The 1,153,433-nt window shown below is 41.5% G+C and overlaps 5 protein-coding genes across 8 annotated transcripts; 4 read left to right on the top strand and 1 right to left on the bottom strand.

The window, feature by feature from the left end:
- The first annotated feature begins 30,666 nt into the window (after positions 1 to 30,666).
- Positions 30,667 to 55,279, top strand: LOC126198435 (exonuclease 3'-5' domain-containing protein 2). 2 transcript variants are annotated; one of them, XM_049934760.1, is made up of 8 exons: positions 30,667 to 30,775; positions 30,863 to 31,085; positions 31,152 to 31,308; positions 33,900 to 34,492; positions 44,031 to 44,233; positions 46,383 to 46,525; positions 46,712 to 46,902; positions 54,890 to 55,279. In XM_049934760.1, exons 2-8 carry the CDS (start codon positions 30,892 to 30,894, stop codon positions 55,173 to 55,175), a joined length of 1,767 nt encoding a protein of 588 aa, XP_049790717.1. In that variant the 5' UTR covers positions 30,667 to 30,775; positions 30,863 to 30,891; the 3' UTR covers positions 55,176 to 55,279. The 2 variants fall into 2 exon arrangements, with proteins under 2 accessions (XP_049790717.1, XP_049790707.1); XM_049934750.1 differs by having other exon boundaries at positions 30,684 to 31,085.
- Positions 55,280 to 101,713: 46,434 nt separating this feature from the next.
- LOC126198427 (E3 ubiquitin-protein ligase RNF25) lies at positions 101,714 to 139,103 on the top strand. Its single transcript, XM_049934737.1, has 6 exons — positions 101,714 to 101,852; positions 101,967 to 102,035; positions 111,242 to 111,482; positions 114,924 to 115,142; positions 132,919 to 133,146; positions 138,631 to 139,103. Exons 1-6 carry the CDS (start codon positions 101,830 to 101,832, stop codon positions 138,808 to 138,810), a joined length of 960 nt encoding a protein of 319 aa, XP_049790694.1. The 5' UTR covers positions 101,714 to 101,829; the 3' UTR covers positions 138,811 to 139,103.
- A 200,085-nt stretch (positions 139,104 to 339,188) lies between these two features.
- On the top strand, positions 339,189 to 871,339 carry LOC126238277 (putative carbonic anhydrase 3). The gene is made up of 7 exons (XM_049947780.1): positions 339,189 to 339,354; positions 684,844 to 684,873; positions 719,692 to 719,847; positions 797,692 to 797,812; positions 826,490 to 826,595; positions 842,842 to 843,072; positions 870,306 to 871,339. The coding sequence occupies exons 1-7, from the start codon at positions 339,240 to 339,242 to the stop codon at positions 870,483 to 870,485; spliced, it is 939 nt and encodes a 312-aa protein (XP_049803737.1). The 5' UTR covers positions 339,189 to 339,239; the 3' UTR covers positions 870,486 to 871,339.
- A 23,710-nt stretch (positions 871,340 to 895,049) lies between these two features.
- LOC126198404 (PR domain zinc finger protein 5-like) lies at positions 895,050 to 945,572 on the bottom strand. Its single transcript, XM_049934718.1, has 6 exons — positions 945,183 to 945,572; positions 944,719 to 945,108; positions 918,600 to 918,785; positions 918,399 to 918,512; positions 915,129 to 915,243; positions 895,050 to 896,029 (listed from the first exon to the last, which is right to left on the bottom strand). Exons 1-6 carry the CDS (start codon positions 945,269 to 945,271, stop codon positions 895,871 to 895,873), a joined length of 1,053 nt encoding a protein of 350 aa, XP_049790675.1. The 5' UTR covers positions 945,272 to 945,572; the 3' UTR covers positions 895,050 to 895,870.
- A 61,646-nt stretch (positions 945,573 to 1,007,218) lies between these two features.
- On the top strand, positions 1,007,219 to 1,136,073 carry LOC126198368 (zinc finger protein 16). Of its 3 annotated transcripts, XM_049934717.1 has the most exons (8): positions 1,007,219 to 1,007,358; positions 1,040,446 to 1,040,560; positions 1,050,633 to 1,050,952; positions 1,051,051 to 1,052,100; positions 1,065,213 to 1,065,563; positions 1,086,279 to 1,086,606; positions 1,128,927 to 1,129,134; positions 1,135,937 to 1,136,073. In XM_049934717.1, exons 2-8 carry the CDS (start codon positions 1,040,537 to 1,040,539, stop codon positions 1,136,050 to 1,136,052), a joined length of 2,397 nt encoding a protein of 798 aa, XP_049790674.1. In that variant the 5' UTR covers positions 1,007,219 to 1,007,358; positions 1,040,446 to 1,040,536; the 3' UTR covers positions 1,136,053 to 1,136,073. The 3 variants fall into 3 exon arrangements, with proteins under 3 accessions (XP_049790674.1, XP_049790672.1, XP_049790673.1); XM_049934715.1 differs by lacking the exon at positions 1,135,937 to 1,136,073 and having other exon boundaries at positions 1,128,927 to 1,130,523; XM_049934716.1 differs by lacking the exons at positions 1,007,219 to 1,007,358; positions 1,135,937 to 1,136,073 and adding an exon at positions 1,033,947 to 1,034,020 and having other exon boundaries at positions 1,128,927 to 1,130,523.
- Positions 1,136,074 to 1,153,433: the final 17,360 nt, after the last annotated feature.

Here is a 1,153,433-nt window from a genome sequence, read left to right as displayed (position 1 = left end):
AGAAAACTGCAAATTGTCATTCATAAGAAGAAGAACAACACCAAAAATGGAACAGGAGCGTAATATGTAAGTAATTGCCCACGCAACCTGCCACTGATGATGCCTTGCAAAAAGTAGTCTTTTTCCTCTTTCCGCAAACTTGACTGGGGTGAGCTTACTGTAGATACACAGACAATATACTTGTGTCAATATTCTACCTAGTCTCGAGGTCATGAAAAGAAAGAAGCAACAGTGTTTAGTTACAGAAAAAAATTACTCCTACTCGGGTTATCTCCCCCCCACCATCCTTAGCTACGACTTATTTGACATTGCAATGCAATTTCGTAGACATGTAAATGAAATAAACAATTTACTAACAATGATTTGGTAACCACCCAAATCACATGACATAAATTGTGTCTTCCAAAAAGTAACTTTATCCTTTATTTAAACATGTGTTCAAACTGTATAACATGGACTGAAAGGCACATTTGCAATCGCCATTCGAAAGAACGATGAACTGATGTAATTACAGTGGATGACACGGTAGAGCATGCATTGGCGATTCGACGACACATATCATCTGGTGTAGCTGGGGCTTTGTCATAGACTGCATCTTTGAGTGCTCCACAAAAAAATAAATCGAGAGGAGTCAAATCGGGCGACCTTGCAGGCCATTTGACAATAGAATTTCGTCCTGACCACCATCGAGGAATGTTCTCATTCAGTATCTGTGTTGTATCACAGGGCGAGTGACCTGGGAAACTGTAGTGTTGCAGCCACATACACTGTCGATGATGATGATGATAATGTTTGGTTTGGGGGAGCTCAACTGCGCTGTCATCAGCGCCCGTAAAAATTCACAATTTTTTCACAGTCCAATTTTTTATCACGAATGATGAGGATGATGATGAAGTGATGAGGACAACACAAACACCCAGTCCCCGGGCAGTGAAACTCTCCAACCCGGCCGGGAATCGAACCTAGGACCCCATGATCCAGAGGTAGCAACACTAGCCACTAGACCACGAGCTGCGGACTACGCTGACGAATTATAGAAGAACCGGCAGAATGTTTGTCAGAAAGTGTGCATACGAATGTCCACTTAGAACGCCTGAGACGAACTAAGGTCTCACAATGTAATTTCCTGTGACGCCACACCATACATTTACGCTCCACGACCTTTGATGTACTATACGGAGCCAGTGTGGATTTTCGGCTGTCCAGTAGCGCACGTTACGCAAATTTGCATTAGTGTGGTTAGTAAACGTTGCTTCATCGGTAAAGAGCATACGCTCGAAAAATGTAGGGCAGACTTTCAGCTGCTGAAGGGCAAACCGACAAAATTCTGTATGACGTTCGAAATTACGGTCGACGAGTGTCTAATGTAGTGACAGATGAGAGGGATGGAAATTTTGTTGATACAGGATGCGAATGACACTCATCCGGCTGATTCCACGTTCCTTGACAGTATGTCTCACACTAATGCGTGGATTCATTGGAGTCGTAGCCAGAACAGCTTCTTCATATTCTCTGTAAGTGGCAGTCTTCTTTCTTGTCCTCTTTTTGACGTTCAGGGAGCCTGACCGTACTAGCGTCCACATAATTCGTGCTATTGTCTAGTGCGTCGGACACTGGCGATCCGGATATATAGTCTTATACCGCTGTATTGTTTTTGTGGCATTATTCTCCATACAAAAGTAGAATATCCAGCTTCTCCTCGTTGGTGTACATGTCTGCATGCAACGAATACTGAATCAGAAATGAGCAGCCTGTATTGCAGACAAGTACACAGGCAAATGTGTTGACATCCTGAGAGAGCATTGCACGAGAGCTCTGCTTGGTGGTGTCTGCATTGCAAATGCCGACTCAACCACCATGCTCTCAAATTCTAGACCATTTCACGAATTTTTTACGACAGGTTTCAATGTCAACTTTAACAACCGCTGTAACACTGTAATTGTCTTCTGAAGAGACATTGAATGCAGTTACACAGTTCCATTCTTGCTTCAATATCTAACATTTGCCGAAACCCGCGTTTTAATATGTGCAACCCTTCACAAAATGAAAGGAATGTTTACGTCTTACGTGACTCACCCAAATATACATGGTGTTTCAAAAAGGACTTTACAACTTTGAAAATTCATATAAGTTAATTGTTCAAAAATGGCTCTGAGCACTATGGGACTTAACATCTGTGGTCATCAGTCCCCTAGAACTTAGAACTACTTAAACCTAACTAACCTAAAGACATCACACACATCCATGCCCGAGGCAGGATTCGAACCTGCGACCGTAGCAGTCGCTCGGTTCCGGACTGAGCGCCTAGAACCGCTAGACCACCGCGGCCGGCTATAAGTTAATTCATAGTCCCTGCAGAGACGTTTGTAGTGTCAATTTGTAGAGAAAATACATCAATTTCTGTGTCGCGTAGTTCGCCAGTGCCGAATCGCACCGTAATGAACGCTAGCAACAGTTGCGTTAAAGATGGCTGCCTTCACTGGACCCGAGTGTGCTAGCTATGTGTTTTGGCTTGAAGAATCGAAGTCGGCGACAACAGTTCAGTGTAATTTCCGTACAAAGTACGCTAAAGATCCTCATAGTAGGCCTACAATTTATGAGTGGCCTAAATGTTTTGTAGAAACACGGTGCTCGGTAAGACATGGGAAATCATCAGGTCATCCAAGCACATCTGATGACCTCATTGAACGAGTGAGCAACGTTTTGTCAACAGCTCTATGAAATCGACCCAGCGTGTGATGAGGATGACCAAGAACGAAATATTTATTTCATGGAAGATGGTGCACCACCCCACTACCTGACTGACATCCAGGATTTTCTCAGCGACTGCTTTCCAGGTCAATGAATTGGCCGTCATGCTCCACTCGATTTTTTTTATGGGGTTGCATAATGGATATCGTGTTTTTTCCTCCTGTGCTGGCTTCTCTACTTGAACTTAGAGCAAGAATTTATGCAGTCACTGAGACAGCTACACCTGCAAAGCTACAGCAAGTTTGGGAAGAAATTGACTTCCAATGTGATGTGTGCAGAATAATCAACAGAAGCCACATGCAACATTTTAGATTAAGGTAAAAACACTTGTTGTGTTTCCCTATAAAATAACACTAAACCCAGATCTATATCTTCTTTCAATAAATTTATATAAATTTTTAAAGTTGTAAAGTCTTTTTGACACACCCTGTAGATAGTGCCACTGTCAGCTGGGCATCCCCGTCAGCACTGCCACTGCGCTGTAGCAAAGAAGCGTGATGGTAGATTCAATCCTTCAAGTATACAATCGATAAAAAATTAAATGAGTGTATCGCATTGTTGGCCAGGAGGCCCCATCTGGGGAAGTTCAGCCACCTAGTGCAAGTCTTATTGCAGTCGACACCACGTTGGGCAACTTGCGTACCAGTGGTGAGGACGAAATGATGATGGTGACAACAAAACACCCAGTCCACCACCGGAGAAAACTCCAACCCAGCTGGAAATCGAAAGTGGGGACCCTTAACACATGTAAGAACATCTCCTAATTTATATATGATGTGACAGACTCTTATACGTCTGTTAACAGCTAGTGGTGGCCAGTGATCGTGTGGTCATGTGCTAAATCACTCTGTAAATTTCGCTCTGAATGTTATGTGACTGATTACAAATTTTAGATATATTTAAACAGTGCAGTTTATATAAGCAAAATTCATATATTCAATATAGTTTGGATTACTACTGTGATAAGTCAAATGCGTACAAGTCATCACATTGGTAAAATTTTGCACAAGTCATCACTGGACAGTACATGTGGTGTTAGTTAATTCTTTCCTCTACTTTTCATCTTGTTCTTTTGGTTTTCCCTAGAAGCAGTGTTTTCGTTTATCTGATGTTCTCATTGGACCCTGTACGATTGTGAACAGTACCAGTATCTTCCAAAAAGCTGTGCGTGAAAATGTGATTTATCAGGGGAACATATCTCAGTCTCTAGTGATCACAGAGATACGAGGTCAAGTGGTTTGGATGGCCTTTGGCGTGATGATCATTTTTATAACTGTCAGAAGAATGGGTGTACTGTAGCTATCCTACAGTGCAGGCTGAAAACTGAATCAATTCACACTTTCTTTAGCCAGGCATGGATGGTTTATGAGGAAACCCTAAAAAACATTATTTTTGGGTACCTAAAGTACCAATTTGGGAAACAGCTATATCTATAATTTCCACTCATGGCAAGTCATTGACATTTTTATCAAATGTTCTTAAGATGACGTTCTCCTGGAACTTCGAAACTTTTTTTTATATCATTATCTGTTATCAAGATCCAGAGTTCCAGAATTACTGTACTTATGCATAAAACCGCGAAAACCGATTTCTATTCTTTTTTGACTCAGTATTTTCAAATATCTGTCTGGCAAAATAATTTTTAACTCGTTATTGAGCTCCATTCAGATTTTCTCCCCATATCTAGTATTCAGAGATACACAGGCTGTACAGTTATATAAAATATTTACCTGTAGCTCACTAATCTTTTTAAACAAATTAAAATTGTTAACATACTGACATTTTTCAGTCAGGTTTCCATACACGTAGAAAAAATTTTAATAAGATATTTAAAAATCTAATAATTTTTTTTGCTTATAAATGGAGAATAAAAAATCATTAATCATAACAATAATAATATTTTATTAGTTTTTAATAATCATCCTTTATATGAAAAATATACTCAAATTTAGAATTTAAAGACTTATACAATTATATTTAGCAAATGAGGCATATAGAATTTGTGTTGTTGATTACATTAAAAGGAAAAAACCATCTGAAGATGTATACAATTCGTTTTTCTATAAAATATCAGAGGGCTCTATTTGAGATTTTTAAGATAAAGTAAATTTGTCTTTGATTTCTATGAGCCAGAAATTATTAGAAAATTTTATTAGAAAATGTAAATATAAAGTGAATTGGTCTTGTATTTCTAAAAAAACAAAAATTATCAAAAAATTTTGTTAGGGAATTTAAAGATAAAGAAGAATTTCTGAAGACCATAAATTGTCAGTAAATTTTATTAGAGAATTTAAAGTAAAGTAAGATGGTCTTACATCTCCATAAGGCAAAAATTATCAGAAAATTTTGTAAGATAATTTAAAATGGTTTGAAATATCTAAAAATAAATATTTATCTGAAAATTTTTAAAAAAGAATTTAGATACAATATTGATACAGAGTACAAATTTTTATCATTTTTTGAAACTGGAGAGATCCCAGATCGTGATAATGATTATGATTATGACTGACAGATATAAAAGTTAAAAAATCTTTTTTAAAATTTTCAGTTAATATTCTGTCGCCATACATTATTTATTATTTATTGTCATACATTATTATATAAAAAGTAGTGTCATTAGGGATTTTATCATTGAATGTGCCACATAATTCCATATTAGTTTTTTGTGTGTCTAACATATTCTTTCTCCTAGACATATTTATGACAAAAATAGGATAATTTTCAAAAAACTGAATCAATTTTCATTGACATCACTGTTTAATTGTGTGAGACGCTTAAAATCTCAGAAAGCAACACAAACTTTCAAAACGCTATCTGGTGGCTCTAGAGTCCACATTTCTTGAGAAAAAACTCCATTTCAACCATTCTTTATATAGATATTTTGTAATTTAATATGATCAAATGAGGAAGAATCAATCAACCGATTATTTTCCGATTAGTCTGAAAAGCAGCAAAAATAAAATAATGCATATCAAATTCTGTAGAATTATTGTAATTGGTGATATCTAACTCAAAATGTCTTTTTCCACTTACTCTGGCAATCTCAATGGTTTATGATTCAAAGAAAGATATGGGAATTTTTGGATGTTTTAGTCTTTCTTGCTCCAGCTCTAGTGAATACTCTGGCTCATATATAACCACAGGAACACCAATTTCCCTTGATTCCACAACAAGTTTACCTTCAAAATAAAGCATATCTTTTATTTCAGCTCTAGCTTAATTACAGTCAGACCACGGATGAATGGCATTTTTTGCACTAGAAGTAGATAAAAATTAATGTTAAAACTCCCTCCCACATAACTTCCTTATGGTCATTAATGGACCCACCAAGCAAATCTAACGAAAAGAGTTATTCATTTTTCTTACTTTTTGTCTTCCTATTGCTGAGGGTATGACCTTCCATGGTTACTCATTGGCTAGAGATCAAGTCAATCACATAAGGACAGACGAAGAAATGAAAGGTTACTCAATCCAAGACAAAATATTGTTCCCTTTCGTTTTATGGTGATGACATCGAACAGCTTTGCCACATAGTTGTTAATCAATTTTTTATTGTATTTTCCATCATATGTCGGATAATCTGTACCATCAGCTCCAATAATACTGAAGCTCATATACAATTGTGCATGATTAGGATGAGCCCAACCATCACCAATACGAATATTAATCTCTGTCTCATTATTAGGGATATTTACATTATTTCTAGTCTCCTCATTCACAGGGAATGAGTTAAACTGATAGCTTTCAGTCTTATTCATTTAATAAGGATAAATTTTATTAAGACATTTCTAAAACAACTGTTTCACTAGCGCAATTGATATCAACGAAATTATCATTTTCATCCATTATAGTTATTTCTACATCCTGTATAGTATCCAAAATTGGAATATATACTGGATAATGTGGCTCATGAATTATTGGGCCACCAAATTCTACATTGGGTTTGAATGAAGCAGTAATATTAGTATCTCTATGAAAGTTATCAAAAATGGTTCATATGGCTCTGAGCACTATGGGACTTAACATCTATGGTCATCAGTCCGCTAGAACTCAGAACTACTTAAACCTAACCAACCTAAGGACATCACACAACACCCAGTCATCACGAGGCGAAAGTTATCACCATACTTTACATACATTCCATCAGCCAAATTAAAATTAATGTTGATTAACTGGAATGGAATAATTTTGGCATATCATTAACAACAGTTTTTTCATTGGATTCAATAATTCTGTTATTAAATCCTCATACTCTTCCAGCGTTATCCATTATGTCCACATATAATTTAATATCACTTTGAGTAAAAACTCTATTTAAAATACTACAGTAGTACAAGTTTATATGCCAACTAGCTCTGCAGATGATAAAGAAATTGATGAAATGTATGATGAGATAAAAGAAATTATTCAAGTAGCGAAGGGAGACGAAAATTTAATAGTCATGGGTGACTGGAATTCGAGAGTAGGAAAAGGGAGAGAAGGAAACGTAGTAGGTGAATATGGATTGGGGCTAAGAAAAGAAAGAGGAAGCCGCCTCGTAGAGTTTTGCACAGAGCATAACTTAATCATAGCTAACACTTGGTTCAAGAATCATGAAAGAAAGTTGTATACATGGAAGAATCCTGGAGAGACTAGAAGGTATCAGATAGATTATATAATGGTAAGACAGAGATTTAGGAACCAGGTTTTAAATTGTAAGACATTTCCAGGGGCAGATGTGGACTCTGACCACAATCTATTGGTTATGAACTGTAGATTAAAACTGAAAAAACTGCAAAAAGGTGGGAATTTAAGGAGATGGGACCTGGATAAACTAACTAAACCAGAGTTTCAGGGAGAGCATAAGGGAACAATTGACAGGAATGGGGGAAAGAAGTACAGTAGAAGAAGAATGGGTAGCTCATATAATTGCATGTGTAACCCACAGAGAGCTTGTACCCGAGGGTACAGAGCAGCAGGCCACATGTTTAGTGGAGACGAGACTGTAATCCCCCCTAGACCAGGAAGTTGCCAGGTTCTTTTCTGGAGCAGCAAAAACATATATTTCATGGGCACGACTGCCTGGGAAGCTCAACACCCTTCTTACAGAAATTGTAAGTGGTCAGCCTGTAAACATAAGATCTCTCAGAACATGAGGGACTGCAGTCTCATCTAGGTAGATGTTTTTTGCCAAAACATGACCATGCTTACCGTGAGAATAACGCTTCCCTATTCTAAAATCTTCTTTTTTCGGACAAGGTAGTTAGGCGTCTCTGATTGGCTCTTTTCAGAATATGCAAAGTGGAGGCTTGCTACCCCAGCGCTGGAACCATGTTGCTGTGTCTGGATTGTCTACCATGCCAACAGAACAGTCAAGAGGGGAGATTCAATGAGTTTAGCTTAGTTCAGTTGGTTTGTGCAATTTGGGGGCAGCTTTGTTTTTCTCAATTCGTCTCCAGTACCGACTCTTTGCGAAAAGTGGTTGTGATTCTTTGCCATCTTCGTCTTCTAGCCTTCCCCTGATGGAGAAATTCAGGTCTTTACCTAGTGGGCGAGATTTGTGGTCTGTATCTTGTGGTGGACTAAGAGCCAGTGGCAGTTTCCAACTGTACCGACTGTGGAACTGCATATCATCTCAGGCATATCGTGTGTCACAAGGGTGATGTTATACATCCTGAGTCAGTTCGAAAATTCGAGCACTCACCATCACGCCTGTGAGTCAAATTGGTTTGGCCAGACCAGTGAACAGGTGCCCCTCACACTGAACTCTGCCAGCATTTCAAAGTTTTGATAGGGAAATTTCCTGCATTCTGATAATCAAAACGTCAGATTACATCGTTTGCAAATATTTGTGTACATGTCAGAACTGGTACAGTGTACAGCTCCTCTCCCACAGGGCGCCGTTATTTGCTACCACTGGAATCAAGCTCAGAGGGTAAAGTACTGCTGCACCAGAGAGTTGTTAAATCGTATTCACAGACCCTGTTCTCAAGAGAAACATAGTTTGTGGACTACTTGGTTGTATTTGATTCCATTTCAATGGAGTTGAGCTTGACAGTGGACACATGTAAAAAAAGTCAGAGTCTTGTAAAAGGGATTAATTCAGGCAGAATGTGAGAGCTTCCCCCTCAATGTATGCTTTACCAGTCAAACACATTTCTTTTTCTGATTTGTGTTTATCATTTTTATGTAAGATTTATCAGCTATTTGTAATTACAAAGGGATTAACAAAACTTGTCAATATTTTATAAATTTAAATACACCTCTGTTCTCATACATATTGCCTCAACTATTCACTGTTTTTATGTTATTGTGGTGGTACATAGGTACATCAGCAGTTTGAGGTATAATCTTACTAAATTAATCACTTTCATTATTAATTTGATTCTGAATGTGACCTCAAGCTTAGGCAAAAAAAGGGACATTCACTAATTCATACCTAAAAATTAAGGGTGTAGCTCACGATTTGAAGGGTATTGAGAAGATCATAGGTTTCTTTGTGTAAAAATAATAATATTTGGCATCACTCAGAGATATATTTAATATTAAAGCAAGGGACAGCTTGCACATTTATATGTTTATTCTGAAAGCTTGGATCAATCAAAATACTAAATTTTTTTAAAAATTTGTAAGAAATTAAAGAAAATATTACTACATTTATAAAAACAATGATGAAATTATACAACTGGATGAATGTAAAGGTAGTTCAGTTGTAATATTTAATGACTGTAGCCTTGAAAGTCAGGATTTAGTTAGGGAATATTTTACTAGAGGAATACACAAAGGAATAGATTGTTATTATTTTGCCAAGACATACTAGACGAACCAAAACAATTGGTAAGAGACAATTTAAATCTCTTATTCCTAGACAAGACGATATAAATTTAGATCACGAGCTTTTCAGTGGCGATTTAAAATTTGATTATTTTCAAATGGTGTAGTAAATGGTGGAATGAAGGTAAATTTAGTTTTAATGCAATAGATACTACAAGAAAAATTAATACTGATAAGTATAGTGATAAGGTTAAATTTTTTTAAAAGACATATTAAAAATAAACATGAAACACAACAACAAATGTTAAACATAAAACTTAGACAAAACAATAAATGTTAAAAATAAATTCTTAATGCTTTTCATACTTATTAAGGATACAGGGCACTTATAAATGGTGGAAAAATCGAAGTTTTTTTTATGACTTTATTAAATTCTATAGTCTCTTCTGATTATATTGATATATAGGTTATAGCGTTTCAAATGAAACCTATATATACCGAGTTTTAAAGTTACGGTCATGTATGCTGTCATGCCCCCTTTATTTCTGTTACAGAAACCAGTATTATTACGAAAAACACTGAACTTTCTGTTTGCAGTGATTATATGTGTCTGTAAATGATTATCTTTGCTAGTATTTACTTTTGTTTCATTGAAGCAGTTTGTTCACGTGTTACTGAATGTTCGTTGCCCAAGTGCTACACATATTTGCAGAAATACATATTCTTTAGCGTGCAATAAATACGAACTATGCCACACATCAAGAAATTCAATAGAAGAAAATTCCGTGGTAACCAGTTCACAAACAAAGCAAGCCACACTGTTCAAAGTAACCTATGTATCAGTTCTTCAGGGTAGAAACTCTCGCATGGCACACCTCCTGGCGATTCAAATTTTTGTGTTAACAATGATGCTGTTTTTAGTGGATGTGTTGTTGTTGATGTGGGCGTCTTATCTTCTTTGATAAAGGAAGTGGCGAAATGTAAACAATGTGGTGGTGTACACTGTCTGGAAATACCTGAACAACAAAGTAGCAGGAAGTGTTTAGCGTCAAAAGTAGTTGTTCTGTGTAGATTCTGCAATAAATCTACCTCAAAAATTACTTTGAACATTGCGCATAATTCATATGATGTGAATTTGAAGTTAGTGTATGCAGTGCATGCAAAAAAGGCTGCTCCAATTTGGTGTGGTTTGATGGACCTTCCTCCTCCTCCCAGTAGGTTCAGCAAGTACATAAAAGTACTTTTAGGTGCATTGACGGTTGTGTCTAAAGCATCTATGTAACGTGCAATAGAAGAAACTGGAAATATTAGTGGAACCAGGATCATTGCTGTTGCACCTGATGGGGCATGACAATGTTGAGGACGTCGTTTTTGAATGGTGTTGTAAGTGCTATTTCTCAGGAGAATGGAAAAGTTGTTGATGTTGAGTGCTTATCTAAGTACTGCCACACCTGCCATGGTAACGGCAAAGGGCAAATTGAACATCAGTGTTCTAAGAATTATAGTGGTTACAGTGGATGTCTGGAGTGTGATGGAGCTCTAAAAATATTTCTGAGGTCGGTGCCCATTTATAACATTAGATATACTAAGTACCTAGGCGATGGGGACTATAAAGCTTTCAATGAAATTAATGAGTTCAATGTGTGTGTGGATAACTTGCTAACAAAACTGGACTGTTGTGGACATGTGCCAAAGAAGTTGGGTGCTACGAGGAGAAATGGAAGGAAAGTTGCTATCTGATGGAAAATCTCTGTCCGACTGAGGCAGATTGACAGAAACTGAAATGGACCTTCTTCAGTGCTATTATGGACGAACTGCACCTCTGAATGATGTTACAGCAATGAGAAAAGCTGTATGGGCCATGTACTTTCATACGTTGTCCACAGATGACCACAATGTTCACAGACTTTACCCTAAAGGAGCAGATTCTTGATGTGATTACCAAAAGCAAAAGGAAGTGGCCAAATATACAATCATAAGCATTCTCTTCCTGAGCCTGTTATGAATGAAATAAAACCAATTTTTAGAGACCTGAGTGACCTTGTTTTGCTTAGAAAATGTCTTTGTGGTGGCACTCAGAATACAAATGAAAGTTTCAACCATTGCATATGGGAAGGTTACCCAAGAATGTTTTTGTAGGACTAAATGCATTAAACGTTGGTGTACTAGATGCAGTGATATGTTTCAATGATGGAGTGATAAAAAGGTTGGAAGCCCTGAGAAATTTAGGCAAAAAATGTGGCTCTAATATGGAAGATCAATTGCTTGCATGTCACTGACAACGTGTGTATGAAGCTGAAAGATTCACTCTTCAAATTACCAAAGAAGCAAGAAGTGCTAAAAGGAATGCCAAGAGGAAGCTTGAAGAAGAAGAAGTGCCGCAGGGTGAAGACTATGCTTCAGGAATGTTCTGAGGCACGGTTTAATTGGACTCATATCTTTATTCACAATTTCCTGCAAGTTGTATTTTTCATAAGTCAGGTACAAATAGTTCCCAAAGTTTATAAATCATTGCTCTAATTTTTTCTGTAACTTACAATAGTCCATACTAATGTAGTAGACCTAAACTTTATCGCAAAATCAACTAAATTACAGAAAAAATAACATTTTTATTAGGAAGAACGTTATAAAAATTAAAATATAAGATGTGATATTTTTATCCTTATAATAAACATAATAGTTGGAATTAAATAGCTCTAGTACCTCAGCCATCATGTCATCTGTATCTGGTAAAAATTTGGTTTCCTTCACATGATTAACATTAGATAAATGGTACCTCAATTTGAGGAAGCATTTTGGGAAAAAAATTGCCTGCATTTCTTTGTAACTTTTCTTAACAATCTTAAACAGGCTCAAAAATATTCAAAATACTTCTAATTTGTTTAGAAAGTGTGCTGCATTACCTGATATCAACAGCAAATCTTTAAAACAAATGTATTATAAATAGTGCCTGAAAGAAATAGGTCTTGATTTTTACATAATATTGGGCCAGAATAGTATCCTGTATCCTTAAATATTTGCAAAATATGATCATTGGAAACCACTGAGAGTGCATTCAGTGTATGACCTACAAGTTGTTAAAAACGCTAAAAGAAATAGAAAGGAAAAGGAGCAATACAATGAGAAATTTTAAAAATGGAAGAAACAAGACATAACAGAATACAAAAAATACAAAAAGGAGAGCAGTGTGACACTGATGCAATCGAAAAAATAAAACAAGGAATAAGAGATGTAGGCAATGGTGTCCTGGAAGCTGTAGTAGAAAACAGGGAAATTGAAAAGCAGAGGGTTCCTTATAAATATTTTGAAGGGTAAAAGAGATTACATATTACGTCAACCAAAAATACAAAATATATTGAAGAACTGTGAAGAAGAGATGAAATATAGAAAAATAGGAGAGAAGCAACCACTATAAAATAAACACTAGTGTAAGAATACTAGAATATATTAATCACATGTAGATAAAGTTTTTGGTTGAAGACCTGTTGGTAAATTGAAATTCATTCACAAATTACCAGATAAATTAACCACTTGTGAAAAAGAATTTGAAGGTATAGATGGGTTAATGAATCTTTAACTAAAAACATATTAGTGTGAGTGATATGGGTAAAAAAATTGATGTTGTCGATCTGTAAAATTATGAAGATATATTATTGAAGCAAGGAGCATTATATTCTGATTATAAACCAAATAAAATGAGTCAAGTAAGGATACTAAATACAATAGCTTGATAAAAAACTGCTGAAGGTTATTTTACAAAATTAAAACAACCACTTTCCAGTTCAGATTTTTTAGGTGAAGGATTAATGCAAATCATACAGAAAAATCAATTAAATATGTTTGGATGAATGATGCTAGAGATTTAATGATAGATTAGCACAAATTCATAGAGAACCGCTAGCTGGAAATAAAAATTATCATAATGAAAAAGTTGGAATAACACAAATGTTAATGAATAAATTTTGTGATTTCCTTATCAATAACCCAAAAAGAATACCATATCTAATTGGAGTTTTGAAAAACTTACCATATGCTTTTTGGAAAAATGAAAAAAAAGGAAAACGATTAGTTAATACTTTAATTAAAATAATAATTTTAGTAGCGAATATTCTTTGCTACCTAGTTCCAAGACTAAACCAACAGACATTAAAATTAAACTAAATAATGATCATCAACACAGTAGTGCTAATTTTTTATCTGATGCACAAAAAAGAAAATGAGAAAAGAAAAGAGGAGGAAATTTGCTTTTAACACTAGGTATTCCTGTTGTCAAAAATATTGTTGAATATCTAACAAAAAAGAAAGAAGGCAAAGGATTAACAGCACATGAAGGAGGATTTCTTCCATTATTATTGGCTGCATTACCATGTTACCATGCTTAGATAACATTCGTAAGCAGGTGTAGCAGCTCGTATTGCAAAAACAGTAATAGACAAGAAAAAAGGTGACAAAATATTAAAAGAACAAAAAAGGCATCAGTTGGCAATCGAGAAGAAAGATGCTGCAACAAAAAGAATTTCCAAAAAAAAAATCAAAAATATTATAAACCTTCATCAAATTTTGTCGTAGAAAATCTTGCTAAACAACTAAAAATCAAATACTTTTATTGTGAGTATGTTATTGATGTATCACCTAACAAACCAAAGAAATTCATTCTGGAATATTAAATTTAGATATTTCTGATAGTATGAGCACTTATTGGATATGTTATTATAAGAATAATGATAAAAATTTGCTTTTGATTTATTTGGAGGAAATATTCCCAAATAATTAGTTAAATATCATGGCTCAAATGAGTTAACGGTTTAATTTCTTCGAGTTCTGAATAAATTTCACCAATTTCTTCAACTTTTTTTTATATGTTCTAAAAAAATTTATATACGAGGGGGGACCCAAAATTAACCGGAATCGTAATGCTGCACATCCTGTACTTGTAGTAGCAGGTTGCGCCACCAGACGGTTGTAGTAGGAGCTCTGCTGAGTCATTCTGTCATGCGGTGTCACCGAACAGTGAGAAGTGTGTTTTCTTTGGCAGTTCTTTCAGTGTGTGTACAGTGCAGCCATGACATGAGGAAATAGCTAGTTCTCACGAACAATGTGCGGCAGTGAAGTTTTGTTTCTTGCTTGGCAAGAACGCAGCAGAAACTGTTGCCATGATTCAGACAGCCTACAAAGACCAGTGTACGAATGGTTTTCTCGGTTTAAAGAGGGAGAAATGTTGGTTGAAGATCAGACCCTTTCTGGTCCACCTTCAACTGCTCGAAGCAAAGACAACATCGACAAAATCCATGGTCTCATCAGTGAAGATCGATGCTGGACAATCGACCAACTCGGGAACTTGTCTGGGTTGTCCTGGACCTCAATTCAGCGCATCTTGACCATCGATTTGGGGATGCGATGAGTGGCAGCAAAATTCGTGCAGAAGCTTCTTACCAGAGATCAAAGGGATCGTCGCGTTCAAAACTGTCTCGAAATGAAGGACGCGTTCAAAGATCATCCATTTTTTCAACAAAATCAGTACAGGTGATTAGTCATGGTGCTATGGGCATGATCCAGAAAGTAAACAACAGTCACCACAATGGAAGTCACCTGGCTCACCTCGACCAAAAAAAGCTCGACAAGTGAAATCGAATGTGAAAACGATATTGACCTGTTTTTTTTTGACATCAAGGGGATGTCCCTGAAAACCAGACAGTAAACCAACAATTCTATTTGGAGGTTATGAAATGGCTTCGCAGTGGTTTGTCGCGAAAATGTCCGGCTTTGTGGAACTCTGGCATGTGGTTCCTGCATCACGACAACGTTCCAGTGCACACGGCTCTCAGCGTTCGACAGTTTTTGGCCTCAACGAAGATGACTACCTTGACCAACGCGCCCTATTCGCCGGATTTGGCACCCTCGGACTTCTTCCTACTCCTAAGGGTGAAAAGAGACTTGAGAGGGAAGCGTTTTGTGGAGATGTAAAACGCAATATCATGAAAGTGCTAGCAGGTATCAAAGAGGACGAATTTAAAAGGTGCTTCGAACACAGGAATGGACGTTTGGACAAGTGTATTGATGCTAATGGAAAGTACTTCGAAGGAGATTAAGGTAGTATTTGAAAACAATAAAGTATATGCTTTCTAGAAAGAAATTCCGGTTATTTTTGGGTCCCCCCTCATAGTTTGGTCCTCTATGAACAACTGCATTTTTATATTATCCATTTGCATATTTAATATAATAACAAAATCGGCTTGGTTCATGTTGTTGATCTTTAGTAGTGAAAGAATATCCTGGATCGCCCTGACAGTTATCCATTTTCAGTAAAAACTCTCAGACTCTACATAAACAACAAAAGAAACCATTTGTGTACACTTATAATTTTTGGATTGTATGCCTTTAACTTTTTTGGTAGTTCTAATTTTACTGGTTTATTAATTACAGAAATTTTGTGTGATTGCCTAATTTTGATTTCTTATTAAAATGTAATAAATACAAATCACAAATAAAATGTTGTTGCTCATTTTTATTCGTACAAGTCGGGATAAATCTTTTCTCTAAGAATAATGTGAGTTATTTTATTTTTTTAAATATAATAATTATTCTTTCAAGTCGAGATAAATGTTTTATCCAACAATAGCGTATTTCCTTTTTTAAAATATTATAAGTTAATATGGTATCTTTCAAATCTTATTACCTTAATAGTTATCCATTATAATATTTTTCATCACAGGGAATTTTTGCACTGAAGAAATAAACATTGATAGATTGATTAATTTTAGCCTTTTTAGGGATATTATTAATTTCCAAATGGAAAGATATATCCATTACTCTTCAAGTTCTTTAATGAATCTTTATAATTACGCTTTCTGTTGGTATTTTTACATTTCTGTCCATCTACTGGTGTTAATGCGGAAGCTACTGCCTAGAGAAACCATTTTTTATCACAATTTCTTACATTAACACAAGCTTTTTTCTTTTATTCTTTCAGGTAATTCAATGTAAAACGAACCTCTTAATGGAACATATATATTAATTGCAAATTGTAAACCAATAATTCTATTTAATGTCCATCATGATCCCCATATTTGAAAATAAAGATTGTTGTTGAAATATACTTTTTCCCATTCATAAATTTTTTAATTACATCGTTTTCTGTTAGGAACCTACACTTGTGAGTTTGTTGGTCATATTCTATAATTTTATTATTCTGTCTCCTTTCTGAAAATTACAATCTTTCTTCAAACTGTTAAATAATTTAAGATATTCTTTAACTATTTTTATAATTTTTGGTTTCTTTGGGTTTAAGGTATCTATTCAATCAAACAACCTGTATTGTTTTCAAAATTTATAGTTTGTGTTATTTTTATAGTGTATCACTAAATATTGACTAACTGTTTTTTTATATCTATCTTTCCCAAACAGTTTGGTAGAAAATGGAAACATTTTTAAAATATGGATTTAAATGGATTATCTTCATTATCTTTAAGTTTCTCAAATGCATTCATAGAAAATGGGAATATTTCTTTTAATGGTTTATCCTTATTATTTTTTAAAACATCATTACTATTATCCATTTTAGAATAAGGAAATCGTTTCCAATTCTTTCTCACCTTTATTTCGTTTTTTATTAATATTTAATTATTGATTTAATTATTTATATTTAATTACTGATATAATCAACTTACCTTTAGTTATTTTTAATATCCTTTTAAATAATTCAATTTACAATATTCTCGAAAGTCAACCATGGAGGAGTTTCTTTTAAAATATTCTCAGAGATTATTCAAGCATTTTAGTGCATTCTCATTTAGAAGGTTAAAAACTTTAGATTTTTTAATAAGAAAGATTTGTATGGTAAAACGAGACTTGGGAGAATACAGTTTTTATCCCTTTATTCTCGAATCCAAATTGTTCGTGAATGATATACACTCCTGGAAATTGAAATAGGAACACCGTGAATTCATTGTCCCAGGAAGGGGAAACTTTATTGACACATTCCTGGGGTCAGATACATCACATGATCACACTGACAGAACCACAGGCACGTAGACACAGGCAACAGAGCATGCACAATGTCGGCACTAGTACAGTGTATATCCACCTTTCGCAGCAATGCAGGCTGCTATTCTCCCATGGAGACGATCGTAGAGATGCTGGATGTAGTCCTGTGGAACGGCTTGCCGTGCCATTTCCACCTGGCGCCTCAGTTGGACCAGCGTTCGTGCCGGACGTGCAGACCGCGTGAGACGACGCTTCATCCAGTCCCAAACATGCTCAATGGGGGACAGATCAGGAGATCTTGCTGGCCAGGGTAGTTGACTTACACCTTCTAGAGCACGTTGGGTGGCACGGGATACAAGCGGACGTGCATTGTCCTGTTGGAACAGCAAGTTCCCTTGCCGGTCTAGGAATGGTAGAACGATGGGTTCGATGACGGTTTGGATGTACCGTGCACTATTCAGTGTCCCCTCGACGATCACCAGTGGTGTACGGCCAGTGTAGGAGATCGCTCCCCACACCATGATGCCGGGTGTTGGCCCTGTGTGCCTCGGTCGTATGCAGTCCTGATTGTGGCGCTCACCTGCACGGCGCCAAACACGCATACGACCATCATTGGCACCAAGGCAGAAGCGACTCTCATCGCTGAAGACGACACGTCTCCATTCGTCCCTCCATTCACGCCTGTCGCGACACCACTGGAGGCGGGCTGCACGATGTTGGGGCGTGAGCGGAAGACGGCCTAACGGTGTGCGGGACCGTAGCCCAGCTTCATGGAGACGGTTGCGAATGGTCCTCGCCGATACCCCAGGAGCAACAGTGTCCCTAATTTGCTGGGAAGTGGCGGTGCGGTCCCCTACGGCACTGCGTAGGATCCTAAGGTCTTGGCGTGCATCCGTGCATCTCTGCGGTCCGGTCCCAGGTCGACGGGCACGTGCACCTTCCGCCGACCACTGGCGACAACATCGATGTACTGTGGAGACCTCACGCCCCACGTGTTGAGCAATTCGGCGGTACGTCCACCCGGCCTCCCGCATGCCCACTATACGCCCTCGCTCAAAGTCCGTCAACTGCACATACGGTTCACGTCCACGCTGTCGCGGCATGCTACCAGTGTTAAAGACTGCGATGGAGCTCCGTATGCCACGGCAAACTGGCTGACACTGACGGCGGCGGTGCACAAATGCTGCGCAGCTAGCGCCATTCGACGGCCAACACCGCGGTTCCTGGTGTGTCCGCTGTGCCGTGCGTGTGATCATTGCTTGTACAGCCCCCTCGCAGTGTCCGGAGCAAGTATGGTGGGTCTGACACACCGGTGTCAATGTGTTCTTTTTTCCATTTCCAGGAGTGTATTTTATTTTTATAATCACCTAAAATATATTATTCTTCGAATTTTTTTTCTTTTCAGTCTTTAGGTTTAGCTAATACTACTGAAAAAATTAAATTGAGGTATGAGGATGGTCGGGAATTGCCAGGAGTAGACGGATATTGCTGGTAGCCCAACCTGGGCAGAGCTGGCAGTAGTCATCTACTCCCTATATTCATATGTTAAAGTTTCTCAGTCTATGGGTCAAAACACCAAGCAAACTATCCCCTGGGATATATGCTGAGTGAAGAATAAGACAGCAGACTGTAAGCGAAACAAAAGAGAGAGATGCAGTGGGACAGAAAAAGAATCGGACAAAGACAATGAGAGTGGATCAGACAGACACCGAAACTGGCAGAGAAGGAGACAGTAGTAAGGAAGAGCGAGAGAAAGGGATGAAGACTGTGACAGTGGGAGAGACAGGTAGGAGGAAGTGCCAATGTTAGTAAATGGGAGCCAGTGGGAGAAAACTGTTTACAGAAAATGGCAAAGAGAGGGTGATGATGAGTATGAGGGTTCAACACAAAGACAAACTGGGTAAAAGGATTTAGAATTTTTTGTTTTAAAAGAGCGCAACTATGTTACCATGCCAAAACTTTGCTGAGGAAGGCGGAATGATGACTGATTCTGCTGGTTCTCTATTTTCTGTCGCCTTTTTTGTGCTCCAGCAGGAGGGTTTTTCAGCTGGTTTTCAATACAATTGTGATTTTGAGAGGAGACAGTCATAGGTTTGGTTTTGAAAGTGGGTGTATGAAGCCTTCTGCACTAGAATTTCATTATTTGTTATTAAAAAAAAGCCAAAAAATTCAACAACCAAAATAAAATGTATTTTTCTTCATTTAAAATAATTTGTTTCGACAGACTTTGCTGTCATCTTCAGGTCTTAATAAATCTTTGGATATGAAACATATTCATTTTACGTTATGCAGCCTAAAATGATCATATTTCGTAACAAAAGATTTTTAAGATCCGCAGATGACAGCAATGTCGGTGTAACCAGTTGTTTTAATAAGGAAATATGTAATAATCTTGGATATTGAATGCTTTTAACAACTAAAACAGATTGCTCCTTTGGTCTTCTCAAAATGAGAGAATTCTATTGAAAGTAAAAATTCCCTTTGAAAAAATTACCAGACTACATCTGCCACAACTTGCATCTGTAGCCTTCGTTGGCCGGCCGAAGTGGCCGTGCGGTTAAAGGCGCTGCAGTCTGGATCCGCAAGACCGCTATGGTCGCAGGTTCGAATCCTGCCTCGGGCATGGATGTTTGTGATGTCCTTAGGTTAGTTAGGTTTAACTAGTTCTAAGTTCTAGGGGACTAATAACCTCAGCAGTTGAGTCCCATAGTGCTCAGAGCCATTTTTGTAGCCTTCGTTAAACTCGATGACTGTATTGTATGCAGCTGTGTAATTGAAGAACCTGGAGGAAGCATCACGTTAATGCACTCTGATGGGAGTAGAAGCGAAGTTCAAGTATATTTTGCGTTACTGGGTCTGTGTAGGCCCTACTGTGTGAATATTCGAACTTGCTTTTCAAATCCTTTGTGACCTTGTAAACCAAATTTTAAGTGCTTAGAGCTGAGCCATTTCCGTTCATAAAGAAAAGTGGAAAATGTTTTCCAGTTGCCTATACACATCTGTGTGAGGCAAGATGAAAATGACTTGATGAATCACATTCTATCCTTCATAAACGTATCAGTGTATCATGCTTTAAAAATATATGCTGGGCAACATACGAGGACAAAACGGCAAGTTCCATCACCCGATTTTCCAGTAATTTCGCTCAGCGCTCAGTGAGAAGTCAAAAGCAGTACATTACATTACATTAATACTGACATTTCGTAATGATGTGGAACATGTCAGTTTAACATGAGTTTACATTACACAACATTATTTCTTTTTTTTTTATACTTCGTGCTTCACATTAATAATTCTTCTATTGAGTAAAGGGATTTGTGATTCAGAAATTCTTTTAATTTTTTGAAATGTTAGTTGGCGATCTGTCAAACCTTTAACACTGTTTGATAAATGATCAAAGATTTTTGAGAAGCATAATTCACCCCTTTCTGTGCCAAAGTCAGATTTAACCCAGGCTAGTAAATGTATCTTGGCTACTCTGTAGGTAGTTGACTGTTTCTGAAAAAACCAGCGATCAAAATTTTGGAGGAATTTTCGAGGTACTTTATGTGCTTTTTACCACCCAATATCATTCTACTAAATGATGGTACAGTGAATAGTAATACAGCTTCTGAATTTTTCCTCCTGTGTTCTAAATCCAATTATTACTTTAGCTTTTGTTTGTAATGTATGTGCAATTAATTTGCAGTGTTGCTGCTGCCAAATATTGTAACGTATATGCAACCAATATGTAATGTAGCTACAGCCAATATTGCCTATGTTTGTCTGTGAAAATGGACTCGATAAGTAACCTTAACTATCAGTAAACGAAATCTAACCTGCATAACATTGCTTGTGTATTGTGTGAGTGTCAGTTTCACTGTCATTTAAGCCCTCAACAGATCGTTACATGAAAAAGTTAAAACTAGCATTTGGATAAGCTATCTGACTGCGTATTTGCACATGAAAAATTACGGGAACAAATGAACTTGTAACAATGAATACCTAAGCTACCTGACTGCATTCTTGAACAAGAATTTACAAGTGATACAGAATCTGACTTGTGCAACGGAATTTACTGGATTAGAGTACATGACATGTTGTGGTGTGTCAGTGTCTTTGTTTTCGCCTCTAAGTTTTGCACTCACCTCTTTAGATGGCTGCCTTTTTCCATGTGGCTTACAGCAATTCGCAACAGCAGCAGAAGCGGCTAAAGCTTATTGTTACTAAGAATGAATTTAATAAAAAGTAGTTTGTTTGGATCCTGTAACCAACAAAATAAGTAGTGAGAAGGGCTTTCGTAAATTAAGTATATTTAAAACTTCAGAATCATCATAAACCATAACGAATAATAGACAATGAGAATTACAGTGACATAGGTATCAATAGTGGCTGAGTGCCAGATTAATAAATTATTTCAAAGTTACATTAACACTTAATAACCACAGCATATTATTAAATGTGGAGAATAATTATTATTATTTGAAGAATAAGGAGACTTCCTTAAATGACAAACAAAATATGAGTTTATTGCAAACACGGACTAACTATCATGAGCCTAACCCTGCTACACTTACGAATTTTACCTGGAATTCCATCTTACAGCGTAGTTAAGCCATTTAAATCTGTACTGGCTGAATAAATGAAATCAAGTCTTGAGTGTGGTAAGATCTACTAACACTGGCATGATGACACATCTTCTGTCTCCGAGCTCTCAACCGACACTACTACTTCCACTGTTGCAGACAGACCTTGTCTCACAGCAATGCTTAGAATCGGGCTATCATGTTTCACCCTCAGATTGTTGCTAACGATATCTGAGTGCATACAGAATGCAAAGAATAGTGTTAATTAGGATATATTGTTTCATGTAATGGAGTGTTCTGACATCTTCCTTATGTGGCCTTTCTGTCGATTCTTTAAGAATTTGAGTGGGCCTTATGTACAAATAGGACAAAAGGATCAAAAATTCTTAACTATGTACCATATGTGTAGATAAATATATAGCTTAGGCAGTAAATATTGTTTTTACAAAGAATGCATTGAAGCAGTTCTTGCTTACTAAAAATGTTCAAATATTTAAACAAAATACATAAAGACATGGAGGTTCTATTAATGTCAGAAGGATTGTTCATTACTGGCTCAATTATTTTGTGACCATTTTGTGAGCCTTTTAAAATAAGTAATTAGGCACATTTTAATACATGAAGTTTTCAACCTGTAAAGTGTAGAAAAGTAAAACATGTTGAGTGTTATTGTTTACTGCACAGGGAGTTTTGTATTGTTTTGCACTTTGCGCACTTGCAGAAATACGAGAGGAGAAGCCATGTCGTGAACTGTGTGTAGAGGTATATTTAGTGTCTATATCTCTGATACCTGGATGTAGAAACGTAGAGTGTAGTAGAATCATGTAGCAGTGTGTATTGTGTGTATCTCATTGACACCTTACTTGGAGATACTGCATTTTGGTGACACTGCGGCTTGTATTGTCAGTGTCCTTTCACTGAGGCAGCACTGTGTAATTGTGGCTCTCGAAGGCAAAGCTCAGCATTTTTGACACAGTGGCTTGTAATGCCAGTGTCCTTTTACTAAGAAAACTCTGTGTAACTGTGGCTGTCGAAGGCAAAGCTCAAGATTGGTTAGTGGTTGCCACTCAAGAACAGGTATTTATTGCAGACATCGTTCATTATGACAGACCACTTTGGTTGCTACCATAATTGGAAGTGACATCATTCTTGCTGACATCATGTGTGAATGTGTATTTTGTAATTTGTTTGTGTGTCCTGTTTAGACTTGTTAAACATGGTTTCTAACAGTGCTTGCAAGAGTCATTCGTACCAAATTGAACATTGCTGTTATGTGAAGCTGCCTGGTGTGTTGCTTGTACCTCAGAATGACTTACAAAACTCTGTAAAGATGTCATGATGTGTCACTCTGCTGCGATACTTCACTATTTGTTAATTTGGCAGTGCCTTCCACACTGCCACTGCGGTCATCCGTTACATTGTTTGACCTTTGTAATGAGGCAGTAGACACTTGTGTCTCATTATCTGTGCAAACATTTTCCGCTTCAGTTTCTGAAGGCTGGGAATGTTCTGAAGAGATAATCTTGTCATTGGTGGTGTCTGCATTTGGAAGTTCCCAGAGATTCCTAACACGACTAGTGGATCTCATGTCGTGAGCTGTCGTTAGTAATAATCAGAAAAGTCCGACAGAAACTAATTTCTCACCAACGAATCTAACTCGTTACAAAATCACTTACGAAACAGAGATAACGACTTCTGCTGATGGAAAATTAATTGCCTGACATTTAGGATCAGTCATGTCACACAGAAAAAAATGATGTTCGTAACTCTTATTCCTCGACAGTGAGCCTTGCAATATGTCACACACAGTTCTTATAATTAAAATAGATGGACAATACACAATTATTGCTGAAAAAGGAAGTACATATATAATTAGTAACAAGACAGTGCAGCTGCAACCACTGTGTGTGTAATGTTGATCTGACTGTGTTTTTATAATTTCTTGCAACAGAGTTTGCCATATGTAACGTATATGAAGGTTAGACTCTGTTTACTGGTAGGTCAGGTTGCTTATCATGTCCATTTTCACTGACAAACATAGGCAATATTGGCTGTAGCTATGTTACGAATTTGATGCATATACATTACACTGTGTCTGTAGAAGATTACTGCATGAATGCTTTCCAGTGTATTTTCACATAAAGTTGTCCTTATTCTTGTGGTAATTGTATGTCAGATGAACGAATTTTTAAAAAATGAGAAAATTATTTGAAATTTTTTCAGTGAAATTCCTGTAGTGTATCTTCATTCATAATCAATTGTAAGCACCAGTTTTTGGAATAGTGATCTGTTATACGTGATTTGCTGCTGAAATATTGCCAATGCACAAAATCTTGACCAGTGTTAAGAACATTTCTTTCCTGAGTGAGTTTCACATGAAGATGACAAATCTGCCTTCGCATGATGATCATGGTTTCATAACATCTGTGTTTTGAATCTTTCTATGATCAGTATCATCCAAGGAGACATCCCAAATCTTCCTGCAGAATAAACATGTGAATAAAATATAAGAATTAATATAAGAACTGTTCTTAGGAAGAAATATCAGAATTGAAAAAGATTATAACTCTTGAACATACCATTCACAAATAATATATGAAATAATTTATTGTGAAATCCAGTTCTAATTTTACAATTAATATAAGGCCTTTGTACCCGCTTAATGTGATAAGAATCTTTTATTGACACAAATAAAAACAATAATTGGGGTTCGAACAAAGGGCACAAAATAAAGAATCTGCAACACTAGCCACTGAGTCACAATTTCATCTGATGATTTCGCACAGTCCCATCTCCTTAAATTCCCATCTTTTTGCAGTTTCTTCAGTTGTAACCTACAGTCTTAATCTCTGTACATGTACAGAGAAATAAATGATTACAATTTCAGAAAAACTGGATGATTTATTCAAGAGAAAGAGCATCACAAACTGAGCAAGTCAGTAATGCGCTGGTCCACATTTTACCCTTATGCAAGCAGTTATTCGGCTTTGGATATCCTCCTGAGAGCTATCGTGACAAATTTTGTCCACTTGGCGCGTTAGATCGTCAAAAATCCGAGCCAGTTGGCGGGCCCTGCCCATAAAGATCCAAAAGTTCTCAACTGGAGAGAGATCTGTCAAAATTGCAGGCCAAGATAGTCTTTGGCATGCATGAAGACTAGCAGTAGAAACTGTTGGTGGGGGGGGGGGGGGAGGGGCGCATTATTTTCCTGAAATGTAAACCTAGGATGGTTTGCAATGGAGGGCAACAAAATGGGGCATAGAAGTTCGTCGACATACGGCTGTACTGTAAAGATGGCGTGGACGACAACCTAAGGGGTCGTACTGTGAAAAGGAATGGCACCCGAGATGATTACTCCTCGTTGTCGAGCAGTATGGTGGGCCACAGTGAGGTTGCTATCCCACTGCTGCCCAGGGCGTCTCAAGACACCCATTCGGCCTGGAATCTCATTGACTGGATTATTATTGTCTTCAGTGATGAGTTCTGCTTCAAAATGAGCGCCAATGACCAGCGAATACGTATCTGGAGACGCCTCAGACAGTGGTGGTATACCAAGCTAATTGTTGCCTGCTATACGTCCTGACAACCAGGAGTGATGGTCGAGGGTGACATTTCATTTCATAGCAGGGTCTCCTCAGCTTATCATCTGCAGCACTCTTGCAGCACAATGGTATGTCCACGAGTTGATGATATTCTATGCCCCACTTTGTTACCCTTCATGGAAAGCCATTCTGGGCTTACATTTCAGGAAGATAATGCTCGCCCGCTCACAACGAGAGTTTCTACTGCTTGTCTTCATTCTTGCCAGATCTTACCTTGGCCCCCAATTGAGAACGTTTGGTGCTTTATGGTCAGGGCCCTCCAGTCAGCTCGGGAATTTGACGATCTAACCCACCTGGACAGAATTTGGCACAGTATCTCTCAGGAGGACATCTAACTACTATATCAATCAACGCCAACCCGAGTAACTGCTTGCACAATGGCCAGAGGTGGACCAACATATTATTGATGTACTAGATTTGTCAAGTTCTTCTCTTGAATAAATCATCCAGTTTTTTTCTGAAAGTGTAATGATTTGTTTGTTCATGTTGATCACATGTACCGATTTCCATGCCATTCCTTTATGGTATGTCACTTTTGCTTTAGAGTGTATTTAACCTTTTAGAATAAAATAGATACCTTTTATATAACGGACCTGTCCAGAATAGTTTCTTACTTATAGGTATATACAGTATGACCTCACATAGTAAACAAAACATTAACGTTTTACGTGGTGCAGGTTATAGCTCTAAGTTCAAAAAACTGTTCTAGCAGATTACAAATATCTATCACCCATGAGAATCCACATTAATATTAAGCACAGACAAACAGTCTGAGATTAATCACAGGATTAGAACAGAGGAAAAACGCAGGTGCACAAAATGTATAGACTATGTGTAGGGGCCTCTAGCCCAAATGAGGGCACCATATATTATTTGTCAGAAAAGATAGGCATTGGACCCATCATCACTGTGTCTGTGAACCTAGCACTGTATAACAACAGACCTATGGAGATGCGCCGTTGTGATCTCAGAAAGACACATACTCCACGTGCAGAAGGACAGCGACTAACTGTGGTGGCATTCTGTGGCCAGCATCCTGCTGTACAGACATAAGTAGTTCATCAGCATTCTGAGATAGCATCTTGTGTGGGTTTATGCATGAGACTGCTGTATACAAGCCTGAAGCTCTTCCCTCCTTGAGGCTTGCTAAGACTGCACACAAGCAGCTGAAGGCAACGAAACACAGAAATAACTCATCATCGAGATTTAATTACTTGAAATGGATTTGAGATTCGTTTCAACAAGTGCTTTCCCCAAACCATCCTAATGCAGTGCGGTGAAATGAACATTATCAATAACCAAGAAGGGTGTAGCTTCCCTGTGTTAATGTAGTATTGTTTTATCATGAGTGGCAACAATTTTATTTGTCTCAGTGTATGTGTTTCGTGTTAAGCAATATCAGCTTTTATTTCTCAATAAATCACTTTTGTAGAAAATTTAAGAAACATATGTCTTCTATCTTACGGACCTACAGCCTGCACTCATTCAAATTTATATATTCTTTTCTGTCATTATTCATTGCCAAAAGTTACAAATGTCGTTTGCACTACCAACTGAGTATGTGAAATATTTAACATTTCAAATTGCTAACAAATTTAAATGTTAAATATTGATTCATTAGTTCTGCTCAGGGTATCTTTCCCCCTTTTATTTTATATTTATCTTACCACAGCATAATAAATAACATGTATATACCTCACCCTAGGAGGATCAGTCTGTTTGAACTCAGAGGCAGAGGGCTTAAATCATGTATTTTCTGCCGCATTCAGCTGCAGGTATCTCGCAATCGGACCGTTAATCTGGCATCATGTTGGTTATTGAACGAAAGAATTAGTGCTCTCCGGATCCTACAAGTAACATTTTGCAATGACGGATATTTATTGAGTTATTGATCTCCGAAGTTAGCACCAAGGGTGCAAAGCACATATTTTCTGCCATGTTCTTCTGCCCATATCACCTAAGTGGACAGTTAATCTGCCTTCATGTTTTATTATTTAACTAAAGATGGAGTGTAGTATGGATGCTGCAAGTGGCATATTGCGATGGCCAATATTTAGAGTGACCTCGGAGTTCATCCAACGAAAGCACCGTTCACGTATTTCTACGATATTCAGTTGGCGTTATCTCGTAATCCGCTGGTTAATCTGGCTGCATGTTTTGTTATTAAACAGAAGAAGAAGTGTACTGTATATACTGCAAGTGGCATATTGCGACGGCGGATATGTATGCAATTATGGTCTTCTGAATTTGGAGGCCGATGTCGCGCAGGTCGGGACGCGGTCCAAAATAATCTGCGTGTAGCCTCTATCCGTGTACGTTGACGCCTATGCCCTCAGGCAGTGAAAACATATCCGAAGTTCTATACTATGATTCAAGTCTGTCCGGCATCACCCCTTTCCCCGAGAACTGACTGACAAATCATATGCAAATTCCCCCATATGCCGAGGGCACCTGGCTTAAAAAGTGGAATGGAACGGTGATGGGGAGGGGGAGGAGGGCTGATATGGTGAAGTCGCTGATCCACTTAGCGTCAATGAATGGCGAACCTATCGCTGGCTATATAGAAAGTATGTATTTTTGCCGCAGTCAACTTGTTTACGGTTGTTTACTCTCGTTCTGCTTTTATTTTTATGCAATACAAAATTAATGTTATCTGTTAAATAACTGATATGTCATTTTATGAGGATAAAAGCAGGGGTTCACACAGGCAACAAAAGTATCGCCACTGCTAATGGCGAACTGCAGTTGCTTTGTAGTTGCATGTGTGAACTCCTAGTTTTCGGTGGCGCCATTTAAGAAGCGCAACTTTTGTCACGCCACAAAAAGTTGAACTTGGTTCTACTTCGTTGCACCTTTTGCCTTCTCCACAATGGAATAACGTCATTCGATTGCTACCTCGCGGCTGGATTCAAACCTTTCTAGTGCGTATTCGTTGGCAGATAGTGCTTTTGCTATTAATATGTCGAAAAAGTGGTCAACAGCGACAATTATGAGATTCTTGGAGGTGTATCAAGAACGAGAATGCCTTTGGAACCACAAAAGCGAATCATACAAAGACAGAAATTTGAGAGATGCTGCATTAATTGAAATAGTAAACAGTATGCGTGAATATGTACCTGGAATTGATGTAGCTACAACAAAATTAAAAATTCGAAGCATTGGAAATGCTTACGTGAATGACCATAAAAAAGTACTGAAATCACTTAAGAGTGGTGCGTCTACAGACGGTATTTATAAACCCAGCCTTACTTGGTTTGAAGCTGCAGACCGGTTCTTAAAACATGTAGTCGAGACAAGAGAGACGAGAAACACTTTGGTAAGTAATATTTTACATTTATTATGTTTCCAAAACATCTTATTTAGTAATATGTACAGCCGTTTAATCAGCTGAGACAGGTGACGCCATTTTGCAAACTGTGCAATGACGAAGAATTTGTGGCGTCCTGTGTGAACGGTAGCTCACAGCGCCACTGTAGAATGACTTGACTTGTGGCGATACTTTCGTTGCGTGTGTGAACCCGGCTTAAGGCCCGTCCACACGCAACGATCTGTCTGCGCACATCACATGTGCGCAGACAGATCGTTGCGTGTGGACAGAAGATTTGCACCAACCTGAGGTGTGTGCAAACCTGGAAGTTGGAGTTGGAGGTTTGAGCGAAACCTCTCAAATCTGTGGGTTCAAACCACATCTGCGCAGACAAGTTGGACCGTGTGGACAGAAGATCGCCGCAAATCTGGCGCGAAACAGCTGTTTGCTCAGTCTAGTGTTTGTATTTGTACGCACAGAGCATTAAAATGGCTGATACTCGTCAGTGTTCTCGAGAGTTTGTAAGTGAATTCATTGAAATATACAGAAACCACCCATGTTTGTGGAAGATTAAAAGTAAAGAATATAGTGACCGAGACGAAAAGACAGCAGCATACAATGCTCTAATTGAAAAATTGCGGGTAGTTGACGCCTCGGCAAGCAGAGAAACGGTAATAAAAAAATAATTTCGTTGCGAATTGGCGAAATTATTTGCGGATGGATGTCGAAACTTATAATTATCTCTTAAAGCTTGTAACCCCTCATATTATGAGAAAAAATACTTGTATGAGAAGGGCAATTTCTCCTCATGAACGGCTGGCGGTAACATTAAGATTCCTAGCAACAGGAAGGAGCTACAAGGATTTGGAATTTTCATCTGCAATATCGAAACAAGCATTGAGTGAAATAATACCCAACAGATGTGAAGCTATTTACGCTTTCCTGAAGGATGAGTTCATGAAGGCAAGTCAAGTAAATTAAGTCTGTCAGCGAATTGTTTACCGAAAAGAGTTATCCAAAGTTCAGAAATCTAGAAGATCTGGTGTAGGAGTAGATCAAGTATACCAGCCAACGTTATGGTATTTTGATCTGCTTGTCTTTCTTAGTGATCAAGAAACGCCAAGACCAAGCAGGAATACAATTGAAGATGAAATTGGAGTGCCAATGTGCGAAGAAATGGAACACGAGGTAATGTAAAACAAAACTGGTTCGCCCTGCAACTCTCGCAGTAAATTTACGTGAGAAAACTGCTTTCGCTTTAGCAGCCACTGTCTACACCATTTTGACCGCTTTCTCTGTTTCCTGCGGTTGGTCTAAATGTTTTTTGCAACACAAGTTGCGAACACAGACCACAACAGAACTTCCTCCATTTCTATATTTCAAAATAACTGAATTAAATTTTGACGTTTACGGGGATCGTAGTCGCTTGCCACTGATATTTCATTTCTACACCGACAGATGGCAGGCGAGTAGTAGATTGGGGTTTGTGTCGTGTGAACACACCACATTTGCAGCGATCTTTTGCATGTACAGATATCTGCGCCGATGTCTGCGCAGACAGATCGTTGCGTGTGGACCGGGCTTTAGTATATAATTTTCGAACTCCTGGAACTATTGTACATATTTGTAGTTTTTTCTATCTTTTAAAATTCATTGATAAAAGCACAAAGACACGTGGATAAAGCTTCGACCATAAATATCTATGGTCGAAGGGATAACGTAAAAGAAAATCTGTGATAGGCCAGCGTTATTGTTTGGTGTTTGGGTTCTGTTGTTCAATAATAGTAGGGTGACGGGGTGTATTTATACTTATGGTAGCAATGCTATTATCAATGGGTTAAGTGCCCTAATGGGCATGTATTGTTAAAGAAATCCCAAACACTAAATTAATTTGTTTGCAGGAGACACGAAGAGATCTCTCTTTCTCAGAATGACTGATCGTAATAAATATTTGATTTCTGGCATTGTTTGTGCCACTGTAGGAGTAAGCGTAATTTTTGCGTTTCGGAGATTAAGATACCGGAGATTAAAAACAAATATACTCCACAGTCAACAATGGAAAAAGAATATCATTGTAGTGGACTCTTTAGAAAGATGTGCGCCTGTTATTGACAGCATAAAAGAGTAAGTACAAGACGTTGGGGATAGTGCATTGTAAAGTGTTCCTCATTGTAACTGATGACCTTCCAGGAAATGCCAGACCCTTAAAGTTCTTGGGTTTGATTGTGAGTGGGTAACAAGCGAGAAAAAGTCACATCCAGTAGCGCTGCTTCAGTTAGCATCGTCGGACGGGTTTTGTGCCCTGTTCAGGCTTTGCAAAGTTAAATGTGTTCCAGACGACTTGAAGGTAGGCAACTGGTTACATGCAATGTGTACTTCATAAGAAAAAAAATGTCTTTCCTTGAAATGCGTGTCGTGAAGCTTAGCTTTATTGCTGTTTGTGCTTTCTTGATGTTCATTGATTTGCTCAGCACGATAAACTGAATAAATTTTTATACACAGTAACTGTTTCCAAACGTTGCACTATTGGAGCAATGTTTTTATGCTAATTATATATTTAGGTTTATTTCCGGTGTTAAACAGTTATGCGACATTTTTCAAGTACTGTCTTATCAGTGTCAATTCTTTGTGTAGGCCCTACGTATTAAATAATTCGTAATGTCATTTTGCTGCAGAGCAAGTCGGAGGTTGCGCCTTCAAAGTAGTACACTGAACGAATTCCTGCGTGTATTATACATTAAAAGCCATGGTTCATAGTACCATAGTTAAAATAGTATTTCTGAAACATAACTTGCATAGGAACAAGGAAACATAACTTGTATAGGAATTGGGCATTACGTCGTACCTAGTTTGTATCCATAATTAACTCGTGTTAAGAAAAAATTCTTAATGAAGAGCTGTTGACAGATGGGGTGGCGCTCACAGTCGTTCGCATTCTTCGCAAATAACTTGGCAAGTAACGTATCCCACTATGAGAGACAGCGACAGTGTCAAAAGAAACTGGTAGATTAACAAAACTACAGAACTGTCTCGTTATTCACTCAGTATAAATATGTGTTCTCTATGTTACGCAGTTAAGTTGAATGACGATGTGCACGAATTTCTTCGATTTTACTCCTGTGATCATATGATTTTTTGTGGTTTTTAGTAATTCACTGCAGGAGCGCCGATTTTCTGTGATGTTTTTGAAAAACCATTTTTGTGATGCAGGTACTGACGACAGAGCTCCTCATGTAAGGGTATTAGCAATATGTTTCTAACACAGAACTCTAGGTGACAAATTTTATTCACAAGGTACAGCATGAAAACCATGATTATTTGAGCCAATAAGGTTTCCTCAGTACAAGCATATTTAAAATGTTCCTTTAAATGGCTACATCACATAACAGGTTTCCATTCATACACTCCTCCCCAAAATATCTGGAGTTAAAGCACTAGGAGCTACTAACTGCATGGAAATTGTTGCTGCGTGAGAAATGAAAGAACATCACTATCATTCATGTTCTTGAGTATTCATCAAACTTGTTTAACATCTGATATAAACACTTATTGATACTTTGTAGATAAGAATTCTGACCACTCCTATAAGGTCAAGTGAGTTGTGTGTGGGGATTTTTTCATTTGAGCTATATAGGTCAAGCAAAATATAAAGTTCCTAGGGTTTTCATTTTTGTAGCATTGTGTTGAATGTTGAGCACCTTTCGTGCTTGATTTTTGTTTTGGGATGGTGCTGTCATTGGTATTATAGCACATTTGGCTTTTCCGTACCCCAAACTCCCTGTTCCCCATGGTTGCCCCTCACCATATTGCACATGCTGGAAATAGGGGTACCCACTATCTTGATGATATCACACATCAAATCAGACGGGTGGAATCAGGATTTTCAGTATAGCACATTCCTTGCTGCAGATACATTTTGTGTTAGTAACTTAGGTGTTTCACCTTGCATAATAATAATAGCTCCAACCAAATAAGAAAAATTCCAATAAAGTAGAGAAATAAGATTATCTACGAATACGATATTTTTTCACACAAGCAAATCTTAAAAATGATGTTTTTTTTGGTTTTTATGTTATTATTTTTTTAACAATAGAGAAATGTGAATTTTTTTATGGCAGCTGTATCGTTCATCAGTAACTTCCTTTTCTTCCCAAAAATAAAATCATTCTTTGCAGCAGAGTTTTGGTAGATGCTAATAACTGTAATTTACGACTGTGATCTCCAGAAATGACTATTGTTATAATGAAATATTGCTTTAAAATATTTTGCGAGTTCATGCTTTTGTTTGATTAATAAAAATATTTGAGTGGTGAATTTTTGAAAAAGCTGTGGAATTTGTTCGGTGATTTTTTTCCAACACTTTTTGTATCATAGTTTTCTTCCTTGCATTTGGATCCCTGTCAGAACAAAGAAGTTATCTACTTTCAGCAGTGATTTTCTGACATAATGCAGATCATGCACTTCTCTCCAGCAACATTGGCAAATAAAGTTTGTTTTTATTCTCATTTCCAGATAGACATACAAGTAATACTATGTTCAAGATATACGGAAATCTTTTTGTATATTTATAAAGGATTATTGAAGTCCTGGTTCTCTCTCAAACCGTGTGTAAAGCCTCTGATACAGTGACCTTATTCTTCTTTTCGTCTGTGAATGGGTCACTTAGGACCTAGCAAAATCAACGCTTGTCATTCCTTTCAACCAAGTATTGTTTCATGTGCTATGGGTGAATGTATTTCATACTAGTTTAAGACCAGTACTGTTCAAAAAACTTATCTGTGAGAGAATAAAATGAAGTTCTTAACTTGTGAAATCATTTTTTGGCCATGGTTTTCTGTGTGAAAACATAATGTAATGTATAGTGTAGAAATATGTCTTGTATGGGGTGCAGAGAGCCATTAGGTGTCTGCAACTTACAAAGCACGTTTCTTTTTCCAGGTCATACTCGAAGACAGCCGCATTTTGAAAGTAGGTGTAGCTCCTACTGATGATGCAAAATACCTCTTTCGAGACTATGGAGTATCAGTGCGGGGCTGTTTGGACTTGAGGCATTTGCTTGCAGCAAAGGGCCTTACAATATCAGGTGGCCTTGCAGGCCTGGCAGAGAACATACTGGGTGTTCACTTGAATAAAGACTGGAAAATTCGTTGCAGTGATTGGGAGCGTGATCACCTTACTCAAGAACAATGTGAATATGCAGCACTTGATGCTTTAGCTGCATATGAAATTTTCATCGATATTGCCAGACCATCAGGATGGTTTCAGAGTGGACCTGATGCTGATAATGTATCAAAGATAACTGAATCATGTCAGCGTTACTTAGATATCAAATACAAGAGCAGAAAGCACGGTACAGCAGTGGAGAAAGATGCTGGTGTTAATGGAGCTTTTTGTGCTGTTAAAGAGGTCAAGAAATTTAAGCAGTCATCTAGAGCACATTATACTCGAAGTCGACCTCTGTATGATAACTGTTACTTACAAGCACCAGATGGAGAAATTCTTTGCACCTGTGATAATAGCAAGGCCAGATGGTAATTAATTTTTACATTGATATAATGAAGTCTGAAATGTATGATAATATTTAGAAGGAAAATAGTTTTCTTTTAATTTATCTTGTTTTCTTTGTATATTTAATGTATGTAAAATTTACAGGTATTTCTGTATATGCCATGTCATTAGACATGGAAAAGAAAACAAAACCAAAAAAAATGTTGTTGAAGCATACAAGACAACTAAGTTTTTACATTTGAGATGGGGTTGCCCTCAGTCAGTCCCTGCATCTATATGCATACTCCACAAACCACCATATGGTACGTGGCTGCGGATACCTTGTACCATTTACTAGTCACTTCTTGCCCTGTTTCACTTGCATGTAGAGTGAGGGAAAAATGACTGTCTGTATGAGCCCAAATTCCTCTTTTCTTCACAGTTCTTACTTGAAATGTATGTTGGTGGCAGTAGAATTGTTCTGCAATGTCTTTCAAAGACTACTGCTCCAATTTTTCTTGCCAGTGTATTGTGAAACGATTGTCATACCCCCCCCCACACACACACACACACACACACACAGGCGCGCGCGCACACACACCAGGGGGAATCCGCTCTGAATTCACAAAGCATCTCAGTAATTCTCATGTATTGATAATGAAACTTTATAAAGAAGGAACTTGTTTTGAAAGCCAAATAACATTGTGGAGTTTTAAATTCTTGATTTTGTGTGGTTTACTGCCAATTATCTCTGTACATTGAAGGCTGTAAATGCTCCTTCATGTTTGACTTAAATGTGCCTATTCTTCTTTAAATGATCCATGTAAATCAAAACCCAAAAGTTCATCCAAGGATGGAAACATCGATTAAATGTACAATATGATATAATCTACAATTAATGGTGTGACATAAAACAATATAGGCATATTCATTTAAAGAATATGCTACATATCTACATGAGGAACTATGAGAAATCTTTGCCCAACATTGGCACCACATTTGTTTAAAGCAGTCGGGCCAGATAAGAAAATTAATTACTCAGCAATATATGAATTATTTTACATAGAATTGTAGTAGTATCTTTCTTGCACATGTTTGGTACCGTGAATTGGTTTCGATCCATCATTTAATCCCAGAAATGAAACAGTAATTGAAGCAGTGGGTGTACCAGATAGACAAAGTAGGTTCTATCTGCAGTTAAGAACAGTACTTACTGACCCTTCCAGTATATACTTTCTGTAAAAAGGGGGGGGGGGGCAGTGCATTGACCAAAATGTAGACTACTTGCCTAGGAAAGTGCTTTGATGGTGGGGTTTGAAAACTGATTAAATGGCTTGTCAACATTATTCACTTCCTTTGGCACATTCTGATTTCCATATATTCCTGTGATTAAGAAGTTTGTGGCTCAATAATTTTCTGAGTCCAGTGACAAAGTTATGGCAACTGTGAGTGAGTGCATACCTACCCTTCCAGCATATACTTGCTGTAAAAAAAAAAAAAAGGGGGGGGGGGGGGACAGTGCATTGACAAAAATGTAGACTACATTGAAAAATAAGTACAGGTTTACATCTTAAAAATGCTTTCATTGTTGCATTGATACCTTATCACATCATACATCCCAGTTTTTACCTGTGGATCTGAAACATGGACTGCAAGGAGAAAACATGGGGATCCCAGTTTTTACCTGCGGATCTGAAACATGGACTGCGAGGAGAAAACATGGGGATCCAAGTAGCTGACTTAAAGTTTGTTGGAAGCACAGCTTGTGGTTTCTTAACAAAGTCAATAAAAGTGCAAGATACAAAATCTGTATACATACTCTCAATATTATAACCAGAATGACCATGACCAACTGGAAGTGCAGAGAAGATAAAACAAGGCTGTGAAACCCTCAACATATTGTTATTGAAAGAGATATCGTAATATGTCATTTTAAACATTTTATTCGTGTATTTAGTCCCTTAAATGATTCTAATAATTTTATAATAACAATGTCCTCGGGAGTGAGCTTCTTTATGTTTATATTACGTTAATTGTAAACGTGACATAAACAAAGAACTATGAGTTAGGCCACCGTTGTAGTATGCAGCTTACCTGGTGAGGCAGGCCTGCTTTCCGACGAAAGCAGACATTTGAGTACAAACTCAAATTGTAACTGCTTCTGAATATGTATTTACTAACAGCTTCAATTCCCATCACCAGTTTTAATAATTTCAAACAACTTATTTGTTGTAATAATGTAAGTACAATGTATTCAATATTTGAATGTTTTGTTTCTCAGCAATACAATAATTTGTTGGTATAATATATAAGCAAATTTTTGCATACGTGGTACCTTAGTTTAAGTAGAAATTCTTTTCCCTTTTGGAAACAGAGATCTAGTTTTTCCCAGTTATGCAGATAAGAGCAATAGGGTGGGGGATGATCCATGCTCATGCTAAATAGTGAACACCTCAAGGAACTTGGCAATACTTCTGGCTGGGAACTGGTTTTGTTGAACCCAGCATTTCCAAACTGGTGGCTGGTGTGCACAGCTAGTCACCTATATCCACAGCAGCAAAGTGGTGAAAATTTGTGTATTGTGGGGAGTAGGTAAATTGGCTGGAAAAAATGCAATGAACTCTCAATGTCAAATGTGCTGATGGACTCGACAGTTTAGCTGGTAACTTCTGGGGAACCTACCATACCTCATTTGTATCTGTCTTTACCAAACATCATGAGTACCTGTCTATGTGATATATATATTTGTGTAACTGCTTGTGTAAGCTCTGTGAAGGAGGAGGATTTCCTGTGCCACAAAGTGATTGTTCCATCCTTTTTTTTTTTTTATCTTGATTAGCCTGTCTCATATAACAGATCTGCCATTGTACTTTGGGTGTACTTTTTTCACTTAACGGATTTCAGAGGATTATAATATGGTTTGAGATCAGCTGAAATTATTTTAAACATCAAATAATTTGTGCTGTATTGCAAATCTTTCATGTTATCCTAAAGTAGTTGTAAAATGTTATAGAGAATTCGGTATATATCAAGTTTATGGGCAGTGTACAAAAATGTGGCAATTTTGTTTTTCCATGGAAGAATTTAAGTTTTCTGCTTTGTACTGAATAGTGGCCATTTTCCTTACTTGTGAAAAGTTTACTCGCACAGGATACTGTCACACTGGACACAGTTCACGAGGGTAACTAGCTGTTATGAGTAGAAGAAATGAAAATAGTATATAATATAGTGATACGGATCCCCAGTAAGAAACAGTGGAATGGTTCATATGCTAGATATCAGTAGCCAGTGTTTGGCATATAATGAACACGTGAAATATTTTCGTCAGAAATAATTGAATTTAATGTGGAATTCCCTTTGGCTGATCTACTGCAACCAAAGAAAGATGGCCCTTTTCATGTTACTCCACGCATTGGTCACAAGCACATCATCAACAGGTTGAACATACACAAATGTCTTTAAATGCCCCTGCAGCCATAAACCCAAAGGATTCAGGTCTGATGAAGGGGGAGGCTATGCTGTAGGACCTCCTTGACCACTCCATCACCCACGACACATTGTAGTGAGGTGCTGTCACACAATATGTAGGAAACATGGTGGTGCTCTGTTGTGCATAAACGACAGCCATCTTTCTGCAAGGGCAACATTCTGCAGTACTGTTTGTTGGTATGTTTGGTAAAGTGTATGGTCCTATGAGCCTATCATCGACAATTCCTGTCCATGCATAGATACTGAAGTGAAGTGTTCGTGTTCCCCGTGATTGCTTGAGGATTTGCATCTGCCAACATGTGTGTATTGTGGTTATTTACTCTGCCATCTCCTTAGAACTCTGCACCATCTGTAATATTACATATTACTTGTCACGTGAAAATAACCCACATGTCAACAGATATCAGTATTCGGACATATAATTATGGGAACTTTTATTCTAGTTTTGACCAATACTACCTCCTGCAGGAATATTTGCCGCTGCCCCCCCCCCTCTCTCTCTCTCTCTCTCTCTCTCTCTCTCTCTCTCTCTCTCTCTCTCTACATAATCGCTGATTTGCATTTATCCTATTCAACACATATTTAGAAGAAGTAGTAAATGACTGCCTTTGGGAAAAAGATGTGACACTGATGGACATGAGAATAGAGGAAGAGATGGTGGTACAGGGAAGAAATTTTAAGTATGAAGGACAGTTCACAAATAATGCACATTATTTTTTTTTACTTACACGTTTATTTTATTTCAATATCTCTACAGTCCTTCAATATAGTGTTCCTACTCCTCTATGACTGAATCCCAATGTCTCGGAAGCTCTATTATTCCATCCAGGACACCATTTCTGTTCCGACTTCTTTTCATCTGTCAAATGGCTCAGGTAACAGTGGTACACAGCTCTTCAACAGAAAGATAACGACATCCACACATGGGCTTATCCAGCTTCGGGAACAAGTCAAAGTCTAGTGGACTCGTGCAGGCTGTAGGAGGAGGAACAGCACTGCCCATTCATTTTTGTGCAGTTTTTGAGCTAAAACATTGCACATACATGGACGATAATTGTCATGGGAAATGAGTGGCCCAGCCTTGAACAACTGAGGTCGGGTTTTGTACATTTTTCTGCACATGTTTTGCATGAAGTTATGATAATACACTGCAATGATACTTGTTCCACGTGGGATTCTGTCTGTCATGATGATTCCTTGGTGATTGCAAGCAGAAATCATCATTTACTTGAGCTTTGATTGATTGTGTCGAAATTTTTTGGGATGTGGAGAATCTGAAACTCTCCTCTCATTGGACTGTGAATGAAACTCTACTTCAGAGTCTCTGAACAAATTTCATCAGTAGCAACAGTTCAACACAAGAATACTTGATCTTCGTGGTTGAATCATTGTCTGAGGAAGGTTGCAATGTCCAGTCATTTCTGCTTCTCTTGAGCAGTCAAAACAATGCGGTACTCATCCCTTAGAAATTTTTCTCTTCTGCAAATCATTTGTCAGAATACAGAATACTGATATTGTGAGAATTCTCCTGGCTTCAGAGAGTTCTTTGCAAGTCACACTTTGATCTTCTCCAAGAGCATGGATCACAAGTTTCACACTTTATCTGTTCATGTTTTTGACCTTCCGGGTCTTGGATTATCGTCTATGCTTATATGACTTAAATGACCACCACAAAAATGATTAACCCAATGTGAAACTGTACTACGGTTCACTATAAACTCGCCACAAATTTCACTGAACGCTCTGTAGATTTCTGCTGGGTTTTTGCCATGTAAAGTTTTGCTCTTGATGTACCGCCTCTGGCCTTCAATAGTCACAGTACCAGAGACTACTGCAAGGTGCATTTGTAACTCTTGTCAGTTCTATCTTAGATACACAGCGAAAAAACAGAGACAAGTGCTTCTTCCTCGATTTCCCAACTATATCTGATGTAATTTTCTTTGATGATGCAGCAAACAGGCCACAGTAATACCACCATGTGCATTATTTATGAAATGCCCCTTACATTTGGGATACAGAATAAAAAGTGCATTGAGGTGCAACTAAGAAGTAAAAACGAAAATGGCAATGACAAAGGCATTTTTTAATGGACAAAAGAAAATATTTACTGAATCCACAAATAAGCAGGTGAAACATCATCTCCCAAAAGATGTGAAGATTAGTTAATAGCTTTTTGAAATGTGGCTTTATAGGAAAGTAGATGATGTGAATTGGAAAATGAAATAGTACGGTTAAAAACAGATATTAGTTAAAGACAAATAATAAAAAAAAATACAAGAATAAAAGTAAATTGATTTCTGACAGTTGATGAAAGCAGAATGTGTTAGATGAATTGATGAATTAATTGCAGTAACACAATAGAATACGAAGTTCAGCTTCAAGAGTGGTGTAGTGAAGGCAACAGAGGAGCAACTAGCCAAAGACATAGGGCCCATAGAAATCCTTGGATAACATGTAAGATATTGAACATAGTTGACAAAAGAAGAAATTCAAAAACTTAGCAACTGACACAGGCAAAAGGGAATGCAGACATCTAAAACGCGAGACTGATAAAAGTAGCAAAATGAGAAGCAGTAATGACTAGGGGGAAAATCCAAAGCTGTAAAGAATGCATGATTATGGGAAAGATAGATACCATCTACATGAAAATTAAATGGACTTTACAAGAGAGGGAAACAGCTGTTTGAATATTCGTAGCTCAGATAAAAACTCAGTACTAAGCAAAGAAGAGAATGCTGAAAGATGGAAGCAATATATCAGAGGGCTGTACAAAGGGAACAAACCTAAACATCAAGTTCTGTAAAGGAAGGACGATTTAGACGATGAGGGATTGACTGTGTGATAGTGAGCAAATATTTTACAAAGCACTAAAAATGCAAGGTATCTGGAGTAGATGACATTCTCCTCAGAATCCTTAGGAGAATGTACCATGACAAAACTATTCATGTTTATGTTCAAGATATATGAAAAAGGCAGAACACCCTCAGACTTCAAGAAGAATGTAATAATTCTAGTGCCAAAGAAGACAGGTGCTGACAAGTGTGAATGTTACTGAGCCATTGGTTTAATTAGACACAAATGCAAAATACTGCCACAAACTATTTGCAAGAGAATAGAAGGACTAATAGCAGTCGTCTTGAGAAAGGTCTGTTTGAGTTTTAGAGAAATTTAGGAATGCGCAAGGCAGTACCAACCTTCTGATTTTTCTTTGAAGAAAGATTGAAGGTAGTGAAACTTGTCTTTTTAGCATTTGTAGATTTAAAGAAAGCATCTGACAATTTTGACTGGAGTGTACTCTTGGAGAACTGCACAAAAAAGTTCTGTGTGCTATCTATCATGCAGTGGATGCTCCGGCAGTAGACAGTGGCACATCTTTAGTGGTGTTCCAGTGTTGCACCAACACCTGAGCCTTTCTGTGCAGATGTCAGATGTAAGTAACTAATTCAGTTCTCTTTGGACACAGTGTATCACATGCTCTCAATTATAGTGTCATTTTATGCCATATATATTGCAGTTTCTTGAAGCAAATAACCGCATCTATACAGGTTTGTCCATGTTTGTTAATACTCTTAACTTGATAATATAGTAGATGTACTGTTTTCTTCCAGAAGAAAAATGATTAGCACTTGTCTTTAATACTTTATGCTGTATGCACATCCAGTATGGTGATTCAGCAGATACTCTGAATGTATTCTGTTCACTCACTCAAAAATTAGAATTACTTTTTGCAAATAACAATGTACCTGCAACACATTGGAGAGTAGAGATTCTATAGTCCGTGAGACGAGTGATTGGTACTGACAGTTCCGGCGGGCAGACGGCGCTGTTGCCGAACGTTGCTCACAGCACGCAGCGCCCTGTCTGCTACACGCATTCTCTAGCAGCAGAAATAAAAGCGAGACAAAATACAAGTCGTATTGGTACGCGTGAATTTATTTAAAGTTGATGCTTGAAATATATTAACTCGAAAACTGATAAGAGCTATTTAGTACAAGTATCTAAGATGCTGAAACATAATAAAGTTATTTGTTAAACTTCACAACTGAAATGAAAACTATTTTCGCAAGTTGTTGAACATTAGCAGTTTTGGTTTCCATTGTTAAGTGTTAGCATTATTAATTTGTTCTACTACAAGCTACAGAATAATTGGTCAGTGTATTAAGAGTTATAATCTGAAGAAAGTACTCACAATATGATGATCTGGTTGTAGATCGATAGCAAACTCCCTCCTTACATTCCTGAATACGTTGTAGTTACTGTAATGGAAAAACACCACTCACATCACTGTCAGAATCTGATTTGACATTGTCTTCCTCAGCACTACTCGAACTATCACTGCTCTCTCCCAGATGTATAATTAAATTTTTGATGCATTCTTCCACAACCCCTTCGGTTTTGGCCACCTCTCTGATGGCACTTGCAGTGCTGTTTACAATTTTAGCCAACGTCTCGCTTGTCACTTTATTGATAGCTGCTGGAAGGAGAGTTTCCACTTCAGAGATTGTGAATTTTTTATTGTTTGCAGCAATGTAATTTTTTATCTGCACCCACACTCCTTCAATTGCATTGTAGTGACAGTGGTATGGAGGAAGCCGAACGATTTCATGCCCGTGCCTTTTAGCAATCTCGTCAATTACATATGTTGGAAATTGGGGTTTCTTTTGTGCCACAATTCCGAGCAGTTCCGCCTTCCTTAAATCTTCTCTGAAATCTACTTTTCGCCGTTTCAACCACTGAATGATATCGTCTTTTTTTGTTGCCAAGGTTGGTGCCTTATCGTGAACAACCGAATGATAAGGCGCATTGTCCATAACAATCACTGATGGACTTGTCAGATTTGTCATAAGCGATGTCTCGAACCATTCTTGAAATACTACACTGTTCATTTCTTCATGGTAATCTCCCGTCTTTTTTGACCGAAACATTTTCAAGCAGTTTGGCACAAAACCTTTCGATGTTCCTGCATGTAAGACAATAATACGCCCTCCTTTGCCAACAGGCACTGCCATTGTCCCCTCGGGCGTTCCATCATTCCAGCCTCTACGTAAAGAATGGCTGGTATTGACCCAAGTTTCATCTAACCACACTATACTTTCGAATTCCACACCCATGATCCTGCGCAGAAATCTGCACCGCCATGCAACTACATCTGTCCTTTCCATTAATATTTTGTGTCCGTTAAACAGTGAATAGCTGAAGCCTATGTCTTTCAACACTGTACGCAATGAAAATTTGCTCCCTTTAAAAAGATCGTCTTTCTGAAGCGACACCAGTAATTTAGATAGAGTGGGATGTTCCCTTCTCTTATAATAGCTGTATATATGACGACGAATAGCGTCTTTCTGAAAATCGTCCAAAGCTGTCACCTGCTTATTTCTCGGTCGCTTCTTTCCTGGTGTGTGCAGCTTTGTTGTGCCACACTCGTCACAATCTACACTATACTGTTCTTTCCCTATCTTTACAACGGTGTTCTTACTTATTTTCAATGCTGCTGCAGTTCTCTTCACAACCTGAACAACAGGAATTAAGGGCCCACCTTTGTCCTTTTCTTTCTCAAAGTAATCCCTCACAGAGCACACGAATTCACGGGCCTGGGTGTGTAGCACACTTTTCTTCCACCGTTTCACTTCTTGTGTTGGGCTGGTTCTACCCGCCGCACTAGACATTGTTTACAACGAAACATAAACCAAGAAACACTAAAAACAACAAAAACGAAATAAACTGCGAATTCAACTTCAGACAAACGACCGCACCGCCTGCACGCGAGACACTGGTAAGTTTCATAAGCGCGCGCGACCGGGTTTCAGAGCGGCAACGTGGCCCTTGCTACCCGTTCAAAGTCAGGCCGTCATTGGCTGCCTGCCTGTGGTCGCTAGGCAACGGAAAGACGCTACCGAGCTGTCAATACCAAAGACTCGTCTCCCAGACTATAGATGGCACTGTTTGTGTGAAATATTGTGCAATACTTGAGAAATCAAACCTCGGATGGTTCAAAATTTTTGATAGAACATGTAATATTATGAAAATTGTAGAAGATAATTGTGGGTTAATCTCCTGATAATCTAACATTCTAAACAATTTTTTCCCTTTAAGGTACATACAGAACAATCTTGGTGATCTGATTGCCGAGGACCCATTCACTGTAAAGTTGCGATTTGAACCTTCAGGCAGAGCCGTGGGAGAAGTGGGAAGTTACTACACCCAAGTAAAAGACAACTGTTGTGTTGTTTGTGGTCGTACAGAGTCATATTTGCGAAAAAATATTATTCCTCGTGAATACAGGAAATACTTCCCAGGTAAGTGCACTTAATTCATTTGTATACTTTTAAAATTATACGTTGTCTCCAGTGTACCACTGAACTGGAACGTCATCCACAAGGTACTCTGTTTTCATTGTGTTTTTCCTGTGTAATAGCTGCTTTAGTGTTTGATTGTCGCAGGCCTTAAATTCACCCTGGATATTTCCTAAACTGCATTCAACTGCAGTGTTATGAAAGATCAGATGTCTTGCGTGCTAATTCCTACCGAATGACAAGATCTGAGACAAAAAATTGCAGATAGTAACAAAAAGAGGGTTGCAGATGTTGCCAATCATTTTCTAACTATGATGGTTGAAGTGAAAAGGATATATCATGTAAAGTGCACAATTTATTTTCCCATTACAATTACTGAAGAGCATTTTAAATGTGTCATATTGTGCTGCTGACTACCAGCTTTGACAATTGGCATTGTTTTAGTTAAGGAGAGGACATGAAGAGGAAATTCTCAGTGTGTGTGATACCTGTTGACAAGATTATTGGGAACAGAAATAGAAAAAAAAAAAAAAAAAAAACCTTGTAAAACATATAAAACAAAAATTTCCAGTAAAAATCAGGAAATGAAAATCGTTGATAAAATGACATTGGAAATCAGAAACTGGTGGAGGGCAGGTACAGTGAATAGTATAATCTCCTTTATCTGTGACCACATTTCCTGTATGTGTATTAATGGTAAATTTACTGTTAGTGTGTTCATCCATTCTGTCACAGGAAACATTAACTCAAAAAACTGTAAAAATTTGAGACAGTATCATTGGTCAGTACTTATGTTTAGGAGGCAAAGTTTTTAGCACTGCTGATGGATGCACACATCTAAAGGGCCAGGGAAAGTTAAAAAATAAAAGTTGATTACCCTGATCTGATTATGATAGGACCCCACCTGTTGTGGGATGAGGGGAAGCAAAGGTAAAGGGGAGCTATCAGAGAGTCAAACGTAGTATGTTTGTTACCACAGTTTCAGCTTCAGTCCACAGATAGTGACAAGTGTGACTAGTAAGAATATGTTAAGAGAAATTGAATGAAGAGTGCAATTAAGAACTACAAGGACAGGGAGGTGGGAGAAAATATCAGTTTGGGGGGGGGGGGAGGGGCAGAATGAAGGTGAAGAAGTTAAAAGCAATCAACAAAGTAATTAAATAAGATGCAACAAGTAAGAAATTAAAAATCTAATAATAAAAATTAATGTTATAAGAAAGTGATAATGGAGAAGAGAGGGTGTTGTATGTTAATGGAGGTTAAGTCCAGGAGGGAGTTGTGATGCCAGGATATGTTGAAAGGGGATGCGAGGATATGTTGAAGGGCCAGTCCCCATCTCCAGAATTCAGGCAAACTGGTATTTGGTGGGAAGGTCCAGATAGCCCTTGTAATGTAGCAGGCATTCAAATCTTTTTAGTCATGGTATAGAGAATGTTCAGCAACTGGGTGGCCCCAGGGCAGACAGTTGCTTTATGCCATCCATGTGCTCATCCAGTTAAAAACACTTTGCAGTGAACACATGTTAGTGTGGTGTTGCAAACTGCCCATCCCATGAAAGTGAACATGTTTTAGTTGCAAATCATGTGGTGTCACAAATTGCGCATCCCTTGAAATTACAGTGGTCACTGGTGGTGGGGCTGGAGTGGATGATAGTGAGTGGGTGTGTGGGGCAGGTTTTGCTTTGGGAAGAAGTTGTAAGTTGATGGTTATACTGTTCTTCCTTCATGCTCAATGGCTGATAAGTTTTTTAACACCTCAGCTTATTTGTGTACTTTTAGTGATTATGAAACATTGTCTTCACAACATGAACATGTCCATTTTTCTCTCTTCAGTACATCTAATGCTCTGCTGTGGAGACAATGTAAGAAATTATAATTTTATTTACTTTTTACAGTAGGAAAGGCAGTTGATCTGTATGATCTATATTTATTCGTAGACAGTTGGAATGTGGACACAAAGGAAAATATATCTACCATATCATGGTCACAGCTGAAACAAGCAGTTGACATCGAATCAACACAAAGTATTTTTTAGATATATAATCCAGGCCACTTCCATATGTTTAATACCATGTACCCAAGTCTTTTGTTTGTTTTTGCAACTACAGTGTATGACCATATTTCATCTGATGTTTTTTTTTTTTTTTTTGCAGCTGTAATGAAAGATCACACATCACATGATGTTTTATTGCTCTGTTGGGAGTGCCATCAACTCAGCAATTGGCATGACTTGTCCCTTAGAACAACACTTGCAAAAAAATGTGATGCCCCAATAGGGACAAAAGAGAACTTGAAGGTAAACACCTATAAGATGTATAAAATTAGAACTATTTTTGAGAGAATAACTATGTACAAGTATCCATATCAAAAGTCTTTGTGTGGTAAAAACTATATTTTTGACTTCATTTGTTTATGAATGGGACAGTGCTGAAAGAGAATTCTGAAATGAGTCCAAAAAGTAAAAGATGTCATTTTTTTATAGACCTATAATATTCCTGGATTGAAAGAAGTTCGTTCTGCAGCAGTAGCTCTGCTGAGAAATGGAGATAAAATTCCGCCAGCACGCAAAGAAGAGATCAAGAAGAAAATTTTAAATTATTTTCAAGAGAGAGGTGAAAATAATGTGGAACTGACTCCAGAAATGTTGGAGGAGGCATCTGTTGTTGAAACTTGGTAACTATATACTTCAGTTATTAATAAGTACTGTGTTCATTGTATATGAGGTGTATTCAAAAAGTAACTAGAATTTCGTAACTTAACGTATTGTATTAGTCTGATTTGCATGATTTTTTCATTGTTGTATTGATGAAGATGTCTGAAAACTATGTGTACTGTGTCAGCCATATCAGATGTTTAATCTGTTTCCAGCTGTCAAAAAGGTTAGATAGATTTGGTAGACACGGTGATTACTTATTTTACGTAAATGGATCAGAGAATTTGTGTTAAATTTTGCTACAAGAATGGAATAATGTGCAGCACAATTTTGATAATGTTAAATATTACTTTTGGTGACTCTGCTTGGTGTAAAAACAAGGTTTATGAGTTATACTAGCGTTTCAAAGAAGGTTGTGAATATGCTGAAAAGTCATGAGTACCTGGATGCTCCATCACATCATCAGCCAATGAAATCATGAAAATATGAAAGAAATGATTATGAATGATCGCCAAATTTCAATTGGATAAGTCTCTGATGATGATGAAGTATCAGTTGCCTCATGCCACAAAATGGTTTTTGTATGCTAATTCTAAAATGTAATTTCAAACAAAAACAACAGTGAATGTGAGGTGCTCAGGAGTTGCTAGCTGACTGAAACATGTCAGGATAGGTGATGAAACATGAGTTTATAAGTATGACATCAAACCTAAGGCTCAGGTAACCCAGTGGAAGCATGCTTAGTTTAAAGTTATTTTTTCACTGTCCTGTAATACATTGCACCAGCCACAATGCAGCTCCACTGCGATTACTCTTATTGAACACTGGATGAATTGGTTGACATGTGAGAAGCAGCTGGAACTCTACCTGACTAATGTCATATGGTTGGCAGCTGCTGCGAATCGGTGAGTTGGGAGAGCTCCTGAGAGTCAGTACTATCTTCTCCTGTGGATCCTGCCACCTCTTCTGCAGGAAGGATGAGATGTGTTGTTACTCATTCGTTTTAGTTTGAGTGGCATGTCAATGGTAGATGTAGGCGTCCTGTACAGGGTAGGTGGGGACCGGGGAGGACTCATGGTGTTAAACCGATCCCACTAACTGACAAGTTAGAGGAGCTATCTTTCACTGAAACTGAGCCAGTGGGACACACTTCATCAGTTTTGGGGAAATCTGTTTTGTCCTGTGTCTATTGGAGGCAATTGCAGAGGGATAGCAGTCTATTAATCCTCACCAATTTGAATGTATGGGGAACAATGGTATCCCTGAGGGAAATGGCAGCAAAGGACAGGAAAAAACACAGGGTGCCCTCAGTGTATGTGCCAGGAGGCCTCATTCAACAGGTAGAAGAGGCTGTTCTAGCGGCCAATGAGGGAACAGGCTGCAACCACCTGCAGATTGTGATGCATGTCGGAACAAACAGTGCCTGTCATCTGGGCTCCGAGGCCATGCTTGGGTCACTCCAGTGACTAGCAGAGAAAGTTGAGAAGACTGGCCTTGTGTGCAGATTTTGAAAAAACTCGCAGTTTGCAGCAGTGTGTGCAGAACTGATTGTGACTGAGTGGAAGGACTGAACCAGAAACTTGAAAGGTTCTGCGACACGCTAGGCTGTGACTTCCTGGACTTGCACTGTAGGGTTGAGAACTGTAGGGTTCTAAATTGGTCAGATGTGCACTACACATCAGAGACTGCTACCCAGGTACCTGACAGTGTGTGGAGTGCACACAAGGTTTTTTTCTTTAGGTAAGGCAACTCTCCATCCATTCCAGTGCAATGGCAATGTCCCTGGTTCCACTAATATTTACAGTTTTTCCTTCCACATATTTCATAGATCTTTTAGACACAACTATCAAGGCACCTAAAAGTATTTTTATGTACTTGCTGAACCTACTGGGAGGAGGAGGAGGAAGGAGGAAGGTCCATCAAACCAAAAAACATTTGAGCAGCCTCTTTTCCTTTTCCTATTGCACGCATTGCATACAGCAACTTCAAATTCACATCATATGAATTATGCACAATGTTCGAAGTCATTTTCGAGGTAGATTTATTGCAGGATCTACACAGAACAACTAATTTTGATGCTAAACCCTTCCTGCTACTTTGTTGTTCACTTATTTTCAGATAGCCTACATCACTTTGTTTACATTTTGCCACTTCTTTTATGAAAGAAGATGCCCACATCAACAACAACAACAAATCCACTACAAACAGCGTCAACATTAGCACAAAAATTTGAATCACCAGGAGGCGTGCCATGTGGGAGTTTCTTCCCTGAAGAACTGATACGTGGGTTACTTTCAACAGAGTGGCTTGCTTTGTTCGTGAACTGGTTGGAATATCCTTTTATTAAATTTCTTGATGCATGGCATAGTTCGTATTTATTGCAGACTAAAGGATATGTACTTCCACAAATATATGTAGCACTTGGGCAACAAAGATTCAGTAACATGTGAACAAACTGCTTCAGCAAAACAAAACTAAATACTAGGAAAGATAATCATTTATAGACACTAGAAGGCTGCACTGTTACCAACATATACTATGTATCATAAGCGTTATCACTGGAAACAGAAAGTTAACAGTCCTTTTCGAAATAATACTGGTCTCTGTAACAGAAATAAAGGGGGCGTGGCGGCATACAAGACCGTAACTAAAATTGTGTGTGTGTGTGTGTGTGTGTGTGTGTGTGTGTGTGTGTGTGTGTGTGTGTCTTGAAACCCTATAATGTATATATCAGTGTAATCAGGAAAGACTATAGAATTTAATAAAGTCATAAAAAAATTTCGATTTCTCCACCATTTATAAGTACCCTGTATCCTTAAAACTATCGAAATAGAAATTGAAGTTGCATCATGGGAGATTATTTGGGCAGGTCTCAGTATCAGGGGTGGGCATAAAATCTTAATAGGGTCCTTTCCACCAGCAGGGTGTATAAGCACTGGGAAATATGGGAAAACCCAGGAATTTTTTCATCTGGAAGAAAACTGGGAAAAACCCAGGAATTTTTTAGAATTCTGGGAATTTTTCATTGCTTTAGTTTTGAGTTAAAATTTTGCAATTTTATATGTTAAGAACTGACATGCTAACAAATAATTTTACTTTAGTTTGATACTGCTGAATAATAGTGAAGCAATAAAACATAAATGTGAGAAAAACACCAACATAAAACTTAGGTTGCAAAGAAAATGTGCCATTTACAGCAACAAAAAACACCAACATAAAACTTAAGTCGCAAAGAAAATGTGCCATTTACAGCAACAAAACACAGTGCACACACAAGAGTCTGCCAACAGCAAAATGTGTCTAAGGCTTTAGGATGAAGACTATGCAATACATAGTAAAAACAGACTGCTTTCGAAAAACATGGCGTCACAACTGTTAAAATTATGTTCATTCGAGCAGTTGCCAGCGTGTTCAAGCACGTAGCTGAAGTCGCGCATGAGCAGTGCCTTCTCCTGATTCTCACCTACTTGATGTATGGCTGTTAGATGTATAAGCAATAGCTGCAAGCAGCCATATGCTATCTGAAAAAAAATTTCTGGTGCGCCCATGCTGCCAGATTCATGCATGTGCAGGGCAGTCAGAGTTGTAATGGGGAGTAGTCTCCACGTGACATTGTCATCACGTCAGTGGTTTTCCCTCAGAATCAGGTGGTTTTTATACATGTCTTGTGTGCAGTTTTTGCACCTAATGGCTAGTGGAAATTGTGGAGGATTTGAAAAATATTTGAGTGGTATTACATTAAAATTATTTTTAAGCGTCACTTGACCTATTCAGTATACAGGAAATAGTTTTATTCGCTAACATTTAGCAGCTCTTAAATTTTTATCATATAAACATTTTTAATACATGGATTGTGTTCTCTTTCCCGTATTGTCATGTGCTCTAGTATTAATGAATCTGCGACCGCATGCATAGTGCATACCTGTAGTGGCAGTGATAATGTGGTGTTTTTTATGTCAGTGGATATTGTTTTAGTGCTGAATATCAGTAAAGTAAAGGCGCAGTACAACAGGAAATTTCATGCTGAATGGCTACGCAGCAGTAAATTTGCTGACTGGCTAGAAAGAATTCAAGGCAATGGCACAAGAGCATATTGTAAATTTTGTTGTAGTACTTGGTTAGCGTGTTAAGCCACAAAAAACTAACAAACACCGCCCGAACAGGCCTTGAAAGCCCAACTGTACTAACCGACCACTGTATCATCCTCATCCCTTAGGCATCACTGATGCGGATACGGAGGGGCATGTGATCAGCACACTGCTCTCCCGACACTTGTCTGTTTTCATGATCAGCACTACCACTTCTTAATCAAGTAGCTCCTCAGTTGGTCTCACAGGAGCTGAGTGGCAACATGCTTGCCAACAGCACTTGACAGTCATGGTAGGTGACCCATCCAAGGTCGACAGCACTTGGCTTTGGTGATTTGATGGGGACATGTGTTACATCTGTGGCAAGGCTGTTAGTATATTAAGCTACAGTGACACACACACACACACACACACACACACACACACACACACACACAGAGAGAGAGAGAGAGAGAGCTGCAGTACCATTTTCTAGTGGGAGACAGAACTACCTTTCAAAAATGTTAAAGAATCTTTAGAAGAGAATTAAGCCGAAGGTTCCCTTGCATTATTTGTTTCCAGCCCTTGTGGGATCACGTCAGATTATCACTAAAGTGATTTGTGCAAAAGTAAATTCACAGACAGTGATATTGACAGAAAACTTCAACTACATAGAGCAATGTGTAGAGGAGCTATGAAACATGTACTAATGTCATGAGACTTCCTGGCAGATGAAAACTGTGTGCCGGTCCGGGACTCGAATTCGGGACCTTTGCCTTTCGCGGGAAAGTGATCTACCAACTGAGCTACCCAAGCACGACTCACGCCCCGTCCTCACAGCTTTACTTCTGCCAGTACCTCATCTCCTACCTTCCAAACTTTACAGAAGCTCTCCTGCCAGGAAGTTTCATATCAGTGCACACTCCGCTGCAGAGTGAAAATCTCATTCTGGAAACGTCCCCAAGGCTGTGGCTAAGCCAAGTCTCCGCAATATCCTTTCTTTCAGGAGTGCTAGTTCTGCAAGGTTCGCAGGAGAGCTTCTGTAAAGTTTGGAAGGTAGGAGACGAGGTACTGGCAGAAGTAAAGCTGTGAGGATGGGGTGCGAGTCGTGCTTGGGTAGCTCAGTTGGTAGAGCACTTGCCCGCGAAAGGCAAATTTCAAGTCTCGGTCCGGCACACAGTTTGAATCTGCCACGAAGTTTCATATCAGCACACACTCTGCCGCAGAGTGAAAGTCTCATTATGTACTAATGTCTTGTTTTGTGGAAATTTGTGGCAAGATATTGGTGACAGCATGTACAGCATTGGAACTGATGAATTAAAAGACATTAGTGTGACAAAATGTTTAGGAATAATAGTTATACATTACAATGCTGCAACCAATACAATCATTTCAACATTTTTTCTTAAATTAGGTAACCTTGAGCATTGTAATGCACAGTCTATTCTAACAGCAATTAGAGAGATGCTTGAAGAATTAAAATTACATCTAAAACAACCTGCAGGGTATAGGCCTACACAATGTGAATGTAATGGTTGGTGTTATCAATGGTGTCCATTAAATCTTGAAAAAAGACATTCTGCTTTTGATTCTTATGAAGTATGTACGGCTAGTGTTACTGTGGTTGAAGTGGAAGGAGTTTTTAGTCAGATGAACATTATTAAAATTAAAGTTAGAAATGGAGTGAGATCCGAGTTAATGAATTCGAGCAGGAATGAGAAGGAAGAAACAATGTTGCCAGAATTATGAACTGCCAAAAGAAGTGCTGAGGCAAATTGGAACTGTTACGCTTGTAAAGCATTTGAATGTACTTCATCCGCTACTATCTCTGCCTTTGGTGGTGAACCTTTTGTCGAGGAAGACGTTGATGATCCGAGCTGTTATTTTCTCTTATATAACTTCACCATGACGTATTTCATAATACAATTCTAGTTTTAAATGCAAAGGAAAAATTGGATTGTTTCATATTCTTGTTTACTCAACATACTCAGTGCTCAAAAAGATTATCATCTAATGACTCTGTTAAATGCACCAAAAACATCTAGTGGTCCCTATTGGTTCGGAATAAGCTTTTTAGTGGTAAATCACATTTCACTGTTGGCAACACTGCCACATGACCGATGTTTACGTTTCATAATTTTGCTGTTCTCTCTTCGCTTATAGCGCTCATGTCAGATGAAAACAAAACAAATTTCTGTGGCTGGGAGCTCTCAAATGAATTAAGATACATTCACATAATTATGGAAGACAAAAATGTGTTGTACCGTAGTTTGAGGTTTTGTGTGGGTTCTGACAGGGACCTCATCATGCCCTGGAATCTTGTTTAGTTTCTCGGTGCCACACACTGTCAGTAATACTTTCTGTTGGTGGCCAAGAAAATTGTGTTTCACCTCCATAAGAGAAAAAAATTTAAGTATGGAAATGTATGAGATAAGTATACAATTTGATACTGATGCGTAAATAAAACAATGGAAACTCCACATAGGAATATCAACAATGTAGGAAGAGATAAGAGTGCTACTTACTGTAGAGAAGACACATTAAGTTGCAGACAGGCACAATTAAAAGACGCTTACACAAAGCCTGCAGCCACAGCCTTCAGCAAAAGAGAATTAGGGAAACACACACCATTCTTGCACACAAGCAAGTACACCTCATGCACACATGACCACCAACTCCTGCAGCTCAGGCCAGGGCCTACTTGTGTGCATGAATGGTGTGCTTCTCTTTTGCTGATGAAGGCTGAAGCTTTGTGTAAGTGTCTTTTAATCGTGCCTGTCTGCAATTTAATGTGTCTTTTCCTACAGTGTTAATGAGTAAATAAGTTTAACAAAAGGAGGTACAACAATTAGGTAGGATAAATTTTCCAATAATTCATAATTTGAATCCCTTATTTTTCCCCATAGCTAAAGCATGCTTTGTCCCAATGAAAGGCTCTTGTCCTGCAGTCCTCGTCTCTTCTCTAGTAATTTATGCATCATGTTGGCTTGCAAACTTGCATAGTATTTATCATTTAGAAGAAAGCAATGAAACCATAGTAAACAAACACACACTCATAGGTGTATAATTTTGGGATATCCCAGACAGCAACAAGCTGTTGTGCATTTCAAACATCAACCTGTAATTGTATTACATAGTTGTGTAGTAAGTTTATGATTATACATATAATTTGTTGGTGTCTTGGAACATCTCTCAATTACTTCACAATATGTGTATGTTTGTTCTCATTGCTTTGTTCTAAGGTTAAAAAATCTGACCACATTCCAAGCGGAACAGGTCGTATTTAATGTTTTCAGTATTATGATTATGGCATTTTTTCGTTCTTCACGTCCATTGCATTAATTGGTCACAGATTTCTCTATTAACTGAGATATATCTGGAAAAACAATTACTTAATTATTCTGTTGTAACATATTAATTGTTATTCTGGTTAAGAATAACAATGTTCCAAAAAGGATATATTGTAACACACCATGTGTGGAGATATTAAGTCACAGATAGGCACAACAAAAAGAATGTCGAACACACAAGCTTTCAGCCAGAAAGGCCTTCATTGGAATTATCCACCCGCTCACACACACACAAACACACACACACACACATGTATGTGGGTTGCATTTGTGCAAGTATGTGTGTATGTTGTGTAATTCCAATGAAGGCCTTTTTGGCCAAAAACTTATGTGTTTGGCAGTCTTTTGGTTGTGCCTATCTGCGACTCAATATGTCTGCTGTATGGTGTGTAGCAAACTTTCCTTTTCATGATATTGTCGTTATTCCATCCTGTATTTTCCACTTAACAATGGTTTATTATGCCAAATTATGTAGTAACTTCCTTTTTTAGATTGATGTCATTAATTAAAAAAACTCATTATATTAACACATTTCCATTTGTAGATATACTCTTGCGAATGTTATGGTAATTACATTATATTAATTTCAGTGTACTTAACCAAGACTACCAGCCACATGGACAGAAAGTGGTTGAATTTTTTAAGCAAGATGGTATGGGTGGCTTGGTGCAGTTAGAAAGAATGTGGCGAGAACACTTTCTTGAAACAATGCAACCCAAGTACCTACCACCATTGTGGTCTGTGTCACACAATCATCACCGACTAGCCCAGCGAGCTGAACAGAACAGGGTTTTACCTCATGAGTTAGATATTGCTGGTCTTGGACACATTACAATCAAAGATTCACAGAAGAGATGTGAAGATCCAAGTGGTTGACTTTATTTGATGTTTTCACTGAATGCACTAAAGCATTTATTCTGTTAATTATTTGTTTTGTTATTTTGTAAGGAGACAAATATATATATTTATTTTTCCTTCCAGATATTTCCTTAATTTTTGCAGTTATGGTAATGTGATGTTTATTTGACTGTTTACCTCAGGCTACATTGTTAAAATTTGGTTTCTGTCTAATGTACAGTTTCTTATGGGTTTGTAAGGGAATGTCATGAGTTTATTATGCCTTTATGAAGAAAAAATGTACAGCGCAGAAGAAATGCTGAGTGGTGAAGGAATGTTCGTAAGTGGGAAATACAGATTGATAGTGAAGTCCATTACCTTCAATTGTTAGTTCTATATGTTGGAGATCAAAATTACAATGTCATACTAAGAAACAGGACATCCAAGTACTGAAATTGTGATTGTGCAAACAGTTCAGAAGAATGTGAGTGGAGAACAGGAAATTACCATATTTTTTGTTTTCAATTTTTGCATAAATTCCAATGTGGTTATCCATCTACACCTGTTCCTTTTGAAAAGGAAACTGGTCTTTATACAAATGAAAATATTTCAAAGGAAGACAGGCTTTTGTATAAAACATTGCTATTTAATTGCCACTTAAATTAACAATCCAGTGTTAAGGGGGTTAGATTGACACACTACAATAAAGTAAATATGAATCTGAAATAAAGCTACATCTCTTCAGTGTCTCATATTTACAATAGTTATTATTTTCTTCCACTTGAGGACAAAGTTTTAAACATATTAAAAATGTCGACACTTATCTCACAAGAAAATAATGTGAGCAATTTAAAGATTGTAAAGAAAATTAATTTGTATTTTGACAAGTAGCTTGTTTTGAGAAATTACGTAGGAGACTTTCTATAAAATCTCATAAATAAGATATTTGAGGTACAGGCAATGTAATTTTTTTAAAATTCAGGTAAGTCATTGTTTCATTATACATATACCGTAACAATATATTTCTAAAATAGTATATTCTACCCAAAATGTTATTCTTAAAAATCCTTAAATGGATACTTAACATTGTTTACTTGCCAACTGAATGCATTTCTTAACATGGGTCAGCAGTGAATCACCGTTGTTTATGTACTGAACATATTAATGAAACATTACTGCAAATCTCCCAAAAATACAAATTTAGGAGGTCCAAATTCTTTCACTGTTACTAAGATTTCCATTAAAAGTTTTTGCAGTAATAAAGTAGGAAAACCTCAAAAGATAACCCTACGATTCAGCACGATATAAAATTAATTGTAGCAAAAGATGGCATTTAATGTCTCTACCATCTGCCTGTCACGTAAATACACATAAAATATGGTAAGGAACACTATATTGTATACTTGCTTAAATAAATACCTGATTAGCAACAACTTTTGAAACACGTTTACCCTCAGGAACATATTCAGGATTTTTATCTGAGTCATAGTTATCTACTCTCAGTTTCAATATATCATCTCCGAAAAACACATTACTGGCATCAACACCACATGTGTTACTACTCTTGGCAGCCATGTTTTTGGCCTTCACCACTGTTTACATGTCCACATAATGACAACTAAGTTGCCATTAGCAAGAATCTGGAATTTGAGATAAAGCTTTCGTGGAACTGTCAACTAATATGACTAAAGCACATCATTTTCCATGTTTTACGTACAATAACTCTGTTTCTCATTGACTGCCCCTTACCATCATTTACATCCAAGGCCTTCATATTGAAGTCTCTGTTTTCCATTATTCTTGGAATTATGTCACCATGAAAATAGACTTAAATAGGGTGTTTTACTACCATCATTAAATTTCCCTCTTTCAGTTACACCTCATGGTACCTGCCTGGATAGCTGCACACATTAGCACTCCACTTCTGAGATTTGGAGAGGCGTGCTGGCCCCAGGTTGAATGCACTCAGTGGATTAATGATGGAGGCCAATATGCTGACGAGCCTATATGTGGTTTTTAGGTAGTTTCCCACATCTGGTACTCAGGTCCCACCTCAGTTATACTATTCTCAAATATTTCGAAAACTTTCTCACAGTTTTACATGGACAATACTAGATGTAGAGAGACTGGATACACATATTTTGTTCCAGGGGAAAAGGGATGGTGACAGAAAGGGAATGTGGATATCCTCTGCCACTAATATTGCCTACTGGAGAATAACATGCCAAATCCATGAAGATATGGGTAAGGCCAGGCAAAAGACGAAGTAGTAGTTTCACTTCACGGTAGTGCCTTGATAAAAGGCAAGAGAGATTGAGTGAGTTAGTGAATGTTACAGACCACTCCCAGTAAGCCACAGCTGTAAAACTGAGTTAGCTACAAAATGCTGTACATAAAAATTGGATACAGTGCTGCTTTACCACACAGAGGAGGCATTCAGCGGCAGACAGGCACAATTAGAAGCAGACCTGGAAAAATCAGCTTTTGGACAAATTGCTTCCTCAGAGCTCAAATGCACATGCAAGTGTGTGTGTGTGTGTGTGTGTGTGTGTGTGTGTGTGTGTGTGTGTGTGTGTGTGTCCGCTTGTGCGTGCACATGTATGCATCACAAAAAAGGTGAAAAACTGCAGATCATTGAACAGAAAATCATGAGAAAGATCTTTGGACCAATCCACGAAGAGAACACGTGGAGACATAGAAAGAACCAGGAACTGTATCATCTAATCAACAACTGCACATAGTACAGAAAATTAAAGCACAGAGAATAAGGGCGCATACTACCAGGAGGACAGAAACAGGGCTAAAGCTGTGCTTACAGGAAAACCTTATTTAACTTGTCCAGTTGGAAGACCAGTGAAGCACTGGAAGGATGAACTCTACAAGGACTTTTAGCAGTTGGATGTCCATGAGAACTGGATCTAAAGTGCGCAAGAACACCATCTACCACATACACACACGGAAAGTGCAGCATGTGGAGATATGTGCTGTGGGAGGAAAAGAGAATCAGTGAAAAGGAAACAACTCTGCAGCTGAGCTGCAGAAAGATAAGGAGGATGGGGAGGCAGAAGGCGTCTGTGACAGAATTGTCTTCAGACACTGCAGTGAGTGCCAATTTGAGCTGGAGTGGGGGCTACTAGGTTCAGCATCAGGGTATCTGTGCTGGTTGGGGAAGACCTATGCACAGGAGCTGAGGGGGGGGGGGGGGGGGGGCATAGTGTGAGAAGGGGATAGAGGCAATTAGGGTACAGTGATTAGTGGGAGTTGATATTGGGGGCATTTCAGGGATGAGGGATATGTTGCAAGGAGGGTTCCCACTTGTCCAGTTGAGAAAAGCTCGTGGTGACGGGAAGAATCCAGATAGCTTAGTCTGTGAAGCTGTCATTGAAGTCAAGCATGTGTAGCATGGCATCCTCAGCATCAAGATGGTCCAGCAATCTCTTGGCCATGGTTTGGAAGGGGGCATTCAGTTCATCATTTTGGTGCGATGTTACGTGTGCTGGACTGCTGTTGAAATTGCTCGTCAATATTTTATAAAGTTTTAGTCTTCATTTACTTATTTTTAAAGTTTATTTGTGTTAATAGTTGTAAAAGTAACTAATTAGTGGATTTTCATTAACCTCAACATTTCTTCCTGTGTTATTGACTCGAGTGGTCTGTTATTCGTGAGTGTGCTTACGTCGTTCATCCAAGCCACGCACCTCAGTAGTGTGTTTACATTTTGCAGCATGCAGTTGCAGCTGTAGCAGTTAGAAAGCTAAGTACTGACAAAGTTGCTTGTGCACTATTAGATAGTTATTAAGTTTAATAGTTTTCAGTGGTGTTTCGTGCTGTTTGTGGCAAAATAACAATTCAATAATAGTTTGGAAACATTCGCTCGCTGTGTTGTTTAGAGTTTTCTGTGCATTGAAGTTGTTTTGTAAATTTCGTGCTTTAGTTTTCAGCTGATGTTTCTCATTGTTTCTAGTGAAATCTTTCATTCAGCGTTTTAACTTTGTTGAGTGTTCCAGTGGCTGCTTGAATTTTTGGTTTTAGCTAATAATTTTGTGAAGTTATGTAGGTAATGATATTAATTGTGGCGTAGTAGTATTAACACAAGTAGTTGCTTTCTTAGTAGGCAGAGAATTTTGAGACTGCTGTTATTAGTTCTATAGATAGTCCAACAGGTGTAACTGAACTTAGGTAATGTAGACGTATAGTTTTTTTCAGTAACTGTAAAATTTTACCATGAGCGAGAAGTGTGGGCTCGGTCATAGATTTGTGGGTAGTGGGTTATGGTGTGGGATTTGTCCAAAGTATTTTCATTTGGGGGGGGGGGGGAGATGCAGTGGGAAAACCAGTGGACATTTCAGTGAGATCATCTCCTGGGAATGCAGAATCTGTAGTAGAAATATGTTGATAGAGGAGCAGGAGCGCAAGATCTGTGCCCTTCAGGTGCAGTTACAATGTGCAAATGAGGAACTAGATAAGTTGAGGAGGGTGAAGGATGGTGGGTGTTGGAAACTGGCAGTTGGCAAAAAGGCAACTAGGAGGAGGAGGTATTCAGAAAGTTACACTTTGCAGATATGCAATAGATTTGACCAACTGTCAGAGTTGAATAGAGAGGAGCTTCTTGTAGCTGTAGATGTAGGGAACATTCAACAGTGTTCACCATTTAGGAGGCCTAGGTCAGTTGCAAAGTCTAATAGAAACAAGAAGATTCTGCTGCTAGGTAGCTCGCACGGTAGAGGTGTGGGCCAGCAATTGCAGGAAGTGGTGGGGAGTGAGTACCAGGTCACCAGCATTGTGAAGTCTAGTGCAGAGTTGGCTGAGGTGACTGACAGCATTGGGGAGTTAAGGAGGTATTTTACGAAGGAGGATCAGGTAGTGATAGTGGGTGGTGCAGGGAACAGACTTGATAGGGATGGGGAATATGATGTAGGTGGTGACCTGGTAAAGATAGCTACTCAAACTGTTGGCACTAATGTTCATTTCATGCAACTGTTTCAGCGTCACGATCGGCCTCATCTTAATGCAGCTGTTAGGCGCATTAATGTGGGTCTGGAGAGGGCACTGATAACAGGGGGCATGGGTCACATTTCAGTGGTGCCAGCTGGATCTATCAGTAGATCAGGTTTCATAGGCATCATACAGATTAGCTGGCTGTTTTTCAAGGAGATTGGTAGATCTCCTAAATTCATGTGATCTGATGCAGGCAGTGTTTTTTCGTACTAGGGTGCAGGGGAACAGTAGCACAGCCGTAGACAAAGCTTTCCATTAGCACGCTGTAAATGGGGTACTAGCAGTAATAGGCAGCCTGGGTGGCTGACTAGTGGGATAAGGATATCATGCAGAAAAAAGTGGGAATTATATCGAAATGTTAGAAGTAGTCGCAATCAAGCTACAGTTGTCCATTACAAACAGTATTGTAAGGTGCTAAAAATGTTATTAGGAAGGCAAAGAGTATGTGGTATGCAAATAAAATAGCTAATTCACAGGATAAAATTAAAACCATACGGTCAGTTGTGAAGGAAGTGTCTGGTCAGAACCACAAAGTCTACGATATAAAGTCAGTTCATTGTAAAAATATTTCTGATACTGATAAATCAGATTTATGTACAGTATTTAACAATCATTTTCTGGGTGTTGGTGGTGAATTAAATAAAAATTTAGTTTCTACTGGGAATCATGTAACTTCCTTGACAAATGCCTTTCCGAGATTGATGTCTGAAATAATCCTCTGTGATGTCAGACAAGGGGGAGATTGAGTCAGCAATTACATCACTGAAGACTAAGGACTCTCATGGATATGATGGAGTGCCTAGCAGAATATTAATGTACTGTGAGCACATGTTAGCCCTGTATTTAGCCGTATTTGTAATTTTTCCTTTAGGAGAGGTCAGTTTCCTAAACGATTAAAGTACTCAGTAATAAAGTTGCTTTATAAAAAGGGAGAAAGGGATAGTGTGGACAATTTTAGATCTATTTCTATGCCATCAGTGTTTGCTAAAGTTATTGAAAAGGCTGTATATGTAAGGATAATTGAGCATTTTATATCGCACGATTTGCTTTCAACTGTACTGTTCGGCTTCAGAAGTTATTTAACGACTGAAAATGCTATATTCTTGTTTCTCTGTGAGGCACTGGATGGGTTAAACAAAAGGTTTCGAATGCTAGGCATATTTTTTTGATTTAACTAGCTTTTTTGATTTAAGTAGCTCACAATTGGTTCACCTCTAACTTTAACAACAGTCAGCAAAAGGTCATATTTATATACATGATACGCCCTCTAGTATTACGGGTAACTCTAAAATATTTCTGTTTGCTGAGGACACTAACTTGGTAGTAAAGGGTGTTGTATGCAACATTGGCTCGGTTTCAGACAGTGCAGTTCATGAAATAAGTTCATGGCATGGCTTGTAAAAACTAAACTAACGCGAAATCACAGTAAGACTCTGTTTTTAGTTTGTAACACACAACTCAGCAAAACCTGACATTTTAATTTCACAGAATGGGCATATGATGAGTGAAACTGAACAGTTCAAATTTCTTGGTGTTGAGATAGATAGTAAACTGTCATAGAAATCCCACCTTCAGGATCTTGTTCAAAGACTTTATGTTGCCATTTTTACTATTCGAAAAGTTTCTGAAGTGAGTGATTGTTTGACACAAAAATTAGTCTAGTTTGCTTATTTTCATTCACTTATGTCGTATGGTATTACATTTTGGGATAACTCTTCCCATTCTAAAAGGATATTTTTGGCTCAGAAATGGGCCGTTCGGGCAATAAGTGGTGAAAGTTCACAAACCTCTTATTGACCCCTGTTCACGAGTCTGGGTATTTTGATATTGGCCTCTCATTACTGTCATTTCTTGTTAACAATATTAGCTTATTCCTAAGAATAAGCCACTTTCACTCAGTTAATACTCGGCAGAAATCAAACCTGCATTTGGATTGGACTTCCTTAACTCTTTTGCAGAAAGGTGTGTAGTGTACTGCTGCATCCATTTTCAATAATCTGCCACTTGAATTCAAAAATCTTAGCAGTAGTCCATGCGCTTTCAAATCGAAACTGAAGAGTTTCCTCATGGGTCACTCCTTCTATACTGTCGAGGAGTTCCTTGAAAAATTAAGCTGATTCTTGTTGTATTGTTGATTGCGTTTACTTAAACTTATGGATTGACTTTTTTTTGGGTTCATGAACATTTTATTTTTACCTATTATCACTTTTATGTTGTAATTTCACATACTGACATGTTCCGTGACCATGGCAATTTGCTCCTCAATTTGTTTGCATGGATCTTGACGTGTAAATAAATAAATAAATAAATAAAATAGACAAAAGGTTGTTAGTGGCTATGCCCACATGATGCTATACAGTATTTGCATATGAGTTGGAGGCCGACTCAAGGATCTTGTTGAGCTGATGAGGATCAGGAGAAGTGAATAGAGGAGAAAGTTTAGACATCCGGAGGAACGTGAAAAGGTTGTTGCCCCTTGAATGGGTTGGCTTGGTCTGGCACCATACTGTGAATTTGTTTGTAGGTGATGCCATCAAAAGGAAAAGTGAGCAAGGATATGGTTTGTCATGCTGATCAAGAAGGAGGTTGAAAGTTTTGGAATCAGTATTGTATTGAGAAACGTAGTGTTCAATGGTGGCAAGGCCATAGGCATTGGGAATGTTGTGTAGAGGGAGGTGGAGGGATAGTGGTCATGACTACTAACTAGCTGGCTGTCCACATGTATGACTCCTGCCAAATGGTGGCCAAGAGGCAGCTGAATGACCTTGTTTCTGAGCATGCCATGCAGCGTGATGTGATGTGCTTGACTTCAGTGACTGCTTCACAGTCCAGCATATGCATATGCATAAAATACGAAGAAGAGCAGATAGAAGAGGTTGACAGTCTTAAATTCCTGGGATTACAACTTGATAATAAATTCAGTTGGGAAGAGCACACCACAGAACTGCAGAAACGCCTTAACAAATCTGTATTTGCAATTCGAGTGTTAGCAGACATAGGCGGCATAAAAATGAAAAAGCTTGCATACTTTGCCTACTTTCATTCCATAATGTCATATGGTATAATATTTTGGGGTAACTCTTCAAGTCAAACAAAAGTTTTCAGAGTCCAAAAGCGTGTAATACGTATTATTTGTGGAGTAAATTCACGGACGTCCTGTAGAAACCTCTTCAAAGAACTGGGTATACTAACTACTGCCTCTCAGTATATTTACTCATTAATGAAATTTGTCCTAAATAATATATCTCTTTTTCCAACAAACAGCTCAGTTCATACATACAATACCAGGAACAAAAATGATCTGCACAAGGACTTAAAAGCACTTACTTTAGTTCAAAAACGGGTCCACTACTCAGGAACACTCATCTTCAATAATTTGCCAGTAAACATAAAAAATTTAGTTACAAATAAAGATCAGTTTTAAAGGAGCCTGAAAGACTTACTAGTGGCCAACTCCTTCTATTCCATTGACGAATTTTTTAATAGAAACAAATGATGTATTGTATATATTCATACTATTAGTATTGTTATTTCAGCTTTAAAAACAAAAAAATTAAAAAAAAAATTGACATGACCCACATCCACGAGGATCTCCTCAGCACGGATCTATGGAACGAAAACTAATCTAATCTAATCTAGAACTGCACACGTAGATTGAAATGTTGTTGTTGTTGTTGTTGTTATCTTCAATCCTGAGACTGGTTTGATGGAGCTCTCCATGCTACTCTATCCTGTGCAAGCCTCATCATCTCCTAGTACCTACTGCAGCCTACATCCTTCTGAATCTGCTTAATGTATTCATCTCTTGGTCTCCCTCTACGATTTTTACCCTCCACGCTGCCCTCCAGTACTAAATTGGTGATCCCTTGATGTCTCAGAACATGTCCTACCAACCGATCCCTTCTTCTGGTCAAGTTGTGCCACAAACTCCTCTTCTCTCCAATTCTATTCAATACCTCCTCATTAGTTATGTGATCTACCCATCTAATCTTCAGCATTCTTCTGTAGCACCACATTTCGAAAGCTTCTAGTCTCTTCTTGTCTAAACTATTTATCGTCCATGTTTCACTTCCATACATGGCTACACTCCATACAAATACTTTCAGAAATGCTTTCCTTGCCATTGCCAGTCTACATTTTATATCCTCTCTACTTCAACCATCATCAATTATTTTGCTCCCCAAATAGCAAAACTCCTTTACTACTTTAAGTGTCTCATTTCCTAATCTAATTCCCACAGCATCACCTGACTTAATTCGACTACATTCCATTATCCTCGTTTTGCTTTTGTTGATCTTCATCTTGTACCCTCCTTTCAAGACACTGTCTATTCCGTTCAACTGCTCTTCCAAATCCTTTGCTGTCTCTGACAGAATTACAATGTCGTCAGCGAACCTCAAAGTTTTTATTTCTTCTCCATGGATTTTAATACCTACTCTGGACTTTTCTTTTGTTTGCTTTACTGCTTGCTCAATATACAGTATCGGGGAGAGGCTACAACCCTGTCTCACTCCCTTCCCAACCACTGCTTCTCTTTCATGTCCCTTGACTCTTATAGCTGCCATCTGGTTTCTGTACAAATTGTAAATAGCCTTTCGCTCCCTCTATTTTATCCCTGCCACCTTCAGAATTTGAAAGAGAGTTTTCCAGTCAACATTGTCAAAAGCAAAAGTCTACAAATGCTAGAAATGTAGGTTTGCCTTTCCTTAATCTTTCTTCTAAGATAGTCATAGGGTCAGTATTGCCTCACGTGTTCCAACATTTCTACGGAATCCAAACTGATCTTCCCCGAGGTCGGCTTCTACTAGTTTTTCCATTCGTCTGTAAAGAATTCGTGTTAGTATTTTGCAGCTGTGGCTTATTAAACTGATTGTTCGGTAATTTTCACATCTGTCAACACCTGCTTTCTTTGGGATTGGAATTATTATATTCTTCTTGAAGTCTGAGGGAATTTCGCCTGTCTCATACATCTTGCGCACCAGATGGTAGAGTTTTGTCAGGACTGGCTCTCCCAAGGCTGTCAGTAGTTCTAATGGAATGTTGTCTGCTCCCGGGACCTTGTTTCGACTCGGGTCTTTCAGTGCTCTGTCAAACTCTTCACGCAGTATCATATCTCCCATTTCATCTTCATCTACCTCCTCTTCCATTTCCATAATGTTGTCCTCAAGAACATCGCCCCTGTATAGACCCTCTATATACTCGCTCCACCTTTCTGCTTTCCCTTCTTTGCTTAGAACTGGGTTTCCATCTGAGCTCTTGATATTCATACAAGTGGTTCTCTTTTCTCCAAAGGTCTCTTTAATTTTCCTGTAGGCAGTATCTATCTTACCCCTAGTGAGATAAGCCTCTACATCCTTACATTTGTCCGCTAGCCATCCCTGCTTAGCCATTTTGCACTTCCTGTCGATCTCATTTTTGAGACGTTTGTATTCCTTTTTGCCTGCTTCACTTGCTGCATTTTTGTATTTTCTCCTTTCATCAGTTAAATTCAGTATCTCTTCTGTTACCCAAGGATTTCTACTAGCCCTCGTCTTTTTACCTACTTGATCCTCTGCTGCCTTCACTATTTCATTCCCCAAAGCTACCCATTCTTCTTCTACTGTATTTCTTTCCCCCATTCCTGTCAATTGTTTCCTTATGCTCTTCCTGAAACTCTGTACAACCTCTGGTTCTTTCAGTTCATCCAGGTCCAATCTCCTTAAATTCCCACCTTTTTGCAGTTTCTTCAGTCTTAATCTACAGTTCATAACCAACAGATTGTGGTCAGAGTCCACATCTGCCCCTGGAAATGTCTTACAATTTAAAACCTGGTTCCTAAATCTCTGTCTTACCATTATATAATCTATCTGAAACCTTTTAGTATCTCCAGGGTTCTTCCATGTATACAACCTTCTTTCATGATTCTTGAACCAAGTGTTAGCTATGATTAAGTTATGCTCTGTGCAGAATTCTACTAGGCGGCTTCCTCTTTCATTTCTCTGCCCCAATCCATATTCACCTACTACGTTTCCTTCTCTTCCTTTTCCTACTGTCGAATTCCAGTCATCCATGACTATTACATTTTCATCTCCCTTCACTACCTGAATAATTTCTTTTATCTCTTCATACACTTCATCAAATTCTTCATCATCTGCAGAGCTAGTTGGCATATAAACTTGTACTACTGTAGTAGGTGTGGGCTTCATGTCTATCTTGGCCACAATAATGCGTTCACTATGCTGTTTGTAGTAGTTTACCCGCACTCCTATATTTTTATTTATTATTAAACCTTCTCCTGCATTACCCCTATTTGATTTTGTATTTATAACCCTGTAATCACCTGACCAAAAGTCTTGTTCCTCCTGCCACCGAACTTCACTAATTCCCACTATATTTAACTTTAACCTATCCATTTCCCTTTTTAAATTTTCCAACCTACCTGCCCAATTAAAGGATCTGACATTCCACACTCCGATCTGTAGAATGCCAGTTTTCTTTCTCCTGATAACGACGTCCTCTTGAGTAGTCCCCGCCCGGAGATCCGAATGGGGGACTATTTTACCTCCGGAATATTTTACCCAAGAGGACGCAATCATCATTTAATCAAACAGTAAAGCTGCATGCCCTCGGGAAAAATTACGGCTGTAGTTTCCCCTTGCTTTCAGCTGTTCACAGTACCAAAACAGCAAGACCGTTTTGGTTAGTTTTACGGTGCCAGATCAGTCAATCATCCAGACTGTTGCCCCTGCAACTACTGAAAAGGCTGCTGCCCCTCTTCAGGAACCACACGTTTGTCTGGCTTCTCAACAGATACCCCTGTTGTGGTTGCACCTACGATACGGTTATCTGTATCGTTGGGGCATGCAAGCCTCCCCACCAATGGGAAAGTCCATGGTTCATGGGGGCAAGATTGAAATGCTGCTTTCAATATATCCTTCACTCCCGACCCCTGATCTCAATCTTCACTGGTCCCTGCCCCCACCTACCTGTGTCCACTTTGCTGCTCCCACTACTGTCACTGCACTGACACCTTCTGTCACCCCCCCCCTCCCCATCCCGCCTCCCCCAACTGTGCATTTCAGCTGCACAGTTGTTTTCTTTTCTTTGGTTTTCTTTTTCTCCCACAGCACAGCTCTCCAGATACTGCACTTTGCAACCCACCATCCTGACCCTGCTACTTCTCTACACATCTTAAAGGCAGCACTGTCTCATCTTCTGTACCCCCTATTCACTACAGTGGTGCCATAGTGCCCTGAGATGACCGTGTGTGTGTGTGTGTGTGTGTGTGTGTGAGAGAGAGAGAGAGGGAGAGAGATTTGATGAAGGGCTAGTGGGAAAGCTGATGTTTTGGTTCCAAAAGCCTACTTTTAGTTGTACCTGTCTGCCACTCAACTCAGTGTGGTGACAACAATCTGTCCAACTCATATTATCTCACTCTGGATTTTCCATTGTTTAAATGCTGTGAGGATGATGATGAGGGCTGTAGTTGGAGTCCATGCTATCCATGACTTAGGTTATCTTGGAACATAAAAAATGTTACATATAGAACTGTGAATATTTCCTCCCATTACACACACGTACATATTGGCAATCATGGACCCTGAAGATCATGTGATTACTTTGCAGTATCCCCCTGCAGATGGTGTTCTTGTGCACTTTAGATCCAGTTCTCACGGATATCCAACTGCAGAAATTCCTTCTGCAATTCATCCTCGTATTGCTTCATTGGTCTTCCAGTTGGACAAGTTCCATCAGGTTTTCCAATAAGCACAGCTTTAACGTGGCAAGTTTCTGTCCTCCTGCCAGTGTGCCCTGCCAGTCTTATTCTCTGCGCTTTTATTTTTTGTACTGTGTTCGGTTGTTTGATTAGACGATACAATTCCTGGTTCTTTCTGTGTCTCCATGTGTTCCCTTCATGGATTGGTCCAAAGAACTTTCTCGTGATATTCTGTTCGATGATCTGCAGTTTCTCTGTATCTTTTTTTGTGGTGCTTAACGTTTCTGCCCCGTATAACAACACCACTACTGTCACTGCCTTGTAGGCTTCAAATTTGGTCTTAACTGACAGATTTTTTGATGTCATTATCTGCTTCAGACTGAAATAAGTTTTAGACCCATTGACAGTACATCAAGGTATTTAAAATTTTCCCCTCTGGTTATATTCCAGTTGTAATGTGGGATTGTTAGGGACATATCTGGATACTTCCACCATATCAGTCTTCTGTGCATTAATCCTCAATCCAGTCTCACTGGCATTTTTTTTTTTTTTTTTTTTTTGCAAAGTCCTCTACAGTTTCTGCATCTTTTCCTCTGACTCTGCTACGGGTGCAACGTCATATGCATATCCACGTAGCTGTGTTCTTCCATTTAGCTTCACCAGTTAGCCTTCTCCTTTCATTTCTTGAGTTTCTTTCTCCAGGACCAAATTAAAAAGCAATGTTGAAATTTCATCACCTTGTCTCACACCTGTTCTGATGTGGAATTTTTTTAATAGCTACCCCTGGTATTTCGCTTTTGCTTTTGTCTCTGCTGAACACATCTCCAACAAGTTCATGAATTTCCTTGATATGCCAAACTCCCTGAAAATGTTGTACATACACAATCTGTGTGTACTATCATACGCCTTTGAGAAATCTGCCAATGTCCAGGAACCGATGGTTGAATTTCAAGTATTTCTCCCAGATTTGTCACATGGTGTAAATTCGATACATGGTTGATCTTCCTACCCAAACACCTGCCTGGTACTTTCCGACAATATCTTCAGCAAAAGGTTTCAGCTTTTCAAGAATTATTAATGAAAACACTTTATATGGTACACTTAGAGAAACAATGGTAGCTGACTTCCACTTTGTTGGGATCTCTTTTGTCCATACTTCACTTATGAGACTGTATATCTCTTTCAGAAGTGCTCCACCTCCTGCCTTCAACATCTTTGCTATTATCCCATCATCTCCTGGTGCCTTATTATTCTTCAGTTTCTCAATTGCTCTATCTGCAGTCTGTTGAGTTACTTCAAATCTTCTTGCTCTACACCGTCTAAAATTCTTCCTTCTCGGAAGACATTTTCAGGATATTGAACAACTGCTCAAAATATTCCCTCCACCCATCCAGAATTATTTGCTTGTCCATTAGCTTATTTCCATTCTTACCATTGTCCGCCTCAATAGCTGAGTGGTCAGCGTGACAGGTTGCCTTCCTACGGGCCCGGGTTCGATTCCCGGCTGGATCGGGGATTTTCTCTGCTCCAGGACTGGGTGTTGTGTTGTCTTCATCGTCATTTCATCCCCATCCAGCATGCAGGTCACCCAATGTCGCATTGAAAGTAATAAGACCTACACCAAGGCGGCCAGACCTGCTCCTAAGGGCCAATGGCACCAAACGCTCATTTCCATTTTCATTCTTACCATTAATAAATCATGCCTCATTTCTTTGACTGTTTCTCTGAAACATTTTTCTGCTGTCTGATATTGTATTTTCCCTCTCTATTTCGTGAATCACTTAGATCATTAATTTTATTTTTTCTGTCCTCAGGACCCTGTTTGTTTCTGTTATATTTTTGGCTGCTTCCTACTTTTCTGCACAATTTCTCCCCAGCATGAGTGTTTTCTTAGCTTACCTCCTGGTCTTCACAGCTTGTTCACATTTGTCATTGAACCGTTTCTTCTTGGTTCAGCTTTTTTCTCCTGGAATCCCCTTTGTTGCCTCAGTTGTAGCAGTCTTTATGTCTTCCCATTGATCATTAACACGTCTTTCATCACTGTGACTTGATGACAGGACTTCAGATTTTTTAGCACACTGATATTACACTAGTGACACAACTCTATATCTTTAAGCATCTCAGTATCAAACTGTAGTTGCAATTTGCCAATTACTAGGTAATAGTCTGTGACCACATCAACCCCTCTGTAAGATCTCATGTCTGCCATATACTTCTTGTACCTCGCATCTAAAAATATCTGATCAATTGTATTACTATCTGGGAAAGTCCACATACAGTTGTGTATCTGTTTCTTGGGGGAGGTGGTCAAGCTCGCCACAAGGTTCTGGCTGAGCACAAAACTGATGACATGCAGTCCATTTTCATTTGTTTTCGCATCTACACTTTATTTCCCAATTGTTGGCCTTAATATCTATGGTTCTTTCTAGTTCTTCATAAAACTCACTTTTCTCCTCCTCGTCAGTTACATCTGTTTATGCATATGCATTAACAAGTGTTCCATTTCCATACTTACACCTTATAGTGAGACATGATATCCTCTAGTTGTTGGTACTGAAGCCCTTCACGTGCCTTATCAAATCCTGCTCCATGTTCATGCTCTTCACAGCCTCCATAAAAGATTACTGATTTATTCTCATGTAAAATCCTTTCTCCACACACCACCTTGTTTCTTGCAATGCAGTGGCATCCACTTTGTACTTCTCTGACACTATGCTATTGGCAACTCCTGGTCTGTATTCCATGTGTCAGTTCATAAACAAATCCATCTGCTCTTTTTCATCTTAACAGCGTTACATACTTCAGCACACTTATAAGATTTCTGATAATGATAAATGCCATCTGGCCACATTACAGGCATTTCACAGGGTAAGCCCAGTAGTGGGGCTGCCGCTTTCCTGCTTCTAAGCTAGCAGGATTTGTTCTCAGGGTTTTCTTTCCCAGGGGGATAGTTTTCCCTACATCTCAAAAACTCCACCTGCGCTATGGAATACACACATACAGAATATGCAAGAAATGGAATAATAGGCAAGCTGGGTTTTTGTGAGGCATGCTTTCTCTGGCTACTCTGCTGAGACCTTTTTCTGGTAACTCTGCTGTGACCTTTCTGGCTAAGTAGTACCAACCAGTACCTATGCTACCACCAATATAGCTTTCAGCTTCATTGGAGTATGCAAACTATCATGCTAGCACGGACAGTAGTACTAAAGGGCAGTGCCCTCTGGGAGAGTAATTTCTCTCTTAACCTAAGACTTTTATAAATTTCTTCAGCTGATTTCTTTCATAGCTTAAGAAATTTATAAAAGTCTACAAAAGGTTGTCCCATCAATGCACTTTGTTTTATAGATCAATGAGCCGTGTCCACTTAGGATACAGATTCTTTTCATCTCCTTCCTGCCAAAATGCACAACTTGTTGCACTTTCCCCATTCAACCAGAACTGTCTTGAAAATATACATTTTTGGTTAATGGATTCTATTATCAATATACGTAAACCATTTTGTCAGATAGAAATTGGCTGAAGTTGTGCTAAGTAACAAAGTGTGTCATATCCTATTGTCGGTCTTTATCTTTGCCATTAGATCCTTTGTGCTCACTTCCAACACTGCAACACACAATCTAAATCTGCAGTTCACTGTCTACTTATGTTCATTGTCTCCTTTGGCATCCATGGTCATCCTTTTCATCTCTTGCTCCCTGTGCATTCCCAAAGGACGGCTCACACACTTTATACATAAAGGATGATTCAGTAACATAATTCCCAGCACCTGAGTTTAAAGTAGGGCTCACACGTATTCCTTTTGTAAAGGCGAAGTCCAGAAAAAGAGTTGGTACCTTGCCAGTCAATAAGTGATCACTAAGTCTGGACTTCGAAACTAGGGGGATTCCCCAGGGGAAGACAGCATGCCATCAGAGATGCTGGTAATCTTGGGTGATCAAACTCCAATTAATACACCAAACTGATTGATTCAATCTCCAGCCAACGAACAGAAATGGAACAAAGTTATGGAATTAATAAACCTTCCAACTGCACCTTACTACCTAGTAGTATCATGCACGGAAGGGGGTTGTAGGTGAAGTATTCTGGGCTCAGAAAATTATTTTCATCAGCGTGACACAAATGGTCTCGTTGGATTGATACTGAAGCTCAACACACACCCAATGTGCAAAAGTGTCTGTAACCGGAAGTAAATAATAGATTAAATGGAAATTTCACTGAATGGTTGATGACACAGTTTTTCTATTACTGGAACACCCCAAAAATATTCTTGATGTTATGACACAGTCCTCTCCCCTAGACTGAACACATTACATTTACATTCATGCCCCCACTGGGAGGTGTAAGTCTGAATGGTAGAACGAAACTTAAGGTACAAACAAGACCAGAATAATTTCAAAGTACCTTCAATCTTGTTTTGAAGACTGTGACAGTAACAAATGATACCCTTTCCCGCAAGCAAGTCGCTGAACTTAGTGCTGTCGACTGGAGGCAAAGGCAGCTTGTGGTCAGAAACTGTGTTGGGTACATACCTGATGGCATCTGTTGACTGGCTGTGGTGGTGCTGCCTGGATTGGGGCCAGTGTGGTCCTAATACTCGTATGGTGTAGATATACTTGCATTTTGTTGCCTGTTTATGACACAGTAGATACAGCAATATGGTTCACAATAGGAGCGACTCCTGTCAACGTTGTGCGTGCCACTTGTTTTTGTGTGTGTTGTAGTCAAAAGCCCTCTGCACATCAAGCTGCAAATTTATTGTTTTGCTGGACTGTGCAGTTGTTGAGTTTCTGGGTCTGTGCCTCCTACAGCCCCACCTATTCCTCTTGCCACTCTCGCCAACCCCCTCCCCCAAAGTAACTGAGGAATGGTGGAGACAAGCGTCTGAATCTTTGACTATGTCACTGTTGTCTACCTTGCCTGCACAGGAAGTGGAAGGTAGAGTAGGATCGACGCCCATTGAGGTGTTGTGCTGTGATGGCCAACATCCCATGTCAGTCTGTGGAGGAGTGGCCAGATCGGCATCACCAGGGCACCCCCACGTGTCTGGAACAGAAAACTGAGTGAGATTTTCAGGCAGTAACACACAACATTGGATTATTAGATGACAGTTCTTCGAGCCGTGATGTTATTTACCACCTCTTCTTGTTTGAAGACAATGTTATGGCGTCCAACTTGCTCTGCTTAAATTTCTTGCTTCTCCGAATTAGTACAGATAACGGAAACGCAAATAGATAGATCAGATGAAATAACAAACTGCTAAATGAAGTTGACTTCGTGCTTTAAGAAGTAACGTATTTCACGTTATTAGTGAACTAAGAAATCCACGTCCTCTATCATGGAAACGAAAAAACAGACAGTAAAATATCGATGAATCATCCAGTAGGAGTTTTTTTACAGACCTAAGAAAATTATGTTCTTCACCTTTTCTCACTAACCTCATAGGCTTGATTTCTGCGTACATACCGCGTTTTCATCTTTGCCGTTAACGACGTAGGCAAATGAATGGATAAAAATAGACGAAAAACATTTACGCTTATACACTGAAGAGCCGAAGAAACTGGTACACCTGCCTAATACCGTGTAGGGCCCCGCAAGCATGCAGAAGTACTGCAGTACGACGTGGCATGGACTCGACTATTGTCTGAAGCAGTGCTGGAGGGAATTGACACCATGAATCCTGTAGGGCTGTCCATAAATCCATAAGAGTACAACGGGTTGGAGATATTTTCTGAACACCATGTTGCGAGGCATCCCAGATATGCTCAATAACGTTCATATCTGGGGAGTTTGGTGGTCAGCGGAAGTGTTTAAACTTGGAAGAGTGTTTTTGGAGCCACTCTGCAGCAATTCTGGTTGTGTGGGGTGTTGCATTGTCCTGCTGGAATTGCCCTTGTGTGTTGGAATGCACAATGGACATGAATGGTTGCAGGTGATCAGACAAGATGCTTACGTACGTTTCATCTGTCAGAGTCGTATCTAGACGTATCAGGAATCGATATCACTCGAACTGCACAAGCCCCACACCATTACAGAGCCTCCACCTTGTTGAACAGTTCCCTGCTGACATGCAGGGTCCATGTATTCATGAGATTGTCTCCATACCTGAACAAATCCATCTGCTCAAAACACTATTTGGTATGACTGACTTACCATGCTAACTGCTTAGTCAGGACCACTCTCCAGTGACCCTCATGGAGAAGCTCGAGGACCCAGTCATGGAGGGCACGTGCGATAACAACGTGTGTCTAGCCATCTTTGCCCTGGATGAGGGTGATGCCTTGCAATGTTGAAAGATTCTGCCCATGTGCCCAAAATCCTGGAGTTTGTGATGTGGCAGATCCCTTAATTCTTCATGGCATGTAACGTACGCTCTGGCATGCCCAGTTACTTTCAACTTAGCCACATGCAAAAGTGTTTCTGCACCCCAATTTAGCGGCCATGCTAAGGTTCTCAAAAAAATCATAACATCCTCCCCAGCATTTCCCGAGAAAGGGGTGACCAAAGACACAGCGTTAGTGTCAAGAATTACTGCATTAACAGGAAACCGTTCCTTGTTCGCTTCTTTAGACCGAGCAAGCTCTATCTCTAATTCCGACACTCGCTCAAGTAGTTGCTGAATAGCCACCTCGGCTGATACAGACTGCTCCATCACTACCAGCGTTCGAATCAAGATGACAGTACACCCAGAAAGAAGAAACGGAAGGGAAGACGGACTATGCTACAGGTTCAGACAAACCACCAAACCAAAATTGGCACTTACGAGGTGCGTTCAAGTTCTAAGGCTTCCGATTTTTTTTCTAATTAACTACTCACCCGAAATCGATGAAACTGGCGTTACTTCTCGTCGTAATCGCCCTGCAGACGTACACATCTTTCACAACGCTGACGCCATGATTCCATGGCAGCGGCGAAGGCTTCTTTAGGAGTCTGTTTTGACCACTGGAAAATCGCTGAGGCAATAGCAGCACGGCTGGTGAATGTGCGGCCATGGAAAGTGTTTTTCATTGTTGGAAAAAGCCAAAACTCACTAGAAGCCAGGTCAGGTGAGTAGGGAGCATGAGGAATCACTTCAAAGTTGTTATCATGAAGAAACTGTTGCGTAACGTTACCTCGATGTGCGGGTGCGTTGTCTTGGAGAAACAGCACACGCGCAGCCCTTCCCGGCCTTTTTTGTTGCAGTGCAGAAAGGAATTTGTTCTTCAAAACATTTTCGTAGGATGCACCTGTTACCGTAGTGCCCTTTGGAACGCAATGGGTAAGGATTACGCCCTCGCTGTCCCAGAACATGGACACCATCATTTTTTCAGCACTGGCGGTTACCCGAAATTTTTTTGGTGGCGGTGAATCTGTGTGCTTCCATTGCGCTGACTGGCGCTTTGTTTCTGGATTGAAAAATGGCATCCACGTCTCATCCATTGTCACAACCGACGAAAAGGAAGTCCCATTCATGCTGTCGTTGCGCGTCACCATTGCTTGGCAACATGCCACACGGGCAGCCATGTGGTCATCCGTCAGCATTCGTGGCACCCACCTGGATGACACTTTTCGCATTTTCAGGTCGTCATGCAGGATTGTGTGCACAGAACCCACAGAAATGCCAACTCTGGAGGCGATCTGTTCAACAGTCATTCGGCGATCCCCCAAAACAATTCTCTCCACTTTCTCGATCATGTCGTCAGACCGGCTTGTGCGAGCCCGAGGTTGTTTCGGTTTGTTGTCACACGATGTTCTGCCTTCATTAAACTGCCGCACCCACGAACGCACTTTCGACACATCCATAACTCCATCACCACATGTCTCCTTCAACTGTCGATGAATTTCAGTTGGTTTCACACCACGCAAATTCAGAAAACGAATGATTGCATGCTGTTCAAGTAAAGTAAACGTCGCCATTTTAAGTATTTAAAACAGTTCTCATTCTCGCCACTGGCAGTAAAATTCCATCTGCCGTATGGTGCTGCCATCTCTGGGACATATTGACAATGAACGCGGCCTCATTTTAAAACAATGCGCATGTTTCTATCTCTTTCCAGTCCGGAGAAAAAAAATCGGAGGCCTTAGAACTTGAATGCACCTCGTACTTGTCATGTTGCAGGAGTTGCTGATCCATTGTTGCCCTTCTCACGTGCCACATATCCTCGTCGATTACCAGCCACAATTTCCTCCAAATCCATGGAGAAGACCACTACTGTCATCAACTGTAACAGGAGTGTGTGATGCACAGGTGGCCTGACTGACACCACTTGTAATAGGATGACCGGAGCGACGACGTGGTCGGGTTTGTAGGGCGTGGCTGGGTAGAAGAAGGTGGCTGTTTTTAGCAATCTTCCTCTTTATTATTGGTTCTTCCAATACATTTTCCGGTAGCTCAGCCCCAACGTTTGTGTCATGGTGGAGACGTGCTGATGCACACAGCCCGGGGAACGCAACGCTGTGCTCAGTCTGTGGCTGCGTAGGCGGTAGGAGGTTAGCAGCACGAGGCCCGGCCCAGCTCGCCTCCTGCAGACGCGGCGTCTCGTGACAACGCTGGGAGTCGCCGATGCAGCAGCGGGCAATGCCCTCCGCCGGACGGTCTTCAGGGACAGCGTCACTGATGACGACGACGACGACGAACGCCCAATCGGTCGAACCGAATGCCGACGCCCACCTCTGATGCCCTTAAATAGTGCAGACCGCTGCTGAATCCGCCGGTTACGCGGCATCATGTTTATTAGAACGTTCTCGACGAGTTGGCTAACGCAACCGCGCCACATGTGGCCCGCGCCTGCGTAATTCTGCTAATGCTACGTTCTGGCTGTTGATGGCTGCCGCGCACGTACACACATATTGACACTCATTGCAAAACTGTGTCACCTGCATAACGCGCCAGCCAGCCTTTGTCCGCCGTCTGCCGTGAGAAGGCGCATCGCGCACTGAAACACACTAAATCACAATTTTCCACCATATTTCCTAAAAATAACCCCTTGTCCTATACACTGTGATTGGCTGAGAGTATCATGATGTCGACATTCCACAATTTGTCGTTGAAGCGGTGCAACAATACGACATCATGTCACTATGCCATGATACAACATAATATGATGTTGACAGGAAGTTGACCATAACTCACATAATTGGGTAAAATGCATAAAATTGTGGAAAATATGGAAAAACGAGTTACTTACGTATCTGTCTGGGTGTGCTGTGTGCTTGTGTTTCAAATAACGAAATATTAAATTGTTATTAAAGAATAGGTCTCAAGTGATGTGGCTTAACATAATACACTCCTGGAAATGGAAAAAAGAACACATTGACACCGGTGTGTCAGACCCACCATACTTGCTCCGGAGACTGCGAGAGGGCTGTACAAGCAATGATCACACGCACGGCACAGCGGACACACCAGGAACCGCGGTGTTGGCCGTCGAATGGCGCTAGCTGCGCAGCATTTGTGCACCGCCGCCGTCAGTGTCAGCCAGTTTGCCGTGGCATACGGAGCTCCATCGCAGTCTTTAACACTGGTAGCATGCCGCGACAGCGTGGACGTGAACCGTATGTGCAGTTGACGGACTTTGAGCGAGGGCGTGTAGTGGGCATGCGGGAGGCCGGGTGGACGTACCGCCGAATTGCTCAACACGTGGGGCGTGAGGTCTCCACAGTACATCGATGTTGTCGCCAGTGGTCGGCGGAAGGTGCACGTGCCCGTCGACCTGGGACCGGACCGCAGCGACGCACGGATGCACGCCAAGACCGTAGGATCCTACGCAGTGCCGTAGGGGACCGCACCGCCACTTCCCAGCAAATTAGGGACACTGTTGCTCCTGGGGTATCGGCGAGGACCATTCGCAACCGTCTCCATGAAGCTGGGCTACGGTCCCGCACACCGTTAGGCCGTCTTCCGCTCACGCCCCAACATCGTGCAGCCCGCCTCCAGTGGTGTCGCGACAGGCGTGAATGGAGGGACGAATGGAGACGTGTCGTCTTCAGCGATGAGAGTCGCTTCTGCCTTGGTGCCAATGATGGTCGTATGCGTGTTTGGTGCCGTGCAGGTGAGCGCCACAATCAGGACTGCATACGACCGAGGCACACAGGGCCAACACCCGGCATCATGGTGTGGGGAGCGATCTCCTACACTGGCCGTACACCACTGGTGATCGTCGAGGGGACAACGTGCTCTAGAAGGTGTAAGTCAACTACCCTGGCCAGCAAGATCTCCGGATCTGTCGCCCATTGAGCATGTTTGGGACTGGATGAAGCGTCGTCTCACGCGGTCTGCACGTCCAGCACGAACACTGGTCCAACTGAGGCGCCAGGTGGAAATGGCATGGCAAGCCGTTCCACAGGACTACATCCAGCATCTCTACGATCGTCTCCATGGGAGAATAGCAGCCTGCATTGCTGCGAAAGGTGGATATACACTGTACTAGTGCCGACATTGTGCATGCTCTGTTGCCTGTGTGTATGTGCCTGTGGTTCTGTCAGTGTGATCATGTGATGTATCTGACCCCAGGAATGTGTCAATAAAGTTTCCCCTTCCTGGGACAATGAATTCACGGTGTTCTTATTTCAATTTCCAGGAGTGTATGTTATTAACAACTAAACAAACCAGCAACTTCTACTTATGCTTCCCAACTCCAGTGTGTCCCAGTTATACAAAGAAGGGGTTCAAGAGACGTGCTTCAACATCAGTGATAACTAATTTGAGCACATACTACACTGCGATTGCCTGATAGCAACATGATATAGACACGACTTTGGGAATGGTGGGGTAGATTTTAGATAAAATGGACAAAACACTTAATATTTTTGAAAAGCCTGGTAAAAACTCGAAAATGAGTGAAAAATACGTAAAATTTGGGAAAAAACGAAAAATATGGAAAAATACATAAAATTGTGAAAGAGTGGGAGTACTTACATACCTGCCTGGGCATGGTCTCTGCTGATGCCATGTAACACTAAATTGTTGTTAACAAATAGACCTCGAATGATGTGACTTCACATACTTTTTTTATTAACAAAAGCAGTAGGACAATGGCAGTGCGCATTTTGTTTGTATGGGTTACATACACTCAGTGGCAAGCATGCATTCAGGGGCAAACCTGTTGTTCTCTTAACTGATTTATGACCCCTGGGGGTTGATTTATAACCCCTTGAGGATAATCCATTCTTCTGAGAAACCCCCTCCTTCTCCATCTCCTCAACACCTCTGAGAAATCCCCAACCCCTCCCCCTCGCCAATAAAAGCACATTTTTATTTCAGATTAATTAACTAACTCATTAAACTGATCAGTTAATTAATCTCTCTCCCTCTGGGAAATCCCTCAGCGCTCCTCCCCCTCCCACATTTCCCCTTCCAATTCCTATCTGGAAAATGGCTGGAAAAACACTCAGACTGGGCTGGAGAGGAAGGATCCCATGATACAAAATTTAAATCAAAGTCAATTACAGAGCAGAGGATATATTGTTTATTTATAAAATTCAATATTCAAAGGTTGGATGTCTTATTTGGTGGGAAAAGCTAGTGGTTTTCTATTGTTTATTTAATTTTGGAAAATGTAAGTCTTGTAAAATACTTCGAAAAGAAGTAATTAAACACATAAGTAGATCGTTTTTGGGATGTAAATAGTTTTTTTTTCTATTAGCATGAGGAATACCGACATGAAACCGACGTCAACATAACTCACTGCACGTAATAACACAGTTAAAATTTATCCGATCATGTCTTTACACCAACCGCAGGGCACATGTGCCAGCCCCCTCGTGTATGCCCACGTGTGGAGGTCTAGAGAGAGGCATGCACATAATGCTGGCTCACACGGCACACAGACTGGAAGTCATGATAATTCCCAAACAAAGTATCAGGTGACAGCAACCATTTGTGCAGTTATGCCAACAGGTAAGATGAGGTAGAAAGCACTAGCTTTCAGCTGCCACAAACATCAGACATGATGTCCTGCTCTGATTACAGTGCTACAGATTATTGGTGGGAATACATATCGTAAGAAACGTCGCTAATGTAAACGGAAACATTCCACAAAGATTGTGAAAAAAAAACTTCACCTAAGATGTGTACTGCAAATAGACTATAAAACACACACCCACTAACAGCTTCGAGCAAATGCACGGTGCTAGAAGAATGATTCCCTTACTCAGTTCACTGGGACTTTCATGACAACACCTCTGCTTCCCATGGTGTCCACTGCCTTGTGCTCAGGCCCGTGGACAAATAGAGAAGGATCCAGCGGCCCCCAAATGACATCGCTAGGAACTGCTGACCGGTGATCACATCACAAAGAGTGACATGGTCCATCCTAATGTATACAGACAGTCGAAAGCAAATCAAGTTTTAAATTTCAAGAATACTCGCCCTATCTCAGCAGTCTTATATGCAGAGACATTTGAGAACAAAAGCACCTTCCTCCACGCATTGCCCACAACCCACACAGTCACAAAGGCAGCCAAATGCATACTGAGCAGTAGTTCACTATTCACACATCCAGGGGGCGCCTTGAGCATCGACAGTCGCCTCCTGTACAATCCAGCTACCCCAGAGCAGAAGTCGGCGTCCTTTTGGTATTTGATAGCTGCGAAACCACCTCCATTCTCTCTCAAGTGGCTACTTCCTGTTTGTACATGAACGAATGTGCCCAAACACGCAGACAGATGTTTTCATCCTTCCTCAAAATACTGCATTCCTATTGCCTAATGCTGAATCAGTGAAGATATATAAATCCTAACCCTTCCACTCCTGTCCTCATTCTGCTATCATCCAGGGCAGAGTCAGCTCGATTGTATTGCTCTCGCTCGTGTGTGCATTAATTGCTAATTTACGTTGTCTCTGATTTAACATGAATCGTTCAGTGGCATCAGGCAGCAACAGTGGCAGTACCACAGGAATGGGAGTTATCAGGTAAGGACATATTTAATTTCATAGCACGAGATCGGTTTTCGTGGTGTATATTTTCGTAAAAAGTTTTGCAGTATCAAATCACAGTGTGTTCAGATTTCGAAGTATATTTTGATAGAAAAAAAAAATTCATAGTATCGTATCACTGTATGTCCATAATTCGAAGTACATTTTCGTAAAAAAGTTTTGTAGTATCAAATCCTTCTGTGTTCAGATTTCAAAGCTGAATTGTCATAGCATTTGTTCAGATTGTTGCTTCAGTGTACATCCACCAAATCGTGTATGAGTTGGAGTTGTAGAGGTTGTAGTGGCAGCAGCAGCAGCATAAGTGGTACATATGTTCTTCATATATGTAATGTGATGCTGTTATTCAGTGGTCAGTGAGTTCTTGCAGTTGTACATGATTTTGAGGATCAAAATCAATAATTGTAACTTTTTCACTTAGAGTTTCCTACTGTTGAATACATGTCATCTCGTTGTTTCATTATATGGCCAGCAAATAATTGTTAACCTGGCTGCTGAAAGACAGCAACAGCATAGCAGCAGATGCATTGTAAATAATATATAAATAATGTATTTTTTCTTCATAGTTCTGTGTGTATACATAATATGGTGCTGTTACACAAAAGTTTCATCATATACATAAAATATTTTGCATATTCTTTGTTGTTGTTGATGATGATTTTGAGGAGCAGGAACAAGGAGGAACACAGGTTTTGATACCATATGCACTGTAGCTGTCGTGTAAATACATATCCATTCATCAAATTTTTTTCTTCGTTTTGTGGGTGTACATTCTTTTATATCAATAAGTTGCTGTTTTAGGTGATTTTGGAGACCTTGATCGATTGATCCATGGTGGTTTGGGCGAGGAGATGCCTGAATGGGTTGGGGAGATGGAGAAGGAGCTGCGTCGCCATGAGGACATTTTGGATGTCCTGAGCGATATGTGACAGAGCCAGAGCAATACAGGTAATACCTACTCACTCTGCTTACAAATAACCAGTATTTTTTTTCCTTGCAGCTGCATGTGATGTCTGGAATGCTGTACTTATTTCTCATTATTTTTTCTCTACAGAATCACCATACATGCAGTATGCAGTGGCGTGAATAGCAGGGGCAATGAAAAAATCACCAATAACACACTCCACTGTGTAAGATGGACCTCCTTACTGCACGGGAAGACATTGCAGCACAACCCACCACAGCCGCAGCCACCGCCACCCCTTCCCCCACACCAGCACTGCTCTAGTATCCATGGTCAACCCTTCCTCTGGCAACTTGTGGGAAAAGGAACCATCTCTGCAGCTGCAGCCAGACTGCTCACACTGGAGCAATGCACACTCTCCTCCTCCCCCATATTCTTGCCCAGGCTGCAAGGTACGTGCACCTCTCTGCTGCTCCATGCAGCCATCAGCAGCAGCATCGTTGTCAACTAGTCATAGTTATAGTAATGGTAGTAGTAATCCTGTGTGGCATCTAAGACACATAGGAAACACATCTAAAATTACATCACCAGTACTTGGAGAAAACCACAGAGATAGTATCTGGGCAAAGTTGCATACTATATAACTATCAAAGTGTGTGAGCGGGGTAAAATCAGAAAAAAGTACACAGAAGGTTAAAAAAAAGATTTATTTTTCATCCAACTTAAAAGCAATTTTACGTTTTCATAAGCACATGCAGCGACACTATTTTCGTACATCTTTTTCTTCTAGAGCCGACAGAGAGCAGAACACTCATAGAACTCCAGGTCTTGAATAGCAGCGAATTTGAAGAGTCGATACATCCATGTTATCTTCTCCTTCCCCTTGATGTAGATGATGGTATCTGTGTGCTCAAATAATTGAAGTGACATCACCATATCTTTATCATCCCAGTGAATTCCACAGTAGAAACGTATTAATATCTTTGCACTCCTCCTTGTTTTAGCACACTTCACGTCCTTGAAAGACCTTGGTCATGCAACGCTTGCTGAGAATGTCTGTATTATACCTGTATCTTCTGTGTATGCTATGAATGGAACACCTTTAAGTATGAACTGTCTACATTCATCATCATAGAAACCCTGAGCATACGCAATGATGTCTCTTGAGAGACCATTGTGAAATCCTCTGGGTATGATGCAGCACCTGTTCATTTATACAGCTTGTTGCACAACGCTATTGAGGGGCAATAGTTAATCACACAGTCATGTAGAACTAGAGCATACACTGCAGTGTGTTCTGAGAAAATTACTGAAGATTCAAATTCAATTCGTACATCTAAAGGTCCATATTTAATTATCTCGTTCTATTTTGAGCAGTCTGTTATGATGACTAGCACCAGTTCCTTGGATTTCTGTGGGCTGAGTAGACATCCTTCATCTTCATACTATGAAGCATGCAACTATGCATACATGTCATATGCTAGACTGAATCCATGTTCATTCTACTGGAGTGGTAAACTATCAAATGGGTGGAATTCAGAGTTCAGGTAGACTCTGGCATTAGTTAATCTGCAACTGTCAAATTTGGTTGAATCATTTGCTATATTCCCTCTTCTGTAGGCCTGAAACGCAAGGTTCTGTTTCACTATAGCAGTACCATCTATTTTTGCAAATGATCCATCAAGATATATGAATTGCAGGGAAGGGTTGAAGCGTATTGTTGTTGGTTATCATTTCATCATAACTGTTAAATGCGGTTTATGCATAAGGTTTATGAGAGGAGTATTCCTGGCATATGATACACTCATCATATTCCACTGGGCTAGTTATATCAAACGACGTCATTGCGCGACTTCAGATTTACTGATTTAAGGAACTTGTAGCTGTTAACACCTTGCTGTTCTGTTGTGAAGTAGCACGCTGTGCGTTGGGTACTTTGGTTTTAGACCTTAACGCCCATCCTGTGGGATGCTGTGATCCCGACTAGTTAGAACTCGCCGCCCATGCTTTCGGTTTGGCAAATTAAAGGTCATTGCTTCTGCCTCCAACAGGTCCCATCTGGCTGAAGGCCGCTGGCGCCGTTTCTGGGTCTCTGTACGTTCAAGGTCTCTGTTGGTTCCACTTTAGATGTAACCGTACAAGGATTTCCTCGCCGCGAAAATCGACAAGTTGATTATCCTGGTCCACAATACGTAGCTCCCGATATTCCAATGCCTGAACTATTACTGGGAGGTAAATAATATTGGTAGCGGTCTCAAAGATGTTATACCCTGTTCCCACTAATGGGAATAATCTGTAAGTTGTATGAAACAATCTGTTGTTTAGATAAGAGTTTGTTGCAGCGTTACACTCGACACAGATATATCTACTGTCTAGTCGGACCTGTAGCATTTATTACGATCCTTTTTCAAAATCTGTCCTTTTGTGAAATCCAGTAGCGGTCCTATTGAGATCCTTTCTGGTTACAGTCAGTCGTTGCACTTATTCTCTTTATTTCAAATTTAAGTGTTTTGATATTTGCACGTAGCACAATCCCTTTTCCAGTCCATTTTAAAACTTCGTTTAAATCGTCAGTATTGCGTGCACCAGGTTCTATTTCCACAATTGCTTTTTCACCATTAATTTCCAGATGACGTTTATTGTTAGCCCCTGTGATATTCAGATGCTGTTGTATGTCTCCAGTCCAGTCAGCGTAATAAACCACTCCCCGTTGCTTAAATCAATCGGTGGGAAGTAATTCGCATGTAATATTGACAATCACTCTTTGAAACTCAGAATATACGAACTGCATCTGAATCTTAACAGATGGGTGGATGTTAATGCTTTTCCTTAATATATGCTTCTTTGTAAACGTTAGGAGGGACATGATGCACAGATGTCCACATAAGTACTTATTAATGTCTTGATAGCGATGAAAATTGTAGAACACATGTCTTCTGTCGGTGAAGTATCGTTGTAACTCTTTCGGTGGCTGCAAGTCTCCAATGAGTCGAAACAGTAGGCGTTATTTGTATATTTCTTAACATACGCCACCCCGTGAGTTCATGGTCCCCCAGCAACATCTAAATTCACAATTCCGCACTCTCCAGGTTTCCACATAGTCTTCAGTAATATATCCCACATAAACACAGCACTGAATCTTGGAATGCTGAATTTTTTCCTAACAAACTCGAGCAGATCTGTATTTGTAAGCGGTCTATCCATAAGTTCAGCTAACGAACTTTTTCTGTATTTATGAAGAGACCTAGTCCTTTCTTGTATGGTTTCAGACATAGTTCTTTTCCGATGGTGCTGCTTCCACCATGCGCTTATGTCTTCTTGCTTCCTCTAGCTGCTCCTGGGAGTTCGGTACGTTCTTGACTGTTCTGGCAATAGACACAGCACCACCAGTCAGTGAACCCATCGCTGAGAGATCGGCGAGGGCGAGAATAAGGAAGGGGATAATTCTGCCTGATGTCTTGGGTATCGGAAGAATCCTGAATGCTTTAACAGATCCTTTATGCATGATGGTACTGTTAGCTGCATACATCGATGTCAGGAAACAGTTTTTTTAAACATCAATGGCCTGGCTTCTTGTTCTTCATTGTTATCTTCTTCTTCTTCGGTGCACGACGTGTAGCGTTAATAACTTGCTTGAAATTCACGCCCAAGCCCAACATAATTTTACAACTCATAGTTTTATCAACTACAAATTCTGCATGCACTGTCCTATACCAATATCCTTTCTCGCACATATTGCCTTGCCTTTATCAGCTAAAATTTGATCTGCAGTGTGACATCATGGGAGAGCTTTATGTTTTGCATATACAGTGTCGTATTCCAAACAGTCTCGTCAAGCAGGTTAATCCCCTTATCACCATGAGCCAAACATTTATGAAGCTTTGTACCAAGTCCACAGTAATTGTATCCTGGAATGTGCAATTCGTTGGGAAGTCTGTCGAGAATACCATCACCTTCTATAATGCACCTCCTGCCGCCAATGCTATGCTACTGTGTTGGTTGTGCTCTGATCACCACATTATATAGCAAATCGACAGCGTCAATCCAGCTGTTTTGTGTTGCAGGAAAGTGGAGCCATTTAACTAATGTTCTATTCCCTCGACATATTACGACTTACTCTATGAGAAACATTTGTGGTTCTGAGCTCTTCTGCATTTCCTCAGTGTAAAAGCGTTCTGAAATTTCAGTGCCACATCTATCCTTTAAGATGTAAGTTCTGGAATTTGTTTTCTGTGCTTTGGAAACTGTAAATATCTCACTCGGTCAATTTGGTTGGTATGACATGTCAGATGCTGTCTTGTGTTTTGAGATGCACACTAAATCAACCACATTAAATTTCTGTTTATGTGGATCCAGCTTCAGTCCGTTATCATGAACACCAATTGGTCTCATTTTTATTGCGCTATGTTTGATACGATTGTAATGTGAAATTATTTGTAGGAGGATATTGGTCCATTTGGATGAGCTGTGAAAATTAAAACACATCCACATTTGACTTTTTATTAATCTATTCAGATGTTCCATAATACTTGCCTTAAGGTGGGTGAATGTTGAGTAGTGATGTATTCCATACCACTGCATCGTGGTCTTGAAATATCTATTGTAAAACTCTCAATTGTGATTGATTTGGAGATTATCAGAGAGTCGATTCATCCCTGTCTGCAGCAGACATTCACACACTCTGAAACAGCTCTCACCGTTTTTGTTGTAATGGGTAATGACAGATAATTTGTCCGCCCCTGGTAGCTGAGTGGTCAGCGCGACTAAATGTCAGTCCTAAGGGCCTGGGTTCGATTCCCGGCTGGGTCGGAGATTTTCTCCGCTCGGGGACTGGGTGTTATATTGTCCTAATCATCATCATTTCATCCCCAACGACGCACAAGTTGCCGAAGTGGCGTCAAATCGAAAGACTTGCACCTGGCGAAAGATTTACCCAGTTTTTGGTGCGCAAGGGCTTTTATAGAAAAGTGAATGCTTGTAATAATAATAATAATAATAATAATAATATATGAAGTCATTACAGCGCCGTCATCTTATTGACTGTGCTAGAATGTTTACAGCTTACATTATATAATGATGGGATAGTTAAATAAGAAAAACAACAAAGATTTGCGATAGCATGTTTTTTATTTCCACATCAGCAGTGATAGACATCAGTAAGAATTCACTGGTTCAGTCTTCACAACAGTTCAGTATTTTGCAAATAAAGGTTTCTTGTATGCACAGAATTCAGCATGTATTTATCTCAAACTGATGGGTATTCCTTCAGCATCTTCTTTTGGCACCATTTTGCTGCAGCGCTCTAAATTGTCTGCATGCGTGCAACACATGTGGAGATTGTTCACAATGTCTTTATACACAGTTTGGACACATAGCAGCACTTGGTTCTGTCTTTCCAACACAAGGGATAGCACCATCTACAGGCTGAAGAATTTTGTAATGGTGGAGAGTCGCAAATAAATAGATCGACCTCAAGATCTCACTATGAGTGTCACGCCATCGAACAGTGATTTTACGGATAGTTTCAGGCCAGCACAGTAAATGTCTGGAGATGGAGAATACTCAGAGGTCATCTGTTGGTTGATGTAAGGCTCTGAATGACATAGTTCATCCCATTTGAGCTCTGTAAACCACACATCAACATTTCTCAATGCATTTTCAGTCTCTAACACAACACGCCAGTCACTGTCCACTGATGCTTCTACGCCAATATTTAAACGCTTTGAACTGATAGCTGTTAAATTATAAGTTGAAGTGGAAATCAGCAGAGCGTGGGAGGAATTGCCAGTTTCTCAACTACCACATCAACACTCTGTCCTTCCAGTAACACCAGAATGTTCTATGATGGTACATACGTTGGGGACCAGAACTAACATGCACCTTAGGTGTGGGCCCCCCGGGACTGTTCTTCTGAGAGTCAGGAACTTGCTGGTGTCTGAATTCAACAAATCAATAAGCAGGACGGACAACAGCAGCTCATTGTCCTGCTCCAACATGCTGGTCAGGTGCAGTACGTGATCCCACAGTGCTGCTGCTGGTCCTGATAGGCCAGAGTTCGCTGCAGGTCCTGATAAACTGACTTCTGCTCGTCGAGACTTGCTGACGGTCGCTGAACAAAGAAGAAGAAACAATAAACACTCACAGACAAAGACATAGAGTTGAACAAAGAAATGGGGCTTGACAAAGAACAGGAGGAATCGCTACATGCGGTAATAGTAGGAAAACCTGTAATGAGTATTTACTGTTAAGCTTCTTTTGCAATCAGAGGCAGATGAGGATCTTGGCTGCTGTTTACAGTTCATGATTCTTCCACTGACTGACTGTGACTAAGAGTGCATCTGTTTATATCCTCCAACATCACCATTACTTGAGTGGATGTAGTGCTTCCACATTCCTATTAGCTCCTACCAATTTTCAGATGAATGATGTGTTCCTACTGGTTCATGAGGGAAGTGATTGGGGAGAAAAAACCCACCTCAAGTGTCCTCTGTGGCAGCTTTGTGAACTAGTTCAGTTGAAGCCCAACATCGAGGTAAATACCTCTGGTTCATTCTGTCTGGGGTAGTGGAATATGACAAAGTTGTCTCCTGCACTGTGGGCTGACAGACGATTTCAAAAAACACAAATAGCTCCAGCACTGGCAGTAGTCTCTATGAGTTGTGAAATGCATCTTCAGCCCATCCCACTGCATCGCCATTATTTGCTGAACAGTATTCACCCCATGCTCATCCATTATTGTCTCCTATTATTCGTCATGTAGGAGGCTATGGATGCAGTCCTCCGCTATATGCTAACAGGTAATTCACTTTCCAGAATGAAATTTTCGCTCTGCAGCGGAGTGCGTGCTAATATGAAACTTCCTGGCAGATTAAAACTGTGTGCCAGACCGAGGTAATTCACTTATTAAACTCGTCTCTGTCTGATACTATCTCCTCAAATGAACACATATGACAGTACCTTCCCAAGAGGACACTATATATTAAGATTCTGCAGTGACATGATTCCAGACAGAGCTAAAATATCCAACAAAAATCGTACTATACCACATCTCTCATTTTCCTCATCATCACATGAGCGCTCCATAATGAGTCCTTCGTGTCTGACAGCTCAACGCAGACCAATTTAGGGGTGGGACCCAACTGCAATACTATTGCCACTTGCTGGCGGCACATAGAACTAGAGCTTCAGTAGGGACATGACCATTGCGGCTTGCAGATGACCACACCCAGTGCCAGATGGCAGACATATGCATGGGCGATCCCAACAAGTGGCTAATATACCGCACTTCATTCCATTCCTTGGTGCTTACAGCAATTAAGTCAAGGGAAGTGGGGGGCAGACATGAGCTCTATGACATGGGGGAGCAGTGTCTCCCACAAACTGATTAAATAAAGAATATGCATCCATATATAATGATTATTGTCAGTGATTTGAATTTTGTATTGTGGGATCATTTCTCTCCAGCACAGACATTCTTATTCCTGCCAATTTCCAGATGGGGAAGAGGAGGGGGAAAGGGGAGCTTGGGGGATTTCGAAGAGAGAGTTAACTGCTCAATCTAATTAATTTGACAATTAATTTGATATCAAAGGAGTGCTTGTATCAGCGAGGAGGGGTTGGGATTTCCCACAAAGATAGAGGAGGTGGAGGGGGGAGGAGGAGTGGTGGGGGTTCCTCAGAAGAGTGGATTATCCCCAGGGGTTAATAAATCAACCACCAGGGGGTCATAAATCAATTAATAGAACAATTGGTTTGCCCCTGAATGTATGCATGCTCATTAGTGTATGCTTGCCTCTGACTGTATGCAACCCGCACAAACAAAAAGTGCCAATAGCACCTTTGCCCCACTGCTAACAAACAGGCATAGCCTATAACCTTCCTCTTCACTGCTCAACTCCTGGGTGAAGTCTATCCACTCAAATGTACCAGTTACAAAAGAAGAAGGTGTGGAGGGAGTGTTTGATCCTCATTGGTCTAGAGGAAATGGGAGAGGAGAATAGGTTTGGAGTTGGAGGAGGGGAGGATCTGAGGCTTCCTCTGAGTGGCCTTGATCAATTCCTGGTGGTTCCACAGGGGAGAGGGAGTGGAGGCACCAAGGAGCCCAAGTGTGTGACTTGACACCAAGTGTGTGACATGTGACCCCCTTATCTTATCACTGATAAGAATTGAATGTTCCTGAACTGGGACTGATAACCTACCTGTCCCCAGAATCCAAATTGGTCCTTTGGATATACACTGATGGGAAAAAATCACTACACCAAAAAATAACTAATGTAGAGTAATGAAATTTCGGAAATACATTTGTCCAAGCAACAATTTTAAGCGATTAACATTGCAAGATCACAGGTTAATAGAAGTGCAAGATAAGCCATTGCAAATGAGAAATGCTGGTTCGTTAATAACCGGTGTTACCGCCAGTACGTTGAATGAAAGCATGAAAACGTGAATGCATTATGTTGTACAGGTGCCAGATGTCAGTTTGTGGGATGGAATTCCATACCTGTTGGTTGGTCAATACAGGGACAGTTAATGCTGGCTGCAGATGACCCTGGATCTGTCGTTTGATGTCCCATAAGTGCTCTATTGGACGCAGAGCTAGTGATCAAGCAGGTCAGAACAACAGGTTGACACTCTGTAGAGCATGTTGGTTTACAACAGCGGTATGTGGGCAAGCGTTATCCTGTTGGAAAATACCCCATGGAATGCTGTTCATGAATGGCAGCACAGCAGGTCCAATTAGCAGACTGACATATAAATCTGAATTCAGTGTACATGGGATAATCACGAGAATGCTCCTTCTGTTGTACAACATCACACCCCAGATCATAACTCCAGGTGCAGGTCCAGTGTGTCTAGCACACAGACACGTTGGTTGTACGCCCTCAACTGGTCTCCTTATAACCAACACACAGCCATCACTGGCACTGAGGCAGAATCAGCTTTCAGCGGAAAACACAACAGACCTCCACTCTGCCCTCCCATGAGCTCTCACTTGACACCACTGAAGTGCAATGCATGCTACAGGGTTTCTGGCTCGGAACTGTCCTGGAAGTAACCGATTTGTAACATTTCATTGTGTCCCTGTGGTGCCGAGTGCTTCTCAGATTGCTGCTAGAGATGCACTATGATGTGTCAGAGCCACACACCAAACACGATGGTCTTCCCTTTCGGTAGTGCCACATGAAAATCTGGAGCCCAGTCTTCTTCCGACCGTACATTCTCATGACCACCACTGCCAGTATCATGTACATTGGCTGCATTCCTACCAAGTCTTTCAACACTATCGCATAAGGAACATCCAGCTTCTTGTAGCCCTATAACACGACCTTAAAGCGGGAACGTGTTGTATCTCCGCTTACAGTTACTCATGTGCAGTGAACCGGCATTTATCGCCGCGCCCACGCACTATGCTCATGGGAGAGGCTTTGTGGCAATAAACGGTTAAAGCGGTTTCTGGACAGGACACATTTATTTTTCCTACCTTTACGATAAATGTCACATAACAATCTTCGCTGATGTTCGTCTATACGGGTGCGTTGCACCGGCGGCACGGCTCGGTCACCGATCCCGGAGGGTGTACACTCCAGTGACGAGCCGTGGCGCGACCGCGTGGACCGAGCGAGGCAAAAGGCCGCGTCACCGAATGTTCTGCTCCTGGCGCGACAGGAGGCGCCGTAACGTCCGCGAAGAAACGAAGGACAATTGAACGGCGACTGCGTTTGCGACCGCGCGTACGCATTTACGGCGGAGTCACGTTGACTGGACGCACGTGGTCCGCGGCGGAAGAACTGGGGGGACGTGTGTCGCGTCGCGTCGACTAGCTCGCACTGGGGGCAGCTTTGTTCCCGTGCGGTCCGGTGTGCGACGCACCGTTGCCGAAATTCCGCGTAACGGTACAGCTGCCCCTGCTTGTGTCGGCAGTGCCGTAGTTCAGCCCCTCGTGCGTTGGACGGTGCTGCCGCCACACAGATCCCCCCTTGGAGAGCGGAGCTCCGTAGCTGCGAAAACGCGGCGATCGTTCTGTGGCGCGCGTGTGTTTAAAGTTCGCGCGCTGCGTGATGGCAGTGCGGCAGCTTTGGTGGGGGTCGGTCGGCGTCGGAAGGGCGGCGGCCCGTGACGTCAGCGCGCCGGACCGGCGAGCGTGCGGTGGGCGTGTCCTCGCGCTGGCGGCTAGTGACAGCGGCAGTAGGCACTGGCTGCGGCTGTCCGTAGCGATGCGCGTGAAGGCGCGCGTTGCAGGTCATTGGTGGTGACGTCTCGAAGGCGCTTGCGCGAGTGCGTTGCCGTCGGAACTCGAACGCGGGTCCGGGAGCTACTACGGACAAGCCGGGTGGTGTGGAGCGCGATGTCCGGAGCTCGACGGAGAAGCGAATGCGGTAAGCTGGCGCGGATGCCGATCCGGCCTCAACGCCCGACGCGGCGGAGGCAAACGACGCGAACGCGGGTCCAGGAGCTGCGCCGAAGGCAGGAGACGGTGTCCGGGGCTCGACTGGAGTTACCGGCCGAAGGCACTTGCAGCTGGAGGTCGGGTCTCTACAGCGGACGGCGGCTCGTGGGCGCCGAATTCTGACGGCGTTCGGCGGCTCGGGCGCGTGATTGCCGGTTTGGGTGTCGTGGCGCGCTGGCGACGCAGCACGGCCGTTTGAATCGGACGCGGCGGCCGGCGCGCGTGACGTAGTCCGCTGGCGGCTGTGGTGGGGGCGACCGGTGCGCCTGTGGTGGGCGCGGTCCGGGCGGCCGTACCAGCTGCCTGGGCGTGGTGGTGGGAGGCGCACGTGGCGGCGCGATGACAGCAGGCTGCAGCTGTGCGTCACCGGCGGCTCCGGGTGCAGGTTCCGTCTGACCGCTGGCAGAGGGAGTGTCGTCCGTGATCAGATCTTCTGCCGGGTCGAAGAAATGCGTGGCTGATGGAGCGGGCAAGACGTAGGCAGGTTTGACGCGGTCGATTGACACTGTCGACGGCTTTCCGTTGCACTCGATGACCAGCGTTTTGTCTCCTCGGGCGATCACGCGGTGCGGTCCACTGTAGGGCGGTCGAAGAGGTGGCCGTACTGCGTCAGTACGCAACATGACGTGCGTGCAGCGCTGCAGGTCGGCGTGGACGAATATCTTCCCGGTGCCGTGCCGCGTCGGTGCGTGCGCTCGGAGGCCGGCCATGTGACTGCGCAGACGTTCCGCCAGAGTGGGTGCCACGGCGTCGCGTGGGAGTCTTATATCTTCGACAAAATCGCCCGGGATTGTCAGGGATTGCCCGTAAACGAGGTCGGCAGGTGATGCGCCGATCTCCTCCTTCGGCGTGACTCGCAGGCCGAGCAGCACCAGTGGAAGCGCCTCTGGCCATGAGTTGTCGTGGCAGGTTAGAGCGGCTTTGAGAGTCCTGTGTAACCGTTCGACCATGCCATTCGACGCCGGATGGTAGCTGGTTGTCCTGTGTAACCGGGTGCCACACAGTCTGGCGACGTGCGTGAACAACGCGCAGTCAAACTGGCGGCCGCGATCAGTTGTCACGTGACTGGGACATCCGAAGCGTGCCACCCAGGTGTCGACGAATGCGGTGGCGACGGTCTCGGCTGTGACGTCCGCGACGGGCGTTGCTTCCGGCCAGCGAGTGAAGCGGTCCACCATCGTTAGGAGGTACCGCTTGCCTTGTGAGGGAGGAAGCGGGCCGACGAGGTCCACGTGAACGTGCGCAAAACGGCGTGTCGCGTCCGGGAAGGTGCCCACGGGTGCGTGGGTGTGCCTCCCGACTTTGGCGCGTTGACATGCGGTGCAAGTGCGCGCCCATTCACGACAGTCCTTCCGAAGCCCGGGCCAGACGAAACGCGCAGCCACGAGCGTCGCAGTGGTGTTGGTGCCGGGGTGTGACTGTCCGTGGACACGGTCGAAGGCACTGCGCCGGAATTTCTCCGGGAGGAACGGCCGGTGCGTGCCGGTTGAGGTGTCACACCAAATCTTCCGTGCGGAGCCGGGGACAGGCACCAGCTCCAGTTGCAGGCCGCTGGAAGTGTCGTGACGGAAGCGGTGCAGTTCTTCGTCACTCTCCTGTACTTGGGCCACGTCCTCAAAGTTCACAGGGGGTGAAATAACGGCACACGCTCGGGACAAACAATCGGCGACGATATTGTCTATCCCCGAAATGTGTCGAATGTCAGTCGTGAATTGCGACACGTACTCTAACTGCTGGAGTTGGCGCGGTGAACAGTTAGTGTGGTTGTTCTCGAACGCGTGGGTAATTGGTTTGTGATCGGTGAAAACGATGAACTGTCGGGCTTTTACGGACGGTCGGAAGTATTTCACCGCCGCGTACACCGCAAGCAACTCTCGGTCATAAGCACTCCAAGCACGTTGCGAATCGGAAAGCTTTTTGGAGAAAAAACCGAGAGGCTGCCAACTCCCGCCGACGCGCTGTTGTAACGCCGCGCCGATGGCGGCCTGGCTGGCGTCCACGACAACAGCTAAGTCCGCGTCATGTACCGGGTGCGCGAGCAGCGTCGCTTCCACGAGATTCCTTTTTGAGTCCGTGAAGCTCTGCTCCATTGCGTCTGTCCAATTCACGAGGGTCTTTCCTTTTGAGGTAGGACCTTGTAACGCCTTAGTCAGCGGCTCTTGCACGGCTGCGGCGTTGGGCAGGTGTCGACGATAAAAGTTCAACATGCCGAGGTAACGTCGTAATTCTTTGTGCGTCTGCGGACGCGGCATGTTCTGTATTGCCTTCACTTTCTCCGGTAGCGGTGTCGATCCGGTGGGCGTAATTAAATGGCCGAGGAACTCAATTTCCGTCACGCCGAACTCGCATTTAGCGGGGTTAATGACGATGTCGGCTTCGCTCAGGCGCTGAAAGACGGTCGTTAAGTGGCGGCGGTGGAGTTCGGGCGACTTGGAATACACCAAGATGTCGTCGAGGTACGCGAAGCAAAATGGCAAGCCTCGCAAGACGCCGTCCAGGAACCGCTGCCAAGTCTGGGCAGCATTCCGAAGACCGAAAGTCATAAACAGGCTTTCGAAAAGCCCAAAGGGCGTTACGATGGCTGTTTTTTCGATGTCTTCGGGCGCCACCGGAATTTGGGTGTACGCCTTTGCGCAGTCGATCTTGCTGAACACCGCGCAGCCCGCCAAGGCGTAGCTGTAGTCTTGAAGGTGTGGGACTGGGTATCGGTCCGGCACCGTTCGCGAATTAAGGGCGCGATAGTCCCCACACGGGCGCCACGAATTGTCTTTCTTGGGCACTAAATGCAACGCCGATGACCATGGGCTGCTCGATGGTCGCACGATGCCTTGCCGCAGCATGGCCTCGAACTCTGCCTTTGCTGCTGCGAGTCTGTCCGGCGCGAGTCGACGTGGGCGACACGATATGGGGGGTCCGGGTGTGGTTATTATGTGGTGCACCGTCGAATGTTTGATGTCTCTCGGTGCACCGGCTGGGCGGGTGAGGTCGGGGAATTGTTCCAGAATGTCAGCGTACGGTCCGGGGCACTTCACGGGTTTAACGCTGTAGTATGCAGCCTGCCGGCGCTGTCCCGCTATCTTTAAATTAGTTGTGGCGTCGATGAGCTGGCCGTTTGCGATGTCGGCTAGCAGCCCGTAGTGGCCGAGAAAGTCTGCGCCCAGGATCGGCTCGTTGACGTCGGCCACGGTAAAAGTCCACGAGAACGTGCGCCGTAGGCCTAGATCTATATTGCGGCTGTGTGTGCCGTAGGTTTTAATAGCGGAATTGTTCGCCGCTGTAAGGCAGAGTGCCTCGGCCCGCCTGCGGTCTCGTAACATAGAACGGGGGAATATCGAGAGGTCCGAGCCCGTGTCGACGAGGTACCTCACGCCTGCCCCCCGTTCCGCAATAAACAGACGCTTCGATATCACACTGCAGCCGGGTGCGCCTAGGTCCGGTCGCAGCTGGCGTTTGGGTGCGAGCAAGGAGCGCGGCACCTGGTTGCTTCGTTGCCGAAGCGGGCGTGGTACCAGCAGTAGCCGCTTTGTGCGTGCTGTGACGTCTGCGGGGTACCGTTGGAGCGGCTGTTGCTGCGTTGCCGGCTGCGCGAGCCGCGCCGCCTGTCGCCCGGTCTGCTGCTGCTGCGGCGCGTGCTGCCCTCTTGCTGCGAGCGCGCCAACCGGTCGACTTGCGTCGAGAGAGCTGCCACCTGTGCGGTCAAGTTTTGCACTAGCTGGTGCAGGGCGGCATCCGATGCGGGTGCGGGAGGCGCTTGCCGCCACGGAGGTGGGGGGACGGAGTCGTAAGCTGCCGCAGCCGCGGTGCTAGGCGCCGTTGTCAGCGCGTCGTGCACCCTGTCGGCCAAGTTAGCGACGGCGTCCAGCTGCATCTCCGTCTGTGCGGCTATCACTGCCTGCACCTGAGCTGGGAGGCTGCGCACCCAGATAGTGCGCAACAGCGAATCTGGCACCATATCGGACTGTGCGAGGCTCCGCAAGTGGCGCAGGAACTGCGAGGGCCTCCGATCGCCGCATTCCTCTTGCCGCAGCAGTTGGTGCACTCGCTGTTCCTCTGACGACGAAATCCGCCGGATCAGCTCTTCCTTGAGCCGTTTGTAGCTCGACTGCGTCGGCGGGGCGGTGATTATATCCCGCACTTCGGCAGCATAGTTCTGGTCCAACTGACTCACTACGTGCCCAAATTTCGCCAGGTCGCAGGTCACGTGGTTGCTCATAAATACAGCCTCAACCTGGCTGAACCACATTACAGGGTCGCGCAGCCAAAAGGGAGGCAGCCTGATCAACGCCCGTCCAGCGCTTGTAGGCGTTCCGGCGGTTGTAGGAGGCGTCGGTGTGGCGGGGATTTGCGCGCCAACATTGTCCTGAGCTGTCTGTGGCTGCGCGGCGTCCGCGCGTGTAGTCCGTGCCTGTAGCTCACTCTCTAGCCTCGTGTTGCGTGCGAGCAGTTCTTCGACGGTCTTTTGTAACTCCTCTAGCGTCGCCATCTTAGTTCAGAGGCGAATCCTCGTACAAGAGGAAAGTACACAGCGAAAATAACACACGGGAAACACACGAAAAAAAAAATAACACTAAGCAGTCTGCGATCAAGACAAACGCGCACAAAAAACAATACAAAAAAAAAGTTAGTTAAAAAAAATTTTACTACGGAGCACTGTTCGGCGCGGGCGAGCCTACTCGCGGTTCCACGTCTCTCGTACCGACGAACGTTCGTCACCACGTGTTTTTTTAGCCTCAGATCACGTCGGGGTCACCAGTGAAGCGGGAACGTGTTGTATCGCCGCTTACAGTTACTCATGTGCAGTGAACCGGCATTTATCGCCGCGCCCACGCACTATGCTCATGGGAGAGGCTTTGTGGCAATAAACGGTTAAAGCGGTTTCTGGACAGGACACATTTATTTTTCCTACCTTTACAATAAATGTCACATAACAATCTTCGCTGATGTTCGTCTATACGGGTGCGTTGCACTGGCGGCACGGCTCGGTCACCGATCCCGGAGGGTGTACACTCCAGTGACGAGCCGTGGCGCGACCGCGTGGACCGAGCGAGGCAAAAGGCCGCGTCACCGAATGTTCTGCTCCTGGCGCGACAGGAGGCGCCGTAACGTCCGCGAAGAAACGAAGGACAACTGAACGGCGACTGCGTTTGCGACCGCGCGTACGCATTTACGGCGGAGTCACGTTGACTCGACGCACGTGGTCCGCGGCGGAAGAACTGGGGGGACGTGTGTCGCGTCGCGTCGACTAGCTCGCACTGGGGGCAGCTTTGTTCCCGTGCGGTCCGGTGTGCGACGCACCGTTGCCGAAATTCCGCGTAACGGTACAGCTGCCCCTGCTTGTGTCGGCAGTGCCGTAGTTCAGCCCCTCGTGCGTTGGACGGTGCTGCCGCCACAACCTCATTCAAACTCTGTGAGGTGTTGATAATGGCGTCTTTGTCACCTTAAAGGCATTCTTGATTAATGTCAGCTCACTACATCCAATCTCAAAGGTAACTAACGCTCACTGCCGTTACAGCATGTATTTAAAGAAACTGGATTTGCATCCTCTTAGTGGCGCTACTAGCGTCACTCTTATGTGACTGGTGCAAAATTTTAATAGACATCATAATTCAGATGTAGAATCACGCCTACCAACTATCGTTTACGTCGAACAACTTCTTATTGGTGTTGCAATTTCTTTTTCCATCAGTGTAGTCACATACTGTCTGCATCGACACACCCATCCAGTTGAAACGTCCTCGCATATGAAAGCTTTATGCTGCACTTGGATCGAACCTGGAACCTTTGCCTTTAGTGGACAAGTGCTCTACTGATTGAGCTATACAAACGTGACTCACAGTCTGCCCTCTTAGCCTTACATCTGCCGATACCTTATCTCCTATCTTGCATACATACCACAAGGCAGGCAGGAGAACTGTGAAGTTTGGAAGGCAGGTAATGAGATAATGGCAAAAGCAGAGGTGTGAGGACAGGACGTGAGTTGTGTTTGGATAGTTCAGCCGTTGAGGCACTTGCCTACGAAAGGCAAAGCTCTCAGGTTCAGGTCCCATTCTGGCTCACTTTCAAATCAGTGCACACTCCACAGCTAAACGAAAATTTTTTCTGAAATCGACCCTAAGGCTAAGACATGACTCAGCAATATCCTTTGTGCACGCCACCACCAATATAGGGGTACCAGATCTATTTTACTAACATTGAAAATATTTTTCCTCACACTTAAATTCACAGCTAGTATTATGTCTTTTAGCCTATGTGCTGGATCCAGCCATAACCCCAGAAAAAAGGCTAGTTAAGGATGTTGACAGACAAAAACTTCCCCATACCTTGTCTACCTATCCAGTAGGGAGCGCGGGAGGGAATCGTGTGATTGCCAAAGGGTGCGCCTAGAGCCTTGGTAGAGAGACGTTGACCCTCCCTGGTCTCGGCTTCTGGCTCAGCAAAGCATCTCTTCCTTCCCTCTTCTCTCCAATGATTTTTCGAACTTTGTGCACCACTGATCGACTACCGCGGTGGCACGCTCAGCAACTCCTGGGCTCACCATACTGTATTTCTGATTGCAGAATATGCGCCACTTTTATCTATGTAGCCTCCAGTTTTATGTGTATTTCGGACGTCCACATCCTTGTCCATCCCAATGAGGAAGTATGCTGGAACCTAAACACCTTTTTTCTTGGAGTGCTAGTGTGCAAAGTACGCAGGAGAACTTATGTAAAGTTAGGAAGATAGGATATGAGGTACTGGCAGAAGTAAAGCTGTGAAGATGCATAGTGAGTCGTGCTTGGATAGCTCAGTTCCAAACGGCGCTATAGCTCAGAGTGTTCGTTCAGTCGTGGGACTGGCCATCCTCTGTAACAGAAAAAAAGCCGTCAAGTTATCAGTTTGCATTTGAGAAGTGTCATTTGAAATCACCACAGAACAGCAGAAGAAAAACGACGAAGAAACAGAACGAAAGAAAAAAATAAAGAAAGTTGGTAGAGCACTTGCACGTAAAATGCAAAGTTTCCAGATTCGAGTACCCTTCCAGCACACAGTTTTAATCTGCCAGGAAGTTTCAAATCAGCGGTCACTCCAGCACAGAGTGGACATTAATTCCAGAGCCTTTGCATCACATTTGCCGAATTCCATCCCATTCAGATAATTCTTTTGTGGTGTGTCTATTATTTTTTATTAGAGTGTATTTAAGTCACGAGTGGGCATCTAAACTATCTGAGCTAAGTAGTTTTCATGTAAAGGATTTTTTGTAGGAAGTTTTATCGTGCACATTACGTACAAAATTGTAGTTACATCATGCAATTGCTGAAGGGCTCACATCTCCTCCAGTCGCGACAGTAGGACTGGGGAATTTGCTGATGGTAAGTGAGTGTTTAAGGAGACCAAATAGCTAAGGTCATCAGTCTCCTATTCAGCCCCAATGACAAAAGCAATATAGACATTCTGTCTGTGTGTAAATTGTGTGTGCAAGTGTGAGAAAGTGATCTAAGTATTTGTTTAGCATGTATCTGAGGTGTAACACGGGAACTAACCCAGTATTCACCTAGTGGGATGTGGGAAATAGTGTAAAAACCACATCAACGCTGGCCAACACAACGGCGTTACTATGTGCAATTACATGATCGGATTTACAACAGAGGTACATAGTTATGCACTAAATAACTGAGATTTTTTCGAATGTTTTCTGTTATATCTGGGTGTGTGTGTGGTGATCGATAGAAAGATCCGATTTTAAGTTCATGCCCGCCCTTAATATTGAGCCTTGCCCAAACAATTGGATATGCAACCTCTATTTCTACGTCTTTGGATTTACGTTTTTTATCTACTATGACGAACATGTTACTCCATTTTCCATTAGCCTAGCCTTTTGATACACACTTACCTTTACCACAAGAACCTTACAACTATTAATTTCGGATTTTATTCAGCTTTCTGTGCCTAGTATTATGTCAATTCCATTTAATTTTAGATGTGTTTCAAACTCTCACACTTTGTTTTGATGCTTTGATAGTGGATCACTAGGATTTTAATAGTTACATCAGTGGGGAAAATTTTCTTCAATATTACACTAGAAATTCGAGACCTCCTACAGGTATCATTATCTGAAGTGGTTGGAAAGTTGCTTTGTAAAAAAACTTAAGAAAGGGACCTGTATGCATCCCATACAAAGTCCGATATCTGCCAAGGAGCCTGTGATGTCTAGTGCAATGTTTCCCAGACTGTGTTCTTACTCTGCAGGAACTGAATAAGTGCTCCACAAAAAGCTGCTAATAACATAGGAATTTTTCCTTGACTTTTTGAAGATATTAATTATTTTTGAAAATTTTATTGTGATTCTTGTGTTCTCAGTTATGATTTAAAACTGAAGTAATAATTGAATAAAACAAGTTTTTGTCGATTTTTAAAATTTTATTAACCTTCAAAATAAACAAAGTACGCCACCAAAGTATTCTCAAAGTGTTCTGTCAAAGGAAAAGTTTGGGAGCCCCTGGTCTAGTGAACTGCTATGCCACTGGTGAGAAACGCACACTTGTCAGCCCTGTGGCTCATTTCCAGGAGGTTGCAGCCTGCTTGTTCCATAACCTTCGAAATGTCTGGATCAGTCTTTCCACTGTACTCAGAACCAAGGGGCAGGTATAATTTTCTGTGAATGACCGAGCAACCAAACAATATAGTATTTACTAGCCGCTGTATTATACCTCGCATGGGACTGAGTGGAATCAGAGAATCATTTTTATCAATTTATTATGTTATTCGTAGCTGCTATTTTTTTCAGCAACTGCAGTATGGCACATATTTCGAATAAAATTCAACTGTCAGTTGCATGTGATTTTTATTTTACTTTACCTGCTTCGACAGATTAATGTGTCATCTTTCGAAAGCTACAAAACAGGAACTTTATGTAAAGTATAAGAAGCGTATTACAAAAGCTTCGTTAATGTTTGTTTAGCAGATGTCAATATCTTCTGCATAGAAGCATAAACATAAATGGAATATATTTACTGTAATTTATCAATCCATAGTAAGAATTATTACACACGATACGTACATTTTTGGACACGTCATGGCATTGTACTTCTGTGAAGAAGATATTGGCATCTGCTACACCAACATTAAGTAAGTTCCTGTAATTCACTTCTTAAACTTCACACACATGTAAGCACCGAACAAGGTGGCGCAGTGGTTAGGACACTGGAATGGCATTCGGGAGGACGACGGTTCAAGCTTGCGTCCGGCTATCCTGATTTATGTTTCCCGTTCATGCCCTAAATCGCTTCAGGCAAATGCCAGGATGATTCCTCTGAAAGGGCACGCCCGACTACCTCACCGAATCCCTAATACGGTGGGACCGATGACCTCGCTGTTTGGTTCCCTCCCCCAAAAACAATCAACTAACATAAATATAAGTCTATGTTTAATTTCTATTAAGAGCGCACGCACTCCGTACAGTGAAGGGTATTGAGTGCTCTTGGTTCAGCAGGAAATATTTTAAATAACATTTTCAGGAAGCACTATTTGTGCACGAGACTATCACTACTAACGTTAATATACGTCAATGCCAAGGGCTATTTGCAAACGGCGGGTAATACTGTCATCTCAAGTATTGTAAGATCTCTGCAAATCAGATGTTGGGAAGTAGTTTGGATTGACGCTGCAACGTCGGAGTCTGAACAATTGCACTCGCTGCATCGCCACATAAGGTTTTCGGTTTTGTGTTTGCTGATAAGGCGTGAAGTTTGAAAAGCGAAGATGTCAAGTGAATTAGATGAAAGGTAACCTAAACAAACCAATTTTTATATTGGTTGTTTTAGAAATATCATTACTATGTGAAAAAAGCAAAATGAAGTTTTGTCATTTTTAAATTGCCACTGGACCCTTTATTTTAGAGTCTTGGATGAATTGGAAGCCTTGCAGGCTATACTGATGGACGAGGTAACAGTGAAAACTAATGAAAGGTAAGAGTGTGTGTATTTATTAGTTATTGATCCTCATTTCTGTTCGCTCATTTGCGTAGGCGTTCGTGACAAGTAATGAAACACATTTAACGTGATCTCTCGCTTTATGGGTTTGTTTTGTTATATTTCACAGCTGTGTTATTAATAAAACAATGTACAAATACATTGTTGTTTCACTTGCAATCTTTCTTGTACTGAAAAAAATAGTGCGACGTCGTAGTTTGCCTTGAAACACAGTGCCGAATGTGTAGGAAAGTCGTGTTATAGTCGATGTGTACTTAACAGAAGATAGAAGAGATGAGTTGATTCCATCCGTATTGAAATTCATCGGAAGGGGGCAGGGCGGCGAAATCACATCTTTTCGCACTCGTTCAGTCGTGCAGCGTATTAGCCTTCAGCCTGTTGTACTATGATATCGGCTACGTTTTAGTAATTGGGTGCAATCTGAAACATAAGGCGCCAAATATTTAAAGTATTAAGTTGCAAGGAGAGGTTAACTTTTTGCTCCGATCAGCGGATAGACCTACCCATAGTTCGTAATGCACTTCATGTTAAAACAATATTAATGTTTGCAGTCACTACTGACTATAATTGTACCATTTTTGTCATTTATGCGGTTTTCTCTAATTTTAATTGAATCTGACAGGATTACGGTTACTGAGCTGCAGGAGTTGTAGTTAGTTTTGAGATGCAGTGGTCGTCATTCGGTAGTGATAGTTCACTTTTGCATATTCACGGGGACAGATGAACAAACCTGAAGATAATCTTTAATGCCTTGATGTTAACGTAGCACTGTGGCAGTGAATGTAGTGAGATAATGTTCTGTATGTGATTACTGTACATATTCATATCAATAATAAAAAAGATGTCGAAGTGTGAAGCATATTTACCTTCAACGTTTTATGAACCAAAATTTTACTATCATGTTCTTCACTATTATCCGAAACTTCAACATGGACACGAAAGACGCGTAGCCAAAGTTCGTAAAACTCCATTGTCATCACAATTGTCTTAATGATGTTGATAGCGAAAAATTTTGTTTGCCACTTCCGTCTATCTCGGGTTAGAATGTGATGTTGTACCTTCCTTGAAATCTTTGTTATGGTGGCAAACTGATCTGTAACTTTGCCCAAGGTCTTGGTTGGTTTGGAAGATAACATGGTTGCAAGCAGGCAAAGCCAATGAATTTGGATTTCAAATAAAGATTTGGTAATGGATTGAAATTTAACATACCCTAACATTTATGTAACAACATATTTCACAATACGAGCTAGAACTGCTACATATATTAGCTAACAGACAAGTCTCTGCCAAGTGTTTTATGTATGTTATGTAGGTATATCATGCATAAATTATGAAGAATGTAAGGGGGACCCACTGGGTAACTTTTATACAATCTGGCATTATGCAGAAAAGTTTTTGTGTAATAGTTTTAATTATTGTAGTGTGTTGTTTGTAAGATGAATAACAATAGTTGCCTTTCTTCGACAATAATAAGTGAATTAGTGTTTCTGTTGTAACAAATCCAGAGATCCACAGACATTAAAATCATAAAACATAAGATTATGGACATGCAGTGACTGGCCCATGCCATACGTAAGTGTAAATTAACAAACATTAAAGCTATGATTAACAAAACTCAGATTAGACCATTAATAAAAGTGCAACTCATAGCTATACTCAGATTAAAATGGCTTTGTGGTGGATACTTCAGGGAGTCAAGTGGTAGGGGCTAGGCACCATCCAGTCTTAGTTCTGTCTTAACTGCCACAGCCTCTTTCACAGTGCATTGTGAAGGGTGACTAGCTGCAGACTGCCAACACTGACTACTGCTGTTGCAATCTGTCGATCACAAAGTAATTTTAATCAGAGGGTAAGAGCCAAGAACATGAAGTGACAACTGAATGGAGCTTCTGAGAGGAATAAAACAACAGCATTGCATGAAAAATAGAAGAATTCACCATGGCTTTGAATTATGGGTGTATTACTATTTGCTTTTGTTTAAACTCTCCTCAGTTCCAGTTCATTTTCAATTCTGAGGGTTGTTTTTTTAAAAAATAGTGGGCCTACTTCATTGGAGATTTGTGAAGAAATTACTTTTAGTTTTATGTAACTGCAGAATAATGTTAGTACTTGACAATGGATAGTAGAAGATTTTTGAAATGATAAGGGCTTATGGATAAATTGAAAATCCCTGAAAATTTAAGATATAATTTAAGCCTATCGTGTTAGATACTCCCACAAGTATACAGAGAAGTTGCAGCATTAGAAAATTGCAGCGAAATGCAGGAAGGTCTGCAGCGAATAGGCACTTGGTGCAGGGAGTGGCAACTGACCCTTAACATAGACAAATGTAATGTATTGCGAGTACATAGAAAGAAGGATCCTTTATTGTATGATTATATGATAGCAGAACAAACACTGGTAGCAGTTACTTTTGTAAAATATCTGGGAGTGTGCGTACGGAACGATTTGAAGTGGAATGATCATATAAAATTAATTGTTGGTAAGGCGGGTGCCAGGTTGAGATTCATTGGGACAGTCCTTAGAAAATGTAGTCCATCAACAATGGAGGTGGCTTACAAAACACTCGTTCGACCTATACTTGAGTAGGCCTATTGCTCATCTGTGTGGGATCCGTACCAGGTCGGGTTGACAGAGGAGATAGAGAAGATCCAAAGAAGAGCGGTGCTTTTCGTCACAGGGTTATATGGTAAGTGTGATAGCGTTACGGAGATGTTTAGCAAACTTGAGTGGCAGACTCTGCAAGAGAGGCGCTCTACATCACAGTGTAGCTTGCTGTCCAGGTTTCGAGAGGGTGCATTTCTGAATGAGGTATCGAATATATTGCTTCTCCCTACTTATACCCCCCCCCCCCTCCCCCCAACCCTCCGAGGAGATCACGAATGTAAAATTAGAGAGATTCGAGTGTGCGCGCATGCTTTTAAAGTGGCATAAAAGTGATATACTTCTAACATAATATATAGATGGCAGCTTTTTTTTGTAGGAGAGGTGAGTCAGATGAAAATAATGTGCATATGAAACTATTTATGAAAGAGAGAGAAAAGTATGATACAGTACTGCACTCCTCATTTACACCTTCTTTCCATATCAATTTTTTTCCTCCCCAGAGAGACCTGTTTCATGAGCTTGAGTTTGTCATATAAATAAGTAGACTGTAGCAGAGAAACAAAATAATGTTGAAATAGGTAGTAAGGAAATAGAGCTGTAAAATTAATGTTTATCTCTGTTCATTGAGCTAAATTATCAATTACAGGAAAAGAGAATAGATTAACTATAGGAAAACTTGTGAAAGTGTTAGGAAGTAATGAACACGTACTGATATATTTCTGAATTCACCTTATGATGAGTATGGTTAAACCCATATATGTATTAGTGCCATACCAAACCTTTGTTTGTACTTGCTATTGTATAGCACTCCACCACATCTGTCCAAAAGCAACAGACAGAAGAAAAAGGTGCTCCCATACTACAGTGGAATGCAAGTATTGGGGCGGGGGGGGGGGGGGGGTGCACTTCATTTTGGAAAAGGTACATACCATTCTACACCTGTCACATCCATGTCAAATATTTAAACAGTTGCTGTAACAATGCAAATTCCATCAATGCTCATGTTGTACCATTGTCTATCCACCTGAGGAGGACTTGATGTCTAGGCTCTCATTATTCTCATTTTGCATTCCCCAAATCACTTCTTTTGTTAGAGAACTTTCATGCAGATAATAAATTACATGCTGCACAATTTTGCAGAACTTAAGAGTGAGCCCTAAGAAATTACTATATCCTTTTTAAACAAAATCATTTTTTTTTAATTTTTTTTTTTATTGCTAATTCAACCATCTCCTCCTTTCACACACTTACTGCCACGAGACTGGTCACAACTAGTCACTTCTGTGTAACACTGTTAAGGCAGGTGGGGCAGCTGCTGGTCGTATTCTCACAGGTGGTTATTTGAGTGGGACCCCCCTCCCCCTGCCCCCTCCCCTCCCCCATGAGTGATTGGCCCAATTGCTACACATTTATGTTTCCATAAATAACTATTGGGTGCACCTGAAAGTGAAGCTTTGGGCTTCAAAACCAGTCATGCAAAAAGTAAGACATTTGCTGGTAATTGAAGTGGATTTTTTATTCTATTTGTTAAGGTATTATCAGTTTAGTTTCGGTCGCAGGAGTTCCTCCTGACAGTTCTACTTGGTGTAGATTTCTTGCAGTGCATTGCCATCACTACTAGAAATGCGATCATTGTCATTTCTGTCTGATGTTTACAGAGGCATCTACTTTATCAGAAAATTTCAATAACGCTGCACCATCAACATCAAAATCTGTTTCTTCCAACATTGGTAACTCTTTACCAGTAAACCAGCCTTTTTCGACATTTGCAATGTCGTACCACACCACTGATTGGCAGGGCAGAGTCCATTTGAGCTTCAACCGTTCATACTCATATTATACGTTGTAACAAGACTCACTGTACATACCAAAATATAAATTAGCGTTCACCTTTAAAATGTATGTGGAACAACATTGAGATTTTGTAAGAATTAGGAATAAAAACTCAGTTAAAAGTAAAATAATTAAAAAATGGCAAGATTCAAAATGTAACAAGATATTGTACCTGATTTTCTGTATGCCAGCGTCAATTCAATCAAGAAATACAAATTAGTGCACAGTACTGTTATGTATTGTACTAAACAGAGTGGAACACTTGGTCACCAGCAGGCACATGATGTCAGGTGTGTGACTTGGCTGCGGTTGCTGGTGGCCCCATGGCCATAAACATGTTGTTTATATTTTTTGAAGGTTGTAATTGGCTAAAAGTTATCACACGCGAAATTCTAACCAACACATTTGATGAATGAAACAGCTGTAACTCCTTCACGGACATGACAGGGATGGTCTTGCAAGCATTGCCATCAAAACACAGTAATAACAAAGGATGGGAAATAAGAGTAAATATCTTGACAAACTCAAGAATTTCTCAATGGTTTTCTCACAAAATTGTCGAAAAGGACCTTAGAACAAGACTTTGACAAATTGAGAACACCAACAGGCGCTGTCATATTGCTGCAAAGGATAAAGACAAACTGATATTTGTCGTATTTTCTGTGAATAGTTACATGTTGTTGTATTATGCACCACTTTTCTGCAACCTAAATTAATTCATTTAGTTTTGTAATTCGCTGTAGTGTTTGTGTTTTTGCCCCAGTGGGTTTTGCTATACGTTTATGTGCCTATCTGGCACTCGGTGCCTCCTCTATGTGATGAGTAGCAATCTATCCTGATTCATATTGTACTGTTCCTTCCCTGGTTTTCCATTGTTTGAAAACAATTCGAGTAAGATGAAGACTTAACTAAAACATATATTGGATATAGACCACATTTCATCAAGATGGTATATGGCTCAGTAAGTGACAACATTAATCAGTCACACCAAGAAAACCAGAGAGATCACAGTGTAGGGACAATTGTGCAAACATTTCAAGATTTATTTGAATGTTTTTCTAGTTATCTTTAGATTGGTCGGAATCAGGAAGCTATTAATAAAAATAGTGACATTGTGGAAATAATGACAGAAGAGATACACTATGTGATCAGAAGTATCCAGACGCCTGGCTGAAAATGACTTAAAAGTTCACAGCGCCCTCCATTGGTAATGCTGGAATTCAGTATGGTTTTGGCCCCTCCTTAGCCTTGATGACAGCTTCCACTCTCGCAGGCATACATTCAATGAGATGCTGGAAGGTCTCTTGGGGAATGGAAGCCCATTCTTCATGGATTTCTGCACTGAGGTGAGGTATCGATGTTGGTTGGTGAGGCCTGATACAAAGTCAGCATTCCCAAACATCCCAAAGGTGTTCTATAGGATTCAGGTCAGGACCCTGTGCAGGCCGGTCAATTACAGGGATGTTATTGCAATGTAACCACTCCACCACAGTCCGTGCATTATGAACAGGTGCCTCATCATGTTGAAAGATGCAATCGCCATCCCCAAATTGCTCTTCAACTGTGGGAAGCAAAAAGGTGCTTAAAACATCAATGTAGGCCTGCGATGTGATAGTGCCACGCAAAACAACGAAGGGTGCAAGCCCCCTCCATGAAAAAAATGACCACACCATAACACCACCGCCTCCGAATTTTACTGTTGGCATGACACACGCTAGCAGGTGACATTCACTGGGCATTGAAAATACCCACACCCTGCCATCGGATTGCCACATTGTGTACTGTGATTTGTCACTCCACACAACGTTTTTTCCACTGTTCAATAATCCAATGTTTACACACCCCTTATAACAAGCAGCCGCTCGACCATGGAATCCTAGTTTTCTCACCTCCCACCTAACCGTCTTAATATTTGCAGTGGATCCTGATGCAGTTTAGAATTCCTGTCTGATGGTCTGGATAGATGTCTGCCTATTACACATTATGACCCTCTTCACCTGTCAGTCAATAAACGAGGTCAGCCTGTACGCTTTTGTGCTGTATGTGTCCATTCGCGATTCCATTTCACTATCACATCAGAAATAGTGGACCTAGGGATGTTTAGGATTGTGGAAATTTCGTGCACAGATGTGTCACAAGTGACACCTAATCACCTGAGCACTTCGATGTCCGTGAGTTCCACGGAGCACCCCATTCTGCTCTTTCACGATGTATAAGAACTACTGAGGTCACTGATATGGAGACCTGGTAGTAGTTGGCAGCATAGTGCACTTAATATGAAAAAAACTTGTTTTGAGTGTGTCCGTATACTTTCGTTCACATAGTGTATATAATGCTATTTGAGATATGAAGGAATGAATAACACCTGCAGATGATGATGTTACAATGGAAATAATTAAAACTGCCAGAAAAATTAAAAACTTATGAATTGTTTGCACAGCACCTGCAGTAAAGGAAGAAAATTCCTCCCACCCCTGCAAAAGGGAAACTGTAATATAAATATTCTACTTCACAAGAAAGGAGATGGTATTCACTAAAATTGTCACCAACAACATAGAAGACTCATTAGTTTTGTAAGTGGATGTAGCTAAATGGTCGATTTGAAAATCATAATGAAACTTATAAAACAGAGAAGTGTATATAAATTACTGCTATGTTGGGTATTAATAGAGTATGAAAACAGCTTTGCCAGTTTCAGTTAAATTTCTATTAAATGCTCTTCCCCATGTTAGTATACTGAGAAATATATATACATCAGTGCTACAACTTCATTTAGACTTAAATAAAATTCAGAATTGAAAGAAGATTTAGGTGACGAGTCCATAACACAAAACTAGTCTCGGCAGACCTACCGGAACTGAAGTGCTGTACAAGTTAAAATGGCATATTTCTGAGCCACCTTTGTTTTTCTTGTCTGGTACTGATAAGTAAAATATGACACAATTGTAAAAATGAAGACTTCATGATTGCAATGATATCTTGTTATGTTGTTTATTAAGTCGCAACCTATATCAGTAGTTTGTGATTGTTAGCATTTAATGTGCAATATAAAAAATTATGCTGTTTGCCTTAAGTGTAGTTGAGTGTCTGTTCTGAATGGAAGAACTTAATAAAAGAAATTTGAAAGTAGTTCTGGAAATCAGTTATAATTAGACTAGAATAAAACTAAATCAACATATTAAAATTTTAAAAACAATGCACAAACAGAAAAGTTATAGAACCATTTGATGAGTGTTTCCTTTTAGAGCAGTTGAATGCAACACTGGATAGACAGTAAAAGAGAGAACACAATATCGAAAATGGCCCTGCAGTGGTTTTTCTGAACCAGATTTTTTAAAAATTTCCACAGTGTCTTTACAGAAAGTTGCATTATCGCAGTTACATATCATTTTTTAATGCCAAATTCACATTCAAAAGTAAAGGGTCATTCAGCTAACAACAGAACGATGCATGTTTAGAATCAAGAGTGGAGACAGGGACATGAACAAATGGTTTAGGGTACAGAGTGGAATGGGAGATGTAATTCATCTTTGAAAGTTCAGATATCAAGCATATTCAGAATGTGTGTGCGCGTGCGATACTCTGTAGTATTATAGGTAATTCTAAAATATTTCTGTCTGCTGATGACACTAGCTTGGTAGTAAAGGTTGTTGTGTGCAACATTGGCTCTGTTTCAGATAGTGCAGTTCATGACATAAGTTCATGGCTTGTAGAAAATAAACTAAAGCTAAATCACAGTAAGACTCAGTTTTTACAGTTTCTAACACACAATTCAACAAAACCCGAAATTTTAATTTCACAGAATGGGCATATGATTCGTGAAACTGAACAGTTCAAATTTCTAGGTGTTTAGATAGGTAGAAAATGTCGTGGAAAGCTCACATTCAGGACCTATTCAAAGACTTAATGCTGCTATTTTTACTATTCGAACAGTATCTGAAGTAAGTGATCATTTGACACAGAAATTAGTCTGCTTATTTTGGGGCAACTCTTCTCATTCGCAAAGGATTTTTATTTTATTTATTTATTTATTATTTTTTTCCCTCTGAAACCGGCAATTCAGGCTATAAGTGGTGTAAGTTCATGAACCTCTTGTCGGCCACTGTTCACTAGTGTGGGTATTTTTACATTGGCCTCCCAATATATATATACTTTACTGTCGTTTCTGGCTAACAATATCAGCTTATTCCCAAGAATTAGCAGCTTTAACTCATTTAATATTGGGCAAAAATCCAATCTGCATTTGGATCGCACTTCCTTAATTCTTGTGCGGAAAGGTGTGCAGTATGCTGCTGCATCCATATTCAATAAGCTACTACAAGAATTCAAAAATCTTCGCAGTAATCCACATGCTTTCAAATTGAAAGTGAAGAGTTTCCTCATGGATCACTCCTTCTATTCTGTCGAGGAGTTTCTTGAAAAGTGAAGCTGGTTCCTATGTTATATTGTTGATTGCATTTACTTAAACTTATGACTTGACATTTTTTTTGGTTCATAAACATTTTATTTTATCTGTTATTACTTTTATGTTGTAATTTCATGTACTGACATGTTCCATGACCTTGGAGATTTGCTCCTCAATTTGGTCTACGGAACTAGTCGTGTAAATAAAATAAATAAAAAATGAAACACTGTCCTTGAAATGCAGAAGTAGACATTTTCATTTGCTTTGACATTTTATTACCTTCTTCATAGAGCTACATGTGTGCTTTTACTGAAATAAAGTATATTGTTATTTTCAGTGGCATGCCAGTATCTGTTGAAACCGTTTTACTTCCTGCCACTGCTGATGACACTCTTCAGCAGTATGTCAGGATAACACTAGTCGTGGAACTACCACCAGGATATCCAGATACTGAACCAGTAGTGCATCTGCGAAACCCAAGAGGTTTGGATGACTCTGTGCTAATGAAGATTGAGGAAGAGACTAAAAAGAAATGTGAAGATTATCGTGGACAACCTGTCATTTATGAGCTTATTGAGGTACCACATATTCAGTACTCATATTTATTATTTTATATATGAATGATATAAATGTATTTTCTATTCTGCTTGTATAAATTAGATAATTTAGAAAATGAAATAAATATTAATGAAGAGAGAGAGTAAACTTTGCTGTTATCAATCAATTTCAATATTAAACTTCCTGGCAGATTAAAACTGTGTGCCCGACAGAGACTCGAACTCGGGACCTTTGCCTTTCGCAGGCAAGTGCTCTACCATCTGAGTTTGGAAGGTAGGAGACGAGATACTGGCAGAAGTAAAGCTGTGAGTACCGGGCGTGAGTCATGCTTTGGTAGCTCAGATGGTAGAGCACTTGCCCGCGAAAGGCAAAGGTCCCGAGTTCGAGTCTCGGTCGGGCACACAGTTTTAATCTGCCAGGAAGTTTCATATCAGCGCACACTCCGCTGCAGAGTGAAAATCTCATTCTGGAATTTCAATATTGATCTAATTAAAAATGACAAAATGACCTAGGATGAAATAAATTATGTGAAACAAATGCACCACCAAAGATAAGAGGACACATTTGTTTTGAGTTTTGACTGAAGTGGTTGGCTACACATATTAATTATATTCTGCGGGGGGGCATATGTCCTGTTGCAGTTCACATTAACAGATTTTCCCTTCTTATTGTCAAGGTAGCAGTTAAACTCTGTGGTGTGTGTGTGGGCTAACTTTGACCCTGTGGTATCACTGACGTGCTGATGTTCACATTTGTATGTGCTTTTCCTGTAGGGTGAGCATTTTTCTTCCACTGACGTGTTTGTTAATTAATTCTTTCTTTGATATACATGCATTTTGTATCAAATGACCATCATCAAGGGATGTTAATTTGTGATTTCCTATTATTGCTTTCTTTCTTAATTCAGCCTGATTCACATCTTACCTTTGGTGCTGAGAACAATTTATTAATTATTGCACATCCAAGCATGATATTTGCGGCCTAAAATTATACACAAAATATGTACATAGAACACTTGATGACATCCCCTGCACGTTCCTGGAGCGTAGTTTAAGAAAGCCTATTATTCTCTTGGCATATATTTTATATTGCCTGAAGAAATAGATGTCCAAGGGTTGTGTGTATTTTGTAGTTTCAGGTGGAATGATTTTTAAAACTTTCAGCAGCAATTGTGCGTCCTTATGTCTAGACCAGGAGTAATGAAGTTCTGGTGACTTTATCGGGAAATGTGGAGTCAGAACTGATGGAAAAAAAGTATTACAGTTCTCTTGTCATCTTCCTGCTGACACTTGCATCAGTGAAGGCAGTTGGAAGGCACCGTTTTTCTATTTCCCATGACACATGGGGTCAGACTTTCCATTTGAATCTTGGATGCATATATCGACTTCGTCTGCCTATCATCTGTCCATTGATACAGCAACATTGATTGTTTAGCTGTGTGTTGCACTGTTAACAGATTGCAGCATTGACCCAGTGTTTCTCTCTATTGTTTCATGTATAACATTCCTTTGGAAGAAAGTTCATAGTTGAACTGGCTCTGATCACTGTTCCATACAGAGTCCATTTGGATGTTTTCTTTTGTGATGTTCACATTGATTTCAGCAACAAATGTTTGAGCTCTTTGAATTATCCCTTCTATAGTCACCCTTATCTTTTCGTACTTGGAGCATTGTTACACAGCGTGATGTTATCCTAAACTCCTTTTTCAAATTGGTAATGAATCCCAATGACACTCTAAAACTTTTAAACCCAAAATTTTGGGCTGCAATTCAACACCCAATGTTGTAAATGCCAGTATTGAACCAAAGAACTGTGCTTCATCAAATTTGCCATTGCACACTGTTTTATGATATTGAACTGAAGCATACGATTTCCTTTGAAAACTGTACTGTCTTCTCTTTTCTTTGCTACGTAGTTCAGTATGCTTTCAGTGTTGCTTTTAATCTTCAGTTTAGGGTATTTTTTTCTGGAGCTTGTCATTTATGTTGAAAACTCTGAAGTGACAATCATCATAGATGTTCTCTAGTGTGCTGTCCTCAGACACCATGATGACACTTTAAACTTCATATCAGGAGAAGGTTGGAATTCACTTTCACTGCTTGTCATTATCAGTACTAGCATCATTTGTGTTTGTGTTAAAACAGTATGCGCTTCTAACTGGTGATAACATTTTTGCACTATAATAGATACCAGAAAATGTGTCAATGGTTCATCTTTTACACCAGTATCATCGTCATGAAGAATAGTTCATCATAACTTCATCCCAACCAGTTGCAATTCATTAGCAGGATTGATTACAAATCACTGACCCATCTGATGATTCACTGTACAAATAACTTCACAAAATGCAACTTCACATACACAGTGCACCGGCTACTACTAGTCTCAACTGGTGTAGTGGCAGGAAAAGGTCGAATTCATCATGGCATACTCAGCAGCCTCCAATGGGTGAATGCAAAAGTTTGCTGATAAACGAACATCATTGGTGCAGTAAGGGATCTTTAAATGATCCCTCATGGGATTGGGGTGCAAATGTGTTGGTTGAGCCCAAATACTTTCCTTGTCATTGAATCAGTCCAGTAGGTTTGAGTTGTGACAGGCTATGAACTGAAGTCAAAAATGTACACATAGGCAGGTTTGCTTTGTATCCCACTTTCAATCCCCTTCTCTCACCCCAATTCACTGTATAACATTTTTCACCTTTTCAGTCTTGGTGTTGAACCCTTTTGCCTTAATGACACATACATCCCATCTGTTGAAAAATTATTTGTTAGAGAAAGTATATTTTATGGACTATAAGACATCCTTTTTTTATGCGAAAAATTGCCTCCAAAATTCAGGTGAATCTTATACTTGAAATGAATATAAAAATGGCCAGCATTTGACTTAGAAATTCCTGGCAGTCTTAGAAACTCTCGTATATTCGATGACGTGGGAACTCTATCTCTATCTGACACAAATGAATTCAACTGGCAGCAGCAGTGCTCCGATGGGACGAACATGAGTTGCAAGGATTCACAAGCTTGCTAACACTGTCTCCCTCCCAAACCACCATCACAAACCCAGAACACTGTCCATCCTTCAGGGATCTTAAAGGTCAGGCGGGTTGTATAAACAAAGAACTTTTTTAATCTGGTTTTGCAGTTGATAATAAAAATGGTAAAAATGTTATTTTTTGTAATTTGCGTAAACATTAAGGTGTATCTTATAGTCTGTAAAATACGGTAATATTGACCACGACAGGAGATAAAAAATTATCTTCTGTTTTTTAAAATATATGTAAAATTTCAGGAGTTATAATTTGCTCTCTTTCTTTTACTGATATTCTAGATGGCTACACTGATTTTTCCCCTTTGACATTTTTTATGGCACAGCTGACATCATTTGCCTAAAGATCTCTCAGGTTAATTTTCGGCTGGAGAATATAACAGACACATTTATTTTACATTATTTTTTTGCAGCTAGTGAAGGAACATCTGACAGCAAGCAATCTTCCATCTTGCCAGTGTGTTATATGCTTGTATGGATTTCGTGAGGGTGACCACTTTACAAAGACACAATGCTTCCACTATTTTCATTCACACTGCCTGGCATGTCTCGTGACAACTACCGAGAAAAATTTTCATGAAGAACAAGAGAAATTACCAGCCTGGCAGAAGCAACAAAGCGGTACCTTTCAGGTGAGAGAGTAGATATAGCACGAAGGCATGCTGAAAAGTAATGTCTCCAGTTTTTTTTCTGTGAAAACTCTTAAAGCTTTTTAAATAAAACAAAATATATTAACAGTCTACATTTTTATTTTATTTGTGAACACATTTCTCCCAACAGGAGACCACTTTGTTGATACTGTCACTGTAGAATGTTTGATTTTGTTGATGGAGCCACTTCACCAGCTCTGTTAGCACCGCTTCATCACTATCGAAGTGAAGTCCTCAAAGGTGCTCCTTAAGGCTTGGAAACCCATGAAAATCAGATGTGCCCTAGTCGGAATTGTGTGGATGAGGATCAGTGACAGTGATCCCAAGGCATTTGATTGCTGCATATGTCACAGTGGTTATGTGTTGTGTTGTCCTGCTGAAGGAGAGGGTGCTCCATGTGTGGACATTTTCTGCTCTTAGAAACTATATTACAGTGTATTGTTTTTCACACACCAACATAGTAAGTTAAACACTCCCATGTTACACTATACAATTCAGAGCCCTCTAGCGGCAGAGGGTTACAGCTTGTGTCAGTGCAGCTGGAAAGTAGACAGAGTAATACGCTTGATGTGTAATACCTCGAATGATGCTGAGAACAGAATAAAAATTCAGAGGCATTATTTTTCAGCACGCCTTTGTACAATCAGAGTAAGAGTATATGGCATCAAAAATTCTGATTGTAATACAAACAATGGCAGGAGTAGGGACAATGAAACCTTAGAAAAACCATTGTTTCCTCTTATAAACAAAATCTTTATTGTTTCAAACACATTAAATGTTTCACAATTGTTTTGGATAACCCTTTCCTTTGGGCAGTGCAAAAGACTGTTGACTACATAATAAATTGTACACTTGATTCAAACTGAGCTCGGCTGGCACTCAGATCCAGAACCTTTGCCTTTGCCTCTGTACGGTAGAGTGGCAACTGAAATTAAGTGAGATGGACAGGATGCAATATTGTGAGAATAATTTGGCAGAGCTCTGAAAAACCTAAGTTGAAACAACTTGCCTGGGATGGACATTTCATGTAACCAACCAAGATAAAATATTCCAGTTGAATTTAGGATTTATGAGCCAGGCAAAATACCCCCTGACTTCAAAAAGAAGAAGAAGAAGAAGAATGTAAAAATCCCATTTCCTGAGAAGGCGGGTGTTGACCAGAGTATTGCCAAACCATCAATTTAATACAGAAAAAGTGCAAAATGTTAATACCATTTATTTACAATATAATGGAATCAAACAATGGAGAATCTACACACACACACACAAACAACATTCTCTGGCAGCTGGAGCCACACTATGAGCAGCAGCAGTGCATGATGGGAGAGGCAACTGGGTGGTGGTAAGGAGGGGGCTAGGATGAGAAGGGGGAGGGATAACAGGATAGAGGTGGGCGATGGTGATGTGCTACGGGGGAGCATGCAGGAACGAAGTGGGGAGAAGGTGGTGTGCTGGGTGCGGACAGGAGGTTAGACAAGAGGGGGAGGGTGGGGGGGTTAGCGGTAAAGGAGAGGAGTAGAATGATGGTGGAATAAAGGGCTGTGACTGCTGGAATAGAACAGAGAAAGGGGCTAGATGGGTGGGGACACTGGCTAACAGAGGTTGAGGCCAGGAGGGTTATGGGAACATAGGATATATTGCAGGGAGAGTTGCCAACTGCGCAATTCATGTGGCACAGGCTGTGAAGCAGTCACTGAAATGAAAAATGTCATGTTGGGCAGCATGCTCAGCAACAGACTGGTCCAGTTGTTTCTTGGTCGCAGTTTGTCAGTGGCCATTCATGGGGACAGACAGCTTGTTAGTTCTCATGCCCACATAGAATGTAGCACAGTGTTTGCAGCTTAGCTTGTAGATCACATGGCTGGTTTCACAGGTAGCCCTGCCTATGACGGGATAGGTGATGTTTGTGACCAGATTGGAGTAGGTGGTGGTGGTGGTGGTTGTGGTGGGAGGATGTATGGGATAGGTATTGCATCTAGGTCTGTTACAAAGATATGTATGAGCCATGAGGTGAGGGGTTGAGAGCAGGGGGGTTGTATATGGATGGATGAGTACATTGTATAGGTTTGGGGGATGGTGTAACACTACTGTGGGAGGGGTGGGAAGGATAATGGGCAGGACATTTCTCATTTCAGGGCATGACAAGAGGTAATTGAAACCCTGACGGAGAATGTAATTCATTGCTCCAGTCCTGGGTGGTACTCAGTTACAAGGAGTATGCTCCTCTGTGGCCGGACAGTGAGGCTTTGAGAGGTGTCAGGTGACTGGAAAGATAAGGCATGAGAGGTTTGTTTTTTGTACAGGGTTGGGAGGATCATTATGGTGTGTAAAGGCCTTAGTGAGATAATCAGTATATTTCGAGAGGGACCACTTGTCACTGCAGATGCGACAACCACAGGTGGCTAGGCTGTATGGAATGGGTGGCAGCTGTCGAAGTGGAGATACTGCTGGTGGTTGGTATGATATGGACAGAGCTACTGATGTAGCCATCTTTGAGATGGAGGTCGACATCTAGGAAGGTGGCTTGTTGTGTTGAGTAGGACCAGGTGAAGCAAATGGAGAACTTTTGAGATTCTGGAGGAATGTGGGTAGGGTGTCCTCACCCTCGATCCATATCGCAAAGATGTTATCAATGAATCTGAACCAGGTGAGGGGTTTAGGATTCTGAATGTTTAGGGAGGAGTCCTCTAGATGGCCCTTGAATAGGTTGGCATAGGATTGTCTTGTGTGGGTGCCCAGAGCTGTGCTCTGGATTTGTCTGTAGGTAATGCCTTCAAAGGAGAAGTAATCATTCCTGGAAAGTGAGAACTATGTGTGGAAGCAGCACTTTAGCAAGCAAGATTTAAAGTTAAGTACAGGCACAGCACCCACTTTTAATTTGCATGAAGTTCTGAAAAATTTCACAACCTGCTGCCAATTAAAAGATTCAGTCTGAATATTTGTTTTGATTTTATGCATGACTTATGAACTGAATGGGATCTTGTGTTGAAATCTGGAAGTGTGCATAACATGGTATCTTTGACTGCAAGGAAGAGTGTTGTTTGATTTCCAGTGATATTTGCAGTTGTTGGATTTCATATTGAATATGCAGTAGAATTTTTGTAACTTCTATATCCCATTTATTTTTGTTCACTAGGGTTCATTTAGATTGATGGAATCTCTTGTAGAAGAATGTGGAAAGATATTATGAATATGAAAAATTACTTTTCAGGGTGCAAAATTTAAGGAGCTGTACTTGTGTGTAGAGAGAGTTGCTTACAGAACTTCTGTGCAATCTTTTCTTGAAATATTACATGATTAGGTTTTGTACAATACTAAAATGGCAGAAGCAACAAAAAAATCTGGAAAAGAGCTGTGAAACTTGCTTCGAGCTTGTTTAAACAACCCAACTTGATTATATCTCTCCAGCAGGTGGTATTAAGGAAATGTGTTTTAAACAATGTATATGACCATTTTAAAAAATAGGGAATGTTTCCAGAATGAGTACACAGTACTTCTCTTCTGTAAAAGTGTCACAGAGGGAGAAGTGATATGAGATTATTCTAACTGACCACACAAATAATTATGCAGAAGTAATAGTTTTTGCTGTGTAACATCTGTGAATGAATTAGCTGTGTGCTAGTGTGAGGTAGTCTGTTACAGCATAATGTTTTTTGGAGTGCGAGGTATGGTAACACACCATCAGTGTATCATTAATCCTGATTAATTTTATCAGCTGTTTTTTTACTAATGTTAGGATTCTGATCCTTGCTTGAGCTTTCTTAGAAAGAAATATCCTTACACATGCAACTAACACATTTTTCATTTTTGGCTTGTTTATTTGTGCAAACCACTGCATCTTGCCATCAAAATTTCTTCTTCACAAAACATCACTCAGTAAAGGAACTGTCAAGGAGTTCAGCCGTATCCATTATGGATCAAATTCACTTAATTTTGTGTGTTTCACAACACTCTTCCTTAGCCGACTTTCACTTACACTCGGAGATTCCTAGATGATACCTTTGAATAAGCAGTACTTACTTTTCTGTCATCCTCTCAGCTTTTAATTCCACCATTAGTAGAGCAAATTCCTGTGAAAGGCAAAGGTCCTGAGTTGAAGTCTTGGTCTGGCACACAGTTTTAATCTGCCAGGAAGTTTCATATCAGTGCACACTCTGCTGCAGAGTGAAAATCGTTCTGGAAATATGATCTTCCTTCCTTTTCTTTTCTCCTCCTTCACTGATATCAGCATGTAATATCTGGATTCTGTTGAATGGCCAATGGCTGTCCAGCCCCCCCCCCCCCCAAATAAAGGAATAAGGTGTTTTGCTATTACCAGTTAAATGTCTCATTACTTATCATCTAACACACACTGCCACTGATAAACTAACCACAGTTGGAAATATCAGCATCTTTTTCACAGTGGTTGATCACTGGAATGCCAAAAATATCATTAGACAATGTCTTGTAAGTGCAGTTTTTTAATTCCCCCACTTTTAGCAGAAGGTTTATTTTTGACTGTTTATAAAAATCATTGCTTTGTTGGAAACATTTGTTCACTACTGCTTTTGTCTGCTATGTGTTGTCAGATTCAGAGCTTGTATCGGCTTGTAAATCCACTTCTATGCGCAGCTGTCCAGTGAATAATGGTGTAAATAGAAATACACTGACGAGCCAAAGAAACAGGTACATCTGCCTAATATCATGTAGGGCCCTGCGAGCACACAGAAGTGCCACAGCACAATGTGGCATTTACTCGACTAATGTCTGAAGAAGTGCTGGAGGGAATTGACACCATGAATCCTGCAGGGCTGTTCATAAATCCATAAGAGTATGAGGGGGTGGAGATCTTTCCTGAACAGCATGTTGCAAGGCATCCAAGATGTGCTAAAAAATGTAACTGTCTGGGGAGTTTGGTGGCCAGCAGAAGTGTTTAAACTCAGAAGAGTGTTACTGGAGCCACTCTGTAGCACTTCTGAACATTTGAGGTGTCCCATAGTCCTGCTGGAATTGCCCATGTCTGTCAGAATGCACAATGGATGTGAATGGATCCTTATGTACATGTCACCTGTCAGAGTCGTATCTAGACATATCAGGGGCCCCACGTCACTCCAACTGCACATGTCCCACACGATTACAGAGTCTCCACCAGTTCGAGCAATCCCCTGCTGACATGCAGGGTCCACAAATTCATGAGGTTGTTGCCATACCCGTACACTTCCATTTTCTTGATACAATTTGAAACGAGACTCATCTGACCAGGCAACATGCTTCCAGTCATCAGCAATCCAATGTCGGTGTTGACGGGCCCAGGTGAGGGGCAAAGCTTTGTGCCACACAGTCATCAAGGGTACACAAGTGGGCCTTCGGTTCCGAAAGCATATATCGATTATGTTTCTTTGAATGGTTTGTATACTAACACTTGTTGATGGCCCAGCATTGAAATCTGCAGCAATTTGTGGAAGGGTTGCCGCTTCGATTCTCTTCAGTCATCGTTGGTTCCATTCTTGCAGTATCTTTTTTCAGCCGCAGTGATGTCAGAGATTCAATGCTTTACCAGATTCCTAATATTCATGGTACGCTCGTGAAATAGCCGTACAGGAAAATCCCCACTTCATTGCTACCTTGGAGATGCTGTACCCCATCGCTTGTGCACTGATTGTAACAACACATTCCAACTCACTTAAATCTTGATAGCCTGCAATTGTAGCAGCAGTAAATGATCTAAAACAACTGTGCCAGACACTTGTCTTATATAGGCTTTGCCAACCGCAGTGCCGTATTCTGCCTGTTTACATAGCTCTCCATTTGAATTCGCATTCCTATACCAGTTTCTTTTGTGCTTCAGTGTATAAAAGTTGGTTTGTGCAAAATTGTTACTCTTTGAAAGTTATTCACCAATTTCTTTGAAATTTTGACACAACATTTCATTTGAATACATACATTCTTCTTTACCTCTATGCACATTTTCATATACCTAGTGGAATAACACACACACACACACACACACACACACACCACATGGCAGTCCAGTAGATATATAAAAACATATGCATATTCGAATGCAGTGTTGTCAAAATTTCAAAGGAATTGGTGAGGAACTTCCAAAAATTTACAGTTTTGTACACACACAAATATATAGCCATATAAATGAAATGTAAATGTTCTTGCGTTCAAAATCTTAAATCTCCAAAAGTTCTTTTGAATTGCTTTGAAATAATGACACAATATTGCATCCAAATATGTATTTTTTTATAAAACTATTTTGTGAATATATATGTAACATACAGAAAATATAAAGGCGAAACATTATTACCAAAAATCTCAAAGTTTTTGACTGATTTACTTCAGAGTTTTACATAATACTGTGATAAATATTTGAAGACTCTCTCTCTCTCTCTCTCTCTCTCTCTCTCTCTCTCTCTCTGTGTGTGTGTGTGTGTGTGTGTGTGTGTGTGTGTGTGTGTGTGTGTGTGTGTGCGCGCGCGCGTGTGTGTGCGTGCGCGTGTGCGTGTGCGTATAATGTTCGTAGCAGGCAGGTTAATTGTATTTATGGCTTATCAGCTTATAGAGATAGAAAGTGGAAAGGGAAAGGAGGATATGGGCAGATGGATGGGGGGTGGGGGGAAATGGACATAAAAAGAGGGAGGAGATGATTTTTTTGGGGGGGGGGGGGAGAAGGATGAGGAGATAAGAACATATATCCATTTCCAATATATGTTAGAAACGTGTGCTTTTTTTTTCCAGTCTGAGCCAAGGCAATGTGTGGATGGTAACACCTAGTTATATTTAAAAAAACAATTGTAATTGATGTTACTGCAGATGTATTGATTCACACCATACACAGTGCCTTACTTCTGCACATTCACACAATTGTAAGTGTTATTTTTGATAATCAGGCTTACGTAACACCATCCTCATTGAAACTGTGTGTATATAGAATGGTATCGCAAACTTAAGGGGCATTCAGTATAAAAATAATGGAAAATGCAGAAAAAAAATCACAGTTGTGCTGATAATTCAAGCACAGAAGTGGTGCAGAGCGCAGAGAATTACTTTGGGTGACTAGTCACAACAGCATCACAATGTAAGGATCTAGATTTGAGTCTCACACTGGCATACTGTTTAAAACTATAAGGAAATTTCATTACAGTGTGCACTGGTCAGTAGAGTGAAAATTCGCTCTGGCTATATGAAAGTTTTGTTTGACGTGATTGAGTTGAGAAAATCTGTAGAAGTAGAGATGAGAGGAAAGGACAACACTGCAAGAAATATTAATCCCACATTAAAACATAGCAATGTCTTTGACCAAATGCAGCGGGCTTGCAAATGTGGAAGATGATAATACCTCCTCACTGTATTGAGAGATTTAAGAAAAGGTCTCTAAATGAGAACAGTAGATTTGCAGTAATGGTCAGAAGTGAATGGGAATGAGCTGAGATGAGAGCATTGTCAAAATCTTTTCTTTTCTCTTCACTTTTAACTCTGTATTTGTTGATGTTTTATGTACTTTTGAAAGAACATAGATGTGATCAGCTTCACTTTATGTGTATCATAATACAGTTTCATTGTTTGAGAAATAGCACCTGTACCTGCCATTATTGATTGTAATAACTTGTATGTCTTCAGTGGGAACTTCTAATATTTCACTACATTACTTTTAACCCCTTTGCAACACTAGCCAATCTTTGGGTACAGTAGATGCAGGAGCCATATTTCTGAACGACTTGCTTTTATTATAATTTTAATTACTGTAGGCCGAATGCTCGCCTTATGATAAAAATCTGTTCACATACATAGTTGGTTAAATGTATTTTGTTACTGAACTGATTTTGTTTGTATTAAAATTAAATGTTGAATCACTGTCCTCTTTGCCATTGTTTATTACACAATGCAAAATATTAAAACGTAAAAAAGCTGTTGATGTACAATTTTTAAATGAGTTATAGTAGCATATTTAAAATGTGGAGATGTCATTAATACATGACATTAGCTTGATTTTTGCCACAGATTGTATTTTGTCCAGCATGATTTTGTGATTAGTCTGACTGGGGACATGCAGATTCTGCAGATTCCACTTTAAATTTTCACTTCATTTCAGTATTTATAATTTTTATATGAAGTTTCAGAATATTCTGAGGCCATCTCTGTATGAATTTGAAACATTCACTGTTAAATTTAAATTAGGATTGCTCTATGTTCAGGAGGCAGTGCTTTGTGTAGTGGTGTAATATTCCTGCTTTTAGTGTTATGGACCTTTCATTAAAATATTTGCTCTTTGATTTAGTTCTGGGTTTTAGTGATGATCATATATTGGGTAGAGAGGCCAGATGATTCAGAACATAATCGCCACTGCAGCAATATTTACTTTTTATTTCACCCAGCAAGATTAGGGCCTTCGGTCCCCCTCTTATTTCTAACCAGAAATCCATAGTGATTCAGCATTATAGTTTGTTTCCTGTATGAGCAATACACAGGGTGAAGCAAAATTCGCGCACTCGGGTTTCGCAGTGTGACTTCTCACATGCCAGCGACAGAAAAATGTCTCTCACAAAATTTCGTCCGGCGAGTACATCCAACAGAAACAGGACATTAAAGAGTGGCAATCTGGCAACACTGTAACCATATGTATGCTAAGTACCTCTGTCAGGACACAGTTGTTGTGCTGTACAGTTGGTGCAGTGAGTAGAGTTTTGGATTAGCATGCAGGAGGTCGATGGTTGGATCCTGGGATGGGGCATATGTTTTTCATTTGGTAAATGTAGTCCACGTGGCGCGGTACCTGGCATCTTAATTATCAACAACGATCGCAGTGGGTCCTCTAGAAAAAATTTGCACTTACATGCTGCAATTGTAGAAATGGAAGATTGGTCAACTTTGAAAGAAACCCTTTGCACGTCGTGAATGTGAATTTATTCGCATCACTCCATCTACTAGATGCGAAACCTGTTTCCTTTGTACCCTCCTCCAATGGTCCCATAGATTAGTACTAACTATTATTCTTGCCTTGTTCAGGTCCGTTGCAATTCGTTAGGGCCTTAACCTTGCTAGTAGGAGTAGCAGTGTGCTTAGTACATATCTCAATGCATCATCATCATCATCATCATTATTATATTATTATTATTATTATTATTATTATTATTATTCTATCAATGGGATTGTGAAAACATCACGTCTGTTACCATTAGGGAAACAGTGTAACTCGAAACCGAACATTTCACAATTAGCAGTATCAGGATGAATCATGTGAAAAAATATATTCAGAAGGGTAATACGCGTTAGGTGGAATAGTGTACAGGTCTGACAGCGTGTTTATACTGTATGCGCTGTCCACCAGAAAGGGACTAGTTGCGAGCAGAGTAATGCGCCTGTGGTAGACTCCAATGTACATGCATACACGTATCAAATTTTCTCATTGTAAACCTTAGAGGTTTGTGTCAGACGTATGACATACACAAAAGGATGAATATGTGGATATGGTGCTGGTCCTTGGTGCATATGATAACTGGGCTGGCGTTGCCATTCGTGAATGTGCTGCTAGATATCCTCGTCGATACCACCCAGATAAAAATGTGTTTAATCATCTGGAGTTGCGCCTTCTGGAGTCAGGTTCTCTCCTTCCACCATCACGTGACAGAGGTCATCCATGGACTCGCCGTACTCCAGCTACTGAGGAAGCTATTCTGGAGGTCGTACACCAAGAACGTCAACGAAGTACACGTAGCATAGCAAGGCAAATGTGTGTCTCGCAATGTATGGTCATTAATGTGCTGCATGAGCATGATCTGCACCCCTATCATTATGCTTTCACACAACATCTGCATCCTGCAGGTCAAAATCAGCAGATGCAATTCTGTGAATGGTCCCAACAACAACAGGAAACCAACAATGACTTCATGAACACCATAATATGGTCAGATGAAGCAGCTTTCGCTCGTGAGGGTGTCTTTGATATGCACAATGCCCACCATTGGTGTGGGGTTAACACACACATCACTCACGACCTGGGATATCAAGTTTGCTTTGGTATCAACGAGTGGGCCCGAATATTGGGCGATAGGTGTTTGGGCCCCTACATGGTGACTGCACAGCTCCTACACGGTTGACTGCACAAAGGTGTCATGCATTTCTCTCAAATCTGTCTGGTGTACTGAAAGATGTTCCACTACATGTTCAGCATAGGATATGGTTCCAACAAGATGATGCACCTCCACGCTCTGGAATTAATGTGCGGCAGTATTTGGGCAGAACATTTCCAGGGAAGTGGCTCGGACGTGGAGATCCAGTAGTATGGCCACCACATTCACCTGACCAAAATTCCCTAGATTTTTCCTGTGGAGACACCTGAAAGAGCACATTTACTCTACTCTGCCAACAAATGTGGAAGAATTGGAACCACGTGTTCATGCTGCTCTTGTTACTGTGGACAGCTTTGCTGCAAAGGGTCCAGATCTGTATGATCTGGTGGGTTGTGCAATGTTTGGAAGTGCAGGGAGGTCGCTTTGAGCATCTGTTGTTCTGAGGACATCGTATTCTGTTGTGAAGGTCATGCAGTCATTAATATGGACGTTATTATTGTCACTGGTTGCTAATGTGAGACATCTGAGTGCTCATATTACATGTAGTATAAAGGACAAGTAGATATTATGTTATTGTACTGTGCTGTCATCTTTAGCATCTCGAAAATGTTTTTGTAGTTATTCTGTCCTGTATTGATAGGTCATTTGTTTCAACTGTCTGTTTCTTATTTGTCTAATCTCATATTTGGTATTTTCAGCATTACAAATTGTTGTAAATTTAGGATACATGTGATCTAAGAAACGGTGTATATTACAATATGAAATATCAGAATGAAATTTGCAATTATAAAAAATGCACCCCCACCCAGGATCGAACCCTTGACGTCCTGTGTGCTAACCCAAAATTCTGTCCACTGCACCAACTGTACAGCACAGATGAGATGTGTTGCCAGATTGACACTCTTGAATGTCCTTTTCCTGCCGGATGGACTAGCCAGAAGAAATTTTGTGAGACATTTTTTTTATCACTGGCATATGAGGAGCCCAAGTGGACGAATTTCGCTTCACCCTGTATAGTCATGCTACTGCTACTGCTACTTCTACCACTATCACTGCTACCAGCACCATCACCACCACTATGATTATGCCAAAGATCATTTACTTTTTAAAAAAAATGGTAATTGGATACCTTTAAGAAATACTGGAGGGACTTTCATTAAAATGTATGTTAGTCAACTTTCTGTGTGATATGGGGATGGCCCATGACTTGTTATGGTTTAGTTTAAGACCCACATTTTGTGGTGATCACAATACAAAACAGTCCATTACCTTCAGGTGAGGAACCCGAAAATAGTTTATACATTGTTTGTAAGGGGCACTTAAGTCAGGAAACCAGTAGATATAAAAATACCAGTAAGTCAGTTGTATCTCAGATCTCTATCAATCTGTCTTCAGGATGTGCTAATCCCAATTAAACTAAATGGTTGAAGGGATTCACCCAAGCTGTGAAATAAACATGGAAGAGTGATACTGTGATCAAGATCTGACCAAATATTAGGGATGACTCAAAACAAACCCAATGAAGCTAAACTATCTGGCCTATGGTCATCAACAGCAGAATGCCAAGTATAGACAGAAAAGTAAACAATGAGGAACGCCACTGAGTCCCATGCTGCTGTATGGCAGAAGTTATAAGGTGGCCATGACCACCTGTTGGCTAGCGGAATAGTATTTGATGCCACATCAAAGTGGTGCCAGCACTGTTTCAGCTCCACTTGGTCGCAAAGATCCTATCCCATGCTCTCTGGGAGACTGTTAAAGTTGCTAGGTGAAGACACCAGATCCCTCTGCTGTCTCCAATGGCCACATGTTGTTGGAAGTGTCCTGGACAAGGTTTTGGAAGGTGAACTGGTGTTGTGGCACTTAAGATCACCGGCTGGTGTGAGGAATTGGGAATGTCTGGCATTATGCTGGAACATGATGATGTGGTCGTTGTTGGCTGTTGCTGCATGAAGATCTCCTCCTTCATGCCTCTGTCCAATAAAATTGCTGCTCATATTTGTGAGTTCAGGCTGTATTTGTAAGATTGTGGGACTGGAAATGGTGAGCTTTTGAGTTTAGGGTGCACCACCGGATGTGGTGTAGTTGGTAGATATGTGTGGCGTTGTCTCGTACAATGGCACTCCAAACTTATGTGTTAACTGGTGTGATGTGTAGCCCATGGGTGTTAACTGTTGATGTTAACCACTGATCCTGGTATGGATATGACTTTTACTCCATACGAATGTGTCCTTATTGCTGTTGCTGGTGGGTGTCTGCAGTCCCTGGAGCAGTGGGGCCAGGAAATGAAGTGTTTGTAGCTACCTTCCATGAAGGAACTCTTTCGGGCTACAGTCTTAGCTGGGTGTGGTGCTGTACATGCTCAGGAACAGTGTAAATGTTACTGTTGTGATCCTGCTGCTTTCAGCATTGGCTTTTTAAATATATGTATCATACACTCTGCTTCACCAGTGGAAGACGGATGAAATGGTGGACTAAGACTGTGTTTTATGCCATTTGATGTGCACAGTTGTTTAAAAGCTGTTGTCATGAATTGGGGACCATTGACTGATATTATAGTTTGGTGTAGCCCTTTGATGGCTTGAATCCGACTAGCACATTTATTGTGGCTTCTGTTATGGTGAACACTATGCATACCATATATGGGTATTTAGGGTAAGCAACTATGACTGTTAGTCTCATACAGCCTAGAAATGGACTCACAAAGTCCAAATGAATGCGGTCCCGAGGTTTATTGGGGGGGGGGGGGGGGGATTGGTGTGGTGTGGTGTGGTGCTGCCTGATGCAAGGCACAAGCTGTTCAGTTGTGTCACAGCTCCCATGTCACTGGTTAAGACTGGTCAGTAAGTGCATCATCTCAGTTGGGCTTTCAGTTGTGACATTCCCCATTGCCATCAATGAAGTATTTGTAAAATGTACGGCAGATGTGATGACACTGTGTGTATTTGCCTCAGTGCATGTTAAGAGGACATTGTTTGTGACTGACATACGGTGGTAGATATGGAATAGTATCTGGAGGACCTCATCTGATTCGTGCAACTGTTATGAGAAATCCTTCCTTCCAGTATTTGTCTCCTTCCTGCATCTATGTGTAAACATAAGATTTCCTGCTGGTCAAAGTCCAGGTTTGGTTCCATTGAAAGGCTAGATCGAGCATCTGCATTTGCATGATGTGCTGTTGGCTCCTGTTTAATTGCATAGTTGCAGGAGCTTATGAAAAGTACTCAACTTTGGAAACATTGTGCTATTTGTTCCAGAAGACTGGAGTGAGCCAAATACTACTGCCAGTGTGTGTGGGATGTGATTAAATTGCGCTGCTTCTACGGTCGCAGGTTCGAATCCTGCCTCGGGCATGGATGTGTGTGATGTCCTTAGGTTAGTTAGGTTTAAGTAGTTCTAAGTCTAGGGGACTGATGACCTCAGATGTTAAGTCCTATAGTGCTTAGAGCCATTTGAATCTTTTTTATTTATTTATTAAATTGGAATTAATTCTGAATAGGTAAACACATAATTTCTTAATAGAAAATACAATTGCCAACACCTTCTTTTCTATATGTGAATAGTTCTTTAGTGTAGGTGCCAACATCTTTGGCACATAGCTAATAGATTATTCAGTATCATTATCATTCCCATATATCAGTACAGCAGCAACGCCAAATGGAGAGACATTCTTGGCCACAACAAGTCGACATGATTGTAAAAATGATGTAAGAGAAGGGCACTGAGTGCAGCATATACTTTATCTTTGTGGAAGTGCACTCACAGACAACTATCCATCTACAAGGGACACATTCCTTCCGCAACTAGTTTAATGATTGAATAATATGTGCTGCTTGTGGGAGGGACTGCAAATTGATAGCTGTTACATAGTGATCAGTGGACTTGATCCCTCCTTTGTTTAGGAGGTGCCTGAGGCATCCCACTTGCTCTTGGAAAAAAATAACAAAGTAACATTTGCCTAAGCAGCACTTTAGTCCTTTGTAACGGGATGTGTTTCCCAAGCACCCCCGATTCATAGTGCTTGTACCGATTACGTCATCTTGACAGTTAGTGCAAGTGGATACAAACATGGATAACTCTTCCAGTTACCTCTGGAAGGTTGCAGGAGCAGGAAAGATCCCAAAAAGCAAGCCCTTGTATTTGTATAAGCCAAAGGGAATGTTGATAACTGTGTTGTTTTGCAGTGCCTCGTCCGATGGTATTCACAAATATGCCTCGGCAAGGTCGGTCCAAGAATAATAATCTCCTCAACAAGCTTTGAGAGTTGGTTTCCTAGACGTGATGTATGATAGGATTTTACTTGTGCCTGGGCATTAATTGTTAATTTAAAATCTCCGCAAAGTGGGACCGAGCTATACTTGTGCCTGAACATTAAGTGTTGATTTAAAATCTCCAAATAGATGGACGACACCATTAAGTTTTGTGACTACTACCATGAGCATAGCCCAAGTGCTTGTTTTATCTGGTTCAATCAGTAGAGACAGTAAAGTTTCTGGTTAATAGCTGCCCATAATGAAACTGGAATGGGCAATGCTTGGCAGAAATAGGACAGAGTTTCTGGTCACAAGAAGATGCAAGCCTGGAAATCTGTGGTGCAGCCCAGGCCAGGTTTGAATAAGGATTAAATGAGGCACAGAGGTAGTCAAGATCCTGGAAGGTAACTCTATCAAAGAAGGCCTGAACGTTGTCATTGGTAGAAAATAAAAATAATGAGAAGGAATCCAGACTGAAAATGTTTCTGGCTGAGTGACTGTTGACAACAAATTGTGATATCAGCCGTGTGACCTTATTATAGGCCTAAAGTGCGCGTCATTTACGACGGCGGCCGAGTTTAGGTTCGTTCTGCACATCTGACGTCACAAAACACAGTCTGCCAATGAACAGAGAACGACATTGCCAGAGCTTGACTGCAGTGCAGACCACGGACGAGTGGCTTTAGTTTTAGAAACGTTCAGTCATAAATAAAGTAATTGAACAAAAGCAATGTCTTGATAGCAGACTTTCTTTTATAGAAAGTTTGGAAAAAGCATTGTTTATACCAATTGCTTCATATTCTATTAATTAATTAAAGCAAACAAGCAATAAGCCTCCTAATTCAGGCAATAGCAAGGAAGGGTGTTTGTATCATTCTCACGAACCGCTTTTTCGCAATAAAGAACAGCGGTAATTGTTTATTTCCTATTGTACATCGACGAAACGTGAATAATTCATAGTCATACCAACAGTGTTTGTCGGTATTTTGCGTGACGTTTAGAGTCCTTCAGGAGCTCATTAAAATGACGAGCTGCGTTAGCTTAATGGTTAAGGTGTTTGTGTTCTGAGAGGAAGGTTCAGAGTTCATACCTTGTTCGGTGCTTAATATTTTGTTTATTTAAAAACAATATTGAAGTGTCTTACTTCATGAATTTTATTCATTTGAATGTAATTTTTTGAAATGTCTATTTCTTTGTCTTTTCATTATAATCATAATAAGTTTTCGGTTTTTCTAATTTTGTCCTCCAATATTTCTTTTCACAGCAATTAAAAACAATGAAAAGGCGCACATACAATGTTCATGTTATCTAGTTTGTTTGTATATCTTCTCTTCTGCAGTCGCTGTTTTACTATTCATATTGAAATATATTCTTTGTGACAGTATTAAAAGTATTATTTAGAGCAAAATTTCGGCTCGTATGTTGCCGAGCTACTTGATAGTCTGACGCAATTCTTTGCTTCGCTGCTTTGGCAACATCATCATATTCAATGTTTTCGTCAACTGATCTATGTTTTGGCAAGTATTTGCTGTCCGTTGTGACAAACACAAATTTTTTGTGCATTGCGCCTCACTGACAATATATTTTAGTTTCTATGTTTTATTACGTCCACAATTCAGTTTTGTGTACTTCGCCAATTTTAATCAGAACTTATTAGAAAAAAAAACTTTTGTTACAGTCGCGAAAGACGGAATATTTCTCATTATTACATATGACACCTATCTGGTACTTGAATTAAATGAGATATTGTTATACAGTAAATTTTATATGAAATTTAGGTATATTGTCCACATTTCATTCTCAACTTTGTGGCAACTAAAATCGACCGTACGGAAAGTATATGCTGAGGACTTTTACCTCTGCAAACTCTTCAAAATTTCGTGCAATGGTTTACTACATTTAATGCTGCACAATAACTTCGTTGAACATTGAAACAAAGTTAAGTCATTTATGGGAGGAAGGTATCAGTCAAGATGATGTGTAAAAATCAAATTTTTGGGCCAAATAGTTTTTGTGAAATCGAATGATAAGTGTGTCAAAGCAGTCGGAACACCATGTGTCTGCACAGGCGAGCAGTGCAGTGATGACAAAATCGCACACAGTGCGGAATGCGGGGAGCACATCTCTGTAGCAGCGAAAGGGTTAATGCGGCCGTGGTGGCTTTACTTCATAAACTGCACGCTCCCTCTTAAACGTAAGTTTGTGAACTATGCTATACTATAGCGCTGCTTCTCTTGGCGCATGCATTGTTTGCAACTGGCAACGCAGCAATCTCCCGCGTCTGGGCGGGCATGCGCGAGCCGCCAAGATAAAAGAATTCAACTATAGACTATTGCGAATTTATCCTGGAGGGTTTTGAACTGTGATCATATGCTATCAATGTAGAAAAGAATGGAACTAATTCTGGGGATGTTTACCAAGTAAACTTTGTCTCCTGTGTCCACCTGGAGAAAGATGTCATTGTTCACATTTGTGGTATATATGAACAGCTTCTTAGCTAAAGATTGAATGGGGAACTTGCCTGAAGTTGCGTGCACCATTCCTTGTTGCATGCAGAGAACTAGATCTGATTGTCCTGACAGTTTACAGCAGACTGTTGGGAGATGTTCATCTTTTCCACAACAGGCACAGTGCTCCCAGTGATCTGGACACTCAGCACATGCATGTGCTTGGAAGCAGTCAGGGCATGATGGGAGTCCCCACTGCACATGGCAGTGGGATAAGTCTGGCTATTCAGAGATCATTGATACATCTAACATTGATGGTGAATCCCATAGACCTTGTCTTGGAAGTGGTTTATGGGTATTTCCTGGTCCTGGAGCACTGTGTGGCATGTGGACTGTTGCTACTTGTGGTCAGGTCATGACGTGCTAGTTTGTTGGTTATGCGATTTTGAAAGAGTGGACCTTCCAATCCAGAGTTGCCTAGTTTGGAGTGTGGCATGTGTAGTTGTTGATCTGAAGCCAATTGGACAATTAAAGAGTTGGCATATGAAGTTTTGAATAGGGGTTGTGGCAGTGTGATGTAATAAATAGTGTGTGAGGTGAAATATATATTGTAGTAGAATATGATCAAAAATGAAGAGTAAAATTTTATCTTTAGAAAAATGCTATCTGTGACTTACAGAAGTAATTGTTTCAAAACAAACACTTATTCTTTATCTAAAGTACATTAATGTAGACAGTTTTGTTCTAGTTGTGTTCCTGGTGGCTCAGACTTGCTTATACACTGTACATAATTAGAATACTCGAACTGTGTGACTATGTCATGAAGGATAGCACCGCTATTAGCCAGTGACACACCAGTAGCTATTCAGGGCTACGTTTCATAATTTGTGAAATTAATTTAAATAAATAGAAAGTTGCTTACATTAATAACATTTAAATCATTGGACCAGTGTGTGAACAGTGTACTGATATGTTGAGTTTTAGTGTGTCTTTTTAACAGGTGTTGTGCCCAGTGTGCCGAGAACCAATCACATATGACATGGACCTGCTTTCTTCTGCCCCACCTCCTATGGATGTAGAAAATGCAAGGCAATTTGAATTGAGTGATGATCTTCGTAGCCTACAGCAGCAGATGGCATCACTATTTAGTTATCAGAAACAGCGAGGTGGAATTATTGATCCAGAAGCTGAAGAATCAAAACTTGTTTTGGTGACAGAAACACCAGAGGTAAATCTAGATAAGAAGCTGTTCATAACTGCTTTGTGTGTGTGTGTGTGTGTGTGTGTGTGTGTGTGTGTGTGTGTGTTTTGCACAGTAGTGAAGATGAACAAGTGCTCATATCTTTCAAGGTGCACTTTTTAGAGAACATGTTTGACATTTTACTTCAAATAAGCATTCCTTCAGATAATATCCCTGAATACTGACCACTCCTGGAACACCATGTATTTTTAAATTGTCCTCTCTCTGCCGCCACCTCGCTCCCCCCTCCCCCTCCCCCCTCCCCCCTCCCCTACCCTTGATCCCCTCTGTTCTTTCATCCTTCTCCTCTTCATTCATCCTTCAGTTTCAAAGTTATTGAATGAATAACAATTCCACAAGCATGGACTCTACATTGTTTTGATCTGTTATTTAGGCACAGATTTTTAAATTTAAGGTATGAGTCTTCATTTTTTGCGTAATATGCAATTGTATACATATGTTTATTGTCACACTACATATGGCCTGCTGAAGCAAAATTCCACTTTCACGCACTACTGACTTGCCCTTAGAAAACATTTTAGTACAGGAGTTCTTTTGTAGCACTTTTTGCAAGGTGTAAATCTTAAAAGTCAAAACTGTGATCTCTTTGAACTTTTATATTGATTAGAAAACTTAATATTTAAAAGTATAAATTGAAAGACACCTTGAAAAATTTTTTGTATAACTTTCTTGTACCATAACTCAGTAAAAATATTTCCTGGTTTTTGTTTTCCACAAAATTAAAGCAATTGCTGCTTGTATGGGAAGTGCAGACACATCTAACTGGCCAGAAGAAGATCATCATCATAGGAGACGTAAAAAGGCATTCGTGAAAAGGGAAAGAAAGGCGTATGAGGAAGTTTTGGGAGTCAAAGGGTAGGGAAGAAAAAACAAGGAAGGATGATTAAGATTTTTATAAAAGGAATGGACTAGCAGCAGAACACCTGGTTTAAGAAGAAGGAATGTCATAAGGCAACATGGTACAGCTATGATTTGTTGATTAAATCTGAGGTTGACTGCATAATAAGTGATCAAGACATCAAGATATTAAGTACAGTTACAGATGTCATCTTCCATAGCCTTAGGTAGTAATCACCATCATTTAGTAATGAGAGATGGATTAGTGAGGAAAAGGGGCATCAAGCTAAGAAAGTGTAGTTGAAAGAAGAGAAATGCAAAGAAGATTTTCAGAAAATAGTAATGAGCAAACTACCAAGAAATGAAATGCTGTTATAAGAAGAGGACTGAGGAGGGTTCAAACCAATAATGGTCAAATTGGCAGAAAAAGTGTGCAGACGAACCAGTGGTTGGAAAGATGGAAAGAAACATTAAGGTGTAAAGATTGAGTTGCAAAGAAAAACAAAGTATTTTGTATATGGTTTCAAGAGAAACAGAGGAAGCAAGAAGAGAATACACTGAGAAGAAAATGGTTAAAAGATTGGTAGTGGGAGAGAAAAAGAAATTAATGAAAGAGTGGGCAAAAATGGTGGAAGAGAACAGTGAGGGAAGTGAGGTACCCAGTGGAATGGTTAAGGCTAAGAAGAAGGGATGTTGGATAATGTCAGGATTATCAATAAAGAAGGAATAAAAGTTGACAAAGTACACAAAATCAGAGACGTGGAAAGAATATTTTGAAGAGTTGCTAAATCACAAGGTAAATATAATGGAACAGGCAAATGAGGAGCATGGGGACATAAAGGGTGTCAAGATAGACCTAATGCGGACAGAATTAGAGGAAGTGATAAAGACCATGAAATAAGGAAAAGTGCCTGGATTGGATGAATAAGTGTAGAATGAGAGAGCAGCTGTCACTGTTGGAGTATATGGAATGAAGGGAGGACATCTGAAGACTGGAAAAAGGGAACCATTGTTTCATTTTTAAGAAGGGTTGCAAGAAAATCTCAGAATTATAGAGAAGTCAATTTTGATGTGCCATGCAGCCAAGGTATATAATAAGATGCTAGAAAAGAAAGTACAGAAGATAATAGGAGGAGGACTGTATGGATTTAGACCATTAAGGTTGACAAGTGATCCAATTTTTGGTGTAAGGCAGCTCCAGGAGAGAAACTATGGTAATGATTTAGGAATGGTATTCCAGGACATTGAGATGGTGTATGATAGTGTGAAAAGAAGCAAGCTCTCCACAACATGGTAGTCCATCCTCAGGCCAATCCCAATCCCTTGCAACAGTAATCATATTACTGTGGAAGTCCCAGATGCAGGGCCTGCCGAATCTATTCACCCAGCAATTCCTATTCCAGTCCTGTCTTTGTGTTCCAGCTCAGCTTTTTATACTGGTACGACTAACAACTAGTTATCCATCAGCATGAATGGCCAAACTGTGACCAAGAGCAAAGTGGAGCACCCTGTTGCACAACATGCAGCTGAACATAGCATGCTTGATTTCAGCGGCTCTTTCACAACCTGGGCCATCTGGATTCTTCCCTCCACCACTAGCTTTTCTGGACTGCTTAGATAAGAGTTATTCTTAAAACGCTTCCTCTGTTCCCGAAATCATCCTAGCTTTAACCTACAATAACCTGTTGTTCCCACACCCTTTTCCCCTTTTCTGCTCGTCTTCTTTTGGTTCCTTTCTTCCCTTTCCTCCGTTCCCCACAGCTTCCTGAAGCTGCACGGGGTAGTCTTGTCTGCTGCCTCTAGCTCCTGCATGCTCTGCCAGGCAGCACTGTTCCCTCTTCCCTGTTGTGTACATTGCTATCCCTCCCCCTTCCCCACTTCACTGCTACTCATTTCAATAAGTCTGGCCTGAACAGCCAGAGATAGTGGTCATGTGTATGCAAAGTGTGCTTGGTTGTATTAATGTTTGTGTGTTTCATTTTCCGATGAAGGCTTTGGCCATAAGCTTAAAATGGAACAGTCTTTTCATTGTGCCTGTCTGCAACTCAATGTGTCATCTATACGGTGAGTAGCAATCTATCCTTTCCCTAATTGTTGAAAAACAGACTTTAATTTTTCAAGTATAAGTGACAATCAAAAACTTCCCATTTGAGGGCATTGCTACTGCTTATATGCAACATAGAAGTGTACACATTCCACTTTTAACCTGCCCATGCTTGCCTGTTACCAGGCAGGCAAGCTGCTGCACGTAAGCTGCAGAACAGGCAGGCTGCCATACTCCCATCCAAGTCAAGCTATACCCAACCCAAGCAGGCTAAGGGAATCTTGCTTGCCTGCCCATCTTCCCACTGTGCTACGCTACATTGCAGTCTGTTCTGTACATTTACATTGTAGTGCTATGAGTAGCATTCGGAAGTTGATGAAAAGTTCCTTTTCGTTGTATTTTGGGATTATTTACTCATTTCAAAGTGAACTGTTTTCACTGCAGCTTCACCCTCTTTTGACCAGTGCTGACTGTTCTCAATTCGAACCATCATCAGGTCACCTCTAATATAAATGTTTTCTGTAGTAAGCAGAACCATCGCGGAAAGGCGAAACCTTTGGCACCTAACAACTTGAAGATGTTTATCATACTGCAACGGCAACTAAAGTAAGGTTCTGGGAGTTTTTATTTTTTTAAATTTTTTTTTGTAACCTTAAGTGCATTTCAGCCAAATATGGCCCCAGTTACACTAATTTTAATTTCTTTTTTCTTGGATGTGTATTTTGAGTTCACTGAATTCTGTGACCAAAGTAGTGCATTTTAAATTCCCCAAATGTCTTGTAGCAAATACAAAGTTCATTTTTCATATTATGTTAATCTAAAAAGTACATGTCTGAAAGAAGAAGAAAGTATGTTATATACCACTAGAATGTGGTTGGCAATACCCTCTGAGAGCCATATTTTTTCTTATTTCAGTCAATGTTTGCCCTAAATGTAGAAATCCTGTGTACTGCTAAATGGCCTGAAGTCCTTAGCACACATTTCCACACACCTGTCAGACACAAAGTCTTTGTCATCATTCAGAATGTATATGGAGGGACGAAACTGATTGTCAAATTTATGAACATATTGTAATATACTATAGGTTCGCGAACAACTGTTTGTAGCTTTTTACACAATTTGCATTGCGAGACACCTACCGATTTATGTGAAGCTGCTACTTAAACACATGAAGCCTTCTTCCCTGCTGGACTTGGGCTCTGTTTAGTGACTGGTATATGTTTCCCAATTCTTAATTTCTCCTCAGTCTCCTTCAGTCTGGTTTGTTCATTTTGGTGCTTCCATCATCATGATAATGAGCTGCAGTGATACTACCTACACAAGCATATACCTGTCTGGTCTGTAGTCACATTGGATTGATAGCATAATCTGTAGTCAGGTGCAGCAGGCAGAGCAGATCCAATGAAGCTTGCCAGGCTTGTGGCAACCCAAGTTGGTCTGCATTAGTACTCATGAACTCTTGTGTCTCACTGTGGCAGGTTGAGCTGCTTTAATGGTAACAGTGGAAATAGAGGCAGGCAGGCAGGCTGGAAGGAGAATTTTTACACCTCTGATGCAACACGGCATGTCTCTGAGGCAAGGGACTAGTGTGGCATTCATATCTTCCCGACATTGGGTAACTGCGGAAACTTGAACTTTGGTGATGTTATTACCAAATGCTTTCAAACAAGAACAACATGCTGTTATTCTTTTCTTGCTGGCAATGGACAAACACTGGTAGGCATCTGTCAGAGACTGAAGAATGTGTGTGGGGCAACACATCTGTCGAAAACAACCAGTGTGGAATGTTGTGCACCAAGGAGTGCTGCTGTTTCATGATAATGTACATCCCTATATCACAAATGTTGTAATACAGAAGTTACACCGACTGAAGTGGGAGACACTTGAGCACCTGTCCTATAGTTCTGATCTCTCCTCTTGTGCTTATCACACCTTTGGTCCCTTAAGAAAGGCCATGAAGGGTTGACAATTCCTGTCAGCTGAGGGTGCGCAGCAGGTGGCTGTGGGCAGCAAGTGGTTACGGGTTTCTTCAGGCAGAAGAAAACAGTGTTTTACCAAACAGGTATCTTCAACCTGGGGCATTGGTGGGGTGATTACCACAGTGCTCATGGCGATTGAAATACCAATTCTGGACTGTACTACCTTTGAAAGCAAAATTTTTAACTGCCTCTAATACTTTGATGTGGGACTTCTTTTAGTTGATCATAGAAGAAAGTGCATTCTGAGCACTTGGCTTCCTAGTTCTGAATAGGCTGAAATCGGGGACCCAACAGTAAGTAGAATCTTAAACCCATCCTATGACAGAGCAGTTCCTGCTCCATCACAGGTGCTAACAGCAACTCCTCTGCAGAAAAGTGCTGTAAGCGTAATAAAGTGTAGATTTAATATGTGATGGAGGCAGAACTAGCTTGCTTGGTAGTATATATACTGTGTAGAACTTGTTTGCTCTTTTCACTGCACCTTCTTCTATTAGCACCCAGGAAAAAGTTTATAGAATGTACATGTCTTCGTAGACTGAATTAAAATGGTGGACGTTTTTGCTCAATGCTTGTCTGTGTGTGTACTTACAGAGTGAGGACACTGCTGGATCCAGTATACCACAACAACCACTCCCACGGTTAGCTCCTGTTGTGCCACCAGGGAGTAGGGATTGGAGGAGGGGTCAGGGTATGCGGAGCAGGGCTGCCTTTAGGGGACGCAGAGGCTCTTCACGTGGTAAACCACCTCAACAGGCTGCTACATCTAGATGACGTTGGCTGATTAAAGGCAGCAGCATAAATAAAATAAATGGAAAAAGAAAAAGAGCACATGGACAGCTTTAAATGATCACTTTTTCACACAGGAGTTCAGGAGATATAAGTTCCTTGTTGTTCTGTATGTGTTTCTCCTGTATTACAATGCTGAGATTATTTATATGAGCTTATTTTACACTGATTTGTACATAGATGTATTTATGTTTCTTGTTTGTATAGAAAATTTGCAATGTAGAACCCAAACTTCAAATTTTTGTTCTTTGAATATGAGGCAGCTAAATTATTATTATAATTATAAATAATACTCTTTGTATGATATTAAACGTATGTGTTTACTTTGTGAAATAAATTGTGAATTGCTAATGTGTTATAACAAAGTTGGTCAGTGTGCATTTAGTAAGTCTGCATGCTTTTGTGACCATTGTCATAGAAGATTTTACCTTCAGTATGTGTCTGTCCTTTCTTTTTCTGGGTCTCATAACCACTTCCTTAAAGAGATACCAGGCAAAATCATGGAACTTGACTGTATGTTATATGGCCTGCCCTTCAGGTTTCCTTAGTTTGTTATTAAGAAGCATGTGATTATTTCTGTGAATTATGTGTGGACCTAAGAAAGATCTCTAGAGATTACTATAGGTGGAGCACATTGAATTACCAAGAAATCATGCATTTGGTGTGCTGAGGATTACATTTCATTTTTCATTTTATTCTCCAGCAATTCAAAATTATGAAACTTTCAAAATTTTGCACCTTTATTTTGTTGAAGTTGGTGTAGTGTAAAGTAAAATTTAAAAGGAGTCTTTAATATTTGTTTGTACAAAGAATTTTGAATTGTAAAACATTTACAGTGTCATCTTCCCCCTTTATTAACAATACATATTCAAGAATAAATTTTGGAAATGACCCATTCAGAAATGGTAAGACTTTTACAATCCTTCAAATGCAGCTTTTAGTTTATTATTGCTGGTCTGTAGGGATGACATTTATTAACCGTATGTACATCCCCTTGCAGTGTCAGGAGCTAAAATAGACCTGTAGTAATTTCTTGCCTATCTTAAAAGGCAACTAAAACTAGTCTTACACAGTCCAGTTTTTGCATTGATGACATGGCTATTATTAAGACACCAGTCAGTTTTAGCTCATTTCACAACCTTTCCCTCAACCTTCTTAGCTTACTTATGGTGCTTTTTTATGGTTTGACCTCCCCTTTTCCAAAAGTTAACAAATTTGTAGGCTGTCTTGGGAGGACACTTTATACGGTGCATAATTTATCCATCAATTAACTGTGATTTTCTGCATCTACAACTAGAGCGGATTTATGTTCACAACTGAAATTTGGCATTGCAGCCAATCCATTGTGGGTGTGGTAGTTGTGTGCCCTCACGGTTGTAGCCCTCTGACAACATACGGATCACACTACTGATGATTGAGCTTGAACTTCCCATGTGTGACAAGAAGAAGGTGCCTGTCCAATCTGGACAATGGCTATTATGCTAGGTAGCCTGTATCCTGGCAGGTTGGTACTCAATGGGGGAGAGCTTCCAGAATGAATGACGCCAGGGCAGACGATCTGCAGTGAAATGGGTCAAATTCCCCTGTAACGGTGGCCATTCCAACATTACTGTCTCATCAAATAGAAAACAAGATTTTAATGCAGAGGCTTAGAACCCCATGGTGTTTCCATCTTTGGCCTTGGCACGGGATGAGAATCAGGCAAGGAAAAATGGATGTGGCCAGTCCAGTCAGTTCTTAGTATTCTCTGACTATCTGAGAATCTTTTACAACACTGAAGCTACTGATTTTTATTGAAAGTATTGAGGACAGGTTTGGAGAAGTTGCTGCAACAGACAATATGTTAAATGGGTAACTGTTGATGAGAACTTTGAATACTAATCAATCACAGGCTCTCCGGGGCTGTGACCAGCTCGTGGATACAAGTTACCATCTCTCCTAATAACAGCCTCAGCATGATTCAAGGTGTCACCTTCCATCAGGACCTAACACTACAAATAGGTGAAAAACTGTGTGCTAACCAAGAATAGTGTTGGGTACATTTTGTTCATCACCTTTAAAGAGGACCTGAGCATAATAGCATGGACAATGGAGCTTTCATTCTCGCATTTGATGATAATGTTCAACCTGAGAAGGTGAAGGTCAAGGTGTATTGGTGTGATGCCAAATCGTATTTTACTCCTCCTGTAAGATGTTTTAAGTGCCAGAGATTTCGACCATCCCTCACTCTATTAATTAGGCAACTTGTTGAAGGTGTGGAAGGGCGGTGCATGAGGGCAGCCTTTCCAAACAACCCCTTACATCTGTAAACTGCCCAAAACACTGACCCACTGTTCGCCAACATGTTCAGTTTTAAAGAAAGAGAAGAAAATCGAGGTATATAAAACATTTGCCTACCAGTCTCATAAGATACTAAGAAAAAGTTTGAATGACTCCGTCAAACTTTGCAAAGTTTGTTTCAGAATCCACTTTTAGTGTGAAGATGAGGTCTCAAACAGCAACTCCTGGCCCCAGCCACATGGCAGTGTGGAAATCAACTGACTCAACTCCCAAATCCACAGTGCCACTGGTAAGCACATCATCAGTGCAGCTGGAGATACCTCATCCTTATCCAGCATCACTGTGGAAGAGGACATCTGTCAAGATACCTCCCTTCCAGGATGAAACAGACCATCAGTTTACCACCAACCTGTGACTGAAAGAGCCACAGCTAGTGGATTGTAGGTGGGAATGGTCCTGTTTTATCCCAGAAGTCAAGTCAGATAAATCCTTGCAGAAGCAAAAACCTCACAGGGATAGAAGGAAAAATGGAAAGTTAAATCGAATTGTGATGCTCTGCTGCTCTCTCCCTCCCCCCCCCCCTCCCGCTCCCCCCACCCCCACCCCCTCTCTCGTCGCTTCAGAACTGGACTGGCAGGTTTCCACTTCCAAAAGTAGCTTCTGAAGTCAGTCAAGAGAACGTTATCAAAGAGGTAGTACAAGATACCACTAACATGATTATACATGCTGCAGAAGCAATGATACCCTATTCTTCTGGCCCTTTATGCTGTGATACCTGTACCAAGAGGTCTGAAGAAGTAGCTGCAATTAGCAGAGACTGTTGAAGGGCATTTCAATGAGACAAATGACACCTTTCTACGGAGCATTCAGCAGTATTCATGATACTTTCAGCAAAGGCACTGTTTTTAATAATAAGGGGAAAGCAGGAGTTTTGGGAACAGTGTGTATCATCTATGATAGTCTGCACCCCCATAACCTCAAATATGGACAAACTCCACCACATGTTTGATGTCCACTGTAGTTCCCTGCATATGTGTGTTGGTCCCACAGTCTCTGCTGAATGTTTCATGGCACACTTTGTCGAAGTATCCACATGTGGTAATCTAGTTTCCTGATGTGGAAACACCTGGCACAGGTAAACTACTTTTTCTTCTGTTCATAAGCCTTGAATCATTCAGTGTCCAATTTAGTGGATGGAGTTCCACAGCTCTTTAGCTATGTATCGAGACACTGTCCCTGGACCCAATAAAATCCACAATATAATGTTTAAACATCTTAGCAATGACAGCGTAAAACATTTTCAGGTTTTTCAATATCCTGAAACCAGTAAAAGACACTCAAGTTTTGGTTAATTATTTACCAATCTCTCTAAGGAATGGGCTACGTAAATTACTTGAAAGAATGGTCAGTCAACACCTTTGTTGGTCAGAGGACATACTGACAAGGATAGTTTAGTAGGGGTATTTGTATAGGCTCTATTTGTATAGACGTTGGTAGTGGTGACTTGACATGCATGTTACTACACTGAGGATAGCAAAACAGTGGTTGAAATCTATATCTGTAATAAACAATTATTAATTACTGATTACTGCACATTTTCTCAACTGTAAATAAACAGTCACTGAACAGCCCCACTCCATACATAATCAAATGTGATAAGTTACTTGAAGTCCCTGAAACTTTCAAATTTTTAGGTCTTTTATTTGACAACAAGTTAATATGATTACCACATGTATGCTAGCTCATGGCAAATAGCACGAGGAAACTTAAAATACCCTCATATTCCTCTTGTCTGTGTGCATAGAGTTCCCTCCTGGTGTCCCCTGTGGCGCGTATCCGATCCTATGATTTTGATGGACCTCATCCGTGGCTCTAAGAAACAAGCTGACCCCGCTATTCTCAGTTGTGTATTCCATTTCATTCTCCATGGCTATCCCAATTTGATAAGCACCTACCCAGATGGATCGATAGTCAGTGATAGGGTTGGTTATGATTTTGCACTCCCAAGAGGACACAATGAGTGTTCTCTGCCGAGTGTATACAGTATAGAGTTGATCACCATATATACATTAAAACTCTTGCAACAAAGGACTTCTTGGTTTGTAGTGAGTCCATGAGCTGCTTACAAGGCTTATCTCAGTGCTAATTTAGAAAATTTTCAGTCACTAACATCCAAGACCTATTAGTTGACCTCCACAGCTCTGAACACCACAACATTCAGCCAGACACTGAGCCATGAGCGTAATCTGGGAAATGCTGAGAATAGCTAAAGAAGCAACCACAGAAGGCAAACTTGAACTTGGAGTACAAGGTACAGAGCAATGTTTGCAGTTAAGGCATCAAATTTTGAAAGCCTTGTATACTAAATTTCAGGCTACCCCAACCCTCAACAAGCAAAGCACATTCAAGAGGACCACAAAAGTGTGATCTACTTCTCTCCAAGCCTCTTGGAAAGATAACATCATACTGTGCCAACTATGTATTGGCCACATGAGACTTATCCACGAACTCCTTTCATGTCAAGAGGGCTGCCCCCAATGAAGCAGGGGTAGTCATCTCATAATAGCCCCTATTCATACTGCGTGCCCTGCTCGCTGATCTGAGATGAGCCATCGACCTGTCTACTTCTGTACCCACGTATTTGTGGATGATAAGCTAGAAGATAACAAAGTCGTGTTTCTAGGGGAAGTAAATTTTATAACAAAGTTTAATGCACCAATGGATACTAGGAGAATACCTATTGTTGTGGCATGTGCCCAGAGTGGTCTTGTGATGCTTTCTCCCTTTTGCACTGTTATGAACTTGCAAACATTTACGTACATATTTTATTTAACTATTGTTGCTAATTAGCTCTCTCATCTACTAATCCTTCATTTTCTCACCTCATTTTAGTTGTACTGACAATGATGGTCCTTCTTGGTGATCCTTTAGTAACCAACTAGCATTTTGGTTTTTATTTCATCTTTAACCAACTGACTAAAGCTACTGTTGTGCACATTTTCAGCGATGTTGACAAGCTCACAGAGGCTGGAGCTGTCAATTATTCACATTTCCCATCCTTTTACATGAATTTCCAGTGAAGAAAGGACCAAGATGTTCAGTCCCTTTAAACCCACAGTCATCACTACCAACAGTATGTAAACCTTTTACACATTACATGTGGACCTGGATTTAATATGGTGAATGGTAGTAGTGAACCACACAGAGCTGGGTTTATGGCGGCTTACCTGCAATATGAGTGATCATCAGGATTTCAGGTGGGAAGATTTGTGATCAGGTCACCCTAATAGGACTGGGTTCCCCACATACATGCTTCAATGACCATCATCTTTAATACATAACTTGCTTTTATTATGGTGAAATGAGTTTTAAAAACAATAAACAGTAAAACTGACTGAGCAGACCTAAAAAAGCTGCCACTAATTACGAGCCACCAGCCATTAACTATACACAAAAGGAACAGAATTTTAAAAACAATTAACTACAGTTAGGAAAATTCACTTAGCAGTTTTTAAAATAAAATAGTGAATGACCTTTAAATAGTTGACATTAATTATGAACTCGCTGTCACTCAGTAGACAGGAAAGGCACAGAATTTTAATAACAGTTAACAGTCACTGAATAGGCAATTACAGGTGACCAAAATTCACTGATCAGTTTTTATCCAAATGATTTTAAACAACTGCTATTAATTATGAGTGGTGGGGGAAAAGGGGGCGGGGGAAGGGGAAGATCGTCAAAAAGCGGTGAAACAGGTGAGTAGGCCGAGGCCGCATGGCTCAGTGTGGATGTGACACATATGTAGTGGGCAGCTTGTTACCCGGACTTAAAACTTGCTGAACATCTGTGGGACACTCTAGGCTTAAGGGTTTCATCCCTAATATCACTAGAACCATTGACTGCTAATGACCATCAGATGACTGAGTGATCATTTCTGCTAATTGGTCTTCTGAACTCACATAAGAATTGAACCATTGTCTACTTTCTCACAAATCTAACATTATTTTATATTTGTGTGTTTAGTCCTTTTATGATGCTCATTGTTTTTATTCATTGGTATTAATCACAACTGTATATTACACCTTTATCGCTTGTACTTCAAAGATATTTAAGTATGTGTAACAGCAGTACAGTGTCAGATACAGAGTTGCTGAGAAACCTGCTAATGTGTCTGTCAGAATATGTAAGATCTGACCTCATTTACAGTAGCATTAGACTTCAACCCCCATACTGCCTCACAGTAGGGTACATTTTCTATTGTTGGCTTGGCTTCATCTCGTAGAACGGTGCAATTGTGAACTGTAATGGAGCATGCAGTCATTCTTGTTGAATTTCCCTCTGAAGTAATCAACATTGGTCTCTTCAGAGATGAGTAGTGCGAATCCTACGAAGTAATTCTGATTATTGTGATATTAAAACAAATCTTGAACTTTGCTAATATTTTGCCTGTAGCTGTTATCACAATGTTCCATATATCTCATCAAGGAGGAGAGCCTTGTGGGGTGTGAAATGAATTGAGGTGTGGATTAACAAAAGACAGTCAGGTTGTAGGAACTCAATCTTTGCACCATATTAATAACAACTTACCATTATATTGCTTACTACTGTCCATGCTTATATCAGCTAAATTTAACCAAGGGCATTAATAAGAAAGTTACTACTTTGAAAAAATTTGCTGCTTCCATGGGAACTTAATGTTTACCTTATTACATAGGTATTTGCAAGGAAAATAGTCATCTCCATGTGGAAATATTGTTTGCTGTGTACAATCTTTACAATTTATGATGCAACTTTACAATGAGCATTGTTACCCATTGTGTTGCTTAAAGGGATTTTCAGTCCTTGATTCTAGATAATCAGACAGTGTGTGAGTGTGGCTTCTGATTTTTCAATTTACTTTTGATTTGATCTTGATTTTCAGTTTCTGGCTTGTATATTGGATGCTGACATGCTGAATACATAGGATCAGAGTACTTTACTATGCTGTGAACTGAGAAGTCAAAATATATATTATAATCATTTTTGTATCTTGTACTAGCTTGGTGCCCACTGCTTCATTCACTTAGACCGTATGGCCTGCAGAGTTTTTTTTGTTTTTATTTAACCGAATTTTTATATTGTCCACAAATTGCAACACCTTCTAACTTCTCAAGCTAATTAAGACTGTTTAAGCATGGTCTTCTCAATGTACTTCTGACCAAAACGCGATTCTGGTAGCTGGAGTCCAAAATTTTTATCATCGTGCCTTTTGCGTTCTTCCCCCATGAACCATGGACCTTGCCGTTGGTGGGGAGGCTTGCGTGCCTCAGCGATACAGATGGCCGTACCGTAGGTGCAACCACAACGGAGGGGTATCTGTTGAGAGGCCAGACAAACATGTGATTCCTGAAGAGGGGCAGCAGCCTTTTCAGTAGTTGCAGGGGCAACAGTCTGGATGATTGACTGATCTGGCCTTGTAACATGAACCAAAACGGCCTTGCTGTGCTGGTACTGCGAACGGCTGAAAGCAAGGGGAAACTACAGCCGTAATTTTTCCCGAGGACATGCAGCTTTACTGTATGATTAAATGATGATGGCGTCCTCTTGGGTAAAATATTCCGGAGGTAAAATAGTCCCCCATTCGGATCTCCGGGCGGGGACTACTCAAGAGGACGTCGTTATCAGGAGAAAGAAAACTGGCATTCTGCGGATCGGAGCGTGGAATGTCAGATCCCTTAATCGGGCAGGTAGGTTAGAAAATTTAAAAAGGGAAATGGATAAAGTTAGATATAGTGGGAATTAGTGAAGTTCGGTGGCAGGAGGAACAAGACTTTTGGTCAGATGATTACAGGGTTATAAATACAAAATCAAATAGGGGTAATGCAGGAGTAGGTTTAATAATGAATAAGAAAATAGGAGTGCGGGTTAGCTACTACAAACAGCATAGTGAACGCATTATTGTGGCCAAGATAGACACAAAGCCCATGCCTACTACAGTAGTACAGGTTTATATGCCAACTAGCTCTGCAGATGATGAAGAAATTGATGAAATGTATGACGAGATAAAAGAAATTATTCAGGTAGTGAAGGGAGACGAAAATTTAATAGTCATGGGTGACTGGAATTCGTCAGTAGGAAAAGGGAGAGAAGGAAACATAGTAGGTGAATATGGATTGGGGGGAAGAAATGAAAGAGGAAGCCGCCTTATAGAATTTTGCACAGAGCATAACTTAATCATAGCTAACACTTGGTTCAAGAATCATAAAAGAAGGTTGTATACCTGGAAGAATCCTGGAGATACTAAAAGGTATCAGATAGATTATATAATGGTAAGACAGAGATTTAGGAACCAGGTTTTAAATTGTAAGACATTTCCAGGGGCAGATGTGGATTCTGACCACAATCTATTGGTTATGAACTGCAGATTGAAACTGAAGAAAGTGCAAAAAGGTGGGAATTTAAGGAGATGGGACCTGGATAAACTGAAAGAACCAGAGGTTGTAGAGAGTTTCAGGGGGAGCATAAGGGAACAATTGACAGGAATGGGGGAAAGAAATACAGTAGAAGAAGAATGGGTAGCTTTGAGGGATGAAGTAGTGAAGGCAGCAGAGGATCAAGTAGGTAAAAAGACGAGGGCTAATAGAAATCCTTGGGTAACAGAAGAAATATTGAATTTAATTGATGAAAGGAGAAAATATAAAAATGCAGTAAATGAAGCAGGCAAAAAGGAATAGATACGTCTCAAAAATGAGATCGACAGGAAGTGCAAAATGGCTAAGCAGGGATGGCTAGAGGACAAATGTAAGGATGTAGAGGCTTGTCTCACTAGGGGTAAGATAGATACTGCCTACAGGAAAATTAAAGAGACCTTTGGAGAGAAGAGAACCACTTGTATGAATATCAAGAGCTCAGATGGCAACCCAGTTCTAAGCAAAGAAGGGAAGGCAGAAAGGTGGAAGGAGTATATAGAGGGTTTATACAAGGGCGATGCACTTGAGGACAATATTATGGAAATGGAAGAGGATGTAGATGAAGATGAAATGGGAGATAAGATACTGCGTGAAGAGTTTGACAGAGCACTGAAAGACCTGAGTCGAAACAAGGCCCCGGGAGTAGACAACATTCCATTAGAACTACTGATGGTCTTGGGAGAGCCAGTCATGACAAAACTCTACCATCTGGTGAGCAAGATGTATGAGACAGGCGAAATACCCACAGACTTCAAGAAGAATATAATAATTCCAATCCCAAAGAAAGCAGGTGTTGACAGATGTGAAAATTACCGAACTATCAGTTTAATAAGTCACAGCTGCAAAATACTAACGCGAATTCTTTACAGACGAATGGAAAAACTGGTAGAAGCGGACCTGGGGGAAGATCAGTTTGGATTCCGTAGAAATGTTGGAACACGTGAGGCAATACTAACCTTACGACTTATCTTAGAAGAAAGATTAAGAAAAGGCAAACCTACGTTTCTAGCATTTGTAGACTTAGAGAAAGCTTTTGACAACGTTAACTGGAATACGCTCTTTCAAATTCTGAAGGTGGCAGGGGTAAAATACAGGGAGCAAAAGGCTATTTACAATTTGTACAGAAACCAGATGGCAGTTATAAGAGTCGAGGGGTATGAAAGGGAAGCAGTGGTTGGGAAGGGAGTGAGATAGGGTTGTAGCCTGTCCCCGATGTTATTCAATTTGTATATTGAGCAAGCAGTAAAGGTAACAAAAGAAAAATTCGGAGTAGGTATTAAAATTCATGGAGAAGAAGTAAAAACTTCAAGGTTTGCCGATGACATTGTAATTCTGTCAGAGACAGCAAATGACTTGGAAGAGCAGTTGAACGGAATGGACAGTGTCTTGAAAGGAGGATATAAGATGAACATCAACAAAAGCAAAACGAGGATAATGGAATGTGGTCAAATTAAATCAGGTGATGCTGAGGGGATTAGATTAGGAAATGAGACACTTAAAGTAGTAAAGGAGTTTTGCTATTTAGGGAGTAAAATAACTGATGATGGTCGAAGTAGAGAGGATATAAAATGTAGACTGGCAATGGCAAGGAAATCGTTTCTGAAGAAGAGAAATTTATTAACATCGAGTATAGATTTAAGTGTCAGGAAGTCGTTTCTGAAAGTATTTGTATGGAGTGTAGCCATGTATGGAAGTGAAACATGGACGATAAATAGTTTGGACAAGAAGAGAATAGAAGATTTCGAAATGTGGTGCTACAGAAGAATGCTGAAGATAAGGTGGGTAGATCACGTAACTAATGAGGAGGTATTGAATAGGATTGGGGAGAAGAGAAGTTTGTGGCACAACTTGACTAGAAGAAGGGATCGGTTGGTAGGACATGTTTTGAGGCATCAAGGGATCACAAATTTAGCATTGGAGGGCAGCGTGGAGGGTAAAAATCGTAGAGGGAGACCAAGAGATCAATACACTAAGCAGATTCAGAAGGATGTAGGTTGCAGTAGGTACTGGGAGATGAAGAGGCTTGCACAGGATAGAGTGGCATGGAGAGCTGCATCAAACCAGTCTCAGGACTGAAGACCACAACAACAACAACCTTTTGCGTTCTTGTAAACATATTTTCGTAGCAACTTTTATTCCCTAACAAATCTTTCTTTACATCTAACCAAGAAGTGAAATAGCAATTTTCACAAATTTACCTTTAAATTTTTTTTAATGTAACGAAATATTTTCTCAAAAATTTTCATCCCTTATACCACTTCCTTAGGGGTTGAATTTCCAGAAACAAGGAAACTCATAGTTTTTTTATTTGTTTGACTGAAAAGTACTGGTATTTACCAGTGGTCATAGATGAAGCCTTAAAAATCCATTAGTGATCATTTATTTTCAAAAAACCTTTCACCCAATATTTCACCCCTTTAGTGGTTGCATTTCCAAAAATACTGAAACATATTTTTATTTTCTGACTGAGAAATCCAATACCAGTTTTCATAGTTCTAGCTTCAAAATTCTCTTAACAGCAACATACTTCCAAAAGGCCTTTCATCCCCTATTTAATCCTCTTAGAAGTGGAATTTTGGACAATCCCTTTTCAAATAATGCCTACAGTAAAAGACCCACAGCCTCTCCACACTTCGTTTCTATCCTTAATGGTTTGGGCTGGGCAGTGATGAATCAGTGAATCAGTCGTGGCCCCTATTTCACCCCCTTAGGGATTTAATTTCCAAAAAGCAGTGAATCACATATTTTTTCATCTTCAACCGAGAAGCCAAACACCAATTTTCTAAGATTTAACTTTAAAAATGCTTTCACAGTGAAATATTTTCATAAAACGTTTCACTCCTTTATGGGTTCAGTTTCCAAAAACATTGAAACATGTAATTTTTTTTTTGTTGGTAACCTAGTAGTCATATACCAGTATCTACATATGTAACTTTAAAAATACTTTAATAGGTCTTTAATAATGATATATTTACCAGAAAAGCTTCACCCACTATTTTGCCATAGTTAAATTTCCAAAAATGCTGAAACACTTATTTCTGACTGAGAAATCAAATACCAATTTTTGTAGGTCTATGTTCAGAATTGCCTTAACAGCAACATTTTTCAAAAAAAAAGAAAAAGAAAGAAAAAACAACCTACATCCCCTGTTTCACTGCTTTAGGGATGGGATTTTGAAAAATCCCTTTGTAAATGGCACCTATAGTATAAGATCCACACCTTCTCCAAATTTCAATGTGGTATCCTTAGCAGTTTGGGCTGGATGATGGTGAGTGAGTCAGGACATTGCCTTTTGTATCTAGATATTGTGATTATGCAAATCACATTTCAGCTGAAACTGCTTTTTATTATTAGCAACATAAACCTTTAATGGGCAAATATACTGAAGAGTGGTGCAAGTATTCCAGGATTCATAAAATACTGATCACTTCTGCTGAATAAATACTTTATTGACCTTTGGTGCACTGCTCCAGAACTAATTGCATATTACATGTAAAATGCGCTATTACTCTTCTCTTTCAGTAAACATGAAGAGAAAGATTACTAATAGCAAAACTTGCTGAATTGAGTTTTTTCATTAATTTATGTATGTTGACTTCAGTTTTTCATGTTACCCAACTGTACCCTAAGAAATTCTACACATGGTGTTTCATTGTTGGATGCCACAAGTTGTGTTCCCCCATGCTGAGGTTAATTTCATTTTTGTGACCCTGCATGTGAGTGTGAATGTACTTTGTCATGAAGACAAAATGCCTTCTATGCAAGAGCAATACCTTTAAAGCCATAGCCCTATAGGTTCCCATAGAATTTTGTGACTGAGACAATTAAAGGCTTTGGCAACATCACAGAATATACCAAAAGGGCTATTTATGAAGGTCCAACTCAGAGGCAGTTAAGTTCTGCTCACCAAAATTAATCACTATTCTGTTACAGGCCACTTTGTGAAAAACATTTGAAAGGTTAGAAGGAATACAATATCCCTGTAATTCGAGGTGGTTTGCTTATCTCCAGGTTTATAGATGAATGTTTCTACATCTTATATAAATCTGTCAAGAAGTATTCTCTGAACCATTAATTGATGGCTTAAGCCAGAATAAGATTTAGTATTATGCTAAATCCACTTTCACAGACAACAGAATTGTCACTTTTTAGTGATCTGGTGAATATTGTAATCTCCATATCAGTTGCAATTTTGAAAGAAATGTCTTTTGGTGGTGCATGCAATGCCTAGTGGGTCCAATGTTTGCTGCTACAGTGAGGAAGTGACCAAAAAAATTTTGGGTAACCACCAGTGCTGAAAAAATGATGGTGTCCATGTTCTGGGACAGCGAGGGCGTAATCCTTACCCATTGCGTTCCAAAGGGCACTACGGTAACAGGTGCATCCTACGAAAATGTTTTGAAGAACAAATTCCTTCCTGCACTGCAACAAAAACATCCGGGAAGGGCTGCGCGTGTGCTGTTTCACCAAGACAACGCACCCGCACATCGAGCTAACGTTACGCAACAGTTTCTTCGTGATAACAACTTTGAAGTGATTCCTCATGCTCCCTACTCACTTGACCTGGCTCCTAGTGACTTTTGGCTTCTTCCAACAATGAAAGGTGCTCTCCGTGGCCGCACATTCACCAGCCGTGCTGCTATTGCCTCAGCGATTTTCCAGTGGTCAAAACAGACTCCTAAAGAAGCCTTCGCCGCTGCCATGGAATCATGGCGTCAGTGTTGTGAAAAATGTGTACGTCTGCAGGGTGATTACGTCGAGAAGTAACGGCAGTTTCATCGATTTCGGGTGAGTAGTTAATTAGAAAAAAATCGGAGGCCTTAGAACTTGAATGCACCTTGTAAAAAACACATTGTAAGGTTTTACAATATTGGTAGTACCAAAGTATTACAAAAACTAGAAGGATTTGCTTTCATTTTTCTTTAATTGCCGCAAAATGCTGTAGGTGATTTGGTTGTGACTAGATGCAGTATCGTGTCTCAGACAGTACTGAATCTGGCTCACACTTGAAAAATAGGCAGTTATAGGATTCAATGCAAATGGATCTGAAGTACAAACCACCTCTTTCTATTTTTCAGCCTCCATCAAGGATGGCAATATGTGGGTTTCAACAGAGTGCTGTGCCACTGAGTGATATCTCTGGAAGGTTCTTGAAGAGACACCTCGTTCAGTACAGCTGGTACAGGTGGGCGACTTTCCTTTCAAAAAATCCTTTTGTCAGCTTCCCATACTTGTGCTGAGGTGGCGGAACGGTGTAATGAGTTCAGAAAGTTATGCCACAATATCTTCTTATTCTTATGAATAATATGGCAGTAGTTGGCCCTCATCACCCAAAAATTCACAAGATTCTCTGCCTGTTACGGCATTTGAATCTGCACAGTGCTATCCTCCTAACCCTGATTGCAGAGCACTCACCACTCCACCAGGGCACAGACGGTCTTCGTAGATGGCCTGTAGACTGTGGAGTCACTGCATTGACAGCTTTGTGGATCAGCAGTGTAATGTGATCCACTCATTCCTGGATGTTATCGCAGTGTTCAAACACAGCCAAATGACTGTACAGCATGCAGTTAGTCTTTTGAAGTAGCCACTTCGGCACCTTACTTTTGGGCAGTCTTTGCTCTGCTAAATGTATCCTGATGAGAAAGTGGTCATTGTAGTCTAAATCTCTGACCACCTCTCAGTGAGCAGCATGTAAGCCTTTGAGGACATGTATAAGGAGCGTAGTGTCATCCCATACGGTACATGTACTACTACAGCACTGCTTGCAAGCTGGTGCTCAGGAGAGGTGTAGGGGCCTGCTCTGCATCAGGAGTCTTAGTTCATCCACACAAACCCTAAACTCACCCAAGTTCCCATGCAGTACAGGACATATTTTATCCATGAGGTTTCTCTCTGTCTGCCTTTTGTTGTTGCTGTCACAACTGCAGACATGCGGCAGTTGGGTGCAGAGAGGAGGAGCAAAGGGACCCATTTGTTCCCTCTGATATATTTCATAATTCATTAACTCCATGGATGGGCCCTCTTCGGACTCATCAGCCATAACACAAGAGCTGAATGGTCTGATGGTTTTGCAGTTGTCCTTTTACATTATTGTTCATTTGATTGACTATATAATTCAAACAACAGGCAGAGAATCTTGTGAATTTTTGGGTGATGAGGGCCAACTACTGCCATATTATTCATAAGAATAAGAAGATATTGTGGCACAACTTTCTGAACTCATTACACTGTTCCGCCACCTCAGCACAAGTATGGGAAGCTGACAAAAGGATTTTTTGAAAGGAAAGTCGCCCACCTGTACCAGCTGTACTGAACGAGGTGTCTCTTCAAGAACCTTCCAGAGATATCACTCAGTGGCACAGCGCTCTGTTGAAACCCACATATTGCCATCCTTGATGGAGGCTGAAAAATAGAAAGAGGTGGTTTGTACTTCAGATCCATTTGCATTGAATCCTATAACTGCCTATTTTTCAAGTGTGAGCCAGATTCAGTACTGTCTGAGACACGATACTGCATCTAGTCACAACCAAATCACCTACAGCATTTTGCGCCGAACTATAGACCTATATCTCTAACGTCGATCAGTTGTAGAATTTTGGAAAACGTATTATGTTCGAGTATAATGACTTCTATGGAGACTAGAAATCTACTCTGTAGAAATCAGCATGGGTTTCGAAAAAGACGATCGTGTGAAACCCAGCTCGCGCTATTCATCCACGAGACTCAGAGGGACATAGAAACGAAAATTTCTGTTCCGACACTGACAATGTTGAGTGTTTATGGAAAAAGTTCAAGGCAATCGTAAAATGTGTTTTAGACAGGTACGTGCCGAGTAAAACCGTGAGGGACGGGAAAAACCCACCGTGGTTCAACAACAAAGTTAGAAAACTACTGCGAAAGCAAAGAGAGCTTCACTGCAAATTTAAACGCAGCCAAAACCTCTCAGACAAACAGAAGCTAAATGATGTCAAAGTTGGCGTAAGAGAGGGCTATGCGTGAAGCGTTCAGTGAATTCGAAAGTAAAATTCTATGTACCGACTTGGCAGAAAATCCTAGGAAGTTTTGGTCTTACGTTAAATCAGTAAGTGGATCGAAACAGCATTCCCAGACACTCTGGGATGATAATTGCATTGAAACAGAGGATGACACGCGTAAAGCTGAAATACTAAACACCTTTTTCCAAAGCTGTTTCACAGAGGAAGACAGCACTACAGTTCCTTCTCTAAATCCTCGCACGAACGAAAAAATGGCTGACATCGAAATAAGTGTCCAAGGAATAGAAAAGCAACTGAAATCACTCAACAGAGGAAAGTCCAGTGGACCTGACGGGACATCAATTCGATCCTACACAGAGTACACAAATGAACTTGCCCCCCTTCTAACAGCAGTGTACCGCAAGTGTCTAGAGGAACGGAAGGTTCCAAATGATTGGAAAAGAGCACAGGTAGTCCCAGTCTTCAAGAAGGGTCGTCGATCAGATGCGCAAAACTATAGGCCTATATCTCTGACATCGATCTGTTGTAGAATTTTAGAACATGTTTTTTGCTCGCTTATCATGTCATTTCTGGAAACCCAGAATCTACTCTGTAGGAATCAACATGGATTCCGGAAACAGCGATCGTGTGAGACCCAACTCGCTTTATTTGTTCATGAGACCCAGGAAATATTAGATACAGGTTCCCAGGTAGATGCCATTTTCCTTGACTTCCGGAAGGCGTTCGATACAGTTCCGCACTGTCGCCTGATAAACAAAGTAAGAGCCTACGGAATATCAGACCAGCTGTGCGGCTGCATTGAACAGTTTTTAGCAAACAGAACACAGCATGTTGTTCTCAATGGAGAGACGTCTACAGACGTTAAAGTAACCTCTGGCGTGCCACATGGGAGTGTTATGGGACCATTGCTTTTCACAATATATATAATTGGCCTAGCAGATAGTGTCGGAAGTTCCATGCGGCTTTTCGCGGATGATGCTGTTGTATACAGAGAAGTTGCAGCATTAGAAAATTGCAGCGAAATGCAGGAAGAACTGCAGCGGATAGGCACTTGGTGCAGGGAGTGGCAACTGACCCTTAACATAGACAAATGTAATGTATTGCGAATACATAGGAAGAAGGATCCTTTATTGTATGATTATTATGATAGTGGAACAAACACTGGTAGCAGTTACTTCTCTAAAATATCTGGAAGTATGCATACGGAACAATTTGCAGTGGAATGATCATATAAAATTAAATGTTGGTAAGGTGGATGCCAGGTTGAGATTCATTGGGAGATTCCTTAGAAAATGTAGTCCATCAACAAAGGAGGTGACTTACAAAACACTCGTTCGACCTATACTTGAGTATTGCTCATCAGTTGGGGATCCGTACCAGGTCGGGTTGACAGAGGAGATAGAGAAGATCCAAGGAAGAGCGGCGCGTTTCGTCACAGGGTTATTTGGTTAGCGTGATAGCATTACGGAGATGTTGAGCAAACTCAAGTGGCAGACTCTGCAAAAGAGGCGCTCTGCATCGCGGTGTAGCTTGCTGTCCAGGTTTCGAGAGAGTGCGTTTCTGGATGAGGTATCGAATATATTGCTTCCCCCTACTTATACCCCCCGAGGAGATCACGAATGTAAAATTAGAGAGATTCGAGCGCGCACGGAGGCTTTCCGGCTGTCGTTCTTCCCGCGAGCCATGCGCGATTGGAACAGGAAAGGGAGGTAATGACAGTGGCACGTAAAGTGCCCTCCGCCGCACACCGTTGTGTGGATTGCGGAGTATAAATGTAGATGTAGATGTTCCCAGGTAGATTCCGTGTTTCTTGACTTCCGCAAGGCGTTTGATACAGTTCCCCACAGTCCTTTAATGAACAAAGTAAGAGCATATGGACTATCAAACCAATTGTGTGATTGGATTGAAGAGTTCCTAGATAACAGAACACAGCATGTTATTCTCAATGGAGAGAAGTCTTCCGAAGTAAGAGTGATTTCAGGTGTGCCGCAGGGGAGTGTCTTAGGACCGTTGCTATTCACAACGTATATAAATGACCTTGTGGATAACATCGGAAGTTCACTAAGGCTTTTTGCGGACTGTGCTGTAGTATATCGAGAGATTGTAACAATGGAAAATTGTACTGAAATGCAGGAGGATCTGCAACGAATTGGCGCATGGTGCAGGGAATGGCAATTGAATCTCAATGTAGACAAGTGTAGCGTGCTACGAGTACATAGAAAGAAAGATCATTTATCATTTAGCTACAGTATAACAGATCAGCAACTGGAAGCAGTTAATTCCATAAATTATCTGGGAGTCGGCATTAGGAGTGATTTAAAATGGAATAACAGTATAAAATTAATCGTCGGTAAAGCAGGTGCCAGATTGAGTTTCATTGGAAGAACCCTAAGGAAATGCAGTCCGAAAACAAAGGAAGTAGGTTACTGTACACTTGTTCGCCCACTGCTTGAATACCGGTGTGGGATCCGTATCAAATAGGGTTGATAGAAGAGATAAAGAAGATCCAACAGAGAGCAGCGCCCTTCGTTACAGGATCATTTACTAATCGCCGAAGGGTTACGGAGACGATAGATAAACTCCAGTGGAAGACACTGCAAGAGAGACGCTCAGTAGCTCGGTACGGGCTTTTGTTGAAGTTTCGAGAACATACCTTCACCGAGGAATCAAGCAGTATATCGCTCCCTCCTACGTATTACTCGCAAAGAGACCATGAGGATATAATCAGAGAGATTAGAGACGACACAGAGGCATACCACTAATCTTTCTTTCCAAGAACAATACGAGACTGGAACAGAAGGGAGAACCAATGGAGGTACTCTCCGCCACACACCGTCAGGTGGCTTGTGGAGTATGGATGTAGATATGTGGTTCCTGCATGACGGAGCACCACCCCAGTTCCGCATTACAGTTCGCTGACACCTCAACATCTTTCCCGGATGCTGGGTAGGATGAGGCGGCCCTGTATCATGGCTGCTAGGCCATCGGACTTAAACCCCCTGGATGTTTACCTATGGGACCATTTGAAAAGCATTGTGAAGGCTGAACCGGTTCCTGATGTGCCGACCCGTCAACAACGTGTTCTCCACGCCTGTGACTGTATTCGGATAGAGTGCGGAACGTGCGCAAGAGTGCGGCAACCCATGATGCAACGTATGAACGCGTGCATTGCATTCCTTGGAGGCCAACATTCCGGGACAATTTGTTGTCGTGGCACACACACACTGTGCTCTCTCCAGACACATGTTCATAGGACCTTTCTTCCTCCGTTTCCGGTCAGCAATCCGTCCCAACAGTTTGTCGATTTTTGTTAAAGTTCACCTGGCATACAGGAAACGTTATCAAAATCCCTACAGCAGTTCCTGAGATTAGTCTGCGCATACACATGGTAATTTATACATGGAGTGATAATTTAGCGTATGTGATCAAAGCTGACGTTTAGTTGTAACAATGTTAAATGAACAGTGATACAAGGAAAGCGATATTTGTGTTTGCCAGGATATGATATTAATGTATATGCTGTTATACTGTACTGTTCGAGGACACACCAGTCACTTGTTGAAGGAAGGCACGAGAGATTTTCAAATGGAACGAGACAGTAATATGAGGAGCGATTTAATCGATGCATTATTTCTCAGCACTGATTTGGACTACATCGAAAATTTCGATATATATCGGTGACAGAATTTTCCAAATATATCGATATATTGATAACGGAATGGCAATATCAGATGCGGATATTTTTATTTTTAATTACTTTTTTTTCGCAATTTTCGGTAGATATTTGAAACTGCTCTTTTGAAATTGTAGTAGACCATGAATTTACTTTCACCGTGTGAAGGAGCCTTACTACTTTTTGAGCTTTCATCATGTCCAGTCTTTCTCTTTGACTTGTGAAGCAAGAAAAGAAGTCCGGTTGCACTGGGGTGGGGGGTGGGGGAGTGTGAATAGAATAACAAGATTTCCGAAGTTAGGAAATAGCACACAATTTTTAACTTAATTAGTGTGCTATTTATTTACATCAGCGTTCTTCGAAAATGATCAAAAGTCTAAATGCGCTACTAAGAGAAACTGCAACGCTTGACTTCACCATGCAATTTTTACACTACTGCTAGATCACTGACGTTTGTAGAATAGTACAGGGAAGTCGACATGGAGTGTTCTGGACAAATCGGATATATCACGCATCCGAACGACTGGCTCATCGAACACCTTTTATTGTGTCCCTTACATGCAAAGTGCTTGTCGCCAAGCGTGAATGTGCATCGTCTTCCTTTCAATCCTTGCTCTAATAGGGATAAGCAGGCTGCTAGATTGTTGATGTACAGAATATTAATAATAAATCGATTCTCAAATAAACAGCTCTAAAACCGGCAGTATATTTACAATGTGCAGCCGATCTTTTATAGGTCGGTACGTCGATATTTTCTTCGTCGATGTTAGCACACTGGACTCGCATTCGGGAGGACGACGGTTCAATCCCGTCTCCAGCCATCCTGATTTAAGTTTTCCGTGATTTCCCTAAATCGCTTCAGGCAAATGCCGGGATGGTTCCTTTGAAAGGGCACGGCCGATTTCCTTCCCAATCCTTCCCTAACCCGAGCATGAGCTCCGTCTGTAATGACCTCGTTGTCGACGGGACGTTAAACACTGACCACCACCACCATCTTCGTCGATGTATCAATACTTTTTCGATATTCGGTGGCAGACGTTGATTTTTTTAAAATATCTGTATATCGGATTCCTGATATTTAAAAAATATCAACAGTCCAAATCCGAGGGAAACCAGTCCAGCAGGTCACTGACCTGTGGTACCAGACGCTGTCAGCTTACCCGCACAAGCCACCCTTACGCAAGCTGAGGACCCAAGGGGATTCTTGAGAACCCGTCATCGCCTCGACATGGGACGTTCCAAGCATTGCACAATAAGACAGGCATGCTTCGGCAGACCTGTTTACCTATGCAAAATGATGATGTCATGTGGCGTTTGCATGTAGGTAGTGTCGGCGAACCACTACGTGTTGCCCATGTGATGAATGCACCTGCTTTAAACTCAATGAACATTGATACAATCACAAATATACTCACGATTCCCCCTGACAATGTGCGCGAAGGACACGTACTTTTGCCTTTAATATAGAGCCTTGTCGATAGAGCTGAATGTTTTACCAAGTGTGAGGAGGTCGCCGACCGCTTCTCAAATGAGCACTTATTGTGATTCAGGATGTTGTGTGAGTGAAACAACACCGAACCACTTTATTCTGATGAATCTTGTAACACTATTAAGGGAGGAAGATACGTCATTACGACTTTTCTCTTACACATGCATCCGAAACAAACGTGAAGAGGTGTGAGCATATCAAGGGCTTACACTCTTTTAAGATAAATTGTGGTCACTTGTACTGTGAACATTTGAACTCATGATTTCATATGAGTTGCAACGGAGACAGTAGGGAGAAACCTTGTATTGAGGACAATATTACATTTCAACCATTTTATCTCCTTTGAAACCATTGTTAACGTGCCATAATAAACTATTCTCGTTACAGTGGACTCTGAATTCAGAAATAAAACCAATGAGTATACCGATATCGTATGATGAACTAATGAAGTGCTTAACACCAACGATAACAATCTACTTTGCATGTATTTTTTTGTGGGACAACTTAATGATTAATAAGTAAAATATTGTACGTCTTAAATTTGTGTAATGGAAGCTGACCTGTAGTTCTTGATCATGAAAAACAAACACTGTTGACATTTGATATTTGCAACTGTGTCATTATAAACTTGAGCATTTTTGAATGTGTAATGTAAAAATTTGTTTCGTTTTAACTTGTTGTTTAGACTAAAATCCTATATGGAGAACACAGTTTGAAGCACTGTAACAATATCTCAAATAAATATATTTTTCCGATACTTTTTGTACAGACCCTGTATACTACGTATACTGTGCATGCCTGTAACAGATATACTCTTGTTAAATCAGACGGTACTTTTGAAAATAAAAAGTCTTTTTCCTGGCCTTATCTCGTGTTGTCATGATGTCGACGCGTTATGTGGAATTGACATTGTTAGAGGTAGAAGGTGACTGGATGCCCCCACCAAACCCCTCTCCCCTTTCGCCTGACAGAATTTATGTGCTATTTGTCTGAGCCTGGGGTATACGCCAGGTGAAAGTGTGAGAACGTTTTTCTAAATCTTTGTGAATCGTGTAACTGAGGAGCGACGTGAGTACCAACCTGGCATTCCCATACTCAAATGTAGGAAACCGCCTAAAAACCACATCCAGGCTGGTCGGTAAACCGGTCCTTATCATTCCGAGCCCAGTGTGTCTCCCCAAACACCGGAAGCGGCCATCTGGGAGGGCTATATTATCCCAGTGTACAGGTATACCCTTATTCATGTACGAGGCACGTTCAGGAAGTAAACGTACCGTGACCGTAACGGGCTGTGGTTTTTTTTTATTTTTGTGGGTTGTCAACACTGAGTGGAAAGGGGTCATCTCCTGACCACAGCGAGCACCTCAGGAACACAGTAGTACGTAAACTCACGTTATAGTGTCCAACTGCGTGAAATACAGCCGCAGGGAATAACGCCAAGTGCGAGACACGTGCTTTATATCAGCTACTCGCGGAAGAAATAACACTTACCGAATTTTTTTCGAGATTCAAAACGTATTACGGTGAAGGTGGTATGAACAGAAAGAGTGTCTTTAAGTGGTGTAGGGAGTTTAGTGGAGGTGTAACAAATGTTCATGAGGAACAGGAGTGTGGAAGGCCTTCCATTTTGACTGGTGAATTAGTGCAAAAAATCGAGGAAACTGTTCGTGAAGACAGTGGATGAAATGTCTGCGATATTTCCATAACTCTCTCGAACTGTCTACTACGAGACACTCGCAGAAACGCTGGGATGTCGGAAACCGTGCGCAAGATGGATCCCAAAACAGCTGACAGAGCACTACAAGATAAATCTGGTTAATAGCACCCGCGAGTTTCTTGAGCGACTTGGATCGAAAGGTAAGGCTTTTTGAGCTGTTTTGTGACTGAAGATGAAATGTAAGTGGCTCATTAGATGCCTGAGAGTCGTCTCAATGGCATCACACCAGTGCCCCATCTGCCAAAAAATTGAAAACCACATTTTCGGGCAAGAAAAGGGTTTTGGGACCGAAAAGGTATAATTCTGGTCGAATACTGCCTCAGGCGGAGACCATCAATGTATAACGATATTTTGAGCCCCTAAAAAACTGAAAAGGAACATTCAGAACAAAAGGAGGGGAATGCTGACGAGAGGAGTCTCTTTGTTGCACGACAACGCTCATCCTCACACGGTCTTAACCACCAAGATGCTCTTGGACTCATTTGGTTGGGATGTTTTGAACCACCCCCCGTATTATCCTTGCTTCAGATCATCACCTTTTCACCTCCCGGAAAGCACGCATGAGTGGAATTAAATTTTTAACCCACGAACAGATGTAGAAAGAGGTTCAGAAGTGAGAGAAAGAGCTGGCGGGAGAGTTGTTCGAGAAGAGCATAAAGAAGCTTATGCCACGGCTCACCACCTGCATTGAACGGGACGGCGATTATGTGGAAAAATAGTCAACAAGTGTCCCTACAATATCCTGCATTTTTCAGATACACTTTATCTAAAAAACATAAAAGCTAGCACACTCACTTTCTAAACATACCTCGTGGAAGATTGCTCTTGTGAAATCGAATGGGTCTTTTGAAATACTCCGTACTGTGGAGCAGTGGATCCTAGCTAAATTGTCAGGTGTGGCGGCGTTTATGTCAGATCCGGGATGCGGGGCCGAATCAGCATCTATCGCGAGTATGCGCTGGCTATTCCCACTGAGAGACGCTACGAGTTGTCGGGCTGTTCGGAATGCTGGCTGGTGCGAGAGGCAGCACGCGGAACGCAACATAGAGGTGTGACTGGGGCGTGGTGAGTCTGAAGGCGTATTAAAATCGAGTCGTGCGGTCGCAGCCGGACTAACAAACAACGGAGGCTTGTTCTGGTATTCTGCGCACCTAAAGAATATGCCCTTCCCCTCCCCCCTGATTTGGCTGCCTAGGACTGGTACGCATTTGCGATGTGCCGTTTAGCGCCACTTACACGATATCTGAAATCGATTTATTGACGTGCTAGGTTTAGGTCTGTGGCTGGCTTGTTTGCTTTTTATATAAAGGATGCGGCAGTCATTTAATTGTTGCATGTTCCTGTCCAAGGTCAAATTAATAAAGTAATATCACCCTTAATCTGAAAAATTGCGAAACCTGAGCGCGGTGGAATTTGTTTTGAGAGGGGTGGTGGAACTGATTTGTTATTAACAAGTGACAATCTGATCATTGTCGTCATTTACACATTCCTTGCAAGCGTGAAAAGTGTGCAGTACGAACGGAAAGTTGTCTACAGAACAGCGCATGTTTGCTTTAAAGATTTGGTGGACTTTTGATCGAAATTATGAAGACGTAAGAGTATATTTAGTTGAAAAGTTTCCGCATACACAGCCACCATACATACAAGCTGTCTGCAAATAAAATCGAAGGTTCCAGGTGACAGGTTCTGTAGCTGAATTTTGACGTAGTGGCCGGCCAAGATTAGAACTACTGAAGAAAATCTGCAGCTCGTTTCACAGCCAAGTTACCCAAGAAATATGCAAAAAGAGCATCTAATCTACAATTTTCCGACATAAGTTTACGGAGAATGTTACAAGCTCTACATCTGACGCCTTCATAAGCCTACATTACTACACGCTCTAAACGAAGATGATCATAATCAAAGATGAGAATTTTGAAAATGGCATGTGATCCACAGTAAACATGAGCCTAACTTTTACAAAACAATGCTATGGTCTGATGAAGCTAGAACTAAGTTAATTGGAAAAGTTGACAAACACAGCCTTTTGAAAATCGTCGATTTATTATGAAGGAGGAGTTAAATGTTCGTGGAATTACGGTTTGGGCTGATATATACAACAAATTACTGAAACGTCCTTATTTTTTCAATGGACTTTGACTGAGTAAAGGTATCTTGACATGTTAAGAGAAGTTATTGTTGAATTAGATAATGCCTGTGTACTTGAAGCTGCACGAAACATCATCATTTGGCAACAAGACATTAACTCCACCGCACTAAGTCTGTGCATTTTTGGATGAAAATGTTCAGAAGTGGATAGGAAGACGGGGGAAAATCTATTGGCCTCCACGATCACCGGACCTCACTTCGTGTGATTTTTCAGTTTGGGGGATATCGAAAAGACAGTGTTTTCACTACAAAATCATAAAACCTTCAGAATTAAGGGATTTGATCGAACAAGAATTTGGAAACATTTTTGGCAGTAACTGAAAGTTTTGTGATGTGATATATACACGGTCCATTCAATAAATAACCGGTGAAGTTGTGTAAAATATACAAAACTTTGACAAAATTTGTCTTTCTTTGTTATTTTTTATGGTGTCCTAGAAATGTTATCTGATGGGACAGGCACGTCTGCCTCATGGACAGGATGCTAGGAATCACTGGAACAAGATTGCGACACCCTTGCCGGTTCGCACCTCCGTGGAGCAGCGGAATGTTATTAGATTTCTGTTTGCTGAAGGATTGAAACCAATCGGAATTCAACATCGGATGGCAGTGAAATATGGTGAAAGTTGCTTAAGTTAAAGAGAAGTGTATGAGTGGGCAGATAAGTTGAAGGGGTGTAATAAGTGTTGAAGATTCGCCACGCCCAGGACGCTCTGTCTGTGCAACCACGGAGAACAACATCGCGAGAGTTGATGAGTTGATATGGGAAAACAGGCTGAGTGGAGTTTAATGGGGCGCTCTTTATGTGGCATCAGAATAAGATAAGAATATTAATAAATTAAAATGAAGCTAGTGTACTATAAACAATGAATGTCTCTGATAGGCTCGATAATGTTGATCGCTGACTGTGCGCAACCACAGTGCCAAAGATACTGTACTGCTATGTTGGAGTAAGAGAGCTCTGGTCTCTCAGTCGTAGGTAGGTGTCTGTGAGGTAGTGGTGGGCAGGAAATCGCGTATCTGTTAGAAATCACAGTGACTGAGAAGTCACAGATATCACAGTAGCAACTTTACAGAATCTAACTGCGATTTCAGTCACAGTTAGCAGTCGCAATAAGTATTTCACATTCAAAGACGTGAGCCATCTATTGGTCGAATTTAGCACTGCTTTCTGCGATTTCAGTGACAAGTCGCAACTGAGTCGCAAGTAGCATCTAAAAAGCGCGGTTAACAGTGGCATCTGTTGGCCAAAGTTCGTACTACGTCCATCTCTGCGGTACGCTATGGAGTCCAACTGCGATTTCCGTGACAAGTCGCAACTAAGAGTCGCAAGTAGCAACTAAAAAGCGCAGTTAATAGTGCCATCCGTTGGCCAAAGTTCGTACTACGTCCATCTCTGCGATACAGTATCGAGTCTAACTGCGATTTCCGTGACAAGTCGCAACTAAGAGTCGCAAGTAGCAACTAGAAAGTGCGGTTAACAGTGCCATCTGTGGGTCAAAGTTCGTACTACGCCCATCTCTGCGATACACTATAGAGTCCAACTGCGATTTCCGTGACAAATCGCAACTAAGAGTCGCAAGTAGCAACTAAAAAGCGCAGTTAGCACTCCCATCTGTTGAGCAAAGTTCATACTACGCTATTCGCTACCGAGTCAAACTGCGATTTCTGTGACAAATCGCAACTAAGAGTCGCAAGTAGCAACTAAAAAGCGCAGTTAACATACTTTTCCTAGTGTCATCTGTTGACTGACGTACGTACTTCGTTATGAGAGCCTTGTGCCTCACGAGATCGATGTGCTGTGTATGCATATGAAGGGCTTATTTCAATAGTGGTACAAGTCCATTTTTGTTTATTTTGAGATACAGAGTCGTAAAGTTAAATGAGCGCTGAAAAATCTGCAGTTGAGATACCAGAAATATTCAAGCATATGGCTTCTTGCTAGAGATGAAACTTTATTTATGTTTGTTTGGATCACTAATTTCAGAAGCATTATAGACAGAAAAGTGGAGGTAATGGACTTGTACCACTATTGAAATAAGCCTTTCATATTATATGACGACATGCATGTTCAACATCAGTTATGGTTGGTCAAATACTGCTGTGACTCAATGTATTATATTAATAAGAAGCAACATTGCCCTTTTCTCCTGAAAATATCAAGTAACGTAACAAATGTGTTTGATTCTGCTTCCAATATGACAGTTTTGGTTAATAATTCACATGCCTACAGGACTTTGCAATGTTAACACAGCAGAACTCAGACATCTGTATAAGTGTAGAGAAATGAAAACAGTCATATGAATGCCTCACTTTTGTTCCGACACAGTTCAAGACTCGGGAGAAAAGTTTTACACCTGGTGTTCTACATGGCAACTTCACACACAAGAACTTTTTGCCGACACTACTACCACCTACATAAGTAAGCTTTTCCTGTGTTACTTTCAAGTAATGCACTTGAGCTATTCCTGATTTAACTGGAAGATCTGTACTTCCTACTTTCATATCAACAGCCTCAAAATGCATATTGTAGACTTCGGGATATGTTACAGGTCAGTGTCACACCAAGATTGTGGAGAAAGGGGGGGGGGCGGCATGTCGCTCTCCAACAAGTGTTTACCAATAAGTAAGTCGCGGAAAATTATGGGTATAGGACGGCTTAAACATGTGGAAAATGAGATTTTTATTATTCCCTCACTGTATTTGACATTTATTATTCCTTTAAAATCGCACAACTTCAATAAAACACAGTTTAATCATTCACACACTTATTTCACAATTATTTCACTTCTAAACTGCAAATCCTCTAAGAGCTGTCTTGAATCTTCACGAGTCTCTCCCAACAGCCTTGATGTGGATAGATACGTACAGCAACCAGTAATCAGAGTCAGAACTGTGTCTGCAAAAACACAAGGATTATTAAACAATTTTTGCTGTCATTAATTACTAGAAATATAATTGACAGAGTAGATTGCTAATATTTGCATAATGAAATCACATTTGCAAGAACGATCTCACTGAAGTAATTAAGTCCATCGAAACGCTTAGAAACTAACCTCTCGTCTGACGAAAACGGTCTAAAGACGCAGTGGCAATTTCTTCAGATCTGTTGACAATGATATTTTGAGTTATCACTTTACTGAGTGACTGAAATGTAGTTCAGGTACCTGTGAACATAACAATATGTTAGAATTCATTTTCTAAATACGAACTATTACGATACTGTACGGCTACTTACATATTAATTACACTATTAATATTTTCACAGTTGTTTCTTTAATACAAAATTAAAGCCAACGGAAGAAAAAACGTAAAACATACTTGCCAATGACAGGTTTGTTGCGATGCAATTTTCTGTGTTGACAGATGTAACTTTTTCATACAGTGGTAAGTCGCAGAAATCGCAGGAGTCACAGAAATCGCAGAAGTAGCAGAAGTCACAGAAATCGCAGAAGTATCAGAAATCGCAGAAGTCACAGAAGTAGCAGAAATCGCGGAAGTCACAGAAGTAGCAGAAATCGCAGAAGTCACAGAAGTAGCAGAAGTCGCAGAAATCGCGGAAGTAGCAGAAATCGCAGAAATAGCAGTGGCGGAGGGATACATGACCTATGTTCCTTAACTGCGACTCTTAACTGCGACAAATCGCAGTTAAGAATAACAGATACTGAAAAGTAGCATTCACAGAAATCACTGATATCGGAAAATCGCAGTTTAGCCCACCACTACTGTGAGGGAAAGACGACGGAGTAGGCAGTATTTGGGATGTGCTGAGTGAAGCCACCAAGACTTAGATTAATGTAGGTATGTCAATATTGTTGAACATGGAAGCAGAAGTCTTAATGGAAATAAGGTAAAAATATTAAATAACGATGATTTCTGTTTTTGCCTGCGCATTAGTATAGATGGTTTGGCTGATAATTTGTAATTGTTGAGCAACCCCAGAATATAAGTAAACTGTTTTGAGAAAAAGACTAGTTAAATATTTCATTTTTGTAATGCTTTCAAGATTTGTTAACAGATCTATGTGTAATTTGATGATTTTCGTTTACGTTGGCTTAATGAAGTCAGATAATACTTGCTGTTTAAATCTTATTGTTTGTGAATCAATTGTGAGTAATGTAGCTTCAATTGTCAGATGTTTTTGAAAAGCCAAAGTTAAGTTGCAATATAATTTTGCTAAAAAAGACTCAGTGTTAGTAATTCACCATAATCAGTACCGCCTCCCAGTCCAGGTCATATATTTTTTAAAGAAGTGTTGGATTTTCTTAAATGTTATCGTTTATCAGAGAAATGAACTTCATGTGCATTGCAAGTCTTATGGCCAGCATTGCACACTGCTGAGCCTGTAGCTAGAATTCATATTTTTTATGAGAGACCAGAATATATCGCGTTACCACGTTGCTGCTTTAGAGGTAAGACAATTTTATTTGTTATGTGAGTAGGGCCTTAGGATTCAGTGCTTACGGGCCTGAATGTATTTTGCAGTGACTGTATTTCTGTATTGGGATTGGGAGTTGCATTGCCCAATCGATTCGTGTAAAGTTTTGCTAACAATAACACAGAGTAAGCACACCACTTGCAGCTACAACACGCAACACGACAATTCGAGTTCTGTATCCATTCAACAGAGCAGACATTCATTTAACGTAATCATCAAGTTTTCTCTTTCAGTTTTTAAAAGAATGTTACAAGGCGTATTACGGCGAGTGATGTTGCAGCAACGATGAACATAGTGTCAGATCACCCCACTACATTGTTAACGACGCACTGAAGTTCAAGGAAGTGATCGCGAGTAGGGTTGCAACACATTTGACATCAAAAATGAAAGAAAGGCACATGGATGTGTGCAACGAGCTTTCGTGACAGTACGAGGCTAAAGGGAAGGCATTTCGGCACTGTATTGTAACTGGAGATGAAAGGTGCATTTTTAAAGAATCTCTTACAAGGAACCCCGTAAGTGCGAGATCGCAAAAGGTCAGTGATGTTCATGGCGTTCTACGCCTCACGTACTGTCTACCATGCAATCACATTAATGGGTGCTAATGGCAACAGGGGGAAGGACTGAGGGTATCCAGTCCTTAGCTCGGCGTGAGTTTACGGAGCGTAGTTGAACTGCTTGGTCGACGAGTAATTCGCAACAGTGCTGTGACACAAGCAGGGCAAAGGCAACGGTAAAAAAAAGCAAACATTCCATTATAAATGCAACAGTTGCCAAAGTTGACAATTCGTCAGAAAGGAACACGAGGGATTTCGCAGAATGGGAAAGAAGTGGCAGATAAAAATATTAGCGTTTCTGCAAGATGAAATGAAATGATCGTATGGCATTTATGGGCCGGGATATCCCCTTTGTGGTTCGGCCGCCGTATTTCAAATCTTCTTAGTCGACGCCACTTCGGCGACTTGCGTGTCAGTGATGATGAAATACACAGATCACCCACTCCCCTGCCGGGAATCGAACCCAGACCCCCTTGCGTGTTAAGTTGTAACGCTACCGCTACGCTACGGAGGCGGACGTTTCTGCAAGATGAGTCAGTGGAATGTGTGATGCCGTATAAGTTCAACTGTGCGGACAATGTATATCAAGGTCCGTAAAAAATAACGTACATGAGGCGTACAATGATGACAATATGTGCCTAAAAAGTGAAAGTGAAGGTGTCGAGTCACGTAGGTCATCATCCTTGTCGAACAGGGAGCCACAAATCGCGCCTACAATGAAACGTAGTACGGGATAATCGTTGTCGAAGGATCTGGAACTAAACACAATTACATATACGTATTGTAGGTCATCCGCAGCGTTGTAAAAAAAAATCATGAACAGATTTCGAATAAGTCCGCAGAAATATGACCGTGTAGTGCATAAGAAAAACTACGGTTATTGAGGAGAGGGCAAATCGCACTTTATCCGCAGCATAGTAAAAAAAAAATCATGAACAGATTTCGAATAAGTCCGCAGAAATATGACCGTGTAGTGCATAAGAAAAACTACGGTTATTGAGGAGAGGGCAAATTGCACTTTTTACAAAAACTAGTGTTTGCGCGTTTCAAAGATGCTCGATACAATTTACAGGATGGGCATGACAATAACGTGCTACGTTATGCACGTCAAATTGCACGTGACGTAGATTACAGTGATTTCAAGGCAAGCGGTGGATGGTTGCAGAACTTCAAACAGTGCTACAGAATTGGAAGGCGTAAGATTACGAAATTTCAAACAAAGCGTCAACAATTCAATACAAAGCAAACTGAGGAATCGGCCCGAAAATTTGTAGATGAGATAAACAAACTTATTCCATCGTTCAGTAAGGAATTTGTTTTCAACTCCGAACAATCGGGATTAGAAGACGAAATGCATATGAAACAAACCGTGGAAACTGGAGGTGTCAAGAGAGTTGTCTCAAGATCAACTAACATCAATGCCTTAAAGCATTTGTATACAAATATGCCGACTGTTAATCTGGATGATAAATTGTCTGGAAAGTTATTTATTAACTGTGAGAAATTTGAGGTGCCTGCCCCTTACCTTTATTTCTCTTGTGCGTTATCTTGCAAGGGCTGTAGGGAATATTTACGTCACAGCAAGCAAGGATGGGAATATGGGCGTAAGAGTACTACAACTATGGTATGCGCACTGCTTTTGAGCAATAGCTGGTCAAAATAACTCGCTTTTGCTTGATTGCTGGTCTGCGTGTAAAAACTCGTATTCCTTTTTAGCAAACTATCACTCCTGAAAAGTGTATTACATTACAATTCACACCGCATGGAACCACCGGACAAATTCAGCCTGTGGATATTTGTTTTTTTTTTCCGTGCCTATAAAACATATTATCCCATTATCTGCCGCTACGCCATAAACGATAAACAGTATCACTATGAGCTCCATGACAGACTGTTTCGCATTCGGTTGCATGCCACCAAATTCCTCAGTTCTCATCGTCCATTTACACCAAAATGATTGCATATGCGTTCTGTAAGAGTGGATACCTAGCTGAACGTGCAGCACGGTTTGTAACTCCGAAAGAGTTCGCCAACGATCTTGAGGGTGCGAACCTTTGTGACCACTGTGGCGCGCCACTTTTCATTCGGTGTTCATGGTGCAAGTTAATGGTTTGTTTTGAATATTTTGTGAATCTAGACGGTTTCCATTTTATGAAGTATAATACATACATCCCACAGAAGGATTATTTCTGCACCTCCCAGACACCCGTTTTCTGTCGCCCTCCTGATGCACATCGTCGTAACTGTTAACACAGCACTTTGAAGTCAGCCTTACGGCAAATATTGAACTTGCGATCTCGAACTCAAGGGGTTCCTTGTTAGCGGTTCAAGATGCACTGATGATGAGGAAGACCAAGCAGCAGGGCATATCTGGTTATGCAGAAAGCCCCAAGAATGCTTTGCACGTGGAAATGTGTTGGGCCCAAGTGCATAGAACTTGAGGAACACTACTGAAAAATAAATAAGTGTTGTATTTCATTCTCGTAATAGATTCCTTAACAATATGGTTTTTTTTCTGAATGACCCTTATAAAGCCGGCCGCGGTGGTCTCGCGGTTCTAGGCGCGCAGTCCGGAACCGTGCGACTGCTACGGTCGCAGGTTCGAATCCTGCCTCGGGCATGGATGTGTGCGATGTCCTTAGGTTAATTAGGTTTAAGTAGTTCTAAGTTCTAGGGGACTTATGACCACAGCAGTTGAGTCCCATAGTGCTCAGAGCCATTTGAACCCTTATAAATCGGTGTTTAATGAGTGTGTTAAATGTCTAGGTAATAATGGAAAACGTATTGAACAATTTCAGTTGTACAAATTAATTTGTATAAACCATTAAAGCTACAAAATTCTGAACTGCATTTTCGGTTGACTTACTTTTACCATACACTAGGCAATTTATAAGTGGATCGCAATTGAGGTGACAACTCGAGTGGCGAGTCTTAAATGAAAGGTAAAAGTGTTAGTTTCAATAGAATGACGTCAAAGACACAGCAGAATGAAATGATGGTGTTTTGCGTGTGGTGACTGTCAGATGTGCTGCCCTAACTGTAACGTCCTCTCTCTATCTCCTTATAAATAATAGCTTAGAGGATAGATCTTCCTCTCTCCTTGACCGTGACAGCATTGGAGAACGTGAAACACCCCCTTAGAAAAATTATAAATGACTGTGCTTAAATTGACACACAATATTTTTAGCGCAACGCAATCTGACTTTTAATAATCCCTACAAAAGAATGGCCCTGACTAACAATAACCTATACTGTTCATGAATCACTTACCTCACAAAAATCTTTGTTACTCGAACTACTGCAATACAGCGAGCGCCACTACTGCCAGCTAAATAAAAGATTCTACCTACTGAAGGTACTAACTACTGATAGGCATAGTTAGCAAATGAAAGATTTTGATGGAGAACAACCAATGTATTTACCTTAATAGTGTTCAAAAGTCATAATATATATATATATATATATATATATATATATATATATATATATATATATATATATATATATATATATATCAGTTCATGACATCCAGTCTTACAAATTTACTCTCTCTGATGGACACACGTCCAGATCATCCACTCTCAAAACTCCGCCATCTCTCTCCCCACATCCACCACTGCTGGCGGCTCACCTCCAACTGCGCAACGCTACGCGCTGTTAACAGCCAATTGCCCAACACTAGAATGGCAAATTCCAACAATGCGAACCAGCCATAGACTGCACACAGCATAGTCAGTGATTTTCATATAGAGCGCTACATGGCGTTACCAACATAAAAACCTAAAGAGCCTACTAACAAACGGAACCTCCAGCAGAAGTTTCAGCCAGAAATTACTACAGAATTAGGGGCAGGGTGAAGGTCGCGAACAAGTAACAAAGAGTTAGGAAGTCGATAAACATTCGTATATATGGAACCATAAACGCGATTCGCTACGGTCGCAGGTTCGAATCCTGCCTCAGGCATGGATGTGTGTGATGACCTTAGGTTAGTTAGGTTTAAGTAGTTCTAAGTTCTAGAGGACTGATGACCTCAGATGTTAAGCCCCACAGTACTCAGAGCCATTTGAACCATAAACGCGACAAATGCGAGGGCAATTTTTACTTCGTAGGACAGCACCGATCCACAATGTCGGTCTGTCCGCAGCAGTCACCTGTCCTCCACAGGTTATGAATTTGCAAAAGGAGAAAGCAAAGAAATATGAAAAAAAGTTCGACCTCCTCCAGGGTGTTCGTATCAGTAAAGGGGCTGGGAAGCAACTGTGAGAGAAAGAGAGGAGACATTATTTGACTGTGGGGGTGAATAACATTCATATGCGAAGGGCGGCAACTCTCACCAGAGTAGCAAAATAGCAGCGGCGTGTGGTGTGGAATCGCCTCGCAGGCCAGACTGCGTGCGCGCGTAGTTTCGTCGATCGCGGTAGCAGTGTGCAACCTCCCGCGACGCGACCGAATCCTAGTGTGGTCACTCTATGTCTGTGCACATCGAACTCCAAGGGGAGCCTTTGGTTTTCACGAACTACCCTGACCTAAACTGCACTGACGGAAGACTGAGTCATAGTGGGCTGGTGGGCTGGAGAGCGTGTCTCCATTACTTTTATAGCCTGCGTGATATGCCCCCAACTGTAAAACATGGTCACAACATATAACCTTACAGCGCAGACTGCGCTGACCCCTTCTACTGCTTTTTATGGGATGGAGGCGACTTTCAGGGTCTGAGGTTGTACATTCTGAAATGGCGCCACTCGACCGCACCGAGAAAAAAGGTCTTCCTCCGCGCGAACGTGGCCACGAAGCCAATTTGAACTAAACGGCTATTTTCCTTTACGGGGGGTAGGACGTCAAACGGGCCGACTTGGAGCAGGAGAGGCATCTCAGGACATTTTAATTTCCAGTGTCTATACTTTTACAAATAAAAGTCATAAAACTTTGTCAGCATCACCAGGAAGGATTCAGGATTCACACCCATTGCAGTGGACGTTCGAAAACAACAAAATAAAATTTTTTTACGTGCGAAATTTCATCATTTTATCACTTACTAATGGCTGCATTTGTTGCTATAGGTACACTTTTCTTCATAAGTTAGAGAGATTCTTCGAAGAATTTTGCACATAATACATACCATACTCACAGGTGTATGAAACTCTAGAATTTATTTAATTTATGAAAAAACGAATGAACTGTTATATTTTAAACTTCATGTTTAGAAAAAACACAAATTTTATAGTTAATTACCTCAATTTTTATCACAGTTTTTAATAGATTTGGAAGATTCTAGAGTTTCATACACCTTTAAGTATGGTTTGTATGCTGTGCAAAATTCATCGAAGAATCTCTCTTACTTATGGTGAAAAGTGTACGTATAGCAACAAATTCTGCCATTAGTAAGTGAAAAAAAGGTGAAATTTCACACGTAAAAAAAATACTTCGTTATGTTTTAGAACTTCCACTGCTATGAGAGTGAATTCTGATTCCTTACTGGTGATGCTGACAAACTTTTATGAATTTATTTGTGAAAGTATAGACAGTGGAAATTAAAATGTTCAGTGGTGCCTCTCCTGCTCCAAGTCGGCCTGTTTGACGTCCTACCCCCCTTCACGGCCCACGACATCTTGTGTCTTTTTTTCAGTAGTATGCCTGGAGAGTATGAAAATTCTTCTGACTTCGGCATCCGATGCTGCTGTACTTCAGTAACACATCGCTGGGTCCAGAATTCCAAGCAAAATTGATTTTATGTGAGAAACTCACTTAATATGCACGCAATCGAACCGTGATTGTGGTCTTTAGATTTGTAATTTCTCTTCTCTAAGAATCTGTGAATGGATTTTTCCGTCGCATACAAACTCTAAGGATTGATCGATAACAGGATACGTAACAAAAAAGGTCTAATGAACCTGTGTCCGGAAATGCATGGTTTTCATGCTAGAGACCATTTATTCAATCGTACTTTGTTACAGAGACTGAGGTCTAATGCGCGCTGTATCATGCAGTCACAGTTACAGTATGCATGGTTTCCTCCTACTGTTGCTGTTCCTCATACGTCATGCCCTAGCGCCCTCTACTGCCATAGTAATCGGTAATGTTGTGTCCGATTCACTTCAATTGCTAGCTCACCTTGTAGTGGATGTGATACAGCGTTGTACACAATGGTTCTGTATTCGAATTGAGATCTTGCCGACATGGTGTTTACTTACGGAAAGGCAAATGGCAACGGGCGGCGGGCAGCAAGGTTATATCAGGAGACCTATCCCCGCCGGCAACAATCACAGCATTCGGTGTTTGCAACAGTGTTTCGCCGTTTGTCTGAGACAGGATCGTTTCAGAAAGCAGGAAATCATGAAAGACGTACCCGAAATATTCGATCACCAGACTTGGAGGAAAATGTGATTAACACTGTGTAAGGCGGCCGCTCTGTCAGTACCAGGCAGTTGGCCTACCAGTACAGAGTAAGCCAGACGACCGTGTGGAACGTTATCCATGACAACTGTTACTACCCTTATCACTTACAGCATGTCCAGGGCTTACTGGCGACAGACTTTCCTCATCGGGGTTCGGCCCTGGTAACTGAATGGTCAGCGTGACGGAATGTCAATCCTACGGTCCCGGGTTCGATTCCCGGCTGGGTCGGAGATTCTCTCCGCTCAGGGACTGGGTGTTGTGTTGTCCTAATCATCATCATTTCATCCCCATCGACGCGCAGGTCGCCGAAGTGGCGTCAAACCGGAAGACCTGCACCTACCCGACGGGAGGCCTCAGTCACACGACATTTCATTTCATTTCCTCATAGGGAGTAGTTTTGTCACTAGTTTCTTCACCAGGCAACCACGATCCCGGAATTTGTGTCATCCATCCTATTCACAGATGAGGCCACTTTTATGTGGAGCGTGTAATATTTCTGGCTTTACAGCCATCATATTTAGGTACAAGAAGCTCTTCTTAGAATAGTTGAGAAGGCAGCAGTGGCGAGATGAAATGGCTCTGAGCATTATGCAACATCTGAGGTCATTAGGCCTCTGGAACTTAGAACTACTTAAACCTAACTAACCTAAGGACATCACACATATCCATGCCCGAGGCAGGATTCGCAACTGCGACCGCAGCAGTCGCGCGGTTCCGGACTGAAGCGCCTAGAATCGCTCGGCCATCGCGGCCGGTATGGCGAGATGACGTAATGTGGTGTGAGATACTGGCGACAGATGGTTTCTTCGTACGTGTATCGTGAGAAAGACCCCCTAAACTGTGGTCCTTCTCGGCGATCGACTGCTGCCTTCGGTACTTTCGCGCCAAAATGATAAACCTGTAATATTTAGATTAGAAAAACTAAACAGTGTATTTACTTGCATTTCATATTAAGGCATCTCTCGGTAGCGTGCTATCATTCCAGTTTGTCACTAGTATTAATAACCAGCGGAATACTAAACAAATGCTAAACGAAAAGGCAGACGAAGCACTTCGATGGTCTTCGGATCGCGCCTACCTTGGATGGCGGGCGAAGTGATTCGGCTGTAAGATTAGAGCTGGTTCGGCAGTGTCGGAGGACAGACATTTTGTCTGCCGCGGTCGGTGTCAGTAAGACTTTATTAGCAGTTTCTTGTTATTTGAACATGTAGTTGAGAACAGTGTGATAGTAATGAAGGAAATACGCAGTTCATTATTTGTTGAAGAATGGAAATTATTTGTCACTAAAGTGGAATGTAGTTCTGCAGTTTCGCGTGTTCTGCTACTAAAAATTGAGTGACATCCCGTATAAACAAACCAATTAGAAATTTAATTATTTCCAAAATATCAGCTTGTAACCTCCCCACAAAATTAAATAAATAATATGAATAATATTCTAATTTAGTGTAACCTCAAAACAGAAAAATTCCTAAACTTCTCAACAGTAAAAATTATAATTATGTCGTTCACATTCAGTGTAACATCCCAACAAAAAAATAAATTCAGTAACCTGGTAATAATACAATGTAACTAACCTCTCAATTAAATTGTCGCTCACTTATAACTTTTCAATAATTGACTGTGAATTTAACCTGGTAAATTTTGGACGTCAGCAGTGCTGCGTCATGGCCCTGAAAGATCATTCTGAATAAAAAAAGAAAAATTCTTACCTCAATGAAGTCGCCGGATAACGCATATATATCTGCTCTTACAATAAATTTTTCTGGCACAGCCCTGTGCAATGCTGGCCGATAAATTTGTCATTTATGAAAGGAAACAACTGATTTTTCTTTTGCAATAATCGGGATGATCATGGATTGGAGAAATTAGTAAATTCTTTAAATTGAAATGAATGGTTGTTAAAAGTTATTTTTTATGAGAAAGATTATTATTAGGACATTTTTAAAACATTTACATGGGACTTGAGATAACAATACTACATATGCGCGAGGCTGCTTTTTACCTTATACAATAATGCTCAGGCTCCGGCATCGCTGCACCACGACCGGCCCAGCCAACACGATACACCAGACCAGACTACTCGCTAGCAACAACTTACTGCTACTGCTACACAGTTCCTACTGCAGTCAACACTGCTCTCTGGCCTGAGATTCTCTTATACCTTGCATATCGCAGGCAGCGCGTGAGCAATACATCGAAATTACATCTGCTCGGACCTCTTACAAGCTCCTCGCTAAGAGTTTATTACAGCCACAATATAACGGATTCACGACCTACGTGCTGTTTTCTTCATGGGACAACAGGTATAGAAGACTGCAGGTTGGTGAACATTAATTAGAACTTACGCATTCCATTCAGGGCGGTGGAAGTAAATAGGCAACTCGCGTGTACTGCAGTCTTAGTACAAATGAGATCAGTGGCACGTCATCTGTGGTAATACAGAGGAGGTATGAGGACGAGAAATTTTCGAGGGACAGGGGTTTATCATACGCACGTATATATCCTTCTCTCTCCCTCTCTCTTTTTCAACTTGCCGTAAGCGGCATCTAATATGTAGAACCCCTTTGGTATGATGACAGCGAATCATAAGCATCGGTGCAGCCAGAATTTGTGGGCCGCGATTATTGGCGACCATATTTCGGGACCAGCCTTCCTTCTACGACGCCTGATGGCCGGAACTATGGGCGTTCCTTGCGTGTGACTTTGTCTCCCCTGTTGGAAGAAGTCCTTTGATGACTGGAAGGGTTATGTGGTTGCTACATGATGGTGCTCCAGCTCACTTCGCCGTTAACGTCCGGACGCATCTCAACCTTGTCTTCTGTGGTCGATGGATCGAACGAGGTGTCCAGTCGCATGGTCTGCTCATTCACCGGATCTCAGCTCGTGCTATTTCGGGTTATGGGGCCATCTCAAAAGCATTGTGTATGCGGAGCCCATTCCAGATATGGAGACACTGGAGCAGCGTATTCGTGCTGCCTTTGACACTTTTCCGATACAGCCTGGCCTATGTGAACGTGTGAGGTAGAACTGCTTCGGCGCCTACACACATGCGTTGAGGCACATGGAAACCATTTGCAACACATACTGTAACCATTGCTGCATGGCATAGCGCGTATTATACCGCAGTCTCTGTAACAATGTATGATTGAATGAATGGTCTCTAGCACGGAGACCTTGCATTTCCGGTCATAAGTTCATAAGACCTGTATGTTCCGAATCCTCCCATCGATCAGTCGTTAGAATTTGTACACGTTGGAAAAATTCACCCTGTACAAGTTGAATAATTCGGTACTCTTTGTTTGTATGGGCTGGACGAAACGGTCGCTAAGGCTTCCCCATGTTTGTATGCAACATTTAGAGAAAGTCGCAGGTGAGGCATTAGAGTGGCTTCGATTCAACGTTAATAAGAACTTTCTAGATTAAAAGTAACACGTGCAAGTTTTGTTTCACAGTATAATGTACTGTGTTCAGTGACTGTTTTTCTTGGTAATTATATCCAGGAATACATTGTTTCACTGAAATTAGTAATTTTCCGGAAGCAATGCCATATGAGAGATAACGAAATCCTCCTCCAGGCTGTGAAGGCCAGAGTGATGTCTACCGGCCGCCGTGTCATCCTCTGATTTGCGACGTCATGCGTGTGGAGGGCCATGTGTTCAGCACCCTCCCCCCCCCCCCCCCTCCATCCTCTCAGCCGTTTTGCAGATATTCCAGACTGTTCAGCCTCTACTAAATGGTCAGCTATCATCTCAACTGACGTCACGAGGTCGAGTGCACCCCGTACCAGCCCTCCCACCAAGGAAAACTCATTGACAGCACCGGAAATCGAACCTGTGTCCTCTACATGGCAGCTATCTATGCCTAAGGATGCTGAAGAAACCCGTCTGGTAAAACATCGTGTCCTGCTATGTGTAGAAGTCAGTAACTGCCAGCTGCACATCCTCGTCCGATAAGAATGGTCGATCCTTCAAGGCCTTTTTTGAGGGATCGAAGGCGTGACAATCGCACGGGGGAGTTCAGGACTATAGGGCGGGTACTCGAGTGTCCCCAACTTGATTTGGCGTAACTTTTGCGTTACGACTTTTGGGATATGAGGGACTTGCGTTATAATGGAGCAGCACGGAACTTGGCGCACCATTACACAACGTGGGTTTTTCGGCATACATGGTGCCCCATACACATTCTTCACTCTCCGACGTAAACTGGAGTTCATCCTCCTGTAGCCAAGAAAAGATTAACAGCTCATTGGTCCTGTTTCAACGCATTTCTTAATAAAATCTCCTGTTTCCACATTTACTGCACATACGCCGGAAAGACGCGAACGCCTCACTAATCCTTTGCCTACATGCCGGTGCTCATATACTCGTATCGCACTCGCGTTAGGTTGCATATACGCTGCAGCAACGTCCTCAGATGGAAAATTTTTGATTGCAGAATTACACGCCAAATCTGTAACTTAGAGAACTGAAAAGAAATGGAAGGAAGATTTTCTCCATATGTCGGAGACCAAGGAGCCAAAGAAAGTCTTACGTCATTATCTTTTGGCGAGAAGATCACTGGGCAGAAAACGCAATGCATCAGCAAAATGAATGACATGCAAGACGCTAGTGCGATCGATTCTATTGCTCCAGTGTTTGGAGTCCTTATCGAGTAGGCGTGACGAAGTCATCGGACGAATTCAGAGACGCGCTGCTAGGATCCTAACAGGCCAGTATAGCCCATACAAAAGTGTGACAGAAATGCTCGATGAACGAAAACAGGAGTTCTTAGAAGAAATACTACGTAATTTTACGAAACCCTCTTGGATAAATTTAGAGAACCTTTGTTCAAAGAAGGGTGTGCGATCATTATGCTGCCGCCATCGCATGTACCCTCCACCACGCGCTGCACATTGTCTTGTGGAGTATTTATGTAAATAAATAAAGAATGAGGACAAGACAGTGAAACTGGAACAAACTTATGCTACCCTATGATCGGAAAGTTCTAAGAAGAAAACCATGTACACACTATGGAGTTGAGAACTGAGATTGATATGTGCATAGTGTTTTAGGGTTTGTTTTCTGCTCTCCTTTCAAGTGGAACACATAAAACATTGTTTCAGTCTTGAGTAATTATCTTACACTTCAGATATTCCGTAAATGATTTTGCAAAACACCTTTTGTATTCCTCTGTCAAAAATGGATTCAAATACATTCTGCGACAAAAAGCGACCCACCACGAAGGAATTATCCTAATGGGACCGACATCGGTAGATGTGATTTACATGTACAAACAAAGAAATGATTATAATTTCAGAAATACTGGAAAAATGGAAATGAGCGTTTGGCGTCATTGGCCGGGAAGCCCCTTACACGGCAGGTCCGGCCGCCTTGGTGCGGGTCTTATTACATTTGACGCCACACTGGGCGACCTGCGCGCCGGATGGGGATGAAATGATGATGAAGACAACACAACACCCAGTCCCTGAGCGGAGAAAATCCCCGACCCAGCCGGGAATCGCACCCGGTCCCGTAGGATGGCAATCCGTCACGCTGACCACTCAGCTATCGGGGGCGGACATTTTGCATTAACTATCAATATTAATTTGCCCTCAAACATTACTGATACTGTACGTGTCGTAGGAATGGACTGCCAGCACGATAGTCGGACGGCCTTAACGCCTATCACCGCTAGATGACAAAGGCATCGTTTTCACAGCAGCGGGGAACTTCATTTCATCACAGCTGAGCCGATTAGAACTGAATATTTGTAAATTATATACACAAAACTTCATCGTGAATCACTGTACCTATTACCTTACGCCAGATCAAAAAACTTACAGAAGTTCCTGAGACTTTTGACAGATTACGAATACAATGTAAGTTTGTAATTGCAAAAAATATTTTTTGATATAACTACAGTTTAGCAATTTTCGGATTTTTCACTTTACTTATACTTTGAAACCCTGCTTCACGTCAAATTTCATTATTTTAGGTCAACAGGAAGTATCCTATAGGTTTAGATATGTGAGTTTGCGAGTATCAAAATATGCTGCATAAATGGTCGTATCTTTTGATAATATTGGTGTAGAAGCTTGAATCTTTCATACCGTTCAAAATGTTCAAATGGCTCTGAGCACTATGGGACTTAACATCTGAGGTCATCAGTCCCCTAGAACGTAAACCTAACTAACCTAAGGACATCACAAACATCCATGCCCGAGGCAGGATTCGAACCTGCGAACGTAGCGATCGGGCGGTTCCAGACTGAAGCGCCTAGAACCGCTTGGCCACCTTGGCCGGCTTTTCATACTGTCAAGAAACAGTAGATCCTAGTATGTGACATAAATTTCAACTTGAGACGTCTACCTGTTCCTGAAAAAAAAAAAAGAAAAAACTAGTCTTAATATTTGGACAGACAAACATAGGGACAAGCGGACAACAAAGTCATCTTGTAACGGTACCGTTTTTACCGATTGAGGTATGGAATCCTAAAAATGAGCGCACACTGTCTCAAATAGATCGAAGTCACTTGTAACGGTATGTTTCAGATGTGCATCAGCATACAGGAATACAGCAAGTTACCAGTCTGGGCGGTGACAGCTACGTAAGAGGAAGAAATTATACATTCCGCTACAAAATGAGGCGTTAAAATTCGAGGCCAACTGAAGTGGATTGAGATGGGTTTTTACCTTCATAATGAATGCACTTCCATTAGAGTGATAACCAAAATTGTCGGAAGACGTCGCAAGAACTGAACAGTGCTCTCTCTCAACGACAAAGCTCTGTAGTCTATCAAGATGTAGGCTAAAAGTAATATTTGGAATGCTGCCGCTGAATTACTCCAAGGAATTAACAAAATTACCAGCAAGTACAGTACGAAAAGCGAACAGACCGTAAGACTGTCGCAGGTAGTTTTGTGGAAGGTAACTGCAAATCAGCGAAGCTAATCAGAATAGGGGCGATATTCGCCGTTGAATATCTAGATAAGTTTTGAAACTTCCTTAACAGACATTTTGTCGGAGACTACTTGTGACTGCACTATCATTCTCAAAAATATCCGAACGACCTGACTGCATTCCCCACGGTTTGCATGCAGCCGACATAGCGTACCTTCCTTGCATGTCCTCTAATCTCCTTACGGTACCGTCGTTTGTCTATACAAAATGGTTACCACAAGAGACCACTAGAGATGCTGCTCTTTATGGCAACCAGTGCAGATATAAAGTAACATAATGATATTGGAAATATTAGGACACATTTTATTAGAGATGAGACAGACCTCAAAGACTGTAAACTGAACTTAGTTACAATAACTAACATTTCAGCAGAATTATCGCGATCATTTGTATCTAACTACACCGAGGTGACAAAAATCATGGGATATCTCCTAATATCGTGTCAGACCTCTTTTTCCTGGCGTAGTGCAGCAACTCGATGTGCCATGGACTCAATAAATCGTTGGACTTCTCTTGCAGAAATGCTGAGCCATGCTGCCTCTTTAGCCAATCGTAACTGCGAAAGTGTTGCTGGTGCAGGATTTTACGCACGGACTGACCCTCTCATTATGCCCAATAAGTGTTCGATAGGATTAATGTAGGGCAATCTGGGTGGCCAAATCATTCGCTCGAATTTTCCAGAATGTTCTTCAAATCAATTGCGAACAATTGTGGCCTGGTGAAAAAGCGTATTGTCATCCATAAAAATTCCATCGTTGTTTGGGAAAGTGAAGTCCATGAATGACTGCAAATGGTCTCCAAGTAGCCGAACATAAACATCTCCAGTCAATGATACGTTCAGTTGGACCACAGGACTCACTCTATTCCATGTAGCCGGCCGAAGTGGCCGAGCGGTTCTAGGCGCTACAGTCTGGAACCGCGGTACCGCTACGGTCGCAGGTTCGAATCCTGCCTCGGGCATGGATGCCACAGCAGTTAAGTCCCATAGTGCTCAGAGCCATTTGAACCATTCCATGTAAACATAGCCCACACCATTAAGGCGCCACCACAAACTTTCATTGTGCGTTGTTGACAATATGGGCCCATAGCCTCGTGAGGTCTGCGCCACACTCGAATCCTACCATCAGCTCTTACCAAGTTAAATAGGGACACATCTGACCACGCCACGGTTTTCCAGTCGCCTAGGTCCAACCGATGTGGTCACGGGTCCAGGAGAGGCTCTACAGGGATGTCGTGCTATTAGCAAAGGCACTCACGCCGGTCGTCTGCTGCCATAGCCTATTAGCACCAAATTTCGCCGCTCTGTCCAAATGGATACGTTCGTCGTAGGTCCCACATGTTTTCTACCATTATTTCACACTGTGTTGCTTGTCTGTTAGCACTTACGACTCTACGCAAACGCCACTATTCTCGGTTGTCAAGTGATGAGAGGTCATTCTTGAAATTTGGTATTCTCGGCACACTCTTGGCATTGTGGATCGCAGAATGTTGAATACTGTAACGATTTCCGAAATGACATGTCCCATGCGTCTGGTTCCAACTACTACTCCATGTTCAGACCCTGTTAATTCCAGTCGTGCAGTCATAAAAATCACGTCGGAAACCTTTTCATATGAATCACCAGAGCACAAATGATAGCTCCGCCAATGCACTGCCTGCTATACCTTGTGTACGAGATACTACCGCCATCTGTATATGATCATATCGCTAACCCATGAGTTTTTCTCACCTCAGTGTAATTCCAGCAACTCTGTCGTATAAATCATTCAGTAACTCAATCAAAACTAAATATTTTTGTAAATAAGAGCGTCTGAAAGAGTATCTGGACTCTCAAAGTTCTATGACAGTTCCAAGGATTTTTGTTCTCTATTAGGTTCTTCAACCACCTACTAACTGTCTTTCACATGTAGAGTGGTTTTGCATAAATCGGTCAATGAACTAACCAGTTAAAAATGCCGTGATTAACAGCGGAAAGCGTTCTATATATAGTAACCTCGACATCAATAGTGTATCACTAGTGATTTCACTGTATTCATGATGGCACGTGAATCTATGTGCAGCTCGAGAGTCACATATCGACCTTATCTAGCACAAAATGACACTAAATATCTACAGCATTCATCAGCTGACACTTGTGCCAATATTTGAACTTTAAATGACTTCATGGGCTCTTTTGTTCTGCATCTGGATTCAAACCCAGCTAACTAAGCAAAACTTTCGAACCTGACGAAGACTCGATCGAGACACAGTTCGTCATAACTGATAGAAGACTTCATCTTGAAAATAAACTACGAAAATGCCTGTACTGCACCGGGAATCCTATGAAGCACCCAATGTCTAACCACGAAATACGTTTAATATAGCTTCGTTCACTAGTAACGAAGTGTGCACACGTTTAAAACTGAATTGTCATGATGCAAAGTTTTTTAATGCTGAGAGATTAGAATTCAGCATCTAATTGGAATGCTAATTATGCGCAATCAGATGTTAGATGTCGAAATTTTTCACCAGTAGCGGGATGTCTGGACCTGAAGTGACTACACGGATTTGTTGTTGCCTGACGGGTATTCGAACCCGGCTCATATCACCGTTATTTTCCAGCTTACAACTTTACAACTGTTTTTTTCATGAGTTACGAGATGCACACATGTTTGACTAGAGGTAAGGCAACGAAGAACTCCGTCCTGACTGACAGTCTAGCCCTCCACACTTCGCCACGAAAACACGTTAACTATCGAATTCTTTTCCACAAGTAGCTAGGACCGGGATATTTAAACTTGAAACGATGTGATGGAAAGTTCTGTACAGGCTGGGAATCAAACCCCGCATATTCTTCGTTGTTGACCACACACGAAGAGAAGTTAATTATCCAGTTCATTTTCGCAATTCGTTAGGAGTAGCGTGCTTGAACATCAAATGATGTGATCAGAGATTTGAACTTGTAATGATGTGATGAAAAGTTTGAACTTGAAATGACATGATGAAAAGTTCATTGTCTGGTTGAGTATCCACGCCAGCACTTATCATTGTAACTGACGATCTACGAAGAGACGTTAAAAACTAAAAATTATTTTTCAGTATGGACGTGGTACAGCTTGAAACGAAATAATGAGTGAGGAGTTTGCAGTCTTGAGGAAAATAATGAAATTAGAGTACGATACTTCATCGTACCGAAAGGCTCAAATCCAGTAAAATAGATGATCCAAATTCGGATGATCCCAAAGCCCCCCTAAACTTTTCATCGCCTCAAATTCAAATAAAATAATTGCCTTGAGATCTTTTATGACGTTCAGTTCATTAAATAAAACCAATTTTCTAGTGTAACAAAGCTCACTAGTGACATAGTTTCCATTTGCCGCGACTTTCGCCTCTGTCATGGTTCGACCTAAGCCAACTTTGTCCTAATCGGTAACGTAGGGACATCATATATGATGTGAATTCTAAACCGCGGTTCAACTCGACGATCTTCACGTGGCGTTACCAGAGGTGCAGGAGGTTTGTCCGTGTCAGTTAAAAAATGGACATCTGAAGTAGAAATTGAACCCTTTCCTTAAAAAAAAAGAAGCTACTATCATTTTATGAGAGCAGTGAAGTCCACATTTGGCAGGGTCATAATTATGTTAGTACGGAAGACGCACCGCACTATATGAGAGTTCTGACTCCGTGGCTCGCTGGAGGTGGATTCCAGTGTGTTCAGTGTTTTCACTTTCTGGTTCTATCGTAATCTTGTTCGACCACATCGCCATTCACCGGCACCCTAGTTATTCAGTGCATACTTTCGACATGCCCATTAGCCCCAATATATCCCAGAATCCAATTATATTTTGTAAGAAAGACATTCCTAAAGTAGGTTTCACCATCGTTTTTCACACGGAAACTTTATTACCAAAAACAAATGCACCATGCCATTAGTCATCACCGAGACATTAGTCGTAGCGGGCAATCAGTTTGAAGAAACAGGCCTGGTAAAACCCGGCGCCCTGCAATGCAAGGGCTTGTCGGACAGCCTACTCCACCTCAGCATTGGTTTCGCTGTGACGTCCCGAGAGTGGAGGGACACCCACTTCGACCTTCATTCGCCACACTCTGCCTTCATTCTCTGAGCAAGAAACACTAGCGAGGAGACATGACCTCTTCCCCATGCACGGTCTGCAGGCGTTCATTGATGACGGACATACTAGTCCCACATCCATCTACCATTGCGATTTGTACTCGAATAATCTTGGACAGGCCGGTCTGCTGAACCAGCGACGAGTGTGGATTCAAATGGTGTTTGTTTGCGTCACCTGGTGTACCATCTTCTGTTTCAAAAACAATGACAGACTTACTTTCGGAACGTCCCTCGTATCACATTCAAATAACCGCCAAAACCAGTTAATATGCGGTTTTAGTTGTAGCAACAATGCGTTACCTCTCACTAGTTGTTCTGTCCACTTTTTCTCAAACAGAAATCGGTAAATACATTTGCCTGTGGAACAATTAGAACAAACAGGAAAGGTTTGCCAGGGAATTTACCTGAAGAAAAATGTCTAAATCAAATCACAGAGAGTCATCTTTAGACCTAACAGTATTTCAATGGAAGGAAAATAAAGTAGTGTATTTTGCGTCAAACTTCCATGGCACTGAACAGAGCGTAGTGACAAGAAAACAGAAAGATGGAACTAGTATGACTGTACCATGTCCAGTTATTGTATGTGATTACAATAAAAACATGGGTGGTGTGGATCATGCAGACAGATTACGTTCAACTTATGGTCTTGACAAGCGATCAAAGAAATGGTGGCACAGTCTCTTCTGGGGAGCAATACAAATTGCTTTTGTCAATGCTTACGTCATTTTCAGTGATATACATGGGGCACTGCCACTGCTGGAATTCAGGCGTGCTGTGGCACTAATGAATGAACAGCAAGTGCCAAATCTCAAAAAGAGAAACTCTGGTAACGATGAAATAACTCTCCCAAAGAGAAGGAAGGATAACTTTTCTGTTCCGAAGGATGTACGTCTTGGCAACCGAGGAAACCATTTTATAGTGTTCAGTTGTAAAAGAGGACGATGCAAATGTGTGCGAAAAATAAAATTCAGTCGAGACCACATTCACAATGTAGTACATGTAAAGTGTATTTGTGTTGCAATGAGAAAAAGAACTGTTTCCTACAATTTCATGAGGTATCACTAAATATGTGATATGTATATACTGTCAAAAATATATAGCTAAGTTACTATGTATTGTGCAGTTGCTCTAGAATAAATTTATGCGAAATTTAAAAAAAAATTAGAAATATCATATTTCTGTTAATTAATTTTCTAATGTAAAAAAATTTAATATTTATGTGGAATAAAGTACAAGTTATAAAAATTGGAGCATTTTTCTGCGCATGTTGTGATTCTGTCCATGGAGTCTGACGGTACTTCTGAGTACCAGGAGAGAAAAAAGTTGTGAAAAATAAAATAAAATTTTACAAAAAATCCTACCGTCATTTGAGGCCACAATAGCATAAATTCTGCAAAGAAAATGTTAAAACGTAAATTTTTTCTTATGTCAGGAAACAAAGGGTTAAAAGCCTCTGTATGTGCTGTAATTATTCTAATACTATCCTCATGCCCCTATGTGACTGAAACGTAGGGGTTTGTAGTAGCTATATTCGTAGAACGATCATTTAAAGCTGGTTCTTGAAACTTTCTTAACAGATGTTCTCAGGACAGTTTACGTCAAGAGTCTTCCAGTTCAGTTCCTTCACTATCTCTGTGAAGCTGTCCTATAGATCAAACAAAACATGTGACCATTCGTGCTGCCATTCTCTGTATACGTTCAATGCTCCTGTTAGTTCTATTTGACATGTGTCCCACACACTTGAGCAATACTCTAGACCCGATCACATGAGTGATATGTAAGCAATCTCCTTTGTACGCTGATAGGACTTCCCCTGTATTCTGCCATTAAACCGAAGTTTACCACCTGCTTCACCCACGGCTGAGCCTATGTGATCATTCTATTTCATATCCCTACAAACTGTTACACCCAGGTATTTGTACGAGTTGGCCAGTTCCAACAGTGATTCAGTGACATTATAGTCATAGGATATTGCATTTTTATCGTTTTGTGAAGTGCACAATTTTACATTTCTGAACATTTAAAGCAAGTTGTCAATCTTTGCACCACTTTGAAATCTTATCAAGATCTAACTGAATATTTATGCAGCTTCTTGGGACAATACTTCATTATAAGTAACTGCGTCGTGAGCAAAAAGTCTGAGATTACTATTAACATTGTCTGAAAGGTCATTATTAGATAACGTGAACAGTAAGGGTCCCAACACACTTCCCTGAGGCACACCTGAAATTACTTCTACATTTGACGATGACTCTCCACCCAAGATAACATGCTGCTTCCTCCCTGCTAAAAATCCTCAATTCAGTCACAAATTTCACTTGATAATACACATGATCGTATTTTTTACTATAAGCTTAGGTGCGGTACTGAGTCAAATGCATTTCGGAAATCAAGAAATACCGCATTCGTCTTGTTCGCTAATTATTTCTGCTCCTGTCCAGCTTTCCCTGACGACAGTTGCTGCGCCACTCTTTAGCCCACCTCCCCTAACCGTTGTGTTCGAAATCGGTTTGGATTAATAAAAGAGCTGTGATCTTTTTGTCATAGGTCTTGAGAATATTATGGAACCCTCAACAACATTAACAATGAGTGAAGCGTTATGCATCATTGAGATGTATTTTGTTCGATGTATGGATGTGGCATTGTTTGTCTATGTCCCTAATTTCCTAAGGGTCTGGAGTAGACGGTCCACTGTGAAAGTCTTTCGTTATAGACAGTTATCGGCGGGTATGGAGGTGGAATGCTGGAAAAGCTTTGACGTCCATATACATTAACGGTTTGCTGTTTATTTCTTTATCAAACTACCCAATCCTTACCACCAATCTCATCAATGTAGACCACTGCAAATAGGAAACTTCTTAGGACTTTCGTCAGTCTAACGAATAAGAGAAAACAAACATTCTCGTGCAGAATTTTTAATAATTTCTGCTTATACATTTACACACAGCAAACAAGTCTTTCTTTATGTTTCTTTTGTACAATTTTTTTTATCATATAGGTAAGATTTTTTCTTGAGTTATAATTTAAAGAACTTTCATGTGGTATTTCCGTATAGAACTTTAAGTTTACAACTCTTGCAAACAAGTGCCCATTAAATATAGTCTCAGTTTCTAACTCTGCAAACGGCTCTTCTCCAGCAAGATGCATAATGTCCAATCTGGTACATTTTGAAGTTATCTCTAGCGTGCCACTCTCTCATCACAAAACGCCTGTTAGTGGATGATACGGAAATGCATACAATATTCACATTCTAATACCATGACTGTCGTTCCGCAAAAACTGTAGGGCAGGTCTACATTAGTTCTGCAGCGCTGGTACACACACTAGACTGATTCGTTACAATATTTGTTCCCAACAACAGCAGCGTAGACAAATGTGTTTGGCTATGGATCGAAGGTGCTGATTTCGATCCCGTATCAGTTAGTCTTAGTATTTCTATCTGTCACTTCTCTGTCTTCCCCAGCATCTACTTTCGCTTAATATAACAATGCTGTGCGTGGCACTACTTGCTGTCACAACTTTTATGTGCTCTCTTATTACTGCAGAATAAGAGTAGTTCTACGTACAGCATTTTTTTTAACTTGACAGGAGCTAATCCTTGATCGGTTCCACTGTGTAGCAGTTGTGTGTTTGTTACATTTAGCTAATTGTTAAACATTAAAAATCTTGGACATCAACAAACGTGTAATAACGGTTCACCCACTCACATCAGAGTGGCAGCGTTATCTGAGTTAGTTTGACCTGCCATGCAGTGATGCGCGCGGACCACAGCTTTAGACTTCTCCGACGAACTGCGAATGTGTAGCTCTATGCATAATATACAAACAAAACAACTTATTGTCTATAGCCGCCATGTAAAAAGTATTATGTAAATTAAAGTCCGCGCAGTAAAACAAAAAAGGCTAAAATTATGATAAATAAAAAAGGAAAAACATTGAACAATAGGGATAATCGAACATCTATCTCAAATTGCTACTAACCTGTGGCATGCTATATACACACATCACGAAGCGCTTGTTAACAGATGATACAAACCGAATATTCTAGGGATAGCACTGTGCAACGATAAAATGACTTTTTTTTAACCCTGTAGCAGAACGTTCATGTTGATAAACGCTGATATTGTCTGCAAGTTCCACCTTTTTGCAGTAAAATCATAATTGGTTAATATTGACCAGCATTTTTTTCAAGGGAAGCCTTAAGATCTCTATGTGTTCACATTAAGAATTGATCTCTCTAGATATTATCTATCTCTATGTAGAATGTGACCAGAAGAAGGGATCGGTTGGTAGGACATGTTCTGAGGCATCAAGGGTCCACCAGTTTAGTACTGGAGGGCAGCGTGGAAGGTAAAAATCGTAGAGGGAGACCAAGAGATGAATACACTAAGCAGATTCAGAAGGATGAAGGCTGCAGTAGGTACTGGGAAATGAAGAAGCTTGCACAGGATAGAGTAGCATGGAGAGCTGCATCAAACCAGTCTCAGGACTGAAGACCACAACAATAACAATGTAGAATGTCGATTTGTGTGGTGCCGTACTTTAATAAAAACACGCTCATCCTTTGGACGTATATGTAAAGATACACTACTGGCCATTAAAATTACCACACCACGAAGATGACGTGCTACAGACGTGTAATTTAACCAATAGGAAGAAGATGCTGTGATATGCAAATGATTAGCTTTTCAGAGCATTCACACAAGGTTGGCGCCGGTGGCGACACCTACAACGTGGTGACATAACGAAAGTTTCCAATCGATTTCTCATACACAAACAGCAGTTGACCAGCGTTGCCTGGTGAAACGTAGTTGTGATGCCTCGTGTAAGGAGGAGAAATGCGTACCATCACGTTCCCGACTTTGATAAAGGTCGGATTGTAGCCTATCGCGATTGCGGTTTATCATATCGCGTCATTGCTGCTCGCGTTGGTCGATATCCAATGACTGTTAGCATAATATGGAATCGGTGGGTTCGGGAGGATAATACGGAACGCCGTGATGGATCCAAACGGCCTCGTATCACTAGCAGTCGAGATGACAGGCATCTTATCCGTATGGCTGTAACGGATCGTGCAGCCACGTCTCGATCCCTGAGTCAACAGATGATGACGTTTCCAAGACAACAACCATCTGCACGAACAGTTCGACGACGTTTGCAGCAGCATGGACTATCAGCTCAGAGACCTTGGCTGCGATTACCCTTGACGCTGCATCACAGACAGGAGCGCCTACGATGGTGTACTCAACGACGAACCTGGGTGCACGAATAGCAAAACGTAATTTTTTCCGATGAATCCAGGTTCTGTTTACAGCATCATGATGGTCGCATCCGTGTTTGGCGACATCGCGGTGAACGCACATTGGAAGCGTGTATTCGTCATCGCCATACTGGCGTATCACCCGGCGTGATGGTATGGGGTGCCATTGGTTACACGTCTCGGACACCTCATGTTCGCATTGACGGCGCTTTGAACATTGGACGTTACATTTCAGATGTGTTACGACCCGTGGCTCTACCCTTCATTCGATCCCTGCGAAAGCCTACATTTCAGCAGGATAATGCACGATCGCATGTTGCATGTCCTGTACGGGGCTTTCTGGATACAGAAAATGTTTCGACTGCTGCCCCGGCCAGCACATTCTCTAGATCTCTCACCAACTGAAAACGTCTGGTCAATGGTGACCGAGCAACTGGCTCGTCACAATACGCCAGTCACTACTCTTGATGAACTGTTGAAGCTGCATGGGCAGCTGTACCTGTACACGCCATCGAAGCTCTGTTTGACTCAATGCCCAGGCGTATCAAGGCCGTTATTATGGCCAGAGGTGGTTGTTCTGGGTAGTGATTTCTCAGGATCCATGCACCCAAATTGCGGGAAAATGTAATCACATGGCAGCTCTAGTATAATATATTTGTCCAATGAATGCCCGTTTATCATCTGCATTTCTTATTGGTGTAGCAATTTTAACGGCCAGTAGGGTACATTTTTTGGACGTATATGTAATTGTAGAGCACTATTTGCAACCTCTGCAATAGCATTTCTAATGCAGCAGTACTATACTGAATATCCTTTATTCCCAATCCACATCCGATTTTTTTAAAAAAATGCTAGCAGTCTTCCATTATATACATAATCATAAGGTGTTACTCGTCTCTAGACACTTGATCCCTTAGAACAAGCAATTCATGTAGGCCTATGACATAGTTGCAAGTATGCTAACTGCCAATGCAAAACTATATCTACATCTACAGTGCCGGAAAAAAATTAGCACACTTGGAAAGATGAAAACTTTGGTGATAGTAGATGTACTGATAATGATTTCAACGCCGTTCACGACAGATAGCATAGAGGCATAGTACCAGAGCGCCATCTGTGTTTACCCTTTAACAGGGGTTGCTCACAGCCAGAAGGCTCAGCGTGGTACAAACATATGAAGCAAGCAGGCAACCATGTCATGGAGACGAACTCATGCCTCCTACAACCAACTGAGTTTGATAGGGTTCAAAAGTGTGGTCTTTCGAGTGGCAGGACGGTCCTTTTGCAGAACTGCCACAAGTCGGACATGCTGCATCAGTTGTGCAATGATGCTGGTATCAGTGCTCACGTGAACATTCACACACCCGTAGATGACGTTCTGGACATCCATCACAGACTGGTGCCGTCAGAGGATCACTTGGAAGATGGACTAGCACGCCGTAGCCTTCGTCGATGAAAGCAGAAGCTGCCTGCATGCAAGTATGGTCATTTGTTCGTACGACACAGACCTGGTGAGTGCTGTCTCGTAGAGTGCATTCGTCCAAGGCACACTGGCCCAACCCAGGCGTTACGGTCTGGGGTGCGATAAGCTACAATTCTCGTTCACATTTGTTCCTAGAGAGGGCGCTAACCACGGCTTGGTACATTGTTAAGACTCGTTTTTTTACCGTTCTTGCAACAGGAGGGTGGTGTGTTATTAGAGCAGGACAATGCGTGGCCACACACTGCTCATGAAACTCAACGTGTTCTGCTAGACGTACAACAACTTCCTTGGCCAGCACGTTCTACTGACTTGTCTCCAATCGGCGGCGTGTGGGATGTGACGGAACGAGAAGTGATTCATGTGACTCTTCAACCAACAACTCTTACAGAACTATATGAACAGGTCGAGCAGGTGTGGCATACCATATCCCAGGACATTATTCGCCATCTGTACGATTGACTGGATGCTGGAGACAGCTCCTGCATTGCCAGCCATGGAGGCTACACCATGTACTAATATGGGTGTTTCGGCATGGGTCAGTGCCTGGTACCACAGAACCGCTTGTGCTATTGTCTTTTGCAGGGGCTGTATGTGCGGACGAGCACGCCTGGGGGAAGGTTACGATGCTTGGAGGAGGAGATGAAGAGAGGAGGGACAGTAGAGAATGGATAGAGAGAGAGAGGGGCAGCAGGGGATTGGTAGGGAGAGAGGTGACAGGAAGGTACGTAAAGACAGATTGGAATGGAAGTTGGAGATGGACAGAGTTAGAGGGTGGAGGACAAGGTGGTCAGAAGGAGGGGATGAGATGGGCAGAGAGAGATGGGAGGATGAGATGGACAGATATGGAGGCGAGGAGGTGATGGGCAGAGAGAGAGGAGAGGAGGAGATGGACCAAGAGATATACAAATTTTATGTGAATTACGCGTACACAGGCGAAGCTGCGGGGAAGAGGCTAGTACACTCTGAAATGCACATGCATTGCGGTGGAGTGTCCACTTTATCTATCTTAAGCACAACTTTATGCCCACTCCATGAACACCTAAGAATGAAGGGATCCATTTTACTTTCTTGTATATTAATACTATAGAATACAGTCCAACTACGGATGTCAAAGCTTTGTGTATTCGCTAAAGATACAAGACGGAAATAATGTTTGTAATACAGAGCAACTGCAGCTATCAAAGCTTCTATAAAGGTTGTTACAACAAGGTACGGCCAAACTTTCAGGAAACATTCCCCACACACAAATAAAGAAAAGATGTTATGTGGACATGTGTCCGGAAACGCTTAATTTTCATGTTAGAGCTCATTTTAGTTTCATCAGTATGTACTGTACTTCCTCGATTCACCGCCAGTTGGCCCAATTGAAGGAAGGTAATGTTGACTTCGGTGCCTTTACAAGTACGACACAACATGTGGTTCATGCATAATGGAGCTCCTGCACATTTCACTCAAAGTGTTCGTACGCTTCTCAACAACAGATTTGGTGACCAATGGATTGGTAGAGGCAGAATATTCCATGGCCGGTTATCACATTTAGCATTCAACCGCGATTTTTATATATATTTTAACAACGCGTTTCGAGAGACAATGCTCTCATCATCAGGTTGTAAAATCTATGTCGCGAAATTAAACGTACTAAAAAGACAAAATACCATCACCAATAGTTGGTGGGTCCATAGAGTAAAAAAGAATTAAAAGTATATTGGACTGTGGGTCCTCGTCTTACATTAAAGTTGTTGACGCAGGTCGATGGCCGTCCCATAGCTACCAAATATGCTGTCGACTGCGCCGGCTCGGGTGCTGTTGTGGACTAACGCACCTAGGTGTTGTGGCGTGGTTACCGCCGTGTGCTTGACGGTAACGCTATGCTATTGGGCGCCTCATTTCCTTACTGCATTGGTCTGCCATCGTTAGCCTCTCGCAACTCCGTCATTGACATGCTACAAGTTTTAAGTCGCATGCCTGCCCTAAAATAATTCTAAAAACCCGCTAAAAAATCTCATTTCTTTAAAGTTATCTTGTACATTTAGGATATTGCTTTGTTTCTTTTCATGGATAGCTATCTCGAATTCCTCTAGTAAGTCAAGTTTCCTCCCTTTCTTTTCTACATGCAATATTTCTACGTTGTCTTCTATGCTATTAAGGGGATGGCCTGTTTCATATATATGGTTCGCAACAGCTGATTTGTCATAATTTCCTAACCTGAACGCATCTTTATGTTCTTTATACCGGATCGCGAATGATCTTCCTGTCTGCCCTATATATTTTGCATCACACGTTCTGCACTGAATCTTATAAACTCCCGATCTTTCAAACTTATTTCTCTTCTCGCCAATATCGTGCTTAAGTCTATACCTCACTAGGTTATTAGTCTGAAAGGCTATTTTGACATCGTATGGCTTAAAAATATTTGCTATCTTTTGTGAGACTTTTCCGTAGTATGGCATCGTGATAATTTTCGCTTTCTCTCCATCAGGTTTATTCTTTTTGCGCTTATTACATTTTCGTAACAGTTTTTTAACTATATCTATTCTGTAACCGTTATTCTTCGCTATTCTCTTAACGGTGTTAATTTCAGTCACCCTATCTTTTTCACTCATAGGTATATTGACTGCCCTATGCACGAGACTACGGAAAGCAGCTTCTTTATACGCCTGCGGATGGCATGAATCATTCGGGATCACGGCATCAGTTGTAGTTTGTTTTCTATAAACGGAAAACGCATGTTTGTTGCCCTGCTTTTTTATATTCAGGTCCAGGAACTGTAGACAATTGTCAGTTTCGTACTCCACGGTAAATTTTATTTTATTATGTGCGTCGTTGAACTTTTTTACTATTTCCTCAATGTCCTCACTGGAACCATCAACAAGTAACAGAGTGTCGTCAACATAACGTTTGTAATAAACAATTTTATCCGTAATGTTTTCGTCAGAATTTAGAACTTTATCTTCAAGGTCATTCATAAAAATGTCCGCCATAGTTCCTGAAATGCTGGACCCCATGGCTAACCCATCGTCCTGAATATAAAATTTGTTATTAAACGTAAAATAATTAAAACTTGTAATGAGCTCATTACAAGTTTTTAATTATTTTACGTTTAATAACAAATTTTATATTCAGGACGATGGGTTAGCCATGGGGTCCAGCATTTCAGGAACTATGGCGGACATTTTTATGAATGACCTTGAAGATAAAGTTCTAAATTCTGACGAAAACATTACGGATAAAATTGTTTATTACAAACGTTATGTTGACGACACTCTGTTACTTGTTGATGGTTCCAGTGAGGACATTGAGGAAATAGTAAAAAAGTTCAACGACGCACATAATAAAATAAAATTTACCGTGGAGTACGAAACTGACAATTGTCTACAGTTCCTGGACCTGAATATAAAAAAGCAGGGCAACAAACATGCGTTTTCCGTTTATAGAAAACAAACTACAACTGATGCCGTGATCCCGAATGATTCATGCCATCCGCAGGCGTATAAAGAAGCTGCTTTCCGTAGTCTCGTGCATAGGGCAGTCAATATACCTATGAGTGAAAAAGATAGGGAGACTGAAATTAACACCGTTAAGAGAATAGCGAAGAATAACGGTTACAGAATAGATATAGTTAAAAAACTGTTACGAAAATGTAATAAGCGCAAAAAGAATAAACCTGATGGAGAGAAAGCGAAAATTATCACGATGCCATACTACGGAAAAGTCTCACAAAAGATAGCAAATATTTTTAAGCCATACGATGTCAAAATAGCCTTTCAGACTAATAACCTAGTGAGGTATAGACTTAAGCACGATATTGGCGAGAAGAGAAATAAGTTTGAAAGATCGGGAGTTTATAAGATTCAGTGCAGAACGTGTGATGCAAAATATATAGGGCAGACAGGAAGATCATTCGCGATCCGGTATAAAGAACATAAAGATGCGTTCAGGTTAGGAAATTATGACAAATCAGCTGTTGCGAACCATATATATGAAACAGGCCATCCCCTTAATAGCATAGAAGACAACGTAGAAATATTGCATGTAGAAAAGAAAGGGAGGAAACTTGACTTACTAGAGGAATTCGAGATAGCTATCCATGAAAAGAAACAAAGCAATATCCTAAATGTACAAGATAACTTTAAAGAAATGAGATTTTTTAGCGGGTTTTTAGAATTATTTTAGGGCAGGCATGCGACTTAAAACTTGTAGCATGTCAATGACGGAGTTGCGAGAGGCTAACGATGGCAGACCAATGCAGTAAGGAAATGAGGCGCCCAATAGCATAGCGTTGCCGTCAAGCACACGGCGGTAACCACGCCACAACACCTAGGTACGTTAGTCCACAACAGCACCCGAGCCGGCGCAGTCGACAGCATATTTGGTAGCTATGGGACGGCCATCGACCTGCGTCAACAACTTTAATGTAAGACGAGGACCCACAGTCCAATATACTTTTAATTCTTTTTTACTCTATGGACCCACCAACTATTGGTGATGGTATTTTGTCTTTTTAGTACTTTTAATTTCGCGACATAGATTTTACAACCTGATGATGAGAGCATTGTCTCTCGAAACGCGTTGTTAAAATATATATAAAAATCGCGGTTGAATGCTAAATGTGATAACCAGTATAACGACAACTGCTACCTCGACTCCATAATGGATTATATCAAATATTCCATGGCCTCCCCGCTCTCCTGACCTCAACCCTCTTGACTTTCAATTATGGGGGCATTTGAAAGCTCTTGTCTACGCAACCCTGGTACCAAATGTAGAGACTCTTCGTGCTCGTATTGTGGACGGCTGTGATACAATACGCCATTCTCCAGGGCTGCATCAGCGCATCAGGGATTCCATGCGATGGAGAGTGGATGCATGTATCCTCGCTAACGGAGGACATTTTGAACATTTCCTGTAACAAAGTGTTTGAAGTCATGCTGGTACGTTCTGTTGCTGTTTGTTTCCATTCCATGATTAATGTGATTTGAAGAGAAGTAATAAAATGAGCTCTAACATGGAAAGTAAGCGTTTCCGGACGCATGTCCACATAACATATTTTCTTTCTTTGTGTGTGAGGAATGTTTCCTGAAAGTTTGGCCTTACCTTTTTGTAACACCCTGTATATCTATACACTAAAGATCCAGGATGTATGTATGTAACAGATGGAAACAATAATAATGTTTGAGAAACTGATTTTCGTCCTGTTGTTAATACACACATAAGGCAATTGACCTACTATTGCGTGTGTGAGACGCTTTCTCACAGGGGCCTCTGTTGTTTAGGATAGGTTTGGGATGGGATTCAGAACTGGAGCGACCTGTGTTAAGTCCATCCACCAATGTTAGATCCGAGCTAAGGATTTACTTTCCTCTTATATTTTTAGAGAGTATACAAAGCTCTGAAATCCGTAGTTGGACTGTATTCTGTTTATTAACACACGAGAAAGTACAAATGGATGTCTTCGTTCTTATGTGGCTGTCGAGTGATACTTTCTAAGAATCAGTAGGCGTAAAGGTTCTTTTTTCTTTTTTTTTTTTAAACATTGAAGAAGAGGAGGAGCACGTAATCCAGCAGAAACCGGAGCGTGCCATGTTTAACAGATGTACATTCAGGGGATCGTAACTATGTACTGTCAGAATTATGACGCAAATTTTCGCTGATATCTTGCAAGTGTAGCTTTTTCTCCCTAAAATGTGAGGTTAAAATTGGTGATGTTTCCTTGTAAGTCTGAGGTCGCTGAGTCGGATACGAAGATTCCACCTATGCAATATTTTTCTACATTTTTGAAGTGGACACTAAATTCTAGCTACGCAGTTTTTTTCTACATTTTTTTAAATGAACACTACATTTAAACTAATTCGGCAAAAATGTGAACTTGAATCATATGGAATTTTCTACTTTATCTCATTCACTTGTAACGTAATGCTTCAAACTATTATAAAAAAAAACAAAGAAGGTAAGTACGTACAATGGAAAACTCAACGGAAGTTTCAATAAATTGCGCACAAATTCAGGCAACACCATGGAAACAAGCACATACAATCTTCTGTTTTCACAGCAGCGCGCGAAAAACAATTTCAAGCTCTGACCGCCAGAGAGGTCTATGTATTGCACAGTAACATCTATGAAACAGTAGAGCAGAGTTACTGTTACGTACCGACAGACTCTCAGATCACGAAACTGCACCACGAGAAAATAATGAGAGTCAAAACTTACTGGTACTTTTAAGTACCGTCAGGCAACAAAGCGTTAAACAATCATTGTTCCTGCACTCCATACACGAAAAGAACAGGAAGACACCCTAATAACTGGTAAATTGAACATTCACCTCACGGTGGTTCGCAGAGTACAGATGTAGATATCACAGTAAACATAAGGTTTGTTTAACTTGCATTTCTTCAAGCGTACACAGACTCATTACAAATAATGCAGTAAGAAACATAGTCCAGCTGTTACGACGGCATCAACGATAAGGTTCTCTGGTCTAAGTGTGAGAGATGGTGTCATAGCGAAGAGGCTTCAAATGTGAGCGACTGTGTCGGCTGCCGCCGGCCATCCTATATCGCGGTGGGAGAAGGCGCTCGTAGTCCACTGCAGCTGGAGGCGTGGCTCAGCAGGCATGCACCATTGGGGCTGCTGGATCCTGCACGACCGCTATCGGCTTCGGACGGAAACTTGCAATTCCGTTGCCAACTATGCGACTCCCGTGTGGAGTGGTATCGATATGTGATCACACGTATCACAGAGCACAGATACAATTGCGTGCAGGACTACTCCTCATAACTGTCGTTAGTTCTTTTTAGTAAAGTGATGTCTGTCCTATACCCATCTTATGCCTGTGGGGAAATTGCTTACAGACGAATTTGGCGACGTGTTGTGGGTGTACAGACTTGGATTCATCTATAATTATTATTTATAAGTATACTATAATCCTATAGTATCAAGCGCCTCTAAGGCATCCTTATCATGATGGCACACACTAATAATGCAGGGATATATATAATCTCTGAGACATACCCAAATGCACAATTAAATATTTCTTTATTTGGCAATGTGATTTTGCCATTTGGGATACTGACAATAGAATGCTGAGCAAATTTTTTAAAGAAATGCAACAATAAACACGTTTTTCAAGCGACAAAGGCAAATCCAAGTGTATTTTTTATGCACTGATTTTAATTTAATGTTATTTTTTAATTATGTTTACTGCTTCACTGCCTTGTGAAATACTGAAATATTGCAACCCCAATGTCTTCAAATAGCGATTCCAGTACTAACATTAAACTACTATAGATAGGTAATTACGCTATTATAGTAGTGCATACAAATTTTTAATTTACCATAACGGTAGTGGATTAATCAAAATCAGTTTTTCTCTTCGTTTTTGTTACAAACTTGTTCATAACTACAAACTATCACAACAAAACACGGCACAAAATCAATAAACGACAGCACTCTCATTAAATTCAGTTCCAAGTAAGAACTGAACTTATTAACTAAACAACAACTGAGCTCAAGTAAGGACAACAATATAGAGAAGTTTTTCTTGGCTAAAGTAGGGATGGTCGATAGCCGAAACTGCTATAGACATATCGAGAGTTTAAATCTATATATTTACTATTGATAGTGCATATCCCATTTTTTTCATATGATTGAAAATCAAAATTCCTATCAATTACACTACACAGCAAATAGGTCGTTCGTAATTTCATTTAGGTGATAGTGTGGTCTGGACTCCTTGTACTCTCCCGCTCCCTCCCTTTGGCTACATCCTTCCTAGGGCAGTCTTATAGTGATGTCAAACACCGCTAATGTAGGGATAAAGTAGATTTGACACTTGGCAAGAGCGTATTTGTTGTTAAATAATGCGTTGTGGAAATTGTTAAACTTTCAAGTGTCTTGTGTTTAGGTGTGCGTACGTTTGGAACATTGGGTTGTGACCATGCTATGTAGTGCTTACAAAAAACACCCTGAGATCATTATATTGTAGTGTTTCTGTCAACAGAACAATCCATCTATTTTAACAAATACTCTATGATGTCACATACTAGTGATGTAGGGGTGATGTAGATTTGGTACGTATCAAGTGTTTACTTTTTAAATGTAGAGTTGTGTTATTTTCTTAACATTTAAAGTCTCAGCAGGAGCATATTTGTTGTTAAGAATGCATCGCGGAAACTGTTTAGTGTGGAATATCAATATAATTTGTTTAAATATCGCATGGTGGTATTTGTTTAACATTTTAAAGCCTCTGCCAGAGTGTATTCGTTGTTAAATAATGCCCTGCATAAATTATTTAACCTGAGATATTGGCATAAAAGGTTAAAAATATGCTACGGTAGTTTGGATAACATTATATTTACATGTATCTTACGATGGAGATGTAGGTATTTGGAAAAGCGGTAAAATTGCAAAAAATTACCTAAAAATTGTAAATGTATTTACAAGTCTTCTTATTCTTTTTCTTCTGCTTGGGAGCAATGGCAGGTCTCTGGTGATGCTTCACTGAGTGCACGGAAGAAGAATGACGATACAAAGATAATGCTGCAGTAAGAAAAGGAAGAGGAGGAGGGGGAGGGGGAGCTTGATTCCTATTGGTCTAGAGAGAAAGGGGAGGGCAGGAGGGATACCTACATCTCCATCGTAAAATACATGTAAATATAATATTAGCCAAACTACCATAGCATACAATTACCTCAAGTGTGTGAGCAGGGTGGGGGCTCCCGGCAGGAGGGTGTTGAGGGCTGACCTTGGGAACAACAAGCCCAATTTTCTGAGGTGTAGCACGACACCGGAAGTGATCTTGAGATAAGATCGTTATTTGCACTGGCACCAGGTTTGCAGCCCTATTCTATTGAACTAATAATTCATTATTTACAACGAATTAAAGTTTGTAAAGTGACAGTATCCGAAATCAATAACAATAGATTAAAAACTACCGACTAAATCATTATGCAGTTCTGACTGTCATCCTGCTATTATCGAATTGCATGATATGATGCGGTCACACATTGGTTTAAACACGTACAACAGCCAGAGAAACATAGCCTCAATCACTTTGTGAATATAAATTTTATTTCTAAAACATGCCACTTCAGAAGCATTCAAAGCAGTATAATCCATGTTAGAAACACCATGCCGCTGGGCAACCTCGGCAGCGGCTGACAGCACCAATTCGTTGGGCGGCAAAAGACATGACTACCCTCAGATCCCTACGTGTAGCATATTTACAAACTGGCAACACTGTACAGGATGTGGAAGCTGGTAGTGTAAATGTTATCATCTTCTGGGTCTGATGGTAAACGGTGCTACGAAGCATGTTAAATTTCTCCCGTTGTACTGCAGTTTCCGTATGGAAATATAATCCTAGCGTCACATTCTAGCACGCCACTAATGTTATATAGCGCAAAAATATTTTCGTGACTGCACTTCCTGCTCCAGAGTCCGCCCCCAACATAGCGGGCACGGGTCCGACAAAGCCAACGGCTGCTGCCCACATGTTTGCTGCATATCACAGCGAATGCTTGTGATCTACGGCGTATGCAGTTGCTCTTGTTTCGCCTAGCACAATACTAATCATAGATGTGTGAGTTTCCTGCGTCGTTGATGGAAACTCAGACAGGAGATCTGGGTTTGAATACCATGACTGGAGTCGTGAAGATCAGAAGCTGATTGAAAATGAGGTAATGGGTATTGTGCTAGATTTTTATCATAAGTAGTATTCCTGGAGATGTCGAATGTGAGAGGGTGTGAGAACGTAATAGCTGCTAATACAAGTGTCATAAAATTTTCGACACAGGAATGGCAAAAGTTACGCATGAGACAATTGTTCGTGCAGCATATAGCGTGAGAAGCTTTGGAGTATATAATCTACCAGCATGATTAAGACCAACCATAAATGCAATAATATGTCATAACCATCTTACGACCAATGTATGTTGTAATGAAATAAAAAGGAAAGCAGATTGTTTGTTTCACTCACAGCTATGAAACAGTTTAAGAGGTCTTGATCGTTTTCGGTCATTGCAGGCCATCTTCACATTTGTGCTAGCTGCTTTCAGCAGAATCAGGCGTATTTGTCGCCGTGATGGCTGCCATACATTAAATTACAAAAAAGCAAATGTCTGTCCTTATAAAGACTTTTGATATATGTGACCAGTTGTCATATACAGGTAGCATTTCAGGGCTCACGTCATTATGTAGAAATATGGTGATGGACGGGACTGCCAAGGGGGAGGTGACTATGAGAAAAAGACTGAATAACCAACGAAATAATAACATTCTGCGAGTCGGAATGTGGATTGTAAGATGCTTGAACATGGTAGGGAAGTTACAGAATGTGAAAAGGGAAATGCAAAGGCTCGAACAAGATATAGTAGGGGTCAATGAAGTGAAATGGAAAGAAGACAAGGATTTATGGTCAGATGAGTACAGGGTAATATCAACAGCAGCAGAAAATAGTATAACGGGAGTAGGATTCGTTATGAAAAGGAAGGTAGTGGAGAGAGTGTGTTACTGTGAACAGTTCAGTGATAGGATTGTTCTTATCAGAATCGACAGCAAACCAACACCGATAACGATAGTTCAGGTATACATCCGGCGTCGCAGGCTGAAGATGAAGAGATAGAGAAAATGTATGAGGATACTGAAAGGATAATACAGTGCGTAAAGGGAGATGAAAAACTAACAGACATGGGGGACTGGAATGCAGCAGTTGTAGAGGAAAGACTAGAAGCAATGGTCCAGGAGAACATTGGCTTGGGACAAGGAATGAGAGAGGAGAAAGACTAATTGAATTCTGTAATAAATTTCAGCTAGTAATAGTGAATATTGTTTAAGACTCAAAAGAGGAGGAGGTAGGTTTAAGAGATTAGTGAGGAAGAATCAAAACGCAAAGAAGTGGTATACAGAAGTACTAAGGAATGACGATATACGCCTGAAGTTCTCTGAGGCTATAGATACAGCTATAAGGAATAGCTCAGTAGGCAGTAGACGTGAAGAGAATGGACATCTCTAAAAAGGGAAATCACAGAAGTTGTACAGAAAAACACAGGTACATGGCAGGTACCTGCATAGAAACCATGGCTGAATGAAGAAATACTTCAGTTGATTGATGAAAGGTGGAAGTACAAGAATGTTCAGGGAAATTCAAGAATACTGAAATACAAGTCACTGAGGAATGACATAAATGGGAAGTGCAGGGAAGATAAGACAAAATGGCTGCATGAAACATGTGAAGAAATTGAAAAAGAAATGTTTGTTGGAAGGACTGACTCAGCATACAGGCAAGTCAAAACAACGTTCGGTGACATTAAAAGCAAGTGTGGTAACATTAAGACTGCAACGGGAATTCCACTGTTAAATGCAGAGGAGAGAGTGGATATGTGGAAAGAGTACGTTGAAGGCCTCTACGAGGGGGGGGGGGGGGGGAGATATGTCTGATGTGATAGACAAAGAAACAGGAGTCGATTTACAAGAGTAGGGGATGCAGCATAAGAATCAGAATTTAAAAGGACTTCGGAGGACTTAATAACAAATAAAGCAGAATGGATAAATAACATTTATCAGAATTTCTAAAATCATTGGGGGCAGTGGCAACAAAACGACTCTTCACGTAGGTGTGTAGAATATATGAGTCTGGTGACAAAACATCTGACTTTCGGAAAAATATCATCCACACAATTCTGAAGACTGCAAGAGCCGAAAAGTGCAAGAATTATCGCACAATCAGCTCAACATCTCATGCATCCAACTTGATGAGAACAATAATACACTCCTGGAAATGGAAAAAAGAACACATTGACACCGGTGTGTCAGACCCACCATACTTGCTCCGGACACTGCGAGAGGGCTGTACAAGCAATGATCACACGCACGGCACAGCGGACACACCAGGAACCGCGGTGTTGGCCGTCGAATGGCGCTAGCTGCGCAGCATTTGTGCACCGCCGCCGTCAGTGTCAGCCAGTTTGCCGTGGCATACGGAGCTCCATCGCAGTCTTTAACACTGGTAGCATGCCGCGACAGCGTGGACGTGAACCGTATGTGCAGTTGACGGACTTTGAGCGAGGGCGTATAGTGGGCATGCGGGAGGCCGGGTGGACGTACTGCCGAATTGCTCACCACGTGAGGCGTGAGGTCTCCACAGTACATCGATGTTGTCGCCAGTGGTCGGCGGAAGGTGCACGTGCCCGTCGACCTGGGACCGGACCGCAGCGACGCACGGATGCACGCCAAGACCGTAGGATCCTACGCAGTGCCGTAGGGGACCGCACCGCCACTTCCCAGCAAATTAGGGACACTGTTGCTCCTGGGGTATCGGCGAGGACCATTCGCAACCGTCTCCACGAAGCTGGGCTACGGTCCCGCACACCGTTAGGCCGTCTTCCGCTCACGCCCCAACATCGTGCAGCCCGCCTCCAGTGGTGTCGCGACAGGCGTGAATGGAGGGACGAATGGAGACGTGTCGTCTTCAGCGATGAGAGTCGCTTCTGCCTTGGTGCCAATGATGGTCGTATGCGTGTTTGGCGCCGTGCAGGTGAGCGCCACAATCAGGACTGCATACGACCGAGGCACACAGGGCCAACACCCGGCATCATGGTGTGGGGAGCGATCTCCTACACTGGCCGTACACCACTGGTGATCGTCGAGGGGACACTGAATAGTGCACGGTACATCCAAACCGTCATCGAACCCATCGTTCTACCATTCCTAGACCGGCAAGGGAACTTGCTGTTCCAACAGGACAATGCACGTCCGCATGTATCCCGTGCCACCCAACGTGCTCTAGAAGGTGTAAGTCAACTACCCTGGCCAGCAAGATCTCCGGATCTGTCCCCCATTGAGCATGTTTGGGACTGGATGAAGCGTCGTCTCACGCGGTCTGCACGTCCAGCACGAACGCTGGTCCAACTGAGGCGCCAGGTGGAAATGGCATGGCAAGCCGTTCCACAGGACTACATCCAGCATCTCTACGATCGTCTCCATGGGAGAATAGCAGCCTGCATTGCTGCGAAAGGTGGATATACACTGTACTAGTGCCGACATTGTGCATGCTCTGTTGCCTGTGTCTATGTGCCTGTGGTTCTGTCAGTGTGATCATGTGATGTATCTGACCCCAGGAATGTGTCAATAAAGTTTCCCCTTCCTGGGACAATGAATTCACGGTGTTCTTATTTCAATTTCCGGGAGTGTATACAGAAGAGTGGAAAAGAAAATTGAGGATGTGTTAGATGATCAGTTTGGCTTTAGGAAAGGTAAAGACACCATAGAGGCAATTCTGACGTTGCGGTTGAAAATGGAAGCAAGACTAAAGAAAAATCAAGATACGTTCATAGGATTTGTCGACCTGGAAAAATCGTTCGACAATGTAAAATGGTGCAAGATGTTCGAAGTTCTGAGAAGAGTAGGGGTAAGCTATAGGGACAGACTGGCAACATACAATACGTGCAAGAGCCAAGAGGGAATAATGAGAGTGGGCGACCAGAACGAAGTGTTCGGATTAAAAAGGATGTAAGACAGGGAGTAGTCTTTCACCCCAGCTGTTCAGTCTGCACATCGAAGAAGCAATGATGGAAATAAAAGAAAGGCTTAGGAGTAGGATTAAAATTAAAGGTGAAAGGATGTCAGTGGTACGATTCGCTGATGACATTGCTATCCTTAGTGAAAGTGAAGAAGAATTACGTGATCTGCTGAATGGAATGAACAGTGAGTGCAGAGTATGGATTGAGAGTAAATCGAAGAAAGACGAAAGTAATTAGAAGTAACAGAAATCAGAACAGCGAGAAATAACATCAGTATTGATGATCACGAAGTAGATGAAATTGAGGAATTTTGATATCTAGGCAACAAAATAATCAATGACAGGCAGAGCAAGGAGGGCATGAAAAGCAGAGCAGCACTGGCAATTAGGGCATTCCTGGCCAAGAGAAGTCTATTAGAATCAAACATAGGCCTTAATTTGAGGAAGAAGGCACAGCATTGTTTGGTAATGAAACAAGGACTGTGGGAAAACCGGTACAGAAGAAAATCAAAGTATTTGAGATATGGTGCTACAAACAAATGTCGAAAATTAGGTGGACTGATAAGGTAAGAAATGAGGAGATTCTGAGTACAATCGGAGGGGAAAGGAATATGTGGAAAATACTGACAAGGAGAAGGGACAGGATGCTAGGACAGCTGTTAAGACATGAGGGAATGACTTCCATGGTATTAGAGGAAGCTGAAGAGGACAAAAACTGTAAATGAAGACAGAGATTGGAATATATCCAGCAAATAATTGAGGACGTAAATTACAAGTGCTACTCTGTGATGAAGAGGTTTGCACAGGAGAGGAATTCGCGACGGGCTGCGTCAGACCAGACAGATGACTGATGACTAAAAAAGAAAAAAAAAGGTGATGCAAGTAGAGGCACAAGGAAATTCGATGGACAAATTATTTGTCATCGCACAGTAATCAAAATGTGAACGGACAAGGAATATTTGTCTCTTCTGATGAGGGCACAAAAATTAAGGTGTGTACAAGCGTGTAATACTGCTACTCCGCACGTTTTTCACCTCCAGATTTACCACAAACAATTTTTACTCGGTGTGTTCATTACTCTCATAACTTTTATCTGGGCTGATTGTTCGCTAAATGACGAATAAAACACCAATCCGTGTCGCTAATTATCCATTCATGTCTCCTCAGAGCCTTTCTTGCATGTTCCCAGTTGTGTTAAATTAATTATAATAGTCTAGATCGCAAAGTACCGGTTTCGATCATCACATCATCATCTTCTGTGCTACAACCATATTAATGGACAATGGCTGTTCGTGGAGCAGGAACTGCTTGTCATTCAGCGGATGCTGTTCCACGCACAGCCATTGTCCATCAGTATGGTTGTAGTTGTGAAGATGATCATTTGATGATCGGAACCGGTCATCTTTTAACAAATGTCTTGCAACCTAGACTGTTATAATTAATTTTAAAGATTAATATGTTGATCGCTGATTTTTCCAATATGTTTTCAAAATTAATTAGTTCCCAGTTATGGTTACTCGCGAGGCACTGAATCGAGGCTGTGAGATGGCTTCTATTAAGATTTTGCTACTGAATTTCGTTTTGGCCGTTTGAGATCTACAAGAGAAAACGCAAAAAAAACCTGTCAAAACGCAGCGTTTCTCCAGCGAGTCTGAACCCATATGTGAAGGAGCCAGCGCATTGGAAGTCGAGCGTGTTAGCGCTAAGCCAAGGAGACGCCGCTCATGTAGGTAAAGCCACGCACCAGACGACGGAATGCGCACGTATGCGTTCGCGACCGGCCATTAACGAAGAAAGGAACCCCAGATAAATAAAAATCAGGACATATAATTGCATACTGTTGACCTATTTTTAACGGCTAACTTACTAGTGAACTTGTTATCACGTTATCAGTTTTATACCGAGGTTAGCCAAACATTAAATCCGAATTTACCCCTGATTAATTCGGAGATAGATTCCTGACTTATAAATGAACAGTACGCCGGAATATAAATTTGGATGCGATTGTTTTGAGAAAGTTTGATTGTTTGCTCAAGATTGCGGCAACCATTAAATTCCGACAAAAATTCAAACAGAGGAGTTGCAGTGCCATGAAAACGATTATGTTTCGACCTTTCGAATGAAGGCAGGAGCAGAACTTCGGTGGACAAAAGACGGCGTCAGTTGAGGCTGGAAACTCACCAGCGTGCGGACGAGCAGAATCGACAAAACTTGCAGACCACAAGTGCCCCAGCATCAGTTTACCAGCTTGTCTTGAGACCAACGGTTTACAGCAAGGCGGCTCCGACATGCACATGATGTACTCACTTTCAGAGTAATGTCTGCCTGCTCGAGGTAAGGAATGTCGACCGCGACCGCGGCCACCATTTGCATCCGGAGAGCGTTACTGTGTCACGCTCTCGCAGTGAGACAGCATTCCGCCATTTGGCGAGCCGTCGTCGCAACTGTCACCTCGATCACTACGTCATTTTTCAGTCTCTCTCTGTAAAGTGCAAGCATTCTGACGTGAATTCAGCTCTTTCCTGCACTTTAAACTGAAGTGGTCGTTTAAGTTCTTTGAGCAATTATTTTTGAAGATTCTTGAGTTCAGTAGCATATGTGGTCGGTGAAGATTACTCTGTGCTATATGTTTATCAGTTGTAGAAGAATACATGCTATTGTTTAACATTAATCACTTTTGAGTTGTATCCCCAGTGCACTATCCTCAGTCTCCTAATTTACTGGGATGCTCTGTGAGTAGAAATGATGCTGTTTCCCTTCCATGGACGGGACTAAGTTACATCGCCAGACTACAAATGTCCGTCCAAGGGACAGAGCCAGTTGCTACGGCCTGACAACACTGTGGCGAGCTGTTTATACCTGGACCCCGGACGTATAAGCACACAAAAGGGAGGGAGGGGTGGGGGGGGGGGAGTTACAAGCATACATTCTCCCATTACCACGGTAGATTCCTCAGAACGTTAAAGAAACAGTCAGGTTCCTTTCAGAGTATGCTGATACAATAGCTCCAGTATGCTGATACAATAGCTCCATAGTTAGCAATTATATACAACCGCTAGCTCACAGAAAGATTCGGACCTAAATATTGGAAAATTACTCAAGTCACAATAATTCCCTAAAAAGGAAATAGGAGTAATCCGGTGAATTACAGGCTCATATCACTAATGTCGGTTTTGGAAATTATACTGTGTTCGAAAATTATGAATTACCACGAAGAAAACGATTTATTGACTCATAGTCAGCACGGATTCAGAAAATCTCGTTCTTGCGAAACACAACTAGCTCATTATACTCATGAAGTAATGAGTGCTATCGACAGGGGATGACAATTTGATTCTTTATTTTTAGATTTCCAGAAGGCTTTCGACACCGTTCCTCACAAACGTCTTCCAACCAAACTGCGTGCCTATGCAATATCGCCTCAGTTGTGCGACTGGATTCGTGAATTCCTGTCAGAAAGGTCACAGTTCGTAGTAATAGACGGAAAGTCATCGAGTAAAACAGAAGTAATGTCCGGCGTTTCCCTAGGTAGTGTTATAGGCTCTCTATTGTTCCTGATCTATATTAACGACATAGGAGGCAATCTGAGTAGCCCTCTTAGATTATTTGCAGATGATGCTGTCATTTACCGTCTTGTGAAGTCATCAGATGACCAAAACGAATTGCAAAATGATTTAGACAAGATATCTGTGGCAATTGACCCTGAATAAAGAAAAGTGTGAAGTTATTCAAATGAGTACTAAAGAAATCCGCTAAATTTCGATTATCCGATAAGTCACACAAAACTGAAAGTTTTTAATTTAACTTAATACTTAGGGATTACAATTACAAATAACCTAAACTGGAACGATCGCATAGATAATGTTGTGGGTAGAGCAAACCAAAGATTCATTGGCAGAACATTTAGAAGGTGCAACAGGTATACTAAAGAGACTGCTTACACCATGTTTGTCCGCCCAATTCTGGAGTACTGCTGTGCGGTGTGGGATCCTCATCAGGTGGGACTGACGGATGACATCAAAAAAGTTTTGTATTATAGCGAAATAGGGGAGATAGTGCCACAGACATGATACGTGAATTGGAGTGGCGTTTTTCATTGCGACGGGCTCTTCTCATGAAATTTCAATCACCAGTTTTCTTCTCCGATTGCTAAAATATTCTGTTGGCACCCACCTACGTAACGAGAAATGATCATCACGATAAAATAAGAGAAATCAGGACTAGCTCAGAAAAATTTAAGTGTTCGTTTTTCCCGCGCGTCGTTCGAGAATGGAACGGTAGAGAGACAGCATAAAGGTGGTTCATTGAACCCTCTGCCAGGCACTTTATTGTGAATAGCAGAGTAATCACGTAGATGTAGATGCAGAGCTTACACCTCAACATACATCCAGTGCACAAACAATGAATTTTGTTTACTCAGCAGTACATCTTAAATTAGAGCAGTTCAGAATATTTCACTGAGATGACAGATGACAACAAAGTATCGAGTGAACACAGATGTTTAGTTCAGCGCACACCAGGAAGTAAGTGGAAGATAACAGAGGTGCCGAACAACTCCTGCGCTGTTGTCAGTTCTCATGTGCGCTACTTTCCGTATAAAAACTTACTGAGGGTCTCTGACGGCTCCACATACTGAAAACTTATCGCAGGCCAGCCTTAAATGGGTAACTCTCTTCGAACGCATGAAAAATAACTGATATCCGTAATTTTTTCAAGTAAAATACAAATTGAAGATAAATCTGATGATATCGTTTTATTAATTACGCTTCTATCTTTAAGAAATCAGTTTTGTGTCCGCAACGGACGCTCCCTGCAACCGCAGCGCCAGGCACCAGTTGGAAGGGCCACTTGCAACCGGAACATCGGTCATCGGCGGAAATTCCCGAAGTCCTCCTGTTGGAAATGTAACAAAAAAATTTTGTGTAGGTCATTTGAATATATTTTCTATGAGACTACATAGAATAATTGAAAAATATTAAATTCTAACAAAATGGTGACACGTTGAAATAAAATCCTTTCTTCGGCCACAAAATCGAGACAAAAACGTGCACCGAAACTAGGTTTTTGACGATTCGCTGATAGAGAATTCAATTCAGAATTCCGATGAAAATAGTAAGTACGTTCTCAAGTTATGTTTCCCACGGAACTGAGAAATACGTTTTCAAGAAAGACACTTTTGAAGTTTTGAGTTACAGTTTTTTGTAGTTAAGTTAAACATACAGCAATCCTTCCAGATCCGAAAAGAGACCATCCTGTGGGAGTCTTCGGCAGCTTCTGTGATCCGCTCCTCTGCTCTCTCGATACGCTTTTCGTCTTTTTTTTCTGCAGAAGTTGTAATAGGCTGGTCCGATCTCACGTTGGAAAACGAAAATAGTTTCCATAACGCATGTTAGGCGGTAGTTTAAATTACATGCAGTCATAGTGAACGTGATGTCGACTATTTTTCCCCGCTGTGAACGGTTTTCGGAGACACTTTTTCACAAGTCGCCTTGTAGCTCGATAATGGAGTTTCTGGCGAGCTTGCGATCAACACTACAGTAAAGTAGATACCCCAGAGAACATTTCAAGCAAAAAATCGATTTTTTTTAAATTTTCAAAGAGCACTACCCCCTCAAAATAATTTGATGGATGGTCAACGCCTGGCGAGTGCAAAGTAGAATTGTAAGCGAAACAATCACTATCCGTTTGCGAGCAGATGGCTTCAAGAAGTTCGTTTGTTGCCTCACAGTTCTATGTTTTGTTTCTTACTTCTCGGATTCGTTCAATGTCTTAGAACAAGAGCATGAATGATCACAATAATTTCTTCGCTGTGTTTGCGACTCTTCAATATTAATAAAATTACGTGTGTGTTTCTACTTTATGCCGAACAGAAAACAAACAGTATACAGAACTGCAACAAAAACACGATAAGGATAGGACACGGACCATCGAAGTTCGTGTTTGAAACTTCCTGGCAGGTTAAATCTGTGTAGCGGACCGAGACTCGAACTCTGGACCTTGGCCTTTCGCGGGCAAGTGTTCTACCATCTGAGCGACCCAAGCACGACTCACAGCCCGTCGTCACAGCCTTACTTCCGCCAGTACCTCGTCTCCTACCTTCCAAACTTAACAGAAGCTCTACCCTATGCTGTGGCTAAGCCATGTCTCCACAATATCGTTTCTTCCAGGAGTGCTAGTTCTGCAAGGTTCGCAGGAGAGCTTCTGTGAAGTTTGGAAGGTACGAGACGAGGTACGGGCGGAAGTACGGCTGTGAGGACGAGGCGTGAGTCGTGCTTGGGTAACTCAGATGTTAGAGCACTTGCCTGCGAAAGGCAAAGGTCCCGAGTTCGAGTCTCGGTCCGGCACATAGTTTTAATCTGCCAGGAAGTTTCATATCAGCGCACACTCCTCTGCAGAGCGAAAATCTCGTTCTGAAGTTCGTGTTTGTTGACCAGTTTTATGTCTGTTGGACACAGTTAATAAGTAACTTATCTTTCCAGAAAAACTCGGTGCTTTGCGTTGTCAGTTCTAATAATCATATCTGCTAGTCTGAGACCGAAGCAATCTGCCCGCACCCTCTGCAACCAAAATGGCATTGAAACAGAGGACGACACAGAAAAGACCGAAATTATTTTTTCCAAAACTATTTCACACAGGAAGATCGCACCGAAGAGCCTACTTTCAATCGTGGCACCATCCACAAAATGGTTGATATCGAAATACACTCCTGGAAATGGAAAAAAGAACACATTGACACCGGTGTGTCAGACCCACCATACTTGCTCCGGACACTGCGAGAGGGCTGTACAAGCAATGATCACACGCACGGCACAGCGGACACACCAGGAACCGCGGTGTTGGCCGTCGAATGGCGCTAGCTGCGCAGCATTTGTGCACCGCCGCCGTCAGTGTCAGCCAGTTTGCCGTGGAATACGGAGCTCCATCGCAGTCTTTAACACTGGTAGCATGCCGCGACAGCGTGGACGTGAACCGTATGTGCAGTTGACGGACTTTGAGCGAGGGCGTATAGTGGGCATGCGGGAGGCCGGGTGGACGTACCGCCGAATTGCTCAACACGTGGGGCGTGAGGTCTCCACAGTACATCGATGTTGTCGCCAGTGGTCGGCGGAAGGTGCACGTGCCCGTCGACCTGGGACCGGACCGCAGCGACGCACGGATGCACGCCAAGACCGTAGGATCCTACGCAGTGCCGTAGGGGACCGCACCGCCACTTCCCAGCAAATTAGGGACACTGTTGCTCCTGGGGTATCGGCGAGGACCATTCGCAACCGTCTCCATGAAGCTGGGCTACGGTCCCGCACACCGTTAGGCCGTCTTCCGCTCACACCCCAACATCGTGCAGCCCGCCTCCAGTGGTGTCGCGACAGGCGTGAATGGAGGGACGAATGGAGACGTGTCGTCTTCAGCGATGAGAGTCGCTTCTGCCTTGGTGCCAATGATGGTCGTATGCGTGTTTGGCGCCGTGCAGGTGAGCGCCACAATCAGGACTGCATACGACCGAGGCACACAGGGCCAACACCCGGCATCATGGTGTGGGGAGCGATCTCCTACACTGGCCGTACACCACTGGTGATCGTCGAGGGGACACTGAATAGTGCACGGTACATCCAAACCGTCATCGAACCCATCGTTCTACCATTCCAAGACCGGCAAGGGAACTTGCTGTTCCAACAGGACAATGCACGTCCGCATGTATCCCGTGCCACCCAACGTGCTCTAGAAGGTGTAAGTCAACTACCCTGGCCAGCAAGATCTCCGGATCTGTCCCCCATTGAGCATGTTTGGGACTGGATGAAGCGTCGTCTCACGCGGTCTGCACGTCCAGCACGAACGCTGGTCCAACTGAGGCGCCAGGTGGAAATGGCATGGCAAGCCGTTCCACAGGACTACATCCAGCATCTCTACGATCGTCTCCATGGGAGAATAGCAGCCTGCATTGCTGCGAAAGGTGGATATACGCTGTACTAGTGCCGACATTGTGCATGCTCTGTTGCCTGTGTCTATGTGCCTGTGGTTCTGTCAGTGTGATCGTGTGATGTATCTGACCCCAGGAATGTGTCAATAAAGTTTCCCCTTCCTGGGACAATGAAGTCACGGTGTTCTTATTTCAATTTCCAGGAGTGTAAATGACCGGGGGATAGAAAAGCAGCTGAAATAGCTCAGCAGAGGGAAGGTTTCTGGACCTGACGGGATACTGTACGATTCTAGATAGGTTATGTTAAAGAACTTGCCCCTCTTCTAGCAGCAAGGTACCGTAGGTCTTTCGAGAAGCGAAGTGTCCCCGACGGTTGAAAAAAAAAGCACAAGTCATTCTCGTTTTCAAGAAGGGTTGTTGAACAGACGCACAAAACTATATATCTCTGAAATTAGAATTACATATTAAGACCTTCAGCAGCTGACGGGCGTTGATGTATGTCAACGGGGACAGGTGAAAATGTGTGCCCCTATCGGGAGTCGAACCCGGGATCTCCTGCTTACATGGCAGCCGCTCTAACCATTTTTTTATCTCATTTTGCTCTACATTGTTCGTTGAATTTGTTCGGACGATGACATCCGTTCAGGTTGTTCGTTGATCCGTTTACTCAGTTTTTTATTACAGAGGGTAGGCTAAACCCTCTGACCGAACACGCTGAGCTACCGTGCCGGCATGATAATGAAAGACACACAACACCCAGTCCCCTGCTGGGAATCGAACCCGGGCCCCATGCGTGGTAGGCGGAAACGCGACCGCTACGCTACGGAGGCGGACTCCATCTGAGGCACCGAAGGCACAGAGGATAGTGCGACTGCAGGGACTATCTCGCGCACGCCTCCTGCGAGACCCACATTCGTAGTGCCCCTACCCAACACACTCATTACTTGTGGAAGACATTCTTACCAAATCTCGTAAGAGTTCGCGTAATATGTGTGCATCCGCACAGAAGAAGGTCATGGCCGGTATTGCCAGAACTATATACTTATATGGATATGGTGTCTGTTCTTTCGGACAACTTTCGGACATGTCCGAAAGAACAGACACCATATCCATGTAAGTATATATCTCTGATGTCGGCCTGTTTTAGAATTTTGGAACATGTTTTATGCTCGCGTATCATAACTTTTCTGGAGGCCGAAAAATCTCCTCTGTAGGAACCAACGTAGTTTCTGAAAGCAACGATCGTATGGAACACAGCTTGCTCTGTTCGTCCACGACACCAAGAAGGCACTGGATACAGGCACTCAGATGCCGTGGTCCTTGACTTACGGAAGGCATTCGATACCATTCCACACTACCGCCTAATTGACAAAATACGAGTGTACAGAATATCAGACCAACTGTGTGACTGGACTGAAGAGTTTCTAGGCAACAAATCACAGCATCTCATTGTAAACGGGGAAGTCTTCAGACGTGACAGTAAATTCCCCATAAGAGTGTTATAGGACCATTACTTTTCACAGTATATATGCATCATCTAGTAGATTACGTTGAAAGTTCCATGAGGCTTTTCGCGGATGATGCTGTTACATACAGAGAAGTCGCGACGGTGGAAAATTGTAGTGAAATGTAGGAAGACCTGTAGAGCAGTGTTTTTCAACCTGAGGGTCGCGAACCGCTGAGGGGCTGCAAAGCCTTGCTCAGGGGGTCGCGGTCGCAGGAGAAAGCAGTTGCAGCGTGGCTGGTAACGTACACTCTTTGACATAAAACTTGACCGGCGGCCGGCCGCTTCAGAGGCTAAGTCCGCGCCGATCGCGACATGGGACAAAAAAACTGGCCAACTCGCTAATTCTCTAAGTCCGGTTATCTGCACAATCTGGCAACAGTGTAGACTGCGGCACTTCCTGGAGGAAAACATGTCCCATGATAGAGAAACTCTAGGCTGATTACGCCTGTGGTCTAGCGGTAGCGTGCGCTGTTTCTGTTCATAAAGTCAGTGGATCGAGAGCAGCTGGCATAAAATGTTTTTATAGCCTCTTCTGTCTGAATGCTGAAGACGTGAATGTAATGGTAGCGCAGATTCAATCTATTTCGCTTTGTGACACACCGATATCAAAATTTTATCCAGTAACGATTTTGCGGCAGATTTCCTGCAGACTGTCCTCCTCTGGACGCCGTATGCGGCAAAGCTCCGGGATCCATTTGCTGGCTACTGGCAGCGGCCGTGGCGACAGCAGCGGCGCTGCACTCCCCCGTTCTTTATCGAAAGCGCCTGCTACCGCTCATCGCTTTTGATGATTTAAAACGCTTTATTATTAAATGTTGCTCCACAGAAAATTTCTACAATTTCCATTCACGCTCAAAAGCATCGGACACAGACGCCCTGATTAGTAGGCGGGTATTATATTACATTAATCGGCAAGAGCTGAGTATGGCCCGAAATTAATTTTATAGACTGGGACGAAATTAAACCACCTCACTACATTCGATGAATTTATAAATGCTTCATACCTCGTTTCTTTTCCTTTCAAACTCAATTATTTGTGTAACTTTTGGTCAATGTTTGGATGTTTTCGTCAAGCCAGAGTGAGCGTCTGTGGTGTAAAGTGTATTACAGTTCTTGTTTCATTCCTTATTGTAAGTCTATGCGATAAACTGTGTAAATACCTTGCAATGCATGCTCTGTAGCAGTGCAGGAACACTGCACATTTGGAGTTCCATGCATGGGTTCATGAAGTATTTATTGTTGATCGAAAGTGATAGTTAAGGTCATCAGATTTAAACCAGAAAAATTTGGCGTTTTGAAGGTTTCAGAGAACGGAAAGGAATTGCTAACGCCGGTGTTAGAAAACGTCTACAGTTAAATGCTATTGCAACAATTTAGAAGAAGGGAACTATATTAATGAACATGTGCACTTCATAAACAACCTTCTGACATGTTAGACCTATATGACGAACAAAGCTCAAATTTATATCGTTGACAGTCGGTTTGAATCTTTTCAGGGTCTATTTTACAGTGAAGCACCTTGGAATTTGCAAAGCAGAAATCCATGATATTAACATAATTTACTAAGTCGAAATCGGACGAAGATTGATGTTTAAAGGCATTCTTTAGATTTCGCATAAGAAATTTTTACTAGCAGTTTGCAACTCCATTAATTAAAATGGAAAATAAAAGGTTGTAGTCAGCGGCTTCTACCGTGATTCGAACTGCTATGTCTTATAGAACAAGCACTGCAACGCACAAGGGAACCTCTGAGCTAACGACACACTGGCGGCCAGAGGCGGAATATAGTCACAGCGATGTTGCCTGAGCCTCAAAACGCAACCTTAAACACACGAACAGAGGAGGTGGAGATTACTGTTTTAACGTCCCGTCGACAACGATGTCATTAGAGACGGAGCACAAGCTCGGATTAGGGAAGGATGGGGAAGGAAATCGGCCGTGCCCCTCCTAAGGAACCATCCCGGCATTTGCCTGAAGCGATTTAGGGAAATCATTGAAAACCTAAATCAGGATGGCCGGGCGCGGGATTGCACCGTCGTCCTCCCGAATGCACACACAAACAGGTGTTACTTATGTGAAGAACGCCGTTCTTGGAGTCCAGAAATTAAATATACTTTCTAATTGTGTCATCTTGCAGTGGATTATATCGTACGAGTCTTCGATGTGGAAAACGAATGTCAAGTGAATTTAGCGAGGTAACGCCGACCTACACACGGAAGTAAATGCACTATCAGAGTGTTGACAAATACTTGCTACGACGCTGCCATTTCTAGGCTCTCTGACGAGGCAGCTCTTCAGCGAAATGCTTGCCGTGATTCTCCGATACGGTTCTTCAGAGTGGAGACGCGCGCACGTTTGGTTTTTATGCGGCGTTCTCCCCTGATGGTTTCTGACGTCGCCTTGTGGGCTATGTATACATATGAGACATTCAATTATCATTAATCCAGAATCATACAAGTTTCAGCTTCCGGCGTGGAAGAAGGCTGTTGACGCCGACATTATATCATTTCAACGTAGGGAAAGCAAAACGGATCATTCAATGTTTCTCATTCAACATAAAGCATGTGAGATAATTTTCCGTAACGTTCATAATCATCTAAAAATACAAACGAAGTAAAAATACACCGGAAGCTTATTCGAATTGAATATAACGCTTTGCACCTCGATGTCGAATTTGTCCACGTGCAATCTTTTGCAGCATACACATAGAATGTCATGATTACCACGAGAATGAAGAAATATGTTGGTAAGGATGGAAGCAAGAAGAGACGCAGTCAACAAATATTCTATTCCTCATGGCATTCATTTCATTTGACACGTAAGAAGAGGTAAAGCGGGAATTTACTTTCGTTAACACGAAAGATATGCCGCACATATTGATAACGAGGAAGTCTGCGTCTTCCTACGTTTCCTCCTTGAAATCTGTATGCTCTATTATATATTAAGTAGCCCGATCATTGCTTCAGTAATGTTACCCTCTTGTTTGACCCCGTAACGATGAAAAGATTCCAAATGCATGTCTCCCTTCCTGGGTTGTTTTTTGTGTTTTATTGCTTGGAATTCCTGAAGCAGACCACTGTGCCTTCCCCCCTCGTGGGTTAGGTCTCAAAACTAAACCGCTTTGTATCCAGTGGCATAATTTATTCAGACAGCATCAGCATAAGACTATCAAACAAAGCCTTCCATTTACAGTTGCAGCACTCTAACCAGCACTGACCAAAGTGTAATCCACGGTCATGGTCCTAAATTACCAGCTGTCTGCTACTGTGGCAAAGTCCGTACTACACTTTCGATTCCGCAGCACCATTTTATCTGGTAACACTGTGTAGTTGCACAGTTGTGCTACCAGGTCTGTCCTCACACTGTCACCTTTATGTATCTCACTTCTCCTGTAGCGTAGATCACGAGGAGCCGAAGTAAATGAGTGTATTGTGCATGACGTAACATTCAGTATTCCCTTCTTTCATAGCCACTCTTCATGTGCATCGATACCAAATAGGAATGCGAAAACTCTTGCGAGTGAGAGAATGACAATAACAATCGTAACAAGAACAAGCAAATAATGAATGATGTTTATTCCAACGCAGAACGAGAATGGCTTTAAATATAAAAATCTGTATCTATATCTATATCCATATCTATTGATCTTTGAGTTGGCACAATGCAAATATATTCTTAGCATTTAGTTACTGAATTTAGTTCTGGATGTTTGCAGAGAAAAGGAAAAGTCGGTACTTCTCGCTAGTGTAATATAATGTGAACCAGCAACTACCCTTTCCTTAGAACACGACTCAAGCAGGTCCTCAAGTAGGTAGCAAGGCACTGCTGCATTCTGTTCCCTGACATTGCTCTGATGACGGTTAATGCAGATAGTTCCGATTATGAAATACAAAACGTATTGCAGGTTAGTTCCTAGGATAGTAACATTAAATTTGCGTTGTAGACGGCACATGAACGTGACGACTATCCATATCACTCATCAATATAAAAAGACAATATTTTGGGAATTTAGCAGGATTACTCAAAATGAATTCTGAAATTGGGTGACACTGCACAGGTGCTAAACGTCGTCAAGAGTATACGACGTCCTAATCGCATTAGGAATATGAAGATCGTCTTCGACAGCTCGCAACTTTCACATTGCTATCTCCACCCTACTCCAGACAGCCCTCGGTGGAGTTGCACTACGTTGCCGATGTTATGGAAGGCCTTCAAACCGACAACAGACCACATATTGAAAAATACAAGCGAATTCTCTTGCAGCGTAAGCTTATTGTAACTAATCTAAAAATTATTGGAGAGGAACATTGTCCTATTCAAAAAAAGTAAAATGTTACACACTGTTGACGTCAAACGGATATTATCTATGTCCTGTCTTGTGTCCTACTCATCTATAATATCAAGTGTACTATGAAAATGATTATATATAATGGATGATAGGGTAATGCATTGATACCAGATGGTGGGGGCCGGCCGGTGTGGCCGTGCGGTTCTAGGCGCTTCAGTCTGGAACCGCGTGACCGCTACGGTCGCAGGTTCGAATCCTGCCTCGGGCATGGATGTGAGTGATGTCCTCAGGTTAGTTAGGTTTAAGTAGTTCTAAGTTCTAGGGGACTGATGACCTTAGAAGTTAAGTCCCATAGTGCTCAGAGCCATTTGAACCATTTGAACTATTTAACACAAAATGACATTAAAAATTAAAGTTATTCACGAGCAGCTAGTTGAGAATATGTATGAACATTAAATGACACGACGAACTGAAATAATATGACGAAGAGTTCAGCGCTCACTGGGAATAGAGCCCCACACATATCGTTGTTGACTACACACAAAGAGACGTCAGCTACCGAATTTTTATCCACCAGCTGCTCAGAATAGCATCTTGAACTTACAGTCATCTCGCAAATAGTTCTGTGTCTCACTGGGAGTTAAAAACGTCAGATATCGTTAGTGTTGACAACGAATGAAAATACATTAAAAATCAAAATTATTATCCACCAGCAGATAGGTGTTCTCACGATAGAGCTTGATAATACATAATTAAATCTTTAGTGCCGGGCCAGGATTCGATCTCATTCACGCGTAATATGTGAAGGTGTTGAGGAATCTGCAGTTTTGAACAAACAACAAATTGCAGCCGAACTGTATTGCCACGAAGGGATCAAATTCCGCGTTAAGGGCGGTCTGAGTTGCATTCCCAGTTTAGAACCAATTTTATCGACATACAGAAGCTCAAATAAAAGATGGAATAAGTGTCCTGTGACCATACATAGCGTTTGTGTCGCCACTTGAAATAAATAACTAGTATAAGAAAGGTTACTGGTGATAGAGTTTCTACATGTCGCCACTCCAGACTTTATTGTGGTTCAACCTACCGTCTACTTGGTAAAGAAGGAATATCATCTCCCGGGTTCGATTCCCGGCGGGGTCAGGGATTTTCTCTGCCTCGTGATGGCTGGGTGTTGTGTGATGTCCTTAGGTTAGTTAGGTTTAAGTAGTTCTAAGTTCTAGGGGACTGATGACCATAGCTGTTACGTCCCATAGTGCTCATAGCCATTTGAACCATTTTTTGAGTATCATCTTTAATGTGAATTTTCAGACCACGCAGCCATTATATCTCCTTCACTTGGTGTAGCTAGGAGAGAATGGAATCTGTCTCTCCCTATCTAAAATCATTGACGGAAGTGGGAATCGAACCCAGACCATAGGTATAACAACCTACCATCCGTCCAACAGACCACGAAATCCTCTTCCCTGCGAGTCATTTTTCTATCGTAACGCAGTTGCGCCACACTGGATGAGAATTCTGACACACAGGCTCCCTGTAGTAATTTGCAGCATGTTCAGTAAATTCGTTTACTTGGTTGACCGAATCACCATGAACTAGCTACCACGGCTACCCAGTGCATACATTCGACTATTTTGTAATCACAGAAATAAAATCACGTAACTGCCACCTACACACAACTGCCAACAGTGTAGGATGCAGAAGTTTAAATAGGAAGTGTTCCTTTCCACTTGAGCTATTCTATTCCGCTATCTGTTACTAGAAAAAGAAAAACTGTAACTGTTTGTCTCTCAGAAGTCAAGACCTGGCCATATGCATAATCTCACAGTGCTGTGGAATCCAAAAGTTCTGGAGGAATAGTTGCCGAGCTCTGGAGCTGCTGTAGCTACGTGTCAGCTTGTAGCATAGATAAGATGTCGCGAGTTCGAATACATTCAGTGCTACATTTTTTAAAACGCAATTCTGCTCTCTGCTGAAGGTATCAATCTAATGGAACTTTGAACATAATTCCCTTCACTTCTCAACCCAAAGTAGTCGCATGTGGAAAAAGGGCTAACTACTGTGACATTTTGTTCTATTCAGGTTTAATAGACAGCAGGCAGCAGATGCATCTCGAAGATGTGCAGGGAGAGCGCATCGTGCCATAATATGTCAGAAAAGTATTTTCTACATTAGCCGTCGTGTGGTAGTGATATTTTATTCTTCTTCAAACTTTGTTTGACAGCTTTAACTCAGAACAAGTTTTCTACATGCATGTAATCAATAAACTGCATGTGCATTGTCAGACTGTCATAGGTAACATCAGAGAATTCGCATATATCGTTGATGTTTAATTTCTCTCTCATGTTTACTATTGTTTTAACAACACTAAAGGAAACCTTACGAAAATTGTGCACTGTATTATAAGAAATGAAATAAAACTAACCATGATAACCTTACGACGAAAGTATCTGTACACAAGCATGCCTCTATCGACACGAATTAGTAAAATACTACTCACTTAGATTTTGATTGGGTCTGTGTTTAATTGGTATGCTGTGTCATACTCAAGAGGTATGCAAATGTGGCATTTCATAAATATAGTTACGTATTCCTAGAAACCCAAAATTCGCTTGGCAGCAGCGGAAAGAGGCCTTACCTGTTGTGCAGCATTGTAAGTTTTTCAACATTGCACTATGAGCTGAAAGCATTTTCTTGCGATTTCCTTATTGATGTTTGATCTGACTGCTTGTAGCTCTTTCACAGAAGGGATAAAAACATTACAGTCAGTGAGACTGGAACTGCAAACCGTAACAGACGCTTTTTCACAGGTCAGCACGTTACCACAGAGCTGGCGAGGAGGTATGGGTCTTAGCTTCCTATTACGAAGGCAATAGTAACTATAACTCGTAAACCGCTATTTGAAGGTCGAGATTAGTTGCGGTTTCCCCCTGCAACGACTTTCCTGGGCTGAAAACCGTAAATTTTCAATCTTTTGTTACCCTGCAAGCGATAATAACTCAGATTATTCAATGGAAATGACAGGTAAAAGCAAGTGAACTTTGAGGCTTAATTCCGTGCACACCAGGAAGTAACTCGTCGATCACAGAGTTGCCAAACATACGTTGCCTTGTTGCCAAATCTCAGTTACAGTACCAGCAGGAAGAAGACGAACCGATGTGATCCTACAGCGGTCTGGGAAGTGACCATAGCTGGTGTCTCCAAGTCGCGGCTGCTACGGCCTGGAATACGTAATGCGTCTGATTCGCTTTCTGTAACTAGGTTTAGGGACTGGAGCGTAGTTACTAATAATACTCAGAACTGACTGCAAACTGAGCATCATAAATCAGTAACTCTCATTGTTGTTTTTATATTTCTTTCGTAAGTGTACTCAAAGTGGCAACGGCCTTGCCACAGTGGATACACCGGTTCCCGTGCGATCACCGAAGTTAAGCGCTGTCGGGTGTGGCCGGCACTTGGATGGGTGACCATCCCGCCGCCATGCGCTGTTGCCATTTTTCGGGGTGCACTCAGCCTCGTGATGCCAATTGAGGAGCTACTCGACCGAATAGTAGCGGCTCCGGTCAAAGAAAACCGTCATAACGACCGGGAGAGCGGTGTGCTGACCCCATGCCCCTCCTATCCGCATCCTCACCTGAGGATGATACGGCGGTCGGATGGTCCCGATGGGTCGCTTGCGGCCTGTAGACGGAGTTAGTTTTTTAGTTTTTAAGTGTACTCAAAACTAAGAAAGTCATTCACAGGCGTTTTCGTGCCTCGCCGATAGTCGAGCACAACATACAAATAAAAATAAAAAAGAATGTGTGTGTGTGTGTGTGTGGGTGTGTGTGTGTGTGTGTTTGTGTGTGTGTGTGAGAGAGAGAGAGAGAGAGAGAGAGAGAGAGAGAGAGAGAAATAAAAAGCAATGAGAGAGAGTGTAAAAAATTGTTGTAAAGAAATTGAATCATGGTATTTAAAGAAATCTTTCATTAAAATGACACGTTCCACATCATTACGAAATGTCGTATTCATGATCTATGGAACAAGGGTTAATCTAATGTAATCTAATCTAATCTAATCACATCATATTGATGATTAGCCATGAAGAGTCATGAATTACCGAAATTTTGGCCAATACCAGTAACCAAATCTAAACTTGAAAATAAAAGACGACAATTTTTGTAATAAACCGTGACTCCTATCAAGACCCTTTCGTCCCTGTTATCTAACCACGAAAGATGTCTGATATACCTCCATTCTGAAATAACAAAGTGTGCATGCATTTAAAGATGAAGTGCATGATGTGAAGTTCTGTGACGGAGATACGAACCCAACACGTAATCCGATTGTTAACTAAGAAAAATCAAATGTTACGTATCGGTTTTTCTTACGAGCCGCTAGGTGTCTGAATCTAAAATAAGGATACAAACTTTTGTGCCTAAGCGACAATCGAACTGCACACCTACCGTGCATCCACGAATATAGCTTAAGTATCAGTTGCTTACTCATGAACAGTAAGATGTGTGCGTGTTTGACCAGAAATAACGACACCTGTTGCGATTGTTGGAAACACATGAACAGACATTGAAATTGCGCGTTAATTTTCACTAGCAGGTGGGTGTGCACTTGATAAAGCTAGAAATGAAATTATGAATATTTTTGTACTGGATCAGGTTTCAGACCCACATACTTACCTTTGGAGGAGACCTAGAGAAGATTGCAGTCTTGGGAAAAGGAACGAAATGACTGAACTATACTGTTCCGAGAGATTCAGATCCTCGAAAGAGGAGATACGAATTCGAATCACAGTCCAGCACCAAATTTTTAAACGTCTCTAGTTCAATCAAGTACAAGTAAAATAAGAGCCCTGTCCCTTTAAATGGCTATCGGTTCATCAAATAAAATAAAATTTCCTAATGTAAGTAAGCTTACTGGCGACTGTATTTCTGTTTACCATGACTTCCGCTGTGTCATTTCCCAACGTAAACCGGCTCTGCCCAGTTGGAATGAAGGAACGTGATGTTTAATGCGGATTCTGGATTATAACGTCTTTCTCTTGAGGTTACCAGAGGTAAAATAAATCTGTTTGTGCCTCTTAAAAGTAAATGCCTGAACCCACGCATTGCACCTGTGATAGCTCGTTCCACCATACCATTGTGGCCACATTACCCAGCCCCAAGAGTGTGCTGTAACGGATGATGTGCTTAGCTTACAAAATTATTCACGGTGGAAAAAATGCGAGTCTACTAAATGGTCAAGTAGAAGCAAGCTTCTGACGCAGAGATTGCTATTCTCATGTCAGCAGGATGTAAAGACTCTTCTAGGCATCATAGGCTGGATGTGAAGCCATTTTGATTTTTCACATATTCAGCAAATTTCTTAGTTCGAGAAAATCCACTGTGAAGTGTGAAGTTGCCGGATAATTCGATTATTACTGTTATTATTACTATCATTTTATTCATACCGCTGCTGTAACACAAGTGCTTGAACATCATTTAATGCCTTTTGGTCACTATAGATGTAGTTTCCCAAGAACAGGTTCTTTCCCTGTCTACGGAATCCTTTTCATGTTAATATCAAACACCAGCAATTACTCGTAGATTACTTTAAAACTAAAGTAATTGATGAAGACGTTACTTGGTAACAAAAACGCACTGCCTTTCTTCATTTACTTTCGCCTAGAAATGGCTATCGAGTACTGACAAACCATCTTTAAATGCATGCACACTTTGTTATTTCAGAATGGAGGTATATCAGACATCTTTCGTGGTTAGATAACAGGGACGAAAGGGTCTTGATAGGAGTCACGGTTTATTACAAAAATTGTCGTCTTTTATTTTCAAGTTTAGATTTGGTTACTGGTATTGGCCAAAATTTCGGTAATTCATGACTCTTCATGGCTAATCATCAATATGATGTGATTAGATTAGATTAGATTACATTAGATTAACCCTTGTTCCATAGATCATGAATACGACATTTCGTAATGATGTGGAACGTGTCATTTTAATGAAAGATTTCTTTAAATACCATGATTCAATTTCTTTACAACAATTTTTTACACTCTCTCTCATTGCTTTTTATTTCTCTCTCTCTCTCTCTCTCTCTCTCTCTCTCTCTCTCTCACACACACACACACAAACACACACACACACACACCCACACACACACACACACACACACACACACACATTCTTTTTTATTTTTATTTGTATGTTGTGCTCGACTATCGGCGAGGCACGAAAACGCCTGTGAATGACTTTCTTAGTTTTGAGTACACTTACGAAAGAAATATAAAAACAACAATGAGAGTTACTGATTTATGATGCTCAGTTTGCAGTCAGTTCTGAGTATTATTAGTAACTACGCTCCAGTCCCTAAACCTAGTTACAGAAAGCGAATCAGACGCATTACGTATTCCAGGCAGTAGCAGCCGCGACTTGGAGACACCAGCTATGGTCACTTCCCAGACCGCTGTAGGATCACATCGGTTCGTCTTCTTCCTGCTGGTACTGTAACTGAGATTTGGCAACAAGGCAACGTATGTTTGGCAACTCTGTGATCGACGAGTTACTTCCTGGTGTGCACGGAATTAAGCCTCAAAGTTCACTTGCTTTTACCTGTCATTTCCATTGAATAATCTGAGTTATTATCGCTTGCAGGGTAACAAAAGATTGAAAATTTACGGTTTTCAGCCAAGGAAAGTCGTTGCAGGGGGAAACCGCAACTAATCTCGACCTTCAAATAGCGGTTTACGAGTTATAGTTACTATTGCCTTCGTAATAGGAAGCTAAGACCCATACCTCCTCGCCAGCTCTGTGGTAACGTGCTGACCTGTGAAAAAGCGTCTGTTACGGTTTGCAGTTCCAGTCTCACTGACTGTAATGTTTTTATCCCTTCTGTGAAAGAGCTACAAGCAGTCAGATCAAACATCAATAAGGAAATCGCAAGAAAATGCTTTCAGCTCATAGTGCAATGTTGAAAAACTTACAATGCTGCACAACAGGTAAGGCCTCTTTCCGCTGCTGCCAAGCGAATTTTGGGTTTCTAGGAATACGTAACTATATTTATGAAATGCCACATTTGCATACCTCTTGAGTATGACACAGCATACCAATTAAACACAGACCCAATCAAAATCTAAGTGAGTAGTATTTTACTAATTCGTGTCGATAGAGGCATGCTTGTGTACAGATACTTTCGTCGTAAGGTTATCATGGTTAGTTTTATTTCATTTCTTATAATACAGTGCACAATTTTCGTAAGGTTTCCTTTAGTGTTGTTAAAACAATAGTAAACATGAGAGAGAAATTAAACATCAACGATATATGCGAATTCTCTGATGTTACCTATGACAGTCTGACAATGCACATGCAGTTTATTGATTACATGCATGTAGAAAACTTGTTCTGAGTTAAAGCTGTCAAACAAAGTTTGAAGAAGAATAAAATATCACTACCACACGACGGCTAATGTAGAAAATACTTTTCTGACATATTATGGCACGATGCGCTCTCCCTGCACATCTTCGAGATGCATCTGCTGCCTGCTGTCTATTAAACCTGAATAGAACAAAATGTCACAGTAGTTAGCCCTTTTTCCACATGCGACTACTTTGGGTTGAGAAGTGAAGGGAATTATGTTCAAAGTTCCATTAGATTGATACCTTCAGCAGAGAGCAGAATTGCGTTTTAAAAAATGTAGCACTGAATGTATTCGAACTCGCGACATCTTATCTATGCTACAAGCTGACACGTAGCTACAGCAGCTCCAGAGCTCGGCAACTATTCCTCCAGAACTTTTGGATTCCACAGCACTGTGAGATTATGCATATGGCCAGGTCTTGACTTCTGAGAGACAAACAGTTACAGTTTTTCTTTTTCTAGTAACAGATAGCGGAATAGAATAGCTCAAGTGGAAAGGAACACTTCCTATTTAAACTTCTGCATCCTACACTGTTGGCAGTTGTGTGTAGGTGGCAGTTACGTGATTTTATTTCTGTGATTACAAAATAGTCGAATGTATGCACTGGGTAGCCGTGGTAGCTAGTTCATGGTGATTCGGTCAACCAAGTAAACGAATTTACTGAACATGCTGCAAATTACTACAGGGAGCCTGTGTGTCAGAATTCTCATCCAGTGTGGCGCAACTGCGTTACGATAGAAAAATGACTCGCAGGGAAGAGGATTTCGTGGTCTGTTGGACGGATGGTAGGTTGTTATACCTATGGTCTGGGTTCGATTCCCACTTCCGTCAATGATTTTAGATAGGGAGAGACAGATTCCATTCTCTCCTAGCTACACCAAGTGAAGGAGATATAATGGCTGCGTGGTCTGAAAATTCACATTAAAGATGATACTCAAAAAATGGTTCAAATGGCTATGAGCACTATGGGACGTAACAGCTATGGTCATCAGTCCCCTAGAACTTAGAACTACTTAAACCTAACTAACCTAAGGACATCACACAACACCCAGCCATCACGAGGCAGAGAAAATCCCTGACCCCGCCGGGAATCGAACCCGGGAGATGATATTCCTTCTTTACCAAGTAGACGGTAGGTTGAACCACAATAAAGTCTGGAGTGGCGACATGTAGAAACTCTATCACCAGTAACCTTTCTTATACTAGTTATTTATTTCAAGTGGCGACACAAACGCTATGTATGGTCACAGGACACTTATTCCATCTTTTATTTGAGCTTCTGTATGTCGATAAAATTGGTTCTAAACTGGGAATGCAACTCAGACCGCCCTTAACGCGGAATTTGATCCCTTCGTGGCAATACAGTTCGGCTGCAATTTGTTGTTTGTTCAAAACTGCAGATTCCTCAACACCTTCACATATTACGCGTGAATGAGATCGAATCCTGGCCCGGCACTAAAGATTTAATTATGTATTATCAAGCTCTATCGTGAGAACACCTATCTGCTGGTGGATAATAATTTTGATTTTTAATGTATTTTCATTCGTTGTCAACACTAACGATATCTGACGTTTTTAACTCCCAGTGAGACACAGAACTATTTGCGAGATGACTGTAAGTTCAAGATGCTATTCTGAGCAGCTGGTGGATAAAAATTCGGTAGCTGACGTCTCTTTGTGTGTAGTCAACAACGATATGTGTGGGGCTCTATTCCCAGTGAGCGCTGAACTCTTCGTCATATTATTTCAGTTCGTCGTGTCATTTAATGTTCATACATATTCTCAACTAGCTGCTCGTGAATAACTTTAATTTTTAATGTCATTTTGTGTTAAATAGTTCAAATGGTTCAAATGGCTCTGAGCACTATGGGACTTAACTTCTAAGGTCATCAGTCCCCTAGAACTTAGAACTACTTAAACCTAACTAACCTGAGGACATCACTCACATCCATGCCCGAGGCAGGATTCGAACCTGCGACCGTAGCGGTCACGCGGTTCCAGACTGAAGCGCCTAGAACCGCACGGCCACACCGGCCGGCCCCCACCATCTGGTATCAATGCATTACCCTATCATCCATTATATATAATCATTTTCATAGTACACTTGATATTATAGATGAGTAGGACACAAGACAGGACATAGATAATATCCGTTTGACGTCAACAGTGTGTAACATTTTACTTTTTTTGAATAGGACAATGTTCCTCTCCAATAATTTTTAGATTAGTTACAATAAGCTTACGCTGCAAGAGAATTCGCTTGTATTTTTCAATATGTGGTCTGTTGTCGGTTTGAAGGCCTTCCATAACATCGGCAACGTAGTGCAACTCCACCGAGGGCTGTCTGGAGTAGGGTGGAGATAGCAATGTGAAAGTTGCGAGCTGTCGAAGACGATCTTCATATTCCTAATGCGATTAGGACGTCGTATACTCTTGACGACGTTTAGCACCTGTGCAGTGTCACCCAATTTCAGAATTCATTTTGAGTAATCCTGCTAAATTCCCAAAATATTGTCTTTTTATATTGATGAGTGATATGGATAGTCGTCACGTTCATGTGCCGTCTACAACGCAAATTTAATGTTACTATCCTAGGAACTAACCTGCAATACGTTTTGTATTTCATAATCGGAACTATCTGCATTAACCGTCATCAGAGCAATGTCAGGGAACAGAATGCAGCAGTGCCTTGCTACCTACTTGAGGACCTGCTTGAGTCGTGTTCTAAGGAAAGGGTAGTTGCTGGTTCACATTATATTACACTAGCGAGAAGTACCGACTTTTCCTTTTCTCTGCAAACATCCAGAACTAAATTCAGTAACTAAATGCTAAGAATATATTTGCATTGTGCCAACTCAAAGATCAATAGATATGGATATAGATATAGATACAGATTTTTATATTTAAAGCCATTCTCGTTCTGCGTTGGAATAAACATCATTCATTATTTGCTTGTTCTTGTTACGATTGTTATTGTCATTCTCTCACTCGCAAGAGTTTTCGCATTCCTATTTGGTATCGATGCACATGAAGAGTGGCTATGAAAGAAGGGAATACTGAATGTTACGTCATGCACAATACACTCATTTACTTCGGCTCCTCGTGATCTACGCTACAGGAGAAGTGAGATACATAAAGGTGACAGTGTGAGGACAGACCTGGTAGCACAACTGTGCAACTACACAGTGTTACCAGATAAAATGGTGCTGCGGAATCGAAAGTGTAGTACGGACTTTGCCACAGTAGCAGACAGCTGGTAATTTAGGACCATGACCGTGGATTACACTTTGGTCAGTGCTGGTTAGAGTGCTGCAACTGTAAATGGAAGGCTTTGTTTGATAGTCTTATGCTGATGCTGTCTGAATAAATTATGCCACTGGATACAAAGCGGTTTAGTTTTGAGACCTAACCCACGAGGGGGGAAGGCACAGTGGTCTGCTTCAGGAATTCCAAGCAATAAAACACAAAAAACAACCCAGGAAGGGAGACATGCATTTGGAATCTTTTCATCGTTACGGGGTCAAACAAGAGGGTAACATTACTGAAGCAATGATCGGGCTAATTAATATATAATAGAGCATACAGATTTCAAGGAGGAAACGTAGGAAGACGCAGACTTCCTCGTTATCAATATGTGCGGCATATCTTTCGTGTTAACGAAAGTAAATTCCCGCTTTACCTCTTCTTACGTGTCAAATGAAATGAATGCCATGAGGAATAGAATATTTGTTGACTGCGTCTCTTCTTGCTTCCATCCTTACCAACATATTTCTTCATTCTCGTGGTAATCATGACATTCTATGTGTATGCTGCAAAAGATTGCACGTGGACAAATTCGACATCGAGGTGCAAAGCGTTATATTCAATTCGAATAAGCTTCCGGTGTATTTTTACTTCGTTTGTATTTTTAGATGATTATGAACGTTACGGAAAATTATCTCACATGCTTTATGTTGAATGAGAAACATTGAATGATCCGTTTTGCTTTCCCTACGTTGAAATGATATAATGTCGGCGTCAACAGCCTTCTTCCACGCCGGAAGCTGAAACTTGTATGATTCTGGATTAATGATAATTGAATGTCTCATATGTATACATAGCCCACAAGGCGACGTCAGAAACCATCAGGGGAGAACGCCGCATAAAAACCAAACGTGCGCGCGTCTCCACTCTGAAGAACCGTATCGGAGAATCACGGCAAGCATTTCGCTGAAGAGCTGCCTCGTCAGAGAGCCTAGAAATGGCAGCGTCGTAGCAAGTATTTGTCAACACTCTGATAGTGCATTTACTTCCGTGTGTAGGTCGGCGTTACCTCGCTAAATTCACTTGACATTCGTTTTCCACATCGAAGACTCGTACGATATAATCCACTGCAAGATGACACAATTAGAAAGTATATTTAATTTCTGGACTCCAAGAACGGCGTTCTTCACATAAGTAACACCTGTTTGTGTGTGCATTCGGGAGGACGACGGTGCAATCCCGCGCCCGGCCATCCTGATTTAGGTTTTCAATGATTTCCCTAAATCGCTTCAGGCAAATGCCGGGATGGTTCCTTAGGAGGGGCACGGCCGATTTCCTTCCCCATCCTTCCCTAATCCGAGCTTGTGCTCCGTCTCTAATGACATCGTTGTCGACGGGACGTTAAAACAGTAATCTCCACCTCCTCTGTTCGTGTGTTTAAGGTTGCGTTTTGAGGCTCAGGCAACATCGCTGTGACTATATTCCGCCTCTGGCCGCCAGTGTGTCGTTAGCTCAGAGGTTCCCTTGTGCGTTGCAGTGCTTGTTCTATAAGGCATAGCAGTTCGAATCACGGTAGAAGCCGCTGACTACAACCTTTTATTTTCCATTTTAATTAATGGAGTTGCAAACTGCTAGTAAAAATTTCTTATGCGAAATCTAAAGAATGCCTTTAAACATCAATCTTCGTCCGATTTCGACTTAGTAAATTATGTTAATATCATGGATTTCTGCTTTGCAAATTCCAAGGTGCTTCACTGTAAAATAGACCCTGAAAAGATTCAAACCGACTGTCAACGATATAAATTTGAGCTTTGTTCGTCATATAGGTCTAACATGTCAGAAGGTTGTTTATGAAGTGCACATGTTCATTAATATAGTTCCCTTCTTCTAAATTGTTGCAATAGCATTTAACTGTAGACGTTTTCTAACACCGGCGTTAGCAATTCCTTTCCGTTCTCTGAAACCTTCAAAACGCCAAATTTTTCTGGTTTAAATCTGATGACCTTAACTATCACTTTCGATCAACAATAAATACTTCATGAACCCATGCATGGAACTCCAAATGTGCAGTGTTCCTGCACTGCTACAGAGCATGCATTGCAAGGTATTTACACAGTTTATCGCATAGACTTACAATAAGGAATGAAACAAGAACTGTAATACACTTTACACCACAGACGCTCACTCTGGCTTGACGAAAACATCCAAACATTGACCAAAAGTTACACAAATAATTGAGTTTGAAAGGAAAAGAAACGAGGTATGAAGCATTTATAAATTCATCGAATGTAGTGAGGTGGTTTAATTTCGTCCCAGTCTATAAAATTAATTTCGGGCCATACTCAGCTCTTGCCGATTAATGTAATATAATACCCGCCTACTAATCAGGGCGTCTGTGTCCGTTGCTTTTGAGCGTGAATGGAAATTGTAGAAATTTTCTGTGGAGCAACATTTAATAATAAAGCGTTTTAAATCATCAAAAGCGATGAGCGGTAGCAGGCGCTTTCGATAAAGAACGGGGGAGTGCAGCGCCGCTGCTGTCGCCACGGCCGCTGCTAGTAGCCAGCAAATGGATGCCGGAGCTTTGCCGCATACGGCGTCCAGAGGAGGACAGTCTGCAGGAAATCTGCCGCAAAATCGTTACTGGATAAAATTTTGATATCGGTGTGTCACAAAGCGAAATAGATTGAATCTGCGCTACCATTACATTCACGTCTTCAGCATTCAGACAGAAGAGGCTATAAAAATATTTTATGTCAGCTGCTCTCGATCCACTGACATTAAGAAAACAGAAACAGCGCACGCTACCGCTAGACCACAGGCGTAATCAGCCTGGGGTTTCTCTATCATGGGACAAGTTTTCCTCCAGGAAGTGCCGCAGTCTACAGTGTTGCCAGATTGTGCAGATAACCGGACTTAGATAATTAGCGAGTTGGCCAGTTTTTTTGTCCCATGTCGCGATCGGCGTGGACTTAGCCTCTGAAGCGGCCGGCCGCCGGTCAAGTTTTATGTCAAAGAGTGTACGTTTCATGACGATCCTCTGCTATGGTATAAATGTCACACCGAAGGTTTTGTGGTTAAAAAAAATGGCTCTGAGCACTATGGGACTTAACTTCTAAGGTCATTAGTCCTCTAGAACTTAGAACTACTTAAACCTAACTAACCTAAGGACATCACACACATCCATGCCCGAGGCAGGATTCGAGCCTGCGACCGTAGCGGTCGCACGGTTCCAAACCGTAGCGCCTAGAACCGCTCGGCCACCCCGGCCGGCAAAGGTTTTGTGAAAGCACCTTGCAAATTCGCTCACGTTCAGATCTGGTATTTATTTATAATAATGAATAAGAATATAATTTAAACCTGTTGAAGAGTTCAAATACGCAAACATTTGCAGCAGTGAGAAGCAACACGATGTCTATCGATCTCTTCCCACTTACGCGGAATGGAGCTAGGGCCGTGAGAGTCATTAAGTCTTGTACAGATAGTATTTACCTCTGAGAGGTTTGCAGGGAGAGGGAAAAGACCATATCAACATCCGAGCTGGAACGGCAGTCTCAGTGGCAGCGTCTTGTGTATTACTGACAACTTAATCTACGTGCCAATCATCTGCTGTGATGAAAATATCACACAGAATGAGAGAATGAGAACAATTTAAGAAAGCTCATTTACAAAATGGTAACGTTCAAATGTGACACAAATCGATCAGTATAGAATCAACAGAAAGAAAATTAAATACGTTGCCTCTGAAATCGCTGACATACTTTTTTATGGTTCTGGGGGTCGCCAGAAAATTTTTGCTTGGAAACGGTTCGCGTATTCAAAACGGTTGAAACACACTGCTGTAGGGGATCGACGCCTGGTGCAGGGAGTGGCACTTAGCCCTCAATATCAACAAATGTGATGTGTTGCAAATACATAGACAGAAAGAGCGTTTATTGTTCGATTACAAAAATGGAGAACAATAACTGGGGGCTACTGCTTGCATAAAGTAATGGCAGTATTCATATGAAGCGATCTGAAATGGAAGGGCCACATCAAGTTAATCGCGAGTACGGCAGATGTCGGACTAAAATTCCCTGGAAGAATCCTCAGGAAATGTAGTCCATCAACAAAGGAAGTGGCTTACAAAACACGAGTACCATCAGTATTTGAATACTGCTCGTCAGTATGGGATCAGCACCAGATAGGACTGATAGAAGAAATAGAGAAGATCCAAAGAAGAGCAGCTCGTTCCGTTACAGTTTCATTTCGTAAACATTAAAGCGCCACAGAGATGATCAACGAACTTCAGTGGTAGACGCTGCAAGAGAGGCGTTTTGTATGAGGGTATGGTTATTTGTTTATGTTCCAATTACGTACGTTCCTGGAAGAGTCAACAAACCTATTGCTTCCTCCTACGTATATCTCAAAAAAGACTGAGAAGATAAAATTGAAGAGATTCGAGCCCACACAGAGGGTTACCGGCAGTCGCTTTTCCAGCGAACTGTTCAAAAATGGCTCTGAGCACTATGGGACTCAACTGCTGAGGTCATTAGTCCCCTAGAACTTAGAACTAGTTAAACCTAACTAACCTAAGGACATCACAAACATCCATGCCCGAGGCAGGATTCGAACCTGCGACCGTAGCGGTCTTGCGGTTCCAGACTGCAGCGCCTTTAACCGCACGGCCACTTCGGCCGGCACAGCGAACTGTTCCCGACTGTATGAGGAAAGGGTGGAAGTGACAGTGGTGCACACAGCACCCTCTGCCACACATCACAAGGTGGCTTGTGGAGTATAGATGTAGATGATGTAGATTTAGAATATGCTATCGTATCATTATCGTTACTTATTTAAATAATACAACACTGACCTTGGTCAACTAGGTGCTGCTCTAAAGGTCCACGTTCGATTGTTAACATTTTTAGTTGTGGGTACTCAAGTATGGGTATTATAAACACGTAGCCAGCTTAAATTTGTCACTCTAACTTAAGAAATTAGAAAATTCGCTTCTTTAGTACTTGGTCTCTCCACTCGCATTATCAGTAAAACTAATAACCACTACAAACATCGATTTAAAGATTTATTTTTCTCTGCGTATCGTTGCAACTATTGTTTCCACTTCGATCCATGATGGCTGGTAGGTTGTTGTGTTAACAATATCTATGAAATATCTTATCATCGATCACTTCATAGCTAGCTTACATTTGTCTTTCGTTTCAATTAATGTTCTAGTTGCTACGTCTACCGTAAGTATTGGGTTGTTGGAGACGACAGTTAGAATGGAACCTTCACTTTCGAGGAAGTTATCAGTGATCCGTCACACCGAACAGTTGTAACCGTCATATCGCCTGACAGAGCCGCCAGCCACAAACTGTCACGCGGTCGGTTTGAAAATGATTGGGTTCTGTGACAGCTACATATTCACATCAGAGGGTGTAAAGCAGGATCCCACTCGTCTGCCCTGCCAACGAATAAGCGCCGTTGATATGGCCCTGCTGGTTAACGGCTTTTGTATTAGTTAAATTTTAGACAATCAGGAACAATAGGAACAATTTATCTGTACCTTAATACAACTATGAGGACTACGTTTAGATACAACCTAGGTTGCATATAGACATAAAATCATGTTAATACCGATATAGAAATATACTTATAGGGTTTTGGTCATCCTTCTCTGAAGTTATGATCATCGCCACCAAACGTTCATCTCCTCAACTCTGGTGTGATCAAAATGACAGAAACCTGAATTACCAGCTACTGTCGATAATTTGCTGTTCGTCCTCTAACTCACTACATTCCATGTGATGGAATGGCCGCGCGGTTAGGGTCGCCATGTTACTGATTGCGCGGCCCCTCCCGCCGGAGGTTCGTCCTCCCTCGGGCATGGGTGTGCGTGTTGTTCTTAGCGTAAGTTACTTTAAGTAGTGTGTATGTCTAGGGACCGATGATCTCAGCAGTTTTGTCCCTTAGGAATTCAAACACATCTGATCACAAGATTCATGTGATGTATGCAGCATCTCATTCCGTTGCGTCACAAACGTCAAGTAATGTGTCTGAACTCCAGCATCTCAAGTCGTGTTGCTGTCTCCATTCGCTGAAACTACAATGACAGGGATGTAGTAAAGCATGTGTCAATCATGAAGAACTTAAAAGTTGTAGGAAAAAGAAGTTCTAATTCAGTTGGTAAATCCGTTTACGAGCTACACATTATGTCATACAAGAAACCGCATATCACGAAGGCCGCGCGGGGTCGCCGCGTGGTCGGATGCCGGCACGGTAGTTCAGTGTGTTCGGTCAGAGGGTTAGCAACCCTTTGTAACAAAGAAACTGAGTGAATGGATCAACGAAGAAACTGAACGGGTGTCATCAGACATCTGCCCCGAACAAATAATGTATGAAACGTCCCCTTTAGAACAATTTTTACACGACTGTGCTTAAACTGACACACAATATTTTTAGCGCAACGCAATCTGACTTTCAAAAAATCCCTACGAAAGAGTGGCCCTGACTAACATTAAACTATACCTTTCACAAATCACTAAATCACTTACCTCACAAAAATCTTCGTTACTCCCACTACTGCAATACAGCAAGCGCCACTACTGCCAGCTAAATAAAAGATTCAAACTACGGAAGGCACTAACTACTGATAGGGATAGTTAGCAAATGAAAGATATTAATAGAGAACAAGCAATGTATTTACCTTGATATCATCATATATAAATATAGCAGTTCATGACAAATTTCAAAACTCCGCCATCTCTCTCCCCACATCCACCACTGCTGGCGGTTCACCTCCAACTGCGCAACGCTATGCGCTGTTCACAGCCGGCTGCCTAACACTACAATGGCGAGTATTACAACAATGCAAAGCAGCCACAGACTGCACACAGCACAGCCAGTGATTTTCATACAGAGGTGGCGTTACCAATAAAAAAACCTAAACAGCCTACTTACATAGCCCCCATGCTACCCAAAAAAAATTTTACAAATTTTTTTGGGCACTGGCCAATACATATTTGTTAAAATTTTTCATAATCGTAATTACAATAACAAAGAAATCAAATGCACACACTTATTGATACAATGTTGGTCAAAAGCTAAAATTTTCTCACAGTCCATAAAGATAGTCCTGATCATTCATCATAATAGTAATTACAGTTTTTTTCACAAAGTCTCATTAGTAAAAGAAATTGCACACAGAAGTAGTGGATTTCCATGCAGTCTTGAAAAAGTAGTGTTGTCCTTCCAATGGAAAGACAGTGCTGACTCTTGACATGCTGACAGGTAATGGGCCACAACAGAGCAAACCCACAGCAGAGTCATTCGACGTTTTGGAGAGTATTGGTGGGTAGGTCATCACAGAGGAGACCCACTGTAGTCCTGGTAGAGATTACGGTATTGGTGGGTCACCAGAGGTGCAGACCCAATGCAGTCCTTGTAGAAATAATGGTATTGATGGATCATCAAAGATGTAGACCCACTGTAATCCTTGTAGAGATAATGGTATTGATGGATCATCAAAGATGTAGACCCACTGTAGTCCTTGTAGAGATGGCCAGCAGCCATCTGTTGTGACTGTGCAGGTGCACAATCACCATTGAAGAGTCTTGCGGAGAATAGAGCAAGTCCATAAACCACCACTTGTGCACTCACAAAGTTTTTGGAATTGTCCTTAGAACCAGCAATGCTGTTATCCAGTCCCTTGCTGAATTATTAACACACGTGCAAACACTATCAGTCCCTACTTCTCACATATTGTCCAAATACTATGACCAACAGAAACGTGTGCAGTGAAATGTAACTTACAAGTTACTTAATTTGATGAACTGGTGTCAATTACAATTTTATAACATGAAAATACAATAACAAATGTACAAAAGACATCATTAAAGAACATAACAATACAGATAACATTTGTAGTACAGGCTTTACAAAAGGATCGAAATAACATATATATCAGTGTTACAGGAATTATGACATGAGTACATACATATAAGATCAGAATAACTTTCGAAACATCAACTTCACACATGAGCATTAAAACAGAACAGAATTAATAACGTCTAACATCTTTACAAAGTAAATAACATATTATAAATGCAAATTATATTTGAGGATAACAGTATTCCTCATCATAGTGAATATAGCTTAGTACTAGAAAAATTCTGCAACATAAATCTTATGAACTAAACACATAAAGACAGGAAAAACACAAATACACAAGGGAACACAAACACATAGTGGGATAACACAAGGAAAGGACAGGGTTTCTTTTACTGCAGTATTTTGCAAACAAAACTTTCTTTGTTCTTGGAGATCTCCCTTCGTTCATCATTATTCCCAAAAAGTCCTATCTGTACCTCTTTTCTGTATTTTAACCATATTTCTTTCAAAATAAATATGGCTCATTGTACAATACTCATTTAGGCCCAAATCGTTTTCATATAACTTTCAAAGCATTCTTTCCCTATTCTCCATAGTTAGGTTCTTATATAGTCTACCCCCTCTTAAGCTAACTTAAATCTACTGAGCTCAGATATTAAACTAAGGGACGAGGCAATGCAGCAGCACAAAACAATTAACATAAACAGCAATGACAAAGAAATGGAAATTTGCAAAGCAAGCAGCAATATTACAGCTAATATAAGGCAATGTGCAGCAAACAAGAAAAATAAATCAGTAGTAAAACTAGCTTAACAGAGTAATACAAAGTGAAATTTAGTAGCACTATGCATGGCAAACAGCAGCAGCATCTAAACATGACAAAGCGCAAGCAGAAAAAATAGTACACTAAAGACAACAATGCAGATAAGGGAAATGTCTGTTCACATCTTAATGTCTATGTAATTAAAGTGGTGCACCACAGGAAGTTATTCTACCAAAAAAATTACCAAGTACTTGAAAAGAAAATTATGAATGCAGTTCCTGTGAAGGTAAATGTCTTTTGTGCTTCCTCATTTTTTTTTGAAAAAATTATTATTTACTCGATCTGTAGACAGAAAATATTTATATTAGTACATCTATAAAATTTTATTATAACCAATGCTGCAGTGCAGCTAGAAACTAGATATTAAACAAAATGAGTAAACAAATACATAAAGCAAGCCATATGGCATTTCTCTCAATTAGCAGGACAATAGCCGTGAAATATTTCTCATTGTTTCATTAGGCATTTTAGTAAATATCATAAATTAAGAGCTCCACAGTGTAATCATACGTTTTCAAGTTCGACCGTGTCGTTTTTTCGATGCTCTCTACAAAGGAACGTCAATAGCGAGGATAATGGCCTCCCTTTTTTTTTTCTCCACCTGTGCCTCTGGCACACACTAATGACTTTTTCTCCAGGCGTCTGACACAGCTGGGTGCTCGTGACGCATTACGTGCAGGTGGTCACTTAACTTTGGTACGGAAATATTTACGACAGCAGTTTCCGCTACAGTGACAGTCTCATATAAAAATATTTCACAGGTCAAGAATTTGCGTTACAAATCTGTAGAAACAAAATCCTATTGATATAACAGAGTCCAAAAAAGATTTTCGTCGGCATTGTGATACATTCACGCATTTACACACATTTCATAACTCTTAAAGTACGATTCTTGGTTTCCAACATCCTTTTCCACACATTATTCCTTACCCTATTCGTCGACACTTCTACAATATTTCATCGTAACAGATATGTAGCATAATCAAATAACTCATATAGCATCAGTTTACTGATCATAAACATACCACAACAGCATAATACACATAGTCATCGTAATAATAACATCATAACACCTCAGTCAACTCTCAAAATCGTCGTAGCTTCCTCCAATAATTTTAAAACCTAAAAAAAATTCTCTGCTCATTTCAATAGTGTCATCTACCTCAAACGTACTTTAAAAATCATGATCCCATACCAAATATATCATTCAAAGCTCTCATAGTATCACAATGGTTCCGAAAAAATATGAGCATTTCACAAAGTACAGACAAAATACAATTTCATAAGTGTGAAGTTATCCAACGGTGTAATTGCGTAAACATGTGTCACTGATGTAGTAAAAAAATGTTTATCTCTCAGTTAAATGATCAGATAGCTGTGTAATTTGTGTGTTAGAGAAATATGGTACCGATGTGTAAAGTTGTATAAGCAAATACCATATTAGCTAGGGCTCCTTGTGCTTGCCAAACACATGGTACACAAAGTAAGCGTGTACCCCCCTGAGGATTAATGTAATTATACCCTCAGGTGTTACAAATTACAGCAATGGAATGAAATGTATCACGGAAAACTTTCTTTGTAATTCAAAAATCTTGAAAAATAAATGGCTTAAGTACAAAATTAATCTCTCAAATGCGTCTCCTGTAGCGCTAAATGTGCGTCTTGCTGTAAGATAATTCTGTGGAAGTGTCGTAGTTATTGTCCTCTGTAAGCAAAGTTCTGCTGAAGTCAATGTACTTACCTCATGATAAACAAAAGTGAAATGCTTTGCATATAGATATCTTAGTTATTACGCTTATTGTTGTGATGAAGAAAGTACTGTGCTGTAACGTATTGTTGTGCTACGGAAAAGGCTGTCTCATTGTAGCTATACCACAAAAGTTACTACTAAAACCTGTTTTACTTTCCAGAAGAATTCAGAAAAACTGTGCAGATATAAAACAGAAACAGCGCAAAAGCAATAATATAAATTGTGTCACTCATTAGTAGCGTCATGATAAAATCGTGTAGCTGTCACATAAACTGACCTCTGTGTCATCTGGTATCTCACAGAAAGTACTTTAAATTCAGAATGTATTTTCAAATAAACCAAAATGTTGCATTAAAATCTCATTAGCAGTACTGGTAAACGTTCTAAGTATGTGAGCCTTATAGTCGTTACGTAATCGTGCAACAAACAAGCAAGAATGCACACACACAATAACACTGTGTCGTCTGTTCACAATAACAATGCACTCGTAATTTCTGTTTAAGAATGTTCCCTGGGTTCTAGGCTGGATATTTAACTTCAAACATTGTTGCATGTTAACAGTTTCTTAAGTCTGACAAAGCATACTAGAAATGTGAAGTGAGAAGTTTTATGGCAAAGACAAAGTTAAAAAGCAGATTATCTTTCAATAAACGGTTTTACATTTGAAATGTGGTACAATCTTTTACTCTTCAAAGTACTCAGAGTTTCAGCTTTAACGCAATTATCATGCAGTATACGTCGGTAAAGAACACCGGAATTTTTCTCAAGGTTAGCTTCTATGTTATTTTTCTCTGAGCCAGCCGGCGCACGCAGCTGCTTGCTGTGCGAGTCATTGTCTGTCTCTTTGTTGGCGCGCGCCGTTATAGGGATTAGGAGACCGAACTTCTACAAATTCGCCTTGCCGAGAGGGCCCAGCTCTGTTAGAATCCCGCCAGTTCTGATGAAATTCACGTCTGTCGTTAAGATTATGTCGTCTGTCGTCATGTCGGTAGATTTCATAATTTCTTCCTTGTCCGTCACGTGGTGGAGAATTTCTTCCTGAATCGTACCTGCGCGCTGAACTGTTGCGTCTGAAGTTATTCTGTCTCCCTTTTTTTTTTTTTTTTTTTTTTTTTCCATGAACAGCTTATAGTCAAAATCATCGTGTCGGCGAGTAGCATATCGGTCATTGTTACGTCGTGTCGGCGGTTCCATCTCAAAATCCAATGCGCCTTGCCAATTTCTTTCATGATTTCCGAAATGTCCTGTGTTATTATTTTGCGTCTTTTCCGTATTTCTAAGTCCCTCTTCCCGTGTTGGAGCGCGAGTGTCCTCTGAAATTTGTAATTTTTGTATTACCTGCGTCAACTGATCTTGTACTTCCCGGATTTCTCTTTTGTACTGTGTATTGATTTGATTTTGATTTTGTTTGAATTTTCTAATTTGTTCATACTCTTCAGTGTCAGTGAAGGCTACAGGTGTTGTGTCATTCAGATCATCATCTACCTTTGTAGATAAGTTAGTGAACTGATCTGAAAGTTCGGCTACTTTATCCGATAGTGAAATTATTTCCTCTGTATGTTTTTCTGAACCAAGTTTCAGAGTGTCCATTTGTGTTGAAATCGTATCTACTGTGTCCTTTAAGTTTTCCTGAGTTTTTGCAAGTTGCATAACCGTATCGGTAGATGCAACTGAGTCAATTTTAGCATGCAAGGTGTCGTGATTTTCATGAACAATAGTTTGCAGTTCTTTTATGGCTGCTTCGTGATTCTGTAATGCATTTTCATGCCGCGAAAAAATAGGTTGAAAATGCTCACAAATTTGAGTTTTTACGTCATTACAGACTTTTTGACATTTCGATTCAATGTTATGTAACTCAGTAGTTATATCTTCACGTGATTGTTCAAGAGTTTGTTCCAATGAGTCTAACTTTTTAAGATTTTGTTCCACTGTGTCTAACTTTTGAAGATTTTGTTCCATTGTGTCTAACTGTTGCTGTGTTTGTCTCTGGTATTGTTCCATTGTGTCTAACTTTTTAAGATTTTGTTCCATTGTGTCTAACTTTTGAAGCTTTTGTTGTGTTTGTCCCATTTGTTGTATTAATTGTAATAACAATGCACTGGTGTCTGGAACATGTTCCTCAGTGCTTTTCGGCAGTGAATTTGCACCGGAAACATTCACATTTTGACAAGCAGAAAATGTGTCTTGACTTATTTGAGAAAACGGTGAGGATCCAAAACCTGAATCTACAGTATTTGCGAGATCGTGTCGTGTCATTTCGGATTCCTGAGCCGAGCTATTGCCGACCGATCGATCGATAATGCTTCCCTGCTCACTAATTGTTTCACTGCCTACGCCATTGTTTGCAGCCCGCTCCATTTCCCTATGCACAGTTACCAAATTACTACTTTGAACGTCTGTTAATTCATTACACAGTGTTGCTGGCAAGCTACGCTCGTCGTCACTATTATTTCTCAGTTTGCTTTGGAGCCTAGTGTTACGTTTTTCACACGCCATTATTGTCACAGTATTTCACACGACAACACAGAAAAACACAATTTGAAGAGCAAAAATAAGAGAACACATTAACATAACACTGAAAATAATATCTAGTTAATTGCAGCTGCGAAATACTTGGTGCAAATCTACATGCATGCCACAACTGTTTTACTGTACAACAATGAAAGACTGCAACTACAAAGGAGATTTTCTCTACAATTACGCGCTAGCAATAAACAAAAGCTACACTAATTACACAAACTACAAGAAAAAAATCAGACGATTCCAGTGAGGTATCCTCGGCTAAGGGTCGACATATGAAACGTCCCCTTTAGAACAATTTTTTACACGACTGTGCTTAAACTGACACACAATATTTTTAGCGCAACGCAATCTGACTTTCAAAAAATCCCTACGAAAGAATGGCCCTGACTAACATTAAACTATACCTTTCACAAATCACTAAATCACTTACCTCACAAAAATCTTCGTTACTCCCACTACTGCAATACAGCAAGCGCCACTACTGCCAGCTAAATAAAAGATTCAAACTACGGAAGGCACTAACTACTGATAGGGATAGTTAGCAAATGAAAGATATTAATAGAGAACAAGCAATGTATTTACCTTGATATTATCATATATAAATATAGCAGTTCATGACAAATTTCAAAACTCCGCCATCTCTCTCCCCACATCCACCACTGCTGGCGGTTCACCTCCAACTGCGCAACGCTATGCGCTGTTCACAGCCAGCTGCCTAACACTACAATGGCGAGTATTACAACAATGCAAAGCAGCCACAGACTGCACACAGCACAGCCAGTGATTTTCATACAGAGGTGGCGTTACCAATAAAAAAACCTAAACAGCCTACTTACAAATGAAAAGTGTGTGGTCATCCACATGAGCGCTGAGAGGAATCCGTTAAGCTTCGGTTACACAATAAATCTAAAGACCGTAAATTCAACTAAATACCTAGGAATTACAATTACGAACAATTTAAATCGGAAAAACACGCAGAAAATGTTGTGGGGGATGGTGAACCAAAGACTACGTTTTATTGGCAAAACACTTAAAAATGTGAGAGATCTATTAAAGAGACTGCCTACACTACGTTTGTCCGTCCTCTTTTGCGGTACTGCTCCGCGTTCTGGGATCCTTACCAGCTAGGATTAACGGAGTGCATGAGAAAGTTCAAAGAAGAGCAGCACGTTTTGTAGTATCGTGAAATAGGGGAGAGAGTGTCACGGTCATGTTACAGGATCTGGGATGGACACCATTAAAACAAAGGCATTTCTCATCGCGGCAGAATCTTCTCACGAAATTTCAATCATGAGATTTCTCCTCCGAATGCGAAAACATTTTGTTGACGTCTGTCTACATATGGAGGAACGATCATCATAATAAAATAAGGGAAATCAGAGATTGCAGAGAAAGATATAGATGTTAGTTTTTCCGCGCGCTGTTCGGGAGTGGAGCAATAGAGAATTATTGTGAAGGTGATTCGATGAACCCTCTGAAAGGCACTTAAATGTGCTCTGCAGAGCATCTATGTAGATGTAGTTGTAGAATGGATCTGCATTCACTGACAGCAGCAATTCTTGTCGAATTGGGAACCGATTGTTATCGACAAGGCATGACGCTCGTCTCCGGTTCCTATCGGATGGTATGTGTTTACGAGCACCGTACGGAGACCCTGTTACATGACTACGAGTTGTACACCATTCTTAGTGGACATGTTGGACACTCCACGTTGATTCACCAACGAATCGCGCACCTTCATTCACGGTGTAGTCATGAGCACATCGAAACACGACATTACCTGTCTGCTGTTCTGTCAAGTCTCCATGTCGATATCAGGATGATTATATTTAAATTTTCGCTACTTGAGAGGGCCTCCAAGAAAATCGAGTGATCGTAGAACAATGAAATTTGTAAGGAAATGCGCAAGGGAACTGACGAATACATCATCGAAAGAAACACATTTTATTTGTAACAAGAAAGAGTAACATTTGTTAATTGCGTAACATGTTTACGTTCTAACAAGGGAACCTCCCCATCGCACCCCCCCCTCAGATTTAGTTATAAGTTGGCACAGGGATAGGCCATGAAAAACTGAACACAGATCAATCGAGAAAACAAGAAGAAGTTGTATGGAACTATGAAAAAAATAACCAAAATATACAAACTGAGTAGTCCGTGTGCAAGATATGTCACATTAAGGTAATTGTATACTGAGGAACACCGTGGTCCCGTGGTTATCGTGAGCAGCTACGGAACGGAAGGTCCCTGGTTCAATCCTCCCTCGAGTGAAAAGTTTTAATTTTTTATTTTCAGACAATTATCAAAGTTCACGCTCTCAGACATGATCAACTTTGCTCTCCAAAATTCCAGGACATGTTCAGATTTGCTTGGACACATGCAGGATTTGACGGTCTACACACGGAAAAACTTGAAAACGTTAAAAACGTATGTTTTGACAGAGCACAGGGAAAACTGTGCGACTGTGAAACTGTTGCATTCATTTGTTGCCGTTTATGTGACAAACTCTTATGTTTTCATCACTTTTTTGGGAGTGATTATCACATCCACAAGAAAACCTAAATCGGGCAAGGTAGAAGAATCTTTTTACCCATTCGCCAAGTGTGCAAGTTAGGTGGGTCGACAACATATTCCTGTCATGTGACGCACATGCCCCCACCAGTGTCCTATAGAATATTTCAGACGTGTTTTCCTGTGGAGGAATCGGCTGACCTATGAATTTGCGATCAAATGTTTTCGGTTCCTATTGGAAAGGCACGTCCTTTCGTCTACTAATCGCACGGTTTTGTGGTGCGGTCGCAAAACACAGACACTAAACTTATTACAGTGAACAGAGACGTCAATGAATGAACGGTCAGATCGTAACTTTGCGAAAATGAAGTAAGTAAAATTTTTACTCGAGGGAGGACTCGAGCCAAGGACCTCCCGTTTCGCAGTTGCTCACGCTAACCGCGGGACCACGGCGCTCTTCAGCTTACACACTCCTTGATGTTGGATATCTTACACTTGGACTACTCAGTTTGTATATTTTGCTTATTTTTTCATAGTTCCACACAACTTCTTCCTGTTTTCTCGATTGATCTGTGTTCAGTTTTTCAAGGCCTATCCACTGTGTCAATTTATAACTAAATCTGAGGGGGGTGCGATGGGGAGGTTCCCTTGTAAGTTACAAGCGTTGCTAAGTGTGCTGCCTATCTGCATCCATACCACTTACTTTCCCACTACAAGAACGAACGCCGTCAACTGGCTGAAGGGCATCGTGCTGTATTACATTTTGCAAGCCGCTCCCGTAAACGCTCTGGACTTGGGGGTCCACCTGACAACGACTCATGGGGCGTTCCGCCACCATGCATTGTACCGCACACGACTATCGAACTATTTAGGCGCATTATTCGAGTATCCTGCTGCCCATTGGGGCGTTCCGAGTATTAGAAGGCACACTTAAAAATGATTGATCCAATAAAGTTCTATAGATCTTATCGAACCTCTTTGCTTTCCTTGTGCGCTGGGAGGGCGGGAACGGGACATTGAGGTCAGGCCTCGGAAGACGACTCGTGCCCTCTTCGCCCCCGACCCTTCTCTCAGGCCCTTATGAGAAAAAAAGGTGGAAAGGCGTTGGGAAAAAAACTACAGTCTGGAACCGCACGACATTGCTCTACTGCTGCCTGAAATAACGGTCGACAACGGAATGTTCAGCTGCTGAGACACAGCTTGTTCACTGCTTGAATATCGCACATCGCGTCCAGCATTCTCAGCCATGGCAACAGTAACATCTTCAACAATTTGTGGGGCAATTGGCGTCAGCCTCTCGGAGGAACAATTCCCAAGTCGCCAGTTAATACGAACTTTCGAATCATGTTCTTCAACCCCAGTGCGGAAAGAAGACTTCTATGTACTCCTTTAATACGTCGATATGGCCTTTGCCAGCACCGTTGCTGTTGTTTTGATTAAACAGCTTTAAGAGTAAAGCCGTGCTCACCTTGTCCAGGTCAGTGCTTACTATATATAACTGTATTGCACATTGATGCTTTGGTTTCAATATTGCGTCGCCGCTTCAGTACAGGCGCCTAACGGCAAGTCATGACACTAACACTAATAACAACGCAAATGTGGCAGCGGATGTATGAACATCATTCTCATAAAGTTGGCTACTCATACGGTAAATACTGGCTCAAGAAGAGAAAGGTTGATGAAAACCACCCTGTATTTTACTGCACTGATTTCATGCAACCTACTGGTGCGCACACATCACTTCACTAGCATTACTTACATCAGCGCCGGCCGGTGTGGCCGTGCGATTCTAGGCGCTTGAGTGTGGAACCGCGTGACCCCTACGGTCGCAGGTTCGAATCCTGCCTCGGGCATGGATGTGTGTGATGTCCTTAGGTTAGTTAGGTTTAAGTAGTTCTAAGTTCTAGGGGACTGATGACCTCAGATGTTAAGTCCCATAGTGCTCAGAGCCATTTGAACTATTTGAACTTACATCAGCGGTGGATATTCACATGACCGTCTGGTACCAGTTCTAAATAGTCTACATCGCTCCAAAGTGGCCAGTGTGCTCTTTTAAGAAGGGTAACTAATATGCTATTTACTGGTATCGAACAAGACTCTCAAAAAGACAGAATATAGCGAATTATATAGGTGTACTAAGTATTGGGAAGAATTTATATTCAAGAATATTTTTATTGAATTAATTATTTTCTGCTTTTTAGCTTTGTATGTGTCCAATTTTTCAGTCGATTTCAAATATTTTGATAATATTACATTAGATACATATAGTAAATTTCAGGATTATTGCCGGCCGGTGTGGCCGTGCGGTTCTAGGCGCGTCAGTCTGGAACCGCGTGGCCGCTACGGTCGCAGGTTCGAATCCTGCCTCGGGCATGGATGTGTGTGATGTCCTTAGGTTAGTTAGGTGCAAGTAGTTCTAAGTTCTAGGGGACTGGTGACCACAGATGTTAAGTCCCATAGTACTCAGAGCCGTTTTTTTTTTTCAGGGTTATTTCTGGTTCTCTTCACCTGAGTCAACCAATACATTGCTCCCTCCTACGATTATCTCACGAGAAGACCTCGAAAGAAAGAAAGAATCGAGCTCACAAGGGGCTTAACCAGGATATGTTCTTACCGCCAAACATTTGCAAGTGGAACTGGAAAATGGGTAATAGGAGTGGTACACAAAGTACCTTTCGCCACACACCAGGCACGAAAGCGGGATAATATTGCACTGCCATCGAGTTCTGAACTATGTTGAAACTTTCAAATCTCTAAATCTTCGAGAAACGATAGTGGTAAACAAAGTACTCTCCGTCATGCAACAGACAAGAAAGCGAGTTAATATTGGATTGTCATCCAGTTCTGAGCTATGTTCAAAGTTTCAGGTACCTTGCTCTTCGGGAAGTTAGTTTAATATCAAATGCAAAATTTGTACTGACCAAACAGACAAGAAAGTGACCTAATAAATACATGTTAAAAAATTGTACTGACCAAACAGACAAGAAAGTGACCTAATAAATACATGTTAAAAAATTGCACTCGTTTGTTGATAAGGTTCTTGCTATTAAACAAGTAACTGAAAAGCGAAGGGACTTCGATCTAGCCACTGACATGGGACTTATATGTTTAGAAAAGGCCTTCGATTAATTGGAAAGGAAGTTACCACACACATGGTTGAAGAACGTGAATACCCGAAACAGATTATAAACCATGTATTATAAACCAAGTATGAAACAAGCCATTCCACATTTGCAGAACATTTAAAACACCATAACCATCATCCTACAAACATGGAACAAGAAATGAAAATAATGAGAATAAGCAACCATGACAAACATCTTATACAAACACAAGAAAACTTCCACATCCAGAAAGCCATAGCAGAAAACAAACATGTGATAAATGAACAAACACACATCAGCACAGGCTCCCTACTACACTTAATAAAGGAAATGATAAGATAAAACAAAAAAAATTAAAAAATGTATCACACCAAAACACACACACACAGCCCAAAAAAATGTATCACACCAAAATACACACACACACACACACACACACACACACACACACACACACACACAGCACAAAAAAATTATATCACACCTAAACACACACACACACACACACACACACACATACATACATACACAAACGCACATACAAATGCATACACGAACAGATCACAGATACTTCAACAATTACACTCGAAAGTTTGGCAATAACATTCGATCTTTGGCAAAACCATCTGACAGTCGGCCACAGAAACCAAAACATTGCATTGAAACAAGCGTTCAGTTCATAGTGCTGTGGAATGTGGGGAAAAAACCGCAAATTGGCATTCATAAGAAGAAGAACAACACAAAAAATGCAACAGGAGCGTAATATGTAAGAAATTGTCCACGCAACCTGTAAGTACAGTTCAAAACATCACTACTTAATAGCAAATACCAACCACTAGAACTGTTTGTAACCTATAGGTACAATGACAAAAATGTAAATTAAATAGCAAACGTATGTACGTATTCCAGGCTACTGGTGATGCCTTGCAGAAAATAAAGGGGAAACGCGTATGGCACTAAAATAGTGTTTTATTCAGTTGCTGTCAGACGGTCCATAAGTAAAAATTATCAATATACCGTAAGATTATAAACCATATTATTGTTATACAGTTATAACAACACAGTAACTGTCCTCGCAGTATCAAGTGGTGAATCAAGTTTTTAATATTAATGATAAAAATGACAGATCGTAATTAATGGAACATTTAAATAGGGAAGGGAGTAGCAGAATGTTCACAAAAAGCTTACGACGTTATGGCTGTGATTCGAAGTACTGGAAGACCTAGAAAGAGATGGGAATGATGGGGTGCCAAACGAGTTATGCGGCTTGGAATTCAGTGCAAGAGAAAGAGAATAGAAATTCGGGTATTAAGCTCTTTGAACATCGGTCGGCGCTGCACCGCTGGAGGGGCCAGCAGCGTTCTGGGCCGAGCCGCGCGCTCTTGTCTGTAAGTGGCTGATGGCATCATCCCCACTCGAGCGTCCTCCCATCTGATGGGCCCTCCAGACGTCTTGAGAGGCAGCCGAGGAGGGCTCCCGCGACCCCTCGCTCATCGATCTCGCACCAGCGCCGGCGCTCCCCTTTCACACTTTTCTCGGTTCCTAGTTCGTATACCGGGGCGATTTGCTGTGGAACCACCATAGCCGGAGCACCTGTACTGTAGTCTTGTGAAAGATAAAATAAATGATTCAGACGGTTAACGGAGACAATAATTTAACTTGAGCGATTCCGGAGTTCGAAAGAGAAGGAAGTTTTGTATCCCGCCTGGAAGGTGGCGCGTGGGTCTGCTCCTGTAAACTGAATGGGTAGGCCGAATGTAAGAAGTGAGCAGGAGCGGGTGAAGTAAGATTCTTGGTACAGCTTTTTACGTGAAAGTACATTTAATTATTAGTCAATGACATATGTAACTTTACACTGAAGAGCCAATAGGTGCGACTGGATAGGCATCAACGTTAATAGCCACTAGTAGTAGGACAAACTATCATTGTGGTAATAAAGTCAGTAAAGGCCCCCTATGAAGTAGAAACAATGTTGCTAGGTCGTCTCCTCGGAATCAAATGGGCTGAATCTGCAGCGGTGCTTATAGAGCTCCATAGCGCCAGCTAGAGGGCTGTGTCAACGGTGTCTGTCGTAGTGCCAACTTAAGAACTTGCACCTACGCCGTGGCATCGTAGCTGTCGATACCACAGGAAGAAGAGTAGGAGGACACAGACTGGAGGAAATGAATGAAAGGGGGAGGCAACCTGGTACAATTCTGCACATAGCGCAATTTAACCATTGCTAACACTTGGTGTAATAATGATCAAATAAGGTTGTATACGTGTAAGCCATCTGGACACACTGGATGATGTAGAGTACCTAATCGTAAGACAGACATTTCGGAACCAGATTTTAAACAGTAAATCATTTCCAGCAGCAAATATGGATTCTACCCTAAGTTATTGGTTATGAACTCCAGATGAAATCTGAGGAACTGGTAGAGAGGTAGAATTTTTGGGACATGGGAATGGATAAACTGAAAGAACAGGGGTTGCTGAGAGTTTCAAAGGAAGCATTAGGCAACGACTGAGTCAAGCAGGACAAAGAAATACAACAGAAAACAACAGAGAGCTATAAGAGATGAAATACTGAAGGCAGACAAGGCCCTGTAGAAACCCCTGTATAATACTCAAGATATTGAATTTAATTGACGAAAGGAGAAAATGCAAAATGGAGCAAATGAAACAGGCGAAAGGTAATACAGACATTTAAAAATTGAGATCGATAGGAATTGGTTCAAATGGCTCTGAGCACTATGGGACTTGACATCTGAGGTCCAGTCCCTTAGAACTTAGAAGTACTTAAACCTAACTAACCTACGGACATCACGCACATCCATGCCCGAGGCAGGATTCGAACCTGCAGCCGTAGCGGTCGCGCGGTTCCAGACTGAAGCGCCTAGAACCGCTCGGCCACAGCGGCATGCTAAAGCAGAAATAGCTAGAGGAAAAAACTAAAGCTGGAGAAGCACACATATACACTCCTGGAAATGGAAAAAAGAACACATTGACACCGGTGTGTCAGACCCACCATACTTGCTCCGGACACTGCGAGAGGGCTGTACAAGCAATGATCACACGCACGGCACAGCGGACACACCAGGAACCGCGGTGTTGGCCGTCGAATGGCGCTAGCTGCGCAGCACTTGTGCACCGCCGCCGTCAGTGTCAGCCAGTTTGCCGTGGCATACGGAGCTCCATCGCAGTCTTTAACACTGGTAGCATGCCGCGACAGCGTGGACGTGAACCGTATGTGCAGTTGACGGACTTTGAGCGAGGGCTTATAGTGGGCATGCGGGAGGCCGGGTGGACGTACCGCCGAATTGCTCAACACGTGGGGCGTGAGGTCTCCACAGTACATCGATGTTGTCGCCAGTGGTCGGCGGAAGGTGCACGTGCCCGTCGACCTGGGACCGGACCGCAGCGACGCACGGATGCACGCCAAGACCGTAGGATCCTACGCAGTGCCGTAGGGGACCGCACCGCCACTTCCCAGCAAATTAGGGACACTGTTGCTCCTGGGGTATCGGCGAGGACCATTCGCAACCGTCTCCATGAAGCTGGGCTACGGTCCCGCACACCGTTAGGCCGTCTTCCGCTCACGCCCCAACATCGTGCAGCCCGCCTCCAGTGGTGTCGCGACAGGCGTGAATGGAGGGACGAATGGAGACGTGTCGTCTTCAGCGATGAGAGTCGCTTCTGCCTTGGTGGCAATGATGGTCGTATGCGTGTTTGGCGCCGTGCAGGTGAGCGCCACAATCAGGACTGCATACGACTGAGGCACACAGGGCCAACACCCGGCATCATGGTGTGGGGAGCGATCTCCTACACTGGCCGTACACCACTGGTGATCGTCGAGGGGACACTGAATAGTGCACGGTACATCCAAACCGTCATCGAACCCATCGTTCTACCATTCCTAGACCGGCAAGGGAACTTTCTGTTCCAACAGGACAATGCACGTCCGCATGTATCCCGTGCCACCCAACGTGCTCTAGAAGGTGTAAGTCAACTACCCTGGCCAGCAAGATCTCCGGATCTGTCCCCCATTGAGCATGTTTGGAACTGGATGAAGCGTCGTCTCACGCGGTCTGCACGTCCAGCACGAACGCTGGTCCAACTGAGGCGCCAGGTGGAAATGGCATGGCAAGCCGTTCCACAGGACTACATCCAGCATCTCTACGATCGCCTCCATGGGAGAATAGCAGCCTGCATTGCTGCGAAAGGTGGATATACACTGTACTAGTGCCGACATTGTGCATGCTCTGTTGCCTGTGTCTATGTGCCTGTGGTTCTGTCAGTGTGATCATGTGATGTATCTGACCCCAGGAATGTGTCAATAAAGTTTCCCCTTCGTGGGACAATGAATTCACGGTGTTCTTATTTCAATTTCCAGGAGTGTATATGGGGAAGACGCTGTAGATACCGCCTACAGGAAAATGTACGAACCCTTTAGAAAAAAGAGGACCAGCTGAATGAATATCAAAAGCTCAGATGGCAAGCCAGTAATAAGCAATGAAGTGAAGGCTGAAAGATGACAGGCATATGTACCAAGCTTATGCAAAGGGAACGAGCTTGAAGACAGTATCATGGGAACAGAAGAGCATGTATGTGAAGATTTGGGAAAAATGAATTTGCGAGGAGAATTTTACAGAGAATTTAAAGAGCTAGGTCGAAACAAGGTCTGGGGAGTAGACGACATTCCCCTAGAATCATTGAGATCCTTCGGAAAACGTACCAGAACAAAGCTATTCAACATGGTGTGTAAGATATACGAGGCAAGCGATATATCCTCAGGCAGAGTGTAATAATTGCTGCTGCTGCGAATAAGCAGTGTTGACCGGAGTGGATATTACCGAACCATCAGTTTAAGAAGTCATGGCTGCTTAATATTTGCTACAACTTTTTACAGCAGAATAGAAAGAGTGGTAGAAACCTTGCTCGAGGAAGATAAGTTTAGGTTACAGAGAAATGCAGGAACGAACAATACGATACTGACCTTACAGCTTATCTTTGAAGGGAGGTTAAAATGCACAAACATATCTTTATAGAATTTGTAGACTTAGATACAGCTGTTGACGATGTTGACTGGAATACTCTCCTTGAAACGCTGTAGGCAGCAGGGGTAAAACACAGTAGTGTACGGTTATCTATAGCTTGTACAGAAATCAGACTGCAGCAATTAGTGTTTAAGCTTGAACCAGCTTGATATGCCGCCGTGTCCTCCTACTTACCTGCCTCAGCAGTTGCAGTCTTCATTTATGTGTGGAGTTGTATTGCGCTCCTTTTAATTCCAATTTGTGGAACGCGCTTTCTGGTCGACTTGCAGGAGGAACGCATCACTGACACACTAGCTTCGGTAGACGCTTCCCTTTGGATTGATGGACGACCAGAGTGGGGGCATCCAAAACATCTCCCAGGTTTTCTTCTTCCACGACATCAAAGCCGTTGAGTAGGTGGCTCCTTACCGAACTGGTCACGAAACCTATCCATCACCTGTGTCATATTTCCGTTGTACTTCCGTACAATGGCCCACACTCTTTTTTATTAAGTTTCTCCATAGTAAAATCGCTGTTACCTGACGACGTTCTTCGCCTAAGGCGAACAATGAACTGCTCAACACACAAACCTTATTCTCGTCCCTGGTCAATCATCTGGTAATCATATGGCAGTTAAGCGGCGATCACTTTGCGAATTACGTCATCATATCAATGACCACGATGCGCATTTTTTAAAAGGAAAAAACAGCGCATTTTAATAGGAAAGATCGATCAGTTTGCATCGTGCATTCAGACCATAATGTTTATAACAGGGTTCGAACTGAGAAACAGATACATCACTCTGGAACACTTGAGGTAGCCATCGAAAGTTGCTGCACATGACAGTGGTAACAGTTGTTTAGGAAACCAACAAAAGTCAGTTGTATTCAGACATCCTCACGTCTCTGTAAGTTTCCCTCAGTTGTCAAGAAGAACCGTATACACATTTTTAGATTTAAGGTACTCAAAAAGAAGAAAAAACGAGTACTCAATTTCAGTCAATGACTTCTTGGAGGAATGGAGATTTCGTGTGGAACGTGGCGTTCTAATAGGACCCGTCGTTTAAACCAGGGACTGGAGTACATCCGGGCCTTTTCTTGAAGTCATTTGAAGGGGGGGGGGGGGGGAGGGGGGGGGGCGTTACCTTCTTCATGGAGCGACCACAAAAAGATAAGAGTTCGCCATGGCAAGTTGGACAATGGCGCATAAGAGTGAGGAATCTCGCATATGAAGCATTTACTGGATGGAATGAATTCTGCAAGTTATTTGAAGAGGAGTATTGTAATGCCGCAAACAGGGAGAAACTTGCCCTGGGACTTTCAGATCCTAAACCCTAAGGGAGAAAATGGGGAGGATATACATGCTGTTTCAAGTGGCATTTAGAGAGAGTGAAATTCATTGATAAACTGGCAGATAAAAAACAGATGTTTTTGTACCGACTAGTCACCTACCTATCTCCGTTCAGTGCAAGATATTTGCGAAGGGATATACGCAAGTCAATGAACTCATAATTTATTTAGGACAGACACACTCCTTGGGACGGAAGAAGAAAAGTGGGCCAGACTAAATCGGTCTGGCTTTTGAGATAGCTGGGTAAATTCAAAAAGAGAGGCAGTTAATAGTTTAGTGAAACTAAAAGAATCAAATTTAATAATCGAGGGACGAGAAACCAGACTAATTATAGCTATCAGTGTCAGCATCCTCGTAGTCCGTCCAACAATCGGCAGCAAATCATAACGGCAATAATTGCGCACGCGGAAAACGAAGGAAGTCTTACGGGAGGGGCATTTCCGCGGGACCAAGAACTACCAATCATAGGGCCAAGAGATTAGGAATCCAGAACTTAGGCCGAAAACGACAATTAAGAGAGCGATTATTAGAAGCAGGAAAAGTTTGCCTAGAGAATGAAAGTACGAAGACAATAATACTAGAAAAAGTGAAGGGATACACTATGAATGTGATTCTAGATTCGTTCAGCGACACTAGTGTGGTAAGTAAGAAGTTTTTCGAGGAGCTGGAGATTAAAGGGAAGTATATGACGTCAATACATATTACAAAAATGGATGTGTGTCTATGTTTCATATTTCCTCCTAAGCCGCTGGACCGATTTCTAGGAAACAGAACACAGGTCAACGGTGACAATTGCTGTTGGGGTAAGAACCACCTACCTCTCCAAGGGGTGGGGGTGAAGTGAAAAAGAAGAGTAGCTCGCGACGCGTAAACTCACAGACTTAATTGATCCAGTATGAGAATGAGAGCACTTAGCGATTTGGCAACAAATTTCAAACCTTTACGAAATTTTTTCTCGTTGAGAGTCGTTACAAAATGATGCAAGGAAAATTTTTTATCACTTACTACTTTTCCGGTGTTCTTGCAGTAGAAGTACCGCATGAAGTATGACGTTATAATTTATTACTTCTTTACTACTGACTGTGTTTGTAACTCATTTTACAGACAGTATGCACATATACCACAGAATATAAGTGCAAAATTATATCATTAAAGGATGCATAATGCAGGAGATATGATGGCATAAAAAATGAGATTCGTGAAAAACTTCTGTATCTGCATGGCGTTTAAATTTATTACTGCGTTGCTACTAACCCAGTTCGCAACACATTTTGCAGGTAGTATTCACATATGCCGCTGAATGGGTCTAAAAACGTATGTCGTTGTACGACAGATTGTTAAGGAGTACTGACGTCCTAAAATCAAGCAAAAGGCCAGACGCTGCATAGAGAGGACGTGGATGCACAGTTATAAATAAATAACGCCAGGTTTCTCCGCTGGTACCATATAATGGCTGTAGTGTGGTGGGAATTACTGGTGTTCAGGGAAATCCTATAAGGTAGAAGGTATTGTTACCCATTCTAATTCAGCCAATCAGGTACGATCAAAATTTCTTAATAGTTCCTCACCTAAACGCACCAGTGCTAAGTACAGGGCAGTTATGGATTTTGCCAGTAAGAAGTTAATTCTACCAATTCCTGGCTATGTAACTGAAATTTCGTTCATTGAAAGTGAGGTGGATGAGAAAACAAGGAAAAACCAGTCGTTGACTTTTTCAAACACCTGTGTATGGGTGACTGTAGGAAGAACTACAGAAAACAAGATCATTGAGATTGAGGATGACGAACTTGACTAGGAAATAATAGAGGAGTTTCGAAGTAATGAACTCTTAGGAAGCCAGATAAGGATAAATTACAGGACATGCTTATGCGATACAGAGAAGTGTTCTCAGACAAACACGGAACCATCCAAGTTTATGAGTGTCATTTAAAAATTAGAGAGACAAAACCTCCCCTTGTGAAGCCTTACGTCTTACCCACAGCGCTGAAAGAACACGCTAGCAAGGAAGTAGATAGTAAGATGTTAGTACAGTGAGTAATTGAACTATATGCTCTCTTAGTGGTGGAAAAGCCCTGTGCAACGTGCGACTGATCCTCGATATAGTAGTAGAAATGGGTAGACCAATTCCTATGCATGAAATTTTGGTAAAACAAGAAGGAGTGAAATACAATGGGGTGACAGAGGTCATGGGATAGCGATATGCACATAAACAAGTGGCGAAAGTATCGCGTACACAAGGTGTAAAAGAGTAGTGCATTGGTGGAGCTGTCGTTTGTACTCAGATGATTCATGTAACGAAGTTTCCGACGTGATTATGGCCTCACGCGTCTTTGAACGCGGAATGGTAGCTGGAGTTAGATGCACGGGACATTTAATTTCGGAAATCGTTAGGGAATTCAATATTTCGAGATCTACAGTGTCAAGTGTGGCCGAGGATACCAAAGACAACGCAGTGGCCGACATGCTTCACTTAACGACAGAAAGCAGCGGCGTTTGCGTAGAGTTGTCAGTACTAACAGACAGGAAACACTGCGTGAAACAACCCCAGCAACAATGTGAGACGCACGGCGAACGTATCTGGTAGGGCAGTGTGACCAAAATTGGCGTTAATCGCTGTGGCAGCAGACGACCGATGTGAGTACCATTGCTAACAGCACGACATCGCCTGCAGCACCTCTCCTGGGCTCGAGACCGCACCGGTTGGACCCTAGACGACTGTAAAACCGGGACCTGATCAGATGAGTCTTGATTTCAGTTGGTAATAGCAAATGGTAGCGTTCCAGTTTGGCGCAGACCCCACAAAGCCATAGACCCAAGTTGTCAACAAGGCATTGTGCAAGGTGGTGGTGGCTCCATATTCGTGTGGGCTGCGTTTTCATGGAATGGGCTGGGTCCTCTGGATTTTCGGCTACTTGGACGTCATGTTCCCAAACAACGACGGAATTTTTGTGGATGACAATGTGCCATGTCACCAGTCCACAATAGTTCGCTACTGGTTTGAAGTACATTCCGGACATTTCAATCCCGAATGGTTTGGCCACCCAGATCCCCCGACATCAAACATTATAGGACATAACTGAGAGGTCATTTCGTGCACAAAATCCTGCAGTGGCAACACCTTCGGAATTACGGACGGCTATAGAGGCAGCATGGCTCAATATTTCTGCAGGGGACTTTTAACGATTACGCAGCGCAAAAGGAGGTCCGACACCATATTAGGAGGTACCCCATAACTTTTGTCACCTCAGTGTAGGCCTATATACGCTGTATGGACTTGACCCCTGGGTTTTAGCAAGTTCGATTACATTCGAGGTCTAGACCCGTAACAGCTTTTCTCTTTGAAGGTTGGTTGTATCAATACACCGTTGTACCATTCAGTCTGAATGTGTCAATAAGAGAGTTTACAGGGGCTCTGGGCCAGGCTTTTTTTTCCATATTTAGAGCTAAAGCTCCTCATACATCTATGTAGATGGTGGTATGGTTATTGCCAGAACCTGGGAGGAGCAGAGAGAGTTACTGGAAGAAGTAATACACAGATTTTTGAAAAAAAGATATTACCACAAAATTGAGCAAATCACTTTTGGGGTCCAGGAAGTTAAATATTTCGGTTTTGAACATGGCTGCGCTTCGGTAACTGTGCATGCAACAGCTTCAAAAATGGTTCAAATGGCTCTGAGCACTATGGGACTCAACATCTGAGGTCATCAGTTCCCTATAACTTAGAAATACTTAAACCTAACCAACCTAAGGACGTCACACACATCAATGCCCGGGGCAGGATTCGAACCTGCGACCGTAGCAGTCACGCTGTTCCGGAATGAAGCGCCTAGAACAGCTCGGCCACCTCGACCGGCGCAACAGCTTCAATGGATTGGGAGTAACAGCCAACCAGCTTTATTAAACACTGAACACGGTTTCAACAGTTTTAAAACTGTCTTCTTCAGAAGGTATTGTACGTAGAATTACATTATCTATATCCAATGTAGGAGTCGTTGGCTCTGTCTACTTAATCACCATTTAAGATACACGATTTAAAAGTGGTGGCCCTCTACTGCACAGCTTTGTCTTAAAACTTTTTCGGATATCACATATGACATTGGATCCATCAGTGTGTAATGTCACACCGCATTTTGTATATGTGCATATCGCTGTCCCATGACTTTTGTCATCTCAGTGCACGTTTACGTCTTTACTCTGCAAGCCACGTCACAGTGTGTGAGACAGGATACTATGCTGTCCCCCCCTTTTCTGTTCCATCCATGAATGGTGCACTGGAAGAACCACTGTCTGTAGTCGCCAGCATGAACCCCATCTTATCTGTCTTTCCCATCAGTCATTTTGCTCAATGTATGTGGTATGAAATGATTCGTTGCCTGATACTTCTCAGAACATTCTCTACCAGAATTAGAACAGTAAATCTCTCCACGACGCCCAACGCATTTCTTGCAGTGTCTGCCACAGGAGTTTGAGAAGCATCTGTACGAACTCTTGCCGTTACTAAACGAACTCTGATGAGCATGCTGTTCTTCTTTGGGGCGCCTTGCTACGGTTCGCGTGGCTCCTCCCATCGGAGGTTCGAGTCCTCCCTCGGGCATGGGTGTGTGTATTGTCCTTAGTGTAAGTTAGGTTAAGTAGTGTGTAAGCCTAGGGACCGATGAAGTCAGCAGTTTGGTCCCACAGGAACTTACCACAAATTTCCAAATTTCTTCTTTGGATCTTCGCTATCTACTCTTATTATTCTTACCTAGTAAGGGTCGCACATAGCGGGAAAACGAGAGTTTCACAAGCTACACCTTTTGTGGTTCAATTGCATTTCCTAATAATGCCTCCAACGGACCTCAGTCGGCATCTGCGTTTCCTACAGTTAGTTTCATGTAGTCATTTCATGTAGTCATTCCGAAAACATATTCCATTATAGAGGGTGTCCCATAAATGTTGTGACAAACTTCGAGAGGTTGTAAAGCGTGTGTCGAGGAACGGAAACGTTATCCAATGATCCTACAGAGCGTCGATGTTTACAGGTGTCGGCTGCTCCTAGGCCACCCTTCGGCAGGAAACGTGACTTTGTACACTGACGGGTTTGCATCCATAGTTCATTTTTCTCCTACAACCTCTACAATCCTCTATGTTTTATAGTATACAGGAGAAAAATAAACAGCAGATGGAAACTTGTGATCGAAACCATTACCCACCAAGGCAACAGAGTGTCGCATTTATAGGAGAAAAGGCGTTTCTACGCAACAGCTAGCTCCATCTTCTCCCTGGAAATCGTGACAATCAGTCGCGATCACTGAATAATAAACAACATTACGAGATGTTCCGCCTATGGTCCGTCACTGTACAAATTCACGTCTGCAGCCGAATGGGTAGGCGCTGGCGCCTGTTAAGTTCGAATCTCTGTAGCGTTATTGGATGACGTTTCTGTACAGGGGCTCCTATCCTTCATTTGTTCCTCAAGACACCCTCTACAACCTGTAAGGTGGCAGGGTATTTTAACTACCTCACACGTGATTCTCCACGACACGGCAATTCGATTGGTATGGCACACTCCATTCTTTGGACGTAATTAGCTTAATTTGCATAATGAGGTGTGTGATGAGTAATGGGCACAAACGTGGCTTTCGCGTACACAGTATTAGAAGTCCGTCTTTAATTTGCTTGCAGGTTAATGCGTACACTTTTATAGCAACATGGAGCTGAAGTGAATGGCGCCAGTCGCATAGGTTGGACGCAGAAGTGCGACATGGAAATCCGCTTCAGCAAATATTAGCGAGGCAGAACAAACCGAGCCCATCGCAGGGAGCCGATTTAAGACGAAAGTGGTCTGGGTCCTCAGCTCTGCACATTTCTAAGGCATGTGGAAAAAACCCTCTGCGTCGCAGCTCTACTGAACAAGATAATGTGATCCTGTCGTAAATAGCGCTTCTGCCCTGGCGAAACTTAAATGCAATAACAAAAACTTGGACGGTGATTGAACGAAAGGAAGACAAAGAGGGAGAAGGCGATGTTAGAGCCATGCAGAAGTTTACTCGGAAAATTCTGATTGCCTCAAACAAGCCAGTACGGAGTGCACCGAGTGGGCCCACTAGCCGTATCCAGTGTTGGTGTGAGGCAAGGCTGCGGCACAATGGGGGAAGTTCCTGACAATATAGTCAGTTGTGGATGGATAGCTGAGGCTCTCTTCTCTCGAGAGGTGTCGAGTGTTGCACAGGGAGCTTAACTCCCTGTGGTGATGCAGAGAGAGGATTTTCTTTGAACCACTTGTAGATCTCCAATTTGGAGACAATGAGTGAGTCGTCCTAGTTAACGTCCTTGCAAGAACGTTAAGGGCAATACTGTACATGTTGCCCAGCCTTGACAAGTGTACAGAACCATTTTCTCTTAGCCTAGGGTCACGTACAGTCTTCTATTTCACGGAAACTTAGGGAAATTTTCGACTGGTTAAATTCAGAGGCCAGAATAATGTTATTAGGTTGGCAGGTAGAAGACATGTCGCACACAGCAGCCGGCCACGGCCACCACTGTAGCTTACACTCTGAAAGGTAAATGACAAATTGCTGAAGAACTAAATGTTGAAGTCGATTCAGAACTGCGTAAGCTTGGAATAACAGCTAGAATTATCTCATGTTCGTGACAGCCATGTCGTTCTGAAATTCGAATAAGTCACACAATGATAGGAAATATCACCCAGCTATAGTAGCTTAGATTATGCTGTCAGAGTGAATATTTCTGACGGAAATGTCAGTTGATATTTCTACCTGCACTTTTGTCGCTTTTTTCGTATTACGTTTTGTAAAATTCGATGAATATACTCTCTTGTCTTATACAGGGTGAGTCACTAACTATTGCCATCAAGAATAGCTCCGAAAGTATGATAGGAGCTGAGAAGTTTGTGGGACAAAAGTTGCATGGGACAACTGGGGCCATAAAATGACTTTGGTTTTTTGTTGCTAGGTGAGGTCGCGTCAGAGATGTAAAAGTCAACTTTGTTTTTTTTTTTTTAAATGGGATGCTATAGTTTGGTACTTATATTCTGATAGCAGCTATCGAGACGAATCCAATAATGTGTAACAGTAAGGTCTTTGAAAGTCAACGACGGTCAAAAAGGTGGCATGAACGTCCACTTAGAGGTGTTCGAAGTGATGACCATTGGTATCAATGCAGTTCTGCAATCTTCTTATCATGGATTGAGTGGCATTCCTTATCACATCGGCACTTATCAAAGAACATGCTCTGACCATTCTCTCTCGCATATCTTCAGGTGTAGTTGGAACGTCTTTATAAAAATATCTTTTACGAATCCCCACAAGAAAAAATCAAGAGGCGTCAACTCTGGCGAACGAGCCGACCACGACACATCTCCTCCACGTCCAATTCAATGGTCTGGGAATTGCCTCTGAAACTAATTTCTAGCCATCAGCGAAAAATGTGCTGGACACCCATCCTGTTGATATCAAATTTGTTCCTTGTTCCTAAAGGTATTTCTTCCAGGAACTGATCTAATGTTTCTTGCAGGAATGTGGTGTACTTCCTACCATTAAGATTTCCTTCGCTGAAATAGGGGCCTATAATTCTCTCCTCCAGAATTCCATACCATCCATTCACCAACCACGGTTTTTGGTGTGCAACTTGCCGCAGCCAGCATGGATTTTCAGTTGCCCAATAATGCATGTTATGCAAATTAATATTTCCATGGTTCGTGAATGTAGCCTTGTCAGTAAATAAAATCAAATTAATAAATGTGTCATCCCTCTGAATCTGAAGTTGAGCCCATCATTCACATTCGCTTAATTCGACGATACTAGCCTTACCGTTAATATTAGTGTTGTATTGCGAAACCGTCGAATGGTGTTTACATGTCAATGGCACGTTAGATGGATACGCCGTATTCGGCGAATATTTTCTATTTGCACGATATACGAGAGAATTGCCAGAGCATGTGCTTCGATAGGTGCCGAAGTGATAAGGAATACTACTCAATCCATGATAAGAATATTACAGAACTGCATTGATACCAAGGGTCATCACTTAGAACACCTTCTGTAAATGGCCGTTCATGCCACCTTTCTGACCTTCGTTGACCTTCAAAGACCTTACTGTTACACTATCATTGGATTCGTCTCGATAGCTGCTATCAGCATCCCATTAAAAAAAATAAAGTTGACCTTCGTATCTCTGACGCGACCCATCTAGCAACAAAATACGTGCGTCATATTATGGCCTCTGTTGTTCCATGCAACTTTGTCCCACAAACTTTTCAGCTACTATCATACTTTCGGAGTTATTCTAGGTGGCAATAGTTAGTGAGTCAACCTTTATTTTTGACACGAAATCTTCGTAGACTGTATAGGATTTTTCTAAGATTACAATTTTCGCACCCTGAAACCGAATGTGTATGGTAACTTACGTAATAAAATATTTCTGTGTACATGGAACAGAGTGTCTGTTGTCCTAAAAAAAAATAGACATATTTCGGGAACACCGAGAATAGCTTTTCTTATTATGTCTAACAGTGGGCTGTCTGGGATTTCCCTACCCAGCATGGCCTGGGTTTACAGGCTTAATATTTTCCTTTTCAGAGCACTCATTCCTTGCGCTCTAAGTTGTGGGGTAGATTACAAAAAAAAACTAGAGCACTCCACACGTTAGAAACCTCTCAAAATTTTTGTTGCATTTCTGGGAAACCCTGTGTAATATGGTTGTTACTGTTTCCAGTGACTTATCCTTAAAAGTGGTATCGAATAATAATGGACCTCTCTCCCTATTTATGCATAATAAGTTACGAGCTTTTTTTCATGTTAAGGGCCGTCTACCCATTCTTGCACTATTTGCCAATCGTCTGCACGCCATTTTGCTGCAATTTTAGGACTTACCTCTCTTCTGTATCTACACTATCATAGCTCAATAAAGCGCATCACGGAGTTTCTGATGTGATCCCCCAGACAATTTACAAGGGTTGACTGAAAGGTAATGCCTCCACCTTCGCAACTCTCCAACAGTTGGCAGCATTGGTATGCGACAAGCACTGGCTTGTTCCGTAGCCTCTTCTGTACAGCTCCAGTTGACGGAAGCCTTGGCATTGAACGGTTGTGTTGTTACAATGTAAAGTATGGAACCCTGCGCAGACGGTCGGTCAATGCGATTTAAGCAACGTGCAGTCATTGAATTCTTGACAGCAGAAGGTGTCACCTTAGAGGAGATTCATCAGAGAATGAAAGCAGTTTATGGTGATTGTGTTGACGTGAGTACTGTGCGTCATTGGGTGAATAAGTTTAAAGATGTTGAGGCGGGAACATCTGACCTGCGTGACAAAGAAAGAATTTGACGTCCTGTGACAGCAACCACCGAGTTTCACAAGCAAAATGTTGACAGAGTGTTTCAGGACGATTGTCGTATCACTCAGGGAGAAAATGCAAGCACAATCGGCATTTCACAAGAACGTGTGGGTCACATTATTGCTTTGCTTGGCTATCGGAAGATCTGTGCACGATGGGTACCCTGGATGCTGACTCCTGAAATGTAAGTGCACAGCCTTGAAATTTGCCAGGAACTCCTCTCGCATTACGAGAATGAAGGTGATGCCTTTGTCCATTCTTGCGACAGGAGACGGTACGCGGGTACACCATTACGACTCGGAGACGAAACGTCAGTATGGGATATCGACACAAAGATTCGCCCCAGAAAAATAAATCCAAGACGCAGCCCTCAGCTGGAAAAATCATGGCCACAGTGTTCTGGGACGCAGATGGTGTTATCCTTGTCGATTTTCTTGATCGTGGAACAACAATAAATTCAGAGCGTTACATCACAACGCTGCGAACTCTGAAACGACGGCTAACAAGGGTCCGAAAGGAAAAGGGAAATGTTTTCCTGCAGCATGACAATACCAAACTACACACACTTCACGTGCCACCACAGCAGAACTTCAGAGACTGAATCTCACCACTGTACAGCATCCTCCATACAGTCCAGTTTCAGCACTATCTGACTTCCATCTGTTCCCGATAATGAAAGACGATCTGCGAGGGCATCATCATGCTTCTAATGAAGACGTTGAGAGAACTGTGAGACTGTAGTCATTCAAACAGAGTGTCGACTTCTTCTGTGACGGCTTCAGAAAGCTTGTTTATCGTTGACAGAAATGTATTCAACTGGCTGGTGATTATGTGGAAAAGTGAATATTGGTCATTAAAGATCACTTTCTAAGGATTTTTTCTGCGTTTGATTTATTAAAATATCCCCATCCAAACACAATTAATGAAGGTGGAAGCATTACTTTTCATTCAACCCTCGTATATACACCGCTGGAAAAAAATTATTTCTCTCATTTAGAGGTTTCCAATTCACTCAAGATTTATTGTTGCAATAGAACATATGGAGTACATGAAATTATTACATTTACCGATCGATAGCACAAGCAGTCTGCAGTACCAGGTATGTATGTAGTGTTGCCTCCACGGATGAAAATGCAGGCGCTGACTCTGGCATCTATCTGATCATACGGATTACGAATACTGTACTGGGATATGTTATTCCATGCCTGCTCGATCCATTCATGTAGTTCTGTAAGAGCTGTTGGTTGATGAGATGCGCTAGTCACTTCTTGTCTCGTCATATCCATAAGGCCTCAGACGGGGCCAGTATGTCTCGGACGAATGCACACTGCCATTACAATACGACAATTCTCCCGGCCGTCTGTGCCATATGGATGTGCGGAAACTCATCTACGGGTGTGAGAAAGTTTACATGACCACTGATATCAGCATCGTTGCACAACTGACACAGCACGTCGAAATTGTGTGGCAATTCTCCCAAAGAACCATCCTGCTACTCGGAGGCCCTAATTTGATCCCTTTCAGACTCGCTGTGTTGGCTGTAGGAAGCGTGAGCGCGTCTCTGTGACATGGTTTCCTGCTTGCTTCACATGTCTCCACCACACCGAGGCTCCTGGCTATGGGCATTCCCTGTAAAGGATAGACACAGATGGTGCTTTGGCACCTATGCCACTAAGCTGTCTTGACAGCGTTGAAACCACTAGCAGTACATCTACTATTCCCAGGTGGCATATATCGTCTTTGGGTCAAAATCGACGTCATCTTTCCAGCTGCACTAATGAGTATAACGAATAGTGATGATGACCCTAGACATTACCATGAGATAACCTGAAGTTCCGAGAGCATGCTGAAAAGTAATCGATATGCATTTTTTTAAAGTGAAAACTCTTAAGACTTTGTAAATAAAACAAATGATATTAACCTTCAACATCTTTATCCTTCAGGTCTACATACTTATTTCTCAACATAGTCACCCTGGCGAAAAACACAATTCTCCCAACGGGAAGCCGGCCGGGGTGGCCGAGCGGTTCTAGGCGCTGCAGTCTGAAACCGCGCGACTGCAACGGTCGCAGGTTCGAATCCTGCCTCGGGCATGGATGTGTGTGATGTCCTTAGGTTAGTTAGGTTTAAGTAGTTCTAAGTTCTAGGGGACTGATGACCTTAGAAGTTAAGTCCCATAGTGCTCAGAGTCATTTGAACCATCCCAACGGGAGACCAGTTTCTTGACACCGTCACTCTACAATGTTTGACTTCGTTGACAGAACCACAACACTCTCCTCACACTGCTTCATCACTATCAAAGTTAAGTCATTTAAGGTGTTCCTTAGCCGGCCGGAGTGGCCGAGCGATTCTAGGCGCTGCAGTCTGAAACCGCGCGACTGCAAAGGTCGCAGGTTCGAATCCTGCCTCGGGCATGGATGTGTGTGATGTCCTTAGGTTAGTTAGGTTTAAGTAGTTCTAAGTTCTAGGGGACTGATGACCTTAGAAGTTAAGTCCCATAGTGCTCAGAGTCATTTGAACCATCCCAACGGGAGACCAGTTTCTTGACACCGTCACTCTACAATGTTTGACTTCGTTGACAGAACCACAACACTCTCCTCACACTGCTTCATCACTATCAAAGTTAAGTCATTTAAGGTGTTCCTTAGCCGGCCGGAGTGGCCGAGCGATTCTAGGCGCTGCAGTCTGAAACCGCGCGACTGCAAAGGTCGCAGGTTCGAATCCTGCCTCGGGCATGGATGTGTGTGATGTCCTTAGGTTAGTTAGGTTTAAGTAGTTCTAAGTTCTAGGGGACTGATGACCTGAGAAGTTAAGTCCCATAGTGCTCACAGCCATTTTTTTGTGTTCCTTATGTTTTGGAAACATGAAAATCGGATGGGGCCAATTCAGGACTGTATTGAAGATGATCGATGAGCTTGAAATGAAGGTACCAGATTGTAACATATTTCAGAGGGCTCGTGTGCGGTTTGGCATTCTTATACTGAAGGAGAGGTTGCTCCATGAGAGGATGAACTCTTCGAATTCGAAACTCGATTACAGCACGCTGTTTCTCACGTACCAAGGTAGTTACACTAAACACCACCACGTAACATGCCACGATTAAGTGCCAGAGAGATGCAAGTAAGGAGACATAAGAAAAAAGATGTATACTGTTAATAACGTTTGTTTTATTTAAAAAGCTTTACTAGTTTTCACATTAAAAAGTCAGAGGCATTACTTTTCGGCATGGCCTCATATTTTCACTTACAACGATTACATCATGAATCCTATGACGAAGTGGGCCAATATTTTGTAATCTCGTATTCTGTTCACTGGCCAACACTGGTAAAACGTATCAAACTGCTTCCTGAACCACGGCATGATATGCGCATCGTTTTCTATTGCTTTTTGGATTTCACTGACGAACAGAATAAGTTGAATTTCACGACAATTGGGGAGCAAAATAACTCACAATGGTCGAAGTAGAGAGGATATAAAATGTAGACTGGCAATGGAAAGGAAAGCGTTTCTAAAGAAGAGAAATTTGTTAACGTCGAGTATAGATTTAAGTGTTAGGAAGTTGTTTCTGAAAGTATTTGTATGGAGTGTAGCCATGTATGGAAGTGAAACGTGGACGATAAATAGTTTGGACAAGAAGAGAATAGAAGCTTTCGAAATGTACTGCTACAGAAGAATGCCGAAGATTAGATGTGTAGATCACATAACCAATGAGGAGGTATTGTACAGAATTGGGGAGAAGAGATATTTGTGGCACAACTTGACTAGAAGAAGGGATCGGTTGGTAGGACATATTCTGAGGCATCAAGGGATCACCAATTTAGTATTGGAGGGCAGCGTGGAGGGTAAAAATCGTAGAGGGAGACCAAGAGATGAATACACTAAGCAGATTCAGAAGGATGTAGGTTGCAGTAGGTACTGGGAGATGACGAAGCTTGCACAGGATAGAGTAACATGGAGAGCTGCATCAAACCAGTCTCTGCACTGAAGACAGGACATAAACATATTCATATCAAATGTTCAAATGTGTGTGAAATCTTATGGGACTTTACTGCTAAGGTCATCAGTCCCTAAGCTTACACACTACTTAACCTAAATTATCCTAAAGACAAACACACACACCCATGCCCGAGGGAGGACTCGAACCTCCGCCGGGATCAGCCGCACAGTCCATGACTGCAGCGCCGGAGACCGCTCGGCTAATCCCGCGCGGCCATATTCATATCATTCGTGGTTATTGCTACAGATAAGATTTTTAATCTCCAAACAGCAACAAACGTCATAAAAGGTAGTCCATAATTCTACAGGAGGCTGCCGCAATATAGGTCAATTGCTATGGACATCTGCGTGATGACCCTTCTTGAAAGTCGGAATAAGCATCTTTTTACATCGCTTCGAACAACTCCTTGCTCTGATAACCTACGATGAACTGCTGCTAGAAAGGAAAGTAGTTCTGGCTAATCAATATAGAACCATACAGATATTCCATCGAGTTCAGCTGCTATTCCTCTATTGAGTGATTTCGGCAGAGTTTGTATTTCACAATCACTTATCATCGTATCTGCCATTCTGAAATGAATGAAAGGAGAAATTGTGTTGTGATTTTCCGTGGTGAAACAATTTGAGCACTACCAAATTCAATATTTCGAATTTCCCCGCACAATCCTCCATCCGGATGGTAGTATGAACACTGCGAAAGTGCTTACATTACCAACTTTAAGCAAGAGTAAAATTTCTTAGGTTCCCTGTCAGATCGATAGGCAAAAGTTTCTTTTTGGAATTCATTGAAACCTTCCCACATAACACGCCTTCCATTCGTTTTGGCTTGGTTCAGTACTTTGTTAATAAGTCTTTAGTTTCATCTAAATCTGTGATGAGGCACTCTGCTTTGGTAAATTTTTTTTTATTACATCTCATTTTCCATCCTTTTTGTGTCTGTATTCCATCCACAGTTATCCAAGTAGTTCCTCTTTCTAGTATCTTTATTAACCAGTTTAGCAATATTCTTCATAAGTGTTCCTATTCCTGCAAACATTCTACTCAAACTACTGCAGTGTTCTATATTCCTAGTCATATTTTCTTACACAGGATGTCTATAAACTTTTCATCAAAATTGTAACGCTGGTAGAGGATCCTGGTCTGAGTGATCAGAAATATGGAACAAATGTTTGGAAATGAATATTTTACACATTACAGTTACAACATACAAGTGACGATCACAATTCTCAATGCATACATTACAACAAAATCCATTGATAGAACTGAATTGTTTGTTCAAAATCATTTGATCCCATTGCTTTTTCATGTTGTTTATGACAGAGGCACAAGTGCTGCTCCACCAACAACGTCCATGCTGTGTTATTCGGAGTCTGCGTCTCACCAGGTACTTGTAAGTGTATCTTCATCTATGTGATGGAGAATCATCCCCTCAAATTGCACTGTGCGAGAAGTTCTTTGTCGAGAAAATTGGTCAGTTTTCTGTGTCTTGAAGATCCAGTCCCTATCCACGACGGTGAATTTCTTCCAATCAGGATGCCGCTTTTTACGAAACGTTTTTCTGGACATTCGTTCGACTTTCTGGTCACTAGAGCCTCTGTACTACACATTAAATGCATGTCTCCAAGTTCCTGTAACAAATAATTCGACAATCAGTCATGAACTGTAACCAGTGGTAAGCTGCACCGAGGAAACATCACAGACTTGTGTATTGTTGGTATAAAATACTGCCATCAACGCCAGTGTGGTGGGCAGTTTTTTATTAGGAAACATAAGCAGTTTACAAACATGTGCCTCACATACACTGATCATTCAAGAAATCGTATCGCCGCTCCTTAGCTCAAAATACTCAGTTCAGGATCCTCTATCGTTAGTACAGTTTTTACCTTTAAGGACTGGGACACTCTGTAGACGCTCTTTCGAGTCTTCTGATTTTTTCTATACTGCCCATCCCTCTCATCCATTTCCTTGTATGTATGTAAATATTTAAAACATCTCATTTTCTCCTCATTTGTTCAACATTTATTTTCAAGCAACTCCTGAGGGAGCACTGACAGAAGATTCATTGAAATCTATTACGAAAACTGTTGTATCGTACTTTTGATACAACCACAGAGGATTTTACTCGTCACCACCCTCAACTGTTTGGAGTGCACTGAGGAAACGATATGGGAAGAGAACTAGTAGAACACTGAAACACTGATAATGATCAGTGACAAGAACACACACGTTTATTGACGAATACTTTGTACAAATCGGGTCAGGCAGCAGATTCAGTTCAACTACTATCCCAGAAGCTAAGGCTGGATATGCGAGTGCAGGCGTTCTCGGCGAATTTCATATATGAAGTCTTCACGGGTTGTCAGCCGAGTAGCATCGTCGTCTCGTAGCAACGTTTCGATGGAATGCGTCTTCATCATCTTCGCCTGGTATCACTAGCCAATGTATTAACCATAACAATAAACATGTATAACGAGTATTATTACTGCACACTTCGTATTTTCTACACAGATCTTGCTAGTGTGAAATATTCTATCTAATGACATATCAATTTTGCCACGTCATTATGTGACAAACTTCATAGCCAACTTCATACATACGACTGTACGTAGATGTAGGACCATATACAAGAAAAAGATACATCAAGTAAAAAGCTATATGCAAAAGAAAATATTTACACAGAAAGAATTATGGTCAGATGCAAGGAAAGAGCTATTTACAGAAAGGTTACGATTATACTAAAATAATAAATACAACGAAGTTAATGGGTACATTATGAAGAGGAGCAGGCTAATGAATCTAATGACAGTACTAAAATTAAGTGATTATATTACACTATCTACAGCTATTTACAACAAGAAAGAACTGCACTATTTATATAAAACTACAACTGATTAAGCTATGAAATTTATACAATACTTTACACTATTGTATTGGAAACTACCTCTACATTCAAGTGAAAAAAATTAAGAAGAAAATGACAAAAACTTCGCATAGCTAGAAACTACAAGCCTCAAGATAAGTTAAGGTTCATCACGGTAAATAAACGATATTTACACAAAAATACTGCAACTGGCAAATCATTGTCAAAGGGAGTGTAAGGAAGTATGAACTATTGATAAACATATACTCTGAGAGGTGTGTAGACGAAACATTATGAGCAAAAATATTAACGTAAAGAGTTGTACTCTATGTGTGCGTATGTGTGAATGAACACAGTCATTGGCGTAAGGGCAGTTATGCATAATTAAGAAGTTGGTAATAATAAGAATTTTGTAGGGAATGGTGCAAAGTAGCATGACCTGCTTGGCAGAAAAATTGAATTGGAGGTGGAAGGTACCAAAGGAAAGCCCCCCCCCCCCCCCCGCACCCCTCATATTAGTTTATGAGTTACGTATAATTGTGATTGTGTGTGAATTTAAGAAAAGGAGGATAAATAGGTACATTAATTTTATATTCAGTTTGTTGAAAGAGCTAAACATGGATGTAGTTCGGCCAACTGAAGAGTAATAACGTGTACAGTTGATCTCACTTGAACTTAGCCTACATGTTAAGCGGATATGTAAACCTTTATGTGCTATGTCCAATGAAATACATACATGGTCATGCAAGCCACATCTGAGGATGAGTGAACACTCTTGCTCACGTTATACAAAAAAATGATAAAAACAATCATTGTATAAAAAATTGAACAATATATTCAAACACGGAATTACCAGTGAACCTGAACATAAAATGCAATGAATACATGTAAATATATATCGGTTTGTTGAATAAAAAGACGGGTTCAACAGTGATTAGCTGAGTGGAAAATATAAATATTGAACAAACGATTTTGAGGCGTAAATGGGAATATAAGAAACACTATGCTGTGAGCAGAAGATGGATTTACAGCCAGTATTTCACTTGTCCTAGTAGCAAATAGTGTAAAGTGGTTGTGAAAGCAATTACTAGTACAAGAAGATCCGTGATGTTTACCTCAAACAGAAGTTGTTTGATGAAATTACTATACTTTTCCTTTTCTCGTGTGTAGTGGTGAAACTGCTCTTGATTGTGTTGATGATAATAGCAGTTATCAGGTTTTTACGGGAGACTTGAAGATTTTGAGAGGTAAATTCTTCACTCACTGAAAGAAATAAAAAGCAGAAAATTTTCTTAGAGCTAAAAATAAAGGTTCAGCAAAAATTAATTATGAGGAAGCGCGAATTAGAATATAGATAATATTTTCTTGAACTGTGCTTGTATGATTTTTATTTGTTTCATGTCATTGTAAATATGTTCATGTTGTTGTTGTTGTTGTCTTCAGTCCAGAGACTGTTTTGATGCAGCTATCCATGCTACTCTAGGGTGCAAGCTTCTTCATCTTCGAATAAGTACTACAACCTACATCCTTGTGAATCTGCTTAATGTGTTCATGCCTCGGTCTTTCTCTACGATTTTTACCCTCCGCGCTTCCCTCAAATACTAAATTGATGATCTCTTGATGCCTCAGAATGTGTCCTACCAAACGATCCCTTTTTCTTGTCAAGTTGTGCCACAAGTTCCTCTTCTCCCCAGTTCTATTCAGTACCTCCTCCTTAGTTATGTGATCTACCCATCAGATCTTCAGCATTATTATGTAGCACCACATTTCGAAAGCTCCTATTCTCTTCTTGTCTAAACCATTTATCGTCCATGTTTCACATCCATACATGGTTACACTCCATGCAAATATTTTCAGAAAAGACTTCCTGACACTTCAATCTATACTCGATGTTAACAAATTTCTCTTCTTCAGAAACGCTTTCCTTGCCATTGCCAGTCTACATTTTATATCCTCTCTACTTCAACCATCATCTGTTATTTTGATTCCCAAATAGCAAAACTCATCTACTACTTTAAGTGTCTCATTTCGTAATTCGACTACATTCCATTATCCTCGTTTTGCTTTTGTTGATGTTTTTCTTATATCTTCCTTTCAAGACACTGTCCATTCCGTTCAACTGCTCTTCCAGGTCCTTTGCTGTCTCTGATAGAATAACAATGTCATCCGCAAACCTCAAAGTTTTTATTTCTTCTCCATGTATTTTAATTCTTACTTCAAATTTTTCTTTTGTTTCTTTTATTGCTTGCTCAATATACAGATTGAATACCATCGGAGATAGGTTACAACCGTGTCTCACTCCTTTCTCAACCATTGCTTCTCTTTCGTGCCCCTCGACTCGTATAACTACCATCTGGTTTCTGTACAAATTCTAAATAGCCTTTCGCTACCTGTGTTTTACCCCTGCCACCTTCATAATTTGAAAGAGAGTATTCCAGTCAATATTGTCAAAAGCTTTCTCTTCATGTATATTTCATAACCCTGTGAAAACCAATCTTACGTCATGTCAGACATAACAGAAAATCCAAATACGTGTGAAAGAGTGCTACATAAGTTGTGCAACGTACCTAGTGGTTAAACAATAGTGCTGTGCGACGATTCAAGTTCGTAATCGCCAAGTGATTCATCATTAACAATACAGAAAGTTAAACGAATCTACAGAGTCGAGATGAATAAGCGGAATAGTGGCACGTGTGTGCTAATGGAAATGTGGACACTCACCAGAATGTCGACGAAGATTTCATCCGGACGTAGCAGGGTCCTTTGGCCGCACGATGTAGTGGAGACCTTCGTAGTTTATGATATCCGCAGGCAGGCATAAATAGTTACCTCGCGTGGACACTACGAACTATTCACACGCGCGTGAATAATGCTCTGCGTGGTGCGGAAAACAATAGCCGCGAGGAATTTCAGACAATGGAGCCATCTCATGCTGATGACTTAACGACAATAGAAAACCAATGCACATAGAAGACACAAATTTTTGTTGCAAACGAAAGGAGAGACACGCAGATGTCACACATGTAAATAAAGAAAGACAAATATTTAATTGAATGTGAAAAAGTACTACATGATGTGAAACAAAATTTGTAATATTTTTCATACATATGTAAAGTAATTGATTTACTTGCAATTTTAATGCAGAGTAAGAAAATTTTTGGTTAAGTATGACATATAAAGAATTTAATAGAAACGAGGTTCCCACATCGCTGAAGGACACTAGCCAAATAGTATATTAAAGAATAACAGACAAATATGCCAATAGTCGATTGGCCAAAATAAAAATTTCTGACCCTTCGGCCATGAAAGCAGACTACTGCACCTTGCCCTCTGGGCAAAAAACGTAAAACGTATAAATTTGTATAAATTAATAAGAGAAGGAAATTTTGTTCTTTGTTCTATGAATATGAATCCACAGTCCGCAGCAGGGGGGGGGGGGGGGGGGGAGGTGTAATGGCACTTGCTAGATGTTTCCAAACAGGTATACTTAAGATAAAAAAGGAAGCGATGCGCTGGAGCAGAGATGCTGCTACATGAGAGAAACGTGATTGTCACCCTTTTTTTAAGTCGGCGAAAAGAGAGAAATCTGTGATGTGTCTTTATGAAGAGAGGACAAGAACATTTTTATCGCTCTTCATATTGAAACAGTTTTGTTAATACTGCTAGGTTTTCGGTTAATGTAAATAACGTGATGTACATTACAGTGCCTGTCTGTGTATTTGACAAACAGTTCATCTCACCCCATCGAAACAAGAATTTCCTTCATTAGGGAACACGGTCAACAATTAGTAACTTCTACGGCGGCTGTATTCGAGTGGACTATAGCAGCAGAAAAAAGAGGTAAGTTTCCCTCTGAGAAGAAAATACAACTAAGAACAATTAGGCCTACTTTTGAATTTCCTAGAAAGCTTATTTCAGATATGTTTGATGGTGTCTATTCGGCAACCGGCCGTAAAAACTATTTCATCAACTTCGACTTATGACTTCGCAGTTAAAAGTTTGAAAATATTTCCAATTCAAAAACTCAATTCATTATCCAAGCAGAAGTAAAAAGTAGAACAGAACACACTGCGTGGATCGCCGGTCTTCCATAGAAGATTACGTCTTAAGAAAAAATAGTTTTTTTTATTTTACCTATATCTGCTAACATATATTTCGGTGCCATTTTATGGATGTCATTAGTATTGTTTTCAGCCACGGTTAATTCATTTCACTCATTAATCTGGTGCTACTTGTATCAGTCTGGATTTCCTCCACTTATCACTTAATAACTTCAGCACTGCAATAGGCAATACGGAACCAAATATTGTTTTGGAGATACTGGATAAACGTTTTTTGTGAAATTCGGATTCACACATTTTGCGTCATTTGTGCATATTATGTAACGATGTCATAACGATAGTACGAGTTATCATGAAGCGTATGTACTTTCCTTAAGCCTGCGTCGTCAGATATGGTAAGTACAATGTAGGACAAATTATCTGTTATTGTAAAGTGGCCAGCAAGTGGCAGAATGCGAGTGTAAGTGTGGCCGTAACGATAGACACATGAGTAATTTTGTTATGTGGTCGTTACCACACTCCATCGAACGATTAAAACTGTTTAAGACTTGGAGACTTTTTGGAACGCTAGTCCGTCAGTAATGATCGTTGAACAATATCTGTCTCTCTCTCTCTCTCTCTCTCTCTCTCTCTCTCTCTCTCACACACACACACACACACACACACACACACACTGTCTATTATGCACGCGGTATGAATCATCTGGTGAATCTTAATAGCATCTAGTGTTTGTTTTCAATAAGATATTTCTACGTGTGCAGCCCCTCTTGAGATTTTCCAGCTACTATTCGTTTAGCCTCCATACTTCATCACGGTGGCTACATATTAAAACGGAATCTGGCCATTAAAACCTATGCCCACAAATCTCGTGAGTCGTTCATTTAACATTAGTCAAACATCATAAAAAAGAAGCAAGCAACCTGTGCCCTCTGAATGCACGTCCGGTGCTCGGTGTTCTATTTATTTCTGATAAGCCTTAGTAGGGGAAACGGTTCTCGCTGGCTCGGAAGGAGAAAGTGGAAGACATCTGCTACTGCTTTCGCCAAGGAAGTGGAAGTGTAAATCTATAAGCTATCAGACGATTGTGAGACCAGTGTTGCTTAACTCCACATTACTATTAGTCGGAGAAATGACATGTGCTCTTGTCGCCTGCAAGTCCTGTTCGATTTAAGGCTGCACAAACGTTGAGAGTACACGGTGACGCGAAGGAAATACGGTCTCAACATAAATCCTTGTTGATTTTAACCCAACTCTCCTCAACTCTGTGTTTTAATTTCTGTTCGTATTAAATTATGTTCCATTTAGTAGCTATGTTACCAATGAATAAAGAGTGAGCGTGTATCGAATTTAATAGAATATATATGCGAAACTGAAATTTTGAGTCACTATTGGTTTTCCATAATGATTTGTCTCACTCTTATCCTTTTGTACACATATTTTTTGAGAGCAGAATGTAAAAAAAATTTTTTTTTGATCGAAAACAATAGTGTCTGTCGGTACGAATAGGTACGAAACCGTTAAATTTGCTGAGAACGCAGGACGACCACAAGTGTCGGACGAAAATATATGTCGCCTCTGCAGAGCCCTAAGGGCCATTCTACGGTCTGTTGTTAAGGGCTCTCCACGCGCGCTAACCGACCGACAAACTAGTTGTCTGTAAACAGTGACAAGGAAAGTTACTTAGCGCAGGCCTTCACAGTGAAGATAATGAGGAAACCAGCAAAAATTACTAACTGCATTAAATTACGTAAAATCCAAAAAAAGTCACAGCATTTGGTAACAGGAAGATAACAAAAACCCACTGACGATGCTGAAACTTCAGCGAAGCATTTCTGGGGAATAAAAATAAAAATTGTGTTTTGCTCAAAGCGGACCCTTCCCCAAAAACAAATATGTTTGTTAGCAAACACGGACAAAGGAGCTTCAAACTGAAGACGATTATTTAGTCAAACCGTCGGCACGACAGCTCTATTCACGTCGCAGTTTGTTTGGTGAAGGGCGATTACGGCGGCGGTAGGAGAGATCGGCTGTCGAATTGTCGTACCCAACCGAACGTCCGGAAAGAAACGTTGGTCGATCGGTTAGCCAAAGCGCCTACCGTGGTCCAAGTTATCGGTCTGTCGATCGTTTGATGACTGTGCAGTGCCCTTTAGCCAGATCGCCACCGATCTGAATATGAAGCGTCAGGAAACCATTTCTACCATTACTGTACGGAGACAAATGTTGAAAGGTCTCTGTTGGATTCCTTTCATGTTAATTTCTTAAATCTGTTGTCATTTGCGGTATAAATTCCTCTTCTAAATTTACTGTGGTGTTTCTGACTATCTGGGAGGAGACTGAGCAGTGAAACGTGTTACTTTTACACATCAACAAGAACGATCTGTCACTCTACTACACTTTAAAACACAGTCTATATGTAATTCATGTCACACAGTCTCATACGGAACCTACATCCGCTTTCTTTTATATACTTTATATGATAAGATACTGTTATCCCCCTTCCTTTCTGTGTGAGAGGATGAATGAGCAAATGTATTTCTGGTTGCATACTTGATGGTAGCAGACAAGCTCTGAGCACTATGGGACTCAACTTCTGAGGTCATTAGTCCCCTAGAACTTAGAACTAGTTAAACCTAACTAACCTAAGGACATCACAAACAGCCATGCCCGAGGCAGGATTCGAACCTGCGACCGTAGCGGTCTTGCGGTTCCAGACTGCAGCGCCTTTAACCGCACGGCCACTTCGGCCGGCTAGCAGACAAGCCTGTCTGCTAGAGAACAGTAGGACGAATGTCGGAACAGGTAGCTACGCTTTCTAAAAGCAGAGAGGTTTCTATTCTTTAGTATGGTCCTGTCTGTCCCTTGTCATGTTGGTATAGGAAGCTGCCTCTCTTGTCACTTCCGTTTGTATCTGTTAGCACGTTCGGTAGGAGCCCAGGTCAGTCTGTCCGCGGCAAGCGTCTGAAGTGGTAAGATGACCGGCTAAGCGCGTGTCTGCTAAGTCCGTAGGACAATGGATTTCTTAAGTTCAGCCTAACTGAAAAATTAATCACCTTTATTTCAGGTTTAGCTCTAAAATATCTAATGTTATCTTAAATTGCAACGCAGTGTAATTCGAGTGTGAAGTTCAGAATATATTCCGGTAGTTGCTTTGTCACTACTTTGTGAGTAAAGTGGAACCACGTGTTGATAAGTAACTCTAACTAGCATCATCAATCTTAAATGCGAATGTGCGTGAGATTATAACGTCTCGTCTTGACAATATTTTTCAATATAGCAACTTTTCTTTATGTTCAACCCACGTGGGGTGTACTTTGTGATACCAGTACCACGTGCTTATACAATTGTTTGACCCATCAGGTTAATAGAAGGATATCCTTTCTTTCAGGAGTGCTAGTTCTGCAAGGTTCGCAGGAGAGCTTCTGTAAAGTTTGGAAGGTAGGAGACGAGATACTGGCAGAAGTAAAGATGTGAGTACCGGGCGTGAGTCGTGCTTCGGTAGCTCAGTTGGTAGAGCACTTGCCCGCGAAAGGCAAAGGTCCCGAGTTCGAGTCTCGGTCGGGCACACAGTTTTAATCTGCCAGGAAGTTTCATATCAGCGCACACTCCGCTGCAGAGTGAAAATCTCATTCTGACTACATGGCTGCCCGTGTGGCATGTTGGCAAGCAATGTTGACATGCAACGACAGCATGAATGGGACTTTCTTTTCGTCGGTTGTGACAATGGATGAGACGTGGATGCCATTTTTCAATCCAGAAACAAAGCGCCAGTCAGCTCAATGGAAGCACACAGATTCACCGCCACCAAAAATATTTCGGGTAACCGCCAGTGCTGAAAAAATGATGGTGTCCATGTTCTAGGACAGCGAGGGCGTAATCCTTACCCATTGCGTTCCAAAGGGCACTACGGTAACAGGTGCATCCTACGAAACTGTTTTGAAGAACAAATTCCTTCCTGTACTGCAACAAAAACGTCCGGGAAGGGCTGCACGTGTGCTGTTTCACCAAGACAACGCACCCGCACATCGAGCTAACGTTACGCAACAGTTTCTTCGTGATAACAACTTTGAAGTGATTCCTCATGCTCCCTACTCACCTGACCTGGCTCCTAGTGACTTTTGGCTTTTTCCAACAATGAAAGACACTCTCCGTGGCCGCACATTCACCAGCCGTGCTGCTATTGCCTCAGCGATTTTCCAGTGGTCAAAACAGACTCCTAAAGAAGCCTTCGCCGCTGCCATGGAATCATGGCGTCAGCGTTGTGAAAAATGTGTACGTCTGCAGGGCAATTACGTCGAGAAGTAACGCCAGTTTCATCGATTTCGGGTGAGTAGTTAATTAGAAAAAAAATCGGAGGACTTAGAACTTAAATGCACCTCGTACAGACAACACGAGCCGTGTACCTCCTTCCTGGTGAAATGACTTGAACTGATCGGCTGTCGGACCGCCTCCATCTAATAGGCGCTGCTCATGCATGGCTGTTTACATCTTTGGGCGGGTTTAGTGACATCTCTGAACAGTCAAAGGGACTGTGTCTGTGATACAATATCCACAGTCAACGACTGTCTTCAGGAGTTCTGGGAACCGGGGTGATGCAAAACTTTTTTTGATGAGCGTATATAGGGTGGCCTATCTTAGCTGCCTCACCCTGTACACAGGGTGTTTCACAATTCATGTTACACACTTCTAGAGGTTGTAGAGGGAACTTAGTAGATCAAGTTTTACTTAGGTTACCCAAGTCCGGAAAAATCATCCAACGACGCTACAGAGCGTTAAACTTATAGGCGCCGACGCCTATAATGTATGTATATACAAGGTGATTCCATGATGGTGTTACAAACTTTCAAGTATGATGGAGAAGGATAAACCTATCACTCTGAAGTGAGAGTCCCTGTTTCGGAAACGAACGAACCGAAAGTTACAAGCGAAAACCGTTCTGATACCTCTGACACTGGAATACATGTACCGGTACTGTTGCAGCTAAGATTGTAGGGTATGCAACTTTCAGAGGTCGTAGTATGTCCCAAAATAAGAAAAATGTCTAGTAAACGTCAGTTCTAAAACGCGTGCCAAAGGAGCTATGAGCACTTGTTCAATAGGGGAGATGTATGTCACACTAGCGAAGATGAACAAATGCTCGTAGCTGTTAAGGTATGCTTTTTTGCCGCCCATGTTTAGTAGACAGTTTTTCTTGTCTTGATCCATACTACCACCTCTGAAAGTTGCATGACCTATATTCTTAGCAATAACAGTACCGGTACATTTATTTCGCTGTCAGAGTATCAGAACGATTATCGCTTCTAAATTTCGACTCGTTCGTTTCCGAACCAGGGACCCTTACCTGAAATTGATACATTCATCCGTCTCGATTATCCTTGAAAGCTGTAACATCATCACTGAATTACCTTGTATATGCATACATTTACAGGCGCCGACGCTTATAACTTTGACGTTCTGTAGCGTCGTTGGATGACGTTTCCAGACATGGGTTCCTGTATAAAACTTGATCGACCAAGTCCCATCAACAATCTCTAGAAATGTGTAACTGAATTGTGGCCGGCCGGTGTGGCCGAGCGGTTCTAGGCGCTTCAGTCTGGAACCGCGCGACCACTACGGTCGCAGGTTCGAATCCTGCCTCGGGCATGGATGTGTGTGATGTCCTTAGGTTAGTTAGGTTTAAGTAGTTCGAAGTTCTAGGGGACTGATGACCTCAGCTGTTAAACCCCATAGTGCTCAGAGCCATTTGAACCATGAATTGTGAAACACCTGTATAATGAGTGAATATATCGAGGAGCCGTTGAGGTGGCGCAATGTTTAGCTCATTGGACTCGCATTCGGGAGGACGACGGTTCAAACCTGCGTCCTGCCATCCTGAGTTAGGGTTTCTGAGCGTTCCCTAAATCGCTTCAGGCAAATACCGGGATGGTTCCTTTGAAAGGGGACGGCCGATTTCCTTCACCATTCTTCCGTAATCCGTGTTCATATTCCGTCTCTGATGACTTCGTTATCGACGTCACCGTTTTCCGGTAAGCTATAGTGAAGCATGTGGCGAATGTACCCAACTAATGTTTAACGTTTTTGGCTGCAGAATTTTGACACAGACTTTTTCAGTGGAACTACATACTTCTTTGTAGTACTGGAAAGACTCTTCAAAGAGAACTTTAATGACGTAACATTCTTCCAAAGTCAGCAGAAGAGATCAGAGACGTGTCTGCCATTTTAACGTATTTCAAGCTAACATGTGGCTAGGGCACGATTCGTGTGTTTATTATTATGACTGTCATATTAAGTGCCCAAAATGTTGTCCTTGAACTTTGATACAGGCTATGAAGCGATTTCAGATAATACTGACAGTTCAGCTTCATCTGAACTTATTGTAGTAACGGCCCGTGTTATAAGGAATTTCATATGTTCAGCAGTCGTCACTGTTTCCTTATAGGCATCTTGTTTTAAAATTCCCCACAGATAAAAGTCAGAAGGTGTGAAGTCTGGCTAGGCAGGTCCCTTTGCGTTTCCCAAACGACTAATCTGGCAAACTCCTCATCTTTGTTTCCTCCTCATTGCATCGTCAGTAGAGAACGCAGCAGAGAACGTTCGTTCAGCAACACAATCATGAATTTCCAAGTTTAAGCAAAACATTATACTCTTGCTGGCGTCAGTCTGTAGAAACTGTCCGAGATTTACGGACTGTGGCAACCTATATAAGCATGATTACTGACAGCTCCTGCACTGTGACCGATTGCGATTTCTCGCGATGACGGCGCGTAACAGATGCCGGTGCCGCTTCCCGCGAGGAAAACTGTGCCATGCTTGCCGGCGAGCCGTGTGCTTCAGCCGACACTCTCCACAGTCTCGTCAGCGGCGTGCCGTTTGACCGCAGACACCGTGTGTAAGCTGCCGCAACAGTTCCGTTGATAATAAGAAGGAAACATATATGGTATTGAATGTATGTCGAAATGCAACACAGGGTGTTTATGACAACTGATTGAAAAAAATACGTATGGACGCAAGTCGTGCAGAATAATATCTGATCAATGAGAGGAATAATTGCGAAGATCATCTGATAAATTTCTCAAGTATCACTGTCTTAAAGACGATTTTATTGTGATGTGTCAAATACTGTTTACTAGCTTAACGTCCGCTTCTCTTGCGTACACTGGTATGCATAGATTTGTTTGTCGTTGTCCTGTACTCGAAGTTTTATGTTGTTCACAAAAAAAAAAAAAAAAAAAAAAATGGTTAACATGGCTCTCAGCACTATGGGACCTAACTTCTGAGGTCATCAGTCCCCTAGAGCTTAGAACTACTTAAACCTAACTAACCTAAGGACACCACACACATCCATACCCGAGGCAGGATTCGAACCTGCGCCCGTAGCAGCCGCGTGGCTCCGGACTGAAGCGTCTAGAACCGCTCGGCCACTCCGGACGGCTATGTTGTTCACAAATTGCAACCTCATCTACATGTTTCAGTTCAAATGGTTCAAATGGCTCTGAGCACTATGAGACTTAACATCTATGGTCATCAGTCCCCTAGAACGTAGAACTACTTAAACCTAACTAACCTAAGGACAGCACACAACACCCAGTCATCACGAGGCACATGTTTCAGTTAATTAAGGCCGTAGAAGCATGGTAGTTTCCGAATGTAATTCTGACCAAAAAGCGATTCTGCCTTTTGAGTGTTTGTGGTGATATTTCATAAAAATTTTCACCCCGAAACATATTTCTTTAAAAGTCAAATACCAATTTTCGTAGATACAGCTTAAATGTGTTTCAATATAACGAAATAATTCCATGAAAACTTTCTTTCCCTACTTTATCCCCTTAGTTGCTGAGTTTCCAAAACCACTGAATATGTATTTTTTAAATTTCTAAACGAGAAGCAAAATACAATTTTATTAGATTTAGCTTTAAAAACGCATTCATGAAATACTTTCAATAAAATTGTTACCCCCCTAGGAGCTGAATTTCTAAAAACACGAATTTTGTATTTCCAGCCGAGAAGTCGATTACCAATTTTCGTAGACGTCGCTTTAACAATGTTGCACTAGTACTTTAACAATGATTTATTTTCAAAATAAACTTTCATTCATTATTTTACACTCTTAATGGTTGAATTTTAAAAATGTTGAGGCACGTAATTTTTTATTTCTTATTGAGGAACCAAAAACTAATTTTCGCTAGCTTCAAAACTGCTTGAAAAGCGAAATTTTTTCAAAAGCTCTTTCATATCCTATTGTAACCTCCCCACAAGAAATTTTATAAGTCAATAATAGTGAAATTGTAACCTCCCAGCAAGAATATGAAAGTCAATGTTAAGTGAAATGTTGTCTTCCCACAAAACTGAATAATAAAAATGAGCCAAGCGTAACCTCCTTGCAAAATTAAAGAATAATAATGGCCCAAGTGTAAACTCCCCACAAAACTATGTTTAAGATGATTGCTCATTAAACTCACAATAATATTAATTAAATAATGAACCGTGAACTGAATGTAACATCTCAACACAAATAATTAAACCTGATAAATTTTATAAGGGCAGCTGCGCTGACCTTCGGCCCTGTGAAATAATTAAACCTGAATAGAAAAACCAAAATTCTTACCTCAGTAAAAATGCATCCATATCTGCTCTTATTTTTCGGCACAGCTCCGTGCAATGCTGGTCCATATTTAATTTTGAATCTTGGAGGAAATGCATACGAAATATTATTTAACTTGAAATGAATCTTTTTCTTTAAATGAGTTACTTTATAAAAGGTTATTATTGGGGCATCACTTTTTTGGAACAAATTAATTACAATTAACATACGTTATTAGCTAAGCGCAATGCTGCTTCATTACCTTCTACAATAATACACATCGTCCACCACAATCCCGACCAGATTCGGAAGAACAGCACGCCGTCGACGCATGCCGACGCCCGCTCAATACAACCGTCCACTCGCTACATGCAACTGCCGACTGACTACTACTGCGGACAGAGTGCAACTCGCAACTGCACTCTCGCGTGGTCAAGCGCAACTAGCAACGATAAATAACTCTCTGGTCAGAGATTCTGTCATGCCTCGCCATCGCTGGTAATGAATACATACGTGTTTCACTATTTCAACTCCCTTAGGGATGAAATTTTGAAGAACTGATAAGAAACTATGCCTACAGTATACGATCAACAACCTCCCTAAATTTCAACTTTCTACCATTAGCGATTTGGGATGTACGATGACAAGTCAGTGATTCAATCAGGTCCTATTTCACGTTCTTGGAGGCTGAGTTTTCAAAGTTAGTGAAACACGCAATTTTTCATTTCTAACCAGGAAGCCAAAAACAAATTTTCATGGATCTGGGTTTAAAACGCTTTCTTAAAAGATGTCATCCTCTACTTCACCGTCTTAGGGGTTAAGTTTCCAAAAACATAGAGGCACACATTTTTTTTTTATTTCTAACCAGGAAGCCCAATACAAATTTTCCTAGATTGGTTTAGAAATGCTTTCATAAAGAAAAATTTAAAAATAGTCTTCTTCCTCTTAGGGGTTGAGTTTAAAAAAAAGACTGAAACAGTATTTTTATTTGTAACCGAGAAGTCAAATACCAGTTTTCATAAATATTTTTTAATAGTTCTTTAATAACAATTTATTTTCAAAATAAACTTTCACCCACTATTTGACTCCAGAGCGGCTAAATTTCCGGATATACTTATAAATATATATCTTTATTTCTGACCGAGAAAACAAATATCAATTTTCATAGTTCTAGCTTCGAAACTGCTTTAATTGCGACAGAATTTCAAAAAACCTTTCATCCCCTGTTATAAGGTCAACACGCTAACCGAATATCAAGTCTCTATCCTTAGCGGTTTGGGCTGGGTGACGACAAGTCAGTCAATCAGGAAATTTTTACCCTCTGCTGTTTATGAAAAGTGAAACACGCGGAAACAATAGTCTGCTATACGCCACGATAAGAGTACGTGTAGAGCAGAGGAACCGTAACAAGTCATTTAAATGACAGAGAGGTGGCGTGCACGTAGGCCTAACAGCTCCCTCTTTTGTGTGACCGGACAGATCAGTGTTACGCAACGCTCAGTTGATGCGGATCCGTCATACGAAGCGGAAACGTGCAATCAAGTACCATTATGCCTCGCCGACATCACAGGGTGGAATATCGGCATGTGAGTGCATTCGAACGGGGCAGAATGATACGTCTCCGGGAAGTGAGTCTGTCATTCGTGACATAGCAGCTTGTACAGAGTACGCTGCTTCAACAGCTTCAACACGTGAGGCTTATTTGGACTCAATGGAGAGACGAGGGCCGTACGCAGTGCCGAAAAGGTGTTGAACGACGCAGCGTGACCACATCGAGAGCTGATCGCCATCTTAGGCACTTGGCCTAACGCACAGAACACCTCCGTCCACAGTGTTGGCGCGATGTTGGAGCACTGCGAAGGTTGTGGACACGTCTGTGTCGACGATTGGACGCCACCTTTTGTGGACTGGACTGCCATTGCATCGACTTCGACTGAGCAGAACCCACCAACACAGCAGACTGCAGTGGGCAAGTGAACGTCGACATTGGCGTGCTCAATGGCAGAATGTAGTGTTTTCGGACGAGTCCCGCTTCAGCTTGTCCTACTGTGATAAACGCATACGCATTCGATGGCGCAGTGGTGAACGATATCGGCAGACTTCACTGTCGTGCAGCATAGTGGACAAATGCAAAGTATGACAGTTTGGGGCGCCATTGCCTTTAACCCACGATCTCGCCTCCTACGTCCTGAGAACAATTTAAACAGGCACAGCTACATCAGGGAGGTTTTACAGCCCGAGGCATTGTCCCTCCACCACGCCATTCCACATGCCATATTTCAGCAGGACAACGCCCGCCCGCTTGTGCCGAGGGATGTGCAAGACTTCTTCGAGGAACGAGGGGTACCACTGAATTCGTCTGACATGTCGCCCATCGATCATGTCTGGAATATTGTCGATCAGAAACTTGCTCGTTCGGGTTTTCCTGCAGCCACAGTCGATGTTTTGTGGTCGCACCTACAAACGGTGTGGCAGAGCATTCCCCAGCAACACATTCAGTCGCTCTTTCATTCCATGCCACGACGTGTAGCGGCTCTAATTCAAGCACGTGATGGCACTACTGCGAACTGAATTTCCACAGTCGCAGTGCATTTACAGGTCTGTAAATCTGATCGTATATGAAGTGTCATGTCCCTAATCAGTGGGATAAATACCGTTGTGATATCTAGGTCTTGGTGTTTCATTTTCTCCAAACAGTAGATTGGACAAACCCACCCATACGAGCAAGGAGTCTCTTGTATGTGTCATCAGATGCATTTTCTCTGGTGTTTCGACAGATATTTACAATTTTGTTTTTGCAGTATGTATCTAGAGTCAGCCCAAAGAAATACTGCTCATAACGTCTTTCGTGCGATGCCTAAAGTCAACGGAAAGAGTGTGTTTGTTTTCTGTTATAAGTAAAATGATTTTTAAAGCAGGCCGTTCGATAAGATGATCCAAGATTACTCTAGTGTGGTATTAGTTTTATCGATATGTAATAACAGGGACAGCAAAACATGAAGAAAAGCCAGTACTCCAGCAGCAACTGTGCCGCCCTGACTGCTATTGCCATGCAGCTGCGCTACTCAGTCTCTGTTGGAGTACTAGCTATTCTTCGCGTTTTGCTGTCCCTGATACTAAATAACTATAAAACGGATACCGCTCTACAGTAATTTGAGACCGCTCTATCGAATGAGCATGTCAAATTTGCGGTTTGAAAATCATTTTGTTTGTAACGTGAAACAAACCGACGCTTTCCGATGACTCTGGGCATCGCACGAAAGACATAATGAGCAGCATATGTTTGGGCTCAGTCCAGCTATACATCGCAAAAACAAAATTACAGGTATCTCCAGAAACACCTGAGAAAACGCACCTGTCGACTCTTAGGAGAGAATATATAAGGTCTAGATGTTGTCTTCACTGACAACGCACTGTGAGCTGGGGCATTGTCTTGGTGAAGGATCCATGACTTTTTTCTCCACAAATCGTTCCGTTTTCTCCGTACTCGCTCACGTAGGGTAGCCAGGACACTAATGTAGTAATGCTGATTCACTGTTTGTCCCTCTGGTACCCAATCAATGTGCACAATCCCTTTGATGTCAAAAAAAAAACAATCATCATTGCCTTGAATTTAGATTTTGACATTCGTGCTTTTTTTGTCGTGGAGAACCAGGAGTTTTCCAATGCATCGATTGGCGTTTAGTTTCGGGATCGTAAGTAAAAAACCACGATTCATCGCAAGTAATAACATTTTGTAAGAAGGTGGGATCACTTTCAATGTTTTCCAGGATGTCAGAACAAATCATTCTTCGGCGTTCCTTCTGTTCAATTGTGAGACACTTTGGAACCATTTCTGAACACACTTTGTTCATGTTGAAACTTTCATGAAGAATCTGCCTAACACTTTCCTTGTCAACTCCTGTTAACTCAGACACTGCTCTGATTGTTAAACGGCGATCTTGTCGAACAAGTTTACCGATTTTTTCAATGTTTGCATCAGTTTTTGCTGACAATGGTCTGCTAGTGCGAGTGTCATCACTGGTGTCTTCGCGGCCATCTTTAAATCGTTTAAACCACTCAAACACTTGTGTTCGCGATAAACAATCATCGCCGTACACTTGTTGTAACATTACAAACGTTTCACTTGCAGATATTCCTAGTTTGAAACAAAATTTGATGTTAACACGCTGTTCTTTCTGTACACTCAACATTTTCCGACGCACAGACAAAACGTCAACTACTTAAAACAGACGCCACGGGCAGACTGAGTGCAGGAGGCAGATGAAACTCGAGCAGTAGGCGAAGCGAGAGTCACGTGACAGGCCACGCGACTTTCAGCCTTATTGCATTCGTTTTATTGTTTCACCAGTACTAGTCCGGTTTTTTTCTAGCCGCACCTCGTAATTGCTCTACATCCTAAGCGAAGATCGGATTTTGGAATTTAGGAGCACCCCCTTCCGATTAGCGCGTCGTCTATCGGCAAGTGTGTCCCACTTCATACTTTCTAAGAGATTTGTAACGCTCTCGCGATGGCTAAATGTACCACTCACAGATCTTGCCGCTCTTCTTTGGACCTTCGCAATCTCTTGTATCAGACCCAACTGGTAAGGGTCCCATACAGACGAACAATACTATAAGACTGGACGAATTAAAGTATTGTAAGCAATTTCCTTTGTTGAAGGAACTCCCATAACTTCTGCGCTGATCGCTATGCTGCTACCGGCGGAATACAAGCCACAATCGTTCTAATAAGCTAAAATGTCCATGAAGTCATAGTGACAGGCGTACTTGCCATGGATACTCACCGAAATCGAGCACTCCAGTGGTGAGAGGCAAGGGGACTCACAAATATCAAGCACCCCGATGGGAACAGAAAAGTATTACACGCCCCTAGTCGTTGCTGGATCACGCTAAACGTAGTTTCTAATCAGAGAGTGAAATGGGTAACTATATTGTTCCATAAAATTAAATTTACGACACTAAAATAAATTTTAAACATAAAAAATCAATTGATGGAACACAAAGGTTTACATTTCCCTCATAAATGAAATGTAGAATCAAATGTGTCAGTTCTTAATAGCAAGAACAGGTACACCTGATATTTATCTATTACAGCGCCATCAACAACTTATGGGGAAAAAAGTTTTTAGTGAAGCGTCCGTACTTTTTGACGTAGAATCTGAATACACAATAAAAATGGGGGTTTAGATTTGAAAATACAAAGTTGATTCCGTCCACGCAGGAGGGGTGCTTAAGAGGTGGCCTGTTGTAGCACATACAGATGTTCCCTTTATTAATATTAACTTTTCACCTAGAACATTTTCTTCATTTGATGCGTCGTCTTCGAGATATTTAGTTGTCCCAAGTTCAAACAAACGCCCTGTTTGAAAAGCTTGTAAGGGTGTTGCGGAATAGGTTGTGCTGAGAAATAATTGTTGAGAGAAACATTCTATATGTTGCACCGTTTACGAGTTTATTAGTAGAGAAGCTAGCCAATAAGGCATTGCGCGCACAAATTCAAGCGTCCCGCCAGATACTGTTAGTGTCAGTTGTTGTCACTGCATAGATGATAGGGCATGATGCTGCTCAGCGTTTGGTATGACTCGATCCTTACTGTTGTCCTATGGCCACTTTTTTAGGAAGCCAAACGAAGAACACATTTGGCGACACCGACTCTGGCGAGCCGCTTGAATTTGCGCGCGCAACAACCTGATGTCTAACTTCAATGCTAGTTCACTAGGAAACGGAGCCGCGCGACTGCTACGGTCGCAGGTTCGAATCCTGCCTCGGGCATGGATGTGTGTGATGTCCTTAGGTTAGTTAGGTTTAAGTAGTTCTAAGTTCTAGGAGACTGATGACCACAGATGTTAAGTCCCATAGTGCTCAGAACCATTTGAATTTTTGTATTTTCTTCTTAACAATTATTTCTGAGCACAACCTACACTGTAACACTCTTACAAGCTTTTCAGACTGTTTCTGACCACCGTTTGTAGCGCGGGATTAGCCGAGCGGTCTTAGGTGCTGCAGTCATGGATTGTGCGGCTGGTCCCGGCGGAGGTTCGAGTCCTCCCTCGTGCATGGGTGTGTGTGTTTGTCCTTAGGATAATTTAGGTTAAGTAGTGTATAAGCTTAGGGACTGATGACCTTAGCAGTTAAGTCCCATAAGATTTCACACACATTTGAAAACACCTTTTGTATATGGCATCCCACCTAACTCTATAACCTCAAATTTCCGAAATGAAACAAAATTTGGAAATAAAAGCAATTGGTCAGGCATGTGACTGAGAGAACCTGTATTTCGGAAAGGATGTGCAACCATTCTGCTGTCACAACCGCAGAACTCGCGTAGGGGCCATGCGAGTAAAATGAGATAGGCCACAGTGCGTAAATTAACACTCAAAGGGAATTTTAAGGCGTTCAGTAACTGAATAGGGTAAGAGAGAAAATCGCTAACACTGGTACGAAGATCGCCATCCATTGTGGAGACGTCGACAGACATTGAACATGAGTCTGACATACGCGTACCATGTAGTACTTAACGACATAAATAGAGTACATTCGAAGCAGAACTGTGTGCTTCGTTAGCACTTTGTTTAGGCAGCGCTTAAGAAACTTAAGTCACGACGATGTATTTTTCATAACGTAAAAGTTTACACGTTAGTAGATACAGCAGTTTCCATCTTCCCTGTACAGTAATGCTCGCTGCCCTGCTCCAGTAAGAACCGCCGTCATCTACACTACTGGCAATTAAAATTGCTACACCACGAAGATGACGTGATACAGATGCGAAATTTAACCGACAGGAAGAAGAGGCTGTGATATGCAAATGATTAGCTTTTCAGAGCATTCACACAAGGCTGGCGCCGGTGGCGACACCTACAACATGCTGACATGAGGAAAGTTTCCGACCGATTTCTCATATACAAGTAGCAGTTGACCGGCGTTGCCCGGTGAAATGTTGTTGTGATGCCTCGTGTAAGGAGGAGAATTACGTAACTTCACGTTTCTTACTTTGATAAAGGTCGGATTGTAGCCTATCGCGATTGCGGTTTATCGTATCGCGACACTGCTGCTCGCGTTGGTCGAGATCCAATGACTGTTAGCAGAATATGGGATCGGTGAGTTCAGGAGGGTAATACGGAGCGCCGTGCTGGATCCCAACGGCCTCGTATCACTAGCAGTAGAGATGACAGGCATCTTATCCGCATGGCTGTAACGGATCGTGCAGCCACGTCTCGAGGCTTGAGTCAACAGATGGGGACGTTTGCAAGACAACAACCATCTGCACGAACAGTTCGACGACGTTTGCAGCAGCATGGACTATCAGCTCGGAGACCACGGCTGCGGTTACCCTTGACGCTGCATTACAGACAGGAGCGCCTGCGATCGTTTACTCAACGATGAACCTGGGTGCACGAATGGGAAAACGTCATTTTTTCGGATGAATCCAGATTCTGTTTACAGCATCCTGCTGGTCGCATCCGTGTTTGGCGACATCGCGGTGAACGCACATTGGAAGCGTGTATTCGTCATCGCCATATTGGCGCATCACCCGACGTGATGGTATGGGGCGCCATTGGTTACACGTCTCGTTCACCTCTTGTTCGCATTGACGGCACTTTGAACAGTGGACGTTACATTTCAGATGTGTTACGACCCGTGACTCTACCCTTCATTCGATGCCTGCGAAACCCAACATTTCAGCAGGATAATGCACGACTGCATGTTGCAGGTCCTGTACGGGCCTTTCTCGATACAGAAAATGTTCGCCTGCTGCTCTGGCCAGCACATTCTCCAGATCTCTCACCAATTGAAAACGTCTGGTCAATGGTGGCCGAACAACTGGCTCGTCACAATACACCAGTCACTACTCTTGATGAACTGTGGTATCGTGTTGAAGCTGCGTGGGCAGCTGTACCTGTACACGCCATCGAAGCTCTGTTTGACTCAATGCCCAGGCGTATCAAGGCCGTTATTACGGCCAGAGGTGGTTGTTCCGGGTACTGATTTCTCAGGATCTTTGCACCCAAATTGCGTGAAAATGTAATCACATGTCAGTTCTAGTATAATATATTTGTCCAATGAATATCCGTTTATCATCTGCATTTCTTCTTGGTGTAGCAATTTTAACGGCCAGTAGTGTGTCTGGTCACCCGTTTTAGTGCTTAATTGTGTTAGATATTAAAAAAGATAGAAACGATAAAATAATTTTCCGAGACGACAGTAATTGCCCACAGGGAAAGTCTCCTGTGGCCAACAAAGAAATCGTCTTCACGGCATGTACGAGTAGAATACGTTCATCGATACATTACTTGCTTTTTGCACTTCGAATCCTGGAAAAGGTCCAGCGTAACACCCTAATATTCATCGATGCACATAACACTTTTTAAAATCCGTTAATTCACGAGGCGGTGGAAGTGTAAGACAATTTGATACTCGTCAGCTAGGATACTTGATGTAGGAGGGTCTCATTCCCGTCCTGCGTAAGGTCCCTTGTAATCAGCGATGACTTCTTTCGAGTTGCTACGAAACGTCAGGCGTATATTTGCATAATGTAGATGACTGGTGAGTAGTTGCGCAGTGTAGTGTTGGTTTTCTGGTGTTGTCGTCGATTATGGGGGTGAAAGAACGAGAGAGCAGAAATCCGACGCTCGAACCTACTGTATCTACGAGTACAAAGTGGGCTGCTGAGCTTAACGCTACCATCAATTGTCATATGCTCTCATTCCCCGAGCACTCCTTGGTATCTTAAGATTTGACCTAGAACATTTGTCAGAACTTTGGTGGACAGAGTTAGCAATTTCCTCTCACTGGAGGCCAAATATTTGTGATGAAAACTTTTGCGCCCAGTATGATTTTAATAAGAAAACTTTTGGCAGAGACTTAATTTACATCTGTATTTTAGTTTTCTCGGTTGCATTGCTTGGTCTCATATGTAATATTTCGTCACTATTAGGCCTTTGGAAATAAAATTAGTAAACCGCACTACAAAGGTGTAGTTCAAAAATGGCTCTGAGCACTAAGCGACTTAACTTCTGAGGCCATCAGTCGCCTATAACTTAGAAATAATTAAACCTAACTAACCTAAGAACATCACACACATCCATGCCCGAGGCAGGATTCGAACCTGCGACCGTAGAGATCACGCGGTTCCAGACTGAAGCGCCTAGAACCGCACGGCCACACCGGCCGGCAAAGGTATTGTCGATGGAGTTAACATTGACTATAGGTAAACCATTCACTTTTCGTACTCATTCACGGTTGGCATTTTGTTAGAAGTAGTAGTTTAAATACACAAATAACTTACGGGATTGCGGCCGAGTAACGTCTTGGACAGCCGCCGATATTTCCACAGAGGCACATCCTGGCATTAGAATGCACAGATGAAGCAAGGGAGCGACGCGCAAGGAGATTTAAAATCTTGTTATGCAGAGCATATTCGCAAAGACAACACGCACACACACACACACACACACACACACACACACACAAACACACACACTCACTCATACTCACACACACGCATTCTCTCTCTCTCTCTCTCTCTCTCTCTCTCTCTCTCTCTCTCTCTCACACACACACACAATATGTTAACTCTAGCGCCACCACACAACTAAAGACGCCGACGTTAGAAGTTATCTATAGTGAGCAGTAATAAACAAAGGGCGACATAGCATTGAACCTTGTCCTTCAGTTTTTTAACAAGGGGAACTGAAGGATTCCACACAGAAATAAAGCAAAACCGTCCATCTCTTTTCTATGAAATCACTTGCTACTTTAACTTCAAATGCTTCGTTAACAGCACCACCGTAATTCCTGGAAGTGTCAGGATCTCCGCGTTGTTATATTTCATAGGATGACCGGTGCCAAGGTAATGTTCTACAAGAGCAGATTTGCTCAGCTGTAGTAAGCGAGTGTCACGCTTGTACTCGGTGCACTGGTCCTCGGCAGTCCTGATAGTCTGACATACACTAAGGTGAAACAAGCTATAAGATAGCGACGTGCACATATAAGCATGGCGGTAGTATCGCGTACACAACGTATAAAAGGGCAGCGCATTGGCGGAGTTGTCATTAGTGCAAAGCTAGTTTATGTGAAAAGGTTTTAGACTTGATTGTTGTCGCACGACGAGAATTAACGAACTTTCAACGAGGAATGGTAGTCGGAGCTGGATGCATGGACATTCCATTTCGGAAACCGTTAGGGATTTCAATGTTCCGAGATCCACAGAGTCAAGAGCGTACCGAGAATACCAAATTTCAGGCATTACCTCTGAAGCCACTCTTTCGTAGTACAGTAATTGAAATATTTATTTTTATTTGAGTTATTTAGATGCGTTATTATGTCAATTTTTGTTTGAAATCTACAAGTTTATTAATATAATAAAATAATTTCGATTTTGCAAGGAAGGCTTCAGAATAACAGATGGGTATTACATAGTTCAATGTTTTGTTTTTGGTAGTGTATGTTATAGACCGTAGCGATATCTTCTTCTGTTCCGTTTCTGTCTCTCAGTTTGAATGTCGGTTACATTTATGTTGTTTGTTGAAAAGTGTTATTTATGAAAGTTTCGTTTCGTACAAGTTACGAACAAAACACAATCTAAAGTCATCTCTAGTCAGCTTCATTATTTATGAATTTTAATATGTGCAATTATTGTAATGTTACGATTTTACATCTGAGGCTGATTGGTTTAAAAATACTAGACAGCACTTACTACAATTTTGAAGTCAGTCTCAATTCAACAGCAGTTAAATAATGTTTATGAAAAAGTTAACTTCCGTTCGCAGCACAGAGCTATCGGCTGACTGTCATTTATTTGAAGAATTCCACCGACTACATAGCAGCAGCCTCTCTGACTTTCAGCGCGTAATCTGACGTGAAAATTTAATTATGGCGAATATAAGGTATCAAGACATTTACTTTCAATTGAAATTAATTCTAATTAAAAGCAAATAGTGTTTGATCATCGAATTAGACTGAGCTTGCTTCGCAACAGGGCTTGTGAAAAAACAATTTACGACGATGTCAAGCTACGTTACGGCCGCTATTACTGTTTCAAGAGTTTGTGACTCGTCCTCCCAGCTTTAAATAAAAATAAACTGAACACGACCCTGGAGATGGAAGACATCGTCACCCGCCAACTTCATAAATTAAAATTTTGCACCGACGAAAGACTACAAAAAGAAGGAGGAGCCACACCTCTCACCACGGACAACGCAATGGCGGACGTCTTCACTTAATGACCGAGAGCAGCGACGTTTGCGGAGTTGTTAGTGTTAACAGACAAGCAACACTGCGTGAAACAACCACAAAAAGAAATGTGAGACGTATGACGACCGTATCCGTTAGGACAGTGCGGCAGCATTTGGCGTGAATGGCTATGGCAGCAGACGACCGACGCGAGTGCCTTTGTTAACATCATGACGTCGCCTGCAGCGGCTCTCCTGGGCATGTGGCATATCGGTTGGATCCTAGAGGAATGGAAACCGTGACACGGTCAGGTGACTCCCGATTTCAGTTGGCAAGAGCCGATGGCAGGATTCGAGTGTGGCGAAAACCCTCGAAGTCTTGGATCCAGGTTGTTAACAAGGCACTGTACAAGCTGGTTGTGGCTCCATAATGGTGTGGGTTGTGTTTCCATGGAATGGGCTGGGTCCTCTTGTCAACTGAATCGATCACTGAGTGAAAATGGTTATGTTCGGCTACTTGGTCACCATTTGCAACCATTCATGGATGGAATTATTATGGATGACAATGCACCATGTCAACGGCCCACAATTGTTCGCGACTGGTTTGAAGAACATTCTGCACAAGTCGAGCGAATGATTTGACCACACAGATAACCCGACATGGATCCTATCGACACATAATCGAGAGGTCAGTTTGTGCACAAAATCCTGTACCGGCAACACTTTCGCAATTATGGACGGCAGCATGACTCAGTATCTCTGCAGGGATTTCCAACGATTGGTTGAGCCCATGACTCCTCTAGTTGGTGCACTACGCCGGGCAGAAGGAAGTCCGACACGAATTTAGGAAATATCCCATGACTTTTGTTACCTCGACTTGCCACAACTGCACGGAATATGATAGACTTCGGCCTTACGGAAACCAAGATCATCCTTTACGGATCGTAAAAGGACACTAATAATAGATGGTAGTCGGAGAACACATTTAACATCATACTCGCGCCAAATAATACAAGTCCATTTGGAAATATTTCCTGCGTAAGGCAAAAAGTACGTAGCCTGTGGTGCCACCTCACTAATATCGCCATTCGGTCGGTTCAGGACTGATCGACAGAGCCGCACATCTGATCTGTAGTTCACTACAACCATTCTGACGAAAGGTGACTTTGGGCTAACTCCAGGTCTGAGATGACGCTGGTCCTGTGAACGAAGCTACGGAGTATCCCTCACGCTGAGTGATGATTATCAGGCTGTAGATACAAGTCAGCTTCCTATATACGGCACATTCCAAGGTTCCATCAACCTGCTTCCTGACCATCACATCAAAAAAGGGAAGGCTGCCATTTTATTCCACCTCCTTGGTGAACTGGATATTCGGGTGGATTGAATTCAGATGTTCTAAAATGCCTTTTAAATTCTCACCTCCATGAGGTCAAACAACGAAAGCAGCGTCTACATGTCTGAAAAAATGCCCGGCATTCGGCGGAGTTTGGCTGTTTTCATGGTTCGTTTTCTAATAGTGTATCTCGACGTTCTCTGATCAATTTGGCGGAGAATGCTTTTGGCAGCGCAGCTTCATTCGTGCTGGGGAAGGGTTTACACCGACGCCCAAGCATTTACCAGGGGTTTATTTTATAAGTTATGTCGAACATGCTGTTTTTATACTACTTCCTGATGCTGTCGAGGAGGTTCGGAGAGAAGCACGTCGTACGTTGACTGGGGCACGTTCATCTAAGAGTAATATAACAACTGAGAGGGCTGACTTACGTTCACCCAGAGTGGATCCGGGTATTGTGACTTTATTCGCGAACAGTAGCAATGCTAAAGATGAGTTGGGCAAGCAGGATTACGGTCAAAAGATGTAATGTTTACTAACTGATTCAGCGTATTGCAGGATGAGTAGACCGACAAAAAGTTTTGAGAGAAAGATTAATAAATTCTTGAAGAAAAGTTCGTAGTCGCAGGAGAGTTAATTCTTAATTATTGTTACGTTGTCGCCCCTAGATTATGCGGCCTTCCGGAGAGACACAAAGAAAACATTTGTCTTAGGTCTATTGTCAGTAAAATTAGTGTTCCCGCATATATCTAGTCTGTTGAGCCTACTAGTAGGTCGGCGCATTTCTTTCGTCAACTAGAGGGATTTCGTTTGAATGACTGATGTTTTAGATAGTTTTAATTATATACGGTTAACTGAAATTAAATTTGGTGTTGAATTAACCGACATGTGCTGCTTCCCAGTTTTTATTCAATCATCAGTATTGTGAACAGACAGATGGAGTTGCTTATGGAAGACTTCGAGGAACGTGCCTCATGGAGTTGAGAATTTAAACGGCGTTTAGAACATCTACGTTCAGTGCACCCAAATATTCCTTCCTTGATCTGTTGGCCAGGAGGAAGGCTGAAGGTACGTTGGGACATGCTGACCAAATCTGCTATTGTGGGACATTGCATTGGCGCCGATGATACCATGGACTATAACGACACGTAGATTCTGGAATGCTCTTCCAGCTAATGGGATGATGTTATTAAGAAAGCGGTTGAGATTCAATTAGCAAGTGATCTTATGAACAGAGATGGGGGATTTTGCTCAAATTCTGTTTGGAATCCTTTGCTCTCTCCCTTGACAATAAACAGAGAGACAGGGTTAATGCTATCTCACCCGTTGGTGGTTAAAGTTTGCTGTCGGTATCTTCTGACGTCAGCCGTCTTTAGCCTGAAACTTCCTCTTAGAAAAATTAAGAATGACTGTGCTGGTAAACTTCTGCTTTATTTGCTTTTCAAACAGCTGAGCAAAACTGAACGTACTCAAACAGTTTTCTCTTCACTTATTCTGATCATCGCTAAACTGACACACAATATTTTTGGCGCAACGCAGTCTGACTTTCAATAATCCTTACAAAAGAATGGCCCTGACTAACAATAATCTATACCTTTCATGAATCACTTACCTCACAAAAATCTTCGTTACTGGAACTACTGCAATACAGCGAGGGCCAATGCTGCCAGCTAAATAAAAGATTCTAACTACTGAAGACACTAACTTCCTATGGGCATAGTTAGCAAATGAAAGATTTTGATAGAGAACAAACAATGTATTTACCTTAACAGCGTTCAAAAGTCAAAAAATATATATAATTTTGTGACATCCAATTCAACAGATTTCCTTTGTCTGACGGACACACGTCCAGATTGTCCGCTCAAAACTCTGGCATCTCTCTCTCCACATCCACCACTGCTGGCGGCTCACCTCCAACTGCCCAACGCTACGCGCTGTTCACATCCAACTGCCGAACACTACAATAGCGAATATTCCAGCAATGAATCCAACCAGCCACAGACTACACACAGCGCACTCAGCGATTTTCATACAGAGCACTACGTAGCATTACCAACATAAAAACTAAACAGCTTACTTACAAGCTGTGTGGTGGCGCTAGCCCGTTAGTGGTCAAGCGAGTGTGTGTGTGTGTGTGTGTGTGTGTGTGTCATCTTTCCGGGTATGCACTGTGTACCGTGGTTTCATATTTCCTTATTTCCTAGCAGAGCGTATCGGCGGTTATCGAAGACGTCACCAGCCTGCATTCCTGTAAGTGATCTGAACATACTGTACACAGGAAGAAACTCAAGTTACACAGTGTAAATACAGTGTAACGTCTCTCAGAAGGCGATAATGGTATTACGGACTCTGTATCTGAGTGCTATCCAAACAGGTACAGACTGATAGTTCTGGCAATGTGCACAGGAAGTACAGGCTGCGAGTACAGTCGCCTTGCGTCATTAGTTACTTTAGCAGAGCAACTTTGTTTAAGCTCTACTTAAAATAGCCTTTTCAGATAAATTGCGATTCTTCTGGGTCAAACACGAGTGCGCCCGTAAGTGAAGTCTTGCCCATAGCGCACAGCCCGTGACTGGCCTGAGTGCAGATGAACCGTTCTTCGCCGCGACACAAGTAGGGGGAGGTTCGCGAGCCCACCGCCCCGTCACCTTTTATTCCCGAGAAACATCCACGGTACTCCGTTTGGTAGCAGGCTGAGCATACCTGAGTCCTTCCCAGAAGGACTGGAACGACATAAAATCCCGTCCCTATGCGGAACTGAACCCAGGACGTCCGATGCCGGAACCCGGCGCTCTATCCGCGAGAACACAGCCACGTGCGGCCATACCGAACGCTAAACAGACCTTACTGTGGACCGAGAAATGACGATTCACTGTTAATGCAGGCTCGTGCAACGCCCAGGCACTACGACGAGCGTAAAAAAGCCGCGTACTCGAAGCACCAAAAACAGAAATAGTGTTCTTCTGAACATAAATCTCAATTTACACGTTATTTAAACTGAATCCTTGGTATATTCATTCGAACTGAAATTTTTATACAGAACGAGATTTTGACGGTGCAGCGGAGTGTGCGCTGCTATGAAACTTCCTGGCGGATTAAAACTGCGTGCCGAACCGAGACTCAAACTCAGGACCTTTGCCTTTCGCGGACAGTGCTCTACCATCTGAGCTATCCAAACACGACTCACGCCCACTCCTCACAGCCTTACTTCCGCCAGTAGCTCGTCTCCTACTTTCCAAACTTCACAGAAGCTCTCCTGAGAACCTTGCAGAACTAGCACTCCTGGAAGAAAGGATATTGCGGAGGGATGGCTTAGCCACAGCCTGGGGGATGTGGAGACGAGGTACTGTCGGAAGTACTGGTGGAAGTAAGACTGTGAGGAGGGGGCGTAAGTCGTGCTTGGGTAGCTCAGATGGTAGAGCACGTGCCCACTGAAGGCAAAGGTCCCGAGTTCGAGTCTCGGTCCGGCACACAGTTTTAATCTGCCAGGAAGTTTCATATCAGCGCACACTCAGCGGCAGAGTGAAAGTCTCATTCTGGAAACATCCCCCAGATTGTGGCTAAGCCATGTCTCCGCAATATCCTTTCTTCCAGGAGTGCTAGTTCTGCAAGGTTCGCAGGAGAGCTTCTGTGAAATTTGGAAAGTAGGAGACGAGGTACTGGCGGAAGTAAGGCTGTGAGGACGGGGCATGAGTTGTGCTTGGGTAGCTCAGATGGCGCCGGCACAGTAGCTCAGCGTGTTCGGTCAACAACGAACTTAAACGAATGTCTTACGACGTCCGCCCCGAGCAGATGCAACGAACAAAAGCGGACAAAATGAGATTTAAAAAAAGCAGATGGTAGAGCACTTGCCCGCGAAAGGCAAAGGTCCCGAGTTCGAGTCGCGGTCCGGCACACAGTTTTAATCTACCAGGAATTTTTATGTACGACATAAACGAACAAACATTTCTCGATGGCGCTGTGCAATTTTCTAATTTACTGGGTGGCCAAGAACAGTCTGAAAAGTTTTTAAGGGTGTCACGGCGGCCCATATCCAGTTTTTGTATTGCTCTCGTGCACAGTTTTAGGAACGCAATCGAAGAACACGTTTGGCGAGACCGTTTCTAGCGCTTGAATTTGCGCGCGAAACGGCATGATGACTAACTTTAATGCTATTTAACACGGGAAACGGCAGAACGTATCGAATTGCTTTCTTAACAATAATTACTCAGCACAACTTCCCGGCCAACATCCTTACAAGCTTTTCAGACTGTTTCTGACCACATTGTATACGTAGTTCCAGAATATCTGTGGATCTACGGAATGCAGATTTTTGTACTGGAAATCACAACTTCTCAGCAACAACACGATTGCTGAAAAACGCAATGGTATTGTTGCTGGGACCGAACGAGGAGGTGCAATGATTACGGCACTGGATATGCTGCCATCTGTTCATTCATTGTTCGTTTTGTTCTGAAGATTCTATCAAGCAGGACAGCACTCTGGGATGAGGATCAAGTCAGAGTGTATATTAACAAATGACAAGGAAGTCATAGGAACTTAGTAGTACTTAACTGACAATAAACTACCACTGTACTGCTTAATGCTATTCGCGTCTATGCCAGGTAAATTTAATCGCGTGGATTAGAAGGAAAGCTGCCACTTTGCAAAAGAGCTGCTGCCTTCTGGAGTTACACCATACTGCTTTTTATTATTTGTTGCTCAATATTTACTTGATTACAATGGTATTTATTACAGAAAGTATCTGCATGCATCTGTAACTGGTGAGGTACTATTTACATTAATGTTTGTCATTCAGCTTTGCAACGAAGACTGCTATATGCAATGTAGCTAACAGAAATTTTCAACGCCTGGACGTATATTGTTAGATGATTTGTACAAGTAGTGGCTGCTGAAGTATGTTTTTAATTTCCTTTTCAACTGGTTGGGATTCCAAATTTCTTACTTTATGTTAGGCGGAAGACAGTTGAATCATTTCCTAGCACTATACATAATACTATTCTGAAACCTAGGCGAAGGGGAGAATGCTGCATGAAAATTAATTATGTGTCTTGTATCATGACCGTGTAAATCACTGTTCGGCCGCAAATGGTTTTTTGTTATCGGCAACAAAAACAATGAAGGAGTGAATGTATTGGGAAGTGAGTGTCACAACTCCAAGATCCTTAAAAGGACTTCTGTAAGACGCACAGTTACGTATTTAAGACAGTATTCTTACTGCCCGCTTCTGCCGAATAAACAATGTGTTTACGTTAGGTACGTAGACCTCGAAGGTAATTAATTCCGTAAGACAAGTTACAACACTGGACTGCCATTTGGGAGGACGACGGTTCAAACTCGCGTCCGGCCATCCTGATTTAGGTTTTTCGTGATTTCCCTAAATCGCTTCAAGCAAATTCCGGGATAGATCTTTTGAAGGGACATGGCCTACTTCCTTCCCCAATCCAATGGGACCTATATGACCTTGCTGTTCGGTCCCCTCTCCCTAAATCAACCAACCAACCATAAGACAACAGCACATTAAAAAAAAAAATCTGCGCTCTTGTTTTTATATGAAGGGCTTATTTCAATAGTGGTACAAGTCCATTACCTCAACTTTTCTGCCTATAATGCTTCTGATATTAATAACCCAAACAAACAGAAAGAAATGTTCATCTCTAGCAAGAAGCAATATGCTTGAATATTTCTGGTATCTCAATTGCTGATTTTTCAGCGCTCATTTAACTTTAGGACTCTGTATCTCAGAATGAACAAAAATCGACTTCTATTATTATTGTAATAAGCCCTTCATATCTACACAGTGAGACGTACTTCTAACGGCACAAGTATAATTGAACTTCCCGATTAGCTTGTCTACGGGTTGACTCAATTTTAACTTATTATCCAAATGTCCCTAGGTATTTCACATTGTGTGTTTAATTCATTGTATTAATGATTACTTCTGCTGCTAATGTGAGACTACAGTTGAGCTTTAAGCAGTGCTGTTTTTCTGGGGCAACGCTGGGGGATGCGTACCCCTAAACTTTTTCGTTGACTAAATTTTTTACGATGTTGAGAACTTGGAAGATGCCAAAGATTTATTTCACGGACATAAATTTTTTATTTCATTTTTTCGTGTTGGTAATTGCAGTACGAACGATACCAGTGCAATTTTTTGTGGGAAAATCGATGTCATTGACTGTTTCAAGCATTTCGAAGCTGCGGCAACCATTCTCGACAACTGAATCGCCGGCAGCCAGTTCGACAAGTTGTAGTGCCTTCACCCGCTAATAGTGGGCGATGGTAGTGTTAAACGGATATGCGTACACTCAAATCGCATGCTTCATTTGAGGTAATGTAAACTGAAGTATTCGATACCACTTTCTCTTGTATGGTTGTGTTTCTCGGTATTGCCTGCTTCATTTGAGCCGTAAAGTCAACTGAAGAGTCCGATACCATTTTTTTTGTCGGTCGACATGTTGATGACGTCATGGCTGAAAGCAGACGGGTGGTATCCCATGCTTCAGTTATAACTAATTTGCGCTGCATTATATCCCATGTCGGAGTACCCTCAAACTATTTTTTTGGAAAAAAAGCACTGGATTTAAGTATACCAATTTGATGCTATCGGTGACCTACAGAGCTGCTTTTCCCGTTCCCTGAGAGATGGGGTGTGGATCGCGGCCCACACTTGCCCCCCAGGTATGGGCATCCGTGACCATAACTCAGACATAATAAGAACGAGCTATGTCTAACTATGGAATGAAACTAAAGGCCACAATAATGTCCTGTTCATTGCTAAAATGAATGGACTTGCCTCCAAACAATGAATAGCTAACACAAGTAATTGGTTCATATGGATTATTAAACATACACGATAGTACCTTGGCACAAGTGGGTGAAATTGGAAAAGAAATTATAATAATGACGTACGCTTAGCTATGTCCATGCAAATTGCCAATGACTGCTGAACCAGCCAACAGATTAAAATAGACCACAAAAGTACATATGAGTACCAGCTCTCGTGCCTAAGCACGTGTTGAGTTTAACTGACTAAGTGCGTGATTAATTCAGAAAAGCAAGTCTCTAACTCAAAAGAAATGCTGCTCACGCTTACTATCATTGTAAAACTCATGTGCAGAGAATTGCTGCATTGGTAGCTGAAGGTTACAAGCGAGGCGCCAGCCCTACTGCGGCCGCCACCGGATGCCGGGCACCATCCGAAACAGTGACCATCGCCCAGTGCATACCTTACAGAGGGTTTTACGACCCTTTTACTATTCAACACCTTTGGCCATCGCGTTCTCACATTCAGCCAGTGGTCTCAACTCACAGAAAAGTTACACGTGCCTTTCACCACCGCATAGAAATGAAATGAAGACTGGAGTTTCAATTACACGCATACTTTTATGCATCGCTTTTAATTTGAATTGATTTGGTAGTCTATTTTGAATAGTGGGTTATTGATTACGTTATGGACTGGTTTTGAAAAAACTATCCAATAACACTAACAGGTTATTATAGTTTGAAACTGCGTAATATGAGTCTTTGTGAGATTAAGAGTCAAAGTGTTGACTGTGAACCAGTTATAAATCTGTTCAGATATAATTTGAGCAGCGTTTGCAAAACGCTTAAGAAATGCCCTTAAATTTATTGAACTGAATGACAATAAGACATCCAGAAGTAAGTCTTTGTATTGTACTTTAGATTCACAAGTTATGGTAACAGAATCGGACTACGAAGTCCATGAGGTGTATTTAATAACAAAAACATTTAATTTTGAAATATATGTACATAAAACTAAAGTCCAACGATCCGCCTGGAGAGGCACTTAACAAGAGCAAAAAGCTGAATGTGAGAGAAACGTGTTCACCAGGTTAACATTTTTGAATACGTTGGTTATAGTTAAAATGTAAATAATTCTCTCTCTTTCTCTCTTCTCTCTTCTCAGCGATCACAGGCCCTGTAGACCACGCGCTGCATCAACGATCTGCTTCAGCCGCCTTCTATCTCTCGCAGCTTCTCTCCACCCTGCGGAAATTCCTAATGCTGCGATGTCCTTCTCTATGTCATCTTTCCACCTTGTACGACGTCGGCCCAATGGTCTTGTTGCCTGGAGAGTTCCTTCAAATGCTTTCTCGGTGATTCTGTTGTTTTCCATTCTGGCCACATGTCCAGCCCATTGCAGTCTCCTACTTTTTAATTTCTGGATGATAGTGGGTTGCGTCATTAACTAATAAATTTCATTGTTCTTTCGAATTGTCCATACGCCATTCTCCAACACAGGTCCCCAGATTTTTCTCATTACTTTTCTTTCGAAAACATTCAGTTTTTCTCTTTCATTCTTTGTAAGCGTCCATCTTTCTGAACCGTATAGTACTATGGGGCAGATAATAATGTTGTATATCTGCATCTTTGTGGTGATTGACAAAGCTTTACTTTCTACAGATATTAATTTCAAAATTAAATTATTCTGTTGCTTATTTTGCGCTATTTTGCTGGCAGCCCTCTTAGTGCTGTTATTCCATGTTATACACTTAGGTGAATGTGGCCCAGTCAAAAAAAAACATGCTTGTCTCCTAACCTCTTCGGCAGCGCCAGGAGGTAGTTTATAAACATCCTGTTCGAGATAGCTAATAAAATCAACGAATGGTAGGCACTTGGGCGTTAGTGCAAAAGTTAAACCTTTCCCTATCATGAACGAAGCAGCATCATCAAAAGCTTTCTCTGTGAGATTGATCACAAAACATCGAGATTTATTATTAGACTCTGACCCACAGAAACGTCGAAACTTCGCTCAATGATGGGCAGTTTTGCACATCTGCAGACGGTACTTTTGTTGTTTAGCCTCAGGGAGATGAAAATTTAGCACTTGAATTCAACCCACCCGAATATTCGTTTCACGATGAAGGTAAGAAAGGATGGTTGCCTACCATTCCATGATGTGTTGGTCAGGATGGATCGTTGGGACACTCCGCTTATAGGAAGCCAACTCACACTAACTTGTATCTGTAGGCTGCTAATTCTCACCATCCGGCTCAGCGAGAAGGGCCACTTCGTGCCGTGGTTCGTAGGGCTCACGCCATATCAGACCGTGAAAGTTTGTCAGCTGAGTTAACCCATCTTGAAGTCACCTTTCGTTAGGTAGGTTATACTGAAAGACAGATCAAACGTGCGTTGCGTTATTGGCCAACCGTGAAACGGGTGAGTGACGATAACAACGAGATGGCACCTGAGTCTACCGCCTTTTTCCCTTACGCAGGAAGCATTTCCAGCAGGTCTGGTCGTATTTTGCGGAAATATGACGTCAAACGTGTGTTCCGATCGATATCTAAGATTAGGGTACTTTAGCAACAGTTGAGGATGATCTTGGTTTGCGTGAAGCGGATGTGTATCGTATTCCTTGCAGTTACGGCAAAATTTGATAGAACCTTTTCAGCATGTACAAGACTTTATAGAGCAGTGTGTTGGACCTGAAGCGGGGAGGGCGAAACGAAAGGCAAGATTTCGGGTTCGAGTTCTGGTCCAGCACACAGTTTTAATCTGCCGAGTAATTTCAAAACAAAGCACACTACGCTACAAAGTAAGAAATTCGTTGTGGAACGAATTCCGTTGCTTATGGTAAATCACGATTCGTTTAATAAACTTTTGCTTCACGTACCGCACCTTCATGATATGTTACACCGACCAAAACAATTTTGTTACAAAGAATGCTGAGTCGTGGGTGCTGAATTCGATAATGAAATCAATTTTGGGTTACCCTGTAAGTAGGCTTTTAGGTTTTTATGTTGGTAACGCCACGTAGCGCTCTGTATGAAAATCACTGACTGTGCTGTGTGAAGTCTGTGGCTGGTTTGCATTGTTGGAATATTTGCTATTGTAGTGTTGGGCAGCTGGATGTGAACAGCGCATAGTGTTGCGCAATTGGAGGTGAGCCGCCAGCAGTGGTGGATGTGGGGAGAGAGATGGCAAAATTTTGAGAGCGGACGATTTGGACGTGTGTCCATCAGAAAGAGTAAATTTGTAATACTGTATATCATGAACTGATATATAGTTAAATGCCTTCAGTAGTTAGATCTTTTATTTAGCTGGTAGTATTGGCGCTCGCTGTATTGCAGTAGTTCGAGTAACGAAGATTTTTGTGAGGTAAGTGATTCATGAAAGGTATAGGTTATTGTCAGTCAGGGCCATTCTTTTGTAGGGATTATTGAAAGTCACATTGCGTTGCGCAAAAAATATTGTGTGTCAGTTTAGTGTTGATCAGAATAAGTAGAGAGAAATTTCCGAGTACGTTCAGTTCTGCTCAGCTGTTTGAAAATCAAATAACGTAAGAGGTTTATCAGCACAGTAATTCATTAATTTTTCTAAGGGGAGGTTTCATATGTCGACACTTAGCCGAGGATATCTCACTGGAATCTTATGATTTTTTCTTGTTCTTTGTGTAATTAGTGTAGCTATTGTTTATTGCTAGAGCGTAATTATAGAGAGAATTTCCTTTGTAGTTGTAGTTTTTCATTGTTGTACAGTAAAAAAGGTGTGGCGTGCATGTAGATTTGCACCAAGTATTTTGCAGCTGCGCATGCAATTAACGATATATTATTTTCAGTGCTATGCTAATGTGTTTTCTTGTTTTTGCTCTTCAAATTGTGCTTTTCTTGTTATCGTGTGAAATACGTGATAATTACGGCGTGTGAAAAACGTAACACTAGGCTCCAAAGTAAATTGAGAAATGATAGTGACGACGATTCTAGCTTATCAGCACCACCGTGTAATGAATTAACAGACATTCAACGTAGTAATTTGGTAATTGTGCATAGGAAAATGGAGTGGGCGGCAAATAATGGTGTAGACAGTGAAACAATTAGTGAACAGGGAAGCATTATCGATCGATCGGTCGGCAACAGCGCGCCTCAGGAATCCGAAATGACAGGACACAATCTTGCAAATACTGTAGATTCAGGTTTTGGGTCCTCACCGTTTTCTCAAATAAGTCAAGACACATTTTCTGCTTGTCAAAATATGAATGTTGCCGATGCAAATGCACTGCCGAAAAGCATAGAGGAACAGGTTCCAGACACTAATACATTATTATTGCAATTAATGCAACAAATGAAACAAAATCAGAGACAAACACAGCAACAGTTAGACACAATGGAACAAAATCAGAGACAAACACAGCAACAGCTTCAAAAGTTAGACTCAATGGAACAAACGCTTGAACAAACACGTGAAGATTTAACTGCAGAGTTACTTAAAATCGAATATAAATGTCAAAAAGTCTATAATGACGTAAAAACACAAATTTTTGAGCATTTTCAATCTATTTTTTCACGTCATGAAAATACATTACAGAATCACGAAGCAGCCATAAAAGAACTGCAAACTATGGTTCATGAAAATCACGACACCTTGCAAACTAAAATTGACTCAGTTGCATCTACCGATTCGGTTACGCAACTTTCAAAAACTCAGGAAAACTTAAAGGACACAGTAGATACGATTTCAACACAAATGGACACTGAAACTTGGTTCAGAAAAACACAATGAGGAAATCAGTTCACTATCGGAGAAAGTAGCCGAACTTTCGGATCAGTTCACTAACTTATCTACAAAGGTAGATGATGATCTGAATGACACAAGACCCGTAGCCTTCACTGACACAGAAGAGTATGAACAAATTAAGAAATTTAATCAAAATCAAATTAATACGCAACACAAAAGACAAATCCGGGAAGTACAAGATCAGTTGGCACAAGTAATACAAGAATTACATATTTCAGAGGACACTCGCGCTTCAATGCGGGAAGAGGGACATAGAAACACGGAAAAGCCACAAAATAATAACACAAGGCATTTCGGAAATTATGAAAGAAATTGGCAAGGTGCAACGAATTTTGAGATGGAACCGCCGACACGACGTAACAATGTCCGATATGCCACTCGCCGTCATGATGACTTTGACTATAAGCTGTTTATTACTACACGTAAATTCAAAACATTTAAGAATTCCGGCAACGATATTCATCCACAAGCATGGCTTCATCAATTCTATCATTGTTTTCCTCCCAACTGGTCATTGGAGCGCAGATTAGAATTTATGTGTGGCTACTTAGAGAATGAACCAGCTGTAAGAATGCGATTGGTCATTCACGATTGTCACAGTGAAGGAGAATTTCATCATGTCTTCCTCTCAGCATATTGGTCTCAAGCTACTAAAGACCGAGCAAAACATAGCATCATAATGATGAAATATTTCGAACAATCTGAATTTTCCAGTGTTGTCAAATATTTTGCAGACATGTTTCATAAGAATCAGTATCTTTCAAACCCATACAGCCCCTCAGAACTCAGCCGCCTTTGCTTAATCAAATTGCCTGAACATTTACGACATATTATTTTTGCCAGGACGATGCAAAGACGACATTGAAGCTTTTCAGGGACTGTTACAAGAACTGGAAATTGACACTGACAATCGCGGGACGCGAAAACAGGAACACAACAATTACAGGTCACATCCGTCACAATTCCGCGATGACAGAAATAGTAACTGGACACGACAAGGCTATTCTTACAACGCAAATCGTGACCAAAACAGACACCACTCGTATGACAACCGTTGGCAGAGTAGTAATAATTACAGGGAAAGATCACCTCTCCCCGGTAATGACTATGATAGAGACAATCAGAGAAACAGACAATATGGGAACCAAAACAATTATTATCAAGGGAGTCAGAATAACTTCAGACGCAACGATCCACCGCGCAGTTACGATTCCGGGAGAAATTCTCCACCACATGACCGACAAAAAAATAAACTATGGAAACTACCGACATAACGACAGACTTGAATTTCATCAGAACTGGCGGGATTCAAACAGGGCAAGGCCCTCTCGGCAAGGTGAATTTGTAGAAGTTGGGTCTCCTAATCCCAATAACGACGCGCGCCAACAAAGAGACAGTAGACAATGACTCACACCTCTGGCAGCCACAAAACGTACTTATGAAGCTGACGACATAGCTGCCGTGGCTATTAGTTACGTAAAAATGGAAGACATTAGGGACATTTTACTCCAAGAATACGACGTAGAATAGAACAACATTGCATATCCTGTAATTCACATTACAGTAAATGACATAAAATTTACGGCAGCACTTGACTCTGGCAGTCCCATTTCAGTAATTAATGAAACAGCTTTTAGCAAATGCAACAAATCGAACGAATGCCCCAAACAGCACAGTCAATGATTTTCATATACAGCGCTACGTGGCGTTACCAACACAAAAACCTAAACAGCCTACTTACAACCCCTCTGTTTTTTTTTTTTTTTTTTTTTTTTTTTTACACTGTACCCTCTATCCATCGAAATCCTCGAAAAGCTGCACGTAGGTCCAGCGCCTCAGCTTAAATATTATGGGTTTGGTTGTTGAAAAATAATGGAACTATGTACAAGGCGTTACGACACACGCCCCCAGGAAATGAAGGTAGTTTGGCAGCCCTGCCGATGGTCATATTTGAAAATGCAGTATCACGTTGTGTTTTTTGCCATTTGCAGCCTAGCATTAAGAGTTCTGACAGTTATTAGAAGCTTGTAATTGTTTGTTGTTTAGCATTAGTTCAGATCAACAAATGCCGCAGTGAAGAGTGACCGATGCCTATGCCTTCTGGGAATGTGACAGCGAAGACGACTGCGACAAACACGTAGAACACATATGCTCTCCAGTATCGGCGAAGGAAAAATAAAGGAAGGAAAATATGCATTCCGACCAAACATTTTAAAGTCGCTACGAATAAAACGAGCCGCACTTTTTGTCTCAAGGGGATCACAACGATCTAGTTCGTGATTTAAATATGTCCAAGCAACAGTTTGCACATTTAGCTTAGCGATTAAAAAATTGACATCTTCTTAGCAAACCGAAAACCAGTGTTTATTGTGACCGCCGTGCTGTTTTTAGGGTTTTGTACTTCAATGTAGACTGTTAAGACCCTTTTCTCAGGAATGGTATTGAGTTGAAATATATGTGACGTGCTAAGGCCTGCGGTCCCATGGCAGTGTGTAAAATTAAACTTCTAAATCAATGCAATCAAAAGATACGGCCCTTTACGGCAAATATTTCGATATTCGCTAACTCACGCCTCAAAACCTATAAGGTACTTTCCGTTGGCCTAAATTCATGAAATTTGATAAGAAGCAAGGTTTCACAGTACAATTAAAGAAAAAATCCGAAAATTTTTGCTCAATTGGTAAAAACGGAACCCTGATAGTATCGCTTGTCCTCCGTCTGACGCCTATCTGTCCGTCCGTAACGATCCTTTTTTCTCAGGTACGGGTAGAAGTATCAAGTTGAAATTTATATCAAACACTAACGTCCGATCCGACATGTCGAAATCTACTCGGTATTTTTTCATACAGAATACACTGACAGAAATCCACAGTTAAAATATTAGCTGCTAAGGCTCACTCAAAGTATATTTTTAAAAATGTTAGAGCTACTCATTTTTCCCGCACTGGGAACCGCTTCTAACAGTGGTTCGCACAGCCATTCCTGCCTAGCGCTCGAATCGGCGAATAAGCAGACGCAGCTGCTACAAGAGGACGTAGCGTCGCGTAGCGTGAAGTCCAAAGTGCACACCCATGAATTTTAACCAATTGACCAATACCAAAAATGTATCACTTCATTAATTTTCTGATAACTTGTAGTTCATATCGGCAGCTAAACTGTTGCAGAGGTAATTGTTACACAAGTGAGTTGCTGAGGAATGAAAATCAAGGCAGTGCATGATGTTATATTACGGACGATTTCGACCAATCGGGACTTCCATATGTTGACATTAAATATTTGTAGCAATTCCTGTATCACAGGTCTTACGATCATTTTTGAATCATTTACATTTTGCTGACACTGAAATTGTGCCTTGTTGATTCCCTGTAGTCGTCACAAAAGTGCGAAGTGTCTATTGTATGAAGAAACCAAACATTTTCTTCACACCAGACACGCCTGATAAAAGAAAAATTAATGCGTTCAGGGCTTCATAGTAATTACTAGTTTAAGTTAGACAAAACTGGAATAGGGTAAGAAATGGTCGTGACAGTTGTTCTGCATACTGGGCTGCGTATCAGGCATACACTGACAAGAAGATGGGACAGGATAATAGGACATATGTTAAGACGTCAGAGAATGACTTCCATGGCACTGCTTTAGAAGAAGACAGCGGCTGGAATGCATCCATCAAATAATTGAGGGCGTAGGTTGGAAGTGCTGCTCTGAGATGAAGAGGTGGGCACAGGAAAGGAACTCGTGGCGGGCCGCATCAAACCAGTCAGAAGACAGGTGACTCAGAAACGCAACTGACAATGACAATGCCGAAGTAACTGAAGTTTAATACTGTTACGCTGATCAACTTCAAATGACAAATAGTTTTCAGAAGTTACATCGTCCTGCAATTTTCTGGAAACTGCTTTACAGTGTTGAAAATTTTTTTATCGACAGGCTGAATCACACTATTAGTTCCAAGTGGAATCCGAATTATATTAACAGTCTTTCCGTCATTCCCCTAAAGACAGAGGTGTCGGTATTCCCAGGCCCAAAGTCCAACAAAAGAAATGAAATATACTCTGCAAATCGTAAGAAGACGTTTCGGGTGTAATAATAAAAATTGTTCTCTCCCATTTTTTAAAAATGTTCGGTGCTAAATTGCCTTGATGTTCCTGAAGACAGAGATAAAGTTGCGGATACAGTAATCCACTGTTACTTACCACTGGCGTTGTTATAAACGAATGTTTCATAGCACTCACAGACGGCACAAGTGACTGACTTTTTTTCGCCCGAAAAGATAAAGTGTGCTTTGCACAAAACCTGACTGTTCGGCTTTATGCAAAGCTTTTAGAGAATAACAACAAACTTTGTCTTCAAATCAGCTACGAATTTCTCTATAAATGGCATCTCCTCTATAGGTTTATTTGAGGTAAACTTCGTAACTTTGCGACTTCCTTTTCCGTATAATTTCCTGAATCTGTTTAACCGGCTGTGAACACTACTTACGTTTAAGCGTATTCTCTCCTTTATTTAACCAAAAAATTACAGTCTATTCTTTCTCACTGAAAGCTACTACTGTACATGTTTCCTTTGGGCTTTGAAAGTATTCTATTTTTGTTCTGGTCTTTAATTAGTACAACAATCATCATTCGAATCACAATTCACGGAATTGCCCCAGTTATTTCATGTTTCTTCTAATGTTACCAGAACTTATAACGAAATATCGACATCACTGGAATGAATGTCCAGGATATTAACCAATAAATAACACGTATATAGCTCTTAGAAAGAAGTAAGTGATTTCTATTGCATATCACTTGCTTCATATCTTATCTTTACAAGGCTGAAAATATTAACTGGATTCCTCATTACTGTGGAACTCTGGAACCCGCACAGAGACAGATGCTGTTAGCAAGCAAATGCCAAGAAATCACAAAGAAAATCAATTCAGTTTCATTTCCATTGTTAACGCTTAGCGATGCCGCAAAGGCAACAGCTAATTGTTATGGATGTTAAATGACTTGCAAAATTGAGCGACTATAGTTCAATTCTTTTATTTTGGCGGCTCGCGCATGCCCGGCCAGACGCGGGAGATTGCTGCATTGCCAGTTGCACGCGCCAAGAGAAGCAGCGCCATAGTATAGTATTATTCGCAAACTTACGTTTAGGGGGGAGCGCGCAGTTTATGAAGTAAAGCCACCACGGCCGCATTAACCCTTTCGCTGCTTCGGACACGTGCTCCCAGCATTCCGCGCTGTGCACGATTTTGTCATCACTGCACTGCTCGCCCGTGCAGACACACGTGGTGTTCCGACTGCTTTGACACACTTATCATTCGATTTCACAAAAACTATTTGGCCCAAAAATTTGATTTTTACGTATCTTCTTGACTGATACCTTCCGCCCTTAAAGGACTTAATTTTGTTTCGATGTTCAACGCAGTTATTGTGCAGCATTAAATGTAGTAAACCACTGCACGAAATTTTGAAGAGTTTGCAGAGGTATAAGTCCACAGCGTATACTTTCCGTATGGTCGATTTTAGTTGCCACTAGAAATTCCAAAAAATTATAGTCAAACGAATAAAATTCAAGAAGTAAGACACTTCGATATTGTTTTTAAATAAAGAAAATATTAAGCATCGAACAAGATTGGAACTCGGAATCTTTTGCTTAGCAGCTAAAAACCTTAACCGTTTCGCTAACGCAGCTCGTCGTTCAATAGAATTCCTGGAGTACTTTAAAGAATCAAGCAAAATACCGACAACCACTGTTGGTATGATTATGAATTGCTACGTTTCGTTGAAGTACAATAGGAAATAAACAATTGCCGCTGTTCTTTATTGCGAAAAAGCGGTTAGTGAGAATGAATTTCCTTGCTATCGCCTGAATTAGGAGGATTATTGCTTGTTTGGTGTAATTAATTAATAGAATATGAAACAGTTGGTATAAAGAATGCGTTTTCCAAACTTTCATTTATGGAAAGTCTGCTATGAAGACACTGCTTTTGTTCAATTTATTTATGACTGAACGTTTCTAAAACTGAAGACACTCGTCCGTGCTCTGCACTGCAGTCAAGCTCTGGCAACGTCGTTCTCTGTTCATTGGCTGACTGTGTTTTGTGACGTCAAATGCGCAGAACGAACCTAAACTCGGCCGCCGTCATAAATGACGCGCACTTTAGTAACTGTGAACAACGGTGCCATAAAAACTATCAACGGACAATGAAATTCGCTTTAGAAAGTACAGTCACATTGTACCGCGTTATCAGTTTACCTATGTGCCCACCGCGTTGCGCATGCGCCGTCTGCCGCAGCTACGGCGGGGATGTACACGGTGATTATAATTAAAGTTAAACTTTCAAACCGCTGTAGGAAAAACATCACTGGGCAGAATGGCGTCAAATTGCAACGGTATATTATCGGCGAAGGGGGAAAATGTATGGCAGAAGAAAAACAAATAGTTATAAAATGTAGCAATAGATGGCGCTGTAAGCATCATAATTTAATAGTGGTCGACTACAAATGACAAATGAATCATACAGCAACGCCTAAGGCGTACGTTTGACGTTAAACAAACTGTACTACTCAGTTTGCATGAGTGCACAGGTGTGGTACTGTTAGGTAAGTCCATCCACCACGGCAATGCCATAACACACTGGACGGGAAAAATTGGTTTTTAATTGTCATGAGGACGAAAACTGCATAACAAGCATCCATCACATCGGTTTTTAATTGTCCTGAGGTCAAAAACCGCATAAAAAGTGTCAATCACATCCGTTTTTAATTGTCCTAAGGCCAAAAACCGCAAAAAAGCATCACTCAAAATCAAAAAGGATTATTAATTTCCATGTGACTGGGGCAAAACATGTTCAATAAGCTGTCCACCGTTTTCTGCAACAAGCTGAAATCGAGAAACAGCATGTTCTACAACTGATCGAAGTGTTTCTGAGGTCACGTTCAGAATGAGTTGCGCAATGCATGCCTTCAGTGCAGCTAAGTTTGCAATCGTAACACTGAACACATCTTTCAGATAGCCTCACAGCCAGATGTCACACGGACTAAGATCAGGTCAACGGGATGGCCAGGCTGATAATTCTAGCATTTCAGAAATAGCGCTTCAGCTGCTTAAATGGATTTGCAGTGTGCGGAGGTTCGCCATCTTGCAGAAAACTGATCCCATCCACACATCCACGCTGTTGGAGAGCTGGAGTGACATGGTTGCGCTAAAGACACTCATAGCGCTTACCAGTGACGGTACAGGTAAGAGGACCGAAAGCACTTGTCTCTTCGAAAAAAATACGACCCTATGATAAATGATGCCGTAAACCCACACCACACAGTGACTTTTCAGGATGAAGTGGTACTGGTTGATTTGTGTGTGAATTTTCTGATGCCCATATTCGACAACTGTGTGCATTGACATATCCTGTCACATGGAAGTGGGCTTCGTCTGTCCACAAAATCTTCCACGGCTAATCATTGTCCACTTCCATGAAAGAAGGATGTTTCGTAGGATTTTACGCACCGTGCTCACGGGTATGTCCAATGTTCAGGCAATTCTCCATGCACTACTCGTTTGCACACCACCACTCGTCTCCTCTTGCATTGCTGTGGCCACTGCTTCAACTGATGTCGAATCAATTCGTTTCCTCACTCTAACAGGTTACACACCAAATGAACCCGTCTTTTCGAATCCCCGAATTATTTTCTTCTTACCCACGGCTGTCATCGGACCAACGCCTTTTTTTTCAAACCCTTCAGTGTCCGGAACTCCTGCAGAGCGACGTGTGCACAGTCATCATTCTTGTAATACAGCTTTACAAGCAGAGCGCGATCCTGCATTGAGACAGTCATGGTGATCGTCGCAGACGCGAAGGAGGAAAAGCCGTGTCCTCGGCGTGTTTATGCCAACTTCAATGGGTCATGCACATGACAAGTGTTTTCCTTTACGTATTCTTACACATACAGGGCCATCTATTGATCAATTTTCACACTATTTTTTTCTTCTGCCATACGTTTTCCCCCTTCTCCGATAACATTCCGTTGCAATTTGACGTCATTCTGACCAGTGGTGTTATTTTTACAGCGTTTTGAAAGTTTAATTATAACCACCCTGTACATTGCTCCAGCCATCTTGCGAGCTAGGAATTCTGCAGACATCAACATTTTTTAGAAAAAATACTTGCTGCGTGCCTTAGCAGCTAAAATTTTGACATGTTTCTTTCAGTGCATTCTTTCTGTATAAAAAAAAAGTCAGGCCAGAATTCTGCATGTTGGATTGGACAGTACTCTTGTAAGGCCTACAGTTCCTTGGCAGTGCAAATAATTTAAGCTTCTAATTCACTGCAGTCAAGATACAGCCATATATGTCACATACTTTCATACAGATTCACTCATGAAAACCTATAGGGTTCTTCGCATTGGCCTAGAAGCATGTAATATGATAAGAAGCAAGGTATCACAGTACAAATAAAGGAAAAAAGTCCGAAAACTGTTAATTTGTAATTATATCACTAAAGAAATATTTTTTACCGTTTGTTGTTCGTCTGACTGTCTGCCATCTGTTAAGACCCCTTTTTTTCTCATGAATTGGTATAGTTATCAAGTTGAAATTTGTGTCAAATAATAAGGTCAGTGAAAGGGAATCGAAAGAAGACAAAGATTTTTGGTCTGATGAGTGTAGGGTAATATAAACAGCAGCAGGTGTAGGATTCGTTATGAACTGGGAGGTAGGGGAGAGAGTGATTTACTGTGAACAGTTCAGTGACAACATCGTTCCGATCAGAACTGACAGTAAACCAACAGTGACAACAATAGTTCAGGTATACTTGTGCGTGGCGACGTTACAAGCAGATGATGAAGAAACAGAGAAAATATATGAGGATACTGAACAAGTAATTTAGTACCTACAAGTAGATGAAAATCCATTAGTCATGGAGTTTGAAATGCAGTTGTAGGGGAAGGATAGAAGGAAGGATTATAGGAGAACGTGGGCTTGATGGTAGGAATGAGAAATACAGTGTTCTGCAATAAATTTCAGCTAGTAATAGCGAATACTCCGTTCTAGAATCACAAGAAGAGTAAGTACACCTGCAAAAAGCCGGGAGATGCTGGAAGTTTTCAGTTATATTACATCATGGTCAGACAGAGATTCCGAAATCAGACATTGGATTGTAAGGCGTACCCAGAGGCATACAATGACTCAGTTCACAATTTAGTGGTGATGAAGAGTAGTCTGAAGTTCAAGAGACTAATCAGGAAGAATCAGTGCTCAAAGAGGTAGGGTACAAAAATACTAAAAGGGAAACTCCCCAGCGCACCAGATTTAGTGGTAAGAGTGCCCAGTGGATAGCCCTTAAAAAGCTGAACACAGGTCAAACGTGAAAACAGGAAGAAGTTCTACTGGAACGTGAGAAAAAAAGCAAAATAGAAACAGTGAACGGGCCAAGGGAAAGAAGTACAATATAGAGCAAACTGAGACAGCGACTGCGTCGTGATCAAAGTGGCCACGGTGTTGGACCACCGAGTAGGCGAGCCGTGTTCAGGCCTCACGGCTGCCAATTCTTTTATCCTTCATTGAAATCTGTGTCTGTGTCGTGGTGTGGCCTCCGTTTCCAAAAACGAGGTGTCAGGAAGGGACCTATAATGACAGTTGATTCTGAACAACTAATTTATTAACAGCCGAAAGGAAGTGGCTTTTGAGCGGGAACCGCAAACCTTTGATGAAAAGGCGGCAACTCATCTGAATCCTTCACCGGTAAATACGTCTGGTGAGTCATACAAAGCATTAGTGACAGTACGTGTTTAATGTGAACTTATTTCCTCAGTGTGTTTTTCTGAACCAAGTTTCAGTGTCCATTTGTGTAGAAATCGTTTCTACTGTGTCCTTTAAGTTTTCCTGAGTTTTTACAAGTTGCGTAACCGAATCGGTAGATGCAACTGAGTCAATTTTAGCTTGCAAGGTGTCGTGATTTTCATGAACAATAGTTTGCAGATCTTTTATGGCTGCTTCGTGATTCCGTAATGCATTTACAAGACGCGATGCACCTAATTTGTACAACTGGTAAAATAGCAAGATATGCCTCCTTGCCCGATATAGGTGTTCGTATCAATGTGAACGTGACGAAAGCATTATAGTTTGTCACATAATCTGCAACAAATGAAAGTAACAGTTTCACAGTCACACAGTTTCTCCGTGCTCTGTCAAAACATGTGTTTTGAACGTTTTTGCAGTTGCGTTCCGTTTTGGACGTTTTGACTCTTGAATTCCTTCGTTGTAACACAGTTCACTCCCGTTTATTTGTTGTTTTTATTACAGTGAGACGTCTATGTATATCTCGCCCGCTCTCACTATTCATTACGAGTACTTGCGACGCTAACGTATTCTTACCACATGACTCATATTCTATGACCAATGTACAGTATGACAATTGCCAAGACTACAGAAAGAGAACAAACATTTCAATGACCAGACGAATAGTTCATGATGTTGTGGGGAAAAAAAGTGGCACGAGGGAGTTTTGAACATGAGTCGCCCGCTTCACCATGACCACTGATCCACAAAGACGTCGCTGTTTCAAGTTGGCTTTTTATTGCGCTTCTTGTTCTTGGACCGTTCATTGTTTATATTTTGCTTTCTTTCCACAGTTCAGAACACCACCTTATTTTTTTCATGCTTGATCTGTGTTCAGATTTTGACGGGATATCCACTGGGCCACCTTACCACTAAATCTGAGGGGGTCGCGTTTTGGAGCTCCCTTGTAAGGAATAAAAAGATACCCTTAAAGTTCTCTGACGCTATAGGTACTGCGATAATGAATAGCTCAGTACTCATTTCATTGAAGAGGAAGATATAGCTCAAAAAGAAATGCATTCACAGAAGTTGAAAAGAAAAACATAGGTACAAGGAAGCCAATTGCGATGAAACCATGGGTAACAGATGAAATACACTCCTGGAAATGGAAAAAAGAACACATTGACACCCGTGTGTCAGACCCACCATACTTGCTCCGGACACTGCGAGAGGGCTGTACAAGCAATGATCACACGCACGGCACAGCGGACACACCAGGAACCGCGGTGTTGGCCGTCGAATGGCGCTAGCTGCGCAGCATTTGTGCACCGCCGCCGTCAGTGTCAGCCAGTTTGCCGTGACATACGGAGCTCCATCGCAGTCTTTAACACTGGTAGCATGCCGCGACAGCGTGGACGTGAACCGTATGTGCAGTTGACGGACTTTGAGCGAGGGCGTATAGTGGGCATGCGGGAGGCCGGGTGGACGTACCGCCGAATTGCTCAACACGTGGGGCGTGAGGTCTCCACAGTACATCGATGTTGTCGCCAGTGGTCGGCGGAAGGTGCACGTGCACGTCGACCTGGGACCGGACCACAGCGACGCACGGATGCACGCCAAGACCGTAGGATCCTACGCAGTGCCGTAGGGGACCGCACCGCCACTTCCCAGCAAATTATGGACACTGTTGCTCCTGGGGTATCGGCGAGCACCATTCGCAACCGTCTCCATGAAGCTGGGCTACGGTCCCGCACACCGTTAGGCCGTCTTCCGCTCACGCCCCAACATCGTGCAGCCCGCCTCCAGTGGTGTCGCGACAGGCGTGAATGGAGGGACGAATGGAGACGTGTCGTCTTCAGCGATGAGAGTCGCTTCTGCCTTGGTGCCAATGATGGTCGTATGCGTGTTTGGCGCCGTGCAGGTGAGCGCCACAATCAGGACTGCATACGACCGAGGCACACAGGGCCAACACCCGGCATCATGGTGTGGGGAGCGAACTCCTACACTGGCCGTACACCACTGGTGATCGTCGAGGGGACACTGAATAGTGCACGGTACATCCAAACCGTCATCGAACCCATCGTTCTACCATTCCTAGACCGGCAAGGGAACTTGCTGTTCCAACAGGACAATGCACGTCCGCATGTATCCCGTGCCACCCAACGTGCTCTAGAAGGTGTAAGTCAACTACCCTGGCCAGCAAGATCTCCGGATCTGTCCCCCATTGAGCATGTTTGGGACTGGATGAAGCGTCGTCTCACGCGGTCTGCACGTCCAGCACGAACGCTGGTCCAACTGAGGCGCCAGGTGGAAATGGCATGGCAAGCCGTTCCACAGGACTACATCCAGCATCTCTACGATCGTCTCCATGGGAGAATAGCAGCCTGCATTGCTGCGAAAGGTGGATATACACTGTACTAGTGCCGACATTGTGCATGCTCTGTTGCCTGTGTCTATGTGCCTGTGGTTCTGTCAGTGTGATCATGTGATGTATCTGACCCCAGGAATGTGTCAATAAAGTTTCCCCTTCCTGGGACAATGAATTCACGGTGTTCTTATTTCAATTTCCAGGAGTGTACTTCAGTTGATCGAGGAAAGAAGGGAAATTAAAGAATACAAAAATACAAGTCACTTAGGTATGAAACAAGTAGGAAGCGTGGGAGAAACAGCTGCTTGAAAAATGTGAAGAAATCGAAAAAGAAATGATTGTCGGAAGGACTGACTCAGCATGCAGAAAAGTCAACACAACCTTAGGTGAAAGTAAAAGCAAGGGCGGTGACATGAAGAGCATAATGGGAATTCTGCTGTTAAATGCAGAGGAGAGAGCGGATAGGCAGAAAGAGAACACTGAAGGCCTCTATGTGGGGGATGACTTCTCTGATGACGTGATAGAAGAAGAAACAGGAGTTAACCGGGATAAGATAGGGGATCCAGTATTAGAACCAGAATTGAAAAGAGCTTTGGAAGATCTAGGATCAAGTAAAGCAGAAGGGACAGATAATATCCATCGGAATTTCTAAAATCATCGTGGAATTAGCAACACAACGCCTATTCACACTAGTGTGTGGAATGTATGAGACTCGCGATATACCATCAGACTTTCGGAGAAACATCATCCACACAGTTCTGCAAATTGCAAGAGTTGACAAGTGCGATAATTATTGCACAGTCAGCTTAAAATTTCAGGAATCCTTGTTGCTGATAAGAATAATATACAGAAGAATGGAAAAGAAAATTGAGGATTTGTTAGATGACGATCAGTTTGGCTTTAGGAAAAGTAAAGGCAGCAGAGAGGCAATTCTGATGTTGCGGTCGACAATGGAAGCCAGGCAGAAGAAAAGTCAAGACACCAGGGTTTGTCGACCTGGAAAATGCGTTCGAAAGGCGGGTGATGTATAGTATGACGAAGAACCAAGAGGAAACAACAAGAGTGAGGGACAGAGAACGAAGTGCTCGGATTAGAAAGGGTTTAAGAGAGGGATGCAGCCATTCGTCACTACTGGTCAATATATACATCGAAGAAGTAATGACGGAAATAAACGGAGAAGATTCAAGAACGGGATTAAAATTCAAGGTGAAAGGATGTCAATGATAATTTGTTGATGGCATTGTTATCATCACTGAAAGTGAAAGAGATTTACAGGAATGAATGGAATGAGTACTGTGGTGTGCGTACTGCAAGACCTTCGGTACACACACCATCAGATTATTTGGCTTGTCGCTCTAACGAAGTAGGCGAGTGTCAGCAATATGTCTCGTGGTCTTATCGTGGCGTGGTTATCTTCTGCCGTTAGGTCAGACGATAGAAATGCCACTTGCACGCTTAGAGTAGCAGATTGACGGTTACTACCTTTAAACAGAACTTGATTAATCTTCACACACATTTATTAAAATAATAAAAAGCATAAACATTACGTAACTTGATTCTGGATGCTGTTTACAATTGACAATCTGAAGTTCCTTTGGTCTTTGTACGTTAATCTTATTCTCACATACCTCTGATTCTTGACAAAGTGTCTATTCATTTATCTTCATGGCTATGTACAGGAATATGATAATCTTATTAGGTGCAGACTGAAAACTACAGACTAATGCAGACTGGTGCAGACAAATGCAGACTGAGCAATCGGAGGTCTGTACACTCGTTATAATACCTCGCGCATTCAGGTATCACTGCGCGAGTGTGATCCGCGAGGAGAAAAGGTTCTACGTTTGCAGCAATCTCATTGGCTGCGTGACATATTAATACGCGGATCGGCGGAAGCAGAATTTGGTCCGTCTCAATGACAGCGCCATCTCGTAGTGCGGAGACGGACGAGCGCTGCGCCTGCGCTGTTGTGCTTAGCGGGGCGCGCTCTAGTGGGAAAGTTATGTACGCGTTTTTTTTCTTTTCCTTTATTGTATTTCAATTCCCCATCGGGGCGGGCTGGCAGCAGCATAGGCGCTGCTCTTCAGCCGAAAGACATAGAACAAAACAATAGAAGACATTTAAAAACAGCAAAGGAGAGAATAAGGTGAACATAGATATAAAAAAGGGGAACATCATGGAAGGCAATAGACAAAAAACGGGGTGACTGTAAAATGGAGAGAAAAAACTGTTTAAAAGTAGCACACATAAAAAGCCACACACTGCGACGGTTAAAAGAACACAAGGCACAGTAATACTGGAGCATAAAGGTAGCGACGGATGGCATAGCACATAACGTAACACTGGCGGCGAACCTCAAGGCAGGACACAATTAAAACACACCTCTTGACGCACACGAGAAACAGCACTAAACAACACTGATGTGGCACACTGATGAAGAGCAACACAGAGGATCTGCCAGGCGCTAGGAGATGAGGGAGACCTGGAGAAGGGAGGGAGGGGAAGAGATGGGGGAGGTGAGCGGGGGGCGCGCGGAGGAGGGCCAGGTAGGGAGGGATGTGGGAAGGAGAGAGGCAAGTATGGGGTGCAGGGTCTCAGGGGAGGGGGGGACGGAGGAAAATCCGCTCTGGGAGAAGGAGGAAAGAGGAAAAGGGGGCCCTGGGGAGGGGGGGGGGAACAAGGCCAGGCTATAGTTGGAAGGAAGGGTAGATGTCACGGCGAAGTTCGTCATCCGGGAGGGGGAGGCGTTGGAAGGTGCCCTGATGAAGGAGATGGAGGGTGTGGAGGTGGAGAGAGGGAGGGAGACAGCGATAGAGGCGCGGCAACGGGCATGTACGCGTTGACTACGCGGATCTATGTACACAACAAGTACAGAATATAGTTTGAGAGTAAAACGAAGAAAGACGAAAGTAATGAGAAATAGCAGAAATGAGATTACTGAGAAACTTAACGTCAGAATTAGTGATCACGAAGTAGGTGAAGCTAAGGAATTGTGCTACAAAGGTAGCAAAAATCACCAATGACGGAAGGAACAAGGAGGAGAGAAAAAGCAGACTAGCACTAGAAAAAGGGCATTCCTGGCCAAGAGAAGCGTTCTATTATCAAACATTGGCCTCAATTTGAGGAAGAAATTTCTGTAAATGTTCGTTTGGAGCACAGCAAAATATGGTAGCGGTACATGGACTGTGGGAAAACAGAAACAGAAGTGAATCGAAGTATTTGAGATGTCGTGCTACAGAAGAATGTTGAAAATTAAGTGGACTGGTATAGTAATGAATGATGGGGTTCTTCGGAGAACCGGCAACGAAAGGAACGTATGCAAAACACTGACAAGTCTCTGGCCGGATGTGGGGGTTGCACCCCTCTACCATCCTCCACACCTTCAAATCCTTAATCCGTCCCATCCTCTGTTATGCCAGTCCTGCCTGGATATCTGCCCCCCTCCCCCCCAAATTCTGTAAGTCCCTCCAGATCCTTGAGCGTCATGCACTCCGCCTCGCTTTCCGTATACGCCTCCCGTCCCCCACACGGATCCTCTATGACCTCATTCCTTTCCCCCATCTGCTCCTATTCCTCGAACATATCCGCATCCTCTACACCTCCCACCGCCTTGATCCCCCTCACCCCCTGGTTGCTCCTCTCCTCTCCCATCACTGCCCCCTGCCATGTCTTCACTGTTGTGTCCCCCCTACCCTCCATCTCTACACCCTTCATCTCCTTTCCCAAGGTGGCTTCCCTCAACTCCCCCTCCCGGATGATGCCCTCTCTCCCTCCATTTATCCCTCCTATAAACTCTGATCCTCACTCCCCCTCCTTTCCTCTGTCCTTTTCCCGGGCTCCCTCTCCCCCTTCCAACCTCTTTTTTCCCCACCTCCCCTCTCTCTGCCCCCTTCTCTCCCCCGAGTCCTTTTGCATCTCCCTCCTCTGCCTCTTCTCATTCCCTCTTGCATCTGCCTTGCCCCTCTCCCCCCTTATGAGTCCTCTCCCTTCTTGGTTCCCCCACTTTTCGTTTTTTCCTCTCCTCCTTCCTTGTTTTTCCCCCTCCTCCAGGTCCCCCCCCCCCATCTGCCTTGCCTCGGGAGTGTCATCTTTGTGCCGCTGTTTTCGCGCAGTGTTTTACAATGAGTGTTTTTACAGTGAATGTTCCGTGTTGTGTCTTTTGGGAAGTGTTGCGAACGGCCATCATACTGTCGCTGGGTATGATTTTTTATCTCTTGCTAACAGAAACCAGACTGTCGCCATGTTTTTTAATTGTGTGTCTACTATGTTATTTGTTTGATTCCTGTGTATTTTATTAACATTGCCAACCCCTTTTGCTTTCTGTTTTAACTTTCCGCATTTTTCCGCCATTTTACACTTTAAGTCACCGTTTTATCGCGTGTTTTTCTTGTTTCTTTTCTTCTTCCGTTTTTAAAAAAGTCTGTAGGCTGTAGAGCAGCGTACTAAGCTGTTGCCAGCCCGCCCCCTTCGGGGGAATTGAAAATCAATAAAGGAAAAAAAAAGACACTGACAAGGAGAAGGAACAGGATGATAGCACATGTGTTAAGACATGAAGGAATAACTTCCAATGTATTAGAGGGAGCTGTAGAGGGTAAAAACTATAGCGGAAGACAGACATTGCAATACATCCAGCAAATAATTTAGGATGTAGGCTGCAAGTGCTACTTTGAGGTGAAAAGGTTAGCACAGGAAAGAGATTCGTGGAGGGCCGCATCAAATCAGTCAGAAGATGGATTAAAAAAGATCTACTAACCCTTGGCGGTGTAAGTAATTAAGATTCTAAGTCAATGCAATCAAGAGACATGGCCATACACAGGTATGTCACAAATTTTGATAATCGCAAGTTCACTCACCAAAACCTTCAGATGAACTACCTGTATATAAACAGTTTTTTATGTTGCTGAACAACAGTCGTACAATTTTTTTTAAATGGACACACCGCCATTTGACTGTATTGTTATTTATTTAATTACGACCCAGGATTCGGCCTTTTATGTTAATGACATAAACTCAATCACTTGACAATGGCATAAAAGGCCTAAACCTGCGTTGCAATTAGATAAATAACAGTAGAGTCAAATGGCGGTGTTTTCATTTTAAAAAATACCTCTGTATAGCTACGTCGGGCCTGGTGGTCTAGTGGTCTTGATAACGGCCGAGGGATATGCTGAGCGTTTGTGACCTTTCTTTTCTTTATGCCTCTTCAGGATCTGGCCTTTCCACAGATCGAGCACATCTTAGAAAGAGGATATGGTTTATTTATTTCCTAAGACTCCCCAGAAACTTCTGTTAGGCCGAGAATTGAATTTTTTGCGTTCTGTGGATCAGACCCCCAGTTTTTAAAGTTTTAAACGAAAGAACTAGATGAATTAGTGTGCTCTTCGCAAATACGCAATGCAAGGATATGTCAGTATCCCACTCTCGTCATGTATATACATTTTACAGCTGCTTCCAGCAACGGACGCGATCGTTTTTATTTTTCTGATTCATTATGTGGACAGCTGTTAGCGGTATACGTGATACCACTTGTTTCACTGATCACTGTACCGTAGCTGTAACCGTAAATGATGTGCCGCAACCAGCAAGACTGTATCGCGTCCCCTGAATGTTGAGGACATCTCTGTTAAAGGACCCTTTCCTCCAGATTATCGTTCGCGAAATTTGGACCCGTAGCTTGCACTGTTATGGAATGATGGAGAAGGCATGCAAAACTCCTGAACCGTAAAGCGTTACGGCATTGATTCGATCTCCGGCAGACCCAGGAATTTTATTACTCCGTCTCAGACAACTTTATGGAGATGCCAGACAAGCTCCCTTACGGATTAAGGAGGTTCGCCATGGTAAAGCGAAGCTTCTTCAGTTAAAGAGGCAACAAATGTAAGCACTCAGGGTGCGATCAGTATCCCGTTCATTCCCACAGGATGAATGACGTTCTCACATCATCCGCCATAACACCGAAGTTAAGCGCTGTTGGGCTGGGCTAGAACTTGGATGAAGTTTTAGACAACATAGTTGTATGGAGATAAACAGCGACCATACCTGATAGTTACCAACCGAGCACAGGCAGGGTGACGACTCCAGCGAGCGACCAAATGGTGTAAACTGCTCTGAAGATGACCCCATCGCGAGTTGAAACCGGTTGGCGGCAAAATAAATAATGCGATTGTGACTGTCATTTTGAATAATTGATTAGAACTTGGATGGGTGACCATGCGGTCTGCCGAGCGCTGTTGGCAAGTGGGGTGCACTCAGCCCTTGTGAGGCAAACTGAGGAGCTACTTAATTGAGAAGTAGCGGTTCCGGTCGCGGAAACTGACATACGGTCGGGAGAGCGGCGTGCTGGCCACATGCCCTCCATAGCCGCATCCAGTGACGCCTGTGGGCTGAGGATGACACGGCGGCCGGTCGGTACCATTGGGCTTCATGGCCTGTTCGGGTGGAGTTTAGTTTTTATATCATCTTATCCGGTTGCGGGTGCTTCGGAAAACAGGATGTACCGCGCCCCTCACTCACGTACTGACCTCCCAACGTGTCATTTCCAGGGCGACCTATAATTACTTTACCGACATTTATGACGCCCGTGCTACTGATAAGATTTTTCCCTGATGCATTTACTCCTCTCCTGGATTGCGGGGCTACTCCTGCATTGATTAACGAATTTGCAGGTGACTTCACTCGAGTTGATATACGGGGTGTCCATAAAGTCCCTTTACAACTTCAAAATTTTATTACAACGGCAGTTGTTGAAATATTTAAACAACATTTATTTTATTGTAATCAGTGTTTATAAAAGTTTTTTTGACAGTGTTTAATAGACCTCTGTATGGGCGCCTTTAGTTGCACGAAGCACATCAAGACGGTACTCGATTTCTTTCCATGTTCGCTGTAGCGTAGCGTCATCAATGTCGGCAGTGGCTTTACGAAATCTTTGCTTCAAGTCAGCAATGTCCCGTATCTATGTTTGATACACGATATCTTTTACATACCCCCATTAACAAAAAAAGTCCAAGGAGTGATATCTGGCGAACGCGTTGGCCAAGGAATCGGCCGATCCCTCCCAATCCATCTACCTGGAAATGTTTCATTGAGGAACCGACGAATAAGCATTCCCCAATGTGGTGGTGCACCTTCTTGCTGGAAAATGATAGTTGGTTGTAAGTCAATCAATTGTGGTACTACATATCCCGTCAGAAGGTTGAGGTAAACATTTGCGGTAATTGTTGACTCGTTGAAGAAAAATGGACCAATTATTCGGCTGCACATGATTCCACACCACACATTCACTTTTGGACTATCCCGGTGAAGCTCCCTAGTCTCATGGGGGTGTTCAGATCGCCAGATTCTCACATCGTGTCTGTTTAATGTCCCAGAAACGTGAAAAGTTGCATCGTCACTGAAACAAACTCACTTGAGGAATGCTTCATCCTCCGAAAGGTGTTCAAGCATGTTGAGTGCAAACTCTGTCCTTTTTGGCTTGTCATTTGGGATCAAGTGACTACAACAGTTGCACTTTGTAAGCGTACGACCGTAAGTTCTTCTGGAGGACCTTAGGCACAGTTGAACGTGGTAGTGCAACCGTCTGGCAGCACAGCAGTGCGGATGGACTTCGTAGGTGAACGAGTGAAGACGTTTAACACGTGATCGATGTTTTCCTCGGATGTTCTTGTCGCCCGCTCCTCCCTTTATCCAACACTGTCCCTGTCTCCATACATTTTTTGTGCCATGCACGGATTGAAGGGCGTGATGGTGGATCTCTTCCATACTTCGCTCTAAAGTTTCGTTTAGTCTGAACATCCGATTTTGTCTCAATAAACCAGAACACACATTGTGCCTTCTCTTCAGGAGCTGCCATTTTATAGAGGTTCAGTTCCTTCCATCAACAGAGTATCTGAAAGACAAAATTTTAGTATATATGTAAACTTTAGTGAACAGTTATTACAATAAAAGAAATTTTGTTAAAATATTTCAACAACTGCCGTTATAATAAAATTTTGAAGTTGTAAAGGGACTTCATGGACACCCTGTACATCGCCTTATTGTTGGTTCACCATCGCAAAAATCGCCGGGACCCGACTTTATTCCTAATGAATTTTATGTATGTTTTTGGCCTCTTATAGGTGATACTATTACGTCACTGGTAAACGAGATGGCTAATAACATCTTTCTAATTCCGAAGACAATCGGGCGTCCAGACATTGATTAATTCCTCCCGATCACACTTCTTAATGTCGATTAAAAAACTGTTGTGCGGGCCGTTTGTCGATGTTGCTTGAGAAAATTATTAAAACTCATCAAAGCTGTGTGCCTGAGCTCACGATCCTGACTTGTGTAGTCGAATGCCGGAACGTCGCCCCGGTGGTTGTAGCTACTTCTGTTCCTAGAGCCTTACTTTTTATTGATTTTAATAAGGTATTTGACTGGGTCAGGCACAGTTTTTTGATGCAGGTGTTCGAGGCGACCAGTTTCAATTATACTGCGTGCCAGGTATTATCCAATCTTTTTACTGGTATTCAAGCGTCTGTCATGGTGAATGGGTGATTTACTATCCAGACTACAATTCGATGGGGCTTACTGCAGGACAGCCCCTTCTTCAAGTCGCTTTCTGTATTGTCCCTAGGACCTCTGATTCGCCATATTACTGCTCAATTTAGTGACTGGAAGATATTGGGGGTAGCCTGCTCGGAGCGAGCGCATGCGGATGATGTTATGGTATTGTACGTTATACCGATGTCAAAGCCTTGGTCAATGACATACTGGATTCCTTTTGTTTACTCTCTCTATCAATGAACGGAAATGCTCGCTGTTTTATTAAGTCGTTATTCCATGAGCAACGGTGGTTGCTACCATAAATCGTTTGGGATTTATCGTGCATCACTGTCCGATGAAAATGGCTGCAGTCAACTGATGAGAGGTGACGGATATAGATGGGTCGTTCGCGAACTGACGGGTCCAAAGGAACGGTTCACCAAGATGAACGGAACGAGCGGGGAACGAATTCTAAGGAACAGTCTGTTACAGTCCACTTCGGTTGCGGCTTTCTACTTATAGTTCCCGGGAACGGAAAACGGTTGGTCTCATTCCCGAACGGCACGTCGGCCGGTCTCGTTCCAGCCTGTCCCGGTCTGGGTCTTGCTCGGCCGGCGTCGTCCTTCGCGTGGCCACTCGTCTACATCCACATCTACATCTACATGATTACTCTGCACATTTAAGTGCTTGGCAGAGGGTTCATCGAACCACAATCATACTATCTCTCTACCATTCCAGTCCCGAACAGCGCGCGGAAAAACGAACACCGAAACCTTTCTGTTCGAGCTCTGATTTCTCTTATTTTATTTTGATGATCATTCCTACCTATGTAGGTTGGGCTCAACAAAATATTTTCGCATTCGGAAGAGAAAGTTGGTGACAGAAATTTCGTAAATAGGTCTCGCCGCGACGGAAAACGTCTTTGCTTTAATGACTTCCATCCCAACTCGCGTATCATATCTGCCACACTCTCTCCCCTATTACGTGATAATAAAAAACGAGCTGCCCTTTTTTGGACCCTTTCGATGTCCTCCGTCAATCCCACCTGGTAAGGACCCCACACCGCGCAGCAATATTCTAACAGAGGACGAACGAGTGTAGTGTAACCTGTCTCTTTAGTGGACTTGTTGCATCTTCTAAGTGTCCTGCCAATGAAATGCAACCTTTGACTCGCCTTCCCCACAATATTATATCTATATGTTCTTTCCAACTGAAGTTGTTCGTAATTTTAACACCCAGGTACTTAGTTGAATTGACAGCCTTGAGAATTGTACTATTTATCGAGTAATCGAATTCCAACGGATTTCTTTTGGAACTCATGTGGATCACCTCACACTTTTCGTTATTTAGCGTCAACTGCCACCTGCCACACCATACAGCAATCTTTTCTAAATCGCTTTGCAACTGATACTGGTCTTCGGATGCCCTTACTAGACGGTAAATTACAGCATCATCTGCGAACAACCTAAGAGAACTGCTCAGATTGTCACCCAGGTCATTTATATAGATTAGGAACAGCAGAGGTCCCAGGACGCTTCCCTGGGAAACACCTGATATCACTTCAGTTTTACTCGATGATTTGCCGCCTATTACTACGAACTGCGACCTTCCTGACAGGAAATCACGAATCCAGTCGCACAACTGAGACGATACCCCATAGGCCCGCAGCTTGATTAGAAGTCGCTTGTGAGGAACGGTGTCAAAAGCTTTCCGGAAATCTAGAAATACGGAATCAACTTGCGATCCCCTGTCATTGCGGCCATTACTTCGTGCGAATAAAGAGCTAGCTGCGTTGCACAAGAACGATGTTTTCTGAAACCACGCTGATTACGTATCAATAGATCGTTCCCTTCGAGGTGATCCATAATGTCTGAATACAGTATATGCACTAAAACCCTACTACAAACCGACGTCAATGATATAGGTCTGTAGTTCGATGGATTACTCCTACTACCCTTCTTAAACACTGGTGCGACCTGCGCAATTTTCCAATCTGTAGGTACAGGTCTATCGGTGAGCGAGCGATTGTATATGATTGCTAAGTAGGGAGCTATTGTATCAGCGTAATCTGAAAGGAACCTAATCGGTATACAATCTGGACCTGAAGACTTACCAGTATCAAGTGATTTGAGTTGCTTCGAAACCCCTAAGGTATCTACTTCTAAGAAACTCATGCTAGCAGCTGTTTGTGTTTCAAATTCTGGAATATTCCATTCGTCTTCCCTGGTGAAGGAATTTCGGAAAACTGCGTTCAATAACCGCTTTAGCGGCACAGTCGTCGGTAACAGTACCATCGGCACTGCGCAGCGAAGGTATTGACTGCGTCTTGCCGCTTGTGTACTTTACAAAAAATGGTTCAAATGGCCCTGAGCACTATGGGACTTAACTTCTGAGGTCATCAGTCCCCTAGAACTTAGAACTACTTAAACCTAACTAACTTAAGGACATCACAAACATCCATGCCTGTACTTTACATGCGACCAGAATTTCTTCGGATTTTCTACCAAATTTCGAGACAAAATTTCGTTGTGGAACCTATTAAAGGCATCTTGCATTGAAGTCCGTGCCAAATTTCGCGCGTCTGTAAATTTTAGCCAATCTTCGGGATTTCACGTTCTTCTGAACTTCGCATGCTTTTTCCGTTGCCTCTGCAACAGCGTTTTGTGTACCATGGGGGATCAGTTCCATCTCTTACCAACTTATGAGGTATGGATCTCTCAATTCCTGTTGCTACTGTATCTTTGAATTTGAGCCACATCTCGTCTACATTTGCATTGTCAGTTGGGAAGGAATGGAGATTGTCTCTTAGGAAGGCTTCTAGTGACACATCATCCGTTTTTTTAAATAAAATTATTTTGCTTTGTTTCTGGTGGATTTGGAAGAAACGGTATTGAGCCTAGCTACAACGACCTTGTGATCACTAATCCCTGTATCAGTCATGACGCTCTCTATTAGCTCTGGATTGTTTGTGGCTAAGAGGTCAAGTGTGTTTTCGCAACCATTTACAATTCGCGTGGGTTCGTGGACTAACTGCTCGAAATAATTTTCGGAGAAAGCATTTACGACAATCTCGGAAGATGTTTTCTGCCTACCACCGGTTTTGAACAAGTATTTTTGCCAAAATATCGAGGGAAGGTTGAAGTCCCCAGCAACTATAACCGTATGAGTGGGGTATTTATTTGTTACGAGACTCAAATTTTCTCTGAACTGTTCAGCAACTGTATCATCGGAGTCTGGGGGTCGGTAGAAGGAGCCAATTATTAACTTAGTTCGGCTGTTAAGTATAACCTCCACCCACACCAATTCGCACAGAGTATCTACTCCGACTTCACTAGTGACTGCCGACTGCTCCTAGTTAGTTCAGTATCGAGTTGCTGTTGTTCGTTTCGTTCGCTTCGCACTTCCATTGTAGATCTGTTTCAACCTTTTTTGAACTCTGAACTTCTCGTTCTTGCCGTATTCTATTCAGCGTCCATGACCGGTAATTAAAATATATTTTATAATTACGTAAATTACATAAAAATTACGTGGTATGTAATACATACATCTTCTACAAAACAGCGTATCAGCTTACTTCACTATTTCGATAAAGAGCAGAAGAAATACTTGTAAAAGGGCAAGATTTTTTGTTATTACACGTGCAAAGGACGTCGGCACTGCACACACGAGTGGCCATTTTGCATCTTCTTTTGATCCAAGGTAAAAGCATGTTCATTGTTATGGAAGGCAGACCGACTTACAACCGAATGAAGCCCGTGCTCTGTAATCGAGTGTATGGTGTCACATTTTGTAAAGAGAATATGATAACCTCCACAATATTATTTCAGTGGTACAAGGTGGCGCACGAAAAATCGGCGCCGGCCGCTGGTGGCCGAGCGGTTCTGGCGCTACAGTCTGGAACCGCGCGACCGCTACGGTCGCAGGTTCGAATCCTGCCTCGGGCATGGCTGTGTGTGTTGTCCTTAGGTTAATTAGGTTTAAGTAGTTCTAAGTTCTAGGGGACTTATGACCTCAGCAGTTGAGTCCCATAGTGCTCAGAGCCATTTGAACCATTTTTTGAAAAATCGGCCCCGAGTACTAGACTACTCATTGTTGCTTCCCAATCGTCATCTATTGTTTCGAAGTTGTTTGCATTAGCTTATTTGTTATTTTTTCATTGCCTAATTATTACATGTTTATCTATTCTGGTCGTAGCGGGCAACAAATCGTGCGTAATTGGCGAGCAGTTTGTACTCGGGGCCGGTTTTTCGTGCGCCACCTTATATTATTTCACTGCGATCAGCCACATAACGCTACAGTTGGCTAAACGAGGTGTTTTGCAGAATCACGAAAATTACGTGTGAGAATTCTGTTATGAATAAAAACTCAGTTCTCCAGGGGGGAGCCAACTGCTACCTCTTGGCGCCTTCCATCTTCAATCACCTATGCTACTAATTTTGAATCTTTCATAAGAACCACATACCAAGCACAATGAACGGTGAACGAGTAGAAATGAACGGTTCCCAAAAAAGAGTGATCACCAGTGAACTAGTTCCCAAGGATGAACGACTTTTCCCATCTCTAGTGACGGATGCTAGATTCCCACATTTTCAATAAAATGTATTAATTTGCACAGGTATTCCCGCTCCCCGCGATGACGGCGTGCAAATTGAAGCAATTATCCGGTTACCTCCTACGCGAAAGTCATATTTTTTGTCGGTCTTTGTTTTAACCCAGACATTAACTCGCAAAGATGTGAGGAGAGGACAGAAATAGGGGTTGGATAACGGGTAGGTTAGGGACACGCAAGTCGCCGAAGTGACGTCCAATAGAAACACCTGTACCAGGCTATTCGGCTACACGAAATTATTACTATTGTTATCTATATACATGATTTTGTACGGAATCCTCTGAGCGCGAATTCTACTCCCACTTATCTGTTTTTTTATAAGTTTTTCACGGGAGATTTCAATCTTTTTGGCAATGATATCGAATCCGTTGCGAAGACGTTTGGCTATGATTTCAGTGCAAGATACCAGAAAAGTTAGTCTTACAGCAGTACCGTACTTTTCCGCAATAAGAAAATGATCCTTGTGTTCCGGTTTCTCAATTACTTCATCTGGCGAACACACAGAGAACTTCAAACTGCTACTCACACCTATCCAATATAAGAAAAAGAAAAGGCTTATTTGTGAGGTACTGAAGGTACTTGCAATTCTTCTCAACATGCAGCTCTCGTAGACAAAGAATTGCTGCTCTCTGTGCAAGCGGGACATCTGAGACGAAAACAATCACTATTACGGGAAAAATGCCCTGATCGGCATGCTCTATATTTGGACAGAACAATGTAGTGAACACTCCTTTTGTTGGTCGGAAAATTGTGTACCTACCTCCACTGCACATTAAAATGGATTGTGTCAAAACCTTTGTGAATGCAATGTAGAGAACTCTACCTGGAATCTCATGCTTACGAGGTACGTTTCCAAGGATCAGTGAGGCACAAATAGAGGCAGGAGCTGTTGCAGACCGTAAAGTGGGGAATTAATGTCGGATGAACATTTCCATGATTTACTGATTGGTGTTTTTTTATTTATTCGTATGGCTAGGTGCCCCCCTTGGGCAGACCGTTCGCCAGGTGCCGGCCTTTCAATTTGACGCCACTTCGGCGACCTGCAGTCGATGAGGATGAAAGGATGATGATGAGGACAGCACAACACCCAGTCCCTGGGTGGAGGAAATTGCCCGACCCAGCTGAGAATCGAACCTGGGCCCAGAGGATTGACAATCGGTCACGCTGACAATTTTTTTTTTTTTTCATTTTGTTCGTTGTTGATCGTTATGTTTGGTCGTTGCGGACGTCACACGACATCCGTTCCAGTTCGTTGTTGATCCTTCTTCTCGTTTTTTTTTTTTTTTATTACAGAGGCCAACCAGCTCTCTGACCGAACACGCTGAGCTACCGTGCCGGCCCATTCAGCTACCGGGGGCGGACATTGAATGGTGTTGAATGAATGGGATAACTGGAGTTCACAAGTGTGTGCAAGAACTGTTTAGGCAACTACAGGGCAGAGAGTGTCCGTGCTGGTCTAGCTGGTAGAGTGCTAAACTACGGCCCTCGAAGTACCGGGTTCAGTCCTAGACAGAAGCGGGGGTATCCTCCTCAAGACAGTCCCGCGTCCCCTCAGTCTGCTATCACATGAGCGCCAGGGAGCATTCCCAGTGGTAAAAGCTGGCTGGGGCGATGGAATCGCCACCATCTCCATCCTAGTGCCGCGGTGAACGAAAGGGTGGCCTCTATTTGCAATCATACCTGGAAGGCACGCTTCTGGGGCAGAGAAATTTCGCGATATTGTACATGAACTACAGAGATCATACCAACTTAATAGAATAACGTGTTCCTTAAATTACTTTTCTTGAATGATTGTCTGGAGGGAATGTAACATGTGACTTAAATTAAATTTCTTGAATGGCATCAATAGTGACGAACACATCCAACAGGACATTTCTCGAACGGAAAAGCTTATCAAGAAAATGGAGTATTTAAATGTTGGCCGACTATTGCTGGTCGGTACGAAGTGACATCCCTGAGCCAAAGTATCCCAGGAAATCATGAAGAAAATATTTTTAGATACGATTCTCCTGTTTTGCTTTACTCTTGTGTAACTCATTTCTTTGATTTTTTTGTGTATTGACAGATTTTTTTCTTTGCATGTGGAAGTATTGTTGCGACTGCGTGTCATTTTGCGAAATGTATCCTATACACTACCCGATCACAGCTATTAGTCGACATTAATATGGATGTGTCCAATCTTCAGCTTTACGTTTCAACTCTGTTGGGGACACTTTTAGTGATGTGTCAGAATATCTGTGGAGATGGCAGCCCATTCTCCCTCAAACAGCCGAAGGTATTCAAGTTGGATGCTGGGATGTCGAGCGTTGTCTACTTTCTAAATAATCCCAAACATTTTCCACTCAGTTCAGATAGGGACTCTGGGCAGACCAGTACATTTCAGTAACATTTGTTGTCCACAAACCACTGCATCATCGACGTCTCTTATTGTCATGCTGATACGAATACTCATCGCTCCGAACTGTTCCTCTAATCTACGCATTACACAATGCAGTAAAATGTATTCACATCATCCGCATTTAGTGTTTTCTTCAGTGTAATGGTGGGATCGCACCCTACCCACGAAAAACACCTGCGTACCGTACCACCTTGTCCATAATTCATTGTTGGCACTACAAATAATGGCATTTGCCAAACACAAACCCTTACATCGAATTGCCCTAGAGCATAGCGTGATTCATTACTCCAAACTACTCTTTTCCAATCACTGACTGTCCAGTAGCATCACTCTTTACATTATCTCGAGTGTCACTTAGCACTGTGTGTGGCTTGTGGGGAGCTGCTCGACCATTGTATCCCACATTGTTAACTCACTATGCACACTCATTGTGCCAGCTGCATTACTGTAGCACTTTTGAATTCACGAGTGATGCGTCTGTCCTTACGAATGACAACATCAGCTCGCTGCAAATCGTGGAGCTCCGACGAACCGCCTTCTGATAACCTCACCCTCCGTTCCCAGCGACTAACTGTAGGCCGGCCGAAATGGCCTAAGGTTCTAGGCGCTGCAGTCTGGAACCGCGAGACCGCTACGGTCGCAGGTTCGAATCCTGCCTCGGGCATGGATGTTTGTGATGTCCTTAGGTTAGTTAGGTTTAACTAGTTCTACGTTCTAGGGGACTAATGACCTCAGAAGTTGAGTCCCATAGTGCTCAGAGCCATTTGAACTATTTGACTAACTGTACTTCTGTCGACAGCAGATGCTCCATACACTTCGCACAAGCATTTGTGAATATTCCCCATAGTTTCTTTCTCTGCAGTGAGAAATTCAGTGACTGCGCGTTGCTTGTAACTTACATCACCTACACACGCCATTTTTAAAGTGTCCTGTAGCTGCGCTTTCTGTCAGAACTGACGGGAACTTGGCGCACTCACCCAGGAGACGTTACATAATACACTACTGGCCATTAAAATTGCTACACCACGAAGATGACGAGCTACAGACGCGAAATTTAACCGACAGGAAGAAGATGCTGTGATATGCAAACGATGAGCTTTTCAGAGCATTCACACAAGGTTGGCGCCGGTGGCGACAACTACAACGTGCTGACATGAGGGAAGTTTCCAACCGATTTCTTATACACAAACAGCAGTTGACCGGCGTTGCCTGGTGAAACGTTGTTGTGATGCCTCGTGTAAGGAGGAGAAATGCGTACCATCATGTTTCCCACTTTGATAAAGGTCGGATTGTAGCCTATCGCGATTGCGGTTTATCGTATCGCAACATTGCTGCTCGCGTTGGTCGAGATCCAATGACTGTTAGCAGAATATGGAATCTGTGGGTTCAGGAGGGTAATACGGAACGCCGTGCTGGATCCCAACGGCCTCGTATCACTAGCAGTCGAGATGACAGGCATCTTACCCGCATGGCTGTAACAGATCGTGCAGCCACGTCTCGATCCCAGAGTCAACAGATGGGGACGAATGGTTCAAATGGCTCTGAGCACTATGGGACTTAACATCTGTGGTCATCAGTCCCCTAGAACTTAGAACTACTTAAACCTAACTAACCTAAGGACATCACACACATCCATGCCCGAGGCAGGATTCGAACCTGCGACCGTAGCTGTCGCGCGGTTCCGGACTGAGCGCCTAGAACCGCTAGACCACCGCGGCCGGCCTGATGGGGACGTTTGCAATACAACAACCATCTGCAAAAACAGTTCGACGACGTTTGCAGCAGCATGGACTATCAGCTCGGAGACCATGGCTGCGGTTACCCTTGACGCTGCATCACAGAGAGGAGCGCCTACGATGGTGTACTCAACGATGAACCTGGATGCACGAATGGCAAAACGTCATTTTTTCGGATGAATCCAGGTTCTGTTTACAGCATCATGATGAATCCGTGTTTGGCGACATAGCGGTGAACGCACATTGGAAGCGTGTATTCGTCATCGCCGTAGTGGCGTATCATCCGGCGTGATGGTATGGGGTGACATTGGTTACACATATCGGTCACCTCTTGTTCGCATTGACGGCACTTTCAACAGTGGACGTTACATTTCAGATGTGTTACGACCCGTTTCTCTACCCTTCATTCGATCCCTGCGAAACCCTACATTTCAGCAGGATAATGCACGACCGCATGTTGCAGGTCCTGTACGGGCCTTTCTGGATACAGAAAATGTTCGACTGCTGCCCTGGCCAGATCTCTCACCAACTGAAACCGTCTGGTCAATGGTGGCCGAGCAACTGGCTCGTCACAATACGCCAGTCACTACTCTTGATGAACTGTGGTATCGTGTTGAAGCTGCATGGGCAGCTGTACCTGTACACAGCATCCAAGCTCTGTTTGACTCAATGCCCAGGCGTATCAAGGTCGTTTATTACGGCCAGAGGTGGTTGTTCTGGGTAGTGATTTCTCAGTATCTATGCACCAAAATTGCGTGAAAATGTAATCACATGTCAGTTCTAGCATAATATATTTGTCCAATCTAACCGTTTATCATCTGCATTTCTTCTTGGTGTAGCAATTTTAATGGCCAGTAGTGTAACTTACATCACCTACACACGCTATTTTCAAACTGTCCTGCAGCTGCGCTATCTGTCGGAAGTGACGGGAACTTGGCGCGCTCACTCAGGAGACTTCAAATAATACATACGTAACGTGTTTTTGGCGGCATTGTTTTCGGCTAAGAAAAACAATGCGGGCATTATTTTCTGGGCAACCCTCGTACAAATCTTTCGAACGCCAATATTCTTCTTGGAGCACCTGGTACATTGTTCTTGTAACTGTAAAAAAGATTCCTTTATGTCGACCGGTGTTCAGTCTGGGAAAGGGGAGGGATTGTGTGGGTAGTACGATCTATGGGGGTTACGAGGTGAGCAGCAGAGAGGAGCGGCCGGTGCTCGAAGCCGAGGCGGGGCGCGCGCCTGTTATCTTTAGCCGCGGCGCTGGGCGCAGCATCCCGCGGCGCTGGTGGCCGCCGCGGCTTCCCCAGGCGGCGGGCAGGCAGCCGCCGCCGCCAGTCACCCGCCAGCAGTCAACAGCGGCCCGCGCGCGACCATGGACGCCCCTCCGCAGCGCAAGCCCTCGCCGCGCCGCACGGCAGCGCGCTCCGCACCCGGCGTCGCCGTCGCCTTCGCCCTCGCCGTGCTCTGCTGCGCCCACCCCGCCGCAGGTACCGCCGCCTTCCTCTTTCTTCACCCTAAAGCTCTTTGACAGCTTCTCGCCTGGATAACGACCACACTGATTATCAAAATTCGGGATGTGCAGCAGAGTTGCGACGGGCGTATAACGGGGAGCAGGGCACCGCAACGAAGGCAAGAGTCTTATACTGGGGCACAGTAATCTGGGGCAGCTACTCGTGTCCCTCGTAGTGCACACTGCAGGTGCTGGCCGTAGCCGCACAAACACGCTGGAGGCCGTGCATCAGCATGGAATGAGCCTCTTCCTGCAGTCGGTCTGCGGCGCACAGAGTGGGGATGGGAAAAACCGACCGGTTAAAGCAGATACCGGTATTTTAGTTCTGAATAACCGGTATTTTTCGGTATTTGTTTGGCCTCGCAGGTCTTTTTATGTTTTTACTAATAACCGGGTAGTAAAACCGGAATATTAATTAGCCTCAGATGCGTGCTAAAATACTTAGTAAAATTTGCGTTGCTTTAGAGTACTCCGTTATTATAGAAAATGGGAATAGTGATGAGTGCTGTTTTAATACAGTTAATCAGGGTAATTTTTTTACCAGTCAGGGCATCTTTGTAACATTTATAATTTTTGCTTCAAATGGCTTCTGCATTAATTTGTACGAAATGTAACACTTTTATTTCTAGTCGGTATTTCGCTTGTCTTTACACCTTCTTGCAAGCTTTCAGCCTTGTGATAACGGTTGAAATGGGTCTGAGCACTATGCGACTTAACTTCTGAGGTCATCAGTCGCCTAGAACTTAGAACTAATTAAACCTAACTAACCTAAAGACGTCACACACATCAGTGCCCGAGGCAGGATTTGAACCTGCGACCGTAGCGGTCTCTCGGTTCCAGACTGTAGCGCCTAGAACCGCACGGTCACTCCGGCCGGCTTGTGATAATGCTTTAATTGCATTGGCTGCAAAGAGAGCTTTGGCGACAGTGATCTAAGTTGACCGATGCAGAGCTATGCAAATATATTGATATTTCAAAGCAAATCTGCAATACTCAATTAACACTGTTTTTACTTCTTAACAACGCCCTGATTTCCTCCTGACATGATCGAAATTTACCCAGAGCATTAGATACACGAAAAAGTAGTATATTTTTTAAGACTGGTCTAAAATTGGCTCAAATGGTTCAAATGGCTCTAAGCACTGTGGGACTTAACGTCTGAGGTCATCAGTCCCCTAGACTTAGAACTACTTGAACCTAACTAACCTAAGGACATCACACACATCCATGCCCGAGACAGGATTCGAACCCGCGATCGTAGCGGTCGCGCGGTTCCAGACTGTAGCGCCTAGAACCGCTCGGCCACATCGGCCGGCGGTCTAAAATTACTGTGTAACTTTCTACCAGTACTAAATTGGAAATTTTACTCCAATAGGGCATAGTTAGTGTACATTTTCTCTTTCCCAAGCACTCAGTAACTGTAGATGTAAAATGTTTCAATGTCTATTATGCTGTGTAACTTATTTTGTGTGCAGTATTTTCAAAAGACGGAAAAATGGTCACAAAGTTACCCCATTGACCGCAATTATGCCGACAGAAACGAGCAACAAACACATGCCATAACAATTGGTACAGCACTGCTGAGACAATGATCTACCTGTTACCCTGTGGCGTGGCCTATTAGATTGTACGCGTGTACACGCAGACTGCAAGACTTGCCCCATATGGTCTATATAGTAGTTTCTCATTGTCAAAAAAATGGTTCAAATGGCTCTGAGCACTATGGGACTTAACTTCTGAGGTCATCAGTCCCCTAGAACTTAGAACTACTTAAACCTAACTAACCTAACAACATCAAACACATCCATGCCCGAGGCAGGATTGGAACCTGCGACCGTAGCGGTCGCGCGGTTCCAGACTGTAGCGCCTAGAACCGCTCGGTCACACAGGCCGGGTTCTCATTGTCGTCGGTTGTATTACGGAATGGCACCATCCTTAGTTTGCAAGTATTTTACGAAATGCGATATCAATGATGTACGAGTACAATGTTCCATTTGCTTTAAAAGATTGAAAATGGGAGCAGCCACCACAAACTTGCGACGTAAGGTAAGGAGAAAATGCAAAACTTAACCATTCATTCATAGTTTACAATAAGAATAGAAAGCAGCTGGTGTGGTGCCTTTGTCCAGATAACATGCCTGTATCTGTTTGTAGTCCTTGAAAACGGAGAAATTAACACGAAAAATAGAGTACTTAAATCTCAGTTTTCACCCTTTTCGCATTGAAAAAAAAAAAAAGCTCCGTCTTTAGGCCACAAGTGGCCCTTCCGGGACCGTCCGGCCGCCGTGTCATCTTCCGAGGAGGATGCGGATAAGGAGGGGCGTGTGGTCAGCACACCGCACTCCCGACCGTTAGGACGGTATTCTTTGACCGAAGCCGCTACTAATCGGTCGAGTAGCTCCTCAATTGGCATCACGAGGCTGAGTGCACCCCGAAAAATGGCAACAGCACATGGCGGCAGGATGGTGACCCATCCAAGCGCCGGCCACGCCCGACAGCGCTTAACTTCGGTGATCTCACGGGAACCGGTGTAGCCACTGCGGCAAGGCCGTTGCCCTTTTCGCATTGACAGTTCGTAATATTCAAATAGTGGTATTATCCCCGATTACAAAATTATTTTTGAGAAATGTTTCAAAGAATTAGAATCAGTAGGAGAAACTGGTGATTTTTTGTAATATTCAGTTACATCTTTTCGAGAAAAGCAGCAAACTATGAACGGACTAAGTTTTTTTTATTTGCCTATTTAATGTAATGTTTTGATTCTATGTATCCAGAATGTGGGGAGAAAAAAATTTTCAATCTCTCTTATTATTACAGGAAGTAAAAGGAATAGAAATCTGAAAATCCAGTACTTCAGAATTCGGTTATTTTGAGCGGTTTTTATAGTACGGTTAAACAGGCGTTGAAAAACACCCATATAACAGGTAAACGTTTGTTTCAGCGATAATCGCATCTCTAGCACTGAGCCCAAGTGGTAGCTGGAATCGGTGTTTCCAATTGTATGGATTTCATTCTTTTTTTAGGGCGAAACGTCTTAGATTGTATGTGGTTTAGAGGTATGTTATTTTGAGAGGGATTTAGGGAAAATTGTGGTAAAATCGAAGTTAAGGTGGTAATCCTATTATTTATAGCAGAGGAATGGTTCAAATGGCTCTGAGCACTATGGGACTCAACTGCTGAGGTCATTAGTCCCCTAGAACTTAGAACTAGTTAAACCTAACTAACCTAAGGGCATCACAAACATCCATGCCCGAGGCAGGATTCGAACCTGCGACCGTAGCGGTCTTGCGGTTCCAGACTGCAGTATAGCAGAGGATTCCATCGGACTCCTATTCAATGTAATCCGTCTAATTTTAGCTCGCTGTATTACTTATAATATTGCCGTTGTTAGGGCGTCATCAGAACTCACTCTCATTATACTTACAGTAATCGCACGAAAAGTTGACCGATTACACCGGGACTTGTGAAGTGAAGATGTGCCGCTCGTGGTGTCGGGACCCGAGAGGGAAAATGTTTTCTTGTTTGTCTTCCGGCTGTCTCCAAGTGGCACATCCATTTTTATTTTCTGGTGACAAAAAACAACATGTAGAAAGCAGACAGTGAATGTAGACGCCAAGCTCTCATCGAGGCCAAGAAGTTTGGGGTTGAAGGTGAGGAAGAAATAAAAAAATGCCATCTTAAATGTTTTGGAATTAAGTTACGAAGCCTGAAACATTATCATGGCCATAACATTTACGAAAGCCTCGAGGTGGTCATTTAACTTTTACTAGCAGTTTTATCCTCAAATACTGAGGCATAAAGCTTATTCAGTGCTTTCAACATATATAAAAACAGGCTAATTAAGTAGACTAACAACGAAACCTTAACGGTTTCCTACGTACAAGACTGGGAATTCTAGCAAACAACTGCTCAGTTTCAGAATCCAACAGTGCTAAGGTAAAACACGAAAAAGTGATGTTCAGCTTCTGACCCTGTAAATTTATGTTTTGTACAGTATACTACAGGTATTTTATGTTATTAAATATATGAAATAACATGTTGTTATTTATTATAATTATACGCTCTAAATCCAAAACAAAAAAGAACCGAGTACACTGTACGTACAGAACACTATTGATGCATTACAATAACGGCTCTATGTGGCGACCGCCAATGTTCTTACAGACATTGCGACATTGCTCGGATATTTAACTTATCCGCTTCTGCTTGAGGAATTGAATTAGACGTGACGCAGTTTAGTTATAGGTAACAATTCGGAAGGAAACATAACGAAACATCTATTTATCACTTAAGCACATTTGTTTGTACAGTAAAGCTTGCTCAAAACGAAATTGCCTGGGACTAAAATAATTCCAAATTGGACAAGTTTTTGGATTACACAAAACTCATTGGGCTGCGTAAAATTTGTCAGGTATCATGCACAAAAGTACAATAAAGATTTTTAATTACGCATACATTGTATTTACGTACCTTCACTCCAGCACAGTAGGTGTTCATTTACTGTATATTGGACAATAGAACACTGGACTATTACACTAATTGATAAATAACACGGAATTTCTATATTTTTACTCTGATATTATTGTATGTACGTTCATATTATTCCCATGTTTCTTTGCTTTACATTGCACTTTTTTCGCCACGTATCAAGGAGGGAAACTTGTTTTAATTTCCTGTTCAATTTTTTTTTTCTGGGCAATTTTTTGCATCACACAATAGTTCCAACAAGTTGGGAGAATTTGTGTGTGCTGCAAATTGCATAACATCGTTTACGCATGCGCTGGCTTCTTCAGGCGTATTAATTTTTCTAGGGACATCATTTTGCCCCCCTTCTTCATCCTTTGTTTCTTCTTCATCATTCTCTGTGTTTCGGATTTCTATCAAATCTGTTGCTGAAGTGAAAGTGGAGTGAACTGACAGAAAGTTATCACTTCGAATGTAATCATGTGCGCTACATGAAATGTTTCGCATTTTCATTAATTCGGCTGTTACTGGTGCATTTTCTTGAACTTCGATGGCCACAGAAGCGTCTTGTTCTTGAACCCCAAACCCCGCTTTGTTGAAGCTTTGTTGTTTCAGGTTTTATTTCCTTTACTGCCAAGCCAATCCAATTTACTGCACCCAGGACAGAAACTGACCGTGCCAGGGCAAACGCACTTTCGGCTTCTTCAACATAAGAATAAGAGATTGCATTAGTAATCGCCTATAATGACACTTGAATGTGTAAATAACCCTCTGGTCCATGGGTTGTGTGAACCTGTAGGAAAACAAGCCAATTTCACGTTTGATGACGTTACTTTCGGGTGGCAGGTTGCATTGTCTAGGAAAAGGAGAACTTGGCGATTTCCTTTTTTTCATTTTGGCACTGAAAGAGCCCAGCCATTCTTCCATAACACCGCTCACCATCCACGCCTTTTTATTGCTTCGCTATGTGACTGGAAGTTTACTGAAGTCTATGTTTTTGAAACAACGCGATTTTGCCGCCTTTCCAATCACCAGTGGCTTCTCCATTTCACCTAAAATGTTTCCACACAGCAGTACGGTGAGTTTTTCCTTGGACACTTTACCACCCGTGCACTTTTCACCTCGAATTGCTAGCGATTTTGAAGGCAGCGCGCGATAAAACAGTTCATCGGCACTGAACACGTCTTTCGGGTCATAATTCACAATTAAGTTGGACAGCGTTGTCTTCCATTCTGTTGCTACACTTTCCTGCACATCCTTCTCCACACTCCTTTCCACACGATGTTGTGCCTAGTTTTGAAACTGCCCAGCCATCCTGTGGATGCCTTGAGCCGGCCGGGGTGGTCGAGCGGTTCTAGGCGCTGATTTAAGATCCGGCAGCAAACCCGAAGAGACTTTCAAGACATATTACGCCGGGAAAGCCTACGTAATCACATCTAGGCGCTACTGTTTGGAACCGCGCCTAGGGCATGGATGTGTGTGATGCCCTTAGGTTAGTTAGGTTTAAGTAGTTCTAAGTTCTAGGGGACTGATGACCTCAGCAGTTAAGTCCCATAGCGCTCAGAGCCATTTAAACCATTTTGATGCATTGAACTTCGTAATTCCAAGCTCTTTAGCAATTTTCAGAGCCTTAATCTGCAACATGGGTCCAGATAAAGGTAAGTTTTTTGCCCGCGCACTTACGAACCAGTCCCACACTATTTCGTTAATTTCTTCATTTCCTCTCTTCTTCGCTCTTCTTTTCGTCTGCCCGTTCCCTTTCATCCATTCGTCCCGAATCTTATTCTTGTTTCTTAAAATCTCATAAATTTGTGTTTTACTACATTTGAAACGCAACACAATTTCGCACACGGAGAGTTTGTCGTTCTCACTCGCCTCGATTAAACTAATCTTTTCGTTAAGTGTTAACGACACATACCATTTGTTCGACATTATGTTACTGAATCTCTTAATGTGCTACTAGTCAACTGAAACTGGCAGAAAATAATGACCTTGCCGGGTAGCACCATTATTTAACGGAACAATACCAAACTTTTTTACTGCGCACATTGCAGCAGTGTGTTGGTAGATGCTCAACAATGTTCCGTTATGCGCGGGCGTGCGTCAATAATGAGTAAAGCGAGGAAGCCGACAAACAGAGCGCTGACGAACGAACCGTTTCCTTTGATGTATGGTATAGAACTGGGGACCTAGAAACGACGGAAAGGCTTCGTCCCCGCAGTAGCCCTCAGTGGTTCACAACCCCACAACAGGCTACAGCAGTCCACTCACCCCACCGCCGTCCCACACCGAATCCAGGGTTACTGTGCGGTTCGGCCCCAAGTGGAACCCACCCCTTCCCGCACGGCTAACCGGGCAGTCTTTGATGTACTGTACTGACACTGAGCGTAACTTATTCGTTGTTACACAGAGCGGCGCGGTTTTAGGTCCACACCAGCAGCGCCGCGCTTCGCTGAACATATTTTTCTTGGTTATGCGCCGTTTAACAGAGGTATTAAGAGTAACGTCCTTGTAGAGTTGTGAATAACTATTGAACTGTAATGCAGTAGTACAGTATAAGCTCCTTTCCACATTATACAACGAATTATGAAGTAGTTCCACTTAAAAAAAATCAGCATATAAAAGTGCACTGAATGCGTCGGGACTGAAAGACTTGTACGGTTTGGGCAGATTTCTGAATTATACACGTGCCGATTTGAGCAAGTTTTACTGTATTTACATTTAAACATTATGTGGTTCCATTACTCCAGAACAAAAAAGAACCGAGCATACAGTATAAACAGAACACTACTAACACGTTACAACAACGGCTGTATGTGGTGACCGCCAACGTTGTTACAGACATTGCACCTACGAAACATGTTCTGGTACACTCTCCATCCCACCTGGTGTCCAGTAGATCTTCCTCTGTCTCTACAGGAGTCTCGTGAGTTAAACTCTGCGTAAGACCCCATAAGAAGTAGTACACGTCATCCTGTCTACTCTATTGCCTACCAGAAAAAGCAATCCTGAGAATTTTCTCTTTCCGTCAGCAAACATGGACGCGTTTCACATCCGAACTGATATCATCGCAGAACGGAAAAGTACGTTTCCGGACATGGGTTTATATTCGATATATTGTGTATTTACTTTCCTGTACAAGTCCTAGAAGATTGTGACGGGAATTTCCGAACACCTTGTATAAACTAGTTCGATTGTTTTACACATCAGCAAGCATGATTCTTGGGTGTGGAATACACCGAAGCAATCTTCTCAATATAGAGCAACACCACATTTTGTACACTGCCATACACGTCGTTCTCCTCTGGGAATACAGCTCGTCATTTGATGCGATTGGGTTAATTGTAGTCTGTATAGAGCAAGACGTCATGCTGAATATACTTTTGGATTATTATCCAGAAGGAGTGGATTTTTCACCAACTCTTCAATGTCTCCGTCGTGTTAACAGAAAATATCTTGCGGCCTTCTCCACAAGTTTTTCGCACTTGATGATATAGAAACTGGGTAGGTTACAATCAGATGATCACATGCTGCGAAAACTATTCGAAATGGTCTAGCAGACTACTTGATCAGTAGTATTGGAGAACGGGAATCTCTGTGTTCTCCATTTTAACGGCCAAAATTGTAATTGTCGTCATCACTTAGCACGAAAAGAACTGCAGTGGAATCTACAGGTTATTGATGTATAAATACCTTGCTAAAGATTAATTAACAGTATTACAAGTGCGCACCTATCGCTTTCTTCCATTTGGGGTCAAGACGTTAAAAATTAGTCATATTTATAATCTCTACATTTCATTCCAAATTTCAGATTTTTTAATTAGTTTGCATAGTCAGGTTTGGAACAGACTAATTTTTGGGACCATACCACCTTATGGCACCTTAGAAATTCCGCAATGATTTCTCCAACGTCAGACGCATACAGAACGCCTTAACTACGCTCTACAACAGTCATTCCCAACCTATGGATAATTACCAATTGGGGGTGAAATGAAATTTACTGAGGGGTTAAACAAAAGGGTTCTTTTGTGTTTTAACCATGAAATAGATCATTGCTATTATCACTATTTCGTAAGACTGTAATACTGATAATTTAAGTAACTAATAATTACGTTGTTTTTCGAAACGTAGCATTAACGCGTGACATAATGAGGTAGAGATAACAGCTTGTAAAACGAATCTATAAACAAAACAGACATAAAGCATTGGCAGACTGAAGTCTACCAATTTGTGGCACTTCTGATGTAAGGAATCCAGCAATCAAGCAAGAATAGTGTACACATTTTTACTTGGTTTTTAACTTGGCTGTGCAGGGTGTGGGTACAGCAAGTTATGCTATGGCATGGAGTGGTGCAGAGGAAGCAAATTTTGTAACAGTGTGTACCTGCACTGTGAATAGTGAGCTTTGTTTTCTACGGATAGGTTGCCCGTAACATATGCGATGCGTTGGGAATTGCTTCATCGTTCTATAAAATCATAAAGGTTGTTATAAATAAGAAGTAACAATAGTCTGACTGACTCGTTAGTTCGTGGTTTAATAAAACACCTACAAAAACTAAATATCATTTATACTTCGTAATAATTGACGGAAAGTCCTCGAGTGAAACAGAAATAATATCTGGTGTTCCCCAAGGAAGTGTTATAGGCCCTCTGTTATTACTAATCTACCTAAACGATTTAGGAGACAATCTGATTAGCACTCTGAGATTGTTTGTAGACGATGCCGTCATTTACCGCCATGTAAAGTCATCAGATGATAAAAAGTGTTGCAAAATGATCTAGACGAAATATTTGTATGGTGCAAAAAGTGGCAGTTGGCTCTAAATGACGAAAAGTGTGAAGTCATCCACATGAGGACCAAAAGGAATCCGCCAAATTTTAGTTACACGATAAATCACACAAATCTAAAGGTTGTAAACTCAACGAAATACGTAGAGATTACAATTACGAATAACTGAAATTGTAATGATCACGTAGATAATGCTGTGAGGAAAGCAAACCAAATACTGTTATATATTGGCAGAGCATTTATAAAATGTAATAGGTCTAGTAAAAAGACTGCTTATACTATGCTTGTCCGCCATCATCTGGAGTGTTGTTTTACGGTGTTTGACGGAGGACATAGAAAAACTTCAAAGTAGGGCAGTTCGTTTTGTATTCTCACGAAATAGGGGAGAGAGTGCCACGAATATGACACACGAATTGGGGCGGCAGTCATTACAACAAAGGCGTTTTTCGCTGCGCCAAGACCTTCTCAGTGTGTGAAAATATTTTTTGGCGCCCACTAGATAGGGAGAAATGATCATGATAAGAAAATAAGAGAAATTAGAGTTCGCACGAAAAGATTTCAGTGTTCGTTTTTCCCGCGCGCTGTTCGAGAGTGGAACGGTAGAGAACTACGTTAAAGGTGAATCGATGAACGCTCTGCCAAGCACTTAATTGTGAACTGCAGAGTAATCATGTAGATGTAAATGTAGGCTGGAAAAACAGAAATGTTCAGAGAAAACTGGTTTTCATTCTAAAGCTTAGTTAAGCGCTAATGATGATGGTCGGGAGAAGGGGGGTAGTGGTGGTACTAGCTAATATCTGACTGCACTCAGCGGTAATGGTATCAGAACGTTTGCGAACCACTGCTCGACAATAACGATACCAGCGGTCAGTAGGCACAAAACAATACAGCGGCTTACTGCACAATGCGCGCTTACTACTGTGGGGCAAGCAACTAACCGCCTGCCTTCTGAAGGCTTACGTTTCATTCTGTGTAAAGCGAGGAGCGGCGATTCACTTGACGAGCTACACGGCGTATTGACTGAGCCGAAGCTCAGCGGCACTCGTGTGAAAGGACGCATCTGGATGCACGGCCTCCTGTGTGGAAAGGCGCCTAGTTCGTCTTGTTTTGCAGAGTAGCGAGAAACATTACTGGGTAGTGACCTGTTCGTAATGAACCTCATTAGAAACTGCTTTTGTTTTTCATACTTGCATGGCTCTAAATACTAGCTGCAGAACCGTTTTTACTGATCTCTCTTCCAAATACATCTCTATGATAACTGCTTAACTTTATCCACCCAGTTTTGACCGACGAACCTGCAACAGAGTAATTTCCCAGGTATTTGGCACCCGGTGATTCCTACGAAAGTATTTGTATAGCTACAGAACGACTGAGAGAACAGTTTCGCGAATTATGTAATGTAGTAAGTATAGAAACATATCCAACCGCTTTACCTTCCGTAACCGAATCGAGAAACGTAAAGAGGAACTTCTAGCGGCTTCGAAATTACTTGGAATTTTCTACATGGTTGTGATGCAATAAATGGCAAACGCATTGAACTATTGAATTCAGCTCTTCTTTTTATACACTCCTGGAAATGGAAAAAAGAACACATTGACACCGGTGTGTCAGACCCACCATACTTGCTCCGGACACTGCGAGAGGGCTGTACAAGCAATAATCACACGCACGGCACAGCGGACACACCAGGGACCGCGGTGTTGGCCGTCGAATGGCGCTAGCTGCGCAGCATTTGTGCACCGCCGCCGTCAGTGTCAGCCAGTTTGCCGTGGCATACGGGGCTCCATCACAGTCTTTAGCACTGGTAGCATGCCGCGACAGCGTGGACGTGAACCGTATGTGCAGTTGACGGACTTTGAGCGAGGGCGTATAGTGGGCATGCGGGAGGCCGGGTGGACGTACCGCCGTGGGGCGTGAGGTCTCCACAGTACATCGATGTTGTCGCCAGTGGTCGGCGGAAGGTGCACGTGCCCGTCGACCTGGGACCGGACCGCAGCGACGCACGGATGCACGCCAAGACCGTAGGATCCTACGCAGTGCCGTAGGGGACCGCACCGCCACTTCCCAGCAAATTAGGGACACTGTTGCTCCTGGGGTATCGGCGAGGACCATTCGCAACCGTCTCCATGAAGCTGGGCTACGGTCCCGCACACCGTTAGGCCGTCTTCCGCTCACGCCCCAACATCGTGCAGCCCGCCTCCAGTGGTGTCGCGACAGGCGTGAATGGAAGGACGAATGGAGACGTGTCGTCTTCAGCGATGAGAGTCGCTTCTGCCTTGGTGCCAATGATGGTCGTATGCGTGTTTGGCGCCGTGCAGGTGAGCGCCACAATCAGGACTGCATACGACCGAGGCACACAGGGCCAACACCCGGCATCATGGTGTGGGGAGCGATCTCCTACACTGGCCGTACACCACTGGTGATCGTCGAGGGGACACTGAATAGTGCACGGTACATCCAAACCGTCATCGAACCCATCGTTCTACCATTCCTAGACCGGCAAGGGAACTTGCTGTTCCAACAGGACAATGCACGTCCGCATGTATCCCGTGCCACCCAACGTGCTCTAGAAGGTGTAAGTCAACTACCCTGGCCAGCAAGATCTCCGGATCTGTCCCCCATTGAGCATGTTTGGGACTGGATGAAGCGTCGTCTCACGCGGTCTGCACGTCCAGCACGAACGCCGGTCCAACTGAGGCGCCAGGTGGAAATGGCATGGAAAGCCGTTCCACAGGATTACATCCAGCATCTCTACGATCGTCTCCATGGGAGAATAGCAGCCTGCATTGCTGCGAAAGGCGGATATACACTGTACTAGTGCCGACATTGTGCATGCTCTGTTGCCTGTGTCTATGTGCCTGTGGTTCTGTCAGTGTGATCATGTGATGTATCTGACCCCAGGAATGTGTCAATAAAGTTTCCCCTTCCTGGGACAATGAATTCACGGTGTTCTTATTTCAATTTCCAGGAGTGTAATTACAAGAATTATTTTTCCGTCGAGTTCACGGCGACAATCGGGCCGAACTATAAATTTACTACAACTGATGTATGCTTGGAACAGCTGAATTACATGTACCAGATTAAATATACGGCCAAGCGGAAATAAGGCTGTATTTTCTAGTGGAGGATGAAGCATTTCCATTGCTTGATAATTTAATGCGAAATTCATTAGGATATCCATTGTGAATAATTTAATGCATCTCACGTCAAAGATAGCGATGCTGCAGAGTGTGATATGTAGCATCTTCACATTGTTATACTTACGTTCAGTGTTTGTTTACTATGAAACCAAGTGTACCTAAGTACTATAAGTGTATGCGTGTGCGTTTGTGTGTGTGTATGTTTGTTTTTGTGTGTGTGTAACCTGGCGGAAATGTACGTTATTGGAGGACTGAATTTGTCATGGATGCTAGTGCAATCTCCACGACCTTAGTCTAGTTGCAAATGGTCTAGAAAACAGTGTTGCTGTAAACAGGGCTTCACTTCGGACAGAACGTATTGGAACTGCGTTGCGACACGTCCAATGGACTTTTTTTTTTTTAAAAATCGCAACGTAACTATAATTTGCCACTGCGCTGGCAACCGTTAACGTGACAATGAGTGACCACCGTGATACGATGGGCAAGGGGCGTGGGGCGAGGTCGGAGATACTGTGTCTGTGTGTGTGTGTAAAGTATACCAGAGATAAGTTCACCGAGCAGCTACAGTGCGACTGTGCGAACGCTGCTGCTGGCAGCAGTTGAAAACATGACGTCATAGTCACGAAGAATAGTCTGCTCGACGTCACGCCCGAACTGTTCGTCATTGCCAAACTGCCACAACACACGGTCAGTTATCTTCCAATTCCTTGTCTGGCTTTTTCTCTTCTTGTTGTGTTTGGATCCTGAGTCCTGGGTCTGTCCCCTTTTATTTCGCATTTCAACACACATGAGAAAAACACACAAAACGACGGCAATGAAATAATGCACATTTCGTACACACGACTAGCGAAAGACAACTGGACTCTTCTGCTGAAGACACGATTCGGCTTCACATATTCAACTATTATCATCACCGAGATTGGCTTACAGTAGGTACACTTCATATGACATGGCGTGAAATCGAACTTCTCGAAGGCAGCAAATGATCGTCGCAACTAGTTCTATAGATGCACAAATATAAAATATTTTATGAAAGACTTCCGTAGCGCTGTGGTAAACGTAGAATTTGAACTGTATAAGTTCGTGGGACCGAATCCTGTCGGATATAAATAATTTTTTATGTCTAATCTTTCGTCACATCATTTTCATCATCGTATTAACTTTTTTATTTGCTCTTGTTTTTCTTCCTATCATTATTTTTTCGTTCGGAATCTGCCTGTGACGGCTATAACCTGTAAATAAGTTACAACAAGGACTAAAAAAATGTAAATGCTGTGTGGCTAGGGCCTCCCGTCTGGTACACCGTTCGCCTGGTTCGAGTTGACGCCACTTCGGCGACTTGCGTGTCGATGGGGATAAAATGATGATGATAAGGACAACACAACACCCAGTACCTGAGCGGAGAAAATCTCCGACTCAGCCGGGAATCGAACCCGGGCCGTTACGTATGACATTCCGTCGCGCTGACCACTTTTTTAAATTTTATTCTCATTTTGTTCGATTCTGATCGTTGCATTTGTTCGATGCGGATGTCCCATGACACCCGTTCAAGTTCAGTGTTGAGCCGTTGACTCAGTTTTTTTTTTTTTTACTGAGGGCAGCTAACCCTCTGGCCGAACACGCTGAGTCCGCAGCTCGTGGTCGTGTGGTAGCGTTCTCGCTTCCCGCGCCCGGGTTCTCGGGTTCGATTCCCGGCGGGCTCATGGATTTTCTCTGCCTCGTGATGACTGGGTGTTGTGTGATGTCCTTAGGTTAGTTAGGTTTAATTAGTTCTAAGTTCTAGGGGACTGATGACCATAGATGTTAAGTCCCATAGTGCTCAGAGCCATTTTGAACACGCTGAGATACCGTGCCTGTATACACAGCTACCAGGGGCGGACACAACCAGGATTGCTTGTCGGTGGGTATCGCGTCAGCTCCCGTAGCAAAAGCGAGATTTTACAATTCGCTTTTGGCACTGAAACTGAATTTTTTCTGCCTAGAGTTTTCACGTACAGGTTCAGCTCTCGTCCATTAAATTTCGGGCATGTAGCTACGCATATAAAATTGCTCCACTGATATTTCGGTCGCGTATCGTCAGACCATTCTCAGGGTGAGTCTCAAGACTGACGACAAGATGGCAAGCGCGGCCTTATATGCTCCAAGTACAACCGATTGGACCAGCCTTTTCAGGTTGGCTCTGTTATTCGACGCCCTGTCATAAATTTGACGGTAAAGATCTGGACGAAGCTACGCTATCTGTCTTAAGTAAAGGGCTAAATTTTGCCTCTACTCCAATGACATTGCCGATATCATCTTTCATCAGTGCCATTGAAGAAGCTATCCGACCACTATCAGAGGATTCTGCTGAAGAAATCAGACGGGAGACCTGTCGAGCAATTACAAAACATCGTCCACAAACAAGCAACGTTTCCAAGGATGAAAGCTGTGCGATACGAAAGCTGCGTGAGGATACTGACACAGTCGTCCTGCGTGCTGATAAAGGTAATGTTACCGTCATTTTGCCTCAGAAAGTCTACAAGGAAAAGCTATATGGTCTACTTAGTTGTGGTGCATACCGGAAGATAAACAAAGATCCTACTAACAAGATAACAATAAGGACTGCTGCCTTGCTGAGCGCTTCATCACTACCAAAAGAAGTCATAAGAAGTCTAAGAGTGCGAGGTGCAGTACCACTAAGATTTTATGGTCTTCCTAAAGTTCACAAGATGGATAAGCATGGGCGTGTAGAGGACTTGTCTATGAGGCCTATAATGAACACTATTATACTGGCTCACCAACGTATTTTTCTGCCAAATATTTAGCTTCTTTATTAAAACCATTAGTAGGAAAATGTAATCACCACATTCGTAATTCTATGGATATTATTCAGAGACTTAGTAATGTCAGGCTAAATAGTTAGTTTTGACGTGGTATCATTATACGCCAAGGTACCATTAAAGGACTCTTCATCTCTTAGCGGCCAACATTTTGATAAGAATATTACGGCCTTATTTGGACATGTGCTATAATCATCATATTTCCAGTTTAATGGTGAATTTTATGAGCAGACTGATGGCGTTCCTTTGGGAAGCGCCCTCTCCCCTGTGATAGATAATTTATTCATGGAAGACTTCGAGGACAAGACACTGGACTCAGCAAATTTTAAACCAAATGTCTTCTGGAGGTACGTGTACGATACATTTGTGGTATGGCCGCACGGGATGGATGAATTACATAGATTTCTTGAGCATTTGAATTCTATCCATGCTAATGTCAAATGCACTATGGAAATAGAAAAAGACGGCTGCCTCCCCTTTTTGGATGTTGTCGTTCGCCGTAAATTTGATGGCACATTAGGACGTGCCGTATATCGGAAATCAACACACACAAATCTATATCTCCATGCCAGTAGCTGCCATCACCATTCCAGTCCATAGGTGTCCTTAAGACCTTAGTGCATAGGGCGCATTGTATATCCAATAATTTGCAAGAAGAGCTCACATACCTCAAGAGCATTTTCAAAGCGTTCTCCGCAACAAATTCGTAGAGTGTCTGAGGAGGAGGAAGGTTCTGTGAAGGACGATTTACAGCTTCGAAAAGCGAATGTGTATCAGATTCCTTGCGGAAATTGTGAGAAGTCGTACATAGGTCAAACCATGACAGCTGTGGACCACGACAACACTATTAGGGACCACCTGTAACCCCTTATCAGTGGTGACTTCTCCAACAACGGTGGCATCTTCCAGCAGATTAAGTGTCCGTGTGATAAGGCCAGTATCGTGCTGAGTGATTTGAGGAGCATGATAGTGAACTGACGTTGATGTCTTGACCATCAAATTCGCCTTATCTGAATCTGATGAAACCCAACTGGAACGCTATCAGGCGCCAGTTCCGCGCCCACAAACCAATCGCCCATAAATTGCGGGAAGTGTGTGACCTGTGCATAGGCATCTGGTGCCACAGTCCTCTGGAAACCTATCAAGTACTTGTGTAGTCAAAAAAAAAAAAAAAAAAAAAGTTCAAATGTGTGTGAAATCTTATGGGACTTAGCTGCTAAGCTCATCAGTCCCTAAGCTTACACACTACTTAACCTGAATTATCCTAAGGACAAACACACACACCCATGCCCGAGGGAGGACTCGAACCTCCGCCGGGACCAGCCGACTTGTGTAGTCCATGACGCGCAGAATCACTGCTGAACCACTTTCCAAAGATGGACCAACACGCTTTTAAGTAGGTGGTCATAATATTTTAGCTCATCAGCGTATACAGTTATTATAATTACAGAGATCGGCTTACATTAGATAAGCTTCGCACAGCACTGCGCGAAGCCTAATTTTTAAAAGCTGGAAGTTCATCGTTGCGACAGGGAATTTATAACAGCCTAAAGGAGTGTGGTGGTGTAGCGCAGCGGTTAGAGTATAAAACTGGCAAGAACAAGGTCTTAGGTTTGAATCTGGGGATGCAGCAATTTTTTTTTGTTCCTAAATCTATGCAAAAGACTTTGATTATTCTTTGTATTCAGTTAAATGTTTTAAATGTACACTCTATTTCTAATATTTTTCGGTGTTTTTTTTTTTTTTGTCATCCTACTGACTCTTCTTAATTTGCTCTTATTTTCTTTCCTATAATTCTTTCTCGTTTGGAATCTGCTTGTGTCGCCTATAATCTGCAGCCATGCGCTAGCTAAGTCTGCTCATCGGTTGGTAACCAATGACGGCGCCAAATTACAGTCAAGTTTTAGATCTGAAGCTGAAATTTTTCTGTCTTGAGTTTGCTCGTAGAGGTTAATTTTAAAAGTGAACAAAGCGATCGTGATTTTAATTCTGCTGTAGATTGCTGGCCGCAATTTTCTCGGATACATTGCACGTCGTGATGTTGTGGTTAGGTTAGGACACGAGTTTAAATTCTGGTCTACAAAACGCGTCTTCTGCTACAGTGCAGTCATTGGTCACTTAAAATCGTCTGTCGATAGAGCATCTCGCATTTCCATCATACCTCGCAGCGTTACACGTTAACAGCATTTGTGAAGTGACCCGCCTTGTTTGTTTCGTTGACTTGGGGGAAGGGGCCAAGCAGCGAGATCATCGGTCCCATCAAGTAGGGAAGGAAGGGGAAGGAAATCGGCCGTGTCCTTTCAGAGGAACCATCCCACCATTTTCCTGAAGCGATTTAGGGAAATCACGGAACATCTGAATCGGATGCGGGTTTGAACCGTCGTCCTCCCGAATGCGAGTCCAGTGTGCTAACCACTGCACCACCTTTCTCGGCCCGCCTTGCTTGTGTGTCGCCTATAATCGAGCGGTAGTCAGCATCCGATGTTATAACAGTGTGGCGGCAAGTGACAGATATCAACTGCCAAGAAATTTTAATCAGACTATAGAGCACATTGAACTCCCTGCACCACAGTACCGTAGGACGCCGTAAAGCAGCCGCAATAAAATGGCATAGCCAATTGGTAAAGCGGAGTGTCGTGCGGTTATTAGTCTCCAGCAACAGCAGGGATGTTGCAGCTGTGTCAAGTCAATTGGGATGACTTCTTAGCCACCTGGATTTTCGTGAGATAGCTGCAACATTTCTGCTACTGCCGAAACGAATTTCCGCACGATACTCCCCTCTAATGCAGCGGCCATCAAACTGTGAGTTGCGGGAAGGATGCGACTCTAATCAACTGTTAGTGTGGCTCGGGCTTCTCAGCCGCTTTTTATAATAATATGCTTCTACCAACTAACAGCCAAATCCTAAAACGTCAACTAACATTAAGAGCTTCTTAAAGTGTATTTTCCTTGTTCAGTGGCAAACCAAAATACTTACAGAGACAGTCATTTTAAGATTTGCATAATTTTGGTTGACGTTCTTGAATTCGGCTGGGAGTTCAGTAAACTTTGCCACTTAAGTCAGGGGCAGAGTGGTATATATCGCGGTTACTGCGAGGTAATTATGAGTGAGAAGACAGTATTCGATTGTTTGTTTTCCCGTGCTGAAAACTCAGGAGCGTGAACAACTAGCAACGATCAGCTGATATGGTATAAATATCAACATGCATTCGTGAATTCGCATTATAGAGACGGCCCTCCTCAAAAGTGATGCAAGTTTGTAGCAAATAATTTGAAATCAAGTTAAGGCTGCTTTTTAAGGGGCGACGAAAAAGTTTCATTTCGAAGTCCACACCAAACCCTTACCAACATGCCGGTACTTACACACTGAAGAGCCAAAGAAACTGGTAAACCTGCTTAATATCTTGTAGGGCCACGCGAGCAAGCAAAAGTGCTGCAGCACGACGTGGCGTGGACTCGACTAATGTCTGAAGTAGTGCTGGAGGGAACTGACACCATGGATCCTGCAAGGCTGTCCATAAATCCGTAAGAGTACGAAGGGATGGAGATCTCTTCTGAACAGAACGTTGCGAGGGATCCCAGATAAGCTCAATAATGTTCACGTCTGGGGAGCTTGGTGGCCAGCGGAAGTGTTTAAACTCAAAAGAGTATTCCTGGAGCCACTCTGTAGCAATTCTGGACATGTGGGGTGTCGGAATGCACAAAAGACATGAATGGATGCAGGCGATCAGACAGGATGCTTACGTACGCGTTATCTGTCAGAGTCGTATCAAGACGTATCAGGAGTCCCATATCGCTCCAACTGCACACGCCCCACGCCATTACAAAGCCATTACAAAGCCTCCACCAGCTTGAACAGTCCCCTACTGACATGCAGGGTCCATGGATTTATGAGGTTGGCTCCAAACCCGTACACTTCCATCCGCTCGATACAATTTGAAACGAGACTCGTTTGAGCAGGCAACATATTCCGTCATCAACAGTCTAATGTCGGTGTTGATAGGCCCAGACGAGGCATAAAGCTTTGTGTCGTGCTGTCATCAAGGGTACACGAGTGGACTCAGGGCTCTGAAAGCCCTATCGATGATGTTTCGTTGAATGGTTCAGATGCTGACACTTGTTGATGGCCCAGTATTGAAATCTGTAGCAATTTGCGGAAGGGTTTGTACTTCGGTCACGTTTAACGATTCTCTTCAGTCATTATTGGTCCCGTTCTTGCAGTATCTATTTCCGGCCGCAAAGATGTCGGAGATTTGTATTTTTACCGGGTTCCTGATATCGTACGGGGAAGTTCCCACTCATCGCTGCCTCGGAGATGCTGCGTCCCATCGCTCGTGCGCCGACTATAACACAACGTTCTAACTCACAGAAATCTTGATAACCTGCCATTGTAGCAGAAATAACCGATCTAACAACTGCGCCAGGCACTTGTTTTCTTAGAAAGGCAATATAGGCATTACCGACCGCAGCGCCGTATTCTGCCTGTTTACATATCTCTGTATTTGAACACGCACGCCCATACCAGTTTCTTTGGTGCTGTAGTGTATTTCTGCATCGGAGTCTCGCTGGTTGCAGCAACGCCCTCAAACGCAAACTTTTTGATCGACCTTTATAATACAATGCAACGAGTAAAAGAAAAACACATTCAAAACATTTATTAAAACTTTATGAGCATGCCTCATATTGCAATTACTGTTCTTAAGTAATGTATCAAATGGCTCTGAGCACTATGGGACTTAACTTCTGAGGTCATTAGTCCCCTAGAACTTAGAACTAGTTAAACCTAACTAACCTAAGAACATCACAAACATCCATGCCCGAGGCAGGATTCGAACCTGCGACCGTAGCGGTCTCGCGGTTCCAGACTGCAGCGCCTAGAACCGCACGGCCACTTCGGCCGGCTTAAGTAATGTATCACACTAGTTCATGTAGGTTACCACTTAGTAGTAAGGTCCGTACAGAAAGGTGTGGTAAAGTGAACAGGACGGGAAGAGAGGTCATTGCATAATTTTTACCCTGAACAGCGCTGCTGCCTGGCGAAAAATGGCCTGACTAGGTACAGTATATCCCCATTTTTGTCAGATTGGCAGAGGAAGCGTGCTCCGTTATCTTTTAGTAAAAACGTTTTGGTTTTTGAGACATATGATTGAAAATATGTCATTTATATTATTCTTGCTACCCTACTGGAATGGAGAGTAACAATTTTTTACAATATCAGTGCTTAAATAACATCTTTTGGCCTACACCACAAGTAACTTCATTTGGTTTACACTCCAATAAGAGTTAGTCACTCAAAAAACATGCATAATACTTTTGATAAAACTAACTTTGCAATCCTTTTATATTCAAAGCTATCATCCGCCATTCTATTCGTTTGTGGCAGTTTTAAATTAATTAAGTTATAGTATTTAAACCATCTCTGTCTGTTATAACTGGTCGAAGTCTGAAAGCTGTCTGCTGCAGCCACTTGGTACTATTTCACATGCTAGGGCGTGATGATGCCTAGGAAATGTGCCCGAAAATAAAAAAAAATAACTTTTAGTTATATATTGACCAGTTTCAGATGTGGTAAATATGAGCGATAAGACTCATAACTAAGTTTTCAGTATCTGGTGTCTCTAGTACACAGCGAAACAACTGTGTGCACTGCACAGTGAAACAATGTACACTTGTGGATGCTGAGAAATCCAGGCCTGTGATAATTTTTCAGCTTGTATAATGTGTTGGTGAAAGTTTTCTTAAGGCAATGATACCAACGAATGTAACATCTAGGTTTAAAAAAAAGTGGAATTATCCATTTAATGTCAACATCTTCAATGAGTCGGTGTTTATTATGTCTGCAGTTGAGGACCACCCTTTATATTCTGATAATGTATGTAATACAGTTGAACCCTTGGATTCAGATAGATATGTGACCCCTACAAACACTTTGGAATATAAATTGCAAAATGTTTGGGCAACCAGTTGCAGCTTATGCACTGATAACGTTGGGACCACCGAATCATAACCTCAGTTAAGGAGTTTTGTGGTGTTCCAAAAACTCCACCTAGCACTCAGAAGGGAATAGCATTATATTGGCTTTAACATCTGAGAAAGTGGCTGCACCTTCGAAAAAAAAAAGTTTTGTATTCCAAATAATATTCGATTTCCGATCAATTTTGATATACTTTATGTTCATTGAACAAAACGTATTGAATATTTATGTTTGTAATTGCGTTTAAGATGAATATTTATGTTTTATGTGTGATCTAAACTATTAAATTATTAATAAACTGAAAAAAATCATAACTGTATCATTGTGAACCATACACAGTACACAGTGAAACAATTGTAGTGTTCTCTTTTTCTCAGCGGGCGCTGATAACCTCGCTGTTGTGCGCCCTAAAACACTAATCATCATCATCATCTTTTTCTCAATTGTAAGTTTATTTTTTAAGTAGCAGCCAAATTATTATTTAAATTTATTCCTGAAATTCAGCTTAACTATAATAAGTAAAAACGTCCTATCTAAAGCGAGATATGAAAATTTGTGCCGGACCGGGACTCGAACCCAGGTTTTCTGCTTTCGTGAACGGTCACCTTACCAGCTTAGGCTATCCGAGCACACTCCCCGGATTGACCCAAACTTCCACATGTCACATACCTATCTGTTTCTTCACATACGTTATTAATTCATTTACCCACACTCAACATATCTCGTGATTGCCGCTTTAGGTACTACATCCGTTTCTACTACAGTTAAGTTGAATTTCAGGAATAAATTTCAATATTTGAAATCGTAGTTTGTCATCAAAGATAATTACAAATTATTGTTATTTTATGCCAAAATGCTGGCAAAACCCAGTCTTGTAAGTAAAAACAAACATTAAACATTATCCTGTATAAAAAAAAGACAACAAAATCGTCAAAAGTGTAATTTTTGTTTCACTGTATAATACTCTCCCTACTACACTTCCTGACGATTCTTCTAATTAAAAACGTGCATGCTTAGTGATGGGATGTGTGTAACTGCACAGAAAAACAAGTCATATTTAAAGCAAGAAAACTTAAAAAAAAAGAGTATCCTCACACGGTCATGTGGCTAGGAAATTGCCCCTCCGGATCGTAGGCTTTCGAAACGCAGCCACTACTTCTCCTTCAGGGCACATATCCATCAAACGTTATACTGGCAACTTATGTATTGCTGTTTAATGTTTTCGTTAAATATTCTTCTATGCTGCTGTACTGTGGTCGGTTTCAGTATTGTTTATTCTTGTTCCAGAAACAATTAAGAGTTTCTGTTGGAGCGGTGGACTGAAAAGTGAAAGCAAGCGTTATCGTTCATCAGTTTTTTTTTTCTGAAGCCACGCGGCATAGCCGTGCGGTCTTAGGGGTCTTGCCACGGTTCGAGAGAGAGCCACTATTCCGTGGCAGCTGGCTCTTATCTTTCCGAAATCACCAAGTTTTTTTTTTTTTAAATTAAGTATACAAGTACACTGATCAGCAAGAACATCATGACCACCGATCCACTGACGATATAAACCCGTCCGGGAAATAGCAGGCTCACCTGCCAAGAACTGACGGCTAAACAGACACACCCACGGTGTATGTAGTATCAGCGAGCATGTTGTCCATGAGTATAATGGGGAACGCGCATGTAGAATGGGGAAAGTGCGCGATCTAGACTTCAAGGGCAGATTGTGATGACCCGGAGGATCGGCAAGAGGATTTCGGAAACTGCACGACTTGTCGGGTGTTCGAGGAGTGCTGCGGTGAGTGTCTTCAATAGCTGGTTAAACCACGTCCAGATGTCATGGTGTTGGGCGGCTACCCCTCATTATGGATGTCGGACGTCGTGGGCTGAGCAGACTAGTAAAACAGGACAAGCAGCGAACTGTAGCGGAACTAATATCAGAATTTAATGCTTGGCAGAGTACAAGTGCGTTTAAAGAAACAGCTCACCGAACAATCCTAACAACGGGCCTCTGCAGCCGACGACCCATGCATGTACCAATGTTAGCATCACGACGTTGGCAACTATGACTGAAATGGGAACGTGACCATCGACACTGGACATGTTGGCAGAGCGTTGCATGCTCTGATGAATCCTTTTTCATCATCCCGACGGGATGGTGCGAATCCGCCTTCTTCCAGGAGATCGTCTCCTTGATACCTGTACGGCAGGACGGTGACAAGCTGGGGGGGGGGGGGGGGGGGGGCGGCTCCATCATGCTCTGGGGAACATTCACGTGAGCATCCATGGGTCCAGCGGAGCTCGTGTAAGGCACCATGACGGTTGAAGAGTACCATACACTCGTTGTAGACCACACACACCCCTTCATGACGATCGCATTTCCCGACGGCAGTGGCACTTTTCAGCAAGATAATGCGCCATTTCACAAGTGCAGGATTGTGATAGAGTAATTAGAGGAACACAGTGGCGAGCTCCAATTTATGGGCCGGCCCCAACTCACCAGATCTGAACCCGATCGAACACAACTGGGATATGATTGAATGTTGCACTAGAGCTCATCGCCCCCCTCCCCGGAATTTACGAGAATTAGGTGACTTGTGTATGTAGATGTGGTCACAACTCCCCCCAGCGACCTACAAAGGCCTCATTGCTTCCACGCCATGACGCGTCGCCGCTGTTATCCATGCCATGGGTGGATATACCACCTATTATGTATATGGTCATACTACTCTGCTTGATCAGTGTGTGCTGCATGTTTTATACCATCGTCAGTACAGACATAGGTATGACATACGCAAGTAGCGAAGGTGTAAGTTTTACGGGAAAATACATTATTAAAATGCTCCTTTTTAACAATAGTACTTTACGGCTGCGAATTCCATATCGGCTGTGCAAAAGCACAACTAGCGAAGGTTTAAGTTTTACGGGAAAATACATTATTAAAATGTTCCTTTTTAATAATAGTACATTACGGCTGTGAATTCCATATCGGCTGTGCAAAAGCAGCATGCTTCTACATTTTCCTCTCTTCACTCTATATTCTAACAAACCTTATCTGAGGAGTGGTTGGTAGCTCCCGCGATAGGCCTGGTATTGGTCAACCACACAGTTTTATACAAACACTTTCCACAGTGCAACATGACGTTCGCTACAATTGTAATGGCTACTACAGTGCTACACATGCTGTTGTTATTGTTAGACCTGTAGCACTGACATCCACTTTGGTCAAAACACAAGCGACAAATAGTTTTCGTACTGTTACCGTCTCATACCAATTCAGACCTAAGAGAAATGCTAGACAAACTTTCTCCACGTACTTGTTCTGTTGTCCTCGCGGCGCAAAGCATGGCCTATCTTGAGAAGAAATAAAATATTGCCTTAGCCCGATAGGTATGATAGGGGACCCAAAGTAACGACAATTCTATTCTGTCCTCGGTTGAGGTATTATTACAAGTCACGCATATTACTCAGTTGACTTTCTCGCTTCGCTGACGCAAGTTGCAACTCGCTGCTGCTAGAGGGCTCCAAATTGTAGCGTCCAACAGGCGGTCGGTGCGTGAGGGACAGCGCGTTTTAATCGAATTTCTAACCGGAGGAAACGTTCGTCCACAAACGGAGACCCTTTTAAAGAATTTTAAAGCAATATTTTATTTGCAGATTCTAAAAATAACCCCCAAAAATTTTGGACGTACGTAAAATCTATGAACGCTACAAATAATTCAATACCTTCTCTTGCTGACAGTACGGGTAATATAACTGATGATGATAAACAGAAGGCCGAAATTCTAAACCTAGCTTTCAAAAACTCGTTTACGACAGAGGACTGCAGCACCATTCCCCCTTTCAACTATCGAACAAACGAAAGGATGGCTGATATAGTGTTTAGTGTATCTGGGATTGTAAAACAATTAAGATCCTAAAACGCCAGAAAGGCATCTGGCCCAGACGGTATCCCCGTAAGATTTTATGTTGACTATGCTACAAATATAGCACCATTCTTATCCGTCATCTATCAGAGATCATTGGAACTGTGGAAAGTTCCACGGGACTGGATGAAGGCCCAGGTCATAGCAATCTATAAAAAGGGTAGAAAATCGATTTGTTGTAGAATCATGGAACATATTTTGTGTTCACACATAATGACATTTCTAGACTATGAGAAGCTCATCTGCAGAAACCAGCTCGGTTTTAGGAAACAGCGGTCATGCGAGACACAGCTGGCCGTCTTTGTGCATGATATACAACAGGCTCTAGATACCGGCTCCCAGGTTGATGCCATATTTCTCGACTTTCGAAAGGCGTTCGACTCAGTTCCGCACTGTCGCTTGCTACAAAAAGTGCGCGCGTACGGTCTATCTAATGACATACGTGGTTCGATAGAAAGTTTTCTAACAAACAGGGAGCAGTATGTCGTCCTGGACGGGGTGACTTCAACAGAAACAAGAGTAACTTTAGGTGTGCCCCAGGGCAGCGTAATAGGGCCTCTGCTTTTTACGATTTACGTAAACGATCTGGTTGATGGTATTCACAGCGGCCTTAGACTGTTTGCCGATGATGCTGTAGTCTACAGGAAAGTAGTATCACACGAAAGTTGTGAATAAATCAATGATGATTTGCAGAAAATAAATGCGTGGTGTAATGACTGGCAGTTATCTCTCAATATTAGTAAGTGTAACCTACTGCGTATAACAAGGCGAAAATCCCTGTTATTGTATGAGTACAAAATAAATGATCAGTCTTTGGAAGCGTTAACATCAGTCAAGTATCTCGGTGTGACTATTCGAAATGATCTCAAATGAAATGATCAGATTACACAAGTAACGGGTAAGGCGAACTCTAGATTACGGTTTATTGGTAGAATCCTGAAGCGATGCAGTCCTTCAACGAAGAAAATGCTTACAATACGTTAGTTAGTCCAGTCTTCGAGTATTGTTCGTCTGTATGGGACCCTTACCAGTTGGGTCTCATTCAAGAGATTGAGAAGGTCCAAAGAAGAGCGGCAAGATTCGTGACTGGTACATTTAGCCATCGCGAGAGCCTTACAAATCTCTTAGAAACTTTGAAGTGGGGCACACTTGCAGATAGACGACGCGCTAAACAGAAGGGGCTGCTCACTAAATTCCGAAATCCAGTCTTCACCGAGGATGTAGAGCATATATTATTACCACCAACTTTCAAATCGCGTAATGATCATCATTGAAAGATAAGGGAAATTAGAGCTCGTACTGAGGCGTTCAGACAGTCGTTTTTCCCTCGCGCGATCCGCGAGTGAAACAGAGGGGAGGAAATATGACTTTGGCGCGAATTGTGCCCTCCGCCACACACTGCTAGGTGGCTAGCGGAGTATATATTATGTAGATGCAGAACCTCTCTTTTAGCGTGACAATGTCAGACCTTATGCGACATTCTGCCAACTTGGGTTCACTGTCATTGATCGTCCTCCATACAGTTCCGACTGGGGCATATTAATTTTTCAACTGTTTTAAAAACTTCACCTTCGAGGATTTCATTTTGATAGTGATGAAGCAGTGCAAGCAGAGATGAAGTTATGACTCCGTCAACAAAGTCAAACATTCTACTTTGACGGTATCAACAAACTAGACTCTCGTTGGGAGAAATGTGTTCGCCTCCAGGGTGACTATGTTGAGAAATAGATATGTAGAAATGAAGAATGAAGATGTAGAATGTTAACATAGATTGTTTTATTTAAAGAGATTTAAGAGTTCTCGCATAAAAAATTGGGAGGCGTTACTTGTCCTCGTACTGGAGTATACATCCACCTATGCCAGTTTTTGCTTTTGAGTATGAAATACCTGTACCAGGTGTACCGGCATGAAATGAGCGTTTTTTTTTGTGAAAATGAAACACTAATTTTGATTTGAAAAGTAAAAACATTTTATTCAAAGTACTGACCATTGCTTTCTATACATTTTGACCACCTTTGTGGCAATTTGTGGACACCACGCCAATAGAAATGTTCGTCTTTTGAAGCAAACCAATCAGACACCCAATTTTCGACTTCTTCGTAGGAATCCAAGTGGTCCTCACCCAATGCGTGTCCCATTGATGAAAACAAATGGTAATCGGAAGGGGCCAAGTCTGCTGAATACGGCGGTTGGGGTAGCAGCTCCCAGCCAAGTGTTTTGATTGTATCCTGAACCAGTTTTGCTTTCTGTGCAGTTGCATTGTCGTGTAAAAAAATTACTTTGCCATGTCTTCTGGCCCATTCTGGTCCTTTTTCGATCAATGCATAGTTCAGATTGATCATTTGTTGTCTGTAGCGATTAGTATTCACAGTTTCACCGGGTTTTAGAAGCTCTGATCCCACCAAACACAGAGCATTGTCTTCTTGCCGAATCGATCTGGTTTTGCAGTCGATGATGATGGTTGTCCCGGATGAACCCACGATTTCTCCCGTTTAGATTCTTAAAATAAACCCATTTTTCATCGCCAGTAACAATTAGATGCAAAATTGATTTTCTTTCATGTCTTTGAAGCAAAATTTGACAAATGATTTTTCGGTTTTCCATCTGTCTTTCATTCAATTCATGTGTCACCCATTTTCCACACTTTTGGATCTTTCCCATAGCTTTCAAACGGTCAGAAATTGTTTGTTGTGCAACATTTAGCATTGCTGCCATTTGCTTCTGACTCAAAGTGTCATCTTCATCCAATATTGCTTGCAATTCGGCGTCTTCGAACTTTTTTGGTGGTCTTCCACGTTCTTCATTTCTTACATCAAAATCATTATTTCTGAACCGTTGAAACCATCTTTTGCATGTTGCTTCTGATAGAGAATGATCACTAAATATCTTTGACAGATGTCACACCAACCAAACTAAAAAAAATTAAGGCTCGTTCACAACAAATGTTCACTATCGACACATTATTATCTTAACGCTCATTTCATACCGGTACACCTGGTATATAAAACGTAGTGATTCTAAGAGCGATGTAACTCTATATCTTCGACAAGCATTCGATGCGACTCTGCAGCACTATTTTTCAAATGAAAACAAAAAAATAATGCTTTCCGCAAATCATCACTTTCTGGTCCAAAATTCGACATTGTTAACACGATGAAAACATATGATGTTGTTTGTTCCATGACTTGATGTATACTAAATATCTTTGACAGATGTCACACCAACCAAACTAAAAAAAATTAAGGCTCGTTCACAACAAATGTTCACTATCGACACATTATTATCTTAACGCTCATTTCATACCGGTACACCTGGTATATAAAACGTAGTGATTCTAAGAGCGATGTAGCTCTATATCTTCGACAATCTCGTCAAGTGATGGGACTGGATGGGGCGCGATATCTTAGCGTACAACGTCTCATCAAAAGAACGATCGTTGGAGACCAGTTGAGCATGGTGGAAGACAAGGCTGGTAACATACGAGCTTGTCCCGAACATTAGTAGAAACATGCTTGTGGAACTTGCACTTTGAAGTAGACTCTGCCAGTTGTCAGATGCTCGTGCGTCAGGTAGCGCTCAGCCAAGAGAAGCTAAAAGAAACGTAGCACGGTGCCAGCTGGGAACCGTACTCACCCAGGCGTCAAGAAACTCTCGCGTAATGCGAGCAAGAGATAAACATGTGGCACGGGCTAAACACGGACGGAAATTGGAACAGGAACAGCGCGCCGTAATGTGAAAGACAATTTCTGCTGCACGCCGGCCGCTGATGCGGAAGCAGTGTTTTCACTTCGCTTGTTCCGTTCTACATGGAGCGGTGGAATGGCCATTAGGTTATTCGTCGGCGGCGTCTACCCGCGACTGTCTCCTGTCGCTTTCTTCCACTTGCGCTTCTGGCATCAGCGCTTCGTAAGTATTTCCTTCCACAGTTACTTTCCGTCGCGCAGCCACCGATTAGTTTCTATTTCAGTGCAAGTCGAAGAATTCGTTCGTAGACCTGCTCTAATCGTCGTCCTTCGATTACAGAGCGTAGTGCAGTCCTTATTTTTCCGCTAACGTAACGTAACTCACATAGTCAACGCGGAGGGGCAGTTGTTCCCGTGACTCGAAGCCCGTTTGAAACAAGAGCGCTTCGCTCAATGTTGAGTACGCCATCTGTCTGGAACGTCCAGCGTATTTTTTCTTGCTTGTGCGCTGTGTTTATCAGACGAATATCTGACAAGGGAACTCCCCATCGCTCAGATTTAATGGTAAGATAGTGGATAGCCTGTTAAAAACTGAACACGGATCTAGCATGAAAACAGCAAGATGGTGTACTGAACTTTGAAAGAAAGAAGCAAAATCGAAACACTGAACGGTACGAGCCTAAGCTGTACCACATCTAGCAAATACAAATAGCCCCGGCATCGTGGTTATGTGGTGATGGTGTTCAAATCTCCCTCGTGCCCCATTTTTTTCTGTTTTTGTCACGAAATTACGAACTGTCCGCACGCTCATTGACGTGTCTAATCACTGTATTCAAATTTGTATCTGTGCCCCGTGGCGTAACGTCCGCTTGCAACAACGAGGTGTGAGGAAGAGACCTCTAGAAATATGTACCTCCTACTTGTTCTAAGCAAGTACCGCACGTTATTACTCTTGCGTTCCGTATTGGAAGTTTTGACTCGTGAATTCCTTTGTTGTAACATAGTTCACACCAATTTATTTGTTGTTTTTATTTGTGTGAGAGGTTTATGCGGCATCTCGCCTGCTCTCAATCACGCTTACTTGAGACGGTAATATATTCTTACAACATGACTCATATTCTGTAACAATTGCATGTATATTACGATTTTCCACATTGGCATGGGATTTTATACACGCCACGTTTCCTGCGTACAAGGTCGTCTTTGACCGAGCAGAATAAAGCATTGGTGTGAAGCCGAGCAATATGGTAAATGATATTTTTGTTAAAGTTATTGAATGGTTTTGCACAGATGGTCTAGCCTTGAAGTTTCAAGAAACGCGCTTCACCTAGTTTTGTACGCAAGTACCTCACGTTATGACTCTTGCGTTCCGTATTGGAAGTTTTGACTCTTGAATTCGTTTGTTGTTAACATAGTTCACACTCATTTATTTGTTGTTTTCATTTGTGTGAGAGGTTTATGCGGCATCTCGCCTGCTGTCACCATTCATCAAGCTTACTTGGGACGGTAATATATTCTTACAACATGACTCATATTCTGCAACCATTGTGTAGTATGACAATTGCCAAGACTACAGAAGGAGAACAGACACGTCAATGACCGGACGGAACTTCATAATTTTGTGAAAAAAAAGTGTACGAGGGAGATCTGAACACGGATCTTCCGCATCGCACTTCAACAGCGTGACCACACAACCACGACGCCGTGATGCTTTCAAGTCCCTCGATGTTGCACATCTTGAACTTGGACCGTTCACTGTTACTGTTTTGCTTGTTTTTTCACAGTTCAGTACAGCTTCTTCCTGTTTTGATGCTTAATCAGTATTCAGTTTTTGACTTGCTATCTGCTGGGCCATTTTACCACTAAATCTGAAGGGGGTGCGATGGGGAGTTTTCCTTGTGAGAGCAGTCCGTGAAAACAGGATCGTTGCGTACGTATTTTAATTCCGTTTAGCATCTCCACAGTATTCCGTTGTTCTGTCGGGTGGCGCAGTGGTTAGCACACTGTAATCGCATGCGGGAGGACAGCAGTTCAAACCCGCGTCCGGCCATTCCGATTTAGGTTTTCCTTGTTTTCTCTAAATCGCTCCAAGCAAATACCGGCATGGTTCATTTAAAACACCACGACCGATTTCCTTCCCACTCTTTGACACAATCCGAGCTTGTGCTCCCTCTCTAATGACCTCGATGTCGAAGGGACCTCAGTTTTCGTTCATTCATTTTTGTTCGTTCGGAAGAAGTTGTAGGCAGCCTGACTCAGCTAAGACAAGCGGCAGAACACAAAAAATGAGAATTTCGTTCAATGTCTGACAATCGTACCTTGTTTTATAAATGCCTCGATACTAAAGAAACTACTTTTTTCGCTTTACGAGACGATCCGCAGTTTTTAACAACTCTCAAGATATCTAGCAAAAAAAATTACGAGCTCTTTACAAGACATTTCACATAAATGATGAAATGTGTACGAGAGATGAAGGGCAAGACCATTGACATTTACGTGCAAAAGGAAATGGAAATGCACTGTGCCGAGATAGTAGTGGCAAATTTCCTCTTTTTGTCGAATGGTGCACTACGAACATAAGCTGTAATTAAGAAAGTTCAGTACCAATATACGAAGAATAAAACTTCACTATATTCCTCATCATTAACCAACTGAAACAATCCTTGTTTGTAATCCGTGGGATGTACCTTGTCGTACTGCAGTTTGTCATCGTTGAATTACTGAATGCAGTGCAATTACAAATCCAGTGATGACTAATTAGAAAACGTAAACATTGTCCACAGGCACTGCCGGACGCATCGGTACCTGCCGACCGCCATGTCATCATCCGTTAATGGCGTCGTTTGATGCGGTACGGAGGGGTGTGCAGACAGCACACCGCTTCGCTGGCCGTTGTCGGCTTTCGTGACCCGCAACCGCTACTACTCGGTCAAGCATCTCCTCAGTTCGCATCACGAGGCAGAGTACACCACGCACCGGTCCTCCCACCAAGGAAAAATCCCTGGCAGTACCGCGAATCGAATTTGGGTCCTCCAAATGGCAATCAGAGGCGCTGACCACTCAACTACGGTGTAGGACTCGTCGTAATATGTTCGTATATCGATACGTTTCCCATAAAATATCGACATATATCGATATACACTCCTGGAAATTGAAATAAGAACACCGTGAATTCATTGTCCCAGGAAGGGGAAACTTTATTGACACATTCCTGGGGTCAGATACATCACATGATCACACTGACAGAACCACAGGCACATAGACACAGGCAACAGAGCATGCACAATGTCGGCACTAGTACAGTGTATATCCACCTTTCGCAGCAATGCAGGCTGCTATTCTCCCATGGAGACGATCGTAGAGATGCTGGATGTAGTCCTGTGGAACGGCTTGCCATGCCATTTCCACCTGGCGCCTCAGTTGCACCAGCGTTCGTGCTGGACGTGCAGACCGCGTGAGACGACGCTTCATCCAGTCTCAAACATGCTCAATGGAGGACAGATCCGGAGATCTTGCTGGCCAGGGTAGTTGACTTACACCTTCTAGAGCACGTTGGGTGGCACGGGATACATGCGGACGTGCATTGTCCTGTTGGAACAGCAAGTTCCCTTGCCGGTCTAGGAATGGTAGAACGATGGGTTCGATGACGGTTTGGATGTACCGTGCACTATTCAGTGTCCCCTCGACGATCACCAGTGGTGTACGGCCAGTGTAGGAGATCGCTCCCCACACCATGATGCCGGGTGTTGGCCCTGTGTGCCTCGGTCGTATGCAGTCCTGATTGTGGCGCTCACCTGCACGGCGCCAAACACGCATACGACCATCATTGGCACCAAGGCAGAAGCGACTCTCATCGCTGAAGACGACACGTCTCCATTCGTCCCTCCATTCACGCCTGTCGCGACACCACTGGAGGCGGGCTGCACGATGTTGGGGCGTGAGCGGAAGACGGCCTAACGGTGTGCGGGACCGTAGCCCAGCTTCATGGAGACGGTTGCGAATGGTCCTCGCCGATACCCCAGGAGCAACAGTGTCCCTAATTTGCTGGGAAGTGGCGGTGCGGTCCCCTACGGCACTGCGTAGGATCCTACGGTCTTGGCGTGCATCCGTGCGTCGCTGCGGTCCGGTCCCAGGTCGACGGGCACGTGCACCTTCCGCCGACCACTGGCGACAACATCGATGTACTGTGGAGACCTCACGCCCCACGTGTTGAGCAATTCGGCGGTACGTCCACCCGGCCTCCCGCATGCCCACTATACGCCCTCGCTCAAAGTCCGTCAACTGCACATGCGGTTCACGTCCACGCTGTCGCGGCATGCTACTAGTGTTAAAGACTGCGATGGAGCTCCGTATGCCACGGCAAACTGGCTGACACTAACGGCGGCGGTGCACAAATGCTGCGCAGCTAGCGCCATTCGACGGCCAACACCGCGATTCCTGGTGTGTCCGCTGTGCCGTGCGTGTGATCATTGCTTGTACAGCCCTCTCGCAGTGTCCGGAGCAAGTATGGTGGGTCTGACACACCGGTGTCAATGTGTTCTTTTTTCCATTTCCAGGAGTGTATGTCGTTCACCTTTGGTGTTTCTTGAGGAAACACTAACCAGCATTCCGTACATGCAGAATGTTGTTAGACCCGTTCTTTTGCCGTTATAGCGACAGGAAGGTGATGTGTTGTTCCCACAGTATAATACTAGTCCATACACTGCCAGTCAAACACAACGTGCTCATAAGATGTGCAGGAACTTCTCTGGGCAGCACGATCTCTGGACTTGTCTCCAATCGAGCACCTGTATGATATGATAGAACGAGTAGTGACTCGTGTGACTCATCATCCAACTGCTCTTACAGAAGTACGTAAACAGGTCAAGCAAGCGTGGCATAACGCATCCCAGGACAGTATTCGCCATCTGCACGATTGACTGGATGCCAGAGTCAGTGCCAGTATTGCCGCTCGTGAAGGCTACATCACGTACTAATATAGGTGTTTCAGCATCGGTCACCTCTACATCGGCATCTACATATACAGGGTGGACCTTTGATAGTGACCGGGCCAAATATCTCACGAAATAAGCATCAAACGAAAAAACTACGAAGGACGAAACTCGTCTAGCTTGAAGGGGGAAACCAGATGGCGCTATGGTTGGCCCGCTAGATTGCGCTGCCATAGGTCAAATTGATATCAACTGCGTTTTTTTTTAAAAAGGAACCCCCATTTTTATTGCATATTCGTGTAGTACGTAAAGAAATATGAATGTTTTAGTTGGACCACTTTTTTTGCTTTGTGATAGATGGCGCTGTAATAGTCACAAACGTATAAGTACGTCGTATCACGTAACATTCCGCCAGTGCGGACGGTATTTGCTTAGTGTTAAAATGGACCGTTTACCAATTGCGGAAAAGGTCGATATCGTGTTGATGTATGGCTATTATGATCAAAATGCCCAATGGGCGTGTGCTATGTATGCTGCTCGGTATCGTCGACGACATCATCCAAGTGTCCGGACCGTTCGCCGGATAGTTACGTTATTTAAGGAAACAGGAAGTGCTCAGCCACATGTGAAACGTCAACCACGACCTGCAACAAATGGTGATGCCCAAGTAGGTGTTTTAGCTGCTGTCGCGGCTAATCCGCACATCAGTAGCAGACAAATTGCGCCAGAATCGGGAATCTCAAAAACGTCGGTGTTGAGAATGCTAGATCAACATCGATTGCACCCGAACCATATTTCTATGCACCAGGAATTGCATGGCGACTACTTTGAACATCGTGTAGAGTTCTGCCACTGGGCACAATTACGGGACGATGGTAGATTTTTTGCACGCGTTCTATTTAGCGACGAAGCGTCAGTCACCAGCAGCCGTAACGTAAACCGGCATAATATGCACTATTGGGCAACGGAAAATCCACGATGGCTGCGACAAGTGGAACATCAGCGACCTTGGCGGGTTAATGTATGGTGCGGCATTATGGGAGGAAGGATAAGTGGCTCCCATTGTCAATGCATGTGTGAACGTTACGGAAGGCGAGCTACTCGCTGTTGAGAGCAATGTCGTTCCAAGTATTGCCAAATGCATTGAGGTTGACGGTCATAATTTTGAGCATTTATTGCATTAATGTGGTATTTACAGGTAATCACGCTGTAACATCATGCGTTCTCAGAAATGATAAGTTCACAAAGAAACAACCGAAATAAAATGTTCAAACGTACCTACGTTCTGTATTATAATTTAAAAAACCTACCTGTTACCAACTGTTAGTCTAAAATTGTGAGCCATATGTTTGTGACTATTACAGCGCCATCTATCACAAAGCGAAAAAAGTGGTCCAACTATAACATTCAAATTTCTTTACGTACTACACGAATATGTAATAAAAAATGGGGGTTCCTATTTAAAAAAAACGCAGTTGATATTAGTTTGAGCTATGGGAGCGCCACCTAGCGGGCCAACCATAGCGCCATCTGGTTTCACCCTTCAAGCTAGGCAAGTTTCGTTCTTTGTAGTTTTTTCGTTTGACGCCTATTTCGTGAGATATTTGGCCCAGTCACGATCAATGGACCACCCTCTATACTGCAAGGGACATTCCACTTCGGAAATCGTTAGGGAATTCGATATTCTGAGATCCACAGTGTCAAGAGCGTGTCGAGAATACCAAATTTCAGGCATTACTTCTCACCACATACAACGCAATGGCTGAAGGCCTTCACATTACGCCGAGAGCAGCGGCGTTTGCGTAGAGTTGTCAGCATTAAGAGACAAGCATCACTACGTGAAATAACCGCTGAAATCAATGCGTGACGTACGACGAACACATCCGTTAGGACAGTGGGGTGAAGTTTGGCGTTAATGGCCTACGACCGCAGACGGTCGACACGAATGCCTTTGTTAACAGCACGACATCGCCTTCAGCGCCTCTTCTGGGTTGGTGGCAATATGAATTTGACCCTAGACAACTGGAAAACCGTGGCCTGGTCGGATGAGTCACGATTTTAGTCGCTAAGAGCTGACGGTAGGGCTCTAGTGTGGTGCAGACCCCCACGAAGCTATGGATCACTTTTATTAAAAGGCCACTGTGGAAGCTGGTGGTGGCTCCATAATGGTGAGGGCTGTGGTTATATGAAATGGATTGGGTCCTCTGGCCCAATTGAACCGATTATTGACTGCAAATGGTGACGTTCGGCTACTTGGAGACCATTTGCAGCCATTCATAGACTTCGTGTTCCCTAACAGCGGTGGAGTTTTCATGGGTGACAATTTTCGCAAACTGGTTTGGAAAACATTCAGGACAATTCAGCGAATGATTTGGTCATCCAGTTCGCCCGACGTGAGTCGATACAAATGGTTCAAATGGCTCTGAGCACTTTGGGACTTAACATCTGAGGTCATCAGTTCCCTAGACTTAGAACTACTTAAACCTAACTAACCTAAGGACATTACACACATTCATGCCCGAGGCAGGATTCGAACCTGCGACCGTAGCAGCAGTGCGGTTCCGGACTGAAGCGCCTAGAACCGCTCGGCCACAGCGGCTGGCGACATGAATCGCATCGAACATTTATGGGACATAATCGAGAGGTCAGTTGGTGCGCAAAATCCTGCACCGGCAAAATTTTTGCAGTTGTGGACGACTACAGGGGTAGTGTGGCTCAATATTTGTGCACAGTACGGGGTTTCCGACGACTTGTTGAGTCTATGCCACGTCGAGTTGCTTCAATGCGCAGCGTAGAAGGAGGTCCGACACGATGTTAGGAGGTAGGTTCAAATGGTTCAAATGGCTCTGAGCACTATGGGACTCAACTGCTGAGGTCATTAGTCCCCTAGAACTTAGAACTAGTTAAACCTAACTAACCTAAGGACATCACACACATCCATGCCCGAAGCAGGATTCGAACCTGCGACCGTAGCGGTCACGCGGTTCCAGACTGCAGCGCCAGAACCGCGCGGCCACTTCGGCCGGCTGTGAGGAGGTAGCCCGTGACTTTCGTAACCACAGTGTATACTGCGACGTAAAAAAATCATCGTAGTCATTACAAAGAGGTGCATGAGTAAGATATAAAAGATTATGTCACTGTAAGTACGACATTGTATTGCGCCTCTCTGTAAGGACTCCGATACCCTTCACGGCGCAACATGAATCTGAAGATGGGTCTAGATCACAGTCGAAACCTTTAATCGCAAGGATAAACCACGATTGTCATCAGAGCCGTTACTTCTAATCACTTCGTTTTCAGACATGACAATTATGTCGTATTTCACAATATACAAACAAAAGATTAATGTTTCAAATGAAAGCAATAACTCTAACGTCCGTGTGACTCTTAGGTCACAGAAAGAACCTTCCAAATGAATACAAGCCCTTATTGTATGTATAACAGTGAGCCAAGAATATATATTTAATACCTGACGCCTTTTTAAATTTTATTTGGTTGCAGTTATTAGGTAAAAATCTATATTTCTAACACAACGTATTTCGACCTCTGTGCTCATTTTCAAATGATCAATACGCACTGTGGGCTTAGAAAAATGTACGTAAAGTTGGGATTACATCGTCTGTACGTAAATTTATCAGCTGACCTGGAAATGTACTTTTTATTCATAAATAAAGGTTCAGGATATGTGAAGTCAGCAGATACATTTATGCACAGTTGATGTAATTTGTGCTTAACATGCATATTTATGGGTTAGCACTATGTACAGATGATATGAAAATGGTCATAGAAGCAAAAATAGACGAAGTGACTCTCAGAGAATAAAATACTTTGCTTTACTAACATAAACACTTACACCATGCATGACGCAATTATACTTTTGCTCTCTCAGATACGTTCTCTTGCACAATCTTTCTCATAATGCACTATATCTAACGCAAACACACGTACACTCAGTCAAACCTCAAATGCAATTATAATATAACACAAATAGTAAAGGATTACAATATCGTTTACACTATTTGTGTAGAAAACGCCGTCTATTTTTTAAGCTCCTCAAAGAAACTAAATGTCATCATTACGAATTTCAGTTCTTAAACGTATTACCCATACTAAACGTCAACATTACGAATTAAAGTTGTTAATAATATTGCCCATTAACCTTGCAATTTTCGCAAGCAGTCTATGCGTATCAAACTCTATGTATACTGTATTCGTACATCTATTAACTGCGAGAGGCTCCTATACGTTATGTACACAATTACACGTACAGTATGTCAAGTGCAGATAATGTAAATTTATTCCTACCGTTTTGAAACGTAAAAGAGTTTGACTTTGACCATTTAATTTCTGAATATTCAGCACTATTCCAGTATGTTTTAAATTGTTAAATGCACTGGAATACTGGAGGCTGCGTATTATTATGTTCTGGAACACATGCCGTGCTGTTGCCGTTTTAGCTGTACAATTTTCAACAATGTGAATTTGCTCTTCTTATCTGAGACTGTTGTAATGATATTGCACTTCTGATGTCTCAATGTTCTCTTCCTTTCTTGATAATCTTCTGGGTCTTCTTTCAATTCGAAAAAAATTACTATCCCCGTAGTTACCGAAAACACTTCCACGAGCGTGTCTCCATCAAAACTGGCCCCCTCTCTCAATATCTTCAACCGTCTCCCTCTTAGTTTCTTTTTTAATTACGGGGATAAATGCCGACCGCGGTGGCCGAGCGGTTCTAGGCGCTTCAGTCCGAAACCACGCGGCTGCTACGGTCGCAGGTTCGAATCCTGCCTCTGACATGGATCGCTGTGATGTCCTCAGGTTAGTTAGGTTTAAGTAGTTCTAAGTCTGGGGACTGATGATCTCAGATGTTACGTTCCATAGTGCTCAGAGCCATTTGAACCATTTTTGAACAGGGATAAGGCAGTTCCATGGCCTATTAGGCCATAGAACTTCTTTTACATCAGTATCACAAAAAATTTACGTTCTCTTTACACAGAATAAAACATACATTTATAGATAACATCACATTCGTTCACATATATGCCTCATTTTAGAATTTGTATATATGAAAAAATCAATAAAACACATAATTACCTCAAATTCAGCATTACAATCATTGCACATAAATGAAAAGATATTAACTCGAATTTGCAAGAGAGAAAAAATACCCGTCACAATTCAAGAATGGTCAGACGAAGTGGAAGTATGGACGTAAGTCTTAGGGTGTCTCGTGACACCAAAGAGCGCAGTTACAGGAGCCTGAACGAAGAGATCGGTCTCCAGTTGCAAGAATGGAAGTACATTAACTGTAAACAGTAGCTGAGACGTAATGTAATAGCGTTGTAGCCTATCCCTGGCGATATTCATATTATACATTGAGGAAGCAGTAAGGGAAGGCAAGGAGAAATGTGGAAAGGGAAATAAAGTTCAGGTAGAAGAAATAAAAATTTTAAGGTTCACGGATGACACTGTTAGTCTATCAGAGACGGAAAAGGAAAAGCAGTTGAACAGTATGGATAGCACATTGAAAACAGGTCATAAGATGAAGTCAACAAAAGTAAAACAGGATTTATCGAATGTAGTCGAATTAAATCAGGAGAAGCTATGGGAATTAGATTAGGGAATGAGATACTAAAAATATGAGTATTGCTATTTGGGCAGCAAAACACACTAACGGAAAAAAGTTACAACACCAAGAAGGAGTTTGCGACAAACGTTTCTACATCTGAAAGACCATATCTATACAAGTTTCACGCCAGTCGCATAAGAATGACGCCTGTAGGTTTGCTTTAAATAAACGTTGTAACGGTCGTGAGTGTTAGCTTTGATATTGGACGTGCTGAGTTGATGTTAGTCAAGAATGCTTTTAAGGTGACAAAGACGCCATTATCAACACCTCACTGAGCTTGAGCAAGGTGTAATAGGGCTACGAGAAGTTGGATGTTCCTTCTGTGGTGTTACAGAAAGACTTGGTAGGAATGTAGCCACTGTACATGTCTGCTGGCAGCGGTGGTCACGGGAATGTTTGGTGGCAAGAAGACCGGTCTCTGCCGGCCGGAGTGGCCGCGCGGTTCTAGGCGCTACAGTCGGGAGCAGAGCGGCTGCTACGGTCGCAGGTTCGAACCCAGCCTCGGGCATGGATGTGTGTGATGTCCTTAGGTTAGTTAGGTTTAATTAGTTGTAAGTTCTAGGCGACTGATGACCTCAGAAGTTAAGTCGCATAGTGCTCAGAGCCGTTTGAACCAAGGCCGGGCTCTGGACGACCACGTGGCACAGCCGAAGAGAAGAAGACCGCCGTGTTCGGCGTATGGTCCTGTCGCATCGAACTGCATCTGCAGCAGGAATTTGAGCAGCAGTTGACACTGCAGTGACATAATTAACTGTAACAAATTCATAACTTCAAGGACAGCGCCGAGCTGACTTCCTCTAGCCCGCATTCCACAGACCCGAAACCACCAGCGTGTGCGACATCATTGGTGTCTAGCGTGAGTTCATCAAAGGGCAGCGTGGAGGTCTTATGACAGTTCGTTCTACTTCGTTGCCTGTGATGGCACTGTGTTGTCCAGCTGAGGACCTGTATTCCACCAGTCCGCGTGCTAGTTAGGTCTGGGGTGAGATTTCGTATGACAGCAGGAGCGCTCTCGCGCTTATCCCACGCACCCTGACTGCAAAATTGTTCGTCAGTCTGGTGAACCGACCTGTTGTGCTGCCAGTCGTGAACAGCATTGCAGGCGGTCTTTTCCTACAGGGTAACGCTCGACCACATACCGCTGTTATAATCCATCATGCTCTACAGGGTGTAGACAGGTTGACTTGGCCCGCTCGATCACTAGATCTGTTTCCAGTCGAGCACATACGGGACACCATAGGTCGACAACTGCAGCGTTTTCCCCAAATAGTGTTAACCGTCCCTGTACTGACCGATCAAGTGCAACAGGCATCGAACTGCATCCCTCAGCCGGCCGAAGTGGCCGTGCGGTTAAAGGCGCTGCAGTCTGGAACCGCAAGACCGCTACGGTCGCAGGTTCGAATCCTGCCTTGGGCATGGATGTTTGTGTTGTCCTTAGGTTAGTTAGGTTTAACTAGTTCTAGTTCTAGGGGACTAATAACCTCAGCAGTTGAGTCCCATAGTGCTCAGAGCCATTTGAACCATTTTTTGCATCCCTCAAACTGACATCCACCATCTGTGCAACACAATGCAGGCCGGCCGCTGCGACCGAACGGTTCTAGGCGCTTCAGTGCGGAATCGCGCTGCTGCTACGGTCGCAGGTTCGAATCCTGCCTCGGGCATGGCTGTGTGTGATGACCTTAGGTTAGTTATGTTTAAGTTCTAGGGGATGGTTCAAATGGCTCTGAGCACTATGGGACTTAAAATCTGAAGTCACCAGTCCCCTAGAACTTAGAATTACTTAAACCTAACTAACCTAAGTACATCACACACATCCATGCAAAAAGCAGGATTCGAACCTGCGACCGTAGCAGTCGCGCGGTTCCGGACTGAAGCGCCTAGAACCGCTCGGTCACAACGACCGGCTAAGTCTAGGGGACTGATTACCTCAGATATTAACTCCCATGAACCATGGACCTTGCCGTCGGTGGGGAGGCTTGCGTGCCTCAGCGATACAGATGGCCGTACCGTAGGTGCAACCACAACGGAGGGGTATCTGTTGAGAGGCCAGACAAACATGTGGTTCCTGAAGAGGGGCAGCAGCCTTTTCAGTAGTTGCAGGGGCAACAGTCTGGATGATTGACTGATCTGGCCTTGTAACAATAACCAAAACGGCCTTGTTGTGCTGGTACTGCGAACGGCTGAAAGCAAGGGGAAACTACAGCCGTAATTTTTCCCGTGGACATGCAGCTTTACTGTATGATTAAATGATGATGGTGTCCTCTTGGGTAAAATATTCCGGAGGTAAAATAGTCCCCCATTCGGATCTCCGGGCGGGGACTACTCAAGAGGACGTCGTTATCAGGAGAAAGAAAACTGGCGTTCTACGGATCGGAGCGTGGAATGTCAGATCCCTTAATCGGGCAGGTAGGTTAGAACATTTAAGAAGGGAAATGGATAGGTTAAAGTTAGATATAGTGGGAATTAGTGAAGTTCGGTGGCAGGAGGAACAAGACTTTTGGTCAGGTGATTACAGGGTTATAAATACAAAATCAAATAGGGGTAATGCAGGAGTAGGTTTCATAATGAATAAAAAAATAGGAGTGCGGGTTTTCTACTACAAGCAGCATAGTGAACGCATTATTGTGACCAAGATAGACACAAAGCCCATGCCTACTACAGTAGTACAAGTTTATATGCCAACTAGCTCTGCAGATGATGAAGAAATTGAAGAAATGTATGACGAGATAAAAGAAATTATTCAGGTAGTGCAGGGAGACGAAAATTTAATAGTCATGGGTGACTGGAATTCGTCAGTAGGAAAAGGGAGAGAAGGAAACATAGTAGGTGAATATGGATTGGGGGGAAGAAATGGAAGAGGAAGCCGCCTTGTAGAATTTTGCACAGAGCATAACTTTAATCATAGCTAACACTTGGTTCAAGAATCATAAAAGAAGGTTGTATACCTGGAAGAATCCTAGAGATACTAAAAGGTATCAGATAGATTATATAATGGTAAGACAGAGATTTAGGAAACAGGTTTTAAATTGTAAGACATTTCCAGGGGCAGATGTGGATTCTGACCACAATCTATTGGTTATGAACTGCAGATTGAAACTGAAGAAACTGCAAAAAGGTGGAAATTTAAGGAGATGGGACCTGGATAAACTGAAAGAACCAGAGGTTGTAGAGAGTTTCAGGGAGAGCATAAGGGAACAATTGACAGGAATGGGGGAAAGAAATACAGTAGAAGAAGAATGGGTAGCTCTGAGGGATGAAGTAGTGAAGGCAGCAGACGATCAAGTAGGTAAAAAGGCGAGGGCTAATAGAAATCTTGGTTAACAGAAGAAATATTGAATTTAATTGATGAAAGGAGAAAATATAAAAATGCAGTGAATGAAGCAGGCAAAAAGGAATACAAACGTCTCAAAAATGAGATCGACAGGAAGTGCAAAATGGCTAAGCAGGGATGGCTAGAGGACAAATGTAAGGATATAGAGGCTTGTCTCACTAGGGGTAAGATAGATACTGCCTACAGGAAATTAAAGAGACCTTTGGAGAGAAGAGAACCACTTGTATGAACATCAAGAGCTCAGATGGCAACCCAGTTCTAAGCAAAGAAGGGAAGGCAGAAAGGTGGAAGGAGTATATAGAGGGTTTATACAAGGGCGATGTACTTGAGGACAATATTATGGAAATGGAAGAGGATGTAGACGAAGACGAAATGGGAGATAAGATACTGCGTGAAGAGTTTGACAGTGCACTGAATGACGTAATTCGAAACAAAGCCCCAGGAGTAGACAACATTCTATTAGAACTACTGACAGCATTGGGAGAGCCAGTCATGACAAAACTCTACCATCTGGTGAGCAAGATGTATGAGACAGGCGAAATACCCTCAGACTTCAAGAAGAATATAATAATTCCAATCCCAAAGAAAGCAGGTGCTGACAGATGTGAAAATTACCGAACTATCAGTTTAATAAGTCACAGGTGCAAAATACTAACGCGAATTCTTTACAGACGAATGGAAAAACTGGTAGAAGCATCCCTCGGGGAAGATCAGTTTGGATTCCGTAAAAATGTTGGAACACGTGAGGCAATACTAACCTTACGACTTATCTTAGAAGAAAGATTAAGAAAAGGCAAACCTACGTTTCTAGCATTTGTAGACTTAGAGAAAGCTTTTGACAATGTTAACTGGAATACTCTCTTTCAAATTCTGAAGGTGGCAGGGGTAAAATACAGGGAGCGAAAGGCTATTTACAATTTGTACAGAAACCAGATGGCAGTTATAAGAGTCGAGGGGCATGAAAGGGAAGCAGTGGTTGGGAAGGTAGTGAGACAGGGTTGTAGCCTCTCCCCGATGTTATTCAATCTGTATATTGAGCAAGCAGTAAAGGAAACAAAAGAAAAATTCGGAGTAGGTATTAAAATTCATGGAGAAGAAGTAAAAACTTTGAGGTTCGCCGATGACATTGTAATTCTGTCAGAGACAGCAAAGGACTTTGAAGAGCAGTTGAACGGAATGGACAGTGTCTTGAAAGGAGGATATAAGATGAACATCAACAAAAGCAAAACGAGGATAATGGAATGTAGTCAAATTAAGTCGGATGATGCTGAGGGAATTAGATTAGGAAATGAGACACTTAAAGTAGTAAAGGAGTTTTGCTATTTAGGGAGTAAAATAACTGATGATGGTCGAAGTAGAGAGGATATAAAATGTAGACTGGCAATGGCAAGGAAATCGTTTCTGAAGAAGAGAAATTTGTTAACATCGAGTATAGATTTAAGTGTCAGGAAGTCGTTTCTGAAAGTATTTGTATGGAGTGTAGCCATGTATGGAAGTGAAACATGGACGATAACTAGTTTGGACAAGAAGAGAATAGAAGCTTTCGAAATGTGGTGCTACAGAAGAATGCTGAAGATAAGGTGGGTAGATCACGTAACTAATTAGGAGGTATTGAATAGGATTGGGGAGAAGAGAAGTTTGTGGCACAACTTGACTAGAAGAAGGGATCGGTTGGTAGGACATGTTTTGAGGCATCCAAGGGATCACAAATTTAGCATTGGAGGGCAGTGTGGAGGGTAAAAATCGTATAGGGAGACCAAGAGATGAATACACTAAGCAGATTCAGAAGGACGTAGGCTGCAGTAGGTACTGGGAGATGAAGAAGATTGCACAGGATAGAGTAGCATGGAGAGCTGCATCAAACCAGTCTCAGGACTGAAGACCACAACAACAGTGCTTAGAGCCAGTAGAACCATTTTTGTACACAATGCATGCATGTCTGCATATTTGCGTTCAACACTCTGGCGGTTACACCGGTTGTTAATGAATCAGCATTTCATACTTACAACGGCTTATCCCGCGCTTACATTAACCTGTGATCTTGCAAGGCGAAAACAATGGCCGTCTATAGACCTATGAAGGTACGGTGCCAAAGAGACGTTTACAAAATCATGTTGCAGACACGTGAGGCAGCTGTACTTATACATTTGAACGACTGTTTACATAGTTTGAAAGGCGCTTTCACGAATACATGGAAATGAAATTTTTTACACTGTCAACACAGTTCATTTTTTCCGGTTTGTGATAGGACATTGACAAAATGAATACGCGGGATGTGCCAGGTTTCTCAGCCAGTAATCTATAAATCTTTGATGCAGATTGGCTGAACTACCTTGAATTACAGACCCCGTTGCCTTTACTTTTCTGTATGCAGAGGCTCCTTAAGAACTACTGCAGAAATTTTGATAACGTGTTCTCTAACACACTGCCGGAAAAAGTTAGTATGCCCTTTTAGAGGGTTTCAGTTCACTCAATATTCATTGGTGCAACAGGGTATATGGTGTACATGAGATGATTACAATTACAGATCAATAGTACAAGCGGTTCTGAGGTACCAGATTTTGTGTCCTCCCTGGACAGGCGGTGCGTGGGTCTCCTCCTGTAAACTGCTTCTGTAATATAGGCCGAGAGTGAAGGAAGCGAGTAGGAGCAGGAGAGGTGAAGCACTTCGGTACTGCATCTAACTTTAACACTTTTCTAGAGTCAAAAGCACAAGTAAATAACAAATGCATACATAAGTTTGGCTAGGATGAGCACGTAGGTGTGAAGCCGTAGTCCATGTCTAATCAAATTCTCAATAGCAAGCTAGCCCACTCGGTAGTCGAAGCGATGTTTCGAGGCCGTCTGCTCTTGATGAAATGGGCAAAATCAAGACGGCAGTCGCTGAGCCCCACAGCGTCGGCCAGAGGGCGCTGTGGTCGGCGTAGTTAGTCTTCTCTCGTAGTGCCAACTTACGAGAGCGTGCACCTACGTTGTGGCATCGCAACTATCGACGCCACGCCAGGCAAGTGTGATGCAAACGCTGTTGTTCTCTAGCTCAGGGCTTCCCAACGTGTGGTCCGCGAACCCCTTAGGGGTCCACCGGCTCTTTCTAGGGGGTCCGCGGCCACATTTCACCAAATCGTGTAAAATAATGAGTAAAACATTTGAATAAAAATGTGAAAATAAAATTCATCATTTTTCTTCGTGTGGAAAACGAGTACTTCAGGTCGTATTCCCAAGCAGCCTTTGCGGTTCCTAAGTGAGAACGAATACATAGTTAAGTGCCGGAGAATGCGGCTTCTCTGATCGACTGTTTCGCAACAATACGGGGGTCATTTGTGCGCCAGCTCACGGCGCTAGATGCGCTGAAACCTTTTGCGCGTGCGCGGAGCGAGCTTTGTCGGAATTATTATGTGAAAACGCTGCAAGTACTCCATTGGATGCAATATCCTGTGGAAGTGGAATAACCAAGAAGCGTAAGTACAACGAAAGCCATTTAGAAATGGGCTTTATGGAGACAAAGAAGGGTAAAGCTCAGTGTGTAATTTGTGCGCGAGTCCTTCCTAACAGTTCAGTGGTTCCAGTTAAATTGCAGCGTCATTTTGAAGGTACTCACCCGGATTTCCAGGCTAAAGACATCGATTTTTTCAAAAGGAAGAGTGCTGAACTAGCTGCTTCTCAGCATTGCATGAAAACTCATGCAAAAACAATTAATAAAAATTCATTAAAAGCTTCTTTCTTGGTTAGTTATCGAGTGGCAAAAACAGGCAAAGCTCATACCATTGCAGAAAATCTCATCAAGCCGTGTGTTAATGATATTGTTCCTTGCATGGGAGACGAATTGGGAACATGACACGTGCATTAAGAAGTTTTCAGTTCCCATGGGTTTCGCTCTGAAATTTGAAGTTACTGTGCTCTTGACTGACGAGGGGTTCGCCATGGATTTTCGACTGAAGAAGGGGTCCGCCAGCAGAAAAGGTTGGGAAGCCCTGCTCTAAATGATTTGGCGGACAGTGTGGGAAGCAGTCTGCGGTTGTTTGCTGATGTTGCTGTGGTGTACGGTAAGATGTCGAAGTTGAGTGACTGGAGGAAGATACAAGACGACGTAGACAAAGTTTCCATTTGGTATGATAAATGGCTGCTAGCCCTAAATCGGAAAAACATAATTGATGCCGATAAGTAGGAACAACAAACCGTAATGTTGTGACACAGTATTACTAGTGTCCAGCTTGTCACAGTCAAGTTGTTTAAATATTGACAAGGGATTTCAGATCAATTCCGTATTTCTGGATTTCCGGAAGGCTTTTCACGCTGTACCACACAAGCGGCTTGTAGTGAAATTGCGTGCTTATGGAATGTCGTCTCAGTTATGTGACTGGATTTGTGATTTCCTGTCAGAGAGGTCACAATTCGTAGTAACTGACGGAAAGTCATCGAGTAAAACAGAAGTGATTTCTGGCGTTCCCCAACGTAGTGTTATAGGTCCTTTGCTGTTCCTTATCTATATAAACCGACTAATAAAGTCATCAGAAGAACAAAACAAATTGCAAAACGATTTAGAAAAGATATCTGAATGGTGCGAAAATTGGCAGTTGACCCTAAATAACGAAAAGTGTGAGGTCATCCACATGAGTGCTAAAAGGAATTCGTTAAACTTCGGTTACACGATAAATCAGTCTAATCTAAAAGATGTGAAATTCAACTAAATACCTTGGTATTACAATTACCAACAACTTAAATTGGAAGGAACACATAGAAAATGTGGGGAGGGCTAACCAAAGACTGTGTTATGTTGGCAGGACCTTGGAAAATGCAACAGATCTACTAAGGAGACTGCCTACACTACGTTTGTCCGTCCTCTTTTAGAATACTGCTGTGCCGTGTGGGATCCTTACCAGATAGGACTGACGGAGTACATCCAAAAAGTTCAAAGAAGGGCAACACGTTTTGTATTATCGCGAAATATAGGAGAGAGTGTCACAGAAATGATACAGGATTTGGGCTGCACATAATTAAAAGAAAGGCGTTTTTCGTTGCTACGTAATCTTCTCACGAAATTCCAATCACCAACTTTCTCCTCCGAATGCGAAAATATATTGTTGACACCGACTTACATAGGGAGAAACGATCACCGCGATAAAATATGGGGAATCAGAGCTCGTACAGAAAGATATAGGTGTTCGTTTTTTCCGCGCGCTATGCGAGATTGGAATAATAGAGAATTGTGAAGGTGGTTCGATGAACACTCTGCCAGGCACTTAAATGTGATTTGCAGAGTATCCATGTAGATGCAGATGTAGATTTGACGGTAACGCAGTAAAGCGATATGAGGTGGAACGAGCATGTGAGAACTGTGGTAGGGAAGGCAAACGGTCGACTTCGGTTTATTTGGAGAATTTTAGGAAAGTTCACCTGTAAAGGAGGACGCATATACGACGCTGGTGCGACCTATTCTTTAGTACTGCTCGACTTTTTGGGATCTGCACCAGATCGGATGGAAGGAAGACATAGAACAATTCAGAGGAGGGCTGATAGATTTGTTACCGGTAGGTTCGAACAAAACGTGTTACGGAGATGCTTCGGGAACTCAAATGTGAATCCCTGGAGGGCAGACGGCGTTCTTTTCGAGAAACACTGTCGAGAAAATTTAGAGAACCGACTGCCGAACGATTCTGCTGCCGCCAACATACATCGAAGATAAGATACGAAAAATTAGGGCTCATACTGAGTAGTACAGATAGTCGTTTTTCCCTCGCTGTATTTCGGATGGGAAGGGAGGGGAAATGACAAGTATTGGTGCACGGTACCCTCCGCCATGCACCTTACGGTGGCTTGCGGAGTATCTACGTAGATGTCGATGTTGACACAGAACGATGCTCAAACATCCATATTAGTACGTGATGTAGCCTTCACGGGCGGCAATGCAACCACTGACACTGGAATCCAGTAGATGGCGAATACTGTCCTGAGACACGTTATGCCACGCCTGCTTGACCCGTTTACGTACTTCTGTAAGAGCTGTTGGTTTATGAGTCGCACGAGTCACTTCTCGTCTCATCATATCATATACGTGCTCGATTGGAGACAAGTCCAGAGATCGTGCTGCCCAGAGAAGTTGCTGCACATCTAGCAGAGCACGTTGTTTTCAAGGGCAGTGTACTGGAACAACACATCGCCTTCCTGCTGCTATAACTGCAAAAGAACAGGTCTAACAACATTCTGCATGTACCAAACGCTGGTCAGCGTTCCCTCCAGAAACACCAAGGGTGAACGACAGTTGTAGCATATCGCACCTCAAACCATAAGGACTGGGAAGGAGCCTCTGTGTCTTGGACGAATGCACTCTCCGAGTGAGCGCTCAAGAGGTCTACGCCGTTCGCGCAAACGACCATCACCTCCGTGCAAGTACGAGGTGCATTCAAGTTCTAAGGCCTCCGATTTTTTTCTAACTAACTACTCACCCGAAATCGATGAAACCGGCGTTACTTCTCGACGTAATCGCCCTGCAGACGTACACATTTTTCACAACGCTGACGCCATGATTCCACGGCAGCGGCGAAGGCTTCTTTAGGAGTCTGTTTTGACCACTGGAAAATCGCTGAGGCAATAGCAGCACGGCTGGTGCATGTGCGGCCACGGAGAGTGTCTTTCATTGTTGGAAAAAGCCAAAAGTCACTAGGAGCCAGGTCAGGTGAATAGGGAGCATGAGGAATCACTTCAAAGTTGCTATCACGAAGAAACTGTTGCGTAACGTTAGCTCGATGTGCGGGTGCGTTGTCTTGGTGAAACAGCACACGCGCAGCCCTTCCCGGATGTTTTTGTTGCAGTGCAGGAAGGAATTTGTTCTTCAAAACATTTTCGTAGGATGCACCTGTTACCGTAGTGCCCTTTGGAACGCAATGGGTAAGGATTACGCCCTCACTGTCGCAGAACATGGACACCATCATTTTTTCAGCACTGGCGGTTACCCGAAATTTTTTTGGTGGCGGTGAATCTGTGTGCTTCCATTGAGTTGACTGGCGCTTTGTTTCTGGATTGAAAAATGGCATCCACGTCTCATCCATTGTCACAACCGACGAAAAGAAAGTCCCATTCATGCTGTCGTTGCACGTCAACATTGCTTGGCAACATGCCACACGGGCAGCCGTGTGGTCGTCCGTCAGCATTCGTGGCACCCACCTGCATGACACTTTTCGCATTTTCAGGTCGTCATGCAGGACTGTGTGCACAGAACCCACAGAAATGCCTACTCTGGAGGCGATCTGTTCAACAGTCATTCGGCGATCCCCCAAAACAATTCTCTCCACTTTCTCGATCATGTCGTCAGACCGGCTTGTGCGAGCCCGAGGTTGTTTCGGTTTGTTGTCACATGATGTTCTGCCTTCATTAAACTGTCGCACCCACGAATGCACTTTCGACACATCCATAACTCCATCACCACATGTCTCCTTCAACTGTCGATGAATTTCAATTGGTTTCACACCACGTAAATTCAGAAAATGAATGACTGCACGCTGTTCAAGTAAGGAAAACGTCGTCATTTTAAGTATTTAAAACAGTTCTCATTCTCACCGCTGGCGGTAAAATTCCATCTGCGGTACGGTGCTGCCATCTCTGGGACGTATTGACAATGAACGCGGCCTCATTTTAAAACAATGCGCATATTTCTATCTCTTTCCAGTCCGGAGAAAAAAAATCGGAGGTCTTAGAACTTGAATGCACCTTGTAGAATCTGCTTTCATCACTGAAGACCAATGTGCATCATTGCATCTTTCGAGTGTTCTTCTGACTGCACCAGCCGAGCCGTGCACGTCGATGCCGTGGCTTGAATGGAAGACGGGCTAGAGATGCAAGTGCCTGTAGTCCCAATGCTAATAACCAGTTCGCAACAGTTCGTATTGACACGTCTGGGCTCACAATTCCTGTTATCTGTGCTGTGGTAGCCGTACAATCTACCACTGCTGCCCTTACAATAGGACGATCCTGACGGGCGTCTGTGATACTAGACGTCCAGAACCTCGTCAACGGGTGTGAGAACATTCACTTAACCACTGTTACCAGTATCGTTGCAAAACTGACGCGGAATGCCCAATTTGTGTGGCAATTCTCCAAAATAACCATCGCCTCACTAGGAAGGCCATAATTTGGCGCCTTTCAAAATCGCTCATTTGTCTGTAGGAAGCACGGGGTGCCTCTCGTGGCATGGTTGGATGTTTGCTTCACACGTTTGCACTACACTGAGCATTCCCTATTAAAGGGTAGAACAGATGGCGCTCTGGTACCCATGCCCCTACACTAACTGTCGGCGGACTACGTTGAAACAGCTGTCAGTACATCTACTATCCACCAGGTGGCATATGCCGTCATCAGTTGAAAATCGACGTCTTCTTTAGAGGTGTACTACTTTTTTTTTTCTTGCAATGTAGATACACTGACGAGGAACATTCGTGTACATGATTTTTAAATATTTGACGCAGAGTGGCTGAACTACGATGAGTTATAGTCCCCCGCTGTTTTTTTCCTGTCTCTATACGAACGCTGCTCTCAGGATCTACTGAAGGGATTTTCGTCCTCGCGGAAGACTGGCATGACGACCCCGCCGACAAAGAATGGCTTCTGCAGCTGCAGCGGCTCGCATTGCGGGTTGCGGTCGGGCCGCTCACTCCTTTAGGAGCTGCAGTGCGCCGTCAAGTGGCGCGTGCTGCTTAAACAGTTTAGTTTATGGTATTCAGCTACCTATTGTTGTTCTCTGATTTTTATTCGTAACTCAACCAAGTAAACAAAATTTCTACTCCGCCAGCTAAGTCGTCCACCCGTTGATACAAGGCGCAAGTTTGATCTCGAACGCTCGGAACCGCAAGAAGTCATGCTTAGACCAACACTCGATCATAAAACGACAGTGGTCTATGTAAGTTCCATGTAAAACTCCGCATTTGTCTTCTAGCGCCATCAAACTGTGGCATGTTGTAGCTGCACTCCCAAGTGCTCGAGTTAAATATAAATGTAGGCTTCCGCGGCCATTGTCACAGCCAATAAATTTTTTCTGGGCTTGTGACCGCATTGTCAATATGTAAAATTACCGACGTTTCAGTCATTGTTGCAAGTGACATACTTCAGGGTGTTTTTGTTTACTGCTGAAGGAGAAAACTTTATTTCTTATATTCCTGAAGACGTGGCTGTTATCTAATTCTGATATGCTGTTAAGGATTAAAGAGAGGGATGTTAGAAGTTATTTATTGTTGTTTTTATTATTTCTTTTCATTGGTGGAAACCCGACCTTTTGATTTGTGTTTGCATTACTGCTTGTGATCCTACGAATCTGCTACAAATATTAGAGACAAAGTTGCGACGTTCTTAATATGGACTGGTTGACTGGGTGATCTAGGGGGGAGAGGACCAAACAGCGAAGTGGAGAAGGAAGTCGGCAGTGCCAATTCAAAGGAACCATCCCGGCATTTGCCTGAAGTGTTTTAGGGAAATCACGGAAATTCTAAATGTGGATGGCCGGACGCAGGTTTGAACCATCGTTCTGAATATATGATATAATAATCCAGAAATATAATGGAGATGACACAGGAATACACAACACTGCGCTGGATAGATATACTGATTTTGTAGGATAAGAAGAACTTTGTTTGAACCTGAAGGTGGCTGTTCAAACAGTACACGACGTTCGTCTCCATAGCAACAGGAACAGTCCAGTCAAATCGACAACAAACTATCTTCACCCAAACAGTCGAGGCCTAGTGTGTTAAAGATATTGATGACAGCGTACTAGAAAGGGTTTATGAAGACTATTACAATCGTGGCTTCATTTCCCATGGCGAATTAATGAGGCCATATAAGTGCATTAAAAGTAAGTTAAATTGCGGATTAATGCTAAATTGTGCCTCTAGCAAAAGGCGAGCAGGAGCTCGTTTCAGAGGAAACACACTGTCGCAATTACAAAGATCATGTAATATTATTATGGCTCCACAGTTCACTATTGAAAACTGAAAATGAGGGCACTAGAAGCGTCTGAAATGTTTGCCTTGAACAATTTCAAATACTCGATTTTTTTTATTGTCAATCTTAAGGCTGAATATAGCATTATATCCAGGCATATTACTACATTTGCCCCATGTAAGGACTTTGAAAACGATAGTAGTAGAACCGGAAGGCACAACAGTTTGTGGAGGAAGTGATCATATTTATGACAGAGCGGGGTGAGGAGAAAGGAAATGTTTGGAACAGTGACCAAAGTCAATGTCAGTATGAAATCTGGTCATCATCAACGCTGTCTCACACAGGAGAGAAAACTACAGCTAGTGTATTGCAGTCTGTCCGTAGCTCTACCCACGGCTACAGAATTGGTATGGCTTTATCTTTGCAGACGGACTAATAAACAAGTTGTAAATCTGCTTGTAAGTCCAAATAAAATACCGAGTCGTTCACACAAAACCCAAACATACCAATATACTGATGAACAAAATGAGACAGGCGCTGCCAGCATGATTCCTGATACAGAAAGGGTCAACCTCCATATCAACATAGATCTGGATATGGGCGGTTTTTTGCGCTGCTGATAATAAATTACATTACACATTAAGTTGTACAGCAGTGTTCCTTCTGGTGTACAGTTGAAGCTGCCATCACTAGTCAGCGCTACAGTCGCGAAAAATCCACATGGCGGTGGCAGGAAGTTAAAGACTGCAAGAGAACACTGGCGGAAAACAAAAAAATATATACGGTGCTGGAGGGAAATTTTTAAAAATTCAAGATAGTGGAAGTAGCCCAGTTGCGCTTTGTAACTGCACATTCTCTGCCATTACCTCCAAGGATGTGCCATGTTCAAATTGTTTGTCGTCAAATACTGTAACTATCATCTAACATGTGCTTACACAGCATATGTCTAGTCGGACCTATACTCACACACACGTCGAAAAATCGGTGCAAAGGCAGTAAGTGGCTCTATCAATCCACACGGCCTCTCGACAGTTTCCACGTGCTTGATCATAGATGAAAATCACCTTGGCTTGCACCTCGAGTGAAAAACAGACCATTGAACAACGTCTTAAACTATATCACGTAGCGTGCAACACAGAGCATAATGTGCATCCAAATTATTTACGTTGGAAAATTTGCATTAAGTAATTAAGTAATAAATTATCACTACGTAAAGTGTAGTGTAATGTACCTGTATTAAGTGCTGTCCATTCCCGAACATATGTAGACGAGAACAGTTTTATTCCTGTTCCTGTCAGTAATCGCCTCCTGAATTTAACTTACCATTCATCTTTGGTATCGATTACCATGCTATGTGGTTGAACATGAATCTCCTGTGCTTTGAAATAGACTGCAGTGAATGAAAAACAATAAACGCTGGTGATTGGACATAAAAAATAAAATATCGTCATAACAGCTTTCAAGGATCAGACTTGCGCCTCTTCCGTCCTCGAGGGGCAAGTTCATTATAAATAGTTTTTACCCTCCGTAATATGATTCTAATCACCGAGTAACAACTTGACTACAATAACAAATGAATCTTTTTGTTCTGCCTTGCGACCTACGCAAGCTGTTGTTACCGATGAAGAGTGCATGACAAAATGTAGTATGTCATGTGGCCTCCAGTTTGGGAGCTCCAGATTGTAGACTATGTCCAGCTTATGTGAACAGAGGTGCTACTGTGTTTTTGTGACGCAACAAGCATCTTATATATATGGACATGGCCTTTTGCACAAGTTTTTAAGTATTTTAGTTATAACAAACCTTTTATGATGTGCTGATTTCTATCCACTTGATAAGTTGGCCCCAGGTTCAACGTAAAATGAACACGTTTCATAACAAAACGATTTTTAGAAGTGAAGTCTGTCGAAGTTGGTTGCCTTAAATAAATGAATGTTTTATGTGATCTAGGCTGTTCAGTCTTTCTTAGCAAGTAAAACAGATCGCTCCTTCAGTACTCTCAAAATGAGAAAATTCAATCGGGTAAATGTATCAATGTGAGGTAAGGATCCGTGGTTCGGAAACGAAAGAGTCGACAATTGCAACCGTAATCATTCTGATACCTGCGACACTTTTAATAGGTGTACCGGAACTGTTGTTACCAAGAATATAGGGATGCAACTTTTGGAGGTGGTAGTGTGGACCAAGGAAAGAAACATGGTCTCTAAAATGCATACCTGAGGAGATAAGAGCACTTGCTCATCTTTGCTAGTGGGAAACACATCTCCTCTAGTAGTTCGCAGCTCGTGGTCTAGTGGCCAGCGCTGCTGCCTCTGGATCACGGGGTCCCGGGTTCGATTGCCAGCCGGGTTGGGGATATTCTCTGCCCGGGGACTGGGTGTTTGTGTTGTCCTCATCATTTCATTATAATCATCATCATTCGTGACTGTGGTTAGATTGGAATGTGAAAAATTAGACTGGGAGAAAATTGAGACTTTGTACGGGCGCTGATGGCCGCGCAGTTGAGGGCTCCACAAACCAGACATCATCATCATCATCATCACATCTCCTCTATTAAACAAATGCTCGCAGCTCTTAAGGTATGCATTTTAGAGCGCATGTTTGCTAGACTTTTTTTGGTTTGGGCCATAGTATCACCTGTGGAAGTTGCCTACCCTACAATCTTAGCAACAACAGTACTGGTACATGTACTCCACTGTCAGAGGTATCAGAACGGTTTTTACTCATAACTCATTCGTTTCCGGTAGAGGCACTTTTACATCAAATCGATACATTTATCTTTCCGCATCATCCCTGAAAGTTTGTAACATCACCACGGAGTCACCCTGTATATACACTCCTGGAAATTGAAATAAGAACACTGTGAATTCATTGTCCCAGGAAGGGGAAACTTTATTGACACATTCCTGGGGTCAGATACATCACATGATCACACTGACAGAACCACAGGCACATAGATACAGGCAACAGAGCATGCACAATGTCGGCACTAGTACAGTGTATATCCACCTTTCGCAGCAATGCAGGCTGCTATTCTCCCATGGAGACGATCGTAGAGATGCTGGATGTAGTCCTGTGGAACGGCTTGCCATGCCATTTCCACCTGGCGCCTCAGTTGGACCAGCGTTCGTGCTGGACGTGCAGACCGCGTGAGACGACGCTTCATCCAGTCCCAAACATGCTCAATGGGGGACAGATCCGGAGATCTTGCTGGCCAGGGTAGTTGACTTACACCTTCTAGAGCACGTTGGGTGGCACGGGATACATGCGGACGTGCATTGTCCTGTTGGAACAGCAAGTTCCCTTGCCGGTCTAGGAATGGTAGAACTATGGGTTCGATGACGGTTTGGATGTACCGTGTACTATTCAGTGTCCCCTCGACGATCACCAGTGGTGTACGGCCAGTGTAGGAGATCGCTCCCCACACCATGATGCCGGGTGTTGGCCCTGTGTGCCTCGGTCGTATGCAGTCCTGATTGTGGCGCTCACCTGCACGGCGCCAAACACGCATACGACCATCATTGGCACCAAGGCAGAAGCGACTCTCATCGCTGAAGACGACACGTCTCCATTCGTCCCTCCATTCACGCCTGTCGCGACACCACTGGAGGCGGGCTGCACGATGTTGGGGCGTGAGCGGAAGACGGCCTAACGGTGTGCGGGACCGTAGCCCAGCTTCATGGAGACGGTTGCGAATGGTCCTCGCCGATACCCCAGGAGCAACAGTGTCCCTAATTTGCTGGGAAGTGGCGGTGCGGTCCCCTACGGCACTGCGTAGGATCCTACGGTCTTGGCGTGCATCCGTGCGTCGCTGCGGTCCGGTCCCAGGTCGACGGGCACGTGCACCTTCCGCCGACCACTGGCGACAACATCGATGTACTGTGGAGACCTCACGCCCCACGTGTTGAGCAATTCGGCGGTACGTCCACCCGGCCTCCCGCATGCCCACTATACGCCCTCGCTCAAAGTCCGTCAACTGCACATACGGTTCACGTTCACGCTGTCGCGGCATGCTACCAGTGTTAAAGACTGCGATGGAGCTCCGTATGCCACGGCAAACTGGCTGACCCTGACGGCGGCGGTGCACAAATGCTGCGCAGCTAGCGCCATTCGACGGCCAACACCGCGGGTCCTGGTGTGTCCGCTGTGCCGTGCGTGTGATCATTGCTTGTACAGCCCTCTCGCAGTGTCCGGAGCAAGTATGGTGGGTCTGACACACCGGTGTCAATGTGTTCTTTTTTCCATTTCCAGGAGTGTACATACATTTATAGATGCCGGTGCGCCGGCCGTTGTGGCCGAGCGGTTCTAGGCGCTTCAGTCCGGAACCGTACTGCTGCTACGGTCGCAGGTTCGAATCCAGCCTCGGGCATCGATATATGTGATGTCCTTCGGTTAGTTAAGTTTAAGTAGTTGTAAGTCTAGGGAACTGGTGACCTCAGATGTTAAGTCCCATAGTGCTCAGAGCCATTTGAACCATTTGATGCCGGTGCCTATTTTGACGCTTGGATGACGTTTCCGGCCATGGGTTCCTGTGTAAAAATTGATCTACTAATTCCCCTCTGTAACCTCTAGAAGTGTGTTACATGAATTTTTAAACACGCTGTATAGCTGCGGTATGAAACTCGTCGGCGGACAGCAGTACGCAGTTGGTCAGTAGTCAGCCACTGTGGTCTCCGCTGTGCTCACAGCAGGCTGCGAGCGTGTAATGCCCGCGCTTTCCACCCTCGTATTTGCCATTTATTCAGCTTATTTAAGCCGGCGTAACTCGCATCCGTCACTCGCTGCACGTTACGTTTACCAGTTCCCTGCGGTCAAACCAGATGGCTGGGACGTTGCCTCACGAGGCGAAAACTGACGCATCTGTTCTCATATTAAAGTTTCAATGTCCGGCAGTTGTGTCTAGCATAAGCTTAATCAATAGATACTGTACATTAAAGTCCCCGCCGTGTTTAATATGTCGGTATTTCATGGGTATTTAGCTGCCGTACCCGGCGTTGCCCGTGATGTTTAATATCTGCCACAAAAAGTGATTAGCCCTGTGCCTTGTTGATACTCATAGCGAATGCAAGACGAATGGAAAACTGCAGTCACTTTCAATCGAACAGCGTATTTGGATCACTGGGTGTCAAAGGAATGCGACGAATGAATACATCTTCACCTGTACGAAAAGATGATTCGTTGCGTCATCTGCCGTTGCATTTTGCCATAAGTATCTCATTGTGTTTTGGAGAATTCGCCTTCGCCTTGTTTCAGCTCAGTTTTCACTGTTTCTAGTAAGCTGTGTTTGAGCACGACTCGAACTGTTCGAACAACGCGCGTCACAATTCTGGAAATCGCGGGTTCTTTTCGACATGTTGATCGGCACGCTATATAATGACTTCTGTTGGTACTATATCCAAGACCTGTCTTAGAGTTTATATGCCACTGTCGATTTTAGCAATAAAAATAACTGTGAACACTGACTAAGATATGTTCCAGGATATATCTCATACGTAACAACAGCAACTAATCCGTAAATAATAGTTCGCAATTATGTTTCTGTCAAATTCTCGAGCTTTCGCTCATCCCTCATTCTAATGACGTTTGATGGTACTATCTCCAAAATATTGCTACTAAAATTTATTCTCACGATAGGAATTACAGTTTACCACGATATATATCATTTGTTAGGCATTTAATTTTTCATTAATTTCCTCAGTGTTTCATCTGAATGTAGACATTTGAAGTAAATCGGCCAATAAGTTCGAAGTAAAACAGTAAATTACGTTTCGAGATGTTCGAAAACAATTGTGTATGGTAAAAATACATGGCCTATGTCCTCCCAAATGTTCGTTAGGAGATCGTGTAGAAATTTGAAGCAAATAGGGCAAGAGCTTCTAGAGACTTTTGGTAACAACCTTTCCCTTTTATATATTACACATATATACGTTTCAAGTCAGATTACTAAATCTTATGTAGAAAGCGATCTTTCTCTTGTCTTGAAAGTAAAATGTGCAAAATTTCGTCAAGATCAGAATAAAACTGTCGATTTATATGAATTACAAACAAACAAAGAAATGGATACATAGACTTAGGAACTACTGCAAGAATTTCGGTACCAGGTTTTTACTTCTAGGCAGACTGATTCACGAGGAAGGTTTGTGTATATCGCTACATTCAGTATTATTAACAAGTCATCCAGCCATAGATGGTTCAATATTCCGATTTAAATCACATTGTGATTGGTGTTCGAACAAGACGAGTAGCTGGGGCCAACTGCCAACCAAATATAGTTAATTCTCGAGCGCCACGTCTTCGCTGTGTCGTCTGTTTTGTAGGTCTGTGCAGTGCTTTATGAAGCGTGACTGGTTGCACGCCGGCAGCACTTGCTTTCGTCACTGCAATCTGTCAGTCACAAAGTAATTTTAATTAGAGTATACGCATGTGAAGCCAGAGCGAGTCGCTAATTAAATTACACTGCTTACCATTTGCTAAGGAACACAGAGATTGTTGTGCACAATGACACGATGATGGACGACATAAACACATCACGTGCTAAAGTGAAATGGTGTATTTATAATGAAAAACAGTACAGATTTCACTACATGGGAAAGTGGGAGAAGAGACATAAATAACGATCTTGTTTGACACAAGTGAGACGCCGAACACAAAAGGTCGATATCGGAGCCTCAGATGGGAATATACGCTCCTCGGGCACTAATACACATTTTGCACCTGTTATTCGTGCTGGCTACCAAACTGCTGAAGATTCCTTGGGGAATTTGTCCCACTTCTCTCTTAAGCAGGTTTTCATTTCTTGCACGTCCACCAAGAGCATCCCATGCATGCGCTATAGGTTTTAAGTCAGAGAATTACGCAGGGTATCCCATACGTTTGATTTCTTCACTTTCCAGTATGTCCGACACCTCAACGGTCCTGTGTGGGCGGACATTGTCGTCTATAAACAGAAAGCCGGGACCTACCGCACCCCTAAACAGACAGACATGATCCAGAATAATCTCCCTTCAATACCTCTGTGCTGTAACAGTACCTTGCACAAAGATATGCAGCGGTGTTTGGCCATTATGCATAAAGTCTGCCCACACCATGCCTAGTCCATACACTGACGTTCATGAACATTCTGTGGTCCGTAACGTATTCTCCTCTTTCTCCACACAAACTGGTGGGCAAAATCACTTGCCACAGTGAAGCGATTCGTCGGAGAACATCTCTGTGGAATGCTGTTGCTGACCCTAACCAGCATGCTACCTATACCAATGGAATCTTTCTTGATGATTGCGTGGTTGAAGTGGGACGCATTGAACAGGTTTCCGAGCATACAAACCAGCCTGCTTTAATCGCCGCGAAAAGGGTTGTGTAGAGACACGTGTACCGGTAACGGTTGTACGGTTTTCAGCGATCTGCCTAGCACTGAGATGTCTGTTTGTTTTCGTCACTAGGGCTACATATCGATACTCTTGCATTGTGGTGGTACGTCTACGACCATCGGCATGCTTTTAAATCACATTTTTTAATCTCGGGATGACACTTGTTGGCACAGCCATTTTCTAGCACCCACAGCTCCACTCACTATCTCTTTAAAATTGGCACGGTGTTATTGTTTTAATTTCCCGAGTCTTAGTTCTACCCTTCTACACTGTATCAGGATGTTTATCAGTACATCCTAGCCCTTTGAGGGAAAGAAATTAATCATGGGTTATCAGATGTTATGCGGGCAGGGGGCTTCATTGTTGTATGATTTGAGGGCTATTTCTAACTGGGTTTTTGTGAAGGGTTGCATAATTTGATGTTCGTCGATCTTCACTTGGTCGATTTCAATTTCGTCCTCTGCCGTTTGCAGTTCGTCCGTGCCTAGACAGTTGGGCAGTACAAAGGGCCGCCCATCGATAGCATTACGAAATACATAAATCTGCTGCAGTGCCATCGTTATTGTGGTTTGATTATTTAAATTATTATAATATTCCGTCCACTTGCATCTTTTTTTTTTAAGAAGATTTATTTTTATTCGTGACTGACGCACTCTAAGCCAAATAAAATTATGCTCCGTACAACCTTTTTTACATGCTATTAGTGTTTTTCAACTTTCTGATAGACGTGCGTTCTGCGTGCTTTCGATGGAACCGGGATGGTTTCAAAAATCTACACCAATCGTCTGTATGCTTCTTCTACAGCTCTGAGAAGACTTAGTAATATAATTACATTTAGTGACTTACAGGAGTTGTACACAGCACACAGAACTGACGGGCTGCTATGCAATTACAATTAATATGAATTTGAAGGAAACAGCCAATGATTATTAAAGGTAAATGCGATAACAGACCGCAGTAAAAATATTGGAATAACAATCAGTTGTCGCGAACATGTATCTCCTCTTGACACCATTTCAAACTTTCACTTCTTGCTCGTTTTATAATAGCAAACATCTCGAAAGGCCTTGTTTTCACGTTGGTTCTAATCTTCCACTGACTCGATTGTACTTCCTTTTCGCTATCAGACACTCAAAACCACATTTCTTCACCTGTAATGAATTCTGACAAAATCTTGATATTAGTGCGTTTTCTGTTATATCAAAAAGTACCAAATCGAAAACGTATAACATTGATCATAAGTAGCTCACATCTAACTGCGCTTCCCCGCGAATGACTTGTGGTCAGCTGATTCAGAACCTAGCGGGAGAACTCGTCACTACCGCACCTCTGCCTGAAGGAAAGGAATACCATTTAAGTCTGTCCCCCTCCCCCTCTCCTTCATAGCTGATTAGTCTGCCAACAGAACATTTCTTTCTACATCCGTGAGACGTGAGTCTTGAGGGGCTTCAGCGATGCTGGGAAGTCGTACCAAGCCTCGTGGTGGCGTGCTACACTTTCAGCCTAGCAGTGGATACATTCACGATCCAGATTAGAGCGATCACCGTGTCACGCTTAGGAACCTAGGCGTCCTGGCACGGGACCTAAAAGGTGTGCAGAAGCAATGGATAAAACATGCCAAATTTAAAAGAACGCAAAATCCCCAAGACTGGCAAAGTTTTGCAGAAATTCGGAATATAGAGAGTACTTCAATGCGAGATGCTTTTAATAATTTCCACAACGAAACTCTCTCGGAATCTGGCGGAAAACCCAAAGAGATTCTGGTCATACATAAAGCACACCAGTGGCAAGACGCACTCAATACCTTGACGGCGCGATAACAACGGCGAAGTCACTGATGACAGTGCCACTAAAGCAGAGTTATTAAACACGGTTTTACGAAATTCCTTTCCCAGAGAAGACGGAGTAAATATTCCTGAATTCCAATCAGGAACAACTGCCAAGATGAGAAACATAGAAGTAGATATTCTCGGTGTAGCGCAGCAGCTTAAATCACTTACTAAAGACAAAGTCTTTATTAAGGTATGTTATTTCACACTGAGGAAGCACTGCCGGACTCGTAACACGAAATATACTAATAAGCCAAAACACTATGATCACTACTTACCGCGACGATAGATGCCACTTGGTGGCGTTGCGGGGACGTGACGCGTAACTGAAGTATGTAAGTGGAGCAGACACGGACTGGGAATCACACTAGCGAAGATATGGGCTGCAAATGGGCAAATGGATTGAGAGAAGCGACTTTGACAGAGGGCAGATTATTATTATGCAGAGCCTGTGAACGCGTATCTCAAACACTGCAAAGCAGGTCGAACGTTCAGGTGCTACTGTCGTGAGCATCTACGGAAATATAGGTAGGTAAGGACTGTGAAACAACCACTAGGCGCTGAATGGTTGGATGCCCACGACTCTTCACAGAACCTGGGGTACGGAGGCTTGTCTGCTCTGTAAAGTAAGGTAGATGATGATCTGTGGCATCTCTTTCGAAAGAGTACAGTGCGGGTGCACGCACAAGTGTTTCCGAGCAAACGGTTCATTGTACGTTGTCGAACATGGAGCTCCCCGGCACGAATCCGCCCGGCGAACTAGTGTCGAGGTCCGGTGTACTGGCCAGCCTGTTGATGGTTTTTAAGGTGGTTTTCCATCTGTCTCGCGCGAATGCGGGCTGGTTCCCGTTATTCCGCCTCAGTTGCACTACGTCGACGATTGACGCGCAAACATTGTCTCTACGTACGCGTACACCGTAATTACTCTACCATGCAAACATTTGTGGTTACACTCGTCTGGTATGAGACGTTCTTGGGGGAGGTCCACTGGGGGCCGAACCTCACAATAACCCTGGGTTCGATGTGGGGCGGCGGTGAGGTGGGTGGACTGCTGTGTCCTGTTGTGGGGTTGTGAACCACTGAGGACTATGGCGGGACGAAGCCTCTCCGTCGTTTCTAGGTCTCCGGTTCAATACACAATACACACACAATACACAAGCATGTGACAATGAAGGATGAGAATGGGAAATTGATCACTACAAATGAAGGGAATCTAGAGAGCTGGCGGCGATGCTTAAAAAAAACTACTGTACAACCCTATAGACACCTACGACAACGAATGCAGGGCAGAAAACAACCAGAACGTACAACCATTAGTTGAAGAACCAACCCTGAGAGAGATGAAGGAGGCAATAAAAAGACTGAAAAATTGGAAGGCCCGGGCATAGACGTACGAGGGGCGTTCAGAAAGTAAGCTCCGATCGGTCGCGAAATGGAAACGACTATGAAAATCCGATAAAGCTTTGCACAGATGTGTTGGGTAGTGTCTCTAGTATAACCCCAGTTAGCATCACGTCGCTCTTCTCATTTCGGAGCTCGCAGTGAGTGCGTAAAGATGTCTAGAAAATAGTGTCTGCCGCCAAGTACGAGGGCCTGGTGAGAAATTTCGCCTGAAGCTATGCAGCTAACATTACATAACTGTCGTGCTGTTTCTTCTTCAAGACAATTCTCAGCCGCATTCTGCAGGGGCAATGAAGATGCTCCTGCATCATTTTCAAATGGAAATGTGAGATTACCCACAATACAGTCCGCAATTGTCTCCCCCTGAGTTTCATCTCTGGTCACATGAACCGCTGTCTTTGAAGACAACATTTTGACACAGACAACGAGGTGTAGGCCAGCGTGGAGAATTGGCGGAAAGCACTGGCGGCTGCCTTCTATGATGAGGCTATTGAAAAGTTGGTACAACGCTATGACAGAAGTCTAAGTCAGAACGGCGACTACGTAGAGAAGTAGCTGAAAGGTGTAGCTAATTGTTACAAGTAAAACATTTCTGATGTTCACTGTGGTTTCAATTTGGCAATCAATCGGAGCTTACTTTCTGAACAGGCCTCGTAGTATCAGCAGAGCTCATCAACGAATGAGGAGACAGAAGATATGGATGGTTATCCTAACTCAAGAAAGAGCTGTGGAAGAAAGAAGTAACGCCGGAGGAATGGCAAACTGCTGCTGTATGTCTCATATACAAGAAGAGAGACAAACTGTTGACGCAGAACTATAGAAGGATATCTCTACTATGCACGTACTATAAAATACCATCAAGAATTATACTGAACAGGCTCAACCCATACACTCAAGAAATATTAGACACAGAACAAGCGGGGTTCAGACAGGGTAAGTCAACAACCGACCAAATATTCACTCTAAGACAAATACTAGACAAGAACTGGGAGCACAGTCAGGATACCTTCTGCATGTTTATAGACTTCAACCAAGCATATGTCAACGTAGTGAGAGACGAGATGTGGAGGATAATGGCAGAGTGTGGGATACTGGACAAGCTTATAAAGCTAACTAAAATGTGAGTAGTGGAATGAAAGTGTAGACTGAAAATACAGGCGCAGTTCCCAGAAACATTTGAGGTGAAAACAGGTGTGAGAGAAGGAGATGTTATATTGCCAACCCTGTTCAATTTGGCACTTAGCAACACCCCGAGGAGAGTAATACAAGGCTATGCAGGAGAGAAGATAAATGTTCTGGTTTTCGCAGATGATATTGTGGCGATAGGAAAGAGCATGGAAGACCTGGAGAAAACGGGAACTATACTCATGGAAGAAGCTAAGAAAGTAGGTCTAAGTATAAATGAAAATGAAACAAAGTTCACGGTAATAGGAAGAAGAGCTCAGTTAGGACCAAACTATCCAGTAGTCAGGAACCTAACAATACAGAAAACAGACACATTCGCTTACCTCGGTGTCAACATCAACCAACAAAACCTTGTAGAGCAAGAGATCGTAACGAGAATTGAAGTCGGAGAAAATGTCTAGGAGGTATACACAAAAAAAACTTATCACTTTTTAAAATACCGTACTGAGAGAAATGTATGGAGAAACGAAAGAAAATGACCAGTGGGGAATAAGGAAACACAGAGAACTCAGACAGTTATACACATTACCTGAATCGAAGCGAGTGTGAAAACTAAAATACTCAGGAGGAACGGACATGAGTGGAGGAGAGGAGAGAATACGGTAATAAAGGTAGTGCGGATGGAAAAGCCAAAGGAACGAGAGCATTAGGGCGGCCGAGAATGAGATGGGAGACATGGAGATATTGGATCTGGGAGATGAAGGTGCAGCGGTCAGGAAGGCTGGACTGAGTAAGCCAAGGACCGGCTACGGTTTGTGTGGCCAGTATAATTAAGTAAGTAAGTTTCCAAGCACCAGCACATTAAGAGATTCACGAAAAGGTGTCGTGATTGCTATGATTTGTTGTAATAAAATGAGAGAAAACGTCATATTAGTGGTTAAAGATTTTTCTTATTAGGTTTGCCTGATAAGACAGTATGCCTTTCAAAGGCAAAAGTACATTTAAGTTTCGTCAAAACAAGCTATTGATGATTAAATGTAACTTTTCAGTGATTAAAGCCTTCAGGAGATTGTAACAGAAAAGACATAGTCGCATGTTACATACATTCAGCGTAATGTCATGGATGGAGGCACGATGTTACGAAGTAATATGTAGCTGGTTCATGTTATTCACTAGTTCGTGTTATTCACCTTCACGTTTTCTAAGTGTTCCTGGGACTGTCTTAGTAATTTAATAGAAGTAGCTTCTGTAATATTCGATGTTACTTAAAGATAAATGCGCACTATCTCTCTCTCTCTCTCTCTCTCTCTCTCAGGAGTAAGTTTGTTAGAATTTGTGAACATGCCAAGGAACACGGTACAAAAAATTGCGGGATTGTTTTCTGCGATTCTGCGTGATTCGATCACAATTCAGTATTTATTTAATCATTCAAAAACCGTTCTAAATTTTTGACGTACATATTTATTTTATAAAAATTGTCTACGCCTCTGTGTACGCCATTGACACACACACACACACACACTTACACACACACATATAGAATTTGCACTAAATTACGTTTCTCTTCCGATCCTGATGATATGTACTTAATTGCTTAGCCACCTTTTAGATACCTCCAAGTTAAGTTATAGCACAATAAAAATGACAATAAATTAATTCTTAAAAATTAGAAGGGCTTTAACAAACAGTCATATAAAGTGAAGAACTCGTGAAAAAAGTTAATCGTAATATTACCCTTAGTCTTAGCAGACCTCGCAAATTTAAAGAACATTGCAGGTGATCAAATTATCAGAAAACAAAAATTATACATCAGTTGATAACGCCGGCCGCGGTGGTCTAGCGGTCCTGGCGCTGCAGTCCGGAACCGCGGGACTGCTACGGTCGCAGGTTCGAATCCTGCCTCGGGCATGGGTGTGTGTGATGTCCTTAGGTTAGTTAGGTTTAAGTAGTTCTAAGTTCTAGGGGACTTATGACCTAAGATGTTGAGTCCCATAGTGCTCAGAGCCATTTGAACCATTTGAACATCAGTTGATGACCTCCGAGCAGTGCTTTACGGATATCAGAGGCATAAATTAAAGATACATCTTTTATACGAGCTACGGCTTACTAATTGGAGTGAAAAATTTGCATGCGGTACATTACACTTTTGCGTTTAGAGAAACGCACACCTGGAAACCGAGAGGTCGCGGGATCGAATCCCGGTCGGATAATGCTAACATGAAACATTTGGGTTGGACACTCCTGGTTAGTCGCTAGAGATCTCTGCCTGCGTAAGCACAAGTCCTTCGCGTACAACCCGTACGGTGAAAGAACAGCTAAGGTGGACTTAGCGTTGCTTCTTCGCGAGTCTACCACATTCAATTAAAAAACGCAGCTGTGTATAAGTTTCTATGGCAAAGCCTCAGGGTTTCGCAACTCTTTAGATGCTTATTGGTTTCTGTCATGTAGGTTCGGTGCCGCCAGCAGTCTTTTGCTACTTTTAAAGGTAATCACCGTAACGACTGAGGCAGCTGTCGTACGTGTGGACAAGCTTTCCAATACTTTCTTCGTAAGATGTTGCCGCCAATAAATTGTGACCGGAGATAAGACCTGTTATTCGTTTCCTGCAAGCTTAAGGAAATAGAGCAGCAGAAAGTCCTCGGAGAATGAGCGAGGAGCCATTCAAAACAAAATAAAGAAGTATGCTGATTACTGAATTTGTTCTGATCCATGGCAACGTCCGTACGTACAGTGTTGGTGTAACCCAACGGCTCCTTGGTTAATTTCGACGGGACATTTTCTATCTCCCGCCATAAAGTCCTGACCTAATGCAGAGTGACTTCCGTCTTTTTCCTGAACGGAAGAAGTTGTCAGGAGAGCAGCGCTTCCAAACTAACGAGAAGCCTTACACCCATGTCAAGACTTAGTTCAGTTCATTGGCAACAGTATTTTATGAAGAGGGTATTGGAAAGCACAGACGAGTGAGAGGAAAAGTACTGACAGTACATGCCGGAATCTTCTAGAAAAAGATAGTGTAGAGTCTCGCCAGTAATACATAATTTGAGAACGAAAAGATGAGCTAGAACGGGTGCTATGGACACAAAAAGAAAAAAGACAATCTAGAGGTAAGGCGCGTGCCTGGAAACTGAGAGGTCGTTGAATCGGATCCCTGTCGGACTACTGAAATTATTACTATCCCTATAAAGTAGTCCGCAGCTCGCGGTCTCGCGGTAGCGTTCTCTCATCCCGAGCACGGGGTCCCTGGTTCGATTCCCAGCGGGGTTAGGGATTTTCATCTGCCCTGAGATGACTGGGTGTTGTGTCCTCTTCTTCATCATCATTCATCACCATTAAGGTCGGAGGAAGCAAAGTCATCTCTCAACGATGCAAGGAGCCACCAGGTATGATATGTGGTTCGGATTCCACGTCAAACTGTAGGTTCCCTTTCCGTGGTTAGATACCTAGACAGATTAGAGACAGGTAAGTTGCCGTTGTGGCGTCCAATTGGAAGACTTGCACCCAGCGATTAAGTCACAGGAAATTTTTATTATACTTCAGAGCAAATTGATGGATTTATACATGCATATATGTAGGTAAAACGAAGGAAAGCAGTCATCAGATCGAAGGTATTCCTTTCACCAGACTTTGAAACCAGATGGAGGAAGAAATTAAAACTTTAAGGTGCTTGTGACAATGTAACTCTGCCAGAGACGGTAAAAAAACTTGGAAGATCAGTCGAATGGATATTGTCTTGAAAGGATTTGTAAGATGAATATCAGCAAAAGTAAAACAAGGATAATAGAATGTGTTCGAATTAAATAACGCGATACTGCGGTAATTCTATTAAGAAATGAGACCGTAAAGTAGAGATCAGTTTTTTTATTTGATCAGCAGAGGATATACACAGTCCAGTCACATTAATGTGACCACCGCCTGTTTTCGACATCAACATGCAGTAGCTACTCACAGAGGGCAGGTGGCAGCACTGGCAGAGGATGGTATATAAAGCGTGTCGGGAGCACGCCGACAACAGTGCAGTCATTGTCATTATGCGGTAACGGAGCGTTTTATCTGACGACCAGGAGGCTGTGGTCGTTGGCTTTTGGGCCAACGGTGGAAGTATTTCCGAAACGACTAAGACTGTAAACTGATCGCGTGCCACTGTTGTTGAAGTACACTATGCACCGAAAAATGACGCTATCCAAAACCGGCGCCAAAGCAACTGTGGTGCACCACGAGCCATAGATGACGAGGATAACTACAGGTGCGGAGATGTGTACGTCAGAATAGACGTGAAGCTGTTGAGCAGCTGACGGCCCAGGTGATCCAAGGGGCTACCAACAATGTCTTCTCGACGACTGTTCAGCGAACGTCGCTGTATATAGGCCTCAACAGCAGGCGCCTGGTTCATGCGTCCATGCTGACTGGTGCTCATAGGAGGCGATGGACGGAATTTGTACCTCAATATCGCAACTGGACTTCCACTGAGTGGCGACAGGTGGCCTTTTATGATCAATCATTTTACCCGTCATCGGACAGTTGGCCGCTGGTGTGTACAGCAACAATCTTCGGGAGGCTGCAGACTGGAGGAGGGAGCGTTATGGTCTGGAGAATGTCTTCGTGGTATTCCCTGGGTGAGCTCGTCTTTCTGGAAGGCACAATGCATCAACACAAGTATGCATCTATCCTTGGGGCCCATGTCCACCCATAGATGCAGTTTGTTTCTTCCACGGCACGATGGAATTGACCAGCAGGACAGTACGACGGGTCGCACAGCTCTCAGTGAACGTGCGTGGTTAGAAGAGCACCAGGAAGAGTTTACCGTACAACCCTGGCCACCAAACTCCCTGGATTAAAACCCAGTCGAGAATCTGTGGGACCACCTCGATCGGTCTGTTCTCGCCATGGATCCTCAGGATCCTCCACCGAGAAACCTAGTGCTGCTGGCCACTGCCCTGGAGTCGGCATGGCTCGACATCCCTGTCGGTACCTTCTAGAACCTCACTGACTTTCTTCCTGCATGTCCGCCCGCCCCTCCCCCCCCCCCCCCCTCCCATCCAAAAGTGTTTGTTCAGGCTTTTGACAGGTGTTCACATTAATGTTACTAAACCCTGTAACTAAAAAATGGCTCTAAGCACTATGTGACTTAACTTCTGAGGTCATCAGTCCCCTAGACTTAGAATTACTTAAACCTAACTAACCTAAGGGCAGCACACTCATCCATACCCGAGGCAGGATGCGAACCTGCGACCGTAGCAGCCCTGTAACTGTAATCGAATATTAATTTAGGTACTATTATAAAGACCTTTTTGAAAGTATTTGTTTGGAGTGCAGCCTTGTGCGGAAGGGAAACGTGAACGATACACATTTGAGAGCAGAAGAGGATAGCAGCTTTCTAAATTTGTTGCTACAGAAGAATCCTGAAGATTAGATGGGTAGCTCGAATAACTAATGAAGTACTGAATGTAACTGGCGAAAAATTAACTTATGCTAGTAACTGAGTAAAAGAAGCGATAGGTTGATGGAACACGTACTGAGTCATCAATGAATCGTCCATTTGGTAACGGAGGGAGGTGTGGGGGTGAAAAGTATAGCGGGAGACCGTTGTTGTTGTGGTCTTCAGTCCTGAGACTGGTTTGATGCAGCTCTCCATGCTACTCTATCCTGTGCAAGCTTCTTCATCTCCCAGTATCTACTGCAACCTACATCCTTCTGAATCTGTTTAGTGTATTCATCTCTTGGTCTCCCTCTACGATTTTTACCCTCCACGCTGCCCTCCAATACTAAATTGGTGATCCCTTGATGCCTCAGAACATGTCCTACCAACCGATCCCTTCTTCTAATCATGTTGTGCTACAAACTCCTCTTCTCCTCAATTCTATTTAATACCTCCTCATTAGTTATGTGATCTACCCATCTAATCTTCAGCATTCTTCTGTAGCACCACATTTCTAAAGCTTCTATTCTCTTCTTGTCCAAACTAGTTATCGTCCATGCTTCACTTCCATACATGGCTACGCTCCATACAAATACTTTCAGAAACGACTTCCTGACACTTAAATCTATACTCGATGTTAACAAATTTCTCTTCTTCAGAAAGAGACCATGGCTGGCTAAAGTAAGCAGGTTTTAACTGTTTGTAGAGTGTAGTAATTATGCAGAGAAGAAAAGACTTTCAGAAAATACACTACTGTGGAGAGCTACATCAAACCAGTCTTCGAACTGAAAAGCGCGGCTACAAGCCGCCTGGTTATAATGATAGGTCTATACAAAGGAAAAACAGCAGATGTTACAGACGTCAATTTCATTACTTGTTGCTTACTTTCATGTCGGGGCTCATATCCCGCTGCCGTAATGAAACCTTGGGGAGGGGGAGGAGCAGACTGCTGTATGCTCTGTAATCGCTCATTTGCACTGTGTTATACGTATTGCTTGTTACCTTGACATGGTTCTTGTATTTTGGGAAATTCCATTTCGACTATCTGGTACAGATTTCTTGAAACGATACGTCCTGTATTCTTGACGTGCGCTTAATAATTTGGTAACAGCTGTATTGTACATGATTGTATCTTTGGTTCCCTGACCTATAGGATGATTTGAAAATGGGTCCCGACCCGAAACTGATGATCAAGTAAATAAAAGTGAAATTTGCAACTTTGGCTGTTTTTTCGTTGTACTGATTAACACAAGCTGCTGTCCTGCAATTACTCCAGCATCCTGTAACTTCGTAAATAGTGTCAGATAAAAATTCTAGTGGTACAGCAAACGCCAATAAGAGGAAACATACCCTGGTTCCGAAAGACATCGTGGCGAGGTTTGGGGTCTAATCCAGGGTATTTTCGCACAGCTTGGTGGGGAGAACTGTACGCCACCTCCTCTCCTTCCTTTGCGGGTGAAATACTGGTGATGAAAATTTCTTCCAACTCCCTCCCCTTCCCCCCCCCCCCCCCCCCATCCCTCCAATCTCAGTATCAGTGATGGTTAACAAGGTTCCAAGCTTGTGTTAGCTTATCTCAGTACTGACCTAAATGCAGCTATAGAAATTGGTTTATGTGAAATGAGAATGAAGGAAAGACGGGAGAATAGAAAAATACAAAATATGCTAAGTTAACAACTTTGCAGATTTCTAATTTAATTTGTATTTATCTCGCCGCGCTGCGTCGTATATGTCATTTAAGAATATAGTTTATTATGTTGTGAGACCAAAGACGCCGCAGTGTTTGATTGTGTTCTTTATTACATTAGGCCCATTTCGGTGTGATTGTCGCCTTCAGGTTGTCTGTGAAAAGTACTTACTTTGATGCAGTATTTCAAGTTTTTACCTCGATAACTTAATCTGCTATACAGGGTGGTCCATTGATCGTGACCGGGCCAAATATCTCACGAAATAAGCGTCAAACGAAAAAAGGACAAAGAACGAAACTTGTCTAGCTTGAAGAGGGAAACCAGATGGCGCTATGGTTAGCCCGCTAGATGGCGCTGCCATAGGTCAAGCGGATATCAACTACGTTTTTTTAAATAGGAACCCCCATATTTTACTACATATTCGTGTAGTACGTAAAGAAATATGAATGTTTTAGTTGGACCACTTTTTTCACTTTGTGATAGATGACGCTGTAATAGTCACAAACGTATAAGTACGTTGTATCACGTAACATTCCGCCAATGCGGACGGTATTTGCTTCGTGATACATTATCCGTGTTAAAATGGACCGTTTGCCAATTGCGGAAAAGGTCGATATCGTGTTGATGTATGGCTATTATGATCAAAATGCCCGACGGGCGTGTGCTATGTATGCTCCTCGGTATCCTGGACGACATCATCCAAGTGTCCGGACCGTTCGCCGGACAGTTACGTTATTTAAGGAAACAGGAAGTGCTCAGCCACATGTGAAACGTCAACCACGACCTGCAACAAATGATGATGCCCAAGTAGGTGTTTTAGCTGCTGTCGCGGCTAATCCGTACATCAGTAGCAGACGAATTGCGTCAGAATCGGGAATCTCAAAAGCGTCGGTGTTGAGAATGCTACATCAACATCGATTGCACCCGTACCATATTTCTATGCACCAGGAATTGCATGGCGGCGACTTTGAACGTCTTGTACAGTTCTGCCACTGGGCTAAAGAGAAATTACGGGACGATGACAGGTTTTTTGCACGCGTTCTATTTATCGACGAAGCGTCATTCATCAACAGCGGTAACGTAAACCGGCATGATATGCACTATTGGGCAACGGAAAATCCACGATGGCTGCGACAAGTGGAACATCAGCGACCTTGGCGGAGTAATGTATGGTGCGGCATTATGGGAGGAAGGATAATTGGCCCCCATTTTATCGATGGCAATCTAAATGGTGCAATGTATGCTGATTTCCTACGTATTGTTACTACAAGATGTTTCACTGTATGACAGAATGGCGAAGTACTTCCAACATGATGGATGTCCGGCACATAGCTCGCGTGTTGTTGAAGCGGTATTGAATAGCATATTTCATGACAGGTGGATTGGTCGTCGAAGCACCATACCATGGCCCGCACGTTCACCGGATCTATTGTCCCCGGATTTCTTTCTGTGGGGAAAGTTGAAGGATATTTGCTATCGTGATCCACCGACAACGCCTGACAACATGCGTCAGCGCATTGTCAATGAATGTGCGAACATTACGGAAGGCGAACTACTCGCTGTTGAGAGGAATGTCGTTACACGTATTGCCAAATGCATTGAGGTTGACGGACATAATTTTGAGCATTTATTGCATTAATGTGGTATTTACAGGTAACACGCTGTAACCGCATGCGTTCTCAGAAATGATAAGTTCACAAAGGTACATGTATCACATTGGAACAACCGAAATAAAATGTTCAAACGTACCTACGTTCTGTATTTTAATTTAAAAAAACCTACCTGTTACCAACTGTTCGTCTAAAATTGTGAGCCACATGTTTGTCACTATTACAGCGCTATCTATCACAAAGCGAAAAAAGTGGTCCAACTAAAACATTCATATTTCTGTACGTACTGCACGAATATGTAATAAAAATGGGAGTTCCTATTTAAAAAACGCATTTGATATTCGTCTGACCCTGGCAGCGCCATCTAGCGGGTCAACCATAGCTTTATTTTGTTTCCTCCTTCAAGCTAGACAAGTTTCGTTCTTTGTAGTTTTTTCGTTTGATGCTTATTTCGTGAGATATTTGGCCAGGTTGCTATCAATGAAGCTCCCTGTATACTAACGGTTTGCTACGTACATCAAGTGGTCCTAATATCGATATTACATGGATGTCTCAGTTGCTGTCAAACTATTTTATAAGTCTGCTCCTTTGATGCGGAGCGTGCAAAAAATCTGTCTACATACAGTAGATGTTACATTTTACTTGGAGTAGTAATTTTTGTATTTGTTGAATTATTATTCTTGACGAAATCGAAATATATTCACACTCACAAAATTACGCTCAAGAAATTCGAATTGAACTGATCGATTTGAAACGTAAAGACTACGTCGAAAATTTTATCGAAGTTATCCTTCTAAACTAGAGGTGAGTAAAAAAAAAAATCTGCAAATGTGTCAGAGATCATTTTACCAAGAAATTAAAAGTACCCACTAGAAAGAATGGATTTATGTAAACAACACCGGGAAATTATTATAAATTTCGCGCACCCCAAGACAATCTGTCATAACCAGTTCCATAAAAAACAATAGAATTAAATTACATATGATCGTAGAACCACATAAAAACAAGTCATACAAGCAATTTAATATAGTGGATGTGACCAAAGATATTACGTAGAGAATACCAAAAGCAAACTGAATTTAACCATGCAACATCGTTGATCCAAGTGTCAACATAGCTATCACGAAAGATGATTATGAAATAAACTTACATAATTCGACAGTTACGTGACAAAATTTCAACAAAAATTTAATGTCTACTATAGCTCCAACAGCATCAAAGGAGCAAACTTATAAAATAGTGTGAAAGAAAATGAGTCGTTGGTACCATATGGGCATCAAGAGCTCCTGATGTACATAGCGAACCATAATTCTATAATAAGTTAAATTATCTAGTTAAAAAGTTGGAATATTGTACCAAACCATGTATTTTTCACAGGTAATCTAAATACGGCAATCATGTCGAAACAGGCCTATTGTAATAAACAATATAATCAAACACACCAGCGTCATAATATAATAATATTCTGATCTAATTTAAATTTGTGGAGTATGTACGAAACCCAAGGATGACTATGCGGTCCTTCGTGTAACAGACCACGTTCAAGTGTCGAACGCGCGTCTTCTCGTTACGACTTCTCCACTCTTCTTCGCTGCTGAGCCGGTCACGTCGTTCCGCGTCTTCGCGCATCACTGAACGTGCCGAATCAGCCGCTGCGTCTCTGCTGTGGTTTTGTGTACACCACGAGTAAATTGCTGTTATTAATGCGACCCGCTTTCGCTCATTTCTTCCTGTCTTCCATTTACCCTCACTTCTGTAAGGCCTAGACCTAATGGTCTAATACCGTCATCGACTCTATGAGACTTCGTACTGAGATCCGTGCAGTTTTTTCTTCTGGCGTAGTTACTACAGGGCTAAACTACTGCGATGTTAAATAAAACATACGCAGTATGTGAGCATATCAAGGATAATTTTCGGAGAAGAGGTGTTTATGAAACAGTCCACAGTTTTGTTCGATATCTCAGTTGATGAATAAACAGGTTAATAACGCAAAGGATCTGGGTTCATCCCATAATAGCTCCCACATTTTTTCCGATGCTTAACTCTTCTTTGTTCTTGTTTAATACTTAGTACGAGTGAATATTCTGGAATCGACACGCTCCAGTTCCCCATACAACAGTACGAAGACCATACCATGGCCGTGACTAGTAAAGCACTTCGATGGTAACACCAACTTTGGCGCTGGTGGTGGCAATAGCTTATTTTAAGATGATTCACACTTCGGCTTCGAGTAGTTTTTCTTAACATCCTGCTGAAGGATTAACTATCGCGCCATCCATATATGGTACTGACTCCAATTAATTGTGTCGGTACATGGTTCAATGTTAAAAACTGAACCCATTGATTAGAGACGTGTAACAACAGTGAGAATTATCTGTTAACTAATTGAGTTAACAAAACCCAGTGTCATACATTTACTTTGGTTGACGTGCATGTGCCTGCTGTTTCCTGCCGAATGAATTTTATAGAAAAAATAAAGAAATTCCGTTTGTAAAAGAAAAGCAGTTCCCTCTCATTAGAGTGGAACATGTCGAGATATAGTAATCGCAGAATATTATTATCTCTACTTTCTAGTCACGTCGCAGCAGTTTATATTATACAGACGCTATATCGTGGCAGTTTCAAGTGGGGAGTGTTTTGAACTATGATTGTGTAAGACACCGGTAGAGGTCAAGCCTGAACTACCACTGCCAAACGCAGCAAACAATAGCGCTGTAGCCACTACCAAATGCTTTGCGTACTCAAGTTTATTTTGTGTTGTGGATTGCTTGTTTTCTTTTCTTATTTTGAAATGAGTGGATAGACCAATGCCGATGCGTAAAGCGATTCAAATGCGTCTCTCACCGCAACAAAAAGAATGAGCGATCCCTATGACCGTTATGTCAGGCCTGCTTTGGTGGAAGCCATGACGTGGACGTAGTATGGCAGCTCTTCGAGAGGGTGGCAAGGCGTTTTGCCCCACACCGCTCCTCTCCCCTTGGGCAGTCAAAGTTCTCGTTTGTTTACGGTCGCTGGCGGCTACCAAAACATACTGTCCGCACAGTAGTTTGTGCTTACTGTTAAATGTGAATTGTTGCAGTTAAACTGTAAATATAGACATAGACCACTGTTGATGCGTAAATATAAATGTAAACTCTGTGATCAAAAGCATCTGGGTATTAATGGAAATTTATGTGGAGTGTGTCCACCCTTCTCCTCTATGAAAGTTTGAGCCATGCTGGGAACACTTTTAGTAAGATGTTTGTATATCTGTGTAGGACTGGCAGCCCATATTTCCTCAAGAGACTAAAGCAGGTAAGCTAGTAATGCTGGATGCTAGGATCGGGAGGGAAGTCGACGTTCGGCCTCAACCCTAAGGTATTCCACTGGGCTCAGGTTGGGACTCTGAACAGGCCGGTCCATTTCAGGAATGTTGTTGTCCACAAAGCATTGCCTCGCAGATGATACCTTACAACGCGGTGCACTGTTCATACAGACATCGCCTACAAACTGTTTCTCTACTGTACACATGGTGGAAAATATGATTGTATCCTTTCACATTTATCGTTTCCTTACGCACGTAAATGGGACCACACCTTAACAAGGAGAAACACCGCTTCCTCTGCACTCCATTGTTACCACCATACATGATGGCAGGTAATGTTCTCTAGGCATTCGCTCAACCCAAACCCTTCCGTCGGACTGTCACAGGGTATAGCGTGATTCATCATGTCAGATCACTCGTTTCCGGTCATTCACCGGCCAATGGTGTCGTCCTCTACACCACCTCAAACGTCGCTTAGCGCCTACTACTGAAATGTGTGGCTTTGAGGGGCTGCTCGACCATAACACCCCTACTTTTAACTCCCTAAGCACAATCATTGTGCTAACTGGACTGGTGACAGCACTGTGAAACTCGTGGCTTCTCCCTTCCGCTGGTTTCGTGCGATTCTTTGGAACCACCCTGCGCAGTGTTGGACAGTGCCTGATCTTCATTACATGTGGTCTACCTGATCTTGGTTTAACTGTTGTTGTTCGCGTTTCCACTTCACAATCGTATCATCAGCAGTAGAGCTCGGGCACATTTAGAAGCATTGAAATGTCCCTGACGGATTTGTTACTCAAGTGACATCCAGTGTCTAGTCCGCGTTCGAAGTCACTGTCCTCTCCTGAACGATCCAATTTGCTGTTACTGCTTCTCTGCTGACAGCACAATACTGTCAGGTCCGCTTCTCGTCACATGTAGTAGTGGTGAATTCCACAGTACATAGCGGTTCCTGATACTTGTGATCAGATAGTGCATACGTCCTGGCATACCGCTAGTATAAATCCACAGTGAGAAAATATGGACATGATGCCATTAACCCCGAAGACAAACGCCGCTACTTTAACTGTACGTATTATGAATACCTGACCCGACATAACTTCGAAACCGATAAGAAGAACCATTTTCCAGGGACAATTTTAAAGTCTACCCTGCATCAGTTTTAAAGCTGATCATCTACCTAATTACCTGTCTTCGCGTCCTGTGTGCATATGGATCCTGTATACGTTCCTTTCAGTTAGCATCTACAATACAGCAGTCATTATCTATATGGGCTGGATAACCTCCCTGTAGTTGAATATCATATACACTCAGAAGAAATGGAACACCTTGAACAACCAGATATAGGAGGTTCATATTCGCAGGGTATGTACATTAGTATGTTTTGCAGAAATGATTAGCACTTCAGTCACCTGGCTTAAGCACGTTTCCTGATGCCTGGTAGGCACAGGGTCCGCCATGGGCCCTGATAATGTCTATGCGTCATGGCATCGACGTGCATAAGGCGCGAATGGCGTCCTGTGGTATACCCATCCATGCTGTTTTCGCCTGGTTCCAAAGTTCATCTGTTCTGGTTGGCAAAGGGTCACTGCACTCCACCCACCATTTCACCACATCCCACGTATTTTCGATTGGTGACAAGCCTGGTGACCTGGCGGCCAGGGCAAAAGGCTGACGTTCTGTAACACCAAGAAGGCACTAGTTGATGCAGCAACATGTGGTCGTGCATTATCTTGCTGAAAAATGGCGTCTGGGGTGTTGTGCAGAAAGGGTATGGTTACCAGTTGCAGAATGTAACGCACGTAGGTCACGCTGGTCACAGTGCCCTGAACACTCAGAAACTGTGATTTGTGGTTGTACCCAATAGCACATCACACCGTAAGTGTATGTCTTGTGCGAATGCAGCCACTGTGACGCCACTCCCCTTGTCTGCGGCGAACCAAAATGCCGCCATCAGTTTCAACAAACCTGTATTCGTCCGAAAACACTATCTCATGCTATTCATATCCCCAGTGGCGTCGTTGCATAAAACATTGTCTTCTAGCATGTTTCTACACAATCGTCAAAGGTAGGCTGAGAAGTGGACGATGCACACGTAACACAATCCGTAATAAACGGCGACGGACTGTCACCCGTCTTAGTGAAGGATGTGTTACAATGTCCCACTGTTGCGCCAGAGCCGAGGAGGACGCAGATCTGTCCTGTAATGCCATTCGGATTAGATACTGATCTTCTCGGGGGGTGGTCTCGATGGTGCGACCTGTCCCATCTCGTCGTGTTCTACGGCTTTCCGTGAACCATTCTGCACACACTCGTTCCCCTTCCGGAACACTTCTTCCCACACGAGCAGCAGTTACCCGGGTTGATGCATCACTTTCTCGCAAGATAGTTATGCGCCCTCTTTCAAACTCATTGACTCGACGGTACAGTTCGCGCGTACATCTGCGAGGCATCCTGCACCTCTTCTCAAGTCTCAGCGATCTATTAACTTCGGTTTATAGCGAGAACGAGGGCCGCAGGCACATTTTACCGATGTGTGGTTTGCGCCGAGATATCGGTTGTTGCTCGCCGTGGTGGCCGAGCGGTTTTGGGCGCTTCAGTCCAGAACCGCGCGACTGCTACGGTGGCAGAAACGAATCCTGCCTCGGGCACGGATGTGTGTGATGTCCTTAGGTTAGTTAGGTTTAAATATTTCTAAATTCTAAGGGACTGATGACCTCAGATGTTAAGTCCCATAGTGCTCAGAGCCATTTGAACCATTTGATTTTTGATCTCGGTTGTTGACCTTGAATCCGCGGGCCGACATAGTTCAAATGCTAATCATTTTTTTCAGAACATAGCAATAAACATGTCCTGCGAATATGAACGTCCTATCTCTAGTCGTTCAAGGTGTTCTGCTTTTTTCTGAACATGAGTGTATATTTACATATAAAAGAGTCGATTGGTGGTAAAAGTGGGAAAATTTAAACGCTCACGCGCCAACTGTATGGATGTTCCCAAGGAAATTTTCATTAACTCTATACCGCAGTTCACGAACGTATGCTCAAGCCACGATTATGAGCAGCGTTTCATGTAGAAATGAAGGTGCCGCGCGGGATTAGCCGAGCGGTCTGTGGCGCTGCAGTCATGGACTGTGCGGCTGGTCCCGGCGGAGTTTCGAGTCTTCCCTCGGGCATGGGTGTGTGTGCTTGTCCTTAGGATACTTTAGGTTAAGTAGTGTGTAAGCTTAGGGACTGATGACCTTAGCAGTTAAGTCCCATAAGATTTCACACACATTTTCAGAAATGAAGGTAGATCGCTGCTGCCGTCAATATGCGATACGCCTGAGTGTTATCTGACGTGTGAGATTGACGTTGCTACACACCTGTCTGGAAGGAACGTCGAGTCAAAGAAATTTCACCTGTATTCGTGTCAGATACTCCTTCGCACAGCACCTAAATATCACCGATTTTTAGCAGCACTATAGAGACAGAAAAAGAGTGAATCTCAACTTGCAGCGAAGTGGGTTATGCAATGCAAATAGTAACGCTTCTTCATTAAGTGGAATATCATGCGTGATTCATACAATAAGGAGGAAGCACGAGCTACTGAGTATTATAAACTAGCTGGGGTATCCGGCTTCGCTCAGGGAGTTGATATGAGATTGTGTGGTAGTTGGAATAAAAGGATTAACTTTAAAGGATCAGAGATAAAAAAATTGTTGAAACTGTATTCTAACCATTTACAATACTTGTTAATGTACTGGGTGATCAAAAAGTCAGTATAAATTTGAAAACTGATTAAATTACGGAATAATGTAGATAGAGATGTATAAATTGACACACATGCTTGGAATGACATGGGGTTTTATTAGAACCAAAAAAAGACAAAAGTTCAAAAAATGTCCGACAGATGGCCCTTCATCTGATCAGAATAGCAATAATTAGCGTAACAAAGTAAGACAAAGCAAAGATGATGTTCTTTAGAGGAAATGCTCAATATGTCCACCATCATTCCTCAACAATAGCTGTAGTCGAGGAATAATGTTGTGAACGGCACTGTAAAGCATGTCCGGAGTTATGGTGAGGCATTGGCGTCGGATGTTGTCTTTCAGCATCCATAGAGATGTCGGTCGATCACGATACACTTGCGACATCAGGTAACCCCAAAGCCAATAATCGCACGGACTGAGGTCTGGGGACCTGGAAGGCCAAGCATGACGAAAGTGGCGGCTGAGCACACGATCATCACCAAACGACGCGCGCAAGAGATCTTTCACGCGTCTAGCAATATGGGGTGTTTTTTTCGTTCTAATAAAACCCCATGTCATTCCTAGCATGTGTGTCAATTTTTACCTCTCTATCTACATTATTCCGTGGTTTATTAAGTTTTCAAATTTATACTGACTTTTTGATCACCCGGTATAAGAGTTAAATTTTGTTATCGAAAGCATATTCTACCTATTTACAAAACTTGTTTATAAAAAAAATTCATTTTGTTATCCGTGGTATATATGTACAAATTTTTCGAATTTCCTACTCGAGAGCAAGCTACGTATAGATGACCATGAGAGAAGCAGGAGTCTTTGAAGTTGATGCCGCAGCAATATTTCACAGTTTGCCCTTGCGCTTTGTTAATTGTAAAACTGTAGACTAATTTGATTGGAAATTGCAGTGTTTTAAATAGGAATGGCAGTTCAGTAGAGATCAGCGGTATTCTGGGGATCAATAGTGGTGTCCTTTGTACTTTGCAGTCATAAGTTTGGCTTCGATGATTGACGATCATCCATGTTCCATTACACACTTTTGCTGAATTGAGATTTCTGAGTAGCATGATCGGAGATCCAATTTAAAGTCGACGGCAGTGTAATGGAATTCCTATTACTTGCAAAGAGTTTAGAAATTCTGTAGGAAAGTTCACACTTTCTTCAGCATTTACTATCGTGTCGATCAATTCGTATATTCTCTCTTCATCGGGAATTTTGTTTTGAATATTAAAGTTGATTTCGTTGACAATATTATTTTTAGTTGTCATAATTGCCCTTTCAAATAGCGAGTCCGGATTGGTACAGTTCTGAAGAATGTTCGGATAAATTAGGTCGATGAGTTCGTTTTCAGCAGTGGCTATGTTGCAGAAATCAGTGTTGAGTTAAATGAGGCCAGTCGTCTGGTCAGTAGGGTATGTACCTTCGCCTATTTGTAAAAGTTGTTGAGCAAAATGTGCTGTTGCTTCATCTTCCGATAGTTCAATTCTCATATTTTTTGTTAGTCACAGTATTTGTATGTGTGGCCAGAGATGTGATCTCTTAAAGCATTCATTGACCTCTTCTGCTGGTGTTGACTTGGGGGTAACTGAAACTCTTTGTCACAAATCTCCTTAGAGTATGAATAGCGCATCTCCAGGTCAGGAAACCAAAGTTACTATCATGTACAATACAGCTGTTACCAAATTACTAAGCGCACGCGAAGAACACAGGACGTATCGTTTCAAGAAATATGTACCAGATAGTCAAAATGGCATTTCCCAAAATACCAGAACCATGTCAAGATAACAAACATACAGGTATAACAAAGTGCAAATGAGCGGTTACAGAGCAGGTTTCATTATGGCAGTGGCACCTGATTTTTAAATTTTGCGGAATACCATTCTGACTAGCTGGTACATATTTCTTGAAACGATACGTTCTGTGTTTTTGACGTACGCTTAATGATTTGATAACAATTGTTTTGTATATGATTGTAATTTTGTTTTTCTGTTCTACGGGTGACTTTTTATGTGTCATTGTACATTAGTAAATAATTCAGCCGTGTTGTTGTCGATCCGATCGATGATAACTTTGTAAGTTTCCTTTTGATTGTCATTGAGGAGTGGTTTGTTGTGAGCAGTGTGTTGATGTAGCTTTTTCCATTTATAATTTCGAAATTTAGTGCACTAATAGCATCGTTTCGTGGTGCTTGCATCCCAAGTTGTACTAAGGTCTGGTCGTTCATTGCTAAACATTTATCATCGAGGCGAATGAGTGTTTCAGTAACGATCGGTTGTTGTGATAGATTTGTCCTTGGATGGAAAAAACATAATCATTTTCATCTCTGTTAAAGTTAATCAACGTGACATCGAAATTGTCATTTCGGAGCAGGCACTGTACGCTTTTATATTTTGAAAAATGTTTTAACTCTGGATTTTCCCCGGTCATGTAATGTAAAAATTCCTGCGGAGGTGCTTCTAGTGGTGGAAATCAAATTTTTCCATTCATGTACCAGAACTCTGGTGCTTCTGTACTGAATTTTCTCGTGTTGCAAAATTGGTAGATGTTATTCACTTTTCCCTTTACAACGTGTTTGTTAAATTCTTTTGTGAGGTCGTAGTGGAATGCTTCATTTGTTAGGTTGTACTATTTGCAAGTCCTCTTTCGCGCTTCTCGTAGGGTGATATTTTCATGGTTGGTTTGAGTTCGCAGTCTTTTATTATAAGATTGTGTGACAATTCTTGATTTTTTCGTTGTTCTTCCACTTCTCTGCTTCTCAAGGTGCTTCGCGCTCTTCGTCTCTTTCGTTTTTTCGCTGTTCTTTTTTTTCGTAGTTTTGCTTCATAACTAGCAAGATCTTCTCCTCTTTTACGTTTTGGCATTGTCTAAAATATGAATCAAATCAACCCTTTATTAACAAATGCACTAATTACACTTTACAAATTTTCCAAACTTTTTTTTCGATTTAGATTCAGGCACTGTATCACTTTGACAACTCACACTTCACTTTTTGTTTTTATTGACTCACTGCACTACTTTTTCGTTTCCTCTCTTCTTCACTGACAAGAAACTGACGTTCGAGCCACGACGATCTTGCTTTATATACCCCTATCAATTGGTAGCCCCATCAGTGGCGAATTCCAGAACATATCAAAAAGGCTTCGAATGGTCCACAATGTTCCAGAATATTTCACAACATTCGAGTGTGTCCTGGAATGTTCCACAATGGTCTAGGATGTTCTGCGATGTTTCCGAAGATACTGGAACCATCCTGGATATTCCAAACTATTCCCGAACATTCGAGAACATTCTGGAATTTTGTAGACTGCTCACGAATATTCATGAATGTTCTGGAATGTTCTCTGATACTCGCGAATGTTCTGGAATGTTTTAGAAATTTTTAGCGGGCGGAACTTTGCAGCCCGTATATCTTCAAAAGCACGCCCTGCAGGTAAAAATGGGAACCTTCTTCATGGATGGGAGGGTAAAAGGCTACCACACAAAATATCTCCCTTGACCGAACCGGGACTCGTTTCTGTGTTTTAGCCACACGGACGTGGTTCACTTACTTTTGTAATATAAATTGATTGATGAAGTAAATGCAACATGAAAATATCAATTCTGTTCTCATAAATGGTCAAGTCGTGATGCATAAAGATAGCCAGTCGGTGGATACTAAATCCTTTGCAGTAGGCGCTGCACGTCATAACTACTGGAATAGACGCGCATGGTTGATTAGCAGACGTCGTGAGTGCAGGGTCTAACCAGACCCCAGCGGAAGAAACCGGAAACGCGATGTTGTCCGACCTCTGAGCCCTCCCGCTAATTTCGTTTTAGGAGCCTGTGTAGCGCTCGGAGGCGAAGAAATTTCACGGCAGCTGAGAAAGGTACCAGATGTTTCCTTACTGCTTCAGAAATTCTGTCACACGCGATAAATTTACTGTACTATTCACACGCACAGAAATGCTTTCCTCTGTTTATTCATTTACTTAGTAGCTGACAAACCCGGCATTGCTTAGGTATTCATTTTGCCATTTTCCTATTAGAAACGAAAACAAAAAAAGGACTGTGTTTCTACTGAAGTATCGAAAGGATTTCATTTCCATGTATTCGTGAAAACACCTTTGAAATTATGAAACAGTTTTACAGAGAGATATGTGTAATGTACTAATGTGTGTGTACAGTATTTAAATTAAGAAATATGATGCCGTACAGTTTCAGTACGCTAGGCGCATCTGCTTCACGTGTCTACAACGCGATTTTGTAAACGTGTCTATGCCAACGACTTTTCACAGTTCTATAGAAGGCGACGTTTCCGGCTACAGCTGTTTCCGCTTCGCAGATGATAGCTGTCTAAAGCGCTGCCAGGTGTCAGGAATTTCCTTGAGTTGACTCGACTGTGGGAGTGTCTTAGGAGTTCAAATGAAAATGGCTCTGAGCACTATGGGACTTAACATCTGAGGTCATCAGTTCCCTAGAACTTAGAACTACTTAAACCTAACTAACCTAAGGACATCACACACATCCATGCCCGAGGCAGGATGCGAACCTGCGGCCGTAACGGTCGCGCGGTTCCAGACTGAAGCGCCTAGAACCGCTCGGTCACACCGGCCGGCTGTCTTAGAAGTAAAGAATGATAGCTGTCTAAAGCGCTGCCAGGTGTCAGGAATTTCCTTGAGTTGACTCGACTGTGGGAGTGTCTTAGGAGTTCAAATGAAAATGGCTCTGAGCACTATGGGACTTAACATCTGAGGTCATCAGTTCCCTAGAACTTAGAACTACTTAAACCTAACTAACCTAAGGACATCACACACATCCATGCCCGAGGCAGGATGCGAACCTGCGGCCGTAACGGTCGCGCGGTTCCAGACTGAAGCGCCTAGAACCGCTCGGTCACACCGGCCGGCTGTCTTAGAAGTAAAGAATGATAGCTGTCTAAAGCGCTGCCAGGTGTCAGGAATTTCCTTGAGTTGACTCGACTGTGGGAGTGTCTTAGGAGTTCAAATGAAAATGGCTCTGAGCACTATGGGACTTAACATCTGAGGTCATCAGTTCCCTAGAACTTAGAACTACTTAAACCTAACTAACCTAAGGACATCACACACATCCATGCCCGAGGCAGGATGCGAACCTGCGGCCGTAACGGTCGCGCGGTTCCAGACTGAAGCGCCTAGAACCGCTCGGTCACACCGGCCGGCTGTCTTAGAAGTAAAGAATGATAGCTGTCTAAAGCGCTGCCAGGTGTCAGGAATTTCCTTGAGTTGACTCGACTGTGGGAGTGTCTTAGGAGTTCAAATGAAAATGGCTCTGAGCACTATGGGACTTAACATCTGAGGTCATCAGTTCCCTAGAACTTAGAACTACTTAAACCTAACTAACCTAAGGACATCACACACATCCATGCCCGAGGCAGGATGCGAACCTGCGGCCGTAACGGTCGCGCGGTTCCAGACTGAAGCGCCTAGAACCGCTCGGTCACACCGGCCGGCTGTCTTAGAAGTAAAGAATGATAGCTGTCTAAAGCGCTGCCAGGTGTCAGGAATTTCCTTGAGTTGACTCGACTGTGGGAGTGTCTTAGGAGTTCAAATGAAAATGGCTCTGAGCACTATGGGACTTAACATCTGAGGTCATCAGTTCCCTAGAACTTAGAACTACTTAAACCTAACTAACCTAAGGACATCACACACATCCATGCCCGAGGCAGGATGCGAACCTGCGGCCGTAACGGTCGCGCGGTTCCAGACTGAAGCGCCTAGAACCGCTCGGTCACACCGGCCGGCTGTCTTAGAAGTAAAGAATGATAGCTGTCTAAAGCGCTGCCAGGTGTCAGGAATTTCCTTGAGTTGACTCGACTGTGGGAGTGTCTTAGGAGTTCAAATGAAAATGGCTCTGAGCACTATGGGACTTAACATCTGAGGTCATCAGTTCCCTAGAACTTAGAACTACTTAAACCTAACTAACCTAAGGACATCACACACATCCATGCCCGAGGCAGGATGCGAACCTGCGGCCGTAACGGTCGCGCGGTTCCAGACTGAAGCGCCTAGAACCGCTCGGTCACACCGGCCGGCTGTCTTAGAAGTAAAGAATGATAGCTGTCTAAAGCGCTGCCAGGTGTCAGGAATTTCCTTGAGTTGACTCGACTGTGGGAGTGTCTTAGGAGTTCAAATGAAAATGGCTCTGAGCACTATGGGACTTAACATCTGAGGTCATCAGTTCCCTAGAACTTAGAACTACTTAAACCTAACTAACCTAAGGACATCACACACATCCATGCCCGAGGCAGGATGCGAACCTGCGGCCGTAACGGTCGCGCGGTTCCAGACTGAAGCGCCTAGAACCGCTCGGTCACACCGGCCGGCTGTCTTAGAAGTAAAGAATGATAGCTGTCTAAAGCGCTGCCAGGTGTCAGGAATTTCCTTGAGTTGACTCGACTGTGGGAGTGTCTTAGGAGTTCAAATGAAAATGGCTCTGAGCACTATGGGACTTAACATCTGAGGTCATCAGTTCCCTAGAACTTAGAACTACTTAAACCTAACTAACCTAAGGACATCACACACATCCATGCCCGAGGCAGGATGCGAACCTGCGGCCGTAACGGTCGCGCGGTTCCAGACTGAAGCGCCTAGAACCGCTCGGTCACACCGGCCGGCTGTCTTAGAAGTAAAGAATGATAGCTGTCTAAAGCGCTGCCAGGTGTCAGGAATTTCCTTGAGTTGACTCGACTGTTGGAGTGTCTTAGAAGTTCAAATGAAAATGGCTCTGAGCACTATGGGACTTAACATCTGAGGTCATCAGTTCCCTAGAACTTAGAACTACTTAAACCTAACTAACCTAAGGACATCACACACATCCATGCCCGAGGCAGGATGCGAACCTGCGGCCGTAACGGTCGCGCGGTTCCAGACTGAAGCGCCTAGAACCGCTCGGTCACACCGGCCGGCTGTCTTAGAAGTAAAGAATGATAGCTGTCTAAAGCGCTGCCAGGTGTCAGGAATTTCCTTGAGTTGACTCGACTGTTGGAGTGTCTTAGAAGTTCAAATGAAAATGGCTCTGAGCACTATGGGACTTAACATCTGAGGTCATCAGTTCCCTAGAACTTAGAACTACTTAAACCTAACTAACCTAAGGACATCACACACATCCATGCCCGAGGCAGGATGCGAACCTGCGGCCGTAACGGTCGCGCGGTTCCAGACTGAAGCGCCTAGAACCGCTCGGTCACACCGGCCGGCTGTCTTAGAAGTAAAGAATAAATGTATTAAAACTTCATGCATGCTGTGACTTTTTTTTCACGTATCTCAGTTTTTGTGACGTTATATCTCTTGAACTATGATTCATTGAAATCGGCCCATGGTTTAGGAGGAGATGTAGAACATCAAAAACAGATCCAATTTTATAATATGATTGGAATGTTTATTTAACCGGAACAGATTAGGGCCTTAAGGCTCTCTCTTACCATTGGAACAGGAACATCATACAAAAATATTATAGAACATTCACGATAATAATAATTGGCATTAACAACAATGGCGACGACGACGACGATAATAATATCTGGCATAAATAATAATAATAAAGGGCACTAAGAAAAATATTGATTCGCGTTACACAGAAAAATATTGATTCGCGACCACATCTGAAATCCTGCTCTGAATTATCAGAACCAGAAGGGTGACGAAAGAGGAGAAGACTATGGATGTTAAGAAAAAATAGAATCTCAATAGAGGCCTACATAAACAGGGGCAGGGAGGAGTGAAGGGGGAAGGAGTATTGCTGAGAGTTAGCTGCAGATAAGTGTATGGAAGAGATAGCTATTGTTATAGACGGTGAAGTTTGAAACGAATTTAATTACTCCGATATTTAAAGAAGAAGATAGTTCCAAAGTCGGGTTCCTGATACAGAAAATGATTTTGAGAAGAGTTACTGATACAGAATATGATTTTGAGAAGACAGCTCAAAAAGAAATTTACTTTGTTGAGAACGAATATTTCTGCTGTGCTGTTCAGAAAGTAAAGAGTGGAAGTTGAGTATGAGGGAGTTCAGTGACTGAGAAGACGACAAAGCAAACGCAGCGTATGATAGTGTTCGCGCCTATCAGCACGTAGCGATGTTAACTGTTCGTAGGCAGAAGTGCTATGACCGAAATAGGGAACATCACAAATTTATCGCGCACAAGCATCCATCGCCAGTGGCAGCCGACGTGAGCTCTCATACCTTCCTTGGAGAAAAGGATCACAATTATCGAGTGTGGGTAGTGTTAGTGATTCTACTAGTTTCTTTGTATGCTCGACAGGAAATATTTTTTAGGGTTTCGTTACTCAGTCAGTAAAAGCGGAACCCTTGTAGGATGACATTGTTGTCCGTCTGCCTGCCATCTGTCCAACAGTTAAGTCCCATCTTCTCGGGAACGGGTAGACGTATCAAGTTCAGATTTATGTCACATACAAAAGTCTTAGGTTCCTTGGCGGTGTGAAAAAATGCACTTATTTTGATTCTCGCAAACTGACTCATTAAAACCTTTAGGCACTTTCCTTTGATTTAGAGTCATGAAATTTGGCAAGAAGCAAAGTTCACAATACAAATAAAGGAAAAAAAATCCGCAAATTGGTAAGTTGTAATTTATCACATGAAAAAATATTTCTTGTCGTTCGTTATCTGACTGTCTGTCCCTCTGTTAAAACCCCTTCTTCTCAGGAACGAGTAGACTTATGATGTTCAAATTTATGTGTCATACTAAGGTCTATAGCCCCCAACCGATGTAATAATTTTAAGCTTTCAAGTTAATACAATAAAATGATACGGCCATTCATGCCACACATTTTGATATTGCAAATTCACTCATCAAAACCTATAGGGTACTTGCTGTTGGACTTCAGTCATGAACATTGGCAAATAAAAGAGCTAACTCGATTATCGACAATGTTTTTTCCAACTCTGATTTACTATGCGGTATTATTCGTTCTTTCTTCAGTCATTACTTATAAATCTGTTTCAAATTTGGTTCTTGTTGTTGTTGTTGTCTTCAGTCCTGAGACTGGTTTGATGCCGCTCTCCATGCTACTCTATCCTGTGCAAGCTTCTTCATCTCCCAGTACTTACTGCAACCTACATCCTTCTGAATCTGCTTAGTGTATTCATCTCTTGGTCTCCCTCTATGATTTTTACCCTCCACGCTGCCCTCCAATGCTAAATTTGTGATCCCTTGATGCCTCAGAACATGTCCTACCAACCGGTCCCTTCTTCTTGTCAAGTTGTGCCACAAACTCCTCTTCTCCCCAATTCTGTTCAATACCTCCTCATTAGTTATGTGATCTACCCATCTAATCTTCAGCATTCTTCTGTAGCACCACATTTCGAAAGCTTCTATTCTCTTCTTGTCCAAACTATTTATCGTCCATGTTTCACTTCCATACATATTTGGTTCTTAAGTAATTATATTTATTTAATTTTCATACTATAATATCTACTTCTAGTTGTGATGTGAATTTAAGTCCCTGGACTAAATTTCGAAATTGCTTGTAGCTTGAAGTATCAGCCATCAGTATCCATTAGTCAATTTCTGTCATAATAACATCACATTTATTTCTATAATTTAAAATATTAAATTATATCTGAGGGCATAAGGTCGCAAAAAATTACGCTTACTGATTTTTAAACTTTGATTCAGCTAACTCAGACATTATTCAGTAACTAATTTTAATAAATTCTAAGTAAGTGGTGTTGCTAGTTAGCATGGCATGTTAATATAATTCAAGAATTAATAAAATAGTGAAAAACCACAATAGCAAATGCCAAATTACACGAAAAATTTGAACTTAAAATTAAAACATCCCCGAAAGTTGTCGAATTCCCGGGACCGATATCTTTCCAGTATCTATATCTGTCACAGGCAAAAATCGTCGAAAATTTTGATCCTGGGTTGGATGAACTATCTATATACGTATTAAGTTTGTTCTGAACCCTCAGAGTGTGAGTCCTGGTCAATCTTGACCAATTTTTTTTATAATTCTGTACCTGTAGTATTCTTCACTGACAAGTTTTATTTCTACAGTACTGCAATGAATCACTGCATTCGAATTTTGCTCTCAATCAGTTTTGTTAAAAATTCTTAGTCGCTTGGAAACGTAGGTAAAGCGAAAAATTTAAAAACTGCCGAGTTTGAAAGAATAAGTTTCTTCATTGAGTCAAGCATAATTGGTGCTAAATCCACCATTTCCGATTGAATTGGGAACTAGCTCGTTGGCATAATTCCCAACACTGATTCCTCACACGATGAAGCTAAATTGTCATTCATTTACTCGTACTTTAGGTTTCCCGGAGGTTAAAGAATATCGTGCCGTCGATGTCTAGGTTAACAGAGAGAAAGCGCTAGTTCAGACGGTGATGGCAATCGAACAAGGAGGCTTTGTCGAAGTAATTGTCTAAAAGAATTTGTCTAAAATGATTTAGAACAATCAGGTATAACCTAAATTAGAATAACCGGATTTCAGTATGAACCTACCTCCTACCGAATAGAAGTCCTCTGTCTTACCACTGCATAATCTCTCTCGGTTTTCATTCTAGACACGCGACGGGTGTACCAGTCAGCCTGAGTGTGCTTTTTAGACAGTTTCCCACGCTCGTTTCGACAAATGCTGGGCTGATCTCCACTCTCCACCTCAGAAAATACGATACACAAACAGATCAAATACGATAAGACACAGGAAAAAGTTAATACAATTTATAGACAGATGGCATGCAGGACTTCCCTCATATATTGAAGACGCCGGTTACAGGAAAGGCATCCGGCCGAAAAGTTAAATAAAAATAAATTTGCCAAAACTCGATTACAACGGAGACCGTGCCTGGACGTGGTAAACGCTAACTAAAAGAAGAATAGAGAGCTACGGAACGTTTTCGTGTTTATTTGAACCATGCATTCGGTAAGACAGACGGTGATTCCCATGCGAAAGAAAGGAACATGAAGTGCACAGTGGATGTTGTACCGTCTCAGTCTCTTTGTGCATGCTGTGACGCCGATTCTTTTGGACTGATTATTTTCTTGTTTCTAATAGTTGTACGTCGTGAGTTAAAAAAGAGAATGTACAAGAAGGTACAATCTACAAATAGTCTCTCCAAATAAAGCTATAGCTGGAAAACAAAGGCCCGTATTCTGTGTGACTTTAGGAGGTAATACACGCGAAATACTTCTACGGCCAGAAGCTATAATTCTATCTCTGAATGCTACCTCTGCCGCGCGGAGTGGCCGTGCAGTTTGAGGCGTCTTGTTCTGTGCAGGATCTACAGGGGCGAAATATAACAAATTTATCTATAAGAAACATATAATATTTAATATTTAATTACAAGATGCAACAAATTTTCAATCTAAAGACCGTGCTAAAATACAAAGCAGTCAGAAACAGCCCAATAATTTGAACGTTTGTTGAATTTAAAAAGGCATACGACTCAGTTGACCGACAAGCACGTTTTGATATCCTTGAAGAACTCTTAACCTCATCAAAGAAACATTGACCGATACTACCTCCAAGGTGAAATTCATGGGTGAAATATTCGAGCCCTTCGTCACCAAAACTGGCGCCCGACAAGGGGATAGTCTATCTCCACTCATATTCAACCTTGTATTGGGCAAGTTCATCCGCGAATGGGAAAAGAAATTGAAGAATAAAAACTGCTGGAAACCTATAGAGATGTGGCGAGTCGAGGATGACATAAGAATTTCATGTTTAGCTTTTGCTAACGACTTAGCCTTACTACCAGATTGTTGAGACAACAGCAATCGAATAAGTTGAAGCCCTTAAAGAATGTGCAGAGAAAGTTGGTCTACAAATATCTTTCCTAAGGTCTGAGTTCACCGCCACAAAAACTGACACCCAAAACTTGACTACAAAATACTGTCATATCAATAGAGTCCCATATTTTAAATATTTAGATGAAGTTCTTGAACCTACGGGGCGGGAGAAAATAGCACAAAATATTCACCTTCAAAAAATAAAGAGAGGCTAGGGAAGAACCTAGAAGGTGTACAATGAAAAATGCTTGTGCAAAAACACTAAAATTAGTCACCGTAATACAGTTTTAAAACTTAAGTCCTGTATGTCAGTGAAACCCTGACAGTCCACATAAAATGTGACCTCGCCAAGCAACTGAGAAATCGTCCAGCCTTGCAGCAGACATTAGAAAAAGGCCATTATGAGCACGTCTGTAGGCTTCCCAGAACAAGACTTACTTTTTTAATATTTTTTTTCGCTCTTTCCCTCCACGTCGTGATTTATTTGTACTTACAAATATGTAACGCTCTGTCAACTATTTTATTTTCTTGTTGAGTGAATAATTATTCGTTTTATAAGAGTACTGGCAAGTTGCACTTTTTATAAGCACCATTATGTCTACTGATTTAGTGATTCTTGCACTTAAATTCTTTGTTTTTATTTTTTTTATATAAAAAAAACAGGCGGGCAGGTGAACGAATTGGAAACCACACGCTGCCATGGTTGGCGAAGAGTGGCTAATGTTTTCGTATACTCAAATGGTGGAAGTGAGTCATGCAGCCCAAACTTCGGGTAAATAATAAAAATGTAGTAAATCATTACTACGATAATACGATGTGACACCTTCAATAAAGTAATGATACGAATAAAAGTATAAATTGAAAATTACCGAGCACAAAAGTGTTGGTATCGAGATGAATGTACTCGATCCCAGGAAATATCGACACTTTTTCTGTCACAGAATGTTAGTCCCATCACTCTGTATGTTTAGTGTAAAGTAATATGTAATTGTTTAGCATTTTAACCAGCCACATTATGCGTATTCTGCCGCAGAGTAGCATACTGTAATGCTGAGGCAATAGTTCTGAATGACTGAGCTTGAGTTCTCCAATTAACACCAGCTAGCTTGCGAAAAATACGCGTAGCATTTCGCGTAGAAATTTGCTATTTGATGGTTAAACGTTTTCACGAGGTAGTTTCTGCCAGGATTATATAGGGTCTAAACGAAAACTGTTTGCAACGTACCACAGTTGGGTAGGTAAAGACGAGATGAACACATCTGTATAGGAAACTTGTGGTCTATCAAGCCGGGAAACAACTAGAAATTAGCCTACAAAAGCCGCCTAAGCTGCGCACAAGCGCATCGAGCGAGATTTTAGATAAGATTGTCCTTTAATATTAGAAACCCATTGTTCTTCCACACACAAAAATGTTGTTATTCTACCTACAAGAAATAAAACTGACATTTGTGTGATTTTGGCTTGTAAATACTGTGAATTTAACAGCGTAAAATTAAACATTAAAACGTTTTTCTTCTCTTTGGCCTTCTTCGTATGAAACCACTGTACTTGTAGGGCAAGTTTAGATCGAATTGTAAACGTAATTATTTTTGTATAACGTTTACAAGTCTTTTTTCTTGCATTACCCTCACGGGAAAGCAAAAGATATCAATGTTAACGAAATAGCCGACTAAACCGATGGCGCCGGCCACTATGGCCTTGCGGTTCTAGGCGCTTTAGTCGGGAACCGCGCAACTGCTGCAGTCGCAGATTCGAATCCTGCCTCGGGCATGGATGTGTGTGATGTCCTTAGGTTAGTTAGGTTTAAGTCTAAGTTCTAAGTCTAGGGGCTGATGACCTCAGATGTTAAGTCCCTCTGTCTTCCATCTTTTCACCTCTCATCCTCTCTCCCTTCCGCCTGCATCCTCGCAGACACTGCGTTTTTCACTTGCCAACTGTCGCATTCCATCTTTCACATACCTCCTACACTTGCTCCGCCTTTCCCTTCTCTCTGTCCACTTCCTCCCTCCCTCTCTCTGTTAATCTCCCCATCTTTCGGTCAATCTCCTCCTCCCCCTTCTCTCTGTGCATCTCGTCCTGACCCTCCTCTCTGCCCATCTACACCTCGGCACCCTCTCTGCCTGTTTCCTCCTCGCCTTACTCTCTGACATTTCTTCCTCCCTCTTCTTTCTGTCCATTGCCTCCTTCCCCTCTCTGCCCAGTTTCCCTCACTCCTCTCTTAATCCCTCCACTCTAAATCTACCTCTTCCTTCATCCTTTGACCATCTCCTCCTTTCCCATTCTCTGATGATCTCCTCCTCACCCCTGCTGTGCCTATGTCCTCCTTACCCCATCTCTGCCCATCTCCTCCTCAGCCCCTTTCTACCCCTCTCTTCCTCCCCCTCTTTGCCTGTCTCCTCCTCCTCCCTCTCTGCCTATCTCCTCCTCTCCCTCTTTGCCCACCTCCTTACATCTCTACCCATCTCTTCCTCCATCTACCTGTCAGTCTCCTCCTCCCATCTCCTTCTACCCCTCTCTCTTGGTCCTATTTTTGCCCCCATCTCTCTTTCCATCTTTCCTGCCCCCTCTCCTTGTCCATCTCCTCCTGCCCCCTCTCCATCTTCTTACACTCCAGCCTCCCCAATTTCGTCATACCCTACCTAGCCAAACTCAACCTTCCTGAAGCTGTACTCATCTGTCCTTGTGGCAGGCTGATACTACACATAGAATATGCTCACTTATTGCTCCCCCCTGTCTCTCTGGCCACCACATCCCCCCACGTCATCCCCCCACCCCCACTTCCATTTCCTCTTCCCTATTCTGTCTCATCGTTTCCTCCTGCCCCCTCCATTTGTCAACCTACTCTGCCCCCTCTCCCTGGTTACTTCTACATCCACCTTTCTCTGTACATCTCCTCCTCACCACTATCTCTGTCTGGCTCCTCTTTACCATTTTCTCTATCCATCTCATCTGGTCCATTCTCTATGTCATATCCTTCTCCTCCACACTCTTTTTGCTCGTTTTTGTCCATCTCCAATTCCTCCTATCATTTTCTCCATATCCTCCTTCTCTCTCTCTCTCTCTCTCTCTCTCTCTCTCCATATCCTCCTCCCCCTCTCTCTGTCCACCACCTCCTCCTCCCTAATGGTCTGCCCATCTCCTCCCCATTTACCCTGGCAACCTCATCCTCCTCCCACTCTCACTGTCCACCTCCTCTCCACATTTCTCTGCTTAGCCATACCCATCGGCACGCATAGCACCTGCACAACACTCCTCTTCCTCTCTATCTGTCCATCTTCTCCTCCCTGCTCTCTTTGTCCATATTACCTCCTCCCCCTCTCTCTATCTATGTAGTTCTCTACCATCTCTCTGCCCACCTTCACCTCCCCATCTGTCTGTCAACTACCTCTCCCCCCCTCTCTCTCTGTCCCCGACTCCCCCCTCCTTCTGACATTCCCTTCCTTCCCTCTCGCTCTGACAGCCTTTCTCTCTCCCCCTTTCTCTCTACCATTGACATATTGGCAGTTCTGCAAAGCACGTCGATAAGTCAAGTCAATACTACTCCAAAATATATTACAAAGGGCAGACTATATGACAGGGGCTGAAAAAAAAACACAGTTTTGGTCTGTATATCTGCTTCTATGGAAGCTATAAATGCCACAGTGCTGACACTTGTGTACAGAAATTCGACTTGAAATGTCAGTACTCTGGTTCTATTTCACGGGATTAGTGAATTGTGAATTTCAGTCCGGAGAAATCTGTTTCTCTTACTACTGAAAGTTCTTTAGCAAATGTCAGAGTTTGTATTACAGTGGAGTCTACAATTACGCATATATGAAAACAAAGCGTAACAATTTTTGAAACAAAGGATTAGAAAATTATAACTCCTAACTGGTCAGAGATAAAAATGTGCAGGTTGAACATTAATAAAATCGACAAACTGCAACGACGGATTCCTGGCTGAAAATGAAGGAAAAGGGTCGAATTAACATGTGTCCTGAAACGTATAGTTTCCACCGTAGATGGCCCTGACAAATGACCGTGTGTACGTTGTGGATTGCAGGCTGTGTGATTGACGCAGCGTGCTGTAAGCAGCTGAATGATCCGGTATTGGTGTCGGGAACGAGCAGAGATGGTGATTGTGTACCGCCAAGCAGATGGAAGCGGTCGAGAGGTATCATGGATACACCAAAACAAGTACCCTCACGGACACCAACCACATCACACAACATTTAAAGCCCTTTTTTGGCCTTTGTGTGATCATGGGTCCTTTCAGACAGACGAAAGTGTAAGGAGGCGGCGGACTGCGCGTACACCAGATCTGAAGGACGGGGTTCTATAGGACACTGGGACGAACCCTAGTACAAGCTTCTGGAAAGTGACCCGCCAACATGGTATAAGCCAAAGTATGATTATGGTATCCTGCATAACAACCGGTACAATCTCTATTATCTGCATGTCCATGGAGGACACTTTGAAAATCTGTTGTGACGTGAATACAATGCAGCTCTGTGCTGTGTTCCGGGACGATTTGTCATCGTTACACGCACACCGTCCCTTTCTGGACAGATGTTCATCGGATCATTTGTCCTCCAATTCCAGCCAGGCATCCGCTCCTGCAGTTTATCGGTTTTATTAATCTTCACTCTGTATATATGTGTGTGTGTGTTAACTAAACTGAAAATACACAAAAATTCCTCTTCTTCCATTCAGAAAATTTAGGAACGACATCAGCTATCTCACCAAATCAAAAAATTCACATATATTTGCACCACATTTATCTGACTTTCCTTCATAAAAAGAAAATAGAAGTGTTGAAATGTGTTAAATTAGAACATTACGGGTGGAAGTAATTACTGAGATTGTTATATGCACAAGGTGAGCAGAATAAATTTGTCTCATTCTGGTTGCCCAAAGGAGATAACATGATACACGATTGTGTACCTTCTCGCGTCCGTCGGCCGTCGTAATTTAATTTATTATTTACTACAGAAATTGATTGGTAATGGTGATTGTTGCCGACTTACGTGGTGGGCCTTAATCAAAGTGATATTTTATTCAATTTTGATTTACAATTAAATGCTTTTGTGAAGTTCTCTTTTTTAACAATTTAATCTTCAGTGGAAAGCATTTGTTTCGTTAATGAACATTAGACTCGCTGAATCTTAAAACATGAGCATATAAGTTGAACAATGGAATAAACTTTTCTTATTAATTTCATCGGCTAGTCAGTTCACTTTAATGCAAAAAATCTTTAATTATTAAATTACAATTGCGGCCCACACACACGCGAGAGAATTTTTTCTTACCTCCGTTAACCATTGCCTCGTAGTCGGAGTCCTGGCTCTGGCTCTCGGCTGTTGTACTGAAAATAAGAATCTAAGGTACATATTTTCTGCAACGTCGGGCGGCTGTGAAGAAAAATTTATATTATGTTAATAGCGGGCGAGTTTTTCGCTTCCGCTAATTTTTATAAGTTAATATCGCTACGTAATGACGTCGTTGGCTGCATCGGCCGCTGCGATTGTTGCACTGCAAATTACTTGAATGCAGGTTAATTCAAGGAAGGCGGACATGAAATCGGGATCACCTCTAACAAATTAAAAGTGAACAATAATATTAAATCAATATATTATCTACTTAATTAGTACAAATATGCGTATATTTGCCAGCACTCGCAAGATGTCCGTCTACACGCAACCAAGACAAGAGAAGAAGTGAAGACGACTAAAAAATTAACAAAAGAGCGTACCTTGTCGTCTCTTTAGATCATTTTGTTATATTTCTTTGCCCTCGAAACTTACTCAGAGAAATTATTATAATACGGATACATGTATGTTCGGCTGAGCAGCTGGTGTCCACTTATTATTCAATTTTTAAATGTCTCTTCTTCATAAATACTGTTTTTAAGTCTTTTCTTATTATTTCCCTGGGAACGCTATAACCTTAACGATAAGTTCATTTTATGCAACATGAAAAGTTGTGCTTCAATCCCTTAGGTAGCCCTAACAGTTTTGAATCTTCATATGACCTGGTATCCAGAAGACTGACATCTGCTGCCCTAATTTTTTTGAAGACAGTAGAGATGTGAAGAACTTTCAGGAAATGTATGAGGACTATTAAACCAGTACCTAAAATCATTGATAGTATTTTAGCTTTCAAAACCTACAATGGGAACGTGTGGAATTGCGAAGTTTCAGAATACGAATTGGAATGGATCAACAAAGCCATGACGTTGCTGAGAAGTATTTATAGTTCCTTGAATGACATTAGTTTGTCACTGTAACTGCTATTGTTGGGATTAAAGTATCCTTTGACATTATATTGTTCATTACGACGTAGTTACGGCTGTACAGCAGTTTTCAAGTGTTAAGTATAACCCGATAAACGCACATACTTGGGTTACAGTCAACGTCATCTTAATTTATGCAGTCTGCATCAGATATTATACAAGCAGGGCGCCATTGGTTGTTCTATAGAATTACAGGCATGACAGTAGGTGTTACGAAAACGCTAGCTATACTGTGTGCAGAACAACGTGGCCGGTAGATAAGCAGTCGGCAGGGCATACGTGGGGAGAGCGGTAGTGGCGGGGAGCTATGGGCAGGCACTGTAGCGAAAATGCCGAGCGCTGGAGGGGAACTGCCGTTCTAAACTGATGTCTGTGGTCACATTTTTTATAAATGTGAAGTGGAGCCCCTCCACATCCACACTTGTATGCTGACCACTCAAAAAGATCTACTGTCAATTCTGCTTTGGTTAGTATCTAAAAAGCATTCCACAGAAAATGCAAAAAAAGCAGTGATTCATTTTCGCCTGACTTGTTAACCATTTGTAACTTTCAGAGAAGCATCGGAGTGGCGAATTTTGAGTAAAATCTGCATTTCTCTTGTTGCCATGTTAAAATTTGCTTTTTTTTTTTTTTTTTTTTTTTTTTTTTTTTTTTTTTTTTGACAACACAGAACGGAGTTTCACTAAGATGTTGCGCAGATTCTGTTGTGAGAGAATTTACTAAGCGAGGTCAATAGCTTATTCTCTGCCATTACCTCCAAGGATGTGCCATGTTCAAATTGTTTGTCGTCAAATACTGTAACTATCATCTAACATGTGCTTACACAGCATATGTCTAGTCGGACCTATACTCACACACACGTCGAAAAATCGGTGCAAAGGCAGTAAGTGGCTCTATCAATCCACACGGCCTCTCGACAGTTTCCACGTGCTTGATCATAGATGAAAATCACCTTGGCTTGCACCTCGAGTGAAAAACAGACCATTGAACAACGTCTTAAACTATATCACGTAGCGTGCAACACAGAGCATAATGTGCATCCAAATTATTTACGTTGGAAAATTTGCATTAAGTAATTAAGTAATAAATTATCACTACGTAAAGTGTAGTGTAATGTACCTGTATTAAGTGCTGTCCATTCCCGAACATATGTAGACGAGAACAGTTTAGTTCCTGTTCCTGTCAGTAATCACCTCCTGAATTTAACTTACCATTCATCTTTGGTATCGATTACCATGCTATGTGGTTGAACATGAATCTCCTGTGCTTTGAAATAGACTGCAGTGAATGAAAAACAATAAACGCTGGTGATTGGACATAAAAAATAAAATATCGTCATAACAGCTTTCAAGGATCAGACTTGCGCCTCTTCCGTCCTCGAGGGGCAAGTTCATTATAAATAGTTTTTACCCTCCGTAATATGATTCTAATCACCGAGTAACAACTTGACTACAATAACAAATGAATCTTTTTGTTCTGCCTTGCGACCTACGCAAGCTGTTGTTACCGATGAAGAGTGCATGACAAAATGTAGTATGTCATGTGGCCTCCAGTTTGGGAGCTCCAGATTGTAGACTATGTCCAGCTTATGTGAACAGAGGTGCTACTGTGCTTTTGTGACGCAACAAGCATCTTATATATATGGACATGGCCTTTTGCACAAGTTTTTAAGTATTTTAGTTATAACAAACCTTTTATGATGTGCTGATTTCTATCCACTTGATAAGTTGGCCCCAGGTTCAACGTAAAATGAACACGTTTCATAACAAAACGATTTTTAGAAGTGAAGTCTGTCGAAGTTGGTTGCCTTAAATAAATGAATGTTTTATGTGATCTAGGCTGTTCAGTCTTTCTTAGCAAGTAAAACAGATCGCTCCTTCAGTACTCTCAAAATGAGAAAATTCAATCGGGTAAATGTATCAATGTGAGGTAAGGATCCGTGGTTCGGAAACGAAAGAGTCGACAATTGCAACCGTAATCATTCTGATACCTGCGACACTTTTAATAGGTGTACCGGAACTGTTGTTACCAAGAATATAGGGATGCAACTTTTGGAGGTGGTAGTGTGGACCAAGGAAAGAAACATGGTCTCTAAAATGCATACCTGAGGAGATAAGAGCACTTGCTCATCTTTGCTAGTGGGAAACACATCTCCTCTAGTAGTTCGCAGCTCGTGGTCTAGTGGCCAGCGTTGCTGCCTCTGGATCACGGGGTCCCGGGTTCGATTGCCAGCCGGGTTGGGGATATTCTCTGCCCGGGGACTGGGTGTTTGTGTTGTCCTCATCATTTCATTATAATCATCATCATTCGTGACTGTGGTTAGATTGGAATGTGAAAAATTAGACTGGGAGAAAATTGAGACTTTGTACGGGCGCTGATGGCCGCGCAGTTGAGGGCTCCACAAACCAGACATCATCATCATCATCATCACATCTCCTCTATTAAACAAATGCTCGCAGCTCTTAAGGTATGCATTTTAGAGCGCATGTTTGCTAGACTTTTTTTGGTTTGGGCCATAGTATCACCTGTGGAAGTTGCCTACCCTACAATCTTAGCAACAACAGTACTGGTACATGTACTCCACTGTCAGAGGTATCAGAACGGTTTTTACTCATAACTCATTCGTTTCCGGTAGAGGCACTTTTACATCAAATCGATACATTTATCTTTCTGCATCATCCCTGAAAGTTTGTAACATCACCACGGAGCCACCCTGTATATACACTCCTGGAAATTGAAATAAGAACACTGTGAATTCATTGTCCCAGGAAGGGGAAACTTTATTGACACATTCCTGGGGTCAGATACATCACATGATCACACTGACAGAACCACAGGCACATAGATACAGGCAACAGAGCATGCACAATGTCGGCACTAGTACAGTGTATATCCACCTTTCGCAGCAATGCAGGCTGCTATTCTCCCATGGAGACGATCGTACAGATGCTGGATGTAGTCCTGTGGAACGGCTTGCCATGCCATTTCCACCTGGCGCCTCAGTTGGACCAGCGTTCGTGCTGGACGTGCAGACCGCGTGAGACGACGCTTCATCCAGTCCCAAACATGCTCAATGGGGGACAGATCCGGAGATCTTGCTGGCCAGGGTAGTTGACTTACACCTTCTAGAGCACGTTGGGTGGCACGGGATACATGCGGACGTGCATTGTCCTGTTGGAACAGCAAGTTCCCTTGCCGGTCTAGGAATGGTAGAACGATGGGTTCGATGACGGTTTGGATGTACCGTGCACTATTCAGTGTCCCCTCGACGATCACCAGTGGTGTACGGCCAGTGTAGGAGATCGCTCCCCACACCATGATGCCGGGTGTTGGCCCTGTGTGCCTCGGTCGTATGCAGTCCTGATTGTGGCGCTCACCTGCACGGCGCCAAACACGCATACGACCATCATTGGCACCAAGGCAGAAGCGACTCTCATCGCTGAAGACGACACGTCTCCATTCGTCCCTCCATTCACGCCTGTCGCGACACCACTGGAGGCGGGCTGCACGATGTTGGGGCGTGAGCGGAAGACGGCCTAACGGTGTGCGGGACCGTAGCCCAGCTTCATGGAGACGGTTGCGAATGGTCCTCGCCGATACCCCAGGAGCAACAGTGTCCCTAATTTGCTGGGAAGTGGCGGTGCGGTCCCCTACGGCACTGCGTAGGATCCTACGGTCTTGGCGTGCATCCGTGCGTCGCTGCGGTCCGGTCCCAGGTCGACGGGCACGTGCACCTTCCGCCGACCACTGGCGACAACATCGATGTACTGTGGAGACCTCACGCCCCACGTGTTGAGCAATTCGGCGGTACGTCCACCCGGCCTCCCGCATGCCCACTATACGCCCTCGCTCAAAGTCCGTCAACTGCACATACGGTTCACGTCCACGCTGTCGCGGCATGCTACCAGTGTTAAAGACTGCGATGGAGCTCCGTATGCCACGGCAAACTGGCTGACACTGACGGCGGCGGTGCACAAATGCTGCGCAGCTAGCGCCATTCGACGGCCAACACCGCGGTTCCTGGTGTGTCCGCTGTGCCGTGCGTGTGATCATTGCTTGTACAGCCCTCTCGCAGTGTCCGGAGCAAGTATGGTGGGTCTGACACACCGGTGTCAATGTGTTCTTTTTTCCATTTCCAGGAGTGTACATACATTTATAGATGCCGGTGCGCCGGCCGTTGTGGCCGAGCGGTTCTAGGCGCTTCAGTCCGGAACCGCACTGCTGCTACGGTCGCAGGTTCGAATCCAGCCTCGGGCATCGATATATGTGATGTCCTTCGGTTAGTTAAGTTTAAGTAGTTGTAAGTCTAGGGAACTGGTGACCTCAGATGTTAAGTCCCATAGTGCTCAGAGCCATTTGAACCATTTGATGCCGGTGCCTATTTTGACGCTTGGATGACGTTTCCGGCCATGGGTTCCTGTGTAAAAATTGATCTACTAATTCCCCTCTGTAACCTCTAGAAGTGTGTTACATGAATTTTTAAACACGCTGTATAGCTGCGGTATGAAACTCGTCGGCGGACAGCAGTACGCAGTTGGCCAGTAGTCAGCCAGTGTGGTCTCCGCTGTGCTCACAGCAGGCTGCGAGCGTGTAATGCCCGCGCTTTCCACCCTCGTATTTGCCATTTATTCAGCTTATTTAAGCCGGCGTAACTCGCGTCCGTCACTCGCTGCACGTTACGTTTACCAGTTCCCTGCGGTCAAACCAGATGGCTGGGACGTTGCCTCACAAGGCGAAAACTGACGCATCTGTTCTCATATTAAAGTTTCAATGTCCGGCTGTTGTGTCTAGCATAAGCTTAATCAATAGATACTGTAAATTAAAGTCCCCGCCGTGTTTAATATGTCGGTATTTCATAGGTATGTAGCTGCAGTACCCGGCGTTGCCCGTGATGTTTAATATCTGCCACAAAAAGTGATTAGCCCTGTGCCTTGTTGATACTCATAGCGAATGCAAGACGTATGGAAAATTGCAATTACTTTCAGTCGAACAGCGTATTTGGATCACTGGTTGTCAAACGAATGCGACAAATGAATACATCTTCACCTGTACGAAAAGATGATTCGTTGCGTCATCTGCCGTTGCATTTTGCCATAAGTATCTCATTGTGTTTTGGAGAATTCGCCTTCGCCTTGTTTCAGCTCAGTTTTCACTGTTTCCAGTAAGCTGTGTTTGAGCACGACTCGAACTGTTCGAACAACGCGCGTCACAATTCTGGAAATCGCGGGTTCTTTTCGACATGTTGTTCGGCACGCTATATAATGACTTCTGTTGGTACTATATCCAAGACCTGTCTTAGAGTTTATATGGAACTGTCGATTTTAGCAATAAAAATAACTGTGAACACTGACTAAGATATGTTCCAGGATATATCTCATACGTAACAACAGCAACTAATCCGTAAATAATAGTTTGCAATCATGTTTCTGTCAAATTCTCGAGCTTTCGCTCATCCCACATTCTAATGACGTCTGATGGTACTATCTCCAAAATATTGCTACTAAAATTTATTCTCACGATAGGAATTACAGTTTACCACGGTATATATCATTTGTTAGGCATTTAATTTTTCATTAATTTCCTCAGTGTTTCATCTGAATGTAGAAATTTGAAGTAAATCGGCCAATAACTTCGAAGTAAAACAGTAAACTACGTTTCTAGATGTTCGAAAACAATTTTCTATATATTATGTGTGGTAAGAATACATGGCATATGTCCTCCCAAATGTTCGTTAGGAGATCGTGTAGAAATTTGAAGCAAATAGGGCAAGAGCTTCTAGAGACTTTTGGTAACAACCTTTCCCTTTTATATATTACACATATATACGTTTCAAGTCAGATTACTAAATCTTATGTAGAACGCGATCTTTCTCTTGTCTTGAAAGTAAAATGTGCAAAATTTCGTCAAGATCAGAATAAAACTGTCGATTTATATGAATTACAAACAAACAAAGAAATGGACACATAAACTCAGGAACTACTGCAAGAATTTCGATACCAGGTTTTTACTTCTAGGCAGACTGATTCACGAGGAAGGTTTGTGTATATCACTACATACAGTATTATTAACAAGTCATCCAGCCATAGATGGTTCAATATTCCGATTTAAATCACATTGTGATTGGTGTTCGAACAAGACGAGTAGCTGGGGCCAACTGCCAACCAAATATAGTTAATTCTCGAGCGCCACGTCTTCGCTGTGTCGTCTGTTTTGTAGGTCTGTGCAGCGCTTTGTGAAGCGTGACTGGTTGCACGCCGGCAGCACTTGCTTTCGTCACTGCAATCTGTCAGTCACAAAGTAATTTTAATTAGAGTATACGCATGTGAAGCCAGAGCGAGTCGCTAATTAAATTACACTGCTTGCCATTTGCTAAGGAACACAGAGATTGTTGTGCAGGAATAATGACACAATGATGGACGACATAAACACAGTACGTACTAAAGTGAAATGGTGTATTTATAATGAAAAACAGTGCAGATTTCACTACATGGGAAAGTGGGAGAAGAGACATAAATAACGTTCTTGTTTGACACAAGTGAGACGCCGAACACAAAAGGTCGATATCGGACTCTCAGATGGGAATATACGCTCCTCGGGCACTAATACACATTTTGCACCTGTTATTCGTGCTGGCTACCAAACTGCTGAAGACTCCTTGGGGGATTTGTCCCACTTCTCTCTTAAGCAGGTTTTCATTTCTTGCACGTTCACCAAGAGCATCCCATGCATGCGCTATAGGGTTTAGGTGAGAGAATTACGCAGGGCATCCCATACGTTTGATTTCTTCACTTTCCAGTATGTCCGACGCCTCAACGGTCTTGTGTGGGCGGACATTGTCGTCTATAAACAGAAAGCCGGGACCTACCGCACCCCTAAACAGACAGACATGATCCAGAATAATCTCCCTTCAATACCTCTGTGCTGTAACAGTACCTTGCACAAAGATATGCAGCGGTGTTTGGCCATTATGCATAATGTCTGCCCACACCATGCCTAGTCCATACACTGACGTTCATGAACATTCTGTGGTCCGTGACGTATTCTCCTCTTTCTCCACACAAACTGGTGGGCAAAATCACTTGCCACAGTGAAGCGATTCGTCGGAGAACATCTCTCTGGAATGCTGTTGCTGACCCTAACCAGCATGCTACCTATACCAATGGAATCTTTCTTGATGATTGCGTGGTTGAAGTGGGACGCATTGAACAGGTTTCCGAGCATACAAACCAGCCTGCTTTAATCGCCGCGAAAAGGGTTCTGTAGAGACTCGTGTACCGGTAACGGTTGTACGGTTTTCAGCGATCTGCCTAGCACTGAGATGTCTGTTTGTTTTCGTCACTAGGGCTACATATCGATACTCTTGCATTGTGGTGGTACGTCTACGACCATCGGCATGCTTTTAAATCACATTTTTTAATCTCGGGATGACACTTGTTGGCACAGCCATTTTCTAGCGCCCACAGCTCCACTCACTATCTCTTTAAAATTGGCACGGTGTTATTGTTTTAATTTCCCGAGTCTTAGTTCTATCCTTCTACACCTTATCAGGATGTTTATCAGTACATCCTAGCCCTTTGAGGGAAAGAAATTAATTATGGGTTATCAGATGTTATGCGGGCAGGGGGCTTCATTGTTGTATGATTTGAGAGCTATTTCTAACTGGGTTTTTGTGAAGGGTTGCATAATTTGATGTTCGTCGATCTTCACTTGGTCGATTTCAATTTCGTCCTCTGCCGTTTGCAGTTCGTCCGTGCTTAGACAGTTGGGCAGTACAAAGGGCCGCCCATCGATAGCATTACGAAATACATAAATCTGCTGCAGTGCCATCGTTATTGTGGTTTGATTATTTAAATTATTATAATATTCCGTCCACTTGCATCTTTTTTTAAAGAAGATTTATTTTTATTCGTGACTGACGCACTCTAAGCCAAATAAAATTATGCTCCGTACAACCTTTTTTACATGCTATTAGTGTTTTTCAACTTTCTGATAGACGTGCGGTCTGCGTGCTTTCGATGGAACCGGGATGGTTTCAAAAATCTACACCAATCGTCTGTATGCTTCTTCTACAGCTCTGAGAAGACTTAGTAATATAATTACATTTAGTGACTTACAGGAGTTGTACACAGCACACAGAACTGACGGGCTGCTATGCAATTACAATTAATATGAATTTGAAGGAAACAGCCAATGATTATTAAAGGTAAATGCGATAACAGACCGCAGTAAAAATATTGGAATAACTATCAGCTGTCGCGAATATGTATCTCCTCTTGACACCATTTCAAACTTTCACTTCTTGCTCGTTTTATAATAGCAAACATCTCGAAAGGCCTTGTTTTCACGTTGGTTCTGATCTTCCACTGACTCGATTGTACTTTCTTTTCGCTATCAGACACTCAAAACCACATTTCTTCACCTGTAATGAATTGTGACAAAATCTTGATATTAGTGCGTTTTCTGTTATATCAAAGAGTACCAAATTGAAAACGTATAACATTGATCATAAGTAGCTCACATCTAAATGCGCTTCCCCGCGAATGACTTGTGGTCAGCTGATTCAGAACCTAGCGGGAGAACTCGTCACTACCGCACCTCTGCCTGAAGGAAAGGAATACCATTTAAGTCTGTCCCCCTCCCCCTCTCCTTCATAGCTGATTAGTCTGCCAACAGAACATTTCTTTCTACATCCGTGAGACGTGAGTCTTGAGGGGCTTCAGCGATGCTGGGAAGTCGTACCAAGCCTCGTGGTGGCGTGCTACACTTTCAGCCTAGCAGTGGATACATTCACGATCCAGATTAGAGCGATTACCGTGTCACGCTTAGGAACCTAGGCGTCGTGGCACGGGACCTAAAAGGTGCAGAAGCAATGGATAAAACATGCCAAATTTAAAAGAACGCAAAATCCCCAAGACTGGCAAAGTTTTGCAGAAATTCGAAATATAGAGAGTACTTCAATGCGAGATGCTTTTAACAATTTCCACAACGAAACTCTCTCAGAATCTGGCGGAAAACCCAAAGAGATTCTGGTCATACATAAAGCACACCAGTGGCAAGACGCACTCAATACCTTGACGGCGCGATAACAACGGTGAAGTCACTGATGACAGTGCCACTAAAGCAGAGTTATTAAACACGGTTTTCCGAAATTCCTTTACCAGAGAAGACGGAGTAAATATTCCTGACTTCCAATCAGGAACAACTGCCAAGATGAGAAACATAGAAGTAGATATTCTCGGTGTAGCGCAGCAGCTTAAATCACTTACTAAAGACAAAGTCTTTATTAAGGTATGTTATTTCACACTGAGGAAGCACTGCCGGACTCGTAACACGAAATATACTAATAAGCCAAAACACTATGATCACTACTTATCGCGACGATAGATGCCACTTGGTGGCGTTGCGGGGACGTGACGCGTAACTGAAGTATGTAAGTGGAGCAGACACGGACTGGGAATCACACTAGCGAAGATATGGGCTGCAAATGGATTGAGAGAAGCGACTTTGACAAAGGGCAGATTATTATTATGCAGAGCCTGTGAACGCGTATCTCAAACACTGCAAAGCTGGTCGAACGTTCAGGTGCTACTGTCGTGAGCATCTACGGAAATACAGGTAGGTAGGACTGTGAAACAGCCACTAGGCGCTGAATAGTTGGATGCCCACGACTCTTCACAGAACCTGGGGTACGGAGACTTGTCTGCTCTGTAAAGTAAGGTAGATGATGATCTGTGGCATCTCTTTCGAAAGAGTACAGTGCGGGTGCACGCACAAGTGTTTCCGAGCAAACGGTTCATTGTACGTTGTCGAACATGGAGCTCCCCGGCACGAATCCGCCCGGCGAACTAGTGTCGAGGTCCGGTGTACTGGCCAGCCTGTTGATGGTTTTTAAGGTGGTTTTCCATCTGTCTCGCGCGAATGCGGGCTGATTCCCGTTATTCCGCCTCAGTTGCACTACGTCGACGATTGACGCGTAAACATTGTCTCTACGTACGCGTACACCGTTAATTACTTTACCATGCAAACATTTGTGGTTACACTCGTCTGGTATGAGACGTTCTCGGGGGAGGTCCACTGGGGGCCGAACCTCACAATAACCCTTGGTTCGATGTGGGGCGGCGGTGAGGTGGGTGGACTGCTGTGTCCTGTTGTGGGGTTGTGAACCACTGAGGACTACGGCGGGACGAAGCCTCTCCGTCGTTTGTAGGTCTCCGGTTCAATACACAATACACACACAATACACAAGCATGTGATAATGAAGGATGAGAATGGGAAATTGATCACTACAAATGAAGGGAATCTAGAGAGCTGGCGGCGATGCTTAAAAAAACTACTGAACAACCCTATAGACACCTACGACAACGAAAGCAGGGCAGAAAACAACCAGAACGTACAACCATTAGTTGAAGAACCAACCCTGAGAGAGATGAAGGAGGCAATAAAAAGACTGAAAAATTGGAAGGCCCAGGCATAGACGTAATATCAGCAGAGCTCATCAAAGAATGAGGAGACAGAAGATATGGATGGTTATCCGAACTCCAGAATGAGCTGTGGAAGAAAGAAGTAACGCCGGAGGAATGGCAAACTGCTGCTGTATGGTTCAAATGGCTCTGAGCACTATGGGACTCAACTGCTGAGGTCATTAGTCCCCTAGAACTTAGAACTAGTTAAACCTAACTAACCTAAGGACATCACAGACATCCATGCCCGAGGCAGTATTCGAACCTGCGACCGTAGCGGTCTTGCGGTTCCAGACTGCAGCGCCTTTAACCGCACGGCCACTTCGGCCGGCTGCTGCTGTATGTCTCATATACAAGAAGAGAGACAAACTGTTGATGCAGAACTATAGAAAGATATCTCTACTATGCACGTACTATAAAATATCATCAAGAATTATACTGAATAGGCTCAACCCATACACTGAAGAAATATTAGACACAGAACAAGCGGGGTTCAGACAGGGTAAGTCAACAACCGACCAAACATTCACTCTAAGACAAATACTAGATAAGAACTGGGAGCACAGTCAGGATACCTTCTGCATGTTTATAGACTTCAACCAAGCACATGTCAACGTAGTGAGAGACGAGATGTGGAGGATAATGGCAGAGTGTGGGATACTGGACAAGCTTATAAAGCTAACTAAAATGTGAGTAGTGGAATGAAAGTGTAGACTGAAAATACAGGCGCAGTTCCCAGAAACATTTGAGGTGAAAACAGGTGTGAGAGAAGGAGATATTATATTGCCAACCCTGTTCAATTTGGCACTTAGCAACACCCCGAGGAGAGTAATACAAGGCTATGCAGGAGAAAAGATAAATGTTCTGGTTTTCGCAGATGATATTGTGGCGATAGGAAAGAGCATGGAAAACCTGGAGAAAACGGGAACTATACTCATGGAAGAAGCTAAGAAAGTAGGTCTAAGTATAAATGAAAATGAAACAAAGTTCACGGTAATAGGAAGAAGAGCTCAGTTAGGACCAAACCATCCAGTAGTCAGGAACCTAACAATACAGAAAACAGACACATTCGCTTACCTCGGTGTCAACATCAACCAACAAAACCTTGTAGAGCAAGAGATCGTAACGAGAATTGAAGTCGGAGAAAATGTCTAGGAGGTATACACAAAAAAAAAAAACATATCACTTTGTAAAATACAGTACTGAGAGAAATGTATGGAGAAACGAAAGAAAATGACCAGTGGGGAATAAGGAAACACAGAGAACTCAGACAATTATACACATTACCTGAATCGAAGCGAGTGTGAAAACTAAAATACTCAGGAGGTACGGACATGAGGGGAGGAGAAGAGAGAATACGGTAATAAAGGTAGTGCGGATGGAAAAGCTAAAGGAACGAGAGCATTAGGACGGCCGAGAACGAGATGGGAGACATGGAGATACTGGAGTTACTGGATCTGCGAGATGAAGGTGCAGCGGTCAGGAAGGCTGGACTGAGTAAGCCAAGGACCGGCTACGGTTTGTGTGGCCAGTATAATTAAGTAAGTAAGTTTCCAAGCACCAGCACATTAAGAGATTCACGAAAAGGCGTCGTGATTGCTATGATTTGTTGTAATAAAATGAGAGAAAACGTCATATTAGTGGTTAAAGATTTTTCTTATTTGGTTTGCCTGATAAGACAGTATGCCTTTCAAAGACAAGAGTATATTTAAGTTTCGTCAAAACAAGCTGTTGATGATTAAATGTAACTTTTCAGTGATTAAAGCCTTCAGGAGATTGTAACATAAAAGACATAGCCGCATGTTACATACATTCAGCGTAATGTCATGGATGGAGGCACGATGTTACGAAGTAATATGTAGCTGGTTCATGTTATTCAGTGGTTCGTGTTATTCACCTTCACGTTTTCTAAGTGTTCCTGGGACTGTCTTATTAATTTAATAGAAGTAGCTTCTGTAATATTCGATGTTACTTAAAGGTAAATGCGCACTATCTCTCTCTCTCTCTCTCTCCCTCTCTCTCTCAGGAGTAAGTTTGTTAGAATTTGTGAACATGCCAAGGAACACGGTACAAAAAATTGCGGGATTGTTTTCTGCGATTCTGCGTGATTCGATCACAATTCAGTATTTATTTAATCATTCAAAAACCGTTCTAAATTTTTGATGTACATATTTATTTTATAAAAATTGTCTACGCCTCTGTGTACGCCATTGACACACACACACACACACACACACACACACACACACACACACACACACACACACTTACACACACAGATATAGAATTTGCACTAAATTACGTTTCTCATCCCATTTTTCTTCCGATCCTGATGATATGTACTTAATTGCTTAGCCATCTTTTACATACCTCCAATTTAAGTTATAGCACAATAAAAATGACAATAAATTAATTCTTAAAAATTAGAAGGGCTTTAATAAACAGTCATATAAAGTGACGAACTCGTGAAAAAAGTTGACGGGGAAGTTGATGATCGTAATATTACCCTTAGTCTTAGCAGACCTCGCAAATTTAAAGAACATTGCAGGTGATCAAATTATCAGAAAACAAAAATTATACATCAGTTGATGACCTCCGAGCAGTGCTTTCCCGGTATCAGAGGCATAAATTAAAGATACATCGTTTATACGAGCTACGGCTTATTAATTGGCGTGAAAAATTTGCATGCAGTACATTACACTTTTGCGTTTAGAGAAACGCGCACCTGGAAACCGAGAGGTCGCGGGATCGAATCCCGGTCGGATAATGCTAACATGAAACATTTGGGTTGGACACTCCTGGTTAGTCGCTAGAGATCTCTGCCTGCGTAAGCACAAGTCGTTCGCGTACAACCCGTACGGTGAAAGAACAGCTTTGACAGTTAAGGTGGACTTGGCGTTGCTTTTTCGCGAGTCTACCACATCCAATTAAAAAACGCAGCTGTGTATAAGTTTCTATGGCAAAGCCTCAGTGTTTCGCAACTCTTTAGATGCTTATTGGTTTCTGTCATGAAGGTTCAGTGCCGCCAGCAGTCTTTTGCTACTTTTAAAGGTAATCACCGTAACGACTGAGGCAGCTGTCGTACGTGTGGACAAGCTTTCCAATACTTTCTTCGTAAGATGTTGCCGCCAATAAATTGTGACCGGAGATAAGACCTGTTATTCGTTTCCTGCAAGCTTAAGGAAATAGAGCAGCAGAAAGTCCTCGGAGAATGAGCGAGGAGCCATTCAAAACAAAATAAAGAAGTATGCTGATTACTGAATTTGTTCTGATCCATGGCAACGTCCGTACGTACAGTGTTGGTGTAACCCAACGGCTCCTTGGTTAATTTCGACGGGACATTTTCTATCTCCCGCCATAAAGTCCTGACCTAATGCAGAGTGACTTCCGTCTTTTTCCTGAACGGAAGAAGTTGTCAGGAGAGCAGCGCTTCCAAACTAACGAGAAGCCTTACACCCATGTCAAGACTTAGTTCAGTTCATTGGCAACAGTATTTTATGAAGAGGGTATTGGAAAGCACAGACGAGTGAGAGGAAAAGTACTGACAGTACATGCCGGAATCTTCTAGAAAAATATAGTGTAGAGTCTCGCCAGTAATACATAATTTGAGAACGAAAAGATGAGCTAGAACGGGTGCTATGGACACAAAAAGAAAAAAGACAATCTAGAGGTAAGGCGCGTGCCTGGAAACTGAGAGGTCGTTGAATCGGATCCCTGTCGGACTACTGAAATTATTACTATCCCTATAAAGTAGTCCGCAGCTCGCGGTCTCGCGGTAGCGTTCTCTCATCCCGAGCACGGGGTCCCTGGTTCGATTCCCAGCGGGGTTAGGGATTTTCATCTGCCCTGAGATGACTGGGTGTTGTGTCCTCTTCTTCATCATCATTCATCACCATTAAGGTCGGAGGAAGCAAAGTCATCTCTCAACGATGCAAGGAGCCACCAGGTATGATATGTGGTTCGGATTCCACGTCAAACTGTAGGTTCCCTTTCCGTGGTTAGATACCTAGACAGATTAGAGACAGGTAAGTTGCCGTTGTGGCGTCCAATTGGAAGACTTGCACCCAGCGATTAAGTCACAGGAAATTTTTATTATACTTCAGAGCAAATTGATGGATTTATACATGCATATATGTAGGTAAAACGAAGGAAAGCAGTCATCAGATCGAAGGTATTCCTTTCACCAGACTTTGAAACCAGATGGAGGAAATTAGAGTCCAAGAAGAAGAAATTAAAACTTTAAGGTGCTTGTGACAATGTAACTTTGCCAGAGACGGTAAAAAAAACTTGGAAGATCAGTCGAATGGAATGGATATTGTCTTGGAAGGATTTGTAAGATGAATATCACCAAAAGTAAAACAAGGATAATAGAATGTGTTTGAATTAAATAACGCGATACTGCGGTAATTCTGTTACGAAATGAGACCGTAAAGTAGAGATCAGTTTTGTTATTTCATCAGCAGAGGATATACACAGTCCAGTCACATTAATGTGACCACCGCCTGTTTTCGACATCAACATGCAGTAGCTACTCACAGAGGGCAGGTGGCAGCACTGGCAGAGGATGGTATATAAAGCGTGTCGGGAGCACGCCGACAACAGTGCAGTCATTGTCATTATGCGGTAACGGAGCGTTTTATCTGAGGACCAGGAGGCTGTGGTCGTTGGCTTTTGGGCCAACGGTGGAAGTATTTCCGAAACGACTAAGACTGTAAACTGATCGCGTGCCACTGTTGTTGAAGTACACTATGCACCGAAAAATGACGCTATCCAAAATCGGCGCCAAAGCAACTGTGGTGCACCACGAGCCATAGATGACAACTACAGGTGCGGAGATGTGTACGTCAGAATAGACGTGAAGCTGTTGAGCAGCTGACGGCCCAGGTGATCCAAGGAGCTACCAACAATGTCTTCTCGACAGCAGGCGCCTGGTTCATGCGTCCATGCTGACTGGTGCTCATCGGAGGCGATGGACGGAATTTGTACCTCAATATCGCAACTGGACTTCCACTGAGTGGCGACAGGTGGCCTTTTATGATCAATCATTTTACCCGTCATCGGACAGTTGGCCGCTGGTGTGTACAACAACAATCTTCGGGAGGCTGCAGACTGGAGGAGGGAGCGTTATGGTCTGGAGAATGTCTTCGTGGTATTCCCTGGGTGAGCTCGTCTTTCTGGAAGGCACAATGCATCAACACAAGTATGCATCTATCCTTGGGGGCCATGTCCACCCATAGATGCAGTTTGTTTCTTCCACGGCACGATGGAATTGACCAGCAGGACAGTACGACGGGTCGCACAGCTCTCAGTGAACGTGGGTGGTTAGAAGAGCACCAGGAAGAGTTTACCGTACAACCCTGGCCACCAAACTCCCTGGATTTAAACCCAGTCGAGAATCTGTGGGACCACCTCGATCGGTCTGTTCTCGCCATGGATCCTCAGGATCCTCCACCGAGAAACCTAGCGCTGCTGGCCACTGCCCTGGAGTCGGCATGGCTCGACATCCCTGTCGGTACCTTCTAGAACCTCACTGACTTTCTTCCTGCATGTCCGCCCCCCCCCCCCCCCCCCATCCAAAAGTGTTTGTTCAGGCTTTTGACAGGTGTTCACATTAATGTTACTAAACTCTGTAACTAAAAAATGGCTCTAAGCACTATGTGACTTAACATCTGAGGTCATCAGTCCCCTAGACTTAGAATTACTTAAACCTAACTAACCTAAGGGCAGCACACTCATCCATACCCGAGGCAGGATGCGAACCTGCGACCGTAGCAGCCCTGTAACTGTAATCGAATATTAATTTAGGTACTATTATAAAGTCCTTTTTGAAAGTATTTGTTTGGAGTGCAGCCTTGTGCGGAAGGGAAACGTGAACGATACACATTTGAGAGCAGAAGAGGATAGCAGCTTTCTAAATTTGTTGCTACAGAAGAATCCTGAAGATTAGATGGGTAGCTCGAATAACTAATGAAGTACTGAATGTAACTGGCGAAAAATTAACTTATGCTAGTAACTGAGTAAAAGAAGCGATAGATTGATGGAACACGTACTGAGTCATCAATGAATCGCCCATTTGGTAACGGAGGGAGGTGTGGGGGTGAAAAGTATAGCGGGAGACCTTTGTTGTTGTGGTCTTCAGTCCTGAGACTGGTTTGATGCAGCTCTCCATGCTACTCTATCCTGTGCAAGCTTCTTCATCTCCCAGTACCTACTGCAACCTACATCCTTCTGAATCTGTTTAGTGTATTCATCTCTTGGTCTCCCTCTACGATTTTTACCCTCCACACTGCCCTCCAATACTAAATTGGTGATCCCTTGATGCCTCAGAACATGTCCTACCAACCGATCCCTTCTTCTAGTCATGTTGTGGTACAAACTCCTCTTCTCCTCAATTCTATTCAATACCTCCTCATTAGTTATGTGATCTACCCATCTAATCTTCAGCATTCTTCTGTAGCACCACATTTCTAAAGCTTCTATTCTCTTCTTGTCCAAACTAGTTATCGTCCATGCTTCACTTCCATACGTGGCTACGCTCCATACAAATACTTTCAGAAACGACTTCCTGACACTTAAATCTATACTCGATGTTAACAAATTTCTCTTCTTCAGAAAGAGACCATGGCTGGCTAAAGTAAGCAGGTTTTAACTGGTTGTAGAGTGTAGTAATTATGCAGAGAAGAAAAGACTTTCAGAAAATACACTACTGTGGAGAGCTACATCAAACCAGTCTTCGAACTGAAAAGCGCGGCTACAAACCGCCTGGTTATAATGATAGGTCTATACAAAGGAAAAACAGCAGATGTTACAGACGTCACTTTCATTACTTGTTGATTACTTTCATGTCGGGGCTCATGTCCCGCTGCCGTAATGAAACCTTGGGGAGGAGGAGGAGCAGACTGCCAGTTATCTGTATGCTCTGTAATCGCTCATTTGCACTGTGTTATACGTATTGCTTGTTACCTTGACATGGTTCTTGTATTTTGGGAAATTCCATTTCGACTATCTGGTACAGATTTCTTGAAACGATACGTCCTGTATTCTTGACGTGCGCTTAATAATTTGGTAACAGCTGTATTGTACATGATTGTAACTTTGGTTCCCTGACCTATAGGATGATTTGAAAATGGGTCCCGACCCGAAACTGATGATCAAGTAAATAAAAGTGAAATTTGACACTTTGGATGTTTTTTCGTTGTACTGATTAACACAAGCTGCTGTCCTGCAATTACTCCAGCATGCCGTAACTTCGTAAATAGTGTCAGATAAAAATTCTAGTGGTACAGCAAACGCCAATAAGAGGAAACATACCCTGGTTCCGAAAGACATCGTGGCGAGGTTTGGGGTCTAATCCAGGGTATTTTCGCACAGCTTGGTGGGGAGAACTGTACGCCACCTCCTCTCCTTCCTTTGCGGGTGAAATACTGGTGATGAAAAGTTCTTCCAACTCCCTCCCCTTCCCCCCCCCCCCCCTTCCCTCCAATCTCAGTATCAGTGATGGTGTTAACAAGGTGCCAAGCTTGTGTTAGCTAATCTCAGTACTGACCTAAATGCAGCTATAGAAATTGGTTTATGTGAGATGAGAATGAAGGAAAGACGGGAGAATAGAAAAATACAAAATATGCTAAGTTAACAACTTTGCAGATTTCTAATTTAGTTTGTATTTATCTCGCCGCGCTGCGTCGTATATGTCATTTAAGAATATAGTTTATTATGCTGTGAGACCAAAGACGCCGCTGTGTTTGATTGTGTTCTTTATTACATTAGGCCCATTTCGGTGTGATTGTCGCCTTCAGGTTGTCTGTGAAAAGTACTTACTTTGATGCAGTATTTCAAGTTTTTACCTCGATAACTTAATCTGTTATACAGGGTGGTCCATTGATCGAGACCGGGCCAAATATCTCACGAAATAAGCGTCAAACGAAAAAAGGACAAAAAACGAAACTTGTCTAGCTTGAAGAGGGAAACCAGATGGCGCTATGGTTAGCCCGCTAGATGGCGCTGCCATAGGTCAAGCGGATATCAACTACGTTTTTTTAAATAGGAACCCCCATTTTTTACTACATATTCGTGTAGTACGTAAAGAAATATGAATGTTTTAGTTGGACCACTTTTTTCACTTTGTGATAGATGACGCTGTAATAGTCACAAACGTATAAGTACGTTGTATCACGTAACATTCCGCCAATGCGGACGGTATTTGCTTCGTGATACATTACCCGTGTTAAAATGGACCGTTTGCCAATTGCGGAAAAGGTCGATATCGTGTTGATGTATGGCTATTATGATCAAAATGCCCGACGGGCGTGTGCTATGTATGCTGCTCGGTATCCTGGACGACATCATCCAAGTGTCCGGACCGTTCGCCGGACAGTTACGTTATTTAAGGAAACAGGAAGTGCTCAGCCACATGTGAAACGTCAACCACGACCTGCAACAAATGATGATGCCCAAGTAGGTGTTTTAGCTGTTGTTGCGGCTAATCCGCACATCAGTAGCAGACGAATTGCGCCAGAATCGGGAATCTCAAAAACGTCGGTGTTGAGAATGCTACATCAACATCGATTGCACCCGTACCATATTTCTATGCACCAGGAATGGCATGGCGGCGACTTTGAACGTCTTGTACAGTTCTGCCACTGGGCAAAAGAGAAATTACGGGACGATGACAGGTTTTTTGCACGCGTTCTATTTATCGACGAAGCGTCATTCATCAACAGCGGTAACGTAAACCGGCATGATATGCACTATTGGGCAACGGAAAATCCACGATGGCTGCGACAAGTGGAACATCAGCGACCTTGGCGGAGTAATGTATGGTGCGGCATTATGGGAGGAAGGATAGTTGGCCCCCATTTTGCAATGTATGCTGATTTCCTACGTATTGTTACTACAAGATGATTCACTGTATGACAGAATGGCGAAGTACTTCCAACATGATGGATGTCCGGCACATAGCTCGCGTGTTGTTGAAGCGGTATTGAATAGCATATTTCATGACAGGTGGATTGGTCGTCGAAGCACCATACCATGGCCCGCACGTTCACCGGATCTATTGTCCCCGGATTTCTTTCTGTGGGGAAAGTTGAAGGATATTTGCTATCGTGATCCACCGACAACGCCTGACAACATGCGTCAGCGCATTGTCAATGAATGTGCGAACATTACGGAAGGCGAACTACTTGCTGTTGAGAGGAATGTCGTTACACGTATTGCCAAATGCATTGAGGTTGACGGACATAATTTTGAGCATTTATTGCATTAATGTGGTATTTACAGGTAACACGCTGTAACAGCATGCGTTCTCAGAAATGATAAGTTCACAAAGGTACATGTATCACATTGGAACAACCGAAATAAAATGTTCAAACGTACCTACGTTCTGTATTTTAATTTAAAAAAACCTACCTGTTACCAACTGTTCGTCTAAAATTGTGAGCCATATGTTTGTCACTATTACAGCGCTATCTATCACAAAGCGAAAAAAGTGGTCCAACTAAAACATTCATATTTCTGTACGTACTGCACGAATATGTAATAAAATTGGGAGTTCCTATTTAAAAAACGCATTTGATATTCGTCTGACCCTGGCAGCGCCATCTAGCGGGTCAACCATAGCTTTATTTTGTTTCCTCCTTCAAGCTAGACAAGTTTCGTTCTTTGTAGTTTTTTCGTTTGATGCTTATTTCGTGAGATATTTGGCGAGGTCGCTATCAATGAACCTCCCTGTATACTAACGGTTTGCTACATACATCAAGTGGTCCTAATATCGATATTACATGGATGTTTCAGTTGCTGTCGAACTATTTTATAAGTCTGCTCCTTTGATGCGGAGCGTGCAAAAAATCTGTCTACATACAGTAGATGTTACATTTTACTTGGAGTAGTAATTTTTGTATTTGTTGAATTATTATTCTTGACGAAAGCGAAATATATTCACACTCACAAAATTACGCTCAAGAAATTCGAACTGAACTGATCGATTTGAAACGTAAAGACTACGTCGAAAATTTTATCGAAGTTATCCTTCTAAACTAGAGGTGAGTAAAAAAAAAACCTGCAAATGTGTCAGAGATCATTTTACCAAGAAATTAAAAGTACCCACTAGAAAGAATGGATTTATGTAAACAACACCGGGAAATTATTATAAATTTCGCGCACCCCAAGACAATCTGTCATAACCAGTTCCATAAAAAACAATAGAATTAAATTACATATGATCGTAGAACCACATAAAAACAAGTCATACAAGCAATTTAATATAGTGGATGTGACCAAAGATATTACTTAAAGAATACCAAAAGCAAACTGAATTTAACCATGCAACATCGTTGATCCAAGTGTCAACATAGCTATCACGAAAGATGATTATGAAATAAACTTACATAATTCGACAGTTACGAGACAAAATTTCAACAAAAATTTAATGTCTACTATAGCTCCAACAGCATCAAAGGAGCAAACTTATAAAATAGTGTGAAAGAAAATGAGACGTTGATACCATATGGGCATCAAGAGCTCCTGATGTACATAGCGAACCATAATTCTATAATAAGTTAAATTATCTAGTTAAAAAGTTGGAATATTGTACCAAACCATGTATTTTTCACAGGTAATCTAAATACGGCAATCATGTCGAAACAGGCCTATTGTAATAAACAATATAATCAAACACACCAGCGTCATAATATAATAATATTCTGATCTAATTTAAATTTGTGGAGTATGTACGAAACCCAAGGATGACTATGCGGTCCTTCGTGTAACAGACCACGTTCAAGTGTCGAACGCGCGTCTTCTCGTTACGACTTCTCCACTCTTCTTCGCTGCTGAGCCGGTCACGTCGTTCCGCGTCTTCGCGCATCACTGAACGTGCCGAATCAGCCGCTGCGTCTCTGCTGTGGTTTTGTGTACACCACGAGTAAATTGCTGTTATTAATGCGACCCGCTTTCGCTCATTTCTTCCTGTCTTCCATTTACCCTCACTTCTGTAAGGCCTAGACCTAACGGTCTAATACCGTCAACGACTCTATGAGACTTCGTACTGAGATCCGTGCAGTTTTTTCTTCTGGCGTAGTTACTACAGGGCTAAACCACTGCGATGTTAAATAAAACATACGCAGTATGTGAGCATATCAAGGATAATTTTCGGAGAAGAGGTGTTTATGAAACAGTCCACAGGTTTGTTCGATATCTCAGTTGATGAATAAACAGGTTAATAACGCAAAGGATCTGGGTTCATCCCATAATAGCTCCCACATTTTTTCCGATGCTTAACTATTCTTTGTTCTTGTTTAATACTTAGTACGAGTGAATATTCTGGAATCGACACGCTCCAGTTCCCCATACAACAGCACGAAGACCGTACCATGACCGTGACTAGTAAAGCACTTCGATGGTAACACCAACTTTGGCGCTGGTGGTGGCAATAGCTTATTTTAAGATGATTCACACTTCGGCTTCGAGTAGTTTTTCTTAACATCCTGCTGAAGGATTAACTATCGCGCCATCCATATATGGTACTGACTCGAATTAATTGTGTCGGTACATGGTTCAATGTTAAAAACTGAACCCATTGATTAGAGACGTGTAACAACAGTGAGAATTATATGTTAACTAATTGAGTTAACAAAACCCAGTGTCATACATTTACTTTGGTTGACGTGCATGTGCCTGCTGTTTCCTGCCGAACGAATTTTATAGAAAAAATAAAGAAATTCCGTTTGTAAAAGAAAAGCGGTTCCCTCTCATTAGAGTGGAACATGTCGAGATATAGTAATCGCAGAATATTATTATCACTACTTTTTAGTCACGTCGCAGCAGTTTATATTATGCAGACGCTATATCGTGGCAGTTTCAAGTGGGGAGTGTTTTGAACTATGATTGTATAAGACACCGGTAGAGGTCAAGCCTGAACTACCACTGCCAAACGCAGCAAACAATAGCGCTGTAGCCACTACCAAATGCTTTGCGTACTCAAGTTTATTTTGTGTTGTGGATTACTTGTTTTCTTTTCTTATTTTGAAACCAATGCCGATGCGTAAAGCGATTCAAATGCGTCTCTCGCCGCAACAAAAAGAATGAGCGTTCCCTATGACCGTTATGTCAGGCCTGCTTTGGTGGAAGCCATGACGTGGACGTAGTATGGCAGCTCTTCGAGAGCGTGGCAAGGCGTTTTCCCCCACACCGCTCCTCTCCCCTTGGGCAGTCAAAGTTCTCGTTTGTTTACGGTCGCTGGCGGCTACCAAAATATACTGTCCGCACAGTAGTTTGTGCTTACTGTTAAATGTGAATTGTTGCATTTAAACTGTAAATATAGACATAGACCACTGTTGATGCGTAAATATAAATGTAAACTCTGTGATCAAAAGCATCTGGGTACCTATTAATGGAAATTTATGTGGAGTGTGTCCACCCTTCTCCTCTATGAAAGTTTGAGCCATGCTGGGAACACTTTTAGTAAGATGTTTGTATGTCTGTGTAGGACTGGCAGCCCATATTTCCTCAAGAGACTAAAGCAGGTAAGGTAGTAATGTTGGATGCTAGGATCGGGAGGGAAGTCGACGTTCGGCCTCAACCCTAAGGTATTCCACTGGGCTCGGGTTGGGACTCTGAACAGTCCGGTCCATTTCAGGAATGTTGTTGTCCACAAAGCATTGCCTCGCAGATGATACCTTACAACGCGGTGCAGTGTTGATACAGACATCGCCTACAAACTGTTTCTCTACTGTACACATGGTGGAAAATATGATTGTATCCTTTCACATTTATCGTTTCCTTACGCACGTTAATGGGACCACACCTTAACAAGGAGGAACACCAACATGCCGTAACACCGCTTCCTCTGCACTCCATTGTTACCACCATACTTGATGGCAGGTAATGTTCTCTAGGCATTCGCTCAACCCAAACCCTTCCGTCGGACTGTCACAGGGTATAGCGTGATTCATCATGTCAGATCACTCGTTTCCGGTCATTCACCGGCCAATGGTGTCGTCCTCTACACCACCTCAAACGTCGCTTAGCGCCTACTACTGAAATGTGTGGCTTTGAGGGGCTGCTCGACCATAACACCCCTCTTTTAACTCCCTAAGCACAATCATTGTGCCAACTGGACTGTTGACAGCACTGTGAAACTCGTGGCTTCTCCCTTCCGCTGGTTTCGTGCGATTCTTTGGAACCACCCTGCGCAGTGTTGGACAGTGCCTGATCTTCATTACATGTGGTCTACCTGATCTTGGTTTAACTGTTGTTGTTCGCGTTTCCACTTCACAATCGTGTCATCAGCAGTAGAGCTCGGGCACATTTAGAAGCATTGAAATGTCCCTGACGGATTTGTTACTCAAGTGACATCCAGTGTCTAGTCCGCGTTCCAAGTCACTGTCCTCTCCTGAACGATCCAATTTGCTGTTACTGCTTCTCTGCTGACAGCACAATACTGTCAGGTCCGCTTCTCGTCACATATAGTAGTGGTGAATTCCACAGTACATAGCGGTTCCTGATACTTGTGATCAGATAGTGCATACGTCCTGGCATACCGCTAGTATAAATCCACAGTCAGAAAATATGGACATAATGCCATTAACCCCGAAGACAAACGCCGCTACTTTAGCTGTACCTATTATGAATACCTGACCCGACATAACTTCGAAACCGATAAGAAGAACCATTTTCCAGGGACAATTTTAAAGTCTACCCTGCATCAGTTTTAAAGCTGATCATCTACCTAATTACCTGTCTTCGCGTCCTGTGTGCAGATGGATCCTGTATACGTTCCTTTCAGTTAGCATCTACAATACAGCAGTCATTATCTACACTCCTGGAAATTGAATTAAGAACACCGTGAATTCATTGTCCCAGGAAGGGGAAACTTTATTGACACATTCCTGGGGTCAGATACATCACATGATCACACCGACAGAACCACAGGCACATAGACACAGGCAACAGAGCATGCACAATGTCGGCACTAGTACAGTGTATATCCACCTTTCGCAGCAATGCAGGCTCCTATTCTCCCATGGAGACGATCGTAGAGATGCTGGATGTAGTCCTGTGGAACGGCTTGCCATGCCATTTCCACCTGGCGCCTCAGTTGGACCAGCGTTCGTGCTGGACGTGCAGACCGCGTGAGACGACGCTTCATCCAGTCCCAAACATGCTCAATGGGGGACAGATCCGGAGATCTTGCTGGCCAGGGTAGTTGACTTACCCCTTCTAGAGCACGTTGGGTGGCACGGGATACATGCGGACGTGCATTGTCCTGTTGGAACAGCAAGTTCCCTTGCCGGTCTAGGAATGGTAGAACGATGGGTTCGATGACGGTTTGGATGTACCGTGCACTATTCAGTGTCCCCTCGACGATCACCAGTGGTGTACGGCCAGTGTAGGAGATCGCTCCCCACACCATGATGCCGGGTGTTGGCCCTGTGTGCCTCGGTCGTATGCAGTCCTGATTGTGGCGCTCGCCTGCACGGCGCCAAACACGCATACGACCATCATTGGCACCAAGGCAGAAGCGACTCTCATCGCTGAAGACGACACGTCTCCATTCGTCCCTCCATTCACGCCTGTCGCGACACCACTGGAGGCGGTCTGCACGATGTTGGGGCGTGAGCGGAAGACGGCCTAACGGTGTGCGGGACCGTAGCCCAGCTTCATGGAGACGGTTGCGAATGGTCCTCGCCGATACCCCAGGAGCAACAGTGTCCCTAATTTGCTGGGAAGTGGCGGTGCGGTCCCCTACGGCACTGCGTAGGATCCTACGGTCTTGGCGTGCATCCGTGCGTCGCTGCGGTCCGGTCCCAGGTCGACGGGCACGTGCACCTTCCGCCGACCACTGGCGACAACATCGATGTACTGTGGAGACCTCACGCCCCACGTGTTGAGCAATTCGGCGGTACGTCCACCCGGCCTCCCGCATGCCCACTATACGCCCTCGCTCAAAGTCCGTCAACTGCACATACGGTTCACGTCCACGCTGTCGCGGCATGCTACCAGTGTTAAAGACTGCTATGGAGCTCCGTATGCCACGGCAAACTGGCTGACACTGACGGCGGCGGTGCACAAATGCTGCGCAGCTAGCGCCATTCGACGGCCAACACCGCGGTTCCTGGTGTGTCCGCTGTGCCGTGCGTGTGATCATTGCTTGTACAGCCCTCTCGCAGTGTCCAGAGCAAGTATGGTGGGTCTGACACACCGGTGTCAATGTGTTCTTTTTTCCATTTCCAGGAGTGTATATGGGCTGGATAACCTCCCTGTAGTTGAATATCATATACACTCAGAAGAAATGGAACACCTCGAACAACCAGATATAGGAGGTTCATATTCGCAGGGCATGTACATTAGTATGTTTTGCAGAAATGATTAGCACTTCAGTCACCTGGCTTAAGCACGTTTCCTGATGCCTGGTAGGCACAGGGTCCGCCATGGGCCCTGATAATGTCTATGCGTCATGGCATCGACGTGCATAAGGCGCGAATGGCGTCCTGTGGTATACCCATCCATGCTGTTTTCGCCTGGTTCCAAAGTTCATCTGTTCTGGTTGGCAAAGGGTCACTGCACTCCACCCACCATTTCACCACATCCCACGTATTTTCGATTGGTGACAAGTCAGGTGACCTGGCGGCCAGGGCAAAAGGCTGACGTTCTGTAACACCAAGAAGGCACTAGTTCATGCAGCAACATGTGGTCGTGCATTATCTTGCTGAAAAATGGCGTCTGGGGTGTTGTGCAGAAAGGGTATGGTTACCAGTTGCAGAATGTAACGCACGTAGGTCACGCTGGTCACAGTGCCCTGAACACTCAGAAACTGTGATTTGTGGTTGTACCCAATAGCACATCACACCGTAAGTGTATGTCTTGTGCGAATGCAGCCACTGTGACGCCACTCCCCTTGTCTGCGGCGAACCAAAATGCGGCCATCAGTTTCAACAAACCTGTATTCGTCCGAAAACACTATCTCATGCTATTCATATCCCCAGTGGCGTCGTTCCATAAAACATTGTCTTCTAGCATGTTTCTACACATTCGTCAAAGGTAGGCTGAGAAGTGGACGATGCACACGTAACACATGCCGTAATAAACGGCGACGGACTGTCACCCGTGATAGTGAAGGATGTGTTACAATGTCCCACTGTTGCGCCAGAGCCGAGGAGGACGCAGATCTGTCCTGTAATGCCATTCGGATTAGATACTGATCTTCTCGGGGGGTGGTCTCGATGGTGCGACCTGCCCCATCTCGTCGTGTTCTACGGCTTTCCGTGAACCATTCTGCACACACTCGTTCCCCTGCCGGAACACTTCTTCCCACACGAGCAGCAGTTACCCGGGTTGATGCATCACTTTCTCGCAAGATAGTTATGCGCCCTCTTTCAAACTCATTGACTCGACGGTACAGTTCACGCGTACATCTGCGAGGCATCCTGCCCCTCTTCTCAAGTCTCAGCGATTTATTAACTTCGGTTTATAGCGAGAACGAGAGCCGCAGGCACATTTTACCGATGTGTGGTTTGCGCCGAGATATCGGTTGTTGCTCGCCGTGGTGGCCGAGCGGTTCTGGGCGCTTCAGTCCGGAACCGCGCGACTGCTACGGTGGCAGAAACGAATCCTGCCTCGGGCACGGATATGTGTGATGTCCTTAGGTTAGTTAGGTTTAAATATTTCTAAGTTCTAAGGGACTGATGACCTCAGATGTTAAGTCCCATAGCGCTCAGAGCCATTTGAACCATTTGATTTTTGATCTCGGTTGTTGACCTTGAATCCGCGGGCCGACATAGTTCAAATGCTAATCATTTTTTTTCAGAACATAGTAATAAACATGTCCTGTGAATATGAACGTCCTATCTCTAGTCGTTCAAGGTGTTCTGCTTTTTTCTGAACATGAGTGTATATTTACATATAAAAGAGTCGATTGGTGGTAAAAGTGGGAAAATTTAAACGCTCACGCGCCAACTGTATGGATGTTCCCAAGGAAATTTTCATTAACTCTATACCGCAGTTCACGAACGTATGCTCAAGTCACGATTATGAGCAGCGTTTCATGTAGAAATGAAGGTGCCGCGCGGGATTAGCCGAGCGGTCTGAGGCGCTGCAGTCATGGACTGTGCGGCTGGTCCCGGCGGAGTTTCGAGTCTTCCCTCGGGCATGGGTGTGTGTGTTTGTCCTTAGGATACTTTAGGTTAAGTATTGTGTAAGCTTAGGGACTGATGACCTTAGCAGTTAAGTCCCATAAGATTTCACACACATTTTCAGAAATGAAGGTAGATCGCTGCTGCCGTCAATATGCGATACGCCTGAGTGTTATCTGACGTGTGAGATTGACGTTGCTACACACCTGTCTGGAAGGAACATCGAGTCAAAGAAATTTCACCTGTATTCATGTCAGATACTCCTTCGCACAGCACCTAAATATCACTGATTTTTAGCAGCACTATAGAGACAGAAAAAGAGTGAATCTCAACTTGCAGCGAAGTGGGTTATGCAATGCAAATAGTAACGCTTCTTCATTAAGTGGAATATCATGCGTGATTCATACAATAAGGAGGAAGCACGAGCTACTGAGTATTATAAACTAGCTGGGGTATCCGGCTTCGCTCAGGGAGTTGATATGAGATTGTGTGGTAGTTGGAATAAAAGGATTAACTTTAAAGGATCAGAGATAAAAAAAATTGTTGAAACTGTATTCTAACCATTTACAATACTTGTTAATGTACTGGGTGATCAAAAAGTCAGTATAAATTTGAAAACTGATTAAATCACGGAATAATGTAGATAGAGATGTATAAATTGACACACATGCTTGGAATGACATGGGGTTTTATTAGAACCAAAAAAAGACAAAAGTTCAAAAAATGTCCGACAGATGGCGCTTCATCTGATCAGAATAGCAATAATTAGCGTAACAAAGTAAGACAAAGCAAAGATGATGTTCTTTAGAGGAAATGCTCAATATGTCCACCATCATTCCTCAACAATAGCTGTAGTCGAGGAATAATGTTGTGAACGGCACTGTAAAGCATGTCCAGAGTTATGGTGAGGCATTGGCGTCGGATGTTGTCTTTCAGCATCCCTAGAGATGTCGGTCGATCACGATACACTTGCGACATCAGGTAACCCCAAAGCCAATAATCGCACGGACTGAGGTCTGGGGACCTGGAAGGCCAAGCATGACGAAAGTGGCGGCTGAGCACACGACCGTCACCAAACGACGCGCGCAAGAGATCTTTCACGCGTCTAGCAATATGGGGTGTTTTTTTCGTTCTAATAAAACCCCATGTCATTCCTAGCATGTGTGTCAATTTTTACCTCTCTATCTACATTATTCCGTGGTTTATTAAGTTTTCAAATTTATATTGACTTTTTGATCACCCGGTATAGGAGTTAAATTTTGTTATCGAAAGCATATTCTACCTATTTACAATACTTGTTTATAAAAAAAAATTCATTTTGTTATCCGTGGTATATATGTACAATTTTTTCGAATTTCCTACTCGAGAGCAAGCTACGTATAGATGACCATGAGACAAGCAGGAGTCTTTGAAGTTGATGCCGCAGCAATATTTCACAGTTTGCCCTTGCGCTTTGTTAATTGTAAAACTGTAGACTAATTTGATTGGAAATTGCAGTATTTTAAATAGGAATGGCAGTTCAGTAGAGATCAGCGGTATTCTGGGGATCAATAGTGGTGTCCTTTGTACTTTGCAGTCATAAGTTTGGCTTCGATGATTGACGATCATCCATGTTCCATTACACACTTTTGCTGAATTGAGATTTCTGAGTAGCATGATCGGAGATCCAATTTAAAGTCGACGGCAGTGTAATGGAATTCCTATTACTTGCAAAGAGGTTAGAAAATCTGTAGGGAAGTTCACACTTTCTTCAGCATTTACTATCGTGTCGATCAATTCGTATATTCTCTCTTCATCGGGAATTTTGTTTTGAATATTAAAGTTGATTTCGTTGACAATGTTATTTTTAGTTGTCATAATTGCCCTTTCAAATAGCGAGCCCGGATTGGTACAGTTCTGAAGAATGTTCGGATAAATTAGGTCGATGAGTTCGTTTTCAGCAGTGGCTATGTTGCAGAAATCAGTGTTGAGTTAAATGAGGCCAGTCGTCTGGTCAGTAGGGTATGTACCTTCGCCTATTTGTAAAAGTTGTTGAGCAAAATGTGCTGTTGCTTCGTCTTCCGATAGTTCAATTCTCATATTTTTTGTTAGTCACAGTATTTGTATGTGTGGCCAGAGATGTGATCTCTTAAAGCATTCATTGACCTCTTCTGCTGGTGTTGACTTGGGGGTAACTGAAACTCTTTGTCACAAATCTCCTTAGAGTATGAATAGCGCATCTCCAGGTCAGGAAACCAAAGTTACTATCATGTACAATACAGCTGTTACCAAATTACTAAGCGCACGCGAAGAACACAGGACGTATCGTTTCAAGAAATATGTACCAGATAGTCAAAATGGCATTTCCCAAAATACCAGAACCATGTCAAGATAACAAACATACAGGTATAACAAAGTGCAAATGAGCGGTTACAGAGCAGGTTTCATTATGGCAGTGGCACCTGATTTTTAAATTTTGCGGAATACCATTCTGACTAGCTGGTACATATTTTTTGAAACGATACGTTCTGTGTTTTTGACGTACGCTTAATGATTTGATAACAATTGTTTTGTATATGATTTTAATTTTGTTTTTCTGTTCTACGGGTGACTTTTTATGTGTCATTGTACATTAGTAAATAATTCAGCCGTGTTGTTGTCGATCCGATCGATGATAACTTTGTAAGTTTCCTTTTGATTGTCATTGAGGAGTGGTTTGTTGTGAGCAGTGTGTTGATGTAGCTTTTTCCATTTATAATTTCGAAATTTAGTGCACTAATAGCATCGTTTCGTGGTGCTTGCATCCCAAGTTGTACTAAGGTCTGGTCGTTCATTGCTAAACATTTATCATCGAGGCGAATGAGTGTTTCAGTAACGATCGGTTGTTGTGATAGATTTGTCCTTGGATGGAAAAAACATAATCATTTTCATCTCTGTTAAAGTTAATCAACGTGACATCGAAATTGTCATTTCGGAGCAGGCACTGTACGCTTTTATATTTTGAAAAATGTTTTAACTCTGGATTTTCCCCGGTCATGTAATGTAAAAATTCCTGCGGAGGTGCTTCTAGTGGTGGAAATCAAATTTTTCCATTCATGTACCAGAACTCTGGTGCTTCTGTACTGAATTTTCTCGTGTTGCAAAATTGGTAGATGTTATTCACTTTTCCCTTTACAACGTGTTTGTTAAATTCTTTTGTGAGGTCGTAGTGGAATGCTTCATTTGTTAGGTTGTACTATTTGCAAGTCCTCATTCGCGCTTCTCGTAGGGTGATATTTTCATGGTTGGTTTGAGTTCGCAGTCTTTTATTATAAGATTGTGTGACAATTCTTGATTTTTTCGTTGTTCTTCCACTTCTCTGCTTCTCAAGGTGCTTCGCGCTCTTCGTCTCTTTCGTTTTTTCGCTGTTCTTTTTTTTCGTAGTTTTGCTTCATAACTAGCAAGATCTTCTCCTCTTTTACGTTTTGGCGTTGTCTAAAATATGAATCAAATCAACCCTTTATTAACAAATGCACTAATTACACTTTACAAATTTTCCAAACTTTTTTTTCGATTTAGATTCAGGCACTGTATCACTTTGACAACTCACACTTCACTTTTTGTTTTTATTGACTCACTGCACTACTTTTTCGTTTCCTCTCTTCTTCACTGACAAGAAACTGACGTTCGAGCCACGACGATCTTGCTTTATATACCCCTATCAATTGGTAGCCCCATCAGTGGCGAATTCCAGAACATATCAAAAAGGCTTCGAATGGTCCACAATGTTCCAGAATATTTCACAACATTCGAGAGTGTTCTGGAATGTTCCACAATGGTCTACGATGTTCTGCGATTTTTCCGAAGATACTGGAACCATCCTGGATATTCCAAACTATTCCCGAACATTCGAGAACATTCTGGAATTTTGTAGACTGCTCACGAATATTCATGAATGTTCTGGAATGTTTTAGAAATTTTTAGCGGGCGGAACTTTGCAGCCCGTATATCTTCAAAAGCACGCCCTGCAGGTAAAAATGGGAACCTTCTTCATGGATGGGAGGGTAAAAGGCTACCACACAAAATATCTCCCTTGACCGAACCGGGACTCGTTTCTGTGTTTTAGCCACACGGACGTGGTTCACTTACTTTTGTAATATAAATTGATTGATGAAGTAAATGCAACATGAAAATATCAATTCTGTTCTCATAAATGGTCAAGTCGTGATGCATAAAGATAGCCAGTCGGTGGATACTAAATCCTTTGCAGTAGGCGCTGCACGTCATAACTACTGGAATAGACGCGCATGGTTGATTAGCAGACGTCGTGAGTGCAGGGTCTAACCAGACCCCAGCGGAAGAAACCGGAAACGCGATGTTGTCCGACCTCTGAGCCCTCCCGCTAATTTCGTTTTAGGAGCCTGTGTAGCGCTCGGAGGCGAAGAAATTTCACGGCAGCTGAGAAAGGTACCAGATGTTTCCTTACTGCTTCAGAAATTCTGTCACACGCGATAAATTTACTGTACTATTCACACGCACAGAAATGCTTTCCTCTGTTTATTCATTTACTTAGTAGCTGACAAACCCGGCATTGCTTAGGTATTCATTTTGCCATTTTCCTATTAGAAACGAAAACAAAAAAAGGACTGTGTTTCTACTGAAGTATCGAAAGGATTTCATTTCCATGTATTCGTGAAAACACCTTTGAAATTATGAAACAGTTTTACAGAGAGATATGTGTAATGTACTAATGTGTGTGTACAGTATTTAAATTAAGAAATATGATGCCGTACAGTTTCAGTACGCTAGGCGCATCTGCTTCACGTGTCTACAACGCGATTTTGTAAACGTGTCTATGCCAACGACTTTTCACAGTTCTATAGAAGGCGACGTTTCCGGCTACAGCTGTTTCCGCTTCGCAGATGACAGCTGTCTAAAGCGCTGCCAGGTGTCAGGAATTTCCTTGAGTTGACTCGACTGTGGAAGTGTCTTAGAAGTTCAAATGAAAATGGCTCTGAGCACTATGGGACTTAACATCTGAGGTCATCAGTTCCCTAGAACTTAGAACTACTTAAACCTAACTAACCTAAGGACATCACACACATCCATGCCCGAGGCAGGATGCGAACCTGCGGCCGTAACGGTCGCGCGGTTCCAGACTGAAGCGCCTAGAACCGCTCGGTCACAAAGGCCGGCTGTCTTAGAAGTAAAGAATGATAGCTGTCTAAAGCGCTGCCAGGTGTCAGGAATTTCCTTGAGTTGACTCGACTGTGGGAGTGTCTTAGAAGTTCAAATGAAAATGGCTCTGAGCACTATGGGACTTAACATCTGAGGTCATCAGTTCCCTAGAACTTAGAACTACTTAAACCTAACTAACCTAAGGACATCACACACATCCATGCCCGAGGCAGGATGCGAACCTGCGGCCGTAACGGTCGCGCGGTTCCAGACTGAAGCGCCTAGAACCGCTCGGTCACAAAGGCCGGCTGTCTTAGAAGTAAAGAATGATAGCTGTCTAAAGCGCTGCCAGGTGTCAGGAATTTCCTTGAGTTGACTCGACTGTGGGAGTGTCTTAGAAGTTCAAATGAAAATGGCTCTGAGCACTATGGGACTTAACATCTGAGGTCATCAGTTCCCTAGAACTTAGAACTACTTAAACCTAACTAACCTAAGGACATCACACACATCCATGCCCGAGGCAGGATGCGAACCTGCGGCCGTAACGGTCGCGCGGTTCCAGACTGAAGCGCCTAGAACCGCTCGGTCACAAAGGCCGGCTGTCTTAGAAGTAAAGAATGATAGCTGTCTAAAGCGCTGCCAGGTGTCAGGAATTTCCTTGAGTTGACTCGACTGTGGGAGTGTCTTAGGAGTTCAAATGAAAATGGCTCTGAGCACTATGGGACTTAACATCTGAGGTCATCAGTTCCCTAGAACTTAGAACTACTTAAACCTAACTAACCTAAGGACATCACACACATCCATGCCCGAGGCAGGATGCGAACCTGCGGCCGTAACGGTCGCGCTGTTCCAGACTGAAGCGCCTAGAACCGCTCGGTCACACCGGCCGGCTGTCTTAGAAGTAAAGAATGATAGCTGTCTAAAGCGCTGCCAGGTGTCAGGAATTTCCTTGAGTTGACTCGACTGTGGGAGTGTCTTAGAAGTTCAAATGAAAATGGCTCTGAGCACTATGGGACTTAACATCTGAGGTCATCAGTTCCCTAGAACTTAGAACTACTTAAACCTAACTAACCTAAGGACATCGCACACATCCATGCCCGAGGCGGGATGCGAAACTGCGGCCGTAACGGTCGCGCGGTTCCAGACTGAAGCGCCTAGAACCGTCGGTCACACCGGCCGGCTGTCTTAGAAGTAAAGAATAAATGTATTAAAACTTCATGCATGCTGTGACTTTTTTTTCACGTATCTCAGTTTTTGTGACGTTATATCTCTTGAACTATGATTCATACAATGATGTATTTGTGTAGGTCCAATCAGCGGCATACGTGGATACTGCCATCGGAATATGTTGCGAATAGAGTTAGTAGCAAAGAAGTAATAAATTTAAACGTCATGCACAATGAGGAATTTTTTACTGACCTGAGCGTTTATGATGTAATATCTCCTGAACTACCTTTGGTGTCTTGATCTACTTTTGTAAGTGCGTTTAACGCCTTATGACGACATTGTCTGCGAAATTTGTTGTGAATATAGCTAGTAGCACGGAACTAAACGTCGCGCAACTTATTGTTTATGACATCACAGCTCCTGAACTCTGACAGGTAGGTGTTTCTTACCCCGTAGCGATTGTTGCCTGACAACAAGGAACATGTGTACCAAGTTTGGTTGAAATCGGCCTATGGTTTAGGAGGAGATGTAGAACATCAAAAACAGATCCAATTTTATAATATGATTGGAATGTTTATTTAACCGGAACAGATTAGGTCCTTAAGGCTCTCTCTTACCATCGGAACAGGAACATCATACAAAAATATTATAAAACATTCACGATAATAATAATTAGCATTAACAACAATGGCGACGACGACGACGATAATAATAATATCTGGCATAAATAATAATAATAAAGGGCACTAAGAAAAATATTGATTCGCGTTATACAGAAAAATATTGATTCGCGACCACATCTGAAATCCTGCTCTGAATTATCAGAACCAGAAGGGTGACGAAAGAGGAGAAGACTATGGATGTTAAGAAAAAATAGAATCTCAATAGAGGCCTACATAAACAGGGGCAGGGAGGAGTGAAGGGGGAAGGAGTATTGCTGAGAGTTAGCTGCAGATAAGTGTATGGAAGAGATAGCTATTGTTATAGACGGTGAAGTTTGAAACGAATTTAATTACTCCGATATTTAAAGAAGAAGATAGTTCCAAAGTCGGGTTCCTGATACAGAAAATTATTTTTAGAAGAGTTACTGATACAGAATATGATTTTGAGAAGACAGCTCAAAAAGAAATTTACTTTGTTGAGAACGAATATTTCTGCTGTGCTGTTCAGAAAGTAAAGAGTGGAAGTTGAGTATGAGGGAGTTCAGTGACTGAGAAGACGACAAAGCAAACGCAGCGTATGATAGTGTTCACGCCTATCAGCACGTAGCGATGTTAACTGTTCGTAGGCAGAAGTGCTATGACCGAAATAGGGAACATCTCAAATTTATCGCGCACAAGCATCCATCGCCAGTGGCAGCCGACGTGAGCTCTCATACCTTCCTTGGAGAAAAGGATCACAATTATCGAGTGTGGGTAGTGTTAGTGATTCTACTAGTTTCTTTGTATGCTCGACAGGAAATATTTTTTAGGGTTTCGTTACTCAGTCAGTAAAAGCGGAACCCTTGTAGGATGACATTGTTGTCCGTCTGCCTGCCATCTGTCCAACAGTTAAGTCCCATCTTCTCGGGAACGGGTAGACGTATCAAGTTCAGATTTATGTCACATACAAAAGTCTTAGGTTCCTTGGCGGTGTGAAAAAATGCACTTATTTTGATTCTCGCAAACTGACTCATTAAAACCTTTAGGCACTTTCCTTTGATTTAGAGTCATGAAATTTGGCAAGAAGCAAAGTTCACAATACAAATAAAGGAAAAAAAAATCCGCAAATTGGTAAGTTGTAATTTATCACATGAAAAAATATTTCTTGTCGTTCGTTATCTGACTGTCTGTCCCTCTGTTAAAACCCCTTCTTCTCAGGAACGAGTAGACTTATGATGTTCAAATTTATGTGTCATACTAAGGTCTATAGCCCCCAACCGATGTAATAATTTTAAGCTTTCAAGTTAATACAATAAAATGATACGGCCATTCATGCCACACATTTTGATATTGCAAATTCACTCATCAAAACCTATAGGGTACTTGCTGTTGGACTTCAGTCATGAACATTGGCAAATAAAAGAGCTAACTCGATTATCGACAATGTTTTTTCCAACTCTGATTTACTATGCGGTATTATTCGTTCTTTCTTCAGTCATCACTTATAAATCTGTTTCAAATTTGGTTCTTGTTGTTGTTGTTGTCTTCAGTCCTGAGACTGGTTTGATGCCGCTCTCCATGCTACTCTATCCTGTGCAAGCTTCTTCATCTCCCAGTACTTACTGCAACCTACATCCTTCTGAATCTGCTTAGTGTATTCATCTCTTGGTCTCCCTCTATGATTTTTACCCTCCACGCTGCCCTCCAATGCTAAATTTGTGATCCCTTGATGCCTCAGAACATGTCCTACCAACCGGTCCCTTCTTCTTGTCAAGTTGTGCCACAAACTCCTCTTCTCCCCAATTCTGTTCAATACCTCCTCATTAGTTATGTGATCTACCCATCTAATCTTCAGCATTCTTCTGTAGCACCACATTTCGAAAGCTTCTATTCTCTTCTTGTCCAAACTATTTATCGTCCATGTTTCACTTCCATACATATTTGGTTCTTAAGTAATTATATTTATTTAATTTTCATACTATAATATCTACTTCTAGTTGTGATGTGAATTTAAGTCCCTGGACTAAATTTCGAAATTGCTTGTAGCTTGAAGTATCAGCCATCAGTATCCATTAGTCAATTTCTGTCATAATAACATCACATTTATTACTATAATTTAAAATATTAAATTATATCTGAGGGCATAAGGTCGCAAAAAATTACGCTTACTGATTTTTAAACTTTGATTCAGCTAACTCAGACATTATTCAGTAACTGATTTTAATAAATTCTAAGTAAGTGGTGTTGCTAGTTAGCATGGCATGTTAATATAATTCAAGAATTAATAAAATAGTGAAAAACCACAATAGCAAATGCCAAATTACACGAAAAATTTGAACTTAAAATTAAAACATTCCCGAAAGTTGTCGAATTCCCGGGACCGATATCTTTCCAGTATCGATATCTGTCACAGGCAAAAATCGTCGAAAATTTTGATCCTGGGTTGGATGAACTATCTATATACGTATTAAGTTTGTTCTGAACCCTCAGAGTGTGAGTCCTGGTCAATCTTGACCAATTTTTTTTATAATTCTGTACCTGTAGTATTCTTCACTGACAAGTTTTATTTCTACAGTACTGCAATGAATCACTGCATTCGAATTTTGCTCTCAATCAGTTTTGTTAAAAATTCTTAGTCGCTTGGAAACGTAGGTAAAGCGAAAAATTTAAAAACTGCCGAGTTTGAAAGAATAAGTTTCTTCATTGAGTCAAGCATAATTGGTGCTAAATCCACCATTTCCGATTGAATTGGGAACTAGCTCGTTGGCATAATTCCCAACACTGATTCCTCACACGATGAAGCTAAATTGTCATTCATTTACTCGTACTTTAGGTTTCCCGGAGGTTAAAGAATATCGTGCCGTCGATGTCTAGGTTAACAGAGAGAAAGCGCTAGTTCAGACGGTGATGGCAATCGAACAAAGAGGCTTTGTCGAAGTAATTGTCTAAAAGAATTTGTCTAAAATGATTTAGAACAATCAGGTATAACCTAAATTAGAATAACCGGATTTCAGTATGAACCTACCTCCTACCGAATAGAAGTCCTCTGTCTTACCACTGCATGATCTCTCTCGGTTTTCATTCTAGACACGCGACGGGTGTACCAGTCAGCCTGAGTGTGCTTTTTAGACAGTTTCCCACGCTCGTTTCGACAAATGCTGGGCTGATCTCCATTCTCCACCTCAGAAAATACGATACACAAACAGATCAAATACGATAAGACACAGGAAAAAGTTAATACAATTTATAGACAGATGGCATGCAGGACTTCCCTCATATATTGAAGACGCCGGTTACAGGAAAGGCATCCGGCCGAAAAGTTAAATAAAAATAAATTTTCCAAAACTCGATTACAACGGAGACCGTGCCTGGACGTGGTAAACGCTAACTAAAAGAAGAATAGAGAGCTACGGAACGTTTTCGTGTTTATTTGAACCATGCATTCGGTAAGACAGACGGTGATTCCCATGCGAAAGAAAGGAACATGAAGTGCACAGTGGATGTTGTACCGTCTCAGTCTCTTTGTGCATGCTGTGACGCCGATTCTTTTTGACTGATTATTTTCTTGTTTCTAATAGTTGTGCGTCGTGAGTTAAAAAAGAGAATGTACAAGAAGGTACAATCTACAAATAGTCTCTCCAAATAAAGCTATAGCTGGAAAACAAAGGCCCGTATTCTGTGTGACTTAAGGAGGTAATACACGCGAAATACTTCTACGGCCAGAAGCTATAATTCTATCTCTGAATGCTACCTCTGCCGCGCGGAGTGGCCGTGCAGTTTGAGGCGTCTTGTTCTGTGCAGGATCTACAGGGGCGAAATATAACAAATTTATCTATAAGAAACATATAATATTTAATATTTAATTACAAGATGCAACAAATTTTCAATCTAAAGACCGTGCTAAAATACAAAGCAGTCAGAAACAGCCCAATAATTTGAACGTTTGTTGAATTTAAAAAGGCATACGACTCAGTTGACCGACAAGCACGTTTTGATATCCTTGAAGAACTCTTAACCTCATCAAAGAAACATTGACCGATACTACCTCCAAGGTGAAATTCATGGGTGAAATATTCGAGCCCTTCGTCACCAAAACTGGCGCCCGACAAGGGGATAGTCTATCTCCGCTCATATTCAACCTTGTATTGGGCAAGTTCATCCGCGAATGGGAAAAGAAATTGAAGAATAAAAACTGCTGGAAACCTATAGAGATGTGGCGAGTCGAGGATGACATAAGAATTTCATGTTTAGCTTTTGCTAACGACTTAGCCTTACTACCAGATTGTTGAGACAACAGCAATCGAATAAGTTGAAGCCCTTAAAGACTGTGCAGAGAAAGTTGGTCTACAAATATCTTTCCTAAGGTCTGAGTTCACCGCCACAAAAATTGACACCCAAAACTTGACTACAAAATACTGTCATATCAATAGAGTCCCATATTTTAAATATTTAGGTGAAGTTCTTGAACCTACGGGGTGGGAGAAAATAGCACAAAATATTCACCTCCAAAACATAAAGAGAGGCTATGGAAGAACCTAGAAGGTGTACAATAAAAAATGCTTGTGCAAAAACACTAAAATCAGTCACCGTAATACAGTTTTAAAACTTAAGTCCTGTATGTCAGTGAAACCCTGACAGTCCACATAAAATGTGACCTAGAAAACTAAGTAAAGGAAGAACGTAAAATCATCAGAAAGATACTAGGGCCAAAGAAAACAGAAGAGAGCTATAGACTACAATCTCGTCAAGCAACTGAGAAATTGTCCAGCCTTGCAGCAGACATTAGAAAAAAGGCCATTATGAGCACGTCTGTAGGCTTCCCAGAACAAGACTTACTTTTTTAATTTTTTTTTCGCTCTTTCCCTCCACGTCGTGATTTATTTGTACTTACAAATATGTAACGCTCTGTCAACTATTTTATTTTCTTGTTGAGTGAATAATTATTCGTTTTATAAGAGTACTGGCAAGTTGCACTTTTTATAAGCACCATTATGTCTACTGATTTAGTGATTCTTGCACTTAAATTCTTTGTTTTTCTTTTTTTTATATAAAAAGAAAAGGCGGGCAGGTGAACGAGTTGGAAACCACACACTGCCATGGTTGGCGAAGAGTGGCAAATGTTTTCGTATACTCAAATGTTGGAAGTGAGTCATGCAGCCCAAACTTCGGGTAAATAATAAAAATGTAGTAAATCATTGCTACGATAATACGATGTGACACCTTCAATAAAGTAATGATACGAGTAAAAGTATAAATTGAAAATTACCGAGCAAAAAAGTGTTGGTATCGAGATGAATGTACTCGATCCCAGGAAATATCGACACTTTTTCTGTCACAGAATGTTAGTCCCATCACTCTGTATGTTTAGTGTAAAGTAATATGTAATTGTTTAGCATTTTAACCAGCCACATTATGCGTATTCTGCCGCAGAGTAGCATACTGTAATGCTGAGGCAATAGTTCTGAATGACTGAGCTTGAGTTCTCCAATTAACACCAGCTAGCTTGCGAAAAATACGCGTATCATTTCGCGTAGAAATTTGCTATTTGATGGTTAAACGTTTTCACGAGGTAGTTTCTGCCAGGATTATATAGGGTCTAAACGAAAACTGTTTGCAACGTACCACAGTTGGGTAGGTAAAGACGAGATGAACACATCTGTATAGGACACTTGTGGTCTATCAAGCCGAGAAACAACTAGAAATTAGCCTACAAAAGCCGCCTAAGCTGCGCACAAGCGCATCGAGCGAGATTTTAGATAAGATTGTCCTTTAATATTAGAAATCCATTGTTCTTCCGCACACAAAAATGTTGTTATTCCACCTACAAGAAATAAAACTGACATTTGGGTGAATTTGGCTTGTAAATACTGTGAATTTAACAGCGTAAAATTAAACATTAAATCGTTTTTCTTCTCTTTGGCCTTCTTCGTATGAAACCACTGTACTTGTAAGGTAAGTTTAGATCGAATTGTAAACGTAATTAGTTTTTTTATAACGTTTACAAGTCTTTTTTCTTGCATTACCCTCGCGGGAAAGCAAAAGATATCAATCTTAACGAAATAGCCGGCTAAACCGATGGCGCCGGCCACTATGGCCTTGCGGTTCTAGGCGCTTTAGTCGGGAACCGCGCAACTGCTGCAGTCGCAGATTCGAATCCTGCCTCGGGCATGGATGTGTGTGATGTCCTTAGGTTAGTTAGGTTCAAGTAGTTCTAAGTCTAGGGGCTGATGACCTCAGATGTTAAGTCCCTCTGTCTTCCATCTTTTCACCTCTCATCCTCTCTCCCTTCCGCCTGCATCCTCGCAGCCACTGCGTTTTTCACCTGCCAACTGTCGCACTCCATCTTTCACATACCTCCTACACTTGCTCCGCCTTTCCCTTCTCTCTGTCCACTTCCTCCCTCCCTCTCTCTGTTAATCTCCCCATCTTTCGGTCAATCTCCTCCTCCCCCTTCTCTCTGTGCATCTCGTCCTGACCCTCCTCTCTGCCCATCTACACCTCGGCACCCTCTCTGCCTGTTTCCTCCTCGCCTTACTCTCTGACATTTCTTCCTCCCTCTTCTTTCTGTCCATTGCCATTGCCTCCTTCCCCTCTCTGCCCAGTTTCCCTCACTCCTCTCTTAATCCATCCACTCTAAATCTACCTCTTCCTTCATCCTTTGACCATCTCCTCCTTTCCCATTCTCTGATGATCTCCTCCTCACCCTGCTGTGCCTATGTCCTCCTTACCCCATCTCTGCCCATCTCCTCCTCAGCCCCTTTCTACCCCTCTCTTCCTCCCCCTCTTTGCCTGTCTCCTCCTCCTCCCTCTCTGCCTATCTCCTCCTCTCCCTCTTTGCCTACCTCCTCACATCTCTACCCATCTCTTCCTCCATCTACTGTCAGTCTCCTCCTCCCATCTCCTTCTACCCCTCTCTCTTGGTCCTATTTTTGCCCCCATCTCTCTTTCCATCTTTCCTGCCCCCTCTTCTTGTCCATCTCCTCCTGCCCCATCTTCTTACACTCCAGCCTCCCCAATTTCGTCATACCCTACCTAGCCAAACTCAACCTTCCTGAAGCTGTACTCATCTGTCCTTGTGGCAGGCTGATACTACACATAGAATATGCTCACTTATTGCTCCCCCCTGTCTCTCTGACCACCACATCCCCCCACGTCATCCCCCCCCCCACTTCCATTTCCTCTTCCCTATTCTGTCTCATCGTTTCCTCCTGCCCCCTCCATTTGTCAACCTTCTCTGCCCCCTCTCCCTGGTTACTTCTACATCCACCTTTCTCTGTACATCTCCTCCTCACCACTATCTCTGTCTGGCTCCTCTTTACCATTTCCTCTATCCATCTCATCTGGTCCATTCTCTATATCATCTCCTTCTCCTCCACACTCTCTTTGCTCGTTTTTGTCCAATTCCTCCTATCATTTTCTCCATATCCTCCTTCTCTCTCTCTCTCTCTCTCTCTCTCTCTCCATATGCTCCTCCCCCTCTCTCTGTCCACCACCTCCTCCTCCCTTATGGTCTGCCCATCTCCTCCCCATTTACCCTGGCAACCTCATCCTCCTCCCACTCTCACTGTCCACCTCCTCTCCACATTTCTCTGCTTAGCCATTACCCATCGGCACGCATAGCACCTGCACAACACTCCTCATCCTCTCTATCTGTCCATCTTCTCCTCCCTGCTCTCTTTGTCCATATTACCTCCTCCCCCTCTCTCTATCTATGTAGTTCTCTACCATCTCTCTACCCACCTTCACCTCCCCCTCTGTCTGTCAACTACCTCTCCCCCCCTCTCTCTCTGTCCCCGACTCCCCCCTCCCTCTGACATTCCCTTCCTTCCCTCTCGCTCTGACAGCCTTTCTCTCTCCCCCTTTCTCTCTACCATTGACATATTGGCTGTTCTGCAAAGCACGTCGATAAGTCAAGTCAATACTACTCCAAAATATATTACAAAGGGCAGACTATATGACAGGGGCTGAAAAAAAAACACAGTTTTGGTCTGTATATCTGCTTCTATGGAAGCTATAAATGCCACAGTGCTGACACTTGTGTACAGAAATTCGACTTGAAATGTCAGTACTCTGGTTCTATTTCACGGGATTAGTGAATTGTGAATTTCAGTCCGGAGAAATCTGTTTCTCTTACTACTGAAAGTTCTTTAGCAAATGTCAGAGTTTGTATTACAGTGGAGTCTACAATTACGCATATATGAAAACAAAGCGTAACAATTTTTGAAACAAAGGATTAGAAAATTATAACTCCTAACTGGTCAGAGATAAAAATGTGCAGGTTGAACATTAATAAAATCGACAAACTGCAACGACGGATTCCTGGCTGAAAATGAAGGAAAAGGGTCGAATTAACATGTGTCCTGAAACGTATAGTTTCCACCGTAGATGGCCCTGACAAATGACCGTGTGTACGTTGTGGATTGCAGGCTGTGTGATTGACGCAGCGTGCTGTAAGCAGCTGAATGATCCGGTATTGGTGTCGGGAACGAGCAGAGATGGTGATTGTGTACCGCCAAGCAGATGGAAGCGGTCGAGAGGTATCATGGATACACCAAAACAAGTACCCTCACGGACACCAACCACATCACACAACATTTAAAGCCCTTTTTTGGCCTTTGTGTGATCATGGGTCCTTTCAGACAGACGAAAGTGTAAGGAGGCGGCGGACTGCGCGTACACCAGATCTGAAGGACGGGGTTCTATAGGACACTGGGACGAACCCTAGTACAAGCTTCTGGAAAGTGACCCGCCAACATGGTATAAGCCAAAGTATGATTATGGTATCCTGCATGACAACCGGTACAATCTCTATTATCTGCATGTCCATGGAGGACACTTTGAAAATCTGTTGTGACGTGAATGCAATGTAGCTCTGTGCTGTGTTCCGGGACGATTTGTCATCGTTACACGCACACCGTCCCTTTCTGGACAGATGTTCATCGGATCATTTGTCCTCCAATTCCAGCCAGGCATCCGCTCCTGCAGTTTATCGGTTTTATTAATCTTCACTCTGTATATATGTGTGTGTGTGTTAACTAAACTGAAAATACACAAAAATTCCTCTTCTTCCATTCAGAAAATTTAGGAACGACATCAGCTATCTCACCAAATCAAAAAATTCACATATATTTGCACCACAGTTATCTGACTTTCCTTCATAAAAAGAAAATAGAAGTGTTGAAATGTGTTAAATTAGAACATTACGGATGGAAGTAATCACTGAGATTGTTATATGCACAAGGTGAACAGAATAAATTTGTCTCATTCTGGTTGCCCAAAGGAGATAACATGATACACGATTGTGTACCTTCTCGCGTCCGTCGGCCGTCGTAATTTAATTTATTATTTACTACAGAAATTTATTGGTAATGGTGACTGTTGCCGACTTACGTGGTGGGCCTTAATCAAAGTGATATTTTATTCAATTTTGATTTACAATTAAATGCTTTTGTGAAGTTCTCTTTTTTAACAATTTAATCTTCAGTGGAAAGCATTTGTTTCGTTAATGAACATTAGACTCGCTGAATCTTAAAACATGAGCATATAAGTTGAACAATGGAATAAACTTTTCTTATTAATTTCATCGGCTAGTCAGCTCACTTTAATGCAAAAAATCTTTAATTATTAAATTGCAATTGCGGCCCACACACACGTGAGAGAATTTTTTCTTACCTCCGTTAACCATTGCCTCGTAGTCGGAGTCCTGGCTCTGGCTCTCGGCTGTTGTACTGAAAATAAGAATCTAAGGTACATATTTTCTGCAAAGTCGGGCGGCTGTGAAGAAAAATTTATATTATGTTAATAGCGGGCGAGTTTTTCGCTTCCGCTAATTTTTATAAGTTAATATCGCTACGTAATGGCGTCGTTGGCTGCATCGGCCGCTGCGATTGTTGCACTGCAAATTACTTGAATGCAGGTTAATTCAAGGAAGGCGGACATGAAATCGGGATCACCTCTTACAAATTAAAAGTGAACAATAATATTAAATCAATATATTATCTACTTAATTAGTACAAATATGCGTATATTTGCCAGCACTCGCAAGATGTCCGTCTACACGCAACCAAGACAAGAGAAGAAGTGAAGACGACTAAAAAATTAACAAAAGAGCGTACCTTGTCGTCTCTTTAGACCATTTTGTTATATTTCTTTGCCCTCGAAACTTACTCAGAGAAATTATTATAATACGGATACATGTATGTTCGGCTGAGCAGCTGGTGTCCACTTATTATTCAATTTTTAAATGTCTCTTCTTCATAAATACTGTTTTTAAGTCTTTTCTTATTATTTCCCTGGGAACGCTATAACCTTAACGATAAGTTCATTTCATGCAACGTGAAAAGTTGTGCTTCAATCCCTTAGGTAGCCCTAACAGTTTTGAATCTTCATATGACCTGGTATCCAGAAGACTGACATCTGCTGCCCTAATTTTTTTGAAGACAGTAGAGATGTGAAGAACTTTCAGGAAGTGTATGAGGACTATTAAACCAGTGCCTAAAATCATTGATAGTATTTTAGCTTTCAAAACCTACAATGGGAACGTGTGGGATTGCGAAGTTTCAGAATACGAATTGGAATGGATCAACAAAGCCATGACGTTGCTGAGAAGTATTTATAGTTCCTTGAATGACATTAGTTTGTCACTGTAACTGCTATTGTTGGGATTAAAGTATCCTTTGACATTATATTGTTCATTACGACGTAGTTACGGCTGTACAGCAGTTCTCAAGTGTTAAGTATAACCCGATAAACGCACATACTTGGGTTACAGTCAACGTCATCTTAATTTATGCAGTCTGCATCAGATATTATACAAGCAGGGCGCCATTGGTTGTTCTATAGAATTACAGGCATGACAGTAGGTGTTACGAAAACGCTAGCTATACTGTGTGCAGAACAACGTGGCCGGTAGATGGGGGCATACGTGGGGAGAGCGGTAGTGGTGGAGAGCTATGGGCAGGCACTGTAGCGAAAATGCCGAGCGCTGGAGGGGAACTGCCGTTCTAAACTGATGTCTGTGGTCACATTTTTTATAAATGTGAAGTGGAGCCCCTCCACATCCACACTTGTATGCTGACCACTCAAAAAGATCTACTGTCAACTCTGCTTTGGTTAGTATCTAAAAAGCATTCCACAGAAAATGCAACAAAAGCAGTGATTCATTTTCGCCTGACTTGTTAACCATTTGTAACTTTCAGAGAAGCATCGGAGTGGCGGATTTTGAGTAAAATCTGCATTTCTCTTGTTGCCATGTTAAAATTTGCTTTTTTTTTTTTTTTTGACAACACAGAACGGAGTTTCACTAAGATGTTGCGCAGATGCTGTTGTGAGAGAATTCTGAAACAATGGTTTATTAAGTTTACTAAGCGAGGTCAATAGCTTATGAAGAAGCATATCCTCAGTACAAAAATAAAAGTGAGATGTCTTCACTTATGTCTTTCCAAAACCCACAGGGTTTCTCGTTTTACCAGCTATCGATTTCATTAAAAATTTCATTCTTTCACGAAAAAGTCTGTAGCACATGGAATAACAATGTTGATAATGAAGTTTTTCGTAATAACCACATGGAAAAATACTGTCCTCTTTGCACGCTACCGTGTGCCAAAATCTCACTTTGATATCTCAAACCGTCAATGAAATATGAGGAATGTTGTGGATATTTCATTCTGGCTTTAGTGCTGGCGCTCGCGATCGCAAATGTGTGTGCTACATCAGATCAATTTTCTAGAGGCTGGTGACAGAGACCTCTACTCAGCTCAAGAAAAAGTTAACATGCTTGCTAAATTTCTTACGCAGCAACATATTATGTAACGTGCACCATATGCAAAATCATTGCAACCCTATTTTCCATTGCGAAGTTTTTCTAATTTCGCGTACTGTCTTACTTAAATGCAGATATCACAATAACTACGACCATTAACGAAATGATGGGCACCTCATCATGAAGCTGACATATAAGTCTACAGGTATTGCAAAAATGATTGTTTTTTACTGGATAGTTTCTGTAAAATCGTTTCAAAAAGATTGCAGCAGGGTGCGCGCCTCGATTCTTTCGTCGCCGACCAGCCGAAAGTGGGCAAACAATGTTGTCGTCCCCTGCCGAACAAACGAATGAATGCGCCCAGCGCTTTGGACGAAAATTGGCCACTGCGTATCGGCATCCGTATCATGCGCGGAGTCTACACAGCATAGGCACTCAGAAATGTGACGGAGTAGGCTTACTGAAATATGACAGCTGCACGTCGGCCAATTCTCGAATGAAGAAAGCGGTTTGACTTGCCTCCGCGCGGGATCCCAGGAACACGTTTTAGCCCAGATGTTAACTGCCGCTTCTCTTCCAGAAATATGAGAAAACACCCTGCAACTGTTCCAAAGTGTACTATGCGACACCTCTGCGTAGTTCTACCTCGCTGGGAAGAATTGTGCTGTAGAGATGCGGACAGATTTTCGCGAAGTTCTAAGCTGATTTTTTTCTCATATAGATTATTTATGGTTCTTCCCATGGAACGTTATTGCGATTTTTGGAGTTTATTACCGCCAGTAAAATACCATCCAAATTTCCACATCCAGTGAGAAGCTTGTTTATTTGTCAGGCCCGATTGTGTTGTCGACAGTTTCTAAATGCTGCGCAGGATTAGCTGTGCGGTCTAAGGCGCTGCAGTCATGGACTGTGCGGCTGGTCCTGGCGGAGGTTCGAGTCCTCCCTCGGGCATGGCTGTGTGTGTTTGTCCTCAGGATAATTTAGGTTAAGTAGTGTGTAAGCTTAGGGACTGATGACCTTAGCAGTTAAGTCCCATAAGATTTCACGTTTCTAAATCTGGGTCTGCCGATTTATGGATTTTGCCTGCGTCATCTCCATATCACTAGTGTCTCAGTCTCAAGAAACTGGCGGTGTGAACAAGGATTATTATAATATGTGGAATCAATGATTAATTATAGACATAGCAAATGCTGAACACACTGTTCTACGTTTTTCATTCACTTCTATTGCGCTCTGAAGATACCGTTAACAATATAGCATACAAGAGCCCCCGTCAGGGTAGTTTGCTGACATCTGTGAACTCGACCAGCACATAACACCAAGTGAACCCACTTAAACTTTTCGTCAGATTACCGGCGCGGACGAGACGGTGCGTACTAAAGTAATTGATGCTACAACACTTACACGAATCATTTTTAACTGTTTGTAAGCTATATTTGGCGATAATCTTGAAGAGAATAGATATAAATTGTAGAGGAAAAACTGGTGCATGCTGTCTGCGGTCTAAGGCGCTGCAGTCACGGACTGTGCGGCTGGTCCCGGCGGAGGTTCGAGTCCTCCCTTGGGCACGGGTGTGTGTGTTTTCCTTAGGATAATTTGGGTTAAGTAGTGTGTAAGCTTAGGGACTGATGACCTTAGCAGTTAAGTCCCATAAGATTTCACACACTTCCTTTTTTTTTTTTTTTTTTTTTTTTTTTTTTTTTTTTTTTTTTTTTTGCAGCTACATCCGTATCCGTACTCTGCAAAACACTGTGAAGTGCGTGGCATAGGGTACTACCCATTTAACGAGTTATTAGGGTTTCTTCATGTTCTCTGCATGTATGGAGCACGGGTGAATGACTTCTTAAACGTCTTTGTGTGCGTTGTAGTTAGTCTAATATTGTCTTCGCAGTTTCTGCGGGAACAATAAGGAGGAGGTCGTAATGCATTCATCACTTCAAGTTGGTTGTTGAAACTTTGAAAATATGGTGTGACGAGATGCTTTGCTTCCATTTGCAAGCGCCTGCCCGTTCAGAATTTTCAGCGTCACCATGGCACCCTCCTGTGGATCGAGCAAACATGTGACCATTCGTACTCCCCTGTGGGTTCTATTTGGTACGAGTCCTTCACAATTGACCAGTATTCTATTATGGGTCACACGAGTGTTTTTAAACATCTGCTTTTTAAACTGATAGCATTTTCCTGGTATTCTAACAATGATCCGAAGTCTGCCATCAGCTTTGCCCACAACTGAGCGAATGTCATCGTACCATTTCATATCTACACAAACTTTTGTAACCAGTTATTTGTTTTAATTAATCGATTCCAGTTGTGACTATTGGTTTTGTAACCGTAGCATCGTTTTGTGAAGTGCGCAGTTTTACATTTCTGAGCAATTAAAACATGTTGCCAATCTTTGCAACACTTTGAAACCTTACCAAGATCTGACTGAATATTTGAGAGCTTTCTTTAGACAGTACTTCATTATAGATAGTTGTATCATCTGCGAGAAGTCTGAGGTTACTATTAATACTACGTGGAATGTCATTATTATGTACCATGAATAACAGAGGTTTCAACACACTTCCCTGGGGAAAACTTGAATTTTCTTTTACAGCTGTCATCGACTCTCCATATGCTGCATCCTTCCAATAAGAAATACTCACTCCAATCAGCGTAGGTGTGGCACTGAGACATAAGTTTTCAAAAGTCAAGAAACATTGCATTTGCGTCTACTGAATGCCTTGATCCATGGCTTTCAGAACTTTATTGAGAAATGTGCGAGTTGAGCTCTACATTGTCGATGTTTTCTGAATCTGCGATGGTTGTCATGCAAGAGCTCAATATCTTCAAATACCTCATTATATTTAAGCTCAAAATATGTTCTAAGATTATACAACAAATCTATGCCAACAATATTGGTCGATCGTTTTACGGGTCGCTTCTGCTACCTTTCTTGCTGGCGGGAGTGACATGAGCTTTCTTCGTACCACTGAGCGTGTTTCTTTTTCTTTTTTTCGAGATATGGACGGTATATAACGGTTAAAGGAGGAGCTAATGCAGCCGCAAATTCCGTATAGTATCTGACAGTGTTCGTAAGGTACCCCTTATTTGCAGATAAGAGCCCGTTGTACTTTATTTACAGTTTTGGTATTTCACATATGTGAAGTGAATGTACGAGCGCTGCAGTACGTACGGAGTATGGAGCGAGCGGTAGGTTCCCAGTTCCCACGCTGGCTGACAGAGATGGTTGGCCATGTGTCGCTTTCAGAGCCAGAGGGATGAGGTGCCGATGCAGAAATCGCTCATGACGTCAACAAAGAGATACATAGGAAAATCACATTTATTCTGGCAGAATCAAAGTATTTGTTATTAATACATATTTGCTAACAAAAATTGCCTTTTGCCACTCAAACTTTAAGAGGAGTCTATGGGTCATAAATACTATCTTTCAGTAATTTTACAATGCCAGGAAACGTTGATATTAATAAACAAACAAATAACTTTGACATAAAGGAAAATGTACGGCCGGCCGTTGTGGCCGAGCGGTTCTAGGCGCTTCAGTTTGGAACCACGGGACCGCTACGGTCGCAGGTTCGAGTCCTGCCTCGGGCATGGATGTGTGTGATGTCCTTAGGTTAGTTAGGTTTAAGTAGGTCTAAGTTCTAGGGACTGATGACCTCAGATGTCAAGTCCCATAGTGCTCAGAGCAATTTGAACCATTTTTGAAAATGTACGATTTTATACGAACTATACGAATTTGCAGCTTTGTTCAGTTGTAAAGACTTCAGCTGTTTTTCAGCGCCACTGACACTACTATCTACGATTTATTTGACTCATCTTTGCAGTAGTGTGACAATTAATTTGCGACAACACTCCTGGATTATTCTTTGTGAAACAACATTTGAAAACAGAGTTCAGCATTCTAGCTTTTGCTTTGCTACACTAAGTTTCAATTCCCGCTTCTTCCACGAGACACTAACTTCGATGGCACTAAAAGCCTTTACATATGACCATATTTTCTGTGTTTTGTGAGAGATCTTTCAATAATATTCTGACATGGTGCGCGTTGAACGCTTCACGCATTGGCCTCTTGGCAGCCAAACGCGTTTCGTTCAGAATGTCTCCACGTATAGCTCAATATATCGTTTTACATCTATTATGGAGTACGCTGTGTGCTAACCGTTCGAGATTATTTAGTCTCTCTTCAGTACAGTTCCAAAATGACACGTTCATCGAAAAAGAGGGCAACGGCTATGGTTGCTGCGATATTTGTGATATATTTGATCTCTTTATAGCCTCGTTGGCGGTGTGCGGTGTGATAAATGTCCGATAAAGAATTTCATCTCATCCGGCCACTTGACTTGGTTTCAGGTCGTGCGATTATTGGCTGCCATAAAAATTTCAACATGGGCGTGGTTCAACGTCGATATTCGGAGAATGATATCGGTTAATTTTATCCAGAAGACAGACGAAAGAGAGCTAAGCGCTTCTGTCGACGTTACAGATAAAACACGACGAGGATGTCTTCCGGAGCTTCAAGATAAGTCTGGGTATCACTGATGCCGTTTTTCGCCAGAAATCATATCGCATATCACCTCCTTCCGGCGCTCTCGTACCCCGAATTTTTCCGATAAAGTTTACTTCTTGCTTTTTCATTCTGCATAACAAGATCTCTATAAATCCCCTCTGCCATCTCCATGTATGCTGAGAAGCAACGCCATCAGTTCAGGAACGGCATTCCAGAACGTCATTTTTACCACCGGAAAATAATTCAAGACTCAGTTTCCATACAGACTGCTGTTCAGGTTCCACAGTTTGACACAAACTGGATTTCAGGAAAACCAACATGAGTTCGAGGAGCCAGTACAGACGATTTCGAGGAAAGAAGTTCATACAAGTAAGTAGTCTCTTTTCCGTTCGTGCCAACGACCTTGGCGCAGTGGTAACGCCGGTTTCCTTCAGATCAACGAAGTTAAGCGCTGTCGAGCTTGTCTAGCATTGGATGGGTGACCGTCCGTGTCTCCGGTCGCTGTTGGCGAGCGGGCTGCGCTCACCCTTCTGAGGTCAATTGAGGAGCTTCTTGATTCAGAAGTAGCGGCTGAGCCCACGAAACCTGACAATGGCTACATGCTGGCTAGATGTCGCTCCATATCCGCAACCAGTGACGCGTGTCGGTTGAGGATGAGGCAGCGGTCGGTCGGTACCTCTGGTCCTTCCGGGACCTCTTCGGACGGAGTTAGTTAGCTAGTTTCCCGTACGTTCGTGGAGTTAGGGTATTTCGAAGCTGATACGTTCAATTTAGGTGCCTATGCAAGACGGTTAACACAAAATCTCAGATGCTGTAGTAGACACACATATCGCTACTCCGTATGTCGTACGGTGTGATGGGACTTACTCAACAATGACTTAAACTTTTTCTGAACGGCCCGTCGTGGTTCATACACACTGATTTCATGCAAAATTTCCTTCCACTTTACACCTGAGACCAAGCAACAATCACGCCATTGGCGGCATCCTTCTTTGCCAAAGCCGCGGAAATTCAAACAAACACAGTCTGCCGGTAAAGTCATTACAACTGGTTTTTTGGATCGGAAAGGGGTATTGTTGGTCGACTTTATGCCCACTGGGACCACAATTAACGCTGACAGGTACTTTGAGACTCTGAAAAAACTCAAACGGGTAATTCAGAACCGGAGAAGAGGAATGTTGAGCGAGGGCGTACACGTTCTCCATGACAACGCTCGCCCACACATCGCTCGGCAAACCGTTGCTCTCCTGCAACATTTTCAGTGGAACATAATCACCCACCCACCCTGTAGTCATGACTTGCCTCCCAGTGACTATCACCTGTTCCCTAGGTTAAAAGAACATTTGGCCGGAAAGCGTTTCAGCTCCGACGACGAGGTGAAAGAAGAGGTTCATAACTTTCTGAACAGCAGAGCGGCGAGCTGGTATGACATGGGCATACAAAAACTGCCACAGCGTCTACAAAAATGCATCGACAGAAATGGTTATTATGTCGAAAAATAGCTAGATGTTCAAGCTACAAACTGATGTTTCATTGTAGAAATAAACAGGTCTATGTACTTATAAAAATATGAGACTTTACTTTTGGGATTACCCTCGTAACAATGAGTAGAAGATTCGACCGTTTTTCAGTTGTGCGGTTAGTCTTCATACTCTGTGAGATGACACGTCGAATAAGTGTGTCCTTTCTGTCCTTTCCTGAAACTTCCGTAAGCCTCAGCGGTAAATATCCTAAGCCTCAGCGATAAATATCCGCCACCAAGGTGCAGTTCGATACTTTAGCATGAGGAGTCTGCAGACATAAATTAAATGTAATAATGAATGTAAGAGACTAGCAGAAAAGAACACGTTACTTTTTTTATTTGTTTTCTGTACTGCTAAAATTATGCAATTGATTATCTCATTGGAATGGCATCTAACTTATTCAAAGTATATTCTTATAAGCTCTATTTGTGTTTTGCTTTCGGTTGTAGAGAAAAATAAGTTTTGTGGTTGCCCAAGACACGAACTCGCTACATATACTTGTTTCTTTGATTGGAACACTGGAATGTTTGTGCTTTATTTATAGCCCTACAGTATTCTAATCTTACCGGAAATTAACATCTTTTAATGATGAATGATAAACTAGTTGAAATGAATGGAATTCGTGGTATGAATACTGACTTGCCTTTTTCCAATAAACATTTTCGCCTGTGTGATGGTGTTTGGAAACTCTTATTGCGGGAGCATACCAGCACTATTGAGCGAACTTAACAGTTCTGTTCGGAAGTTAACGCTTTCGTCTTGAATGAAACAATTCTATCAGTTCGTGTCATTGTGAAACACTAAAACATGAAATATGCCCATGTTTCAACCGACTTTGCAGCGGCACTCTTGAGGGCGAATAAGTACTGGCTTCTGATGGCCTTCCCCTATATAAAGTCTTATTTTGGCTGTCAGATTGCTACTGACGTCACATTGTGTGATGCCATTGGATAATTCGAGTAAAGATTGCCTTGGACGGATGGCGGTGCGTTTACCTTTTGTCTGTGCTACTCTCACAGCTGGATGGTAGGCAATAGCGAATCGGTAGCTTGTAAACAGGGGGTAGTGTTGTCCTACAGCGAGGCGCTGATGCCGCACAGCAGTTCTCTTATGGTTGCTTGTTTATACTGTCGAACCCAGGTCATCTGAAGCTGCTACTCGGTAGCTAGGATAGATATATTTATTTATTTCTAATTCATCTAATTCACCCTTTACAAGGCGTAGCCTCTTCAGTCACGGATCGTACGAACGTACCGTCGTTTGACTGTCATTCCGACTCCCTCATGGAGGAGATAGAAATTGGAATTTGTGGTGCAGCGTAGTCACTGAAAGTGTTGAAAACAAAAAGTTCGCCAAGTCCAGATGGAAACCCAATTCGGATTTACGGAGAGTACTCTGCGATATTGGCCCCTTTCTTATCCTGTATTTATCGCGAATCTCTCGCCCAGCGAAAAGTCCCTAGCGAATGGAAAAAAGTGCAAGTGACTTCTGTGTATAAGAAAGGCAAAATAACTTTTTTTTAGTTCCTATGGGACCAATCTGCTGAGATCATCGGTCCCTAGGCTTACACACTAGTTAATCTAACTTAAACTAACTTACGCTAATGTCAATACACACACCAATGCCCGAGGGATGACTCGAACCTCCAACAGGGAGGGAGCCGCGCGAACCGTGACAACGCGGCTACACGGCGCGGCGTAAAAGAACTGACTCACATAATTACAGAGAAATATCCTTAACATCGCTTTCCAGCAGACTTCTTGGACACTATCTCAGTTCGCACACAATAATTTTCCTTGATACAAAAAGGCTTCGGTTCATAAAACAGCACATATTTAGGAAGCATCACTCGTGTAAAACACAGCTTATCCTGTTCTCACACGATATTCTACAAACTATGGATCGAGGGCAACAGGCAGACTCCGTGTCCTAGACTTCCGGAAAGCATTGACACGGTGCCCCACTGGGGGTTATGACGAAGATTCGAGCGTACGGTTTAGATTCTCAGATATATTCCAGTGGCTCGAAAATTTTTTAAGTAATAGAACCTGTTCTGGATGGCCAGACGTGGGTTTGAACAGTCGTCCTGCCGAATGCGAGTCCAGTGTGTTAACCACTGCACCACCTCGCTCGGTAACGGAACCCAGTACGTGGTCCTCGACGGTGAGTGTTCATCAGAGACAAGGGTATCGTCAGAGTGCCCCAGGAAATTGTGATACAACCGCTTTTAATCTCTATGTATATAAATGATCTGACGGAAAGGGTGAGCAGCTGTTTACGGGTATTTTCTGATGACGATGTGGTGTATGGAAAGGTGTCTTCGTTGAGTGGCTGTAGGAATATACAAGATGACGTAGACAAATTTCCTAATTGGTATGATCAATGGCAGCTTGCTCTAAATGTAGAAAAATTTAAGTTAATGCGGAAAAACAGTTCTGTAACGTTCGAATACAGCCTTAGTAGGGCGCAGTTTGACACAGTCACTTTGATTAACGTTGCAAAGCGTTATAAATGGAATGAACTTCAGGTTGGCGGTAAGGAAGGCGAAAACTCCGTTTCTTTGAGAGAATTTTGGGAAAGTGTAGATCATTCATAAGGGAGACGGCTTGTAGAATGCTAGTGCGACACATTCTTGAATACTGTTCGTGTGTTTGGGATCCCCGTCATGTCGGAATAACGAATAACATCGAAGCATTTCGGAGGGGGCTGCTAGATCGTTACCGGTAGATTCGATGAACACTCAAGAATCATGGAGATGCTCCGTGAGCTCAAATGGGAATCATTGGGTGGAAAACGATGCTATTTCCGCAAGGCAGTTTTCGCAACTTTAGAGAATCGGCATTTGAAGCCTACTGCCGAACGATTCTACCGCTGCTGTCGTACTCGTACATTCCGTGTACTGACCAAGAAATGAAGATGCGAGAAATTAGGGCTCCTACGGAGGCTTTTACACAGTCTTCTTACCTCTCTATTTGCGAGTGAAATAGCTGAGTAGTGATAAAAGATACCCTCCGTCATGCACCATACGGTTGTTTTCGGAATATGCATGCAGATGTACATGGGTCCTTAGCTAACAAATGCAATCAGTCACCGGTTCCATGCCTCTCTGTTTCTTGCCGTCGTCTGCCAGATGAAGCATGAGACTTTTTCAGTTCCTTATCCCAGCGATCGGTTGGTCTTCGTTGTGATCTTGGTCTTTGTCTGGGACTTCACTTTAGCACTGCCTTAGTCCATCATCCGTTATTTCTCCGTGCAATATGCCCTTCCCATTTCTGTGTTAGACTCTTACCATTTACGCAACATTCTATTCCTGTTATTCTTCTTATGTCTTCACTTCATTGCCAGTCTTGGTGAGACCTTTTCCATAACCTTTTCCTTTTGAAAAACTCAATCAAAATTCAAGTTTCACAGCTATATGTTAGAACGGGAAGAACACACTGTTCGAAAACGACCGTTGTTAAGTTTGGTGGCATATTAGAATTAAAATCTGTTGATCTCCAACCCAGATTGATTCGACGAAAATTTTCAGATTTCAATTCTCCTTAGATATAAATTAAATGTAACAGATAAACATATTCGCCTAGACAGTTGGTGTTCAATAATATTTGATCTGCAATTACCCACTTGGTGTGCAAAGTATTTGTTTCGTACAGATTTATCTTAAGGCCTACTAATTTTGAACATTTCAATCTCAAAGGCTGCTATAAATTGTTTCTGCTACATAGAACCACCCGGCTTTACTCCTCTTCCAATGGAAAATACTCGGTGTGTTTTCCTATGCTGACAGAAGCCATAGAGGTGTCATTGCTGTTCAATAATACGTTTATGTAGTTTGTTTCCACACCTTATTCGGCCAATGCCTGTGTAACTGCAGTTTGGCTGACGGAATCAGAAGCATTTTCAAATGTAAAAGCTATGCATAGTGGCATTTCATATTCATTGGCTCGACAAATTACTTCTCGCAGAGTGTGCACACTGATTATCCAGGACATTATGACCACCTAACTAATAGCCGGTATGTCCATCTTTGGCACAGACAACAGCGGTGACGCGTCGTCGCATGGAAGCAATGGGACCTTGTTAGGTCGCTGGAGGGAGTTGGCAGTACATCTCCACACACGTCACCTAATGTCGCATAAATTTCGGGGAGCGAGGCGATGAGCGCTGACACCACGTTCAATCACATACCAGATGTGTTCGATCGGTTTCATATCTGGCGAGATGGGGTCCAGTAAAACAATTGGACCTCGCCACTGTGTTCCTCCAACCACTCCATCATACTTCTGCCCTTGTCACATGGCGCACTATCTTGTTGAAAGATGCCACTGCCGCCGAGAAACATCAACGTCATGAAGGGATGTACGTGATCTGCAACCAATGTGCGATACTACGTGGCCGTCATGGTGCATTGGACGAGCTCCATTGGACCCATGGATGGCCACGCGAATGTTCTCCACAGCAAAATAGAGCTGCCGCCAGATTGTCTCTGTTCCACAGTACAGGTATCAAGGACTGTTACCCTGGTAGACGACGGAATCGCGCGCTCCAATCGGCATGATGAAGAACGTATCGGGATTCATCTGACCATGCAACGTGTGCCACTGCACCAACATCCAGTGCCGATGATCACGCGCCCATTTCAGTCGTAGTTGCCGACGTTGTGCTATTAATATTGGCACATGCTTGGGTCGTCGGCTGCGGAGGCCAGTTGTTAGGAGTGTTCGGTGCACTGAGTTTTCAGACACATTTGTACGAGTGCATTTCCCAGCGCAAAAGTCTGATGTTAGTTCCGCCACATTTCGATGCCTGTCCTGTTTTAACCGTCTGCGCAGCCTACGGCGTCAGACATACGTGAGGAGGAATGGTCGCCCAATGCCTCGGCGTCTGGACATGGTTTTACCTTGCTTTCGCCATATGTTGAAGACACTCAACAGAGCACTCCTCGAACACACGATAAGACGTGCAGTTTCCCAAACGCTCATGCTGAGCCGCCACCATCACAATCTGCCCTCGGTCAAACTCAGATGGATCGTACGCCTTACCCATTCTACACAGAGACAGGACACTCACTATCACTACATGCATCGTACGTGTGTCTAAATGGTTCAAATGGCTCTAAGCACTATGGGCTTAACATCTGAGGTCATCAGGCCCCTAGACGTAGAACAAATTAAACATAACTAACCTAAGGACATCACACACATCCATGCCCGAGGCGGGATTCAAACTTACGTGTGTCTAACTAGCATTCATTCCTTACCAGGCGACCCTGCTATCTCCTAGACGGGTTTTATCGATAGTAGGTCGGTGGTCAATGTTTCGGCTGATTAGAACATTGTGCTGAAACCACTGCGGAATACAGGTTTGTCAAGAGTGGCGATTATGCTTAAAAAATGATGAGTAATGCTAAGGTAAAAAAATTCCAACTAGTCCTCCAATTCTCTGATTTGCGGGACGGGGTGCTTTAGCGTTGCCCGTACAAGAATCTACTAATGTTGGTAATGCCAAACCTCCGCACATCTGCGCATGTAACTGCCGGCCACTAGCGTGTGAACATAGACTAAGTGAAATTGGGGAGGAATTGGAGAAAATAAAATGATCTGTTGTTTGTCTGAGTGAAGTACACTATGTGATGAAAAGCATCCAGACACCCCCAAAAACATGTTTTTTATATGAAGTGCATTGCGCTGTCACCTACTACCATGTACTCCATATCGGCGACCTCAGTAGACATCGTGAGATAGCAGAATGGGGCGTTCCGCGAAACTCACGGACTTCGAACGGGGTTAGGTGATGGGGTGTCAGTTGTGTCATACGTCTGTACGCGAGATTTACACACTCCTAAACATTCCTAGGTCCACTGTTACCGATGTGATGGTGAAGTGGAAACGGGAAGGGGTACGTACAGCACAAAAGTGTACAGGCCGACCTCGTCTGTTGACTGACAGAGATCGCCGACAGTTGAAGAGGGTCGTAATATGTAGTAGGTAGACGACATCTATACAGACCATCACACAGGAATTCCAAACTGCATCTGGGTCCACTGCAAGTACCATGACAGTTTGGCGGGAGGTCAGAAAACTTGGATTTCATGGTCGAGCGGCTGCTTATAAGCCACACATCACACCAGTAAATGCCAAACGACTCCTTGTTTTGTGTAAGGAGCGTAACATTGGACGATAGAAGGGATGAAAAACATTGTATGGAGTGACGAATCACTGTACACAATGTGGCGATCCGATGGCAGGGTGTGGGTATGGCGAATACCTGGTGAACGTCATCCGAGAGCGTGTGTAGTGCCAATAGTAAAATTCGGAGGCGGTGGTGTTATGGTGTGGTGGTGTTTTTCATGGAGGGGGCTTGCACCTCTTGTTGTTTGCGTGCCACTATTACAGCACAGGCCTACATTGATGTTTTAAGCACCTTGCTTCCCACTGTTGAAGAGCAATTCGGGGATGGCGATTGCATCTTTCAGCACGATCGAGCACCTGTTCATAATGCACGGCCTGTGGCGGAGTGGTTACTCGACAATAACATGCCTGCAATGGACTTACCTGCACAGAGTCCTGACCTGAATCCTATAGAACACCTTTGGGATATTTTGGAACGCCAACTTCGTGGTAGGTCTCACCGACCGACATCCTCAGCGCAGCACTCCGTGAAGAATGGGCTGCCATTCCTCAGGAAATCCTCCAGCACCTGATTGAAAGTATGCCTGCGAGAGTGGAAGCTGTCATCAAGGCTAATGGTGAGTCAACACCATATTTAATTCCAGCATTACCGATGGAGGGCGCCACGAACTTGTGAGTCATTTTCAGCCAGGTGTCCGGATACTTTGGATCACATAGTGTATGTTTTAAAGGGGAACAGTGTATAATACTAAACTCTGTACCATTCAGGAGAACCAGGTGGAAGTATAAATAGTGGAGAGCTCCTAATATTTCAGAGCGTAATTGATGAGGTATTAGTAATATAAGGAACATCAAGTAGGACAGCACGGATTGTTATAAAAAGAGGTAGACATAGTACAATTATATGCTTATTCTTAAAGGCATTCTGACGATGAACGACAAGCACTATATGAAGAGATGACGGGACTGTCACTTGAAATTGATAATTGGATACTTAAATGCCAAAGCTAAAGTAAAAGAAAAAAAAAACCTAGGAGTTGTTTCTGTAACTTGTCATGCAATCGATGAAAGAAATGAAAGATTCGAAAGGTTTGTTTAGTTCGCTTAAGAGAATAATTTATTCATCTTGAACTTGTTTTTCAGAAACGCCGAAACGGAAAATGGACATGGAGAAGTTCATATCACGAAGCTCTGAATGAAATATATGTAAACCAGTGTTGTGTCATGCTAGTGTTGTGCCTTGAAGTTCTTTGTGCGTGGTATGTGTAAAGCGATGGTAAACCGCCAAGCTAAGCAGGCTGACAGAAGTGCAAGTCCAGGAATACCAGAACCATTCTAGACCAGTTCTTTACAGGAAACTTTCGTTTGTGAAATCTAGCATCAATGCTATTTAGTTGGTTACAGTCGCAAATGTGGCAATGGCGACATAACTGTCGATAAACAGCAGCATTAAGGTTCTGAAGAAGAAATGACTCACAAATTCCATAAGAAGTCAAAATGTAGTGGTGCTAGTGTCTGGGCTTCAAGAAGGTGACAACGTGTAGATCGTATCCCTACAGTACCCTGCGTGTGGCCGCGTAATGTGCACCCACAGAAGGCCTCACAGTTCAGGAACTGTCAAAAAGCGCATTACTACATTTATATTCCCTGGCTGGCAAAAAAGGTAAAGCGCCCAGAAGGGGAGGACGAAACGAAATGAAACTTCACGGATGTAGAGGGCACGAGATGTTATTTCAGTGACTACAAAATCGAGTCTACTTAACAAAAACTTGGCAGTACGAGCTGACATATCAGTATTATGTCACACCTTCTTCAGCCCGGAGGCATGCACTCTGCACAGCCCCTCCCGCCGGTGGGGGGAGTCTAGGGACCGATGACCTCAGCAGTTTGGTCCCTTAAGAACCATACACACACAGGCATGCACTGATTCTGTTGTGGAGGGTGTTGTAGAGTCGTATCCTCTCCTGAGGCATGCAGGCCCACAATTGTCCTAACTGGTCCTTGATATCCTTGATACTTGCACTGGTACGGAGCTGACATCCAACTATTGAGGACAGCTGTAGCGATCTTGCTAGCCAAGAGTACCTCAACATTACGCATATAGTACACAGAGACACATGTCTTGTGTGGGAAGCGTTGTCCTTTTGAGTAATGGCACCAAGATATTGTTGGGTGACGTATGAGAGTTAACACATGAGGGCGTAGGGTGTCCGTGGCGTACCGTTGGCCGTAAAAGATCGCTCAATCACAACCAATCGTGACCTGAAGTCATACCCAATGGATCCCCACACAATGAAGCCAATAATAACACCGGTCTGCGCCTCCAAAACATTGAAAGAATAGGGCCACTCGTCATATCGCCGCTGTTGTCGTCGACGATGTTCATCCGGGATTGTACAGAACCACGATTCATCATTGAACACAAGGCGATGCCATTTTATTCATCGGCTTTCCATGATTTCCAGTCACGGCGAAACTTCACCGGAAGCATTTGGTGTTGACGGAAATCCACGCCTGGGACGGTTGTTACCTATCCAGCATTTGCTACTCTCCGACCAACGGTGCGGGATGACACAGAATCTTGCAGCGAGTCCGTTACTTTTTTTGGATGGCACATGCAGATGTGAGGGAGTTGCGATGTGCTTGGTGCACAATAAGGCGATACTCCTGTGTGGTATTCAGACGGAACCTGCCCTCATGTTCCCAGGCAATCCATCATCGAGCCAACGTCACATCCGTATCCTCCACAAATTCGGACATTGCATTGCTAAAAAGCCAAATGGAGACGTACAGTGACGCCGCTTTAAAACTCTTATCACGTGCTCATAACGCAGTCTAGCACGAGTACGAGGCATCTCTGTGTCCTTACGGTGCATGGCGGTTGACACCACGTACCACTACTAGTCAGGAGAGAAATCACTTGTTCCACTCGCAAGTAGAGCGAGGGAAAAACGACTGTCTACAAGCCTGCGTACAAGCCTAATTTCTCTCATTTTATCTTCGTGGTCTTTACGCGAAATGTACGTTGGCAGAATCCACCTATAGTCGGCCTCAAATGTCAGATCACTAAATTTTCGCAATACTGCCTCGCGAAAGGAGCGTCGTCCTCTCTCCTTCGTCTAGAACAAGTTGACATTCATTACGATTACAACAAGTAGAAATTCTGTCTAAGCTTGTATCTCACTGTCAGTCAACCACAGCACCTACCCATACACCACAATACCATCAGCAAATGCCGTGACTACGCTGAAGAGCAATAAAAATTTGAAACGTCTATTTATTTTGTATAAGTTGTAAATACGAGGGACTTCCCGAAAAGTAAGTTTCATCATTTTTTTTCGCACGGAAATTTTATTCCATAAAACAAATGCACCATGTCATCATGAACTATACAGTTGCAATATTTTTCTACGTAGTCGCCAACGACGTTGAGACGTTTGTCGTAGCGTGTAGTTATTTTTTTAAGAAACCACACTGGTACAACTCCGCGTCCTGCGACGCAAGGAACTGTCGCACGGCCTGCTGCACCTCAGCATTGATTTGGAAGTGATGTCCGGGAGTGTGACTTTCAGTACAGGGAACAGGCGAAAGTCCGATGGGGCAATATCGGGGCTGCAGGCCGAGTAATTGAATCTCTACCTCTTCCACCCATCATCTGACCAGTTCAAATGGTTCAAATGGCTCTGAGCACTACGGGACTTAGTTCTGAGGTCATCAGACCCCCAGAACTTAGAACTACTTAAACCTAACTAACCTAAGAACATCACACACATCCTTGCCCGAGGCAGGATTCGAACCTGCGACCGTAGCGGTCGTGCGGTTCCAGAATGTAGCGCCTAGAACCGCTCGGCCACCTCGGCAGGCCATCTGACAAAGCGTGACTTCCTCACCACACACGGTCTTTAAGTATTCGTGGATGACGGACACTCTAGTCCAACGTGCCTATTCATAATGGATAAAAGAAATTATAGAAATGGCCATCCCTGCAATTAATGCTTTCCGTGCCCAAAAATCATGGTTTTCCAGTTGTATGTCGATAACGGATAAAAATGTTCGAAAACAAGAAAATGGTGTTTTTAGATAAATGTCGAACGAATACACTGTTACAATGCGATCCATTTGCTATGGTTATGGCCCACGCAGAAACAGCTAAAAACCGGTTTTTGCGGTTTTCTGCATAAGTATAGTAAATCTGTCCTCTGACTCTCGGTAACGGCTAATGATATCGAAAAAAGTTTCAATGTTCCCCGAGCATATCGTCTTAACAACATATGGTAAAAATACGGATGATCTGCCATGAATAAAAATTATAGAAGTCCCCAAAACTCGTACGCAAAAATCATGGTTTTTCGGGGTTTTCTCTGGAACCGCCCATGCAGAAATGATACTTTTACAAGCTGCCTAAGGTACATCCTAAACCATACCTAATGCAAAAGAACCAACCGATTTGCTCAGTTTACCTGGGCTGGAGAAGTGTGCAATGTTTACATTTTGGCCAACTTCCACAGATGAATGAATGGTCGATAGGGCTAGGGCTATCCGAAACAGTTGACGCCTTATCTCTGTGATTAACAGAAACAGAGATATGACCTTTTAAAAATCACATTTTCGCGTACGGCTTCTTGGAACACATTGGTAGCGTGTACTGTCGTGCACGGATAGACACATACGCCATCTACTTTACTAAGATGAGTCATTGCTTTTGATACTAGACTGTTCTTGAAAACGACGACGTCAGATTAAGCTTATGTATTTGTGACTTAAGCGTGGCACTTATTAATTACAGTAAAAAACTTTGCCTGTGTCAAAATGACACTTACCAAAGGTTAGCGATTCCGGAAGATTTATCTTCTGTTATCAGACATTTAACCTTAGGAAGCTATAGTCATATGGCATAAATTGATTTACCAACCTTCAGTTATATGGATGTGGTCCTAGGAGTTATTGTTTTGGAATGTCATAGGCCATGTTGCGCTACAGGCCGTGTGTACTCGTATTGCGCCATAATACTCTTCCAGCTGCCACAGGCCGTGGACGTTGGTAACCCAGTCTACGCTGTTACGTTATAATTGTCTTCGGAAAAGTTACTGAAGGTGAGAAATTATTGTTCAGGGACCAATAATCTTCAATAAATATCATTTTGGGAGAACCGAACTATATTTACTGCAACGATTTCAGGTTAGAAGTAAGTGGAAACATATGAAGCATTGAGGCACATGCCGATTGTTACGCACAAGGACAACTGCATGTTTTTGCAAAATCCATGCCACTTTTCTGTGGTGTTTGGGCTCCTAAAAGCAACACGTTGTGCCGAAGTGTTCTCCATCTAATAACTAGTATGGCGCTTATTTTTTTGCACATTGTGGACATTGACGCCTTTCTGTCTAGTAGTTTCTGTTTGCACTCATTAATTTTTTTCAGTAAGTACGAAACATGTATATATCACTGAAAACATCTTACGCCTATACCTTGGCCTGCCCACCCACCAAATAATTTATTACTCTAGTAGGTACAACACACTGTATGTTAAATGTTTATGGAAAATATTTCGGGGACTCGCTCATAAGAACTGCGTTTGTGAAGGCACTGGTCCTCTGATGTTCCACGCGTTCCTTTGTTGTTGATCAAATTGTTAATTTATACACTTCTCGTACTGCACGTTCTTGGTACCTAGTCATGGTCTGATGTAGCTCGTAGAGTTCGTTTCGGTCATATTACGCAAATGAATGAGAAAAACTCACAGTGCTCCCTTGTCGCGATGACAGTGGTAACAAGCTACTTTAGCTTATCTTGACAGCACTCATTTCTAGTTAGGATCTTCTTGTTGCGTAAGGATTATAGTAACTTCATACTGCCACGTCAGACGGTCGTCAGATAACTGTCCAATTTACAACCCTACGTCCTTGTGCTGTTACTGAATGTTTTCTTCAGATCTGATAATTTAAAATCTTGAGCGGCAAACAATACGCAAGTGACGCATAGGAAGAGACGGCCGGAATAGTGATTCAGTACTGAACGGGATGGACAGGCAGAACAACTCAGTTCTGCGTCGTGACGGAGGAAAAGTGCCCATTACCTGTCGGTCATAAAGTTAAGGTAGACGTTGGTGTAATAGCGGCTGGCTGAGAAATTGAGCCGCTATACGGGAATGCTTCTCACAAAGCGGAGTGAAACTTGAAAGCGATACGGATTCTAATTCAGGTACTAAAGCACGACTTTCTGAACAGTCATGGAAGACAATGCCGACCACACCACTTATTGTTGTGGACAAAATAAAATGCACTGGTGTGCAACACTTACGGACGAAAGAGAAGGAGATATACGTGCGAATGATAAACCCCTTCCATCGACGATTTCTCTCCTTCATACCTCCTCTGTGTTACCACAGATGACGTGCCATTGATCTCATTTGTACTAAGATTGGAGTGCACGCGAGATGCCTATTTGCTCCCACCGCCCTGAGTGGAATGCGTAAGTTCTAATAAATGTTCACCAACCTGCAGACTTCTATATTTGTTGTCCCCCGCGCAGGAAACAACACTTAGGTCGTGAATCCGTTATCTTGAGGCTCTAAAAAACTCTTAGCGAATAACTGTTTTGTTAAAAATGATTAAATTTCCAATCAGTTTGTTTATACGCGATGCCACTCGCTTTATTGGCAGAACACGAGAAATTGCACAATTGAATTCCACTTTAGAGTCACAGATAATTTCTATTCTTCAACAACTACGTATTTGTGCAATTATAATCACATTGTTCTCAACTACACGTTCAAATAACAATATATTGCTAATAAAGTCTTAACCTGATACCGAATGCGGCAGACAACATGTCTGTTCTCCGAGGCTTTCCAACCAGCTCTGTTTTATTTTACAAACCATGGATTACTAATGAGATCTTAACTGGCACTGACCGCGGCAGATAACATGTCTGTCCTCAACCACTGCCGAACCAGCTCTGATATTACAGCCGAACCGCTTCGTCCGCTATCCAATTTACGCGCTATCCGAAGATCTCCGAAGTGCTTCGTCTGCCTTTTCGTTTAGCAGTTGCTTATTATTGTGCTGGTTATTGGTACATGCGAAATAATGGAATGGTAGCACGCTATTGAGAGATGCTTTAATTTAAATGCAAGTAAATACGCTGTTTGCGTTGTGTAATATTAATAACGAACGCAGCAGTCAATCGCGGAGAAGGACCACAATTTAGACGGTCTTTCTCAAGATATCCGTATCTAACAAACCATCTGTCATCGGTGCCTCACACCAATTTAAGTCATCTTGACACTTGCCGGCCGCTGTGGTCGAGCGGTTCTAGGCGTTTCAGTCCGGAACCACGTGGGTGCTACGGTTGCAGGTTCGAATCCTGCCTCGGGCATGGATGTGTGTAATGTCCTTAGGTTAATTAGGTTTAAGTAGTTCTAAGTCTGTGAGACTGATGACTTCAGATGTTAAGTTCCATAGTGCTTAGAGCCATTTGAACCATCTTGACACTTATGCCTTCTCAACTGCTCTAAGAAGAGCTTCTCTATACTTGAATATGATGGCTGTAAAGCCAAAACTGTTACAAGGAGTCACTGCTAAGTACTGTAGCTCGATGAAGCTTGGACCATGCGTACAAACAACTGCTACAGTTTAATACAGAGGGTAACTGAAATAAATATACAATGAGACGAACGGAAATGACACTTTCAAAGACAAGTCACCGCGATTTATGGTGGGATCCCTGAACACTGCGAAAGGCGGAACATGGTTGTTAATAGAGTGTGTGATCAGCACGGACAGCAAGCAATGCATCCTTTACGAGGTGCTCCCTTGGTAAAAAGTTCTTGTGGTGGGGCATCCCGTTCCTCCTCCAAGGCGGTTGCAATTGCTGGATGGTCGTTGGTGCATGTGGACGTGCTGCAGTATGTCTCTCCAATGCATCTCACACTTACTCGGCGGGATTTCAGTCGACGGAAAGGTCAGGTGAGTCCGAATATACTATCGTCCAAGAGTTCCTCCAGCAGCTTAGTAGATGTGGTCGTGGATTGTCTACATCTACTTTAGATCAATCCTCCGGAAGCCAGCTGACGATGTGTGGCGCAGGGTACGTCTGGTGCCTTTAACTGGCCGCCCCTTCCCTGTTCCACTTGTGAATCGTGGAGGAAGAAAGGTTGTCGGTAGGCCTCTCTATTAGGTCTCATTTCTCGAATTTCCTCGTCGTGGTCATTTCGCGAGATGTATGTGGTAGAAAGTAGTATATTATCCGACTCTTCCCAGAACTACTCTCTCAAAATTTTAATAGTAAAACTCTCTGTGACGCAGAAAGTCTCTCTTGTAGCGCCTGCCCTGAAAGTTTGTTGAGCATCTCTGTAACGCTCTCGCGCCGACCAAACGATCCTGTGGCGAAACACGCCGCTCTTCTTTGGATCTTCTCTACCTCTTCTTTCGGTCACGCCTGGTGCGGGTCCCCTGTTGATGAACAATACTCAGGAATCTGTCGAACAAGCACCTTGTAAGTCATTTGTTTCGTGGATGAGTTACATTTCTTTAAGATTCTTCCTAAGAATCTCATTCGGCATCTACTTGTCCTATTATTCGTTATACGTAATGTCACTGTAGATCGTTATTCGTACATATTTTGCGGTAGATATTGCTTCCAGCAAAATGTCATCAATAGTGTAGTTATACAGAAGTGCCCAATATATTATATTTATTTACTTACAGGGTCAACTACCAGATCCTGCACCATGGATCAATCCTCTGTAGGTCATTCTGCAATCGTTACTATCTTCTGACGTGTTGCTATTTTCTTATAGACAACCGCATCATCTGCGAACAATATTAAAGAGCTTCCGATGCTCTCTACTTCATTCATCAAAATGAAGTCAGGGACGAATGCACCAATCAAAAGACACACATGAGGAAGAAGTACAGTGTCACAATAACATTGACCAGTGAGTCTACCGTATACAAAGATTTGGATGTCAGCACGCCCATGCAACATTATGCCTCCCCGTGCCATAATACCTGGACCACAAAAACCACAATTGTCCTGCCTCTCGCCATATGAAGGTACGTCCAGTATCATGTCGAACATAAGCGTTTTGGCGGTCCATTTGTTATGATGTCGGGAGGCATAGTGTTGCTCGGGCGTACTGACCTCCAAATCTTCGAACACGATACACTCGCCGGTCAATGTAATTGAGAGACTGTACCTTCCCCATGTGCTTCTTTCAGGGGTGCGTTCTGCCCTGACGTCATTTTTGTGGATGAAAATGCGCGATCGCATCGAACAACGCAGGTGGAGGGGATCTTGGAGCGAGATGTTCGTCGAATGGACTGACCTGCCTGTCCCCCCCCCCCCCCCTCCCCGACTTAAATCCCATCGAGCTCTTGGAGACGTATTGCTGCATGTTCAAATGCACCAACGACCATCCAGCAGTTATCAGCCTTGTTGATCGGGCAATGGATAGTCCTGCCTCAAGAACTCCTTACCAAACTTGCAGCCAGCTTGGGAGCACGTTGCAGGGCTTATAATGCTGTGCATGATTATCAGACGCCCTGCTGTGAAGAACCGTATATCGTCTGTAGTATGGTCCAGGGAACCACGATGACTGAACTGTATATATTGTCTCTGAATGAAAGTGTCATTTCTGTTGCCGGCTGGAGTGGCCGAGCGGTTCTAGGCGCTACAGTCTGGAACCGCGCGACCGCTACGGTCGCAGGTTCGAATCCTGCCTCGAGCATGGATGTGTGTGATGTCCTTAGGTTAGTTCGGTTTAAGTAGTTCTAAGTTCTAGGGACTGATGATCTCAGAAGTTAAGTCCCATAGTGCTCAGAGCCATTTGAACCATTTCATTTCTGTTCGTCCTATTGTGTATTTCTTACAGTTACCTTCTTTTCCTTACTGTAGCAGTTCTTTCTATGTATGGTCCAAGATTCATCGAGGTATGTTACTTGGCAGTGACACATCATTTGAAAATTACTTTCGTCCTTAAGTTTTGCAGATCAATGTCAATTTACAAGCAGCTCTTTTGTCGTGATTGTATATGTAAAACTGGACAGTAGTACCAAAAAGAGGTAACGGATATCCGTTACATGTTTCGAAAAGAAGGACCTGTTCACTTCATCAACACTGACGCTGCCTTTACAACTACAGTTTCCCGCGTACATGTCAATGTGTTTCCTACGTGCGTATTCCATGGGAATCCCCCTTTTGGTACTGTTCTTGCCTGACACATTTCTCACATCAATACCCCACGAGATGGCGCAGTGGTCAGCACACTGGACACGTATTTGGGAATACGACAGTTCCTCTGACCATCCAGATTTGCGTTGTCCTTCTTCTTCTTCTTCTGGAGCTCTACAGGCCATGCTTTGTGGTTTCGTGAAGCTCTTTCCCACCCCAGGCTCCCAAACTGGCGAGATCCTCTTGTACATTATCAGTCCACTTTTTCTAGATCCCCCTTATCGTCAAGATGAATAGATCACACCTTTCATTATTGTCTTTTGTATTTTACTTTCCGCCATTCTGTACTCACGTCGTAACCATAGTATTCCCCTCTAATTAAACTACAGATTTTGCGTTAAAACGTTTTTGTGTTTTCTGTCAGCGTTCACACCTCTGATAACTGGGGAACTAGGGAATTACATACTAAGAATTTCGTTCTTTTTTTAATAAGTGTGTTTCTCAAGATTTGCAAAGTCAGCTCTGTTCTCTGCTTCTAACCTTTTTCTTATAGCCTTTTCAATAATGTTGTCATTTGATATTAAGGGTTTCACATAACTAACAGAGGACAGTCCTCTGAAACATTTCCCCTTTATATTTAGATCTTCAGGGGTTCCTCTGGCCTTAGACTATGACATAACCATATATTTTTTTTTTTACTTTCATTTACTATGAGGCTGATATTTAATGCTTCTGTCTCCATTGATAGGTATGCTTCTGTAAGTGTAGGCATTTGTTCCTACTATTGCAGTCTCGTCAATGTATGCACATATCTGACTAGTTTTCGTAATGTGGTGTCTCTTTTATTGACTCTACTTGCCTTTTCCCTATGGCTTCACTCGCGTGTGTGTTTGACATATATACTCACACTCTCCCTGCCTCTTCATCCCCTCCTCCCCCTCTCTTTGTCCATTTCTTCCGCCCCCATTCTCTGACCATATCTTCCACCCTTCTTCCTCTGGCTCCACCCACCCACTACACCTCTACACCTTCCATCTGCCTCAGGCTTCTCCCACCCCTTTCCTCTCTCTGTCCATTTTCTCCTCCCACTCGCTCTTTCCATCCCCTCCTCTATCTATCTCAGCCCGCCCCAGCCATGCTCATCAACATGTGTAGCCCCTGCTAACACAGTTCAATAAAGCAGGCCAAAATTACTCCCACAACATGCCTATCACACAGGGCTGGCTACACATCATGGGCTTGAAAAATCTTTTGTTTGCGCCTGACATACAGGCTGCCACGCAAATCAGGTAGATATAGAAGGCCCATACTACTCCAACACAACATGCCTGTCATGTAAGGCAGTCTACATGTTGGAGCCCAGAAAACCGTTTATTGTCCCTGACATGTAGGCTGCCTTGCAAAGCAGGTTTTTTTGCAGACCGATATTGTTTCTACACAATGTGCCAGTCATGCAGGGCAGTCTACACACCAAGAACTAAAAAAAAAAAAACGGTTTTTGCTTGTCTCTCTGCTCGTTTTGGAGCTAGGAGGCTATAACCCCACAGTGCTGATACTCACCTGCTGTTTGTGTGCCAACTTTGGTTGAAATCATTCCAGGGGTTTGGAGGAGATCGCAGTCATACACACATACATGCAAACACTCTGCATTATGTATAAAGCAAATTTACTATGTGTCCAGGGATATACTGACTAAAATAGTACAGAGTGTGTCACCTCACTTCATTTCTTTGTTAAAGACAAAGCATTCACTTGTTCAGTTGAATGTCTTTACTTTTGCTCTTGTCTCTATCATTGTCATTCTGATGAGATTTATTATTTTAGCTCATTTACCAACATGTCTCAGCATTATGTATAATTCCTGCCGATTTGTGCTGTCAAAGGATTGCTTGAAGTTGGTGAAAAGTAAGTGTACACCTATATTATGTTTATAGAACTTTTCCATCATTTGTCTGACCGTAAATATTTGATCAGTTGTTCCTTCACCTGATCGAAAACCACACTGATGTTCCTGAAGTATTCCTTCTGTGCACTTTTGTATCCATTCATTTGGTGTACTTGTGAGAATCTTACAAATATAAGTCACGCCTAGTAATATTACACCAATGTAGTTTTTACATTCTGTTCATGGCGTGCAGTGCAGTTTCTAATTTGGCGTGCAGTCATTCTGTTCATCTCCTCTATTATAAATGGGGATTATTATTCTAGTTTTTCAGTTATCTGTCATGATTTTAATTTCCCATACGGCTGATATTAGCGTGTACCGTTCCTTTTTTACAGCATCTCCGCTGTTTTTTGTTAACTGGGAGATTATGCCTTCATTAGTGCGTGCTCGATTCTTTTTCATCTTGTGGACAGCCAGAGAAACCTCTCGAAATGTCGACTTTCTTGCATCTTTGCCTATTTCCAGCTCTGCTATTTGTTCCCGTGAGACTGAATATTCTTTTTCTAGGCTTTCATTTAGTGTGTCTTTGAAATATTCTGACCGTCTGTCCACTGGCTATTCATCCTCCTATATCAGTTTCCCATCTTTAGTCGAGCATGCCTTTATTTTTTGTTGCAATCTTCTCCTTATTTTTCCCACAGCATGATAAGGTTTACTTGTATCATTCTGTTTCTTAAGCCCATCTAGTTCTTGAAATTTCTTCTTAGTCTATTCTCTTTCCTTCCTCTTACAGTGTGTGTTAGTTCTTCTCCTTAATTTCCTATATTGATCCACATTGTTTATGGGTTCTCTTTGTAATAATATCATTCACGCTCTGTTGTTTTTCTCTGTTGCTCACTACCAATCTTCATCAAACTATTCCTCGATTCTTCTGCTTCTTTTGATGCGTATTATTTCTTCTGCAGAACCCTTAATGGCTTTTTCAATCCTGCTCCGCCTTCCGCCTACTCATGTCCTAATTAGTGGTAATTGGTACTTTTTTATTTCATGAGGAGTTTTAAGTGTATATATATTTCAGTTCATTATCTTTTCTGTTCGACTTCTATTTACCAACCATAATTTCTCTTTCAAGATTGATTTTACCACATAAGAATCTGAATTGTAATTTGGTCCTCTGGTGCTCTGTACCTCTATAATTGAGGTGTAGAAGGGGGCATTCACTAAAATACGGCGAATCTGGTTGATTATTCCAGTGACTGTAGACTTCCATATACCCAGTCGTTGTGTGTAGGAAGCAGGTGCTCTTAATAATTATCATATTATTCCTTGTTGCGAACTGGCACAGCAGAGCTGCACTCTCGTTGTTTTCTTCGTGCAATGAGTCTTTTCCAGAAACTCCATCTTGCTGCCCATTCCTCCCTGTTTCCGTATTAAAATCTACTAGCAAAATCAGGTCGTAGTTAGGTACTGCGGAATATAGTTTTTCCAAGTCTCCACAGAACTGTTCTCTTATTAAATCACCCCTTTTCGCCTGTTGGTACGTGTGCATTTACTGTTGATGTGTTCTAAAATTTCATTCTTATTCTAAGTCTGCACGTTCTTTTATTTATAGGTTCTAATTCTGTCAGGATTTCCTGGTTATTATAAACCCAATTAGCTGGTTCTTGCCTTTGGCTCACTGTATGTAATGACTACTATGGTTTGTCGATTAGTACATTTCCTTGCCATTTTCTGCAGCCCTACAATATCATACTTAAATTACTGGCTATTTCTTCCACTTTTCTAGGATAATACATTGTCCTCACATTGTTGCTATTTGCAAATTCTTCATCCGTTTCCTCTGCCAGGGTCGCGATAAGTATTTTCCGTCCAGTATCCGATGCTTCTGTAGAGTTTTCGCAATTGCCTGTTTCTCTGCTATGGGGTTTTCGACCCCATGAGCAGTCCCCAACCTGGGAGACCAGGATTTGTATGAGGTTTACTTCTTCAGGAAACTAGCTTCAGCACGCCCCTAGAGTCCTCCCCCCTCTCCCTACCCCCATTCATCCGCCCTATGTTGTTGGACACACAGTGCATGTCTCCTCTGTTGAGGCCACTCCGACTCGAGTTATACTGTCGGCAGCTGTGCTACCGCCGGCACAACCGCTGGCGTCGTCGGAGCGCGGAAACCCTCCCCCTCGGTAATGAAGAGTGAAAGTGCCTTCGGTAAGGCTGCGTACCTTGGGAAGGTTAGTTTTTCCGTAAGCTCCTTAAGGAGGAACGTTCATGAAAAACACAAGTTATTTAAAAAATACACCAATTCCGTAATTTTGAACATACGGTAATGAAATTTTGTATCATGCTTCACACAATACTTGCACGTTTACTGTTAAGTTCCTTGGATTATATATATGTAACCTTTTTTTTACGGAATTTAAAAATTTTATTTTCAGAGAATAATATGTTTCTGTTATTCTCAGAGACTTCAAAATATTCCTAAAATTTTTCTCTGTTTAATCTCTTCACACATAGTAAGCTTCTCTCATGAGGTTTTTTGAAATTTGGAATTTTTTATAATTTTCAGTTATTACGTATAATATAAAATTCAGCATCATAAGTTGCAATTTTGCAAACTGTAGGAGAGGAAACTGTGGCAAAACAAGAATTGTTTCTTCATAAGAAAAGCAGATGGTCTGTTACTGCTTCCAAGATACGGAACGAAGTCACAGATGACCTACAAAACCGAAGTGTCTACATCAAAGCCTTCTAGATGTATCTCGTGCAAGTTTGCTTGAAAGTAATGCACAGAATCGTTGTTCCCTGAGCTAGTATTGAAGTGTTACTTCAAAAAGTGGGCGTAGTAGGAAGGTCACGACAAACATTTGATTAGTTTTCAGGCTCTTCAGATCCGATTTCATCGTTGAAACTTTGGAAGATTATTGTCCGTGGGTTCTACTAATAAATAAAAAATAAATTGAAAATTGACATCGAAAGTCAGTTTCACGAACGTCCCCCCCTTAAATCGGTTAAGGCAAATACCGAGATATTTCAACTGAAGGAAAAAGCTGATTTACTTCCCCAGCACGAATATGTGCTCCATCTCCAGTGACCTCGTCGAGGAGTCGCTAAGACTATAATCGCCGTTCCTTGATTCCATCCTTCATTTGGAAAGCGTCTTAGGATTAGCGCCCTTCGTCCTCGCATTCTGAGTGATGTTTCGTGTAACGGTTCATAGCAGGCGACCGAAATGACTGTGACCGAGGTGTAGCAGCGTAATGCTGATGCCGCTAACAATGGATAGCAGAAAACTATGTCTGCGGTTATTTTATTTATATTTAATGAGGCGAAGCATAAAATGGCATAGAACAAGGACAGGGAAGGGCATTGGCATTTGTTCTGAGCGAGTTTGGGAAACAAAATGAAACCTAAATCACGATGGTGGGCAGGGATTTGAAACCCACCCCTCCTGAATTTGAGTTTGATACCTGTTAAAAATCATAATTTATCGCTCTGCAACTGGAGAAAAGTGGTCACCTCAGTACGAGTGGGTTATATTTGCTGCATTGCTAATTTCTTACTCTTGATTCATTTCTCTACTTCCTGTATCCGGTTCCTAGTGTTCACCGTTAAGAAAAAAGTCGAATTTTCTTTCCTTTGTAAGTTTTGTGTTTAGTGTACCATCTTGAGCCCCTCCCTCCCACCCTCCCCGTGCAGTTCGTTATCACAACCAAACTATATAGCTTCAGATCATGAGTCATGGAATATCTTCAATATCTATCCGTATCCGTACACAAAAATACCAAGTATACATTTAGTGTTATTGAACCACATGTCATAATCTTCTATAATGTTGCAGTCGTACCATTTACTTCGACTTATTACAAGGATATTACATGGAAAACCAACTCTTTTTTGCCACTTGTTACTTCCCAGTGGACAACCAGGGAGGGGACTAGCAGGTCAGGTTAGAGTGGAACCAGTAGTCCAAACAAGTCTAGAAAATTCGTTGTCAAATATTAATGAGCTTTGCTATTTTGCTGCTGAATTCCAGCAGTGCGTTGAACGATGGATACTGCTTGGAATCTATCATTTCCATGGTATGATTGCTGTTATAAAAACAATTCCATGTGACTCAACGGCCTGGTCCAAGTCTGTCAAACGGCTCCACTTCGGCGACTCGTGCGTCTCCAGCATTTCCTAGTAATACTAAAAGAGATCCTACAGTTCAACGAGGAATTCGAGCCATGTCTCGTTTGTGCCGAATCTTCACGTCGTTGAGAGGTGAATGCTAGGTTAAAGGCAGACTGAAATAGTCCGTGGCACGACTAGGATTCGATCCCGCAGCCTTTCCATTTGCAGGCTTGCAGTATACCACTAAACCACCATCCATTCTCTGAATCTGTAGAGGTCGTTCATGCAATACAGTTGTGTCCCAGGCTCTCATTCCAAGCACCGGTTCCCAGTGACTAATGCTGGAAGACTGCGTCCATTCAGAGTCTCTTAGGTACCCAGTCAACACTATACTCCAAACTGACGCAATTAAATTATTTAAATAAAAACGTTTCAATATAACACGTTTATAAAACGGACTAAAAAGAAAAAAATAATTTCTTCTAGCCAAGTACAGACTCATAACACCATACAGACAGTCGTAAAAATTTGAGCTATGGAAAGAATTTAAAACGATAAACATGGGGCTCATGCAGTAGATAATAGTAAGCAGTGTAACTACTCATAAATTAGTTGCGCATTGCATGTGACCCTCGCTTTTCGTTTTAAATTCTGCAAGTATTTTCATAACTGTTAAAAATTCGCAAGCACAAATTTTCAGGAGTATCAATACAACGTTAGGAATCTGTATGCGGCTAAGAGAAATTATTTTATACTTTTTAGTCCGTTTCGAAAACGTGTTATACTGAAACGTTTTTTATTTAAGTAATTATTTTCTGACTTTTACTCTTGTGTTTATCAATTTTTTCGATCGATTTCAAACATTTTGATGAGATTATAACAGAGACATGTGGTAAATTTCAGGATTATTTCAGTTTCTCTTCACCTGAGTCAGCCAGTACATGATTTACTTTACGGTCATCTCACGAAAAGACCTCGAAGGTAAAAATTATAATCAAGCTCACACGGGGACTTATCAACAACCGTTCTTACCACGAAACATTCGCATGTGGAAAGGAAAAGGGGGAAACAGCAGTGGTACACAAAGTACCCTCCACCACACACCATATACGAAAGCTGGTTAGTTTCACATTGTACTCGAGTCCCGAGCTATATTGAATGTTTCATGTATCTAACTCATCGGGAAAAGATAGTGGGAAACATAGTGCCCTCCGCCATACACCAGACAAGAAAGCGAGTTAATATTGCATTGTCGTCCAGTTCGGTCGAAAAGTAATATATAACTCACTGCTAGATAACTATAAGCGCTATTGAAATGAAGTTTTATAGGGAGAATCAGTGGAGAATGTTTAGATTTTATTTGTCCCGACTGCTCCTAATTTTTGTTTCTTGTTGTTTCAGGTAAGGCACCGTGGTTGACATCATACTACGCAGACTTTCAGTGATGGAGTCCCCTACTTACAGTAAGGTATTGACTGTCTATGATGTTTCAGAATGTTAGGCCTAATAATTAGAGCAGGCAGGACTAGACACGTTCGGGTAAAACATTCGTCATAACAAGCCGAGTAAACTCACCAGTCGATGATGAGTTCACCACGCAAAAGGACCTGCCCAAACAATAATCAACTGTCTGCAATACAAATGCCTTCCATTGTTCTTCACGTGGTAAATCTGTTTTATACTCAGGTATTATGACCTCTATAGAGCGCTGAAATGTCCTCTTTAGAAGCTGATATACATTTGGTAAATGGAGATCTTGTGTAACTCAGGTCGATCTGTAAGCCCATGAGATCCAGACCGTCGTAGACAGAGGTGACAAGGTTGATTCTGTGTTGTTTTACTTCCAGAAAGTATTGTTCTGACTGCGAACGAAATACGACCTTGCCGAGTATTGGACGCGGATCAGCTTCGTGACTAGATTCAGGACTTCCTAGCAAACACATCTTAATGCGACGAGTTCTCCAGCTGTAATAACAGCTCCAGGAATTGTTACGGGTCGTTACTGAGCACGATACGTGTTAACAAGTTGCTGGATAAGTCCTCAGCTCTGTGGCGTTGCTCGCGGATTACGCCTTTGTCTATTGGTAAGTTGCAACTCCAGAAGACTGTGACGAGGTACAGCATGATCTGAAGAAGATCGACGACTGGTGAAGTAACTGTTGATCCTCAATGTAAATCAGTGTAACGTATTGTGCATCAATAGGTGGAAAGACCCATTACTACTCAATTACAGTATTGGTTGTAAATCAATTGAAACAATAACGACCTTGAAATACGCTAATGATTTTACTTTGGTATGGAGCCACAGTCATATAAATCTTTTTGAAAGATATAACGCCCTTTTGACTGTACTACAGGTTTTATTTCTAAATCTAGATTTCGGCCTTAGGCCATTTTCAAGTCTTACAGATATAAAAATTCAGTAGAGTTAAGTAGGAGACGAGTGAACGTCAAAGTATGTCTTCAGTTACATAAACAACGTGAAAATTTTTTTTTCTTTATTGTATTTCAATGCTGGCAGCAGCATATGCGCTGCTCTTCAGCCGAAAGACATAGAACAAACAATAGAAGACATTTAAAAATAACAAAGGAGAGAATATGGTGAACATAGATATAAAAAAGGGGGAACATCATGGAAGGCAATAGACAAAACACGGGGTGACTGTAAAATGGAGATAAAAAAACTGTTTAAAAGTAGCACACACAAAAAGCCACACACTGCGACAATTAAAAGAACACAAGGCACAGTATGACTGGAGCATAAAAGGTATCGATGGATGGCGTAGCACAGAACAAACACCGACGGCGAACCGCAAGGCAGTACACAATTAAAATCACACCTCTTGACGCACAGGAGAAACAGCACTAAACACAACACTGATGTGGCACACTGACAATGATCAAAACGGAGGATCTGCCAGGCGCAAGGAGATGAGGAAGGCCGGAAGAAGGGAGGGAGGGAGGGGAAGAGATGGTGGAGATGAGAGGGGGGCGTGCTGAAGAGGGCCAGGTAGGGAGGGATGTGGGAAGGAAAGAGGCAAGTATGGGGTGCAGGGTCTCAGGGGAGGGGGGGGGGAGAAGGAGGAAAATCCACTCTGGGAGAAGGAGGGCAGAGGAAAAAGGGGGCCCTGGGGAGGGGGGGGGAGAACAAGGCCAGGTTATAGTTGGAAGGAAGGGTAGATGTCACAGTGAAGTTCGTCATCCGGGAGGGGGAGGTGTTGGAAATTGCCCTGATGAAGGAGATGGAGGGTGTAGAGGTGGAGAGAGGGAGGGATACAGCGATAGAGGCGCGGCGACGGGCGGGGGGTGGAGAGGAAAGAGGAAACCAGAGGGTGGGGGGGATCAAGCCTGCGAACAATGTAAAGGATGCGGAGATGTTGGAGGAACAGGAGGTGGTGGGGGAAGGGGATCAGGTCATACAGGAGCCGTGTGGGGGAAGGAAGGCGGATACGGAAGGCAAGGCGGAGCGCATGGCGTTCAAGGATTTGGAGGGTCTTGTAAAAGCGGGTGGGGGCGGAGATCCAGGCAACGCTGGCATAGCAGAGGATAGGACAGATGAGGGATTTGTAGGTGTGGATGATGGTAGAAGGATGCAATCCCCATGTCCGGCCAGACAGGAGTTTCAGAAGGCGGAGGCGGGAATGGGCTTTCTGCTGGACAGTCTGGAGATGAGGGGTCCAGGTGAGGTGTCGGTCGAGGGTGAGGCCAAGGTATTTCAGGGTGGGAACGTGAAAATATGTATCTTCGGTTATATAAACTAATTTCGTCAATAGTAAAAGAGAGAACATTTGTGTAATAGGCTAATTTACTGGCCATTAGCATAACGTATTCACTTCATATGGTCGTAGAATAAAACAGATAACCAAATCACAGGTTTAAACTTCGCTACACTGTGTCTAAGCAGAGGCTGCTTAGACACAGTGTTGTCAAGTTTAAACCTGTGATTTGGTTATCTGTTTTATTCCACAACCATCCCAAGTGAATAATATGCTAATTGCCAGTAAATTAGCGTATTTCACAAATGTTCTCGCGTTTACTTGTGTCAAAATTGGTTTATGTAACCAAAGCTACGTATTTTCGTTATGACTCGTGTCCTACTCAATTCTAATGAATTTTGATAACTATAACTCTTGAAAATGACCTAAAACCGAAATTAAGATTGTGGAATAATACCTGTTGCACAGTCAAATGGCGGTTGTATCTTTGAAAAAGTTTAAATACACTGTCTGGCACAAAATGTGGAGCATGCAGAAGGGTAGGAGGAAACGCAATGAAACTTCACAGGTTGAGAGGATACGTGATGTTATGTCAGTGACTACAAAATCAAGTCAAATAATCAAAGAATTTGGTAGTATGAGCCCACTTAGCGGTATGTCATTACACCCCCTGCGGCTGGATGCGTCGCAGATCCGATTGAGAAAGATATAGAAAGCCATTGCATCGTGCCCTGCTGCAAGCTGGCCCCAAGTGTCCTAACTGGCCCTTGATATTCCGCATGCACTGGGGCGCAGTTGACGTCTGAGCTGCTCCCATATACGTTCTATCGGACAAAGATTTGTGGACCTTGTTGTACACAGGAGTTCCTCAACATCACGCAGTCAGTTCATAGAGATGCGTGCCATGCTGGACGTGGATTGTCATATTAAAAAAAGGCACCATGATACTGTTGCAAGGGAGGTAACACACGAGGACCCAACATGTCGGTGTTGCACCGTTGCGCCGCCAGTTTCCTTAATCACTACCCGTCTTGACCCGAAGTCGCCTCCTTTTGGTCACCATTCCAGGACACCAGGATACCTCCACTGTGCCTGTCCTAAACACTGGAAACGGGTCCTTTTCCTACGTAGATATTCCACAAGCCACCGTACGGTGCGTGGCGGAGGGTATCCTGTACTACTGCTAGTCATTTCCTTTCCTGTTCCACTGCACTCGCAAATAGAGCGAGGGAAAAACGATTGTCTCTTTGCCTCAGTATGAGACCTAATTCCTCCAATTTTATCTTCGTTGTCCTTACGCGCAATGTATGTTGGAAGGAGTATAATCCTTCGGCAGTCAGTTTCAAATGCCGGTTCTCTAAATTTTCTCAGTAGTCTTTCTCGAAAAGAACGTCGCCTTCCCTCCAGGGATTCCCATACAAGTTCCCGAAGCATCTCTGTAACACGTGTTGTTCGAACCTACCGGTAACAGCCCGCCTCTGAACTACTTCGCTGTCTTCATTCAATCCAACCTGGTACGGATCGCAAACATTTGAACAGTACTTAGGTATAGGTCATAGCGGCGTTCTATATGCGGTCATCATTACAGGCGAACCACTCTTTACTAAAATTTTCCCAATAAATTGAAGTCGACCATTCGTCTTCCCTGCCACAGTTCCCCAATCTCGTTCCGTTTCATATCGCTTTACAACGTTACACCCAGATATTTAAACGACTTTACTTCGTCAAGCAGGATACTAGTAATACTGTAACCGAACATTACAGGTTCGTTCTTCCTACTCATCCTCATTAACTTACATTTTTCCACATTTAGAGCAAGTTGCCATTCATCACATCAACTAGAAACTTCGTCTACGTCGTCTTGTATCTTCCTACAGTCACTTCTCTTCGACAACTTACCGTACACCAAAGCATCATCAGTAAACAACTGCAGATTGCTGCTCATCCCCTGTTCATCAAATCAGTTATGTACGTAGAGAACAACAGCGGTTCCATCACACTTTCCTGGGGCGCTCCTGACGATACTCTTGCCTCTGATGAACATTCGCCGTCGAAGGCAACATACTGAGTTCTTTTACTTAAGAAGTCTTCTAGTCACTCACATATCTGTGAACTTATTCCATATGCTCGTACTTTCGTTAACAGCCTGCAATGGGGCACCGTGTCAAGTATTTTCCTTAAATCTAGAAATACGGAACCTGCCTGTTGCCCTTAATCCATAGTTCGCAGTATACCATGTGAGAAACGGTTAAGCTGAGGTTCACCCGAGCTATGTTTTCTAAGTCCATGCTGATTCGTGAACATAAGCTTGTCAGTCTCAAGAAAGTTTACTATATTTGAACTGAGAAAACGTCCAAGGATTGTGCAGCAAACCGACGATGGACATCTAAGGTTGTGCAGAACCGCGAGTCATTACTTTACGCTTTCCGACCACGGCATCCAAATGCAGCCGTTATGCGTTGTGGTTTTAACGGCAGCTTATGGATGGGACGCCAGCTGTTTGTATACCCTATCTGTCCTGGTAACAACACAACAACACTAATGCACTCTGGTGGTCATTCTGCCTGCCACAGAGAATTGCAGCTCTCAGCATTCACATACCCGCCGCCGGTGTGTACGTGTACTAAGTTACAATGACAACCGACCATGTGTTCTACGTGTTTCACTTTCTTGTCAGACGGTGTACGTAGGGCTCACCATCCGGAATGACCACGTAAGGGTAGTTGTGGTAAAAGATGATGACGAAATTCGATATTTTTTATTTCGTCCGTCTCACTTGCATTCATGCAAAATGCAGTTGCTGTGATTACCGGTTTTGGGCTGACACACCCATTTTCAAATCCAAACCCCTTATACAACTGGTGATAGCTACTATGTACCAGGATTATTACGAATCACGCCAATGTAAGTCCTAAAACCTGTAATGGATGGTTCAAATGGCTCTAAGCACAATGGGACTTAACATCTGAGGTCATCAGTCCCCTAGACTTAGAACTACATAAACCTAACTAACCTAAGGACATCAACCATATTCATGCCCCAGGCAGGATTCGAACCGGCGACCGTAGCAGCAGCGCGGTTCCGGACTGAAGCGCCTAGAACCTCTCGGCCACAGCGGCCGGCCCTGTAATGGATGTTAGGGCACAGGGCCCCAAACAGTAGACTGTCTTACATTAGGAATAACTAGGCTAATGCATTTCAAGGTGCCATAGTATACGGCACTATGTCACAAGTACTATCCATAGAAAGTAGCATATAATAACTGTTTATGTATTGAAATTTAGAAAGGTATCACTGCTTAATTATAATACGTTAATATTTTGTTCATGACACGTTGTAAGAAACAAGAGATTTTTTTAATAAGAAAATGTTATGCATGATACGAAAGGTGGTAAAGGGTTCGATTCGACAGGACGCATTGGTCACACAAAAATGTGGTGTGTTGTACATGTCAGCAATACTTATGGTTATTCCTTTTCTGAGCGAAAAGCGTATGTTGTATTACTATCTCGCCTAGGGTGCACGCATACTCAGTCGTTTGATACACTTGTTCGAATGTATATGACCAAAATCTGCAGGCCTTGTGATGGCGCGTAAGAGTTGTAACATGCTCTTTTGTAATGTAGCCCTATGAAATGATGTATTACCAGCATTTTATATAATACTTTTACCTACGATTATTATAATGTGTTCGATGAACTCTCACCAGGCACTTAAATGTGATTTGCAGAGTATCCATGTAGATGTAGACGTAGATGTTTATATGATCAATGCAGAAATAAGGTTTGGGGTTGAATACGGCCTTCACGCCATGAATGATGATTGTGTCCGATGATGTTCAGTATGGTGCTGTATAATGCATTACGGTGAGTTTGATACCAAAGGTTACAATAACAGTGTAATTTGTAAAACTGTAACTGTTTTATGTCTTCGGCTTTATTTTATTTTAGACTGTATGTGGCTAACATGCAATAATGAGCAGCATGTTTTAGGATTTAGCATTGACTCCCTGTATGCAAGGTAGTAATGATGGTACTGTACCCTGCTACAAAAATACAAGGTTGTATACAGGAGCATGCGCTATGGCGTCGCCTCCTGGCTTTGTATGTGCCATTTGGACCCTATGTTATTTTGTAAAAAATGTTGTTAACCTTTCCTGTAATGTAAAATTGATGTTTTCATTTGGATGCTACGTTATTGTGTAAACCAAATGCACGTATGTACGAGGGTGACGCCTAAGAAGGTGTCCTGTTGACTACTGTGGGTAATATTTGTCAGTTTAGTTGTGTCAGTCAGCTGTAAGGGACACACAGGCTAAGATCAGTGAGGGTGCTTGTTGCCCTCTGTATACTTTGCTGTGACTTTCGGCTCCATATTATATGAATATTTACGGTTAATAGAGAGGTGTGTCTGTAAGCATATGAGCACCTACAATAAGGACATACACACTGCGTGTACACATTACTGAATGACACGAACTTTGTAATTTTTAGGTATGTGGTTTGAAAATGGGTGTGTCAGCCCGAAACCAGTAACGATTACAGCTGAATTTTGTATCAGAGCAACTGAGACGGACGAAATTTAAAAAAAAGAAAAAAAAAAGAATCCCATTTACTCAGCACTGAACAGTTGCAACATGACTCGAATAAGTAAGTAAAGGATGCTGCCAGACAGAGGTTTGTTGGAAGAATTTTAAAGAAATGTTAGTAATCAGCAAAAGAAGTGGCTTACAAAACACTTGTTTGCCAGGTTATTGAATATTGCTCCTCTGTCTGGGCCTCTTACCAGGTAAGTTTATAATATGAAATAGAAAAGTTCCGAAAAAGAGCGGTACTGTCCATCGGAGTTCGTCTAGTAAGCGCGTAAGCTCCAATTGTAGGCGCCATAAGAGTGCTGTGGGGGGATGAAGGGACCAGACTGCAAAGGCCATCGGTCCATGAGAGCGCTCTTGTGCCTCAGGGAGTATGATCCTAGAAGAGTCAATCACTATGTGGCTTCCTCCTACACCTATATATCGCTAAAACAGGGTGCAGGTAAAATTCGAGCTTAAAAACTGACTTACCATAGCGGTTCATCCCTATATACAGCAGAGCAGGAATGTCAGATAGCATCGTAGTACCACAAGTACCTTCCGCGAGATACCACGAAGTGGCTTGAGGAGTGAGAGTGAGAAAGTGTCTGATAATTTGTTATGTTTCTGTGAAGACTGTCCACGTGTTGTGAATCAGGACTTAACATTTCGATCTTGTGAACAAATGACAATGAAAATGCCGGTATTCAGCATCTCTGCTTAGAAGTAAGGCGAGAGTTGCCAAGCCACGCAAGACTTTTGCGGCCTCCATCTTTTGTTGTCACACAGTGGAGATAATTTTCATAGATATTCTCAAGTGGGAAACCAGAAGGTTCGCTCTTCCATGATATGCAGCGTAGTTTAATCTTCTGCATGTTTCAAGCCACCTTCTGGTGTGTGGCGGATGGTACTTAGGACAAAACTATAATTTCTCCTTCACACTCCTTTCACTGTCCCATTAGCGAATGGAGAGTTTGAAGAATGAATGCTGGTATGTCTAAATTCTCTCATTTCTTTGAAGTCATTGTTACTTCGTTAGATTCATGACTGAGCAATATGCTGCTTTACTATTTCTGCATTAACAGTAAACGAATACATTGCGCGCCTCCTCTTCAGTAGCGTCTTTTACTTGAGTCACCTCTGTAATGATTTCGAGATAATTAAACGAATCTGTGACGAAATGTGCTGCTCTTCTTTTGATCTTCTCGGTATTCTGTGTTAATCCTACCAACGTCCAAGACTTATGAGCAATACTCAACAATCGAGAATTCAATACTGAGTACGTACCAAATTATGGCATCGGTATTAATGTCCATAAATCATTCACCTTTGTATGAAATTCGACCTATGAGTGAACATCATTGTGATCTGACGACAGGTAATGAAGTATGAGGCACCAGGCAAACTTTCGTAGCACAAGTGAAAATAAAAAAAAAATGGTCTGTAACTTTTGAGATGGTTCCGGACGGAAAAATCTGAGGACTAAAGTCAGGTGATCTCGGGGCCAAAATACGGGCCTTGCCCAGCCTATCCATTTTTGACCATATTGGCGCGTTAGATGAACAGCAACAAAATATGCACGTGCTCCAACGTGGACGTACCACACCCTTCAACCATGGGCTGTGGGTGAAATTTGAGCAAGGTTAGATGGGGACTTAATCGAAAAGTTTACGTTTCAAAAGTATTTCTACTAATTAGGTCAATGCTTCATACTGATGTCAACGGCGGTTCCTACTCACACAGTCAAAATTATCTCGAAAACGGTTCGTTTGGGGACTCACGTTTACCGAAACTTTTTACGTGCCTTATCGTATACTTTTATTTGTATTTATTTATGATATTAGGTCTACGACTTTGCTTCCTCCGCTTTTCCTCGAAGTACGAGAGTCATTGTGAAAAACTTTCAGAAAATATACGATTCAAAGTACTGACCATCGCGGGCCACTCCACTACTTTCTCTCGTGTTTTGGGCTGCATACGAATCGCGTGGCGGAAGAATTGGGCGTCTTGAGGTGATTCAAGAATAGATCCGATTTTGCAGTTGTTCACATGACCGAGGTGCTGCTCAACTAGGTCGTGTGCCGTTGATCAACAAAGGTGATTCCAGAATGAAATTTTCACTCGGCAGCGGAGTGTGCCCTGAGATGAAACTTCTTGGCACATTCTACCACGAGCGCTAGTTCTGCAAGATCTACAGGAGAGCTTCTGTGAAGTTTGGAAGGTTGGAGACGAGATACTTGTGGAACTTTAGACTATCTATTCTTAAAGTTGCAGATACTTTACAGCTTCTAGGAATGTTTACAGCTAATAAACATTTTTATTCATTCACGGTTAGCTAGTCAAACCTATTTTGCTTATTTCATATATCGTAAATGAATGTGGGTAGTTATATTCACTTCAAGAAACGTATTTAGGACTTTGTATACATTTCTGAACTAGATATTCACTGTGTCAGAAATATACAACTCTGCCTACGTGTCCTTTCTGCTACAATTAAGCTTCTTTTTAGCTACTGACCAGGAATTGCTTTTCCCTGTACTGCAGTTATTGATTCTCGCACCTCGATGCAGCTCGCGCGCTGTTTTCGCGGGCATATTTTCTGCTGCTGCGCTATTCACATCCCTATACCCATACCGACGTATGATATTAAAGCCGTTAGATACAATTCTTTCACGAAACGTACCTGGATATATTCCAGTGCTAGTTGTTTCATTGTTATATAATTCTGTCCACGCATCTTTCCCTATACGGTCACTTCCTGATACTTAATATTAGCTAATGATTGAGAATAGTCTGCAGTCAGATGTTCCAGCCCATGATGCAATTCGCACTTTGTTTTTGTTGATAGGTCCCCCACAAGCGTGCTACTGACCTCATTACAGCTGTATGGAGATTAGTTCCCAAATTTCCCATCCATAGCGCCACTTGTCGCCGGTATTAACTTATTTGATTTATCATCAGGATTTTAATATCATTTACTACACTGCTTATATCCACTTATAATTTTGTTTATCTCTTATGACAACTACAGTTACTTTGTTTTATTATGTTATCATACTTTCACCCCCATTCTGAGACCAGCTTCAAGATATGCATGTCATTGGCTGACTGGCTCATGTTCTGGCGAGATGTCTGCACTTTTTTGTTTCCGTTCTTTGTACTAATTTCAGGCAGACACTGTGAACTACACGTAGGCGTCTAACAGCTCTTATTGTGTTAATGGATTCAGTATTGTATTACTTATTGCTTCTGCATATATATATATATATATATATATATATATATATATATATATATATTAGGGCCATGGAATTGTGCTGTACGCACTTTATTATTGACACTCGCAAATAATGCGATAGGCATAAGTATGTACCACATTTTATCCTTTAATTTTTAAAATATTTTTAAGCTTTTGGTCCCTAATTTTAATTTTCTTATCTGACTTCTACTTATTTGTGGTGTTACTTCCTGTACAGCCTTCTGAAGAAGGGCACTAAGTGGCCGAAACTGGTAAACAAATTAAATTTCTTTTATGCAGCTGGTTGCTCATTATTTCATTATAAAAGTCTTTTTCTATCATTACCCCGAAACGCACGTTAAAACGAGTTTCGTTGTGGAAACAATTATAAGCATCTCGATTGATGTCCGCGCTAAATTTCGAGCTTCTGTAAAAGATAGTCAACCTTGGAGATTTTGCCTTCGTTTAAATTTAGCATGATTTTTTCGTTGTTTCTACAAGAGTGTTCTGACCTGTTTTGTGTACCATGTGGTATCAGCTCCGTGGTCTGTTAATTTATTTGATATAAATCTCTGAGTTGCTGTCGATACTGTTTATCTGAATTTAAGCCACACCTGATCTACACTTATATTGTTAATTTGGAAGGAGTAGAGATTGTCTCTCAGGAAGGCGTCAAGTGAATGTTTAAGTGCTTCTTTGAGTAGAGTCCAAAAAAAGGTCGAGTATCGAAAATGGTTCGTGGAGTCGGAAATTTTTGTGCATTGGTAGGGAGCGCCGCGAGCAATATACTAGAAATCCTGACTGATGAGGGATAGTTGTGGGGCTGGAGGTGCGTTTGAAGATCACTTTTCTACGTTTTTCTTGAGTAACTCCAGAACCACTACATCCAGAGAAAACATATCCCAGTACAGATTTTCACTGCATTAAATTTCCTACAAAAAGGTCCTGTTCATATTTTCTGTGAGGCTTTTAGTTTGCGCGTAGCGAGGGAAGGAATATGAGAATTTCATGCGTTAGTTTTGAAGTCAAATACAGAATTGCGAGTTTCATAAACAACATCGGTAGGGGCAGCTGAATCACCCTGTTTATGAAACGAGCGAAATATTAACTCGTGAGCATCCAGTCGCAAGGGAGACGGCTAAAAACATATAACTCTGAAATTCGTACGACATTGGTGGGAGGCATTTAGAAACGACAGCTGAAACCAGCTGGTACGGCTCCGTGTGACTGATGCAGTGTGAGAGAAGGCGGGCAGGCAGGCGCGCATTTCCCTGGAGGGCTCTGCGGATGCTGGGAGCGGCCTGCACCGCTCTTTGTGACTGATGTGCGGCTGCGGCTTTTTCAGCCTCTCACTCGTTTTATATCTCAATAAACTGCCACCACTGACATAAAGCAAAGCTACTATATCGCACATGTGCCGAGGACAGCTCGCCACATGGTCACTACGCAGCCTTCTCGCCAGTGAATCACTTCCTGCTCGACAACAGCACACTCACTCACTCTTGTGTTATTCTATATCACTGTATCCTCCCTGACACACACTGGTAATGAAATTTCTACCACATGTGGCTAACGATGATACAAATGTTTTCGGATAGATATTTTGTGAAATAACTCTGAGGCGTGATGCGACATTGCGTACGTCGTGGTATTGCGTGACAAATCTTCTTCGATACGAATTCACTGCACATCGATTTTGATTTCTGTGTGTCCCATCTGTGACTTTCCCGGCGATCCAGTGGAAAGGAGGGTTCGTAATCCCATTTGGTCTGCTCAGTTTGCCTAACTCAGTACTGGCGAATGCTGGGAAAGTTCCTCAGACTAGTGGTTTGTGTACAATTACATCCATATCGATAGATAAATGCAAAATAATCTCAATAGCAAAAAAATTAACCCCATAGTATCCGATTATTTTTTTTCTCCGAAGGAACTAACCGTGTTCAGAAAGGATATGCTAAATACAGTTGGCGGTAGTGTTTCTGTTGCTGTTAGAAGTTGTTTATCTTGTAGCGAAATTGAAGTAGATAGTTCGTATGGGTTATTATGAGTAGCGGTCATTCTTGGCCATCGGAATAAAATAATAATTGGATCCCTTTACCGACCTCCCAACTCACTTGATATAATTGCTGAGAGGTTCAAGGAATTTTAATTTCAAACGCATATCCGACTCATACAATTATAATTGGTGTCGACTTCAATTTACCGTCGACATGTTGCCGAAAATGCATATTTAAACCAGGAGGTGCGTAAATCATCATCCGAAATTGTGCTAAACGCACTCTCTGATAATTATTTCGCGCAATAGTTCATGAGGACACTCGGAAAGTAAAAGGTCGTAAAAGCACACTTGGCCTCTTAACAACAAATAATCCTGAGCTAATAACGAGCATCAAAACGGATACATGGATTAGTGAACATAGGGTTGCCATAGCAGAACTTAATATTGTAACTCCCAAATCTACCAAAAATAAACGAAAAATATATATACTCAAAGAAGCACATTAAAATTCACTTTATGCCTTCCTGAGAGACGATCTCCATTCCTTCCAAATTAACAATATAAGTGTAGATCAGATGTGGCTTGAATTCAGAGAAATAGTATCGACAGCAATTCAGAGATTTATACCAAATAAATTAACAGACCACGGAGCTGATCCCACATGCTACACAAAACAGGTTAGAACACTGTTGTAGAAACAACGAAAAAATCATGCTAAACTTAAACGAAGGCAAAATCTCCAAGATTGACTATCTTTTACAGAAGCTCGAAATTTAGCGCGGACATCAATCGAGATGCTTATAATAGTTCCCACAACGAAACTTTATCTCGAAATCTGGCAGAAAATCCAAAGAGATTCTGGTCGTACGTAAAGTATGCTAGTGACTAGACACAGTCAATTCCTTCTCTGCGCGACAGGGCTACTAAAGCAGAGTTACTAAACAAAGCATTCCGAAATACCTTCATTAAAGAGGACGAATTAAATATTCCAGAATTCGAATCAAGAACAACTGACAACATCAGTAACTTAGAAACAAATATCCTCCGACTAGTGAAGCAACTTAAATCACTTAATAAAAGCGAGTTCTCTGGTCCAGACTGTATACCAATTACATTCTTTTCAGAGTATGCTGATGCAGTAACTGCATACTTAACAATCATATACAACTGTTTACTCGACGAAAGAGCTGTGCCCAAAGACTGGAAAGTTGCACAGGTTACACCAATATTCGAGAATGGCAATAGGAGTATTCCACTAAATTACAGAGCCATATGATTAACGTCGATATGAAGCAGGAGTTTGGAACATATACACACACCAAAAAAAGTTTTGGATTGCATCACCCTAGTTCCTAGAACTCCTGAAGGTAGACGTTGACTGTGAATATTGTATCACAGACACAGTCCCTTTCACTGTTCAGAGATGTCACTAAACCCGCCCAAGGATGTAAACAACCACGCATGAGGAGCCCCTATTAGACGGAGGGTGTCCGACAGCCGATAAGTTCCAGTCGTTCCGCCAGGAAAGAGGTACACGGCTCGTGTTGTCCGTAGTTCAGTCATGCCTAGACGGTCAATACCGCGGTTCCATCGCGTCTGCATTGTTACTTTGTGCCAGGGAGGACTCTCAACAAGGGAAGTGTCCAGGGGTCTCGGAGCGAACCAATGCGATGTTGTTCGAACATGCAGGAGATACAGAGAGACAGGTACTGTCGATGACATGCCTTGCTGAGGCCGCCCAAGGGCTACTACTGCAGTGGATGACCGCTACCTACGGATTACAGCTCGGAGGAACCCTGACAACAACGCCACCATGTTGGATAATGCTTTTCGTCCAGCCACAGGACGTCGTGTTACGCGCAATAAATGGTTCAAATGGCTCTGAGGACTATGGGACTTAACTTCTGAGGTCATCTGTCCCCTAGAACGTAGAACTACTTAAAACTAACTAACCTAAGGACATCACACACATCCATGCCTGAGGCAGGATTCGAACCTGCGACCGTAGCGGTCGCGCGGTTCCAGATACGCGCATTAGGCTGCATGATGCGCAACTTCACTCCCGATTTCCATCTAGTGAATTACTTCCTTCTGGATAACGACATCGCTCGACTAGATTGGCCAGCATGTTCTCCAGACATGAACCCTATCGAACATGCCTGGGATAAATTGAAAAGGGCTGTTTATGGACGACGTGACACACCAAACATTTTGAGGGATCTACGCCGAATCGTCGTTGAGGAGTGTGACTATCTGGGCTAACAGTGCCTTGATGAACTTGTGGATAACATGCCACGACAAATACAGGCGTGCATCTGTGCAAGAGGACGTGCTACTGGGTGTTAGAGGTACCGGTGTGTACAGCACTCTGGACCACGACCTCTGAAGATCTCGCTGTATGGTGGTACAACATGCAATGTGTGGTTTTCAGGCGCAATAAAAAGTATGGAAATGATATTTATGTTGATCTCTATTCCAGTTTTCTGTACAGGTTCCGGAACTCTCGGAACCGAGGTGACGCAAAACTTTTTTTGATGTGTGTATTATGTTCGAACATTATGAAGTATCTTGAAGAGAACGGTCTATTGACAAATAGTCAACACGAATTTAGAAAACATCGTTCTTGTGAAACACAACGAGATCTTTACTCACACGAAGTGTTGAGTGCTATTGACAAGGGATTTCAATTGATTCCGTATTTCTAGATTTCCAGAAGGCTTTTGACACTGTGCCTCACAAGCCGCTTGCAATCAGATTGCATGCTTATGGAATGTAGCCTCAGTATGTAACTGGAATTGTAATTTCCTGATAGATTCGTTGTAATTGACGGAGAGTCATCGAGTAAAACAGAAGTGATTTCTGGCTTTCCCCAAGGTAGTGTTATAGGCCCTCTGCTGTTCGTTATTTATATAAACGAGTTAGTAGACAACCTGAGCGGCCACCTTAGGTTGTTTGCAGATGATGCTGTCGTTTGTAGTAAAGTCATCAGAAGATCAAAAAAATTTCGAAACGGTTTAGGTAAGATGTCTGTATGGGCCGAAAATTGGCAATTGACCCTAAACAATGAAAATTGTGAGTGTTAGAAGAAATCCGTTAAACTTCGGTAACACGATAAATCAATCAAATCGAAAGGCTGTAAATTCAACTTAACATCTAGGCATTACAGTTACGAGCGATTTAACGTGAAAGAACACATAGAAAATGTCGGGGGAAGGCGAACCAGTGACTGTGTTTTATTAACAGAACATTTAGAAGATGTAATATGTTTATAAACGAGATTGCCTACGCTACGCTTATGCGTCATCTGTTGGAGTACTGCTGCGCCGTGTGAGGACGTTACCAGATAGAATTAGCGGAGGACATCGAGAAAGTTCAAAGAGGGGCAGCATGTTTTGTATTATCGAGAAATAGGGGAGAGAGTGTCAAGGACATGATCCAGGATTTGGGGTGGACACAATTAAAACAGTGGCGTTTCTCGCTGCGGGGCGATGTTGTTACGAAATTTCAATCACCTACTTTCTCGTCCGAAAGTGAAAATACGTTGTTGACGCCGACCTACATAGGGAGAAATAGTCATCATAATAAAAATAAGGGAAATCAGAGCTCGCACGGGAAGATATACGTATTCGTCTTTTCTGCGTGCTGTTCGAAAGTGGAGTAACAGAGAATTACTGTGAAGTTGGGTCTATGAGCCCTCCGCCAGGCACTTAAGTATTATTTGCAGAGTAGCCATGTAGATGTAGATGTAGAGCGAAGAACCTCTAATCTTTAAATATTTAGCGTTAATATTAGAAGCAATACAAGATGTGCCGAACCTATACAACCAGAAGCAGAGAAGGCTGTTGGAGAATTAGGTCTGTTGGAAGCGTTCAGGAAAAGTGCTTTGCAACTGTTAAGGAGATCGCATACTACACACTAATTTGACCGAGTCTATGGTATTGCTCCAATGTATGAAGTCCTTATCGAGTAGGCATGACAGCAGACAACGAAGTCAGAGAAGCGCTGCTAGGCTCGTAACTGGTCGGTATAGCCAATACGAACTTATATATATATATATATATCGGGGCGAAGATCTGAGTCAAGTGTCTTTCCTACTCGTGGGTGGATTTAGTGTGGCAGCCCTGCATCTTCAGTTGAGAGTTTTTATGATGGACATGTCAGGTGTGTTGTGTTAGTGGTTTTCACTTTGAAACTTTCGAGATATGAGTGAGTTAGATTTTTTAAACTCTAGCTCTAAGTATTTACATGTGGACTAACTGATGGGTATCTGTCTGCTATAACAAAATCCCAAAGAACTACCAATGCCTTGTATGAACATTCCTTTGCCCCAAAATGTCTTTTCTTTCGTCGGTTTTAATACTGAACGTGAGTGTTCGCTTAACATATTTAGTAGATTTTAATATATACTTCACTATTTCTCATTGACTGATTCAGTATTAATAAGAGTAGTTCAATTTCATGTTAAGAAACTTCGAGAGAAAAATGCCCTCCACGTCGTTGTTTTCTAAAACGCTGGAAGAGGCTACGAGGCTAATAGAAAATGGATCTTCCATTAAAAATGAAGCTAAAAGACATGGATATAATGTGCCCACATTACGTAAAAGACTTAGGCATCATTGGGAGTTCCAGAAGAGTGTTTTCTGTGACATAAGAAACTGAATTGGCGGAGCACCGTGTCAGTCTGTATTCTGTGTTCCGTGACCTTACGTTTAAACACTTTCGACATTTAGTATATCAGTTTGCCGAAAGAAATGGTGCAAATCATTCGTTTAATAAAGAAATCCAACTGGTAAGGGAAGAGTGGGCTCGCTCATTCATCACTCGTCATAATTTAAGATTGTGGCAACCGGAGGAAATTAGTATCGGGAGGATAATGTGGGACAATACTTGGATACATGGAACTTATTTTTAACAACTTTGAAACTTTGTAATCTAAATATAATTTTGCGCCCCGTCGAATCCATAAAGAAGACAAAACAGGAATACAGACTGTGCTCGGAAAAGTGCAGAAAATGTGTCAACAAAAGGCCAAACAATAATATTACACTGTATTTTCCTTGTTTTCAAATATTTAGTGTTTGAATTAATGTTATGTTAGTGTCATGTTTTGGTATTTAATACGATCACGATGATTGAAACAATGATGATGATGATGATGATGATGATTGTAATATTTTGACACATAGTAAAACTATCCGGTAAATTTAGAGAATCGGTTTATGAGGAAAACTATGCGACAATTCTGCTGCAACCATTGTTTGTCTCGTGTAGGAAGAATAAGAAAGTGGTAAGAGAGACTAAGCCGCTTACAGAGGTATATAGGCAGCCATTTTGCTTTCCCTCAGTACGGCGAAAGGATAGCAAAACAACCGCTATATTGGCACGAAGTAGTCTCTTCCGTGGGCTATACATTATTTAGCGGAACAAATGGTAGACGTAAATGTAGACGAGTGGCATTTAACAATTCTACGATATCCTTATTGTTTTCAGCATCAAAACGTTTTTCGCCTGGTCTCAGCGGTGAGTTTGATTCCCCTTACAGCATTATTCGTTTTCTGACATCTTTCATCACGACCGGGACGCCTCTTCAATATAAGAGTTCAATAACCCTGCCCATGCAGTGCGACTGTTTGTAGCGCCCTTTCTTCTTGTAAGACTTAAGCTTTTTGATTATCCACCAAGTTCTGCGCCTGTTTAAATTATTCGAATATTATCTCCTGCTTCTTCAAATTTCTGATTATCTCTGTACTGGAATTGTACGCGAGCTATACTGTAATACCGTTCCAGTGTACAGTACCTATACCTAAACTAAACTCCGTGCGAACAGGTCTCGAAAGACCCAACGCACTGACCGACCGCCGTATCATCCTCAGCCAATGGGTGTCACTGGATACGGATATGGAGGGGGGGAGTGAGGTCAGTACACCGCTTTCCCCGCCGTTGTCAGTTTTCCTGACCGACAGTACCCCTTATCAGTGAGGCAATTATTACAGTCTTCCAAGAGTTTGCCCGTTTACTTTACTGTTCTTCTCTGCCTGTTGCTTTGGTGGCAATTGTTTGTATAATAATATCAGTTGATGTAGTAGACCTAGTGTCTTTTTTTGTCTTCCTTCAAAGATGATATTTTTTTCTCTAGAATCCTTTCTTGAAAAATGATCTTCATGAAATTGTTACGTGTCCAGTTTTTTTGCGATGTTTTATCATTATTTTCCTATAGCACTTATTCCTTAGATTTTATCACCATCATGGACAGAGTGACACAAAAGCACTTGGTAAATTAAACAAGCACAATTGGTAGAAAGGTAATTATTATTTTACGAAAAAATGTCTTAACGGAACAAAGCGAGAGCTGTAAAGGTACACTGTCTGATCATAAGTATATCGATGAATACTACTGGACGTTAATATGAGATGTGTCCACCGTTCTCTTTTATAACAGCTTGAACTCTGCTGGGAACTCTTCTAATGAGATCCCATGAAGAAATGGCAGCCCATTCTCCATCCGCGGAGATGGATGCTGAGTTCTGAAGGGAAGTCGACGTTCTGACTCACCACAAATATGTTCCACTGGATCCGGTCGGTTCTTTGGGCAGGCCAATCCATTTCAGGAAAGTTATTGTCCACAAGCCACTACCTCACAGAAACTGTTTTATGGCAGGGTGCACCGTCATGCTGATAAAAACACTCATCATCTCTGAACTGTTCCTCTACAACACCCAGTACACAATGCTGTAAATGCTTTAAACGCGATATGTTCGGAAAGTAACGCAATTTCTATTTTCCCCGTACTTAAAGTGGCCGTAGAGCGCTCCGACCGGTTGGGTATGGTGGGGGAGTAGGGGTACTCTCAGCTTCAAACCGACGCCATCGCCAGTCTACTCCGAGCAATTGGGGCGTCAGTATAGCTGTCACCACGCACACCTGTTTAGTGGTTGTGTCACGAAACGCGGTAGAATCGTCACTCGATTAATGTTACGCGATAAACATTTGTTCGAAACTTAAAAAAATCTCTTGCAGGGACCCACCAATTGAGTTTACAAGCTTACAGGGCAGTGCTCTACCATACTCGCAAGTTTTCCGTGGTTAAATGCGTTTAAGCCGGCCGAAGTGGCCGCGCGGTTCTGGCGCTGCAGTCTGGAACCGCGAGACCGCTACGGTCGCAGGTTCGAATCCTGCCTCGGGCGTGGGTGTGTGTGATGTCCTTAGGTTAGTTAGGTTTAACTAGTTCTAAGTTCTAGGGGACTAATGACCTCAGCAGTTGAGTCCCATAGTGCTCAGAGCCATTTGAACCATTTTTTAAATGCGTTTAAGGAAGGCCGGGAAAATGTATTCGTCGAACTCCGCGCTGGTCAGCCGTCAACCAGAGCAATTTGGCCCGTGTACACGATCTGTTAAATTTTGACCCTCGGTTGAGTGTCCATGTCTTCACAGAGGAGTCAAGCAGTATATTGCTCCATCCTACGTTTATCTCGCGAGGAGACCATGAGGATAAAATCAGAGAGATTAGAGCCCACACAGAGGCATAACGACAATCTTTCTTTCCACGAACAATACGAGACTGGAATAGCAGGGAGAACCGATAGAAGTACTCAAAGTACCCTCCGCCACACACCGTCAGGTGGCTTGCGGAGTATGGATGTAGATGTAGATATGATTGCAGAAACTCTCAACGTTCCCAAAACAATTGTAAACGAACTGGTGACCGATGAACTGGACATGGTTCCCAAGCTTTTGACAAATAAGCAGAAGAATCACCTAGTAACTGCCGCAACTGAATTTCTCGAACGCGTCGGAACTGAACATTCATTCTTGGCCTTTGTCATTACTGGGGATGAAACCTGGTGTTTCGGGTACGACGCAGAAACAAAACGTCAAAGGTGAACACCTAGGGATCCCTAAAACCGAAAAAAGGAAGACTGAGCAAGTCTAAAGTGAAAACGACGTTGATTGTATTTTTAGATGCCAAAGGTGAGATTCTGTTCTTCAAGGCTAAACAGTGAACGCTGCTACAACGTTGATGTGCTGGAAAAACTGCGAAAAAGCGACATCCGAGTCAGAAACGACATAGACGCTACGTGGGAGATCCACCATGACAGTTCTTCAACGACACTGCACTGGACATCCGTGAGTACCTACCGAAGCACAACTTGGCACCGCTGCCACAACCCACCTACAGGCCCTAATGATTCTGGCTGACTTCTTTCTCTTCTTCCCGAGGATCAAAACCGCACTTAAAGGAACCCGTTTTGGGTCAGCTGAAGCCGACCAAGGCGCCGTAACGAGGGCCCTTGGGGAGGTCCCCGTTGAAGCCTTCCAGAACACGCATCGTGTGTGGCAGAGCAGCTGGAAAAAGTCTGTAGATGCCTAAGGCAACCACCTCGAAGAATATTAAACGTTTGTAACGATATCTACAATAAAAATATTGGTTAAAAGAATTGTATTACTTTTCGCACACATCAAGTATCTTTCCAACAAACATACTGCATCCTCACCACGAAAAATACCTGCTTATCGTGCACCACCTCCTCCTTGCCTCACCGTAGCACTACACCTGATGACAAGTAACATTTTCGAGGCAATCGCCATGAATTTCCGTGGTGAGAGGTAATGGCTGGAATGTGGTATTCTCGGCACACACTTGATACTGTGGATCTCGGAACATCGAATTCCCTGACAGTTTCGAAATGGAATGTCCCAAGCGTCTAGCTCGAACTACCAATCGGAGCTCAAAGTCTGTTAAATCCCGTCGTGCTGCCATAGTCATGTCTTAAACGTTATCAAGTAAATCACTACCACATGAATCACCTCACTGCAAATGTCAACTCCGTCAAGTCGCCATCCCATGATTTTTCTCATCTCTGTGTATTGTGTCATTAATACACTGAAGAGCCAAAGAAACGTAAATCTGCCTAACATCGTGTAGGGACCCCGCGAGCACACGGAAGTGCCGCAACACGGCTTGTTGTGGACTCGACTAATGTCTGAAGTAGTGATGGAGGGAACTGATACCATCAATCCTGCAGGGCTGTCCAGGAGGTGGAGATCTCTTCTGAACAGCATGTTGGCAGGCGTCCGAGATATGCTCAATAATGTTCATGTCTGGGGAGTTTGGTGGCCAGCGGATGTGTTTAAACTCAGAAGAGTGTTTCTGGAGCCATTCTGTAGCAATTCTGGACATGTGGGGTGTCGCATTGTACTGCTGGAATTGCCAAAGTCCATCGGAATGTACAATGGACAAGATGATCAGACAGGATGCGTACGCACGTTTCACCTGTCAGAGTCGTATCTAGACATATCAGGGGCTCCATATCACTCCAAATGCACACGCCCCACACCATTACAGACCCTCCACCAGCCTGAACAGTCCTCTGCTGACCTGCCGGGTCCATGGATTCATGTCCATCCGCTCGACACCACTCGAAACAAGACTCGTCCTACCTGGCAACGTGTTTCCATTCATCAACAGTCTAATGTCGGTGTTGACGGGCCCAGGCGAGGCGTAAAGCTTTGTGTCGTGCAATCATCAAGGGTACACGAGTGGGCTTTCGGCGCCGAAAGCCCATATCGATGATTTTTCGTTGAGAGGTTCGCACGCTGACACTTGTTGATGGCCCAGCATAGAAATCTGCCGCAATTTGCTGAAGAGTTGCGCTTCTGTCACGCTGAAAGGTTGTCTTTAGTCGTTGTTGCAGTATCCATTTCCGGCCGCAGCGGCGGAGATTCGATGTTTTATCGGATTTCTGATATTCACGGTACACCGGTGAAATGGTCATTCGGGGAAACCCCCACTTCATCACTACCTCGGAGATGCTGTGTCCCGTTGCTCGTGCGCTGACTACGCCACGACCTTCAAACTCACTTAAATCTTGATAACATGCCACTGTAGCAGCACTAACCGATGTAACAACTGCGCCAGACACTTGTTGTCTTATATAGGCGTTGCCGACCGCAGTGCCATATTCTACCTGTTTAGATACTTGAGAACGCGCTTATAGCAGTTTCTTTGGCACTTCAGTGTATTGAACGTGTGAGCGTCTCTTAGCGAACTCCCCTGGGAGCGCCTTACCTTGCTTCGGGAGCAGCCAGTGAGGACCGGAGCAGCCGCCGACGGCCACTGCGAGCTGCCCCGGCGGCGTGGGCGCCGGGCCTGTCTTGCGCTGTCCTCTCTAATTACGCTAGCCCTAGCCCGGTCCACCTCGTTGTGCGGCGGCTAATTGTGCAGCCGCTGCCCACGCAGCTGCCGACGGCACGGAAACGATCACGCAACGTCTGCGTCTTCCCTCATGGATGCGCACGCACGCTGATGTCTGTGGAAATTGCACAGAAAAAGGGATTCGCAGGCTGTGGAGAACAGTGTACCTGCAATAAGATCAAGGTACGTTTAATGGTGAAACCTCGCTGCTGGCACATTGCCGGCACGGCTCTACAATGATGAAACCAGCCAACTTTTAGGATAAGCATAAGCTGCACCTTCGCTGCTCGCACACGGCTGCCCGCAGGGAGAATTTGCCTTGCAGTCGCTCACATCGCTGACTTAGTGGGTTACTTGCAGTATTGTACAACGAAAGAAAAAAAAATGTTCTCTCCTGCGAACTCCTATTTACGAAGTTTCAGGTGCGAGTTTTACACTGACGTGACACAGTTATGGGATACCGATGTGCGCATATGGTAATATAGCGTACACAATGTATAAAAGGGCTGTGCACTGGCGAAGCTGTCATTTGAAGCGCTTATTTCAATAGTGGTACAAGTCTATTTTTGTTCATTGTGAGATACAGAGTCCTAAAATTAAATGAGCGCTGAAAAATCTGCAGTTGAGATACCAGAAATATTCAAGCATATGGCTTCTTGCTAGCCGCGCGCGATAAGCCGAGCGGTCCAGGAGCTGCAGTCATGGACTGTGCGGCTGGTCCCGGTGGAGGTTCGAGTCCTCCCTGGGGCATGGGTGTGTGTGTTTGTCCGTAGGATAATTTAGGCTAAGTAGTGTGTAAGCTTAGGAACTGATGACCTTAGCAGTTAAGTCCCGTAAGATTTCACACACATTTGAACAGTTTTTGCTTCTTGCTAGAGATGAACTTTTCTTACTGTTTGATTGGATCATTAATTTCAGAAGCATTATAGGCAGAAAAGTGGAGGTAATGGACTTGTACCACTATTGAAATAAGCCCTTCGTTTGTACTCAGGTGATTCATGTGAAAAGGTGTTTCCGACGTGATTATGGCCGAACGACGGGAATTAACAGAGGGGCTGTAGACGGAGCTAGACGCGTGGGACATCCAGTTTCGGAAATCATTAGAGAATTCAATATTCCGCTACTCACATTGTCAAGAGTGTGCCGAGAATACCAAATTTCCGGCATTACCTCTCACCACGGACAGTGGCCGACGGCCTCCACTTACCGACCGAGAGCAGCGGCATTTTCGTATAATTGTCAGTGGTAACAGACAAGTAAAACTGCGTGAAATAACCACATAAATCAGTGTGGGGCGTATGAGGGACGTATCCGTTAGGATAACACGGCGAAATTAGGCGTTAATGGCTTATAGCAGCAGACGACCAACGCGAGTGCTTTTGCTAATAGCACGACATCGCCTGCAGCGCGTATCCTGGACTCGTGTCCACATCGGTTAGACCGTGCACGACTGGAAAACCGTGGCCTGCTGAGATGAGTCCCGATTCCAGTTAGGGAGAACTGATGGCAGGGTTCGAATGTAGCGCAGACAGCACGAAACCATGGACTCAAGTTGTCAACAAGGTGCTGTGCAAGTTAGTGGTCGCTCCATACGAGTAATGGTGTGGGCTGTGTTTGCATGGAACGGTCGGGATCGTCTGGTCCAACTCAATACTGAATAAGTTTAAGTCATTTCAGACTTCAGCAGCTGTTTCTGAAATTTACATTTTCGATTGTATTTTTCAGTAAACCTCACAAACCACTTGGAGTAAATGATCAAATTTTCAGTGAGTTACAACGTACATATACTGAGTCTACTGAACTAAAACAAAAACATAATGTTAAGTATAATTATAATTATTTTCAAAAATACAAAAGCTATACAAAATTTTAACTATATTTTTAAAAAACAATAGTTCCCAAATTCGTGGGAGAGAGAGCGAGGTATTCACATTGTACTCCGCCCGGGACGCATTTTCGGTTATTTCCAACGATGTTCAGCTCGCTTCGGATTTGCACCTCGCGATGCATTTTTGGACATGGGTGTGTGTGATGTCCTTAGGTTAGTTAGGTTTAAGTAGTTCTAAGTTCTAGGGGACGATGACCTCCGATGTTGAGTCCCATAGTGCTGAGAGCCATTTGAACCATTTTTTTTGTCCCTAGGCTAGTTAGGTTTAAGTATTCTAAGTTATAGAGGACTGATGACCTCAGAAGTTAAGTCCCATAATGTTCAGAGCCATTTGAACCATTTTTTTGAGGAACAGAAATGTTTCCTTCAAAGGTGCTAAAACTGTAACTATAAAAAGAAACGGACATTAAAAAATGAAGTACACTGTTGTCATTTCATGTTGTATTGACAATGCTAAACTTAATCCAATGATGATTTTCAAGCATGAAACAATGATAAAACCTTCTGAAATGCCGCCAGGTGTTGTTGTTCACGTACATGAGAAGTGTTGAATGGACGAGGCTGGTATGAAATTATGGATGAACAGAGTGTGAGGGAGAAGGAAGGGTACTTTATTGAAGAAGAGTTCTCTTCTTGTGCTAGATCAGTTTAGTAGTCATTTGAACAATTCCGTGAAAGGGAAACTGAGACAGGGAAATACGGAGCTTGGTTGGTTGGTTGTTTCGGGGAAGGAGACCAGACAGCGAGGTCATCGGTCTCATCGGATTAGGGAAGGACGGGGAAGGAAGTCGGCCGTGCCCTTTGAAAGGAACCATCCCGGCATTTGCCTGGAGCGATTTAGGGAAATCACGGAAAACCTAAATCAGGATGGCCGGACGCGGGATTGAACCGTCGTCCTCCCGAATACGAGTCCAGTGTCTAACCACTGCGCCACCTCGCTCGGTCAAATACGGAGCCTGCTGTTATTCCGGGAGTACTTACTTCACAACTGCAACCTCTTGATGTCACGGTAAATAAACCATTTAAAGAGTATATGAGTGAGGAATGGAACAAATGGACGATAGATGAAACCCGACATGAATTCACGCCGAAGGGAGCTTTAAAACGACCTACAATCAAAGTGTGTCACTGGCTAAAACAGTCGCCATCTAGAGTGAGAGAAGACATTATTGTTAAATCCTTCAAAAAGTGCGGCGTAAGTAACGCTCTCGATGGCAGTGAAGACCATCTGATGTATGATGAGGACAATGACGACGAAGAGGAAGAAGAAGAAGAAGAAGAAGAAAGTTCAGGTGACGATTTTCAGGGATTTTAAAGGTCAGTTCGGTTTTGTAAACTAAGAATGTTTTTTAGTCTCTCTTTGCAATCTAATGATAAAAATGGTAAAAATGTTATTTTTAAAAAAGATTTCTTAAAAATTAAGGTATGTCTGATTGTCTGTAGCGTCTCACAGTCCGTAAAATACGGAAATGAGTTACTGTTTCTGTAGACATCTATTTTTCCCCTAGAGACACTATCTAGTCAGATCCAAATTGCTGCTATAGGAGTTTAATGTTTTATTGTGATGGATCCCCTTCGGCTAGATTGCCATTTTCAGACCATTTGCGAAAGATACATAATATTTTTTTTATTATATTATAGTGTTAGTTATCGTATTTGCTAATATACATATTAGTACTTACGTCCATATATCATGAGTGGTCTCTGTCACTCTGTATTCTGTTACAGCTTGTGCAGGTTTAGGACTCTTATGTTACAAGCCTTTTTGTGGTTTTCTGGTGTTGTTAATCGTCCTTTCTCACAATTCTTTATAGTTTGTATTGTCGTCAGATTTGAGAGACTTGTGACAGCTGACCAAAGATGCTATATGGTTACAGATGCTGTGTTGTGTTGATGTCATTTTTGGCTGCATGTATAATCTTTGTAACCGATGTTTGTGGATAGTTGTTTGTATCTATTCGTTAAATAAAATTTCGTATGTATCGTTTATATTTTAAACACATTTCTTCCTTTAAAAAGTCTTCAGTGCGTTGTATTGCGTGTTTGTAGATTTCTCAGCGCCTCATATGTAGTTGTAATAAAACTCCCTTCTTGACCACAAATATTTATTTTATACCTTTCCTCCTTACGCATTTCGGCATTACACCACTTTCAAAAGAACGGTATCCTGTTTTGCAAAGTATCACGTCTAGCTTAATACTATTAAGCATAATTACAAACTCAAATTTTGCACTTATGCTCGACTGGTTTAATTTAGACGCAGTATTTGGCATCAACAGCATTTGAAAATAGCGTAACCTGAAAGTTTATGTTCAAGGCGAAGGTTTTATCAGTACAGAATATGACTGCCACCCCTCATAAAGTTTTACCTAATATGGATCCAGAATGTATGTAATTTAAAAAAACGTTCAAATGGCTCTGAGCACTATGGTACTTAACATCTGTGGTCATCAGTCCGCTAGAACTTAGAACTACTTAAACCTAACTAACCTAAAGACATCACACACATCCATGCCCGAGGCAGGATTCGAACCTGAGACCGGAGCAGTCACGCGGTTCCAGACTGAAGCACCTAGAACCGCACGGCCACACCGGCCGGCCTCTATCTCAAAACAGATCTATTTTTCGTTTGGTTTTACTTTCACTAGGTAAATAATCACTTTTACTGAGTAAAGTTTCAAATGCACTTCCAATAGCATTATATTGTAATCCCAAGTACAGTGGTACAGCAACTGAACAGCTTCCCGACAGCAATTCAACAGAATCTGCTTTCATTTCGGTATCGTAACAATAAAATAACGACGCCCACTGACAAGGCACTCGGCTGTAGTCGATCTTTCTATCTATCTTTCTACTTATGCCGCGCGTTCCTGTAATAACCAGCTCCACACACAGTCTTTGATTTACCCAGGGTGGACATCGCTTGACGTAGTCTCCCTTGATTGACAGGAAACATAAGAAAACTAAGAGAGAAATCGGTTCTTACGCTCTGCAGGTTTTACGAAAAGTATAAAGTACTTATTCTTTGTCCTTATTATCGGGTGAGGAATATGAGTGCTGTTGTCGACATTTTGTGGCCCTGTAGCACTTACGTTAAAAAAAACAGTCCTAAAACGTTTCCGAGAAGGCATATTTTTTTATACGCAGTATGCTTTGCGCCGCTAAAACAATCATCTGTACATTATTTAGGAGTAGGCCCGGGTCGGAGTAAACAGTAGAACGTTTATACAGTAAACGCGCAGACTTTATGGTGCAGCGTTATAACGTGTTCCTGTTGACGTTGTTAGACAAGTTGCAGAATTCCATTTTATGCATACATATTAATTTACTTATCAGTTACCCTGGCGTACTTAATAACAATAATTTAAAGAACATTTCTTTGAGTTTCTGAAACTTAACATTTCAACTATCCAGAGTCTCTTTCTTGCAAGTGGCGCAATATCTTCAAAGTTCATCTAACGTGGTAGCACTAAAAACTTTGCCTACTTGAGAGGGTCCCCACTGAAAACGAGGTATCGTACGACAATGAAACTTTGTGGAACCATTTGTAAGAGGAATAACGAATACAACATTGACTGAAACGCATTTTAATTTCTAAATAAGAGGGTCCAAATCTTGCGATCTTGGTGGTTATGTAGTTTGGAACGATCGCAGAATGATTCTGTTTTCTCCAAATGTGTTAAGGAATAACCGAGTGACCTTACGAGCAATGCGAGGTGAAGCTCCACCGTGCATCAAAACAGTTGAGACCAAAGCACCTCTTTCCCGTAGAGCAGAAATCTCATGTTTGCGAACCAAATCACAGTATCGTGTGCCGTTCACGCTGCATGTCCTTGATCACTGGGGTCAGAGTTACTCTAAGAAAAATCGTGAACTGTGTCGCGAAGCCACACCACACAGCGAAGCTTTCATTTGCAGGTGACCTTCTTGAAGGTTCGTTGGCAATGACGATCCCCAAATGTGACAGCTGTGAGTGTTAACGGCCCCAGTTGCTGGGGCAATAGTCTGGACTGGTCTGGCCTGTAACATCAACCAAAACGCCCTTGCTGTGCTGCTACTGCGAACGACTGAAAGCAAGGGGAAACTACAGTCGTAATTTTTATTGAAGGCATGCATCTCTACTATATAGTTAGACGATGATGGCTTCCTCGTGGGTAAAATATTCCGGACGTAAAATTTTTCCCCATTCGGATCTCCCGGCGGGGACTACTCAGGACGCCGGTATCAAGAGAAACAAAACTGGAATTCTATGGATCGCAGCGTGGAATGTCAGATGCCTTAATCGGGTAGAGGATAGAAAATTTAAAAAAGGGAACTGAATAGGTTAAGGTTTGATATAGTGGGAATTAGCGGAGCTCGGTGGCAGGAGGATCAGGACTACTGGTCAAGTGAATGCAGAGTTATAAAAACAAAATCAAATAGGAGTAATGCATGAGTAGGTTTAATAATGAATAAAAAATTGGAACGCGGATAAGCAACTATGGACAGCTTAGTGAACGCATTATTGTAGACACAAAGCCCTCATCGACCACAGTAGTACAAGTTTCTATACAAACTAGTCCCGCAGATGATGAAGAGACTGACGAAATGAATGATGAGGTAAAAGAAATTATTCAGATAGTTAAGGGAGGCGAAAATTTAATAGTGATGGGAAATGGAATTCGACTGTAGGGAAAGGAAGAAGAGGGAAATAGTAGGTGAATATGGACTGGGGAAAAGGAATGAAAGAGGTAGCAGCCTGGTAGAATTTTATCAGAACATAATTTAATCATTGCTAACACTTGGTTCAATCGTGAAAGAAGGCTGTCCAGGCGGAAGAGATCTGGAGACACTGGAAGACAAAATGGTTAAGACAGAGATTTCGGAACCGGATTTTAAATTGAGAGATATTTCCAGGAGTAGATGTTGACTCTGACCACGATTTACTAGTTATGAACTGTGGATTAAATCTGATGAAATTGCAAAATGGTAGGAACTTAAGGAGATGAGTCTGGATAAACCGAAAGAACCAGAGATTGCTAAGAGTTTCAGAAGAAGCATAAGGGAACGAGTGACAGGAACATGGGAAAGGAATACAGTGAAGAAAAATGGGTAGCTTTGCGAGATGAGATAGTGAAGGCAGCACAGGATCAAATAAGTAAAAAGGTGAGTCCTAGTATAAAATCTTAAGTGACACAAGAGATATTGAATTTAATTGATGAAAGGAGAATATATAAAATCAGTAAATGAAGCAGGCAGAAGGGAATGAGATTGACAGGAAATGTAAAATTGCTAAACAGAAATGGCTAGAGGACAAATGTAAGGATTTAGATGCACAAATCACTAGGGGAAAGATATATACAGCCTTCAGAAAAATTGGAGAGGTCTTTGGAGAAAAGAGAATCACCTGCAAGGATATCAAGAGGTCAGATGGAAAAACAGTCCTAAGCAAACATGGGAAAGCTGAAAGGTGGAAGATGTACATAGAAGGTCTATACAAGAGAAGTGAACTTGAGAGCAGTACTATAGAAATGTAAGAGGAAGAAGAGATGGAAATTTGGAAATTTGTGTAAGTTCCTATGGGACTAAACTGCTGAGGCCATCGGTCCCTAGGCTTACACACTTCTTAATCTAACGTAAACTAACATACGCTAAGGACAACACACACACGCATGCCCGAGAGAGGACTCGAACCTCCGACGGGGGCAGCCGCGCGAACCGTGGCAAGATGCCCTGACAGCGCGGCTACCCCGCGCGGCCAAGATGAGATGGGAGATATGTAATCCGAGAAGAATTTGACAGTGCACTGAAAGACCTAATTGAAAACAAGGCCCTGAGAGCAGACGACATTCCGTCAGAACTACTGATAGTCTTGGGAGAGACAACCATGACAAAACTGTTGCATCTGGCGAGCGAGATGTGTGAATATATATAAAAAAATGTAATAATTCCCGTTCCAAAGAAAGAAGCTGCTGACAGGTGTGAATACTACCGAACTATTAGTTTAATAAATCATGCTTGCAAAATACCAACACGAAGCTTTACAGAAGGCAGGAAAATCTGATAGAAGCCGACCTCAGGGAAGATCATTTTGGAGTCCGGAGAAGTGTAGAACACGTGAAGCAATACTGTCCTGGCCGAAATACTTTCTTTCAAGTTCTAAAGGTGGCAGGGATAAAATACAGGAAGCGAAAGCCTATTTACAACTTGCACGGAAACCACATGACAGTTACGAGAGCCAAAGGGAATGAAAGGGATGCAGTGATTGAGAATGGAGTGAGACAGGATTGTAGCCTATCCCCGATGTTATTCAATCTTACATTGAGCAAGTAGTAAAGGAAACAAAATAAAAATTTGGAGTAGGAATTAAAACATAATAAAAAATAAAAACTTTTAGCTTTTCCGGTGACATTGTAGCTCTCTCTGTGACAGCAAAGGACTTGGAAGAGCAATTGAACGATATGGACAAGGTCTTGAAAGACAGCAACAAAAGTAAAACAAGGGTAATGGAATGTAGTCGAATTAAGTCAGGTGATGCTGAGGGAATTAGATTAGGAAACGAGACATTTAAGGTAGTATATGAGTTTTGCTATTTGGCCTGCAAAATAACTGGTGATGGCCGAAATAGAGAGGATATAAAATGTAGACAGTGTCAAGAAAAACGTTTCTGAAGAAGAGAAATGTGTTAACATCAGATATAGATTTAAGTGTCTGGAAGTCTTTTCTGAAAATATTTGCCTGGAGTGCAGTCATGTATGTAAGTGAACCATGGACTATAAACAATTTAGACAAGAAGAGAATAGAAGCTTTTGAAATGTGGTGCTACAGAAGAATGCTGAAGATTATATGGGTAGATTACGTTACTAATGAGGAAGTACTGAACACCAGTTTAGTACTGGAGGGAAGTGTGGGGGTAAAAATCATAGTAGGAGACCGAGAGGTGAATACAGTAAGAAGATTGAGAAAGAAGTAGATTACAGTAGTTACTCGGAGATGAAGAGGCTTGCACGGGACAGAATAGCATGGAGAGCCGCATCAAACCATTCTTCGGACTGAACACCACAACAACAACACTTTCCAATTTGAACAGTTCTCGGGTGTCCGACCGGGTAGCGTCATAATTTCTCCACAATATTTCGGCGGACGTACACGCTGCCATCTTCGGTGGTTCCTGACGAATGCTGTGCTGTTCCTCTCGGCGCCCTATATATACTAGCCGTTACCCCCTCCACCGTTCCTCTCCTGGTATCTTTGGTGCAGCCAGCGCGGCGCCTACTGGAGGTGGTGGGGGAAGCGGCGCCTGGGACTGAACTAGGGTCAGCAGTCTCCCTGCTGCCGCCGTCGGGGGTAGTCCTCGATCTCTGGGACCGTATCTTTCTCTCCAGGCAGAGTTCAGGGTTCCAAGCCTGACTAAGTTGAAGGCCGCTGTCTTTATTCATTAGATCGACCTGTAGTCGGATTTCGATGGCCTCTTTAGTAACGCAGTCCCAGAAGTAGGAGGACTGACAGAGTATTTTTGTTTTTTCATAGTCCATAGTATGGCCAGTCTTTATACAATGGTCAGCCATGGCTGATTTAGTGGCCTGGCGTAATTCGGTATGGCGCTTGTGTTCGCAGCACTTCTCTTCTACATTGCGGAATGTCTCCCCAAAGTATGATTTTCCGCACTGACAGGGAATTTGATAAAAGCCTGGTTTTCGAAGGCCTAGGTCATATTTCACTGAACCCAGCAGAGTCAAGGTTTTTGCAGGGGCCCGGAAACCTCAGGAGAACATACAACTACTCACTCAATCATTTCTAAGCAGAGTAACTGCTCATATAAGGACCGCAGGTGGACCAACTCGTTATTGACTTCACCAATTTGTCAAGTTCTTTCTCTTGAATATATCATCTAATTTTTCTGAAAAATGGTAATCATTTGTTTGTCTATCCATGTACATCATGTCTACCGATTTCCATTCCATTCCGTTAATTCCTTAATGGGGTGCCGATCTTTCTTCTTCCTTAGAGTGTATGCAGTGCCTTTGCTTCACAAAATGGATATTAAAAATAAGTTAGCCATTCGTATTTTTTCATAAACGGCAGTGCGGGACGGTGTCAAATGCCTTCTTGAAGTCAAGGAACACGGAATCAACCTGAGCGCCAACGTCTTCAGCACTATGGCTCTCATGGAGGACCAGAGCGAGCTGGGCGAAAGTTTTCCAAATGTTTGCGAATCGTCCAACTGTGGTGGGACTTGGGTACCACCCCGTCATTCACCTAGTACAATGTAAAAAACCGCCTAAAGACCACATCCAGGGTAGCCGGCACACCGACCCTCGTCGTCAGTCCACCAGGAGGATTCTACCCAGGGCTGGTGTACCTCCACGCCCAGGACGGGGTGCATTAACAGGCACGGCTATCCGGGCGGATTAAATTCTGTCATTCATTATCGCTGATTATCCCATAAACTATATAATTTTCTGCTCCAGATTTAACGTTTCTCAAGCTACTGCCTTTATTTGTTGGCAATTTTTGATACCAGTAAGAATGGTACTGAAACAAGAACAACACTTGTCCTCGTTCAAAACTTGGAAAGCATGTCTACTGTCTGAGCACACTGGCTCTTCACTGGCTGACGCCCACTCACCTCAGAGAATCTCGGCAGAGAAAACTAGCTTAGATGATGCCACAGCAGACATACGAGTACGATGATTGGAGTCAGAGATAACAGCTAAAGTTGCACACAAATAGTCGACACGTAATATCCAGAGTATCTGGAAAGTGGCAAATGAAACAGACAGCTTTTAACCTGAGTCTTATGAATGCAGTTATCTCCTGGCTATAAAGCATGCTCCACAACAATTGATTTGTCTGTTTCTCCCGTTCTACAGTAGCCCTTGAGTTTTTCGACTGTTGTTATGTTAGTACCAATGTACATGTCTCCCCATCTACACTCCGTCCTGAAAATTCCTGCAGGGTGTGCATCGGAAAAGGAAGTACTGCAACCCTCCTTGGAAATCTACTCCGCAGATGGAGACGGAATGTTGGGTTTCAGCAAGAAAGTCATCTGGTAATGGTGTAATAGCCCGGAACATTTTAATAAAGGTGAAAGTATATGTTTCACATAATATTGTATGCATTTATTTTGTATCTAGTTGTTCAATTAATTTCCCTTTCTAGATTCAAGAGACGTACTGAAATGGTTATGTTTGTATGTTAGGCTTTTGGCGCTCCGTAGATGATTTTGAGCAACATAAACACGTAAGATGCTGGTAGCGCATTAAGCAAGTAGCAGAGGGTCTTTGGATGTCTACTGTGTAACTTCTGCCTTTCTTACCTTGCGAATTTTAGAAGTCATTAATTTTTATCTGTCAGTGCGTTTGTCACGTACGGTGACAGCAGGCCATCTGTAAGTGATAAACGTTTGACTACAGAAGAATCTGGCACTCTGTTTCTGGCAGCGAACGCTGCAAACACTTCCAACCAAGCGTCCGTGGGCACATGTGTGCTAGCAGCTATTACCAGAATAGCTACTGCGAGGGAACGAAATTATTGCACGCAACTATACACTCACGTTCAATTGAATCTGAGGCACGTAGCTCGGAAAAAAATGTAGCAACACTCTTCTTTTTCTTATTGACAATAAGTATGCATGTTCATTAAATGAATTCGTAATTTTGAATTAGGACAACCATCAGCTGTAGAATGTGTAACATTCCAGGCTTATGGTTACCACCACTGCATTATGCATTACTAGATCAGTACTCTTATATCTCCAGCTGTAATTAAATACAATTACTTTTCGATGATAGGAAAAAGGCTTTTAGAAGAATAAGAGCAATACCAAACAATAATAGTTACAATACCCTTTGCACCACAAACAATCAAAATGAGATTCAGGAAATTAATACGTGGAAAATTTTTAGATAAAAGAATAATATATTTCGTTCTCATCATCTGTAAATGATAGGAATTAAATCTCGAGCCTAATTAACAAAATATAGATAATTGATCATTTAGCATTGTTAGAATGCTTATTTCTGCAATTTCAATATTAATGTGATTTTTATGGCTCTGAGCACTATGCGACATAACTTCTGAGGTCATCAGTCGCCTAGAACTTAGAACTAATTAAACCTAACTAACGTAAGGACATCACACACATCCATGCCCGAGGCAGGATTCGAACCTGCGACCGTAGCGGTCGCTCGGTTCCAGACTGTAGCGCCCAGAATCGCCCGGCCACTCCGGCCGGCTGTAATTTTTATGTATTTATAAAATGTCTTAAACTTGTTCTAGCAAAGTAGGGAATATTATAGAGTGTTTGATAATGTTGTTAAACTATTTCATATTATAAATTATGTTTTGCATTATTATAACCAGTAGTACATTGTAGGAAGAGTATAAATACTCGGCCTCGAGTATTGTTAGGGAAATTAGTGTTGGACCCACTAGAGGACAGATCTGTGCAGACAGTTGAAATAAGTTCTAGGTTCATGATTCAGGTTTGGATTTACAATAGAGCAACTCGTGTGTTGGACATTGTCTAAAACAGCATATTAGAACAGTGCAGTGACGGATTATTTCGGAGTGTTAACCAGTTTGATTTAATATCGCAAAAGGCAGAGTAAGAGTATGTTACTTTATATTCGTACTTTCTTGAGTATTAGTGTTGAACAATACAATGGACCTCACACACGCATTTCTATCAGATTACTGCATCTGGACTCTTTAATATCGCCAGTGTAGTATGTGCTACCATCGGTCAGGTGTAGTAGTAACATTGAGGCTTATTACACCGAAGATTGATCATCAGCTCATAAGATACAGGTTTTGAAGTGAATAAATTACGTACTTACTTTACTTCGTTGTGGCCCACATCATTGTTGTGAAATCCATTATGGTATCCTGTATTTATTGAACAAGCATATTTTAGCTCATGAATGCAGTCGTCGAGGGACACCGAAATCAAGATATTCACAGGTATTTAAACCATTTTTTAACTACTCACTAACCGGTGGGACGTTCAAAAGTAATGACGACAATGAGAATTTGGGCCAGACCGGGACTCGAACCCGGATTGGCCGCTAATCGCTAACGGTCGCCTTACCACTTTTTTTTTAAAAATCTCATTTTGTTCGTTTTATTTGTTCGGGGCGGACGTCCATGATACTTGTTCCAGTTCGTCTTTCATCCGTTCACTCAGTTTTTTGTTACAGAGGACAGCTATCCCTCTGACCGAACACGCTGAGTTACCGTGGCGGCTACCATTTGGCTATCCGCGCACGACTCGCCACACATCCATGCCCGAGGCAGGATTCGAATTATCGCGCGGTTCCGGACTGAGCGCCTAGAACCGCTAGACCAACGCGGCCGGCCTTACGACCTGTATTCGTACATCCATTATGTATATTCCCGTACGGGTCATACGTTGTACTTGAAAGTCGCTTGCCCGGTATCTGGAGATAAATACGATATTGCAGTGCCTTTGTTATTCTGATTACATTCATGCATGTCCAAAGGAACTTTGCGGAATAACACAGGCAGTGCAATATCGTGTCGTACGTATATACAGGAAGGCGTTGTTACATGGTCTCGCTGTGGGGAAATACAAAAGCTTTTTTACGACCGCGGGGCACACAAGCTCATTCAGGACCGTGGAGCTTCACGGAACCGTGTGTTAGTAAGCGATGGGGCGGCGCCTTGCCTGCAGTATGCTTTAGGCCAATGCCGTCCAGCGAGGCTGATTGGGAGCCCGGAGCTGTCTAATGAAGCCCTCACAACTTCAATAATATTGTCATCGTCAACGTGTTGACTGTCTGAGCGCACGAATTGGCATATTGTCGGTGCCAGAAATACTGACGAGTAGTATTAATGGCTCCAAAAGTATTCTCAGTATTGTTAATATGCACTGAGCGTCTGAGGTCGAGTATTGCCGGTTTGACAATGTTTCCCACTGATATCGCCTACTGACAGAGCTTCATGAAACCGCTACACGGCGTTAGCGTGAACTGTTAATGCTTCCAGTTCGTCTTTGTGCGTATCATACCTGAGATTCAATTTTTCAAGTAGTCTTTTATCACAAAACAGTTTTAATAGGTCAGTGCAGGGATAGTCACTGGATTTGCCACTGCAGGACAAGCAATGGAGGATTGAATATGTCATTGCTTTCTTTATTAATTTTAAAACATAGTATTTTTTTTTATGAATTACGCAGCGGTGTGGAAAGGAAGCTCTTGTACTTCCAAACGTAGGTAATGTACAGGGTGCTGATAAACAGTCTGAAAAGCTTGTAAAGCTGGTGCAGGGTAGGTTGTGCTGCGAAATAATTGTTAGAAAAAAATTCGATGTGTTGCATCGTTTCCGAGTTAATTAGCATTGAAATTAGCCTATCAGGCCTTTGTGCTGACAAATTCAAGTGGCCCACCAGATACAATCAGTGTCAGTTATTCTCGTTACGTAGATGATAGCTCACGACACTCTTCAGCCTTTTGCTGGTGTTCGATCCTTAATACTGTACCATGTCCAATTTTGGTATCGCTCTCGAAGGAAGGTTTTGTTCGGCGACAGCGTCTCCGGTACGCCGCTTGAATTTACGCGCGCACGGGCCTGATTGGATAACTTCAATGCTAATTAACTCGTAAACGACTCAACCTATCGATTTTTTTTGTTAACAGTTGTTTCCCAGCACAGCCTACCCTGCAACATTCTTATAACCTTTTCGGACTGTTGCTAACCTCGCTGTATATACAATGACTGGTCTGAGGTCTGCAAAATGCAAATAATTCTCACCAAATTCTCACAAAACGCAAAACAAAGGTTTTACATTATATGCCTGAATATATACTTGCAGGGCAGATATAATTGATTCACAAGTTTCCGTAACGATTTTCCTAATTGTGTTTACTGATATTATATCTCTAAAATTCAAGCATTAGAATTACCTGCCTATTGCCCGACATCTCAGAGTTGCTCATATTCTCTCGTCGACTACGACTCCTCTCTCATTAAAGTGTTTCGGTTTTCTATTTTATGCCGTATCAATAGGTTGTCGTACACTCCATGACTCGCCCGAAAATGGTTAATAAATTTTTTCGGGGGCGTGGTTTTAATTTCAATCAGTAAATTAAGGTTCGACAAGTGGCTCCTTTACAGCTATTCGCGAAACCATTTCCTCTCTTTCAAGTCTTGCATATGAGTCCATTTATGCCTGATGTGTTGCAGTTATCTGTGGGTGGTTCCTGTGTTCTTAGCTTTTGCTGTGTTGTGTTGTCTGTCCTGTAACCTATTTGAAGTCCCTGTTTCTTTAATATGTTACCTATTCTGTGAAGTATTTTATTATTGTAGGTATGTGCCATTTTGTTTTGTGTGTGGATTGTTGCTCTCTTGTGTCTCGCATGTCGTCATTGTCTGTGTGTCTGTATGTTGTATTCTTCTGTGAGCTTACATGCAACACTTTTCAGACAGAATACGCAGGACAAACAGACACGAACTATAAAACAAGATATTCATAACACCCTAGAGCTCTAAAAGGTAACTGTTCCGATAGGACATTTGCTGACCACCTAACGTCTTACAGCCATAGAAATAGATCTGAAAATACGAAAACCCAGCCACAGCCCATACCATAAACTAACTATAGAAGAAAACTTCCTTATACAGAAGACAATAGCAAAAGAATAACAGGTTATGAATGAATTCACTACACTATGCAAAGGCACGCTGTTTGACACGTTAAAGGAAATCTACAGAAAAGACAGCACAAATAACTAATAAAAAAAGCGCGCGCGCACACACACACACAGAAAGAGAGAAAGATAAAGAGATTAAGTAAACAAAACTCAAATTCGGGCGCCAAACTCATATGAGACCAAGTGAATGCTGACTGGGATGGAACATCGAGCCTGTATGCGGAGAGACACATAATAATAACGTTTACATTGTATTTAGGCAAAGTTATGTTTAAACATAAAATGATGTGTTTAACAGTATAATGTAACGTTAAGGTAATGACAAAAACAAACAAAAACTGGGTTTAGGCGTCATTTTCGTATATTATTTTTCACTAAAAATACGTTCAAATTTCGTAGATTTGAATGAAGAAAGTCGATTGATGATGGCACAGAGGTGCTGAGATATGTTTGGGTCTTATGAAAAATGATTGTTTTGCGTAACAGGCGCACCTTATGTCCAATAATCAGCTATAATATTTCTTATGTGATAACTGTCGATTTGATACCAATTCCTGAAGGCGACTTCATTAACAACTATTTTAACAGCAGCGGAAGAACTGTGTCCATAGCCGGTTTCCAATTATGGTTGTCTTACGGAAATAAAAGCAAAGAATTCAAGAAGAAAATTATAGAAATCTGTGATGCGCGGATTTCGATGTTAACATTGCGTTTTCGTTTCTGATTTTTGCGTAGCGGCTACTTGATTGCTTGTATTTCTGAAATTTTTCCTTAGGCTTCCATATCACGATTTGGTCACTATAACATTTATATGTTTATTACAAATTATATTTCAACTGATTTTTAATTCACGACTCCGCTGTTTCCAATAAGTTCAGCTTTGGTCTACTGTGCGCCGTGTTACGCATTCGAGATTACACCTGCCACTGCATAACGCTTCTCCAAGCGGTAACCGCTGCCACTCGCCTGCTGGAGCAAAAGCCCAAGATCTCGCAAGAACTCGCCTCTGTGTAGAGGGCCTTGCCTTATGTGGACGAACGGACAGTAGATTCCTGCACCGTTCTCCGGCAAAAAACCAAGGGAAAGACGCTATTTCATCACATATAAACACCGAATGGCATCGTTTGGCAAGTGGATCGCATCACCTCTACTGGTTCGTAATATACCCATACCCTGCAGTCGGCGTGTACCAATGTGTGCCGCGACACTTCAGCCCTGGCGACGTCCCTCCATTCCTTGAGCGCCCATTGGCGCACTGTGATTGTGTGGGGCGCTTGGCGCTCGCCTCCGCACACTACAATGGAGTCAGCGCGTGATACGGTGGCCGACGCAAAGCGCTGGTCGAGTTCGTTTATTCGAAAGTATTTGCCACCTTTCGGCCAGTCGGCGGTGACACAAAAGAGGCGCACGCCCTGCAATATTTCTCAAACGGTTTAACAGAAACTATTTGGTAAAAAATTTCATTCTTGCATTACTTCTAGCTTTGTATGTCAGGTTCTTAACGATGTGCCCATTATTTCGTTGATGGTCATAGTTATTGTGATATTTGCATGTAAGTAACATACTGCGCGAAATTCGAAAAAGTTTGGAATGAAAGACAAGAGTCGTTACGATTTTGCATTTGATGCACATTGTGTAGTAAGTTGCTGCGTATGAAATTTAGCTACCACATCGAACTTTTTTAAATTTTTTTAAGACTTGTGTGGAGGTCTCTATTTGTCACCAATCTCGATGAAATTAGCCTGATACAGCACACTCATTGTAATCGTACTATGGCAACGATAAAGGCAGAGTGAAATATCCACAGCAATCCTTATATTTAATAAATGGTTTGAGACATCGAAATGACATTTTGGCAAATGATAGCATAAAAAGAGGTGAGTATTTTGCCATATGGTTATTATGCAGAACATCATTACCTACCTTGCTTGTTATTCCACTAACTACAGACTTTTTCGATGAAATAATGTAATTTCTAGCGATTATCGATAGCTGGTGAAACGAGAAATGCTGTTGATTTTGGAACAACGTAAGTTAAGACATTACACGTTCATTTTTTGCTGAAGATGTGCTTTTTCGTAAGCTACTGACGTTACATTTCCTTAGTTCCTCATTTAACAAATCATGTTTCAGAATTCTCTCGCAATTCCATCTGCACAAGATGTTAGTGAGGTGACACTGTGTAAACTCCGCTGTTTTGGCAAAAGAAACAAATTTTAACATGGCAACAAGAGAGATGTGTAGTTTTTACCCCAAATTCGCCACTCACGACGCTCATCGGAAAGTTAAAATGGTTAACAAGCAAAGTGAAAATAATTTCCTAAGTTTTTAGCAGCATTCTTTTTAAATGCTAACCAAAGCAGAGGTGACTGATCTTTTTGAATAGTCACTATGCACATGAGGGCGCGGAGAAGCGCCACTTAATATTGACAGAAAATGCGAGTGTAGGCTTCAGTTTAGAATGGCACTTCCCCTCCATCTCTCGGCATTTCCCCTACAGTGCCTGCCCTTAACCCCCACTACTACCGCTACCGCATTGCGTGCCCTAGTGACTACACATGTGCGGCCCATGGTATTCTGGGCGAACTCTACGGAGCGGTTATGCCATCAACCCTTTACAGCACGTTATGGTCGACGGTAGCTGTTCAAACATATGTTTTTCACGCCAACAGATTCTGCTGGCGGCAGGTTTCCCCAAAGTGTGGTACTGACTTCTGTTTTCTTGTATTTTTGATGGCAGGCGAAACCAATTTGACCAGATAATTATCTGGCTTGATAATACAAACAGGACATTTGCTTGTCTTTACTACAAATGCAAAACACAATTTATTACATGAAATCAAATTATTTGAAGGTAAACAAACAAAGAGGATAAAAACTATAGAGGAAGACACAGACTGGAATACACCCAGCAAATAATTGAGGAGGTAGGTTGCAAGTGCTATGCTGAGATGAAAAGGTTGGCACAGGAGAGGAATTCATGGCAGGCTACATAAAACCAGTCAGAAGACTGATTACTAAAGAAAAAATGTGAGCCATTAATCTAAAAGTTACATTATTCTGGTGGTATCATTCAATAAAATACATAGCGTTTAATATAAAACTTGAATGTGTAAATACAGTAGTATACTTAATGATACACTAGAAAAAGTCGTAAAATTTTACATTTATGAATGAAATGGCAAATACATATTGCAATGTGCAATGCACCAGTTCATGCATCTAAGAGCTACTGTAACAGAATATTTAGAACACTGTACAGTGTAATTCTTCTTCTTGTATGACTGTGTTTGTCACATTTCAGTAACAAATGTGCAATGTTCTCTTCAGTAACACAGGCATCGTAGTTTGCAGAGGGTATTAATTTATTTTGTTAGGATTCGTGTGACCTTCTCTTACGCTGTTCACCGTAATTGCTCCCTCAGCAGCGCAGCACCCTCGCTCGGAGTCAATATAGCGCCGAACATGGAAGTGCTCCGCCCTAGTTCGCGACTTCAGCTGAAGCAGTCAACATCGTCAAGTCTGAGATTGACGTGTACTTTTGTAAATATTGAACATTGTACTTCAAGAGAAGATTTTATGAACTGTGCATAAAGTGGTGCTTTCATAGACAATGACTGTTGTAAATTATCTACCACTCCCATGGCAAAGGATTGTATCAGGTGAAGTAAAGCTTTTATTCAGTCATGTAATAATGTGAACTAATATTTTATAAGCTGTAATTCAGATGAGCCATTTCCCAGTGCAGTCAAAGAACCATCAGTTATTGCCAGACAATTGTAGTTTCGTCTGGTCATTATAGTAACATTTCTTTTCTCGAGAGCTCCCTTTTGGCAAACTAACAGTGGCGTGGAATCTGTTGCTTTATCGCCCAATAGTGTGTGTCTTTCATGTTACAGTCCAAGTTCACTATTACTTTCAGTTCCATTTTGCTTTCTTTGGCGAGGGTGCTACGAATATAAGTGTATAGTAGGAGAGTTGAATCACTGTACGGCACTGGACTTCAACTAGGTGCCGCATTCTCAAGGTCTGCATTTGACACACTGGAACTTGCATTCACGAGCACGGAGTGACCCACGATTTGGGCTCGCATGGTCTGGCTGCAATCAAACTCCCTGTTATCGGACGTCTTGCTCAGCCTACGCTTTCATGTTAAACTGACGGTCAGTTCGAAGCCTGATGGCGTATCAGGTATGTGACGTACAGGCTCTTCCGAGCGACGCAGAAACAGCAGCTCTCACTCTCCAAAACAGCAGTTAGTGCACATGTCAAATTCAAGTGCTCATGAGGGTGATATTCCATGCCCAAGGCAGAGCTTCGCGGAGGCAGTTCGCCAAGCAGCCTACCAAGTTATGTCACTACACCCTCGCGCAGGATTAGACGAAAGCGAGAATAGTATTCATTACTAGCATTATCAACCAATTAGTGATGTAATCTTTCAGATTATCTCGGCCTGACTGTTTAATGGTCTGCTTTCCGATGTATAGCCGAGTAGTTTATTCGATAGTTATGCACAATACTTCGACGACCGACCCAACTGCGAATCGTGTGGACTTAAATCAGTGTGTGAAATACTGTTGGGTCCGCACCACCATTTATAGCACCCGCTGTCCCCTTTGATGCTCATTTGTTTTTAGAATCCACGCTATTGTTCCGCAAAACGTTCATTCTCTGAGCGCTTTACAGCTACGTCGATGAAATGGCCTACGAAATCATCATAAATTGAGTGCCACAGCCCGAGCCTTGGTTCAATTGTAATCTTTATCGGAGTTTACTCCATGATTATATTCAAGGCTGTGCTTGCCGACAGCTGATTGTGCCTAAAATGGAATCTACGCTCTGCCGTAACCAAACACCTGATGTTGGTTCACTTTACAGAACTCCAGGTTTTTTATTTGACTACATAGCGAATGTCGTGCTGAATCTGTTTCGCTTCGTTACTTAAATAAGGAAGCCAAGTGACACGGAGCACCAAACCCCATGATACGAACCAAACTTCGAACATCCTTGTCGTTTAATTGCACTGGATTTGAAAAAAATGGCTCTGAGCACTATGGGACTCAACTGCTGAGGTCATTAGTCCCCTAGAACTTAGAACTAGTTAAACCTAACGAACCTAAGGACATCACAAACATCCATGCCCGAGGCAGGATTCGAACCTGCGACCGTAGCGGTCTTGCGGTTCCAGACTGCAGCGCCTTTAACCGCACGGCCACTTCGGCCGGCTCACTGGATTTGAGTCCCTGATTCTGCACAGATGTCAGTGTAGGAATAACGCACGAGAGCTAATAGGACTCGTTCTTTGTGGCACCAGCGGTCTCTGCATTGCGAGCGTAAATGCCTGACGTCGTTTTTTGTGATGTAAACAACTCTGCCATTGAATTATGGAGGAGTAGAAAGAAGTTTTATGAAGTGGTGAGCCACGGTACATGAAATAGTGTGCAGAAGGACGTTTGTGGACCGGGTGGAAGTTTCATGAACGGCATTTACTTGAACGTGTTTTGACGACCGTGAAATACATTTGTGATGGCGTGGTTTTATTTCCTGGATTTGGTCGCTGACAAAATGAACACGGTTTTTGATATCTGGAGCAGAAGCCACAGGTTTATTAAAAGTGTATTCCTATATTCCCCTGGGCTGTGTTATGCTCTTGACAGTCATTTACTTCACACGATCAGCAGATTTCGGCGATGTGACGTTTTCAGATGTTTATTGAGCTACTCGTAATTTTACACAGTCAGTCTGTTTGGGTGTGCAATATATACGTATGTCATTTAAATGTATAATTGCTGGCGCAGTAGACTCGAACAAGAACAACGTTGCATACTCATAAACATTCGAATAACACAGCTGCTGTAGTAGCATGCTAAATAAATGCAAAACGAATGATCTATTGCGCGTAACATTGCTCTGCGCGTATCATTGCTCTGTAGACTCCAGTCTACAATGAATAGCTTCTCAAAAGTATACAGACAATGTTACCAATGCCCAGCTGATGGACCTGATCGGTATATGCCGGGAAATATTGCATAATTATTACATATTTCCGTTGGCGAATTTAACATTATTATCATATAAGTCTTTTGCCTTACACACACAAATACGTTCAAGCGGACGTCATTTCATACAGTAAGTCTTTCTATTAAATTAAAGTCAAAAATTTTAAAAATTGTTTCAGGCACTGTAATTTAAAAATGTTTCACAGTCTTGTTGGAGTTTAAGCCGCACTATAGTAACATACACGTAAGACATAAGCAATTATTTGCTGCACTTAAAGGGCTCCATTTCTCAAATACTCGGTTGATATTCCGTAAAAACGTTATATAACGTAATTCTGTATGCTTCTTCAACACATTGTCCTGATCTCTTTTAGCTTGAGTGTACATTTCCTTTTCCTTGAGTACATCCATAATTCTTTTTATCTCGCTTGTATTTAGTAACTGTAGGGCTTTGCTCGCATGTGAAGTAGTGTTAGCGGTTTCCTTCGAATGTGTTAGCTCTGTGGAATTATTGCTCTGTGCCCTTCGAATATAAAGAGATCTTCTTTTTGCTTTAAAAGCAAACATTTTTGGTTAGGATTCACCGTGACTGTTATTGATATCGAATGGAAAAAGCAATTCACTGTTACCAGTCAAAAGCGTTCCACAGCGTATTTCGAAGGTCTAAACTTCCATCATCCGGCGGGTGTGTGAGTATTAATGTGGCCTGTAAGTGTTGTGTCACGACTTGGAAGTAACTAGTGGCAATGTCTGGTAGAGGAAAACAAAATACTATTTCAGAACTTGGTTCATAGTTTCGTGGAGGGGAAAGGATAAACGAAAATGTAAATGCGAAAGTAGAATAACTAAAAGAAAACACCTCCAGTGGTCAGATTAATTTCTCCGACGTGATATGTCAACATACACCATCACACTTTGTAAATATTTAAGGGAACAAATAGGGCGTGTAGAAACTAATAAGTCTAAAGAACTTATAGCAAATACAAAACTTATTTAAAACTGTAAAGAAGCAAAAAGTGAGGGCGTTCTCTTGGCGGTGGAATCTGTTACTCTGCGTCACTGTTGTTCAGTCACCTTGCCGATGTCGCATTTCTGTCTTGTCAGCAATCAACTATGACGATGCTTTCCCACTTGAAATCAAAAATAGCTTTATACAGCCCATGAGATCACAGCGCTACGTCCACTGCTCATCAGTAGATCGCTTCTCAATCGATAGTTCCCTTTTTATTCTCCGATTTAAGTCCAGTTTATTGAGTTTCCATTGGGGGGGGGGGGGGTCAAACTTGTTTATTACCATATTTCTTTATCACAACGTGACACGCAATGCACTCCTTGCGGATAATTTACACTAACATAAGATCACTACTGATCCCTTAAATATACAGTTAATTAGTAATTTACTATCTCACTCGGCAGTTGGTTCAGTTTCCCTGATTTCTGCATCTTCCAGTTAAGGAATTGTATTACACGCGAAGGGACTATGTTATCTGGCGACTATGGGAAGGGGCTGAAAAGTCAACTCTAGTCAATGTCTCTTTAATTCAGACAGTTGATTACTCAGGAATTCTCAATGGTTAATTAACATAAATGAAACAGATAATCCATTGAAATTAGCAATGGTATACTATTTAACTAAGTACATGAAAATAATATTAATAATCGAATATCTACTACATACAAATAGGTAGTAATTCTTTCAATATGGCCCCACGTTGTGCGCCAAATTGTACTGGCCGCTTCCCGCTTCTCCTTACTGACGACGACAAATAGTCGATTCTGCAAGTTATTCGATTTCACGCACACAGCCACTGCTCGGCGTGACTTAGTTGCGTCAAGTATGCTAGAAAGTATTGGTAGCAATTGGCAGTTGGCAACAGCCAAGAATAATAATCATTCGTTATGCAGGTAAAGAAAATTATTTTAATTTGTAAATATGTGCGACACTATTTGCAAGTAAGTCGCGTTCCCAATAATGTTAATCGCAGCGCTATGCTTTTCTCGGTATAAACTTTCACGCTAGGGGAGAGTAAGAAAAGAAATTTATAGTGAACGTATGCTGACCTTTGACTGAAAATACTACTTTATGCTTTCAATTGGTTCATTGATCCATTAGTTTATCGTATAGGTTCGTTCAGAGATTATTTTACAAATTTATTTCGTAGCAAGACTAACCGTATTGGAGCATTACGTATTCTCATCAAAGAAACTATTTCAGTTAACACTCTGTTTGTCAAAAAACGATCGGTGTAGCTTTCTGTCTTAAGTAACATAAATAGTACTTCTTTTTTTATCGGGTGAAGCCTGTAATATTTGAAATTAAGTTGTTCTGGCATAATGGCAGTGAAGGCCGCTAAACGACAATGCTTTAACGACAGCGCTTGGAAAAGCTAGAAAAATTCTTGTTATTCAATTTCATATCACAGAAGGGAACTGAAGGTAATGGAAAGGATGACAACTTGAAATGATATATTAGTCGTACACACTTACGTCATACATACAGCTTCAACAAGATTTAATTCAATCGTTTAGTCAGATACACTAGTTCAATGATGCGCGCTCTCTCTCTCTCTCTCTCTCTCTCTCTCTCTCTCTCTCTCTCTCTCTTGAGCGCAGCAGCCGAATCAGAATGAATAGTAGTTAACACATAACAGAGGAGGTTTATAATAATCTCTGACATTATTTTCGACATTATGTGATACTAGTCGCTGTCACAAACCTATTTTTAGCGCAACACTTTACACTGTATTTCATTCAATATTTATCGAATTACCTGGGCGCCCAGTGCAATATGTACAGAATAGGAACTTTAGAGAGTGTTGTCCTGTCATCAAAGGCTGCAAAACGAAAAGAAAGAGTGGAAACGGGGGGTTTTGTTTCTAAATTGAACCTCCGTAAATAAAAAATCTAGTTCATTACGGTATGCCGGAAGGCTTCTGTCCAATGGGGGAAGTAGGAGAGAGGTATTGGCGGAACTGAATCTGTAAAGAAGAGTCTTCAGTCGTTCCTGGGTAGCTCACTCGGTAAGAGCAGAGCCTACTAACGACAAGTCTCAGGAAACGAACACCACTCCAGTCTTTTTTTTTTTTTATCTAAGTTTCATCTGCGTGTGTCTAAGACTTCTCAGTCGGTAGACAGCTGCTACTGTTGCCCTAGCATCGCTGTCGGCGCCCATAAGGATTTGATAAGGGAAGTTTTTGTAGCTACGTTGAGGTTATTTATCAGCTGTCCGTCCAACCGTCGGCCATACGTTAAGGCCTTCATTGCTTTCTGCTCCACCGGAAACGATTCTGAACAGAAAATTGTAACTCAGAGATCTCTTTCGTCTGTAATGTTCAGTTTGTTGAGGTCAGTCAACTAGAAAACACAAGCTGGAAACTGTTTGGAAATCACTACAAGTTCCCAACGAGTCACAGGGAATTTGTAAGGCCAAGTTCCATTGTGCTCTAGCTGCATGCTACAACGCAAGTGCCCCCATTTGGCTTACACGGCACACCTCCTAGTAACCGTGAATCACAAAAACCTGTATCTGCCAATGTAGTTCGAGAGAACATGAGCTACATCCCATTTACCGGTGTCTGATGGAAAGCGACTCTCGCCTGGTATAATATAACATTGACAAAAGAATCATTTATGTATATAGCTAAGAGATGGAGATAATTGTCGCTTTTTCTGTAGGAAAGCAACCTGTTGGAACCACCAACAAATTTGGTTTGAGGGACGTACTTGATAACAAACAGCTCCCTGGAACCCCAACCATGTTGAATAAAAAGAAGACATTTTACAGAGTGTGTTGCTGCTAACCTTCTTGCGAATTCAGTGACCCATAACATTGGTTTTGTGAGAATGGAGGTGGGTTGCGTGGGTTGCGGCTCCACTGTCATTCAGAACAACTAGGTTCATGACATGTGTCAACCATATTTTAAAATGAATGCGTCCTCTGTCTGTAATAAAAGAGTAAGGCACTGCATAACTGACAGGTCTGGTTCTTTTGGAATGACTTTCCACTTCCAAGAGTTTCATGAGTGACAACAATTACAGAGAGCTTCATCTCTGGATGTGTTTTCATTAAACGTTAAAAATACCCTTTGCAGTACGACTTAGCTGGATAACATAAATCAAACAACAAATATCGTAGTAAGTAAGAAAATTTTAAAAAATATTTTTGGTTATATTTCCTTAAAACAGAAATTAAAATACCATATTTATTAATCCAAAATAGTTGTCCTACTGACAGAGCCTACAGATCATCGTTCAGATCATATAAAATTCACAGTTTGTGAACTGTAGCGTATCACCTGCCTTGGGTGAGCATATAGTAGGTAAGACTTATGCTAAACGGCAGTGGGCTTGTGTTCAAATGTGTTTGAATTCCTAAGGGACCAAACTGCGGAGGTCATCGGTCCCTAGACTTACACAGTACTGAAACTTACTTAATGCTAAGAACAACCCACACACCCATGCCCGAGGGAGGACTCGAACCTCCGGCGGGAGCGGCCTCGCAATCCGTGATATGGCGCGTCAAACCTCCCGGCCACTCCGCGCGGCGTGGGCTTGTGCATTTGTTGACTGATGCATTTACAGTGTACCGCTGGAATGACCTAACGCGTACGGATTATGCGGAATGGACCTGGAAATTGCTAACAGTTACTTCATAATTGTTACTACATAATTCGCATAAAATGTGCATTTTACATGCAAAAAAAAAAGTTCAAATATGTGTGAAATCTTATGGGACTTAACTGCTAAGGTTATCAGTCCCTAAGCTTACACGCTACTTAACCTAAATTATCCTAAGGACAAACACACACAACCATGCCCGATGGAGGACTCGAACCTCCGCCGGGACCAGCCGCACAGTCCATGACTGCAGCACCTGAGACCGCTCGACTAATCCCGCGCGGCGGATTTTACATGTAGACAGTTTCTTATAGTCTCTGAAGGAATGGAGGTAAAGATAATGTGTAACCATATTATTTTCAGTTGAAAGTTCGTATTGACATGGGTATCTCATAATCGAATAGGAAACGCCAGATTCAAACGAAGGACATACGTACTTATTCAGCTGCTTACATACTTTTCAGCTTCTTAATTACGAAGGCAGTTATCAATAAGCAAGGATATGTTTTGAATACGCTTGAATGCAGAGAACACATGAGCAATTAAGTAGTTAATGTGACGGAGGACGATCTTTCGTAGGAAGCGGAAAGAAAACTGAAACGTTGACAGCAGATCGGCTTAAAAATAAAAATACGCCAAGAGGAACGCGTACATTTCAAGTCTTCGAGTTTTTGCGGTGGCGTTATCGTCTCTCATTTTCTTTCGATAGACTGAAATTAAACTATTCCCTTTTCTGTGAGCTGTTGTATTCCTGTAGATTCGTTACCCTGGCAACTTATAAAGCCAAGGAATGTCCATAAGCTTCGATTGTTAGGAAATAGCACCTTTTGGTATGACTTTATCTATTAAAAATGTGAAAACTTGAGTAATATGAGGAGCAGCGAAATGAAAACAAACTAGAGGGAGAAAAATTAAGTAAATTGTTTTTTATTGGAAAAGAATTTGCCATAACTTTAGAAGAGATTTGTCCCACTGTGAGACAAGACGGTCACTGCGTTCAGAGAAAACTGCTTGCTGTTGCCTACGAAACTATGGTTGTTCCCAGGCGTGCATCTCTTCGTTTGAAGAAAATCGACTGCCTCCAGTGTCTTCCTTGAGGGCTCCAAAAATATGGAAATCGTATGAGAAGAGACCTAGTAAGCTGCAAAATATTTCGCTGGGAAGGCCTTATACAGCTTCAGACAGTCCTAATATCTCACCATGCGATTTGCATATTTTTGGAGCCCTGAAGAAAGATATTCGTGGCCGTCAGTTTGCTTCGGATAAAGAGTTGCACGCCTGGGTACAGTCATGATTCCGTAGCCAGCCGTAAACGTTTTTCCATGAAGGCATTGACCGTCTTGGCTTGCGATAAACATGTTAACAGTTATGACGAGTAATTTTGATGTAATAAGAGTTTATTTTTTTCTATCTGTCTTGTTGTTCATTTGACTGCCCCATATATATACTCCCTGACTGATGAGGTGATTACTCGTAGAAGCCAGAAGGCCTTGTATGTTGTCACCATCTCCTAAGCTACCCGTGACCTTCCTGTATTACTGGAGGCCTATGCCTTTGTCCCGTTGAGGGGGTCACTGCAGATCCCTCTCTCGACCTTATCAGAGGAAGCGCTCCAACCCTTGAGACCTCCGCTATCGAAGTGGCTTTAATACCAAACCCACAAAAAATGTCGGAGATAATGTCTTTCCCTGTCCATGTTATCCGCCTTTCTTGTACAGAGCCTTCCACAAGAACAGATTTATGACACCAATTTGTTCTGACAACATGACGATCATATAGACAAGTACAACACTGTTTGGAAAAAGTGAAACACCAGGATCGAGAGACGTGATTACAATGAAATTTATTCCACCAATTTGGGACACAACACTACACAGATGATTAGCAAGAGGAGGAGGAGGAGGAGGGAAGAGATAAGTGTTGAACGTCCCGTCCACAACTCCTCTCAGAGTATGCTGATAAAATAGCTCCATATTTAGGAATTATATACAACCACTCGCTCACAGAAAGATCGGTACCTAAAGACTGTTGCTCAAGTCACAACAATACCCAAATAGTTAAGCAGGAGTAATCTGCTGATTTACAGGCCTATATCACTAACTTCGATTTGCAGTAGGGTTTTGGAACATACAGTGTATTCGAACATTGTGAAGTACCTCGAAGAAAACGATTTATTGAGACATAGTGAGCACGGTTTCAGAAAATATCGTTCTTGTGAAACACAACTAGCTCTTTATACTCATGAAGTAATAAGTGCTATCGACAGGGGATGTCAAATTTATTCCATATTTTTAGATTTCCGGAAGACTTTCGACACCGTTCCTCACAAGCGTCTTCTAACCAAACTGCGTGCCTTCGGAGTAGCGCCTCAGTTGTGCGACTGGGTTCGTGATTTCCTGTCAGAAAGGCCACAGTTCGTAGTAATAGACGGAAAGTCATCGAGTAAAACAGAAGTAATATCCGGCATTCACCAAGGAAGTGTTATAGGCCCTCTATTGTTCCTGATCTATATTAACGACATAGGAGACAATCTGAGTAGCCGTCTTAGATTGTTTGCAGATGATGCTGTCATTTACCGTCTTGTAAAGTCATCAGATGACCAAAACGACTTGCAAAATAATTTAGATAAGATATCTGTATGGTGCGAAAAGTGGCAATTGACCCTGAATAAGGAAAAGTGTGAAGTTATTCACATGAGTACTAAAAGAAATCAGGTAAATTTCGATTTCGCGATAAGTCACACAAATCTGAAGACTGTAAATTGAACTAAATACTTAGGGATTACAATTACAAATAACCTAAATTGGAACGATCACATAGATAATATTGTGGGTAGAGCAAACCAAAGACTGCCATTCATTGGCAGAACACTTAGAAGGTGCAACAGGTCTACTAAAGAGACTGTTTACACCACACTTGTCCGCCCTATTCTGGAGTATTGCTGTGCGGTGTGGGATCCGCATCAGGTAGGACTGACGGATGACATCGAAAAAGTTCAGAGAAGGGCAGCTCGTTTTGTATTATATTACAGACATGATAGGTGAATTGGAGTGGCAATCATTAAAACAAAGGCGTTTTTCGTTACGACGGGATCTTCTCATGAAATTTTAATCACCAGTTTTCTCCTCCGATTGCAAAAACATTCCGTTGCCACCCACCTACATAGGGAGAAATGATCATCACGATAAAATAAGAAGAATCAGGTCTCGCACAGAAAAATTTAAGTGCTCGTTTTTCCCGCGTGCCGTTCAAGAGTGGAACGGTAGAGAGACAGCTTGAAGGTAGTTCATTGAACCCTCTGCCAGGCACGTTATTGTGAATAGCAGAGTAATCACGTAGATGTAGATGTAGGTCATTAGAGATGGAGCACAAGCTCGGATTAGGGAAGGGGACGGAAAGCAGCCGTGCCCTTTCGAAGGAACGATCTCGGCAGTTGCCTTAAACGATTTAGATAAAACTTGGAAAACCTAAATCAGGATGGCCAGACGAGGGATGTGGATCATTGTCCTCCGCAATGCCAGTCTAGTACGCTAACCACTGCGCTACCCCGCTCGGTAAATGATTAGCAATGTACTCTGACTGTGGAAATTCAGTACAGAGTAGCGCCACCAAGTGCTGCAATCAGAGCCGCTAGACGTCGTGGCGTTGAATCAAAAGAGCGCCTGAATATGCTGGGTGAATACTCTGCCACGCGGTTTGTAGGCGCGTTCATAAAGCTTTGTGGCTGCAGGAGGACCCTAACGAACAAGCTGCCGACCGACCATATCCCAGACATGTTCGATGGGCGACATGTTAGACGAGCGGGCACGCCAGGGAAGCAGTGGTACACGTCGTTCTTCGAGGAAAGGCTTACACATTCCTCGCACATGCAGTCGTGCGTTATCCTGCTGAAATGTGCCCTGTGGAACGGCCCGCAGGAGAGGCAGTGCCTCGGTCTGTAAGAACCTCCCTAATGTGGCGATAGCTGCTCAGATTACCATCAAGACATAGGAGGCGAGATCGTGTGGAATCGGTAATAGAGCCCCAAACCATAACACTTGGTATTTATCCGCATGCCGCTCAACAATACAGTCTTCCTGGTTGTGTTCACCATGGTGTTCACAGAGAAGTTGCAGCATTAGAAAATTGCAGCGAAATGTAGGAAGATCTGTAGCGGATAGGCACTTGGTGCAGGGAGTGGCAACTGACCCTTAACATAGACAAATGTAATGTATTGCGAATACATAGAAAGAAGGATTCTTTATTGTATGATTATATGATAGCGGAACAAACACTGGGAGTATGCGTACGGAACGATTTGAAGAGGAATGATCATATAAAATTAATTGTTGGTAAGGCGGGTGCCAGGTTGAGATTCATTGGGAGAGTCCTTAGAAAATGTAGTCCACCAACAAAGGAGGTGGCTTACAAAACACTCGTTCGACCTATACTTGAGTATTGCTCATCAGTGTGGGATCCGTACCAGGTCGGGTTGACAGAGGAGATAGAGAAGATCCAAAGAAGAGCGGCGCGTTTCGTCACAGGGTTATTTGGTAAGCGTGATAGCGTTACGTAGATGTTTAGCAAACTCAAGTGGCAGACTCTTCAAGAGAGGCGCTCTGCATCGCGGTGTAGCTTGCTGTCCAGGTTTCGAGTGGGTGCGTTTGTGGATGAGGTATCTAATATATTGCTTGCCCCTACTTACACCTCCCGAGGAGATCACGATTGTAAAATTAGAGAGATTCGAGCGCGCACGGAGGCTTTCCGGCAGTCGGTTCTTCCCACGAACCATACGCGACTGGAACAGGAAACGGAGGTAATGACAGTGGCACGTAAAGTGCCCTCCGCCACACACCGTTGGGTGGATTGCGGAGTATAGACGTAGATGAACATGGATGCCGCCATCGCTGTAGGACAAGTTGAAGCGGGACTCGTCCGAAAACACATTCTGACAGTCAGTTTGCCATTGTCGGCGTTCACGTGCCCATTGCAGCCTGCAGCGTTGGTGGGTATTGGTCAGTGGAAGCCGATGCAGTGGCATGCTTGCAACCCGTCCAGTCTGCAGAAGACGGCGTCGAACAGTGGCGCAGACATGTGCACACCCATTGCAGCGCTCCAAGGTCGCGCCAACACTGTGGAGGGAGATGTTCTGCCCGCTACGGTCAAGCGGAGAAGATGGTGATAATCTCGCGATGAGGTCACATTGTGTCGTCCAGTACCCTGCCAGCACTGTGTGCGGCTCTCCTCTGTCACTGGTTCTACACACAAGCAGCGCGTCCTGTACGAATAGCAGTGTCACGGAACGACAGACCCGCCTCACGGAAACCACTGTTCTGCTCCGATCGAAAGCACTCCCATGCCGATTTTCCACCCTGTGGCATGTTTGCACTTTGTATGACGGCTCCTCACCGACTGAGCGCTTTGTAACATTGACCTCTCCGGTCATACAAAAGAGGTCGTTGTTGGGCCCTACGTGCACGCCACCTCTCTACCATTGAAATCACTTATTATGGTTCCGCTGTTCTGCACGTCTGCTTATTGTTGTTGGGCCCTACGTGCACGCCACCTCTCTACCATTGAAATCACTTATTATGGTTCCGCTGTTCTGCACGTCTGCTTATCGTGGTATGTTGCAGACCATTACTTTCGAGTGTTACCATCGTTAGTGTATGTTAGGTTCCCTATAGTGGACCACTGCTTCTGAGTCTTGCAAACAGTAGTGTCTATCAGGTTCCCTGTAGTACTTGGGAATCAGGAGAGAATAAGTTGATACAGAAATGGAAAACCAATAAGAATTTGTAGACCGTTTATACCCATTTCTGGCCGTATTGGAGAAGATCTTGAAAGTTTGGCCAAGTTTTCGGGATTCTGGCCCGCTGTGGTACGGGGCTAACGAATCTCACTTAGCATCACTGAGTTCCAAGCTTACCTGATCTTAAAGTATGTGGCTTTTTCAGGACGTATTTTGCGAAAGTCTCCATCTCTTTCCAACACTTTTGTTTGAATTGCAATGCCGCATAGCGGAATGTTGTCCGTCGGCTGGAAGGCACATTAAACATTTGCAATAGATAAATGCAAACTTGGATCCTAAACATAATATTAAAATCGATCCCAGTATTGTATTTGCAAGCATGTAAAAGATATACGCTTGAACAATAAAATGTTTCCTTTCAAAATGAAATTTTTGTTGTCCTAGGCGTAGGTTAAAATTTACCGCAAGTTTTGTATCTTCATTCGTGTGAAATATACTGGATGACTTCGCGCTGGTGTTACAAACTTTCAGCGTTGATGGAGAATGGTAAATATTTTGCTAAGATTATCGCGGAGGTAACTTTCAGTGGTAGTAGTATGTACTAAAACAAGAAAAATATGTGGAGTAATCATGGGCTCAAAAATACTTACCTTAAGAGGTACGTGCTCTTGTTCATCTTCGATACTGTGCACCTTCGATACTGTGAAACGTATCTCTTCTACTGCCAGCTCGTCGATTTCCAAATTTTTGGAGCAGTTAATAAGAGGCGGAACGAAACAATAAAAAATGTCCAGTGAATAGTCGCTGTAAATGGATATCTTAAGAGCTGTGGGCACTTCAATAGAAAAGATGTGTTCCACAGTAGCACAGATGAACAAGTATTCTTAGTTCTTATAGCTCTTTAGGTATGCATGTTGGGATTTTAGAGACAATTTTTAGTAGACATTTTTATGTTTTGGTCCGTACTATCTCCTCTGAAAGTTTCCTATCGAACAATGTTAGCAGTAACAGTCCCGATACATATTCCACAGTCAGTAGTATCAGAACAACTTTCGCTTATAACTTCCCGCATAGGCCAAGAACAGACCTGCAAGTGACGAGCAACTGACCGCCCAGATGAGCTAAGGGGCTACCAACAGTGTCTCTTCAACGACGTTGCTACGTATGGGCCTCTGCGGCAAGCGCCTGGTTCATTCACCCAAACTGACTGCTGTTCATCTATGCACCCAAGCTTATTGCTGTTCATCAGCGACGGAGACTGGAATCTGCACGCCAGTACCGCAACTGGACATCCACTAAATGGCGAAGAGCGGCCTTTTCAGATTAATCACGTTTAATGGTCCAACGGAGAGATAGCTGTTAGCGTGTATGGCCCTGCAACAATCGTAGGAAGGATTCAGCCTGGAGGAGGGAGCGTTATGGTCCAGGGAATGTTTTCCACATCTCCATCCAGACTCCGCAAGCCACCTGATGGTGTGTGGCGGAGGGTACCTTGAGTACCTCTATCGGTTCTCCCTTCTATTCCAGTCTCGTATTGTTCGTGGAAAGAAGGATTGTCGGTATGCCTCTGTGTGGGCTCTAATCTCTCTGATTTTATCCTCATGCTCTCTTCGCGAGATATACGTAGGATGGAGCAATATACTGCTTGACTCCTCGGTGAAGGTATGTTCTCGAAACTTCAACAAAAGCCCGTACCGAGCTACTGAGCGTCTCTCCTGCAGAGTCTTCCACTGGAGTTTATCTATCATCTCCGTAACGCTTTCGCGATTACTAAATGATCCTGTAACGAAGCGCGCTGCTCTCCGTTGGATCTTCTCTATCTCTTCTATCGAGCCTATCTGGTACGGATCCCAGACTGCTGAGCAGTATTCAAGCAGTGGGCGAACAAGCGTACTGTAACCTACTTCCTTTGTTTTCGGATTGCATTTCCTTAGGATTCTTCCAGTGAATCTCAGTCTGGCATCTGCTTTACCGACGATTAACTTTATATGATCATTCCATTTTAAATCACTGCTAATGCGTACTCCCAGATAATTTATGGAATTAACTGCTTCCAGTTGCTGACCTGCTATATTGTAGCTAAATGATACGGGATATTTCTTTCTATGTATTCGCATCACATTACACTTGTCTACATTGAGATTCAATTGCCATTCCCTGCACCATGCGTCAATTCGCTGCAGATCCTCCTGCATTTCAGTACAATTTTCCATTGTTACAACCTCTCGATATACCGCATCATCATCCGCAAAAAGCCTCAGTGAACTTCCGATGTCATCCACAAGGTCATTTATGTATATTGTGAATAGCAACGGTCCTACGACACTCCCCTGCGGCACACCTGAAATCGCTCTTACTTCGGGAGACTTCTCTCCACTGAGAATGACATGCTGCGTTCTGTTATCTAGGAACTCTTCAATCCAATCACACAATTGGTCTGATAGTCCATATGCTCTCACTTTGTTCATTAAACGACTATGGGGAACTGTATCGAACGCCTTGCGGAAGTCATTCGATGGGCGATCTCGCCATTATCGATGGCATGATGGACCAACACAAGCACGCTTCTATCCTTAGAGACCATGTCCACCCGACAACAGTTTTTTTTCCTCAGCACTTTGGCATCTACCAGCAAGACAATGCAACATGTCACACAGCTCGCAGTGTACGTGTTTCGTTCTAAGAACACCAGAATGAGCTTACCGTACTCCCCCGCTCACCAAACTCAATCAAGAATCTGTGGGATTAGCTCGATCGGGCTGTTCGCGCCATGGATCCCCAACCGAGAAATCTAGTGCAGTGCACTATATACAATCTATTTTCTCAAGAATGTAGTATCCGAAGTTCAAAGAATAGTTAAACACATGGCCTAAAGTTCCCCAAGCACAAATTCATAGTGACCTCTGTGTTTCATTGCAGACTATTCGACTTTTTCGCAATAACTTACGTACCGTAATTTTGAAATATCGTAATAATTATGACGAGTAACGAAATGACAAGCAGCCGCGCGGGATTAGCCGAGCGGTCTCAGGCGCTGCAGTCATGGACTGTGCGGCTGGTCCCGGCGGAGATTCGAGTCCTCCCTCGGGCATGGGTGTGTGTGTGTTTGTCCTTAGGATAATTTAGGTTAGTAGTGTGTAAGCTTAAGTACTGATGACCTTAGCAGTTAAGTCCCATAAGAATTCACACACATTTGAACATTTTTTGAACAAGCACTTCATCATAAAGCTGACGAATAAAGCTATTTCATGCGCAATAATCAAGCTTTAATATCAATGTTACCGACCCGTAACGTCCACTGAACGCAGTTCCTGCCGCAAAATTGCCTGAAAAAGTGTTTGAGATGGACCTACTTCTGCTAAAAGCAACAATTCCTGTGGGTTTGAAACCAACTCTGATTGATAATGCCTATCAGTCGCCTCCGGTCCTTGTCAGTTAGAATCTTTTATGACCTCTGTTCTTAAACCATGTTACATGATTATGATTTGTACATCATTCCATATAGACAGTTGATACACGAGCCATTCGGGCTCCTTTCTTCCACTATTTCACGTCTCCATGTCGACCCATGTTATTGCTCTGATTTCATGTAATAGACTGACACGTACACACCTCTTCAGTATCATGACTTTCATCAGCAGCGTAGGGCCATATGACCACCTGGTGCCAGTTATACATCATGTACAGCACTCCAAAGTTACCAGTGCGTGACTAATATTTTGTGATGAAGTTACTGCGTTTCAGAGGTGTTCTTACATATCATCAGTTTCTCTCCACCCACTCCAAAAAATAGGTGTTCTGGGAGTGTTTAATCCCATTGTAACTGCCGGCCGAAGTGGCCGTGCGGTTAAAGGCGCTGCAGTCTGGAACCGCAAGACCGCTACGGTCGCAGGTTCGAATCCTGCCTCGGGCATGGATGTTTGTGATGTCCTTAGGTTAGTTAGGTTTAACTAGTTCTAAGTTCTAGGGGACTAATGACCTCAGAAGTTGAGTCCCATAGTGCTCAGAGCCATTTGAACCATTTGAGCCATTGTAACTTTCTCCCGATATCAAGTCACATGTATACGACGTTAGGCTGAAATTGCTCCAGGACTTACAAAGCTGTAGTGAAACAAACGCACACGGAAACTTATAGGTATCTCAAGCGCGTAAGCCACTAATGGCAGATTAAATTTAAAATATTTATTAAGAATATAACATCTCCTGTGAATGACCTGTCGCTACTGTTAGGTAAACGTGTCATCAACCGGTAGGATGGTTTGAACATCCCAGTATTTTACTACGCACTTTCCTGTTGGAAATAGGATGCCGTTGCCTTCTTGCCATAGAACTGATTTACTCAGCTATTTACAGAGATGGTGCATATCGTCTGATCAAAAGTATCCGGACAGCCATATATAATGCGGTACTGTACACTACAGACGTGTTCTCGCCAGTGTAAAAGGAGGCGAGGAGCATTCTGTTATCAGCAGTAAAGCTATAACAGCAGAATGGGAGAGCTCACTGACTACACTGGATTTCACCAGAATAACAAATCTATCAGGAACATTTCAACCACTTCTGAAGCTGCCCAAATCGACTGTTGGTGATTTGATTGTGAAGTGGAAACGCCAAGGAACTAGGGCCAGGCAGAGCCGGCCGAAGTGGCCGAGCGGTTCTAGGCGCTACAGTCTGGAACTGCGCGACCGCTACGGTCGCAGGTTGGAATCCTACCGTGGGCATGGATGTGTGTGATGTCCTTAGGTTAGTTAGATTTAAGTAGTTCTAAGTTCTAGGGGACTGATGACCTCAGATGTTAAGTCCCATAGTGCTCTGAGCCATTTTTGAGCCAGGCAGACCTTATGTGCTGACGGACACCGGCTGTCGAGGATTGCGGAGGGTGAGTGTAAACAATCACATCCAATCAGCGTGAGTTCCAAAGAGCTACCAGGAGTCCAGCTAGCACAAGGAGTGCGCGGGTTTTTTTCGTTTTTTGCCCATCAGTCTTCTGACTGGTTTGATTCTGCCCACCACGAATTCCTCTACTGTGCCGAAGTCCTCATCTCGAAGCAGCACTTGCAACCTACGTCCTCAATTATTTGCTGGATGTATTCCAATCTCTGTCATCCTCTACAATTTTTACCCTCTACAGCTCCCTCTAGCACCATGGTAGTTATTCCCTGATGTCTTAAGAGATGTCCTACCATCCTGTCACTTCGTCTTGCCAGTGTTTACCACATATTACTTTCCTCCTCAATTCTCCAGAGAGCCTCCTCATTTCCTGCCTTATCAGTCCATCTGATTTCAACATTATTCTGTTGCACCACATCACAAATGCTTCGAGTCTCTTCTTTTCCAGTTTTCCAACAGTTCATGTTTCACAATCATGTGATGCTGTATTCCGAACGTACCTTCGCAGAAATTTGTTGCTCGAATTAAGGTCTATGTTTGATAGTAGTAGACTGCTCTTGGCCAGGAATGCCCTTTTTGCCCGTGACAGTCTGCTTTTTATATCCTCCTTGCTCCCTCCGTCATGGATTAGTTTCCTGCCTAGGTAACAGAATTCCTTAACTTCATCTACTTAGTGATCACCAATTCTGATGTTTAGTTTCTCACTGTTCTCATTCCTGTTACATCTCATTACTTTCGTCTTCTTCTATTTACTCTTAGTCAATATTTTGTACTCGTTAGACAGTTCATTCCTCTCAGCAGACTCCTTAATCCTTCTCCACATTCGCTCAGGATAGCAATGTCATGAGCGAATCTTATCATTGATGCCCTTTTACTTGAATTTTAATACCACTCTTGAACCCTTCTTTATTCCCGTTCTTCGATATATAGATTGAACAGTAGGAGCGAAAAACTACATCCCGGTCTTACACCCATTTTAATGTGAGCACTTCGTACTTGGTCTTCCAGTTTTATTGTTCCCTTTTGATTCATGTACATATTGTATATTACCCGTCTTCCCCTATAGCTCACCCGTATTTTTCACAGAATTTCGAACACCTTGCACCATTTTACATTGTCGATCGCTTTTTCCATGTCGACAAATCCTACGAATGTGTGCTGATTTTTCTTTAGTGTTCCTTCCATTATCAACCGCGACGTCAGAATTGCCTCACTGTTGCCTTTACCTACCTAAAGCCAAACTGATCGTCATCGTTATTCTTGTAATCAACTTGGATGCATGAGCTGTCAAGCTGATTGTGCGATAATTCTCGCTCTTGCAATCTTCAGAACTGTGTGGATGATATTTTTCCGTAAGTCAAAGGATATATATCGCCAGACTCATAAATTCTACACACCAACGTGAGTAGTCGTTTTCTTGCCACCTCCCCCAATGATTTTAGAAATGCTGATGGAATGTTATATATCCCTTCTGCCTTATTTCATTTTAAGTCTTCCAGAGCTCTTTTAAATTCTGATTCTACTACCGACTGCTCTATCTCTTCTATGCCGACTCCTGTTTCTTCTTCTATCATGTCATCAGACAAGCCATCCCCTCTATTGTTTCCACCTATCCGCTCTCTCCTCTGCATTTAACAGTGGAATTCCCATCATCACCCTTGCTTTTTGTTCCAGCGGAGGTTATTTTGACTTTCCTATAAGCCGAGTCAGTGCTTCGGAGAGTCGTTTCGTTTTCGACTCCTTCAAATTTTTTTTTTTGCAGCCATTCGCCTTAGCTTCCCTGCACTTCCCATTATTTCATTCCTAAGTGACTTGTATTTCTGTATTCCAGAGTTTCCTTAAACTTTTTTGTACTTTCTTCTTACATCGATCAACTGAAATATTTCTTATGTTACCTAACTGAATATTTCTTATGTTACCTTTTCTGTGCCAACGGTTTTCTTTCCAATTCGCTCTTTTTAAATATGTGAGCTATTCCTTATCGCAGTATCTATAGCCCCAACTTCAAGGGTACATCCTCATTCCTTAGTACTTCCGTATCCGACTTCTTTGCGCACTGATTCTTCCTGACTAGTGTCTTAAACTTCAGCTTAATCTTCATCGCTACTAAATTGTGATCTGAGTCTATATCTGCTACTGGGTGCCCTTTTCAACCCAGTGTCTGATTTCGGCAATCCACTGTCTGATTTCGGAATCACTGTCTGACCATAATGTAATTTGACTGAAAGCTTCCCGTATTTCCCGGCCTTTTCCAAGTACACTTCCTCCTTTTGTGATTCTTGAACAGAGTTTTCTCTATTACTAGGTATAATTTATTGCAGAAGTCAAGTAATCTTCTCTCAATCCTAGTAACAAGCCCATATTCTCCCGTAACAGTTTCTTCTACTCCTTTCCCTACAACCGCATTCCAATCCAACATGGCTATTAGAGTTTCATTTCCCTTTACATACTGATTTATCCGTTAAATATCTTCATATACTTTCTCTATCTCTTCATCTTCGGATTGCGAAGTCGAATCGTATACCTGAACTATCGTTGTCGATGTTGGCTTTCTGTCGATATTGATAAGCACCACCCTATCACTGAACTGTTCACAGTAACTCACTCTCTGTCCTACGTCCTTATTCATAACGAATTCTACTACCGTTATACCATTTTTTGCCGCTGTTGATATTACGGTGTACTCATCTGACCAGAAATCCTTATCTTCTTTTCATTTCACATCATTTCTCCCAGTACATCCAAGTTCAGCGTTTGCATTTCCTTTTGCCGATTTTCTAGCTTCCCTACGTTCAAACTTCTGACACTCCACCCCCGACACGCAGAACGTTATCTTTACGATGGTTGTTCAACCTTTTCCTCATGGTCACCTCCCCCTTGGCAGTCCCCTCAAAGAGATCCGAAGTAGAACTTCTCCGGAATCTTTCGCCAATGAAGAGATCATCATGACACTTTCAGTTACAGACCATATTCCCTGTGGATACACATTACGTGCCTGTAATGCTGTGGTTTACATTGCCTTTTGCATCCTCATGCCGTTGATCATTGCTGATTCTTCCGCATTTACGGGCAGTTTCCTGCCCCAAGGGCAACAGAGGGCCCTAAACCTCTGTCTGCTCTTTCACCCTCTTTTACAAGGCCGTTGGCTGAATGAAGGGTGAGTCCTTACATCGGAAGTCTCCGGTCGCCATTACTGATGATTTTTATTGAAAATCTAAGCGACGGCGCGTTTCGAACCCGGGAGCGAGGACTTTTTGATTACTAATCAAAGGTGCTATCCAGAGACCACCGTTCATATGAGGAGTGCGCGTAAGGAGTTTCAAAATGGGGTACAATGCTCGAGCAGCTCCTCATAAACCACACATTTCTATAGCCCATGCTGATCGAGACTTGTAGTGGTCTAAGCACAATGGACGATGGATGACCGGAAGCAAGTGATCTGGAGTGGTGAATCACGCTATATTCTGTGGCAATCCGATGAAAGGGTTTGAGTTTGTCTAATTGCTGGGGAACGTTACCTGCTGTCGTGTGTAGCGGCAACAGTGAAGTATATAGGAAATGGTGTTATGGGGTAGGGGTGTTCTTTTTGCTTAACGTGAGGTCTCCTTATTGCGAGTGAAAAAACTCAAAATGTGAAGTAATATGAATACATTTTACAGCGTTGAGAAGTGTAGGGACGATGGTATCAGCATGACAGTGCATCCGGTGAGAAAGTAGCATGCGTGAGGCAGTAGTTTGTGGTCAATAACATTGGCTCAAATGGTTCAAATGGCTCTGAGCACTATGGGACTTAACATCTGAGGTCATCAGTCCCCTAGAACTTAGAACTACTTAAACCTAACTAACCTAAGAACATCACACACATCCATGCCCGAGGCAGGATTCGAACCTGCGACCGTAGCGGTCGCGCTGTTCCAGACTGAAGCGCCTAGAACCGCTCGTCCACACCGGCCGGATCAATAACATTCCCGAAATGGAGCTGCCTCTCCAGAGTCCCTACTTGAACTCAGTGGAATGCCTTTGGGGTGAGCTACAACACTGACTTCGATCCATTCCCCAGCGTCCAACATCACTGTCTTCTCTGGTTTCGGATCTTGAGGAAGAATGGCCTGCCATTCCTCTACAGGCATGCGGATTCCTCATGGAAAGAGCCCCCAGACTGAGCTCAAGCCGGCATTATGTGGACACACCGCATACTGTTGTCCACTAGTAGGGGTCTGGATTCTTTTGATCAGCAAGTGTGCGATTTACGTGGGCTCCGAGCTACAGCAGTTTGTCGGTGAGGTCGAGCGGCAGCCTGCGTTCGTACTTGCGGAGGTCGCACACGCTGCAGCGACCGCCGCGGCCGCTTTCGCCAGCCTCGTCAGGAGCGGCGGACCATCGACCACGACAACGCCTCTCCTTTCCCTGTTTCGCCGCCACGGCGCGTCTCTCTAAGTCACCGGCGACCGGCAGCACGTGGCACTGCCTGGCTTGACGCCCGCCCCACTGCGTAACAGTCGCTGGCGGACGACACGCACGGACGCCTCTTGCCGGCTGAGGTTTCTGTACCAGAGCCAAAGAAATGAGACGGGCAACGCGGAACTCTCCTCAGCTTTTGGGGAAATTTAAGCCCCCCCCCCCCCCCCTCCATACTCCTAAATACGTGCAGCTTCACTGATTTCTGTTCCCGCTCTCGCGTCGACATTCTGTAACCGTAACCGCGATTTTCAGACAGTTTTACGTGCTCTGCTAGTACTTTCACTAACAAGGGAACCTTCCCGGGTGTAAATAAACGATCTTGATCAATCTTGGCGGGTATGTGGAAGGGTAAAACTACTCCAATACCTAATTTTTCGGCTTGGCCCAATTCCGCATTTAATGTGTAAGATACATCCCGAATCGTAATTGGGCATATTCAGCATTTTTATTCATGCCCTATTCTTCCAAAAAAAAAAAATGTTTTTCGTCCGACATGCTGAAACGATTCTTGATTTGTTATCAAAGGTTATGCATAATTCCTATACACTTGGCCTAGTAGGACACAAAGGATGGGTAGCGGTTGTAAGGGCAGAGGAAAAAAAGTGCCAAGGCAAGAGCCAAGGGAAAAAAACCTCTGCGACAGTAGGACGGGTAGTAAGGGCAGTAGCGGCTTGCTATCTGCGACAGTGCATGCAAGGTGTGGTTGTGTTAGTTTGAGGTATCGCACATCGTTACCTTTGTCGTTGTTGGAGCTTGTTGCGGCGCTTGCTACAGTTGCTGCGTCCCTGCAACAGTTCAAGGTCGTTGTGGACTAGTGGGCGATCGGTCATAGATCGGCTCACAGACGGTGTAGGGGGTGTGTGTGGCTGGTTTGCGTGCTGTGTACAGTACGGTTTCCTTGCGGTTGCCTGTTTTTCGGCTAGTCGCACATCTGGGTTTCCAGTAATAACTGTGTTGCAGGGGCTCGCCAGTACTGTCGTGTTAGCGTTCTATAGACTATAGATGTTCAGTTCCTAGCCAGTAATGTCTTTGGTCTGTTATGCTTCCATATATGGTTGTGGTCGTAGTTACCCAGAGAAAGGATAAACGGAATGATATTGAAGAAATTAACCTCACAGGCCATGCGTCTAAAAACCGTACACAGCTGAAGAATGTCTTGGCCCGGTACATAACCTTGGGTGATTCAGGTCCGGCAGCCAATGTGTTAAGAGATTGGCATAGGAAAGCAAATCGTGTCTGACCACGTAAATCATGTCAGAAGACTGACGACAACACGTTCATCTCGACCTTGCCTTTCACTTTTCCAGGAGCGACTAGTCTCAGGGCCGGCGCTTTGTAGTACTGTCAGCCGCGTCCGTTCTAGAGCAGCACCCATTGGCAGGACTAACATCAACAGCAGTGGATCTGTTACTTACCGGGCGGAGTTTGTACTCGGGGATTATAGATAGCCGTGACGTGACGCGGTTAGGGCCGACTTTAACGCGTCTTGAGCGCCGTCCAACTCGGGGCACAGGGCTCTAATCTGGGACGACGCTTCGAGGGCGTGGCATTGGCGTCGTCACTGCTGACATTCTCACGCGCCAGCTCTTCGTCAAGGAATATTAGCCATCTGTCTTCTAACGGTAGCAAGGGTACGCTGAATATTCCGTCGGCTTCATAGACCTTTCGTGCGAAGAAGTGATGTTATCTAAGGACGTCGTCATTGTCTATCTACAGATTTCAGTTTGCTTTTACGTCTCAACACACAACAGTATTATTACCACTGTTATTATCATTATACAAGGTATCCCAGAAGGAATGGTCAATATTCGGTAAAGAAAAGAATCACAATTCGAAGCAAAACAATCCAGTAAAGATGGCCTCTAAAATGCCTAACTTAACAGCTACGAACACTTCTTCGTCTTCGATACTGTGAAACAAATCTCATCTACTGCAAGCTCTTTGCTTCCATGTTTCAGCTCTAAAATACAATTCTTAAAAACTATGAGCATTTGTTCAATAGAAGAGATGTGTTTCGAAGATGAATACGTGCTTACAGCTCTTAAGGTATGCATTTTAGAGCCCTTGTTTACTGGATATATTTTCTTGTTTCGTCCACACTACCGCGTCTCAGAATATTGGAAGCAAAGAGTTAGCACGAAAAGAGTTTTCCTTCACAGTATCAAAGATGAAGAAGCGCCCGTAGCTATTAAAGTATGCACTTTAGAGCCCATGTTTATCAGACATTTTAGCTTCGCATGGTCGCTCCTGTCATATTCCTGAACATTGGCCACTGCTCCTGGAACATCCTGTATATTGCTCATTTATTATAGATACTCTAACGTTAAATCACTAAGGATGTCTGGTTGGATGTAAGAGACCTGAAAGCGCTAGTATTGCCAGACGAAATAAATGCATAAATGAAAAAATAAATAAGAGAATATCGATTGTCAGAAGTTCTGTATTTCCATCTCTGGTTCCATAGACTACTCGTAGTTATCGTCTTGATTTCCTGTCGAATGTAAATGGATCCATCGATCTTTAGAGGCTTATTGTGGCCTCCACGGGTTGCGGGCTCGGGTATTAAAGAAAGGATAGAGGGAATATTAATGGACGTTGAAGAGCAAAGTGGATTCCGGAAGGGAAGATCTTAAAATGACAACAGTTTTATTTTAAGGCGTCTAATGGCAAAGAGACTGAAAAGTACTCCGAGTAGTCATTTAGTATTCGTAGATCTCTGGAAGGCGTATGGCACAGTCTCGCTGAAGAGACTGTTTGAAGTCCTAAGGGGAAGTGCGCTTGAAAAGATATAAGGTGAAAGTACTGTAGTGCAAACGATGTTGTTTAAAATATACACTAACGGAAAAAAATCGCAACACCAAAAAATAATTAATGAGTAATGAAATTTTGGGAATGCATTTTTCTAGCAACATATTTAAGTGATTAACATTGCAAGATGACAGGTTAATGTGAGCATTAGACAGGAAGTTGCAACTGTGGATTGGTGGTACATTGATAACCGGTGTAACCGCCAGACTGTTAAGTACACGCATGCAGACGTGCACGCATTGCGTTGTATAGGTGCCGGATGTCAGTTTGTGGGATGAATTTTCATGCCTGTCGTACTTGGTCGGTCAATACAGGGACGATGACACCGATTATGTCCCATATGCGTGCGATTGGAGACAGATCTTCTGATAGAGCAGGCCGAGGTAATACGCAGATACTCAGTAGAGAATGTTGGGTTACAACAGCGGTATGTGGGTGAGCGTTATCCTGTTGGAAAACAGCATCTAGAACCCTGTTCATGAATGGAAACACAACAAGTCGAATCACCAGGCTGACGTACGATGAGAATAACAGATGACAAATAGCAGAAGAAGATCTTGATATGCCATCCTCAGGTAAGAAGAAGAAGAGGAACTTCGAAAGTTGCCTTGTTACACGGGGTAAAGGAGGCAAAAAGAGAAAAAGAGGAAGACGAGTAAGCATGCGGAGACAGAAACCGATGGCGACAGATATGTGGCATGCAGCGACAGCTGTGGTAACCCCATAGGAGAGAGAGCTGTATTTTGTCTTCCTGAAAATCAATCGTTCATCTTCCAAGTAGCTGCATACCCTGTTTTACGTGCGTTAATACGCCTGTTAGTAGTGTGTCAGTCTATGAAATGAGGTAGGTTCAGTGGGATGAGAAATCATACAGTCAGCTCAGTATGCACATAATGCTGGGACGTGCTGATTCAGAAAACTTTGGCAAAGTCCTATGTGGCTAAGGACGAATATCATGCTGGGACGTGCTGATTCAGCAAACTTTGGAAAAGTCTGAAACATCACCTTTGTATGTAAAGTATGACAGTGCTGGAAAAGCTCTTACGTTATTTGATTTTGAAAAAGCTGAGCAGAACTGAACGTACTCAGACATTTCTCTCTTATTCTAATCAACACTAAACTGACACACAATATTTAGAGCGCAACGCAATCTGACTTTCAATAATCCCTACAAAAGAATGGCCCTGACAAACATTAACCTATACCTTTCATGTATCACTTACCTCACAAAAATCTTCGTTACTCGAACTAATATATATATATATATATATATATATATATATATATATATATCAAAATTCTGCCATCTCTCGCCCCACATCCACCACTGCTGGCGGCTCACCTCCAACTGCGCAACGCTACGCGCTGTTCACATCCAGCAGCCCAACACTAGAATAGAGAATATTTCAACAATGCCAACCAGCCACAGACTGCACACAGCACAGCCAGTGATTTTCATACAGAGCACTAGGTGGCGTTACCAACATAAAAACCTAAACAGCCTACTTACATAGCCCCCATGCTCCCCACAAAAAATTTTACAAATTGTTTTGGGCAGTGGGCAAAACAGTTTGAAAAAAAGTTTCATAATTACAATAACAAAGAAATCAAATGCACACACTTATTGATATACTGTTGATCAGAAGCAAAGATTTTCTCACAGTCCATAAAGACAGTCCTGATCATCACAGTAAAATTGCAGTGTTTTTCCCAAAGTCTGAGCAGTAAAAGAAAATGCACACGGAAGTAGTGGATTTCCATGCAGTCTTGTAGAAGTAGTATTGTCATTCCAACGGAAAGACAGTGCTGACGCTTGACATGCAGACAGGTAATGGGCCACAACAGAGAAAACCCACAGCAGAGTCAGTCGAAATTTTGAAGAATATTGGTTGGTAGGTCATCACAGAGTAGACCACTGTAGTTCTGTCAGAGATTACAGTATTGGTGGGCCACCAGAGGTGCAGACCCACTGCAGTCCTTGTAGAGACGGCCAGCAGCCATCTGTTGCGACTGTGCAGGTGCACAATCACCATCGAAGAGTCTTGCGCACAATATAGCAAGTCCATAAACCACCACTTGTGCTGTCATAAAGGTTTTGGAATTGTCCTTAGAACCAGCAATGCTGTTAACCAGACCCTTGCTGAATTATTAACAAACGTGCAAGCACTAACAGTCCCAACTTCTCACATGTTGTGCATATACTATGACCAACAAAAACGTGTGCAGTGAAATGAATGCTTACAAGTTACTTAATTTGATGAACTGGTGTCAATTACAATTTTATAACATGAAAATACAATTAAAAAGGTACAGAAAACATCGTTAAAAACATAATAATACAGATAACATTTGTAGTTATACAGGCTTGACAAAAGAATAGAAATAAACATATACATCAGTGTTACAAGAATTATGACATAAGTAAATAAATAAAATAATGAGAATAGTTTTTGAAACATTAATTTCACATATGAGCATTAAAACAGAACAGAATAAATAATGTCTAAACATCTTTACATAGAAAATTAACAAGTATAAGAAAAATTCTACAACATAGCTCTTATCAGATAAACACATAAAGACAAGAAGAACACAAATACAGAAGGGTACACAAATACATAGCGGCATAACACAAAAGGAAAGGACAGGGTTTGTTTTACTGCAGTATTTTGCAAACAAAACTTACTTTACTTCTTGGAGATCTCCCTTCATTCATCATTACTTCCAAAAAGTCCTATCTATACCTGTTGTTCCCTAAACCCTACTGTTTTGTTCATATCATCTTTCAAAATAATTATTCTTCATTGTACACTACTCATTTTGGCCCAAATCTTTTTCATATAACTTCTCAATGCATTTCTTCCAATTCATCACAACTCAGTCTCTTATATAGCCTACCCCTCTTAAGCTAGCTTAAATCTACTGAGCTCAGATGCATAAACTAAAGGACGAGGCAATGCAACAGCACAAAACAATTAACACAAGCAGCAGTGACAAAAAATGCAAATTGGCAAATCAAGCAGCAGTATATCTAAATTAGCAAAGCAAATGCAACATTACAACTAATATGGGCCAATGTGCAGCAACAAGAAATATAAATCAGTAGTAAAAGTGGCTTAACAGCACACATTTCTGTTGGTCATAGTATACGCACAATTGGTGAAAAAAAAGGTGTGTTAATGCTCGCACGTGTGTTGATAATTCAGCAAGGGACTGGTTAACAGCATTGCTGGTTCTAATGACAATCCCAAAAAAGTTCGTGAATGCACAAGTTGTGGTTTATGGACTTGCTATATTGTCTGCAAGACTCTTTAATGGCGATTGTGCACCCGCACAGTCGCAACAGATGGCTGTTGGCCATCTCTACAAGGACTATAATGGGACTGCATCTTTGATGGCCCAGCAATACCATTATTTCTACAAGGACTGCAGTGGGTCTGCACCTCTGGTGGCCCACCAATACCATTATCTCTACCAGGACTACAGTGGGTCTGCTCTGTGATGACCCACCTACCAATATTCTTCAAAACTTCGGCTGACTCTGCTGTGGGTTTTCTCTGTTGTGGCCCATTACCTGTCTGCATGTCAAGAGTCAGCACTGTCTTTCGGTTGGAAGGCCAACACTACTTCTTCAAGACTGCATGGAAATCCACTACTTCCGTGTGCATTTTCTTTTACTGCTCAGACTTTGAGAAAAAAAAACACTGCAATTTTACTGTGATGAATGATCAGGACTGTCTTTATGGACTGTGAGAAAATTTTAGCTTTTGACCAACATTGTATCAATAAGTGTGTGCATTTGATATCTTTGTTATTGTAATTATGAAAAATTTTCTCAAATCTGTATTGGCCACTGCCCAAAACAATTTGTAAAATTTTTTGTGGGGAGCATGGGGGCTATGTAAGTAGGCTGTTTAGGTTTTTATGTTGGTAACGTCACCTAGCGCTCCGTATGAAAATCACTGGCTGTGCTGTGTGCAGTCTGTGGCTGGTTGGCATTGTTGGAATATTCGCCTTTGTAGTGTTGGGCAGCTGCAGGTGAGCCGCCAGCAGTGGTGGATGTGGGGAGAGAAATGGCAGAATTTTGAGAGCGGACGATCTGGACGTGTGTCCATCAGAAAGAGTAAATTTGTAATATAGGATATCATGAACTGATATATATATATATATATATATATATATATATATATATATGTCAGTTCATGATATCCTATATTACAAATTTACTCTTATATATATATATATATATATATAAGTTCATGATATCCTATATTACAAATTTACTCTTATATATATATATATATATATATATATATATATATATATATATATATAATGACTCTTGAACACTATTATGGTAAATACATTGTTTCTTCTCTATCAAAATCCTTCATTTACTGAGTATGCTTATCAGTAGTTAGTGACTTCAGGAGTTAGAATCTTTTATTTAGCTGGCAGTATTGGTGCTCACTGTATTGCAGTAGAGTAACGAAGATTTTTGTGAGGTAAGTGATTCATGAAAGGTATAGGTTATTGTTAGTCAGGGCCATTCTTTTGTAGGGATTTTTGAAAGTCATATTGCGTTGCACTAAAAATATTGTTTGTCAGTTTAGTGTTGATCAGAATAAGTAAAGAGCGAAATGTCTGAGTACGTTCAGTTTTGCTTAGCTGTTTGAAAATCAAATAATGTAAGAGGTTTATCAGCACAGTAATTCATAAATTTTTCTATGGGGACGTTTCCAGTCAGCTCAGTATCCACATAATGCTGGGACGTGCTGATTCAGAAAACTTTGGCAAAATCCTATGTGGCTGGGGACGAATATCATTGAAAGAACTGTCCAACGTCCACGTTCCATTGTTGTTGGTATCTAGTAAAATGAGGGAATGACAGGAAAACTCCTGTAGTGGTGTAGACCCAGGACCGGGTCTCGGTATTGTCAACAGTCTTCCCTAGAGATCCAATGACGATGTCCTTGATTGGCTGAGAGCTCAGCACGCACATTTTAACGGGCCTTGTGTTTCTTTTCGGCTAGTTCTATGCGTGCGGAATGTTACTGATCGTTTAAGGCTCCAAGTACCAGTTACCTGGTATCATTTGTGCATGTAATTATGGTATGTTTCCCCTCAGTGTTGTATGTCTTATGTCATGAAATGTTAGAAATATTTTCCATTGAATCAAAACAGAAGTCATTGCAATTTCTTTCGGATTCCATCTTTATTTCAATGACTACTTTGGAGTCCATCCTTATTTGAATGACTACTTTGGAATATACTAGCTATGCAGTAGTTAAAAAGATATCTTCACATTTTATGTAGGATAATATGTTTCGGGTAGTATTCGAAAGATTGTCCGGACGTGCGGTGTAACTGTTCTGTCGACGTACGCAGGATGTTCATAACAGAGTACTTGTGACTTATGTACAAGAATTGGACCACTGTAATTCACTTATGTTGTGTACAGATTTAAAGGTTTTTTCTTCAAAGAAAATGGAATAGTCTATTTTGGAATATCAAACATTTATCTAGTACTTTTACAATTATTGTAATGAATTTCGGAGTAACAGGTATGACATTTGTGATTTACAGTCCCAGCAATAGGTAAATATAATAGTGAAAAGTACCGTCAATTGTTTACAGTATTATTCTAACGCATAATTACACAACAGGAGGAGTACGTAGAGCTTTAAAATAATTACCTTTATTATGTGGCTCACTGTGTTTTTGTTCTCGCTTAAGTAGAAGTCCAAGTACGCTTCCAGACTAATCAATGAAACAATGTAAACTTGTATTGGTACATTATCAGATACATTATAGACAGCCTGAGCATCGAAATTGCACAAAACAACTGCCACTGATATACCAGCGTTATTCCTTTAACATGTGTGGCAATAATGAATATATACGCTGATGTGGGTCAACTTAATAAAACTAAAATGCTCAAGTACTCTCAGGTATTGCATAGTTCAATTGAAAGGTGTATCGCCAGCTCCTGTATGAATCCGGCATAGAATTCAGTGGTAACTGAACTTCCTGGCAGTTAGATCTCATAGTACAGTTAAGAGGTTACTCAAATTAATATCTGTAAAAAATCAATGATTTTTTTGTAAAACATGAAATTGAATATGACTTGTATTAAACCAAAAGTACGATTACATTAAGAGTCTGTTCATTATAATAATTAACTTTACATTAAGTCACTCATTAGTATACTTTTTCTTTGTCTGGCGCCAACAATATCAGGCGCATGTGTGCGAATGTGAAGTTCTAATTTGAGCTCTGTGTAAGAAGTACTAATTCAGAGCTCATTGTAAACGATCTTGTGCTGAGCTTAAAATATGAAGTTTTTCAGTTACAAGATGTAATGAATTCTGTGTCAACGACGGATAGTAAAGTTAAAAATGCAATAAATGAACGCTGATGCAATTAGAACTTGTATTTTTGCAACTTCCATGTACATTTCTAGGACCAAGGAGAAGAGATTTCAACGTGAACTACAAGATCGTCCCCATATAAATAAATACGTAGCTTTGAAGTAGCTGTATTCGCCGGACTTATCAATTAAAAAAAGGTTGTCTGCAAACACGTGTTTAACATATGTGCTATTGTTGGTGGACAGCGGTTGAGAATTACAGCTTTATCTAGATTCAACGAATCGGATACAGTAATTTTATATTTTGAGCTCATTTCACTATGCCTCCCCTCTTTTTGTAGGGTATGTTAAATGCAATTAAATCGCGTTGGAAGGAATTGCATGCACTCACTTGTCAGCTACTGTAGAGCAACATTTTTGTAATTTAATCGTGGGACAGGTGACTATAAACAACAATCTCATTTTGGGCGAGTGCGTTGTGCTGAGTCCCACGTGCATTCAGCGCGTGTCAGCGGCTGACGACGTGTTGGATGCGGCGGTTGCCCTACGCGATGCCTCCTATTGTGCCGTCATTAGGCTGCATGAAAAGGTGCCCGCGTGGAGTACTTCGCCCCGTGACCTACATCCAGCTGTGAGTTCCTGCCATGAGCTATCACACTGTTCCAACCAATAATACCGCTGCTATAACCTTATTTTGTTCGTGTTGGACTGCGATTACGTAAAAGAGAAATGTAAACAATTATGTGTGCCAGTCACTTTTACTTTCGTCCAAGACGCGTTTCGAGGGCTTACTGCCCCACATTCAGTTGGAACAGTGATTTACTTTTTTGGTGGGTGTAGCCAGTTATCTACCTTTCACTTCATTTTGAAGATGTGACAGCAAAAGGGAACCACCGAATATCACACGTTGTGGCTACATCCTGTAAAATAATTATTTTTATTTTTCTGGGGGGCAACAGCCTCACTGAGTTCTGACAATAAAAACATGGCCCAAATACGCTGGAATCTGTTTATTATTTGTACAAGAAGCCAATTTCAACCTTAGGTAATTTTCAAACCGATACTTCAAGCCCCACGCTTCATTGTAGTAATATGTGAAATAAAGCGTGAAGCTTAAAAAATGTGCTTGAAAATGACCACGGTTGAAATTGGCTGATTGCACAGATAATAAAAATATTACAGTCTACTTGGGCCATGTTTCATTCTCAGTAAAATAAACTCTCACGTAAACCAGTGATCCACCGGAAGATGAATGTGTAGGCATCCAAACACGTCAAGGATAAAGATAAATGTGGGATGCACATAGAATTCTTTTAGTTTGTCTTTTATATCTGTTGTTCTCTTCTTCCAGAAAGAGAAATGCGTAAGCTCTTACGCCGTTAAGTGTTACATGAGACTTTACTTTTATTACATTATTCAGTCACAAAAATGGTTAAAATGGCTCTGAGCACTATGGGACTTAACATCTGAGGTCATCGGTACCCTAGAATTAGAACTACTTAAACCTAACTAACCTAAGGACATCACACACATCCAAGCCCAGGGCAGGATTCGAACCTGCGACCGTAGCAGTCGCGCTGGTCCGGACTGAAGCGCCTAGAACCTCTCGGCCACAGCGGACGGCTATTCAGTCAGAACCAGAATATTTTTGTTTTCTATACTTAACAAATTATTAGTTTCGGCCGCTGTCCACCACGAGATTTTTTAAAATGAAACCGACTTTGCCGTTACACTCTGAGATGCAATATAGTCTGAACACAAAAAATAGCGCTGCATATAAGACCACCTCGTCGTAAATTACTTGATACAGGTTATATGGTTGAGTTTTATGTTGCTTACTAAACAATAAACGAGTTCATCCATCTGTTGTGTGATGGATATACGTATTGCCAAACATCTTGCATACAGAAAAACTACATCTGCGCTGCATAATCTTTCCAGAAATTAGAAGTTCTGCGGCAGCTTATTTAATCTGATCAGGTTTTTGCCTTCAAGCCCTTTCATACATCAGAAGAGGTTTTTACGTGTACAAGAGCTTTTACACCTAGATTACTCAAATAATATAAATAAATAACAATAAAAATAATAAGAAAATAATAATAATAGTAATAAATATGGATTGAAACTAGATTCATACATACCTAACGCTTTTTCTAATAATGGTACTGATGAAAAATTAATTACAGTAATAAAAGAATTGCTAATAATAATAATAATAATGATAATGTATAAATATTAGAATTTATGAGTGAAAAATCAATGTTAAATTTTTAGCCTTCGATGAAGATGTAACAGTTTTCATTAAGACTATAGAAGAAACTAAATATGTCATAGAAAACTAGACAAGATAGTGCCAATCGCGGCCTTCAGCCCACTCAAGGCAGCTGACACCGCACTCTTCGTTCCAGCCGGCTGCTGCACTTGCGGTTCGCCGCTTGTGGTGACTTCGGCTCCGGCTGAACCGCGACACCACGGTAGTGAGTGTATTGAACGTACACACGCCGACTTGGCAGGTGCTCTGTCGCCTGTTCATCGTCCTTCTTCATCATCTGTCGTACAGTGATGAGGATTGCCGAGTAGCCGCGAAGTTCTTCGATATTGGCCTGCCGTCCAGGCACGCCGTATTCAGTCTGCCGGAATGTCAGGAACGCTAGTGTCCTGATCATGGTGAGAAGGAAAGACCTCCAGGTTCTCCCATCTGCAATAGCGGCACACTGCGGTGATGAACTCTGCAATTGGTGGCTATGGCGAGGTAGCCATCTCTACCAATAGTGGCTGCTGTCCGTAGCACGCAGGAAATCTAAAACATACTTGTGCCAGTCATCGCTTCGCTGCATTCAGGGAATCGAGTGCGAACGTTATGTACGCCGTCGATCTAACTAATGTTTACCTGACGTCATCCGTCATGACCGCATAGGACTTGCTATTATGAAGGTAACGGCAGTTTCCCTTCTGTCACGTTTGCTAAACGAGTTTGTTATGATATAAAAGCTCTTGGTACCGTTGGTTGCATTCTCTTTAGCCTTTCTTTCGTCACATGACGTAGGTGAGGTGACCCTGTTTGGCTGCTCTGACCCTCTACGTTGTACTGAAGTCTGCTCCCTGGTTCACCAGAAACGCCGATGTTGATTTTTACCCTTACCCAGCCTCGGTGGCGAAATGTTTTCATTACGGCCGCCTCGTGTCGACATTGCCACAATGTAGCGGAATAGTTTCGCTCTCGGACTTTGAAACTTTTACCCCTTTTACTGTCCTATACAAGGTTGCCATACAGCAGTATGATAAATAACGAAAAGAATTCAGTTTTTTATCGGGTGAAGATATCAGAATGTAAGATGTACAAAGGTCAAATTTTTTCACCTAATAGTTTACTAGAAATATGATGACAAGTATTTCATACTGGTCTGTTTGCCGCCTCTCAGCACATGAACCACCATTTGGCAGGCAGTACAGCCATAACAAAAGCAGGCGTCAGCACGAAACGCAGAGCACATCTGTAGCAGCGCAAGGGTTAAGCGTGAGGCGTCGTTTTTCAACAAGATAACTGTGGCCTAACCTACCTCGATACTGATGGTATTCAGCAGTTGTACTCACCAACACGTTCTACAGCTGTCTCACCCACTGAAAACGTCTAGTCATGGATTGCCGAGAGACCAGCACGCCTCCGTTCTAGCCACTACGATTGATGAACTCTTGCATGGAGCTGAAGGAGCAGGGAGTGAGGTTAGCTGTGATGTCAGCTAATCTCAGTGAATCGATAACAAGCATCGTTGGAGCCGTTGTTGCTGATAGATGTGGTACCTGTGTGTACTAACTTTCGCATCCTGTGTACTCCAAATTCTCCTGCTAGTTTAATCATGTCTTTTCAGTGTTTTACTATATATATACACCTTCCTATTACACTAGACAGCGCAATAAGTAAAGTTTAGTTACTTGCTGCTCTTCCTGATGTTGCATTTTTAATGGCCAGCTGTGCAGATCATGATTGATGAGAATACGATTCTCGTCTCTTTGGGTCCAAAGTATCAGATGGCTGCCTCAGTCTCAGTCATTGTATTATACACTGATCAGCCAGAACAACATGACCACCTAGCTGCTATCGATATAAACCCATCCAGGCGATTGCAGCGTCAACCTGCCAGTCAAACACACGCAAGGTGCATGTAGTATCAGCGTGTGTGCTGTCCGTGTGTAGAATAGGGAAGGCACGCGATCTATCAGAGTCTGACTGGAGGCCAATTTTGATGGCCTGGAGGCTCGGCACGAACATTTCGGGAACGGCATGTCTTTTTCGGTGTTCGCGGAGTACTGTGGTGAGGGTCTTCGACACGTGGCGAAACCAAGGTGAAACTACGTCCAGACGTCGTGGGCCGGCCGGGGTGGCTGAGCGGTTCTAGGCGCTTCAGCCTGGAACCGCGTGATTGCTGCGGTCGCAGGTTCGAATCCTGCCTCGGGCATGGATGTGTGTGATGTCCTTAGGTTAGTTAGGTTTAAGTAGTTCTAAGTTCTAGGGGACTGATGACCTTAGAAGTTAAGTCCCATAGTGCTCAGAGCCATTTTAACCATTTGAACCAGACGTCGTGGGGTTGGGCGGCCACCCTCATTACAGATGTCGGACGTCGTAAGCCGGTTAGAGTGGTGAAATAGGACAGGAGGCGAACTGTGGCGGAACTAACATCAGATTTTAATGCTGGGAAAAGTGTATCTGAACACACAGTACACTGAACACTCCTAACGAAGGACCTCCGCAGCCGACAACCCTTGGATGTACCAATTTTAATACCATGATGTCGGCAACTATGATTGAAATGGGGATGTGACCGTCGGTGCTGGGCGTTGGCGCAGTGGCAGAGAGCTGCAGTTCGTGCGAGGCGCCATGACGGCCAAGAAGTATCGTACATTGCAGACCACGTACACCCCTTCATGACGATCACGCTTCCAGACGGCACTGGCGTTTTTCGCCAAGATATTGTGACTTGTCACAAGGCCAGAAGTGTGATGGAATTGTTCGAGGAATACAGGCTGAAACTTCCCCTTAGAACAATTTTTTTACACTACTGTGCTTAAACTGACGCACAATATTTTTTAGCGCAACGCGATCTGACTTTCAACACACAATATTTTGTTAGCGCAACGCAATCTGACTTTCAATAATCTTTACAAGAGAATGGCCCTGACTAACATTAAACTATACGTCTCACAAATCACTTACCTCACAAAAATCTTCGCTCTCAAGCTACTGCAATACAGCGAGCGCCACTACTGCCAGCTAAATAAAAGATTCAGGCCACAACAGAGCAAACCCACAGCGGAGTCAATCGAAGTTTTGAAGAGTATTGGTGGGTAGGTCATCACAGAGCAGACCCACTGTAGTCCTGGTAGAGATTATGGTATTGGTGGGCCACCAGAGGCGCAGACCCACTGCAGTCCTTGTAGAAATAATGGTATTGATGGATCATCAAAGATGTAGACCCACTGTAGTCCTTGTAGAAATAATGGTATTGGTGGGCCACCAGAGGTGCAGACCCACTGTATTCCTTGTAGAAATGACGGTACTGGTGGGCCACCAGAGGTGCAGACCCACTGTAGTCCTTGTAGAGATGGCCAGCAACCATCTGTTGTGACTGTGCAGGTGCACAATCACCATCGAAGAGTCTTGCGGATAATGTAGCAAGTCCATAACCACCACTTGTGCACTCACAAAGTTTTTGGAATTGTCCTCAGAACCAGCAATGCTGTTATCCAGTCCCTTGCTGAATCATTAAATCACATGCAAACACTATCACTCCCTACTTCTCACATATTGTGCATATGCTATGACCAACAGAAACGAGTGCAGTCAAAATATACTTAATTTGAAGACCTGGTGTCAATTACAATATTATAACATGAGAATACAATTACAAAGGTACAAAATACATTAGTAAAGAACATAACAATACAGATAACATTTGTAGTAAAACAGGCTTTACAAAAGAATAGAAATAAACATATACATCAGTGTTACAAAAATAATGACATAAGTACATACATAAAAGATCAGAATAGCTTTTGAAACATCACCTCCACATATGAGCAACAAAACAGAATTTACCAAATAAATAACATAGTATTAGAAAAATTCTACAACATAGCTCTAATCAGCTAAACACATAAAGACAGGAAAAACACAAATACACAAGGGTACACAAACACATAGAGGGCTGACACAAAAGGAATGGATAGGGTTCGTTTTCAGTGTAACTTTTGGTACTGCAGTATTGTGCGAACAAAACCTTTTTTGTTCTTGGAGATCTCCCTGTGTTCATCATTATTCCCAAAAAGTCCTATCTGTACCTCTTTTCTGTATTCCAACCATAAGTCTTTCAAAATAAATATGGCTCATTGTACAATACTCATTTAGGCCCAAATCTTTTTTTTATATACCTTGTCAATGCATTGCTTCCAATTCATCATAGTTAGTTTCTTATATAGTCTACCCCCTCTTAAGCTAACTTAAATCTACTGAGCTCAGATATATATACCAAGGGACGAGGCAATGCAGCATCACATAAAACAATCAACATCAATGACAAAAATTTCTAACTGGCAAAGCAAGCTACAGTAAATCTAAATTACCAAGCAATTCAACATTACAACTAATATGAGGCAATGCGCAGCAAACAATAAAATAATCATTAGTAAAACTGGCTTAACAGCGTAATACAAAGTCAAATTCAGTAACATTATGCCTGGCAAACAGCAGAAGCAAAAGCAATAAATTATATCTAAACATGACAACGCTCAAGCAGAAAAATATTACAGTAAAGACAACAATGCAGATAAGGGAAATGTATAATCACATCTTAATGTCTAAGTAATTAAAGTGGTGCACCACAAAAAGTTATTCTACCAAAAAAATTACCCAGTAGTTGAAAAGAAAATTCCGTATGCAATTCCTGTGAAGTGAAATATTTTTTTTTATGCTCCTTCGTTTTTTTTTATTTACTCGATCTGTAGACAGAAAATATTTACATTAATACATCTATAAAATTTTATTTTTACCAATGCTGCAGTGCAGCTAGAAACTAGATATTAAACAAAATGGGCAAAGCAAGGCGTGAAACGTCATTCACTAGCCATATGGCATTTCTCTCAATTAGCACGACAATAGCCGTGAAATGTTGCGATGCTTTCTACAAAGGAACGTCAATAGCGATTATAATGGCCTCTTTTTTCTTCTACCTGTGCCGCTGGAAGGCTAATGGTTTTTTTTTGTTCGGGCGGCTGTCGCCCAGGTGTCTGACACAGCTGTGTGCCCACGACGTATTACGTGCAGGTGGTCACTTAACTTTCGTACGGAAATATTTACGACAGCAGTTTCCGCTACAATGGCAGTCTTAAATAAAAATATTTCACAGGTCAAGAATTAGCGTTGCAAACCTGTAAAAACAAAATCCCATGAATATAACAGTGTCCAAAAAATTTTCGTCGGCATTGTGATACATTCACGCATTTACACACATTTCATAATTCTAAAAGTACGATTCTCGGTTTCCAACATACGTCTTCACAAGGCAGAGTTCCTAACCGCTACTCATTACTCCTTACCTTATTACACATATACAAATTCGTCGACGCTTCTTCAATACTTCATCATTAGATACATAGCATAATCAAATTCTTCATATAACATTAGCTTACTAATCATAAACATACCTCAACAACATAATACACATCGTCGTCGTAAAAAATAACATCATAACACCTCAGTCAAATCTCAAAATCGTCGTAGCTTCCTCCAATAGTTTCAAAACCTAAAAAAAATTCTCTGCTCATTTCAAAAGTGTCATCTGCCTCAAACGTACTTTAAAATCATGATTCCATACCAAACACATCATTCAAAGCTCACATTGTATCACAATGGTTCCGAAAAAATATGAACAGTTTACAAAGTACAGACAAAATACAATTTCATACGTATGAAGTTATTCAACTGTGTAATTACGTAAACATCTGTCACTGACGTAGTAAAAAAAATGTTTGTCTCTCTCAGTTAAATGATCTGATAGCTGTGTAATACTGTGTTGGAGAAATATGGTACCGATGTGTAAAGTTGTATAAGCAAATACCATATTAGCTAGGGTTCCTTGTGGTTGCCACACACATGGTACACAAAGTAAGCGTGTACCCCCCTGAGGATTAATGTAATTATACCCTCAGGTGTTACAGATTACAGCAATGGAGTGAAATATATCTCAGAAAACTTTCTTTGTAATTCAAAAATCTTTAAAAATAAATGTTTTAAGTACAAAATTAATCACTCAAATACGTGTCCTGTAGCGCTAAACTGTGCGTCATGTTGTAAGATAATCTCTGTGGAAGTCTCGTAGTTATCGTCCTCCGAAAGCTAAGTTCTGCAGAAGTCAATGTACTTACCTGATGATACACAAAAGTGAAATGCTTTGCGTATAGATATCTTAGTTATGCTTATTGTTGTGATGAAGAAAGTACTGTGCTGTAACGTATTGTTGTGCCACGTAAAAGGCTGCCTCATTATTGCTATACCACAAAAGTTACTACTAAAACATGTTTTTCTTTCCAGAAGAATTCAGAAAAACTGTGCAGATATAAAACAGATACACCGCAAAAGCAACATTGTAAACTGTCACTCATTAGTAGCGTCGTGATAACATCGTGTAGCTGTCACATAAACTAACCTCTGTGTCATCTGGTATCTCACAGAAAGCACTTTAATTTCAGAATGTATTTTCAAATAAACCAAAATGTTGCATTAAAATCTCAAGTTAAAAAAGCACATTATCTCTCAATAAACGGTTTTACGTGTGAAATGTGGTGTAAACCTTTGCTCTTCATAGTACTCAGAGTTTGAACAATGCAATTAACATGCGGTATACGTCGTTAAAGAATACTGGAATTTTTCTCAAGGTTAGCGTCAATGTTATTTTTCTCGGAGCCAGCCGGCGCAGGTGTCTGCCTGCGGTGCGGGTCATTGTCTGTCTCTCCACTGGCGCGCGTCGCTAATGGGATTCGGAGACCGAACCTCCACAAATTCGCCTTGCCGAGAGGGCCCAGCTCTGTTAGAATCCCGCCAGTTCTGATGCAATTCAGGTCTGTCGTTATGTCGGTAGTTTACATAGTTTCTTGTTTGTCGGTCATGTGGTGGAGAATCTCTCCCGGAATCGCAACTGCGCGCCGAACCGTAGCGTCTGAAGTCATTCTGCCACCCTTGATAATAATAATTGTTTTGGTTCCCATATTGTCTGTTTCTATGATTGTCTCTGTCATAGTCATTACTACAGAAATGCGATCTTTCTCTGTAACTATTATTCTGCCAACGGTTGTCATAAGGGTGGTGTCTGTTTTGGTCACGATTTGTGTTGTGAGAGTAGCCTTGTCGTGTCCATTTATTATTTCTGTCGTCACGGAATTGTGACGGATGTGACCTGTAGTGATTGTTTTCCTGTTTTCGCATCCCGCGACTGTCAGTGTCAATTTCCAGTTCTTGTAACAGTCCCTGAAAAGCTTCAATGTCGTCTTTACAACGTCCTGCCAAAATAATATGTCTTAAATGTTCAGGTAATTTGATTAAGCAAATGCGGATGAGTTCTGAGGGGCTGTATGGGTTTGACAGGTACTGATTTTTGTGCAACATGTCTTCAAAATATTTCACAAGACTGGAGAATTCAGATTGTTCGAAATGTTTCATCATTATGATGCCATGTTTTACTCGGTCTTGTGTGGCTTGAGACCAGTATGCGGAGAGGAAGGCATGGTAAAATTCTCCTTCACTGTGGCAATCGTGAATGACCGATCGCATTCTTACAGCTGGTTCATTCTCTAAGTAGCCACACATAAATTCTAACCTGTGCTCCAATGACCAGTTGGGAGGAAAACAATGAGAGAATTGATGGAGCCACGCTTGTGGATGAATGTCGTTGGCAGAATTCATAAACGTTTTGAATTTACGTGTAGTAATGAATAGCTTATAGTCAAAGTCATCATGTCGGCGAGTCGCATATCGGTCATTGTTACGTCGTGTCGGCGGTTCCATCTCAACATTCGGTGTGCCTTGCCAATTTCTTTCATAATTTCCGAAGTGTCCTGTGTTATTATTTTGTGGTTGTTCCGTATTTCTATGTCCCTCTTCCCGTGTTGGGGCGCGAGTGTCCTCTGAAATACGTAATTCTTGTATTACCTGTGTCAGCTGATCTTGTACTTCGCGGATTTCTCTTTGGTGTTGCGTATTAATTTGATTTTGATTTTGTTTGAATTTTCTAATTTGTTCATACTCTTCTGTGTCAGTGAAGGCTACAGGTGTTGTGTCATTCAGATCATCATCTACCGTCGTAGATAAGTTAGTGAACTGATCTGAAAGTTCGGCTACTTTATCCGATAATGTACTTATTTCCTCAGTGTGTTTTTCTGCTGTGTCTTTTAAGTTTTCCTGGGTTTTTGCAAGTTGCGTAACCGAATCGGTAGATGCAACTGAGTCAAATTTAGCTTGCAAGGTCTCATGATTTTCATGAACAGTAGTTTGCAGTTCTTTTATGGCTGCTTCGTGATTCTGTAGTGCATTTTCATGCCGCGAAAAAATAGGTTGGAAATGTTCACAAATTTGTGTTTTTACGTCATTACAGACTTTTTGACATTTCGATTCAATGTGATGTAACTCATTAGTTAAATCCTCACGTGTTTGTTCAAGTGTGGTATCTAACTTTTTAAGATTTTGTTCCACTGTGTCTAACTTTTGAAGATTTTGTTCCATTGTGTCTAACTTTTGAAGATTTTGTCCCATTTGTTTCATTTCTCTCTGATTTTGTTCCATTTGTTGCATTAATTGCAATAATAATGTATTAGTGTCTGGAATCTGTTTCTCTATGCTTTTTGGCAGTGCATTTTCACCGGCAACATTCACATTTTGACAAGCAGAAAATGTGTCTTGACTTATTTGAGAAAACGGTGAGGATCCAAAACCTGAATCTACAGTATTTGTGAGATCGTCTCGTGTCATTTCGGATTCCTGAGCCGAGCTATTGCCGACCGATCGATCGATAATGCTTCCCTGTTCTCTAATTGTTTCGCTGTCTACACCATTGTTTGCAACCCGCTCCATCTCCCTATGCGCAATTACCAAATTACTACTTTTAACATTAGTTAATTCATTACTCTGCGGCGCTAACATACTGCTTTCGTCTTCGCTGTCGTTTCTCAATTTACTTTGGAGCCTAGTGTTACGCTTTTCACACGCCATTATTGTCACAGTATTTCACACGACAACACAGAAAAAACACAATTTGAAGAGCAAAAATAAGAGAACACATTAACATAACACTGAAAATAATATCTAGTTAATTGCAGCTGCGAAATACTTGGTGCAAATCTACATGCATGCCACAACTATTTTACTATACAACACTGAAAAACTACAACTACAATGGAGATTCTCTCTACAATTACGCGCTAGCAATAAACAAAATCTACACTAATTATACAAACTACAAGAAAAAATCAGAAGATTCCAGTGAGGTATCCTAGGCTAAGGGTCGACATATGAAACTTCCCCTTAGAACAATTTTTTACACTACTGTGCTTAAACTGACGCACAATATTTTTTAGCGCAACGCGATCTGACTTTCAACACACAATATTTTGTTAGCGCAACGCAATCTGACTTTCAATAATCTTTACAAGAGAATGGCCCTGACTAACATTAAACTATACGTCTCACAAATCACTTACCTCACAAAAATCTTCGCTCTCAAGCTACTGCAATACAGCGAGCGCCACTACTGCCAGCTAAATAAAAGATTCAAACTATGGAAGGCACTAACTACTGATAGGGATAGTTAGCAAATGAAAGATATTAATAGAGAACAAACAATGTATTTTACCTTGATATCATGACAAATTACAAAACTCCGCCATCTCTCTCCCCACATCCACCACTGCTGGCGGCTCACCTCCAACTGCGCAACGCTACGCGCTGTTCACAGCCAGCTGCCTAACACTACAATGGTTGAGTATTACAACAATGCAAAGCAGCCACAGACTGCACACGGCACAGCTGGTGATTTTCATACTGAGGTGGCGTTACCAATAAAAAAACTAAACAGCCTACTTACAAGGCGCTAGTTCCAATTGATGTGCTGGCACCCCCAACTCGCCAGATCTGAACCCGATCGAACACCTCTGGGATGTGATTGAACGTCGCATCAGAACTCATCGCCCCCCTCCCTAGAATTTAGGGGAAACAGGTAACCTGTGTGTGCAGATGTGGTGCCAACTCCCTTCAGTGACTTATCAATGCCTCATTACTTCCATGTCATAACGCGTCGCCGCTGTCATCAGTGTCAAATGCGGACCTAGCGGCTGTTAGGTAGGTTTTCATAATGTTTTGGCTGATCATTGTAGCTTATTAATGAAATAAAAGTAGCGAAATACAGAGTGTGAGAATAGTGTCGACTGATTGGCCAAATTCAATAATCTTTCTGATGCTCAGGCAGGAAGGCTTGCTTTCCGAGCATCGGAGAGTAGAAACTCGTTCTTGATATAGCTTGAGAATGCAACGGTAATATTTCGGGACTAATACACGTAATTCATTGTTGTTGATCGTCCTGATGTTTTCGCATTATTGCTGTTGATATGCCGTTTGATTTAAATTGGCTGTTAAATAAATTTTCTTCATTTGAATTGAAGATCAACATGTTTAAAATTCTCGACGTTAAGAAGTGGTTGCTGTTAGCAGCAGACCTATTGTAACTGCTAACAATAAGCATATCCTGCACAACTTGCTGCATTTCGGTCCAGAGAGTTCTTTGTGCTTCCTTATATATACAATACAAGATTCTGTTAAGGTTCAGAGACTACTCTATTTCAGCAATATTTGCTTCAGAGACGTTGTTGGAATTTATGTAGCTTGCAGGAATGGTTCTCCGAGGTCGGAAAAGTGTACTCACCGGGAGACTGGGGCGGATATTGGACGATCAGAGGAAGAGAAGATGAGCTCGGCGTTTGGTGGGAGGGGGAATGTTAGCGCCACGGGTGGTGCCAATCTCCCTGTCTGCAGACGCCAAGCAGGCAGAGCTGCTCCTTGCTGCTGGAGTCGCTCCCAACATATGTCAACGTTCGGCCCATCTCAGGACAGTCCTTTTGAAATTTGAAAGGAAGACTTGGTAGCCAGTCATTCTCCCCTAATGATGATGCTGGCGACAGAAGCTCAAGTGTATTACTCGGAGATTGAGAACACTGAGTCAACCCTCGTGCTCTCTGGCAACATTTTAGAAAGAGCTGCTTGTTCAATCCACCTGTCATTGCACAAGATTCAAAAGCCTAAGCGTAATCGGGAAGAAAGGTAAAGTTTAAATGAGTCTCATGATCTCTTCTTTAAACAGGAATGTGGTATCTGAATAGGAATGGACTATTCCTTGGTCCGAATTGGGGAGTTATCAAACTATGGCGGAAAGCTGTGATGCGATTTCTATTTTCCTTTTGAGGATAGTGCAGAGTCATGATGACTATGACGTCATTGTACATTCATTCTCAACAATTTAACATCCACTGCCGGGTAAAGCTCTCCTCTCGGCGTTTCCATGCATTACAAGGTTCAGGAATACGAAGCCATGCTGCCATTCCATTTTTTCTAAAGCCATCTCTCCACCTTCCATCAGGTTGTCGTTTCGGTCTTTTCTTGTTTATCGGAATGCAGAAAAGTAATTCCTTGGTCCTTCTATCACTCGTTTTCGCTTGCTAAGCGTCACGCTCATGTCAATTTCTTTCCTGTTGTGGTCTTAACACTGTGCCGTCCGGCGGCACCACAGTGGTGTCGTTTGCACAGTATCGCTCAGTGGCCGGCGACAGCACTTTAGTATCTTTTGCATGCTGTTGGTGTTTTGTTTAGGTAACAATACGTTACACACGTCAACAAGTTTTTTTGTTTTTATAAGTACTTGTGCCCTTTCATCATGGTAGACGAAAGAGACAATAGGATTACTTACGGTGAATGCGCGGACATCTCCTCTGGCGCTCCGGACGACTTGGCCGATTGGAAGAAGATATTTGATATCAAGGAAATGAAAGTGAAGCAGAATCGTAGGAAGATAGTGAAATGCGTCCAAGAAGAATTCGGCGAACGCTACGGTTGCCAACTGATTCGGCTGAATCAGACGAATAAGGCAGTGCACAGTGGTCGACTTTGATTTACCGAGGACCAATAATAAATTTGAAGGATCCCCGGGTCCAAACATATTTCAAAAAGATAAACAGAGCGTCCAGGATATCGTAGAATTATATATTGGGTATGATCTATTTGAATATATTAGCAACGAAGCCAACAAGTACTACAGTCAAAATTGCAATAGAAGGAAACTGGATTTAGAAAATGCCAAGTTTGTCGACGTTACGGGACCCGAACTTAGAAAACGATTTGGGCTTGCTATCCTTATGGGAATTGTAAAAAAAAAGCAAGGATCGATGATTATTGGTTAACAAATCCGTTGATAGACACACCGATATTTCGCAAAACGATATCCCGCAACCGATTCAGACAAATATCATTTTCACATTTTTCCGACAGCAACAATAAACCGGATAATGCCGACCGGCTTGTCAAAGTGCATTTCGTAATTGATTAGTTTTCCAAAAAGTTTAAAGAAACGTTTAATCTAAGTCCAGACACCTCAATTAATGAAGGAATGATACCGTGGTGTAGACGATTAAATTTTAAAGTTTACAATCCGTCGAAAACTACGAAATATGACATACTCATTCGGATGCTGTGTGATTCGATTACGGGATACATTTCCTCATTCAAGATATATTCCGGCGCTGGACAGCCTTTAGCAAACACAGTGATGGAAATATTGACACCTTCTGATGGAAAGTGGCATCACCTCTGCATGATTATTAGAACAGTGTAGAACTTGCAGAGAAGTTACTTGAAAAGAAAATTCGAGTTTGTGGAACGATACGGCAAAATAGAGGATTTCCGGAAAATTAAAGCGCGCAAAAGTCAATGTGTTTGAAGCTTGTCATCAACGGAAAGGTGACAAGCGGCCGCGACAAGCCAAGTAACCCGAATTAGCGCTGCCGCCTCTAAGCGAATAAATTTCAACGAGACGTGCGGACGGCAAAGTGTTAACCAAAACTTTCGCGCCAGTTGGTTCACAGATCTATGTGTTTGTTTACCAGCTCTCCTAGTACACTGTCCAGCCACATTAATGTGACCTTCTGCCAATAGCTTGAATAACCACATTTTGCAGCACGGACCGCTGCGAGATGTGCATGAGGAGAATCAGTGAGGATCTGGAAGGTATCGATAGGTATGTGGAGCCAAGCCGACTTTAATGCCGTGGCCGGCTGCGCTATGTTCCTAGGTTGAGGAACAGCGCGATCGAGATGGCCCCACAGATTCTCAAATCGTTCAAATGGCTCTGAGCACTATGGGACTTAACATCTGAGGTCATCAGTCCCCTAGACTTAGAACTACTTAAACCTAACTAACCTAAGGACGTCACACACATCCATGTCCGAGGCAGGATTCGAACCTGCGACCGTAGCAGCACCGCGGTTCCGGACTGAAGCGCCTAGAACCGCTCGGTCACAGCGCACAGATTCTCGATTAGGTTTCAATGCGGAGGGTTTGTTGGCCAGCGGAGTTCGGTAAACTCATGCTAGTGTTCTTCGAACGACGCACGTACTCTGTCAGCTGTTGACACGTTGCTTTGTCCCGCTGTAGACATTATCGTGCCGAGCAAAAACAAACTGCATGAGGGGTGGACTTGTCCCCAAGGACAGATGCATAATTGTTTCGATCCATTCTGCCTTCCAGACTGACGAGATCGCCCAGGAAATCGTACGAAACATCCCCCAGACCGTAATCCTCCGATGACTGTTGCAGAGTGTTTGCCTTCACACGTTTCACGCCTACATGCCGACGCCCATGTGTCCGATGGAAAATAAAAGGTCATTCATCTGAAAAGGCCATCTGTCGCCACTCAGTGGACATCCAGCTGCGGTTTTGACGTGCAAATCCAGCCTTCGTTGCCGATAAACAGCAATCATCACGGGCGAAGGAAGCAGGCGTGTGTTGTGAGGTCCAAGCAGCAATGTTCGCTGACGAGCCGTTGAAGATACAATGTTGGTAGCTCCTCGGTTCACGTGGGCGGTCAGTTTCTCAGTAGTTGCAAGTCTGTTCGCCCGTACAGATCTGTGCAGCCGTCGTTCACTCCGTGTCATCTACGGCCCTTCATGCATCACTGTTGCCTCGGCGGCGCTTTTGAGTAGCGCCATTTTGCCATGGACGGTATGCTTTAACCACGCAGCATAATCATGCCTTTTGGTCGAAGGTTATGCGCATTATAAGTTCCTGAAGGCTTGAAATGGGCCTGCAACCTTGAAGTACGGAAAAGTTCAGCACTTGAACGAAATCGGTAAGTCATGTAAAAAGTGAGTAGTAAAAGACATTTCATATGCTATTTAATTTTCCGGAATTACTGCAGGTAATTTTGTACTCTTTCAGTTATTTATTTGACTGTTTGTCTAGTCGTTGTCTTCAGCAGTTATAGATGCAGAAAAATCTTGTCATTTGATTCTGTGACTTTGTTGTGAGTCTATACTACTTTTTTCGATATGTGTATTCTGCATTGTATTAGTCTTATCATAATGGAAATTCAGACCATCTTTCAGAGTGCTACGTTATTGTGCGTTTGCAACTGAATATTTTGTTTTGCCTATTGAGCCGGCCGGAGTGGCCGTGCGGTTCTAGGCGCTACGGTCTGGAACCGAGCGACCGCTGCGGTCGCAGGTTCGAATCCTGCCTCGGGCATGGATGTGTGTGATGTCCTTAGGTTAGTTAGGTTTAATTAGTTCTAAGTTCTAGGCGACTGATGGCCTCAGACGTTAAGTCGCATAGTGCTCAGATCCATTTGAACCATTTTCTGCCTATTGAAATTGTTTCGTCTCTTTTCGGTAGGATATATGTAGTGGTTCTTGGTATCTTATTTAAATTATCTACTTACAGGTGTAGGCATATTAAGTACTTTTCGTGCTTCCATGTTGTTCCATCCCTTGTTTACTTTTATCTGCACTGCAGGCAAACAGTACATTGTCATCAGTAAAATGGAGGTGGTTCAGATAAGCTCCACTGAGACGAATTCTTCCTCCGTTTCCTCAGTTGAAATTTTATGTGCACTGCAGCCAAACAGTACACTATTTTCAATAAAACGGAGGTAGTTGACATATGCTCTATTAAGATATTTTTTATCTTCGTTTTCTCAGTGTATAGGCATAGGGTCCTCTGTATAAAGTTTTCATAATAAAGGATTCTGATGCGTGGTCCATCTTTCAAGACGGAGTTTCCCGCTATACTGATGACTAATACAAAATATAGTGACGGAAAAAGTATTCGCAACACCAAGAAGGAGTTGTGGGTGTGGTATCGATAGTAACGATGCCACATAGTTTCAAAGGTTGGCACTACCACGTGACACCGACGGCAGTGCCCTCTAGCTGGAGCTGTGCAGCTCTACGAGCTCCGCTACAGATTCTCCCCATTTCATCAGGTGCAGCCAGCCAGGACACTTCGCTTCAACATCGCACCTCATTCCAAGTTATGTATTCTTATTGCTTGAGTAAAGGGGATTTAAATACATACAGCAGTACCGACGTGTTTTACCTTTTCCTAATCCAACACACGCGCCGCCTTCCCAGCGAGATACAAAAGTGGGACATAAACGAAAGTTAGTAGGCGTGTTTCTACATCAGTAAGAGATGTCTGTTCATATTTCGCGCCAGCCGCGTAAGAATGGCGCTAATAGCGCCATTGTGATGTTGTAAATCAGATTTGCTTTAAATAGACGCTGTGTCATTCGTGAGCGTTAGTTACTTTTGAGATTGGACGTGTGAGTTGGTCAGTCAAGATTCCATTAAGGTGACAAAGACGCCAGTATTAACACTTCTCTGAGTTTGAATGAGGTCATGTAATAGATCTACAAGAAGCTGGATGTTCCATATGCGATCCTACAGAAAGTCTTGGCGGGAAAGTAGCTACTTTACATGATTGCTGGCTGCGGTGGTCACGAAAATGAACAGTCTCAAGAAGACCAACCTCTGGACAGCCACGTGGCACTACCGAAAGGGAAGGGCATCGTGTTCGGCGTATGGCTCTTGAGCTGCAGTTGGCACCGCAGTGACACAACGACCTGTTACAAATCGTTTACTTCAAGGACAGCCCCGAAGCAGACGCCCTCTAACGTGCATTCCACTGACCCAAAAGCACCGCCATTTGAGACTTGAGTGATGTCAAGCGAGAGCTCACTGGAGGGCAGGGTGGAGGTCTGTTGTGTTTCCTGATGAAACCTGGTCTGCCTCGGTGCCAGTGATTGCCGTGTGTTGGTTACATGGAGACCAGATGATGCCCTGCAACCAACCTGTCTGTATGCTGGATTCACTGGGCCTACCCGGGAGTTACGGTCTGAGACTTCATATGACAGCAAGACCACTCTCGTGGTTATCCCAAGCACCCTGACTGCAAACTTGTCCTTCAATCTGGTTGCTTCCGACCATGAGCAGCATTCCAGGGGGTGTTTTTCCAACAGGACACCCCTCTCCCACATACCGCTGTTGCAACACAGTATGCTCTACAGGGTGTCGACATTTTGCTTTGACCTGCTCGATCACCAGATCTGTCTCCAATCGAGCCCATGTGGGACGTCATCGGACGACAACTCCAGCGTCATTCACAAACAGCATTAACCGTGCCAGTATTGCCCGAAAAATGCAATAGACATGGATCTCCAATCCACAAACTGACATCTGGCATCTGTACAAGACAATACATGCACGTTTACATGCTTGCATTCAACATTCTGGCGGTTACACTGGTTATTAGTGTACCAGCATTTCACATTTGTAATGACTTATCTCACACTTACATAACCTGTGATCCTGTAATGTTAATCACTTAAGGGGAGTCGTACCGCCCAAAATTACAAAATTTGGCACTTGTACTTTTATGCATATTATGAAAATATGGATGTTTATGCTTAATTTGGTGTTGGTTTTATTGAAATATTCGATTTTTTACTACTTTAAATAAATATTTGAAAATAATCATGCAATGACATTTCCGAGAATTTTGTTTTCCATCATTTCGCATATTGACATTTATCTCTGAAACTATATAGTCTAGAAGGCTGTGGTTTCTTTTTTTTGAACTGTCCGTTTCATAAATTGCCTACACTGGCGGTATTTCGCAATAAACTCTTTGAACTGTACATTTGTTTATGTTTGACGACAACAGTTATCCACTAGCTGCGTTTTAGTTTCTGTGTTTCCTGTGATAGTTTTCGTCATGACTAAAGCAAAAGGAGTGTTTAAAAAAATACGAAACATAGGAAACAGATACTACAGAACAAATATAGCAGCAGTAAAAAGAGTGTTTAGCGCCGAAGGGCGTGATGATTTGGTTGTAAATAGTGACAGTCCTTCTACTCCTCCGAGTGCTTCCAAGAAAGAACTGCTGGGTAATGATTCAAAATACAACGCAGCTTCAGACAGTGAAACAAACTGTAATATCATTATTAATCTCCGTATACTTATTGCAGCTTTGTGTGAAACAGTGTGTTGTATATGTGGAGGGTAAATTGAAATTTCTGAAAAGCTATCTCAACGCATTGGTCTGGTGTGCACTTTACAAATAATGTGTTTGAACTGTAAAAGCGAAAAGACTTTCAAGACTTCAGAAGTAAGTGTAATGAATGGACTTTTTGACACTAATCTAAGATACTTCTATGGACTTAGATGCATAGGAAAAGGCCATTACGCTGGTAAGGTTCTTTGTGGCTTGCTGAACCTCCATAGTCCCCCTACAAAATCTATCAAATACAACTCCATAGTAAGAAGTAGTGTCAAGGCGTGTGCTATGCAGTCAATGACTACAGCAGCAGAGCAGGCTGTAGCAGAAAATGGTGGTTCTGACATAGCAATATCATTCGACGGATCCTGGCAAAAAAGAGGTTTCCAGTCAAAGAATTCATGTGCACCTATTATCAGCATCGACAATGGGGAAGTGTTGAATGTTGATGTGTTGACCATGTACTGTCAGGGTTGTAGGCAAGCAGGCGAGAGTACTGAAAAGCAAACTAAGCATGAAATGAATTGTCAGAGAAACTATGAAGGAACTAGTGGAGGGATGGAGGTCGCTTCTGCAGTGAAAATGTTCCAACGTTCCCAGCATGACCGTGCTGTTCGCTACATGAGTTTTCTTGGGGATGGAGACTCCCGATCGTATAAGCAGTGGTGGAGAGTAAACCCTATGGTGATTTGTCAATTACAAAACTAGAGTGCATTAATCATGTGCAAAAGAGGATGGGCACGAGACTACGTAGACTCAAACAGCAGTTGGGAAGTACCAAGTTATCTGATGGTCTAAGTATAAGACGTCGACTGACTGATAAACAAATTGATCAGATTACGCAATATTATGGTATGGCTATTAGAAGTAACAGAGATAATTTAGATGGTATGAAGAGAGCTGTTTGGGAAATTTATTTTCACAAGCTGTCTACAAATGCTGGACCTATACACACCCTGTGTTCCACTGAATGGTGTAAATACTTGAAGGCAAAAGAGAAGGGTAAAGTAGACGCTTTCTCGCACAAAATTACTATACCAAATGCTGTTATGCTTGCCATGAAACCTGTGTTTCGGGATCTTGCCCAACCAGAGCTGTTGAAGAAATGTCTCAAGGGCAAAACACAAATTGCGAATGAATCATTTAACAATGTTGTATGGTCAAGGATACAAAAAAATGTGTTTGTTGGAAGTTTAGTCTTTGAACTTGGTATTTTGGATGCTGTTCTTACTTTTAATAATGGCTATTCTGGAAGAATACAGGTTTTGGAATATATTGGCATTCATAAAGGTTACAATACCACTAAAAGTGTGATGGACGTGGACCGACTGCGAATCACGAAGACAGAGGTTGCAACAAACAATATGTCAAAAGAAGCCAGATCCAAGAGAAGGAGGGCTGCATTGGGCGAGGAAGATGAAGGAGGAGAGGGAGGAGATGAGGACTACCATCCAGGAGGATTCTAACATATTTTTTATGTATCAGTTGGCTGTATATTAAAATTTTTTCTTAAACGCAATTTTCTCAACATGACATTTTTCAGTATAAAAGCACCTTTTTCTCAGCAACTTCTGAATCTACATCAATGAATTTTTTACCACATAACGTAGATAGGATGTTGCAGCTCTACTTTAGTAGTATTTGCTGTAATAGTTAAAATTCAAGAAATTAAAATTGTGAAAATTTACACCAAAAAATTATGTTTAGGGAAAAAATCATAACTTTTTTTCCAGTTGTTATTTTAAAGTGATTGTAGAGCAATATAGTCACAAAAAATGGGAAAACATGTGATAAAAACACCACATTTATATACTCAACAGTTCCTGAGAACACGGGGCATTTATGTAGCCAATTTAACATTGTCGAGATAGGGCGGTACGACTCCCCTTAAATAAGTTACCTAGTGAAATATGTTGCCGAAATTTCATTACTCTACATTAATCATTTTGTGGTGGTCCGATTTCTTTTTGTCAGTGTATATGGTATGAGTGAGATGCTAACGATTTACCTAAAATATACGTCGTACAGTTCAGTGGCGTCTTAAAAATTTACGTTTTAGGTGTTAATATCCCGCTCAGTGGCTGCGTTATGGTAATGGGTTTTTCAGAAACTGTCTGATAATGGTCAAAGTACCGAACCGGCAATCTATCAATAAAACAGATGTGGGATTGGGTATTCTGTTTTTACTCATAAATGCTTATTGACTGGGCCTTTCTTTCCTATGAACGTGGTGTTCTAGCGGGTAGAGCACTATGCTCTGGTCCTGCAGGTCCTTGGTTCAGTCTCAGATAGGGCAGAGGATTTTCCTCCGTTCCAGTCCCTTCAGGATGACTGCAGGTGAACTTAGCCTTCTACAAAATAAATACCTGGGGATCTGACCAGGGAGTAAGACGCGGCCGTGGCGAGTGGCCTGAGACCCTGCCCTTATAGTGCCACTGCGAAGGAAGGCTGCATGATTCCTGTAGTCAGGCCAATAGCTCGATGACGGGCCTGCACCACATACGTACGGACAGACTTTACCTTACGTTCCTGCAACACGTTCACCATACACTGTGCCGATTTTCGGCACGATTGTGTTCCGGCGGCGAGTGTTGAGGTCGATATTGGCCTCGCCAGAGATACTGGGGCGCTGAGTTGGCGGCGAGTGGCCCTCTGGCGACGAGGAGTGGAAGATTAGAGAGTGCCGAGCGAGAAGGACAAAGTGTTGGGGTCCGGATGGTCCGAATTGTGCATTAATAATTTTGGCACTATGTGGTTATGAACTGATAGTGAAACCGAGACACTTGGCAATTCAACGCTGCTGTGGAACGATAAGCCGTGGGCTCTGCAATTGTATGGACGCAAGTTACGGCGAGCTGTGGCCGTTGTCGTTTGTGGGTGTTTTGCCATAGCGGATAAACAAGACAGCGTGGGCCCAACCTGAACACGCTGTGCTGTAGCATGTTCGCCCACAGCAAGGATGTCATGATAATGAAGAAGAAAGCAGTGGAATACAGTACGTGTATTAATCTTCAGTGACTTCTGCGGTGTTAGTTTACTTAACTGTATGGAGATTGAGCAGAACTGTCACTTACCAACGGAATGTACGATTGTGTAAAAGTATGGCCAATGCCGGATGGGCGTTGTCATAAAGTAATTATATTTCTTATTTGTGAACATAATTTTCTGTTATCATGATTACTCATTGGGCAGATTTGAAATTGTCAGTTCTGCGCTGTAGTTCAGCTTGTTATAAATACTGGAATTTGACAAATATGCTAACTGTGAGTTTTGGATATGTTTTTATATCTGCGTGTTAAATGAAAGTGAATTTTGAAGTTTGTAAGGTACCTTTTTACCATTACGTTTTTCTAAATTTTTATTTGGAAGTGATGTTGTTTGCTTCTGTTATTGGTTGAGAATTTATTACCCGATTAATCAAAGGAACAATTGTTTAATCAGCCTTTCTATGAAGTGTTTTAAGACTTGTTTTTCAGTGAACTATATTAATGAATTACGTAAATCAGTAATGTTGTGTAAGAAGTTATTGAATGCACCTATTTACATTAGCCAATCAACCAATGGCCAGTTGGGAACGGGCATTGATGTAACATTAGGGGACTGGAGGCTATTTGTTAAGTTGTGGCAACGCAAATCTTGTTGTTTGTTGTTCTTGTTGAAGTGTCTACTCGCCCCTAAATTAAATACTAATCCCGCACAATATCGTTGGGGCTCTATTGTCAAAAGAAACATCATAAATATCGACTGTGGAAACTGAACTTCGATTACATTAGTGGAGGTCTGAAAAGATTATATTGAAGCTTAACGGTGTTTGTTTAGAAATTACAGTCATAGCGCACATTTACATTGTTGCACTTGAAATGTGTGCTATTTCCGTTCACAAGGAAGACACGTAAATTAAATTTTCAAGTTGCTCGGGGTAATTTGGGTCTTGGTTGAATCATACACTCTTCAGTCATATTAATGTGACCATTCATGTCAAAAGCCTGAATAACCGCCTTTTTCAGCATGGATTGCTGCGAGACGTGGAAGATGAGAGTCAAAGTGATTCTGATAAGGTACTGGCAGGGATGTGGAACCACACCCACTGAACTGCCGTGGCCAGCTGCTCTAGGCTTCCATGGCGCGATACAACCCAGTCGAAATGGTGTCACAGATTCTCGATTGGGTTTCAATCTGGGGAGTTTGTTGCCCAGGGGGGTACAGTAAACTCATCCTGCAGCTCTTCGAACCAAGCGCGTACATTGCCAGCTGTGTGACGTGTTGCGTTGTCCTGCTGGTAAATACCATCGTGCCGAGGAAAAACTGCACGTAGGGGTGAACATGGTCCCCAAGGACTGATGCATGCTTGTGTGGATCCGTTGTGCCTTCATAATGACAGGATCACCCAGGTAATGCCATGAAGTCATTCAGACGTTTCACGCCGTAAATGCCAACGTGTATGTCCGATTTATCTGAAAAGGCACCTGTCGCCACTCAGTGGACTTCGAGCTGCTGTATTGGGTTGCATATTGCAGCCTCCGATGAACGGCAGTCATGCGTGCCATGAGTCAGGCGTCTGCTATGGAGGTACATACGCAGCAGCGTTCGCTGAACAGTAGTTGAGGAGACACTCTTCGTAGCCCCTTGGTTCATCTGGCGGTCAGTTGTTCAACAGTTGCACGTCTATTTGCCCGTACACATCTCCACAGGTGTAGTTCATCTCTGTCATTTGTGGCCCGTGGTGCACCGCTGTTGCCTCGGCGCCTGTTCATGATAGCGCCACTTTACCACGTATGGTATGCTTCAACCACAGTGGCACCCGAACGGTTAACAGACTTAGACGTTTCAGAAGTGCTTCCACCCTTGGCCCGAGCCGCGCGGGATTAGCGGTGCGGTCTAAAGGCGCTGCAGTCATGGACTGTGTGGCTGGTCCCGGCGGAGGTTCGAGTCCTCCCTCGGGCATGGGTGTGTGTGTGTTTGTCCTTAGGATAATTTAGGTTAAGTAGTGTGTAAGCTTAGGGACTGATGGCCTTATCAGTTAAGTCTCATAAGATTTCACACCCATTTGAACACCTTGGTCCGAAAGCTAATGGCCGTGGCTCTTCTGAACGTCACGTGAGTGACTCTGTTTCTGCATTACGACCACGTCTGCACTGTTCTTCCGCGTCCCCGCACCCCGTCCCCCAACATGCTTTGTATAGCCTCCATTGCTATTGTTGCCGTCTGACGTCTGTGAGTGTTTATTGCACGTCGACGTCGAAAATAGGCAATAGTGACATTAATGTTACTGGACCGTGTAGACAGTTTCGTCAGAAGAATCTTCCACTAAACTGTATTTCACTTCTGTTAAAATGATAAAAGGCATCCTTTGTAACCTTGAGCACAACACAGACATTCTGTACCCGTGCGATATGTGTTGCTAGGATCAGCAGCCGCACAAACGACTGAAACAATTACATTAACATCTATGTATATACATCGCACTGTCCATGGCGAAGGGTACCATTGCGGACTATTCATCTCCCAGTTCCACTAGGAAATGGGGCGACTGTAATATGACTGCCTTACGAGACCTAATCTGACTTACACAATGTAATCAAAAGTATCCGGGCGCATAATATCAGATATTAGTGTAGAGCGTAGGGGGAAGCAATATGGTAAACCTAGTGTGAGTCCCTTGCCACTCAGGGATCTGTGGCAATGAACAAGCCGACAGATTGGCCACGATGGGGGCAACGACTCCATTTACTGGACCGGAACTTGTCCTGACAATCACCATTGCTATGATCAAACTAGAACTACGGAACTGGCTTAGGAAACAGCACGTATAATATTGGACCAAGGTCCATAAACAAAAAAATGTAAGGTAATGATGCCTAAGCCGTGTTTTAAAAGAAGCTGTGTTCTCCTGGGATTGAACAGGAAAGAGATTAAACTCATGACTGGGCTCATGACCGGCCATGGGAATTTCAAAAAACACCTACATACAATAGGTATAACGGAAGAAGACCCAAAATGTAGGATCTGTGAAGAGAGTGAAGAAACTGCATCACACCTAATCTTCGAATGCATGGCATTGGAGAGCAAAAGATACAGAATCTTCGGAACAACTAGACTTGAAGAAATTGTGTCTAACAAAAAACTGGTAAATCAAACAAAAAGATTTAAGTGATCATTTTTCCCACGCGCTGTTGGAGAGTGGAACAGTAGAGAAATAATTTGAAGTGGTTCGAAGAACCCCCTGTTTTGCACTTAAATGTGAATTGCACAGCAGTCATGTATGTAGATGCAGGGTAGGTGCAGATGGACCGAGTAGTGTTATTCAGAGAATGAAGTGGTGAATAACCTTGGAGAAATTACCGAATTGGTCACTGTCCACAGCCATGAGACAGTAATATGAATGTTTAATGTGCTACACTGTCGGTAGAGCCTGTTTCGTATTGGATGAGTGTTGTGGAGAAGCAAACGCTTTATAATAGAGTCAAACGACTGCCACGCGCCACTGTTAAGAGGACGTGATGCATAATGCAGGACGGGTTTGCTAACACAGCACGCGCTGGCCCGTGGCTACGTCTGCGTAGGAATTAGGCGTATTATCAGAGTGCCAGGACGACATCCTGGAATGGGCGTTGTTAGCAGTCAGCGACAGCCTAGTTACATGGTAGCGACCTAATCGTAAATATAACAGTCGGTTTGATCTCACGCCTGTTTTAGACAGAAACTGTGGTCTGTCATCAGCAAAAATCGTATTATATTCTTTTATTTGGCGTCCTTCAACCTATTAAGGAGCCCCGTCTGAATAATTTTATCTGCAGTGTCATATGAATGGTAATACTGACGAACCTCACATGTCCATTTTTTGGCAAAATTGAGTTACCTATGATTTTGTACTTTAAACATATAGGCTGAAGATGATATAGAGAAACTAGATATATTCTGGCATTTTCTGTGTTGTTATGCGGCCATTGTATCAGCTAAATCGAGGAGAAACAACCCACATGCAGAAAAAATATGGACTTTCTCAAAATTTTATGTAGTCAGCACTGTTTAAAACAGAGAGGATAATCGATATGTGCCTGTAAATGACAAGAAATGCGTAACCTAAGGCGATTTCTACAATTTCTGCCAAAGAAGATCTCATCCAGGACTTCTATACTGAAATAATTATACTATATGCCAACATGTGCAAAGAGTGAACCATGTGTTGAGTATAATTCCAAAGAGTGAAAAGTAGACATAATGTGGTTGATTTTTATCTAAATTAGCAATGGGTTAAGTAATTATGAGTGCAATAGACGAAATTAAGAACAATCCTGTGAAACTGAAACGATCAAGAAAGACTCTTCATACACATGCAGCTAAGTGCATTGAACTCGGTGGAGACATTTTTGAGCATTTATTGTGAATGTATTGGGAAATTGTATATACACTGTACAACTTCCTTAACACTGAGGTTTGTTTTTCCGGTTTAACAAGAATTCACGTGTGCTCTGGTATTAATAAAAGCAGATTATCTGACACATTGCATGGGGGCTTAATTATATAATGAATGCAAATACTTTTAATTTTAGTCGCTGTCTGTCCGGCTACGCAGTCTCGTAACCGGTTGGCCCTGTCTGGTATAGTACGCAATCTGACTGCATAGAATAACAACAAAGAACGAAAGAAAACTTCCGTTAACACAATTAATTAATTAAGTTCCCAGCAACTATAAAACCTACGAAACAACAAGGCACAAGTGTCGCTGTTCTGTATGTGGAAGTGTGATTCAACGTACACATCTGGCACGGTTCTTCCTCAATAAGACCAGATATTTTAAACACCATTTATACTGAAGTAATTAAAAAAACCCAGAAATACTATAATTGCACATAGAAACCAGAAATGCAGTCTAATACAAGAACACGAGCCAGATGCTTTGTTGACTGAACCTGTGACCAAGAGGCATTATTGTTTAAGACATTGAAATAATAAAAAAAAAACGGAATTTTTTTTACCTTCATATATTTTGACGAAAAGCACACTCTGATCATTACAGCCTCCCAATCCAATAACATCTGGTGTCTAGCCCATCAAAACAATACTACAAATTCTGAACAAGCACTCACTACCGCAACTTCTCAACTACGACTCACCACTGCTACATCTCAACAAGCACTGCCTACTACGACTTCTCGATAAGAACTGCTAGTGGAGGCGGCTGAATAATACTCTTTGGCGCAATCTCTGGCGCTGTGGCTCAGTGTAGCCACCTTTCAACATTCATACAGTTTCAGTTAACTTTATTACCATCATTTTTGCAAAATTAAATTCTCTACAACTTCAGTTGAAAACTTCCTGCAGTTGTCTGTAATTTTAAAAACACATTGGGCTAAGTAGTTAATAAATAAAAAATTTTACGAAATAAAGTCTTTGCTTCTCTGGGTGTTCTGGAAAACTATTGCACGTACATGTCTGGGACATGTTTTATTAGATTCACCAGATCAATAACAACAAAATAAATGGAAATCGTGCTTTACTTTAACCTCGTACGGTTTTGCGAATTTGCATATCTTCGTGCATCACCATATATATACTAGAATTTTGTTTGATGCGGCGGTGCCACAACAACTTCGCCCTCTGCCTGGCAGTGTCCTCTTCATGGTGCACATGTGACTTTCACGCAAGAGATGGAATTTCTAAGGTTATATTTTGATATACGTTAAATGTCAGATTGAGCACTTACGTATCTAGTATCTGAAGCAATACCAAACTCAAAATCACTAAATTACTGACCGATGCTCTTTTAAAAATTTACCAGTCAGTAACGGGATCCGAGAAACGTAATGTCAGATTTCACCTAACGTGCTTAATTATTAGTTGCGTGTGTTTCAATCTCTGCCCTTGCCTACAGTTTATGCCTCTAGTTCTCCCTCTACTTCTTATGTCCTTTTATGCTGTCCTAGTCCTTTATATGGCGATTCAGTAGATAATCCCTTTATTACTTGTCTTATCAGTCCACCTAACGTTCAACATTCTTCTGTAACTCGACATCTCAAACGCCTCGATTCTCATACAGTGCTGTGCTCCAAACGTACATCTCAGAAATTAATCTCTCACATTAAGGCCTATCCTTGGTACCAGTAGACTTCTTTTGAAGAGGAATGCTTTCTTTTCCTGTGTTAGTCTGCTTTTTATGTCCTCCTTGCTTTGTCCGACATAGGTTATTTTCCTCCTAGATAGCTGAATTTCTTAACTTCGTCTACTTCGTGATCACCAATTTTGATGTTAAATTCGTCACTAATCTCATTTTGTTCCTTCTAAAAACTTGCGTCTTTCTTTGGTTTAGTGTCAATCAATACACTGCGCTCGGTAGAATTCATTACATTTCACGGACCCAGTAATTGAGTCATAAATTTTTGAAACAGCCCATCAGCGTCTAATGTAGTGATATTGAGATACTAGATATGTAACTGAACTGACATTAAACGAGTATCAAAATATAGCCTCAGAAATTCCATCTCTTGCCTGACAGTCTCATTTCCACTATACAGCATAACAATGCCAGTAAAGTTGAAATTTAAACACTTTTTCTCAATTCCACAATTGTGTCTGTTTGACATCCATTCGCTTTGAATCGTAACCAACATCCGAACCGTTCTTGTGTTACCATCGTCGTTTCTACTCTGAACAGCAGGGGAGAAAGATTACATACACACCGTGCTCTCTCTTTAATCCGAAAAATTCTGTCTCGATCTTTCACTCTGTTACGTTTCAATTTATGTAGATGTTACATGTTACCACTATTTCTGGGAGTTTCTACTATCTTGCTTCATTTTTCGTTTGCGAACGGTTTTTCTGTGTCGACAGATTCTATAAAATTGTCTTGATTTTTCTTAAGTATTCCCCTATTTATTAAGCACAATGTCAGAACTGCCTCATTGGTGCCTTTATCTTTCATAAAGGAAGGAGAATTAGAATTTAACGTCACGTCACGTCTTGATTTTTCTTAAGTATTCCCCTATTTATTAAGCACAATGTCAGAACTGCCTCATTGGTGCCTTTATCTTTCATAAAGGAAGGAGAATTAGAATTTAACGTCACGTCACGTCTTAAGTATTCCCCTATTTATTAAGCACAATGTCAGAACTGCCTCATTGGTGCCTTTATCTTTCATAAAGGAAGGAGAATTAGAATTTAACGTCACGTCACGTCTTGATTTTTCTTAAGTATTCCCCTATTTATTAAGCACAATGTCAGAACTGCCTCATTGGTGCCTTTATCTTTCATAAAGGAAGGAGAATTAGAATTTAACGTCACGTCACGTCTTGATTTTTCTTAAGTATTCCCCTATTTATTAAGCACAATGTCAGTACTGCCTCATTGGTGCCTTTATCTTTCATAAAGGAAGGAGAATTAGAATTTAACGTCATGTCACGTCTTGATTTTTCTTAAGTATTCCCCTATTTATTAAGCACAATGTCAGAACTGCCTCATTGGTGCCTTTATCTTTCATAAAGGAAGGAGAATTAGAATTTAACGTCACGTCGAAAGCGCGCTCACTAGCGACGGGGCAGAAGCTCAGACCAACAAGGGATTCAGAAGGAAATCGGCCACGCCCTTTTCGAAGGAATAATCCCGGGATCTTCCTGGAGCGATTTGGGAAATCACGGAAAACCTAAATCGTGATCTCCGTACAGGGATTTGAACCGTCGTCCTCCCGAATGCGAGTCCAGTGTGCTAACGACTGCACGACCGCGCTCCTTTTTCGTAAAGCCAAGTCATCGTCATATAACGGATGATCAACTTTGTTTTACATTCTTTTGTACATTATTCTTGTCAGCAACTTTCCAAGCTAATTGTGCATCGCTTATCCACGGCGATAAAATGAAGATACCATTCAATTCTGTTAGATGACGATCCGTTTGGCTTTAGGAAAGGTAAAGCCACCACAGAGGCAGTTCTGACGTTGCTGTTGATAATGGAAACAAGACTGAAGAAAAATCAAGACACGTTCATAGGATTTGTAGACCTAGAAAAAGCGACCGCCAACGTCAGATGGTGCAAAATATGCGAAATTCTGAGAAAAATAGGAGTAAACTATAGGCAAAGGTGGGCAATATACTGTATGTACAAGAACAGAGAGGGAACCGTAAGACTGGAAGACAAAGAACGAAGTGCTCGGATTAAAAAGGGTGTAAGGCACGGATGTCGACTTCCGCCCCTGCTATTCAATCTTTACATAGAAGAAGAAATGACGCAAATAAAAGAAGGTTCAAGTTTGGGATTAAAATTCAGGATGAAAGGATATCAGTGATGAGATTCGCTGATGACATTGCTATCCTCGTGATTATTAAGAAGAATTACAGGATGTGTTGAAAGGAATGAACAGTCTATTGAGTAGCATAAAGACTGAGAGTAAATCGAAGATGATGAAAGTAATGAGAAGTAGCAGAAATTAGAAGAGCGGGAAACTTAACATAAAAATTGAGGATCACAAAGTAGATGATGTTAAGGGAACCTGCTACATAGGCAGCAAAATAACCCATGATGGACGGAGCAAGCAGGACATAAAAAGCAGACTAACATTGACAAAAATGCATTTATGGGCAAGAGAAGCCTGTAGTATCAAACATAAGCCGAAAGTTGAGGAAGGAATGTCTGAGACTGTACGTTTGTAGAACAACATTGTTTGGTAGTGAGACGTGGACTGTGGAAAAACCGGAACAGAAGAGAATCGAAGCATTTGAGACGTGACGCTACTGAAAAATGTTGAAAATTAAATGGACTTGATAAGATGTGGAATCAGAACGTTCTCCGCAGAATCGGCGAGGAAATGAATATATAGAAAACACTGAGAAGAACAAGGGAGAGGATGATAGGACATCTGTTAAGAGAGACATCTCTTAAGATTAACTTCAGTGGTATTAGAGGGAGTTGTAGAGCGTAAAAACTGTAGAGGAAGACAGGGATTGGAATACAGCGAACAAATAATCGAGGATGTAGGTTGCAAGTTCTAATCTGAGATGAAAAGGTTGGCGCAGCAATTCGTGGCGGGCGATATCAGCCCAATTAGAAAACTGATGACTTAAAAAGGAAACTCAGTTACTTTACCTCGCCTTCCATTACGCCCAAGTTGTTTGCACCGCTCCCTTCAATCACAGGAAGTATCACTGCATTGACGTAAACGCTACCAAATCATACAGGATGATTAAAACAAGTGGCACTTATTCCTAGTATTGATCAAAACTAGAAGGAAATCAATACTTGTTTATATGTGGTCTCTCTTACTTGCGACGAGTCGTTCGTGATATTTGGTGGTGTAGGCAGTCTTACTGTTTCAGTAAGCTGCGTGATGAATTATGAATTACTCTTGCTTCTGGAGAACGTTACCCTTGCGGAAAGACCACGACTGTATGTCACCCACGACGGGTATCATTCCATTTTCTACGGCTCGTACGACGGTGCCTCAAATTTTAAGGGCGGTGGTTAGATTGAGGTGGTGCGGCAGCATGTACTTCCATCTGTTGGATTTCTGGCTGTGGACGTATTTGTAGGCATTGGTGTTAGTCCGTTCCCAGACAGTGTGCAGACGATACTGAAGCTTGTGATCGATGAGTGTGAGACAGTCCGAATGTAGCCAGGTGTATTTGAAAGAGGTCTGAATAATGTGTCAGGATGTGTGGTAACCACATGCAGCAGTGCCTACAGTGTCTGCTTCTACGTTCAAAGGCGGACGAAAATGAAAAATGAGAGTCGAGACTGACCCATATCTCAGCAGGTATTGGTTTCCGGACGTATCATTACAGGAACTCTTTGCCTAGTTTTGACCAATACTATCTTCTGTAGGAAAATGTGATACATTTTTTGGACACCTCGTATACCGCCGTTGACTGGTACGAGGGCCGTTCAATAAGTAATGAAACAAATTTTTTCTCTACCAGCTTCGGTTGAAAAAAAAAGCGGAATTTGTTGGGAGACTTCGGGGAATATTCCCGCTTCAGCCTCTATAGTTTAATGAAGTTCCGGCGGCGCTATACGTAGCCTTCAAATGACAGATAGCTGTCATTTTCTTTTGGCGGAAAATCGGAGCTTACAGGTATGTTCATAAGAGCTTGAAAACATCTACGGAGATCTGGTAGTAAACAAAAGCACGGTGAGTCGTCGGGCCGAGGCGTCTGACATCGTCGCAAAAAGGTCGCGGAAATCTGACCTCATCCGCCCTACAGCCCGGACCTCGCACCTTCCGACTTCCATCTGTGTGGCGCAATGAAGGATGCACTCCGCGTGAAAGAGTACGTGGATGATGGGGAGGTTATTGTTACAACAAGATGTTGCCTCCGATGTCCTCCAGTAAAGCGGTACCAAGGGAGCATACAGGAAGATGGCGCAAGGCCGTCGTATTGAAATTGAACGGAGATTATGTTGAAAAATGGGGTTTTGTAGCCAAAAGAGGATGGAATAATGTGGTGTACTGGAGTCCTGAATAAAACCAATCCGCTTTCGGAAAAAAAAAATGTTGCATTACGTATTGAACGCCCCTCGTACATTCTAAACACAGCCGTTTGTATTTCGTCCTCTTTTTTGAAGAAATACCGAAAACTTCAGTAGTTTTCTGTTTAGTACGTGTGCGTTCTAAATACAACGCAATGAATTCGTTTTCTATGTGCATTTATAAATAGCGTCGTTTTCTATGTGCATTTATAAATAGCGTGGTTACACACTTTGAAGGTCTAGCTTGCTGTCCAATTTCATCTTCTTCAAGCTTTGTAAGTTTACACAGAAATCCACATATTTTAACTGAGGAATATGCTTCCATCCTTTTCTCCATTTTTTGTGACCAACACAGCAGAAAATACGAGAGCCTGGGCGCCCTCTTTCCTCTCGGCGCCTAAGATGCCAGGATTGACGGGGCGTATTTCAAAACTAATGTCCGTTAGTCATAAAAAAGTAAGCTGAGGAGAAAAGGGTTTTATTGACAATGATATTTTACTGCATAACTGCTTTACTTTTCCACTTAATCGCCGTTCATATATATATATATACTTTCTGTAACGCTGCACCAGCTTGTTTAACCCCTCTGCATAGAAGTCTGCCGCCAGGGAACTGGACCAGTTAGTTACGCTAATCTCGTGTTCATCTTCGTGTTCAAATCGCTATCTACCCAGCTACTTTCTCAAATGTGAGAAGAGGAAACAGTTGCTTGCTGCCCGGTCGTTACAGCACGGTTCAAATGGCTCTGAGCACTATGGGACTCAACATCTTAGGTCATAAGTCCCCTAGAACTTAGAACTACTTAAACCTAACTAACCTAAGGACATCACACACACCCATGCCCGAGGCAGGATTCGAACCTGCGACCGTTGCAGTCCCGCGGTTCCGGATTGCAGCGCCAGAACCGCTAGACCACCGCGGCCGGCGGTTACAGCACGGCAGGTATTCAAAAAGTTCGCTGTGAGGTTGTGCGTTGTTATGAAGGAAGATTATGCCAGACGCCAGTTTCCCGCGGTGTCCATTTTGGATCGCATGTCAGTTTGGTTAGAGTTTCACAGTACACGTCAGCTGTAATTGTTGACAAGCACTGTCCTTGAAAGCAATGAAAAGGACGCCCTTTTCGTACCAGACAACGGTAGCCATTACTTTTCAATTCGAGAACGGAGTTTGCTTAAGCTTTTTCGGCTTGTGTGAACTTCAATGGCGCCACTACATTGACTGTTATACGATATCCAAGTCTCGTCGCCCTTAACAATGTAGGAAAACAAATCATCTCCATCTTATCTATAGCGCTCCAAAAACTGTCGTGCACCGCGCTTCGTTTGCTCTTTGTGCTAATCAGTGGGCATTTTTGGAACTTACTTCGCACACAATGCGTGATGTCCACGCTACATCTACGTCTACATTTATACCCCGCAAGCCACCCAACGGTGTGTGGTGGAGGGCACTTTACGTGCCACTGTCATTACCTCCTTCTCCTGTTCCACTCGTGTATGTTTCGCGGGAAGAACGACTGCCGGAAAGCCTCCGTGCGCGCTCGAATCTTTCTAATTTTACATTCGTGATCTCCTCAGGAGGTATAAGTAGGGGGAAGCAATATATTCGATACCTCATCCAGAAACGCTCTTCACTGATTGTCCTATAAATTGAGGGAATTCATTAACGAGGCCACTAACCGTCAATTGCCGATCACTTCGTAGTTTTTGGTTCACTTGATCAACGATGGCGTCGGTACAAATACTGGGCCTACCATTTGTACGGCCATTTTGACACCATTCGACACCATTTTCGACTTTGTCACTCATTATTTCAGGCCCATACACTAGGTATAACTCAAGATGGATTTCAGCAGCTGAAAATCCTTTGGCCAGCAGAAATGTACTCACGCCGCGCACTTCACAACTGGAGGGATCCACGATTGTCTCGGCCACTGCGATCTGCTTTCACCGACTGGCAAACGACTACCGTATCAAACCAATACTGTAGTAGTTTCCTAAAGAGTCGGTAGACAGGGCTGCAAGCGTGAAACTTTATTCTAGCCTACGATCAGTTAAATACTGGCCACGGGACCTTATTTTGGAACACGTCCCGTACCTGATCTAGGCGTAAAACGGCCCTGGCCGCCGTGGCACAGTGTCACGGTTGCTAGGAGACGCAGCCGTGAGTCACGACGTATCACTGCACGGCAGGCAGCCGACAGGCCGCCAGATTGCCCCATCATCTCATCGCGCGCAGTCACCGCTGCCGCGGCTGCCGCTGTGGCGGCAGGAGGGACGGGGGTTCAATTGAGCGCCGCTTCCACGCGAGGGAAATTGCCTGTTAACACGTTCACGTTCCTACTACGGATTGCACGGCTACGAACCTGTGGCGAACAAAGCGGCACGCCAAGCCTCGCTGCACCACGCGTTTGATCGGTCCCACTGTTGAGACAGCTGGCATGGTTCGTTTCGACTTCGTCAAATGTCACCGGTAAAGGTCTACGCGGATACTAGAAATGCTATATGATCTGCAAGTCCCTTAACCGCACCGGCAAACCTTTTATTCGCATCCGTTTACGTTAAAACGGTAATTGGTAATTTTTGTTTTAGGGGAATTAGGCCTTCGTCCAAGACTTGATTGTGTGCCTAACGAACATTTCATCTGCTAATGCTGCACGCATTGGCTGAGGCTTTGAACGCTCAGAAAGGATCTCTCCTTCATGGGGAACAACTGTCATATAGAAGATTTTGGAAAACATTTCCGTTGTTTCACTGGTAATTGTTCATTCATTGTACACAATCACGATTACGGTTTTTTAGCCATTCCGAAGTACATGTTGAAATATTGAAATAGTCTGACCAGTCTGTGACATGCTATCGTCGGAAAAACATATTTCTGGTCTTATAGACCAGATGTTGTATTACACGATATGAGTACGTATCCAAGATACATAATATTTCTGGCCGAGCGGTTCTAGGCGCTTCAGTCTGGAACCGCGCGACCGTTACGGTCGCGGGTTAGAATCCTGTGATGTGTGTGATGTCCTCAGGTCAGTTAGGTTTAGGTAGTTCTAAGTTCTAGGGGACTGATGACCTCAGATTTTAAGTCCCATAGTGCTCAGAGCTATTTGAACTATAATATTTCTGACGTAATTCGCCATGAGCAACCAGTAACTTTCAGTAAGTCGTATTAAACAGCAAATATATTCTTGTCAGCTGCATTCATCACTTCTGTTCATCAACTGAAGTGATAAATGCAAGTCTCAGGAATATATTTGCTATTAAATACGCCATACTGTATGTTAATGGCTTCTTATTACGCCTAATGTCAGCAGTATTACGTATCTTGGATACATACTTGTATCCTGTAAAACGACAACTAGCCTATAAGATCAGATATGTTTTGCGGACGATGTCATCTCACAGACAGGTCAGACGTACTCCAGTATTTCAACATACACTTCACAATGGCTACAAAACGGAAATCATGACTGTATGAAATAAATGAACAATTAACAGTTAAATGGCGGAAATTTCTTTTAAAAAACGTCAGAAAGGAGTATCAAATTAAACAAGCTCAACAAGCCAAACTATTTACACGATCTGAGCAATGGCCCAGCCGTGATGTAACCAGACCACTGTTTAAAGGGCCATGAAAACTCCACGCAGCCGACAATATATCCCGAAACTGTCTGGCAACATTACGGCCACACGAATTCCAGCCTGATGTATAACATCACCAGCCACTATTGCCTGGCAAGGCTGCGGCAATAAATTTCCGACCCAGATTTGTTTACAAGGTTCCACACTGTTGCCAAAAAATGGATGAACACTAGAGGAAGTGAATACTGCTTCTATTACTTTCACATTACACAAGGAGTAAAGTGAGAAACAAGAAGAGAAATCGAGCTTTGCGGATCCGTTATTTTTTAAGTAATAGGAACGCTGCAGAAAATTTAACTAGTTAACTAATGCTGGATACAAACCTGTTCCAGAATTTTACCACACTGTCAGAACACGATTTCGAATATCTCGTACAAGCAATTTGTCCGAGAATTTATAAAACCGATACAAATATAAGAGTGTGTAGAACGGTTGCAACCGGACTGGCAATCCTTCTTCGGTTTTTAACTACTGATGATTCGTACAGAAGTTTAGTGCGCCTCTTAAAAGTTCAGTATTCATCAGCAAGCCTCATGGTATCATAAGCACGCAATGCTTTCGTAGAAGGACTAAAATGTTTCATTAAGGGAGGTTTGAAATAATAACACAATTTTTATTGTAGTTTTGTTCACCAGCATACGCCGTTGTTTAGGCTATCAGTTCCTGTTCCATATAACTATAGAGATAGTACGAAACTCATGGCATTAAATGCAAACCGTGTTGATGAACAGCAACCTGTGGTTTCATTCTCACTATTTAACTTTTTTGCTTCGCATTTGGCACAGGTTCGAAGACTTCGAAATTTTTTATGTGCTTCACCAAGTGTGATTCCAATCTCATCGTCAAAAGATTGCTAACTGTTTCTTCAGATCGTGAGCTTTGCATAAATTAATTTCGACGTTCCATGGCTCTCGTCGTAGATCAATCGCATTTTACTGTGCACAAGAAACTCACAACAAAAAACAACTACAAAACATATGGCTACACTTTTATTGAATTTATTTTATTTTAGGTGGTATCCACCTATTACCCAGCTACTTTTGTTTGTACATAAGGTGCACTTCCAAGATTTACAAGTTATGGTATGTATACAGATCCCATCTACAACAAAACTGAAATGAAATACTAATGTGATAAACACGTATATATGGGAACGTATGCAGATGTAACCATTCGAGACAAAATGTGGCTGTATGTATGCGCTTAAACTTTCTAACAAAAGCGAAACGCTTTCGCTCAGACTCGTGATTGCAACGCTGCAGGTGAGAGAAGTAGGAAACAAAGATGGGGGCAAGAGGGAAGTTTTTACGGAAAAGAACAGAGATAGATATTACCCTGAAATACGAAATATTCTCCACCCCGGTTGGACAATACTGGCAACCCCTCCAAAATGCATCGGCAACTACGTGCAACACCAGCAACATTGCAAAATTGCCGTGTACTGCAGCCACATCGCAGCGATGTTGGCGGCAACTTTATTGTGGCCAAATATTACCGTAAAATATGGCCCATCTAAAAGGATCAAAAGATATCTCAGTCGCCCCATAGTGTGTAATGGAGCTTTTAGTGAAGAAGAGTTGGCACCGTTTAATGTATACTCCGGCCACGACTTGTGCGCATTTCGGCTTCCTGATCCAGTTTAAGTTTCACGCAGCTTTCTGAATCTTCGTAGCCAAGACGAAACGTTAGAAACAGAACCTTGTCTTGGACCACGGCCCATTTCCCGTAAAGCAAAAAGCCTGCTCTGTATGACTAACCTGTTATGTGCGCCGGAGCTCTGGCGGTAGGCTTGCACCTGGCCTGAATTTTATTAGTCTGCTAAAGTGCGATTGCATATTTTACATTCTACGGACTAAGAAAGTGGCGGCAGGTCATGACCATATTTAAATACAACATAGGCCGACGTATTCTTGACACATTTCGCAAGTTACAACAGTATGTGCTAATTAGTGACATGGATTTTGTGTAACATTCTGTGGAACATTTTAGCAGCACTTCAACTATCACCTCAATGATGGCTGAAATGATCACTATAGCAAAAATCTACTAATACCAGTATTGCTGGCCCCTGTTTTGATCACAACCGAGATAGATTCTTTCCACACGTCGGCCAGTGGCCTGAAGACGGCGTAGTAAAACGCTGAAACTGGTTGCCAAATAAAATAAGGTTGGAAACTAGACGGCTAACAGTTGTTTAATTTGACATTCTACACTATTTTATGTTTATTGATGTTGTGAGACACTGCTACTTTTTTATTTTTTCAAGTAATGTTCCTTTTTCATTTCATAATCGGTGAAAAGAGAACATATAGCGTAATTTTCCTTCACGTTATATTCTGCATTATCAAAAAATACAGAATAAGACATCTATTTGATTTCAAGATACGAGAACCAATTATATGCTTAACTTTTTTTTGGTCGATGTATTTAAGAGAAACTATGATAGGTTCAGTCATTTTGCACGAACCTTTATTATCTTGCTTGCGATGCACATACAGCAGTCAGACCACGAAATAAAGACTCTAATGGGTAGAGTGTCTTAGAATAGCCTCCATGTTGCTTTGTAGCAGCTTATGGTAATTACCTTAGCGACCTGTATTACTGAAAACGAAACGTAAATGACTCAAACGAAATCTAGCTGTTGGTACGACGGAAACGGGACGCAGATGTAAAAGTTGAGGAAAACCAGGAAAAAAAGCTTCTATTCTCTCCGAAACACTGCGCATTGAAGTCAATATGGCGGCATTCCGTGCAGAATGGGTAATAACACTCACTTAAAACAATAGTAATTATTATTTCAATCACATGTAATGCAAATAGGCCGCGCGGGATTTGCCGAGCGGTCGAGGGCACTGCAGTCATGGACTGTGCGGCTCGTCCCGGCGGAGGTTCGAGTCCTCCCTCGGGCATGGGTATGTGTCTTTGTCCTTAGGATAATTTAGGTTAAGTAGTGTGTAAGCTTAGTGACTGATGACCTTAGCAGTTAAGTCCCGTAAGATATCACACACATTTGAATTTTAATGCAAATAGGCAAAAAGAGAAATACTGCCGCTGCCCTTTAACTATTAACCGTGAAGTAATTATTGTTACAGATATCTGAAAATTTATCCACGTATGTCCGCATGGACGCAGGCTTTTATCCCTAATTTTATGCTCATATCCGCATCTGCGTAGACCTCTACTGACTACTATCGCTGCTAATGAGCGATTTTTTTCTGATGAACTGCGGCGAATCTGTCAACAGTTACATCGTTCAAGTTGCAAATATGTAATGCGGTAAACGACTACAGAAAGATATTACCTGTCTGACTGTTCCAATTTGAGTACACAGTTCGTTGGTATTGGCTGCAGGAGTACACTGAAACGTCCCCTGTTTTGAACAATTATACAAGACTGTGCTTATACTGACACACAATATTTTGTTAGCGCAACGCAATCTGACTTTCACAAAATTCCTACAAAAGAATGGCCCTGACTAACATTAAACTATACCTTTCACAAATCACTAAATCACTTACCTCACAAAAATCTTCGTTACTCCCACTACTGCAATACAGCAAGCGCCACTACTGCCAGCTAAATAAAAGATTCAAACTATGGAAGGCACTAACTACTGATAGGGATAGTTAGCAAATGAAAAATATTAATAGAGAACAAACAATGTATTTACCTTGATATCATCATATATAAATATAGCAGTTCATGACAAATTTCAAAACTCCGCCATCTCTCTCCCCACATCCACCACTGCTGGCGGCTCACCTCCAACTGCGCAACGCTACGCGCTGTTCACAGCCAGCTGCCTAACACTACAATGGCGAGTATTACAACAATGCAAAGCAGCCACAGACTGCACACAGCACAGCCAGTGATTTTCATACAGAGGTGACGTTACCAATGAAAAAACCTAAACAGCCTACTTACATAGCCCCCATGCTCCCCACAAAAAATTTTACAAATGGGTTTGGGCAGTGGCCAATACAGATTTGAAAAAATTTTTCATGATTACAATAACAAAGAAATCAAATGCACACACTTATTGAAACAATGTTGGTCAAAAGCTAAACTTTCTCACAGTCCATAAAGACAGTTCTGATCATTCATCATAATAGTAATTACAGTTTTTTTTCACAAAGTCTCATTAGTAAAAGAAATTGCACACAGAAGTAGTGGATTTCCATGCAGTCTTGAAGAAGTCGTGTCCTTCCAACGGAAAGACAGTGCTGACTCTTGAAATGCAGACAAGTAATGGGCCACAACAGAGTAAACCCACCGCAGAGTCAGTCGAAGTTTTGAAGAGTATTGGTAGGTAGGTCATCACAGAGCAGACCCACTGTAGTCCTGGTAGAGATTACGGTACTGGTGGGCCACCAGAGGTGCAGACCCACTGCAGTCCTTGTAGAAATAATGGTACTGGTGAGTCAGCAAAGACGCAGACCCACTGTAGTCCTTGTAGAGATAATGGTACTGGTGAGTCAGCAAAGACGCAGACCCACTGTAGTCCTTGTAGAGATAATGGTACTAGTGGGCCACCAGAGGTGCAGACCCACTGCAGTCCTTGTAGAGATGGCCAGCAGCCATCTGTTGTGACTGTGCAGGTGCACAATCACCATTGAAGAGTCTTGCGGATAATATAGCAAGTCCATAACCACCACTTGTGCACTCACAAAGTTTTTGGAATTGTCCTTAGAACCAGCAATGCTGTTAACCAGTCCCTTGCTGAATTATTAACACACGTGCAAACACTAACAGTCCCTACTTCTCACATATTGTCCATATACTATGACCAACAGAAACGTGTGCAGTGAAATGTAACTTACAAGTTAATAATATGATGAACTGGTGACAATTACAATTTTATAACATGAGAATACAATTACAAAGGTACAAAATACATCATTAAAGAACATAACAATACAGAGAACATTTGTAATACATGCTTTACAAAAGAATCGAAATAACATATACATCAGTGTCACAGGAATTATGACATAAGTACATACATGAAAGATCAGAATAACTTTTGGAATATCAACTTCACACATGAGCATTAAAACAAAACAGAATAAATAATGTCTAAGCATATTTACAAGGTAAATAACATATTATTAATGCCAATTATATTTGAGGATAACAGTATTCCCCATCATAGTGAATGTAGCTTAGTATTAGAAAAATTCTACAACATAAGTCTTATCAGATAAACATATAAATACAGGAAAAACATAAATACACAAGGGAACACAAACACATAGTGGGATAACACAAGGAAAGGACAGGGTTTCTTTTACTGCAGTATTTTGCAAACAAAACTTTCTTTACTTCTCGGAGATCTCCCTTCGTTCCTCACTATTTCCAAAAAGTCCTATCTATACCTGTTTTCTGTATTCTAACCATATTTCTTTCAAAATAATTATGGCTCATTGTACAATACTCATTTTGGCCCAAATCTTTTTTTATATACCTTGTCAATGCATTGCTTCCAATTCATCATAGTTAGTTTCTTATATAGTCTACCCCCTCTTAAGCTAACTTAAATCTACTGAGCTCAGATGCTAAACTAAGGGACGAGGCAATGCAGCAGCACATAAAACAATTAATGCAAACAGCAATGACAAAAAGGTGCAGATTTGCAAAGGAAGCAGCATTTTAGAAATTAGCGAAGCAATTGCAATATTACAACTAATGTAAGGCAATGTGCAGCAAACAAGAAAAATAAATCTGGCTTAGCAGAGTAACACTAATTAAAATTCAGTAGCACTATGCCTAGCAAACAGCATAACTTATACCTAAACATGACAAAGTTCAACCAGAAAAAGTATTACACTAAAAATGGCCATGTCTAATACCTATGTCACATCTTAACACTAGAGTGATGCATCACAATTTATTCTACAAAAGAAATTAACAAGTACTTGAAAAGAAAACTATGATTGCAGTTCCTGTGAAGGTAAATGTCTTTTTGTGCTCCCTCATTTTTTTAAAAAAATTATTATTTACTCGATCTGTAGACAGAAAATATTTATATTAGTACATCTATAAAATTTTATTTTAACCAATGCTGCAGTGCAGCTAGAAACTAGATATCAAATGAAATAAGCAATTACGCAAACCAAAGCATAAAAATATCATTCAATACTCATGTGACATTTCATAAGTTAGTAGACATTCTCTCAACTCTCGTAGAAAGACGCTTGTCATAATCAGGTGTGCAGATGTAAAAATATTTCTCGTCATTTCATTAGGTATTTCTGTAAATATCATAAATTAAGAGCTCCACAGTGTCAACATATGTTTTCAAGTTCGACCGTGTCGTTTTTGCGATGCTCTCTACAAAGGAACGTCAATAGCGAGGATAATGGCCTCTCTTTTTTTTTTCTACCTGTGCCGCTGGAAGGCACACGCTAATGGCTTTTTTTCTCGGGCGGCTGTCGCCCATCTGGGTGCCCACGACGTATTATGTGCAGGTGGTCACTTAACTTTCTTACGGAAATATTTACGACAGCAGTTTCCGCTACAGTGGCAGTCTTATATAAAAATATTTCACAGGTCAAGAATTAGCGTTGCAAATCTGTAGAAACAAAATCCTATAAATATAAGTGTCCAAAAAAAATATTCGTCAGCATTGTGATACAGTCACACATTTACACACATTTCATAACCTTGAAGTGCGATTCTTGGTTTCCAACAACCTTTTCCACAAGTCAGAGTCCCTAATCACTTTTCATTACTCCTTACCTTATTACACATATACATATTCGTCGACACGTCAATCTTGCGATGACACTTCACTATTTCATCGTAATAAATACATAGCATAATCAAATTCCCCATATAGCATCAAATTGTTCATCATAAACATACCTCAACAGCATAATACACATCGTCGTCGTAAAAATAACATCATAATACCTCAGTCAACTCTCAAAATCGTCGTAGCTTCCTCCAATAATTTCAAAACCTAAAAAAATTCTCTGCTCATGTCAAAAGTGTCATCCGCCTCAAACGCACTTCAAAAATCATTATCCCATACCAAATACATCATTCAAAGTTCTCATAGTATCACAATGGTTCCAAAAAAATATGAACAGTTCACAAAGTACTGACAAAATGCAATTTTATACGTGTGAAGTTATTCAACTGTGTAATTACGTAAACATCTGTCACTAATGTAGTAAAAAAAATGTTTATCTCTCAGTTACATGATCAGATAGCTGTGTAATTTGTGTGTTAGAGAAATATGGTACCGATGTGTAAAGTTGTATAAGCAAATACCATATTAGCTAGGGTTCCTTGTGGTTGCCACACACATGGTACACAAAGTAAGCGTGTACCCCCTGAGGATTAATGTAATTATACCCTCAGGTGTTACAGATTACAGCAATGGAATGAAATGTATCACGGAAAATTTTCTTAGCAATTCAAAACTCTTTAAAAATAAATGTTTTAAGTACAAAATTAATCACTCAAATACGTGTCCTGTAGCGCTAAACTGTGCGTCATGTTGTAAGATAATCTCTGTGGAAGTCTCGTAGTTATCGTCCTCCGAAAGCTAAGTTCTGCAGAAGTCAATGTACTTACCTCATGATAAACAAAAGTGAAATGCTTTGCGTATAGATATCGTAGTTATTACGCTTATTGTTGTGATGAAGAAAGTACTGTACTGTAACGTATTGTTGTGCCACGAAAAAGGCTGTCTCATTGTAGCTATACCACAAAAGTTAAATACTAAAACATGTTCTTTCCAGAATAAAACAGAAAACTGTGCAGATATAAAACAGAAATACTGCAAAAGCAACATTGTAAATTGTCACTCATTAGTAGCGTCGTGATAAAATCGTGTAGCTGTCACATAAGCTAACCTCTGTGTCATCTGGTAACTCACAGAAAGCACTTTAATTTCAGAATGTATTTTCAAATAAACCAAAATGTTGCATTAAAATCTCATTAGCAGTACCAGTATGTGTCCTAAGTATGTAAGCCTGATAGTCGTTACGTAATCGTGCAGCTAACAAGCAAGAATGTACAAATACAACACTGTGTCGCCTGTTCACTATAACAATACATTCGTAATTTCTGTTTAAAAATGTCCCCTAGGTTCTAGACTGGATGTTTAACTTCAAACATTGTTGCATGTTAACAGTTTCTTAAGTCTGACAAAGCATACTAGAAATGTGAAGTGAAAAGTTTTATGGCAAAGACAAAGTTAAAAAGCAGATTATCTTTCAATAAACGGTTTTACATGTGAAATGTGATGGAATCCTTTACTCTTCATAGTACTCAGAGTTTAATCTTAAACGCAATTATCATGCAGTATACATCATTAAACAATACTGGAATTTTTCTCAAGGTTGGCGTCTATGTCATTTTTCTCTGAGCCAGCCGGCGCAAGCAGCTGCCTGCGGTGCGAGTCATTGTCTGTCTCTTTGTTGGTGCGCGTTGTTATTGGGATTAGGAGACCTAACTTCTACAAATTCACCGTGACGAGAGGGCCCTGCCCTGTTTAAATCCCGCCAGTTCTGATGCAATTCAGGTCTGTCGTTACGATCACATCGTCTGTCGTCATGTCGGTAGTTCCTGTAGTTTCTTTCTTGTCGGTCACGTGGTGGAGAATTTCTCCCTGAATCGTAACTGCGCGCTGGACCGTTGCGTCTAAAGTTATTCTGTCTCTCGTAATAATAATTGTTTTGGTTCCCATATTGTCTGTTTCTCTGATTGTCTCTGTGATAGTCATCACCGCGGAGAGGTGATCTTTCCCTGTAATTATTACTACTCTGCCAACGGTTGTTATACGGGTGGTGTCTGTTTCGGTCACGATTTGTGTTGTGAGAATAGCCTTGTCGCGTCCAGTTATTATTTCTTTCATCGCGGAATTGCGACGGATGTGATCTGTAATTGTTGTGCTCGTGCGTTCCGCGATTGTCAGTGTCAATTTCCAGTTCTTGAAAGCCTCAATGTCTTCTTTGCAACGTCCTGCTAAAATAATATGTCGTAAATGTTCAGGTAATTTGATTAAGCAAATGTGGATGAGTTCTGAGGGGCTGTATGGGTTTGACAGGTACTGATTCTTGTGCAACATGTCTTCAAAATATTTCACAAGACTGGAGAGTTCAGATTGTTCGAAATGTTTCATCATTATGATGCCATGTTTTACTCGGTCTTGTGTGGCTTGAGACCAATATGCTGAGAGGAAGGCATGGTAAAATTCTCCTTCACTGTGGCAATCGTGAATGACCGATCACATTCTTACAGCTGGTTCATTCTCTAAGTGGCCACACATAAATTCTAATCTGTGCTCTAACGACCAGTTGGGAGGAAAACAATGAGAGAATTGATGGAGCCACGCTTGTGGATGAATGTCGTTGCCAGAATTCTTAAATGTTTTAAATTTACGTGTAGTAATGAACGGCTTATAGTCAAAGTCATCATGTCGGCGAGTCGCATATCGGTCATTGTTAGGTCGTGTCGGCCGTTCCATCTCAAAATTCGGTGCACATTGCCAGTTTCTTTCATAACTTCCGAAATGCCCTGTGTTATTATTTTGCGGCTTTTCCGTATTTCTAAGTCCCTCTTCCCGTATTGGGGCGCGAGTGTCCTCTGAAATACGTAATTCTTGTATTACCTGTGTCAGCTGATCTTGTACTTCCCGGATTTCTCTTTGGTGTTGCGTATTAATTTGATTCTGATTTTGTTTGAATTTCCTAATTTGTTCGCATTCTTCTGTGTCATTCAGATTATCATCTACCTTCGTAGATAAATTATTTAGCTGATCCGAAAGTTCAACTACTTTCTCTGATAGTGTACTTATTTCCTCAGTGTGTTTTTCTGAACCAAGTTTCTGACTGTCCATTTGTGTTGAGATCGAATCTACTGTGTCCTTCAAGTTTTCCTGAGTTTTTGCAAGTTGCGTAACCGAATCGGTAGATGCAACTGAGTCAATTTTAGCCCACAAGGTCTCATGATTTTCATGAACAATGGTTTGCAGTTCTTTTATGGCTGCTTCGTGATTCTGTAATGCATTTTCATGCCGCGAAAAAATAGGTTGAAAATGCTCACAAATTTGTGTTTTTACATCATTACAGACTTTTTGACATTTCGATTCGATGTTATGTAACTCACTAGTTAAATCTTCACGTGTTTGTTCAAGCGTCATGTCTAACTTTTTAAGATTTTGTTCCACTGTGTCTAACTTTTGAAGATTTTGTTCCATTGTGTCTAACTTTTGAAGCTTTTGCTGTGTTTGTCTCTGGTGTTGTTCCATTGTGTCTAACTGTTGCTGTGTTTGTCTCTGATTTTGTTTCATTTGCTGCATTAATTGCAATAATAATGTGTTAGTGTCTGGAATCTGTTTCTCTACGCTTTTTGGCAGTGCATTTGCACCGGCAACATTCACATTTTGACAAGCAGAAAATGTGTTTTGACTTATTTGAGAAAACGGTGATGACCCAAAACCTGAATCTACAGTATTTGCGAAATTGTGTCCTGTCATTTCGGATTCCTGAGGCGAGCTGTTGCCGACCGACCGATCGATAATGCTTCCCTGCTCACTAATTGTTTCACTGTCTACGCCATTGTTTGCCGCCCGCTCCATTTCCCTATGCATAATTACCAAATTATTACTTTGAACATCAGTTAATTCATTACTCGGTGGCGCTAACACACTGCTTTCGTTTTCACTGTCATTTCGCAGTTTACTTTGGAGCCTAGAATTACGTTTTTCACACGCCATTATTGTCACAGTATTTCACACGACAACACAGAAAAACACAATTTGAAGAGCAAAAATAAGAGAACACATTAACATAACACTGAAAATAATATCTAGTTAATTGCAGCTGCGAAATACTTGGTGCAAATCTACATGCATGCCACAACTGTTTTACTGTACAACAATGAAAAACTACAACTACAATGGAAATTCTCTCTATAATTACGCGCTGGCAATAAACAAAAGCTACACTAATTACACAAACTACAAGAAAAAAAATCAGAAGATTCCAGTGAGGTATCCTGGCAGGGTCGCCATATGAAACGTCCCCTTTTTTGAACAATTATACAAGACTGTGCTTATACTGACACACAATCTGACTTTCACAAAATCCCTACAAAAGAATGGCCCTGACTAACATTAAACTATACCTTTCACAAATCACTAAATCACTTACCTCACAAAAATCTTCGTTACTCCCACTACTGCAATACAGCAAGCGCCACTACTGCCAGCTAAATAAAAGATTCAAACTATGGAAGGCACTAACTACTGATAGGGATAGTTAGCAAATGAAAAATATTAATAGAGAACAAACAATGTATTTACCTTGATATCATCATATATAAATATAGCAGTTCATGACAAATTTCAAAACTCCGCCATCTCTCTCCCCACATCCACCACTGCTGGCGGCTCACCTCCAACTGTGCAACGCTACGCGCTGTTCACAGCCAGCTGCCTAACACTACAATGGCGAGTATTACAACAATGCAAAGCAGCCACAGACTGCACACAGCACAGCCAGTGATTTTCATACAGAGGTGACGTTACCAATAAGAAATTGGTTGTGTATAGTGGACGCTGCTATTTTCAGTTCTGAATGACACCTAAGTAGGGTTACCAGAAATGTTTTAATCTGCCTTAGACATATAGTTTGCATCATATGTACTTATTTCTCGTACTGAATGAATCTCATCACACAGTATTATGTTTTAGTCTAAATTATTGGCAGCTTCAGTTACTTCCTACACTGGTGTCCTCTACAGTTCTCGACTGCAATTTTTCTCACGTTGCGGTGATGATACCTCCTGTCGTGCATATTTCACAATGGTATGCCTCGCTCACAAAGTTGCAAGCTTTTCAGCACCCATATTACGCAACTAACTATGATACAGAGTCAGACAGTAACAATAAGAGCCGGCCGAAGTGGCCGTGCGGTTCTAGGCGATGCAGTCTGGAACCGCGAGACCGCTACGGTCGCAGGTTCGAATCCTGCCTCGGGCATGGATGTGTGTGATGTCCTTAGGTTAGTTAGGTTTAACTAGTTCTAAGTTCTAGGGGACTAATAACCTCAGAAGTTAAGTCCCATAGTGCTCAGAGCCATTTGAACCATTAGTAACAATAAGAGACCCCCGCTTGCAACGTTAAAAGGTGCGTCCACACAATGCCTTTCATCTGTTAACGTTGCGCTTGTGCTTACATTTCCGAAAGCGCAACTATGCATGCTCATTTGTTCATGCGTAATTTCCTCGAAACGCCGACGTGGGCAATTGTGCATTGCTTCCAAGACTATGTGGGAATCTCTTGCGCTCTTTAGTAGACGGCAGGCAACGGAGACCCATGTGTAGTACGTTGAGGTTATGCTTTAAGGTGATTTATGTGCATTATTATCTGTTAACTCCAAAGAAAGTACGCTGAAATATATTGACAATTAAAAAGAGAACTGGTACTAAACGTCTCTTCTGAAGATTATGTGAAGAAACATTTGAGATGTGATCCCCTGAGCGTAAAGTATTAGATAAAATGTATCCGATCATATTACTGTAAAGAATACTATAACTGCCAAAGTAGGAAAACAGAGAAGAAGAAGCCTACGAATGGAAAGGTGCAGATGAGAACTGCGGTGGAATATCTATGCTGTGTCGAGTGAACAGCACAACATTGAGGTTCCTGAAATGTGAAGAAAAGAAAATTTAGGTTAAATCTATCTTCTCATCAACCTATTAGAACCTGAAATCGAGGACATTGATAATGCAAAAAATATAAAATTGGAAAATTCAACCTCCGTTCTAGAGGATTCTGGATTTGTCGAATCAAGGATTTTAATACACACTGAGGGAAAAAAAGTGCAACGCCAAAAAAATAAAAAAAATGAAATAAAATAAAAATTATGTAGAGTTTTGAAATTTCGGGAATACATTTGTCTGGGTAACATATATAAGTGATTAACATTTCGAGGGAAGGAGATTATTGTACGTTCGAGATAAGCCATTGCAAATGTGAAATGCTGTTACATTATGGAATCGGGGCAGTAAGATGAGTCGACTTAGAGATGACAGATCGGAAGAAAGGGGTTAGCGCGTTGGACTTCCCCATAAACATACCGTGTATGAAATCACCAGATTTGTTGATATATCAACGCGGATTGTCTGACTTATCTACAAGGAATGGTGTACCACTCTTAGGCCTGTAACGCGGGCCAAGAACAGTGGTCGCAAAAAGATCCTACCCATCAGTGGCCGGGGACGAATGCAAATGACAGTCGGCTTCAAAGACGGCAGAAATTACTGCTGTCAGCCGGTTTTGGTTCATCTCTACCAGTCTGCGAACAAACATGAAATGTTTAATACACACAAAGTGTTCGTGCACAGGCTTTGCTGCAATTAACACGTCCCGCCCTCTACATTTCCTTTTACTAACATTGGTCAGGTGTTTCGCAGCAGTTGTCGGTTGTTCCTTAGCAACTGCTAAGCAGTGTACAACAGTTTAATTTAGACTATTCACAACAATCATACATCATATGGAAGGTAGACCAACATAGCTTTGTGACAAATGGTCAGTATGAGCACCTTTAGTTATATGGCACCCATTCAACCTAAAATCAAATTCTTTACACACTTTGGTTAAGAAGTGCGGAGTAATGCAAACAATAGCCTCTTTATATCTATCTCACAACTCTGACAAATCAGTTGGTAGTGGCGGAACGAATACACAATCTTTTATAAAGCCCCAAAGGAAAAAGATCGCGTGGTGTGAGGTCAAGTGACGTGGATGCCAGTGGTAAAGCGTTCTGTTGTACTGAACATTATGACCTAGTTCGAGTTTCGGTCCGGCACACAGTTTTAATCTGTCAGGAAGTTCCATATCAGCGCACACTCCGATGCAGAGTGAAAATTTCATTCTGGAAACATCCCCCAGGCTGCGGCTAAGCCATGTGTCCGCAATATACATTCTTTCAAGAGTGCTAGTTCTGCAAGGTTCGCAGGAGAGCTTCTTTAAAGTCTGGAAGGTAGGAGGCGAGGTACTGGCAGAAGTAAAGCTGTGAGGGCGGGGCGTGAGTCGTGCTTGGGTAGCTCAGATGGTAGAGCACTTGACCGGGAAAGGCAAAGGTCCCGAGTTCGAGTCTTGGTCCGGCACACAGTTTTAATCTGCCAGGAAGTTAAAAAAAAAATGGTTCGTATACTTGACGTCGGGACACAGCGCAGAAAACTTTTAATTTTAGGGAATTTTGACACCGTACAAGTTCGTGGGGATGTTTTGACGCGTAGATACGGATATTATATATATTTACCTTCCCACTTATATGAAAAGTTGCCTCGTTACTGAATACCACACCATTAAGAAAGTCATATTCTCACTGCACCACTATACTTGCAAAGCTATAACGTATACTATTTGAAGCGTGTAACCAGTATGGATGCATGTGTAAACTACTTTTTCTTTCTCTTTAGCGTTTGTCCCGCTTGGTGATAGGGTGGATTCACTGTCTCCATCTCGTTCGATAGTGGGTCGTGTCTGGATGAAAATCTAGAGCCTTCAGTTACTCTTGCAGAGTGTCGGCACATTGCCATCTTGGTCGTCCCTCAGGTCTCTTTCCTCTGACTTCCACTGTGTATGCTGCCTTTGCAATGGCATCGTCCTCTGCTCGCAGCACAAGTGAAAACCATCGCAGAGGGCATTTCCTTCTGGACCGTGTGGCCCCGAAACGTTTCCTGATACTGCCATTCGAAACGTGATTTCAATCGAGTGATGCTACTACCTGTCCATCTAAGCATTTTAGTCCCTACGACCCCCCTAATAGTCGTTCTGCATCCTCTGTGTCTCGCCAACACTTGGTGTTGTAGAGAGCAACAGGACGAATGACAGTCTGGTAAATCTTTGACTTCAGATGATCCTTAATCCACCGATCGCAGGGGACATCCATTGTTGTTCGACCAGCATCTCACCTATTGCGTCGTTTACACCATCAACGACGAAACGAGTGAGCTGCTGATCGACCTGAAGAAAGCAAGGGAACGCTCGTGGGACAACTTTGAGAGAATTTCGACTGAAGAATTTCCCCATCCACCAGTGCCAACCATGTCAGCGGTCGAAGGACAAGTCAAGAAGGCCGATCTGAAAGAGTTGAAGCGAAGGAAAGACACTGGATCCGATGCCAACAGAGTTTGGTGTGGAATGCGGTGGGTTGGCTAACAGATCTTTTCAGCCAGATCATCTGAGAAGGTAAAATACTAACAGACTGCCAGCGGAGCACCCCTATACTAATCTTTAAAAAGAAAAGAAGCCCTACTGAACGGTCTAATTACCGCCCAATCAGCTTACTGAGTTGTGAGATGAAGATCTTTGAGCACATTCTCGACAAAAGAATTCGGAAGATAGCTCAAATGACAAGGGGCCATGTCATATGTGTGAAAAATTGTGGCACAACTGACGCAATCCATGCTGCACGTCTGCTGGTTGTGAAATGCTGTGAAAAGAACAAGTCACTGCACTTTGCTTTTCTAAACCCCCAAAAGGCTTTTGGTCGGTACCGTATGACCTAATCTGGTTAGCGCTTCGAGACCATGGATTTCCCGAGTACTTTGTCAGCTGGCTACGGCTTATGTATGTAGAACCGAGGAGCTATGTCCAAGCGGCTGCAGGAGCGTCAAATGACTTTTGCATCACAGTAGAAGTCCACCACGGCTCGACCTTATCACTACTGCTGTTTATTCTTGTGGTGGACACTGTCACATCATATCTGCACATGCCACTATCATAGACCCTTCTCTATGCTGATGATGTCATATTAGCTGCGGAGATCGAGTCTGATCTTCAGCACCAAACACAACTGTGGAACGATCGACTCGAGCGATATAGCCTGCGACTCAACAGAAAGGAAACTAAAAACGTGACATGACACCAGCTAAAAGTTGGGACCATCAACGTTGATGGGGAAGATCTACCCTGACTATCCAAATTTAAGTATCTCGCTTCTACAGTCTAGCGACGGCCAACTTACAGACGAGTTTCACATAAGGAAGCTCACAGCATATGTAAATGTTTTCTTAAAACCTTCCACAGTGTCATATTTGACAACTGGATTTCAACGCTTGCTTTCCAAAAATACTTCTCAGGCCTACGAAAATAATGTACTTTGGCACGGACTACATCCTTTTCAGATACTTTTGGTCGTCCCGTGTTTTTCCCCTTACACACACACCCAGTCATTTTGAATTGAGCATAACCATCGGCAGATGTTTTTGTCACATGGGGGATTACAATTGAACTTTAAGCATAGCGCACGTTGAATTGATATTAGAGACCGACTCTTAGTAAACTCTCCGTCCGAACCGGTCTTGGAAGGTCCAGCGGTACAGACCGGCCGCCGTGTCACAATATTGTGATCGTTTCATAACTTTGGATACTGATAATAACTTGACACCAGTGCCTATGAGTTTAATTTGTACACTACAGCACTGAAGATGGTCACTATGTGACTGAAAATCGATTTTGCTGTCAATAAACTGTCAATATTACGGCTAACGCTGACCTTCCTTCTAATTTCACGTATATGGTCGTTGTGCACCCAGCACTCTATGGAGTCGCCAATCAATATTATTATTCCATTATCTTACTTTTTGTGTAACGAAATTGTGAAACATTACTTCGATGTTAAGGCTTGAATTGTGTCGGAAGGTAGACATTTCAGAGACACGCGATTATCTGACCATCAGCGTCGTAAAATATGGCTTGTCATCGAATAACTTAATCCTGCGATCTATAAGAGATTACGAATGAATCGCACTTCGTTTATACGGATTATGTAGACAGTAGAAACCGACAGTTGCAATAAACAGGAGTTGGTTGTCGGTGTTTCTTTGATATATTAGACCTACTTAGTAAAGACGTGCGTCCCTTGTTCCCGTGTGACTGTTGATTTATTGGCGACGTTCGTCTACAGGCTATTATCGTGATCTGTTTATTTCACCAGTGAGCCAACGTCTTAATTCCAACAGAATGAATGAATTATCTGGAGAAAGTTGAACGGCTACAGTGGAATTTTACAGCAGCTATCGACTTAACCCCAAACTACAATATTTTAGTTGCAACAGCGTCCGCAGCCGTATTATAATTCTTAAATGATATTAACATGCCGCACTAGCTGTTATCTTTTGGATTAAAATATTCTTTTATTTTATATTGTTTACTATTGCATAGTTTCGGCTTTGTAGGCATTCTCAATTGTCTGTAATACATATCAGACATAACAGTATTAAAATACAAAGCGTAATAGAAACACTGAAAGAATAAAAAGAGAACTTGCAGAGTAAAACCCGTTAAACACGCATATTTGAGTTACAGCCAGCAGATCACATAATTTTAGAAGCAGCGCGGTTGGCAGTTAAAATAAAATAAACACTAATTAAGTGAGCAATGTCGCGAATCACGAATCATTCGCTTCATTAGTTCACTATAAACCGATGTAAAAATCAGGTGGTGATCAAAATTTATAGCAACCAGTACATCAAAACTACATGGAAGCTCAAACTCACTTTTCCCTTATTTTACAAACGTCTGACGATAGCTACACAGTGGAAACTATGTACTAATAAGCAATATTAAATAAAGGCTTGGCTCAATCCTAAGAATAACATTCCGTGCTTCAAACTGATATCATTCACACAACTTTGGCCCAGTTGCCAGAGGACTCTTGTACAACAATATAGACATCTTTTATCATGAAACTTTCTCGCATCCTCATTAATTTCCCATTTTAAGAGCTTGTTATTCCGTTGTAAGAGCAGTCAACTAATACCGTTGCATAACAATCACAAGTTGTGTTTCAACATAACATATATCACAGACAGGAGTCATCATTGACGCAGGAAATTGGTCTGCCAAAGGTGTCACTGGACAGCAAACTTAATATTGTTATACATGCTGTTTATAAGAAAACATGATCAATTGTAGGCTGTCATGTAAACATTCTTTATTTAAATCGCGCGATTATCTCATTTCTGCCATAAGGTATTTTCAAGCACAAGTATGATGTCACGTATTACATATTGTAATTATCAGATTCTTTTATTGTACATTTACAAAATGGTGACATAGTGCAGTGTCATCCATAAAAATTCCATTGGTGTTTGGAGTCCATGAATGGCAGCAAATGGTCTCCATGTAGCCGAACATAACCATTTCCTGTCAATGATCGGCTCAGTTGTACCAGAGGACTCAGTTCATTCCCTCTAAAAACAACCCCCACAGTTACAGATCCACTATCAGCTTGCACAAGTCTTGTTAACAATTTGTGTCTATGGCTTCCGGGTGTGCATCATACTCGAACCCTAACATCAACTCTTACCAACTGAAATCGGGACTCATCTTACGATCTCACGGTTTTATAGTCGTATAGGGTCCAACTGATAACGTCACGAGCCCAGGAAAATCTCTGCAGACGATGTCGTGCTGTTAGCAAAGGCACTCGCGTCTGTCGTCTGCTGGCATAACCCATTAACGCCAGATTTCGCCGCACTGTCCTAACGGATACGTTCTCCGTACGTTCCACATTGATTTCTGCTGTTATTTCACGCAGTGTTGCTTTTCTGTTGCACTGACAACTCTACGCCAACATCGCTGCTCTCGGTCGTTAAGTGCAGTCCCCCTGATGAGAGGTAATCCCAGATATATGGTATTCTCGGCGCGCTCTTGACACTGTGGATCGCGGAATATTGAATTCCCTAACGATTTCCGATTCAGAATGTCTAATGTGTCAGGCTCCAACTACCATTCCGCGTTGATCTCTTAATTACAGTCGTGAGGCCATAATCACACTAGAATTTTCACGCGAGTAACCTGAGTACAAATGACAGCTCCGCCAATGCACTGCTATTTTCTGCGTTGTTTACGCCATACTACCGTCATCTGTATATGTGCGTATCGCTATCAAATGGTTCAAATGGCTCTGAGCACTATGGGACTTAACTTCTGAGGTCATCAGTGCCCTAGAACTTAGAACTACTTAAACCTAACTAACCTAAGGACATCACACACATCCATGCCCGAGGCAGGATTCGAACCTGCGACCGTAGCGGTCGCGCGGTTCCAGACTGTAGCGCCTAGAACCGCTCGGCCACTCCGGCCGGCGTATCGCTATCCCACGACTTACTCAGCGTAAGTATTGAATGGAACTGCAGAGAAAAAAGTTTTATGACACAACTTGATCAAAAGAACGTGTAGGTTAATGGAGCACATGCTGTAGCGTCAAGGAATAGTTAATTGGATAATGGTGGAAAGCGCGAAGAGGTAAAAAGTGAAGAGGGAGACCAAGTTATCAGATTCAAATGGATGTAGATTGCAGTAATAATGCGGACTGCGCAGGAGACACTAGCGTAGAGAGTTGCACCAAACCACTCTGTGGACTGAGGACCACAAAAGCACCAGTATAGTTTGCCCTCTAAATGCATTAGAATGTAACTGGCTGAGTGGATTCGACTTTCAATGCCTTCTCTTGTTTAACACACTGCCGGAAAAAATTAGTACACCCTATTAGATGTTTCCAGTTCAGTCAAGATTTATTGTTGCAACAGTGCATGTGGAATATATGAAATGACATTTACAGATCAATAGAAAAAGCGGTTCTGAGGTACCAAAATCGACCCATGCTGAAACACCCGTGGTGCAGACTCCACGGGCGGTGATGCAGGCGCTGACTCTGGCATCCAGTCGCTCGTACAAATGTGGAATTCTGTCCTGCGATACGTTATGCGACGCCTGCTCGACCTGTAAGAGCTGCTGGTTGACGAGTCGAATGAATCACTTCTTATCGCATCATATTCCATATCTGCTCGGCTGGAGAGAAGTCCAGAGATCGTACTGGCCATAGAGGTTACTGCACATCTTGCAGCGTGTGGGCGTGTGGGCGAGCGTTATCCTGCTGGATACCCTTGCGGTTGCAATAACGACAAAAAAAAAAAAATACCAACAACAATTTGCACGTACCGAGGGCTGGTTAGTATCCCCTCCAGAAACACCAAAGGTGAACTAGAGTTGTAGCTTATTGCACCAGAGCCACTCTGTCTTGGACGAATGCATTCTACGAGACAGCGCTCACCAGCCAACATCGCAGCACAAACGACTGTCAACTGCGTGCAGGATCTGCTTTCATCGCTGAAGACCACGACGCGTCATTTCATCTTGGTCATTCCCTGATGGCTTCAGCCGAGCGGTGCGCATCGATGGAAGACGGGCTAGAGGTGTGCGTTCCTGTAGTCCCACTGCGAACAGCCGATTCGCAGCAGTTCGTGTTGACACATCTGGGCTCACAAGCCCTCTTAACTATGCTGTGGTAGCTATACGAACTTACACAGATGGAAATGGAAATGAGCGTTTGGCGTCATTGGCCGGGAGGCCCCTTGCGGGGCAAGTCAGTCCGCCGTGGTGCAGGTCTTATTACATTCGACGCCACGTTGGGCGACCTACGCGCCGTTTGGGGATGAAATGATCATGAAGACAACACAATACCCAGTCCCTGAGCGGAGAAAATTCCCCGACCCAACCGGGAATCGAATCCGGTCCCGTAGAACGGCAATCCGTCACGCTGACCACTCAGCTATCGGCGACGATCCTGGAGGGCGTCTGTGCTGCGTGGATGTCCAGAACCTCGTCAACGGGTGTGAAAATGTTCACGTTAACACTGATACCAGCATCGTTGCACAACTGACGCAACACGCCCAGCGTATGTGGCAATTTTCAGAAAAGACCATCCCGCCACTCGGAAGGCAACAATTTGACCTCTTTCAGACCCACCATGTTGGCTGTAGCAAGCACGAGTGCGTCCCCGTGGCGTGGTGCTTACTTGCTTCACACGTTTGCAACACACTGATATTTCTGGCAGTGAGCATTCCCTTTTAAAATGTAGAGACAGATGGCGCTCTGGTAAAAATATACCACTACGCTATCTGTTGGCGTTGAAACCATTATTATTACATCTCCCAGGTGGCAAATGCCGTCATCGGAGCAAAATCGACACCGTTTTCCTTGGTGTACAATTTTTTCTGCATTATATATGAACACAGGTCTGATTGTAAACAAAAAAAATAAAAATAATAATTAAAAAAATATGATACAGGACACGAAAAATCAAATTCCTTCGACAGCATTCCTCACTATTTCTTTTGAATAGCCCTATTGTGATTTCGTAACATCACGACTAAGACATCAGTCCTCAAAGTAAAAATTGTGCGTCCTATTTTCTATCAGAAAATAACAGCTGCGATTCTGTAGGATTAAATTCCATATTTACATTTACTTTAATGGTGGGTGTGCGGCTTTATCGACCATCACGTGTTGAACACAAGAAAATCGATTATATAAACGTCTCCGTGCACGTCGTAATTAACCTAATCTTGCCTACGCGGTCCCTACGGGAGCGATATTAGGTAGTTGTAATGTGTATCTAAGTTTGCACGGGTTGTTTGTGTCTGACTGCAAGCGTCTGCCAGTTCAGTTTTCCATTATGTCCATGTCGCTCTCCCATGGATCAAAAAAACATTTGGTCATTCGTGCAATCTTTCCTTGAATGCGTTCAGTATCTTCAGTTGGCCATATTCAGAACTAGTTCCTCGCACTTGATCAGTTTTCCATGATAGGTCACACGAGTGTTTTGTAAGCAATCTCCTTTGTATTTTCTCGCTATCCAACCAATGAACCGAATCCTACTACCCGCTTTACCTGTGACAGCCTACGTTCAAACATGGTTCAAATGACTCTGAGCACTATGGGACTTAACATCTGAGGTCATCAGTCCCCTAGAACTTAGAACTACTTAAACCTAACTAACCTAAGGACATCACACCCATCCCTGCCCGAGGCAGGTTCGAGCCTGCGACCATAGCAGCAGCGCGGTTCCGGACTGACGAGCCTAGAACCGCTCGCCCACAGCGGCCGGCCGACAGTCTACGTGATCGTTGCATTTCATATTCTTACAAACTCTTACACCCAGATATTAGTGTGAGTTTTGCGATAACAATTGTGGGTTATTGATATTGTACTCATAGGAACATTCCATTTTTCCGTTTTGCGAAGTGCACAATTTTACATTTCTAAATATTAAAATTAGTTGCCAATCTTTACGCTACTTTGAAATCTTATCAAGATCTGACAATATTTGTGCATTTTTTTCAAACAGTACTTAATTATAGATAACGGCATCATCTACAAAAAGTCTGTGGTTAGTATTGCTGTGTATCTTCGAAACCAAGAGGACTCCGAATGCAAGACGACACCCTATTATTCAATAACGGATTGCAGAAAAACATGTACACACATAATAAGTTTATTTTGAAAACTTGCAAATGGTTACCTTGCTACAAATAACGAAGGAGACAATAAAACTACGGTACACAGAAAATAAAATCAGATAAAGAACTCCCTTGGTCAAATACAGATGGCACTTAGTTCTCCCCATTAGAATGGTCCACAAATCTGCGGAGTCACTGCCACTGTCATGGTTACCTTGCATTCATTCCTATAACTTATCGTCTTCACTCCCATCTAAGGCATTTATTACATAGCACTTCTTAAAGCCGTTCACAGTTGATGCTCTGGATATGCCTGTACAAGCAGGACGGATCCATTCTGCAATTAGAGATACTGAAGACTTCATCAGCTTCTGGGTATTGGTCAGGGGTTGACCGTTTTAAAGTAACCAGTTGCATGAAGTCTTTAAATGGCTAATCCACACCATATCTAACACTTATAGTTGTGAATTCATGCCTCCTGGAATGTCGACAAGACCTGTGTTTAATTTAAGGATTTTTGCCTTCACTGCTGATGTCAGATGGCCCCTGACAGCATTAAGGATCAATATCTCACTATTCTTTTGAATAACAAACACCTGGCCTCTTGCTCTAGATGTACACAGTCAATCTATAACCAACTCAATGGTCATCCATACTTTTCCGTTGCAAAGAAATGACGCCAGGCGGCAACTTTTACTTTGGCATAGTTTTACGATTGTGGATGATGTAGGGTCGCATCTTTGTTCCATCATCAAGCACACAACATCAGTGATCACAATTTCTCATTGCCCTTAATGCAAACCAATACACTTTTGGCGCCTTTATGTTCAACTGTTGTACTGCATGGGATGTCGAAGTAAACAGAAGTCTCGAAAGCGTTTCCCAGTTGCCCTAAGGGGTAGGCTAGTTCCTTACTCAATCTTATAACGTGTCGCTGACACTCGACCAACTTCTCCACATATGATGCTTGAAGACGCTAAGCATGGGGTGTTCGACGTCGTAGTACCAGCCAGTTCGTCGCATCATCCTTGTACACCACTGAGAGCTGACTTGAAATTGGACACCGTATTCCTGTGTTAATTCACAAGCTTTATTTCGTTTGATATTGAGAAACTGCCATACTTTTTTACGTTTCTCGCGTACAAATGCCACTACTTACATTTCGATATTTTCGAACGTGCAGTCTTTGCGCCACTGAAAGACTACCTAGTCCGCCTTTTTCAAACTTCCTTTGTCCTTTCGCCACCTCAGAACCTTGGCTTCTGTAGTTCCACACTTCTTCGAAGTCGCGCAATTGTTTGTTGCTTCTGCAAGCCGAAAAAGCATGATTTTGAAATTTACGTCACAGTAACCTCTGCATCACGTTCAAAAATTCGATGATGAACCACGTTGTTCCACTCCACGATCTATTACACACTTTCATACACAGTTTAGAAGTGAGATTTCCTAAGTCAAATAGCAACTGATAAAAAAAATTGCCGCAACAAACACTTCCTGCTATCGAACAACAGTGCTCAGAGCGCAAGCTACGTTCACGGTTAAAGTGGTAGGCATCGCAGAAAACAGACTTACGGCTTAATGGAAGCTCGAGGTTCTATTGGTTAAAGAAAAGGAAAACACCACGTCATACGCCGTGAATGCAAAACGACGCCCTACTTCTGGCCTCGAAATTTTGGGTAAAAACCTCGTCTTGGATTCTGAGATATACTGCCTGCAAGGTGATTAACATATAACATTAACAGTAAGGGTCCCAACGTGCCTTCCTGTGACCCACTGACTTTACTTCTGTCGATGACTCTCCCTCAAAGATAACAGTCTGTGTCCTCCCTATCGAGGATTCCTCATTCCTATTACAAATTTCGTTTTATAACCGATATGATGCTACATTAATACACGTCGGTGTAATACCGAGTCAAATGCTTTTCGGTAGTCAAGAAATACTGCCTTGTTCCATAGCATTCAAGACGTCATTTGAGGAAAGCGCAAATTGGGCTTCACAAGACCGATGTTTTTGGAATTCATGCTGGCTGCCTGGAGGAGGTCATTCTTCTCACTATATCTCGTTATCTTAGGGCTCAGAATGTGTCCTAAGGTTCTGCAACACGTCCCATTGTGTATACTATTTCAGTCACTTGTCGAAACTTGGATTCTGGTAACCACTTGGAACAAGTTAGTCAAGCACCACAGTATCGCAGCTGTATTCAGGAGAATCGTACCACTGCGCGCAGATAATAGAAGCAACTACAATGCCACTTACTGTGGAAAAAATAGCCCTTTTTGCGTTTTCATTAGACTCGCTTCTTTAGTTTCCGGATAACGCTCGGAACATTCGCAACTGCAGAATTACGTCGCCCCTATTGTGTAGGCTACCGTGCGTGCAATTCTGTGGACGCTCGCATGTCGCGTCTTGTTCATAGCATCTACAACACGCTTTACAGAAAATGAAAAAATAGTGTCACCGTGGACCTTGACAGCGCTATAAAACAAAAACAAGAGAAACTGTAGCAGAGGATTTGAGTGGTCACACGAAGAGAATGTATTAGTTAGTCTTGAAAAATGCTCGCCATCTCCATGATATGACGCGTTTAATAGCTACTGCAAATATACATTCTTAGTATACAGTTCTACTGCACCTGGAAGTGATTTCGGTGTTTTTTACCCGCACCCATGAGAAATGAAAACCCGAATTAGCATTTTCTCCGTTCGCTTCGTAGGTTAACAGCCAAGTAGATGATTTTCATTAACTTGTGCCTGCTTGTTAAGTTAACAAAATATGACCTTACCTTATGAACGCATAATGTCTAAGTTACGACGGAAAGAAACTAATGCTGATAAAATTATGACTGCAGCGTGAGAAAAAGCTCATTGTTACGACAGCTGAACGTCGAAAACCACCTGAAACCTCGTGTGCTGACGTACTGTTAGTCGCAGCTTCACTCTTCAGTCAGTATGCGCTACAACCGTTCCGTAGTTGAAGTATTTTAATTTGTCTTCCTCTAGAAGGGGCCTTTTGCTAGTGAGTTAGCTCCCAGGACTAAGGAGTGTATCTGAGTTTTACGAATAAGTCTCTTGTGGATGCTGTTGTCGATTAGCTTGTGGTATAATATTATTTTCGATACACATTTATGCTGCTGTTGAACAGTATTTCATTTTTGTTTAAATACTTGAGACTCAAATCTATAAAATGACAATACGAATATTGTATCACTAAAACGCACACGGAGAAAAATTTGCACTAAACCCTTGAAGTCAATAGGGGCAAATCTTTACTGAAGGTCGCTGTCAGTTATAATAGGGCAAATGTGCTTTACGTTGCTACCTTAACTACTGACACTATATTTTCACTCAGTCAATCGCAGTGGGCACATGAAATAACGACCTACGTCGTATTTGTACTCCGCAGATATCTGTACAGACACGATATGTGTCTTTTCAAATCGTTGAGGTTGAAGTAAGCTTCCAAGACATGGCACTCAAAACACAGTAAGAACTACAGGAAGGCCCGCTTCAGTATATCGTATTTTTACGCCATAACATTTTTACCTGAATTAGGAAGCGATTACATCGTCAAACGGTCAGAAAGGCTATAAGAACAAGCTGGCACTAGCTTTATGAGCCGATCGTCGTTATTTTCCGTTGTCAAAATAGATTATCAATGCCTCAAAGAAAGAAATTGCCTGTGGAGATGGAAATGGTAGATGTTTCTCTGTGTATTTTGCAAGCAGTGTTGCGAAATATCTACGGGTCAGCTAAATATTGGGAACAGTGTGTAGTAGTTCACATTTTCTTGCGAATTCGCTTGTTTCTTTGTTTCCCACAGCCTTATAATATGCAGCTGCTAAGTCCTCTAATCACAGTTTCGCTGTTAAACATGGTACATCTACATCCTCATCTATATAGACACTCTGCAAGCCACCGTATTGTCCGTGGCGGAGGGTGCCATGTACCACTACCTAGTCATTCCCTCCCGTGTTCCGCTCGCAAATCGAACGAGGGAGAAACGAGTATCTATATGCCTCTGTATGAGCCCAAATTTCTCGTGTCTTATCTTCTCGGTCCTTACGCGCGATGTATGTTGGCGGCAGTAGAAGAGTTCGGCTGTCAGCTCAGTTGCCGATTAACTAAATTTTCTCAGTAGTGTTCCTCCATAAGAAGTTCCATTTGAGTTCCCGAAGCATCTCCTTAACACTTAGTGTTGTTCGAACTCCAGCAGCCCGCCTCTGAATCTCTTCGATGTCTTCCTACAATCCGACTTGGTCCCCAAAACACTCGAGCAGTACTTAAGAAGAGGTCGCACCAGCGTCCTATATGTGGTCTCCTTTACATGTGAACTACACTATCCTAAAATTCTCCCAATAAACCGAAGTCGAACATTCGCCATTCCTACCACAGTTCTCACATGCTCGTTCCATTTCGTATCGCTTTGCAACGTTACCCCCTAAATATTTAAACAACTTGACTACGTCAAGCAGGACACACAAATACTGTATTCGAACATTACAATTTGTTCTTCCTAACCATCCACATTAACTCATATTTTTCCATATTTAGAGCTAGGTGCCATTCATCACACCAATTAGAAACTTTGTCTAAACCGCCTTGTACCTTCCTAAAGTCACTCAACTTCGACATCTTACCGTACACCACAGCATCATCAGCAAACAACCGCAGATTGCTGCCCACCCTGTCCACCAAATCATTTAAGAATGTAGAGAACAATAGCGGTCCTATCACATTTCCCTGGGGTACTCCTCGCGATGCCCTTGTCTCTGACGAACACTCGTCGACGAGGTCAAAATACTGGGCCCTGTTACTTAAGAAGTCTTCGTGCCACTCACATGCATGTGAACTTACTCCAAACCTTTGTTAACAACCTGAAATGGGGCACCGTGTCCAATGCTTTCCGACAATCTAGAAACTGCGAGAAGCCCCTTCCCCCTTTTTGTATCATGTCAAATTTACAGCGAGTCATTCAAGCGCTAGGACATTCAACTGTGACCACCCCTATGCGATGAATTACAACATTCTCTGTAACACTACTGACGTCGCGGTCTTCGTTGTGATAATACAACCCATATGCTTTTCATAAAATTAAACCGTCGACAACCCAGCCTTCAATTGACACACACACACACACACACACACACACACACACACACATATATATATATATATATATATATATATACTCCTGGAAATGGAAAAAAGAACACATTGACACCGGTGTGTCAGACCCACCATACTTGCTCCGGACACTGCGAGAGGGCTGTACAAGCAATGATCACACGCACGGCACAGCGGACACACCAGGAACCGCGGTGTTGGCCGTCGAATGGCGATAGCTGCGCAGCATTTGTGCACCGCCGCCGTCAGTGTCAGCCAGTTTGCCGTGGCATACGGAGCTCCATCGCAGTCTTTAACACTGGTAGCATGCCGCGACAGCGTGGACGTGAACCGTATGTGCAGTTGACGGACTTTGAGCGAGGGCGTATAGTGGGCATGCGGGAGGCCGGGTGGACGTACCGCCGAATTGCTCAACACGTGGGGCGTGAGGTCTCCACAGTACATCGATGTTGTCGCCAGTGGTCGGCGGAAGGTGCACGTGCCCGTCGACCTGGGACCGGACCGCAGCGACGCACGGATGCACGCCAAGACCGTAGGATCCTACGCAGTGCCGTAGGGGACCGCACCGCCACTTCCCAGCAAATTAGGGACACTGTTGCTCCTGGGGTATCGGCGAGGACCATTCGCAACCGTCTCCATGAAGCTGGGCTACGGTCCCGCACACCGTTAGGCCGTCTTCCGCTCACGCCCCAACATCGTGCAGCCCGCCTCCAGTGGTGTCGCGACAGGCGTGAATGGAGGGACGAATGGAGACGTGTCGTCTTCAGCGATGAGAGTCGCTTCTGCCTTGGTGCCAATGATGGTCGTATGCGTGTTTGGCGCCGTGCAGGTGAGCGCCACAATCAGGACTGCATACGACCGAGGCACACAGGGCCAACACCCGGCATCATGGTGTGGGGAGCGATCCCCTACACTGGCCGTCCACCACTGGTGATCGTCGAGGGGACACTGAATAGTGCACGGTACATCCAAACCGTCATCGAACCCATCGTTCTACCATTCCTAGACCGGCAAGGGAACTTCCTGTTCCAACAGGACAATGCACGTCCGCATGTATCCCGTGCCACCCAACGTGCTCTAGAAGGTGTAAGTCAACTACCCTGGCCAGCAAGATCTCCGGATCTGTCCCCCATTGAGCATGTTTGGGACTGGATGAAGCGTCGTCTCACGCGGTCTGCACGTCTAGCACGAACGCTGGTCCAACTGAGGCGCCAGGTGGAAATGGCATGGCAAGCCGTTCCACAGGACTACATCCAGCATCTCTACGATCGTCTCCATGGGAGAATAGCAGCCTGCATTGCTGCGAAAGGTGGATATACACTGTACTAGTGCCGACATTGTGCATGCTCTGTTGCCTGTGTCTATGTGCCTGTGGTTCTGTCAGTGTGATCATGTGATGTATCTGACCCCAGGAATGTGTCAATAAAGTTTCCCCTTCCTGGGACAATGAATTCACGGTGTTCTTATTTCAATTTCCAGGAGTGTATATATATATAGCATGGACTCGATTAACGTCTGGGGTAGTGCTGGAGGGAACTGACACCATGATTCCTACAGGGCTGTACATAAATCCGTAACAGTACAAGGTGGTGGGGATCTGTTCTGAACAGCAAGTTGCAAGGCATACCGGATATGCTCAATAATGTTCATGTCTGGAGAGTTTTGTGACCAGCGGAAGTGTTTAAACTCAGAAGAGTGTTCCTGGAGCCACTCTAGCAATTCTGGACTTATGGAGTGTCGCATTGTCCTGCTGGAATTTCCCAACTCCGGTCGGAATGTACAATGGACATGAATGGATGCAGGTGATCATACTTGATGCTTAATTACGTGTCACCTCTCAGATTCGCATCTAGACGTATCAGGGGTCCCATATCACTAATACTGCAAACGCCCCACACCATTACAGAGCCTCCACCAACTTGAACAATCCTAGGCAATAGCCCAATGTCGGTGTTGAGGGGCCCAGTTGAGGCGGAAAGCTTTTGTCGTGCTGTCATCAAGGATACACGAGTGGGCCTTCGGCTCCGAAAGCCCATATCGATAATGTTTCGTTGAATGTTTCGCACGCTGACACTTTTTGATGGCCCAGCAATTTGCGGAAGCGTTCCACTTCTGTCACGATGAACGATTCTCTTCAGTCGTCATCGGTCCCGTTCTTGCAGGATCTTCTTCCGGCCGCGGCGATGTCATGTCGGAGATTTGATGTTTTACCGCATTCCTAATATTAGCAGTACACTCGTGAAATGATCGTACGGGAAAATCCCCACTTCGTCGCTACCTCGGAGACTGTACCATCGTTCGTGCGCCGACTATACACCACGTTCAGCTTCACTTAAATCTTGATAACATGACATTGTAGTAGCCGTAACCGATCTAGCAACTGCGCCAGACACTTGTCTTATAGAGGCATTGCCGACCGCAGCGCCGTCTTTTGCATGTTTACATATCTCTGTATTTGAATAGACGTGATTATGCCAGTTTCTTTCTTTGGCGCTTCATTGTGTGTATATACAGAAATTACGAACCTTCTTCTGTGTCTACAGCGGGACATGAGACGTCTGTACGATGTGGTGGCATTATATGGCTCATGCACTACCGTTGACTAGAAGTACCAACAGTACCAACAGTAACCGCAATGTCTCGAAAGTCAGAAAGGCAAAAGTATGCCCCTGCGCTTCAATTCGAACGCAAAACTTCTTCACATTTGTCTTGCACTTAAAAAACAACAACAGCATGACATGCGTTCGATAACATAATAATACGCAACTTCCACTTTTCAGTGCAGTTAATAATTTAAAACGTATTAGAACAATGCTGAATATTCAGAAATTAAATGATCAAAACCAAGCTCTTTTACGTTTCAAACCAACAGAAATAACTTCACGTTATCGGCACTTGACATACACTACGTTTAATTGTGTGTAAAGCAATAAGGACTCTCTCGTAGTTAATATACATACGACTTCAGTACAGATACAATTTGATAGGCATAGACAGCTTGCGAAAATTTTAAGATTAATGGGTAATATGAAATCGTAATGTTGACGTTTAATTTCTTAAAAATGAATCATATTCACTACATAAATAGTTTAAACAGTTTTCTAATTCTTTACTATTTGTCTTATGTTATATGTGTCTTATAATCTTAATCTGTGTATGTAAAAGGCAATGTCTTGACTGAATGAGTGTCTTATATTGTAGGCGTCGTTTAAGGAGAGATTTTTCGAAATTCCAACCCTAATGGGGTGAAATGGGGGTGAACGGTATTTTTGAAAAATGTCGCTATTCTCGGCCAGAAATAAAGAAATACGTGTTTCAGCATTTTTGGAAATTTAACCTTAAGGTGGCGAAATAGTGGGTAGAAGTGTTTTTGGAAATATATCATTATTAAAGCACTACTAAAGTATTTTAAAGCTACATCTATGAACATCGTGTATCAGTGTATTAGGAAAGTGAACCCCTAAGGGGGTGAAATAGTGGATGAGATTTTTTATAAAAATGTTTCATTATGAAAGCATTTTTAAAGCCAAATCTGTGAAAAATTTAATCTGGCTTATCAGACAGAAATAAAAAGTACGTATTTCACTGTTTTTGGATCTTCAGCCCTTTGGGGGTGAAACGGGGTACGAAAATTTTTATTGAAGTATTTCATTGTGCAAGCATTTTTGAAGCTAAATCTATGAAAATTTGTATTTGGCTTCTCTTTTAGAAATGAAACGTACGCTTATCACAGTTTTTGGATATTCAACCACTAAGGGGGTGGAATAGAGAGTGAAACTTTAATGAGAAATATTTCACTGCGGCAGCAGACTTAAAGCTAAATCTTTGAAAATTGGTGTTTGGCTTCTCGGTTAGAGAAGAAAAAATACGTGTTTCACTTTTTCTTGGAAATTCAATGCGTAAGGGGGCGAAACAGGGTCACACTGATTCACTGACTCATCATTGTACAGCCCAAACCACTAAGGATTGAAGTTTGGAGGGGGAATGGATCTTATACCATAGACATTGTTTAAGAAGGGATTGTCCGAAATTCCACTCCTAATTGGGTGAAATAGAGGATAAAAGGCTTTTACAATTTGTGTTGCTAAAGGGAATTCTGAAGCTAGAACTACGAAAACTGGTATTTGGTTTCTCAGTCAGAAAATAAAAAATACATCTTTAAGCATTTTTGTAAATTCAGTCACTAAGGGTGTAAAATAGTGGGTGAAGGACTTTTTTAAAACAAATAATTACTAAAGAACTACTAAAGGAATTTAAGGGTACATCTAGGACAACTGGTATTTGACTTCTCGGTTAGGAATAAAGAAACCTTGCTTCAGTGTTCTGGAAATTCAGCGTCTAAGGGAGTGCAATAGGTGACGAAGATTTTTAAGAAAATGCTTCGTTACTTTAAAAAAAATTTATAGCTAAATTTATGATAACTGGTGTTTCGCTTCTCGGTTAGATATAAAGAAATATTTGGCAAGAGATGAAGGTTGCTATGGAAATATCTCGGCAAGCACGCAAAAGACTTGATTAACAACAACTTTGGACTCCAGGTACCAGAATCGCGTTCTGGTCAGAAGTACATTTGGAAAAGACCGTGCTCATATGGCCTTGATTAGCACGAAAAACTTAGAAAGTGTTGCAGTTTCTGAACAACATAAAAATTCGATTGAATGGAAACAAAAAACAAAAAATCACTACGAGCGATACGTCTACGCGAGCGAAGCAGTGGGCGCTAAGCTAGTCATATATGAGATTAGAGTGAGTGTACGTGTGTTTACCTCTGATATAGTGGAATTATGAGAAATATTATGTAAGAGATTATATTTGAGTGAGCAAGAGTATAATTACGTCATGCAGGATCTTTGTGTTAGTAAAGCAAAGTATTTTTTAGCACAACGTTTCTGAGAATCTCAGGTTAGCGTTATGCTGAGCTTTCCGGTCACACAAGACAGGGCATAGATGGACTTATAGATATGTCTCCTCTGTGACTGCGGTTCACTTCCTGTATAAAATTTTAAGTGACGTCTCTTAATTTTTGTCTCTGTGGCCACTGTCATGTGATCGGTAAACAATAGTAATTCAGAAATGTGCAGATTAAGTACAAATTACACCGTCTGTACATAAATAAACCTGCTGACTTCACATACCTTGAAACTACACACACACACACACACACACACACACACACACACACATACACACACGATTGCTGAGACACTTCTTACCGTTAAATCAGTTTCAGAATATGTGTGGCCATCTGATACATTTATGTACAGATGATGTAATTCCAACTTTAAAGTTAAACTGCAGATTTTTGCCTAATAACTGCAGCCAAATAAAATTTAAAACGGCGCCGTTATTAAATAAGAACTCTCGGTTCCCCGTTATACACATTTTCAGGTTGTGTTCATCTAGAACGTTCTCTCTGTGACATAAGAGTCACAAATACATTTGAATTTGAAACATTAATCGCTTGTTTGTGAATTAATTGATTAAAACTAACGATTCTGATGACAATCGGTGATTTATTCTTGTGATTACAGGTTTTGACTGTGATCTATACTCATCTTCAGATTAATGTTGCGGTGTGAGGGGTAGCACAGTCGTTACGCACATATATTGTCGTACTACTTAATGTGAACTGTAATAGAGTTTATACAGTGACATAATCTCGTTTACATCTCACTCATGCACCTCTGTGTAACGACTACGATGCTCTTTACGCCACAGTACATACTGAGGTGACAAAAGTCGTGGGATACCTATTAATACTATGTCGGACCTCCTTTTGCCTGGCGCAGGAAAGCAACTCGCCGTGGCATGGACTCAACAAGTTGTTGGAAACCCCCTGCAGAAATATTGTGTAAAAATATTGAGCCACGCTGCCTCTATAGCTGTTCACAATCGCGAAAATGTTGCCGGTGCAGGATTTTGCGCACGAACTGACCTCTAGATTATGTCCCGTAAATGTTCGATGAGATCCATGACGCACGATCTGGACGGCCATATCAGTCACTGAACTGTCCAGAATGTTTTTCGAACCAATTTGAGAACAACTGTGGTCCGGTGACATGGCGCATTATCATCCATGAAATTTCCACCGTTGTTTGGGAACATGAAGTCCACGAATGGCTGCAAATGGTCTCCAAGTAGCCGATCTTATAAGCGTTTCTAGCCAATGATCGGTTCAGTTGGGCCAGAGAACCAAATCCATTTCATGTAAACGCAATCCTCACTATTATGGAGCCACCACCAACTTCCACGGTGCCTTTTTGACAACTTGGGTCCACAGCATCGTGGGAGTCTGCGTCACACTCGAGTCCTACCGTCAGCTCTTAGCGACTGAAATCGTGACTCATCTGATCAGGCCACGATTTTCCAGTTGTCTAGGGTTCAGTCCATATTGTCACCAGCCCAGGAGAGGCGCTGAAGGTGATGTCGTGCTCTTAGCAGAGGCACTCGCTTAGATCGTCTGCTGCCATAGCCCATTAACGCCAAAATTCGCCCCACTGTCGTAACTGGATGTTCGTCGTACGTCCCACATTGATTTCTGCGCTTATTTTACACAGTGTTGTTTGTCTTTTAACGCTGAAATTCTACGCAAACGCCGCTGAGAAGGCCGTTAGCCATTGCGTTGTACACTACTGGTCATTAAAATTGCTACACCAATAAGAAATGCAGATGATAAACGGGTATTCATTGGACAAATATATTATACTAGAACTGACATGTGATTACATTTCCACGCAATTTGGGTGCACAGATCCTGAGAAGTCAGTACCGAAGAACAACCACCTCTGGCCGTATTAACGGCCTTGATACGCCTGGGCATTGAGTCAAACAGAGTTTTGATGGCGTTTACAGGTACAGCAGCCCATTCAACTTCAACACGATACCACAGTTTATCAAGAGTAGTGAATGGCGTATTGTGACGAGCCAGTTGCGCGGCCACCATTGACCAGACGTTTTCAATTGGTGAGAGATCTGGAGAATGTGCTGGCCAGGGCAGCAGTCGAACATTTTCTGTATCCAGAAAGGCCCGTACAGGACCTGGAACATGCGGTCGTGCATTATCCTGCTGAAATGTAGGGTTTCGCAGGGATCGAATGAAGGGTAGAGCCACGGGTCGTAACAGATCTGAAATGTAACGCCCACTGTTCAAAGTGCCGTCAATGCGAACAAGAGGTGACCGAGATGTGTAACCAGTGGCACCCCATACCATCACGCCGGGTGATACGCCAGTATGGCGATGACGAATACACGCTTCCAATATACGTTCACCGCGATGTCGCCAAACACGGATGCGACCATCACGATGCTGTAAACAGAACCTGGATTCATCCGAAAAAATGACGTTTAGCCATTCGTGCTCCCAGGTTCGTCGTTGAGTACACCATCGCAGGCGCTCCTGTCTGTGATGCAGTGTCAAGGGTAACCGCAGACATGGTCTCCGAGCTGATAGTCCATGCTGCTGAAAACGTCGTCGAACTGTTCGTGCAGATGGTTGTTGTCTTGCAAACGTCCCCATCTGTTGACTCAGGGATCGAGACGTGGCTGCACGACCCGTTACAGCCGTGCGGATAAGATGCCTGTCATCTCGACTGCTAGTGATACGAGGCCGTTGGGATCCAGCACGGCGTTCCGTATTACCCTCCTGAACCCACCGATTCCATATTCTACTAACAGTCATTGGATCTCGACCAACGCGAGCAGCAACGTCGCGATACGATGAACCGCAATCGCGATAGGCTACAATCCGACCTTTATGTCGGAAACGTGATGGTACGCATTTCTCCTTCTTACACGAGGCATCACAACAACGTTTCACCTGGCAACGCCGGTGAACTGCTGTTTGTGTATGAGAAATCGGTTGGCAACTTTCCTCATGTGAGCACGTTGTAGGTGTCGCCACCGGCGCCAACCTTGTGTGGATGCTCTGAAAAGCCAATCATTTGCATATCACAGCAACTTCTTCCTGTCGGTTAAATTTCGCGTCTGTAGCACGTCATCTTCGTGGTGTAGCAATTTTAATGGCCAGTAGTGTATGTGGTGATAAGTAATGTCTGAAGTTTGGTGTTCTCGGCACGGTCTTAAGGCTGTCGATCTCAGAATGTGAATTCCCTAACGATTTCCAAAGTAGAATATCTCTTATGTGCATCTCCAACTACCATTCCGTTTTCAAAACCTATTAATGCCTGTCGTGAGACCATAATCAGGTCAGAAACCCTTTCACATGAATCACCTGAGTACAAATGACAGCTCCGCTAATGCAATGCCCTGATATACTTAGTGTACGCGATACTATCGCCATCTGGTTGCGTGAAATCTCTATCCCATGTCTTTCGTCACCTCAGTGTGTATAGAGCGCAGTTCGAAATCTGTAATTGTAGGAAAAAACCACTGATAATAAAATAATACAGGTTTTAACTCATTTATATCACTATTAGTCACATGTAACACAGACGTCACGCTGTTTTAATATCTTTATGCGTTGCGTCATTGTCCCAGCAGTCAGCTAGTGCACTGTAGCGAGGTGAGAAGTTGGGAGAGAAGAGTGGTAGGTATGTAGTAGCGACTTCCAGCATGTGCAGAGTATAGCGGGAACCGTGCCAGACGTGCACTCAGCGCTGTATTTTAATCCACTGATAGCCAGCTGGTGTGGTGCTGCAACAGCCCAGGCAGAGGTCGCGTTCCCTCTGGCCAACAGTGTTGCATACTGGCTAGGCGCTGCCCCTCTGACTACGCTTTGTGTGTGCCGCTGGCGTTAGTTTGGCAGCTGTCAACGCTGCAATATGTACGGGGGCTGATCAACAAAGCCTAAGACTGATTTATCCTATAGCTTCCGTGATAGTTTATCTGTCCCATATATATTTGAAAAGAGCACTTTTTTTGGGTTCCGTGCTCCTTTCGATGAAAACGGAGTGCTTTTAGGATCACTTTTTGTACGTTCGCCCGTGATAGTTTACCAGTACTATAAATATTTGAGAAGAGCAGGTTTTTTGGATTCCATAGCCCATTCGGTGAAGACGGAATCCTCATAGGATCACTTTGTTGTCCGTCCCTTTTTTCCAGAAAGAGGTAGACGTACCACTTTGAAATTTATGTCACACACTGAGGTCTTTGGTCCCTTGGTGTAAAACACTGAAGCTTCTAAGTCAATGCAAACTCAAGATATTGCCATTTGTGTCACATATTTTAATATTCGCAAACTCACTCACCAAAAGCTACGACTACAAGGTACTTCCCGCTGGCCTAGAATCATGAAATTTGGGAAGAAGCAAGGTTTCACAGTGTAAGGTTAAGGAAACAGTCCGAAAATATTTAACTTTTAATTACGAGGGTAATCCCAAAAGTAAGATTTCCTATTTTTTTATAAGTACAGAGACTTGTTTATTTCTACAATGGTTTACATCAGTTTACAGCTTGAACATTTAGCTATTTTTCGACGTAATCACCATTTCTACCGATGCATTTTTGTAGACGCTGTGGCAGTTTTTGTATGCCCATATCATACCAGCTTGCCGTCATGCTGTTCAGAAAGTTATGAACCTCTTCTTTCACCTCGTCGTCGGAGCTGAATCGCTTTCCGGCCAAATGTTCTTTTAACCTAGGGAACAGGTGATTGTCACTGGGCGCCAAGTCAGGACTATAGGGTGGGTGGGTGACTATGCTTCACTGAAACTGTTGCAGGAGAGCAACGGTTTGCCGAGCGATGTGTGGGCGAGCGTTGTGATGGAGAATGTGTACGCCCTTGCTCAACATTCCTCTTTTCCGGTTCTGAATTGCCCGTTTGAGTCTTTTCTGAGTCTCACAGTACCTGTCAGCGTTAATTGTTGTCCCAGCGAATCAGCTCCGACTACGAGGTGAAAGGAGAGGTTCATAACTTTCTGAACAGCATGGCGGGGAGCTGGTATGACATGGGCATACAAAAACTGTCACAGCGTCTAACAAAAATGCATCGTCAGAAATGGTGATTATGCCGAAAATAAGCTAAATGTTAAAGCTGTAAACTGATGTAAACCATTGTAGAAATAAACAAGTCTATGTACTTATAAAAAGATAGGAGACCTTACTTTTGGGATTACCTTCGTATATGACATGCAAAAAATATTTCTTTATTCATTTGTTATCCAACGTCGAACTTTAAATTAAAACAATCTGTAATTCTTCATTGACGAAGCTTAGAATGTTTGTTTCACATAAAACTTGAAACGCCATATCTACGTGCAATAATCGCTCCCGGATATCTGATGGTGGATAAATTCCGAAACCCATCATAGGAGCAATAAAGTCATTCCTTGCCTGATGTTTCATTTTTACCATTGCGGCCCAGTCAGGCTGAATGGAAAACTGCTAATTATTATAAAAATCGTCGGCTGCCTCCTGTATGAGTTTGTCACATTCATATTATTGAAATTAAAACAGTCTCAAAAGTCTAGGAATCCCTGGGATCGATGTCTTGCCAGTATCAATGCCGATAACAGGCAGAAGTAGTACAGATTCTCGATTTCCGGAATGGTTGAATCGTCTGTGTACATATTTAAGGTTGTACAGACCCTCAGTGCGCCAGCCCTACTCGCACCTGGCCTGGTTTTATGTATAATGTAGGCAGGCGGCAATACTCTCGTATCGGTATGTTGGTAGTAATGCTCTACTGTGTAGACGTTCCTTGCACTTCGCTTACCAGACGATGGAGGTCACACGAAAGGAGCACTATGGCGCAATAAATTTCTGTGTTTATTTATTCCATACAGCTACTGAAACTGACGAAAAGCTGTAGCAAGCGTATGGTAAAGATGGACTACATCTACATCTACATACATACTCCGCAATCCACCTACGGTGCGTGGCGGAGGGTACCTCGTACCACAACTAGCATCTCTCCCTGTTCCACTCCCAAACAGAACGAGGGACAAATGACTATCTATATGCCTCTGTAAGAGCCCTAATCTCTCTTATCTTTGTGGTCTTTCCGCGAAATATAAGTTGGCGGCAGTAAAATTGTACTGCAGTCAGCCTCAAATGCTGGTTCCCTAAATTCCTCAGTAGCGATTCACAAAAATAACGCCTCCTTTCCTCTAGAGACTCCCACCCGAGTTCCTGAAGCATTTCCGTAACACTCCCGTGATGATCAAACCTACCAGTAACAAATCTAGCAGCCCGCCTCTGAATTGCTTCTATGTCCTCCCTCAATCCGACCTGATAGGGATCCCAAACGCTCGAGCAGTACTCAAGAATAGGTCGTATTAGTGTTTTATAAGCGGTCTCCTTTACAGATGAACCACATCTTCCCAAAATTCTACCAATGAACCGAAGACGCCTATCCGCCTACCCCACAACTGCCATTACATGCTTGTCCCACTTCATATCGCTCTGCAATGCTACGCCCAAATATTTAATCGACGTAACTGTGTCAAGCGCTACACTACTAATGGAGTATTCAAACATTATGGGATTCTTTTTCCTATTCATGTGCATTAATTTACGCTTATCTATATTTAAAGTTAGCTGCCATTCTTTACACCAATCACAAATCCTGTCCAAGTCATCTTGTATCCTCCTACAGTCCCTCAATGACGACACCTTCCCGTACACCACAGCATCATCAGCAAACAGCCGCACATTGCTATCCACCCTATCCAAAAGATCATTTATGTAGATAGAAAACAACAGCGGACCTACCATACTTCCCTGGGGCACTCCAGATGATACCCTCACCTCCGATGAACACTCACCATCGAGGACAACGTACTGGGTTCTATTACTTAAGAAGTGTGTTTAAATAGTCCAAGGACTTCAGAGAAGGCTGACTTGTCTGTGTTAAGCAAGGTGTGCTCGGTGTTTCGGCTTGTGCTGTCACTGAAGTCAACATCAACACAACTGTTGTGACTGTCCATGAGGACCGGCGGATAACATTACGTAAACTCGGTGATGTGTTGAGAATTTCATATGGCAGTGTTTTTAAGACTGTGATGATCGTCTGACAGGAGCCGTGTTTGTACCCGTTGGGTGCAACGTCTGTTGACACGCGAACTAAAGGCTGTGCGGTTGGAGAGAAGCCGTGAGGCACTGCGTCTCTTTTCTGGTTGAGAGGAGGCGTTTCTGGAATCGATTATCACCGGCGATGAGTCTTGGCTGCATCGTCATGAACCTGAAGAAAAACGAGCCAACACAGTGTGGAAAATTCCAGGTTCTCCAATACCAAAAATGGCGAAAGTTGTTTCGTTTGCAGGGAAAGTGATGGTAATTACATTTTTTGACTGAGATGGAATGATTTACCAGCACGTAGTTCTTCCTCAAAACACTATTATAGCAGCATACTACACGTCATTATTGGCTAAATTGGGGAAACACAATGCAAGGAAACGACCAGAACTATATCGGACTAGGTGCCGGCTTCGTCATGACGATGTGGGCGTCATATCACAGATCAAGTGATGCGGCTTCTGGCTCAATTCAAAATTGTGTTCCACATCCACATTATAACCCCGATCTTGCACCCTGCGAATCTTTTTAGTCCCATCACTAAAGGCAAAGCTTCAGGGCATTAGATTTGAGAGAACTGAAGCAGTGTTCAAGAAAACTGAACGATTCTCAAGAACCTGACGAAGAATGGTCTGCATCATGTGTAGGACTCGCACAGAAGCTATAAAAAGTGCATTCAAGCAGTAGGGGAGCACTTTGAAAAAGATCTTGTAAACAATGAAATGGAGTAATAAAGATCAGAGATGGAAATCAGTCTGAGTCTTTGTTGATCAGCCCTGCTATTACTCGGCAAATCGAGCCGTAATCCCGACCGTAGCGGGAAATAATTGGTCAAGTAACCAGATACAGTCACATGCTTGTTTAAAGAGGGACAAGCACGGAATGTGAAAGCGGAAAATGTTGTTGTACGTAGATGTGATGGCTTAATGTTAACGACATGGAATTATTGGCGCTAAAAAGGAGACAGGAGTGAGAATACAAAGGTGACGGAACGTGGAGGCAAAGTGATAAAGCTGAGAAAGAGGTAACATGCAAATTGCGGCAGGTGGGAAACAATATCGAGCGGAGAAAGTAAAATATTTATCCCAAGGAATAAGAAGCGAAGTGCACGCAGTAAGTATTCCATTAATAACGTGAATAAACGTGTTACTAAGCAGCAATTTCAGTGATATTACGTTGTAAGACAAAAAAACCTACACATCGCGAAGTAGTTATCCGAAAGCGAACGGAAATCGCTAGATGTGATGTACATGTACAGAAACACAAATAATTGCAGTTTCAGTATACTGGATGGTATATTCAGGAGAAAGAGCTTCACAAATTGAGAAAGTCTATAACGCATTGGTCGACCTCTGGCCCTTATGAAGCCGTTCGGTATTCCGCTTGGCACTGATTGACAGACCTCTTAGATGGCCTCCTAAGCGATATCGTGCCAAATTCTGTCCAATTAGTGCGTTACATCGCCAAAATCCCGAGATGGTAGGAGAGCCCTGCCCATGATGCTCCAAACGTTCTCAATTGAGGAGAGATACAGCGACCTTGGCGGCCAAGGTAGGTTTGGCAAGCACAAAGACAAGCACTAGAAACTGTCGCCGTGAAATCTTCCTCAAATGGAAGCCCAGAACGGCTTGCAAAGAAGGATAACAAAACGGGGCGTACAATGCAGTCGATGTACCGCTATGATGTAAAGTTGCCGCAGGTTACAAACAAAGTGGTTCTGCTATGAAAACAAATGCTGTTCCAGACAATCACTCCTGGCTGTTGGGCCCTTTGGCAGGCGACAGTCAGATTGGTATCAAACAACTGTCTGAGAGTCTACAGACATATCTTCGGTCTCAAATCTCATTGAATAGAGTAGAACTGTCGTCAGTAATAAGTCTGCGTCGACTGCAGCCCCGATGACCAGCGAAGTGTCTGTAGATGCCCCGGACAGCGGTGGGATACCAACCTGTCTGTCGCCCGACGTACAGCCCGAGAGCCAGGAGTGATCGTCTAGGGTGCCATTTCGTTTCATAGCAGGACCCCTTTGATTGTCACCCATCAAGGCTAGCAAAGAGCTATAAAAATTCTACAATGAAGGCTTTCACAACCGGATGTTTCAGCTGCCGAGAATTCTTCCGGGTTGTATGGCCGGGGTCCATGGAAATCTTCTATTCCTGACCTTTCGTCCAAAGCTGCGTTGGACATCTTCGGAGGTGCTCCTGGTTGTGCCGCAAGACTCAGCAGAATCAGGAACACCTCCGAAGATGTCCAACATAGCTTTGGTCGAAACGTCAGGGATAGAAGAGTTCCATGGACCACGGCCATACAACCCGGAAGAATTCTCGTATAAAAATTGTTCTGTCTATAGGGTTTCATTTTTAAAGGTGAAAGAATAAACGTGTCATCGTGTGTGAACAGAATGTTTCTTCTCTAGATGGATACTATGTAGACCATGGAGGTGTAGTGTGTGTCAGCGCTCCACTTGTGGGGTTATTGGAGTATGTGGTACACACAGATCCAAAGGCTGTCTGTTCTGCTAAATACCTAGAGATAACAATTACAAACAATTTAAATTGCAACGATCACATAGATAATGTTGTGGGGGTAAGGGAACGAAGGTCTGCGATTTTTGGTAGAACACTTAGAAAATGCAACAACTCTACTAAAGAGATTGTCTACACTACGGATGTCCGTTCTATTCTGGAGTATTGCTGTGCGCCGTGGGTTCCGCATCAGACAGGATTGACAGAAATTACTCTCTACTCACTCTCTTTCAAATTCTGAAGGTGGTAGGGGTCAAATACAGGGAGCGGAATGCTATTTACAATTTGTAAGAGTCGAGGGACACGAAAGAGAAGCAGTGGTTGAGAAGGGAGTGAGACAGGGTTGACGCCAATCTCCGATGTTATTCAATCTGTACATCGAGCAAGCAGTAAAGGAAACAAAAGAAAAACTTGGAGTAGGAATTAAAATCCATGGAGAAGAAATAAAACTTTGAGGTCTGCCAACAACATTTTAATTCTGTAAGAGGCAGCAAAGGACCTGGAAGAGCAGTTGAACGGAATAGACAGTGTCTTGAAAAGAGGATATAAGATGAACATCAACAAAAGCAAAACGAGGATAATGGAATGTAGTCGAATTAAGTCAAGTGATGCTGAGGGAATTAGAATAGGAAACGAGATACTTGAAGTATATAGATGAGTTTTGCTGTTTGGAGAGCAAAATAACTGACGATGGTCGAAGTAGGAAAGATATAAAATTTATACTGGTAATGGCAAAGAAAACGTTTCTGCAGAAGAGAAATTTGTTAACATCGAGTATAGATTTAAGTGTCAGGAAGTCTTTTCTAAAAGTACCTGTATGGAGTGCAGCCATGTATGGAAGTGAAACAAGACGATAAACAGTTTAGACAAGAAGAGAATAGAAGCTTTTGAAATGTGGTGCTACAGAAGAATGCTGAAGATTAGACGGGTAAATCGCGTCACTAATGAGAATAGAATTGGGGAGAAGAGGAATTTGTGTCATATCTTGACTAGAAGAAGGGATCGGTTGGTAGGACACGTTCTGAGGCATCAAGGGATCATCAATTTAGAATTGGTGGGAAGCGCGGAGGGTAAAAGTTGTAGAGGCAAACCAAGGTATGAATACACTAAACAGATTCAGAAGGTTATAGGTTGCAGTAGCTACTCGGAGATGAAGAAGCTTGCACAGGATAGAGTAGCATGGAGAGCTGCATCAAACCAGTCACTGGACTGAAGACTGCAACAACAACATTGAAAAATTCCAAAGGAGGGCAGGTCGTTTTGTATTATCGCGAAATACGGGAGAGAGTGCCACCGATATGATACGTGAATTGGGTTGGCAATCACTAAAACAAAGGCGTGTTTCGTTGCGGCAAGATATCCTCATGAAATTTCAATCACCAACTTTCTCTTCCGACTGCGAAAATATTTTTTTGGCGCCCACCTACATAGGGACGAATTATCTTCACAATAAAATAACAGAAAGACTGGAACAGTACAGAAGTAGCTTGAAAGTGGTTCGATGAACCCCCTCCCAGGCACTTAATTGTGATTATTTTGTTAATAGATGCTTTTTTCAGCAACTATAGTATATGTTTCAGGATATAATTCAGTCGTGAGCTGCACAGATAATTTCGCTTTACTTGTTTCAACAAAATAATTTTTCGTCTTCGGAAACTTAGCTTTGGTTTAGCAGACGTCAGTCTCTTATTCACAGAAGCATAATGCCGTGATGTGTCGAAAAGTGTACGTATTTTATGTGATTATTGTAAACTCAGATTGACAGACTAACAATTTACAGTAAACGAATCACATCTATGTACTTATCATCTTGACATTTTTGGACGTAAAAAGGTATTTTGCTTCTGCAAAGAAGATATTTCATCTGCTAAACAAGTACTAACTTCTGAAGTTGATAATTTAATTTGTCGAAACCAGTAAAGGAAATAAAAATATCTGTTCAAATGACGACTGAGTTATATTCTGAAACTTAATTGTGACTTGCAGAGTAATCATGTAGATGTACTTGTCATACAAACATTCGAACAAATATGCTCGCGGCACCAAGAACATCTGATGAATACAATCTTCGCGCCATTACGTCGATACTTTGTAAGATTAAGCGGAAAACGGAATTGATTTACATTTAAAAATATTCATTTTTCGTGAATTAATTTTGATGCATACCGCGCAAACGATAATACAGCCTGAAAAATCGATGCTGTACACGTACAAATGTGGTATTAAGGACTCCAAACAACAAGTGCAGACGTCATATATTAACCGTCCTGTTCTTCCCAGCTTCGAAACGGAAAGAAAGGTATACACTTGGGAATCGAACACAGGTTCTCTGCTTCCCAGCCAAAAGCCGTGGTCGCTACTCCAGTGGCGCTTTCATTTCACAGAGTTTACATAACGGGTACGTAAGCGAAAGGCGAAATAATTCTTCCCTCGATTTTCTGGAAAATATGCGTTTGCGGACCCTGTAAATTATGATGAAAAGTGCTCAGTGTTCAATTATCTAGCGAACTTGTCAATCTTAATTCGATTCGCGACGTGAACTTTTGGAACGGTTTTCCCAAAAACAGGGAAGCGTTGAGCCAAAATATCTTAGTCTTTCGTTTTAGGTTATACACAAGCGACCTGCCAAATATGAGCCGAATCGGTTGGCTGTGTGTAAAGCATTCCCCTTGTCAGTCGGAAAGTTTCATTGTTGCCGGATCATACCGGCGATGTGCGAACAGCGAGGTGACAGTGTGAACGTACTCTAACGGTACACCGTTGCCACAGTGACAAGTGGAAAGTCCAGGGGATCCACGAACTTGGGAGACGGAGCGTCCCTCGACCTGGCAGCGATCAAATACGCTGATGTCGCACGCCTTGCCCATCTCTCACTCGACGGTCAGCACGAGGTCTGATGAACTCCGCTGCCACCCAACAAGCTGAAAAGTTCTTTCTAACGTAGTGACGGCTGCTCTAGCCCTCCAACACAGCACCTATCTCTAGAATGGTTGCTCCTGAGCGTAGTAGCGTAGCGTAGGCTGAACGAAAGGTTTTAGTGCTTTCAATCTACCCCAAAAAATCAGAAGAATCCCAGTTTTAAATATATTTTTCTCGGGAATTTCTTATTAAACTTTCTTCATGAAGCGTGCAACTTTTCCTTTCACTGCTTCAACGGAATTAAATCTTATTCCCTTTAATGAAGATTTGACCTTCGGAAATGGATACAAGTCACATGCCGCTAGGTGAGGCGAATAAGGTGGTGGGTTTAAAACTGGTATGCTATACTCCGCTAGCAACGTCTTAACAGACACTGCGGTATGAGCCGGTGTGCTGTCCTGATGCAGAATCCAAGACTTGTTCTTCCACAATTCGGATCGTTTTTTCCTTATTTTCGGACGGAATTCAGCAAGAACCTCAAGGTAGTAGTGTTGATTAGTAGTTTGACTTTCAGGAACCCAGTGCAGATTCACAATTCCATGAATACCGTAAAAAAGTCGTCATCGCTTCCAGTCTTGATTTGCTCATTCGTACTTTTTTCACTTTCGGCAAAGTTGGGCCCTTCCAGTACATGGCGCTTAGTTTCTGGATCATAAGTGAAAAACTATGATTCGTCACATGTTATCACTCTTTCCAAGAAATTAGCATAATTTTAAATGTTTTATATTCTATCGTGAAAGTTTCCGGTACCAGTTTCACACACTCTTGTCCTGTGCTAAATTGATTGTATAAAATTTCCCTTACGTGTTTTTTCTTTTTTAAATCCTACAGTTTCAGTAGTCGTTCGAACCCTCAACCGACGGTCAGGTCGAATCAGATTACCTACTTTTTCGACATGTTCATCTGTTTTTGATGTTCAAGTGCATCCCGGGATTGAGTCAACTTCAGCGTCTTCTCGGCCATCTTGGAAAGGCTCGAAATGCTCAAAACGTCGCGTGCGAGATTAGTAGTCTTCGCCATATACTTCATTAGTAAAAGATATGTTTCAGTAGTGGTTTGTCCAGGTCTCATGGGAAACTTCACAACAGTTCATTGCTCTATTATTATAGTTATCATCTCTACGGTAAAGCAAAATAACAGTTCTTAACAGCCGGCCGAGGTGGCCGAGCGCTTCTAGGCGCTACAGTATGGAACCGCGCGACCACTACGGTCGCAGGTTCGAATCCTGCCTCGGGTATGGATGTGTGTGATCTCTTTAGGTTAGTTACGTTTAAGTAGTTCTAAGTTCTAGGGGACTGACGACCTCAGAAGTTAAGTCCCATAGTGCTCAGAGCCATTTGAACCATTTGAACAGTTCTTACACAAACGAAGTGATTTGTCTACATACAGCAGAGATGCCTCATTCGACTGAGAAGGCTTACTCTGTGACAGTGTCGGTCTCGCCACTTTGCAGTCACACTTCGTATGTAGGAGCATCTCCGTCAAATACATAAGAGGAACTTCAGGTGAAAAAATTAAGTGTAACACTGTTAATACAACATTCATGGCGCAATAATTTTCTGTGAAACTTCTCTTACAGCAGTAACTGCTGATTTAAGATTTGAAAGTAGAAATTAGGTTGAGGCAGAGGTAGAATGAAAATTGACAACACGGATTACTTAATTAGGAAGAGCTACGCCCAGAATAGCGGTCAACAGCTGTGTATACATGATTGTACACTTCCCGGCGTATGTCTTCTCTCCGTCCATTCGGGTAACTGCTTGGAAGTTCGGCGTCTTCTGGCGAAGATGATGAGAGCGGCACCCAACGTAAAGTCACGGTATTCCAACGCAACCATCCGGATGGAACGTTTCGTCAGTAACCTCTACAAAAGAAAATTTTCAGATAAGTGAGTATAAATTATATTGTCAAGATATTGCAGTCAAATTTGTACATAATTTTAAATTGCATTGGGCAGTCAGAGTGTGTGTATGAAGAACACTGCGAAGTCGGTTTTTTAATTGGTGCGTCTTCTGCTAATTCACTCGGAGGAGCTAGCCCGCATAACTGCCACGTTAGCTTGGTTGCCTACACGGCTGGTACTACTCCGCAACCACTGCCGTAGCGTGTGTGTGTGTGTGTGTGTGTGTGTGTGTGTGTGTGCGTGTGTGCGTGTGTGTGTGTGTGTGTGTGTGTGTGTCTGTGTTTGTGTGTGTCTGAAAGTAGGGGGTGCAACGGGGAGAGTATGTTTCAACGAGTGTCATGGTCTTACTAAGCACGAGTAGAACAGAAATGAGATTAGCGACAAACTAAAAATCAGAGTTGTGGACCACATACCGGTACGGAGGGCATTCAGTAACACATTTTTTCCTTGGCTAATTTCTGTTGAAAATATTCGGAATTTGTTGTGGGATATCGTGTAATATTTCTGCTTCAGCTCATATAGTTTCATGAAGTTCCGATAGGCGGGGACACTATACGCAGGGCTGTTCATTAACATCTGAGGTCATCAGTCCCCTAGAACTTAGAACTACTTAAACCTAACTAACCTAAGGACTTCACACACATCCACGCCCGAGGCAGGATTCGAATCTGCGACCGTAGCGGTCGCGCGGTGCCAGACTGAAGCGCCTAGAACCCCTCGGTCACACCGGCCGGCTACGCAGGGCTGTAATGGAGGTGCCTTCCAAACAGAGAGCTGTCATTGAGTTTCTTTTGGAGGAAAACCAAAGCATCGCAGATATTCATAGTCGCCTGCAGAATACCTACGGAGACCTGACAGTGAAAAAAAGCACGTTGAGTCTATGGGTGAGACGTTTGTCATCATCGTAACAAGGTAGCGCAGACTTGTCCGACGTCCCACGTGCCTGTCGGCCGCACACAGCTCTGACTCGTGCTATGTTGCACTGTGCAAACTCTCCCATTCGAGGTGATCAACAGATTACAATCAGAAACCTCCGTGCTCAACATGTCGTCTCTGTTGGTAGTGCTGACACACTCGTCCACCAGATGGGGTACTCAGATGTGTGTGTCCGCTGGTTTCCTCGACACGTAACAGAACACCATAAAGAACAACGAAGCACCATCCGTGTGGAACTGCTTGCACGTTACGAAGCTGATCGTGAAAATTTTTGTTGAACATCGTCACAGCAACGGAACATGCGTTCATCACTCTGAACCAGAAACAATCCACCTCACCTCCGAAGAAAAAGTTCAAAGCTGCATCTTCATCCGGTAAAGTCATGGTAATGATCCTCTGGAACTCTGAAGGGGTTATTCGGTTGGATGTCCTCTCTCACTGTGCAACCCCTAGGAAATTGAAGAAACGACTTCAGCGTGTTCGACTACACAAAAATGCAACGCAAGGCCTCGTACAGGTCTGTGCTCACCAGAGGACCTCACAAAACTTCATTTGGCTGCTCTTCCTCATGCACCCTACAGCCCGGATCTCGTACCTCCCGACTTCCATCTGTTTGTCCCAATAGAGGGTGCAATCCACGGGAAGTAGTACGTGGATGATGGGGAAGTTATTGATGCAGCAAGACGTTGGCTCCGACGTCGATCATTGGAGAATACCAAGTGGACATACGGGCCCTCCCAGTGAGGTAGCGCAAAGTCGTCACATGGAACGGAGAGTATGTTGAAAAATAGGATACTGTAACCAAAAGAATGGGGAATAATATGGTGTACTGCAATCCTGAATAAAATCAACCTAGTTTCATAAAAAAGTGTTACAATACTTACTAAACGTCTCTCGTGGAAGAAAGGAAAGTAACGCATAACGGATGAAGCATAGAGGACCTATAAAGCACATTAGCACAGGAAACAGAGCTCTCATTATCAAAATATTGCAATTCTGAATTAAACCAACCTAGTTTCAGAAAAAAATGTGTTGCAATTCAAATTGAACGCCCCTCGTAGAAGAAAGGATAGTAACGCATGACGGATGAAGCATAGAGGAACTAAAAAGCGCACTAGCTGAGGAAACAGAGCGTTCATTGTAAAAAGAAATCTTCTATTATGAAACATTTGCCTTAATTTGAAAAATAAATTTCTGAGAACGTACGTTTGAAGCACAACAGAGTACGGAAATTAATCAAGGACTGCGGAAAACCGGAAAACAAGAGGATCAAAGCGTATAGGATATGGTGTGATAGCGGGAGCTTAAAACCTGATAAAATAGGAATTGAGAAGGTTCTCGTCATTAGTGGCGAGGAAAGGAGATGTGGAAAACTAACTAGAAGAAGGGGCTGGGTAGTGGTATGTGTGTTAGAACATCTTAGAAAAACCTCCATTGTACTGTAATAAGCTGTAGAGGGTAAAAATAGCACAAGAAGACAGAGATTAGGACATATCCAACAAATAATTGAGGACGTTTTCAGAGGATGGCTAATCACTTCTGGACGAGGAGACAACAACTGGATCACAGGTGGCGGTTGTTCATTTCAGGTAGTCGCGTCGCCCACACATGATAAAAGGTGAAGCTGTCATCAACGCGAAAATTGGTGTGAACGCCACAATCATTCACTAGGCGTGGACGCATTGGAGGCGATATGCCGTTGTCTTCCTTCGAGCTACAAAGTTTCTTACCCAGCCAGTTATAGTAGACCTTCAGTTTATCATGGACTGCGAATAATGGTGCAGCTCAGCATTTTCACAATAACAAATATCACTACTAACGAAAGAAGTGATAAGTACCATAAAAATACCAGAACTAACTGACGATCGAACCTGACACTTTAGGAAACGCAATTTGGCATTTTTCCAGGGAGCCAATAATTGCGTCCCCCGCAGACCAAATGCACACTAAATGCAATGCTGGTTGAATCAAAGCTGCTACATGTAAAAAAATGTACCATCTTGTAAGAGTAAGCAACTTGCATGGGAATATGCTTATCATTTACACGTTTATTACAACTATATTTATTTAAGAACTGCTCCTTTTTTTTAGTATTTACTAAAAAGAGATAATTTAATCAGGACAGGAAAACTGATGCTATCTGTAAGACATTCCCATTGGTATATTGTAAAATAGGTTTGTGCCTGTGTATTCTATTCCTTTCTGTATGGTATCATAGGTAGGATCTGTAGACCAGGACTGGCCAAACCACGGCCCGCAGGTGTCCAGACACTGGCCTGTGGCCGGCCGGTGTGGCCGAGCGGTTCTAGCCGCTACAGTCTGGAACCGCGCGACCGCTACGGTCGCAGGATCGAATCCTGCCTCGGGCATGGATGTGTGTGATGTCCTTAGGTTAGTTAGGTTTAAGTAGTTCTAAGTTCTAGGGGACTGATGACCTCAGATGTTAAGTCCCATAGTGCTCAGAGCCATTTGAACCATTTTTGAACTGGGCCGTAGATGTCTTTGGACTGCACCATCCCCAATATGTGGAGCGTACCTGTGGATAATTTCGCCTCTAGTAACCATCGTATCGGTATAGAGATAGTTCGAATTGTAGTTCATGAAACTGCAGTTTCAGTACACGAGTGATTGTTATCCGCACGATTGTTTGTTGTGTGCACAAGGCTGGTTCGAGGACATTTTCTCACACAACCGACATGACATTCATTGGTGTCGGTTTTTGGTGCTAATTGTGATACGCAGGTACGTGCCCCTGGCGCCCCTCTCAGCTTGGTTCCTCAAACATTGCCTTGTGTCACTTTGGCATTAAACCAGCCCTTTGTGTGTGCACAATTTTGTGGTGATGTAAATAAGAAACCAATAACGCGGCCGAAATTTTTGATGTGATGGAATTTGCCTTCAAAGTCTGGCAATAACAGTATTGTGGTACTTCAGCTGTTTAGCGCCTTCTTATATGGTAGGTCTCAGTTTTCTCAGAGCGACCAATTATTCTAACATTTCAGTATGATTTGTGATAGCAAAAAGAGGATGTGGATAAGGAGTATTCAAAGCAAGGATAGATTTTTCCAGGTATCGGTGATAAAGCTGTGCGAATAATTTGCATTATTAGACATCGCTGTTGTCAAATAACGTAGCCTCACGCCGTATTTTAACATAATACACTCCTGGAAATGGAAAAAAGAACACATTGACACCGGTGTGTCAGACCCACCATACTTGCTCCGGACACTGCGAGAGGGCTGTACAAGCAATGATCACACGCACGGCACAGCGGACACACCAGGAACCGCGGTGTTGGCCGTCGAATGGCGCTAGCTGCGCAGCATTTGTGCACCGCCGCCGTCAGTGTCAGCCAGTTTGCCGTGGCATACGGAGCTCCATCGCAGTCTTTAACACTGGTAGCATGCCGCGACAGCGTGGACGTGAACCGTATGTGCAGTTGACGGACTTTGAGCGAGGGCGTATAGTGGGCATGCGGGAGGCCGGGTGGACGTACCGCCGAATTGCTCAACACGTGGGGCGTGAGGTCTCCACAGTACATCGATGTTGTCGCCAGTGGTCGGCGGAAGATGCACGTTGCATGGGGGCTTAATTATAAAAGATGAAAATAATTTTAATTTTTTTTTGCTTTAGCAGCTGTCTGTCCGATTACGCAATGTCTCGTTAACGGTTGGCCCTGACTGTTATTATTACGCTATCTGACTGCTTAGAACAACAACAAGGAATGAAATGGAAATTTTCATTAACACAATTAATTAATTAAGTCCCCAGCAACTATAAAACCAACGCAACAACAAGCACAAGAGTAACTGTTCTGTGTGTGGGAGTGTGACTCAACGTACGCATCTGGCACGGTTCTTCTTCAACAACACAAGAATTTTTAAATAACATTTATACTGAATTAATTAAAGGAAATAAAAATACCATAATTACTCAAGAGAACCACAATTACACTCTAATCCAAGAACACAAGCCAGATGCTTTGTTGACTGAACCTGTAATGACGCATTATTTAAAACATGGAAATAATGAAAAATAAATCAAGTTTCGTTACCTTCATATATTGATGACAAGCACTCAAATTATTACAATATATCTCCACACCGACTCGCTATTACAACATCTCAACAAGAATTTTTCAGTATCACATCTCAGCAAGCACTCCCTACTAGCACATCTCAACACGAACTGACTACTACGAGTCCTGGACAAGCACTGACTACTACGACATCTCAATAATCACTCTGCCAGTGGAGGCGGGCGAACAATGCTCTCTAGCGATCTCTGGCGCTGTGGCTCAGTGTAGCCACCTTTCATATGCCCTTCCTCCACGGCTAGAATTTGATGGTATTTTTGCCAGCATTGGTGGTGAAAATACCACCAAATTCGTCAAAAAAATACAGACAAAAATAAAAGATAATATTAATACGTAAATACCATATAACTAGATAAAATTTTGGCTTTGCACTGACCTTTCAATAACCTATTATATAGAATACAGTAAGCAATACAAATTCTTTCATGCATGTGACTTTACATAATAGTTTACACAAGTATTATGTGGTTAAACAGTTCAATCAATAGCGTCAGCAATGACGAATATGTGCAGGAAAGAGTCTCATAACTTTCCACAAACAGTAATACACAAAAAAATCAGTTTATACAAATATTCACATAAACGCTTTCCATAGCCCATGAATAAGCAGTTGACAGTTCCAGCAATAGCACCCAGCAATGGTCAACAGGTGCAAAAACCAATAAGTAACATTTTTTCAATAGAAGCAGTCCATCAGTGGCACCCACAATGTTGATCAGGTGCACACAGCAACAGGTGACTTCATTTCAGTAGAAGCAATCCATCAGCGGCACCCAGCAATGTTGAGTAGGTGCAGACACCAACAAGTAACACCATTTCAGTAGAAGCAGTCCATTAGTGGCACCAGCAATGTTGATCAGGTGCACACAGCAACAGGTGACTTCATTTCAGTAGAAGCAATCCATCAGTGGCACCCAGCAATGTTGAGCAGGTGCAGACATCAACAGGTGACATCTTTTCAGTAGAAGCAGTCCATCAGTGGCACCCAGCAATGTTGAGTAGGTGCAGACATCAACAGGTGACACCATTTCAGTAGAAGCAGTCCATTAGTGGCACCAGCAATGTTGATCAGGTGCACACAGCAACAGGTGACTTCATTTCAGTGGAAGCAATCCATCAGTGGCACCCAGCAATGTTGAGCAGGTGCACACAGCAACAAGTAACACCATTTCAGTAGAAGCAGTCCATTAGTGGCACCAGCAATGTTGATCAGGTGCACACAGCAACAAGTCACATTTCTCAGCAGAAGCAGTTCCATAAAATTCACTGTCACTGATCACACTGTTCATCAGAGTTTATAAGCAGAAATTAAACATGTCCTAGTGGCACCAATATTGTAGAAAAGGTACAAGTAACAGTCCATAATTTTTTTTTACAATCACTGATCACACAGTTCATCAGCAGAAATTAAACATGTCCTTGTGGCACCAATCATGTAGAAAAAGTGCAAGTAACAGTCCATACTATTCACCATAACTACTGAGACAGTTCAGTCATGAACAATAGTTTGAATGCACATACAATTTCTTTAACAAAATATAATCAATGCTCTTACACTAAACATACAAATCATAATAAACACACAAATGATATCAGTTAATTGTCACATTAACTATTACAGTACACAATAACAGTTAACCTATAATATTTATGGGTGTCAGTGCAAGCCACTACCAACAAATAAAATAATATTTAGGAGATAGGTGGGTAGGATTAGGAAAGGAAAACACACAAAACACATCCACTCATCTTTCATCCTCATTAAGTGCTACTGTGTAATTGAATAGTGTTAACTGTGTAAATGTAACTCTGTCCAAGATTTGATGTTCATCATGTGTACCAAGTAGTAGTGGCAGCAATGTATAACAGTCAATAATAGTTAGTCAACGTCATAGTCATCATGTCAAGACCAATGTTTGCCAAGCCAGATCAAATTGTACTGTTGCTGAACAACTGTCAGTGAGCCAAGATATGCAAATACTTCCTCTCTTCAAAAAAAAATGTATACTGCTTATTGATTTAACAAAGTGTGTGTGTAGGCAATCTTCTTTCTACTTGAGTGTTCTAGTCTGCCATCTTCATCCTCCTTGTTCCATATGGACCAACAAAAAATTATGCTCCTCATTTACTTTACCTCTTATCCACCAAAACTCCAATAATCATCAACTTAATCTCAATACTTCACTAATACCTTTTCAATACGTCGATCATCAATATCATTTACCTTACCTCTTGTCCACGAAAACTCCAATAATCATCTACTTCACATACTCTCAATACCTCAATAATACGTCGATACATATAAACCTCAGCACCAATATCATTTCACTTCCATAACAACTCTTTCCTCTAGTCAGTCTCCTCGAACAAGTACAGACAAAATCCTAGTGCAACTTCAATTCAGCATCCCATACAATCCGAAGACACAGTGTCCACACACAACCTCTGTGTAATCCATCTGACCCAAATTTTCTACTCATTATAAATTATAAGATACATTTTGGTTCCTTGTCCATCATTAAATAAAAGAAATGCATACATGACCTCTAACAGACTTTAGTTCGAATAACTCTCAGTAATTAAGTACGATTACGGAGTGTGAATGATCATAATATTTCACAGTGTGTACACCACTTCAAGAATCAAAGCAGAAGCAAACATGTGGAGTATTTTTTGTGTCAAGTGTCACTTCCTATTTCAATTGCTCACGAAAAATGCAGTGTAATACTGTCAATGGTCTAAACCTAGTTTTGGTATGTCATGTCGTTAGCTTCCTTCCTATTAGCATAAATTTATACAGCTTCCATAAAACCTCAGCTCATGTGACTTCTATGACTTTCTTGTACTAATGTCGTTCGTCGAATTATAGCAGTTCATTTTCTTATCTTAAAAATATAAGGCACTGAGCGTAAGCAAAACATGCAATAGCGAGTAAATATACCAGTAGAGAACAGAATGTCAACAAGTGGATGCAGCACAATTCTTACAACGAGGCTCTGCCAAGCGAACAATCTATAATTAATACCATAGTGTAACCTAAACTCTATATTTGTACACAGTATATCAGCATTTCTATATACTAAATTGAAGAGTAGTTATGACAACAAACAGAAATGTGTAAATATGCAATCCATACGCACAGCAGCAAACATGCCTTACACAATAAACAGGTCATTAGCATCGCATCGACATAAGCAAATAAATGTTCATATGTAATCTTAATAAGTAAACATGAAGGCGCAAGCAGATAAATCACAAAGTGTAACTTACATATCTAACCACATCAGCACAATTAATCAGGTGACAATTATAATTTGAATAAATAAGCACAGCAGGCACATAATAGAAAAATATGACATCAGTGAAAAAGCATAGCAGCCAAGCGATGCATAATATACACAAATAATAACACTGTTCATTAATCAATAATTGTCAAAATCAGCAAATGTACACAAGCACGTCGCTTCACAAGTAAATTGATAGAACATGAAATTTAGCACAAAGTATGAATCACGTAATCGCGAGCAGCAAATTACGTCTAAAGTACGTACCTAAGTGGAATTATGTTACCTGAAAAATAAACTCAATTAATAGTTACCCTTTTTAGTTTATTACCTTTTTTTTTCGAAATTACATTCTTCCTGAAATTTTCTCCAAAGCAAGTCGTCTTAACGTCGGACACGCACAGAATTTACCTGAAGGTCTTAAATATTTTATACAACCGTATCCTGAAAAATACTGAACGTTAATAACATAATTCATCAAATCACTATAGCTTTATACAGAATTTATTCGGAGAAATTAGACTGTGTATTTGTTTACGTCTGTCAGTGCATTCGCACTGAGCGCTCGATCAGCTGTAGGCGCGTGACGTAGGAAGCGATTGTTTGCGGTTAACGACTGCCTTGTGCGGCGCGCCGACTTGACTGTTGCTTTGAGTATGTGCCGCCGCCAAAACACAGCGCGGGATCCTTGTACTCTCTTCGTGTTTACATGTAGCTGTTGGTTTCTCAAAAGTATGTCATTCCACAAAAATTTTTACGTTCGATATATGATGTATTCCCTTAGAGCGCCGAGATTTAAGAGTTTCTACTTCAACAGTGTTATCATGAATAATTTTGCGAACTCTATATGGACCGTTATAAAGCAGAAAAAATTTGCGACACAATCCTTTTCCTTTATGAGACAAACGGTGGGACTTAATTAATACCTTCTGACCAACTGACAAAGTTTTTAAACGACCAGGACGTTTAGCTGATTTCTCTCTTCTTGCAGCCGCAGACGCAATATTTCGTAGGGCCAGGTTCACAACTTCAGAATGCCGTAGTTTTCGTGAAGGTGGAAAAGGAACGATTTCAGAAATGCGATTTGTCGGTGCTTTATTTTTTAATATCAGTGTAGGCGGTAAAGAAGTTGAATCATTAGGGAGTTCATTCAGAATATTTTGAAAAATATGAAGATACTGATCCCAAGTTCTGTGATTCTGATGACAATAAAGACGGCACAATTTATTGATTTCCTTCATCCATCTCTCTGAAGCATTAGATTGAGGGTGAAAAAGTGAAATGAAGATTGGTTTAATTTTACGACGCCGTAGAGTACGAAGCCAAATTTTAGAGCGAAACTGTGATCCATTATCTGATATAACCTTGTCAACATGACCAACTTCTTTAAGAAAATGTTTGATGAAAGCGTTAGATACTGAACGAGCTGTTGCTTTGCGTAACGGTGTAAAACACACATATTTTGATGTCAATTCCACTGCTACGAAAATGTACGCAAAACCATTAGTAGAACGAACCACTGGACCGAACAAATCGACTGCAGCCATGTCCTTTAATTTCGCTGGAGTGATAGGAAACAACGGTGCTCTGTGAGAAACAGTTGGCGGCTTAGCCATTTGACATAATTTGCATTTGGCAAGAACGGATCGAATACGTTTTTCCATATTACTGAAGTAGCAATTTTCTCGTAATTTATAAAAGCATTTTCTGGGACCAAAGTGTGCATAACTGAAATGTATAAACGAGGTGTGGCCAAATCATCCAATCTAACAAAGCGTCTAAGAAAATTACAGACACCAAGGAAACTACGAACATCAAGTTTTGTGGTAGGAACAGCATAATTACGAATAGCGTCTAGCTTCTCTGGATCAGGAAGAATACCTTCTGTAGAAATAATGTGACCGAGAAATTTCACCTGAGAACGACCAAATTCATATTTTTCCAAGTTCACTGTAATGCCAACTCTTGCAAAATTACGTAATAATGAATCCAAAATTTTGTTGTGCTCACTCCAAGAACGTTTAGCAATAAGAATGTCGTCAACATAAGAAGTAATATTGTCACGAAGATAAACAGTAAAAATTTTGTTTAAACTACGAATGAATGCTGCAGAAAATATAGTAAGTCCAAACGGTAATTTCCAAAGTCACTTTTGGGTAAAATCGTCATATCCGGTTAATCTTTACCTACTGTCTAGATAGATGGATAGTAGAAGAGTTGTTTTTATAGATGCAAAGAATAGTGAGAGTAGGCAGCGGTGCAGAAAACTAAAAGGGAAATAACACCACTACAGCTCGGGGCCCTGTGATCGCTACGGCACATATTCACTTAGTGTAGTGAATCCCCTGAGGACTTTAATAGCTGCACATAATTTCCAGTTTGTGACACTGTGGCAAATCTGGCGGAAGTGCGCACGTAAATCGATCCAACCATGAACATGGACGTATGTCATTCCTAGAATTGCAAAAGATCTTAAATTTCCGAACAGTCAAGAAGTGTTTACAGTCAAAGCTTCCGCCTCGCGGCGACAAAGACCTACCGCGTCTGTCCCAGTCCGAATGTCGATTATTGTCAAGTTCACGCGCCTGGCGCCCTCTTGTTACATCACGTAAATGAAACAAATTACTTTCTTCAAAGCCCTCTGCTATCTGTAATACTAAAATTCGTCTGCTGTCTTTTCCTACGATTTCGCTTTCAATATATTTGTCTTGCTTTTGTAATGCCTCTACTTCCCTTTTAACGCGTTCATTAAACTTTCCCTGATTTTCAACATGTTTATTTATGTTCTGGTACTCTTCGGTTTCTAAAAATGGTAATGGAGCTGTATCATCCGAATCTCTGTCCCCGTGTAAACTAAGATTTGTCAATTTATCTGAAATTTCCTCAACTCTTTCCGATAAGTCACCTATTTTTTCTCTCTGTTTACCTACGTCTTCCGTAAGTGTCGCGACTCGGGTTTCAGTGTTGACACATTTGGTAGTTAACTGTTCATATTGTTGTGTTAGGTTATTTAATCTGTCATTTGGTACCGATTCCTCGATTCTCTCAAATAATTCTTCCTTATCGTGTGCACGTTGTAAATTTAACTCTGAAAATTTTTGTACTATCACGCGATCTCTTTCTTCCTGTTCTCTATCCTGTTCCCTTTGTCTAATCTCTACTGCAACTAATCTACTATTGTGAGCATTCAAAATCGGTTGTACTTCTTCTCTGATTTCTTTCTTTAATTCATCTTTCATATTTTTGAAACATGTCCCTATTCGTGAATCTAACCGTGTTTCCATTGTTCCCATCTCAGTTTTAATTGTTCCTATTTCTGTTTTAAATTCAGATCGAAACTGCTCCATTGTTCCCATACCAGTTGTAATTATTCCTATTTGTGATCCCTGTGAGTCTAACCGTGTTGCTAAAGTTCCTATCTCTGTTTTAATTGTTCCTATCTCTGTTTTAAATTCAGATCGTAACTGTGATCCCACATTTAATATAGCACTCATCAACTGCTCCATATCTTCTGTCGCTAATCTCGTATTCTGTGAATTTTCTGATTGAGAAAAATTTTGAAATGGTTCCGGACTATTTTCCCGACTTATTAAATTATTTTCAACTTCATTATTCATGATACTGTTTTCCTCTGTTGGCGAGTTCGCCATGTCAACAATTTCGTCATTCTGACTATCCATCATTTTTGCCTTCTTCATCGATCGCGTAATCATTTACACAACATACAAAACTCGTCACTTTATGAAAATTACACACAATAAGACTTTATCACCAACAATATCATTCACATGAAATGATTCCCTCAAACACGATTAACGAACAATTGAAGAATGACAATTACCAAATCTACACATGCAATATAGACTACAATTACTAACTACAAATTACTACAACAATCCTACTGTCTACTATTTCTACAATCAGAAGAATTCCAAGGGACGATCCGAAGCAGTGGTCGCCACGTGCATGGGGGCTTAATTATAAAAGATGAAAATAATTTTAATTTTTTTTTGCTTTAGCAGCTGTCTGTCCGATTACGCAATGTCTCGTTAACGGTTGGCCCTGACTGTTATTATTACGCTATCTGACTGCTTAGAACAACAACAAGGAATGAAATGGAAATTTTCATTAACACAATTAATTAATTAAGTCCCCAGCAACTATAAAACCAACGCAACAACAAGCACAAGAGTAACTGTTCTGTGTGTGGGAGTGTGACTCAACGTACGCATCTGGCACGGTTCTTCTTCAACAACACAAGAATTTTTAAATAACATTTATACTGAATTAATTAAAGGAAATAAAAATACCATAATTACTCAAGAGAACCACAATTACACTCTAATCCAAGAACACAAGCCAGATGCTTTGTTGACTGAACCTGTAATGACGCATTATTTAAAACATGGAAATAATGAAAAATAAATCAAGTTTCGTTACCTTCATATATTGATGACAAGCACTCAAATTATTACAATATATCTCCACACCGACTCGCTATTACAACATCTCAACAAGAATTTTTCAGTATCACATCTCAGCAAGCACTCCCTACTAGCACATCTCAACACGAACTGACTACTACGAGTCCTGGACAAGCACTGACTACTACGACATCTCAATAATCACTCTGCCAGTGGAGGCGGGCGAACAATGCTCTCTAGCGATCTCTGGCGCTGTGGCTCAGTGTAGCCACCTTTCAACGTGCCCGTCGACCTGGGACCGGACCGCAGCGACGCACGGATGCACGCCAAGACCGTAGGATCCTACGCAGTGCCGTAGGGGACCGCACCGCCACTTCCCAGCAAATTAGGGACACTGTTGCTCCTGGGGTATCGGCGAGGACCATTCGCAACCGTCTCCATGAAGCTGGGCTACGGTCCCGCACACCGTTAGGCCGTCTTCCGCTCACGCCCCAACATCGTGCAGCCCGCCTCCAGTGGTGTCGCGACAGGCGTGAATGGAGGGACGAATGGAGACGTGTCGTCTTCAGCGATGAGAGTCGCTTCTGCCTTGGTGCCAATGATGGTCGTATGCGTGTTTGGCGCCGTGCAGGTGAGCGCCACAATCAGGACTGCATACGACCGAGGCACACAGGGCCAACACCCGGCATCATGGTGTGGGGAGCGATCTCCTACACTGGCCGTACACCACTGGTGATCGTCGAGGGGACACTGAATAGTGCACGGTACATCCAAACCGTCATCGAACCCATCGTTCTACCATTCCTAGACCGGCAAGGGAACTTGCTGTTCCAACAGGACAATGCACGTCCGCATGTATCCCGTGCCACCCAACGTGCTCTAGAAGGTGTAAGTCAACTACCCTGGCCAGCAAGATCTCCGGATCTGTCGCCCATTGAGCATGTTTGGGACTGGATGAAGCGTCGTCTCACGCGGTCTGCACGTCCAGCACGAACGCTGGTCCAACTGAGGCGCCAGGTGGAAATGGCATGGCAAGCCGTTCCACAGGACTACATCCAGCATCTCTACGATCGTCTCCATGGGAGAATAGCAGCCTGCATTGCTGCGAAAGGTGGATATACACTGTACTAGTGCCGACATTGTGCATGCTCTGTTGCCTGTGTCTATGTGCCTGTGGTTCTGTCAGTGTGATCATGTGATGTATCTGACCCCAGGAATGTGTCAATAAAGTTTCCCCTTCCTGGGACAATGAATTCACGGTGTTCTTATTTCAATTTCCAGGAGTGTACATCCTGAAGACTGTGGTGAACTTCCTGAAGATGCTAGAATATCAATTTATAGTACAGTTCAAAAAATAACATAAGGTCGTGGCACAGTGAAGAACTGTCGTCTTACTCGCTACACAAACTTAAGTTTCTATACACTCCCAATAAACTGATTTAAATTCATAAAATAGACATAATAATAAATTTAAACACACTTGGTAACTTAGATCGCTCTGTTAAACTCTAACTTCGTCGAATACTGGGTAGAGTGTCTAGTACCATTTTCGTTCACCATATGTAGCAAAGAAGTGAACTGCCTGCAGTGAAAACATGTAGAACTCTCCACACAAATGCTTTGCAATTAAATCCTATTGTTTCCTGTCCGTTAACTACACAAAGCGAAGAGACATTTGGAGATTAAACTGCCATATGAATACCAGGAAAACAACTCAGTTTGGGTGGGTCTGTGTGCTCAGCTTCATTGCAACACGAGAAGAAACGGTACATAGAAAAAAAAAAAAAAAAAAAAAAAAAAAAAAAAAAAAAGGCTCAAATGGCTCTGAGCACTATGGGACTTAACATCTATGGTCATCAGTCCCCTAGAACTTGGAACTACTTAAACCTAACTAACCTAAGGACAGCACACAACACCCAGTCATCACGAGGCAGAGAAAATCCCTTACCCCGCCGGGAATCGAACCCGGGTGCGGGAAGCGAGAACACTACCGCATGGCCACGAGCTGCGGAACGGTGCATGGCAAGGTGGTGCTTTGACAAATATACAAACATGAAAAATATGTGCTAGAACATTGGTAGGTAGCAAAGTTATAACTCAACTGATGTTTTTCAAATATTTCAAGTTGTGTCCATAGTTTGTTTGGACATTCGTTTTAATTTATCGAACTTGCAGCTTTTATAAACAATGTTCCTTTGTGTATATATAAATCTACCAATTACTGTCAATTATCTGCGCAAGATACCTGCTTAATCAGTTGCGCCTCATTATTAGTGTAAACTATATAGAAAATAAAAGAGAGGATATTTTGATGTCACATCATTTATGTATTTAAATATATTGCCTCGTACGCACTATATTCATATTTTACTGCCTCTGATAAGATTATTTTTCTTGTTGCAGGTGCTAACTGGGGATACAAAGGCTTAGATGGTAAGTAAAACACTGTTATTTTCTTTCGTTTACTATGAAACTGGATAATTTAGTGTCATTGTCTAGAAGCATAAAGTATCAGTTACAATCAGTCACGTCAACGACCTCAGATACCTAAGACGTCTGCGACGTAAAACTTAAGAATAGTAAACGAGAACAAGAGTCTGGGATGGATGGAGATAGACAACACCCTCTTATTATAAGTGAATAACACTATAAAAATTCATAGACAGTGGTCAACAGGCTTGCACTAAACGTTCAAGCTACACGTTCAAGCTACACTTGGGAGATCCCATTACGATGATCTCGTACAGTTTTAAAAATATGAGAAATCTTAAATAATTGAATAATAGTTGTGACTGGCTGAAACAAAAGTTCCAGTTACTTTGAGCATATTTGTTTAGCACATCGGTAAAACTTATACAACAGATGTCGCCCTCATTGCCTGCATCCCTATCTGACGCCACATCCACCAGGTACCAGTGAGTATGTTCACTGCACAGTATACCTGTCAAATATACCTCTGACCATATACTGAAGTATATTATTATATATTAACGTAGGCTATGACGTCTACTGTCACAATACCCCCAAAATTTGCATATGAATAAAATGAGCAGCAAAATTTTTAAACAAGTGGCTGCTGCTCATAATGCAAGTAGTGATGAAACAACGGATAAAATAAAATTATGGGTCGTGTTCAGACAGAAAACAAAATGACATTATGATACTAAAATAGTAATAATGCTAATAACATGCTAAAAACACTGAACTAAAAACCTACAAAGCAAAAAATAACAGTAGGTTTCCATGTTACTACTTACATAGTGTTCATGAAACGTATCTGTCCACTTGGTTAGTGGTAACTCCATGTACGTAATCTCTGTGGCATTCTTTGGGTTTACAGTTCAAAAAAATCAAACATTTAATAACTCTTATAAATAAAAATGGTATCTAACCGTAGTTTTAACTAAAAACATAGATGAATTCGTGAGAATCCCAAAAAAATTATATTTTCTATATATCTGCATTCATGGATCTATAATAAAAACAGAAATTCCGTCTCAAACAAATTATTTTTTTCAAAAAAACTTCTGGTTTAAGCAGATTTAGCGAAAGACTCTTCAGAGGAGCACATATTCCAATCATAACAAAAATTCACAATTCACTTTAGATTTTTCGTGGAACCACTCTCACTGAGCTCACTTAACATGTTCTTGAGTTCTTGACTGTTCTGTCACACCATACTGTATTCTGTTTCCGTGCTGCACAGCACCAGAGCTGAACCTCCTCTGATTCCTTCAGTGCTCTCGTCCTGCGGTAAGGCATGGCTGTCTGTACGGTGCGGCTGCCTCGAGTCGAACGACCTGCAGCTGCCCCAGTATGCGCAGCGCCTGACGGCGCTGCTGATAAGAGACAGCCAATCAGAGCCCGACCGGATGGGCGTTGCCGCACCGGATGTTATTTTTCTCAGCGGATCGCGCTCTGTTAGAACTAGAGCGCGATCCCTCGTGCCCTGGCGGTAGCCAGGCGAAGCTCGTTCAAGGTCACCCGCCTTTCGTAGCTGCAGTGGCTAGGTGAAGACAGCCACGCAGTTTTCTGCAAACACAAATGATTCCAAATTAGCATCGAGTCTGCTGCTCACTCACTCATCACATTCCATTTTAGTCACTTCAGCATAACGTCAAAAACAAATTACTATGTTCAGTTGAACCATTGTAATATAAAATATAGAAAATTGTACAGATATTATAAAAATTAAATTCATAAAACTGAATGCTCAGTTGAGTGCCTTAGTCCAGAAATTGATCTCAACAATGATGAAAATGCTGACGTATCTAATTTATCCAGTTTATATCCTGACCCCAATAAAGGTATATGCTGTAACATAAATGAGCACTTCCTAACAAACACAATATAATCATTAATATAGCCATGTCTACCTGGGTGACTAAATATGATCTCCCATATCTCATCTGTCATCACAAAGAAACCATATTTTTCTTTCAGTTCCTATTAAACGGCACCTTTTACATAACTTCATAATAAACGAATAATAACTACCTTTAAAATTATGAAAACGAAAAAGGTGCCCCCCCCCCCCCAAAAAAAAATGTAAACTTTCGCAAATGCTGCAAATCAGTATCACTTCATAAAACTAAAATTCAGACAAACATACAAGAAGAATTAAAAACTGGCAGTCATAATTTGTATACTCTCAGGCACTTCATTACACATTCATTTCTTATATATCTTCAAAACTGTGGACCTTCTCTGGAGCCTTTCTAACAATTCAGATAGTTGCTCCCTCAGTGCTTCATTTATCCCCTCAATCACTTTAATTCTGTCATTAATTGCACAAACTGCCTTTTGGTTATAATAAATGCCAGTTCCACAGCCCATAGTCGTCAGCAGACTAATGGCACCGTTGGACTGAAGCCACAATTTCTGTTCCTAGTAAAACCCTGTTAAATAGAGCTGTAAAACGGTTGCCTGCTGCAGTTCATTATGGCAATTACTTTTGTCATCTGTTCCATATCTAACATAAAATTCGACCTCGGATCTGGGATTACCAGATGTGGTTGACTAAAGCTAACATCATCTATTCCGATATCAGAGTACCTACCTTCTTACTGGTTTGCTTAGCTTACTTGTTGTCGCGTGCATCTTCACCCAAGTAATTGGCTTCCCAACCAACAGACTGTGTGCTCTTATGCGATCTAAAAACACCCTGTATCCAGTAAAACCTCTACTTCAAAATCACCTAGTTTTATGTTAATCACTGGTTGTATTGTAGTACTAATTCTCTCCTCAAGTTTCTCTTCCTCTAACAGATTCATCTTAATTTCTTCAAAATTATCTTTGTTAGCAACTGACTACCTCAGAGCTACATTACTTTCCACCACAAAAGGCTCTATTTCCAAATCATCCCCAAAAATTCTGTTATAAGTGATTATGCCAGAAATATTCCGTCTTATGTTGCCTTGCAAACTTAATTTATTGGCGTTTCAATAATTTACACATGTATTCTGGCAAAGGCAAGTAAACGCTTCCCAGTCCACATGACCGTCGATATTTCTATGTTTATTAAACCACCTGTTCCCAACTATAGTCTCTGTTCTTGCTGCAATTTATTAATTACTACATCTAAGTCACCATATCCTTAAAACTTTCATCTCCAGGCTTATGTGCTGTGTATTCTCTCCCATTTTCTATTAAAACACTTATACTTCAGCTTAACCTCGCTTGGTTTCACTGTATCATCTTCATTTTTCCCAACTGTTACATATGATTTTATGGCTAGAAAGACTTCAGCCTCATTGACACTTTCTACATTATCAAGAAGACGGTTACATCGTTGTCTGAATCACTACCAACTTGATTAACATTCACTTCATTGTTAACATAGGTAAAATCATCAACAACATCAACACAAATATCAGAAAAATTATCGTAAGTAATATTTTTTACTTCTGAAACCATGGAATTCCGACCTCCTCAAAATTGCACATCATTCATTTCCTCATTTACTTTCTCACATTCACTCACATTATCTATCTGCTGCAAACATTTATCCTCATCACTTCCTTTCAATGGTGCAACTTCCAGACTGATATACACACTACTTTCTGTCCACTTAAATACACTAACAGTATTATATACCATGAGCTTATTACCTCCCGCCTGTTTTGCTTTTTCCTTTGATTAATATAAAAATCTTGCTAAAATTACTCTTTTCCCAAACGTCTATCCATAAGTAACATCGCCACAGGTCCTGGCTGATTTTTACCTGCTGCTGACCTTGTGTGGCCCATGTTCCAATCTTGGCCTTATTCACCCCAATGTGGACCTCCAGTGGGATACCTGTATTTGATTCTCTGTTTCTATCTCCTTGCTGCCTTTGTTCATTGAACCTACCGTTTCCTCCCTCTCTCTTTGAATCTGGTTCTTCTGATTCCTCAAATCTCTCTTCAATCCTTCCTGTGCCATGGCCTATGCTGCTTGTTGTAGTTTTCTTTATTCCTCCTGCATCCTGCATTGTCACACACATTTCCCTTTGCCAGTTCTGCCTGCCATTGCCGGCCGGAGTGGCCGTGCGGTTCTAGGCGCTACAGTCTGGAACCGAGCGACCGCTACGGTCGCAGGTTCGAATCCTGCCTCGGGCATGGATGTATGTGATGCCCTTAGGTTAGTTAGGTTTAATTAGTTCTAAGTTCTAGGCGACTGATGACATCAGAAGTTAAGTCGCATAGTGCTCAGAGCCATTTGAACCATTTTTTGCCTGCCATTCTTAAAACATATAGCACTATCCATCCTTTCTATGTATTCTAGGAAGTTATATGTGTCTTCATTTGGTGGATTTATTAAATCTCATTGAATATTATCAGGTACCCTTCTCTTTTATGTAGAAATAGTTATTAATGTACCGTAACTTTTCAGTTTTTCTATACAGGACTCTCTCATGCTTTGTCTAACTTGTCTGCTTGGTGAACTATTGAAAAACTGTTTTTAGATCCTACATTGCTTTGCTTCTACCAAGTACCTGTGCAGAAATATCACTCTTCAGAATCCTCTTAGCTTATAAAATTGCCACTATTCCGATTCCCCATGATGAAGCTTCGCCGTCTAACAAATGTTTCACAAATCTAATTTTATCTTCATCACTGTCCGATTTAGTAACCTATCTTTACAACCATGTAGAAAACTATAGGATAGTATTTACCAACAATATTGAAATTTTTCATTCCTGGATTGCTAATAAAAGTTATCATAGGAACACAGTTTACTACTCTTCCTTGCGCCAGATTTAACAACTTCATCTCCATACGGTTTATTTTTTGCGCTACATTAGCCTCCACCGTCGCTACCGTTTATTTATTCAACTCCACCTGCTTCAAGGGTTTCTAATTGACTCAGATCTACATTGGTTAAAACTTAATCAGTACTATTTTTGAGATTACATTCTAGCTTTTCGTCCAGTTTGGAAATTCGGGTCCCAACTTGCGATCTATGCTACCGATATTGTCCATAAATTCCCCATTAAATCTTACACTTTCGTTTGAATCTTTCTATTTCCGATTTCAGCTTGTTTTCAAAGTAATTTACTCGACCATTCCACATACTTTTTATTACCCGGACACTATTCTTAAATGTCATTCACTGCTCTTTAACACTATGCATACTCTCGACCACCGGGGGATTCACTAGTAATAGCTTCCAATATTAAAGTTATAGTATCAACTTTCATTCACAGCTACAAGGTCGATGTATACTAATTTCATTATCTGAAGATCCGTCATCACTGGTGACTGTGCTCTCACAAAACTGTCTGAATTATTCGTTTTCGTACCTTTTCTGTACACAAAGTGTCTAAAAGGAACACAACGCTAACAGGGCAGTTCACTTTTCGCCATTTGTACTTAAAATTCCATGCTGAACTGGTTATCGGCGCCCGCTGTGCCATCAGAGGATAACTGTGCTGGATGGGTATGGCTTATGGCGCAAGCATAATGTGGTCCCTGTTATGTGCACCATCTGTGTGTCGCCACGCTGGAGACTGACTTGATATGTGGTGCCCTCTTTATATATAGCCGTGTACCGTGTCCAACGGCCGACAAAGCGTAGCACTGGCCTGCCAAAGTAAACAAAACTAAAAAAGCTAGGCAATACAAAGCAGTAAGTCGATGAAGTCAGAGACGCTCAAGGAAAAATTTATTAGGAGCAATACGAGTTCACCCCGGAACCGGCCTAACCCTGATGCATATGATGATGATGTCGACTAGTGAAGTCCATTTGCTTCTCTTGATGAGAAAGACTATTACACTAAATCAGTTGTGACGGAATTCCGAAACTTTCTAAGCTCTTTAGTGACACAGATACTTGAACATTCTCGTACATTCCGACGGTGTAAACGCATGAACAAATGTTAGTGTGACAGTATTCCATACGAGATGATTCCGTAATAATGTTACAAACTTTCATGGATGATGGATATGGGTAAATGGGTCAATTTGAGGTAAAGGACCCTAGTGCGGAAACGACCGAGTAGAAAGGTATAAGCTAAAACCTGATTAAATTCCGCCTTAGCTTCGTGCAGCATTCAGATTAAGGGACCACAACGTTGGAAACCTGGTCATGACGTACAGACTTCTCACTGAATACGCCCAGTACCCTCAGATAATATCCGCCGTTGATGGACTAGTAACGGCTCACATAACGTGATCTCAGAGAGACCGAAAATTTTATATTTACCTGCACAGGTTTCACAAGCTGCTGCATTTACAACCGTGGTTCACAATGGCGTCCCCCAGAGCACGAAGTCCTGTCATACCCATTCTAATATCCCCGGTGTCGTATGAAGAGTGTCGCAGGCAGCGAGAATACTTGCAGGAAATCCTATTCAGTCTCGACAGACGACTCGTACATAAGATTTTTCACATGGTCCTTCAAGAAGAAATTAAGTGGGGTGAGATCAAGTGAACGTGTTGACCTCGAAACAAGGTCTCCTCTGCCTATCAATTTTCAGGTAATGTCTGGATGCAGCTGTTAAAGAACGTCGGTCTAGAGTCAGGTGATACTGCATCGTGTTGGGACCAGGTCCATTGACGAATGATAGGTAGAATATGTTCCAGGAATCTGGGTAGTATGTCCCTGATAAACACTGTGTACACTGGTGTATTTAAGCAGAAAGGAAGAAGAAACGGCTTTAGTATGTAATCATTAACTATAAAGGAACAGCCCTAGTACGAAATCGTTGACTATACAGTCCCACACGTTGACTGATAATCTGTGTTGGTGGCTCTTCACAACTGCAGTGTGGAGATTCCCATCAGCCCAAACATGACTATTGCGACTATTTATCATTTCGTCTCTGGTGAAACAGGCTTCATCCGTGAAAAAAGAATACGCAGAAAAATGAGGAACAACTGTAAAGCGCTGCGTGGACCGTTGGCAGAACACGGCACAAGGTCCAAAATCGGCAGAAGTAAAAACATGCACTTTCTGTGACTGGTAGGGGTACAGCTTCATTTACCGCAGTATTCGCCAAATAGCACTGTGAAACATCCATTTCAAGTGCAACTGATCCTCATTCACTCGAGCAAGTACTGTACCTTCTGCGTCGGTAGTCCGTGTAGTTCGTCGTCCTCGGTTCGGTCGTTGTACTGTGGTACCGGCTGTCGTATTTCACTTAATCGTTGGAACAGTTTTGGAAACATTGTGAACGGATGTCTTCTATATGGATGATGGGTCCTATACAACATTTCGACTTCTCTGCTGCCTTCATTTTCTTGGCCAAACACGAAAATCGTGTCTGCGTGTTTCTTCTCCGGTACAATCCATTTGTTTAGGGGTGATCGAAGTTAGTGCTTCAGCTTGTAAAAACAGACTGCAATCAACTACAATACAGACATTGTACACCAGGATTGCTCATGTCAGTACACATTAAGCAAAAATGGTTCAAATGGCTCTGAGCACTATGGGACTTAACATCTGTGGTCATCAGTCCCCTAGAACTTAGAACTACTTAAACCTAACCAACCTAAGGACATCACACACATCCATGCCCGAGGCAGGATTCGAACCTGCGACCGTAGCAGTCGCGCGGTTCCGGACTGCGCGCCCAGAACCGCTAGACCACCGCGGCCGGCACACATTAAGCCATCTACATTAGTTTAGCGAAGTTATTATCTCGACCTCTGCACCTAACTGCCTGTCGGGATTGTCTACCCTATAATCCTAGCAATAACAGTACTGGTACAGTGCGGTGACAGAAGTAATGGGATACCCCCTAATATCGTATCGGATGTCCTTTCGCAAGGTTTAGTGCAACAACTCGACGTGCCATGAACTCAAAACGTCATTGGAAGCCTTCTGCAGAGAGATGAGCCAAGCTAGTTCTACAGTGATCCATAATTGCTAAAGTGTTGCCGGTGCAGGATTTTGTGCACGAACTAACCTGTCGATTATGTCTCACAAATTTTCGATGTGATTCATGTCCGACGATCTGGATGGCCAAATCATTTGTTCGAATTGTCCAGAATGTTCTTCAAACCAATCGCGAACAATTGTGGCCCGGTGACTTGGCGCATTGTCATCCATAAAACTTCCATCGTCGTTTGGGAACTTGAAGTCCATGAATGGCTACAGATGCTCTCCAAGTAGCCGAACATAACCATTTCCAGTAAATGATCGCTTCAGATGGACCAGCTAACCTAATCCGTACCATATAAACGTAGCCCACACCATTATGGAGCCACCGCCAGCTTGCACAGTGCCTTGTTGACAACTTCGGTCCATGTTTTGTGCTGTGCCACACTCGCACCCAACCATCAGCTCTTACCAACTGAAATCGAGTCTCATCTGAGCAAGAAACGGTTTTCCAGTCGCCTAGGATCCAACCGATATGGTGACGAGCCCAGGAGAGGCGCTGCAGTTGATGTGCTCGTAGCGAAGCCACTCATGGTGGTCGTCTACTGCCATACCCATTAACGCCAAATTCACCGCACTGTCGTAACGGATACTTTCGTCATACACTCCTGGAAATTGAAATAAGAACACCGTGAATTCATTGTCCCAGGAAGGGGAAACTTTATTGACACATTCCTGGGGTCAGATACATCACATGATCACACTGACAGAACCACAGGCACATAGACACAGGCAACAGAGCATGCACAATGTCGGCACTAGTACCTTTCGCAGCAATGCAGGCTGCTATTCTCCCATGGAGACGATCGTAGAGATGCTGGATGTAGTCCTGTGGAACGGCTTGCCATGCCATTTCCACCTGGCGCCTCAGTTGGACCAGCGTTCGTGCTGGACGTGCAGACCGCGTGAGACGACGCTTCATCCAGTCCCAAACATGCTCAATGGGGGACAGATCCGGAGATCTTGCTGGCCAGGGTAGTTGACTTACACCTTCTAGAGCACGTTGGGTGGCACGGGATACATGCGGACGTGCATTGTCCTGTTGGAACAGCAAGTTCCCTTGCCGGTCTAGGAATGGTAGAACGATGGGTTCGATGACGGTTTGGATGTACCGTGCACTATTCAGTGTCCCCTCGACGATCACCAGTGGTGTACGGCCAGTGTAGGAGATCGCTCTCCACACCATGATGCCGGGTGTTGGCCCTGTGTGCCTCTGTCGTATGCAGTCCTGATTGTGGCGCTCACCTGCACGGCGCCAAACACGCATACGACCATCATTGGCACCAAGGCAGAAGCGACTCTCATCGCTGAAGACGACACGTCTCCATTCGTCCCTCCATTCACGCCTGTCGCGACACCACTGGAGGCGGGCTGCACGATGTTGGGGCGTGAGCGGAAGACGGCCTAACGGTGTGCGGGACCGTAGCCCAGCTTCATGGAGACGGTTGCGAATGGTCCTCGCCGATACCCCAGGAGCAACAGTGTCCCTAATTTGCTGGGAAGTGGCGGTGCGGTCCCCTACGGCACTGCGTAGGATCCTACGGTCTTGGCGTGCATCCGTGCGTCGCTGCGGTCCGGTCCCAGGTCGACGGGCACGTGCACCTTCCGCCGACCACTGGCGACAACATCGATGTACTGTGGAGACCTCACGCCCCACGTGTTGAGCAATTCGGCGGTACGTCCACCCGGCCTCCCGCATGCCCACTATACGCCCTCGCTCAAAGTCCGTCAACTGCACATACGGTTCACGTCCACGCTGTCGCGGCATGCTACCAGTGTTAAAGACTGCGATGGAGCTCCGTATGCCACGGCAAACTGGCTGACACTGACGGCGGCGGTGCACAAATGCTGCGCAGCTAGCGCCATTCGACGGCCAACACCGCGGTTCCTGGTGTGTCCGCTGTGCCGTGCGTGTGATCATTGCTTGTACAGCCCTCTCGCAGTGTCCGGAGCAAGTATGGTGGGTCTGACACACCGGTGTCAATGTGTCCTTTTTTCCATTTCCAGGAGTGTACGTCCCACATTGATTTCTGTGGTTGTTTCAACCAGTGCTGCTTGTCTGTTAACGCTGACAACACTACACAAACGCCGCTGCACCCGGTCCTTAAGCAAAGGCCGTCGGCCACTGTTTGTCCTTGGTGAAAGGTAATGCCATTCTCGGCACACTCTTGTTACTGTGAATCTCGGAATATTGAATTTCCTATTTCCGAAATGGAATGTCCCATGCGTATAGCTCCAACTACTATTCCACGTTCAAAGTCTGTTGATTACTGATACTGACATGATTATTAGAATGGATACACCTAAATAATTGCTTACAACAACTAATCTTGCTTCACGACAAACTGTTTCCACATTTATCGCCATTGTCAAGTACGTCTAGACTGGTGCGAGTTAGTGGATTGTCTTGTAACTGTCACTGTTTTAATAAGATAGCCAATGACGTAAATACAGGGTGTGTTACGAAAGACGCCCGGGAGGGGTCCGCGGATCGCGCGCCGCGTTTGCCGGCTGTTGGCGCTGCGTCTGCCGGTTGTCGCTATGTGTAGTTCTCGTACACCAATACTTCGCGCGGCACCCCTACATTGTGCGTCTGAGTGTACCGGTGTTTTCTTTTGAGCTTTTTTGTCAACTTTAATCGCTTCAAATATTTTTGCTAGACGTCATTATTGCAACTGCTTTCCCTGCCCGCATGTCGCTGTGCCCGGACCTCAGGCAGAACTGCGTGCGCGTGTCTTCTACAATGAGCGACCGAGTGTTCGGGTGTTTTATTTTGAGTTTCCTATCGTTTTTCCATTCCGAATAGTATACACTAAGGATAACGAGTGTTTCTTTTGTTGAACTATGCAAAAACCGAATCGTGTGTGGAATGTCGGCTTGGATTTGTACAAAAATTTCCCGATGTGCGTGTTCCCAATGATTCGACGGTACGCAGATTAGTGAAGAAATTTCAAGAGTAAATAATAATTAATCGAAACCCTCAGCTGCCGACAGGTGTTGTTGATATACCTCAATGGGTACAGCTGAAAATGTGTGCCCCGATCGCGCTTATCGTCTGTGTCCTCGGTGGCTCAGATGGATAGAGCGTCTGCCAAGTAAGCAGGAGATTCCGGGTTCATGTCCTGGTCGGAGCACCAGGACATCAACAACACCTGTCGGCAGCCGAGGGTTTCGATTAATTATCATTTATTCTAGAAAAGCTGCACGGTCATCAATGGTATCTTTTCTTTCGGGAACAGTTCTATCTTCATATAAATTTCAAGAGACTGGATCTGTGTTACACAAACGAAGGCCTAGAGAACCTAGTTTTTTAGCCAAAAATAAATTAAAGATAGGGGAAGCCTTGCAAAGGAGGCAGAGAAATTCTCTGCGCCGTTTGGCACTTCAGGGTGGTGTGTCAAGAGCATCTGCTCATAGACGTGTGCACAAACTGAAATTGAAACCATACGAAATAACAGTAGCGCATCGGCTAAGGAACTCAGATACTGTTGCTCGACGTCGTTATTGCAACTGGCTGTTACAATCCGTGCATGATGGGGAAGTTGATCCTATTTCTGATGACGCATTGCTGCATTTGTCAGGGTACGTAAATTCTCGCAACAGTCGTGGTTGGAGCTCCGAAAATGCTCATGAATTACAAAAACCTCTACATGACGTGAAAGGAAGCAATTAGTGCAATACGAATTATTGGACCAATCTTTTTCCAGGAAACAACACGTTCTGATAGGTATGTGAGCAATATACAGCATCCTTTTTTTTTAAGAACTAACACCTAAAGAAATGATGTACGATTATTTCATGCTAGACAACACATCGCCAATGCTTCTATGACAGCAATACGAAATTTTTTTTTTATGACGGGATAGTTGACTGGCCTCCTCGTTCTCCAGATCTAAATCCGTGTGATTTTTATGTTTGGGGAACTTTAAGACACAAGATGTATGCAACTAACCCCCAAACACTCGAAGAGTTGGAAGACAGGGTTCGGCTAGTTATTTCCCAGATTTCGGCAGCCGAAATTCGTGAAGTATTCGCTAAATTGTTCAGGAGATGTCAGGCTGCTCATAGCACAGAGGAACACCATTATGAGCACCTATCGTAAAGAAAGATAAGCTTAGTTAATCAGATGGCAGCGTTGTTTATGCTTAACTCAGGGGAAGCGCGCGCAAGTTATTGTCCGAGAGACGGGCGACGGCGGCCGGCGGATGCGGTGGCAGAGGTCGGTGGCCGTGCCGCGCGACCCGTGGACTCCTGGCCGTATTTGGTGAGACACCCTGTGTATTGAAAATAAATGTTAATTGCAGTGTGTCAGTAGTTTGACAGTTCCACTCTTACGATGTCGTCACACCGTAATTAACATTTATTTTCAATATATTTACGTCATTTACCATCTTATTGAAACAGTGACAGTTATACGATGGTGAGTCAAATTAAAACCTTAAATTTGTAATATCAAATCGAAATTTCGCGCCGTTTTCCTGTAAGATGGTAAACGTGCTACAAACAGCGTGCAGAATGGCCTGTAGGTGGCAGCATAGTGCAGATACACACATACCATCGCAGTATCAGCATAAAGACGGCCGCCCCACTTGCAAGTTGCACCAGGAAACAACACCGTTCTGTTATTCGGTTTTTGCTTAGTGAAGATGTGAAACCAATTGAAATTCATCGACGAATGAAGGTTCAGTACGGTGATGCATGTTTGTCACAGCAGCAAGTCTACGAATGGAGTAGGAAGTTGGCCAATGGTGTGACTTCAGTGGAAGACGCTCCTCGTCCAGGTCAAGCACAACGAATTGAGACTCCACAGAACATTGCAGCAGTTGAAGCCATAGTGAAGGAAAACCGCCGGGTGACACTGAATGACATTGCAGCATGTTTACATATTATTCATAGGTCAGCACACCACATTGTGCATGATGTGCTCCAGTTTCACAAAGTGTCTGCAAGATGGGTGCCACGGCAGCTGACTCCTGAAATGAGAGAACGACGTGTTGATTCTTGTGAAGAACTTCTTCGGCGCTTTGAACGAGAAGGTGATGGCTTCCTTGCAAGAATCGTTACTGGGGACGAAACCTGGGTTCACTTCCACCAACGAAGAGAGCGAGCAAGGAATGGCGCCATTCCTCATCACGAAAACCAAATAAGTTTCGAACAGAACCATCAGCAGGTAAGGTTATGCTGACTCTCTTTTGGGACGAAAAAGGCGTAATTTTGGAGCATTCCATGCCTAGAGGGACCACTGCCACCAGTGCATCATACACAGATCTCATAAAAAATCATCTGCGGCCTGCAATCAAATCAAAGCGACATGGATTGCTGTCAGCAGGTGTCCTTTTGCAACATGACAATGCAAGGCCCCACACTGCCCGTACAACAGTTGCAACAATCGCAGACCTGCATTTTGAGTGTCTTCCTCATCCACCATACTCACCAAACCTTGCCCCAAGTGATTTCCATATGTCTGGACCACTCAAAGACGCAATAGGAGGAAAGAAGTTCCGTTCTGATGAAGAGGTACGCCACAAGGTGCAAGAGTGGTTGCGCGGACTACCAAAAGAATTTTTTTTCTAAAGGAATTTATGCGCTTTGTAAGCACTGGAGGACTAGCATTGAGCGTGGGAGAGATTATGTTGAAAAGTGATAGAGCTTTGTACCACTTCTGCACAATAAATAATATTTAAAAAAATATTTAAGGTTTTCATTTAGTCGGCGATAAATGCCGAAACAGTCTGTCTTGAATAACAGCTATTTTGGTGCATCTGTCCTAATAATCATGTCGTTATAAGATATACGCTGACGAGCCAAAGAAACTGGTACACCTGCCTAGTACCGCGTAGGGCCCCCGCGAGCACGCAGAAGTTTCGAAACAGGACGTGGCATAGACTCGACTAATGTCTGAAGTAATGCTGGAGGGAACCGACACCGTGACTCTTGCAGGGCTGTCCATTAATCCGTAAGAACACGGCGGGGTGGCGATCTCTTCTGAACAGCGCGTTCCTAGGCATCCCATATGTGCTCATTAATGTTCATGTCTGGGGAGTTTGGTGGCCAGCGGAAGTGTTTAAATTCAGTCCCTGGCGCCACTCTGTAGCAATTCTGGACGTATGGGGTGTCACATTGTCCTGCTGGAATTGCCCAAGTCCGGCGGAATGCACAATGAACATGAATGGATGCAGGTGATCAGACAGGATGCTTACGTACGTTCCACCTGTCAAAGTCGTGTCAGGTTCTCCAGATCACTCCAGCTGCGTACGCCCCACACCGTTATAGAGCCTCCACCAGCTTGAAAGGTCCCATGCTGACATGCAGGATCCATGGGTCCTTGAGGTTGTCTCCATACCCGTCCACGTCCATCCGCTCGATATAATTTGAAACGAGACTCGTCGGACCAGGCAATATGTTTCCAGGCTCAACAGTCCAATGTCGGTGTTGACGGGCGCACGCGAGTCGTAAAGCTTTGTGTCGTGCAGTCATCAGGGGTACATGAGTGGGCTTTCGGCTCCGAAAGCCCATATCGATGATGTTTCGTTGAATGGTTCGCACGCTGACACTTGTTGATGGCCCAGCACTGAAATCTGCAGCAGTTTGCGAAAGGATTGCACTTCTGTCACGTTGAACGATTCTGTTCAGTCGTCGTTGGCCCCGTTCTTGCAGGATCTTTATCCGGCCGCAGCGATGTCGGGGATTTGATGGTTTACCGGATTCCTGATATTCACAGTACACTCGTGAAATGGTCGTATGGGAAAATCCCCACTTCATCGCTACCTTGGAGATGCTGTCTCCCATCGCTCGCGCGGCGACCATAACACTACTTTCAAAATTACTTAAATCTTGATAACCTACCATTGTAGCAGCAGTAACCTATCTAATAACTGTGCCAGGCACTTGTTGTCTTACACAGGCGTTGCGGATCGCAGCGCCGTATTATGCCTGTTTACACATCTCTGTATTTGAATACGCATGGCCGGCCGGGATAGCCGAACGGTTCTAGGGCCTTCAGTCCAGAACCGCGCGACTGCTAAGGTCGCAGGTTCGAATCCTGCCTCGGGCATGGATGTGTGTGATGTCCTTAGGTTAGTTAGGTTTAAGTAGTTCTAAGTTCTAGGGGACTGATGACCTCAGATGTCAAGTCCCATAGTGCTCAGAGCCATTTGAACTACACTCCTGGAAATTGAAATAAGAACACCGTGAATTCATTGTCCCAGGAAGGGGAAACTTTATTGACACATTCCTGGGGTCAGATACATCACATGATCACACTGACAGAACCACAGGCACATAGACACAGGCAACAGAGCATGCACAATGTCGGCACTAGTATAGTGTATATCCACCTTTCGCAGCAATGCAGGCTGCTATTCTCCCATGGAGACGATCGTAGAGATGCTGGATGTAGTTCTGTGGAACGGCTCGCCATGCCATTTCCACCTGGCGCCTCAGTTGGACCAGCGTTCGTGCTGGACGTGCAGACCGCGTGAGACGACGCTTCATCCAGTCCCAAACATGCTCAATGGGGGACAGATCCGGAGATCTTGCTGGCCAGGGTAGTTGACTTACACCTTCTAGAGCACGTTGGGTGGCACGGGATACATGCGGACGTGCATTGTCCTGTTGGAACAGCAAGTTCCCTTGCCGGTCTAGGAATGGTAGAACGATGGGTTCGATGACGGTTTGGATGTACCGTGCACTATTCAGTGTCCCCTCGACGATCACCAGTGGTGTACGGCCAGTGTAGGAGATCGCTCCCCACACCATGATGCCGGGTGTTGGCCCTGTGTGCCTCGGTCGTATGCAGTCCTGATTGTGGCGCTCACCTGCACGGCGCCAAACACGCATACGACCATCACTGGCACCAAGGCAGAAGCGACTCTCATCGCTGAAGACGACACGTCTCCATTCGTCCCTCCATTCACGCCTGTCGCGACACCACTGGAGGCGGGCTGCACGATGTTGGGGCGTGAGCGGAAGACGGCCTAACGGTGTGCGGGACCGTAGCCCAGCTTCATGGAGACGGTTGCGAATGGTCCTCGCCGATACCCCAGGAGCAACAGTGTCCCTAATTTGCTGGGAAGTGGCGGTGCGGTCCCCTACGGCACTGCGTAGGATCCTACGGTCTTGGCGTGCATCCGTGCGTCGCTGCGGTCCGGTCCCAGGTCGACGGGCACGTGCACCTTCCGCCGACCACTGGCGACAACATCGATGTACTGTGGAGACCTCACGCCCCACGTGTTGAGCAATTCAGCGGTACGTCCACCCGGCTTCCCGCATGCCCACTATACGCCCTCGCTCAAAGTCCGTCAACTGCACATACGGTTCACGTCCACGCTGTCGCGGCATGCTACCAGTGCTAAAGACTGCGATGGAGCTCCGTATGCCACGGAAAACTGGCTGACACTGATGGCGGCGGTGCACAAATGCTGCGCAGCTAGCGCCATTCGACGGCCAACACCGCGGTTCCTGGTGTGTCCGCTGTGCCGTGCGTGTGATCATTGCTTGTACAGCCCTCTCGCAGTGTCCGGAGCAAGTATGGTGGGTCTGACACACCGGTGTCAATGTGTTCTTTTTTCCATTTCCAGGAGTGTATTTTGAATACGTATGCCTGTATCAGTTTCTTTGGCGCTTCAGTGTGTATTATACTGCTGGCCCGAAAGAAAGAAGAAAGCCGGCCGAAGTGGCCGTGCGGGTAAAGGCGCTGCAGTCTGGAACCGCAAGACCGCTACGGTCGCAGGTTCGAATCCTGCCTCGGGCATGGATGTTTGTGATGTCCTTAGCTTAGTTAGGTTTAACTAGTTCTAAGTTCTAGGGGACTAATGATGGCTCAAATGGCTCTGAGCACTATGGGACTCAACTGCTGTGGTCATCAGTCCCCTAGAACTTAGAACTACTTAAACCTAACTAACCTAAGGACATCACACACATCCATGCCCGAGGCAGGATTCGAACCTGCGACCGTAGCAGTCGCACGGTTCCAGACTGCGCGCCTAGAACCGCACGACCACCGCGGCCGGCGGGACTAATGACCTCAGAAGTTGAGTCCCATAGTGCTCAGAGCCATTTGAACCATTTGAATGAAGAAAATCTGTTAATTCCCGTCGAGAGGCCATAATCACGTCGACAATCTTTTATATGAATCACTGAAATACAAATAACAGCTCCGCCAATGCACTGCCTACTAATGTACGCGATGCTAATGCCATCTTTATATGTGTATATCGCTATCGCGTGACCTTTTGTCTCGACGGTGTACATGTATTCCACCGACAGAGGTATCAGAACGAGTTTCGCTTTTAACTTTCAACTCGTTTCCGGACCAGGTTCCCTTAACTCAAATTGATGCATTTACTCTTCTCCATCGCCCCTGAAAGTTTGTAACATCATCACAGAAGCACCGCATACTCAACGGACGACATGTAACACAGGCTTTGCCCCCCTCTGTCGTGAGGTAACCTTCACTTAGACGCTGAGCATTCACAGACGGGTGCGGTGTGTGCATACGGGAAGCGAGCAACACCCATTGCCAATGCAGGGAGCGGTCGCCTTCCGCTTGCTATGCTCGCGTATCGGCAGGTCGTAAACTGTGCGAGCGACAGGAATGGTGCGAAAGCGCAGCCCCGCGCCGAATCTACATTAGGGCGTGACTGTCGCGTCAGCAAAATCTGTACTCGCCCCGCGTCGCCTCGGTTTACTACAGGGCGGAGCGGGTTCCGGTCGCCGAGACGGCGCCAGGCACTTCCTCATTTAACTATCCGGTTGCACGATGAGTCACGCTTCTAGTAATGGGCTCCTAATGCGAGCCTCATTGCATTTCGTGCCCTTGATACCTTAAGATCGATTCGTGTCAAGTTTTGTAATGAAGGCGTGCAGTCTTACAAAACGAGGGTTCGCCATAAAGTATAACGTCGACGAAGAAAGTTGAGTACAGGGGGTGGAAAAAATGTTGTGACCTGACGAAACTACAGTCGTCCGATGTTAGCTACAGGTTCTTTGATTCCTCTGGGATATGGCTGATCGGAACTACAGCATTTGAAATATTAGTTCACTCTATTACAAGAATGATAAAAAGATGTACTTAACTTTCTACAGTCAATTTCCACAAGAATGTATAGTACATTTACAGCTGTCTTTGAACAGTAAAGCGTCACTTGATGCACACAATTACGAACTCTTCTCTTGAAGTACAAGTTAACCATTCACAGAAGAACAGTTTCTATTGAGACTTGAATAACTCTGGTGTTCTAACTAGAGGACGTTGACTGCTCTTCATCGTAGGTCACATACTGAGGCAGAGCGAGTCAGTCCTAGGCTCTATACCGACCTCCGTGCGATGGCGGATTGCAGCGATGCAATCGACCTCCGTGCGATGGCGGATTGCAGCGATGCATCGCAAATGTCTGTGGTATCGATGCACGTTGCCGATTTTGGTGTGGCACCGCGATCTTTGGACGATATCACAAAAAAGTAGAAACACCAAAAACACAACGCATTTGAACCGTGGATTTAATTTCAAAGAATATTCTTCAAAAATGGTTCAAATGGCTCTGAGCACTATGGGACTCAACTGCTGTGGTCATAAGTCCCCTAGAACTTAGAACTACTTAAACCTAACTAACCTAAGGACAGCACACAACACCCAGCCATCACGAGGCAGAGAAAATCTCTGACCCCGCCGGGAATCGAACCCGGGAAAAAGAATATTCTTAAAATTTATTTTATTTACTAGCGATTCATCAAGAACATTGACACATTTAATCACATTATGCAAGCGTGGAAGTAGTTGCCAGGGAGTAACTGATGAAATCATAATCAAATTGCTTTTAACAAATGGGGATTTTATTCGGAAAAGAATAATGGAACGATCTCAAAACAAAGCGGCTGGTGACCTCACCAAGAAAACAAGTAGAATTTAACAAGTAAATGAAACAACATATCACCAATCACTTAACTTCTAATAAACTGCGATTTCTGGTGAAGACCTGGCGCAGCATCCCCAAAACGCCGTCCCCAAGGGTCTGCTGCCAGCCGCTTCAACGGACGCAGGAAGGCGCCCCCATCTCCCGTCTCACGGCTTCGCAGCTCGCACCGGCCAGACCGAAGTCGTGGGTTGACTCGCTCTCGTGTCGGCCGCGAAGCCACTACCCCTCGCTGTACGGCGCGGCCCACTGGACTCACGTGGCGACCTCACATGCGCCGATGCTCAAGGCGGACAAGTCATCTTGTGTCTCAGTGCGCGACCGACCAACCGATCGATCCAACCACCAATGACCATTGCCTGAGCAGCTCGAGCAGACTGGCGGCCTAACGCGCAAACTCAGATGCAGGAATTAAGCCCCGACCGAGCGACCACTAGTTGAGTTCTCTTACTGGCGGAGTGGAAAGACTCTCATTTATCCGGCTTGAAAGATTGATCTGAACGAAAGACATACAAACACTCCGGACGACAGACAGACATTCGGACGAGAGACAGACTAGCAAGCCGGGGACGAGAGACTGACCCAAACTGACTCCAGACTCACCCAGACTGACCAACTGGCGAGCCCATAGCGCCCCTTAAATGCACGTGAACAGGCAACCTTTCCCCTTTCCAACCAGAGGGAGACACCAAAGCTGCGATTGGCACAGCGGCGCCACCGCCAGAAACGGAGGGCGACTGCTTCACACAACGCGCTGCGGCGCGCTCTTCAAAACAGCAATTTTTACCACGGCTCAACACTACTATACCTAATAAGGTGTAGGAAAACCATTGGCATTCAAAACAGCATCCGGGAATCTCGGTATTGATGGAGGTGGAAAGCGATCGCGCACACTTTTGTCCAAAGTAGACCACAAGGACTCAATAAGATTGAGACCTGGTGGCTGTGGTGGCCAAGATAGATGCGACACTTATCGTTGTACTCACAAAACCAGTCATGCACGAAGCGATCTGTGTGATCAGGGCCTCTGTCGTCTTGGAATACAGCATCGCTATTGGGGAACAAAAATTACAGCATGGGATGAATCTCATGAGCCAAAATCACATAATACTTGACAGTAACGCGACTTTGCAGAGTAACCTTGTGCCAATTGAATACCATGATATAGCTGTCCAAATCATCCCCGAACCCGCACCAAGTTCAGTCTTCGGACGTTAATTCGGTCAGAAGTTGGAAACAGAGCGCATGAAGACTCATGCGACCAGATGACTTTCTTCCATTGCTCCATAGCCCAGGTTTTAAGGCTTCGGCACCGCGTTTTCCTATTATGAGTAGTTGCATCACTGATGAGTGGTTTTGGAATTCAAGATCGCCCCACAATTCCCTGTTTATGGGGCTCCCTGGATGTTGTTTTGGTGCAGACCTTCGACCATAGATACTAGTAGACTGGCCTTGCTGTGCAGTAGCTATAGGGCTGGTGTGGCTCCAGCATAAACCCTGTTGGCAAAACGTGGCGGGATTTCAAATCAGCGATCTGCCATCCTATGTTTGTATCGTATTTTACCCACATTTCTCAATTGACTGTCAAACGCTTCCGACAAAAATTACTTTTTTTATTTGCGAAAACTTATGTCAGAACTACATTTGACCTGGATTTGTTCACAGTACCATTTATAAAATCTAACAAATACATCGAACGCCACTGGTGGGCAGCGGGACGAAATTACTATAAACTATCAATAAAAGTAAAATGTCGTTAAAAATCTTTTAAACAGTAAGAGTGGGCTCGTGTCAAAACTTTAAACATTGGATTCGCCGCGTTTTGAGCTCTAGTCACTTATAAAAGAAAATGGGATATGGGAATTATGCCAACACATTGTAACAACATTCAGACTTAAAGGCATTGGAAGCACAGATTTCAGAAGACGAGGCATCATCTAACGAACGCCTGCTAGTGTGTGATTTACGGAGCTTAGGCCTCTTCGATTTCATATGCTCCGGAAAATCAAAAAGTGTCGGGATAGCATCACTACTTAGCCAATTCAGTCTTAGCGCTACAAAAACATCAGGTTTAAAAATGACAGACACTGTAAATATAAATTATAAATATACATTGTAAATAATAACTAACCTATCAAAACACTTCTCCTCCAAGTGCTTCGAGCTAAGGCGCGTATGTGCAGATGGCTTAAAGTTTTTCCGTTTCAGGGCCTGTATCCAAAGCTGCCCTCGGTTTTCATCCTTAGGGAACCTATGAGTAGGAACGAGAAACAGTTATACTTACTTTTGTAGCCGAATTATCACAGATACTTTCCAAAATGTAATATGAGTCTGACTTTACAGGCATCACTTTCAACACTCTAATTTACGTGATACTGTATTTCAAGTGTAAAACTCATATAAAAGTCACTCCAGCAGAGTTCAATAAACGCATCTGCACTATCATAGAAACACTTACACGTGAAATGTAATGCCATTTCCCCCGACAAAACGCTGAGTACAGCCATAAACGCAACACGAAACAACCATGTTTTGCCAACATTCACGTGACTTCAGCCCAGAGATGTTGGAGCCACGAAAATGACGTCAGGGCCAGTCTATTATATTTATGGTCGAAGGTGCAGACAGGGTTCGCGAACATTTAGTCCTGCAGTGTGACTTTTGCATCTGTCGTCCCCTTATTTTTCGTCACAATCCTCTTCAATGGCCGTCCGTCACGAACACTCAACACGAACTTTCACCCTCTTTGCGACGTAGCGGATGATGTTTTTCCTCTTTCCGTGTGTGCAGTATAGATCTTCGATATGGTGGCTCATGAAACGCCAAACACGTCGACTCACTTGGTTGCGTAAGCACCCACCAAACGACCACCAACAATTCGACCAAGTTCGAATTCACTTAGTTCCGACATAGTGCACTCACAGTTAAACACAACACTGTTCTGACCACGAATCATACCTTCAGCATATTGAGGATATTGCACAGGTGCCGCCAGTGGTCAAATACGACAGTGCCACCTGCAGGCTGGGCTAGCATCTGCATTTACGTTCAAGCATGCATTTACAGCGCTGTGTCCATAAGTATGCCCAATCCCTGTAACTATTCGTTCGTTCAACTATAGCCTTAGTACACACTGAAAATCGTGCGTCAAAGTACATATCACGCCGCTGGACGATCCTGAACAAAATGGTGCAACCTACTGATGAAGTTGAGAATCGTCCAATATTCCGGTAACAACGCTGCAATAATCCATGCTGAGATATTAGATATGTATGGCAACAATGAACTCAGTGTTTAGATAGGACAGATCGTTCCTTGGTGCAGGGTGGGGCAGCTGTGAGGCACGATTGTGCGAGCAGTCGATGGAGGCGAGGTGGAAGCCCCAGAGGCTCCAGAGAGAGGCAGTTGCAGATGTAACAAGTTCTCTTATTGTCGCTTGATACATTGTGGCTGGCTGGCCACTGAATTACTCTGGGCTGGCTGCCTCCACACCCCGCATTGCTGAAACTGGACTACACAGCACCTATAATCCGTTCATAATACGAATAAACCTGATGTAAACATTGCAATAGGTATTCTTCCGCGTTGGCTGGAACCTCATTGGATTTCCGTTTGACGTGGTACTGCATCCAAGCTGTCTAGAGTACTGTCAAGTACGTTAATAAGGGTACGTTTTCTGCTGTGCGTTATGCGCACATCGACTTGGCGATAGTATGGGACAACAGCTTTACTGGTCAGCCGGTACAGTTAGCCTGCAGTGACGTGGCCAGCTGCAGTTCACACGCAAAAAGAGACGAGCAGAGGAGCAATACAGCTTCGAATGTCTTTTTTAAGTTTTAAGCAAAATGAAATAATACACTGCAAATCTCCCACAATATGCTCCTTAGACGACTAGACGAAAACCGCAATACGTTATTAACGTTTTTAGCTAACGTACTATTGTAATTTAAAAACAAGATTGATGAAAATTCCTGACTTAACCACAAGGTAATTTTTCTGCATAAGCTGTGTGTAACGTAAGAGAGTGTTGAAGGATTTCATCGCATAGTTAAATATTGAAGCCACTGAAGGTATTAATTAAAAGCCGGCCGAAGTGGCCGTGCGGTTAAAGGCGCTGCAGTCTGGAACCGCAAGACCGCTGCGGTCGCAGGTTCGAATCCTGCCTCGGGCATGGATGTTTGTGATGTCCTTAGGTTAGTTAGGTTTAACTAGTTCTAAGTTCTAGGGGACTAATGACCTCAGCAGTTGAGTCCCATAGTGCTCAGAGCCATTTGAACCATTTTTATTAATTAAAGTCAGGTGTTTGGTAATCTTTTAGCTCCTTCCTTAACCGAATCGGAGAAATACATTTCAGTTCTGGAAGTATCGCCGGCTACTTTGATAACGAGCTGTTCTATACCCGCCAGCGTTCGGCAGTGATGTGTGAAAAAGTATGTGCGTTAGTTCCAGTACGGCTGGCAGGTTTACTGTCTCGTTACTTCTCGGGCCAAATCCCGCAGCTTGGCTCCGGATCAGTTCTGTTGGGTTCATATTGTAATGGTACAGTAGGAAATAAAAAATGCAGCATTTGTATGATATGCTCGATGCTGTGAAAATCATTGTTTTTCATGTTTCTACAATACTTAGCTACCTCTGTGGTATAAAACGATGGACATGGTCCAGATAAAGAGGATTTGATTTTTCATTTTTGCCTTAAAAAATTAAATTGTTATGTTTTCTTAATTTAACAACTTTTATGGACAGTCTTCGATAAAACATCGATAACTAAGAATTTGTATTTGAAATGGCAACAGGAATTTCGCGTTCAATATGTAATTAGAAACAAGAAAACGTGCATTATTCATAAAAATGATGATGAGTTTTATAATTATGAGATATAGGTATTTCAAACTGAACGAGGAAAAAAAATGTTAGTGGTGGGATTCTTTTTTTTTTCATTTTTTTCGCTTTACTTCGTTTAATCTGCTAGGGGCGGACGTCGTAAGACATCCATTTAAGTTCGTTGTTGATCTGTTAACTCAGTTTGTTTTATTGCAGAGGTTACTTTACCCTCTTTTTTTATTTGTTTTTTTTTTATAATCTCATTTTGTTCGCTTTTGTTCGTTGCATCTACTCGGGGCGGACGTCGTAAGACATCCGTTTAAGTTCGTTATTGATCGATTAACTCAGTTTTTTTATTACAGAGAGCAGCTAACCCTCTGACCGAACGCGCTGAGCTACCGTGTCGGCGACATTTTATTACGCTACCGACTACGCTATAGTTCAACGTAGTTTTACTGCAATATATACGCACTGGAAAAACTTCAAAGCCGATTATTCCCGTAAATTTATGAAAAACGTTAAGAACAACCTGTTTCTCGGCACTTTTTAACCGTGTTCCACGCGCGTGTTTCACTACGGAACAGAAAGCAGCCTCAGCCATTTTCATACTGCACATTAACAGCGCGACAATCGGAGCACAATGTTGCAGAGGCTGTGACTGTACAGGATTTTTGAAATAAAAAACTACGTTGCTAAAGCGTAATTACGAAAAAACGTCAATGGCTGTTTATACATTTAAATATCTTAAAGTTCCATTTAACGTAACTTAGTAATAAGATATCTAATACATAAGTAGGACCTGCTTGCAAGAGCGTAACAACACCAGTGTACGTGTGCTACGGCTTCTGACCATTTGTATTTGTTTACATCAGGTTTATTCTTACGATGAACGGATTATAGTTAGGTAAACTGGATGCACGGTCCCTGCGCCAGCGGTGTGCGAACTCGACGCAGCTGTGTCCGCTGTGGGCTCTGGCGCCATCCGGTGGCGTTACGGTGGCGGATGCCCACCACGCTGAGCCGCGGCGGCTGACAACGGCTGGTGTGCACGGGGCAGGAAACGGCAGTGCTGCTGGCAAAGGCACGTCTTTTGTGCGTATTTGCCACTGCCAGTAAAGTATCCTTAAACACCACTGCAACTGTCAGTTTGGAAATCTGCCTTGCCTCTTGCTGCACGAGTCTGTGCGCAACCGTTGCGTTTGCTGTTTCATTAAGCTAACCTGCATCGCACACTGCTCTGGCCTTGTTGAATTATTACAGTGACAACATCCTACGCTCGTCTGCTGTAAGCTGCGCTGCAATACACTGCTCAGGCTCACACCAATACGCCCACATATAGTCGTTACACTACACATGACAACACCACAGCTCATTCTGCAAGGGACACATTCACACAGGCTGCTTCTCTGGACTACCAGATTTCGCCTCACTCCCATATTCTCCCTACATGGTTCCCAGTGACTTCATCATCTTTCCCCGGGTGACGAAACCAATGCTTTGGAGGCATTTCTAGAATTACAACTCTCTGTACGGTTCCCAGTGACTTCATCATCTTTCCCCGGGTAACGAAACCAATGCTTTGGAGACATTTCTAGAATTACAACGAGGTATTCCACAACCAAGGCCTTCCTCGTCAAGACATTCATCGTTGAAAAAAGTATGGCACGTTGAGGAGTGAATAATAGAGCATTATTAACACTTTCACTAATTTTCATGGTGACAGCTTGATTTTTTTCTAGAAGATACTGAAAACTTTATGACTACTCCACGTGTTTCCGGTAAGATAGTTGATGGGAGTAGGTGAATCGATACGAATCGTAATATTTTAACTGGTATTGAAACACTTGCACCAAGCGTTTGAGACACACAGAATCATTATTAATCAACCAGCTGTCGAAACATGATTCAAGAAAAAATGGCTCTGAGCACTATGGGACTCAACTGCTGAGGTCATTAGTCCCCTAGAACTTAGAACTAGTTAAACCTAACTAACCTAAGGACATCACAAACATCCATGCCCGAGGCAGGATTCGAACCTGCGACCGTAGCGGTCTTGCGGTTCCAGACTGCAGCGCCTTTAACCGCACGGCCACTTCGGCCGGCTCATGATTCAAGAATTCACTTTTAGTTACCATTTTAGAAATTATATCTAAAGCCGCTAACACTATTCTTTGTTGAGACTATACACTTAGTTGACAAAAGTCGTGGGATACCTGTACGCACGTATACAGATGGCGGTAGTATCGCGTACACAAGGTATAAAACAGTAGCGCAGTGGCGGAAATGTCATTTGTACTCAGCTTATTCATGTCAGAAGATTCATGGGGTGATAATGACCGCGCGACTCGAGCTGACAGATTATCAACGCGAAATAGTAGTTAGAACGAGACACATGGGGACATTCCATTTGGGAGATTGTTAGGTAATTCAATGTTCCGAGATCCACAGTGACAAGAGTGTGCCGAGAATACCAGATTCAAGGCGTTACCTCTCACCTCGGAAAACGCAGTGCCCGACGACCTTCACTTAAAGACCGAGAGCAGCGGCGTTTGCTTACAGTTGTCACTGCTAACAGACAAGCAACACTGCGTGAAATAACCGCAGAAATCAATGTCGGACGTACGACAGAACAGTGCGGAGAAATCTGGTGTTAATTGGCTATGGCAGCAGTCGACCAACGAGAGTGCCTTTGCTAACAGGAACACATCGCTTGCATCACCTCTCCAGGGCTCGTGACCATATCGGTTGGACCACAGGTGACTGGAAAACCGTGGCCTGGTCAGATGACTCCCGATTTCAGTCGGTAAGAGCTGATGGTAGGGTTCGAGTGTGTCGCAGACCCCACGAAGACATGGACCCAAGTTGTCAACAAGGCACTGTGCAAGCTGGTGGTGGCTCCATAATGGTGTGGGTCCAACTAAACCGATCATTGACTGGAAATGGTTATGTTCGGCTACTTGAAGACCATTTCCAGCCATTGATGGACTTCATGTTTCCAAACAGTGATGGGATGTTTACGGACAATAATGCGCCATGTCACCAGGCCACAACTGTTAGCGATTGGTTTGAAGAAAGTTCTGGACAATTCGCGCGAACGATTTGGCCACCCAGATCGCATGACAAGAATCCCATCGAATATTTATGGGACATAATCTAGACGTCAGTTCTTGCACAAAAACCTGCAGTTTCACAATTGTGGATGGCTATAGAGGAAGCAGCGTGGCTCAGTATTTTTGCAGACTAGTTGAGTCTGTGGCATGTCCAGTTGCTGGACTACGCCGGGCAAAAGGAGGTCCGACGCTATATTAGGAGGTACCCCATGACTTTTGCCACCTCAGTGTAGGTTTTGTGTGGGACACCTCTGATGAACTGTTACCATCCATGCTGATACCGAAGCCCTACACTACTTAGTTTTAAATACTATTTAGAAATAAAACTAAACAGAACAGGCCCTGGAGGCCCAATGGTACCGACGGCCGCCGAGTCATCCTCAGCCCATGGGGGTCACTGGATGCGGATATGGAGGGGCATGTGGTCAGCCTGTCGCTCTCCCGGCCGTATGTCAGTTTACGAGACCGGAGCCGCTACTTCTCCATCAAGTAGCTCCTCAGTGTCCCCCACAAGGGCAAGGTGCAGTCCGCTTGCCAACAACGCTTGGCAGACCGAATCGTCACCCAACCAAGTGCTATCCCAGCCAGACAGCGCTTAACTTCGGTGATCTGACAGAAACCGGTGTTACCACTGCGGCAAAGCCGTTGGCTTTCTACATAGAAACAGCTTTTAGAAATAACTGAGGTGTCAGAGTACTCAAATAAGTTTAAGGAATGCAGCCGGGAGACGTCGGTAACAGCCGACATGTCGGCAGAAAAACACCCTGCTATTTTCCACGCATAACTGCAACAAATAAGCGCTGTGCAAGGGAATTTAAAACCTCAGTTTCGAGAGACACTCCAGAAAGACAACACTCGCACATTCTGTACACACTAGCGCCATCGCAAACCCAAGATGACCAACGTCAGAAGTTACCAATACTGAAATTAATAATCAACGGCTGACGTAATATTAACTCTAGCCCTCTTCTTCTGATAAAGGAGAGAGCAGAATTACACGCAGAATTTAAACAAAAACCACCATCTCTATTTATAAAGTTACTTGGTAACTTAATAAAAAATCTCCCGTGGAAGACCAATTCCAATCAGTCAATTACCAATAGAATCGCGCAAATACACTGACGGAGAAAAAAAAATCGCAACATCAAGGAGTTGTGCGACGTAAAATAAAGAAAAGACCAGCGTGTTGGGCGTATGGCTCTGGCACACCGTACTGCATCTGCAGCAGGAATCTTCGAGCCAGATGCCCTGTAGCGTGCGTCCTACTAACTTGCAACGTCAGTAGAGAGCCAAGACGGAGCTCATTAGAGGGCAGGGTGGAGATCTGTTGTATTTTCTGATGAAAGCTGGTTCTTTTTCGGTGCCAGTGATGGCTGTGTATTGGTTAACCTGCCTGCGTGCTAGACAGGTTGGACCTACACCAGGAGTTATGGTCTGGAGTGCGATTTCGTATTACAGTAGGAGAACTCTCGTGGTTATCCCACGCACCATGACTGCAAATTTGTCCGTCAACCAAGTGATTCGACCTGTTGTGCTGCCATTCATCAACAGCGTTCCAACAGCATAACGCTAGCCCACTTATTGCTTTTGTAACCCAACATGCTCTAAGGAGTGTTGACATGTTGCGTTGGCTACGTCGATCACCAGATCTGTCTGCAACGGAACATGTATGGGACATCAACGCAAGACAGCAATATACCAGCATTTCACATTTGCAATGGCTTATCCCGCGCTTACTTTAACTTGCGATCTTGCAGTGTTAATTACATAAATATTTTACCTAGATGGGGATTAGTGTTTAACGTCCCGCCGACAACGAGGTCATTAGAGACGGAGCGCAAGCTCGGGTGAGGGGAGGATGGGGAAGGAAATCGGCCGTGCCCTTTCAAAGGAAGCATCCCGGCATTTCCCTGAAGCAATTTTGGGAAATCACGGAAAACCTAAATCAGGATGGCCGGAGACGGGATTGAACCGTCGTCCTCCCGAATGCGAGTCCACTGCGCCACCTCGCTCGGTTTTTACCTAGTCAAATGTGTTCCCGAAACTGCATTACTCTACATTAATTATTTTTTAGTGTTGTGACGTTTTTCCGTCAATGTATACATCAAATCACACTAAAGTGCAACATACAAGTGTATACCAGATAAAGGAAATAAAAACTAATTAAAACTCATAACGTAAGAGGACACGAAATGTCAAACATGCACATGTAATCAGCAATATGTATGTAAGTAATGTATTAAAGAAATGAGTATCATGTGCTTGTTGTACATAAAAGTAGTGTCTATTCATTGTTCATACGAAAGAAGTTACTTAGAAAACCCGTTCATGCACAGGCGAGTGTCAACAAGTATAGCGTTACGGAGATGTCTAGCAAACTCAAGTGGCAGACTCTGCATCGCGGTGTAGCTTGCTGTCCAGGTTTCGAGAGGGTGCGTTTCTGGATGAGGTATCGAATATATTGCTTCCCCCCACTTATACCTCCCGAGGAGATCACGAATGTAAAATTAGAGAGATTCGAGCGCGCACGGAGGCTTTCCGGCAGTCGTTCTTTCCGCGAACCATACGCGACTGGAACAGAAAAGGAAGGTAATGACAGTGGCACGTAAAGTGCCCTCCGCCACACACCGTTGGGTTGCTTGCGGAGTATAAATGTAGATGTATAAAAAATGATAATGAATAGTACATATCATAGTTAATTGCAAATATACAAAAAAATAATCATCTAATCGAAGATAAAGCGACTAACCACGCAAAGGCTGTTTACAGGCCACCTTAAGTGGTTAGGGTGTGATCCCCCTGTCGCGCTTAAGAAAACGCTAAAAACATTGGGAACAGTTTGGACACTATGAATGTTTGTTATCAGCACGACAATGCTCCCTGTCATAAAGCAGCATACGTGAGGCAATAGTGTGTAGACGTAAGTGTTCAAGAAATGAACTCGCTTGCCCAGAGTCTCGGCTTGAGCCCAAAGCACACTTTCGTTCCAGACCCCAGCGTCCATCATCACTACATTCTATGGTTTCCGCTGCTGAGGAAGAATGGACTGGCCTACCTTCACAAACATTCAGGCAGCTCACTAAAAGTTTCCTCAGTAGAGTTCAAACCGTCATAAATGTGAAAGGTGCACACACCTAACAAGTGTCCAGATATTTTCGATCAGTTAGGGTATAGCAAAATGTTTTGTGAGAAGAGAGAAAGGAAATTTAAAACAGTTACTGTGCAATAAAGACGATTTTTTTTGTTTTTATTTCGATGAAACCTTGGATCGTACTGAAAAATTACTTTTAATCCCGGTTACTTGTGTTTAGCTAATCTTCTAATATTAATGAAGTAACATTGTAAAAAATATAAAGTAGGGTCAGATAGGGATTCAGTGGCCAAGAACGTTGAGACTGAGCTATCACATAATAAAAAAATAATCAATAACATTTTTTGTTGACCTGTGTTATGAAATTACGTGTAGTAACTTCAGAGTAGATGTGAGTAAGCAAAGAGGCATCCTAATCATAGTACACGTATTCCTAGGGTGTTTCAAAAAATCACATTGTGCGTTTGGTGAAACTAAAATGGTATTGTTTATTATGAATTGCTGCCCTATACTGATAGCTAATAGCACTCGCTGTCGCTATTGAAAACAAAACACGTGGTAAATCTGTGTTGCTACTCCACGATAATGCACCTGTGTATACGGATTGGGAACCACTTCTTCACCTTCCACGTTCACCGGAATTAACCCCTTCAACTATCATCTTTTCCAGTATCTCTCCAACAAGATTCGTGGACACATGTTTCATTATGAACTTTCTCTTAGCTACGGCCTAACAGACTTCTTCAATTCGAAACCGTAACAATTGTACATGGGCATCACAGAACTCCTATCTGAATGCTGTCAGGCGCTCATTGAGAAAGATGGTGATCACACACGTAGTAGTGTATCAGTTTTGTTTTTGGGTATTCTGCATTACATCGTATTGTAGTGTAATATAGTGCATTTTACAGTAATAAAATAAAGTCTTGGCATTTTCAGAGTACTGGAGGGCGATCTGTTTTAATTGTTAAAAACCATTAAGAAGCCAAGATCGCATAAAAATTTCTTTATTTAACACGACCCGTTTCAACAGTCATTGCTGTCATCTTCAGGTCTGTAAGAAAGTGCATTTACGTGGAATATGTCTCATAGGTTAAGGTGCAACATTTGATATAAAAGTTTTACTTCGTTATTATAAAAACCGGAAGTGGACATGTAGATTTACATACCTTCAACACGTTTTTGTCGTAAAACATTCATTTTACGCTGAACCTCACGCACAAGATGTTACGTGGATAAAACTGAGCACATTATAAACGTTTGCAATGGCCAAAATATTTAAAAACGTAAAGCACATTTTTTTCAGTACCCATTGTGGATGACGAACAGCGACTGTGATTTAAATTGGCGATTTATCTGGTAATAAGTATGCAACCAATCGCTTTTTTACGATTTATTCAACCATGACCATGTTTTCGAGCCACTGCTGGCTCATCATCAGATGGAAGTGTTACAAGAACGTAATGTTGTGCACAAAATGTACCTAGATGCAATGCTGGTGCTGCTGGCGGGAATGACGAAAATTTAGTAATCGGTTACGAAACATTCACGAATCCGAAGGTTTTTTATGTTTTAGGTACTTACAGTGCATTGCCTTGTGGTATCCATATCAGATCACTTCTTATAACGTACATTATTAAGCTATGTACACAAATATACAAATTATTTCGCTTCACTTGGTTTTATACTCATTCACAGAAAGTAAACACTCGATATTTTTTTACAAAGAATTAGTTTCGATCACCAATGACCTTCTTCAGACCTAAGAACAAGCTTGACGTAAAATGTTTCCAGAATCAGTAATCACTGTAATCAAATATGACAACATTTCCATACCTGATTAAACGCAGCATACTACACAGTTCGTATCGTTGCGTATAAAGAAGGTACAGTCACATTAATTATCCGTATTCGTGCCAAAATTGCAAGTTTTGAGTGCCATGGACATCATTACACTATACATGTTGCCACTTTAAGGTAGCGAAGTATACTGTAGTGCAGCGGCGAGTTATATGCCTGCTTTGTCGTATACTAGATGTCACTGTTGCACGTTAGTTCACATAACTTCAACAAAAATATTCATTGTAATTAAATGTACAAAATGTCCCCCACAGAATTTAGCTAAATAGATCTCAAAACGCAGATGACTTTGAGCATATATTACCTAATAAAATGTAACGAGGAAGCAAGGCCGGCCGATGTGGCCGAGCGGTTCTAGGCGCGTCAGTCTGGAACCGCGCGACCGCTACGGTCGCAGGTTCGAATCCTGTCTCGGGCATGAATGTGTGTGATGTCCTTAGGTTAGTTAGGTTTAAGTAGTTCTAAGTTCTAGGGGACTGATGACCTCAGATGTTAAGTCCCATAATGCTCAGAGCTATTTGAACCATTTTTGAGGAAGCAAGGTTTATTAAATTCGCACTATGTTACAAATTTACACAGCATCATTGTACAATGAAATCTATAACAAATTCTGCGGAAAAATATTTTCTACATTTGATCAAAAAGAATATTTCTGTTGAAGTTACGTGAACTGACGTCCAGCGCGCGCCAGAATGTAGGCACGTCACTCATCGCTGCACGGGAGTATACTTCGTATCCTTAACGCGTCATCATGTATGACGTAAGGATGTCCATGCTAATCAAAATTTGTAACTTTGTGACGAAACTCGTGTGGCTAATTAATGTGACTATCATCTGCAGGGTTGGCGAGAAGCCCCCGTACCCACTAGTATCGAAGGCTAATTGATTTGGTTTGGAAATTTGTGTAAGGTCTTATGGGGCCAAACTGCTGAGGTCATCGGTCCCTAAGCGTGCACACTACGTAATCTAACTTAAACTAACTTACGCTATGGACAACACACACACACCCATGCCCTAGGGAGGACTCGAACCTCCGACGGGGTGACCCGCACGGACCGTCACGAGGCGCTGGTTTGATTTGTTTTAACATAAGTACTTACTTACGTATTGAGTATCCAGTATATCAGTATGTTCCCGTTCATGCAGTAAACACATTTCCATACGTCTCCATGTTATTCTGTACATATTTTTTAGCGTATCCAGTGTTATAGTGAGAAATGCATCCTCAATAGCATTGCACAGTTCTTCAGTTGTAGCGTAACGATGTGCAGATACATGCGTCTTATAACGAGTTGTCATGTGTGGTGTGTGTGGTGAGGCCAGGACTTCTTGATGAGAATTTCTAGGGAGCTGGTGTTGCTGATGAGCCACGATACATCCTCCGTCGTGGAAAGTTTCCATTTAGAAACTCGCACACTGCAAGAGAGTAGTGAGGAGGCGCTCCTTCCAGCTGCTATCATATGCTTTCTTTGAGGCCCCTTTCCTCAAGCTGAGGTACTAAATCACGTTTGTAGCATGTGTAAATAATTTGTGCCATTCACAGTCTCCTCAAAAAGTGCGGTCTAAGCAGATTCGTGATGTCATCGCTGCCAATCATTAAGCGAGGCGGGTTCCTTTCTAACTCGACTGTGTGTTGAGGATTCTCTTTGACCCAAGCGGCAATATTTCCAGCACGTGGCGGCGATAAATGGCACATAACCCTGGCGCTGTTGATTGCATTTGGAAATTGAGTTAATGAAGCACGGCATGGTAAGATGGTCTGTGTCCGATAACTCGTTTACAAATATCGTTCGAAAGGTCTAACATTGAGTTTTTTTTATGTGATCTCATATTATTGTCCTCGGTATATCGAGTTCCGAGGTATTTTCACTGGTGGCCGAGCGGTTCTGGCGCTACAGTCTGGAACCGCGCGACCGCTACGGTCGCAGGTTCGAATCCTGCCTCGGGCATGGATGTGTGTGTTGTCCTTAGGTTAGTTAGGTTTAAGTAGTTCTAAGCTCTAGGGGACTTATGACCTCAGCAGTTGAGTCCCATAGTGCTCAGAGCCATTTGAACTTGTCGATGTTGTAGCAGGTTGTTCAATGGAAGCAGAGACTCTGGTACAAATTTCTTCTTGTGTCTTCTTCACTCCACCGCGCGGTCCGTCTTTAACGCTGCTAAAAGCAAAAGCACGTCTTTTCCAATCCAAAAGTGTAGCCTTTCGTGGTGGTGCCTTATTAAATCGTTCCAGGAATACACCCATAATCTATCTCATCGTCTGCGCTGTGTGTTGTTGTTCGAGCATCCACACACTTCTCACTAAGTGCTCGTGTGTAGTGTAACTATCACCACTCTGCCATGGCTACGAATTAAAACTCGACTGTGAATGCGATAGCACATAAACATGAATTCCAAGAGCTGATTCCAACAAACTGATAAAAAGTATCCAACATGCATAATAACATTTGATATTAAACTGGGGTGACAGGGGTACGATGGCTTCTCGCCTGGCCTGTGTATACGCAATAACGAGAACTGTGTACTGTACTGCATTTACTAAGGTGTGCAGGTGTTGTATATTTGCTTACAGTGATTTCTGGTTCTGTATTTTGTGTAATTCGGAAACATTTTGCGTCACGGTACCTCTGTATGCTTATTTTTATGTCTGAATATGGTCACTGTTGATTGTAATAATACGTAACCTGAGCTGGCCAGAGTGGCCGAGCGGTTCTTGGCGCTACAGTCTGGAACCGCGCGACCGCTACGGTCGCAGGTTCGAATCCTGCCTCGGGCATGGATGTGTGTGATGTCCTTAGGTTAGTTAGGTTTAAGTAGTTCTAAGTTCTAGGGGTCTGATGACCTCAGAAGTTAAGTCCCATAGCGCTCAGAGCCATCTGAACCATTTGAACATAACCTGAATGATAAACATTTTTGATCCGTGCCTGGATTTATAATAAAAAAATAACTCCTGGATAACTCAAGAACCTTAGATGTGACAGTGTCGCAACTCGTAATTTTACTGTAACTAATAAGTGCTACGGTCAAGTCACGAACGAAAGAGCAGTTTCATGAATGAGTGTTTCTCTCGCTAAGACTGTTTGTGTGTGTTTGCCAGGCCCGGAGTACTGGGGAGGCCTGTGTAAGACGGGCAGCGAGCAGTCGCCGGTGGAGCTGGACTCGGCGAGCGCCTCCGTGGTCAACCACCCGCCGCTCGTCTTCTTCGGTTACGCCACCACCAGCCCGGCCAGCGCTGTCAACAACGGTCACAGCGGTGAGTACAGCTTTCTGCCAAACACTGTGGGTGGAGGTAGACAGCGGGACGACACCTTTGTACATCACAGATAGGGTCCCGTGACACGTGCGCTGGTCCGTACGGGCCACGGGCCAACCAGTCAGCGTGCCCCCCCCCTCCCCCCCACCCTTCCGTCCTAGCCCCGGTTAACGATCTGACAAGGAACCCCCTGAGTGGGAGTTTACAAGTTCAATCTTTAGTAAGGCTCATTTGAAAGTGATGTGTTAACAATTATGACAGCAAAAAAACACCCACAATGTTCATCAGGACGGTGACAGAGATTTGTGTCCAATAGGTGCAGAGATCAATATTCAATGTCGTATTACACTTCATAAAGTGAATGGAAAATGGCGCGCCACTGTGATCATAATGGTTCGCACCATCAATACCGAAGGCGAATTTTTTGGGATTTACGAACTGTACAGGATGTTCAGCCAGGTATCCTCTCTTAAGGAGTACATCTAGAGTCACTTTGGTTTAAGGAAGTGACGAGAATTGATGGAATGCAGTGGCGGATACAGAAAAACCTTAAGCAGGGGGCGCTGAAGATATCTTGAGCTACCTTTACTTTGAAACTTCCTGGCAGATTAAAACTGTGCGCCGGACCGAAACTCGAACTCGGGACCTTTGCCTTTCGGGGGCAAGTGCTCTACCATCTGAGCTACCCAAGCACGACTCACAACCCGTCCTCACAACTTAAATTCTGCCAGTACCTCTTCTCCTACCTTTACTTTTACCGTAATAAAGAAAGGTCAAGGAACATGCAAAGTTTAAGGAAGTTTTATTTAAGCTGATTATACACAAATACAAGACAATGCCATCTTACGATATAAAGAAGTTACAATTGTGATTTTCTTCCTTAGGTGATGAATTCTGTGCGCCTATTCTTCCTGCCAAATTGGTTAATTGCATCGTCAATAGGACGACCAATGTCAGGGTGAGTGTTCAACAGAGCTAAGCCATTAAGTCGATCCCCCTTCATTGCTGACCTCGGCCATGTCTTTGTACGCCGCACTGTCGAAAAACTTCTTTCTACTGTAGCAATAGATACAGGTAGACAAGAAAATATTTTGTACAGCGTGTGCAAACAGACAACGCTCGCATAACAGAATCACGATCATTAAGGGCGTTTATGCTCTTTTGCTTGTATTGAAGAATCTCTCCCATTAATCTCTTTTTAATCACAAAGAGTGATCTTCTTCAAAGCACGGTAGTTCAGTTAAGCACTGATTCTATTTACGTGCCAGATCACTAGAATGGGCGCGATTTTTCTCGTAGGTACAGTACATGCCAGACAGAAATGTATAAAATACGATGACGCGGACGCGCGTGCTACATAGGAAAGTGCAACTACTCGATGATACGATTCAGTCGAGTCGAATGGCGAAAGAAACGAACGAATAGCGTGCGGGTTGACTGGCGGGGGCGGTGAGGGTGGCAATGAGGACGGCTCCGCAAGGGGGGCGCGCGTGCCCCATATGTATCCGCCACTGATGGAATGTGATGGCATGCAACTGAATGCGAAGCAGTCTGTCGTGGAGCGTATTGTGAAACCGGCTTCCTTAAAGCTATAGTTGCAGATAGGGCGATAATATGCTTTACAGGTACAGAAAAAACAAACATCCAGAGGTTGGATTCGTCCAGTGGCTCCAGATGATAGGAACTGCAATGTCACACACGTTTCAGGAGGGATAGTCGGCTCTCAATGGAGAGAAGTCTTCCGAAGTAACAGTAATTTCAGGTGTGCCGCAGGGGAGTGTCATAGGACCGTTGCTATTCACAATACACATAAATGACCTTGTGGATGACATCGGAAGTTCATTGAGGCTTTTTGCGGATGATGCTGTGATGTATCGAGAGGTTGTAACAATGGAAAATTGTATTGAAATGCCGGAGGATCTGCAGCGAATTGAAACGCATGGTGCAGAGAACGGCAATTGAATCTCAATGTAGACAAGTGTAATGTGCTGCGAATTCATAGAAAGATAGATCCGTTATCACTTAGCTACAAAATAGCAGGTCAGCAACTGTAAGCAGTTAATTCCATAAATCATCTGGGAGTACGCATTAGGAGTGATTTAAAATGGAATGATCATATAAATTTGATCGTTGGTAAAGCAGATGCCAGACTGAGATTCATTGGAAGAATCCTAAGGAAATGCAATCCGTAAACAAAGGAAGTAGGTTACAGTACGCTTGTTCGACAACTGCTTGAATACTGCTCAGCAGTGTGGGATCCGTACCAGATAGGGTTGATAGAAGAGATAGAGAAGATCCAACGGAGAGCAGCGCGCTTCGTTACAGGATCATTTAGTAATCGCGAAAGCGTTACGGAGATGATAGATAAACTCCAGTGGAAGACTCTGCAGGAGAGATGCTCAGTAGCTCGGTACGGGCTTTTGTTAAAGTTTCGAGAACATACATTCACCGAAGAGTCAAGCAGTATATTTCTCCCTCCAACGTATATCTCGCGAAGAGACCATGAGGATAAAATCAGAGAGATTAGAGCCCACACAGAAACATACCGACAATCCTTCTTTCCACGAACAATACGAGACTGGAATAGAAGGGAGAACCGATAGAGGTACTGAAAGTACCCTCCGCCACATACCGTCAGGTGGCTTGCGGAGTATGGATATAGATGTAGATGTAAAGGAGTATGATTGTTATACACAGACCAGGATCAAGCAAAAGCAAGTTATTTTGACCAAAAATAGCAATGCTCACGCTACAGCTGTAGTTATCTTAGGCCCGTTTTCTGACTCTTGCTTGCTGTGACGTAAATATTCCCTACTGCCCTTGAAAGATCGCGCAGACAAGAAAGAATCCGAAGGGGCAGAGTACCTCCAACTCCTCGCAGCGCAATAGATAACTTTCCAGCCAGTTTACCATCCCGATTTTGTTTGACATGCTTTCACACGAATGCGTTAAGTTATTGATATTACTTGATCTTGATACAACTCTTTTGGTATATCTAATTTACAGGTTTCCTTTCATATCTATTTCCTCTTCAAATGTCGACTGGTGGGGGTTAAAAACAAATTCCTTACTGAACGATGTGACAAGTTTGCTTATCTCATCTACAAATTTTCTGGCTGATTCCGCACTTACAAGGGAACCTCCCCATCGTACCCCCCTCAGATTTAGTTGTAAGTTGGCACAGTGGATAGGCTTTGAAAAACTGAACACAGATCAATCAAGAAACCAGGAATAAATTGTGTGGAACTATGAAAAAAATTAATAAAATATAAAAACTGAATAGTCCATGCGAACATATGCAATATCAAGGAGAATGTAAGCTCATGAGCGTCGTGGTCCCGTGGTTAGCGTGAGTAGCTGAGGAACGAAAGGACCTTGGTTCAAGTCCTCCCATGGCCGAAAATTTTACTTTCTTTATTTTCGCAAAGTTATGATTTGTCCGTTCGTTCATTGACGTCTCTGTTCACTGTAATAAGTTTAGTGTCTGTGTTTTGCGACCGCACCGCAAAACAGTGCGATTAGTAGACGAAAGGACGTGCCTCTCCAAAGGGAACCGAAAACATTTGATCGCAAGGTCATAGGTCAACCGATCCCTCCACAGGAAAAGACGTCTGATATATTCTATACGACACTGGTGACGGCATGTGCGTCACATGACAGGAATATGTTGTCGGCCCACCTAACTTGTACACTCAGCGAATGGGTAAAAAGATTCTTCTACCTTGCCCGATTTAGGTTTTCTTGTGGATGTGATAATCACTCCCAAAAGAGTGATGAAAACTTAGGAGTTTGTCACATAAACTGAAAATAATAAATTAAACCCATTCACTCGAGGGAAGACTTGAACCTAGGACCTCTCGTTCCGTAACTGCTCTCGCTAACCACGGGACCACGTCGCTCCCTCACTACTACTGTCCTTGATGTTGCTTATCTTCGAATGGACTACTAAGTTTGTATATTTTACTAATTCTTTTCATAGTTCCACACAACTTCCTGTTTTCTCGATTGATCTGTGTTCAGTTTTTCAAGTCCTATCCACTGTGCCAACTTATAACTAAATCTGAGGGGGGTGCGATGGGGAGGTTCCCTTGTTAGCTGTGCATTGTCAAGTTGACACTTTGTTTGAAATTTCGTTATCTTACGTCTTCCAATTCTGTAGCAGTTTTTCAAGATATGCAATCAGCCACTGGTTCCCTTGAAATCATTGTATCCACGTCATGTACAATTTGGTGTGCATAACGTATTAGGTCACTATCTTGCACATCTGGCAAATTGTATCGAGCATCCTTGAAGAGCGCAAAGACTAGTTTCTCTAAGTAGTGCGCCGTCTCCTCCCTTGAATGTCTGTGGTTTTTCTTATGCACTACGCGATCGTATTGTTGCGGACTTATTCGAAATTTCTTCGTAATTTCTTTTTACTATGCTGCGAATGATTTTCCATGCTTCTTGGACAAGGATCGTTCTTGACTGAGTAACTCTGAAGACCCTTCGCGCCACATACAACGGACTATCATAGCAGGACAGCTCGCAGAGTCTGTGAGATCACCTGCCCCCTGCGCCGTGCGTTCTGGTCGCGGTATTCACTGTATCAGCTGTATGTCCTCCACTGCGCCTTGCACCTGTCTGCGATGTTCAAAAACTTACGGGAAGAAAATATGACTATTTTGCTCTGTGTACCACATGACTTCTTATATGCGTCAGTGGAATGTAAAGCGGCCGTCACACGATAATTCTGTACGGCTGGTCCCGGCGGAGGTTCGAGTCCTCCCGCGGGCATGGGTGTGTGTGTTTGTCCTTAGGATAATTTAGGTTAAGTAGTGTGTAAGCTTAGGGACTGATGACCTTAGCAGTTAAGTCTCATAAGATTTCACACACATTTGAACATTTTTGAACACAATAATTCTTTATTGCGCAATAATACTGCGTCGATATATTACGCGAAAGTGCGAAACCAAGAATGGCACAATATTATTGTGCAGTATTTATGCCCAGAACGCTTCAGCTAGAACTCTTGTCTTCGTAGTGAATAAATCGCCTTTCGTTGATGTATAACTCGTTTGTGTAACGATAGAGTTGCTTGCACTGCAAAACCCTAGCATATTTCAAGCAGAACGGACGAAATAAGTCTGAAGGGCTTCCAAGAAACATTTCAATGGACCAAAGGCCCATTCTCTGCAGCGTAGATTCGTAAACCAAAATAATACCTAATTAACAAATTAAACAAGTGAACTGTGTAATTTATCTTGTACATGCGTTATTTTTATGTATTTCTCTACTGGACAACTGTTGCGAACGAAATACGACAATTATTTATTGATTGAAAGCTTACATGGTCTTATGTCTGTGATGTGACAACTATGACAAGGAAAAAAGTGTATGCTCACTGGACAGTCGACCTGGTCTTATTTGCCACTCCTGAAAACTCCAATAAGTAAAACATTTCTGATAACTGCCATGACCCTACGACCTTCATTTCCTCTGCTGTTGTGGACAATCAAGTATCTAGCTTTACAGTCATGTATTTCATTTCGAAAAGTACCACAAGGTGCTTTAATAGACACTGATCAGCCAGAACAGTATGAGCACAAGCCTACTATCGACATAAACCAGTCCAGGCGATAGCAACGTCACCTGGCGAGGAATGACTTCCAGTCAGACACACGCATGGTGCATGTAGTCCAGTGAACTTGCTGTTCTTGTGTATAATGGGATAGGCGCACTATTTATCTGAGTCTGACCAAAGGAAAATTGTGATGGCCCGGAGACCCTGCACGAGCATTTCGGAAACTGCACGACTTGTCGGCTGTTCTAGGAGTCCTGTGGTGAGTGTCTTAAACACGGGGCGAAACCAAAGTGAAACCACGTCCAAACGTCGTGGGATTGGGCGACAACCCCTCGTTACAGCTGTCGGACGTCGTAGGCTCGGCAGACTGGTAAAACAGGACAGTCGGCGAACCTTGGTGGAACTAATATCAGACTTTAATGCTGGAGAAAGTACAAGTGTATCTGAACACACAGTCCGCCGAACACTCTTAACGATTGGTCTCTGTAGCCAACGACCCTTGCATGTACCAATGTTAACATCACGACATAGAGAATTGCGATTGAAATGAGCATGTAGCCATCAGCACTAGACGTTGGCGCAGTAACAGAGCGTTGCATGGTCTGATGTATCCCGGTACCTCCATCATGCCGATGGGAGGATTCGAATCCATCGTCTTCCAGTAGAATAGCTCCTTGACACCTGTACTGCAGGACTGAGACAAGCTGACGGCGGCTCCATTATGCTCTGGGGAACACTAATGTTGACATCCATGGGTCCAGTGGAGCTTGTGCACCATGACGGCCAAGGTGTGTCGTACACTGGTTTCAGACCACGTGCATCCCTTCATGATGAACATGTACCCCGACGAAAGCGACATTTTTCAACACGAGAATGCGCTATGTCACAACGCCAAGAGTGTCATGGAGTGATCTGAGGAACACAGTGGAGAGTTCCAGTTGATGCGCTGGCTCCCAAACTCGAAAAATCTGAACCCGAACGAACACATCTGGGACGCGACTGAACACGGCGTCGGAGCTCATTGCCCCCTCTCCGAAATTTACGGGAATTAGGTGACTTGTGTGTCCAGATGTGCTCCCAACTCCCTCCAGTGACCTACCAAGGCCTCACTGCTTCAATGCCACGATGCATTGCTGCTGTTATCCGTGCCAAAGGCGAACATACAGGCTATTAGGTAGGAGGTCATAATGTTCTGGCTGACACTGTACGTCCTCCAGCACACTGCCTGATATTTTGTCATTTACTTTTTTCAGTTCTTTGTGTCAATTCGCTCGGAGCAAATGGAATTTCTCTCAGTCTCAGCGGGAGCTGCCGACTATTGCGGAATACTGCCCTTACAAAGGTGACAGATTAAATGAATGTCAAGTTCGCACCTTACATGGAAGATTTTATACATCGTAACAGGAAGGTCAATATGTCACCGGACATACTTCGGCGAAAATGAGCAGATTTGCCTATTAAAATGTACAGTATGCAATGCAAAGGGATAACACTCAGTCGACAGTATTAACACACTCAGTCTAAATCCTGCATGTCAATGAGGAAGAGAAGAAAACAGCTGCTGGAGGAAACATCTTAGTTTGGGAGCAGATGCGAGTTGCGATGTCACGGCCCGAGTACAACGGAACGCTCTTAAAGCAACCTGTGGCGAGGGACGACGAACGCGCTGGGTGACTCATTGAAGAGGGCAGGTTGCGAGCCAGTGGCGTGGTACGCAGAGAATCTTTAGAAAACTGCGCTGGGGAATTTCCAGATGGGTACAAACAGACCAGTGATGCAGCCAATCACGTGAACTGCGCACGGTATGCTCATGATGTACGCGTGTAACGTTTAGGCATCTGGAGCGGGCACAAAATGTCCGTTTGGCTGACATGAACTAGGAAGGAGTAAAGTGCTGAAATTTCGACGCAGTTTGGTGGTAGGCCCTTTGCGATTGGCATAGATAGTTTCCGCAAGATGAAAGGAACGCTCCTATTGGTCGGAAAAAGACGTGATGTGGAGCATGAAAGGGCCCAGGTGGGGGACAGTTTTGCTACGAGAGACACGGGACCGAAAATTTCTAGGACTCACCTCTGAACCAGCGTCAAGTGCAGAACAGGGCGCCTCACGCTCTGTACGAAGCAAAGGAGGAATTTTGTGCGAACACTGCGTTCACTAAGGCTGACATTCAGCTAGATATTAGCTGTAGCGCCGTTGAGCTCCAACAGCGGAGAAGCGAAACAGCCACATAGTTAATTGCTCTTGCGAGAACTGAGAGGGCACTGCAATATGCACGCTGCTCCATCCATGCACTTGCATATCACCATATTTCAAGACTAGGGATGAGTGCATGTTTTCTCGCCTAACGAGAAACATAGGACAGTTTCTGCTGATAAAATCAGCGAAGATTTTGATTAGCTTTTATAGGACTTTCAGAGGATGAATAAAGCGATGCAGCCGACAGCTCATCGCAGCTAAGGTAAATACCGGTAATAGAGGCATAAACTTGTCGGTTCACCAGCTTGCATACACTTTGAACTCGAGCAACATTGAGTAATCTTTAGTACAGCTTGTCACAAAAACTGACCATCCTCCATAGACTTTATTGCCATCCTAAATACACTCCTGGAAATGGAAAAAAGAACACATTGACACCGGTGTGTCAGACCCACCATACTTGCTCCGGACACTGCGAGAGGGCTGTACAAGCAATGATCACACGCACGGCACAGCGGACACACCAGGCCGTCGAATGGCGCTAGCTGCGCAGCATTTGTGCACCGCCGCCGTCAGTGTCAGCCAGTTTGCCGTGGCATACGGAGCTCCATCGCAGTCTTTAACACTGGTAGCATGCCGCGACAGCGTGGACGTGAACCGTATGTGCAGTTGACGGACTTTGAGCGAGGGCGTATAGTGGGCATGCGGGAGGCCGGGTGGACGTACCGCCGAATTGCTCAACACGTGGGGCGTGAGGTCTCCACAGTACATCGATGTTGTCGCCAGTGGTCGGCGGAAGGTGCACGTGCCCGTCGACCTGGGACCGGACCGCAGCGACGCACGGATGCACGCCAAGACCGTAGGATCCTACGCAGTGCCGTAGGGGACCGCACCCCCACTTCCCAGCAAATTAGGGACACTGTTGCTCCTGGGGTATCGGCGAGGACCATTCGCAACCGTCTCCATGAAGCTGGGCTACGGTCCCGCACACCGTTAGGCCGTCTTCCGCTCACGCCCCAACATCGTGCAGCCCGCCTCCAGTGGTGTCGCGACAGGCGTGAATGGAGGGACGAATGGAGACGTGTCGTCTTCAGCGATAAGAGTCGCTTCTGCCTTGGTGCCAATGATGGTCGTATGCGTGTTTGGCGCCGTGCAGGTGAGCGCCACAATCAGGACTGTAGACGACCGAGGCACACAGGGCCAACACCCGGCATCATGGTGTGGGGAGCGATCTCCTACACTGGCCGTACACCACTGGTGGTCGTCGAGGGGACACTGAATCTCCGGATCTGTCCCCCGTTGAGCATGTTTGGGACTGGATGAAGCGTCGTCTCACGCGGTCTGCACGTCCAGCACGAACGCTGGTCCAACTGAGGCGCCAGGTGGAAATGGCATGGCAAGCCGTTCCACAGGACTACATCCAGCATCTCTACGATCGTCTCCATGGGAGAATAGCAGCCTGCATTGCTGCGAAAGGTGGATATACACTGTACTAGTGCCGACATTGTGCATGCTCTGTTGCCTGTGTCTATGTGCCTGTGGTTCTGTCAGTGTGATCATGTGATGTATCTGACCCCAGGAATGTGTCAATAAAGTTTCCCCTTCCTGGGACAATGAATTCACGGTGTTCTTATTTCAATTTCCAGGAGTGTAGTACCAAACTTAGAACCGGAATCGTATGATTTGTCGTAATATTGGCCAACTTCACGATGTAGTAGTAAGAATAATTTTGTAGAGAACCTTCTGGTTGAAATTTGACATTGTTGTGTTCAGAGTTATTTCGATTAAACAGGACGAAATGCGTTATCATGCCAACTGCCCTAACATTGTCATGTACAACCTATGTTAATTCGTGTATTTCTTTGACAGTAATTCTGAATTAGAAATAATTTTGCGTACAGCTAAACACCGTTGTGCTCTGTCATAGAATAAGGGTCCACTCCTTACCCCAGTCATTAATTCCATAGACGCTAACGCACTCACGAAGTGTTTTTGCTGATGTCTGACGATAGAGAAAAGGAGTGGAGTGTCAGACCCTTACACAGTTGAATATATTGCGCAATATATAGACTGAGCATCAATCTTTTAATGCTCTGCTGTCTCCTTCAATATAATCCGGTAACAGTCAATATCGCTGTCAAACAGTGAAAATTATTGCGCAATACTCAGTGTTTCGCAGTAAACATTGAGTGTCTGAGAGCCTCATTACATTCTTAATCTTAACGATTCCACCGTGCAATAATACAAGGCTTTTTATTCCGTAAAACACGATTGATTTGCGCTATGTGTGAATTAAGATATATAATTAGAAGACAGGACACTATGCTGCAGTAGTGCAGCTTGTTTATTTACTGCCGGTTTAAGTCAATGGCCATCATCTGGTACTCATCAGCGTTGAAATACTAAATTGACAACAACATCTCAGTGTACAAAGCATTATAAAGACATAAAAATGCAAAGAATTTTTTACGAAAAACTGACCAATACAAGTCACATGTCAATCATGTTGAACTCTAAAATTGCATTTGCTGTTAATCTCGTGAATAATAACACAGAAGAACAACAATTTTCCCACTTTAGCCAGCTTCGTCATGCACATGTTACAGGAAACTGGACGTATGTAGCCTGGATATAGCACGAATAACCAAAGTACTCGCATCCTCAAAGATAACACCACAAAGATGTTCCGTCAATATGAGCCATGAAACACAAAGATGATTTTAAGATAAAAAGTAACCATAATTATTGCGATTATAGTAAATTCATAAGCAATATTTGTACAAAAGAAGATAATGGCATGACAACTCAGTAAAATGTAACCAGTGACAATATCCTTTGAAATATAATAAAGCAATGGTGCCAACAGTATATATCATTCGTAATTCCTGAATAACGTATACAGTTTTGTGTATCACATTTCCTAACAGACAGTGACTCAGGAACAAATGGTTAAAGCTGAGGTTCCCAGTATCTACATGATCATCGATATAAGAAAAAACTAACCAGAATTAACAGTACAAGGTACACAATGTCGGTTAAACTAAACAGTTTCGGCGTGTTCCAACTTTGGCGACACTAGTTGCATGAGTTTTGAGGTGTGTGATCGTAGAGTGTAGACAGAATATGAAGTGGGGAACGGAGAATAATGTTCGCTTTTCATATCTATGCTTTGTATACATGTTTGTTGGATTTCAATGATGCTGGTTACAAAAGTAAGTAACATATTGCAGCTCCTGGTTGGTTGGTTGGGTGGTTGGTTTGGGGAAGGAGACCAGACTGCGTGGTCATCGGTCTCATCGGATTAGGGAAGGATGGGGAAGGAAGTCGGCCGTGCCCTTTCAGAGGAACCATCCCGGCATTTGCCTGGACTGATTTAGGGAAATCACGGAAAACCTAAATCAGGATGGCCGGACGCGGGATTGAACCGTCGTCCTCCCGAATGCGAGTCCAGTGTCTAACCACTGCGCCACCTCGCTCGGTGCTGCTCCTGGGACCATCATGTGCGATCAGAACATACACTACTGGCCATTAAAATTGCTACACCACGAAGATGACGTGCTACAGATGCGAAATTTAACTGACAGGAAGAAGATGCTCTGATATGCAAATGATTAGCTTTTCAGAGCATTCACACAAGGCTGGCGCCGGTGGCGACACCTACAACGTGCTGAAATGAGGAAAGTTTCCAACCGATTTCTCATACACAAACAGCAGTTGACTGGAGTTGCCTGGTGAAACGTTGTTGTGATGCCTCGTGTTAGGAGGAGAAATGCGTACCATCACGTTTCCGACTTTGATAAAGGCCGGATTGTAGCCTATCGCGATTGCGGTTTATCGTACCGCGACATTGCTGCTCGCGTTGGTCGAGATCCAATAATTGTTAGCAGAATATGGAATCGGTGGGTTCAGGAGGATAATACGGAACGCCGTGCTGGATCCCAACGGCCTCGTATCACTAGCAGAGATGACAGGCATCTTATCCGCATGGTTGTAACGGATCGTGCAGCCACGTCTCGATCCCTGAGTCAACAGTTGGGGACGTTTGCAAGACAACAACCATCTGCACAAACAGTTCGACGACTTTTGCAGCAGCATGGACTATCAGCTCGGAGACCATGGCTGCGGTTACCCTTGACGCTGCAGCACAGACAGGAGCGCCTGCGATGGTGTACTCAACGACGAACCTGGGTACACGAATGGCAAAACGTAATTTTTTCGGATGAATCCAGGTTCTGTTTACAGCATTATGATGGTCGCATCCGTGTTTGGCAACATCGCGGTGAACGCACATTGGAAGTGTGTATTCGTGATCGCCATACTGGCCTATCACGAGGCGTGATGGTATGAGGTCTCGGTACGTCTCGGTCACCTCTTGTTCTCATTGATGGCACTTTGAACAGTGGACGTTACATTTCCGATGTTCTACCCTTCATTCGATCCCTGCGAAACCCTACATTTCAGCTGGATAATGCACAATCGCATGTTGCAGGTCCTTTACGGGCCTTTCTGGACACAGAAAATGTTCGACTGCTTCCCTGGACAGCACATTCTCCAGATCTCTCACCAACTGAAAACGTCTGGTCAGTGGTGGCCGAGCAACTGGCTCGTCACACTACGCCGGTCACTACTCTTGGTGAACTGTTGTATCGTGTTGAAGCTGCATGGGCAGTTGTTCAAAAATGGCTCTGAGCACTATGGGACTTAACATCTAAGGTCATCAGTCCCCTAGAACTTAGAACTACTTAAACCTCACTAACCTAAGGACATCACACACATCCACGCCCGAGGCAGGATTCGAACCTGCGACCGTAGCGGTCACGTGGTTCCAGACTGAAGCGCCTAGAACCGCTCGGCCACACCGGCCGTCATGGGCAGCTGTACTTGTAGACGCCATCCAAGCTCTGTTTGACTCAATGCCCAGGCGTATGAAGGCCGTTATTACGGCCAGAGGTGGTTGTTCTGGGTACTGATTTCTCAGGATCTATGCACCCAAATTGCGTGAAAATGTAATCACATGTCAGTTCTAGTATAATATATTTGTCCAATGAATACCCGTTTATCATCTGCATTTCTTCTTGGTGTAGCAATTTAATGGCCAGTAGTGTAGATAGTTTAACAATATCTGAGCTGCAGGGAAAAATTGAATTAGGAGCACATATACAACTGAATTAATAAAAGTACAAGCAAATCTAATTCTAGCTGTAGAAATGCTCTTGTCTACAATACTAAAATCCCATCGTTCGAGTTGGCTCACTCTTTCTTTAAGGAATATTGTTGGCAGGAGGGAAGGCTACCCAAATCAAGAAGCTACATTCTTTATTCAATGTTCATCTATTTAAAACGTCGCAGCAGTGCTCCCCATTGACAAATGTTTGAATTTTGAAATATCTGTCTTCAAGAGAGTAGTTTGCAAACCATCCTCTTCTTAATGCGGCCTGCTTCGAATAATTACTGCTGTTAATGTTAATAATTATTACTGTTAATAATTATCGGTGTTAATGAAAAAGCATCATAAACTAAAACCGCATATTATGGCATGCCGAGTGTTCTCTATTGAAATGCATGCAATGTGATATATAATTTCAGTTCTGGCGTTAGGGCTTCATGCATTACAATATCTTTATTACTTATCGCATAGTTAACTGTATTTAGCATAAATGTTAACAGTTCTGGTGACATTCTAAGATAAGTAAAAGAACATCTTGGGTCTTCCATTAGAAATTATTTCTGCAAGGATGCTGAGCAACCGAGCTGAGGTCTTTTCTTCATTAAGTCACAAATCGAAACACGTTTCTCATGTTTTTTCTTATGCAGCGATTCCACGCAACAAGCTTTAACTCCATTACAACTCGTGCGACGTGCAGCTGTCAAAACTTTCATTTCAGACACGACTCAGGAACCCAAAAAACGACGAAACTGAAGTATATACTGGTTTCTCCGTGTCTACAGTCAAATATGCGTGCAACTCATTCCACTCAACGAGTGGCGCACCCCAATGTCGTCGTGTAAACTAGGCTTAATGCACGCTTCTGAGGTTATTAGACGGAAAGCATAAAATGTTCTCGTTGCTACCTAACATAGTACTGTAATTACAAACAAGAGTGATGAAAATTCCTATCCTAACTTAAACACAGGGTAATTCTTCCGATGTGTGATGCTCAAGCATACTGCAGGGATTTCACTGTACTGTTGAATACTGTGGCCACTGGAGGTATTAATTACAGTCAGTCGTCAGGTGATCTCTTAGCTCCTTCCTTATCCGAATCCGAGAAATATATTTCAGCTCTAGAACTGTCATCTGCTACGTTGATAACGAGTCGAGCAACAACAGAATCCACGAAGCCAACCAGGTGCCACATTTCCTCTTCTTCTTTGATGACATTCAGTTCTATATCCCGCCAGCCTTCGACAACGACACGTGAAAAAGTTGCGTGTGTTAGTTCCAGTACGTCTGGCAGCTTAGCAGTCTTGTTATTTCTCGGGCCAAATGCCATAACTTGGCTCCATATCAGCTCTTTTGGGTTCATATTGCAATTGTTAGTGGCAAATGTAGAAATGCAGCATTTTTATGTACTCAGGTGTTTTCCTTTCAAGAAAATGATTTTAAAGTCGGTATTACGCAGGTTTCAACAGGATCAGACTTGGAACCTTTTATAGCTATTTACTAGTCGTCATTCGTCTTCCAAGATATTAAAAGTACTCCATACCCCAGGTCTAGGCCCCAGCTACAAATTATCGCATGAGCGCCGTCGGCTGCTGACAATAACCTGACAATAACTAGAACAATCTGTCCACAGTAAAGTTAGTCTATAATCATTATTAGCGTCACATGTGCTCTAAAGATACCCCTATAGGCTCAATATTAACTTGTACAATAATATAGACAGACTGAGAGCAGTGTTGTCGGCTTGCGCAATATGTTGAAGGAGACTCCCAACACACTGAGGAGCCAAAACATTAGGCCACTGCCCACCGCGTGGTTGTATGCTGCGTGGTGGCGCTGAGGGCACGTGACGTGGTAAGAGACGTGTAGTATATGATCGGAGCAGGGACGAATGGGAAGTCACTCCAGCGACGATAAGTTGCGCAAATTCGGACCCCTGCCCACTGTGACAAAAGCCAGATTGTTGTGACCCAGCGCCTGCGAGCGAGGGTCTCGGAAACGGCGAAGCTGGTAGTTGTTCGCTTGCTATTGTCGTGAGCATCTATGGAAAGTGGTTGAAGAATGCTGAAACCACGAGTAGCCGACAAGAAACTGGACGTCCGTACCTATCACAGAACATAGGGATCGCAGGCTCGCCAGCTCTCTAAAAGCAGGACATGTGGCGACTTGTGACACACTTGACGACAGAGTACGATGCTGGCGCAGGCACAAGGGTTTTGGAGGACACCGTTCAGCATACGATGTCGAACATGGTGTTCCGCAGCAGAGGACCCTTGCCTGTTCCCATATTGACCCAAAAACATCGTCAATTGTGACTACATTGTGCACGGTATCATCGAGATACGACCGTGGATCAGTGGAATAGTGTCGACTGGTCGGATGAATCCCGTTTATTGTTAAACCAGGTCGATGGTCGTGTCCAGACACGCCGTCTTCAAGGCGAACGGCTGCTCGAAACACGCAGCGCGCCACGGACGCAGGCCGGTGGAAGCAGTATTGTGGTATGGGGGTAGTAACTGCGGTAGTAACTGAAGGCACCAAGGTAGTTGTGGACTTCATGAACATTATTAGGGACCACCTGTAACCCCTTAAGCTTGATGTCTTCGTCAACAGCGATGGCATCTTCCAGCAGGATAACTACCCTAGCCCAGAATCGTGGTGCAATGGATTGAGGAACATGATAGCGAACTCACGTTGAAGTCAGCTTATCTGTATCCGATCAAACCCATGTGGAACACTATAGGACGCCAGCTCCGCCACACAAATCGTAAATTACGGGAAGTGTGTGACCAGCGCGTAGGCTTCTGGTGCTACAAACCTCTGGAAATCTATGAAGTACTTCTCGAATCCACGGCACGCAGGTTCACTGCTGAATTGCGTTCCAGAAGTGGACCAAGACGCTTTTAAATAAGTGATCATAATGTTTTCGTTCATCAGTGTATATTGCGCAATATATTGTAGAGCGTAAGTGTAGTATAGCGCAAGAAACGGCAGTTCTTGCCGATACCGAGAGAAATTCCATCCGCTCCGAACGAATTTCTACAAAGAATTGAAAAAAAGTAAATGACGAAAGATCAGGGAGTGAGCTAGAGGATGTACGAGGGGTGTTTTATAAGTAATGTAACTTTTTTTCTCTGCCAATTTTGATTGAAAAAAAATGCGAAATTTTTTGTGGAACATCGTGGAATATTCCCGCTTCAGCCCTATAATTTTATGAGGTTCTGATAGGTGGCGACGCTAAAAATAGCCTTCAAAATGGCGACTGAAATGGAGATGTGTTCCAGGCAGAGAGCTGTCACTGATTTTCTTTCGGCGAAAAACCAGAGCATTTCAGATGCTCATAGGCGCTTGAAAACTATGGAGACCTAGTAATGAGCAAAAGCACTAAGTCGTTGGGCGAGGCGTCTGTCATCATCACAACAAGGTCGCGCAAAGCTATCCAATTACCTGCGTGCCGACCAGACCCACACAGCTGTGGCTCCTGCAATTTTGCACAGTGAGGACACTCATTCGACGTGATCAACGGATAAAAATAAAACACCTCGTTGCACAACTGGATCTGTTGGTAGTGCTGAAACACTCGTCCACCAGCTGGGGTGCTCAAAGATGTGTGCTCGCCGAGTTTCTTGCGGCCTAACCGAAGACCGTTAAGAGCAACGAGGGACCATTAGTTTGGCAATGAAGGAAGCACTCCACGGAAATCAGTACGTGGATGATGGGGAGGTAACTGATGCAGCAAAAGGCTGACTTTGACGTCGACTGGGGTGGTACCATGCTGCCATAGTGGTCCTCCCAGTAAGGTGGTGTAAGGCAGTCTCATTGAACGGGAGATAATGTTGGAAAATAGGGATTTTTAGCCAAAAGACTGGGGAATAATATGGTGTATTGGAATCCTGTAACGAAACCTCTTTTCAAAAAAAAAAGTGTTGCATTAGTTATCGAATACCCCTCCTGTATTAAAGCGCGATACGGTAGTTTGAGATATGAAATTCCTGACTGTTTGGCAAACGCCTGATATCTCGTTGTCCACAACAACAGAGGAAACTGAAGGTCGTTCTGACGTGACAGTCAACAGAAATGTTTATTATACTTGTAGCAGTTCTCAGAATTGGCATATAAGATAAGGTTAGCTGTCCAGTCAGCATACAAGTCTTTTTTTTTTCCCTTGCAACAGTTGTCAGGCCACGAACTTAAGTTTCTGTAAGCTTTCCGTCAGTAATCAATATTTTTTTTATGTATGTAGTTGTTGTTACAGTAGAAAAATACACCGAAAACAGCACATGTATACGATAAATTACACTGTTCACTTGTTTAATTTGTAATTAGTTGTTGTTTACTAATGTGTTGCACTGAATGAGCCCTGGGTTTCCTGGAAGCTTTTCAGACTTATTTTGCCCCTTCTGCATAATTTCTGCGTATGTTTTGCGATACAAGCAACTCAGTCGCAATACATACGAGATTCACATGTCGAGCACCGATATGTTCGCTACGAAGGCAGAGTTCTAACTGACGCGATCCGGGTATAAATATTTCGCAATAATATTGTGCGTCATTTGCGTCGCAACTTCCCACAATATACTGACTGACACAGCAGCATTGCCCAATAAATATTGAACGTTCGAGGGCTGATTTATAAATTCAGAAGTAGTTCGTGATTTCCATATTAGGAAAGGCTACGACTCTGTGAGCAGTGTGGTCAAACTCTCGAGTGCTGGCGAGTTCTATCAGTTTTTTAACCCCATCAAATACGTCTCACAGTACATGTTTTTGGCAGTTGCACTTCTTGCGATAATCTTCAAAACGAACCTCGAGTAGGAGAAAGAAAGTCAATCTCATTTTTTAGACGCTTGAATCATTTACTGCATTTTTATATTTTCTTCTTTCGTGAATTAAAGGCAGTATCTCCTGTGTTATCCAAATATTTCTACTAGACCTTGTCTTTGTACCTATTTGATCCTCTGCTGTCTTCACTATTTCATCTCTCAAAGCTACCCACTCGTCCTTCGTCTTCTCCTGTATACCTTTCCCCTATTCTAGTCAATCCTAGTCTAGTGCTCTAGTCAATCCTTATATAATACTCCCTCTGAAAACTGCTTATTATTAAAATAAGTGTACGGCGAAGAGTCTTTATCATGTATGCTAGTTTTTGAGTGGTTCAAGCGTTTCCAAGATGGCCAAGAGGACGCTGAAGATAACTCATGCCTAGGACACCCTTCAACACCAAAAGCGGATGAAAATATCGAAAAAGTAGGTAATCTTATTCGATCTGACCGTCAGTTGAGTATTCGATCGACTGCTGAAACAGTAGGAATTGACAAAGAAATCAGGAAAATTCTGCTTAACAATTTTAACACGGGGAATATGCGTGCGAAACAGGTGCCGAAAATTCACACAATCGAAAAAACAGAAGCTCGTGAAAATGTTTGTACTGACACTTGGAATACCACCGAAAATGGTTTCTTGGAAAGAGTGATAACATGTGATGACTCTTGGTTTTTCACTTATGATCCAGAAGCCAATCGCCAATCCATGCACTGGAAGGGTCCAACTTCGCCAAGAACAAAAAAAGTTTCAATGAGATTCAGAACGATAATGATTGTTTTTTTCAGTACACATGGAATCATGTATCGTCGTTGGGTTCCTGAAAGTCAAACTATTAAGTAGTAAGTAAGAAAAAAACAACCCGAATTGTGGAAGAAGAAGTCATGGGTTCTTCGTCAAGCCAACCCACAGGCTCATACTGCACTATCTTTAAAGAAGAACAGCATTCCAGTGTTAGACCACCCACCTTACTTACCTGATACAGCACCAATTGACTCTTTATCTTTTCCCCAAGGCCCAATATGCATTAATAGGAACAAGATTTGTGCCCCCTGAAGCTGTGAAAGAAAAAAGTGGCACCCATCATCAAAGAGCTCGCAGAGGAAAATTTCTAGTACTATTTCCATCATCGGGAAATTCGCATGGGGGGTTGTAGGTATAGAGGAGGGGAGTATATTGAGGGTGACAATAACTAAACATATATATTCTGAAATAAAGTTTTAAACAGAAATAGTCCCGTTATTTTATAGCCAAACCTCGTAATCCAGATTCCGATCAATATATCTACAGAATACTCCTGCTCTGATAGAAATATGATAATGCCAAAGTCCATCTCGACTTATGTCATATATATATATGCCGTGCGACTAGGGCCTCCCGTCAGGTAGACCGCTCGCTAGGTGCAAGTTTTTCGATTTGACGTCACTTCGGTGACTTGCTCGTCGATTCATCGATGCGGATGAAATGATGATGATTAGGACAACACAACACCCAGTCCCTGAGCGGAGAAAATCTCCGACCCAGCCGGTAATCGAACCCGGGCCCTTAGGATTGACATTCTGTCGCGCTGACCGCTCAGCTACTGGGGGCGGACGACTTAAGTCGTGACGGTAACTAAAGGGCGAGGTCGGCGTGAGTTCACTGCTAGCGGTCAGGCAGCCTCTTAATTACAGGGTGATTTCAAAAAGAAAGAAAAGATTTCAGTTGCTTATAACGATCTATGAAAGACAGAAACACATTGCGCATGTCACGGGAAAGCAGGAGGTCCAAAGTTTTATGTTCGCACAGACACTATCGCCGAGCGGGGTAGCCGCGCCGTCTAGGGCGCATTGTCACATTGTCCCGCTGTCGGAGTTTCGAGTCCTCCCTCGAGCATGGGTGTGTGTGTTGTCCTTAGCGTAAGTTAGTTTAAGTTACAGTAAATAGTGCGTAAGCTTAGGGACTGATGACCACAGCAGTTTGGCCCCATAAGACCTTACCACAAATTTCCAATTTCCAGATACTATCATCGTACACTCAATATGAACACCATGTGTTGCTCGAGAAGCATCGAAACGGTAGTCCGTTTCATTTCACACACGAATGAACAGTTCCCTGTTTACTGAGGTGACAGCTTCAACAGTTCGATTTTTCAGATCTTCAAGAATAGCTGCGATAGGTGAAACACCCCACAGGAGAAAGATCGCAAGGTGTAAGGTCTGGTGACCTGGTAGTTCAAAAGCAATGAACAACTAAACAAAAAGTTGCTAGTGAACACCAAAAATCCTGACAGAAAGACTTCGTAGGTCTATCCAACAATGCAGAGTTTTGTTCACTACACTGTCCGCCGTATCAGTGAATGTGGAACGTAGGAAAACTAGGTGGGATGTAATACTTACATTATTTAACGTATCAAATAAGCCACTACAATTGTAGCTGAAGAGCAAACCTCAAAGACGTGATAAGTAAAGCGTCACAAGCACTAAAACTGTTTCCCAACACAGAAGAAACTAATTCCACAGTTGTTGCTAAATCTGAGCCACAGACGCCAAGAATCTTCCAAACATTCGCTTTTGAAGCAAAAGTAATTACATTTACTAAAATATTCCGTGTAGTAAAAAGTCGAGCGAAGTGTAAGAAAGAGCGAGTCATTGGACACCATGAAAATATTTTATGTATCAAGGAAAGTAACTATGATAACAACAGACAACAATAGAAATATACGCTTTTCATGCATGAAATATGTGTTTATATTATCTTGCTTTCAGCGGAATCAGCTGCAAATATATACATATTGGAAAACAGTTCTTCAAGAATACTTTGTAGCTTATGACAATGAATCAGTGGGATTTGGCTGTTTTTGAATGTGTTTCACGACAATTCATTTCGCTTAGCAATTTATTAACGCATGGAACACAAAAATTTAACAACTGTTTCATTAATTAAATAGAAAATAATTAAAAACAAGCATTATCCTCGCGTTGCATGTGACCGTCTGCTGTCTCACCGCCTGAAGCGCTAGTGTCGCTCCAGGTGTCAAACAAACGGTAGCAACTTTAGGACGAGGAATTCCGCCTTGTGCACAAAAAAAGGTGTCTTGCATAAGGCGGAATTCCTTGTCCTACTTTCTAGCAAGCACGGACATAACAAGAAGAACTGAAACACCAGAAGAATATAACAACTTTCATACCAGACAGTGTCATGACTTTGTTCGTTACACTGCAGTAATATTGGCATGTATTAAACATGATTAATCCCCCCCCCCCCAACAACACCCAATGTAGCTTTCGACCTTCCTTCTCTGCCGATGACCAACTCCTCCACCTCATTCATCTCCTCTCCCTCCAGCTTAACTCCCGTCGCTCCGCCATTTTTGTCTCCGTCGACCTCGAATAGGCCTACGACCGTGTCTGGTATCCCGGTCTCCTGTTTAAACTCCAAACCTACGCCCTTCCTATCAACTACATCCATCTGATGGCCTCCTTCCTCTCCCGCCGCCCCTCCTATGTTACCATCCTTGATGCCAATTCTCACACCTTCTACCCCTCTGCAGGTGTGCCCCAGGGCTCTGTCCTCTCCCTTCTCCTCTACCTCCTGTACACGGCAGATATGCCCCAAACCCCCCCCCCCCTCCAGTACACCTCTTGCAATATGCCGATGACACTGCATTCCTCGCCCTCGCTCCTACCCTCCAACGGTCCCAACGCCTTCTCCAGAATCACCTTGACCTTTTTGCCGCATGGTGTAACCAGTGGCTCCTGAAAATCAATCCTTCCGAGACCCAGGCAATCATCATAGGTCGTACCACTAGCTGCTTCCGGCTCCTGGATTTCCCCCTTACTGTATGAACCTGTCCTGTCCGCCTCACCCCCACCCTCACCTACCTTGGCCTCACCATTGACCGTCACCTCACCTGGATCCCTCATCTCCGCTCCATCCAATCCAAAGCCCACAACCGCCTCCAACTCCTCAAACTCCTCTCTGGCCGGATATGGGGGTTGCACCCCTCTACCATCCTCCACACCTACAAATCCTTAATCCGTCCCATCCTCTGTTATGAGAGTCCCGCCTGGATATCTGCCCCCCCCCCCCAAATTCTATAAGTCCCTCCAGATCCTTGAGCGTCATGCACTCCGCCTCGCCTTCCGTATACGCCTCCTGTCCTCCACGTGGATCCTATATGACCTCATTCCTTTCCCCCATCTGCTCCTATTCCTCAAACATATCCGCATACTCTACACCTCCCGCCACCTTGATCCCCCTCACTGCCTGGTTGCTCCTCTCCTCTGCTGTCCCCGCCCCCTGCCACGCCTTCAATGTTGTGTCCCCCCTACCCTCCATCTCTACACCCTTCATCTCCTTTCCCAAGGTGGCTTCCATCAACTCCCCCTCCCGGATGACGCCCTCTCTCCCTCCATCTATCCCTCCTATCAATTCTGATCCCCATCCCCCCCTCCTTTCCTCCGTCCTTTCCCTGGGCTCCCTCTTCCTCCCCTTCCATCCTGTTTTCTCCCGACCAAACCTCTCCCTACCTCCCTTCTCCCCCTCCCCTGAGTCCATTTGTATTCCCCTCCTCTGCCTTCCCCACTCCCTGTTGCATCTGCCCAGCACCCCCCACCCCTCTTATGGGTCCTCATCCTCCACTGGCTCCTTTCCCGCCTCCCCCCCCCCTTCGATTTTCCTCTCCTTCCCCCATTTTTTTTATCTTTTCATCATCTGTCCGGTTTCCCCCCACCTGCTCTTGGCTGTGGTATGTCACATTTGCCAACTTTTTAGTGCAGTGTTTCAGTGACTGTTCAGTATTGTTCGTCTTTCTCGTGTTGCGAACAGAAACCATGCTGTCGCTAGGTGTGAATTTTATATCTTTTGAGAACAGAAACCAGACTGTCGCCGTGTTTTTTAATTGTCTGTCTATTGTTTTACCTGTCTGCTTCGTGTGTATTTTATCATCCCTCTGTTCTTTGTTTTAAGTTCCAATCTGTAAGTCTCCGATTTTATCGCCTGTTTTTATTATTCATTCTCTTCATCTTTTTAACAAAGTCTGTAGGCTGAAGAGCGGCATACTAAGCTGTTGCCAGCCCGCCCCCTTCGGGGGGGATTGAAATTCAATAAAGAAAAAAAAAATGATTAACTCATATGTACAGCATTCATCTGCTCGTGGCTAAATCTGAACATGAAGTGATTACATATTTTATTTCATTACAATTTACTGCTATTTATTTTATTTGTTTCAATTACTGATGTAGGTCGGACGAGTCGCTTCAGGAGATCGTCTTTGGAAACCGGCCGTCGTTTTAACGCCAGTGTTGACCACCAAAGAGGGCAACTTGGCGACGGGAAGACTGGTCCTTCTGCTACTGTCACGCCTCAAGCTCGAACCATGAAACACAAAACAGAACAAACATCTTACAGTAGCATTTTACAAAACACAATACGCAAAATCTTTTCATTTCAACATCATTTAACTTACGACTACTTAAAATTCGTATGTTGCGTGGCAGAGATTGCTTGATGGCGCAGGGTACTAATCACTGTATTATCACAACATCTAAACGCGATATCGAAAAACGGAATACGAAATTTCTTCCGGAAGATGAGTCTCCAGTAAAAGTAGTGACTGTGCTGAATCCCAAACTAGCTTCTGGTAGCCGTGAAGAGCTCGGCAGTAACGGAGAGGTCGTGTTATTTGTGGACCACCTGGAGCAGACTCTTTGTTGCCGCCCGTCCATGAGGCGGACAGAGAAGAAAGCGCGGCCGTAGATACCAGGCCGGGAATAGACTGCAGCCACCTCAAAACGCACAGCGCCTCCTTCCGGTCGTAAATCACGCCCTGTTCCTGTTAAGTGCTCCTCTAAAGCTAGCTACAGATGCGTATGTCACCCCCGCTGAACAAAGCGTTACGAGATACTCTCCAAAACGAGATGGAGACTGAGTAAGGCATCCATCAACCACATAAGCACCCCTGACAAAAAATTTAGCCATCTCAAGGAGACGTCGCCCTAATACCGTGTAGCACCTCGCTGAGCTACATATTGGGCTCCGTTCAGGGAGGCAGAAGGTCTACTAATTTCTTCAGGTATGCCACATATGATGATATTGTTCTATTTGCTAATAATGTAGGAAAACTTCAGATATTGGTTAGCGAACTTGCGTTAGTACATTCTGAAGTTGGTTAAAAATGAACTACGATAAAACCAAGGTTATGATGAATGAATGGACACCGGAGAGAAATTTATCTGTTGGAAGTCACGAAACGAGAACACGAGAAAATTCTGGTCGTACGTAAAATCATTGAGTGGGTCGAACGCTTCTGTTCAGTCGTCGACCAATCTCGGACGGCACTAGATGACAGCAATAAGAAGCCTGAAGATTTAAATTTCACGTCTGAGAAATCATTCACGCACGAGGATCGTACAAACATGCCGTCGTTCGATAGCGGCACAGACTCCCGTATGGGCGATATAGAAATAAAATGAAATGATAATTAAATCAAGACCGTACGCTGCCGACAGGCGTTGACGCACATCAATGGGAACAGTTGAAAATGTGTGCCCCGACTGGGACTCGAACGCGGGACCTCCTGCTTACATGACAGACGCTCCATCCATCTTTTTTTTTAAAATCATCTCATTTTGTTCGTTATAGTTCGTTGCAATTGTTCGTGGCGGACGTCCCCTGACGCCCGTTGAACATCATTACCTGGTATTGATCCATTCACTCAGCTTTTTTTTTATTACAGGGGGCAGTTAACCATCTGACCGAACACGCTGAGCTACCGTGCCGGCAAAAATCTCATTTTGTTCGTTTAAGCAAACTTGCGTTAGTACATTCTGAAGTTGGTCTATAAATGAACTACGATAAAACCAAGGTCATGATGAATGAATGGACACCCGGAGAGACATTTATCTGTTTGAAGTCACACTAGAAAATTCTGGCTGTACGTAAAATCAGTAAGTGGGTCGAACGCTTGTGTTCAGTCTGTCGTCGACCAATCTCGGAAGGCACTAGATGACAGCAATAAGAAACCTGAGGTTTTAAATTTTACGTCTGAGAAATCATTCACGCAGGAGCATCATACAAACATACCGTCGTTCGATCGCCGCAGAGACTCCCGTATGGACGCCATAGAAATAAAATGAAATTTTAGTTAAATCAGGACCCTACGCTGCCGACCGGCGTTGATATACATGAACGGGGACAGTTGAAAATGTGTGCCCCGACTGGGACTCGAACCCGGGATCTCCTGCTTACATGGCAGACGCTCTATCTATCTGAGCCACCGTCGGCACAGATAAGAGGGCGACTGCAGGGACTTATCCCTTGCACGCTCCCCGTGAGACCCACGTTCCCAACTTAATGTCCACACACTACATTCGTAGTGCCCCTGCCCATTACACTCATTACTCGCGGCAGACAATCTTACCGAGTTCCGTAAGAGTTCGGACAATACGTGTGCATCCGTACAGAAGAAGAAGGTCAATGGCCGGTTAGCCTAACTATACAAAGATGGTATCTGTTCTTTCGGACATTGACCTTTTTCTTTTGTGCGGATGCACACGTATTGTCCGAACTCTTACGGGACTCGCTAAGATTATGTGCCGCGAGTAATGAGTGCAATGGACAGGGGCACTACGAATGTAGTGTGTGGACATTAAGTTGGGAATGTGGATCTCACGGGGAGCGTGCAAGGGATAAGTCCCTGCAGTCGCCCTTCGCTGTGCCCTCGGTGGCTCAGATGGATGGAGCGTCTGCCATGTAAGCAGGACATCCCGGGTTCGAGTCCCGGTCGGGGCACACATTTTCAAATGTCCCTGTTGGTGCATATCAACGCCTGTCGGCAGCGTAGGGTCTTGTTTTAATTATCACTTCATTCTAGAGCGCTGCATGGCGTCCCTGGAGTAGAGAAGCAACTGAAAGAGTTGAAAACAAATAATTCAGCGTGTCCATATGGAATTTCTGTTCGGTTTTACAAAGGGGCATTGGCCCCTTTCTTAGCCTGCACTTATCACGTATCTCTCGCCCAGCGAGAAGTCCCAAGCGACTCGAAAAAAGCGCAGGTGACTCCTGTATATAAGAAATGTAAAAGAACCGACTCGCATAATTACAGACCGATAACCTTAATATCGGTTTGCTGCAGAATTCGTGAATACATTCTGAGTTCGAATAGAACAAATTTCCTTGAGACAGAAAAGCTTCTCTCCACAAATCAGCACGGATTTAGAAAACATCGCTCTCTTGATAACCTAAAAAACCGTGGTTGGAGTTAAATAGGCAGACTCCACATTTCTAGATTTCCGTCAAGCATTTGTCTCGGTGTCTCACTGCAGACTGCTGACGAAAGTCCGAGTATGTAGTTTGGGTTCCCAGATATGTGAGTGGCTCGGATACTAGTTAAGTAATAGAAGCCAGTACGTTGTCCTCGACGACGAGTGTTCGTGTGAGGCAAAGATATCGTTAGGAGTGTCCCAGGAAAGTGTGACAGGACCGCTTTTATTCTCTATTCGTATAATGACCTGACGGGCAGGGTGAGCAGCAATTTACAGCTGTTTGCTGATGATGCTGTGGTGTAGGGGAAGGTGTCGTCATTGAGTGGCTGTATAAATATGCAGGATGCCTTAGACAAAATTTCTGCTCGGTGTAATGAATAGCAGATTGCTCTAAATCGAGAAAAATGTCAGTTAATGTGGATTTGTAGGAAAAACAACCTGTAACCTTCGAATACGGCGTTAGTAGGGTGCAGCTTGACACAGTCTCTTCGATTAAACATCTAGCAGTAACGTTTCAAAGCGATATGAAATGGAATCAGCACGCCAGGTTGGCAACAAGCAAGGCGAACTCTCCACTCCGTTTTATTGGAAGAATTTTGGGAAAATGTAGCTCACCTATAAAGGAGACGCATAGAGCGCTAGTACGACCCATTCTTGAGTCTGTTCGAGTTTTTGGGATCGCAACCACGTCAGATTAAAAGAAGACATCGAAGAATTTCACAGGCGTGCTGCTAGATTTGTTACGATACACAAGTATTACGGAGATGCTTCATGTACTCAAATGGGAATCTCTGAGGGAAGGCGATGCTCATTCCGCAAGGCACTATTGCTCAAATTTAGAGGACCGGCATTTGAGGCCGATTGCAGAACAATTCTAATGGTACCAACGTACATTTCGTGTAAAGACTATGAAGATGAAATGCGAGAAATTGGGGCTCTTACTGAAGTATTTAGACAGTGGTTTTTGCCTCACCCTATTTGCGAGTGGAACAGAAAAGGAAATGACTAGCAGTGGTACAAGATGCCCTCCTCCCAGGCACAGTACGCTGGCTTACGGGATTCTATCTACATGTAGATGTAGAAGTACGCAACTGCAAGGGCTCACACAGTATATCTATCTGGGTCAACTTGTAAATATGAAAGGAGACCTAAAACCAGAAATGTTTCTACGTATTATATTAGGGTGGCAAGTTTATGAAAGATACTCTCCAACTATGAAGTCTAAAATGTCGGCTGAGCTGTAGAACACAGTTTTTGACTATTGTATACTGCCAGTAATAACCGATGGCTGTGAAACATGGATATTAAATGAATTCATTGTTAGAGAACTAATAGTGACTAATGTAACTACAGTATTGTATCATTGTGTGACACATAGTTCAGGATATATGACGTCATAAACATTAAGCACCAGTCCGGACACTGCGTGCTACTGGCTCAAATGGCTCTGAGCATTATGGGGCCCAACGTCTGAGGTCATTATGTAGGGAAGCAGCCTACTCACGCTGTAGAAAATTCTCATCAGTCTTTCCATTGTGTGCCAGCCTAGTCCGCTGTAACTAGCTCTGACGTCATGAATGTTGCGCAATACTTTAAAAATTAAGTAAATAACCTAAAATGTTTCTAGCATGTCAGGAGTAATACTAAATTAATATGTGTTGAATATCAGTTCGATAACTTTAACCATTTTCGAAATTTGGACTTTTTCTGTAAAAATCATTGGCGCAACAGAAAAGAGCTAGAGAATTAAAAATTTATATTTAGATTCCTTTTTCATAATTATTTAATAGAAACAGTACTCTGGATCTCACAAATTAAGATTTTAGTTGAAATTCATGATTTTCTGGGTTTTGTATTAAAAATTAAGGAAGCAAGATAGATTAAGTAGGCTAATAAATAAGGCTAGGATGTTTATATTTAAGTAGAATGGAGATCCGCTATAACCATAAAGATGTGAGAAGTTTCATTTGAATAACTATAAAACTATAGCGATAGCGTATCTCCAAAGGGCCAGTGCAGAGCTCGTCTACTGCGTGCAGTGTAATTAAATTAATTCTCTCGCCCAAAATATTTAACTTAGCCACGTCAAACTTTTATTATGATTACTTACCTGTGTGTTGAACGAACATTTAAATTGAGAACTTCATCGGCCATCAGCAAAAGAAGCTATGATTTATTCAATAACTTAATGTGGTGCATTACTAGCCCAGCGGCTAGTCGGGAGAGCCGATTTGATCAGGCGTTCCCTTAGCCGTCCGCACCGCGGCTTTATATATAAGAACGCTGCGCGAGGAAGCAAGGCCCCAGTTCTCTCCAGACGCTGAATAGCACGCCATCTGTGTCGGGAATCGCGTCGCGTCGGTGTCATTGCTACATATAGCCTCGGATGCCGTATTAAGTTACTCGGGATACGCGTAAGCATGAAATCATTTTCGAGTGAAGTGTTAATTCTGGGATGACTTTAATTATCGATCTTCAGTTTGCGTATGTCGTATTTTCACGTGCCGCCGCGGGACAGACATTCTACCATTATTTAGCGTGGCGTTTGATGAACATTATCATCAAATTATGGCGAGCATTCATTTAAATATTTAATTTGGACAGTTATAGTGGCATCAGCGCATTAGACTCTGCTCTGTTAGTCAGATTGTGTGGATTCTTTTTTTTTTCTTTCATCTGTGACTTTCAGAATACACTCAACTATTTTAGAAAATCGTTTTTGATTATGAATCCCAGACAATCTCCGAATTCCTCAGAGCTATAAGCTGCAGCTATAGGTGTGTTTCTCAGATGAAGTGGGCACTAGGAATTCTAATTGCAGGCTTCACGTTTTGCTAATCACTTTCTGGTTGCCAATATTGTAGTTAGAAAGCCAGTGTTGAGAACGGCAAAAGACAGCATAAATAAAAGGAACATTTAACCACAATAATTCCACCCGCCGCCGCACATATGGTTAATCGGCCGGGAAATGCAGTGTTTCTACATTCAAACATATTTATATATACAGCAATCATAAAATTCCACCCACCGCCCCACATATGGTGCATCGGCCGGGAAAAACAAACACATTTATACAACAGTAAAAAATTCCACCCGCCGCCCCACAATTAGTCCCCTAGAACTTAGAACTAGTTAAAGCTAAGGACATCACACACATCCATGCCCGAGGCACGATTCGAACCTGCGACCGTAGTGCGTGCTACTGACGTGGACACACAACTACTAATAAATAACTCGGCAACGCCGGGTTTCTCTGCTAGTGTGTTTTTCTTTACTTGTACTCCGGAACCTTTCTACTTCAAATAAATTTCGTGGGGAAGTGGGAAGTGCCCCATGGGTTTTGATGAATGAGCTTCCGGGTATGAAAATATGTGACAAACGGCCGTATCTTTTGATTGCATGGTCCTAGAAGCTTAAGTTTTTCATACCGCCAAGGGATCTTAGCCTTTAGTATGCGACATAAATTTCATCTTGATACGTCCATCTGTTCCTTACAAGAAGGGGTCTTGACGGACAGACAGACGATCAAGTGATCGTATAAGACAGGGGTCGTCAAACAGCGACCCAAATCAAATATCTGTGCGACCCGCGGTCCTCATAATAATATGCGTCAAGCAACTAACAGGCGAATCCAGAAACGTTAACTAACGTTAACAGCTTCTTAAGAATGTAGTTTTCTTGCTCACTGACAAACAAAAATCTCTCAGAGACAGTAATATTTTAATATGTGCTTAATTTTAATTGACGTTGGTGAATTAGGCTGTGAGCTAAGTACAGTTTGCCTCATATGTCAGAGACAGAGCGAAATGTAGCGCGGCCACTGCGGAATTAATAGAACCTAGATACTCTTCAGTACAGAGAAATTCGTACCAGTCTTGGAGCCTTGTGATTGATGCCCACCAACACTCTTCTAATGGAAGCAGAGAAGATGCTCTTAAACATTAGACGCCAAATGTTATCGAATAAATTCTACATTCAAGGCATGACCGTTATGGGCAGTTCTGTCTACCCAAATAGAGAACGCATTTACGGTCTATGGATTGCCTCCTACAGAAGGAATAAAGCTCCGGCGGTTTGTATCAGATTTGACACTTGGTCACCTCTCATACGTTCTGTACGATGATCACATTTCCCTCTTTTTGACTACAGCTGTCAAATTCCGGCCTATTCTTTTAATTTTTTTTTTGTCATGAATTCCTTTCCTGTGCTAACCTCTTCATCTCAGAGTAGCACTTGCAACCTACGTCCTCAATTATTTGCTTGACGTATTCCAATCTCTGTCTTCCTCTACATTTTTTGCCCTCTACAGCTCCCTCTAGTACCATGGAAGTCATTCCCTCATGTCTTAGCAGATGTCCTATCATCCTGTCCCTTCTCCTTATCAGTGTTTTCCACATATTCCTTTCCTCTCCGATTCTGCATAGAACCTCCTCATTCCTTACCTTATCAGTCCACCTAATTTTCAACATTCGTCTATAGCACCACATCTCAAATGCTTCGATTCTCTTCTGTTCCGGTTTTCCCACAGTCCATGTTTCACTACCATACAATGCTGTACTCCAGACGTACATCCTCAGAAATTTCTTCCTCAAATTAAGGCCGGTATTTGATATTAGTAGACTTCTCTTGGCCAGAAATGCCTTTTTTGCCATAACGAGTCTGCTTTTGATGTCCTCTCCACCTTGCTCCGTCCGTCATTGGTTATTTTACTGCCTAGGTAGCAGAATTCCCTAACTTCATTGACTTCGTGACCATCAATCCTGATGTTAAGTTTCTCGCTGTTCTCATTTCTACTACTTCTCATTACCTTCGTCTTTCTCCGATTTACTCTCAAACCATACTGTGTACTCATTAGACTGTTCATTCCGTTCAGCAGATCATTTAATGCTTCTTCACTTTCACTCAGGATAGCAAAGTCATCAGCGAATCGTATCGTTGATATCCTTTCACCTTGTATTTTAATTCCACTCCTGAACCTTTCTTTTATTTCCATCATTGCTTCCTCGATGTACAGATTGAAGAGTTGGGGCGAAAGGCTACAGCCTTGTCTTACACCCTTCTTAATACGAGCACTTCGTTCTTGATCGTCCACTCTTATTATTCCCTCTTGGTTGTTGTACATATTGTATATGACCCGTCTCTCCCTATACCTTACCCCTACTTTTTTCAGAATCTCGAACAGCTTGCACCATTTTATATTGTCGAACGCTTTTTCCAGGTCGACAAATCCTACGAAAATGTCTTGATTTTTCTTTAGCCTTGCTTCCATTATTAGCCGTAACGTCAGAATTGCCTCTCTCGTCCCTTTACTTTTCCTAAAGCCAAACTGATCGTCACCTAGCGCATTAGGAATTTTCTTTTCCATTCTTCTGTATATTATTCATGTAAGCAGCTTCGATGCATGAGCTGCTAAGCTGATTGTGTGATAACTCTCGCACTTGTCAGCTCTTGCCATCTTCGAAATTGTGTGGATGATGCTTTCCCGAAAGTCAGATGGTATGTCGCCAGACTCATATATTCTACACACCAACGTGAATAGTCGTTTTGTTGCCACTTCCCCCAATGATTTTAGAAATTCTGATGGAATGTTATCTATCCCTTCTGCCTTATTTGACCGTAGGTCCTCCAAAGCTCTTTCAAATTCCGATTCTAATACTGGATCCCCTATCTCTTCTAAATCGACTCCTGTTTCTTTTTCTGTCACATCAGACAAATCTTCACCCTCATAGAGGCTTTCAATGTATTCTTTCCACCTATCTGCTCTCTCCTCTGCATTTAACAGTGGAATTCCCGTTGCACTCTTAACGTTACCACCGTTGCTTTTAATGTCACCAAAGGTTGTTTTGACTTTCCTGTATGCTGAGTCTGTCCTTCCGACAATCATATCTTTTTCGATGTCTTCACATTTTTCCTGTAGCCATTTCGTCTTAGCTTCCCTGCACTTCCTATTTATTTCATTCCTCAGCGACTTGTATTTCTGTATTCCTGATTTTCCCGGAACATGTTTGTACTTCCTCCTTTCATCAATCAACTGAAGTATTTCTTCTGTTACCCAAGGTTTCTTCGTAGCTACCTTCTTTGTACCTATGTTTTCCTTCCCAACTTCTGTGATGGCCCTTTTTAGAGATGTCTATTCCTCTTCAACTGTCAATAGTGGATTCAGTGATCTCTTTGAAGCTCAGTGGGCTGGTTTCCTCTGTGTATATCCCGGTGGATCCAAAATTCCGCATTAAGAGCATACTGAATGTGCACTTCTCTGCCCTCATATTCAGATCCGGAAAGCCTACAAACTGCCCCCAAGCACTCCTGTATTTACGGTGGAGACAGTGGCGCTTCTGGAAGTTTTTAAGTTTGTCTGTTCTACCTTCTTCCCCAGTATACGAGAGAAATCCCAAAAGTAAGGTCTCCTATTTTTTATAAGTACATATACCTGTTTGTTTCTACAATGGTTTACATCAGTTTACAACTTGAACATTTAGTTATTTTTCGACATAATCACCATTTCTGTCGATGCATTTTTGTTGACGCTGTGGCAGTTTTTCTATGCCCTTGTCATAGCAGCTCGCCGCCATGCTGTTCAGAAAGTTACGAACCTCTTCTTTCTCCTGGTTGAATCGCTTTCCGGCCAAATGTTCTTTTAACCTAGGGAACAGGTGATAGTCACTGGGCGCCAATTCAGGTCCATAGGGTGGGTGGGTGATTATGTTCCATTGAAACTGTTGCAGGAGAGCAACGGTTTGCCGAGCGATGTGTGGGCGAGCGTTGTCATGTAGAATGTGTACGCCCTTGCTCAACATTCCTCTTCTCCGGTTCTGAACTGTAAAAAAAAAAAAAAAAAAAAAAAAAAAAAAAAAAAAAAAAAAATCTAATGTGTGTGAAATCTTATGGGACTTAACTGCTAAGGTCATCAGTCCCTAAGCTTACACACTACTTCACCTAAATTATCCTAAGGACAAACACACACAACCATGCCCGAAGGAGGACTCAAACCTCCGCCGGAACCAGCCGCACAGTCCATGACTGCAGCGCCCCAGACCGCGCGGCTAATCCTGCGCGGCCTGACTTGCCAGTTTGAGTTTTTTCAGAGTCTCACAGTACCTGTCAGCGTTAATTGTGATTCCAGGAAATCAGCTCCGACGACGAGTAGAAAGAAGAGCTCCATAACTTTCTGAACAGCATGGCGGCGAGCTGGTATGACATGGGCATACAAAAACTGCCACAGCGTCTACAAAAATACGACAGAAATGGTGATTCTGTCGGAAAAAACTAAATGTTCAAGCTGTAAACTGATGTAAACCATTGTAGAAACAAACAGGTATATGTACGTATAAAAAAAAATAGGAGACCTTAATTTTTGGATTACCCTCGTATTAATTGTGTCTGACTCTCAAATCGTCCTTCAAAATATTCAACACCGGAGATGGAACAAAACAACTAACCGCTATATCTTGGACGTGGTTTCGGAATATATTCGCAGCACACGGATGAGACGAATAATCCATTTGCTGTGGGTGCCTTCCCATGCAGGTATCCTATATAATGAGTAAGTTGATGATTTATCCAAGCAAGCGACATCTATAGGCACTTTCCTGGATCTGAAATTATCTTAGACTACTTAAATGAGGTCAAGGGTCACACAAACCAACAATGGCAAGAGATGTGGAACGTTTCCTAACAAACGAAAGGCGGTTATTACGCAGTGCTCAAACCTCGGATTCCTTCACAGCCGTGGTTCATGAGGATACATTTGGACCTATCCACGGTTTCTACTTATAATATGACTTCGCCTCAGTCACGTCTCTTTCCTTCAGCGTCTACATCGGATCAACGTTTACGCTTCACCGGCATGTGAATGTGATCCTGAGTACGAAGCTGATGTCAGCCACATCTTGTTTATGTGCCCCAAATTTCATTGCGAACGGTTGGACATTCTGAAGACATTGCTCAGTATGGGATACCACCTTCCTCAATCGGCTACTTCTCTTTTGTTTGCCAAAGACATTCGCCTTTATAAAGAGATTGTCAAGTTCCTTAAGAGTACTGGGCACAAGCTGCAGGTTTTAATAGTATCCATATTCTATTTCTCTGTCTTGTTTCTGAAGATATTTCAGGAATTGTGTGAACAGTAACTCAATACAATTTTAACTACCTTTGAATCTAATTGCGAAAATATAGTGGACACAGCTGTGACGATTAGAGTTTTCTTTACTTGTAAATATGGATTTCTGTATTCTTTTATTCAATTGTATGTACACTGTAACTGTGTGTTATTGACGGCTAAATGGAGTTACTACTCGAAAGGCCAAATAAAAAGGAAGAGTGAGAGGGGGAATATTTTATTGTTTGTCTTCCTGTCACGAGCCTGCGCAACCGGCACTGATCACGTGCTATGGTATGAATGCCAGACGAAAGTAGCACGGATTAGTGAATGCGCATCATAGAGACAGTCATCTTCAAATGTGGTACGTGTTTGTAACAAGTAATGTGCAACCAAATTAAGGCTGCTGTAATACAATGCAATGAGTAATAGAAAAATGACATTCAAAACATTTATTAAACATTTGTGATCGTATCCCATATTGCAGTTACTGTTATTAATTAATATAACATGTTAATTTATGTAGGTTGCCAATAAACAGTGAGCCCGGTGGATTGAAGGTGTGGTGAAGTGGCCATGGCGGGAGAATGGCCACTGCATGTTTTTTGCCCTAAACAGCGCTGCTGCCTGCCAAGTACTGGCCTATTGTTCTAACAATTGAAATTCCACCCACCTCTCCATCCAAAGTTAGGAAGATAACAAACTCTCTCAAGAATAAAAGCTCACATGGGATTGATGGCATTTCCAGCAGGATAATAACAGCTTGTTCCCAAGAAATAAGTGGGATTCTTAGCCACATATGTAATAGCTCTCTGAAGCAGGGTATTTTCCCAGATAGACTGAGATATGCCATTGTTATACCACTTCTCAAAAAGGGGATACGTCTGATGTCAACAACTACCGCCCAATCTCTCTTCTGACTGCGTTATCTAAAATTCTTGATAAAGTAATGTATTGTAGAGTAGCTTCACACCTTTGTAAAAATAAAGTTTTAACAAAATGTCAGTTTGGTTTCCAGAAGGGTTTTTCAACGGAAAATGCTATATATACCTTCACTAATGAAATATTAAATGCTCTGAGTAAACGAAAGTCACCCGTTGGGATTTTTTGTGATCTATCAAAGGCTTTCGATTATGTAAATCATGGAATACTTCTAGATAAGCTCAAGTACTGTGGTATGAATGGGACAGTGCTCAAATGGTTTAAATCATACCTAACTGGAAGAATGCAGAAAGTTGAAATAAACAGTTCACATAATATGCAAAAAACTGATGATTTCTCAAACTGGGAAACAATCAAGAATGGGGTGCCGCAAGGTTCGGTCTTGGGTCCTCTGCTGTTCTTAATATATATTAATGACTTGCCATTCTATATTCACGAAGATGCAAAGTTGGTACTTTTTGCCGATGATACAAGTATAGCTATCACACCCGACAGACAAGAATTAACTGGTGAAATTGTAAACGATGTTTTTCAGAAAATCATTAAGTGGTTCTGTGCAAATGGGCTCTCATTAAACTTTGACAAAACACAATATATACAGTTCCACACAGTAAATGGAATGACCCCATTAATAAATATAGATTTCGATCAGAAATCGGTAGCTAAGGTAGAATATTCAAAGTTTCTAGGTGTATGCATTGATGAGGGGTTGAACTAGAAAAAACACACTGAGGATCTGCTGAAACGTTTGAGTTCAGCTACTTATGCTATTAGGGTCATTGCAAATTTTGGCGATATACATCTGAGTAAATTAGCTTACCATGCCTATTTTCATTCTCTGCTTTCGTATGGCATCATATTCTGGGGTAACTCATCATTGAGTAAAAGAGTGTTCATTGTACAAAACCGTGTAATCAGAATAATTGCTGGAGCTCATCCAAGATCATCCTGCAGACACTTATTTAAAGAGCTAGAAATCTTGACTGTAGCCTCACAATATATACATTCACTTATGAAATTTGTTATTAACAATCTGAACGAATTCAAAAGTAATAGCAGTGTACATGGCTACAACACTAGAAGAAAGGATGATCTTCACTACTCAAGGTTAAATCTAACTTTGGCTCAGAAGGGGATAAATTATGCTGCCACAAAAGTCTTTGGTCCCTTACCTAATAGCATCAAAAGTCTGACAGATAGCCATATAGCATTTAAAAGGAAATTAAAAGAATTTCTTAATGGCAACTCCTTCTACTCATTAGATGAATTTTTGGATATAGTAAGTGGGTAATTTCCCAACCTCCACAAAAAAAAAAAATTATTGAGTGTCATGTAATATTTTGTCTAATGTAATATCTTGTATAGACACCTTTTATTAACCTGACACGTTCCACATCATTACGAAGTGTCGTATTCATGATCTATGGAACAAGTACTAATGTAATCTAATCTAATCATACATCGCCTTCATAGTCAGTGAGACTGACAGAGGAAGTTTGCTCCGTTATTTTTTAGTAAAAACTTTATTGTTTTCGAGTCGTCTGATGTAAGATACCTCATTTATATTGTTCTTATTGTCCCAATTCTATGAGGAGGAAAACTTTTTTACAGTAAAAATGTTTAAACGACGTCTTTTAGCCTACAGATGTTTATTTCAGCTTGATGGTTTCTTCTGTGGATCACTAATGCCGACATGGCATCCTATCGGGAAAAATTCCCATACTACTTGTCAGGTAAAGTGGCCAAGATGTTCACCCCAATAAGAGTCAGTTACTTCCAAACAAGCACGCATAATATTGTATAAGAGACAAAACTGACATCGGAACCTTTCTATATACAAAGTTATCATTCGCTATTCTGCCAGTTTTGAATTAAGTTGTATTATCCAAAACCGTCTCTGTTGGTCTAATACGTACAAAACTCCGGTTGTAAACGGTCTGCAGTAGCCGCTTGATATTCTCTCAGATATTTGTTCTAGGACGTCAAGACGCCTAGAAAATCAGAAACACAAAAATGCAATCATGTTGCGATGGTACTGGCCACAGGACCTGCTTAGGTGCGGAAAATTGATCACTATGTAAGACTTCAAGAAAAGTGCATGTAGTCCCAATATATAATTTTCTTTTTCACTTAAAAATATTGGGTGTAATACCTTTTAATATGTAGATTCAAAATGTGTAAGTGGTGATACTATCAATAACCGTGGTTTGGTGACTATTGAATTTCTCTTTGAGTGGCCACTTTAGCGCCCCCCCCCCCCCCCCCCCGTCCCATTTGACGCGAGATGTAGCCCTGTAATATCAATTTTGGCTCTCAAGCCAAAAAGTTTTACCGACTGAGGCACCGAAACCTAAAAACTCCTCCTCTTCCCCCCACGCCCACCCCCGCAATACAGTGGTGCTCCGTCCTTTTGGAAAAGGAAATTTTCAGCATGTGCTCACATCTGTGGAAAAATCCGGTTCTTCAGCATGTCCAGGTACATGACTCCTGTAAATGAGGGAATTCACTGCACCAGAGAGACTCCTCTATCGGTAACCACGTAGACCGGCAACTTACAATTGGTGCCAAGTAAAGTTTTAGTTCCTACTCTTAAGTTAAATTTCGCACCGAGTTTCTCTCTCCATTCGCGTAGAGTACGTAGTCTTGTGAGATCGGATGAACCTTTTTCAAATACTCTGTATTTATACGCTAATGAGCAGCCGAGTTACATATATCTGTGGCTATGTGGACAGCGAATGGAGTCGTTCGGCGCTATTTTTTAAAAGTTGATTCAATTTGATTTCTTGGCCAAACGAGACGTCTATTACTATTTGTATATCCCTTACGTAGCTTGCAGAAGTAAGGCAATCGACCAGAAACTGCTGTAAAATCATCAACTACAATTTGTAATCCCGGCACAGACACTAAGTATACTACGACAAACTAAAGGAATTAGTCTGCGAGGGAAAACGATACGCAAACTACGCCATCTGCTTTCGTAACAAAGACGGCACTACGTAAGAATGGAATACAAAATACGCGGAGGACTTCCAGGATAGAATGCACAGAGCTCGAGTGACACGTGCGTAGCCGAGGGAGTGGTTTTAATTAGAATCTGACGCATGCTACATTCTGATGCACAGCGACAACCTAACGTAATTGCCTAGCTCTCCATAGTAATTTTTCTTCAGCAATAGTGAAAGGAATTCGGACGTGACATGACTATATCTATATCTACATCTATACTCTTAAAACCACTGTGAAGTGCGTGGCATGGGGTACTTCTCATTGTAGTCAAGTATGGAGCGCGGGAAGAAAGGTAGTTTAAAAGCCTCTGTGCGATCTAGAATCAGTAGCAATGGTACCATCTCGTTCGGGCTGTAGGTAGCATTAATGATGATACCTATTCCATGAAGCGATCTGTCACCTTGACTTTAGTAGAAAAGTCACTTACCTCGAATATCTTCTTGCGGTAGCCTTTTTGTCGATTCTTGTTGTGCTCCTGCAGTGCACTGCTCTCAGTTATTCTATCGGACTTAGATCCAACTGCAGCGAATCGAGAGTTGTAACGGAATTCGTATTCTCTAATGACTAGCAATGAAATTACGTAACCACGTTTTCGATCATTCTTCTGTGTTTTAACGTTTCTCTCAAAATTTCGTAACATCAGTTAAACAGAACTCTTCTTTACAATCTCAGTATAACTCAGGACAACTCTGCACTTGACAGATCGAGATATAGAGAGAGGTAAGTACGTGAATAATAGATTTTATAACATGCTTCATTTGTTTAGTCGTCAGACCATTGTCGTACGAAGCTCTTCTGGTCTGGATTCCATAGCATCCCGAAGCTGCGACGGTAACGGGTAAATGATTTCTCCAGAGCAAGTGAAGACACTCACCCGCCCTCGCGTCTTGTTGATGGACTGTGCTCACGTTTCTTCCGTCATATGTGGACATAAATTCAAAAAGAAACGTGAATATTCCTGAACTGGACTGGCTTATCTGGAGGCCTGACCTCAACCAAATGGAACACCACTGGGATGAGTTAGAGCGTCGACTTCGCTCCAGACCCCAGCATCCAGCATCACTACCTATTCTGGTTTCGGATTTTTAAGAACAATGGACTGCCATTCCTCTACAGACCTCCAGACACCTCGCCAAAAGTGTCCCCAGCAGAGAGTTCAAGCTGCCATAAAGGCTAACGGTGGACACATTACTGATGTCCACAAATAGGTACCTGAATACTTTTGAGCAGATTGTGTATGCCTTGTCTCCATATGAACGAATTCCTTTGTACCTTTTTGCTGTATCTAATCATCTATGTTTATTTTACACATTTTGGCTGGTAATTTGTTTTATGATTTTTTGTCTCCATTCTACATAAACCAAAAAATAGAAGTGCTTCTTTTTATTCAAGACACTCGATAGCATGATTATAGAGCTGTACTTATTCTTTATTTTAACAACTGAATTCAACCAGTTATAATACCTTCTTTCGCTCCTCTGTGCATGTGGTGTTTTCTCAGGTTAAAGTGTGCAAACGTTTTCTAAATGTTTGCGCATCGTGTAATTGAGGGGCGATGTGGGAATCAGGCCGGTATTTACCTAACGGGATGTGGAAAACCGCCTAAAACCCACATCCAGGTTGGCTGACACATCGGCCCTCCACGTTAACTCGCCATGCGGATTCTATACGAGGCCAGCGCCCCTGTCTGAATGCCAGAAGCATGTATCTTTTAGATTTGTGGCTCTTGTTTTTTGTCCGTGGTTGCAGTTAAAATTATTAGATATAGGTTCCGCCTTTTACGTGAAACATTGTTTTTTTTTTCCTTGTTACCAAAACACGTTTCGCAACTCCATGTCGTCATCATCAGTGAGTTTTGTTTGCAAAAAAACTATAAAAAGTGAACATATTGTTACAGCCTAAAATATGTTTACTTTTTACAGTTATAGCCTAAAGTATGTTCATATTTTACAGTTTGTCAATTAACAAAACTCACTGATGATGACACAGAGGTGCCGAAACATGTTTGGGTGTCATGAAAAAATAGTGTTTTGCTGCCTAAAAGGCGGCATCTATATCCAGTAACATTTCAGGAATGTTATTATCTACAGACTGCTGGTTCACAGATGCTTCTTTATGATTGGGTATATTGTCATGCTGTAACGAACAGTCATCGTTTCCAAAACGTTCCTGGATTGTACGTAGTACACAATGTATGAAATGCGTTTCTATCCTTACGCATTTAGCGTTTTCATAAGCGCACTAAGGAGACCACACTGTAACCACGAAAATCTCTCCCACGCCGTAACACGACCTCCTCCGCAATTCAATTTTGCCTCTACATATGATGGCAGGTAACGTTCTAGTCATTCACCTGCCAGAGTAGCCGAGAGCGCTAACGCGCTCCTACCTGGACTCGGGTAGGCGCGCCGACCCCGGATCGAGTCCGCCCGGCGGATTAACGAGGAGGGCCGGTGTACCGGCCAGCCTGGATGTGGTTTTTAGGCGGTTTTCCACATCCTGCTAGGTGAATACTGGGCTGGTCCCAACGTACTGCCTCATCTACACGGCTCGCAGATATCTGAACACATTCGCGCTCTTCCGTGGATTACACTAGATGCAGACAGTTGGGGAGCACTAATTCCTTCTTGGGTGGTACAGGGTGGCGACAGGAAGGGCATCCAGCCACCCCTTAACATTAACACGCCACATCCAATTAACCAGCAGACCTCACAAGTCAGGATAAATGCTTGGAAAGAGAGAATGTTCTAGAGTCATTCGACAAACTCGAATCCTTCCCTGGAACTTCCACGTTGTGTAGCGTGGTTTACAATTCCAGATCATTCGTTTCCAATCATCCACTGTCCACCGGCGTCCCTCTTGACACCACCGCAAGCGTCTCTTAACACTGTCTACAGATATTTGTATCTTATGAGGAGCCGCTTGACCATTTATCTCACTCTTTTTAATTCCCTATGTATTTTCATTGTGCTAGCTGGACTGCTGGTTGCACTTTGGCACTCACGAGTGGTTCCATCCACACGTTTCGTGCGATGTTTTAGAACCACCTTCCGCATCTCTCGCCGGTCCCTCTCCATCACTACACGAGGTCTAGCTAGTCTTGGTTTAGCTGTAGTTGTTGCTTCGCGTTTCAACTTCACAATCGTATCACCCACTGTCAACGTGGACAGCTGTAGAAGGTTAAAAACCATTCAAAAGTCAAGATCGCGCAAAGTGCTTTTTATTCAAGACTGCCGGTTTCAACGGTCTTAGCTGTCATCTTCAGGTAATAAACTTTTTTGGTCGTGGAACATGTTCATTTTACGCTGAACCTCATGTACAAGATGTCAAGTGGATAAAACTCAGCATATTATAAACATTTTTCATCGCTAAAATATTTAAAAACACGCAGCACCTTGTTCAAAAGTACATGTCATATGATACAAATACAGTACACAATAGAACATATGTTTGTATACGCTGGACACATACTAAACAGTGGAAAGCCACTTTAAATGGCGAACAAGGTACAACATGTAAGTTCGCAGAGGTAAAAAATGGTGTACAAGGAACAAGTTACCGGTTGTCTTGCATTAAAAAAAATATTTTGTGCGATCTTGGCTATTGAGTGGTTTTTAACAATTAAAACAGATCGCCCTTCATTACTCTCACAATGAGGAAATTAAATGAAGCTGTAGAAGGGTTGAAATGTCTCTGATGGATCAGCTACTTTGGTGGCATGCAATGACCAGTCCATGTTCGAAGTTCCTGAGCTCTCCTGACCGAGTCTGCTGTCAACGCTACTCTACTGACAACTCAACACTCCCTGCCTCCTTCTATACTTCTCATGACATCTAATCATCGATTCCGCATTACTAGGGGGTGTTCGGATACTTTTGATCAGATAGCGTACGTCGGTACTTCAAGGTAAAAAAAAAAAAATACGCCACCACTTTTACAATGGTAAGAGTAGTATTACACCCACTAGACGCAGTACTTCGTCTTAACTGCTGATCCGGAATTTGCAACATTAATGAAAGCTGACGCTGATCGATGTTCGGTCTCTTAAGAGGAAATTTGCACGCTTTGTGGTTCTTTAATGGCTTCAGGAATGAGGAACAGATGCGGTTCGTGGACAAAGAATTCATTCTACATCTAATATCAAACAGTAAAAGTAACACATAACTTGTTTGCTGTAGTTGCGGAATCAGTTGCTAACAGTAGATTTGAATGTTGAAATATATATGGGTACAGACAGTCTGCAATACAATGACTATTCCGTAGATGATGAGCCCAGATCGCTATGAAAGTCTGTAAATGTTATGAAATGGCAAATACACAAAAAGGGAGCTTTGTGCGTCGATGTTTGAACTTAAGTAGACCCGCCACTATAGCTCCTTAGAGGGGATGAATGCACAACATTGGCAGCGGCGTAAGCGTTCGTGGTATGCTTCGGCGGCGGCTGTAAGAAACGCGGCGGCATCACTGGCGGCGCGCTTGTTTTAAAGTATGGCTGACCGGATGGCGGCCATTACCACAGAAACTTTGAGTGGTTTTAGTGCGACCTACTTGTGCTGATGCCAAAAATGGCAATCTTTTTAGTGAAGAAGGTTTGTTAAAATTACAGGCAACCTGATGTAGTCAATATTTTTCTATCTTCTGATTGCTTAGTGTAGTCCGTCATGATTGCCTTTCTTCTGCTACTGTCTTTATCTCAGAGTAGCATTTACATCCAACATCCTGAACTATTTGTTAGACATTTTCCCGGCTCTGCAATTCCTTACAATTTTTGCCCTCTACAGCTCCCTCTGATACCATGGTTATTTTCTAATTATTTGCACATCCTATGGTGTACTCTATGGTGTACTCCCTTCTTCTAGTTTTTTTCCCAAATATTCTTTTCCTCTCAGAACCTCCGCATTTCTTATCTCTTATTTTGTGCATCCTTCTGGTAGAACCATATCTCATACTCTTCGATTTTCTTCTTTTTAATCTTTTCATTAACTTTGATGCGCGAGGAAGTGTCCTATCAAATTATCCTTTCTTTCAGTCAAGTTTCGTCATTAAGCTCTTGTCCCCTCCAGTTTAATTCAGTACCTCTTCATCAGTTTATCAATCTAGTCATCTGATCTCCAGCATTCTTCTTTTCAAAAGCTTCTATCCTTTTCTAGTGTGTTTGTGTTCACGTTTTTCTTTCAAATGAAGCTACACTTCCTAACAAACACTTTCACAAAGGACTTCCTACCACATAACTTAAGGTCGATGTAAACGTATTTCTCCTTTTCAAAACGTGCAACCAGCCTGTCTGCGTTCTAGACACACTCGACCTACACCTGGAGTTATGGTCTGGGGTGCGATTTCGTATGACAGGGCTCTTAAAGTTAATGCATGGGCAATGTCGTCTGAATTCCACTTTACCCTTTTAATCTCGTTTAGTAGGCATCTTATTTGTGCCAGCGTAAAACACTTTGACAATACACTATTTACACTTTTCAATTTGACTTTTTCTTTCTCGTCAGATGACTTTTCTGCCCACTTCAACGAAAGAACACGTCGGAGATCGTTCGTTTTACTTCGTAAGGCTGCATCACATTTTTTTGGTGCCGCTTCTTTCTGTGCATTCAGTTTTTTGTAAAAGTTCGATCTCGGCCCTCAGTTCCTTAATTTTCCAAATCCTTATTCACTACTTCAGTGAGTTCATGAACGCAATCTGTACATGTGGTTCGGTCGACTATCTTTTTTTTCGGTGACACAGTTTATAAAGTCGTCAAAGCTCGCTATTGCAAACTTCTTGCTCCACAGAGTTGTGCACGACTTCCGGATCCCTAAGGAATGAATTTAATTTTAATTTTATTATTCCTAAAATTATTTACCGAGTAGGCCTACTATTCCTAAATTTTTTTACTAAGTACTATGCAACTGCATTAATGTCTCACTAAAAATCAGATAAATTGACAAAAGCGATTAAATATCAGTGGCATAAGCGGCTGCAATAGCTTAACTTTATAAAATGTAAAAATAAAAATTTAAGAGGAAATGCAGGCATACGATCCCATAACCTCAGGAGTCAGAAACCGCACCACTACACTACGAAGTCAACTCGTCAGTATCAGCTATTCTTACAGAAGTAACACTGGACTCGCATTCGGGAGGACGACGGTTCAATCCCGCGTCCGGCCATCCTGATCTAGGTTTTCCGTGATTTTCCTAAATCGCTTCAGGCAAATGCCGGGATGGTTTCTTTGAAAGGGCACGGCCGACTTCCTTCCCCGTCCTTCCCTAATCCGTTGAGACCGATGACCTCGTTGTTTGGTCTCTTCCCCCAAAACAACCCAACCAGCCCTCTTACAGAAGTAAATCTAAACAAATTACGCGAAATATGCTGATTTTGTCATTTGTACTATATACTAGCTTTTAAATAGTTAACATATCGAGAATACGTAATACTAACGGCTATTTCTACGACAAATGAAGCTGTTATATCCAGGAGGAAAAGCACTCCCGTAAAGCAATATAGTAATGCGTCAAAAAGCGTTGCATTTATGTGAATTCGTTTGTATTACGGTAATTTTTCAGTTTCAATTATTTAAAGTGTTATGTATATGCAGACATCTTACCCTTTCGTTTGCATCACTGCTTTTCGCAATTTCTTCTTCATACCAGTTCGGAATGTTTATGCAGTGGATTGCTGTTGGTAATAACTTCTTTCTTGAAGGTAACCCAAGAAGCTCATTTCTCAGATCCCTTTCATAATCTTCAGGCCGAAAATGAGCTGAACACGTGGAGTTTTCACATTCACTTTGTCCTCGCGTTTGCATCGAACTATCCAGTCACGTTGCAAGTGCTCATCCTTGGGAAAAACGTGATAAATAATGTCCGTCGTCGTTCGAGCAGTATTAATGCAATGTGCCACGGCACATTTACAGTGACCCTTGCTCATGACTGTCTCAAAACAAACTACTTTTATTGGATGTACACTACCACTTCCGTGTTCCACTGAATGCACAGCACTGCAGCGTCCTCTCCGTGACGTCAAGGCGGGCAAGGGCGTCTGGGAGTTTTTTCCTCGCTTGGGGCCAGAATGGCCTACCTGCTTTTCTATATACCTTGTTTGCTCCGTCTCTCATTGGTTATTTTACTGCCATGTATACTTCCTCCTCTTGTGATTCTTGAACAGAGTATTTGCTGTTACTAGCTGAAATTTATTGCAGAACTCAGTCTTTCTTCTCTTTCTACCAATCCCATATTCTCCCATAACCCTTTCTTTTATTCCTTCCCCTACAACTGCATTCTAATCCCCCGTGACTATTAGATTTTTCGTCTCCCAGTGCGTACTAAATTATCCATTCAATATCCTCACATACTTTCGCTGCCTCTTCATCTTTAGCATACGACATCGCCATGTATGTCTGACTATCATTGTCGGTGTTGGTTTGTTGTCGATTCTAACCCTATCACTGAACTGTTCGCAGTAATACGCTCTTTGCCCTACCTTCGTGTTCATAACGAATGATACTTCCGTGATACTGTTTTCTGCTGCCTGCTGCTGTTGACATTACCCTCTACACATCTGACCAGAAATCCTTGTCTTTTTTCCATTTCACTTCACTGGCCCCCAGTATATCTAGACTGAGCCTTTGCATTTTCCTTTTCAGACTTTCTATCTTCCCTACCACGTTCAGACTTCTGGCATACCACGTAGAACGTTATTCTTTCGTTGGTTATTCAATTTTTTCTCATGGTCAGTTCCCCCTTGGCAGGTCCCACCCGGAGATCTGATTGGGGGACTATTCCAGATCCTTTTGTCGATGGAGAAATCATCATAACACTTTTTTCTCAGTAGTATGCTTTTGTCAAATGGATGCTGCTAAATTCATTGTTATCTATTGATTGATTGAAACACCTTGTATTTGAATCATTAATATTTCTTATGCCCCACTTTACAAAGTGACCTTTTCAATATTTTGTTCAACAGAGATCGAAATATCCTTTTTGGACCGGCACTTTGCAAAATGTCTATCTTGAAGTTTCTATTTCAAATACATTGAAATTTTGTATAGCAGATAATGTGGAACCTTATACGATCACTTCCAGGAAGACGAATACATCAGAATTAAGATAAAGCTTTAAAATGAAACATGAGATTTCAAAACAGTGGTGGTTAATTTTGGAAATAAAGACTTTATGAGTTTGACTTTTACAACCAGTGATTTGTATGACACCAAAAAATGGATATTAAGAGGTTATACAGGCTGGTCGGAAATACCCGTTACAAACTTCTAGGACTTGTAGTGGGGAGTGAGTACATAATATTTTGGATAGGAACCCATGTTCAGAAACGTACCATTTCCGTGCTACAACCATTTGAAAACTTGTTGGTAATGCGACCATTTTTACAAGTAGTTGACAGGACGTGATCCAGTAAATCACTTTACAGAAGCTCTCCTGCGAACCTTGCAGAACTAGCACTCCTGAAAGAAAGGATATTGCGGAGACATGGCTTAGCCACAGCCTGGGGGATGTTTCCAGAATGAGATTTTCACTCTGCAGCGGAGTGTGCGCTGATATGAAACTTCCTGGCAGATTAAAACTGTGTGCCCGACCGAGACTCGAACTCGGGACCTTTGCCTTTCGCGGGCAAGCGCTCTACCAACTGAGCTACCGAAGCACGACTCACGCCCGGTCTCACAGCTTTACTTCTGCCAGTATCTCGTCTCCTACCTTCCAAACTTTCTTTCAGTAAATCACTTGTTTTACAGTTCCACTCATTAATAGACAATGAAACTGCTCGTGCACTTGTTGACGGGTTCTCATCAACGTGATACACTAACGCCTCTTGCAGTTCGGGCGTGTGGGGCCTTCCTGGAGTGCCACAGTCACGCCTGCTGCTGGTGAAGATACCCTTTCTCGAAACCGCTGCGTGATTGTGGCGAAAAGGGTACGCGATGCAGTCAGAAGTTGTGGAGAACTATCTTGATAAAGGCGACGAGCAGATTTCCATTGCCGTGAGCTTCACCATTCAGGAAGATCATGTCGGTGTTTTCTGCAAACTTGTACTCAACCTTGTTGCTCTAACACTGACAGACGCGTGAATGCGGCTCAACCAGGTCAGTGAGGTAGGATAGGATGTCAAATGACATCAGCCGATCTCACGTAAGCACCCATCACTATGACTATCCTGTTGCAAACCTACCTAGCAAACATGTTTTCAAACGGCTGTAGCACGAAAACGGTACGTTTCCGGGCATGTGTTCCTATTCCAAAATATTACGTACTCACTCCCCTCTATAAGTCCTAAAAGTTTGTAACGGGAATTTCCGACCATCCTGTGTTTTAACTAAGGATTTGTAATAGAACGATTATTTCATCAAGTGCCCTACAAATATTTGACACGGAAAAACTTGTAAAACGACAAGACAACTGGCGTGACTTTAATTAGAATGTCTTACTTCTGTCATCAGATTGATATGACGACCGTGTACGGAGTCATCGACCTGTCATCGAAATATTGATGTTGTGTGATATCGAACTAACAGCTCGTCTATACCTTAATTCTCTTGGCTGATTTTATGATAAACCACCAGGAGAGGCACCAAGTGCAAAGCGCACTATACACAGTGTACGAGTGGGACAGCTTTTTAGCAGCACCGCTCCGTCCATTTACAGGCAAATGGAGCATAGTGGTTCATTGATGAAGGTGGAGCGGGGCTTAGCTGAAGCCGTGAGAATGGTCGTTGACGACGCTTCGGCAGGAAAAGGTAACAATGTAGGCACCAAACGACCAATACTTATTGTTAATTATCAACAATGGCCTATAACTGTTAAAGATACAGGTCTCAGGAAAACTCCAGTGGTTTATTTACCGTGCTACAGCAATATTCAAACGGTAGCCTACCACCATTAGCGGAACAACTGGCATTTGCAAAGTGAAACTATAACCTTAGAACGTACATGACGATATATGAACAGTTATCCCGAGTCTGAAGTACAGGGTGGTCTAGAAGTTCCCATACCCCGTAGTATCGAATGCTAATTGATTTGTTTTAGCACAAGTACTTACCTACGTGTTAAGTGTCCAGTATATCGCTTTGTTCCCCATCATGCTGTAAACAAATTTCCACACGCCTCCATGTACTTCTTGACATATTTTTGAGGATGTCCGGTGTTATAGTGCGAAATACATCCTCAACACCATTGCTCAGTACTTCAATTCTTCGTTTCTAGCATAACGACGTGCAGATACGTGCTCCTTAATGACTCCCCGTAACGAACAGAGAGATCAGCACTTCCTGGTGGCCATTTCAGGCGAGCTGGCGTTGCTGATGCATCACAGCTTATCCACCGTACTGGAAAGTGTTCATTTAGAAACTCGCACTCTGTAAGAGCGTAGTGAGGAGGCGCTCCTTCCTGCTGCAATCATGTGTTCTGTGAGGCCCCTTTTCTCAAGCTGATGTATTAAAAATTTGGAAATTTTTGGTACGTTTTGTGGGACCAATCTGCTGAGGTAATCGGTCCCTAAGCTTACACACTACTTAACCTAACTTAAACTAACTTACGCTAAGGACAACACACACACCCATGCCCGAGGGAGGACTCGAACCTCCGACGGGGGCAGTCGCGCGAACCGTTACAAGGCGCCGTAGATCGCACGACTGCGAAATGACGTAAACACGAATTCCAAGAATTGATTCCAACAAAGTGATAAAAAGTAACCTAGCTACCAATATGTACAATACACTACTGGCCATTAAAATTGCTACACCACGAAGATGACGTGCTACAGACGCGAAATGTAACCTACAGGAAGAAGATGCTGTGATATGCAAATGATTAGCTTTTCAGAGCATTCACACAAGGTTGGCGCCGGTGGTGACACCTACAACGTGCTGACATGAGGAAAGTTTCCAACCGATTTCTCAAACACAAACTGCAGTTTACCGGCGTTGCCTATTGAAACGTTGTTGTGATGCCTCGTGTAAGGAGGAGAAATGCGTACCATCACGTTTCCGACTTTGATAAAGGTCGGATTGTAGCCTATTGCGAATGTGGTTTATCGTATCGCGACATTGCTGCTCGCGTTGGTCGAAATCCAATGACTGTTGGCATAATATGGAATCGGTGGGTTCAGGAGGGTAATACGGAACGCCGTGCTGGATCCCAACGGCCTCGTATCACTAGCAGTCGAGATGACAGGCATCTTATCCGCATGGCTGTAACGGATCGTGCAGCCACGTCTCGATCCCTGAGTCAATAGATGGGGACGTTTGCAAGACAACAACCATCTGCACGAACAGTTCGACGACGTTTGCAGCAGCATGGACTATCAGCTCGGAGACCACGGCTGCGGTTACCCTTGACGCTGCATCACAGACAGGAGCGCCTGCGGTGGCACACTCAACGACGAACCCGGGTGCACGAATAGCAAAACGTCATTTCTTCGGATGAATCCAGGTTCTGTTTCTAGCATCATTATGGTCGCATCCGTGTTTGGCGACATCGTGGTGAACGCACATTGGAAGCGTGTATTCGTCATCGCCATACTGGCGTATCACCCGGCGTGATGGTCACGTCTCGGTCACCTCTTGTTCGCATTGACGGCTCTTTGAACAGTGGACGTTACATTTCAGATGTGTTACGACCCGTGGCTCTACCCTTCATTCGATCCCTGCGAAACCCTACATTTCAGCAGGATAATGCACGACCGCATGTTGCAGGTCCTGTACCGGCCTTTCTGGATACAGAAAATGTTCGACTGCTGCCCTGGCCAGCACATTATCCAGATCTCTCACCAATTGAAAACGTCTGGTCAATGGTGGCCGAGCAACTGGCTCGTCACAATACGCCGGTCACTACTCTTGATGAACTGTGGTATCGTGTTGAAGCTGCATGGGTAGCTGTACCTGTACACGCCATCCAAGCTCTGTTTGACTCAATGCCCAGGCGTATCAAGGCCGTTATTACGGCCAGAGGTGGTTGTTCTGGGTACTGATTTCTCAGGATCTATGCACCCAAATTGCGTAAAAATGTAATCACATGTCAGTTCTAGTATAATATATTTGTTCAGTGAATACCCGTTAATCATCTGCATTTCTTCTTGGTGTAGCAATTTTAATGGCCAGTAGTATAACATTTGACACTAAGCAAGAGCTGCAGGGCTACGGGGACTTCTGGCCCACCGTGTAGGTACAACGTTAATAGAAGTCGATAGTCGCTCAGATTTTGTCTTCCTAAAACATGTGCCTGGCTGAGCTTCGTACGATAGCTTTCTTCATTGCATTACCAAGTTTACACAGTTCAATTTGCTACAATCAGTTTACGAAATTGATTTAACAGTTTACGTACATCCATCATAAAAGCCACCTATTTCTTTATTTTTCTCGAACGACTAGTTTGCCGAAAACAATGGAACTGATATCGACCGGAATGTGTCAAGGATGTCACTTGCTCACCCGACGGAGTTGTACGGTTTGATACGTCCAGTAACTCTGTTTCTATAATACCTGGTTGAAATTTTGGAAATTCGTCGTAAGGTCTTATGGGACCAAACTGCTGAGGTCATCCGTCCCTAAGCTTACGAACTACTTAATCTAACTGAAACTAGCTTACGCTAAGGACAACACACACACCCATGCCCGAGGGAGGATTCGAACCTCTGACGGGGGGAGCCGCGCGGACCGTGCAACGCGCCCAGACCGCACGGCTACCCCGCGCGGCCCAGTACCTGGTTGAACTAGGAGGAATGTTGCTGATGTCCAGTAAGACAACAGCCCTTTCGTGTGAGCCAAATGTATAAAATTACTGGTGCTGGTGACTAATTATTAATTGTTCCCACACGAGCACAAATCACAAAGAGTTATTTTGATTCCAGTTTGCGTTCAGCTTTAGTGTGATGGCAGTGGTCAGCTCGCAGTTAATATAACGATACCCGTGATTTCGTTGGCTTATAACATTAACATCTGTAACACAGTGTGTATACGCCCCGGCCAACGGGGTAATCCGGCAAAAACACGGGAATTTTTTCATCCGGAAAAAATCTGGGAAAAAACAATGAATTTTTTAGAATTACGGGAATTTTTTGTTGTTTCACTTTTCAATTAAATTTTTGTAATTTTCACTGCTAAGAACTGATACTCTAACAAATAATGTTACTTTAGCCCGTTACGAGATAATAACACCATAATAAAACTTTAGCTTCAAAGAAATACACCATTTGGAACAACAAGCACAGTGCGCACACAAGCGTCAGCCTATAGCAAAATATTTCAAAGACTTTAGGATGAAGACGATGCAATACTTCGTTACAACAAACTGCTTTCGATGAGCGTGACGTCACAGTTGTTTACATTTCTAACAAAAAAATGGTTCAAATGGCTCTGAGCACTATGGGACTCAACTTCTGAGGTCATTAGTCCCCTAGAACTTAGAACTAGTTAAACCTAACGAACCTAAGGACATCACACACATCCATGCCCGAGGCAGGATTCGAACCTGCGACCGTAGCAGTCGCGCGGTTCCGAACTGAACGCCTAGAACCGCTAGACCACCGCGACCGGCACATTTCTAATAGGTCGCGGGAAAATATTGCTAATAGTGGTTGGAGTAGCGTTACTTTCATCGTAAATTTCCTTTTACGCAAGATAAATTATGTTACTTGCGAGTACTTATGATGAATTTCTTAAATCACGGAGCGTTTGACTCTCATTCAAAATAAAACTTTGAGGACCAGCTACTTAGAAAAATTTTGAGCCCAGAAGACCAGTCATTTCTGCCATTATTCAAAATTTTACTGGCACATTTGTGTTTGGTATGTCTTAAAGGATAACACTTCCCCCATGAACCATGGACCTTGCCGTTGGTGGGGAGGCTTGCGTGCCTCAGCGATACAGATGGCCGTACCGTAGGTGCAACCACAACGGAGGGGTATCTGTTGAGAGGCCAGACAAACATGTGGTTCCTGAAGAGGGGCAGCAGCCTTTTCAGTAGTTGCAGGGGCAACAGTCTGGATGATTGACTGATCTGGCCTTGTAACATTATCCAAAACGGCCTTGCTGTGCTGGTACTGCGAACGGCTGAAAGCAAGGGGAAACTACAGCCGTAATTTTTCCCGAGGACATGCAGCTTTACTGTATGATTAAATGATGATGGCGTCCTCTTGGGTAAAATATTCCAGAGGTAAAATAGTCCCCCATTCGGATCTCCGGGCGGGGACTACTCAGGAGGACGTCGTTATCAGGAGAAAGAAAACTGGCATTCTACGGATCGGAGCGTGGAATGTCAAATCCCTTAATCGGGCAGGTAGGTTAGAGAATTTAAAAAGGGAAATGGATAGGTTAAAGTTAGATATAGTGGGAATTAGTGAAGTTCGGTGGCAGGAGGAACAAGACTTTTGGTCAGGTGATTACAGATTTATAAATACAAAATCAAATAGGGGTAATGCAGGAGTATGTTTAATAATGAATAAAAAAATAGGAGTGCGGGTTAGCTACTACAAACAGCATAGTGAACGCATTATTGTGGCCAAGGTAGACACAAAGCCCATGCCTACTACAGTAGTACAAGTTTATATGCCAAATAGCTCTGCAGATGATGAAGAAATTGATGAAATGTGTGACGAGATAAAAGAAATTATTAAGGTAGTGAAGGGAGACGAAAATTTAATAGTCATGGGTGACTGGAATTCGTCAGTAGGAAAAGGGAGAGAAGGAAACATAGTAGGTGAATATGGACTGGGGGGAAGAAATGAAAGAGGAAGCCGCCTTGTAGAATTTTGCACGCAGCATAACTTAGTCATAGCTAACACTTGGTTCAAGAATCATAAAAGAAGGTTGTATACCTGGAAGAATCCTGGAGGTACTAAAAGGTATCAGATAGATTATATAATGGTAAGACAGAGATTTAGGAACCAGGTTTTAAATTGTAAGACATTTCCAGGGGCAGATGTGGATTCTGACCACAATCTATTGGTTATGAACTGCAGATTGAAACTGAAGAAACTGCAAAAAGGTCGGAATTTAAGGAGATGGGACCTAGATAAACTGAAAGAACGAGAGGTTGTAGAGAGTTTCAGGGAGAGCATAAGGGAACAATTGACAGGAATGGGGGAAAGAAATACAGTAGAAGAAGAATGGGTAGCTCTGAGGGATGAAGTAGTGAAGGCAGCAGAGGATCAAGTAGGTAAAAAGACGAGGGCTAATAGAAATCCTTGGGTAACAGAAGAAATATTGAATTTAATTGATGAAAGGAGAAAATATAAAAATGCAGTAAATGAAGCAGGCAAAAAGGAATACAAACGTCTCAAAAATGAGATCGACAGAAAGTGCAAAATGGCTAAGCAGGGATGGCTAGAGGACAAATGTAAGGATGTAGAGGCTTATCTCACTAGGGGTAAGATAGATACTGCCTACAGGAAAATTAAAGAGACCTTTGGAGAGAAGAGAACCACTTGTATGAATATCAAGAGCTCAGATGGCAACCCAGTTCTAAGCAAAGAAGGGATGGCAGAAAGGTGGAAGGAGTATATAGAGGGTTTATACAAGGACGATGTACTTGAGGACAATATTATGGAAATGGAAGAGGATGTAGATGAAGATGAAATGGGAGATAAGATACTGTGTGAAGAGTTTGACAGAGCACTGAAAGACCGGAGTCGAAACAAGGCCCCGGGAATAGACAACATTCCATTAGAACTACTGATGGCCTTGGGAGAGCCAGTCATGACAAAACTCTACCATCTGGTGAGCAAGATGTATGAGACAGGCGAAATACCCACAGACTTCAAGAAGAATATAATAATTCCAATCCCAAAGAAAGCAGGTGTTGACAGACGTGAAAATTACCGAACTATCAGTTTAATAAGTCACAGCTGCAAAACACTAACGCGAATTCTTTACAGACGAATGGAAAAACTGGTAGAAGCCGACCTCGGGGAAGATCAGTTTGGATTCCGTAGAAATGTTGGAACACGTGAGGCAATACTAACCTTACGACTTATCTTAGAAGAAAGATTAAGAAAAGGCAAACCTACGTTTCTAGCATTTGTAGACTTTGAGAAAGATTTGACAACGTTAACTGGAATACTCTCTTTCAAATTCTGAAGGTGGCAGGGGTAAAATACAAGGAGCGAAAGGCTATTTACAATTTGTACAGAAACCAGATGGCAGTTATAAGAGTCTAGGGGCATGAAAGGGAAGCAGTGGTTGGGAAAGGAGTGAGACAGGGTTGTAGCCTCTCCCCGATGTTATTCAATCTGTATATTGAGCAAGCAGTAAAGGAAATGAAAGAAAAATTCGGATTAGGTATTAAAATTCATGGAGAAGAAGTAAAAACTTTGAGGTTCGCCGATGACATTGTAATTCTGTCAGAGACAGCAAAGGACTTGGAAGAGCAGTTGAACGGAATGGACAGTGTCTTGAAAGGAGGATATAAGATGAACATCAACAAAAGCAAAACGAGGATAATGGAATGTAGTCAAATTAAATCGGGTGATGCTGAGGGGATTAGATTAGGAAATGAGACACTTAAAGTAGTAAAGGAGTTTTGCTATTTGGGGAGCAAAATAACTGATGATGGTCGAAGTAGAGAGGATATAAAATGTAGACTGGCAATGGCAAGGAAAGCGTTTCTGAAGAAGAGAAATTCGTTAACATCGAGTATAGATTTAAGTGTCAGGAAGTCGTTTCTAAAAGTATTTGTATGGAGTGTAGGCATGTATGGAAGTGAAACATGGACGATAAATAGTTTGGACAAGAAGAGAATAGAAGCTTTCGAAATGTGGTGCTACAGAAGGATGCCGAAGATAAGGTGGGTAGATCACGTAACTAATGAGGAGGTATTGAATAGGATTGGGGAGAAGAGAAGTTTGTGGCACAACTTGACTAGAAGAAGGGATCGGTTGGTAGGACATGTTTTGAGGCATCAAGGGATCACAAATTTAGCATTGGAGGGCAGTGTGGAGGGTAAAAATCGTAGAGGGAGACCAAGAGATCAATACATTAAGCAGATTCAGAAGGATGTAGGTTGCAGTAGGTACTGGGAGATGAAGAAGCTTGCACAGGATAGAGTAGCATGGAGAGCTGCATCAAACCAGTCTCAGGACTGAAGACCACAACAACAACAAAGGATAACACACACTAAAGAAGACCAAGCTTCAAGGTTAGTTTTTCATACTTATTTTAGTTCTTTCATAGATTACAAGTAATGCAATAAAATGGCAAGAAGTATAGTTATCCTTCAAAAAAAAGCGCGAGGTGAGTTATTTGGCAGACTTTTCTATGGAAAAGTCGAAGTGCTTACGGAACAAATATTCAGCCAGAATATTTCAGAAATGTTGAGCTGCTGAAATTTAAGCCGTGCTGTTAGGATCCCGCCTAACCAGATCCTCGGGAAAAACAGCAAAAAAATTTTTGACGACCAGTATTATATGTAATAAATTAGCTTTTCTCGTAGCTGTATTGAATGCATATTAATTGAAACCATTAACTTTTCCTTTTTGTGAGATCGTGCCACTTAACAGTGGTGTTGCTATTGGCTAACTACATCATGTGTCCTACCTGCTGTAATTGACTCACGAGAACACGTGACTTGAACTATGATTGGCTGGCTAAAGCGCATCGCAATCTCGATTTCAATGCTTCGGAAGCTACAATGCTGTACTTGGTGGACTTACTGTTTATAATTTCGTAATATAAAAATATGCAGTATCAATATTGCCGCCTGTCAAAACTCTTTCCAAACTGCGTTGTTTTGCTGTCGTATTTCGTTTCCTAAAGTGCCAGGAAGTTCTATGCTGGCACATAAAACCTTTACCATACAAAGGTTTGATAAGTTTTACAGCTCTGATGGAAAGTATATTCTTACTTAACATGGAAAAAATGTACATTTTCCTGGGTTATAACACATCTTACACGGAAAAAGTGTATTTTTAACTGGGAAACCCGGGATATCTTTTTCCCTTGCCCGCATATACATCCGGATTCCACTGTAATTTACCTTATGTTATATTCAGGTCAGGGACGTAACTGTGCTGGGGTGCGAAGGAATGAAAAGAAAAAATAATAATATTAAAATCGGAAGGGAAAATTAGTAAAATCGATCAGTAACCTGAAGTTTTCGCTATACTGAAATAAACAAAGTTTGTTCTCGAAATCGTTAAGAGATAAAGCTATGCTTGTCGTTTACCACCTTTACCCAGGTCAAAGATCAAGTAGAATTAGGACTGAACAACATTTAATTGTAGACAGAACGGGCGCAACTGTGAGCAAATGCTGTGGCCAAGCTATGGCGAAATATCCGTCATGGATGGCATATGTAAAAGTGTGAAAAAATCAAGTTACAAATTAAATTTAGTCCTTAAAAGCGCTTTCGAGACTAATTAAAGAGACACTTCTGTATTCCGACATAGCTGACATCATCTATAAATATTTCAGGCACTGAATGCTGGGGTTGTAGACCGGTATTTAAAAACTTGTGCCGTGAAGTAAGGACATGAGAAGCCAAGTACATATGGTAGTACTGTACTGGGTTTGGCGTTACTAACTGCATGGGCTTAAAGACGATAAAGCTGCCGATCTCAATTAATTATACGTCATCAGAAACAAATTTTCGAAATCGCATTCAATTTCGTTAATGTCCAAACTAAAATTTTATGACTCCTATGATTTAAACGGCAAATTGGTTTTCTGACAAAAAATTTAATGTTTGCTTATAATTATAGTTGCTCACAGGGGTCCAGTGTGTGCTGTGATTATCGTATGGCAAATGTCTAGTGTGGACTATAATTCTCGTATGGCAGCGAAACTTGGTAGAGATTCTCTAAGGCGCTAATGCGGAACCTTTTTTATGCTAGAAAAAATTAGCTCCATTTTTGGGCAGCGTGTGCAAATCTGATGCTGTGAATACAGAAAAGATATATAAATATGTTTCCGTATGTAATAGATTAGGAACAGAAAGTGGGCAGAAAGGGTGAAACAAGTGAGAAAGGCATAATGTTGATTTTATTATAAGTGCCACGTACACAATTTTTCCAGTATGAGAATCGCAGACGTCGACGAGACGCTGCATCCGTAAAACGACGTGATCGACAGTTGCTCGCTGCATTTCCGGTGGAATCTGTATACTGGCCTTCAGATCAGGTAGAGACCGAACGCGTCCCTGGTAAACGCGTTCTTTTAGATATCTCCAAAGCCGAAACTCACATTGTTTCAGATTAGGCGATCTTGCAAGCCATGCATCTAAAAAATCTCTGGAGATAACACTTTCATGGAAGGTTGCATCATGCATATCTTTCACTGAGAGACTGACATGAGGTGTTGCCCCTACTTTCATGAAAACAGTGGTTTTCACACTGTTGCGATCTTCCAAAGTAGGAATTGCGTGCTGTACAAGGAGGTCTCGATAACGTGCAGACGTCGCGGTATACCTTGCAGACTCTGTGGGTGTATTCTCTTCAAAGACGAATGGACTGGCAATAAAGGTGCACAACATGCGGTTTAGCAGTACCTCAAATTCGGCAGTTCTGTGTATTCACTGCACTCTGTAGTGTAAAATGGGCCTCGTCACTTCACAGAAAATTGCCCGACTCCATGTCATCAAATTCGATCAGTGATAGAAACCGAGAGCAAATTCAGAACGTTGTCACCGTTCATGAGGTTTGAGTTACTCCACCGTTTCTGTCTTCTACGGGTACCAGTGTGAAACAGACTGCAAAACTTTCCTTACTGTTGACCACGGCATGGACAATTCTCGTGATATTGCACGAGCACTACTTACAAGGGAACCTCCCCATCGCACCCCCCTCAGAATTATTTATAAGTTGGTACAGTGGATAGGCCTTGAAAAACTGAACACAGATCAATCGAGAAAACAGGAAGAAGTTGTGTGGAACTATGAAAAAATAAGCAAAATATACAAACTGAATAGTCCATGTGTAATATATACAACATCCAGGTGGCCGTATACCCATGAGCGCCGTGGTCCCGTGGTTAGCATGTGCAGCTGCGGAACGAGAGGTCCTTGGTTCAATCCCTCCCTCCAGAGAAAATTTTAATTTTTTATTTTCAGACAATTATCAAAGTTCAGGCACTCACATATAATGAACTTCGCTCTCCAAAATTCCAGGACATGTTCAGATTTGCTTGGACATATGCAGGATTTGACGGTCTACACACGGAAATATTTGAAAACGTTAAAAACATATGTTTTGACAGAGCACAGACAAAACTGTGCGACTGTGAAACTGTTGCATTCATTTGTTGCAGTTTATGTGACAAACTCTTATGTTTTCACACTTTTTTGGGAATGATTATCACATACACAAGAAAACCTAAATTGGGCAAGGTAGAAGAATCTTTTTACCCATTCACCAAGTGTACAAGTTAGGTGGGTCGACAACATATTCCTGTCATGTGACGCACATGCCGTCACCAGTGTCGTATAGAATATATCAGATGTGTTTTCCTGTGGAGGAATCGGTTGAACTATGACCTTGCAATCAAATGTTTTCGGTTTTCATTGGACAGGCACGTCCTTTCGGCTACTAATCGCACGGTTTTGCGGTGCGGTCGCAAAACACAGACACTACACTTATTACACTGAACAGAGGCGTCAATGAACGAACGGACAGATCATAACTTTGCAAAAATAAAGAAAGTAAACTTTTCACTCTAGGGAAGATTTGAACCAAGAACCTCTCGTTCCACAGTTGCTCACGCTAACCACGGGACCACGGCCTAGATGTTGCCTATCTTGCACATGGACTACTCATTTTGTATATTTTGCTTATTTTTTCATAGTTCCACACAACTTCTTCCTGTTTTCTCGATTGATCTGTGTTCAGTTTATCAAGGCCTATCCACTGTGCCAACTTATAACTAAATCTGAGGGGGTGCGATGGGGAGGTTCCCTTGTTAGCACTAGCCGGGGTGCTGCATGGTCAGTTGCAGCAACAGCAACTTCATCCACAACTTCCACCTTCCTCTTCCGGGTACCACACCAAGCTCACCCATGTTTTCGAATGTCATTATCATTAATGAGATCTGGCCTCTCCTCAGACCTTTCAGTGGGCAATACTCTCTCAGTGTAGCTCTGTAACTACTGCCGTTCACATAAAACAGTATCACCAACCGCGCACAATCTCTGTGCTCGATAGCCATACTGTTCACTCATGTTATGGCTCGTCAAATGACAGTCGTTCACATAAAACAGTATCACCAACAGCACACAATCTCTGTGCTCGATAGACATACTGTTCACTCACGTTATGGTTTTCAAATGACAGTCTGGATGTCATACAGATAGTGTACAGCGCCAGATCAGCACCTGGTGACCACAAATGGAACTATTTCTTTGAGCGTAAATCGGTCCCGCGTTAACGCATTGGCATATCTACGAAGTTTCTCTGCTTATACGAAAATAACAGCCCACGCAGGAACTCAGTGAGTAGCTGCACTTCAATAATAACCATCCGATATGAAATACGTCTAAGAGGGGCATTCAGGAAGTAAGTTCCGGTCGATCGCGAAATGGAAAACACTGTGATAATCTGAGGCGATCGTTCTTTTCAATTCCGAGCGCACAATAAGCACTTAAAGATGCCCAGAAAAGAGTGTTTCCCGGCACGTATGAGGGCCTAGTGAGAGATTTCGCCTGATGTTATGCAGCCCAACGCTATGACAAATGTCCATGTCGGAGCGGTGCCTACGGAGAGAAGTAACTGTGACACGTAGCTAACTATTGCAAATTAAAAAGAAATGTCGTGTGGCTAGGGCCTCCCGTCGGGTAGACCGTTCGCCTGGTGCAGGTCTTTCGAGGTGACGCCACTTCGGCGACCTGCGCGACGAGGGGGATGAAATGATAATGATTAGGACAACACAACACCCAGTCCCTGAGCGCAGAAAATCTCCGACCCAGCCGGGAATCGAACCCGGGTCCTTAGGATTGACAGTCTGTCATGCTGACCACTCAGTTACCGGGGGCGGACACTATTGCAAATAAAACGTTTTTAAATTTCACAGTGGTTTTCATTCCGCGACTGATCGGGACTGACTTTCCGAATAGCCTACGTATAATTGGTTAAAATTTCCTGTACAAAAATTTATTATTTTTCATGTTATGTGCATGGAAGATGTGTATTTCAAGACGCCATAGTGGTACAATCGACTTGTCGAACATTATCTGCACGAGCGAATGCAGGAGTGTTCTTGGAACGACAACCTCAGAGAAGAATTAGTAAGTTGTAGTGTAATGATTTTTCCATGTACTTAAAATATTTATAACATTAAGGGTTTTCCAACACAAACTGCTTCAGAAGATCTGCGGTAAACTCCCTGGATGACTGTGTTTGTTACATTTCCTTGAGTATAACTGCAGTATCTCGGATTTCCATATTCAGTTCACTCATATGCCAGTGAGTTTGTAGTACTTTACACCGTCGTAGAAAAGTGCACTCGATTTTACGTCTGTGTGTAGGTGCTACGGATTGGCAAAACTAGCCGGTCGTTGATAACTTCTTGCTGATAACTTTGCTCTGCACTCTTCCTGCATTTCACGGGTTCCTTGAGACTTTGCTGACTGGGTGAAGATGCATTCATGTTACTCGCCAGTCGGCACGTCTCAAACTGATGCTGAGCAATGGCTTGGGTCGTTACAGGAACGCCTGTATTGTTGAGATCTTCGTCTCGAGGCTATTTGTTCTTTACTCTTAAAGGTTATGCGGACAACAATCGCCTCCTAAAATGGTTCAAATGGCTCTGAGCACTATGGGACTTAACTTCTGGGGTCAACAGTCCCCTAGAACTTAGAACTACTTAAACCTAACTAACCTAAGGACATCGCACACATCCATGCCCGAGGCAGGATTCGAACCTGCGATCGCAGCGGTCGCGCGGTTCCAGACTGAAGCGCCTAGAACCGCTCGGCCACTCCGGCCGGCAATCGCCTCCTAAATAAGGAAACTATGAAAAATGGTTCAAATGGCTCTGAGCACTATGGGACGTAACATCTATGGTCATCAGTCCCCTAGAACTTAGAACTACTTAAACATAACTAACCTAAGGACAGCACACAACACCCAGCCATCACGAGGCAGAGAAAATCCCTGACCCCGCCGGGAATCGAACCCGGGAACCCGGGCGTGGGAAGCGAGAACGCTACCGCACGACCACGAGATGCGGGCGGAAACTATCAAGCGATAACAGCAGAGTGTACGTATACCGTGTTCCTGGGGCGATGCCCGGGGCCCCCGAGCACAAGGGGCCCATGACAAGCAAAGGAATGAATGAAAAAGATTTGGAAAAACAATAAAACGAATCTATCAAATGAATTCTTTCTCTTCGCTAAAACTATCAAACAAGGTTCTAGAAATCCTTTAGAGATGAAGATACGCGAATTGTTGATATAAAAAAATGTTCAAATGGCTCTCAGCACTATGGGCCTCAACATCTGTGGTCATCAGTCCCATAGACCTTAGAACTACTTAAACCTAACTAACCTAAGGACATCGCACACATCCATGCCCGAGGCAGGATTCGAACCTGCGACCGCAGCGGTCGCGCGGTTCCAGACTGGAGCGCCTAGAACCGCTCGGCCACTCCGGCCGGCAATCGCCTCCTAAATAAGGAAACTATCAAGCGATAACAGCAGAGTGTACGTATACCGTGTTCCTGGAGCGATGCCCGGGGCCCCCGAGCACAAGGGTCCCATGACAAGCAAAGAAATGAATGAAAAAGATTTGGAAAAACAATAAAACGAATCTATCAAATGAATTCTTTCTCTTCGCTAAAACTATCAAACAAGGTTCTAGAAATCCTTTAGAGATGAAGATACGCGAATTGTTGATATAAAAAAATGTTCAAATGGCTCTCAGCACTATGGGCCTCAACATCTGTGGTCATCAGTCCCATAGACCTTAGAACTACTTAAACCTAACTAACCTAAGGACATCGCACACATCCATGCCCGAGGCAGGATTCGAACCTGCGATCGCAGCAGTCGCGCGGTTCCGGACTGAGCGCCTAGAACCGCTTGGCCACCACGGCCGGCAATTGTTGATATCTACATGTTCCGCAAGCCACCTAACGGTGTATAGTGGAGGCTACTTCTGGCACCGCTAACGGATCCTACCCTGTTCTACTTGCGATTGGGACGTGGGAAGAATAAGTGTCGGTAGGCCTCTGTATTAGCTCTAATTTCTCGTCATGGTTATTTCGCGAGATCTGTGCGAGAAGAAGTAATATAGTGTCCTGCTCTTCCCGAAATGTATTCTCTCAAAACATCAATAGAAAACCTCTCCGTGATGCACTTCGCCTTTCTTGTAACGTGCCCCACTGGACTTCCCGGTAATGCTTTCGTGCCGAATAAGCGATACCGTGACGAAATGCACCGCTCTTCGTTGCATCTTTTCTATCTCTTCTAGCAGTCCTACCTGGTAAGGGTCCTATACTGACGATTCTGTTTTCAGTAGTTTTTCATCAATAGTGTAGTTGTACACTAATGGATTTATTGCCCTATGTATGCACGTTGTTACATTTATTCACATGTTCCATCCTAGGGTACTACCTAGATACTTAAACTCTTTACACGCTTTAATAAGATGTCCGTAAATGTCTAGATTACTTCTGTCTTCTCCGCAACATAGATATTCCGTCGTCTCAAAATTAGTTTTAAAACCCCACTTTTTACGCTACACCAACTACTTCCTAAGCATGTAAGATATATCCTCTTCATCGTCTGCTGCAATGACATTATTCGCGTAGGGAAGTCTGTACATACGCTCTTCCCTGCTTCAGTCCTCATGCCTATGCACTTTCTACACTATCGATGATATACACGAAATATTCTCAAGTGCACAGCTGGATGCTTGAAGCAGAAAGCTAACACATGTGTGTGTGTGTGTGTGTGTGGGTGGGTGGGTGGCGATTTCTATTAACCTTTGCGAATCAGACCGCGTTTCTAAGTACTTATATTTATATGTATATGGTGTCTGTTGTTTCGGACTTGTCCGAAAGAACACACACAATATCCATGTAAGTATATAGTTCTGGTAACACTGGCCATGACCGTCTTCTTCTGTGCGGATGCACACATATTCCCCGAACTCTTACTGGACTTGGTAAGAATGTCTTCCACGAATAATGAGTGTGTTGGGGTGGAACACTACGAATGTAGTGTGTGGGCATACAAGGTGAGAATGTGGGTCTGGCGGGAGGCGTGCGTGAGATAGTACCTACAGTCGCACTAACCTCTGTGCCCTCGGAGGCTCAGATGGATAGAGTGTTTGTCATGTAAGCAGGAGACCCTGGGTTCGAGTCCCGGTCGCGGTACGCATTTTCACCTGTCCCCGTTGATATACACTCCTGGAAATGGAAAAAATAACACATTGACACCGTTGTGTCAGACCCACCATACTTGCTCCGGACACTGCGAGAGGGCTGTACAAGCAATGATCACACGCACGGCACAGCGGACACACCAGGAACCGCGGTGTTGGCCGTCGAATGGCGCTAGCTGCGCAGCATTTGTGCACCGCCGCCGTCAGTGTCAGCCAGTTTGCCGTGGCATACGGAGCTCCATCGCAGTCTTTAACACTGGTAGCATGCCGCGACAGCGTGGACGTGAACCGTATGTGCAGTTGACGGACTTTGAGCGATGGCGTATAGTGGGCATGCGGGAGGCCGGGTGGACGTACCGCCGATTGCTCAACACGTGGGGCGTGAGGTCTCCACAGTACATCGATGTTGTCGCCAGTGGTCGGCGGAAGGTGCACGTGCCCGTCGACCTGGGACCGGACCGCAGCGACGCACGGATGCACGCCAAGACCGTAGGATCCTACGCAGTGCCGTAGGGGATCGCACCGCCACTTCCCAGCAAATTAGGGATACTGTTGCTCCTGGGGTATCGGCGAGGACCATTCGCATCCGTCTCCATGAAGCTGGGCTACGGTCCCGCACACCGTTAGGCCGTCTTCCGCTCACGCCCCAACATCGTGCAGCCCGCCTCCAGTGGTGTCGCGACAGGCGTGAATGGAGGGACGAATGGAGACGTGTCGTCTTCAGCGATGAGAGTCGCTTCTGCCTTGGTGCCAATGATGGTCGTATGCGTGTTTGGCGCCGTGCAGGTGAGCGCCACAATCAGGACTGCATACGACCGAGGCACACAGGGCCAACACCCGGCATCATGGTGTGGGGAGCGATCTCCTACACTGGCCGTACACCACTGGTGATCGTCGAGGGGACACTGAATAGTGCACGGTACATCCAAACCGTCATCGAACCCATCGTTCTACCATTCCTAGACCGGCAAGGGAACTTGCTGTTCCAACAGGACAATGCACGTCCGCATGTATCCCGTGCCACCCAACGTGCTCTAGAAGGTGTAAGTCAACTACCCTGGCCAGCAAGATCTCCGGATCTGTCCCCTATTGAGCATGTTTGGGACTGGATGAAGCGTCGTCTCACGCGGTCTGCACGCCCAGCACGAACGCTGGTCCAACTGAGGCGCCAGGTGGAAATGGCATGGCAAGCCGTTCCACAGGACTACATCCAGCATCTCTACGATCGTCTCCATGGGAGAATAGCAGCCTGCATTGCTGCGAAAGGTGGATATACACTGTACTAGTGCCGACATTGTGCATGCTCTGTTGCCTGTGTCTATGTGCCTGTGGTTCTGTCAGTGTGATCATGTGATGTATCTGACCCCAGGAATGTGTCAATAAAGTTTCCCCTTCCTGGGACAATGAATTCACGGTGTTCTTATTTCAATTTCCAGGAGTGTATATCAACGCCCGTTAGCAGCTGAAGGTAGCAATACAATTCTAATTGCGTTTCTAAGTTGTTTCCTGGGGTACAAGAATGATCCTTTTGTGTAGCTGAAGGTTTCAGGGCTTAATTTCTGATTCTTTTACGAATAGTCATTGCTTTTTATCCCAGCAGACACCTTTCAACTTACCCTAATTACACCATTACCCAGATCAAAGATCAATCTAAATTAGGATTCGAAAACCAATTATTGTGTATCTATAGAACGAAAGATGCTACACGTGAGTAAATTTTGCAGCCAAGACTGTTGTGGAGCATCCCTCCAAGAGTGGCACACGCAATAGACATATTGTGATAAAAAGTAAAACAAAGAGATACAGCCACAATGTAAATTTAGTTCTTAAAAGAGCTGTAGAGCCAGTCAGCTGACAGTTCTGTACTTCGAAACAGCTGAAACAGGGCTAACGGAGTGTAACGATTAATAGCAAATACTCATATTCGTTTCTTGGCGATCACCGACGCTTCAGTGGCTGTAAAAGAATTTTCGAGTATCTGCTCCACCAAAATTTGCTGCAGCTTGCTGAGTTCCTGACAGTGTAGCTACTAATTTGTAGTGCCCAGAAAAATTTCAAAGAACTAATGTTGATATGATGTTTTTCGTTCAGAATTAAATGTTTAATGTGTGATACGCTTACAAAACTGTAACAAAACTGGCTCACAAAAACTGCTGGAAAACTGAGACTCTAATGGCTTATTCGCTTCTCCTTATATATTACCACCTACTGGTTACGATATCAACTGTTAGAAACACAAAATTTATAGATTACAATCAAAAACATGCTGGTGTATACAGGTTGACATCACGGATTTACGTATTAGTTCGGTCCTCTCACATTACAACATAAAGTTTTACATGGCTTTTAGCTTTTAGTATTGAAATCCATAAAACATGTTCGATAACAATACTATGAAGATTATTAGCTGGAAAATGTTCCTAACATGTGCATGTGTTCATTCTATAAATACTAACGAAAAACTAGTTTCGCTACCTCTGAAAGGTATTCTAGAATTACAAAACTATAATTGTTTACGTTTTATGTTCAAGTATCGACTAGTAACAGTCGAGCCAGCGCAGAGGTATATGTATGGTTGCTAAAGTCTAAACAAAATTAACGACAGAATCTGAATCAGTATAATAAACTGAGTTATAAATGACCTGATAAATGAAATAGATTGTTACAACATTTGCATAAGCCTGCAAACGTGGCAACCTGACACCTGAGGTCAACACTTCATGTCATACATATCCTAATGATCATTTATTGATACGTTTCACAACTACAAATTTTTTGGCCACAAGAAGCTACGGCGATCTTATAAACTTGTGGTATGAGTATTTGCAAGGTAGCGCGGAAGACACTAAATACACAACCGACTTGATGTACGAAGAAGTAAAATGACCTGTGGGTGAGCATTCATTTTCCAGTCTGAAAACATTTAAAAAATCTTACGCTCCATAGTGAATCAGGAACGGTTATCTGGTCCGACAGTTACACCAATAGGAGAGAGTCGATACATATGTACACGACATTGTTTGCCTGACAAGCGGTTGTAACAGAAACATTGAAAAATCTTAACTGGCAGTACTTGGAACAAGACGCCGTACTCGTCGCAAGAACGTGCTTGGGAGATTCCCAAACCCATCAGCGCAGCAGTAAGAAATATTCTCCAACCACCTATGTAACCATCCCGTAGAGATTGTGCGGATAAAATTAGGCAAATATTAGCTGTAATGGTTATCGCCGAAGCAACCGGTATTCGGTTAAATCAGTTTATTTTAACGTCAGTTTAATCTGAGTGTTTAAACCGCACGAAATGACCGTTTTCTGAACTAATCTATTTTCGGTTTTTTATTACTATTGATTCCAGTAACGTAGAAATCGAACAAGGATTATAACATTTTGACTCCTTCTGCTCCAAGATACATAGAATCAAAATATTAACTTAAATTGTCAAATAAAACAAAACTCACTGTTTCCGTCCACAGTTGACTGCTTTTCTCGAACAGCGATAAGTGGTTGAATATCACAAAACATCACCAGTACTCTGCTATTGATTCTAATTTTTTGAAACACTGCTCAAAAGTCATATTATAATCAAGGATCCTACCACTATTTTGGCATTACGAATAGTCAGTGCTAAAGGTTGAAAACTGAGGTTGGAGAGTGGTCATTACGAATAGTCAGTGCTAAAGGTTGAAAACTGAGGTTGGAGAACTATTTTTCGTGATAATTTGTCCGTTTTCAAGGGATACAAGTAGATAAAGACATGCTATGTAGACACAGGCAACAGATCGTCTACTTTCTATTTTTATCGGAAACTATGAATGAATTCTTAAGTATTCTTCTTATGTCATTGTTGTGGCTCCTCCTGTTCGTAATCTTTTAAAGCAGATCGACCCTTGTACTTCACTGACACTGCACTTCCTAAAATACTTACAGACTAGGGATGCTGCCTTTTCTGCAATACAACGAATGTACGAGAACAACGAGAAACTACCATATAGCCCAGACACGGTAAGTCTCGCACACTACGCGTACGTGCCTGCCATCCAACAGGCCATGCCACATGGTAACATCGCTTTATTGTCTCAGCACTGCTGTACCAGTTCTTATGCGATGCGTCTGTTGATCGTTTCTGTCGGCGTTGTCATTAAAATAGCACCGATCGCTTTTCCCCTTTTCTATAGTAACGCAATATCTCAAAGCAATGGAAATTTTACGAATAAAAATCATTCGTTTTTCAAAAAGTTTATTTAAAAACAAAAAATTTTACCACTGCCGTTGCTAATTCATATTTCGTTTTTTTTTTTCTTTTTAAACCTGTTATAACCGAGATCAAACGAATACCGAAAAATAGCGGTTATTGAGAACTAAAATACCGGTGTCGGTTTTAACTGGTCGGTTTTTCCCGTACCTAACAAATGCTAACTCGCACAGACGTTTAATATCAGTCGTTATTCTCTCCTCGTTCCATTTGTGCATGCAAGAGGAACAGACTTTAATGTGCGGTTCTGTAGAAAGTGTCCTCTGCCACATACATTACAATGACTCACTACGTACGAGGGCCCCTCAATGTTCTGGGTAGTGCCGAGCCTTTGGTATAAAAAACGCAATGCAGAGTTCTGAAGTACGCTCCTTAACTATCGTGAAGTAGACATCCCGCCACACATCTGCGAACAGCACCTGCGCGAACACTGCAAGACTAAGGCGTTCGTTCCTCTATGCAAGCGGTATCGGATCTGTAGACAACCGTCTTTACTATTTGAGTCTCTGCACGCACTATGGATGACATTCCTTTCTTGTGGTCATTTTTATTATCTATTCTGCTTTCAGAAATATGATGTCAATCTCCGAAGTGGAAACAGTTAAACGAATAGGAATTGTGTTGTGGAAAAGACACAAACTGGTGCTTATGTATTGATGAAAAATACACGTAAAAGTTCAGTCAAATGGAGAGAGGGGTACAGAATGAATTTCCACTCTACAACGGAGGTCTGCTGATTTGAAACTTCCTGGCAGGTTAAAACTGTGTGCCGAACCGGTACTCGAATCTGGGACCTTTCCCTTTCTCAGCCTTTCTCTGCCGATTGAGCTGTCCAAGCACGAGTCATGACCCGCCCACACAGCTGTAGTTTCGCTAGCATCTCATCACGGGACTAGCACAGCTGGAAGAAAAGATATTAGGGAGAAATGGCGTATCCACAGGCGGGAGGATATTTCCAGAACGAATTTTCACTCGGCAGCTAGGTTTGTGTTGACCTGAAATTTCCAGGCGGGTTAAAACTGTATATCGGAACGGTGCTGGGTCCTGGAACCTTTGCCATTCGCGGGCAAGTGTTCTATCGATTGAGCTACCCAAGCACAACTCACGGACCCCCCCCCCCCCCCCCTCCGAGTCACACCTTTACTTCCGCCAGTACATCTCATGTTCGAGGCCCGATCCGGCTTTAATCTGACAAGAAGTCTCAAATCGGCGCACACTCTGCTGCAGACTGAAAATACATTCTGTAAACTATACAACAGGTTACACTATTCAACAATGACTCCACAGTTTCCTCTCTTGCAACAGTGCCAATCCCCGAGAGATGCAGGAAAACGTCTGTGAAGTTTGGAAGGCAGTAAACGAGGCACCGGCGGAAGTAAGGCTTTGATGGCGTGTCAGGAGTTATGCTTCAATAGCTGGTGTGTCGGCTTATGCTGTTCCAAAATAGCCGGCCGGAGTGACCGAGCGGTTCTAGGCGCTTCAGTCTGGAACCGCGCGACCGCTAATGTCGCAGGTTCGAATCCTGCCTCGGGCATGGATGTGTGTGACGTCTTTAGGCTAGTTAGGTTTAAGTAGTTCTACGTTCTAGGGGACTAATGACCTCAGATGTTAAATCCCATAGTACTCAGAGCCATTTTCTGTTACAAAATTATTTATCAATAACATTCTGCAGAGCGTTGGAACTGTAGTAATGGACTACAGAACTAAATGGCCCAAAAACGAAGACCCAAGTGAGACATCTATTGTGCCACGCTCGATAGTCTGTGCGCGTGCGACGAGAGAGAGAGAGAGAGAGAGAGAGAGAGAGTTCAGTCAGTAAAACACTTTTGCACGGAAGGCGAAGGTCCCAGGTTCGATTGCTGGTCCGTGACAAAGTTTTATTATGCCAGGAAGTTTCAGAAAGCGGAATGCGAGAGCGAACAGAACACGCTGTTAATGGCCACAGTCGGGTGTGGTATAAAACAGGGCACAGCTATCCAGCTGATTGGCACTAGGTACTGTTCAATAAATACAGGTGGTAGTTCCAATGACGATTAACTATTGTCTTCATTTGAACTCTTTTCGGAAAAACAGAAGGAGTATTTATATCATGTAACTGTCTATTGCCTTCATTTGAACTCTTTTCGGAAAAACAGAAGGAGTATTTATATCATGTAACTGTAAATGTGGCTCTCTTAACCCTTTCAGACCTGGGAGAAAACTATGTGTAGAAACTGAATGAATTTTGAATGCCTTGCTTAAAAATGTTAGCGAATACAGGAAAATCCAATAGAATGTCTATATTTCAATCTTTTTCCCAAAAGTTTGGACCCACACAAATGTGCGTGTTAGGCATAATCTGTAATAATTTGTCAGAAATAAGTAACTCAAATTTCAATTACAGAAAAAGTGTATTTCCTCAAAAGCATCGCAATAATAATCAGCATAAACTGGAAATTAATTTGTAGAATCAAAATACATTTTCAAATTTTGAGACATCATTTTCTTTCAAGAGGAAACTCCCACTTAATTGTAAATTAATATTTACATGCTACAGAGTTATCACTTCTGTGTATGGAATGTTACAAAACAGTTTGAATTTTTTGAAAGGCACAAATACACACTACATTTGGTACACCGTGTCCTTCTGTGCCTTTGTACAATCTGCATTTCTACATCTTGCATTAGACACGTCATCAGCTATGGACCAGTGTGCGTATTCATCGAGCCTTCTGTCCAAACAAGGCTGATCAGCAGGCTGGTACTTTTTCTCAGGCACCTGCGCTGCATCTTCATCAGGATTTTCTGTGGAACGCCTTCGTTTAGCAGAAAACAAAAATGATTCTTGAAGAGCTATTCTGAAACTAAAAAAATATAGTTTATCCTTCGCAGGTACTCCAGCAACTTGACAAGCTTCCTTGTATTCTGTCCAGGAATTGACGCAAGAAAGGTCTATGCGATGAATTATGAGTTTCAGAGTCCACTTCCTTGTTTTTATAAATGTTCTGTAGGTCTCCATCATCTGATCGCAACTGTCAGCTCCTCCCATGCTCGTGTTATACTTTGTAACAACTGAGGGACAAGTAACATTGACATACGCTTCTTTCCTCTTTGATCCACCGTTCTACATTTGTAACTGGATTGCATCCAAAAAGTTTGACACCAGTGCCACTGCTTTTGTGCCTTACCATGACCCTAGGCCATAGTTGCTTTCAGGCAGTGGTGTTGATCTTCTCTGGTAAATCTTAAAATCTAGGACTAATCCTTTGCTCGCTGCTAAAACAAAACTTTTTAAACCTCTCGGGCGTGGTTTGTTTGATACATATTGCTTAGGGGAACAACGACCAGTAAAAGGTATCATCTGCTCATCGATAGAGTAATGGCCTCCATTGGGCGAGGCAATTTGACATAGGCATTCCTCATGAAGTCTATTGCAAGATGAACTTTCCCTAGAGCATTCTTCACGTTCCCTTCTGGAAAGCGATTTTTCGCACAGAAAAAAACGTCATACTGTCTGCTATTAAAGGAAGGTGATATTTACATTGCCAATACATTCTCACACGTAGGTATTTGGTATTGCCCATTAGAATGAGTGCTACAAAAACATTTTTTTTACATCCTCCACGGTAACTCCCAAAACGTGCCCTGTTTTAGATAAATGTTTGTGTATGTGGATGCAGGCTCAAAAAAATCGTCAAGAAAGTACGTTTGAAAGTATTTCATAGGAGTTATTGGCGATTCATGGAAAATATCAGATATTGGAGAGTCTAGCGAAGAAAAAGGGCGTTTGCTCCACAAATGTTTTCTCGCTGACACTAGATTCAGTTGTGCACACTGTGGTACCTGCTCATTTTGCGTTCGCTCTTGTCTTTCACTTAGATGTTCTACCTGCTGGTTCTGAAGTAGGGGCTGTTTCTCAGAGTCATCAGGTGTACTTTCAGCAATTTTCTTCTTAGGTGATGGCATCCAGGATTCATCAACAGTGTCATCATCACTGCTAACGTCCTCCACATCTGACTGGGCGAGAAGGTATTCAGTCTCTGCATCTGTCAGCGTATCTAGAAAGAGGGACACCTATTAACCTCAACAACTGAAATCGGTAAAAAAAAAAGAGAGTAAAAGCCTAACACACACAACTGCGTTACATTGATTATCGAAGCATCTAATGTGGAAATAGTGTTGAACAAACAATCTTTATGCACTGCATTTGATTCATTCATCATTCAACTATACTTCTAAATTTTTATGCACTCTGAAAGCTAGTAGGACATAATAAAAATTAACAATACCTCCCTCCGTACCGTCGTCTCAAGGCCGCCATTGTCAGAAAACTTGAAACGAACTGCCACACAGCGCAACTCTGCGGACGAAATACTAACTAAAATGGACTGTTTCGCACTCTCTGAAACTTGTGTGGGCCGGGGCTGAGCGGTCACGCTTTAACCATGTCACTGTAATCTACCAAATGACATACCCACACAATTGTGTGCGTGTGCAGTCTGAAAGGGTTAAGTAGCCAACAGCGACATATTGGTTATGGGTGGACTTTCCATCTCAAGAAGTACAGTCTGTCCATTACCAAGGAACTGCTGTGAAGCTCTTTCTTAGGTTGTAGCTACTAGGGGAGTGATGCGTAATACAAGGGTCTAGCCCACTTAGCTTCTCACTCTCAGGCAGTCTTCCCACGTTCTCGTGAGCCTGCCAATAATTACCTAGTACTTTTCAGTGCTGGCAAGCTGAGTGGAAGGACAGCGGTGGGAGCTTGGGGACTGTTACCAACTCCTTCTTGCGCTATTCCCTTTCAGAGTGGTGCAACAAGTAAAGGAGTCAATGGATGTGGGCCTTCTGCTGAAGTGGACACCTTGCTCATTCTGGCACCTACCCCAGCAACAGACCCTGCTGGTAGTGCAGATGGGCATTTGCACGAATTCTCCGAAAGCACCTGCACCTTCACTACGAAAACTGAGCTTGGTGTTCACCGTCGCCATCAACACCCAGGAGTGACAAACACAGAGACTGACATGGACAGGAGGAGGACACGATGGAGGGAGGAGGCGGCTCTGTCACTCATGCAAGCTGAGGTGAACCAGGACCTGGCACCACTCTTCCATATCATTTGTTCGACCCAATCGAGAGTCAGCAGTGCAAGGCTGCCCATACGGAGCAGGTTGCAGCCTTCATTGCAGCCCTCACCAAGGAGCAGCAATCACAAAGAGTCTCACCCCCATCAGAGAATGGTCCGCTCCAGCCTGTAGAAGAAGGGGACACACCGTCTCTGATTGACACCCGCATCTGGGAGCACCTTGCTGGGCTTCCTGCCTCACCTCCAAAGTTTGTGGCTCTTGACGCCCTTGTGACGTTGGGGCTATGAACATCACCCAAGTCATCTTAAGCATGCTCTCAGATGCCCTGGATGCTGTCAGCAGCAAGGAGGAGCAGGTGAAGAAAAAGCTGTCACACCCATCACCTAAGAAGCAGCCTGACACAGGCCCTCCCACACAGAAGCTTAGATGGAGGAGATGGAAGTACACACACTGCCAGGAAGCCTTCCACCAGATCCACATCTGGTGTGTGTGCAGCCACATCGACAGGATGCTGTTGCAGCAGCATCAGACATCCTGAAACTGGTGGACTTTGTGCTATTTTCTTCACTAAGAGGCTGACCTCCACCCCTGGCCTCAGTGATGATCAGCTCTTATCACACTTGAATGCAATGTAACAGAAAAGGAAGAGAAGGTAGAGGGAAATGAAATCGGAGGTATGATACTGCAAGAAGAATCTAACAGACCACTGAAAGACCTAAGCCAAAGCAAGACTCCCAGAGTAGACAACATTTCTTCAGAAATACTGAGAACGTTGTAAGAGTAGCCACAACAAAACTATTCCAACTGATGTCCAAGATATATGAGACAGGCAACATTCCTTCAAACTTCAGGAAGTATGTAATAATTCCAATTCCAAAGAAAGCGGGCACTAACAGATGTGGAAATTACTGAAATATTAGTTCATTAATTCATACTTACAACATGCTGACAGAAATTTTTTACAGAAGGATGGAAAAAACAGGTAGTTCTTGGGGAAGATCAATTTAGGTTTCAGAGAAATGGAGACACAGAAGGCAATATTGACACTATGACTCATCAGAGAAGATAGGATGAAGTAAAATAATTCTTTGTCTATAACATTTGTACACTTAGAGAAATCTTTTGACAATGTTGACTGGAATATGCTCTTTGACATTCTGAAATTAGCAGGGGTAAAATACAGGGAGCAAAAGGTTGTGTACAGGTGGTATAGATAGTAGTTGGTAGTTACAAGAGTCAAAGCACATGAATGGGAAGCAGCAATAGAAAAGTGAGTGTGACGTGGCTATAGCCTATCCTCTGTGTTATTCAGTTTGTGCATTGAGCAAGCAGTAAAGGAAACCAAAGAAAACTTTGTAGACAGAAGACCATCAGAGAAAGTAAAACAAGTGTTGTGGAATGCAGTCAAATTAAACCAGTTGATACAGAGAGAACCAGATTAGGAAATGAAACACTGAAAGTAGTATATGTTTTTTTTTTTTTTTATTTTTAGTTGGGCCTCAAAATAACTGATGGTGGCTGAAGTAAAGAGGATGGCTTTGGTAAGAAAAGAATTTCTGAAGAAAAAAATAAATTTATTAGCATCAAACATAGATCTAAGTGTTAGGAAGCCTTTCTGAAGATATTTGTCAGGGGTATAGCCTTGCACAGAAGTGAAATGTGGATGACAAATATTTCAGACAAAATAAGAGCTTTTGAAATAGGGTGCTACAGAAGAATGCTGATGATTACATGGATAAACTGTGCAACTAATGAGGACACACTGAATAGAATTGAGTAGAAAAGAAATTTATGGCACAACTTGACTAAGAGGAGGGGTTGTTTGATGGGACGCTTCCTGAGGCATCAAGAAATCGCCCGCATGATAGTAAAGGGAATTGTGTGTGTGGGGAGTGGTTAAAACGGTAGAGAAAGGCCTAGGGAAAATACAGCAAACAAGTTTAAATGGATGTAGTTTGCAGTAGTTATTCGGAGATGAAGAGCATAGAACAACTGCATCAAACCCGATCATGAATACAAATTGTTATGCATGTTTTACACAACAGTATTCGGGAGTATATGTTATACAAGAATGCATTTATTTATAGTTATATAGTATAAATTACTACCTGTTCTATTAAGAAATGTGCTTATTTTACTTCCACGTTGCTGTTTCTTTGACATGCTGTATGGTACAAAAATACCCTTGCATGCTCCAAATCTTTTAGTTTCTTCTGACATTTCTCACATTTGACCATCACATTCTCTGTAGCAAATCACAACTTGTCAGTACCTGCCATGGGCAAGAATGGTTAAGTGCTAGCCCCCACCACTTGTTTGATGGAGATGGTGCCACATCATAGAAACCGAGGTGGAGTGCCCATTCCCTGCTTGACCTAACCTCAAGCAAATGGTTTATTATGACTTTACAGTATGCCAGAAAGAAGAATTTGGCAGCTTTTAATTCCTCAGATCCTCTTACTTATCATTAACTTCTTTTTAAAAATTTAATTAAATTGATGATTGATTCAGTGAAACAGCAAATTCTCCATTTCATTTCTCAGTCCAAATTTATACAATGGATCATCATCTGCTCAGCTTGAAGTGACTTTTTACGTTGGTTAACCAAACTATGCCTGGAACTCAGTGAAACAGCAAATTCTCCATTTCATTTCTCAGTCCAAATTTATACAGTGAATCTTCATCTGCTCAGTTTGAAGTGACTTTTTATGTTGGTTAACCAAACTAAGTCTGGAACTCATCAGCACAATATCTCATGCATGTGTCAGCACATTTTCTCATAAACAAACCCCACCCCACAAAAAAAAAGAGGCCACATTCTCTCAACTATCAGGTAGCTGTACTTATGTACTTGCACATATCAACCCACGCCATCAGGCAGGAACTTCTAAATGTCGCCACATGTGTTTTTGACACTGCCTGGCCAGTGTACTGCAAGTGTACTCCAGCCTTTAGTCAGGGTTGTGCAGTGCCTGAGTGATGAAGCAGACACGCTACACAAGGTGCCACCAAACCTGCATAGGATGACACTCTGCAGGCACCTGGTTCAAGAATCTCCACAACCGAAAGGCAGAGAAACAAAGCTCTTATATAATCATCAAATGCATAGGATGCTTTCAGGATGTATTGAATGGTTGGATACTGTGCTACATTTCCAAGTATTATGATGAAGTTACTTTGCATCTCTCCTCATAAAGTGTTTCAGATTCCCAGGAACCATAGATTTTATTTGCAGACTGTCTGAACATGTCTAATCTGATGCCCTGCAGGGGCAGACACAAGCATACAGTCAGTAGAACTTGTTGCTGATGAGTAACTGTTTAGCCCTTAGAAGCGTTCTTCACTGTTTTAACCCAAAGACAAAAGTACTGGTTTATATGTACATAATTTTCACATCCCATTGTATCATGGAAGTCTCTTCTGTGTCAGTGCATATAAAGTAGGTAAAGTGATTAGTTAGTAGAGGTAAGCAGTAAAAATATTGTGTAAAGTAGATAGCCTTACATGTTGCAGAATTTTTTTCAAAGATCTTGGAATCCTTACACTTACTTCGTAATACAGTTACTCCTTGACAATTTTTTAGGTTGACAGTAAATATCAGTTTCAGCTTAAGTATGATGTAGACAATCATAATACAAGACACAAAAACAATTTTCATGTAGATTTTGTCACCTTGTTAAATTCAGACTGGAGTTGTGTTCTATGGTACAAAGATATTCATCAAGTTCACGTACATCATACAGCAATAAATTGGGTATCCCAACCAGTTCCAAAGAAAGTGGAAAAACAAGTGTTAGCTACTCTTTCTAAAAATTACCATAATATTTAGATTTTGAGTAGAAAAGTTATTTTAACTATATGACAAGTAGCAGTGTTCTCTGTAAACTTGTATGACACATAGTAATGTATTGTGAATATAACTCGGTACTCACAAATGCAGGTAAGTATTTTCTTAGTGCCACTGTGTGAACTTTGTTTGCCTCGATCGTGAGCTAATAAAATAGTATGACCGGTTTAGATTGTATTATCAATCATCTTCAGATCACAAAATATTGTTACAGAGTGTCACACATCAAATATTGTACAATCAAGGGCTGAACCATTGAAACTTAAATATCATTTTATAGACAAATAAAGTTTACACTGAAAATTAAGATTACTGTTCTGCTTTCTTGACCATTCCAAGCCTTATAAAATTAAGCTAATTATTTGTGTTATACTGCTAGCACTTAGGTTTTATATTTATTTTCTGTTTAATTTAACATGATGCTCCATGTTTAGACCATGTTCTGCTTATCTTCAGGAATGTATACGTACAGATGTATATGTTAATTAACAATTAAATATCTCAAGTAATCTGGATTAACTCAAAAACATTATACTTTATGATTTTGTTCACTGTTCTGCTGATGGAGAGGCTATTGTATGAAATGGGGTGGGAAGGGGGATCAGGGATCAAACCAAACTATCAACATGTTAAAACTGTATCACAAGGGTATTGCACCACAGCAACTGATGCAAAACTACCTGTATGCATACACACAACAGGTGTATGATTGAGCTCCACATCAAAAGAATAACTACAGCAGACTCCACTGGACTTGGAGTTCTTGCAGTCTGCCCCTGTACCCCTCTTCCACATACCCCAGCAGCCATTCCATCACTAGGACATGGCATAAATTTGTAGCTGTGGTATTCATGAGTTAATTTAGATTAATTAAGAAATGTTATCATTATCTATCTGAAGATAAGCAGAACATGCTAGAAACAGATAGCATTATGTTAGGTAAAGCATAAAAGAAGTAAAAATGTGGCTGGAAGCAATATAACACAAATAACTATTTCATGCAGTCAGCATTCGTACATTTAGCCACTAGAGTCACTATTAAATATTAGGCTGCCAGTAGCAGATACAGAGCAGCTATCTACCATAACTGAGGAGGCACCAGTTCTTTTCAAGTAGTAGCTTTCTTTTTAACTTGCTTTATTAAATGTAGCTGGCATAAGCATGAACAGCACTATGCAGTATACTGATAATTAACTGTTAATACAGAATTCTGTTAAACTTTCTGTGGTTTCCTTGTCTTTCATTATGTACACCTCAACTTGTGTCTCCATCCTCGAAGGTCCTCCTTCTTGCTGGGCCTACAGAAGACAATGAATGACAGTGTGTGCTGCACTCTGTTGCAGTGGAGGTACGACTGGGCAACCCATGTCCCGTAGCTGTGGCATCTGGTGGACTGCCTGGGGTCTACTTGCTGGAGCAACTGCACTTCCATTGGGAGGCTGAGCACACCATTTCAGGAAAGCGGTATGTTTGCTCCTCCCATTAGAACTACTCAGCACTTTCATGAAGATTACCAGGCATCATCAATACCACCAGTAAATCAATTGAATTCTTAGGTGGCGCCGTAAACAAGGCCACAGCTAATTCCTTCTTCCGCATTTGTGTAACATAACTGGTGCTCATGAGCATACCCAGCAAGGTAGTGTGTGTGTGTGGGGGGATGGAAAGGGGATAGGACAGTGAGTGTGTGGTGGGTGGTAGTGTGGGGGGGGGGGGGGGGGGGGAGAGGCAGCTGACAACAATCCCTAGGGAAAAAAAGATCTTCACCAACTGTGCTCACATCTTACCTCACCACACGCATAAAACTATCATTTCAGTAATACCAAGTGTACCCAGAATCATTTGTCATTAAATCTCAAAATTATGTCATCATTCACCCTGAAGCTCATACGAGATCCCCCCCACCTCCCCTTCCTACCATGCCCTCACCTTCCCTAGTACACTTTTGCAGGTTCTGTACCTATAATGACCCCAGTACTGACAAGATGTGAAACACTAACTTTCTTATTTTAACCAATAGCATGTGTTCTTTTAAATCACATTATCGTGCACATCTGTTAGTACCCATATAACTACTATTCGCAGGACACACTAAAGCTAGAAGCACTGGAAGTGACTCAGTAGGGCTCTGTCAAGTCTGCAGGGGCATCTGGAACTGTGCTGTGTGCAGTTGTTGAAAGGTAGCAATAGTCTCTCATGCACCACACAGTATGACATTAGGAATGGTTCGTCCTTGAAGATGTGATTGTTATCTGCTGGACACTAATTAATCACATGAGGCCTTATCATGTTGGAATCACATCTGGAAACCTACCTACTGAACTAATTCCTGCATCAGACCTATGCTCTAGCCAGCCATCCTCCTACTTAAATTTCTCTTTAAATGCTCTCTCAGAAGGTACCACACTGCAGACATTTTCGAATATGATATGGCTGCACAAGGTGAAAGTGGATGGTTATAAGCTATGATCCAAAAAACAAGTTTGGGGTCCTATTGTCTACATCTATGTCTATACTCTGCAAACCACTGTGAAGTGCATGGAAGAGGGTACTTTACTGTCATGTCCAGTACTGTCAAATCTCATTTGTGTACATAATAATTAAAGCAGTAGTAGTAGTAGTAGTAGTCGTAATAAGTCATCATCATCAGTTCATTGTCCGACATTTGAAATCCACTGCAGAATACAGTGTGCAAACAATATCACATATTCCTACAGGATTTTAAATTGGTCAAAACTAGAAGAAAAGTTCCTGTAATTATACATCCAGAAACCAGTACCTGTTGAGATGTGGGTCATTTTACTTGTATTGAGTAATATGAGATATTTGTTGGTGCAGGCAACCTTACTGTTGCAGCTCATTGCATGCTGAATTACAAGTGCTATTGGAGAATGTTACCCTTGCTGAAAGACAACTGTAGTTTATGCAGGATGGAGCAGTACACCATTTTCTATAGATTTTACAACAGTATATCACTGCAGTGTTTCATGGTCGATGGAGTGGTCAAAGATGTCTGGAATCACGGCCTCCGCATACACCAAACCTGAATACAATGGATTTCTAGTCATGGGGCCATTTAAAGGCATTGGTGTATGGTCAACCCATTGATAATGTGCAGACATTACAGGAGTCTGTTACCACTGCACGTGCGATAGTCTGAATGAGGCCAGGTGTATTTGAATGAGTGCATGATTCATTGTGGAGGGTTGGAGGATGTGTCAGTATGTGTGGTAACTGCATTCAATGCTGTTATGGTGTCTATTTCTGCTTAACAGACAGATGGGAAATAGAGGTCAGGTTGGCCCTTATCTAACCAGGTATTGGTTTGTGGCTATATCATTAGTTTTGACCAGTGATACCTTCTGCAGGAATATGTAATATATGACACTTTTTTTAAGCTCTCTGTAGATCTCCTCTAGACTTTTCTGTGGAGAAAGATAAGCATGCATCATGTTCCAGCAGGTTTTTTATTACCCATTTGTGATCATCTTGATCTTTTCTTATCTCCTGGAAATCAGTACAAAACAACCCTGGTGCATCTGCCATCGATTCACCTTGCTACACATCTCACCCATCTTCACTTCATTTTCATTATGATCATAATTACATCCTCCCCTCCAATCTGTTGCCTGCTTGTTTTCCTCTCTCTCTTAGTAATTCCTAATGAGGGTGCCAAATTGTCTAGAAAATCAAGTAACCTAGAATTCTCAGGGATACTGATTTTAGAGGAAAAGTCATGGGATTCTGAAACATTCAGTGAGTTGAGAGAGACTCTGGGAGGACTTGAAATGTTTGTTCATGAGAAGGAATGTATTGAGGCAATTTGTTACAAATCACACAGGAGATTCTACTTCAGAAACAACCAGTTGTGTTGCAGGTGAAAAATTATAGAAGGGCATTGAACCGTTGTAATGTTAGTTGTTTGAATGTGTCTACCATACCTTTGGGGCACTTCTTGACCTTGAAAATCATCATTATTGTCTGTGGATTCCTGGGCTCCATGTCTGTTTCCCACTTCGTGATTGTGAGTGGGGCAGAGAGTCATATGTGCACAAGAGTTTGCCACATAGCTCTGAATTTTTCATTCATGCAAAAGGTGGGTTTTGGTAGTTTAAAAAAAATATATATAAATGTAAATCCATGATTGAAAATATCGTGTAGCTTGCTGTTAAGTATTCACACATTGATTTATTTAAATAATTTCTATGTAAAGTAGAACGTGCCAACATTCTCTGTGGTTTGCTTCAAGTCCAGTTTGAAACACAATGCACCATTATAAGGTCTGTTCATATTACATTCCAGTGATAACAGTTCAAAGCAAGTTCCTGTGAGGATTCCTCAAATAATTGAGGTTGTCACCCGGATTGCTGATGGACGACCGGAATGATGGAATTTCCAGGGTCGGCAGGAGCTTATAAAATACGGGGGTTGTTTTTTTAAGTAAGGGCCATTTTTATTTTTAAAAAAAGATACAAATACTTTTGTAAAAAAACTTTTATTTTCTGATTCTACACACTTTTACCTATTCTTCTACATAGTTGCCTTGTTTATTTAAGCACTTGTCATACTGTACAACTAAGTTTTTAATTCCCTCTTCAAAGAATTTGGCCGCCTACTCCGACAGCCAAGAGTTCACGGCCGCTTTCACTTCATTGTCGTCATTGAAGCGCTGCCCGCCAAGGTGGTGTTTCAGGTACTGGGAAATGTGAAAATCGCTAGGAGCAAGGTCGGGGCTGTATGGTGCATGGTCCAAAACTTCCCAGCCAAAAGAATCAATCAAATACTGAGTCTTTTGAGAGGTGTGAGGCCTAGCATTATCGTGCAGGAGCAAAACTCCTTTTGTCAGCATGCCACGCCTTTTGTTTTGAATTGTTCTGTGGAGCTTCTTTAGAGTTGCACAGTAGGCATCTGAGTTGATTGTCGTTCCTCGTGGCATAAAGTCCACTAGCAAAACACCGCGCCGGTCCCAGAACACAGTTGCCATAATCTTGCGCTTTGACAGCGTCTGTTTGGCTTTGACCTTGACGGGTGAGGTTGTGTGTCGCCATTCCATCGATTGTCGCTTGCTTTCAGGAGTGATATGGTATACCCATGTTTCATTTCCAGTGACAATTTGACTCCAACATGTCATCCCCTTCTTCCTCGTAACGAATAACGAATCAAAAAGTCCAATGAAGTGGCAAATCTCTTCCCTTTGTGGTCCTCTGTGAGGAGTCTGGGTACCCACCGAGGACACAGTTTCTTAAAGTTTAGGTTTTCAGACACAATTTTGTACAAAACCGATCTTGAAACTTGTGGAAATTCCAAAGAAAGAGTGGAAATTGTGAATCTTCTGTCCTCACGAATCTTTGTTTCGACTGCAGCCACCAAATCATCAGTAATCACAGAGGGCCGGCCTGAGCGTTCTTCGTCATGGACGTTTTGACAGCCATTTTTAAACTCTCTAACCCATTGACGCACTTTACCTTCACTCATTGCATTCAAGCCATAAACTTCTGTTAACTGACGATGAATTTCTGCAGCTGATAGGCTTCTTGCAGTCAAAAAATGTATCACTGACCGTATCTCACACGCGGCGGGCGATTTGATAATCGTAAACATTATAAAGTAGCACAGCGATGTGTACACGTCAGCTACAGAGCTGCAACTTGGCCCTTACTTAAAAAACAACCCTCGTACAAATTTGTTGATAGAACTGTAAATAAACTGTTGTTTTGTTTTCACTGTGGTGTTGACTAGCTAATTATTTAGCCACAAACCTTTCCATTAGTATTCTGAGAAAAACTAAGTCATAGATTTTTCTGCTCTGTTTTTGTCATGTCATTAGTTTTGTCAGTCACACTGAAAAAAATTGCAGCGACTAGTTTGGCAAAGATATCTCATACGGCTTTGTTTATCATTGTTGCTTCATGTTTCCAAGAAGTTAGGTACTGTAGTGCATTATTTCAGCCCTAAAATGCATTTCATTATGATAATATGATGTGGCTCTTTATTTTTTCTCTGTTCTGAAAAAGAAAGCAGAGTGTCTCCTGTTGGCATGGACATTCATTTTGTTTTCTTCTATTGTAGAACAAGCAGAGTTATTCACCATTAAATTTATTATTGTGGGTGACTTTACCTTGGCTTCAGTTGGTATTGTAACAAAAATTAAATGCATATTGTACATAAAAAATGCTTTATATGTAGCTTGCATTCATTCCTAGATAAACTTGGAATATTTGCTAATAAGTGATGTGGTAACTCAAAAACTTGTGAAGTAGTTTTTCCTCACATATAACAAAAGCGGTTTAGGAAAATTTAGAACTTCATCATGTAAATCTCAATTAAATCTTTTGATGAAATGAAGTTGCATCTGCTAACATGTCTCGCTCCACAACTTGGTGAGCAAATCTAAGTTATGGAATGGTTTTTGCATTAAAAATCCATGTCTGACTTCCAAGCTTCCTTCCAACAAGTCTGTAGCTCCTTCAGCAACTTTCCAATTGGTTCTGTTCAGTTTGTGCCCCTATGGTTTGTTCTCCCAGTATTCAGAGCACTGCTTCATCTTGAAAGACATTCATTCCTGTGCCCATCTATAATTATAGGCTGTGTACTTTATTTTTTAGTACTGTAATCACCAGTCACATGATCAGGAATTTCTGCATAGCTACACACGCTTGTATCACTCTGCCTCTGATTCACATTCTGAATGAGGTGGTGTAATGATGAGGCAACAGACTCGTCTTCAGATGAATTATGGCTCAAATAGCCATGTGCCCCTATGGTTTGTTCCCAATATTCAGAGCACTGCTTTATCTTGGAAGACATTCATTCCTGTGCCCATCTATAATTATAGGCTGTGTACTTTGTTTTTTCGTACTGTAATCACCAGTCACATGATCATGAATTTCTGCATAGCTACACACGCTTGTATCACTCTGCCTCTGATTCACATCCTGAATGAGGTGGTGTAATGATGAGGCAACAGACTCATGTTCAGATGGACGATGGCTGAAATAGCCACGTGGCCATTCTCAGTTAAGTTTTCCTAAACCAGCTGAAGTGAATGTTGGGATGGTTCCTGAATCAAGGCCACGGACATTTCCCTTCCCATGCTCACCCAGTTCCGGCTTGCTGTCCAAGTCTCATAACCTGAGTTGGATGTTAACCTCTTGCCATACTTCCTTCTATTGACAACACATAACATAGGTGTGATTGCTGCAGTGTGATGATATGAGGTAGCTGAGTTATCAAGGTACTTACCCAAATTCATGAAGTGTAAGTTTCAAATCCAAACCCAGCCATTCTGATTTAGAGTCCTTCTATGAGGCTAGAGCCAACTGACTCAGTACCCAACCTTTGCCCAGCTGAGCTAGTATTCCACCTGTGATGCCATTCACTTCAACTGTTCATTAGCTTCTAAATTCCCCTTTTTTTTTTTTTTTGCAGATTTCCATAGTGTAATACTGTTTTATTGCCCTTCTTTGTATCACTATTGGTAATAAGCATGCTACATTTCATAGCATCAGCTGGTATTTTCTGTAATCTACACTCCTGGAAATGGAAAAAAGAACACATTGACACCGGTGTGTCAGACCCACCATACTTGCTCCAGACACTGCGAGAGGGCTGTACAAGCAATGATCACACGCACGGCACAGCGGACACACCAGGAACCGCGGTGTTGGCCGTCGAATGGCGCTAGCTGCGCAGCATTTGTGCACCGCCGCCGTCAGTGTCAGCCAGTTTGCCGTGGCATACGGAGCTCCATCGCAGTTTTTAACACTGGTAGCATGCCGCGACAGCGTGGACGTGAACCGTATGTGCAGTTGACGGACTTTGAGCGAGGGCGTATAGTGGGCATGCGGGAGGCCGGGTGGACGTACCGCCGAATTGCTCAACACGTGGGGCGTGAGGTCTCCACAGTACATCGATGTTGTCGCCAGTGGTCGGCGGAAGGTGCACATGCCCGTCGACCTGGGACCGGACCGCAGCGATGCATGGATGCACGCCAAGACCGTAGGATCCTACGCAGTGCCGTAGGGGACCGCACCGCCACTTCCCAGCAAATTAGGGACACTGTTGCTCCTGGGGTATCGGCGAGGACCATTCGCAACCGTCTCCATGAAGCTGGGCTACGGTCCCGCACACCGTTAGGCCGTCTTCCGCTCACGCCCCAACATCGTGCAGCCCGCCTCCAGTGGTGTCGCGACAGGCGTGAATGGAGGGACGAATGGAGACGTGTCGTCTTCAGCGATGAGAGTCGCTTCTGCCTTGGTGCCAATGATGGTCGTATGCGTGTTTGGCGCCATGCAGGTGAGCGCCACAGTCAGGACTGCATACGACCGAGGCACACAGGGCCAACACCCGGCATCATGGTGTGGGGAGCGATCTCCTACACTGGCCGTACACCACTGGTGATCGTCGAGGGGACACTGAATAGTGCACGGTACATCCAAACCGTCATCGAACCCATCGTTCTACCATTCCTAGACCGGCAAGGGAACTTGCTGTTCCAACAGGACAATGCACGTCCGCATGTATCCCGTGCCACCCAACGTGCTCTAGAAGGTGTAAGTCAACTACCCTGGCCAGCAAGATCTCGGGATCTGTCCCCCATTGAGCATGTTTGGGACTGGATGAAGCGTCGTCTCACGCGGTCTGCACGTCCAGCACGAACGCTGGTCCAACTGAGGCGCCAGGTGGAAATGGCATGGCAAGCCGTTCCACAGGACTACATCCAGCATCTCTACGATCGTCTCCATGGGAGAACAGCAGCCAGCATTGCTGCGAAAGGTGGATCTACACTGTACTAGTGCCGACATTGTGCATGCTCTGTTGCCTGTGTCTATGTGCCTGTGGTTCTGTCAGTGTGATCATGTGATGTATCTGACCCCAGGAATGTGTCAATAAAGTTTCCCCTTCCTGGGACAATGAATTCACGGTGTTCTTATTTCAATTTCCAGGAGTGTATTTAAGTCATTTGACTGTGTGAATTACAATATTCTTCTAATAGAATGAAGTTTTACAGGATTGGCAGTCTAGCCAAACAATGGATAATGTCATACATAACCAAAAGAATGCAGAAAATTGTACTTAGTGATTCAACCAATGTAGTCTGAGGACATATCATGTATGAGATTCCCCAAGGCTATCTCTTGGGACCACTATTGTTCCTCATATATGTAAACTCTCTTCCGACTAATATACAACAAGAAGAATTAGTTCTTTTTGCAGATAACACTAGTACTATAATCAATCCAAACATACAAACATCAGCAGAAGAAAAGGTGAACAGTGTTCGTAAAAGTTTCATCAACAGGTTTTCTGTGAATGACTTCACCCTCAATTTTAAAAAGACACAACGTATTCAGTTCTGCACACCTTGGGGGGATACATCAGTGATGAGTGTAACATAAGGTGAGGAAATGATAAACAGAGTAGAGTAGAAACTTGAAAATTCTTAGGTGTTCATATCGATTAGAATTTAAACTGGAAAAAGCACATTTTGGATCTCCTAAAACAACTTAGTTAACCTTATTTTCACTTAGAATCATTGCAAATCTTGTAGAGAGACAAATCAGTAAGTTGACATATTTTACATATTTTCATTCCATAATGTTTTATGGAATAATGTTCTGGGGTAACTGATCTTTAAGAAAGTCTTCATTGCCCAAAAATGTGCTTTAAGAATAAGAAGTGGTGCTCACTCATTAACGTCTTGCAGTCATCTGTTTAAGGAGTTGGGCATTCTGACTATTGCTTCACAACACATTTATTCCCTCACTAAGTTTGTCGTAAGTAATCCACTGCAATTCAAAAGGGACCATGATGTAATTAATTACAACACCAGAAAGAAAACTGACATTCATTACTCCACATTAAGGTTGTCTTTAGTGCAAAAAGGGATGCATAGTGCTGCAACTAAAATTCTTAATACCTTACCCAGCAATATAAAATGTCTGATACAAGCAAAGTAGTATGTGGGGGGGGGGGGGGGGGGCAGGAAGGAAACTGAAAACGTTTCTCTTTGACAACTCCTTCAATTCCATAGAAGAATTTCTACTACTGTAATGTGTAAAAGGTGGTGGGTAGGTAATTCACATATGTAAATTTATTAACATTAAAGATAATAATAGAAACTTATAAGTGGTCATCATGTACAAATTAATCTGCAGTGTCTGTGTAAAATGACTCATTCCACACCATTACAATTTATTTTGTAATCAATCTGTGGAGTATGAAACTAAGGAAAATCCAGGATGGGATGCAACAATATTATGAAAAGGAAAGTTGCTACCCACCATATAGTGGAGATGATAGAGTCACAGATAGGCACAACAAAAAGACTCTCACAAATATAGCTTTCAGCGAGTAACACCTTCATCAAAAATAGACAACAGGCACACACATACACACTCACACGAACACAACTTACACACGTGTCTGCGAGTTGTATTTGTGTGTGTGTAAGTCTGTGCCTGTATCTATTTTTGATGAAGGTCTTACTGGCTGAAAGCTATATTTGTGACAGTCTTTTTGTTGTGCCTATCTGTAACTCAGCATCCCCACTATATGGTGAGTAGCAACTTTCCTTTTCATAACATTGGGACATGAAACTAACTAACTTCATTTCTGATTATCATTGGTAGTGTCTCATTGGTAGAGTTTCATTTGGGATTTATTCTGAGACACAATTTTAATCTGTTCCAGATATTCATTTCAGTGCATACTCTACTCAGTTAAGGCCATCATTCATTCAGTATCATTAACTTGGGGTATATGTGGACCCTGACCACAATTTATTGGTTATGAACTGCAGACTAAAACTGAAGAAACTGCAAAAAGGTGGGAATTCAAGGAGATGGGACCTGGATAAGTGAAAATACCAGAGATTGCAGAGAGTTTCCAGGAGAGCATTATGGAACGATTGACAAGAACAGGGGAGAGAAATACAGTAGAAGAAGAATGGGTAACTTTGAGAGTTGAGCCGGCCGCTGGTGTCCGAGTGGTTCTGGCGCTACAGTCTGGAACCGCGCGACCGCTACGGTCGCAGGTTCGAATCCTGCCTCGGGCATGGATGTGTGTGTTGTCCTTAGGTTAGTTAGGTTTAAGTAGTTCTAAGTTCTAGGGGACTTATGACCTCAACAGTTGAGTCCCATAGTGCTCAGAGCCATTTGCACCATTTTGAGAGTTGAAATAGTAAAGGCAGCAGAGGATCAAGTAGGTAAAAAGATGAGGGCTGTTAGAAATCCTTGGATAACAGAAGAGATACTGAATTGAATTGATGAAAGGAGAAAATATAAAAATGCAGTAAATGTAGCAGGCGAAAAGAAGTACAAACATCTCAAAAATGAGATTGACAGGAAGTGCAAAATGACTAAGTAGAGATGGCTAGAGGATAAATGTAAGGAAGAGGAGTATATAGAGGGTATATACAAGGGTGATGTACTTGTGGAAATGGAAGAGGACATAGATGAAGATAGCATGGGAGATATGATAGTGTGTGAAGAATTTGTCAGAGCATTGAAAGACCAAAGTGGAAACAAGGCCCCGGGAGTAGACAACATTCCATTGGAACTACTGATAGCCTTGAGAGAGCCAGCCATGACATAACTGTACCATCTGGTGAGCAATATGTATGACACAGGTGAAATACCCTCAGATTTCAAGAAGAATATAATAATCCCAATCCCAAAGAAAGCAGGTGTTGACAGGTGTGAATACTAACCCGAATTGTTTGCAGACGAATGGAAAAACTGGTAGAAGCTCACCTCGGGGCAGTTCAGTTTGGAGTCCGTAGAAATTTTGGAACACACAAGACAATACTGACCCTAACACTTATCTTAGAACAATGAATGAATGAATGAATGAATGAATAAAATTTTATTGTCGTTTAGCTATTACAGCAATTGACAAAGTCAAGTTACATATATACAAGTTATACAGCATATATACATGGGTTAAAGATCAATATGTGACATAGGTTTTACATAAAATACAATATTTAAAATGAAATAATATGAAAACATTGCATCATAACTGATTCAGTTAAAGAAATTATGCTGCACTCTCCAAATCGGTACCAGTATGATGTTTTACAGTCGTAAAATTCCTGAAGTGAGTAGTATGGATTTGCAGCTAACCAACTGAACAATTTGTCTTTAAATAAATCAAATGGAGCTTCTACCCATTCTAGTGGCAAATTATTAAACATCTTCATACCCACCACTTCGTAGCTGTTCAATGACTTGGATAATCTGTAGTAAGGTATGCCAAGATTGCTACTATTTCTGGTTCCATGAGAGTGTACATCTCTTCTACGCTGGTATTCTGATAAGTGGCTCTTTATATGCAGTAGGGCAGTGTAAATATACATGTTTATAACAGTTAATATTTTTAAGTTGATAAACAGTGGTTTGCAGTGGGCCAGTTTATCACTGTTTGTGATAATTCGAATTACTTTCTTCTGAAGTACCAAAACGTCCTGAAGGTGTGAGCTATTGCCCCATATTAAAAGCCCATAAGATATAATATTTTGAAAAAAAAGCAAAGTAGGCTGATCTTATATAGGCCGCAGGTACATGGTTTATTAAATTCTTTAGCAAATACACCACTCTAGACAGCCTTGCACTAATGTATTTAATATGTGGCTCCCAAGTCAATTTACTATCTATAACAATACCTAAGAACTTAACACTATTCTTGAAGTCTTCTACTGGCGGATCTCTCAAACTAAATACAATCTTTTGAGTTTTACTCTCATTAAGCAGGAACCCATTAGCTCGGAACCAGACTGATGCCTGTGATATTGTGTCGTTTGCCACAGTTTGGAGCATATCAATGGCTGAGCTGATATTGAAAAAAGTGGTATCATCTGCATAGAGAATGGAGTGAGTATTTATGTAGGATGGTAGATCGTTTGTCATTAGGATAAATAGCAGAGGTCCTAATACTGAGCCTTGTGGCACACCGCACTTAACTTCAGCTAGCTGTGATCTCTGTTTACCAATACAAACAATTTGTCTACGGCTGCTGAGGAAAGATTCAAAAATGTTGTCAACTTCACTGTTTGTGATTCCGTAATAAACTAGTTTGTTGAGGAGTGAAATATGCTCCACAGAATCGAAGGCTTTGCTAAGATCACAAAAGGTAGTCTGAGCAAAATTTTATCCTTCATAAGCATTAAGCACTTTTTTAATCAGGGAGTCAATGGCATGGACTGTGGATTTGCCCTTCCTAAAGCCAAATTGTACCGCAATAATAATGTTATTACATGTCAGATAATCACACAACTGACATGTAATAACATTATTACTGCGGTACAATTATTAAGGAAAGGAAAACCTATGATTCTAGCATTTGTAGACTTAGAGAAAGCTTTTGACAATGTTGACTGGAATACTATCTTTCAAATTCTGAAGATGGCAGGGGTCAAATACAGGGAAATCCATGGAGAAGAAATAAAAACTTTGAGGTTTGTTGATGACATTATAATTCTGTTAGAGATAGCAAAGGGCTCCGAAGAGCTGTTGAACAGAATGGACAGTGTCTTGAAAGGAGGATATAAGATGAACATCAACAAAAGAAAAATGAGGATAATGGAATTCAGTCAAATTAAATCATGTGATGCTTAGGGAATTAGATTAGGAAATGAGGCACTAAAAGTAGTAGATGAGTTATGCTATTTCGGGAGAAAAATTTATTTTATTTATTTATTTTATTTATCCATCCGTTGACAATAAATATTGTATGGATGTTGTCAAGCCATTTCAAAGAAATGGACACAAACAATATATACGTAAAAAAGTACAAAACAAAATAATACAAAGAGGTTAATAATAATACAATGAAAGTACTATAGCCTATATACATCCCTGCTTGTTATTTTAAATGCATAGTCTGTTTTTCATAAGGCTTTAGTTTTGTCCTCCCTAAATGGCAAGTCCTTATATACACAACACTGCTTAAGTATATATTTACACCACACAACAGCTGTCCTTTAAGTATGTAAATGTAATGAATGATTAGGTAATGAATTATTAGGTACATATTGAGTATTTTCCATTTTGCCTTTATAAATATCATCATTGACTTACATAGTCATTTACACAATAAAAACATTGTTCTACTAGAAATTTTTTAAATTTTGTTTTAAATTTATTATCATCTTCTAACTGCCTGATGTTGACTGGCAGTGCATTGTACAGTTTTGCACCGATATGGCTCACATGCCTTTGTGTACTCGTTCTTTTTGTTTGCTGAGTATGGAGTGCTGTGCTATTACGGGTATTGTAGTTATGAAAGTCGGCATTTGTCTGAAAATCTGCAATGTGGGTCCTGACATACAATACATATTTGTATATGTATAATGATGGTATAGTAAGTATTCTAAGCTTTTTGAATATGGGTTTGCAGTGTGTCTGTGGATGACTGTGAGTAATTATTCTGATGGCCTGCAACAACAAAATTTGTTTTAGGCGCCCTGTTGTGGAACCCCAAAATATTATTCCGTATGTGGCAAGAGATTGAAAATAGCCGAAATATGCCATTCTGGCACCCTCTGAGGTACGAACATTTGTAATAATTCTGAGAGCAAAACAGGCTGAATTAAGTTTCTGTGCAAGTTTTATTATGTGGTCATTAAAATTTAAGTTTTCATCCACATGAATCCCCAGCAATTTTGTGGATGTCACTCTGTCTAAGGCTTTGTCACCCCACACCAGATCGAGATTTACGTTTTGATATATTTTCCCAAACTGCATATAATTTGTTTTATTTACATTCAATGTCAACCTGTTTGCATTGAGCCAAGAGTGGATGTAATTTAGTACTTTATCAGCAGTTGTTGGTAGCAATTGCTTTGGTGCACTTATTATCACACTAGTATCATCTGCAAATATTATTGCTTTGGTTGCATCATCTGAGGTATGAAAATCATTTATATAGACAAGAAACAATATGGGCCCTAGGATGCTACCTTGTGGTACTTCTATTTCTACAGTTTTTGCCTCTGATACTGAATTTATTTTGTGGTTGGAGGAAGTTGATGTCAGTCCTACAACCTGTGTTCTGTTTTTTAGGCGTGATTCAAACCATTTTTTTCTATCCCATGTATACCCAACGATTCCAATTTTTCTAAGAGAATTTCCTGGTTGACAGTGTCAAAAGCTTTGGAGAGGTCTAAATTTGCTTTTACTACACTATAATCTTTTTCTAGATTTTTGATTATTTGTTCAGTGTAGCACATTACTGCTGTTTCGGTATTTTTACGTGCTTGGAAGCCATGCTGATTTCTGTTAAGTAAATTATGGTCATTTAGATATGTGTTGATTCAGTGCTTCATCAGTTTTTCTAATATTTTTGAAAATGCTGGGAGGAGAGACATTGGGCGATAGTTTTCTACCTTATACTTGTCGCCGTTTTTAAATAATGTTTTCACTTCCGAAATTTTCAGCCTTTCTGGAAAGGCTCTTTCACTGAATGATAAATTGGCTATGTGTGCAAAGGGCTTTGCAATTTGTGGTGCTGGCCTTGTTATGATTGACACAGGCACCTCATCTATGCCAGCCGACATTTTGGGTTTCAAGCTTTGAATCACTTTCAACACTTCACCCTCATTTGTTGGCTCTACCCTCATCCTACCATCTGTTTTTGGATATTCAGGTTTTTCTTCGTTTGTAAATTTTAAGCTTAATGAAGTTGTTGCATTTATGAAATAATTGTCAATATAATTTCGCAAATCTTGTTTATTTATATTTACATTTTTTAAATTTTTGAGGCTAATGACCTGGTTTTCACAACTCTTCCCCGTTTCAGTCTTCACAATACCCCATATGGCTTTTGATTTGTTTTCAGACTATCTTATAAAACTATTATTACTCATGAATTTTGCTTTAGCAATTACTTTTCTATATACCCTCTTGTAATTTATTTATTTATTTTATTTTATCGATCTTTCAACACTAACATGCAATCGATGTCGTCAGAAGAGTTACAGCTATTTGTACATTATGTTTTACATACCAAAATATTACATAGTAAAAATATAGCAATGTTGTAAACTATTAGCTTACAACAGCTTCTACACCTAGATCCATACATAACAGTAAGCCATAATTTATCAGCATTAACATGCAATCAATGTTGTCAGAAGTATTATAGCTATTTGTACATTATGTTTCATATAACAAAAATATTACGTATTCTATGAATTGTGGGTCTGTGGATGTTTTCATTTTAGAAATTAGTCTCTTTAGAGTTCCACAGGAAGTTTCGATGCCAGCTGTGATCCAAGAACTTGGCTTTGTATTGCCATGTGACCTGATTTTTGACAGCTTTTTTGGAAAACACATTTCAAAATATCCCATGAAAATGGAAGAAAATGTGTTATGTGCATCATTTGTATTTGTTAGGGATAGTACTTCTCCCCAAGCCTCATTGTTTAGCATATTTATGAATTCTACACAGTTCTCTGTAGAAAAATTTCTTTTATACATGAAGTGTTTTTTTTCTCTTTCAGTGGCCTTGAAGGGATTTTGAGGACCAGAGCATTGTGGTCTGATAATCCCAAATCAGTATTTGTTACTTCAACTTCTGTGCATCCTACATTTGAAAATATATTATCAATAAGACTGACTATATTATTTGTTATTCTTGTGGGTGTGTGAATGTGTTGGAAGCAGGTTGAAATTACATACCAGATTTAGGAACTGGTCTTTTAGCCTACTTTCACTCATAAGATTAATATCGAAGTCCCCACACACAACTACAGTGGCTCTATCGGTGATCAGAGTGTTAAGCAATATTTCTAATTGGTTAAAGAATATGTCTGCATCACCAGTAGGTGGTCTGTATATTGCTATGACTTTTCCCTGTATTTCGTTCAACTGCACAGCTGCAGCTTCAAAATGATTTGCCACACTCAATGATTCAGCTTCACACCTTCTTTTATAGCTGATACTTGGTTTGGTAAATATACTTACACCTCCATTTTTGGTATTTTTTCTACAATATTGGCTTGCCAACTTAAACGGATGAATATTAATGCTACTTAGTTCAAAACTTCTGCACCAATGCTCCACAATGCACATGCAGTCAATATTTGCACTGTTCATAGCTACCTCAAGTTCTAATGATTTATTTCTAAGACAATGAATGCTTAAGCTTAGAATCTGCAGGTGATGAGGATGAGAGCTGGTTACATTTGTATTTACATTTTGTGGTGTCAAACTCAGTTCCTTGCCCTGGCGAGCTACCAAAAATCCTCCAGAAGGACAGGTTTTCTGCACCTTGTAGGTCGTTCACTGGGATATGGTGAGTTGCTTGCTGCTGCTGCTGGTGTAGCTCCCGGTGTCATTGATGCTGTCATTTCTGTTGTTGTTGTTGTTGTTGCTGTTGTTGATGGTGTAGCTGTTTCTGATACTTCAGGTGTTGGTTCTGTTGTTATTGATATGCTTCCTTGTGAACTGCTAGCACTTCGGGTGTTTTCTTGCAATGTCAGAACATCACACTTGTCTTGTAGTGGTGATGCTTCATTTTCAGATTCATCAAGCAGTTTGTGGGTCTTGTCCGTGAGGGGAATTACGTTTGAAGTGTCACAACTTACTTTCGTTTTGGCATTTACTATTTCTATTATTTTTGCAATTACGAAATTTTTTCCTAATCTATTTAAGTGGAAACCATGTCTAGTATGGAATCTCCTTCCTAGTTTGCTTATATCAATGAAAGTCACATTTTCGAATCGTTTGCATATCTGTTTCATCTCACTATTTGCACTTTCCACTACTTTGTTAACGCAGGACCATTCCGCTAGGTCATGACGATGTGGTACTGAAAATACAATGACGTTAGTACATCTTAGTTCATACAGTCGCCTTTTTAGTGAAAGCAACATATCTTGTTTTTCGTTTCTTGCGACGTCGTTTGTTCCCGCCAGGAAAACGGCAAAGTCTTTGTTGCTTAAAGTGGGAATTTTTTCGTGGTGTATTGCAGTTGCTGTGCAGAATTTCGCACCTGGTTTCACCATGGAAGTTAAGTTCACATTGCTTTTATTACGAAAGTCAGTAGCTATGTTTCGCCCTTGGCTGACTGAATATATTTCGATTTTTGTAATTTTTTTGGAACTACAAAATGTAGGTCTAACTGAGCTGTTTATTTCCTCTTTCTTTTTCACAAAAGCCGATAATCCATCGGAACTACATAAGGTCGGCAGATGTTTGTTTACTAAGTTTACGTCGAATTTCTTATTTTTCTGTGTCAACGAATTCTTTTGTTCTGGCTTATTTACAAGATCCTTTTGCTTTTCACATGGTTCATGAGCACTATCACTCAACACTGCACTTCCATAATCTGTTGTGGAAAGTACTTGAAATAAGATGTCGTGCACGAAGCTTACATTTATCTCACAATTCTCATGATCTTGTACTTTTTGTTTACGGCCGCTGCACTTCACCTTTGTCCACTTTTCGGAAACTGTCGAACTATCTTGCAGAAAACGTGGCGTGTTCACTTCGGTTTTTCTTTCTTGAATTTTAGTAATATATCCATTTTCTGGGCATTGATTACAAACTGTAGGCTACTAATTCGTTCATTTAGCTTCGTAATTTCGCCCTTGCAGTTTTCACACGATTTCTTTTTTGTCGCAAAATTTACGTTTTTGTGGAGAGACACATTTCGAACTTTCACCTTCGACGCCATCTTGTATACAAAAACTGATGATGGTCGAATTAGAGAGTATATAAAATGTAGACTGGCAATGGCAAGGAAAGCGTTTCTGAAGAAGAGAAATTTATTAATATCGAGTATAGATTTAAGTGTCAGGAAGTCGTTTCTGAAAGTATTTGTATGGAAATGAAACACGGACAATAAATAGTTTAAGCAAGAAGGGAATAGAAGCTTTTGAAATGCCATGCTACAGAAGAATGCTGAAGATTAGGTGGGTAGATCACATAACTAATGAGGAGGTATTGAATAGAATTGGGGATAAGAGGAATTTGTGGCACAACTTGACTAGAAGAAGGGATCGGTTGGTAGGACACGTTCTGAGGCATCAAGGGGTAACCAGTTTAATATCAGAAGATTCGTGCATCTCCTTGGAAAAATGTAAATCTTTCCAGTAAAAAGAAATCCTGTGTAAATTGTAAGGACAAAATATCAAAACTACACAAACGAGTATCCAGTCTACAGCTTTTTATCAGTACACTAAAAATGGAAACTACTCGACTGTTTCAAGATGGCCGCTAGTGATAAGAGTAAATCGTGTCTTAAGTGCAATAAATTAATAAAAACCACGGAAATATTCGTGATCTGTGGATTATGGTGTAGAAAACAGTTTCACAGTGATTGTGTTGGTCTAAGCAACAGTGAAATACGTCTCGTTAGAAATTCGAAAGAGCAAATTAAGTTTTGTTGTGAAGCATGCGAGTCTGCCTTACATGTTCAGCTGACGAAAGAGGTTGGAACTACAACGGATTGGGAAGCTGTACAATATTTAAGGAAAGCGCGTCAAGTGCAGAAGTGAGTAATATTAACGAGACAAAAAGCTACAGCCACGTTGTAAAAAAAAAAATGTTTGTAATAACGGTAAAGGAGAAATCGAAAAGTTAAATGAACGATTAAAAAGTCTTCAGCAAGTTGCTGATATACTGAGACGAGATATCACTAAACTTGAGAACGAAAACCATGAGTTAAAACATTGGTTGCGAGCAGTAAACGCCAAAAGAGCATAAACAACTTAAACACGCATTCCAGTGAAAGTAATGGTCAAAATTGCGTAAATAGGCCGAACTCAAATGCCAGTGAAAGTGACGGTCAAAACTGCGTAAATGGGCCTAACTCAAATGCCCTTCAAAGTGAAAACAATGGCCTAAAGTGTGTAAACAATTCAAAAACTATTTCTCGTGTAATTCCAAACAAAGTGACTAAAAAAGTGCCTTGCTCACAACGAAATACATGGAATAAACCTAATCTCGTGTGCACAAACAAGTTCAGTGTGTTATCAGAAAGCAGCAGCAACTCCATAAACACTGAAAGTGAACAAGCCACCCAACGTGAAGATAAAAACATTGTAAGGAGCTGCAAACACATCGCCAACAGCCAGAAACAGCGAACAAAGAAACACAGTGTGCTTTTTCTAGCGGACAGCCACGGAAGAAAGCTAGCAAATATTCTACAGGATGTGAATACGGATCTTCGTGCAACTGGCATCGTAAAACCTGGTGCGAGGACAGAAAATATTGTTGAAGGCATATCAGAACACAAGAATCCAACAAGGGACACTGACTTTGTTGTTTGTGTGACTGGTGCAAATGATGTAGCACATAATGAAGCCAAAAATTGTATAACAGGTTTGAAATTTTTTTTAGATGTAAGTAAGGTGGAAAACACTATTGTTGTGACGATACCTCATAGACATGACTTGATCTATAATTCATGTGTTAACAAAGAGATTCGTAAAACAAATATTAAAATCAAACAACTATGTTCCATTTATGCTAAATGCAATGTAGTGGATATTAGCAGACTTGAAAGAAATTTGCACACTGAACATGGTGAGCATCTAAATTACCATGGGAAAACATTTTTGTGTCAGGAGATAAACCAAGTTGTAAATGAAATACGAGCACGCAGCAGCCTTGTCTTAAAAGACAGTCCCACAGAGCATGACTGTACACCTCCTTTTTTAGAGAAAACAACATTACAGACGAAGGAAAGTTAGAAACCACATTAAGTGGAAACGGCAGCAGTCTAATTCATTCAGATAATTGTGAAACCCTAGATCATGTAGCGAAAACAAATAAATACAGAAGGTTCTGTGAAAGTAGAATACCATTACGTAGCAGTGATAGTTTCCTCCTCCTTCATATAAATGTACAATCTCTTAGGTGTAAAATCAATGAATTACAATACTGGCTCGATAAAATCAACTGCAGTGTTCTATGCATCAATGAATACTGGATGAAAGACACTGAAATAGACTTGTGTGTTCCTCTTGGATATTCGTTAGTTACAAGTTAGAACAGAAAATGTATGACACATGGTGGGGTCCCAATATATGTCAAAAGTGACCTTGAATTGCATTACTCAATTATATATCTTAGTAGAATATGCCTTGAAGCTACAATATAAGTTGCCGGTGTGGTAATGCATGAACAGAAAACTGTAATTGCCTCAATCTATTGAATCCCAGGGTCTGATGAGATAGTATTTATAGAAAAAATTAATACTTCAATATTGTTGTTGTCAAATTATAAACAGCATAGAATTGTAATTGTAGGTGATGTTAACATAGATATAAGGGCAAAGAGAAAAAATATAATTCATATGATTAATACTCTGAAGTCATTAAACTATTACTGTCTCAATGAAAAACCCACTAGACTGAACTTATGCCTTGATAACATAATTAGCAATGTACAAAGAGACTTCCTACAATGTGATGTGATAGAATTAGGAATATCAGATCATGCAGGGCTATGGCTTCAAATAGAAAAGTCAGCCTTCAGTTCTACAGAGAGAGAAGTGACATATAGAATTCTAGGTGAATCCAATGTAAACAAAATGATAAACCAGTTAAAAGAAATGGATTGGACTCAAGTAATGGATAACAATAAAACAATTAATAAATGTTTTTCCAATTTCCTGGCAGAGATCAAGCATATAGTAGAAATGACATGCCCCTTGGTAACCAAAAGGTACCAGAGTAATATTACTCATAAGCAACAAAATATTAACAAGTGGTACACCCCACAACTTAAAAAAAAACTCAGAATACTACTGATGATTATGAAAGACAAATCTCATAACAGTGATAGGGACAAGGAAAATTAAACTAAAATGAGAAACCTTTACAGATTAGAAGTAAAAAATGCTAAGTGCTGTGCAAATGATGAATATATTTTAAATTCTAAAAATAAATGTAAAGCTGCCTGGACTGTCATTAAAAGGTAAATAAATAATACCAATGAAGAAAGGTGTATCCCTATTGACTGCAATATTCTCAATGAATATTTTGTAAATAGCGTCACCACCCCACCCATCAATTCTGCCTCTGATGCACAAGCATTGCTCACTTGTGCAAAACAGACAAGAAGTGAGAAGTTCACTTGGACCCGACTCACATTAAATGATATTCATAAGTCAATAAACAAATTAAGTAATTCCAAAATAGAAGATTATTATGGACTCAGTAATCTCATCATTAAATGTATAGCAAAAGAAATTGAAATGCCACTTCTCTCACTATCAAACAGAGTACTTGATGAAGGAATAATCCCCGACTGTCTTAAGCTCACAGTTACATTGCCTGTGTATAAAAAAAGTGAAAGAAACCTCCCAAATAACTACAGACCCATTTCAATAGTACCAATCATATCCACGTTAGTAGAATATTGCGTGCATAAGCAGATATACAGGTATTTTGAAACCAGCAAAATTTTACATGAACAACAGTTTGGCTTCAGGTCACACCTATCAACTGTAAAAGCAGTAGAAGCTTTGGTAAGCAATGTTTATGAAGGGTATGAATAAAGGGTATCAATGTCTGTAAAACTTATTGAACTAAGTAAAGCTTTTGACTCGGTGTCACATGACATACTCATCAAAAAGTTAAAATACTATGGCATTGAAGATGACACACTCCGACTATTCAGATCTTATCTAAGCAATAGGTTACAACTTGTATATGCAAATAAGCAGAGGTCATAAATACTCCCTATAGAAAGAGGAATACCAGAAGGCTCTGTTCTTCGACCTTTTCTGTTCATTGTCTATGTTAATGACTTCTCGAAATACATGCTGTGTAAGAACATACTACATGCTGACAATATGACATTAATAAGTACAGGAGAGAACTTACAGAGTGTACTGGTCAAAAATAGAGAAATGATGCAAATGGCTAATTACTGGTGTCAGGCTAACCAGCTGTGCATAAATCAAACAAAAACAGAAGAAATAATATTTAATCTCAAAGTAACTGAAAATGAAAACAAAACAGTGAAATTACTTGGAGTAATCATAGACCAAAAGCTCTCATGGGAAGGACACACCAATTGTCTATGTAGTAAACTAGCATGAGTACTTTTCTTATTGTATAAATTAAGAAACAGTGTGAGCAAGCAATTGCTACTCCACTCATACTATGCTTTTTTTCATTCCCAACTGCAATATGGAATATTGCTTTGGGGTAACTCCCCAGGGGCGGAATGTATTTTCAGATGGCAGAAGAAAGCAATCAGGTGCATGGAGGGGTTAGCACCCAGAGAGTCCTGCAGAAATTATTTTAAATCTATTGGTGTAATGACAGTGTCAAACATGTACATATATAACTGTCTAATATATGCCAGAGAAAATCTGAAAAAATTGAACATGAGATGTGATGTGCATGCACACAGTACAAGAAACAGTCACCTGCTGGACTTGCCTTCCACAAGACTTGCTGTAGTCCATAATAACTATAAGTATTTAAGCATAAAATTTTTCAGTAAGTTACCATGCTCAGCTCGTACAGTACCACTAAATAAATATAAGAATACTTTGCAAACCTGGCTAAAAAACAACGAATTCTATACAACTGAAGAATTATTAGAAACTAATCATGAAAATATATGTTTTACCTAAGTTATGAAGAAAATGTTGTGATATTATATAAGCTAGCTATTTACTGTGATTCTTTTCTCATGTGTGTATTTAATTACTGTATAAAACATTGTTGTACATAATGCTGAAGAAAAGGTCTTTAGTTCCTTTTCTCCCCTTTCTGTAACTATTTGAATATCGTACTGAAACTAAAACCCTCTGTAAACTTTGACGAAGCCAATTGTATGAAAAATACTGAAAGGCTAATAAAAATATTCTATTCTATTCTATTCTAAACACCAAAATGTGAACCGCTGACAAAGAAAACTGTACCAAAAATTCTGTCAGAAACACCACTTATTTCTGATGACCAGTCTAAAGTGCTCAAAAACAAACTTCAAAAAGTTTTGCAAGAAGAAAACAGTGTTATGAAGATTACAATCAAGGATCCAGAAGCAATAATACCTCATTGTGAACAAGGTGCAGTGAAAAATACTTATCATGTTTCATGTGAAAACTTGCGATCTGTTAGGCCTCAATCAACTGCTACAAAAGGTGAAAAAATGCTTATTTTAAGCAACAGTCATGGTAGAAACTGTGGGAGTATACTGCAAGGCAAATTAGGTAAAAAGTTCAGTGTGCAAAGTATTACAAAACCTGATGCCCCATTTGATGAAGTTGTGAAACACGTGGACAAATTAACTGATAACTTCTCCGTTAATGATACATTAATCATTATTTAAGGCACAAATGACACTGAAAAACCTCTGGAAGAATTTCGGAAGAACATGATAGTTTCTTTGGAATATATACTTAAACTCACGCATGAAACAAATGTAATAATTCACCCAGTAGCACTTATACATGACAGACAAGGTCTAAATGAAAAAATAAGATCTGTAAATCGTGTTATGTTAGACAAAATCAGCACTGCCATAGGCGTATGTAGAAAGAGATTATCTGTGAATTTTGAGATTGAACATCTGAAAAGAAATGAATATACAACTCTGGTTTACATCGAAACAAACAAGGAAAGAGTCCCATCAGTAATAGGATTGCTTCTTTCATACACGTGGTGAAAACTGAAAAACCAAGTACCAGCACAGGGAAAAAGCATACAGAAACAGACAATCAGGTAAAAAGTGCCAGTCTTGAAGTGAAAGTACCACCCATGAAGAAACAGACAGTTATGGACCAGTATATAACAAAAAATAAGCTCAAAGAAAGTCACAACAACACACTTACTAGGTTAAATTTCAAGCCATCAAATGAAGCAACAAGGCAGTCGTTAATGGACAGATGGGTAAAAGGGGATGGAAAACAACGGAAGTTGGGAACATTTCAACAGAAGCGAAACAGGAACCCACATATGGTGAACCAGCAAGCCATACATTAAACACCATGGATGCCACCCCTGGAAAACATGAGGATTTTTTCCCACTAAGTACACAAGCTCAAATAGTGAGGTAAGTGGTCAAGCAAGAAATGATTTACTCCCTGTACCTGATTTTAAATTACTCCATCAAAATGTTCACTCACTCTCGAATAAACTAAATGAAATAGAAATAATGTTAAATGGCCTAAATGATATTTCTGTACTAAGCTTCACAGAACACTGGCTCAAACAAGATATGTTAGAGCAAACATACATTCCTCAGTGCAAACTTTCAAGCATGTTTTGTAAGAAAATATTGAGTCATGGGGATACCTCAGTATATGTTAGAGAAAATATTGAATTCCATAGTGTAACTAAATAACATAAAATGTCCTGAACTACCAAGGCAAAATACAGTCATTATTTATGTATACAGGTCACCAGAAGGAGACAAAAAAGTGTTTTACAACTGCATGGAGGAACTCTTGGAAGAAATTTTAAAAAAATATATATGTGATGACTTTAATACTGATTTCTCAAAATCCAATAAATTCAGAGATGACATTATAAATCTACTACAATTGTTCAACACAGTACAAAGGTAACTGAATCAACCCAAGAAACATCAACCTCTGCATCTATTATTGATCAGATCTTGATAAATACTTGCAAATATGCCTATAACATACAAGTTGTAAACATGGGTTTTAGTGATCACAATGCTCAAATTCTTGCAATGAATATTTCAGAACACTCAATTCCCAGTAGAATACAGCAGACTGTGAGGAATTTCACTACAAAAAATGTGGAATATTTTTGTTCTCTCCTAAAGGGTGAAAGTTGGAAAGATGTCTATGACTGTAATGATACCAATGAGTAATATGATAAGTTTATGGCTACATTCAAATATTTTTTGAAATGGCTTTCCCCAAGAAAATAATTACTTTTAAAACTCTACTCAAAAAACAAACAAGTGGAGTACAAAAGGGATAAGGATATCACATCAAAATAACAGGAGATCGTATGAGTACTCCAAGCAAAATACTAATCCTGACTTTATTACATATTTCAAAAGGTACAAAAGAATACTAACACGAGTTATTAAAAAAAATTCTATAAAATGACAAAACATTGTGTGATTCCAAGAATAAAAGTAAAGCAACCTGGAAATTATAATGAAAGAAATGGGCACCAGGCCAGTTAATCACAGTAATACAGAGCTGATTATCAATAAAAGTAAACTAACTGACCCCAAACACGTGGCTAGTTCTTTCAACAATTACTTCTAAAATATAGAACAGTGATTAATAAATAAACGCCTTGACAAACAGCCAGCAAGTCACTCAGATCAAAAAATTCATCCTGACAGATTTTTCGTGTATCCAGCAACACCTGAGGAACTGTCAAGAATCCTAAAAGAATTACCTGATAAATATTCTGCGGGTGTTGAGATACCAGATGCTATTATCAAAGTTAGAGCAACATTTATTGTGGAACAAGTAACAAACATAGTAAATTCTTATTTTGAGATTGGTGTGTTTTCAAATAATCTAAAAACTGCGAAGGTAACACCTTTGCATAAAAGGGTGCAAAAAGTGATATTGATAATTTTAGGTCAGTTTCAGTATTGTCAGGCATCAGCAAAATTATGGAAGAAATGTTCCTTAGAAGAGTAACAGTTTTCTTAAATAAAGAGAGGCTGATAAGTGACTCCTAACATGGGTTCAGAGCTGGAAAGTCAACTCAGATAGCAAATTTTGCCTTCTTAAATGAACAGTGGATGATAAGCAGCTTGTATCTGGGATGTTTCTGGATTAAGTAAAGCCTTTGATGTTATTGATAATGGCATTCTCTTGTGTAAATTAGGTAATTATGGAATTAGAGGCCAGTCTGAAAGGTGGCTCCAATCGTACCTCAGTAATCATCAGCAGATTACAGAAATAAAACGTAAAGATATCGAAACACAAAAAATTTCTAGCTTTTACAGTTATGAGGGGAAAAAATCAAGTATGGAGTCCCACAAGGGTCAGTTCTGGATCCTGTCCTATTTCTGGTATATAAATGACTTGGTTAGTAAAGTACATGATGGAACCACCGTACACTTTGCAGATGGCACTAATATTCTAATTAAATCACAGAATGAGTAAAATCTGCAGGAGGTACTGGTTCATTACCAATAGGCTTATCATAAATTCTGAAAAAACTCTGGCAGTTAACTTCCACACCATGCAAAACCTCCATCCTGCACACCCCGTTTTCTCTATCAAAGGAAAAAATGTGTCGAAGGTTAGTCATACAAAATTACTTGGCATTCATGTTCAGGCAGATCTGAAGTGGTAGGTGCACCTAAACAATTTAAATAAGAGACCGAATTCACAAGCATATGCTGTTAAGATCTTCACTCAGAATACAAGCTGATCATCAATGCTGACAATGTACCATTGTAGTATACAGTTGCTACTTATTTACGGAATAATTTTTGGGGGGAATCCCACAAATTCTAGAAAAACATTTAAAATACAGAAAAAGATTATCAGGGTGATAAAAAACAGCTAAATGCAAGGATTCCTGTAGACCCCTTTTTAAAACTCTCAAAATATTGCCGCTGCCTTGCCTATATACATACAAAATATTAATTTTTGCAAAAGGGAGAATCTTAAAAAAGGAAAATCTCTTCATTCACAACCATGATATACACATATATGAAACTGGGCAGAAGATGAGCCTACACATGATGCAGGAAATGCAAACTTGTGCAAAAGAGGAGTGCATCATACTGGAGCTATGCTATATAACCATTTGCCTTCTTACTTAAAATGCATACCAACATTAAATACATTTAAAATAAAGTTAAAACAGTTCTTGCTTGGCCACTGCTTCTGTTATTTGTTGAATTTATGGAACACTGTAATAAGTAAAACCCATTCACAAAATTTTACTAATTGTCAATTCATAATATAGTTTATGTTTTACTTATGTCATTCACTTAATAACTGCTATTATCACATGTAGAAGCAATCTAGTACACCAACCTATATTATTTTGCATTTTGATTATGTCAACAATGTAGTCAAAATGACTACTGTATTGTAAATTAACTAGGTTTACCATTGTCCTATATCACATGTACAAACAATGTACTAAAATGATTATTGGACAAATAAACAACAACGAGGTAGGTTGCAGTGGTTATTCAAAGATGAAGAAGCTTGCAAAGAATAGAGTAGCATGGAGAGCTGCATCCAACCAGTCTCTGGACTGAAGACCACAACAACAACATCTGTTAGAATAATTGTGAGTGTTGTGTGTGAGTGGCGGGGAGGGAGGAGTTAATGTTGAGGGTGGGAAACTTCTGTTTTCACTGAAATTCAGTATAGTGTACTTGTTTCCAATTGTGAATGGGATAATGCAAGCACAAGCACACTGTTAATTCAGTCTGTCAAGATGCCTTGAAGGCTATTGCAAGCTTAGACCATTAGAACATAGTGACTTTCCTTAAATTATGGCTCATACCCTGAGGATAATGCAACAAACTGTGTGCTGCCTGCTTAGAGGCAACTGGAAGGCCTTATTGACCCAGACAATACGCAATCATCTCCAGGAGGTCAATTTGGCATTTAGGTCAGCTTGGCATTTAGCATGTACTTATGTATGACAACGCTGCATCCCATAAAAGAAGGTAAGTGAGGAAACACTGTGAACTGAACTTGGATAAGTGGTCTCATGTTCACTTTACCAATGAGTGTACAGTTTGTCTGACTTCTGATGATTGTCAGACAACAGTGTGGGGGAGTCCAAGTACCAATGCCTGTCTCGGGCATACAGTTGCACATGTTCAGCACAGAGGCCAGTATCTGCAGTATCTGTGGAGTATTCTAAAACCTGTCAACATTTCACTAATGGGTTTGTCCTTCAAGATGTCAATGCACAAGCACACCACACCTATGTTGTGTACACTCTCCTATAGGAGGTACGAATAGCCAAATGAAGTGGTGTGCAGTATCTCCTCATATGAACCCAATTTAGCATGTTTTGGACCATTAGTAATTTGCACTGTGCTGTGGCTGCCCACTTCATACATTGTAGCACCTACTGCATCGGCATCCAACTTCACATCCAGCCAACACAGTTAGCCTGTATCACAAGGTGTATATTCACCAGGAAAACCTACATCATCTGCGTTGTTATCACAAATATTTACTGGCGGCCACAATACAACACAACACCAGGTCTCCACCAATGGCCACCAGGGACCGTTACCCGTTCACGGAGCCTGCAGAACAGCTTCACCAAAGGTCACAGCTAGCTAGCCCAGGAACTACTTTGATATGCCAGGTACATGATTGAGAATAGTTCTGGCAGATACATCTGCCAAACGGGATTTATAGGGTGGCGCACTGCCGGCAACGGGCAGTTCGACGCACTGCTTGGAAGTATGCAGAGCTGCAATGCCAGCAGCCATGGCCAGATGCCTCTTATAGCTGACCGATCTCTTGCAGATGGACTTGGTATAGTCAGTGAACATCTTGACATCATAGAAATGTTTTATTGTTATTTCTCACCATGAAGAGTCGGGCCTTTTTTATTATTATTACTTATTTTATATTTGTGATGATCTGCAGTTGGGGCTGAGTCTGTTGTTCTTTTGGAGATTGTATTATGGGTTTGTTTTGTTGAGTCCAATATGTTGTTTTTGGACTTGTGTTTTCCATGTTTCTATTCTGCTAGCACTGATACTTCACACCACATAATCGCAGAAATCCTTCTCACATACTGAGTAACCGTTACAGAGCAGGTCAGGTTTGTGCAACAAAGTCTTGAACAGTATATGTATAGCATATCAGTAGAATCCTAAACTGATGAAATGTACAGCATGGAACAATACAGTTACACAGCAGCAGATTCTGATTCCTGACATGTGTACTTTTCAGCAAAGCTTTTATTTTGGTTACTGTTTACTTTTAAGTTATTATTTAAGCTATTCTTAATTAATTCATTTTTAAGGATTATTCATTGATTTCCTGGTTTCCTTGAATTTATGTCGATACACATTCACAGATATGCTAGTGGTTCAAAACTTGTTTTGGAAATTTATTTGGCTACTTGTTCAGGAAACAGGCCCGGTTTTGTTTGAGTCATACAAAATTCCTGACTGACTCTCACAGATCATAGGTAATTGCACACATTGACAGTTAATGTTGCTATTGCAGGTGGCCCCTGGAATTACATCTGGTACACCGGAATGAGCGCTATGCCAGTTTGCAGGAGGCGCTCAAAGACAGGAATGGAGTTGCTGTGGTCGCTGTCCTCTTTCATGTGAGTTCAACAATTCCTGTGTGCTTTGTGTTCAGTAAACTAATTGCATTGGCTAAAAATATTTTCATCTACCACCATGTGTAGCAAAACTTTACCATAACAGTATATTTGCTTCATACTTGCAAAACCTGCCATTCCTTAAGAAGAGTCTAAATAAATATCAAAGTGTTTAGTGTTCTGACCTCAAGCACACACAGATAATAACAGGCACAACACTTTATTACACCTAGAATAACTTGTAAAGAAGACACTTACCATGCAGTGGCTACACTACTAGATCACTAAATGCAGGCCAAATGTAAACATGACTTGACAGTGAGTTTGGCAGGGCCCAACTCTTTAAGCCATCAGACAGCTAGTAGAGTGCATTGTGGAGAGGCAGCATGCACATCCAAGAGAGGTGGCCTCTGCTGGTGCATGTTTCTTCTAACTTCTGTGGCACACCATACAACTGTGCCCAAACTGTAGATTTGGAGTCTAATTGGGTCACTACAACTCTGCCCCCTCGGGGGGGTGGAGGGGTTTGGGGCAGAGTGTCATTCATTCCTTGGGCAAATGTGGATAGCTGCAGTGTGGAGACAGCATTCACATCCATGGAGGCCTCAGAGGTGAAAGGGGAGTGCAACCCCCAGTCAATGGAGACTTTAGAATACAATGAAATTGGCCAGCACAAGGAGTGCCCCAACACCCCCCTGTCAGAGCACAAGATGACAGGGCTGGCGACGGGCAGTCCAAGCTAGGATCTCTGGAGAGATGTTTGGCGTTGTTGTGGAAGGTGGAGGCTTCACAGGACACATCAGACTGGTCAAACTGGCAAGGGAATGTCTGCTGGTAGGAGGGGCACTGGAGCCACTGCCAACGGCTGAAAGTTGTGGGCTCATCAAGCAGAGCTGCTAATGCAGGCAGAAGAGGAAGCTTTAACATTGGCAGATGGGCAGCATCCAGTGACCAGAGCACCTGCAAAGGTGTGGCCAAGATGAGGGGGGAGGGGAGCTGTACCTATACGGCTGCCATTCCTCACACCAACTAGAAATTTTGTCTAAGTCATGTGGTATCCCCCTACAGTCACTCAGCAATAATATCTTCTCATACACCATGGAATCATCACAAAACATCTGCAAATTGCTACTCACCCTGTCCGTCACATCATTTATGTACATAGGGATTAATAGCTGTCCTGTCACACTTCCCTGGGGCAATACTGATAATATCCTCATCTCAGATGAACACTCACCATCAAGGACAATGTACTGGGTCCGATTACTTAAGAAGTCCTTGAGCCACTCACATAACTGGGGATTATTCTGTATGCTCATTTCCTCATTGACAGTCTACAGTGAGGCACCGTGTCAAATGCTTTTCAGAAATCTAGGACTATGGAATCTGTCTGTTGCCCTTCATCCAAAGTTCACAGGATAATGTGTGAAAAAATGGCAAGCTGAGTTTTGCATGAGCAGTGCTTTGTAAAACTGTGCTGATTTTTGAACACAAGCTTTTGCATCTCAAGGAACGTGATTATATTCAAACTGAGAACATGTTCAAGAATTCTGCAATAAACCAATGTTAAGTATTTTGGTCTATAATTTTGTGCTTAAGTTCTTTTACCCTTCTTGCTTACAGGAGTCACCTGCATTTTTTTCCAGTCACTTGAGACTCTGCGCTGGGCAAGAAATTTTGTGGTAAATACATGCTACGTAAGGGGACAATGCCATAGATTACACTTTGTAAAATGAAATTGGGCAACTTATTTACTTTCAATTTCTGCAGTTGCTTCTCTATACCAGGGATGCCTATTACTAGTCATCCATACGGGAGTCTGTGAAATGGTCTAACAATGGTATATTTCCACAGTCCTAGTGCATGAATGTTTTCTTAAAAAGCAGTATTGAAAATTTCAGCTTTGCTTTTGGTATCTTCTATTGCCACACCAGACTGGTGAACAAGTGACTGGATAGAAGCCTTTGCCTCACTTAGCTATTTTATTTAGGACCTGAATTTTCTGTTTCTTGGCTATGATAGTTTTTATTTACTTCATGCATTGATCTTTTTACAGAGGGATGAATCTCTACTAACCTTTACCTGTGATATTTTTACAGAGGGACAAATCTCTACTAATTTTTGCCTGTCTTCATTTGCACATTCTCGGTTCGAGTCCTCCCTTGGGCATGGATGTTTGTGTTTGTCCTTAGGATAATTTAGGTTAAGTATTGTGTAAGCTTAGGGACTGATGACCTTAGCAGTTAAGTCCCATAAGATTTCACACACACACACACACACACACATCTTTTGAACTGATAGTGCAACAGCCTTTGCTTCCTCAGCATTTCCTAAATTCTTTTGTTAAACCACAGTGGGTCTCTTTCATCTTTAATCCAGTTACTCAGCACATACTTCTCTAGAGTGTGATTTACAATTCATTTAAATATTCCCATAATTTCTCTACTTCCATCATACTGGAACTAAATGATGCCCACTCATTCTCTAAGTGGGACACTGACAATTGCTTATCTGCTCTTTCTAACAAAAACATTCTCCTCGCCTTCTTGACTGATTTATTAACTTAAGTAACCATCATGGTTATGATGACATCATGATCACTAATGCCTGTCTCAATAATGACATTGTCAATAAGGTCAAGGCCTGTTTGTAACTACAAGGTCTAAAATATTACCATTGCATGTGGGCACTAAACTAAAGTGATTAAAGCAGTGTACCACATAACAGCACCTACACTAATTCAATTACTCAGCCAATCTTTTGAGTAGATATACTTTCCTGATTTGTTGAAATATGCCGATGTCAGACCTCTCAAGGACATGGAAAACTAGTGTCTTATTTCTATTCTTCTAGTCCTGTTGAATGTGTTACAGAAATTAGTTGCAATCAAAATTCAAAATTTTGTTGTAAAAATGATATTACATTGTCCAGCCACATTAATGTGACCATCTGTCAAAACCCTGAATAACCACCTATTGCACTGTGGACTACTGCAAGATATGCAGGAAGAGCCATTGAGATTCTGGGAGGTACCAACAGAGATGTGAAGCTTTGTTGACTTCAGTGAGGTGGCCGGCTCTAGATTTCTTAATTGAGTATCCATGGTGCAAACGACCCGATTGAGGTGGTCTCATAGATTCTCTATCGGTTTTAAATCTGGGGAGCTTAGTGGGCAGGTGAGTACAGTAAACTATCCTGGTGCTCTTCAAACCATGCATGTACACTGCGAGCTGTGTGATAAGTTGCAGTGCCCTGCTGGTAGGTGCCATCTCGCCAGTGAAAACTGAACTGCATGTAGGATAGACATGATCCCCAAGTTTAGATGCATACGTGGTTGATCCATTGTACATTCCAGAATGATGACCCAGTGGATGACCTCCAGCCTGGGCGCTTCCAATAATTGATGCAGGATATTTGCTGTCAGACATTTCCCACCATACCTGCCAAAAGCCATCTGTCTGATGGAGCATAAAATGTGATTCATCTGAAAATGCTACATGTCGCCACAGAGTGGGTGTCCAGTTGCAGTACTGATGTGCAAATTCCAGCCTTCATTGTCAATAAAGAACAGCAACATGGGTACATGAACTAGGGGTCTGCCGTGTAGGCCCACAAGCAGCAATGTTTGCTGAATGTTCATTGAGGAGACAATGTTGGTGGCCCCTTGGTTCACCTGGGAGGTCAGTTGCTCAATAGCTGCATTTCTATTCACGCATACACATCTCCACAGCCATCATTCACCCCTATAATCTATGGCCCATGATCCAACACAGTTGCCTCAATGCCAGTTTAGGATAGTGCCATTTTGCCAAGCACGGTGTACTTTAACCACGGCAGCACGTGAACAGTTTACAAACTTAGTCATTTTGGAAATGCTTCCATCCTTGGCCCAAAAGCCATTTATGATGTTCTTTTGGATGTCAGGTAAATTGCTCCATTTCCACATTATGACACTGATTGCATTGCTTTCTGCCTCCCCTCAACATGCTTTATATACAGTCCACTGCTAGTGCTTTCATCTGTGAGTAGTTACAGCACATTGATGTTGAACATAGGCAAGTGGCCACATTAATGTATCTGGACCATGTATACATGTGCACTTTGTATTTTAATTAGGAAAAAACACTCTGAACACAGTGCGTACAGTTGCAGATATATTCTGCAGTCTTATAATTGCCTTTGACTCTGTGACCATGTCATGCTTATCTACAGATTAGATAAATATGGGACTGAGTGCAATGCTCTGAAATGGCTTAATCATACCTGCAGAAGAGAAAACAAAGAGTAACTCTGTCTTCAAATACAGTGAATTTTTTTTCCTAAATAGAGTATAGCATCACAAGGTGTGCCTCAAGTCTCCACATTTTAGGGCTAATCCTGTTTGTACACCACGTAAATGATTCCATGTGTAAAGTTAAAGTTCTTGCACATTTGTTGTTCACTTTTACTTTTTTGCCTTTGAGAGGGCTGGTCAAAAAGTGAGGTGGCTTTTCAGATTGCTTGGGCAATGTACATTCGATTATCTAGCAAAGAATGTGCATCAAGTTTTGTGTGAAAAATGGAATTGAGTACTCCAAAACACTTGAAATGTTGACAATGGCATATGGTGAGTCTACTCTAAGTAAAAACAAAGTGTTTACAAGTGGTACAAGCTCTTCCATGATGGCTGAGAAGTTGCCAATGACAAACCTTGCTCTGGAATCCCCAGCACACCAACAACAGATGATAATGTCAAAGCTGTGAAGAAAATTGTTTTGCAAAATCTTAAAGTTACCACAAGAGAAGTTGCTGAGTATATTGGCATATTGGTCAGCTAGTGTCATGCAATTTTTTGAAAATTTTTGGCACGAGACATATTCAGCGAAGTTTGTTCCAAAACTTCTCAATTTGGATCAGAAGAACCATCTGGTGATGAAACATGGGTTTATGGTAATAATGTTGAAACCAAAGCCCAATTGTCCCAGTGGAAGCATCCTGGAGAGCCAAGACCAAAAAAAGAATGCCAAATTTGAGCAAAATATCAAAGTTTTGCCATGGTATAGTGCATCATGAATTTTTGACTCAAGGTCATACAGTTAATAAGGGTTAATAATTACCTTGATGTTATACACTGTTTCCAAGAAGCAATTAGCAAAAAACATCTGGAATTGTGGAAAAAAAATTCATTGCTTTTGCATCACGACAACGCACCTGCTCATTCATTGTTGCTTGTGAGGGAGTTTTTGGTCAAAATCAACATGACAATCGTGCCTCAGCCACCGTATTCACCAGATTTGGCCTCCTGCGACTTTTTCCTGTTCCCAAAACTGAAGAGACCTATAAAAGGATGAAGACTTTCAATGATTGAGGAAATAAAAGCTGCATCTGTGGAAGTACTCAAGGCTGTACCAAAAAGTGCTTATGAGAAGAGCTTCAGGGATTGGAAGAAGCATTGGCACAAGTGTATTGTATCTCAGGGGGTTACTTCGAAGGGGACAACACGAATACTTTCCCGTATATTATTTATTAGTACATGAATTTCATGTATTACAGGGTGACCAACAAATTTCATAAGCTCTTGCACTAACTCATCTTCGTGAGGTACATGGATGTTTTTCAGTTCATACAGGGTGCGTCAGGAGGAAATGCACAGGCTTTGAGGGACAATAATATTGTCACAGAAGAAACTGAGAAGCACCATGGTGTAGTGGCTATAATACTAAACTGTTGCACAGAGGGTCATTAGTTCAAAACTCACCTGGGCTGTACAATTTTAATTTCTATATTCAGTTTGAGTACATTCTAGAAGTATCCACAAATACCAAGCATAATTGTACTGGAATGTCCTGTAGCTGTATATATACTGTATGTGTTCTGGCCGGAGGCAGTTCGCTCTGCGAATATAAGTGATTCTGAACAAAAAACTTCATTTGGACATATGCCCTATTGCAAATGGTTTCTGAGATAAAACATATGTAATAATACTTTGTTACTTATTTTCTGTGTTATTCAAACATCGCTATTGTTCACAATGTATGACGGTAGTGTAGAGGAAGCTGAGATGAACAGTTTGATACAGGACACTTTTACTTTTTTGCCTTTAAGAGGGCTGGTCAAAAAGTGAGGTGGCTTTTCAGATTGCTTGGGCAATGCACATTCGATTATCTAGCAAAGAATGTGCATCAAGTTTTGTGTGAAAAATGGAATTGAGTACTCCAAAACACTTGAAATGTTGACAATGGCATATGGTGAGTCTACTCAGGTTGGGAAACTACTTCAAATTGGGCTACAGAGAGTACCTAAGCAACAGTGCATTCACATTTGCAGCATATTCATAACAACTTTGGCAACAAGTGGGTGTTCTCACATGATGTTTAGAGTATGCTGCAGATGTTTCACTATTAAGCTCTTACACATCCTCCATACAGAGGCAATCTCTCCCCATGTGATTTCCATGTTTTTAGAGCCCTAAAGAAAGACAGTCTTGGTTCCATAGGCAACTGCAAACATTTTTCCTTTAAGACACTGACCAAATTGTCTCACACTAGGATGTATGTATTAACAGTTAAGGTGATTTTAAAATAAAGAACATTTTACTTACTTTTTTCGACCTGTCTCATTCTCATTTGACTTCCCTTATACCTTCAAAATATTCTGTCCATTTCAGCAATGTTTTTTGGTCATCTCTATTTATCTCACCAGTTCTATTTTTACATGAATTTCATATTAGCTGAAATTTTTTTCTCATCTTTCCAATTATATGATAATACTTTTTGATTAAAGGAGATCACTCACCAAAATACAGAAGCACTGGTTTCTCAATAGGCACACAAGAAAGAAAGAAAACTTGCTGGCTTTTCAAGTTATCATTTGATGAGTTCTGGATGTTGTACTACCTGGTGGTCAATTTTGTTCTTGACAGTTTGGCAGTGGCTATTCCTTTTGGTGGACAGCTGGTTGTAGTCATACCAACATAAAAGGTTGTGTAGGGTTAGTGTAAGGCATGGTTGCCTCCACAGGTGACCCGGCCTCTGATGGGGTAGGACAAACCAATGACAGTACTGGAATAGGAGGTCCTGGGTGGGTGGATCGGTTAGGCCTTCCACCTTGGTCGGCCACAAAGATATGATCCGTGTGGCTTGGGGTTTGAAGTGGGACTGTCTTAGGATGGACGAGGACATTGTGTAGGTTGGGTGCACAATGGAACACCTTTTTAGGAGGGATGGGAAGAATCTTGGGTAGGGTGTCCCTCATTTCAGGGCAGGATGAGAGAAAATTAAAACCCTGGCAAAGGATATGGTTCAATTGTTCCAGGCCAAGGTGATACTGAGTGACGAGGGGGCACTCCTTTGTAGCTGATTTGTGAGGATGGTGAGAGGATTGAGGGTGTCTGAGGATATAGCACAAGAAATCTGTTTGTGGACAACATTTGTAGTATGTTATAAATTGGTACGTAACATTGGTACACTCTGATGCATAACACTTGATGACCTAAAGCTAAAACTAGTGATCCAGAGAAAATAATGACATTAGTTGCTAATGCCTGTCTATAAAGGCCTTTGTGAGACCTCCAGCGTACTGGAAAAAGGAGTTCTTGTCACTGCAGATACCTCATCCATGGGTGGCTAGACTGTATAGGAAGGATTTTTTGGTATGGAAAGGATGGCAACTGTAGAAATGCAGGTACTGTTGGTGGTTAGCGGGTTTAATGTGGACAGAGCTGTGGATGGAGCCATCAAGAGAGGTGGAGATTAATGTCCAGAAAGGTGGAAGATTAGGTAGAGAAGGACCAGGTGAAGTGGGTTGAAGAAAAGTGTTGAGGATGTGAAGCGACGAGGATAGGGTGCCTTGGCCCTGAATCCAGAGCTTGAAAATATCATCAACGAACCGAAAACAGACTAGTGGTTGGGACTTTTGGGAGGCTGAGAAGGTTTCCTGTAGATGGCCCATAAACAGCAGACTGGCATAGGAGGTTGTCCATGGCTGCTGTGTGCTGTGGCATGTATTTGTTTGTAAACCTTCCCTTCAAAGAATAAATAGTTGTGGGTTAGGATGTAGTTGGTAAGGCATATAAGAAATGAGGTGGTAGGTTTGGAGTCTGAAGGATGCTGGCCAGGGGCATGAGGGATGTTGGTGTATGGGAGGTTGGCATCAAAGTGATGAGTAGGGATCTAAGAGGTAAATGGGTTAGGGGTGATGGAAAGTCAGTGAAGGAAGTGGGTAATATATTTGATCTGGGAGGCTAGGTTTTGTGCAAGTGATCAAGTGATTGGAGATGTTGGTCAACAAGAATGGCAATTCTTTCAGTGGAAGCACAATAGCCAGCTATAATTGGGCATCCAGGATTGTTGAGTTTGTGGATTTTGGGGAGCATTTAGAAGGCGTGTGTGTGTGTGGGAGGGGGGGGGGGGAGGAGATGGACTCAGGTGAGAGTTCAGTCATCCCCTCCGAATCCATGTCCTATGTTGCCTTCAGTGTGTGCTGCTTCCCACCACCCACTATAATTGTGCCAGCCTATGTACCTACCTCCCATTCCTCCTACATTCCTAGCTGGCAAATCGGCCACCTCCTTCTGAGCTGCTAGCATCCCACCCCCAATCAGTCCCTCTTCCTGCCTCCTGCCTCCCTCTCCCTCTACCCACCCTCACCTGCCAAAAAATAACACTGGCATTGTTAGTTCAGCTGGCACCATGTAGGACATGTGTGTGTGTGTGTGTGTGTGTGTGTGTGTGTGTGTGTGTGTGTGTGTGTGTGTGTGTGTGTCTGTGTGTGTGTTTTGTATTGTGAGCTGTGTGTATGTATTTTACTCTAGCTCATCAAAGGATTATTCTGAAAGTTAGCAAGTGTTCTTTCTTTTGTATGTACCTGACAACAACTCAACACTTCTGCTTTTCAGTGAGTGTTCTCCTTTACTCAAAAAGTATTTACATTCTACAAGAACTTTCCTAAAACAATTACACAATAAAATTTTCTTGTTTCTTTCTATAACTGTAGTTTCACTACCTCTTGAAATATGCCTCCAGCCCATCTTTTTTCTTTTTCTTACATATGCTATGAGCATTACACCTTAATTCTTTACATAAATCCATATTTCTTCTTGTCTCTCTCTTCATCATTCTGTCTTGCTGCATTTTTATGTTTTACATCCAGGGTACATTTGTCATCAACCATTAATTTATTTTCTTTCTCTTTATTCCAGTTGTTTCTTTTGCTACCTTTCCCCACTTTCTAGATCCTGTTCCGCTTACCTTGTTTTCCTATTGTTTCCTCAAAACTGTCAGAGCATCTTTAATTTTTATTTAATATGTTTATAAAGTTTCAAAATCATTCAATTTTTTCTATTCCAGTTTGCATTTTTTTACATTCCAGTTTCATGTATTAAATCTAACTTCTCTCTCACTACAGCTTTTACCAAATAGTGCTCTGAATCACATTTTGGACCTCTGTAGCTCCATACATCTATGACTGATGAGGCATTTTGTGCTTTTGCTAATATGTGGTCTATTTGCTTGACTACTCCACCTACACTAGACTCCCATGTTCCAAGATGAATTCTGTTTCGTAGAAAGCAGGTACTCTCGATAAATTAATTATTTCTAGCAGCAAACTGGCATAGCATATCTTCATTCTCATTACTTTCTTCATGTTAAGTGTATCTCCCTAATACTCTTCCACATTCATTTCACCTAACCTTTGCATTAAAGTCCCCCAAAATTAGCCATGGGTCATAGTTTTATATTTTGTCACATGTACTTTCAAGGCCTTCACAAAACTGTTATTTTATTATTTCTTCTGCTTTTTCTGTTGGTACAAATGCTGTTATTATTGTTATATTGCTGAACTGCCCTTTTATTCTCAGTATTCTGAGTCTTTTGCTTATTGATTCAAATTCCAAAAGACTTCTCCTAATCCCTTTAGTTATTGTAAACCCTGTTCCATATTGAACTCTTCTTTCTGCTCCACTATACAGCAGAGAATACTGAGACATATATCTGTCCTTGACTTTGAATCTCTTTTCTTGTAGTGCCACAATATTGTACTTAAACTTCATGATCTCTTCAACTATGTCTTTCATTTTCCCAGCTTTCAACATTGCTCTTAGGCCAAGTTACTACTGCCAAATCTTTTGTCCTTTGTCTTTGTCAAAGTCGTGTTCTGTACATCCCATCCATTATCCATGGCTCCTGTAGTTCCATAATATGACAGTTTTATGGTGTGGTGTTACTGGCCCATTCTCATCCTCTGCCCTGGAGGATGGATTTTTTTTAGGGTTCACTTCCCTATGAAGATGGCTAAAAATGGTTCAAATGGCTCTGAGCACTATGGGACTTAACATCTATGGTCATCAGTCCCCTAGAACTTAGAACTACTTAAACTGAACTAACCTAAGGACAGCACACAACACCCAGTCATCACGAGGCAGAGAAAATCCCTGACCCCGCCGGGAATCGAACCCGGGAACCCGGGCGTGGGAAGCGAGAACGCTACCGCACGACCATGAGCTGCGGACCCTATGAAGACTGGCTTCTCTATGCCTTTTGAGACCTCCCTGTCCAATGATGTGGGACACATTTTGTCTGGCTCCCCTGTCAGGCTTGTATGGCCCTGCAGGTAACTATGCTACTGCCAGTACACAGCTTCCTTGAAGCATTCAAAGCCTCCCACTTGACAGTAAAGATGTCTTCAATAAGGCAGTGTCATGTGGGGGAGTAAGCATTTTGCTTAAATTTATTCAGCACTCACACTAATTGGTTTGTTCAACCATAGTATTGCTTCTCAAGGCTTGATTCTTCAGCTGAGAATTTATTCCAGTTATACCTTCCTCTTCTTCTGTGATTAATTCAGTAAGTGCTTTTTTGTAGGGCATAATTTAAAAACTTTAAATTCGCAGTTTAAACAGATGTGAATAAGTAGTCAATCCAACTGCTTAATTTCATGCTCTTTTCAAAAGAAAAGCTAGTTTTGTATTTAGGTACATATTTTTGGTCTCAATTAGGAGTTAATGGAGAATTCATTTGAAGCATGGAATGTTGAATTACCACTTCAAGTTTATAAGGATAATGATACAAACAACACTATTACTATCAAGACCATAATTTAATAGCAGTTATTTGCCATGTATTGATCTGTAGGAATATAAAATGGACTGCTCAAGTATATGGGAGATATGGCAAGTAGGACTAACATGAACATACACAGAGAATGGCAGAACGAATAGTCACAGGTTTGATTGACACACAGGAGTGTGTCACAGAAATCCCAGAAGAACCAGAATTAACTGATCTTTGAAGATACACAACAGTTGCCCTGCGAAAGCCTATGTACAAAGATTCAAGAACAGGTATTAAATGAAGAATCAACTAATACTACAATCCTCTATAAATCACTCCTGCAGAGGTTGTCAACATATGATTAAACTATTTACATATTTATTATATATTTTCCTTCCATATACTTTACAATCTGTGCATATAATTTCAATTGATATGTGGGTAGCAGAAATTCTTTTTGATTCTCGTACTGTATATGTGGTCAAATATTTTTGTCTGTTGTGTAGGAAGATTATAATTTCATAAATGTATGAAAGGTGATGATCCCCCTTCAGTCCTGTTTAACTTAGCACTGCATAGTCTGGCACAAAAAAATAGACAAGATAGGGAGAACAATGATGTAATCCAGTCAGATATGTGCATATGCAGATGAGTTTGCAATCATGGTAAAAGATATAAACAACTTTAAAGAAACAAACCATATGAGCTGAAGTTCCCTCATTTCTTAAAGCTGTCAGCTGCTTCCATTACCTTGGTGTCCTTTTCACCAGTGTTAATAACATGGTTTTTCAATCTGTGGGTCACAGTTGCCTGGGGGGTCACAGTCACAGGACAAAGCAGTTGCAAGATAACTGTCATCATAAAGCCCTTATTTATTTTATTTTTTTTTTCGCTTCTGCCACAGCCACTTGTACCACACTTGGAGGGCTGTACAGATCTTTTAAGAAACTTGTCCATTTTATGCTCACTCAGAGCAAAGTGCAAAGACAATAATCCCATCCATACTTGCTGGCATACTCGGATAACTGATTGTAGTGACCGAAAATGCGCGACTATGCCCCCACTGACCCCTTCTCACCCCCACGCCTGTACTGCCGCAAAGAATATAATTATATTTCTGCCAGCAGAGCACTGTGACCTCTTTTCACATTACATTTGGTTTTTCAATCAGTATAGTATCAATAGAAAGAAAATTAAATACATTGTCTTTGAAATTGCTGACATACTTTTATTATGGTTCTGGGAGTCGCCAGAATATTTTTACTTGGAAAGGGGTTGCGTACTAAAAAAGGTTGGAAAACACTGTGTTAGAGAAAGGATACAAACAGAAAATAAAGCCTGTTATGTAAACTTAAAGGTATTTAATAATTCTCAAATTACAAGAGCAATCAAGTTAAGACTATATTATTTCCCTGTATGACCAGTTGTTACATATGGGTCAGAAATGTGGACAATGACAGAAGCAGATATAAGCAACATAAGGCATCTGAAAGAAAACTCCTGTGAAAAATTTATGGGTGTGTGTGGCAAGCTGTGAGTTGAAGAGTAAGGTACAACCATGATACAACAGCTTGAACAAATGGAAGTCATACTGAAACTCATCAGAACTCAAAGAATGCACGGTTTAGAACATATGGAGAGAGTGGCAGATGACAGGCTGCTCACACAAATAACAAAAGGCAGATTGTATTCCACCAAAAGGGAGGGTCAACTAAGACAATGTGTTGACTGGCCTTATCAAGATAGAAATCCGAGATGAAAATTACTGTGACTACCAAGCTTGAAGTTAATGAGAGAACTGATACAAACATTCAAAACCAAACTTAATTTCACTCTTTCAGATTCAGAGATTGCTCTTTCATGTGATAAGAACAGAATAAAGAAAACAGCACAAAGAAAAACAAACCAACACAAAACAAGAATGCTTTAAATGTTAGAAAAACAGAATGTGAACATTAATGATAAAATTACAGTCATGTGACCCATTTGGAAACCTTGTTGTCTGTCTTTTGCCTGTTGCTGACAGGGTTATTCCCATCTTCTTCATTCCTGTGACAGTAAATTCTGTTGCAAAGGTAACCTCTGGTCCTCCACACAGTATTTCGATGGTATCCCTATATGGTATTAGAGCAATGGCAGCAAAGGATAGGATGACCTTGTGCACTCTTGTGTGTGCCTCAGGGCCTAATTTATCATGGTTGTCCCATGATCATGACCAGTGGCAGCAACCATGGAGGGAACAGGGTACAGCTAACTACAGATTGTGATGCATGCTGGAAAAAATGACACCTGTCATCTGATCTCTGGGACTATAATTGGTTCATTCCAACAGCTGGCAGAGAAGGTTGAGAAGACCAGCCTAGCTTACTGAGTCCCAATGAAGCTACAGTGTGCAGCATTGTCCCCAGAACTGACCATGGCCCCCTAGTTCTGAATCTGGTGGAAAGTAGTGTATTTGTCACAGTAGACAAAAAAACTCAAATCTACTAAGACAGAAATAGAAGCTGTGTGTGAGATCATTTGGGCACGACTCAATATCAATGTGGAACACAAACTTGTAACTGGGCCATTGTCTCAACCACCAGAGTCACTCCAAATTGTAACTGAAAACTTTACAGAAAACCTCAGCTCACTGCGTTCCCCAGTCATTCTATCATTGTTAGAAAACACTTGTAACTATCCAACAATAAATAGTTTATTAAATGGGGGGGGGGGGGGGGGGCAGTGCGGCAAGACATCTTGTGTAACAGTGATAAATGCTCTCCCTGAAAATTACCTAGAATAGATAGTGTGGAAGCCCACTCTTGCTTTAAAAAATATTAATGTTAATGACAACAGACCTGACCTCTTTAAGGATGTTCACATCGAAACTGGTATTAGTGACCACCAGCCAGTTGTAGCAGTTATGACTAACAGAATACAAAGGGGAAGTAAAACAAATAGAAAGATGGACATGTGGTGTGGTGTCAATCTCAAGAAGGAATTCAGTACTTTAAGCTCTGGGGATAAACATGTAAAGGAATGGTGACTCAAGTTTACAAGAATAATTAACCAAGTACCGGATAGATATGTAACCAGTTCATGATGAGAGGATCCTTCCATGTTATACAATCTCTGAAATAAACTTCGAAAGAAATTGTAACTACTGCACAAAAGGCATAAAATGAAGCATAGAAGTACAAACAGAGAGTATCACAAGGCTAATGTGTGAAACTTTCAATGATAACTGGAGCAGAATCTTAATGATATCCCTGTCATGAAACTCAAAGAAATTCTGATTGTATGTAAAAGTCTGGTTGTGGCACCAACGTTAGTGTCCAGACACTCGTGGATCACACAGACACTAAAATTATGGGAAACAAAGCAACAGCAGACATGTTCGACTTAGCTTTCAAATCTATATCTACATCTGCATTATACTGCACAACCCACCTAACAGTGTGTGGCGGAGGGTACTTCTGTTACCACTCCCCTTCCCCCAATTCCTGTTCCACTTGCAAATGTCATGTGGGAAGAACATTTGTCGGTGAGCCTCTGTCTTAGCTCTAATTTCTCAGATGTTCTCATCACGGTCATTTAGTGAGATGAATGTGGGAGGAAGTAATATGTTCTCCGACTCTTCCCAGAGAGTGCTCACATGAAATTGCAGCTGTAAACCTATCTGTGATGTACAATGCCTTTCTTGTAGTGCCTGCCTCTGGAGTTTGTTGAACATTTCTGTAATGCTCTTGCAGCAGCCAAAAGATCCCGTGACGAGATGCACCACTCTTCATTGGATTCTCTCTCTCTCTCTCTCTCTCTCTCTCTCTCTCTCTCTCCCTCTCTCCCCACTATCTATCTATCTGCCTGTCTCTATATTCAAGCAATCCTGCCTAGTAAGGACATATATGTGTGAAAGACCTTCTTTCCATTATGAAACTAAAAAGTCACGATTACGCAGCAACTTGAGTGCCACAGGCTGAAATTTTCTGCATCTGTCCATAAGCTGACAGTTTGTACCAAATAAAAATTATATTATGTCTTCAGCACATCAAAAATAATCAATTAATACTGAAAATTTGTTTTGTTTGTGATCTATGTTGTTAAGAAATGTGAAATATAAAACAACTGTATTGCAATTTAAATGTGGTGTGTTCACAGATTTCCCCCTCTTCCCCCTCCTCATACTCAGACAGCGTGGCATGGCAGTAGTAGAAACATGCAAGATCCATGAGCTATTTTATATTAAAGTGACAAACCCTAATTCTAGGGCTATATTTTATTTTTGACACATGGATCTATGCCGACAATTGTAAAAATGATGACGGTACATTAGTCCTTACTAATGTAAAATTGTTACCTTCTGAATTTATATTTGTCGAAACCTAGGTAAAGAATTTCTTTATCCATTGCAACTGGTCAGCTGTTTACAATTTTATTACGTGAAACCGTTGCTGTTGTGCAGCTATGTTAAAAAAAATTGAATTACAGTTCACATAGAGGCATTTAAGCACTATTCCATAAGGAATGGAACAGGAAGGTATCCTAATATGTATTTCAATTGAGAGTACCCTCTGGCATGCACTGCACGGTGGCCTGCAGTCATTCTCAGGGTAGTTTTGTACTATTTGAAGAGTGGAGTTAAATTTTCAGTTATGTAGCAGAAGGAATGGGTATACTCCTTGATGATATTAAACTTCAGTTTGACTACCGAACATTTTATTGAGTGGATAAAGAAAGCAAATATCAGCACATTTTCATGTAGAAAATCTGATAGTATTTCTTAGTAATTTTTTAAGGGATTACTGTAAACTTGACTGTTGAGCAAGCTGTATGTAAGTTATTACCTTTTTTTATCACTGTTTTGTGTAAGGTTTGTAACTTCAAAACCAGAAACATGGTAAACTGGATTTATATGAAGCCTACAATTTTTCTGAATACTCCATCTCGGATGCCTTGTTTCATGCTATATTCATGATTTTTTATCGTCTAGTCAGCTGAGTGTGAGCAACCTAATTTCTGTGAATCTATGACTCTTTCATAAAACACCTGATAGGAAAGCATGATTGTTTTAAACTTTCAGAATATTGCCTCTTCAGTGTTTTAGTAGTAACTTTAACATATGAACTGCTCATCTGATAAACTTTCATTCAAGTAACTTGTATATATGTATAACAGTAAAATATCTAAAGTAATTGAAGTGCAATTTTTTGAATGAATGAAAAAAATCTCTTTTCCAGGTGTCAGACATAGGAAGTCATGTAATGGAGGTTATTGGAGATGCAGTCAGAAAAGTTTCTGTTTCACCAGGAGCTAGTCAAAAGCTTGCAAATCCCATAAACCTGCAGGGATTACTTCCAAAAGACACCTACACTTTTTACCGATACCATGGTTCTCTGACAACACCAGGATGCAATGAATCAGTTGTGTGGACAGTATTTCCAAATACTATCCCAGTCACCAAACAACAGGTAACATGTACAATAATTTCTGCTTGCAACTTAATGGAAAACAGACACAAGAATATCTGTTCAGCAACTACATCTACATACTGCTCAGTCAATGAAAATAATCAATTTCCAAAAATATAATATTATTATGTGTGTAAAAAATGTACTCACTGAGCAGTGGCAGGAGAAACACATATATAAAAGTTAAGGAAATGTGCAAGCTTTTGGAGCCAGTGACTCCTTCTTCCAGCAGAAGGGTTCAGGGGAAGGAAGAGGGATGAAGAGAAGGGACTAGTGAGGTTTAGGAAACCAGGTGAGTTACACAGAAGTCACCCAGAACCATAAGGTCAGAGGAGATTTACTGGAAGCAATGAGAAGGGAAGACTGATTATTGGGGACTGCACTGGCTGAAATTTGAAATACTGAGAGCTTAATGGGAGAAGATAGGGTAATAAGCACCATGAAGATTGCTGACAAAACATTGTGCAAGAGTTACTATGAGTGGAAAGCTAAATGCATTACACATGGTAGATGATGGGGGCGGGGGGTTAGGGCAGGTCATAAAACTAAAAGGAAGTGAAGAAAATGATAGTTACTAAGAAGAAATGCTGAGGCCAAAGAAATTAGCATAAATTAAAGCAATGTGGGTGGTGAGGACCAAGGACATGTTGTAATACCAGTTCCAATCTGTGGAGTTCTGAGAAACTGATGTCAGGGGGAAGAATCCAGACAGCATGTGTGATGGAACAGGTCACACCTGTCATGTTGTAGAGTATGCTGTGGAACTGGATATTGTGTGTTGCCAGTATGCATCCTCCATCTACACCCATATGCTGGTGTATGTTGTGGTAGGAGGGTGCTGAGGGCAAGTCTAAAAGCAGGGACAGTCACAGGGGTAGGAGCCATGGGGTAGGGGAATGAGTGCAAGAGGAATATACATTCTGACCAGGATAATCTGAAGATCTTTTGTTTTAGGGTGGGGGGGTTAGGCAAAAGTCAGGCATATTGGACCTCATTTCAGGGCATGATTTTAGGAAGTCATAGCCTTGTTGATGAAGCTGATTAATACATTTGAGATCAGGATAGTATTGAGTGACAAGAGCTGTACTCCCAAGTTATATTTTGGAGTGATCAGCAGTATTAGGATTGGATGTGATGACCCTTCTTAACTAGGCTGGTGAAGTGATTAGGTCCAGTGAAGATTGAGGTGATATTTGTGGTTTATTGCAATAAAGAGTCAGCATCTGTTGCAGTAAAGAGTCATCATCTGAACAAATCCATTTGCCTCAAATACCAAGGGTGTATGGAAGGGAACATTTGACACGGAAAGGGTGGCAACTGTCAAAACATAAGTACTGTTGGCTGTTTGTACACTCAGTGTGGATGAGGTCAGCATCAAGGAAAGTGGCATGGGATTCAGAGTAGAATCATGTAAAACTTAAGTGGGTGAATGTATTTAGAGATTGAAGACTTTTTTACAGGCCTGCCTCACTGTGTCATCATTGTATCTAAACCAGACCAGGACCTGAAGGCTTATGGATCTTAGGAAAACCCCATCCAAGAGACCCATGGAATGGTTGGCATAGGCAGGAGCCATCCTGGTTCCCGAGGTCACATGCCCCTGTTCTGTTTGTATGTCTGCTCCTCAAAGGTAAAGTAGTTATTTGTAAGTATAAAGTTGATTAAAGTGAGAAGGAAGCACATAATAGGTTTGGAATGAGATGGGCATTGGTTGAGGTTATGTTTAGCAGCAGGCAGACAGTGTACATGGGGGATGTTGGAATAGAGGGAGGAGACATCAATGATGATGAGCAAGGTTTGGTGTCAGAATGGGATGAACACAGATTTCAGATGATCAAGGAAATGGTTGGCATCGTCTTTATACTATAGTTTGCAGGTGTTGATCACCTAAGGCAGATATAAGTTCAGTGCGTGCCATGAAGTAAGTAACAATGGGATAGCCAGGGTGATTGGGCTTGTGTATCGTAAGAAGAAAGCAAAAGGTGGGAGTGTCTGGCTTAGGTAGGGTAAGAAGTTCTATGAATTGAGCTATCAGTCCTTGTGAGGAACCTGAGGTTTTAAGGATGAACTGTAAATTAGTTTGTATCACACAGATGGGATCTTCATGGCAGATCCTGTATGTAGAAGTGTTAGACACCTGGCGAAGACCCTCAGTTGCATACTCCTTTTGATAAAGTACCACAGTGGGAGATCTCTTGTCCATTGGGAGGGTAGTGATGGAGTCATCAGTTTTTAGGGAATGAAGAGTCTGGAGTCTTGCAGAACATGTTAGGTTAATGTTTTAGGGACCTGAGAAAAGCTTGTAAAGCAATGCAAAATGTTGGGAATTTTTGGAAGACCTGTAAGGGGTGATTTTGAGGTAGTGGTGGTAGATCAAGCTGGGATCATGGCCAGAACTGTTCAAGGCAAGGTTCATTGTCGGATCTGCTGTTGGAGAGAGTTTTGGATTGGGTTGTGAAGTGTTACTACCTGTAGGTCCTTCAACAAAACAGGTTTAGGATGAAAGTGAGACCATTGGATAACAAAGATAATTCAGGGGGAAAGAATGCCTTAGATGAGAAATTGAGAGCACTCTACAACTACATCTATACTCTGCAAACCATTGTGGAGTGCATAGCAGAGGATACTTTTGTTCTCAACCACTATCACACCACACTTTGCTTGTTGCCATTGATGCCTCCTCATACATGATCTGGCTGCTGCTGAACATTACAACCAGTGCCCACCTGATTCCAAACCTATGATTTCCTCCCTACTCGCCTTAATCAACTTTATACTTACAAATAACTACCTTTTCCTTTCAGGAGCAGAGACACAAACAGATCAGGAGCACAGCCATGGGAATCAGGATGGCTCCTTTCTATGCCAACCTTATCAGAGGTTACTTGGAGGAGGCTTTACAGGGATCCCTTGAACATAAAACCATGCCCATTTCTTGGAAAAAAAAGCATGGGTCAAATCTGTCTACAAGAAGAGTAGTAGCAGTGATCCACAAAACTATCATCCAGTATCCATGACATTGATTTGTTGGACAGAACATATTCTGAGCTCAAACATAATGAGGTATCTCAAACAGAATGGTCTGCTCCATGCCAACCAACATGGATTTCGAAAACATCAATCATGTGAAACTCAGCTTGCACTTTTCTCACATGACATACTGAAAGCTTTGGATCAAGGCAGTCAGGTAGATACTGTATTTCTTGATTTACATAGAGCATTTGACTCAGTATCATACCTAAAATTATTGTCAAAAGTACAGTTATATGAGGTAATAAGTGAAATTTGTGACTGGACTGAGGACCTTTTTGGTAGGGAGGACACAGTATGTTACCTTTGATGGAGAGTCATCGTCAGATGTAGAAGTAACATCATACGTGTCCGAGGGAAGTGTGTTGAGGTGCTTTTTATCCATGCTGTATATTAATGACCTTTGCAGACAATACTAATAGTAACCTCAGACTTTTTGCAGAAGATGCAGTTATCTATAATAAAGCACTGTCTGAAAGAAAGCACTGTCTGAAAGAAGCTGCATAAATGTTCAGTCAGGTCTTGATAAGATTACAAAGTGGTGCAGAGACTGGCAACTTGCTTTAAATGTTCAAAAATGTAAAACTGTGCACTTCACAAAATGAACAGACTTAATTTGCTACTACTATACTATCATTTATTCATTGTTGTAATCGGCCAACACATACAAATATCTGAGTGTAAATCTACAAAAAAGGTGACCCATGTGAAGTAACCAGTTTCAGACCAGTTTCCATAATCCCCATCCCTAGCTTAAGTTATGGAGTTTGTAATGAAACAACAACCACAAAATTACATCAAAGACAATAAACTCTTTCAGGACACACAGCATGGTTTTTGCAGGAGAAAGTCAGTGGTTACAGCAGATGGACTTGATTAGGAAGATAAGGCAAGGATTTGAACACAGGAAAAATTGTGGCACTGACACTCTGTGACCTCAGCAAGACATTTGACTGCATTTCGTACAAAATACTGCTTTCTTAATTAAAGTGTTATGATATTCTAGGTGTTGTGCTGGCTGCTGTTAAATCCTGTCTTGAAAAACAAAATCAGGTAGCGTCAGTTCATGAAGCAATATCCCAAGGAAAAAACTGGAGCATGGTGTACCCCAGGAATCTGTCTCAGGACCTCTCCTGTTCCTTATTTATGTCTATGATCTGGGATGTAAAAACCACATTTTACAGTTTGTTGATGACACCACTCTTTTTTGTGGAAGTGAAAGTGCTGCACAAGCTCTGCAAGAAACGAATGTGCTCTTTGAAAACATCAGGGAATGGTTCATTGAAAATAAAATTAAAATGAATGAAGACAAAACACATCATCTGGTACAGCCTTAGCAACGTTGGATGCCACGATAATATGGATGCTGTCAAACTGCCGGGACTGAGGAAGTGCAATCAGTCAACAAAGGAGATTGCTTATAAATTACTCATGTGACTAGTTCTAGAATATTGTTCAAGTGAGCGGGACCTATACCAAATAGGACTAACAGGGACACTGAACATATATAGAGAAGGGCAGCATGAAAGGCTTGTTGGATCCATGGGAGAATGTCACAGAGATACTGTAGAAACTGGACTAGCAGACTTTTGAAGATGGACATAAACTATCTCAAGAAAGTCTACTAACAAAGTTTCAAGAACCAGCTTTAAATGGTGACTGTAAGAATATACTACAACCCCCTATTTATTGCTCACATAGGGATCATGAGGTAATATTAGAATAATTACAGCACGCACAGAAGCATTCAAGCAATGATACTTCCCACAAATATGAAACTTCCTGGAGGATTAAAACTGTGTGCCGGACCGAGACTTGTCCTCGGGACCTTTGCCTTTTGCAGGCAAGTGCTCTACCATCTAAGCTACCCAAGCACGACTCACGCCCCAAACTCACAGCTTTACTTCTGCCAGTACCTTGTCTCCTACCTTCCAAGCTTCACAGAAGCTCTTCTGCAGACCTAGCAGAACTAGAGCACTTGCCTGCGAAAGACAAAGGTCCTGAGTTCAAGTCTCAGTCCGGCACACAGTTTTAATCTGCCAGGAAGTTTCATATCAGTGCACACTCCACTGCAGAGTGGAAATCTCATTCTGGATACTTCCCACACTCTGTAAGTGAATGGAACAGGAAGAAACCCTAATAACTGTTATAATGGAACATACTCCCCAGCATGCGCTTCACAATGGTTTGCAGACTGTAAATGTAGATGAAGATGTAGAATTCTGCAGGAGGAACTGGCGTTACAACAATTCCTTAGTTCTCACCACCCACCTGGTCTTAATTTATATTAATTTCTTTGGTCTCGGCATTTCTTCTCAGTAACTATTCCTTTGTTCACTCCCTTTCATTTTTCTATATCTTTTATTTCCTTACCTGTCTATTTTTTTCCCACAGCCCCCCCCCCCCAACCTCTACCACGTATAATGCACTTTGCTTTCCATTCTTATTAGCTCCTGCACAATGTTTTGTCAGTAATCTCTGTGTTTTTATTACCATATCTTCTACCATTGAGCTCTCAGGCATTCAAATCTTGTCCAGTCCAATCCCCAATAATCAGTCTTTCCTTCTCATCACCTCTGGTAAGTCTTCCCTGAGCTCAGAGTTTTGGGCAACCTTTTACATAACTCTCCTGATTTCCTATACCTCACCAGTCCCTTTGCTTCATCCCTCTTCCTTTCCCTTCAACCTTTCTGCCAGAAGAAGGAGCCACTGGGCCCAAAACTTGCACATTTCCTTAGCTTTTATATGAGTTTTTTTTCTGCTGCTGCTCAGTGAGTTGACTTTTTATCTGTCTAATTATATCATATATGACTACTCTGCAACTCACACTTAAGTTATCAGCAGAGGATTCATAGAACCATTTTCAGAAAATTTTTCAACTGTTCCTGTCTCAAATAAAAAACACTTTTGCATTTGGAGGAGGAAGTTGGTGATTGAAATTTTGTGAAAATATCTCTCAGCAACAAAAATTGCTGTTGTTTTAAGGATTGCTGCCCCAATTTGCATCTCTATCTTCTTACCAAATAATACCAAACAAGTTGCTCTTCTTTGGGTGTTTTCAATGTCCTCCGTCAATCCCTTGTGGTATGGATTCCAAACCAAGCAGCGGTACTCCAGAATAGGATGGATAGGCATAGTGTATTCAGTCTATTTAGTAGATCTGGTGCATCTTTAAACTGTTCTGCCAATAAAATACATCTTTGGCTTGCTTTCCCCCACAACATTAGATATGTGAAGGATCCAATTTAGGTTGTTTGAATTTATAATCCCTACGTATTTAGTTTCATCGATAACTTTTAAATTTGTGCAGTTTATTGTGTAACTAAAATTTAATGGAATTCTTTGAAGTTCTCACATGGAAGACCTGACACTATTTATTATTCAATGTCTACTGCCACTCTTTGCACCACACAGGTATCTTGCCAAAACCATTTCACAATTCTTTAGATCTTCTGATGACATTGCTAGACAGTAAATGACAACATCACCTGCAAACAATGTAAGACAATTGCTCTGATTGTCTCCTAAATCATTTATATAGATCTGGAACAGCAGAGAGCCTTTAACATTTCCTTGGGAATGCCAGTTATTTTCATAGGTAATTACTGAAGAACAATTATTATAGCTACAATAAAGTGTCATACAAATTTAAAGAAACTGTAGTGGCTTAGTCTAACATCTCTGTAAATACAAACTAACTATATTATTCATATAATTTAGTTAATATGCAGGTAGACATTTAACTGTAAAGCACTTATTATCATTAGAAACACAGATAACACATAGCTTTCAGAGTGTAACCTTTCTCGAGCTACACACACACACACACACACACACACACACACACACACACACACACAGAGAGAGAGAGAGAGAGAGAGAGAGAGAGAGAGAGCTGTTGTCTGACTAGATCGGGGGTTGGGGTTATGTCACATGGAGTGGGTAGATGAAGGGAGAGGTGGGAGGCAGGGAGGGGAGGGGGGGGGGGTTGTGGATGGGTGGTTAGTAGCTTGGAGGCATGCAGCCAGTTTTCTGGCTAGGAATGCAGGAGAGAGGGATGGTAATTACTTGGGCTAGGTATGTGATGCACAGATGTCAGAGCCAGTGAGGTGAGATGCATGCTGAAGCTGACGTGGGAACGTGAATTGGGAGAGGGTAAAAGGATGAGAGGGTGTGGGAACAGTGGATTAAGGAAATTGAGGCCAGGATGATTATAGGAGTGGAGGGAGTGTTGCAAGGATCACTCCCATCTGCACAGCTGCTGGTGGAGGGGAGGCTCCAGATGGCCCAGGTTGTGAAGCAACCAGTGTGATTGCGCATGTTATGCCCAGCTGCATGTTGTGCCATTGGATAGTCAACTTTGTTCTTGGATACAGTTTGGCAGTGGCCATTCATCTAGTGGACGGCTGGTCGATAGTCATTGCAACATAAAAAGCTCTGCAGTTTTTGCAGCAGAGTTGGCATATGACATGGCTGCTTTCACAGGTGACCTGACATCTGATGGGGAAGCCTTTGATGGATTGGAGTAGGAAGTACTGGGTGGGTGGATCGGGCAGGTCTTGCATGTGGGTCTTCCACAGGGGTTGGAAGTGGTAGTGGCATAGTGATGGAGTAGGATGTTGTTTAAGTTTGGTGGCTGATAGAGCACCATGTTAGAAGAGGTGAGAAGGATCTTCCAGGCATGAAGATAGATAGTCACATCCTCAATGAAGAATGTGGTTCAGTTGTTCCAGTCCAGAGTGCTATTGGGTGACAATGGGTGTGTTCCTTTGTCCTTTGTAGCTGTTTCTTGGGGATGGTGGGAGGATTGTGGGTGTATGAGGATACAGCACAGGAAGTCTCTTTGTGGACTAGGTCTGAGGGGGGAGGGAGCTGTCTTTCTATGAAGGCCTTTGTGGATACTTGCTGCAGACAGGACCATTTTGTAACTCATCACAAGCGACGTGTCTCTACTATCCTGCATGGTCTTTACAAAACAAAAATTTTTCTTGCTTTTTTATCAGACTTATCAAATCACCCTCATACTAAACATTGTGATGCTACCCTCAGGACCATCACTTTTATGAAAGGACGACGTGGTATCAGACCTGTGTTCGGTGTTGTTGAGGGCCCCACTTTCAGCCTACCTCTCCCTGCTGTCGTGTTAAGGAAAGCCGCAACAATGGTGCTTCTGATATCATTCTACTGTACTTGTGGATATCTGTCTTGCTGCAGACAGGACCATTTCATAACTCTTCACACATGACGTGTCTCTACTATCCTGCTCGGTCTTTACAAAACAAAAATTTTTCTTGCTTTTATATGACAGTGATTTGATAAGTCTGGTAAAAAAGCAAGAAAAATTTTTGTTTCGTAAAGACATCCCTTACTCCTTTCGGGAATATCATCCCATTGCAAAAATATATTCTAGTCACTGCAGATACATTGTCTATGGGTATCCAAGTTGTATGGGAGGGAATTTTTGCTGTGGAAGGGATGGCAACTGTCAAAATGCAGGTATAGTTGGTGGTCAGTGATTTTAATGTGGCCAGAGAAATGGATGGAGTCATCAGAGAGGCAGGGGTCAACCTTCAGGAAGGTGGATTGTTGGATTGCGAAAGACCAGGTAAATCAGATGGGAGAGAAGATGCTGAGGTTGTGAAGCAGTGGGGATATGGTGTCTTGACCCTGAGTCCATATCATAAAGATATCAATGAAGCTGAATCAGACTCTGAGTGTGGATTTTTGGGAGGCTAGGAAAGTCTCCTCTAGATGCCCCATAAATAGGTTGGCATAGGATGGTGCCATGTAGGTCGCCACATGTGTGCTGCTGCTTTGTTTGTGCACATTTCTTTCAAAGGAGAAGTAGTTTGTGCCAGGAAGTAATTGGTAAGGTATATGAGGAATGAGGTAGTGAGTCTGGAGTCTGAAGAACATTGGAGGGGGTAGTTTGGTTGGAGATGTTGGCCAACAAGAGTGTAAATTCTTTCAGTGAGATCACAATAGCAATCTAAAATGGGGCATCCTGTATTGTTAGGTCTGTTGATTTTTGGGAGCATGCAGAAGGTGTGTGTGCTGAGTGTCTTTGGGGTGAGGAGGGAGATGGACTCAGAGGAGGGGTTCTGGGAAGGGCCTAAGGATTTCAGTAGGGATTGGAGGCTGTGATGGACTTCTGGGATGGGGTCACTATATCAGAGGTTGTAGGTGGAGGAGTCAGGCAGTTGGCAGAAGCCTTCCACCAGTTAGTCACTGACATTCATCACAGCAGTGGTGGGGCCTTTGTCTGCAGGGAGTTTGATTAGGCAGGATCTGTTTTGAGGTTGTGTGCAGCTACCATTTCTTCTGTTGAAAGTTTAGTGTTCTTAGGAAGGGATCTGGGGAGGGATGGTAAGGCCAAATTGGAGGTAAAGGAATTCAGGAATTCCTGGAAGGTGACTAGGTATGGTTAGGTGGGAGGAAGGGGGAGGGGTTATGGTTGAATAGTGGCATGAACTAGAAGAGGCAAGGTACAGTGTTGAGATTACAATGGCTTTGGTTGGAGCAATTTGTGGCAAAGAAGTATTTTCATTGCAGGGACTGGGAGAAGGAGAGTAGGTCTTTGAGAAGTATAGCATGGTTAAACTTGGGTGTGGCACTGAAGGTGGTCTTGTGGATAGGACTGAAACTTGTGTGGGATTGATGTTTTGGTGGAAAGGTTAACAACAGTGTTTTGGGTTTGTTTGGGTTCTAGACTTTGTGGAGCATTAGGAGGGAGCTCTGGAGGATGTAATAAATTGGAAAGGTCAGCTAGGCTGGGTCTGGGTGTTATGAGAGTTTGACGGGGAGTCCACTGTGGGTAGGATAAGTGTTGATGGATAGTCATACATCAGCTTCACCAGTACTACCATCTTTGCTGAATATATGCAGTTAGTGAGACAAACAGAGACTGTCATCAGAAACAGTCTTTATGAGACAATGGACTGTTGACATATCTATCTCCTTTCTTATAATTGAAGTCCATTGGTGCAGTTCTGTCTGTATGATCTAGCCACTCTCAGGAACTACTGTACATATTTTGATATGGTTTTCATTAATAGGTACACTTACAAGTAATTTTTGTATATATAATTTCTAAATATTTCAGGCAAATTGATTTCTTACCAATTTTGTGCATGAGAGTGCTTATTAAAAATTTTTTGTGGCAGAGGGTGCTTCTTACCAGTTCTGTACTGGCACTGCAGTCAGGCTGCTGGCAACTGACCACAGCTCATGCTCAGCTATTGCTGCAGCCAGGCGGACTGGGTGGTGAAGTAGCTTGCAGCACCTATGATTGACATGAGATGTCATTCCAAATGCCAATTAAATATCAAACACATAACATTCCTGCCTCCTGAGAACTTTCCTAGTATGGACTGCTTAAATCATTTAAATTATATGAAAGTAATGATATTCAGTTATCTAACATTGTTCTCTGAATTTTTATTGTATCTCTGTGCACTGGTCGTAAACAAAATTTCTACTATGCCTGACGAATCATATAGCTGTAGATATTTAAGCCTCTGTTTCATGACGCAGCTACATCTCTCCAGTAGCACCCCAAGCGTACATGCTTGGAACTGCAGACACGTTCATGTCGACCTACTACACAATACAATAGCAGTAACACATGGAACTGGAACTAGAATTTCTAATTTCTTGTCAATATATTAATGAAATAATAAAATTGGATAGACAAAAAAACCTACTCATGAAGCAGCGACAGGAGAAAATACACATAAAGGTTAAAGAAATGTGCAAGCTTTCAGAGCAAGTGTCTCCTTTTTCTGGCAGAAGGGTTGAGGGGAAAGGAAGAGGGATGGTTGTAAAGGACAGGTGAAGATTGGGAATGGGGAGAGTTTGGAAAAGTTGTCCAGAATTCCAGGTCATGGGACGTTGCCCCTCACCTGGGGTTCTGGGTGACAAGCTGCTGTCGATGATACAGGACGGAATTGCTCACGTGACATTGTAGACCCTAATGTAGGAGACAATTTCACCTCATCAGAAGTAGGAGTCAAATCTTTTGTGTAACCATTTTGTGAATACATTCTCTCACCAACTGTAGCCAGTTTCTCCTTCCTAGCATGCTGAAATAAAGCAAAAGATGGAATCAAATCAAATTAGAATTTTTGTGAATTAAGGCACTATTTATACAAACTGAAAATCACACATATAAATTAATATGCATATTTACTCTGAAATAAATGACTGCTAATGTACCTTATTATGATACAGCAGATTTTAAGGATTTTACATACAGCTTTACTTGGTATGTGTCTGGATTAGGATTCTTGACACTTGTTTGGTCCATTCCATTTCTAGAATACAAAGCAGTCAGTAAAAAAATGCTTTTCACAAACAGCTTGCATAAAAGAAATTTGACTGGCAAAAAACACTGCTTTTTTTTAAAAATTACTGTGTTATGAAAATTTTCTCACTGGAAAATGTACAGAAATCTCCAATATTAAAACCTGAAGCCATCTGCTGGCCACAAATGTCAACTGTAATAGTAGGTACACCATAAATAATAACAGGAAGAAAGAATACTCTGAGTAACACCTTCCGTGTCACTAATGCACATGTCCGGATTCATGGGAGGTTAGAACTGGAGCCTATTACCACATGCAGATAAGGCATCTGCTAATTCTCTTAGTTCCACGCATTCTCCACCAGATGGTTGTTGTGCTAGATCTATAATGTTCATAACAGTTCATCATCTAATTCTCCCTTAAGTGCTACTGATGTGAAGCCGGAGCAGTTCATTATGTATGTAAACTGAAAAAAAGGCATTACCCAGCAGAATATACTACCTTCCTGTATTAAGTATATTTTGTACCATTTTGCCTGTTTTGCACACTACCTGAATGGTCTGTAGCACACTTATGGAATCAGAGATGAAAAACTTAGTCCACAGACTGCTCCTTTGCATATGGGATTGCACAGAACGCTGTGTCAAGGAGTCTTAAATTCATGTAAAAGTTGAATGCTAAAGACAATATTTGGACAAACTACTGAGCAGTTCGCACTGTTGACTTGCTGAGACCCACTGGTGTAAATAACTGTTAAATTTCAATGTTCATTTACAAATTTGTAAAAGGCTTGCATAAAAATAAAATGTGATGAATGAAATTTTTGTACTTTCTCAAGATCCATTTAAATAACAAGCTAGAATTTATTGGGAAATTCAGACCACTGCATAACTTGATATTTTCACATAAACAATGTATTTTCAGGGGTGAAAGCCATTGTTAATTGCCAGAAAAAATCCCAGGACCAACCAAAATTTAAATCCTGTATCTTCAGAAACAACTGGAAGCTGCATTTCTCATGGTTGACAGACTCCAGGCCGATGCTGCGGGCTACCAAGTGTACAAGTGTGAAATGTGAATTTTTTTTGTCTGTAAAAAACTTGTTAAATTCAAAAGAATGATAAACAGTGCTTTATTCAAAGTATGCTTCATCATTTGTTGTACTTTTGTTCCATCTTTCAGGCGATTTGTGAATACCATGACAGTAAAAATTATCCCCCTTTGGTGCGAACCATTTTTTCACATCTTTGTATGAACCAAAGTGCCGCTCAGCAATTATGTGACCCATCAATGCAAACAAATGGTAATCAGAAGGACCCAAGTCTGTCGGGTAAGCTACATGGTGTAGAACTTCCCAGCCAAATACTTCCAACAAGCTGCGAACCTGTTTTGCCATATGTGAAGGAGCGTTGTCATGAAGAAAAATGACTTTCTGTTGCCTCTTTCAGTATTGTGGCCTTTTTTCAAGCAGTGAATTGCTCAGATCAGTCAATTGTTTTTGGTAACAGTTAGTATTAACCATTTCCCCAGATTTTAACTGCTCATAATGGACCACACCTCTCTGGTCCCACCAAACACAGGGCATTGTATTCTGTCAAAGCAATTCGGTCTTGCAGTTAATGTGGATGGTGTGCCTGGGTGTATCCATGATTTTTTTCTGCTTGGGATTCTCAATATAAATCAATTTTTGTTCCCCTGTAACTATACAATGCTAAAATGACTTCCTTTTGTACTGAGCAAGCAAACTGTCATGTGTTTTTGCACTTTTCCATTTTCCTATCATTTAATTCATGTGGTACCCATCTACCAGTCTTCTGAATCTTTCCAGTCTCTCATAGCTGATTGCAAACAGCTTGTTGGCTTGTGCCCAATTGCTCATTGAGTTGCTTTTATGTTTGCAAATCATCTTTGTTCACCAATGTTTCCAATTCCTCATCTTCATATTTTTCTGGTGGTTTTCCACGTTTCTTGTCTACAACATTGAAGTCACCATTTTTGAAATGCTGAATCCATAGTTCACACATATCTTGTTATGAAGCATGTTCACCATAAGTATTATTCAGCAACAGTTTTCTTCAAATGAAAACCAAAAATTAATGCTGTCCACAAATGCTCTTTGTTTGGTATGAATTTTGATACATTGAACACAACAACACAACACTTTGCACACACTTTTCCAATTTATCACTCATGTGTGTCTGACACTTGTTGATGACACAACAAAATCATGCAGTATCAAATCTGTATAGCCCAAAATATATTGGTGTGACATCTGTTGTCTGAAATTCGCATTTCATACTTGTACACATGCTATACTGGTACTGAAGCACCTGAGGCAAAAACTTTGGCATATCTGGTACCTACAGCACTTCCTAGGATCCACTGACAGCACAGTGCCTTCCAATTGTTCCACCTGGCCAGTCCACTTTCACTGAATGTTAATAGTGGGCAGTGCCTGTGTCGAAAACTCTGAGCAGAAGACAAAAGTGGGCACTGTTCATGCAGCTGTCCCCTTACGCATTAAAAACAAGTTGGCTGAAAGTCCATATGTTGGGCCTGGAGGTGATCTTCCTGAAATGTCTGGACAAGTGCAGAAGCTGGGTTTGCTGGTCCTTCAGAGCTCCAGTGTTAGGCAGGTGATGAAGTGACTTAGGGAAATAGCAAGCAGGTCAGGAAGAAAGGCCAGTGTCTACTAATTTGCTTGCCATCAGGTCTCATCCAAGATGCGGAGGAGGCTCTGACAGCAGCAGCTGAGTGCACTGGATGCACCAACATGCAAATTATAGGTCGTGTTGACATGAATAATGCCTGCCACCTGGGTTCAGAGGCCGTCCTCAGTTTGTAGAAATAACTGGCTTCCTTGATAATGACAGCTAGCCACATGTGTGGGGTGGAAGCCAAGCTAGTGTTTTGCAGCATTGTTCCCAGAACTGATTGTGGTCCTCTGGCTAGGAATCATGATGAAAGAAGTAAAGTAGAGGTTTAGATGATCCCGTGATGATGATGGGTGTGGTTTTACTAACCTCTGCTAAAGTGTGGACAACTGTTCAGTCCTTCTTATAATAGGTCAGGTGTGAATTATACACAGGAAGTGGCTACTAGGGTAATGGGATATGTGTAACATGCACATGCACTCCACAGGTTCAATAAGTTCCATTCTGATTTCAGTTATCAGGCCATTATGGCATCATTTCTGCTTAGGGAATGTGACACTGAACAGATTTCAGATTACCTTGTAGGTCAACATGAATTTATCTCTTAAGACTGAAAATCTTCAGTATAGATGAACAAAGTTCAAGAATATTTTACAATATATCGTAGACAGGTATGTTCCAAGTCAATCGATATGTATTGCTTCCTCTTACAGATATCTCACAAAAAGACCTTGAAGACAGAACTATATGGTGGCTTGTGAAGTACAGATGTAGATTCAATATTATGTTGTAGCTAACTTGAAATGTCTGAAAGAAGCTGCATAAATATTCAGTCAGACCTTGACAAGAGTTCAAAGTGATGCAAAAATTGGCAGCTAACTTTAAATATTCAGATATATAAAACTGTTATCTTCACAAAACAAAAAATGTACTATCCTATGACTACACTATCAATGAGTCACACTTAGAATCGGTCAACCCATACAGATATATGGGAAAAATACTTTGTGGGGATGTTAAATTGAACGATCATTTAGGTTTAGTTATTGGTGAAGCAACTTGCAGACTTTGGTGTATTGGAAGAACACTGGGAAAATGCAATCAGTCTACAAAGGAGATTGCTTAAATCCCTCGCACAATCCATCCTAGAATATTCCTCAAGTGTGTGGGACCTGTACCAGATAGGATGAATGGATGATTTTGAACATATATGGAGAAAGGCAGTACAAATGATGACAGGTTTGTCTGACCCACGTGAGACTGTCACAGATATGCTGAAGAAACTAAACTGTCATACTCTTGAAGATCTATCCTGAAAAAGCCTACTTATAAAAGTTTCAAGAACCAGCTTTAAATGATCCCTCTAGGAACATACTACAAACCCCTTATGTATTGCTCCCATAAGGATCATGAGGACAAAATTCCAATGCTCCACACGTAAATAAAAATGGAAAAATCCTAATAACTGGTACAATGGGACGTACACTGTGACAAACATTTCACTGTGGTTTGCAGAGTATAGATGTAGATGTAGTTTGCTTAGTTTATGTACCCAATATTTCACGAATTTGAATTTTTTTTTTTTTTTTTTTTTTTTTTTTTTTTTTTTAAGGTCGATGCAGCATCACAGGAAGCGGGAAATAATTACCAGTTCATGTATAGTTTTGATTCAAACTTTCATTGTATGTAAGGTTATTTTTTGTAACTGAAAATTCTTGAAATAATGGCCCACATACAGGAATATATAGAAGAAAGGGCTTAGCAGAGAAAATGCTTAAAATTTGTGATATCCTGGCCAGTATTCTGCGATTTGCTCTTCATTTTGTTATTTCATTAGTACTTAGTTATATTTTTATTTTTATCTTTTTAACCTCTGTAAAAAAAAGAGTTGTGTAGAACTTGGTATATGTTATGTGGCCAAAAGTCTCCAGCAATGATTAACTTCTGTGTGATGCCAGGCTATGCACCTGATGGTTATCAGGGATGTACAAAAATATGGAAACACCAAAAACACAACACTTTAGCAGACCTAATATGGTTCAGGAAAACTATTTGCATTCAAAAAGCTTCTAGTCATCTTGAATGGATAAATACTGATTCTGTATGGTTTTCAAGTGAATATTATACCATTCTTCCTGCAATATGATGGCAAGTTCAGGTAATTGTAATGGAGGCTGATAGCATTCAAGCACCCTTTTCTCCAAAGCAGACCACAAAGACTGGTGACTGATGCAGTCAGGGGAGATGCAGCAATTCATCATTGTGCTTACAAAACCAGCCCTTGATGATGCGAGCTGTGTGAACAGTGGCCTTGTCATCTCAGAACTTAGCATCACCATTGGGGAACAAATATTGTGCCAAGGGATTGACTCAATCAACCAAAATGTTCACATAATCTTTGGCAGTAACATGACCTTGCAGAGTAAGCAGGGGCACAATGGAATGCCATGATACAGCAGCCCAAATCGTAAACATACCCGCACCATGTTTCACCCTTGGGATGCAAACTCAGCCAGCTGTTGGAACAGTTTGCAACAAGACTTCTCCAACCAAATGACTTTCTTCCATTGCTCCAAAGTCCACATTTTATTGCTTCAGCACACTGTTCTCTTATTACATGCATTTGCATCACTGCCAAGTGGTTTTGGAATTCCAGGTCACCCCACAATTCCCATGTTAAGAACCTCCCTTTGTGTTGTTTTGGTGCTCAAAGGGTTCACAGGGGCAATGTTTTCATCAATGTCCTCATTAATGCCCCTCTGTCATGATAACTCAACAAACACTTTTGTATGCATTGTGACTTCGCGGATAATTATTTCTTGCTTTCACTGTATGCAGCATAAATCTGTGATATGGTGCCTCTTGAAGCACCACATACTTCAGCTGCCTTGATTATGGAGGCACTCTCCATACAAGCATCAACAATATGTCCATGTTCAAATTCGTTTAGCTCCAACATAATGCACTCACAACTACATTGACACCATGACTGAAATTTGAAACGTATTGATGGCTCTGCACAGATGCCATTCGTGGTTAAATATGATGACACCATATGCAGGCTTGGCTAGCATCTGCATTTATGTTCAAGCATGCATTTCTTGCAGTGTTTCCATATTTTTGTGCAACCCCTCTAAGTGTCACGATTAAGAACATGTCTTCTGCCACAATTATTCAATAGAAACAACTGAATGAGTTCAGATGAGTTATGATTGTTGAGACCCACAAGTTTGAGCATTCTGTAGAAATGATTTTTTAGGTGTGCAAAAATATCAGAGAAGCACAGGTACCAAATACTTCTCTGGTAGGCTTGAGAAATTAACTAAATCTAGGTGGCATACTACGCAAACTAATCTTCAGAAATCCTGGACAATTGTTGCAGAGGACTTCTGTTGTGGCTCAGGTAGAAAGATCAGTGACAAAGAGATCCATGGAAATGTGATAGGACAGTTCTCAGTAATATGATTTTTTCCTTAAGCCATAGATCTGAGTATTAGAAAGATTTTATATCCTGTAATCTGATCAAAGGAACAAATATTGTCATGCCTATAATTCTCTCTCCCACTTAAAAACAAATAAATAAATAAAATGAAAAACTGCTAAATATTAAGATTCCTCTATAGAGTAGAAACGGTTGTCAAGTAGATATAATTTAAGTTTGTGTTTGGAGTTAGTTTCATCACCCATTAAATTCTTTACATCACTGTGTAGGTGGTCAGTGGTTTTTATGGTTGAATACCTCACTTCTCTCTGTGGCACCCTAAAACTGAATGATGGATGGTGTAATAATTTCTCTTTCTAGTATTATAGTTATGAATGTTGTTTTCAGACTGAGTGATTGTTGTTCACAACAAACTTAATTAGGGAGTGAATTGACTGTGAGGCTGTTGTCAGTATGCTCAACTCTTTAAAAGAACTATCTACCAGAAGTTCCATGGTGGGCACCATATATTAACCTCATTCTGTGCTCCTGCACAACAAACACAATCTGATATTATCTATAACACAAAAGTTGCAGAGACATTTATGACAATCTGTAACAGTGACTTCCAGCATAGGTTATTTTATGTATATAAACACTTACGAATTTAGAAGATTTTGTTTCCTCTACTGAATTATCCTCATGTATTATTTCTAATGATGTGCTGATCTCATGCAGTACTGAACAGCCTCTGCCGTCTTTTCTCAGAAACAGGCCATTTTCAGAGAACCTGCTAATTTTCAAGCAATTATTTACATTTTCAAGTGTCATTAGGCTTGATTATAATGCTTGCATCAGCAGCAATGAAAATTATTTCTGCTTGAATATACAATGCATGATTCTTTAAGTATATGACAAGAACAAGCCTAGACCTGATATCGATCCCTGTGGCATAACTGTATTGATTATTTCCCATTCTGAAAATGCTGTTTCATTGTACAGGGTGTTTCAAAAATGACCGGTATATTTGAAACGGCAATAAAAACTAAACGAGCAGCGATAGAAATACACCGCTTGTTGCAATATGCTTGGGACAACAGTACATTTTCAGGCGGACAAACTTTCGAAATTACAGTAGTTACAATTTTCAACAACAGATGGCGCTGCAAGTGATGTGAAAGATATAGAAGACAACACAGTCTGTGGGTGCGCCATTCTGTACGTTGTCTTTCTGCTGTAAGCGTGTGCTGTTCACAACGTGCAAGTGTGCTGTAGACAACATGGTTTATTCCTTAGAACAGAGGATTTTACTGGTGTTGGAATTCCACCGCCTAGAACACAGTGTCGTTGCAACAAGACGAAGTTTTCAACGGAGGTTTAATGTAACCAAAGGACCGAAAAGCGATACAATAAAGGATCTGTTTGAAAAATTTCAACGGACTGGGAACGTGACGGATGAACGTGCTGGAAAGGTAGGGCGACCGCGTACGGCAACCACAGAGGGCGACGCGCAGCTAGTGCAGCGGGTGATCCAACAGCGGCCTCGGGTTTCTGTTCGCCGTGTTGCAGCTGCGGTCCAAATGACGCCAACGTCCACGTATCGTCTCATGCGCCAGAGTTTACACCTCTATCCATACAAAATTCAAACGCGGCAACCCCTCAGCGCCGCTACCATTGCTGCACGAGAGACATTCGCTAACGATATAGTGCACAGGATTGATGACGGCGATATGCATGTGGGCAGCATTTGGTTTACTGACGAAGCTTATTTTTACCTGGACGGCTTCGTCAATAAACAGAAATGGCGCATATGGGGAACCGAAAAGCCCCATGTTGCAGTCCCATCGTCCCTGCATCCTCAAAAAGTACTGGTCTGGGCCGCCATTTCTTCCAAAGTAATCATTGCCCCATTTTTCAGATCCGAAACGATTACTGCATCACGCTATCTGGACATTCTTCGTGAATTTATGGCGGTACAAACTGCCTTAGACGACACTGCGAACACCTCGTGGTTTATGCAAGATGGTGCCTGGCCACATCGCACGGCCGACATCTTTAATTTCCTGAATGAATATTTCGATGATCGTGTGATTGCTTTGGGCTATCCGAAACATACAGGAGGCGGCGTGGATTGGCCTCCCTATTCGCCAGACATGAACCCCTGTGACTTCTTTCTGTGGGGACACTTGAAAGACCAGGTGTACCACCAGAATCCAGAAACAATTGAACAGCTGAAGCAGTACATCTCATCTGCATGTGAAGCCATTCCGCCAGACACGTTGTCAAAGGTTTCGGGTAATTTCATTCAGAGACTACGCCATATTATTGCTACGCATAGTGGATATGTGGAAAATATCGTACTATAGAGTTTCCCAGACCGCAGCGCCATCTGTTGTTGAAAATTGTAACTACTGTAATTTCGAAAGTTTGTCTGCCTGAAAATGTACTGTTGTCCCAAGCATATTGGTGTATTTCTATCGCTGCTCGTTTAGTTTTTATTGTCGTTTCAAATATACCAGTCATTTTTGAAACACCCTGTATTAACTCCTTAAGTTTCTTGATGCAACACTCTGCACCCTGAAAAGCAGTTAACAGCAAGATCTGTGAGACACTAATACACATTGCTTAGGGAAGTGTAGTGTGATTATTGGTTTGTGGATCAGTGGAGAGACGTTCTCCAGAGAGCAGATGGTATGGCACTCAAGTGGTATGTGTATCCCTTAAACTCTGTTCACAAAGAACCCTGACATCATCATACAAAGAAAATCAGATGTATTTATGTAATATTATGCTCAAAACTCCAACCTGAATTGCATCTAACACCTTTGAGAAGAACTGCTAGTAGCATTTGGAAGGGTATTAGGTACCCAAGGAATGAGAAAAGTCTGTTATTACTTCATTCTATAAGATTGTAATAATTCTATAAGATTGAGCAGGATGGTAGAAATTACTGGAGCCTAAATGTGATGCTGTCACTAGCACGGCTAAATGGGAAAATTTTAAAAGAAAGAATACAGATGGAGGCTATAATATCTGAAGAACAGAATGGTTTTAGACCAGGACACTCATGTATAGATGGAATATTCACTTTACAGAATCCGATAGAGAAGAGAATTGCCAGAGGCCAATTTAGTCTCTGTGAATGTGCAAAAGGCCTGCAATACAACACTGCAAAACAATCTGTGGACAAGTGTGAAGAATAGTGGTGTGTCAAATCCTTACCTCAAAGCAGTTAAACAGGTATATGTCAACTGTGTGAGTGCTGTCAGTGTAGGAAATTCAGTGTCATCAGAGTTTCGTGTTACAAAAGGGCAATGCCAATGATGCTATTTAAAATTTATGTGGAGGAAGCAGTTAAAAAGCCTAGAAGAGCAAATGTGAAAGCATGGGGGAGTCCCTGTAGGGGACAAAACTTTGTACACTTTTTTCTTTGCTAATGAATGAGTCATCATTGGAAGAGACCAGAATGATGCTGAGTACATGCTCCAGAAGTTGAAAGAAAAATGGGACCACACAGTTAGCTTGACAATAACCAAATAAACGAAGACTGGAACCAGTGAGCCCAGGGGATGTAAGTCTTTTAAGGATTTGGGAATTACAATATCATCAAATGGAAAAAGTGAAGGTTGTCATGCTCAAATTATTCCAGAACTGAGAACTAGGCAAAGCCTGAAGTGGAAAGCTCTAAAATATTTAGTGAGGCATGGAATGTATATCAGGAAGATAGATTAGAAGCCATAGGAGGACAAGTATTCATTGCAGTTGACAAAAATATTGTGTGTATTGAGGTTGAAACTGAGTCTTGATTGTGAAGTTACCTGGACATGTGCAAGAGGTCTAGATGAACTCAAGTTAATTACTGTATGTTTTTACCATTTGCCCAGTTCTGCTATCACAGTTTTCAAATCACTCAGAGGAAGTCCAAGGTCAGTAGCATGGAAATACCTGTATCGCGCAATAATAACTGGAGCAAAAGTTGACCTACTGAGTATAGACTAGGATGTCTGTGGATTCACTGCAGGTGCTATGGATGCCAATCTTGTGAAATACTGCTGAATACAGTTTTCTGAAAACTGTCTTGGGCAACTTTTTCAGCAGCCCACATACAATGGAAATATTTAAGCCCTGTAGCTACAAACAGGTCCAAACTTATCAACAGTGTAACTACAGAAATTCATGCATCTGTGAAATGATTAATGCTTAAACAATACAGCAATTGCCTTCTTGCCATAGCAAAAGATCTTGCAGAGAACCCTTGAAAATTCTGGTCCCCCATAAAATCACTAAGAGGGCCAATGGCTCCTATCCAGTCAATTGTTGACTGGTCTGGTGTGACAATAGAAGACAGCAAAGGACAGCTGAAGTTGTAAATTTCACATTTAAGAAATGATTCATGCAGGAGAACTGTACAAATATACTGTTGTCTGGTCTTATCACAGACCACCATATGGAGGACATAGAAATAGGCATCCCAGGCATAGAGAAGCAACTGAGAGAGTTGAAAACAAATAAGTTGTCAGGTCCAGATGGAATCCAAATTCAGTTTTTCCTCTACTGCATCAGCCCATTACTTAGCTGGTATTTACCATGAATCACTCACCCAGCACAGAGTTGCAAGTGACTGGAAAAAATTGCAGATGACTCCTGTACATAAGAAGGGTAACAGAACAGAACTGCAAAATTACAAACCAATATCCTTAACACAGCTTTGCCACAGAATTCTTGAGCATATTCACGGTATGAATATAATAAATTTTCTTGAAACGGAAATGTTCTGTCCACAAATCAGCATGTATTTAGAAAGCATCACTTCTGTGAAACTCATCTCGTCTTTTTATCACAAGATATCCTGCAAACCATGGATGAACAGCTACAGACAGACCTCTTATTCCTAGGTTTCTGGAAAATGTTTGACATAGTGCCTCACTGCAGACTGTTAACCCTTTAACTGCTCTGGACGTGTTAACGCGTGCGCCTTTGTACCTGTCCCTGTGTGCTCTGCACGTGTTTACGTGCACCACCAGTCCTTATACCTGGTACTCTGAAAGTGTCTACATGTAGATACGTTCATAGTACCAGGTAGAAGGAGTGGTGGCACGCATAAACACATTTCCAGTGCAGTTAAAGGGTTAATGAAGGTACAAGCATACAGAATAGGTTCCCTGATATGTGAGTGACTCAAAGACTTCTTTAGCTGTAGAACCTAGTACTGTGTCAGTGACAGTAAATGTTCATCAGAGACAAGGATATCATCGAGAGTGCCACAAGGAAGTGTGATAGGCCCATACTTTTCCTCTGTATATATAAATAATCTGATGGACAGGATGAGCAGCTATCTGTGGCTGTTTGCTGATGATGCTGTGGTGTACAGGAAGGAGTCGACATTGAGTGACTGTAGAAAGATACAAGGTAACTTAAGACAAAATTTCTAGTTGGTGTGATGAATGACAGCTACATCTAAATGTAGCAAAAGTAAGTTAATGCAGGTGAGTAGGGGAAACAACCCCATAATGTTCGACTGCAGCACTACCAGTGCACTGCTTGACACTGACACATCAATTAAATAAATAGTCATAACACTGCAAAGCAGTATGAAATGGAAGGAGCACACAGGACAGTAGTAGGGAAGGCAAATTGTTGACTTCAGTTTATTGGGAGAATTTTAGGAAAATTCATTTCATATGTAAAGGACACTGCCTACTGCACACTCACGCATCCAATTGTTGGGTACTGCTCACCTGTTTGGGATCGCCATCAGGTCAGATTAAGTAAAGCAATTCAGAGGTAGGTTGCTAGACTTTTTACCTGTAGGTTCGATCAACACATAAGTGTTATGGACATGCTTTATGAACTCAGATGAGGGTACCTGGAGAGAAAACAATGTTATTTTTGGAAAATACTGTTGGACAAAATTTAGATAAACAGAATTTGAAGCCGACTGCAGATCAGTTCTACTGCTGCCAATGCACATTTTGTGTAATGACCACAAGGATAAGATAAGAAGAGGCATACGGACAGTCATTTTTCCATTGCTCTGATTGTGAGTGGAACAGGAAAGGAAATGACTAGTAGTGGTACAAGGTATCCTTCACCGTGCACCATACAGTGTCTTGTGGAGCATGAATGTCAATGTAAATGTAGAAGTGAAGATGACATAAATAATACAATAGGGCAGGGCAATAGGGCCTTTCGACAACTGAAGCTCGGTTCAAGCAAGTGATATTGTTCAGTTGTTGAAAACATCGCTACACGCGGAGCAGAAACATAAGCAATAAAAAGTGCCAAATGGACTTGTTGAGGTAAAGATATGACATCACCAAGCTGTACTGTGTACCAACTACTAACATAAGAGAGACTATAGGTATCAACAAATCAATAATAGACAACATAAAGATGAAGCATCAAAAATGATATGAGTGTCAAGAAAGGATGGACAAGAAAGTGTGACAGTGGACCCCAGTGAAAGAAGGAAGTGTGGGAGACTTACAAGTAGCTGAGGTTGAGTTGTTCAGGATGGGATGGATGACAGAGGACTATAAGAAGGAGACTGGCATGATCAGAGGAAATGGAATACAAGAAGCAAGAAGTAGTGTGAGCTGTAGAATACTCACAAGGTGGTGGTGGTGGTGGTGGTGGTGGTGGTGGTGGTGGTGGTGATGATTATGATTATGATTATGATGATGATGGTGACAGGCTGTCAGTTTCATGCCAGATCAATCAACCACAAATTAAGCACAGTTATTCATGAAGAAGAAAATTCAACTCACAAAATTGTTAAATTCAAGAAGACAAAAGTTAATTAGTAATTAACATCAGGAATGGTGATTTCCAGCACTGAATATTGAAACACATAAAAATAGATCACAGTATTTCTAGCTTTCAGAACGCCAGTATCATCTTTAAGGAGGATAGGGGGGTGTGGGGGTAAGCAAGGAATTGTTTGGGAGAGGTTAGACACCAAGGGCCAGATCATTCAAAATCCAGGCTAAGAGGAACGTAAAAGGAAGGGATGCAAAGGTGAAGAAAGGCTTCAGAAAGAGAGAGAGAGGGAGGGGGGATTCAAAGATAATGCATTGGTTAACTGAGATCCAGAAAGCAGTAGATACAGGCACCCAAGTAGATGCCGTGTTCCTTGACTTGTGGAACGCATTCAGTACAGTTTCACACTGCCGCCTAATGAACAGAATACAAGTTTATAGAATATCAGACAATTATGTGATTGAATCGAAGGATTTCTAACAAACAGAGCACAGCATGTCATTCTGAAAGGAGACAAGCCATCAAATGTAAAAGTAACTTCAGGTCTGCCCAAGAGGAGTGTTATAGGACCATTACTTTTCACAATATGTATAAATGAAACAGTATAACATCGGAAGTTCCACGTGGCATTTGCGGATGATGCTGTTGTATGCAGAGAAGTCACAACACTAGAAAATTGTAGCTAAGTACAGGAAGACATGCAGGGGACTGACACTTGGTCTAGGGAGTGGTAACATAAGCAAATAAAACACACTGCAAATACACAGACAGAAAGACATTTATTGTATAATTATACAGCAGAACAACAATATTTAGACATACACATATAGAATAATTTGAAGTGGAACTGGAATGACATCATAAAATTAACTGCAAGTAAGGCAGATGCCACACTGAGATTCATTTGAAGAAACCCCAGGAAATGTAGTCCATCAATAAAGGAAGTATCTTACAAGACATTCATTCAACCAATACCTGAATATTGTTCATCAGTATGGGATCCATATCAGGTAGACCAGATAGAGGAAATGTTTCATTACAGGTACATTTCATAAGTGCAAAAGTGGCATGGAGATGTTCAGTCAACCCCAGTGGCAGACACTGCAAGAGATGCATTCTGCATTATGGTATTGTCTACCATTCAAAGTTCTGAGAGCATACAATCCGAGAAGAGTAAACCAGGAAATTCCTTTAGTTATTCAGAATTTTGCAAAAGTTTTACCAAAACAATTCAGTGCTGCAGTAGTAGCAAAAGTAAATTTTACATAGTATTAGTTATATGATGGGCAATTTTGTAATGAAAAATATAGGCTAAGTTTTGGGTATTTCATTTGCACAATGTTTGTAAAATATTTTCATAAGCAAACAGACAAAATGGTTTAATGAAAAGCTAACAGTAAATTCTCAGGAACACATCAGACATAGAATAAATATGACACTTTTGAAATTGGAGACTGCTTTGTCCAACAACAAAGAGGTCTAAGTAAAGAGGGAGAAATATGTTAACTTTTTACTGTTTTGTCATAATATCCAAGGTTCAAGACCCACAACATGGATCACTATACTGTTTTCCATTTTAATAATTTTAATGAGGATCACAGTAGTTGTCCAAATATCAAGACAGTATTATAATTCACATTAAAACCATATTTTTCACAAAACATCTGAGACATCTTCTGTAAGTAACATTGCCAACTTTTCAGTCACTTGAACTGACTGAATAAGTGCAAATAAGCAATTTCATTCATATATGAAAAACAGAATGCAATGGGTGGAGGTCTCTCAAACAAAATTCAATTATACAATGTATCACCATTATAACCAAGAATATTAGAGGCTCTCAAGAAAGCATGCTGGGCCTAACACTATTCATCAGTTATTTTCACCAGAGTGAAACGACAAAGCTGAAGAAACCCTAATGCCTGTATGTGGATGGACAGAAAAGAACAAATTAACCCAGCATGAGGAAAAAAAACAGCAGTGTTACTTTCTACATGAGCAGAATCCAACAGAAACTCTCTAAAGGTGAAAGATGAGTTCACAGAATGTGTACCAAAAACAGTTTTTCTAGCAATGCATGTTGGCTCACAGGTAAAGTGGACTGAGCGTATTACAGTCCTCAGAAAGTGAATATACACTAGAACCACACATTTTGCATATGTCCATTCTGTAATTAATTATGGCATATTATGACATAACCTGCTGGGGGAACAAAGGAGTAGATTGTAAAACAAACTTTAAGCTACAAAAATGGCTGTATGAATTATAACAAGAAGTAGCAAGAGAATTCACTGCACTGAGTTGTTTAAATCTTTGAGAACTTTGACTCTTCCATATAAATACATTTTACAAACAGTGACCTACACAAAGAAAGACACTAACCAGTATTCAATAAACAGGTCTATACAAGAACATAAAAACAGATCCAGTCCAAGTTACTTATCAGGAAGAAACCTAAAACAAAAACCCAAAAAGGAATAAAATTACACAAAAAACTTCCACAAGTGATCAAAGACTAAAATGAAATACATGCCTTTAGGAATACCCTTAAAAGTATTTGTTAGAAAAATGTTTTATACTGTCATGGATTAGCTAAAATATTATGTAAATATCTATGATTAAGAGGCTTTTTACAACATATTCTGTAGAATATTTAAATGCTGTAGAAGAATGTGACATAGTAAAGCAAATAATGTATGTATCTATTTATGTGTCAGAACTTGTGTACATTTATGTATGTATATGTCTTTGTTGTGTACATTTACGTGCTGACATCATCCATACAATTTTTATTGTCTACTGATGGATAAATAAATACCAGTTGTGTGAAATGGAGAGGTTGCTAATGTAAATGGTAAACTTTTCTATGCCATCAGTGATAACACAATACTACTGCCAGTTTACATATTTTTGTATGAAAAATGCTCTCATGCATTCATTTTGAAGTGCTTGGTCATTGAAATGAAAAAGTGCATTTATCTACCATGCAGGATGAGAGGAGATGTTTATTTCATGTAGGTATTAAACTAACTGTATACATATGCCCATTAATGCAATTTGTTTCAGATGGAAGCATTTCACCGAGTGCGAGGAGTTGATCTGAATCCACTGGGAATCAATTATCGCCCTGTTCAGCCTATCAATGGTCGTGAAATACAGCTAAATTCTGCACCAGTCACTTTCCACAGCAGTCTACCCCTTTCCATTTTTGCCATAATCCTTACAACTTTTCACAGTCAACTCTGAGTAACAGCTGAAGGTAACAACAGAAGGAAAATTTTGTGGTCAAAATAACCAAAATAACCAACAGACATTTTAGATGTTAGACAATGGAGGTAACTAATTTCATTTTCATAATACCCATCTAAAAGCAAAATATAACAAGTGACTGTGCTGTTGTAAACTTCATATGGGACTTACATTGGAAATTTTGGTCGCATCAGACTTCATGAATATTACTCCTAAATGAATCAGCAGGCCTTCCACAGTTGGAAAGATGTGGCATGAACTAAGAACAGCCTCACTTGAAACTTTATGTGATGATTAAAACCTTCCCCTTCATTATTCTTTAACTACATGACTAAACAGAAGTGCCTTTGGTGTCCTGTATAAAGTATTTTGCAAAAAAGGGATTTGTTATACTATTATGTAAATAAAAGCTCATATTGAGTATATGTTACATGGTTCCCCATAATTGCAGACTTGCTGAAGCAGGGTTTTGTATACTTCCTGAAATACATACAAATGCTCTTTAGGTTACCATTAATACATAATGACATTAGCTCATTAAGGAAAATATGATGACTTAATCATTACTCTTTTCTGCTAAGGAAATGTGAGTAATCAGTATTTTTGTGAGACTTTTAACCGCTACCTGAACCATATATCTGTGAATATTTCTGTAAATGAAAATGGACATTAGAATATAATTTGTTAATGTATGTTATCTTTTGGCAATTTTTTTTAGAGTTTCTATTATAACTGAATGTCCAACAGTTTTTTTAACTTGTTGGTCAAGTAAAATGAAAACTTAATTAAATGGTGTACAAAATTAACATGTATTAACAATTTTTCTAATAAAATAAAAATGAGCAAAGGAATGGTGCAGTTATTTTTTAAATTCATATCTGTACTGCATATAATTTTCTTACGAAAAGGACAGTGCTTGTGACCTGGTGTACCTATGACAAACCAGTAGTGTTTCCTGAATATGTTGGCCACAAAGTATGGCAGTATGAGGACTGTGACTGTTGATAAATACAAATAAAATGGTTTTCTGCATCAGTAATTTATTTAATTTATCATTTGGCATTTCAAAGGTTCACACCCCATCTTCAGGTCCAGAATTGTTTTTTGGATTTCCAGCATGCTCGGTTAATATCATTAGGTAACAGAAATCATTCTCAAATAATAAAAACAAAAAAAGTGGTGTATTCCATGATAGCATGTAAACCATGTTAATATTATACTTATTTGCGTCTAAATCACCTTTTTCAGTGGCCATGGTCAGGACAATGCCCGAAAACCTTGACTTGGACACAAGTATGTACAGTATTAACATGGGTTGTGTGCTATCATGCATTTTTTTATGTTTTTTTCTTTTCTTGGATGATCTGACAATGGGTTCTGACACCCAAAACCAATCATTAGTTAAATAAAAAGATCTGAATTTTGCAACTTTGGCTGTTTGCTGCATAAAACTGGAGAACTGTTTATTCACATAGTTGGTGTTAGTGAAGAGTACATATGCCTTTTCATTGCAGAAAATGAAGGGAAATGTAGGTTATGTTGCATCTTGTGCCAGTGTAAACATATGGTACAGTGGAAAGAATATACAATAGGCAGCAGTTTATGACTAACCCCTCAAAAGATGCAACATAACTTACATTCCCTTGGTCTGCTGCTGTATAAATGCATCTGTACTATTCATGTACATCAGCTATGTCAATAAACAATTCTCCACCTGAGGATGATGGTGTAAACCTTTGATATGCATAGGGACAAAATAAATGAGTGACTGATGCAAAAAACTGTTTTATTTGTAATGGTGTTTCTTATTATTGATACATTGATCAGCTTGATTACAATACTCCAGTGGTAACATGGATTTCTAAAAGATTGGAATTGGCTTACAGTCTCATAAAACATCCATGAAAGAAGTTCAACATTATCCAGAAAGTAAAATGTCAATTACAAAATGTAACAGTATGCTTGATTTTAAACAGCTCTGAAATGTCATAAAGTTACAGGAGGAGGAATTAGAAACATATTTCCATGACCAAACAAATACTAAATTATGAGTGTATAAGTGACTGTTCAGGCAATCAGGTATGGATGAAAGGAAATAAGATGAGTGGGTGTAAGTGACAGTTCATGCAACTGGGTCATCAGTATGGGAATAGTAAGTAGGGTGCAGAATTAGGAGCAAGAGTAGCATGGTGATGGACTAGAATATTATGGAGGGCTGGTGACAGTACACCAGTTTGGGAGAAGAAGATACAATATCCCATATCTCAGTTAATGGCGGTTTGAGAGTTGAAGCCCTTGCAAAAGATATGATTGTTTTTGCGACATGGGTGGTATTGTGAGTTCTCAGAGATGACTGGTTCACTGTGGTGACAATTTGTTGGCATCAGGGCAAGCTGGTCAAGATAATGTCTGCCTCTAATGATTATATATTGTATTGTATTGTATGATGAGGTTAGGAGTGTCTTTGGACAAATCCTGCTTCACACTGCACATGTTGTGTCAAGGAAGATACTTTTGACATGGTATGAGTGACGTCTGTGAAAATGGAGATCCTACTGTATGAATAAACAAGCTGAATTTGGGAGTACATACTGATGTTGTCTCTGGGATTCAGATTGTAAGGAAGCCACGATTAATCTAAACCAGGTAAGAGGTGTAAGGTATTGGGAGGAAAGGAAGGAGTTCTCTAACTGCCCTGCAAACTTGTGCTGTGAAAGTACCCTTGACAGTTTCACAGATTTGTTTGTAAATTTGGCTTCAGGCATCTTAGAAGGTCTAACAAGCCAGCACTATGACACTGAGAACTAATAATACAATACAATGATATAAACAAATTTACAACTTGTCAATTGCCCACAAAGTTGTGCATTTCGCTCTAAATGTGGATTTACAAATTGATTAAAAATATTTATAAGTCTCTGTGCATACTGTATTTTTGTTATTTTTTGAATAGTGGATACGTCTAAAAATGTAAATTTTTATTTTCCCACAGATGTACATTATTCAGAATCTTCAGTGCGTCTATTTTCATGTGATATGTTTTATCATTGCCAGAATTCATCCACATTTGCTACTGTCACTGCAAGTCAGATGTCTCTCCTTCTCCTTGCTCTGTATTTCTTCTAGAGCACTGGAAGCATATGCCCTTTCCGCATATCATTCACTTGGCTGCAGTGTGTGTGTGAGAGAGAATGAATACACTTCATGCAGCTTGATTCCCATGGATGAATGACACTACCTCTCCTAATGACACACTTGCTTGTGTAGCTCGCATTGCCACACATATGTTCATAGTCCACAAAGTTGTAGTGTGCGCAGGCTCAGTACTCTTCCATAGGCCTCATACTGCATTATGACGTAACTAAATGCCATGTTTTGTTAGCTCCTCGGAATGGTCGCTCGGTAAGTGCTCGCATGCTGAGAGTGAGTGATGCCGTGCCGTGTGGATAGTGAGTGATGGGGAACAAGTGCCACTCACTCAACTTTGCCACATGGATGCAATGCTCTCACTTGTTTCTCCCTTCCAATTGTTCCAACCCTTTCCTGTATCTCTACAACCGTCCACCTTGTATGTGTGTGTGTGTGTGTGTGTGTGTGTGTGTGTACCAGACATCATCCATCATTTTGGTTATTGTTGTCATTTTCAAATTTTCGTTATTATATTGTCACATGTTTGCACATTTTACACAATGAACAGAACATCTCAGTAATCAATAAACATGCAATACTGTCATTATTGGTTGTCATCCATCAAATACTGTAAGTCTCTTCAATATTACAGATTATTTCCCAGCTTCTATAAAGAAATTAATACAGTTTTTGTAATGCCCTGCAAAGCCATTTCTTTACAATCCAGTTTTTAAGTTCAGTTTTTATCCTCCTGAATAAAGGTTTAGCTTCTATATACTTATAAGAAATGATAAAAGATTTTCATATTGCAAGTTTCAGCTGCCTGCTTAGCACATTTCAATTAACTTCTACTTATCGCTGACATTATCTGTTATATACACTGATCAACACCCACGTGATAATAAAATTTGCTTTATTAGGTGTAGCCAGGACACCACTTAATTTTCCAACAGATAACCTTCTTTGGAAACTAAAAAGGCTTTTCTCTTGCCCAAAAGTTTAATATCAAACACGAATATACAACCTTAATAAAATTGACTTTTATAATTGAACTGATTTTATGTTCCTTGGTAGTGCTCTCTCGATGCTCTCCAACGGATGCCGAGGAGTTAGACGGGTGTTGTGAGGATTGGCGGCCATTGGCGATACCCGATTGGCGGATAGTGAGGTCATCGTACTACCATCCTCATCAGGAAAAGGGGTCGCGTGCATGCGTATTCTGCAGCTGCTTTCATGTTTGGCAGCAAACACCTCTAGTACCGGCTGGCAGGACGCGCTGGAACTATGTTGCAGGTGCGGCTTATTCTGCAGCGGTAGCTGCCCATTGTATTTGCGTGGCTGTGAGCGCCACGGCATTTTCCAACTTCAAATTTTGCCAAGGAAAACTGAGTATCACGTCTTTATAAATTTCTGGGTACTTCATGTACAGTTAACAGGAAAAAACTAGTCATGTTCTGGCATTCAGAATGGAGACCAAGTTCCATTCAGGTATGTTCTCTCTTGTCTAACTAATACAGTGGTGTTAAAAAACGGAAAATCCAGGTTGGACAGTTAATATTGTTGGTGTATTACAATGAATTTCCCACAAGTCATAACCAATTAAAGTGAAATATGACAAATATGTACAGTATGTTGCAAATAATATATGTGTCAGTGTGGAGCAAGTTGTAATTGTTCACCAAGACACATTTAAATGCTTTCCAAATTGTAGCAAGATGATAATAGCTCAGTGCCCATGCACAAATCTGTTGAATGGAAAACCTGACACATTGAGATGATGGGGGGGGGGGGGGGGTGAGGACTTACAAATGGAGAATATATTTTCACTTTGGAGCAGTAGGGTTCGAATTCCTGTCTGGCTATTCTGTGTGTTCCTTACATAAAGCAAGATGAATACTGGGATGGTTCTTTGAAATAGACATGTGTAATTCCCTTGGCTATCTGAACTTTTTCTCCCTTTCTAATGACATCATCAATGGACCTAACCTCCATTTACAAAATGGTATTCTGAATACAAGCTCTGCAATATTCACCTACATAAACACAAACATATTGTGAAACTACTGTTTAAAACTGTATCTAAAATGTAAAAATTACTGCAATTTGGCATGGAGGTTTCATAAACATAAAGCAGGAAGGCCTGTGATGTATTCTCGTGGTCGTGCGGTAGCGTTCTCGCTTCCCACGCCCGGGTTCCCGGGTTCGATTCCCGGCGGGGTCAGGGATTTTCTCTGCCTCGTGATGGCTGGGTGTTGTGTGCTGTCCTTAGGTTAGTTAGGTTTAAGTAGTTCTAAGTTCTAGGGGACTGATGACCATAGATGTTTAGTCCCATAGTGCTCAGAGCCATTTGAACCAACTAAATACCCTTCAGATAAGAATATATCCACAATAATTATTCTAGACCTTAGCAGTTGTATCGAAAATATTTGTGCCTAACTCCTAATTTGTACCTACACCTCCAGGCTTGCAAAGCAAGCTGAGCTTTGGTGAAACTGACAAATTTCAATGAATTTTACACAGTGTGCAACATGGTGGCAGCCTGATCTTCACAGCCAATCACTACACTGTAATATCATTGGAAGAATATACAAACACAATGGAATTAAATATAGTATCCACTGACTGTCTTGTAAGAGAAACACAGTAATATCTTGTGCTTCAGCTGTTCATGGTTTCTCAAAGTGTTTTCATGTTGTTCCGTTTTTGATGCAGTAATACACATACCAATCCCTTTATGACCTATACTCAGGAGTAATGATGGATAATTGTTGCTCTCAGGCTTGACACATTGTGCCATGCAGAAAATATTGTGTCAATTAGGCCAGCAATTTCTTGCTTCATTTTCCCTCTTCTCCTGCTTTAAATCTGAAAACTCAATATTCTTTCTACTGATTTCACTTAATATACTTTCTTTCACACTTTTACTGATTCTCCTTCTTTGTATGTGTGTAACATATCTTCCTGGCTGTCATAATTAACAGCATGGAAGTTGTTGATATTAGGTGAACTGGAAGTCTGACTTATTTTGTGAAGACAGACAAAATGAATATGCTTACATATGTTCCCTCTGACACTGGAGTCTATGCCTGAGCATGTGCATTTCTGGATGCCTGCTTGGCATGCAATACAAAGCAATTTGAAGCTGTAGTCAATCAAACTTTTAAAACAAAAAAGTATATTCATCTCTGAAGCAGATGATACAAGCCAGACTTTTCCTTCTTCAACTTTATGCTCACAATTCACTTCTGCACTTGAGAAGTGCTCCTTGAGAATATCCTGCAGTTTGCTTGTTTCCCTTTTTCAGAATGTGCCTGCTCAATAATTTGTATCTGGCTTTTGGACATGGTAGCTTTTTCCAGACATTTCACACTCTTGCCATACAAATAAGGATATTATATTGTTTGGTGCAGTCTTTCTGCATGCATGTCTGTGATAGTACCACTATGTGCTGTAAAAATAAGCCCAAAGCTTGTCTTTTTCTAATAATTTTCTTGGAGATAAAACCATTCACTTGCAACAGCATCTGAAATTAGTTGCTCCAGCATTAAAGGAAATACATGCTCAAAATTAGTAACTATTTCTGGCATCAAACTTTTCTTTAGCATATACACTTCAGCTTGTGTTTACTTCAACCAATTTCAGTACATATATATTTCTCCATACCATGTATACTATGAAAATACAGGCTGCTCACTGGCTCTTCAATATTTGAAAGCCAAGCATTTTACGTCTGGTATATCCCATTGTACCAGTTATTAGGTTTTCTTCCCATTCCATTCACATGTTGAGTATTGGAAGAATGACTGCTTAAATGCCTCTGTGCACACTGTAATTAATCTAATCTTGTCCTCAACATCCCTACATCAGTGATATGCAGTGGGTTGTAGTATTTTCCTTATCATTTAAAGCTGGTTCTTAAAACTATGTAAGTAGGCTTCCTCAAAATAGCTTGTGTCTACCTTCAAGTGTATGCCAGTTCAGTTTCTTCAACATCTCTGTGACACTCTCCCACCGGTCTAGCAAACCTTTGACCTTCCTGCTGCCCTTTTCTGTAGACATTCCTTTAGTCCTATCTGGTACATGTCACACAAACTTGAGCAGTATTCTAGAGTGGGAGACACAAGTTTTTTTGTAAGCAATCTGTTCTGTAGACTGATTAAATGTCTCCAGTATTCTGCCAATGAACAGATGTCTACTACCTACTTTACCCACAACTCAGCCTATGCGATCATTCCATTTCATATCCCCAAAAAGTGTTATACACAGGAGGTGGCCATTTCCAACTGTAACTGATTGATATTATAGTCATAGGATATCACAATTTTTGGAAAGTCCTCAACATGGCTGTGAATCAGCAACAGTGCAAATATGAAGATGTTGAAAAAATCAGCCAACCAGTTGCAAAACAAATGTTTATTAGCCCTTGATCTAGGTTTTGGTATTTCTAAAAAACTTCTTCAGAAGGAGTGGGCCTTGTTAAATCACATGATTATACATTAGAGTAGCTGAAGCCAAGTAGCTTTTGACAAATATAAAGTTTGACAAAAACAAGAAAGTTGGCCTTTGTCTCTGGCATGATGTACATTTAACTTACGTAAATATTTTTTCCTGTGACTCCTGTTATAATTTAATCTGGACAAGAGCCTCTACCAGTGGGAATTTACCAGTGAGCATTCATTCTGAAGTACGCTAAACATAATCTGCCTGCTATCTAAAAGCCATGGCTTGGGATAATTTTTGTTGTTGTCAAACTTTATATATGACAAGCTGCTCAGCTTCAGCTAATCTAATGTACCATCATGTGATGTAACAAGGCCCACTCCTTCTAAAGATGATATTTTTAGAACTATTTAAATCTAGGTCAATGGCTAATAAACCTTTGTTTTGCAACTGGTTGGCTGATTTTTTCAACCTCTTCACAATTTTTAGTTTTGTGAAATGCACAGTTTCATGTTTCTGAACATTTACAGCAAGCTGCCAATCTTGGTATCCCTTCGAAATTGTGCCAAGACCTGATTGAACATTATGTAGCTTCTTACGGACAGTACTTCATTAGAGATAACTGCATCAACTGCAAAATTTATAATGTCACTATTGATGTTATCTGCAAGATCATAAACAGCAAGCGTCCCAGCACACCTCCATGGGGCACGCCCAAAGTTATTTCTACATCTGTAAATGACTCTCCACCTGAGATAACTTACTGTGTCCTCCCTACAAAAATTTATCATTCCAATCACAAATTTTGCTTAACACCCTATACGATCATATTTTTGACAATAAATGTAGATGTGAAACTAATTCAAATACTGTTAGAAAACCAAGGAATACTGCATCAATCTGATTGCCTTGATCCAAAACATTCATTATATCATATGGAAAAAGTGCAAGATGGGTTTTGCATGATGACTGTTTCTGGAATCCATGATGGTTTTGGCACGAAGTTCATTCTGTTAGAGATATCTCATTATGCTTGAGCTCAGAATACGCTTTAGGAATCTACAACAAATCAATGTCAAGGATACTGGACGGTAGTTTTGTGGATCACTTCTACTACCCTTTTTGTAAACAGATGTGACCTGTGCTTCCTTTCAATTACTGGGCACAGGTTTATGTTCAAGGGATCTACAATAGATTGTAGTTAGAACAGGAGCTAACTTGGCCGCAAATTCAATATAGATTCTGCTAGGTATTCCATTGGGTCCCAAAGCTCTGTTCAATTTTAACTATTTCAACCATTTCTCAACACCACGGAAACTAATGCTTACTTTACTCATCATGTCAATGGTATGACAATTAAGTTGAGACAATTCTTCTGAGTTTGCCTGTGTAAAGGTAAATTTGAAAACAGAGTTAAGCATATCAACTTTTGCTTTGCTAGTCTAAATTTCAGTTTGTCTCATACGTGAGTGACTGGACATTAATTTTGGTGGCTTTAACAACCTTTACATATGACCAGAATTTTTTTTTTTTTTTTTTTTTTTGTGTGAAAGATAATTTGGCAAAATTCTGCAATGGTAGTCACTGAAGGCTACAAGCGGTGCTCTCTTTTTTACAGCCAAATGTGTTTCATTCAGCATCTGTCTGTCTACAGCCCTATGATTTCTCTTACACCTATTATGCGGTAGTCTCTGTTTCTTTAGTAGTTTCTTCACATGAACGATCCTTCCCATTATGAACTCTTCTGCTGCGTACATATCTATACAGCACAATGTCAACTATTCTTTTAAATCTAAGCCGAAGTTCCTCTACTGTTCCTGTCCTGTGCTAAAAGCTTCAAGTTCTTCATTGAGTTATGATACTACTGCATCATGGTCACTAATACCAGTTTCGATTTGGACATCCTCAACAAGGTCAGTTCTGTTTGTTGCCATTAGGTCTAACATATTCCCGAGTGGCGTTCCGAACTATCTGTATTAGATAGTTTCCAGAGAAGGCATTTAGTAATGTTTCACAGGATGTCTTGTCACACCCACCACTAAAAAAACTATAAATTCGCCAACTGACTGATGAATGATTAAAGTCTCCAGTGATGGTTACAGTAGAATTGGGGAACTTGCGTACAAGCAAACCGAGGTTTTCTCTAAAGTATTTAGTTACTTCAAGGGATGAGTCTGGTGGTCGATAGAATGATCCATTCACCTTTTTATGCCCACCACTGATAATGACTAGCCCAAACAATCTCACATGCACCTTCAATTTCTGGTTTGGTGTATTTGAGTTTGTCTACTGCAACAAATACACCACTTTTTTCAATTAGCCTATCCTTTTGATACACACTTAATTTTTCCCCAAAAGTCTCATTGCTGTCAATTTCTGGTTTCAACCAGCTTTTTGTACCTAATACTGTGACAGCTTCAGTGCATTTTTAGGAGCACTTCAAACCCTGACACTTTGCTGCAAATGCTTCGGCAGTGAACTTTTAATACTCTTGTCGGCAGGGGGGGGGGGGGGGGGTCATTCTTTTAGATCTTATACTCGTATCAGATAGTTACAGTTAAAGTGCAGCTAGTCACAGAGGACCAGTGTGGACTGTAATTATTATATGGCAAGCAAACTTGAAAGATATTCTAATGTGTTAATGCAGAATCTATTTATGCTGGAACAAAATTGGTTCCAATTTTGGTCACCTGGTACAAATATGCTGTTGTGAATGCAAGAAAGGTGTACAGAAATGTTTCCATGTGTAATGGATTAGGAACAGGCATGGGCGAAAAGGTCAAAGAAGTGAGAAATGCATAATATTTTTTTTATATTTATTTGTTCAATATGAGCACAGAGATGGTGACAAGATGCTGTACAGTGCAAGGTTGGCATCTGGTGGCCAAACCTGGAACTATTTTTTTCAAGTGTAAATCAGTTCCGCATTAATGCAAAAGCATATCTACCAAATTTCACTGCCATATGATAATCACAGCCACACTGGACCTTTGTGAGCAGCAGCACTTTAATTATAACCATCTGATACTGCTGGGTCTCCTACAGCTGTCGTTATCCAGACTGGTTGGAGAGTCACCTAAACTAAAAGCACCTTTCGTGCACCCCACACGCAGTCTGCTACCTGAGTAGCAGTCTCTGATGTGTAGTGTATACCTGGTACATTTAGGGAGAGCTTACAGTTCTGAATCCTATGGCACAAGTCCAGGACATCACACCCTAGCTTGTCACAGAACCTTCGAAGTCCCTGATTTAGTCCTCCCAATCAACTCAGAACCAGGGGGTCGGTACCAGTTCTGGGGACAATTCTGTATATTGTGAGCTTTGTTGAAACTCCATGCACAAGTCTCATCTTCTCGACCTTCACTATCAGTTGCTGCAATGATCCAAGTATGACCTCAAGAGCCCAGATAACAGGTGAAATTTGTCCCAATGTATCCCATAACCTGCAGCTGTCTGCATCCCATTCTCTCAATGGCTGCCAAAATAGCCTATTCAATGTACTGAATGAGGTCCCCACACACACATACGAAGTGCACCTGGTGTTCCTTCCTGTCCCTTGTTGCCACTTCCCTAAGGGGTAGTTATTCACCATACGTTTGAACTGCAATTAATACACCTCTATCCTTCTACGTTTGCCTTCGCTTGACATGGGACAAAACAAGTTTTCCCAAACCGGGCAAAATGAGTCCCACTAGCTCAGTTTTAAGTTCAGTGAGAGAGAGCACCTCGAACTTGTTGGTTAGGGGATTGGTATAACATCCTGAGCCCTCCCTTGTTCCCCTTCTAGCCCATATAGGACTGCAATTCGCAGTCAAGTGGGCAAATAATGACAGATCCCCTTCTTTCCGCAGAGGAGACTGTATCTACAGGAGAGAATAGTACTTCAGGTACCTTTGGTACATGACTCAGAAGTGCTTCCAACACAGTGATTCACAGCACCTGCCAATAATTTGACAATAGTAAGGGCAATTTCCAGCTGTTTATTATCATCATTTAACTCATCTTGTGTTTGAGAACAGCATTCACAGTGTGGCCGCATTGTGGATGGTGCAGTGTTTTACAGGACAGAAAAAAATAATTTTTATCGCAGCTTGCTGACAATTGCTTTATCTGATGAGTTAAAAAATTGCCAATTTCCTAAACAAATTGAACAAAAACACAACACGACACTTTTGTTAAGGCTACAGAAAAATTTGTGGCAAAAATCATTAATTTCCTAACACTTTATGAAGTTAATTATAGTTGCCAAAAAGCTTCAAAACAGAATTAATTTGTGACAAATGTAAATAATATATACTTCGAAACTTCCTGGCAGATTAAAACTGTGTGCCCGACCGAGACTCGAACTCGGGACCTTTGCCTTTCGTGGGCAAGTGCTCTACCATCTGAGCTACCGAAGCACGACTCACACCCGGTACCCACAGCTTTACTTCTGCCAGTACCTCGTCTCCTACCTTCCAAACTTTACAGAAGCTCTCCTGCGAACCTTGCAGACACACAGTTTTAATCTGCCAGGAAGTTTCATATCAGCGCACACTCCGCTGCAGAGTGAAAATCTCATTCTGGAAACATCCCCCAGGCTGTGGCTAAGCCATGTCTCCGCTATATCCTTTCTTTCAGGAGTGCTAGTTCTGCAAGGTTCGCAGGAGAGCTTCTGTAAAGTTTGGAAGGTAGGAGACGAGGTACTGGCAGAAGTAAAGCTGTGGGTACCGGGTGTGAGTCGTGCTTCGGTAGCTCAGATGGTAGAGCACTTGCCCGCGAAAGGCAAAGGTCCCGAGTTCGAGTCTCGGTCGGGCACACAGTTTTAATCTGCCAGGAAGTTTCATATCAGCGCACACTCCGCTGCAGAGTGAAAATCTCATTCTGGAATATATACTTCTCTTGAAGGGATGGCTATATTGTAAAATGATTCAGTTAAATCTGGCATAAAACATCCCAGGACTTATTTTACTATTTCAGTCCTTATTTTTTTCAAAAAAACATTTATAGCACCTCTTAATACCTGTTTGAAAATATGAATGTACCAGGAAAAACTTATGGCATGAGAATATGAACATTGTAGGAAAAGACAGATTGCACTTACAGTAAAGAAGACACATCAAGTTGCAGACACACAATTAAAAGACACTGGTGGCCGAGCGGTTCTAGGCACTTCAGTTTGGAACCACGCGACCGCTACGGTCGCAGGTTTGAATCCTGCCTTGGGCCTGGCTGTGTGTGATGTCCTTAGGTTCGTTAGGTTTAAGTAGTTCTAAGTTCTAGGGGACTGATGACCTCAGATGTTAAGTCCCATAGTGCTCAGAGCCATTTGAACCAATTAAAAGACATTTACATAGAACTTTCGGCCAGAGTCTTCATCAGTAAAAGAGTGACACACACACATAAAGCAAGTACATCTAACACACACGACCGTTCACTCCAGAGTCTTGGACCAGAATGCAGCTATCAAGTGGGATACAAGCAGCAATCTGGAGGGGGCGGGGAAGGAGAAGGGATAGTTGTGAATGGGTGGGGAGAGAGACAAATGCTGTCTGGTGGGGTGTGCAGGGACTAGACTACCAACAGTCACAGCATCAGGAAGTTCTGGGGAAGAGAGGTGGGGAAAAAAGGAGCAAAAATCGAAAGGAGCTGGGAAAGATGGGCAGATGAGTTGGCAGAGGGTTGCAACTAAACAGGATGAGAGATAAGAATGGGGAAGAGATGATGAAAACTGTTGGATGGAGGGTGTTATGACAGTATGTTACCTTAGGTTGAGGCTGGGATAATTATGGCAGCAGAGAATGTGTTGCAGAGATAACTCTCATTTGTGCAGTAAAAGTTGGTGGTAGAGGGAAGGATCCAGATATCTTGGGGTAGTGCAGCAGGCACTGAAATCAAGTGTGTTATGTTCAGCTGCATGTTGTGCCACAAGGTGGTGTACTTCGTTCTTGGCCACAGTTTGGCAGTGGCCATACATCCTGGTGGACAGCAGGTATGGGGTCTTGGCCCTGACACACTATCTTTGTTCCTTCACAACCCTGACATATTCTCTCCCATCCACTTCACGTGGTCCTCCTCAGCCCAGTGTGCCACCTTCCTAGATGTTGACCACCTCCTCTCTAATGGCTCCATCCGCACCTCTGTCCTCATTAAACCAACCAATTGTCAACAGTACCTGCAGTTTGACAGCTGTCATCCCTTTCACGCCAAAAAAACTCTCCCATTGAGCCTGGCCACCTGGGGATGGTGTAGCTGCAGTGACAAAAACTCCCTTGCTCAGTATGCTGATGGTCTCACCAAGGCCTGCACAGACAGACACATCTCCCGTGCCATTTCCCCTCATATCCCCAGTCCTCCTACCACACCCAAGAACCAGCCACAAAGGAATGTTCCTTTCATAACCCAGAACCACTCCACAACTGACCCATATCCTTTTTCCAGAGCTTTGATTACTTATCATTATGCCCTGAAATGAGGTACATCCTAACCGAGATACTTCCCACCACTTTAGGAGGGATGGGAAGTATCCTACCTGAGATACTTACCACCCCTCCTAAAGTGGTGTTCTGTCGCCCACCCAACATCCACAACATAGTCCATCCCTATGCAACTCCCAAACTCAGTCCCTTGCCACAAGGATCATGTCCCTGTGGAAGACCCAGGTGCAAAACCTGCCCAATCCACCCACCAAGCGCTTCCTATTCCACTCCTGTTATAGGTTTATCCTAATCCGTCAGGGGCTGGGCTACTTGTGAAGCACCCATGTCATTTACCAGCTCTGCTGCAGTCATTACACTGCTTTTTATATTGGTATGACTACCAACTTGCTGTCTACCAGGATGAATGGTCACCACCAAACTGTGGCCAAGAGCAAAGTAGACGACCCTGTGGTACAACATACAGCTGAACATAACATACTTCATTTAAATGCCTGTTGTACTGCCTAAGCCATCTGGATCCTTCCCTGCACCACCAGCTTTTCTGAACTGCACAGATGGGAGTTATCTTTACAACACATTCTCCACTCCATAATTAGCCCGTCCTTAAACTAAGGTAACATACTGTCCCCACACCCTCCACACAACAGTTTCCACCTCTCTCCATCATCTCCTCCCCACTCTCATCTCCCACCCTGTTTATTTGCAGCCCTCTGCAACTAATCTGCCCGCCTTTCCCCGTTCCTCTGGATTGTTTTTATTTGTTCCTCACCAGACGACATTTGTCTCTCTCCCCACCCATAAACAACTATCATTGTATTCCGGCCCAAGATTCTGGAGTTGGTGGTCATGTGTGCGCGAGGTGTGCTTGCTCATGAGTGTGAATGGTATGTGTGTTTCTCTTTTAGGCTGTTGCTAAAAGCTTTATGTAAGTGTCTTTTTATTGTGCCTGTCTGCTACTTGGCACGTCTTCTTTCCTGTAAAAAGTAATCTGTCTTTTACTACATTGTTGATATCCCTACCTGGAGTTTCCATTTTTTGGTTTATGACATGAGAGAAAGTTCAAGATTTGTAATGTACTCAAAACCATAAACACTAGTTCTGTTGATGCAAATACTGTCACTAACAAACTTTTTCACATTTTCATCCAGAACACTATTCATAATAATATCAAAGTCTTCCTTTGTCAGGAGTGGATGGCTTTGGCCTCTCACACCTTGTTGCTTGTAGAATAACACACAAGAATTATTGCTAGCACTGATATTAACCCAAGCTTCTACACTGGTGTCGTTGCCATAAAAGTCATCTGGTAATAGAACATAAATTAGTGTATTATCCAATGCTACATAATTATTTTCTTTTCTTTTCTTTCTTTTTTTTACGTCCGGTCATTACACTTAAGATGGTATTCCTAGTTTAAGAAGGAGAAAATCCTTGTACTTTAACCATACTACGGAACACACACACACACACACACACACACTGTATATACACAACAGGCCACGTACAGTACAAAGAGTTATGCAAGAAGCCATTGTTTCTTTGCATCTCATATTTCTTCAACTCTCTCTTTGAGAGATCAATTCAATGGAGTCATAGTTCCAAATCTGGGGCTACAAAAAAGTTCAGTGGATTACTTTGGGCGTAAGATCTATGGACATCTATACGAGCTGGATGTTGTTTGTGAACATCTCAAACCCACAACTGAAACTAACAATGATAACACAAAGATATCAAATGCATTGTCAGATTGGTTATCTTTTGATGGCTAGGTGTTTATAGCTGTAGACACCTGTAATGTAACATCCCAGATGTAGACTAAATGGGTGTACCAGTTAAAAGATTTTCCCAAGCCTTTACTAGCGGTATATTTACATGGAGCAACATGATTTTTTAGTAGAAATCGGACAGGGGGAGTTGTATTTGACAATTATGCAGCTATTAGATTGTAGCCATTTCTCTGAGTGCTGCACACCATTTGGTAATGGCTAAAGGAAGACAGATCATTCCCGTAATGAATCTATTCAAAATATAACATTTCCAAGGACTCCAAAATCTTTGTTGCATCTAATGACGACCATGACTGGAGACATAAGATACTCGTTGACAATTTGAGATTTTGTTGAACCAATCCAGCATATGGGATTGACAGGCATGTTGGCCTCCTTGTCTGTCATGTAAAGGTACCAGACTTAATGCACAAATGGAATGTATGATCCATGATAAAAGAAGTACAATTCCCAATGTAGTACAGATATTTTCAGTGTCTATACTCAATGTTTGAGAGCCAACAATGGTAAATGTAGTATATGTTAGCAGGTGGCATCAATGCTCTCTGGATCAGCTTCTCAATGCAGTTAGCATTGATGGTGGGTACATTATATTCATGCAGAGTTCAAACCACTCCTTTTAATGGCTCAAAAATACCAAGTATAGCAAAAGATACAGCACTAGAAAAATGTGTAGAATTAATATGACAGAATATGTGAAGTTCACATGTGTCAGAGAAAAAGGAAGCATTTTGCCACAGTGGAACTGAAATACATTCCTTAATCATAATGTCTACTGCTCTAGGGAAAAGTCATATCACTTGTGGATGAGTTAAATGAAATTTGACACACACTCCATCTTGTGCAAGAATGTGTGTTGATGTCAACTTCTGGTATATGCCGGCACAAAAAGATCTGCCTACTTCATTAATTGGCTGTGTTATTTGCAGTTTTGGAGGGGAGCAGAGATTAGAGAAGGTACTGTGTTTAGTAACAGAAAGTGAAGAGAACCATGAGAAGGGCTTCACAAAATTCATGGATTAAATTATGTGTTGTTAATTTTATTCCACAACAGGTCTGTAAAATGTAAGTATTGATATTATTGTTCGGTTCCACAATAAGCTTGGTTTCAATTAATCAGCTTGAAAATTAATAAGTTCCATTATATTATTTAGCAGGTGACGGCTTATATCTGAGATAAATGGGAGAAGAAGAAATCAACACATTTGCGACATACGTTAAGAATGGACAATTATATGACGCTAAGGAAGCAGAGATGAGGCAGTGGACACAAAAAAAAAAAGGATGAATGCCCTAATTGCAACACAGAATTGTCTTTTCAGCACAAAGTGCCAGACTGGAGAAGATGTAATTCCAAAATGGCAACACTGCATTAGTTCATACAGTACTTGTCTGGTCCCTTCTGTCGCTTTTTACATAACTGTACAACCATGTTCAAAATTTACCCTATATGAACAGCTTTGTCATATTCTCATATTCAATACCATATATTTCTGCACTCCTACCGGCACAACATACTATGATGGTACAAGCAATGCTCAAGAATGTTAGATGTTTGTTTTTATTTCTAAAATTAGGTACAGCAAACTCCCAATTGTCTGCATGCAAGTAATCCAATTTGCAGATTATTTGTGCAGTGTTTAACAATTTTGAAAGAAAATAAATATTGGATTCTGGAGTATTCTGTTAAAATCAGAACGGATATTTTACTTCAGTATTCACTATTATGCATGTGACTCATGTTTTGTCATACATAGAGGCACTGATCTCTTATTGGAGTAGGTAGGACAAAATTTGTTTGACCACAGTGATCTTTCGATCCTCTGGAAAATAACAACTGTGGTCAGGAAAAAAGTGAATGAAGAATGGAAACTGAAGAAATGGATGATTATTTCCTGAAATTGAACAGAAACCAAGCACAATATTGTGTGTATAAAGAGTAATTTTGCAAATAAGTCATCTGTTTCAGACAAGTAATGTGTATGTAACTCTGTAGGTTTTTAAATCTGACATGTAGCATGTTTCGTAAATAGCAGTTTTCTGTATACATGAATCAAGAATTGGAAAAAAGGGGGTAAGTCACAGTTTTTCTGAAATTGAGTTAGTGGTAGTATGGCCTCTGCAACCCAGGATGCATCATTCCGTAAAAAAAGGGGGCAGATCCTGTGCTTATAAATGAGGTATTTGTCACGCATAATTTTGATGCCACTTGAAATAGGTTACAAGTCCGTCACCTTTATCAAATGATACACTTGTAGCAGAATATTTCCTGTCTTTAGAAAGTGTTTCTGTACGTGTACCTCAGGACAGAAAATTCTGCTTCAGCATTGCCTCATTTTTATCCTTTGAGTACAACTCAGCAACTGCAGGATCAGTGATAACACTAGAATGCATTGAACTTTGTAAACACACGTTTCTACTTCACTTGCCAGAAGTCCGAAATACCCTTCTATGCCACCAGTGTATTCACATGAATGTGTACCAATTAATGCAAAGCAGTGGCGTAGCGTGAGGGGAGACTTTGAGACTTAGTCTCCCCTGTATTCGTGCTTAAAAAAGATGCCGTAGTAATTCACAACAAAAATATAAACAACTTTCTGCTAAGAGCACTAAATGTGCGAAGACATCAGTTTTGTAGCCCGCGCCGCCGCACCTTGAGTATTGGTGTATCTGCCTGCTTGAGACTCGACTGCTCTCAGTCTCTGCCTCCCTTCCCTTATCTGGCTGTGCGCGCCTGAGCGTTCTCGGCTCCCCTCCACTTTCCCTCTTCCACGAAGGCCGGTGCACTGCACTTGCTGGCAAGTATCGAGACTAGTCTCTGCCGCTTCTATGCTGGCTTTTAACACTGAAGTGAACAGTCGCGCAGTTTGTGTTCATAGTCATTCTTGGGTGATTTTAGTGCATATTTTCGTTGTGTCGCCAACATGAGTGAGCCAGCAACTGTATACCTTATAGAATTTTTATTAAAAACATCTTTTTCTACATTAACGTACGAATAAAAGTGTGAATTGAAGGACAAACGACCTACTTCTATACTCAGTGTAGTTTTTAAGTGAAGCCAAACAAAAACGCACTTTTCAGACAGCCGGGTACGAAAAGAATGCTTGGCTGACTGCGAATGCAGTTAATAACAGATTATATTGCTATATATGTCTTCTGTTTGGTGGTGAAAAGGAATGATGCAATGAGGGCATTTGTACAATAAAGAACTTTGACAGGAAAGCACAAAAACATCAGACATCAAAACGTCACCTGCAGAACAAAGAATCATTTCAGTTATTGGGCAAAAGTAGAATTGAGCACGCCCTTTCTGAAGCCGCTTGTCTGACAGCAATAAAATACAACGAACAAGTTGCATCCAGCAGGGGAGTATTGGCTCGTCTTATTCAGGCAATTGTATTTCTTTGTAAACAAGAACTAGCCTTTCGCGGCCATCGAGAAGACGAATCCTCCAGCAACAAAGGTAACTATCTGGAATTGTTGGATTTACTAGCTCAAGGAGAGCAGTTAATCCAAGACCATCTGTCATCATCCTCAAACTTCAAACGAACGTCTCCAGATATACAGAATGATGTAATAGAAATGATAACTCTGGCAGTTAATGAGAAAATAAAATCTGAAATTGAGAACTGCAATTTCATTTCGATTCAGGCTGATGAAACATTAGACATACCATGTAAGAGTCAAAAGAGTATAATATTCAGGTACTGTATTGCAGACAAAAATGAGGAAAGATTTGTTGGATTTTACGATGTTTCTGGAGATAAAACTGCTGAAGGTTTGTCAAACATTGTTCATGTAGTATTGAAAGAATGGAATGTGGAAGGAAAAGTGGTTAGTCAAACATATGATGGCACTTCAGTAACGGCGGGCAGAGAAAGAGGACTACAACAATTGGTGAAGTAGTTCTGTCCCTGTGCGATGTATCTTCATTGTTACGCACACCAACTGAATGTGGTACTGTTACATGCCTCCAAAATCATACAAGTACGCATGTTTGTAAGTGATCTTACTGCGTTCTGTTTGTTTCGCAGCAAATAATCAAAACGAACTGTATCGCTGACTGAGACAGGATTTAAACTGCCACGTGCAAGCAACACTCGCTGGAACTTTCATTCCAGGGCAGTTTCAACATCTAATCATTTCTCAGGACCATATAGTGTTTTTAATTATATATTTGATGATACAGACTCTCAGTGGGACCCAGAATCTTTGAGCTGTGCTGTGGGAACGAAACGATGGATGGGTGATCCTACATTTGTGTACTTGCTTTGCTTCTACAGGGGGTGCTATGTTTATGTTGATATCTCTTTAATGTTGTTCAGTCAAAATCTGTCAGTATAACAGCTTGCTACAACGAAATAAGAACTGTTTTGAGAAACTTACGACAATTAAGAACAGAAACATTCGTTGATGAGTGCATTAAATGCAGCTTGTGTTTGAATGGTAACTTATCATTCTGTGACAGTCAAAAGACATCTCTAAGGTCACTAACTTACGAGATACTGGATTTGCAAATTGTTCAGATGGAAAGAAGGTTTCAAGGCTTTCACCAAATTCAGTTTGTAGAACTTTTGAACGAAAAGTGTTTCCCGAACTATCAAAAAGAAAAAAAGTAGAAACTGCTTCAGTTATTAGAATAGTACCATTTTTTCAAACAAGAACGAGTTGAAAATGAACTGTGTAACATATAAGCTGATGAGAAAAAACACTTATCTTCAAGAATCCTCTTAAAGTACATTGTCAACAATGATTTAGATTCTGTTTATGAAGAAACAACGAAGTTCCTGCGTTTGGTTTTGACCCTACCCACAACTACAGCAAGCAGTGAACGAAGCATGAGTACTCTTAAACGAGTGAAGAATTATTTAAGGAATTCAATGTCCAACATCCGGCTGTCGCGTATGAGCACATTTGCAATAGAAAAGTCACTACTTGGAGAGCTATCCAGTGATCAGATCTATGTAGACCGTGTTATAGACTTATTCGTGGAAAGAAAAGACAGGTGCATTGCACTTGTGTACAAGAAAATTTAAGTGCTTCTTCTGTTGCTGCTGGAGATCTACAAATTTGTCATCGTTTCTTGAACAAGTTAGTTATTATTAAGCAGTTGTTGTTTTATTTGATGTGTTTTGTTTCATTTGTTTAAATTATTGTTTATTGTACTATTTTGTCTCCCTATAATAACTGCAGTCTCCCCAACCTTTCCAACCACGCTACGCCACTGATGCAAAGAAGCTTGAAGATATTACAAAAGTAATGAAGTATATTCCACACGAAGTTTATGATTTTTATGTTGGTATTTTGGAATGCCCACAACCTCGGACGACACTGAGTAAAATATTGCAGTGTTTATTGGAACTTTTGTATTTAAATATACTGAACTATATATAATTAGGTTTAAAGAGTGCCTATGGTATTGATTTGTCCACAAATAGTGTAATTAATTATTATTTGTCTTATTCATTGGAAGGGAGTGCTAAGACCACCAAATAAATGGAAAGAAATATATTACTCCTTCCTTGAAAACATTTATTTTTCTTATATGCTATCTAAAATATGTTTAAATGGTATCTAAAGTTCTTTAATACATACATAGTGTAATAAACCATTAATGTGTCTCATTCATTGAAAGAATGGGTCAAGTCCACCAAATTTTATGCTCAGTCATTCCATAGTCTCTAAAGATTAAAAAGCATTACAAGCTAACATTGTATGTAAATGTTAATATAAACAGTTTTATCTCATTACCTCAAAATTGGCTCCACTGACTTACCCCTTTCCCCAGTTCCTATTTCAAATGGTTATTTTGAGTTATCTGTACATTCTGTGTGCCTGTACAGCCTCAGGGTCCACGTTTACCTGTATAATCAGGAGCTTGCTGTGCATTTTTTTTTTCCTTTTAATTCTAAAAGTAATCACCAGCACACAAAACTTACATGTGTCAAATTTTCCCTGAAACTATTACATGAATTATTTGCATTTTTTGTTATTTTGAAGATAAGTGAATGGAATTCGAAGAAGCCCTATTAAGTGGTACAATGGGAAGTACCTTCTGTAATGCACTTCATAGCGGTTTGCAGAATATGGATGTAGATGAAACCTATTATGGAAAGTCTTTTTCCAGTTGGTTTCATTCCAATGCAACTTTCCTCTAAAATTCTAGAGCAATTGTTACTAAAAAATTGATGAAAAATATTTTCTTTATTGTTCCAGCAGATATCATCACTTCACATGATTCAAGTGGCAAAATGCTACAATCCATAAGCATAATGACTAAACACAATACCTATGCTGTTAGTCTTGAACACTATGTAACTCCCCTTCTCACTTCAGAAATGAGTGTAGTTTTAATTAAAATTCAAGTAACAATAAATTGACAACATATACTTAAAAGGAAACACTTGCAGTACTTTGAAAAGCCCAAGTGCAAGTCACACGAAAGGAGGACAAGAGTGTGAATCATGTATATTCAATTCAGAGACACTATAGTGTCACTATGAAAGTGCATAACACAACACTGATCTTCCGGTATTAAAAACAAATGAGAGGCTATCATTGCTGCTAATAAATCACAAGAAACCAACTACACAAGAGAATGGAAAAAGCAAACGTAAGAATACATTTGGAGATGGACCTAAGTACTTGCACCCACAAATTGCTAAAGTTGACAACTAAGTAAGATTTTAACACAATTCATCCTATGAGATGGAAGCTCTAACCTGTCTCATCAAGTGGTACAGGAGATTGATTGGTTTGTTTTGTATATTAAAGGGACTAAACTACAAGGTTATCAGTCCCTTAATATAGAAGGCTCAGTACCTTTCAGACAATGCTGGAAACAAAAATTCCTATCAGATTAAAACTGTGTGCCGAACTGAGACTCTAACTCAAGAACTTTGCCTTTCATGGGAAAGTGCTCTACCGATACAGCACTTACCTGGGAAAATCAAAGGTCCCGAGTTCGAGTCTCGGTCCAGCGCACAGTTTCAATCTGCCAGGAAGTTTCATATCAGTGCACACTCCTCTGCAAAGTGAAAATTTCACTCTGGAAAAGATTGTTACAAGCTGTAAACAACTTCCTTACATGAACTTTAAAGAATAAAGGGTTACAGAGTGCTTTTTCTTGGTAGTCTGCAAATCGCAAACCACTGGTCAGCCTATGCAATCAGAGTTAAACAAGCACCTACCAGTTACATTCAGACTTCAATTCAAGAAGAATGTAAAAACTCAGAATTAAACATGAAATGAAGAAAAAAAAAGAGGATGAGAAAGCACAGATGAGTTTTTCCCAACTTAAGAGACTTCTTGGAAATGAGACATAAATTAAACAATGGAAAATTTAGGATGGAATAATGACAATATTATGAGTTGCAGATAGTGTGAGCTGCATTTCTCGTGTGTAGGTGTGTGTGGGGGTGTCTAACTTTTATGAAGGCCATGCCAGCTGAAAGCTCGCTTGTTTGACTGTGTTTTTGTTGTGCATGTCTGCGATTCAGCTTCTCCACTATGTGGTGAGTAGCAATCTATCCTCCTCACAATATTGAGAGATAAATTATGATCATTTAAGACTTTAACTTTAAACTGAAAAAACTTACACATACTCTAAGGAAAATGTGGATGTACAGGTACATGATTTCCACAAAAAAATGTCAAACATTATTTCAGCACTTACTGAGACCATTTAAAAACTCTTTCTTCTTGAGATTACTTTAGAACTTGTGTAAAGTCAAAACAATTTCCCAGGTTGCCTATGATTAATCGAAATGCTGAGTCAATATTTTTAAATTACATTCATATACCATGAAAGCCCAAATAAAAATTTGCAGTTCTATAAACAGAGGAACCTTAAGGCTAGAAACAGATACGTCAAACACTTTCGACAATGAAAAGGACATTTCACTTTCTGACCTAAGTAAAGGTAAAAAGGAGAATAAATCTTTTACCCTAAATGACAGTGCACTTAGAGGCTTCCTCAATAATTAAAAAAAAAATCTGTCACCTTCCCTCATCATCTTTAATCAATTTCCCTGTAGTGTTAAATATTTTTGTATCTTTATAACAACATGTCCCCAACTTTTCCACTTCATTTCTTTAATTTATCTTTCTTTTCCATTTCATATTTTTTATGGTATCCCTAACAGTTTCATCAAAGTACTTGCATTTTTTTTCACCTTTTCCTTCAGTGTCTCTCGGGTTTTTCCTCTACTGCTTCCTTTCAGTTCTTAATTGCACTATTCATTTCATGTCAAATTTCTGTTCCTCCTAATACATTTTTTACTTCTTAATCAGCCCTCCTATCATCTTTAGATTAAATCTGGTGCAGTGCTTACCAATGTACTATCTTTGACCTCTCTCTTACACCTCCCTCTTCAGATTCCTTTCCCCTAGCCCTCATAACTGGTGGGTCTCCCAAATCTTTTCCTGTTTTCCTTCTTGAGGAAGGAACTGACAGTTCCCAAAGCTACAAATAGTTACTTGTTTCTACTTTTAAATGTGTCTAAAAACTGGAATTTCGCCTCCTAAAGATAAGCACTGGCCCCCACTCTGATTCCTCATAATTTTACAATTCCTTAAATACTGCACTTATAATGTTGAAGATCAACAAGCACGTTTAGTTTCAGGATAAACAATATGGAGAACAGTGCCAGTGGAGCTCTGAACTGTATAGCATATGTAAAATGGGAAAGGAAATAAAGGAACAACTAAGTTACATTTGAATTAGCAGATACAATTTCTAAAATTACTGACACTCCTGCTGTATATATAAACATACAATACAGGCATCATGAAGATCACATTTTATTTGTGCATTACACAAACACTGCATAGACATACAATATGAAGTCTTTACCATTATATATTATTTGTTTTCTACTCATGAGAAGTCTCAATAAAACAGATTACTACCATTTTTGGCTTGACGTCTCTTTGACAGGATGACCATCAGGAGACTACATTTCTACACGAACAATTAATTATACTATAATTTGATTACATTTAAAATGATAAAAGGCACACACTTGAATATGTGCTTTGGATAAAATAATTTTAAATAATAAGAGATTAAGGGCTATTTGGTTAAACCAGTTGCACAATGGCAGTGATATGTGAGAGGTCACTTGATACCACTGGTACCAGATATTATACCTTTTGCCTGTCCATCTATAGCCTCTTATAAAAACATAAAACAAAAGTTACATTTTCAACAAAGACATCAACACGTGACGTATAATCATTCTTTGCTGAGGACCCATCACATTTATGCTAAATTCTATTAAGCATCCCCTCCATACACATATTTTCAATCAATAATGAGCAAGTACAATTATAAAGTATTTTGTTTTCTATTTTAAATCATTAACAGTAAAATATCTATTTTTCATTATTCAGGAGTAATTATATGTTGCCTATATTTTAAAACATATAGTGTGTTTCAATAATACAAACTGAACACGTGACATAAACACACAAATGGGATATATTACATATTTATATGCCTAATCAATCATTCTTTTTAAGCAATTACACCCATTGAATAAAAAAACGCATCAGTAAAAAACTGTGAGCTGTAATTCAATCGCTACCTTCTGTCCCTTTCACTTCGTCACACTTTTTTCACTGAGTTTACTTTCTTTGTATTACTCAATCGCTGACTAAGTGGTACGTTGCTTTCTGAATCACTTGAATCACAACTCGAACTAGATGATAGGTCCTCACTTGGTTCTTCTTTGATCACTTTGTTGTTAACACTGATCTTCAGCTTCTGAAAGTGAGTATTTAATTTTAGCTTGAGAAATTCCCTTACTTTTTACATAAAATATTTATAAATAGCATTCAGCAAAATTAAATTATCTCAGTTTTATGTTCCAATAGCTTCCCATTCTTGCAGCAATAATGTAACATATCATTTAAGGAAGTCTTTCATACATGAATCCACATTTGCATAATATTTATATAAATGAATTTTCAGAAAAACTGGGTAAGTTATCAGAAGTCTTGAGACAATAAAATACTTCACAGAGAAACAAAACCAACACTTCACAAGAATGTCATCTACATAAGATGGTTCCAACACAAACTTTCCCAAAGTATAATAAAATCCAAGCTTTCTTTGTTCTTCCTGAAAATTTGCCTCACAATTTTGAAAGAACACACACCTTTTATATTTAATTCATGGCATTTTGAGGGGAGTCTGCTACTTTTGCAAAACAGGAGGTACTGAATTCAATCTGTAACCTTCAATAAATTACATGCAATGTCTTAAATTTATTTCAATTAGAATGACTATTCGCAGATGACTGCAAACATCTGAAAGGGGAAAGAGCATATATTCCACACAACTATGCAACATTCCCAAAATATTAAACGAATTGCACCACATTGTTTTCTCTCGTGGTACAACATCAGCTCTGAAAGTATAATTAAATACTGACAACTGCTACATTCAACCTAAGCTTCTTTCCCAATGAAAAGGTGCAAGCAAATACTGCACAACGGCCTTACAGAACACAGTCTGCAATGCAACAGCAGTTACATGAACTAATCGATTCACTATTTGAATTGTCTTTATGCTCCCTCCACAACTTGGACTTCAGAATACTCTACATGGTGTATGTGATACACAAACTCTTGAATTTTTTTCTTATTAAACACTTCCTTGTCACGTCTCTCTGCTCTTTCCATTTGTTCTTACTATGGTTCCCCTTTACCTCTTTTGGCACTCTTTTCTCACCCTGTCCTCATTTTGCCTATGTTTCATTTTCCTGATAACCTTTCCAATTGTATCAGCTCAGCGACTGACCTATCTACTTCTCAAGACACCATAATCTTGTATCCAAGTTGTGAAGAACTTCTCAGTTACAATTTCAGTATATACCCCTTTCCTTTTCCTCCCAATTCCTGGATTTTTTCAGGGATGCTATAGCAACTGAGGTCAGAATACTAATAAGAAAAAGAAGTTAAGCCAAATTGACAGAAGGAAAGAGAGTTAAAAACAAGCACTTCCTCTTGGAGAAAGGTCCACAAAAAATGCCACAGAGACAGTGGAAGTCTGAAACCAGGTTAAATGTCCTTTGCCATATTGCTACAATGGATAAAAAGAAAAACGCAGCCGACAGCCCACACATAGTTAACTAAAACGGCCAATAATTCGGACGGCAAACACACACTAGAACATAAGTGGTTAAAAAAGGGCATTCAGTCAGCAAATGGCAAACCATCAAAGGTTGGCGACAACAAGCACAAAGTGGCGTGGGATCACCACTTAACAAATGGCAATGGCTAAAAAGACAGTGCCCAATACACAACCTAGTTAAAATGATCTCCTTGTGGCTAGATGTCGACAGGAGGTTGACCAAGCTGCTGGGAGAGGTTTAACTTCCCTGAGCTTGTTCCCATGAAAAGAAGACCAGTGGTGATGCCAAAGTGACACCATCTGCTTACAGACGGCAACACAGAAAGCATCCGAAGGAATGGAAGAGCGAGCAGGCAGATGTAGGACTGCAGCCTTGACAGCAGCATCAGCAGCCTCATTCTCCATCAGACTGACGTGACTGGGAAACCACATGAACATCACAGTGGATTCCTCAACAGTGAGAAAGTGGAAGCTTGGACCCATTGCACTGTGGGATAGACTATGCACAGCAGACAGAGTTCTGAAGAGCACAGAGACTCAGAGGATTAGACACAATTAAAAAGCCTGTGTTGCTGGATGTCCCGGGTGGCCAGATAGAGGGCGCAGAGCTCTGTTGTAAATATTGAGTAGTGTTCTGGAAGCCTATACAGAAATTTGTTGGTGCCAATGACAAAGGCACACCCAACACCAATATCAGTCTCACAATCATCAGCGTACATGAAGGTGTTATCACTAAAGTGCAAGTAAAGGCCAAGAAACTTACAGCAGTAGATTTAATACGGGGTAGTTTCCTTGAGAAGTGAATGAAGTCATGATGAATACGGACCACCGAACGAAGCCAAGGCAGTGAAGGGTTCACACACATTAGGAACATGGCAGGTGGTTGGAAGTTAAGCTGCTGGAGCAGCAGAAAAAAGCAAACTCCAGGTGGCAACAGAGAAGAACGGCGCGGCCAATACTGGCGGTTCAAGAGAGTCATCAAGAAAGAGGGCAAAGGATGGGTGCATGGCAGACAAACGGCATGTGTATCCGCTGAGAAGAACATCATGCCAATGTAACTGATAGTTCAACAGCATCTGCAGACTCTCAACCGGGTTAGTGTAAAAGACGCCTATGGCTGCGATGGTGGATTGTATTAATACAGCGTAATATGAGCAGAAATGCAGATGAAAAAATAGAACTCCCATAGTCTAGTTTTGAGCAGACAAGGGACTGGTACAAATGGAGGAGGGTAGTCCGATCTGTTCCCCAGAAAGTACCACTTAGTATACATAGGACACTGAGGGACCAGATCCAGCGTGGACCAAGTAAGACGTGGGAGGACCAAGGAAGTTTTCTATCAAGCATGAGCTTCATGAATTTCATAGCTTTGTGAACGGAAGAGTAACAGGCCCAAGATGTAAAGAAAGTGGAAGAAACCCAATGCGCTGCCAAAAATTCATACAAACAGTTTTGTCCGTGGAAAAGCAAAAGCCACTGTCGATGCTCCATGTGTAAAGATGACTAAGACATCGCTGAAGACACCGCTCAGGAGAGAAGTCAATTGAAAACTGCAATAGATGGCAAAATCATTAACGAAAAAGAAGCCAGAGATGCTGGACAATTGGGATGAAATGAGAGCATGGTCTAGCTCTCTCTTAGTAAAAAATAGTAAAGACGGCATTGTAGCATTCATGATTCTGAGAGGCGAAGGGCATCAGCAAAGCCTCCTCCACTCATTTCCAAAGGAGGAAGGCAGGGTGATTGTGGAGCTCAAAATCTCAACAAAACAGCAGCCCAAAGCATAGGAGATAGCCAAGGGTCCACAATGACATCACCTGCTACAATCAGGCTGGAAATTAAGAATCTGGACCTTGGCTCAGAAAGCTGACAGTGGTTGTCTCACATGACAGAAAAGGGAGTGAAACTGTTAAAAGAACTAGTAAATGAAAACCAGCTAGCTTTTTTGCAGTGCCAAAGAATGTGATGACACTAGCACACAACTGTTTACATCAAATACAGTTCACTTCGTATAATGACAGTTGAAAACGCAGAGAGCATGTTTCCAATGTGTGAATTGCATTGTGGTGTGCCTCAGTCCACCAGGAGACAAGGACACAGTATGGTAAAGATGAAGTGGGAGGTATGGAACATTCTGCAGCAGTAAGGATAATGTTTGTTAGGTACTCTTCCTCGTCATCACAACTGGGGAAATGGTCATTACAAGTCGCCAGGGAGCAATAAAGCCTCCAATTAGCCTTAAAAAGCTGCCAATTGGGTTTACACTCAGATGGGGTAGGAGTCATCAAGCGGATAGCGCACGGGAAATGGTCGCTTGAGCACATGTCAGAGAGAACAGACCACCCGAGACATCAGGTAAGCGGGGCAGTGCAGGATGAGAGGTCCAAATGGGAATACGTGTGTGTAGAGTCTGTAAAGAATATGGGTGCTCCAATGTTAGGGCAGATGAGGTTGAATTTATTGAGATGTTCAGCCTAGATAGCACCTCTCTGACACATTCTGAAGAGCCCACCTTTCTGACACTTTCTGAAGAGCCCCAAAGATGATGTGCATGTTAAAATCACTGAAAAGCAAAAAGTGGTAAGCGAGTTGACAAATAAGCTGGAGGAAATCTGCCCTGGTGACAGTGAAGACAGGAGGATGTAGCCGTTACAAAGAAAAATGGTGAAGCGAGGAAGGAAAATGCAGACTGCAACAGCTTGCAGCCAGGTGGTTTGGCTATGGATGTCATCCTCATGAGATGGAATGCCATTCTCAGGGTGAAGGTCAAAGCGGACCAGACCGAAATGCAATTTTGTATCTTGAAGGTGGAAAATAATCAGACATTGCGATTCCAAGAGCAGCCGGAATTCCTCCTTGTTTGATCTAACGTCGCACGCATTCCATTGGAGAAGAGTCATAATGGAGAATGGGGGGAAGGGAACAAATATAGGTTAGTCACCTCAGTGGCCACAGATTGGCAGCCTTCGAAGACCCAATGCCACAGGGCACAGAGGCTGGAGGCTCTTGTTCCATGATATCTACAGAGGCTTTGGTATTGTCCCTGGGTTGTCCTGCGAATTTCAGGGCAGAAAAACTGTAGGTGCCTTGCACCGGCGAAATGAAGGTTAGCCGGGTGAGGGTATCATGCGGCAACACTGTTGAAGAGGATCTCCTAGTTGCGGAAGGAGAAGACTGTTTGCCTTTATTTGATTTCATAGGGTATTTATGGTTGGCAGACAAAGTCTCAGATGGTTGTTGGCTGGAGGGGACGTAAAGAGTCCTCGTAGGAATATTCCTTTTGTCCTTCCCAGCCTGCCAGTTGATTTTCTCACCGGAGACAATGATTTGGTGGCTTGTTGCGCAGCTGTACAAGAAGGAGACGAGGATGCTACCGTGATACTCGACGATTTTACAAATGAAGTGCTGAATTGGAGATTACAAGTCTGAGTGCCATGACGTCTATGGAGTGAGGCATAGCAAGAATGTAGCAACTACTGTATGGTGAAATGCAAGGCTTGCAATTATCCAACAACTTACGGACAACACGTTAAGGTACTTTTTCCTTCACCCAGATCTCCTAGATGGCTCACTCATCGAGATACAAGGGACATTCAAGTGATGAGGCAGCACATGCCATTACAACTGATACAGCAGGGAGACGGAGGCGGGCGATCGCCCTGGAGTGCATCCGTACCACAAGTAACACATTGTGTTTTAACACGACGCACAAGTGTGGTTGTAACACTGACACTGGTAGCAAAGCATTGGGTTTGAAATGTACGGCAAGACTGTGATGACGCTGTAGTCTGCTCTGATCTTCATTGGAAGCACTAGTCCAATAAACTTCAAAAAAAGAGTGCGTGTAAGCAATAAGGTGCATCAACTTTCTTCATTACCCAATGGACTGCATTGATGCCTGATCAGAGAGGTAATTTGGATTTCTTTCTTGGTCAGACCATCATCAAGCAGCCACGTCTAAATAACTCCACGTGAAGAATTCAGCATTTGACAGGCCTTGACACGAAGAGAATAGCCATGGAGGAGAAGCTGTAAGCAGTTGTTGGGCTTGAAAATCGCTGTTAGTCTACAGAAGCAAAGTCCCATTATGTAAGCAAGCAGGATTTCACAGGGCCTGCAATTGCACCGACACCTTTCTGAATAATAAATGGATTAACCATAGCAAAAGACTGAGCTTATTCACTACAGGAAGCCGAGATGCAGCTAGGAGAGTCTTTGAATCTTTAACTTCATTCTATTTACGTTTACACGGTTTCCACAAGTTTCCCCAAGCGAAATTCCCTGATATTTCCCCGATTTCCACAGACAAGTTTAAGCATTTTTCACTGACAAATTTTGTGATCTCAAAGGTGAGTAAAAACATAAGTTGACAAAAAAATGTAGGTACATCTGTATTTCTAAACATGTGAGCAAAAATCTTAAGTACTAACATCAGCATCTTTTGTAATGAACTGTACTTAGATGGACAAAGCAAGCCAAATGATGTGTGTGTTTCATTAAGATAACTGTTGTTATTTTATTTCAATAAAACGAAACACATTTGGTGAAAAAAATATGCATTTCCTTGAAATCGCAAGACAGAATTAAAATACCTTTACTGATTTTATAAATAACCTCAGAGAAAAGTAGGCCTCTTGAAAGAAGTGTATAAGGAAGGGAAGATTTGTGTAAACCAACACTATAGGTGACCGCTAATAAAATGTTGGTTTACTATGTTCATTATAGTCTGTTATTACCCACTGTGTTATGTCTGTTATTTTACTGGTATTGTGTTTCCGCATGGTTAGCTGAGTGGTAACGTGTTTCGAACACGTCCGAAACTACAGATACCATCTTAGTATATATATAGTTAAGGCTCACCGGCCACTTGACCATCTTCTTCTTCTGTGCGAATGCACGAACAGTTCCCGAACTCTTACGGGAATCGGCAATGCGCCGCGAGTAATGAGTATAACGAGCGGGGGCACTACGAATGTAGTGCGGGATAATACGTTGAGAATGTGGGTTTCGCGGGAGGCGTGCCAGAGATAAATCCCTGCAGTCGCGCTGTCCTCTGTGTCCTCGGTGCTCAGATGGATAGAGCGTCTGCCATGTAAGCAGGAGATCCCGGGTTCGAGTCCTGGTCGGGGCACACATTTTCATCTGTCCCCGTTGACGTATGTCAACGCCTGTAAGCAGCTAAGGGTGTTCATTTCATTGTAAAAAAAAAATGTTTATTTAACACGTTAGAGCTTCATTACTATAAATTATGTAACAGTGTAGAATTTCTACAATAGTAAAATCTGTTTTATTTCGTCTTTCATTTCAAATTTTTGGTATGACTGATTTCTTGTAGCTAGGTGATTGTAGATATTGATTCCTATGGACTTTACTTTGTTTTCACATAATTTTGCAGTGGTAGTAATAAATAACATTCGTTATACAAAAGGCTACTGACATTTCTGTGAATCAAGATAAATTATATATACATAGGGTGAGAAATAATGGTGCACTTGGCGTTCGGCATGCGTTCCTCATCCAAATTCAAGACAAAAGGAACTAAATTGACAGTTGTAAAGGTAATATCCGGAGTACCACAGGGAAGGGTGATAGGACCGTTGCTGTTCATAATATATACAAATGATTTAGTAGAAAGTGTCAGATGCTCTTTAAGGCTATTCACAGATGATGCAGTTGTTTATACCAAAGTAGCAACACCAGAGTAAGAATTTGCAGAACAACCTGCAGAGAATTTGTACAGCTACACTATTGATGAGAAACAGCTGCAGACAGTGTCTGCCATAAAATATGTAGGCGTAACTATCCAGAGCGACCTTAAGTGGAATGACCGTAAAAAACAGATAGTGGGAAAAGCAGATACAAGACTCAGATTCATCGGAAGAATCTTAAGGAAATGTAACTCACCCATGAAGGAAGTGGTTTATAAAGTGCTTGTTTGCCCAATTCATGAGTATTGTTTATCTATCTGGGATCCCTATCACAGTGCGTTTCGTCACGGGATCGTTTAGCTGGCAAGAGAGCGTAACAGAGATGCTAAAAAGACTCCACTGGCAGACTGTCAGACATTACAAGAGAAACACTGTGCATCACAGAAAGATTTACTACTGAAATTTCGGGACAGCATTTTTCAGGAGGAGTCAGACAACATATTACTTCCCCCCACATACATCTCGTGTATTGACCATGAGGAAAAAATTCAAGAAATTAGAGCCAATACAGAGGCTTACCGACAATCATTCTTCCCACACAGTATTTGCGAGTGGAACAGGGTTGGAGGGATCAGATAGTGGCACCGAACGTACCCTCTGCCACACACCATTAGGTGGCTTGTGGAGTATGATGTAGATGTAGATGAGAAGTGTACCTAGCCAAACCTAATTCCACCAATAGGTGTAATAGAAATGTTATTTTAAAAACAAAGCTCTGGCAATGTTGTAACTCTGTGCAGCACAACCAAGAACAGGTAGCATAAATTCTGTACTATGCTGGAGCTGTCCCATTAGCTCAATGACACAAGGTAATGCCACAGAAACAGACTCACACTTCATTTAAATAGCTACACACATTCAGTCAAAAACTGTGATGGTGCACCATCATGCTGTAACCACAGCTGTCATCAAACAAAGTGGAATGTTTTCTAATATGTCAAGCAGAATATTGCAAAGAAATGTACAATACAGGGGTGCAGTCAACTTATCCAGCAATAGGTAAGGGTGCAAAAGCAATCCTCCCACTATTCCGGCCCACACATTTATGTCAAAGCATGCCTGAAAGCCACAGCCATGGGTGACATGTGGGTAGTGTTCCGACCAATAATGATCGCTGCAGAGGCTGAAAATACCTTCATGAGTGAGGCTAGATTTGTCAGTCGATATCACATTATTTATAAAATGTTCGTTATTTTCTACTTGGTGCAAAAGCCATTCACAAAGTTGTACTCATCAAATGCAATCTTCCGCCCACTGGTGTTGAATTAATGTGTGATGATGTGGAAGCAATGTGTCTAGTCCTGGGACGACCTCTGTCCACTACTTGTGGATGAAGATTACCGGATTCCTGAAGGTGTTGCTCCAGATGGCAAAACGTGCTCTTATCAGGATAGTGCCTTTGAGGGTAGTGTACAGCATACACACAAGCAGCAGCAGCAGCTTGGTTATCGGATGCGCCTGACACCAAGATCATATTGGTGTAGTGCTCTGTTTCACTAGTACACGAGCTTCACCAAAATCAATCTGTTGCCTCACTCATCCTGGTGTTCTGCTGCCGCTGACTCGGTGTGCTGTTTTAGTCGGGTATATCTTTCGTGTTCAGATATCTGGGTGCTGAAGGGTTAACCGGCCCAACTACATACACTAATCCACATTTGCACCTGATTTCATAAACTTCAGCAGCATGTAGTTTGTCAACTGCATCTTTCATTGTGCAAAGAACATCTTTTATTCTGTTGCTGCTTCAGAAAATCAGCTTGATGCCCCCTCAACGGAGAATTTTGACCACCCGTTCAGTGACACCTTGAACATATGGTAATAGAGCAATGTTTTGTGCTTCTTCTACTCTCCTTTCATTCTTTGTTGCCATAGTTTTATCTATTATTTCCATCCCATAACCACTGGCACCAAAAATGGACTTTAGTTTTGTAGTTCACCCTTCAGATGTTCCTTATCGCTGATCCTATGAGCTCTCTTGGTTAAAGTGTGCAGAGTGGATTTCTTCTGTGAAGGGTGATGATGAGAGAAGGCATGTAGCTACGTGTCAGTACTCGCTGGCTTCCTATATACTCTATGACCCATTTTACCATCAGACTTTCTGTAAACTTGTAAACATGTCGAGGAATGGCAGCACCCCAATCTTTTCTATCTCCATAATGAATTGGATTCTGTGTGCTGCTGGTGAGGTTTTGGTGTAAATTTCGCAGCTCTTCCTCTCCATTTGGCCAGATAATGGCGTCATTAACATATTGAAGCCAACACTCTGGGAATAATGGTGCGGACTGGAGAGCTGTTTCCTCAAATGCTTCTGTGACGATGTCTGCTGCAATAGGCGAGCGAAGGGAGCCTATAGCTACACCATCTGTCCATTCATAGAACTGCCCTTTCCTCCTGAAATAGGTGGTTTTTAACAGTTGCACAGCAGCTCACAGATATAGGGTGTCATGCATTCCTCTAAAATGCTCATGGTGTCTTGTACTGCCACATTTGTGAATATAAACATCACATCGAAGCTAACCATCAAGTTTGTGGCTGATATACACTTTTCTTTTAAAAGTTCTACAAAATGCGTGGAGTCCTTAACATACGAATTTGTGTGGCTCACCAAAAGTCAGAGATTTGGAGCCATTTCATTGCTGGACTGTACATCGGTGAATTAATGGTACTCACAAGCGGTCATAAAGGAGAGGTCTCTTTATGGACCTTCGGTTTATTGACTGTGACAATGGCCGCAGAAGCTGATAGGACCAGTTATGGTTGTGCACTATGCAGTTAGTAGACACATGCTTGCAGTTTAATGGATCTCACTGTTATGTGATAGGCTACTGCCATGTGACAAAATGATGTCATGCTTATAAATGTAAAAAAAGAACCTGACGTGTGCCTATGCTTAGTGCTTACTGCTGTAATTTAGAAATGGTGTGCGTTTAAGAACTATTTCCCCATAAAATCAGACCATGTCTTCATCAGTTGTATCTCTTACTGATGACAGTAATAAACCTATTTTACAAAGCTGTTTCAGAAACAACTCTATATGCAAGTTCAAGTCTAGTGTATCAGTGACATTCAGCTCAAAAAGTTGGTTTTCTGCACCAAACAATTGTTATTTCCACCAATTTTTGTTTTAATCAGTAAACTGCTTGTCTCAAATCAAAATTGTGTATGACAATTATTTTCCTAGGCTATTTCTTGTAGTATGACCTCATCGTCTCTTGTCAATATATCTGTATTGACTGCAAATTATAGAGAGCTAGTTTTGGGGATGTGCTGTGGAAATCTAGCTGATTATGAACAGTGTAAAGAGGACAGGACGAAGAACAGAGCACTGCGGGAAACCACATATTGTACTGAGTGTATTTGAGTTCAAGAACGTAGCTTCCTTGTTGTTGTTGTTGTTGTTGTGGTCTTCAGTCCTGAGACTGGTTTGATGCAGCTCTCCATGCTACCCTATCCTGTACAAGCTTCTTCATCTCCCAGTACTTGCTGTAACCTTTATCCTTCTGAATCTGCTTAGTGTATTCATCTCTTGGTCTCCCTCTACGATTTTTACCCTCCACGCTGCCCTCCAATGCTAAATTTGTGATCCCTTGATGCCTCAGAACATGTCCTACCAACCGGTCCCTTCTTCTTGTCAAGTTGTGCCACAAACTCCTCTTCTCCCCAATTCTATTCAATACCTCCTCATTAGTTATGTGATCTACCCATCTAATCTTCAGCATTCTTCTGTAGCACCACATTTTGAAAGCTTCTATTCTCTTCTTGTCTACAATATTTATCATTCACGTTTCACTTCCATACATGGCTACACTCCATACAAATACTTTCAAAAACGACTTCCTGACACTTAAATCTATACTCGATGTTAACAAATTTCTCTTCTTCAGAAACACTTTTCTTGCCATTGCCAGTCTACATTTTATATCTTCTCTACTTCGATCATCAGTTATTTTGCTCCCCAAATAGCAAAACTCCTTTACTACTTTAAGTGTCTCATTTCCTAATCTAATTCCCTCAGCATCACCCGACTTAATTCAACTACATTCCATTATCCTCTTTTTGCTTTTGTTAACGTTCATCTTATATGCTTCTTTCAAGACACAGTCCATTCCGTCCAACTGCTCTTCCAAGTCCTTTGCTGTCTCTGACAGAATTACAATGTCATCGGCAAACCTCAAAGTTTTTATTTCTTCTCCATGGATTTCAATACCTACTCCGAATTTTTCTTTTGTTTCCTTTACTGCTTGTTCAATATACAGATTGAATAACATCGGGGAGAGGCTACAACCCTGTCTCATTCCCTTCCCAACCACTGCTTCCCTGTCATGCCCCTCGACTCTTATTACTGCCATCTGGTTTCTGTACAAATTGTAAATAGTCTTTCGCTCCCTGTATTTTACCCCTGCCACCTTCAGAATTTGAAAGAGAGTATTCCAGTCAACATTGTCAAAAGCTTTCTCTTACTCTACAAATGCTAGAAACGAAGGTTTGCCTTTCCTTAATCTATCTTCTAATATAAGTGTAGGGTCAGTATTGCCTCGCGTGTTCCAATATTTCTACGGAATCCAAACTGATCTTCCCCGAGGTTGACTTCTACCAGTTTTTCCATACAGCAAAATGTGCTGACTTCAACAGTGGCAGCAGGTGCTGCTGAACAAACTAGCTCTCTGCTGTCACTTTGCGTGCGAAGTTCTGTTTCTTAATTTCGTGCAAGTGTCTCTGTGCATTGAGTTTATTCACAAAATGTCTGGTGTTAAAAAGAAGAAAATTAGATGCTGGATGTCGTCAATTCCAGGAGAAACGGACTGAGGGTTACTTCTTCACGATGTACAATAATAAACCTGTTTGCTTGTTGTGTAGTGAACCATTATCTGCGGTGAAAGAATATAACAAGAAAAGGCACTTTTCTACGAAATGTACTGCTAAACAACAGCTTAATGCACAACTGTGAAGAAGACAAAATTAAGTTACTAATTTCAAATTTGGACAAGCACAATTTGGTTAAAGCTATTTCTATAGTAAGCAAAAACTTTGCAAAGTCAGTAAAGCCCTTTTCTGAAGGTGAATTCATGAAGGAGTGCATCTTGGACATTGCAGATGTACTACGTCCTGATAAAAAAAGTGTTTGAACAAATAAGTTTGTCGCGAGGAACAGTTGTTCGATGAACTGAGATGGTGGCTGGAGACATTAAAAAAAAGTTTGTGTAATTGTGCTGCCACATTCAAACCATTTCCCACTGCTTTGGACGAGAGCACTAATTTGTCAGACCCAGCTCAATTAGCGATTTTTGTTCATGGCGTAGATGTGAACTTCAAAATAACAGAAGAATTATTAGCATTACAGCCAATAAAAGGAACCATTAGTGGTGAAGATATTTTTTTGCGAAGTTGAAAAAAATCATCGAAACTTTCAGCCTGCAATGGAGTCAACTCGCTGGAGTTTGTTCCGATGGAGCACCTGTGATGGTTGGTCCATGAAAGATTTTATTGACACATTAAATGAAAAATCTTGTGAACTATATTGACGAAGAAAGTTTGACAATTCTTCACTGCACTATTCCCCAACAAAATTTGTGTGCTAAGTCAATTAAAATTAAACATTTCAAGGATGTGGTTACCACAAGCATCAATTTTTAAGTCCCATACACCAAAATCACCACCAGTTCAAACAGTATTTGGACAACCTATGCTCTGAACGTGAAAATTTAGCTTACCATTGCAAAGTAAGAAAGCTGATTATGGGCAAAATACTAAAATGTTTTTATGATCTTCAACAAGAAATAGCAGACTTTATGGCTATCCAAGGGAAACAATTGGCTGAAATAAATGATCCCCAATGGATTTGTGATTTAGCATTTCTGTTTGACATCACAGCTCACTTAAATGACTTAAATTACAAACTCCAGAAACAAGGGCAGTTCATTCACAAATTATGCAGCCATCTGAAAGCTTTTCAGACAAAGATGCACTTGTGGGAAATGCGATGAGAGCTGGAAACTGTTACCACTTTCCTACAGTATACAACTCATGAAAATGTTGATTATGTTACTTATGCTGATGAGCTGAAATCCTTATTGCCACAATTTATCACAAGGTTTTCTGATTTCAGGACTACAGACAGCATGTTCGCTATATTTGCTAACCCAATAACTTGTGATGTAGAAAAGGCCCTGAAAAATCTTCAAATGGAATTTTTTGAACTTCACGAAGATTTGTCTTTAAACTCTAAATTTGAAGAAGTAAACCTGGTTGAATTTTATAAAACTAACTTGATTGAAGAGAAATATCTGCAGCTGAGATCATTTGCAAAAAGGAAAATTTGTCGTTTTGGAAGCACATACAGGTGTAACTTTTTTCTCTTATGAAAACAATTAAATGCAACAAATGTACAAGTTCAACAGACGACCTGGAAATTATCTTAAGACTCATTATCAGTGACATAAAACCAGATATCAACAATCTTGTGTTAAAAATTCGAACTCAGAGCTCACATTAATCTGCTGTTGGATATTTTTTTAAATCAATACACCATTGGAAATGAAATGACCGTATGGCATTGTTGGCCACGAGGCCCCATCCGGGGAGTTTGGCCGCCGTATTGCAAGCCCTTTTTAGGCGACACCACATCGGCGACTTGCGAGTCAATGATGGTGAAGGACAAACAATACCCAATCCCCTGCCGGGAATCAAACCTGGACCCCCTGCGTGGTAGGCAATAAACCACTATAAATACATTTATTAAGTGTAACTTTTCAGTTTTCCTAATGGTTGATGGCAAAATTTGTGTGTTCAGTGTACTGGATGTAGACAAAATTCCATGTTTTACATGGGTTTCTGTGCAATCACATGATCTTGAAAAATTTTATTTGGGATTATGAGTTATTACAATGAATTGTAAGCAACCAAGACTCAGAGTTCAAGTACAGCACCAAAATAAATACAATCATGTGGAGACAGGGTGTCGTGTATTGTCACAGTCACAGATGGCAAAATTCCGCCTTATTCACTGGGCAAGCTGCTGTCAAGCCAGGTGAGTTTCCTTTTGGCTGTATGGCCTAGTTTTTGTATGTCACAATGTATGATGATATTCATGTTCTCTTGAAAAGGTTAGGGGTGAGTCCAAATATACTTATTTGCAAACTTGCATGTCACAGATGTTTTCGAACTTGTGCATTACAGGCACTGCTATCGTGTCACATGAGTACTGTCTTCTTATTGACTGTACAGTCTGTAAAACCTCTTCTGTCATTGGTGTGAGCAGTTTTGGCCTTTTTCATGCAGTGTAAACAACATACAATTTGTGTGTACCATTTAGTAATGATACAAATTTCACATAGAAGTCAGAGGCCATCACACGTTCAATACTACTGTCAATACGTCAATATAATGAGTGTGTGTGTGTGGGGCAAGTATTATTGTTAACACTAGAAATATCGAGGAACAGTACCAATGCCATCCAAAATATTCTCAATATTACCAACACGTACTGAGCATGTGAGGATAATTATTATCAATTTCACAAACCGCCATTTTGTTTATGTGTTTACAGTTCTTTCTTGAATAAACATTAGTCACTAATTCTTGTCTGTTGTTGACATATTAGAACACTGCAGCTGTTGAAATTGTGAGTAATTTATAATGAATTACCTACAACAAGTTACTTTTATAGGAATTTATTTCTCCGTAACGACATTTCAAGATGCCTGGCATCCCACCTTCACATAGTTTCATTTATTTACATATTATGAGCATAGTTTCTTTACTGACAGTATTGCACAATTTTCCGATGGAAGTTTTAAGGCAGCTTTTGCGAAAAGTCATAGATAATGACACATTGTTTACAATGTGCAAATAAATGAAAACATGAAGACTAGGTGAATATAAACTTACATATAACAATACTATTTTCGAAATATAATTTGTTGGCGTGGCTTGTTCGGAAAGAAGTGCCATTCATATCGGTCTGTTATCCCGAAAACATTAACATCACAGGCCCATTACTTTTGGCTTTACATGTTAGAAGCATTGCTGTCACATCATGTGACAATGTGGCCCGCAAGCTGAAATATGTACCGTATTTACTCGAATCTAAGCCGCACCTGAAAAATGAGACTCGAAATAAAGGAAAAAAAAAATCCCGAATCTAAACCCCACCTGAAATTTGAGACTCGAAATTCAAGGGGAGAAAAAAGTTTTAGGCCGCACCTCCAAATTGAAACAAAGTTGGCCCATTGTAATATGAGACAATTTAGGTCGAATGAATGACGATACAGCTACAGTAGTTTGGTTCGAGTCGTAAGCTTAGCAGTTAAGCTTTACCAGGTAGCCATTGCTATGCGTCAGGCACTCCGTCCGTATTTATACGGGTACCCTTCCTTTTTCACGTGCTTCGTCTGGTTTGAATCGATTGCTTATTTTGCTTTCATCTGATAAGTGCCGTTTTCTTTGTTATAGGTGTTTACGTCACTCTAAGCTGAAAATGCATTACTGTACTGTGTCATGCATTGTTTGTCGCATTCTGATAGTGCGTGTTTACGGCCTGTCGCCGCTCGCGGCATTGCTTGCTTTTGTGCGCTGCGCGCTACCGTCGCTTACAATTAAAAAAAGAGGAATTGTCTCATTAGCGAAACAATGGCAAGAGACTGCTATTTGTTGTTACTTACACTGCTGCTTTCTTTGATAATGATCAACAAGAACCAAATAATAGACTGCATATGATAGAAAATGTTCTGAACGAGAGTTGGGCGAAAATTTTTCTCCGTTTGAAAATCTTTGCAGCCGCTTCTTTAGTACATCAAATTCTGCACAGAAATTAGAGTTATCTTAGATTTAAAAATCTAGTCAGTTGCCATGCTTCATTTCTGACTGTATCACTATTAGGCATAAGAATAATACAGATATAAACATGACACGATACGTATATTCTTCCGCGTTTGCTGTTGTCTCACTCTAGTTTCGTAGTTTATTAGGCAGACAGGATTTAAATGAGATAGCAGCAAATACAAAACAATACATGGCAAAATGTTTATATTCGTATTATTCTTATGGTGAAGAGAATACTGCATGTAATTCACATTTCATCAGGTTCCATCTCTTCTCACAGGTAGGAAAAAATTCAGAACGTAGAGTTGGCCATATTGACAAACATCCCAAACAGTCTTACCAGTCGGATTTTCGTATTACATTGAAATTCTGCTACATTCGAAGATGAACAGTACGGAATTTGTATTTACTTCGTTGGATAATGTATGAAAATGCAGTGGTCGAAAATCGGGGCGGAGAAAAAAAGCTCTTCTTCCACCTTTTTTTTATTCATTTATTTACTGATGCAGAGGTTTTGGCACCAGTATTTATCTTTGTGCCTACAAAGCATGCCTGTGTAGTGCTACATATATTCGATGGCAGAAGTTAGTTGTGGCGGCACCTACCAACATTTTTCAGAACTTCCGCTTGCTTTGCACTCGATTCTAAGCCGCAGGCGGTTTTTTGGATTACAAAAACCGGAAAAAAAGTGCGGCTTAGATTCGAGTAAATACGGTATGTGGATCCAGCCCGTGAGCCACCAAAGGTTGCCCATGTCTGGTCTAATATGTCGAATACTTCTGGCTGATGAAGGAATGTGTCTAATGCTCATTGCACAAGATCTATTAAACCTCAGCTTTTGTCAAGAAACCATGGCCACCAGTAGTGGATGCTTTTTTTGTGTAACTGATGTTGTGAGGTCAGAATATCGTTTGTTTTTTATAAAGTACTACATTGTAACAGTAGCAGCAGATTCAAACGTCTTGGTAAAGACATAAGACTTGCCGTGTCTGTGGATTTTTTTTTTTTTCCACCTTCTGAAACAGTGGTATATTTATTATTGTTTCAAATTAGGCTGGATTTCATGTTCCTTCCTCAAACTATGGATTTTCAATACTGGAAAGAGCTTACTGGGCGTGCTGCAAACATTTCCGTAGTAAACAAACACATCCTGTATCATGCTCATTAGAGTTTACATTTTTTCCTTACAATATTTTATGTTTCTGTAACTATCAACAGAGATGTGAAACAGGTATTCAAAGGAGTATAATTTGCCACAATGATATGTGTCATCATAGAAAGCAAAACACAAAGAATAGACAGTTCTCCAACAGTGACTCATTAGTGTTGCTGCACAGTGGTAGCAGATAGCATGGTGCTTGCTGGTGCACAAAAGAGGGTTTATAGAAACAAACGCTACACTGTTTTACAAACACATATTGAAAGTAAGAGTGTCCCAGGCTGTAGCAGTACTGCAGTGGAATGACTTGCTCTCATTCAGGCTCTAATGCAGTCAATAATAACAGATGCCAAAAGATTGGTTAACATTCTTTTTGCATCTGTATCTGCATCTACATCTACTTAGATACTCTGCAAGCCACCGTACACTGCATGGCACATGGTACCCAGTACAACTACTAGTCATTTGCATTCCTGTTCCACTCACAAGTAGAGAAAGGGAATAACAACCATCTATATGCCTCCATACGAGCTCTAATTTCTTGTACCTTATCTTCGTGGTCCTTATGCACAATGCATGCTGGCAACAGTAGAATCATTTGGCAGTCAGCTTCAAATGCCTGTTCTCTCACTCTCTCTATCAGTCTACATTTGGTGAAGATGATGTCACTGGAGATGGGAGAGGCAATGGACTCCAGGACATCACCCATGAAGAATAATAAAATAATCACTCCTTGTAAACATTATGGAACTAAAAAAATAAAACTGTAAATAGGAAACCTTGGTCACAGTCAACAACAAGTCAATTGTAATGTTATGTATTTAAGGCTCATCAATATAATTATTTTAAAGAAGCATTTGCAGAAATCCCTATTGGTTACTACATATAGTGTTCTTCATTGTGCCTGTGTAAGAATTTTATGCTGGAACATGTGTGAGCACATGGTGCTGTATTTCTACATACGGATCTAAGAAAAATCTACAGATGTATGAATGCAAAAGTTATTTTTATCAAAATAGGTTGCTTACACAATTAAACTTTGACATATTTGTTGTAAGGTGAAAACAATTCTTCTTCATCATCACTATTGAGGACCAAATCGCTCCTCGCAGTATCAGAGGGAGAATGACGTAAGTAAAGACTGTCTTTGTAGTCAGTGAAAACAGAGCCATAAATTGTAGTCACCCTTAAATGTACCACTGAAAGTAAGCTATTTTGTTATTCAGGAGTTATAAAATTTTTGATCTCCTGTAAAGAATTTCTGGAAAAAAATTGTTGAAAACAAGTATAAATGAAGGTAAGTATAGCTGCACCTTTTGAGTGTGTGCTACTGAAACATTATTAGTAGTAAACTAACAATGTGCATTCCACATGACGTTATATGACACACATAACTACATGAGTGGATGCAAACAGAATGGATTTTCAGCAAGAGCACTGTACCACCGCAAACTTCAAAACAGGGATTAATTTTGTTTTGTTCTACAAAGCTATACCTTGCAAGGCTTTGAAGGGCATTCATGCACATCTGTAAACTTAGAACATCAGGCAGAAAGAAAGATAAATTAATATCCATTCATTTTCCATGTTGCTAAAAATGTTAACCTTTCTATAGGTGATTTTGTATCTGACTATACACAATAAAAATTACAGAAATCAGGAAACTGAGTAATGGGTGGAAAAATAGGACATATCAACATCTAATGAGATGATTAAAACACTAAAAAAAATTCATGCCGTATCATTTAGTTCTACATGATGCATGCACCTGAATTTCAAAGTTTCATCTAAATCTTCGTAACAGAAGGCAGTCAATGACCACTTCCAATATAAAGTGAAACTTAGTGTGCTTTTTGAATAACTTACAAATAGTTTCTTTCACAATATGTTCACAATATTTCCAAGTTAACATTGTACCTGTTTAAAAAAAAATGAGCTAGCATAATAATCTTTGTACACTAAACTAATAAACAAGTGAGTATTTGCTCATAAAGTCACAGCTAACACTGAAAGTTAAGTTAATTGAATGCCTGATATTTACCTTCTTTGGCATCTGAGATGACTTAGGCCTCCTGTAAGTAGGGATGAATTTTTCCGCAGTTGACTGAACCCGTCGAATATCGAAGTCCTGATCCACACGACTCACAGTCTGTAACCTATTTTCCAAAATGTGTCATTTAAAAAGAAACTTGTAGTATGTTATGAAATTTGATATTATTGATCAGGCATTAATAATAGCGATAATACTATAAAGCATACAAGAAATATTATGAGCAGCACCAAACACTAACTACTAGATACAACCAAGCTGCAATATTGAAAGGATGAGCACAGAGCATTGTTATTTGACTGGAGGCTCTATGTGCAACAGGGACTCTTACAATGAACAAGGCCAAAGAAAAATATTGAAAAAAATTCTGGATTCCATCAACGAAAACAACTACTGAAGGCAACAGAATCACACGCTGTACATGGAGAAGATTACATGACAACTCAGAAAAGGAGAATTGCCTTTCATGGCCACATGACATGAATGAGACCTGGAAGGAAACAAAAAAGGACACTAACCCAATTTCAATATAAGAAAACCAAATGGACATGATTTCCAGAAGTTGAAATAGATCTTTGAGAACTGGAAATTTCTGCTAAAGCTACCCATGGACATAATCCACTTAAGAAGCATCTAAAAACACAAAACACATAGAGGGTTCTGCGGAAAGCTAGAGCTGAAGACTGGGAAGGCACGGACCCAAGAGATAAAAGAACATCACCAGAAATGAATGAAGGAACAATAGGTGGCAATTAAAGCTCGGAAAAAGAAGCAGTTGAACTGGTGTCATCCCTAGCTGCCTGAAATGACGAAGACGGCAATAATTAATATACGTAACTGATCTGTTACCATTTATGGCTAGTTTGTGCTCTTCTCTTGAAGTGTTTTTGGTTGAGGATGTCCATACAAAGGTAAAAGGTACAGAGTTGACCCTTGCATTTTTTGCAGTTGATGTGCAATATATGATACAAAACAGGGCAGAAAATGAGCATTCCATATGCTTTTAGGTTCCCTATGTTAGTCGCTCAAGTACTTCTTAACTAATAGAACCCAATACATTGTTCTTGACAGCGAGTGTTCATCAGAGATAAGGATATCACCAGGAGTGCCCCAGGCAACTATGATAGGATCCCTGCTATTTTTCTACATACAGAAATGATTTGGTGGGCAAAGTATGCAGCAGTCTGCAGCTTTTTCCTGATGGTACTGTGGTGTATAGGAAGGTGTTGTCATTGGGTGAATGTAGGAGGATACAAGATGACAAAAATTTCTAATTGGTGTGAGGAATGGCAATTAGCTCTAAATGTATAAAAATGTAAATTAATGCAGATGACAGAGTGACATCGATTAAATACCTATGTGTAACATTGCAAATCAATATAAAGCAAACCGTGTATAGGACACTAATGCAAGCCATTGTTGAGTATTGTTCGAGTGTTTGGATTCCGTACCAAGTCACATTAAATAAAGACATCGAAGCAATTCAGAGGTGTGCTGCTACATTTGTTACCAGTAGGTCTGCACAATAAGCAAGTATTACTGAGATGCTGCGGTAACTGAGACAGGAATGACTGGAGGGAAGACAACATTCTTTTCAAGAAGCACTACTGAGAAAATTTAGAGAACTGTCATTTGACACTGACTGCAGAACGATTCTTCTGCCGCCAAAGTACATTATCATGAAGATAAAATTACAGAGGTTAAGATTTGTTCAGAGGTATACAGACAGTAGTTTTTCCCTCACCCTACTTGTGATTACAACAGCAAAGAAAATGACTCCACCATGCATCATACAGTAGTTTGCAGAGAATATATGTGTAGATGTAGAAAATGAAAGTACAGTAACATATGTAACCACTACCTATGAAAAAATATTTCAAAAATGTATAAATTTTCTTCATGACTACTTTGCTAATGACATGCTGTGAAAACGAAAAAAAAAGGTGCAAAAACCAATCTGTAAAAATGCATTGTCACTAGCAACTTAATTTTCAGGAAAGCAACTGAGACAAACCAAACAAAATGCACACTTTACTTTTATGCCTACAATACATAAACAACTATAAACTTTGTACTACACTGTACAGAAATAAATTTGACCAACAGAAGATGACACATAGGTGCTGAAACATGTCTGGGTGACTAAAAAGAAATAACTACTGTTTTGCATAATCCAGATTTTATAATGTACATAATATGCAACAAAATATTTGTTGGATTGCATAAGGCACAAGCATACAATACAGATCACTGCACACGGCCACAACCTATACTCTGTATTCAAATTCATGGGCTTCACCAACTCTCAACAACATCATCACCTTTCAACCTAATCTGGGTCTAGAACTATACTACAATCAGTTGTGGTGGTGGTGGTGGTTTTTTGTGTGTGTGTGTGTGTGTGTGTGTGTGGATGTATCAGATGCAGCAGAGATATGTTCAGTGCCTGACATACATAAAAATGCAAAAGTGACTTTGGCAGTACCAATCCTTTGAAATGAATGTTTGATCACAGCATATGATATACCACACAAGGAAATGGGGCCTGAGAAATTCTTGTTTCAAATGGCTCTAAGCACAACTACTTAAACCTACCTAACCTAAGGACATCACACACACCCATGCCCAAGGCAGCATTCGAATCTGCGACCGTAGCAGCCTCGTGGTTCCGGACTGAAGTGCCTAGAAGCTCGGCCACCGCGGCCTGCCGAGAAACTCTTGCTTGTTTATCAACAAGATATCGTGCTGGTTTTGAGTGGTGGTGGTGGTGGTGTTGGGAGAGGGTTACTTCTGGAATATAATGGGTTCACTGAGACTCATTTTATTTTGATTACTGAGTGTCATTGCAAAAGCCAGTTTGAAAAAAACTTGCACACTTCTGTCCACGATAATGTGTCCTTTGTGGAGTAAGGAAAGTCAGAAATTGGTAGAAGAACTTAAAACTACATTCAACCAACATGGATTCAGCTAAGCATTTTGAGGCACACTGATGGCATCTATTTACAATTTAGATCTTCCACTTACGCATACCAGAAAATTATGGACGCTTGTCGAAAAGGTACTATTCACATTTATCTCAGGATCTTGTGCCAGTTTCCTGAGATAACACTACGTTGTTGCATTTTATAAAGAATTAGATTCAATCATACATGACACTACATGTCTGTACCATGACTTTTTCCCAGTCCTTGCACTCTGCACTAATTATTTGCCATCCAATGAGGCTAAATGTGTTACCTATTCCATCCCTGTTGTTCTTACCTCTGTTCTTCACTAGTCACATAGAGATCACCTGGTTTATGATACATATTGTGATTGTCATATGCTTTCTTGCAATAAAATAATGCATCACACGTGGTGCATTTTATTAAATCTCTGAAACAAAACAGAAAATGCCACTTTCGTTTTAACCGACTAAAGTTAGTAATATTTATTCTTTCAATTATTGGTTTAACTACTTACTCGGGCACACTATTCCTCTCTGCCTCTGAATGTTGGCGTTCTAAATGTTTTTGCAAATTGAACTTCATAATATATTCAAATCCACATAAATGACAATAGTAGACAGACTGTGCTTCTCCTGCATTATTAAGTTTTATCTTCTTACTTGGAGGAGGAGTAGCCACTGGTTGAAAGAAAGCTACAATTCTGGGAACATAGAGAAAACAAATCACAATAATAATTATCATTAAATACAAATGAACTAATTTTCTAATAAGGTTCACTTTGTCCCCAACACTTTCCAGTAACACATCTTGACAAGATCATTGTTAGCGACACACAAAGAATTAATACCTGAAATATCATTCCCTTATCTTACAGTATTAACATCAGACTTCTTTTCATCTGTAAAATACTCATGCATCTCACAAAGAACATGATAAAATTATACAGTAAGCTGATGGAGTGATACCATATGTGAAGCACACATGCCATGCTTTTTCATATACATTTGGTATTATTCCAACACATAATCTACACTGGGAGATAATTAGATTGATGTTTTTGACTTGATCTATAAAGAATACTGTGACAGTTCATTTAGCGCAACACCTGCTACAAAACGAAAACATTCAGACTCAGTTCTAGTCTCAAACAAAGTTGTAATATATTGCATTGATTTATCTTCTAGAATGGCATTCCACCTCATAATGAGAATTTCCCTACGACAAGGAGACGGAATGACTGGCCAGTGCTTATATCCAGGAGAGGGACCAGAGATTGGGGATGTGGTGGGGTGGGGTCCGATGGGGTGGGGTGGCTGGAGAGGAGGGAGGGAGGGGGAGGGAGGGAGAGAGGGGTAGGGGGAGGGAGGGAGGGGGGGGGGGAGAGAGAGAGAGAGAGAGAGAGAGAGAGAGAGAGAGAGAGAGAGAGAGAGAGAGAGAGAGAGAGAGAGAGAGAGGAGGGGGAAGGGGATATTAGTCTCTGTTAACAAATTCTCTTTCTTGGGTGTTAGAATTTCATTACTTATCAAATTACTTATTTTCATTTTTTTCCTCTTTTCTCTTTTATAATGACCCCCCCCCCCCCCAATCTCGTTCCTCCTTTTTCTATTACGTCTTAATTGCGTTATCCATTCCACTTTCACTTTCTCTTTATTTTTAATACATCTTGACTTCACTCAGGCCCTCTATCATCTCTGAACTGAAGCTGAGAAATTATGTGCAAAAGTACTATGTTTCATCCCCTACTCTTTCTCTGACACTCTCTCTTTTCTCTTAGCCTCATCTCTACCTCACAACAGATGGATCCCATACTAGGATCAGCCTGCCAAATTTTTCCAATCTTCCCCAGTCAATCCTGCTTCCATCCACGGAGAAGGAAATATTCAGTCTTAAGTCTCGTTTGAAGCAGCTCTCCATGCTGGTCTATTCTGTGCACATCTCATCATCTCTGAAAAACTACTGCAACCTACATTCATCTGAATCTGCTTACTGCTTGCATGCCTAGATCTCCTCCTACAATGTTTACTCCTCACACTTCTGTCCATTACCATATCGTCTACCCTTTGATGTCTCAGCACATGTACTTTCAACCGCCCCCATTTTTTACTCATGGTATGACACAAATTTCTTTTTCACCTCAATTTGATTTAATATGCCCATTAACAAATAAAAAATTAGTTTCCATTTACCACACCAATAGCAACATGAAAGACATTGCCATGTAACACACTATTGAAATGAAATAACGGAGGTTCAAATTCCAGGCACATTAGAAATGCACACAACACAGGTAATTATAATACATAAATAAACTCACAAATTAAAGACTACATAAATGTAAAAGGAAATAGGAATAGACAGGTACAGAAAAAAGAAGGGGCAAAGAGACGGCAGATAGAGAGAAAAGGTACAAGCAAAGGGATGCAAAGCTTGTGAAACCTCTCCATAAATAATGTGCAAATAGGTTTGAGGATGTAAGGATGAGAGCACAGCATAAACTACCATTAAGATATGTTGAGATTACACAGATGTTAGGTTTGTGCCATAGAATCCAGAAAACTGTGGAACTTTGTAAACACTAAACTCAACTCTCTAGTTATAAGTGTTTTTTGTGATTAATTACTTGGTTTACAATGATAATATACAATTTTTGCAGAAAAAGACCTTCCTAAGCTTTCTGAAGAACTTGCAAATTAGGTCATAGGGGGGTGGGGTGGGGTAGGGTGCGGTGGGGTGGGATGCGTTGCGGTGGGGAGGGGAGGGGAGGGGAGGGGAGGGGACGGGAGGGGTGGGGTGGGTGGGGTAGGGTGGAAAGCTGGGTCCGAGTGATCCACAAGGAGGTTGAGATGAAAGATAGCTTCATTGGTTTCAGTGACAGCTTACCTTCTAGCAGCCATAGCCCTCTAAATAGAAACAATTCCGCATGCAGAGGGCAATGGATACAATACTAATTTTGGTGTAAATTGGGAGTGTGTGTTCAGATGCAGACACCAATTTTGCATATGTTGGAGGTTGAGTACAGTGTACCACAGTGATATGATAGTTTGTAAAACATGTTCAAAATGTCCCTCCACTATTAGGAAATAAGATTTAGTTAGCACAATTCCACTAAAACTTCTGTTGACAGGCATGCCAGATGCTACATGTATATCTCTCTCTCTCTCTCTCTCTCTCTCTCTCTTCTACTTTGTGCCTTCCTCTGTCTTCTGAATACTGGTAACCATTGCAAAGAGCAATTCTATCTTCAGAGCCAACTTGTAAACATCGCATGTATTGTTAATCTGTGCAATGACAGTAAATCTGTCTAATCATCACATTTCTGAGTAATAGGCTTAGTTAATAGATGTGATGCATATTTCATCAAAGCATATGACTACAACAAACAATGCTGCTGCAGGCAATCAGCAAAATTATCTTTATTGTTACACACTGAGAACATTTGCACTATGCGATAGAATAGTTCATGGTATATATAGTACTCTGAAATGCAGTTACATTTCACATCTCCATGCATCTGAACCCCATTCCTTCCGAATGGGAATGCGGTGCCACCATTACAGAATGAGTGCCTTACTTTTTTGCTTACTGCCAAAGTACAGGGTGTTCTACATACAATGCAAGTTCTATGTCCAACAATACATGTGTACAATAACGGAGAGGCAGGTTCCTATTGTCAAATGCCATTGCTTTACAAGGTTCCTATTTGAATTTGTGCACAGTTCTATGAGAAGATGCTACTGACACTGATGTAGTGATTTTGTTGGGCTTCATAAAGGCTGTCATTCACTTGTCTAGTCTGGCCAAAACCAATACAGTCTGACGTTCAGGCTGGGGTCTATGAGGGAACTGGCACCTGTATCCCTGGTACTGGTTCCTGGGATCTGTATTAGGATTCCGACTCATCTGATTGAATCAGAATCATAGTTGATCACAGATTTGTGGGAACCTGTGATGGAATATTATGATCTTAGTTTTACTGAAACCTGACACTGGTGCTGAGACCAACTTTCATATAGCTGTGTTGTTACAATCAGAAGATTCTCAGTGATAACAGAGGTTGTGGTTCCTTTGATGTGGTTGCATTTAGATATATGCTGATGATCCAAATCTACAGGTAGTTCTGCTTTAACTATCCTGGCTGAACATAAAGATTGCATAGATGCTACATATTACAGACAAATAATTGCATTAGTGGGTAATGTGGCTCAAAGATACACCATCACTAAATTAAACTGACTCTATGCTAGGATTTCATGGAAGTCACTAAAGCTTCACTGTAATGTGGCCTTTTCACCGAAAATGGATGAGCTGCTCAACAAAAACACTGAAATATTTAGTACAATATGCAATTGGAATCCTACTCACATTTTGATTTCTAGGTTCAGTAAACTCTACATGTCATTTCACAACCAAACTTGTTCAGACAGTTGAATTTCTTAAAAAGAATTAACTAACATGTTACCTATAATAGACCAGGACATCAGGTAAACTGATTATGCCTGGACTCATATGTAGGGACTGTCAAGAAAACTGTAATAGATATGACAGACGTTAACTTTGATTCACAATTAAGAATAGCTTGTGCGCAGAACAATAATAGACTTTCATTCACCTGAGACATATTCAGAAATGACAAGAAAGAAATAACGGAAAATCAAGGATGGAATAATGGCAATTTTATGAAATGGATAGATTGCTACATACCATACAGCAGAGCTGAGCAAAGTTATAGTCCTAATAAATCCATTCAAAAAAGATTTCCTAAAACTAAAATTCAAGTTGTATGCTAACAAATTTCTTTTCACAAAAATTCTTTTATTGCTATTGCCAACCTGCACTTTATAATCCCTCTACTTTGGACACTGTCAGCTATTTTTCTGCCCAATCAGCAAAACTCATCCACTACTTTTAGTGTATCATTTTCTAATCGAATTCGCTTATCATCACCTGATTTCATTCAACTACATTTCACTACCCTTTCTGTTTTACTTTGGTAGGTATCCACTGCTATCTCCCCAGTATTCCGATGCTGCTGACAGAATTACAATGTCACTAGCAAAATTCAAAGTTTTTATTTCTTAATGATTTTTATTTCTTGATGACTTGCATTTCTTCTGCTTGAACTTTAATTCCTTTTCCAGATTTCTCAATGCTTTCATTTTATGCTTGCTTGGTTAATGTACAGTTTAAATACATGTGGGATAGGCTACAACTTTGTCTCACTTCCTTCTTAACCACTGTTTTCCTTCAATTTTTTTAGCTATGCAATTAACTATGCAGCCATGTGAGGTGGTGCAGTGGTTAGCACACTGGACTCGCATTCGGGGAGGACGACGGTTCAAACCCGTGTCCAGCCACCCTGATTTAGGTTTTCTGTGATTTCCCTAAATCACTTCAGGCAAATGCCAGGATGGTTCCTGAAAAAGGGCACAGCCGATTTCCTTCCCCATCCTTCTCTAATCCGAGCTCGTGTTACATCTCTAATGACCTCATGGTCGACGGGACGTTAAACACCAATCTCCTCCTCCTCCTCCTCCTCCTCCTAACTACGCAGTCTGTTTGATGTGATAATTCTTTAGTTAATGCCTGTAAGATGTCACTTTCATGAAATTGGATTAAAAAAGGAGACACATAACTAAAATACTGATAAAATAATAACAAGGAAAAGGGGCAGGGAATTGTGTCAAGTGCAGGGACAGTTGTATGTGGGGCTCCCAGGGACTCAAACTCTACCCTCCACCCATCTACATTAAATGCATAAAGTACCGTTGAAAGGTTGCCTTAAATCTAGGTCAACAGAGATCAAACATCATCGCATGTGTGGGTTCTTAAGCTGGAGCATCCCTGGGGCCACAATTTCAGCGAAAGGCATTCCCTCCATCCTACCAGCTGCTCAGATTTCTTATAGTCTTTGTCAAGATCACAGGTAAGCAGCAACCTACCTGCCTGGCAACTCCCTTTAACCATTCCAAATGAATATGCATGTCATTTAAATAAGAGAGACTATTTCTGCATACTCAAAACATAAAAAAACATATTGCAGCCTCCTGCAGCTTAAGCATCCTTTGCTTGCTATCCTTCCAAAAGACTTCTTTCTGTCAACAATGACCATGGCAATGCACATAATTCGTACAAAAACTTTAATGTTATTTATCTTATCAAATAATATACTCCCAGTAACCTACTATCCACTACTGTCTTCCTCTGCCCACTATGACAACAAAACTTTGGAGCAGGAATGAACAGATATCACTTTGCACAGATATGCTGTAAATATCAGTCCCATACAGTGTCTGCTACAGTATTCATTCATAAACATGTTAGGAAGGACACTGAACTCACTAAGAAGAAATTATTATCCCCTATGAAAAGAATTTTGAACCATGAGTAAAGAGAGGCACTGCCATGCTTTAGCCACATTTCTTAGATGAATATCTTAAAGATGACCACTGTCAAGTAGTTTGAAAAAAATATGTACAGTGGTACATATGTGAAATTTTTTACTTTCTTGAATGACTTTTGGCATGTTTAAGCAAATTATCCCTTTGTGTCAAATTCTACTCATTGGAAATAAGGTAACCCTATTGCAATATCTCCATAGGCTTGTAACTTTGATCTTTAAGTCCCAATGTTATATTCCTTTAGGTGAGCTGTTACTATCCTCTCTACCTTTTTAGTCGTTACAGAAGAAACAGGAAAGACATAACTCATGAAATTTCACTGCGCATTGGGTTTTGAAACTTATAGATGCAGTATAGCATTGCTGACAAATACTACGAATGTGGACACAAAACAAGAGTGAAATACTGCTTTGTGATGGCACTATGGATGGAGGAAAGAGAGAAAGGGGGGGGGGATATCAAAGTTTTATCCTGAACAGAGAATATTCCACAGAGACAAACATTTTGGGTGTGCTACGCACATGGCTAGTGAGTTACAATTGAAATCACCACATGCCTGGGTATGAGTTTGCTGGATGCCTCTAAAACTTCAAGAAATATATCTGTATGAAGGCTTGTTATGAATGTTTCTTGCTGCCTGTTTGTGTGTCACTGCAGATTGTCTATTGATGAGTAGTAGTATGTTTTTGTTTCGGGATTAAAACCTAGAAATTAGTCACTTTTGACTCCAGGGAAACTCTGAGCAACTTGTTATAAACAAAATAGTGTAGTGACCAACTAATGAAAAGTTGCTAGAAAAAAGAAACAAATCATCCACGTACAAAAATTAGTTGTAGGTCTTGTAACTTAGGTAGAGTAGCACAGTGCAGACTGCTTTCGTCAGTTCATTCAGAGGACACACTTTGAGAAATCGCTGATTTCACATGCGCTGATTGTGAATCAGAGGTAAAAAGTGATGCAGTCATGTATCATATATAAACAAACAGCCCCAAATGTCGTATGTTGAAGGCCTCAAATTCCAAGCAAGGCAGAGTTCGGCAAAGTTCAAGAGGTCCAGTGACAGCTGCCTCAGATGGATGAGCTTACAGACGCTGTTTCACTCCTGTGCACAGTTGCTCGCAGACCAAGAAACACACGACCAAAAATCCTGCTTCACCTGTGATCTGAATTTGAGTTTCTGAAGTATGTATGTCATAACCCACGTTAGTTCATTACATATAAACCTTGTGTCAGTTGTGAAGTCCAGGCTTCGATTCCTGGCTGAGTTCCTTTACTAAGAGGTAAGGTGCCTTAGGCTGCTCCTACATTGCATCTGGATGTTGTCTGTTCCGATCCAGTCCGATGCCGGCGTTAGGTGGCTAATGCACGTGCCTACATTGGAGAGAGAGGCGCAGTACGACGTCGTCCGGTGTAGGACTGCCGGATTTGCCAACCAAACATGTTTGTTTCCAGTCCGGTGGTGCACCATGAGCGAACTGATCGACAAGTAATTTCTAATTCAGCTCGTGAGGAATGAGCCTTACTTGTGGGATCAGCGGATTAAAGACTACCATAAATGGGATACTAAGCGAGAACTGTGGGAATTTATTGGGGAGCAACTATCAGTAAAAGGTAAATATCAAAATTATGTTGCAATAGTTTTAATGCTTGCTTTCAAATCACTAATGTTATGACAAAACAGTACTAATTTCAATTATATCAGTTTTAACAGAACTGTTAAAAAGAAATAAGTTTTTAATTGCTAAAATATTATTCGATGCGTTCGTTTTGCTATGGAATGGCGCCAATCCCACTGAAGTAGGACTTGAATTTGTTTCTGATAATTTGAGCCTGTTGTGACAGTCTATTGAACGTTCTTGATGAATCACTTTCTTGACGTGGTGATGCACTTACGTCTTATAAATTTGCAGAGTTGAAGAAGTCACCACCTTCAAGGTCAATAATTATGTTGTGCAGTAAGCATATATATTTCACTACCTTCTACGCTTTGCCAGGTTCTGTTTCAATACATTTTCCCAGTGAACGCCACTTGACAGTCATGATACAAAAAACACACTCCACACGTCTTCTAGCCCTCGATAGCCTGTAACTGAAAACTTTTTCTTCATGTGAGAGATGTCATTTGGAATAAGACTTCATGAGATAAGTTTTCAAAGGATATGCATCATGTCCAAGCAACACAAATGGCATATCTGTAGTAATTCCTTCGACAAGTAAAGGTTGCGGTAGAGTAGCATGACAGTTCTCCAAGAATGCAGACACAGTAGAAGTTGCTCCATCACTCTGTTTTCCATAACCTCCCATATCTATAAAAATGAATCGGCAATGGTAGTCTGCCATAACTTGTAAAACTATTGAAATAAGCTTTTTGTAGTTAAAAAATGTAGTTCCACTTTGTTTTGGACATTTAATTTGGATATGCCTGCCATCAATGCATTCAACTGCATGAACAAAATTCCACTGCTCGTGGAATCCTCTCGCTATTTCTTCAAAATTTTTCGAGTCAAGAATGGGTAGATGTCACTCACAGAAATTCCTCAATATCTCATCCACAACAGCCGACACACACTTGTCTACTGTATAATTACTCAGTCGAACTGTTAGACACGAGGACCGAAAAGATATCTCTGTTGCTAAATATCTGAAACAGTGAAATGATATTGGAATATTACTCAAATGATGTGGGTAGCTACTGTTAGTGATATTTTAGGAATCTTAAATATACATAAACAATAACAGAAGATTTGTTCCAAGAACAGAGTACACCTCCTGTTCTGATTTTGTGAGATTTATGTTTCCTTTTTCAGGTCAACAGCCTCGGACAATGTGGCAGAACTTGCAAGACACTTTTAGGGGAAGAAAAAAAAAACACAACTTGACTCCAAGAGCGGTCAGGAAGCTACTGAATCTGATAAATGGCCCTATTTAAAAAGCATACTGTTTTTGAAAGACATTGTAACCACTGGTCCCAGCTCAGGAAACTTGCCTGCCACAGAGAAAGAGAATGAGCATTCTCCACGTGATCGAAGTCCCACCACCGCAAGTGTGAAAAGTACAAATGATGGTGAAATGTGTCTCTCTTCAGAAGAACAAGAGGTGTCTGCTTCTACATTGTCTTCTGTGAAAGCAGACAGAAACAGACCAAAACGTCATCTAAAAAAATATGATTATGATTCACAGGCTCTGGACATTGAGAAAAGAAAGACTGACATATTTGAGCAACATGTTTCTCGAAAACAGAAATATCAGGATGATGACGACTACTCCTTCTTCATGAGTTTATTGCCATCAGTCAAGCAACTGGATCAACTGGAGAAAATATGACTGCGTATGAAAATCTTGGGGGACATCATCAAAGCCTTAGAAGCTCACAACTTCAAAAATGATGAGAGATCGTCAAGTTTTATACAGACACACACTGGATGTCCTTTTCCATCGTTGCAACCGTCACCTTACCCATCACCAGCTGCATCTAATTATGCCTAAGATTTGTCTTTCTTTGTGAGTGTAGTTCAAATGTGTCCTCCTGCCCAACAACCTGATGGCAGTTCACTTTAACGGGGTGTCCCTAATGTACTGTTAATATGTTTTAATGTATAAACTAGACATTTATTTTCCACAATTTTCCTCATCACATTCAACGCTGATATTTGTAAGTCTTAAACCAAACAATTGTTTCATTGTGATTTTCAGATCACACATAAATACTTGTTAACAGTTGCTTATTTCCTAATATTACCTAATATTACTGTGAAAAAATGTTAACAAATATATGTTTATGTTAATAAATATATTTTATTGCAACTGATGCCACAATTTGTTTATAATATTCTAATATTATTTGACTAGTTATGCCACTCAAAATAACAAAAGCTCTCAGCTGTTTTTAACTTTGATTTACCTGATTGTGATAGCATGTTATACATTCCCTGAAGTTGGAATGGCAATTATATCGTCTCTTATGCCTTCAAGTATACAGTCAAACGTTTCTATAAAAATTGAAGTTCTTTGAACTTTACTGGAAAATTTCACAGTGACTGACAAGTTGCAAAAAATTCCCCTACAGATCCGTCCTCATTAAAACGATGAACCCAAGTCCTTTTCCTACGTCGTTCTTGTCTAGCAGCAGCCAACAAAAAACCATCATCCGAATCATTCGTGATAGCTTCTCAACAACTGCAACTGCTGACCTATAGTATGTAACTGAGTCCAGTGCTGAAACACATGAATGACGACAGTGCATTTGGTTGACTTTCAGTGTAATCTCTTCCTGTCCCACATGTGACAGGTGCGTGCAGATACTGGATTGGCTCAGACTCCATGTAGGCATTCATGTCGGACGACGCCGGAGCACATTTATCACCCTTCACTGGACTGGATAACTTCCGGATGCAATGTAGGTGCAGCCTTAGAGTATGGAAGACAGAATTTTCTCTAACCAGCAAGCTCCATCTTAGGATGAATCGGCTTGAGCTTTTTAGGTATATAAGGTACAGTGCACAGGTAGAGTAGTGCTTTTTAGCGCACAGCAGATGTGAGGCACGAAGAAGTCGAGAATAAGTCACAGTCTCCTACTGAAGAATTACGAGACTGCAGCAAGCAGTAACTTACTTTGGGCATATAATTATGACAGAAGGATTAAAACCCAAACCACAAAAGATGATCATGATAAAAGAATATCCAAGACCCAGCACCACAAAGCGATTCAAGAACTTGTTAGGAATCATGTCATTTTATCATCATTATCATGGACTTCAGTAAGACAGCGAAACATTACATGAATTACTGAAAAAAAGGAGCAAATTATGAGTAGTTGACTCAGCAGGATGCAGCTACCCAGGAATTAAAAGAAAAAATAGTTAGCTCCCTGATCTTACAGTATCCTGATTTTACGAAGCAGCTCATAATTACAATGAATTCTAGCAAGCATTTTCAATGCCATACTGAGTAAAGTAGAATTAAGACAGGATTTGCCAGCAGCTTTGGCTGAACTGCACCGGGAAAGAATATAATATGATCTACAGAAGACAATTCATTGTATGTACTGACTACAAACCCTTGAAATGGTTGGCACATACAAGTGATCCACCATCAAGATGAATGAAATTCAAAATAAAACTGATAGAATACGACTCTACGAAAATATAGAAAGAAGGATCACAAAACACAGGAGCAGATGGATTGTCACGGATACCAGAAGACCCAGCTGCAGTCATTAGGAACATGGAAGAAGTCAGTGAAGAACAACAAGATGACCAGCAACCAATGATTAGTGAAGAGGAGAAGTGAGCCAGTCTGAAGCAATTTCATAATTTGCCAATAGGTGGACACTAAGGAATCAGCCACACATTATAAGGTATAGATAATGCACAGGTATGAGTGGAAAGTTGCGAGACCTGCCAGAAGAACACGATTACACAGAATAAGGAGAAGATGCCCTTAGTGCTGACCGAAATACCCGATCAGGCATTCACTCATTACGATATCGACATAGTCGCACCACTTAAAGTAAAAGAAAAAGGATACAGATACATCCTAAGGTTTAACGATGTTCTCACAAAATTTTTGTAGCACAGCCTGTAGCACTACATGATGTTGACACAATAGCACAAGTCTTAGTACAAAGAATAATTTGGCATTACGGAATACCCATTTTGTCACTTTTGTATATAACACCACAACACATTCATTAATTGGTTTCATGTCATTTTAGTTATTTTTCGGGAGAAAATGGAACATACTCGTGATCCTACAGCAGGATCCAGCCACAGCACAATAGAATTACGATCACCACATAAGGGAACTAAGGAAGGGTAGCACCAGATGGATCAGACGGCAAGGAGTTTTAATAAGGAATGTAAAGAGAATAATAAGGAGTATTATAATTGCATGTAAAACCTCAAGGAATTCAAGGTAGGAGACAAGGTATTATTATGTGACTTGAGTGTGATAAGAGGGCGGTCAAACAAGTTAAAAGAGCCACAGGGACGAACTTTCTGTATTGTAAGGACATTTAGACCAAATGTAGTACTCAAATTAATGAATAAAAAGTTCATAACAGTACACACGAACACATTAAAGTAGTCTATCAAATTTTAGACATGGGAGATTGTGATAAATTCGAATTGATATGTCCTAAAACAATAAATGAGAAAGAATAGGTTAAATCTTATCTTAAAACCGATTAAAGAGGGTTTAGGAATTCAGAAGGTACAGGTGAGGGAGACTGTGTGAACCCCGGTCGCTTTTGCCTCTATTAGAAATCAGGAGGAGAGGGCAAAGAAGGAAGATACCAGCAAGAAATGTAAAAGTTAGCAGTTCAGATGTCCATAAATTAAAGAAGAAGAATAGAATAATGTATGAATTAGAAAAAAAAACTTAGAATTACACAAAAAAGTAGATGTAACTGAGAGCGCCAACTGAAAAACATATGTTTCGGTTTGTTTGTTAGCGACCACCTCCACCCTCATAACTACAAGAGTGATGCTTATACACGTCAGATACAGCATCCACTGTGGAAAGTGGAAAGAAGAGCAGCATTCAGTGCAGAAAGGGAAAGAAAAGAGGTGTTGTGAACATGAGTGTGTGAACTGTGATCCATCCCATGGAAAAAGCTCTAAAGAAGTTCACCCCCAAGTGAGATTATCCATAATCCCAATGCTTTGTCACTGGATACACGAGATCACAGAATAATAAAGAAGAATAAAGAAGATGTGATACACGTTTGTGTTCCATGGATGTGTTAACGTTCTCAGTGGAAAAATTTACTTATGTATATTTACACATAAAAAAGAGAAACCCATGTATTTATTTATTTATTTACACTCCAATGTAACTTGTATAAGAAAGAAGTGTGAAATTAACATCTAAGATTCAAAGGTGAATCTTCCCCCAATTAGGGACATGTAATGACCGAATCATGAGGTTGCCAGAAAGAAAAGAAAAATCATCCAAATATACATCTACATATATACGCCGCAATCCACCATACGATGCGTGGCGGAGGGTACCTCGTACCACAACTAGCATCTTCTCTCCCCGTTCCACTCCCAAAGAAAACAAGGGAAAAATGACTGCCTATACGCCTCTGTACGAGCCCTAATCTCTCTTATCTTATCTTTGTGGTCTTTCCGTGAAATGTAAGTTGGTGGCAGTAAAATTGTACTGCAGACAGCCTCAAATGCTGGTTCTCTAAATTTCCTCAGTAGCGATTCACGAAAAGGACACCTCCTTTCCTCTAGAGACTCCCACCCGAGTTCCTGAATCATTTCTGTAACACTCACGTGGTGATCAAACCTACCAGTAACAAGTCTAGCAGCCTGCCTCTGAATTGCTTCTATGTCCTCCCTCAATCCGACCTGATAGGAATCCCAAACCCTCGAGAAGTACTCAAGAATAGGTCGTATTAGTGTTTTATAAGCGGCCTCCTTTACAGATGAACCACATCTTCCCAAAATTCTACCAATGAACCGAAGACGACTATCCGCCTTCCCCACAACTGCCATTACATGCTTGCCCCACTTCATATCGCTCTGCAATGTTACGCCCAAATATTTAATTGACGTGACTGTGTCAAGCGCGACACTTCTAATGGAGTATTCAAATATTACAGGATTCTTTTTCCTATTCATCTGCAATAATTTACATTTATCTACATTTAGAGTTAGCTGCCATTCTTTACACCAATCACAAATCCTGTCCAAGTCATCTTGTATCCTCCTACAGTCAACCAACGACGACACCTTCCCGCATCATCAGCAAACAGCCGCACATTGCTATCCACCCTATCCAAAATATCATTTATGTAGATAGAAAACAACAGCAGACACACCACACTTCCCTGGGTCACTCCAGATGATACCCTCACCTCCGATGAACACTCACCATTGAGGACAACATACTGGGTTCTATTACTTAAGAAGTCTTCGAGCCACTCACATATTTGGGAACCAATCCCATATGCTCGTACCTTAGTTAGGAGTCTGCAGTGGGGCACCGAGTCAAACGATTTCCGGAAGTCAAGGAATATGGCATCCATCTGACACCCTTCATCCATGGTTCGCAAGATATCATGTGAAAAAAGGGCAAGTTGCGTTTCACAGGAGCAATGCTTTCTAAAGCCGTGCTGATGCATGGACAGCAACTTCTCTGTCTCAAGGAAATTCATTATATTCGAACTGAGAATATGTTCGAGAATCCTGCAACAAACCGATGTTAAGGATATTGGTCTGTAATTTTGAGGATCCGTCCTTCTACCCTTCTTATATACAGGCGTCACCTGCGCTTTTTTCCAGTCACTCGGGACTTTAAATCGGGCAAGAGATTCGCGATAAATGCAAGCTAAGTAAGGAACCAATGCAGTAGAGTACTCTCTGTAAAACCGAATTGGAATCTCGTCAGGACCTGGCGATTTATTTATTTTCAACCCATTCAGCTGCTTCACAACCCCAGGGATGTCTATCACTATGTTCTCCATATGGGAATCTGTACGAGACTCGAACGGCGGTATGTTTGTACGATCCTCCTGCGTGAAAGATTTCTCAAATGCTAACTTTAAAATTTCAGCTTTCGTTTTGCTGTCTTCCGTTGCCAGGCCAGACTGATCAGTGAGTGACTGGATGGAAGCCTTCGACCCGCTTACTGATTTTACGTAAGACCAGAATTTTCTTGGGTTTTCAGCAAGATCTTTTGCTAAGGTATGACGGTGGTAGTGGTTGAATGCTTCGCGCATCGCTCTTTTTACAGCAGCACGAATCTCTACTAACTTTTGCCTGTCCTCATTCTCCCGATCTTTCTTGTACCGCGAGTGCAACTGCCTTTGCTTCCTGAGCATTCTCCGAATTGCGCTGTTAAACCACAGTGGGTCTTTTCTGTCTGTAACCCACTTTTTCGGCACATACTTGTCCAATGTGTGATTTACAATGCGTTTAAAATTTGTCCATAATTCTCCCACGTCCATCGTACCAGAAGTAAATGAAGTCGATTCATTTACTATGTGGGATGCTAACAACTGCTTATCTCCTCTTTCTAGTAAGAATACTCTCCTAGAATTCTTGACTGACTTTTTAACTTTCGTAACCATAGTTGTAATGACAACATCATGATCACTAATCCCTGTCTCAACACTGACACCGTCGATGAGGTCCGGTCTGTTCGTGGCAACCAGATCTAAAATATTTCCATTACGCGTTGGCTGTCAATTTAGCTGCTCAAGACAGTTTTCGGATAATGTGTTCAAAAGTAATTCACATGACGGCTTGTCTGCACCACCTGTAATGAATCCATAGACATCCCATCTATACTAGGTAGGTTGAAGTCGCCTCCGACTAATATAGCATGATCCGGGTACTTCTGCAATACAGAATGTAGACTCCACTAGAATGATTCTAGAACTGTCATGGTGGAACCTGGTGGCCAGTAATAACAACTCACAATTAACTTTATTTCCCCTAGCCCTGTTAAACGTGTCCAGATAACGTCACAATCACACACTACTTCGACCTCAGTAAACACAATATTTTTGTCAACTGCAATGAAGACACCACCTCCTACTGTGTCTAATCTGTCTTTCTGATACACGTTCCAACCCTCAATAAATATTTCAGAACTTCCTATCTCAGGGTTCAGCCAGTTCTCAGTCTCGAGAATGATTTGCGCGCCACACGCTTCCTGGAGGGCAGTAAATTCAGGAACTTTATTCCGAACACTGTCAAAATTTACTGCTAATATCTTGATAGCTGAAGTGTCTTTATACTGAGTGCGTCCTGATTTCCCTGCCTCCACGTCGACTGGTGAGTATTCATCAGGACACCTCGCACTACTGCCTAACCTAAAATCCCCCATGTGCATGACACAAGTACTCTGCTACCCGAGTAGCCACTTCCCTTGTGTAGTGCACCCCTGACCTATCTAGGGGTGCCTTACAATTCCCCACCCAATAGCGCTAGTCTAGAAATCTGCAGCCAAGACCGTCACAGAGTCGACGAAGCCTCTGGTTGAGACCCTCCACTCGGCTCCAAACCAAAGGACCCCTATCCACTCTGGGCTAATGTTAACTGTAAATCTTGTAGCTTAGGTAGATGTGCACAGTGCAAGCTGTTTTCATCAGTCCATTATGAGGTCATACACATTGAGAAACCGCAGACTGCAAACTGGACGTAAAAAGCAATGCAGTCACATATCATTTATAAGTTGTTGTTGTTGTTGTTGTTGTTGTTGTGGTCTTCAGTCCTGAGACTGGTTTGATGCAGCTCTCCATGCTACTCTATCCTGTGCAAGCTTCTTCATCTCCCAGTACTTACTGCAACCTACATCCTTCTTATAAGTAAACAGCCTCAAATACAATATATAATGATCAAACAAGGCAGAGTTTGAGAGTTCAAGACTCCAGTGATCAGCAGAGTTCCAGCCTCAGAAGAATGAGCCTACAGCAGATGCTATGTAAGTGTGCAGTCAGACTCAGTTAACTTTGTGCACTAAGGAGGACCTGCAAAGCGTATCCATAACTACCTCTGGACTAGGGTTATTGGCATCTCTACATCTCTGCAAGTCAACTACATTGTGATGAGTACTTGAAACTAAAGGGTTAAATTAGGACAAAAGAATCCGGCACCTCCACAGTTCATGGTTTTTAGTACCATACATCACTGTGTATACCCAGTTCTTAACTAAGTTATAGGTGAGGATAGCCATTTGTTCTGGTAATTAACAGCTGAAACTAATAAGCCTCATCTAAGTTCTAATAAGACCAGTGTCTGTGCTCTTCTGCATGTCCCCTGCTAACATTTGAAGAAGCAGTAAAAAGCAGACCAGTAAGCCCAATCCGGAGTTTCATTTCTCCTATCATCCCCATATCTACATCTTTAGCCTAACATCTGAGTCACTCTGTATTGTTTCCAGCCACAAAGACCTGAAAAAACTCAGCTACATCCTGGTGCTGTTTCACTACTGTATGCAGCCACTTGCGTACCAAGAAACAAATGACTGAAAATCCCGCTTCACCTCTGATCTGAGCATGAGCTTCTGAAGTATGTTACAACCTATGTTGGGTTATGACAATAGTCAAGCTGTTATCAAAAATATTGTAGCACATGAGTGTCTAATCAGAATTTATTTTTTTGTAAGACAGACAGACCTCCATGTTGACTCTGCCCCTGGGGCTGTCTCAGTAACTGAATAAAAGCACCCAAGTCACTGAATAAATTCCATCTTCATGAAAAAAAGACTGCTCAAGCAGTTTCAGTGGTCTGCTCCCATCATTTAGTCTTGTTTGTCACTAGATTTGGCAAAAGTGCACTTAGAGTGTACCAAAATACCAAGCTATGTGCTACTATTAGCAATTTCACATATATGTTTTCTGGGTATGGTACCGTGTCATAAAGTATAAAACTATGGCTGCTGGAGAAAAACACCATACCCAGAAAACTCTTATGTCGACTGACTCTGGCCGTAGAAGCCTACACAATTACATTAGCAATTTGTTTCGACTCATCATGGACAGTCTGATGATAGTACACAGCAGCAAATGAGAATCACTGAATCTAATGATTTCTCTCAGCAGACTATGTGAATTGATTTGCTTTTGATATGGAGATGGGGAAGAATACTAGATGTACTGACAGACTGACTTGTAGTGTAGCCTGAGGTCATGTGGAAAAGTGACAATTTGGTTGCCAGCTGGTGAAGCCAACAAATGTGAATGGGAGAAAACAAGGCACAGTGACAGGCTGGTTGGTAGCAAAGCATGAGACCTATGTTATGTTGGAGTGTCACAATTTGGTTGTGCTTTGGTGAAGCCAACAAATTTCAACACGAAAGTCAGATTGCCATCATAGATTGATGTGTAGTGTATCCCATGACATATGTTCATCACTAAAATAATCAACTTGTATGTCTCATTTCAAATTCCACTTAAAATTCAAAAGAAGTGGTTAAATTCTAATCTAATACAACAAAGTATAAGATAACTTTATTTCCCAATCATAGGAAAATATGAACGAGCATTCTGATTGGCTACCGGCAACCAACTCACAATTTTTTGTGTTCACTTCCCATCATTCATCGCATCAACAAACACCAAAAGCAATACTCAATACAAAAGCTGTGGTACACCATAATTGCTTTTACCCTACATTTTATCGCTTGCAAAAGATAATGCAGTCATTTTGCAACACTAAATCATGTCACTAAAGAAGGCTTATCAGCTTTTGATGAAGTAAGGGTAGCAAAGTTTAAAAATTCTTACAAAATGTGGATTTTTCCCAGGCCAAAAGTTGTTTCAAACATGATGGAATGAGTTTTACAAAAGAATCTGCTTCTTTGTTGCCCTCTTCAGAGACTTCATGTACTGATAATCAAATGGCAATTGTACAAAGGATGAACTCCAGTTTGTCATATCTTGGCATTTCTCCTCTAAAATGCCAGAAATTTACGATACGGCATTTCCATGGCAGGCTGACTGAACCTACCAATACTGCATGTTGGCTTTGTACTGCGATGTAATGAAAATTGGGAGTGTGATGCCATATGAGCACAAAGAGAAAGAGAACAGAACAGTAATAACAGTGTTTTATATCTATATTATTTTTTAGAACGTAGGCTGTGGTGACGGACTGTGCCATAGCATAACCAGAGGTCTAGGTAAAGTCTGATGGTGACAGTTTGGCTGTGAGCTTGCGAAGCAGAAGTGAATGCTTCAGTTAATCCCAAAGTTTCGCAGATTTTGACCTCATATTGCCAAATATTATCACCTCTGATTTTCTTTCTTTATTTGTATTTTTTATTAGAAAAACCAGATTTCCTTGTACGGGAAGAGTTATTTGTTTTGGAGACCTTCTGAATAATGTTTACAAAAAAATCTACAAAGTATCACTGACACACATTTGGAAACAATCATTTTAAAAAGTGCATTTTGCATAAGCAAATCAAAGTACTTCTGTGCTACATGGTATCTTCTACATCTACTTTCTTCCCATTCCAATCACGTATGGAGTGCAAGAAGAATGATTGTTTGAATGCTTCTGAGCATGCAGTGCTTATTCAGAACTTATTCTCACAATCCTTATATGAGCAATACAAAGGGAATTGTACTATATTCCTAGTCATCATTTAAAGCAAGTTGTTGAAACTTTGTTAACAGACTTTCTTCAGACAGTTTATATGTATCTTCAACAGTCTGCCAATTCATTCCTACAGTAACTCTGACACTCTCCCATGGATCAAACAATTCTGTGACCATTCATATTGCCCTTCTCTGTATACATTCAATATCCCGTCAGTCCTATTTCGTATGGGTCCACACACTATAGCAATATTATAGAACCAGTCACCTGAGTGATTTGTAACCAATCTCCTTTGTAGACTGATTGCACTTTCCCAGTACTGTACCAATAAACCACAGGCTACTACCTGCTTTACCCACAACTGAGGCCGTGTGATCATTCCATCTCGTATCCCTACAAAGTGTTACAGCCAGGTATTTGTATGAGTTGGCCAATTCCAACTGTGACTCACTGATATTATAATCGTGGGATACTACAAGGTTTCCTTCTTGTGAAGTGAATAATTTTACATTTCTGAATATTTACAGCAAGGTCAGCAAGCAAGTTCTTCAGGATTCCCCTGGTGTCCCTGAATGGCTAAACACTGCCAAAAGACAGAGTTTCATTCATTTATAACAAGTTTTTTCCTCATGCTTTTTTAGACAAGAGGAGTTACTAAGAAAAATCTTCAGGTTGCTACTGGTGGGCCTTTTGAGAGTTAGAGAAAAAAGATCATAGTAAACAAAAGCAATGTCCCTGTAAATGTGTGGTCACAGTTGATACTGGTATGCATTGTTGGCTATATGAGCTGGTTGCTTTAAAATGTATTATTTTAAATAAAAGACGATTCCCAGATTTACAAGTTAACTTGGCAGGTTGTGGGCCAGTAGTGTGGGAAATCTGGGAAAGTAAAAAAAGTGTAAAAAGACAGTGCTTCTTTCTGTGTATCATATGTTGAAAGATGACTTCATCGGCAGATGTAACATTAAACAACGTGTTGAAATTAAAAGATGGTGAAAGCTTTCCGTTATGGGATTTGGAAGAAAATCTGGTGTTCATGGCAAAGGGCCTCGGTTATTTTATTACCAACAATATTAAGAAACCCAGGGGGGCAAAAACAACGAGTGGGAACAAAGAGAGATGCTTGCAAAATACTATGTTTTGAGAACCGTACACATAAAAGTTAAAAAATACATCCTTATCTATGAAATGTATACACACTTACACAGATATATCCGAAGAATACAGGCCAACAGAACATGCTATTACTTGTAGAGTTCTACAACTTTGAAAATGACAGAATTACATATATGATACCCAATATTGCTAAAGCGCGAACCCTAGCTTTCAGATTGAACCACCTGCGCCAGAACACTGATGAAACGGCATTGATTACAAGAACAACAATGAAGCTGCATGATGAATATAACGTTTTTGGAAGTGCTTGAGATTCTACTAGCATGAAAGAGCAAATGTTGGAAAACTTAAAAGCAAGACTTCAATCAGAAGAAGGTAAAATGAAGAAAAATAAAGAATAAATATGGGTTACATCAAATGCTGTGGCCTACAAGAAGAAATAACAGATTAAAAGAAATTAGAAATCAGTAACAATATTATGAGAAGGCAAGTTGCTACTCACCATATACTGAGTCGCAGATAGGCACAACAAAAGATTTTCACACTTACAGCTTTCAGCCAATGGCCTTTGTCGACAAAACACACACACACACACACACACACACACACACACACACGACTGTAGTCTCAGGCAACTGAAGCCAGAAAATGGATTTTCAAGAAAAAGGATAATGGAAAGTACAAAGCTACACTAGTTGCAAGAGGGTGTCAACAGGATCAAAAAAACTGGATTTTAAAAATGGCTCTGAGCACTATGGGACTTAACATCTATGGTCATCAGTCCCCTAGAACTTAGAACTACTTAAACCTAACTAACCTAAGGACATCACACAACACCCAGTCATCACGAGGCAGAGAAAATCCCTGACCCCGCCGGGAATCGAACCCGGGAACCCGAGCGCGGGAAGCGAGAACGCTACCGCACGACCACGAGCTGCGGACAACTGGATTTTAAAGATATTTTTCATACTGTTGTACAAAATAATTTCCTGGGATTCCTATTTGCACTTTCTGCGCAGGAAAAATGGATAATTACGACATCTGTGGTCAAAACAGCGTTTACTGATGGTGGACTGGAAAAATACTCGTTCAATTGATATCTGACCAATGTCTTTACAAATCAGGTACTGAGAAGAAAGTGTATCTTGCTGTACATGCTGACGATGGGATTTTGTTTGGAGAAATCTGCCAAATGGAAAATCTCTTGTAACGACTGAAGGAAAATGCTGACATTACAACTGATGAAGAACCAACAAAGTGTCTTTGACAAGAACTAAAAAAAAGTATCCATATTAATCAAGTAAAATATGCTGAAGAAGTGGTGAAAAGGCACAGACCAGAAAATTCAAAACCTGTAACAACTCCAATTTCATCTCAAGGAGAAACTAAAGCAGTCAATGCTGCAAAGACATACTTTCCATATTGTGAAATGATAGGCAGTTTATTGAATTTGAAAAGAAAAACAAGATTGGATCTGGCCTATGCAGTGAACTATAAACCCAGATCAATGAGTAATCCAAACCACACAAACACCCAATATCTGAAGAGAACTTTAAGATACATGAATTCAACAACAGGTGGAATATTCCACTCATCAGAAAAACAATAACAAGAAATAGTCGCCTACAGTGATACAGATTTCATAGGTGACAAGAAAGATAGAAAAAGCATTACAGGATATATATTTTTGCACACTAATGTTCCAGTCACTTGGTGCAGTGAGGAACAGTGTGTGGTTGCACCATGTACTACTGAAGCAGAATACATAGGCCTATCTGCTGCTCCGTGTTGCCAAAGGATGAATGTTTTGAAGAATAGTGCCTAGAAGAATTTCTGTATAAAAACATGAACATGACACTTTGCGTAGATGGCTAAAGTACAACAGCAATGACAAATTCAGGGTAAATGTACAATAGCAAACACAGTGACACGAAGTATCATTTCATCAGTGATGAACTCAATAATGGCTGGTTCAACATACAATACTGTCTGGATCAAAACAACTTGGTGACATTCTAACCAGACCTCTTCAAAGTATCGCTTTCAAAATGCCGAAACAAGTTGATGTTTAGTTAAAATCTGTTGTTTGTTTAGCATGTATATTTTCAGGTACATGGTTGCAAATGTTTTGTGAGATAGCAACTATTGTTTTGTTAAAGGGAGTGTGTTGAGATTTAGAGAAACAGATTGTAGTAAACAAAAGCAATTTATGCAACTTTTAATGCGTGACCACAGCTGGTACTGGTATGCATTGTTGGCAATATGATTTGGTTGTTATTTAAAAAAATAAATGTAGTCGGTTGTTCCTTGTAGCCTTGTGCTTTTAATGTACTATTTTAAATAAAAAGCAATTCTCAGATTTATGAGTTATCTTGACGGGGCCATCATCATTGTGTAAAAACAGAGAGCAGATAGTGAAAGAGAGGGGATTATTATTATTACTGTTCCATTTGGTTGTTTCCTGGGAATCTTGTCATGGCTGGGTGTTTACTTCCATAACAGATGGCAGCCACAGAGACAGAAGCCTGCAGGCAGACATAATCTCTATTGAAACTGTACTTGCACTTCAATATTTTTACTGCTTCACAGATTTTCCTTCTATAAATGTAACTTCTTCTGACTACCATGTGTATGTTCTTAAAACTGATAATGTGGGCACATTCTCCTTGGTGTTCTGCTACTATTGATTTTACATTTTGTCTTAGACATGGCTGGTGTTTGTGCTCTTTAACAAACTCTTGCAATAGTCTTCCAGTTTTGCCAAGAGATACTTTACCACAACCACACTCAGTGTGGAAGTATATAAAGTGGCATGGATAGTGGTGCAGTAGGTCCATATATAGGCACTATATCAGCGAAACTGGAAGGCTAATAACAGATGCATTAAAGAGCATGAATACCACACATGTCTAGGACAAAATGTAAAACCAGCGGTAGCAGAGCACCAAGTAGAATGTGACCAGGTTATGGATTTTACGAATATACTTGTGCTAGCCAGAGAAAGTAGTATTTATGAAAGGGAACTGCATAAAGCACTCAAAATATAGAAGAATAAGTACAATTTTAGTAGATATAACAGCAACAACATTCCGTCTTAGAGACTATCCAGTATCACAGAAGTGAAACAGACACTGAGCAACACCGAGCAAGGAACATAAACAATTACAAGGAAACAACAAAGGCAATGCAACAACATTTTGGATTTCCTCACTCCTTCAGTATTTGCTCTCAGTATTTATACAGTGGTAATGGCCCACTAATAGCAGTCTGAAGACTTACCTAACAACTCCACTACTCTGAGAAAGTGTGATAAAATAATCATTTATAAGTAAACAAAATGCTCTCTTTCAATGGTTCTCAGTCATCCTGGGACATTTGAAGTCCCGAAGAGCATCCCAGCGGAGGGCTCAAAATGTCAGGCATTGATTAGTTTTACGAGGAATATGACAAGGCCTAACAACTAAGATGATGTTCTTATCAACGCCAAATTTAACTTCTGCAAAAAGTTTTATTTGTTAATCAATTGTCTTAAATATAAATATCCACTTAATGCATTTCAGTTCCACCTAAATTCATCATCCTCCCCTTCCTCTTGCCAGGCACTGCTGAGACACACACAGGCTTGTTGGATAAGCTTTCAGGGCCTATAACCTTTTGACTACTCTGTTTGAAACTGAAAATACAAAAGCATAATGTTTAATCAACACAATTTCTGGAGCAAGGGTTAACATTTTTAAATTCTCATCATCTGCAGAACTTGCATTTTCTGCTTCATCTCTGTAGGTCATACCAGTCAAAACAGTATTGAGATTGTTAAAGATTGGAATTTTGCTCTAGGTCTACATATGTATATAAGAATCCACCAGAAACAGCAACACGACTACAAGGTTCACTTAGGAGGCCCTACATGACATGCATTGTGCTGTCTGAAACCTTGGGGCATTACCTTAACTATTTAACACCACTTCACCAATTCAAAACCAAAGTATCACCTATCAACCTAAATACCATGGGCATTAGAGGCTATGGAACATGGGCATTAGAGGCACTGCTTATGAGCTAATAAAGTGTTATATGAGCAATAGAAAACAGTTTGTTCTACTTAAAACGGACAGTGGTGTTTACAAATCAGAGATCACTTGCATAAAATATGGCGTGTCCCAGGGCTCGGTGTTGGGCCCCCTCCTGTTCTTGATCTATGTAAATGATATTAAATACTGTACTATAAATTCCAAAATTGTTCTGTATGCCGATGACATGTCCATTGTATGTAAAAAGGAATCATGTAATGAACTAGAGGCCGAGTGTAATAATGTGACAAAAGAAATTGTTCAGTGTTTTTAATGAAAGCCACTTAAATGTAAGCACCAGTAAAACATGTTTGATGGAGTTAAACAAAAGTAGTTTGAATAATGAAATTAAATTATACATAGGCAACGAATTGGTAAAGAAAGAGTCTAGTGTAAAATTCCTTGGCGTAACAATCCAAAGCAACCTGAAACGGGACACACATATGGACTCCCTAGCAACTAAGTTATCAAAAAATATATTTGCAATCAGTAGGCCTACTATTAGCAAGTTCTGTAGAGACACCGTAGTCCTAAAGACTGCATACCATGCTCTTTTCTCATCTCACTTGAACTATGGTATTGAAATTTGGGGGGCAACAACCAAAACTAATCTAGATAAGCTATTCATTGTTCAAAAAAGGGGTGTGAGAATAATCTGTGGAGCAAAATATAGGGAATATTGTTGCTACTCGTTTCCAAAAACAGAGGTGTTAACTGTTAAAAACACATAGTCTAAAAGCCATATTGCTTGAGAAAAGACTGCACCCAAACACTTATTCAGATTTCCACCAGTACAATACTAGAAATAAAGAAAGATTTTACATTGGCAGCCACAGAGCAGCACTTTACGAAAAGGGGCCTCAGTACGCAGGTATAAAATTAGCTAATGCACTGCCTAGTGCAGTCACGGCTCTTCCTACAGTTAAACTGAAACATCAGCTTAAGAAATTTTTAGTAAAACACCCTTTCTACACATTAGAAGAGTACCATACTTATATGAAGAACAACAAATGCTTTGTGAAATTATGTGAATAGAAATCAGTAAACATCTTATTGTAATTTTGTTGTAAATTAATGACATATTCAGAAGAATGTGCCTTGTGTATTGTACAAATAGGCTAACTTTAATCATTACCGTTTCTTTGTACATGTGCAGTGTACCATTCGATGTCGAATAAAGCTATTATTATTATTATTATTTTATTATTACACTGTGCGCCACATTACAGATCAATGTGTAATGACATTTAGGATTTCATACGTTCAACTCACGGGCTCCACCAACTAATAACCAGATTGTTAATTTCCAATGTTGGCCTACACCTTGGTCTACACTACAAATCAGTCTGTCAGTGTAGCCCACATTACAAAATCTCATGAAGGCGCAAAAGAAATATTAAGTTTTCTGTTCCCTTTCTCTTTGTGTAAATACTATGTCACATGCCACATTATCACGTTATGAGACGAAGCCAAAATTTGGCTTGGATACGTTAATTTGACCCCATATATCCACTTAGTGCTTGTGGAATGAGATTTCTGCAGATAACCAAACTCCACTGTATTGGTCGACGTTGCTACAGTAACTTCACAGAAAAGATGACAAAATGTTACAATACACTGAGCAAGTGAACAGTTAAAATCATCATACTTCATGTCTAACAGGGCTATAAAAATACTGAGGCCTGTGTCATAAGTGGAATGTATGTCAAGTATGACTCAGCCACTTGTAAGGCATAGATGTACAGATACAAGAAACCCTTTGCTGCATAGCGAAACTACCAAACTATACACAAATTTTAAACTAAAACAAAACATTGTTTGCAATACTAAGTGTAATGTCAATTCAGTGGCACTAACAGTTACTCTTCCTAAACAAACACTTCTTAAGACACCTGTTAGGGGCATCCCTGTTTAACCATCGCGCTCACAAAAATTGCGAACAGTTTCACATTGATATTATTGTACTGCAAACATGAACGTAAACGTACCTCTTGTGCGTTGACTTCACGTGATAGGACTGAGCTTCTTCATTGTAGAAAACAACGCCACAATCTTCACACGGAAACATCTTCTCAGGCTTCTTATCTGGATGGTCGGAAAGATGTTTGTCACGATTTATTTTAAGAGGAAACTGCATGCCACAATATGGGCAGAAGTGCTTAGCTGCACTTTCAGGATGTTTCCGGAACTTATGCTGAATGGCAATAGTGACATTTTCGAATTCTTGCCCGCACACATCACAAATTATTTCATCTGATTTTCCAGATGGCTTTGTCGCGCTAGCACGATTTGGAACTGGCTGTTTTGTTGTCTTTGCAGCTGGTTGTAGCTGCTTACAAGGACGGCCTCTGTTATCAATTTCTTTATTTGCGTGTTTCCTGGAAAGAAAGAAAAAAAATGATAGCACAAATTTATAATTTGTTAGCAAACGTGTAACATCGACGAACTTTACCGAAAATGTTCCTGCAGCTCTTCCTTTGTATCGAGCTTTGTATTACAAAGAACGCAAACATGTTTTTTAGCTTCAGACTGCTGGGACATAGCTATCGCTGGTAAAATACGTAATAGGCAATCACCATAAAATATATAGGGCACTCGTAAGGGAGGGCGTATTAAAAACTTTCCCTATTAGTTCGAAACACATTGATCGTCAAGCCATTTCATTATTATTATTATTGCTAAGAACTGACGCCTCAACATCAACAAGCCGCCCACACAAACTAAAACATCACATAAAACAAACAACCAGACGCCATTCTTTACATGCCAAACTCAGCTAACAGCTTGAACTTGGCGCTATCTACTGGCGAACTCCTAACATCAGAAGCAATCGATGAACTTCTTTGGTATAAGAAAGATATATTTTTTCAAATAACTACAAAAAACTGCACTTTCTCTTTCGTAGCTCATGTTTTGTTCGAATACAAATTTCGTGTTTCTAAATTACTACATAATGAGATATTGCTAAAATGTCTTGTTTCATTCCACAAATCCCAACGCACAGGGTAAAAATTTCGCACCATTCGAGCTGTGGAACACTTTAGGCTTGAGCTATGCTATTGCGTTCAATTCTCAGTTTCTAATTTCGTACACTACTGGTTCTGCTTTTATCGTTGTCTTTATTGTCTGCGCTGTTTTTCAGCCCTCATGTCTTCCTCTTCCATCCACGATCCACATTGTTGCAGTGTGGTACTTTGACAGTTGTCACGATCCTACGCGTCCAACACGGTGTGCTCAGCATGACAAACGACGACGTATAGAAGGACCGCCCCTGAGAAAGCCAAGGCAAAAGTAATGATCTATGGCTACACAGTATTCTGAGATGTTTTAAGAGACATAATCCGCACTGGCTGTAGAATTCCTTTTGTTAAATGTGTAAACTGGTTTCGCGTCACTTGGAAAATGCTTGCTCAGGTGTTAAAGATTATTTTTAACAAGGCATCGGCGAAATGTGACTGTCGTAGAGCTATTCACGTCAAGCGTGTCAAGCAGGAAGGTGGTTTAGCAGCAGCTACAAGGCAGTTCTGAAATGAAAATGCGACGTAACAGTTAACATCAAAACGTACAGATCGCATCCCGATTATTGGATCCTGCTTCTAGGTAGCTGTTTTGAATTATTTTTTCCTTGCACGAAATACATCATATCTCTGTAAATTTTGTTCCCTATGTAATGACCGAAACAGTAACATTCCTGTAGGCCTCGTGTAATCGTTTCGCATCCATTGGCCCACGAGTTGCCAACCCACTGGTGTCAGAACCATCCAAATCCCATCCAATCGCCTACAGATGTCTTAAAATGCTACAGTGCAACGACCATTGAACCGAAATTTCAGAAAGCCCCATCCCTGTCCCCATTGCAAACCAAACTGTCTGCATAAAAAAACTTATACTCCCACCCACCGCAAAATCTGTAACCAGTCTCAATTCACACACTTCCATAAATATAAAGCACAGCCACCAACCACGAAACTTAAACTTTTTTTCCCCGTCTGTCCCACTGGCAGAACCCTTCATCCCAACAACTCCTTCTGTACCACCATAATTGCTAAACACATTACCCATTCTATTTCCACTTGTATCGAGAACTACTAACCCTTTGAACCTGCGCATATCCTCCAACAAAAACCTTAAAAGCTCCATATTAATGTCCAAATCATCTAATCCCAAAACCACAGCCGCTTCCTTTTCAACTACATCAAAAATATAGTTTAAAACCTTTTTCCAGCCCTACTTCATCACCTAACAGACCATGATATGAAGACAGCACAATACTCTATTCCATAATATCTGTCTGTCAACTCCAGCAAAAACCTAATGTGGAAAAAACAGCAAATTGGCGCTCATAGGAAGAAGAACAACACCAAAAATGCAACAGGAGCGTAATATGTAAGAAACTGTCTACGCAACCTGCCACTGATGATGCCTTGCAGAAAATAAAGGCGAAACGCGTATGGCACTAAAATTGTGTTTTATTCAGTTGCTGTCAGACGGTACATAAGTGAAAATTATCAATATACCGTAGTAAAAACCATTTCATCCACATCCAGTCCGAACATGACATCCAAGCATTTATCCTTAATGAAACATTCCTACAACTACATTACACAATCAACATGTCATCCTAAACCCCACAGACATTCATGGGTAGCAACTGGACGCATCAGGGATATTCCTCTTACTCAACCTTTATTCAATTATCTCTCAGGACACCTAATCCTTACCATTTACTGGTACTTGAAGAATCTAACTGCAACCTGTGCCACCATCTACTGCTTTTTTTGTACCAAAACCCATATCCTAAGACTTCCTCGTCCACTTCAAACAGACCTTCTCCACTATTGGATTGCTGTCGATCTTAACATCAATAGCCACTACTGCCTCATCTGTTCAGTCCTGTCAGTTTATTAACACCCTACTAGATCCTACTAGATGATCAGGCTCCCTTACTCCAATAGACCAGTTCCATTACTCCAGTATATCCTTCCTAAATTCTAACCCCCCTCCCCCATTGTCACCCTTGTCCCACTTAATCTTGTTAGATGCATCACTTTTTATGTCCCTAATCAAATTGAAAGTGATCACCTCCCCATCCGCCTCCCAATTCCCTGCACCATACCTAAGACATAATACCCATAGCACAACACCTCCCCCATCCCCTCAAAAAAATCTTGCAAGATTCTTCTCATGCCAACTGAAATGGCTCCTGGGACTTCATTTATATACATATCAAAAATCACACAATAAACTGCGAGCCCCTGATGACACACTATTCACTGCACCCTTCCTTGAAGATACTTTGGCTCAAGCAGTATCCACCTATATTCCTACTAGGCCAATTAAACCCGATCAGCTCACTCTCCCCCATAAACTCTACTCCTATTAAGAGTATCCCATTGACAGTGTTAGATTATCCATTAGGTCTATTAAGCACTGGCATATTGGTCTCATTTCTTCTAGGGGCCAAATACGTTTGCACAAAAATTGTGCTCCACTAGCAATAACTTACTGTATTGAATGTAAAGTTAATGTGCAATGACTAGTACTTTCTGACTTTAGCTGGCATCATTTCACATAGCAGTACTAGTGTCCAAACTTTGTTGAACTGCCCATCAAAATACTACCAAACCTGGACCGGACCTATATCTGACCCCCATCGTGACAATATTATCGCCTATGGACAGACTGCTTCTTGTGCTGCTCTCTAAGACTGGCTGCATGGCGCTCATCTTGGTCGTGGTGAAAATCCACAACAATATGGTTTATCCAAACATGCTGATTTCACTAACAGCAACAGAAAGTGTGTGCTCATTTATCATCAGGAAGCTCTAACATACATTTTGAAACATTAATTTGTAGTTTATTTACAGTAGATCGTTTTCGAAGCTAATGAGCATGTACAGTATTCTCATTTGTTTAATGAAAGCTTTGAAGATTCTTAAATATGATATTAGAAATGTTCCCCTGTTTTCATTTTCGTTATTTGCAGCATTACAAAATATCTAGTGGTAGGTAAGATTAAAACATAACAATGTTTGCATATCAAAAACTGAAGAAAAGACTGTGATATAAACATCTATGAAACAAAACTACTGGTAGAATGTTGGTGCAAATATACTTTCAGAAGACAATACTGTTATCCACTAATACATCAAAAACAAAGATCAAGAGTTCTGTTCAAAGTAATAAAGATTTATTTAACCAGAAAGCCAGTTATATAACTTTCATTCTGTGAAAAATAATTCATTTTAGGAATTGAAAATGAAATCTGATGATATTTCATTCAGTTTATCATTACAACTGATAATTAACTATGTGATGCTAAGTTCTTTACAGTCTCTGTCAATGCCTTTGATGAGCATGAGTCCCTTACCCTATGGAAATATTTGTGTTACATACTGTAACCACATTATAATTGTGTATGGATACCTGAAAAGTAGAGATTCGAAGTACAAGGACTTTACTTAAGCCAAGGGATCTAAGTGGAGAGCAAGAAGGGGCACTTGCACTCTTTTGGAATATAGCCAGAATTTTCATATATTTCTTAAAATATTAAAATAAGTACTTCAAAATGATGATGAAGGAGCAAGACCAGTGCACCTCAAGGGGAATGCTTAGCTGGTGAGCAGTTTTGTGTAACGTGCTGCAAGTGCAGTACAAAAGCAAATTTTGTTCTCAAGTGTTGCTGTTAATTCAAGAAGTTTCTTCCTTCTCATGACAGCAACAGCAGAAGCTAAACAGTTCCATATATACTCTGTTGAAAAACAGAACTTTTCATAGTGTCATAGAAGAAAATAAGGGCAAAACCATGCCAACAATATTTTGTTTTCAAAATTTTGGCTGTATTTAGTGCCACAGTCACATTGTATTTCTCAAATGAGTTTGAGATTCAATTTATTCCACCATCAGTTGTACCCTAAGGAGATTATCAAGTGATTTGATTTTTCACTTTCTCCTAACATAAGTCATGACAAAATCATTCATGTTTGACTGGACAGATGTCAGTGTCCAATGGGCATAATATTTCAGCAAGTGACTATGTTGCCATCATCAGGGGCCCTAATGAACTGACAGCTTAGAGGCCACTGCGATACTATTTTGTCATTGTCAAGCAGTTTTAAAGTTGCTCAGCACATGTTGCAGATATGTGTGTTGTTCATAAATACAATACCAGAAAAAAAATTGTAAACCTGGAAAGACAACATCTATTTTGATCCGGTGACGGCATATGCTACCTGACAGTTAGCAGAGGTACTGATAATGGTTTCAACATTGTCCACCAGTAGTAGCATAGTGGCATAGCTACCAGAATGTGGTCAGTGTCTAACCTTTAATAGGGACAGCTCACAGTCAGAAGTCTCAGCGTTTTGCAATTGTGTGAATCAAGCAGGTCACAGGGATGCACTCGTGCTTCCTACAGCCAACAGAGTGAGTATGAAAGGGGTCAAATTATGGCCTTCTGAGTGGTGGGATGGTCTTTTCAGACAATTTCACAAGTCTTGGACATGTGAATGATGCTGGTATCAGTGGTCACGTGAACAGTCTTACACCTGTAGATGAGGTTCTAAACATCCATGCAGCATAGATGCCTGCCAGAACTGTCATATTGTAAGGGCATCAGTAGCAGATCCTGTAGCTTTGGCAGCACAAATTAAAGGGTTTATGACCACAGACATGTCAACATGAACCGTTGCAAACCATTTATTAACAATGGGACTATGATCATGCACACCTTTAGCTCGTCCTCCACTCATGCCACAGCGTCGACATGCATGCCTTGACTGGTGCTGTCAGAGGATCACACAGAAGATGTGCTGTGGGTCTTCAGTGATGAAGGCAGATTCTTCCTGCATGCAAGTGATGGTTGCGTGCATGTACGATGTAAACCCAATGAACACTGTCTCATAGAGTACATTCGTCCAAGACCCTGTGTCTTATAGTCTGGGGTGCAATAAACTACAACTCTCAGTCATCTTTGGTGTTTCTGGAGGAAACGCTTACCTGCATTTGGCATGTGCAGCATGTTGTTAGACCCATTCTTTTGCTCTTCTCTCATTGGAGAGGTGATGTGTTGCTCCAACAGGATAATGCCTGCCCACACACTTCCTGTGAAACTCAATGTGCTCTGCAATATGTGTGGCAATTTTTCTGGCCAGCAAGATCTTGAGACTTGTCTCCAATCGAGCACATCTGGGATATGATCGGACAAGAAGTGACTGGTATGTTCGTGATTGATTGGGTGCCAGTCTCAGCACCTGTGTTGCTGTCCATGGAGGACACACTACCTTCTAATATGGGTGTTTCAGCATGGATCAATACCTGGTACCTCAGAACCACTTGTGCTATTGATATGTAAATGTGATCATTTCATGTACCCCATATGCACTGTTGCAACAATAAATCTCGAATGAACTGGAAACTTCTAACGGGGTGTACTAATTTTTTTCTGGCAGTGTATTTGAGTCATTGATCCTCCAGTTTTAGTTCACACATTAAGATGATTCAAAATGCCTTGATAATATCTGCAGGTCAAAATAGATAGTGCAATACATTGAATATTATACCACAGACTGACATTGTTATTTCATAAATAAATATCTATGATCCCTCATATACTGGAAATTTATAAAATTTTTGGCAACTTACCAATGAAGGAAGAAAGTCTTGAATCAAATATCCGTTTGAAGCTTCCCATCAACAATGACAAATATTGTTCTATGATTTACAAAAATTTGCAGAATATTTAAATTGATGTAGTAACTGCTGCTGTTAGATTTTCTGTTTTAGCTGACAAAATGATGTACATAACAGGAATAGGTAACAAATTATAAAAGTATAATTTTTTGAGCTCATTACTGGAAGACTTTTGTGAACATACCATTGGGCTGATAAATTTACAATTAAGGTTCAAATTTCTGAATTTTAGGCAGACTGACTTAAACTTTGGGTGTGATATGTTGTTTCACTCTATGACACAGTGCATTTCACTCGATGTGTGCAGAAATTCTTTTTTCGTCAGAATTATGTCAGTTGGCTGAATACTGGGCTATCAACATAAAACGAAACTGGAGAAATGCAGGGGAATATCTGATAGTGAATAACAAGATGTAAATGCAGGTAGGCTACAATGAACAGCATAGTAAATGCGTTATCATAGCCATGATATACATAAAGGCAACTTCCACAGCAACTGTACAAATTTATATGCCTGATAATTCTGCAGATGATGAAGAGATTCAGATAACATATGATGAGATGAAAGAAATTCTTCAGCTTATTAACAATGATAAATATTTAATTGTGATTTGGGACTGGCATTTGACAGTGGAGAAAAAAGACAAGGGGGAACTATCGGAGGCTGTAAACTTAAGGAAAGAAATGAACAAGGAATATGCTGGTAGAATTTTGTACACAGTACAATTTAATCATTGCAAATACGTAGTTCAAGAACAATGAAAGAAGCTTGCATAAGTAGGAGAGACCTGGAGAAAATGAAAGGCTTCAGAGAGATGCAAAATAGTAGGAGAGAGATTTTGAAGCCAGATTTTAAACTGTAAAGGATTTTCATTGTTAGATGTGGGTTCTGACCATAATTTATTGGTGATGAACTGCAAAATAAAAAAAGGAGCTGATACCTGAATAATTGAAAAAAGAACCTGTTTAGGGCAGCTTCAAATCAAGCATCAGGCAATGATTGACTGAAATAGTGGAAAAGAATACAATAGTAAAACTAATGGGCAGATTTGTGAGATGAAATAGTTAAAACATCAGAGTATCAACAGGCAAGAATGCATGGCTCAATAGAAAACCTTGTATAACATACAAGATATTGAACTGAATCCACAAACATAAGACAATTTAAAAATGCAGCAAATGAATCTGGCAAAAGGGGATGTAGATACATAAAAATGAGATTGGAAAAAGTGGAAATTGCAAGTAGGTATGACCAGAGAAGAAAATCAGAGCTGTAGAAGCACAAATGACTATACGAAAGGTAGACATCACGTAGAGAAAATCAAAGACAGTTTTGAAGAAAAGCAGAACATTTGTACAAATATCAAGAACTCAAATGAGAAGTCAGTACTAATCAAGAAGGGAATGTAGAAATTGTTAATAATATATAGAAGTCTACTCACCATATAATTGAGATGTTGAGCTGCAGAGAGGCACAACAAACAGACTGTTAAACAAGTGAGCTTTTGGCCAAAAGGCCTTCTTTTAAAGTAGACAACACACACATATTTAGATAAGCACAACTTGCACACATGGGACTGCTGCCTCTGGCCATTGAGGCCAGACTGTAAGCAATGGCACATGATGGGAGAAACAATCTGGGTGGTGTGGATAAAGAGGAGGCTGAGGCAGGTATAGGAAGTGATAGCAGAGAAGGGATGGGGGATGAAAAGTGCTTACAGGGGGTAGTAGCGATAGTGTAGGGCAATTAGGTGGGGTTGGGAATTTAGACGGTTGGCAGCGGGTGGTGGGGGGGAGGGAAAGAGGGAGGGCGGGAGCGGAAAAGGAGAAAAGTAGGGAGACTGTGGGTGTATTACTGACACAGAGGGCTTTATATTGCTAGAGTGGGAGCAAGCAGGGATTAGCTACATCAACATATATACTCCTCTATCCACCAAGCAGTGTGTGGTGGAGGGTATAAATCGCACCAAAGTCATATTTCCCCCTCTCTGTTCCACTCGTAGATCGCGCGAGGGAAAAACGACTGGCTGAATGCCTCAGTATGAGCTCTAATTTCCCTTATCTTTGTATGGTGATCATTGCGTGATTTGCAAGTTGGTGGTAATAATATGTGCTCTACATCCTCAGTGAAGATCGTATTTCAGAATTTAGTGAGCAGCCCCTTCCGTTTAGCTTGCTGTCTATCTGCAAGGTGAAATACAGTGACTAACAAAGTTTGAGGCTAGAGGTGTTATGGGGATAGGGTATACTGGAGGGAGAGTTCCCATCTGCACAGTTCTGAAAAGCTGGTGTTGGTGGGAAGGATCCAGATAGCACAGGCTGTAAAGCAGTCACTGAAGTGAAGAATGTTGTGTTGGCCCTGCATTTAATGGGATAGGTAATGCTCATGACAGGACTGGAGTAGGTGATGATAGGAGGATGTATGGGACAGATCTTGCATCTAGGTCTATTACAGGGATGTGAGCCATTATGTGATAGAATGTGTTTCCTAATTATGCCGTTTAATGTGAAGTATTTCTAAAGATACAATCCAAGTCAAAGAAGGTAATTTATCACTGATTTTTGGGGAGTTTATTCTGTGGATGGGCCTATTTTACTAGTCTGTATCTTGGAATGTTTTCAATTTGCCTCTGATGTGAAACTTCTTGGCAGATTAAAACTTTGTGCCAGACTGGAATTCGAGCTTGGAGCCTTTGTCTTTCATGAGCAAGTGCTCTACCAACCGAGCTATCCAAGCACAACTCATGGCCCACCATTATATCTTTTCTTCCACCAGTACCTTGTCTCCTATCTTCCAAAGTTCACAGAAGTTCTACTGCATTCCTTGTGAGATTAGCACTTCTCGAAGAAAGGATACTGCAGAATCGTTATTTAGCCATTGCCTGGGTTGTTGTTTCCACAATGAATTTTCACACTGCAGCAGATTGTGCACTGATCTGAAACTTCTGGGCAAATTAGAAGTGTGTGCTGGACTGGGAGTTGATCTTGGGAACTTTGTCTCTAATGTTATCTCTTATACAAAATCCCCATATATTCATTTTAACAAGTAGCAAGTGACATATTGGTAGTTCAGAACTTTGATAAAAAGCATGTTGAAGATGAGCTATCCTTTCTCTCCCCTCTACATGATAATGTAACATTCAAAGTCAAACCTTCAATCTCTGTAATTAATTACATGAACAAATACTTTAAAATCTTGCTGAAATAGAGTGTGTTATGCCTCGATGAAATGTTTGATGAGATAAAAGAAATTATTCAGATAGTGAAGGGAGACGAAAATTTAATAGTCATGGGTGACTGAAATTCGATAGTAGGAAAAGGAAGAGAAGGAAATGTAGTAAGTGAATATGGATTGGGGGTAAGAAATGAAAGAGGAAACCACCTGGTAGAATTTTGCACAGAGCATAACTTAATCATAGCTAACACCTGGTTCAAGAATCATGAAAGAAGGTTGTATACATGGAAGAAGCCTGGAGGTACTAGAAGGTATCAAATAGATTATATAATGGTAAGACAGAGATTTAGGAACCAGGTTTTAAATTGTAAGACATTTCCAGGGGCAGATGTGGGACTCTGACCACAATGTATTGGTTATGAACTGTAGATTAAAACTGAATAAACTGCAAGAAGGTGGCAATTTAAGGAGATGGGGTCTGGATAAACTGACTAAGTTTCAGGAGGAGCATAAGGGAAAAATTGACAGGAATGGGGGAAAGAAATACAGTAGAAGAAGAATGGGTATCTTTGAGGGATGAAGTAGTGAAAGCAGCAGAGGATCAAGTAGGTAAAAAGACGAGGGCTAGTAGAAATCCTTGGGTAACAGAAGAAATATTGAATTTAATTGATGAAAGGAGAAAATACAAAAATGCAGTAAATGAAGCAGGCAAAATGGAATACAACCGTCTCAAAAATGAGATCGACAGGAATTGCAAAATGGCTAAGCAGGGATGGCTAGAGGACAAATGTAATGATGCAGAGGTTTATCTCCCTAGGGGTAAAATAGATACTGCCTACAGGAAAATTAAAGAGACCTTTGGAGAAAAGAGAATCACTTGTATGAATATCAAGAGCTCAGATCGAAACCCAGTTCTAAGCAAATAAGGGAAAGCAGAAAGGTGGAAGGAGTATATAGAGGGTCTATACAAGGGCGATATACTTGAGGAAAATATTACGGAAATGGAAGAGAATGTAGAAGAAGATGAAATGGGAGATATGATACTGTGGGAAGAGTTTGACAGAGCACTGAAAGACCTAAGTCAAAACAAGGCCCCTGGAGTAGACAACATTCCATTACAACTACTGACAGCCTTGAGAGAGCAAGTCCTGACAAAACTCTCCCATCTGGTGAGCAAGATGTATGAGACAGGCGAAATACCCTCAGACTTCAAGAAGAATATAATAATTCCAATCTCAAAGAAAGCAGGTGTTGACAGATGTGAAAATTACCGAACTATCAGTTTAATAAGTCATGGCTGCAAAATACTAATGTGAATTCTTTACAGACGAATGGAAAAACTGGTAGAAGTCGACCTCGGGGAAGATCAGTTTGGACTCTGTAGAAATATTGGAACACGTGAGGCAATACTGACCCTACATTTATATTAGAAGATAGATTAAGGAAAGGCAAACCTTCGTTTCTAGCATTTGTAGACTTAGAGAAAGCTTTTGACAATGTTGACTGGAATACTCTCTTTCACATTCTAAAGGTGGCAGGGGTAAAATACAGGGAGCAAAAGGCTATTTACAATTTGTAGAGAAACCAGATGGCAGTTATAAGAGTCGAGGGATATGAAAGGGAAGCAGTGGTTGGGAAGGGAGTGAGACAGGGTTGTAGCCTCTCCCCGATGTTATTCAATCTGTATATTGAACAAGCAGTAAAGGAAACAAAAGAAAAATTTGGAGTAGGTATTAAAATCCTTGGAGAAGAAATAAAAACTTTGAGGTTCGCCGATGACATTGTAATTCTGTCAGAGACAGCAAAGGACTTGGAAGAGCAGTTGAACGGAATGGACAGTGTCTTGAAAGAAGCATATAAGATGAATGTTAACAAAAGCAAAATGAGGATAATGGAATGTAGTCGAATTAAGTCGGGTGATGCTCAGGGAATTAGATTAGGAAATGAGACACTTAAAGTAGTAAATGAGTTTTGCTATTTGGGGAGCAAAATAACTGATGATGGTCGAAGTAGAGAAGATATAAAATGTAGACTGGCAATGGCAAGGAAACTGTTTCTGAAGAAGAGAAATTTGTTAACATCGAGTATAGATTTAAGTGTCAGGAAGTCGTTTTTGAAGGTATTTGTATGGAGTGTATCCATGTATGGAAGTGAAACATGGACAATAAATAGTTTGGACAAGAAGAGAATAGAAGCTTTCAAAATGTGGTGCTACAGAAGAATGCTGAAGATTAGATGGGTAGATCACCTAACTAATGAGGAGGTATTGATTAGAATTGGGGAGAAGAGAAATTTGTGGTACAACTTGACTAGAAGAAGGGATCGGTTGGTAGGACATGTTCTGAGGCATCAAGGGATCACCAATTTAGAATTGGAGGGCAGCATGGAGGGTAAAAATCGTAGAGGGAGACCAAGGAGATTCAGAAGGATGTAGGTGCAGTAGGTACTGGGAGATGAATCTTGCACAGGATAGAGTAGCATGGCGAGCTGCATCAAACCAGTCTCTGGACTGAAGACCACAACAACAGCAATGCCTCTTTTGAAACTTCCTGGCAGATTAAAACTGTGTGCCCGACCGAGACTCGAACTCGGGACCTTTGCCTTTCGCGGGCAAGAGCTCTACCATCTGAGCTACCGAAGCACGACTCACACCCGGTACTCACAGCTTTACTTCTGCCAGTATCTCGTCTCCTACCTTCCAAACTTTACAGAAGCTCTCCTGCGAACCATGCAGAACTAGCACTATTGAAAGAAAGGATATAGCGGAGACATGGATTAGCCACAGCCTGGGGGATGTTTCCAGAATGAGATTTTCACTCTGCAGCAGACTGTGAGCTGATATGAAACTTCCTGGCAGATTAAAACTGTGTGCCCGACCGAGACTCGAACTCGGGACCTTTGCCTTTCGCGGGCAAGTTCTCTACCATCTGAGCTACCGAAGCACGACTCACGCCCGGTACTCACAGCTTTACTTCTGCCAGTATCTCGTCTCCTACCTTCCAAACTTTACAGAAGCTCTCCTGCGAACCATGCAGAACTAGCACTACTGAAAGAAAGGATATAGCGGAGACATGGCTTAGCCACAGCCTGGGGGATGTTTCCAGAATGAGATTTTCACTCTGCAGCGGAGTGTGCGCTGATATGAAACTTCCTGGCAGATTAAAACTGTGTGCCCAACCGAGACTCAAACTCGGGACCTTTGACTTTCGCGGGCAAGTTCTCTACCATCTGAGCTACCGAAGCACGACTCACGCCCGGTACTCACAGCTTTACTTCTGCCAGTATCTCGTCTCCTACCTTCCAAACTTTACAGAAGCCCTCCTGCGAACCATGCAGAACTAGCACTCCTGAAAGAAAGGATATAGCGGAGACATGTCTTAGCCACAGCCTGGTGGATGTTTCCAGAATGAGATTTTCACTCTGCAGCGAAGTGTGCGCTGATATGAAACTTCCTGGCAGATTAAAACTGTGTGCCCGACCGAGACTCGAACTCGGGACCTTTGCCTTTCGCAGGCAAGTGCTCTACTATCTGAGCTATCGAAGCATGACTCACGCCCGGTACTCACAGCTTTACTTCTGCCAGTATCTCATCTCCTACCTTCCAAACTTTACAGAAGTTGCCCGCGAAAGGCAAAGGTCCCGAGTTCGAGTCTCGGTCGGGCACACAGTTTTAATCTGCCAGGAAGTTTCATATCAGCGCACACTCCACTGCAGAGTGAAAATCTCACCCTGGAAACATCCCCCAGGCTGTGGCTAAGCCATGTCTCCGCTATATCCTTTCTTTCAGGAGTGCTAGTTCTGCATGGTTCGCAGGAGAGCTTCTGTAAAGTTTGGAATGTAGGAGACGAGATACTGGCAGAAGTAAAGCTGTGAGTACCGGGCGTGAGTCGTGCTTTGGTAGCTCAGATGGTAGAAATCTCATTCTGGAAACATCCCCCAGGCTGTGGCTAAGCCATGTCTCCGCTATATCCTTTCTTTCAGGAGTGCTAGTTCTACATGGTTCGCAGGAGAGCTTCTGTAAAGTTTGGAAGGTAGGAGACGAGATACTGGCAGAAGTAAAGCTGTGAGTACCGGGTGTGAGTCGTACTTCGGTAGCTCAGATGGTAGAGCACTTGCCCGCGAAAGGCAAAGGTCCTGAGTTCGAGTCTCGGTCGGGCACACAGTTTTAATCTGCCAGGAAGTTTCATATCAGCGCACACTCTGCTGCAGAGTGAAAATCTCATTCTGGAAACATCCCCCAGGCTGTGGCTAAGCCATGTATCCGCTATATCCTTTCTTTCAATAGTGCTAGTTCTGCATGGTTCGCAGGAGAGCTTCTGTAAAGTTTGGAAGGTAGGAGACGAGATACTGGCAGAAGTAAAGCTGTGAGTACCGGGCGTGAGCCGTGCTGCGGTAGCTCAGATGGTAGAGCACTTGCCCACGAAAGGCAAAGGTCCCGAGTTCGAGTCTCGGTCGGGCACACAGTTTTAATCTGCCAGGAAGTTTCATATCAGCGCACACTCTGCTGCAGAGTGAAATTCTCATTCTGAATGTCTCTTTTATCTAATTCAGTGAAATAAATTCAAATATCTCTCCATATTGCAGTAGGTTGAGCATTGTGCGTGGTTATATAGCAGCTATAGCTGTTAGCTGTCAATATATGCACCACTGATTTAATTCCTGCCACTTGCAATATTTTATCACCTAACATTATGATATAGGGGACGTACATACAATTATTGAACTATTTGAAATAAAATCATCATAACTTCTGAACCATTTGCGTTAAGACGTTCAAACTGCACTGTTGGCCGTGAGGCATGATGGAAATTAATATGTACTCTATGGTTTGGTTTAGCGACAAAGCCCACTTTTATTTGGATGGGTTCATCAATAAGCAAAATTGGCACATTTGGGGGACTGAGAAACTGCATTTCATGATTATGAAGTCTCTTCACCCTCAACAGGTGACTATGTGGTGTGCAATGTCCAGTCATGGAATAAATAGTGCAATATTCCTTGATGGTACGGTGACTACCGAACAGCACTTTAAGGTTCTGGAAGATGATTTCATTCCCGTTACCCAAAGTCACCCTGATTTCGACAAGATGTGGTTCATGCAAGATGGAGGTCGACCCCATCGAAGCAGGAGAGTGTTTGATGTCCTGGAGGAACATATTTGGGACTGCATTCTGGGTCTGGGGTACTCATAAACCCACTGGCATGGACTTCGATTGGCCGCCATTCTTAAAATGTGAACACATGTCACTCCTATTTGTGGGGCTATATTAAAGAGAAGGTGTACAGCAATAACCCAAAAACCACTGCTGAGATGAAAACAGACATTTATGAGATGATGAACAGCATCAATGTTCCGACATTTCAGTGAGTTGTGCAGAAGTTTACTATTCATCTGCCCTACTTCATCACTAATAATGGCAGGCATATTGAACATATCATAACCTAAATTCGAATATCAGTAGTGACATTTACTTGTTGAATAAAGTGTGTGCATGCCACAGTTTGTAACTAATTTATGTTTTTTTTTCCTGTATGTATGGAATAACGGTATTTGCTAGAACATTCTATATATGTATAAATAAGAATACTATAAACGGAAGCAGCTGCTTCACGTCTGTGAGTAGTTTCATGTGCACCTGATAAATGCACTGATGTACCTTCACTCATGATGCTTTCCATTTCACAGATCACATGTCCATACAGTTCACAGGCCTGCTTATAGAGGTCAACTGGGTTGGTCCCCTGGCATGTTCTGGTGAGCCACCAAGGAAACAGTATTATTTAAGTGATCACAAATGAGTCCTTGGCCTATTCATTATGCTGTAATACTGTTTTTTTCCGTAAATCATGTTTGTTCTTGCTATAACAAACTTGGTGACAAGTGAGGGTTACATTTTCTCCATGTGTTAGTGTCAGTGCTAAGTCACCTGAAAAACATCTTGAGGGGAGAAACACTCCAACTTCTCATTGCCCAGCAACAAGCTTTCCTGGAACAACAGCAGCTCACATGACCACTCTCAGTCAAGTGATGTCTGCACATTCACGCCAGGTTAATCTCTCGTCAGTGCAACGGTTGCCCTTTCTGGCATATGATGAATTGGCTGAAGATTGGGACTCCTATGAGACATGGCTATGCCAATATTTCCAGGTTTCTTGTGTGGTCGATGCAAACCTGTGTAGGGCTTTCTTTCTTTCTTAGCTTTTACTGTGCATTTATTAGTTGTTGTGCCAACTTGTGCCTTTACAAGAACCAGCAAGCTTATCATTTGATGTAATGTAATAGGTTGAGAGAAGCTTTTCTCTCAACCTATTACTGGGACAGAACACATGTCATTGCAATGCATGTGGAATTTTACCATTGTCAGAAATGTTCAAACCAATCGTACAAAGCCTGGGCTGCAGAATTACAAGAGTTGAGCCATTGTTGTAAATTTGTCACTAGTACCCATCACAAATCCTACACTGATCACACGTTGCGTGATATTATTATTCATCTAGCCATGGATAGGGAAGTCTGCAAAAAACCACTTCAGTGTGAGAATCCAGTGCTTACAGATGTGCTCAATATAGCACAGTCCTTTGAAGTGTCACAGACCACAGGTGATCAGATTGCTGCTTGGGGGAAAGCATCAGAAGTTGCTCAGTTAACCACTGTTAGGCACGCTGCAAGTGTTCAGGATGGTAAGGCAGCCATTGCAGCAGACAGCTTTTGACTCAGTGTTGCTTGGGGCAGTTTCGGTTATGACCACAGCAGCAACACACCGAGTCACAGCAGTGGCCACAAGGCCCCCTTCCATCTTGACCATACCGCTTCATCCAACACAAGCATGTTGCATGCTCTACGTGTTGGGCGGTTTGCAACAAGTGTCAAACGAAAGCCCACATTGCATATGTGTGTAACTCCTCTTCAAACAGGGAGGACACAGTAGACAATGGACATAAACTGTATCTCTACATTGGCTGTCTCCCTTAACAAATTGTTTATTGATTTGCATGTGTTTAATGAACTGCCAAAAAAGGCAAGTGGACACAAGAGCTGTAGTGACGTAAGTAAACATACAAATGTATTTGGACTTGAGCTTCCCTCCCTTCACACAGGTTTCATGGAAGTTGGTTAGCTACAATAAACAGCAGATTCAAATCCTAGGTTAGTTCTCTGCTCCTATCTCTCAGTTTTTCCATAGCTGATGTAAATTTAATGTCAGAGTAAGTTCTGAATCATCAACTGGAGTCCCTCTACTCTGAGTTTTCATCTGTTTTCCCCTGGGCTAGGTTGTGCTACCAGTTTTCAGGCCCACTTTACTATGAAAGACTCCACCTGCTCTCTTTTTTTTTTCTGGACTAGGCAAGTGCCTGTCATGTTTTGCAACTCTGTCAAGGTCGAATTACACTGTTTGACTTTGCTCAGTGTCATTTGGCCTATTTCTTCCATTGATTGAACTATTGATAAGAACTGATGGGTAAGCTTAGCCTTTGTGATGACTTCAGTGTCACGATTAACACACAGCCCATAATAGATATATATCCTTTGCCCTGCCATGATGAGTTGCTTGCAAAATTACCAGGCAGCCATTCCTTTTTTAAGACTGATTTGTCAGAAGCGTATCTCCTGCTCCCCTGGGATGAGGCCACTAGTCACCTTCTCATTGTCAATACACCTTTCGACCTGTACCAATATCAATGTTTGCCTTTCGGTGTCGCTAGCATGCCCACTGTTTTTCAGCACTTTCAGAACAGCTGACAGCCTCTGTGCCCAACTTCATCAATTACCTTGACAATATCATTGTTTCATGTTCTTCCACCAAAGACCACATCAGAAATCTCTGATCATTGTTTTCTGTTTTGCAACTTGCAGATTTCAAGTGCAATCTTGTCAAATCTCAATTTTTTCAGCCTTCAATTAAGTAGCTAGGTTTTGAGGTTTCTCGCACAGTGGTCAAGCCTTTGCATCACTGTGTTGATGCAATTTTGGCTTTGCTGCAGCTGACCTCCATTAAAGAACTGCAGTCGTTTCTAGGTAAATTTGTGTGCTACCATAAGTTTTTGCCAGACACACCCACAGTTTGTCAGCCCCTGCACATGCTTTTGCATAAAATTTTGCCTTTTTTCTGGTATCCAGCTTGTGTCCAAGCATTCACTTTGCTTAAATCTAAACTTCACTCTGCCCCATGTCTGGCTGCTTTTCAGCTGGGTCAGGATGTCGTGTTGGCTACAAATGCCTCTCAGCACAGTCTTGGCACGGTGTTGGCATACAAATACACGGAAAGGTCTGAACAGCACATTGCTTATACTTCTAAGACATTAACTCTTGCTCTGCATTGGTATTCTCAGATTGAAAAGGACACTTTAGTGACTGTGTTTGCCCTCATGAAATTTCGCGTCTTCTAGTATGATTCTAAGTTCCATTTAAACATGAATCACAAACTGTTGGTTGCTCTTTTCAGCCCTTTGGTTTCTGTGCTGAAAATTGGTTGCTTCGTTTGCAGTGGTAGGCTGTCTGTCTCTCTTGTTATAATTATCAGATCCACTACTGGCTGATGACACAACACACCAACATTGATGCTGTATCTTGCCTTCCAATTGGGCTGGACCCAGCATTCAATTAGAATATATTGCTTTGTTTGTATTTAGATACTCAGAAACAGAATGTGGTCAATGGTTTTCCCATCACTAATGCCATGATAGCATTGGCCATTGTTGCAGATCCTGTATTTAGTACGGTCCTCTATAATTTTCCTCTCACATCATTACATTTAACTTAACTTTCTATTGCCTGGAGTTAATTTTATGAAAGAATATAAGCTTCCAACTTCACAAAATTTATTGACATCTGAACTGCATACTTGTCACGTTAAGAAAACACCGACTGACATACGTCACAGATTTCTTTGACTGATTGACAAAACAACAACTCAACAACTAACTCTCACAGCATCACTGCTTTGCTTTATATAGAATTTTGACAATAAATTTCAAAATAACCCATTATTAATTTTGTACAATTTTGATGTTACAAATAAAATTTACAATATGTAAGGAAACTAATGTTACAGCCGAATAAGGTATAAAATACAATATTAATTGACATGATTTTTGTATTATCATCACTAGTTTTAATTATGAAAATCAATCTGAACATTAATTACAATAATGTCTCTTGTATTATTTTAGTTATGTAATTAATTACAGTTTGGATTTGGTTACTAACATTCAGTGACAGTACAAATATCGTACTTTATCTGACTACTTTTGTAAAATTTACAAATAAGGCCTCAGATTCTGAAAATGGGGAAGTTGTGTGATGTAAAAAATTGTAGAGTTATGAATATAATAGAGGGAAACACTCCACGTGAGAAAAACATATGTGAAACAAAGATGACGCGACTCACCAAACGAAAGCGCTGGCAGGCCGATAGACACACAAACAAACACAAACCTACACACAAAATTCTAGCTTTCGCAACCAACGGTTGCCTCATCAGGAAAGAGGGAAGGAGAGGGAAAGACGAAAGGATGTGGGTTTTAAGGGAGAGGGTAAGGAGTCATTCCAATCCCGGGAGCGGAAAGACTTACCTTAGGGGAAAAAAGGACGGGTATACACTCGCACACACACACATATCCATCCACACATATACAGACACATGGTGAGTCGTGTCATCTTTGTTTTACATATGTTTTTCCCAATTGTAGAGTTAATTAGAAATGTAATTACAAAGGATATTAATTACAGAGGAGGACATAAAAATAGATAAAAAATGAAAATACATCACTTGGTGATAACTTTTAAGCCGTTTCTCAAGATAATGATGTTCTCTGTGTCAGCCCACCAATCAACTACAATTACGGTAATCAGAGGCACCAACCACTTATGCCAACATCTCCACAGCCTCTTAATGTTTGCCACCAGATATTTAACACTTCAATTTCTTGATTAAACATCTAACTCAGCACTTGTACATAATTTTGTTAATGACAACAATCCCCTGACAATCATGATAATATACGTCCTTCCAGAACATTCTGTAAGCTTTCACAATGAATAACAAGTGTTTTAGCAAATTGGACAGAATGCTATATATAAAGACACACATACAATTCCCTAGGAAGCACTGACTCGTCCGATAACTAACCAGATGCATATAAAAAATAGGCGGTATCAGACATTTCTTATGATTCTTGGGGAAGGCTGTATCGTTATACTCTCTTTTGTGCAGCACAGTTGGCCGGAAAAACCCTCGAGCCATGTCTCGGATCTCTTGTGTAATTACTTCTCCCTCTACCCCACCTTTCTGTGTTTGATGGGGTTCTTTTGCTAGCTACGGAGTATGTTGCTCCTTGGGTTGTGATTCCCACTTCTTTTACGCTGTAATGCGCTGTGGCTTCTGCATGTCTGTCATTGGGATACCTATCGCACCCACTGGCATGTGTATTTGTCATCGTAGATGGGGACATTGCATGGCTCATAACTGCTTGTACTCATTGTGTTCAGCAATAGGCAGCCCCACATGCATTATTTTCCCCCTGGACGATGCCGCAGTGCCAGTGGAAGTGTCTACATGTTGATTTTGCTGGGACCTTCCAAAAATCAGTATTGGCACATTGGGGTGGATGCCCATATCAAGTTTTCCTACGTGGCACGTTGACCATCCACCAACTATGGCAGATCAGCCCTGTCTAAGATTTTTGCACAGGAGGGACTTCTGTAAACCTTGGTTATTGGTCCCCCAATTTGTTTCTTGAGAATTTGCACCTTTTTGTCAGGCTAGTGGTGTTCGCCATCTCAGTGCTCCCCTGTTTCGTCCTCAATCTAATGGTGAGGCCAAACATAGTTCGGGTGTTTAAAACTCAGATGCAGAAGTATGTATCTGGCAGGTCCCCTGAAGCTGCTCTAGTCCATTTTTTGAGGTTGCACCGTTTCAGTCCAGTGAGGGTCTAGAAACCAGCAGAGTTGCTACATGGATGCCAGCCCTCCTTCACCTGCTTCATCTGATGCCGTGTCTGCTGGCATCACCAGCTTCATGACAGTTCTGGCTGGATGCTGCAATAAAACTGGTTATAATGAGATAAATGTACTAACCAATCTTGGATCACTGATGAAATTGTCAATACTGTCTTTCAGAAAATTACTAAGTGGTTCCTTGTAAACGGATTCTCACTGAATTTTGATAAGACACAGTACATACAGTTCCGCACAGTAAATGGTATGACACCATTAATAAATATAGACCTTAATCAGAAGCATATAGCTAAGGTAGAATATTCCAAATTTTTAGGTGTGTCCATTGATGAGAGATTAAATTGGAAGAAACACATTGATGATCTGCTGAAATGTTTGAGTTCAGATACTTATGCAGTAAGGGTCATTGCAAATTTTGGTGATAAACATCTTAGTAAATTAGCTTACTATGCCTATTTTCACTCATTGCTTTCATATGGCACCATATTTTGGGGTAATTCATCACTGAGGAATAAAGTATTTATTGCACAAAAGTGTGTAATCAGAATAATAGCTGGAGTCCACCCAAGAACATCCTGCAGGCTTTTATTTAAGGATCTAGGGATATTCACAGTAGCTTCCCAGTATATATACTCTCTTATGAAATTTGTTATTAACAACCAAACCCAATTCAAAAGTAATAGCAGTGTGCATAACTACAATACTAGGAGAAAGGATGATCTTCACTATTCAAGATTAAATCTAACTTTGGCACAGAAAGGGGTGAATTATACTGCCACTAAAGTCTTTGGTCACTTACCAAATAGTATCAAAAGTCTTGCAGATAACCAACAAGTATTTAAGAAGAAATTAAAAGAATTTCTGAATGACAACTCCTTCTGCTCCATAGAGGAATTTTTAGATATAAATTAAGAAAAACAAAACAAAAAAACAAAAAAATTATTAAAAAAATAAAAAAACACAAAAAAATAAAAAAGTTGTTATATTAACTTAAGTATGTTGTTAAATTAACTTAATTATGTCATGTATTGGAAAATTTGACTCGTTCCACATCATTACGAAATATCGTATTCATGATCCATGGAACTAGTATTAATCTAATCTAATCTGACTGATTCCCAAGTTTAAGACTTAAAACCCAGAAATCTACTACCATATAGCTATATGAAAATGTATAAATGTCAACATATATATTAAACACTTTATGTAATTACAATGATGATTATAAGCAGTGATAAAAATTATTTGTACTTTATTTTTTAAATGAATGTTTCAAAGATGATTTTCCACAAATAAATTGATATATGATAGTATTTTCTCTGCTACATTTTGTTAGAGATAAATCTTTGTATTTGGGCAGCTCGTAGTACAAGTTTGAAGTGTGCAGATGGAATAAAAGTTATGTGTGTTGTATTAACATGGTGGTTGATGTTAATTTGTATTGTGAAGCAAAATGACTGAAAATATATCTACTCAACAACAGAAAGTCCACCAATTTTCATATTATTATTTAACAAAATGCAGCCAAGCACCCACTAAACCAACATAAAAAGTGGCATTTCAGAATAGACTATGAGCCTACAACTTACAACAAAGAAGTAGAACAAAAGATGATTATTATGAAAACTACTGATACAAATTCTACCGTTGCCACCTCTCTCTGTAGTGTGTCACTATCTCAACATGCTAAGTGCTGTGAAAATGTGGCCAGATGTCCAAATTATTAATTTACTTCAGAATTAATAAATTGACTTGGGGCTACAAGAGAGTGGTGATGGTCAGATGCGCATTTTTGGGCTCATGGTTTCGACTGCCGGCTGGCCTGGGTTCCTGCTGTCATCAAGCGCTGCAGGCCAGAGCCTGTGCATCATCCATACTCCTGGCAGGCAGATGTCCTGTCACTTTGACCAGTTCCGGCTGCACACTGTGGGGCCTGTTTTGGAGGGCCCACCATCTCCCCTGCCCCCACCATCACCGATACCTGTTGCTGTGTCACAGATGATCCGGTTTGTACCGCAGTGGGGGTTGCTGCCTGGCAGATTATTGTCTGTGGTTCCTGCTTCAGCCCCCCACTGCTCAACTGCCATCTTCAGTGCAGCCCCTGCTCCACCTGACACAGCAGCCACCACTGCCTCTGTTGCTAGGTCCTGTGCAGCCATCATCTGCAAGACCGCAGACCTCAACAGGATGTTGTTATGGAGACACTGTCCCCAGTCCTGCTATATGGCCTCTCACGAGAGGGGGGGGGGGGATGTAATGGCAAATCAGTCCCTCATCACTTCTGCCCCTACTAGCCACCATAGGCTGCAACAGTTGCTGTCATCAGGTGATGAAATGAGTGTCAGCACTGTCATTAGTGTCTTCAGTGACACATAGTCGCCGGCCGAAGTGGCCGTGCGGTTAAAGGCGCTGCAGTCTGGAACCGCAAGACCGCTACGGTCGCAGGTTCGAATCCTGCCTCGGGCATGGATGTTTGTGATGTCCTTAGGTTAGTTAGGTTTAACTAGTTCTAAGTTCTAGGGGACTAATGACCTCAGCAGTTGAGTCCCATAGTGCTCAGAGCCATTTGAACCATTTTTGACTCATAGTCTCAGTGCCTTGTGAGATCAGTGCTTTTTTTTCACAGTACCAGTGCTTTTTTGGTACCAGTGCTTTTTCAGTACCAATGCTTTTTTTTCAGTAACAGTGCAATTTTTCTGTACTACGCAATTTTTCTGTGCCTAGTGTTTTTATGTACATATGTGGTTATCCCATCCCGTAGAAGGGAAGACTCATGGTGCACGCGATTTCAGAGATTGTGCATCCATATACACTACTGGCAATTAAAATTGCTACACCATGAAGATGATGTGCTACAGATGCGAAATTTAACTGACAGGAAGAAGATGTTGTGATATGCAAATGATTAGCTTTTCAGAGCATTCACACAAGGTTGGCGCTGATGGCGACACCTACAACGTGCTGACATGAGGAAAGTTTCCAACCGATTTCTCATACACAAACAGCAGTTGACTGGCGTTGCCTGGTGAAATGTTGTTGTGATGCCTCATGTAAGGAGGAGAAATGCATACCATCACATTTCTGACTTCGCCTATCGCGATTGCGGTTTATCATATTGCGACATTGCTGCTCTTGGTCGAGATCCAATGACTGTTAGCAGAATATGGAATCGGTGGGTTCAGGAGGGTAATATGGAATGCTGTGTTTGATCCCAACGGCCTTGTATCACTCACTAGCAGTCGAGATGACAGGCATCTTATCTGCATGGCTGTAACGGATTGTGCAGCTACGTCTCGATCCCTGAGTCAAGAGATAGGGACGTTTGCAAGACAACAATCATCTGCACGGACACTTTGATGATGTTTTTGCAGCAGCATGGACTATCAGCTTGGAGACCATGGTTGCAGTTACCCTTGACACTGCATCACAGACAGGAGTGCCCGCGATGGTGTACTGAACAACGAACCTGGGCGCACGAATGGCAAAACGTCATTTTTTTTCGGATGAATCCAAGTTCTGTTTACAGCATCATGATGGTCGCATCCGTGTTTGGTGACATCGCGGTGAACACACATTGGAAGCATGTATTGGTCATCACCATATTGACATATCACTTGGTGTGATGGTATGGTGTGCCATTGGTTACACATCTTGGTCACCTCTTGTTTGCATTGACGGCACTTTGAACAGTGGACGTTACATTTCAGATGTATTACGACCCATGGCTCTACCCTTCATTTGATCCCCACGAAACCCTACATTTCAGCAGGATAATGCACGACCACATGTTGCAGGTCCTGTATGGGCCTTTCTGGATACTGAAAATGAACTGGAGAGATGTTTACAATACTTCTGACTCAGATGGAAAGTACAAAGCATTCATTAATAGAGTTATTTCCTCATTTGAAAATTGTTTTCCCCTAAGGGTAGCTTAAATGAAACAGAAATCTGAAAACAAATCAAGGATTGTATAAGGAATAAAGATATCATGTGGGACAAAAAGGAAACTGTGTCTGCTATCTAGGAACAGTTCTGATGTTAGCATAATATGTATTACAAAGAATACTGCAAAATACTGAAGCAAGTAATTCAGAAATCTAAGCAGCTTCATTAAGAGAAAAAGATAATTATATTGGGCCTCAATAAAAACTATATGGAATATAGTGAAGACAGAGACAGGTGGGGTCAGAAAGGAAGTGGAACAGACAGCACTAAAAAATAAATGAGATTTTAGTAACAAGTGAATGTAGTGTTGCAAACCTCTTAAACAAGTTCTTTGTTTCTGTTACTGGCAGCTGTAATATCTGAGATCCATCTCTACATATCATTTCAGCAAATGGAAATGACACTCATTTCTCCCAGTGTAGTAGCTTCAATCGTAGAATCCTTAAAATCAATGTATTGTAATTGTTATGATAATGTCTCAATGAAGTTAATTGAAGAGTGTTTATGTGAGTTGAATTCTGACTTAAGTTATCTGTGTACTCAATCTCTTATCAGCAGAACATTTGCAGACTAGCTAAAATATGCTTCACTTTTGCTGGTTTTTTCAAAGATATTTGAAAAGGTTGTGTTCGGGCATCTTCTTAAGCATCTGTCTGAAAGTAATATATTGTCCAAGTCACAGTTTGGTTTCCTTAAAGGTTCTAGTATTGAGAAGGCTATTTACACATACAGTGAGAATGTACTTAATTCTTTAGATAACAAATGGGAGGCTACTGGCATTTTCTGTGATCTGTCAAAAGCCTTTCTCCTATGTAAATTAGAATATTATGGTGTCATTGGCAGTGCTGCAAAATGATTCGAGTCTTACCTAACTAACAGGAAACAAAGGATGCTGTTGCAAAATACTTGTGGAGTAAGAAGTCTGTCTTCATCTGACTGGGAATAATTACATTTGACAGTGTTAAATTTCTGAGATTACAACTCAAATTCAGTTGGGAAGGGGGCATACCACAGAATTGCGGAAGTGCTTAAACAACTCTGTATTTGCAGTGAGAATGATATCAGATATTGGAGATATAAATATAAAAAAAAAAACTTGCATATTTTCATTCTAGTATGTCACACAGGATCGTATTCTGGGGCAACTCCTCAAACCAAACAAAAGTTTTTAGTGTGCAAAAGCATGTAGTACAACTCATTTGTGGTGTAAATTAAAGAACATCATGTAGAAACCTGTTCGAGGATCTTTGTATTCTAATCACTGCTTCTCAGTATATCTATTCCTTAATGAAATTTGTTGCAATTAATATGTCTCTGTTTCCAACCAATAGCTCAATTCATAGTATCAATACTAGGAATAAGATCAATCTGCATAAAGACCTAAAATCACTTACCTTGGTTCAAAAAGGGGTCCACTATTCAGGAATACACATTTTCAACAAATTGCCAGAAACCATTAAAACTTGGTTTCAAAGAAAGCACAGTTTAAGCAGAGTTTCAAAGACTTTTTGGTAGGAAATTCCTTCTACTCTCCAGATGAATATCTTGAGAGGGACTGTTAGACTAGCTTAAGTAAAAATGTCTGTTAGATTTCAGCTTTGACAGCACTTGGCCACAACAGTCAAGATTAGGTATTGTGTGTATCATAAATTAATTAAAACTGTACTACTATGTTTCATTCTGACAGTGTATTAACTCTGAAAATATTAGCAGCTGCAGTTTACTGTAATGTAGTCACATATCTTGACAATCTCTTGACAAACAATCAGGGAAGTGAGTACTATACTGAAATGTTCTATGTTTTTTATGTTATACTTTCTGACATGTTCCACATCCATGAGAATCATCTCATTTTTGGGTCTGTAGAATGAAAACTGATTCTAATATAATCTGATAAGAGTTTAGGAGCATGAAAGGACGTTATTGTGAGCATTTTGATGTTTATATCCTGCTCTCTATAAAATTTTTATACCTATTTCCATAAGTGCTACTAAGTAAGTCATCTGATCAGATATGATAATTGTACCCTGTGTAAAACACTTGTGTTTTATACATAAATTAAAAAGATATATGTATGACCATGTTTTGTTCTGTCTTTAGTTGGTTTGGTAATATTCTCCTCAAATTTTCAATCTTTTGATACAGTATTTCATAGTTTTGGTGAGAAGTATAGAATGAGACAGTATAGGTAACTTCGTGAATGCTCAGTTGAGTTGTGAAGATCTAATCGAGTGCAATATGGTACTGAGTCTCACAAAAATGGGCAAGAAGAGCTCTGGCTCACCAACTGCCATGATCAGCTGCAACTCATCCCAAAGGGTATACGCATAGACACTGCCAAATCAATCCCATAAGATCACCTCAGCATCATTGATGAAACATCATACTGCACTGCTATCATCAACAAATTAGCAGAAGAATTTACTATACAGGCGCCAATAGGTCATGGACTGACAAGGAAAAACTTCTATGTCAATTTCTGTGCACATTCAAGTATGGAATAGATGCAAGATATACCAAACAACCAAATGTGAATCAATGCTGGAGATCATTCCAGCATGTGTCAGTGACAGATAATTCTGAAGGAAGTGGAGAATATGCTGTGAGACAATGTCATTCAGCTGCCAGAGAATCCTTGGTATTCCCCTCTGGTCCTTGTAAAAAAGAAAGAGGGAACATGGCAGCTCTATTTCTATTACTGACAGCTGAGCAAAATAACTACAGTGTATGTATAGGCCCTACATAGTGTCATAAATTGATAACATCTTTGAGTTTTTGAAGAGAATGAAGTGTTTCTCCACCATGGATATGAAGACAGGCTACCGGCAGATGGAGACCGATGAAACTGACAGAAAAAGACTGGTTTCATAACACTTGATATTCTCTATGAGTTCGGTTATGCCTTTTGATCTACACAGTACTCCAGCCACCCTTGAACACATGCTGGGCAACCTCTTTCACATCTTAAATGGATAACATGTCTTTGCCACCTATGTGATATTATTGTTTCCTCAAAGATAAATGAAGAACAATTATGCTGTCATGTGTCTACAACACTGACCTTCACATGAACTGAGACTGTGTCTCTTTGCTGCCCAAGAAATAAGAACCTTGGAGCATCTATTTAACAAAACAGAATCTGCCATGATCCAGAAAAAGTTAGGGCCACCACAGATTTCCAATTCCTTGTCACTTAATGTTATAGGCTATCTCAGAATGTGCTTCTAATAGGCTACAGATACTTCACAATGGGTTTCATTTGTAAGGTAAGAGAGAGGCCAAATTTTCTTGGAGAGAGGAGCAGGAAAAATCTTTCTGTATCCATAAGATGTCACAGTTGTGGCACTTTTGATGAGAATCTTGAGATGAAATTTCACACAGATGCTACTGGATGTAGTGGTTTCCCCCCCCCCCCCCCCCCAGTCTACTGACTGGTTTAATGCGGCCTGCCACGAATTCCTTTCCTGTGCTAACCTCTTCATCTCAGAGTAGCACTTGCAACCTACGTCCTCAATTATTTGCTTGACGTATTCCAATCTCTGTCTTCCTCTACAGTTTTTGCCCTCTACAGCTCCCTCTAGTACCATAGAAGTCATTCCCTCATGTCTTAGCAGATGTCCTATCATCCTGTCCCTTCTCCTTATCAGTGTTTTCCACATATTCTTTTCCTCTCCGATTCTGCGTAGAACCTCCTCATTCCTTACCTTATCAGTCCACATAATTTTCAACATTTATCTATAGCACCACATCTCAAATGCTTCGATTCTCTTCTGTTCTGGTTTTCCCACAGTCCATGTTTCACTACCATACAATGCTGTACTCCATATGTACATCCTCAGAAATTTCTTCCTCAAATTAAGGCCGGTATTTGATATTAGTAGACTTCTCTTGGCCAGAAATGCCTTTTTTGCCATAGCGAGTCTGCTTTTAATGTCCTCCTTGCTCCGTCCGTCATTGGTTATTTTACTGCCTAGGTAGCAGAATTCCTTAACTTCATTGACTTCGTGACCATCAATCCTGATGTTAAGTTTCTCGCTGTTCTTATTTATTTATTTATTTATTCCATGTGATCTGATGGTACACAGTGTGTTGCAGATGTCGGAAAATATCATTTAACATTGTTAACATATATTAATGTAAGCCTATAGTATCCTAATGTATTATATTGCTCAATGTTTTCAATTTAACACAAACAGCAAGATTACTGTGCTAAGTATTCATTTACAGAGTAAAAACAGTAACACAACAAATATGACTTCACGGCTTTGCTAAATTTTATGTTGTCTTCGATGGACTTAATACTAGTGGGAAGATTGTTGAACAGTTGGAGGCCCATGTGGAAAACTCCCTTTTTACACAGTTGAGTGTTTGTATGTATAACATACAGGTTTGCGTTTTTCCTGGTGTTGTGTTCATGTATTTTATTATTTTTCACGACTCTGGGGTCAGTTGGCACTATGTTTTTTCTGAAGAATTTTAGAGTCTCAAGAATGTAGAGGCAAGGCAGTGTAAGGATTTCCAACTTTCTGAAGATGGGTTTGCAGTAGTCTCTGGGTTTGCTCCCATTAATAATCCTCATTGCTCTCTTCTGGATTCTGAATGTGCTCAGAGCAGTTGGAGCATTTCCCCAGAATATTACACCATATTTTAGGTGGGCTTGTATGTAAGCGTAATATGCATTAGTTAATGTTTTCAGGCTAGCACATGTTTGCAGTACACTCAATGCATAACAGTCAGTACAAATCCTGGCATTTACCTTTCCTGTATGTGTATTCCATTTCAGGTTATCTTGAACCCACAGACCCAGGAATTTGAAAACAGTGTCGGTATCTATTGACTGATTACTTATAGTGACAGATGGCTGAGAGGAATTTGCATTTTGTGTTGTGTGGAAGTTCATGGAAGCTGTCTTTTTGGTGTTGATAGTTAATCTGTTGATTTTTGCCCAGTTGCTGAGTTGATCAGTAGCCAAGTTCACAGCTTTTTGCACAGCCTCTGTATTCTCCCCTTTGAGGAGTACAGTTGTGTCATCAGCAAATATTATTGTTTGGTGTGCATCAATGTTCAGGCTCAAGTCATTAATATACAGGAGGAAAAGCAGTGGTCCCAATACTGAGCCCTGTGGAACACCTTGCTTTACAGTTTTATTACTTGATAGTATTTCAGTTATTGAGTTGCTTTGTCTATTAGTATATTTCATGCTGACTCTCTGCATCCAATTGGTTAGGAATGTAGCAATCCAGTTGTTTGCAATTCCTCTGACACCGTTGTGTTCTAATTTTTCCAGTAATATTTTGTGGTCAACAGTGTCAAAAGCCTTTGACAGATCCAGAAATATGCCTGTTATGGGTTGTTTTCCATCTAACAGTTCTAAAAGTGTATTTATGCAATCATATACTGCAGTTTCAGTAGATTTGTTGCTTCTGAACCCATGTTGAGCTAAACTTAGTAAATCTTTTTTTTTTTTTTTTTTTTTTTTCAATGAAGTCCATCATTTTTTTGGACATTATTTTTTCAAAAACTTTAGAAAAGCAGGATGAGATTGAGATAGGCCTGTAGTTATTCATATCTGTATTATCACCTTTTTTGAAGACAGGAATTACTTTAGGAAGTTTCAGAGCTTCAGGGAAGATACCTGCCTGGAAAGAACAGTCACAGAGGTGAGTTAATGGTTCAGCAATTGTGTGTTCACAATTTTTGATTACAGCTGCCGGGATACCATCAATTCCAGCTGAATATGAATTTTTTAACTCTCTGAGGGCTTTTGCAACATCATTTTCAGTGACTTTGGTAATGAAAATTGATTCTGCACATGTGTGATATTTTTGGTTTGCTGGTTGGTAATTTGTGTTAGGATTATTTTGGACCAGTTTTTCAGCTATGCTTGTAAAGAAATTGTTGAATGAGTTCACCACAACTTCGGGATTAGATATAGAATCATTGTGGAGTTTGATTTCTATGTTCGTGTGTGAAGCTTTCATTTCCCCTCTTTCCCTTTTTATGACATTCCACATTGCTTTTACTTTATTGCTGGATTTGTCAATGTACTCATCGTTCTGCATCCTTTTTGCTTGTCTTATCACTCTTCTTAGGATACATGTGTAGTTTTTATAGTATTCTGTTAGTTGGGGGGAGTCACTTCTTTGTTTACATAACACGTGGAGTATTCTTTTATGTTTGCAAGAGATTTTTATAGCTGGTGTAATCCAACTCTTGTTTCTATTATTATTATTATTTATTCTTACTGGTTTTTGTGGAGTTCTCATTTCTACTACTTCTCATTACCTTCGTCTTTCTCCGATTTACTCTCAAACCATACTGTGTACTCATTAGACTGTTCATTCCGTTCAGCAGCTCATTTAATTCTTCTTCACTTTCACTCAGGATAGCAATGTCATCAGCGAATCGTATCATTGATATCCTTTCACCTTGTATTTTAATTCCACTCCTGAACCTTTCTTTTATTTCCATCATTGCTTCCTCGATGTACAGATTGAAGAGTAGGGGCGAAAGGCTACAGCCTTGTCTTACACCCTTCTTAATACGAGCACTTCATTCTTGATCGTCCACTCTTATTATTCCCTCTTGGTTGTTGTACATATTGTATATGACCCGTCTCTCCCTGTAGCTTACCCCTACTTTTTTCAAAATCTCGAACAGCTTGCACCATTTTATATTGTCGAACGCTTTTTCCAGGTCGACAAATCCTATGAAAGTGTCTTGATTTTTCTTTAGCCTTGCTTCCATTATTAGCCATAATGTCAGAATTGCCTCTCTCGTCCCTTTACTTTTCCTAAAGCCAAACTGATCGTCACCTAGCGCATTCTCAATTTTCTTTTCCATTCTTCTGTATATTATTCTTGTAAGCAGCTTCGATGCATGAGCTGTTAAGCTGATTGTGTGATAACTCTCGCACTTGTCAGCTCTTGCCATCTTCGGAATTGTGTGGATGATGCTTTTCCGAAAGTCAGATGGTATGTCGCCAGACTCATATATTCTACACACCAACGTGAATAGTCGTTTTGTTGCCACTTCCCCCAATGATTTTATAAATTCTGATGGAATGTTATCTATCCCTTCTGCCTTATTTGACCATAAGTCTTCCAAAGCTCTTTTAAATTCCGATTCTAATACTGGATCCCCTATCTCTTCTAAATCGACTCCTGTTTCTTCTTCTATCACATCAGACAAATGTTCACCCTCATAGAGGCTTTCAATGTATTCTTTCCACCTATCTGTAGTTTAGAGGCAGTTATAGGCAAATCCAAGGAGATTCTGAATGTCTAAAGAGCTCCATTCAAGTCTGAGAAAAATTATTTTACTACTAAGAAAGAGTACCTTGTGTGTACTTGTACACTATACTTATATACTACAGACCATTCACTGTTGTCAATGATGACCATTCCTCATGCTGGGTGACAACACTGAAGGATCCATCAGGATGACTGGCAAGATGGGACTGAAACTTCAGAAATATGACATAGTGGCACAAAAAATGGATTCAAACACAGATGCTGACTATCTTTCGTAGAATGCATTGGAGGAATTTTACAGGGCTGGTAATCTCCCAATCCTCGCTATACTAACAACACTGCAGCTGAACAAAGGAAAGATCTGCTGAGGACCATTGAATCCTTAGAGAAGAAAGAAGCAGTCGTAAGAGAATCCATATTAACAGATGAAACATTGAATAAATGAAATTACTACCTAATGGGAGGCAAAGGGTTTCCTGTCATCTCAGGTCATTTACAGCCTACCATAGAGAAGTGTTTTCATGATGCTCCAATATTAAGTTATCCGGGATTTTTCAACACCATTCATAGGATCAGAATTAATTAGTCAGTTATTTACATGTAGGTATCATTGGTCAGATATCTACTGAACTGTCAGACATTATGTAAGCCACTGTAGGGAATGCCAATGACGGCAGTATGCATTTCAATTAACTCCAGGACATTTGATACCAATTCTGATAACAGTTGCTCAATTTCAATGGTTCAAAATGACCCCTCTGAGAGGTCTCATATGTCGACAATTAGATAATAGTGGGCACTGACAGTGTAACTGATATGCTGGCAAAAGGGGTTGTACTGACTGCCAAAGCTCCAAAAGCTTTCAGATTGCTTATAACAGCCATAATTTTGAGACATGGTGCATGAGCGTGATCTCTAATCGTGCAAATTTGTTTCGATCAGGACTGGTATCAGAAGTAATTTCATGATTCAGTATCACCCACAGGATGATAACTGCCTTCCACCCACAGGCAAATGGCCTTACTGATAGTTTTTAATAAAACATTAGCAGATATGTTCTTGATGTATGTTGAGATGAAACACAGAGACTGGGATATGAAACTGCCTGTTGTGACATTTGGATAAAATACAGCAAACCAAGATGATAGAGGTTTCAAGCCATTTTTTGTAATACATGAACAAAGGCTGAAGCAACAATGGATGCTTTGTTCGAGTTTCAACTTGACAAAACTCAAAATAATTACATCAGACTGATAACTGTCATAATTGAAGAACATGTCTGCTGGCACACACTCACACCTTGGACACCCATGACAATGATGGTGCATGGCATAATGCAAGATGTCACCTATAATCTACAGTCTAGGCAATCTATAGTTGAGTCAGTGTAAGCTGGGTGTGGCATCTTCATGGGACTATCTCAACCAAAAGCATAACCTGATTCTGTAAACATCTCTATGGCAACACCTCAGTGTTGTCACAGCTCTGTGATGACTACTGTTTTCACCTGCAGCCATTAGTTCTTCGTAGTTGAAAGCTGATAGTGCTGCAAGCTGCCAGGGATCTTCTTACGTCATCTCAATTATAGTACAGATTTTCTACAGAAGGCCAGCAGAATGAAATTTTAACTCTGCAACAGTGTGTGCACTGATATGAAACTTCCTGGCAGATTAAAACTGTGTGGCGGACCGAGAATCGAACTCGGGACCTTCTGTGAAGTTGGGAAGGCAGGAGACAAGGTACTGGAGGAAGTGGAGATGTGAGGATGGGATGTGAGACGTGCTTGGGTAGCTCAGATGGTAGAGCACTTGCCTGTGATAGGCAAAGGTCCTGAGTTTGAGTATCGGTCCGGCACACGGTTTTAATGTGCCAAGAAGTTTCAGAAGGCCAGTATATCAGGAAAAAATTATTATAATGCTAACTTGACTCATACTAAATTCTATGTTGTTAGGTAGAGGCTTGTAGAGGTAGAGACTTGTACAGGATAGAGTAGCATGGAGAGCTGCATCAAACCAGTCTCAGGACTGAAGACCACAACAACAACAACAGGTAGACCTCACCTACGAAGTTGAGGATGATGATCCTTTATTGGATGATGATCATATGTCATGGAGACAAGATCATGGTGACTTTATCTGCATCCTTTGTATAAGGCACTATGATAACCATGAGATATAGATTTATTGCAGGGGACACTCACGCAATGAAGGTGCAGACCTACCCAACAAATATGGTGCCTTGACAGAAATAACTCCATTTGAATATCACAGGATCACAAGGATGTGACAACAGCACAAAACATATGGATCCCTCAGTGCCACCAATAGAAAGACTACTGATTGGATCAAGATTGATTGATTGACTGATTCATTCATTCGTTCATCTGTGGTACAATGTACATTGTATGGATGTTATGAGTGGTTGATACACTCTTTCTTATTAAATAACATATATAATATCGTACATTTTTGTAGTTCTTATATTTTGTCCTATAGCTTTTTCAGTTATGTCATTTATTGTTACATAACGTGTATTTATGGAAATAATGTTACATATTACAATTTAAAGATAATTATTTGGCTGTTGAGAGCTATTTTAAATACTCATTTACAGCATAATAACTGAATGTTTGTTAAGCCTTTGGTACAAGGTGCTCGTGTCATTTACATATTTAATTTCCTGCAGCAGTTTTAGTCCAAAATATAATACATTTTTTTCTGTTTAGATGTACATAATGATTCATTTGTAGTTCAGTGCTTGTGTATTAAGCTGTTCATGGCATAGGGATGAATATTTTTTTAAAAACATACATTGTATTATGAAATATGTCTTTACACGAGACAGTCAGAATTTCTAGCAATTTAGTTAACTCAATGCAATAGGGCCTATTGATGCTGTTTGTCACTGTCCACAAAGACCTTTTCAGTACTGTGAACACAGTCTGTACATTTCCCAACACAACTGAAGACTGAATGAAGGGAAGAAGTTTGTATCTAGAGGATAGTGTACTTAGGAATACGTGATGCTTTTTTGTTGGTACTTCAGGCTAGTGACTGATTTTAGAATCACATGAACGAATGCACACTAGAGACCACCATAGGCAGTTTCCACCATTTTCTGCAGTTTTTGTTGTTAGATGAGAGGCTGTGTTCTTCACAGTATATGTGAAATATTTTGAGTTCTACAATTTATGTGCTGTATAATAAATTAAAGCTATTTGGAATATACTGTTAATTCTTCAGGTATGAATTTTGTGGCAAGTAAAATGTTGATTTCTTTAATGTCTTAACAATTTTACCTGTTTTGAAAATGGAAATTTGTGTTAGTTTCCAATAACTTCTATGTCATAACGTATTTTGATAATATTCTGCTTAATTTGATTTCATTTACTATTATTGGTGTGTAGTAAAATAAAAATGTAACAGATAGATTATGATATCAAATACGGTATTAACCAGATTTCTTTTTTTTTTATTTTTTTTTTATTGCAGCATTTCTAAATTTCAGTCAAATATTAATTTGTAGGTACATGACAATGCTGTACATCGAAACATGTTCTACATTTGGAGAATCCTTAATTTTCCAAAGTCATTTTTGTAATTTCAGAAAAAGATTGCAGCACACTAACAGTGAAGAAAATGGAATAAGAAAATATATTAAATTCTTCTTATAGAGTGTCTAGAGGTGAAAGTCTGAAAAGTGTACCAAGGTACAAAACCTCCCCTACACTTTCAAAATAGGCCACTTTGAGGCATGAAATGTTGACAACTGGAGCAAGGATTTGAAGGACATAACAAGCTATATATACTGTATTTGCCAAAACCTTCATGTGTTCTGTCTATTTCAAATTACAGCCTACATCCATCCCCAGGAATTTGGTCTAATTTACACATTCTAATACAGTATTATAGACTTTTAGTCTAGCACAATTGTGTTTTTTATTCAATCAGAAGTTCATACAGTTTGTTTTATTTACATTTTGTGTTACTTTACTGTCCAGTGACTATTTATGGACATCTTTGAGAGCATCATTGGCTTTTTTTGTCAGTTGTGTTGGTGTTTCATCTGTGATCTTTGTTCACAGACAGTATTTTTGCTCCAATTTTGACACTCTGTAGGACACCCTTGATAGATCAGGAAGAGGATCAGGCCCAATACACTCCCCTGGGATACTCCTATTAAATATATTTTGAGCCTGATATGTGTTTTACTAGTAATCTTCTTCAAGAATGTGAAATTTCAACACAGTGCACTCCATTTTTCTAAATAAGACTGAGACCACTTGTTTGCCATACCTCTGTGACAATATAAATAGGGATCATATCATCACCAGCATGAGTGTGAAAATTATTGCAGACTCAGGTGTTTTCTCTGGCTATGTTGTTGTCTAATATGCATGTGACACTTAATGATATTGCAATAGTGAGCATGTATACTTGAATGCAATAAATTTGTGTTTTGTATTACTCATCATGCTGTGTGTTATATTAGGGGGAAGGAATAACCAACTCCATGGCGGTGACCCAGAGTTCAATGGTTTTCATGATGTTACATTCCGTTTCTGAGTGCATTTTATTACGAACCAGGGAATGATCAATGGACATACGTGATGAAAACACAGCAGTGAAACAAGAGGAGCTTTCACCAACATTGTTCCTCCTCCTTTTCCTGTAATGAAAAATAATCAGCACTTTGCTAGTTGCTGACTGAGAATCACCAGTGTAAAACTTCCTGCATTCTGACCCACCAAACTGAAGCTGTGGTTCACACAAGTGGAAGTTTAGGCAATATGGTATTAATGATGATTCGGACAAGTTTACAGTGATAGTGTGCTTACATGTGATTGAGCAGATTGACCATGCACCTTAAGACCAATGCTATACTGTAATGAAAGAGGCTTTGTTTTAGCACAGTATTCTGCAACAGATCCACTCTCACACATAACTATAGTGAGCAGAATGTGTGCAGATGACTTCCAGTCACAAATCTTGCAGTTGCTATGTAAATTTTCTGGCATTGAACAGTAATTTGAACAGCCTTTATGTATGTGATTCTTGAGTTTTTCCCAGCGTATTTGATAATCAAAATATCCACGGGTGTACTGCCGGTCTACAGTGTCCAACGGGCACAATATTTCGGCGATCATACATGTCGCCATCATCAGGTGAACTGACGGACTGAGCTCCTGTGAACGTGCCGTCAGTTCACCTGATGATGGCGACATGTATGATCGCCGAAATATTGTGCCCGTTGGACACTGTAGACCGGCAGAATAGCACGACCATACCACTTCCACCACCAAACACAGCAACTGAAAATTTCCAACAAGAAAATGAAACTGAATCACTGACAACAGGTCCAGCACTAGAATCTCCACTTTCTTCAAAAACAGCTGAGATAAATGATTCAACTAGGACAGAAGTTTCCAAAGCAGCTTCAGCAGATGCAGCTACATACTACGCAACTGCATCATTAACAAGAAAAAAACGCCTGATGTGCCAACAGCCAATGACCTTTCATCAGTATTGGCCGCTCCTCAGTCTTCAACAGTGAAAGACTTTTCACCATCATCAGCAGTAACAGAAGCAAACAGAAGAAGCACAAGAACCAGGAAACTTACAACTCTGCAGGATTTTTGGTACCCGGCCTCAGTTACAAGACTAACATAAGGCAGATACCTTCAGATACACCAACTTCCAAGTCAAACTGGCAACAGACTCACCTCCACTGTCATCAACAGAAGAATAACCATGCCACCAGCTCATCTAAAGGATTTTTTAGCATCAAGTCTAAAGGGAAAGGCGCCACCAAGATAAGTGAAAACAAATGCCTAACAGTGTTTCACCAAAACATTCAAGCCATAAAGAACAAAACACAACAGCTAGAAGTAGAATTGGAAAAATTTGATAGCCAAATTTTGTGTATCACTGAACACTGGTGCAAAGGGAAGCAAATTGAACACATTGCATTAGCCTCATTTGACCTTGCATGTTACTATAGCAGAATCTCAATGAATGGTGGAGGTTCATGTATCTATGTCAAAAAAGGTATGTCATTTAAAGTAAGATATGATCTTTTAGATCTAGGTGAGGACAAACATTTCGAACTTTCCGCTGTTGAAATAATAGGACCTGGCATAGCAAAAAAATTAGTCATATTTTGAGTGTACCGCTCTCCCAGTGGAGACATTGATATATTCTTCTCAAAACTGAATCAAAGCTTAGACAAGGTTTCTGGACCAAAATCAAATGTAATTATCTGTGGTGACTTAAACATTAATATGATGAAGCCTGATAAGGCTAGCAACATATATGTGAATATTCTAAGCTGTTATGGAATATCCTCCCTTGTTAATTGTCCAACTAGAATAACGAAAGAATCCTCCTCATCTATAAATCGTGTAGCTACAGATATTGATAGTAAAAAATGTCATATTGTTGTCCAAAACCTGAGCCTAGCAGACCACCTCTGCCAGATCTTAAAAACTAACATTCATGTAGAAACTCCTCCTAAACTTTGTACATACAAAAGAATGTTTTCCAAATCAGCCCTACATCAGTTTAAATCCCAGCTAGAATATGAAGATTGGAGGGAAGTCTATGCAGAAACCAACGCAAATCAGAAATTTATCAAGTTCATGTCAATTTTTAAACTCAGATTTGAAGAGATGTTTCCCAAAACTCTTTATCAAATTAAAACTACAAAGAGAAATCAGTGGGTGACTACAGGTATCAAAAAATCCTCAGAAACTCTTAGATATCTCAAATCCATAAAAAATAATCAATCTAACCCAGAAGTTCTGCAATCCTACAAAAAGTACAGGAAAATTTACAGAAAGGTGTTGCTAGCCGCAAAAAAACTTTCAAACAACAAAATATTACTTGAAGCTGAAAACAAGAGCAAAGCAGCCGGGAACATCGTCAAACAGGAAACATCTAACTCTGCTAAAAAGGACCTCAATTCACATATTAAAAACAAAGATGTACCAGTAGGTAACCCTAAAAAATTAGCTGATTTTGTAAACTCATATTTCAGTATTATTGCAAAAAAATTACAGCAGAAATTTCCAGATACGTATGATTTACCTACTCAGAACCAGCCAACAAACTCAATGGTGCTCTTGCCAACTACAGAAAGGGAAGTGGCACTCGTAGTACACCAACTAAAAAATAAAACTTCAGTAGGACTTGATGAAATCCCAGTCTGCATAATTAAAGATTGTATAGACTCCATAAAGGGCCCATTAACAGACATAATTAATGAATCTTTCAAATCTGGATACTTTCCGGAGTACCTAAAACAAGCAAAAGTTATACCTATCCTTAAAAACGGAGATGTGGAAAATGTAGAGAACTACAGGCCGATCTCTATACTGTCTATCATTTCTAAAATAATAGAAATACTAGTCAAAAAGAGACTGCTAAATTACCTGAATAAATATAATCTTCTTTCCAATGACCAATTTGGTTTTAGGCCCGGAAAAGGCACACAATATGCTATAGCACAGTTCACTAACGTAATTTTAGAAGCACTGGACAAAGGTGAAAATGTAAGTGGCATCTTTTTAGACTTGTCCAAGGCCTTTGATACAGTTGACTACAAAATCTTACTTCATAAATTAGGGCAGATAGGAATAAGAGGTGTGACAAAGAAGTGGTTCAAATCATACTTGGAAAACAGAGTTCAACGAGTTGAGATATCACAAGTTTCAAACAATTCCCTTATAAAACACCTGTCTGACCCAGAAAATGTGAATATAGGCGTCCCACAGGGAAGTGTATTAGGCCCAATATTGTTTCTTATATACATTAACGACTTCCCACAAAGTATCAGACATGGCGAAAAAATACTTTTTGCTGATGACAGCAACATAGTAATAACAGGTGAAAATCCAACACAACTGTCAGAAAGAGCAAACGAGGCTCTCAATGATGTCCACAACTGGTCATTAAAAAATAAAGTAACCCTAAATGTAAAGAAAACTAACTATATTAACTTCAAATTGAACAAAAAACACAATGCCACTAAAATACAAGTTAATAATAATAAATTAGAATGTGTAACAAGTACCAAATTCTTAGGGATGAATGTAGACAGCCAACTGAAATGGACAAACCATGTCAACATTTTGGCAAAGAAATTATCCACAGCATGCTATGCTCTTAGAATCCTTGCACCGGTATGCAATAATACCTGTCTTAAAATAACATATTACGGATATCTACACTCAGTCCTCAGCTATGGGATCATGTTTTGGGGAACAAGTGCCAGTAACATACAAACTGTGTTCAAAGTACAAAAAAGAGCCATAAGGATAATAACAAATAGCAACAACAGGGCCCACTGTCTAGAATTATTTAGAAAGCTAGGAATTCTAACTGTTTCTTGTGAGTATATCTTTCAGAACATAATGTTCATTAAGAAAAATCTCAACATGTACAACACAAACAGCCTAATTTATGACCATGAAACAAGAGCTTGTCACCACCTCCATCTAGATAGAAAGAACAAGGCAAAGACGCAAAAAAGTATATTTTATAATGGGATAAAACTGTATAACAAATTACCACAAGAAATTAAAGAAATAAATGAGCCCCTCACTTTCAGACAAAAGCTTAAAACCTTTTTAGTAAGTAAAAGTTGTTATACTGTAAAAGAATATTTAACATAGATGTAGATTATTAGCAACATATGACATTATCAACAAAATATTATGTAATTACAAACCTGTTTAATTGTAAATGTATGTGTGCTCATGTGTTGTAATCTGACGACATCCATACAATATTTATTGTTCCACGGATGAATAAATAAATAAATAAATAAAAATAAAGTACACCCGTGGATATTTTGATTAGCCTTTATGTATCTTCTTGCTACATAGGTTGCTGGCCAGTGCTAATTATTTCTAATTTTTCTGAACTCCCACTGACTGATTTAGCATGTAAAGCAGATGCGATTGCATTAAGTGATGAAAGTATGTGTGTGTGTGTGTGTGTGGGCGCGCGTGTGTGTGTGTGTATCAGTTAACGAGTTACTGGTCACCAGCCTGGGCATCTGCATGTCCGCGCACACACTGATGTCGCATACGATGGAATGTGCATAGCCTTTTCACAGCAGCAGCTGGTGAACATAGTGTCCTCTTTGAGGTGTCTCACCAAAGACTTAGCAAGGCTCAGTCACAGATGGAGAAACATGAAGGGCAGCTCCATTTCAAAAAAATATGTAGTTTCAGAAGTAGCCCTAATAAGAGTGATACATTCAGATTTTGTTGGTACCATAAGTGTTTTGGAAATGCAGCTAGACAATGTACAAGGCCATGTCAGTATCTAAACTTTGATGACGAGTGCTACAGGGTGCACGTGCTCAAGAGAATCACAAGCATAACAGGAATTGTGTAAATGATGTAGTCTATATCTACATCTATATCTATACTCTGCACACCACTGTGAAGTGCATGGTAGAGGGTACTTCCTATTGTAGCAGTTATTAGGGTTTCTTCCTGTTCCATTCATGTATGGAGCACAAGAAGAATGTTATCTGAATGCCTCCATGTATGCAGTAATTGTTCTAATATTATCCTTACCATCCCTATGTGATCAATATATACCATAGAGGGTTGTAGTATATTCCTAGAGTCATCATTTAAAGCCAGTTCTTGAAACTCTGTAAATTGGTTTTCTCCAGATAGTTTACACCTATCTTCAAGAGTCTGCCAGTTTAGTTCCTTCAGTATCTCCGTGACATTCTCCCACAGATCAAATAAGCCTGTGACCATTCGTACGGTTCTCTGTATACATTTAAATCCCCTATTAGTCCTATTTGGTATGGCTCCCCACACACTTGAGCAGTAGTCCTGAACTGGTCGCATGAGTGATTTGTAAGCTGTATCCTTTGTTGACTTATAACAGTTCCCCCATATTCTACCAACAAACTAAAATCCACTACCTGTTTTACCGACAACTGAACCTGTGTGATCATTCCATTTCATATACCTCCAAAATGTTTCACCTAAGTATTTGTATGAGTTGGCTGATTTCATCAGTGACTCACTGATGTTAAAGTCATAGGATACTATGTTTATGTTTTCATTTTGTGTAGGGCACAATTTTACATTTCTGAACATTTAAAGTAACTTGCCAATCTTCGCACCACTTTGAGATCTCACCTAAGATTTGACTGAATATTTATGCAGCTTCTTTCGGACAGTACTTCATCGTTGATAACTGCATCATCTGCATAAAATTTAAGGTTACTATTAATATTGTCTGCAACGTTATTAATATACAACACAAAAACAGCAAGTGTCCCAACACACTTCCCAGGGGCACAACTAAAGTTACTTCTACATCTGACTATGACTCTCAATCCAAGATAACATGCTCCTCCCTACCAAAAAGTTGTCAGTTCAGTCACAAATTTCACTTGGAACCCCATGTGGTCATACTTTTGGCAATAAACGTATGTGTGGAACTGAGTCAAATGCTTTCCAGAAATCAAGAAATACTGTGTCTACCTGACTGCCTTGATCCCAAACTTTCACTGTCATGTGAGAAAAGTGCAAGTTAATTTCAACTTGATCGCTATTTATGGAATCCATGCTGGTTGGCATTGAGGAGGTCATTCTGTTCAAGATACTTCATTATGTTTGAGCTCAGAATGTGTTCTAAGATTTTAGAACAAATCAGTGTCAAGGATATTGGGTGGTACTTTTGTGGAACACTTCTACTAACTACCCTTCTTGTAGACAGGAGTGATCTGTGTTTTTTTCCAAGAATTGGTCGCAGCTTTTGATTTGAGGGACCTACAGTAGATTATAGTTAGAAGAGAGGGTAACTAAGCTGCTAATTCAGTATAGAATCTGATAGGGATTCCGTCAGGTCCTGGAACTTTGTTCAGTTTTAATAATTTCGGCCGTTTCTCAACACCACTGCCACTAATATGTATTTAATTAATGTTTTCAGTGCTACAAGGATTACATCGAGGCAATTCTCCTAAGTTTTTCTTTGTAAAGCAACATTCTTGGCTGACTCTGAAGAGCCACCGATTCCCTCTAAGCCCCTCTGGATACAGAAGGGTGAAAACTTCTCCAAACGCCCCTCTTTCCACTTGTGTTCTGTTAGTGTAGATATCACCACTGTGAACACGACCAAAATCAGGAGGACTGGCTACAAAGAGCACTCTTGTTTGACTAGATGTTGGTACCTACCAGCGGCCTACTTTTTCACTTGGAGGAGGAAGAAAAAATTTCAAAGGATGCATTCTGGCCCCACAAGCAGCTAGGGAAATAAAAGCCCACCTAGACATTGCCCACATACCTAGGTAAGCCTTATACAACTGAGGTGTGCCAGAATACACAGAGGTTGCCCACTAATGACTGTTCCACATCAACAGCCATGCATCTCATCAGTGTGCAGCACATCTTGAGACTGAGGGTTTTTTTAATAGTACTTTTTACCATCCTCGTAATCTGGGTGGTCAAGTCAAGACCCCCATTCCCTGTAACACACAATGTTCCACTGCTGGGCCACATGATAGTTGCTGAAGCATGCCTTGAGCTTAAGGCGACAGATGAGTGGCTGGAAAGGACTCATGATAAGCTGTGTCTAGTAAAGCCCACTATTGGTCCGTGGCATACTTCCTTTCAGCCATGAAGACTGGATGAGATGCTCCTTATTTGTCTCCACATAGACCACTTGCATATGACGCATGGCTTATTGCTACAGCAAGAGGGCCCTCCAATGTTTGGTGCTTATGGCCTACAGATCACTGGGCACTACATTTCATTGGACTGTGTTTTATTGTCAGACCAGAGGGCAGCTGCTGCAGATTTGCTGGTGCTCTGCCCTCTATTTCAGGTGACACTGAATCGAATGTAGTTAAAGTTTTACGGTTTTGTGATGTGTCAAACTTGTTTCCTAAAATTATTGGGAGGTGTTCTTAAGGAATTGACAGGATAATTGGCTCGCCCCTGTTTCTTTTTGTTTTGTTTTTCATAAGTGGTCAGCCAGTAACATTTCAATGTGTCTTTCTCTAAGCTCTTCTGTGGTTTTACTTCTGTTTTAATCCCATGTAAAGCACCTTTCACTCTTCTCCATTGCATTAAGGCATGTGGGGTAGAGCGATTGGGTGGGTCTACACATGTAAGGTGGCAGTGAGTGAATGAGTGTCATTTTAAAGGTTTCCTCCTCACTGTGTGACAACAATTTTAGAAATTTTATCTATGTGCACATCATAACCCTCTCCAATTTTGGTACAATTTGCAGGTTTTTAACTGTGTTTTTACAGTTCACAGTGTGTGTGTGCGTGCGTGTGTCAACCAGTCATTGCGAGGAACTAGCTACCGTCCTGTCTGGTATCCTGTTAGACACACACACACCTGCAAGCACGCAGAAGTGAGGCAACATTACGTGGCATGGACTTGACTAATGTCTGAAGTAGTGCTGGAGGGAACTGACACCGTGAATCCTGCAGTGCTGACCAAAAATTTGTAACAGTACGAGGTGGTGGAGATCTCTTCTGAACAGCACGTTGCAAGGCATCCCAAATATGTTCAATAATGTTCATGTCTGGGGAGTTTAGTCGCCATCGGAAGTGTTTGAACTCTGAATAATGTTCCTAGAGGCACTCTGTATCAATTCTGGACGTGGGGTGTCATATTGCCTGCTGGAATTGTCAAAGTCCGTCGGAATGCACAATGGACATGAATGGATCCAGGTGATCAGACAGGATGCCTACATACGTGTCACCTGTTACTGTCATATCTTGATGTATCAGGGGTCCCATATCACTCCAACTGCACACACCCCACGCCATTACAGGGCCTTCACTAGCTTGAACAGTTCCCTGCTGACATGCAGGGTTCATGGATTCATGAGGTTGTCTCCATACCCATACACATCCATCTGTTTGATACAATTTGAAGCAAGACTCATCCAACCAGGCAACATGTTTCCAGTCATAGTAGCAGTAGTAGCATCAACAGTCCTGTTGTGCTGACGGGCACAGGTGAGGCATAAAGCTTTGTGTCGTGCAGTCATCAAGGGCTCCGAAAGCCCAAACTGATAATGTTTTGTTGAACGGTTTGCACGCTGACACTTGTTGATGGCCCAGCACTGAAATCTGCAGCAACGTGCGGAAGGGTTGCACTTCTGTTAAGTTGAATGATTCTTTTCAGTAGCCATTGGTTCCGTTCTTGCAGGATATTTTTCCGTCCAACGCGATGTTGGAGATTTGATGTTTTATCGGATTCCTGATATTCACAGTACACTACTGAAATGGTCATACAGGAAAATCTCCACTTCAACGCTACCTCGGAGATGCTGTGTCCCATCACTCGTGCACCACCAATAACATCCCGTTCAAACTCAATTAAATCCTGATAACCAGCCATCGTAGCAGCAGTAACCGATCAAACAACTGTGCCAAACACTTGTCTTATATACCGGTAGGCGTTGCCGACCGCAGTGCCGTATTCTGCCTGTTTACAAATCTCTGTATTTTAATATGCATGACTATACCATTTTCTTTGGTCCTTCACTATATAGTACTGTTTGCATTTCCGTGTTATATTCTGTTTTGTCATATAGTGTGCTAACGCGATTTTTATTCTACCAGTATGTGATAGTAACGAGCTCCCAGTGGCATATTTTTTATCAATACACTTTCTGAACTGTTACCTGCAGCACTGGCATTTTCTTTCCACATTTCTGCATTTAGAGCATCGTATTTATTCATTAACGGAACCCCGATATTGTTTCGATTGAAAAACGGGTGTAAGAATTTCTTCGGCTTCATCTACACTTTCTGTGATATGTCCACATGGTGAACCAAACTTTTTCAGCATTGCGGCGAACTGTCTGGCTTCACTTACAGCAATTGATGTTAATCTTTCACAATTACTTCCAGCACAGCACTTCACATTTCATAATCACCCTTCACAAACATTGCACGGAAATACAGAAGCGTCCGATCTTACCCGTCGGCTTTGACCCATGACGTCACAAATACCGCGGAAACGACCATAAACAACAATTCCAATATGGCGGATATAAAAACATCGAATACATTGCACTAACAAGGGAACGTCCGACATGTCGAAATCTGCCGTGAAATTTTTACTGGGGGAATGCATCGAAAGAAACACAAGGTCAAAAAAGTTAGGCTGCTACGAAACACTGCAAGTACTTTCTTAAAAATGTCGAAAATTGCTAAATTCTTAGCTCGACGAGGGCTGGATATATGTACATATCTACCTCAGTTGTGGCAGACAGTACATGCTCAACGCCACTGGCACATAGCGTTGGTTGACGGCACATATATAGGTAAACAGGTAAAACGGCACAAAGCGAATGTAATTTGTAAAGTGAATTTCAACTTCCGTTTATAGTTTCAATGACACAGTTTTCGCTGTTACTATTTACTAGAATTTGCAAGTCATTTAATATCCATAATAATTAGCAGTTGCCTTTGAAGTGTTGCGCAGTGTTAACAATGGAGATAAAAGTGGATTAATTTTCTTTGTTTTTTCTTCGTATATGCTTGCTAATAGCATTTGTTTTTTAGTAGGATCCAGAGTTTAAAGGTTTATTTAAGTAACTGCCAAACTGTTGGGGAAAAAAAGCTCTAGTGCGCATGCGCAGCTACGACGACGTAGAAATCCTTGTTTGTCTTGTCACTGCTTAAACACTTCTCGTCCCATTTCTGATTAGATTCCCACGTATAGTGGTGGATAAACATCTGATATGCTTTCCTTACTATTAACACTGAAGTGTAAACGTGAAATGGCCGAACGCAGGACCTGTAATAGTTTCGAAAAGATTGAAAAACGCGCCACAAGCAAGACACAAATCGCATGAAGTGTATCCCACTTTAGCTCAGGTAGCTATGAGCACCCGCGAATCTCGCACCTTGGCAAGACCAGAAAAATTTTTCTGGGTAGATTCTGGCTGCTTGATCTCACTGCTTAGTGCTTATACACCAAACAGCCACACACCAAGTAGCCAAAGCCGGAAGAGGCGCTGCTTATACGCGATTTCAGCTCTGCGTCTGCACGTCAAGTTGTCTGGCAGCTGCTTACACGAACCTTAACAGTAATATGGAAAAACTATTCGAAAGATTTGAAAATGCTTATGAGAGTCAGTGCACCATTATTCAGGGAGATTTACAAGACAGTGTCCTTTGAACTCAAATGAGATGAACATTATTGATATCCCGGCTACTCTAACCTGGTTAAACGGAATCAGGAAATTATATGGTAAAGGAAGTAGCAAAATTACGAAATTTCCATCAGCTGAACATACATGGGAGATTTCTGTAAATTGATGATGGAGGGGGGAAGAAAGGAAAGGAACTGATGGTATCTGCTGCATTCGGGTTTTATGCGGAATCAACGGCAATGAGTGAAAATACGAGCCGGACTGAGAATCAAACCTGAGATCATCTGCTTACTAGGCAACTCAGTTAACCATTGTGCCACCCATACACAGTGTGTACTGCAAGCGCACAGATCATCTCGACACGTTACCTGCCTGACTCTCATTCTCACCTAGCATCACCAATCTGCAGTCCCTGTAAATGTTCTTCACGCTTGCTAATTTTTAGATTCCCACAGAAGGTCAGAGATAAATGTATATCTGCAGTGAAGGTTGTAGATTTGTTGCCCATTGAGGTGAATCAATTTAATTAATGTGCGTTGTCGAAAATAACAGACATTACACATTCATATAACTGATTCACCACAATGGTCAATCAGTCCACAACCTTCAGTACATATGCACATTTACATCTAACCTCGTGCAGGAATCTAAAAATTAGCAAGCTTGGAGGATATGGACAGGGACTGTGGATACGTGGCTCTAAATGGGAATGTGAGTCAGCTGCGGAGTGTGCTGAGATAGTGCATGCATTTGCAGTAACCATTGCGTCCGGGGGGACACATCGGTTAATGCAACTGCTTAGTAAGTAGGAGATCCCAGGTTCGATTCCCAATTCCGCGCACATTTTCACTCATCGCCATTGATTCCGCCTAAATTCTCGTTGGTGCTGATATCATCAGTTCCTTCCCTTTCCTTTAATTTACCCCCCTCCACTTTCTACATACATAATATGTATCACATCTGTGGATTCCATGTAGTGTCTGTTCTTTCAGACATATGGGAAAGAACACATACCATGCATTCATATAATAGAGGAGATACCTTTAATAGGTAATACTGTAGAGAAAATCGTAGGTGACATGAAGATGAAGCATCTTCTTATCCCCTAAAATGCTGTGTATGACGTCAACTAATCAGGTTTAGTGCAAGAACAGCATACAAACCTCACTTTATCATTTCAGGCGTAAAAAAAAAGCAGAATCACTTGTTTAGTCGATGAACACTCTGGCACATCTGTGTACAACAATTCCAGTGATAAGTATCAATGGATTACTATTTCCACAGCTTTATATCAGTCTTCAAGAGCTTCAAGACAAATAGCGCCAAAACATGTTTTTAAAAGAAAAGAGCTGTTCAGTTGCGAAAATCTTGCAATAAATGTAGAGAAACCTGGAAAAATAAAGAGAATAATTTTCAGTAGTACATCTGAAACGTCTTCTCACCAGTTGCAGAAAATAATTCATTGCTTTTGTTGAGCTCTTGGTTTGGACATAATGACACCTCAGCATTTAGGAGAACGATAAAACTACTGTTAATACAATTTGAATTCCACCTGGAACTGATAGTGCGGCTTAGTCTCTCGACAAAGGAATTTTTCGACAGTGTAAAGCATTTTTGAGAAAATTGTTGGACAATATAATTGTGATAGCTCTTTGTCATTTCAGTTTATCAGCGGAACAGTAACCACATCAGTCTCAATAGAACCAGAAAATTGCTGTGAAGTGCCTGAATGCGTTAATTTATCCGTCTTCAAATAGACTCTTCGCTCTTTGGTGACAACTACAGGGAATAAGCAAGTAAACGTTTCTATGTTGGTAAAATATAAATTAATAAAAATTATTCATAAGATCTGTGCTAAAGGAATTTTTATTAAATATTTGATCTGAATAAATTAAAAGCCCCTACTGATGCAGGTCCTCTGTAATGTAACGCCATATGCTCACTGCCTTAAATTTCTGTCCTCTGCTGGTCACTAATATATCAATTACATTTGCAGTAGTTTAGCTGTCAATATGAACTGCAAGTTATTCAAAAAATTAATAATTTGGAACATTTATGGTATGGTTTAAGTACTTAAAACTCTGCTGTGTGCACATCAGACTTCGCGCTATGTGGCATTACGTTTTGTTTTCATAGCTGTGTCTGCTTGTCAGCGTACTTTGCACACTAGGCAGGAAGGGTTGTACAAACCAGTGTTGCAAGCAGTTCTTCATACGGAAAAATGACGAACTTTAACGTCTTTCTTAAATACCTGCAGTACGCCTTAGCTGCTGAATCTTGGACATTGCATTTCTTTCGGTGTATTCATCCTGTATGTAACATTTCTGGGTAGGATTCGGCATGTTGGACTGGACCATTCCTTTGTCAGTTCCACAGTCACACAAATGTTTACCCAATTTTGCTTCCATGAAGCAACATGAATAATACCAGTTAAGTATCACTACACATGTTTAGCACCTTTCATCATTTTTTCGCATAGAAGGCAATTTAATAACGGTAATTTACCGATATTTATGGAACGCCGTCATTTTGTACACCTTCTAGCAGGCTATAGACATGCAACAACAAAATATAACCTATGCAAGACCTGTGTTATGACATGGAACAGAGGGCGACAGCAGCACTCCAAGTGGAAATATGGCGTGATAAGCCATATTTCTAACACGAAATACGCGATTTAGATGACAATATTTTTAATTTATTCTTTATAGGTGGGCCCAGTAATCTAGCAGTAAAGCATATGCCTGGAAACTGAAAGGTTTCTTCTGCAACATCGAGAAATCGCAATCAAAAACTAACATTAACTTTTCATAGTTGGAGTTCACAATCATGTAAAATTTTGTAAATGACATCGTGGTCACCTTTCAACTGTAAAATTATTTATTTGTAAGACCCAGTATTACAATTTCGACTATGTGGCCAGTATTGGGTGGAAATATAGCGCTTTAGTATATATTTAAACCTAAAAGCTAGTTTCATCCCAGTGTGATCTTGATTACAACATCTTGTGTGTATTGCACTCTTTAACTGCATTGTACTTATATTGCTCATATTCTGCTACATTTTTGCTCATATCCATAACATTGTACAGAGTAAATGCAGGTCCGTACTGAGGCCATGGCGAGATAGGCCCCTACGAACCACACAGGGGAACTAAAACTGTCCAAAAATGACACTTTAAGAATTAACCACGAAAAGTACATGGGTTCTTCTACCCTATGTGTTCCTGTCTTCTGCCTGTGAGAAGAAGCCTTTCCCTCAGCCTGAAACTGTAAATGCTCGCTGTTCTCAGAGTCTCATTTCGTTTAAGTGGCATCATAAAGCAAGGAAGGGAGAGTGGAAAGATGGAAGGAGTATATAGAGGGTCTATGTAAGGGCGATGTACTTGAGGGCAATATTATGGAAATGGAAGTGGATGTGGATGAAGATGAAATGGGAGATTTGATACTGCATGAAGAATTTGAGAGAGCACTGAAAGATCTAAGTCGAAGCAAGGTCCCAGGAGTAGACAACATTACGTTACAACTACTGATAGCCATGGAAGAGACAGCCAAGAAAAAACTCTTCCATCTGGTGAGCAAGGTGTGTGAGATAGGCGAAATACCCTCAGACTTCAAGAAGAATATAATAATTCCAATCCTAAAGAAAGCAGGCGTCGACAGGTATGAAAATTACCGAACTATCAGTTGAATAACTCATGGTTGCAATATACTAAAACGAATTCTTTACAAACGAATGGGAAAACTATTAGAGACCGATCTTGGGGGAGATAAGTTTGGATTCCATATAAATGTTGGAACACGCGAGGCAATACTGACACCTACGACTTATCTTAGAAGATAGGTTAAGGAAAGGCAAACCTACTTTTCTAACATTTTTAGACTTAGAAAAAGCTTTTGACGATGTTGACTGGAATACTCTCTTTTAAATTCTGAAGGTGGCAGGTGTGAAATACAGGGTGCGAAAGGCTATTTACAATTTGTACAGAAAACAGATGGCAACTGTAAGAGTCAAGGGGTATGAAAGGGAAGCAGTGGTTGAGAAGGGAGTGAGACAAGGCTGTAGCCAATCCCCGATGTTATTCAATCTGTATATTGAGCAGGCAGTAAAGGAAACAATAGAAAAATTTGGAGTAGGTATTAAAAGCCATGGCGAAGAGATAAAAACTTTGAGGTTTGCCAAAGACATTGTAATTCTGTCAGAGGCAGCAAAGGGCCTGGAAGAGCAGCTGAACCGAATGGGCAGTGTCTTGAAAGAGGGATATAAGATGAACATCAACAAAAGCAAAACAAAGATAATGGTGATGCTGAGGGAATTAGATTAGGAAATGAGACACTTAAAGTAATAAATGAGTTTTGCTATTCGGGGAGCAAAATAATTGATGATGGCCGAAGTAGAGAGGATATATAATGTAGACTGGCAATGACAAGGAAATCGTTTCTGAAGAAGAGTAATTTGTTAACATCGAGTATAGATTTAAGTGTCAGGAGGTCTTTTCTGGAAGTATTTGTATGGAGTGTAGCCATGTATGGAAGTGAAACATGGACGATAAACAGTGTAGACCAGAAGAGAACAGAAGCTTTCGAAATGTGGTGCTACAGAAGAATGATAAAGATTAGATGGGTAGATCGCGTAACGAATGAGGAGGCACTGAATAGAATTGGGGAGAAGAGAAATTTGTGGTACAACTTGACTAGAAGAAGGTATCGTTTGGTAGGAAACGTCCTGACGCATCAAGGTATTACTAATTTAGTATTGGGGGAAGCATGGAGAGTAAAAATCGTAGAGAAAGACCAAGAGATGAATACAATAAGCAGATTCAGAAGGATGTAGGTTACAGTAGTTATTCGGAGATGAAGAGCCTTGCACAGGATAGAGGAGCATGGAGAGTTGCATCAAACCAGCCTCTGGACTGAAGACCACAACAACAACAGCATCATAAAGAAATTCTTTCGACCTAACAGTTGTCATATAGGTTAAATGTCAACAATGCGCTTGGTTCATACAGCTGAAGCCTACACAGCTAGTTCATGTTTAGCAATGGATCTTTTCGCTACGGAATTATGAAATCTTAAATGTTTGTGAGCAAGCGTGACAGCAAATATGGATACTATTTGACCAGAGACTTCAGATTTTTGCCCATTTCTGGCAAATGAGTACTAGAGTGAAACTGTTTAACATAGAGTGCTTCAAAGTATTTGATAGAGCAGTAAGTGGAGTGGGAAACAAATCTCACTTATCATGCACCTTTTCATCTCACTTTCATTTTTTGTCGAAAACACCTTAAACGAGAGCCGGCCGAAGTGGCCGTGCGGTTAAAGGCGCTGCAGTCTGGAACCGCAGGACCGCTACGGTCGCAGGTTCGAATCCTGCCTCGGGCATGGATGTTTGTGTTGTCCTTAGGTTAGTTAGGTTTAACTAGTTCTAAGTTCTAGGGGACTAATGACCTCAGAAGTTGAGTCCCATAGTGCTCAGAGCCATTTGAACCACCTTAAACGAGAGCGCTGTATTTTATTTTTTAAAATTATAGAAAATTTTGGTGTCAAATAGCACAGAAATATTAATACAGCTGAGCTAGTTAACGAAACTGCAGCGTTCAAATTTTCGGAGATAGATCTAATGAAGAGCACCATTAAGGCCAATTCACACTGTCTGTCACATCATTTTCTGTTCCACCAAAATATGCATATGAAATGGGAGCACCCACTCTGGCTGCCCCGTCATGGCACACCACATCACGGCACTGTCAACGTTTCTCAGGAAGAAAGTGTTGGCAGCTGACGTCGTTTGTCCATTGTTACTCACATGACTCATTTGTTTGTGATATATGGTCATCGACATATCTTCATATTTCGTTTCATTATGGTTTTTGTGGTTGATATCTGTTGTTTGTTATTATTGTACAGATTTGTTATAAATCGTTTTGTTATTTCTTTTGTTAAAATTTACAATAATTGATGAAAGATTAATTGAAACAGTGAAATAGCATTCTGAATTGCACTACATAAGCGTACTAAATTACTTGTCCTCTGCTACATTTACAAAGTGGATTTTTACACATACTGGTGCGATATTTAATATTTTATAATGAAACAGATTGCAATATGGCTGCAACCTGAAACGAAAAAAGTACTGTGGGTTGAATCAAATTGATTAGTAAGTAGAATTTATTTTTGTGTTGTCATGCATTTGTAGTGTTTCACAAAGAAATGGAAAGAAACCTTCAGACATAGTAAGTTGTTTGTTTAAATGTATGTTTGTGGAAGGCGTATTTATTGTTAATTAGCTCTCTGGATTGTGTGTAAAACAGTTTTACAAGCACCAGTAGCAATATTTATGTGGTTTCACTAGCTAACCCCGTTAAGAATAAGGTACTTGAACTATTAAAAACCAAATACATCTTGATATGACATCAGAATTAAATATGACAATACAAGGTGCCTGAGGTGGAATACTAGGGAGGAAATCCAAGACCCTGAATACTGGGATGGCCTCCATCACATCAGAGTTTTATCAGCAGATCCAAGCCTGTCTGCTGACATGTTTTCCGTCTGAGATGTATAGCCACTGCATCTCCTAACTCTAAGTTTGCTTTTTTCCACTTTATGTCTTTAACACCACACCAGGAGCAAAAGACTTTCACTCAGAGGTGTATAGTTACTTATAGAATTCCTGCATACTGCTTCTTCTAACTCCAGTTCCTCTAACGCGTCCTGGAGGCGCACCAGTGACAGTTCCATGCACAGAGATGTCAAATGCATACATTAATTGAATTACCTCATGCAAAGTGGAGGCTATTGCTGTAGCCACACACTTTGTCCTAAGTTGCACTCCACATGTTCTACGTTTAAAACAGCTGCAGGGAGTAGGATCGTAACAACTTATCTTCGTTTAAACGTGCAAATACCAGGCTGGGGAGAATCCCCCTTGTCCTAAGTTTAACTTTGCGTGAGCTATGTTTAAAAAACTGCAGGGGGCAGTATAGTAACAATTCATCTTTGTTTAAACAAGCAAACACCAGGCCAAGGAGAGGTCCCCTTCATGCAGTCATAAAGTTTGTGATCAAGAAGGTTGTCCAAAGCTGCTACGAGTCCTGTCACTGCACACCACTTCTGATGGAGTGTAAGCCATGAGGGATCCCAAGGCAAAATTACTTCTACTTTAACCCAAACAGCAGGTAAGGAGTAACAGAAGTGGGACTGAGAAAGGAATGCCAGGACTGAGGAACACTTCAGTGGCTCCAGCTGAGTCTGCTCAATAGCAAATGAGTCAGGATGGTTACTAGTGAGAACACAAGGAAGTTGTTCCAGTCAGGTATACTCAGCAGGAGTGAGAGGGGAATGCTAGGACGGCTAGTGAGAAGCACCAATAATCTATAACCCACACATACATAAATTGTGGATGGAAACCCGAAAGTCAAGAGACGCACATTCGTCCTCCTGATGTTGGATACTTATACACAGGCTCTGAAGGAGAAGAAGAAGTAGATTCAAGGACTACGCTTATAAATTTCATCACACAAATATGGAAGGAGCAAATGGTGGTAGTAAGATAATGAGACACCTCAGAAGTGTCAAACACGCCGACTTATATGTGAAAGCCATGTAGCATTAACATTTGAGAATGAAGCATACTATTACATATTTATAAGCTGAATCACACACACCAAATTCCAACATATACTTATGGCAGGAAAGTATGATATTTTCTATGAGAGTAAGGGTCTGCACCATACTTGTACATCGTTTTTAACGACGAAAAATTGAACTGCCACCATCAAAAGAGTGCAGAGCCAAGTGATAGCAGATGACTGTAGCATAGCCCACTGGCACAGCATAGGTTGCTGGTTCCATCTGGTGGAAGGAGTATGAACGCTATGCCTCGATTATGTAAGCAGAGGGTTACAGGAATGATGTGTGAAAGCTCAACTTACCGCGTAGCATCGCACATGATTCATGCTCGTTGGCCATGCTCCATGTTTCTGCATATCGACAGTGACCTGCAGGCCAGCACATGCAGCTCTACTGGCCATTCACGGCCAGATGACACAGCCATCCAAATTTTCCATCATGACACAGTACCTTTACAGTACATACTTAACATCAGCAGCCTTCGTAGGATTTATAAACGGCGTCAGGCGCCATACGTGCAGAAAGTCATTGAATTTTCAAGTCAATTTTATGGTGAAATCAACAAATAATGTATTGAAAGCGACACCATCGAGGTTTGTGAAAGAACAGAGTGAGCCCCCCACATTTAAGAACAACATGAAACTGTAGGAACCTGATAATCCAGCATGCACAGTGATCTGTCAATGCCAGATTAGCAGATAAGCCAGATTATCAAGATCATTTTTGAAAACTTGGTTTAAAAATGGGATATAACCAAAACCTATAGATTCAACAAACAAAAACAAATAACAGCAGAGATCTAGACTTTTAACTGAAGCAGGTTGTGACATCAATTTTTCTATCTGTTGTTTTCATTTTTCAGTATAGTTGAAGATGTGATATTAAATTCACTCATAATATTATTTTGGTTTTCAACTTTTTCCAATTTTCATACGATGCTCTGTTTTTTATTGGATTGTCAGCATCACATGTTTGCGTACTGCCATTTTAGGCGCAGTTTTGCTACAAAAGCATAACATATTCACGGTATGTAAATTCGAACTTTTTACTGTAGTGTAGTGTATTTGACAGCCATACAAGGAGCTAAATATTGATACAGTACAATGACTTTATTAAATAAATATTAAACAAAACCACACAGCACTGATACAAATGTAAGTACTGTCATGTAAATTTGGGTCTAGTGAAAGAAGAATCGTTGATCCTAGCATAAAGCTAACAATGAAACTGGCTAATCTTGGCGAGAATAATCGCTCAGTGAGGCAGACAATTGTTACTGACTGCCCCGAACGGTTGCGATAGTTCTCGAAGGCGTCTGACTGCATTGGCAATTGCTCCAAACTAAAAATACGGGTAAAGCTCTGATGCGCGCCGGACTGTTGGGTCTACCGGATTATCGCAGTCTTGCTGTATTTGCTAGGAACTCATCAATTCATTCATAATTCTGCAATAAACATTCTGTATTTCGCTCATGTTATCTTGGAACTCAACATTGAGTTTTTCTGTGTTAGCCCAGTACTTTTTAACGTCGTGATTCTGTGTTACATGGATTAAACAAGCTCTTGTTAGGTTGAAAGATAAGGAATACGTGTTGTTGTTATTCTGTCCCCAGTAAGGGCATAAAACGTTTTCCAAAAATGTACAGCCGACTAGAGTTAGCAATAGACCTTCAGTTGTATGAATCACCTCGATACTTCACACCGGACAATTTACATTTCTAGTATAACTTCAAATTCACAGAACAGGCATAGTTCTGACATATGGTGGTACTATTCATTGAATTATGACGTTATCTTTCTTGAGAATCATACATATTCACAGAAGGTGGTACCGAAGAACAAGTAATGCGAAAATGGTGACGGTGATTTAATGCCGTCCAACAGTCCTTAAACATACTCCACCTAGCAAGTTTATCACGCTACAGTTGTAACTTTATGAGTTTGAAATTACTATCATGGACACCAAACACAACATTAATTCTGTCTGACACAGTCCATTTATATGTTACCAAAGGCGCAAATAGAAATTGTTTACGAAATTCATGTCCGATTACTGCTCAAAACCTGTGGTACATTCACATCATCCGCTATAAAATGATCTTCAGCGATGGTAGACACGATGCGACGAAACAGAGACGTCTTACAAGAGTAATAATCTGTTCTTCCTTATCCATGACACTTTAACAGGAATAACAGTCACCAGTGCTAGACCACAGCGCATATCAACACGAAAAACAATCACCGAATCACAACACACCATGTATTTAACACCGACCAGAAGTCAGGACAGCCAACTTTCTGTTCTAACAAATACTTGGCAACATAATTAGAGAGCAGTTAAGATACATTCAGGAGATAAAAGTCAGGGGATACCTCCTAATGTCGTGTCGGACCTCCTTTTGCCAGACATAGTGTATCAACTCGACGTGGCATGGCCAGCACAAGTTGTTGGCAGTCCCCTGCAGCAATACTAAGCCATACTGCCTCTATAGCCGTCCATAATTGCGAAATTGTAGCCGGTACAGGATTTGGGCATGAATTGACGTCTTGATTATGTCCCATCTCGGCCAGTCTGGGTGGCCCAATCAATTGCTCTAATTGTGCAGAACATTTTTCATACTAGTTGTGAACAGCTGCGGCTCGGTGACGTACGTTGCCATCAATAAACAGTTCATCATTATTTGGTAACATGAAGTCCATGCATCGCTGAAAATGGTTAACAGGTGGCTGAACATAACCATTTCCACCCAATAATCGGCTCACTTGGCACAGAGGACCCAGTCTATTCCATGTAAACACAGCCCACACCAATATGTAGCCACCACCAGTCTGCACACTGCCTTCTTGACAACGTGGGTGCATAGCTTTGTGGGGTCTGCACCACACTCGAAACCTACTATTAACTCTAACGAATTGAAATCAAGATGCAGCTAAACAGAATACAATTTTCCAGTCCCCTAGGGTCCAACCAATATTATCACGAGCCCAGGGGAGGTGCTGCAGTCCTCTGCCGCCAGAGTCCATTAACGTCAAATTTCGCTGCACTGTCCTACCGGATACGTTCGTCGTACGTCCCACATTGATTTATGTGGTTTTTTCATGCAGTGTTGCTTCTTTGTTAGCACTTACAACTCTACATGAACGCCACTCCTCTCGGTCGTTAAGTGAAGGCCGTCTGCCATTGAAATGTCTGTGGTGAGAGGTAATGCCTGAAATTTGATATTCTCAGCACATTCTTGACACTGTGGATCTCGAAATATTGATTCCATAACGATTTCCATAATGGAGTGTCCCATGCTCCCACGTGCCTAGCTCCAACTGCCAATCTGCGTTCAAAGCTGTTAATTCCCGTCATGCGGGCACAATCATGTCAGACACATGGATCACCTGATTACAATTGACAGCTCTACCAACGCACATATCCCATGACTTTTGTCACCTCATTGTACATCAAGCATAGATTGAATCTCTCGAAAACGATGCAATGCTAGAAATATGCAGTCCATCAGCAAAGAAATCCTTGATGAAATGAGGAGCAAAGGAATATGTCGCGAGATTAGTTGACAGCCAAGGCTCTGACTTTGCCATTAGACAAAATGTAAATTCGTAAACTGTATGAAGTGTAATTTTAGGAATTAATTAGCTATGAGACATTTTGTGCACTGGAAGTGCGATAGAAGAGATTGAAAGCACTGAATAATAGGTATGTGGACACTATACATAAACAGTAGATAAACATTAGTTTTGAGACGAACACTGGGGTGACTTAAAATTACCTATTGCTCACTTCCTGACAACACTATCAAGCTTTTTGCACATACATGTGCACATTGTAGGGCTGATAACAAACACTGTGAGCAAGATTATTTTCTCACAGCCATTTATTGTTTTACCAGATGGCCAGAAGTCGTCGCAATACATGACAGATCAGCTGAGCTGGTTAATGAGCGCACTCGTGAAATCAGGTTGGCGTTCTGTAAGACATAACTACAGATTGCTGGGGCCAATCTGAAAGTCAGCCATGCGTAGCTGTGTGGCTGCAACCATCTCTGCATCCACCCAGCCAGCAATGGAATGGTAGTATGATTTCACTGCATGCTCAAAACTGTCTTAGTGTGCAGCTCATCATTAGGGTCCAAAGTATGGTCCCCAGTCATACTCAGATTAAGAACAACAGTGAAAGAAGAGGGCATCGAAACTTAGATTCACCATTGTTTAAAATTATTGTATCTGCGATTGTACCAAGCTAGAAAGTGTGTAGGCTGGCATTATTGTTCAGTGATGGATGATCAGCAAACAAATCTTAGGAGGATTTCAAATAGAGAACTGTTAATGAAGGGACACAAGTAGTTTCCAGTCGTTACCTTATGGTACTGAACAAGCTGCTTCCAACTCCTCTCATTCAGTTCCTGAAAAATTCTCAAAACACAAAATAATTCACTTGTGTAACATGGAGACGAGAAAGGATCATAAATTAAAAATGATTAATATGACTATGAGCAATTAATGACATTATTATTGGCCAGCAGACCAGGAGGTTACAAAATTACATCCTGTTTCGAAGAGATCACAGCGGCAAAAGATACGAATGTAGAGGTAAGAAACATGAAGATCAGTTTTTTTCATTTGTCAGCTGAGATATAACATAAGCATTTAACAGAGTTCCAGAAGCTTCGTTGTGAATGAAAATACTTTCTGTAACTACAAGAAAGAGAGTTCGCTGATTTCCTTCTAAAACAGATAGATTTCACAAAACGCACTCAAGAAAGGCCCTATTCTTACTTTATCCACAGACTACCTTTTAATATCACTTAGGATAAATACTGGTATACCATACAATACTCTCCCACACAGTTGGACTACAGTGAGAAGCTGAGGGTTCTGGTAGAATTAATCACGCCAGTATCTGCACAGCCTGTTGTCCACGAGATATATACAAAATTTGTACACCAACTCATGACCAGAATTAGGAACATAGAGCCTACGAACCCTTTCAGACCTGGAGACCAGAGTTTGTTCTTGCACTGTCACCTGGAAAAACGTCACGGCTCCTTTCGCCATACCCTGTACCCCAGAGGGTAATTGCAAGTGGAAGTCATAATTCGAAAATGAAAAAGCACTGTAAGACCGCGTTCACCGTTGAGAGTGCTCTCCTTACTCTCCCACAATAGTGCAAGTTCCCCATATACTGGAGATACCCTGTTTCAAACATAAGGGGGTCTGATGTGGCGACATCACTAAGCCACTTCCCTAGAATGAGTCAGCAAACGCGTCGCTGATTTTACTACCACACTCGGCATTGTTATAGTTGTTTCCTCTCCTTTCTTTTTGGTCTTATGCGAGTACAAATAAATGTTATTTGTTAAATAAGTGAGCAGTTAGTTCATGTGGATAAATACAATATAAGAGTTCCCGTTTAACCTATAGTTATTAGGGAAATTAGTCACACTGGTATTGTGATACATTATTTTCGTTGGTTTCCTTTTGGAGTGCTCTACTTCCTGATTTACTTACAAGTAAAGGTAAAGGTCCCGAGTTCGAGTCGCGGTCTGGCACACATTTTTAATCTGCCAGGAAGTTTCATATCAGCGCACACTCCGTTGCAGAGTGAAAATCTCATTCTGGAAACGTCCCCCAGGCTGTGGCTAAGCAATGTCTCAGCATTATCCATTCTTTCAGGAGTGCTATGTTATTGACTACTAGAGTCTCTGTTACGTGTACCTGTTCTTTTTATTAAACTTATGGAAAAACGCTTCAAACTTATGACCAACCCAATAGATGAGATGATTTCGTTTAGTCTTCTTACAGAACGCTGAGTATGGAAGAAATGGTGAGAAACGAGTAGCAGGTTAGAGGGTTGAGTCAGATCGTGAGTCCGTCAGGTGGTCTCAATTTTTACAGCGTGCCCGCAAAAGACAGTGGGGCTCTAACGACATCGTTGTCGACAGGATATTAACCCTAACCTTTAATTGTTTGCGAAAGAAGGGTATCTGGATTCAAATATCGACTGACGCACAGTTGATACGAATAATCAGCGCAGCGGTATGCTCCATAAGTAATAACTTTCAAACTTTCTGGCAGATTAAAACTGTGTGCCGGACCGAGACTCGAACTCGGGACCTTTGCCTTTCGCGGGCCAGTGCTCTACCAAATGAGCTACCCAAGCACGACTCACGCCCCGTCGTCACAGCTTTACTTCTGCCAGTACCTCGTCTCCTACCTTCCAAACTTTACAGAAGCTCTATTGCGAACCTTGCAGAACTAGCACTCCCGAAAGACAGGATATTGCGGAGACATGGTCCCGAGTTCGAGTCTCGGTCCGGCACAGAGTTTTAATCTGCCAGGAAGTTTCATATCTGCGCACTCTCCGCTGCAGAGTGAAAATCTCATTCTGGAAACATCCCCCAGGCTGTGGCTAAGCCATGTCTCCGCTATATCCTTTCTTTCAGGAGTGCTAGTTCTGCAAGGTTCACAGGAGAGCTTCTGTAAAGTTTGGAAGGTAGGAGACGAGATACTGGCAGAAGTAAAGCTGTGAGGCCGTGTGTCGTGCTTGGGTAGCTCAGTTGGTAGAGCACTTGCCCGCGAAAGGCAAAGGTCCCGAGTTCGAGTCTCGGTCCGGCACACGGTTTTAATCTGCCAGGAAGCGCACACTCCGCTGCAAAGTGAAAATCTCATTCTACTTACAAGTAGTTTACCAGGTCATATCTACGGTATAGTTCCAGTATTCAAATTTTGCATGGTCAACAAAGCTTTTTGCAATGTAGAAGATGTAGAATTGTTTCCATGTTTTAAGATACAATTTGCTTCATTTTACTCGTACTGCACTTAGAAATAAGTGCTGGGATCTTAAATCTTCATCTATATTATTTCTGAAACAATCATTTGCCTCGTTAATACATTCCAAATCAGAAATATGTAAGTCCTTCAATAGGACTTACTTACACATAGCTCACCTATCGACATTATAGTCTTTTGTAGTTCTCATGGACGTTGTCTACAAAGGTAGGCCATGTGATCTTTGGTGCAAATTTCTTTACCGCGTTTTTTTACGAAAAGATCTCTGCTCACTGTGGCCAACATGCCACTGCAATACTTAAAATTTGCCGTTTAATGTCAAATAATGACATTGAATATTCCTGATCCTTCTAGCCTGTGTTGTACTGCAGTATGTAATCCGAGATAACGCTGAAAGTTGACATTGGTCTGTACAACGGAGGAAACGTGTGTATCACACACATTGGAGTTATAATATTTTTTTGCGAGTCTATGCATTGCACGCAGTTGAGCTATTTTGACAGATATTCGCCAGGAGAATCAAGGATAAAAACTAATATACATACGCTCATACTTTATCATACCCTCTAACATATTTCTGAGTTATTTTTCAATCTTAATTTTTATGCAGTTTTTAAATACATGAAACTGAAGTCTAACACTGAACAGTGACTCATCTAAGCTTATAAGATTGGAAAAGGCAACAGACTTGACTGGCAATACTTTAACCTCAAAATTTTCATTTTACGTACTCCAGCTTAATAGCAGAAAATTTTGAGAGCGTCAAATTGAAGTAGCGATGTGTAACACGCTCTCAAGATTATTTTGAAACTTTCCTTCTGTTCATTGCAGAATCTGTGACTCAGTAGCACCAACCATTGAAGACACCAAAACTTGAACGATGTATCTGTAAACAGTCGAAAGTTGTTTCTATTATTGGGAAAATTTGGTTAGGTTTGTGTATTTTGAATCAAAATATTTCTAGATGCCGCACACAGGTGGGAGACACCAAAAGCGGCAAGGAAATGGAGAAAACTTAATGCAGGCAAGTGATCTTCATCCTAATTCAAAATTATTGCGGTCGACATCTACGTACTACTGTAGTGATAATAACGCAGACATACAACATATAAGTGTTGTCGAAGTTCTAGAGCCGTAAGTTGATCCCAACGATTCATATTAACGTACTCGGGTTATTGCGGCTTTGTTTGAAGTGTGTCATCAAAGCTTTCTAGTGTTTATTGTACTTTGTTGACGATGATATAACCTCAAATTGTTTCGTTTCTCCGGTAGTTGTACATGTTGTTATTGATTGATAGAGGGCCACGTTGCCTCATGGTAAAGTAGATTTGTGTTTTTTAACCCACAAATCAACAGATTTGTCAGTTATTGTATTTTTCATAAATAATCACCGTTTTGAAGCGTAAATTGGAATCCACTGTGCTTGTGTTAAGAGATGATCTGTATTCATGAACAGATACTGCAACCTAATTTAATGTTTTCTTTCTTTTCCCTTACGTATTAATTCGCGAGCTCTTGGTTGTTAAATTTCCCGTGTAGTATTCTGGTAACTTAAATTTTTTGTCTTAGTTTAGGTGCTAAGGACTATGGAATATGTGTATGATCTTGAGCCTTATTCTTCTGTATTGGATCAAAATATTAACGTTTGAAGAAATTATGAATACGAAATAAATATAGTGACTTTGAAACTGGTTTTCCTTTATAGGTAATGTCAGGGAACATGACATTTGTACGTCTGTATTAATTAAAATTAAGTAGTAATGCTGGAATGTTTGTTTATTTTAATATTTAAGTTTCACGGATAGCCCGTTGTGTGAAGATTTGAGTATATAGAATCTGTATTCAGGGACTAATTTGTGATATTTATTTTACTCCATTGCAATGCCTCATCGAATTTCACTCCCAAGTGGTAGCAGTGTAACTTGCCAGAAGTGTTTCTCAAATACTGGGACATTACAACTCTTCCTGTGTGCTTTGGCGAGGACAAAACTCTTTTATGCATGGTTTGTCAACTAAGGAACAAACAAACTGTGTGACACTTCTGTGCAGAATTATTTGAATGTTATGATATTTATGGTTATAAATATAATATTTTTATTCGTTGTAATGTATGTTTTATTTAACTTTGATATGGTTTGCTCACATTTGCATGGTGGTGTAAGTTATGTTTTGGTCCCCACCTTGCATTTTTTGATATGCCGCAAACATAAATGTTAGGTTGCACTGCTGTTATTTTATTGCCACCACCTTTATTTCTCTGTAACATTCATTGACTTCGTCAACTGACGACCAGATTGTCACTTTTCAACCTAACCTAGACCTTTGTTACTACAACCAAGATTTTGGGGCATAACCGAATTAGGCCATAGTCAAGAAAGTGTGTGTGGCGGCTTTCATTTAATCTCTGGGACATGATCTCAAGGTTTGCAAAATTCTTCCATTAATAGAATCTTCTTTTAGACTATTCAGACTGGGGGGGGGGGCATCTTCCCTTGTCAGTGTGTACAAATAGTGAAGCAAGTCATGGTTTATGGGGTGAGTAAAGACATACAAATACAACACAAATTCAGGATGTTAATTACCCAGATATGCTTCACCTGGTAGATTCAGATATCATCAGTCATTCCCATTTTTCAAGAATGATTTTCTTTGCCTGTGCCATTTCTTGTGAAATAAAGCCATTGTTTTCCACAACATAATCTGCAAAAGTTTGCCCACAGATCAATCCATGGGCGGGTGTGAGTATATGAAGAAATTAGTGCAGATGAGTATGTCTACAAAGGAAGTAGATATCCTATGTTGATAGTTTGGATTTGATTGTGTCCGTGCCCACAAGGTTTTTTTTAATGATAGAATTTTTTCTCACCCATTAGTAGACCACCTGATAGTGCGCTGATGGACCAGTGATGTTGTTAACATGGCAGATGTACAAATCTTAGGAAACAACTTATGATATCACTAACAACACAAAAGTATTAGCAAAACAAACATCATCCTCAATGGTTCAGTCTTCACTAGACTGATAAAGATCTAATAAACAGCACGATGTAAGCCACAATCCAGAAGAACTAAACCACATACTGTGAAAAAGCACGTAATCAACATCTACAACTCGAGCATACAAACAAAAAACACTGCTGACCCAAGTATGTGATATATGGTGTCACACTTCAAAGAATATACTGAAGGCTTGCATTGTTCACTAGACTCTAATTTATAAATCTGGCACTTGAGTAATATATGCTTATGACCCATGATGACACATTAAAGAATCACCAAGATGAACATGTGTTTTTGCATCTTTTCACTGATGCATCGTAATTTGGTTGGCCGCTTAAGGTACACTGCGTTAAGCATAATTTTTGTTGTTCTGGGATGCTTGCCACTTGTTGGGTTGGGCAATTGTTCATATTTAAAGCTTCAGTCAATGTTAGTCACTAATACAAATGTAAATAAAACAAAAAGAAATTTTACTGTATTTAATTACTGCCGTCATGAAAATATTTTATTTAAACCTCTGATAATTGTTAGAATGACTAACTGAAACAAGTCAAAATAGATCAACACTGAGGATTGCAGTCTGAAGCGAGGTTGACAGGCACACAATTTAAAATGATACTTACACATCTTTAACTGTTTGGTACTTCCAAATAATAATTTTGTCTGGGGGGAGGTGGTGGGTGTGGGAGGGGGGGGGGGTGTAAATAGTTGGATATTGTGTTTGGGCCCTGAAGATAAGGAAAAATGTTCTAATGCTATACGTATCATTATTATTGCTATTGTTATTAATATTATTTTTAGTTTTATTTTCATTGTTGCATATAAAATTTCCATGTTCATTTATTATATTTCATTTCAGTACTATCTACATATGTTACAACATTTCCTCACTGACACAGATGTCCACTTTTGAAATGAATAAATAGAAATGATTAACTACCACAAATTTATAGCTCAATAGCTCAAGCTGTTTTTTAAAGGAACTAAATTTCATCGCACACTATTGCCCAGGACTGGAAGAACTGAGTTGCAATCGTCAACTCTTTCTCTTTATATTTTTAATGAATAATATCACCCTCAGTATTCTTTGTGCCCTCAAATTCGCAGTTTCCTATCCAGACACCCTAAGGAATTTACTTGTCCATCCCTTTGATACTCCTTATTCTAACCGCATGCCCTATGGGTCATATGTATGTGCAGGTCACAAGTATGAGGTCGTCCCCTGCATCAGCCCATCTATCATTTCAGAGCTGTCACTGACACATCCTACTTCACCATAGGCAGGTGCTATGAAAACAGTTGTTTCATCTACCAACTTAATTGTAACCACTCCACAGCTACGTGTAATGGGCACTGCTCAGCTAGGATCAGCAGACAACCATACCAGCCAGTAATGGAAGAAACTACTCATCACGACATTGACTTCCTCTGAATTGTCATGGCCCCCTCCTCACCCAAAATTGGTTATTCTTGCCTGCAGGTGGAAACTATACCTCCAGTACATCTGCTATTTACTGAGCCCCTGATCTTAATCTCCTCTAGTCTAGGTTCTCGACATGTATCTCTGTTCCCTGTCAGTTCCACCCTCAAGCCCCCATCCCATCTTTACACTTCACCTTGTACCATATTTCCTCATCCAAGCTCACTTGTATCTTGCTTTCATTATACACTCACACCAAAAAAAGTTTTGCATCACCCCAGTTCCCAGAACTCCTGAAGATAGACATTGACTGTGGATATTGTATCACAGACACAGCCCCATTGACTGTTCAGAGACGTCACTAAACCTGCCCAAAGATGTAAACGACCGATGAGCAGGGCCTATTAGACAGGGCCTATTAGACAGAGGGGGTCCAACAGCAGATCAGTTCCATTCATTCCACCAGGAAGGAGGTACACAGCTCATGTCATCTGTAGTACAACCATGCCTAGATGGACAATACCACTGTTCAATTGTGTCCGCATTGTTACTTTGTGCCAGGAAGGACTCTCAACAAGGGACGTGTCCAGGCGTCTTGGAGTGAACCAAAGCAATGTTGTTCGGACATGGAGGAGATACAGAGAAACAGGAACTGTTGATGACAGGCTTTGCTCAGGCCGCCCAAGGGCTACTACTGCAGTGGATGACCGCTACCTACTGGCTATGGCTTGGAGGAACCCTGACAGCATCGCCACCATGTTGAATAACGCTTTTTGTGCAGCCACAGGACGTCGTGTTACGACTCAGGCTGTGCGCAGTAGGCTGCATGATGCGCAACTTCACTCCCAACGTCCATGGCGAGGTCCATCTTTGCAATCACGACACCATGCAGCGCGGTACAGATGGGCTCAACAACATGCCGAATGGATCACTCAGGATTGGCATCATGTTCTTTTCACCAATGAGTGTCACATATGCCTTCAACCAGACGTGATCAGGCTGAATGCCTTAGATGCACTGTCCAGCGAGTGCAGCAAGGTGGAAGTTTCCTGCTGTTTTGGGATGGCATTATGTGGGGCCGATGTATGCCGCTGGTGGTCATGGAAGATGCCTTAATGGCTGTACAATACGTGAATGCCATCCTCCGACCGATAATGCAATCATATCGGCAGCATATTGGCGAAGAATTTGTCTTCATGGACAACAATTCGTGCCCCAATTGTGCATGTCTTGTGAATGACTTCCTTCGGGATAAAAACATTGCTTGAATAGAGTGGCCAGCATATTTTCCTGACATGAACCCTGTTGAACATGTCTGGGATAGATTGAAAAGGGCTATTTATACACGATGTCACCCACCAACTACTCTGAGGGATCTACGCCGAATTGCCGTTAAGGAGTGGGACAATCTGGACCAACAGTGCCTTGATGAACTTGTGGATAGTACGCCACGACGAATACAGGCGTGCATCAATGCCAGAGGATATGCTACTGTGTATTAGAGGTACCAGTGTGCACAGCAATCTGGACCGCCATCTCTGAAGGTCATGGTGATACAACAATCAATGTGTGGCTTTCATGAGCAATAAAAAGGGTGGAAATGATGTTTATGTTGATCTCTATTCCAATTTTCTGTACAGGTTCCAGAACTCTCGGAACTGAGGTAATGCAAAACTTTTTTTGATGTTTGTATGTTCACTTAGTTTGGAACCATCACCCCACTTTTCCCTCTAATACCGTATCCATTTCTCAATACAGGTTCATATCCTTATGGGGTATAATTATTCGTGTCCAGGACAATCTCCTAGGCCTCCGTCCAGTCTTGGCAGGACCGAGAGGTGATCATCGTTGAAAAATATTGGACCTGTGTCCACGTAGGAGTGAGGAAGGAAACGCACTCCACCTAGCTGAGTGCCATTACAGGAGAGAATTCGCACCGTGCACCACCAATCCGGAGTAGTGGCGAGCAGCTATCATGTGATTCCTCCCTCAAACTCCTAATTACCCACACACACAGTGTGCACAGGGGTGGGGGGTGGTAGGTAGATTCAGTGTTAGTAGTTCGGGAAACAAACAACTTCTACTGAGGTGACAATCCTTCTGTGGCAAATAAATCATCCATTCAAAATATTTTTAAAGACAAATTTAAAATTACTCTTAGACATGATGGGCTACCTGTAGACTTCTGTAACATTCTGTAAGTCACATGTGTCTCCGGATTGTTGCAAGAAGGAAGCATCTTGGGGAAATTGGTCTTCAGTTGTTGAGTTCTGATTTGGAGTATTCCAGGGTCCCAGGCTTGGAGGTGGTTGGCATCCTCAGTGCTCCATAATTGTTCGATCTAGGCATGCTATCAGCAATCTCAATTAGACTTAATAGTAGATGGTTCAAATGGCTCTGAGCACTATGGGACTCAACTGCTGTGGTCATAAGTCCCCTAGAACTTAGAACTACTTAAACCTAACTACCCTAAGGACAGCACACAACACCCAGCCATCACGAGGCAGAGAAAATCCCTGACCCCGCCGGGAATCAAACCCGGGAACCCGGGCGTGGGAAGCGAGAACGCTACCGCACGACCACGAGATGCGGGCTTAATAGTAAAGCTTCTTGTTTTGCAGAGAGCAGGAATCTTAGCACAATCATCCAGATTGCAATGATTGTACAAACACTATAAAAACTGACAGGGTGGATAGGCAAAACAGTCATTGACAGGCAATCTTTGGTGAACCTGCTGCATCCCAGTCATAGCACACTTCCCTAGATATATCGGGTTGCGGTTAGATTGACTAGTTTCGTGGCTGTTTGAGGATAGGAAACAGAAAATTTAAATCAAAAATTTCAATCATCCAGTTGCATGAGTTTACCCTTGGTAGGCATCAACGCTCATCCAGACAGGGAAACTAGCCAGATATCTAGACTAATCTACATGTACACTCTGCAAACTACTGTGAATTGTATGGCAGATGGTATGTCCCATTGTACCAGTTATTAGAACTTCTTCCCAATCCATTCAAGTAAGGAGTGCAGGAATAATGATAGTTTGAATGCCTCTGTGTGTGCTGTAATTATTCTAATATTGTCCTCTACTGTGAATGCTGTTGTCAGATATGGAATGAGTTGATTGACATTCGTAAGCAGCTGGAAATTGTCTAACTACTGTCTAATGATTGGCGGATACTGCAGATTGGTTTGTTGGAAGAGCTCCTGAGAGGCATGTACCTGTGGTACTGGTACCAAAGATACCTCAAGTATTACCATCTCCTGTGGATCCTGTTTCCGTTACAGAAAGTATGGGCCTGTCATTACTCGTCCACTTGACTGTGGCGTTTCAATGGTAGAGCTATGCATCCTGTACAGGATGGATGGGGGCCAGGGAGGACACAGGGTGTTATACCGATTCCTCTAACCAATAAGTTCAAGGTGCTGTCTTTCACTGAAACTGAAACTGAGCCAGTGGGACTACCTTTACCTATTTTGGGGAAACCTGTTAAGTCCAGTGTCAAGAGGAAGCAAATACAAAAGGGTACGAATTAGGAGTCTATTAATCATTGGCAATTCAGATGTACGGAGAACGATGTTACCCCTTGGAGGAATGGCAGCAGGGGATAGGAAAGGACACCTGGTGCACTCAGTGTGTGTGTCTGGGGGCACGTTCAGCTTATTGAAGGGGCTATTCCAGCAGCCATTGAGGGAACAGGCTGCAACCAACTGCAAATCATGACACACGTTGGAATGAATGATGCCTGTCATCTGGTCACAGAGGTCATACTTGAATCATTCCAGTGACTGGCAGAGAAGAACAGCCTTGTGCACAGCATTGGCCCCAGAACTGATTGTCTCCCCTTGCTTCTGAGTCAAACAGAAGGACTGAATCAGAGACTTCGAAGTTTCTGTGACAGGCTAGGCTTGGCTTCCTGGACTGGCAGCATAGGGTTGATAACTGTACGGTGTGCATTACACATAAGAGGCTGCTACCCAGGTAGATGACTGTGTGTGGGATGCACACAAATGTTTTTTAGATTATGTAACTCTTCATTCAATCCAGATAATGGTAGCTGTAAGAAAGCGAGAAGTATCAGTCTAATCTCAAAAGAAATGCCTCCCACAGGTGACAGTATTAAAATCCACATGGTTAACTGCTGAAGCATTGACAACAAAGTGGCTGAGTTCGAAGTGATCTTGGGAAGCACTGAAGCTCACATAATACTAGGTACTGGGAGCTGGTTGAAACCTGAAATTTATAGCAGTGAGATTTTTGCGGAAAATTTTAGCATATATCAAAAAAATAAGCTAATATGAAAGGGAGGTGGTGTATTTGTCACAATAGACAAGAAACTCAAATCTACCAAGATAGAAATTGAAGAAATTGGGCAAGGCTCAGTATCAGGTGGAGGGCAAAAAATGGTAATTTGATCCTTCAATCTCCCACCAGACTTGTCTCCTGATGTAGCCAAGAACTTCAGAGAGAACCTCATTTTACTTGTACGCAAGTTCCCCAATCGATGATTTGATTTGGACAGGAAAGCTAAAACAGCTTTGGTCTAACCTGCCGCTGCCTGCACTGAAACCGAGTTCATTGTACAGTATCGCTCCCTATATATCTAGTAAAGCCAACCAAAGCCCTTAAATGGTGCAAGGAGTCCCTTTACCACTTCTTTGTTAGACACAATTTCTTCAGGTCTAGTTGTCACGAAATTTCTGTGTCCCTTGCTCTCTAATGCCATGCATTCGAAGATTAGGTGTGATGCAGTTTCTTCACTCTCATCACAGATCCTACATTTAGGGTCTTCTTCCGTTATACCCATTGTATGTAGGTGTGTTTTTGAAGTTAACATGGCTGGTCATCAGTCCAACCATGAGTTTAATCTCTTTCCTATTCAAGCCCAGGATTACAGAGCGTCTTTTAAAACACATGCTTTGGCATCATTACCTTACCATGTTTTTGTTTGTAGACCTTGATCCAGTATTCTATGTGCTGTCTACTAAGCCAGTTCTGGAGTTATAGTTTGATCATAGACTTCGTTATTGTCAGGACAGGTTCCGGTCCAATGAATGGAGCCTGTGCCCCCATCCTGGCCAATCTGTCGGCTTGTTCATTGCCACCAATCCCTGAGTGGCCAGGGACCCACACTTGGTTTACACTTTTGCTTCCCCCTAGCTTCACCAGAGCCCTGTGACATTCTGCAACAATCTTAGATCTTGTTGCAGGAGCTGCAGTAGTTTTATATCTGAATGAGGAACTTGAAACTTTCATCACAGAGCAGGAGCATGTAGAGAAACTATGGCCCAAGTTTAAAAGGTTAGTTGACCATACACTGGGTGATACCCAGTAGAATAGTCCATAATGCGAGGGATCGTCTGTGGCATACAGTCACTGTAAAATAATGTCTAAAGAAACAGAGACTACTGCATAATGGGTGTAAACGAAAGCATAAGACTATAGATAGAAAGATTCTGAATGAAACATTGTTGCCTGTTGAGAGAGCAATGCATGATGCCTTCAATGACTACCATAGCAGAATATTGTGAAATGATATTTCACAAAATCTAAAGAAATTCTGGTCATATGTCAAGGCTGTTAGTGGCATCAAAATTAGTGTCTAGTCCCTAGCAAATGTGTCAGGAACTGCAATTGAGAGTAGCAAAGAAAAGTCTGAAATGCTTAGCTCCGTTTTCAAACTTTCCTTTACAAACGAAAACACAGGAGAATTGTCTCAATTTAATCCTTGCACCTTTGAAAAGTCAAGTGAAATAAGTATTAGTGTCAATGGTGTTAAGAAACAGCTGAAACTTTTAAAATTGAATAAAGCTCCAGGGCCCGATAGAACCCCTGTCAGGTTCAGTACTGACTTTGCGACTTAGTTAACCCCTCGAGTTTCAAGAAACAGCTTTGTATTATGACTGTGGGAGTATTCTACAATCCCTCTATGTATCACTCACATCTTCTGCTAGTGTAAAAGTTTGTTTAAATACTAGGGTGTAGTTTGTTCGAATGTCTTTTTTTTCATATGTTGAGAAGATGCTACACTTAGAAATTGACACTCCTTTACATACATGACGGTCTGCAGGCAGTAACAAGTGAACTTAAGAAGGTATAAGAAAATCCAAGGTCTGGCCATGAAGCTTGGTAATGATGTTAGTCCTTTTTTGCTCAATAAACCTCCAGTACAGCATGTTTTTCTCAGGGAAAGGTGACTTGAGAAGAGACATTGGCTGTAGAAGTCTTCATTTGGCTTTTCATGGAATTATCTCACTTGAAAATCACCTTGTCATCATTCTGTAAATGCCTGCCATTTAATGCTTTCTTCATCCGAGGAAAAAAAGGATAGTTATTGGATCCCATACCGGGAGAGTACAGTGGATGGGGTAAAATGTGATAGCCCAAAGAAGCAGCATGTGGGTCTGTGTCCTGTGCAGCATTAGCTGCTCCGTTTAGGAGCAAAAGCACCGCTTGGTCCACTTCCCACAATTCATAATCCTGACAACTCCCCATGTCCTTGTCAGGAGATTTCGGCAGTGTTCTCCTGTAATGCTTTGACTGTTATGAGAATAATCTGTTAGTATCACACCTTACCAGTCCCAAAAACCTTCAGCAACACATTTCACAGTGACTATTGGGTCTTCACCTTTATTGATAATGGTGAATCCACATATTTCTGCTGATTGTTTGCATTTTTTGTCTCGAATGATTGTGATACACACAGCACTCATCCATGATGATTAAGCATCTAAAGAAGTCATCTGGATTGGCCTGATGTATCTGTAACATTTCTATGGCTGTCCCAGTTTGGTACACTTTTTGAGTGAGTGTAACTAGTCATGGCTTACAGTGAATGGTGGCCTTTGTGATGTTCCAAATGCGTGAGATGTTGCAAATTGTTCTGTGACTGGTTTTCACTTTTCCCACCATTACCTAGATTGTGCTATACCAGTCCTCAAAGCACAGAGCCTCCATTTATCCTACATTTTCTGGTTCTACACAGAGATTGTCTGCTACTTTGGTCTTCGTCATTCAGACTTGTTTGATCATAAGGGAAACATCTGTGCCACTTGACCACTGTGTAATATTATGGTGCATTTTTGCCATATGCCTCCACTAGCTTGGCATGAATTTTTGTAGAGTTGTTCCTGTCAGATACAAAAAACTAATTATGACTTGATGCTCAAATTTATCATTGGGATGTGCTCTTTTTTTGGTCCCTCTAGTGGGGTGCTATGGTATTGTGGTGCAGGGATTTCTGTGTCTACTGAGACATGCACCTGCAAAACAGAAAAATAACTATGTAAAATGTTTTCAATGTTATAGTTAAAACTGTATGGTTATCCATACAGAGACTGGGAAATGATGCAACATGCTTGTAGATGCTGTAGATACAGAAAGAGGGAAAATAGATGTTTCACTTATCTTACCTTGGGGTGGGGAGGGCGACATTTCAGAGAAAACAAGAGACTTTATTTTAATTTTTAAATCTTCTTTATTGGCCATACATGTTGTGGGTGGATGCATTTATCTGAAATTATGGCTATATATTGCAAATACCCGATACTTTAAATAACGGAAGTGCGTTATAGTATGGTCATAAACAATGGTTTGATACTTGCAGGAGATATGGCCAAACAGCACACAAGGCTGTTGCGGCATTCTACATTCTGTGAATATACTTTAATTGTTCAGAACCATTTCCATCTTAGAACAGAGACTGTTGTTTTTGTGCTGATGGAAAGATAACGCGGCAGTGTTCATTCAAGATGGGTGTTTTCAGCAGCACTAGTTGTCAAGCCTGCCACTTCCTGTGCAGTGGTACACATCTCAAACTTTAAACCTATGGAATTCACTCTTTTGCTGTCTGTGTTATCAAAATAAAGTGAGCATCTCTGTACTTCCGACATTTCAACAAGAACATAGAACAGGGGCTGCAGCAACTTAAAAGAGGATTGGAAAAAAACAGCTGATCAGAAACTTTTTGAAATTCAAATGATAAAGATTAATGTATTGTGCATTATAATGGCTTTGCTAAAAGACCTTCAAGCCCAAATATCACCTATCCCTTGCCACACTCTGCCTCTCAGGAGCACATCACCAAAACTGAACAACGGGGGAGAAGACAACTCACTTTGATTAATGGGCCCCATACTATAATGAAATGTAAATGGTTTTAGAACTTACACGAAGAAATTCAAACATTTGCCACAGAAGAAATCACTGTGCCAATTTTCACAGAAGACATATTTTAAACATCTGATCGTCCTGTGCTAAGAGGCTATGCTCTCTACAAGAAAGATAACCTTATCTGTGACAGATCTGAAGGAGTTGTGACATTATCATAACAAATAATGTGAGAGGCTACCCAGAAGTTCACATAGTACACAGATAAATAAAATTACACTTTACTTAGCTCCTGTTCACCACAATTACCTTAAAAGTAATCGTATTGGGGGTGTATACACTGCTCCCAGCAGTTTTTCCATGAACTGAAAACTGCTTGGAACTCATTTTTTTGTGGTGCAGTTTACTATCACTTGCCATTCTGCTGGAATCTCCCCAATGGTATGAAATCTTCAGCCTTTTAATTTGAGTTTCATTCTGGGGAACAGAAAAAAGTCTCTTGGTGCCAAGTTGGCTGAGTACGATGGATGAGAAATAACTGTCATTTTGTTTTTTGCCAGAAACTCCTGGGTTATCAATGCATTATCATGATGGAGGAACCAATTGCCTGTGCGCCATTTTTTTAAATGATTTCTTCTGACATTTTCCCTCACAACATCATGGTAGAAATGCCAGACTAACAAAGAGGGTCAAGCTCCATATTGGCAATTCCTTCCCTTTTGAAGAAACATATGAACATGGATTTCACATTAGTCTTCACTTGCTGGGCTTCCTTGTGATGGAGTGATGATGGGTTGTTCCATTGTTACTTAGTTTTACGATCATACCCGTCAACCCAGCTTTCATCACTGGTAATAAATGTCAGAAGAAAATCTGGTTCTGTGTCAAGCCTTCCTTGAAATTCTCAGCAGACTTGATGCAATGCTGTTTCTGCTTGTCGCTGACAATTCATGGCACACACTTGGAGGTAATCCCTTGGGTGTGCAGTTTGTCAGACAAAATCGTCTGACATGCCCCCTATGACATTGCGTATATCCACCTACAATCTTCCAGTATTGTATTCGGAACAGCGGCATCATTTTTGTGCAACAGGTTCCAATGGGGAAATGCACACAATGAGTAAAATGTAACCATCTAGCACAAAGGTGCCCTTGGTACTGGCTCTCAAAGGATGTGGGAGGTACCACCTGGTGGTGTTCCATTGTACTGGCTAAACTTCGGAAGTTAAACATACATTCTGCGAGCTTTTGGGTAACATCTTATATACACCACGCATCACCTGTCTCACTCACCTTAAACTTGCAGACAGTAGCTTGCATACATTGCTGAAAATTGTATGCACAGTTTAGGGATAGCTAATTGCTCACTTAAAGAAGATGCTCTCACAGCTCTAATCAAGCAACTCCTTCAGAGATATTAACTTGTAGGGGTGTTATGATGCACACAATGTGCTTTGGGGTTCCACCTCTACCTACCAAAGGGATGAGTTCTTGAGAGCTTCATTTTATCAGAAGGTGCCTGTTATTTGAACAGATGTTGAACCTGTTTCAGCTGAGCTAGAGGGTTTGTTTCTGTTGTTTCTGCCCACCTTCCAACCATTGACCTTTCATTTTGTTCACCCGCTCTTGCAGATATTGATGATGAATGGGAGGTGGACACCTATCTTCACTGTACTTACCACTTCTCAATCTGGACACACTTTCCCAAGGTTATGAAAGAAGCAGCTGAAATGGATGCAGAGCCTTATACAGAGATCTTGATGGAGAGGATCAGATACGTACAGTAGGAGGAGCAGGAAACAGCTGGGCTAACAACGTAGAATATAGTATTAAAGGTTACCTGGAGGAAACAGGAGCAGCAACAGCATACAATCATGAAGAGTTTGTGGAGGTTTTGCAGTGCCATGGCCAGCTCTTGAAGAGCTGAGTGGATTGCTTTGGACTGAAACAAAGTCTCACATCTGTGCAGTGCTTGTTGTCACAGTTGGAAGCTGGCCTTCATCTGAATAGTGGGGAAAGGAAAGATTAGCTGAGCATCTTGCAGTAAGTGTAAGGGGGTTACGAGCACACAAGACAAAAGCCCTGTGATTATTAGATTCAGAGAGGGACTGGAGTCAGAGACAGTACATCTTTTAGGTTAGACAGACAATATTGAAAGAAATTAGAACTGTACATGGTCATAATACATGTAACAGTTTCGAGAAAAATCAAATTTATTTCTTTCATCAAAAACTTAAGTGGCTGCAAAAGAAGGTTGGTGAGTTTCTCGTTCACCTTGAAGTCATGGATAATTCTGAAGTACAGATGATTTGTGTGCCTCGGAACACCATTTAACTACAGGGATGGAAAAGTCAAATATCAAGTGTTATAGATTAGCATAATTTTTGCGTAGAGTTAACATGGAAAAAGGATGAATTGCAAGATTTATGAAAGTTGTACATAAAATAAAATAAAAATTGGAACAAATAGTTTTGTGTAGATCACATCCTACGAGCATGTACTTATGAGTTGTTACTGCAGAATACTTCCCTGGTCATTGTAAAAGTCTGCACAACCCCTCTAGAAAACTGACAGCAATTTATAAGAAAACTAGATGTATTATTGTGCTGCCTGTCAGACAAGAAGAAACAATAGCAAGTGGAGATTTTCATGTAGATTTCCTAAAGGATATGATCAGGAAAAAAACTAGAATCAGTAATTTGACATTTCAATCAAATTTCCATACTCAATTTTCCAACTTGGATAGGACTACACTCACTGATAATATTTTTATTAACAGTGCTTAGGCTGAAACAATTAATGTGTACCCAATTGTTAATAGAGTAAGTGATCATGATGAATGATTAATGGAAATAAACAATATAACTCCTCACTACTGTAGGCAGGTTCACATAAAACAATTAGACCAGTTAATAATAACATAATAGAACATATTAAGAGTAAGTTAAAACAGTAGAGGTGGTATAGGATCAGGTATATATAGAAAGAGATTCTAATGTAAATTTCAACTTAGTCCATAGAAAATTAGTCTCAGTATCTGAAAGTTGCTTTTCTAAAAAAATTATCTATAAGATTAATTAAAATACAAGTAAACTGTGGATAACTGAAGGAATTAAAAGCTCACTTTCGGAGAAGAGGGAAATTTATATAAAGGCCAGAATAAGTCAAGACCCAACATTACATGCATACTACAAAAAATATGGTAATATTTTAAGGAAGGTAATTCAGATGTCAAGAAGTACAAATGTCCTAACAGAAATTAATAACACAAACAATAAGATAAAAACTAGGCCTCTGTGGAATATTGTAATATGGGAGACAGGACAGCCAGTCAGTGTACAAGGTAACATTATACTAAAACTAAATGACAATGTTGTGACTGATAATTCACAAGTTGTGAGTATTTTTTACATGAAAAAAGAGACAGCGTTGGTCGTATATTTTTTACTATTGCAAAATCGATTTTCTGTCACTGAGTGACCATCTTCAGTGCTATATTGTATAACTTAAATTGGGATGCACTGTTGTCACTAAGCTTACGGCGATCACATAGACTGAGCTCAGTCTATGTGATCGCCGTAAACTTAGTGACAACAGTGCATCCCAATTTAAGTTATACAATATAGCACTGAAGATGGTCACTCAGTGACAGAAAATCAATTTTGCAATAGTAAAAAATATACGACCAACGCTGTCTCTTTTTTCAAGTATACCTGTTATCTGGTCGTAGTGCACAAGACAACATGGAGTCGCCAATCAATAGTATTTTTTACAGTCACTTTCTAAATGTAACAGCAAAAATAGAATTAAATAGTTTACTTCAAGAAGCAAGAGAATATATTAAAAATATCATTCCACAAAACTTTAAGTAACTAGAAGTATCACCAGTGTCCTTTGCCGAAATTAATAAATTTTTTAAAAATCTAATAAACAAAAGCTCATATGTTGTTGATGGAGTATCAAACAGAATTCTGAAAAGTTATTGTTACTTAATATGTAATTTCCTTAGTGATTATATAACGCATCTCAGGCACAGTTTTTTTTCCAAGTAGATTGAAATATGCTATTTTTGAACCGTGTCATAAGAAAGGTGATAAAAAAGAGTTAAATAGTTATTGTCTGATTTCTTTACTTACCTCTTTTTAAAAAAATATTTGAAAATATAATGTATTCAAATAATTTTGATATGTACACTCTGCTAGGAGCCCCTCTCATACTAGCATCACGAGTGACCAACCCAGCAAAGCCCTAGGGGCATACATGCAGATGACAGCCAGAGGACCTCACACATGTGCTGGGCTGATAGGTGGCAGTGTGAGTGCCACATAGGTCACTGGCTCTGTGGACCTGATTGCTTCTGTGGGGTTATATGGCCACAAATTGATCCAGCTGTATCCTGGCACAGTCAGAGTAAATACGCCAGCACTACACTGCACCAGCCAGTTTGTTTCTTTGAGTTGATGGCCAGTTTTATTCTCGGATCCAGTTCTAGGCAACTGCCTTCACTGCACGCATCCATATGTTTGCTACAATGGGAGCCACAAACATTCTCAGTTTAGACCTTTTCAACACCTTGGGTTTGGAATTCTATGACTCTGCTAATAGTATCCAGCCATCTATGTCTTACAACACATCAATCCAGCTGATGACAATCTGACATTCTTGCTGTACTGATACGAGATCTATATCTCTTCACACTTACCAGACAGTAGCACAGCATACCGTGCTGTCCGTCCATGGCTTGTCTATCTTCAGTTTCCCTCAGACTGCAAATGGAGCATGACCAGTTATTAGTGTGGTTTGTGTAGTACAGCGTTTGCAGAACAGTAGTGGTGAAGAAGAAGAAGAAGAGGGAGGAGGAGGGTACATTGGATCCATGGATTCAATATAGGAAGCGATAAAGTAGGTGAATTTTTTGTTCTTTTTGAGGAATTTAGGGACGATGGAGATAAGTTTTAATTATTTTTGGATGAGTTTATGAGCATTTGGTGATCTTCATGCATGAATGAAGAGTTCCATTTAATGCTGCTACTCATCCTTCACTTGAAGTATCCAGCTGTACAAATGTTGGCAATTACATTAAAGCGAGTGGAAAAAATAGTTAAAATTAAAAAAAAAAATTGGGCAGCATCAACACCTTCTATGACCATTCTCTGGATACCAATTAGCAGTTGCTGAAAGAGTGTTCTATTATCACCAGTCTGCAAATGGACCTGAAAGTATAACATGAAGTAAATGCACACAAGGGGAAATTTCTGCCAGTAAGGTACAAGAAATGATGACGAATTATTTTATGACACCCGAGGGCTCAGTAAAATGGCAATTATCTAATACTTACTGTGCTACTGATTATAAGAAAAATTGTGTATTTAATGTAAAAAATAATGATTCATGTTTCCAGTAATCATCTCTGTCTATGTCACACGTCTGTTCAAAACCTTCGATCTTGCAAACTTTGTTCCACGCATTCCTTGTTTGTATTCTTTCCATATAACTGCCCAAAGTCTTGCCCATCCTGAAGTAATATTGTAACAATTTTGGTATCAAATTTTGCCACGAGACAATAGAACTGTCCAGAACAGATTGAACCGCCAAACAGAGCAAAACACAACTGGGCAGGGCAGATTATAGTTGCCAGGTATATGTGAAGCCCTCTACTCTCTTACTTCATCCACTACCTGCACCAGGTGTACCGCACAACTCCGACAGCAGGCCAACGCAATGGAGACGACCGGCATTCCACAGCCTCGGCCCAGTTGTCAGCTGTTGTTCACCTGTCCACGTCTTCTGTTGGCCTTGTATGAAAAGTCCACTCACCTTTACAGCCAGTTAGCTGTATTGGTCATTGCCTGCTAGATGGATATGAAATAACCCTATGGCCATCTTGTATTTATGGGGCTTATGCAACAAATAGGAATCCATTTTTTCACCCATCAAAGTCCACTGCAGTCTTCAGTCTAGAGGCCACATCCTGGTGATGCCTCAGGTAATCAACAATGGCTCCATGTTGTGGCCGCAACTGGTGGTAGCAAAGTGTTGGAGATCCTAATGATTTCCTTAACCAGAGCTATGATTGACTGAACAGTACTGTGGGCAGCATCTGGCCCAGAGGACTCGAAAGAATGAAATGGTCTGGCACAGCACAATGCAGGTTGTTTTTTCCACTATGACTGGGATGGTCCACTGACTCTCAGGGACTGCAATCAAAATGCCCTCATCTTGCAGGCATTGGAGTTCTTTGCTGCGCTTCTTGAAAGTGTGCAATGTTCCTTTTGCAGACTGGGTAAGCTAAAGAACTCCAATGCCTGCAAGATGAGAGCATTTTGATTGCAATCCCTGAAAGTCGGGCCATCCCAGTCATAGTGGAAAAAACAACCTGTGTTGTGCTGTGCCAGACCATTTCATTCTTTCGAGTCCTCTGGGCCAGATACTGCCCACAGGAGTGTTTTGTCAATCAGAGCTCTGGTGAAGGAATTTTTTAGAATCTCCAACACTGTGCTACCGCCAGTTGCGGCCACAACATGGAGCCATTGTTGATTACCTGAGGCATCATCCAGATGTGGCCTCTAGACTGAAGACTGCAGTGGACTTTGATATTGGCTGTCACCATTACTCTGTGTTCTAATTTTTCAACTCCAAAGTGAACATAGTAGACTTTAACTTTGTCATTTATTGGGGCCATCTGTCTGATTAAGGGCTTGGCCATCTGTCCAATTAAGGGCTTGTGGTGATCAAATGATAATCAAAACTTTACCACAAATGGTTCTTGTAAAAACTTGTTCCAGGAAGGAGTCTTTTGTTTATGTGTTCTTTAACAAACTTTTCTGCATTGTTTACCTGAGCTGTATTTTCATTGCAACTCCATGGGCACAGGGTCCATAGAGACTCTCATTTAAGCAGGAACAATTTACTTAGCATGTGTAACAATCAAGATTCCATTAGAGTTGCTCAACTGAGAGTGCTATTTTTACATTCACTCTCAAAATATTACAAATCTTAAATAATAAAACATTGCCAGTTGGCAGTTTTGGTGATCTTTTCAAAGCCTTTGATTGTGGAAATCATATGGGGTACACTTTTAGAAAACCTCAAGTTTTGTGGAATTGATAGCTTTACTCACAACTGTTTTGGACTGTACTTAATGAACAGAATGCAAAAAGTTCTGCTGAATAATTAAACAGTGTTTTACGGGTAGAGAATTTTAATGACTGAGGAGAAACCATAAAGGGAGAGTCACAGGGTTTTATTTGGGGTATGCTCCTACTCCTTATATATGTGAATGAGCTACCACACTACATTCTAGAAGCAGAATTGGTAATTTTTACTGACAATAATTGTGTTAAAACAAATGGCAATGAAGAGAAAGCATCAGGAGAGATTTTTAATATGCATATTTCCATGTGGTAATGTCTTAATGAATAATTTTGCTGGGACTCTCTGAAAATGGACTCTTTAAATTTTGATAAACATTCTATATTCAGTCTGTACAAGAAATGGTCATACCAACAATTGATGTAGCATGTGAACCGGAAGTCAAGAAATAAGGCAGAATGCTGTAAATTTTTGAGTGTACATATTACTGAGCTTCTCAAACAATTAAGTTCACCTAATTTTGCCCTTCATATAATGTCTACTCTTGGAAACAAGCGAATTTACCTAATGACATACTTTGCATGTTCCCACTCAATAATGTGTCATGCAATAATTTTGTGGGTTATCTCACCACTTAGAAAGGAAGTATTAATTGCACAAAAGCAAGCCATAAGAATATGTGGTATTCACTCACAGATGTCTTGTATGAGTAGATACTTCTTCAAGGATCTAAACTTTGTGAATGCACAGCATGTATGTTTGCTAATGAAATTTAATAATAAATAATCCATCACAATTTGAGAAGAACAGTGATGTCCATACCTACAACACTAGAGGGGAAAACGAGCTTTATTACCCATTATTAAAGCTATTGGTGACTCATTACTACTTCTATTCCATGGACAAATTTCTATTTAAAAATTATCAACTTTGTTTTTAAGTGTACTTGCATGTTTTTAAGTGTACTTGCATGAGTAGGACTAAAAAATAATGTGCACATTAATCACTAATCATTTATACATGTCCTATAAACTTATTAATTCCATATTATTTTGATAAAAGAATTGTTCAAATGATCTATACAACATATAACTAACAAACAGTGCATTGTATGTTTAACCCAGCATGGTTTGAATATAGTAACAATGTCAATAATGGGATGGATTACATTACAAGATATGATCCACCACACCACTGAAGCTTCCATACCAAAGACCTGCTACCTGATAGAACAACAAATGTCACTGTAATCAGTGACAGGTGGGGGGGGGGGGGGGGGGGTGTCAGGTTACAGTTTTTTTTTTAGATTAGATTAGATTTACTTTCATTCTCATTGATCCATAGTGAGGAGGTCCTCCAGGATGTAAAACATGTCAGAAAAACAATAATACATGACAAATATTTACAATTGAAACAATTAAGCTGATGTACCTTCCACAGGTCCCAAGTGGAATGATCATCATTTTTTTAATCAACACTATCTGACAGAATCATTTTACAAACACTCAGTTACTAAGATCGCATTAATGCACTGAATTTAAAATTAAAAAAAAATCTTTATACAGTAATAAACATTTAATAGAACTACTACAATACCTATTTACAATGAACACACTACCTCACTGAAGCCGGCCGCGATGGCCGAGCGGTTCTAGGTGCAACTGCTACGGTCACAGGTTCGAATCCTCCCTCCGGCATGGATGTTTGTGATGTCCTTAGGTTAGTTAGGTTTAAGTAGTTCTAAGTTCTAGGGGACTGATGACCTCAGATGTTAAGTCCCATAGTGCTCAGAGCCATGTGAACCATTTTGAACTGCACTGAAATGGTGCAGAAGTTGTATTGTACTTACACACACACACACACACACACACACACACACACACACACACACACACACACACACACCAGTTGGTTCTACTGAGAAATTCATCAATGGAGTAGAAGGAATTGGCCACCAGTAAATCCTTTAGGTTTCTCTTAAACTGAATTTCATTGGTTGTTTAAGCTTTTTATGGCTGCTGGCAAGTTATTGAAAAGGTGTGTTACTGAATAATGCACACCTTTTTGTACAAGAGTAAGTGACTTTAAATCCTTGTGAAGATTATTCTTATTTCTAGTATTGATTCCATGAATTGAGCTTTTGGTTTGAAAAAGTGATCTATTTTTAATGACAAATTTCATTAAGGAATAAATATATTGGGAAGCAGTAGTTAGTATCCTTAGTTCCCTAAATAGGCCTCTGCAGGATGCTCTTGAGTTTACACCACATATAACTCTTATTGCACACTTTTGTGCCCGAAAAACTTTAGCTTGGCTTGGTGAACTACCCGCCAAAAAATCCCATATGACATTATGGAGTGAAAGTAAGCATAGTATGCCAGCTTTTTCATTTTTATATTCCCTATGTCTGACACAATTCACATTGCAAATAGAGATTTGTTAAGACGCTTCAGCAGTTTTGTGTTGTGCTCCTCCCAGTTGAATTTATCATCAAGCTGTACCCAAGAATTTAACACTGTCCACTTCTTCTATCTGCTTGTCATCGTATGTTAGGCATATACTCGTGGGACACCCCTTACAAGTTCTGAACTGCATGTAGTGTGTTTTTTCAAAGTTTGGTGACAAAGAATTGGCTAGGACCAGTGATTAATGTCCACAAATATTTTATTAGCTGATCTTTTTAAGACTATACTTGATTTGCTATTTATTGTGAAATTTGTATCATTGGCATACAAAACAAACTTGGCATCTGGTAATGTTACTGATGAAAGGTCATTGATATACACAAGAAAAAGTAAAGGCCCTAAGATGGAACCTTGTGAGACCCCCACATGTAATTAGTTCCCAGTTGAATGATGCCTGATAGCTTAATGCATGTCTTTTTTCCTAATAATACCCATTGTTTCCTGCCAGAGATCTAAGATTTGAACCATTTTGCAGCATTTCCTGTTACACCATAAAATTCTAATTTACTTGAAAGGATATTGTGATTTACGCAGTCCAAACTATCTGTAGGGAACTTTGTGGCCTTTGAGTTGTGGGGGTAGAGGCTTGTTCATGCAGGCAAGAGCCCAGTGAAGTGTTCTCTGATTGCAGAAGATTTTATGACACTGTCCCTTTCGCAGTCTTGCAATCACAATCAAAGTAGGCACTTCAGAAACAGGTTTTTCATTGTCTACAAATAAAATGATGTCTGTCCATTGCAGTTGTGTCTGTCTTAATTTTACAGCACCAAAACTATATTTTATTACCACAGTTTATCATTTTAATATTTCAGTGTAGTTTCTAGGTCTCATTTTTGATGTAAGGATAACATGGTTACCATAATAGCGGAGTCCTAAGTATTAGACATCCTAAATTGCCTCTGTGGGAGGGTTGGGGTCCAGATAGCTTTCTTTCTACTGCATTTTACAGATTGTTTGTTTAGTTCCAACTAGGCTATGGGTGCACCATCTCTGGGTCTGCATGAACTTCCTTACTGTAGAAGAATGCCATGCAGGGATCAAACTAGCAAAAGGGCTTTTGGGACAATCTGTAGCAGTGACATCTACACCAAAGCTAGTGAGTCACGTCGAACCATCTGACAGAATATTTTCAGTGTGCACTATGGCTTCAAAGTTATGTCACCAACAAAATCTGTGTTGCCCACTATCATTACTCAACTACTAATGAGCAACAAAGTTGAAACAATTTATAGTAAAAAACAATATAGCAATCATTAAGATATTTCTACAATGTTAAAGCAGCTAACCATTTTTCCTGATTCCAGTTTTGCAATCCTAGTCTCTGACTGTTTCTTTTCCCGTGACCAATCTGTGGTATAGATTTGGTTGCCAACTTTACTTTTTCCAGATTTTATTTTCCTTGTTCACTTCAGTTAACCCATGGTTGTTCCACTCTCTGAATTAGACCTCCCCTAAATTTTTCAGTAATGTTGGGAAACTTCCCCATTGTGTTCACATTCCACCCACTGTGCAGTTCTGTCTGAATCAGCTGTTGTTCACAAAATCGAACATGACAGCCAATCTTTTGTGGGGGAAGGGGAGGGGATTGTCATATATCCATACAGTTGCAGCCCCCTGGCAGCTCAGGAAGTGCACTGTTGGTGCCAGAACTGGAAACTCCCCATACATGCCAAGGAGTATATGCCTGCAGAGTCAGGGGCACAAGGGCTCTTGGGCAACAGTTAAACATTTACCATGCCACACAGCTGTTTCTGTGGCTAGGTGCCCCACATGGTAAAATCCCTGAACGGAGAGGGTGGTACCATTGCAGATGATCTGCAGTGAAAAGGACCAGACTTTCTCACACTGGTAACTGTAAGACCAAAATATTCTCACCAGACAGAATAGAGTGTATCAATGCAGGAAAGTATGACACACAGACTTTCTCTTCCATGGCCAGACCGTGTGAGAAAAGTAGATTTGAAAGAAATGGTAAGAAATATCCCCCTAAGTACCTAGTCTGTACCTGAACTGATGCTGAATTCTTTTTGGACACAAAATTGTAATTTTTTCTTCAGCATTTTTGAGTAAAGTTTGGGGAAGTAACTTGTACTAACAAAATATGATGGTGCTCATTCCTGATTAAAACAGTGATCACTGACTCAATCGCAGGCAGTGCTCTCCTGTGAAAAACAGTGTCATCACCATCCTGATCATTCATCACAAATGTCTCAACATAATCCAGTGTGTTTTGTCCACCATACTCAATTTGTACATGAAGTGTATTCACAGTTGCAAATGTGAACAACCATCAGCTGTATAAGGCAATGTCGACAGTGAAAATTGTTGTGTAGTATCGGTTGTGAATAAATAGTTGCTACTATTTAAGTTCCAACACTCGTACACGTTAGTGGTGGGATGCATGGAGTGTTCTGCTGCAGTAGCCATCCACATCCACAGTTGAGTCCATTTGTGCAGTGTGAAGACATATGCCCATGATGCAAATACTTAAAAGGGAGGGAGTGCAACTTTACATTACAGCAGCATACCTTTACCTTTTCAGATAGTATGTCCCTCTTGAAAGCCAAAATACAAGCATCAGTATACACTCTGATTCCTTTTGGCCCAAACTGACTATGATATTGCAGGGCCTGTGTTGTTACAAATAAGATTACAATGTTCCTTTGGACTTGTAAGGATGTCTGAAGGAACATCATATCACTCTTCTTAACAACACCGTCACTACAATATCATATTTATCCATGGATCCTAGGCAGCAAATTTCAATTAAAATGTCCTCCATTGTAAGGGAATTATGTAAAGTGTGTACAAGATCAGGTTGTGAGACAAGAACGACGACATATTGAAGTTTGGGTCTGGCCATCGGTTGCGCATGCCAAAGTGGTTAAGGTGAGCACCCGCCAAAGTGGTTAAGGTGATCACCTACGTAAAGTGGAAAATCTAGGTTGAAGTCCCGGTCCATTCAATCCAGCTGAGCTAAATGGAAACCACTGCAAAAGTGATCTTTTACTGATTGGCATGTCTCTCCCATGCCATTACCAGAATGAACGCCCGCCACAATGGGTCCTTAAGAAAGGTGATTACCTTGCTTCCATGTGATGCTACTTCACTGGAGAATGTGGATAACATAACACAGGATACAATTACTACAGTATTAAAAGCAGCACAGTTAGTGATCCCAGTTCCTTGGGAATACTTCATTGGAAACCAGTCCCATAATGGACACAGGCCGAATGAGAGGTGTAGTGGTTGGCACACTGGACTCACATTCAGGAGGATGATGGTTCAAATATGTGTCCAGTCATCCAGATTTAGGTTTTCCACAATCTCCCTAAAGAGCTCCAGATGAATATGGGATGTTTTCTTAGGAAAGGTGTGGCAGATTTCCTTCTCCATCCTTGACACAGTCTGCTCCTGTGGTCTGTCTCTAATGACCTTGGAATCGACAGGATATGAAACCCTCATCTTCCTTCATTGATAATGGACACGATAAATCACCAAGGCAATCAAAGATCACAAGTTACATTTGAACAACATAGGTGGTAACTGCCAATTAAAAACATTACCTGTTAAAAGGTGTAATGCCTGGGTGCACTATCTCATAAAACACAAGAAGAAATGTTGAGAAAGTTATGTCTGTACCATAGAGATCCATGCTCCTTCTTCACAGGTATTGGCTAATTAGTGTATTCCTGTTATCCTTTTACATGACAGTGTTCATACTGACCCAACTGTTATTGTGGAACATTTTGCAGTACACTTCACTCAATCGCATGCGTCTCACAGCTATGAAACCATCTCCTGTCCACACAAAATCTGCCATGAGGATAACAACCTGCACTTCTTTACACAATGTTTGGAACCACGTAATGTTCCTTTTAGTGACTGGAAATTCCTCAGTGCTCCGGTTCTTGGACATGAGAAGGGGATGGGCACTTGATAGAAACCTCAGTTAAATGCTACAAGTTATATTCTTTGATTACCGACAACACATTTGTGTAGTGTTTTATCGTATCTAATGTGAGGATGAGTTCCTTACATAATTTAAGTAAAGCTCAATTGTCCCAGTCTTGAAACTGGGTAAAAAATGCATATGTGGTCCATCAGCTGCACGAGTGTTCTGTGAAAGTTAGTTGAGTGAATGGTGCATTGGTGGATGGTTTGCTCTCTTGAGATAAGACATCTTTTGTCTACATCTACATCCATACTCTGCAAACCCCTATACCATGTGTGGCAGAGGGTATCATGTGCCACTAGTAGTAATTTTCTTTTCTCTTCCATTCACAAACAGAGTAAGGGAAAAATGACTATCTATAAGTCTCCGTGTGAGCCCTAATTTCTCTTATCTTTGTGGTCCTTGCATAAAATGTACATTGGCTGCAGTAGAATCGGTCTGCAATCAGCCTCAAATGCCAGTTCTCTAATTTTCTGCAATAGTGCATCACAAAACGAGTATCGTCTTCTCTCTCTAGAGATTTCCATTTGATTCCACGAAGCATCTCTGTGGTACTTGCATGATGATTGAACCTGCTGGTAACAAATGTAGTAGCATGCCTCTGAATTGCTTCGATTTCCTCCTTTAATATAACCTGGTTGGGATCCAAACATGTGAGCAATATTCAAGAGTGGATCACGCTAGCATTCTGTACTCAGTCTGCTTTATAAATGAGGACATCATACCGAGATATTTGATTGACCTGACTATGTCAGCCAGCACACTTTGAATGCTGTATTCAAACGTTACAGGATTGTTTTTTCCCTACTCACGCACATTAACTTACATTTTTCTACATTTAAAGCAAGCTGCCATTCATCACAGCAGTTAGAAATGATGACACCACCTTGTACATCACAGTGTCATCAGCAAACAGTTGTAAATTATTGCTCACCATGTCCATTAGATCATTTATGTATGAAGAGAAAAAGAGTAGTCCTATCATACTTCCATGGGACACTCCTGATGATACCGTTGTCTCTGATGAACAATCGCCACAGAGGACAATGTAGTGGATTCCATTACTTAAAAAGTCTTCGAGACACTCACACATCTGGAAATCTAATCCTTATGCTCTGTGCTTTGTCAACAGTCTGCCGTGGACACTGTGTCAAACACTTTATGGAAATATAGGAATATGGAATATGCCTGTTGCCCTCCATCCTTGGTTTGTAGGATAACATAAGAGAAAGGACAAGCCAAGTTTCACGCATGTAATGGTTTCTAAATCAATGCCGATTTGTGGACAGAAGCTTTTCTGTCTCAAGAAAATTTATTATATTCAAACTCAGAATGTATTCAAAAATTCTGCAGCAAACTAATGTTAAGAATACTGTTCTGTAATTAAGTGGGTTTGTTGTTTTACCTTTTTTATATGCAGGAGTCACACGTGCTTTTTTCCAGTCACTTGGGACTTTAGGGTTTGTGAGAGATTTGCGATAAATGCGAGCTAAGTGATGGGTTAATGCTGCAGAGTCTTTCTGTAATGGGATTCCATCTGGACCTGGTGACTTATATGCTGTCAACTCTTTCAGTTGCTTCTCTATACCATGGATGCCAGTTTGTACGTCCACCAAGCAGGAGCCTGTGCTGCAGTCAAAAGACGGTATGTTTGTATGACTCTCCTGTGAGAATGATTTCTTAAATGTGAAATTTAAAACTTCAACTTTCCTTTTGCTGTCTTGTATTGCCACCTCAGAATGGTAGACGAGTAACTGGATAGAAACCTATGACCTGCTTAGTGATTTTATGTATGACTAGAGTTTTCTTAGGTGCTCAGCAAGATCTTTCACTATGGAAGTTGTTATGTGCTTTGCCCATTGATCACCTTACGAACACAAGGATTTCTACTAATTTTTGTGTGTCAACATTTGCATGTTCTTTTTTGAACTGAAAGTGCAACAGTCCCTGCTTCCTTAGCATTTTCCAAATTTGATCATTAAACCACAGAGGTTCTTTTCCATCTTTAATCCACTTACTAGACATACAGATCCCCAAAGTGTGATTTACAATCAGTTTAAACTTTGCCCATAAATTCTCTATTTTCATCATATTGCAACTAAATGATACCTATTCATTGTCTTAAATGGGATGCTAACAACAGCTTATCTGTTTTTTCTAGCACAAATACTCTCATAGCCTTCTCAATGGATTTATTAACATTAATAATCATCATTACTATCATGTTGTGGTCACTAGTCCTTCTCTGTATACTGACACTGCCGATAAGCTCAGGTCTGTTTGTAGTTACAAGGAAGAAAGTATTTCCACTTCATGTGGGTTCTCTTAACTAGTTCTTCAAGGCAATTTTCGGAAAATGTGTTCAAAAAGACTGACTGTCCATATCACCTGTAGTGAATTCAGTGACATTACAGTCTATACTCGGTAGATTAAAGCTGCCTCCAGCTAATACTGAATGATCTGTGTAATTCTGTCCAAAACACAGTCCAAATTTATGGAGACCTGGTCCATAACTGACTTCTTAATTCTCTTAGAATCCATTAAAATCTTCCATCTGTTGCCAATACCTTATTACTCTCTTCTTTAATTTAAGAAAGACGTGTGACATCTCATGTCATTATTATGTCCTTACCGTGCTGTATGAATGGTATTTCAGAGGCTGCTTCCGTATCTTTATTAGCGATATTCTCTGTCTCCAGTTGTTTTTGCATTTGCATCCTAGAGTACCCTCCATACACAAGAGACTGTTTTCAGTGAACAGTTTCACAGAAGCTGTCGAGTCTATGATCTCACCATCCCTGTAGGTCACTGACTTTTATATTCACACAGTTCTCCAACTATCTGTATTGCTAAATACCAACTATAGACTACATCTTGAATACCAGTTACTGGAAAGGGAAATCTTGATCCATGGCTTCCAGTTTTCCATTGAGAAAACCATGCTATGCACTTCTGGTGATGTAGATCTTAGTTCTTAGAGAATTTGTCATTCAAAACTCATCTATGCTGAATCTTCGAAGGTCAGTGATTTCAAAGGCTTCACACATTCTGGGGGTCTGTGACTTGAGCCTTCTACTTCCATTCGACTGTGACTGGATTTTTGGGGGTGGGGGCTGCCAGTCGTATGTGGAAGCTGATCTTCCACCACAAGGTAGGCTCCTTTCACCCTCTGGCTGTTATAAAATGGTGAACCTCACCCAACTTCTTGTATTTTACTGCTTTTTATGGATGTAATCAGAAATCGGATGGCCAGACGAGATGTGGGCCTGATTTCTTCCAAGTTCATGGCAGTTATCTCTACCTGACCACTATGTTGCAGAATCAGAAAATGCACGAGTTAAACTATGAAATTGCGCAACACAAATTTGATAAATTTCATGAACTGATCACGTAAACAAATTTCCCATCAAGTTTTAAGTAACATGAATGGTGTCCTGCCATGGAACTAAAATAATCCTATACCTGAACAAGTTTAATACGGTATACACGGATTAAATCAGGCCATATTGAGGGAATGAGATTAGGGAATAAGACACTAAAAGTAGCAGATGGGATTTGCTATTTGGGCAGCAAATAACTAATGATGGTCAAAGCAGGAAGGATACAAAATGAGGACTGGCTATAGCAGGAAAAATGTTTTTGAAAATGAGAAATTTGTTATTATCAGATATAAATTTAAGTGAGGGAAGGCCTTTCTAGAGGTTGTGTGGAGTATAGCTTGTATGGAAGTTAACCATGGACAATAAACATTTCAGACAAGAAGATAAAAGAAGCTTTTGTTCAGACAAGAAGATGATAGAAGCTTTTGAAATGTGTTGATACAAAAGAATACTGAAAATTAGATGGCGGGATCGAATAATTGAGGAGGAGGTACTGAAACGAATTGGGGAGAAAAGAAATTGAACACAATTTCAGTGAAAGAATGGATCAGTTGAATAGGACATATGTCAAGACGTCAAGGAATCATCAGTTTGGTAATGGAGGGAATTGTTGGTGGTAAAAATTGTACAGGGAGACCAAGACTTGGCTGCAGTATTGAGCCTCAAATGGGTGCAGGTTGCAGTCTTTATGCAGAGATGAAGAGACTTGCACAGGATAGACTAGCATGGAGGCTGCATCAAATCAGTCTTTGAATTAAAGAAGAAGAAGATGATGACAACAACAGCAGCAGTAGCAGTAGTGTGATAAGTCCTGGGAAGTGGAAAGGGGGAGGGGGGAACTCAGAGTATTATCGTCTGGTACCATCTCCCTGACCTCGCTGTATCTATTACTTTTGATGGTTATTTTTCCTTCATTTTACTTCTTCACATGATTTCTTTGCATCAGATGATACCACAAAAGATGAAATTGGTTGTCCACTATTTCCTCCTAATGGAATCCTGTAGGCTATGATTATATTAGCCAACAGAATTTTACTTTTTTACTGTAACGGCATGACAACAGCTAATCTTTGTGTTTTTTGGTGCGATGATAATGAAAATGTTAATGAAAATGCAAGATCAGTTGTTGTTTTGAAGTTATATTAACTTTACGTTATTGCCTCTGTAGGCTTATGCATAAATTTATCTTGGTGTTATCCCTTGGAGAAAGGTCACTCAAGGCACAACTGTTTTATCTGGCATTTGTAGCTTTCTGCGGTTGATTCTCAAGTTAGTGTCCAGCAGTAATAGGCTAACATTGATGGATTCCACTTTCCCTTGAATCTCATTTCCGTGTCTGAAATTTGCTGGTGGAAGTGTTCTCTGTGTTTATCAGAAAGAAGTCCAAGTGGGACTCTAGGAAATCTAACTTAAAGGACATGTTGCACCCCAGTCTGTTGTAGCAGTGCAGATGATTTGCCACAAGATAGTTTTCTCACCTCTTGTTTCTTAGAAAGTTTATTGACAGAGGCATCCCAAGCTAAGCTTTCATCACTTGCCAGGATTGTGTTGAAAAGCTCATCTTTGTATAGTTTCCATATGTAAGAACCCATGAAAATCCCCTCTTTTATTTTCTCCTCACAAAGACTTGGAAATTTACCATGCAAATAGAGAAATGCTTCCCCATTTTGTCCTTGGATTTAACGAAGTTTTTCATTAGGCCTAATTTTATATGAAGAGCAGAGGGAAATGTGTTCTAGGATTCAACGAATGCTTCACACATAAAATAGTGAGATCCTGGTTCAAGTGATTGACTCTAAGCCAGTCTTTCTCATAGTTCAATCACAATAACAATTGTTTCAGTTTGTCATATGTTTCTTTCACAATAAGGTGCATACCTAGTCGGAATCAATGATAACATTTTGCCATTGTGCAGTAGCACACACTTGAGACTTAGTTTGGAGGAGTCCATGGACAACCTCCACTGTATACTTTTATAATTAGTGCCCATAGCTGCCATTAGTCTTTACATCACTACAAAATACCAAGTTATTTTCACTTTCAAAAATTGGGAGGAGTGGCATACGGTGGGTACGGAACACAGTCACATTTACTGTCTTCATCCACTGTTGTAGTCTTGATGCCAACAGTTTAGCATTACCTTTCGGTAATTCCAGATTTTTTACTAGGTCATTAACTTCTCACTGTGTTATTTTGTGAACGTCTGTACACTCATCGTTGCAAACAAAATCGGAATTTCTGAAAGAACACTGTTTTGACGGTGATGGTGCAGCACTAGTTTCACTACTGCCCTCAGCACTATCACAATAAGGCGAGATAGGAATAGGCAATCTGTCTCTGCGAGGCCCTGGCCGCATGGCCAACAGTATGTTAGTCTATGTCAAGGTAGACTTATCTTGGAAGTACCATAGCATAGCCCATGGAAGATTTTTTACAATTCAACCACTAATGAAGACTCGAGACGCAAGACATGCAACAGACATGGAGAGCTCAGGGCATGTCCTGGTCCCAGATTTTGCTGCCAAAGTACAGTCTGTACGCCCTCCTAATATATGGCATAATTGTCTACTTTGCGATTTCAATTTAGCCTGTCTACAAATGTAGCAAAAACTGTCAGTACTGTGTATGCATTTCGTTTTGAATAACAGGAATTGCTATAAGCACACTCACTAACTACACTTCAGTAACATGTTCTTCTTCCACACAAACAGAACACAACTCATAACAGACTGAAACTGTGCTTAAATGAAACATGTTCCACTCCTCCAGCTTCCTATTTTCTATCCCCTTGTTGCTAAGAGCCTTGGCTAAAAATAGCGACAAAATACACACAGCTGTTGTTGCCTGAAACTTCATCTCACTGTCTATCATTAGTGGGATTTCGCAGCCTATATGGGAAGGGATTGACAAAAAATGCTAATAAAATATAATTATAGTTAAATGCATTCTCCTTGGGATGAGTGCTAAATCAAGTATTTGTTTTCGTTATCAGTGTGATTGATATATAGTTAACAAACATTTATTCCATCCCAGTTACATTCTCACTGTTGGCTAGTATTATTAAAGGAAGAAGTTACCGATGATCGCCTTGTTTGGCCCCTTTTAACTGTTCTAATCAGTCACCTGAACATCATTGGAGTTCAAGCAAACACTATGATGACACAAAAGTTAGTGTTTTTGTTGCTGAGATTTATGTGATCCTCTTAAACTCAGCCATTGAGTTGGGTGTGCTGATTGACTTTCTTTATCTGTTACAATTTGCAGAATGTTTTTCAGACAATTTAAAGAATGTACGTAGTAGAAAAGTTTGTCCAGGACACACTCTTCTTCTTGCATAAACAAGATAAAGATGTAAAGCTTTCTTGGGCTTCGTGAACTCTGTTGAAACCTTAGCCATCTCCACAGCAGCTAGTCTTCCATTGAAGATTGTGGCCCACTTGAAGCCGTGCCTTACTGTTGTGTTATGAAGAACGCCCCCCCCCCCCCCCCTCCCTCCCCCCTGCCTCCCGAGCGACAGTTAACAGCATATAGAGACTTGGGAAAATGCATGACACAATGCTGTCTTGTAATACTTATTTGTTATGACCTGTTTTGGTCATTGGCCATCATCACAGAAGAAAAATTACAGTCACAACATCACATGTCATTCATATCTTTACATCCAAAGAATACTTGATCAAAGTCAAAATGTGTAAAACAATGAACATATGTTTCCAGTACTAAAGCAATATGTCTTGATCTGTGGTAAGCAATACACTGGCTATCAAGTTCTCAGGTTCAGTCATACATGTGTGCTTGACAGCCAGTGTATTGATTGTTTTCTAACTAGGGAGAGGCCATCACCAAACAGAATGGGGCATTGGTTAAAATAAAGTACATTGATAAAAATAAAGTAATACTGTCATATCTGAGGAAGATGGAGTTTATATTGGCTTATAATATGTGTTCTATAAGCGGAGTGCTAGAATGGTTGCTACAAAAAGAGCATAGCTGCTTTCTCACCAGTGCTCATCTTGCTGAGCTAGCACTCCATCTCTAATGCCCCTGATGTTGTCAGAATGAGAAACTCACAGTAGCCATACTTCTGATTCGAGAACATGCAGTCTTTTTCAACTAACTATGAGATACGTGTGATAGCATTGAAAGATTTGTACCAGACAGTGCACCTTTCTGAATTTTTTTCAGATAGGGAGAGTAGTTCATTATGACCACTCTATGATGCATTCATTAACTTTGACTGAGTAGACAACAGCTTATTATTACAGTTTACTAATTTGAGAATGTGTTGCTCTTCATTTGTTTAATTTTATTTATTTTTCAAAAGATGCTAAAGTTTTGTCTTAGTGTGCAGATGCATGAGTATCTGGAAACAACATTAAAGTTTCAGATACAAAATTTAAACTAATCTTATTTTGATCTTAATTTGATTTTTTAATCTCACTCATCATATCATCTTTTAGTAAGAGCACTAATGGCCAAATATATGGCAAAAACAATCATCATAAGTCAGCTAAAGACTATAAGTATGACCAAGAAACACCTATTGGCATTTGTGATGACTATGCTAGTGGGTAACATTATTGACATAACTGATTTTAATTGCTCTTTTAATTGTTGTGTATGTTGTTAAATTAATTAATTAATTAATTAATTAAAGTTTTGCAATTAATAAAATACATGGATGTTTCAGCTTACTCTTCTCCTACTGATGGAGTGACAGCCAATGTGGAATGATTGATGCTTCTGCACCATAACTTCCATCTGTGTATTCCATAGCACCCATGCCACATGTGGGGCATTTCATGGTAGGTTTACAATAAGATGAATATTGGTTAATTGAAACTCAAACAGTGTTACTTCATAGTGTAAAGTTGTCTGTACCTGCTTTACTTAGTTTGAGAAATGTGGGTAAGGAGTAAGGACCGGGCTGAAAAAAATTCTTATTCCGAAGTAGATAATGTACTGCTTATCACCTTGATGTCAACATATTCGTGTGATGTCAGTGTCATTTATTACATTTTCAAGTTAAATGCACATATTATACTTTCATACATCTACGTCTATGTAACACTCAACAAGATGCCACAAAGTGTATAGCAGAGAAGATAGCTTGTGCCACCAGTGGTCATTTCCTTTCCTGTTCCCTCACAAATAAGCAAGGGAAAAGTGAGTGATATGTGCCTCTGTAGCCCTAATTTCTCCTGTCTTGTTTTTGTAATCTTTGCGTAAAATGTACATTGGTGGCAGTAGAATTGTTCTGCATTCAACTGCAAATGCCAGTTCCCTATATTTTTGGTAAAAGTGCACTCCTGGTGCATGCTTCTGTTAGTAAATGTCGGTGCAGTGGGAGGTAAATGTGAAGGATCATAGTTGGTTGTCAGTAGCCTATCAGAATGCTCATTTGTAATTTCCTATGATTCGTTAATTAAGTTAGTTGGTACTTTGTTATGTTAGGTTATGTTGTCAGAAATTTCAGCAAAATTGGAAATAAGATGTATGAGAAGGTTATTGCAATGACAAACGCACATCATGGGCTACACTACTCATCAGTTCATGATGGCAATCATGTTTCATGTTTAGATTCATTGGATTTGCCAATCCTCAACCAACTTGTCACATTTAAATGTGAAATTTAAGAGCCGTTGTTACATGTGCCTGTGCGAGTAATTTTTGAACATGAAATTTAATTTCTATTTCACTTCCTTTTGATGCCTCAGTAGGCTGGTGACAATTGGCTGAATAGAAGCCTTCGACCCACTTAGTGATTTTACATAGGACGAGGATTTTCTCTGGTTCTCAGCAAGATCTTTCACTGATGTAAGATGGTGGAAGCAGTTGTATACTTTGTGCATCAGTCTTTTTATAGATGCACAAATTTCTATTAACTTTTGCTTGTTGATATTTCTGCATTCTGTTTTGAGCCAAGCATGTAACAATCTCTTTTCCTCAGCTTAGCAATATGTCAAAGCAGGTACCACATGCAAAGTAAAATTTTTTCCTTGCTTTGTCACTAAAATGGTCAAATGAATATATCATAAGAAATTTGACAGTTACACACTGTTCCAATTAATTGAATGGTATTTCATCCAGGCATCTCCCAAGTGTCTAGTTCTCACTCTCTCTGTGTGTTTCGAAAGGATCAGATTATTAACTTAGAAACACTGCTGAAATAAGCAGTGTTGCCCAACCAGTTTTACACCTACCGGTCATTATCTCATTGCCTTTTCTCAGAACTGCAAAAATAATAAAGTAATTTAAAAAAGTTTCTTACTTACAATTACCAGAGATTGTAAATTTTCTGTGTTGTACCTCTTTAGCTGCGTACATCAGAGAAATTTTGAGTGGTGGCATATTGCTAATTTTGTAGCTGACATTTTCTCCAGTTGCCGGATCTCCAGCATTGTTTTTGTGCAATATGTATAAAATAGTATGGCAGAATGGTGACTCTGTGTGTGTCATATGGATAACCTGGATTGCGAGATCTATTGCCATAGTGCTACAGATGTTTTCGTTGGTTGTCTGTGAGGTTATTAGGGAGCCACTTTAAAGAAAAATTATAAATCCATAAGTGAAGCCTTAGGCAGACGAAGCAGCAGCAGACACTCAGCGAGCCGATGTCCTGTACAATGATTGCACCATCGTGTTTTGCCACTATTCGTTTAGTGCAGATTAAGGATGATAGAACCAACTATGAAATGACTGTTATGTAACAAAAAGAAACTATAATTATGCAGTAACATTTAAAATACAGTTGTGAATATAAAATTTTCTCTGTAACTTTTGCAAGTGCTCAATTTGTCTTCTTCCAAATTAGATTAGATTCAGTTTTCATTCCATAGACCCAAAAAATGAGATGATTCTCGTGGGTGTGGAAAATGTCAGAAAGTATAAAATAAAAACATAAAACATTTGAATAGAATACTTACTGCCCTGATCATTTGTCAGGAGATAGTTGAAACAGGATAATACAATGCAGTAAACTGGAACAGCTAATATTTACAGAATTAACACACTGTCAGAATGAAACACTGTTATGCACTATTAAAAAATTTATCATAAATAAAATACCTAATCTTGACTGTTGTGACCAAGTGTTCTCAAAACTGAAATCTAACAGATATATTTGCTTAAGCTGGCTTAACAATCTCTGTTAAGATATTCATCTGTGGAGTAGAAGGAGCTGCCTATCAAAACGTCTTTCAAACTCTGTTTAACTGTGCTTTATCTGAAACCAAGTTTTTAATGGTTGCTGGCAATTTATTGAAAATATGTGTTCCTGAATATTGTACCCCTTTTTGGACCAAGGGTCCTGAGTCTAGGTCTTTACGTAGATTGTTCTTATTCCTAGTATTGATATTATGTACTGAGCTATTGGTTGTAAATGGACATGTATTAATTGCAACAAATTTCATTAAGGAATAAATGTACTGAGAAGCAGTGGTTAGAATACAAAGTTCCTCGAACAGGTTTCTACAAGATGTTCTTGAATTTACACCACAAATGATTCTTATCACACGCTTTTGCACCCTAAAAACTTTTGTTCAATTTGATGAGTTTCCCCAGAATATGATCCCAAATGACATAATAGAATGAAAGTAAGCAAAGTATGCAAGTTTTTTTATATTTATATATCCTACATCTGACATCATTCTCACAGCAAATACAGACTTGTTTAGGTGCTTAAGCATTTCTGTGGTATACCCTTCCCAACTGAATTTTTTATCGAGTTGTAATACCAGAAATTTAACACTTTCAGCCTCTTCGATCTGCCTGTCTTCATATGTTATACTCATGCTAGAAGGAAATCTCTTACAGGTTCAGAACTGCATATAGTGGGTCTTCTCAAAGCTTAATGACAGTGAATTAACTTTAAACCACTTATTAATGTCAGTGAAAATTTGATTAGCAGCTATTTCCAAACCTGTACTTGCCCTGCTGCTTATTGCAATGTTTGTATCATCTGCAAACAAAACAGACTTAGCATCTTACAATGTCACAGATGAGAGGTCATTAATGTACACAAGGAAAAGCAACAGACCCAAGATGGAACCTTGAGGAACACCACATGTAATTAATTCCCAGCCAGATGAAGACTGACTGCTTACTGCACAGGTATTTCGCATTGACACCCTTTGTTTCCTGTTAGATAGATAAGACTCAAACTGTTTCGCAGCATTACCGGTGACACCACAATATTCTAATTTACATAAGAAAATGCTGTGGTTCAGACAGTCAAAGGCTTTTGACAGGTCACAGAAAATGCCAGTAGCCTCTAATTTATTATCTAATGAATTAAGTACATTCTCACTATAAGTATAAATAGATTTCTCTATACCAGAACCCTTCAGAAATTGAAACTGTGACTTGGATGATATATTATTTGCAGTCAGATGCTTAAGGAGACGCTTGAACACAACCTGTTCAAATATTTTTGAGAAAGCCATCAAAAATGAAATTGGTTGATAGTTTGATGGTGTCTTTTTATCCCTCTTCTTGTAAAGAGGCTTAACTTCAGCATATTTTAGCCAGTCTGGAAAAATTCCACTGATAAGAGATTGATTACACAAATAACTTAAGATAGAACTCAACTCACATGAGCACTATTTGAACTTTGTTGATATGTTATCATACCCACTGGAATACTTAGATTTTAAGGATGTTATGATGGATGCTACTTCTTTGGGAGACATGAGTGTCATTTCCATTTTACTGAAGTTATTTTTAAAGACTGGTTTCAGGTACTCCACTGCACAGTTCACCGAACCTGATAATCCCAGCTGTCAGTAACAGAAATGAAGTTCTTGTTTAAGAGGTTTACAACATTACATGTACTTGTTAACAAAGTCTCATTTATTTTTAGAACTATCTGATTCCCTTCCTTTTTGGCCCCACCTGTCTCTGTCTTCACAATATCCCATACAGTTTTTATTTTGTTACCTTATTTAATTATCTTTTTCTCATAATAAAGCTGCTTCGATTTCTGAATATCAAGCTTCAATGTTTTGCAGTATTCTTTGTAATACATTATTACAATTCTAACTTCAGAGCTGTTCCTAGATAGTATATACAATCTCCTTTTTGTCCTACATGATATCTTTATTCCTTGTGTAATCCACAGTTTATTTTTTGACTTCAGTGTGATTTGAGTTACCTTTAGGGGAAAACAATTTTCAAAAGTGGAGGCAATTTTATTGATGAGTGCTTTGTATTTTCCATTTGAGTCAGACATATTGTAAACATCTATCCAGTCCATGTCTGGAGCAATTTCCTGAATTTCTCAATTTTTGACTTATTTATTACCCTCCTGCACTCAGATTTAATAGATTTTTTGTCCTGACAAGTTTCAACATTTAACATAAGATGCTGCATGTCATGATCAGATAGTCCATTTACTATTGGTTTCGTGATATGACTTTTTTCCCTAGATTTATCTACAAAGATATTATCAATAGCAGTTTCAGAGCATTTACAATCCTAGTAGCAAAGTTCACAGTAGGAACTGAATTGAATGATAGTGTTACTGACTTCAATAATGGTTCACTGGCAGAGCTTTTCAATAAATCCACATTAAAATCCCCAGCAACCACTATTTCCTTGTTTTTTACTTTGAGATGGGACAGCAGAGCTTCCAGATTTTTTATGAAGAGGTTAAAATACCTACTATTATAAAGGAGTTATTATGAAATACTACTTCTGTTGCACAAGCTTCTAGGTTCTGCTCTGAGCAAAATTTATTAATATCAATATTCTTGAAATCAAAACAGTTTCCTACAAATATGGCAACTCCTCCTTTCTCCATATTTTCTCTACAGAAATAAGAAGCTAACTTGAATTCTGTAACATTTAACATATCTATTCCAGTGATCATATGACGTTCAGAGAGGTAGATTATATTAACTGGTTTGCTCAACTCTAATTCTTCAACACAGATAAGCAACTCATTAAGCTTACCCCTTAGGCCTAGGATATTCTGATGGAATAGTGATAACTGATTTTGTGCACTGGCTGAATTACAACTGGATGAACCTAATTTTCCTGCCAATTTTTGGGTATCTTTAGTTTCAATCAGAGGCTGTCTGCATGAATTATGTACATTAAAATTTGCCTGTTTTATCAATGTGAATGTCATTTTCAGCTTGTCTCTGAACATCTTTTACTTTACCACTTGTGACAGTGCCCCCCTTAAGTTATTTGCTATTATCCCAGACAGTTTTCCCTTCCCTTTCCTGTTGAGATGAAGGCCATGCCTGGTATAGTCCCACCTGCTGATAGAGTCAACATGAACCACACCGATATGAGACCCCATATCTGATCCAAGCAGCTGTTCCACCTCTAAATTAACTCTTCTAACAGAAGAGTTTAAATGAGTCCAGTCGTGGCACCTCAGAACAGACACAAGCCCAATACCAGTATGTCTTGTCGCTGAAGCTATCTTTACCAGGTCACTCTCAATTGAATAATTAGGGTTCCTATCTATGCTGTTGCCCGCCCCACCCACTTTTACCATAGTGTCTTCCTTTGTGAAGTCTTTACAAAGTGAACCTACATCCTCTATTGCCTTATCCAGACTTGCACTAGGTTTAAAAAAGCTTGTGACCTTGTAACCTGACCCTATTTCATCCTGCAACAGTTGACCTCTACCATGTGAACTACCTAAAAACAAAACTTCCTTCTTCTTCACAGCTTTTTCTGACTTCTTACTTTTCAAACACTTTTTGAAAGTTTGTTGTGTTCTGTCTAATCCTACATCTATTTGTGACTCACCAGTTTCCAACTGTGACAACAGATCAAACCTGTTTTCCACTTTCACAACCACACTGTCTGAGGACGTCCTATTCCTATTTCTTCTAAAACCTCTCTTTTCCCTTCTCCCCCCTTAACCTTTCCAGATCTTGTTTCACTTTATCTAGTTCCGCCTTAAGGGCAGCAATCTTCTCCTCCTGTTCCACTGTCTTCCTATCTCTACAGCAAATCCTACACAAGCAATGAGCCTTGTTTATTTCCCCAATTCCCAAGCTGCTACAGTCACACACAGAGACGTGACATATAGAAGAATATCTACTGCTGCCTGAGCCCCTGCTTCAGTTACATCACTTCTTAGTTCCTTCATTGCTCATGGAAAAGTTAGGAAAGGACTGTGGGGACAAACTGGCTAAAATCAGATTGTGAGAGCCGGTGACTTGTGTCCAATGTTGAACTTCTCACCAATTTCCAAAAATAATTGTGAAAATATAAGGAGACAAAATATTGTATTGTAGTGTTAGTTTTCAGTGTGATTATTTAACCTGATTTGCAAGGGAGAAAATCTTTCTGTGAATGTCACTATAAATAATTGCAGATAAAGTTGCAAATTTAATGTTAATCGCTAACTATCGTATTATGTCCATAAATTACATAACAAAAAGAGGGAGATGTTTGTTGGGATGGGGCAGCAGGTATGCAGTGAATCTACTAATTTAGTCAGGCTGATCTTAATGAGGGGTAAGAGAGATGTAGTTCAAAACCACTTTTACAAAACTTACATAAAAATATTTTGTTTACTATACCCCCACCGAGCGAGGTGGCGCAGTGGTTAGCACACTGGACTCGCATTTGGGAGGACGACGGTTCAATCCCGTCTCCGGCCATCCTGATTTAGGTTTTCCGTGATTTCCCTAAATTGCTTCAGGCAAATGCCAGGATGGTTCCTTTGAAAGGGCACGGCCGATTTCCTTCCCCATCCTTCCCTCACCCGAGCTTGCGCTCCGTCTCTAATGACCTCGTTGTCGTCGGGACGTTAAACACTAATCTCCTCCTCCTCCTCTTACTATACCCTCTACATTTCAAGTATCAGTTGTCAATGTAACGCAGGGAGGTGGGGGGGGGGGGGTGCAGGAATGTACCTCATAAAGACCTGTCATCTGTGAAAGGGTTCACACAATATTGCATATCATTAACTAAAAACCATCTGTACAGTGCACTTGCAAAAATAATTAATTTCTAGATATACAATTTAATCTTGATAGTTTCATTGTTTTGGAATGTGCACATTTGTTGCCACATTTACCAGGTGTCAGTAAATATTATCTACTACAGAATGTTTCAGAAAAAAATGACCCAACTTTATAACCTGTTGTCTACATAAGCACTCATCGCCAAAGACTGAAACTCGTAATGCTTATATTGCCAAACATTAGAGTTTAAAATGTCTGCTGTTCGACATCATTGTTAGTTCTGTACGTGCATTTTGTTTTTTGAATAATTTTTATGCCCATTTAATACTTTTTTTTAAAGTGCTGATGTTACTGGAAAACCCTGTCAAGAAATTACACAGTTGTGTCTAATACAATCATAACTTGAGCATTCAACTGATAACATCCATAGAAAATATTTCTTAAACATTGGAAAATCCTGGATAGAATAATGACAATATTATGAAAAGGATAGATTGCTACTCACCCTGTAGTGGAGGTGTTGAGTTGTACAGAGGCAGAACAAAAAGACTACTAATCATGTAAGATTTCAGCCTCAAGGCCCTTTTTCTGAAATAGACAGCATACACACACACATTCATGCAAACAGCTCACGCACACATGTCAACTGTGTCTGGCTATTGTCGGCAGCCAGAGACAGTGGTCATGCGTGTAGCAGCGTTTGTGTGTGCATGTGTGCGTGTGCGTGCATGTCTGCATGTGTGTGCGTTGTCTATTTCAGAAAAGGCTTGCTGCCCAAAAGTTTACGTGCTTAGTTGTATTGAAAATATTTCTTAAAATGTTTGTTTAAGCCCAGTATTCATTCAGATGCACAAATCTGAGCTCTATTAGACTCAAAGACAAAGCAACTGCCATACTTTACTACCTTCAGCAAAAGTAAGTGGAGGAAGTAGGAGGGTGGGGGAAGCTTTTCGGTATTTGAAGAACGTTATTGTTCATCAACAAAAGCTGCTGCAAGGATGTATTCTTTGTTATTGACACAAAAGTAACATTATTGGAAAAGTTGTACAGGTAAGTTCTTGGCAAAGAAATACTATTGAAGGTTAATGTTACAGGAAACAAACAATTACATGGTTCCTTGGAGTAAAAAATCATACTTTTGTGAGTATGTTTGTCTCCAAAAATTAAATTGTACAACTTTTCAGATAGTGTTAAGGTTGACTGAAGGTCAGCTTTTGACTGAAACTTGTCGCAGCAATAAAAAGCGTACCCATGCAGCATTTTGGTGCTAACTAATGCTGTCTTTTGAATTGCAACTCTTAATTGTTAGAGTGCACATTTTCACAGTTACACACAAAAGGAATATGGTAGTAGCAACTGTAGGTTAGTACAACAGAGTATGTCATCATATACTTCACTAAAGAAACAGGAAATGGAGGCAATGGTTGCTCATGGTGCAGCAAAACCTTGCTTGTTTCATGTGGAGTGCCAAATCCTGACACTTCGCAATCCACTCAAATCCTAGATGTGGTTTATCTTCTTTCCAAAGTTGAAAGAAACCATCCATAGGTTACATTTTGAGAAATCATAAAAAATATTCTTAAGAAAACATTTCACAGAACCTTCAGTAAGTGATTTGAGAGGGTAGAAAATTTATACAACTTACAAAAAATATGCTAAGAAGATAAGCAAGCATATTTATTCTGAGAACTTGCAGAATGTAGCTCATCCTGGTGTACAGATTCCACAGAGTAGTGCCATTGTGTGTACTGAAGAGAAGGTAATATTCTTAATGGCTCATTCCATGATGTCATCTAGTATAGTGTACATGCACTAAGTTGTTGAAGCAGTGTGCCCATGTAAACGAGTGTGACCATTCTTTTGTGTCAATCAACACATGGGAATGTGGAATATCAGTTGGAACTTTCGCTTAGGAAACTGCTTGGGATGGTAAGATCATACTTCACATGCCAGAAAACCAGAATGTGAGGAGGCAAGCTTATACTTGTGTTTGCTGTTGTGAGACTGCAAGTGATGTCAAAAACTGTGTTACGCATATCGTGACTGGCACCTGACATTGAAAGGGAGGATGTTGAAGCACTTCTGTGGCCTGGTTTCATCAGTTCCAAAAATATATGCACACGGGGATCTTAAAAAAGCCATTTATCCTTCACAAGGAATTTCTTCTCTAAGAGTGGTGTCTGTTGCATTGTATTCAGATTGTACATTTTTGGCCTAGTGCTCTATGGTAACACAGTGACTGTGAAGTTGCATCTGCAAATTTTTGAGCAGTCATCAGTAAACTGGACAACAGTTAACATTTGTGTATTATTTCCAGTAAAGTGTAATGAACACCTTGTCTCCATGACAGCTAAAGTGATAAAGTAATGTTCGTATATCTGTGATTAATGAAGTTGCCAATAAGTGTTGTTATTTTCTTCGTAGTCCCATGCTCACTACTCTTTTAAGTGGGAAGAGATGACATATCTCTTTCATTAAGTGCACCTTCTTCTGGCAGAACGGTTGAAGTGAAAGCTAGAGGCATGAAGGAAAAACTTGCCAGCCCTTTTTCTTTGTCAGTCTTCCTTTCCATTTAACGTTTCTGCCAGAAGGAGCCACTAGTTCCAAAAGTTTACACGTTTCTGTATCTTTTATGTGTGTTTTCACTTGCCACAGCATAGTGAGTACAAGATTTTTTCGTTCTCTGTTCATACTATATTTCATAAGCTCAAACGTTATTTGAGATGAAAAAGTCAGTTGTTTTACACGCCATATAACTGTCAGTGCTGGAGAAGGTGATTATGTTTATGCCTCACCAGATTGGCAGACTATTTTTGTTATAGTCTTTGTTATATTTGTAATTTTTGTTATTGTAGTGCATGTGAATGAATTAAAGAAATTCTTACTATTAAAATGTTTAATTTTAAGTGGTAACAGCCAAGTCATTGCTGTGCTCTGCAAACAGATGATGACTGATCCTGTGGGTGAGCTATCTGGAATACCAGCAGCACATAGAGCTTGGAGAGAAGGCATGGAAGCTACTGTGCCTGGAAGCTGTGAAGGAGAAGTAATTTGTGGCATACCAAGTGATTGTTTGCTTTACACGCAGAACAATGGTGCCACATTTTCTCAGAATAGTGTTCCTGAACCAAACATCAATGTTGTGACGCAGCCAGATATCGAAGTTGTTCAGTATGAATTTCCAGATCAGGGATTTCTTGACATTCAGGAAGAAGAAGTTGTTTGTGAAACATGGGGCGATGTTGTTGTCCCAACTGAGGAGAGGTAAAGAGTTAATTGAGTGTTGATTTTACCTTAGAACCAACTATTTTGAAAATTTTTAACCAAGGTTAATGTTGAAATTGTTGTATGCTTATTTACAGCGATAATGTTGACGAGGTGAAATTCTCCTACACTTTGAAATACGAGACAGAAGATGTTGAAATTCCTCTACCCCAGGATCAGGACTCATACTTAGCTGCTAGGCCATATCCTTGTGATTTTTGTAGCCGCCGTTTTCGAAAGAAGGCCAATCTAATGAACCATATGGTGGCTCATCAGACTGATAGGCCTCATGGCTGCAATATGTGTGGTGCTAGATATCGTCGCAAGTGTGATCTTATAAATCACATGAAAATACATGCATATGCACCTGGCAGGGATGTGCTTACTGATGAAGAGGAAGAGGAAGCAGAAGAAGAAGAAGATGATGAAGGTGAAGAAGAAGAAGTAGACGAAGAGGAGGATGATGATGATGAGGATGAAGAGGAAGATGATGTCCATGAAGAGGAAGTTGAGATTGAGGTAGATAATGAAAGTGAATGGGTTGGTAGAATGAGTTATTCTCAAAATGAAGGTACAGCTAGAAGTCGCCGGAAAAAGAATCAGATGAGAAAGAGGAAAAATAATCATGTAAATAGAGGGAATAGAGGACGCACTCTAAGTGGCAAAGGCTTAAAACAACGAAACTACAACAGCTATTCTGGTAGAAGAAAATATGCTAATGAGAATAGTGTGAACATTTCTGCTCACAGTTATGTGGACGAGGATGTGAAATTGTTAAAGCAGAATGTTTCCTCGTATTCGTTAGATTCCACACAACAGTCAGAAAATGAAGATCAAGATCCACCTGCACCACGCTGGCCTGTTGTTGATGAAACAAGGCCTTATGTGTGCCAACATTGTGGTGTTGGTTTTGCTCGAGAGAAGGCACTTGGCTCTCATGTGAGGATCCACGCTGGTGATAGTCCTTTTGAATGTAACACCTGTGGTGAAATGTTTTGGGATGTAAATCTCCTCCGTGACCATTCCAAAGCAAAACATCCTGGAAAATACGAAGCCTCTAGTGCCTTTGTGGAGAGGTATAGTGAATTCCGTTGTGATGTATGTGGAGTGAAATTTCAGCGTCAGGATTTGCTCAGGAGGCATCAAAGGTAGGTCTCAAAATATAATGTTTTCTTTAACATTTTTTTGTTTGTTTTTAAATATATTTACCTGTATTACAGCTACATGTTTGATAATTTGTCACTGTAAATTCAAGGCCAGAAAATTGTATGGCTGTGTGTCAGTACAAATTCCCCATTTTACAAGCCAAGACCAGTCTAATGAACATTATGCACAGTAGTAAGTCCATGAAATAGTTTAAAATGGCTAAACACAATGAACACACGGTACTGTATGTAAAAGGCACACTTTGAAGTTTTTGTTGAATGTGGAGTCACCAACCAAAGATGCTTGAAAGGGCAGAGAATTGGGCAGAGAAAACATTTTGATGTTAGAATTTGTCCATTATCAGTCAGTAGTTAGTGTGCAAAGAGTTTTCTATAGCAAGTTTCACAAGACACCACCAGTTTACAACAGCATAGTGAAGTGGTAGAAGAAATTCAAGTGATTCATGCAATGCAAAATATTTGGAATGGGTGAGTGTGCTGGGGAGGGGGGACCAGTGGACAGTGTGAGGGAAGCAATGTTGTGAAATCGCCCAAAGTCCCTACCGACCTAGTGCAGAATTGAATATCCATCAGCCAACAGAGTGTCGCATTGCTGGACAAGCTGTGTTGTGGTCGCTGACTGGGCACTGCTCGAGTGGATACCACAGTTGCCGGACTTGATGCCTTGCGATTTTTTTGTGTGGGCTTTCGTCGAGGGTAGCATTTATGTTCCAACTCTACCTCAGAATCTTGAAGAATTGCAAAAGAATTGCAACACCACATCCATCAACTGTTCTAACTCTCACTTGCGACATGCTGGGATGGGTATGAAAGAACTGGACAATTGGTTAAATGCACGCAGTCTTTTGAAGGCTGGAAAAAAGGGGGAAAAAGTGAGAGTTTGTCTTTCAAAACTGTATCATTTATTATGTTGTTGTTGGCTATTTGTGTGTAGTAATTTTTTTAAATATTCCATGGGGCATGAGGCTAAAGTGCACTTACTGTGTCAGTGGATCTTGTATAGAGTGCTGGTGTTGGCATTTCTTTGACATTAGTCATAACCAAGTGGCTATTAACGGTCTAGCAGCAGCTGTAGGGCCATCGGTCTCACCTTCTCTGTATGCGGATGACTTCTGCATTTCGTACTGCTCCTACAGTACTGGTGTTGCTTAGTGGCATCCATCATTCTGTAGGGTGCCCCCGGTGAAAGACTGTCCCTTGGTGGTCGCTGGAACTCACTGAGACACCTACAGGGAGCCATTCACAAGGCGCAGTCATGGGCTCTAGCCCACAGCTTTCAGTTTTCAGCAGCGAAGTCATGTGTCAGGCACTTCTGTCAGCGTCACGCCGTTCATCCAGAACCAGAACTTTACCTTAATGACGATCCACTCACCTTAGTGGAGACATATTGATTCTTAGGACCGGTTTTCGATGACTGATTGACTTGCCTACCTCACCTTCGTCAGCTTAAGTGGAAGTGCTGGCAGCACCTCAATGCCCTTTGCTGCCTGAGCAACACCAACTGGGGTGCAGATTGCTCTACGCTGCTGCAGCTCTACAAAGCCCTTGTTCAATTCTGCCCTGACTATGGGAGTCTGGTTTACGGTTCGGCTGCACCCTCAGCGTTGTGTTTACTCGACCCAGTGCACCACTGGCATTTGCCTAGCGACTGGAGCTTTTAGAACGAGTCAGATGATCAGTGTATTGGTGGAGGACAGAGTCTCTCCATTGAAGGTTAGGTGTGCACAACTGTTCGCCAGTTACGTTGCACACGTTCATAGTTCTCCTGCGCATCCGAATTACCGTCTCCTTTTACCAACTACGGTGGTCCATCTCCCGCAATGGCGGCCCAGCTCAGGGCTTACGATTGCAGTTTGCGTCTGATCCCTTCTGTTGGAACTGGAGTCCTTCCCGTTACCACCTCTCCTTAAGGTCCATTCAAGTACACCTCCGTGGTGTACACCTAGGCCACAGATTCTTCTGGACCTTTTGCAAGGCTCTAAGGACTCCGTTAACCCTGTGGCTCTCTGCTATCACTTCATCTCGATTCTCGACATGTACCAGGGCCATGAAGTGGTTTACACCGATGGATCGATGTCTGATGGTCACGTAGGCTTTGCGTATGTTCATGGAGGACTTGTTGAACAGCACTCCTTGCCAGATGGCTGCAGTGTTTTCACATATCTTGTGCTCTTGAGCGCATCCACTCATGCCCTGGCGAGTCATTTTTCCTGTGTACTGACTCCTTGAGCAGCCTACAAGCTATCGACCAGTGCTATGCTTGCCATCCTTTGGTAGTGTCCATTCAGGAGTCCACTAATGCCCTGGAACGGTCCCGTCATTCAGTGGTGTTCGTGTGGACCCCAGCACACATTGGAATCCCAGGCAACAAACTTGCCGCCAGGCTGGCCAAACAGGCTATGCAGAAACTGATCTGCCTTATGTCTTATGCCGCAGGGTTTTTCGGCTTTGGGAGACGGAATGGCATAACAGTGTGCACAACAAACTGTGTGTCATTAAGAAGACAACGAATGTGTGGAAGTCTTCCATGCGGTCCTCTCACACTCTCACAGGGAATCCGTTGTCCTCTGCCGGCTCCGCATTGGCCATACGTGGCTAACGTGTGGTTACCTCCTCTGTCATGAGGACCCAGCTCGGTGTCGCTGTGGCTCACAAATGATGGTCGTCCACCTCTTGCTGGACTGCCCACTTTCTGCTGCTCTGCAGCGGACTTTTAACTTTCCCAGCACCCTACCTTTGGTGTTGGGCGACAGTGCCTTAACAGCAGCTTTAGTTTTATGTTTTATTCATGAGGGTGGGTTTTATCATTTGATCAAGTTTTAGCACATGTCATTTGTCCCTCTTGTGTCCTCCACCCTAGTGCTTTTCGGGTGGAGGTTTTAATGTCTTGCAGATTGGCTGGCTTCTTTTTATTCTCATGGTGAGCCAGCAATGGTAATCTGCTCTCTTGTTTTGATCTCTTCTACACGTTTCTTGCATCTCTCTATGGTTTTCTTGTCCAATTTTGTCCATTTTAGTGTTTGTTGCCCTTCTGTCATTCATGTGGCTTTCTCCTTTCTTCCAGCTGTGTTTCGTTTGTCTCGATTATTTTACTCCCACCCTTGTGGAATTATTTTGATCAAAATGAGGGCGTGATGACCTAGCAGTTTGGTCCCTCCCTCCCCTCTTTTAAACCAACCAACCAAAGCTTTACGTCTCGCCTGGGCCAGTCAACACTGACATTAGACTGTTGATGACTGGAAACATGTTGCCTGGTCGAATGAGTCTCGTTTCAAATTGTGTCAAGTGAATGGACGTGTACGGGTATGGAGACAACCTAATGAATCTTGAAGACCTGATGAGTCGTCCTGTTGGATCCTTAAGACCTGTCAACCAACAAAGTGAATTATGGTCTGTAACAACTGTGAATGGGCATAGAGATACTGTCGAAATTTACACATGGCCCAGATCACAGCTAGACATTCTCTTTCTTTAGTTGAGTAGTTCCTCTTGGCTTTTGTAACAGTCCTAGAAGCATAGGCTATAACCTTCTCTTTTCCATCAGAAATTTGCACCAGAACAGCACCGATCCCATACCCACTGGCATCTGTGTGTAGTTCTGTAGGTGCTGTCTCATCATAAGGACCAAGTACAGGGTCAGTCGTCAGAGCTTTTCGCAGCACATCGAAAGAAACTTGTTGAGCACCACCCCAGATAAATTTAGCATCGGGTTTTAACAACTCATGGAGTGACCTGGCTTTGATACAAAAGTCTTTGATAAAATGACAGTAATAAGAACATAATCCAAGGAAGCTTCTTACATCTCTAATATTTTTAAGAATAGGAAATTTTGTTATATATCTCACCTTTTCTGGGTCTGGCCATACACCTTCGTTTGACGCATGGTGTCCCAAGTATTTTGATTTCTTTTGCTCCAAAGAGACACTTGTTGGCGACACTTGAGAACAGCCGTCAGTCTCTTTATTTGTCCATCAAATGTCTCCAGCTGTCAGTCTCTTTATTTGTTCATCAAATGTCTCTGAGAACACTATAATATCATCTAAATAACACAGACACATCATCCACTTCAGGTGACTTAGAAGATTATCCATCATCCGTTCAAAAGTTGCTGGTGCATTACACAAGCAAAACGGCATTACCTTAAACTCATACAGGCCCTCAGGGATGAGGAATGCCGTTTTCTCATGATCAGCCTCATCTACTTCGATTTGTCAGTATCCCGAGTACATGCCCATCATTGAGAAAAATTTACCGTCAATTTGTGGAAGAGGGTAAACGTCCTTTGTAGTTACCTTATTAAGCTTCCTGTAATCAACACAAAAGCGCCAACTGCCATCCTTCTTCCTGACGAGAACCACTGGTGATGACCAGTGACCAGGGGCTCTGCGAAGGCTGAATGATGTCATTCTTCATCATTTTCTCTACCTCGTCGCGAATTATTCAACGTTCCATTGCTGACACACAGTATACTCTCTGGCTTATTGGTTGATGGTCTCCAGTGCTAGTCCGGTGCTTCACTGTCGATTTGTCTAATTGACTCTTCACCTGTGGACTGAAGCATTCAGAGAACTCTTGAAGAATGGAAAGTAGCTTCTTCTGCTGTTACTTAGTAATATCTGGTGATAGTCGAGCTAGAAGATCTTGTCTCGTAGTGGTAGCACTAATTTCGCTCACAGACTCAGCATGGGAGGTTTCTGTGACGCTCAGCTGTTCTGCAATTAATGGCTCAGCATTTGCTACACTCATGTGTCTTGGAAGGATCTGCATTTCTTGGTGACAGTTAACTATCCACAATTCACTGAATCCGTTCTTAAACGAGATGACAGAGGCTGGGATGACCAAGTTATTCTTCAGTGGTGTGCTTCTCTTACTATCCACTACAAGATGCACGGGTTGATGTATGGCATGAAACATGACAGTTACCTTTCTAGCGTTGACTGCAGGAATGATCACTTCGTCCAGCACACATAGTCGCCACATGCTCGGGTGCACATCTTCCTGTCCACAGTATGTCATATTGTCTAACATAATCTTCGAGCGACCACAATCAATAATTGCCTGAGAAGCTTTCGAAAAGTCCCATCCGAAAATGACATCATGACTATGCTCTTGTAAGACGATGAATTCTAAGGGCTGTGTATGGCCACTTATACCCACATGAATGACACATCTTCCTCTAAGTTTTACATATTTCCCATTAGCCACCTTCAACAGAGATGTTTCGTTGTCGACGAATAGGGTTTTCTGCAACTGGCCACTGTACTTCTCTGAAATGACTAAATACACTCCTGGAAATGGAAAAAAGAACACATTGACACCGGTGTGTCAGACCCACCATACTTGCTCCGGACACTGCGAGAGGGCTGTACAAGCAATGATCACACGCACGGCACAGCGGACACACCAGGAACCGCGGTGTTGGCCGTCGAATGGCGCTAGCTGCGCAGCATTTGTGCACCGCCGCCGTCAGTGTCAGCCAGTTTGCCGTGGCATACGGAGCTCCATCGCAGTCTTTAACACTGGTAGCATGCCGCGACAGCGTGGACGTGAACCGTATGTGCAGTTGACGGACTTTGAGCGAGGGCGTATAGTGGGCATGCGGGAGGCCGGGTGGACGTACCGCCGAATTGCTCAACACGTGGGGCGTGAGGTCTCCACAGTACATCGATGTTGTCGCCAGTGGTCGGCGGAAGGTGCACGTGCCCGTCGACCTGGGACCGGACCGCAGCGACGCACGGATGCACGCCAAGACCGTAGGATCCTACGCAGTGCCGTAGGGGACCGCACCGCCACTTCCCAGCAAATTAGGGACACTGTTGCTCCTGGGGTATCGGCGAGGACCATTCGCAACCGTCTCCATGAAGCTGGGTTACGGTCCCGCACACCATTAGGCCGTCTTCCGCTCACGCCCCAACATCGTGCAGCCCGCCTCCAGTGGTGTCGCGACAGGCGTGAATGGAGGGACGAATGGAGACGTGTCGTCTTCAGCGATGAGAGTCGCTTCTGCCTTGGTGCCAATGATGGTCGTATGCGTGTTTGGCGCCGTGCAGGTGAGCGCCACAATCAGGACTGCATACGACCGAGGCACACAGGGCCAACACCCGGCATCATGGTGTGGGGAGCGATCTCCTACACTGGACGTACACCACTGGTGATCGTCGAGGGGACACTGAATAGTGCACGGTACATCCAAACCGTCATCGAACCCATCGTTCTACCATTCCTAGACCAGCAAGGGAACTTGCTGTTCCAACAGGACAATGCACGTCCGCATGTATCCCGTGCCACCCAACGTGCTCTAGAAGGTGTAAGTCAACTACCCTGGCCAGCAAGATCTCCGGATCTGTCCCCCATTAAGCATGTTTGGGACTGGATGAAGCGTCGTCTCACGCGGTCTGCACGTCCGGCACGAACGCTGGTCCAACTGAGGCGCCAGGTGGAAATGGCATGGCAAGCCGTTCCACAGGACTACATCCAGCATCTCTACGATCGTCTCCATGGGAGAATAGCAGCCTGCATTGCTGCGAAAGGTGGATATACACTGTACTAGTGCCGACATTGTGCATGCTCTGTTGCCCGTGTCTATGTGCCTGTGGTTCTGTCAGTGTGATCATGTGATGTATCTGACCCCAGGAATGTGTCAATAAAGTTTCCCCTTCCTGGGACAATGAATTCACGATGTTCTTATTTCAATTTCCAGGAGTGTATGATGCTCCAGAGTCCACAAGAGCTTGGGCTGGCCGGCCATCCATGAGAATATTGACGTAGTTTCCTATCATTTTTGTAGTGATCGACGGCGGAGGATTTTTCTCTTTGGTGGCCTCACCTCCGAGGAAGGTCGCAACCTTTAGATTTCCAGGTTGTGGTGGCTAGGTGTTCGGCTGGAGCCTGTAAACGGTGGAGACCTTGATCGGCGTGTTGGGGAGTGTCCTCTCCAGCAGCGATGATGACCTACATCATCCTACACCCACATCTTCTTGTCCATCTTCCTCGTCCCGGAGTTGGCGTTGGCTAAGATCGTTCTGCTGTCTTCTGGCATGGGTGTCATCAAATACCCGCTGCCTTTCTCAACAATAGACAGTGCACCACACGTTCCAGTCGTACGCAGTGGAAACATACTGGTTGGTTATTCTGGGTTCTCCAGAAGTCAGTCTTCCTTGGTGCCCAGACAGGTTCCTCATGCAGTATTGTAGGAACGTAACTTTGCCTAGGTCTCAACTTTTTCACCATTTTAAAGGGAAATGAAGGACAAGAGATTGGGTTCAATGTCTGTTCCACTTCCTCCCTAATGACCTCTTGAAGTGTCTCAGTTTTTTGCTTTCTGTGCAATCCAAGTGCCTTCTGAACTTCCTCTCTCACTATAACGAAGAACACTTGTGAAATCAGTTTCTTCCTCCATCACAGACATTGATATGATGATTGGAAGCCGTTCAAACTTCTTGCATGTAATTCTTCTGTGATGCATTGTCTCGATATACTGGCACCATTTTATGAAGTCGTCTGCTGTCGAAACCTCCTTCAGGAGTAAGGCTTGATACATGTCCTCAGCAACACCCTTCATGAGATGTGCAACCTTATCTTCCTCCTTCATTCTAGGATCCAATATTTTACTCAGCTCCAAGACGTCTTGAATGTAGGATGCTGTAGTTTCTCCTGGATGCTGTGCCCTGCACTTTAATTTATCTTCAGCCTTGCACTTCTGTTGTAATACTTCGCAGCTTGTGAACTTCTCCTCGTTGTTCTCATACCATTGCTTGGCAGTGCCCTCCAAGTAGAAAAATACGTTAGCCAAACACACGGCGTCATCCCATTTGTTAAATTTGGCTGTACGCTCATATACCTTCAGCCATTTGTTTGGATCTTGGCCATCGTACCAGATAACCCAGAAGGATGTCTCATGTGGTGGCCCACAGTTGCTGTCATTGTAACGTCCTCTTCTTCTCCTGTCTCTGTTGCGATCAGGCTGGAACTCGGGTTTCTCGCCACGTAAACAGTGGCTCTGTCATGGTCTGATGGAGCCACTGTGTCATCGATAATGTGCACTATTACAAGTTCCAATACCCAGTGCCTCCACCAGAATAATGTCACATAGAAGAAGGTGTAATTAGATTAATGATGAACTCTAACTTCACTTAATGAAAGTTTATTCAGCCTCCGGCCAGAACACATACGGTATATAAACAGTTACAGAACATTCCAGTACAATAATTCTTGACATTTGTGGATACTTCTAGAATGTACTTGAATCGAATATAGAAATTATAATTTTACAGTTCAGGTGAGTTTTGAACTCACGACCCTCCATGCAACAGTCTAGTATTATAACCACTATACCACATATTCCGTGACAATAATAATAATAATAATAATAATAATAATAATGATAATACTAGAGAAGTAGCTCCTCTGTCGTAACCAGTGACTGTTAATACTTAAATTGATTGTTGATTAAGTTTTCAAATAGTAACATTTTATGTAATTTTTATATTGGGTTACTGTACAGGAATATATTCAGCAATGGTTTGCAGTTAAATATGTTTATGCATAGATTAATCTGGGTAAGGTCTATTCTAATAAAACTTATGAATGGTCTTCAGTTTTAAGCTTCTTAGGACAGGATATGTATTGCACTACAAGTGTTCGGTGAAGAGTATCTTCTTGTTCAAATAAGGTGTGTCACTGTGTTCTCCTGTGCTTTTTATGAGGGAGGGGAGTGAGGACAAACTATGCACTCGTAGATGGTGTATGTTTTTTCTACATTTTCCTTGAGCGTAAGTGTTATGTATTGTGTATGGAAATATGCAGAACAGTTCAAGACCCGTTCAATGTAAAATGCAATTTTATTTAGATATTTTATTGTGGCAGCATCCAAACTGTTGTTAACCGAAAGTACAAGAAGAGAGATAAATTCCCATCTTCCTGAAAGTGTAACCAGCATATTTTCCAAAATAATTAATACAAATCATATATACTATACCTAAAGCATAGAGCATTAGGACTTCCTGTTAGTGTCTCAGTGCAGAATGTTCAGGCCATCAACAAACACTGCAATGGAGCACAATGAACTTTATATTTTTGAAAAATGAATGGCTGCTACATCTTATCTGTATGAAATATCGAGCAACATAAAAACTAATAGAAATAGATAATTTAGCCAATTCCTGTAGAGGACACTGGAAACCTGGTTGGGAGGTTATTGCATTAATGGGAGGATGTATTTCCTGTTCAGGCTAATATATTGATATACACAATCCAGTCATATTAATGTTACCATCTGTCAAAAGCCAAATAACCACCTCTTTCAAGGTGGACTGCTGTGAGACGTGCAGGAGGAGTGTCAGTGAGGTTCTGGAAGGAATCGACAGGGATGCGGAGCCATGCCGATTCCAGTGCTGTGCTCAGTTGCACTAGCTTTCTCAGTTGAGAATCCGTGGCATGAAGAGGCTGATAAAGTTGGACCCACAGGTGCTCGATTGGGTTTAAATCTGTGGAGTTTGGTGCCCAGGAGAATAAAGTAAACTCATCCTAGTGTTATTCGAACCATGCGTGACCACTGCAAACTGTGTGGCACATTGTATTGTCCTGCTGCTAGACGCCATCATGCCGAGGAAAAACAAACTGTGTGTATGGGTGGACATGGTCCCCAATGACAGACACATTCTTGTGTTGATCCATTGTGCCTTCCAGAATAACAAGGTCACCCAGGAAATGCCCTCTGGCCTGGGTTCTTTTGACAGTTGTTGCAGGGTGTTTGCTTTCAGACATTTCACACTGTGTATGCCAATGTCCATCGACCTGATGGCGTATAAAACACAATTCATCTGAAAAAGCCACCTACCACCACTAAGGGGACATCCGGTTGTGGTAATGGTGTGCAAATTCCAGCCTTTGCCGCCAGTGAACAGCACACGGCATGAGTGCATCAATCAGGTGCCTGCTGCAGAGGTCCAATGTTTGCTGAACATTCGTTGAGGAGACACTGTTTGCCGCCCTTGAGTTCATCTGGGTGGTCTGTTGTTCAACAGTTGCATGTCTAGTCACCCTTACACATCTCCATAGCTGTCATTCACCTCTGTTATCTGCGGCCCGTGGTCCACCACAGTTGCTTCAGAACCCGTTTTGGAGAGTGACATTTTGCCATGTACAATATATTTAAGTCACAGCAGCACACAAACAGTTTACAAACTTAGCCATTACAGAAATGCTTCCACCCTTGGCCTGTAAGCCAGTGATCACGCCCTTTGGGATGTCAGATGAAATGCTCCTCATCTGCATTATGATAATGACTGCACTGTGTTCCGTGTTCCCCCGGCATGCTTTATACACCCTTCAGTGCAGGTGCTGCCACCTGTCATCTGTGTGTGGTTATTGCACATAGGCAGTGGTCACATTAATGTAACTGGACTGTGTAGTAAACAATTTCTGTAGGAATATGGCACAGCATTGGTAATATTGGTTGAAAATTCTACTCAGTATGACATTTTATAATTGATGAGGAATCAACTAGAGATTTGTCTGTTACATTTGTTAACTGATACCGTTGTTAAAGAAATGTTCTTGCTGTACTTGGTGAATCTAATATGGCTTCTAAGGAATGCAAACCCCAGTATATGTAAAGGTAAATGATCAGCCCTGTTTGCCATCAGCCTACTCTGTAGGCATTAAGATGTATATAATGCTGTCATAATCAAAGGCAGTACAACTGCTTCTTCTAAGTATGTGAAATGTTAATTCATGCCATTCAGACTTATCATGTTCCGTATTAAAAAAAGTCATCCATATGTGTGAAGCCTAAGGTGTTGAAATGGTGAATGCACACCTATGTGAGATATAGAGCGTTAAGAACAAAAAATGGATCTGAAACTATTGCTGCATGGCATTATAATTTCCAATTTAATTTTATTGTTATACTGGGTGGAGAACTTAGTTGGTTGTGCACAGTGTTGCTTATAAACTATCAGAATCATAAAATGAGGTGAACTCTTTTTTTTGTATGCGAAAACAGCTGTATAAATACAAGTCTTTGAATTTACTCTTCATATATACATTGATGAATACTAATCAAATTTGATACTGAGTTTATGAAGTACATGTTGATATGACACATAAGTCTGCCAAGAGCTGTTCATTCATGTATCAGAAATGATTGCATAAATATGTTGTCAAATTTAAAACAGACCTCATTATCTGTAATTGTGTAGCTAGCAAGGGGGGTATGTGACGTCACAAAGTTGTTGACATGAGCGTTTGTCCTCCTGCCGCTGGCAACATTACAGGTAATGTCTAATTTCATTATGTTGTTTAAAATAAATGGACTACATTTTACACCTTTTCTCTAGTGGAACCTGCTATTTGAAAGAAAATCGGAAGGAGGCAGACCATTATATGTATGTCAGGGTTAGGATGGACTGTAATAATTTGGATGTGAGTTGTGAAATCCAAAGAATTTCAATGGAAGAAAATTAGATATGCTGACAGACTGACCTGTAATGCAGATGGAGGCCTAGATTAGGTTGGAATGTGGCAGTTTGCTTGTGAATTGGCAAAGTCAACAAACCTCAGCATGAAAATAATATTGCCATGATAGGTCAGTGTGTACTATAGCCCAAGGTGCATGTTCATCATTGCAGTAACCTACTTGTATGTCTTTTATTTTCGATTTTGCCAAAAATTGCAACAGTGTGGTTAAATTCTAACCTAGTAGACCAAAATACCAACAAACTTTATGTTCGAACCATAGAAGATTATGGACAAGCATTTTGATTCGCTACCTCCAGTAGAGTCACGATTTGTCATATTTTGTCATTCATTGTCCAAGTTGTTACCAGCATTGCTGTGCAATGTAACAGCTGCCAGCACCATAATATGCTTTTACCTTTTCATGGACTTTATAATTGCCCTGTATAAGATTGTACAGAGTGTGCAGTCACTTAATCTAAGTTGATATGAGATTTCCTTACTTTTCAAAAATTGCTACAATGAGTTATTCTTTTGAAAAGTAATTTCTTTCTTTAGTGTTCATGGAGATCATTATCATTATCATTATTGTTGTCGTCATCATAAAATTCCATTGTTAGCAAAAACATTATTGCTATTCTGGTATCTGTTGCATTGTTTTTAAGCTAAGTGTATTATTTTTGTTGTCTTTATCCAAGAAGTTTTCTTGGGACACTCATTGTTAGCTTAAAACCCACCCTTTCCAGTTAGTGGTATAGTATGTTTCACTTAGTCACTCTTTTTTTTTTTTTTTCTTGTAGTGTGTAATTTGAAATGCAAAAAAAATCTGCTTCTGCTTGTATAAGTTGTTAAAATATAATGGGTTCCCAAGCTTTTATTATTAATTTGGCTTTCTATTGACTACTAAGAACTGTTAAGTTGTTGATTGATTCCCCCCCCCCCCCCCCCCCCTCCCAAAATGTTTAATTTTGCACTAATATTCTTCTTCCTCTTTTTCTGACAAGGCATTTTTATTCTTTATACTTTCTTTCTTGGAACCTCCTTCAGATATTAACTTTAGTGTAAAAAAAACCTCTATTCTAAATTTCCTTTGATCACTCTCAACTTTCTCCATAGCAGTTGTATAATTTTCTAAGCCTGTTATTTAACTTCAATTTCAGCATCACATGCCACAATATACTGGTATGTATAGCTTTTGATATATTAATAAAGCTGAAGTTAATTGTTGTGAGCAACTGAAATTGATTAATAGTTACAGTTATTTTGTGATTTTTTTTCAGACAGTAAATATATGTTAAAAAAAGATAAATCACCATGAACTCCTTGACATAATTTCAGTTTTCATCTAATGACCTTGTTGACACAACTTTAAAATCTATTCTTCCTTTCTTTTTCCTAGAATAAAGCTAGCACAATTTAACTTATTTTTGACCTAGATCTATTTTTTCCTTTTTTGTGTATTACCTTGGTTCATTTTGCTTTGCATTTCGTAGTTTCTGCTTACACTAACGGTAAAATATTTACAGGTTCTGTTTTCTTTATCCTGGTCTTAATGAAATGATATGTGACAGCGAGTGAACTATGAATTCTTATTGTTATTATTGTCCATAGTATTGTTTTTTATTATTATTTTCCAGACTTCATATCAAAGATGAACAGAGCTATGATGAAGGATTCCATCATTGTCAAGAATGCGGTCAGAACTTCAATAGTCGTAATGACATGTTGTCACATATGGAAACTCATGGTCGTTACCAACCACATCGGTGCATGCTTTGTGGAGAATGCTTTGCAGATTCTGCATCTGTAGCAACCCATGTAAAGCGTAGACATGCTAGAACTATTCCTCCAAATGCCTGCACCCTTTGTGGAAAAACATGCAGGGACAGACGATCACTGCAGAAACATTCGTGGGTTCACTCTGCAGAGAGAAGCTTTGCTTGTCAGAAGTGTTCAAAACGTTTCCACAGCCGATCTCGTCTGAAAAGGTAGGTCAGAGCGCACTAGAATTTGTTACTTTCTAATTGGTATTAGGTCATATATAATTTGGATCTAATGTGTGTGGACCAGTTTCATCTTTTACTTACATGAAGGGAATGATGAATGTGATGTACGTCCCACAACACAATAACAATTAGTTGTTTCAGAAACCTTTTTCAGTACTAACTTATTAATACCTTTGTGAAATAAGACTGCAGCGTTAGCAGAGTACTCATATCTTACACTGATGTAGTTGTAGTACATATTTTAATTAGCAGCCACTAAAGACCATGCTACATAACAATTACACATTTCTGGTAGCTTTCTTTGCTAGCCAAAATATTTTCACTCTTTCTGTGGGAGCCTGTTTTCTTTCCTGTCTCCATCCCATTTAGTTTCTGTTCATTGAGGAAGTCTTTAAAGCTGCTGATCATTGACCTATAGTTTTTCTGGTCTTGGATGTCTCCGGTGTTTAATCCAGCCCATTCAGGATCCTTTCCCACCTTCTGAACTATTTGTCGGAAGCTTCTGTTCTGCTGTTAAGTATCTTAAAAATCAGCCTGTACCCATCCATATTAAATAGGTGTCCATAAAATTTTAGTCTCTTTTTTATTGTATTTTTTGGCTATAGTTTTTCATTTCCTTATAAAGTAGACTGTCACACTATCTGTCCAAGGGATCTCTAGACCCATTATCTTGTAGAGGATATTTCTCCTGAATTTCTTAGCCTGTCTTAGCTGTGACGTCCTGTCATTTGGAGATGTTCACCAGCATATAGATACAATGTTTTAATCGATATGTTGTAGTGTCTTAATTTAGCTCACCATGAAATGGCTTTTCTCTATAAAGCATGTTTCATTGAATTGCGTGTATTGTATGCTTCTCGTTTGCTAATTTTCAGTTGTATGAGGGGCCGAGAATATTTAAGGCTTTCATCTCTTTCCGTCATTTAACGTGTGCTGCCTGCAGCTGATGAGGAGCTGCTTTGATGCTTGCCATATATCCTTTTCTCCTCTCACACCTGCGAAGAAATTTTGGAGTTAAGCTTTTTCTGCTAACTGTTTTCGTGTGTTTGATCTGCAACTGTGTTAAGTGTTCGTAGACAGGATTCTAAGATAGTCTAAAAATGCAATGTAGTTGATATTGATAGCACTTCTGGATCCTGTAATGCGTACATGATTGAGGATCGCTATCTTGTCCAGTTCTTTTTCCGGGGACAGTGCCTCACACTTTTTGACGCCTGCTTTAATATTAAATTGCTTGGAGAGTTCCACCTTAAAATTTCACCTTTGAACAGTTCCACATTAATGTTAGCTTGATGATTTTCATGGTTTTGTAATATTCTGGATACCATTTGTAAAGCTTATGTATTGTCATGAAGACATTGAGGCTAGTTTTCAAATGTGATATACAATATATCCTGAAGGGAACTTATTAATATTAAATTAATATTAAAATGTATACAGTTAGTGTTAGTTTGTATTTATTTATGTGATATTTTTTTGATATTTGAAAACACTGTCATTTACGTGATTTACTTTATGATGTGTTGAGAGGTGACAGTTAAGGTCTAAAAAATAGTGAGGAGGTCTCTATATGGGACTTCTCTATATGTTGGTTTGTATACGGTATTAGCTACGTTATTACCATCACTTTTATGTTGGTTGTAATTCCTTTTAAACAATGAATTTGATGTAAAGTTACTCCCTGGTCAACTGCTTGCAGTGTGAGAGTTATTTCTAGGATTGAAAAGTGTCCTTGATTGAGATTCAATATTAAATAAGCTCTCTTCAAGTCATGAGCATGTATTGATCCCAAATATATGTGTGAGAAATAATCATTGCTTTAAGAAATGATGAGTAACTCTTTCTGTTTTTGATACCTCTTGCCAACATGTTACTGAAACACAGATAACTGTTTCACACACTCAAAATCCATGATACAAAAATCATCATAACTCCAACATATAATGAAAGTCATACTTTCTAATAAGCAACTAAGCTTTCCTGTATACTGCTTGAGTGAATGATTTTTTGTAGTTGTTGACAAGTTCAGAAACACAGGCAATGTGCATGAGGTCATTGAGCATTTGTATTTATACAGGATGTTAAAAAAATTCTTTTATTAAATGATTTATGTAACATATCTGGATTAGGGCTACCAGGGACTTTCATATATCCAACCATTCAATTCAATGCAACAATCATTTTACAAGCAACACCAAGTACAAAATCCAGTGTTTGTAAATTATTGTGACTTTTTTTCCCCCAACAGTCTCCTGACTTTTTTGATGGTGCCTGCCATTAATACCTTTCTTTTGCCAACCACATCATCTCAGGGTAACACTTGCACCTTAAATCCTTCGTTATTTGAATGATAAATAATGTAGGAGAACAGTACAATCTATATTTTTAATCACAAGTAAAACAGTGGATATAAACTAGAGATAAACTATTCTGTCCTATGATAGTGCAAAGTGGTTACCAATCATTCTTACACATCCTTCATATATGCTTCTCAGAGAATGACGAACTTGTGTGAATACATCTGGCTGTCCTTTGATTTGGTCATGTGTGTGGGAAACGAGCTCCTATAAGATGTGCGAGTTGTCAATGGAAGTATAATATTCCAATGCTTTTGAATGTGTACAAAACCATAAATCCAAGGGATTTAAGGTCGCGTGAGCAGGGTGGCTATGCTACCAGACATGTGTGACCAGTCCATTGCCCATTAAACATTTTTGTCTGATACTGCTGTATGTGACATAGAAAATAGTGTGTTGCCTCATGCATTAACAGAATTTGTTGTCTTTCTGCAAGGGAAGTGTGGAATAACAGGACTACATTTCACAGTTAATGTTATTTTCCATGGGGCACTGATGATCTTGTGCTAAAACCAGCAAAATCTCAGAACAATATGTATAGAATGCCAGGTTTTAGAGCCGGTGGTAAATTTTACATTTGACAGCAGCATCATAGTCAGAGGATTAAGTGCAAAAACAAAATAGGCCATGGCAGTAAGTACTATTCCTTCTTGACACTATTCCTTCTTGACACATGTAAAGTGACCCATAACTCAAGAAAAGTTTCTCTCTCTATGCGCTTGTGTGTGTGTGTGTGTGTGTGTGTGTGTGTGTGTGTAGAACTTTTTTTCTAATTTTGACTGGTACTATATGCTGTAAGAACGTGTGACACAAGTTTTTCTAAACACACTGTATGTTATCAATGTTTTATTGTGAATAGTTATGGTTTGCTTATATTGTGTGTCACATCTCTTCCATATTTTATTGCCACAATGTAGAACTCCAGTCTCCATTTTATTAAGGGAGCACAGTTGTATTAATGTTACGAATTTCACAAACATGGATCTTGCAAATTCAACTTGCTCTTTTCCTCCATTTCAAAGCATCTATACTGCCATAAGTGGCATAGAAAGTGGAGTGTTTGCTCTTGTGCATTAACGGAATCAGTTATCTTTCTGCAAGGGCTATATACAGACACAAGCAGACATATTTAAAGAGTCTTTGGTCTTTAAATATGTCTGCTTGTGTCTGTATATGTGTGGATGGATATGTGTGTGTATGCGAGTGTATACCTGTCCTTTTTTCCCCCTAAGGTAAGTCTTTCCGCTCCCGGGATTGGAATGACTCCTTACCCTCTCCCTTAAAACCCACATCCTTTCGTCTTTCCCTCTCCTTCCCCTCTTTCCTGATGAGGCAACAGTTTGTTGCGAAAGCTTGAATTTTGTGTTTATGTTTGTGTTTGTTTGTGTGTCTGTCGACCTGCCAGCACTTTCATTTGGTAAGTCACATCATCTTTGTTTTTAGATATAATTAAATTATCATGTAAACAATCAGCTATTTACATGTATCACCAACTGCTTCAGTGCCCTTGTGCCCACACAAATCTCTTTGAAATGTCAGGCACTGTTAACACAGGTACTCATATATGACATTTGCTGTGATGGTATGAATTAGTTGACTGTGACTTGCATTGCCCATTTGATGTTGACTGCAACAGCCACATCGTGACTTTACCAAAACTAAAGTACTCACTGCAGTCTAATGAAATAATGGACCATGCAAAGTCTAGTGCCTCACACTTTCAGAGCTAGTCTACCATGTTTCTGAATCCCATTATTCTGGCAACGATCAAAAGTAGGGACCTTTCATGTTTCACACATGCTGTTTTTTTTTATGTCATTCATACAACCAATATGCATCTGCCTACAGGACCATATGTCTTGCTGGATTATTCAGTTTGCTAGGAATACAAGACAGTTTCCTGTCGAATTTAACAGCCTTCTCTGATTCATATGTTCATCAGCATAGTTGTAGTGCTTATTACGTTGTCCAAGTACATTACTATGACTACCTATCAAAAGCCTGAATAACCACCTTTTGCAGTGAAGACCACTACAAGACATGCAGGAGGGGTCAGTGATGTTCTGGAAGGTACTGATAGTGATGTGGAGTCATGTCGACTCCAGTGCTGTAGCCAGCTGTGCTAGATTTCTGGTTGAGGAACCATGGCACGAACGGCCTGATTGAGGTGGTTCCAAAGATTCTCAATTGGAATTAAATCTGGGGAGTTTGGGGATCAGGGGATTACAGTAAGCATATCCTGTTCTTCAAACCATGCACGTACACTGTGAACTGTGTGACACTTTACATTGACCTGCTGGTAGATACAACCATGCTGAGGAAAACAGATGGTATATAAGGGTGGACAAGGTACCCAAGGATAGATGAATGCTTGTGTTGATCCATTGCACTTCCCAGAAATATGAGATCCCCAGGCCATAAAGCTCCCTCCTCCAGCCTGGACTCTTCTGATGATTGTTGCATGTATTGGAGCATAAAACTATTGGAGCATAAAACTAGATTCATCTTGAAAGGCCACCAGTTGCCACCCAGTGGATTTCCAATTGCGGTACTGGCATACAAATTCCAGCCTTTGTCACCGAAGGACAGCAGTTAGCATAGATTGCTGAACCAGGTGACTGCTGCAGACACTCATATGCAGCAATGTTCGCTGAACAGTCGTTGAGGAGACACTGTTGGTAACTACTTGGTTCATCTAGGTGGTCAGTTTCTCAACAGTTGCACGTCTATTTGCCCATACACATCTCCAAGGTCGTTGTTTGCCACTGCCATCTATGGCCTGTGATGCACCACAGTTGCCTCGGCACTGGTTTTTCTGTGTGTGGTATATGAGGTCTCTTCAGAAAGTTGTTCTGCAAAATGCACTTTGGCATCAGTAGAACTGATCTGTAGTCAACTTCAAATGCCAGTTCTCTAAACTTTCTCAGTGGTGTTTCGTGAAAAGAACATCGCTTTCCCTCCAGAGATTTCCATTTGAGTTCATGAAGCACCTTCATAATACTCACTTGTTGATTGAATCAACCTGTAACAAATCTAGCAGCCTGCCTCTGAATTACTTCAATGTCTTCCTGTAATCCGACTTGGTGGGGATCCCAAACACTCTAGCAGTACTGTATTCGAGAGTGGGATGCACTATAAGCAGTCTCCACTGAAAGTGAACCACACTTTCCTGAAATTCTCCCAATGAATCGAAATTGACCATTCGCCTTCCCTGCTACTCTCCTTCTTACTTACCTGTTCCACCTCATGTTGCTTTGCAACATTGTGCTTGGATATTTGATTTATGTGAATGTGTCAAGCAGCACACTTCCAATTCTGTATTCGAACATTGGAGGATTATTTTTCCTACACATTTGCATTAACTTTCTACATTTGCCATTCATCACACGAACTAGAAATTTTATATATTATGATATATTTATATATTATGATATATTTGTCCCACGTGGAATGTTTCCCTCTATTATATTCGAACTAGAAATTTTGTTTTATTAATCTTGCATCTTGCTACATGCAGCCAGCAATGACACCTTCCTATACACCACAGTGTCATCAGCAAACAGCCACAGATTGCTGATCACCCTGTCCGTCATATCATTTGTGTATACAGAGAATAAGAGCAGTCCTATCAAACATCCCTGGGGCACTCCTGATGTTACCCTTATCTCTGATGAATGCTCATCATCAAGGACAGTGTACTAGGTTGTTTTACTTACGAAGTCTTCTAGTCACATATCTGGGAACCTATTCAGTATGCTTTGATCTTTTACAGTGGCACACTGTGTCAAACTCTTTTCAGAAATCTAGGAGTATGGAATCTGCCTGTAGCCTTTCATCCATGGTTCACAGGATATTGTGCAAGAACAGGGCAGTCTGAGTCTCATATGAACAGTGCTTTCTAAATCGGTGCTGGTCGGTAGACAGAAGCTTTTCTGCCTTAAGGAAATTTATTTCCATTCAAACTGAGAATTTGTGAAAGAATTCTGCAGCAAACCAGTGATCCAGCCACCTGTGTCTTTTTCCATTAATTTGGAACTTTGCTCTGGGCAAGAGTTTCGCAATTAATGCCAGCCAAGAAAGTGGCTGGTGATATGCAAATTATGCCGGCTTTCACACTCTCTTAAAAAAACCTAAATGTTTTCCTTTTGCTGCTGTTGCTGAGTGAATGTGGTCACACAGTTTTTTCGTGGGAAGAAGGAAATTTTCGGGTACAGGAAAGTGGCATCAGAGCTCTCTCAGAACAATAGTAGGGTAGTGTTTTTTCCAGATTGGATTGAATGTTAATGTGTTTAAAAGGTTGCAGGGCTTTAAAAACTTTGACACTTAATGATGAAGTTACTTGAATACCATTTATGTCTGTGATTGACAAACGTTGTGGACAAAGCCATACAGTCATTTTACAGAAATAGGTGGCAACTGTAACTGAATTGGGGAATTATGTGAAATTACCACAGTGTTTGGTATATTTTTTCATAATTAGCATAGTTTTGAAACTATTTCATTACTATTTTGTTGAGTGTAGCTGGGTATATTCACATATTGTCACGTATATTGTTTAGGTACTTCAAAACTGGAATTTCTAGCTGTGAAGAATTTTGAATGTAGATCTTAATTAATCTGATAATCTCGTGTGTGATGAACCCAATATTTTTTTGGGAATGTGCGTGAATCTCGATGAAAAAGGAAAGTGCCAAGATTAAAAATATGTGGATGCTTTATTTTCTCTCTGGTAGAGTAAAGCGCAGGAATCAAATGACTGACTGTTGTGGAGTCAGACCAAGTGGTTTTAATTCCATATAATAAATGCGAAAGTTTGAGTGTGAGTGTGTTACGGCTGGACGGATTTGGAAGAAATTTGGAATGGAATTAGCTTATACGCTAAATTAACCCAAAGGCCACTTTTAAAAGTGTGTAGTACAAGATATTTATTGATTTTAGGAATATAAAACGAAATGTTGTTGTTGTTGTGGTCTTCAGTCCTGAGACTGGTTTGATGCAGCTCTCCATGCTACTCTATCCTGTGCAAGCTTCTTCATCTCCCAGTACCTACTGCAACCTACATCCTTCTGAATCTGCTTAGTGTATTGATCTCTTGGTCTCCCTCTACGATTTTTACCCTCCACGCTGCCCTCCAATGCTAAATTTGTGATCCCTTGATGCCTCAAAACATGTCCTACCAACCGATCCCTTCTTCTAGTCAAGTTGTGCCACAAACTTCTCTTCTCCCCAATCCTATTCAATACCTCCTCATTAGTTACGTGATCTACCCACCTTATCTTCAGCATTCTTCTGTAGCACCACATTTCGAAAGCTTCTATTCGATTCTTGTCCAAACTGGTTATCGTCCATGTTTCACTTCCATACATGGCTACACTCCATACAAATACTTTCAGAAACGACTTCCTGACACCTAAATCTATACTCGATGTTAACAAATTTCTCTTCTTCAGAAACGCTTTCCTTGCCATTGCCAGTCTACATTTTATATCCTCTCTACTTCGACCATCATCGGTTATTTTACTCCCTAAATAGCAAAACTCCTTTACTACTTTAAGTGTCTCATTTCCTAATCTAATTCCCTCAGCATCACCCGACTTAATTCGACGAAATGTGGAACAATAATTACTCTTACAAAAACTATTTGCACTTTCACTTCTGAACTTTACCATATTTGTGGAAATGCTTGTATTGTTTGATATGTCCTACATATTATAATTCAATGTAAAGCTTATACAATACTCAAAATGTTTAATTCATACTACCATTCAAGCTCTTTGTATTTTAGCCACTGAACGTATCTTATAGCTTCTGAGATGCTTGAAGACTCACAACAGTGTCATTTAAATGCTGTATGACAGAGAGACTTTAGATGTAGATCATGACAGGCTTTTAGTGAGGCTGGATTTGCTTTTTGATATGCAGTCGTATCCACAGGTAACAGGCACACCTGAGGTAAGATAACATTGTTGCGTGTTCTAATATTGTCAAATTTTCACTGCACCAAACTGTAAATTGCTTCTTTTCATTCTGCATCAAGTTAGTGTGTTTGTTACTCCTTCATGCCGAAGCATCAACTGATAAAGTGATGATAAGAGATGACACTAATACATACCATGTAGAGTTCTTACGCTTATTAGAGCTGTTGGGTGTGCCATCGCACAAGTTGGAATTGAAGATTGGTATGCTAGTCATACTGAAGAGTAACAGGGATGTATCAGGATTGTGCACTGACACCAGGTTATGCATTGTAGAGCTGAGAAGGCATATCTTGCATACCACCATCATCATCTGCAGAGCCAAAGGTGATATCGCGGATTCCTATTATTCCAATGAACTTATCTTTACAGTTCAAAAACTTGCAGTGCCCTTCGAAAGTGGCCTTGATCACTGTAGATAAGAGCCAAGGACAAACGATAAAATTGGCAGGTATTCATCTGAGCACACCATGTTTTCACACAGACACCTCTGCATTGGCTGCTCACATTTATCAAGAGCCAGAAATCTCTCCATATATACACAGAACAAGAAGTCTCAGAATGTTGTTTATAGAGACGTATTGCAGTAGACAATTTTGATATATTCCGTATTCTGTGCTAGGCATGTCACAAACAGCCGTGAAATTATTTACTCCCTTTCCGGGCAAATTTTGTAATTCACTACTTGGTCATGTAAAAATTTTGTCCTTAACCGCCGGGCGGGGTAGCCGATCGGTTCTAGGCGCTACAGTCTGGAACCGTGCGACCGCTACGGTTGCAGGTTCGAATCCTGCCTCGGACATGGATTTGTGTGATGTCCTTAGGTTAGTAAGGTTTAAGTAGTTCTAAGTTCTAGGGGACTGATGACCTCAGATGTTAAGTCCCATAGTGCTCAGAGCCATTTGAACTATTTGTCCTTAACTGAACAAGTCAGTTGTGTGCAACACATATTCTGTCAGCTTCTTTCAACATCCACCCACTTCCTCCCAACCCCCTGATATAGCTCAATTTGGACCACAAGTGGATCATGCCTTAATACTTCAGTACCTCCAAGAGATAACTTTTGTGGTGGTGCATACACATGATAGTGAATTTCAGTGTTAACATAATTAACAAAGCTTTTCAGGCAACATGTTCATACATGATGCTTCTGTGCTTGACCACAACCATAAGTTCGTACTTAACTTGAGGTAGCTTAGCAAAGTGTCTGTATAACGGCATTCACTTCTCTTTAGTGCTTGACCTTTGTTATCAGGCCCCTTTCTTCTTTGGAGCTCACTGCACCCCCAAAGCACGCCTGCAAAGTGCAAGTGAACTTTCACTGGTCAGTCCAAATGACGCATCCTTTGTCACTTTCCCCACCGTGCCCGCATTTTTCTTTCTCATATCTTCCCCAAGTTCCAACAAACTGGAGCACAATAGTTTCTATTTATGCTACCACTAATTAAAGTCACATTTTCACATGTACATCTTTCATCGGTCCAGTGAAAGGAAAGTGAGACATGTTGCTATGCCTTACAGCATCATGTACCACTACAGATTCCCCCACTAAGATGCAAGATGTCATGTGGAATAACTTACACAACTAGAGACAGTTTGACTTATCTTATAAGCAATCTATAAATTAATTTAACTTTTATATTGAGATCTCATGTGACCTAAATTCAGTGCATTCCTTTTAGCATCAAACTGATGCGTACAATTGTTATCAATTTTCTTACATTAGTCAACCCATTTGATTTCTGATAATGTACAGGTTTCTGTCTTTGTATTTCAGAAAGATCATAAAATTAAACTAAATTAAACTAGAGGCAGTTTCTGTTTCACTTTCACACTATACTTGCTTAAGATCATTATTTTAATAACAAGGTTTGTTCAGTTACCATGAGATGTTAAATTTTCCCTTATCTTTTCACATTTACAAATCCCAGAATTGTTCTTGTTCAACATTTATTTAAGAAGGGAAAGTCTAAAGAATCAATCTAGCCCCAGTAAGACCACTTGCTTTAACTATTTTGGAGACTATTTCCCTATTTTCATTTAGTTTACTTTCTTAGTTTTGTATTTTTATATGCACTGCATTGTCATCTAAGTCTGTGGAAAAATACAATAGAACAAGCTTTATTGCTGTCACAAGGTAAGTGTTCCTTCTTTTTATTTTTTACAGATCAGGTCCTTACTTCATTGGATCCACCTGACCTTAGGTATAGGTTCCCCCTTTCATAGGTAAACCTACCTTCTCATTCCTACCAAATTGGTTCAGGTCCTTTCTTGTTTGGATTCATCGGACCCCTGGTATAGGTTCCCTTTTTCGTAGGTAAAACTACCCTCTTATCCTCCTACCTCTCTACAAATGTGGATAGACTCCACCTTCATGCGTATAATCATGTGCCTTGTCTCTGACCTTATGGTATTTACCATTTCTAGTATGAAAATTTCTCGTCAGCATAGTGATCTTACCCAAAATATTGGGTTCTTACTTCCTTCTTTTCTCTTATCACTGCTGTTTCTCAACTTGTTATTATTTATGTGTTATGTAAGTGCCTCTGAATAACTTTGCTTATATTAGTATGTCAGTTTGTAATTTCTTAACTGTACCTCCTTCTGTCCTACAGCCTGCCCCCCCCCCCCACCCTCCCCCACCCCCCACCCCTCTTCCCCCATCCATTTAGATGATGTCACTGATATGGTGTGGATAAGAGAAGGGTTACTGTGATTGTAACAAATGCATATGAAAAGAGAGAGGATAGGACTGGTACTCCTGATGGAGAAGAAAGGAAAGAAAGTATATGAATAAGTTTGTTAGGATCGAGAAAAAAGGATGATAGACACCAAAGACAGATTCCCCTTCCACCCCCCACCGAAGGTTTCCCTTCTACTAAGGTTCTTGACTGTCTACATGTACATCCATGTAATTACTCTGCTACTCACTATAAAGTGCCTGACAGAGGGTTCAGTGAACCATCTACAGGCTGTCTCTCTACTGTTCCACTCTCGAACAGTGCATGGGAAAAACGAACAATTAAATTTTTCTGTGCAAGCCCTGATTTCTCTTATTTTATTGTGATGATCATTTCTCTGTATGTTAGTGGGCACAGAATGTTTTCGCAATTGGAGGAGAAAACTGGTGACTGAAATTTCATGAGAAGATCCCGTCACAATGAAAAATGCCTTTGTTTTAATGATTGCCACTCCAATTTACCTATCATGTCTGTGGCACTATCTCCTCCATTTCACGATAATACAAAAATGAGCTACCCTTTGAACTTTTTTGATGTCATCCGACAGTCCCACCTAATGCGAATCTGACACCGCACAGCAGTACTCCAGAATAGGGCAGACAAGCATGGTGTAAGCAGTCTCTTTAGTAGACCTTTTGCACCTTCTAAGTATTCTGCCAATGAATCACAGTCTTTGGTTTGCTCTACCTACAACATTATCTATGTGATTGTTCCAATTTAGGTTATTTGTAATTGTAATCCCTAAGTATTTAGTTGAATTTACAGCCTTCAGATTTGTGTGACTTATCGCTTCATTGAAATTTAGCGGATTTTTTTTTTTAGTACTCATGTGAATAACTTCACACTTTTCTTTGTTCAGGGTCAACTGCCACTTTGTGCACTATACATATATCTTATCTCAATCATTTTACAATTTGTTTTTATCATTTGGTGGCTTTACAAGACGGTAAATGACAGCACCATCTGCAAACAATCTAAGAGGGCTACTCAGATTGTCTCCTACGTCCTTAATATAGAGCAGGAACGATAGAGGGCCTATAACACTTCCTTCGGGAATGCCAAATATTATTTCTATTTTACTCGATGACTTTCCATCTATTACTACGAACTGTGACCTTTCTGACAGGAAATTACGAATCCAGTCGCACAACTGAGGCGATATTCCATAGGCACGCAGTTTAGTTAGAAGGTGAGGAACAGTATCGAAAGTCACCTGGAAATCTAAAAATACGGAATCAATTTGACGGCCCCTGTCGATAGCACTCGTTACTTCATGTGTATAAAGAGCTAGTTGTGTTTCACAAGAACAATATTTTCTGAAACTGTACTGGCTATGCGTCAATAAATCGTTTTCTTCATGAAATTCATAATGTTCAAACACAGTATATGCTCCAAAACCCTACTGCAAATTGTCATTAGTGGTATGGGCCTGTAATTCAGCGGACTATTATGCTGGAAGGAGAAGATGGTGATCATTCCCTACAGGACAGATTATCACAGTTCCACCATCGCAGATCCCAAAAACTGATCCTAACCGACCCCTATGGATAGCCAGTAGAGATCTGGTAGCTACACGTTATTCGTCATTTAGTTGTTGTCATTTGTCCTAATGTCTTTGTCAAGTCACCTTTGTGGATCTTAACAACCATCTGGGTACTTGCCCATTCTATATATACCCAATGTATGATGTATGCTACTGTACTTAGAAAAATATGTTACTCATTCCAGTAGTTAAACTTCCCTATAAAACATATATATAATCCAACCTATTGTTTATGTGGAAGGAAAAAGTATGAAATCCCATGTACAAAATATATAAAAGTATTTAGATCATTTTTATAAAGATTGTAGAAATAAACACCTAATTTGATTGTACTCTAGTATTTCCTTCAGTTATTAAAGTGAATCTTTACCTCCCTTCAGTGACTTACGAAGATTATGCTATACTTACATACTCGAAATACAGGTATATCTTTAACTTTTTAAAAATAACCCTCATGTTGGCAAAAATTCTTTAAGATAATAGGAGAAAGTTAAAAGACAAAAGAATAGTTAAAGAGGAAGAAATTGCGTCATAGGAAACTAAGGTGGAAAGAAAATAAAGTAATTGACTTGGAGCCTGGCAGTCGTCACTGTGCCTATCAGCAAAGAGGACAGGCTATCCTGCGGACTTAACCATTTTTATTGTATCAGTGTTATAATGTCCTTTTTCATGCCCTGTTTTGGGATCAGTCATAGAACTGCTTTGGAATGTGATATCCCTGTTATCTTGGAAGGTCCAGCATATTTTGGAAAAACTTCCTCATCTGTTTCTTTATATTTGAACTCTGACGATACTAATTTATTAGTACTAAATCAGTTATATTAAATGATGGTATTTGTGCGCTTTCATTGTATTTGTGTTCTCTTATTTCTGCCTGCCTATTCAAATTATCATTTACTATCTTATTAACTTCCTCAGAATCTATATTTCATGATGATGGCCATTTAAATAACTTTAGCAGAGGTTCTCTGAAAAAGTACTTATACAATACTTTGACAGGGGACAATCCTGTTGACATATCAGGTAGTTTGTTCAATATTACTTGGAACTCCGGAACCATCTGAACCCAAGTTGTATGTTTGTATGAGCAATTTGTTCTAAATAAACGACCAATTTTCTTCATAATCCTCTCACAAGGGTTCAATTGAAGGTGGTATTTTGGTATACATACATGTTTAACTCCTTCCCGAGCTAAAAATTCTTTAGAACTGGTACTCGTAAACTATGATCTATTGTCAGTCAATAATCTTTTTGGTTTTCCTATATATATAAAATATTCTTGCAAGAAGTTTATTTCAATGTCCATGGTTGCCTTCTTTGTAGGATATAATTTTATGCATATATTAACCAAAATTCCACTCAAAGATATATACGTTTACATCAATAATTTGTAAACCACCATGAGGTGCATGGCAGAGGGTACATCCCATTGTACCAGTTATTAGGTTTTCTTACTGTTCCATTTAAGTATGAAGCATGGAAAGAATGATTGTTTGAATGCCTCTGTGCATGCAGTAATTATTGTAATATTGCCCTCATGACCTCTATGTGAGCAATACGTAGGGGATTGTAGTATATTCCAAACGTCATCATTTAAAACTGGTTAAACTTTGCTAACATACTTTCTCAGGATAGTTTACATCTGTCTTCAAGAGTCTGCCAATGGAGCTCCTTCATTATCTATGTGACACTCACCCATGGATTAAACAAACCTGTGCCCATTCGTGCTGCCCTTCTCTGTATACGTTCAATATCCCCCATTAGTCCTATCTGGTATGGGTCCCACATACATGAGCAATATTCTAGAACTGATCACACGAGTGATTTGTAAACAATCTCCTTTGTAGATTGGTTGCACTTCCCTAGTATTCTGCCAATAAACTGAAGTCTACCACCTGCTTTACCCACGTTCCATTTCATATCCCTACAAAGTGTTACACCCAGGCATTTGTTTGAGTTCACCAATTCCAATAGTGACTCATTGATGTTACAGTCATAGAATATTACATTGTTTCGTTTTGTGAAGTGAACAGTTTCACATTTCTCAACATTGAAAGCAAGTTGCTAACCTCTGTGCACCACTTTGAAATCTTATCAAGATCTGATTGAATATTTATGCAGCTTTTTTCAGATCGTACTTCATTATAGATAATTGCATCATCAGCAAAAAGCCTAATTTTACTATTAATATTGTGTGCAAGATCATTAATATATAACATGAACAGCACACGTTCCAATACACTTCCCTGAGGCATAACCAAATTTACTTTTACATCTGACAGTGAGTCTCCATCCAAGATAACTTGTTGCATCCTCCCTAACAAAAAGTCCTCAATCCAGTCACAAATTTCACTTGATACCCCATATGATCTTGCTTTTGACAATAGGCATAGGTGTGGCACAGTGTCAAATGCTTTTCAGAAATACAACCTCTATCTGATTGCCTTGATCCAAAGCTTTCTGCATACCATGTGAGAAAAGTGTGAGTTGAGTTGTGTTTTACATTATCTATGTTTTCGAAATCCATACTGGTTGGCGTTAAGGAGGTCATTCTGTTCCAGAAACCTCATTATGTTTGAGCTCAGAATATGTTCCAAGATTCTACGACAAATCAATGTCAAGGATATTGGACAATAATTTTGTGGATCACACCAGCTACCCTTCTTGTAGATGGTTGTGACCTGTGTCTTTTTCCAAGAACTGGGAATAGTTTTTTGTTCCAGGGGGTCTGTTCAGATTATAGTTAGAAGAGCAGCTGACTTGGCTGCAGATCCAATATAGAAGCTGACAGGGATTCCATCAGGTCCTGGAGCTTTGTTCAATTTTAACAATTTCAGCTGTTTCCCACTGTCTCTGACCTTAATACTTGTTTCATTCATCTTTTCAGTGATATGAGGATTAAACTGGGCAATTGTCATGGGCTTTCCCTTGTAAAGGAACATTTGAAAACGGAGTTCAGCATTTCAGCTTTTGCTATGCTTTTCCTTTATCATTCAAGTAGATTTATCTTCTATCAACATCATTATTTCTTCACATTTTTGTAGCTTTTCCCTAAAATATATATCTGTTCATTTATCTTGATCCGTTCTTAATGCTAACCTTCTTACCTCATCATTCATATAATTTATTGTCAAGAAGTTAATACTGAATATTATTCATGGTCCTGTAGTTCTTATTATGTCATTCATACCTAAAGATAGTCATGATAATGCATCTCGTTCTGTATTTTCTGAACCCTATATGTATTTAATTTCTATTTGGTATCCCTGTAGGAATAATTCCCATCTTACTGATCTGTTTTTCAATAACTTGCGTTCAGTAAGGAAAGATAACACTTGGTCATCCGAATAGATTCTGATCTTGGAGCCCCAGATGAGCATATCAAACTTTTTTATACTCCATTTAGCTGATAATTCCTTTTCTGTCACTGTATAATTTAGTTTATGTGTATCAAGATTTCTGCTAGCAAATACTATTGTTCTATGATCTTCTAACTCAGGATTCCATCCACCATGAAACAGTTCTCTCGAAATACTATATTCAGAAGCATCAGTTGCTAACTTAAAGACTTCCTGCATTACCAGATGTTGCAAAATTGATGCATTTACCAATGCCTGCTTAATATCACAGAATGATTTGGATGCTCCTTCATCCCATATGCATTTTGTTATTTGTTTCAGTAATGACAATAATCCGGGATTGTTCATGGATTGGCCTTGTATATACTGACAGTAGAATCCAGCTAATCATAGAAAAGAGCATAATTGTTTTACATTTTGTGGTTCCAGACAGATTGTGATGACCTCTGTTCTTTCGAGAGCTGGTCCTATTCCCTTCATTCTTACTAAGTGCTCTAGAAATCTCAGTTCTTCCCTTCCTAAATGCAATTTTGCTAATGTAATTGTGATACCCTTTACCTGAAACTTTTCTAGAATTTTATGTAATAATACACAATGTTCTTCCCACGTCCTGGATACTATTAATATATCGTCTTCATAAATTATTAATTCTTGCAGCAATTCATTGCCTATTGCATCATCTTGTGCTCATGTGAACACTGATACTGGTGTATTTAATGAAAAGGCTAATATTTTAAATGGATAAAACTTTCCATTGAAAGGGAACATAGTATATTTTAATGAATATTTGTGTAATTTAATCTGCCAGTACCCATCAGTCAAATCAACTGAACTAAAATACCTTCCTTCTTCAGATTACATTAACATATCAACAACAGGTACAGGTCTGTCTCTTTCTCTCTGTAAATGTTTATTTAAAGTCTGTGCATCTAACATGAATCACACTCCTTCCACTGTTTCTTTACTACAAGTAAAAGGTTGTACACCCTCATATACAAATTAATTGTGTTGTTGCTCTGTAGTTAATACATTAGATTCTTGAGATTTAATCTTTATTTTTCCCTGACACCTTTCCAGATTTTCTGTTACTTCTTTTTCATTCACTAACTGAGCAGTGGCAACATAATAAATTCTTATTAGTTAATAACTTATTTATTTTAAACAGAGTAATGTGATTAGAGCCTTCGTTGGTCCAGTATAACACTTCATCATCAAATCAAGTTTTACTTTATATTTTAATAACCAGTCTAGGCTTAACAATATCTGTAGGTTCATATTGGGTACTACTAACAGAATCTGCATAAATTCAACATCACTTACCTCTAATGGCAGCCGAGTTTCCTCTTTAATTTGCTTTCCTGTACTACCCACTGTTCCTATGATATATACTCCTGTCATCGATAATGTGGGTCATTTGTTCTTATTTTTAAGAGTGTACAGGTATTCTTGTGAAATTAATGAAATTTTGCTTCCTGAGTGTATATAAACACCTACATTTATACCATTCTGTTGATTATTGGTTTTAATTGCTCTTCCTCTTCTGTGTTATCTTCTTGTAATAGCCATTCTCTTGTAGGTATTATATGAGAGAATGCAATTAATTTTTCAGTGTATGGGTCAACAGTAGTTTTGTTTCATCCTGGATCTTGGCTCACATCCCAGGATGCTGCCCATTTTCCAAAACTATTATTGAATAATTATTTGTATCTGTACTTTGTTTGTCATAGGATACATTCTGCTTTACCTCATTATCAGTGGTGCTTGGGTCCCTGGTTACAGAAACCAGTGAAAATTCCTTTCGCTATTATTTCTCATTCTATTGTGATCTTTATTTGGTCCCCTATCTACTCTCTTTTTTTCCAGGAGAATTTATATGTGTAGAGTTGTGCCTCATTTTCTGTATATCCATTTTGTGTATTCCAATTTTTTTGCATGATTAAAATCACTTCATCCTTCATTCAGGGTATCCAAACCTTTTACAAATGTCAATAATTTTTCTACAGTAGTCCACCAGATGTATAATATCTCTTTATGTGCAAAATAAAGCAGTCTCCTTACCAGTACCTGGACCAAATGTTTTTCATCTGGTGGGTTATCTAAACAGTTAGACTTAGTCAGATGCGATGTGATATACTTCTTAAAGTACCCCATGGACTATTATAGTTCTTAAGATCTGATAACTATAGTGTTGATTTTTCTTGCAAACTAGTGGACCAACATGTTCTCATATTTTTCCTGAAAATCTTCTGAACATTTAAATTCTTCTGAATGAGCTGTTCCCCATTCCACTGCATCAGCTAGTAAATACCCTAGTGCAATTTTTTTTTCATCATCCCATTTCTGAGGTAAAGATTGAGAAAATATTCTTATCAATAATCCCTTTGTTAGAAGTACCTGTTTAGCATCATCTAATTCTTTCCATACTTTCTGTAACTCACTGTTGTTATCTACTTTTTCATGTACTTTTTGCACTACCATTTCTTCTAGATGCTACTCTAAATCAGTTAAAGTATTTGGATTGCTAGCAATTTCAATAAGTTTTCTACCCTATTTTGAATCTCTGAGACTGGATTGCATATAGTTTCATAATTGCTCGAAGGTGATTTCTCTGTCATCATCTTATCATTTACATTTTTAAACTGTATTTTCACTTCTTGTCTAATTATATCATCATGCTCAACTATTTTTATTTCAAACTCCTTAGATAATTTGGCTAAAGTTGCCTCTAATTTGAAAATTTTACCTATTTTTGTGGTTAAATCATCTAATTGTTTATTATTTTGCGGCTGTACTGTCCATACTTCTGGTAGCGATATGCATGTAATCTAAATTACCATCCAACTTAAAGCTTATATCACACTAAAAACCTCCATTGTCTATCAACATATTTACACCCAGTGTTAGTCAATGTCATTCACAGTCAGTTATTTCTTATTAAATAAATACACACAAATTCTGGACTGGTACACTGTACAGTTCACATAATCTGCCAAACCAGCTGCTGTAGCACCCTGTCGATGCTGTCATGTGAGTTGTGCAGTCTTGGGCTGTGTAGCCACTTCGTATTCAGCTTTAATGCTGCTAAGTGCAAAGCAATGGAGTGTTGCCATCGGATGGCATTACAGCACACATTGTCATCGAAACTGCATTTCAAAAATCTCTGTAGTCTGCTTGTCGTCTTGTGATTTATGTGCCGAGAACGTACTCCAGTATGTGAATAAAGTCATTGTTAACCTTGTTGCTATGGCCAGCTGGTATTCCTTTTGCTAAAGATCGTGCCAATCTAAACTGTTTGGGTTTAATTAAAGCCGCAGTCCCTTTAGTTTGAATAATTTTGCTGTCATTTGTACTGTTACAGTGTTTATATTTACAATACAGTTCTTGATAGCATTTTTACTTCAATGACCCTAGACAATGATGTACATCTTCCCATTTTTTGTAAAATTATAATTTTAATTTCTTGTTATAGCTCTCTTATTTTACTTCGTCTCACCTGTACCCTTCTCTTAGGACAACACATGAGGTGTTTTTCTTGTTGTGGATTGATTTTAAGTGATCAATATATTCCAAGATGCCAAGCTTTTACTCTTTCCCTGTAGTAACAGTTGCCTTCTTTTCTTAATTTCCTGCTCATCATCTCATTTACTCTTGATGTTATTGTGCAATGCCAAGTATTTGACCACTGACTTCTTTTCCAATTGCAATGGAGAGAAGCCTATAAAAGAGCTTCCACATTTAAACAACTCACTACGAAATCACAAAACACCATTTCTGTAATTCTTCTGTATTCAAATAAGTTATCAACTCACAATTGCTGATTAACAAAGCTTTTCAGACAACATGTTCATACATGATGCTTCAGTGCTTGACCAAAACCATAAGTTTGTATTTAACTTGAGAGAGTACAGCATAGAGTCTATATAACAACATTCTTCTTTGGAGGCCTTCGCACTCCCAAAATATGCCTGCAAAGTGGAAGTGACCCGTCATTGGCCACTCCAAATTACACATCCGTCGTCGCTTTCTGCAGTGTGACCATATTTTTGTTTCTCGTATCTACCCATGAATTCTAACAAACCTGGGCACAGTAGATGCTCTTTATGGTACTGCTAATGAAAGTTAAATTTTTCATATGTACATCTTACATCAGTGTAGTAAAAGGGAAGTGAGATGTGTTGCTATGCTTTATAGCAACATGTTCCACTACATCACACACACAAACTGTGGCCAAGTGAAAAGAGCTTGTGGCTGAACCACATGCTTGCATTCCTCTCATGTGAACATGATAATTCATTAAAGTGACTGATATCTTCATAAAATATGTAGCAATTTTCCAACTTTCTGCAATATTCCATTTGTTTTCCTCTTCTCATCTTAAGTTATTGACTAGAAAAATATTGATCTAAAACCTTTTTTTTCCCCTTTTGTCAGTGATAAAAATTTACTGATTTTAATACATTATTTATGTTTTGCTGTAAGTTTCATTCACTCGTAACATAACTCAAGAACAGTTGTTTGTAATTGTGATTTCCCGTTTCAGTGTGTAAAGTTGCTATTGTCGAGACAGTGTTGATTTACTTTATGACGTTCTTCATTTCCAGTTTCTTGCAGACAGACAATGTGTATAGGCACTGTGTGTGAAATAGTTTAATGTGCTGAAATATGTTAATGCCATTTGCAGCTTAGTGATGTGTGTAAGCTTACATTTCATATTTGTTTTAGGCATATGGTGTCACACCGTGATAAAGCGGTTGCTTGTGAAGAATGTGGTGAAGAATTTCCAGATGGTCGTGCACTCATCAACCATCGTCACAGTCATAACCGAGACAGTTCAGGACGTCAGTTTGCTTGTTTACAGTGTGGAAAAACTTTTGGTTCTCGTAGTAGTCAGCAAATTCATGCCAGAATACACACTGGAGAACGTCCATATGGATGTAGGTACTGTTGGAAAGCTTTTGCGGATGGGGGAACTCTCAGGAAGCATGAAAGGATACACACTGGAGAAAAGCCTTATGCATGTCCAATTTGTCCACGAGCGTTTAATCAGAGGGTAAGGCTTAATTATCATAATTTGACTGCTCTTATTTCCAGGTGATTGAAAAGTTATAGAGACATCACAAAGATGCATTCTTGAGTCATTTTATTATGAAAATCTACTCGGTTGTTTACCTGTAGGCTGTGTTATATATAATTTGATGTAAACTAGAAGAGTAGGTGTGTGGGAGGGCCTGATATGCTGCTTGGTCATTTAAGTTACAACTGAAATTGGTAAAGGAAGTGATTTACCTGAATACAAAGAGATACATTTGGCTTTTGAGTCATTGATGGGAGGGAATCGAGGGAGGTTGGCCATATTCATGAAACTGTAAAAGCTTAAAAACTGTTTGCATGCCTTCTGAACACTGCTTGTGGTAAATGCAAAACTCCACACGTCAATGCTGACTGCTACATTGTATCCAAGTCATCAAAGATTGATCAATTTAATGGTGTACTACCATCTTAATAAATTAAGGGCAAGCAAACTTGTGTTTACCACAACATTTCAGCAGACTCTGCTGTATAAGGTAGTCTGAAACAGCTGGTTGATAAATGGCCCTATGTCAGTGATTGGCACTCTGAATCGCTTAACTTAAAACCCTGACTTATCTCATTTTTATTTTTTTGACGGAAACTTAAAATTCTGAGTATATTCGGGCAACTTCAGAACAGACCCTTGAAAAAATAAAACCCCACTTATATCCATTTCATTGCTGGTAGTTACGTGTTCAGTCACCAGAGAGCATCTGGTACTACATTTGTAGCTTGGCTGTCGTGTTTTGATTGATGTGGTTGCCACTAGATATTGTGTTTAGTGTGTGCAGCTTTGGATACTTGACAACAAAACACATGCTTTCAGACATCTGTATTGTTGTTTAGGCAGTGCTTTCAAAAAAGGATAGCTATAGTGATCCTGAGTTTGACATTGAATTTAGTGGCTAAGAAAGTCTACATCTACATGACTACTCTGCAATTCACATTTAAGTGCTTGGCAGAGGGTTCGTCGAACCACAATCATACTACCTCTCTACCATTCCACTCCCGAACAGCGAGCGGGAAAAACGAACACCTAAACCTTTCTGTTTGAGCTCTGATTTCTCTTATTTTATTTTGATGATCATTCCTACCTATGTAGGCTGGGTTCAATAAAATATTTTCGCATTCGGAAGAGAAAGTTGGTGACTGAAATTTCGTAAATAGATCTCGCCGTGAAGAAAAACGTCTTTGCTTTAATGACTTCCATCCCAATTCGCGTATCATATCTCCCCTATTACGTGATAATACAAAACGAGCTGCCCTTTTTTGCACCCTTTCGATGTCCTCCGTCAATCCCACCTGATAAGGATCCCACACCGCGCAGCAATATTCTAACAGAGGACGATCGAGTGTAGTGTAAGCTATCTCTTTAGTGGACTTGTTGCATCTTCTAAGTGTCCTGCCAATGAAACGCAACCTTTGGCTCGCCTTCCCCACAATATTATGTATGTGGTCTTTCCAACTGAAGTTGTTCGTAATTTTGACACCCAGGTACTTAGTTGAATTGACAGCCTTGAGAATTGTACTATTTATCGAGTAATCGAATTCCAACGGATTTCTTTTGGAACTCATGTGAAGAAGAATGTAAAGTTACTTCACTAGCTGGGTGTATACGACCTGGGACAACTGGGAAAAACCTGGGAATTTTTTTCATCTGGGAGAAAACCAGGAAAAGCCTGGGAATTTTTTAGAATTACGGGAAGTTTTCATTCTTTTAGTTTTCAGTTGAATTTTTGTGATTTTGACTGGTAAGAACCGATTCTCTAACAAGGGATATTACTGTATCCCGCTACTGCAGAGTAATATTGCAGCAATAAAACATGAAAGAGAGAGAAAAAAGAAACGACGAAAATACAGCTTAAATTGCAAAGGAAGTGTGCCATATACAGCAACAAAGTGCTCATACAAGCGTCTGCCAACAGCAAAATGTGTCAAAGGCTTTAGGAAGACTATGCTATGCTTCATAACGACAAATTGCCTCCAATGAACATAACGTCACAACTGTTTATATGTGCAGTTGAGTCACGTACGAGTAGTATCTTCTCGCACTTCTGGCTATAGAAATGTGGCTGTTGGCTGTGTAAGCAGTCGCAGCAAGCAGTTAGATGCAACTAGGAAAATTTTTACTGCCGCTTCCAAGCTGCCAGATTCACGCATGTGCAGCAGGCCCAGATCTAGGAGTGGGGGTGGGGGTGGGGGTGGGGGGTAAACCAATGTATCTGGCCCGGGTGACAATTTCAGGGGGGTGGGGGTGGTGTCACCAATTTCCTATTCTTGAAGAGAACAAACCTCGTTTCACGAAGCGCCTAGCATCCAGCGCATGTTCGTTTATCGATTACTCACACACATGATTTTGAAACACATCCCTGTTGGTTTTTGAACACATCCCTGTTGATTTTTGAACACACTAAGTTGATTTTTGAATGAATCATAAGTTGATTTTTGAATGCATGCATAGTGTATGTGATGTCTCTGTCAGGGGGACCCTTGTCACATCTAGAAATAAACTTTCCTGCTGGCAATAGGGGATGGTGCTATACGAGCTGAGTGGAGTAAAGCCGAATGAGTGAACGCCAATCGCTGTCTGATTATGTGGTTGATTGGGTTTGCGAATGATCAGCATTGTTATAATTACTAGTGAAATCCATAGATTCAGACTACCAGAGTGTATATAAACAACTAACAGGAATAATAGGTAAGAAAGATTATGCATTATCTTCTTGGTGTATCTAAGAAAATAAAATTTTGACAGAAAATTTTTGGCCAGATCGCTGCGCTAGTAAGGGCCAGTTGTACAGTACCTGGCTAGCAGCCGATTAAGTTCTATTCTGGAAGTAGTGCGGAAAACATGTTGTACGAACTAACCAGAGAATAATCACAGGATAATTAAACTGATGATTCTGGCAGTGTTAGTGAAGTTAATGGGCAAATAAGTTTTGACAATGGCAGCAATAATTCCAGAATTAGTGATGACAAGATTGTTAGTTAGAACAGGGAAGAAGAAGAAACGGAGACATCACACAAGTTATGGAAGAATATGACGATTCCAAATTTATGTAAAAACTTAATAATACTGCTTTTTGATCTCATGTTCGAGAAACTGGAGCATATGAGTGAAATGTGGAACTATTTCCTAAGATAAAGCTTTTTGCTTGTAGCAGGCCTAAGAGGCATTTTATGTTGGTCTATGTGAATTATATTCTGTTGTGTTATAAACATGACCATTTGTGTCAAAACAGTCTCATTTATTTGGTGTGTGTTACAATTGCTGCAATATTAGAAAGACATATTTTGTTTTATCTAGCAGACAGTGACAAAATAGACATAATCAGATTGAGAAACCACACCAGTCTTGGATACTATTTGTTTTAACAGCTTTTGCAGTGTTAGACGTCATTTCAATTTGTCATGTAGCAAAATGCTTGATGAACTTTGATGAGGTAATAGATTCTTTCAAAGAAAGGAAAGCATGCCATTTAAAGCTGTAGAGAGAAAAAAATGATAGGAGCTAAGGATTGAAGAAATGTGTACTGTCTTGCTTGTCTTTATTGGTTAAATGTATCTTATATTTAACTTTATGTCACACAAAACAGCAAGTTATTAGCTAATAGGCAATAAAGAGTGCAAATTACCTAAAGAGTTCTTGTTCTTCCAAATACAAATAATCCCGTGAAGAGGTGTGGCACTACACTTTTGGCACACTTAAGACCAAATAACATGTCTTACATTTCCTTGAACACATGTTTTATTTATCAGACTCTTCAGAAAGATGTGCGTTACAAAATGGACATATTTTTGAAAATGCAATTTTTTTAAAAAATTTTGGCATCTTACCTCAAACGCTCAAGGGGGGAAGGGCAGAAGGGGGGGGGGGCTCTATCTAGTGTTGCCCGGTTTGGAAATATCATAGATCCAGGGCTGGCGTGCAAAGCAGTCTGAGTTATAGTGGGGAAGTGTGTATTCTCCAGATGACCCGTATTTACATTTAATGATTTTGCTGTTTCCTCTTCATTTACTGCTCTCATATCAAATGAGAACAAAACAGATTTCTGTGGCCAGGAGCTATCAAGTGAATTAAAATACATTCATGTAACTATGGGAAGCTAAAATATGTTATTAGTTTCAGATTTTATTTTATTTCCACCTTTCTGACAGTCAATCATTAATCGCCTTGCAGACCAATGAAGTTATTTTTGTTGGTTTACTAAAGAAATTTGGCTTTTATTAATCTTTTCCACTGAGGCAGTCAATGTATTTGAAACGGAGTGTTTAATTCCACACTTTTGGCTAGTTTCAACTGTTCCACTGCGTTTCAAGTGCACATTTTCATCTTCTAGCATGTATGGCATTATGCCATAATGAAGAAACAAACATGAATTAATACAGTACTGATACTCCTAGAAAATTTACATTCCGAAAACAACGGTGAAAAGCTTAATATCAGGTTGAGGCCTATTTCATTGGGAATCTGGACATAATAATGTGCACTTTAAGTATGCACTTTAAATGCGCACATTTTAGTATGGTTCACGAAATTCCAATGGTCTTGAAGTGTCCTCTGATGTCGTTTTTTCTTTTATGACATAATTTAAGATCTTTTAATGTGTTACATGCAAGAACATACAGGCTTCCTGCATCACCATAGCTGTGCAAGTGCAGTGGTGCCTGTTATCTGGAACTCTATGGCAACTGCTCAAACAAACCTGTTTCTAACAGGTTGTGGGAAAATATTGTGAATGGTGGTTTGAAAAGCATTACTGTCAAAGTAAATTTCCTTTTACACAAGTTGAACTATGTGCGAGAATGTACATTGAATTTCTTAAATCACAGAGCATTTGACTCCCATTTAAAAATCAACTCTTTGATGACTAGCCATTTAGAATAATTTCAAGCTCAGAATATCAGACATTTATGTTGAACAATGGAAAATCCAGGATGGAATGTAACAATATTAGAGAAGGAAAGTTGCTACTCACCATGTAGCAGAGATGCTGAGTCGCAATAGGCACAACAAAAAGATTCACACAATTATAGCTTTCGGCCATTAAGGCCTTTGTCAGCAATACACACACACGCGCACGCACAAATGCAAACGCAACTTGCACACACGTATGAAGTCTGAGATAACTGAGACCACACTGCGAGCAGCAGCACCAGTTCATGATGGGAGCGGCGACTAGGTGGGGGTAAGGTGGAGGCTGGGGCGGGGAGAGGGAGGGATAGTATGGTGGGGGTGGCGGACAGTGAAGTGCTGCAGTTTAGACAGAGGGCTGAAGCGGAAAGGAGAGAAATTAAAAGACTGGCTGTGGCGGTGAAATGACAGCTGTGTAGTGCTGGAATGGGAACAGGGAAGGAGCTGGATGGGTGAGGACAGTGGCTAATGAAGGTTGAGACCAGGATGGTTACGGGAACATAGGATATATTGCAGGGAAAGTTCCCACCTGCGCAATTAAGAAAAGCTGGTGTTGGTAGGAAGGATCCGTAGGGCACAGGCTGTGAAGCAGTCATTGGGATGAGGGATATCATGTTTGGCAGCGTGTTCAGCAACAGGGTGGTCCACTTGTTTATTGACCACAGTTTGTCGGTGACCATTCATCGGGACGGATAGCTTGTTGGTTGTCATGACTACATAGAATGCAGCACAGTGGTTGCAGATTAGCTTCTAAATCTCTGGGTGCCACCCCTCCTTCCACAATTACCTCCACCTGTTCAGATTCCGCCAATCCTTAGCCCTCACCATCATAGTCCTACAAAACCATATCAACCACACCCGATGCTCCTTGCAGTACCTTCTCTCCATCCGCAAATTTCTCCTGCTATGTAACCCCAAATTTTTGGAACCCATAACACACATTGAAACTCAGGAACTTGAGCAACATGCACAATGCCACCTCAAAAAGCTCTCCATCCTTCTCACTTCCTATTCCTACCTCAGAGTGCCACTGTCCACCACCTTTACAACAACCTCCAAACCTCCCCCACGTCCCCTCATAGCTGACAAACCCTGTCTCACAGACCTACTACACTTACCCCACCCTCCAAACTCCCTCCCACCACCACACAGAACCCAGAACCTAAACAGACCCGCAACGGCAGTCATGAACCTTTCCTCCAGAAGCCTTAGTCCCACAGAAGTATCAGTCCTTTCCAAAGGCCTCACCTTTTGCCTCACTCCCAAATTCAATCATGCAGTACTTGTTGAAGACCTTTTCTCCTTCTCCCAGTCCCTACCGTGGAAACACTTTTTCGCCACAAACCCGACCAGCCGGACTCAACCAAAGACCAATATTGAACCTTGCCTAACTAAGTTCACTCCTCTATCCAACTATGATCCACTCCCACTGCCTCCAACCCCCCCCCCCTCCCCCTGTTAACTTTCCAGAGTTTCTTAACATCAAACCTTGCCTCACCATCATTCCCCAAATCCCTCAAAATGCAAACTAACCTTACATCCGCAGAAAGAACTGCGGTCTACCATCTAAAAACTGATCCCGACCTTATAATCCTACCTGCAGACAAAGGCTTCACCACTGTTGTTTTGAACCGCAAGGATTACCTGGTGGTAGGACTCTGTCAGCTGTCATATACTTCCACCTACTTCCCAGTAATCCAGCAGGATCTAGTCATTACTCAAATCCTTAGGCATCGAAAAAAGCATGCGAAGTTCAGAAGAACACGAATTCCCGAAGATTGGCTAAAATTTACAGACTCGCAAAATTTGGCACGGACTTCAATGCGAGATGCCTTTAATAGGTTCCACAACGAAACATTGTCTCGAAATTTGGTAGAAAATCCAAAGAAATTCTGGTTGTATGTAAAGTACACAAGCGGCAAGACGCAGTCAATACCTTCGCTGCGCAGTGCCGATGGTACTGTTACCGCCGAGTTATTGAACGTAGTTTTCCGAAATTCCTTCACCAGGGAAGACGAATGGAATATTCCAGAATTTGAAACACGAACAGCTGCTAGCATGAGTTTCTTAGAAGTAGATACCTTAGGGGTTGCGAAGCAACTCAAATCGCTTGATACAGGCAAGTCTGCAGGTCGAGATTGTATACCGATTAGGTTCCTTTCAGATTACGCTGATACAATAGCTCCCTACTTAGCAGTCATATACAACTGCTTGCTCACTGATAGATCTGTACCTACAGATTGGAAAATTGCGCAGGTCGCACCAGTGTTTAAGAAGGGTAGTAGGAATAATCCATCGAACTACAGACGAACAATCATTGACGTTGGTTTGCAGTAGGGTTTTGGAGCATATACTGTATTCAGACATTATGAATCACCTCGAAGGGAACGATCTATTGATATGCAATCAGCATGGTTTCACAAAACATAGTTCTTGTGCAACGCAGCTAGCTCTTTATTCACACGAAGTAATGGCCACTATCGACAGGGGATCTCAAGTTGATTCCGTATTTCTAGATTTCCGGAAAGCTTTTGACACCGTTCCTCACAAGCGACTTCTAATCAAGCTGCGGGCCTATGGGGTATCGTCTCAGTTGTGCGACTGGATTCGTGATTTCCTGTCAGGAAGGTCGCAGTTCGTAGTAATAGATGGCAAATCATCGAGTAAAACTGAAGTGATATCAGCTGTTCCTGATCTATATAAATGAACTGGGTGACAATCTGAGCAGTTCTCTTAGGTTGTTCGCAGATGATGCTGTAATTTACCGTCTAGTAAGGTCATCCGAAGACCAGTATCGGTTGCAAAGTGATTTAGAAAAGATTGCTGTAAGTCCACTAAAGCGATAGCTTACACTACACTCATTCGTCCTCTGTTAGAATATTGCTGCGCGGTGTGGGATCCTTACCAGGTGGGATTGACGGAGGACATCGAAAGGGTGCAAAAAAGGGCAGCTCGTTTTGTATTATCACGTAATAGGGGAGAGAGTGTGGCAGATATGATACGCGAGTTGGGATGGAAGTCATTAAAGCAAAGACGTTTTTCTTCACGGTGAGATCTATTTACGAAATTTCAGTCACCAACTTTCTCTTCCGAATGCGAAAATATTTTGTTGAGCCCTACCTACATAGGTAGGAATGATCATCAAAATAAAATAAGAGAAATCAGAGCTGAACAGAAAGGTTTAGGAATGGTAGTGAGATAATATGATTGTGGTTCGATGAACCCTCTGCCAAGCACTTAAATGTGAATTGCAAAGTAATCATGTAGATGTAGATGTAGATGTCCATAAACCCAACCACCCAGGACTACCCATTGTGGCCGGTTACTGTGCCCCAACTGAGAGAATCTCTGCTCGTAGACCAGTACCTTCAACCTATTATCTGGAACCTATCCTCCTATATAAAAGATACCAACAATTTCCTCCACCAACTTTCCACAGTTCCTGTCCCTTTACCACACGGAGCGCTGATTGTCACTATTGATGCCACCTCCCTGTACACTAATATTCCTAATGCCCGTGGCCTTACTGCTATAGAACTCTACCTTTCCAGACACTCTATGGATTCCAAACCAACAACCTCCTTCCTAGTCGCAATGACCAATTATATCCTCACCCACAATTACTTCTCCTTTGAAGGCATTACCTACAAACAAATCCAGGGTACGGCTATGGACACCCGCATGGCACCATCCTATACCAACCTATTCAGGGGCCATCTAGAGGAATCCTTCCTAAAAACCCAGAGTCCTAAACCCCTCACCTGGTTTAGATTCACTGATGACATCCTTGCTATCTGGGTTGAAGGTGAGGACACCCTATCCAGAACCTCAACAACTTCTCCCCCATTTGCTTCACCTGGTCCTACTCAACCCAACAAGCCACCTTCCTAGCTGTTGACCTCCACCTCTGAGATGGCTACATCAGTACCTCTGTCCATATCAAACCTATTAACCACCAGCAATACCTGCACTTCGGCAGCTGCCACCCATTCCATACCAAGAAGTCCCTTCCGTACAGCCTAGCCACCCGTGGTCAACGCATCTGCAGTGACAAGCAGTCCCTCTCAAAATATACCGAGGGTCTCAGTGAAGCCTTCACTGAAGCTAATTATCTTCCCAATCTTGCACAAAAACAAATCTCCCTTGCCTCATCTTTCCAGTCTCCCACCAACTCCCAAAGTCGCACAGTCCGGCCACAGAAGAGCATTCCCCTCGTAACTCAGTACCATCCGTGACTGGAGCAACTGAATTACATTCTCTGCCAGGATTTCGATTACCTCTCTTCGTGCCCTAAAATGAGAAATGTCCTGCCCATTATCCTTCCCACCCCTCCTACAGTGGTATTCCGCCGTCCACCAAACCTTTACAATATACTTGTCCATCCTTACACAACCCCTGATCCCAATCCCTTACATCATGGCTCATACCCCTGTAATAGACCTAGATGCAAGACCTGTCCCATATATCCTCTTACGACCACCTACTCCAGTCCGGTCACTAACATCACCTATCCCATCAAAGGCAGGGCTACCTGTGAAACCAGTCATGTGATTTACAAGCTAAGCTGCAACCACTGTGCTGCATTCTATGTAGGCATGACAACCAACAAGCTGTCTGTCCGCATGAATGGCCACCGACAAACTGTGGCCAAAAAACAAGTGGACCACCCTGTTGCTGAACACGCTGCCAAACATGATACCCCTGATCTCAGTGACTGCTTCACAGCCTGTTCCATATGGATCTTTCCCACCAACACCAGCTTTTCTGAATTACGCAGGTGGGAACTTTCCCTGCAATACATCCTACGTTCCCGTAACCCTCCTGGCCTCAACCTTCGTTAGTCACTGTCCTCACCCATCCAGCCCCCTCCCTGTTCCCATTCCAGCACACACAGCCATCATTTCACCGCCACACCCAGTCTTTTAATTTCTTTTTATTTCTCTCCATTCCAACACTTCCTCCCTCCCCCCCACCCCTCCTCACCTTCTCTTCAACCCCTCCGTCTAAACTGCAACACTTCCCGTCTGCCACCCCCACCATACTATCCCTCCCTTCCCCGCCCCAGCCTCCTCCTTACCCCCACCCAGTCGCCGCTCCCGTCATGAACTGGTGCTGCTGCTTGCAGTGTGGTTTCAGTTATCTCAGACTGCGGACGTGTGTGCAAGTTGCATTTGTGTGTGTGTGTGTGTGTGTGTGTGTGTGTGTGTGTGTCTATATATTGCCGACAAAGGCCTTAATGGCCAAAAGTTATAATTGTGTGAATCTTTTTGTTGTGCCTATCGCGACTCAGCATCTCTGCTATATGGTGAGTAGCAACTTTCCTTGTGAGACATTTATGTTGTTGTTATGAGCAAATTGATGTAGTGCTACAGGAAGCCATCTCTCCTCTGTGGTAGCTAATTTATTTGTGGAAAACTTCGAGGACAAGTCACTGAACTTGGCTAAAAATTTTACTGGTTCATTTCTGTTATATATCTTAAAATGTAACACACACAAAAAAGATCAGCTTTATACGTGAAAGCTTAGCTTCCGTTGTAGCTTATTAACCTTAGAGTCCAATATGATTTGTGAAAGCTTTGCTTTTCTTATAGCAACGGTATGTATATTAATTTAAAACATTAACTTTTCCTGTTTGTGTGTTCGCGCTACGTAACAGCGATGTTGCTATTGGCTGACTACATTAAGTGTCCTAGGTTCTGAATATTCGCCGTCATCTGCTGGCGAGATCATGTGACATAAGCTATGACTGGCTTACCAAAGCGCATCGCAATCTCGATTTTGATGGTTCGGAAAGTAACGTGTAGTGTTTGTTGAAATTCGAATTTATACATTCATAATACAAAAATATTGAGTGTACATGTTGCTGCACATAAAAGATCTTTCCAAAAGGAGAAATATTTTCACCTGGGTAATTCGGGAAAAATCCAGGAATTTGTTTTCCTTGTCCACGTATACACCCCCACTAGAGACTGAAAGTGACAACAGTTTGTCAGTTGATCAACAAGTGCTTGCCAGCAGTACGCAATAAATACATCAACTGTGCTCCAGCCAGCGCCTCCAATATTTACGTTCATAGGAAACTTGTGAAATACATGGTTAGACCTCATAGCTACACAGAAAGTAAAAAATGACTTCAAGTTTCAGAATATTTTAGTCAAAGAACAGTGCACGAGTACACTCGGGATTTTATTATTGGTGATCTTCAAAATTTTATAACTCATTATTTTGAGCTTTAAAAGCTGTCTTTATATGTCTGTGTGTAATGTCATTCATTATAGGATGTTTTTCAGTAATAAAAGAATATATTATTTTTTGGTACATAATTCAGGAAAAAAAATTAAGTTAAGTGGTTAAGGCACACTTGATGGATTTGGATACAACCTTGTTTTCGGAGATTACGTTCTCATGTACATAATGCATTCTGTATGGAGAGAAAGTTATTTAAACTTGACAGTGTATATTGCAATGTAATGAGAAGTAACCACAAAATGTTAGAAACTGTTATCAGCACTGCCGAGCTGTAACATTCCCAAACCTTAACCAAGCAGAACACGTACAGATAGGGACAATAAAAATTATTTTACTTTATTGCCAGTTTAGGTGTTACTTTTTGCCTGTTTTGTTGTTATTTTTGCTAATATTGCGCCTTTTGTAATATCCAGGGGCCAATCGTAAATCACAATGACTTCAGTATAATTGTCCTTGAATAAAAGTGTCATTTCTGTTCCTCTCGTTGCATATTAATTTCAGTTATCTTCTATAGTATACTGTATCAGTCCTTTCTGTGTAGTAATTACTTGGTAACATCTTGATCACTAAATACTGTATTTACAATGTTTTTCGAGTATTCATCATCAGATAACTGTGATAATATTTACACAAAAGGCAAATTAGAAGAGCTTATATATAAATGTTACAAAACCAATATATCAGGAACAGAAATATGTATTGAGCACAAGAACTTACAGTAAACTTAGGAAATCTCATACAAGTGAGCAGACAAGAACGATGTACCATCTCATGTGCAATGGCCATTAGGTGTATTTGCAAATGAAGTGATTCTGAGATTCACATTCTAGACTGAAGGCAGCAGACTCAAGGGCTTTATTATTTCATCTTGGTGCCAGATGATGTTCATCTCAAAGATCAAAATATATCAGGACATAGCATTTATAATACATAATCATAAATATCCCTCACCACATTACCTCTGTTTTTTATAGTAAGAGTCATATCGTCAATGAAAAAATAACACATTGAATACATTATGGGTAAAACCTGTTGAGGGACAAATACAAGGAATATACAACGTACTAGGCACAATGTCCAAATATTCCATCGAGAAAGAGAAATATTTTCCAACTGTGTTAGAGTGTACTGGGGATGCGTAGAGATACCGGGAGGAGTGGGGGACTGTATTAGGGTAGGGGGCAGATGAGACAATTGCTGAATTAGTTGTAATTAGTTGAGGGTGGTGGGAGGATAACAGGAGGAGGAGAGTAGGAAAAGATGCAAGGGAGAGTGGGGGAGGAGGGAGTGGAGAACTGAGGAACTGGAGGGAAGAGTAGCATGAAGGAACGAAGAGAACAAAGGAAGAAGGAAGGTGGCAGAGGAATGTTACTCCAGTGGTATATTTTCACTAAATTTTATATGATAAACAAAATGATATTTAAAATTACATTATAACAGAAATAACATTTTCCTCCAGTACATTATTCTCTTTTAAAGTCGACCATTAAGCTGAAACCTCATGAATAGGTTTACAAGTGTAACAGTGTCATTAGAGCATATTACTGGAAGTGGGTGGGAAGGGGGGAGAGGAGGAATGGAATATTTGGACATTGTGCCTAGTGTGCTGTGCATTCTTTGTGTATGTTCCGATACAGTTTTTACTCATAATGTATTCTACGTTTTATTTTTTCATTGACAGTATGACACTTACTGTAAAAAACAGATGTAATGTGGTAAGGGACATTTACAGTATTTTGTATATTATAAATGCTATGTCCTTTTTTTTTTTGAGAGCAATGCCATCTGGCGCCAAGTTGAAATGATACGGTCCTTGAGTCTGCTGCCTTCAGTCTGTTTTGCAAATCCACCTAATAGTAATTGCAATGAGGTTTTACATTTTTTTTGTGTTGGTCACTTGTATGAGCTTTCCTAAGCATATTGTAAGTACTTGCACTCAGTGTGTACTTTTGTTCCTGATGTTGCATTGATTTATGTGTAAGCTTTTCTAATTTGTGATATGAATATAATAGAGCAGGGCTTAACAACTGGCCGGTTTTGAGTGCGAGTACTCGCGTCTGCTCATGCACGTGCTCGCGAGCAGCTGCAAGGTCGCGGAGCAGGGAGGGAGGGGAAATGCGCGCGCATGTTTGAATAGGGCCGCAGCGTGCCTATTGAATTCGCGCCGACTGTGTAACGTTTAAAGTACTACGATCAGCTCTTAACAGTCACTTCGCTGGTTAAGAATCATGTGAAGTTGCCGTTGCGTAACCCCAACCATGCTTTCGCAGTTCAACCCCAATTGGGGGGAATTGTATCTGTTTACAGAAAAAGATGGTGTTGCAAAATGTTTAGTATGTCACAAAACGCTGAATTCTTTTACGAAATTTAATTTGCAGCAACATTATATGTCGTACCACGCGAAAGACTACGGACGTGGAAAATGTGATTGACCAGATCGTGCACAGGAAGTTATTAAACTTAAAAGGAAGCTATCCGAAGAAGATCTGGATGACGAAGAAAAATCAACTGAGGCAGCTCTCAGAGTGGGTTACAAAATTGCTTTGCTTTTAGCAAAATCCCTGCGCCCCTTAACTGATGGCGATTTAATAAAGGAATGTTTGGTAGTTGCAGCGGAACATTTGTGTCCATCTCAAGTTGAACAGTTTCGGATTGTGCCATTATCTAACATGACCATTATGCGTCGCATACAGGACATGGCAGACGACGTCCAGAGCCAGCTTGCAAATATCTGTAAAGATTTTATGGCGTATTCTCTAGCTCTGGACGAAAGTGTTGATATCACTGGAACAGCGCAGCTTGCCATATTTATTAGAGGTTTTAATAGAGATCTTCAGGTGAGGGAGGAGCTCCTCGATGTAGTAGCCATGAAGAACACTACAACCGGAGGTGATATTTTAAGTAGTGTTGAAGAAAGTGTTGAAAATATAGGATTGTCGTGGAATTCTTTAGTTTCAGTGTCTACAGATGGTAGAGGCATACACTAAGCTAATAAAATTATGTGGCACGTGTACATTCTCCTTTATTTGTTTCATTTGTCGCAGTAATAATTCGTGAGTGATATCCCTGCAGGTGGCCGCGGATTTACATCGACTGGCTGCAGCTGTTGTGTACCCCACGTGACTCTCCCCACTCTCCGCTCTGGTCCGGTAGTGGGGGTAGCGTGCTCGCGCTGCTCCGTGCTCGCGCCTTGCTGCTCACAGCTTGCTCCGCGAGCACGTATGTTGTGAAGCCCTGTAATAGAGGGAAACATTCCACGTGGGAAAAATATATCTAAAAACAAAGATGATCTGACTTACCGAACGAAAGTGCTGGCAGGTCGATAGACACACAAACAAACGCAAACATACACACGAAATTCAAGCTTTCGCAAAAACTGTTGCTTCATCAGGAAAGAGGGAAGGAGAGGGAAAGACGAAAGGATGTGGGTTTTAAGGGAGAGGGTAAGGAGTCATTCCAATCCCGGGAGCGGAAAGACTTACCTTGGGGGAAAAAAGGACAGGTATTCACTCGCACACAGACACAAGCAGACATTTGTAAATGTCGGTAAGTCACATCATCTTTGTTTTTAGATATATTTTTCCCACATGGAATGTTTCCCTCTATTATATTCGTATCATTAATTTGAACCCAACAATTACGTTTGTTATTGTCACTGTTGCATTTCGAAATCTTTCCTGTCATCTTATTTTCTCTTTCTGTTTTTGCAAGTAGTTTCACTTTGTATTCAGCTTCTCCTCCTTACTGAATCTACCATACAATTTTATCCCGCCTAATATACTCAATAATACGCAACTCACTTCCAAACCATAACCAAAAAATTTTTTTCCACTTTCAACAATACCGCTGCTACAAAATCCACCGTTTCCAGTTCACAAACAGTTCCTTTCAGCTATTAAACAGCCATTTCGGCTAGTTCTAATAACGTTCGCTTTTTTTTTTTTTTTCGCTTTTTTTCCATTTCCGTTTTTCCCACATCACTGATCTTTTTTAGCCGCTTCCCACAGGTTTTAACGTCATTATTTCTTCGTCAGACAATTGTTAGCCTCATTTTCACAATCTGCCACCACTAAACCATTCCTTTTAAGGCCTTTACAAATGTCTGCTTGTGTCTGTGTATGTGCGGATGGATGTGTGTGTGTGTGTGTGTGTGTGTGTGTGTGTGTGTGTGTGTGTGTGTGTGTGTATACCTGTCCTTTTTTCCCCCAAGGTAAGTCTTTCCGCTCCCGGGATTGGAATGACTCCTTACCCTCTCCGTTAAAACCCACATCCTTTCGTCTTTCCCTCTCCTTCCCTCTTTCCTGATGAAGCAACAGTTTGTTGTGAAAGCTTGAATTTCGTGTGTATGTTTGCATTTGTTTGTGTGTCTATCGACCTGCCAGCACTTTCGTTCGGTAAGTCACATCATCTTTTCTAATTTGTCTTTAATGTAAATTTTGCCACAATTATCTGATGATGACTACTCGAAACACATCATAAATGAAATATTTAATGCTCAAGACATTTCCAAGTCTGAATGGCTGCATACCTTACATATGGATAACTTCATCAGTCAGAAGAAAATCCTTTCTATGTTTATTCCAAGATTCATTGAGTTATGTTACTTGGCAGTGACACATCATGCGAAAGTTACTTTGTTCCTTAAGTATTGCACACCAGTGTTTGATTAAGCATAGAGTGTAAAGAATATAAATTGTGCAGTACAAGAAACTGTTATCCTATATGTAGAACATTTGGTAAGAACTATAAGGCAGTTAGAAAGAGCAATACACTTATAATTAATGATTTTCATGGAACACTGAAAATGTACATAATTTATTTTTCACAAAAGTAGTTGTAAAATGGAAACAAGTTGGCTTCAAACATCAGAAGCACAGACAATAAGTCTTTTAGTTAATGTCATCAGTTTTTATTACATTAGTTTTGCAAATAATTTAAACTCAAAAAAGTACTGTGTAACATGAATAAAATTATTTTGCTTCCCCATAATTTATGTATTGGAAACTCTAAATTCACTGATTATCTGCTTACTATAACCTTTGAATACACTAATTTACTATCAGTACACTCCTAAATACTTTTTTGACATTGCTCACATACATTCCTAAACACTTTTTAACATTGCTTTGTGAGCAGGATATACTCTTAGTTACAGTTATGGTTCAGTACTTTTGTTTTTGGGCAAATAATGTAGTTATCATGCTTTTCAAGTGCTAAGTTTTTTAATTTGTATAACACACTTTTGTATTACTAATCTTATGCTTGCTTCCCAGCTAAGCTCCTTTTCCTGGTATATTTTATCTCATAAGACATCTGTTAGGTCTTTTTCCTAACAAAACTTCATACCATAAAAATTCTGCATGTGGCTTGTCTTGTTAGTTACAAGTATATCCTTAAATTCTAGCAAGTGCTGCACAAGGAAATGAACTCTCCACAATACTAAATCCTACATCTCCTCTCAAACTCCCTCTTTATCCTTCCAACAGGAATGGTGCATGGATTATACCCAAGATATATAACTTTTCTTTTTAAGTATATTTTCTACTGAAGCGTTCTTGTAGTATTGTTGTTGTTGTGGTCTTCAGTCCTGAGACTGGTTTGATGCAGCTCTCCATGCTACTCTATCCTGTGCAAGCTTCTTCATCTCCCAGTACCTACTGCAACCTACATCCTTCTGAATCTGCTTGGTGTATTCATCTCTTGGTCTCGCTCTACGATTTTTACCCTCCACGCTGCCCTCCAATACTAAATTGGTGATCCCTTGATGCCTCAGAACATGTCCTACCAACCGATCCCTTCTTCTAGTCAAGTTGTGCCACAAACTTCTCTTCTCCCCAATCCTATTCAACACCTCCTCATTAGTTATGTGATCTACCCATCTAATCTTCAGCATTCTTCTGTAGCACCACATTTCGAAAGCTTCTATTCTCTTCTTGTCTAAACTATTTATCATCCATGTTTCACTTCCATACATGACTACACTCCATACAAATACTTTCAGAAACGACTTCCTAACACTTAAATCAATACTCAATGTTAACAAATTTCTCTTCTTCAGAAACACTTTTCTTGCCATTGCCAGTCTACATTTTATATCCTCTCTACTTCGACCATCATCAGTTATTTTTCTCCCCAAATAGCAAAACTACTTTACAACTTTAAGTGTCTCATTTCCTAATCTAATTCCCTCGGCATCACCCAACTTAATTCGACTACATTCCATTATCCTTGTTTTGCTTTTGTTGATGTTCATCTTATACCCTCCTTTCATAACACTGTCCATTCCGTTCAACTGCTCTTCCAAGTCCTTTGCTGTCTCTGACAGAATTACAATGTCATCGGCGAACCTCAAAGTTCTTATTTCTTCTCCATGGATTTTAATACCTACTCCGAATTTTTCTTTTGTTTCCTTCACTGCTTGCTCAATATACAGATTGAATAACATCGGGGAGAGGCTACAACCCTGTCTCACTCCCTTCCCAACCACTGCTTCCCTTTCATGCCCCTCAACTCTTATCACTGCCATTTGGTTTCTATACAAATTGTAAATAGCCTTTCGCTCCCAATATTTTACCCCTGCCACCTTCAGAATTTGAAAGAGAGTATTCCAGTCAACATTGTCAAAAGCTTTCTCTAAGTCTACAAATGCTAGAAACGAAGGTTTGCCTTTCCTTAATCTAGCTTCTAAGATAAGCTGTAGGGTCAGTATTGCCTCAGATGTTCCAATATTTCTACGGAATCCAAACTGTTCTTCCCCAAGGTCGGCTTCTACTAGTTTTTCCATTCGTCTGTAAAGAAAGTATTATGATATAAATATTTTTTATTAATGCATTACTATATTTTCCAAATATTATTATTTTCTTGTGCTTCACATGATTAATTTTGGCCAGTTGGCCATTAACTCAACATGAAATCGGACTTATGATACAGAGATTCTCGTCAGAGTACTGCACTCACAATATAATTGTATATGTAGCAAAACTGGTCATGTTTGAAGTATATAAGTACAAAATTTGTGATACAGGCTAAAATGATCGCTGCCACTTAGATAGACCTTATGCCTCATTTTCACAAATGTGGTATCCTGTTTTTAATGGGCATATGTTTTAGCTTCCAGTGAAATTCTTCAGCTTTTTACCATTGATTTTTCACGAGGTTTCTTTTAGGAGTACAAAAGCAGTTAAATCAAATGTTGTTTCCTCCACCAAGCTTGTGCTCCATATCTAATGACCTCTTCATTGACAGAATGTTCAGTCATATTCGTTCATCTTTCTTTCTTTTTAGGAGTAGAATCTTGTATAAGATAATGGCAGTGTTAATAAGTTAGGTAGGTATCAGTTTGCAACACTGATGACACCCATCTATCACTGTGTCTTCAGTTTGGCAGTGTAGCACTCAGTTTGTGTAAATCAATACATTGATGATGATGATGATGATGATTGAAGCAAACAGAAATTTCATAAAACTTGAATTGTACTTAATGGTACTGCTTTTGTCACTGAAAATTGGGTTGATACTATTAACCAAAATGTAATGAAGTGGCATTATCTCTCTGCCCAACATACCAACAATATACATGACAGACAGAGGATGGTGAGATTATCTCAAATTTTTAATGACCTACTAATCAGAATTTAAGACCAAGTTTGCAAGAATATTTATTTGAGAACAAGATCATAATAGTTCGTTTCATATGCCATCTTACCAACTCTGCTTTCACCCTGCACAGAATTATGATATAATTTTGTCACATTGTGAACGAGGATCACTGACTGTGCATGGCAGTAGGACCTTATGTTTAAGAGACAGAGATCTACTTTATTTGGTAAGCTGATACTAAGGAACAAATTGTGCTTTGCAGATTTGGTTAAGGATTCAGATACCATGTTTTGATTTGATTGAGACGTACATAATGGTTTTTGAACTTATGGTGTAGCATATCGGTGCATTGAAGTCATTTAGTAAATCTCGTGCTTTAGTTTTCAACTGACGTTTCTTATTGTTTCAAGTGAAATGTTTCAGTAAAATTTTCATTTAGTGTTTTAACTTTGTTGAGTTTTCCAGTGGCTGCTTGAATTTTTGGTTTTAGCTAATAATTTTGTGAAGTTTTGTTGGTATTGATATTAGCTGTGGTGTAGTAGTATTAATACAAGTAGTTGCTTTCTTAGTAGACAGAGAATTTCGAGACTGCTATTGTTAGTTCTATGTTAGTTCTATAAATAGTTATATTGGTGTAACTGATCTTAGGTAACGTAGACATATAGTTTTCTTTTTAGTAACTCTAAAATTTTACCATGAGTGAGAAGTGTGGGCTCGTCATAGGTTTGTGAGTAGTGGATTACGGTGTGGGATTTGTTCAAAGTATTTTCATTGGGGGGAATGTAGTGGGGAAGCCAGTGGGCATTCTAGTGATATCCTCTCCTGGGAATGCTTAATCTGTAGTAGAAATAAGTTGATAGAGGAGCAGGAGCATAAGACCTGTGCCCTTCAGGTGCAGTTACAATTCGCAAAGGAGGCACTAGTTGGGGTGGGGAGGGTGAAGGGTGGTGGGGAATGTGAACTGGCAGTTGGCCAAAAGGCAGCTAGGAGGAGGAGGAGGAGGAGGAGGAGGAGGAGGAGGAGGAGGTATTCAGACAGTTATACTTTGGGTATATGCAATAGATTTGACCAACTGTCAGAGTTGAGTGGAGAGGAGCCTCTTTTAGCTGTGGATATAGGGAAAATGCAGCAGTCCTCAGCAGTTAGGAGGCCTAGGTCAGTTGCAAAGTCTAACAGAAAGAAGAAGGTTCTGCTGTTAGGCAGTTCCCACGGCAGAGGTGTGGACCAGCAGTTGCAAGAAGTGTTGGGGAGTGAGTACCAGGTCACCAGCATTGTGAAGCCTAGTGCCGGGTTGGCTCAGGTGACTGGAAGCATAAGGGAGTTAAGTAGGAATTTTACAAATGAGCATCAGGTAGTTATAGTGGGTGGAGCAGGGAACAGTCTTGATAGGGACGAGGAATATGATGCTGGTGGTGACCTGGTAAACATAGCTACTCAAACTGGTGGCACTAATGGGCATTTCGTGCAATTGTTTCAGCGTCATGATCAGCCTCATCTTAATGTGGCTGTTAGGCATGTTAACATGGGGATGAAGAGGGCGCTGATGGCAGAGAGCATGGATCTCATTTCAGTGGTGCCAGTTGGGACTATCAGTAGATCAGCTTTCACTAGGCATGGCCTGCACCTCAATAGGTATGGGAAGGGGAGGCAAGCAAAGCTTATAGGTGACAGTGAGTGGGTGGTGGTGAGATCACTTGTGGAAAAATTCCTGTAATAGTTGGTGTTAGAGCTGCACCTCTTTTAGATTGAAGTCAGCTGATAGGTATATCTGCTTAAAGGCAGTCCCTCTAACGAAGGGCTCAGCTTGAGAGGATGTCATGTTTCCAAGTAGAGAAGGAATTAGCGTATTTCATCAAAATATAAGAGGTATTAGAGATAAAGTTAGTGAAGTGCTTATAGATGTTGACTGAAATTATTGGTATGTCGGAGTACCACTTAAATAATTTGACAATTCAGAGGCTTCCTTTACCAGGATACAGATTAGCTGGCTGTTTTTCAAGGAGTTCCTTGCAGGGTGGGGGAGTGGCTATGTATGTAAAAAAGCAGTATTCCATTTGAGTCCATAGACGTATCACGGCACTGCACTAAACAGATATTTGAATGTTGTGCAGGGGCAATTGTATTTAGTGAAACTAAACTTCTAATTGTTGTTGTTTATAGGTCCCCTAACTTTGACTTACAGCAATTATGCTCAAGCTAGAGAGGGCTCTAGATTCACTTTGTAGGAAGTACCAGAAATTAGTTACATGTAGTGACTTCAATATAAATTTTGAGTATGGTGGTGCAAGAAAAAGGATGTTGGTAGATCTAAATTCATATGATCTGATGCAGACTGTGTTTTTTCCAACTAGGGTGCAGGGGAACGGTAGCACAGACATAGACAATATTTTTATTCGTTCTTTCTGTTTAATATGGCCTTTCAGACCATGATGCACAAAAGGCTTTTGTACTCAAACAAATGTCACATGTAATTACAAACTATGTAGGAAAGTTAATCCAACAGCAATAGAGAGTTTTCTAAACCTTGTCAAGGAAGATTGGCAGGATGTTTATAGTGCCAATAACATAGATGATAAATATAATGCTTTCCTTAACACATTTCTCATGCTCTTTGAGAGTTGCTTTCCATTAGAACGTTCTAAACGGGGTACTACCAGTAATAGGCAGCCCGGTTGCCTGACTAGTGGGATTAGGATATCATATAGAACAAAGTGGGAATTATATCAAAATGTTAGCAGTAGAGGCCTGTGTCATAAATAAGAGAGAAGAGAGTCTAATACAAGCATGTGAAATGAAGTTCCTTAGGTCCGCTCTACAAAAAACTAGGAGAGACAGAGTCAGGAATGATTATATAAGGAGAGACCTGCAGGTGACATTGACTACAGAGGAGAGGATGAGTGCTTTGAGGTTGAACTGGTTCGGTCATATGAAGCAAATGCAACCGACTCGAACTCCACGCCAGTATTTGGAGATGGAGGTACCAGGAAGAAGAACAATTGGGCTGCCTAGAAAGATATGGACCGACCAGGTTAAGGAAGATCTCAAGAGGAGAACATGGGATGTAGTGGAGAGGGAAAAACTATACTAGGACAGAAACCAATTGAGACATATCGTTCACGAAGTCCCTACCCGGCTCGCTGGAAGGAAATCGTGATGATTATGTTAGAAGTAGTCACAATCGAGCTGCAGTAGTCCATTATAAACAGTATTGTAAGGTGCTTCAAAATGTTATTAGGAAGGCAAAGAGTATGTGGTATGTAAATAGAATAGCTAATTCATAGGATAAAATCAAAACCATATGGTCACTTGCGAAGGAAGTGACTGGGCAGCAGTACAAGGTTGACGATATAAAGTCAGTTCGTAGTAAAACTATTTCTGTTACTGATAAATCAGATATATTTACAGTATTTAATAATCATTTTGTGAGCATTGTATGTGAATTAAATAAAAATTTAGCTTCTACAGGGAATCCTATAACTCTCTTGGCAAATGCCTTTCTGAGATTGATCTCTGAAATACTCCTCTGTGACACAGACGAGAGAGAGATTGAGTCAGTTATTAAATCACTGAAGACGAAGGACTCTCATGGTTATGACGGAGTGCCTTGCAGAATATTAAAGTACTGTGCTGCACTGTTAACCCTGTATTTAGCAATATTTGTAATTTTTCCTTTAGGAATGATCAGTTTCCTGAACGATTAAAGTACTCAGTAGTAAAGCCGCTTTATAAAAAGGGAGAAAGGGATAATGTAGACAATTTTAGACCAATTTCTATGCCATCAGTGTTTGCTAAAGTTATTGAAAAGGCTGTGTATGTAAGGATAATTGATCATTTTATATCACACGTTTTGCTATCAAATGTACAGTTCGGCTTTAGAAGTCACTTAACAACTGAAAATGCTATATTCTCTTTTCTCTGTGAGGTACTGGATGAGTTAAACAAAAGGTTTCGAATGCTAGGCATATTTTTTGATTTAACTAAGGCGTTTGATTGTGTTGATCACAAAATATTGCTCCAGAAGTTGGACCATTACGGAGTATGAGGAGTAGCTCACAATTGGTTCACCCGTTACTTTAGCAACAGACAGCAAAAGAGAAAGGCTGTGATGTGGGGCCTGAATGGGGTACGGTCAAGTGGGGGGTGCCCTAGGGATCAGTGCTGGCACCACTCCTGTTCCTTATTTATACGGGGTGTTCAAAAAGTCTCTCCGCAGTGCCGTATGCCCCAGTGAGTGTACCGAAATGAAACTTGGTGAAATACAAGTTATTAATTTATTGAATATTCATTTTTACTTACCAATTTTCACATTAAATGTTGAAAGTGTCCCCCCTGTTGTTGAATACGCAATTCAATTCATCTAATCATGTTTCCAAACACAAGCTGTAACATTTCTTCCGTAACAGAAGCAGTGAAAGTGGATATTGCAGTTTTCAATTCATCGATGGATTTTGGACGGTTTTTATAGACAGCTGCTTTCACTGCACCCCAGAAGAAAAAGTCAGGTGGTGTTAGATCAGGCAATCGTGGAGGCCAAAGTCCCTGTGAAATTATGCAATCACCAAAAACATCAGCAAGCAGTGACATTGAAACACGAGCTGTATGCACGGTTGCACCATCTTGTTGAAAATAACTGTTCAGTATTTCACTTAACACAAGTTCTCCTGTGAATGGGTACAGAATATCCACTTGAAGGGAAGTAACCCAGGCAGGCAAACTATCATGTGGCACGCATAGCTAACAATCATATGGCACTGTGGAGAGACTTTTCGAACACTCCATTTAAATGATATGCCCTCTAGTATTATGGGTAGCTCTAAAATATTTCTGTTCGACTGATGATAATTAACCCACCCCTTGGTAGTAAAGGATGTTGTGTGCAACATTGGCTCTGTTTCAAATAGTGCAACCGAGCGAGGTGGCGCAGTGGTTAGCACACTGGACTCGCATTCGGGAGGACGACGGTTCAATCTCGTCTCCGGCCATCCTGATTTAGTTTTTCCGTGATTTCCCTAAATCCTTTCAGGCAAATGCCAGGATGGTTCCTTTGAAAGGGCACGGCCGATTTCCTTCCCGTGCTTCCCTAACCCGAGCTTGCCCTTCGTCTCTAATGACCTCGTTGTCGACGGGACGTTAAACACTAATCTCCTCTCCTCAAATAGTGCAGTTCATGACCTAAGCTCATGGATTGTAGAAAATGAACTAATGCTAAATCACAGTAAGACTCAGTTTTTACAGTTTCTAACACACAATTCAACAAAACCTGACGTTTTAATTTCACAGAATGGGCATATGATTAGTGAAACTGACCAGTTCAAATTTCTAGGTGTTCAGATAGATAGTAAACTGTCGTGTAAAGCCCACGTTCAGGATCTTGTTCAAAGACTCAGTAGTGCCATTTTTACTATTCAAATGGTATCTGAAGTGAGCAATCGTTCGACATGAAAATTAGTATTTTCATTTGCTTATGTTATATGGTATTATATTTTGGGGAACTGTTTCCATTCGAAAAGGATATTTTTGGCTCAGAAATGGGCGGTTCGGGCAATAAGTGGTGTGAGTTCACAAACTTCTTGTCACCCGTTGTTCACGAGTCTGGGTATTTTGACATTGGCGCCTCAATAAATATATTCCTTACTGTCATTTCTGGTTAATAATATTAGCTTATTCCCGAGAATAAGCAGCTTTCATTCAGTTAATACTCGGCAGAAATCAAACCTGCTTTTGGATCAGACTTCCTTAACTCTTGTGCAGAAAGGTGTGCAGTATACTGGTGCATCCATTTTCAATAAGCTATCACTCGAATTCAAAAATCTTAACAGCAATCCATGCGCTTTTAAATCTAAACTGACCACAGCTCATGGTCTCATGGTCGCGTTCTCGCTTCCCGAGCACTGGGTCCCGGGTTCAATTTCTGGTGGGGTCAGGGATTTTCACCTGCCTCGAGATGACTGGGTGTTTGTGTTGTCCTCATCATTTCATTATCATTCATGAATGTGTTGAAATTGGACTGAGCAAAGGTTGGGAATTTGTTGTTGTTGTTGTTGTGGTCTTCAGTCCTGAGACTGGTTTGATGCAGCATTCTTCTGTAGCACCACATTTCGAAAGCTTCTATTCTCTTCTTGTCCAAACTGGTTATCGTCCATGTTTCACTTCCATACATGGCTACACTCCATACAAATACTTTCAGGAACGTCTTCCTGACACTTAAATCTATACTCGATGTTAACAAATTTCTCTTCTTCAGAAACGATTTCCTTGCCATTGCCAGTCTACATTTTATATCCTCTCTACTTCGACCATCATCAGTTATTTTACTCCCTAAATAGCAAAACTCCTTTACTACTTTAAGTGTCTCATTTCCTAATCTAATCCCCTCAGCATCACCCGATTTAATTTGACTACATTCCATTATCCTCGTTTTTCTTTTGTTGATGTTCATCTTATATCCTCCTTTCAAGACACTGTCCATTCCATTCAACTGCTCTTCCAAGTCCTTTGCTGTCTCTGACAGAATTACAATGTCATCGGCGAACCTCAAAGTTTTTACTTCTTCTCCGTGGATTTTAATACCTACTCCAAATTTTTCTTTTGTTTCCTTTACTGCTTGCTCAATATACAGATTGAATAACATCGGGGAGAGGCTACAACCCTGTCTCACTCCTTTCCCAACCACTGCTTCCCTTTCATGCCCCTCGACTCTTATAACTGCCATCTGGTTTCTGTACAAATTGTAAATAGCCTTTCGCTCCTTGTATTTTACCCCTACCACCTTCAGAATTTGAAAGAGAGTATTCCAGTTAACGTTGTCAAAAGCTTTCTCTAAGTCTACAAATGCTAGAAACGTAGGTTTGCCTATTCTTAATCTTTCTTCTAAGATAAGTCGTAAGGTTAGTATTGCCTCACGTGTTCCAACATTTCTACGGAATCCAAACTGATCTTCCCCGAGGTCCGCTTCTACCAGTTTTTCCATTCGTCTGTAAAGAATTCGTGTTAGTATTTTGCAGCTGTGACTTATTAAACTGGGAATTTGTACGGGCACTGATAACCGCGCAGTTGAGCACTCCACAAACCAAACATCATCATCATCAAATCTAAAGTGAAGAGTTTCCTTATGGGTCACTCCTTCTATTCTGTCAAGGAGTTCCTTGAAAAAGTAAGCTGATTCTTGTTGTATTGTTGATTCCATTTACTTAAACTTATGGATTGACTTTTTTCGGGCTCATAAACATTCTCTTTATATCTGTTATTACTTTTATTCACAGTGGTAGTGCTTGAACAGGAAGAAATGGCATCACTATAATTTTGAGAGGAAAATAGAAGAACAACGTGTTGAACACACACCACTGCAGTGATAGAATAATGATGAATTTGTGTATAATTGCAGTTAACTTACCAACAACAAATAGCAAGGATGAGGAAGTAGTAGTAGTATATGAGCAAATTGATGACTTAATGAAACTGGTTAAAGAAAAGGACAATCTTATCATAATTGGTGATTTCAGTGCATCGATTGGTGAAGATAACAAAGGATTATGGAATGGCAAGTTCAACCTAGGAAAAATGAATGCTAGAGGAGAAAGGTTGCTAGATTTCTGTGAACAGTATGAGGTGATAGTCACCAACACGTGTTTTGAAATGCCCAAGAGAAAAAGACATGCATGGAAAAGTCCAGCAGATGGCAAAAGGTATCAGATAGATTATATCCTAGTCGAGAAGAAATTTATGAATCAAATAAAGTCTAGCTACTCATACCCTGGATATGATATAGACAGTGACCCATGTTCTAGTGATAGCAGACTATAGTAGCAGATTTAAGAAATATAAAAGAACTAACCAACACAGATGGTTTGTATAAAAACTTAATGAAAAGCAAGTAGCTGCGGACATGAAAGAATTGACCGACAACCTGATAGGTAACAGGAAAAGATGGGAAGGATTCAAAGAGACCGCAGAAGTAGCTGCTAAAGAACTAGTAGGATTAAGGAACTAGAGCCGAGGAAACCATGGATCACCAAGGAAATACTAGACCTTACTGAAGAACAAAACAGGCTGACGAAACAAGATTTCGATAAGTACAAAAGAGTAAAAAATGCAATTACACAGAAATGTAGATTTGAAAAAGAAAAGTGGATGCACGACAGAGATAAGGAAATTCAACAAGGTCTAAGTGGAGGTCAAATTGATAGAGCCTACGCTAAAATTAAATCAATGCAGATAAAGCCAAGAACAAAAACAAATATGGTCAAGAATAAACACTGTGACCTACTTTTCAAATTAGAGGATGTATGCGAAAGATGGAAAGAGTATATTGAGGAACTATATGAAGGAGAAGATATTGCTAATGAGGGGGAAATTCTGGAAGAAAAGAGCAGTGTGGATATCAACACTATAGGGCCACCTACATCTAAAGAGGAATTCAACAGTGCCTTTAATGACCTAAGTAATGGCAAAGCAACAGGCACAGACAACATCCCAGCAGAAATACTGAAGGAAATTGAAGAATCAACAAAAGATTAATTATACAAACTTATTAAAGAGTAACTATGAAGATGGAAAAGAACCACCTACAGATTTGCTTTACAGCGAAATAGTAATAATCCCAAAAAAAGGAAATGCTCTGGACTGTGAGAACTATAGAACTATCTCCTTACTATCCTACCCTTCCAAAATAATGTTAAACATATTTAAAAAAAATCGAATAAAAAAGAAAATTGAGGCAAACCTAGGACAAGACCAATTTGGTTTCAGATCCGGAAAAGGAACTAGAGAGGCAATACTAGCTCTGAGGATGGTATTAGAAAGACGAATTGAAGTTAATAGGAAAACCTATTTGACCTTTATAGATTTACAAAAAAGCATTTGACATGGTCAGTTGGAAATTGTTATTCCAAACAATGAGGGAAATAAATCTTGATTGGAGGGACAGAAGATTAATCTGGAACCTGTGTGAAAGGCAAGGAGCAGAGATAAAGTGAATGGTGTGAAGAAGAAAGAAAAAATAAGGAGGGGAGTAAGGCAAGGATGCCCATTATCACCATATTTGTTCAACTTATTTGTTGAAAAAGCCATTGAAAAATTGAAACGAATAACCAAAGGAATTAAAATTAATGGGGAACAAATACACTGTATCCTTTTTGCAGATGATATTTTATTACTTGCAGACTCGGTAAAGGAAATGGAGTTTATGTTGCTAAAATTTGCCAAAATCCTAAGAGAATTTAATTCAAAAATAAATAAGAAGAAAACAAAAACTATGGTAGTAGGGAAGACAAAAGAAAATGGTAAAGTTAATATTAAACTAGAAGATGATGTTCTAGAGCAGGTTGAGAACTTCTGTTATTTGGGGAGCACAATCACTGACGACAATAAATGTATCACAGATATAAAGAGAAGAATAGCCTTGGCAAAGCAAGCTTTCCAAAATAAAAGGAATTTACTAACAGACAATCATACAAGCCTAGAAAGTAGGAAAAAGTTTGCCAAAAGTTTTGTCTGGAGTGTCTTAACATACGGATGTGAACTGTGGACTCTGGGAAAGGCAAAGAGAAAGATACTGGAAGCAATGGAAATATGGATGTGGAGAAGAATGACGAAAACAAGCTATGTAGATAGAAAAAGTAATGAACAGGTCTTAAGAGAAGTGAATGAGAACAGAATGCTGCTAAATTATATAGAAAGGAGAAAATCAAAAAAGATAGGGCACATAATGAGAACAACCAGTTCCTAAAGAATATATTTGAAGGAAAAGTTTTAGGGAAAAACCAAGAGGCAGGCCAAGAGCAACATATTTCAATAACATCAAAGAAGATATGGGGATAAAATCGTATGAAGAATTGAAGAGGATGACAATGGAGAGAGGGATGTGGCGAAATTGACAAAGCAGAGCCAGTAGTTTATGATAATTACTTTCATGTTTTAATTTTATGTACTGACACATTCCATGACCTTGGAGATTTGCTCCTCAGTTTGGTCCAATGAATTTCATTGTGTAGCAAAGTTGCTTAGAAATTCTAAATTATCAGTGATTAAGTGCCAGACTACAGTTCCAGAGAACCACAGGTTCAATCCTCTGTCAGTCACAGGATTTTATTTGTCACTTTTTACTTCTTTCGTTTCTTCGAGTGATTGGTTAAAATAAAAACTGCTTTTTACAACATGGTTGAGGATCATAATAATCTCTGTGTGCCCCTATAACTGTCTGGGTAAGTGTTTTTGAAGGTCTGATTTTAATACAAGTTGTTGGTGAAGAAGGATACAACTTATTATGTTGTTTAGACTTGTATTTACTATTTGCCCTGTAACACAACCTAAGAGAAACTTTGCATTGACCATTGTCTTATGTATAATGCTGATGGATTAGAAATCTGCATAATTGTCTGTGAGATATAGAGTTTTAGCCATAGAGAGACAAAGAAGACTAATCAATATCAAAACAAAATTCAGTTGCTTATTGGTGAAATGCAGAAGACTTACACATTATAAGATGAAGACTATTATTATTATTATTATTAGTATTATTTATCAATATTATGAAAAGGATAGTTGCTGAGTAGCAATTGTCCTTTTGAAATGATAATTAAATGGACACCCTAGCTGCAAACAGGCGTTGATGTACTTCATTGGGGACATGTTGAAAATGTGTGCCCCGACCGGGACTCGATCCCGGGATCTCCTGCTTACATGGCAGACGCTCTATCCATCTGAGCCACTGCGGGCACAGAGGATAGTGTGTCTGCAGGGACTTATCCCTTGCACGCTCCCCGTGAGATCCACATTCCCAACATGTCCACACCACTACATTCGTAGTGCGCCTAATAGATGTTTTCAACATGTCCCTAATGAAGTACATCAACGCCTGTTTGCAGCTAGGGTGTCCATTTAATTATCATTTCATTTCTAAGAAAGCTCCATGGTCATCCACGGTAACTGTTCTTTCGGGAACAGATACTACGGTCATATATAGTTAAAATATGGCTTCCCGGCCATTGACCTTCTTGTGTGAATGCACACGCTATGCCCGAACTCGTACGGGACTTGGTAGATTAATCTGCCACGAGTAATGAGTATGATGGGCAAACATCTATTAGGCGCACTACGAATGTAGTGGTGTGGACATGTTGGGAATGTGGATCTCACGGGGAGCGTGCAAGGGATAAGTCCCTGCAGACGCACTATCCTCTGTGCCCGTGGTGGCTCAGATGGATAGAGCGTCTGCCATGTAAGCAGGAGATCCCGGGTTCGAGTCCCGGTCGGGGCACACATTTTCAACATGTCCCCAATGAAGTACATCAACGCCTGTTTGCAGCTAGGGTGGCCATTTAATTATCATTTCATTTCTAAGAAAGCTGCATGGTCTTCCACGGTAACTGTTCTTTCAGGAACAGATACTACGGTCATATATAATTGTCCTTTTCATAATATTGTTACATTCCATCCTAGATTTTCCATTGATTTATTATTATTTATGGAAGATGTATTCAGAAACATTTACATTCTTTACAGACGAATGGAAAAACTGGTAAAAGCTGACCTCAGGGAAGATCAGTTTGGATTCCGTAGAAATGTTGGAACACAAGAGGCAATACTGACCTTATGACTTAGAAGATCGATTAAAGAAAGGCAAACCTACATTTCTAGCATTTGTAGACGTAGAGAAAGCTTTTGACAATGTCAACTGGAATAACTCTCTTCCACATTCTGAAGGTGGCAGGGGTCAAATACAGGGAGCGAAAGGCTATTTACAATTTTTACAGAAACCAGGTGGCAATTATAAGAGTTGAGGGACTTTAAAGGGAAGCAGTGGTTGGGAAGGGAGTGAGAAAGGGCTGTAGCCTATCCCCAATGTTATTCAATCTCTATATTGAGCAAGCAGTAAAAGAAACAAAAGAAAATTTCAGAGTAGGAAAATCCATGGAAAAGAAATAAAAACTTTGAGGTTTGCCGACAACATTGTAATTCTGTCAGACGCAGCAAAGGATCTGGAGGAGCAGTTGAACGGAATGGACAGAGTCTTGAAAGGAGGATATAAGATGAACATAAACAAAAGCAAAATGAGCATAATGGAATGTTGTCGAATTAAATCAGGTGATGCTGAGGGAATTAGATTAGGAAATGAGACACTTAAATTAGTAGATGAGTTTTGCTATTTGGGGAGCAAAATAACTGATGATGGTCAAAGTAGAGAGGATATAAAATGTAGACTGGCAATGACAAGACAAGGAAATCGTTTCTGAAGAAGAGAAATTTGTTAACATCGGGTATAGATTTAACTGTCAGGAAGTCTTTTCTGAAAGTATTTGTATGGAGTATAGTCTTGTTTGGAAGTGAAACATGTATGATAAACATTGTAGACCAGAAGAGAATAGAAGCTTTCAAAATGTGGTGCTACAGAAGAATGCTGAAGATTAGATGGGTAGATCACGTAACGAATGAGGAGGCACTGAATAGAACTGGACAGAAGAGGACTTTGTGGCACAGTTTGACTAAAAGAAGGGATCGGTTGGTAGGAAACATTCTGAGGCGTCAAGGGCAGTGTGGAGGGTAAAAATCGTAGAGGGTGACCAATGCATGAATACACTAAACAGATCAGAAGGATGTAGGTTGCAGTAGTTACTCGGAGATGAAGAAGCTATCACAGGATAGAGTAGCATGGAGAGCTGCATCAAACCAGTCTCTGGACCGAAGACCACAACAACAACAACAACAACAACAACGTTTAGAAAATGTATTGCTCTTCTTGGGGTTAAAACATACAAAAACTGGAAAGAACCAAGTTTTGTTACAGGCAGCATTTCTAAATTTATTTGAGCAAAAGTGTGTAAGTCTGTTTAGAATACTTCAACCTTGAAATTTTTTCATTTGAGGTTATCATGCACAAATTTAAATAACCTTCAGGCCGTGGATGCGAGTGTCTCCCATTAACTTGTGGAAATTGGACTTATTTTTGTCTAACCATGCCAAGACCCCACTACCGTAATATAAGTATATATGCCCACTAGCTCCACAGATGATGAAAAGATTGAAAAAAAAAGTGTGATGAGGTAATAGAAGTTATTCAATATGACAAGGGAATTAAGAATTTAATTCGATAATAGGGAAAGGAAAGGAAGGGAAGGGAAAGTAGAAGGAAAACATGGACTGATTGTACCGATGCTAGTTGTATATATGGAATAGATTTGGAGATACTGGCATGTTACAGATAGATTACATAATGGTAAGACAGAGGTTTCATTACTGCAAAACATTTTCGGGAGCAGATGTAGACTGTTCATAATTATTTATTTATGAACTGTAGGTTAAAATTAAAGAAATCGCAGAAAGCTAGAAAATTAAGGAGGTGTTGAAAGGATAAAAGAGCCATAGGTTACTGAGAATCACAAGGGGGAGCATTTAGTGACAGCTGTTTTGAGTTGGTAGAAAGAAATATAAAAGAAAATGAATGGGTTGCTTTGATAGAAGAAATACTGAAGGCAGCGGAGGAACAAATAAGCAAAAAGACAGAGCCCAGTAGAAACCTTCGTTTGAATAAAAATATATTTAATTTAACTGATGAAATGAGAATATATAAAAAATGCAGGGAATGAATTGGGCGATAGAGAATACAGACATGAAAAATTGAGGTTAATGGAAAGAGGAAAATTGCAAATCAAAATTGGTAAGTGAGGGAATGCAGAGCCGCAGAAGCATTCATGACTGGGAACTGTGGATGCTATGGGTAGGGGGAAAAATAAACCTTTGGAGGAAAGAAAAGCAGTTGTATGAACATCTAAAGTTCAGATTGAAAGCCAGTGCTATGCAAAGAATGGAGGGATGAAATGTGGGAGGAGTATATAGAAGGGCTATATATGGCAAAGAAACTTTAAGACAGTATTATGAAAAAGGAAGAGGAAATGGAAGAAGAGGAGATGGGGGAGGCGATATTGTGGGAAGAATTTGAAAGGATACTGAAAGAAATAATTTGAAACAAGGCAGCTGCAATAGATGAGATTCCCTCGGTATTATTAAAGTCTGTGGCAAACCATCCATAACAAAACTGTTTCATCTGGTATGTAGGATATACGAGACACTTTATACCCCCTCAGACTTCCAGAAGTATATAACATAATATAAGGTAGGAACTGACAAGTTTGCCAGTTTAATAAATCATAGTCGCAAAATAATAACATGAATTATCTATAGAAGATTGGAGCAATTAATAGAAGCCAACCTATGAGAAGATTATTTGGTTCTGGAGAAAACATAAGAAGATGCAGTGTAATACTGACTTAGAAGTTACATTTAAAAAGGCAGACTTTCGTTTATGGAATTGATTTAAAAAAAAAAAAAATGTTGATAATGTTGACTGAAATACACTCATTGAAATTCTTGAGTTGTCATGGTTAAAATAAAGGGAGCAAATGAAAATCTACAACTTGTACAGTAACCAGACCGCAGTTAGAAACTTGAGGGATGTGAAAGGAAGGCAGTAGTTGAGGAGGGAATAAAACATGATTAATCATGTAAATACATTTCTCAGGTTACCAATTAACATTGCATTGAGTCCCACAGTATTTCATCAAAACAGTTGTTCAAGATCATATAGTGGTTACAGAAGTTATTGCTGCAAGATGTGACTGCTGATATTTTGATATTTGTGTGGTAGCATCCACATTTATTAGGGCTGCAGACAGGAATCTTGCATGCTTTGAAAAGCTCTTACAGTTGGATGAAAATAGCGCTTGTAGCAGCTCCTGCCAGGAGGCAAAGAGGGCCCTTTGGCACCTCCACATTGGACAATGCCTGTATTGCTAAGCATTGCTGTGGCTAAAAGCTGAATTAAAACTCTGTAATGTGCTTTGTGGGTCTGGTGCAGCACATTCCAGAGTTTTAATTTAACTTGCAGCTACAGCGATTCCCAGCAGCACAGACGTGGCCCACGTCATACATGTAGATGATCTCTCTTTAGCCCCCAGCAGGTGGCACTATGAGTACTATTTTCATGCAACATTAAAAGTTTTTCCACACATGCTTGATTCATGCTCATGGCTTCAAAAAATTTGATGCTTCCACATAGTTATCACCCGTCGCATCTTGTAGCAGTTACCTCTTTGACTACCTGAAAATGTCGAACTGTTGCAGGACCCTCCATAATGTTATCTGGTGGCAAACAAAAGAATTGTATTTCCAATATGACATCTGAGAAAGCCTGAAAATCCAAAATGGGGTGTATCCTATCCTCCCTGTTATTCAGTCTATACAGTGAGAAAACATTGAAGGAAACCTGGGAGAAATTTGGAAAAGGAAGAAATAACAACTCTAAGGTTTGCCGATGACTTTGCAAAGGAGTTGGACGAACAGCTGATGAAATGAATTGTGTTTTGAAAAGAGGTTATTATATGAACAGATACATAGTTAAAATGAAGGTAAAGGAATGTAGTCTAGTTAAATTAGGTGATACTGATAGAAGAAATGGGGCACTAAAGGTAGTAGAATGGTTCTGATGTTTGGGTCAGCAGAATAACTGACCTTGGCCGAAGTAAAAATAATGTAAAATGCACTCTTTCACTAACAAGAACAAATTTGAAAAAGGGAAAATTTTTAGTATCTAATATAAGTGCAAATGTTAAGATGTATTTTCTGTAAGTGCTTGATGGGAATGTGGCCTGGTATTGAAGTGAACGGCATACTATACTCATTACAGATAGAAAGAGAATATTTCTGAAAATGATGTCACAGAAAAGTTATGGAGATTAGATGGGTATGTCAGATAACTAATGAAGAGGTACAGAATCAAATTGGGGTAAAAGGAATTGGTCATAGCTTGACCAGAAGGCATGGGTTGGTGGTATACATTCTGAGACAGCAAGAAATAGTTAATCATTTTAACTGATTCAACTGTGTGCTCTTGGTGAAGCACGGTTTGTTGTGTTAACTAAATGAAACACTTTTTTGGCCTCGTTCCACAAACTTTATTATTACTGTACGACCAGTGTTTTGGGTGATAAGCCCAATCCCTAGTATGCAAAAATGGGCTTATATCTCGAAACCTAGGTAGCTAAGTAAAAATAAAGGTTCTGAAACTAGACTAAAAAGAAATTGTGTAGTTAATACAAAATTGTTATGGAGGGAAATGTTGGAGTGGTAAAAATTATAGCAAGAGATCTGCCTTGATTGCAGTAGTTATTTAGAGATAAGGAGACTTGCTAAAGATGAAGAGCTGAATCAAACCAGTTCTCAAGCTGAAGGCCAAACAACAAGAAGTGAATTATCTTTTGCGGTAATTTGTAGTACTTTGATGGCTTCATGGAAATAGCCACTACTGTTTGTGTTAAAGGTGTTGATCCATTAGTTAGTGGTTGAATAAAGGTGCTGTAATTGGACTAGAGTCCGCATCCTTAGGTGAGTGGTCAACGTTCCTGACAGCCATGTGCGGTTCAATTTCTGGTTGTCCAAGGATTTTTCCTTTATGGGAGGACTGCGCCAGGGTCCACTCAGCCTGGTGATGCGAGTTGAGGACATTCTTGAATGAGAAGGCTTGACAGCAGCTGATCCTACACCCATCTATACCGCATGCAGATTGGATTAGGCATATAGATACAGCAAATTTCAGTCAAAGGATAATGGCTTATGATATAATTTGGAAGAAAAGAGGGGTAAAGGAGAGCAATAATTTGCTAATGGACTGTAAAACTAATGGGATTGTGAATGAAAACAAACATGGGTGGCTGATCCGTGATTAAGCACTTTTGAAATTTGCTACTGGCTCTTCATTCAAGGCCCCAGCAGATTTACTAAGTGAAAAATTCCTTTTGAGTGCATGTGAGTTAATTTTGGTTTGATTAAGTCGTCGTACTGAGTGTCAGTGCTAAGAGGAAATGGATACACCTTCACCACAGTGTAACCCAGTCAGTCACAACAATGTTGCTCATTTTTGTTTTATTCTGTGACAGCAGCACTCCAAATGGACTGAAAGCTATACTTCTGAATATGATAATGGATGGGTGCAAATAGTATCATTTGTATTGATCTGTAACATAGTTTTTACAGTAAGGATCACATATAGTGCCACAGAAATTGTCACTATTGAAGAAATGATACATTTGTTTTTCTTTAACTTCTTAAGGACAGTTTATTTGCGATTCTCTTGTAATGTACAGTTCTTTGCCAAAGAATGTCGTTTTCTTTTACGTACAGAAATTGTTAGTAAACAGCAAAACACCTTACTTTTTGCAGGAAATCATAGATCTACTCAACAACATGAAGTTTTCTTCACTACACTTCCATTCAAATTAGTGAGTGTGGAATGTTGGAAATTGAAGTGGAATGTAATTCCCTGTACCTACAGTATGTAATGTACCAAATAAGCCACCACAACTGTAACCAAAGGGAAAATAATGCAGACATGATAATAAAACTTCATAAGCAATAAAACTGTTTCCCAACAAAGAAGAAAGCATGTCCATAATAGTAATTACATTTGCACCTTAAATGGCAAGACGCTTCAGCATATTCACTTTTTAAGCAAAAGTAACTGCATTTGGAAAAATATTCAAGTATTAGAAAGTCAAGTGAAATTTAAGAAAGTTCGAATTGTTGGAATCTCTACAAAATTGTTTTGTGTCGAGGAAAGTGCCTATCGCTGTAAGAACACGCAACAGAAATATAAACACCTTTGCTTGAAATATGTGTTCATATTCTCTTGCTTTCAGTGGAGTAATCTGCACTTTATATATGTATTTTAAAGTATTCGTTAAAGAATAAGTTGTAGCTTATGGCACTGAATCAGTGAGATTAAACTGTTTTCACTTCTATTTCATGACTATTCGCGTCTCTTGATAATTTACCAGTGGTTGGAATGCAAAACTCTAGTAACTATTTCATTAATTAAGTAGAAAATAATGAAAAACAAGCATTAATGTTATAAAATATGTGTATAAAAGTCATTCCCATATTTACAAGGAAAGCTCCCCATCGCACCCCCCTCAGATTTAGTGGTAAGGTGGCCTAATGGATTGCCTGTCAAAAACTGAACACAGATCAAGCATGAAAACAGGAAGAAGATATACTGAACTGTGAAAAAAGAAGCAAGATCAAAACTATGAACAGTCAAAGTGCAAGACGTGCATCATTGTGCGCATTTGACTAGCGATGGCATTGGGGTTGGTGTGGTCATGGTGTTCGACTGTGAAGGGGGAGAGCCATGTTCAGATCTCCCTCATTCCCAATATTTTTTTCCCCCCACAAAGTTATGACCAGTCTGTCCAGTCATTGATGTGTGTGTTCACTGTATCTAAATTTGTGTCCGTGTCACGGTGTAAAGTTTGTTTACAACAGCAAGGTGTAAGGAAGGGACCTCCAGACTTATGTACCTCCTACTTGTTGTACACAAGTACCACATGTTATCACTCTTGTAGTTCATTTTGGGAGGTTTGACTCCTGAATTCCTTTCTTGTTACATAGTTCACATCTGCTTATTTGCTGTTTTCATTTCTGTGAGAGGTCTATGTGGCATCTTGCTTGACATCACTATTCATCTCATTTACTTGCTGCTGTAATATATTCTTACTACATGACTCATTCACATCAATGACCGGATGACCGGACGGAAAGTTCATAATTTTGTGTGTGTGTGTGTGGGGGGGGGGGGGGGGTGCACAAGGGAGATTTTAACCTGGATCATCCACTTTGCAGTCCAACACCACGACCACGCAACCACAACACCGTCATTCTTGTAATATGCTCAGTATTGCACATCTTTAACTTGGACCATTTGCTGTCTCTGTTTCACTTCATGGACTAATTGCTTGCCCATTTTGACACTAAACTGATGGGGGTGCAATGGGGAGTTTCCCTTGTTAGTGCTGAACTTTGGGGTTGGGATAGAATTGTCACAGTGCATTCTTAGGAAGACCCTAGTGCGTATGGTGTGCCGTGACATTGCTTTCAGTTCTAAGTGAAGTGTGAAATGTGTTTCATGTAGATAACTGTGATGAGTGCATTTATAGTAAAGTGTTAAAAATGAGTATGAAAAGGAAAGAAAAAACAGGACATCTCCCCCTCAGTCCTCGGAACATTGCTGAGAAGTTTGTGATTCAACCCAGGACACTGACACAACATTTAGTGATTGTTAAATGCATGTCACCATCTCTAATCACTTGCCAGCTAGAGATAGGCAAAGGATATACCACTGGAGATTGAGCCATCTCCATCATTCAGCTTCACAGTAGTGCATTAGTGGCTACAACTGTGGAGAGGAGTCATACAATATGTACCTGAAGCGTCTTATTCTTCTCATCCTCTTCCTGTAGGGACTACCATCTCCCACATATCCCATTTCTCCATTATTATTATTATTATTATTATTATTTTAAATTTTCCTTCTGGATCTTTATTGATTTGTATTCTTACTTGTTAATAGCTGTTTATTGTTGCAATTAGTATATCCCTCCAAAAAATCTCTTCTGTCTTCTCAAGAATGACGCCATTTGATATTCAGAGTTTCATCTGGAAGCAGACTAACCATTGTTTTACAGTTAACAGGTATTGCATATTATGTATAAACTTCCATTGAGTGAATAAACTTAAATGATTTTCAATGTGCAGAGTAACATTTCATTCCTTTATTTTAGATAAATTAAATAATTTTTATATTGTGGTTTTATGAATGTGCCATTCCAATCACAGTCCAATTGCTTCTTACATTTTTTCAAAACTCAATTGAGAAAATATGTGTAAGTGAAGTAGCAGAAGTAAATTCTAAATGTCTAAGACAGAATTTCTGCTCAGTAGTTACTTTCAGGAGAACTGTAGGTATTACTGACAGACACGTATAAAAGTATGTATACTATCTTAGCTTTTAGTTCCTTCCTAAGCAAAGATAGAGTATTAAATTGGGGAAGATTAAAAAGAAAAGGCTTCCCTTCTGCAAGTAGAATGACATAATTTGTTTTGCAGGTGTTTTTTTAGTCACTTCAGATTGTGTTTTATTTTATAGAGATTTTTTTGTGCATTATTCATAGGTTGCACCTGTTACGTGCTTGCTTCACAAACTTGGGTTAAGTAATTTAACATTTCTGGTCGAGAATAACGAATTATTTAGGAATAAAGAGATGACTCATCGAAAGGCAGAAGCACTGAGTCATAAACAGATACACATATAAAAGGTACAGATCTTTGCCGTGCTAGCTTGCAGAATGAAATTCCTTTCTCAAGCTGAAGGAGAAAAACACACACACACACACACACGTCTGTCTCCTACATTGTGCTGATTTAATTGCCAGCTCTTTCCTGGCCCTATCGAGTGTACTGGGATGGGGTGGTGGGGTGGGGTGGGGTGAGGGATGGAGGGAGGCAGGTGGAAGACAGTGAGGGGATTGGGGGGAAGTGTCTAGCACTCGTGGGAGAGTGGGGAGCCATCTGTGGGATAGCTAGGGATGCAGGTAGAGGGGGTAGGTGGCAGGCAGCTGACACTGATGCGATTTCACAGACTGAGATGGCAGCACACAACTAGCTGACACGCATTGGCTGGGGGTAATGGGAAAGGGATGATGTACTTGCGCGTGCATGCACCACACACACAGACACACACACACACACACACACACTATTGGGTGGCCAGTGGGGGTGGGGGGGGGGGGAGGGCAGCGAGTTACCTTAGATTTAGGCCAGGGAGGTTATGGGAGTGAGGGTTGTACTGTAAGTATAGTTCCCATCTGCACAGCTGGTGGGGAGGATCCAGAAGGCAAGGGTTGTGAAGAAGAAGCAGCCATTGAAATCTCGCATTTGTGCTCTGCTGCATGTTGTGCCACTGGGTGGTCCACCTTGTTTTTGGCAACAGTTTGGCAGTGGCCATTCATTGTTGTTGACAGATGGTTGGTTGTCATACCAATGTTAAACACTATGCAGTGGTTGCAGCAGAGCTGGTATATAACACGGATGCTTTCACAGGTGGCCCGGCATCTGACGGAGTAGGATAAGCCTGTGATGGGACTGGAGTAGGAGGTATTGGGTGGGTGAATAGGCAGGTCTTGCATCTTGGTCTTCCACAATTTTTTATGATACCTGTGGCAGGGTATTGTGGGTGAGAGTGATATAGGGATGGACTAGGATGTTGTGGAGGTTGGGTGGGCAGCGGAACATCACTTTGGGAGGGGATGGAAGTATCTTGGATAGGATGTCACTCATTTCAGGGCATGATGATAGATAATCAAAGCCCTGATGAAGGATGTGGTTCAGTTGTTCCAGTCCCGGGTGGTATTGGGTGACAAGAGAGGCACTTCTTTGTAGTTGGTTCTTGGCATGGACATTAGTATCAGGTGTGTGGGGGATATGGTAAGAGAGATATGTTTGTGTGTTAGGACTGGGGGGTATTGCCTGTCTGTGAAGGCCTTTGTGAGGCCTTGAGCATACTGCACGAGAGGGTTCTCATCACTGCAGATGCATCTGACATGGGTAGCCAGGGTGTATGGGAGAGATTTTTTGGTGTGAAAGAGGTAGCAGCTGTCAAAGTGCAGGTACTGTTGGAGATTGGTGGGTTCTATGTGGACTGAGGTGTAGATGGACCCATCTGAGAGGAGATCGACATCTAGGAAGGTGACACAATGGCTTGAAGTGGATGGGAGAGAAGGTTTGAGATTGTGGAGGAATGAGGATACGATGTCCTGGACTTGGGTACAGTTTATAAAGATGTCATCAATAAACCAGAACCAGACAAGGGGTTTGGGGTTTGGGAAGCTAGGCATTTTTCTCTAGGTAGCCCATGATGAGGTTGGCATAGGAGGGTGCCATGTTGGGGCCCATGGCTGTGCCACAAATTTGGTTGTATATCTTCCCTTAGAATGTGAAGTAGTTATGGGTTAGGATGTAATTGGTTAGATATACAAAGAATGAAGTGGTGGGTTTGGAATCTGCAGAGCGTTAGGAGAGGTAGTGTTCAGCCACGGCAAGACCATGGGTATGAGGGATGTTGGTCTATAAGGACGTTGCATCTACAATGACGAGTAGGGTCACGGGAGGTAAAGGTTTGGGGATGGTGGAGAGCCGCACCCAATACCACCCGGGACTGGAACGACTGAACCACGTCCTTTGTCAGGGCTTTGATTATCTATCATCATGCCCTGAAATGAGGGACATCCTACCCAAGATGCTTCCATCCCCTCCCAAAGTCATGTTCCGCCACCCACACAACCTCCATAACATTGTAGTCCACCCTATTCGAATGCCACCCCCAATCCCTAGCCACAGGGATCATGCTCTTGTGGAAGACCCAGATGCAGGACCTAATCTATCTACCTACCTAGCACCTCTTACTCCAGTCCTGTCACAGGCTTAGCATTCCCCATCAGAGGCCAGGCCACCTGTGAAAGTAGCCTTGTTGTATACCAGCTCTGCTGCAACCACTGCATAGTGTTTAACATTGGTATGACAACCAACCAGCTGTCACCAGAATGAATGGCCTGTCAAACTGTTGCCAAAAACAAGGCAGACCACCTATAGCACAACATGCAAGTTTTCAGTGGCTGCACCATCTAGATCCTCCCTACCACTACCAGCTTTTCTGAGTTGCGCAGATGGGAACTATCCTTACAACACATTCTTTGCTCCCGGAACCTTCCTGGTCTAAACATAAGGTAACTCGCTGTCCCCCCCAACTGCCCACCCAATAGTGTGTGTGTGTGTGTGGTGTGTGTGTGTGGAGGGGCAGGTTGGGCGGGGGGGAGGGGGGGGGGGGGAGAGATAGCGTGTACACCATCCCTTTCCCATTACCCCCGTCCAGTACGTGTCAGCTAGTTGTGTGCTGCCATCTCACACCGTAGTCTGTGAAATCATGCTCAGCCGTCTACCACCTGCCCCCTCTACCTGCACCCCTAACTAGCCCACAGATTGGTCCCCACTCCCTGACAAGTCGCTAGATGCTCAACCCCTTCCCTGCCTCTCTCTATCCCTCACCCCTCAAACCCTCCCCCACCCCACCCCACCCTACCCTACCCTACCCTGCACCCCAATTGACTCCATTATACTCACCACGGGCCAGGAAAGACCTGGATGAAGGGAGACAGGTGTGTGTGCATGCGTCCATGTGCGTGCACACATGGGCGTGTTTGTGCATACGCTTGTTTGTGCATGTTTGTGCGTATGTGTGCATGCTTCTCCTTCAGCTTGAGAAAGGAATTTCATTCTGAAAGCTAGCACAGCAAAGCTCTGTACCTTTTGTTTGTGAACCTGTCGTGACGCAGCATTTCTGCCTTTCAATGAGTCATCTCATTATTCCTAAATAATTTGTAATTTAACATTCCTTCTCTGTATCTTCCTTCCAGTTACAATTATTCTGATTTTACATTAGTGGGAGGTAAAAGTGGAGTCATATTAAGCCTTATTTCACTGTGTTATAAAATTCAAACTCCATAACTGTAAAACGTTTGTTTAGATGATCATTTTCTGCAGCAGCTGTTTTATAACAGGCATTATTTGGTTGTCCGTGCCAAATTATACTTGTTATAACTCAATTACTGTTTATTTTCAAATTGCATATATTAATTTTAAAACATGTTTGCTTCTAGGTTGTTCTTCGTGAACACATCCGATCTCATCACTCTGGTCCTGAAATGATGCCCAGCTCAAGCAGTGGGCCTCATTTTGTTTGCAAAGTGTGTGCTGCATCCTTTGATTGTTCTGAAGATTTATGTGCACATTTAATAAAACATAGTGATGAAAACACTGCAAAACACCGTTTACCAAAACTTGGTCCAAGAAAGTACAAACGAAGACGTAAGTTTAGTGTCCATGAGTTCAATTTATTTTCATTTGGAAGTGATAGAATGGATTCTGTAGACAAAAGTGAAGATGATTCTGATGATGTGAAACATAAAATTATTAAACGCAAGTATAAAATTAAACCAAAATCTGGTTCTGGTACAACAGCATCTGATCTAGGGACTCATACTGCGAATAATCTTCAGTCAGTTGCTGATAATCTAGATTCAGTTGTGCAGAATTTCAATTCAATTGTTACCAGTGATATGAAGAGTGACCCCAGTAAAAGATTAAGTAAGTCCAAAGGTAAATGCAGTGGAGTGAATAGTACAAAAACTGATAGTGCAAATGCAAAATCTGGAATTTCTAGCTCAGTCTCTGGAGGTTTTCTGAAGAGTACACGACCCGCTGGTGAAGCCCGGCCGCGACCACGAACTAAGAATGTGAATCTCAGCACACTGGCAGCCCTTAAAGCTGTCAGTTTGAAGGCAGCTGGTGACTCTGCTATGAGCAAAACTCCAGAGTCCATGAAAGGGAGACCAAGGACAAAAAATGTTAGTTATCACAATGTGAAAATGGCAAAGTTAGAAGTAGCTAGGTTTCCAAATGCAACGAAGGCTGATGCCAGTTGTGAAAAAGTTGTTAGAAACAATTTGAAAACTACAAATGATATAAAAGAACCAAAGCAGTCAATTTTTGAACTTGTCTCAAATGCGGGTATGTTGTCTGATAGTGATGAAGATGGAGATATGAAAGTTGAATATACATGTGAGATGTGCAGTGAAACATTTACAAAAAGATCTGAACTTCTGGTTCATGTACCAATTCATATATGAAATAGATTGTTACAGTCTCTAAAGAGGATAAGCAATATGAATATTTAACTGAAATACTTTTATTAATTGAAAGTACTGTTCTTGTTTTTATAAAACATACATATTGTTACTTGTCTGCCTTCTCTGTTAGTTCTTGCTCTGTTGACTGTAGATTAGTGATTTAATTATAAACAAAGACACATAAGACAGTAAAGTAATTTCAGGGAAGCTGAATGAAACTATTTTTGCAAGACAAAAAAAAACTTCATTCTTAAGCTTGTTGCGTGTGAAATTGTATATTTTGATGCAGTTTTATTTTTTATCAGTGACAAATTGTGTGTATTTTGCAAAGTATTAGTGTAAAAATGGACTTCTATTTTGTTTTAGAGTTTATTTATGTCCTTGACAAAATATAGAAAGCAAGATTGTATTTGTGCACAAATCTGCATAGCGGGTTTCACTTATACAACATTTTGGAAAAAATATTTAATGTCTGAGATTTATGAACCGGAGTACATATTTTTGTGTAGTAAAAATGCTAATTTATTACAGTTGAAATGATTAAGTGCAACCATTTGCATTAAATCAATACGTCATATATTTGGAGTGTTTTATCTTGTTTATTGAATAAGAATGATTATGTTCCTAAAAGTGAACTGATGCTATAAATGTTATATTATGCTTACACAGAGCTAAAATTCCCTTTTGTTAATTATTTCTTATATTTCAACAGTACTGAAGTAAAACTTCTCAAAGCACTTTTTGAGTACCATAGATGATTGTGGATGAATATTCATCATTGGACTCTACAATTTGGTCTGCAACACATACATGTAACATAAATATTTATTAACCTTTTTTAACGTTGTACTGAGCTTTTAGAAATAGGATGAATCCAAAAATACAGGAAAAAATAGTATTTCTTGCAATCCCCATTGCACTACAGATCAGTAATGTGGATGGGAAGAATGGAAGACTGATGAACTGCTAACTGTGCTTACCTCAGAGAAAGAAAATGTATTTTTCTTTGTAGCCTTGCCATTGATATGGTTGCTTCTCTTAAACTGTGGGACCATTATCCAGTGCAAATTGGAGAAGCACACTATAAAATATATTTCGAAGATTGCTACTATAATGAGTAAAATAAGCCCTGACATCAGTCTGAGATTATTATATCAGATATTCAGTTCTAGATTACTCTGTTGTTGAGGAAAACAATGGTTTGATGCCCATTAAAGTAGCATTGCAGACTTTTGAGAAGAAATGCGTTGAATGATACAGTCTAATTGATGGTTTGAAAAATTATGAAGTAGGGTCATAAAGAAAGAAATGCAAATAGCTTTATTAAACTGACAGACAAAAAATGTATAAAGTAAGCTGTTATAAAATAATTAATTTCTTTGTATGGTCAGAACTGGACCACCTAAGTGTGTCACTTTAAGATATAAACAAACTGGTCAGAATGACAGTGTATTAAAAATAAAGACAAAACTGCTTCACCTTTGAGGCATGAAACTTGTCATGCATCCTTCCCCGCATCTGGAAAATGATTTATATATAATTCCATATAGAAAGCTGAGACAACCATGAATACTTTCCCGTAAATTCTATAAGAAATTAAGAGTCAGCATGAGTTATTCTGCTTTTGTTGCTGTCACAGAGTATGGAAAAATTTGAGATTCTAGTTGTACCCTTTTCACTCCATGTACCACATCTGATCTTTAGATATAACTTCCTTAATAAGTTTAGCTGCAGTCCGTTCTTCAGAATATGTCGGCTTAGGTGCAACAGGGAACAAAGTGCAAAATATGATTGGGCATTCCACAACTCCCACTGCCACGACATCCCTACCCTCCACATTGTAAGCATTTCAGTTTTGTGGGATTTTTAATTGACTTTGTAACCAAGAGCTATGTAGTTTATTTTTAACCATTGATATGTTGAGGTGTATAAATTACAGAGGAAAGTAGTGTGACAAGTACATTGTAAATGAATTGTTGTTTCTGTTCATTGTTTCTTCCTGGTTTCTTTCCTCACTACATTTTCCCCCTCTGTGTAAGATTATGTTTCATTTAAACTATAAACACATCTAACAAAATTTGTGACAACATTTTGTGAAAGAAGAGAGATAATTAATTGAAAACAAAGTACAAAATGTTTATAAAGGTTCTCTTTTTGAAAAGGTAATCTTGAAAATAGTGAATATCTCACTTTGAAAAACAGTATAAATTCAATAAAATTTATTCAAGTCTTATGGGCCAACTGAAATAATTTTGTACCATAGTGTCTGCACAAATCGAAACACTCTTTATCATAATGGTGAACAACTATTTATTTTATATAAAGGGTTACAGGGTGTTTCAGCTAAACTGTTTACCTTAAATACTTCTAGAATCATCTAAGGTATCATAATTCAATGTACACCCAGATTAATTGTAAGAATATCCTCACTAAATGATGTGTGGTGTCTTGTCATAACCATTTTAATTATAAAGATATCAAATCAACATCACTTTCTCAAATGGAGTTGTAGTAACTTCTGCTGCTAGCATAATATATCTCAGAGAGACAATTTCAATCATGTTACACTCTTCCAAATCTGATAAGCAGTTTTGGAGAAATTACAGTTCCAAGAATGAGGTTTTATTACTTTCAAACATCAAGGTTTGATTGATACGTTATGCTGAAGTTCATGTTTTCATACTATAATATGGAAATACACCAGTCAGATAAGGAAGAAATGGAGTGTTGCACCACTGTGATGCTGGAATACAGGGGGCACAAATGAAAGGTAGCTCTCGGTGTAATTCATGTGTATCACGTGTAGGTTGCACAAAAAAAGCTCTTTCACAGATCATGAGAAACTGGGAGTAGATATTGTACTCTCTGAGAAAAAATACAGAAGGAACAAGATGAGAATGCATAAGTTGTACATAAAACATATCTTGTTATACTCTCTTAAATGAGATGGGCAATTCTGAAAAAAATTATGTTAAGAACTTGAGATTTATCTATTATGAAATTCAAATAGTGTCCAGCAATAGTGACAATCAAGTGAACCTGCAAAATTTTTTTATTAGAGTGACACTGAAATGTTATGCAAAGGGTGAGGGGCAAGTGTGCAAAAAATGGAATGAATGAAAGACATTATGGCTGCTAATGCTCATAAACCACAGTTAAGCATTAGATAAAGTGCAAATGCCTCTTTGATAAGCCAGTTCAACATTGTTCACATTTTGCATGCAAACTGATTCCATATGTCTCACATTACTTCACCAGCAGATTATCCAACAGAACTGCAGAACACACATGGATTTTTGTTGCTTGGTTCTGTTACAACATTAGGATTATACATTCCATCCTCAAAGAAATCTCTGTACTGATGTAGCAGTCTTAACAAGTAATAGAAAGGTGAATGTAGGAAATAATGCATTATTGGGCTGCTGAGAATCCGCTCTTGCTAAGACAAATTGAACACATAGGTAATGGAGTCTGAATGCTCATTGAAGGATTATTTTGATATTGTGTTCCTAACTTCATGGAAGAAACCATATCGAGGCACATGCACACACAATTTCTTACTGAAGTGCTACTGGGTCTTTAAGGAAGCTCCACCTGAAGTGGATAGCTGTATGTAGTACTAGCACAATGGGTTCCCAGCTTATGACTCACTTGTGAATGTGAAAATGTCCTTACCTGTGGCTACAAAAGTGCCCATCCTGCTCCTTCATGGTCACTGGACAGGATGTGAAGTGATTATCATTTGGCTTACATTTTTGCCTGACTTGACACCAGTGGACTTTTTCTATGGTGTAAGCTCGAAGATGAAGTTGATTTACAATTTCTGTGGACCCAAGAAGATTTGAAATTGCTTATTTGCAGTGTGCAACATTTCCTAAAGAATCTCTTTGGTAAATCAAAAAGTCCTTGCACCAGCAATTGGAAACTTAATATTTCAGTGGATAGCTATTATACAACAATCTTATTACTTGAATTTCCTGTATTATAAATTTATTCAATTTGAGATATTCACCTTTTCTTTCTGGTGGAAACAAAAGCAGGCTGTTACCATAATTAACTGGTGAATCACCCTTATAAGCCACATCCTTTTTCTTCCAGTTGTGCCACTCCAACTACATACAGCCTGGTGTGATTAGTATCAGTTTTAAAGTAATCCAGTGTTTTAATTGGAATTTTGTAATTAGACCTTCTTAACTTTATCAATTTAGAGAGGCCCATCAGATGGAAGTGGCAGTTTTGACAAATTTCAGCAATTGGTTTGATGTTCAAAACAGATAAATCTTAGTTCAAAATTATGTATTTTTTTCTAAACTATATATTGGATTTCAAAGAATGAAAGAGGATTAAATTTGCCTAATGTACTAACAGCAGAAATGACTTCTTTTTTAATTCTGTTACATATTTTCAAGAAGTGAAAGAAACAGAATGGGTATTCACATTATTAAGCTGCTGGATATAGGTACATCAAACTGAGTGGGGAGTAGAATAATTGGGTGCAGTGATAGTGAATGGCCCACATAGTCAATCCAGCTGAAATGGTCTGTTTGTAGGCACTACATTTGATAATCTTTACAATTTGAATATCCATTCCTTGTAAGTGAGGAAAGACTTTGTCACTGTGGATGAATTGTACAGGGTACATACAGTACTATCAGATGCACTTCCTTTTCTAGTTGTAGCAACTTGTTCCATCCCAGGGTAGGTTAGTAATACCACTGGTATGTATAATATGGCCTTGCCTAAGAAAAAAGAAGATTAAAAAAACATTTAAATGATATAAGATCCAAGTTTCTTATGATCAGACTGAAATAGAACTCTCCTTTTTTATGATTCATTATCTCAGTCTGTTTATAAATACAACCATCTTGAGTGAGACGGTGTGATAGGTAGGACATTAGACTCATCTTTGGAAATAGTGAGTTCTTCTCTCTGTCCAGCCAACATAAATTTATATTTTATGTGATTTCCCAAACATAGATAGTTCCTTCAAGAAACCAGCATCCACTGTCCTTCAGTAGAGCTGTCCATCTGACCTAGTGCTCTCTAATTGCCATGTCCTATTGAAAAACTGTGCAACCATTTAGATTGCAACTGCTTGAATTACATACTAAAACCACATGGAGATGGCCCTGAGAAATACAACAAGGTAGCTGAATTGTTATCTAGCAGGAATGGAAATTGTGTGGCATCTTAAATTTTTTTGTTAGTTAGGTTGTACCAGTTATGCTTGGGTGCAGTGAAAATGACTGTTGCTGTGGCAAATATGGAATTTTTCCACTCCACCATTCCTGCATGCTTCCTTAACATCACATTTTCTGTGTAGCTCTCAGTCTGCAGAAATTGGAAGATTGTGGCCAAACAATCTATTTGCTTTCATACCTACTCACAAACCATTGTAATTTAAAAATACTGTGGTGAAGTAGAAGCTGCAGTTTCGTTGTTTAACATGAGCAAAATGTACTGGTGGCAACTGAGTGAGCCACATGAGATGTTGCCACATACACCATGTCAGTCATGGTAACCAGTGTGTAGTCATGTCACTTCGACAGCTGTTACGGTATGAGTATCACTGTGTTAAGAACGTGTTAACTGTCAAGGACCAAATAAAATCTTCTTGTTGGCAACTATAGAAGAAAGGGAAACATGAAGATTATGAGAACTGACATGCCCTTCCCATTTGTGGTTGACTTTTATATGTTCTGACTGTTAATGAGTAGTGCTGGTAGTGTTAGCCAGCTCTATAACTCAGGAGTAAATTGAAACAGGAAAGCTCGAAGATAAACATGTAAGGCCATAATGTGAAAGAGGTGCAGGCATGGTTAGGTGGTGCATGGTGAATGTGACTTGCTTGACATGAGCTAAAAGGTACTACATGTGGCAGTACTTCTGTATGGATCTAAATACTGGTTAGTAATATAGATAAACTGCAAATCATATTACAGCAGAATATGACATGACTATAAGCTAGCATTATTTTTCAGAACGGATTCCTTCATTCAGCAAAGAGGAAAGGTTTGGAGGAAACAGGGCTTTACAACAGTTGGCAAGAAAGTCATCCAGGAGCCCAAATCAAGAGAGAGACTGCAAAAAAGAATAAGAAGAAAAACAACAACTATTCAGAAAGCCATAGTTGTAGAAGCTAGTGTTCAAGTCTCTCTCTCTCTCTCTCTCTCTCTCTCTCTCTCTCTCTCTCTCTGTGTGTATGTGTGTGTGTGTGTGTGTGTGTGTGTGTGTGTGTGTGTGTGTGTGTGTGTGTGTGTGTGGGTGGGTGGGTGTGTGTGTGTGTGGGTGTGTGCTTGTGCTTGTGCTTGTGCTTTATTGGATAGACTATGAAAGTTGAAGTTGCAAACAATACATTATTGCACTTGTTCGATTGCTCCCAAATATTAAACCAGGTTTTGTAAGATGTTTGTTCTCATTTGTCAGCTGAGAGACCTTTATTAAAAAGTCTTGTTGTGGGTCCCTGGGTGCTTCTGTAAGCTGCATGTTAGCATAATTAGTTCTGTTATGCATGTGCTGTGAAACAGTTTACAGAGGAATGCAAAACGCAGTTGCTCTGTACCTGTTTGTTTAAGATGCCTTTCGGGAAGTGTGTCATTGTAACATGGTGTCAGCCTCCTTGTCAATAGTTGATAAATTAAACATAAATTTCATTGGTACATGAAACTATGCAGAATTCTCATAAGCTGCTGTTCCAGAACAATTATGTCAGTTGCAGGTATTGGGCACAAACAGATAGTAGTTTAAATCAATTATTAAATCTTTGAAGTTTGAATACATGACTCTGATGTAATATCAAGTAATTTATGAAGAGTGCGCCTTTTATAAATGTTTTACAAACTGACTGGCATAGTATGTGTTTCAGGGGCATTTGAGTTTTTGAGAGATGACAGTGCTTGTTACTTTGTTATTACAATAACATAAGAGAAAAAAGAGAGAATGTAGATAACTGTAGGCATATCTTTATTACAAGTGTTTCTGACAGTTTTTGAGAAGGCTGCATTTAAACAGTTTTAATACACTACAATAAATAAAATTTGGTTTCAGGAAAGAGGGATCACCAGAAAATTCAGTATAATCTTTTGTGTGTAACATGCTTGCATGACTAAATGAGAAGATGAGGAAAAGTAGATCCTTACAAGATTTAACAAAAGCATTTAGACTTATGCAAATGGGAAAGTCATTGGGTCAAGGTAAATGGTGGATATTTCAGGGAGCTCAGTTAATACACTCCTGGAAATGGAAAAAAGAACACATTGACACCGGTGTGTCAGACCCACCATACTTGCTCCGGACACTGCGAGAGGGCTGTACAAGCAATGATCACACGCACGGCACAGCGGACACACCAGGAACCGCGGTGTTGGCCGTCGAATGGCGCTAGCTGCACAGCATTTGTGCACCGCCGCCGTCAGTGTCAGCCAGTTTGCCGTGGCATACGGAGCTCCATCGCAGTCTTTAACACTGGTAGCATGCCGCGACAGCGTGGACGTGAACCGTATGTGCAGTTGACGGACTTTGAGCGAGGGCGTATAGTGGGCATGCGGGAGGCCGGGTGGACGTACCGCCGAATTGCTCAACACGTGGGGCGTGAGGTCTCCACAGTACATCGATGTTGTCGCCAGTGGTCGGCGGAAGGTGCACGTGCCCGTCGACCTGGGACCGGACCGCAGCGACGCACGGATGCACGCCAAGACCGTAGGATCCTACGCAGTGCCGTAGGGGACCGCACCACCACTTCCCAGCAAATTAGGGACACTGTTGCTCCTGGGGTATCGGCGAGGACCATTCGCAACCGTCTCCATGAAGCTGGGCTACGGTCCCGCACACCGTTAGGCCGTCTTCCGCTCACGCCCCAACATCGTGCAGCCCGCCTCCAGTGGTGTCGTGACAGGCGTGAATGGAGGGACGAATGGAGACATGTCGTCTTCAGCGATGAGAGTCGCTTCTGCCTTGGTGCCAATGATGGTCGTATGCGTGTTTGGCGCCATGCAGGTGAGCGCCACAATCAGGACTGCATACGACCGAGGCACACAGGGCCAACACCCGGCATCATGGTGTGGGGAGCGATCTCCTACACTGGCCGTACACCACTGGTGATCGTCGAGGGGACACTGAATAGTGCACGGTACATCCAAACCGTCATCGAACCCATCGTTCTACCATTCCTAGACCGGCAAGGGAACTTGCTGTTCCAACAGGACAATGCACGTCCGCATGTATCCCGTGCCACCCAACGTGCTCTAGAAGGTGTAAGTCAACTACCCTGGCCAGCAAGATCTCCGGATCTGTCCCCCATTGAGCATGTTTGGGACTGGATGAAGCGTCGTCTCACGCGGTCTGCACGTCCAGCACGAACGCTGGTCCAACTGAGGCGCCAGGTGGAAATGGCATGGCAAGCCGTTCCACAGGACTACATCCAGCATCTCTACGATCGTCTCCATGGGAGAATAGCAGCCTGCATTGCTGCGAAAGGTGGATATACACTGTACTAGTGCCGACATTGTGCATGCTCTGTTGCCTGTGTCTATGTGCCTGTGGTTCTGTCAGTGTGATCATGTGATGTATCTGACCCCAGGAATGTGTCAATAAAGTTTCCCCTTCCTGGGACAATGAATTCACGGTGTTCTTATTTCAATTTCCAGGAGTGTATATTAATAGTTCGGTGATTCTGGATTTCCTGAGTTGGGGACTGGTGAGTGCTGTCAGTCTTCCGTAACTATAAGATCTGAGAATACTTCAGTGACCACTGTGTGATGCCATGGTGAAACACTGTGCATCATAAGGAATGGTGATCTCGGCTTAACTTCCCGGATCATGACGATGGTAAAAAGTCTATAAAAAATCTGCCTCATGGTGTGTTGTTCCCTGATAAGAGAGATGCTTATTTGGCTGTTGAGGCAGATAAATCATTAGCAGGCAACCTCTGGGTCACCTGTCACACCTCTGTTGTATAAAGCATACTCGGGTGAGTGGGGCTCTATCTGGGTGAACCTTTATATACCTAGCCCCTCATGGAAACATCATGGCAAATCAATTACACAAAAACACTCCCAATGTAATGGGCTCTGGAAGTATTTACACCCACTCTTCAAAAAACTGAGGGAGATTAGTCTTCCTGACGATCTGGTTGTATTAAGTAATGGAGCTCAAGAAGACATAAAACAGAATGTGTTTCTGGTGATCAAGGGTAAGGAGAGTGACATGCTATTATCTTACAATCTATTAAAAGATTGTGAAATGTTCCTTGGTGGTTGAAACTAACAAGTCAAAGCAAGTGGGACTTCTAAGGAAGTCTAAAAAATTGGAAGAATATAAATATGAAATAGTTGTTGAGATGCACAACTCCCTCAACTCAATCAAAGGTGTGATCACATGCTGTGGTATTACGGACATGAATATCTTGAAACTGAAACAAGAATGGGTGTCATGGGGAATATTTGATGTTTTACAAACAACATGTAGAAATAATAGAGAGATATGGAGGATCTCCACTTGCTTTGTGACTTTCAATTCTCCACCACTACCTGAGCACATCAGGGCAGGGTTCCTCTAACTTTGGGTCAGACCTTACATGTCTAACCCTATGAGGTGTTACAAATGTCATCCATTTGGTCACATAACACTGAGCTGCAGAGGTGAAGTGACTTGTAGGAAATGTAGAAAGGCAGCCTGTGAATTTGGCACTGACTGTCAATCTCCAGCAATATGCATCAACTGTTCTGAGATCCACCCAGCCTGGAGCCAAAACTGCCCAGTAGTTACTGATGAACATAAAATTTAATAAATTAAAGTGACAAAGCAGGTCAGTTATGCAGGAACCTAGAAAGAATGTAAGGAGAACCCTCCCCCCCCTCCCCTTCTCCCCTCCTCCTTTCCTGTCTTTGCCACTTCCTATGTATAGAAACCTGTCACCTAGTCAAATGTTATGATGCATATTACATGCAGTGAAAGAGTACCTACCATTGCCACTTGTATCTGCCGAAGTAAACAGAGTAAATGTGCAGCACCCAAGATAGCCACGACACAAGACGAGCAATGCTGTGGATGGGTGAAGGGGGAAACAGAAGGCCTCTCAGCATCTTCTTTCTCCTTCAAGCTTGAAAGGAAAAGTAGATAGGTGCACAGGTTTCAGATCAAAAGCTGTCCCAGGTGCCTGTAGATGTTACATTGACACATCATAGATGCCTCATTGTCAGACCCAGACAGCCACTCCATCCTCCTCAGCTTACCAGTGCCTCATCATAATAGCACAAGGAAGGAGTAAGTTAAAACCACAATGCTAAAATGGCTTCCATTCTCGAGTGGAATGTGAGTAGATAAACAGCCCATTTGGAGGAACTGAGACTGCTTGTACCAGCCAGACCTTTCTGACAATGTCTCCGAGAGATTCATCTTAAAAATACAGGTTCACTTATGCTTGGAAGCCCTTACCTCTACAGGAAAGATGATGTTACTGGAGTGTTCCCCAAGGACTCACTCCACTGGTCGCTCGCCTGTGCCCTTAACCAAACATTACAAGCAGTGGCTGTCATGATGAAGACGTCATGGTGTGCTTTGTCTACTTACAGCCCCATAGCCCCTTTTTTGGCGAGAACCTCAAACAGCATATTGCTGAACCGACCTGCCCCTTTCTCTTCTTAGTGCATACAGCACACTATGGGGAGACACCACCACTTGCTGCCCCATGAGTCAAGTAATTGGCACACACTGAAAGCACTGTCAGGTGGCAAGGATAATAATTCAAGAGGATATTAAGAGGTCTTTGTGAGAGTCCTTGAAATTCAGCAGCAAATTCATACTCACAAGTAAAGTATGGGAAATGATTAGGATGATTTCCAAGTGGAACTCCTGCCTGCCAATAGCAGCTGTACGAGAACAGGGACGCCTCTTAAGGTGTAGTTCAGATGTTGGCTGAATCTTATAAGAAATTTAAAGCCAATTATAGCCAAGATCTGGCTTCCAATCGCTATTGTGTGACACAAGACAGGATTGCCTGGCATTTCCATTCTACTGACAGGGAGGAATATGAGTGGCATTTTTCTCTCTGGGAGTTGGATTCTGCATTGTCAGTGGCTTTAAAGAAAGGGGGGGGGGAGGCTAATGATATACTTCTAAAAATATTAAATCCAGCACAAGACAATTAATCACACATTGAGAAAATGTCATCAGCTGTGATATATGCAGTCCAGAAATTGTATCTCTCTTAGATACAATTCCAGATAGTAACTGACTATAAGCCTTTGTTGATTTTATTAGCCCTTGCAGTATTCTTCCAGAATAAATAGCATAACTCATGAAATTTTGAGTTCCCTTTTTCTGTAAATACTGATTTTCAGATATGTTGCAAATCTAATGTTCACTACACCAAAACCAATCCTCCCTATATTTCCTGTAAGACCTGACCCCACCTTTGACCAGCAGGAAGTACTATGTTTCTCCTTAGATTACAACAGTTAATCTTCAGTTGATTCCATCTAAGAACTTCTGACTGTAGTCACCTCTGAAACTGTGAAATATGTAGTATTATGCAAAATGACTCGTCGGATAAGGAAATAAGGAAAGGTTGACCTAAAGAAATGTTGCCTCAGGCAAACCCTTGTTTCTTTTCCTTTTGTTGCCGTCCACCTGTCAATCAAGGAATTATTCTTCACCAACTTCAACTCTCATCCAATACAAATTCATCTTAAGTTACATCGCTGTATTTTATCTTGTTAATAACTTGACCATTGGAAATTTGGTTGCATGAAAACATTGGCCTGCTGTCATGTCTACTGGCCATCCATTGACTCAGATCTCAAATGATTTCTCTTGCATAACCTGCACATTCAACCAAATGGTGCTGGCGACAGTTTTTCCTCCTCGGCCTACACCTACTCAACCTTGGAAATAGCACATACTTGTACTTCGCGGATTGATTTTTCTTCCCATATTCATGCAATGTAGGCTTCACAACTTTAGACACAATGATCAAGACAGTTTTCAATTTTTTGTTACTAAAGGTCTGCTCGAAGTTATTTTGATGAACAGTGGTCCACAATGCACCACGGAGATTTTTTGTACCATTTGTGAATAGCAAAGGATCACTCACCTTCTCACAGCACTTAATTATCCAGAATGCAACAGTGAAACTGAATGCTAAACTAATATGCAGCAAGTTTTAAGATCTGGTACCACTGTTCATTGCAAAATGGTTATCAAATTTCTCATTTTTTTTACAAAGCTACTACACCTTTTGGGTACAAGGATCTGATGGAACTGTTACACAAGTGCCAACCCTGCCCACTGCTGATCCTGCTGGCACTTTGTGATATAGTTCTGTTGAATTCTCTCCTCCATTCGTCAGTCAAACATTGACTGCAGGCACTTGTCAACTTGTTATTGATTACTTCAAATGGGATGCAGGCACAACTGTTTTGGGGCACACCATTCACTGCACATTGTTGAACACGGGGCGCCACAGCAGATGACATTTATGTGTTACCCTGTTAAACCAACGACACTTTAATTATTGTTGCAGCGAGCACAGTATCATCAAGATTGGATTGTGGATCAAGGGGAATGAGTCATCTGCTTGGATGAATCACACTTCTTGTTACATTAGGTCAACGATTCTGTCTGTTCAGTCTTGGTCGTCATATAGATCTCTCTTCAAGGAGGTGGGCATTTTAACTGCACCATCATAATACATATATCCATTAAAGAAATTAATCATAAATAATCTGTGACAGAATGAGAAGAGTAGCAATATCCATACCTACAACATTAGAGGGCAGAATGGCCTTTATATTACCCATTATTAAAGCTCCCAGTGGCTCATAAAGGAATTCAATATACAGCAACAAATATTTTTGATCATTTGTGCAATTAAAATGGGTGATCAAAGCTCTTCAAACCCTTCTTCCAGTTAGTAAGCAGTGTACTACCAAAGGCTCAAGTTCTTGATGACCACTATCACCCTATAATTTTTCCGAGTAAAACATCTGTTTTGCAGAATGCTCCCCTGCAGAATGCTCCCAGCATGACATTTGAACACACAAGTCATGAATGCCTGGTAGTTCAATGATGCTGAATAGAAAGGTTCTTCATGCCTGTGACTGGAAACCCGCGGCTCCTTTAAGGCTCTCAGCTTTTCCTCATCATTTGTTGGAGGATGACTGACATATCTCCCAATATTTTAGTCCATTGAATTAGCTGGAGACAAATACACCCTGGCTGCAAATGAAAGAAAAGAATTAAAATAAAACCTACGGTAACATACACTATGTGAGGAAAAGTATCCGGACACCTGACTGAAAGTGACTTAAAAGTTTGAGGCGTCCTCAATCGGTAATGCTGGAATTCAGTATGGTGTTGGCCTGCCCTTAGCCATGATGACAGCTTCCACTCTTGCAGGCATACATTCAATCAGGTGCTGGAAGGTTTCTTGGGGAATGGAAGCCCATTCTTCATGGAATGCTGCACTGAGGAGAGGTATCGATGTCAGTCAGTGAGGCCTGGCACGAAATCGGCATTCCAAAACTTCCCAGAGGTGTTCCATAGGATTCAGCTCAGGGCTCTGTGCGGGCCTGTCCATTACAGGGATGTTATTGTCATGTAACCACTCTGCCACAGGCCATGCATTATGAACAGGTACTCGATTGTGTTGAAAGAAGCAGTCACCATCCCCGAATTGCTCTTCAACAGTGGGAAGCAAGAAGGTGCTTAAAACATCAATGTAGGCCTGTGCTGTGAGAGTGCCATGCAAAACAATAAGGAGTGCAAGCCCCCTCAATGAAGAACATGACCATACCATAACACCACCACCTCCGAATTTTACTGTTGGCACTACGCACGCTGGCAGATGATGTTCACTGGGCATTTGCCAAAGCTACACCCTGCCATTGGATCACCATATTGTGTACCGTGATTTGTCACTCCACATAATGGTTGTCCACTGTTAAGTCGTCCAATGTTTACGCTCCTTATACCAAGCGAGGCATCGTTTGGCATTTACCCGCGTGATGTGTGGCTTATGAGCAGCCACTCGACCATGAAATCCAAGTTTTCTCACCTCCTTCCTAAGTATCATAGTACTTGCAGTGAATCCTGATGCTGTTTGGAATTCCTGTGTTATGGTCTGGATAGGTGTCTGCCTATTACACATTACGACCGGCTTCAACTGTCGGCGGTCTCTGTCAGTCAACAAACGAGGTCAGCCTTTTACACTTTTGTGCCGTATTTGTCCCTTCACGTTTTCACATCAGAAACAGTGGATCTAAGATTAGATTAGATTTACTTTCATTCCAACTGATCCGGATGTTTAGGATTGTGGAAATCACATGTACAGACATATGACACAAGTGACACCCCATCACCTGAACATGTTTGAAGTCTGTGAGTTCCGCAGAGCGCCCCATTCTGCTCTCTCATGATGTCTAAGAACTACTGAGATTGATGATATGGAGTACCTGACAGTAGAAGGCAGCACAATCGACCTAATATGGAAAACATATGTTTTTGGGGGTGTCTGGATACTTTTGATCATATAGTGTACCTCCGCTGATGTGCAGCTGAGTATAGGGATGGTTGATAAATCACAGACTGCTACTTTATCACATATATTTTTCTATCATAGATATGTCTATGATGCACTTCCTGGAATACCTGTGGCTCTTTCACAGGATAGTGCATACCTTTTGTAGGGTGCCCTTCATTAAAAAAATGTATGTGAACTGTGACTGTCATACAGGTCTTCCATAACATCTAGCATTAGTGCAATTTCTGTTTTATTGAGAAGATTGCCCAAAATAACATTCACACAACTGATAATACAAATACCTGTATATCTCTTCTTAAAGAAATGATGTTGGTGGACAACAGTAATTGTATAATATAACATCTTTATAAAATTCATATTCATTTTTCTACACAGGAGTCTAAGTAATTTATTTAAATCAAACAATGGAAAAAACAGGATGGAATAATAACAATATTATGAAAAGAATAGTTACTACTCACCTTATAGTGCAGATGCTGAGTCACAGATAGGCACAACAAAAAGAATGTCAAACGAAGGTTTTGGCCAAACAGGCATTCATCAGAATAGACAAACACACACACTCACACACACACACTAGCGCAAATGCAACACACACACACAAACACACACACACACACACACACACACACACACACACACACACAGGATCACAGTCTTTGGCTGCCAAGGCTGACATTGCCAGCCAGAGATGGTGGTCGTGTGTGTGTGTGTGTGTGTGTGTGTGTGTGTGTGTGTGTGTTTTGTCTGTTCTGATGAAGGGGCGTTTGGCCGAAAGCTTTGTCTGAGAGTTTTTTTGTTCTGCCTGTCTACAACTCAATGTATGGTGAGGAGCAACTATCATTTTCATGAAATTGTAATTTGTTTAAATGAGATTTATGAATTGTTAATAATGCCCTGTTCAACACAGAGAAAGTCTGCTTTTTTTCTAATGTACAAGGATTTCAACAAGATTATGTGGAAGGTCAATGTTAAAATTTTGGTAACATTAGCTTTAAAAATTTTTATTATCTGACTGTTATGCAGTGTGAATTCAATCGAAATCAAACTTTTGTTTGAATTTTCTCATTATGAGAGTACTGAAGATTCAACTGTTCTAGTTGTTAAAAAACCATTCAAAGCCAAGATCGCACAATATATATTTTTTTATTCAAGACAACCAGTTTCAACAGTTTTAGGTGTCATGTTCAGGTCTTTAACATTTTTTTGTAACAAAACGTGCTGAGTTTTATCCACTTGACACCTTGTGCATGAGATTCAGTGTAAAATGAATGTGTTTTGTTACAAAAAATCTTTAAGACCTGAACATGACAGCTAACTGTTGAAACCAGTTGTCTTGAATAAAAAAATATTTTGTGCAATTTTGGCTTTTGAATGGTTTTTAAGTATCAGACTTTTGTATTGTTTACATGAAACATATTTTAATTTTTGCAACTTCGTGCTACAAAAGCTGTAAATTCCTGAACCTTAAAACACTTATTTCAGGGAGAATGTGGTTTGAGAACTGAAGGGAAATCCATAATATTTCTTTATGTGTTGCTTAAGATTAAACTGCATTAAATAAGGTGGCATTGTCTAGAAGAAATATGGCCGACAGAGAGAGTATCCATCTTTTGAGGCCTGAGCCCTATAATACTGCCGGGTCGATATAATTCGTAAGTTTTCATGATTAGTGCTACCACAGCTGTGGTGCTGCAGTAGCCATTACACAGTGAACTATTTGTTATTCGATCTTGTGCTGTGGCCTTAATTCAATTAAATTTCGGATTCCATATTCATTGAAATCATCATGATGTTTGAATATGAATGTCATTGTAGCGCACTGTTTCAGAACCACTTTATTTCTGTGCATTATTTCTATCACAGCAAGAGATCAGAATCTATCGCCTGGTATAAATATTGTCAACACAGAGAGAGAGCTTCCACACACCCCATCATAACATTCAGCAGCTCATGGCTTCAAAAATGCTTATCCCAGACATTGCTTAATTCGTGTCTCAAGAAGGCACACGCCTGCAGTATAAGCTCACTTGTCACATGACACCCAAAACTTTCACTATTAATAAAAATTGTTGACTGCCCAAAGTGAAGTGAGTGATCAGACTGGCTTTCACTTGTCGCATGCATAGTAACAGTGGGGGGAAGATGTATCCAGCTTCAGTGCACAGCTGTCATTTGTTGCATAGTATGTCCACAGTTTGTTGCTGTGTCAACCAGTCATGGTGTGTGACTGCTGTTTTGTGGCTCAATGTTTCAGAAAGCGTGTATTCGGATAATGTTGGCATTTTTTGTGTAAGCTTAGGTGGGAGAGGTTCCAGATGCCCTAAATCTGTCTGCTTCCTCTCCACACATATATCCATGCTGGAAGTACTTCCAAAGGCTTTTATGCATGAAGGAAACTTTTAATTTATTTTAGCTCAGGTTGATACTTTTGACGGCCAAACAGTGAGCGGGCTTCAACATTCTCAACCTTCAGTGATTCTTGATCAGCAGTGATTTCTCCATGAATACTTAGAGGCGCAATGGCAGCAGACAATATATCTTTTCAACAGGATTAGGTTTCGAGCATCTCATGATTAAACTGCAAACTCTGTTGAAGTCAGGTTTGACTGTCTTGGTGTGGGTTAGCCTATACCACACAGGGGATACATTTTCTACAACAACGTACCACAGAGCCCAATGCTGTGGTTCTAAGGACTTGTGATTTGGCACCCCGCTTTGTACCTTTTAGTTTCCTCAGAGTGTTATTTCTGGTATTGACTTTGTGCTTGATGTTGGAGCAGTGTGTTCTAAAAGTAAGGGAGTGATCCAGTGTTACCCCTAGGTATTTAGGAATGGAAGAATGTTCCAAGAGGGTTCCATTCCAGGAGACATGTAATTTCCTTGAAATCTTCTGTTCCTGAGGTGGGAAGCAAAAAGATGGTATTTTGATGGGTTTGACTGTCAGTGGTTAGCCTTTTAATATGTGCCAAGTTCCTTCAACGCTCTATCAAGAGTGAGTTCGACCTATTCGAAGGTTGCACTCTGGCAAGCTAGTTCAAGGTTGTCTGCATAGATAAAACTTCTTGTGTTGTTGTGGAGAGTTGCTCATTAGTGTAACTATTGAACAATAATGGGAACATGCTTCCTTGGGGGCAATCCTTTTTTTGTATTCTCCATTTATTTTGTTGATGATAAAAATCAGCAAAAAACCTGCAATTCTGTAGCAAGGTTGACATCAGTCTGGTAAGCTCAGAGTTCTTCATGAGTACAAATTCTGTAACTGTATATGATGGTTCACTGTGTCTTAAGTAGCAGTGAGGACAATGAAAGCTACTCCTGTGATTTGTCAGTTTTTGAATCCATCCTCTATGTGCTGTATGAGGTTGGGAACTTGCACAACAGCACTTTTGACTGGTCAAAAGCTTCTCTTTTGTGGAATGAGGTGTTGCTCAGTAGCCTGGATGAGTGTGTTGAATAATATCTTTTTGGTGCCGATGACTTCATACTGGAAGAATATGAAAGACATAGAGGATCCAGTATTAGAGTCAGAGTTTAACAGAGCTTTAGAAGATTAGTGATCAAATAAGGGAGAAGGGGTAGATAACAGACCTTCAGAATTTGTAAAATTATTATGGAAAATGGCAACCAAATGTCATTCAAATTGGTGTGTAGAATCTATACGACTTAAGACATACCATCAGACTTTCAGAAAAATATCATTCATACATTCCCAAAGACAGGAAGGGTAGTTAAGTGAAAGAACCATCTTAGAGTCAGTTTAACAGCTCACGCATCGAAGCTGCTGACCAGAATAATATACAGAAGAATGGAAAAGAAACTTGAGGACCTCGAACAATGGAAACTCCAGGAAGGAATATCAACAATGTAGGAAAAGACAGATTGCTACTTACCTTAAATAAGGCATGTTAAGTTCCAGACAGGCACAGTTAAAAGACACTTACAGGAAGCTTCAGCCTTCATTGGTAAAAGATAGACACTCACTATTCATACAAACAAGTAAGCACACGACCGCCAATTCCAGCATTCCAGTCAAGAAGCTGGAGTTGGTGGTTGTCTGCACGAGGTATGCTTGCTTGCATGTATGAATTGCGCGTGCATGTGTGTGTCTTTTACTGATGAAGGCTGTGACCGTAATCTTTATGTAAGTGTCTTTTAATTATGTCTGTCTGCAACTTAACACATCTTCTTTATGGTAAGTAGCAATCTGTCTTTTCCTACATTCTTGTTAAAATTGAGGATCTGTTAGATGACAGCCTATTTGGACTAAGGAAAGATAAAGACACCAGAGAGGCAATTTTCGCGTTGCGCTTTTTAGTATCATGTCGAGAGAATTTGATATTTCATTGTATTCTCTGTCGTATGACACATGCAAAAGTGGTGAAAGTGTCAATGGGGTGGATATGTTTTTTATTTTTGTTAAAAGCTGGTAATGGCCAAATGTTTACTTCACATATGTTTTGAAGTGTAAAGCATAATTGTTTCTTTTTACGACTGATCTGGACAGACTAAAAAAGGTATACATTGTTTTATATGTTAAAAAATAAGATGGTAATATTGACACTCAAAGATATAGTGGCTGCGAGTGGCAGCAGCAGTGCTAAAAAGAGACTGTTGTACATTGTATCTCTGGGGCTTTGTTAGCTGACTTGGATGTACGAGGCATGTTTTTTGAGTAAGTACCATTTTGAAATTAAAAAAAGACGTGCTAAGATATCTCAATAATTTTATTTTTACATGAAAGCCTGTACCTTAATCTATGCACTAATGGCATTACAGTCTGATTCTTCCTTGTTTACTTTGTGTACTGAGTGTTTAAGATGCCTCCGATAATCGTGAGTCCCACCAACTGTGAAGTAAGGGCTGTTATAAGATTTCTTAGTGCTTAAGGCCTAAAAGCGATCGATATTCGTTATGAGATCTGTGCTGTTTACGGAGAAAACATTATGAGTGATGGAATGGTAAGAAAGTGGGTGAAAGCATTTAAAAATGGCCACACAAATGTGCATGATGAACAACGGAGTGGGCGTCCTTTGGTTGTTAATGAAAATTTGGTGCAGGAAGTGGATAATAAGGTGAGAGAGACGCTTTACAATTTCCTCCTTGCGGGATGACTTTCCTAATGTTTCTTGTAGTGTTTTGTGTGGCATTGTGACTGAGCACTTGAATTACTGAAAATTGTGCACACGTTGGGTACTGAAAATATTGATGGATGTGCACAAAACCAAACGTTTGGACAGTGCATTGACTTTTCTTGAGCAATACAACGATGATGGTGATGATTTCTTAAGCCAAATTGTTATGGGTGATGAAACGTGGATGGCCTACGTCACACCAGAATCAAAGCAACAGTCCATGGAAGTTGAGCAAGGGCATCATTTTGCTGCAAGACAATGGTCGTCCGCATGTGGTGAATCAGACCAAAGATCTCATCACGTTTTTTCGATGGGAAACTAGATCATCCTCTGTACAGACCCGATCTTGCACCCAGTGACTACCATTTGTTCCTGCACTTGAAGAAACACATGGGCGGTCAGCGTCTTCAAGTCGGTGACGAAGTCAAAACAGTGGTGATGCAGTGGTTAACAAGTTAGGCGGCAGACTTCTATTAGGAGGGTATTCAAAAACTGGTACAACGTTATGACAAGTGCCTCAATATTGACAGAAATTATGTAGAAAAGTAAGTTAAGGTAAAGGCTTTCATGTAAAAATAAAATTATTGAGATATCTTAGCAAGTCTTTTTTTTTAATTTCAAAACGGTACTTACTTGAAAAACACGCCTCGTAATTTCTAGTTTGTTGTTGTTGTTGTTGTTGTTGTGTGTCGTCTTCCTTGCGGGAGGAGAGAGAGGTATATATTGTTGTATGAAAGGGATAGTCTGCTATTGCAATCAGAACTGTGACTTTAATGTTGAGTTTCTATGGATTGAAGGATTAAAAACTATTGTAATTCTAAAGAGCTCATCGTGATGAATAAACGGCGAATATAATCATCATCAAAGACAACAAAATCGGAAAAGGTAATTCATTCTTTTAAAACTTGACACTTCACATTGAACATTATCTATGTTTAAGTTTTACCAGCAAGATTTACATCCTGTGGCGAAAATAATTTCAAGAGCCTGCATCGAGTTTAGAATAACACAGATCAAAACCGTGACAAGCGACATTGCCGTCTTTTCTCAAAAGCAACATTCAGTAGCCCATACGTGGATTTATTCTCACTACAACAGTTAAGTATCTGCTACCATTTTCATTCCCCTCCTGTTTTTCTTTGAGATTGTGCAGAACCATCAATACTAAATCATCGATCGCCGCAACTGTGGAGTCCCGGGATTGACATCGCCGAGATTCAGAAGAAGAATCCTTCCTCCAGCAAATCTATATTGCTAGAGATACAATAATAATAACAATTATTATTATTATTATTGTTGTTATTATTTTCAGAGAATCTTCAAGATTTTTGTTAGGAAAAATCCTGCAGTTAACATCACAAACATTTATAATATTCTTTTTTTTTTTCCCTTTTTTTATCTGCACAGTCACCTAGTACAGTACACATTCGTTCAAGAGAGAATTAGTACATTATTGCAATTAATTTGGGGAAGGGGTATTATAAGTTGATAATGGAAGGAAGACTGAAGAAAATTCAAGATACACTTATAGGATTTGTCGACATGGAAAAAGAGTCGGACAATGTAAAGTGGGATGAGACGTTCAAAATTCTGAGAAGAATAGGAGTGAGCTATATGGAAAAATCGGTAACACACAGTTTTACAAGAACCAAGAAGGAACAATAAGATTGGATGACTGAGAACAAAGTGCTTGTATTGAGAAGGGTGTAAGACATGGATGCAGTCTTTTACCCCTACTGTTCAAACTATACAGTGAAGGAGCAATGAGAGAAATAAAAATAAAAGAAAGTTTCAAAAATGGTATTAAAATTCAGGGCCGAAGGATATCAACAATAAGATTCACTGATGACATCGCTATCCTCAGTGAAAGTCAAAATGGAATGAACAGTCCAATGAGTACAGAATATGGATTAAGAGGAAACTGAGAAAGACAAAATTAATGATTAGGTTAAATGAGGTAACTATAAACTAGAGATCAAAATTGGTGACCACAAAAGAGGTAAGGTTAAGGAATTCTTCTATCTTGGGAACAAAATAGCATGATAGATGAAGCAAGGAGGGCATAAAAAAGTAGACTAGCACAGCCAAAGAGGGCTTTCTTGCCAAAATAACTCTGCTAATATCAAATAATATCAAATAGAGGCCTTAATTTTAGGAAGGAATTTCTTAGAATGTCCATTTGAGGGCAGCATTGTGAATCACAAACTTTGAGAAAACCCGAACAGAAGAGAATTGAAGTGTTTGAGAAGTTGTACTATATAAGAATGTTGAAAATTAGGTGAACTGGTGAGATTAGGAATGAAGAACTTTTCTGTAGAACTGGTGATGAAAGGAGCATATGGAGAATACTAGCAAGAAGAAGGGATAGGATGATAGGACACGTGTTAAGACATCAGGGAAAAACTTCCATGGTACTAGAGGGAGTCTTATGAGGTAAAAACTCTAGGGAAAGACTGAGATTGGAATACAAATGGATTTAATATAGAAGACCCAAAAGAGGCAAAGTTCCTGGCTGTGCAGCCATCTCTACAATTAATGATAACTGTGAACTTATGTAACAATTAATGTGGAAAGCCAACAGTCATCAATTAATGCCCACATATAGCATTAAGATAAAATATTGTCATTGTATTCCAGGTTCTGTAATGCTTTTATTCATCCCAAGATGATAGGACAATGCTCCCTTATAAAATTTTATGTTAATGCTATGTGTGGGCATTAATGGACAATTGTCGGTTTTCCACATCAATTTTTACGTAAGTTCACAGTTATGGTTAATTGTAGAGATGGCTGCTCAGCCTGGAACTTTACCTCTTTTGTGTTTTTATATTAACGGCATTTCCCCATTTTAATCTTCACGTGCTTGACAATTGTCATTCTTCACCTATAGACCAATCTGCTGATGCCCCAAAAGGGCAAAACACTTCATTTCCTGTAAATAACAGAGATTTTCCAACCTAGACTTTCTTGTTTCTAGAGATAAAGAAAGAAACTACTTTGTAAGTGTTGTGACTTTAGTGGGGCTAAAAAATAATATCTTTATCAGTTTTAACACTACTCAAGTTTCATGTACACCTATAAACTGCCTTGTTCCATATAATTTTGATGAAAGAAACGTTTAGCTGAAGTATGAAACACGTAACTAACTAACTGCATGCTCTGAAAATATAACGTAACTGGATAGATAAAAAAATCTACTTAACAAGTGGTGACAGAAGAACACACATACAGAAGGTATAAAAAATTTGCAAGCTTTTGGAGCCAATGAACCCTTGTGGTAGAAGGGTCGAAGAAGAAGGAAGAAGGGTGAAGGTAAAGGACGGGTGAGATTTAGGAAAAGGAGTAGAATTTGGAAAAGTCTCCCAGAACCCCATGTTGGAGGAGACTTACTGGGTGGGGTGAAAAGGAATTTCTTAGAATGTCCATTTTAGCACAGCATTGTGAATCATGGACTTGAGAAAAACAGAACAGAAGAGAATTGAAGTGTTTGAGAAGTTGTACTATATAAGAATGTTGAAAATTAGGTGAACTGGTAAAATTAGGAATGAAGAACTTCTCTGTGGAACTGGTGAAGAAGGGAACATATGGAGAATACTAGCAAGAAGAAGGGATGCGATGATAGGACAAGTGTTACGACATAAGGGAAAAACTTCCATGGTACTCTAGGGAAAGACCGAGATTGGAATATATGCAACAAATAATTGAAGAGGTAGGGTGCAAGTGCTACTCTGTGATGAAGAGGTTAGCACAAGAAAGGAATGTCCGCAGCTCGTGGCCTAGTGGCTAGTGTTGCTGCCTCTGGGT

The sequence above is a fragment of the Schistocerca nitens genome, chromosome 1 (assembly GCF_023898315.1).
Source record: "Schistocerca nitens isolate TAMUIC-IGC-003100 chromosome 1, iqSchNite1.1, whole genome shotgun sequence".
Taxonomy (NCBI): domain Eukaryota; kingdom Metazoa; phylum Arthropoda; class Insecta; order Orthoptera; family Acrididae; genus Schistocerca; species Schistocerca nitens.
The sequence above is the reverse complement of the archived record's forward strand: the minus strand, read 5'-3'. Positions and strand labels throughout refer to the sequence as shown.

Excerpts from the sequence above, each read along its gene's own strand:
- LOC126198427 (XM_049934737.1), top strand. The coding sequence starts at position 101,830 with ATGTCAAGTGAATTAGATGAAAG. Across the intron at positions 101,853-101,966 it reads TCAAGTGAATTAGATGAAAG|AGTCTTGGATGAATTGGAAG; the intron begins GTAACCTAAACA and ends CCTTTATTTTAG. Across the intron at positions 102,036-111,241 it reads ACAGTGAAAACTAATGAAAG|TGGCATGCCAGTATCTGTTG; the intron begins GTAAGAGTGTGT and ends TGTTATTTTCAG.
- LOC126198368 (XM_049934715.1), top strand. The coding sequence starts at position 1,040,537 with ATGCCACATGTGGGGCATTTCATG. Across the intron at positions 1,050,953-1,051,050 it reads GTTGTCCCAACTGAGGAGAG|CGATAATGTTGACGAGGTGA; the intron begins GTAAAGAGTTAA and ends GCTTATTTACAG. Across the intron at positions 1,065,564-1,086,278 it reads AGCCGATCTCGTCTGAAAAG|GCATATGGTGTCACACCGTG; the intron begins GTAGGTCAGAGC and ends TATTTGTTTTAG.
- LOC126198435 (XM_049934760.1), top strand. The coding sequence starts at position 30,892 with ATGACTGATCGTAATAAATATTTGATTTCTGGCATTGTTTGTGCCACT. Across the intron at positions 31,086-31,151 it reads GTTATTGACAGCATAAAAGA|GAAATGCCAGACCCTTAAAG; the intron begins GTAAGTACAAGA and ends ATGACCTTCCAG. Across the intron at positions 34,493-44,030 it reads GATAATAGCAAGGCCAGATG|GTACATACAGAACAATCTTG; the intron begins GTAATTAATTTT and ends TTTCCCTTTAAG.
- LOC126238277 (XM_049947780.1), top strand. The coding sequence starts at position 339,240 with ATGGACGCCCCTCCGCAGCGCAAGCCCTCGCCGCGCCGCACGGCAGCG. Across the intron at positions 719,848-797,691 it reads TGTCAACAACGGTCACAGCG|TGGAGGTACGACTGGGCAAC; the intron begins GTGAGTACAGCT and ends ACTCTGTTGCAG. Across the intron at positions 797,813-826,489 it reads CACACCATTTCAGGAAAGCG|GTGGCCCCTGGAATTACATC; the intron begins GTATGTTTGCTC and ends TTGCTATTGCAG.
- LOC126198404 (XM_049934718.1), bottom strand. The coding sequence starts at position 945,271 with ATGTCCCAGCAGTCTGAAGCTAAAAAACATGTTTGCGTTCTTTGTAAT. Across the intron at positions 945,109-945,182 it reads GAGCTGCAGGAACATTTTCG|GAAACACGCAAATAAAGAAA; the intron begins GTAAAGTTCGTC and ends CTTTCTTTCCAG. Across the intron at positions 896,030-915,128 it reads CATCTCAGATGCCAAAGAAG|AAGCTGAAGATCAGTGTTAA; the intron begins GTAAATATCAGG and ends ACTCACTTTCAG.